The sequence below is a fragment of the Eschrichtius robustus genome, chromosome 1 (assembly GCF_028021215.1).
Source record: "Eschrichtius robustus isolate mEscRob2 chromosome 1, mEscRob2.pri, whole genome shotgun sequence".
NCBI lineage: Eukaryota > Metazoa > Chordata > Mammalia > Artiodactyla > Eschrichtiidae > Eschrichtius > Eschrichtius robustus.
In genome coordinates this window covers 142,658,386-143,519,169 of record NC_090824.1, presented here as the reverse complement: position 1 = coordinate 143,519,169, position 860,784 = coordinate 142,658,386, and the positions used below count along the sequence as shown (strand labels likewise).

At 50.8% G+C, this 860,784-nt stretch overlaps 2 protein-coding genes, 2 long non-coding RNA genes, 241 other non-coding genes and 1 pseudogene across 245 annotated transcripts; 1 reads left to right on the top strand and 245 right to left on the bottom strand.

Moving 5' to 3' along the window:
• Window positions 1-1,895: 1,895 nt before the first annotated feature.
• LOC137778642 (small nucleolar RNA SNORD116) lies at window positions 1,896-1,988 on the bottom strand. Its single transcript, XR_011076955.1, has one exon. It is a non-coding gene; the product is annotated as a small nucleolar RNA SNORD116 (small nucleolar RNA).
• Window positions 1,989-4,622: 2,634 nt separating this feature from the next.
• LOC137751127 (small nucleolar RNA SNORD116) lies at window positions 4,623-4,715 on the bottom strand. Its single transcript, XR_011070697.1, has one exon. It is a non-coding gene; the product is annotated as a small nucleolar RNA SNORD116 (small nucleolar RNA).
• A 2,634-nt stretch (window positions 4,716-7,349) lies between these two features.
• Window positions 7,350-7,442, bottom strand: LOC137750880 (small nucleolar RNA SNORD116). The gene has a single exon (XR_011070633.1). It is a non-coding gene; the product is annotated as a small nucleolar RNA SNORD116 (small nucleolar RNA).
• Window positions 7,443-10,077: 2,635 nt separating this feature from the next.
• On the bottom strand, window positions 10,078-10,170 carry LOC137750475 (small nucleolar RNA SNORD116). The gene has a single exon (XR_011070455.1). It is a non-coding gene; the product is annotated as a small nucleolar RNA SNORD116 (small nucleolar RNA).
• Window positions 10,171-12,805: 2,635 nt separating this feature from the next.
• LOC137750416 (small nucleolar RNA SNORD116) lies at window positions 12,806-12,898 on the bottom strand. The gene has a single exon (XR_011070436.1). It is a non-coding gene; the product is annotated as a small nucleolar RNA SNORD116 (small nucleolar RNA).
• A 2,634-nt stretch (window positions 12,899-15,532) lies between these two features.
• LOC137778637 (small nucleolar RNA SNORD116) lies at window positions 15,533-15,625 on the bottom strand. The gene has a single exon (XR_011076954.1). It is a non-coding gene; the product is annotated as a small nucleolar RNA SNORD116 (small nucleolar RNA).
• Window positions 15,626-18,259: 2,634 nt separating this feature from the next.
• Window positions 18,260-18,352, bottom strand: LOC137751120 (small nucleolar RNA SNORD116). Its single transcript, XR_011070695.1, has one exon. It is a non-coding gene; the product is annotated as a small nucleolar RNA SNORD116 (small nucleolar RNA).
• A 2,634-nt stretch (window positions 18,353-20,986) lies between these two features.
• On the bottom strand, window positions 20,987-21,079 carry LOC137750869 (small nucleolar RNA SNORD116). Its single transcript, XR_011070632.1, has one exon. It is a non-coding gene; the product is annotated as a small nucleolar RNA SNORD116 (small nucleolar RNA).
• Window positions 21,080-23,714: 2,635 nt separating this feature from the next.
• On the bottom strand, window positions 23,715-23,807 carry LOC137750462 (small nucleolar RNA SNORD116). The gene has a single exon (XR_011070442.1). It is a non-coding gene; the product is annotated as a small nucleolar RNA SNORD116 (small nucleolar RNA).
• Window positions 23,808-26,442: 2,635 nt separating this feature from the next.
• LOC137749895 (small nucleolar RNA SNORD116) lies at window positions 26,443-26,535 on the bottom strand. The gene has a single exon (XR_011070316.1). It is a non-coding gene; the product is annotated as a small nucleolar RNA SNORD116 (small nucleolar RNA).
• Window positions 26,536-29,171: 2,636 nt separating this feature from the next.
• LOC137776491 (small nucleolar RNA SNORD116) lies at window positions 29,172-29,264 on the bottom strand. The gene has a single exon (XR_011076233.1). It is a non-coding gene; the product is annotated as a small nucleolar RNA SNORD116 (small nucleolar RNA).
• Window positions 29,265-31,899: 2,635 nt separating this feature from the next.
• On the bottom strand, window positions 31,900-31,992 carry LOC137750953 (small nucleolar RNA SNORD116). The gene has a single exon (XR_011070658.1). It is a non-coding gene; the product is annotated as a small nucleolar RNA SNORD116 (small nucleolar RNA).
• A 2,634-nt stretch (window positions 31,993-34,626) lies between these two features.
• Window positions 34,627-34,719, bottom strand: LOC137750950 (small nucleolar RNA SNORD116). The gene has a single exon (XR_011070656.1). It is a non-coding gene; the product is annotated as a small nucleolar RNA SNORD116 (small nucleolar RNA).
• Window positions 34,720-37,355: 2,636 nt separating this feature from the next.
• Window positions 37,356-37,448, bottom strand: LOC137777432 (small nucleolar RNA SNORD116). Its single transcript, XR_011076516.1, has one exon. It is a non-coding gene; the product is annotated as a small nucleolar RNA SNORD116 (small nucleolar RNA).
• A 2,633-nt stretch (window positions 37,449-40,081) lies between these two features.
• LOC137751555 (small nucleolar RNA SNORD116) lies at window positions 40,082-40,174 on the bottom strand. Its single transcript, XR_011070841.1, has one exon. It is a non-coding gene; the product is annotated as a small nucleolar RNA SNORD116 (small nucleolar RNA).
• Window positions 40,175-42,805: 2,631 nt separating this feature from the next.
• Window positions 42,806-42,898, bottom strand: LOC137778632 (small nucleolar RNA SNORD116). Its single transcript, XR_011076953.1, has one exon. It is a non-coding gene; the product is annotated as a small nucleolar RNA SNORD116 (small nucleolar RNA).
• Window positions 42,899-45,533: 2,635 nt separating this feature from the next.
• LOC137751597 (small nucleolar RNA SNORD116) lies at window positions 45,534-45,626 on the bottom strand. Its single transcript, XR_011070879.1, has one exon. It is a non-coding gene; the product is annotated as a small nucleolar RNA SNORD116 (small nucleolar RNA).
• Window positions 45,627-48,257: 2,631 nt separating this feature from the next.
• Window positions 48,258-48,350, bottom strand: LOC137750945 (small nucleolar RNA SNORD116). Its single transcript, XR_011070654.1, has one exon. It is a non-coding gene; the product is annotated as a small nucleolar RNA SNORD116 (small nucleolar RNA).
• Window positions 48,351-50,986: 2,636 nt separating this feature from the next.
• LOC137751146 (small nucleolar RNA SNORD116) lies at window positions 50,987-51,079 on the bottom strand. The gene has a single exon (XR_011070701.1). It is a non-coding gene; the product is annotated as a small nucleolar RNA SNORD116 (small nucleolar RNA).
• A 2,635-nt stretch (window positions 51,080-53,714) lies between these two features.
• Window positions 53,715-53,807, bottom strand: LOC137751641 (small nucleolar RNA SNORD116). Its single transcript, XR_011070896.1, has one exon. It is a non-coding gene; the product is annotated as a small nucleolar RNA SNORD116 (small nucleolar RNA).
• A 2,635-nt stretch (window positions 53,808-56,442) lies between these two features.
• On the bottom strand, window positions 56,443-56,535 carry LOC137751591 (small nucleolar RNA SNORD116). The gene has a single exon (XR_011070877.1). It is a non-coding gene; the product is annotated as a small nucleolar RNA SNORD116 (small nucleolar RNA).
• Window positions 56,536-59,166: 2,631 nt separating this feature from the next.
• LOC137750940 (small nucleolar RNA SNORD116) lies at window positions 59,167-59,259 on the bottom strand. Its single transcript, XR_011070652.1, has one exon. It is a non-coding gene; the product is annotated as a small nucleolar RNA SNORD116 (small nucleolar RNA).
• Window positions 59,260-61,894: 2,635 nt separating this feature from the next.
• LOC137751611 (small nucleolar RNA SNORD116) lies at window positions 61,895-61,987 on the bottom strand. Its single transcript, XR_011070882.1, has one exon. It is a non-coding gene; the product is annotated as a small nucleolar RNA SNORD116 (small nucleolar RNA).
• Window positions 61,988-64,622: 2,635 nt separating this feature from the next.
• Window positions 64,623-64,715, bottom strand: LOC137751568 (small nucleolar RNA SNORD116). Its single transcript, XR_011070868.1, has one exon. It is a non-coding gene; the product is annotated as a small nucleolar RNA SNORD116 (small nucleolar RNA).
• A 2,631-nt stretch (window positions 64,716-67,346) lies between these two features.
• Window positions 67,347-67,439, bottom strand: LOC137750936 (small nucleolar RNA SNORD116). Its single transcript, XR_011070647.1, has one exon. It is a non-coding gene; the product is annotated as a small nucleolar RNA SNORD116 (small nucleolar RNA).
• Window positions 67,440-70,073: 2,634 nt separating this feature from the next.
• Window positions 70,074-70,166, bottom strand: LOC137750931 (small nucleolar RNA SNORD116). The gene has a single exon (XR_011070646.1). It is a non-coding gene; the product is annotated as a small nucleolar RNA SNORD116 (small nucleolar RNA).
• A 2,636-nt stretch (window positions 70,167-72,802) lies between these two features.
• Window positions 72,803-72,895, bottom strand: LOC137777428 (small nucleolar RNA SNORD116). Its single transcript, XR_011076515.1, has one exon. It is a non-coding gene; the product is annotated as a small nucleolar RNA SNORD116 (small nucleolar RNA).
• A 2,632-nt stretch (window positions 72,896-75,527) lies between these two features.
• Window positions 75,528-75,620, bottom strand: LOC137751586 (small nucleolar RNA SNORD116). Its single transcript, XR_011070874.1, has one exon. It is a non-coding gene; the product is annotated as a small nucleolar RNA SNORD116 (small nucleolar RNA).
• A 2,631-nt stretch (window positions 75,621-78,251) lies between these two features.
• Window positions 78,252-78,344, bottom strand: LOC137750926 (small nucleolar RNA SNORD116). The gene has a single exon (XR_011070643.1). It is a non-coding gene; the product is annotated as a small nucleolar RNA SNORD116 (small nucleolar RNA).
• A 2,635-nt stretch (window positions 78,345-80,979) lies between these two features.
• LOC137777567 (small nucleolar RNA SNORD116) lies at window positions 80,980-81,072 on the bottom strand. The gene has a single exon (XR_011076561.1). It is a non-coding gene; the product is annotated as a small nucleolar RNA SNORD116 (small nucleolar RNA).
• A 2,631-nt stretch (window positions 81,073-83,703) lies between these two features.
• LOC137751603 (small nucleolar RNA SNORD116) lies at window positions 83,704-83,796 on the bottom strand. The gene has a single exon (XR_011070881.1). It is a non-coding gene; the product is annotated as a small nucleolar RNA SNORD116 (small nucleolar RNA).
• A 2,635-nt stretch (window positions 83,797-86,431) lies between these two features.
• On the bottom strand, window positions 86,432-86,524 carry LOC137751448 (small nucleolar RNA SNORD116). The gene has a single exon (XR_011070799.1). It is a non-coding gene; the product is annotated as a small nucleolar RNA SNORD116 (small nucleolar RNA).
• Window positions 86,525-89,162: 2,638 nt separating this feature from the next.
• LOC137778592 (small nucleolar RNA SNORD116) lies at window positions 89,163-89,255 on the bottom strand. The gene has a single exon (XR_011076942.1). It is a non-coding gene; the product is annotated as a small nucleolar RNA SNORD116 (small nucleolar RNA).
• A 2,633-nt stretch (window positions 89,256-91,888) lies between these two features.
• Window positions 91,889-91,981, bottom strand: LOC137751546 (small nucleolar RNA SNORD116). Its single transcript, XR_011070836.1, has one exon. It is a non-coding gene; the product is annotated as a small nucleolar RNA SNORD116 (small nucleolar RNA).
• A 2,632-nt stretch (window positions 91,982-94,613) lies between these two features.
• On the bottom strand, window positions 94,614-94,706 carry LOC137751527 (small nucleolar RNA SNORD116). The gene has a single exon (XR_011070831.1). It is a non-coding gene; the product is annotated as a small nucleolar RNA SNORD116 (small nucleolar RNA).
• Window positions 94,707-97,344: 2,638 nt separating this feature from the next.
• LOC137751599 (small nucleolar RNA SNORD116) lies at window positions 97,345-97,437 on the bottom strand. Its single transcript, XR_011070880.1, has one exon. It is a non-coding gene; the product is annotated as a small nucleolar RNA SNORD116 (small nucleolar RNA).
• A 3,027-nt stretch (window positions 97,438-100,464) lies between these two features.
• LOC137777203 (small nucleolar RNA SNORD116) lies at window positions 100,465-100,557 on the bottom strand. The gene has a single exon (XR_011076458.1). It is a non-coding gene; the product is annotated as a small nucleolar RNA SNORD116 (small nucleolar RNA).
• A 2,631-nt stretch (window positions 100,558-103,188) lies between these two features.
• LOC137751525 (small nucleolar RNA SNORD116) lies at window positions 103,189-103,281 on the bottom strand. Its single transcript, XR_011070830.1, has one exon. It is a non-coding gene; the product is annotated as a small nucleolar RNA SNORD116 (small nucleolar RNA).
• A 2,637-nt stretch (window positions 103,282-105,918) lies between these two features.
• Window positions 105,919-106,011, bottom strand: LOC137754217 (small nucleolar RNA SNORD116). The gene has a single exon (XR_011071772.1). It is a non-coding gene; the product is annotated as a small nucleolar RNA SNORD116 (small nucleolar RNA).
• A 2,688-nt stretch (window positions 106,012-108,699) lies between these two features.
• On the bottom strand, window positions 108,700-108,792 carry LOC137777027 (small nucleolar RNA SNORD116). The gene has a single exon (XR_011076383.1). It is a non-coding gene; the product is annotated as a small nucleolar RNA SNORD116 (small nucleolar RNA).
• Window positions 108,793-111,427: 2,635 nt separating this feature from the next.
• LOC137777005 (small nucleolar RNA SNORD116) lies at window positions 111,428-111,520 on the bottom strand. The gene has a single exon (XR_011076377.1). It is a non-coding gene; the product is annotated as a small nucleolar RNA SNORD116 (small nucleolar RNA).
• A 2,634-nt stretch (window positions 111,521-114,154) lies between these two features.
• LOC137754212 (small nucleolar RNA SNORD116) lies at window positions 114,155-114,247 on the bottom strand. The gene has a single exon (XR_011071768.1). It is a non-coding gene; the product is annotated as a small nucleolar RNA SNORD116 (small nucleolar RNA).
• Window positions 114,248-116,935: 2,688 nt separating this feature from the next.
• Window positions 116,936-117,028, bottom strand: LOC137777021 (small nucleolar RNA SNORD116). The gene has a single exon (XR_011076382.1). It is a non-coding gene; the product is annotated as a small nucleolar RNA SNORD116 (small nucleolar RNA).
• A 2,635-nt stretch (window positions 117,029-119,663) lies between these two features.
• Window positions 119,664-119,756, bottom strand: LOC137777002 (small nucleolar RNA SNORD116). Its single transcript, XR_011076376.1, has one exon. It is a non-coding gene; the product is annotated as a small nucleolar RNA SNORD116 (small nucleolar RNA).
• Window positions 119,757-122,392: 2,636 nt separating this feature from the next.
• LOC137777277 (small nucleolar RNA SNORD116) lies at window positions 122,393-122,485 on the bottom strand. Its single transcript, XR_011076485.1, has one exon. It is a non-coding gene; the product is annotated as a small nucleolar RNA SNORD116 (small nucleolar RNA).
• Window positions 122,486-125,121: 2,636 nt separating this feature from the next.
• Window positions 125,122-125,214, bottom strand: LOC137777270 (small nucleolar RNA SNORD116). The gene has a single exon (XR_011076483.1). It is a non-coding gene; the product is annotated as a small nucleolar RNA SNORD116 (small nucleolar RNA).
• A 2,636-nt stretch (window positions 125,215-127,850) lies between these two features.
• LOC137776999 (small nucleolar RNA SNORD116) lies at window positions 127,851-127,943 on the bottom strand. The gene has a single exon (XR_011076375.1). It is a non-coding gene; the product is annotated as a small nucleolar RNA SNORD116 (small nucleolar RNA).
• Window positions 127,944-130,579: 2,636 nt separating this feature from the next.
• LOC137777264 (small nucleolar RNA SNORD116) lies at window positions 130,580-130,672 on the bottom strand. Its single transcript, XR_011076482.1, has one exon. It is a non-coding gene; the product is annotated as a small nucleolar RNA SNORD116 (small nucleolar RNA).
• A 2,636-nt stretch (window positions 130,673-133,308) lies between these two features.
• LOC137754591 (small nucleolar RNA SNORD116) lies at window positions 133,309-133,401 on the bottom strand. The gene has a single exon (XR_011071895.1). It is a non-coding gene; the product is annotated as a small nucleolar RNA SNORD116 (small nucleolar RNA).
• A 2,638-nt stretch (window positions 133,402-136,039) lies between these two features.
• LOC137777196 (small nucleolar RNA SNORD116) lies at window positions 136,040-136,132 on the bottom strand. Its single transcript, XR_011076457.1, has one exon. It is a non-coding gene; the product is annotated as a small nucleolar RNA SNORD116 (small nucleolar RNA).
• A 2,631-nt stretch (window positions 136,133-138,763) lies between these two features.
• LOC137751520 (small nucleolar RNA SNORD116) lies at window positions 138,764-138,856 on the bottom strand. The gene has a single exon (XR_011070828.1). It is a non-coding gene; the product is annotated as a small nucleolar RNA SNORD116 (small nucleolar RNA).
• Window positions 138,857-141,493: 2,637 nt separating this feature from the next.
• LOC137754211 (small nucleolar RNA SNORD116) lies at window positions 141,494-141,586 on the bottom strand. Its single transcript, XR_011071766.1, has one exon. It is a non-coding gene; the product is annotated as a small nucleolar RNA SNORD116 (small nucleolar RNA).
• A 2,688-nt stretch (window positions 141,587-144,274) lies between these two features.
• LOC137777008 (small nucleolar RNA SNORD116) lies at window positions 144,275-144,367 on the bottom strand. The gene has a single exon (XR_011076378.1). It is a non-coding gene; the product is annotated as a small nucleolar RNA SNORD116 (small nucleolar RNA).
• A 2,636-nt stretch (window positions 144,368-147,003) lies between these two features.
• LOC137777012 (small nucleolar RNA SNORD116) lies at window positions 147,004-147,096 on the bottom strand. The gene has a single exon (XR_011076379.1). It is a non-coding gene; the product is annotated as a small nucleolar RNA SNORD116 (small nucleolar RNA).
• A 2,635-nt stretch (window positions 147,097-149,731) lies between these two features.
• On the bottom strand, window positions 149,732-149,824 carry LOC137776993 (small nucleolar RNA SNORD116). The gene has a single exon (XR_011076374.1). It is a non-coding gene; the product is annotated as a small nucleolar RNA SNORD116 (small nucleolar RNA).
• A 2,636-nt stretch (window positions 149,825-152,460) lies between these two features.
• Window positions 152,461-152,553, bottom strand: LOC137777259 (small nucleolar RNA SNORD116). Its single transcript, XR_011076481.1, has one exon. It is a non-coding gene; the product is annotated as a small nucleolar RNA SNORD116 (small nucleolar RNA).
• Window positions 152,554-155,189: 2,636 nt separating this feature from the next.
• Window positions 155,190-155,282, bottom strand: LOC137776986 (small nucleolar RNA SNORD116). The gene has a single exon (XR_011076373.1). It is a non-coding gene; the product is annotated as a small nucleolar RNA SNORD116 (small nucleolar RNA).
• Window positions 155,283-157,918: 2,636 nt separating this feature from the next.
• On the bottom strand, window positions 157,919-158,011 carry LOC137776982 (small nucleolar RNA SNORD116). The gene has a single exon (XR_011076372.1). It is a non-coding gene; the product is annotated as a small nucleolar RNA SNORD116 (small nucleolar RNA).
• Window positions 158,012-160,647: 2,636 nt separating this feature from the next.
• On the bottom strand, window positions 160,648-160,740 carry LOC137777254 (small nucleolar RNA SNORD116). Its single transcript, XR_011076480.1, has one exon. It is a non-coding gene; the product is annotated as a small nucleolar RNA SNORD116 (small nucleolar RNA).
• A 2,636-nt stretch (window positions 160,741-163,376) lies between these two features.
• Window positions 163,377-163,469, bottom strand: LOC137776976 (small nucleolar RNA SNORD116). The gene has a single exon (XR_011076370.1). It is a non-coding gene; the product is annotated as a small nucleolar RNA SNORD116 (small nucleolar RNA).
• Window positions 163,470-166,105: 2,636 nt separating this feature from the next.
• Window positions 166,106-166,198, bottom strand: LOC137777321 (small nucleolar RNA SNORD116). The gene has a single exon (XR_011076499.1). It is a non-coding gene; the product is annotated as a small nucleolar RNA SNORD116 (small nucleolar RNA).
• A 2,636-nt stretch (window positions 166,199-168,834) lies between these two features.
• Window positions 168,835-168,927, bottom strand: LOC137776971 (small nucleolar RNA SNORD116). Its single transcript, XR_011076369.1, has one exon. It is a non-coding gene; the product is annotated as a small nucleolar RNA SNORD116 (small nucleolar RNA).
• A 2,636-nt stretch (window positions 168,928-171,563) lies between these two features.
• Window positions 171,564-171,656, bottom strand: LOC137777249 (small nucleolar RNA SNORD116). The gene has a single exon (XR_011076479.1). It is a non-coding gene; the product is annotated as a small nucleolar RNA SNORD116 (small nucleolar RNA).
• Window positions 171,657-174,292: 2,636 nt separating this feature from the next.
• On the bottom strand, window positions 174,293-174,385 carry LOC137777244 (small nucleolar RNA SNORD116). Its single transcript, XR_011076478.1, has one exon. It is a non-coding gene; the product is annotated as a small nucleolar RNA SNORD116 (small nucleolar RNA).
• Window positions 174,386-177,021: 2,636 nt separating this feature from the next.
• On the bottom strand, window positions 177,022-177,114 carry LOC137776957 (small nucleolar RNA SNORD116). The gene has a single exon (XR_011076365.1). It is a non-coding gene; the product is annotated as a small nucleolar RNA SNORD116 (small nucleolar RNA).
• Window positions 177,115-179,750: 2,636 nt separating this feature from the next.
• Window positions 179,751-179,843, bottom strand: LOC137777243 (small nucleolar RNA SNORD116). The gene has a single exon (XR_011076477.1). It is a non-coding gene; the product is annotated as a small nucleolar RNA SNORD116 (small nucleolar RNA).
• A 2,636-nt stretch (window positions 179,844-182,479) lies between these two features.
• On the bottom strand, window positions 182,480-182,572 carry LOC137777240 (small nucleolar RNA SNORD116). The gene has a single exon (XR_011076476.1). It is a non-coding gene; the product is annotated as a small nucleolar RNA SNORD116 (small nucleolar RNA).
• A 2,636-nt stretch (window positions 182,573-185,208) lies between these two features.
• LOC137777236 (small nucleolar RNA SNORD116) lies at window positions 185,209-185,301 on the bottom strand. The gene has a single exon (XR_011076473.1). It is a non-coding gene; the product is annotated as a small nucleolar RNA SNORD116 (small nucleolar RNA).
• Window positions 185,302-187,937: 2,636 nt separating this feature from the next.
• On the bottom strand, window positions 187,938-188,030 carry LOC137776489 (small nucleolar RNA SNORD116). Its single transcript, XR_011076232.1, has one exon. It is a non-coding gene; the product is annotated as a small nucleolar RNA SNORD116 (small nucleolar RNA).
• Window positions 188,031-190,664: 2,634 nt separating this feature from the next.
• LOC137776608 (small nucleolar RNA SNORD116) lies at window positions 190,665-190,757 on the bottom strand. The gene has a single exon (XR_011076269.1). It is a non-coding gene; the product is annotated as a small nucleolar RNA SNORD116 (small nucleolar RNA).
• Window positions 190,758-193,393: 2,636 nt separating this feature from the next.
• On the bottom strand, window positions 193,394-193,486 carry LOC137777665 (small nucleolar RNA SNORD116). Its single transcript, XR_011076587.1, has one exon. It is a non-coding gene; the product is annotated as a small nucleolar RNA SNORD116 (small nucleolar RNA).
• A 2,636-nt stretch (window positions 193,487-196,122) lies between these two features.
• Window positions 196,123-196,215, bottom strand: LOC137776914 (small nucleolar RNA SNORD116). Its single transcript, XR_011076353.1, has one exon. It is a non-coding gene; the product is annotated as a small nucleolar RNA SNORD116 (small nucleolar RNA).
• Window positions 196,216-198,850: 2,635 nt separating this feature from the next.
• LOC137777192 (small nucleolar RNA SNORD116) lies at window positions 198,851-198,943 on the bottom strand. Its single transcript, XR_011076456.1, has one exon. It is a non-coding gene; the product is annotated as a small nucleolar RNA SNORD116 (small nucleolar RNA).
• A 2,636-nt stretch (window positions 198,944-201,579) lies between these two features.
• LOC137751002 (small nucleolar RNA SNORD116) lies at window positions 201,580-201,672 on the bottom strand. The gene has a single exon (XR_011070674.1). It is a non-coding gene; the product is annotated as a small nucleolar RNA SNORD116 (small nucleolar RNA).
• A 2,636-nt stretch (window positions 201,673-204,308) lies between these two features.
• Window positions 204,309-204,401, bottom strand: LOC137750394 (small nucleolar RNA SNORD116). Its single transcript, XR_011070433.1, has one exon. It is a non-coding gene; the product is annotated as a small nucleolar RNA SNORD116 (small nucleolar RNA).
• A 2,635-nt stretch (window positions 204,402-207,036) lies between these two features.
• Window positions 207,037-207,129, bottom strand: LOC137751562 (small nucleolar RNA SNORD116). The gene has a single exon (XR_011070856.1). It is a non-coding gene; the product is annotated as a small nucleolar RNA SNORD116 (small nucleolar RNA).
• A 2,634-nt stretch (window positions 207,130-209,763) lies between these two features.
• On the bottom strand, window positions 209,764-209,856 carry LOC137751535 (small nucleolar RNA SNORD116). The gene has a single exon (XR_011070832.1). It is a non-coding gene; the product is annotated as a small nucleolar RNA SNORD116 (small nucleolar RNA).
• A 2,635-nt stretch (window positions 209,857-212,491) lies between these two features.
• Window positions 212,492-212,584, bottom strand: LOC137778610 (small nucleolar RNA SNORD116). Its single transcript, XR_011076946.1, has one exon. It is a non-coding gene; the product is annotated as a small nucleolar RNA SNORD116 (small nucleolar RNA).
• A 2,634-nt stretch (window positions 212,585-215,218) lies between these two features.
• On the bottom strand, window positions 215,219-215,311 carry LOC137776485 (small nucleolar RNA SNORD116). The gene has a single exon (XR_011076231.1). It is a non-coding gene; the product is annotated as a small nucleolar RNA SNORD116 (small nucleolar RNA).
• A 2,635-nt stretch (window positions 215,312-217,946) lies between these two features.
• Window positions 217,947-218,039, bottom strand: LOC137777641 (small nucleolar RNA SNORD116). Its single transcript, XR_011076580.1, has one exon. It is a non-coding gene; the product is annotated as a small nucleolar RNA SNORD116 (small nucleolar RNA).
• A 2,637-nt stretch (window positions 218,040-220,676) lies between these two features.
• LOC137778602 (small nucleolar RNA SNORD116) lies at window positions 220,677-220,769 on the bottom strand. Its single transcript, XR_011076945.1, has one exon. It is a non-coding gene; the product is annotated as a small nucleolar RNA SNORD116 (small nucleolar RNA).
• Window positions 220,770-223,404: 2,635 nt separating this feature from the next.
• Window positions 223,405-223,497, bottom strand: LOC137777633 (small nucleolar RNA SNORD116). Its single transcript, XR_011076579.1, has one exon. It is a non-coding gene; the product is annotated as a small nucleolar RNA SNORD116 (small nucleolar RNA).
• Window positions 223,498-226,132: 2,635 nt separating this feature from the next.
• On the bottom strand, window positions 226,133-226,225 carry LOC137750847 (small nucleolar RNA SNORD116). Its single transcript, XR_011070630.1, has one exon. It is a non-coding gene; the product is annotated as a small nucleolar RNA SNORD116 (small nucleolar RNA).
• Window positions 226,226-228,860: 2,635 nt separating this feature from the next.
• LOC137777234 (small nucleolar RNA SNORD116) lies at window positions 228,861-228,953 on the bottom strand. The gene has a single exon (XR_011076472.1). It is a non-coding gene; the product is annotated as a small nucleolar RNA SNORD116 (small nucleolar RNA).
• A 2,636-nt stretch (window positions 228,954-231,589) lies between these two features.
• Window positions 231,590-231,682, bottom strand: LOC137750836 (small nucleolar RNA SNORD116). The gene has a single exon (XR_011070621.1). It is a non-coding gene; the product is annotated as a small nucleolar RNA SNORD116 (small nucleolar RNA).
• A 2,635-nt stretch (window positions 231,683-234,317) lies between these two features.
• On the bottom strand, window positions 234,318-234,410 carry LOC137750999 (small nucleolar RNA SNORD116). Its single transcript, XR_011070673.1, has one exon. It is a non-coding gene; the product is annotated as a small nucleolar RNA SNORD116 (small nucleolar RNA).
• Window positions 234,411-237,045: 2,635 nt separating this feature from the next.
• Window positions 237,046-237,138, bottom strand: LOC137750824 (small nucleolar RNA SNORD116). The gene has a single exon (XR_011070612.1). It is a non-coding gene; the product is annotated as a small nucleolar RNA SNORD116 (small nucleolar RNA).
• Window positions 237,139-239,772: 2,634 nt separating this feature from the next.
• Window positions 239,773-239,865, bottom strand: LOC137750380 (small nucleolar RNA SNORD116). Its single transcript, XR_011070431.1, has one exon. It is a non-coding gene; the product is annotated as a small nucleolar RNA SNORD116 (small nucleolar RNA).
• A 2,633-nt stretch (window positions 239,866-242,498) lies between these two features.
• LOC137777486 (small nucleolar RNA SNORD116) lies at window positions 242,499-242,591 on the bottom strand. The gene has a single exon (XR_011076538.1). It is a non-coding gene; the product is annotated as a small nucleolar RNA SNORD116 (small nucleolar RNA).
• Window positions 242,592-245,225: 2,634 nt separating this feature from the next.
• LOC137777626 (small nucleolar RNA SNORD116) lies at window positions 245,226-245,318 on the bottom strand. Its single transcript, XR_011076578.1, has one exon. It is a non-coding gene; the product is annotated as a small nucleolar RNA SNORD116 (small nucleolar RNA).
• Window positions 245,319-247,954: 2,636 nt separating this feature from the next.
• Window positions 247,955-248,047, bottom strand: LOC137749868 (small nucleolar RNA SNORD116). The gene has a single exon (XR_011070307.1). It is a non-coding gene; the product is annotated as a small nucleolar RNA SNORD116 (small nucleolar RNA).
• Window positions 248,048-250,682: 2,635 nt separating this feature from the next.
• LOC137777480 (small nucleolar RNA SNORD116) lies at window positions 250,683-250,775 on the bottom strand. Its single transcript, XR_011076537.1, has one exon. It is a non-coding gene; the product is annotated as a small nucleolar RNA SNORD116 (small nucleolar RNA).
• A 2,634-nt stretch (window positions 250,776-253,409) lies between these two features.
• Window positions 253,410-253,502, bottom strand: LOC137777474 (small nucleolar RNA SNORD116). Its single transcript, XR_011076536.1, has one exon. It is a non-coding gene; the product is annotated as a small nucleolar RNA SNORD116 (small nucleolar RNA).
• Window positions 253,503-256,137: 2,635 nt separating this feature from the next.
• On the bottom strand, window positions 256,138-256,230 carry LOC137778569 (small nucleolar RNA SNORD116). Its single transcript, XR_011076938.1, has one exon. It is a non-coding gene; the product is annotated as a small nucleolar RNA SNORD116 (small nucleolar RNA).
• A 2,605-nt stretch (window positions 256,231-258,835) lies between these two features.
• Window positions 258,836-258,928, bottom strand: LOC137749862 (small nucleolar RNA SNORD116). The gene has a single exon (XR_011070304.1). It is a non-coding gene; the product is annotated as a small nucleolar RNA SNORD116 (small nucleolar RNA).
• Window positions 258,929-261,563: 2,635 nt separating this feature from the next.
• On the bottom strand, window positions 261,564-261,656 carry LOC137777469 (small nucleolar RNA SNORD116). The gene has a single exon (XR_011076535.1). It is a non-coding gene; the product is annotated as a small nucleolar RNA SNORD116 (small nucleolar RNA).
• A 2,636-nt stretch (window positions 261,657-264,292) lies between these two features.
• Window positions 264,293-264,385, bottom strand: LOC137750409 (small nucleolar RNA SNORD116). The gene has a single exon (XR_011070435.1). It is a non-coding gene; the product is annotated as a small nucleolar RNA SNORD116 (small nucleolar RNA).
• A 2,635-nt stretch (window positions 264,386-267,020) lies between these two features.
• On the bottom strand, window positions 267,021-267,113 carry LOC137750402 (small nucleolar RNA SNORD116). The gene has a single exon (XR_011070434.1). It is a non-coding gene; the product is annotated as a small nucleolar RNA SNORD116 (small nucleolar RNA).
• Window positions 267,114-269,748: 2,635 nt separating this feature from the next.
• On the bottom strand, window positions 269,749-269,841 carry LOC137777465 (small nucleolar RNA SNORD116). The gene has a single exon (XR_011076534.1). It is a non-coding gene; the product is annotated as a small nucleolar RNA SNORD116 (small nucleolar RNA).
• Window positions 269,842-272,474: 2,633 nt separating this feature from the next.
• LOC137777620 (small nucleolar RNA SNORD116) lies at window positions 272,475-272,567 on the bottom strand. The gene has a single exon (XR_011076576.1). It is a non-coding gene; the product is annotated as a small nucleolar RNA SNORD116 (small nucleolar RNA).
• Window positions 272,568-275,203: 2,636 nt separating this feature from the next.
• On the bottom strand, window positions 275,204-275,296 carry LOC137754541 (small nucleolar RNA SNORD116). Its single transcript, XR_011071875.1, has one exon. It is a non-coding gene; the product is annotated as a small nucleolar RNA SNORD116 (small nucleolar RNA).
• Window positions 275,297-277,930: 2,634 nt separating this feature from the next.
• On the bottom strand, window positions 277,931-278,023 carry LOC137750979 (small nucleolar RNA SNORD116). The gene has a single exon (XR_011070666.1). It is a non-coding gene; the product is annotated as a small nucleolar RNA SNORD116 (small nucleolar RNA).
• Window positions 278,024-280,660: 2,637 nt separating this feature from the next.
• On the bottom strand, window positions 280,661-280,753 carry LOC137750813 (small nucleolar RNA SNORD116). Its single transcript, XR_011070601.1, has one exon. It is a non-coding gene; the product is annotated as a small nucleolar RNA SNORD116 (small nucleolar RNA).
• A 2,636-nt stretch (window positions 280,754-283,389) lies between these two features.
• LOC137750802 (small nucleolar RNA SNORD116) lies at window positions 283,390-283,482 on the bottom strand. The gene has a single exon (XR_011070591.1). It is a non-coding gene; the product is annotated as a small nucleolar RNA SNORD116 (small nucleolar RNA).
• A 2,631-nt stretch (window positions 283,483-286,113) lies between these two features.
• Window positions 286,114-286,206, bottom strand: LOC137751109 (small nucleolar RNA SNORD116). Its single transcript, XR_011070693.1, has one exon. It is a non-coding gene; the product is annotated as a small nucleolar RNA SNORD116 (small nucleolar RNA).
• Window positions 286,207-288,837: 2,631 nt separating this feature from the next.
• Window positions 288,838-288,930, bottom strand: LOC137778586 (small nucleolar RNA SNORD116). The gene has a single exon (XR_011076941.1). It is a non-coding gene; the product is annotated as a small nucleolar RNA SNORD116 (small nucleolar RNA).
• Window positions 288,931-291,564: 2,634 nt separating this feature from the next.
• LOC137778722 (small nucleolar RNA SNORD116) lies at window positions 291,565-291,657 on the bottom strand. The gene has a single exon (XR_011076984.1). It is a non-coding gene; the product is annotated as a small nucleolar RNA SNORD116 (small nucleolar RNA).
• Window positions 291,658-294,292: 2,635 nt separating this feature from the next.
• LOC137777461 (small nucleolar RNA SNORD116) lies at window positions 294,293-294,385 on the bottom strand. The gene has a single exon (XR_011076533.1). It is a non-coding gene; the product is annotated as a small nucleolar RNA SNORD116 (small nucleolar RNA).
• A 2,635-nt stretch (window positions 294,386-297,020) lies between these two features.
• On the bottom strand, window positions 297,021-297,113 carry LOC137750780 (small nucleolar RNA SNORD116). Its single transcript, XR_011070571.1, has one exon. It is a non-coding gene; the product is annotated as a small nucleolar RNA SNORD116 (small nucleolar RNA).
• Window positions 297,114-299,749: 2,636 nt separating this feature from the next.
• Window positions 299,750-299,842, bottom strand: LOC137778709 (small nucleolar RNA SNORD116). The gene has a single exon (XR_011076980.1). It is a non-coding gene; the product is annotated as a small nucleolar RNA SNORD116 (small nucleolar RNA).
• Window positions 299,843-302,477: 2,635 nt separating this feature from the next.
• Window positions 302,478-302,570, bottom strand: LOC137750771 (small nucleolar RNA SNORD116). Its single transcript, XR_011070560.1, has one exon. It is a non-coding gene; the product is annotated as a small nucleolar RNA SNORD116 (small nucleolar RNA).
• A 2,634-nt stretch (window positions 302,571-305,204) lies between these two features.
• On the bottom strand, window positions 305,205-305,297 carry LOC137777185 (small nucleolar RNA SNORD116). Its single transcript, XR_011076455.1, has one exon. It is a non-coding gene; the product is annotated as a small nucleolar RNA SNORD116 (small nucleolar RNA).
• A 2,633-nt stretch (window positions 305,298-307,930) lies between these two features.
• On the bottom strand, window positions 307,931-308,023 carry LOC137750118 (small nucleolar RNA SNORD116). The gene has a single exon (XR_011070375.1). It is a non-coding gene; the product is annotated as a small nucleolar RNA SNORD116 (small nucleolar RNA).
• Window positions 308,024-310,658: 2,635 nt separating this feature from the next.
• LOC137777098 (small nucleolar RNA SNORD116) lies at window positions 310,659-310,751 on the bottom strand. Its single transcript, XR_011076429.1, has one exon. It is a non-coding gene; the product is annotated as a small nucleolar RNA SNORD116 (small nucleolar RNA).
• Window positions 310,752-313,385: 2,634 nt separating this feature from the next.
• Window positions 313,386-313,478, bottom strand: LOC137750767 (small nucleolar RNA SNORD116). Its single transcript, XR_011070556.1, has one exon. It is a non-coding gene; the product is annotated as a small nucleolar RNA SNORD116 (small nucleolar RNA).
• Window positions 313,479-316,113: 2,635 nt separating this feature from the next.
• Window positions 316,114-316,206, bottom strand: LOC137751007 (small nucleolar RNA SNORD116). The gene has a single exon (XR_011070675.1). It is a non-coding gene; the product is annotated as a small nucleolar RNA SNORD116 (small nucleolar RNA).
• Window positions 316,207-318,838: 2,632 nt separating this feature from the next.
• Window positions 318,839-318,931, bottom strand: LOC137750489 (small nucleolar RNA SNORD116). The gene has a single exon (XR_011070463.1). It is a non-coding gene; the product is annotated as a small nucleolar RNA SNORD116 (small nucleolar RNA).
• Window positions 318,932-321,567: 2,636 nt separating this feature from the next.
• LOC137750761 (small nucleolar RNA SNORD116) lies at window positions 321,568-321,660 on the bottom strand. The gene has a single exon (XR_011070555.1). It is a non-coding gene; the product is annotated as a small nucleolar RNA SNORD116 (small nucleolar RNA).
• Window positions 321,661-324,292: 2,632 nt separating this feature from the next.
• On the bottom strand, window positions 324,293-324,385 carry LOC137751502 (small nucleolar RNA SNORD116). Its single transcript, XR_011070824.1, has one exon. It is a non-coding gene; the product is annotated as a small nucleolar RNA SNORD116 (small nucleolar RNA).
• Window positions 324,386-327,017: 2,632 nt separating this feature from the next.
• LOC137751043 (small nucleolar RNA SNORD116) lies at window positions 327,018-327,110 on the bottom strand. The gene has a single exon (XR_011070680.1). It is a non-coding gene; the product is annotated as a small nucleolar RNA SNORD116 (small nucleolar RNA).
• A 2,635-nt stretch (window positions 327,111-329,745) lies between these two features.
• Window positions 329,746-329,838, bottom strand: LOC137777616 (small nucleolar RNA SNORD116). The gene has a single exon (XR_011076575.1). It is a non-coding gene; the product is annotated as a small nucleolar RNA SNORD116 (small nucleolar RNA).
• A 2,635-nt stretch (window positions 329,839-332,473) lies between these two features.
• Window positions 332,474-332,566, bottom strand: LOC137777455 (small nucleolar RNA SNORD116). Its single transcript, XR_011076530.1, has one exon. It is a non-coding gene; the product is annotated as a small nucleolar RNA SNORD116 (small nucleolar RNA).
• Window positions 332,567-335,201: 2,635 nt separating this feature from the next.
• Window positions 335,202-335,294, bottom strand: LOC137777604 (small nucleolar RNA SNORD116). The gene has a single exon (XR_011076573.1). It is a non-coding gene; the product is annotated as a small nucleolar RNA SNORD116 (small nucleolar RNA).
• Window positions 335,295-337,930: 2,636 nt separating this feature from the next.
• Window positions 337,931-338,023, bottom strand: LOC137750191 (small nucleolar RNA SNORD116). The gene has a single exon (XR_011070391.1). It is a non-coding gene; the product is annotated as a small nucleolar RNA SNORD116 (small nucleolar RNA).
• A 2,633-nt stretch (window positions 338,024-340,656) lies between these two features.
• LOC137777579 (small nucleolar RNA SNORD116) lies at window positions 340,657-340,749 on the bottom strand. The gene has a single exon (XR_011076567.1). It is a non-coding gene; the product is annotated as a small nucleolar RNA SNORD116 (small nucleolar RNA).
• A 2,636-nt stretch (window positions 340,750-343,385) lies between these two features.
• On the bottom strand, window positions 343,386-343,478 carry LOC137777598 (small nucleolar RNA SNORD116). The gene has a single exon (XR_011076572.1). It is a non-coding gene; the product is annotated as a small nucleolar RNA SNORD116 (small nucleolar RNA).
• Window positions 343,479-346,114: 2,636 nt separating this feature from the next.
• Window positions 346,115-346,207, bottom strand: LOC137751289 (small nucleolar RNA SNORD116). The gene has a single exon (XR_011070750.1). It is a non-coding gene; the product is annotated as a small nucleolar RNA SNORD116 (small nucleolar RNA).
• A 2,631-nt stretch (window positions 346,208-348,838) lies between these two features.
• LOC137777592 (small nucleolar RNA SNORD116) lies at window positions 348,839-348,931 on the bottom strand. The gene has a single exon (XR_011076571.1). It is a non-coding gene; the product is annotated as a small nucleolar RNA SNORD116 (small nucleolar RNA).
• Window positions 348,932-351,567: 2,636 nt separating this feature from the next.
• On the bottom strand, window positions 351,568-351,660 carry LOC137777588 (small nucleolar RNA SNORD116). The gene has a single exon (XR_011076570.1). It is a non-coding gene; the product is annotated as a small nucleolar RNA SNORD116 (small nucleolar RNA).
• Window positions 351,661-354,296: 2,636 nt separating this feature from the next.
• On the bottom strand, window positions 354,297-354,389 carry LOC137776481 (small nucleolar RNA SNORD116). Its single transcript, XR_011076229.1, has one exon. It is a non-coding gene; the product is annotated as a small nucleolar RNA SNORD116 (small nucleolar RNA).
• Window positions 354,390-357,025: 2,636 nt separating this feature from the next.
• On the bottom strand, window positions 357,026-357,118 carry LOC137751287 (small nucleolar RNA SNORD116). Its single transcript, XR_011070749.1, has one exon. It is a non-coding gene; the product is annotated as a small nucleolar RNA SNORD116 (small nucleolar RNA).
• Window positions 357,119-359,753: 2,635 nt separating this feature from the next.
• Window positions 359,754-359,846, bottom strand: LOC137777577 (small nucleolar RNA SNORD116). The gene has a single exon (XR_011076566.1). It is a non-coding gene; the product is annotated as a small nucleolar RNA SNORD116 (small nucleolar RNA).
• A 2,636-nt stretch (window positions 359,847-362,482) lies between these two features.
• On the bottom strand, window positions 362,483-362,575 carry LOC137776469 (small nucleolar RNA SNORD116). Its single transcript, XR_011076225.1, has one exon. It is a non-coding gene; the product is annotated as a small nucleolar RNA SNORD116 (small nucleolar RNA).
• A 2,636-nt stretch (window positions 362,576-365,211) lies between these two features.
• LOC137751279 (small nucleolar RNA SNORD116) lies at window positions 365,212-365,304 on the bottom strand. Its single transcript, XR_011070747.1, has one exon. It is a non-coding gene; the product is annotated as a small nucleolar RNA SNORD116 (small nucleolar RNA).
• Window positions 365,305-367,939: 2,635 nt separating this feature from the next.
• LOC137777583 (small nucleolar RNA SNORD116) lies at window positions 367,940-368,032 on the bottom strand. Its single transcript, XR_011076569.1, has one exon. It is a non-coding gene; the product is annotated as a small nucleolar RNA SNORD116 (small nucleolar RNA).
• A 2,636-nt stretch (window positions 368,033-370,668) lies between these two features.
• On the bottom strand, window positions 370,669-370,761 carry LOC137777670 (small nucleolar RNA SNORD116). Its single transcript, XR_011076588.1, has one exon. It is a non-coding gene; the product is annotated as a small nucleolar RNA SNORD116 (small nucleolar RNA).
• Window positions 370,762-373,394: 2,633 nt separating this feature from the next.
• LOC137751156 (small nucleolar RNA SNORD116) lies at window positions 373,395-373,487 on the bottom strand. Its single transcript, XR_011070703.1, has one exon. It is a non-coding gene; the product is annotated as a small nucleolar RNA SNORD116 (small nucleolar RNA).
• A 2,636-nt stretch (window positions 373,488-376,123) lies between these two features.
• On the bottom strand, window positions 376,124-376,216 carry LOC137776465 (small nucleolar RNA SNORD116). Its single transcript, XR_011076224.1, has one exon. It is a non-coding gene; the product is annotated as a small nucleolar RNA SNORD116 (small nucleolar RNA).
• A 2,636-nt stretch (window positions 376,217-378,852) lies between these two features.
• LOC137750757 (small nucleolar RNA SNORD116) lies at window positions 378,853-378,945 on the bottom strand. The gene has a single exon (XR_011070553.1). It is a non-coding gene; the product is annotated as a small nucleolar RNA SNORD116 (small nucleolar RNA).
• A 2,634-nt stretch (window positions 378,946-381,579) lies between these two features.
• LOC137777226 (small nucleolar RNA SNORD116) lies at window positions 381,580-381,672 on the bottom strand. The gene has a single exon (XR_011076468.1). It is a non-coding gene; the product is annotated as a small nucleolar RNA SNORD116 (small nucleolar RNA).
• Window positions 381,673-384,307: 2,635 nt separating this feature from the next.
• LOC137751104 (small nucleolar RNA SNORD116) lies at window positions 384,308-384,400 on the bottom strand. The gene has a single exon (XR_011070692.1). It is a non-coding gene; the product is annotated as a small nucleolar RNA SNORD116 (small nucleolar RNA).
• Window positions 384,401-387,034: 2,634 nt separating this feature from the next.
• On the bottom strand, window positions 387,035-387,127 carry LOC137777221 (small nucleolar RNA SNORD116). The gene has a single exon (XR_011076467.1). It is a non-coding gene; the product is annotated as a small nucleolar RNA SNORD116 (small nucleolar RNA).
• Window positions 387,128-389,763: 2,636 nt separating this feature from the next.
• LOC137776459 (small nucleolar RNA SNORD116) lies at window positions 389,764-389,856 on the bottom strand. Its single transcript, XR_011076223.1, has one exon. It is a non-coding gene; the product is annotated as a small nucleolar RNA SNORD116 (small nucleolar RNA).
• Window positions 389,857-392,492: 2,636 nt separating this feature from the next.
• LOC137750752 (small nucleolar RNA SNORD116) lies at window positions 392,493-392,585 on the bottom strand. The gene has a single exon (XR_011070552.1). It is a non-coding gene; the product is annotated as a small nucleolar RNA SNORD116 (small nucleolar RNA).
• Window positions 392,586-395,219: 2,634 nt separating this feature from the next.
• LOC137777218 (small nucleolar RNA SNORD116) lies at window positions 395,220-395,312 on the bottom strand. Its single transcript, XR_011076466.1, has one exon. It is a non-coding gene; the product is annotated as a small nucleolar RNA SNORD116 (small nucleolar RNA).
• A 2,636-nt stretch (window positions 395,313-397,948) lies between these two features.
• Window positions 397,949-398,041, bottom strand: LOC137776457 (small nucleolar RNA SNORD116). The gene has a single exon (XR_011076222.1). It is a non-coding gene; the product is annotated as a small nucleolar RNA SNORD116 (small nucleolar RNA).
• A 2,636-nt stretch (window positions 398,042-400,677) lies between these two features.
• LOC137751499 (small nucleolar RNA SNORD116) lies at window positions 400,678-400,770 on the bottom strand. Its single transcript, XR_011070823.1, has one exon. It is a non-coding gene; the product is annotated as a small nucleolar RNA SNORD116 (small nucleolar RNA).
• A 2,634-nt stretch (window positions 400,771-403,404) lies between these two features.
• On the bottom strand, window positions 403,405-403,497 carry LOC137777214 (small nucleolar RNA SNORD116). The gene has a single exon (XR_011076465.1). It is a non-coding gene; the product is annotated as a small nucleolar RNA SNORD116 (small nucleolar RNA).
• Window positions 403,498-406,133: 2,636 nt separating this feature from the next.
• LOC137750747 (small nucleolar RNA SNORD116) lies at window positions 406,134-406,226 on the bottom strand. The gene has a single exon (XR_011070550.1). It is a non-coding gene; the product is annotated as a small nucleolar RNA SNORD116 (small nucleolar RNA).
• Window positions 406,227-408,861: 2,635 nt separating this feature from the next.
• On the bottom strand, window positions 408,862-408,954 carry LOC137776452 (small nucleolar RNA SNORD116). Its single transcript, XR_011076221.1, has one exon. It is a non-coding gene; the product is annotated as a small nucleolar RNA SNORD116 (small nucleolar RNA).
• Window positions 408,955-411,584: 2,630 nt separating this feature from the next.
• Window positions 411,585-411,677, bottom strand: LOC137778718 (small nucleolar RNA SNORD116). Its single transcript, XR_011076983.1, has one exon. It is a non-coding gene; the product is annotated as a small nucleolar RNA SNORD116 (small nucleolar RNA).
• A 2,635-nt stretch (window positions 411,678-414,312) lies between these two features.
• On the bottom strand, window positions 414,313-414,405 carry LOC137750743 (small nucleolar RNA SNORD116). The gene has a single exon (XR_011070549.1). It is a non-coding gene; the product is annotated as a small nucleolar RNA SNORD116 (small nucleolar RNA).
• A 2,635-nt stretch (window positions 414,406-417,040) lies between these two features.
• LOC137750739 (small nucleolar RNA SNORD116) lies at window positions 417,041-417,133 on the bottom strand. The gene has a single exon (XR_011070548.1). It is a non-coding gene; the product is annotated as a small nucleolar RNA SNORD116 (small nucleolar RNA).
• Window positions 417,134-419,768: 2,635 nt separating this feature from the next.
• LOC137750733 (small nucleolar RNA SNORD116) lies at window positions 419,769-419,861 on the bottom strand. The gene has a single exon (XR_011070547.1). It is a non-coding gene; the product is annotated as a small nucleolar RNA SNORD116 (small nucleolar RNA).
• A 2,635-nt stretch (window positions 419,862-422,496) lies between these two features.
• On the bottom strand, window positions 422,497-422,589 carry LOC137750724 (small nucleolar RNA SNORD116). The gene has a single exon (XR_011070545.1). It is a non-coding gene; the product is annotated as a small nucleolar RNA SNORD116 (small nucleolar RNA).
• A 2,635-nt stretch (window positions 422,590-425,224) lies between these two features.
• Window positions 425,225-425,317, bottom strand: LOC137776931 (small nucleolar RNA SNORD116). The gene has a single exon (XR_011076361.1). It is a non-coding gene; the product is annotated as a small nucleolar RNA SNORD116 (small nucleolar RNA).
• A 2,636-nt stretch (window positions 425,318-427,953) lies between these two features.
• LOC137750721 (small nucleolar RNA SNORD116) lies at window positions 427,954-428,046 on the bottom strand. The gene has a single exon (XR_011070544.1). It is a non-coding gene; the product is annotated as a small nucleolar RNA SNORD116 (small nucleolar RNA).
• Window positions 428,047-430,680: 2,634 nt separating this feature from the next.
• LOC137750220 (small nucleolar RNA SNORD116) lies at window positions 430,681-430,773 on the bottom strand. Its single transcript, XR_011070397.1, has one exon. It is a non-coding gene; the product is annotated as a small nucleolar RNA SNORD116 (small nucleolar RNA).
• A 2,635-nt stretch (window positions 430,774-433,408) lies between these two features.
• LOC137778625 (small nucleolar RNA SNORD116) lies at window positions 433,409-433,501 on the bottom strand. Its single transcript, XR_011076952.1, has one exon. It is a non-coding gene; the product is annotated as a small nucleolar RNA SNORD116 (small nucleolar RNA).
• Window positions 433,502-436,136: 2,635 nt separating this feature from the next.
• On the bottom strand, window positions 436,137-436,229 carry LOC137754660 (small nucleolar RNA SNORD116). The gene has a single exon (XR_011071914.1). It is a non-coding gene; the product is annotated as a small nucleolar RNA SNORD116 (small nucleolar RNA).
• A 2,633-nt stretch (window positions 436,230-438,862) lies between these two features.
• Window positions 438,863-438,955, bottom strand: LOC137750983 (small nucleolar RNA SNORD116). The gene has a single exon (XR_011070669.1). It is a non-coding gene; the product is annotated as a small nucleolar RNA SNORD116 (small nucleolar RNA).
• A 2,634-nt stretch (window positions 438,956-441,589) lies between these two features.
• LOC137778564 (small nucleolar RNA SNORD116) lies at window positions 441,590-441,682 on the bottom strand. Its single transcript, XR_011076937.1, has one exon. It is a non-coding gene; the product is annotated as a small nucleolar RNA SNORD116 (small nucleolar RNA).
• A 2,635-nt stretch (window positions 441,683-444,317) lies between these two features.
• Window positions 444,318-444,410, bottom strand: LOC137750213 (small nucleolar RNA SNORD116). Its single transcript, XR_011070396.1, has one exon. It is a non-coding gene; the product is annotated as a small nucleolar RNA SNORD116 (small nucleolar RNA).
• Window positions 444,411-447,046: 2,636 nt separating this feature from the next.
• On the bottom strand, window positions 447,047-447,139 carry LOC137750207 (small nucleolar RNA SNORD116). The gene has a single exon (XR_011070395.1). It is a non-coding gene; the product is annotated as a small nucleolar RNA SNORD116 (small nucleolar RNA).
• A 2,636-nt stretch (window positions 447,140-449,775) lies between these two features.
• On the bottom strand, window positions 449,776-449,868 carry LOC137750715 (small nucleolar RNA SNORD116). Its single transcript, XR_011070543.1, has one exon. It is a non-coding gene; the product is annotated as a small nucleolar RNA SNORD116 (small nucleolar RNA).
• Window positions 449,869-452,503: 2,635 nt separating this feature from the next.
• On the bottom strand, window positions 452,504-452,596 carry LOC137777208 (small nucleolar RNA SNORD116). Its single transcript, XR_011076464.1, has one exon. It is a non-coding gene; the product is annotated as a small nucleolar RNA SNORD116 (small nucleolar RNA).
• Window positions 452,597-455,232: 2,636 nt separating this feature from the next.
• LOC137751619 (small nucleolar RNA SNORD116) lies at window positions 455,233-455,324 on the bottom strand. The gene has a single exon (XR_011070883.1). It is a non-coding gene; the product is annotated as a small nucleolar RNA SNORD116 (small nucleolar RNA).
• Window positions 455,325-457,957: 2,633 nt separating this feature from the next.
• Window positions 457,958-458,050, bottom strand: LOC137778063 (small nucleolar RNA SNORD116). The gene has a single exon (XR_011076725.1). It is a non-coding gene; the product is annotated as a small nucleolar RNA SNORD116 (small nucleolar RNA).
• A 2,636-nt stretch (window positions 458,051-460,686) lies between these two features.
• On the bottom strand, window positions 460,687-460,779 carry LOC137750709 (small nucleolar RNA SNORD116). The gene has a single exon (XR_011070542.1). It is a non-coding gene; the product is annotated as a small nucleolar RNA SNORD116 (small nucleolar RNA).
• Window positions 460,780-463,413: 2,634 nt separating this feature from the next.
• Window positions 463,414-463,506, bottom strand: LOC137750707 (small nucleolar RNA SNORD116). The gene has a single exon (XR_011070540.1). It is a non-coding gene; the product is annotated as a small nucleolar RNA SNORD116 (small nucleolar RNA).
• Window positions 463,507-466,141: 2,635 nt separating this feature from the next.
• LOC137777557 (small nucleolar RNA SNORD116) lies at window positions 466,142-466,234 on the bottom strand. The gene has a single exon (XR_011076559.1). It is a non-coding gene; the product is annotated as a small nucleolar RNA SNORD116 (small nucleolar RNA).
• A 2,636-nt stretch (window positions 466,235-468,870) lies between these two features.
• On the bottom strand, window positions 468,871-468,963 carry LOC137751271 (small nucleolar RNA SNORD116). The gene has a single exon (XR_011070745.1). It is a non-coding gene; the product is annotated as a small nucleolar RNA SNORD116 (small nucleolar RNA).
• Window positions 468,964-471,599: 2,636 nt separating this feature from the next.
• LOC137751268 (small nucleolar RNA SNORD116) lies at window positions 471,600-471,692 on the bottom strand. The gene has a single exon (XR_011070737.1). It is a non-coding gene; the product is annotated as a small nucleolar RNA SNORD116 (small nucleolar RNA).
• A 2,634-nt stretch (window positions 471,693-474,326) lies between these two features.
• On the bottom strand, window positions 474,327-474,419 carry LOC137777552 (small nucleolar RNA SNORD116). The gene has a single exon (XR_011076558.1). It is a non-coding gene; the product is annotated as a small nucleolar RNA SNORD116 (small nucleolar RNA).
• Window positions 474,420-477,055: 2,636 nt separating this feature from the next.
• On the bottom strand, window positions 477,056-477,148 carry LOC137751263 (small nucleolar RNA SNORD116). Its single transcript, XR_011070735.1, has one exon. It is a non-coding gene; the product is annotated as a small nucleolar RNA SNORD116 (small nucleolar RNA).
• Window positions 477,149-479,783: 2,635 nt separating this feature from the next.
• LOC137777546 (small nucleolar RNA SNORD116) lies at window positions 479,784-479,876 on the bottom strand. The gene has a single exon (XR_011076556.1). It is a non-coding gene; the product is annotated as a small nucleolar RNA SNORD116 (small nucleolar RNA).
• Window positions 479,877-482,511: 2,635 nt separating this feature from the next.
• On the bottom strand, window positions 482,512-482,604 carry LOC137751250 (small nucleolar RNA SNORD116). Its single transcript, XR_011070733.1, has one exon. It is a non-coding gene; the product is annotated as a small nucleolar RNA SNORD116 (small nucleolar RNA).
• A 2,633-nt stretch (window positions 482,605-485,237) lies between these two features.
• Window positions 485,238-485,330, bottom strand: LOC137750703 (small nucleolar RNA SNORD116). The gene has a single exon (XR_011070539.1). It is a non-coding gene; the product is annotated as a small nucleolar RNA SNORD116 (small nucleolar RNA).
• A 2,634-nt stretch (window positions 485,331-487,964) lies between these two features.
• On the bottom strand, window positions 487,965-488,057 carry LOC137750974 (small nucleolar RNA SNORD116). The gene has a single exon (XR_011070664.1). It is a non-coding gene; the product is annotated as a small nucleolar RNA SNORD116 (small nucleolar RNA).
• Window positions 488,058-490,692: 2,635 nt separating this feature from the next.
• LOC137751246 (small nucleolar RNA SNORD116) lies at window positions 490,693-490,785 on the bottom strand. The gene has a single exon (XR_011070732.1). It is a non-coding gene; the product is annotated as a small nucleolar RNA SNORD116 (small nucleolar RNA).
• Window positions 490,786-493,421: 2,636 nt separating this feature from the next.
• Window positions 493,422-493,514, bottom strand: LOC137751244 (small nucleolar RNA SNORD116). Its single transcript, XR_011070730.1, has one exon. It is a non-coding gene; the product is annotated as a small nucleolar RNA SNORD116 (small nucleolar RNA).
• A 2,635-nt stretch (window positions 493,515-496,149) lies between these two features.
• On the bottom strand, window positions 496,150-496,242 carry LOC137777542 (small nucleolar RNA SNORD116). The gene has a single exon (XR_011076552.1). It is a non-coding gene; the product is annotated as a small nucleolar RNA SNORD116 (small nucleolar RNA).
• A 2,635-nt stretch (window positions 496,243-498,877) lies between these two features.
• LOC137751240 (small nucleolar RNA SNORD116) lies at window positions 498,878-498,970 on the bottom strand. Its single transcript, XR_011070729.1, has one exon. It is a non-coding gene; the product is annotated as a small nucleolar RNA SNORD116 (small nucleolar RNA).
• A 2,634-nt stretch (window positions 498,971-501,604) lies between these two features.
• LOC137750698 (small nucleolar RNA SNORD116) lies at window positions 501,605-501,697 on the bottom strand. The gene has a single exon (XR_011070538.1). It is a non-coding gene; the product is annotated as a small nucleolar RNA SNORD116 (small nucleolar RNA).
• A 2,634-nt stretch (window positions 501,698-504,331) lies between these two features.
• LOC137750967 (small nucleolar RNA SNORD116) lies at window positions 504,332-504,424 on the bottom strand. The gene has a single exon (XR_011070663.1). It is a non-coding gene; the product is annotated as a small nucleolar RNA SNORD116 (small nucleolar RNA).
• Window positions 504,425-507,059: 2,635 nt separating this feature from the next.
• On the bottom strand, window positions 507,060-507,152 carry LOC137750961 (small nucleolar RNA SNORD116). Its single transcript, XR_011070660.1, has one exon. It is a non-coding gene; the product is annotated as a small nucleolar RNA SNORD116 (small nucleolar RNA).
• A 2,635-nt stretch (window positions 507,153-509,787) lies between these two features.
• On the bottom strand, window positions 509,788-509,880 carry LOC137751236 (small nucleolar RNA SNORD116). The gene has a single exon (XR_011070728.1). It is a non-coding gene; the product is annotated as a small nucleolar RNA SNORD116 (small nucleolar RNA).
• Window positions 509,881-512,516: 2,636 nt separating this feature from the next.
• Window positions 512,517-512,609, bottom strand: LOC137751229 (small nucleolar RNA SNORD116). Its single transcript, XR_011070727.1, has one exon. It is a non-coding gene; the product is annotated as a small nucleolar RNA SNORD116 (small nucleolar RNA).
• A 2,635-nt stretch (window positions 512,610-515,244) lies between these two features.
• Window positions 515,245-515,337, bottom strand: LOC137777537 (small nucleolar RNA SNORD116). The gene has a single exon (XR_011076551.1). It is a non-coding gene; the product is annotated as a small nucleolar RNA SNORD116 (small nucleolar RNA).
• Window positions 515,338-517,972: 2,635 nt separating this feature from the next.
• Window positions 517,973-518,065, bottom strand: LOC137751225 (small nucleolar RNA SNORD116). Its single transcript, XR_011070724.1, has one exon. It is a non-coding gene; the product is annotated as a small nucleolar RNA SNORD116 (small nucleolar RNA).
• A 2,634-nt stretch (window positions 518,066-520,699) lies between these two features.
• Window positions 520,700-520,792, bottom strand: LOC137750693 (small nucleolar RNA SNORD116). Its single transcript, XR_011070536.1, has one exon. It is a non-coding gene; the product is annotated as a small nucleolar RNA SNORD116 (small nucleolar RNA).
• Window positions 520,793-523,426: 2,634 nt separating this feature from the next.
• Window positions 523,427-523,519, bottom strand: LOC137750957 (small nucleolar RNA SNORD116). The gene has a single exon (XR_011070659.1). It is a non-coding gene; the product is annotated as a small nucleolar RNA SNORD116 (small nucleolar RNA).
• A 2,635-nt stretch (window positions 523,520-526,154) lies between these two features.
• On the bottom strand, window positions 526,155-526,247 carry LOC137751220 (small nucleolar RNA SNORD116). The gene has a single exon (XR_011070723.1). It is a non-coding gene; the product is annotated as a small nucleolar RNA SNORD116 (small nucleolar RNA).
• Window positions 526,248-528,882: 2,635 nt separating this feature from the next.
• LOC137777533 (small nucleolar RNA SNORD116) lies at window positions 528,883-528,975 on the bottom strand. The gene has a single exon (XR_011076550.1). It is a non-coding gene; the product is annotated as a small nucleolar RNA SNORD116 (small nucleolar RNA).
• Window positions 528,976-531,611: 2,636 nt separating this feature from the next.
• Window positions 531,612-531,704, bottom strand: LOC137751213 (small nucleolar RNA SNORD116). Its single transcript, XR_011070719.1, has one exon. It is a non-coding gene; the product is annotated as a small nucleolar RNA SNORD116 (small nucleolar RNA).
• A 2,635-nt stretch (window positions 531,705-534,339) lies between these two features.
• Window positions 534,340-534,432, bottom strand: LOC137750033 (small nucleolar RNA SNORD116). Its single transcript, XR_011070350.1, has one exon. It is a non-coding gene; the product is annotated as a small nucleolar RNA SNORD116 (small nucleolar RNA).
• Window positions 534,433-537,068: 2,636 nt separating this feature from the next.
• Window positions 537,069-537,161, bottom strand: LOC137751432 (small nucleolar RNA SNORD116). The gene has a single exon (XR_011070796.1). It is a non-coding gene; the product is annotated as a small nucleolar RNA SNORD116 (small nucleolar RNA).
• Window positions 537,162-539,795: 2,634 nt separating this feature from the next.
• On the bottom strand, window positions 539,796-539,888 carry LOC137750688 (small nucleolar RNA SNORD116). The gene has a single exon (XR_011070535.1). It is a non-coding gene; the product is annotated as a small nucleolar RNA SNORD116 (small nucleolar RNA).
• Window positions 539,889-542,521: 2,633 nt separating this feature from the next.
• Window positions 542,522-542,614, bottom strand: LOC137751211 (small nucleolar RNA SNORD116). The gene has a single exon (XR_011070718.1). It is a non-coding gene; the product is annotated as a small nucleolar RNA SNORD116 (small nucleolar RNA).
• Window positions 542,615-545,249: 2,635 nt separating this feature from the next.
• LOC137777426 (small nucleolar RNA SNORD116) lies at window positions 545,250-545,342 on the bottom strand. Its single transcript, XR_011076514.1, has one exon. It is a non-coding gene; the product is annotated as a small nucleolar RNA SNORD116 (small nucleolar RNA).
• A 2,635-nt stretch (window positions 545,343-547,977) lies between these two features.
• Window positions 547,978-548,070, bottom strand: LOC137751403 (small nucleolar RNA SNORD116). Its single transcript, XR_011070786.1, has one exon. It is a non-coding gene; the product is annotated as a small nucleolar RNA SNORD116 (small nucleolar RNA).
• Window positions 548,071-550,705: 2,635 nt separating this feature from the next.
• Window positions 550,706-550,798, bottom strand: LOC137750682 (small nucleolar RNA SNORD116). Its single transcript, XR_011070533.1, has one exon. It is a non-coding gene; the product is annotated as a small nucleolar RNA SNORD116 (small nucleolar RNA).
• A 2,635-nt stretch (window positions 550,799-553,433) lies between these two features.
• LOC137777423 (small nucleolar RNA SNORD116) lies at window positions 553,434-553,526 on the bottom strand. The gene has a single exon (XR_011076513.1). It is a non-coding gene; the product is annotated as a small nucleolar RNA SNORD116 (small nucleolar RNA).
• Window positions 553,527-556,161: 2,635 nt separating this feature from the next.
• LOC137751398 (small nucleolar RNA SNORD116) lies at window positions 556,162-556,254 on the bottom strand. Its single transcript, XR_011070783.1, has one exon. It is a non-coding gene; the product is annotated as a small nucleolar RNA SNORD116 (small nucleolar RNA).
• Window positions 556,255-558,889: 2,635 nt separating this feature from the next.
• LOC137751392 (small nucleolar RNA SNORD116) lies at window positions 558,890-558,982 on the bottom strand. Its single transcript, XR_011070780.1, has one exon. It is a non-coding gene; the product is annotated as a small nucleolar RNA SNORD116 (small nucleolar RNA).
• A 2,635-nt stretch (window positions 558,983-561,617) lies between these two features.
• Window positions 561,618-561,710, bottom strand: LOC137750026 (small nucleolar RNA SNORD116). Its single transcript, XR_011070349.1, has one exon. It is a non-coding gene; the product is annotated as a small nucleolar RNA SNORD116 (small nucleolar RNA).
• A 2,636-nt stretch (window positions 561,711-564,346) lies between these two features.
• Window positions 564,347-564,439, bottom strand: LOC137751563 (small nucleolar RNA SNORD116). The gene has a single exon (XR_011070867.1). It is a non-coding gene; the product is annotated as a small nucleolar RNA SNORD116 (small nucleolar RNA).
• Window positions 564,440-567,071: 2,632 nt separating this feature from the next.
• LOC137750677 (small nucleolar RNA SNORD116) lies at window positions 567,072-567,164 on the bottom strand. Its single transcript, XR_011070527.1, has one exon. It is a non-coding gene; the product is annotated as a small nucleolar RNA SNORD116 (small nucleolar RNA).
• A 2,635-nt stretch (window positions 567,165-569,799) lies between these two features.
• LOC137777417 (small nucleolar RNA SNORD116) lies at window positions 569,800-569,892 on the bottom strand. Its single transcript, XR_011076512.1, has one exon. It is a non-coding gene; the product is annotated as a small nucleolar RNA SNORD116 (small nucleolar RNA).
• A 2,635-nt stretch (window positions 569,893-572,527) lies between these two features.
• LOC137751387 (small nucleolar RNA SNORD116) lies at window positions 572,528-572,620 on the bottom strand. The gene has a single exon (XR_011070778.1). It is a non-coding gene; the product is annotated as a small nucleolar RNA SNORD116 (small nucleolar RNA).
• Window positions 572,621-575,254: 2,634 nt separating this feature from the next.
• LOC137751384 (small nucleolar RNA SNORD116) lies at window positions 575,255-575,347 on the bottom strand. The gene has a single exon (XR_011070776.1). It is a non-coding gene; the product is annotated as a small nucleolar RNA SNORD116 (small nucleolar RNA).
• A 2,634-nt stretch (window positions 575,348-577,981) lies between these two features.
• LOC137750673 (small nucleolar RNA SNORD116) lies at window positions 577,982-578,074 on the bottom strand. The gene has a single exon (XR_011070525.1). It is a non-coding gene; the product is annotated as a small nucleolar RNA SNORD116 (small nucleolar RNA).
• A 2,634-nt stretch (window positions 578,075-580,708) lies between these two features.
• Window positions 580,709-580,801, bottom strand: LOC137751379 (small nucleolar RNA SNORD116). The gene has a single exon (XR_011070775.1). It is a non-coding gene; the product is annotated as a small nucleolar RNA SNORD116 (small nucleolar RNA).
• Window positions 580,802-583,435: 2,634 nt separating this feature from the next.
• LOC137750668 (small nucleolar RNA SNORD116) lies at window positions 583,436-583,528 on the bottom strand. The gene has a single exon (XR_011070524.1). It is a non-coding gene; the product is annotated as a small nucleolar RNA SNORD116 (small nucleolar RNA).
• Window positions 583,529-586,163: 2,635 nt separating this feature from the next.
• LOC137750666 (small nucleolar RNA SNORD116) lies at window positions 586,164-586,256 on the bottom strand. The gene has a single exon (XR_011070519.1). It is a non-coding gene; the product is annotated as a small nucleolar RNA SNORD116 (small nucleolar RNA).
• Window positions 586,257-588,890: 2,634 nt separating this feature from the next.
• Window positions 588,891-588,983, bottom strand: LOC137777402 (small nucleolar RNA SNORD116). Its single transcript, XR_011076510.1, has one exon. It is a non-coding gene; the product is annotated as a small nucleolar RNA SNORD116 (small nucleolar RNA).
• Window positions 588,984-591,618: 2,635 nt separating this feature from the next.
• On the bottom strand, window positions 591,619-591,711 carry LOC137751372 (small nucleolar RNA SNORD116). The gene has a single exon (XR_011070774.1). It is a non-coding gene; the product is annotated as a small nucleolar RNA SNORD116 (small nucleolar RNA).
• Window positions 591,712-594,346: 2,635 nt separating this feature from the next.
• On the bottom strand, window positions 594,347-594,439 carry LOC137777394 (small nucleolar RNA SNORD116). Its single transcript, XR_011076509.1, has one exon. It is a non-coding gene; the product is annotated as a small nucleolar RNA SNORD116 (small nucleolar RNA).
• Window positions 594,440-597,073: 2,634 nt separating this feature from the next.
• Window positions 597,074-597,166, bottom strand: LOC137751484 (small nucleolar RNA SNORD116). The gene has a single exon (XR_011070819.1). It is a non-coding gene; the product is annotated as a small nucleolar RNA SNORD116 (small nucleolar RNA).
• A 2,635-nt stretch (window positions 597,167-599,801) lies between these two features.
• On the bottom strand, window positions 599,802-599,894 carry LOC137750662 (small nucleolar RNA SNORD116). The gene has a single exon (XR_011070517.1). It is a non-coding gene; the product is annotated as a small nucleolar RNA SNORD116 (small nucleolar RNA).
• Window positions 599,895-602,528: 2,634 nt separating this feature from the next.
• Window positions 602,529-602,621, bottom strand: LOC137754654 (small nucleolar RNA SNORD116). Its single transcript, XR_011071913.1, has one exon. It is a non-coding gene; the product is annotated as a small nucleolar RNA SNORD116 (small nucleolar RNA).
• A 2,635-nt stretch (window positions 602,622-605,256) lies between these two features.
• Window positions 605,257-605,349, bottom strand: LOC137751459 (small nucleolar RNA SNORD116). Its single transcript, XR_011070801.1, has one exon. It is a non-coding gene; the product is annotated as a small nucleolar RNA SNORD116 (small nucleolar RNA).
• Window positions 605,350-607,983: 2,634 nt separating this feature from the next.
• Window positions 607,984-608,076, bottom strand: LOC137750655 (small nucleolar RNA SNORD116). The gene has a single exon (XR_011070516.1). It is a non-coding gene; the product is annotated as a small nucleolar RNA SNORD116 (small nucleolar RNA).
• Window positions 608,077-610,711: 2,635 nt separating this feature from the next.
• On the bottom strand, window positions 610,712-610,804 carry LOC137750652 (small nucleolar RNA SNORD116). Its single transcript, XR_011070515.1, has one exon. It is a non-coding gene; the product is annotated as a small nucleolar RNA SNORD116 (small nucleolar RNA).
• A 2,635-nt stretch (window positions 610,805-613,439) lies between these two features.
• On the bottom strand, window positions 613,440-613,532 carry LOC137750647 (small nucleolar RNA SNORD116). The gene has a single exon (XR_011070514.1). It is a non-coding gene; the product is annotated as a small nucleolar RNA SNORD116 (small nucleolar RNA).
• A 2,635-nt stretch (window positions 613,533-616,167) lies between these two features.
• Window positions 616,168-616,260, bottom strand: LOC137750641 (small nucleolar RNA SNORD116). Its single transcript, XR_011070513.1, has one exon. It is a non-coding gene; the product is annotated as a small nucleolar RNA SNORD116 (small nucleolar RNA).
• Window positions 616,261-618,895: 2,635 nt separating this feature from the next.
• On the bottom strand, window positions 618,896-618,988 carry LOC137754646 (small nucleolar RNA SNORD116). The gene has a single exon (XR_011071910.1). It is a non-coding gene; the product is annotated as a small nucleolar RNA SNORD116 (small nucleolar RNA).
• Window positions 618,989-621,623: 2,635 nt separating this feature from the next.
• Window positions 621,624-621,716, bottom strand: LOC137751455 (small nucleolar RNA SNORD116). Its single transcript, XR_011070800.1, has one exon. It is a non-coding gene; the product is annotated as a small nucleolar RNA SNORD116 (small nucleolar RNA).
• Window positions 621,717-624,350: 2,634 nt separating this feature from the next.
• Window positions 624,351-624,443, bottom strand: LOC137750636 (small nucleolar RNA SNORD116). The gene has a single exon (XR_011070511.1). It is a non-coding gene; the product is annotated as a small nucleolar RNA SNORD116 (small nucleolar RNA).
• Window positions 624,444-627,078: 2,635 nt separating this feature from the next.
• On the bottom strand, window positions 627,079-627,171 carry LOC137750629 (small nucleolar RNA SNORD116). Its single transcript, XR_011070508.1, has one exon. It is a non-coding gene; the product is annotated as a small nucleolar RNA SNORD116 (small nucleolar RNA).
• A 2,633-nt stretch (window positions 627,172-629,804) lies between these two features.
• LOC137751365 (small nucleolar RNA SNORD116) lies at window positions 629,805-629,897 on the bottom strand. The gene has a single exon (XR_011070773.1). It is a non-coding gene; the product is annotated as a small nucleolar RNA SNORD116 (small nucleolar RNA).
• Window positions 629,898-632,532: 2,635 nt separating this feature from the next.
• LOC137750627 (small nucleolar RNA SNORD116) lies at window positions 632,533-632,625 on the bottom strand. Its single transcript, XR_011070507.1, has one exon. It is a non-coding gene; the product is annotated as a small nucleolar RNA SNORD116 (small nucleolar RNA).
• A 2,635-nt stretch (window positions 632,626-635,260) lies between these two features.
• On the bottom strand, window positions 635,261-635,353 carry LOC137751443 (small nucleolar RNA SNORD116). Its single transcript, XR_011070798.1, has one exon. It is a non-coding gene; the product is annotated as a small nucleolar RNA SNORD116 (small nucleolar RNA).
• Window positions 635,354-638,042: 2,689 nt separating this feature from the next.
• On the bottom strand, window positions 638,043-638,135 carry LOC137750994 (small nucleolar RNA SNORD116). The gene has a single exon (XR_011070672.1). It is a non-coding gene; the product is annotated as a small nucleolar RNA SNORD116 (small nucleolar RNA).
• Window positions 638,136-640,780: 2,645 nt separating this feature from the next.
• LOC137751439 (small nucleolar RNA SNORD116) lies at window positions 640,781-640,873 on the bottom strand. Its single transcript, XR_011070797.1, has one exon. It is a non-coding gene; the product is annotated as a small nucleolar RNA SNORD116 (small nucleolar RNA).
• Window positions 640,874-643,562: 2,689 nt separating this feature from the next.
• LOC137750989 (small nucleolar RNA SNORD116) lies at window positions 643,563-643,655 on the bottom strand. The gene has a single exon (XR_011070671.1). It is a non-coding gene; the product is annotated as a small nucleolar RNA SNORD116 (small nucleolar RNA).
• A 2,644-nt stretch (window positions 643,656-646,299) lies between these two features.
• LOC137754113 (small nucleolar RNA SNORD116) lies at window positions 646,300-646,392 on the bottom strand. The gene has a single exon (XR_011071735.1). It is a non-coding gene; the product is annotated as a small nucleolar RNA SNORD116 (small nucleolar RNA).
• A 2,698-nt stretch (window positions 646,393-649,090) lies between these two features.
• On the bottom strand, window positions 649,091-649,183 carry LOC137754222 (small nucleolar RNA SNORD116). Its single transcript, XR_011071773.1, has one exon. It is a non-coding gene; the product is annotated as a small nucleolar RNA SNORD116 (small nucleolar RNA).
• A 1,892-nt stretch (window positions 649,184-651,075) lies between these two features.
• Window positions 651,076-651,168, bottom strand: LOC137754611 (small nucleolar RNA SNORD116). The gene has a single exon (XR_011071899.1). It is a non-coding gene; the product is annotated as a small nucleolar RNA SNORD116 (small nucleolar RNA).
• Window positions 651,169-663,703: 12,535 nt separating this feature from the next.
• Window positions 663,704-663,770, bottom strand: LOC137752743 (small nucleolar RNA SNORD109A). The gene has a single exon (XR_011071277.1). It is a non-coding gene; the product is annotated as a small nucleolar RNA SNORD109A (small nucleolar RNA).
• Window positions 663,771-699,490: 35,720 nt separating this feature from the next.
• On the bottom strand, window positions 699,491-704,431 carry LOC137760315 (uncharacterized). Its single transcript, XR_011073282.1, has 4 exons — window positions 703,463-704,431; window positions 702,954-703,068; window positions 702,238-702,393; window positions 699,491-700,536 (listed from the first exon to the last, which is right to left on the bottom strand). It is a non-coding gene; the product is annotated as an uncharacterized lncRNA (long non-coding RNA).
• Window positions 704,432-709,872: 5,441 nt separating this feature from the next.
• Window positions 709,873-716,651, bottom strand: LOC137772586 (uncharacterized). Its single transcript, XR_011075501.1, has 4 exons — window positions 715,986-716,651; window positions 715,802-715,898; window positions 713,778-714,497; window positions 709,873-711,120 (listed from the first exon to the last, which is right to left on the bottom strand). It is a non-coding gene; the product is annotated as an uncharacterized lncRNA (long non-coding RNA).
• Window positions 714,212-714,285, bottom strand: LOC137752709 (small nucleolar RNA SNORD107). Its single transcript, XR_011071267.1, has one exon. It is a non-coding gene; the product is annotated as a small nucleolar RNA SNORD107 (small nucleolar RNA).
• A 1,044-nt stretch (window positions 716,652-717,695) lies between the features above and the next one.
• Window positions 717,696-723,629, bottom strand: SNRPN (small nuclear ribonucleoprotein polypeptide N). The gene is made up of 7 exons (XM_068556566.1): window positions 723,484-723,629; window positions 722,020-722,171; window positions 719,640-719,751; window positions 719,035-719,187; window positions 718,449-718,587; window positions 717,966-718,091; window positions 717,696-717,860 (listed from the first exon to the last, which is right to left on the bottom strand). The coding sequence occupies exons 1-7, from the start codon at window positions 723,484-723,486 to the stop codon at window positions 717,823-717,825; spliced, it is 723 nt and encodes a 240-aa protein (XP_068412667.1). The 5' UTR covers window positions 723,487-723,629; the 3' UTR covers window positions 717,696-717,822.
• Window positions 723,630-729,159: 5,530 nt separating this feature from the next.
• Window positions 729,160-737,406, bottom strand: SNURF (SNRPN upstream open reading frame). Its single transcript, XM_068556581.1, has 3 exons — window positions 737,311-737,406; window positions 732,454-732,549; window positions 729,160-729,291 (listed from the first exon to the last, which is right to left on the bottom strand). Exons 1-3 carry the CDS (start codon window positions 737,322-737,324, stop codon window positions 729,180-729,182), a joined length of 222 nt encoding a protein of 73 aa, XP_068412682.1. The 5' UTR covers window positions 737,325-737,406; the 3' UTR covers window positions 729,160-729,179.
• Window positions 737,407-750,606: 13,200 nt separating this feature from the next.
• On the top strand, window positions 750,607-754,171 carry LOC137763845 (centromere protein K-like; annotated as a pseudogene).
• Window positions 754,172-860,784: the final 106,613 nt, after the last annotated feature.

The window sequence follows — 860,784 nt, the reverse complement described above, 5'->3', positions numbered from 1 at the left end:
ACTTTAACCCCCAGGGGCTGTTGAAATACTCCACAGACTCCCGCTCTCCCACAGCCAGGCCTTCTGACCAGAGCACAAAGACTGGACGAGACCTGCCTCCCGGCCGTGGGTGTGACATCTACGTGCAACTCGAGAACCTGCCAGCTACCAGCACATCTGATGTGCACTTGGGGTCACTCCCAGCACTTTCAGAAGCAAGGGAACTCCCATGGGTGACCCGACACCGACCTATAGCATTCTACTGGCAAGATGCAGCCTGAAACCACTCAAGGGGCTAAAGAACATCGAACAAAGTGCAACTTCTTGCCAACTAGGCCTAATCACTTTCCTTTGACCCGTGGGAATGCCCACCACAGGAGGCAGTGGGCTTCAGCAGCCATGACCCATGTTGGAACCCGGAAGCGGAAACTAGGCCACCTTCCCGGCCATGTCCAGGCAGCTCCCATCCTGCAAGGTTCGCGGCCCTGACCCCTAAGGAACCGCTCAAACGCTCAACAGCCTCGTCCAACGTGCCCTACTCTAGCCAGCAGGGCGACGCGTCCCTACTGGAAGCCACAGACATCTTCCGAACACGGGAACACTGAACACCAGGGAAGACAGACGGCAAGCCTGTCTGCTTTGAAGATTGTGATCCCACCTGATGCATCCTGGAAATTCTCCACTGCCACAGTGACACCACTGAGGAACTCAGAGTGATCAAAGGCATGGTCCCCGAGGACCACAGACAGACTTGCCACGGAAGACCTCTGCCATGTGAGGGGACTTGGAAGCCTGAAAGGGAAGAGTGGCTGGCCTTGGCAGCGCACCAGGGATGGCAACAGTGCCCCCTTCTCTGCCCCGCCATCGGACTGCTCTGGATAAAGCTCTGGCTATTCGAAAGGCCTGCATGCCACACGGGCCGGCCGCGTCATGCCCTCCGGCAGAAACACTATCGCTTTGCACATTCCCAAAAGAGGGAAAAGAGCGACCAAAGGGCTTGTTTGCATAACTGAACTACCCCCAAGAAGGCCCGCACAGATGCCTCAGCATGTCCATCTTCTCTATGTCCCGCAAGACACCCGTGGGGAGTCACTCCTCTGGAAACGGGATTGCAACTCTTCACAGGTAACCTACCTCACTGCATCCTCATGAACTGCCAAAGCCATCCCCACCATAGGCAGCTGATGCCAGGCCATCACGTACAAGACACATCCTTGGGAAGCTGAGGCCAGCGCCTGCAACCCAATGATGACAGCCCATCCCACGACATCACACAGGACCTGTCCTCATGATACCTGACCTTTCTCTCCAGGGCAGCAGCCACTACGCAGGCTTAAATGCAGCACTCGATCCTCACCCCACTCCACGATGATCCACTTAGCGCCAACAGTGTGCTGGCAGCTTCAGGGGCAGCAGCGAGGCCTAATCCATCAGCCCCCTTCCGCCATCACCAAACTCCATCCCACCCCCGCCCACAGCTCCAGCCCCACCGGGCGCTCAAGAACCTCACCGCACCAAACACGACAACAGAGAGGGCAACAGGCCTGGCCTGTGGCTCCAGGCTCCAACCAGGGAACCTTGCTCATTTTGGCTCCCAAAATCAACCACCCAAGCGGCAGGCGCAAAGCATGATCCTGGTCAAACACACTTCTCCAAGCTGAAAGCTCACTGGGCCCACACCAGCACACACTCCGACTCTGAAGACTAGCAGGAGAGCCTGCCCCCTTGCATTCCCTCATGGCCTATTAGCAGGGACCGCGGATTCATAGATGACCCAGCTTATGGGCAGACACGGTCGACCCTCAGTCAGGAGCCCCTCCAATACTGGAGTCCTTGGGGTTGTCTGCGTGCATGTCAGCAGGGAACACTGGCCTTCACTCCTAACAGTCCCCTACACCCGAGAGAGGAAACGTGCTGAACCTCAGTTTCGATAAGGATACGGTAGAGTGTTCTCACCCATTTTGTTCAGAGTTTCAAAGGAATGCATACAAGGGTGTCATCATCGATCCAAGCACATGCTGGGATGCTGCAGAACACAACCGGGCAGGGCGCCGGGCTCTGCAGGGGAGTCATGAGCCTGGGGTACCGCAAAAGCCTGGAGAATCCACAGCCCTCAGGCCATTCAACAAGACGAACAATCAAGCCACTCTTGCAGCCATTGGGCCCATCTCAGGAAAACCTAATATCTAATGGCACATCTTGGGGTGGTTGAATACCTACCATCCTGAGTTATCCGCGACCATGCTCGGGAACATGGCCCCGCCTCACTTTTTCCAGTTCTTCTTAGCACCTCCAGTCATCAGAGCACACGAAGATCTTCTTGTTTTTGCCGACGGCGAGGCTTGCCCAGCAACTGCACCTGGGAAGTGGACTGGTGACCTCAGAGGACATGATCCATGCAAACATTTTCCTGGGCTTGAGCTCTGAAACTGCTTCCCAAGGACCTCTATCCCTTACCGAGAATTGACTGCATGTCTGATAGTACGACTGCAGGAAGTTAGGCACATACATTGGCCGGTGTGTGAGAGGCTGTATTTCTGTGTTCATGCGTGTGACTGTGACTGCGTACGCAGACGCTCTTGTCGGTTTCTCTGTGTGCCGCTGACTACGCGTCTTGGGCTCTGTGTGTCCCTGTAGCCCTGTGAAGAGGCGTCCAACAGTAAACGCCATAGTTTATACACAACACCCTGTCTAGACCCCCAACTGAAAGGAGAAAGCCCCCTGTGAGCTTCCAGAGGCCGCATGCAAACTTTAACCCCCAGGGGCTGTTGAAATACTCCACAGACTCCCGCTCTCCCACAGCCAGGCCTTCTGACCAGAGCACAAAGACTGGACGAGACCTGCCTCCCGGCCGTGGGTGTGACATCTACGTGCAACTCGAGAACCTGCCAGCTACCAGCACATCTGATGTGCACTTGGGGTCACTCCCAGCACTTTCGGAAGCAAGGGAACTCCCATGGGTGACCCGACACCGACCTATAGCATTCTACTGGCAAGATGCAGCCTGAAACCACTCAAGGGGCTAAAGAACATCGAACAAAGTGCAACTTCTTGCCAACTAGGCCTAATCACTTTCCTTTGACCCGTGGGAATGCCCACCACAGGAGGCAGTGGGCTTCAGCAGCCATGACCCATGTTGGAACCCGGAAGCGGAAACTAGGCCACCTTCCCGGCCATGTCCAGGCAGCTCCCATCCTGCAAGGTTCGCGGCCCTGACCCCTAAGGAACCGCTCAAACGCTCAACAGCCTCGTCCAACGTGCCCTACTCTAGCCAGCAGGGCGACGCGTCCCTACTGGAAGCCACAGACATCTTCCGAACACGGGAACACTGAACACCAGGGAAGACAGACGGCAAGCCTGTCTGCTTTGAAGATTGTGATCCCACCTGATGCATCCTGGAAATTCTCCACTGCCACAGTGACACCACTGAGGAACTCAGAGTGATCAAAGGCATGGTCCCCGAGGACCACAGACAGACTTGCCACGGAAGACCTCTGCCATGTGAGGGGACTTGGAAGCCTGAAAGGGAAGAGTGGCTGGCCTTGGCAGCGCACCAGGGATGGCAACAGTGCCCCCTTCTCTGCCCCGCCATCGGACTGCTCTGGATAAAGCTCTGGCTATTCGAAAGGCCTGCATGCCACACGGGCCGGCCGCGTCATGCCCTCCGGCAGAAACACTATCGCTTTGCACATTCCCAAAAGAGGGAAAAGAGCGACCAAAGGGCTTGTTTGCATAACTGAACTACCCCCAAGAAGGCCCGCACAGATGCCTCAGCATGTCCATCTTCTCTATGTCCCGCAAGACACCCGTGGGGAGTCACTCCTCTGGAAACGGGATTGCAACTCTTCACAGGTAACCTACCTCACTGCATCCTCATGAACTGCCAAAGCCATCCCCACCATAGGCAGCTGATGCCAGGCCATCACGTACAAGACACATCCTTGGGAAGCTGAGGCCAGCACCTGCAACCCAATGATGACAACCCATCCCACGACATCACACAGGACCTGTCCTCATGATACCTGACCTTTCTCTCCAGGGCAGCAGCCACTACGCAGGCTTAAATGCAGCACTCGATCCTCACCCCACTCCACGATGATCCACTTAGCGCCAACAGTGTGCTGGCAGCTTCAGGGGCAGCAGCGAGGCCTAATCCATCAGCCCCCTTCCACAATCACCAAACTCCATCCCACCCCCGCCCACAGCTCCAGCCCCACCGGGCACTCAAGAACCTCACCGCACCAAACACGACAACAGAGAGGGCCACAGGCCTGGCCTGTGGCTCCAGGCTCCAACCAGGGAACCTTGCTCATTTTGGCTCCCAAAATCAACAACCCAAGCGGCAGGCGCAAAGCATGATCCTGGTCAAACACACTTCTCCAAGCTGAAAGCTCACTGGGCCCACACCAGCAAACACTCCGACTCTGAAGACAAGCAGGAGAGCCTGCCCCCTTGCATTCCCTCACGGCCTTTTAGCAGGAACCGCAGATTCATAGATGACCCAGCTTATGGGCAGACACGGTCGACCCTCAGTCAGGAGCCCCTCCAATACTGGAGTCCTTGGTGGTGTTTGCGTGCATGTCGGCAAGGGACACTGGCCTTCACTCCTAACAGTCCCCTACACCCGAGAGAGGAAACGTGCTGAACCTCAGTTTCGATAAGGATACGGTAGATTTTCCTCACCCATTTTGTTCAGAGTTTCAAAGGAATGCATACAAGGGTGTCATCATCGATCCAAGCACATGCTGGGATGCTGCAGAACACAACCGGGCAGGGCGCTGGGCTCTGCAGGGGAGTCATGAGCCTGGGGTATCACAAAAGTCTGGAGAATCCACAGCCCTCAGGCCACTCAACAAGACGAACCATCAAGCCACTCTTGCAGCCATTGGGCCCATCTCAGGAAAACCTAATATCTAATGGCACATCTTCGGGTGGTTGAATACCTACCATCCTGAGTTATCCGCGACCATGCTCGGGATCATGGCCCCGCCTCACTTTTTCCAGTTCTTCTTAGCACCTCCAGTCATCAGAGCACACGAAGATCTTCTTGTTTTTGCCGACGGCGAGGCTTGTCCAGCAACTGCACCTGGGAAGTGGACTGGTGACCTCAGAGGACATGATCCATGCAAACATTTTCCTGGGCTTGAGCTCTGAAACTGCTTCCCAAGGACCTCTATCCCTTACCGAGAATTGACTGCATGTCTGATAGTACGACTGCAGGAAGTTAGGCACATACATTGGCCGGTGTGTGAGAGGCTGTATTTCTGTGTTCATGCGTGTGACTGTGACTGCGTACGCAGACGCTCTTGTCGGTTTCTCTGTGTGCCGCTGACTACGCGTCTTGGGCTCTGTGTGTCCCTGTAGCCCTGTGAAGAGGCGTCCAACTGTAAACGCCATAGTTTATACACAACACCCTGTCTAGACCCCCAACTGAAAGGAGAAAGCCCCCTGTCAGCTTCCCGAGGCCGCATGCAAACTTTAACCCCCAGGGGCTGTTGAAATACTCCACGGACTCCCGCTCTCCCACAGCCAGGCCTTCTGACCAGAGCACAAAGACTGGACGAGACCTGCCTCCCGGCCGTGGGTGTGACATCTACGTGCAACTCGAGAACCTGCCAGCTACCAGCACATCTGATGTGCACTTGGGGTCACTCCCAGCACTTTCGGAAGCAAGGGAACTCCCATGGGTGACCCGACACCGACCTATAGCATTCTACTGGCAAGATGCAGCCTGAAACCACTCAAGGGGCTAAAGAACATCGAACAAAGTGCAACTTCTTGCCAACTAGGCCTAATCACTTTCCTTTGACCCGTGGGAATGCCCACCACAGGAGGCAGTGGGCTTCAGCAGCCATGACCCATGTTGGAACCCGGAAGCGGAAACTAGGCCACCTTCCCGGCCATGTCCAGGCAGCTCCCATCCTGCAAGGTTCGCGGCCCTGACCCCTAAGGAACCGCTCAAACGCTCAACAGCCTCGTCCAACGTGCCCTACTCTAGCCAGCAGGGCGACGCGTCCCTACTGGAAGCCACAGACATCTTCCGAACACGGGAACACTGAACACCAGGGAAGACAGACGGCAAGCCTGTCTGCTTTGAAGATTGTGATCCCACCTGATGCATCCTGGAAATTCTCCACTGCCACAGTGACACCACTGAGGAACTCAGAGTGATCAAAGGCATGGTCCCCGAGGACCACAGACAGACTTGCCACGGAAGACCTCTGCCATGTGAGGGGACTTGGAAGCCTGAAAGGGAAGAGTGGCTGGCCTTGGCAGCGCACCAGGGATGGCAACAGTGCCCCCTTCTCTGCCCCGCCATCGGACTGCTCTGGATAAAGCTCTGGCTATTCGAAAGGCCTGCATGCCACACGGGCCGGCCGCGTCATGCCCTCCGGCAGAAACACTATCGCTTTGCACATTCCCAAAAGAGGGAAAAGAGCGACCAAAGGGCTTGTTTGCATAACTGAACTACCCCCAAGAAGGCCCGCACAGATGCCTCAGCATGTCCATCTTCTCTATGTCCCGCAAGACACCCGTGGGGAGTCACTCCTCTGGAAACGGGATTGCAACTCTTCACAGGTAACCTACCTCACTGCATCCTCATGAACTGCCAAAGCCATCCCCACCATAGGCAGCTGATGCCAGGCCATCACGTACATGACACATCCTTGGGAAGCTGAGGCCAGCGCCTGCAACCCAATGATGACAGCCCATCCCACGACATCACACAGGACCTGTCCTCATGATACCTGACCTTTCTCTCCAGGGCAGCAGCCACTACGCAGGCTTAAATGCAGCACTCGATCCTCACCCCACTCCACGATGATCCACTTAGCGCCAACAGTGTGCTGGCAGCTTCAGGGGCAGCAGCGAGGCCTAATCCATCAGCCCCCTTCCACAATCACCAAACTCCATCCCACACCCGCCCACAGCTCCAGCCCCACCGGGCACTCAAGAACCTCACCGCACCAAACACGACAACAGAGAGGGCCACAGGCCTGGCCTGTGGCTCCAGGCTCCAACCAGGGAACCTTGCTCATTTTGGCTCCCAAAATCAACAACCCAAGCGGCAGGCGCAAAGCATGATCCTGGTCAAACACACTTCTCCAAGCTGAAAGCTCACTGGGCCCACACCAGCAAACACTCCGACTCTGAAGACTAGCAGGAGAGCCTGCCCCCTTGCATTCCCTCACGGCCTTTTAGCAGGAACCGTGGATTCATAGATGACCCAGCTTATGGGCAGACACGGTCGACCCTCAGTCAGGAGCCCCTCCAATACTGGAGTCCTTGGTGGTGTTTGCGTGAATGTCGGCAAGGGACACTGGCCTTCACTCCTAACAGTCCCCTACACCCGAGAGAGGAAACGTGCTGAACCTCAGTTTCGATAAGGATACGGTAGAGTTTCCTCACCCATTTTGTTCAGAGTTTCAAAGGAATGCATACAAGGGTGTCATCATCGATCCAAGCACATGCTGGGATGCTGCAGAACACAACCGGGCAGGGCGCCGGGCTCTGCAGGGGAGTCATGAGCCTGGGATACCCCAAAAGTCTGGAGAATCCACAGCCCTCAGGCCACTCAACAAGACGAACCATCAAGCCACTCTTGCAGCCATTGGGCCCATCTCAGGAAAACCTAATATCTAATGGCACATCTTCGGGTGGTTGAATACCTACCATCCTGAGTTATCCGCGACCATGCTCGGGATCATGGCCCCGCCTCACTTTTTCCAGTTCTTCTTAGCACCTCCAGTCATCAGAGCACACGAAGATCTTCTTATTTTTGCCGACGGCGAGGCTTGCCCAGCAACTGCACCTGGGAAGTGGACTGGTGACCTCAGAGGACATGATCCATGCAAACATTTTCCTGGGCTTGAGCTCTGAAACTGCTTCCCAAGGACCTCTATCCCTTACCGAGAATTGACTGCATGTCTGATAGTACGACTGCAGGAAGTTAGGCACATACATTGGCCGGTGTGTGAGAGGCTGTATTTCTGTGTTCATGCGTGTGACTGTGCCTGCGTACGCAGACGCTCTTGTCGGTTTCTCTGTGTGCCGCTGACTACGCGTCTTGGGCTCTGTGTGTCCCTGTAGCCCTGTGAAGAGGCGTCCAACAGTAAAGGCCATAGTTTATACACAACACCCTGTCTAGACCCCCAACTGAAAGGAGAAAGCCCCCTGTCAGCTTCCCGAGGCCGCATGCAAACTTTAACCCCCAGGGGCTGTTGAAATACTCCACGGACTCCCGCTCTCCCACAGCCACGCCTTCTGACCAGAGCACAAAGACTGGACGAGACCTGCCTCCCGGCCGTTGGTGTGACATCTACGTGCAACTCCAGAACCTGCCAGCTACCAGCACATCTGATGTGCACTTGGGGTCACTCCCAGCACTTTCGGAAGCAAGGGAACTCCCATGGGTGACCCGACACCGACCTACAGCATTCTACTGGCAAGATGCACCCTGAAAACACTCAAGGGGCAAAAGAACATCGAACAAAGTGCAACTTCTTGCCAACTAGGCCTAATCACTTTCCTTTGACCCGTGGGAATGCCCACCACAGGAGGCAGTGGGCTTCAGCAGCCATGACCCATGTTGGAACCCCGCAGCGGAAACTAGGCCACCTTCGCGGCCATGTCTCAGGCAGCTCCCATCCTGGAAGGTTCGCGGCCCTGACCCCTAAGGAACCGCTCAAACGCTCAACAGCCTCGTCCAACGTGCCCTACTTCAGCAAGCAGGGCGACGCTTCCCTACTGGAAGCCACAGACATCTTCCGAACACGAGAACACTGAATACCAGGGAAGACAGACGGCAAGCCTGTCTGCTTTGAAGATTCTGATCCCACCTGATGCATCCTGGAAATTCTCCACTGCCACAGTCACACCACTGAGGAACTCAGAGTGATCAAAGGCATGGTCCCCGAGGACCACAGACAGACTTGCCACGGAAGACCTCTGCCATGTGAGGGGACATGGAAGCCTGAACGGGAAGAGTGGCTGGCCTTGGCAGCGCACCAGGGATGGCAACAGTGCCCCCTTATAGGCCCCGCCAATGGACTGCTCTGGATAAAGCTCTGGCTATTCGAAAGCCCTGCAGGCCCCACGGGCTGGCCGCGTCATGCCCTCCGGCAGAAACACTATCGCTTTGCACATTCCCAAAAGTGGGAAAAGAGCGACCAAAGGGCTTGTTTGCATAACTCACCTACCCCCAAGAAGGCCCGCACAGATGCCTCAGCATGTCCATCTTCTCTATGTCCCGCAAGACACCCGTGGGGAGTCACTCCTCTGGAAACGGGATTGCAACTCTTCACAGGTAACCTACCTCACTGCATCCTCATGAACTGCCAAAGCCATCCCCACCATAGGCAGCTGATGCCAGGCCATCACGTACAAGACACATCCTTGGGAAGCTGAGGCCAGCGCCTGCAACCCAATGATGACAGCCCATCCCACGACATCACACAGGACCTGTCCTCATGATACCTGACCTTTCTCTCCAGGGCAGCAGGCACTACGCAGGCTTAAATGCAGCACTCGATCCTCACCCCACTCCACGATGATCCACTTAGCGCCAACAGTGTACTGGCAGCTTCAGGGGCAGAAGCGAGGCCTAATCCATCAGCCCCCTTCCGCCATCACCAAACTCCATCCCACCCCCGCCCACAGCTCCAGCCCCACCGGGCACTCAAGAACCTCACCGCACCAAACACGACAACAGAGAGGGCCACAGGCCTGGCCTGTGGCTCCAGGCTCCAACCAGGGAACCTTGCTCATTTTGGCTCCCAAAATCAACAACCCAAGCGGCAGGCGCAAAGCATGATCCTGTTCAAACACACTTCACCAAGTTGAAAGCTCACTGGGCCCACACCAGCAAACACTCCGACTCTGAAGACTAGCAGGAGAGCCTGCCCCCTTGCATTCCCTCACGGCCTTTTAGCAGGGACCGCGGATTCATAGATGACCCAGCTTATGGGCAGACACGGTCGACCCTCAGTCAGGAGCCCCTCCAATACTGGAGTCCTTGGGGGTGTTTGCGTGCATTTCAGCAGGGAACACTGGCCTTCACTCCTAACAGTCCCCTACACCCGAGAGAGGAAACGTGCTGAACCTCAGTTTCGATAAGGATACGGTAGAGTGTTCTCACCCATTTTGTTCAGAGTTTCAAAGGAATGCATACAAGGGTGCCATCATCGATCCAAGCACATGCTGGGATGCTGCAGAACACAACCGGGCACTGCGCTGGGCTCTGCAGGGGAGCCATGAGCCTGGGGTACCGCAAAAGCCTGGAGAATCCACAGCCCTCAGGCCACTCAACAAGACGAACAATCAAGCCACTCTTGCAGCCATTGGGCCCATCTCAGGAAAACCTAATATCTAATGGCACATCTTGGGGTGGTTGAATACCTACCATCCTGAGTTATCCGCGACCATGCTCGGGAACATGGACCCGCCTCACTTTTTCCAGTTCTTCTTAGCACCTCCAGTCATCAGAGCACACGAAGATCTTCTTGTTTTTGCCGACGGCGAGGCTTGCCCAGCAACTGCACCTGGGAAGTGGACTGGTGTCCTCAAAGGACATGATCCATACAATCATTTACCTGGGCTTGAGCTCTGAAACTGCTTCCCAAGGACCTCTATCCCTTACCGAGAATTGACAGCATGTCTGATAGTACGACTGCAGGAAGTTAGGCACATACATTGGCCGGTGTGTGAGAGGCTGTATTTCTGTGTTCACGCGTGTGACTGTGACTGCGTACGCAGACGCTCTTTTGGGTTTCTCTGTGTGCCGCTGACTACGCCTCTTGGTCTCTGTGTGTCCCTGTAGCCCTGTGAAGAGGCGTCCAACAGTAAACGCCATAGCTTATACACAACACCCTGTCTAGACCCCCAACTGAAAGGAGAAAGCCCCCTGTCAGCTTCCAGAGGCCGCATGCAAACTTAACCCCCAGGGGCTGTTGAAATACTCCAGGGACTCCCGCTCTCCCACAGCCACGCCTTCTGACCAGAGCACAAAGACTGGACGAGACCTGCCTCCCGGCCGTGGGTGTGACATCTACGTGCAACTCGAGAACCTGCCAGCTACCAGCACATCTGATGTGCACTTGGGGTCACTCGCAGCACTTTCGGAAGCAAGGGAACTCCCATGGGTGACCCGACACCGACCTACAGCATTCTACTGGCAAGATGCAGCCTGAAACCACTAAATGGGCTAAAGAACATCGAACAAAGTGCAACTTCTTGCCAACTAGGCCTAATCACTTTCCTTTGACCCGTGGGAATGCCCACCACAGGAGGCAGTGGGCTTCAGCAACCATGACCCATATTGGAACCCCACAGCGGAAACTAGGCCACCTTCCCGGCCATGTCTCAGGCAGCTCCCATCCTGCAAGGTTCGCGGCCCTGACCCCTAAGGAACCGCTGAAACGCCTAACAGCCTCGTCCAACGTGCCCTACTCCAGCCAGCAGGGCGACGCGTCCCTACTGGAAGCCACAGACATCTTCTGAACACGGGAACACTGAACACCAGGGAAGACAGACCGCAAGCCTGTCTGCTTTGAAGATGCTGATCCCACCTGATGCATCCTGGAAATTCTCCACTGCCACAGTCACACCACTGAGGAACTCAGAGTGATCAAAGGCATGGTCCCCGAGGACCACAGACAGACTTGCAACGGAAGACCTCTGCCATGTGAGGGGACTTGGAAGCCTGAAAGGGAAGAGTGGCTGGCATTGGCAGCGCACCAGGGATGGCAACAGGGGCCCCTTCTCTGGCCCGCCAACGGACTGTTCTGGATAAAGCTCTGGCTATTCGAAAGCCCTGCATGCCACACGGGCCGGCCGCGTAATACCCTCCGGCAGAAACACTATCGCTTTGCACATTCCCAAATGTGGGAAAAGAGCGACCAAAGGGCTTGTTTGCATAACTCACCTACCCCCAAGAAGGCCCGCACAGATGGCTCAGCATGTCCATCTTCTCTATATCCCGCAAGACACCCGTGGGGAGTCACTCCTCTGGAAACGGGATTGCAACTCTTCACAGGTAACCTACCTCACTGCATCCTCATGAAATGCCAAAGCCATCCCCACCATAGGCAGCTGATGCCAGGCCATCACGAACAAGACACATCCTTGGGAAGCCGAGGCCAGCGCCTGCAACCTAATGATGAAAGCCCATCCCACGACATCACACAGGACCTGTCCTCATCATATCTTACATTTCTCTCCAGGGCAGCAGACCCTACGCAGGCTTAAATGCAGCACTCGATCCTCACCCCACTCCACGATGATCCACTTAGCACCAACAGTGTGCTGGCAGCTTCAGGGGCAGCAGCGAGGCCTAATCCATCAGCCCCCTTCCGCCATCACCAAACTCCATCCCACCCCCGCCCACTGCTCCAGCCCCACCGGGCACTCAAGAACCTCACCGCACCAAACACGACAACACAGAGGGCCACAGGCCTGGCCTGAGGCTCCAGGCTCCAACCAGGGAAACTTGCTCATTTTGGCTCCCAAAATCAACCACCGAAGCGGCATGCACAAAGCGTGATCCTGGTCAAAACACACTTCTCCAAGCTGAAAGCTCACTGGGACCACACCAGCACACACTCCGACTCTGAAGACTAGCAGGAGAGCCCGCCCCCTTGCATTCCCTCACGGCCTTTTAGCAGGGACCGCGGATTCATAGATGACCCAGCTTATGGGCAGACACAGTCGACCCTCAGTCAGGAGCCCCTCCAATACTGGAGTCCTTGGGGTTGTCTGCGTGCATGTCAGCAGGGAACACTGGCCTTCACTCCTAACAGTCCCCTACACCCGAGAGAGGAAACGTGCTGAACCTCAGTTTCGATAAGGATACGGTAGAGTGTTCTCACCCATTTTGTTCAGAGTTTCAAAGGAATGCATACAAGGGTGTCATCATCAATCCAAGCACATGCTGGGATGCTGCAGAACACAACCGGGCAGGGCGCCGGGCTCTGCAGGGGAGTCATGAGCCTGGGGTACCGCAAAAGCCTGTAGAATCCACAGCCCTCAGGCCATTCAACAAGACGAACAATCAAGCCACTCTTGCAGCCATTGGGCCCATCTCAGGAAAACCTAATATCTAATGGCACATCTTGGGGTGGTTGAATACCTACCATCCTGAGTTATCCGCGACCATGCTCGGGAACATGGCCCCGCCTCACTTTTTCCAGTTCTTCTTAGCACCTCCAGTCATCAGAGCACACGAAGATCTTCTTGTTTTTGCCGACGGCGAGGCTTGCCCAGCAACTGCACCTGGGAAGTGGACTGGTGACCTCAGAGGACATGATCCATGCAAACATTTTCCTGGGCTTGAGCTCGGAAACTGCTTCCCAAGGACCTCTATCCCTTACCGAGAATTGACTGCATGTCTGATAGTACGACTGCAGGAAGTTAGGCACATACATTGGCCGGTGTGTGAGAGGCTGTATTTCTGTGTTCATGCGTGTGACTGTGACTGCGTACGCAGACGCTCTTGTGGGTTTCTCTGTGTGCCGCTGACTACGCGTCTTGGGCTCTGTGTGTCCCTGTAGCCCTGTGAAGAGGCGTCCAACAGTAAACGCCATAGTTTATACACAACACCCTGTCTAGACCCCCAACTGAAAGGAGAAAGCCCCCTGTGAGCTTCCAGAGGCCGCATGCAAACTTTAACCCCCAGGGGCTGTTGAAATACTCCACAGACTCCCGCTCTCCCACAGCCAGGCCTTCTGACCAGAGCACAAAGACTGGACGAGACCTGCCTCCCGGCCGTGGGTGTGACATCTACGTGCAACTCGAGAACCTGCCAGCTACCAGCACATCTGATGTGCACTTGGGGTCACTCCCAGCACTTTCAGAAGCAAGGGAACTCCCATGGGTGACCCGACACCGACCTATAGCATTCTACTGGCAAGATGCAGCCTGAAACCACTCAAGGGGCTAAAGAACATCGAACAAAGTGCAACTTCTTGCCAACTAGGCCTAATCACTTTCCTTTGACCCGTGGGAATGCCCACCACAGGAGGCAGTGGGCTTCAGCAGCCATGACCCATGTTGGAACCCGGAAGCGGAAACTAGGCCACCTTCCCGGCCATGTCCAGGCAGCTCCCATCCTGCAAGGTTCGCGGCCCTGACCCCTAAGGAACCGCTCAAACGCTCAACAGCCTCGTCCAACGTGCCCTACTCTAGCCAGCAGGGCGACGCGTCCCTACTGGAAGCCACAGACATCTTCCGAACACGGGAACACTGAACACCAGGGAAGACAGACGGCAAGCCTGTCTGCTTTGAAGATTGTGATCCCACCTGATGCATCCTGGAAATTCTCCACTGCCACAGTGACACCACTGAGGAACTCAGAGTGATCAAAGGCATGGTCCCCGAGGACCACAGACAGACTTGCCACGGAAGACCTCTGCCATGTGAGGGGACTTGGAAGCCTGAAAGGGAAGAGTGGCTGGCCTTGGCAGCGCACCAGGGATGGCAACAGTGCCCCCTTCTCTGCCCCGCCATCGGACTGCTCTGGATAAAGCTCTGGCTATTCGAAAGGCCTGCATGCCACACGGGCCGGCCGCGTCATGCCCTCCGGCAGAAACACTATCGCTTTGCACATTCCCAAAAGAGGGAAAAGAGCGACCAAAGGGCTTGTTTGCATAACTGAACTACCCCCAAGAAGGCCCGCACAGATGCCTCAGCATGTCCATCTTCTCTATGTCCCGCAAGACACCCGTGGGGAGTCACTCCTCTGGAAACGGGATTGCAACTCTTCACAGGTAACCTACCTCACTGCATCCTCATGAACTGCCAAAGCCATCCCCACCATAGGCAGCTGATGCCAGGCCATCACGTACAAGACACATCCTTGGGAAGCTGAGGCCAGCGCCTGCAACCCAATGATGACAGCCCATCCCACGACATCACACAGGACCTGTCCTCATGATACCTGACCTTTCTCTCCAGGGCAGCAGCCACTACGCAGGCTTAAATGCAGCACTCGATCCTCACCCCACTCCACGATGATCCACTTAGCGCCAACAGTGTGCTGGCAGCTTCAGGGGCAGCAGCGAGGCCTAATCCATCAGCCCCCTTCCGCCATCACCAAACTCCATCCCACCCCCGCCCACAGCTCCAGCCCCACCGGGCGCTCAAGAACCTCACCGCACCAAACACGACAACAGAGAGGGCAACAGGCCTGGCCTGTGGCTCCAGGCTCCAACCAGGGAACCTTGCTCATTTTGGCTCCCAAAATCAACCACCCAAGCGGCAGGCGCAAAGCATGATCCTGGTCAAACACACTTCTCCAAGCTGAAAGCTCACTGGGCCCACACCAGCACACACTCCGACTCTGAAGACTAGCAGGAGAGCCTGCCCCCTTGCATTCCCTCATGGCCTATTAGCAGGGACCGCGGATTCATAGATGACCCAGCTTATGGGCAGACACGGTCGACCCTCAGTCAGGAGCCCCTCCAATACTGGAGTCCTTGGGGTTGTCTGCGTGCATGTCAGCAGGGAACACTGGCCTTCACTCCTAACAGTCCCCTACACCCGAGAGAGGAAACGTGCTGAACCTCAGTTTCGATAAGGATACGGTAGAGTGTTCTCACCCATTTTGTTCAGAGTTTCAAAGGAATGCATACAAGGGTGTCATCATCGATCCAAGCACATGCTGGGATGCTGCAGAACACAACCGGGCAGGGCGCCGGGCTCTGCAGGGGAGTCATGAGCCTGGGGTACCGCAAAAGCCTGGAGAATCCACAGCCCTCAGGCCATTCAACAAGACGAACAATCAAGCCACTCTTGCAGCCATTGGGCCCATCTCAGGAAAACCTAATATCTAATGGCACATCTTGGGGTGGTTGAATACCTACCATCCTGAGTTATCCGCGACCATGCTCGGGAACATGGCCCCGCCTCACTTTTTCCAGTTCTTCTTAGCACCTCCAGTCATCAGAGCACACGAAGATCTTCTTGTTTTTGCCGACGGCGAGGCTTGCCCAGCAACTGCACCTGGGAAGTGGACTGGTGACCTCAGAGGACATGATCCATGCAAACATTTTCCTGGGCTTGAGCTCTGAAACTGCTTCCCAAGGACCTCTATCCCTTACCGAGAATTGACTGCATGTCTGATAGTACGACTGCAGGAAGTTAGGCACATACATTGGCCGGTGTGTGAGAGGCTGTATTTCTGTGTTCATGCGTGTGACTGTGACTGCGTACGCAGACGCTCTTGTCGGTTTCTCTGTGTGCCGCTGACTACGCGTCTTGGGCTCTGTGTGTCCCTGTAGCCCTGTGAAGAGGCGTCCAACAGTAAACGCCATAGTTTATACACAACACCCTGTCTAGACCCCCAACTGAAAGGAGAAAGCCCCCTGTGAGCTTCCAGAGGCCGCATGCAAACTTTAACCCCCAGGGGCTGTTGAAATACTCCACAGACTCCCGCTCTCCCACAGCCAGGCCTTCTGACCAGAGCACAAAGACTGGACGAGACCTGCCTCCCGGCCGTGGGTGTGACATCTACGTGCAACTCGAGAACCTGCCAGCTACCAGCACATCTGATGTGCACTTGGGGTCACTCCCAGCACTTTCGGAAGCAAGGGAACTCCCATGGGTGACCCGACACCGACCTATAGCATTCTACTGGCAAGATGCAGCCTGAAACCACTCAAGGGGCTAAAGAACATCGAACAAAGTGCAACTTCTTGCCAACTAGGCCTAATCACTTTCCTTTGACCCGTGGGAATGCCCACCACAGGAGGCAGTGGGCTTCAGCAGCCATGACCCATGTTGGAACCCGGAAGCGGAAACTAGGCCACCTTCCCGGCCATGTCCAGGCAGCTCCCATCCTGCAAGGTTCGCGGCCCTGACCCCTAAGGAACCGCTCAAACGCTCAACAGCCTCGTCCAACGTGCCCTACTCTAGCCAGCAGGGCGACGCGTCCCTACTGGAAGCCACAGACATCTTCCGAACACGGGAACACTGAACACCAGGGAAGACAGACGGCAAGCCTGTCTGCTTTGAAGATTGTGATCCCACCTGATGCATCCTGGAAATTCTCCACTGCCACAGTGACACCACTGAGGAACTCAGAGTGATCAAAGGCATGGTCCCCGAGGACCACAGACAGACTTGCCACGGAAGACCTCTGCCATGTGAGGGGACTTGGAAGCCTGAAAGGGAAGAGTGGCTGGCCTTGGCAGCGCACCAGGGATGGCAACAGTGCCCCCTTCTCTGCCCCGCCATCGGACTGCTCTGGATAAAGCTCTGGCTATTCGAAAGGCCTGCATGCCACACGGGCCGGCCGCGTCATGCCCTCCGGCAGAAACACTATCGCTTTGCACATTCCCAAAAGAGGGAAAAGAGCGACCAAAGGGCTTGTTTGCATAACTGAACTACCCCCAAGAAGGCCCGCACAGATGCCTCAGCATGTCCATCTTCTCTATGTCCCGCAAGACACCCGTGGGGAGTCACTCCTCTGGAAACGGGATTGCAACTCTTCACAGGTAACCTACCTCACTGCATCCTCATGAACTGCCAAAGCCATCCCCACCATAGGCAGCTGATGCCAGGCCATCACGTACAAGACACATCCTTGGGAAGCTGAGGCCAGCACCTGCAACCCAATGATGACAACCCATCCCACGACATCACACAGGACCTGTCCTCATGATACCTGACCTTTCTCTCCAGGGCAGCAGCCACTACGCAGGCTTAAATGCAGCACTCGATCCTCACCCCACTCCACGATGATCCACTTAGCGCCAACAGTGTGCTGGCAGCTTCAGGGGCAGCAGCGAGGCCTAATCCATCAGCCCCCTTCCACAATCACCAAACTCCATCCCACCCCCGCCCACAGCTCCAGCCCCACCGGGCACTCAAGAACCTCACCGCACCAAACACGACAACAGAGAGGGCCACAGGCCTGGCCTGTGGCTCCAGGCTCCAACCAGGGAACCTTGCTCATTTTGGCTCCCAAAATCAACAACCCAAGCGGCAGGCGCAAAGCATGATCCTGGTCAAACACACTTCTCCAAGCTGAAAGCTCACTGGGCCCACACCAGCAAACACTCCGACTCTGAAGACAAGCAGGAGAGCCTGCCCCCTTGCATTCCCTCACGGCCTTTTAGCAGGAACCGCAGATTCATAGATGACCCAGCTTATGGGCAGACACGGTCGACCCTCAGTCAGGAGCCCCTCCAATACTGGAGTCCTTGGTGGTGTTTGCGTGCATGTCGGCAAGGGACACTGGCCTTCACTCCTAACAGTCCCCTACACCCGAGAGAGGAAACGTGCTGAACCTCAGTTTCGATAAGGATACGGTAGATTTTCCTCACCCATTTTGTTCAGAGTTTCAAAGGAATGCATACAAGGGTGTCATCATCGATCCAAGCACATGCTGGGATGCTGCAGAACACAACCGGGCAGGGCGCTGGGCTCTGCAGGGGAGTCATGAGCCTGGGGTATCACAAAAGTCTGGAGAATCCACAGCCCTCAGGCCACTCAACAAGACGAACCATCAAGCCACTCTTGCAGCCATTGGGCCCATCTCAGGAAAACCTAATATCTAATGGCACATCTTCGGGTGGTTGAATACCTACCATCCTGAGTTATCCGCGACCATGCTCGGGATCATGGCCCCGCCTCACTTTTTCCAGTTCTTCTTAGCACCTCCAGTCATCAGAGCACACGAAGATCTTCTTGTTTTTGCCGACGGCGAGGCTTGTCCAGCAACTGCACCTGGGAAGTGGACTGGTGACCTCAGAGGACATGATCCATGCAAACATTTTCCTGGGCTTGAGCTCTGAAACTGCTTCCCAAGGACCTCTATCCCTTACCGAGAATTGACTGCATGTCTGATAGTACGACTGCAGGAAGTTAGGCACATACATTGGCCGGTGTGTGAGAGGCTGTATTTCTGTGTTCATGCGTGTGACTGTGACTGCGTACGCAGACGCTCTTGTCGGTTTCTCTGTGTGCCGCTGACTACGCGTCTTGGGCTCTGTGTGTCCCTGTAGCCCTGTGAAGAGGCGTCCAACTGTAAACGCCATAGTTTATACACAACACCCTGTCTAGACCCCCAACTGAAAGGAGAAAGCCCCCTGTCAGCTTCCCGAGGCCGCATGCAAACTTTAACCCCCAGGGGCTGTTGAAATACTCCACGGACTCCCGCTCTCCCACAGCCAGGCCTTCTGACCAGAGCACAAAGACTGGACGAGACCTGCCTCCCGGCCGTGGGTGTGACATCTACGTGCAACTCGAGAACCTGCCAGCTACCAGCACATCTGATGTGCACTTGGGGTCACTCCCAGCACTTTCGGAAGCAAGGGAACTCCCATGGGTGACCCGACACCGACCTATAGCATTCTACTGGCAAGATGCAGCCTGAAACCACTCAAGGGGCTAAAGAACATCGAACAAAGTGCAACTTCTTGCCAACTAGGCCTAATCACTTTCCTTTGACCCGTGGGAATGCCCACCACAGGAGGCAGTGGGCTTCAGCAGCCATGACCCATGTTGGAACCCGGAAGCGGAAACTAGGCCACCTTCCCGGCCATGTCCAGGCAGCTCCCATCCTGCAAGGTTCGCGGCCCTGACCCCTAAGGAACCGCTCAAACGCTCAACAGCCTCGTCCAACGTGCCCTACTCTAGCCAGCAGGGCGACGCGTCCCTACTGGAAGCCACAGACATCTTCCGAACACGGGAACACTGAACACCAGGGAAGACAGACGGCAAGCCTGTCTGCTTTGAAGATTGTGATCCCACCTGATGCATCCTGGAAATTCTCCACTGCCACAGTGACACCACTGAGGAACTCAGAGTGATCAAAGGCATGGTCCCCGAGGACCACAGACAGACTTGCCACGGAAGACCTCTGCCATGTGAGGGGACTTGGAAGCCTGAAAGGGAAGAGTGGCTGGCCTTGGCAGCGCACCAGGGATGGCAACAGTGCCCCCTTCTCTGCCCCGCCATCGGACTGCTCTGGATAAAGCTCTGGCTATTCGAAAGGCCTGCATGCCACACGGGCCGGCCGCGTCATGCCCTCCGGCAGAAACACTATCGCTTTGCACATTCCCAAAAGAGGGAAAAGAGCGACCAAAGGGCTTGTTTGCATAACTGAACTACCCCCAAGAAGGCCCGCACAGATGCCTCAGCATGTCCATCTTCTCTATGTCCCGCAAGACACCCGTGGGGAGTCACTCCTCTGGAAACGGGATTGCAACTCTTCACAGGTAACCTACCTCACTGCATCCTCATGAACTGCCAAAGCCATCCCCACCATAGGCAGCTGATGCCAGGCCATCACGTACATGACACATCCTTGGGAAGCTGAGGCCAGCGCCTGCAACCCAATGATGACAGCCCATCCCACGACATCACACAGGACCTGTCCTCATGATACCTGACCTTTCTCTCCAGGGCAGCAGCCACTACGCAGGCTTAAATGCAGCACTCGATCCTCACCCCACTCCACGATGATCCACTTAGCGCCAACAGTGTGCTGGCAGCTTCAGGGGCAGCAGCGAGGCCTAATCCATCAGCCCCCTTCCACAATCACCAAACTCCATCCCACACCCGCCCACAGCTCCAGCCCCACCGGGCACTCAAGAACCTCACCGCACCAAACACGACAACAGAGAGGGCCACAGGCCTGGCCTGTGGCTCCAGGCTCCAACCAGGGAACCTTGCTCATTTTGGCTCCCAAAATCAACAACCCAAGCGGCAGGCGCAAAGCATGATCCTGGTCAAACACACTTCTCCAAGCTGAAAGCTCACTGGGCCCACACCAGCAAACACTCCGACTCTGAAGACTAGCAGGAGAGCCTGCCCCCTTGCATTCCCTCACGGCCTTTTAGCAGGAACCGTGGATTCATAGATGACCCAGCTTATGGGCAGACACGGTCGACCCTCAGTCAGGAGCCCCTCCAATACTGGAGTCCTTGGTGGTGTTTGCGTGAATGTCGGCAAGGGACACTGGCCTTCACTCCTAACAGTCCCCTACACCCGAGAGAGGAAACGTGCTGAACCTCAGTTTCGATAAGGATACGGTAGAGTTTCCTCACCCATTTTGTTCAGAGTTTCAAAGGAATGCATACAAGGGTGTCATCATCGATCCAAGCACATGCTGGGATGCTGCAGAACACAACCGGGCAGGGCGCCGGGCTCTGCAGGGGAGTCATGAGCCTGGGATACCCCAAAAGTCTGGAGAATCCACAGCCCTCAGGCCACTCAACAAGACGAACCATCAAGCCACTCTTGCAGCCATTGGGCCCATCTCAGGAAAACCTAATATCTAATGGCACATCTTCGGGTGGTTGAATACCTACCATCCTGAGTTATCCGCGACCATGCTCGGGATCATGGCCCCGCCTCACTTTTTCCAGTTCTTCTTAGCACCTCCAGTCATCAGAGCACACGAAGATCTTCTTATTTTTGCCGACGGCGAGGCTTGCCCAGCAACTGCACCTGGGAAGTGGACTGGTGACCTCAGAGGACATGATCCATGCAAACATTTTCCTGGGCTTGAGCTCTGAAACTGCTTCCCAAGGACCTCTATCCCTTACCGAGAATTGACTGCATGTCTGATAGTACGACTGCAGGAAGTTAGGCACATACATTGGCCGGTGTGTGAGAGGCTGTATTTCTGTGTTCATGCGTGTGACTGTGCCTGCGTACGCAGACGCTCTTGTCGGTTTCTCTGTGTGCCGCTGACTACGCGTCTTGGGCTCTGTGTGTCCCTGTAGCCCTGTGAAGAGGCGTCCAACAGTAAAGGCCATAGTTTATACACAACACCCTGTCTAGACCCCCAACTGAAAGGAGAAAGCCCCCTGTCAGCTTCCCGAGGCCGCATGCAAACTTTAACCCCCAGGGGCTGTTGAAATACTCCACGGACTCCCGCTCTCCCACAGCCACGCCTTCTGACCAGAGCACAAAGACTGGACGAGACCTGCCTCCCGGCCGTTGGTGTGACATCTACGTGCAACTCCAGAACCTGCCAGCTACCAGCACATCTGATGTGCACTTGGGGTCACTCCCAGCACTTTCGGAAGCAAGGGAACTCCCATGGGTGACCCGACACCGACCTACAGCATTCTACTGGCAAGATGCACCCTGAAAACACTCAAGGGGCAAAAGAACATCGAACAAAGTGCAACTTCTTGCCAACTAGGCCTAATCACTTTCCTTTGACCCGTGGGAATGCCCACCACAGGAGGCAGTGGGCTTCAGCAGCCATGACCCATGTTGGAACCCCGCAGCGGAAACTAGGCCACCTTCGCGGCCATGTCTCAGGCAGCTCCCATCCTGGAAGGTTCGCGGCCCTGACCCCTAAGGAACCGCTCAAACGCTCAACAGCCTCGTCCAACGTGCCCTACTTCAGCAAGCAGGGCGACGCTTCCCTACTGGAAGCCACAGACATCTTCCGAACACGAGAACACTGAATACCAGGGAAGACAGACGGCAAGCCTGTCTGCTTTGAAGATTCTGATCCCACCTGATGCATCCTGGAAATTCTCCACTGCCACAGTCACACCACTGAGGAACTCAGAGTGATCAAAGGCATGGTCCCCGAGGACCACAGACAGACTTGCCACGGAAGACCTCTGCCATGTGAGGGGACATGGAAGCCTGAACGGGAAGAGTGGCTGGCCTTGGCAGCGCACCAGGGATGGCAACAGTGCCCCCTTATAGGCCCCGCCAATGGACTGCTCTGGATAAAGCTCTGGCTATTCGAAAGCCCTGCAGGCCCCACGGGCTGGCCGCGTCATGCCCTCCGGCAGAAACACTATCGCTTTGCACATTCCCAAAAGTGGGAAAAGAGCGACCAAAGGGCTTGTTTGCATAACTCACCTACCCCCAAGAAGGCCCGCACAGATGCCTCAGCATGTCCATCTTCTCTATGTCCCGCAAGACACCCGTGGGGAGTCACTCCTCTGGAAACGGGATTGCAACTCTTCACAGGTAACCTACCTCACTGCATCCTCATGAACTGCCAAAGCCATCCCCACCATAGGCAGCTGATGCCAGGCCATCACGTACAAGACACATCCTTGGGAAGCTGAGGCCAGCGCCTGCAACCCAATGATGACAGCCCATCCCACGACATCACACAGGACCTGTCCTCATGATACCTGACCTTTCTCTCCAGGGCAGCAGGCACTACGCAGGCTTAAATGCAGCACTCGATCCTCACCCCACTCCACGATGATCCACTTAGCGCCAACAGTGTACTGGCAGCTTCAGGGGCAGAAGCGAGGCCTAATCCATCAGCCCCCTTCCACAATCAACAAACTCCATCCCACCCCCGCCCACAGCTCCAGCCCCACCGGGCACTCAAGAACCTCACCGCACCAAACACGACAACAGAGAGGGCCACAGGCCTGGCCTGTGGCTCCAGGCTCCAACCAGGGAACCTTGCTCATTTTGGCTCCCAAAATCAACAACCCAAGCGGCAGGCGCAAAGCATGATCCTGGTCAAACACACTTCACCAAGTTGAAAGCTCACTGGGCCCACACCAGCAAACACTCCGACTCTGAAGACTAGCAGGAGAGCCTGCCCCCTTGCATTCCCTCACGGCCTTTTAGCAGGGACCGCGGATTCATAGATGACCCAGCTTATGGGCAGACACGGTCGACCCTCAGTCAGGAGCCCCTCCAATACTGGAGTCCTTGGGGGTGTTTGCGTGCATTTCAGCAGGGAACACTGGCCTTCACTCCTAACAGTCCCCTACACCCGAGAGAGGAAACGTGCTGAACCTCAGTTTCGATAAGGATACGGTAGAGTGTTCTCACCCATTTTGTTCAGAGTTTCAAAGGAATGCATACAAGGGTGCCATCATCGATCCAAGCACATGCTGGGATGCTGCAGAACACAACCGGGCACTGCGCTGGGCTCTGCAGGGGAGCCATGAGCCTGGGGTACCGCAAAAGCCTGGAGAATCCACAGCCCTCAGGCCACTCAACAAGACGAACAATCAAGCCACTCTTGCAGCCATTGGGCCCATCTCAGGAAAACCTAATATCTAATGGCACATCTTGGGGTGGTTGAATACCTACCATCCTGAGTTATCCGCGACCATGCTCGGGAACATGGACCCGCCTCACTTTTTCCAGTTCTTCTTAGCACCTCCAGTCATCAGAGCACACGAAGATCTTCTTGTTTTTGCCGACGGCGAGGCTTGCCCAGCAACTGCACCTGGGAAGTGGACTGGTGTCCTCAAAGGACATGATCCATACAATCATTTACCTGGGCTTGAGCTCTGAAACTGCTTCCCAAGGACCTCTATCCCTTACCGAGAATTGACAGCATGTCTGATAGTACGACTGCAGGAAGTTAGGCACATACATTGGCCGGTGTGTGAGAGGCTGTATTTCTGTGTTCACGCGTGTGACTGTGACTGCGTACGCAGACGCTCTTTTGGGTTTCTCTGTGTGCCGCTGACTACGCCTCTTGGTCTCTGTGTGTCCCTGTAGCCCTGTGAAGAGGCGTCCAACAGTAAACGCCATAGCTTATACACAACACCCTGTCTAGACCCCCAACTGAAAGGAGAAAGCCCCCTGTCAGCTTCCAGAGGCCGCATGCAAACTTAACCCCCAGGGGCTGTTGAAATACTCCAGGGACTCCCGCTCTCCCACAGCCACGCCTTCTGACCAGAGCACAAAGACTGGACGAGACCTGCCTCCCGGCCGTGGGTGTGACATCTACGTGCAACTCGAGAACCTGCCAGCTACCAGCACATCTGATGTGCACTTGGGGTCACTCGCAGCACTTTCGGAAGCAAGGGAACTCCCATGGGTGACCCGACACCGACCTACAGCATTCTACTGGCAAGATGCAGCCTGAAACCACTAAATGGGCTAAAGAACATCGAACAAAGTGCAACTTCTTGCCAACTAGGCCTAATCACTTTCCTTTGACCCGTGGGAATGCCCACCACAGGAGGCAGTGGGCTTCAGCAACCATGACCCATATTGGAACCCCACAGCGGAAACTAGGCCACCTTCCCGGCCATGTCTCAGGCAGCTCCCATCCTGCAAGGTTCGCGGCCCTGACCCCTAAGGAACCGCTGAAACGCCTAACAGCCTCGTCCAACGTGCCCTACTCCAGCCAGCAGGGCGACGCGTCCCTACTGGAAGCCACAGACATCTTCTGAACACGGGAACACTGAACACCAGGGAAGACAGACCGCAAGCCTGTCTGCTTTGAAGATGCTGATCCCACCTGATGCATCCTGGAAATTCTCCACTGCCACAGTCACACCACTGAGGAACTCAGAGTGATCAAAGGCATGGTCCCCGAGGACCACAGACAGACTTGCAACGGAAGACCTCTGCCATGTGAGGGGACTTGGAAGCCTGAAAGGGAAGAGTGGCTGGCATTGGCAGCGCACCAGGGATGGCAACAGGGGCCCCTTCTCTGGCCCGCCAACGGACTGTTCTGGATAAAGCTCTGGCTATTCGAAAGCCCTGCATGCCACACGGGCCGGCCGCGTAATACCCTCCGGCAGAAACACTATCGCTTTGCACATTCCCAAATGTGGGAAAAGAGCGACCAAAGGGCTTGTTTGCATAACTCACCTACCCCCAAGAAGGCCCGCACAGATGGCTCAGCATGTCCATCTTCTCTATATCCCGCAAGACACCCGTGGGGAGTCACTCCTCTGGAAACGGGATTGCAACTCTTCACAGGTAACCTACCTCACTGCATCCTCATGAAATGCCAAAGCCATCCCCACCATAGGCAGCTGATGCCAGGCCATCACGAACAAGACACATCCTTGGGAAGCCGAGGCCAGCGCCTGCAACCTAATGATGAAAGCCCATCCCACGACATCACACAGGACCTGTCCTCATCATATCTTACATTTCTCTCCAGGGCAGCAGACCCTACGCAGGCTTAAATGCAGCACTCGATCCTCACCCCACTCCACGATGATCCACTTAGCACCAACAGTGTGCTGGCAGCTTCAGGGGCAGCAGCGAGGCCTAATCCATCAGCCCCCTTCCGCCATCACCAAACTCCATCCCACCCCCGCCCACTGCTCCAGCCCCACCGGGCACTCAAGAACCTCACCGCACCAAACACGACAACACAGAGGGCCACAGGCCTGGCCTGAGGCTCCAGGCTCCAACCAGGGAAACTTGCTCATTTTGGCTCCCAAAATCAACCACCGAAGCGGCATGCACAAAGCGTGATCCTGGTCAAAACACACTTCTCCAAGCTGAAAGCTCACTGGGACCACACCAGCACACACTCCGACTCTGAAGACTAGCAGGAGAGCCCGCCCCCTTGCATTCCCTCACGGCCTTTTAGCAGGGACCGCGGATTCATAGATGACCCAGCTTATGGGCAGACACGGTCGACCCTCAGTCAGGAGCCCCTGCAATACTGGAGTCCTTGGTGGTGTTTGCGTGCATGTCGGCAGGGGACACTGGCCTTCACTCCTAACAGTCCCCTACACCCGAGAGAGGAAACGTGCTGAACTTCAGTTTCGATAAGGATACAGTAGAGTGTTCTCACCCATTTTGTTCAGAGTTTCCAAGGAATGCATACAAGGGTGTCATCATCGATCCAAGCACATGCTGGGATGCTGCAGAACACAACCGGGCAGTGCGCCGGGCTCTGCAGGGGAGTCATGAGCCTGGGGTACCCCAAAAGCCTGGAGAATCCATATCCCTCAGGCCACTCAACAAGACGAACAATCAAGCCACTCTTGCAGCCATTGGGCCCATCTCAGGAAAACCTAATATCTAATGGCACATCTTGGGGTGGTTGAATACCTACCATCCTGAGTTATCCGCGACCATGCTCGGGAACATGTCCCCGCCTCACTTTTTCCAGTTCTTCTTAGCACCTCCAGTCATCAGAGCACACGAAGATCTTCTTGTTTTTGCCGACGGCGAGGCTTGCCCAGCAACTGCACCTGGGAAGTGGACTGGTGTCCTCAAAGGACATGATCCATACAATCATTTACCTGGGCTTGAGCTCTGAAACTGCTTCCCAAGGACCTCTATCCCTTACCGAGAATTGACAGCATGTCTGATAGTACGACTGCAGGAAGTTAGGCACATACATTGGCCGGTGTGTGAGAGGCTGTATTTCTGTGTTCACCCGTGTGACTGTGATTGCGTACGCAGACGCTCTTTTGGGTTGCTCTGTGTGCCGCTGGCTACGCGTCTTGGTCTCTGTGTGTCCCTGTAGCCCTGTGAAGAGGCGTCCAACAGTAAACGCCATAGCTTATACACAACACCCTGTCTAGACCCCCAACTGAAAGGAGAAAGCCCCCTGTCAGCTTCCAGAGGCCGCATGCAAACTTTAACCCCCAGGGGCTGTTGAAATACTCCACGGACTCCCGCTCTCCCACAGCCACGCCTTCTGACCAGAGCACAAAGACTGGACGAGACCTGCCTCCCGGCCGTGGGTGTGACATCTACGTGCAACTCGAGAACCTGCCAGCTACCAGCACATCTGATGTGCACTTAGGGTCACTCGCAGCACTTTCGGAAGCAAGGGAACTCCCATGGGTGACCCGACACCGACCTACAGCATTCTACTGGCAAGATGCAGCCTGAAACCACTCAATGGGCTAAAGAACATCGAACAAAGTGCAACTTCTTGCCAACTAGGCCTAATCACGTTTCTTTGACCCGTGGGAATGCCCACCACAGGAGGCAGTGGGCTTCAGCAACCATGACCCATATTGGAACCCCACAGCGGAAACTAGGCCACCTTCCCGGCCATGTCTCAGGCAGCTCCCATCCTGCAAGGTTCGCGGCCCTGACCCCTAAGGAACCGCTGAAACGCCTAACAGCCTCGTCCAACGTGCCCTACTCCAGCCAGCAGGGCGACGCGTCCCTACTGGAAGCCCCAGACATCTTCTGAACACGGGAACACTGAACACCAGGGAAGACAGACCGCAAGCCTGTCTGCTTTGAAGATGCTGATCCCACCTGATGCATCCTGGAAATTCTCCACTGCCACAGTCACACCACTGAGGAACTCAGAGTGATCAAAGGCATGGTCCCCGAGGACCACAGACAGACTTGCAACGGAAGACCTCTGCCATGTGAGGGGACTTGGAAGCCTGAAAGGGAAGAGTGGCTGGCATTGGCAGTGCACCAGGGATGGCAACAGTGCCCCCTTCTCTGCCCCGCCAACGGACTGCTCTGGATAAAGCTCTGGCTATTCGAAAGCCCTGCATGCCACACGGGCCGGCCGCGTCATGCCCTCCGGCAGAAACACTATCGCTTTGCACATTCCCAAAAGTGGGAAAAGAGAGACCCAAGGGCTTGTTTCCATAACTCACCTACCCCCAAGAAGGCCCGCACAGATGGCTCAGCATGTCCATCTTCTCTATATCCCGCAAGACACCCGTGGGGAGTCACTCCTCTGGAAACGGGATTGCAACTCTTCACAGGTAACCTACCTCACTGCATCCTCATGAAATGCCAAAGCCATCCCCACCATAGGCAGCTGATGCCAGGCCATCACGAACAAGACACATCCTTGGGAAGCCGAGGCCAGCGCCTGCAACCCAATGATGAAAGCCCATCCCACGACATCACACAGGACCTGTCCTCATCATACCTTACATTTCTCTCCAGGGCAGCAGACACTACGCAGGCTTAAATGCAGCACTCGATCCTCACCCCACTCCACGATGATCCACTTAGCACCAACAGTGTGCTGGCAGCTTCAGGGGCAGCAGCGAGGCCTAATCCATCAGCCCCCTTCCGCCATCACCAAACTCCATCCCACCCCCGCCCACTGCTCCAGCCCCACCGGGCACTCAAGAACCTCACCGCACCAAACACGACAACAGAGAGGGCCACAGGCCTGGCCTGAGGCTCCAGGCTCCAACCAGGGAACCTTGCTCATTTTGGCTCCCAAAATCAACCACCGAAGCGGCATGCACAAAGCGTGATCCTGGTCAAAACACACTTCTCCAAGCTGAAAGCTCACTGGGACCACACCAGCACACACTCCGACTCTGAAGACTAGCAGGAGAGCCCGCCCCCTTGCATTCCCTCACGGCCTTTTAGCAGGGACCGCGGATTCATAGATGACCCAGCTTATGGGCAGACACGGTCGACCCTCAGTCAGGAGCCCCTGCAATACTGGAGTCCTTGGTGGTGTTTGCGTGCATGTCGGCAGGGGACACTGGCCTTCACTCCTAACAGTCCCCTACACCCGAGAGAGGAAACGTGCTGAACCTCAGTTTCGATAAGGATACGGTAGAGTGTTCTCACCCATTTTGTTCAGAGTTTCCAAGGAATGCATACAAGGGTGTCATCATCGATCCAAGCACATGCTGGGATGCTGCAGAACACAACCGGGCACTGCGCCGGGCTCTGCAGGTGAGTCATGAGCCTGGGGTACCCCAAAAGCCTGGAGAATCCATATCCCTCAGGCCACTCAACAAGACGAACAATCAAGCCACTCTTGCAGCCATTGGGCCCATCTCAGGAAAACCTAATATCTAATGGCACATCTTGGGGTGGTTGAATACCTACCATCCTGAGTTATCCGCGACCATGCTCGGGAACATGGCCCCGCCTCACTTTTTCCAGTTCTTCTTAGCACTTCCAGTCATCAGAGCACACGAAGATCTTCTTGTTTTTGCCGATGGCGAGGCTTGCCCAGCAACTGCACCTGGGAAGTGGACTGGTGTCCTCAAAGGACATGATCCATACAATCATTTACCTGGGCTTGAGCTCTGAAACTGCTTCCCAAGGACCTCTATCCCTTACCGAGATTTGACAGCATGTCTGATAGTACGACTGCAGGAAGTTAGGCACATACATTGGCCGGTGTGTGAGAGGCTGTATTTCTGTGTTCACGCGTGTGACTGTGACTGCGCACGCAGACGCTCTTGTGGGTTTCTCTGTGTGCCGCTGACTACGCGTCTTGGTCTCTGTGTGTCCCTGTAGCCCTGTGAAGAGGCGACCAACAGTAAACGCCATAGCTTATACACAACACCCTGTCTAGACCCCCAACTGAAAGGAGAAAGCCCCCTGTCAGCTTCCAGAGGCCGCATGCAAACTTTAACTGCCAGGGGCTGTTGAAATACTCCACGGACTCCCGCTCTCCCACAGCCACGCCTTCAGACCAGAGCAAAAAGAGTAGACGAGACCTGCTACCCGGCCGTGGGTGTGACATCTACGTGCAACTCAAGAACCTGCCAGCTACCAGCACATCTGATGTGCACTTGGGGTCACTCCCAGCAATTTCGGAAGCAAGGGAACACCCATGGGTGAACCGAAACCGACCTACAGCATTCTACTGGCAAGGTGCAGCCTGAAACCACTCAAGGGTCTAAAGAACATCGAACAAAGTGCAACTTCTTGCCAACTAGGCCTAATCACTTTCCTTTGACCCGTTGGAACGCCCACCACAGGAGGCAGTGGGCTTCAGCAGCCATGACCCATGTTGGAACCCCACAGCGGAAACTAGGCCACCTTCCCGGCCATGTCTCAGGCAGCTCCCATCCTGCAAGGTTCGCGGCCCTGCCCCTAAGGAACCGCTCAAACGCTCAACAGCCTCGTCCAACGTGCCCTACTCCAGCCAGCATGGTGACGCCTCCCTACTGGAAGCCACAGACATCTTCCGAACACGGGAAAACTGAACACCAGGGAAGACAGACCGCAAGCCTGTCTGCTTTGAAGATGCTGATCCCACCTGATGCATCCTGGAAATTCTCCACTGCCACAGTGACACCACTGAGGAACTCAGAGTGATCAAAGGCATGGTCCCCGAGGACCACAGACACACTTGCAACGGAAGACCTCTGCCATGTGAGGGGACTTGGAAGCCTGAAAGGGAACAGTGGCTGGCCTTGGCAGCGCACCAGGGATGGCAACAGTGCCCCCTTATCTGCCCCGCCAACGGACTGCTCTGGATAAAGCTCTGGCTGTTTGAAAGGCCTGCATGCCACACGGGCTGGCCGCGTCATGCCCTCCGGCAGAAACACTATCACTTTGCACATTCCCAAATGTGGGAAAAGAGCGACCAAAGGGCTTGTTTGCATAACTCACCTACCCCCAAGGAGGCCGGCACAGATGCCTCAGCATGTCCATCTTCTCTATGTCCCGCAAGACACCCGTGGGGAGTCACTCCTCTGGAAACGGGATTGCAACTCTTCACAGGTAACCTACCTCACTGCATCCTCATGAACTGCCACAGCCATCCCCACCATAGGCAGCTGATGCCAGGCCATCACGAACAAGACACATCCTTGGGAAGCCGAGGCCAGCGCCTGCAACCCAATGATGACAGCCCATCCCACGACATCACACAGGACCTGTCCTCATGATACCTTACCTTTCTCCCCAGGGCAGCAGCCACTATGCAGGCTTAAATGCAGCACTCGTCCCTCACCCCACTCCACGATGATCCACTTAGCGCCAACAGTGTGCTGGCAGCTTCAGGGGCAGCAGCGAGGCCTAATACATCAGCCCCCTTCCGCCATCACCAAACTCCATCCCACCCCCGCCCACAGCTCCAGCCCCACCGGGCACTCAAGGACCTCACCGCACCAAACACAACAACAGAGAGGGCCACAGGCCTGGCCTGAGGCTCCAGGCTCCAACCAGGGAACCTTGCTCATTTTGGCTTCCAAAAACAACCACCGAAGCGGCATGCACAAAGCGTGATCCTGGTCAAAACACACTTCTCCAAACTGAAAGCTGACTGGGCCCACACCAGCACACATTCCGACTCTGAACACTAGCAGGAGAGCCTGCCCCCTTGCATTCCCTCACGGCCTTTTAGCAGGGACCGCAGATTCATAGATGACCCAGCTTATGGGCAGACACGGTCGACCCTCAGTCAGGAGCCCCTCCAATACTGGAGTCCTTGGTGGTGTTTGCGTGCATGTTGGCAGGGGACACTGGCCTTCACTCCTAACAGTCCCCTACACCCCAGAGAGGAAACGTGCTGAACCTCAGTTTCGATAAGGATACGGTCGAGTGTTCTCACCCATTTTGTTCAGAGTTTCCAAGGAAGGCATACAAGGGTGTCATCATCGATCCAAGCACATGCTGGGATGCTGCAGAACACTACCGGGCACTGCGCCGGGTTCTGCAGGGGAGTCATGAGCCTGGGGTACCCCAAAAGACTGTAGAATCCACAGCCCTCAGGCCACTCAACAAGACGAACAATCAAGCCACTCTTGCAGCCATTGGGCCCATCTCAGGAAAACCTAATATCGAATGGCACATCTTGGGGTGGTTGAATACCTACCATCCTGAGTTATCCGCGACCATGCTCGTGAACATGGCCCCGCCTCACTTTTTCCAGTTCTTCTTAGCACCTCCAGTCATCAGAGCACACGAAGATCTTCTTGTTTTTGCCGACGGCGAGGCTTGCCCAGCAACTGCACCTGGAAAGTGGACTGGTGTCCTCAGAGGACATGATCCATACAAACATTTACCTGGGCTTGAGCTCTGAAACTGCTTCCCAAGAACCTCTATCCCTTACCGAGAATTGACTGCATGTCTGATAGTACGACTGCAGGAAGTTAGGCACATACATTGGCCGGTGTGTGAGAGGCTGTATTTCTGTGTTCACGCGTGTGACTGTGACTGCGCACGCAGACGCTCTTGTGGGTTTCTCTGTGTGCCGCTGACTACGCGTCTTGGTCTCTGTGTGTCCCTGTAGCCCTGTGAAGAGGCGTCCAACAGTAAACGCCATAGCTTATACACAACACCCTGTCTAGATCCCCAACTGAAAGGAGAAAGCCCCCTCTCAACTTCCAGAGGCCGCATGCAAACTTTAACCCCCAGGGGCTGTTGAAATACTCCATGGACTCCCGCTCTCCCACAGCCACGCCTTCTGACCAGAGCACAAAGACTGGACGAGACCTGCCTCCCGGCCCTGGGTGTGACATCTACGTGCAACTCGAGAACCTGCCAGCTACCAGCACATCTGATGTGCACTTGGGGTCACTCCCAGCACTTTCGGAAGCAAGGGAACTCCCATGGGTGACCCGACACCGACCTACAGCATTCTACTGGCAAGATGCAGCCTGAAACAACTCAATGGGCTAAAGAACATCGAACAAAGTGCAACTTCTTGCCAACTAGGCCTAATCACTTTCCTTTGACCCGTGGGAATGCCCACCACATGAAGCAGTGGCCTTCAGCAGCCATGACCCATGTTGGAACCCCACAGCGGAAACTAGGCCACCTTCCCGGCCATGTCTCAGGCAGCTCCCATCCTGCAAGGTTCGCGGCCCTGACCCCTAAGGAACCGCTCAAACGCTCAACAGCCTCTTCCAACGTGCCCTACTCCAGCCAGCAGGGCGACGCGTCCCTACTGGAAGCCACAGACATCGTCCGAACACGGGAACAAGGAACACCATGGAAGACAGACCGCAAGCCTGACTGCTTTGAAGATGCTGATCCCACCTGATGCATCCTGGAAATTCTCCATTGCCACAGTCACACCACTGAGGAACTCAGAGTGATCAAAGCATGGTCCCCGAGGACCACAGACAAACTTGCAACGGAAGACCTCTGCCATGTGAGGGGACTTGGAATCCTGAAAGGGAACACTGGCTGGCCTTGGCAGTGCACCAGGGATGGCAACAGTGCCCCCTTCTCTGCCCCGCCAACGGACTGCTCTGGATAAAGCTCTGGCTATTCGAAAAGCCTGCATGCCACACGGGCCGGCCGCGTCATGCCCTCCGGCAGAAACACTATCGCTTTGCACATTCACAAAAGTGGGAAAAGAGCGACCAAAGGGCTTGTTTGCATAACTCACCTACCCCCAAGAAGGCCGGCACAGATGCCTCAGTATGTCCATCTTCTCTATGTCCCGCAAGACACCAGTGGGGAGTCACTCCTCTGGAAACGGGATTGCAACTCTTCACAGATAACCTACCTCACTGCATCCTCATGAACTGCCAAAGCCATCCCCACCATAGGCAGCTGATGCCAGGCCATCACGAACAAGACACATCCTTGGGAAGCCGAGGCCAGCGCCTGCAACCCAATGATGACAGCCCATCCCACGACATCACACAGGACCTGTCCTCATGATAACTTACCATTCTCTCCAGGGCAGCAGCCACTACGCAGGCTTAAATGCAGCACTCGATCCTCACCCCACTCCACGATGATCCACTTAGCGCCAACAGTGTGCTGGCAGCTTCAGGGGCAGCAGCGAGGCCTAATCCATCAGCCCCCTTCTGCCATCACCAAACTCCATCCCACCCCCGCCCGCTGCTCCAGCCCCACCGGGCACTCAAGAACCTCACCGCACCAAACACAACAACAGAGAGGGCCACAGGCCTGGCCTGAGGCTCCAGGCTCCAACCAGGGAACCTTGCTCATTTTGGCTCCCAAAATCAACCACCGAAGCTGCATGCACAAAGCGTGATCCTGGTCAAAACACACTTCTCCTAGCTGAAAGCTCACTGGGCCCAAACCAGCACACACTCCGACTCTGAAGACTAGCAGGAGAGCCTGCCCCCTTGCATTCCCTCACGGCCTTTTAGCAGGACCGCAGATTCATAGATGACCCAGCTTATGGGCAGACACGGTCGACCCTCAGTCAGGAGCCCCTCCAATACTGGAGTCCTTGGTGGTGTTTGCGTGCATGTTGGCAGGGGACACTGGCCTTCACTCCTAACAGTCCCCTACACCCCAGAGAGGAAACGTGCTGAACCTCAGTTTCGATAAGGATACGGTCGAGTGTTCTCACCCATTTTGTTCAGAGTTTCCAAGGAAGGCATACAAGGGTGTCATCATCGATCCAAGCACATGCTGGGATGCTGCAGAACACAACCGGGCACTGCGCCGGGTTCTGCAGGGGAGTCATGAGCCTGGGGTACCCCAAAAGACTGGAGAATCCACAGCCCTCAGGCCACTCAACAAGACGAACAATCAAGCCACTCTTGCAGCCATTGGGCCCATCTCAGGAAAACCTAATATCGAATGGCACATCTTGGGGTGGTTGAATACCTACCATCCTGAGTTATCCGCGACCATGCTCGGGAACATGGCCCCGCCTCACTTTTTCCAGTTCTTCTTAGCACCTCCAGTCATCAGAGCACACGAAGATCTTCTTGTTTTTGCCGACGGTGAGGCTTGCCCAGCAACTGCACCTGGGAAGTGGACTGGTGTCCTCAAAGGACATGATCCATACAAACATTTTCCTGGATTTGAGCTCTGAAACTGCTTCCCAAGGACCTCTATCCCTTACCGAGAATTGACTACATGTCTGATAGTACGACTGCAGGAAGTTAGGCACATACATTGGCCGGTGTGTGAGAGGCTGTATTTCTGTGTTCATGCGTCTGACTGTGACTGCGCACGCAGACGCTCTTGTGGGTTTCTCTGTGTGCCGCTGACTACGCGTCTTGGTCTCTGTGTGTCCCTGTAGCCCTGTGAAGAGGCGTCCAACAGTAAACGCCATAGCTTATACAAAACACCCTGTCTAGATCCCCAACTGAAAGGAGAAAGCCCCCGGTCAGCTTCCAGAGGCCGCATGCAAACTTTAACCCCCAGGGGCTGTTGAAATACTCCACGGACTCCCGCTCTCCCACAGCCACGCCTTCTGACCAGAGCACAAAGACTGGACGAGACCTGCCTCCCGGCCGTGGGTGTGACATCTACGGGCAACTCGAGAACCTGCCAGCTACCAGCACATCTGATGTGCACTTGGGGTCACTCCCAGCACTTTCGGAAGCAAGGGAACTCCCATGGGTGACCCGACACCGACCTACAGCATTCTACTGGCAAGATGCAGCCTGAAACCACTCAATGGGCTAAAGAACATTGAACAAAGTGCAACTTCTTGCCAACTAGGCCTAATCACTTTCCTTTGACCCGTGGGAATGCCCACCACATGAAGCAGTGGCCTTCAGCAGCCATGACCCATGTTGGAACCCCACAGCGGAAACTAGGCCACCTTCCCGGCCATGTCTCAGGCAGCTCCCATCCTGCAAGGTTCGCGGCCCTGACCCCTAAGGAACCGCTCAAACGCTCAACAGCCTCGTCCAACGTGCCCTACTCCAGGGAGCAGGGCGACGCGTCCCTACTGGAAGCCACAGACATCTTCCGAACACGGGAACGCTGAACACCAGGGAAGACAGACCACAAGCCTGTCTGCTTTGAAGATGCTGATCCCACCTGATGCATCCTGGAAATTTTCCACTGCCACAGTGACACCACTGAGGAACTCACAGTGATCAAAGGCATGGTCCCCGAGGAACACAGACAGACTTGAAACGGAAGACCTCTGCCATCTGAGGGGACTTGGAAGCCTGAAAGGGAACAGTGGCTGGCCTTGGCAGCACACCAGGGATGGCAACAGTGCCCACTTCTCTGCCCCGCCAACGGACTGCTCTGGATAAAGCTCTGGCTATTCGAAAGGCCTGCATGCCACACGGGCCGGCCGCGTCATGCCCTCCGGCAGAAACACTATCGCTTTGCACATTCCCAAAAGTGGGAAAAGAGTGACCAAAGGGCATGCTTGCATAACTCACCTACCCCCCAGAAGGCCGGCACAGACGCCTCAGCATGTCCATCTTCTCTATGTCCCACAAGACACCCGTGGGGAGTCACTCCTCTGAAAACGGGATTGCAACTCTTCAAAGGTAACCTACCTCACTGCATCCTCATGAACTGCCAAAGCCATCCCCACCATAGGCAGCTGATTCCAGGCCATCACAAACAAGACACATCTTTGGGAAGCCGAGGCCAGCGCCTGCAACCCAATGATGACAGCCCATCTCACGACATCACACAGGACCTGTCCTCATGATACCTTAACTTTCTCTCCAGGGCAACAGCCACTACGCAGGCTTAAATGCAGCACTCGATCCTCACCCCAATCCACGATGATCCACTTAGCGCCAACAGTGTGCTGGCAGCTTCAGGGGCAGCAGCGAGGCCTAATCCATCAGCCCCCTTCCGCCATCACCAAACTCCATCCCACCCCCGCCCACTGCTCCAGCCCCACCGGGCACTCAAGAACCTCACCGCACCAAACACGACAACAGAGAGGGCCACAGGCCTGGACTGAGGCTCCGGGCTCCAACCAGTGAACCTTGCTCATTTTGGCTTCCTAAATCAACCAGCGAAGCGGTATGCACAAAGCGTGATCCTGGTCAAAACACACTTCTCCAAGCTGAAAGCTCACTGAGCCCACACCAGCACACACTCCGACTCTGAAGACTAGCAGGAGAGCCTGCCCCCTTGCATTCCCTCACGGCCTTTTAGCAGGGACCGCGGATTCATAGATGACCCAGATTATGGGCAGACACAGTCGACCCTCAGTCAGGAGCCCCTCCAATACTGGAGTCCTTGGTGGTGTTTGCGTGCATGTCGGCAGGGGACACTGGCCTTCACTCCTAACAGTCCCCTACACCCGAGAGAGGAAACGTGCTGAACCTCAGTTTCGATAAGGACACGGTAGAGTGTTCTCACCCATTTTGTTCAGAGTTTCCAATGAATGCATACAAGGGTGTCATCATCGATCCAAGCACATGCTGGGATGCTGCAGAACACAACCGGGCACTGCGCCGGGCTCTGCAGGGGAGTCATGAGCCTGGGGTACCCCAGAAGCCTGGAGAATCCACAGCCCTCAGGCCACTCAACATGACGAACAATCAAGCCACTCTTGCAGCAATTGGGCCCATCTCACGAAAACCTAATATCTAATGGCACATCTTGGGGTGGTTGAATACCTACCATCCTGAGTTATCCGCGACCATGCTCGGGAACATGGCCCAGCCTCACTTTTTCCAGTTCTTCTTAGCACCTCCAGTCATCAGAGCACACGAAGATCTTGTTTTTGCCGACGGCGAGGCTTGCCCAGCAACTGCACCTGGGAAGTGGACTGGTGTCCTCAAAGGACATGATCCATACAAATATTTTCCTGGGCTTGAGCTCTGAAACTGCTTCCCAAGGACCTCTATCCCTTACCGAGAATTGACTGCATGTCTGATAGTACGACTGCAGGAAGTTAGGCACATACATTGGCCGGTGTGTAAGAGGCTGTATTTCTGTGTTCACGCGTGTGACTGTGACTGCGCACACAGACGCTCTTGTGGGTTTCTCTGTGTGCCTCTGACTACGCGTCTTGGTCTCTGTGTGTCCCTGTAGACCTGTGAAGTGGCGTCCAACAGTAAACGCCATAGTTTATACACAACACCCTGTCTAGACCCGCAATTGAAAGGAGAAAGCCCCCTGTCAGCTTCCACAGGCCGCATGCAAACTTTAACCCCCAGGGGCTGTTGAAATACTCCACGGACTCCCGCTCTCCCACAGCCACGCCTTCTGACCAGAGCACATAGACTGGACGAGACCTGCCTCCCGGCCGTGAGTGTGACATCTACGGGCAACTCGAGAACCTGCCAGCTACCAGCACATCTGATGTGCACTTGGGGTCACTCCCAGCACTTTCGGAAGCAAGGGAACTCCCATGGGTGACCCGACACCGACCTACAGCATTCTACTGGCAAGATGCAGCCTGAAACAACTCAATGGGCTAAAGAACATCGAACAAAGTGCAACTTCTTGCCAACTAGGCCTAATCACTTTCCTTTGACCCGTGGGAATGCCCACCACATGAAGCAGTGGCCTTCAGCAGCCATGACCCATGTTGGAACCCCACAGCGGAAACTAGGCCACCTTCCCGGCCATGTCTCAGGCAGCTCCCATCCTGCAAGGTTCGCGGCCCTGACCCCTAAGGAACCGCTCAAACGCTCAACAGCCTCGTCCAACGTGCCCTACTCCAGCCAGCAGGGCGACGCTTCCCTAATGGAAGCCACAGACATCTTCCGAACACGGGAACGCTGAACACCAGGGAAGACAGACCACAAGCCTGTCTGCTTTGAAGATGCTGATCCCACCTGATGCATCCTGGAAATTCTCCACTGCCACAGTGACACCACTGAGGAACTCACAGTGATCAAAGGCATGGTCCCCGAGGAACACAGACAGACTTGAAACGGAAGACCTCTGCCATCTGAGGGGACTTGGAAGCCTGAAAGGGAACAGTGGCTGGCCGTGGCAGCACACCAGGGATGGCAACAGTGCCCACTTCTCTGCCCCGCCAACGGACTGCTCTGGATAAAGCTCTGGCTATTCAAAAGGCCTGCATGCCACACGGGCCGGCCGCGTCATGCCCTCCGGCAGAAACACTATCGCTTTGCACATTCCCAAAAGTGGGAAAAGAGCGACCAAAGGGCTTGTTTGCATAACTCACCTACCCCCAAGAAGGCCGGCACAGATGCCTCAGCATGTCCATCTTCTCTATGTCCCGCAAGACACCCGTGGGGAGTCACTCCTCTGGAAACGGGATTGCAACTCTTCACAGGTAACCTACCTCACTGCATCCTCATGAACTGCCAAAGCCATCCCCACCATAGGCAGCTGATGCCAGGCCATCACGAACAAGACACATCCTTGGGAAGCCGAGGCCAGCGCCTGCAACCCAATGATGACAGCCCATCCCACGACATCACACAGGACCTGTCCTCATGATACCTTACCTTTCTCTCCAGGGCAGCAGCCACTACGCAGGCTTAAATGCAGCACTCGATCCTCACCCGACTCCACGATGATCCACTTAGCGCCAGCAGTGTGCTGGCAGCTTCAGGGGCAGCAGCGAGGCCTAATCCATCAGCCCCCTTCTGCCATCACCAAACTCCATCCCACCCCCGCCCACTGCTCCAGCCCCACCGTGCACGCAAGAACCTCACCGCACCAAACACGACAACAGAGAGGGCCACAGGCCTGGCCTGAGGCTCCAGGCTCCAACCAGGGAACCTTGCTCTATTTTGGCTCCCAAAATCAACCACCGAAGCGGCATGCACAAAGCGTGATCCTGGTCAAAACACACTTCTCCAAGCTGAAAGCTCACTGGGCCCACACCAGCACACACTCCAACTCTGAAGACTAGCAGGAGAGCCTGCCCCCTTGCATTCCCTCACGGCCTTTTAGCAGGGACCGCGGATTCATAGATGACCCAGCTTATGGGCAGACACGGTCGACCCTCAGTCAGGAGCCCCTCCAATACTGGAGTCCTTGGTGGTGTTTGCGTGAATGTCGGCAGGGGACACTGGCCTTCACTCCTAACAATCCCCTACACCCGAGAAAGGAAACGTGCTAACCTCAGTTTCGATAAGGATACGGTCGAGTGTTCTCACCCATTTTGTTCAGTGTTTCCAAGGAAGGCATACAAGGGTGTCATCATCGATCCAAGCACATGCTGGGATGCTGCAGAACACAACCGGGCAGTGCGCTGGGCTCTGCAGGGGAGTCATGAGCCTGGGGTACCCCAGAAGCCTGGAGAATCCACAGCCCTCAGGCCACTCAACAAGACGAACAATCAAGCCACTCTTGCAGCCATTGGGCCCATCTCACGAAAACCTAATATCTAATGGCACATCTTGGGGTGGTTGAATACCTACCATCCTGAGTTATCCGCGACCATGCTCGGGAACATGGCCCCGCCTCACTTTTTCCAGTTCTTCTTAGCACCTCCAGTCATCAGAGCACACGAAGATCTTGTTTTTGCCGACGGCGAGGCTTCCCAGCAACTGCACCTGGGAAGTGGACTGGTGTCCTCAAAGGACATGATCCATACAAATATTTTCCTGGGCTTGAGCTCTGAAACTGCTTCACAAGGACCTCTATCCCTTACCGAGAATTGACTGCATGTCTGATAGTGCGACTGCAGGAAGTTAGGCACATACATTGGCCGGTGTGTAAGAGGCTGTATTTCTGTGTTCACGCGTGTGACTCAGACTGCGCACACAGAAGCTCTTGTGGGTTTCTCTGTGTGCCTCTGACTACGCGTCTTGGTCTCTGTGTGTCCCTGTAGACCTGTGAAGTGGCGTCCAACAGTAAACGCCATAGTTTATACACAACACCCTGTCTAGACCCGCAATTGAAAGGAGAAAGCCCCCTGTCAGCTTCCAGAGGCCGCATGCAAACTTTAACCCCCAGGGGCTGTTGAAATACTCCACGGACTCCCACTCTCCCACAGCCACGCCTTATGACCAGAGCACAAACACTGGACGAGACCTGCCTCCCGGCCCTGGGTGTGACATCTACGTGCAACTCGAGAACCTGCCAGCTACCAGCACATCTGATGTGCACTTGGGGTCACTCCCAGCACTTTCGGAAGCAAGGGAACTCCCATGGGTGAGCTGACACCGACCTACAGATTTCTACTGGAAAGATGCAGCATGAAACCACTCAAGGGGCTAAAGAACATCGAACAAAGTGCAACTTCTTGCCAACTAGGCCTAATCACTTTCCTTTGACCCGTGGGAATGCCCACCACAGGAAGCAGTGGGCTTCAGCAGCCATGACCCATGTTGGAACCCCACATCGGAAACTAGGCCACCTTCCCGGCCCTGTCTCAGGTAGCTCCCATCCTGCAAGGTTCGCGGCCCTGACCCCTAAGGAACTGCTCAAACGCTCAACAGCCTCGTCCAACGTGCCCTACTCCAGCCAGCAGTGCGACGCGTCCCTACTGGAAGCCACAGACATCGTCCGAACACGGGAACAAGGAACACCATGGAAGACAGACCGCAAGCCTGACTGCTTTGAAGATGCTGATCCCACCTGATGCATCCTGGAAATTCTCCATTGCCACAGTCACACCACTGAGGAACTCAGAGTGATCAAAGCATGGTCCCCGAGGACCACAGACAAACTTGCAACGGAAGACCTCTGCCATGTGAGGGGACTTGGAATCCTGAAAGGGAACACTGGCTGGCCTTGGCAGCGCACCAGGGATGGCAACAGTGCCCCCTTCTCTGCCCCGCCAACGGACTGCTCTGGATAAAGCTCTGGCTATTCGAAAGGCCTGCATGCCACACGGGCCGGCCGCGCCATGCCCTCCGGCAGAAACACTATCGCTTTGCACATTCCCAAAAGTGGGAAAAGAGCGACCAAAGGGCTTGTTTGCATAACTCACCTACCCCCAAGAAGGCCGGCACAGATGCCTCAGTATGTCCATCTTCTCTATGTCCCGCAAGACACCCGTGGGGAGTCACTCCTCTGGAAACGGGATTGCAACTCTTCACAGATAACCTACCTCACTGCATCCTCATGAACTGCCAAAGCCATCCCCACCATAGGCAGCTGATGCCAGGCCATCACGAACAAGACACATCCTTGGGAAGCCGAGGCCTGCGCCTGCAACCCAATGATGACAGCCCATCCCACGACATCACACAGGACCTGTCCTCATGATACCTTACCATTCTCTCCAGGGCAGCAGTCACTACGCAGGCTTAAATGCAGCGCTCGATCCTCACCCCACTCCACGATGATCCACTTAGCGCCAGCAGTGTGCTGGCAGCTTCAGGGGCAGCAGCGAGGCCTAATTCATCAGCCCCCTTCTGCCATCACCAAACTCCATCCCACCCCCGCCCACTGCTCCAGCCCCACCGGGCACTCAAGAACCTCACCGCACCAAACACGACAACAGAGAGGGCCACAGGCCTGGCCTGAGGCTCCAGGCTCCAACCAGGGAACCTTGCTCATTTTGGCTCCCAAAATCAACCACCGAAGCTGCATGCACAAAGCGTGATCCTGGTCAAAACACACTTCTCCAAGCTGAAAGCTCACTGGGCCCAAACCAGCACACACTCCGACTCTGAAGACTAGCAGGAGAGCCTGCCCCCTTGCATTCCCTCACGGCCTTTTAGCAGGGACCGCAGATTCATAGATGGCCCAGCTTATGGGCAGACACGGTCGACCCTCAGTCAGGAGCCCCTCCAATACTGGAGTCCTTGGTGGTGTTTGTGTGCATGTCGGCAGGGGACACTGGCCTGCACTCCTAACAGTCCCCTACACCCGAGAGAGGAAACGTGCTGAACCTCAGTTTCGATAAGGATACGGTAGAGTGTTCTCACCCATTTTGTTCAGAGTTTCAAAGGAATGCATACAAGGGTGTCATCATCGATCCAAGCTCATGCTGGGATGCTGCAGAACACAACCGGGCACTGCGCCGGGCTCTGCACGGGAGTCATGAGCCTGGGGTACCCCAAAAGACTGGAGAATCCACAGCCCTCAGGCCACTCAACAAGACGAACAATCAAGCCACTCTTGCAGCCATTGGGCCCATCTGAGGAAAACCTAATATCTAATGGCACATCTTGGGGTGGTTGAATACCTACCATACGGAGTTATCCGCGACCATGCTCGGGGACATGGCCCCGCCTCACTTTTTCCAGTTCTTCTTAGCACCTCCAGTCATCAGAGCACACGAAGATCCTCTTGTTTTTGCCGACGGCGAGGCTTGCCCAGCAACTGCACCTGGGAAGTGGACTGGTGTCCTCAAAGGACATGATCCATACAAATATTTTCCTGGGCTTGAGCTCTGAAACTGCTTCCCAAGGACCTCTATCCCTTACCGGGAATTGACTGCATGTCTGATAGTACGACTGCAGGAAGTTAGGCACATACATTGGCCGGTGTGTGAGAGGCTGTATTTCTGTGTTCACGCGTGTGACTGTGACTGCGCACGCAGACGCTCTTGTGGGTTTCTCTGTGTGCCGCTGACTACGCGTCTTGGTCTCTGTGTGTCCCTGTAGCCCTGTGAAGAGGCGTCCAACAGTAAACGCCATAGCTTATACACAACACCCTGTCTAGATCCCCAACTGAAAGGAGAAAGCCCCCTCTCAGCTTCCAGAGGCCGCATGCAAACTTTAACCCCCAGGGGCTGTTGAAATACTCCACGGACTCCCGCTCTCCCACAGCCACGCCTTCTGACCAGAGCACAAAGACTGGACGAGACCTGCCTCCCGGCCCTGGGTGTGACATCTACGTGCAACTCGAGAACCTGCCAGCTACCAGCACATCTGATGTGCACTTGGGGTCACTCCCAGCACTTTCGGAAGCAAGGGAACTCCCATGGGTGACCCGACACCGACCTACAGCATTCTACTGGCAAGATGCAGCCTGAAACAACTCAATGGGCTAAAGAACATCGAACAAAGTGCAACTTCTTGCCACCTAGGCCTAATCACTTTCCTTTGACCCGTGGGAATGCCCACCACATGAAGCAGTGGCCTTCAGCAGCCATGACCCATGTTGGAACCCCACAGCGGAAACTAGGCCACCTTCCCGGCCATGTCTCAGGCAGCTCCCATCCTGCAAGTTTCGCGGCCCTGACCCCTAAGGAACCGCTCAAACGCTCAACAGCCTCGACCAACGTGCCCTACTACAGCCAGCATGGCGACGCTTCCCTACTGGAAGCCACAGACATCTTCCGAACACGGGAACGCTGAACACCAGGGAAGACAGACCGCAAGCCTGTCTGCATTGAAGGTGCTGATCCCACATGATGCATCCTGGAAATTCTCCACTGCCACAGTGACACCACTGACGAACTCACAGTGATCAAAGGCATGGTCCCCGAGGAACACAGACAGACTTGAAACGGAAGACCTCTGCCATCTGAGGGGACTTGGAAGCCTGAAAGGGAACAGTGGCTGGCCTTGGCAGCACACCAGGGATGGCAACAGTGCCCCCTTCTCTGCCCCGCCAACGGACTGCTCTGGATAAAGCTCTGGCTATTCGAAAGGCCTGCATGCCACACGGGCCGGCCGCGTCATGCCCTCCGGCAGAAACACTATCGCTCTGCACATTCCCAAAAGTGGGAAAAGTGTGACCAAAGGGCATGCTTGCATAACTCACCTACCCGCAAGAAGGCCGGCACAGACGCCTCAGCATGTCCATCTTCTCTATGTCCCACAAGACTCCCGTGGGGAGTCACTCCTCTGAAAACGGGATTGCAACTCTTCACAGGTAACCTACCTCACTGCATCCTCATGAACTGCCAAAGCCATCCCCACCATAGGCAGCTGATTCCAGGCCATCACAAACAAGACACATCTTTGGGAAGCCGAGGCCAGCGCCTGCAACCCAATGATGACAGCCCATCCCACGACATCACACAGGACCTGTCCTCATGATACCTTACCTTTCTCTCCAGGGCAGCAGCCACTACGCAGGCTTAAATGCAGCACTCGATCCTCACCCCACTCCACGATGATCCACTTAGCGCCAGCAGTGTGCTGGCAGCTTCAGGGGCAGCAGCGAGGCCTAATCCATCAGCCCCCTTCCGCCATCACCAAACTCCATCCCACCCCCGCCCACTGCTGCAGCCCCACCGGGCACTCAAGAACCTCACCGCACCAAACACAACAACAGAGAGGGCCACAGGCCTGGCCTGAGGCTCCAGGCTCCAACCAGGGAACCTTGCTCATTTTGGCTCCCAAAATCAACCACCGAAGCGGCATGCACAAAGCGTGATCCTGGTCAAAACACACTTCTCCAAGCTGAAAGCTCACTGGGCCCACACCAGCACACACTCCGACTCTGAAGACTAGCAGGAGAGCCTGCCCCCTTGCATTCCCTCACGGCCTTTTAGCAGGGACCGCGGATTCATAGATGACCCAGCTTATGGGCAGACACGGTCGACCCTCAGTCAGGAGCCCCTCCAATACTGGAGTCCTTGGTGGTGTTTGCGTGCATGTCGGCAGGGGACACTGGCCTTCACTCCTAACAATCCCCTACACCCGAGAGAGAAAACATGCTAACCTCAGTTTCGATAAGGATACGGTCGAGTGTTCTCACCCATTTTGTTCAGTGTTTCCAAGGAAGGCATACAAGGGTGTCATCATTGATCCAAGCACATGCTGGGATGCTGCAGAACACAACCGGGCAGTGCGCCGGGCTCTTCAGGGGAGTCATGAGCCTGGGGTACCCCAGAAGCCTGGAGAATCCACAGCCCTCAGGCCATTCAACAAGACGAACAATCAAGCCACTCTTGCAGCCATTGGGCCCATCTCACGAAAACCTAATATCTAATGGCACATCTTGGGGTGGTTGAATACCTACCATCCTGAATTATCCGCGACCATGCTCGGGAACATGGCCCAGCCTCACTTTTTCCAGTTCTTCTTAGCACCTCCAGTCATCAGAGCACACGAAGATCTTGTTTTTGCCGACGGCGAGGCTTCCCAGCAACTGCACCTGGGAAGTGGACTGGTGTCCTCAAAGGACATGATTCATACAAATATTTTCCTGGGCTTGAGCTCTGAAACTGCTTCACAAGGACCTCTATCCCTTACCGAGAATTGACTGCATGTCTGATAGTACGACTGCAGGAAGTTAGGCACATACATTGGCCGGTGTGTAAGAGGCTGTATTTCTGTGTTCACGCGTGTGACTCTGACTGCGCACACAGACGCTCTTGTGGGTTTCTCCTTGTGCCTCTGACTACGCGTCTTGGTCTCTGTGTGTCCCTGTAGACCTGTGAAGTGACGTCCAACAGTTAACGCCATAGTTTATACACAACACCCTGTCTAGACCCGCAATTGAAAGGAGAAAGCCCCCTGTCAGCTTCCAGAGGCCGCATGCAAACTTTAACCCCCAGGGGCTGTTGAAATACTCCACGGACTCCCACTCTCCCACAGCCACGCCTTCTGACCAGAGCACAAAGACTGGACGAGACCTGCCTCCCGGCCGTGGGTGTGACATCTACGTGCAACTCGAGAACCTGCCAGCTACCAGCACATCTGATGTGCACTTGGGGTCACTCCCAGCACTTTCGGAAGCAAGCGAACTCCCATGGGTGAGCTGACACCGACCTACAGATTTCTACTGGAAAGATGCAGCATGAAACCACTCAAGGGGCTAAAGAACATCGAACAAAGTGCAACTTCTTGCCAACTAGGCCTAATCACTTTCCTTTGACCCGTGGGAATGCCCACCACAGGAAGCAGTGGGCTTCAGCAGCCATGACACATGCTGGAACCCCACATCGGAAACTAGGCCACCTTCCCGGCCCTGTCTCAGGCAGCTCCCATCCTGCAAGGTTCGCGGCCCTGACCCCTAAGGAACTGCTCAAACGCTCAACACCCTCGTCCAACGTGCCCTACTCCAGGCAGCAGGGCGACGCGTCCCTACTGGAAGCCACAGACATCGTCCAAACACGGGAACAAGGAACACCATGGAAGACAGACCGCAAGCCTGACTGCTTTGAAGATGCTGATCCCAACTGATGCATCCTGGAAATTCTCCATTGCCACAGTCACACCACTGAGGAACTCAGAGTGATCAAAGCATGGTCCCCGAGGACCACAGACAAACTTGCAACGGAAGACCTCTGCCATGTGAGGGGACTTGGAATCCTGAAAGGGAACACTGGCTGGCCTTGGCAGCGCACCAGGGATGGCAACAGTGCCCCCTTCTCTGCCCCGCCAACGGACTGCTCTGGATAAAGCTCTGGCTATTCGAAAGGCCTGCATGCCACACGGGCCGGCCGCGTCATGCCCTCCGGCAGAAACACTATCGCTTTGCACATTGCCAAAAGTGGGAAAAGAGCGACCAAAGGGCTTGTTTGCATAACTCACCTACCCCCAAGAAGGCCGGCACAGATGCCTCAGTATGTCCATCTTCTCTATGTCCCGCAAGACACCCGTGGGGAGTCACTCCTCTGGAAACGGGATTGCAACTCTTCACAGATAACCTACCTCACTGCATCCTCATGAACTGCCAAAGCCATCCCCACCATAGGCAGCTGATGCCAGGCCATCACGAACAAGACACATCCTTGGGAAGCCGAGGCCAGCGCCTGCAACCCAATGATGACAGCCCATCCCACGACATCACACAGGACCTGTCCTCATGATAACTTACCATTCTCTCCAGGGCAGCAGCCACTACGCAGGCTTAAATGCAGCACTCGATCCTCACCCCACTCCAAGATGATCCACTTAGCGCCAGCAGTGTGCTGGCATCTTCAGGGGCAGCAGCGAGGCCTATTCCATCAGCCCCCTTCCGCCATCACCAAACTCCATCCCACCCCCGCCCACTGCTCCAGCCCCACCGGGCACTCAAGAACCTCACCGCACCAAACACGACAACAGAGAGGGCCACAGACCTGGCCTGAGGCTCCAGGCTCCAACCAGGGAACCTTGCTCATTTTGGCTCCCAAAATCAACCACCGAAGCTGCATGCACAAAGCGTCATCCTGGTCAAAACACACTTCTCCAAGCTGAAAGCTCACTGGGCGCAAACCAGCACACATTCCGACTCTGAAGACTAGCAGGAGAGCCTGCCCCCTTGCATTCCCTCACGGCCTTTTAGCAGGCACCGCAGATTCATAGATGACCCAGCTTATGGGCAGACACGGTCGACCCTCAGTCAGGAGCCCCTCCAATACTGGAGTCCTTGGTGGTGTTTGCGTGCATGTCGGCAGGGGACACTGGCCTTCACTCCTAACAGTCCCCTACACCCGAGAGAGGAAACGTGCTGAACCTCAGTTTCGATAAGGATACGGTCGAGTGTTCTCACCCATTTTGTTCAGAGTTTCCAAGGAAGGCATACAAGGGTGTCATCATCGATCCAAGCACATGCTGGGATGCTGCAGAACACAACCGGGCACTGCGCCGGGTCCTGCAGGGGAGTCGTGAGCCTGGGGTAACCCAAAAGACTGGAGAATCCACAGCCCTCAGGCCACTCAACAAGACGAACAATCAAGCCACTCTTGCAGCCATTGGGCCCATCTCAGGAAAACCTAATATCTAATGGCACATCTTGGTGTGGTTGAATACCTACCATCCTGAGTTATCCGCGACCATGCTCGGGAACATGGCCCCGCCTCACTTTTTCCAGTTCTTCTTAGCACCTCCAGTCATCAGAGCACACGAAGATCTTCTTGTTTTTGCCGACGGTGAGGCTTGCCCAGCAACTGCACCTGGGAAGTGCACTGGTGTCCTCAAAGGACATGATCCATACAAACATTTTCCTGGGCTTGAGCTCTGAAACTGCTTCCCAAGGACCTCTATCCCTTACCGAGAATTGACTACATGTCTGATAGTACGACTGCAGGAAGTTAGGCACATACATTGGCCGGTGTGTGAGAGGCTGTATTTCTGTGTTCATGCGTCTGACTGTGACTGAGCACGCAGACGCTCTTGTGGGTTTCTCTGTGTGCCGCTGACTACGCGTCTTGGTCTCTGTGTGTCCCTGTAGCCCTGTGAAGAGGCGTCCAACAGTAAACGCCATAGCTTATACACAACACCCTGTCTAGATCCCCAACTGAAAGGAGAAAGCCCCCGGTCAGCTTCCAGAGGCCGCATGCAAACTTTAACCCCCAGGGGCTGTTGAAATACTCCACGGACTCCCGCTCTCCCGCAGCCACGCCTTCTTACCAGAGCACAAAGACTGGACGAGACCTGCCTCCCGGCCGTGGGTGTGACATCTACGGGCAACTCGAGAACCTGCCAGCTACCAGCACATCTGATGTGCACTTGGGGTCACTCCCAGCACTTTCGGAAGCAAGGGAACTCCCATGGGTGACCCGACACCGACCTACAGCATTCTACTGGCAAGATGCAGCCTGAAACAACTCAATGGGCTAAAGAACATCGAACAAAGTGCAACTTCTTGCCAACTAGGCCTAATCACTTTCCTTTGACCCGTGGGAATGCCCACCACATGAAGCAGTGGCCTTCAGCAGCCATGACCCATGTTGGAACCCCACAGCGGAAACTAGGCCACCTTCCCGGCCATGTCTCAGGCAGCTCCCATCCTGAAAGATTCGCGGCCCTGACCCCTAAGGAACCGCTCAAACGCTCAACAGCCTCGTCCAACGTGCCCTACTCCAGCCAGCAGGGCGACGCGTCCCTACTGGAAGCCACAGACATCTTCCGAACACGGGAACGCTGAACACCAGGGAAGACAGACCACAAGCCTGTCTGCTTTGAAGATGCTGATCCCACCTGATGCATCCTGGAAATTCTCCACTGCCACAGTGACACCACTGAGGAACTCAGAGTGATCAAAGGCATGGTCCCCGAGGACCACAGACAGACTTGAAACGGAAGACCTCTGCCATGTGAGGAGACTTGGAAGCCTGAACGGGAAGAGTGGCTGGCCTTGGCAGCGCACCAGGGATGGCAACAGTGCCCCCTTCTCTGCCCCGCCAACGGACTGCTCTGGATAAAGCTCTGGCTATTCGAAAGGCCTGCATGCCACACGTGCCGGCCGCGTCATGCCCTCCGGCAGAAACACTATCGCTTTGCACATTGCCAAAAGTGGGAAAAGAGCGACCAAAGGGCTTGTTTGCATAACTCACCTACCCCCAAGAAGGCCGGCACAGATGCCTCAGCATGTCCATCTTCTCTATGTCCCGCAAGACACCCGTGGGGAGTCACTCCTCTGGAAACGGGATTGCAATTCTTCACAGGTAACCTAGCTCACTGCATCCTCATGAACTGCCAAAGCCATCCCCACCATAGGCAGCTGATGCCAGGCCATCACGAACAAGACACATCCTTGGGAAGCTGAGGCCAGCGCCTGCAACCCAATGATGACAGCCCATCCCACGACATCACACAGGACCTGTCCTCAGGATACCTTACCTTTCTCTCCAGGGCAGCAGCCACTACGCAGGCTTAAATGCAGCACTCGATCCTCACCCCACTCCACGATGATCCACTTAGCGCCAACAGTGTGCTGGCAGCTTCAGGGGCAGCAGCGAGGCCTAATCCATCAGCCCCCTTCCGCCATCACCAAACTCCATCCCACCCCCGCCCACTGCTCCAGCCCCACCGGGCACTCAAGAACCTCACCGCACCAAACACGACAACAGAGCGGGCCACAAGCCTGGCCTGAGGCTCCAGGCTCCAACCAGGGAACCTTGCTCATTTTGGCTCCCAAAATCAACCACCAAAGCGGCATGCACAAAGCGTGATCCTGGTCAAAACACACTTCTCCAAGCTGAAAGCTCACTGGGCCCACACCAGCACACACTCCGACTCTGAAGACTAGCAGGAGAGCCTGCCCCCTTGCATTCCCTCACGGCTTTTTAGAAGGGACAGCGGATTCATAGATGACCCAGCTTATGGGCAGACACGGTCGACCCTCAGTCAGGAGCCCCTCCAATACTGGAATCCTTGGTGGTGTTTGCGTGCATGTCGGCAGGGGACACTGGCCTTCACTCCTAACAGTCCCCTACACCCGAGAGAGGAAACGTGCTGAACCTCAGTTTCGATAAGGATACGGTAGAGTGTTCTCAACCATTTTGTTCAGAGTTTCCAAGGAATGCATACAAGGGTGTCATCATCGATCGAAGCACATGCTAGGATGCTGCAGAACACAACCGGGCAGTGTGCCGGGCTCTGCAGGGGAGTCATGAGCCTGGGGTACCCCAAAAGCCTGGAGAATCCATAGGCCTCAGGCCACTCAACAGGACGAACAATCAAGCCACTCTTGCAACCATTGGGCCCATCTCAGGAAAACCTAGTATCTAATGGCACATCTTGGGGTGGTTGAATACCTACCATACTGAGTTATCCGCGACCATGCTCGGGAACATGGCCCCGCCTCACTTTTTCCAGTTCTTCTTAGCACCTCCAGTCATCAGAGCACACGAAGATCTTCTTGTTTTTGCCGACGGCGAGGCTTGCCCAGCAACTGCACCTGGGAAGTGGACTGGTGTCCTCAAAGGACATGATGCATACAAACATTTACCTGGGCTTGAGCTCTGAAACTGCTTCCCAAGGACCTCTATCCCTTACCGAGAATTGACTGCATGTCTGATAGTACGACTGCAGGAAGTTAGGCACATACATTGGCCGGTGTGTGAGAGGCTGTATTTCTGTGTTCACGCGTGTGACTGTGACTGCGCACGCAGACGCTCTTGTGGGTTTCTCTGTGTGCCGCTGACTTCGCGTCTTGGTCTCTGTGTGTCCCTGTAGCCCTGTGAAGATGCGTCCAACAGTAAATGTCATAGTTTATACACAACACCCTGTCTAAACCCCCAACTGAAAGGAGAAAGCCCCCTGTCAGCTTCCAGAGGCCGCATGCAAACTTTAACCCCCAAGGGCTGTTGAAATGCTCCACGGGCTCCCGCTCTTCCACAGCCACGCCTTCTGACCAGAGCACAAAGACTGGACGAGACCTGCCTCCCGGCCCAGGGTGTGACATCTACGGGCAACTCGAGAACCTGCCAGCTACCAGCAGATCTGATGTGCACTTGGGGTCACTCCCAGCACTTTCGGAAGCAAGGGAACTCCCATGGGTGACCTGACACCGACCTACAGCATTCTACTGGAAAGATACAGCTTGAAACCACTCAAGGGGCTAAAGAACATCAAACAAAGTGCAACTTCTTGCCAACTAGGCCTAATCACTTTCCTTTGACCCGTGGGAATGCCCACCACAGGAAGCAGTGGGCTTCAGCAGCCATGACCCATGCTGGAACCCCACATCGGAAACTAGGCCACCTTCCCGGCCCTGTCTCAGGCAGCTCCCATCCTGCAAGGTTCGCGGCCCTGACCCCTAAGGAACCGCTCAAACGCTCAACAGCCTCGTCCAACGTGCCCTACTCCAGCCAGCATGGCGACGCATCCCTACTGGAAGCCACAGACATCGTCCGAACACGGGAACAGGGAACACCATGGAAGACAGACCGCAAGCCTGTCTGCTTTGAAGATGCTGATCCCACCTGATGCATCCTGGAAATTCTCCATTGCCACAGTCACACCACTGAGGAACTCAGAGTGATCAAAGGCATGGTCCCCGAGGACCACAGACAAACTTGCAACGGAAGACCTCTGCCATGTGAGGGGACTTGGAATCCTGAAAGGGAACACTGGCTGGCCTTGGCAGCACACCAGGGATGGCAACAGTGCCCCCTTCTCTGCCCCGCCAACGGACTGCTCTGGATAAAGCTCTGGCTATTCGAAAGGCCTGCATGCCACACGGGCCGGCCGCGTCATGCCCTCCGGCAGAAACACTATCGCTATGCACATTCCCAAAAGTGGGAAAAGAGTGACCAAAGAGCATGCTTGCATAACTCACCTACCCGCAAGAAGGCCGGCACAGACGCCTCAGCATGTCCATCTTCTCTATGTCCCACAAGACTCCCGAGGGGAGTCACTCCTCTGAAAACGGGATTGCAACTCTTCACAGGTAACCTACCTCACTGCATCCTCATGAACTGCCAAAGCCATCCCCACCATAGGCAGCTGATTCCAGGCCATCACAAACAAGACACATCTTTGGGAAGCCGAGGCCAGCGCCTGCAACCCAATGATGACAGCCCATCCCACGACATCACACAGGACCTGTCCTCATGATACCTTACCTTTCTCTCCAGGGCAGCAGCCACTACGCAGGCTTAAATGCAGCACTCGATCCTCACCCCACTCCACGATGATCCACTTAGCGCCAGCAGTGTGCTGGCAGCTTCAGGGGCAGCAGCGAGGCCTAATCCATCAGCCCCCTTCCGCCATCACCAAACTCCATCCCACCCCCGCCCACTGCTCCAGCCCCACCGGGCACTCAAGAACCTCACCGCACCAAACACGACAACAGACAGGGCCACAGGCCTGGCCTGAGGCTCCAGGCTCCAACCAGGGAACCTTGCTCATTTTGGCTCCCAAAATCAACCACCGAAGCGGCATGCACAAAGCGTGATCCTGGTCAAAACACACTTCTCCAAGCTGAAAGCTCACTGGGCCCACACCAGCACACACTCCGACTCTGAAGACTAGCAGGAGAGCCTGCCCCCTTGCATTCCCTCACGGCCTTTTAGCAGGGACCGCGGATTCATAGATGACCCAGCTTATGGGCAGACACTGTCGATCCTCAGACAGGAGCCCCTCCAATGCTAGAGCCATTAGTGGTGTTGGCATGCATGTCAGCAGGGGATGTTGGCCCTCACTCCTAACAGTCCCCTACACCCGAGAGAGGAAACGTGCTAACCTCACTTTCGATAAGGATACGGTCGAGTGTTCTCACCCATTTTCTTCAGAGTTTCCAAGGAAGGTATTCAAGGGTGTCATCATCGATCCAAGCACATGCTGGGATGCTGCAGAACACAACCGGGCAGTGCGCCGGGCTCTCCAGGGGAGTCATGAGCCTGGGGTACCCCAAAAGCCTGGAGAATCCACAGCCCTCAGGCCACTCAACAAGACGAACAATCAAGCCACTCTTGCAGCCATTGGGCCCATCTCAGGAAAACCTAATATCTAATGACACATCTTGGGGTGGTTGAATACCTACCATACTGAGTTATCCGCAACCATGCTCGGGAACATGGCCCCGCCTCACCTTTTTCCAGTTCTTCTTAGCACCTCCAGTCATCAGAGCACACGAAGATCTTCTTGTTTTTGCCGACGGCGAGGCTTGCCCAGCAACTGCACCTGGGAAGTGGACTGGTGTCCTCAAAGACATGATCCATACAAATATTTTCCTGGGCTTGAGCTCTGAAACTGCTTCCCAAGGACCTCTATCCCTTACCGAGAATTGACTGCATGTCTGATAGTACGACTGCAGGAAGTTAGGCACATACATTGGCCGGTGTGTGAGAGGCTGTATTTCTGTGTTCACGCGTGTGACTGTCACTGCGCACGCAGACGCTCTTGTGGGTTTCTCTGTGTGCCGCTGACTACGCGTCTTGGTCTCTGTGTGTCCCTGTAGCCCTGTGAAGAGGCGTCCAACAGTAAACGCCATAGCTTATACACAACACCCTGTCTAGATCCCCAACTGAAAGGAGAAAGCCCCCTCTCAGCTTCCAGAGGCCGCATGCAAACTTTAACCCCCAGGGGCTTTTGAAATACTCCACGGACTCCCGCTCTCCCACAGCCACGCCTTCTGACCAGAGCACAAAGACAGGACGAGACCTGCCTCCCGGCCCTGGGTGTGACATCTACGTGCAACTCGAGAACCTGCCAGCTACCAGCACATCTGATGTGCACTTGGGGTCACTCCCAGCACTTTCGGAAGCAAGGGAACTCCCATGGGTGACCCGACACCGACCTACAGCATTCTACTGGCAAGTTGCAGCCTGAAACAACTCAATGGGCTAAAGAACATCGAACAAAGTGCAACTTCTTGCCAACTAGGCCTAATCACTTTCCTTTGACCCGTGGGAATGCCCACCACATGAAGCAGTGGGCTTCAGCAGCCATGACCCATGTTGGAACCCCACAGCGGAAACTAGGCCACCTTCCCGGCCATGTCTCAGGCAGCTCCCATCCTGCAAGGTTCGCGGCCCTGACCCCTAAGGAACCGCTCAAACGCTCAACAGCCTCGTCCAACGTGCCCTACTCCAGCCAGCAGGGCGACGCTTCCCTACTGGAAGACACAGACATCTTCCGAACACGGGAACGCTGAACACCAGGGAAGACAGACCGCAAGCCTGTCTGCATTGAAGGTGCTGATCCCACATGATGCATCCTGGAAATTCTCCACTGCCACAGTGACACCACTGACGAACTCACAGTGATCAAAGGCATGGTCCCCGAGGAACACAGACAGACTTGAAACGGAAGACCTCTGCCATCTGAGGGGACTTGGAAGCCTGAAAGGGAACAGTGGCTGGCCTTGGCAGCACACCAGGGATGGCAACAGTGCCCCCTTCTCTGCCCCGCCAACGGACTGCTCTGGATAAAGCTCTGGCTATTCGAAAGGCCTGCATGCCACACGGGCCGGCCGCGTCATGCCCTCCGGCAGAAACACTATCGCTCTGCACATTCCCAAAAGTGGGAAAAGAGTGACCAAAGGGCATGCTTGCATAACTCACCTACCCGCAAGAAGGCCGGCACAGACGCCTCAGCATGTCCATCTTCTCTATGTCCCACAAGACTCCCGTGGGGAGTCACTCCTCTGAAAACGGGATTGCAACTCTTCACAGGTAACCTACCTCACTGCATCCTCATGAACTGCCAAAGACATCCCCACCATAGGCAGCTGATTCCAGGCCATCACAAACAAGACACATCTTTGGGAAGCCGAGGCCAGCGCCTGCAACCCAATGATGACAGCCCATCCCACGACATCACACAGGACCTGTCCTCATGATACCTTACCTTTCTCTCCAGGGCAGCAGCCACTACGCAGGCTTAAATGCAGCACTCGATCCTCACCCCACTCCACGATGATCCACTTAGCGCCAGCAGTGTGCTGGCAGCTTCAGGGGCAGCAGCGAGGCCTAATCCATCAGCCCCCTTCCGCCATCACCAAACTCCATCCCACCCCCGCCCACTGCTCCAGCCCCACCGGGCACTCAAGAACCTCACCGCACCAAACACAACAACAGAGAGGGCCACAGGCCTGGCCTGAGGCTCCAGGCTCCAACCAGGGAACCTTGCTCATTTTGGCTCCCAAAATCAACCACCGAAGCGGCATGCACAAAGCGTGATCCTGGTCAAAACACACTTCTCCAAGCTGAAAGCTCACTGGGCCCACACCAGCACACACTCCGACTCTGAAGACTAGCAGGAGAGCCTGCCCCCTTGCATTCCCTCACGGCCTTTTAGCAGGGACCGCGGATTCATAGATGACCCAGCTTATGGGCAGACACGGTCGACCCTCAGTCAGGAGCCCCTCCAATACTGGAGTCCTTGGTGGTGTTTGCGTCCATGTCGGCAGGGGACACTGGCCTTCACTCCTAACAATCCCCTACACCCGAGAGAGAAAACATGCTAACCTCAGTTTCGATAAGGATACGGTCGAGTGTTCTCACCCATTTTGTTCAGTGTTTCCAAGGAAGGCATACAAGGGTGTCATCATTGATCCAAGCACATGCTGGGATGCTGCAGAACACAACCGGGCAGTGCGCCGGGCTCTTCAGGGGAGTCATGAGCCTGGGGTACCCCAGAAGCCTGGAGAATCCACAGCCCTCAGGCCATTCAACAAGACGAACAATCAAGCCACTCTTGCAGCCATTGGGCCCATCTCACGAAAACCTAATATCTAATGGCACATCTTGGGGTGGTTGAATACCTACCATCCTGAATTATCCGCGACCATGCTCGGGAACATGGCCCAGCCTCACTTTTTCCAGTTCTTCTTAGCACCTCCAGTCATCAGAGCACACGAAGATCTTGTTTTTGCCGACGGCGAGGCTTCCCAGCAACTGCACCTGGGAAGTGGACTGGTGTCCTCAAAGGACATGATTCATACAAATATTTTCCTGGGCTTGAGCTCTGAAACTGCTTCACAAGGACCTCTATCCCTTACCGAGAATTGACTGCATGTCTGATAGTACGACTGCAGGAAGTTAGGCACATACATTGGCCGGTGTGTAAGAGGCTGTATTTCTGTGTTCACGCGTGTGACTCTGACTGCGCACACAGACGCTCTTGTGGGTTTCTCCTTGTGCCTCTGACTACGCGTCTTGGTCTCTGTGTGTCCCTGTAGACCTGTGAAGTGACGTCCAACAGTTAACGCCATAGTTTATACACAACACCCTGTCTAGACCCGCAATTGAAAGGAGAAAGCCCCCTGTCAGCTTCCAGAGGCCGCATGCAAACTTTAACCCCCAGGGGCTGTTGAAATACTCCACGGACTCCCACTCTCCCACAGCCAGGCCTTCTGACCAGAGCACAAAGACTGGACGAGACCTGCCTCCCGGCCGTGGGTGTGACATCTACGTGCAACTCGAGAACCTGCCAGCTACCAGCACATCTGATGTGCACTTGGGGTCACTCCCAGCACTTTCGGAAGCAAGCGAACTCCCATGGGTGAGCTGACACCGACCTACAGATTTCTACTGGAAAGATGCAGCATGAAACCACTCAAGGGGCTAAAGAACATCGAACAAAGTGCAACTTCTTGCCAACTAGGCCTAATCACTTTCCTTTGACCCGTGGGAATGCCCACCACAGGAAGCAGTGGGCTTCAGCAGCCATGACACATGCTGGAACCCCACATCGGAAACTAGGCCACCTTCCCGGCCCTGTCTCAGGCAGCTCCCATCCTGCAAGGTTCGCGGCCCTGACCCCTAAGGAACTGCTCAAACGTTCAACACCCTCGTCCAACGTGCCCTACTCCAGGCAGCAGGGCGACGCGTCCCTACTGGAAGCCACAGACATCGTCCAAACACGGGAACAAGGAACACCATGGAAGACAGACCGCAAGCCTGACTGCTTTGAAGATGCTGATCCCAACTGATGCATCCTGGAAGTTCTCCATTGCCACAGTCACACCACTGAGGAACTCAGAGTGATCAAAGCATGGTCCCCGAGGACCACAGACAAACTTGCAACGGAAGACCTCTGCCATGTGAGGGGACTTGGAATCCTGAAAGGGAACACTGGCTGGCCTTGGCAGCGCACCAGGGATGGCAACAGTGCCCCCTTCTCTGCCCCGCCAACGGACTGCTCTGGATAAAGCTCTGGCTATTCGAAAGGCCTGCATGCCACACGGGCCGGCCGCGTCATGCCCTCCGGCAGAAACACTATCGCTTTGCACATTGCCAAAAGTGGGAAAAGAGCGACCAAAGGGCTTGTTTGCATAACTCACCTACCCCCAAGAAGGCCGGCACAGATGCCTCAGTATGTCCATCTTCTCTATGTCCCGCAAGACACCCGTGGGGAGTCACTCCTCTGGAAACGGGATTGCAACTCTTCACAGATAACCTACCTCACTGCATCCTCATGAACTGCCAAAGCCATCCCCACCATAGGCAGCTGATGCCAGGCCATCACGAACAAGATACATCCTTGGGAAGCCGAGGCCAGCGCCTGCAACCCAATGATGACAGCCCATCCCACGACATCACACAGGACCTGTCCTCATGATAACTTACCATTCTCTCCAGGGCAGCAGCCACTACGCAGGCTTAAATGCAGCACTCGATCCTCACCCCACTCCAAGATGATCCACTTAGCGCCAGCAGTGTGCTGGCATCTTCAGGGGCAGCAGCGAGGCCTATTCCATCAGCCCCCTTCCGCCATCACCAAACTCCATCCCACCCCCGCCCACTGCTCCAGCCCCACCGGGCACTCAAGAACCTCACCGCACCAAACACGACAACAGAGAGGGCCACAGACCTGGCCTGAGGCTCCAGGCTCCAACCAGGGAACCTTGCTCATTTTGGCTCCCAAAATCAACCACCGAAGCTTCATGCACAAAGCGTCATCCTGGTCAAAACACACTTCTCCAAGCTGAAAGCTCACTGGGCGCAAACCAGCACACATTCCGACTCTGAAGACTAGCAGGAGAGCCTGCCCCCTTGCATTCCCTCACGGCCTTTTAGCAGGCACCGCAGATTCATAGATGACCCAGCTTATGGGCAGACACGGTCGACCCTCAGTCAGGAGCCCCTCCAATACTGGAGTCCTTGGTGGTGTTTGCGTGCATGTCGGCAGGGGACACTGGCCTTCACTCCTAACAGTCCCCTACACCCGAGAGAGGAAACGTGCTGAACCTCAGTTTCGATAAGGATACGGTCGAGTGTTCTCACCCATTTTGTTCAGAGTTTCCAAGGAAGGCATACAAGGGTGTCATCATCGATCCAAGCACATGCTGGGATGCTGCAGAACACAACCGGGCACTGCGCCGGGTTCTGCAGGGGAGTCGTGAGCCTGGGGTAACCCAAAAGACTGGAGAATCCACAGCCCTCAGGCCACTCAACAAGACGAACAATCAAGCCACTCTTGCAGCCATTGGGCCCATCTCAGGAAAACCTAATATCTAATGGCACATCTTGGTGTGGTTGAATACCTACCATCCTGAGTTATCCGCGACCATGCTCGGGAACATGGCCCCGCCTCACTTTTTCCAGTTCTTCTTAGCACCTCCAGTCATCAGAGCACACGAAGATCTTCTTGTTTTTGCCGACGGTGAGGCTTGCCCAGCAACTGCACCTGGGAAGTGGACTGGTGTCCTCAAAGGACATGATCCATACAAATATTTTCCTGGGCTTGAGCTCTGAAACTGCTTCCCAAGGACCTCTATCCCTTACCGAGAATTGACTGCATGTCTGATAGTACGACTGCAGGAAGTTAGGCACATACATTGGCCGGTGTGTGAGAGGCTGTATTTCTGTGTTCACGCATGTGACTGTCACTGCGCACGCAGACGCTCTTGTGGGTTTCTCTGTGTGCCGCTGACTACGCGTCTTGGTCTCTGTGTGTCCCTGTAGCCCTGTGAAGAGGCGTCCAACAGTAAACGCCATAGCTTATACACAACACCCTGTCTAGATCCCCAACTGAAAGGAGAAAGCCCCCTCTCAGCTTCCAGAGGCCGCATGCAAACTTTAACCCCCAGGGGCTGTTGAAATACTCCACGGACTCCCGCTCTCCCACAGCCACGCCTTCTGACCAGAGCACAAAGACTGGACGAGACCTGCCTCCCGGCCCTGGGTGTGACATCTACGTGCAACTCGAGAACCTGCCAGCTACCAGCACATCTGATGTGCACTTGGGGTCACTCCCAGCACTTTCGGAAGCAAGGGAACTCCCATGGGTGACCCGACACCGACCTACAGCATTCTACTGGCAAGATGCAGCCTGAAACAACTCAATGGGCTAAAGAACATCGAACAAAGTGCAACTTCTTGCCAACTAGGCCTAATCACTTTCCTTTGACCCGTGGGAATGCCCACCACATGAAGCAGTGGCCTTCAGCAGCCATGACCCATGTTGGAACCCCACAGCGGAAACTAGGCCACCTTCCCGGCCATGTCTCAGGCAGCTCCCATCCTGCAAGTTTCGCGGCCCTGACCCCTAAGGAACCGCTCAAACGCTCAACAGCCTCGTCCAACGTGCCCTACTCCAGCCAGCAGGGCGACGCTTCCCTACTGGAAGCCACAGACATCTTCCGAACACGGGAACGCTGAACACCAGGGAAGACAGACCGCAAGCCTGTCTGCATTGAAGGTGCTGATCCCACATGATGCATCCTGGAAATTCTCCACTGCCACAGTGACACCACTGACGAACTCACAGTGATCAAAGGCATGGTCCCCGAGGAACACAGACAAACTTGAAACGGAAGACCTCTGCCATCTGAGGGGACTTGGAATCCTGAAAGGGAACAGTGGCTGGCCTTGGCAGCACACCAGGGATGGCAACAGTGCCCCCTTCTCTGCCCCGCCAACGGACTGCTCTGGATAAAGCTCTGGCTATTTGAAAGGCCTGCATGCCACACGGGCCGGCCGCGTCATGCCCTCCGGCAGAAACACTATCGCTTTGCACATTCCCAAAAGTGGGAAAAGAGTGACCAAAGGGCATGCTTGCATAACTCACCTACCCGCAAGAAGGCCGGCACAGACGCCTCAGCATGTCCATCTTCTCTATGTCCCACAAGACTCCCGTGGGGAGTCACTCCTCTGAAAACGGGATTGCAACTCTTCACAGGTAACCTACCTCACTGCATCCTCATGAACTGCCAAAGCCATCCCCACCATAGGCAGCTGATTCCAGGCCATCACAAACAAGACACATCTTTGGGAAGCCGAGGCCAGCGCCTGCAACCCAATGATGACAGCCCATCCCACGACATCACACAGGACCTGTCCTCATGATACCTTACCTTTCTCTCCAGGGCAGCAGCCACTACGCAGGCTTAAATGCAGCACTCGATCCTCACCCCACTCCACGATGATCCACTTAGCGCCAGCAGTGTGCTGGCAGCTTCAGGGGCAGCAGCGAGGCCTAATCCATCAGCCCCCTTCCGCCATCACCAAACTCCATCCCAACCCCGCCCACTGCTCCAGCCCCACCGGGCACTCAAGAACCTCACCACAACAAACACGACAACAGAGATTGCCACAGGCCTGGCCTGAGGCTCCAGGCTCCAACCAGGGAACCTTGCTCATTTTGGCTCCCAAAATCAACCACCGAAGCGGCATGCACAAAGCGTGATCCTGGTCAAAACACACTTCTCCAAGCTGAAAGCTCACTGGGCCCACACCAGCACACACTCCAACTCTGAAGACTAGCAGGAGAGCCTGCCCCCTTGCATTCCCTCACGGCCTTTTAGCAGGGACCGCGGATTCATAGATGACCCAGCTTATGGGCAGACACTGTCGATCCTCAGACAGGAGCCCCTCCAATGCTAGAGCCCTTAGTGGTGTTGGCATGCATGTCAGCAGGGGATGTTGGCCCTCACTCCTAACAGTCCCCTACACCCGAGAGAGGAAACGTGCTAACCTCACTTTCGATAAGGATACGGTCGAGTGTTCTCACCCATTTTGTTCAGAGTTTCCAAGGAAGGCATACAAGGGTGTCATCATCGATCCAAGCACATGCTGGGATGCTGCAGAACACAACCGGGCAGTGCGCCGGGCTCTCCAGGGGAGTCATGAGCCTGGGGTACCCCAAAAGCCTGGAGAATCCACAGCCCTCAGGCCACTCAACAAGACGAACAATCAAGCCACTCTTGCAGCCATTGGGCCCATCTCAGGAAAACCTAATATCTAATGACACATCTTGGGGTGGTTGAATACCTACCATACTGAGTTATCCGCGACCATGCTCGGGAACATGGCCCCGCCTCACTTTTTCCAGTTCTTCTTAGCACCTCCAGTCATCAGAGCACACGAAGATCTTCTTGTTTTTGCCGACGGCGAGGCTTGCCCAGCAACTGCACCTGGGAAGTGGACTGGTGTCCTCAAAGGACATGATCCATACAAATATTTTCCTGGGCTTGAGCTCTGAAACTGCTTCCCAAGGACCTCTATCACTTACCGAGAATTGACTGCATGTCTGATAGTACGACTGCAGGAAGTTAGGCACATACATTGGCCGGTGTGTGAGAGGCTGTATTTCTGTGTTCACGCGTGTGACTGTCACTGCGCACGCAGACGCTCTTGTGGGTTTCTCTGTGTGCCCCTGACTACGCGTCTTGGTCTCTGTGTGTCCCTGTAGCCCTGTGAATAGGCGTCCAACAGTAAACGCCATAGCTTATACACAACACCCTGTCTAGATCCCCAACTGAAAGGAGAAAGCCCCCTCTCAGCTTCCAGAGGCCGCATGCAAACTTTAACCCCCAGGGGCTGTTGAAATACTCCACGGACTCCCGCTCTCCCACAGCCACGCCTTCTGACCAGAGCACAAAGACTGGACGAGACCTGCCTCCCGGCCCTGGGTGTGACATCTACGTGCAACTCGAGAACCTGCCAGCTACCAGCACATCTGATGTGCACTTGGGGTCACTCCCAGCACTTTTGGAAGCAAGGGAACTCCCATGGGTGACCCGACACCGACCTACAGCATTCTACTGGCAAGATGCAGCCTGAAACAACTCAATGGGCTAAAGAACATCGAACAAAGTGCAACTTCTTGCCAACTAGGCCTAATCACTTTCCTTTGACCCGTGGGAATGCCCACCACATGAAGCAGTGGCCTTCAGCAGCCATGACCCATGTTGGAACCCCACAGCGGAAACTAGGCCACCTTCCCGGCCATGTCTCAGGCAGCTCCCATCCTGCAAGGTTCGCGGCCCTGACCCCTAAGGAACCGCTCAAACGCTCAACAGCCTCGTCCAACGTGCCCTACTCCAGCCAGCAGGGCGACGCGTCCCTACTGGAAGCCACAGACACCTTCCGAACATGGGAACAAGGAACACCAGGGAAGACAGACCGCAAGCCTGTCTGCATTGAAGGTGCTGATCCCACATGATGCATCCTGGAAATTCTCCACTGCCACAATGACACCACTGACGAACTCACAGTGATCAAAGGCATGGTCCCCGAGGAACACAGACAGACTTGAAACGGAAGACCTCTGCCATCTGAGGGGACTTGGAAGCCTGAAAGGGAACAGTGGCTGGCCTTGGCAGCACACCAGGGATGGCAACAGTGCCCCCTTCTCTGCCCCGCCAACGGACTGCTCTGGATAAAGCTCTGGCTATTCGAAAGGCCTGCATGCCACACGGGCCGGCCGCGTCATGCCCTCCGGCAGAAACACTATCGCTTTGCACATTCCCAAAAGTGGGAAAAGAGTGACCAAAGGGCATGCTTGCATAACTCACCTACCCGCAAGAAGGCCGGCACAGACGCCTCAGCATGTCCATCTTCTCTATGTCCCACAAGACTCCCGTGGGGAGTCACTCCTCTGAAAACGGGATTGCAACTCTTCACAGGTAACCTACCTCACTGCATCCTCATGAACTGCCAAAGCCATCCCCACCATAGGCAGCTGATTCCAGGCCATCACAAACAAGACACATCTTTGGGAAGCCGAGGCCAGCGCCTGCAACCAAATGATGACAGCCCATCCCACGACATCACACAGGACCTGTCCTCATGATACCTTACCTTTCTCTCCAGGGCAGCAGCCACTACGCAGGCTTAAATGCAGCACTCGATCCTCACCCCACTCCACGATGATCCACTTAGCGCCAGCAGTGTGCTGGCAGCTTCAGGGGCAGCAGCGAGGCCTAATCCATCAGCCCCCTTCTGCCATCACCAAACTCCATCCCACCCCCGCCCACTGCTCCAGCCCCACCGGGCACTCAAGAACCTCACCGCACCAAACACGACAACAGAGAGGTCCACAGGCCTTGCCTGAGGCTCCAGGCTCCAACCAGGGAAACTTGCTCACTTTGGCTTCCAAAATCAACCACCGAAGCGGCATGCACAAATCGTGATCCTGGTCAAAACACACTTCTCCAAGCTGAAAGCTCACTGGGCCCACACCAGCACACACTCCGACTCTGAAGACTAGCAGGAGAGCCTGCCCCCTTGCATTCCCTCACGGCCTTTTAGCAGGGACCGCGGATTCATAGATGACCCAGCTTATGGGCAGACACGGTCGACCCTCAGTCAGGAGCCCCTCCAATACTGGAGTCCTTGGTGGTGTTTGCGTGCATGTCGGCAGGGGACACTGGCCTTCACTCCTAACAATCCCCTACACCCGAGAGAGGAAATGTGCTAACCTCAGTTTCGATAAGGATACGGTCGAGTGTTCTCACCCATTTTGTTCAGTGTTTCCAAGGAAGGCATACAAGTGTGTCATCATCGATCCAAGCACATGCTGGGATGCTGCAGAACACAACCGGGCAGTGTGCCGGGCTCTGCAGGGAAGTCATGAGCCTGGGGTACCCCAAAAGCCTGGAGAATCCACAGCCCTCAGGCCACTCAACAAGACGAACAATCAAGCCACTCTTGCAGCCATTGGGCCCATCTCACGAAAACCTAATATCTAATGGCACATCTTGGGGTGGTTGAATACCTACCATCCTGAGTTATCCGCGACCATGCTCGGGAACATGGCCCTGCCTCACTTTTTCCAGTTCTTCTTAGCACCTCCAGTCATCAGAGCACACGAAGATCTTGTTTTTGCCGACGGCGAGGCTTCCCAGCAACTGCACCTGGGAAGTGGACTGGTGTCCTCAAAGGACATGATCCATACAAACATTTACCTGGGCTTGAGCTCTGAAACTGCTTCACAAGGACCTCTATCCCTTACCGAGAATTGACTGCATGTCTGATAGTACGACTGCAGGAAGTTAGGCACATACATTGGCCGGTGTGTAAGAGGCTGTATTTCTGTGTTCACGCGTGTGACTCTGACTGCGCACATAGACGCTCTTGTGGGTTTCTCTGTGTGCCTCTGACTACGCGTCTTGGTCTCTGTGTGTCCCTGTAGACCTGTGAAGTGGCATCCAACAGTAAACGCCATAGTTTATACACAACACCCTGTCTAGACCCGCAATTGAAAGGAGAAAGCCCCCTGTCAGCTTCCAGAGGCCGCATGCAAACTTTAACCCCCAGGGGCTGTTGAAATACTCCACGGACTCCCACTCTCCCACAGCCACGCCTTCTGACCAGAGCACAAACACTGGACGAGACCTGCCTCCCGGCCGTGGGTGTGACATCTACGTGCAACTCGAGAACCTGCCAGCTACCAGCACATCTGATGTGCACTTGGGGTCACTCCCAGCACTTTCGGAAGCAAGGGAACTCCCATGGGTGAGCTGACACCGACCTACAGATTTCTACTGGAAAGATGCAGCATGAAACCACTCAAGGGGCTAAAGAACATCGAACAAAGTGCAACTTCTTGCCAACTAGGCCTAATCACTTTCCTTTGACCCGTGGGAATGCCCACCACAGGAAGCAGTGGGCTTTAGCAGCCATGACCCATGTTGGAACCCCACATCGAAAACTAGGCCACCTTCCCGGCCCTGTCTCAGGCAGCTCCCATCCTGCAAGGTTCGCGGCCCTGACCCCTAAGGAACCGCTCAAACGCTCAACAGCCTCTTCCAACGTGCCCTACTCCAGCCAGCAGGGCGACGCGTCCCTACTGGAAGCCACAGACATCGTCCGAACACGGGAACAAGGAACACCATGGAAGACAGACCGCAAGCCTGACTGCTTTGAAGATGCTGATCCCACCTGATGCATCCTGGAAATTCTCCATTGCCACAGTCACACCACTGAGGAACTCAGAGTGATCAAAGCATGGTCCCCGAGGACCACAGACAAACTTGCAACGGAAGACCTCTGCCATGTGAGGGGACTTGGAATCCTGAAAGGGAACACTGGCTGGCCTTGGCAGCGCACCAGGGATGGCAACAGTGCCCCCTTCTCTGCCCCGCCAACGGACTGCTCTGGATAAAGCTCTGGCTATTCGAAAAGCCTGCATGCCACACGGGCCGGCCGCGTCATGCCCTCCGGCAGAAACACTATCGCTTTGCACATTCACAAAAGTGGGAAAAGAGCGACCAAAGGGCTTGTTTGCATAACTCACCTACCCCCAAGAAGGCCGGCACAGATGCCTCAGTATGTCCATCTTCTCTATGTCCCGCAAGACACCAGTGGGGAGTCACTCCTCTGGAAACGGGATTGCAACTCTTCACAGATAACCTACCTCACTGCATCCTCATGAACTGCCAAAGCCATCCCCACCATAGGCAGCTGATGCCAGGCCATCACGAACAAGACACATCCTTGGGAAGCCGAGGCCAGCGCCTGCAACCCAATGATGACAGCCCATCCCACGACATCACACAGGACCTGTCCTCATGATACCTTACCATTCTCTCCACGGCAGCAGCCACTACGCAGGCTTAAATGCAGCACTCGATCCTCACCCCACTCCACGATGATCCACTTAGCGCCAGCAGTGTGCTGGCAGCTTCAGGGGCAGCAGCGAGGCCTAATTCATCAGCCCCCTTCTGCCATCACCAAACTCCATCCCACCCCCGCCCACTGCTCCAGCCCCACCGGGCACTCAAGAACCTCACCGCACCAAACACGACAAAAGAGAGGGCCACAGGCCTGGCCTGAGGCTCCAGGCTCCAACCAGGGAACCTTGCTCATTTTGGCTCCCAAAATCAACCACCGAAGCTGCATGCACAAAGCGTGATCCTGGTCAAAACACACTTCTCCTAGCTGAAAGCTCACTGGGCCCAAACCAGCACACACTCCGACTCTGAAGACTAGCAGGAGAGCCTGCCCCCTTGCATTCCCTCACGGCCTTTTAGCAGGGACCGCAGATTCATAGATGACCCAGCTTATGGGCAGACACGGTCGACCCTCAGTCAGGAGCCCCTCCAATACTGGAGTCCTTGGTGGTGTTTGCGTGCATGTTGGCAGGGGACACTGGCCTTCACTCCTAACAGTCCCCTACACCCCAGAGAGGAAACGTGCTGAACCTCAGTTTCGATAAGGATACGGTCGAGTGTTCTCACCCATTTTGTTCAGAGTTTCCAAGGAAGGCATACAAGGGTGTCATCATCGATCCAAGCACATGCTGGGATGCTGCAGAACACAACCGGGCACTGCGCCGGGTTCTGCAGGGGAGTCATGAGCCTGGGGTACCCCAAAAGACTGGAGAATCCACAGCCCTCAGGCCACTCAACAAGACGAACAATCAAGCCACTCTTGCAGCCATTGGGCCCATCTCAGGAAAACCTAATATCGAATGGCACATCTTGGGGTGGTTGAATACCTACCATCCTGAGTTATCCGCGACCATGCTCGGGAACATGGCCCCGCCTCACTTTTTCCAGTTCTTCTTAGCACCTCCAGTCATCAGAGCACACGAAGATCTTCTTGTTTTTGCCGACGGCGAGGCTTGCCCAGCAACTGCACCTGGAAAGTGGACTGGTGTCCTCAGAGGACATGATCCATACAAACATTTACCTGGGCTTGAGCTCTGAAACTGCTTCCCAAGAACCTCTATCCCTTACCGAGAATTGACTGCATGTCTGATAGTACGACTGCAGGAAGTTAGGCACATACATTGGCCGGTGTGTGAGAGGCTGTATTTCTGTGTTCACGCGTGTGACTGTGACTGCGCACGCAGACGCTCTTGTGGGTTTCTCTGTGTGCCGCTGACTACGCGTCTTGGTCTCTGTGTGTCCCTGTAGCCCTGTGAAGAGGCGTCCAACAGTAAACGCCATAGCTTATACACAACACCCTGTCTAGATCCCCAACTGAAAGGAGAAAGCCCCCTCTCAACTTCCAGAGGCCGCATGCAAACTTTAACCCCCAGGGGCTGTTGAAATACTCCATGGACTCCCGCTCTCCCACAGCCACGCCTTCTGACCAGAGCACAAAGACTGGACGAGACCTGCCTCCCGGCCCTGGGTGTGACATCTACGTGCAACTCGAGAACCTGCCAGCTACCAGCACATCTGATGTGCACTTGGGGTCACTCCCAGCACTTTCGGAAGCAAGGGAACTCCCATGGGTGACCCGACACCGACCTACAGCATTCTACTGGCAAGATGCAGCCTGAAACAACTCAATGGGCTAAAGAACATCGAACAAAGTGCAACTTCTTGCCAACTAGGCCTAATCACTTTCCTTTGACCCGTGGGAATGCCCACCACATGAAGCAGTGGCCTTCAGCAGCCATGACCCATGTTGGAACCCCACAGCGGAAACTAGGCCACCTTCCCGGCCATGTCTCAGGCAGCTCCCATCCTGCAAGGTTCGCGGCCCTGACCCCTAAGGAACCGCTCAAACGCTCAACAGCCTCTTCCAACGTGCCCTACTCCAGCCAGCAGGGCGACGCGTCCCTACTGGAAGCCACAGACATCGTCCGAACACGGGAACAAGGAACACCATGGAAGACAGACCGCAAGCCTGACTGCTTTGAAGATGCTGATCCCACCTGATGCATCCTGGAAATTCTCCATTGCCACAGTCACACCACTGAGGAACTCAGAGTGATCAAAGCATGGTCCCCGAGGACCACAGACAAACTTGCAACGGAAGACCTCTGCCATGTGAGGGGACTTGGAATCCTGAAAGGGAACACTGGCTGGCCTTGGCAGTGCACCAGGGATGGCAACAGTGCCCCCTTCTCTGCCCCGCCAACGGACTGCTCTGGATAAAGCTCTGGCTATTCGAAAAGCCTGCATGCCACACGGGCCGGCCGCGTCATGCCCTCCGGCAGAAACACTATCGCTTTGCACATTCACAAAAGTGGGAAAAGAGCGACCAAAGGGCTTGTTTGCATAACTCACCTACCCCCAAGAAGGCCGGCACAGATGCCTCAGTATGTTCATCTTCTCTATGTCCCGCAAGACACCAGTGGGGAGTCACTCCTCTGGAAACGGGATTGCAACTCTTCACAGATAACCTACCTCACTGCATCCTCATGAACTGCCAAAGCCATCCCCACCATAGGCAGCTGATGCCAGGCCATCACGAACAAGACACATCCTTGAGAAGCCGAGGCCAGCGCCTGCAACCCAATGATGACAGCCCATCCCACGACATCACACAGGACCTGTCCTCATGATAACTTACCATTCTCTCCAGGGCAGCAGCCACTACGCAGGCTTAAATGCAGCACTCGATCCTCACCCCACTCCACGATGATCCACTTAGCGCCAACAGTGTGCTGGCAGCTTCAGGGGCAGCAGCGAGGCCTAATCCATCAGCCCCCTTCTGCCATCACCAAACTCCATCCCACCCCCGCCCACTGCTCCAGCCCCACCGGGCACTCAAGAACCTCACCGCACCAAACACAACAACAGAGAGGGCCACAGGCCTGGCCTGAGGCTCCAGGCTCCAACCAGGGAACCTTGCTCATTTTGGCTCCCAAAATCAACCACCGAAGCTGCATGCACAAAGCGTGATCCTGGTCAAAACACACTTCTCCTAGCTGAAAGCTCACTGGGCCCAAACCAGCACACACTCCGACTCTGAAGACTAGCAGGAGAGCCTGCCCCCTTGCATTCCCTCACGGCCTTTTAGCAGGACCGCAGATTCATAGATGACCCAGCTTATGGGCAGACACGGTCGACCCTCAGTCAGGAGCCCCTCCAACACTGGAGTCCTTGGTGGTGTTTGCGTGCATGTTGGCAGGGGACACTGGCCTTCACTCCTAACAGTCCCCTACACCCCAGAGAGGAAACGTGCTGAACCTCAGTTTCGATAAGGATACGGTCGAGTGTTCTCACCCATTTTGTTCAGAGTTTCCAAGGAAGGCATACAAGGGTGTCATCATCGATCCAAGCACATGCTGGGATGCTGCAGAACACAACCGGGCACTGCGCCGGGTTCTGCAGGGGAGTCATGAGCCTGGGGTACCCCAAAAGACTGGAGAATCCACAGCCCTCAGGCCACTCAACAAGACGAACAATCAAGCCACTCTTGCAGCCATTGGGCCCATCTCAGGAAAACCTAATATCGAATGGCACATCTTGGGGTGGTTGAATACCTACCATCCTGAGTTATCCGCGACCATGCTCAGGAACATGGCCCCGCCTCACTTTTTCCAGTTCTTCTTAGCACCTCCAGTCATCAGAGCACACGAAGATCTTCTTGTTTTTGCCGACGGTGAGGCTTGCCCAGCAACTGCACCTGGGAAGTGGACTGGTGTCCTCAAAGGACATGATCCATACAAACATTTTCCTGGATTTGAGCTCTGAAACTGCTTCCCAAGGACCTCTATCCCTTACCGAGAATTGACTACATGTCTGATAGTACGACTGCAGGAAGTTAGGCACATACATTGGCCGGTGTGTGAGAGGCTGTATTTCTGTGTTCATGCGTCTGACTGTGACTGCGCACGCAGACGCTCTTGTGGGTTTCTCTGTGTGCCGCTGACTACGCGTCTTGGTCTCTGTGTGTCCCTGTAGCCCTGTGAAGAGGCGTCCAACAGTAAACGCCATAGCTTATACAAAACACCCTGTCTAGATCCCCAACTGAAAGGAGAAAGCCCCCGGTCAGCTTCCAGAGGCCGCATGCAAACTTTAACCCCCAGGGGCTGTTGAAATACTCCACGGACTCCCGCTCTCCCACAGCCACGCCTTCTGACCAGAGCACAAAGACTGGACGAGACCTGCCTCCCGGCCGTGGGTGTGACATCTACGGGCAACTCGAGAACCTGCCAGCTACCAGCACATCTGATGTGCACTTGGGGTCACTCCCAGCACTTTCGGAAGCAAGGGAACTCCCATGGGTGACCCGACACCGACCTACAGCATTCTACTGGCAAGATGCAGCCTGAAACCACTCAATGGGCTAAAGAACATCGAACAAAGTGCAACTTCTTGCCAACTAGGCCTAATCACTTTCCTTTGACCCGTGGGAATGCCCACCACATGAAGCAGTGGCCTTCAGCAGCCATGACCCATGTTGGAACCCCACAGCGGAAACTAGGCCACCTTCCCGGCCATGTCTCAGGCAGCTCCCATCCTGCAAGGTTCGCGGCCCTGACCCCTAAGGAACCGCTCAAACGCTCAACAGCCTCGTCCAACGTGCCCTACTCCAGGGAGCAGGGCGACGCGTCCCTACTGGAAGCCACAGACATCTTCCGAACACGGGAACGCTGAACACCAGGGAAGACAGACCACAAGCCTGTCTGCTTTGAAGATGCTGATCCCACCTGATGCATCCTGGAAATTTTCCACTGCCACAGTGACACCACTGAGGAACTCACAGTGATCAAAGGCATGGTCCCCGAGGAACACAGACAGACTTGAAACGGAAGACCTCTGCCATCTGAGGGGACTTGGAAGCCTGAAAGGGAACAGTGGCTGGCCTTGGCAGCACACCAGGGATGGCAACAGTGCCCACTTCTCTGCCCCGCCAACGGACTGCTCTGGATAAAGCTCTGGCTATTCGAAAGGCCTGCATGCCACACGGGCCGGCCGCGTCATGCCCTCTGGCAGAAACACTATCGCTTTGCACATTCCCAAAAGTGGGAAAAGAGTGACCAAAGGGCATGCTTGCATAACTCACCTACCCCCCAGAAGGCCGGCACAGACGCCTCAGCATGTCCATCTTCTCTATGTCCCACAAGACACCCGTGGGGAGTCACTCCTCTGAAAACGGGATTGCAACTCTTCAAAGGTAACCTACCTCACTGCATCCTCATGAACTGCCAAAGCCATCCCCACCATAGGCAGCTGATTCCAGGCCATCACAAACAAGACACATCTTTGGGAAGCCGAGGCCAGCGCCTGCAACCCAATGATGACAGCCCATCTCACGACATCACACAGGACCTGTCCTCATGATACCTTAACTTTCTCTCCAGGGCAACAGCCACTACGCAGGCTTAAATGCAGCACTCGATCCTCACCCCAATCCACGATGATCCACTTAGCGCCAACAGTGTGCTGGCAGCTTCAGGGGCAGCAGCGAGGCCTAATCCATCAGCCCCCTTCCGCCATCACCAAACTCCATCCCACCCCCGCCCACTGCTCCAGCCCCACCGGGCACTCAAGAACCTCACCGCACCAAACACGACAACAGAGAGGGCCACAGGCCTGGACTGAGGCTCCGGGCTCCAACCAGTGAACCTTGCTCATTTTGGCTTCCTAAATCAACCAGCGAAGCGGTATGCACAAAGCGTGATCCTGGTCAAAACACACTTCTCCAAGCTGAAAGCTCACTGAGCCCACACCAGCACACACTCCGACTCTGAAGACTAGCAGGAGAGCCTGCCCCCTTGCATTCCCTCACGGCCTTTTAGCAGGGACCGCGGATTCATAGATGACCCAGATTATGGGCAGACACAGTCGACCCTCAGTCAGGAGCCCCTCCAATACTGGAGTCCTTGGTGGTGTTTGCGTGCATGTCGGCAGGGGACACTGGCCTTCACTCCTAACAGTCCCCTACACCCGAGAGAGGAAACGTGCTGAACCTCAGTTTCGATAAGGACACGGTAGAGTGTTCTCACCCATTTTGTTCAGAGTTTCCAATGAATGCATACAAGGGTGTCATCATCGATCCAAGCACATGCTGGGATGCTGCAGAACACAACCGGGCACTGCGCCGGGCTCTGCAGGGGAGTCATGAGCCTGGGGTACCCCAGAAGCCTGGAGAATCCACAGCCCTCAGGCCACTCAACATGACGAACAATCAAGCCACTCTTGCAGCAATTGGGCCCATCTCACGAAAACCTAATATCTAATGGCACATCTTGGGGTGGTTGAATACCTACCATCCTGAGTTATCCGCGACCATGCTCGGGAACATGGCCCAGCCTCACTTTTTCCAGTTCTTCTTAGCACCTCCAGTCATCAGAGCACACGAAGATCTTGTTTTTGCCGACGGCGAGGCTTGCCCAGCAACTGCACCTGGGAAGTGGACTGGTGTCCTCAAAGGACATGATCCATACAAATATTTTCCTGGGCTTGAGCTCTGAAACTGCTTCCCAAGGACCTCTATCCCTTACCGAGAATTGACTGCATGTCTGATAGTACGACTGCAGGAAGTTAGGCACATACATTGGCCGGTGTGTAAGAGGCTGTATTTCTGTGTTCACGCGTGTGACTGTGACTGCGCACACAGACGCTCTTGTGGGTTTCTCTGTGTGCCTCTGACTACGCGTCTTGGTCTCTGTGTGTCCCTGTAGACCTGTGAAGTGGCGTCCAACAGTAAACGCCATAGTTTATACACAACACCCTGTCTAGACCCGCAATTGAAAGGAGAAAGCCCCCTGTCAGCTTCCACAGGCCGCATGCAAACTTTAACCCCCAGGGGCTGTTGAAATACTCCACGGACTCCCGCTCTCCCACAGCCACGCCTTCTGACCAGAGCACATAGACTGGACGAGACCTGCCTCCCGGCCGTGGGTGTGACATCTACGGGCAATTCGAGAACCTGCCAGCTACCAGCACATCTGATGTGCACTTGGGGTCACTCCCAGCACTTTCGGAAGCAAGGGAACTCCCATGGGTGACCCGACACCGACCTACAGCATTCTACTGGCAAGATGCAGCCTGAAACAACTCAATGGGCTAAAGAACATCGAACAAAGTGCAACTTCTTGCCAACTAGGCCTAATCACTTTCCTTTGACCCGTGGGAATGCCCACCACATGAAGCAGTGGCCTTCAGCAGCCATGACCCATGTTGGAACCCCACAGCGGAAACTAGGCCACCTTCCCGGCCATGTCTCAGGCAGCTCCCATCCTGCAAGGTTCGCGGCCCTGACCCCTAAGGAACCGCTCAAACGCTCAACAGCCTCGTCCAACGTGCCCTACTCCAGCCAGCAGGGCGACGCGTCCCTAATGGAAGCCACAGACATCTTCCGAACACGGGAACGCTGAACACCAGGGAAGACAGACCACAAGCCTGTCTGCTTTGAAGATGCTGATCCCACCTGATGCATCCTGGAAATTCTCCACTGCCACAGTGACACCACTGAGGAACTCACAGTGATCAAAGGCATGCTCCCCGAGGAACACAGACAGACTTGAAACGGAAGACCTCTGCCATCTGAGGGGACTTGGAAGCCTGAAAGGGAACAGTGGCTGGCCGTGGCAGCACACCAGGGATGGCAACAGTGCCCACTTCTCTGCCCCGCCAACGGACTGCTCTGGATAAAGCTCTGGCTATTCAAAAGGCCTGCATGCCACACGGGCCGGCCGCGTCATGCCCTCCGGCAGAAACACTATCGCTTTGCACATTCCCAAAAGTGGGAAAAGAGCGACCAAAGGGCTTGTTTGCATAACTCACCTACCCCCAAGAAGGCCGGCACAGATGCCTCAGCATGTCCATCTTCTCTATGTCCCGCAAGACACCCGTGGGGAGTCACTCCTCTGGAAACGGGATTGCAACTCTTCACAGGTAACCTACCTCACTGCATCCTCATGAACTGCCAAAGCCATCCCCACCATAGGCAGCTGATGCCAGGCCATCACGAACAAGACACATCCTTGGGAAGCCGAGGCCAGCGCCTGCAACCCAATGATGACAGCCCATCCCACGACATCACACAGGACCTGTCCTCATGATACCTTACCTTTCTCTCCAGGGCAGCAGCCACTACGCAGGCTTAAATGCAGCACTCGATCCTCACCCCACTCCACGATGTTCCACTTAGCGCCAACAGTGTGCTGGCAGCTTCAGGGGCAGCAGCGAGGCCTAATCCATCAGCCCCCTTCTGCCATCACCAAACTCCATCCCACCCCCGCCCACTGCTCCAGCCCCACCGTGCACGCAAGAACCTCACCGCACCAAACACGACAACAGAGAGGGCCACAGGCCTGGCCTGAGGCTCCAGGCTCCAACCAGGGAACCTTGCTCATTTTGGCTCCCAAAATCAACCACCGAAGCGGCATGCACAAAGCGTGATCCTGGTCAAAACACACTTCTCCAAGCTGAAAGCTCACTGGGCCCACACCAGCACACACTCCGACTCTGAAGACTAGCAGGAGAGCCTGCCCCCTTGCATTCCCTCACGGCCTTTTAGCAGGGACCGCGGATTCATAGATGACCCAGCTTATGGGCAGACACGGTCGACCCTCAGTCAGGAGCCCCTCCAATACTGGAGTCCTTGGTGGTGTTTGCGTCCATGTCGGCAGGGGACACTGGCCTTCACTCCTAACAATCCCCTACACCCGAGAGAGAAAACATGCTAACCTCAGTTTCGATAAGGATACGGTCGAGTGTTCTCACCCATTTTGTTCAGTGTTTCCAAGGAAGGCATACAAGGGTGTCATCATTGATCCAAGCACATGCTGGGATGCTGCAGAACACAACCGGGCAGTGCGCCGGGCTCTTCAGGGGAGTCATGAGCCTGGGGTACCCCAGAAGCCTGGAGAATCCACAGCCCTCAGGCCATTCAACAAGACGAACAATCAAGCCACTCTTGCAGCCATTGGGCCCATCTCACGAAAACCTAATATCTAATGGCATATCTTGGGGTGGTTGAATACCTACCATCCTGAATTATCCGCGACCATGCTCGGGAACATGGCCCAGCCTCACTTTTTCCAGTTCTTCTTAGCACCTCCAGTCATCAGAGCACACGAAGATCTTGTTTTTGCCGACGGCGAGGCTTCCCAGCAACTGCACCTGGGAAGTGGACTGGTGTCCTCAAAGGACATGATTCATACAAATATTTTCCTGGGCTTGAGCTCTGAAACTGCTTCACAAGGACCTCTATCCCTTACCGAGAATTGACTGCATGTCTGATAGTACGACTGCAGGAAGTTAGGCACATACATTGGCCGGTGTGTAAGAGGCTGTATTTCTGTATTCACGCGTGTGACTGTGACTGCGCACACAGACGCTCTTGTGGGTTTCTCCTTGTGCCTCTGACTACGCGTCTTGGTCTCTATGTGTCCCTGTAGACCTGTGAAGTGACGTCCAACAGTTAACGCCATAGTTTATACACAACACCCTGTCTAGACCCGCAATTGAAAGGAGAAAGCCCCCTGTCAGCTTCCAGAGGCCGCATGCAAACTTTAACCCCCAGGGGCTGTTGAAATACTCCACGGACTCCCACTCTCCCACAGCCACGCCTTCTGACCAGAGCACAAAGACTGGACGAGACCTGCCTCCCGGCCGTGGGTGTGACATCTACGTGCAACTCGAGAACCTGCCAGCTACCAGCACATCTGATGTGCACTTGGGGTCACTCCCAGCACTTTCGGAAGCAAGCGAACTCCCATGGGTGAGCTGACACCGACCTACAGATTTCTACTGGAAAGATGCAGCATGAAACCACTCAAGGGTCTAAAGAACATCGAACAAAGTGCAACTTCTTGCCAACTAGGCCTAATCACTTTCCTTTGACCCGTGGGAATGCCCACCACAGGAAGCAGTGGGCTTCAGCAGCCATGACACATGCTGGAACCCCACATCGGAAACTAGGCCACCTTCCCGGCCCTGTCTCAGGCAGCTCCCATCCTGCAAGGTTCGCGGCCCTGACCCCTAAGGAACTGCTCAAACGCTCAACACCCTCGTCCAACGTGCCCTACTCCAGGCAGCAGGGCGACGCGTCCCTACTGGAAGCCACAGACATCGTCCAAACACGGGAACAAGGAACACCATGGAAGACAGACCGCAAGCCTGACTGCTTTGAAGATGCTGATCCCAACTGATGCATCCTGGAAATTCTCCATTGCCACAGTCACACCACTGAGGAACTCAGAGTGATCAAAGCATGGTCCCCGAGGACCACAGACAAACTTGCAACGGAAGACCTCTGCCATGTGAGGGGACTTGGAATCCTGAAAGGGAACACTGGCTGGCCTTGGCAGCGCACCAGGGATGGCAACAGTGCCCCCTTCTCTGCCCCGCCAACGGACTGCTCTGGATAAAGCTCTGGCTATTCGAAAGGCCTGCATGCCACACGGGCCGGCCGCGTCATGCCCTCCGGCAGAAACACTATCGCTTTGCACATTGCCAAAAGTGGGAAAAGAGCGACCAAAGGGCTTGTTTGCATAACTCACCTACCCCCAAGAAGGCCGGCACAGATGCCTCAGTATGTCCATCTTCTCTATGTCCCGCAAGACACCCGTGGGGAGTCACTCCTCTGGAAACGGGATTGCAACTCTTCACAGATAACCTACCTCACTGCATCCTCATGAACTGCCAAAGCCATCCCCACCATAGGCAGCTGATGCCAGGCCATCACGAACAAGACACATCCTTGGGAAGCCGAGGCCAGCGCCTGCAACCCAATGATGACAGCCCATCCCACGACATCACACAGGACCTGTCCTCATGATAACTTACCATTCTCTCCAGGGCAGCAGCCACTACGCAGGCTTAAATGCAGCACTCGATCCTCACCCCACTCCAAGATGATCCACTTAGCGCCAGCAGTGTGCTGGCATCTTCAGGGGCAGCAGCGAGGCCTATTCCATCAGCCCCCTTCCGCCATCACCAAACTCCATCCCACCCCCGCCCACTGCTCCAGCCCCACCGGGCACTCAAGAACCTCACCGCACCAAACACGACAACAGAGAGGGCCACAGACCTGGCCTGAGGCTCCAGGCTCCAACCAGGGAACCTTGCTCATTTTGGCTCCCAAAATCAACCACCGAAGCTGCATGCACAAAGCGTCATCCTGGTCAAAACACACTTCTCCAAGCTGAAAGCTCACTGGGCGCAAACCAGCACACATTCCGACTCTGAAGACTAGCAGGAGAGCCTGCCCCCTTGCATTCCCTCACGGCCTTTTAGCAGGCACCGCAGATTCATAGATGACCCAGCTTATGGGCAGACACGGTCGACCCTCAGTCAGGAGCCCCTCCAATACTGGAGTCCTTGGTGGTGTTTGCGTGCATGTCGGCAGGGGACACTGGCCTTCACTCCTAACAGTCCCCTACACCCGAGAGAGGAAACGTGCTGAACCTCAGTTTCGATAAGGATACGGTCGAGTGTTCTCACCCATTTTGTTCAGAGTTTCCAAGGAAGGCATACAAGGGTGTCATCATCGATCCAAGCACATGCTGGGATGCTGCAGAACACAACCGGGCACTGCGCCGGGTTCTGCAGGGGAGTCGTGAGCCTGGGGTAACCCAAAAGACTGGAGAATCCACAGCCCTCAGGCCACTCAACAAGACGAACAATCAAGCCACTCTTGCAGCCATTGGGCCCATCTCAGGAAAACCTAATATCTAATGGCACATCTTGGTGTGGTTGAATACCTACCATCCTGAGTTATCCGCGACCATGCTCGGGAACATGGCCCCGCCTCACTTTTTCCAGTTCTTCTTAGCACCTCCAGTCATCAGAGCACACGAAGATCTTCTTGTTTTTGCCGACGGTGAGGCTTGCCCAGCAACTGCACCTGGGAAGTGGACTGGTGTCCTCAAAGGACATGATCCATACAAACATTTTCCTGGGCTTGAGCTCTGAAACTGCTTCCCAAGGACCTCTATCCCTTACCGAGAATTGACTACATGTCTGATAGTACGACTGCAGGAAGTTAGGCACATACATTGGCCGGTGTGTGAGAGGCTGTATTTCTGTGTTCATGCGTCTGACTGTGACTGAGCACGCAGACGCTCTTGTGGGTTTCTCTGTGTGCCGCTGACTACGCGTCTTGGTCTCTGTGTGTCCCTGTAGCCCTGTGAAGAGGCGTCCAACAGTAAACGCCATAGCTTATACACAACACCCTGTCTAGATCCCCAACTGAAAGGAGAAAGCCCCCGGTCAGCTTCCAGAGGCCGCATGCAAACTTTAACCCCCAGGGGCTGTTGAAATACTCCACGGACTCCCGCTCTCCCGCAGCCACGCCTTCTTACCAGAGCACAAAGACTGGACGAGACCTGCCTCCCGGCCTTGGGTGTGACATCTACGTGCAACTCGAGAACCTGCCAGCTACCAGCACATCTGATGTGCACTTGGGGTCACTCCCAGCACTTTCGGAAGCAAGGGATCTCCCATGGGTGACCCGACACCGACCTACAGCATTCTACTGGCAAGATGCAGCCTGAAACAACTCAATGGGCTAAAGAATATCGAACAAAGTGCAACTTCTTGCCAACTAGGCCTAATCACTTTCCTTTGACCCGTGGGAATGCCCACCACATGAAGCAGTGGCCTTCAGCAGCCATGACCCATGTTGGAACCCCACAGCGGAAACTAGGCCACCTTCCCGGCCATGTCTCAGGCAGCTCCCATCCTGAAAGATTCGCGGCCCTGACCCCTAAGGAACCGCTCAAACGCTCAACAGCCTCGTCCAACGTGCCCTACTCCAGCCAGCAGGGCGACGCGTCCCTACTGGAAGCCACAGACATCTTCCGAACACGGGAACGCTGAACACCAGGGAAGACAGACCACAAGCCTGTCTGCTTTGAAGATGCTGATCCCACCTGATGCATCCTGGAAATTCTCCACTGCCACAGTGACACCACTGAGGAACTCACAGTGATCAAAGGCATGGTCCCCGAGGAACACAGACAGACTTGAAACGGAAGACCTCTGCCATCTGAGGGGACTTGGAAGCCTGAAAGGGAACAGTGGCTGGCCTTGGCAGCACACCAGGGATGGCAACAGTGCCCACTTCTCTGCCCCGCCAACGGACTGCTCTGGATAAAGCTCTGGCTATTCGAAAGGCCTGCATGCCACACGGGCCGGCCGCGTCATGCCCTCCGGCAGAAACACTATCGCTTTGCACATTCCCAAAAGTGGGAAAAGAGTGACCAAAGGGCATGCTTGCATAACTCACCTACCCCCAAGAAGGCCGGCACAGACGCCTCAGCATGTACATCTTCTTTATGTCCCACAAGACACCCGTGGGGAGTCACTCCTTTGAAAACGGGATTGCAACTCTTCACAGGTAACCTACCTCACTGCATCCTCATGAACTGCCAAAGCCATCCCCACCATAGGCAGCTGATTCCAGGCCATCACAAACAAGACACATCTTTGGGAAGCCGAGGCCAGCGCCTGCAACCCAATGATGACAGCCCATCTCACGACATCACACAGGACCTGTCCTCATGATCCCTTACTTTCTCTCCAGGGCAGCAGCCACTACGCAGGCTTAAATGCAGCACTCGATCCTCACCCCACTCCACGATGATCCACTTAGCGCCAACAGTGTGCTGGCTGCTTCAGGGGCAGCAGCGAGGCCTAATCCATCAGCCCCCTTCCGCCATCACCAAACTCCATCCCACCCCCGCCCACTGCTCCAGCCCCACCGGGCACTCAAGAACCTCACCGCACCAAACACGACAACAGAGAGGGCCACAGGCCTGGCCTGAGGCTCCAGGCTCCAACCAGTGAACCTTGCTCATTTTGGCTTCCTAAATCAACCAGCGAAGCGGTATGCACAAAGCGTGATCCTGGTCAAAACACACTTCTCCAAGCTGAAAGCTCACTGAGCCCACACCAGCACACACTCCGACTCTGAAGACTAGCAGGAGAGCCTGCCCCCTTGCATTCCCTCACAGCCTTTTAGCAGGGACCGCGGATTCATAGATGACCCAGCTTATGGGCAGACACGGTCGACCCTCAGTCAGGAGCCCCTCCAATACTGGAGTCCTTGGTGGTGTTTGCGTGCATGTCGGCAGGGGACACTGGCCTTCACTCCTAACAGTCCCCTACACCCGAGAGAGGAAACGTGCTGAACCTCAGTTTCGATAAGGATACGGTAGAGTGTTCTCACCCATTTTGTTCAGAGTTTCCAATGAATGAATACAAGGGTGTCATCATCGATCCAGCACATGCTGGGATGCTGCAGAACACAACCGGGCACTGCGCCGGGCTCTTCAGGGGAGTCATGAGCCTGGGGTACCCCAGAAGCCTGGAGAATCCACAGCCCTCAGGCCACTCAACAAGACGAACAATCAAGCCACTCTTGCAGCCATTGGGCCCATCTCACGAAAACCTAATATCTAATGGCACATCTTGGGGTGGTTGAATATCTACCATCCTGAGTTATCCGCGACCATGCTCGGGAACATGGCCCAGCCTCACTTTTTCCAGTTCTTCTTAGCACCTCCAGTCATCAGAGCACACGAAGATCTTGTTTTTGCCGACGGCGAGGCTTGCCCAGCAACTGCACCTGGGAAGTGGAATGGTGTCCTCAAAGGACATGATCCATACAAATATTTTCCTGGGCTTGAGCTCTGAAACTGCTTCCCAAGGACCTCTATCCCTTACCGAGAATTGACTGCATGTCTGATAGTACGACTGCAGGAAGTTAGGCACATACATTGGCCGGTGTGTAAGAGGCTGTATTTCTGTGTTCACGCGTGTGACTGTGACTGCGCACACAGACGCTCTTGTGGGTTTCTCTGTGTGCCTCTGACTACGCGTCTTGGTCTCTGTGTGTCCCTGTAGACCTGTGAAGTGGCGTCCAACAGTAAACGCCATAGTTTATACACAACACCCTGTCTAGACCCGCAATTGAAAGGAGAAAGCCCCCTGTCAGCTTCCACAGGCCGCATGCAAACTTTAACCCCCAGGGGCTGTTGAAATACTCCACGGACTCCCGCTCTCCCACAACCACGCCTTCTAACCAGAGCACATAGACTGGAGGAGACCTGCCTCCCGGCCGTGGGTGTGACATCTACGTGCAACTCGAGAACCTGCCAGCTACCAGCACATCTGATGTGCACTTGGGGTCACTCCCAGCACTTTCGGAAGCAAGGGAACTCCCATGGGTGACCTGACACCGACCTACAGCATTCTACTGGCAAGATGCAGCATGAAACCACTCAAGGGGCTAAAGAACATCGAACAAAGTGCAACTTCTTGCCAACTAGGCCTAATCACTTTCCTTTGACCCGTGGGAATGCCCACCACAGGAAGCAGTGGGCTTCAGCAGCCATGACCCATGCTGGAACCCCACATCGGAAACTAGGCCACCTTCCCGGCCCTGTCTCAGGCAGCTCCCATCCTGCAAGGTTCGCGGCCCTGACCCCTAAGGAACCGCTCAAACGCTCAACAGCCTCGTCCAACGTGCCCTACTCCAGCCAGCAGGGCGACGCGTCCCTACTGGAAGCCACAGACATCGTCCAAACACGGGAACAAGGAACACCATGGAAGACAGACCGCAAGCCTGACTGCTTTGAAGATGCTGATCCCACCTGATGCATCCTGGAAATTCTCCATTGCCACAGTCACACCACTGAGGAACTCAGAGTGATCAAAGGCATGGTCCCCGAGGACCACAGACAAACTTGCAACGGAAGACCTCTGCCATGTGAGGGGACTTGGAATCATGAAAGGGAACACTGGCTGGCCTTGGCAGCGCACCAGGGATGGCAACAGTGCCCCCTTCTCTGCCCCGCCAACGGACTGCTCTGGATAAAGCTCTGGCTATTCGAAAGGCCTGCATGCCACACGTGCCGGCCGCGTCATGCCCTCCGGCAGAAACACTATCGCTTTGCACATTGCCAAAAGTGGGAAAAGAGCGACCAAAGGGCTTGTTTGCATAACTCACCTACCCCCAAGAAGGCCGGCACAGATGCCTCAGCATGTCCATCTTCTCTATGTCCCGCAAGACACCCGTGGGGAGTCACTCCTCTGGAAACGGGATTGCAACTCTTCACAGGTAACCTACCTCACTGCATCCTCATGAACTGCCAAAGCCATCCCCACCATAGGCAGCTGATGCCAGGCCATCACGAACAAGACACATCCTTGGGAAGCCGAGGCCAGCGCCTGCAACCCAATGATGACAGCCCATCCCACGACATCACACAGGACCTGTCCTCATGATACCTTACCTTTCTCTCCAGGGCAGCAGCCACTACGCAGGCTTAAATGCAGCACTCGATCCTCACCCGACTCCACGATGATCCACTTAGCGCCAGCAGTGTGCTGGCAGCTTCAGGGGCAGCAGCGAGGCCTAATCCATCAGCCCCCTTCTGCCATCACCAAACTCCATCCCACCCCCGCCCACTGCTCCAGCCCCACCGTGCACGCAAGAACCTCACCGCACCAAACACGACAACAGAGAGGGCCACAGGCCTGGCCTGAGGCTCCAGGCTCCAACCAGGGAACCTTGCTCATTTTGGCTCCCAAAATCAACCACCGAAGCGGCATGCACAAAGCGTGATCCTGGTCAAAACACACTTCTCCGAGCTGAAAGCTCACTGGGCCCACACCAGCACACACTCCAACTCTGAAGACTAGCAGGAGAGCCTGCCCCCTTGCATTCCCTCACGTCCTTTTAGCAGGGACCGCGGATTCATAGATGACCCAGCTTATGGGCAGACACTGTCGATCCTCAGACAGGAGCCCCTCCAATGCTAGAGCCCTTAGTGGTGTTGGCATGCATGTCAGCAGGGGATATTGGACCTCACTTCTAACAGTCCCCTACACCCGAGAGAGGAAACGTGCTAACCTCACTTTCGATAAGGATACGGTCGAGTGTTCTCACCCATTTTGTTCAGAGTTTCCAAGGAAGGCATACAAGGGTGTCATCATCGATCCAAAAACATGCTGGGATGCTGCAGAACACAACCGGGCAGTGCGCCGGGCTCTCCAGGGGAGTCATGAGCCTGGGGTACCCCAAAAGCCTGGAGAATCCACAGCCCTCAGGCCACTCAACAAGACGAACAATCAAGCCACTCTTGCAGCCATTGGGCCCATCTCAGGAAAACCTAATATCTAATGGCATATCTTGGTGTGGTTGAATACCTACCATCCTGAGTTATCCGCGACCATGCTCGGGAACATGGCCCCGCCTCACTTTTTCCAGTTCTTCTTAGCACCTCCAGTCATCAGAGCACACGAAGATCTTCTTGTTTTTGCCGACGGTGAGGCTTGCCCAGCAACTGCACCTGGGAAGTGGACTGGTGTCCTCAAAGGACATGATCCATACAAACATTTTCCTGGGCTTGAGCTCTGAAACTGCTTCCCAAGGACCTCTATCCCTTACCGAGAATTGACTACATGTCTGATAGTACGACTGCAGGAAGTTAGGCACATACATTGGCCGGTGTGTGAGAGGCTGTATTTCTGTGTTCATGCGTCTGACTGTGACTGCGCACGCAGACGCTCTTGTGGGTTTCTCTGTGTGCCGCTGACTACGCGTCTTGGTCTCTGTGTGTCCCTGTAGCCCTGTGAAGAGGCGTCCAACAGTAAACGAAATAGCTTATACACAACACCCTGTCTAGATCCCCAACTGAAAGGAGAAAGCCCCCGGTCAGCTTCCAGAGGCCGCATGCAAACTTTAACCCCCAGGGGCTGTTGAAATACTCCACGGACTCCCGCTCTCCCGCAGCCATGCCTTCTGACCAGAGCACAAAGACTGGAGGAGACCTGCCTCCCGGCCGTGGGTGTGACATCTACGGGCAAATCGAGAACCTGCCAGCTACCAGCACATCTGATGTGCACTTGGGGTCACTCCCAGCACTTTCGGAAGCAAGGGAACTCCCATGGGTGACCCGACACCGACCTAGAGCATTCTACTGGCAAGATGCAGCCTGAAACAACTCAATGGGCTAAAGAACATCGAACAAAGTGCAACTTCTTGCCAACTAGGCCTAATCACTTTCCTTTGACCCGTGGGAATGCCCACGACAGGAAGCAGTGGGCTTCAGCAGCCATGACCCATGTTGGAACCCCACAGCGGAAACTAGGCCACCTTCCCGGCCATATGTCAGGCAGCTCCCATCCTGCAAGGTTCGCGGCCCTGACCCCTAAGGAACCGCTCAAATGCTCAACAGCCTCCTCCAATGTGCCCTACTCCAGCCAGCAGGGTGACGCGTCCCTACTGGAAGCCACAGACATCTTCCGAACACGGGAACACTGAACACCAGGGAAGACAAACCGCAGGCCTGTCTGCTTTGAAGATGCTGATCCCACCTGATGCATCCTGGAAATTCTCCACTGCCACAGTCACACCACTGAGGAACTCAGAGTGATCAAAGGCATGGTCCCCGAGGACCACAGACAGACTTGCAACGGAAGACCTCTGCCATGTGAGGGGACTTGGAAGCCTGAAAGGGAAGAGTGGCTGGCATTGGCAGCGCACCAGTGATGGCAACAGTGCCCCCTTCTCTGCCCCGCCAACGGACTGCTCTGGATAAAGCTCTGGCTATTCGAAAGGCCTGCATGCCACACGTGCCGGCCGCGTCATGCCGTCCGGCAGAAACACTATCGCTTTGCACATTGCCAAAAGTGGGAAAAGAGCGACCAAAGGGCTTGTTTGCATAACTCATCTACCCCCAAGAAGGCCGGCACAGATGCCTCAGCATGTCCATCTTCTCTATGTCCCGCAAGACACCCGTGGGGAGTCACTCCTCTGGAAACGGGATTGCAACTCTTCACAGGTAACCTACCTCACTGCATCCTCATGAACTGCCAAAGCCATTCCCACCATAGGCAGCTGATGCCAGGCCATCACGAACAAGACACATCCTTGGGAAGCCGAGGCCAGCGCCTGCAACCCAATGATGACAGCCCATCCCACGACATCACATAGGACCTGTCCTCATGATACCTTACCTTTCTCTCCAGGGCAGCAGCCACTACGCAGGCTTAAATGCAGCACTCGATCCTCACCCCACTCCACGATGATCCACTTAGCGCCAACAGTGTGCTGGCAGCTTCAGGGGCAGCAGCGAGGCCTAATCCATCAGCCCCCTTCCGCCATCACCAAACTCCATCCCACCCCCGCCCACTGCTCCAGCCCCACCAGGCACTCAAGAACCTAACCGCACCAAACACGACAACAGAGTGGGCCACAGGCCTGGCCTGAGTCTCCAGCCTCCAACCAGGGAAACTTGTTCATTTTGGCTTCCAAAATCAACCACCGAAGCGGCATGCACAAAGCGTGATCCTGGTCAAAACGCACTTCTCCAAGCTGAAAGCTCACTGGGCCCACACCAGCACACACTCTGACTCTGAACACTAGCAGGAGAGCCTGCCCCCTTGCATTCCCTCACGGCCTTTTAGCAGGGACCGCAGATTCATAGATGACCCAGCTTATGGGCAGACACGGTCGACCCTCAGTCAGGAGCCCCTCCAATACTGGAGTCCTTGGTGGTGTTTGCGTGCATGTCGGCACGGGACACTGGCCTTCACTCATAACAGTCCCGTACACCCGAGAGAGGAAACGTGCTAACCTCAGTTTCGATAAGGATACGGTAGAGTGTTCTCACCCATTTTGTTCAGAGTTTCCAAGGAAGGCATACAAGGGTGTCATCATCGATCCAAGCACATGCTCGGATGCTGCAGAACACAATCGGGCAGTGCGCCGGGCTCTCCAGGGGAGTCATGAGCCTGGGGTACCCCAAAAGCCTGGAGAATCTACAGCCCTCATGCCACTCAACAAGACGAACAATCAAGCCACTCTTGCAGCCATTGGGCCCATCTCAGGAAAACCTAATATCTAATGGCACATCTTGGGGTGGTTGAATACCTACCATCCTGAGTTATCCGCGACCATGCTCGGGAACATGGCCCCGCCTCACTTTTTCCAGTTCTTCTTAGCACTTCCAGTCATCAGAGCACACGAAGATCTTGTTTTTGCCGATGGCGAGACTTGCCCAGCAACTGCACCTGGGAAGTGGACTGGTGTCCTCAAAGGACATGATCCATACAAATATTTTCCTGGGCTTGAGCTCTGAAACTGCTTCCGAAGGACCTCTATCCCTTACCTAGAATTTACTGCATGTCTGATAGTACGACTGCAGGAATTTAGGCACATACATTGGCCGGTGTGTGAGAGGCTGTATTTCTGTGTTCATGCGTGTGACTGTGACTGTGACTGCGCACGCAGACGCTCTTGTGGGTTACTCTGTGTGCCTCTGACTACGCGTCTTGGTCTCTGTCTGTCCCTGTAGCCCTGTGAAGAGGCGTCCAACAGTAAACGCCATAGTTTATACACAACACCCTGTCTAGACCCCCAACTGAAAGGAGAAAGCCCCCGCTCAGCTTCCAGAGGCCGCATGCAAACTTTAAACCCCAGGGGCTGTTGAAATACTCCACGGACTCCCGCTCTCCCACAGCCACGCCTTCTGACCAGAGCACAAAGACTGGACGAGACCTGCCTCCCGGCCGTGGGTGTGACATCTACGTGCAACTCGAGAACCGGCCAGCTACCAGCACATCTGATGTGCACTTGGGGTCACTCGCAGCACTTTCGGAAGCAAGGGAACTCCCATGGGTGACCCGACACCGACCTACAGCATTCTATTGGCAAGATGCAGCCTGAAACCACTCAAGGGGCTAAAGAACATCGAACAAAGTGCAACTTCTTGCCAACTAGGCCTAATCACTTTCCTTTGACCCGTGGGAATGCCCACCACAGGAAGCAGTGGGCTTCAGCAGCCATGACCCCTGTTGGAACCCCACAGCGGAAACTGGGCCACCTTCCCGGCCATGTCTCAGGCAGCTCCCATCCTGCAAGTTTCGCGGCCCTGACCCCTAAGGAACCGCTCAAACGCTCAACAGCCTCGTCCAACGTGCCCTACTCCAGGCAGCAGGCCACGCCTCCCTACTGGAAGCCACAGACATCTTCCGAACACGGGAACACTGAACACCAGGGAAGACAGAACGCAAGCCTGTCTGCTTTGAAGATGCTGATCCCACCTGATGCATCCTGGAAATTCTCCACTGCCACAGTCACACCACTGAGGAACTCAGAGTGATCAAAGGCATGGTCCACGAGGACCACAGACAGACTTGCAACGGAAGACCTCTGCCATGTGAGGGGACTTGGAATCCTGAAAGGGAACACTGGCTGGCCTTTCTAGTGCACCAGGGATGGCAACAGTGCCCCCTTCTCTGCCCCGCCAACGGACTGCTCTGGATAAAGCTCTGGCTATTCGAAAGGCCTGCATGCCACACGGGCCGGCCGCGTCATGCCCTCCGGCAGAAACACTATCGCTTTGCACATTGCCAAAAGTGGGAAAAGAGCGACCAAAGGGCTTGTTTGCCTAACTCACCTACCCCCAAGAAGGCCGGCACAGATGCCTCAGCATGTCCATCTTCTCTATGTCCCGCAAGACACCCGTGGGGAGTCACTCCTCTGGAAACGGGATTGCAACTCTTCACAGGTAACCTAACTCACTGCATCCTCATGAACTGCCAAAGCCATCCCCACCATAGGCAGCTGATGCCAGGCCATCACGAACAAGACACATCCTTGGGAAGCCGAAGCCAGCGCCTGCAACCCAATGATGACAGCCCATCCCACGACATCACACAGGACCTGTCCTCATGATACCTTACCTTTCTCTCCAGGGCAGCAGCCACTACGCAGGCTTAAATGCAGCACTCGATCCTCACACCACTCCACGATGATCCACTTAGCGCCAACAGTGTGCTGGCAGCCTAAGGGGCAGCAGCGAGGCCTAATCCATCAGCCCCCTTCCGCCATCACCAAACTCCATCCCACCCCCGCCCACTGCTCCAGCCCCACCGGGCACTCAAGAACATCACCGCACCAAACACGACAACAGAGAGGGCCAAAGGCCTGGCCTGAGGCTCCAGGCTCCAACCAGGGAAACTTGCTCATTTTGGCTTCCAAAATCAACCACCGAAGCGGCATGCACAAACCTTGATCCTGGTCAAAACACACTTCTCCAAGCTGAAAGCTCACTGGGCCCACAACAGCACACACTCCGACTCTGAAGACTAGCAGGAGAGCCTGCCCCCTTGCATTCCCTCACGGCCTTTTAGCAGGGACCGCGGATTCATAGATGACCCAGCTTATGGGCAGACACGGTCGACCCTCAGTCAGGAGCCCCTCCAATACTGGAGTCCTTGGTGGTGTTTGCGTGCATGTCGGCAGGGGACACTGGCCTTCACTCCTAACAGTCCCCTACACCCGAGAGAGGAAACGTGCTGAACCTCAGTTTCGATACGGATACGGTAGAGTGTTCTCACCCATTTTGTTCAGAGTTTCCAATGAATGCATACAAGGGTGTCATCATCGATCCAAGCACATGCTTGGATGCTGCAGAACACAACCGGGCAGTGCGCCGGGCTCTCCAGGGGAGTCATGAGCCTGGGGTAGCCCCAAAGCCTGGAGAATCCACAGCCCTCAGGCCACTCAACAAGACGAACAATCAAGCCACTCTTGCAGCCATTGGGCCCATCTCAGGAAAACCTAATATCTAATGGCTCATCTTGGGGTGGTTGAATACCTACCATCCTGAGTTATCCGCGACCATGCTCGGGAACATGGCCCCGCCTCACTTTTTCCACTTCTTCTTAGCACCTCCAGTCATCAGAGCACACGAAGATCTTGTTTTTGCCGATGGCGAGACTTGCCCAGCAACTGCACCTGGGAAGTGGACTGGTGTACTCAAAGGACATGATCCATACAAATATTTTCCTGGGCTTGAGCTCTGAAACTGCTTCCCAAGGACCTCTATCCCTTACCGAGAATTGACTGCATGTCTGATAGTACGACTGCAGGAAGTTAGGCACATACATTGGCCGGTGTGTGAGAGGCTGTATTTCTGTGTTCACGTGTGTGACTGTGAATGCGCATGCAGACGCTCTTGTGGGTTTCTCTGTGTGCCGCTGACTACGCGTCTTCGTCTCTGTGAGTCCCTGTAGCCCTGTGAAGAGGCGTCCAACAGTAAACGCCATAGTTTATACACAACACCCTGTCTAGACCCACAACTGAAAGGAGAAAACCCCCCTGTAAGCTTCCAGAGGCCGCATTCAAACTTTAACCCCCAGGGGCTGTTGAAATACTCCACGGACTCCCGCTCTCCCACAGCCACGACTTCTGACCAGAGCACAAAGACTGGACGAGACCTGCCTCCCGGCCGTGGGTGTGACATCTACGTGCAACTCGAGAACCTGCCAGCTACCAGCAAATCTGATGTGCACTTGGGGTCACTCCCAGCACTTTCGGAAGCAAGGGAACTCCCATGGGTGACCCGACACCGACCTACAGCATTCTACTGGCAAGATGCAGCCTGAAACCACTCAAGGGGCTAAAGAACATCGAACAAAGTGCAACTTCTTGCCAACTAGGCCTAATCACTTTCCTTTGACCCGTGGGAATGCCCACCACAGGAAGCAGTGGGCTTCAGCAGCCATGACCCCTGTTGGAACACCACAGTGGAAACTGGGCCACCTTCCCGGCCATGTCTCAGGCAGCTCCCATCCTGCAAGGTTCGCGGCCCTGACCCCTAAGGAACCGCTCAAACGCTCAACAGCCTTGTCCATCGTGCCCTAATCCAGGCAGCAGGCCACGCCTCCCTACTGGAAGCCACCGACATCTTCCGAACACGGGAACACTGAACACCAGGGAAGACAGACCGCAAGCCTGTCTGCTGTGAAGATGCTGATCCCACCTGATGCATCCTGGAAATTCTCCACTGCCACAGTCACACCACTGAGGATCTCACAGTGATCAAAGACATGGTCCCCGAGGACCACAGACAGACTTGCAACGGAAGACCTCTGCCATGTGAGGGGACTTGGAAGACTGAAAGGGAAGAGGGGCTGGCCTTGGCAGCGCACCAGGGATGGCAACAGTGCCCCCTTCTCTGACCCGCTAACGGAGGGCTCTGGATAAAGCTCTGGCTGTTCGAAAGGCCTGCATGCCACACGGGCCGGCCGCGTCATGCCCTCCGGCAGAAACACTATGGCATTGCACATTGCCAAAAGTGGGAAAAGAGCGACCAAAGGGCTTGTTTGCATAACTCACCTAGCCCCAAGAAGGCCTGCAGAGATGCCTCAGCATGTCCATCTTCTCTATGTCCCGCAAGAAACCCGTGGGGAGTCACTCCTCTGGAAACGGGATTGCAACTCTTCACAGGTAACCTACCTCACTGCATCCTCATGAATTTCCAAAGCCATCCCCACCATAGGCAGGTAATGCCAGGCCATCACGAACAAGACACATCCTTGGGAAGCCGAGGCCAGCGCCTGCAACCCAATGATGACAGCCCATACCACGACATCACACAGGACCTGTCCTCATGATACCTTACCTTTCTCTCCAGGGCAGCAGCCACTATTCAGGCTTAAATGCAGCACTCGATCCTCACCCCACTCCACGATGATCCACTTACCGCCAACAGTGTGCTGGCAGCTTCAGGGGCAGCAGCGAGGCCTAATCCATCAGCTCCCTTCCACCAACACCAAAATCCATCCCACCCCCGCCCACTGCTCCAGCCCCACCGGGCACTCAAGAACCTCACCGCACCAAACACGACAACAGAGAGGGCCACAGGCCTGGCCTAAGGCTCCAGGCTCCAACCAGGGAACCTTGCTCATTTTGGCTTCCAAAATCAACCACCGAAGCGGCATGCACAAAGCGTGATCCTGGTCAAAACACACTTCTCCAAGCTGAAAGCTCACTGGGCCCACAGCAGCACACACTCCGACTCTGAAGACTAGCAGGAGAGCCTGCCCCCTTGCATTCCCTCACGGCCTTTTAGCAGGGACCGCGGATTCATAGATGACCCAGCTTATGGGCAGACACGGTCGACCCTCAGTCAGGAGCCACTCCAATACTGGAGTCCTTGGTGGTGTTTGCGTGCATGTCGGCAGGGGACACTGGCTTTCACTCCTAACAGTCCCCTACACCCGAGAGAGGAAACGTGCTGAACCTCAGTTTCGATACGGATACGGTCGAGTGTTCTCACCCATTTTGTTCAGAGTTTCCAAGGAAGGCATACAAGGGTGTCATCATCGATCTAAGCACATGCTGGGATGCTGCAGCACACAACCGGGCAGTGCGCCGGGCTCTGCAGGGGAGTCATGAGCCTGGGGTATCCCAAAAGCCTGGAGAATCCACAGCCCTCAGGCCACTCAACAAGACGAACAATCAAGCCACTCTTGCAGCCATTGGGCCCATCTCAGGAAAACCTAATATCTAATGGCACATCTTGGGGTGGTTGAATACCTACCATCCTGAGTTATCCGCGACCATGCTCGGGAACATGGCCCCGCCTCAATTTTTCCAGTTCTTCTTAGCACCTCCAGTCATCAGAGCACACGAAGATCTTGTTTTTGCCGATGGCGAGACTTGCCCAGCAACTGCACCTGGGAAGTGGACTGCTGTACTCAAAGGACATGATCCATACAAATATTTTCCTGGGCTTGAGCTCTGAAACTGCTTCCCAAGGACCTCTATCCCTTACCGAGAATTGACTGCATGTCTGATAGTACGACTGCAGGAAGTTAGGCACATACATTGGCCGGTGTGTGAGAGGCTGTATTTCTGTGTTCACGTGTGTGACTGTGAATGCGCATGCAGACGCTCTTGTGGGTTTCTCTGTGTGCCGCTGACTACGCGTCTTGGTCTCTGTGAGTTCCTGTAGCCCTGTGAAGAGGCGTCCAACAGTAAACGCCATAGTTTATACACAACACCCTGTCTAGAACCACACCTGAAAGGAGAAAGCCCCCTGTCAGCTTCCAGAGGCCGCATTCAAACTTTAACCCCCAGGGGCTGTTGAAATACTCCACGGACTCCCGCTCTCCCACAGCCACGCCTTCTGACCAGAGCACAAAGACTGGACGAGACCTGCCTCCCGGCCGTGGGTGTGACATCTACGTGCAACTCGAGAACCTGCCAGGTACCAGCACATCTGATGTGCACTTGGAGTCACTCCCAGCACTTTCGGAAGCAAGGGAACTCCCATGGGTGACCCGACACGGACCTACACCATTCTACAGGCAAGATGCAGCCTGAAACCACTCAAGGGGCTAAAGAACATTGAACAAAGTGCAACTTCTTGCCAACTAGGCCTAATCACTTTCATTTGACCCGTGGGAATGCCCACCACAGGAAGCAGTGGGCTTCAGCAGCCATGACCCCCGTTGGAACCCCACAGCGGAAACTGGGCCACCTTCCCGGCCATGTCTCAAGCAGCTCCCATCCTGCAAGGTTCGCGGCCCTGACCCCTAAAGAACCGCTCAAACGCTCAACAGCCTCCTCCAACGTGCCCTACTCCAGCCAGCAGGGTGACGCGTCCCTACTGGAAGCCACAGACATCTTCCGAACACGGGAACACTGAACACCAGGGAAGACAGACCGCAAGCCTGTCTGCTTTGAAGATGCTGATCACACCTGATGCATCCTGGAAATTCTCCACTGCCACAGTGACACCACTGAGCATCTCACAGTGATCAAAGCCGTGGTCCCCGAGGACCACAGACAGACTTGCAACGGAAGACCTCTGCCAAATGAGGGGACGTGGAAGCCTGAAAGGGAAGAGGGGCTGGCCTTGGCAGCGCACCAGGGATGGCAACAGTGCCCCCTTCTCTGCCCCGCCAACGGACTGCTCTGGATAAAGCTCTGGCTATTCGAAAGGCCTGCATGCCACACGGGCCGGCCGCGTCATGCCCTCCGGCAGAAACACTATCGCTTTGCACATTGCCAAAAGTGGGAAAAGAGCGACCCAAGGGCTTGTTTGCATAACTCACCTACCCCCAAGAAGACCGGCACAGATGCCTCAGCATGTCCATCTTCTCTATGTCCCGCAAGACACCCGTGGGGAGTCACTCCACTGGAAACGGGATTGCAACTCTTCACAGGTAACCTACCTCACTGCATCCTCATGAAATGCCAAAGCCATCCCCACCATAGGCAGCTGATGCCAGGCCATCACGAACAAGACATATCCTTGGGAAGCCGAGGTCAGCGCCTGCAACCCAATGATGACAGCCCATCCCACGACATCACACAGGACCTGTGCTCATGATACCTTACCTTTCTCTCCAGGGCAGCAGCCACTACGCAGGCTTAAATGCAGCACTCGATCCTCACCCCACTCCACGATGATCCACTTAGCGCCAACAGTGTGCTGGCAGCTTCAGGGGCAGCAGCGAGGCCTAATCCATCAGCCCCCTTCCGCCATCACCAAACTCCATCCCACCCCCGCCCACTGCTCCAGCCCCACCGGGCACTCAAATACCTCACCGCACCAAACACAACAACAGAGAGGGCCACAGGCCTGGCCTGAGTCTCCAGCCTCCAACCAGGGAAACTTGCTCATTTTGGCTTCCAAAATCAACCACCGAAGCGGCATGCACAAAGCGGGATCCTGGTCAAAACGCACTTCTCCAAGCTGAAAGCTCACTGGGCCCACACCAGCACACACTCTGACTCTGAACACTAGCAGGAGAGCCTGCCCCCTTGCATTCCCGCACGGCCTTTTAGCAGGGACCGCGGATTCATAGATGACCCAGCTTATGGGCAGACACGGTCGACCCTCAGTCAGGAGCCCCTCCAATACTGGAGTCCTTGGTGGTGTTTGCGTGCATGTCAGCAGGGGACACTGGCCTTCACTCCTAACAGTCCCCTACACCCGAGAGAGGAAACGTGCTAACCTCAGTTTCGATAAGGATACGGTAGAGTGTTCTCACCCATTTTGTTCAGAGTTTCCAAGGAAGGCATACAAGGGTGCCATCATCGATCCAAGCACATGCTGGGATGCTGCAGAACACAACCGTGCAGTGCGCCGGGCTCTGCAGGGGAGTCATGAGCCTGGGGTACCCCAAAAGCCTGGAGAATCCACAGCCCTCAGGCCAGTCAACAAGACGAACAATCAAACCACTCTTGCAGCCATTGGGCCCATCTCAGGAAAACCTAATATCTAATGGCACATCTTGGGGTGGTTGAATACCTACCATCCTGAGTTATCCGCGACCATGCTCGGGAACATGGCCGCGCCTCACTTTTTCCAGTTCTTCTTAGCACCTCCAGTCATCAGAGCACACGAAGATCTTCTTTTTGCCGATGGCGAGACTTGCCCAGCAACTGCACCTGGGAAGTGGACTGGTGTACTCAAAGGACATGATCCATACAAATATTTTCCTGGGCTTGAGCTCTGAAACTGCTTCCCAAGGACCTCTATCCCTTACCGAGAATTGACTGCATGTCTGATAGTACGACTGCAGGAAGTTAGGCACATACATTGGCCGGTGTGTGAGAGGCTGTATTTCTGTGTACACGCGTGTGACTGTGACTGTGACTGCGCACGCAGACACTCTTGTGGGTTTCTCTGTGTGCCGCTGACTACGCGTCTTGGTCTCTGTGTGTCCCTGTAGCCCTGTGAAGAGGCGTCCAACAGTAAACGCCATAGTTTATACACAACACCCTGTCTAGACCCCCAACTGAAAGGAGAAAGCCCCCTGTCAGCTTCCAGAGGCCGCATGCAAACTTTAACCCCCAGGGGCTGTTGAAATACTCCACGGACTCCCGCTCTCATACAACCACGCCTTCTGACCAGAGCAGAAAGACTGGACGAGACCTGCCTCCGGGCCGTGGGTGTGACATCTACGTGCAACTCGAGAACCTTCCAGCTACCAGCACATCTGATGTGCACTTGGGGTCACTCGCAGCACTTTCGGAAGCAAGGGAACTCCCATGGGTGACCCGACACCGACCTACAGCATTCTACTGGCAAGATGCAGCCTGAAACCACTCAAGGGGCTAAAGAACATCGAACAAAGTGCAACTTCTTGCCAACTAGGCCTAATCACTTTCCTTTGACCCGTGGTAATGCCCACCACAGGAGGCAGTGGGCTTCAGCAGCCATGACCCATGTTGGAACCCCACAGCGGAAACTAGGCCACCTTCCCGGCCATGTCTCAGGCAGCTCCCATCCTGCAAGGTTCGCGGCCCTGACCCCTAAGGAACCGCTCAAACGCTCAACAGCCTCGTCCAACGTGCCCTACTCCAGCCAGCAGGGCGACGCGTCACTACTGGAAGCCACAGACATCTTCCGAACACGGGAACACTGAACACCAGGGAAGACAGACCGCAGGCCTGTCTGCTTTGAAGATGCTGATCCCACCTGATGCATCCTGGAAATTCTCCACTGCCACAGTCACACCACTGAGGAACTCAGAATGATCAAAGGCATGGTCCCCGAGGACCACAGACAGACTTGCAACGGAAGACCTCTGCCATGTGAGGGGAATTGGAATCCTGAAAGGGAACACTGGCTGGCCTTGGCAGTGCACTAGGGATGGCAACAGTGCCCCCTTCTGTGCCCCGCCAACGGACTGCTCTGGATAAAGCTCTGGCTATTCGGAAGGCCTGCATGCCACACGGGCCGGCCGCGTCATGCCCTCCGGCAGAAACACTATCGCTTTGCACATTGCCAAAAGTGGGAAAAGAGCGACCAAAGGGCTTGTTTGCATAACTCACCTACCCGCAAGAAGGCCGGCAAAGATGCCTCAGCATGTCCATCTTCTCTATGTCCCGCAAGACACCCGTGGGGAGTCACTCCTCTGGAAACGGGATTGCAACTCTTCACAGGTAACCTACCTCACTGCATCCTCATGAACTGCCAAAGCCATCCCCACCATAGGCAGCTGATGCCAGGCCATCACGAACAAGACACATCCTTGGGAAGCCGAGGCCAGCGCCTGCAACCCAATGATGACAGCCCATCCCACGACATCACACAGGACCTGTCCTCATGATACCTTACCTTTCTCTCCAGGGCAGCCGCCACTACGCAGGCTTAAATGCAGCACTCGATCCTCACCCCACTCCACGATGATCCACTTAGCGCCAACAGTGTGCTGGCAGCTTCAGGGGCAGCAGCGAGGCCTAATCCATCAGCCCCCTTCCGCCATCACCAAACTCCATCCCACCCCCGCCCACTGCTCCAGCCCCACCGGGCACTCAAGAACCTCACCGCACCAAACACGACAACAGAGAGGGCCACAGGCCTGGCCTGAGGCTCCAGGCTCCAACCAGGGAAACTTGCTCATTTTGGCTTCCAAAATCAACCACCGAAGCAGCATGCACAAAGCTTGATCCTGGTCAAAACACACTTCTCCAAGCTGAAAGCTCACTGGGCCCACACCAGCACACACTCCGACTCTGAAGACTAGCAGGAGAGCCTGCCCCCTTGCATTCCCTCACGGCCTTTTAGCAGGGACCGCAGATTCATAGATGACCCAGCTTATGGGCAGACACGGTCGACCCTCAGTCAGGAGCCCCTCCAATACTGGAGTCCTTGGTGGTGTTTGCGTGCATGTCGGCAGGGGACACTGGCCTTCACTCCTAACAGTCCCCTACACCCGAGAGAGGAAACGTGCTAACCTCAGTTTCGATAAGGTTATGGTAGAGTGTTCTCACCCATTTTGTTCAGAGTTTCCAAGGAAGGCATACAAGGGTGCCATCATCGATCCAAGCACATGCTGGGATGCTGCAGAACACAACCGGGCAGTGCGCCAGGCTCTCCAGGGTAGTCATGAGTCTGGGGTACCCCAAAAGCCTGGAGAATCCACAGCCCTCAGGCCACTCAACAAGACGAACAATCAAGCCACTCTTGCAGCCATTGGGCCCATCTCAGGAAAACCTAATATCTAATGGCACATCTTGGGGTGGTTGAATACCTACCATCCTGAGTTATCCGTGACCATGCTCGGGAACATGGCCCCGCCTCACTTTTTCCAGTTCTTCTTAGCACCTCCAGTCATCAGAGCACACGAATATCTTGTTTTTGCCGATGGCGAGGCTTGCCCAGCAACTGCACCTGGGAAGTGTACTGGTGTACTCAAAGGACATGATTCATAGAAATATTTTCCTGGGCTTGAGCTCTGAAACTGCTTCCCAAGGACCTCTATGCCTTACCGAGAATTGACTGCATGTCTGATAGTACGACTGCAGGAAGTTAGGCACATACATTGGCCGGTGTGTGAGAGGCTGTATTTCTGTGTTCACGCGTGTGACTGTGACTGTGACTGCGCACGCAGACACTCTTGTGGGTTTCTCTGTGTGCCGCTGACTACGCGTCTTGGTCTCTGTGTGTCCCTGTAGCCCTGTGAAGAGGCGTCTAACAGTAAACGCCATAGTTTATACACAACACCCTGTCTAGACCCACAACTGAAAGGAGAAAGCCCCCTGTCAGCTTCCAGAGGCCGCATGCAAACTTTAACCCCCAGGGGCTGTTGAAATACTCCACGGACTCCCGCTCTCCCACAGCCACGCCTTCTGACCAGAGCACAAAGACTGGACGAGACCTGCCTCCCGGCCGTGGGTGTGACATCTACGTGCAACTCGAGAACCTGCCAGCTACCAGCACATCTGATGTGCACTTGGGGTCACTCGCAGCACTTTCGGAAGCAAGGGAACTCCCATGGGTGACCCGACACCGACCTACAGCATTCTACTGGCAAGATGCAGCCTGAAAACACTCAAGGGGCTAAAGAATATCGAACAAAGTGCAACTTCTTGCCAACTAGGCCTAATCACTTTCCTTTGACCCGTGGGAATGCCCACCACAGGAAGCAGTGGGCTTCAGCAGCCATGACCCCTGTTGGAACCCCACAGCGGAAACTGGGCCACCTTCCCGGCCATGTCTCAGGCAGCTCCCATCCTGCAAGGTTCGCGACCCTGACCCCTAAGGAACCGTTAAAACGCTCAACAGCCTCGTCCAACGTGCCCTACTCCTGCCAGCAGGCCACGCCTCCCTACTGGAAGCCACAGACATCTTCCGAACACGGGAATACTGAACACCAGGGAAGACAGAACGCAAGCCTGTCTGCTTTGAAGATGCTGATCCCACCTGATGCATCCTGGAAATTCTCCACTGCCACAGTCACACCACTGAGGAACTCAGAGTGATCAAAGGCATGGTCCCCGAGGACCACAGACAGACTTCCAACGGAAGACCTCTGCCATGTGAGGGGACTTTGAATCCTGAAAGGGAACACTGGCTGGCCTTGGCAGTGCACCAGGGATGGCAACAGTGCCCCCTTCTCTGCCCCGCCAACGGACTGCTCTGGATAAAGCTCTGGCTATTCGAAAGGCCTGCATGCCACACGGGCCGGCCGCGTCATGCCCTCCGGCAGAAACACTATCGCTTTGCACATTGCCAAAAGTGGGAAAAGAGCGACCCAAGGGCTTGTTTGCATAACTCGCCTACCCGCAAGAAAGCCGGCACAGATGCCTCAGCATGTCCATCTTCTCTATGTCCCGCAAGACACCCGTGGGGAGTCACTCCTCTGGAAACGGGATTGCAACTCTTCACAGGTAACCTACTTCACTGCATCCTCATGAACTACCAAAGCCATCCCCACCATAGGCAGCTGATGCCAGGCCATCACGAACAAGACACATCCTTGGGAAGCCAAGGCCAGCGCCTGCAACCCAATGATGACAGCCCATCCCACGACATCACACAGGACCTGTCCTCATGATACCTTACCTTTCTCTCCAGGGCAGCAGCCACTACGCAGGCTTAAATGCAGCACTCGATCCTCACCCCACTTCACGATGATCCACTTAGCGCCAACAGTGTGCTGGCAGCTTCAGGGGCAGCAGCGAGGCCTAATCCATCAGCCCCCTTCCGCCATCACCAAACTCCATCCCACCCCCGCCCACTGCTCCAGCCCCACCGTGCACTCAAGAACCTCACCGCAACAAACACGACAACAGAGAGGGCCACAGGCCTGGCCTGAGGCTCCAGGCTCCAACCAGGGAAACTTGCTCATTTTGGCTTCCAAAATCAACCACCGAAGCGGCATGCACAAAGCTTGATCCTGGTCAAAACACACTTCTCCAAGCTGAAAGCTCACTGGGCCCACACCAGCACACACTCCGACTCTGAAGACTAGCCACTACGCAGGCTTAAATGCAGCACTCGATCCTCACCCCACTCCACGATGATCCACTTAGCGCCAACAGTGTGCTGGCAGCTTCAGGGGCAGCAGCGAGGCCTAATCCATCAGCCCCCTTCCGCCATCACCAAACTCCATCCCACCCCCGCCCACTGCTCCAGGCCCACCAGGCACTCAAGAACCTCACTGCAACAAACACGACAACAGAGAGGGTCACAGGCCTGGCCTGAGGCTCCAGGCTCCAACCAGGGAACCTTGCTCATTTTGGCTTCCAAAATCAACCACCGAAGCGGCATGCACAAAGCTTGATCCTGGTCAAAACACACTTCTCCAAGTTGAAAGCTCACTGGGCCCACACCAGCACACACTCCGACTCTGAAGACTAGCAGGAGAGCCTGCCCCCTTGCATTCCCTCACGGCCTTTTAGCAGGGACCGCGGATTCATAGATGACCCAGCTTATGGGCAGACACGGTCGACCCTCAGTCAGGAGCCCCTCCAATACTGGAGTCCTTGGTGGTTTTTGCGTCCATGTCGGCAGGGGACACTGGCCTTCACTCCTAACAGTCCCCTACACCCGAGAGAGGAAACGTGCTGAACCTCAGTTTCGATACGGATACGGTAGAGTGTTCTCACCCATTTTGTTCAGAGTTTCCAAGGAATGCATACAAGGGTGTCATCATCGATCCAAGCACATGCTGGGATGCTGCAGAACACAACCGTGCAGTGCGCCGGTCTCTGCAGGGGAGTCATGAGCCTGGGGTACCCCAAAAGCCTGGAGAATCCACAGCCCTCAGGCCACTCAACAAGACGAACAATCAAGCCACTCTTGCAGCCATTGGGCCCATCTCAGGAAAACCTAATATCTAATGGCACATCTTGGGGTGGTTGAATACCTACCATCCTGAGTTATCCGCGACCATGCTCGGGAACATGGCCCCGCCTCAATTTTTCCAGTTCTTCTTAGCACCTCCAGTCATCAGAGCACACGAAGATCTTGTTTTTGCCCATGGCGAGACTTGCCCAGCAACTGCACCTGGGAAGTGGACTGGTGTACTCAAAGGACATGATCCATACAAATATTTTCCTGGGCTTGTGCTCTGAAACTGCTTCCCAAGGACCTCTATCCCTTACGGAGTATTGACTGTATGTCTGATAGTACGATTGCAGGAAGTTAGGCACTTACATTGGCCGGTGTGTGAGAGGCTGTATTTCTGTGTTCACTTGTCTGACTGTGAATGCGCACGCAGTCGCTCTTGTGGGTTTCTCTGTGTGCCGCTGACTACGCGTCTTCGTCTCTGTGAGTCCCTGTAGCCCTGTGAAGAGGCGTCCAACAGTAAACGCCATAGTTTATACACAACACCCTGTCTAGACCCACAACTTAAAGGAGAAAGCCCCCTGTCAGCTTCCAGAGGCCGCATTTAAAGTTTATCCCCCAGGGGCTGTTGAAATACTCCAGGGACTCCCGCTCTCCCAAAGACACGCCTTCTGACCAGAGCACAAAGACTGGACGAGACCTGCCTCCCGGCCGTGGGTGTGACATCTACGTGCAACTCGAGAACCTGCCAGCTACCAGCACATCTGATGTGCACTTGGGGTCACTCCCAGCACTTTCGGAAGCAAGGGAACTCCCATGGGTGACCTGACACCGACCTACACCATTCTATTGGCAACATGCAGCCTGAAACCACTCAAGGGGCTAAAGAACATCGAACAAAGTGCAACTTCTTGCCAACTAGGCCTAATCACTTTCCTTTGACCCGTGGGAATGCCCACCACAGGAAGCAGTGGCCTTCAGCAGCCATGACCCTTGTTGGAACCCCAGGGCGGAAACTGGGCCACCTTCCCGTCCATGTCTCAAGCAGCTCCCATCCTGCAAGGTTCGCGGCCCTGACCCCTAAGGAACGGCTCAAACGCTCAACAGCCTCGTCCAACGTGCCCTACTCCAGGCAGCAGGCCACGCCTCCCTACTGGAAGCCACAGACATCTTCCGAACACGGGAACACTGAAAACCAGGGAAGACAGACCGCAAGCCTGTCTGCTTTGAAGATGCTGATCCCACCTGATGCATCCTGGAAATTCTCCACTGCCACAGTCACCCCACTGAGGATCTCACAGTGATCAAATGCATGGTCCCCGAGGACCACAGACAGACTTGCAACGGAAGACCTCTGCCAAGTGAGGGGACTTGGAAGCCTGAAAGGGAAGAGGGGCTGGACTTGGCAGCGCACCAGGGATGGCAACAGTGCCCCCTTCTCTGACCCGCCAACGAACTGCTCTGGATAAAGCTCTGGCTGTTCGAAAGGCCTGCATGCCACACGGGCCGGCCGCGTCATGACCTCCGGCAGAAACACTATCGCTTTGCACATTGCCAAAAGTGGGAAAAGAGCGACCAAAGGGCTTGTTTGCATAACTCACCTAGCCCCAAGAAGGCCGGCACAGATGCCTCAGCATGTCCATCTTCTCTATGTCCCGCAAGACACCCGTGGGGAGTCACTCCTCTGGAAACGGGATTGCAACTCTTCACTGGTAACCTAACTCACTGCATCCTCATGAACTGCCAAAGCCATCCCCACCATAGGCAGCTGATGCCAGGCCATCACGAACAAGACACATCCTTGGGAAGCCGAGGCCAGAGCCTGCAACCCAATGATGACAGCCCATCCCACGACATCACATAGGACCTGTCCTCATGATACCTTACCTTTCTCTCCAGGGCAGCAGCCACTACGCAGGCTTAAATGCAGCACTCAATCCTCACCCCACTCCACGATGATCCACTTAGCGCCAACAGTGTGCTGGCAGCTTCAGGGGAAGCAGCGAGGCCTAATCCATCAGCCCCCTTCCGCCATCACCAAACTCCATCCCACCCCCGCCCACTGCTCTAGCCCCACCGGGCACTCAAATACCTCACCGCACCAAACACAACAACAGAGAGGGCCACAGGCCTGGCCTGAGTCTCCAGCCTCCAACCAGGGAAACTTGCTCATTTTGGCTTCCAAAATCAACCACCGAAGCGGCATGCACAAAGCGGGATCCTGGTCAAAACGCACTTCTCCAAGCTGAAAGCTCACTGGGCCCACACCAGCACACACTCTGACTCTGAACACTAGCAGGAGAGCCTGCCCCCTTGCATTCCCTCACGGCCTTTTAGCAGGGACCGCGGATTCATAGATGGCCCAGCTTATGGGCAGACACGGTCGACCCTCAGTCAGGAGCCCCTCCAATACTGGAGTCCTTGGTGGTGTTTGCGTGCATGTCGGCAGGGGACACTGGCCTTCACTCCTAAGAGTCCCCTACACCCGAGAGAGGAAACGTGCTAACCTCAGTTTCGATAAGGATACGGTAGAGTGTTCTCACCCATTTTGTTCAGAGTTTCCAAGGAAGGCATACAAGGGTGCCATCATCGATCCAAGCACATGCTGGGATGCTGCAGAACACAACCGGGCAGTGCGCCGGGCTCTGCAGGGGAGTAATGAGCCTGGGGTACCCCAAAAGCCTGGAGAATCCACAGCCCTCAGGCCACTCAACAAGACGAACAATCAAGCCACTCTTGCAGCCATTGGGCCCATCTCAGGAAAACCTAATATCTAATGGCACATTTTGGGGTGGTTGAATACCTACCATCCTGAGTTATCCGCGACCATGCTCGGGAACATGGCCCCGCCTCACCTTTTCCAGTTCTTCTTAGCACCTCCAGTCATCAGAGCACACGAAGATCTTGTTTTTGCCGATGGCGAGGCTTGCCCAGCAACTGCACCTGGGAAGTGGACTGGTGTACTCAAAGGACATGATCCATACAAATATTTTCCTGGGCTTGAGCTCTGAAACTGCTTCCCAAGGACCTCTATCCCTTACCGAGAATTGACTGCATGTCTGATAGTACGACTGCAGGAAGTTAGGCACATACATTGGCCGGTGTGTGAGAGGCTGTATTTCTGTGTTCACGCGTGTGACTGTGACTGTGACTGCGCACGCAGACACTCTTGTGGGTTTCTCTGTGTGCCGCTGACTACGCGTCTTGGTCTCTGTGTGTCCCTGTAGCCCTGTGAAGAGGCGTCCAACAGTAAACGCCATAGTTTATACACAACACCCTGTCTAGACCCACAACTGAAAGGAGAAAGCCCCCTGTCAGCTTCCAGAGGCCGCATGCAAACTTTAACCCCCAGGGGCTGTTGAAATACTCCACGAACTCCCGCTCTCCCACAGCCACGCCTTCTGACCAGAGCACAAAGACTGGACGAGACCTGCCTCCCGGCCGTGGGTGTGACATCTACGTGCAACTCGAGAACCGGCCAGCTACCAGCACATCTGATGTGCACTTGGGGTCACTCGCAGCACTTTCGGATGCAAGGGAACTCCCATGGGTGACCCGACACCGACCTACAGCATTCTACTGGCAAGATGCAGCCTGAAAACACTCAAGGGGCTAAAGAACATCGAACAAAGTGCAACTTCTTGCCAACTAGGCCTAATCACTTTCCTTTGACCCGTGGGAATGCCCACCACAGGAGGCAGTGGGCTTCAGCAGCCATGACCCATGTTGGAACCCCACAGCGGAAACTAGGCCACCTTCCCGGCCATGTCTCAGGCAGCTCCCATCCTGCAAGGTTCGCGGCCCTGACCCCTAAGGAATCGCTCCAAAGCTCAACAGCCTCGTCCAACGTGCCCTACTACAGCCAGCAGGGCGACGCGTCCCTACTGGAAGCAACAGACATCTTCCGAACACGGGAACACTGAACACCAGGGAAGACAGACCGCAGGCCTGTCTGCTTTGAAGATGCTGATCCCACCTGATGCATCCTGGAAATTCTCCACTGCCACAGTCACACCACTGAGGAACTCAGAGTGATCAAAGGCATGGTCCACGAGGACCACAGACAGACTTGCAACGGAAGACCTCTGCCAAGTGAGGGGACTTGGAATCCTGAAAGGGAACACTGGCTGGCCTTGGCAGTGCACCAGGGATGGCAACAGTGCCCCCTTCTCTGCCCCGCCAATGGACTGCTCTGGATAAAGCTCGGGCTATTCGAAAGGCCTGCATGCCACACGGGCCGGCCGCGTCATGCCCTCCGGCAGAAACACTATCGCATTGCACATTGCCAAAAGTGGGAAAAGAGCGACCAAAGGGCTTGTTTGCATAACTCACCTACCCCCAAGAAGGCCGGCACAGATGCCTCAGCATGTCCATCTTCTCTATGTCCTGCAAGACACCCGTGGGGAGTCACTCCTCTGGAAACGGGATTGCAACTCTTCACAGGTAACCTACCTCACTGCATCCTCATGAACTGCCAAAGCCATCCCCACCATAGGCAGCTGATGCCAGGCCATCACGAACAAGACACACCCTTGGGAAGCCAAGGCCAGCGCCTGCAACCCAATGATGACAGCCCATCCCACGACATCACACAGGACCTGTCCTCATGATACCTTACCTTTCTCTCCAGGGCAGCAGCCACTACGCAGGCTTAAATACAGCACTCGATCCTCACCCCACTCCACGATGATCCACTTAGCGCCAACAGTGTGCTGGCAGCTTCAGGGGCAGCAGCGAGGCCTAATCCATCAGCCCCATTCCGCCATCACCAAACTCCATCCCACCCCCGCCCACTGCTCCAGCCCCACCGGGCACTCAAGAACCTCACCGCACCAAACACGACAACAGAGAGGGCCACAGGCCTGGCCTGAGGCTCCAGGCTCCAACCAGGGAAACTTGCTCATTTTGGCTCCCAAAATCAACCACCGAAGCGGCATGCACAAAGCGTGATCCTGGTCAAAACACACTTCTCCAAGCTGAAAGCTCACTGGGCCCACACCAGCACACACTCCGACTCTGAAGACTAGCAGGAGAGCCTGTCCCCTTGCATTCCCTCACGGCCTTTTAGCAGGGACCGCGGATTCATAGATGACCCAGCTTATGGGCAGACACGGTCCACCCTGAGACAGGAGCCCCTCCAATGCTAGAGCCCTTAGTGGTGTTGGCATGCATGTCATCAGGGGATGTTGGCCCTCACTCCTAACTGTCCCCTACCCCCGAGAGGAAACGTGCTGGACCTCAGTTGCGATGAGGAGACCGTAGAGCTTTCTCACTCATTTTGTTCAGAGTTTCCAAGGAATGCATACAAGGGTGTCATCATCGATCCAAGCACATGCTGGGACGCTGCAGAACAGAAACGGGCAGGCCGTGGGGCTCTGCAGAGGAGCAATGACCCAGAAGTACTCCAACAGCCTGGGGAATCCACAGTCCTCAGGCCACTCAGCAAGACCAACAATCAATCCACTCTTGCAGCCATTGGACCCATCTGAGGAAAACCTAATATCCAATGGCGCATCTTAGTATGCGTGAATGCTACTGTCCTGAGTTATCCCCAGCCACGCTCAGCAACGTGCGCCTTCTCCACTTTTTCCAGTTCCCCTTAGCACATCCAGTCATCAGACAACACGAAGGTCTTCTTGTCTTTGCCGACGGCCAGCCTTACCCTGCAACTGCACCTGAGAAGTGGATAGAAATCATGCAGGCTTCTGAATTGCACCAGAGTCCTCAGAGAACATGATTCTTGTGTAAACTTACCTGCGTGTGAGCCCGGAACCTGCTTCCCAAGTACCACTATCCCTTACCGAAAACTGATTGCGTGTCTCACAGCACGACTGGAGGAAGTTAGGCATGCATGTTGGCCGGTGTGTGAGACGCTGTATGTGTGTATTCACGCATGTGGGCGTGTGTGACTCTGACTGCGCACGAAGATGCACTCGTGGGTTCCGGTGTGTGCCGCTGAATATGCGTCTTGGTCTCTGGGTGTCCCTGTGGCCCTCTGCAGACGCCTCCAACAGTAAACGCCATAGTTTATACACACCATCCTGGTTGGACCCCCAACTGAAAGGAGAAAGACCCCTGTCAGCTTCAAGAGGCCACATGCGAACTTTGAACCCCAGGGACTGTTGAAATAGTCCACAGATTCCCGCTCTCTCACAGCCACGCCTTCTGACCAAAGCACAAAGACTGGACGAGACCGGCTTCCCGGCCGTGGCTGTCACATCTATGTGGACCTGGACACCCTGCCACCTACCAGCACATCTGATGTGCCCTTGGGGTCACTCCCACCACTCCCGGAAGCAAGGGAACCTCCCATGGGCGGACTGACAGCGACCTGCAGTTGCCTACAGGCAAGATGCAGCCCGGCACTTCTCAAGGGGCTAAGGAACTGCAGACCAAGTGCGTCTTCTCACCAACTAGACCAAATCACCTTCCGTGACCCCGTGGAAATGCCCACAATGGGAAGTGTTGGACTTCAGCAACCATGACACAGGTTGGAACACCAGAGCAGAATTTAGGCCACCTCCTCACCCACGTATCGGCAAGTTTCCAACTGGCAGGGAACGTGGGCCTGACCACTGAGAAAATGCTCAAACGATACACAGCCTCTTCCTAAGTGCCCTCCTCCTGCATGCAGGGCGACTCGACCCTGTTGGAAGCCACAGACATCATGCGAACATGGGGACACTGAACACCAGGGAAGACAGACTGCAAGCCTGTCGGCTTTGATGATGTCCACACCACCCCATGCATCCTGGCAATTCTCCACTGCCACAGTGACACTACCGAGGAACTCACAGCGATCAAATGCACTGTTCCTGAGGACCACAGACAGACTTTCAAAGGAAGACCTCTGCCACACGAGGGGATATGGAAGCTTGAAAGGGCACAGTGGCTGTCCACGACAGCACACCTGGCATCGCAACAGTGCCCCCATCTCTGCCCCGCCCACGGACAGCTGCAGATACACCTCAGGATGTTCGAACGGCCTGCATGCCATACTGGCTGGCGGTGTCATGCCTCCCCGGGAGAAACACTTTCGCTTTGCACATTCCCAAACAAGGGAAGAAAGCAGCCAATAGGGATGTTCGCATAACTCACCTACCTCCAAGGAGCCCGGCACAGACGCCTCACAATGTCGATCTTCTCTACGTCCCGCAAGACACCGTTTCGGTGTCATTCCTCTGGCAATGGGATCACAGCTCTACACAGGTTACCTACCTCACCTCATGCACTTGAACTGCCAAAGCAACCCCCTCCATAGGCAGCTGATGCCAGCCCATCACGAACATGACTCATCCTTGGGAAGCCGAGGCCAGCACCTGCAACCCAATTATGACAGCCTATTCCACGACCTCACAAAGGACCTGTCCTCATCATCCCTTAGCTTCCTGTCCAGGCCATCAGCGACCACGCAGGTTTCAATGCAGCACTCGAAACTCACCCCACTCCACGATGTCCCACTTGGCACCAAAACTGCGCTGGGTGTTAAAGTAGAGGAGCAGACTAGGGCAGTAGTGTGCCCTAATCCATCAGCCCCTTTCCGCCGACGCCCAAACCGAGCCCAACCCCGCCCACTTCTCCAGCCTAACTAGGGACTCAAAAACCTCACTGTGCAAAACGCAAGGACAGGGAGGGCCACAGGCCTGGCCTCAGGTTCCAGGCACCGACCAGGGACGCTTGCTCATTTTGGCTTTAAAAATCAACACACGAAACGGCATGCACGAAGCGTGATCCTGGCCAAAACACACTTATCCAACTGAAGGACACTGGGCCTAGACCGGCACACACCCCGACTCTTAAGACCAGCAAGAGAGCCTGCACCCTCGCATTCTTTAACCACCTTTCAGCAGGGACCCGGGATACACAGATAAGCCAGCTTATGTGCAGACACGGTCGACCCTCAGACAGGAGCCCCTCCAATACTGGAGTCCTTGGTGGTGTTTGCGTGCATGTCGGCAGGGGACACTGGCCTTCACTCCTAACAGTCCCCTACACCTGAGAGAGGAAACGTGCTGAACCTCAGTTTCGATAAGGATACGGGAGAGTGTTCTCACCCATTTTGTTCAGAGTTTCCAAGGAATGCATACAAGGGTGTCATCATCGATCCAAGCACATGCTGGGATGCTGCAGCACACAACCGGGCAGTGCGCCGGGCTCTGCAGGGGAGTCATGAGCCTGGGGTACCCCAAAAGCCTGGAGAATCCACAGCCCTCAGGCCACTCAACAAGACGAACAATCAAGCCACTCTTGCAGCCATTGGGCCCATCTCACGAAAACCTAATATCTAATGGCACATCTTGGGGTGGTTGAATACCTACCATCCTGAGTTATCCACGACCATGCTCGGGAACATGGCTCCGCCTCTCTTTTTCCAGTTCTTCTTAGCACCTCCAGTCATCAGAGCACACGAAGATCTTCTTGTTTTTGCCGACGGCGAGGCTTGCCCAGCAACTGCACCTGGGAAGTGAACTGGTGTCCTCAAAGACATGATCCATACAAACATTTACCTGGGCTTGAGCTCTGAAACTTCTTCCCAAGGACCTCTATCCCTTACCGAGAATTGACTGCATGTCTGATAGTACGACTGCAGGAAGTTAGGCACATGCATTGGCCGGTGTGTTACAGGCTGTATTTCTGTGTTCACGCGTGTGACTGTGACTGCGCACGCAGACGCTCTTGTGGGTTACTCTGTGTGCCGCTGCCTACGCTTCTTGGTCTCTGTGTGTCCCTGTAGCCCTGTGAAGAGGCGTCCAACAGTAAACGCCATAGTTTATACACAACACCCTGTCTAGACTCCCAACTGAAAGGAGAAAGCCCCCTTTCAGCTTCCAGAGGCCGCATGCAAACTTTAAACCCCAGGGGCTGTTGAAATACTCCACGGACTCCCGCTCTCCCACAGCCACGCCTTCTGACCAGAGCACAAAGACTGGGCGAGACCTGCCTCCCGGCCGTGGGTGTGACATCTACGTGCAACTCGAGAACCTGCCAGCTACCAGCACATCTGATGTGCACTTGGGGTCACTCCCAGCACTTTCGGAAGCAAGGGAACTCCCATGGGTGACCCGACACCGACCTACAGCATTCTACTGGCAAGATGCAGCCTGAAAACACTCAATGGGCTAAAGAATATCGAACAAAGTACAACTTCTTGCCAACTAGGCCTAATCACTTTCCTTTGACCCGTGGGAATGCCCACCACAGGAGGCAGTGGGCTTCAGCAGCCATGACCCATTTTGGAGCCCCACAGCGGGAACTAGGTCACCTTCCCGGCCATGTCTCATGCAGCTCCCATCCTGCAAGGTTCGCGGCCCTGATCCCTAAGGAACCGCTCAAACGCTCAACAGCCTCGTCCAACGTGCCCTACTCCAGCCAGCAGGGCGACGCGTCCCTACTGGAAGCCACAGACATCTTCCGAACACGGGAACACTGAACACCAGGGAAGAGAGACCGCAGGCCTGTCTGCTTTGAAGATGCTGATCCCACCTGATGCATCCTGGAAATTCTCCACTGCCACAGTGACACCACTGAGGTACTCAGAGTGATCAAAGGCATGGTCCCCGAGGACCACAGACAGACTTGCAACGGAAGACCTCTGCCATGTGAGGGGACTTGGAAGCCTGAAAGGGAAGAGTGGCTGGCCTTGGCAGCGCACCAGGGATGGCAACAGTGCCCCCTTCTCTGCCCCGCCAACGAACTGCTCTGGATAAAGCTCTGGCTATTCAAAAGGCCTGCATGCCATACGGGCCGGCCGCGTCATGCCCTCCGGCAGAAACACTGTCGCTTTGCACATTCCCAAAAGTGGGAAAAGAGCGACCCAAGGGCTTGTTTGCATAACTCACCTACCCCCAAGAAGGCCGGCACAGATGCCTCAGCATGTCCATCTTCTCTATGTCCCGCAAGACACCCGTGGGGAGTCACTCCTCTGGAAACGGGATTGCAACTCTTCACAGGTAACCTACCTCACTGCATCCTCATGAACTGCCAAAGCCATCCCCACCATAGGCAGCTGATGCCAGGCCATCATGAACAAGACACATTCTTGGGAAGCCGAGGCCAACGCCTGCAACCCAATGATGACAGCCCATCCCACGACATCACACAGGACCTGTCCTCATGATACCTTACCTTTCTCTCCAGGGCAGCAGCCACTACGCAGGCTTAAATGCAGCACTCGATCCTCACCCCACTCCACGATGATCCACTTAGCACTATCAGTGTGCTGGCAGCTTCAGGGGCAGCAGCGAGGCCTGATTCATCAGCCCCCTTCCGCCATCACCAAACTCCATCCCACGCCCGCCCACTGCTCCAGCCCCACCGGGCACTGAAGAACCTCACCGCACCAAACACAACAACAGAGAGGGCCACAGGCCTGGCCTGAGGCTCCAGGCTCCAACCAGGGAACCTTGCTCATTTTGGCTTCCAAAATCAACCACCGAAGCGGCATGCACAAAGCGTGATCCTGGTAAAAACACACTTCTCCAAGCTGAAAGCTCACTGGGCCCACACCAGCACACACTCCGATTCTGAACACTAGCAGGAGAGCCTGCCCCCTTGCATTCCCTCACGGCCTTTTAGCAGGGACCGCGGATTCATAGATGACCCAGTTTATGGGCAGACACGGTCGACCCTCAGACAGGAGCCCCTCCAATACTGGAGTCCTTGGTGGTGTTTGCGTGCATGTCGGCAGGGGACACTGGCCTTCACTCCTAACAGTCCCCTACACCCAGGAGAGGAAACGTGCTGAACCTCAGTTTCGATAAGTATACGGGAGAGTGTTCTCACCCATTTTGTTCAGAGTTTCCAAGGAATGCATAAAAGGGTGTCATCATCGATCCAAGCACATGCTGGGATGCTTCAGAACACAACCGGGCAGTGCGCCGGGCTCTGCAGGGGAGTCATGAGTCTGGGGTACCCCAAAATCCTGGAGCATCCACAGCCCTCAGGCCACGCAACAAGACAAACAATCAAGCCACTCTTACAGCCATTGGGCCTATCTGAGGAAAACCTAATATCTAATGGCACATCCTGGGGTGCTTGAATACCTACCATCCTGAGTTATCCGCGACCATGCTCGGGAACATGGCCCCGCCTCACTTTTTCCAGTTATTCTTAGCACCTCCAGTCATCAGAGCACACGAAGATCTTCTTGTTTTTGCCAACGGCGAGGCTTGCCCAGCAACTGCACCTGGGAATTGGACTGGTGTCCTCAAAGGACATGATCCATACAAACATTTACGTGGGCTTGAGCTCTGAAACTGCTTCCCAAGGACCTCTATCCCTTACCGAGAATTGACTGCATGTCTGATAGTACGACTGCAGGAAGTTAGGCACATACATTGGCCGGTGTGTGAGAGGCTGTATTTCTGTGTTCACGCGTGTGACTGTGACTGCGCACGCAGACGCTCTTGTGGGTTACTCTGTGTGCCGCTGCCTACGCTTCTTGGTCTCTGTGTGTCCCTGTAGCCCTGTGAAGAGGCGTCCAACAGTAAACGCCATAGTTTATACACAACACCCTGTCTAGACTCCCAACTGAAAGGAGAAAGCCCCCTTTCAGCTTCCAGAGGCCGCATGCAAACTTTAAACCCCAGGGGCTGTTGAAATACTCCACGGACTCCCGCTCTCCCACAGCCACGCCTTCTGACCAGAGCACAAAGACTGGGCGAGACCTGCCTCCCGGCCGTGGGTGTGACATCTACGTGCAACTCGAGAACCTGCCAGCTACCAGCACATCTGATGTGCACTTGGGGTCACTCCCAGCACTTTCGGAAGCAAGGGAACTCCCATGGGTGACCCGACACCGACCTACAGCATTCTACTGGCAAGATGCAGCCTGAAAACACTCAATGGGCTAAAGAATATCGAACAAAGTACAACTTCTTGCCAACTAAGCCTAATCACTTTCCTTTGACCCGTGGGAATGCCCACCACAGGAGGCAGTGGGCTTCAGCAGCCATGACCCATTTTGGAGCCCCACAGCGGGAACTAGGTCACCTTCCCGGCCATGTCTCATGCAGCTCCCATCCTGCAAGGTTCGCGGCCCTGATCCCTAAGGAACCGCTCAAACGCTCAACAGCCTCGTCCAACGTGCCCTACTCCAGCCAGCAGGGCGACGCGTCCCTACTGGAAGCCACAGACATCTTCCGAACACGGGAACACTGAACACCAGGGAAGAGAGACCGCAGGCCTGTCTGCTTTGAAGATGCTGATCCCACCTGATGCATCCTGGAAATTCTCCACTGCCACAGTGACACCACTGAGGTACTCAGAGTGATCAAAGGCATGGTCCCCGAGGACCACAGACAGACTTGCAACGGAAGACCTCTGCCATGTGAGGGGACTTGGAAGCCTGAAAGGGAAGAGTGGCTGGCCTTGGCAGCGCACCAGGGATGGCAACAGTGCCCCCTTCTCTGCCCCGCCAACGAACTGCTCTGGATAAAGCTCTGGCTATTCAAAAGGCCTGCATGCCATACGGGCCGGCCGCGTCATGCCCTCCGGCAGAAACACTGTCGCTTTGCACATTCCCAAAAGTGGGAAAAGAGCGACCCAAGGGCTTGTTTGCATAACTCACCTACCCCCAAGAAGGCCGGCACAGATGCCTCAGCATGTCCATCTTCTCTATGTCCCGCAAGACACCCGTGGGGAGTCACTCCTCTGGAAACGGGATTGCAACTCTTCACAGGTAACCTACCTCACTGCATCCTCATGAACTGCCAAAGCCATCCCCACCATAGGCAGCTGATGCCAGGCCATCACGAACAAGACACACCCTTGGGAAGCCAAGGCCAGCGCCTGCAACCCAATGATGACAGCCCATCCCACGACATCACACAGGACCTGTCCTCATGATACCTTACCTTTCTCTCCAGGGCAGCAGCCACTACGCAGGCTTAAATACAGCACTCGATCCTCACCCCACTCCACGATGATCCACTTAGCGCCAACAGTGTGCTGGCAGCTTCAGGGGCAGCAGCGAGGCCTAATCCATCAGCCCCATTCCGCCATCACCAAACTCCATCCCACCCCCGCCCACTGCTCCAGCCCCACCGGGCACTCAAGAACCTCACCGCACCAAACACGACAACAGAGAGGGCCACAGGCCTGGCCTGAGGCTCCAGGCTCCAACCAGGGAAACTTGCTCATTTTGGCTCCCAAAATCAACCACCGAAGCGGCATGCACAAAGCGTGATCCTGGTCAAAACACACTTCTCCAAGCTGAAAGCTCACTGGGCCCACACCAGCACACACTCCGACTCTGAAGACTAGCAGGAGAGCCTGTCCCCTTGCATTCCCTCACGGCCTTTTAGCAGGGACCGCGGATTCATAGATGACCCAGCTTATGGGCAGACACGGTCCACCCTGAGACAGGAGCCCCTCCAATGCTAGAGCCCTTAGTGGTGTTGGCATGCATGTCATCAGGGGATGTTGGCCCTCACTCCTAACTGTCCCCTACCCCCGAGAGGAAACGTGCTGGACCTCAGTTGCGATGAGGAGACCGTAGAGCTTTCTCACTCATTTTGTTCAGAGTTTCCAAGGAATGCATACAAGGGTGTCATCATCGATCCAAGCACATGCTGGGACGCTGCAGAACAGAAACGGGCAGGCCGTGGGGCTCTGCAGAGGAGCAATGACCCAGAAGTACTCCAACAGCCTGGGGAATCCACAGTCCTCAGGCCACTCAGCAAGACCAACAATCAATCCACTCTTGCAGCCATTGGACCCATCTGAGGAAAACCTAATATCCAATGGCGCATCTTAGTATGCGTGAATGCTACTGTCCTGAGTTATCCCCAGCCACGCTCAGCAACGTGCGCCTTCTCCACTTTTTCCAGTTCCCCTTAGCACATCCAGTCATCAGACAACACGAAGGTCTTCTTGTCTTTGCCGACGGCCAGCCTTACCCTGCAACTGCACCTGAGAAGTGGATAGAAATCATGCAGGCTTCTGAATTGCACCAGAGTCCTCAGAGAACATGATTCTTGTGTAAACTTACCTGCGTGTGAGCCCGGAACCTGCTTCCCAAGTACCACTATCCCTTACCGAAAACTGATTGCGTGTCTCACAGCACGACTGGAGGAAGTTAGGCATGCATGTTGGCCGGTGTGTGAGACGCTGTATGTGTGTATTCACGCATGTGGGCGTGTGTGACTCTGACTGCGCACGAAGATGCACTCGTGGGTTCCGGTGTGTGCCGCTGAATATGCGTCTTGGTCTCTGGGTGTCCCTGTGGCCCTCTGCAGACGCCTCCAACAGTAAACGCCATAGTTTATACACACCATCCTGGTTGGACCCCCAACTGAAAGGAGAAAGACCCCTGTCAGCTTCAAGAGGCCACATGCGAACTTTGAACCCCAGGGACTGTTGAAATAGTCCACAGATTCCCGCTCTCTCACAGCCACGCCTTCTGACCAAAGCACAAAGACTGGACGAGACCGGCTTCCCGGCCGTGGCTGTCACATCTATGTGGACCTGGACACCCTGCCACCTACCAGCACATCTGATGTGCCCTTGGGGTCACTCCCACCACTCCCGGAAGCAAGGGAACCTCCCATGGGCGGACTGACAGCGACCTGCAGTTGCCTACAGGCAAGATGCAGCCCGGCACTTCTCAAGGGGCTAAGGAACTGCAGACCAAGTGCGTCTTCTCACCAACTAGACCAAATCACCTTCCGTGACCCCGTGGAAATGCCCACAATGGGAAGTGTTGGACTTCAGCAACCATGACACAGGTTGGAACACCAGAGCAGAATTTAGGCCACCTCCTCACCCACGTATCGGCAAGTTTCCAACTGGCAGGGAACGTGGGCCTGACCACTGAGAAAATGCTCAAACGATACACAGCCTCTTCCTAAGTGCCCTCCTCCTGCATGCAGGGCGACTCGACCCTGTTGGAAGCCACAGACATCATGCGAACATGGGGACACTGAACACCAGGGAAGACAGACTGCAAGCCTGTCGGCTTTGATGATGTCCACACCACCCCATGCATCCTGGCAATTCTCCACTGCCACAGTGACACTACCGAGGAACTCACAGCGATCAAATGCACTGTTCCTGAGGACCACAGACAGACTTTCAAAGGAAGACCTCTGCCACACGAGGGGATATGGAAGCTTGAAAGGGCACAGTGGCTGTCCACGACAGCACACCTGGCATCGCAACAGTGCCCCCATCTCTGCCCCGCCCACGGACAGCTGCAGATACACCTCAGGATGTTCGAACGGCCTGCATGCCATACTGGCTGGCGGTGTCATGCCTCCCCGGGAGAAACACTTTCGCTTTGCACATTCCCAAACAAGGGAAGAAAGCAGCCAATAGGGATGTTCGCATAACTCACCTACCTCCAAGGAGCCCGGCACAGACGCCTCACAATGTCGATCTTCTCTACGTCCCGCAAGACACCGTTTCGGTGTCATTCCTCTGGCAATGGGATCACAGCTCTACACAGGTTACCTACCTCACCTCATGCACTTGAACTGCCAAAGCAACCCCCTCCATAGGCAGCTGATGCCAGCCCATCACGAACATGACTCATCCTTGGGAAGCCGAGGCCAGCACCTGCAACCCAATTATGACAGCCTATTCCACGACCTCACAAAGGACCTGTCCTCATCATCCCTTAGCTTCCTGTCCAGGCCATCAGCGACCACGCAGGTTTCAATGCAGCACTCGAAACTCACCCCACTCCACGATGTCCCACTTGGCACCAAAACTGCGCTGGGTGTTAAAGTAGAGGAGCAGACTAGGGCAGTAGTGTGCCCTAATCCATCAGCCCCTTTCCGCCGACGCCCAAACCGAGCCCAACCCCGCCCACTTCTCCAGCCTAACTAGGGACTCAAAAACCTCACTGTGCAAAACGCAAGGACAGGGAGGGCCACAGGCCTGGCCTCAGGTTCCAGGCACCGACCAGGGACGCTTGCTCATTTTGGCTTTAAAAATCAACACACGAAACGGCATGCACGAAGCGTGATCCTGGCCAAAACACACTTATCCAACTGAAGGACACTGGGCCTAGACCGGCACACACCCCGACTCTTAAGACCAGCAAGAGAGCCTGCACCCTCGCATTCTTTAACCACCTTTCAGCAGGGACCCGGGATACACAGATAAGCCAGCTTATGTGCAGACACGGTCGACCCTCAGACAGGAGCCCCTCCAATACTGGAGTCCTTGGTGGTGTTTGCGTGCATGTCGGCAGGGGACACTGGCCTTCACTCCTAACAGTCCCCTACACCTGAGAGAGGAAACGTGCTGAACCTCAGTTTCGATAAGGATACGGGAGAGTGTTCTCACCCATTTTGTTCAGAGTTTCCAAGGAATGCATACAAGGGTGTCATCATCGATCCAAGCACATGCTGGGATGCTGCAGCACACAACCGGGCAGTGCGCCGGGCTCTGCAGGGGAGTCATGAGCCTGGGGTACCCCAAAAGCCTGGAGAATCCACAGCCCTCAGGCCACTCAACAAGACGAACAATCAAGCCACTCTTGCAGCCATTGGGCCCATCTCACGAAAACCTAATATCTAATGGCACATCTTGGGGTGGTTGAATACCTACCATCCTGAGTTATCCACGACCATGCTCGGGAACATGGCTCCGCCTCTCTTTTTCCAGTTCTTCTTAGCACCTCCAGTCATCAGAGCACACGAAGATCTTCTTGTTTTTGCCGACGGCGAGGCTTGCCCAGCAACTGCACCTGGGAAGTGAACTGGTGTCCTCAAAGACATGATCCATACAAACATTTACCTGGGCTTGAGCTCTGAAACTTCTTCCCAAGGACCTCTATCCCTTACCGAGAATTGACTGCATGTCTGATAGTACGACTGCAGGAAGTTAGGCACATGCATTGGCCGGTGTGTTACAGGCTGTATTTCTGTGTTCACGCGTGTGACTGTGACTGCGCACGCAGACGCTCTTGTGGGTTACTCTGTGTGCCGCTGCCTACGCTTCTTGGTCTCTGTGTGTCCCTGTAGCCCTGTGAAGAGGCGTCCAACAGTAAACGCCATAGTTTATACACAACACCCTGTCTAGACTCCCAACTGAAAGGAGAAAGCCCCCTTTCAGCTTCCAGAGGCCGCATGCAAACTTTAAACCCCAGGGGCTGTTGAAATACTCCACGGACTCCCGCTCTCCCACAGCCACGCCTTCTGACCAGAGCACAAAGACTGGGCGAGACCTGCCTCCCGGCCGTGGGTGTGACATCTACGTGCAACTCGAGAACCTGCCAGCTACCAGCACATCTGATGTGCACTTGGGGTCACTCCCAGCACTTTCGGAAGCAAGGGAACTCCCATGGGTGACCCGACACCGACCTACAGCATTCTACTGGCAAGATGCAGCCTGAAAACACTCAATGGGCTAAAGAATATCGAACAAAGTACAACTTCTTGCCAACTAGGCCTAATCACTTTCCTTTGACCCGTGGGAATGCCCACCACAGGAGGCAGTGGGCTTCAGCAGCCATGACCCATTTTGGAGCCCCACAGCGGGAACTAGGTCACCTTCCCGGCCATGTCTCATGCAGCTCCCATCCTGCAAGGTTCGCGGCCCTGATCCCTAAGGAACCGCTCAAACGCTCAACAGCCTCGTCCAACGTGCCCTACTCCAGCCAGCAGGGCGACGCGTCCCTACTGGAAGCCACAGACATCTTCCGAACACGGGAACACTGAACACCAGGGAAGAGAGACCGCAGGCCTGTCTGCTTTGAAGATGCTGATCCCACCTGATGCATCCTGGAAATTCTCCACTGCCACAGTGACACCACTGAGGTACTCAGAGTGATCAAAGGCATGGTCCCCGAGGACCACAGACAGACTTGCAACGGAAGACCTCTGCCATGTGAGGGGACTTGGAAGCCTGAAAGGGAAGAGTGGCTGGCCTTGGCAGCGCACCAGGGATGGCAACAGTGCCCCCTTCTCTGCCCCGCCAACGAACTGCTCTGGATAAAGCTCTGGCTATTCAAAAGGCCTGCATGCCATACGGGCCGGCCGCGTCATGCCCTCCGGCAGAAACACTGTCGCTTTGCACATTCCCAAAAGTGGGAAAAGAGCGACCCAAGGGCTTGTTTGCATAACTCACCTACCCCCAAGAAGGCCGGCACAGATGCCTCAGCATGTCCATCTTCTCTATGTCCCGCAAGACACCCGTGGGGAGTCACTCCTCTGGAAACGGGATTGCAACTCTTCACAGGTAACCTACCTCACTGCATCCTCATGAACTGCCAAAGCCATCCCCACCATAGGCAGCTGATGCCAGGCCATCATGAACAAGACACATTCTTGGGAAGCCGAGGCCAACGCCTGCAACCCAATGATGACAGCCCATCCCACGACATCACACAGGACCTGTCCTCATGATACCTTACCTTTCTCTCCAGGGCAGCAGCCACTACGCAGGCTTAAATGCAGCACTCGATCCTCACCCCACTCCACGATGATCCACTTAGCACTATCAGTGTGCTGGCAGCTTCAGGGGCAGCAGCGAGGCCTGATTCATCAGCCCCCTTCCGCCATCACCAAACTCCATCCCACGCCCGCCCACTGCTCCAGCCCCACCGGGCACTGAAGAACCTCACCGCACCAAACACAACAACAGAGAGGGCCACAGGCCTGGCCTGAGGCTCCAGGCTCCAACCAGGGAACCTTGCTCATTTTGGCTTCCAAAATCAACCACCGAAGCGGCATGCACAAAGCGTGATCCTGGTAAAAACACACTTCTCCAAGCTGAAAGCTCACTGGGCCCACACCAGCACACACTCCGATTCTGAACACTAGCAGGAGAGCCTGCCCCCTTGCATTCCCTCACGGCCTTTTAGCAGGGACCGCGGATTCATAGATGACCCAGTTTATGGGCAGACACGGTCGACCCTCAGACAGGAGCCCCTCCAATACTGGAGTCCTTGGTGGTGTTTGCGTGCATGTCGGCAGGGGACACTGGCCTTCACTCCTAACAGTCCCCTACACCCAGGAGAGGAAACGTGCTGAACCTCAGTTTCGATAAGTATACGGGAGAGTGTTCTCACCCATTTTGTTCAGAGTTTCCAAGGAATGCATAAAAGGGTGTCATCATCGATCCAAGCACATGCTGGGATGCTTCAGAACACAACCGGGCAGTGCGCCGGGCTATGCAGGGGAGTCATGAGTCTGGGGTACCCCAAAATCCTGGAGCATCCACAGCCCTCAGGCCACGCAACAAGACAAACAATCAAGCCACTCTTACAGCCATTGGGCCTATCTGAGGAAAACCTAATATCTAATGGCACATCCTGGGGTGCTTGAATACCTACCATCCTGAGTTATCCGCGACCATGCTCGGGAACATGGCCCCGCCTCACTTTTTCCAGTTATTCTTAGCACCTCCAGTCATCAGAGCACACGAAGATCTTCTTGTTTTTGCCAACGGCGAGGCTTGCCCAGCAACTGCACCTGGGAATTGGACTGGTGTCCTCAAAGGACATGATCCATACAAACATTTACGTGGGCTTGAGCTCTGAAACTGCTTCCCAAGGACCTCTATCCCTTACCGAGAATTGACTGCATGTCTGATAGTACGACTGCAGGAAGTTAGGCACATACATTGGCCGGTGTGTGAGAGGCTGTATTTCTGTGTTCACGCGTGTGACTGTGACTGCGCACGCAGACGCTCTTGAGGGTTTCTCTGTGTGCCGCTGACTACGCGTCTTGGTCTCTGTGTGTCCCTGTAGCCCAGTGAAGAGGCGTCCAACAGTAAACGCCATAGTTTATACACAACACCCTGTCTAGACCCACAACTGAAAGGAGAAAGCCCCCTTTCAGCTTCCAGAGGCCGCATGCAAACTTTAAACCCCAGGGGCTGTTGAAATACTCCACGGACTCCTGCTCTCCCACAGCCACGCCTTCTGACCAGAGCACAAAGACTGGACGAGACCTGCCTCCCGGCCGTGGGTGTGACATCTACGTGCAACTCGAGAACCTGCCAGCTACCAGCACATCTGATGTGCACTTGGGGTCACTCCCAGCACTTTCGGAAGCAAGGGAACTCCCATGGGTGACCCGACACCCACCTACAGCATTCTACTGGCAAGATGCAGCCTGAAAACACTCAATGGGCTAAAGAATATCGAACAAAGTACAACTTCTTGCCAACTAGGCCTAATCACTTTCCTTTGACCCGTGGGAATGCCCACCACAGGAGGCAGTGGGCTTCAGCAGCCATGACCCATGTTGGAGCCCCACAGCGGGAACTATGTCACCTTCCCGGCCATGTCTCAGGCAGCTCCCATCCTGCAAGGTTCGTGGCCCTGATCCCTAAGGAACCGCTCAAACGCTCAACAGCCTCGTCCAACGTGCCCTACTCCAGCCAGCAGGGCGACGCGTCCCTACTGGAAGCCACAGACATCTTCCGAACACGGGAACACTGAACACCAGGGAAGACAGACCGCAAGCCTGTCTGCTTTGAAGATGCTGATCCCACCTGATGCATTCTGGAAATTCTCCACTGCCACAGTGACACCACTGAGGAACTCAGAGTGATCAAAGGCATGGTCCCCGAGGACCACAGACAGACTTGCAACGGAAGACCTCTGCCATGTGAGGGCACTTGGAAGCCTGAAAGGGAAGAGTGGCTGGCCTTGGCAGCGCACCAGGGATGGCAACAGTGCCCCCTTCTCTGTCCCGCCAACGGACTGCTCTGGATAAAGCTCTGGCTATTCGAAAGGCCTGCATGCCACACGGGCCGGCCGCGTCATGCCCTCCGGCAGAAACATTATCGCTTTCCACATTCCCAAAAGTGGGAAAAGGGCGACCAAAGGGCTTGTTTGCATAACTCACCTACCCCCAAGAAGGCCGGTACAGATGCCTCAGCATGTCCATCTTCTCTATGTCCCGCAAGACACCCGTGGGGAGTCACTCCTCTGGAAACGGGATTGCAACTCTTCACAGGTAACCTACCTCACAGCATCCTCATGAACTGCCAAAGCCATCCCCACCATAGGCAGCTGATGCCAGGCCATCATGTACAAGACACATCCTTGGGAAGCCGATGCCAGCGCCTGCAACCCAATGATGACAGCCCATCCCACTACATCACACAGGACCTGTCCTCATGATACCTTACCTTTCTCTCCAGGGCAGCAGCCACTACGCAGGCTTAAATGCAGCACTCGATCCTCACCCCACTCCACGATGATCCACTTAGCGCCAACAGTGTGCTGGCAGCTTCAGGGGCAGCAGCGAGGCCTAATCCATCAGCCCCCTTCCGCCATCACCAAACTCCATCCCAACCCCGCCCACTGCTCCAGCCCCATCGGGCACTCAAGAACCTCACCGCACCAAACACAACAACAGAGAGGGCCACAGGCCTGGCCTGAGGCTCCAGGCTCCAACCAGGGAACCTTGCTCATTTTGGCTCCCAAAATCAACCACCGAAGCGGGATGCACAAAGCGTGATCCTGGTCAAAACACACTTCTCCAAGCTGAAAGTTCACTGGGCCCACAACAGCACACACTCCGACTCTGTAGACTAGCAGGAGAGCCTGCCCCCTTGCATTCCCTCACGGCCTTTTAGCAGGGACCGCGGATTCATAGATGACCCAGCTTATGGGCAGACACGGTCGACCCTCAGACAGAAGCCCCTCCAATACTGGAGTCCTTGGTGGTGTTTGCGTGCATGTCGGCAGGGGACACTGGCCTTCACTCCTAACAGTCCCCTACACCCGAGAGAGGAAACGTGATGAACCTCAGTTTCGATAAGGATACGGTAGAGTGTTCTCACCCATGTTGTTCAGAGTTTCCAAGGAATGCATACAAGGGTGTCATCATCGATCCAAGCACATGCTGCGATGCTGCAGAACACAACCGGGCAGTGTGCCGGGCTCTGCAGGGGAGTCATGAGCCTGGGGTACCCCAAAAGTCTGGAGAATCCACAGCCCTTAGGCCACTCAACAAGACGAACAATCAAGCCACTCTTGCAGCCATTGGGCCCATGTCAGGAAAACCTAATATCTAATGGCACATCTTGGGGTGGTTGAATACCTACCATCCTGAGTTATCTGCGACCATGCTCGGGAACATGGCCCCGCCTCACTTTTTACAGTTCTTCTTAGCACCTCCAGTCATCAGAGCACACGAAGATCTTCTTGTTTTTGCCAACGGCGAGGCTTGCCCAGCATCTGCACCTGGGAAGTGGACTGGTGTCCTCAAAGGACATGATCCATACAAACATTTACCTGGGCTTGAGCTCTGAAACTGCTTCCAAAGGACCTCTATCCCTTACCGAGAATTGACTGCATGTCTGATAGTACGACTGCAGGAAGTTAGGCACATACATTGGCCGGTGTGTGAGAGGCTGTATTTCTGTGTTCACGCGTGTGACTGTGACTGCGCACGCAGACGCTCTTGTGGGTTTCTCTGTGTGCCGCTGACTACGCGTCTTGGTCTCTGTGTGTCACTGTAGCCCTGTGAAGTGGCGTCCAACAGTAAACGCCATAGTTTATACACAACACCCTGTCTAGACCCACAACTGAAAGGAGAAAGCCCCCTGTCAGCTTCCAGAGGACGCATGCAAACTTTAACCCCCAGGGGCTGTTGAAATACTCCACGGACTCCCGCTATCCCACAGGCACGCCTTCTGACCAGAGCACAAAGACTGGACGAGACCTGCCTCCCGGCCGTGGGTGTGACATCTACGAGCATCTCGAGAACCTGCCAGCTACCAGCACATCTGATGTGCACTTGGGGTCACTCCCAGCACTTTCGGAAGCAAGGGAATGCCCATGGGTGAGCCGATACCGACCTACAGCATTCTCCTGGCAAGATGCAGCCTGAAACCACTCAAGGGGCTAAAGAACATCGAACAAAGTGCAACTTCTTGCCAACTAGGCCTAATCACTTTCCTTTGACCCATGGGAATGCCCACCACAGGAAGCAGTGGGCTTCAGCAGCCATGACCCATGTTGGAACCCCACAGCGGAAACTAGGCCACCTTCCCGGCCATGTCTCAAGCAGCTCCCATCCTGCAAGGTTCGCGGCCCTGACCCCTAAAGAACCGCTCAAACGCTGAACAGCCTCCTCCAACGTGCCCTACTCCAGCCAGCAGGGTGACGCGTCCCTACTGGAAGCCACAGACATCTTCCGAACACGGGAACACTGAACACCAGGGAAGACAGACCGCAAGCCTGTCTGCTTTGAAGATGCTGATCCCACCTGATGCATCCTGGAAATTCTCCACTGCCACAGTGACACCACTGAGGAACTCAGAGTGATCAAAGGCATGGTCCACGAGGACCACAGACAGACTTGCAACGGAAGACCCCTGCCATGTGAGGGGACTTGGAAGCCTGAAAGGGAAGAGTGGCTGGCCTTGGCAGCGCACCAGGGATGGCAACAGTGCCCCCTTCTCTGCCCCGCCAACGAACTGCTCTGGATAAAGCTCTGGCTATTCGAAAGGCCTGCATGCCATACGGGCCGGCCGCGTCATGCCCTCCGGCAGAAACACTGTCGCTTTGCACATTCCCAAAAGTGGGAAAAGAGCGACCCAAGGGCTTGTTTGCATAACTCACCTACCCCCAAGAAGGCCGGCAGAGATGCCTCAGCATGTCCATCTTCTCTATGTCCCGCAAGACACCCGTGGGGAGTCACTCCTCTGGAAACGGGATTGCAACTCTTCACAGGTAACCTACCTCACTGCATCCTCATGAACTGCCAAAGCCATCCCCACCATAGGCAGCTGATGCCAGGCCATCATGAACAAGACACATTCTTGGGAAGCCGAGGCCAACGCCTGCAACCCAATGATGACAGCCCATCCCACGACATGTCACAGGACCTGTCCTCATGATACCTTACCTTTCTCTCCAGGGCAGCAGCCACTACGCAGGCTTAAATGCAGCACTCGATCCTCACCCCACTCCACGATGATCCACTTAGCACTATCAGTGTGCTGGCAGCTTCAGGGGCAGCAGCGAGGCCTGATTCATCAGCCCCCTTCCGCCATCACCAAACTCCATCCCACGCCCGCCCACTGCTCCAGCCCCACCGGGCACTGAAGAACCTCACCGCACCAAACACAACAACAGAGAGGGCCACAGGCCTGGCCTGAGGCTCCAGGCTCCAACCAGGGAACCTTGCTCATTTTGGCTTCCAAAATCAACCACCGAAGCGGCATGCACAAAGCGTGATCCTGGTAAAAACACACTTCTCCAAGCTGAAAGTTCACTGGGCCCACAACAGCACACACTCCGACTCTGTAGATTAGCAGGAGAGCCTGCCCCCTTGCATTCCCTCACGGCCTTTTAGCAGGGACCGCGGATTCATAGATGACCCAGCTTATGGGCAGACACGGTCGACCCTCAGACAGAAGCCCCTCCAATACTGGAGTCCTTGGTGGTGTTTGCGTGCATGTCGGCAGGGGACACTGGCCTTCACTCCTAACAGTCCCCTACACCCGAGAGAGGAAACGTGATGAACCTCAGTTTCGATAAGGATACGGTAGAGTGTTCTCACCCATGTTGTTCAGAGTTTCCAAGGAATGCATACAAGGGTGTCATCATCGATCCAAGCACATGCTGCGATGCTGCAGAACACAACCGGGCAGTGTGCCGGGCTCTGCAGGGGAGTCATGAGCCTGGGGTACCCCAAAAGTCTGGAGAATCCACAGCCCTTAGGCCACTCAACAAGACGAACAATCAAGCCACTCTTGCAGCCATTGGGCCCATGTCAGGAAAACCTAATATCTAATGGCACATCTTGGGGTGGTTGAATACCTACCATCCTGAGTTATCTGCGACCATGCTCGGGAACATGGCCCCGCCTCACTTTTTACAGTTCTTCTTAGCACCTCCAGTCATCAGAGCACACGAAGATCTTCTTGTTTTTGCCAACGGCGAGGCTTGCCCAGCATCTGCACCTGGGAAGTGGACTGGTGTCCTCAAAGGACATGATCCATACAAACATTTACCTGGGCTTGAGCTCTGAAACTGCTTCCAAAGGACCTCTATCCCTTACCGAGAATTGACTGCATGTCTGATAGTACGACTGCAGGAAGTTAGGCACATACATTGGCCGGTGTGTGAGAGGCTGTATTTCTGTGTTCACGCGTGTGACTGTGACTGCGCACGCAGACGCTCTTGTGGGTTTCTCTGTGTGCCGCTGACTACGCGTCTTGGTCTCTGTGTGTCACTGTAGCCCTGTGAAGTGGCGTCCAACAGTAAACGCCATAGTTTATACACAACACCCTGTCTAGACCCACAACTGAAAGGAGAAAGCCCCCTGTCAGCTTCCAGAGGACGCATGCAAACTTTAACCCCCAGGGGCTGTTGAAATACTCCACGGACTCCCGCTATCCCACAGGCACGCCTTCTGACCAGAGCACAAAGACTGGACGAGACCTGCCTCCCGGCCGTGGGTGTGACATCTACGAGCATCTCGAGAACCTGCCAGCTACCAGCACATCTGATGTGCACTTGGGGTCACTCCCAGCACTTTCGGAAGCAAGGGAATGCCCATGGGTGAGCCGATACCGACCTACAGCATTCTCCTGGCAAGATGCAGCCTGAAACCACTCAAGGGGCTAAAGAACATCGAACAAAGTGCAACTTCTTGCCAACTAGGCCTAATCACTTTCCTTTGACCCATGGGAATGCCCACCACAGGAAGCAGTGGGCTTCAGCAGCCATGACCCATGTTGGAACCCCACAGCGGAAACTAGGCCACCTTCCCGGCCATGTCTCAAGCAGCTCCCATCCTGCAAGGTTCGCGGCCCTGACCCCTAAAGAACCGCTCAAACGCTGAACAGCCTCCTCCAACGTGCCCTACTCCAGCCAGCAGGGTGACGCGTCCCTACTGGAAGCCACAGACATCTTCCGAACACGGGAACACTGAACACCAGGGAAGACAGACCGCAAGCCTGTCTGCTTTGAAGATGCTGATCCCACCTGATGCATCCTGGAAATTCTCCACTGCCACAGTGACACCACTGAGGAACTCAGAGTGATCAAAGGCATGGTCCACGAGGACCACAGACAGACTTGCAACGGAAGACCCCTGCCATGTGAGGGGACTTGGAAGCCTGAAAGGGAAGAGTGGCTGGCCTTGGCAGCGCACCAGGGATGGCAACAGTGCCCCCTTCTCTGCCCCGCCAACGAACTGCTCTGGATAAAGCTCTGGCTATTCGAAAGGCCTGCATGCCATACGGGCCGGCCGCGTCATGCCCTCCGGCAGAAACACTGTCGCTTTGCACATTCCCAAAAGTGGGAAAAGAGCGACCCAAGGGCTTGTTTGCATAACTCACCTACCCCCAAGAAGGCCGGCAGAGATGCCTCAGCATGTCCATCTTCTCTATGTCCCGCAAGACACCCGTGGGGAGTCACTCCTCTGGAAACGGGATTGCAACTCTTCACAGGTAACCTACCTCACTGCATCCTCATGAACTGCCAAAGCCATCCCCACCATAGGCAGCTGATGCCAGGCCATCATGAACAAGACACATTCTTGGGAAGCCGAGGCCAACGCCTGCAACCCAATGATGACAGCCCATCCCACGACATGTCACAGGACCTGTCCTCATGATACCTTACCTTTCTCTCCAGGGCAGCAGCCACTACGCAGGCTTAAATGCAGCACTCGATCCTCACCCCACTCCACGATGATCCACTTAGCACTATCAGTGTGCTGGCAGCTTCAGGGGCAGCAGCGAGGCCTGATTCATCAGCCCCCTTCCGCCATCACCAAACTCCATCCCACGCCCGCCCACTGCTCCAGCCCCACCGGGCACTGAAGAACCTCACCGCACCAAACACAACAACAGAGAGGGCCACAGGCCTGGCCTGAGGCTCCAGGCTCCAACCAGGGAACCTTGCTCATTTTGGCTTCCAAAATCAACCACCGAAGCGGCATGCACAAAGCGTGATCCTGGTAAAAACACACTTCTCCAAGCTGAAAGCTCACTGGGCCCACACCAGCACACACTCCGATTCTGAACACTAGCAGGAGAGCCTGCCCCCTTGCATTCCCTCACGGCCTTTTAGCAGGGACCGCGGATTCATAGATGACCCAGTTTATGGGCAGACACGGTCGACCCTCAGACAGGAGCCCCTCCAATACTGGAGTCCTTGGTGGTGTTTGCGTGCATGTCGGCAGGGGACACTGGCCTTCACTCCTAACAGTCCCCTACACCCAGGAGAGGAAACGTGCTGAACCTCAGTTTCGATAAGTATACGGGAGAGTGTTCTCACCCATTTTGTTCAGAGTTTCCAAGGAATGCATAAAAGGGTGTCATCATCGATCCAAGCACATGCTGGGATGCTTCAGAACACAACCGGGCAGTGCGCCGGGCTATGCAGGGGAGTCATGAGTCTGGGGTACCCCAAAATCCTGGAGCATCCACAGCCCTCAGGCCACGCAACAAGACAAACAATCAAGCCACTCTTACAGCCATTGGGCCTATCTGAGGAAAACCTAATATCTAATGGCACATCCTGGGGTGCTTGAATACCTACCATCCTGAGTTATCCGCGACCATGCTCGGGAACATGGCCCCGCCTCACTTTTTCCAGTTCTTCTTAGCACCTCCAGTCATCAGAGCACACGAAGATCTTCTTGTTTTTGCCAACGGCGAGGCTTGCCCAGCAACTGCACCTGGGAATTGGACTGGTGTCCTCAAAGGACATGATCCATACAAACATTTACGTGGGCTTGAGCTCTGAAACTGCTTCCCAAGGACCTCTATCCCTTACCGAGAATTGACTGCATGTCTGATAGTACGACTGCAGGAAGTTAGGCACATACATTGGCCGGTGTGTGAGAGGCTGTATTTCTGTGTTCACGCGTGTGACTGTGACTGCGCACGCAGACGCTCTTGAGGGTTTCTCTGTGTGCCGCTGACTACGCGTCTTGGTCTCTGTGTGTCCCTGTAGCCCAGTGAAGAGGCGTCCAACAGTAAACGCCATAGTTTATACACAACACCCTGTCTAGACCCACAACTGAAAGGAGAAAGCCCCCTTTCAGCTTCCAGAGGCCGCATGCAAACTTTAAACCCCAGGGGCTGTTGAAATACTCCACGGACTCCTGCTCTCCCACAGCCACGCCTTCTGACCAGAGCACAAAGACTGGACGAGACCTGCCTCCCGGCCGTGGGTGTGACATCTACGTGCAACTCGAGAACCTGCCAGCTACCAGCACATCTGATGTGCACTTGGGGTCACTCCCAGCACTTTCGGAAGCAAGGGAACTCCCATGGGTGACCCGACACCCACCTACAGCATTCTACTGGCAAGATGCAGCCTGAAAACACTCAATGGGCTAAAGAATATCGAACAAAGTACAACTTCTTGCCAACTAGGCCTAATCACTTTCCTTTGACCCGTGGGAATGCCCACCACAGGAGGCAGTGGGCTTCAGCAGCCATGACCCATGTTGGAGCCCCACAGCGGGAACTATGTCACCTTCCCGGCCATGTCTCAGGCAGCTCCCATCCTGCAAGGTTCGTGGCCCTGATCCCTAAGGAACCGCTCAAACGCTCAACAGCCTCGTCCAACGTGCCCTACTCCAGCCAGCAGGGCGACGCGTCCCTACTGGAAGCCACAGACATCTTCCGAACACGGGAACACTGAACACCAGGGAAGACAGACCGCAAGCCTGTCTGCTTTGAAGATGCTGATCCCACCTGATGCATTCTGGAAATTCTCCACTGCCACAGTGACACCACTGAGGAACTCAGAGTGATCAAAGGCATGGTCCCCGAGGACCACAGACAGACTTGCAACGGAAGACCTCTGCCATGTGAGGGCACTTGGAAGCCTGAAAGGGAAGAGTGGCTGGCCTTGGCAGCGCACCAGGGATGGCAACAGTGCCCCCTTCTCTGTCCCGCCAACGGACTGCTCTGGATAAAGCTCTGGCTATTCGAAAGGCCTGCATGCCACACGGGCCGGCCGCGTCATGCCCTCCGGCAGAAACATTATCGCTTTGCACATTCCCAAAAGTGGGAAAAGGGCGACCAAAGGGCTTGTTTGCATAACTCACCTACCCCCAAGAAGGCCGGTACAGATGCCTCAGCATGTCCATCTTCTCTATGTCCCGCAAGACACCCGTGGGGAGTCACTCCTCTGGAAACGGGATTGCAACTCTTCACAGGTAACCTACCTCACAGCATCCTCATGAACTGCCAAAGCCATCCCCACCATAGGCAGCTGATGCCAGGCCATCATGTACAAGACACATCCTTGGGAAGCCGATGCCAGCGCCTGCAACCCAATGATGACAGCCCATCCCACTACATCACACAGGACCTGTCCTCATGATACCTTACCTTTCTCTCCAGGGCAGCAGCCACTACGCAGGCTTAAATGCAGCACTCGATCCTCACCCCACTCCACGATGATCCACTTAGCGCCAACAGTGTGCTGGCAGCTTCAGGGGCAGCAGCGAGGCCTAATCCATCAGCCCCCTTCCGCCATCACCAAACTCCATCCCAACCCCGCCCACTGCTCCAGCCCCATCGGGCACTCAAGAACCTCACCGCACCAAACACAACAACAGAGAGGGCCACAGGCCTGGCCTGAGGCTCCAGGCTCCAACCAGGGAACCTTGCTCATTTTGGCTCCCAAAATCAACCACCGAAGCGGGATGCACAAAGCGTGATCCTGGTCAAAACACACTTCTCCAAGCTGAAAGTTCACTGGGCCCACAACAGCACACACTCCGACTCTGTAGACTAGCAGGAGAGCCTGCCCCCTTGCATTCCCTCACGGCCTTTTAGCAGGGACCGCGAATTCATAGATGACCCAGCTTATGGGCAGACACGGTCGACCCTCAGACAGAAGCCCCTCCAATACTGGAGTCCTTGGTGGTGTTTGCGTGCATGTCGGCAGGGGACACTGGCCTTCACTCCTAACAGTCCCCTACACCCGAGAGAGGAAACGTGATGAACCTCAGTTTCGATAAGGATACGGTAGAGTGTTCTCACCCATGTTGTTCAGAGTTTCCAAGGAATGCATACAAGGGTGTCATCATCGATCCAAGCACATGCTGCGATGCTGCAGAACACAACCGGGCAGTGTGCCGGGCTCTGCAGGGGAGTCATGAGCCTGGGGTACCCCAAAAGTCTGGAGAATCCACAGCCCTTAGGCCACTCAACAAGACGAACAATCAAGCCACTCTTGCAGCCATTGGGCCCATGTCAGGAAAACCTAATATCTAATGGCACATCTTGGGGTGGTTGAATACCTACCATCCTGAGTTATCTGCGACCATGCTCGGGAACATGGCCCCGCCTCACTTTTTACAGTTCTTCTTAGCACCTCCAGTCATCAGAGCACACGAAGATCTTCTTGTTTTTGCCAACGGCGAGGCTTGCCCAGCATCTGCACCTGGGAAGTGGACTGGTGTCCTCAAAGGACATGATCCATACAAACATTTACCTGGGCTTGAGCTCTGAAACTGCTTCCAAAGGACCTCTATCCCTTACCGAGAATTGACTGCATGTCTGATAGTACGACTGCAGGAAGTTAGGCACATACATTGGCCGGTGTGTGAGAGGCTGTATTTCTGTGTTCACGCGTGTGACTGTGACTGCGCACGCAGACGCTCTTGTGGGTTTCTCTGTGTGCCGCTGACTACGCGTCTTGGTCTCTGTGTGTCACTGTAGCCCTGTGAAGTGGCGTCCAACAGTAAACGCCATAGTTTATACACAACACCCTGTCTAGACCCACAACTGAAAGGAGAAAGCCCCCTGTCAGCTTCCAGAGGACGCATGCAAACTTTAACCCCCAGGGGCTGTTGAAATACTCCACGGACTCCCGCTATCCCACAGGCACGCCTTCTGACCAGAGCACAAAGACTGGACGAGACCTGCCTCCCGACCGTGGGTGTGACATCTACGAGCATCTCGAGAACCTGCCAGCTACCAGCACATCTGATGTGCACTTGGGGTCACTCCCAGCACTTTCGGAAGCAAGGGAATGCCCATGGGTGAGCCGACACCGACCTACAGCATTCTCCTGGCAAGATGCAGCCTGAAACCACTCAAGGGGCTAAAGAACATCGAACAAAGTGCAACTTCTTGCCAACTAGGCCTAATCACTTTCCTTTGACCCATGGGAATGCCCACCACAGGAAGCAGTGGGCTTCAGCAGCCATGACCCATGTTGGAACCCCACAGCGGAAACTAGGCCACCTTCCCGGCCATGTCTCAAGCAGCTCCCATCCTGCAAGGTTCGCGGCCCTGACCCCTAAAGAACCGCTCAAACGCTGAACAGCCTCCTCCAACGTGCCCTACTCCAGCCAGCAGGGTGACGCGTCCCTACTGGAAGCCACAGACATCTTCCGAACACGGGAACACTGAACACCAGGGAAGACAGACCGCAAGCCTGTCTGCTTTGAAGATGCTGATCCCACCTGATGCATCCTGGAAATTCTCCACTGCCACAGTGACACCACTGAGGAACTCAGAGTGATCAAAGGCATGGTCCACGAGGACCACAGACAGACTTGCAACGGAAGACCCCTGCCATGTGAGGGGACTTGGAAGCCTGAAAGGGAAGAGTGGCTGGCCTTGGCAGCGCACCAGGGATGGCAACAGTGCCCCCTTCTCTGCCCCGCCAACGAACTGCTCTGGATAAAGCTCTGGCTATTCGAAAGGCCTGCATGCCATACGGGCCGGCCGCGTCATGCCCTCCGGCAGAAACACTGTCGCTTTGCACATTCCCAAAAGTGGGAAAAGAGCGACCCAAGGGCTTGTTTGCATAACTCACCTACCCCCAAGAAGGCCGGCAGAGATGCCTCAGCATGTCCATCTTCTCTATGTCCCGCAAGACACCCGTGGGGAGTCACTCCTCTGGAAACGGGATTGCAACTCTTCACAGGTAACCTACCTCACTGCATCCTCATGAACTGCCAAAGCCATCCCCACCATAGGCAGCTGATGCCAGGCCATCATGAACAAGACACATTCTTGGGAAGCCGAGGCCAACGCCTGCAACCCAATGATGACAGCCCATCCCACGACATGTCACAGGACCTGTCCTCATGATACCTTACCTTTCTCTCCAGGGCAGCAGCCACTACGCAGGCTTAAATGCAGCACTCGATCCTCACCCCACTCCACGATGATCCACTTAGCACTATCAGTGTGCTGGCAGCTTCAGGGGCAGCAGCGAGGCCTGATTCATCAGCCCCCTTCCGCCATCACCAAACTCCATCCCACGCCCGCCCACTGCTCCAGCCCCACCGGGCACTGAAGAACCTCACCGCACCAAACACAACAACAGAGAGGGCCACAGGCCTGGCCTGAGGCTCCAGGCTCCAACCAGGGAACCTTGCTCATTTTGGCTTCCAAAATCAACCACCGAAGCGGCATGCACAAAGCGTGATCCTGGTAAAAACACACTTCTCCAAGCTGAAAGCTCACTGGGCCCACACCAGCACACACTCCGATTCTGAAGACTAGCAGGAGAGCCTGCCCCCTTGCATTCCCTCACGGCCTTTTAGCAGGGACCGCGGATTCATAGATGACCCAGTTTATGGGCAGACACGGTCGACCCTCAGACAGGAGCCCCTCCAATACTGGAGTCCGTGGTGGTGTTGGCGTGCATGTCGGCAGGGGACACTGGCCTTCACTCCTAACAGTCCCCTACACCCAGGAGAGGAAACGTGCTGAACCTCAGTTTCGATAAGGATACGGGAGAGTGTTCTCACCCATTTTGTTCAGAGTTTCCAAGGAATGCATATAAGGGTGTCATCATCGATCCAAGCACATGCTGGGATGCTTCAGAACACAACCGGGCAGTGCGCCGGGCTATGCAGGGGAGTCATGAGTCTGGGGTACCCCAAAAGCCTGGAGAATCCACAGCCCTCAGGCCACTCAACAAGACGAACAATCAAGCCACTCTTGCAGCCATTGGGCCCATCTCAGGAAAACCTAATATCTAATGGCACATCTTGGGGTGGTTGAATACCTACCATCCTGAGTTATCCGTGACCATGCTCGGGAACATGGCCCCGCCTCACTTTTTCCAGTTCTTCTTAGCACCTCCAGTCATCAGAGCACACGAATATCTTGTTTTTGCCGATGGCGAGGCTTGCCCAGCAACTGCACCTGGGAAGTGTACTGGTGTACTCAAAGGACATGATTCATACAAATATTTTCCTGGGCTTGAGCTCTGAAACTGCTTCCCAAGGACCTCTATGCCTTACCGAGAATTGACTGCATGTCTGATAGTACGACTGCAGGAAGTTAGGCACATACATTGGCCGGTGTGTGAGAGGCTGTATTTCTGTGTTCACGCGTGTGACTGTGACTGTGACTGCGCACGCAGACACTCTTGTGGGTTTCTCTGTGTGCCGCTGACTACGCGTCTTGGTCTCTGTGTGTCCCTGTAGCCCTGTGAAGAGGCGTCCAACAGTAAACGCCATAGTTTATACACAACACCCTGTCTAGACCCACAACTGAAAGGAGAAAGCCCCCTGTCAGCTTCCAGAGGCCGCATGCAAACTTTAACCCCCAGGGGCTGTTGAAATACTCCACGGACTCCCGCTCTCCCACAGCCACGCCTTCTGACCAGAGCACAAAGACTGGACGAGACCTGCCTCCCGGCCGTGGGTGTGACATCTACGTGCAACTCGAGAACCTGCCAGCTACCAGCACATCTGATGTGCACTTGGGGTCACTCGCAGCACTTTCGGAAGCAAGGGAACTCCCATGGGTGACCCGACACCGACCTACAGCATTCTACTGGCAAGATGCAGCCTGAAAACACTCAAGGGGCTAAAGAATATCGAACAAAGTGCAACTTCTTGCCAACTAGGCCTAATCACTTTCCTTTGACCCGTGGGAATGCCCACCACAGGAAGCAGTGGGCTTCAGCAGCCATGACCCCTGTTGGAACCCCACAGCGGAAACTGGGCCACCTTCCCGGCCATGTCTCAGGCAGCTCCCATCCTGCAAGGTTCGCGGCCCTGACCCCTAAGGAACCGTTAAAACGCTCAACAGCCTCGTCCAACGTGCCCTACTCCTGCCAGCAGGCCACGCCTCCCTACTGGAAGCCACAGACATCTTCCGAACACGGGAATACTGAACACCAGGGAAGACAGAACGCAAGCCTGTCTGCTTTGAAGATGCTGATCCCACCTGATGCATCCTGGAAATTCTCCACTGCCACAGTCACACCACTGAGGAACTCAGAGTGATCAAAGGCATGGTCCCCGAGGACCACAGACAGACTTGCAACGGAAGACCTCTGCCATGTGAGGGGACTTTGAATCCTGAAAGGGAACACTGGCTGGCCTTGGCAGTGCACCAGGGATGGCAACAGTGCCCCCTTCTCTGCCCCGCCAACGGACTGCTCTGGATAAAGCTCTGGCTATTCGAAAGGCCTGCATGCCACACGGGCCGGCCGCGTCATGCCCTCCGGCAGAAACACTATCGCTTTGCACATTGCCAAAAGTGGGAAAAGAGCGACCAAAGGGCTTGTTTGCATAACTCGCCTACCCGCAAGAAAGCCGGCACAGATGCCTCAGCATGTCCATCTTCTCTATGTCCCGCAAGACACCCGTGGGGAGTCACTCCTCTGGAAACGGGATTGCAACTCTTCACAGGTAACCTACTTCACTGCATCCTCATGAACTACCAAAGCCATCCCCACCATAGGCAGCTGATGCCAGGCCATCACGAACAAGACACATCCTTGGGAAGCCAAGGCCAGCGCCTGCAACCCAATGATGACAGCCCATCCCACGACATCACACAGGACCTGTCCTCATGATACCTTACCTTTCTCTCCAGGGCAGCAGCCACTACGCAGGCTTAAATGCAGCACTCGATCCTCACCCCACTCCACGATGATCCACTTAGCGCCAACAGTGTGCTGGCAGCTTCAGGGGCAGCAGCGAGGCCTAATCCATCAGCCCCCTTCCGCCATCACCAAACTCCATCCCACCCCCGCCCACTGCTCCAGGCCCACCAGGCACTCAAGAACCTCACCGCAACAAACACGACAACAGAGAGGGTCACAGGCCTGGCCTGAGGCTCCAGGCTCCAACCAGGGAACCTTGCTCATTTTGGCTTCCAAAATCAACCACCGAAGCGGCATGCACAAAGCTTGATCCTGGTCAAAACACACTTCTCCAAGTTGAAAGCTCACTGGGCCCACACCAGCACACACTCCGACTCTGAAGACTAGCAGGAGAGCCTGCCCCCTTGCATTCCCTCACGGCCTTTTAGCAGGGACCGCGGATTCATAGATGACCCAGCTTATGGGCAGACACGGTCGACCCTCAGTCAGGAGCCCCTCCAATACTGGAGTCCTTGGTGGTTTTTGCGTCCATGTCGGCAGGGGACACTGGCCTTCACTCCTAACAGTCCCCTACACCCGAGAGAGGAAACGTGCTGAACCTCAGTTTCGATACGGATACGGTAGAGTGTTCTCACCCATTTTGTTCAGAGTTTCCAAGGAATGCATACAAGGGTGTCATCATCGATCCAAGCACATGCTGGGATGCTGCAGAACACAACCGTGCAGTGCGCCGGTCTCTGCAGGGGAGTCATGAGCCTGGGGTACCCCAAAAGCCTGGAGAATCCACAGCCCTCAGGCCACTCAACAAGACGAACAATCAAGCCACTCTTGCAGCCATTGGGCCCATCTCAGGAAAACCTAATATCTAATGGCACATCTTGGGGTGGTTGAATACCTACCATCCTGAGTTATCCGCGACCATGCTCGGGAACATGGCCCCGCCTCAATTTTTCCAGTTCTTCTTAGCACCTCCAGTCATCAGAGCACACGAAGATCTTGTTTTTGCCCATGGCGAGACTTGCCCAGCAACTGCACCTGGGAAGTGGACTGGTGTACTCAAAGGACATGATCCATACAAATATTTTCCTGGGCTTGTGCTCTGAAACTGCTTCCCAAGGACCTCTATCCCTTACGGAGTATTGACTGTATGTCTGATAGTACGATTGCAGGAAGTTAGGCACTTACATTGGCCGGTGTGTGAGAGGCTGTATTTCTGTGTTCACTTGTCTGACTGTGAATGCGCACGCAGTCGCTCTTGTGGGTTTCTCTGTGTGCCGCTGACTACGCGTCTTCGTCTCTGTGAGTCCCTGTAGCCCTGTGAAGAGGCGTCCAACAGTAAACGCCATAGTTTATACACAACACCCTGTCTAGACCCACAACTTAAAGGAGAAAGCCCCCTGTCAGCTTCCAGAGGCCGCATTTAAAATTTATCCCCCAGGGGCTGTTGAAATACTCCAGGGACTCCCGCTCTCCCAAAGACACGCCTTCTGACCAGAGCACAAAGACTGGACGAGACCTGCCTCCCGGCCGTGGGTGTGACATCTACGTGCAACTCGAGAACCTGCCAGCTACCAGCACATCTGATGTGCACTTGGGGTCACTCCCAGCACTTTCGGAAGCAAGGGAACTCCCATGGGTGACCTGACACCGACCTACACCATTCTATTGGCAACATGCAGCCTGAAACCACTCAAGGGGCTAAAGAACATCGAACAAAGTGCAACTTCTTGCCAACTAGGCCTAATCACTTTCCTTTGACCCGTGGGAATGCCCACCACAGGAAGCAGTGGCCTTCAGCAGCCATGACCCTTGTTGGAACCCCAGGGCGGAAACTGGGCCACCTTCCCGTCCATGTCTCAAGCAGCTCCCATCCTGCAAGGTTCGCGGCCCTGACCCCTAAGGAACGGCTCAAACGCTCAACAGCCTCGTCCAACGTGCCCTACTCCAGGCAGCAGGCCACGCCTCCCTACTGGAAGCCACAGACATCTTCCGAACACGGGAACACTGAAAACCAGGGAAGACAGACCGCAAGCCTGTCTGCTTTGAAGATGCTGATCCCACCTGATGCATCCTGGAAATTCTCCACTGCCACAGTCACCCCACTGAGGATCTCACAGTGATCAAAGGCATGGTCCCCGAGGACCACAGACAGACTTGCAACGGAAGACCTCTGCCAAGTGAGGGGACTTGGAAGCCTGAAAGGGAAGAGGGGCTGGACTTGGCAGCGCACCAGGGATGGCAACAGTGCCCCCTTCTCTGACCCGCCAACGAACTGCTCTGGATAAAGCTCTGGCTGTTCGAAAGGCCTGCATGCCACACGGGCCGGCCGCGTCATGACCTCCGGCAGAAACACTATCGCTTTGCACATTGCCAAAAGTGGGAAAAGAGCGACCAAAGGGCTTGTTTGCATAACTCACCTAGCCCCAAGAAGGCCGGCACAGATGCCTCAGCATGTCCATCTTCTCTATGTCCCGCAAGACACCCGTGGGGAGTCACTCCTCTGGAAACGGGATTGCAACTCTTCACTGGTAACCTAACTCACTGCATCCTCATGAACTGCCAAAGCCATCCCCACCATAGGCAGCTGATGCCAGGCCATCACGAACAAGACACATCCTTGGGAAGCCGAGGCCAGAGCCTGCAACCCAATGATGACAGCCCATCCCACGACATCACACAGGACCTGTCCTCATGATACCTTACCTTTCTCTCCAGGGCAGCAGCCACTACGCAGGCTTAAATGCAGCACTCAATCCTCACCCCACTCCACGATGATCCACTTAGCGCCAACAGTGTGCTGGCAGCTTCAGGGGAAGCAGCGAGGCCTAATCCATCAGCCCCCTTCCGCCATCACCAAACTCCATCCCACCCCCGCCCACTGCTCTAGCCCCACCGGGCACTCAAATACCTCACCGCACCAAACACAACAACAGAGAGGGCCACAGGCCTGGCCTGAGTCTCCAGCCTCCAACCAGGGAAACTTGCTCATTTTGGCTTCCAAAATCAACCACCGAAGCGGCATGCACAAAGCGGGATCCTGGTCAAAACGCACTTCTCCAAGCTGAAAGCTCACTGGGCCCACACCAGCACACACTCTGACTCTGAACACTAGCAGGAGAGCCTGCCCCCTTGCATTCCCTCACGGCCTTTTAGCAGGGACCGCGGATTCATAGATGGCCCAGCTTATGGGCAGACACGGTCGACCCTCAGTCAGGAGCCCCTCCAATACTGGAGTCCTTGGTGGTGTTTGCGTGCATGTCGGCAGGGGACACTGGCCTTCACTCCTAAGAGTCCCCTACACCCGAGAGAGGAAACGTGCTAACCTCAGTTTCGATAAGGATACGGTAGAGTGTTCTCACCCATTTTGTTCAGAGTTTCCAAGGAAGGCATACAAGGGTGCCATCATCGATCCAAGCACATGCTGGGATGCTGCAGAACACAACCAGGCAGTGCGCCGGGCTCTGCAGGGGAGTAATGAGCCTGGGGTACCCCAAAAGCCTGGAGAATCCACAGCCCTCAGGCCACTCAACAAGACGAACAATCAAGCCACTCTTGCAGCCATTGGGCCCATCTCAGGAAAACCTAATATCTAATGGCACATTTTGGGGTGGTTGAATACCTACCATCCTGAGTTATCCGCGACCATGCTCGGGAACATGGCCCCGCCTCACCTTTTCCAGTTCTTCTTAGCACCTCCAGTCATCAGAGCACACGAAGATCTTGTTTTTGCCGATGGCGAGGCTTGCCCAGCAACTGCACCTGGGAAGTGGACTGGTGTACTCAAAGGACATGATCCATACAAATATTTTCCTGGGCTTGAGCTCTGAAACTGCTTCCCAAGGACCTCTATCCCTTACCGAGAATTGACTGCATGTCTGATAGTACGACTGCAGGAAGTTAGGCACATACATTGGCCGGTGTGTGAGAGGCTGTATTTCTGTGTTCACGCGTGTGACTGTGACTGTGACTGCGCACGCAGACACTCTTGTGGGTTTCTCTGTGTGCCGCTGACTACGCGTCTTGGTCTCTGTGTGTCCCTGTAGCCCTGTGAAGAGGCGTCCAACAGTAAACGCCATAGTTTATACACAACACCCTGTCTAGACCCACAACTGAAAGGAGAAAGCCCCCTGTCAGCTTCCAGAGGCCGCATGCAAACTTTAACCCCCAGGGGCTGTTGAAATACTCCACGAACTCCCGCTCTCCCACAGCCACGCCTTCTGACCAGAGCACAAAGACTGGACGAGACCTGCCTCCCGGCCGTGGGTGTGACATCTACGTGCAACTCGAGAACCGGCCAGCTACCAGCACATCTGATGTGCACTTGGGGTCACTCGCAGCACTTTCGGATGCAAGGGAACTCCCATGGGTGACCCGACACCGACCTACAGCATTCTACTGGCAAGATGCAGCCTGAAACCACTCAAGGGGCTAAAGAACATCGAACAAAGTGCAACTTCTTGCCAACTAGGCCTAATCACTTTCCTTTGACCCGTGGGAATGCCCACCACAGGAGGCAGTGGGCTTCAGCAGCCATGACCCATGTTGGAACCCCACAGCGGAAACTAGGCCACCTTCCCGGCCATGTCTCAGGCAGCTCCCATCCTGCAAGTTTCGCGGCCCTGACCCCTAAGGAATCGCTCCAACGCTCAACAGCCTCGTCCAACGTGCCCTACTACAGCCAGCAGGGCGACGCGTCCCTACTGGAAGCAACAGACATCTTCCGAACACGGGAACACTGAACACCAGGGAAGACAGACCGCAGGCCTGTCTGCTTTGAAGATGCTGATCCCACCTGATGCATCCTGGAAATTCTCCACTGCCACAGTCACACCACTGAGGAACTCAGAGTGATCAAAGGCATGGTCCACGAGGACCACAGACAGACTTGCAACGGAAGACCTCTGCCAAGTGAGGGGACTTGGAATCCTGAAAGGGAACACTGGCTGGCCTTGGCAGTGCACCAGGGATGGCAACAGTGCCCCCTTCTCTGCCCCGCCAATGGACTGCTCTGGATAAAGCTCTGGCTATTCGAAAGGCCTGCATGCCACACGGGCCGGCCGCGTCATGCCCTCCGGCAGAAACACTATCGCATTGCACATTGCCAAAAGTGGGAAAAGAGCGACCAAAGGGCTTGTTTGCATAACTCACCTACCCCCAAGAAGGCCGGCACAGATGCCTCAGCATGTCCATCTTCTCTATGTCCTGCAAGACACCCGTGGGGAGTCACTCCTCTGGAAACGGGATTGCAACTCTTCACAGGTAACCTACCTCACTGCATCCTCATGAACTGCCAAAGCCATCCCCACCATAGGCAGCTGATGCCAGGCCATCACGAACAAGACACACCCTTGGGAAGCCAAGGCCAGCGCCTGCAACCCAATGATGACAGCCCATCCCACGACATCACACAGGACCTGTCCTCATGATACCTTACCTTTCTCTCCAGGGCAGCAGCCACTACGCAGGCTTAAATACAGCACTCGATCCTCACCCCACTCCACGATGATCCACTTAGCGCCAACAGTGTGCTGGCAGCTTCAGGGGCAGCAGCGAGGCCTAATCCATCAGCCCCATTCCGCCATCACCAAACTCCATCCCACCCCCGCCCACTGCTCCAGCCCCACCGGGCACTCAAGAACCTCACCGCACCAAACACGACAACAGAGAGGGCCACAGGCCTGGCCTGAGGCTCCAGGCTCCAACCAGGGAAACTTGCTCATTTTGGCTCCCAAAATCAACCACCGAAGCGGCATGCACAAAGCGTGATCCTGGTCAAAACACACTTCTCCAAGCTGAAAGCTCACTGGGCCCACACCAGCACACACTCCGACTCTGAAGACTAGCAGGAGAGCCTGTCCCCTTGCATTCCCTCACGGCCTTTTAGCAGGGACCGCGGATTCATAGATGACCCAGCTTATGGGCAGACACGGTCCACCCTGAGACAGGAGCCCCTCCAATGCTAGAGCCCTTAGTGGTGTTGGCATGCATGTCATCAGGGGATGTTGGCCCTCACTCCTAACTGTCCCCTACCCCCGAGAGGAAACGTGCTGGACCTCAGTTGCGATGAGGAGACCGTAGAGCTTTCTCACTCATTTTGTTCAGAGTTTCCAAGGAATGCATACAAGGGTGTCATCATCGATCCAAGCACATGCTGGGACGCTGCAGAACAGAAACGGGCAGGCCGTGGGGCTCTGCAGAGGAGCAATGACCCAGAAGTACTCCAACAGCCTGGGGAATCCACAGTCCTCAGGCCACTCAGCAAGACCAACAATCAATCCACTCTTGCAGCCATTGGACCCATCTGAGGAAAACCTAATATCCAATGGCACATCTTAGTATGCGTGAATGCTACTGTCCTGAGTTATCCCCAGCCACGCTCAGCAACGTGCGCCTGCTCCACTTTTTCCAGTTCCCCTTAGCACATCCAGTCATCAGACAACACGAAGGTCTTCTTGTCTTTGCCGACGGCCAGCCTTACCCTGCAACTGCACCTGAGAAGTGGATAGAAATCATGCAGGCTTCTGAATTGCACCAGAGTCCTCAGAGAACATGATTCTTGTGTAAACTTACCTGCGTGTGAGCCCGGAACCTGCTTCCCAAGTACCACTATCCCTTACCGAAAACTGATTGCGTGTCTCACAGCACGATTGGAGGAAGTTAGGCATGCATGTTGGCCGGTGTGTGAGACGCTGTATGTGTGTATTCACGCATGTGGGCGTGTGTGACTCTGACTGCGCACGAAGATGCACTCGTGGGTTCCGGTGTGTGCCGCTGAATATGCGTCTTGGTCTCTGGGTGTCCCTGTGGCCCTCTGCAGACGCCTCCAACAGTAAACGCCATAGTTTATACACACCATCCTGGTTGGACCCCCAACTGAAAGGAGAAAGACCCCTGTCAGCTTCAAGAGGCCACATGCGAACTTTGAACCCCAGGGACTGTTGAAATAGTCCACAGATTCCCGCTCTCTCACAGCCACGCCTTCTGACCAAAGCACAAAGACTGGACGAGACCGGCTTCCCGGCCGTGGCTGTCACATCTATGTGGACCTGGACACCCTGCCACCTACCAGCACATCTGATGTGCCCTTGGGGTCACTCCCACCACTCCCGGAAGCAAGGGAACCTCCCATGGGCGGACTGACAGCGACCTGCAGTTGCCTACAGGCAAGATGCAGCCCGGCACTTCTCAAGGGGCTAAGGAACTGCAGACCAAGTGCGTCTTCTCACCAACTAGACCAAATCACCTTCCGTGACCCCGTGGAAATGCCCACAATGGGAAGTGTTGGACTTCAGCAACCATGACACAGGTTGGAACACCAGAGCAGAATTTAGGCCACCTCCTCACCCACGTATCGGCAAGTTTCCAACTGGCAGGGAACGTGGGCCTGACCACTGAGAAAATGCTCAAACGATACACAGCCTCTTCCTAAGTGCCCTCCTCCTGCATGCAGGGCGACTCGACCCTGTTGGAAGCCACAGACATCATGCGAACATGGGGACACTGAACACCAGGGAAGACAGACTGCAAGCCTGTCGGCTTTGATGATGTCCACACCACCCCATGCATCCTGGCAATTCTCCACTGCCACAGTGACACTACCGAGGAACTCACAGCGATCAAATGCACTGTTCCTGAGGACCACAGACAGACTTTCAAAGGAAGACCTCTGCCACACGAGGGGATATGGAAGCTTGAAAGGGCACAGTGGCTGTCCACGACAGCACACCTGGCATCGCAACAGTGCCCCCATCTCTGCCCCGCCCACGGACAGCTGCAGATACACCTCAGGATGTTCGAACGGCCTGCATGCCAAACTGGCTGGCGGTGTCATGCCTCCCCGGGAGAAACACTTTCGCTTTGCACATTCCCAAACAAGGGAAGAAAGCAGCCAATAGGGATGTTCGCATAACTCACCTACCTCCAAGGAGCCCGGCACAGACGCCTCACAATGTCGATCTTCTCTACGTCCCGCAAGACACCGTTTCGGTGTCATTCCTCTGGCAATGGGATCACAGCTCTACACAGGTTACCTACCTCACCTCATGCACTTGAACTGCCAAAGCAACCCCCTCCATAGGCAGCTGATGCCAGCCCATCACGAACATGACTCATCCTTGGGAAGCCGAGGCCAGCACCTGCAACCCAATTATGACAGCCTATTCCACGACCTCACAAAGGACCTGTCCTCATCATCCCTTAGCTTCCTGTCCAGGCCATCAGCGACCACGCAGGTTTCAATGCAGCACTCGAAACTCACCCCACTCCACGATGTCCCACTTGGCACCAAAACTGCGCTGGGTGTTAAAGTAGAGGAGCAGACTAGGGCAGTAGTGTGCCCTAATCCATCAGCCCCTTTCCGCCGACGCCCAAACCGAGCCCAACCCCGCCCACTTCTCCAGCCTAACTAGGGACTCAAAAACCTCACTGTGCAAAACGCAAGGACAGGGAGGGCCACAGGCCTGGCCTCAGGTTCCAGGCACCGACCAGGGACGCTTGCTCATTTTGGCTTTAAAAATCAACACACGAAACGGCATGCACGAAGCGTGATCCTGGCCAAAACACACTTATCCAACTGAAGGACACTGGGCCTAGACCGGCACACACCCCGACTCTTAAGACCAGCAAGAGAGCCTGCACCCTCGCATTCTTTAACCACCTTTCAGCAGGGACCCGGGATACACAGATAAGCCAGCTTATGTGCAGACACGGTCGACCCTCAGACAGGAGCCCCTCCAATACTGGAGTCCTTGGTGGTGTTTGCGTGCATGTCGGCAGGGGACACTGGCCTTCACTCCTAACAGTCCCCTACACCCGAGAGAGGAAACGTGCTGAACCTCAGTTTCGATAAGGATACGGGAGAGGGTTCTCACCCATTTTGTTCAGAGTTTCCAAGGAATGCATACAAGGGTGTCATCATCGATCCAAGCACATGCTGGGATGCTGCAGAACACAACCGGGCAGTGCGCCGGACTCTGCAGGGGAGTCATGAGCCTGGGGTACCCCAAAATCCTGGAGCATCCACAGCCCTCAGGCCACTCAACAAGACGAACAATCAAGCCACTCTTACAGCCATTGGGCCAATCTGAGGAAAACCTAATATCTAATGGCACATCCTGGGGTGCTTGAATACCTACCATCCTGAGTTATCCGTGACCATGCTCTGGAACATGGCCCCGCCTCACTTTTTCCAGTTCTTCTTAGCACCTCCAGTCATCAGAGCACACGAAGATCTTCTTGTTTTTGCCGACGGCGAGGCTTGCCCAGCAACTGCACCTGGGAAGTGGACTGGTGTCCTCAAAGGACATGATCCATACAAACACTTACCTGGGCTTCAGCTCTGAAACTGCTTCCCAAGGACCTCTATCCCTTACCGAGAATTGACTGCATGTCTGATAGTACGACTGCAGGAAGTTAGGCACATACATTGGCCGGTGTGTGAGAGGCTCTATTTCTGTTTTCACGCGTGTCACTGTGACTGTGCACGCAGACGCTCTTGTGGGTTTCTCTGTGTGCTGCTGACTACGCGTCTTGGTCTCTGTGTGTCCCTGTAGCCCTGTGAAGAGGCGTCCAACAGTAAACGCAATAGTTTATACACAACACCCTGTCTAGACCCACAACTGAATGGAGAAAGCCCCCTGTCAGCTTCCAGAGGCCGCATGCAAACTTTCACCCCCAGGGGCTATTGAAATACTCCACGGACTCCCGCTCTCCCACAGCCACGCCTTCTGACCAGAGCACAAAGACTGGACGAGACCTGCCTCCCGGCCATGGGTGTGACATCTACGAGCATCTCGAGAACCTGCCAGCTACCAGCGCATCTGATGGGCACTTGGGGTCACTCCCAGCACTTTCGGAAGCAAGGGAACGCCCATGGGTGAGCCGACACAGACCTACAGCATTCTACTGGCAAGATGCAGCCTGAAACCACACAAGGTGCTAAAGAACATCGAACAAAGTGCAACTTCTTGCCAACTAGGCCTAATCACTTTCCTTTGACCCATGGGAATGCCCACCACAGGAAGCAGTGGGCTTCAGCAGCCATGACCCATGTGGGAACCCCACAGCGGAAACTAGGCCACCTTCCCGGCCATGTCTCAGGCAGCTCCCATCCTGCAAGGTTCGCGGCCCTGACCCCTTAGGAACCGCTCAAACGCTCAACAGCCTCGTCCAACGTGCCCTACTCCAGCCAGCAGGGCGACACGTCCCTACTGGAAGCCACAGACATCGTCCGAACACGGGAACACTGAACACCAGGGAAGACAGACCGCAGGCCTGTCTGCTTTGAAGATGCTGATCCCACCTGATGCATCCTGGAAATTCTCCACTGCCACAGTGACACCACTGAGGAACTCAGAGTGATCAAAGGCATGGTCCCCGAGGACCACAGACAGACTTGCAACGGAAGACCTCTGCCATGTGAGGGCACTTGGAAGCCTGAAAGGGAAGAGTGGCTGGCCTTGGCAGCGCACCAGGGATGGCAAAAGTGCCCCCTCTTTCTTCCCCGCCAACGGACTGCTCTGGATAAAGCTCTGGCTATTCGAAAGGCCTGCATGCCACACGGGACGGCCGCGTCATGCCCTCCGGCAGAAACACTATTGTTTGCACATTCCCAAAAGTGGGAAAAGAGCGACCAAAGGGCTTGTTTGCATAACTCACCTAGCCCGAAGAAGGCCGGCACAGATGCCTCAGCATGTCCATCTTCTCTATGTCCCGCAAGACACCCGTGGGGAGTCACTCCTCTGGAAACGGGATTGCAGCTCTTCACAGGTAACCTACCTCACTGCATCCTCATGAACTGCCAAAGCCATCCCCACCATAGGCATCTGATGCCAGGCCATCACGAACAAGACACATCCTTGGGAAGCCGAGGCCAGCACCTGCAACCCAATGATGACAGCCCATCCCACGACATCACACAGGACCTGTCCTCATGATACCTTACCTTTCTCTCCAGGGCAAGAGCCACTATGCAGGCTTAAACGCAGCACTCGATCCTCACCCCACTCCACGATGATCCACTTAGCGCCAACAGTGTGCTGGCAGCTTCAGGGGCAGCAGCGAGGCCTAATTCATCAGCCCCCTTCCGCCATCACCAAACTCCATCCCACCCCCGCCAACTGCTCCAGACACACCGGGCACTCAAGAACCTCACCGCACCAAACACGACAACAGAGAGGGCCACAGGCCTGGCCTGAGGCTCCAGGCTCCAACCAGGGAACCTTGCTCATTTTGGCTTCCAAAATCAACCACCGAAGCGGCATGCACAAAGCGTGATACTGGTCAAAACACACTTCTCCAAGCTGAAAGCTCACTGGGCCCACACCAGCACACACTCCGACTCTGAAGACTAGCAGGAGAGCCTGCCCCCTTGCATTCCCTCACGGCCTTTTAGCAGGGACCGCAGATTCATAGATGACCCAGCTTATAGGCAGACACGGTCGACCCTCAGTCAGGAGCCCCTCCAATACTGGAGTCCTTGGTGGTGTTTGCGTGCATGTCTGCAGGGGACACTGGCCTTCACTCCTAACAGTCCCCTACACCCGAGAGAGGAAACGTGCTGAACCTCAGTTTCGATAAGGATACGGGAGAGTGTTCTCACCCATTTTGTTCAGAGTTTCCAAGGAATGCATACAAGGGTGTCATCATCGATCCAAGCACATGCTGGGATGCTGCAGCACACAACCGGGCAGTGCGCCGGGCTCTGCAGGGGAGTCATGAGCCTGGGGTACCCCAAAAGCCTGGAGAATCCACAGCCCTCAGGCCACTCAACAAGACGAACAATCAAGCCACTCTTGCAGCCATTGGGCCCATCTCACGAAAACCTAATATCTAATGGCACATCTTGGGGTGGTTGAATACCTACCATCCTGAGTTATCCACGACCATGCTCGGGAACATGGCTCCGCCTCTCTTTTTCCAGTTCTTCTTAGCACCTCCAGTCATCAGAGCACACGAAGATCTTCTTGTTTTTGCCGACGGCGAGGCTTGCCCAGCAACTGCACCTGGGAAGTGAACTGGGGTCCTCAAAGACATGATCCATACAAACATTTACCTGGGCTTGAGCTCTGAAACTTCTTCCCAAGGACCTCTATCCCTTACCGAGAATTGACTGCATGTCTGATAGTACGACTGCAGGAAGTTAGGCACATGCATTGGCCGGTGTGTTACAGGCTGTATTTCTGTGTTCACGCGTGTGACTGTGACTGCGCACGCAGACGCTCTTGTGGGTTACTCTGTGTGCCGCTGCCTACGCTTCTTGGTCTCTGTGTGTCCCTGTAGCCCTGTGAAGAGGCGTCCAACAGTAAACGCCATAGTTTATACACAACACCCTGTCTAGACTCCCAACTGAAAGGAGAAAGCCCCCTTTCAGCTTCCAGAGGCCGCATGCAAACTTTAAACCCCAGGGGCTGTTGAAATACTCCACGGACTCCCGCTCTCCCACAGCCACGCCTTCTGACCAGAGCACAAAGACTGGGCGAGACCTGCCTCCCGGCCGTGGGTGTGACATCTACGTGCAACTCGAGAACCTGCCAGCTACCAGCACATCTGATGTGCACTTGGGGTCACTCCCAGCACTTTCGGAAGCAAGGGAACTCCCATGGGTGACCCGACACCGACCTACAGCATTCTACTGGCAAGATGCAGCCTGAAAACACTCAATGGGCTAAAGAATATCGAACAAAGTACAACTTCTTGCCAACTAGGCCTAATCACTTTCCTTTGACCCGTGGGAATGCCCACCACAGGAGGCAGTGGGCTTCAGCAGCCATGACCCATTTTGGAGCCCCACAGCGGGAACTAGGTCACCTTCCCGGCCATGTCTCATGCAGCTCCCATCCTGCAAGGTTCGCGGCCCTGACCCCTAAAGAACCGCTCAAACGCTCAACAGCCTCCTCCAACGTGCCCTACTCCAGCCAGCAGGGTGACGCGTCCCTACTGGAAGCCACAGACATCTTCCGAACACGGGAACACTGAACACCAGGGAAGACAGACCGCAAGCCTGTCTGCTTTGAAGATGCTGATCCCACCTGATGCATCCTGGAAATTCTCCACTGCCACAGTGACACCACTGAGGAACTCAGAGTGATCAAAGGCATGGTCCACGAGGACCACAGACAGACTTGCAACGGAAGACCCCTGCCATGTGAGGGGACTTGGAAGCCTGAAAGGGAAGAGTGGCTGGCCTTGGCAGCGCACCAGGGATGGCAACAGTGCCCCCTTCTCTGCCCCGCCAACGAACTGCTCTGGATAAAGCTCTGGCTATTCGAAAGGCCTGCATGCCATACGGGCCGGCCGCGTCATGCCCTCCGGCAGAAACACTGTCGCTTTGCACATTCCCAAAAGTGGGAAAAGAGCGACCCAAGGGCTTGTTTGCATAACTCACCTACCCCCAAGAAGGCCGGCACAGATGCCTCAGCATGTCCATCTCCTCTATGTCCCGCAAGACACCCGTGGGGAGTCACTCCTCTGGAAACGGGATTGCAACTCTTCACAGGTAACCTACCTCACTGCATCCTCATGAACTGCCAAAGCCATCCCCACCATAGGCAGCTGATGCCAGGCCATCATGAACAAGACACATTCTTGGGAAGCCGAGGCCAACGCCTGCAACCCAATGATGACAGCCCATCCCACGACATCACACAGGACCTGTCCTCATGATACCTTACCTTTCTCTCCAGGGCAGCAGCCACTACGCAGGCTTAAATGCAGCACTCGATCCTCACCCCACTCCACGATGATCCACTTAGCACTATCAGTGTGCTGGCAGCTTCAGGGGCAGCAGCGAGGCCTGATTCATCAGCCCCCTTCCGCCATCACCAAACTCCATCCCACGCCCGCCCACTGCTCCAGCCCCACCGGGCACTGAAGAACCTCACCGCACCAAACACAACAACAGAGAGGGCCACAGGCCTGGCCTGAGGCTCCAGGCTCCAACCAGGGAACCTTGCTCATTTTGGCTTCCAAAATCAACCACCGAAGCGGCATGCACAATGCGTGATCCTGGTCAAAACACACTTCTCCAAGCTAAAAGCTCACTGGGCCCACACCAGCACACACTCCGATTCTGAAGACTAGCAGGAGAGCCTGCCCCCTTGCATTCCCTCACGGCCTTTTAGCAGGGACCGCGGATTCATAGATGACCCAGTTTATGGGCAGACACGGTCGACCCTCAGACAGGAGCCCCTCCAATACTGGAGTCCTTGGTGGTGTTTGCGTGCATGTCGGCAGGGGACACTGGCCTTCACTCCTAACAGTCCCCTACACCCAGGAGAGGAAACGTGCTGAACCTCAGTTTCGATAAGTATACGGGAGAGTGTTCTCACCCATTTTGTTCAGAGTTTCCAAGGAATGCATAAAAGGGTGTCATCATCGATCCAAGCACATGCTGGGATGCTTCAGAACACAACCGGGCAGTGCGCCGGGCTATGCAGGGGAGTCATGAGTCTGGGGTACCCCAAAATCCTGGAGCATCCACAGCCCTCAGGCCACGCAACAAGACAAACAATCAAGCCACTCTTACAGCCATTGGGCCTATCTGAGGAAAACCTAATATCTAATGGCACATCCTGGGGTGCTTGAATACCTACCATCCTGAGTTATCCGCGACCATGCTCGGGAACATGGCCCCGCCTCACTTTTTCCAGTTCTTCTTAGCACCTCCAGTCATCAGAGCACACGAAGATCTTCTTGTTTTTGCCAACGGCGAGGCTTGCCCAGCAACTGCACCTGGGAATTGGACTGGTGTCCTCAAAGGACATGATCCATACAAACATTTACGTGGGCTTGAGCTCTGAAACTGCTTCCCAAGGACCTCTATCCCTTACCGAGAATTGACTGCATGTCTGATAGTACGACTGCAGGAAGTTAGGCACATACATTGGCCGGTGTGTGAGAGGCTGTATTTCTGTGTTCACGCGTGTGACTGTGACTGCGCACGCAGACGCTCTTGAGGGTTTCTCTGTGTGCCGCTGACTACGCGTCTTGGTCTCTGTGTGTCCCTGTAGCCCTGTGAAGAGGCGTCCAACAGTAAACGCCATAGTTTATACACAACACCCTGTCTAGACCCACAACTGAAAGGAGAAAGCCCCCTTTCAGCTTCCAGAGGCCGCATGCAAACTTTAAACCCCAGGGGCTGTTGAAATACTCCACGGACTCCTGCTCTCCCACAGCCACGCCTTCTGACCAGAGCACAAAGACTGGACGAGACCTGCCTCCCGGCCGTGGGTGTGACATCTACGTGCAACTCGAGAACCTGCCAGCTACCAGCACATCTGATGTGCACTTGGGGTCACTCCCAGCACTTTCGGAAGCAAGGGAACTCCCATGGGTGACCCGACACCCACCTACAGCATTCTACTGGCAAGATGCAGCCTGAAAACACTCAATGGGCTAAAGAATATCGAACAAAGTACAACTTCTTGCCAACTAGGCCTAATCACTTTCCTTTGACCCGTGGGAATGCCCACCACAGGAGGCAGTGGGCTTCAGCAGCCATGACCCATGTTGGAGCCCCACAGCGGGAACTATGTCACCTTCCCGGCCATGTCTCAGGCAGCTCCCATCCTGCAAGGTTCGTGGCCCTGATCCCTAAGGAACCGCTCAAACGCTCAACAGCCTCGTCCAACGTGCCCTACTCCAGCCAGCAGGGCGACGCGTCCCTACTGGAAGCCACAGACATCTTCCGAACACGGGAACACTGAACACCAGGGAAGACAGACCGCAAGCCTGTCTGCTTTGAAGATGCTGATCCCACCTGATGCATTCTGGAAATTCTCCACTGCCACAGTGACACCACTGAGGAACTCAGAGTGATCAAAGGCATGGTCCCCGAGGACCACAGACAGACTTGCAACGGAAGACCTCTGCCATGTGAGGGGACTTGGAAGCCTGAAAGGGAAGAGTGGCTGGCCTTGGCAGCGCACCAGGGATGGCAACAGTGCCCCCTTCTCTGTCCCGCCAACGGACTGCTCTGGATAAAGCTCTGGCTATTCGAAAGGCCTGCATGCCACACGGGCCGGCCGCGTCATGCCCTCCGGCAGAAACATTATCGCTTTGCACATTCCCAAAAGTGGGAAAAGGGCGACCAAAGGGCTTGTTTGCATAACTCACCTACCCCCAAGAAGGCCGGTACAGATGCCTCAGCATGTCCATCTTCTCTATGTCCCGCAAGACACCCGTGGGGAGTCACTCCTCTGGAAACGGGATTGCAACTCTTCACAGGTAACCTACCTCACAGCATCCTCATGAACTGCCAAAGCCTTCCCCACCATAGGCAGCTGATGCCAGGCCATCATGTACAAGACACATCCTTGGGAAGCCGATGCCAGCGCCTGCAACCCAATGATGACAGCCCATCCCACTACATCACACAGGACCTGTCCTCATGATACCTTACCTTTCTCTCCAGGGCAGCAGCCACTACGCAGGCTTAAATGCAGCACTCGATCCTCACCCCACTCCACGATGATCCACTTAGCGCCAACAGTGTGCTGGCAGCTTCAGGGGCAGCAGCGAGGCCTAATCCATCAGCCCCCTTCCGCCATCACCAAACTCCATCCCAACCCCGCCCACTGCTCCAGCCCCATCGGGCACTCAAGAACCTCACCGCACCAAACACAACAACAGAGAGGGCCACAGGCCTGGCCTGAGGCTCCAGGCTCCAACCAGGGAACCTTGCTCATTTTGGCTCCCAAAATCAACCACCGAAGCGGGATGCACAAAGCGTGATCCTGGTCAAAACACACTTCTCCAAGCTGAAAGTTCACTGGGCCCACAACAGCACACACTCCGACTCTGTAGATTAGCAGGAGAGCCTGCCCCCTTGCATTCCCTCACGGCCTTTTAGCAGGGACCGCGGATTCATAGATGACCCAGCTTATGGGCAGACACGGTCGACCCTCAGACAGAAGCCCCTCCAATACTGGAGTCCTTGGTGGTGTTTGCGTGCATGTCGGCAGGGGACACTGGCCTTCACTCCTAACAGTCCCCTACACCCGAGAGAGGAAACGTGATGAACCTCAGTTTCGATAAGGATACGGTAGAGTGTTCTCACCCATGTTGTTCAGAGTTTCCAAGGAATGCATACAAGGGTGTCATCATCGATCCAAGCACATGCTGCGATGCTGCAGAACACAACCGGGCAGTGTGCCGGGCTCTGCAGGGGAGTCATGAGCCTGGGGTACCCCAAAAGTCTGGAGAATCCACAGCCCTTAGGCCACTCAACAAGACGAACAATCAAGCCACTCTTGCAGCCATTGGGCCCATGTCAGGAAAACCTAATATCTAATGGCACATCTTGGGGTGGTTGAATACCTACCATCCTGAGTTATCTGCGACCATGCTCGGGAACATGGCCCCGCCTCACTTTTTACAGTTCTTCTTAGCACCTCCAGTCATCAGAGCACACGAAGATCTTCTTGTTTTTGCCAACGGCGAGGCTTGCCCAGCATCTGCACCTGGGAAGTGGACTGGTGTCCTCAAAGGACATGATCCATACAAACATTTACCTGGGCTTGAGCTCTGAAACTGCTTCCAAAGGACCTCTATCCCTTACCGAGAATTGACTGCATGTCTGATAGTACGACTGCAGGAAGTTAGGCACATACATTGGCCGGTGTGTGAGAGGCTGTATTTCTGTGTTCACGCGTGTGACTGTGACTGCGCACGCAGACGCTCTTGTGGGTTTCTCTGTGTGCCGCTGACTACGCGTCTTGGTCTCTGTGTGTCACTGTAGCCCTGTGAAGTGGCGTCCAACAGTAAACGCCATAGTTTATACACAACACCCTGTCTAGACCCACAACTGAAAGGAGAAAGCCCCCTGTCAGCTTCCAGAGGACGCATGCAAACTTTAACCCCCAGGGGCTTTTGAAATACTCCACGGACTCCCGCTATCCCACAGGCACGCCTTCTGACCAGAGCACAAAGACTGGACGAGACCTGCCTCCCGGCCGTGGGTGTGACATCTACGAGCATCTCGAGAACCTGCCAGCTACCAGCACATCTGATGTGCACTTGGGGTCACTCCCAGCACTTTCGGAAGCAAGGGAATGCCCATGGGTGAGCCGACACCGACCTACAGCATTCTCCTGGCAAGATGCAGCCTGAAACCACTCAAGGGGCTAAAGAACATCGAACAAAGTGCAACTTCTTGCCAACTAGGCCTAATCACTTTCCTTTGACCCATGGGAATGCCCACCACAGGAAGCAGTGGGCTTCAGCAGCCATGACCCATGTTGGAACCCCACAGCGGAAACTAGGCCACCTTCCCGGCCATGTCTCAAGCAGCTCCCATCCTGCAAGGTTCGCGGCCCTGACCCCTAAAGAACCGCTCAAACGCTGAACAGCCTCCTCCAACGTGCCCTACTCCAGCCAGCAGGGTGACGCGTCCCTACTGGAAGCCACAGACATCTTCCGAACACGGGAACACTGAACACCAGGGAAGACAGACCGCAAGCCTGTCTGCTTTGAAGATGCTGATCCCACCTGATGCATCCTGGAAATTCTCCACTGCCACAGTGACACCACTGAGGAACTCAGAGTGATCAAAGGCATGGTCCACGAGGACCACAGACAGACTTGCAACGGAAGACCCCTGCCATGTGAGGGGACTTGGAAGCCTGAAAGGGAAGAGTGGCTGGCCTTGGCAGCGCACCAGGGATGGCAACAGTGCCCCCTTCTCTGCCCCGCCAACGAACTGCTCTGGATAAAGCTCTGGCTATTCGAAAGGCCTGCATGCCATACGGGCCGGCCGCGTCATGCCCTCCGGCAGAAACACTGTCGCTTTGCACATTCCCAAAAGTGGGAAAAGAGCGACCCAAGGGCTTGTTTGCATAACTCACCTACCCCCAAGAAGGCCGGCACAGATGCCTCAGCATGTCCATCTTCTCTATGTCCCGCAAGACACCCGTGGGGAGTCACTCCTCTGGAAACGGGATTGCAACTCTTCACAGGTAACCTACCTCACTGCATCCTCATGAACTGCCAAAGCCATCCCCACCATAGGCAGCTGATGCCAGGCCATCATGAACAAGACACATTCTTGGGAAGCCGAGGCCAACGCCTGCAACCCAATGATGACAGCCCATCCCACGACATGTCACAGGACCTGTCCTCATGATACCTTACCTTTCTCTCCAGGGCAGCAGCCACTACGCAGGCTTAAATGCAGCACTCGATCCTCACCCCACTCCACGATGATCCACTTAGCACTATCAGTGTGCTGGCAGCTTCAGGGGCAGCAGCGAGGCCTGATTCATCAGCCCCCTTCCGCCATCACCAAACTCCATCCCACGCCCGCCCACTGCTCCAGCCCCACCGGGCACTGAAGAACCTCACCGCACCAAACACAACAACAGAGAGGGCCACAGGCCTGGCCTGAGGCTCCAGGCTCCAACCAGGGAACCTTGCTCATTTTGGCTTCCAAAATCAACCACCGAAGCGGCATGCACAAAGCGTGATCCTGGTAAAAACACACTTCTCCAAGCTGAAAGCTCACTGGGCCCACACCAGCACACACTCCGATTCTGAAGACTAGCAGGAGAGCCTGCCCCCTTGCATTCCCTCACGGCCTTTTAGCAGGGACCGCGGATTCATAGATGACCCAGTTTATGGGCAGACACGGTCGACCCACAGACAGGAGCCCCTCCAATACTGGAGTCCGTGGTGGTGTTTGCGTGCATGTCGGCAGGGGACACTGGCCTTCACTCCTAACAGTCCCCTACACCCAGGAGAGGAAACGTGCTGAACCTCAGTTTCGATAAGTATACGGGAGAGTGTTCTCACCCATTTTGTTCAGAGTTTCCAAGGAATGCATAAAAGGGTGTCATCATCGATCCAAGCACATGCTGGGATGCTTCAGAACACAACCGGGCAGTGCGCCGGGCTATGCAGGGGAGTCATGAGTCTGGGGTACCCCAAAATCCTGGAGCATCCACAGCCCTCAGGCCACTCAACAAGACAAACAATCAAGCCACTCTTACAGCCATTGGGCCTATCTGAGGAAAACCTAATATCTAATGGCACATCCTGGGGTGCTTGAATACCTACCATCCTGAGTTATCCGCGACCATGCTCGGGAACATGGCCCCGCCTCACTTTTTCCAGTTCTTCTTAGCACCTCCAGTCATCAGAGCACACGAAGATCTTCTTGTTTTTGCCGACGGCGAGGCTTGCCCAGCAACTGCACCTGGGAAGTGGACTAGTGTCCTCAAAGGACATGATCCATACAAACATTTACGTGGGCTTGAGCTCTGAAACTGCTTCCCAAGGACCTCTATCCCTTACCGAGAATTGACTGCATGTCTGATAGTACGACTGCAGGAAGTTAGGCACATACATTGGCCGGTGTGTGAGAGGCTGTATTTCTGTGTTCACGCGTGTGACTGTGACTGCGCACGCAGACGCTCTTGAGGGTTTCTCTGTGTGCCGCTGACTACGCGTCTTGGTCTCTGTGTGTCCCTGTAGCCCTGTGAAGAGGCGTCCAACAGTAAACGCCCTAGTTTATACACAACACCCTGTCTAGACCCACAACTGAAAGGAGAAAGCCCCCTTTCAGCTTCCAGAGGCCGCATGCAAACTTTAAACCCCAGGGGCTGTTGAAATACTCCACGGACTCCTGCTCTCCCACAGCCACGCCTTCTGACCAGAGCACAAAGACTGGACGAGACCTGCCTCCCGGCCGTGGGTGTGACATCTACGTGCAACTCGAGAACCTGCCAGCTACCAGCACATCTGATGTGCACTTGGGGTCACTCCCAGCACTTTCGGAAGCAAGGGAACTCCCATGGGTGATCCGACACCGACCTACAGCATTCTACTGGCAAGATGCAGCCTGAAAACACTCAATGGGCTAAAGAATATCGAACAAAGTACAACTTCTTGCCAACTAGGCCTAATCACTTTCCTTTGACCCGTGGGAATGCCCACCACAGGAGGCAGTGGGCTTCAGCAGCCATGACCCATGTTGGAGCCCCACAGCGGGAACTATGTCACCTTCCCGGCCATGTCTCAGGCAGCTCCCATCCTGCAAGGTTCGCGGCCCTGATCCCTAAGGAACCGCTCAAATGCTCAACAGCCTCGTCCAACGTGCCCTACTCCAGCGAGCAGGGCGACGCTTCCCTACTGGAAGCCACAGACATCTTCCGAACACGGGAACACTGAACACCAGGGAAGAGAGACCGCAAGCCTGTCTGCTTTGAAGATGCTGATCCCACCTGATGCATTCTGGAAATTCTCCACTGCCACAGTGACACCACTGAGGAACTCAGAGTGATCAAAGGCATGGTCCCCGAGGACCACAGACAGACTTGCAACGGAAGACCTCTGCCATGTGAGGGGACTTGGAAGCCTGAAAGGGAAGAGTGGCTGGCCTTGGCAGCGCACCAGGGATGGCAACAGTGCCCCCTTCTCTGTCCCGCCAACGGACTGCTCTGAATAAAGCTCTGGCTATTCGAAAGGCCTGCATGCCACACGGGCCGGCCGCGTCATGCCCTCCGGCAGAAACATTATCGCTTTGCACATTCCCAAAAGTGGGAAAAGGGCGACCAAAGGGCTTGTTTGCATAACTCACCTACCCCCAAGAAGGCCGGTACAGATGCCTCAGCATGTCCATCTTCTCTATGTCCCGCAAGACACCCGTGGGGAGTCACTCCTCTGGAAACGGGATTGCAACTCTTCACAGGTAACCTACCTCACTGCATCCTCATGAACTGCCAAAGCCATCCCCACCATAGGCAGCTGATGCCAGGCCATCATGAACAAGACACATTCTTGGGAAGCCGAGGCCAACGCCTGCAACCCAATGATGACAGCCCATCCCACGACATGTCACAGGACCTGTCCTCATGATACCTTACCTTTCTCTCCAGGGCAGCAGCCACTACGCAGGCTTAAATGCAGCACTCGATCCTCACCCCACTCCACGATGATCCACTTAGCACTATCAGTGTGCTGGCAGCTTCAGGGGCAGCAGCGAGGCCTGATTCATCAGCCCCCTTCCGCCATCACCAAACTCCATCCCACGCCCGCCCACTGCTCCAGCCCCACCGGGCACTGAAGAACCTCACCGCACCAAACACAACAACAGAGAGGGCCACAGGCCTGGCCTGAGGCTCCAGGCTCCAACCAGGGAACCTTGCTCATTTTGGCTTCCAAAATCAACCACCGAAGCGGCATGCACAAAGCGTGATCCTGGTAAAAACACACTTCTCCAAGCTGAAAGCTCACTGGGCCCACACCAGCACACACTCCGATTCTGAAGACTAGCAGGAGAGCCTGCCCCCTTGCATTCCCTCACGGCCTTTTAGCAGGGACCGCGGATTCATAGATGACCCAGTTTATGGGCAGACACGGTCGACCCACAGACAGGAGCCCCTCCAATACTGGAGTCCGTGGTGGTGTTTGCGTGCATGTCGGCAGGGGACACTGGCCTTCACTCCTAACAGTCCCCTACACCCAGGAGAGGAAACGTGCTGAACCTCAGTTTCGATAAGTATACGGGAGAGTGTTCTCACCCATTTTGTTCAGAGTTTCCAAGGAATGCATAAAAGGGTGTCATCATCGATCCAAGCACATGCTGGGATGCTTCAGAACACAACCGGGCAGTGCGCCGGGCTATGCAGGGGAGTCATGAGTCTGGGGTACCCCAAAATCCTGGAGCATCCACAGCCCTCAGGCCACTCAACAAGACAAACAATCAAGCCACTCTTACAGCCATTGGGCCTATCTGAGGAAAACCTAATATCTAATGGCACATCCTGGGGTGCTTGAATACCTACCATCCTGAGTTATCCGCGACCATGCTCGGGAACATGGCCCCGCCTCACTTTTTCCAGTTCTTCTTAGCACCTCCAGTCATCAGAGCACACGAAGATCTTCTTGTTTTTGCCGACGGCGAGGCTTGCCCAGCAACTGCACCTGGGAAGTGGACTAGTGTCCTCAAAGGACATGATCCATACAAACATTTACGTGGGCTTGAGCTCTGAAACTGCTTCCCAAGGACCTCTATCCCTTACCGAGAATTGACTGCATGTCTGATAGTACGACTGCAGGAAGTTAGGCACATACATTGGCCGGTGTGTGAGAGGCTGTATTTCTGTGTTCACGCGTGTGACTGTGACTGCGCACGCAGACGCTCTTGAGGGTTTCTCTGTGTGCCGCTGACTACGCGTCTTGGTCTCTGTGTGTCCCTGTAGCCCTGTGAAGAGGCGTCCAACAGTAAACGCCCTAGTTTATACACAACACCCTGTCTAGACCCACAACTGAAAGGAGAAAGCCCCCTTTCAGCTTCCAGAGGCCGCATGCAAACTTTAAACCCCAGGGGCTGTTGAAATACTCCACGGACTCCCGCTCTCCCACAGCCACGCCTTCTGACCAGAGCACAAAGACTGGACGAGACCTGCCTCCCGGCCGTGGGTGTGACATCTACGTGCAACTCGAGAACCTGCCAGCTACCAGCACATCTGATGTGCACTTGGGGTCACTCCCAGCACTTTCGGAAGCAAGGGAACTCCCATGGGTGATCCGACACCGACCTACAGCATTCTACTGGCAAGATGCAGCCTGAAAACACTCAATGGGCTAAAGAATATCGAACAAAGTACAACTTCTTGCCAACTAGGCCTAATCACTTTCCTTTGACCCGTGGGAATGCCCACCACAGGAGGCAGTGGGCTTCAGCAGCCATGACCCATGTTGGAGCCCCACAGCGGGAACTATGTCACCTTCCCGGCCATGTCTCAGGCAGCTCCCATCCTGCAAGGTTCGCGGCCCTGATCCCTAAGGAACCGCTCAAATGCTCAACAGCCTCGTCCAACGTGCCCTACTCCAGCGAGCAGGGCGACGCTTCCCTACTGGAAGCCACAGACATCTTCCGAACACGGGAACACTGAACACCAGGGAAGAGAGACCGCAAGCCTGTCTGCTTTGAAGATGCTGATCCCACCTGATGCATTCTGGAAATTCTCCACTGCCACAGTGACACCACTGAGGAACTCAGAGTGATCAAAGGCATGGTCCCCGAGGACCACAGACAGACTTGCAACGGAAGACCTCTGCCATGTGAGGGGACTTGGAAGCCTGAAAGGGAAGAGTGGCTGGCCTTGGCAGCGCACCAGGGATGGCAACAGTGCCCCCTTCTCTGTCCCGCCAACGGACTGCTCTGAATAAAGCTCTGGCTATTCGAAAGGCCTGCATGCCACACGGGCCGGCCGCGTCATGCCCTCCGGCAGAAACATTATCGCTTTGCACATTCCCAAAAGTGGGAAAAGGGCGACCAAAGGGCTTGTTTGCATAACTCACCTACCCCCAAGAAGGCCGGTACAGATGCCTCAGCATGTCCATCTTCTCTATGTCCCGCAAGACACCCGTGGGGAGTCACTCCTCTGGAAACGGGATTGCAACTCTTCACAGGTAACCTACCTCACAGCATCCTCATGAACTGCCAAAGCCATCCCCACCATAGGCAGCTGATGCCAGGCCATCATGTACAAGACACATCCTTGGGAAGCCGAGGCCAGCGCCTGCAACCCAATGATGACAGCCCATCCCACTACATCACACAGGACCTGTCCTCATGATACCTTACCTTTCTCTCCAGGGCAGCAGCCACTACGCAGGCTTAAATGCAGCACTCGATCCTCACCCCACTCCACGATGTTCCACTTAGCGCCAACAGTGTGCTGGCAGCTTCAGGGGCAGCAGCGAGGCCTAATCCATCAGCCCCCTTCCGCCATCACCAAACTCCATCCCAACCCCGCCCACTGCTCCAGCCCCATCGGGCACTCAAGAACCTCACCGCACCAAACACAACAACAGAGAGGGCCTCAGGCCTGGCCTGAGGCTCCAGGCTCCAACCAGGGAACCTTGCTCATTTTGGCTCCCAAAATCAACCACCGAAGCGGGATGCACAAAGCGTGATCCTGGTCAAAACACACTTCTCCAAGCTGAAAGTTCACTGGGCCCACAACAGCACACACTCCGACTCTGTAGACTAGCAGGAGAGCCTGCCCCCTTGCATTCCCTCACGGCCTTTTAGCAGGGACCGCGGATTCATAGATGACCCAGCTTATGGGCAGACACGGTCGACCCTCAGACAGAAGCCCCTCCAATACTGGAGTCCTTGGTGGTGTTTGCGTGCATGTCGGCAGGGGACACTGGCCTTCACTCCTAACAGTCCCCTACACCCGAGAGAGGAAACGTGATGAACCTCAGTTTCGATAAGGATACGGTAGAGTGTTCTCACCCATGTTGTTCAGAGTTTCCAAGGAATGCATACAAGGGTGTCATCATCGATCCAAGCACATGCTGCGATGCTGCAGAACACAACCGGGCAGTGCGCCGGGCTCTGCAGGGGAGTCATGAGCCTGGGGTACCCCAAAAGTCTGGAGAATCCACAGCCCTTAGGCCACTCAACAAGACGAACAATCAAGCCACTCTTGCAGCCATTGGGCCCATGTCAGGAAAACCTAATATCTAATGGCACATCTTGGGGTGGTTGAATACCTACCATCCTGAGTTATCTGCGACCATGCTCGGGAACATGGCCCCGCCTCACTTTTTACAGTTCTTCTTAGCACCTCCAGTCATCAGAGCACACGAAGATCTTCTTGTTTTTGCCAACGGCGAGGCTTGCCCAGCATCTGCACCTGGGAAGTGGACTGGTGTCCTCAAAGGACATGATCCATACAAACATTTACCTGGGCTTGAGCTCTGAAACTGCTTCCAAAGGACCTCTATCCCTTACCGAGAATTGACTGCATGTCTGATAGTACGACTGCAGGAAGTTAGGCACATACATTGGCCGGTGTGTGAGAGGCTGTATTTCTGTGTTCACGCGTGTGACTGTGACTGCGCACGCAGACGCTCTTGTGGGTTTCTCTGTGTGCCGCTGACTACGCGTCTTGGTCTCTGTGTGTCACTGTAGCCCTGTGAAGTGGCGTCCAACAGTAAACGCCATAGTTTATACACAACACCCTGTCTAGACCCACAACTGAAAGGAGAAAGCCCCCTGTCAGCTTCCAGAGGACGCATGCAAACTTTAACCCCCAGGGGCTGTTGAAATACTCCACGGACTCCCGCTCTCCCACAGCCACGCCTTCTGACCACAGCACAAAGACTGGACGAGACCTGCCTCCCGGCCGTGGGTGTGACATCTACGAGCATCTCGAGAACCTGCCAGCTACCAGCACATCTGATGTGCACTTGGGGTCACTCCCAGCATTTTCGGAAGCAAGGGAATGCCCATGGGTGAGCCGACACCGACCTACAGCATTCTCCTGGCAAGATGCAGCCTGAAACCACTCAAGGGGCTAAAGAACATCGAACAAAGTGCAACTTCTTGCCAACTAGGCCTAATCACTTTCCTTTGACCCATGGGAATGCCCACCACAGGAAGCAGTGGGCTTCAGCAGCCATGACCCATGTTGGAACCCCACAGCGGAAACTAGGCCACCTTCCCGGCCATGTCTCAAGCAGCTCCCATCCTGCAAGGTTCGCGGCCCTGACCCCTAAAGAACCGCTCAAACGCTCAACAGCCTCCTCCAACGTGCCCTACTCCAGCCAGCAGGGTGACGCGTCCCTACTGGAAGCCACAGACATCTTCCGAACACGGGAACACTGAACACCAGGGAAGACAGACCGCAAGCCTGTCTGCTTTGAAGATGCTGATCCCACCTGATGCATCCTGGAAATTCTCCACTGCCACAGTGACACCACTGAGGAACTCAGAGTGATCAAAGGCATGGTCCACGAGGACCACAGACAGACTTGCAACGGAAGACCCCTGCCATGTGAGGGGACTTGGAAGCCTGAAAGGGAAGAGTGGCTGGCCTTGGCAGCGCACCAGGGATGGCAACAGTGCCCCCTTCTCTGCCCCGCCAACGAACTGCTCTGGATAAAGCTCTGGCTATTCGAAAGGCCTGCATGCCATACGGGCCGGCCGCGTCATGCCCTCCGGCAGAAACACTGTCGCTTTGCACATTCCCAAAAGTGGGAAAAGAGCGACCCAAGGGCTTGTTTGCATAACTCACCTACCCCCAAGAAGGCCGGCACAGATGCCTCAGCATGTCCATCTTCTCTATGTCCCGCAAGACACCCGTGGGGAGTCACTCCTCTGGAAACGGGATTGCAACTCTTCACAGGTAACCTACCTCACTGCATCCTCATGAACTGCCAAAGCCATCCCCACCATAGGCAGCTGATGCCAGGCCATCATGAACAAGACACATTCTTGGGAAGCCGAGGCCAACGCCTGCAACCCAATGATGACAGCCCATCCCACGACATCACACAGGACCTGTCCTCATGATACCTTACCTTTCTCTCCAGGGCAGCAGCCACTACGCAGGCTTAAATGCAGCACTCGATCCTCACCCCACTCCACGATGATCCACTTAGCACTATCAGTGTGCTGGCAGCTTCAGGGGCAGCAGCGAGGCCTGATTCATCAGCCCCCTTCCGCCATCACCAAACTCCATCCCACGCCCGCCCACTGCTCCAGCCCCACCGGGCACTGAAGAACCTCACCGCACCAAACACAACAACAGAGAGGGCCACAGGCCTGGCCTGAGGCTCCAGGCTCCAACCAGGGAACCTTGCTCATTTTGGCTTCCAAAATCAACCACCGAAGCGGCATGCACAAAGCGTGATCCTGGTAAAAACACACTTCTCCAAGCTGAAAGCTTACTGGGCCCACACCAGCACACACTCCGATTCTGAAGACTAGCAGGAGAGCCTGCCCCCTTGCATTCCCTCACGGCCTTTTAGCAGGGACCGCGGATTCATAGATGACCCAGTTTATGGGCAGACACGGTCGACCCTCAGACAGGAGCCCCTCCAATACTGGAGTCCGTGGTGGTGTTTGCGTGCATGTCGGCAGGGGACACTGGCCTTCACTCCTAACAGTCCCCTACACCCAGGAGAGGAAACGTGCTGAACCTCAGTTTCGATAAGTATACGGGAGAGTGTTCTCACCCATTTTGTTCAGAGTTTCCAAGGAATGCATAAAAGGGTGTCATCATCGATCCAAGCACATGCTGGGATGCTTCAGAACACAACCGGGCAGTGCGCCGGGCTATGCAGGGGAGTCATGAGTCTGGGGTACCCCAAAATCCTGGAGCATCCACAGCCCTCAGGCCACTCAACAAGACAAACAATCAAGCCACTCTTACAGCCATTGGGCCTATCTGAGGAAAACCTAATATCTAATGGCACATCCTGGGGTGCTTGAATACCTACCATCCTGAGTTATCCGCGACCATGCTCGGGAACATGGCCCCGCCTCACTTTTTCCAGTTCTTCTTAGCACCTCCAGTCATCAGAGCACACGAAGATCTTCTTGTTTTTGCCGACGGCGAGGCTTGCCCAGCAACTGCACCTGGGAAGTGGACTGGTGTCCTCAAAGGACATGATCCATACAAACATTTACGTGGGCTTGAGCTCTGAAACTGCTTCCCAAGGACCTCTATCCCTTACCGAGAATTGACTGCATGTCTGATAGTACGACTGCAGGAAGTTAGGCACATACATTGGCCGGTGTGTGAGAGGCTGTATTTCTGTGTTCACGCGTGTGACTGTGACTGCGCACGCAGACGCTCTTGAGGGTTTCTCTGTGTGCCGCTGACTACGCGTCTTGGTCTCTGTGTGTCCCTGTAGCCCTGTGAAGAGGCGTCCAACAGTAAACGCCCTAGTTTATACACAACACCCTGTCTAGACCCACAACTGAAAGGAGAAAGCCCCCTTTCAGCTTCCAGAGGCCGCATGCAAACTTTAAACCCCAGGGGCTGTTGAAATACTCCACGGACTCCCGCTCTCCCACAGCCACGCCTTCTGACCAGAGCACAAAGACTGGACGAGACCTGCCTCCCGGCCGTGGGTGTGACATCTACGTGCAACTCGAGAACCTGCCAGCTACCAGCACATCTGATGTGCACTTGGGGTCACTCCCAGCACTTTCGGAAGCAAGGGAACTCCCATGGGTGATCCGACACCGACCTACAGCATTCTACTGGCAAGATGCAGCCTGAAAACACTCAATGGGCTAAAGAATATCGAACAAAGTACAACTTCTTGCCAACTAGGCCTAATCACTTTCCTTTGACCCGTGGGAATGCCCACCACAGGAGGCAGTGGGCTTCAGCAGCCATGACCCATGTTGGAGCCCCACAGCGGGAACTATGTCACCTTCCCGGCCATGTCTCAGGCAGCTCCCATCCTGCAAGGTTCGCGGCCCTGATCCCTAAGGAACCGCTCAAATGCTCAACAGCCTCGTCCAACGTGCCCTACTCCAGCGAGCAGGGCGACGCTTCCCTACTGGAAGCCACAGACATCTTCCGAACACGGGAACACTGAACACCAGGGAAGAGAGACCGCAAGCCTGTCTGCTTTGAAGATGCTGATCCCACCTGATGCATTCTGGAAATTCTCCACTGCCACAGTGACACCACTGAGGAACTCAGAGTGATCAAAGGCATGGTCCCCGAGGACCACAGACAGACTTGCAACGGAAGACCTCTGCCATGTGAGGGGACTTGGAAGCCTGAAAGGGAAGAGTGGCTGGCCTTGGCAGCGCACCAGGGATGGCAACAGTGCCCCCTTCTCTGTCCCGCCAACGGACTGCTCTGAATAAAGCTCTGGCTATTCGAAAGGCCTGCATGCCACACGGGCCGGCCGCGTCATGCCCTCCGGCAGAAACATTATCGCTTTGCACATTCCCAAAAGTGGGAAAAGGGCGACCAAAGGGCTTGTTTGCATAACTCACCTACCCCCAAGAAGGCCGGTACAGATGCCTCAGCATGTCCATCTTCTCTATGTCCCGCAAGACACCCGTGGGGAGTCACTCCTCTGGAAACGGGATTGCAACTCTTCACAGGTAACCTACCTCACAGCATCCTCATGAACTGCCAAAGCCATCCCCACCATAGGCAGCTGATGCCAGGCCATCATGTACAAGACACATCCTTGGGAAGCCGAGGCCAGCGCCTGCAACCCAATGATGACAGCCCATCCCACTACATCACACAGGACCTGTCCTCATGATACCTTACCTTTCTCTCCAGGGCAGCAGCCACTACGCAGGCTTAAATGCAGCACTCGATCCTCACCCCACTCCACGATGTTCCACTTAGCGCCAACAGTGTGCTGGCAGCTTCAGGGGCAGCAGCGAGGCCTAATCCATCAGCCCCCTTCCGCCATCACCAAACTCCATCCCAACCCCGCCCACTGCTCCAGCCCCATCGGGCACTCAAGAACCTCACCGCACCAAACACAACAACAGAGAGGGCCTCAGGCCTGGCCTGAGGCTCCAGGCTCCAACCAGGGAACCTTGCTCATTTTGGCTCCCAAAATCAACCACCGAAGCGGGATGCACAAAGCGTGATCCTGGTCAAAACACACTTCTCCAAGCTGAAAGTTCACTGGGCCCACAACAGCACACACTCCGACTCTGTAGACTAGCAGGAGAGCCTGCCCCCTTGCATTCCCTCACGGCCTTTTAGCAGGGACCGCGGATTCATAGATGACCCAGCTTATGGGCAGACACGGTCGACCCTCAGACAGAAGCCCCTCCAATACTGGAGTCCTTGGTGGTGTTTGCGTGCATGTCGGCAGGGGACACTGGCCTTCACTCCTAACAGTCCCCTACACCCGAGAGAGGAAACGTGATGAACCTCAGTTTCAATAAGGATACGGTAGAGTGTTCTCACCCATGTTGTTCAGAGTTTCCAAGGAATGCATACAAGGGTGTCATCATCGATCCAAGCACATGCTGCGATGCTGCAGAACACAACCGGGCAGTGCGCCGGGCTCTGCAGGGGAGTCATGAGCCTGGGGTACCCCAAAAGTCTGGAGAATCCACAGCCCTTAGGCCACTCAACAAGACGAACAATCAAGCCACTCTTGCAGCCATTGGGCCCATGTCAGGAAAACCTAATATCTAATGGCACATCTTGGGGTGGTTGAATACCTACCATCCTGAGTTATCTGCGACCATGCTCGGGAACATGGCCCCGCCTCACTTTTTACAGTTCTTCTTAGCACCTCCAGTCATCAGAGCACACGAAGATCTTCTTGTTTTTGCCAACGGCGAGGCTTGCCCAGCATCTGCACCTGGGAAGTGGACTGGTGTCCTCAAAGGACATGATCCATACAAACATTTACCTGGGCTTGAGCTCTGAAACTGCTTCCAAAGGACCTCTATCCCTTACCGAGAATTGACTGCATGTCTGATAGTACGACTGCAGGAAGTTAGGCACATACATTGGCCGGTGTGTGAGAGGCTGTATTTCTGTGTTCACGCGTGTGACTGTGACTGCGCACGCAGACGCTCTTGTGGGTTTCTCTGTGTGCCGCTGACTACGCGTCTTGGTCTCTGTGTGTCACTGTAGCCCTGTGAAGTGGCGTCCAACAGTAAACGCCATAGTTTATACACAACACCCTGTCTAGACCCACAACTGAAAGGAGAAAGCCCCCTGTCAGCTTCCAGAGGACGCATGCAAACTTTAACCCCCAGGGGCTGTTGAAATACTCCACGGACTCCCGCTCTCCCACAGCCACGCCTTCTGACCACAGCACAAAGACTGGACGAGACCTGCCTCCCGGCCGTGGGTGTGACATCTACGAGCATCTCGAGAACCTGCCAGCTACCAGCACATCTGATGTGCACTTGGGGTCACTCCCAGCATTTTCGGAAGCAAGGGAATGCCCATGGGTGAGCCGACACCGACCTACAGCATTCTCCTGGCAAGATGCAGCCTGAAACCACTCAAGGGGCTAAAGAACATCGAACAAAGTGCAACTTCTTGCCAACTAGGCCTAATCACTTTCCTTTGACCCATGGGAATGCCCACCACAGGAAGCAGTGGGCTTCAGCAGCCATGACCCATGTTGGAACCCCACAGCGGAAACTAGGCCACCTTCCCGGCCATGTCTCAAGCAGCTCCCATCCTGCAAGGTTCGCGGCCCTGACCCCTAAAGAACCGCTCAAACGCTCAACAGCCTCCTCCAACGTGCCCTACTCCAGCCAGCAGGGTGACGCGTCCCTACTGGAAGCCACAGACATCTTCCGAACACGGGAACACTGAACACCAGGGAAGACAGACCGCAAGCCTGTCTGCTTTGAAGATGCTGATCCCACCTGATGCATCCTGGAAATTCTCCACTGCCACAGTGACACCACTGAGGAACTCAGAGTGATCAAAGGCATGGTCCACGAGGACCACAGACAGACTTGCAACGGAAGACCCCTGCCATGTGAGGGGACTTGGAAGCCTGAAAGGGAAGAGTGGCTGGCCTTGGCAGCGCACCAGGGATGGCAACAGTGCCCCCTTCTCTGCCCCGCCAACGAACTGCTCTGGATAAAGCTCTGGCTATTCGAAAGGCCTGCATGCCATACGGGCCGGCCGCGTCATGCCCTCCGGCAGAAACACTGTCGCTTTGCACATTCCCAAAAGTGGGAAAAGAGCGACCCAAGGGCTTGTTTGCATAACTCACCTACCCCCAAGAAGGCCGGCACAGATGCCTCAGCATGTCCATCTTCTCTATGTCCCGCAAGACACCCGTGGGGAGTCACTCCTCTGGAAACGGGATTGCAACTCTTCACAGGTAACCTACCTCACTGCATCCTCATGAACTGCCAAAGCCATCCCCACCATAGGCAGCTGATGCCAGGCCATCATGAACAAGACACATTCTTGGGAAGCCGAGGCCAACGCCTGCAACCCAATGATGACAGCCCATCCCACGACATCACACAGGACCTGTCCTCATGATACCTTACCTTTCTCTCCAGGGCAGCAGCCACTACGCAGGCTTAAATGCAGCACTCGATCCTCACCCCACTCCACGATGATCCACTTAGCACTATCAGTGTGCTGGCAGCTTCAGGGGCAGCAGCGAGGCCTGATTCATCAGCCCCCTTCCGCCATCACCAAACTCCATCCCACGCCCGCCCACTGCTCCAGCCCCACCGGGCACTGAAGAACCTCACCGCACCAAACACAACAACAGAGAGGGCCACAGGCCTGGCCTGAGGCTCCAGGCTCCAACCAGGGAACCTTGCTCATTTTGGCTTCCAAAATCAACCACCGAAGCGGCATGCACAAAGCGTGATCCTGGTAAAAACACACTTCTCCAAGCTGAAAGCTCACTGGGCCCACACCAGCACACACTCCGATTCTGAAGACTAGCAGGAGAGCCTGCCCCCTTGCATTCCCTCACGGCCTTTTAGCAGGGACCGCGGATTCATAGATGACCCAGTTTATGGGCAGACACGGTCGACCCTCAGACAGGAGCCCCTCCAATACTGGAGTCCGTGGTGGTGTTTGCGTGCATGTCGGCAGGGGACACTGGCCTTCACTCCTAACAGTCCCCTACACCCAGGAGAGGAAACGTGCTGAACCTCAGTTTCGATAAGTATACGGGAGAGTGTTCTCACCCATTTTGTTCAGAGTTTCCAAGGAATGCATAAAAGGGTGTCATCATCGATCCAAGCACATGCTGGGATGCTTCAGAACACAACCGGGCAGTGCGCCGGGCTATGCAGGGGAGTCATGAGTCTGGGGTACCCCAAAATCCTGGAGCATCCACAGCCCTCAGGCCACTCAACAAGACAAACAATCAAGCCACTCTTACAGCCATTGGGCCTATCTGAGGAAAACCTAATATCTAATGGCACATCCTGGGGTGCTTGAATACCTACCATCCTGAGTTATCCGCGACCATGCTCGGGAACATGGCCCCGCCTCACTTTTTCCAGTTCTTCTTAGCACCTCCAGTCATCAGAGCACACGAAGATCTTCTTGTTTTTGCCGACGGCGAGGCTTGCCCAGCAACTGCACCTGGGAAGTGGACTGGTGTCCTCAAAGGACATGATCCATACAAACATTTACGTGGGCTTGAGCTCTGAAACTGCTTCCCAAGGACCTCTATCCCTTACCGAGAATTGACTGCATGTCTGATAGTACGACTGCAGGAAGTTAGGCACATACATTGGCCGGTGTGTGAGAGGCTGTATTTCTGTGTTCACGCGTGTGACTGTGACTGCGCACGCAGACGCTCTTGAGGGTTTCTCTGTGTGCCGCTGACTACGCGTCTTGGTCTCTGTGTGTCCCTGTAGCCCTGTGAAGAGGCGTCCAACAGTAAACGCCCTAGTTTATACACAACACCCTGTCTAGACCCACAACTGAAAGGAGAAAGCCCCCTTTCAGCTTCCAGAGGCCGCATGCAAACTTTAAACCCCAGGGGCTGTTGAAATACTCCACGGACTCCCGCTCTCCCACAGCCACGCCTTCTGACCAGAGCACAAAGACTGGACGAGACCTGCCTCCCGGCCGTGGGTGTGACATCTACGTGCAACTCGAGAACCTGCCAGCTACCAGCACATCTGATGTGCACTTGGGGTCACTCCCAGCACTTTCGGAAGCAAGGGAACTCCCATGGGTGATCCGACACCGACCTACAGCATTCTACTGGCAAGATGCAGCCTGAAAACACTCAATGGGCTAAAGAATATCGAACAAAGTACAACTTCTTGCCAACTAGGCCTAATCACTTTCCTTTGACCCGTGGGAATGCCCACCACAGGAGGCAGTGGGCTTCAGCAGCCATGACCCATGTTGGAGCCCCACAGCGGGAACTATGTCACCTTCCCGGCCATGTCTCAGGCAGCTCCCATCCTGCAAGGTTCGCGGCCCTGATCCCTAAGGAACCGCTCAAATGCTCAACAGCCTCGTCCAACGTGCCCTACTCCAGCGAGCAGGGCGACGCTTCCCTACTGGAAGCCACAGACATCTTCCGAACACGGGAACACTGAACACCAGGGAAGAGAGACCGCAAGCCTGTCTGCTTTGAAGATGCTGATCCCACCTGATGCATTCTGGAAATTCTCCACTGCCACAGTGACACCACTGAGGAACTCAGAGTGATCAAAGGCATGGTCCCCGAGGACCACAGACAGACTTGCAACGGAAGACCTCTGCCATGTGAGGGGACTTGGAAGCCTGAAAGGGAAGAGTGGCTGGCCTTGGCAGCGCACCAGGGATGGCAACAGTGCCCCCTTCTCTGTCCCGCCAACGGACTGCTCTGAATAAAGCTCTGGCTATTCGAAAGGCCTGCATGCCACACGGGCCGGCCGCGTCATGCCCTCCGGCAGAAACATTATCGCTTTGCACATTCCCAAAAGTGGGAAAAGGGCGACCAAAGGGCTTGTTTGCATAACTCACCTACCCCCAAGAAGGCCGGTACAGATGCCTCAGCATGTCCATCTTCTCTATGTCCCGCAAGACACCCGTGGGGAGTCACTCCTCTGGAAACGGGATTGCAACTCTTCACAGGTAACCTACCTCACAGCATCCTCATGAACTGCCAAAGCCATCCCCACCATAGGCAGCTGATGCCAGGCCATCATGTACAAGACACATCCTTGGGAAGCCGAGGCCAGCGCCTGCAACCCAATGATGACAGCCCATCCCACTACATCACACAGGACCTGTCCTCATGATACCTTACCTTGCTCTCCAGGGCAGCAGCCACTACGCAGGCTTAAATGCAGCACTCGATCCTCACCCCACTCCACGATGTTCCACTTAGCGCCAACAGTGTGCTGGCAGCTTCAGGGGCAGCAGCGAGGCCTAATCCATCAGCCCCCTTCCGCCATCACCAAACTCCATCCCAACCCCGCCCACTGCTCCAGCCCCATCGGGCACTCAAGAACCTCACCGCACCAAACACAACAACAGAGAGGGCCACAGGCCTGGCCTGAGGCTCCAGGCTCCAACCAGGGAACCTTGCTCATTTTGGCTCCCAAAATCAACCACCGAAGCGGGATGCACAAAGCGTGATCCTGGTCAAAACACACTTCTCCAGGCTGAAAGTTCACTGGGCCCACAACAGCACACACTCCGACTCTGTAGACTAGCAGGAGAGCCTGCCCCCTTGCATTCCCTCACGGCCTTTTAGCAGGGACCGCGGATTCATAGATGACCCAGCTTATGGGCAGACACGGTCGACCCTCAGACAGAAGCCCCTCCAATACTGGAGTCCTTGGTGGTGTTTGCGTGCATGTCGGCAGGGGACACTGGCCTTCACTCCTAACAGTCCCCTACACCCGAGAGAGGAAACGTGATGAACCTCAGTTTCGATAAGGATACGGTAGAGTGTTCTCACCCATGTTGTTCAGAGTTTCCAAGGAATGCATACAAGGGTGTCATCATCGATCCAAGCACATGCTGCGATGCTGCAGAACACAACCGGGCAGTGCGCCGGGCTCTGCAGGGGAGTCATGAGCCTGGGGTACCCCAAAAGTCTGGAGAATCCACAGCCCTTAGGCCACTCAACAAGACGAACAATCAAGCCACTCTTGCAGCCATTGGGCCCATGTCAGGAAAACCTAATATCTAATGGCACATCTTGGGGTGGTTGAATACCTACCATCCTGAGTTATCTGCGACCATGCTCGGGAACATGGCCCCGCCTCACTTTTTACAGTTCTTCTTAGCACCTCCAGTCATCAGAGCACACGAAGATCTTCTTGTTTTTGCCAACGGCGAGGCTTGCCCAGCATCTGCACCTGGGAAGTGGACTGGTGTCCTCAAAGGACATGATCCATACAAACATTTACCTGGGCTTGAGCTCTGAAACTGCTTCCCAAGGACCTCTATCCCTTACCGAGAATTGACTGCATGTCTGATAGTACGACTGCAGGAAGTTAGGCACATACATTGGCCGGTGTGTGAGAGGCTGTATTTCTGTGTTCACGCGTGTGACTGTGACTGCGCACGCAGACGCTCTTGTGGGTTTCTCTGTGTGCCGCTGACTACGCGTCTTGGTCTCTGTGTGTCACTGTAGCCCTGTGAAGTGGCGTCCAACAGTAAACGCCATAGTTTATACACAACACCCTGTCTAGACCCACAACTGAAAGGAGAAAGCCCCCTGTCAGCTTCCAGAGGACGCATGCAAACTTTAACCCCCAGGGGCTGTTGAAATACTCCACGGACTCCCGCTCTCCCACAGGCACGCCTTCTGACCAGAGCACAAAGACTGGACGAGACCTGCCTCCCGGCCGTGGGTGTGACATCTACGAGCATCTCGAGAACCTGCCAGCAACCAGCACATCTGATGTGCACTTGGGGTCACTCCCAGCATTTTCGGAAGCAAGGGAATGCCCATGGGTGAGCCGACACCGACCTACAGCATTCTCCTGGCAAGATGCAGCCTGAAACCACTCAAGGGGCTAAAGAACATCGAACAAAGTGCAACTTCTTGCCAACTAGGCCTAATCACTTTCCTTTGACCCGTGGGAATGCCCACCACAGGAGGCAGTGGGCTTCAGCAGCCATGACCCATGTTGGAGCCCCACAGCGGGAACTAGGTCACCTTCCCGGCCATGTCTCAGGCAGCTCCCATCCTGCAAGGTTCGCGGCCCTGATCCCTAAGGAACCGCTCAAACGCTCAACAGCCTCGTCCAACGTGCCCTACTCCAGCCAGCAGGGCGACGTGTCCCTACTGGAAGCCACAGACATCTTCCGAACACGGGAACACTGAACACCAGGGAAGAGACACCGCAAGCCTGTCTGCTTTGAAGATGCTGATCCCACCTGATGCATTCTGGAAATTCTCCACTGCCACAGTGAAACCACTGAGGAACTCAGAGTGATCAAAGGCATGGTCCCCGAGGACCACAGACAGACTTGCAACGGAAGACCTCTGCCATGTGAGGGCACTTGGAAGCCTGAAAGGGAAGAGTGGCTGGCCTTGGCAGCGCACCAGGGATGGCAACAGTGCCCCCTTCTCTGTCCCGCCAACGGACTGCTCTGGATAAAGCTCTGGCTATTCGAAAGGCCTGCATGCCACACGGGCCGGCCGCGTCATGCCCTCCGGCAGAAACATTATCGCTTTGCACATTCCCAAAAGTGGGAAAAGGGCGACCAAAGGGCTTGTTTGCATAACTCACCTACCCCCAAGAAGGCCGGTACAGATGCCTCAGCATGTCCATCTTCTCTATGTCCCGCAAGACACCCGTGGGGAGTCACTCCTCTGGAAACGGGATTGCAACTCTTCACAGGTAACCTACCTCACAGCATCCTCATGAACTGCCAAAGCCATCCCCACCATAGGCAGCTGATGCCAGGCCATCATGTACAAGACACATCCTTGGGAAGCCGAGGCCAGCGCCTGCAACCCAATGATGACAGCCCATCCCACTACATCACACAGGACCTGTCCTCATGATACCTTACCTTTCTCTCCAGGGCAGCAGCCACTACGCAGGCTTAAATGCAGCACTCGATCCTCACCCCACTCCACGATGATCCACTTAGCGCCAACAGTGTGCTGGCAGCTTCAGGGGCAGCAGCGAGGCCTAATCCATCAGCCCCCTTCCGCCATCACCAAACTCCATCCCAACCCCGCCCACTGCTCCAGCCCCATCGGGCACTCAAGAACCTCACCGCACCAAACACAACAACAGAGAGGGCCTCAGGCCTGGCCTGAGGCTCCAGGCTCCAACCAGGGAACCTTGCTCATTTTGGCTCCCAAAATCAACCACCGAAGCGGGATGCACAAAGCGTGATCCTGGTCAAAACACACTTCTCCAAGCTGAAAGTTCACTGGGCCCACAACAGCACACACTCCGACTCTGTAGACTAGCAGGAGAGCCTGCCCCCTTGCATTCCCTCACGGCCTTTTAGCAGGGACCGCGGATTCATAGATGACCCAGCTTATGGGCAGACACGGTCGACCCTCAGACAGAAGCCCCTCCAATACTGGAGTCCTTGGTGGTGTTTGCGTGCATGTCGGCAGGGGACACTGGCCTTCACTCCTAACAGTCCCCTACACCCGAGAGAGGAAACGTGATGAACCTCAGTTTCGATAAGGATACGGTAGAGTGTTCTCACCCATGTTGTTCAGAGTTTCCAAGGAATGCATACAAGGGTGTCATCATCGATCCAAGCACATGCTGCGATGCTGCAGAACACAACCGGGCAGTGCGCCAGGCTCTGCAGGGGAGTCATTAGCCTGGGGTACCCCAAAAGTCTGGAGAATCCACAGCCCTTAGGCCACTCAACAAGACGAACAATCAAGCCACTCTTGCAGCCATTGGGCCCATGTCAGGAAAACCTAATATCTAATGGCACATCTTGGGGTGGTTGAATACCTACCATCCTGAGTTATCTGCGACCATGCTCGGGAACATGGCCCCGCCTCACTTTTTACAGTTCTTCTTAGCACCTCCAGTCATCAGAGCACACGAAGATCTTCTTGTTTTTGCCAACGGCGAGGCTTGCCCAGCATCTGCACCTGGGAAGTGGACTGGTGTCCTCAAAGGACATGATCCATACAAACATTTACCTGGGCTTGAGCTCTGAAACTGCTTCCAAAGGACCTCTATCCCTTACCGAGAATTGACTGCATGTCTGATAGTACGACTGCAGGAAGTTAGGCACATACATTGGCCGGTGTGTGAGAGGCTGTATTTCTGTGTTCACGCGTGTGACTGTGACTGCGCACGCAGACGCTCTTGTGGGTTTCTCTGTGTGCCGCTGACTACGCGTCTTGGTCTCTGTGTGTCACTGTAGCCCTGTGAAGTGGCGTCCAACAGTAAACGCCATAGTTTATACACAACACCCTGTCTAGACCCACAACTGAAAGGAGAAAGCCCCCTGTCAGCTTCCAGAGGACGCATGCAAACTTTAACCCCCAGGGGCTGTTGAAATACTCCACGGACTCCCGCTCTCCCACAGGCACGCCTTCTGACCAGAGCACAAAGACTGGACGAGACCTGCCTCCCGGCCGTGGGTGTGACATCTACGAGCATCTCGAGAACCTGCCAGCTACCAGCACATCTGATGTGCACTTGGGGTCACTCCCAGCATTTTCGGAAGCAAGGGAATGCCCATGGGTGAGCCGACACCGACCTACAGCATTCTCCTGGCAAGATGCAGCCTGAAACCACTCAAGGGGCTAAAGAACATCGAACAAAGTGCAACTTCTTGCCAACTAGGCCTAATCACTTTCCTTTGACCCATGGGAATGCCCACCACAGGAAGCAGAGGGCTTCAGCAGCCATGACCCATGTTGGAACCCCACAGCGGAAACTAGGCCACCTTCCCGGCCATGTCTCAAGCAGCTCCCATCCTGCAAGGTTCGCGGCCCTGACCCCTAAAGAACCGCTCAAACGCTCAACAGCCTCCTCCAACGTGCCCTACTCCAGCCAGCAGGGTGACGCGTCCCTACTGGAAGCCACAGACATCTTCCGAACACGGGAACACTGAACACCAGGGAAGACAGACGGCAAGCCTGTCTGCTTTGAAGATGCTGATCCCACCTGATGCATCCTGGAAATTCTCCACTGCCACAGTGACACCACTGAGGAACTCAGAGTGATCAAAGGCATGGTCCACGAGGACCACAGACAGACTTGCAACGGAAGACCCCTGCCATGTGAGGGGACTTGGAAGCCTGAAAGGGAAGAGTGGCTGGCCTTGGCAGCGCACCAGGGATGGCAACAGTGCCCCCTTCTCTGCCCCGCCAACGAACTGCTCTGGATAAAGCTCTGGCTATTCGAAAGGCCTGCATGCCATACCGGCCGGCCGCGTCATGCCCTCCGGCAGAAACACTGTCGCTTTGCACATTCCCAAAAGTGGGAAAAGAGCGACCCAAGGGCTTGTTTGCATAACTCACCTACCCCCAAGAAGGCCGGCACAGATGCCTCAGCATGTCCATCTTCTCTATGTCCCGCAAGACACCCGTGGGGAGTCACTCCTCTGGAAACGGGATTGCAACTCTTCACAGGTAACCTACCTCACTGCATCCTCATGAACTGCCAAAGCCATCCCCACCATAGGCAGCTGATGCCAGGCCATCATGAACAAGACACATTCTTGGGAAGCCGAGGCCAACGCCTGCAACCCAATGATGACAGCCCATCCCACGACATCACACAGGACCTGTCCTCATGATACCTTACCTTTCTCTCCAGGGCAGCAGCCACTACGCAGGCTTAAATGCAGCACTCGATCCTCACCCCACTCCACGATGATCCACTTAGCACTATCAGTGTGCTGGCAGCTTCAGGGGCAGCAGCGAGGCCTGATTCATCAGCCCCCTTCCGCCATCACCAAACTCCATCCCACGCCCGCCCACTGCTCCAGCCCCACCGGGCACTGAAGAACCTCACCGCACCAAACACAACAACAGAGAGGGCCACAGGCCTGGCCTGAGGCTCCAGGCTCCAACCAGGGAACCTTGCTCATTTTGGCTTCCAAAATCAACCACCGAAGCGGCATGCACAAAGCGTGATCCTGGTAAAAACACACTTCTCCAAGCTGAAAGCTCACTGGGCCCACACCAGCACACACTCCGATTCTGAAGACTAGCAGGAGAGCCTGCCCCCTTGCATTCCCTCACGGCCTTTTAGCAGGGACCGCGGATTCATAGATGACCCAGTTTATGGGCAGACACGGTCGACCCTCAGACAGGAGCCCCTCCAATACTGGAGTCCGTGGTGGTGTTTGCGTGCATGTCGGCAGGGGACACTGGCCTTCACTCCTAACAGTCCCCTACACCCAGGAGAGGAAACGTGCTGAACCTCAGTTTCGATAAGTATACGGGAGAGTGTTCTCACCCATTTTGTTCAGAGTTTCCAAGGAATGCATAAAAGGGTGTCATCATCGATCCAAGCACATGCTGGGATGCTTCAGAACACAACCGGGCAGTGCGCCGGGCTATGCAGGGGAGTCATGAGTCTGGGGTACCCCAAAATCCTGGAGCATCCACAGCCCTCAGGCCACTCAACAAGACAAACAATCAAGCCACTCTTACAGCCATTGGGCCTATCTGAGGAAAACCTAATATCTAATGGCACATCCTGGGGTGCTTGAATACCTACCATCCTGAGTTATCCGCGACCATGCTCGGGAACATGGCCCCGCCTCACTTTTTCCAGTTCTTCTTAGCACCTCCAGTCATCAGAGCACACGAAGATCTTCTTGTTTTTGCCGACGGCGAGGCTTGCCCAGCAACTGCACCTGGGAAGTGGACTGGTGTCCTCAAAGGACATGATCCATACAAACATTTACGTGGGCTTGAGCTCTGAAACTGCTTCCCAAGGACCTCTATCCCTTACCGAGAATTGACTGCATGTCTGATAGTACGACTGCAGGAAGTTAGGCACATACATTGGCCGGTGTGTGAGAGGCTGTATTTCTGTGTTCACGCGTGTGACTGTGACTGCGCACGCAGACGCTCTTGAGGGTTTCTCTGTGTGCCGCTGACTACGCGTCTTGGTCTCTGTGTGTCCCTGTAGCCCTGTGAAGAGGCGTCCAACAGTAAACGCCCTAGTTTATACACAACACCCTGTCTAGACCCACAACTGAAAGGAGAAAGCCCCCTTTCAGCTTCCAGAGGCCGCATGCAAACTTTAAACCCCAGGGGCTGTTGAAATACTCCACGGACTCCCGCTCTCCCACAGCCACGCCTTCTGACCAGAGCACAAAGACTGGACGAGACCTGCCTCCCGGCCGTGGGTGTGACATCTACGTGCAACTCGAGAACCTGCCAGCTACCAGCACATCTGATGTGCACTTGGGGTCACTCCCAGCACTTTCGGAAGCAAGGGAACTCCCATGGGTGATCCGACACCGACCTACAGCATTCTACTGGCAAGATGCAGCCTGAAAACACTCAATGGGCTAAAGAATATCGAACAAAGTACAACTTCTTGCCAACTAGGCCTAATCACTTTCCTTTGACCCGTGGGAATGCCCACCACAGGAGGCAGTGGGCTTCAGCAGCCATGACCCATGTTGGAGCCCCACAGCGGGAACTATGTCACCTTCCCGGCCATGTCTCAGGCAGCTCCCATCCTGCAAGGTTCGCGGCCCTGATCCCTAAGGAACCGCTCAAATGCTCAACAGCCTCGTCCAACGTGCCCTACTCCAGCGAGCAGGGCGACGCTTCCCTACTGGAAGCCACAGACATCTTCCGAACACGGGAACACTGAACACCAGGGAAGAGAGACCGCAAGCCTGTCTGCTTTGAAGATGCTGATCCCACCTGATGCATTCTGGAAATTCTCCACTGCCACAGTGACACCACTGAGGAACTCAGAGTGATCAAAGGCATGGTCCCCGAGGACCACAGACAGACTTGCAACGGAAGACCTCTGCCATGTGAGGGGACTTGGAAGCCTGAAAGGGAAGAGTGGCTGGCCTTGGCAGCGCACCAGGGATGGCAACAGTGCCCCCTTCTCTGTCCCGCCAACGGACTGCTCTGAATAAAGCTCTGGCTATTCGAAAGGCCTGCATGCCACACGGGCCGGCCGCGTCATGCCCTCCGGCAGAAACATTATCGCTTTGCACATTCCCAAAAGTGGGAAAAGGGCGACCAAAGGGCTTGTTTGCATAACTCACCTACCCCCAAGAAGGCCGGTACAGATGCCTCAGCATGTCCATCTTCTCTATGTCCCGCAAGACACCCGTGGGGAGTCACTCCTCTGGAAACGGGATTGCAACTCTTCACAGGTAACCTACCTCACAGCATCCTCATGAACTGCCAAAGCCATCCCCACCATAGGCAGCTGATGCCAGGCCATCATGTACAAGACACATCCTTGGGAAGCCGAGGCCAGCGCCTGCAACCCAATGATGACAGCCCATCCCACTACATCACACAGGACCTGTCCTCATGATACCTTACCTTTCTCTCCAGGGCAGCAGCCACTACGCAGGCTTAAATGCAGCACTCGATCCTCACCCCACTCCACGATGTTCCACTTAGCGCCAACAGTGTGCTGGCAGCTTCAGGGGCAGCAGCGAGGCCTAATCCATCAGCCCCCTTCCGCCATCACCAAACTCCATCCCAACCCCGCCCACTGCTCCAGCCCCATCGGGCACTCAAGAACCTCACCGCACCAAACACAACAACAGAGAGGGCCACAGGCCTGGCCTGAGGCTCCAGGCTCCAACCAGGGAACCTTGCTCATTTTGGCTCCCAAAATCAACCACCGAAGCGGGATGCACAAAGCGTGATCCTGGTCAAAACACACTTCTCCAGGCTGAAAGTTCACTGGGCCCACAACAGCACACACTCCGACTCTGTAGACTAGCAGGAGAGCCTGCCCCCTTGCATTCCCTCACGGCCTTTTAGCAGGGACCGCGGATTCATAGATGACCCAGCTTATGGGCAGACACGGTCGACCCTCAGACAGAAGCCCCTCCAATACTGGAGTCCTTGGTGGTGTTTGCGTGCATGTCGGCAGGGGACACTGGCCTTCACTCCTAACAGTCCCCTACACCCGAGAGAGGAAACGTGATGAACCTCAGTTTCGATAAGGATACGGTAGAGTGTTCTCACCCATGTTGTTCAGAGTTTCCAAGGAATGCATACAAGGGTGTCATCATCGATCCAAGCACATGCTGCGATGCTGCAGAACACAACCGGGCAGTGCGCCGGGCTCTGCAGGGGAGTCATGAGCCTGGGGTACCCCAAAAGTCTGGAGAATCCACAGCCCTTAGGCCACTCAACAAGACGAACAATCAAGCCACTCTTGCAGCCATTGGGCCCATGTCAGGAAAACCTAATATCTAATGGCACATCTTGGGGTGGTTGAATACCTACCATCCTGAGTTATCTGCGACCATGCTCGGGAACATGGCCCCGCCTCACTTTTTACAGTTCTTCTTAGCACCTCCAGTCATCAGAGCACACGAAGATCTTCTTGTTTTTGCCAACGGCGAGGCTTGCCCAGCATCTGCACCTGGGAAGTGGACTGGTGTCCTCAAAGGACATGATCCATACAAACATTTACCTGGGCTTGAGCTCTGAAACTGCTTCCCAAGGACCTCTATCCCTTACCGAGAATTGACTGCATGTCTGATAGTACGACTGCAGGAAGTTAGGCACATACATTGGCCGGTGTGTGAGAGGCTGTATTTCTGTGTTCACGCGTGTGACTGTGACTGCGCACGCAGACGCTCTTGTGGGTTTCTCTGTGTGCCGCTGACTACGCGTCTTGGTCTCTGTGTGTCACTGTAGCCCTGTGAAGTGGCGTCCAACAGTAAACGCCATAGTTTATACACAACACCCTGTCTAGACCCACAACTGAAAGGAGAAAGCCCCCTGTCAGCTTCCAGAGGACGCATGCAAACTTTAACCCCCAGGGGCTGTTGAAATACTCCACGGACTCCCGCTCTCCCACAGGCACGCCTTCTGACCAGAGCACAAAGACTGGACGAGACCTGCCTCCCGGCCGTGGGTGTGACATCTACGAGCATCTCGAGAACCTGCCAGCAACCAGCACATCTGATGTGCACTTGGGGTCACTCCCAGCATTTTCGGAAGCAAGGGAATGCCCATGGGTGAGCCGACACCGACCTACAGCATTCTCCTGGCAAGATGCAGCCTGAAACCACTCAAGGGGCTAAAGAACATCGAACAAAGTGCAACTTCTTGCCAACTAGGCCTAATCACTTTCCTTTGACCCGTGGGAATGCCCACCACAGGAGGCAGTGGGCTTCAGCAGCCATGACCCATGTTGGAGCCCCACAGCGGGAACTAGGTCACCTTCCCGGCCATGTCTCAGGCAGCTCCCATCCTGCAAGGTTCGCGGCCCTGATCCCTAAGGAACCGCTCAAACGCTCAACAGCCTCGTCCAACGTGCCCTACTCCAGCCAGCAGGGCGACGCGTCCCTAGTGGAAGCCACAGACATCTTCCGAACACGGGAACACTGAACACCAGGGAAGAGAGACCGCAAGCCTGTCTGCTTTGAAGATGCTGATCCCACCTGATGCATTCTGGAAATTCTCCACTGCCACAGTGAAACCACTGAGGAACTCAGAGTGATCAAAGGCATGGTCCCCGAGGACCACAGACAGACTTGCAACGGAAGACCTCTGCCATGTGAGGGCACTTGGAAGCCTGAAAGGGAAGAGTGGCTGGCCTTGGCAGCGCACCAGGGATGGCAACAGTGCCCCCTTCTCTGTCCCGCCAACGGACTGCTCTGGATAAAGCTCTGGCTATTCGAAAGGCCTGCATGCCACACGGGCCGGCCGCGTCATGCCCTCCGGCAGAAACATTATCGCTTTGCACATTCCCAAAAGTGGGAAAAGGGCGACCAAAGGGCTTGTTTGCATAACTCACCTACCCCCAAGAAGGCCGGTACAGATGCCTCAGCATGTCCATCTTCTCTATGTCCCGCAAGACACCCGTGGGGAGTCACTCCTCTGGAAACGGGATTGCAACTCTTCACAGGTAACCTACCTCACAGCATCCTCATGAACTGCCAAAGCCATCCCCACCATAGGCAGCTGATGCCAGGCCATCATGTACAAGACACATCCTTGGGAAGCCGAGGCCAGCGCCTGCAACCCAATGATGACAGCCCATCCCACTACATCACACAGGACCTGTCCTCATGATACCTTACCTTTCTCTCCAGGGCAGCAGCCACTACGCAGGCTTAAATGCAGCACTCGATCCTCACCCCACTCCACGATGATCCACTTAGCGCCAACAGTGTGCTGGCAGCTTCAGGGGCAGCAGCGAGGCCTAATCCATCAGCCCCCTTCCGCCATCACCAAACTCCATCCCAACCCCGCCCACTGCTCCAGCCCCATCGGGCACTCAAGAACCTCACCGCACCAAACACAACAACAGAGAGGGCCTCAGGCCTGGCCTGAGGCTCCAGGCTCCAACCAGGGAACCTTGCTCATTTTGGCTCCCAAAATCAACCACCGAAGCGGGATGCACAAAGCGTGATCCTGGTCAAAACACACTTCTCCAAGCTGAAAGTTCACTGGGCCCACAACAGCACACACTCCGACTCTGTAGACTAGCAGGAGAGCCTGCCCCCTTGCATTCCCTCACGGCCTTTTAGCAGGGACCGCGGATTCATAGATGACCCAGCTTATGGGCAGACACGGTCGACCCTCAGACAGAAGCCCCTCCAATACTGGAGTCCTTGGTGGTGTTTGCGTGCATGTCGGCAGGGGACACTGGCCTTCACTCCTAACAGTCCCCTACACCCGAGAGAGGAAACGTGATGAACCTCAGTTTCGATAAGGATACGGTAGAGTGTTCTCACCCATGTTGTTCAGAGTTTCCAAGGAATGCATACAAGGGTGTCATCATCGATCCAAGCACATGCTGCGATGCTGCAGAACACAACCGGGCAGTGCGCCGGGCTCTGCAGGGGAGTCATGAGCCTGGGGTACCCCAAAAGTCTGGAGAATCCACAGCCCTTAGGCCACTCAACAAGACGAACAATCAAGCCACTCTTGCAGCCATTGGGCCCATGTCAGGAAAACCTAATATCTAATGGCACATCTTGGGGTGGTTGAATACCTACCATCCTGAGTTATCTGCGACCATGCTCGGGAACATGGCCCCGCCTCACTTTTTACAGTTCTTCTTAGCACCTCCAGTCATCAGAGCACACGAAGATCTTCTTGTTTTTGCCAACGGCGAGGCTTGCCCAGCATCTGCACCTGGGAAGTGGACTGGTGTCCTCAAAGGACATGATCCATACAAACATTTACCTGGGCTTGAGCTCTGAAACTGCTTCCCAAGGACCTCTATCCCTTACCGAGAATTGACTGCATGTCTGATAGTACGACTGCAGGAAGTTAGGCACATACATTGGCCGGTGTGTGAGAGGCTGTATTTCTGTGTTCACGCGTGTGACTGTGACTGCGCACGCAGACGCTCTTGTGGGTTTCTCTGTGTGCCGCTGACTACGCGTCTTGGTCTCTGTGTGTCACTGTAGCCCTGTGAAGTGGCGTCCAACAGTAAACGCCATAGTTTATACACAACACCCTGTCTAGACCCACAACTGAAAGGAGAAAGCCCCCTGTCAGCTTCCAGAGGACGCATGCAAACTTTAACCCCCAGGGGCTGTTGAAATACTCCACGGACTCCCGCTCTCCCACAGGCACGCCTTCTGACCAGAGCACAAAGACTGGACGAGACCTGCCTCCCGGCCGTGGGTGTGACATCTACGAGCATCTCGAGAACCTGCCAGCTACCAGCACATCTGATGTGCACTTGGGGTCACTCCCAGCATTTTCGGAAGCAAGGGAATGCCCATGGGTGAGCCGACACCGACCTACAGCATTCTCCTGGCAAGATGCAGCCTGAAACCACTCAAGGGGCTAAAGAACATCGAACAAAGTGCAACTTCTTGCCAACTAGGCCTAATCACTTTCCTTTGACCCGTGGGAATGCCCACCACAGGAGGCAGTGGGCTTCAGCAGCCATGACCCATGTTGGAGCCCCACAGCGGGAACTAGGTCACCTTCCCGGCCATGTCTCAGGCAGCTCCCATCCTGCAAGGTTCGCGGCCCTGATCCCTAAGGAACCGCTCAAACGCTCAACAGCCTCGTCCAACGTGCCCTACTCCAGCCAGCAGGGCGACGCGTCCCTACTGGAAGCCACAGACATCTTCCGAACACGGGAACACTGAACACCAGGGAAGAGAGACCGCAAGCCTGTCTGCTTTGAAGATGCTGATCCCACCTGATGCATTCTGGAAATTCTCCACTGCCACAGTGAAACCACTGAGGAACTCAGAGTGATCAAAGGCATGGTCCCCGAGGACCACAGACAGACTTGCAACGGAAGACCTCTGCCATGTGAGGGCACTTGGAAGCCTGAAAGGGAAGAGTGGCTGGCCTTGGCAGCGCACCAGGGATGGCAACAGTGCCCCCTTCTCTGTCCCGCCAACGGACTGCTCTGGATAAAGCTCTGGCTATTCGAAAGGCCTGCATGCCACACGGGCCGGCCGCGTCATGCCCTCCGGCAGAAACATTATCGCTTTGCACATTCCCAAAAGTGGGAAAAGGGCGACCAAAGGGCTTGTTTGCATAACTCACCTACCCCCAAGAAGGCCGGTACAGATGCCTCAGCATGTCCATCTTCTCTATGTCCCGCAAGACACCCGTGGGGAGTCACTCCTCTGGAAACGGGATTGCAACTCTTCACAGGTAACCTACCTCACAGCATCCTCATGAACTGCCAAAGCCATCCCCACCATAGGCAGCTGATGCCAGGCCATCATGTACAAGACACATCCTTGGGAAGCCGAGGCCAGCGCCTGCAACCCAATGATGACAGCCCATCCCACTACATCACACAGGACCTGTCCTCATGATACCTTACCTTTCTCTCCAGGGCAGCAGCCACTACGCAGGCTTAAATGCAGCACTCGATCCTCACCCCACTCCACGATGATCCACTTAGCGCCAACAGTGTGCTGGCAGCTTCAGGGGCAGCAGCGAGGCCTAATCCATCAGCCCCCTTCCGCCATCACCAAACTCCATCCCAACCCCGCCCACTGCTCCAGCCCCATCGGGCACTCAAGAACCTCACCGCACCAAACACGACAACAGAGAGGGCCACAGGCCTGGCCTGAGGCTCCAGGCTCCAACCAGGGAACCTTGCTCATTTTGGCTCCCAAAATCAACCACCGAAGCGGGATGCACAAAGCGTGATCCTGGTCAAAACACACTTCTCCAAGCTGAAAGTTCACTGGGCCCACAACAGCACACACTCCGACTCTGTAGACTAGCAGGAGACCCTGCCCCCTTGCATTCCCTCACGGCCTTTTAGCAGGGACCGCGGATTCATAGATGACCCAGCTTATGGGCAGACACGGTCGACCCTCAGACAGAAGCCCCTCCAATACTGGAGTCCTTGGTGGTGTTTGCGTGCATGTCGGCAGGGGACACTGGCCTTCACTCCTAACAGTCCCCTACACCCGAGAGAGGAAACGTGCTGAACCTCAGTTTCGATAAGGATACGGTAGAGTGTTCTCACCCATGTTGTTCAGAGTTTCCAAGGAATGCATACAAGGGTGTCATCATCGATCCAAGCACATGCTGGGATGCTGCAGAACACAACCGGGCAGTGCGCCGGGCTCTGCAGGGGAGTCATGAGCCTGGGGTACCCCAAAAGCCTGGAGAATCCACAGCCCTTAGGCCACTCAACAAGACGAACAATCAAGCCACTCTTGCAGCCATTGGGCCCATGTCAGGAAAACCTAATATCTAATGGCACATCTTGGGGTGGTTGAATACCTACCATCCTGAGTTATCTGCGACCATGCTCGGGAACATGGCCCCGCCTCACTTTTTACAGTTCTTCTTAGCACCTCCAGTCATCAGAGCACACGAAGATCTTCTTGTTTTTGCCAACGGCGAGGCTTGCCCAGCATCTGCACCTGGGAAGTGGACTGGTGTCCTCAAAGGACATGATCCATACAAACATTTACCTGGGCTTGAGCTCTGAAACTGCTTCCAAAGGACCTCTATCCCTTACCGAGAATTGACTGCATGTCTGATAGTACGACTGCAGGAAGTTAGGCACATACATTGGCCGGTGTGTGAGAGGCTGTATTTCTGTGTTCACGCGTGTGACTGTGACTGCGCACGCAGACGCTCTTGTGGGTTTCTCTGTGTGCCGCTGACTACGCGTCTTGGTCTCTGTGTGTCACTGTAGCCCTGTGAAGTGGCGTCCAACAGTAAACGCCATAGTTTATACACAACACCCTGTCTAGACCCACAACTGAAAGGAGAAAGCCCCCTGTCAGCTTCCAGAGGACGCATGCAAACTTTAACCCCCAGGGGCTGTTGAAATACTCCACGGACTCCCGCTCTCCCACAGGCACGCCTTCTGACCAGAGCACAAAGACTGGGCGAGACCTGCCTCCCGGCCGTGGGTGTGACATCTACGAGCATCTCGAGAACCTGCCAGCTACCAGCACATCTGATGTGCACTTGGGGTCACTCCCAGCACTTTCGGAAGCAAGGGAATGCCCATGGGTGAGCCGACACCGACCTACAGCATTCTCCTGGGAAGATGCAGCCTGAAACCACTCAAGGGGCTAAAGAACATCGAACAAAGTGCAACTTCTTGCCAACTAGGCCTAATCACTTTCCTTTGACCCATGGGAATGCCCACCACAGGAAGCAGTGGGCTTCAGCAGCCATGACCCATGTTGGAACCCCACAGCGGAAACTAGGCCACCTTCCCGGCCATGTCTCAAGCAGCTCCCATCCTGCAAGGTTCGCGGCCCTGACCCCTAAAGAACCGCTCAAACGCTCAACAGCCTCCTCCAACGTGCCCTACTCCAGCCAGCAGGGTGACGCGTCCCTACTGGAAGCCACAGACATCTTCCGAACACGGGAACACTGAACACCAGGGAAGACAGACCGCAAGCCTGTCTGCTTTGAAGATGCTGATCCCACCTGATGCATCCTGGAAATTCTCCACTGCCACAGTGACACCACTGAGGAACTCAGAGTGATCAAAGGCATGGTCCACGAGGACCACAGACAGACTTGCAACGGAAGACCCCTGCCATGTGAGGGGACTTGGAAGCCTGAAAGGGAAGAGTGGCTGGCCTTGGCAGCGCACCAGGGATGGCAACAGTGCCCCCTTCTCTGCCCCGCCAACGAACTGCTCTGGATAAAGCTCTGGCTATTCGAAAGGCCTGCATGCCATACGGGCCGGCCGCGTCATGCCCTCCGGCAGAAACACTATCGCTTTGCACATTCCCAAAAGTGGGAAAAGAGCGACCCAAGGGCTTGTTTGCATAACTCACCTACCCCCAAGAAGGCCGGCACAGATGCCTCAGCATGTCCATCTTCTCTATGTCCCGCAAGACACCCGTGGGGAGTCACTCCTCTGGAAACGGGATTGCAACTCTTCACAGGTAACCTACCTCACTGCGTCCTCATGAACTGCCAAAGCCATCCCCACCATAGGCAGCTGATTCCAGGCCATCACGAACAAGACACATCCTTGAGAAGCCGAGGACAGCGCCTGCAACCCAATGATGACAGCCCATCCCACGACATCACACAGGAGCTGTCCTCATGATACCTTACCTTTCTCTCCAGGGCAGCAGCCACTACGCAGGCTTAAATGCAGCACTCGATCCTCACCCCACTCCACGATGATCCACTTAGCACCAACAGTGTGCTGGCAGCTTCAGAGGCAGCAGCGAGGCCTAATCCATCAGCCCCCTTCCACCATCACCAAACTCCATCCCACCCCCGCCCACTGCTCCAGCCCCACCGGGCACTCAAGAACCTCACCGCACCAAACACGACAACAGAGAGGGCCACAGGCCTGGCCTGAGGCTCCAGGCTCCAACCAGGGAACCTTGCTCATTTTGGCTTCCAAAATCAACCACCGAAGCGGCATGCACAAAGCGTGATCCTGGTCAAAACACACTTCTCCAAGCTGAAAGCTCACTGGGCCCACACCAGCACACACTCCGATTCTGAAGACTAGCAGGAGAGCCTGCCCCCTTGCATTCTCTCACGGCCTTTTAGCAGGGACCGCGGATTCATAGATGACCCAGCTTATGGGCAGACACGGTCGACCCTCAGTCAGGAGCCCCTCCAATACTGGAGTCCTTGGTGGTGTTTGCGTGCATGTCGGCAGGGGACACTGGCCTTCACTCCTAACAGTCCCCTACACCCGAGAGAGGAAACGTGCTGAACCTCAGTTTCGATAAGGATACGGTAGAGTGTTCTCACCCATTTTGTTCAGAGTTTCCAAGGAATGCATACAAGGGTGTCATCATCGATCCAAGCACATGCTGGGATGCTGCAGAACACAACCGGGCAGTGCGCCGGGCTCTGCAGGGGAGTCATGAGCCTGGGGTACCACAAAAGCCTGGAGAATCCACAGCCCTCAGGCCCCTCAACAAGACGAACAATCAAGCCACTCTTGCAGCCATTGGGCCCATCTCAGGAAAACCTAATATCTAATGGCACATCTTGGGGTGCTTGAATACATACCATCCTGAGGTATCCTCGACCATGTTCGGGAACACGGCCCCACCTCACTTTTTCCAGTTCTTCTTAGCACCTCCAGTCATCAGAGCACACGAAGATCTTCTTGTTTTGCCGACGGCGAGGCTTGCCCAGCAACTGCACCTGGGAAGTGGACTGGTGTCCTCAAAGGACATGATCCATAGAAACATTTACCTGGGCTTGAGCTCTGAAACTGCTTCCTAAGAACCTCTATCCCTTACCGAGAATTGACTGCATGTCTGATAGTACGACTGCAGGAAGTTAGGCACATACATTGGCCGGTGTGTGAGAGGCTGTATTTCTGTGTTCACGCGTGTGACTGTCACTGCGCACGCAGACGCTCTTGTGGGTTTCTCTGTGTGCCGCTGATTATGCGTCTTGGTCTCTGTGTGTCCCTGTAGCCCTGTGAAGAGGCGTCCAATAGTAAACGCCATAGTTTATACACAACACCCTGTCTAGACCCACAACTGAAAGGAGAAAGCCCCCTGTCAGCTTCCAGAGGCCGCATGCAAACTTTAACCCCCAGGGGTTCTTGAAATACTCCACGGACTCCAGCTCTCCCACAGCCACGCCTTCTGACCACAGCACAAAGACTGGACGAGACCTGCCTCCCGGCCGTGGGTGTGACATCTATGAGAAACTCGAGAACCTGCCAGCTACCAGCACATCTGATGTGCACTTGGGGTCACTCCCAGCACTTTCGGAAGCAAGGGAACTCCCATGGGTGACCCGACACCGACCTACAGCATTCTCCTGGCAAGATGCAGCCTGAAACCACTCAAGGGGCTAAAGAACATCGAACAAAGTGCAACTTCTTGCCAACTAGGCCTAATCACTTTCCTTTGACCCCTGGGAATGCCCACCACAGGAAGCAGTGGGCTTCAGCAGCCATGACCCATGTGGGAACCCCACAGCGGAAACTAGGCCACCTTCCCGGCCATGTCTCAGGCAGCTCCCATCCTGCAAGGTTCGCGGCCCTGACCCCTAAGGAACCGCTCAAACGCTCAACAGCCTCGTCCAACGTGCCCTACTCCAGCCAGCAGGCGACGCGTCCCTACTGGAAGCCACAGACATCTTCCGAACACGGGAACACTGAACACCAGGGAAGACAGACCGCGAGCCTGTCTGCTTTGAAGATGCTGATCCCAACTGATGCATCCTGGAAATTCTCCACTGCCACAGTGACCCCACTGAGGAACTCAGAGTGATCAAAGGCATGATCCCCGAGGACCACAGACAGACTTGCAACGGAAGACCTCTGCCATGTGAGGGCACTTGGAAGACTGAAAGGGAACCGTGGCTGGCCTTGACAGTGCACCAGGGTTGGAAACAGTGCCCCCTTCTCTGCCCCGCCAACGGACTGCTCTGGATAAAGTTCTGGCTATTCGAAAGGCCTGCATGCCATACGGGCCGGCCGCGTCATGCCCTCCGGCAGAAACACTATCGCTTTGCACATTCCCAAAAGTGGGAAAAGAGCGACCCAAGGGCTTGTTTGCATAACTCACCTACCCCCAAGAAGGCCGGCACAGATGCCTCAGCATGTCCATCTTCTCTATGTCCCGCAAGACACCCGTGGGCAGTCACTCCTCTGGAAACGGGATTTCAACCCTTCACAGGTAACCTACCTCACTGCATCCTCATGAACTGCCAAAGCCATCCCCACCATAGGCAGCTGATGCCAGGCCACCACGAACAATACACATTCTTGGGAAGCCGAGGCCAACGCCTGCAACCCAATGATGACAGCCCATCCCACGACATCACACAGGACCTGTCCTCATGATACCTTACCTTTCTCTCCAGGGCAGCAGCCACTACGCAGGCTTAAATGCAGCACTAGATCCTCACCCCATTCCACGATGATCCACTTAGCACTATCAGTGTGCTGGCAGCTTCAGGGGCAGCAGCGAGGCCTGATTCATCAGCCCCCTTCCGCCATCAGCAAACTCCATCCCACTCCCGCCCACTGCTCCAGCCCCACCGGGCACTCAAGAACCTCACCGCACCAAACACAACAACAGAGAGGGCCACAGGCCTGGCCTGAGGCTCCAGGCTCCAACCAGGGAACCTTGCTCATTTTGGCTTCCAAAATCAACCACCGAAGCGGCATGCACAAAGCGTGATCCTGGTCAAAACACACTTCTCCAAGCTGAAAGCTCACTGGGCCCACACCAGCACACACTCCGATTCTGAAGACTAGCAGGAGAGCCTGCCCCCTTGCATTCCCTCACGGCCTTTTAGCAGGGACCGCGGATTCATAGATGACCCAGTTTATGGGCAGACACGGTCGACCCTCAGACAGGAGCCCCTCCAATACTGGAGTCCGTGGTGGTGTTTGCGTGCATGTCGGCAGGGGACACTGGCCTTCACTCCTAACAGTCCCCTACACCCAGGAGAGGAAACGTGCTGAACCTCAGTTTCGATAAAGATACGGGAGAGTGTTCTCACCCATTTTGTTCAGAGTTTCCAAGGAATGCATATAAGGGTGTCATCATCGATCCAAGCACATGCTGGGATGCTTCAGAAAACAACCGGGCAGTGCGCCGGGCTATGCAGGGGAGTCATGAGCCTGGGGTACCCCAAAATCCTGGAGCATCCACAGCCCTCAGGCCACGCAACAAGACAAACAATCAAGCCACTCTTACAGCCATTGGGCCTATCTGAGGAAAACCTCATATCTAATGGCACATCCTGGGGTGGTTGAATACCTACCATCCTGAGTTATCTGCGACCATGCTCGGGAACATGGCCCCGCCTCACTTTTTCCAGTTCTTCTTAGCACCTCCAGTCATCAGAGCACACGAAGATCTTCTTGTTTTTGCCGACGGCGAGGCTTGCCCAGCAACTGCACCTGGGAAGTGGACTGGTGTCCTCAAAGGACATGATCCATACAAACATTTACCTGGGCTTCAGCTCTGAAACTGCTTCCCAAGGACCTCTATCCCTTACCGAGAATTGACTGCATGTCTGATAGTACGACTGCAGGAAGTTAGGCACATACATTGGCCGGTGTGTGAGAGGCTGTATTTCTGTGTTAACGAGTGTGACTGTGACTGCGCACGCAGACGCTCTTGAGGGTTTCTCTGTGTGCCGCTGACTACGCGTCTTGGTCTCTGTGTGTCCCTGTAGCCCTGTGAAGAGGCGTCCAACAGTAAACGCCATAGTTTATACACAACACCCTGTCTAGACCCACAACTGAAAGGAGAAAGCCCCCTTTCAGCTTCCAGAGGCCGCATGCAAACTTTAAACCCCAGGGGCTGTTGAAATACTCCACGGACTCCCGCTCTCCCACAGCCACGCCTTCTGACCAGAGCACAAAGACTGGACAAGACCTGCCTCCCGGCAGTGGGTGTGACATCTACGTGCAACTCTAGAACCTGCCAGCTACTAGCACATCTGATGTGCACTTGGGGTCACTCCCAGCACTTTCGGAAGCAAGGGAACTCCCATGGGTGACCCGACAACGACCTACAGCATTCTACTGGCAAGATGCAGCCTGAAAACACTCAATGGGCTAAAGAATATCGAACAAAGTGCAACTTCTTGCCAACTAGGCCTAATCACTTTCCTTTGACCCGTGGGAATGCCCACCACAGGAGGCAGTGGGCTTCAGCAGCCATGACCCATGTTGGAGCCCCACAGCGGGAACTAGGTCACCTTCCCGGCCATGTCTCAGGCAGCTCCCATCCTGCAAGGTTCGCGGCCCTGATCCCTAAGGAACCGCTCAAACGCTCAACAGCCTCGTCCAACGTGCCCTACTCCAGCCAGCAGGGCGACGCGTCCCTACTGGAAGCCACAGACATCTTCCGAACACGGGAACACTGAACACCAGGGAAGAGTGACCGCAAGCCTGTCTGCTTTGAAGATGCTGATCCCACCTGATGCATCCTGGAAATTCTCCACTGCCACAGTGACACCACTGAGGAACTCAGAGTGATCAAAGGCATGGTCCCCGAGGACCACAGACAGACTTGCAACGGAAGACCTCTGCCATGTGAGGGCACTTGGAAGCCTGAAAGGGAAGAGTGGCTGGCCTTGGCAGCGCACCAGGGATGGCAACAGTGCCCCCTTCTCTGTCCCGCCAACGGACTGCTCTGGATAAAGCTCTGGCTATTCGAAAGGCCTGCATGCCACACGGGCCGGCTGCGACATGCCCACTGGCAGAAACATTATCGCTTTGCACATTCCCAAAAGTGGGAAAAGGGCGACCAAAGGGCTTGTTTGCATAACTCACCTACCCCCAAGAAGGCCGGTACAGATGCCTCAGCATGTCCATCTTCTCTATGTCCCGCAAGACACCCGTGGGGAGTCACTCCTCTGGAAACGGGATTGCAACTCTTCACAGGTAACCTACCTCACAGCATCCTCATGAACTGCCAAAGCCATCCCCACCATAGGCAGCTGATGCCAGGCCATCATGTACAAGACACATCCTTGGGAAGCCGAGGCCAGCGCCTTCAACACAATGATGACAGCCCATCCCACTACATCACACAGGACCTGTCCTCATGATACCTTACCTTTCTCTCCAGGGCAGCAGCCACTACGCAGGCTTAAATGCAGCACTCGATCCTCACGCCAATCCACGATGATCCACTTAGCGCCAACAGTGTGCTGGCAGCTTCAGGGGCAGCAGCGAGGCCTAATCCATCAGCCCCCTTCCGCCATCACCAAACTCCATCCCACCCCCGCCCACTGCTCCAGCCCCATCGGGCACTCAAGAACCTCACCGCACCAAACACGACAACACAGAGGGCCACAGGCCTGGCCTGAGGCTCCAGGCTCCAACCAGGGAACCTTGCTCATTTTGGCTCCCAAAATCAACCACCGAAGCGGGATGCACAAAGCGTGATCCTGGTCAAAACACACTTCTCCAAGCTGAAAGTTCACTGGGCCCACAACAGCACACACTCCGACTCTGTAGACTAGCAGGAGAGCCTGCCCCCTTGCATTCCCTCACGGCCTTTTAGCAGGGACCGCGGATTCATAGATGACCCAGCTTATGGGCAGACACGGTCGACCCTCAGACAGAAGCCCCTCCAATACTGGAGTCCTTGGTGGTGTTTGCGTGCATGTCGGCAGGGGACACTGGCCTTCACTCCTAACAGTCCCCTACACCCGAGAGAGGAAACGTACTGAACCTCAGTTTCGATAAGGATACGGTAGAGTGTTCTCACCCATGTTGTTCAGAGTTTCCAAGGAATGCATACAAGTGTGTCATCATCGATCCAAGCACATGCTGGGATGCTGCAGAACACAACCGGGCAGTGCGCCGGGCTCTGCAGGGGAGTCATGAGCCTGGGGTACCCCAAAAACCTGGAGAATCCACAGCCCTTAGGCCACTCAACAAGACGAACAATCAAGCCACTCTTGCAGCCATTGGGCCCATGTCAGGAAAACCTAATATCTAATGGCACATCTTGGGGTGGTTGAATACCTACCATCCTGAGTTATCTGCGACCATGCTCGGGAACATGGCCCCGCCTCACTTTTTACAGTTCTTCTTAGCACCTCCAGTCATCAGAGCACACGAAGATCTTCTTGTTTTTGCCAACGGCGAGGCTTGCCCAGCAACTGCACCTGGGAAGTAGACTTGTGTCCTCAAAGGACATGATCCATACAAACATTTACCTGGGCTTGAGCTCTGAAACTGCTTCCAAAGGACCTCTATCCCTTACCGAGAATTGACTGCATGTCTGATAGTACGACTGCAGGAAGTTAGGCACATACATTGGCCGGTGTGTGAGAGGCTGTATTTCTGTGTTCACGCGTGTGACTGTGACTGCGCACGCAGACGCTCTTGTGGGTTTCTCTGTGTGCCGCTGACTACGCGTCTTGGTCTCTGTGTGTCACTGTAGCCCTGTGAAGTGGCGTCCAACAGTAAACGCCATAGTTTATACAAAACACCCTGTCTAGACCCACAACTGAAAGGAGAAAGCCCCCTGTCAGCATCCAGAGGCCGCATGCAAACTTTAACCCCCAGGGGCTGTTGAAATACTCCACGGACTCCCGCTCTCCCACAGGCACGCCTTCTGACCAGAGCACAAAGACTGGACGAGACCTGCCTCCCGGCCGTGGGTGTGACATCTACGAGCATCTCGAGAACCTGCCAGCTACCAGCACATCTGATGTGCACTTGGGGTCACTCCCAGCACTTTCGGAAGCAAGGGAATGCCCATGGGTGAGCCGACACCGACCTACAGCATTCTCCTGGCAAGATGCAGCCTGAAACCACTCAAGGGGCTAAAGAACATCGAACAAAGTGCAACTTCTTGCCAACTAGGCCTAATCACTTTCCTTTGACCCATGGGAATGCCCACCACAGGAAGCACTGGGCTTCAGCAGCCATGACCCATGTTGGAACCCCACAGCGGAAACTAGGCCACCTTCCCGGCCATGTCTCAAGCAGCTCCCATCCTGCAAGGTTCGCGGCCCTGACCCCTAAAGAACCGCTCAAACGCTCAACAGCCTCCTCCAACGTGCCCTACTCCAGCCAGCAGGGTGACGCGTCCCTACTGGAAGCCACAGACATCTTCCGAACACGGGAACACTGAACACCAGGGAAGACAGACCGCAAGCCTGTCTGCTTTGAAGATGCTGATCCCACCTGATGCATCCTGGAAATTCTCCACTGCCACAGTGACACCACTGAGGAACTCAGAGTGATCAAAGGCATGGTCCACGAGGACCACAGACAGACTTGCAACGGAAGACCCCTGCCATGTGAGGGGACTTGGAAGCCTGAAAGGGAAGAGTGGCTGGCCTTGGCAGCGCACCAGGGATGGCAACAGTGCCCCCTTCTCTGCCCCGCCAACGAACTGCTCTGGATAAAGCTCTGGCTATTCGAAAGGCCTGCATGCCATACGGGCCGGCCGCGTCATGCCCTCCGGCAGAAACACTGTCGCTTTGCACATTCCCAAAAGTGGGAAAAGAGCGACCCAAGGGCTTGTTTGCATAACTCACCTACCCCCAAGTAGGCCGGCACAGATGCCTCAGCATGTCCATCTTCTCTATGTCCCGCAAGACACCCGTGGGGAGTCACTCCTCTGGAAACGGGATTGCAACTCTTCACAGGTAACCTACCTCACTGCGTCCTCATGAACTGCCAAAGCCATCCCCACCATAGGCAGCTGATGCCAGGCCATCACGAACAAGACACATTCTTGGGAAGCCGAGGCCAACGCCTGCAACCCAATGATGACAGCCCATCCCACGACATCACACAGGACCTGTCCTCATGATACCTTACCTTTCTCTCCAGGGCAGCAGCCACTACGCAGGCTTAAATGCAGCACTCGATCCTCACCCCACTCCACGATGATCCACTTAGCACTATCAGTGTGCTGGCAGCTTCAGGGGCAGCAGCGAGGCCTGATTCATCAGCCCCCTTCCGCCATCACCAAACTCCATCCCACGCCCGCCCACTGCTCCAGCCCCACCGGGCACTCAAGAACCTCACCGCACCAAACACGACAACAGAGAGGGCCACAGGCCTGGCCTGAGGCTCCAGGCTCCAACCAGGGAACCTTGCTCATTTTGGCTTCCAAAATCAACCACCGAAGCGGCATGCACAAAGCGTGATCCTGGTCAAAACACACTTCTCCAAGCTGAAAGCTCACTGGGCCCACACCAGCACACACTCCGACTCTGAAGACTAGCAGGAGAGCCTGCCCCCTTGCATTCCCTCACGGCCTTTTAGCAGGGACCGCGGATTCATAGATGACCCAGCTTATGGGCAGACACGGTCGACCCTCAGTCAGGAGCCCCTCCAATACTGGAGTCCTTGGTGGTGTTTGCGTGCATGTCGGCAGGGGACACTGGCCTTCACTCCTAACAGTCCCCTACACCCGAGAGAGGAAACGTGCTGAACCTCAGTTTCGATAAGGATACGGTAGAGTGTTCTCACCCATTTTGTTCAGAGTTTCCAAGGAATGAATACAAGGGTGTCATCATCGATCCAAGCACATGCTGGGATGCTGCAGAACACAACCGTGCAGTGCGCCGGGCTCTGCAGGGGAGTCATGAGCCTGGGGTACCACAAAAGCCTGGAGAATCCACAGCCCTCAGGCCCCTCAACAAGACGAACAATCAAGCCACTCTTGCAGCCTTTGGGCCCATCTGAGGAAAACCTAATATCTAATAGCACATCTTGGGGTGCTTGAATACATACCATCCTGAGGTATCCTCGACCATGTTCGGGAACACGGCCCCACCTCACTTTTTCCAGTTCTTCTTAGCACCTCCAGTCATCAGAGCACACGAAGATCTTCTTGTTTTTGCCGACGGCGAGGCTTGCCCAGCAACTGCACCTGGGAAGTGGACTGGTGTCCTCAAAGGACATGATCCATACAAACATTTACCTGGGCTTGAGCTCTGAAACTGCTTCCCAAGAACCTCTATCCCTTACCGAGAATTGACTGCATGTCTGATAGTACGACTGCAGGAAGTTAGGCACATACATTGGCCGGTGTGTGAGAGGCTGTATTTCTGTGTTCACGCGTGTGACTGTGACTGCGCACGCAGACGCTCTTGTGGGTTTCTCTGTGTGCCGCTGACTACGCGTCTTGGTCTCTGTGTGTCCCTGTAGCCCTGTGAAGAGGCGTCCAACAGTAAACGTCATAGTTTATACACAACACCCTGTCTAGACCCACAACTGAAAGGAGAAAGCCCCCTGTCAGCTTCCAGAGGCCGCATGCAAACTTTAAACCCCAGGGGTTGTTGAAATACTCCACGGACTCCAGCTCTCCCACAGCCACGCCTTCTGACCACAGCACAAAGACTGGACGAGACCTGCCTCCCGGGCGTGGGTGTGACATCTATGAGAAACTCGAGAACCTGCCAGCTACCAGCACATCTGATGTGCACTTGGGGTCACTCCGAGCACTTTCGGAAGCAAGGGAACTCCCATGGGTGACCCGACACCGACCTACAGCATTCTCCAGGCAAGATGCAGCCTGAAACCACTCAAGGGGCTAAAGAACTTCGAACAAAGTGCAACTTCTTGCCAACTAGGCCTAATCACTTTCCTTTGACCCCTGGGAATGCTTACCACAGGAAGCAGTGGGCTTCAGCAGCCATGACCCATGTGGGAACCCCACAGCGGAAACTAGGCCACCTTCCCGGCCATGTCTCAGGCAGCTCCCATCCTGCAAGGTTCGCGGCCCTGACCCCTAAGGAACCGCTCAAACGCTCAACAGCCTCGTCCAACGTGCCCTACTCCAGCCAGCAGGCGACGCGTCCCTACTGGAAGCCACAGACATCTTCCAAACACGGGAACACTGAACACCAGGGAAGACAGACGGCAAGCCTGTCTCCTTTGAAGATGCTGATCCCACCTGATGCATCCTGGAAATTCTCCACTGCCACAGTGACACCACTGAGGAACTCAGAGTGATCAAAGGCATGGTCCCCGAGGACCACAGACAGACTTGCAACGGAAGACCTCTGCCATGTGAGGGCACTTGGAAGCCTGAAAGGGAAGAGTGGCTGGCCTTGGCAGCGCACCAGGGATGGCAACAGTGCCCCCTTCTCTGTCCCGCCAACGGACTGCTCTGGATAAAGCTCTGGCTATTCAAAAGGCCTGCATGCCACACGGGCCGGACGCGTCATGCCCACCGGCAGAAACATTATCGCTTTGCACATTCCCAAAAGTGGGAAAAGGGCGACCAAAGGGCTTGTTTGCATAACTCACCTACCCCCAAGAAGGCCGGTACAGATGCCTCAGCATGTCCATCTTCTCTATGTCCCGCAAGACACCCGTGGGGAGTCACTCCTCTGGAAACGGGATTGCAACTCTTCACAGGTAACCTACCTCACAGCATCCTCATGAACTGCCAAAGCCATCCCCACCATAGGCAGCTGATGCCAGGCCATCATGTACAAGACACATCCTTGGGAAGCCGAGGCCAGCGCCTGCAACACAATGATGACAGCCCATCCCACTACATCACACAGGACCTGTCCTCATGATACCTTACCTTTCTCTCCAGGGCAGCAGCCACTACGCAGGCTTAAATGCAGCACTCGATCCTCACCCCACTCCACGATGATCCACTTAGCACTATCATTGTGCTGGCAGCATCAGGGGCAGCAGCGAGGCCTAATCCATCAGCCCCCTTCCGCCATCACCAAACTCCATCCCACGCCCGCCCACTGCTCGAGCCCCACCGGGCACTCAAGAACCTCACCGCACCAAACACAACAACAGAGAGGGCCACAGGCCTGGCCTGAGGCTCCAGGCTCCAACCATGGAACCTTGCTCATTTTGGCTTCCAAAATCAACCACCGAAGCGGCATGCACAAAGCTTGATCCTGGTCAAAACACACTTCTCCAAGTTGAAAGCTCACTGGGCCCACACCAGCACACACTCCGACTCTGAAGACTAGCAGGAGAGCCTGCCCCCTTGCATTCCCTCACGGCCTTTTAGCAGGGACCGCGGATTCATAGATGACCCAGCTTATGGGCAGACACGGTCGACCCTCAGTCAGGAGCCCCTCCAATACTGGAGTCCTTGGTGGTGTTTGCGTCCATGTCGGCAGGGGACACGGGCCTTCACTCCTAACAGTCCCCTACACCCGAGAGAGGAAACGTGCTGAACCTCAGTTTCGATACGGATACGGTAGAGTGTTCTCACCCATTTTGTTCAGAGTTTCCAAGGAATGCATACAAGGGTGTCATCATCGATCCAAGCACATGCTGCGATGCTGCAGAACACAACCGTGCAGTGCGCCGGGCTCTGCAGGGGAGTCATGAGCCTGGGGTACCCCAAAATCCTGGAGCATCCACAGCCCTCAGGCCACTCAACAAGACGAACAATCAAGCCACTCTTGCAGCCATTGGGCCCATCTCAGGAAAACTTAATATCTAATGGCACATCTTGGGGTGGTTGAATACCTACCATCCTGAGTTATCCGCGACCATGCTCGGGAACATGGCCCCGCCTCACTTTTTCCAGTTCTTCTTAGCACCTCCAGTCATCAGAGCACACGAAGATCTTCTTGTTTTTGCCGACGGCGAGGCTTGCCCAGCAACTGCACCTGGGAAGTGGACTGGTGTCCTCAAAGGACATGATCCATACAAACATTTACCTGGGCTTGAGCTCTGAAACTGCTTCCCAAGGACCTCTATCCCTTACCGAGAATTGACTGCATGTCTGATAGTACGACTGAAGGAAGTTAGGCACATACATTGTCCGGTGTGTGAGAGGCTGTATTTCTGTGTTCACGCGTGTGACTGTGACTGCGCACGCAGACGCTCTTGTGGGTTTCTCTGTGTGCCGCTGACTACGCGTCTTGGTCTCTGTGTGTCCCTGTAGCCCTGTGAAGAGGCGTCCAACAGTAAACGCAATAGTTTATACACAACACCCTGTCTAGACCCACAACTGAAAGGAGAAAGCCCCCTTTCAGCTTCCAGAGGCCACATGCAAACTTTAAACCCCAGGGGCTGTTGAAATACTCCAGGGACTCCCGCTCTCCCACAGCCACGCCTTCTGACCAGAGCACAAAGACTGGACAAGACCTGCCTCCCGGCCGTGGGTGTGACATCTACGTGCAACTCGAGAACCTGCCAGCTACCAGCACATCTGATGTGCACTTGGGGTCACTCCCAGCACTTTCGGAAGCAAGGGAACTCCCATGGGTGACCCGACACCGACCTACAGCATTCTACTGGCAAGATGCAACCTGAAAACACTCAATGGGCTAAAGAATATCGAACAAAGTGCAACTTCTTGCCAACTAGGCCTAATCACTTTCCTTTGACCCGTGGGAATGCCCACCACAGGAGGCAGTGGGCTTCAGCAGCCATGACCCATGTTGGAGCCCCACAGCGGAAACTAGGCCACCTTCCCGGCCATGTCTCAGGCAGCTCCCATCCTGCAAGGTTCGCGGGCCTGACCCCTAAGGAACCGCTCAAACGCTCAACAGCCTCGTCCAACGTGCCCTAATCCAGCCAGCAGGGGGACGCGTCCCTACTGGAAGCCACAGACATCTTCCGAACACGGGAACACTGAACACCAGGGAACACAGACCTCAAGCCTGTCTGCTTTGAAGATGCTGATCCCACCTGATGCATCCTGGAAATTCTCCACTGCCACAGTGACACCACTGAGGAACTCAGAGTGATCAAAGGCATGGTCCCCGAGGACCACAGACAGACTAGCAACGGAAGACCTCTGCCATGTGAGGGCACTTGGAAGCCTGAAAGGGAAGAGTGGCTGGCCTTGGCAGCGCACCAGGGATGGCAACAGTGCCCCCTTCTCTGTCCCGCCAACGGACTGCTCTGGATAAAGCTCTGGCTATTCGAAAGGCCTGCATGCCACACGGGCCGGCCGCGTCATGCCCTCCGGCAGAAACACTATCGCTTTGCACATTCCCAAAAGTGGGAAAAGGGTGACCAAAGGGCTTGTTTGCATAACTCACCTACCCCCAAGAAGGCCGGTACAGATGCCTCAGCATGTCCATCTTCTCTATGTCCCGCAAGACACCCGTGGGGAGTCACTCCTCTGGAAACGGGATTGCAACTCTTCACAGGTAACCTACCTCACAGCATCCTCATGAACTGCCAAAGCCATCCCCACCATAGGCAGCTGATGCCAGGCCATCACGTACAAGACACATCCTTGGGAAGCCTAGGCCAGCGCCTGCAACACAATGATGACAGCCCATCCCACGACATCACACAGGACCTGTCCTCATGATACCTTACCTTTCTCTCCAGGGCAGCAGCCACTACGCAGGCTTAAATGCAGCACTCGATCCTCACCCCACTCCACGATGATCCACTTAGCGCCAACAGTGTGCTGGCAGCTTCAGGGGCAGCAGCGAGGCCTAATCCATCAGCCCCCTTCCGCCATCACCAAACTCCATCCCAACCCCGCCCACTGCTCCAGCCCCATCGGGCACTCAAGAACCTCACCGCACCAAACACGACAACACAGAGAGTCACAGGCCTGGCCTGAGGCTCCAGGCTCCAACCAGGGAACCTTGCTCATTTTGGCTCCCAAAATCAACCACCGAAGCGGGATGCACAAAGCGTGATCCTGGTCAAAACACACTTCTCCAAGCTGAAAGTTCACTGGGCCCACAACAGCACACACTCCGACTCTGTAGACTAGCAGGAGAGCCTGCCCCCTTGCATTCCCTCACGGCCTTTTAGCAGGGACCGCGGATTCATAGATGACCCAGCTTATGGGCAGACACGGTCGACCCTCAGACAGAAGCCCCTCCAATACTGGAGTCCTTGGTGGTGTTTGCGTGCATGTCGGCAGGGGACACTGGCCTTCACTCCTAACAGTCCCCTACACCCGAGAGAGGAAACGTGATGAACCTCAGTTTCGATAAGGATACGGGAGAGTGTTCTCACCCATTTTGTTCAGAGTTTCCAAGGAATGCATACAAGGGTGTCATCATCGATAAAAGCACATGCTGGGATGCTGCAGAACACAACCAGGCAGTGCGCCGGGCTCTGCAGGGGAGTCATGAGCCTGGGGTACCCCAAAATCCTGCAGCATCCACAGCCCTCAGGCCACTCAACAAGACGAACAATCAAGCCACTCTTACAGCCATTGGGCCAATCTGAGGAAAACCTAATATCTAATGGCACATCTTGGGGTGGTTGAATACCTACCATCCTGAGTTATCCGCGACCATGCTCGGGAACATGGCCCCGCCTCACTTTTTCCAGTTCTTCTTAGCACCTCCAGTCATCAGAGCACACGAAGATCTTCTTGTTTTTGCCGACGGCGAGGCTTGCCCAGCAACTGCACCTGGGAAGTGGACTGGTGTCCTCAAAGGACATGATCCATACAAACATTTACCTGGGCTTGAGCTCTGAAACTGCTTCCCAAGGACCTCTATCCCTTACCGAGAATTGACTGCATGTCTGATAGTACGACTGCAGGAAGTTAGGCACATATATTGGCCGGTGTGTGAGAGGCTGTATTTCTGTGTTCACGCGTGTGACTGTGACTGCGCACGCAGACGCTCTTGTGGGTTTCTCTGTGTGCCGCTGATTACGCGTCTTGGTCTCTGTGTGTCCCTGTAGCCCTGTGAAGAGGTGTCCAACAGTAAATGCCATAGTTTATACACAACACCCTGTCTAGACCCACAACTGAAAGGAGAAAGCCCCCTGTCAGCTTCCAGAGGCCGCATGCAAACTTTAACCGCCAGGGGCTGTTGAAATACTCCAGGGACTCCCGCTCTCCCACAGCCACGCCTTCTGACCAGAGCACAAAGACTGGACAAGACCTGCCTCCTGGCCGTGGGTGTGACATCTACGTGCAACTCGAGAACCTGCCAGCTACCAGCACATCTGATGTGCACTTGGGGTCACTCCCAGCACTTTCGGAAGCAGGGGAACTCCCATGGGTGAGCCGACACCGACCTACAGCATTCTACTGGCAAGATGCAGCCTGAAACCCCTCAAGGGGCTAAAGAACATCGAACAAAGTGCAACTTCTTGCCAACTAGGCCTAATCACTTTCCTTTGACCCATGGGAATGCCTACCACAGGAAGAAGTGGGCTTCAGCAGCCATGACCCATGTTGGAACCCCACAGCGGAAACTAGGCCACCTTCCCGGCCATGTCACAGGCAACTCCCATCCTGCAATGTTCGCGGCCCTGAACCCTAAGGAACCGCTCAAACGCTCAACAGCCTCGTCCAACGTGCCCTACTCCAGCGAGCAGGGCGACGCGTCCCTACTGGAAGCCACAGACATCTTCCGAACACGGGAACACTGAACACCAGGGAAGACAGACGGCAAGCCTGTCTGCTTTGAAGATGCTGATCCCACCTGATGCATCCTGGAAATTCTCCACTGCCACAGTGACACCACTGAGAAACTCAGAGTGATCAAAGGCATGGTCCCCGAGGACCACAGACAGACTTGCAACGGAAGACCTCTGCCATGTGAGGGCACTTGGAAGCCTGAAAGGGAAGAGTGGCGGGCCTTGGCAGCGAACCAAGGATGGAAACAGTGCCCCCTTCTCTGCCCCACCAACGAACTGCTCTGGATAAAGCTCTGGCTATTCGAAAGGCCTGCATGACACACGGGCCGGCCGCATCATGCCCTCCGGCAGAAACACTATCGCTTTGCACATTCCCAAAAGTGGGAAAAGAGCGACCCAAGGGCTTGTTTGCATAACTCACCTACCCCCAAGAAGGCCGGCACAGATGCCTCAGCATGTCCATCTTCTCTATGTCCCGCAAGACACCCGTGGAGAGTCACTCCTCTGGAAACGGGATTGCAACTCTTCACAGGTAACCTACCTCACTGCATCCTCATGAACTCCCAAAGCCATCCCCACCATAGGCAGCTGATGCCAGGCCATCACGTACAAGACACATCCTTGGGAAGCCGAGGCCAGCGCCTGCAACCCAATGATGACAGCCCATCCCACGACATCACACAGGACCTGTCCTCATGATACCTTACCTTATTCTCCAGGGCAGCAGCCACTACGCAGGCTTAAATGCAGCATTCGAACCTCACCCCACTCCACGATGATCCACTTAGCGCCAACAGTGTGCTGGCAGCTTCAGTGGCAGCAGCGAGGCCTAATCCATCAGCCCCCTTCCGCCATCACCAAACTCCATCCCACCCCCGCCCACTGCTCCAGCCCCACCGGGCACTCAAGAACCTCACCGCACCAAACACGACAACAGAGAGGGCCACAGGCCTGGCCTGAGGCTCCAGGCTCCAACCAGGGAACCTTGCTCATTTTGGCTCCCAAAATCAACCACCGAAGCGGCATGCACAAAGCGTGATCCTGGTCAAAACACACTTCTCCAAGCTGAAAGCTCACTGGGCCCACACCAGCACACACTCCGACTCCGAAGACTAGCAGGAGAGCCTGCCCCCTTGCATTCCCTCACGGCCTTTTAGCAGGGACCGCGGATTCATAGATGACCCAGCTTATGGGCAGACACGGTCGACCCTCAGACAGGAGCCCCTCCAATACTGGAGTCCGTGGTGGTGTTTGCGTGCATGTCGGCAGGGGACACTGGCCTTCACTCCTAACAGTCCCCTACACCCGAGAGAGGAAACGTGCTGAACCTCAGTTTCGATAAGGATACGGTAGAGTGTTCTCAACCATTTTGCTCAGAGTTTCCAAGGAATGCATACAAGGGTGTCATCATCGATCCAAGCACATGCTGGGATGCTGCAGAACACAACCGGGCAGTGCGCGGCGCTATGCAGGTGAGTCATGAGCCTGGGGTACCCCAAAATCCTGGAGCATCCACAGCCCTCAGGCCACTCAACAAGACAAACAATCAAGCCATTCTTACCGCCATTGGGCCAATCTGAGGAAAACCTTATATCTAATGGCACATCCTGGGGTGGTTGAATACCTACCATCCTGAGTTATCCCCGACCATGCTCGGGAACATGGCCCCGCCTCACTTTTTCCAGTTCTTCTTAGCACCTCCAGTCATCAGAGCACACGAACACCTTCTTGTTTTTGCCGACGGCGAGGCTTGCCCAGCAACTGCACCTGGGAAGTGCACTGGTGTCCTCAAAGGACATGATCCATACAAATATTTACCAGGGATTGAGCTCTGAAACTGCTTCCCAAGGACCTCTATCCCTTACCGAGAATTGACTGCATGTCTGATAGTACGACTGAAGGAAGTTACGCACATACATTGGCCGGTGTGTGAGAGGCTGTATTTCTGTGTTCACGCGTGTGACTGTGACTGCGCACGCAGACGCTCTTGTGAGGTTCTCTGCGTGCTGCTGACTACGCGTCTTGGTCTCTGTGTGTCCCTGTAGCCCTGTGAAGAGGCGTCCAACAGTAAACGCAATAGTTTATACACAACACCCTGTCTAGACCCACAACTGAAAGGAGAGAGCCCCCTGTCAGCTTCCAGAGGCCGCATGCAAACTTTAACCCCCAGGGGCTGTTGAAATACTCCACGGACTCCCGCTCTCCCACAGCCACGCCTTCTGACCAGAGCACAAAGCCTGAACGAGACCTGCCTCCCGACGTGGGTGTGACATCTACGTGCAACTCGAGAACCTGCCAGCTACCAGCACATCTGATGTGCACTTGGGGTCACTCCCAACACTTTCGGAAGCAAGGAAACTCCCATGGGTGACCCGACACCGACTTACAGCATTCTACTGGCAAGATGCAGCCTGAAACCACTCAATGGGGTAAAGAACATCGAACAAAGTGCAAGTTCTTGCCAACTAGGCCTAATCACTTTCCATTGCCACCTGGGAATGCCCACCACAGGAAGCAGTGGGCTTCAGCAGCCATGACCCATGTTGGAACCCCACAGCGGAAACTAGGCCACCTTCCCGGCCATGTCACAGGCAACTCCCATCCTGCAAGGTTTGCGGCCCTGAACCCTAAGGAACCGCTCAAACGCTCAACAGCCTCGTCCAACGTGCCCTACTCCAGCGAGCAGGGCGACGCGTCCCTACTGGAAGCCACAGACATCTTCCGAACACGGGAACACTGAACACCAGGGAAGACAGACGGCAAGCCTGTCTACTTTGAAGATGATGATCCCACCTGATGCATCCTGGAAATTCTCCACTGCCACAGTCACACCACTGAGGAACTCAGAGTGAACAAAGGCATGGTCCCCGAGGACCACAGACAGAGTTGCAACGGAAGACCTCTGCCATGTGAGGGCACTTGGAAGCCTGAAAGGGAAGAGTGGTTGTCCTTGGCAGCGCACCAGGGATGGCAACAGTGCCCCCATCTCCGCCCCGCCAACGGAGTGCTCTGGATAATGTTCTGGCTATTCGAAAGGCCTGCATGCTACACGGGCCGGCCGCGGGATGCCCTCCGGCAGAAACACTATCGCTTTGCACATTCCCAAAAGTGGGAAAAGAGCGACCCAAGGGCTTGTTTGCATAACTCACCTACCCCCAAGAAGGCCGGCACAGATGCCTCAGCATGTCCATCTTCTCTATGTCCCGCAAGACACCCGTGGGGAGTCACTCCTCTGGAAACGGGATTGCAACTCTTCACAGGTAACCTACCTCACTGCATCCTCATGAACTGCCAAAGCCATCCCCACCATAGGCAGCTGATGCCAGGCCATCACGAACAAGACATACCCTTGGGAAGCCGAGGCCAGCGCCTGCAACCCAATGATGACAGCCCATCCCACGACATCACACAGGACCTGTCCTCATGATACATTACCTTTCTCTCCAGGGTAGAAGCCACTATGCAGGCTTAAATGCAGCACTCGATCCTCACCCCACTCCACGATGATCCACTTAGCGCCAACAGTGTGCTGGCAGCTTCAGGGGCAGCAGCGAGGCCTAATCCATCAGCCCCCTTCCGCCATCACCAAACTCCATCCCAACCCCGCCCACTGCTCCAGCCCCACCGGGCACTCAAGAACCTCACCGCACCAAACACAGCAAAAGAGTGGGCCACAGGCCTGGCCTGAGGCTCCAGGCTCCAACCAGGGAACCTTGCTCATTTTGGCTTCCAAAATCAACCACCGAAGCGGCATGCACAAAGCGTGATCCTGGTCAAAACACACTTCTCCACGCTGAAAGCTCACTGGGCCCACACCAGCACACACTCCGACTCTGAAGACTAGCAGGAGAGCCTGCCCCCTTGCATTCCCTCACGGCCTTTTAGCAGGGACCGCGGATTCATAGATGACCCAGCTTATGGGCAGACACGGTCGACCCTCAGACAGGAGCCCCTCCAATACTGTAGTCCTTGGTGGTGTTTGCGTGCATGTCGGCAGGGGACACTGGCCTTCACTCCTAACAGTCCCCTACACCCGAGAGAGGAAACGTGCTGAACCTCAGTTTCGATAAGGATACGGGAGAGTGTTCTCAACCATTTTCTTCACAGTTTCCAAGGAATGCATACAAGGGTGTCATCATCGATCCAAGCACATGCTGGGATGCTGCAGAACAAAACCGGGCAGTGCACCGGGCTCTGCAGGGGAGTCATCAGCCTGGGGTACCCCAAAATCCTGGAGCATCCACAGCCCTCAGGCCACTCAACAAGACAAACAATCAAGCCACTCTTACCGCCATTGGGCCAATCTGAGGAAAACCTTATATATAATGGCACATCCTGGGCTGGTTGAATACCTACCATCCTGAGTTATCCGCGACCATGCTCGGGAACATGGCCCCGCCTCACTTTTTCCAGTTCTTCTTAGCACCTCCAGTCATCAGAGCACACGAACACCTTCTTGTTTTTGCCGACGGCGAGGCTTGCCCAGCAACTGCACCTGGGAAGTGGACTGGTGTCCTCAAAGGACATGATCCATACAAACATTTACCAGGGATTGAGCTCTGAAACTGCTTCCCAAGGACCTCTATCCCTTACCGAGAATTGACTGCATGTCTGATAGTACGACTGAAGGAAGTTACGCACATACATTGGCCGGTGTGTGAGAGGCTGTATTTCTGTGTTCACGCGTGTGACTGTGACTGCGCACGCAGACGCTCTTGTGAGGTTCTCTGCGTGCTGCTGACTACGCGTCTTGGTCTCTGTGTGTCCCTGTAGCCCTGTGAAGAGGCGTCCAACAGTAAACGCAATAGTTTATACACAACACCCTGTCTAGACCCGCAACTGAAAGGAGAAAGCCCCCTGTCAGCTTCCAGAGGCCGCATGCAAACTTTAAGCCCCAGGGGCTGTTGAAATACTCCACGGACTCCCGCTCTCCCACAGCCACGCCTTCTGACCAGAGCACAAAGACTGGACGAGACCTGCCTCCCGACGTGGGTGTGACATCTACGTGCAACTCGAGAACCTGCCAGCTACCAGCACATCTGATGTGCACTTGGGGTCACTCCCAGCACTTTCGGAAGCAAGGATACTCCCATGGGTGACCCGACACCGACTTACAGCATTCTACTGGCAAGATGCAGCCTGAAACCACTCAATGGGCTAAAGAACATCGAACAAAGTGCAACTTCTTGCCAACTAGGCCTAATCTCTTTCCTTTGCCACGTGGGAATGCCCACCACAGGAAGCAGTGGGCTTCAGCAGCCATGACCCATTTTGGAACCCCACAGCGGAAACTAGGCCACCTTCCCGGCCATGTCACAGGCAACTCCCATCCTGCAATGTTCGCGGCCCTGAACCCTAAGGAACCGCTCAAACGCTCAACAGCCTCGTCCAACGTGCCCTACTCCAGCGAGCAGGGCGACGCGTCCCTACTGGAAGCCACAGACATCTTCCGAACACGGGAACACTGAACACCAGGGAAGACAGACGGCAAGCCTGTCTGCTTTGAAAATGCTGATCCCACCTGATGCATCCTGGAAATTCTCCACTGCCACAGTGACACCACTGAGAAACTCAGAGTGATCAAAGGCATGGTCCCCGAGGACCACAGACAGACTTGCAACGGAAGGCCTCTGCCATGTGAGGGCACTTGGAAGCCTGAAAGGGAAGAGTGGCGGGCCTTGGCAGCGAACCAAGGATGGAAACAGTGCCCCCTTCTCTGCCCCACCAACGAACTGCTCTGGATAAAGCTCTGGCTATTCGAAAGGCCTGCATGACACACGGGCCGGCCGCATCATGCCCTCCGGCAGAAACACTATCGCTTTGCACATTCCCAAAAGTGGGAAAAGAGCGACCCAAGGGCTGTTTGCATAACTCACCTACCCCCAAGAAGGCCGGCACAGATGCCTCAGCATGTCCATCTTCTCTATGTCCCACAAGACACCCGTGGAGAGTCACTCCTCTGGAAACGGGATTGCAACTCTTCACAGGTAACCTACCTCACTGCATCCTCATGAACTCCCAAAGCCATCCCCACCATAGGCAGCTGATGCCAGGCCATCACGTAAAAGACACATCCTTGGGAAGCCGAGGCCAGCGCCTGCAACCCAATGATGACAGCCCATCCCACGACATCACACAGGACCTGTCCTCATGATACCTTACCTTATTCTCCAGGGCAGCAGCCACTATGCAGGCTTAAATGCAGCACTCGATCCTCACCCCACTCCACGATGATCCACTTAGCGCCAACAGTGTGCTGGCAGCTTCAGGGGCAGCAGCGAGGCCTAATCCATCAGCCCCCTTCCGCCATCACCAAACTCCATCCCACCCCCGCCCACTGCTCCAGCCCCACCGGGCACTCAAGAACCTCACCGCACCAAACACAGCAAAAGAGTGGGCCACAGGCCTGGCCTGAGGCTCCAGGCTCCAACCAGGGAAACTTGCTCATTTTGGCTTCCAAAATCAACCACCGAAGCGGCATGCACAAAGCGTGATCCTGGTCAAAACACACTTCTCCAAGCTGAAAGCTCACTGGGCCCACACCAGCACACACTCCGACTCTGAAGACTAGCAGGAGAGCCTGCCCCCTTGCATTCCCTCACGGCCTTTTAGCAGGGACCGCGGATTCATAGATGACCCAGCTTATGGGCAGACACGGTCGACCCTCAGACAGGAGCCCCTCCAATGCTGTAGTCCTTGGTGGTGTTTGCGTGCATGTCGGCAGGGGACACTGGCCTTCACTCCTAACAGTCCCCTACACCCGAGAGAGGAAACGTGCTGAACCTCAGTTTCGATAAGGATACGGGAGAGTGTTCTCAACCATTTTCTTCACAGTTTCTAAGGAATGCATACAAGGGTGTCATCATCGATCCAAGCACATGCTGGGATGCTGCAGAACAAAACCGGGCAGTGCGCCGGGCTCTGCAGGGGAGTCATGAGCCTGGGGTACCCCAAAATCCTGGAGCATCCACAGCCCTCAGGCCACTCAACAAGACAAACAATCAAGCCACTCTTACCGCCATTGGGCCAATCTGAGGAAAACCTTATATCTAATGGCACATCCTGGTGTGGTTGAATACCTACCATCCTGAGTTATCCGCGACCATGCTCGGGAACATGGCCCCGCCTCACTTTTTCCAGTTCTTCTTAGCACCTCCCGTCATCAGAGCACACGAACACCTTCTTGTTTTTGCCGACGGCGAGGCTTGCCCAGCAACTGCACCTGGGAAGTGGACTGGTGTCCTCAAAGGACATGATCCATACAAACATTTACCAGGGATTGAGCTCTGAAACTGCTTCCCAAGGACCTCTATCCCTTACCGAGAATTGACTGCATGTCTGATAGTACGACTGAAGGAAGTTACGCACATACATTGGCCGGTGTGTGAGAGGCTGTATTTCTGTGTTCACGCGTGTGACTGTGACTGCGCACGCAGACGCTCTTGTGAGGTTCTCTGCGTGCTGCTGACTACGCGTCTTGGTCTCTGTGTGTCCCTGTAGCCCTGTGAAGAGGCGTCCAACAGTAAACGCAATAGTTTATACACAACACCCTGTCTAGACCCACAACTGAAAGGAGAAAGCCCCCTGTCAGCTTCCAGAGGCCGCATGCAAACTTTAAGCCCCAGGGGCTGTTGAAATACTCCAGGGACTCCCGCTCTCCCACAGACACGCCTTCTGACCAGAGCACAAAGACTGGACGAGACCTGCCTCCCGACGTGGGTGTGACATCTACGTGCAACTCGAGAACCTGCCAGCTACCAGCACATCTGATGTGCACTTGGGGTCACTCCCAGCACTTTCGGAAGCAAGGAAACTCCCATGGGTGACCCGACACCGACTTACAGCATTCTACTGGCAAGATGCAGCCTGAAACCACTCAATGGGCTAAAGAACATCGAACAAAGTGCAACTTCTTGCCAACTAGGCCTAATCACTTTCCTTTGCCACGTGGGAATGCCCACCACAGGAAGCAGTGGGCTTCAGCAGCCATGACCCATGTTGGAACCCCACAGCGGAAACTAGGCCACCATCCCGACCATGTCACAGGCAACTCCCATCCTGCAAGGTTCGCGGCCCTGAACCCTAAGGAACCGCTCAAACGCTCAACAGCCTCGTCCAACGTGCCCTACTCCAGCGAGCAGGGCGACGCGTCCCTACTGGAAGCCACAGACATCTTCCGAACACGGGAACACTGAACACCAGGGAAGACAGACGGCAAGCCTGTCTGCTTTGAAGATGCTGATCCCACCTGATGCATCCTGGAAATTCTCCACTGCCACAGTGACACCACTGAGAAACTCAGAGTGATCAAAGGCATGGTTCCCGAGGACCACAGACAGACTTGCAACGGAAGACCTCTGCCATGTGAGGGCACTTGGAAGCCTGAAAGGGAAGAGTGGCGGGCCTTGGCAGCGAACCAAGGATGGAAACAGTGCCCCCTTCTCTGCCCCACCAACGAACTGCTCTGGATAAAGCTCTGGCTATTCGAAAGGCCTGCATGACACACGGGCCGGCCGCATCATGCCCTCCGGCAGAAACACTATCGCTTTGCACATTCCCAAAAGTGGGAAAAGAGCGACCCAAGGGCTTGTTTGCATAACTCACCTACCCCCAAGAAGGCCGGCACAGATGCCTCAGCATGTCCATCTTCTCTATGTCCCGCAAGACACCCGTGGGGAGTCACTCCTCTGGAAACGGGATTGCAACTCTTCACAGGTAACCTACCTCACTGCATCCTCATGAACTGCCAAAGCCATCCCCACCATAGGCAGCTGATGTCAGGCCATCACGAACAAGACACATCCTTGGGATGCCGAGGCCAGCGCCTGCAACCCAATGATGACAGCCCATCCCACGACATCACACAGGACCTGTCCTCATGATACCTTACCTTTCTCTCCAGGGCAGCAGCCACTACGCAGGCTTACATGCAGCACTCGATCCTCACCCCACTCCACGATGATCCACTTAGCGCCAACAGTGTGCTGGCAGCTTCAGGGGCAGCAGCGAGGCCTAATCCATCAGCCCCCTTCCGCCATCACCAAACTCCATCCCACCCCCGCCCACTGCTCCAGCCCCACCGGGCACTCAAGAACCTCACCGCACCAAACACGACAACAGAGAGGGCCACAGGCCTGGCCTGAGGCTCCAGGCTCCAACCAGGGAACCTTGCTCATTTTGGCTTCCATAATCAACCACCGAAGCGGCATGCACAAAGCGTGATCCTGGTCAAAACACACTTCTCCAAGCTGAAAGCTCACTGGGCCCACACCAGCACACACTCCGACTCTGAAGACTAGCAGGAGAGCCTGCCCCCTTGCATTCCCTCACGGCCTTTTAGCAGGGACCGCGGATTCATAGATGACCCAGCTTATGGGCAGACACGGTCGACCCACAGTCAAGAGCCCCTCCAATACTGGAGTCCTTGGTGGTGTTTGCGTGCATGTCGGCAGGGGACACTGGCCTTCACTCCTAACAGTCCCCTACACCCGAGAGAGGAAACGTGCTGAACCTCAGTTTCGATAAGGATACAGTAGAGTGTTCTCAACCATTTTGTTCAGAGTTTCCAAGGAATGCATACAAGGGTGTCATCATCGATCCAAGCACATGGAGGGATGCTGCAGAACACAACCGGGCACTGTGCCGGGCCTTGCAGGAGAGTCATGAGCCTGTGGTACCCCAAAAGCCTGGAGGATCCACAGCCCTCAGGCCACTCAACAAGACGAACAATCAAGCCACTCTTACATCCATTACGCCCATCTGAGGAAAACCTAATATGTAATGGCACATCCTGGGGTGGTTGAATACATACCATCCTGAGTTATCCCCGACCATGCTCGGGAACATGGTCCCGCCTCACTATTTCCAGTTCTTCTTAGCACCTCCAGTCATCAGGGCACACGAAGATCTTCTTGTTTTTGCCGACGGCGAGGCTTGCCCAGCAACTGCACCTGGAAAGTGGACTGGTGTCCTCAAAGGACATGATCCATACAAACATTTACCTGGGCTTGAGCTCTGAAACTGCTTCCCAAAGACCTCTATCCCTTACCGAGAATTGACTGCATGTCTGATAGTACGACTGCAGGAAGTTAGGCACATACATTGGCCGGTGTGTGAGAGGCTGTATTTCTGTGTTCACGCGTGTGACTGTGACTGAGTATGCAGACGCTCTTGTGGGTTTCTCTGTGTGCCCCTGACTATGCGTCTTGGTCTCTGTGTGTCCCTGTAGCCCTGTGAAGAGGCGTCCAACAGTAAACGCCATAGTTTATACACAACACACTGTCTAGACCCCCAACTGAAAGGAGAAAGCCCCCTGTGAGCTTCCAGAGACCGCATGCAAACTTTAACCCCCAGGGGCTGTTGAAATACTCCATGGACTCCCGCTCTCCCACATCCACGCCTTCTGACCAGAGCACAAAGACTGGACGAGACCTGCCTCCCGGCCGTGGGTGTGACATCTACTTGCAACTCGAGAACCTGCCAGCTACAAGCACATCTGATGTGCACGTGGGGTCACTCCCAACATTTTGGAAGCAAGGGAACGCCCATGGGTGACCCGACACCGATCTACAGCATTCTACTGGCAAGATGCAGCCTGAAACAACTCAAGGAGCTAAAGAACATCGAACAAAGTGCAACTTCTTGCCAACTAGGCCTAATCACTTTCCTTTGACCCGTGGGAATGCCCACCACAGGAAGCAGTGGGCTTCAGCAGCCATGACCCATGTTAGAACCCCACAGCGGAAACTAGGCCACCTTCCCGGCCATGTCTCAAGCAGCTCCCATCCTGCAAGGTTCGCGTTCCTGACCCCTAAAGAACCACTCAAACGCTCAACAGCCTCGTCCAACGTGCCCACTCCAGCCAGCAGGCCGAAGCGTCCCTACTGGAAGCCACAGACATCTTCCGAACACGGGAACACTGAACACCAGGGAAGACAGACTGCAAGCCTGTCTGCTTTGAAGATGCTGATCTCACCTGATGCATCCTGGAAATTCTCCACTGCCACAGTGACACCACTGAGGAACTCAGAGTGATCAAAGGCATGGTCCCCGAGGACCACAGACAGACTTGCAACGGAAGACCTCTGCCATGTGAGGGGACTTGGAAGCCTGAAAGGGAAGAGTGGCTGGCCTTGGCAGCGCACCAGGGATGGCAACAGTGCCCCCTTCTCTGCCCCGCCAACGAACTGCTCTGGATAAAGCTCTGGCTATTCTAAAGGCCTGCATGCCACACGGGCCGGCCGCTTCATGCCCCCCGGCAGAAACACTATCGCTTTGCACATTCCTAAAAGTGGGAAAAGAGCGACCAAAGGGCTTGTTTGCATAACTCACCTACCCCAAGAAGGCCGGCACAGATGCCTCAGCATGTCCGTCTTCTCTATGTCCCGCAAGACACCCGTGGGGAGTCACTCCACTGGAAACGGGATTGCAACTCTTCACAGGTAACCTACCTCACTGCATCCTCATGAACTGCCAAAGCCATCCCCACCATAGGCAGCTGATGCCAGGCCATCACGAACAAGACACATCCTTGGGAAGCCAAGGCCAGCGCCTTCAACCCAATGATGACATCCCATCCCACGATATCACAAAGGACCTGTCCTCATGATACCTTACCTTTCTCTCCAGGGCAGCAGCCACTACGCAGGCTTAAATGCAGCACTCGGTCCTCACCCCACTCAACGATGATCCACTTAGCGCCAAACAGTGTGCTGGCAGCTTCAGGGGCAGCAGCGAGGCCTAATCCATCAGCCCCCTTCCGCCATCACCAAACTCCATCCCAACCCCGCCCACTGCTCCAGCCCCACCGGGCACTCAAGAACCTCACCGCACCAAACACAACAACAGAGAGGGCCACAGGCCTGGCCTGAGGCTCCGGGCTCCAACCAGGGAACCTTGTTCATTTTGGCTCCCAAAATCTACCACCGAAGCGGCAGGCACAAAGCGTGATCCTGGTCAAAACACACTTCTCCAAGCTGAAAGCTCACTGGGCCCACACCAGCACACACTCCGACTATGAAGACTAGCAGGAGAGCCTGCCCCCTTGCATTCCCTCACGGCCTTTTAGCAGGGACCGCGGATTCATAGATGACCCAGCTTATGGGCAGACACGGTCGACCCTCAGACAGGAGCCCCTCCAATACTGGAGTCCGTGGTGGTGTTTGCATGCATATCGGCAGGGGACACTGGCCTTCACTCCTAACAGTCCCCTACACCCGAGAGAGGAAACGTGCTGAACCTCAGTTTCGATAAGGATACGGTAGAGTGTTCTCACCCATTTTGTTCAGAGTTTCCAAGGAATGCATACAAGGGTGTCATCATCGATCCAAGCACATGCTGCGATGCTGCAGAACACAACCGGGCAGTGCGCCGGGCTCTGCAGGGGAGTCATGACCCTGGGGTACCCCAATATCCTGGAGCATCCACAGCCCTCAGGCCACTCAACAAGACGAACAATCAAGCCACTCTTGCAGCCATTGGGCCCATCTCAGGAAAACCTAATATATAATGGCACATCCTGGGGTGCTTGAATACCTACCATCCTGAGTTATCCCCGACCATGCTCGGGAACATGGCCCCGCCTCACTTTTTCCAGTTCTTCTTAGCACCTCCAGTCATCAGGGCACACGAAGATCTTCCTGTTTTTGCCGACTTCGAGGCTTGCCCAGCAACTGCACCTAGGAAGTGGACTGGTGTCCTCAAAGGACATGATCCATACAAACATTTACCTGGGCTTGAGCTCTGAAACTGCTTCCCAAGGACCTCTATCCCTTACCGAGAATTGACTGCATGTCTGATAGTACGACTGCAGGAAGTTAGGCACATACATTGGCCGGTGTGTGAGAGGCTGTATTTCTGTGTTCACACGTGTGACTGTGACTGCACACGCAGACGCTCTTGTGGGGTTCTCTGTGTGCTGCTGACTACGCGTCTTGGTCTCTGTGTGTCCCTGTAGCCCTGTGAAGAGGCGTCCAACAGTAAACGCAATAGTTTATACACAACACCCTATCTAGACTCACAAATGAAAGGAGAAAGCCCCCTGTCAGCTTCCAGAGGCCGCATGCAAACTTTAACCCCCAGGGGCTGTTGAAATACTCCACGGACTCCCGCTCTCCCACAGCCACGCCTTCTGACCAGAGCACAAAGACTGGACGAGACCTGCCTCCCGGCCGTGGGTGTGACATCTACGAGCATCTCGAGAACCTGCCAGCTACCAGCACATCTCATGTGCACTTGGGGTCACTCTCAGCACTTTCAGAAGCAAGGGAACACCCATGGGTGAGCCGACACCGACCTACAGCATTCTACTGGCAAGATGCAGCCTGAAACCACTCAAGGGGCTAAAGAACATCAAACAAAGTGCAACTCCTTGCCAACTAGGCCTAATCACTTTCCTTTGACCCGTGGGAATGCCCACCACAGGAAGCAGTGGGCTTCAGCAGCCATGACCCATGTTGGAACCCCACAGCGGAATCTAGGCCACCTTCCCGGCCATGTCTCAGGCAGCTCCCATCCTGCAAGGTTCACGGCCCTGACCCCTAAAGAACCGCTCAAACGCTCAACAGCCTCGTCCAACGTGCCCTACTCCAGCCAGCAGGCCGCCGCGTCCCTACTGGAAGCCACAGACATCTTCCGAACACGGGAACACTGAACACCAGGGAAGACAGACCGCAAGCCTGTCTGCTTTGAAGATGCTGATCCCACCTGATGCATCCTGGAAATTCTCCACTGCCACAGTGACACCACTGAGGAACTCAGAGTGATCAAAGGCATGGTCCCCGAGGACCACAGACAGACTTGCAACGGAAGACCTCTGCCATGTGAGGGGACTTGGAAGCCTGAAGGGGAAGAGTGGCTGGCCTTGGCAGCGCACCAGGGATGGCAACAGTGCCCCCTTCTCTGCCCCGCCAAGAACTGCTCTGGATAAAGCTCTGGCTATTCGAAAGGCCTGCATGCCGCACGGGCCGGCCGCGTCATGCCCTCCGGCAGAAACACTATCGCTTTGCACATTCCCAAAAGTGGGAAAAGAGCGACCCAAGGGCTTGTTTGCATAACTCACCTACCCCCAAGAAGGCCGGCACATATGCCCCAGCATGTCCGTCTTCTCTATGTCCCGCAAGACACCCGTGGGGAGTCACTCCACTGGAAACGGGATTGCAACTCTTCACAGGTAACCTACCTCACTGCATCCTCATGAACTGCCAAAGCCATCCCCACCATAGGCAGCTGAAGCCAGGCCATCACGAACAAGACACATCCTTGGGAAGCCGAGGCCAGCGCCTGCAACCCAATGATGACAGCCCATCCCACGATATCACACAAGACCTGTCCTCATGATACCTTACCTTTCTCTCCAGGGCAGCAGCCACTACGCAGGCTTAAATGCAGCACTCGATCCTCAGCCCATTCCACGATGATCCACTTAGCGCCAACAGTGTGCTGGCAGCTTCAGGGGCAGCAGCGAGGCCTAATCCATCAGCCCCCTTCCGCCATCACCAAACTCCATCCCACCCCCGCCCACTGCTCCAGCCCCACCGGGCACTCAAGAACCTCACCGCACCAAACACAACAACAGAGAGGGCCACAGGCCTGGCCAGAGGCTCCAGGCTCCAACCAGGGAACCTTGCTCATTTTGACTTCCAAAATCAACCACTGAAGCGGCATGCACAAAGCGTGATCCTGGTCAAAACACACTTCTCCAAGCTGAAAGCTCACTGGGCCCACACCAGCACACACTCCGACTCTGAAGACTAGCAGGAGAGCCTGCCCCTTTGCATTCCCTCACAGCCTTTTAGCAGGGACCGCGGATTCATAGATGACCCAGCTTATGGGCAGACACGGTCGACCCTCAGTCAGGAGCCCCTCCAATACTGGAGTCCTTGGTGGTGTTTGCGTGCATGTCGGCAGGGGACACTGGCCTTCACTCCTAACAGTCCCCTACACCCGAGAGAGGAAACGTGCTGAACCTCAGTTTCGATAAGGATACGGTAGAGTGTTCTCAACCATTTTGTTCAGAGTTTCCAAGGAATGCATACAAGGGTGTCATCATCGATCCAAGCACATGCTGCGATGCTGCAGAACACAACCGGGCAGTGCGCCGGGCTCTGCAGGGGAGTCATGAGCCTGGGGTACCCCAAAATCCTGGAGCATCCACAGCCCTCCGGCCACTCAACAAGACGAACAATCAAGCCACTCTTACAGCCATTGGGCCCATCTTAGGAAAACCTAGTATCTAACGGCACATCCTGGGCTGGTTGAATACCTACCATCCTGAGTTATCCGCGACCATGCTCGGGAACATGGCCCCGCCTCACTTTTTCCAGTTCTTCTTAGCACCTCCAGTCATCAGAGCACACGAAGATCTTCTTGTTTTTGCCGACTTCGAGGCTTGCTCAGCAACTGCACCTGGGAAGTGGACTGGTGTCCTCAAAGGACATGATCCATAGAAACATTTACCTGGGCTTGAGCTCTGAAACTGCTTCCCAAGGACCTCTATACCTTACCGAGAATTGACTGCATGTCTGATAGTACGACTGCAGGAAGCTACGCACATACATTGGCCGGTGTGTGAGAGGCTGTATTTCTGTGTTCACACGTGTGACTGTGACTGCACACGCAGACGCTCTTGTGGGGTTCTCTGTGTGCTGCTGACTACGCGTCTTGGTCTCTGTGTGTCCCTGTAGCCCTGTGAAGAGGCGTCCAACAGTAAACGCAATAGTTTATACACAACACCCTATCTAGACTCACAAATGAAAGGAGAAAGCCCCCTGTCAGCTTCCAGAGGCCGCATGCAAACTTTAACCCCCAGGGGCTGTTGAAATACTCCACGGACTCCCGCTCTCCCACAGCCACGCCTTCTGACCAGAGCACAAAGACTGGACGAGACCTGCCTCCCGGCCGTGGGTGTGACATCTACGAGCATCTCGAGAACCTGCCAGCTACCAGCACATCTCATGTGCACTTGGGGTCACTCTCAGCACTTTCGGAAGCAAGGGAACACCCATGGGTGAGCCGACACCGACCTACAGCATTCTACTGGCAAGATGCAGCCTGAAACCACTCAAGGGGCTAAAGAACATCAAACAAAGTGCAACTCCTTGCCAACTAGGCCTAATCACTTTCCTTTGACCCGTGGGAATGCCCACCACAGGAAGCAGTGGGCTTCAGCAGCCATGACCCATGTTGGAACCCCACAGCGGAAACTAGGCCACCTTCCCGGCCATGTCTCAAGCAGCTCCCATCCTGCAAGGTTCACGGCCCTGACCCCTAAAGAACCGCTCAAACGCTCAACAGCCTCGTCCAACGTGCCCTACTCCAGCCAGCAGGCCGCCGCGTCCCTACTGGAAGCCACAGACATCTTCCGAACACGGGAACACTGAACACCAGGGAAGACAGACGGCAAGCCTGTCTGCTTTGAAGATGCTGATCCCACCTGATGCATCCTGGAAATTCTCCACTGCCACAGTGACACCACTGAGAAACTCAGAGTGATCAAAGGCATGGTTCCCGAGGACCACAGACAGACTTGCAACGGAAGACCTCTGCCATGTGAGGGCACTTGGAAGCCTGAAAGGGAAGAGTGGCGGGCCTTGGCAGCGAACCAAGGATGGAAACAGTGCCCCCTTCTCTGCCCCACCAACGAACTGCTCTGGATAAAGCTCTGGCTATTCGAAAGGCCTGCATGACACACGGGCCGGCCCGCATCATGCCCTCCGGCAGAAACACTATCGCTTTGCACATTCCCAAAAGTGGGAAAAGAGCGACCCAAGGGCTTGTTTGCATAACTCACCTACCCCCAAGAAGGCCGGCACAGATGCCTCAGCATGTCCATCTTCTCTATGTCCCGCAAGACACCCGTGGGGAGTCACTCCTCTGGAAACGGGATTGCAACTCTTCACAGGTAACCTACCTCACTGCATCCTCATGAACTGCCAAAGCCATCCCCACCATAGGCAGCTGATGCCAGGCCATCACGAACAAGACACATCCTTGGGATGCCGAGGCCAGCGCCTGCAACCCAATGATGACAGCCCATCCCACGACATCACACAGGACCTGTCCTCATGATACCTTACCTTTCTCTCCAGGGCAGCAGCCACTACGCAGGCTTACATGCAGCACTCGATCCTCACCCCACTCCACGATGATCCACTTAGCGCCAACAGTGTGCTGGCAGCTTCAGGGGCAGCAGCGAGGCCTAATCCATCAGCCCCCTTCCGCCATCACCAAACTCCATCCCACCCCCGCCCACTGCTCCAGCCCCACCGGGCACTCAAGAACCTCACCGCACCAAACACGACAACAGAGAGGGCCACAGGCCTGGCCTGAGGCTCCAGGCTCCAACCAGGGAACCTTGCTCATTTTGGCTTCCATAATCAACCACCGAAGCGGCATGCACAAAGCGTGATCCTGGTCAAAACACACTTCTCCAAGCTGAAAGCTCACTGGGCCCACACCAGCACACACTCCGACTCTGAAGACTAGCAGGAGAGCCTGCCCCCTTGCATTCCCTCACGGCCTTTTAGCAGGGACCGCGGATTCATAGATGACCCAGCTTATGGGCAGACACGGTCGACCCACAGTCAAGAGCCCCTCCAATACTGGAGTCCTTGGTGGTGTTTGCGTGCATGTCGGCAGGGGACACTGGCCTTCACTCCTAACAGTCCCCTACACCCGAGAGAGGAAACGTGCTGAACCTCAGTTTCGATAAGGATACAGTAGAGTGTTCTCAACCATTTTGTTCAGAGTTTCCAAGGAATGCATACAAGGGTGTCATCATCGATCCAAGCACATGGTGGGATGCTGCAGAACACAACCGGGCAGTGCGCCGGGCCTTGCAGGAGAGTCATGAGCCTGTGGTACCCCAAAAGCCTGGAGGATCCACAGCCCTCAGGCCACTCAACAAGACGAACAATCAAGCCACTCTTACATCCATTACGCCCATCTGAGGAAAACCTAATATGTAATGGCACATCCTGGGGTGGTTGAATACATACCATCCTGAGTTATCCCCGACCATGCTCGGGAACATGGTCCCGCCTCACTATTTCCAGTTCTTCTTAGCACCTCCAGTCATCAGGGCACACGAAGATCTTCTTGTTTTTGCCGACGGCGAGGCTTGCCCAGCAACTGCACCTGGAAAGTGGACTGGTGTCCTCAAAGGACATGATCCATACAAACATTTACCTGGGCTTGAGCTCTGAAACTGCTTCCCAAAGACCTCTATCCCTTACCGAGAATTGACTGCATGTCTGATAGTACGACTGCAGGAAGTTAGGCACATACATTGGCCGGTGTGTGAGAGGCTGTATTTCTGTGTTCACGCGTGTGACTGTGACTGAGTATGCAGACGCTCTTGTGGGTTTCTCTGTGTGCCCCTGACTATGCGTCTTGGTCTCTGTGTGTCCCTGTAGCCCTGTGAAGAGGCGTCCAACAGTAAACGCAATAGTTTATACACAACACCCTATCTAGACTCACAAATGAAAGGAGAAAGCCCCCTGTCAGCTTCCAGAGGCCGCATGCAAACTTTAACCCCCAGGGGCTGTTGAAATACTCCACGGACTCCCGCTCTCCCACAGCCACGCCTTCTGACCAGAGCACAAAGACTGGACGAGACCTGCCTCCCGGCCGTGGGTGTGACATCTACGAGCATCTCGAGAACCTGCCAGCTACCAGCACATCTCATGTGCACTTGGGGTCACTCTCAGCACTTTCAGAAGCAAGGGAACACCCATGGGTGAGCCGACACCGACCTACAGCATTCTACTGGCAAGATGCAGCCTGAAACCACTCAAGGGGCTAAAGAACATCAAACAAAGTGCAACTCCTTGCCAACTAGGCCTAATCACTTTCCTTTGACCCGTGGGAATGCCCACCACAGGAAGCAGTGGGCTTCAGCAGCCATGACCCATGTTGGAACCCCACAGCGGAAACTAGGCCACCTTCCCGGCCATGTCTCAGGCAGCTCCCATCCTGCAAGGTTCACGGCCCTGACCCCTAAAGAACCGCTCATACGCTCAACAGCCTCGTCCAACGTGCCCTACTCCAGCCAGCAGGCCGCCGCGTCCCTACTGGAAGCCACAGACATCTTCCGAACACGGGAACACTGAACACCAGGGAAGACAGACCGCAAGCCTGTCTGCTTTGAAGATGCTGATCCCACCTGATGCATCCTGGAAATTCTCCACTGCCACAGTGACACCACTGAGGAACTCAGAGTGATCAAAGGCATGGTCCCCGAGGACCACAGACAGACTTGCAACGGAAGACCTCTGCCATGTGAGGGGACTTGGAAGCCTGAAGGGGAAGAGTGGCTGGCCTTGGCAGCGCACCAGGGATGGCAACAGTGCCCCCTTCTCTGCCCCGCCAAGAACTGCTCTGGATAAAGCTCTGGCTATTCGAAAGGCCTGCATGCCGCACGGGCCGGCCGCGTCATGCCCTCCGGCAGAAACACTATCGCTTTGCACATTCCCAAAAGTGGGAAAAGAGCGACCCAAGGGCTTGTTTGCATAACTCACCTACCCCCAAGAAGGCCGGCACATATGCCCCAGCATGTCCGTCTTCTCTATGTCCCGCAAGACACCCGTGGGGAGTCACTCCACTGGAAACGGGATTGCAACTCTTCACAGGTAACCTACCTCACTGCATCCTCATGAACTGCCAAAGCCATCCCCACCATAGGCAGCTGAAGCCAGGCCATCACTAACAAGACACATCCTTGGGAAGCCGAGGCCAGCGCCTGCAACACAATGATGACAGCCCATCCCACGATATCACACAAGACCTGTCCTCATGATACCTTACCTTTCTCTCCAGGGCAGCAGCCACTACGCAGGCTTAAATGCAGCACTCGATCCTCAGCCCATTCCACGATGATCCACTTAGCGCCAACAGTGTGCTGGCAGCTTCAGGGGCAGCAGCGAGGCCTAATCCATCAGCCCCCTTCCGCCATCACCAAACTCCATCCCACCCCCGCCCACTGCTCCAGCCCCACCGGGCACTCAAGAACCTCACCGCACCAAACACAACAACAGAGAGGGCCACAGGCCTGGCCAGAGGCTCCAGGCTCCAACCAGGGAACCTTGCTCATTTTGACTTCCAAAATCAACCACTGAAGCGGCATGCACAAAGCGTGATCCTGGTCAAAACACACTTCTCCAAGCTGAAAGCTCACTGGGCCCACACCAGCACACACTCCGACTCTGAAGACTAGCAGGAGAGCCTGCCCCTTTGCATTCCCTCACAGCCTTTTAGCAGGGACCGCGGATTCATAGATGACCCAGCTTATGGGCAGACACGGTCGACCCTCAGTCAGGAGCCCCTCCAATACTGGAGTCCTTGGTGGTGTTTGCGTGCATGTCGGCAGGGGACACTGGCCTTCACTCCTAACAGTCCCCTACACCCGAGAGAGGAAACGTGCTGAACCTCAGTTTCGATAAGGATACGGTAGAGTGTTCTCAACCATTTTGTTCAGAGTTTCCAAGGAATGCATACAAGGGTGTCATCATCGATCCAAGCACATGCTGCGATGCTGCAGAACACAACCGGGCAGTGCGCCGGGCTCTGCAGGGGAGTCATGAGCCTGGGGTACCCCAAAATCCTGGAGCATCCACAGCCCTCCGGCCACTCAACAAGACGAACAATCAAGCCACTCTTACAGCCATTGGGCCCATCTTAGGAAAACCTAGTATCTAATGGCACATCCTGGGCTGGTTGAATACCTACCATCCTGAGTTATCCGCGACCATGCTCGGGAACATGGCCCCGCCTCACTTTTTCCAGTTCTTCTTAGCACCTCCAGTCATCAGAGCACACGAAGATCTTCTTGTTTTTGCCGACTTCGAGGCTTGCTCAGCAACTGCACCTGGGAAGTGGACTGGTGTCCTCAAAGGACATGATCCATAGAAACATTTACCTGGGCTTGAGCTCTGAAACTGCTTCCCAAGGACCTCTATACCTTACCGAGAATTGACTGCATGTCTGATAGTACGACTGCAGGAAGCTACGCACATACATTGGCCGGTGTGTGAGAGGCTGTATTTCTGTGTTCACACGTGTGACTGTGACTGCACACGCAGACGCTCTTGTGGGGTTCTCTGTGTGCTGCTGACTACGCGTCTTGGTCTCTGTGTGTCCCTGTAGCCCTGTGAAGAGGCGTCCAACAGTAAACGCAATAGTTTATACACAACACCCTATCTAGACTCACAAATGAAAGGAGAAAGCCCCCTGTCAGCTTCCAGAGGCCGCATGCAAACTTTAACCCCCAGGGGCTGTTGAAATACTCCACGGACTCCCGCTCTCCCACAGCCACGCCTTCTGACCAGAGCACAAAGACTGGACGAGACCTGCCTCCCGGCCGTGGGTGTGACATCTACGAGCATCTCGAGAACCTGCCAGCTACCAGCACATCTCATGTGCACTTGGGGTCACTCTCAGCACTTTCGGAAGCAAGGGAACACCCATGGGTGAGCCGACACCGACCTACAGCATTCTACTGGCAAGATGCAGCCTGAAACCACTCAAGGGGCTAAAGAACATCAAACAAAGTGCAACTCCTTGCCAACTAGGCCTAATCACTTTCCTTTGACCCGTGGGAATGCCCACCACAGGAAGCAGTGGGCTTCAGCAGCCATGACCCATGTTGGAACCCCACAGCGGAAACTAGGCCACCTTCCCGGCCATGTCTCAAGCAGTTCCCATCCTGCAAGGTTCACGGCCCTGACCCCTAAAGAACCGCTCAAACGCTCAACAGCCTCGTCCAACGTGCCCTACTCCAGCCAGCAGGCCGCCGCGTCCCTACTGGAAGCCACAGACATCTTCCGAACACGGGAACACTGAACACCAGGGAAGACAGACCGCAAGCCTGTCTGCTTTGAAGATGCTGATCCCACCTGATGCATCCTGGAAATTCTCCACTGCCACAGTGACACCACTGAGGAACTCAGAGTGATCAAAGGCATGGTCCCCGAGGACCACAGACAGACTTGCAACGGAAGACCTCTGCCATGTGAGGGGACTTGGAAGCCTGAAGGGGAAGAGTGGCTGGCCTTGGCAGCGCACCAGGGATGGCAACAGTGCCCCCTTCTCTGCCCCGCCAAGAACTGCTCTGGATAAAGCTCTGGCTATTCGAAAGGCCTGCATGCCGCACGGGCCGGCCGCGTCATGCCCTCCGGCAGAAACACTATCGCTTTGCACATTCCCAAAAGTGGGAAAAGAGCGACCCAAGGGCTTGTTTGCATAACTCAGCTACCCCCAAGAAGGTCGGCACAGATGCCTCAGCATATCCATCTTCTCTATGTCCCGCAAGACACCCGTGGGGAGTCACTCCACTGGAAACGGGATTGCAACTCTTCACAGGTAACCTACCTCACTGCATCCTCATGAACTGCCAAAGCCATCCCCACCATAGGCAGCTGATGCCAGGCCATCACGAACAAGACACATCCTTGGGAAGCCGAGGCCAGCGCCTGCAACCCAATGATGACAGCCCATCCCACGACATCACACAGGACCTGTCCTCATGATACCTTACCTTTCTCTCCAGGGCAGCAGCCACTACGCAGGCTTAAATGCAGCACTCGATCCTCACCCCACTCCACGATGATCCACTTAGCGCCAACAGTGTGCTGGCAGCTTCAGGGGCAGCAGCGAGGCCTAATCCATCAGCCCCCTTCCGCCATCACCAAACTCCATCCCAACCCCGCCCACTGCTCCAGCCCCACCGGGCACTCAAGAACCTCACCGCACCAAACACGACAACAGAGAAGGCCACAGGTCTGGCCTGAGGCTCCAGGCTCCAACCAGGGAAACTTGCTCATTTTGGCTTCCAAAATCAACCACCGAAGCGGCATGCACAAAGCGAGATCCTGGTCAAAACACACTTCTCCAAGCTGAAAGCTCACTGGGCCCACACCAGCACACAGTCCGACTCTGAAGACTAGCAGGAGAGCCTGCCCCCTTGCATTCCCTCACGGCCTTTTAGCAGGGACCGCGGATTCATAGATGACCCAGCTTATGGGCAGACACGGTCGACCCTCAATCAGGAGCCCCTCAAATACTGGAGTCCATGGTGGTGTTTGCGTGCATGTCGGCAGGGGACACTGGCCTTCACTCCTAACAGTCCCCTACACCCGAGAGAGGAAACGTGCTGAACCTCAGTTTCGATAAGGATACGGTAGAGTGTTCTCACCCATGTTGTTCAGAGTTTCCAAGGAATGCATACAAGGGTGTCATCATCTATCCAAGCACATGCTGGGATGCGGCAGAACACAACCGGGCAGTGCGCCGGTCTCTGCAGGGGAGTCATGAGCCTGGGGTGCCCCAAAAGCCTTGAGAATCCACAGCCCTCAGGCCACTCAACAAGACGAACAATCAAGCCACTCTTACATCCATTGGGCCCATCTGAGGAAAACCTAATATCTAGTGGCACATCCTGGGGTGGTTGAATACCTACCATCCTGAGTTATCCCCGACCATGCTTGGGAACATGGCCCCGCCTCACTTTTTACAGTTCTTCTTAGCACCTCCAGTCATCAGGGCACACGAAGATCTTCTTGTTTTTGCCGACGGCGAGGCTTGCCCAGCAACTGCACCTGGGAAGTGGACTGGTGTCCTCAAAGGACATGATCCATACAAACATTTACCTGGGCTTGAGCTCTGAAACTGCTTCCCAAGGACCTCTATCCCTTACCGAGAATTGACTGCATGTCTGATAGTACGACTGCAGGAAGTTAGGCACATACATTGGCCGGTGTGTGAGAGGCTGTATTTCTGTGTTCACGCGTGTGACTGTGACTGAGTACGCAGACGCTCTTGTGGGTTTCTCCGTGTGCCCCTGACTATGCGTCTTGGTCTCTGTGTGTCCCTGTAGCCCTGTGAAGAGGCGTCCAACAGTAAACGCCATAGTTTATATACAACACCCTGTCTAGACCCCCAACTGAAAGGAGAAAGCCCCCTGTCAGCTTCCAGAGACCGCATGCAAACTTTAACCCCCAGGGGCTGTTGAAATACTCCACGGACTCCCGCTCTCCCACAGCCACGCCTTCTGACCACAGCACAAAGACTGGACGAGACCTGCCTCCCGGCCGTGGGTGTGACATCTACGAGCAACTCGAGAACCTGCCAGCTACCAGCACACCTGATGTGCACTTGGGGTCACTCCCAACATTTTGGAAGCAAGGGAACGCCCATGGTTGACCCGACACCGACCTACAGCATTCTACTGGCAAGATGCAGCCTGAAACCACTCAATGGGCTAAAGAACATCGAACAAAGTGCAACTTCTTGCCAACTAGGCCTAATCACTTTCCTTTGACCCGTGGGAATGCCCACCACAGGAAGCAGTGGGCTTCAGCAGCCATGACCCATGTTGGAACCCCAGAGCGGAAACTAAGCCACCTTCCCGGCCATGTCTCAGGCAGCTCCCATCCTGCAAGGTTCGCGGCCCTGACCCCTAAGGAACCGCTCAAACGCTCAACAGCCTCGTCCAACGTGCCCTACTCCAGCCAGCAAGGCGACGCGTCCCTACTGGAAGACACAGACATCTTCCGAACACGGGAACACTGAACACCAGGGAAGACAGACCGCAAGCCTGTCTGCTTTGAAGATGCTGATCCCACCTGATGCATCCTGGAAATTCTCCACTGCCACAGTGACACCACTGAGGAACTCAGAGTGATCAAAGGCATGGTCCCCGAGGACCACAGACAGACTTGCAACGGAAGACCTCTGCCATGTGAGGGCACTTGGAAGCCTGAAAGGGAACCGTGGCTGGCCTTGGCAGTGCACCAGGGATGGCAACAGTGCCCCCTTCTCTGTCCCGCCAACGGACTGCTCTGGATAAAGCTCTGGCTATTCGAAAGGCCTGCATGCCACACGGGCCGGCCGCGTCATGCCCTCCGGCAGAAACACTATCGTTTTGCACATTCCCAAAAGTGGGAAAAGAGCGACCCAAGGGCTTGTTTTCATAACTCACCTACCCCCAAGAAGGCCGGCACAGATGCCTCAGCATGTCCATCTTCTCTATGTCCCGCAAGACACCCGTGGGGAGTCACTCCTCTGGAAACGGGATTGCAACTCTTCACAGGTAACCTACCTCACTGAATCCTCATGAACTGCCACAGCCATCCCCACCATAGGCAGCTGATGCCACGCCATCACGAACAAGACACAACCTTGGGAAGCCGAGGCCAGCGCCTGCAACCCAATGATGACAGCCCATCCCACGACATCACACAGGACCTGTCCTCATGACACCTTACCTTTCTCTCCAGGGCAGCAGCCACTACGCAGGCTTAAATGCAGCACTCGATCCTCACCCCACTCCACGATGATCCACTTAGCGCCAACAGTGTGCTGGCAGCTTCAGGGGCAGCAGCGAGGCCTAATCCATCAGCCCCCTTCCGCCATCACCAAACTCCATCCCACCCCCGCCCACTGCTCCAGCCCCACCGGGCACTCAAGAACCTCACCGCACCAAACACGACAACAGAGAGGGCCACAGGCCTGGCCTGAGGCTCCAGGCTCCAACCAGGGAAACTTGCTCATTTTGGCTCCCAAAATCAACCACCGAAGCGGCATGCACAATGCGTGATCCTGGTCAAAACACACTTCTCCAAGCTGAAAGCTCACTGGGCCCACACCAGCACACACTCCGACTCTGAAGACTAGCAGGAGAGCCTGCCCCCTTGCATTCCCTCACGGCCTTTTAGCAGGGACCGCGGATTCATAGATGACCCAGCTTATGGGCAGACACGGTCGACCCTCAGTCAGGAGCCCCTCCAATACTGGAGTCCTTGGTGGTGTTTGCGTGCATGTCGGCAGGGGACACTGGCTTTCACTCCTAACAGTCCCCTACACCCGAGAGAGGAAACGTGCTGAACCTCAGTTTCGATAAGGATACGGTAGAGTGTTCTCACCCATGTTGTTCAGAGTTTCCAAGGAATGCATACAAGGGTGTCATCATCGATCCAAGCACATACTGGGATGCTGCAGAACACAACCGGGCAGTGTGCCGGGCTCTGCAGGGGAGTCATGACCCTGGGGTACCCCAAAAGCCTGGAGAATCCACAGCCCTCAGGCCACTCAACAAGACGAACAATCAAGCCACTCTTGCATCCATTGGGCCCATCTCAGGAAAAACTAATATCTAATGGCACATCTTGGGGTGGTTGAATACATACCATCCTGAGTTATCCCCGACTATGCTCGGGAACATGGCCCCGCCTCACTTTTTCCAGTTCTTCTTGGCACCTCCAGTCATCAGAGCACACGAAGATCTTCTTGTTTTTGCCGACGGCGAGGCTTGCCCAGCAACTGCACCTGGGAAGTGGACTGGTGTCCTCAGAGGACATGATCCATACAAACATTTACCTGGGCTTGAGCTCTGAAACTGCTTCCCAAGAACTTCTATCCCTTACCGAGAATTGACTGCATGTCTGATAGTACGACTGCAGGAAGTTAGGCACATACATTGGCCGGTGTGTGAGAGGCTGTATTTCTGTGTTCACGCGTGTGACTGTGACTGAGTACGCAGACGCTCTTGTGAGTTTCTCTGTGTGCCGCTGACTACGCGTCTTGGTCTGTGTGTGTCCCTGTAGCCCTGTGAAGAGGCGTCCAACAGTAAACGCCATAGCTTATACACAACACCATGTCTAGGCCGCCAACTGAAAGTTGAAAGCCCCCTGTCAGCTTCCAGAGGCCGCATGCAAACTTTAAACCCCAGGGGCTGTTGAAATACTCCACGGACTCCCGCTCTCCCACAGCCACGCCTTCTGACCAGAGCACAAAGACTGGATGAGACCTTCCTCCCAGCCGTGGCTGTGACATCTACGTGCAACTCGAGAACCTGCCAGCTACCAGCACATCTGATGTGCACTTGGGGTCACTCCCAGCACTTTCAGAAGCAGGGGAACTCCCATGGGTGACCCGACACCGACCTACAGCATTCTACTGGCAAGATGCAGCCTGAAACCACTCAATGGGCTAAAGAACATCGAACAAAGTGCAACTTCTTTCCAACTAGGCCTAATCACTTTCCTTTGAACCGTGGGAATGCCCACCACAGGAAGCAGTGGGCTTCAGCAGCCATGACCCATGTTGGAACCCCACAGCGGAAACTAGGCCACCATCCCGGCCATGTCTCTGGCAGCTCCCATCCTGCAAGGTTCGCGGCCCTGACCCCTAAGGAAACGCTCAAACGCTCAACAGCCTCGCCCAACGTGCCCAACTCCTGCCAGCAGGGCGACGCGACCCTACTGGAAGGCACAGACATCTTCCGAACACGGGAACACTGAACACCAGGGAAGACAGACCGCAAGCCTGTCTGATTTGAAGATGCTGATCCCACCTGATGCATCCTGGAAATTCTCCACTGCCACAGTGACACCACTGAGGAACTCAGAGTGATCAAAGGCATGGTCCCCGAGGACCACAGACAGACTTGCCACGGAAGACCTCTGCCATGTGAGGGCACTTGGAAGCCTGAAAGGGAACCGTGACTGGCCTTGTCAGTGCACCAGGGATGGCAACAGTGCCCCCTTCTCTGCCCCGCCAACGGACTGCTCTGGATAAAGCTCTGGGTATTCGAAAGGACTGCATGCCATATGGGCCGGCCGCGTCATGCCCTCCGGCAGAAACACTATCGCTTTGCACATTCCCAAAAGTGGCAAAAGAGTGACCCAAGGGCTTGTTTGCATAACTCACCTACCCCCAAGAATGCCGGCACAGATGCCTCAGCATGTCCATCTTCTGTATGTCCCGCAAGACACCCGTGGGGAGTCACTCCTCTGGAAACGGGATTGCAACTCTTCACAGGTAACCTACCTCACTGCATCCTCATGAACTGCCAAAGCCATCCCCACCATAGGCAGCTGATGCCAGGCGATCACGAACAAGACACATCCTTGGGAAGCCAAGGCCAGCGCCTGCAACCCAATGATGACAGCCCATCCCACGACATCACACAGGACCTGTCCTCATGATACCTTACCTTTCTCTCCAGGGCAGCAGCCACTACGCAGGCTTAAATGCAGCACTCGATCCTCACCCCACTCCACGATGATCCACTTAGCGCCAACAGTGTGCTGGCAGCTTCAGGGGCAGCAGCGAGGCCTAATCCATCAGCCCCCTTCCGCCATCACCAAACTCCATCCCACCCCCGCCAACTGCTCCAGCCCCACCGGGCACTCAAGAACCTCACCGCATCAAACACGACAACAGAGAGGGCCACAGGCCTGGCCTGAGGCTCCAGGCTCCAACCAGGGAACCTTGCTCATTTTGGCTCCCAAAATCAACCACCGAAGCGGCATGCACAAAGCGTGATCCTGGTCAAAACACACTTCTCCAAGCTGAAAGCTCACTGGGCCCACACCAGCAGACACTCCGACTATGAAGACTAGCAGGAGAGCCTGCCCCCTTGCATTCCCTCACGGCCTTTTAGCAGGGACCGCGGATTCATAGATGACCCAGCTTATGGGCAGAAACGGTCGACCCTCAGTCAGGAGCCCCTCCAATACTGGAGTCCTTGGTGGTGTTTGCGTGCATGTCGGCAGGGGACACTGGTCTTCACTCCTAACAGTCCCCTACACCCGAGAGAGGAAACGTGCTGAACCTCAGTTTCGATAAGGATACGGTAGAGTGTTCTCACCCATGTTGTTCAGAGTTTCCAAGGAATGCATACAAGGGTGTCATCATCTATCCAAGCACATGCTGGGATGCGGCAGAACACAACCGGGCAGTGCGCCGGGCTATACAGGGGAGTCATGAGCCTGGGGTACCCCAAAAGCCTGGAGAATCCACAGCCCTCAGGCCACTCAACAAGACGAACAATCAAGCCACTCTTACATCCATTGGGCCCATCTGAGGAAAACCTAATATCTAATGGCACATCCTGGGGTGGTTGAATACCTACCATCCTGAGTTATCCCCGACCATGCTCGGGAACATGGCCCCGCCTCACTTTTTCCAGTTCTTCTTAGCACCTCCAGTCATCAGGGCACACGAAGATCTTCTTGTTTTTGCCGACAGCGAGGCTTGCCCAGCAACTGCACCTGGGAAGTGGACTGGTGTCCTCAAAGGACATGATCCATACAAACATTTACCTGGGCTTGAGCTCTGAAACTGCTTCCCAAGGACCTCTATCCCTTACCAAGAATTGACTGCATGTCTGATAGTACGACTGCAGGAAGTTAGGCACATACATTGGCCGGTGTGTGAGAGGCTGTATTTCTGTGTTCACGCGTGTGACTGTGACTGAGTACGCAGACGCTCTTCTGGGTTTCTCTGTGTGCCGCTGACTACGCGTCTTGGTCTCTGTGTGTCCCTGTAGCCCTGTGAAGAGGCGTCCAACAGGAAAAGCCATACCTTATACACAACACCCTGTATAGACCCCCTAGTGAAAGGAGAAAGCCCCCTGTCAGCTTCCAGAGACCGCATGCAAACTTTAACCACCAGGGGCTGTTGAAATACTCCACGGACTCCCGCTCTCCCACACCCACGCCTTCTGACCACAGCACAAAGACTGGACGAGACCTGCCTCCCGGCCGTGGGTGTGACATCTACGTGCAACTCGAGAACCTGCCAGCTACCAGCACATCTGATGTGCACTTGGGGTCACTCCCAACATTTTGGAAGCAAGGGAACGCCCATGGTTGACCCGACACCGACCTACAGCATTCTACTGGCAAGATGCAGCCTGAAACAACTCAAGGGGCTAAAGAACATCGAACAAAGTGCAACTTCTTGCCAACTAGGCCTAATCACTTTCCTTTGACCCGTGGGAATGCCCACCACAGGAAGCAGAGGGCTTCAGCAGCCATGACCCATGTTGGAACCCCACAGCGGAAACTAAGCCACCTTCCCGGCCATGTCTCAGGCAGCTCCCATCCTGCAAGGTTCGCGGCCCTGACCCCCAAGGAACCGCTCAAACGCTCAACAGCCTCGTCCAACGTGCCCTACTCCAGCCAGCAGGGCGACGCGTCCCTACTGGAAGGCACAGACATCTTCCGAACACGGGAACACTGAACACCAGGGAAGACAGACCGCAGGACTGTCTGCTTTGAAGATGCTGATCCCACCTGATGCATCCTGGAAATTCTCCACTGCCACAGTGACACCACTGAGGAACTCAGAGTGATCAAAGGCATGGTCCCCAAGGACCACAGACAGACTTGCAACGGAAGACCTCTGCCATGTGAGGGCACTTGGAAGCCTGAAAGGGAAGAGTGGCTGGCCTTGGCAGCGAACCAAGCATGGCAACACTGCCCCCTTCTCTGCCCCGCCAACGGACTGCTCTGGATAAAGCTCTGGCTATTCGAAAGGCCTGCATGCCATACGGGCCGGCCGCGTCATGCCCTCCGGCAGAAACACTATCGCTTTGCACATTCCCAAAAGTGGGAAAAGAGCGACCCAAGGGCTTGTTTGCATAACTCACATACCCCCAAGAAGGCCGGCACAGATGCCTCAGCATGTCCATCTTCTCTATGTCCCGCAAGACACCCGTGGGGAGTCACTCCTCTGGAAACGGGATTGCAACTCTTCACAGGTAACCTACCTCACTGCATCCTCATGAACTGCCAAAGCCATCCCCACCATAGGCAGCTGATGCCAGGCCATCACGAACAAGACATATCCTTGGGAAGCCGAGGTCAGCGCCTGCAACCCAATGATGACAGCCCATCCCACGACATCACACAGGACCTGTCCTCATGATACCTTACCTTTCTCTCCAGGGCAGCAGCCACTATGCAGGCTTAAATGCAGCACTCGATCCTCACCCCACTCCACGATGATCCACTTAGCGCCAACAGTGTTCTGGCAGCTTCAGGGGCAGCAGCGAGGCCTAATCCATCAGCCCCCTTCCACCATCACCAAACTCCATCCCACCCCCGCCCACTGCTCCTGCCCCACCGGGCACTCAAGAACCTCACCGCACCAAACACGACAACAGAGAGGGCCACAGGCCTGGCCTGAGGCTCCAGGCTCCAACCAGGGAACCTTGCTCATTTTGGCTCCCAAAATCAACCACGGAAGCGGCATGCACAAAGCGTGATCCTGGTCAAAACACACTTCTCCAAGCTGAAAGCTCACTGGGCCCACACCAGCCCACACTCCGACTATGAAGACTAGCAGGAGAGCCTGCCCCCTTGCATTCCCTCACGGCCTTTTAGCAGGGACCGCGGATTTATAGATGACCCAGCTTCTGGGCAGACACGGTCGACCCTCAGTCAGGAGCCCCTCCAATACTGGAGTCCTTGGTGGTGTTTGCGTGCATGTCGGCAGGGGACACTGGCCTTCACTCCTAACAGTCCCCTACACCCGAGAGAGGAAACGTGCTGAACCTCAGTTTCGATAAGGATACGGTACAGTGTTCTCACCCATGTTGTTCAGAGTTTCCAAGGAATGCATACAAGGGTGTCATCATCTATCCAAGCACATGCTGGGATGCGGCAGAACACAACCGGGCAGTGCGCCGGGCTCTGCAGGGGAGTCATGAGCCTGGGGTACCCCAAAAACCTGGGGAATCCACAGCCCTCAGGCCACTCAACAAGACAAACAATCAAACCACTCTTACATCCATTGGGCCCATCTGAGGAAAACCTAATATCTAATGGCACATCCTGGGGTGGTTGAATACCTACCATCCTGAGTTATCCCCGACCATGCTCGGGAACATGGCCCCGCCTCACTTTTTCCAGTTCTTCTTAGCACCTCCAGTCATCAGGGCACACGAAGATCTTCTTGTTTTTGCCGACGGCGAGGCTTGCCCAGCAACTGCACCTGGGAAGTGGACTGGTGTCCTCACAGGACATGATCCATACAAACATTTAACTGGGCTTGAGCTCTGAAACTGCTTCCCAAGGACCTCTATCCCTTACCGAGAATTGACTGCATGTCTGATAGTACGCCTGCAGGAAGTTAGGCACATACATTGGCCGGTGTGTGAGAGGCTGTATTTCTGTGTTCACGCGTGTGACTGTGACTGAGTACGCAGAAGCTCTAGTGGGTTTCTCTGTGTGCCGCTGACTACGCGTCTTGGTCTCTGTGTGTCCCTGTAGCCCTGTGAAGAGGCGTCCAACAGTAAACGCCATAGCTTATACACAACACCCTGTCTAGACCCACAACTGAAAGGAGAAAGCCCCCTGTCAGCTTCCAGAGGCCGCATGCAAACTTTAACCCCCAGGGGCTGTTGAAATACTCCACGGACTCCCGCTCTCCCACAGCCACGCCTTCTGAACAAAGCACAAAGACTAGATGAGACCTTCCTCCCAGCCGTGGCTGTGACATCTACGTGCAACTCGAGAACCTGCCAGCTACCAGCACATCTGATGTGCACTTGGGGTCACTGCCAGCATTTTCGGAAGCAGGGGAACTCCCATGGTTGACCCGACACCGACCTACAGCATTCTACTGGCAAGATGCAGCCTGAAACCACTCAATGGGCTAAAGAACATCGAACAAAGTGCAACTTCTTTCCAACTAGGCCTAATCTCTTTCCTTTGACCCGTGGGAATGCCCACCACAGGAAGCAGTGGGCTTCAGCAGCCATGACCCATGTTGGAACCCCACAGCGGAAACTAGGCCACCTTCCCGGCCATGTCTCAGGCAGCTCCCATCCTGCAAGGTTCGTGGCCCTGACCCCTAAGGAACCGCTCAAACGCTCAACAGCCTCGCCCAACGTGCCCAACTCCAGCCAGCAGGGCGACGCGTCCCTACTGGAAGCCACAGACATCTTCCGAACACGGGAACACTGAACACCAGGGAAGACAGACCGCAAGCCTGTCTGCTTTGAAGATGCTGATCCCACCTGATGCATCCTGGAAATTCTACACTGCCACAGTGACACCACTGAGGAACTCAGAGTGATCAAAGGCATGGTCCCCGAGGACCACAGACAGACTTGCAACGGAAGACCTCTGCCATGTGAGGGCACTTGGAAGCCTGAAAGGGAAGAGTGGCTGGCCTTTGCAGTGCACCAGGGATGGCAACAGTGCCCCCTTCTCTGCCCCGCCAACGGACTGCTCTGGATAAAGCTCTGGCTATTCGAAAGGCCTGCATGCCACACGGGCCGTCCGCGTCATGCCCTCCGGCAGAAACACCATCGCTTTGCACATTCCCAAAAGTGGGAAAAGAGCGACCCAAGGGCTTGTTTGCATAACTCACCTACCCCCAAGAAGGCCGGCACAGATGCCTCAGCATGTCCATCTTCTCTATGTCCCGCAAGACACCGTGGTGAGTCACTCCTCTGGAAACGGGATTGCAACTCTTCACAGGTAACCTACCTCACTGCATCCTCATGAACTGCCAAAGCCATCCCCACCATAGGCAGCTGATGCCAGGCCATCACGAACAAGACACATCCTTGGGAAGCCGAGGCCAGCGCCTGCAACCCAATGATGACAGCCCATCCCACGACACCACACAGGACCTGTCCTCATGATACCTTACCTTTCTCTCCAGGGCAGCAGCCACTACGCAGGCTTAAATGCAGCACTCGATCCTCACCCCACTCCACGATGATCCACTTAGCGCCAACAGTGTGCTGGCAGCTTCAGGGGCAGCAGCGAGGCCTAATCCATCAGCCCCCTTCCGCCATCACCAAACTCCATCCCACCCCCGCCCACTGCTCCAGCCCCACCGGGCACTCAAGAACCTCACCGCACCAAACACGACAACAGAGAGGGCCACAGGCCTGGCCTGAGGCTCCAGGCTCCAACCAGGGAAACTTGCTCATTTTGGCTTCCAAAATCAACCACCGAAGCGGCATGCACAAAGCGTGATCCTGGTCAAAACACACTTCTCCAAGCTGAAAGCTCACTGGGCCCACACCAGCACACACTCCGACTATGAAGACTAGCAGGAGAGCCTGCCCCTTTGCATTTCCTCACGGCCTTTTAGCAGGGACCGCGGATTCATAGATGACCCAGCTTATGGGCAGACACGGTCGACCCTCAGTCAGGAGCCCCTCCAATAATGGAGTCCTTGGTGGTGTTTGCGTGCATGTCGGCAGGGGACACTGGTCTTCACTCCTAACAGTCCCCTACACCCGAGAGAGGAAACGTGCTGAACCTCAGTTTCGATAAGGATACGGTAGAGTGTTCTCACCCATGTTGTTCAGAGTTTCCAAGGAATGCATACAAGGGTGTCATCATCTATCCAAGCACATGCTGTGATGCGGCAGAACACAACCGGGCAGTGCGCCGGGCTATACAGGGGAGTCATGAGCCTGGGGTACCCCAAAAGCCTGGAGAATCCACAGCCCTCAGGCCACTCAACAAGACGAACAATCAAGCCACTCTTACATCCATTGGGCCCATCTGAGGAAAACCTAATATCTAATGGCACATCCTGGGGTGGTTGAATACCTACCATCCTGAGTTATCCCCGACCATGCTCGGGAACATGGCCCCGCCTCACTTTTTCCAGTTCTTCTTAGCACCTCCAGTCATCAGGGCACACGAAGATCTTCTTGTTTTTGCCGACGGCGAGGCTTGCCCAGCAACTGCACCTGGGAAGTGGACTGGTGTCCTCAAAGGACATGATCCATACAAACATTTACCTGGGCTTGAGCTCTGAAACTGCTTCCCAAGGACCTCTATCCCTTACCGAGAATTGACTGCATGTCTGATAGTACGACTGCAGGAAGTTAGGCACATACATTGGCCGGTGTGTGAGAGGCTGTATTTCTGTGTTCACGCGTGTGACTGTGACTGAGTACGCAGACGCTCTTGTGCGTTACTCTGTGTGCCCCTGACTATGCGTCTTGGTCTCTGTGTGTCCCTGTAGCCCTGTGACGAGGTGTCCAACAGTAAACGTCATAGTTTATACACAACACCCTGTCTAGACCCCCAACTGAAAGGAGAAAGCCCCCTGTCAGCTTCCAGAGACCGCATGCAAACTTTAACCCCCAGGGGCTGTTGAAATACTCCACGGACTCCCGCTCTCCCACAGCCACGCCTTCTGACCACAGCACAAAGACTGGACGAGACCTGCCTCCCGGCCGTGGGTGTGACATCTACGTGCAACTCGAGAACCTGCCAGCTACCAGCACATCTGATGTGAACTTGGGGTCACTCCCAACATTTTGGAAGCAAGGGAACGCCCATGGTTGACCCGACACCGACCTACAGCATTCTACTGGCAAGATGCAGCCTGAAACCACTCAAGGGGCTAAAGAACATCGAACAAAGTGCAACTTCTTGCCAACTAGGCCTAAGCACTTTCCTTTGACCCGTGGGAATGCCCACCACAGGAAGCAGAGGGCTTCAGCAGCCATGACCCACGTTGCAACCCCACAGCGGAAACTAGGCCACCTTCCCGGCCATGTCTCAGGCAGCTCCCATCCTGCAAGGTTCGCGGCCCTGACCCCTAAGGAACCGCTCAAACGCTCAACAGCCTCGTCCAACGTGCCCTACTCCAGCCAGCAGGGCGACGCGTCCCTACTGGAAGCCACAGACATCTTCCGAACACGGGAACACTGAACACCAGGGAAGACAGACCGCAGGACTGTCTGCTTTGAAGATGCTGATCCCACCTGATGCATCCTGGAAATTCTCCACTGCCACAGTGACACCACTGAGGAACTCAGAGTGATCAAAGGCATGGTCCCCGAGGACCACAGACAGACTAGCAACGGAAGACCTCTGCAATGTGAGGGCACTTGGAAGCCTGAAAGGGAAGAGTGGCTGGCCTTGGCAGCGAACCAAGCATGGCAACACTGCCCCCTTCTCTGCCCCGCCAACGGACTGCTCTGGATAAAGCTCTGGCTATTCGAAAGGCCTGCATGCCATACGGGCCGGCCGCGTCATGCCCTCCGGCAAAAACACTATCGCTTTGCACATTCCCAAAAGTGGGAAAAGAGCGACCCAAGGGCTTGTTTGCATAACTCACCTACCCCCAAGAAGGCCGGCACAGATGCCTCAGCATGTCCATCTTCTCTATGTCCCGCAAGACACCGTGGTGAGTCACTCCTCTGGAAACGGGATTGCAACTCTTCACAGGTAACCTACGTCACTGCATCCTCATGAACTGCCAAATCCATCCCCACCATAGGCAGCTGATGCCAGGCCATCACGAACAAGACACATCCTTGGGAAGCCGAGGCCAGCGCCTGCAACCCAATGATGACAGCCCATCCCACGACATCACACAGGACCTGTCCTCATGATACCTTACCTTTCTCTCCAGGGCAGCAGCCACTACGCAGGCTTAAATGCAGCACTCGATCCTCACCCCACTCCACGATGATCCACTTAGCGCCAACAGTGTGCTGGCAGCTTCAGGGGCAGCAGCGAGGCCTAATCCATCAGCCCCCTTCCGCCATCACCAAAATCCATCCCACCCCCGCCCACTGCTCCAGCCACACCGGGCACTCAAGGACCTCACCGCACCAAACACAACAACAGAGAGGGCCACAGGCCTGGCCTGAGGCTCCAGGCTCCAACCAGGGAACCTTGCTCATTTTGGCTTCCAAAATCAACCACCGAAGCGGCATGCACAAAGCGTGATCCTGGTCATAACACACTTCTCCAAACTGAAAGCTGACTGGGCCCACACCAGCACACATTCCGACTCTGAACACTAGCAGGAGAGCCTGCCCCCTTGCATTCCCTCACGGCCTTTTAGCAGGGACCGCGGATTCATAGATGACCCAGCTTATGGGCAGACACGGTCGACCCTCAGTCAGGAGCCCCTCCAATACTGGAGTCCTTGGTGGTGTTTTCGTGCATGTCGGAAGGGGACACTGGCCTTCACTCCTAACAGTCCCCTACACCCGAGAGAGGAAACGTGCTGAACCTCAGTTTCGATAAGGATACGGTAGAGTGTTCTCAACCATTTTGCTCAGAGTTTCCAAGGAATGCATACAAGGGTGTCATCATCGATCCAAGCACATGCTGGGATACGGCAGAACACAACCGGGCAGTGCGCCGGGCTCTGCAGGGGAGTCACGAGCCTGGGGTACCCCAAAACCCTGGGGAATCCACAGCCCTCAGGCCACTCAACAAGACAAACAATCAAACCACTCTTACATCCATTGGGCCCATCTGAGGAAAACCTAATATCTAATGGCACATCCTGGGGTGGTTGAATACCTACCATCCTGAGTTATCCCCGACCATGCTCGGGAACATGGCCCCGCCTCACTTTTTCCAGTTCTTCTTAGCACCTCCAGTCATCAGGGCACACGAAGATCTTCTTGTTTTTGCCGATGGCGAGGCTTGCCCAGCAACTGCACCTGGGAAGTGGACTGGTGTCCTCAAAGGACATGATCCATACAAACATTTACCTGGGCTTGAGCTCTGAAACTGCTTCCCAAGGACCTCTATCCCTTACCGAGAATTGACTGCATGTCTGATAGTACGACTGCAGGAAGTTAGGCACATACATTGGCCGGTGTGTGAGAGGCTGTATTTCTGTGTTCACGCGTGTGACTGTGACTGAGTACGCAGACGCTCTTGTGGGTTTCTCTGTGTGCCCCTGACTATGCCTCTTGGTCTCTGTGTGTCCCTGTAGCCCTGTGAAGAGGCGTCCAACAGTAAACGCCATAGTTTATACACAACACCCTGTCTAGACCCCCAACTGAAAGGAGAAAGACCCCTGTCAGCTTCCAGAGACCGCGTGCAAACTTTAACCCCCAGGGACTGTTGAAATACTCCACGGACTCCCGCTCTCCCACAGCCACGCCTTCTGACCACAGCACAAAGACTGGACGAGACCTGCCTCCCGGCCGTGGGTGTGACATCTACGTGCAACTCGAGAACCTGCCAGCTACCAGCACATCTGATGTGCACTTGGGGTCACTCCCAACATTTTGGAAGCAACGGAACGCCCATGGTTGACCCGACACCGACCTACAGCATTCTACTGGCAAGATGTAGCCTGAAACAACTCAAGGGGCTAAAGAACATCGAACAAAGTGCAACTTCTTGCCAACTAGGCCTAATCACTTTCCTCTGACCCGTGGGAATGCCCACCACAGGAAGAAGTGGGCTTCAGCAGCCATGACCCACGTTGGAACCCCACAGCGGAAAATAGGCCACCTACCCGGCCATGTCTCAGGCAGCTCCCATCCTGCAAGGTTCGCGGCCCTGACCCCTAAGGAACCGCTCAAACGCTCAACAGCCTCGTCCAACGTGCCCTACTCCAGCCAGCAGGGCGACGCGTCCCTACTGGAAGGCACAGACATCTTCCGAACACGGGAACACTGAACACCAGGGAAGACGGACCGCAGGACTGTCTGCTTTGAAGATGCTGATCCCACCTGATGCATCCTGGAAATTCTCCACTGCCACAGTGACCCCACTGAGGAACTCAGAGTGATCAAAGGCATGGTCCCCGAGGACCACAGACAGACTAGCAACGGAAGACCTCTGCAATGTGAGGGCACTTGGAAGCCTGAAAGGGAAGAGTGGCTGGCCTTGGCAGCGAACCAAGCATGGCAACACTGCCCCCTTCTCTGCCCCGCCAACGGACTGCTCTGGATAAAGCTCTGGCTATTCGAAAGGCCTGCATGCCATACGGGCCGGCCGCGTCATGCCCTCCGGCAAAAACACTATCGCTTTGCACATTCCCAAAAGTGGGAAAAGAGCGACCCAAGGGCTTGTTTGCATAACTCACCTACCCCCAAGAAGGCCGGCACAGATGCCTCAGCATGTCCATCTTCTCTATGTCCCGCAAGACACCGTGGTGAGTCACTCCTCTGGAAACGGGATTGCAACTCTTCACAGGTAACCTACGTCACTGCATCCTCATGAACTGCCAAATCCATCCCCACCATAGGCAGCTGATGCCAGGCCATCACGAACAAGACACATCCTTGGGAAGCCGAGGCCAGCGACTGCAACCCAATGATGACAGCCCATCCCACGACATCACACAGGACCTGTCCTCATGATACCTTACCTTTCTCTCCAGGGCAGCAGCCACTACGCAGGCTTAAATGCAGCACTCGATCCTCACCCCACTCCACGATGATCCACTTAGCGCCAACAGTGTGCTGGCAGCTTCAGGGGCAGCAGCGAGGCCTAATCCATCAGCCCCCTTCCGCCATCACCAAAATCCATCCCACCCCCGCCCTCTGCTCCAGCCCCACCGGGCACTCAAGGACCTCACCGCACCAAACACAACAACAGAGAGGGCCACAGGCCTGGCCTGAGGCTCCAGGCTCCAACCAGGGAACCTTGCTCATTTTGGCTTCCAAAATCAACCACCGAAGCGGCATGCACAAAGCGTGATCCTGGTCAAAACACACTTCTCCAAACTGAAAGCTGACTGGGCCCACACCAGCACACATTCCGACTCTGAACACTAGCAGGAGAGCCTGCCCCCTTGCATTCCCTCACGGCCTTTTAGCAGGGACCGCGGATTCATAGATGACCCAGCTTATGGGCAGACACGGTCGACCCTCAGTCAGGAGCCCCTCCAATACTGCAGTCCTTGGTGGTGTTTGCGTGCATGTCGAAGGGGACACTGGCCTTCACTCCTAACAGTCCCCTACACCCGAGAGAGGAAACGTGCTGAACCTCAGTTTCGATAAGGATACGGTAGAGTGTTCTCACCCATTTTGCTCAGAGTTTCCAAGGAATGCATACAAGGGTGTCATCATCGATCCAAGCACATGCTGGGATGCTGCAGAACACAACCGGGCAGTGCGCCGGGCTCTGCAGGGGAGTCATGAGCCTGGGGTACCACAAAAGCCTGGAGAATCCACAGCCCTCAGGCCCCTCAACAAGACGAACAATCAAGCCACTCTTGCAGCCATTGGGCCCAACTGAGGAAAACCTAATATCTACTGGCACATCTTGGGGTGGTTGAATACATACCATCCTGAGTTATCCCCGACCATGCTCGGGAACATGGCCCCGCCTCACTTTTTCCAGTTCTTCTTAGCACCTCCAGTCATCAGAGCACACGAAGATCTTCTTGTTTTTGCCGACGGCGAGGCTTGCCCAGCAACTGCACCTGGGAAGTGCACTGGTGTCCTCAAAGGACATGATCCATACAAACATTTACCTGGGCTTGACTCTGAAACTGCTTCCCAAGGACCTCTATCCCTTACCGAGAATTGACTGCATGTCTGATAGTACGACTGCAGGAAGTTAGGCACATACATTGGCCGGTGTGTGAGAGGCTGTATTTCTGTGTTCACGCGTGTGACTGTGACTGCGCACGCAGACGCTCTTGTGGGTTTCTCTGTGTGCCGCTGACTACGCGTCTTGGTCTCTGTGTGTCCCTGTAGCCCTGTGAAGAGGCGTCCAACAGTAAACGCCGTAGTTTATACACAACACACTGTCTAGACCCCCAACTGAAAGGAGAAAGCCCCCTGTCAGCTTCCAGAGGCCGCATGCAAACTTTAAACCCAGGGGCTGTTGAAATACTCCATGGACTCCCGCTCTCCCACAGCCACGCCTTCTGACCAGAGCACAAAGACTGGACGAGACCTGCCTCCCAGCCGTGGGTGTGACATCTACGTGCAACTCGAGAACCTGCCAGCTACCAGCACATCTGATGTGCACTTGGGGTCACTCCCAGCACTTTCGGAAGCAAGGGAACTCCCATGGGTGACCCGACAACGACCTACAGCATTCTACTGGCAAGATGCACCCTGAAAACACTCAATGGGCTAAAGAATATCGAACAAAGTGCAACTTCTTGCCAACTAGGCCTAATCACTTTCCTTTGACCCGTGGGAATGCCCACCACAGGAGGCAGTGGGCTTCTGCAGCCATGACCCATGTTGGAGCCCCACAGCGGAAACTAGGCCACCTTCCCGGCCATGTCTCAGGCAGCTCCCATCCTGCAAGGTTCGCGGCCCTGACCCCTAAGGAACCGCTCAAACTCTCAACAGCCTCGTCCAACGTGCCCTAATCCAGCCAGCAGGGCGACGCGTCCCTACTGGAAGCCACAGACATCTTCCGAACACGGGAACACTGAACACCAGGGAACACAGACCGCAAGCCTGTCTGCTTTGAAGATGCTGATCCCACCTGATGCATCCTGGAAATTCTCCACTGCCACAGTGACCCCACTGAGGAACTCAGAGTGATCAAAGGCATGGTCCCCGAGGACCACAGACAGACTAGCAACGGAAGACCTCTGCCATGTGAGGGCACTTGGAAGCCTGAAAGGGAAGAGTGGCTGGCCTTGGCAGCGAACCAGGCATGGCAACACTGCCCCCTTCTCTGCACCGCCAACGGACTGCTCTGGATAAAGCTCTGGCTATTCGAAAGGCCTGCATGCCACACGGGCCGGCCGCATCATGCCCTCTGGCAGAAACACTATCGCTTTGCACATTCCCAAAAGTGGGAAAAGAGCGACCCAAGGGCTTGTTTGCATAACTCACCTACCCCCAAGAAGGCCGGCACAGATGCCTCAGCATGTCCATCTTCTCTATGTCCCGCAAGACACCCGTGGGGAGTCACTCCTCTGGAAACGGGATTGCAACTCTTCACAGGTAACCTACCTCACTGCATCCTCATGAACTGCCAAAGCCATCCCCACCATAGGCAGCTGATGCCAGGCCATCACGAACAAGACATATCCTTGGGAAGCCGAGGTCAGCGCCTGCAACCCAATGATGACAGCCCATCCCACGACATCACACAGGACCTGTCCTCATGATACCTTACCTTTCTCTCCAGGGCAGCAGCCACTATGCAGGCTTAAATGCAGCACTCGATCCTCACCCCACTCCACGATGATCCACTTAGCGCCAACAGTGTGCTGGCAGCTTCAGGGGCAGCAGCGAGGCCTAATCCATCAGCCCCCTTCCGCCATCACCAAACTCCATCCCACCCCCGCCCACTGCTCCAGCCCCACTGGGCACTCAAGAACCTCACAGCACCAAACACGACAACAGAGAGGGCCACAGGCCTGGCCTGAGGCTCCAGGCTCCAACCAGGGAACCTTGCTAATTTTGGCTCCCAAAATCAACCACCGAAGCGGCATGCACAATGCGTGATCCTGGTCAAAACACACTTCTCCAAGCTGAAAGCTCACTGGGCCCACACCAGCACACACTCCGACTCTGAAGACTAGCAGGAGAGCCTGCCCCCTTGCATTCCCTCACGGCCTTTTAGCAGGGACCGCGGATTCATAGATGACCCAGCTTATGGGCAGACACGGTCGACCCTCAGTCAGGAGCCCCTCCAATACTGGAGTCCTTGGTGGTGTTTGCGTGCATGTCGGCAGGGGACACTGGCCTTCACTCCTAACAGTCCACTACACCCGAGAGAGGAAACGTGCTGAACCTCAGTTTCGATAAGGATACGGTAGAGTGTTCTCAACCATTTTGTTCAGAGTTTCCAAGGAATGCATACAAGGGTGTCATCATCGATCCAAGCACATACTGGGATGCTGCAGAACACAACCGGGTAGTGCGCCGGGCTCTGCAGGGGAGTCATGACCCTGGGGTACCACAAAAGCCTGGAGAATCCACAGCCCTCAGGCCCCTCAACAAGACGAACAATCAAGCCACTCTTGCAGCCATTGGGCCCATCTCAGGAAAACCTAATATCTAATGGCACATCTTGGGGTGGTTGAATACCTACCATCCTGAGTTATCCCCGACCATGCTCGGGAACATGGCCCCGCCTCACTTTTTCCAGTTCTTCTTAGCACCTCCAGTCATCAGAGCACACGAAGATCTTCTTGTTTTTGCCGACGGCGAGGCTTGCCCAGCAACTGCACCTGGGAAGTGGACTGGTGTCCTCAGAGGACATGATCCATACAAACATTTACCTGGGCTTGAGCTCTGAAACTGCTTCCCAAGAACCTCTATCCCTTACCGAGAATTGACTGCATGTCTGATAGTACGACTGCAGGAAGTTAGGCACATACATTGGCCGGTTTGTGAGAGGCTGTATTTCTGTGTTCACGCGTGTGACTGTGACTGAGTATGCAGACGCTCTTGTGGGTTTCTCTGTGTGCCCCTGACTATGCGTCTTGGTCTCTGTGTGTCCCTGTAGCCCAGTGAAGAGGCGTCCAACAGTAAACGCCATACCTTATACACAACACCATGTCTAGGCCGCCAACTGAAAGGAGAAAGCCCCCTGTCAGCTTCCAGAGGCCGCATGCAAACTTTAACCCCCAGGGGCTGTTGAAATACTCCACGGACTCCCGCTCTCCCACAGCCACGCCTTCTGAACAGAGCACAAAGACTGCATGAGACCTTCCTCCCAGCCGTGGCTGTGACATCTACGTGCAACTCGAGAACCTGCCAGCTACCAGCACATCTGATGTGCACTTGGGGTCACTCCCAGCACTTTCGGAAGCAAGGGAACTCCCATGGGTGACCCGACAACGACCTACAGCATTCTACTGGCAAGATGCACCCTGAAAACACTCAATGGGGTAAAGAATATCGAACAAAGTGCAACTTCTTGCCAACTAGGCCTAATCACTTTCCTTTGACCCATGGGAATGCCCACCACAGGAAGCAGTGGGCTTCAGCAGCCATGACCCATGTTGGAGCCCCACAGCGGAAACTAGGCCACCTTCCCGGCCATGTCTCAGGCAGCTCCCATCCTGCAAGGTTCGCGGCCCTGACCCCTTAGGAACCGCTCAAATGCTCAACAGCCTCGTCCAACGTGCCCTACTCCAGCCAGCAGGGCGAAGCGTTCCTTCTGGAAGCCACAGACATCTTCCGAACACGGGAACACTGAACACCAGGGAACACAGACCGCAAGCCTGTCTGCTTTGAAGATGCTGATCCCACCTGATGCATCCTGGAAATTCTCCACTGCCACAGTGACACCACTGAGGAACTCAGAGTGATCAAAGGCATGGTCCCCGAGGACCACAGACAGACTTGCAACGGAAGACCTCTGCCATGTGAGGGCACTTGGAATCCTGAAAGGGAAGAGTGGCTGGCCTTGGCAGCGCACCAGGGATGGCAACAGTGCCCCCTTCTCTGTCCCGCCAGCGGACTGCTCTGGATAAAGCTCTGGCTATTTGAAAGGCCTGCATGCCACACGGGCCGGCCGCGTCATGCCCTCCGGCAGAAACACTATCGCTTTGCACATTCCCAAAAGTGGGAAAAGAGCGACCAAAGGGCTTGTTTGCATAACTCACCTACCCCCAAGAAGGCCGGCACAGATGCCTCAGCATGTCCATCTTCTCTATGTCCCGTAAGACACCCGTGGGGAGTCACTCCTCTGGAAACGGGATTGCAACTCTTCACAGGTAACCTACCTCACTGCATCCTCATGAACTGCCAAAGCCATCCCCACCATAGGCAGCTGATGCCAGGCCATCACGTACAAGACACATCCTTGGGAAGCCGAGGCCAGCGCCTGCAACCCAATGATGACATCCCATCCCACGACATCACACAGGACCTGTCCTCATCATACCTTACCTTTCTCTCCAGGGCAGCAGCCACTACGCAGGCTTAAATGCAGCACTCGATCCTCACCCCAGTCCACGATGATCCACTTAGCGCCAACAGTGTGCTGGCAGCTTCAGGGGCAGCAGCGAGGCCTAATCCATCAGCCCCCTTCCGCCATCACCAAACTCCATCCCACCCCCGCCCACTGCTCCAGCCCCACCGGGCACTCAAGAACCTCACCGCACCAAACACGACAACAGAGAGGGCCACAGGCCTGGCCTGAGGCTCCAGGCTCCAACCAGGGAACCTTGCTCATTTTGGCTCCCAAAATCAACCACCGAAGCGGCATGCACAAAGCGAGATCCTTGTCAAAACACACTTCTCCAAGCTGAAAGCTCATTGGGCCCACACCAGCACACACTCCGACTATGAAGACTAGCAGGAGAGCCTGCCCCCTTGCATTCCATCACGGCCTTTTAACAGGGACCTCGGATTCATAGATGACCCAGCTTATGGGCAGACACGGTCGACCCTCAGTCAGGAGCCCCTCCAATACTGGAGTCCTTGGTGGTGTTTGCGTGCATGTCGGCAGGGGACACTGGCCTTCACTCCTAACAGTCCCCTACACCCGAGAGAGGAAACGTGCTGAACCTCAGTTTCGATAAGGATACGGTAGAGTGTTCTCAACCATTTTGTTCAAAGTTTCCAAGGAATGCATACAAGGGTGTCATCATCGATCCAAGCACATGCTGGAATGCTGCAGAACACAACCGGGCAGTGCGCCGGGCTATACAGGGGAGTCATGAGCCTGGGGTAGCCCAAAAGCCTGGAGAATCCACAGCCTTCAGGCCACTCAACAAGATGAACAATCAAGCCACTCTTGCAGCCATTGGGCCCATCTCAGGAAAACCTAATATCTAATGGCACATCTTGGGGTGGTTGAATACCTACCATCCTGAGTTATCCGCGACCATGCTCGGAAACATGGCCCCGCCTCACTTTTTCCAGTTCTTCTTAGCACCTCCAGTCATCAGAGCACACGAAGATCTTCTTGTTTTTGCCGACGGCGAGGCTTGCCCAGCAACTGCACCTGGGAAGTGGACTGGTGTCCTCAAAGGACATGATCCATACAAACATTTACCTGGGCTTGAGCTCTGAAACTGCTTCCCAAGGACCTCTATCCCTTACCGAGAATTGACTGCATGTCTGATAGTACGACTGCAGGAAGTTAGGCACATACATTGGCCGGTGTGTGAGAGGCTGTATTTCTGTGTTCACGCGTGTGACTGTGACTGCGCACGCAGACGCTCTTGTGGGTTTCTCTGTGTGCCGCTGACTACGCGTCTTGGTCTCTGTGTGTCCCTGTAGCCCTGTGAAGAGGCGTCCAACAGTAAACGCCGTAGTTTATACACAACACCCTGTCTAGACCCCCAACTGAAAGGAGAAAGCCCCCTGTCAGCTTCCAGAGGCCGCGTGCAAACTTTAAACCCAGGGGCTGTTGAAATACTCCATGGACTCCCGCTCTCCCACAGCCATGCCTTCTGACCAGAGCACAAAGACTGGACGAGACCTGCCTCCCGGCCGTGGGTGTAACATCTACGTGCAACTCGAGAACCTGCCAGCTACCAGCACATCTGATGTGCACTTGGGGTCACTCCCAGCACTTTCGGAAGCAAGGGAACTCCCATGGGTGACCCGACAACGACCTACAGCATTCTACTGGCAAGATGCACCCTGAAAACACTCAATGGGCTAAAGAATATCGAACAAAGTGCAACTTCTTGCCAACTAGGCCTAATCACTTTCCTTTGACCCGTGGGAATGCCCACCACAGGAAGCAGTGGGCTTCAGCAGCCATGACCCATGTTGGAGCCCCACAGCGGAAACTAGGCCACCTTCCCGGCCATGTCTCAGGCAGCTCCCATCCTGCAAGGTTCGCGGCCCTGACCCCTAAGGAACCGCTCAAACGCTCAACAGCCTCGTCCAACGTGCCCTACTCCAGCCAGCAGGGCGACGCGTCCCTTCTGGAAGCCACAGACATCTTCCGAACACGGGAACACTGAACACCAGGGAACACAGACCGCAAGCCTGTCTGCTTTGAAGATGCTGATCCCACCTGATGCATCCTGGAAATTCTCCACTGCCACAGTGACACCACTGAGGAACTCAGAGTGATCAAAGGCATGGTCCCCGAGGACCACAGACAGACTTGCAACGGAAGACCTCTGCCATGTGAGGGCACTTGGAATCCTGAAAGGGAAGAGTGGCTGGCCTTGGCAGCGTACCAGCGATGGCAACAGTGCCCCCTTCTCTGTCCCGCCAGCGGACTGCTCTGGATAAAGCTCTGGCTATTCGAAAGGCCTGCATGCCACTCGGGCCGGCCGCGTCATGCCCTCCGGCAGAAACACTATCGCTTTGCACATTCCCAAAAGTGGGAAAAGAGCGACCAAAGGGCTTGTTTGCATAACTCACCTACCCCCAAGAAGGCCGGCACAGATGCCTCAGCATGTCCATCTTCTCTATGTCCCGTAAGACACCCGTGGGGAGTCACTCCTCTGGAAACGGGATTGCAACTCTTCACAGGTAACCTACCTCACTGCATCCTCATGAACTGCCAAAGCCATCCCCACCATAGGCAGCTGATGCCAGGCCATCACGTACAAGACACATCCTTGGGAAGCCGAGGCCAGCGCCTGCAACCAAATGATGACATCCCATCCCACGACATCACACAGGACCTGTCCTCATCATACCTTACCTTTCTCTCCAGGGCAGCAGCCACTACGCAGGCTTAAATGCAGCACTCGATCCTCACCCCACTCCACGATGATCCACTTAGCGCCAACAGTGTGCTGGCAGCTTCAGGGGCAGCAGCGAGGCCTAATCCATCAGCCCCCTTCCGCCATCACCAAACTCCATCCCACCCCCGCCCACTGCTCCAGCCCAACCGGGCACTCAAGAACCTCACCGCACCAAACACGACAACAGAGAGGGCCACAGGCCTGGCCTGAGGCTCCAGGCTCCAACCAGGGAACCTTGCTCATTTTGGCTCCCAAAATCAACCACCGAAGCGGCATGCACAATGCGTGATCCTGGTCAAAACACACTTCTCCAAGCTGAAAGCTCACTGGGCCCACACCAGCACACACTCCGACTCTGAAGACTAGCAGGAGAGCCTGCCCCCTTGCATTCCCTCACGGCCTTTTAGCAGGGACCGCGGATTCATAGATGACCCAGCTTATGGGCAGACACGGTCGACCCTCAGTCAGGAGCCCCTCCAATACTGGAGTCCTTGGTGGTGTTTGCGTGCATGTCGGCAGGGGACACTGGCCTTCACTCCTAACAGTCCCCTACACCCGAGAGAGGAAACGTGCTGAACCTCAGTTTCGATAAGGATACGGTAGAGTGTTCTCACCCATTTTGCTCAGAGTTTCCAAGGAATGCATACAAGGGTGTCATCATCGATCCAAGCACATGCTGGGATGCTGCAGAACACAACCGGGCAGTGCGCCGGGCTCTGCAGGGGAGTCATGAGCCTGGGGTACCCCAAAAGCCGGGGGAATCCACAGCCCTCAGGCCACTCAACAAGACAAACAATCAAACCACTCTTACATCCATTGGGCCCATCTGAGGAAAACCTAATATCTCATGGCACATCCTGGGGTGGTTGAATACCTACCATCCTGAGTTATCCCCGACCATGCTCGGGAACATGGCCCCGCCTCACTTTTTCCAGTTCTTCTTAGCACCTCCAGTCATCAGGGCACACGAAGATCTTCTTGTTTTTGCCGATGGCGAGGCTTGCCCAGCAACTGCACCTGGGAAGTGGACTGGTGTCCTCAAAGGACATGATCCATACAAACATTTACCTGGGCTTGAGCTCTGAAACTGCTTCCCAAGGACCTCTATCCCTTACCGAGAATTGACTGCATGTCTGATAGTACGACTGCTGGAAGTTAGGCACATACATTGGCCGGTGTGTGAGAGGCTGTATTTCTGTGTTCACGCGTGTGACTGTGACTGAGTACGCAGACGCTCTTGTGGGTTTCTCTGTGTGCCCCTGACTATGCCTCTTGGTCTCTGTGTGTCCCTGTAGCCCTGTGAAGAGGCGTCCAACAGTAAACGCCATAGTTTATGCACAACACCCTGTCTAGACCCCCAACTGAAAGGAGAAAGACCCCTGTCAGCTTCCAGAGACCGCGTGCAAACTTTAACCCCCAGGGACTGTTGAAATACTCCACGGACTCCCGCTCTCCCACAGCCACGCCTTCTGACCACAGCACAAAGACTGGACGAGACCTGCCTCCCGGCCGTGGGTGTGACATCTACGTGCAACTCGAGAACCTGCCAGCTACCAGCACATCTGATGTGCACTTGGGGTCACTCCCAACATTTTGGAAGCAACGGAACGCCCATGGTTGACCCGACACCGACCTACAGCATTCTACTGGCAAGATGTAGCCTGAAACAACTCAAGGGGCTAAAGAACATCGAACAAAGTGCAACTTCTTGCCAACTAGGCCTAATCACTTTCCTCTGACCCGTGGGAATGCCCACCACAGGAAGAAGTGGGCTTCAGCAGCCATGACCCACGTTGGAACCCCACAGCGGAAACTAGGCCACCTTCCCGGCCATGTCTCATGCAGCTCCCATCCTGCAAGGTTCGCGGCCCTGACCCCTAAGGAACCGCTCAAACGCTCAACAGCCTCGTCCAACGTGCCCTACTCCAGCCAGCAGGGCGACGCGTCCCTACTGGAAGGCACAGACATCTTCCGAACACGGGAATACTGAACACCAGGGAAGACGGACCGCAGGACTGTCTGCTTTGAAGATGCTGATCCCAACTGATGCATCCTGGAAATTCTCCACTGCCACAGTGATCCCACTGAGGAACTCAGAGTGATCAAAGGCATGGTCCCCGAGGACCACAGACAGACTAGCAACGGAAGACCTCTGCCATGTGAGGGCACTTGGAAGCCTGAAAGTGAAGAGTGGCTGGCCTTGGCAGCGAACCAGGCATGGCAACACTGCCCCCTTCTCTGCACCGCCAACGGACTGCTCTGGATAAAGCTATGGCTATTCGAAAGGCCTGCATGCCACACGGGCCGGCCGCATCATGCCCTCCGGCAGAAACACTATCGCTTTGCACATTCCCAAAAGTGGGAAAAGAGCGACCCAAGGGCTTGTTTGCATAACTCACCTACCCCCAAGAAGGCCGACACAGATGCCTCAGCATGTCCATCTTCTCTATGTCCCGCAAGACACCCGTGGGGAGTCACTCCTCTGGAAACGGGATTGCAACTCTTCACAGGTAACCTACCTCACTGCATCCTCATGAACTGCCAAAGCCATCCCCACCATAGGCAGCTGATGCCAGGCCATCACGTACAAGACACATCCTTGGGAAGCCGAGGCCAGCGCCTGCAACCAAATGATGACATCCCATCCCACGACATCACACAGGACCTGTCCTCATCATACCTTACCTTTCTCTCCAGGGCAGCAGCCACTACGCAGGCTTAAATGCAGCACTCGATCCTCACCCCACTCCACGATGATCCACTTAGCGCCAACAGTGTGCTGGCAGCTTCAGGGGCAGCAGCGAGGCCTAATCCATCAGCCCCCTTCCGCCATCACCAAACTCCATCCCACCCCCGCCCACTGCTGCAGCCCAACCGGGCACTCAAGAACCTCACCGCACCAAACACGACAACAGAGAGGGCCACAGGCCTGGCCTGAGGCTCCAGGCTCCAACCAGGGAACCTTGCTCATTTTGGCTCCCAAAATCAACCACCGAAGCGGCATGCACAATGCGTGATCCTGGTCAAAACACACTTCTCCAAGCTGAAAGCTCACTGGGCCCACACCAGCACACATCCGACTCTGAAGACTAGCAGGAGAGCCTGCCCCCTTGCATTCCCTCACGGCCTTTTAGCAGGGACCGCGGATTCATAGATGACCCAGCTTATGGGCAGACACGGTCGACCCTCAGTCAGGAGCCCCTCCAATACTGGAGTCCTTGGTGGTGTTTGCGTGCATGTCGGCAGGGGACACTGGCCTTCACTCCTAACAGTCCCCTACACCCGAGAGAGGAAACGTGCTGAACCTCAGTTTCGATAAGGATACGGTAGAGTGTTCTCACCCATTTTGCTCAGAGTTTCCAAGGAATGCATACAAGGGTGTCATCATCGATCCAAGCACATGCTGGGATGCTGCAGAACACAACCGGGCAGTGCGCCGGGCTCTGCAGGGGAGTCATGAGCCTGGGGTACCCCAAAAGCCTGGGGAATCCACAGCCCTCAGGCCACTCAACAAGACAAACAATCAAACCACTCTTACATCCATTGGGCCCATCTGAGGAAAACCTAATATCTCATGGCACATCCTGGGGTGGTTGAATACCTACCATCCTGAGTTATCCCCGACCATGCTCGGGAACATGGCCCCGCCTCACTTTTTCCAGTTCTTCTTAGCACCTCCAGTCATCAGGGCACACGAAGATCTTCTTGTTTTTGCCGATGGCGAGGCTTGCCCAGCAACTGCACCTGGGAAGTGGACTGGTGTCCTCAAAGGACATGATCCATACAAACATTTACCTGGGCTTGAGCTCTGAAACTGCTTCCCAAGGACCTCTATCCCTTACCGAGAATTGACTGCATGTCTGATAGTACGACTGCAGGAAGTTAGGCACATACATTGGCCGGTGTGTGAGAGGCTGTATTTCTGTGTTCACGCGTGTGACTGTGACTGAGTACGCAGACGCTCTTGTGGGCTTCTCTGTGTGCCCCTGACTATGCCTCTTGGTCTCTGTGTGTCCCTGTAGCCCTGTGAAGAGGCGTCCAACAGTAAACGCCATAGTTTATACACAACACCCTGTCTAGACCCCCAACTGAAAGGAGAAAGACCCCTGTCAGCTTCCAGAGACCGCGTGCAAACTTTAACCCCCAGGGACTGTTGAAATACTCCACGGACTCCCGCTCTCCCACAGCCACGCCTTCTGACCACAGCACAAAGACTGGACGAGACCTGCCTCCCGGGCGTGGGTGTGACATCTACGTGCAACTCGAGAACCTGCCAGCTACTAGCACATCTGATGTGCACTTGGGGTCACTCCCAACATTTTGGAAGCAACGGAACGCCCATGGTTGACCCGACACCGACCTACAGCATTCTACTGGCAAGATGTAGCCTGAAACAACTCAAGGGGCTAAAGAACATCGAACAAAGTGCAACTTCTTGCCAACTAGGCCTAATCACTTTCCTCTGACCCGTGGGAATGCCCACCACAGGAAGAAGTGGGCTTCAGCAGCCATGACCCACGTTGGAACCCCACAGCGGAAACTAGGCCACCTTCCCGGCCATGTCTCAGGCAGCTCCCATCCTGCAAGGTTCGCGGCCCTGACCCCTAAGGAACCGCTCAAACGCTCAACAGCCTCGTCCAACGTGCCCTACTCCAGCCAGCAGGGCGACGCGTCCCTACTGGAAGGCACAGACATCTTCCGAACACGGGAACACTGAACACCAGGGAAGACAGACCGCAGGACTGTCTGCTTTGAAGATGCTGATCCCAACTGATGCATCCTGGAAATTCTCCACTGCCACAGTGACACCACTGAGGAACTCAGAGTGATCAAAGGCATGGTCCCCGAGGACCACAGACAGACTAGCAACGGAAGACCTCTGCCATGTGAGGGCACTTGGAAGCCTGAAAGGGAAGAGTGGCTGGCCTTGGCAGCGAACCAGGCATGGCAACACTGCCCCCTTCTCTGCACCGCCAACGGACTGCTCTGGATAAAGCTATGGCTATTCGAAAGGCCTGCATGCCACACGGGCCGGCCGCATCATGCCCTCCGGCAGAAACACTATCGCTTTGCACATTCCCAAAAGTGGGAAAAGAGCGACCCAAGGGCTTGTTTGCATAACTCACCTACCCCCAAGAAGGCCGACACAGATGCCTCAGCATGTCCATCTTCTCTATGTCCCGCAAGACACCCGTGGGGAGTCACTCCTCTGGAAACGGGATTGCAACTCTTCACAGGTAACCTACCTCACTGCATCCTCATGAACTGCCAAAGCCATCCCCACCATAGGCAGCTGATGCCAGGCCATCACGAACAAGACACATCCTTGGGAAGCCGAGGTCAGCGCCTGCAACCCAATGATGACAGCCCATCCCACGACATCACACAGGACATGTCCTCATGATACCTTACCTTTCTCTCCAGGGCAGCAGCCACTATGCAGGCTTAAATGCAGCACTCGATCCTCACCCCACTCCACGATGATCCACTTAGCGCCAACAGTGTGCTGGCAGCTTCAGGGGCAGCAGCGAGGCCTAACCCATCAGCCCCCTTCCGCCATCACCAAACTCCATCCCACCCCCGCCCACTGCTCCAGCCCCACCGGGCACTCAAGAACCTCACAGCACCAAACACGACAACAGAGAGGGCCACAGGCCTGGCCTGAGGCTCCAGGCTCCAACCAGGGAACCTTGCTCATTTTGTCTCCCAAAATCAACCACCGAAGCGGCATGCACAATGCGTGATCCTGGTCAAAACACACTTCTCCAAGCTGAAAGCTCACTGGGCCCACACCAGCACACACTCCGACTCTGAAGACTAGCAGGAGAGCCTGCCCCCTTGCATTCCCTCACGGCCTTTTAGCAGGGACCGCGGATTCATAGATGACCCAGCTTATGGGCAGACACGGTCGACCCTCAGTCAGGAGCCCCTCCAATACTGGAGTCCTTGGTGGTGTTTGCGTGCATGTCGGCAGGGGACACTGGCCTTCACTCCTAACAGTCCCCTACACCCGAGAGAGGAAACGTGCTGAACCTCAGTTTCGATAAGCATACGGTAGAGTGTTCTCAACCATTTTGTTCAGAGTTTCCAAGGAATGCATACAAGGGTGTCATCATCGATCCAAGCACATACTGGGATGCTGCAGAACACAACCGGGCAGTGCGCCGGGCTCTGCAGGGGAGTCATGACCCTGGGGTACCACAAAAGCCTGGAGAATCCACAGCCCTCAGGCCCCTCAACAAGACGAACAATCAAGCCACTCTTGCAGCTATTGGGCCCATCTCAGGAAACCCTAATATCTAATGGCACATCTTGGGGTGGTTGAATACCTACCATCCTGAGTTATCCCCGACCATGCTCGGGAACATGGCCCCGCCTCACTTTTTCCAGTTCTTCTTAGCACCTCCAGTCATCAGAGCACACGAAGATCTTCTTGTTTTTGCCGACGGCGAGGCTTGCCCAGCAACTGCACCTGGGAAGTGGACTGGTGTCCTCAGAGGACATGATCCATACAAACATTTACCTGGGCTTGAGCTCTGAAACTGCTTCCCAAGAACCTCTATCCCTTACCGAGAATTGACTGCATGTCTGATAGTACGACTGCAGGAAGTTAGGCACATACATTGGCCGGTGTGTGAGAGGCTGTATTTCTGTGTTCACGCGTGTGACTGTGACTGAGTACGCAGACGCTCTTGTGGGTTTCTCTGTGTGCCCCTGTAGCCCTGTGAAGAGGCGTCCAACAGTAAACGCCATAGCTTATACACAACACCATGTCTAGGCCGCCAACTGAAAGGAGAAAGCCCCCTGTCAGCTTCCAGAGGCCGCATGCAAACTTTAACCCCCAGGGGCTGTTGAAATACTCCACGGACTCCCGCTCTCCCACAGCCACGCCTTCTGACCAGAGCACAAAGACTGCATGAGACCTTCCTCCCAGCCGTGGCTGTGACATCTACGTGCAACTCGAGAACCTGCCAGCTACCAGCACATCTGATGTGCACTTGGGGTCACTCCCAGCACTTTCGGAAGCAGGGCAACTCCCAGGGGTGACCCGACACCGACCTAGAGCATTCTACTGGCAAGATGCAGCCTGAAACCACTCAATGGGCTAAAGAACATCGAACAAAATGCAACTTCTTTCCAACTAGGCCTAATCTCTTTCTTTGACCCGTGGGAATGCCCACCACAGGAAGCAGTGGGCTTCAGTAGCCATGACCCATGTTGGAACCCCACAGCAGAAACTAGGCCACCTTCCCGGCCATGTCTCTGGCAGCTCACATCCTGCAAGGTTCGCGGCCCTGACCCCTAAGGAACCGCTCAAACGCTCTACAGCCTCGCCCAACGTGCCCAACTCCTGCCAGCAGGGCGACGCGTCCCTACTGGAAGCCACAGACATCTTCCGAACACGGGAACACTGAACACCAGGGAACACAGACCGCAAGCCTGTCTGCTTTGAAGATGCTGATCCCACCTGATGCATCCTGGAAATCCTCCACTGCCACAGTGACACCACTGAGGAACTCAGAGTGATCAAAGGCATGGTCCCCGAGGACCACAGACAGACTTGCAACGGAAGACCTCTGCCAAGTGAGGGGACTTGGAAGCCTGAAAGGGAAGAGGGGCTGGCCTTGGCAGCGCACCAGGGATGGCAACAGTGCCCCCTTCTCTGCACCGCCAACGGACTGCTCTGGATAAAGCTCTGGCTATTCGAAAGGCCTGCATGCCACACGGGCCGGCCGCGTCATGCCCTCCGGCAGAAACACTATCGCTTTGCACATTCCCAAAAGTGGGAAAAGAGCGACCAAAGGGCTTGTTTGCATAACTCACCTACCCCCAAGAAGGCCGGCACAGATGCCTCAGCATGTCCATCTTCTCTATGTCCCGCAAGACACCCGTGGGGAGTCACTCCACTGGAAACGGGATTGCAACTCTTCACAGGTAACCTACCTCACTGCATCCTCATGAAATGCCAAAGCCATCCCCACCATAGGCAGCTGATGCCAGGCCATCACGAACAAGACATATCCTTGGGAAGCCGAGGTCAGCGCCTGCAACCCAATGATGACAGCCCATCCCACGACATCACACAGGACCTGTGCTCATGATACCTTACCTTTCTCTCCAGGGCAGCAGCCACTACGCAGGCTTAAATGCAGCACTCGATCCTCACCCCACTCCACGATGATCCACTTAGCGCCAACAGTGTGCTGGCAGCTTCAGGGGCAGCAGCGAGGCCTAATCCATCAGCCCCCTTCCGCCATCACCAAACTCCATCCCACCCCCGCCCACTGCTCCAGCCCCACCGGGCACTCAAGAACCTCACCGCACCAAACACGACAACAGAGAGGGCCACAGGCCTGGCCTGAGGCTCCAGGCTCCAACCAGGGAACCTTGCTCATTTTGGCTCCCAAAATCAACCACCGAAGCGGCATGCACAAAGCGTGATCCTGGTCAAAACACACTTCTCCAAGCTGAAAGCTCACTGGGCCCACACCAGCACACACTCCGACTCTGAAGACTAGCAGGAGAGCCTGCCCCCTTGCATTCCCTCACGGCCTTTTAGCAGGGACCGCGGATTCATAGATGACCCAGCTTATGGGCAGACACGGTCGACCCTCATTCAGGAGCCCCTCCAATACTGGAGTCCTTGGTGGTGTTTGCGTGCATGTCGGCAGGGGACACTGGCCTTCACTCCTAACAGTCCCCTACACCCGAGAGAGGAAACGTGCTGAACCTCAGTTTCGATAAGGATACGGTAGAGTGTTCTCAACCATTTTGTTCAAAGTTTCCAAGGAATGCATACAAGGGTGTCATCATCGATCCAAGCACATGCTGGGATGCTGCAGAACACAACCGGGCAGTGCGCCGGGCTATACAGGGGAGTCATGAGCCTGGGGTAGCCCAAAAGCCTGGAGAATCCACAGCCTTCAGGCCCCTCAACAAGATGAACAATCAAGCCACTCTTGCAGCCATTGGGCCCATCTCAGGAAAACCTAATATCTAATGGCACATCTTGGGGTGGTTGAATACCTACCATCCTGAGTTATCCACGACCATGCTCGGAAACATGGCCCCGCCTCACTTTTTCCAGTTCTTCTTAGCACCTCCAGTCATCAGAGCACACGAAGATCTTCTTGTTTTTGCCGACGGCGAGGCTTGCCCAGCAACTGCACCTGGGAAGTGGACTGGTGTCCTCAAAGGACATGATCCATACAAACATTTACCTGGGCTTGAGCTCTGAAACTGCTTCCCAAGGACCTCTATCCCTTACCGAGAATTGACTGCATGTCTGATAGTACGACTGCAGGAAGTTAGGCACATACATTGGCCGGTGTGTGAGAGGCTGTATTTCTGTGTTCACGCGTGTGACTGTGACTGCGCACGCAGACGCTCTTGTGGGTTTCTCTGTGTGCCGCTGACTACGCGTCTTGGTCTCTGTGTGTCCCTGTAGCCCTGTGAAGAGGCGTCCAACAGTAAACGCCGTAGTTTATACACAACACCCTGTCTAGACCCCCAACTGAAAGGAGAAAGCCCCCTGTCAGCTTCCAGAGGCCGCGTGCAAACTTTAAACCCAGGGGCTGTTGAAATACTCCATGGACTCCCGCTCTCCCACAGCCATGCCTTCTGACCAGAGCACAAAGACTGGACGAGACCTGCCTCCCGGCCGTGGGTGTGACATCTACGTGCAACTCGAGAACCTGCCAGCTACCAGCACATCTGATGTGCACTTGGGGTCACTCCCAGCACTTTCGGAAGCAAGGGAACTCCCATGGGTGACCCGACAACGACCTACAGCATTCTACTGGCAAGACTCACCCTGAAAACACTCAATGGGCTAAAGAATATCGAACAAAGTGCAACTTCTTGCCAACTAGGCCTAATCACTTTCCTTTGACCCGTGGGAATGCCCACCACAGGAAGCAGTGGGCTTCAGCAGCCATGACCCATGTTGGAGCCCCACAGCGGAAACTAGGCCACCTTCCCGGCCATGTCTCAGGCAGCTCCCATCCTGCAAGGTTCGCGGCCCTGACCCCTAAGGAACCGCTCAAACGCTCAACAGCCTCGTCCAACGTGCCCTACTCCAGCCAGCAGGGCGACGCGTCCCTACTGGAAGCCACAGACATCTTCCGAACACGGGAACACTGAACACCAGGGAACACAGACCGCAAGCCTGTCTGCTTTGAAGATGCTGATCCCACCTGATGCATCCTGGAAATTCTCCACTGCCACAGTGACCCCACTGAGGAACTCAGAGTGATCAAAGTCATGGTCCCCGAGGACCACAGACAGACTTGCAACGGAAGACCTCTGCCATGTGAGGGCACTTGGAATCCTGAAAGGGAAGAGTGGCTGGCCTTGGCAGCGCACCAGGGATGGCAACAGTGCCCCCTTCTCTGTCCCGCCAGCGGACTGCTCTGGATAAAGCTCTGGCTATTCGAAAGGCCTGCATGCCACACGGGCCGGCCGCGTCATGCCCTCCGGCAGAAACACTATCGCTTTGCACATTCCCAAAAGTGGGAAAAGAGCGACCAAAGGGCTTGTTTGCATAACTCACCTACCCCCAAGAAGGCCGGCACAGATGCCTCAGCATGTCCATCTTCTCTATGTCCCGTAAGACACCCGTGGGGAGTCACTCCTCTGGAAACGGGATTGCAACTCTTCACAGGTAACCTACCTCACTGCATCCTCATGAACTGCCAAAGCCATCCCCACCATAGGCAGCTGATGCCAGGCCATCACGTACAAGACACATCCTTGGGAAGCCGAGGCCAGCGCCTGCAACCCAATGATGACATCCCATCCCACGACATCACACAGGACCTGTCCTCATCATACCTTACCTTTCTCTCCAGGGCAGCAGCCACTACGCAGGCTTAAATGCAGCACTCGATCCTCACCCCACTCCACGATGATCCACTTAGCGCCAACAGTGTGCTGGCAGCTTCAGGGGCAGCAGCGAGGCCTAATCCATCAGCCCCCTTCCGCCATCACCAAACTCCATCCCACCCCCGCCCACTGCTCCAGCCCCACCGGGCACTCAAGAACCTCACCGCACCAAACACGACAACAGAGAGGGCCACAGGCCTGGCCTGAGGCTCCAGGCTCCAACCAGGGAACCTTGCTCATTTTGGCTCCCAAAATCAACCACCGAAGCGGCATGCACAATGCGTGATCCTGGTCAAAACACACTTCTCCAAGCTGAAAGCTCACTGGGCCCACACCAGCACACACTCCGACTCTGAAGACTAGCAGGAGAGCCTGCCCCCTTGCATTCCCTCACGGCCTTTTAGCAGGGACCGCGGATTCATAGATGACCCAGCTTATGGGCAGACACGGTCGACCCTCAGTCAGGAGCCCCTCCAATACTGGAGTCCTTGGTGGTGTTTGCGTGCATGTCGGCAGGGGACACTGGCCTTCACTCCTAACAGTCCCCTACACCCGAGAGAGGAAACGTGCTGAACCTCAGTTTCGATAAGGATACGGTAGAGTGTTCTCACCCATTTTGCTCAGAGTTTCCAAGGAATGCATACAAGGGTGTCATCATCGATCCAAGCACATGCTGGGATGCTGCAGAACACAACCGGGCAGTGCGCCGGGCTCTGCAGGGGAGTCATGAGCCTGGGGTACCACAAAAGCCTGGAGAATCCACAGCCCTCAGGCCCCTCAACAAGACGAACAGTCAAGCCACTCTTGAAGCCATTGGGCCCATCTCAGGAAAACCTAATATCTAATGGCACATCTTGGGGTGGTTGAATACCTACCATCCTGAGTTATCCGCGACCATGCTCGGGAACATGGCCCCGCCTCACTTTTTCCAGTTCTTCTTAGCACCTCCAGTCATCAGAGCACACGAAGATCTTCTTGTTTTTGCCGACGGCGAGGCTTGCCCAGCAACTGCACCTGGGAAGTGGACTGGTGTCCTCAGAGGACATGATCCATACAAACATTTACCTGGGCTTGAGCTCTGAAACTGCTTCCCAAGAACCTCTATCCCTTACCGAGAATTGACTGCATGTCTGATAGTACGACTGCAGGAAGTTAGGCACATACATTGGCCGGTGTGTGAGAGGCTGTAATTCTGTGTTCACGCGTGTGACTGTGACTGAGTACGCAGACGCTCTTGTGGGTTTCTCTGTGTGCCGCTGACTACGCGTCTTGGTCTCTGTGTGTCCCTGTAGCCCTGTGAAGAGGCGTCCAACAGTAAACGCCGTAGCTTATACACAACACCATGTCTAGACACCCAACTGAAAGGAGAAATCCCCCTGTCAGCTTCCAGAGGCCGCATGCAAACTTTAACCCCCAGGGGCTGTTGAAATACTCCACGGACTCCCGCTCTCCCACAGCCACGCCTTCTGACCAGAGCACAAAGACTGGATGAGACCTTCCTCCCAGCCGTGGCTGTGACATCTACGTGCAACTCGAGAACCTGCCAGCTACCAGCACATCTGATGTGCACTTGGGGTCACTCCCAGCACTTTCGGAAGCAGGGGAACTCCCATGGTTGACCCGACACCGACCTACAGCATTCTACTGGCAAGATGCAGCCTGAAACCACTCAATGGGCTAAAGAACATCGAACAAAGTGCAACTTCTTTCCAACTAGGCCTAATCTCTTTCCTTTGACCCGTGGGAATGCCCACCACAGGAAGCAGTGCGCTTCAGCAGCCATGACCCATGTTGGAACCCCACAGCGGAAACTAGGCCACCTTCCCGGCCATGTCTCAGGCAGCTCCCATCCTGCAAGGTTCGCGGCCCTGACCCCTAAGGAACCGCTCAAACGCTCAACAGCCTCGCCCAACGTGCCCAACTCCTGCCAGCAGGGCGACGCGTCCCTACTGGAAGCCACAGACATCTTCCGAACACGGGAACACTGAACACCAGGGAAGACAGACCGCAAGCCTGTCTGCTTTGAAGATGCTGATCCCACTTGATGCATCCTGGAAATTCTCCACTGCCACAGTGACACCACTGAGGAACTCAGAGTGATCAAAGGCATGCTCCCCGAGGACCACAGACAGACTTGCAACGGAAGACCTCTGCCATGTGAGGGCACTTGGAAGCCTGAAAGGGAAGAGTGGCTGGCCTTTGCAGTGCACCAGGGATGGCAACAGTGCCCCCTTCTCTGCACCGCCAACGGACTGATCTGGATAAAGCTCTGGCTATTCGAAAGGCCTGCATGCCACACGGGCCGGCCGCGTCATGCCCTCCGGCAGAAACACTATCGCTTTGCACATTCCCAAAAGTGGGAAAAGAGCGACCAAAGGGCTTGTTTGCATAACTCACCTACCCCCAAGAAGGCCGGCACAGATGCCTCAGCATGTCCATCTTCTCTATGTCCCGCAAGACACCCGTGGGGAGTCACTCCACTGGAAACGGGATTGCAACTCTTCACAGGTAACCTACCTCACTGCATCCTCATGAACTGCCAAAGCCATCCCCACCATAGGCAGCTGATGCCAGGCCATCACGAACAAGACATATCCTTGGGAAGCCGAGGTCAGCGCCTGCAACCCAATGATGACAGCCCATCCCACGACATCACACAGGACCTGTCCTCATGATACCTTACCTTTCTCTCCAGGGCAGCAGCCACTATGCAGGCTTAAATGCAGCACTCGATCCTCACCCCAGTCCACGATGATCCACTTAGCGCCAACAGTGTGCTGGCAGCTTCAGGGGCAGCAGCGAGGCCTAATCCATCAGCCCCCTTCCGCCATCACCAAACTCCATCCCACCCCCGCCCACTGCTTCAGCCCCACCGGGCACTCAAGAACCTCACCGCACCAAACACGACAACAGAGAGGGCCACAGGCCTGGCTTGAGGCTCCAGGCTCCAACCAGGGAACCTTGCTCATTTTGGCTCCCAAAATCAACCACCGAAGCGGCATGCACAAAGCGTGATCCTGGTCAAAACACACTTCTCCAAGCTGAAAGCTCACTGGGCCCACACCAGCACACACTCCGACTCTGAAGACTAGCAGGAGAGCCTGCCCCCTTGCATTCCCTCACGGCCTTTTAGCAGGGACCGCGGATTCATAGATGACCCAGCTTATGGGCAGACACGGTCGACCCTCAGTCAGGAGCCCCTCCAATACTGGAGTCCTTGGTGGTGTTTGCGTGCATGTCGGCAGGGGACACTGGCCTTCACTCCTAACAGTCCCCTACACCCGAGAGAGGAAACGTGCTGAACCTCAGTTTCGATAAGGATATGGTAGAGTGTTCTCAACCATTTTGTTCAAAGTTTCCAAGGAATGCATACAAGGGTGTCATCATCGATCCAAGCACATGCTGGGATGCTGCAGAACACAACCGGGCAGTGCGCCGGGCTATACAGGGGAGTCATGAGCCTGGGGTAGCCCAAAAGCCTGGAGAATCCACAGCCTTCAGGCCACTCAACAAGATGAACAATCAAGCCACTCTTGCAGCCATTGGGCCCATCTCAGGAAAACCTAATATCTAATGGCACATCTTGGGGTGGTTGAATACCTACCATCCTGAGTTATCCACGACCATGCTCGGAAACATGGCCCCGCCTCACTTTTTCCAGTTCTTCTTAGCACCTCCAGTCATCAGAGCACACGAAGATCTTCTTGTTTTTGCCGACGGCGAGGCTTGCCCAGCAACTGCACCTGGGAAGTGGACTGGTGTCCTCAAAGGACATGATCCATACAAACATTTACCTGGGCTTGAGCTCTGAAACTGCTTCCCAAGGACCTCTATCCCTTACCGAGAATTGACTGCATGTCTGATAGTACGACTGCAGGAAGTTAGGCACATACATTGGCCGGTGTGTGAGAGGCTGTATTTCTGTGTTCACGCGTGTGACTGTGACTGCGCACGCAGACGCTCTTGTGGGTTTCTCTGTGTGCCGCTGACTACGCGTCTTGGTCTCTGTGTGTCCCTGTAGCCCTGTGAAGAGGCGTCCAACAGTAAACGCCGTAGTTTATACACAACACCCTGTCTAGACCCCCAACTGAAAGGAGAAAGCCCCCTGTCAGCTTCCAGAGGCCGCGTGCAAACTTTAAACCCAGGGGCTGTTGAAATACTCCATGGACTCCCGCTCTCCCACAGCCATGCCTTCTGACCAGAGCACAAAGACTGGACGAGACCTGCCTCCCGGCCGTGGGTGTGACATCTACGTGCAACTCGAGAACCTGCCAGGTACCAGCACATCTGATGTGCACTTGGGGTCACTCCCAGCACTTTCGGAAGCAAGGGAACTCCCATGGGTGACCCGACAACGACCTACAGCATTCTACTGGCAAGACTCACCCTGAAAACACTCAATGGGCTAAAGAATATCGAACAAAGTGCAACTTCTTGCCAACTAGGCCTAATCACTTTCCTTTGACCCGTGGGAATGCCCACCACAGGAAGCAGTGGGCTTCAGCAGCCATGACCCATGTTGGAGCCCCACAGCGGAAACTAGGCCACCTTCCCGGCCATGTCTCAGGCAGCTCCCATCCTGCAAGGTTCGCGGCCCTGACCCCTAAGGAACCGCTCAAACGCTCAACAGCCTCGTCCAACGTGCCCTACTCCAGCCAGCAGGGCGACGCGTCCCTACTGGAAGCCACAGACATCTTCCGAACACGGGAACACTGAACACCAGGGAACACAGACCGCAAGCCTGTCTGCTTTGAAGATGCTGATCCCACCTGATGCATCCTGGAAATTCTCCACTGCCACAGTGACACCACTGAGGAACTCAGAGTGATCAAAGGCATGCTCCCCGAGGACCACAGACAGACTTGCAACGGAAGACCTCTGCCATGTGAGGGCACTTGGAAGCCTGAAAGGGAAGAGTGGCTGGCCTTTGCAGTGCACCAGGGATGGCAACAGTGCCCCCTTCTCTGCACCGCCAACGGACTGATCTGGATAAAGCTCTGGCTATTCGAAAGGCCTGCATGCCACACGGGCCGGCCGCGTCATGCCCTCCGGCAGAAACACTATCGCTTTGCACATTCCCAAAAGTGGGAAAAGAGCGACCAAAGGGCTTGTTTGCATAACTCACCTACCCCCAAGAAGGCCGGCACAGATGCCTCAGCATGTCCATCTTCTCTATGTCCCGCAAGACACCCGTGGGGAGTCACTCCACTGGAAACGGGATTGCAACTCTTCACAGGTAACCTACCTCACTGCATCCTCATGAACTGCCAAAGCCATCCCCACCATAGGCAGCTGATGCCAGGCCATCACGAACAAGACATATCCTTGGGAAGCCGAGGTCAGCGCCTGCAACCCAATGATGACAGCCCATCCCACGACATCACACAGGACCTGTCCTCATGATACCTTACCTTTCTCTCCAGGGCAGCAGCCACTACGCAGGCTTAAATGCAGCACTCGATCCTCACCCCAGTCCACGATGATCCACTTAGCGCCAACAGTGTGCTGGCAGCTTCAGGGGCAGCAGCGAGGCCTAATCCATCAGCCCCCTTCCGCCATCACCAAACTCCATCCCACCCCCGCCCACTGCTTCAGCCCCACCGGGCACTCAAGAACCTCACCGCACCAAACACGACAACAGAGAGGGCCACAGGCCTGGCTTGAGGCTCCAGGCTCCAACCAGGGAACCTTGCTCATTTTGGCTCCCAAAATCAACCACCGAAGCGGCATGCACAAAGCGTGATCCTGGTCAAAACACACTTCTCCAAGCTGAAAGCTCACTGGGCCCACACCAGCACACACTCCGACTCTGAAGACTAGCAGGAGAGCCTGCCCCCTTGCATTCCCTCACGGCCTTTTAGCAGGGACCGCGGATTCATAGATGACCCAGCTTATGGGCAGACACGGTCGACCCTCAGTCAGGAGCCCCTCCAATACTGGAGTCCTTGGTGGTGTTTGCGTGCATGTCGGCAGGGGACACTGGCCTTCACTCCTAACAGTCCCCTACACCCGAGAGAGGAAACGTGCTGAACCTCAGTTTCGATAAGGATATGGTAGAGTGTTCTCAACCATTTTGTTCAAAGTTTCCAAGGAATGCATACAAGGGTGTCATCATCGATCCAAGCACATGCTGGGATGCTGCAGAACACAACCGGGCAGTGCGCCGGGCTATACAGGGGAGTCATGAGCCTGGGGTAGCCCAAAAGCCTGGAGAATCCACAGCCTTCAGGCCACTCAACAAGATGAACAATCAAGCCACTCTTGCAGCCATTGGGCCCATCTCAGGAAAACCTAATATCTAATGGCACATCTTGGGGTGGTTGAATACCTACCATCCTGAGTTATCCACGACCATGCTCGGAAACATGGCCCCGCCTCACTTTTTCCAGTTCTTCTTAGCACCTCCAGTCATCAGAGCACACGAAGATCTTCTTGTTTTTGCCGACGGCGAGGCTTGCCCAGCAACTGCACCTGGGAAGTGGACTGGTGTCCTCAAAGGACATGATCCATACAAACATTTACCTGGGCTTGAGCTCTGAAACTGCTTCCCAAGGACCTCTATCCCTTACCGAGAATTGACTGCATGTCTGATAGCACGACTGCAGGAAGTTAGGCACATACATTGGCCGGTGTGTGAGAGGCTGTATTTCTGTGTTCACGCGTGTGACTGTGACTGCGCACGCAGACGCTCTTGTGGGTTTCTCTGTGTGCCGCTGACTACGCGTCTTGGTCTCTGTGTGTCCCTGTAGCCCTGTGAAGAGGCGTCCAACAGTAAACGCCGTAGTTTATACACAACACCCTGTCTAGACCCCCAACTGAAAGGAGAAAGCCCCCTGTCAGCTTCCAGAGGCCGCGTGCAAACTTTAAACCCAGGGGCTGTTGAAATACTCCATGGACTCCCGCTCTCCCACAGCCATGCCTTCTGACCAGAGCACAAAGACTGGACGAGACCTGCCTCCCGGCCGTGGGTGTGACATCTACGTGCAACTCGAGAACCTGCCAGCTACCAGCACATCTGATGTGCACTTGGGGTCACTCCCAGCACTTTCGGAAGCAAGGGAACTCCCATGGGTGACCCGACAACGACCTACAGCATTCTACTGGCAAGACTCACCCTGAAAACCCTCAATGGGCTAAAGAATATCGAACAAAGTGCAACTTCTTGCCAACTAGGCCTAATCACTTTCCTTTGACCCGTGGGAATGCCCACCACAGGAAGCAGTGGGCTTCAGCAGCCATGACCCATGTTGGAGCCCCACAGCGGAAACTAGGCCACCTTCCCGGCCATGTCTCAGGCAGCTCCCATCCTGCAAGGTTCGCGGCCCTGACCCCTAAGGAACCGCTCAAACGCTCAACAGCCTCGTCCAACGTGCCCTACTCCAGCCAGCAGGGCGACGCGTCCCTACTGGAAGCCACAGACATCTTCCGAACACGGGAACACTGAACACCAGGGAACACAGACCGCAAGCCTGTCTGCTTTGAAGATGCTGATCCCACCTGATGCATCCTGGAAATTCTCCACTGCCACAGTGACACCACTGAGGAACTCAGAGTGATCAAAGGCATGGTCCCCGAGGACCACAGACAGACTTGCAACGGAAGACCTCTGCCATGTGAGGGCACTTGGAATCCTGAAAGGGAAGAGTGGCTGGCCTTGGCAGCGCACCAGGGATGGCAACAGTGCCCCCTTCTCTGTCCCGCCAGCGGACTGCTCTGGATAAAGCTCTGGCTATTCGAAAGGCCTGCATGCCACACGGGCCGGCCGCGTCATGCCCTCCGGCAGAAACACTATCGCTTTGCACATTCCCAAAAGTGGGAAAAGAGCGACCAAAGGGCTTGTTTGCATAACTCACCTACCCCCAAGAAGGCCGGCACAGATACCTCAGCATGTCCATCTTCTCTATGTCCCATAAGACACCCGTGGGGAGTCACTCCTCTGGAAACGGGATTGCAACTCTTCACAGGTAACCTACCTCACTGCATCCTCATGAACTGCCAAAGCCATCCCCACCATAGGCAGCTGATGCCAGGCCATCACGTACAAGACACATCCTTGGGAAGCCGAGGCCAGCGCCTGCAACCCAATGATGACAGCCCATCCCACGACATCACACAGGACCTGTCCTCATCATACCTTACCTTTCTCTCCAGGGCAGCAGCCACTACGCAGGCTTAAATGCAGCACTCGATCCTCACCCCACTCCACGATGATCCACTTAGCGCCAACAGTGTGCTGGCAGCTTCAGGGGCAGCAGCGAGGCCTAATCCATCAGCCCCCTTCTGCCATCACCAAACTCCATCCCACCCCCGCCCACTGATCCAGCCCCACCGGGCACTCAAGAACCTCACCGCACCAAACACGACAACAGAGAGGGCCACAGGCCTGGCCTGAGGCTCCAGGCTCCAACCAGGGAACCTTGCTCATTTTGGCTCCCAAAATCAACCACCGAAGCGGCATGCACAATGCGTGATCCTGGTCAAAACACACTTCTCCAAGCTGAAAGCTCACTGGGCCCACACCAGCACACACTCCGACTCTGAAGACTAGCAGGAGAGCCTGCCCCCTTGCATTCCCTCACGGCCTTTTAGCAGGGACCGCGGATTCATAGATGACCCAGCTTATGGGCAGACACGGTCGACCCTCAGTCAGGAGCCCCTCCAATACTGGAGTCCTTGGTGGTGTTTGCGTGCATGTCGGCAGGGGACACTGGCCTTCACTCCTAACAGTCCCCTACACCCGAGAGAGGAAACGTGCTGAACCTCAGTTTCGATAAGGATACGGTAGAGTGTTCTCACCCATTTTGCTCAGAGTTTCCAAGGAATGCATACAAGGGTGTCATCATCGATCCAAGCACATGCTGGGATGCTGCAGAACACAACCGGGCAGTGCGCCGGGCTCTGCAGGGGAGTCATGACCCTGGGGTACCACAAAAGCCTGGAGAATCCACAGCCCTCAGGCCCCTCAACAAGACGAACAGTCAAGCCACTCTTGAAGCCATTGGGCCCATCTCAGGAAAACCTAATATCTAATGGCACATCTTGGGGTGGTTGAATACCTACCATCCTGAGTTATCCGCGACCATGCTCGGGAACATGGCCCCGCCTCACTTTTTCCAGTTCTTCTTAGCACCTCCAGTCATCAGAGCACACGAAGATCTTCTTGTTTTTGCCGACGGCGAGGCTTGCCCAGCAACTGCACCTGGGAAGTGGACTGGTGTCCTCAGAGGACATGATCCATACAAACATTTACCTGGGCTTGAGCTCTGAAACTGCTTCCCAAGAACCTCTATCCCTTACCGAGAATTGACTGCATGTCTGATAGTACGACTGCAGGAAGTTAGGCACATACATTGGCCGGTGTGTGAGAGGCTGTATTTCTGTGTTCACGCGTGTGACTGTGACTGAGTACGCAGACGCTCTTGTGGGTTTCTCTGTGTGCCGCTGACTACGCGTCTTGGTCTCTGTGTGTCCCTGTAGCCCTGTGAAGAGGCGTCCAACAGTAAACGCCGTAGCTTATACACAACACCATGTCTAGACACCCAACTGAAAGGAGAAATCCCCCTGTCAGCTTCCAGAGGCCGCATGCAAACTTTAACCCCCAGGGGCTGTTGAAATACTCCACGGACTCCCGCTCTCCCACAGCCACGCCTTCTGACCAGAGCACAAAGACTGGATGAGACCTTCCTCCCAGCCGTGGCTGTGACATCTACGTGCAACTCGAGAACCTGCCAGCTACCAGCACATCTGATGTGCACTTGGGGTCACTCCCAGCACTTTCGGAAGCAGGGGAACTCCCATGGTTGACCCGACACCGACCTACAGCATTCTACTGGCAAGATGCAGCCTGAAACCACTCAATGGGCTAAAGAACATCGAACAAAGTGCAACTTCTTTCCAACTAGGCCTAATCTCTTTCCTTTGACCCGTGGGAATGCCCACCACAGGAAGCAGTGCGCTTCAGCAGGCATGACCCATGTTGGAACCCCACAGCGGAAACTAGGCCACCTTCCCGGCCATGTCTCAGGCAGCTCCCATCCTGCAAGGTTCGCGGCCCTGACCCCTAAGGAACCGCTCAAACGCTCAACAGCCTCGCCCAACGTGCCCAACTCCTGCCACAGGGCGACGCGTCCCTACTGGAAGCCACAGACATCTTCCGAACACGGGAACACTGAACACCAGGGAAGACAGACCGCAAGCCTGTCTGCTTTGAAGATGCTGATCCCACTTGATGCATCCTGGAAATTCTCCACTGCCACAGTGACACCACTGAGGAACTCAGAGTGATCAAAGGCATGCTCCCCGAGGACCACAGACAGACTTGCAACGGAAGACCTCTGCCATGTGAGGGCACTTGGAAGCCTGAAAGGGAAGAGTGGCTGGCCTTTGCAGTGCACCAGGGATGGCAACAGTGCCCCCTTCTCTGCCCCTCCAACGGACTGCTCTGGATAAAGCTGTGGCTATTCGAAAGGCCTGCATGCCATACGGGCCGGCCGCGTCATGCCCTCCGGCAGAAACACTATCGATTTGCACATTCCCACAAGTTGGAAAAGAGCGACCCAAGGGCTTGTTTGCATAACTCACCTACCCCCAAGAAGGCCGGCACAGATGCCTCAGCATGTCCATCTTCTCTATGTCCCGCAAGACACCGTGGGGAGTCACTTCTCTGGAAACGGAATTGCAACTCTTCACAGGTAACCTACGTCACTGCATCCTCATGAACTGCCAAATCCATCCCCACCATAGGCAGCTGATGCCAGGCCATCACGAACAAGACACATCCTTGGGAAGCCGAGGCCAGCGCCTGCAACCCAATGATGACAGCCCATCCCACGACATCACACAGGACCTGTCCTCATCATACCTAACCTTTCTCTCCAGGGCAGCAGGCACTACGCAGGCTTAAATGCAGCACTCGATCCTCACCCCACTCCACGATGATCCACTTAGCGCCAACAGTGTGTTGGCAGCTTCAGGGGCAGCAGTGAGGCCTAATCCCTCAGGCCCTTCCGCCATCACCAAACTCCATCCCACCCCCGCCCACTGCTCCAGCCCCACCGGGCACTCAAGAACCTCACCGCACCAAACACAACAACAGAGAGGGCCACAGGCCTGGCCTGAGGCTCCAGGCTCCAACTAGGGAACCTTGCTCATTTTGGCTTCCAAAATCAACCACCGAAGCGGCATGCACAAAGCGTGATCCTGGTCAAAACACACTTCTCCAAACTGAAAGCTGACTGGGCCCACACCAGCACACATTCCGACTCTGAACACTAGCAGGAGAGCCTGCCCCTTTGCATTCCCTCACGGCCTTTTAGCAGTGACCGCGGATTCATAGATGACCCAGCTTATGGGCAGACACGGTCGACCCTCAGTCAGGAGCCCCTCCAAAACTGGAGTCCTTGGTGGTGTTTGCGTGCATGTCGGCAGGGGACACTGGCCTTCACTCCTAACAGTACCCTACACCCGAGAGAGGAAACGTGCTGAACCTCAGTTTCGATAAGGATACGGTAGAGTGTTCTCAACCATTTTGTTCAGAGTTTCCAAGGAATGCATACAAGGGTGTCATCATCGATCCAAGCACATACTGGGATGCTGCAGAACACAACCGGGCAGTGCGCCGGGCTCTGCAGGGGAGTCAAGACCCTGGGTTACCACAAAAGCCTGGAGAATCCACAGCCCTCAGGCCCCTCAACATGACGAACAATCAAGCCACTCTTGCAGCCATTGGGCCCATCTCAGGAAAACATAATATCTAATGGCACATCTTGGGGTGGTTGAATACCTACCATCCTGAGTTATCCCCGACCATGCTCGGGAACATGGCCCCGCATCACTTTTTCCAGTTCTTCTTAGCACCTCCAGTCATCAGAGCACACAAAGATCTTCTTGTTTTTGCCGACGGCGAGGCTTGCCCAGCAACTGCACCTGGGAAGTGGACTGGTGTCCTCAGAGGACATGATCCATACAAACATTTACCTGGGCTTGAGCTCTGAAACTGCTTCCCAAGAACCTCTATCCCTTACCGAGAATTGACTGCATGTCTGATAGTACGACTGCAGGAAGTTAGGCACATACATTGGCCGGTGTGTGAGAGGCTGTATTTCTGTGTTCACGCGTGTGACTGTGACTGAGTACGCAGACGCTCTTGTGGGTTTCTCTGTGTTCTCCTGACTACGCGTCTTGGTCTCTGTGTGTCCCTGTAGCCCTGTGAAGAGGCGTCCAACAGTAAACGCCATAGCTTATACACAACACCATGTCTAGGCCGCCAACTGAAAGGAGAAAGCCCCCTGTCAGCTTCCAGAGGCCGCATGCAAACTTTAACCCCCAGGGGCTGTTGAAATACTCCACGGACTCCCGCTCTCCCACAGCCACGCCTTCTGACCAGAGCACAAAGACTGCATCAGACCTTCCTCCCAGCCGTGGCTGTGACATCTACGTGCAACTCGAGAACCTGCCAGCTACCAGCACATCTGATGTGCACTTGGGGTCACTCCCAGCACTTTCAGAAGCAGGGCAACTCCCATGGGTGACCCGACACCGACCTACAGCATTCTACTGGCAAGATGCAGCCTGAAACCACTCAATGGGCTAAAGAACATCGAACAAAATGCAACTTCTTTCCAACTAGGCCTAATCTCTTTCCTTTGACCCGTGGGAATGCCCACCACAGGAAGCAGTGGGCTTCAGTAGCCATGACCCATGTTGGAACCCCACAGCGGAAACTAGGCCACCTTCCAGGCCATGTCTCAGGCAGCTCACATCCTGCAAGGTTCGCGGCCCTGACCCCTAAGGAACCGCTCAAACGCTCAACAGCCTCGCCCAACGTGCCCAACTCCTGCCAGCAGGGCGACGCGTCCCTACTGGAAGCCACAGACATCTTCCGAACACGGGAACACTGAACACCAGGGAAGACAGACCGCAAGCCTGTCTGCTTTGAAGATGCTGATCCCACCTGATGCATCCTGGAAATCCTCCACTGCCACAGTGACACCACTGAGGAACTCAGAGTGATCAAAGGCATGGTCCCCGAGGACCACAGACAGACTTGCAACGGAAGACCTCTGCCAAGTGAGGGGACTTGGAAGCCTGAAAGGGAAGAGGGGCTGGCCTTGGCAGCGCACCAGGGATGGCAACAGTGCCCCCTTCTCTGCACCGCCAACGGACTGCTCTGGATAAAGCTCTGGCTATTCGAAAGGCCTGCATGCCACACGGGCCGGCCGCGTCATGCCCTCCGGCAGAAACACTATCGCTTTGCACATTCCCAAAAGTGGGAAAAGAGCGACCAAAGGCCTTGTTTGCATAACTCACCTACCCCCAAGAAGGCCGGCACAGATGCCTCAGCATGTCCATCTTCTCTATGTCCCGCAAGACACCCGTGGGGAGTCACTCCTCTGGAAACGGGATTGCAACTCTTCACAGGTAACCTACCTCACTGCATCCTCATGAACTGCCAAAGCCATCCCCACCATAGGCAGCTGATGCCAGGCCATCACGAACAAGACATATCCTTGGGAAGCCGAGGTCAGCGCCTGCAACCCAATGATGACAGCCCATCCCACGACATCACACAGGACCTGTCCTCATGATACCTTACCTTTCTCTCCAGGGCAGCAGCCACTACGCAGGCTTAAATGCAGCACTCGATCCTCACCCCACTCCACGATGATCCACTTAGCGCCAACAGTGTGCTGGCAGCTTCAGGGGCAGCAGCGAGGCCTAATCCATCAGCCCCCTTCCGCCATCACTAAACTCCATCCCACCCCCGCCCACTGCTCCAGCCCCACCAGGCACTCAAGAACCTCACCGCACCAAACACGACAACAGAGAGGGCCGCATGCATGGCCTGAGGCTCCAGGCTCCAACCAGGGAACCTTGCTCATTTTAGCTCCCAAAATCAACCACCGAAGCGGCATGCACAAAGCGTGATCCTGGTCAAAACACACTTCTCCAAGCTGAAAGCTCACTGGGCCCACACCAGCACACACTCCGACTCTGAAGACTAGCAGGAGAGCCTGCCCCCTTGCATTCCCTCACGGCCTTTTAGCAGGGACCGCGGATTCATAGATGACCCAGCTTATGGGCAGACACGGTCGACCCTCAGTCAGGAGCCCCTCCAATACTGGAGTCCTTCGTGGTGTTTGCGTGCATGTCGGCAGGGGACACTGGCCTTCACTCCTAACAGTCCCCTACACCCGAGAGAGGAAACGTGCTGAACCTCAGTTTCGATAAGAATACGGTAGAGTGTTCTCACCCATTTTGTTCAGAGTTTCCAAGGAATGCATACAAGGGTGTCATCATCGATCCAAGCACATGCTGGGATGCTGCAGAACACAACCGGGCAGTGCGCCGGGCTATACAGGGGAGTCATGAGCCTGGGGTAGCCCAAAAGCCTGGAGAATCCACAGCCTTCAGGCCACTCAACAAGATGAACAATCAAGCCACTCTTGCAGCCATTGGGCCCATCTCAGGAAAACCTAATATCTAATGGCACATCTTGGGGTGGTTGAATACCTACCATCCTGAGTTATCCGCGACCATGCTCGGAAACATGGCCTCGCCTCACTTTTTCCAGTTCTTCTTAGCACCTCCAGTCATCAGAGCACACGAAGATCTTCTTGTTTTTGCCGACGGCGAGGCTTGCCCAGCAACTGCACCTGGGAAGTGGACTGGTGTCCTCAAAGGACATGATCCATACAAACATTTACCTGGGCTTGAGCTCTGAAACTGCTTCCCAAGAACCTCTATCCCTTACCGAGAATTGACTGCATGTCTGATAGTACGACTGCAGGAAGTTAGGAACGTACATTAGCCGGGGTGTGAGAGGCTGTATTTCTGTGTTCACGCGTGTGACTGTGACTGAGTATGCAGACGCTCTTGTGGGTTTCTCTGTGTGCCGCTGACTACGCGTCTTGGTCTCTGTGTGTCCCTGTAGCCCTGTGAAGAGGCGTCCAACAGTAAACGCCATAGCTTATACACAACACCATGTCTAGACCCCCAACTGAAAGGAGAAAGCCCCCTGTCAGCTTCCAGAGGCCGCATGCAAACTTTAAACCCCAGGGGCTGTTGAAATACTCCACGGACTCCCGCTCTCCCACAGCCACGCCTTCTGACCAGAGCACAAAGACTGGATGAGACCTTCCTCCCAGCCGTGGCTGTGACATCTACGTGCAACTCGAGAACCTGCCAGCTACCAGCACATCTGATGTGCACTTGGGGTCACTCCCAGCAATTTCGGAAGCAGGGGAACTCCCATGGTTGACCCGACACCGACCTACAGCATTCTACTGGCAAGATGCAGCCTGAAACCACTCAATGGGCTAAAGAACATCGAACAAAGTGCAACTTCTTTCCAACTAGGCCTAATCTCTTTCCTTTGACCCGTGGGAATGCCCACCACAGGAAGCAGTGGGCTTCAGCAGCCATGACCCATGTTGGAACCCCACAGCGGAAACTAGGCCACCTTCCCGGCCATGTCTCAGGCAGCTCCCATCCTGCAAGGTTCGCGGCCCTGACCCCTAAGGAACCGCTCAAACGCTCAACAGCCTCGCCCAACGTGCCCAACTCCAGCCAGCAGGGCGACGCGTCCCTACTGGAAGCCACAGACATCTTCCGAACACGGGAACACTGAACACCAGGGAAGACAGACCGCAAGCCTGTCTGCTTTGAAGATGCTGATCCCACCTGATGCATCCTGGAAATTCTCCACTGCCACAGTGACACCACTGAGGAACTCAGAGTGATCAAAGGCATGGTCCCCGAGGACCACAGACAGACTTGCAACGGAAGACCTCTGCCATGTGAGGGCACTTGGAAGCCTGAAAGGGAAGAGTGGCTGGCCTTTGCAGTGCACCAGGGATGGCAACAGTGCCCCCTTCTCTGCCCCGCCAACGGACTGCTCTGGATAAAGCTCTGGCTATTCGAAAGGCCTGCATGCCACACGGGCCGTCCGCGTCATGCCCTCCGGCAGAAACACCATCGCTTTGCACATTCCCACAAGTGGGAAAAGAGCGACCCAAGGGCTTGTTTGCATAACTCACCTACCCCCAAGAAGGCCGGCACAGATGCCTCAGCATGTCCATCTTCTCTATGACCCGCAAGACACCGTGGGGAGTCACTCCTCTGGAAACGGGATTGCAACTCTTCACAGGTAACCTACGTCACTGCATCCTCATGAACTGCCAAATCCATCCCCACCATAGGCAGCTGATGCCAGGCCATCACGAACAAGACACATCCTTGGGAAGCCGAGGCCAGCGCCCGCAACACAATGATGACAGCCCATCCCACGACATCACACAGGACCTGTCCTCATGATACCTTACCTTTCTCTCCAGGGCAGCAGCCACTACGCAGGCTTAAATGCAGCACTCGATCCTCACCCCACTCCACGATGATCCACTTAGCGCCAACAGTGTGTTGGCAGCTTCAGGGGCAGCAGCGAGGCCTAATCCCTCAGGCCCTTCCGCCATCACCAAACTCCATCCCACCCCCGCCCACTGCTCCAGCCCCACCGGGCACTCAAGAACCTCACCGCACCAAACACAACAACAGAGAGGGCCACAGGCCTGGCCTGAGGCTCCAGGCTCCAACTAGGGAACCTTGCTCATTTTGGCTTCTAAAATCAACCACCGAAGTGGCATGCACAAAGCGTGATCCTGGTCAAAACACACTTCTCCAAACTGAAAGCTGACTGGGCCCACACAAGCACACATTCCGACTCTGAACACTAGCAGGAGAGCCTGCCCCTTTGCATTCCCTCACGGCCTTTTAGCAGGGACCGCGGATTCATAGATGACCCAGCTTATGGGCAGACACGGTCGACCCTCAGTCAGGAGCCCCTCCAATACTGGAGTCCTTGGTGGTGTTTGCGTGCATGTCGGCAGGGGACACTGGCCTTCACTCCTAACAGTCCCCTACACCCGAGAAAGGAAACGTGCTGAACCTCAGTTTCGATAAGGATACGGTAGAGTGTTCTCACCCATTTTGCTCAGAGTTTCCAAGGAATGCATACAAGGGTGTCATCATCGATCAAAGCACATGCTGGGATGCTGCAGAACACAACCGGGCAGTGCGCCGGGCTCTGCAGGGGAGTCATGAGCCTGGGGTACCCCAAAAGCCTGGAGAATCCACAGCCCTCAGGCCCCTCAACAAGACGAACAATCAAGCCACTCTTGCAGCCATTGGGCCATCTGAGGAAAACCTAATATCTAATGGCACATCCTGGGGTGGTTGATTACCTACCATCCTGAGTTATCCCCGACCATGCTCGGGAACATGGCCCCGCCTCACTTTTTCCAGTTCTTCTTAGCACCTCCAGTCATCAGGGCACACGAAGATCTTCTTGTTTTTGCCGACGGCGAGGCTTGCCCAGCAACTGCACCTGGGAAGTGGACTGGTGTCCTCAAAGGACATGATCCATACAAATATTTACCTGGGCTTGAGCTCTGAAATTGCTTCCCAAGGACCTCTATCCCTTACCGAGAATTGACTGCATGTCTGATAGTACGACTGCAGGAAGTTAGGCACATACATTGGCCGGTGTGTGAGAGGCTGTATTTCTGTGTTCACGCGTGTGACTGTGACTGCGCACGCAGACGCTCTTGTGGGTTTCTCTGTGTGCCGCTGACTACGCGTCTTGGTCTCTGTGTGTCCCTGTAGCCCTGTGAAGAGGCGTCCAACAGTAGTAAACGCCATAGTTTATACACAACACACTGTCTAGACCCCCAACTGAAAGGAGAAAGCCCCCTGTCAGCTTCCAGAGACCGCATGCAAACTTTAATCCCCAGGGGCTGTTGAAACACTCCACGGACTCCCGCTCTCCCACAGCCACGCCTTCTGACCACAGCACAAAGACTGGACGAGACCTGCCTCCCGGCCGTGGGTGTGACATCTACGTGCAACTCGAGAACCTGCCAGATACCAGCACATCTGATGTGCACTTGGGGTCACTCCCAACATTTTGGAAGCAAGGGAACGCCCATGGGTGACCCGACACCGACCTACAGCATTCTACTGGCAAGATGCAGCCTGAAACAACTCAAGGGGCTAAAGAACATCGAACAAATTGCAACTTCTTTCCAACTAGGCCTAATCTCTTTCCTTTGACCCGTGGGAATGCCCACCACAGGAAGCAGAGGGCTTCAGCAGCCATGACCCATGTTGGAACCCCACAGCGGAAACTAGGCCACCTTCCCGGCCATGTCTCTGGCAGCTCACATCCTGCAAGGATCGCGGCCCTGACCCCTAAGGAACCGCTCAAACGCTCAACAGCCTCGCCCAACGTGCCCAACTCCTGCCAGCAGGGCGAGGCGTCCCTACTGGAAGCCACAGACATCTTCCGAACACGGGAACACTGAACACCAGGGAAGACAGACCGCAAGCCTGTCTGCTTTGAAGATGCTGATCCCACCTGATGCATCCTGGAAATTCTCCACTGCCACAGTGACACCACTGAGGAACTCAGAGTGATCAAAGGCATGGTCCCCGAGGACCAGAGACAGACTTGCAACAGAAGACCTCTGCCATGTGAGGGCACTTGGAAGCCTGAAAGGGAACCGTGACTGGCCTTGTCAGTGCACCAGGGATGGCAACAGTGCCCCCTTCTCTGCCCCGCCAACGGACTGCTCTGGATAAAGCTCTGGGTATTCGAAAGGACTGCACGCCATACGGGCCGGCCGCGACATGCCCTCCGGCAGAAACACTATCGCTTTGCACATTCCCAAAAGTGGGAAAAGAGCGACCCAAGGGCTTCTTTGCATAACTCAACTACCCCCAAGAAGGCCGGCACAGATGCCTCAGCATGTCCATCTTCTCTATGTCCCGCAAGACACCCGTGGGGAGTCACTCCTCTGGAAACGGGATTGCAACTCTTCACAGGTAACCTACCTCACTGCATCCTCATGAACTGCCACAGCCATTCCCACCATAGGCAGCTGATGCCAGGCCATCACGAACAAGACACATCCTTGGGAAGCCGAGGCCAGCGCCTGCAACCCAATGATGACAGCCCATCCCACGACATCACACAGGACCTGTCCTCATGATACCTTACCTTTCTCTCCAGGGCAGCAGCCACTACGCAGGCTTAAATGCAGCACTCGATCCTCACCCCACTCCACGATGATCCACTTAGCGCCAACAGTGTGCTGGCAGCTTCAGGGGCAGCAGCGAGGCCTAATCCATCAGCCCCCTTCCGCCATCACCAAACTCCATCCCACCCCCGCCCACTGCTCCAGCCCCACCGGGCACTCAAGAACCTCACCGCACCAAACACGACAACAGAGAGGGCCACAGGCCTGGCCTGAGGCTCCAGGCTCCAACCAGGGAACCTTGCTCATTTTGGCTTCCAAAATCAACCACCGAAGCGGCATGCACAAAGCGTGATCCTGGTCAAAACACACTTCTCCAAGCTGAAAGCTCACTGGGCCCACACCAGCACACACTCCGACTCTGAAGACTAGCAGGAGAGCCTGCCCCCTTGCATTCCCTCACGGCCTTTTAGCAGGGACCGCGGATTCATAGATGACCCAGCTTATGGGCAGACACGGTCGACCCTCAGTCAGGAGCCCCTCCAATACTGGAGTCCTTGGTGGTGTTTGCGTGCATGTCGGCAGGGGACACTGGTCTTCACTCCTAACAGTCCCCTACACCCGAGAGAGGAAACGTGCTGAACCTCAGTTTCGATAAGGATACGGTAGAGTGTTCTCACCCATGTTGTTCAGAGTTTCCAAGGAATGCATACAAGGGTGTCATCATCTATCCAAGCACATGCTGGGATGCGGCAGAACACAACCGGGCAGTGCGCCGGGCTATACAGGGGAGTCATGAGCCTGGGGTACCCCAAAAGGCTGGAGAATCCACAGCCCTCAGGCCACTCAACAAGACGAACAATCAAGCCACTCTTACATCCATTGGGCCCATCTGAGGAAAACCTAATATCTAATGGCACATCCTGGGGTGGTTGAATACCTACCATCCTGAGTTATCCCCGACCATGCTCGGGAACATGGCCCCGCCTCACTTTTTCCAGTTCTTCTTAGCACCTCCAGTCATCAGGGCACACGAAGATCTTCTTGTTTTTGCCGACGGCGAGGCTTGCCCAGCAACTGCACCTGGGAAGTGGACTGGTGTCCTCAAAGGACATGATCCATACAAACATTTACCTGGGCTTGAGCTCTGAAACTGCTTCCCAAGGACCTCTATCCCTTACCGAGAATTGACTGCATGTCTGATAGTACGACTGCAGGAAGTTAGGCACATACATTGGCCGGTGTGTGAGAGGCTGTATTTCTGTGTTCACGCGTGTGACTGTGACTGAGTACGCAGACGCTCTTGTGGGTTTCTCTGTGTGCCGCTGACTACGCGTCTTGGTCTCTGTGTGTCCCTGTAGCCCTGTGAAGAGGCGTCCAACAGTAAAAGCCATACCTTATACACAACACCCTGTCTAGACCCCCTAGTGAAAGGAGAAAGCCCCCTGTCAGCTTCCAGAGACCGCATGCAAACTTTAACCCCCAGGGGCTGTTGAAATACTCCACGGACTCCCGCTCTCCCACAGCCACGCCTTCTGACCACAGCACAAAGACTGGACGAGACCTGCCTCCCGGCCGTGGGTGTGACATCTACGTGCAACTCGAGAACCTGCCAGCTACCAGCACATCTGATGTGAACTTGGGGTCACTCCCAGCATTTTCGGAAGCAAGGGAACGCCCATGGGTGAGCCGACACCGACCTACAGCATTCTACTGGCAAGATGCAGCCTGAAACCACTCAAGGGGCTAAAGAACATCGAACAAATTGCAAATTCTTGCCAACAAGGCCTAATCACTTTCCTTTGACCCATGGGAATGCCCACCACAGGAAGCAGTGGGCTTCAGCAGCCATGACCCATGTTGGAACCCAACAGCGGAAACTAGGCCACCTTCCCGGCCATGTCTCAAGCAACTCCCATCCTGCAAGGTTCGCGGCCCTGACCCCTAAAGAACCGCTCAAACGCTCAACAGCCTTGTCCAACGTGCCCTACACCAGGCAGCAGGGCGACGCGTCCCTACTGGAAGCCACAGACATCTTCCGAACACAGGAACACTGAACACCAGGGAAGACAGACCGCAAGCCTGTCTGCTTTGAAGATGCTGATCCCACCTGATGCATCCTGGAAATTCTCCACTGCCACAGTGACACCACTGAGGAACTCAGAGTGATCAAAGGCATGGTACACGAGGACCACAGACAGACTTGCAACGGAACACCTCTGCCATGTGAGGGGACTTGGAAGCCTGAAAGGGAAGAGTGGCTGGCCTTGGCAGCGCACCAGGGATGGCAACAGTGCCCCCTTCTCTGCCCCGCCAACGAACTGCTCTGGATAAAGCTCTGGCTATTCGAAAGGCCTGCATGCCGCACGGGCCGGCCGCGTCATGCCCTCCGGCAGAAACACTATCGCTTTGCACATTCCCAAAAGTGGGAAAAGAGCGACCAAAGGGCTTGTTTGCATAACTCACCTACCCCCAAGAAGGCCGGCACAGATGCCCCAACATGTCCGTCTTCTCTATGTCCCGCAAGACACCCGTGGGGAGTCACTCCACTGGAAACGGGATTGCAACTCTTCACAGGTAACCTACCTCACTGCATCGTCATGAACTGCCAAAGCCATCCCCACCATAGGCAGCTGATGCCAGGCCATCACGAACAAGACACATCCTTGAGAAGCCGAGGCCAGCGCCTTCAACCCAATGATGACAGCCCATCCCACGACATCACACAGGACCTGTCCTCATGATACCTTACCTTTCTCTCCAGGGCAGCAGCCACTACGCAGGCTTAAATGCAGCACTCGATCCTCACCCCACTCCACGATGATCCACTTAGCGCCAACAGTGTGCTGGCAGCTTCAGGGGCAGCAGCGAGGCCTAATCCATCAGCCCCCTTCCACCATCACCAAACTCCATCCCACCCCCGCCCACTGCTCCAGCCCCACCGGGCACTCAAGAACCTCACCGCACCAAACACGACAACAGAGAGGGCCACAGGCCTGGCCTGAGGCTCCAGGCTCCAACCAGGGAACCTTGCTCATTTTGGCTTCCAAAATCAACCACCGAAGCGGCATGCACAAAGCGTGATCCTGGTCAAAACACACTTCTCCAAGCTGAAAGCTCACTGGGCCCACACCAGCACACACTCCGACTCTGAAGACTAGCAGGAGAGCCTGCCCCCTTGCATTCCCTCACGGCCTTTTAGCAGGGACCGCAGATTCATAGATGACCCAGCTTATGGGCAGACACGGTCGACCCTCAATCAGGAGCCCCTCCAATACTGGAGTCCTTGGTGGTGTTTGCGTGCATGTCAGCAGGGGACACTGGCCTTCACTCCTAACAGTCCCCTACACCCGAGAGAGGAAACGTGCTGAACCTCAGTTTCGATAAGGATACGGTAGAGTGTTCTCACCCATGTTGTTCAGAGTTTCCAAGGAATGCATACAAGGGTGTCATCATCTATCCAAGCACATGCTGGGATGCTGCAGAACACAACCGGGCAGTGCGCCGGGCTCTGCAGGGGAGTCATGAGCCTGGGGTGCCCCAAAAGCCTTGAGAATCCACAGCCCTCAGGCCACTCAACAAGATGAACAATCAAGCCACTCTTACATCCATTGGGCCCATCTGAGGAAAACCTAATATCTAGTGGCACATCCTGGGGTGGTTGAATACCTACCATCCTGAGTTATCCCCGACCATGCTCGGGAACATGGCCCCGCCTCACTTTTTCCAGATCTTCTTAGCACCTCCAGTCATCAGAGCACACGAACACCTTCTTGTTTTTGCCGATGGCGAGGCTTGCTCAGCAACTGCACCTTGTAAGTGGACTCGTGTCCTCAAAGGACATGATTCATACAAACATTTACCTGGGCTTGAGCTCTGAAACTGCTTCCCAAGGACCTCTATCCCTTACCGAGAATTGACTGCATGTCTGATAGTACGACTGCAGGAAGTTAGGCACATACATTGGCCGGTGTGTGAGAGGCTGTATTTCTGTGTTCACGCGTGTGACTGGGACTGCGCACGAAGACGCTCTTGTGGGTTTCTCTGTGTGCCGCTGACTACGCGTCTTGGTCTCTGTGTGTCCCTGTAGACCTGTGAAGAGGCGTCCAACAGTAAACGCCATTGTTTATACACAACACCCTGTCTAGACCCACAACTGAAAGGAGAAAGCCCCCTGTCAGCTTCCAGAGGCCGCATGCAAACTTTAACCCCCAGGGGCGGTTGAAATACTGCACGGACTCCTGCTCTCCCACAGCCACGCCTTCTGACCAGAGCACAAAGACTGGACGAGACCTGCCTCCCGGCCGTGGGTGTGACATCTACGTGCAACTCGAGAACCTGCCAGCTACCAGCACATCTGATGTTAGCTTGGGTCACTCCCAACATTTTGGAAGCAAGGGAACGCCCATGGGTACCCGACACCGACCTACAGCATTCTACTGGCAAGATGCAGCCTGAAACAACTCAAGGAGCTAAAGAACATCGAACAAAGTGCAACTTCTTGCCAACTAGGCCTAATCACTTTCCTTTCAGCGTGGGAATGCCCACCACAGGAAGCAGTGGACTTCAGCAGCCATGACCCATGTTGGAACCCCACAGTGGAAACTAGGCCACCTTCCCGGCTATGTCTCAGGCAGCTCCCATCCTGCAAGGTTCGCGTCCCTGACCCCTAAAGAACTGCTCAAACGCTCAACAGCCTCCTCCAACGTGCCCTACTCCAGCCAGCAGGCCGACGGGTCCCTACTGGAAGCCACAGACATCTTCCGAACACGGGAACACTGAACACCAGGGAAGAGAGACCGCAAGCCTGTCTGCTTTGAAGATGCTGATCCCACCTGATGCATCCTGGAAATTCTCCACTGCCACAGTGACAAGACTTAGGAACTCAGTGTGATCAAAGGCATGGTCCCCGAGGACCACAGACAGACTTGCAATGGAGGACCACTGCCATGTGAGGGCACTTGGAATCCTGAAAGGGAACCGTGGCTGGCCTTGGCAGTGCACCAGGGATGGCAACAGTGCCCCTTCTCTGCCCCGCCAACGGACTGCTCTGGATAAAACTCTGGCTATTCGAAAGGCCTGCATGCCATACGGGCCGGCCGCGTCATGCCCTCCGGCAGAAACACTATCGCTTTGCACATTCCCAAAAGTGGGAAAAGAGCGACCCAAGGGCTTGTTTGCATAACTCACATACCCCCAAGAAGGCCGGCACAGATGCCTCAGCATGTCCATCTTCTCTATGTCCCGCAAGACACCCGTGGGGAGTAACTCCGCTGGAAACGGGATTGCAACTCTTCACAGGTAACCTACCTCACTGCATCCTCATGAACTGCCAAAGCCATCCCCACCATAGGCAGCTGACGCCAGGCCATCACGAACAAGACACATCCTTGGGAGGCCGAGGCCAGCACCTGCAACCCAATGATGACAGCCCATCCCACGACATCACACAGGACCTGTCCTCATGATACCTTACCTTTCTCTCCAGGGCAGCAGCCACTACGCTGGCTTAAATGCAGCACTCGATCCTCACCCCACTCCACGATGATCCACTTAGCGCCAACAGTGTGCTGGCAGCTTCAGGGGCAGCAGCGAGGCCTAATCCATCAGCCCCCTTCCACCATCACCAAACTCCATCCCACCCCCGCCCACTGCTCCAGCCCCACCGGGCACTCAAGAACCTCACCGCACCAAACACGACAACAGAGAGGGCCACAGGCCTGGCCTGAGGCTCCAGGCTCCAACCAGGGAACCTTGCTCATTTTGGCTTCCAAAATCAACCACCGAAGCGGCATGCACAAAGCGTGATCCTGGTCAAAACACACTTCTCCAAGCTGAAAGCTCACTGGGCCCACACCAGCACACACTCCGACTCTGAAGACTAGCAGGAGAGCCTGCCCCCTTGCATTCCCTCACGGCCTTTTAGCAGGGACCGCAGATTCATAGATGACCCAGCTTATGGGCAGACACGGTCGACCCTCAATCAGGAGCCCCTCCAATACTGGAGTCCTTGGTGGTGTTTGCGTGCATGTCAGCAGGGGACACTGGCCTTCACTCCTAACAGTCCCCTACACCCGAGAGAGGAAACGTGCTGAACCTCAGTTTCCATAAGGATACGGTAGAGTGTTCTCACCCATGTTGTTCAGAGTTTCCAAGGAATGCATACAAGGGTGTCATCATCTATCCAAGCACATGCTGGGATGCTGCAGAACACAACCGGGCAGTGCGCCGGGCTCTGCAGGGGAGTCATGAGCCTGGGGTGCCCCAAAAGCCTTGAGAATCCACAGCCCTCAGGCCACTCAACAAGACGAACAATCAAGCCACTCTTACATCCATTGGGCCCATCTGAGGAAAACCTAATATCTAGTGGCACATCCTGGGGTGGTTGAATACCTACCATCCTGAGTTATCCCCGACCATGCTCGGGAACATGGCCCCGCCTCACTTTTTCCAGATCTTCTTAGCACCTCCAGTCATCAGAGCACACGAACACCTTCTTGTTTTTGCCGATGGCGAGGCTTGCTCAGCAACTGCACCTGGTAAGTGGACTGGTGTCCTCAAAGGACATGATTCATACAAACATTTACCTGGGCTTGAGCTCTGAAACTGCTTCCCAAGGACCTCTATCCCTTACCGAGAATTCACTGCATGTCTGATAGTACGACTGCAGGAAGTTAGGCACATACATTGGCCGGTGTGTGAGAGGCTGTATTTCTGTGTTCACGCGTGTGACTGGGACTGCGCACGAAGACGCTCTTGTGGGTTTCTCTGTGTGCCGCTGACTACGCGTCTTGGTCTCTGTGTGTCCCTGTAGACCTGTGAAGAGGCGTCCAACAGTAAACGCCATAGTTTATACACAACACCCTGTCTAGACCCACAACTGAAAGGAGAAAGCCCCCTGTCAGCTTCCAGAGGCCGCATGCAAACTTTAACCCCCAGGGGCTGTTGAAATACTCCACGGACTCCTGCTCTCCCACAGCCACGCCTTCTGACCAGAGCACAAAGACTGGACGAGACCTGCCTCCCGGCCGTGGGTGTGACATCTACGTGCAACTCGAGAACCTGCCAGCTACCAGCACATCTGATGTTAGCTTGGGTCACTCCCAACATTTTGGAAGCAAGGGAACGCCCATGGGTACCCGACACCGACCTACAGCATTCTACTGGCAAGATGCAGCCTGAAACAACTCAAGGAGCTAAAGAACATCGAACAAAGTGCAACTTCTTGCCAACTAGGCCTAATCACTTTCCTTTCAGCGTGGGAATGCCCACCACAGGAAGCAGTGGACTTCAGCAGCCATGACCCATGTTGGAACCCCACAGCGGAAACTAGGCCACCTTCCCGGCTATGTCTCAGGCAGCTCCCATCCTGCAAGGTTCGCGTCCCTGACCCCTAAAGAACCGCTCAAACGCTCAACAGCCTCCTCCAACGTGCCCTACTCCAGCCAGCAGGCCGACGCGTCCCTACTGGAAGCCACAGACATCTTCCGAACACGGGAACACTGAACACCAGGGAAGAGAGACCGCAAGCCTGTCTGCTTTGAAGATGCTGATCCCACCTGATGCATCCTGGAAATTCTCCACTGCCACAGTGACAAGACTTAGGAACTCAGTGTGATCAAAGGCATGGTCCCCGAGGACCACAGACAGACTTGCAATGGAGGACCACTGCCATGTGAGGGCACTTGGAAGCCTGAAAGGGAACCGTGGCTGGCCTTGGCAGTGCACCAGGGATGGCAACAGTGCCCCTTCTCTGCCCCGCCAACGGACTGCTCTGGATAAAACTCTGGCTATTCGAAAGGCCTGCATGCCATACGGGCCGGCCGCGTCATGCCCTCCGGCAGAAACACTATCGCTTTGCACATTCCCAAAAGTGGGAAAAGAGCGACCCAAGGGCTTGTTTGCATAACTCACATACCCCCAAGAAGGCCGGCACAGATGCCTCAGCATGTCCATCTTCTCTATGTCCCGCAAGACACCCGTGGGGAGTAACTCCGCTGGAAACGGGATTGCAACTCTTCACAGGTAACCTACCTCACTGCATCCTCATGAACTGCCAAAGCCATCCCCACCATAGGCAGCTGACGCCAGGCCATCACGAACAAGACACATCCTTGGGAGGCCGAGGCCAGCACCTGCAACCCAATGATGACAGCCCATCCCACGACATCACACAGGACCTTACCTCATGATACCTTACCTTTCTCTCCAGGGCAGCAGCCACTACGCTGGCTTAAATGCAGCACTCGATCCTCACCCCACTCCACGATGATCCACTTAGCGCCAACAGTGTGCTGGCAGCTTCAGGGGCAGCAGCGAGGCCTAATCCATCAGCCCCCTTCCGCCATCACCAAACTCCATCCCACCCCCGCCCACTGCTCCAGCCCCACCGGGCACTCAAGAACCTCACCGCACCAAACACAACAACAGAGAGGGCCACAGGCCTGGCCTGAGGCTCCAGGCTCCAACCAGGGAACCTTGCTCATTTTGGCTTCCAAAATCAACCACCGAAGCGGCATGCACAAAGCGTGATCCTGGTCAAAACACACTTCTCCAAGCTGAAAGCTCACTGGGCCCACACCAGCACACACTCCGACACTGAAGACTAGCAGGAGAGCCTGTCCCCTTTCATTCCCTCACGGCCTTTTAGCAGGGACCGCGGATTCATAGATGACCCAGCTTATGGGCAGACACGGTCGGCCCTCAGTCAGGAGCCCCTCCAATACTGGAGTCCTTGGAGGTGTTTGCGTGCATGTCGGGAGGGGACACTGGCCTTCACTCCTAACAGTCCCCTACACCCGAGAGAGGAAACGTGCTGAACCACAGTTTCGATAAGGATACGGTAGAGTGTTCTCACCCATGTTGTTCAGAGTTTCCAAGGAATGCATACAAGGGTGTCATCATCGATCCAAGCACATACTGGGATGCTGCAGAACACAACCGGGCAGTGTGCCGGGCTCTGCAGGGGAGTCATGAGCCTGGGGTACCACAAAAGCCTGGAGAATCCACAGCCCTCAGGCCACTCAACAAGACGAACAATCAAGCCACTCTTGCAGCCATTGGGCCCATCTCAGGAAAACCTAATATCTAAAGGCACATCTTGGGGTGGTTGAATACATACCATCCTGAGTTATCCCCGACTATGCTCGGGAACATGGCCCCGCCTCACTTTTTCCAGTTCTTCTTAGCACCTCCAGTCATCAGAGCACACGAAGATCTTCTTGTTTTTGCCGACGGCGAGGCTTGCCCAGCAACTGCACCTGGGAAGTGGACTGGTGTCCTCAAAGGACATGATCCATACAAACATTTACCTGGGCTTGAGCTCTGAAACTGCTTCCCAAGGACCTCTATCCCTTACCGAGAATTGACTGCATGTCTGATAGTACGACTGCAGGAAGTTAGGCACATATATTGGCCGTTGTGTGAGAGGCTGTATTTCTGTGTTCACGCGTGTGACTGTGACTGAGTACGCAGACGCTCTTGTGGGGTTCTCTGTGTGCCGCTGACTACGCGTCTTGGTCTCTGTGTGTCCCTGTAGCCCTGTGAAGAGGCGTCCAACATTAAACGCCATAGCTTATACACAACACCATGTCTAGACCCCCAACTGAAAGCAGAAAGCCCCCTGTCAGCTTCCAGAGGCCGCATGCAAACTTTAACCCCCAGGGGCTGTTGAAATACTCCACGGACTCCCGCTCTCCCACAGCCACGCCTTCTGACCAGAGCACAAAGACTGGATGAGACCTTCCTCCCAGCCGTGGCTGTGAAATCTACGTGCAACTCGAGAACCTGCCAGCTACCAGCACATCTGATGTGCACTTGGGGTCACTCCCAGCACTTTCGGAAGCAGGGGAACTCCCATGGGTGACCGACACCGACCTACAGCATTCTACTGGCAAGATGCAGCCTGAAACCACTCAATGGGCTAAAGAACATCGAACAAAGTGCAACTTCTTTCCAACTAGGCCTAATCTCTTTCCTTTGACCCGCGGGAATGCCCACCACAGGAAGCAGTGGGCTTCAGCAGCCATGACCCATGTTGGAACCCCACAGCGGAAACTAGGCCACCTTCCCGGCCATGTCTCAGGCAGCTCACATCCTGCAAGTTTCGCGGCCCTGACCCCTAAGGAACCGCTCAAACGCTCAACAGCCTCTCCCAACGTGCCCAACTCCAGCCAGCAGGGCGACGCGTCCCTACTGGAAGCCACAGACATCTTCCGAACACGGGAACACTGAACACCAGGGAAGACAGACCGCAAGCCTGTCTGCTTTGAAGATGCTGATCCCACCTAATGCATCCTGGAAATTCTCCACTGCCAAAGTGACACCACTGAGGAACTCAGAGTGATCAAAGGCATGGTCCCCGAGGACCACAGACAGACTTGCAAAGGAAGACCTCTGCCATGTGAGGGCACTTGGAAGCCTGAAAGGGAACCGTGGCTGGCCTTGGCAGTGCACCAGGGATGGCAACAGTGCCCCCTTCTCTGCCCCGCCAACGGACTGCTCTGGATAAAGCTCTGGCTATTCGAAAGGCCTGCATGCCACACGGGCCGTCCGCGTCATGCCCTCCGGCAGAAACACCATCGCTTTGCACATTCCCAAAAGTGGGAAAAGAGCGACCCAAGGGCTTGTTTGCATAACTCACCTACCCCCAAGAAGGCCGGCACAGATGCCTCAGCATGTCCATCTTCTCTATGTCCCGCAAGACACCGTGGGGAGTCACTCCTCTGGAAACGAGATTGCAACTCTTCACAGGTAACCTACCTCACTGCATCCTCATGAACTGCCAAAGCCATCCCCACCATAGGCAGCTGATGCCAGGCCATCACGAACAAGACACATCCTTGGGAAGCCGAGGCCAGCGCCTGCAACCCAATGATGACAGCCCATCCCACGACATCACACAGGACCTGTCCTCATGATACCTTACCTTTCTCTCCAGGGCAGCAGCCACTACGCAGGCTTAAATGCAGCACTCGATCCTCACCCCACTCCACGATGATCCACTTAGCGCCAACAGTGTGCTGGCAGCTTCAGGGGCAGCAGCGAGGCCTAATCCATCAGCCCCCTTCCGCCATCACCAAACTCCATCCCACCCCCGCCCACTGCTCCAGCCCCACCGGGCACTCAAGAACCTCACCGCACCAAACACGACAACAGAGAGGGCCACAGGCCTGGCCTGAGGCTCCAGGCTCCAACCAGGGAACCTTGCTCATTTTGGCTCCCAAAATCAACCACCGAAGCGTCATGCACAATGCGTGATCCTGGTCAAAACACACTTCTCCAAGCTGAAAGCTCACTGGGCCCACACCAGCACACACTCCGACTCTGAAGACTAGCAGGAGAGCCTGCCCCCTTGCATTCCCTCACGGCCTTTTAGCAGGGACCGCGGATTCATAGATGACCCAGCTTATGGGCAGACACGGTCGACCCTCAGTCAGGAGCCCCTCCAATACTGGAGTCCTTGGTGGTGTTTGCGTGCATGTCGGCAGGGGACACTGGTCTTCACTCCTAACAGTCCCCTACACCCGAGAGAGGAAACGTGCTGAACCTCAGTTTCGATAAGGATACGGTAGAGTGTTCTCACCCATTTTGTTCAGAGTTTCCAAGGAATGCATACAAGGGTGTCATCATCTATCCAAGCACATGCTGGGATGCGGCAGAACACAACCGGGCAGTGCGCCGGGCTATACAGGGGAGTCATGAGCCTGGGGTACCACAAAAGCCTGGAGAATCCACAGCCCTCAGGCCACTCAACAAGACGAACAATCAAGCCACTCTTACATCCATTGGGCCCATCTGAGGAAAACCTAATATCTAATGGCATATCCTGGGGTGGTTGAATACCTACCATCCTGAGTTATCCCCGACCATGCTCGGGAACATGGCCCCGCCTCACTTTTTCCAGTTCTTCTTAGCACCTCCAGTCATCAGGGCACACGAAGATCTTCTTGTTTTTGCCGACGGCGAGGCTTGCCCAGCAACTGCACCTGGGAAGTGGACTGGTGTCCTCAAAGGACATGATCCATACAAACATTTACCTGGGCTTGAGCTCTGAAACTGCTTCCCAAGGACCTCTATCCCTTACCGAGAATTGACTGCATGTCTGATAGTACGACTGCAGGAAGTTAGGCACATACATTGGCCGGTGTGTGAGAGGCTGTATTTCTGTGTTCACGCGTGTGACTGTGACTGAGTACGCAGACGCTCTTGTGCGTTACTCTGTGTGCCCCTGACTATGCGTCTTGGTCTCTGTGTGTCCCTGTAGCCCTGTGAAGAGTTGTCCAACAGTAAACGTCATAGTTTATACACAACACCCTGTCTAGACCCCCAACTGAAAGGAGAAAGCCCCCTGTCAGCTTCCAGAGACCGCATGCAAACTTTAACCCCCAGGGGCTGTTGAAATACTCCACGGACTCCCGCTCTCCCACAGCCACGCCTTCTGACCACAGCACAAAGACTGGACGAGACCTGCCTCCCGGCCGTGGGTGTGACATCTACGTGCAACTCGAGAACCTGCCAGCTACCAGCACATCTGATGTGAACTTGGGGTCACTCCCAACATTTTGGAAGCAAGGGAACGCCCATGGTTGACCCGACACCGACCTACAGCATTCTACTGGCAAGATGCAGCCTGAAACCACTCAATGGGCTAAAGAACATCGAACAAAGTGCAACTTCTTGCCAACTAGGCCTAATCACTTTCCTTTGACCCGTGGGAATGCCCACCACAGGAAGCAGTGGGCTTCAGCAGCCATGACCCATGTTGGAACCCCACAGCGGAAACTAGGCCACCTTCCCGGCCATGTCTCAGGCAGCTCCCATCCTGCAAGGTTCGCGGCCCTGACCCCTAAGGAACCGCTCAAACGCTCAACAGCCTCGTCCAACGTGCCCTACTCCAGCCAGCAGGGCGACACGTCCCTACTGGAAGCCACAGACATCTTCCGAACACGGGAACACTGAACACCAGGGAAGACAGACCGAAAGCCTGTCTGCTTTGAAGATGCTGATCCCACCTGATGCATCCTGGAAATTCTCCACTGCCACAGTGACACCACTGAGGAACTCAGAGTGATCAAAGGCATGGTCCCCGAGGACGACAGACAGACTTGCAACGGAAGACCTCTGCCATGTGAGGGCATTTGGAAGCCTGAAAGGGAAGAGTGGCTGGCCTTGGCAGCGAACCAAGCATGGCAACACTGCCCCCTTCTCTGCCCCGCCAACGGACTGCTCTGGATAAAGCTCTGGCTATTCGAAAGGCCTGCATGCCATTCGGGCCGGCCGCGTCATGCCCTCCGGCAGAAACACTGTCGCTTTGCACATTCCCAAAAGTGGGAAAAGAGCGACCCAAGGGCTTGTTTGCAAAACTCACATACCCCCAAGAAGGCCGGCACAGATGCCTCAGCATGTCCATCTTCTCTATGTCCCGCAAGACACCCGTGGGGAGTCACTCCTCTGGAAACGGGATTGCAACTCTTCACAGGTAACCTACCTCACTGCATCCTCATGAACTGCCAAAGCCATCCCCACCATAGGCAGCTGATGCCAGGCAATCACGAACAAGACATATCCTTGGGAAGCCTAGGTCAGCGCCTGCAACCCAATGATGACAGCCCATCCCACGACATCACACAGGACCTGTCCTCATGATACCTTACCTTTCTCTCCAGGGCAGCAGCCACTATGCAGGCTTAAATGCAGCACTCGATCCTCACCCCACTCCACGATGATCCACTTAGCGCCAACAGTGTGCTGGCAGCTTCAGGGGCAGCAGCGAGGCCTAATCCATCAGCCCCCTTCCACCATCACCAAACTCCATCCCACCCCCGCCCACTGCTCCAGCCCCACCGGGCACTCAAGAACCTCACCGCACCAAACACGACAACAGAGAGGGCCACAGGCCTGGCCTGAGGCTCCAGGCTCCAACCAGGGAACCTTGCTCATTTTGGCTCCCAAAATCAACCACCGAAGCGGCATGCACAATGCGTGATCCTGGTCAAAACACACTTCTCCAAGCTGAAAGCTCACTGGGCCCACACCAGCACACACTCCGACTCTGAAGACTAGCAGGAGAGCCTGCCCCCTTGCATTCCCTCACGGCCTTTTAGCAGGGACCGCGGATTCATAGATGACCCAGCTTATGGGCAGACACGGTCGACCCTCAGTCAGGAGCCCCTCCAATACTGGAGTCCTTGGTGGTGTTTGCGTGCATGTCGGCAGGGGACACTGGCCTTCACTCCTAACAGTCCCCTACACCCGAGAGAGGAAACGTGCTGAACCTCAGTTTCGATAAGGATACGGTAGAGTGTTCTCACCCATTTTGCTCAGAGTTTCCAAGGAATGCATACAAGGGTGTCATCATCGATCCAAGCACATGCTGGGATGCTGCAGAACACAACCGGGCAGTGCGCCGGGCTCTGCAGGGGAGTCATGAGCCTGGGGTACCACAAAAGCCTGGAGAATCCACAGCCCTCAGGCCCCTCAACAAGACGAACAGTCAAGCCACTCTTGAAGCCATTGGGCCCATCTCAGGAAAACCTAATATCTAATGGCACATCTTGGGGTGGTTGAATACCTACCATCCTGAGTTATCCGCGACCATGCTCGGAAACATGGCCCCGCCTCACTTTTTCCAGTTCTTCTTAGCACCTCCAGTCATCAGAGCACACGAAGATCTTCTTGTTTTTGCCGACGGCGAGGCTTGCCCAGCAACTGCACCTGAGAAGTGGACTGGTGTCCTCAAAGGACATGATCCATACAAACATTTACCTGGGCTTGAGCTCTGAAACTGCTTCCCAAGAACCTCTATCCCTTACCGAGAATTGACTGCATGTCTGATAGTACGACTGCAGGAAGTTAGGCACATACATTGGCCGGTGTGTGAGAGGCTGTATTTCTGTGTTCACGCGTGTGACTGTGACTGAGTACGCAGACACTCTTGTGGGTTTCTCTGTGTGCCGCTGACTACGCGTCTTGGTCTCTGTGTGTCCCTGTAGCCCTGTGAAGAGGCGTCCAACAGTAAACGCCATAGCTTATACACAACACCATGTCTAGACCCCCAACTGAAAGGAGAAAGCCCCCTGTCAGCTTCCAGAGGCCGCATGCAAACTTTAACCCCCAGGGGCTGTTGAAATACTCCACGGACTCCCGCTCTCCCACAGCCACGCCTTCTGACCAGAGCACAAAGACTGGATGAGACCTTCCTCCCAGCCGTGGCTGTGACATCTACGTGCAACTCGAGAACCTGCCAGCTACCAGCACATCTGATGTGCACTTGGGGTGACTCCCAGCACTTTCGGAAGCAGGGGAACTCCCATGGGTAACCCGACACCGACCTACAGCCTTCTACTGGCAAGATGCAGCCTGAAACCACTCAATGGGCTAAAGAACATCGAACAAAGTGCAACTTTTTTCCAACTAGGCCTAATCTCTTTCCTTTGACCCGTGGGAATGCCCACCACAGGAAGCAGTGGGCTTCAGCAGCCATGACCCATGTTGGAACCCCACAGCGGAAACTAGGCCACCTTCCCGGCCATGTCTCAGGCAGCTCCCATCCTGCAAGGTTCGCGGCCCTGACCCCTAAGGAACCGCTCAAACGCTCAACAGCCTAGCCCAACGTGCCCAACTCCAGCCAGCAGGGCGAGGCATCCCTACTGGAAGCCACAGACATCTTCCGAACACGGGAACACTGAACACCAGGGAAGACAGACTGCAAGCCTGTCTGCTTTGAAGATGCTGATCCCACCTGATGCTTCCTGCAAATTCTACACTGCCACAGTGACACCACTGAGGAACTCAGAGTGATCAAAGGCATGGTCCCCTAGGACCACAGACAGACTTGCAACGGAAGACCTCTGCCATGTGAGGGCACTTGGAAGCCTGAAAGGGAAGAGTGGCTGGCCTTGGCAGTGCACCAGGGATGGCAACAGTGCCCCCTTCTCTGCCCCGCCAACGGACTGCTCTGGATAAAGCTCTGGCTATTCGAAAGGCCTGCATGCCACACGGGCCGTCCGCGTCATGCCCTCCGGCAGAAACACCATCGCTTTGCACATTCCCAAAAGTGGGAAAAGAGCGACCCAAGGGCTTGTTTGCATAACTCACCTACCCCCAAGAAGGCCGGCACAGATGCCTCAGCATGTCCATCTTCTCTATGTCCCGCAAGACACCGTGGGGAGTCACTCCTCTGGAAACGGGATTGCAACTCTTCACAGGTAACCTACCTCACTGCATCCTCATGAACTGCCAAAGCCATTCCCACCATAGGCAGCTGATGCCAGGCCATCACGAACTAGACACATCCTTGGGAAGCCGAGGCCAGCGCCTGCAACCCAATGATGACAGCCCATCCCACGACATCACACAGGACCTGTCCTCATGATACCTTACCTTTCTCTCCAGGGCAGCAGCCACTACGCAGGCTTAAATGCAGCACTCGATCCTCACCCCACTCCACGATGATCCACTTAGCGCCAACAGTGTGCTGGCAGCTTCAGGGGCAGCAGCGAGGCCTAATCCATCAGCCCCCTTCCGCCATCACCAAACTCCATCCCACCCCCGCCCACTGCTCCAGCCCCACCGGGCACTCAAGAACCTCACCGCACCAAACACGACAACAGAGAGGGCCACAGGCCTGGCCTGAGGCTCCAGGCTCCAACCAGGGAACCTTGCTCATTTTGGCTTCCAAAATCAACCACCGAAGCGGCATGCACAAAGCGTGATCCTGGTCAAAACACACTTCTCCAAGCTGAAAGCTCACTGGGCCCACACCAGCACACACTCCGACTCTGAAGACTAGCAGGAGAGCCTGCCCCCTTGCATTCCCTCACGGCCTTTTAGCAGGGACCGCGGATTCATAGATGACCCAGCTTATGGGCAGACACGGTTGACCCTCAGTCAGGAGCCCCTCCAATACTGGAGTCCTTGGTGGTGTTTGCGTGCATGTCGGCAGGGGACACTGGTCTTCACTCCTAACAGTCCCCTACACCCGAGAGAGGAAACGTGCTGAACCTCAGTTTCGATAAGGATACGGTAGAGTGTTCTCACCCATGTTGTTCAGAGTTTCCAAGGAATGCATACAAGGGTGTCATCATCTATCCAAGCACATGCTGGGATGCGGCAGAACACAACCGGGCAGTGCGCCGGGCTATACAGGGGAGTCATGAGCCTGGGGTACCCCAAAAGCCTGGAGAATCCACAGCCCTCAGGCCACTCAACAAGACGAACAATCAAGCCACTCTTACATCCATTGGGCCCATCTGAGGAAAACCTAATATCTAATGGCACATCCTGGGGTGGTTGAATACCTACCATCCTGAGTTATCCCCGACCATGCTCGGGAACATGGCCCCGCCTCACTTTTTCCAGTTCTTCTTAGCACCTCCAGTCATCAGGGCACACGAAGATCTTCTTGTTTTTGCCGACGGCGAGGCTTGCCCAGCAACTGCACCTGGGAAGTGGACTGGTGTCCTCAAAGGACATGATCCATACAAACATTTACCTGGGCTTGAGCTCTGAAACTGCTTCCCAAGGACCTCTATCCCTTACCGAGAATTGACTGCATGTCTGATAGTACGACTGCAGGAAGTTAGGCACATACATTGGCCGGTGTGTGAGAGGCTGTATTTCTGTGTTTACGCGTGTGACTGTGACTGAGTACGCAGACGCTCTTGTGGGTTTCTCTGTGTGCCGCTGACTACGCGTCTTGGTCTCTGTGTGTCCCTGTAGCCCTGTGAAGAGGCGTCCAACAGTAAAAGCCATACCTTATACACAACACTATGTCTAGACCCCCAACTGAAAGGAGAAAGCCCCCTGTCAGCTTCCAGAGGCCGCATGCAAACTTTAACCCCCAGGGGCTGTTGAAATACTCCACGGACTCCCGCTCTCCCACAGCCACGCCTTCTAACCAGAGCCCAAAGACTGGATGAGACCTTCCTCCCAGCCGTGGCTGTGACATCTACGTGCAACTCGAGAACCTGCCAGCTACCAGCACATCTGATGTGCACTTGGGGTCACTCCCAGCACTTTCGGAAGCAGGGGAACTCCCATGGGTGACCCGACACCGACCTACAGCATTCTACTGGCAAGATGCAGACTGAAACCACTCAATGGGCTAAAGAACATCGAACAAAGTGCAACTTCTTTCCAACCAGGCCTAATCTCTTTCCTTTGACCCGTGGGAATGCCCACCACAGGAAGCAGAGGGCTTCAGCAGCCATGACCCATGTTGGAACCCCACAGCGGAAACTAGGCCACCTTCCCGGCCATGTCTCAGGCAGCTCACATCCTGCAAGGATCGCGGCCCTGACCCCTAAGGAACCGCTCAAACGCTCAACAGCCTCGCCCAACGTGCCCAACTCCTGCCAGCAGGGCGAATCGTCCCTACTGGAAGCCACAGACATCTTCCGAACACGGGAACACTGAACACCAGGGAAGACAGACCGCAAGCCTGTCTGCTTTGAAGATGCTGATCCCACCTGATGCATCCTGGAAATTCTCCACTGCCACAGTGACACCACTGAGGAACTCAGAGTGATCAAAGGCATGGTCCCCGAGGACCACAGACAGACTTGCAACGGAAGACCTCTGCCATGTGAGGGCACTTGGAAGCCTGAAAGGGAAGAGTGGCTGGCCTTCGCAGTGCACCAGGGATGGCAACAGTGCCCCCTTCTCTGCCCCGCCAACGGACTGCTCTGGATAAAGCTCTGGGTATTCGAAAGGCCTGCATGCCAAACGGGCGGGCCGCGTCATGCCCTCCGGCAGAAACACTATCGCTTTACACATTCCCAAAAGTGGGAAAAGAGCGACCCAAGGGCTTGTTTGCATAACTCACCTACCCCCAAGAAGGCAGGCACAGATGCCTCAGCATGTCCATCTTCTCTATGTCCCGCAAGACACCCGTGGGGAGTCACTCCTCTGGAAACGGGATTGCAACTCTTCACAGGTAACCTACCTCACTGCATCCTCATGAACTGCCACAGCCATCCCCACCATAGGCAGCTGATGCCAGGCCATCACGAACAAGACACATCCTTGGGAAGCCGAGGCCAGCGCCTGCAACCCAATGATGACAGCCCATCCCACGACATCACACAGGACCTGTCCTCATGATACCTTACCTTTCTCTCCAGGGCAGCAGCCACTATGCAGGCTAAAATGCAGCACTCGATCCTCACCCCACTCCACGATGATCCACTTAGCGCCAACAGTGTGCTGGCAGCTTCAGGGGCAGCAGCGAGGCCTAATCCATCAGCCCCCTTCCGCCATCACCAAACTCCATCCCACCCCCGCCCACTGCTCCAGCCCCACCGGGCACTCAAGAACCTCACCGCACCAAACACGACAACAGAGAGGGCCACAGGCCTGGCCTGAGGCTCCAGGCTCCAACCAGGGAACCTTGCTCATTTTGGCTCCCAAAATCAACCACCGAAGCGGCATGCACAAAGCGTGATCCTGGTCAAAACACACTTCTCCAAGCTGAAAGCTCACTGGGCCCACACCAGCACACACTCCGACTCTGAAGACTAGCAGGAGAGCCTGCCCCCTTGCATTCCCTCACGGCCTTTTAGCAGGGACCGCGGATTCATAGATGACCCAGCTTATGGGCAGACACGGTCGACCCTCAGTCAGGAGCCCCTGCAATACTGGAGTCCTTGGTGGTGTTTGCGTGCATGTCGGCAGGGGACACTGGCCTTCACTCTTAACAGTCCCCTACACCCGAGAGAGGAAACATGCTGAACCTCAATTTCGATAAGCATACGGTAGAGTGTTCTCACCCATTTTGGTCAGAGTTTCCAAGGAATGCATACAAGGGTGTCATCATCGATCCAAGCACATGCTGGGATGCGGCAGAACACAACCGGGCAGTGCGCCGGGCTATACAGGGGAGTCATGAGCCTGGGGTACCCCAAAAGCCTGGAGAATCCACAGCCCTCAGGCCACTCAACAAGACGAACAATCAAGCCACTCTTACATCCATTGGGCCCATCTGAGGAAAACCTAATATCTAATGGCACATCCTGGGGTGGTTGAATACCTACCATCCTGAGTTATCCCCGACCATGCTCGGGAACATGGCCCCGCCTCACTTTTTCCAGTTCTTCTTAGCACCTCCAGTCATCAGGGCACACGAAGATCTTCTTGTTTTTGCCGACGGCGAGGCTTGCCCAGCAACTGCACCTGGGAAGTGGACTGGTGTCCTCAAAGGACATGATCCATACAAACATTTACCTGGGCTTGAGCTCTGAAACTGCTTCCCAAGGACCTCTATCCCTTACCGAGAATTGACTGCATGTCTGATAGTACGACTGCAGGAAGTTAGGCACATACATTGGCCGGTGTGTGAGAGGCTGTATTTCTGTGTTCACGCGTGTGACTGTGACTGAGTACGCAGACGCTCTTGTGGGTTTCTCTGTGTGCCGCTGACTACGCGTCTTGGTCTCTGTGTGTCCCTGTAGCCCTGTGAAGAGGCGTCCAACAGTAAAAGCCATACCTTATACACAACACCCTGTCTAGACCCCCTAGTGAAAGGAGAAAGCCCCCTGTCAGCTTCCAGAGACCGCATGCAAACTTTAACCCCCAGGGGCTGTTGAAATACTCCACGGACTCCCGCTCTCCCACAGCCACGCCTTCTAACCAGAGCCCAAATACTGGATGAGACCTTCCTCCCAGCCGTGGCTGTGACATCTACGTGCAACTCGAGAACCTGTCAGCTACCAGCACATCTGATGTGCACCTGGGGTCACTCCCAGCACTTTCGGAAGCAGGGGAACTCCCATGGGTGACCCGACACCGACCTACAGCATTCTACTGGCAAGATGCAGCCTGAAACCACTCAATGGGCTAAAGAACATCGAACAAAGTGCAACTTCTTTCCAACTAGGCCTAATCTCTTTCCTTTGACCCGTGGGAATGCCCACCACAGGAAGCAGAGGGCTTCAGCAGCCATGACCCATGTTGGAACCCCACAGCGGAAACTAGGCCACCTTCCCGGCCATGTCTCTGGCAGCTCACATCCTGCAAGGATCGCGGCCCTGACCCCTAAGGAACCGCTCAAACGCTCAACAGCCTCGCCCAACGTGCCCAACTCCTGCCAGCAGGGCGACGCGTCCCTACTGGAAGCCACAGACATCTTCCGAACACGGGAACACTGAACACCAGGGAAGACAGACCGCAAGCCTGTCTGCTTTGAAGATGCTGATCCCACCTGATGCATCCTGGAAATTCTCCACTGCCACAGTGACACCACTGAGGAACTCAGAGTGATCAAAGGCATGGTCCCCGAGGACCACAGACAGACTTGCAAAGGAAGACCTCTGCCATGTGAGGGCACTTGGAAGCCTGAAAGGGAACCGTGTCTGGCCTTGGCAGTGCACCAGGGATGGCAACAGTGCCCCCTTCTCTGCCCCGCCAACGGACTGCTCTGGATAAAGCTCTGGGTATTCGAAAGGCCTGCATGCCATACGGGCCGGCCGCGTCATGCCCACCGGCAGAAACACTATCGCTTTGCACATTCCCAAAAGTGGGAAAAGAGCGACCCAAGGGCTTGTTTGCATAACTCACCTACCCCCAAGAAGGCCGGCACAGATGCCTCAGCATGTCCATCTTCTCTATGTCCCGCAAGACACCCGTGGGGAGCCACTCCTCTGGAAACGGGATTGCAACTCTTCACAGGTAACCTACCTCACTGCATCCTCATGAACTGCCACAGCCATCCCCACCATAGGCAGCTGATGCCAGGCCATCACGAACAAGACACATCCTTGGGAAGCCGAGGCCAGCGTCTGCAACCCAATGATGAGAGCCCATCCCACGACATCACACAGGACCTGTCCTCATCACACCTTACCTTTCTCTCCAGGGCAGCAGCCACTACGCAGGCTTAAATGCAGCACTCGATCCTCACCCCACTCCACGATGATCCACTTAGCGCCAACAGTGTGCTGGCAGCTTCAGGGGCAGCAGCGAGGCCTAATCCATCAGCCCCCTTCCGCCATCACCAAACTCCATCCCACCCCCGCCCACTGCTCCAGCCCCCCGGGCACTCAAGAACCTCACCGCACCAAACACGACAACAGAGAGGGCCACAGGCCTGGCCTGAGGCTCCAGGCTCCAACCAGGGAACCTTGCTCATTTTGGCTCCCAAAATCAACCACCGAAGCGGCATGCACAAAGCGTGATCCTGGTGAAAACACACTTCTCCAAGCTGAAAGCTCACTGGGCCCACACCAGCACACACTCCGACTATGAAGACTAGCAGGAGAGCCTGCCCCCTTGCATTCCCTCACGGCCTTTTAGCAGGGACCGCGGATTTATAGATGACCCAGCTTCTGGGCAGACACTGTCGACCCTCAGTCAGGAGCCCCTCCAATACTGGAGTCCTTGGTGGTGTTTGCGTGCATGTCGGCAGGGGAAACTGGCCTTCACTCCTAACAGTCCCCTACACCCGAGAGAGGAAACGTGCTGAACCTCAGTTTCGATAAGGATACGGTAGAGTGTTCTCACCCATGTTGTTCAGAGTTTCCAAGGAATGCATACAAGGGTGTCATCATCTATCCAAGCACATGCTGGGATGCGGCAGAACACAACCGGGCAGTGCGCCGGGCTCTGCAGGGGAGTCATGAGCCTGGCGTACCCCAAAAGCCTGGGGAATCCACAGCCCTCAGGCCACTCAACAAGACAAACAATCAAACCACTCTTACATCCATTGGGCCCATCTGAGGAAAACCTAATATCTAATGGCACATCCTGGGGTGGTTGAATACCTACCATCCTGAGTTATCCCCGACCATGCTCGGGAACATGGCCCCGCCTCACTATTTCCAGTTCTTCTTAGCACCTCCAGTCATCAGGGCACACGAAGATCTTCTTGTTTTTGCCGACGGCGAGGCTTGCCCAGCAACTGCACCTGGGAAGTGGACTGGTGTCCTCACAGGACATGATCCATACAAACATTTACCTGGGCTTGAGCTCTGAAACTGCTTCCCAAGAACCTCTATCCCTTACCGAGAATTGACTGCATGTCTGATAGTACGACTGCAGGAAGTTAGGCACATACATTGGCCGGTGTGTGAGAGGCTGTATTTCTGTGTTCACGCGTGTGACTGTGACTGAGTACGCAGACGCTCTTGTGCGTTACTCTGTGTGCCCCTGACTATGCGTCTTGGTCTCTGTGTGTCCCTGTAGCCCTGTGAAGAGGTGTCCAACAGTAAACGTCATAGTTTATACACAACACCCTGTCTAGACCCCCAACTGAAAGGAGAAAGCCCCCTGTCAGCTTCCAGAGGCCGCATGCAAACTTTAACCCCCAGGGGCTGTTGAAATACTCCACGGACTCCCGCTCTCCCACAGCCACGCCTTCTGACCAGAGCACAAAGACTGGATGAGACCTTCCTCCCAGCCGTGGCTGTGACATCTACGTTCAACTCGAGAACCTGCCAGCTACCAGCACATGTGATGTGAACTTGGGGTCACTCCCAACATTTTGGAAGCAAGGGAACGCCCATGGTTGACCCGAAACCGACCTACAGCATTCTACTGGCAAGATGCAGCCTGAAAAAACTCAAGGGGCTAAAGAACATCGAACAAAGTGCAACTTCTTGCCAACTAGGCCTAATCACTTTCCTTTGACCCGTGGGAATGCCCACCACAGGAAGCAGTGGGCTTCAGCAGCCATGACCGACGTTGCAACCCCACAGCGGAAACTAGGCCACCTTCCCGGCCATGTCTCAGGCAGCTCCCATCCTGCAAGGTTCGCGGCCCTGACCCCTAAGGAACCGCTCAAACGCTCAACAGCCTCGTCCAACGTGCCCTACTCCAGCCAGCAGTGCGACGCGTCCCTACTGGAAGGCACAGACATCTTCCGAACACGGGAACACTGAACACCAGGGAAGACAGACCGCAGGACTGTCTGCTTTGAAGATGCTGATCCCACCTGATGCATCCTGGAAATTCTCCACTGCCACAGTGACACCACTGAGGAACTCAGAGTGATCAAAGGCATGGTCCCCGAGGACCACAGACAAACTAGCAACGGAAGACCTCTGCCATGTGAGGGCACTTGGAAGCCTGAAAGGGAAGAGTGGCTGGCCTTGGCATCGAACCAAGCATGGCAACACTGCCCCCTTCTCTGCCCCGCCAACGGACTGCTCTGGATAAAGCTCTGGCTATTCGAAAGGCCTGCATGCCATACGGGCCGGCCGCGTCATGCCCTCCGGCAGAAACACTATCGCTTTGCACATTCCCAAAAGTGGGAAAAGAGCGACCCAAGGGCTTGTTTGCATAACTCACCTACCCCCAAGAAGGCCGGCACAGATGCCTCAGCATGTCCATCTTCTCTATGTCCCGCAAGACACCGTGGGGAGTCACTCCTCTGGAAACGGGATTGCAACTCTTCACAGGTAACCTACCTCACTGCATCCTCATGAACTGCCAAATCCATCACCACCATAGGCAGCTGATGCCAGGCCATCACGAACAAGACACATCCTTGGGAAGCCGAGGCCAGCGCCTGCAACCAAATGATGACAGCCCATCCCACGACATCACACAGGACCTGTCCTCATGATACCTTACCTTTCTCTCCAGGGCAGCAGCCACTACGCAGGCTTAAATGCAGCACTCGATCCTCACCCCACTCCACGATGATCCACTTAGAGCCAACAGTGTGCTGGCAGCTTCAGGGGCAGCAGCGAGGCCTAATCCATCAGCCCCCTTCCGCCATCACCAAAATCCATCCCACCCCCGCCCACTGCTCCAGCCCCACCGGGCACTCAAGGACCTCACCGCACCAAACACAACAACAGAGAGGGCCACAGGCCTGGCCTGAGGCTCCAGGCTCCAACCAGGGAACCTTGCTCATTTTGGCTTCCAAAATCAACCACCGAAGCGGCATGCACAAAGCGTGATCCTGGTCAAAACACACTTCTCCAAACTGAAAGCTGACTGGGCCCACACCAGCACACATTCCGACTCTGAACACTAGCAGGAGAGCCTGCCCCCTTGCAATCCCTCACGGCCTTTTAGCAGGGACCGCGGATTCATAGATGACCCAGCTTATGGGCAGACACGGTCGACCCTCAGTCAGGAGCCCCTCCAATACTGGAGTCCTTGGTGGTGTTTGCGTGCATGTCGGCAGGGGACACTGGCCTTCACTCCTAACAGTCCCCTACACCCGAGAGAGGAAACGTGCTGAACCTCAGTTTCGATAAGGATACGGTAGAGTGTTGTCACCCATTTTGTTCAGAGTTTCCAAGGAATGCATACAAGGGTTTCATCATCGATCCAAGCACATGCTGGGATGCTGCAGAACACAACCGGGCAGTGCGCCGGGCTCTACAGGGGAGTCATGAGCCTGGGGTACCCCAAAAGCCTGTAGAATCCACAGCCCTCAGGCCACTCAACAAGACGAACAATCAAGCCACTCTTGCAGCCATTGGGCCCATCTCAGGAAAACCTAATATCTAATGGCACATCTTGGGGTGGTTGAATACCTACCATCCTGAGTTATCCGCGACCATGCTCGGGAACATGGCCCCGCCTGAGTTTTTCCAGTTCTTCTTAGCACCTCCAGTCATCAGAGCACACGAAGATCTTCTTGTTTTTGCCGACGGCGAGGCTTGCCCAGCAACTGCACCTGGGAAGTGGACTGGTGTCCTCAAAGGACATGATCCATACCAACATTTACCTGGGCTTGAGCTCTGAAACTGCTTCCCCAGGACCTCTATCCCTTACCGAGAATTGACTACATGTCTGATAGTACGACTGCAGGAAGTTAGGCACATACATTGGCCGGTGTGTGAGAGGCTGTATTTCTGTGTTCACGCGTGTGACTGTGACTGTGCACGCAGACGCTCTTGTGGGTTTCTCTGTGTGCCTCTGACTACGCGTCTTGGTCTCTGTGTGTCCCTGTAGCCCTGTGAAGAGGCGTCCAACAGTAAACGCCGTAGTTTATACACAACACCCTGTCTAAACCCCCAACTGAAAGGAGAAAGCCCCCTGTCAGCTTCCAGAGGCCGCATGCAAACTTTAAACCCAGGGGCTGTTGAAATACTCCATGGACTCCCGCTCTCCCACAGCCACGCCTTCTGACCAGAGCACAAAGACTGGACGAGACCTGCCTCCTGGCCGTGGGTGTGACATCTACGTGCAACTCGAGAACCTGCCAGCTACCAGCACATCTGATGTGCAAATGGGGTCACTCCCAGCACTTTCAGAAGCAAGGGAACTCCCATGGGTGACCCGACAACGACCTACAGCATTCTACTGGCAAGATGCACCCTGAAAACACTCAATGGGCTAAAGAATATCGAACAAAGTGCATCTTCTTGCCAACTAGGCCTAATCACTTTCCTTTGACCCGTGGGAATGCCCACCACAGGAGGCAGTGGGCTTCAGCAGCCATGACCCATGTTGGAGCCCCACAGCGGAAACTAGGCCACCTTCCCGGCCATGTCTCAGGCAGCTCCCATCCTGCAAGGTTCGCGGCCCTGACCCCTAAGGAACCGCTCAAACGCTCAACAGCCTCGTCCAACGTGCCCTAATCCAGCCAGCAGGGCGACACGTCCCTACTGGAAGCCACAGACATCTTCCGAACACGGGAACACTGAACACCAGGGAAGACAGACCGCAGGACTGTCTGCTTTGAAGATGCTGATCCCACCTGATGCATCCTGGAAATTCTCCACTGCCACAGTGACACCACTGAGGAACTCAGAGTGATCAAAGGCATGGTCCCCGAGGACCACAGACAGACTTGCAATGGAAGACCTCTGCCATGTGAGGGCACTTGGAAGCCTGAAAGGGAAGAGTGGCTGGCCTTGGCAGCGCACCAGGGATGGCAACAGTGCCCCCGTCTCTGTCCCGCCAGCGGACTGCTCTGGATAAAGCTCTGGCTATTCGAAAGGCCTGCATGCCACACGGGCCGGCCGCGTCATGCCCTCCGGCAGAAACACTATCGCTTTGCACATTCCCAAAAGTGGGAAAAGAGCGACCAAAGGGCTTGTTTGCATAACTCACCTACCCCCAAGAAGGCAGGCACAGATGCCTCAGCATGTCCATCTTCTCTATGTCCCGTAAGACACCCGTGGGGAGTCACTCCTCTGGAAACGGGATTGCAACTCTTCACAGGTAACCTACCTCACTGCATCCTCATGAACTGCCAAAGCCATCCCCACCATAGGCAGCTGATGCCAGGCCATCACGTACAAGACACATCCTTGGGAAGCCGAAGCCAGCGCCTGCAACCCAATGATGACAGCCCATCCCACGACATCACACAGGACCTGTCCTCATCATACCTTACCTTTCTCGCCAGGGCAGCAGCCACTACGCAGGCTTAAATGCAGCACTCGATCCTCACCCCACTCCACGATGATCCACTTAGCGCCAACAGTGTGCTGGCAGCTTCAGGGGCAGCAGCGAGGCCTAATCCATCAGCCCCCTTCCGCCATCACCAAACTCAATCCCACCGCCGCCCACTGCTCCAGCCCCACCGGGCACTCAAGAACCTCACCGCACCAAACACAACAACAGAGAGGGCCACAGGCCTGGCCTGAGGCTCCAGGCTCCAACCAGGGAACCTTGCTCATTTTGGCTTCCAAAATCAACCACCGAAGCGGCATGCACAAAGCGTGATCCTGGTCAAAACACATTTCTCCAAGCTGAAAGCTCACTGGGCCCACACCAGCACACACTCCGACTCTGAACACTAGCAGGAGAGCCTGCCCCCTTGCATTCCCTCACGGCCTTTTAGCAGGGACCGCGGATTCAGATGACCCAGCTTATGGGCAGACACGGTCGACCCTCAGTCAGGAGCCCCTCCAATACTGGAGTCCTTGGTGGTGTTTGCGTGCATGTCGGCAGGGGACACTGGCCTTCACTCCTAACAGTCCCCTACACCCGAGAGAGGAAACGTGCTGAACGTCAGTTTCGATGAGAATACGGTAGAGTGTTCTCACCCATGTTGTTCAGAGTTTCCAAGGAATGCATACAAGGGTGTCATCATCTATCCAAGCACATGCTGGGATGCGGCAGAACACAACCGGGCAGTGCGCCGGGCTCTGCAGGGGAGTCATGAGCCTGGCGTACCCCAAAAGCCTGGGGAATCCACAGCCCTCAGGCCACTCAACATGACAAACAATCAAACCACTCTTACATCCATTGGGCCCATCTGAGGAAAACCTAATATCTAATGGCACATCCTGGGGTGGTTGAATACCTACCATCCTGAGTTATCCCCGACCATGCTCGGGAACATGGCCCCGCCTCACTTTTTCCAGTTCTTCTTAGCACCTCCAGTCATCAGGGCACACGAAGAACTTCTTGTTTTTGCCGACGGCGAGGCTTGCCCAGCAACTGCACCTGGGAAGTGGACTTGTGTCCTCACAGGACATGATCCATACAAACATTTACCTGGGCTTGAGCTCTGAAACTGCTTCCCAAGGACCTCTATCCCTTACCGAGAATTGACTGCATGTCTGATAGTACGACTGCAGGAAGTTAGGCACATACATTGGCCGGTGTGTGAGAGGCTGTATTTCTGTGTTCACGCGTGTGACTGTGACTGAGTACGCAGACGCTCTTGTGCGTTACTCTGTGTGCCCCTGACTATGCGTCTTGGTCTCTGTGTGTCCCTGTAGCCCTGTGAAGAGGTGTCCAACAGTAAACGCCATAGTTTATACACAACACCCTGTCTAGACCCCCAACTGAAAGGAGAAAGCCCCCTGTCAGCTTCCAGAGACCGCATGCAAACTTTAACCCCCAGGGGCTGTTGAAATACTCCACGGACTCCCGCTCTCCCACAGCCACGCCTTCTGACCACAGCACAAAGACTGGACGAGACCTGCCTCCCGGCCGTGGGTGTGACATCTACGTGCAACTCGAGAACCTGCCAGCTACCAGCACATCTGATGTGAACTTGGGGTCACTCCCAACATTTTGGAAGCAAGGGAACGCCCATGGTTGACCCGACACCGACCTACAGCATTCTACTGGCAAGATGCAGCCTGAAACAACTCAAAGGGCTAAAGAACATCGAACAAAGTGCAACTTCTTGCCAACTAGGCCTAATCACTTTCCTTTGACCCGTGGGAATGCCCACCACAGGAAGCAGTGGGCTTCAGCAGCCATGACCCACGTTGCAACCCCACAGCGGAAACTAGGCCACCTTCCCGGCCATGTCTCAGGCAGCTCCCATCCTGCAAGGTTCGCGGCCCTGACCCCTAAGGAACCGCTCAAACGCTCAACAGCCTCGTCCAACGTGCCCTACTCCAGCCAGCAGGGCGACGCGTCCCTACTGGAAGGCACAGACATCTTCCGAACACGGGAACACTGAACACCAGGGAAGACAGACCGCAGGACTGTCTGCTTTGAAGATGCTGATCCCACCTGATGCATCCTGGAAATTCTCCACTGCCACAGTGACACCACTGAGGAACTCAGAGTGATCAAAGGCATGGTCCCCGAGGACCACAGACAGACTAGCAACGGAAGACCTCTGCCATGTGAGGGCACTTGGAAGCCTGAAAGGGAAGAGTGGCTGGCCTTGGCAGCGAACCAAGCATGGCAACACTGCCCCCTTCTCTGCCCCGCCAACGGACTGCTCTGGATAAAGCTCTGGCTATTCGAAAGGCCTGCATGCCATACGGGCCGGCCGCGTCATGCCCTCCGGCAGAAACACTATCGCTTTGCACATTCCCAAAAGTGGGAAAAGAGCGACCCAAGGGCTTTTTTGCATAACTCACATACCCCCAAGAAGGCCGGCACAGATGCCTCAGCATGTCCATCTTCTCTATGTCCCGCAAGACACCCGTGGGGAGTCACTCCTCTGGAAACGGGATTGCAACTCTTCACAGGTAACCTACCTCACTGCATCCTCATGAACTGCCAAAGCCATCCCCACCATAGGCAGCTGATGCCAGGCCATCACGAACAAGACATATCCTTGGGAAGCCGAGGTCAGCGCCTGCAACCCAATGATGACAGCCCATCCCACGACATCACACAGGACCTGTCCTCATGATACCTTACCTTTCTCTCCAGGGCAGAAGCCACTATGCAGGCTTAAATGCAGCACTCGATCCTCACCCCACTCCACGATGATCCACTTAGCGCCAACAGTGTGCTGGCAGCTTCAGGGGCAGCAGCGAGGCCTAATCCATCAGCCCCCTTCCGCCATCACCAAACTCCATCCCACCCCCGCCCACTGCTCCAGCCCCACCGGGCACTCAAGAACCTCACCGCACCAAACACGACAACAGAGAGGGCCACAGGCCTGGCCTGAGGCTCCAGGCTCCAACCAGGGAACCTTGCTCATTTTGGCTCCCAAAATCAACCACCGAAGCGGCATTCACAAAGCGTGATCCTGGTCAAAACACACTTCTCCAAGCTGAAAGCTCACTGGGCCCACACCAGCACACACTCCGACTATGAATACTAGCAGGAGAGCCTGCCCCCTTGCATTCCCTCACGGCCTTTTAGCAGGGACCGCGGATTCATAGATGACCCAGCTTATGGGCAGACACGGTCGACCCTCAGTCAGGAGCCCCTCCAATACTGGAGTCCTTGGTGGTGTTTGCGTGCATGACGGCAGGGGACACTGGCTTTCACTCCTAACAGTCCCATACACCCGAGAGAGGAAACGTGCGGAACCTCAGTTTCAATGAGGATACGGTAGAGTGTTCTCACCCATGTTGTTCAGAGTTTCCAAGGAATGCATACAAGGGTGTCATCATCGATCCAAGCACATGCTGGGATGCTGCAGAACACAACCGGGCAGTGCGCCGGGCTATACAGGGGAGTCATGAGCCTGGGGTAGCCCAAAAGCCTGGAGAATCCACAGCCTTCAGGCCACTCAACAAGATGAACAATCAAGCCACTCTTGCAGCCATTGGGCCCATCTGAGGAAAACCTAATATCTAATGGCACATCCTGGGGTGGTTGAATACCTACCATCCTGAGTTATCCCCGACCATGCTCGGGAACATGGCCCCGCCTCACTTTTTCCAGTTCTTCTTAGCACCTCCAGTCATCAGAGCACACGAAGATCTTCTTGTTTTTGCCGACGGCGAGGCTTGCCCAGCAACTGCACCTGGGAAGTGGACTGGTGTCCTCAGAGGACATGATCCATACAAACATTTACCTGGGCTTGAGCTCTGAAACTGCTTCCCAAGAACCTCTATCCCTTACCGAGAATTGACTGCATGTCTGATAGTACGACTGCAGGAAGTTAGGCACATACATTGGCCGGTGTGTGAGAGGCTGTATTTCTGTGTTCACGCGTGTGACTGTGACTGAGTACGCAGACACTCTTGTGGGTTTCTCTGTGTGCCGCTGACTACGCGTCTTGGTCTCTGTGTGTCCCTGTAGCCCTGTGAAGAGGCGTCCAACAGTAAACGCCATAGCTTATACACAACACCATGTCTAGACCCCCAACTGAAAGGTGAAAGCCCCCTGTCAGCTTCCAGAGGCCGCATGCAAACTTTAACCCCCAGGGGCTGTTGAAATACTCCACGGACTCCCGCTCTCCCACAGCCACGCCTTCTGACCAGAGCACAAAGACTGGATGAGACCTTCCTCCCAGCCGTGGCTGTGACATCTACGTGCAACTCGAGAACCTGCCAGCTACCAGCACATCTGATGTGCACTTGGGGTCACTCCCAGCACTTTCGGAAGCAGGGGAACTCCCATGGGTGACCCGACACCGACCTACAGCATTCTACTGGCAAGATGCAGCCTGAAACCACTCAATGGGCTAAAGAACATCGAACAAAGTGCAACTTCTTTCCAACTAGGCCTAATCTCTTTCCTTTGACCCGTGGGAATGCCCACCACAGGAAGCAGTGGGCTTCAGCAGCCATGACCCATGTTGGAACCCCACAGCGGAAACTAGGCCACCTTCCCGGCCATGTCTCAGGCAGCTCCCATCCGGCAAGGTTCGCGGCCCTGACCCCTAAGGAACCGCTCAAACGCTCAACAGCCTCGCCCAACGTGCCCAACTCCAGCCAGCAGGGCGACGCGTCCCTACTGGAAGCCACAGACATCTTCCGAACACGGGAACACTGAACACCAGGGAAGACAGACCATAAGCCTGTCTGCTTTGAAGATGCTGATCCCACCTGATGCATCCTGGAAATTCTACACTGCCACAGTGACACCACTGAGGAACTCAGAGTGATCAAAGGCATGGTCCCCGAGGACCACAGACAGACTTGCAACGGAAGACCTCTGCCATGTGAGGGCACTTGGAAGCCTGAAAGGGAAGAGTGGCTGGCCTTTGCAGTGCACCAGGGATGGCAACAGTGCCCCCTTCTCTGCCCCGCCAACGGACTCCTCTGGATAAAGCTCTGGCTATTCGAAAGGCCTGCATGCCACACGGGCCGTCCGCGTCATGCCCTCCGGCGAAACACCATCGCTTTGCACATTCCCAAAAGTGGGAAAAGAGCGACCCAAGGGCTTGTTTGCATAACTCACCTACCCCCAAGAAGGCCGGCACAGATGCCTCAGCATGTCCATCTTCTCTATGTCCCGCAAGACACCGTGGGGAGTCACTCCTCTGGAAACGGGATTGCAACTCTTCACAGGTAACCTACCTCACTGCATCCTCATGAACTGCCAAAGCCATCCCCACCATAGGCAGCTGATGCCAGGCCATCACGAACAAGACACATCCTTGGGAAGCCGAGGCCAGCGCCTGCAACCCAATGATGACAGCCCATCCCACGACATCACACAGGACCTGTCCTCATGATACCTTACCTTTCTCTCCAGGGCAGCAGCCACTACGCAGGCTTAAATGCAGCACTCGATCCTCACCCCACTCCACGATGATCCACTTAGCGCCAACAGTGTGCTGGCAGCTTCAGGGGCAGCAGCGAGGCCTAATCCATCAGCCCCCTTCCGCCATCACCAAACTCCATCCCACCCCCGCCCACTGCTCCAGCCCCACCGGGCACTCAAGAACCTCACCGCACCAAACACGACAACAGAGAGGGCCACAGGCCTGGCCTGAGGCTCCAGGCTCCAACCAGGGAACCTTGCTCATTTTGGCTCCCAAAATCAACCACCGAAGCGGCATGCACAAAGCGTGATCCTTGTCAAAACACACTTCTCCAAGCTGAAAGCTCACTGGGCCCACACCAGCACACACTCCGACTATGAAGACTAGCAGGAGAGCCTGCCCCCTTGCATTCCCTCACAGCCTTTTAGCAGGGACCGCGGATTCATAGATGACCCAGCTTATGGGCAGACACGGTCGACCCTCAGTCAGGAGCCCCTCCAATACTGGAGTCCTTGGTGGTGTTTGCGTGCATGTCGGCAGGGGACACTGGTCTTCACTCCTAACAGTCCCCTACACCCGAGAGAGGAAACGTGCTGAACCTCAGTTTCGATAAGGATACGGTAGAGTGTTCTCACCCATGTTGTTCAGAGTTTCCAAGGAATGCATACAAGGGTGTCATCATCTATCCAAGCACAGGCTGGGATGCGGCAGAACACAACCGGGCAGTGCGCCGGACTATACAGGGGAGTCATGAGCCTGGTGTACCCCAAAAGCCTGGAGAATCCACAGCCCTCAGGCCATTCAACAAGACGAACAATCAAGCCACTCTTACATCCATTGGGCCCATCTGAGGAAAACCTAATATCTAATGGCACATCCTGGGGTGGTTGAATATCTACCATCCTGAGTTATCCCCGACCATGCTCGGGAACATGGCCCCGCCTCACTTTTTCCAGTTCTTCTTAGCACCTCCAGTCATCAGGGCACACGAAGAACTTCTTGTTTTTGCCGACGGCGAGGCTTGCCCAGCAACTGCACCTGGGAAGTGGACTGGTGTCCTCACAGGACATGATCCATACAAATATTTACCTGGGCTTGAGCTCTGAAACTGCTTCCCAAGGACCTCTATCCCTTACCGAGAATTGACTGCATGTCTGATAGTACGACTGCAGGAAGTTAGGCACATACATTGGCCGGTGTGTGAGAGGCTGTATTTCTGTGTTCACGCGTGTGACTGTGACTGAGTACGCAGACGCTCTTGTGCGTTACTCTGTGTGCCCCTGACTATGCGTCTTGGTCTCTGTGTGTCCCTGTAGCCCTGTGAAGAGGTGTCCAACAGTAAACGTCATAGTTTATACACAACACCCTGTCTAGACCCCCAACTGAAAGGAGAAAGCCCCCTGTCAGCTTCCAGAGACCGCATGCAAACTTTAACCCCCAGGGGCTGTTGAAATACTCCACGGACTCCCGCTCTCCCACAGCCACGCCTTCTGACCACAGCACAAAGACTGGACGAGACCTGCCTCCCGGCCGTGGGTGTGACATCTACGTGCAACTCGAGAACCTGCCAGCTACCAGCACATCTGATGTGAACTTGGGGTCACTCCCAACATTTTGGAAGCAAGGGAACGCCCATGGTTGACCCGACACCGACCTACAGCATTCTACTGGCAAGATGCAGCCTGAAACAACTCAAGGGGCTAAAGAACATCGAACAAAGTGCAACTTCTTGCCAACTAGGCCTAATCACTTTCCTTTGACCCGTGGGAATGCCCACCACAGGAAGCAGTGGGCTTCAGCAGCCATGACCCACGTTGCAACCCCACAGCGGAAACTAGGCCACCTTCCCGGCCATGTCTCAGGCAGCTCCCATCCTGCAAGGTTCGCGGCCCTGACCCCTAAGGAACCGCTCAAACACTCAACAGCCTCGTCCAACGTGCCCTACTCCAGCCAGCAGGGCGACGCGTCCCTACTGGAAGGCACAGACATCTTCAGAACACGGGAACACTGAACACCAGGGAAGACAGACCGCAGGACTGTCTGCTTTGAAGATGCTGATCCCACCTGATGCATCCTGGAAATTCTCCACTGCCACAGTGACACCACTGAGGAACTCAGAGTGATCAAAGGCATGGTCCCCGAGGACCACAGACAGACTAGCAACGGAAGACCTCTGCCATGTGAGGGCACTTGGAAGCCTGAAAGGGAAGAGTGGCTGGCCTTGGCAGCGAACCAAGCATGGCAACACTGCCCCCTTCTCTGCCCCGCCAACGGACTGCTCTGGATAAAGCTCTGGGTATTCGAAAGGCTTGCATGCCATACGGGCTGGCCGCGTCATGCCCTCCGGCAGAAACACTATCGCTTTGCACATTCCCAAAAGTGGGAAAAGAGCGACCCAAGGGCTTGTTTGCATAACTCACCTACCCCCAAGAAGGCCGGCTCAGATGCCTCAGCATGTCCATCTTCTCTATGTCCCGCAAGACGCCCGTGGGGAGTCACTCCTCTGGAAACGGGATTGCAACTCTTCACAGGTAACCTACCTCACTGCATCCTCATGAACTGCCACATGAATCCACACCATAGGCAGCTGATGCCAGGCCATCACGAACAAGACACATCCTTGGGAAGCCGAGGCTAGCGCCTGCAACCCAATGATGAGAGCCCATCCCACGACATCACACAGGACCTGTCCTCATCACACCTTACCTTTCTCTCCAGGGCAGCAGCCACTACGCAGGCTTAAATGCAGCACTCGATCCTCACCCCACTCCACGATGATCCACTTAGCGCCAACAGTGTGCTGGCAGCTTCAGGGGCAGCAGCGAGGCCTAATCCATCAGCCCCCTTCCGCCATCACCAAACTCCATCCCACCCCTGCCCACTGCTCCAGCCCCACCGGGCACTCAAGAACCTCACCACACCAAACACGACAACAGAGAGGGCCACAGGCCTGGCCTGAGGCTCCAGGCTCCAACCAGGGAACCTTGCTCATTTTGGCTCCCAAAATCAACCACCGAAGCGGCATGCACAAAGCGTGATCCTGGTCAAAACACACTTCTCCAAGCTGAAAGCTCACTGGGCCCACACCAGCACACACTCCGACTCTGAAGACTAGCAGGAGAGCCTGCCCCCTTACATTCCCTCACGGCCTTTTAGCAGGGACCGCGGATTTATAGCTGACCCAGCTTCTGGGCAGACACGGTCGACCCTCAGTCAGGAGCCCCTCCAATACTGGAGTCCTTGGTGGTGTTTGCGTGCATGTCGGCAGGGGACACTGGCCTTCACTCCTAACAGTCCCCTACACCCGAGAGAGGAAACGTGCTGAATCTCAGTTTCGATAAGGATACGGTAGAGTGTTCTCACCCATGTTGTTCAGAGTTTCCAAGGAATGCATACAAGGGTGTCATCATCTATCCAAGCACAGGCTGGGATGCGGCAGAACACAACCGGGCAGTGCGCCGGGCTCTGCAGGGGAGTCATGAGCCTGGCGTACCCCAAAAGCCTGGGGAATCCACAGCCCTCAGGCCACTCAACAAGACAAACAATCAAACGACTCTTACATCCATTGGGCCCATCTGAGGAAAACCTAATATCTAATGGCACATCCTGGGGTGGTTGAATACCTACCATCCTGAGTTATCCCCGACCATGTACGGGAACATGGCCCCGCCTCACTATTTCCAGTTCTTCTTAGCACCTCCAGTCATCAGGGCACACGAATATCTTCTTGTTTTTGCCGACGGCGAGGCTTGCCCAGCAACTGCACCTGGGAAGTGGACTGGTGTCCTCACAGGACATGATCCATACAAACATTTACCTGGGCTTGAGCTCTGAAACTGCTTCCCAAGGACCTCTATCCCTTACCGAGAATTGACTGCATGTCTGATAGTACGACTGCAGGAAGTTAGGCACATACATTGGCCGGTGTGTGAGAGGCTGTATTTCTGTGTTCACGCGTGTGACTGTGACTGAGTACGCAGACGCTCTTGTGCGTTACTCTGTGTGCCCCTGACTATGCGTCTTGGTCTCTGTGTGTCCCTGTAGCCCTGTGAAGAGGTGTCCAACAGTAAACGTCATAGTTTATACACAACACCCTGTCTAGATCCCCAACTGAAAGGAGAAAGCCCCCTGTCAGCTTCCAGAGACCGCATGCAAACTTTAACCCCCAGGGGCTGTTGAAATACTCCACGGACTCCCGCTCTCCCACAGCCACGCCTTCTGACCACAGCACAAAGACTGGACGAGACCTGCCTCCCGGCCGTGGGTGTGACATCTACGTGCAACTCGAGAACCTGCCAGCTACCAGCACATCTGATGTGAACTTGGGGTCACTCCCAACATTTTGGAAGCAAGGGAACGCCCATGGTTGACCCGACACCGACCTACAGCATTCTACTGGCAAGATGCAGCCTGAAACAACTCAAAGGGCTAAAGAACATCGAACGAAGTGCAACTTCTTGCCAACTAGGCCTAATCACTTTCCTTTGACCCGTGGGAATGCCCACCACAGGAAGCAGTGGGCTTCAGCAGCCATGACCCACGTTGCAACCCCACAGCGGAAACTAGGCCACCTTCCCGGCCATGTCTCAGGCAGCTCCCATCCTGCAAGGTTCGCGGCCCTGACCCCTAAGGAACCGCTCAAACGCTCAACAGCCTTGTCCAACGTGCCCTACTCCAGCCAGCAGGGCGACGCGTCCCTACTGGAAGGCACAGACATCTTCCGAACACGGGAACACTGAACACCAGGGAAGACAGACCGCAGGACTGTCTGCTTTGAAGATGCTGATCCCACCTGATGCATCCTGGAAATTCTCCACTGCCACAGTGACACCACTGAGGAACTCAGAGTGATCAAAGGCATGGTCCCCGAGGACCACAGACAGACTAGCAACGGAAGACCTCTGCCATGTGAGGGCACTTGGAAGCCTGAAAGGGAAGAGTGGCTGGCCTTGGCAGCGAACCAAGCATGGCAACACTGTCCCCTTCTCTGCCCCGCCAACGGACTGCTCTGGATAAAGCTCTGGCTATTCGAAAGGCCTGCATGCCATACGGGCCGGCCGCGTCATGCCCTCCGGCAGAAACACTATCGCTTTGCACATTCCCAAAAGTGGGAAAAGAGCGACCCAAGGGCTTGTTTGCATAACTCACCTACCCCCAAGAAGGCCGGCACAGATGCCTCAGCATGTCCATCTTCTCTATGTCCCGCAAGACACCGTGGGGAGTCACTCCTCTGGAAACGGGATTGCAACTCTTCACAGGTAACCTACGTCACTGCATCCTCATGAACTGCCAAATCCATCCCCACCATAGGCAGCTGATGCCAGGCCATCACGAACAAGACACATCCTTGGGAAGCCGAGGCCAGCGCCTGCAACCCAATGATGACAGCCCATCCCACGACATCACACAGGACCTGTCCTCATGATTCCTTACCTTTCTCTCCAGGGCAGCAGCCACTATGCAGGCTTAAATGCAGCACTCGATCCTCACCCCACTCCACGATGATCCACTTAGCGCCAACAGTGTGCTGGCAGCTTCAGGGGCAGCAGCGAGGCCTAATCCATCAGCCCCCTTCCGCCATCACCAAAATCCATCCCACCCCCGCCCACTTCTCCAGCCCCACCGGGCACTCAAGGACCTCACCACACCAAACACAACAACAGAGAGGGCCACAGGCCTGGCCTGAGGCTCCAGGCTCCAACCAGGGAAACTTGCTCATTTTGGCTCCCAAAATCAACCACCGAAGCGGCATGCACAAAGCGTGATCCTGGTCAAAACACACTTCTCCAAACTGAAAGCTGACTGGGCCCACACCAGCACACATTCCGACTCTGAACACTAGCAGGAGAGCCTGCCCCCTTGCATTCCCTCACGGCCTTTTAGCAGGGACCGCGGATTCAGATGACCCAGCTTATGGGCAGACACGGTCGACCCTCAGTCAGGAGCCCCTCCAATACTGGAGTCCTTGGTGGTGTTTGCGTGCATGTCGGCAGGGGACACTGGTCTTCACTCCTAACAGTCCCCTACACCCGAGAGAGGAAACGTGCTGAACCTCAGTTTCGATAAGGATACGGTAGAGTGTTCTCACCCATGTAGTTCAGAGTTTCCAAGGAATGCATACAAGGGTGTCATCATCGATCCAAGCACATGCTGGGATGCGGCAGAACACAACTGGGCAGTGCGCCGGGCTATACAGGGGAGTCATGAGCCTGGGGTACCCCAAAAGCCTGGAGAATGCACAGCCCTCAGGCCACTCAACAAGACGAACAATCAAGCCACTCTTACATCCATTGGGCCCATCTGAGGAAAACCTAATATCTAATGGCACATCCTGGGGTGGTTGAATACCTACCATCCTGAGTTATCCCCGACCATGCTCGGGAACATGGCCCCGCCTCACTTTTTCCAGTTCTTCTTAGCACCTCCAGTCATCAGGGCACACGAAGATCTTCTTGTTTTTGCCGACGGCGAGGCTTGCCCAGCAACTGCACCTGGGAAGTGGACTGGTGTCCTCAAAGGACATGATCCATACAAACATTTACCTGGGCTTGAGCTCTGAAACTGCTTCCCAAGGACCTCTATCCCTTACCGAGAATTGACTGCATGTCTGATAGTACGACTGCAGGAAGTTAGGCACATACATTGGCCGGTGTGTGAGAGGCTGTATTTCTGTGTTCACGCGTGTGACTGTGACTGAGTACGGAGACGCTCTTGTGGGTTTCTCTGTGTGCCGCTGACTACGCGTCTTGGCCTCTGTGTGTCCCTGTAGCCCTATGAAGAGGCGTCCAACAGTAAAAGCCATACCTTATACACAACACCCTGTCTAGACCCCCTAGTGAAAGGAGAAAGCCCCCTGTCAGCTTCCAGAGACCGCATGCAAACTTTAACCCCCAGGGGCTGTTGAAATACTCCACGGACTCCCGCTCTCCCACAGCCACGCCTTCTAACCAGAGCCCAAATACTGGATGAGACCTTCCTCCCAGCCGTGGCTGTGACATCTACGTGCAACTCGAGAACCTGCCAGCTACCAGCACATCTGATGTGCACTTGGGGTCACTCCCAGCACTTTCGGAAGCAAGGGAACTCCCATGGGTGACCCGACACCGACCTACAGCATTCTACTGGCAAGATGCAGCCTGAAACCACTCAATGGGCTAAAGAACATCGAACAAAGTGCAACTTCTTTCCAACTAGGCCTAATCTCTTTCCTTTGACCCGTGGGAATGCCCACCACAGGAAGCAGTGGGCTTCAGCAGCCATGACCCATGTTGGAACCCCACAGCGGAAACTAGGCCACCTTCCCGGCCATATCTCAGGCAGCTCCCATCCTGCAAGGTTCGCGGCCCTGACCCCTAAGGAACCGCTCAAACGCTCAACAGCCTCGCCCAACGTGCCCAACTCCTGCCAGCAGGACGACGCGTCCCTACTGGAAGCCACAGACATCTTCCGAACACGGGAACACTGAACACCAGGGAAGACAGACCGCAAGCCTGTCTACTTTGAAGATGCTGATCCCACCTGATGCATCCTGGAAATTCTCCACTGCCACAGTGACACCACTGAGGAACTCAGAGTGATCAAAGGCATGGTCCCCGAGGACCACAGACAGACTTGCAAAGGAAGACCTCTGCCATGTGAGGGCACTTGGAAGCCTGAAAGGGAACCGTGTCTGGCCTTGGCAGTGCACCAGGGATGGCAACAGTGCCCCCTTCTCTGCCCCGCCAACGGACTGCTCTGGATAAAGCTCTGGGTATTCGAAAGGCCTGCATGCCATACGGGCCGGCCGCGTCATGCCCTCCGGCAGAAACACTATCGCTTTGCACATTCCCAAAAGTGGGAAAAGAGCGACCCAAGGGCTTGTTTGCATAACTCACCTACCCCCAAGAAGGCCGGCACAGATGCCTCAGCATGTCCATCTTCTCTATGTCCCGCAAGACACCCGTGGGGAGTCACTCCTCTGGAAACGGGATTGCAACTCTTCACAGGTAACCTACCTCACTGCATCCTCATGTACTGCCACAGCAATCCACACCATAGGCAGCTGATGCCAGGCCATCACGAACAAGACACATCCTTGGGAAGCCGAGGCTAGCGCCTGCAACCCAATGATGAGAGCCCATCCCACGACATCACACAGGACCTGTCCTCATCACACCTTACTTTTCTCTCCAGGGCAGCAGCCACTACGCAGGCTTAAATGCAGCACTCGATCCTCACCCCACTCCACGATGATCCACTTAGCGCCAACAGTGTGCTGGCAGCTTCAGGGGCAGCAGCGAGGCCTAATCCATCAGCCCCCTTCCGCCATCACCAAACTCCATCCCACCCCCGCCCACTGCTCCAGCCCCACCGGGCACTCAAGAATCTCACCGCACCAAACACGACAACAGAGAGGGCCACAGGCCTGGCCTGAGGCTCCAGGCTCCAACCAGGGAACCTTGCTCATTTTGGCTCCCAAAATCAACCACCGAAGCGGCATGCACAAAGCGTGATCCTGGTCAAAACAAACTTCTCCAAGCTGAAAGCTCACTGGGCCCACACCAGCACACACTCCGACTCTGAAGACTAGCAGGAGAGCCTGCCCCCTTACATTCCCTCACGGCCTTTTAGCAGGGACCGCGGATTTATAGCTGACCCAGCTTCTGGGCAGACACGGTCGACCCTCAGTCAGGAGCCCCTCCAATACTGGAGTCCTTGGTGGTGTTTGCGTGCATGTCGGCAGGGGACACTGGCCTTCACTCCTAACAGTCCCCTACACCCGAGAGAGGAAACGTGCTGAACCTCAGTTTCGATAAGGATACGGTAGAGTGTTCTCACCCATGTTGTTCAGAGTTTCCAAGGAATGCATACAAGGGTGTCATCATCTATCCAAGCACATGCTGGGATGCGGCAGAACACAACCGGGCAGTGCGCCGGGCTCTGCAGGGGAGTCATGAGCCTGGCGTACCCCAAAAGCCTGGGGAATCCACAGCCCTCAGGCCACTCAACAAGACAAACAATCAAACCACTCTTACATCCATTGGGCCCATCTGAGGAAAACCTAATATCTAATGGCACATCCTGGGGTGGTTGAATACCTACCATCCTGAGTTATCCGCGACCATGCTCGGGAACATGGCCCCGCCTGAGTTTTTCCAGTTCTTCTTAGCACCTCCAGTCATCAGAGCACACGAAGATCTTCTTGTTTTTGCCGACGGCGAGGCTTGCCCAGCAACTGCACCTGGGAAGTGGACTGGTGTCCTCAAAGGACATGATCCATACCAACATTTACCTGGGCTTGAGCTCTGAAACTGCTTCCCAAGGACCTCTATCCCTTACCGAGAATTGACTGCATGTCTGATAGTACGACTGCAGGAAGTTAGGCACATACATTGGCCGGTGTGTGAGAGGCTGTATTTCTGTGTTCACGCGTGTGACTGTGACTGTGCACGCAGACGCTCTTGTGGGTTTCTCTGTGTGCCGCTGACTACGCGTCTTGGTCTCTGTGTGTCCCTGTAGCCCTGTGAAGAGGCGTCCAACAGTAAACGCCGTAGTTTATACACAACACCCTGTCTAGACCCCCAACTGAAAGGAGAAAGCCCCCTGTCAGCTTCCAGAGGCCGCATGCAAACTTTAAACCCAGGGGCTGTTGAAATACTCCATGGACTCCCGCTCTCCCACAGCCACGCCTTCTGACCAGAGCACAAAGACTGGACGAGACCTGCCTCACGGCCCTGGGTGTGACATCTACGTGCAACTCGAGAACCTACCAGCTACCAGCACATCTGATGTGCACTTGGGGTCACTCCCAGCACTTTCGGAAGCAAGGGAACTCCCATGGGTGACCCGACAACGACCTACAGCATTCTACTGGCAAGATGCACCCTGAAAACACTCAATGGGCTAAAGAATATCGAACAAAGTGCAACTTCTTGCCAACTAGGCCTAATCACTTTCCTTTGACCCGTGGGAATGCCCACCACAGGAGGCAGTGGGCTTCAGCAGCCATGACCCATGTTGGAGCCCCACAGCGGAAACTAGGCCACCTTCCCGGCCATGTCTCAGGCAGCTCCCATCCTGCAAGGTTCGCGGCCCTGACCCCTAAGGAACCGCTCAAACGCTCAACAGCCTCGTCCAACGTGCCCTAATCCAGCCAGCAGGGCGACACGTCCCTACTGGAAGCCACAGACATCTTCCGAACACGGGAACACTGAACACTAGGGAAGACAGACCGCAAGCCTGTCTGCTTTGAAGATGCTGATCCCACCTGATGCATCCTGGAAATTCTCCACTGCCACAGTGACACCACTGAGGAACTCAGAGTGATCAAAGGCATGGTCCCCGAGGACCACAGACAGACTTGCAACGGAAGACCTCTGCCAAGTGAGGGCACTTGGAAGCCTGAAAGTGAAGAGTGGCTGGCCTTGGCAGCGCACCAGGGATGGCAACAGTGCCCCCTTCTCTGTCCCGCCAGCGGACTGCTCTGGATAAAGCTCTGGCTATTCGAAAGGCCTGCATGCCACACGGGCCGGCCGCGTCATGCCCTCCGGCAGAAACACTATCGCTTTGCACATTCCCAAAAGTGGGAAAAGAGCGACCCAAGGGCTTGTTTGCATAACTCACCTACCCCGAAGAAGGCCGGCACAGATGCCTCAGCATGTCCATCTTCTCTATGTCCCGTAAGACACCCGTGGGGAGTCACTCCTCTGGAAACGGGATTGCAACTCTTCACAGGTAACCTAACTCACTGCATCCTCATGAACTGCCAAAGCCATCCCCACCATAGGCAGCTGATGCCAGGCCATCAGGAACAAGACACATCCTTGGGAAGCCGAGGCCAGCGCCTGCAACCCAATGATGACAGCCCATCCCATGACATCACACAGGACCTGTCCTCATGATACCTTACATTTCTCTCCAGGGCAGCAGCCACTACGCAGGCTTAAATGCAGCACTCGATCCTCACCCCACTCCACGATGATCCACTTAGCACCAGCAGTGTGCTGGCAGCTTCAGGGGCAGCAGCGAGGCCTAATCCCTCAGGCCCTTCCGCCATCACCAAACTCCATCCCACCCCCGCCCACTGCTCCAGCCCCACCGGGCACTCAAGAACCTCACCGCACCAAACACAACAACAGAGAGGGCCTCAGGCCTTCCCTGAGGCTCCAGGCTCCAACCAGGGAACCTTGCTCACTTTGGCTTCCAAAATCAACCACCGAAGCGGCATGCACAAAGCGTGCTCCTGGTCAAAACACACTTCTCCAAGCTGAAAGCTCACTGGGCCCACACCAGCACACACTCCAACTCTGAACACTAGCAGGAGAGCCTGCCCCCTTGCATTCCCTCACGGCCTTTTAGCAGGGACCGCGGATTAAGATGACCCAGCTTATGGGCAGACACGGTCGACCCTCAGTCAGGAGCCCCTCCAATACTGGAGTCCTTGGTGGGGTTTGCGTGCATGTTGGCAGGGGACACTGGCCTTCACTCCTAACAGTCCCCTACACCCGAGAGTGGAAACGTGCTGAACCTCAGTTTCGATAAGGATACGGTAGTGTGTTCTCACCCATGTTTTTCAGAGTTTCCAAGGAATGCATACAAGGGTGTCATCATCTATCCAAGCACATGCTGGGATGCGGCAGAACACAACCGGGCAGTGCGCCGGGCTCTGCAGGGGAGTCATGAGCCTGGGGTACCCCAAAAGCCTGGGGAATCCACAGCCCTCAGGCCACTCAAAAAGACAAACAATCAAACCACTCTTACATCCATTGGGCCCATCTGAGGAAAACCTAATATCTAATGGCACATCCTGGGGTGGTTGAATACCTACCATCCTGAGTTATCCCCGACCATGCTCGGGAACATGGCCCCGCCTCACTTTTTCCAGTTCTTCTTAGCACCTCCAGTCATCAGGGCACACGAAGATCTTCTTGTTTTTGCCGACGGCGAGGCTTGCCCAGCAACTGCACCTGGGAAGTGGACTGGTGTCCTCAAAGGACATGATCCATACAAACATTTACCTGGGCTTGAGCTCTGAAACTGCTTCCCAAGGACCTCTATCCCTTACCGAGAATTGACTGCATGTCTGATAGTACGACTGCAGGAAGTTAGGCACATACATTGGCCGGTGTGTGAGAGGCTGTATTTCTGTGTTCACGCATGTGACTGTGACTGCGCACGCAGACGCTCTTGTGGGTTTCTCTGTGTGCCGCTGACTATGCGTCTTGGTCTCTGTATGTCCCTGTAGCCCTGTGAAGAGGCGTCCAACAGTAAACGCCGTAGTTTATACACAACACCCTGTCTAACCCCCAACTGAAAGGAGAAAGCCCCCTGTCAGCTTCCAGAGGCCGCATGCAAACTTTAAACCCAGGGGCTGTTGAAATACTCCACGGACTCCCGCTCTCCCACAGCCACGCCTTCTGACCACAGCACAAAGACTGGACGAGACCTGCCTCCCGGCCGTGGGTGTGACATCTACGTGCAACTCGAGAACCTGCCAGCTACCAGCACATCTGATGTGCACTTGGGGTCACTCCCAGCACTTTCGGAAGCAAGGGAACTCCCATGGGTGACCCGACAACGACCTACAGCATTCTACTGGCAAGATGCACCCTGAAAACACTCAATGGGCTAAAGAATATCGAACAAAGTGCAACTTCTTGCCAACTAGGCCTAATCACTTTCCTTTGACCCGTGGGAATGCCCACCACAGGAGGCAGTGGGCTTCAGCAGCCATGACCCATGTTGGAGCCCCACAGCGGAAACTAGGCCACCTTCCCGGCCATGGCTCAGGCAGCTCCCATCCTGCAAGGTTCGCGGCCCTGACCCCTAAGGAACCGCTCAAACGCTCAACAGCCTCGTCCAACGTGCCCTAATCCAGCCAGCAGGGCGACGCGTCCCTACTGGAAGCCACAGACATCTTCCGAACACGGGAACACTGAACACCAGGGAACACAGACCGCAAGCCTGTCTGCTTTGAAGATGCTGATCCCACCTGATGCATCCTGGAAATTCTCCACTGCCACAGTGACACCACTGAGGAACTCAGAGTGATCAAAGGCATGGTCCCCGAGGACCACAGACAGACTTGCAACGGAAGACCTCTGCCAAGTGAGGGCACTTGGAAGCCTGAAAGGGAAGAGTGGCTGGCCTTGGCAGTGCACCAGGGATGGCAACAGTGCCCCCTTCTCTGTCCCGCCAGCGGACTGCTCTGGATAAAGCTCTGGCTATTGAAAAGGCCTGCATGCCACACGGGCCGGCCGCGTCATGCCCTCCGGCAGAAACACTATCGCTTTGCACATTCCCAAAAGTGGGAAAAGAGCGAACCAAGGGCTTGTTTGCATAACTCACCTACCCCCAAGAAGACCGGCACAGATGCCTCAGCATGTCCGTCTTCTCTATGTCCCGCAAGACACCCGTGGGGAGTCACTCCTCTGGAAACGGGATTGCAACTCTTCACAGGTAACCTACCTCACTGCATCCTCATGAACTGCCAAAGCCATCCCCACCATAGGCAGCTGATGCCAGGCCATCACGTACAAGACACATCCTTGGGAAGCCGAGGCCAGCGCCTGCAACCCAATGATGACAGCCCATCCCATGACATCACACAGGACATGTCCTCATCATACCTTACCTTTCTCGCCAGGGCAGCAGCAACTACGCAGGCTTAAATGCAGCACTCGATCCTCACCCCACTCCACGATGATCCACTTAGCGCCAACAGTGTGCTGGCAGCTTCAGGGGCAGCAGCGAGGCCTAATCCATCAGCCCCCTTCCGCCATCACCAAACTCCATCCCACCCCCGCCCACTGCTCCAGCCCCACCGGGCACTCAAGAACCTCACCGCACCAAACACAACAACAGAGAGGGCCACAGGCCTGGCCTGAGGCTCCAGGCTCCAACCAGGGAACCTTGCTCATTTTGGCTTCCAAAATCAACCACCGAAGCGGCATGCACAAAGCGTGATCCTGGTCAAAACACACTTCTCCAAGCTGAAAGCTCACTGGGCCCACACCAGCACACATTCCGACTCTGAACACTAGCAGGAGAGCCTGCCCCCTTGCATTCCCTCACGGCCTTTTAGCAGGGACCGCGGATTCAGATGACCCAGCTTATGGGCAGACACGGTCGACCCTCAGTCAGGAGCCCCTCCAATACTGGAGTCCTTGGTGGTGTTTGCGTGCATGTCGGCAGGGGACACTGGCCATCACTCCTAACAGTCCCCTACACCCGAGAGAGGAAACGTGCTGAACCTCAGTTTCGATAATGATACGGTAGAGTGTTCTCACCCATGTTGTTCAGAGTTTCCAAGGAATGCATACAAGGGTGTCATCATCTATCCAAGCACATGCTGGGATACGGCAGAACACAACCGGGCAGTGCGCCGGGCTCTGCAGGGGAGTCATGAGCCTGGGTTACCCCAAAAGCCTGGGGAATCCACAGCCCTCAGGCCACTCAACATGACAAACAATCAAACCACTCTTACATCCATTGGGCCCATCTGAGGAAAACCTAATATCTAATGGCACATCCTGGGGTGGTTGAATACCTACCATCCTGAGTTATCCACGACCATGCTCGGGAACATGGCCCCGCCTCACTTTTTCCAGTTCTTCTTAGCACCTCCAGTCATCAGGGCACACGAAGATCTTCTTGTTTTTGCCGACGGCGAGGCTTGCCCAGCATCTGCACCTGGGAAGTGGACTGGTGTCCTCAAAGGACATGATCCATACAAACATTTACCTGGGCTTGAGCTCTGAAACTGCTTCCCAAGGACCTCTATCCCTTACCGAGAATTGACTGCATGTCTGATAGTACGACTGCAGGAAGTTAGGCACATACATTGGCCGGTGTGTGAGAGGCTGTATTTCTGTGTTCACGCGTGTGACTGTGACTGAGTACGCAGACGCTCTTGTGGGTTTCTCCGTGTGCCCCTGACTATGCCTCTTGGTCTCTGTGTGTCCCTGTAGCCCTGTGAAGAGGCGTCCAACAGTAAACGCCATAGTTTATACACAACACACTGTCTAGACCCCCAACTGAAAGGAGAAAGACCCCTGTCAGCTTCCAGAGACCGCGTGCAAACTTTAACCCCCAGGGGCTGTTGAAATACTCCACGGACTCCCGCTCTCCCACAGCCACGCCTTCTGACCACAGCACAAAGACTGGACGAGACCTGCCTCCCGGCCGTGGGTGTGACATCTACGTGCAACTCGAGAACCTGCCAGCTACCAGCACATCTGATGTGCACTTGGGGTCACTCCCAACATTTTGGAAGCAAGGGAACGCCCATGGTTGACCCGACACCGACCTACAGCATTCTACTGGCAAGATGTAGCCTGAAACAACTCAAGGGGCTAAAGAACATCGAACAAAGTGCAACTTCTTGCCAACTAGGCCTAATCACTTTCCTTTGACCCGTGGGAATGCCCACCACAGGAAAAAGTGGGCTGCAGCAACCATGACCCACGTTGGAACCCCACAGCGGAAACTAGGCCACCTTCCCGGCCATGTCTCAGGCAGCTCCCATCCTGCAAGGTTCGCGGCCCTGACCCCTAAGGAACCGCTCAAACGCTCAACAGCCTCGTCCAACGTGCCCTACTCCAGCCAGCAGGGCGACGCGTCCCTACTGGAAGGCACAGACATCTTCCGAACACGGGAACACTGAACACCAGGGAAGACAGACCGCAGGACTGTCTGCTTTGAAGATGCTGATCCCACCTGATGCATCCTGGAAATTCTCCACTGCCACAGTGACACCACTGAGGAACTGAGAGTGATCAAAGGCATGGTCCCCGAGGACCACAGACAGACTAGCAACGGAAGACCTCTGCCATGTGAGGGCACTTGGAAGCCTGAAAGGGAAGAGTGGCTGGCCTTGGCAGCGAACCAGGCATGGCAACACTGCCCCCTTCTCTGCACCGCCAACGGACTGCTCTGGATAAAGTTCTGGCTATTCGAAAGGCCTGCATGCCACACGGGCCGGCCGCGTCATGCCCTCCGGCAGAAACACTATCGCATTGCACATTCCCAAAAGTGGGAAAAGAGCGACCCAAGGGCTTGTTTGCATAACTCACCTACCCCCAAGAAGGCCGGCACAGATGCCTCAGCATGTCCATCTTCTCTATGTCCCGCAAGACACCCGTGGGGAGTCACTCCTCTGGAAATGGGATTGCAACTCTTCACAGGTAACCTACCTCACTGCATCCTCATGAACTGCCAAAGCCATCCCCACCATAGGCAGCTGATGCCTGGCCATCACGAACAAGACATATCCTTGGGAAGCCGAGGTCAGCGCCTGCAACCCAATGATGACAGCCCATCACACGACATCACACAGGACCTGTCCTCATGATACCTTACCTTTCTCTCCAGGGCAGCAGCCACTATGCAGGCTTAAATGCAGCACTCGATCCTCACAGCACTCCACGATGATCCACTTAACGCCAACAGTGTGCTGGCAGCTTCAGGGGCAGCAGCGAGGCCTAACCCATCAGCCCCCTTCCGCCATCACCAAACTCCATCCCACCCCCGCCCACTGCTCCAGCCCCACCGGGCACTCAAGAACCTCACCGCACCAAACACGACAACAGAGAGGGCCACAGGCCTGGCCTGAGGCTCCAGGCTCCAACCAGGGAACCTTGCTCATTTTGGCTCCCAAAATCAACCACCGAAGCGGCATGCACAATGCGTGATCCTGGTCAAAACACACTTCTCCAAGCTGAAAGCTCACTGGGCCCACACCAGCACACACTCCGACTCTGAAGACTAGCAGGAGAGCCTGCCCCCTTGCATTCCCTCACGGCCTTTTAGCAGGGACCGCGGATTCATAGATGACCCAGCTTATGGGCAGACACGGTCGACCCTCAGTCAGGAGCCCCTCCAATACTGGAGTCCTTGGTGGTGTTTGCGTGCATGTCGGCAGGGGACACTGGCCTTCACTCCTAACAGTCCCCTACACCCGAGAGAGGAAACGTGCTGAACCTCAGTTTCGATAAGGATACGGTAGAGTGTTCTCAACCATTTTGTTCAGAGTTTCCAAGGAATGCATACAAGGGTGTCATCATCGATCCAAGCACATACTGGGATGCTGCAGAACACAACCGGGCAGTGCGCCGGGCTCTGCAGGGGAGTCATGAGCCTGGGGTACCACAAAAGCCTGGAGAATCCACAGCCCTCAGGCCCCTCAACAAGACGAACAATCAAGCCACTCTTGCAGCCATTGGGCCCATCTCAGGAAAACCTAATATCTAATGGCACATCTTGGGGTGGTTGAATACCTACCATCCTGAGTTTTCCCCGACCATGCTCGGGAACATGGCCCCGCCTCACTTTTTCCAGTTCTTCTTAGCACCTCCAGTCATCAGAGCACACGAAGATCTTCTTGTTTTTGCCGACGGCGAGGCTTGCCCAGCAACTGCACCTGGGAAGTGGACTGGTGTCCTCAGAGGACATGATCCATACAAATATTTACCTGGGCTAGAGCTCTGAAACTGCTTCCCAAGAACCTCTATCCCTTACCGAGAATTGACTGCATGTCTGATAGTACGACTGCAGGAAGTTAGGCACATACATTGGCCGGTGTGTGAGAGGCTGTATTTCTGTGTTCACGCGTGTGACTGTGACTGAGTACGCAGACGCTCTTGTGGGTTTCTCTATGTGCTCCTGACTACGCGTCTTGGTCTCTGTGTGTCCCTGTAGCCCTGTGAAGAGGCGTCCAACAGTAAACGCCATAGCTTATACACAACACCATGTCTAGGCCGCCAACTGAAAGGAGAAAGCCCCCTGTCAGCTTCCAGAGGCCGCATGCAAACTTTAACCCCCAGGGGCTGTTGAAATACTCCACGGACTCCCGCTCTCCCACAGCCACGCCTTCTGACCAGAGCACAGAGACTGCATGAGACCTTCCTCCCAGCCGTGGCTGTGACATCTACGTGCAACTCGAGAACCTGCCAGCTACCAGCACATCTGATGTGCACTTGGGGTCACTCCCAGCACTTTCGGAAGCAGGGCAACTCCCATGGGTGACCCGACACCGACCTACAGCATTCTACTGGCAAGATGCAGCCTGAAACCACTCAATGGGCTAAAGAACATCGAACAAAATGCAACTTCTTTCCAACTAGGCCTAATCTCTTTCATTTGACCCGTGGGAATGCCCACCACAGGAAGCAGTGGGCTTCAGTAGCCATGACCCATGTTGGAACCCCACAGCGGAAACTAGGCCACCTTCCCGGCCATGTCTCTGGCAGCTCACATCCTGCAAGGTTCGCGGCCCTGACCGCTAAGGAACCGCTCAAACGCTCAACAGCCTCGCCCAACGTGCCCAACTCCTGCCAGCAGGGCAACGCGTCCCTACTGGAAGCCACAGACATCTTCCGAACACGGGAACACTGAACACCAGGGAAGACAGACCGCAAGCCTGTCTGCTTTGAAGATGCTGATCCCACCTGATGCATCCTGGAAATTCTCCACTGCCACAGTGACACCACTGAGGAACTCAGAGTGATCAAAGGCATGGTCCCCGAGGACCACAGACAGACTTGCAACGGAAGACCTCTGCCAAGTGAGAGGACTTGGAAGCCTGAAAGGGAAGAGGGGCTGGCCTTGGCAGCGCACCAGGGATGGCAACAGTGCCCCCTTCTCTGCACCGCCAACGGACTGCTCTGGATAAAGCTCTGGCTATTCGAAAGGCCTGCATGCCACACGGGCCGGCCGCGTCATGCCCTCCGGCAGAAACACTATCGCTTTGCACATTCCCAAAAGTGGGAAAAGAGCGACCCAAGGGCTTGTTTGCATAACTCACCTACCCCCAAGAAGGCCGGCACAGATGCCTCAGCATGTCCATCTTCTCTATGTCCCGCAAGACACCCGTGGGGAGTCACTCCTCTGGAAACGGGATTGCAACCCTTCACAGGTAACCTACCTCACTGCATCGTCATGAACTGCCAAAGCCATCCCCACCATAGGCAGCTGATGCCAGGCCATCACGAACAAGACACATCCTTGGGAAGCCGAGGCCAGCGCCTGCAACCCAATGATGACAGCCCATCCCACGACATCACACAGGACCTGTCCTCATGATACCTTACCTTTCTCTCCAGGGCAGCAGCCACTACGCAGGCTTAAATGCAGCACTCGATCCTCACCCCACTCCACGATGATCCACTTAGCGCCAACAGTGTGTTGGCAGCTTCAGGGGCAGCAGCGAGCCCTAATCCCTCAGGCCCTTCCGCCATCACCAAACTCCATCCCACCCCCGCCCACTGCTCCAGACCCACCGGGCACTCAAGAACCTCACCGCACCAAACACAACAACAGAGAGGGCCACAGGCCTGGCCTGAGGCTCCAGGCTCCAACTAGGGAACCTTACTCATCTTGGCTTCCAAAATCAACCACCGAAGCGGCATGCACAAAGCGTGATCCTGGTCAAAACACACTTCTCCAAACAGAAAGCTGACTGGGCCCACACCAGCACACATTCCGACTCTGAACACTAGCAGGAGAGCCTGCCCCTTTGCATTCCCTCACGGACTTTTAGCAGGGACCGCGGATTCATAGATGACCCAGCTTATGGGCAGACACGGTCGACCCTCAGTCAGGAGCCCCTCCAATACTGGAGTCCTTGGTGGTGTTTGCGTGCATGTCGGCAGGGGACACTGGCCTTCACTCCTAACAGTCCCCTACACCCGAGAGAGGAAACGTGCTGAACCTCAGTTTCGATAAGGATACGGTAGAGTGTTCTCACCCATTTTGCTCAGAGTTTCCAAGGAATGCATACAAGGGTGTCATCATCGATCCAAGCACATGCTGGGATGCTGCAGAACACTACCGGGCAGTGCGCCGGGCTCTGCAGGGGAGTCATGAGCCTGGGGTACCACAAAAGCCTGGAGAATCCACAACCCTCAGGCCCCTCAACAAGACGAACAATCAAGCCACTCTTGCAGCCATTGGGCCCATCTGAGGAAAACCTAATATCTAATGGCACATCTTGGGGTGGTTGAATACATACCATCCTGAGTTATCCCCGACCATGCTCGGGAACATGGCCCTGCCTCACTTTTACCAGTTCTTCTTAGCACCTCCAGTCATCAGAGCACACGAAGATCTTCTTGTTTTTGCCGACGGCGAGGCTTGCCCAGCAACTGCACCTGGGAAGTGGACTGGTGTCCTCAAAGGACATGATCCATACAAACATTTACCTGGGCTTGAGCTCTGAAACTGCTTCCCAAGGACCTCTATCCCTTACCGAGAATTGACTGCATGTCTGATAGTACGACTGCAGGAAGTTAGGCACATACATTGGCCGGTGTGTGAGAGGCTGTATTTCTGTGTTCACGCGTGTGACTGTGACTGCGCACGCAGACGCTCTTGTGGGTTTTTCTGTGTGCCGCTGACTACGCGTCTTGGTCTCTGTGTGTCCCTGTAGCCCTGTGAAGAGACGTCCAACAGTAAACGCCGTAGTTTATACACAACACCCTGTCTAGACCTCCAACTGAAAGGAGAAAGCCCCCTGTCAGCTTCCAGAGGCCGCATGCAAACTTTAAACCCAGGGGCTGTTGAAATACTCCATGGACTCCCGCTCTCCCACAGCCACGCCTTCTGACCAGAGCACAAAGACTGGACGAGACCTGCCTCCCGGCCGTGGGTGTGACATCTACGTGCAACTCGAGAACCTGCCAGCTACCAGCACATCTGATGTGCACTTGGGGTCACTCCCAGCACTTTCGGAAGCAAGGGAACTCCCATGGGTGACCCGACAACGACCTACAGCATTCTACTGGCAAGATGCACCCTGAAAACACTCAATGGGCTAAAGAATATCGAACAAAGTGCAACTTCTTGCCAACTAGGCCTAATCACTTTCCTTTGACCCGTGGGAATGCACACCACAGGAGGCAGTGGGCTTCAGCAGCCATGACCCATGTTGGAGCCCCACAGCGGAAACTAGGCCACCTTCCCGGCCATGGCTCAGGCAGCTCCCATCCTGCAAGTTTCGCGGCCCTGACCCCTAAGGAACCGCTCAAACGCTCAACAGCCTCGTCCAACGTGCCCTAATCCAGCCAGCAGGGCGACGCGTCCCTACTGGAAGCCACAGACATCTTCCGAACACGGGAACACTGAACACCAGGGAAGACAGACCGCAAGCCTGTCTGCTTTGAACATGCTGATCCCACCTGATGCATCCTGGAAATTCTCCACTGCCACAGTGACACCACTGAGGAACTCAGAGTGATCAAAGGCATGGTCCCCGAGGACCACAGACAGACTTGCAACGGAAGACCTCTGCCATGTGAGGGCACTTGGAAGCCTGAAAGGGAAGAGTGGCTGGCCTTGGCAGTGCACCAGGGATGGCAACAGTGCCCCCTTCTCTGTCCCGCCAACGGACTGCTCTGGATAAAGCTCTGGCTATTCGAAAGGCCTGCATGCCACACGGGCCGGCCGCGTCATGCCCTCCGGCAGAAACACTATCGCTTTGCACATTCCCACAAGTGGGAAAAGAGCGACCAAAGGGCTTGTTTGCATAACTCACCTACCCCCAAGAAGGCCGGCACAGATGCCTCAGCATGTCCACCTTCTCTATGTCCCGTAAGACACACGTGGGGAGTCACTCCTCTGGAAACGGGATTGCAACTCTTCACAGGTAACCTACCTCACTGCATCCTCATGAACTGCCAAAGCCATCCCCACCATAGGCAGCTGATGCCAGGCCATCACGTACAAGACACATCCTTGGGAAGCCGAGGCCAGCGCCTGCAACCCAATGATGACAGCCCATCCCACGACATCACACAGGACCTGTCCTCATGATACCTTACCTTTCTCTCCAGGGCAGCAGCCACTACGCAGGCTTAAATGCAGCACTCGATCCTCACCCCACTCCACGATGATCCACTTAGCGCCAACAGTGTGCTGGCAGCTTCAGGGGCAGCAGCGAGGCCTAATCCATCAGCCCCCTTCCGCCATCACCAAACTCCATCCCATCCCCGCCCACTGCTCCAGCCCCACCAGGCACTCAAGAACCTCACCGCACCAAACACGACAACAGAGAGGGCCACAGGCCTGGCCTGAGGCTCCAGGCTCCAACCAGGGAACCTTGCTCATTTTGGCTCCCAAAATCAACCAACGAAGCGGCATGCACAATGCGTGATCCTGGTCAAAACACACTTCTCCAAGCTGAAAGCTCACTGGGCCCACACCAGCACACACTCCGACTCTGAAGACTAGCAGGAGAGCCTGCCCCCTTGCATTCCCTCACGGCCTTTTAGCAGGGACCGCGGATTCATAGATGACCCAGCTTATGGGCAGACACGGTCGACCCTCAGTCAGGAGCCCCTCCAATACTGGAGTCCTTGGTGGTGTTTGCGTGCATGTCGGCAGGGGACACTGGCCTTCACTCCTAACAGTCCCCTACACCCGAGAGAGGAAACGTGCTGAACCTCAGTTTCGATAAGGATACGGTAGAGTGTTCTCAACCATTTTGTTCAGAGTTTCCAAGGAATGCATACAAGGGTGTCATCATCGATCCAAGCACATACTGGGATGCTGCAGAACACAACCGGGCAGTGCGCCGGGCTCTGCAGGGGAGTCATGAGCCTGGGGTACCACAAAAGCCTGGAGAATCCACAGCCCTCAGGCCCCTCAACAAGACGAGCAATCAAGCCACTCTTGCAGCCATTGGGCCCATCTCAGGAAAACCTAATATCTAATGGCACATCTTGGGGTGGTTGAATACCTACCATCCTGAGTTTTCCCCGACCATGCTCGGGAACATGGCCCCGCCTCACTTTTTCCAGTTCTTCTTAGCACCTCCAGTCATCAGAGCACACGAAGATCTTCTTGTTTTTGCCGACGGTGAGGCTTGCCCAGCAACTGCACCTGGGAAGTGGACTGGTGTCCTCAGAGGACATGATCCATACAAATATTTACCTGGGCTAGAGCTCTGAAACTGCTTCCCAAGAACCTCTATCCCTTATCGAGAATTGACTGCATGTCTGATAGTACGACTGCAGGAAGTTAGGCACATACATTGGCCGGTGTGTGAGAGGCTGTATTTCTGTGTTCACGCGTGTGACTGTGACTGAGTACGCAGACGCTCTTGTGGGTTTCTCTGTGTGCTGTTGACTACGCTTCTTGGTCTCTGTGTGTCCCTGTAGCCCTGTGAAGAGGCGTCCAACAGTAAACGCCATAGCTTATACATAACACCATGTCTAGGCCGCCAACTGAAAGGAGAAAGCCCCCTGTCAGCTTCCAGAGGCCGCATGCAAACTTTAACCCCCAGGGGCTGTTGAAATACTCCACGGACTCCCGCTCTCCCACAGCCACGCCTTCTGACCAGAGCACAAAGACTGCATGAGACCTTCCTCCCAGCCGTGGCTGTGACATCTACGTGCAACTCGAGAAACTGCCAGCTACCAGCACATCTGATGTGTACTTGGGGTCACTCCCAGCACTTTCGGAAGCAGGGGAACTCCCATGGTTGACCCGACACCGACCTACAGCATTCTACTGGCAAGATGCAGCCTGAAACAACTCAAGGGGCTAAAGAACATCAAACAAAGTGCAACTTCTTGCCAACTAGGCCTAATCACTTTCCTTTGACCCGTGGGAATGCCCACCACAGGAAGAAGTGGGCTTCAGCAGCCATGACCCACGTTGGAACCCCACAGCGGAAACTAGGCCACCTTCCCGGCCATGTCTCAGGCAGCTCCCATCCTGCAAGGTTCGCGGCCCTGACCCCTAAGGAACCGCTCAAACGCTCAACAGCCTCGTCCAACGTGCCCTACTCCAGCCAGCAGGGCGACGCGTCCCTACTGGAAGGCACAGACATCTTCCGAACACGGGAACACTGAACACCAGGGAAGACAGACCGCAGGACTGTATGCTTTGAAGATGCTGATCCCACCTGATGCATCCTGGAAATTCTCCACTGCCACAGTGACACCACTGAGGAACTCAGAGTGATCAAAGGCATGGTCCCCGAGGACCACAGACAGACTAGCAACGGAAGACCTCTGCCATGTGAGGGCACTTGGAAGCCTGAAAGGGAAGAGTGGCTGGCCTTGGCAGCGAACCAGGCATGGCAACACTGCCCCCTTCTCTGCCCCGCCAACGGACTGCTCTGGATAAAGCTCTGGCTATTCGTAAGGCCTGCATGCCACACGGGCCGGCCGCGTCATGCCCTCCGGCAGAAACACTATCGCTTTGCACATTCCCAAAAGTGGGAAAAGAGCGACCCAAGGGCTTGTTTGCATAACTCACCTACCCCCAAGAAGGCCGGCACAGATGCCTCAGCATGTCCATCTTCTCTATGTCCCGCAAGACACCCGTGGGGAGTCACTCCTCTGGAAACGGGATTGCAACTCTTCACAGGTAACCTACCTCACTGCATCCTCATGAACTGCCAAAGCCATCCCCACCATAGGCAGCTGATGCCAGGCCATCACGTACAAGACACATCCTTGGGAAGCCGAGGCCAGCGCCTGCAACCCAATGATGACAGCCCATCCCACGACATCACACAGGACCTGTCCTCATGATACCTTACCTTTCTCTCCAGGGCAGCAGCCACTACGCAGGCTTAAATGCAGCACTCGATCCTCACCCCACTCCACGATGATCCACTTAGCGCCAACAGTGTGCTGGCAGCTTCAGGGGCAGCAGCGAGGCCTAATCCATCAGCCCCCTTCCGCCATCACCAAACTCCATCCCACCCCCGCCCACTGCTCCAGCCCCACCGGGCACTCAAGAACCTCACCGCACCAAACACGACAACAGAGAGGGCCACAGGCCTGGCCTGAGGCTCCAGGCTCCAACCAGGGAACCTTGCTCATTTTGGCTCCCAAAATCAACCACCGAAGCGGCATGCACAATGCGTGATCCTGGTCAAAACACACTTCTCCAAGCTGAAAGCTCACTGGGCCCACACCAGCACACACTCCGACTCTGAAGACTAGCAGGAGAGCCTGCCCCCTTGCATTCCCTCACGGCCTTTTAGCAGGGACCGCGGATACATAGATGACCCAGCTTATGGGCAGACACGGTCGACCCTCAGTCAGGAGCCCCTCCAATACTGGAGTCCTTGGTGGTGTTTGCGTGCATGTCGGCAGGGGACACTGGCCTTCACTCCTAACAGTCCCCTACACCCGAGAGAGGAAACGTGCTGAACCTCAGTTTCGATAAGTATACGGTAGAGTGTTCTCAACCATTTTGTTCAGAGTTTCCAAGGAATGCATACAAGGGTGTAATCATCGATCCAAGCACATACTGGGATGCTGCAGAACACAACCGGGCAGTGCGCCGGGCTCTGCAGGGGAGTCATGAGCCTGGGGTACCCCAAAAGCCTGGAGAATCCACAGCCCTCAGGCCCCTCAACAAGACGAACAATCAAGCCACTCTTGCAGCCATTGGGCCCATCTCAGGAAAACCTAATATCTAATGGCACATCTTGGGGTGGTTGAATACCTACCATCCTGAGTTATCCCCGACCATGCTCGGGAACATGGCCCCGCCTCACTTTTTCCAGTTCTTCTTAGCACCTCCAGTCATCAGAGCACACGAAGATCTTCTTGTTTTTGCCGACGGCGAGGCTTGCCCAGCAACTGCACCTGGGAAGTGGACTGGTGTCCTCAGAGGACATGATCCATACAAACATTTACCTGGGCTTGAGCTCTGAAACTGCTTCCCAAGAACCTCTATCCCTTACCGAGAATTGACTGCATGTCTGATAGTACGACTGCAGGAAGTTAGGCACATACATTGGCCGGTGTGTGAGAGGCTGTATTTCTGTGTTCACGCGTGTGACTGTGACTGAGTACGCAGACGCTCTTGTGGGTTTCTCTGTGTGCCCCTGACTATGCCTCTTGGTCTCTGTGTGTCCCTGTAGCCCTGTGAAGAGGCGTCCAACAGTAAACGCCATAGTTTATATACAACACCCTGTCTAGACCCCCAACTGAAAGGAGAAAGACCCCTGTCAGCTTCCAGAGACCGCGTGCAAACTTTAACCCCCAGGGGCTGTTGAAATACTCCACGGACTCCCGCTCTCCCACAGCCACGCCTTCTGACCAGAGCACAAAGACTGGATGAGACCTTCCTCCCAGCCGTGGCTGTGACATCTACGTGCAACTCGAGAACCTGCCAGCTACCAGCACATCTGATGTGCACTTGGGGTCACTCCCAGCACTTTCGGAAGCAAGGGAACTCCCATGGGTGACCCGACACCCTACAGCATTCTACTGGCAAGATGCAGCCTGAAACCACTCAATGTGCTAAAGAACATCGAACAAAGTGCAACTTTTTGCCAACTAGGCCTAATCACGTTCCTTTGACCCGTGGGAATGCCCACCACAGGAAGCAGTGGGCTTCAGCAGCCATGACCCATGTTGGAACCCCACAGCGGAAACTAGGCCACCTTCCCGGCCATGTCTCAGGCAGCTCCCATCCTGCAAGGTTCGCGGCCCTGACCCCTAAGGAACCGCTCAAACGCTCAACAGCCTCGTCCAACGTGCCCTAATCCAGCCAGCAGGGTGACGCGTCCCTACTGGAAGCCACAGACATCTTCCGAACACGGGAACACTGAACACCAGGGAACACAGACCGCAAGCCTGTCTGCTTTGAAGATGCTGATCCCACCTGATGCATCCTGGAAATTCTCCACTGCCACAGTGACACCACTGAGGAACTCAGAGTGATCAAAGGCATGGTCCCCGAGGACCACAGACAGACTTGCAATGGAAGACCTCTGCCATGTGAGGGCACTTGGAAGCCTGAAAGGGAAGAGTGGCTGGCCTTGGCAGCGCACCAGGGATGGCAACAGTGCCCCCTTCTCTGTCCCGCCAGCGGACTGCTCTGGATAAAGCTCTGGCTATTCGAAAGGCCTGCATGCCACACGGGCCGGCCGCGTCATGCCCTCCGGCAGAAACACTATCGCTTTGCACATTCCCAAAAGTGGGAAAAGAGCGACCAAAGGGCTTGTTTGCATAACTCACCTACCCCCAAGAAGGCCGGCACAGATGCCTCAGCATGTCCACCTTCTCTATGTCCCGTAAGACACCCGTGGGGAGTCACTCCTCTGGAAACGGGATTGCAACTCTTCACAGGTAACCTACCTCACTGCATCCTCATGAACTGCCAAAGCCATCCCCACCATAGGCAGCTGATGCCAGGCCATCACGTACAAGACACATCCTTGGGAAGCCGAGGCCAGCGCCTGCAACCCAATGATGACAGCCCATCCCACGACATCACACAGGACCTGTCCTCATCATACCTTACCTTTCTCTCCAGGGCAGCAGCCACTACGCAGGCTTAAATGCAGCACTCGATCCTCACCCCACTCCACGATGATCCACTTAGCGCCAACAGTGTGCTGGCAGCTTCAGGGGCAGCAGCGAGGCCTAATCCATCAGCCCCCTTCCGCCATCACCAAACTCCATCCCATCCCCGCCCACTGCTCCAGCCCCACCGGGCACTCAAGAACCTCACCGCACCAAACACGACAACAGAGAGGGCCACAGGTCTGGCCTGAGGCTCCAGGCTCCAACCAGGGAACCTTGCTCATTTTGGCTCCCAAAATCAACCAACGAAGCGGCATGCACAATGCGTGATCCTGGTCAAAACACACTTCTCCAAGCTGAAAGCTCACTGGGCCCACACCAGCACACACTCCGACTCTGAAGACTAGCAGGAGAGCCTGCCCCCTTGCATTCCCTCACGGCCTTTTAGCAGGGACCGCGGATTCATAGATGACCCAGCTTATGGGCAGACACGGTCGACCCTCAGTCAGGAGCCCCTCCAATACTGGAGTCCTTGGTGGTGTTTGCGTGCATGTCGGCAGGGGACACTGGCCTTCACTCCTAACAGTCCCCTACACCCGAGAGAGGAAACGTGCGGAACCTCAGTTTCGATAAGGATACGGTAGAGTGTTCTCAACCATTTTGTTCAGAGTTTCCAAGGAATGCATACAAGGGTGTCATCATCGATCCAAGCACATACTGGGATGCTGCAGAACACAACCGGGCAGTGCGCCGGGCTCTGCAGGGGAGTCATGAGCCTGGGGTACCACAAAAGCCTGGAGAATCCACAGCCCTCAGGCCCCTCAACAAGACGAACAATCAAGCCACTCTTGCAGCCATTGGGCCCATCTCAGGAAAACCTAATATCTAATGGCACATCTTGGGGTGGTTGAATACCTACCATCCTGAGTTTTCCCCGACCATGCTCGGGAACATGGCCCCGCCTCACTTTTTCCAGTTCTTCTTAGCACCTCCAGTCATCAGAGCACACGAAGATCTTCTTGTTTTTGCCGGCGGCGAGGCTTGCCCAGCAACTGCACCTGGGAAGTGGACTGGTGTCCTCAGAGGACATGATCCATACAAATATTTACCTGGGCTAGAGCTCTGAAACTGCTTCCCAAGAACCTCTATCCCTTACCGAGAATTGACTGCATGTCTGATAGTACGACTGCAGGAAGTTAGGCACATACATTGGCCGGTGTGTGAGAGGCTGTATTTCTGTGTTCACGCGTGTGACTGTGACTGAGTACGCAGACGCTCTTGTGGGTTTCTCTGTGTGCTGTTGACTACGCGTCTTGGTCTCTGTGTGTCCCTGTAGCCCTGTGAAGAGGCGTCCAACAGTAAACGCCATAGCTTATACACAACACCATGTCTAGGCCGCCAACTGAAAGGAGAAAGCCCCCTGTCATCTTCCAGAGGCCGCATGCAAACTTTAACCCCCAGGGGCTGTTGAAATACTCCACGGACTCCCGCTCTCCCACAGCCACGACTTCTGACCAGAGCACAAAGACTGCATGAGACCTTCCTCCCAGCCGTGGCTGTGACATCTACGTGCAACTCGAGAACCTGCCAGCTACCAGCACATCTGATGTGCACTTGGGGTCACTCCCAGCACTTTCGGAAGCAGGGGAACTCCCATGGGTGACCCGACACCGACCTACAGCATTCTACTGGCAAGATGCAGCCTGAAACCACTCAATGAGCTAAAGAACATCGAGCAAAGTGCAACTTCTTTCCAACTAGGCCTAATCTCTTTCCTTTGAGCCGTGGGAATGCCCACCACGGGAAGCAGTGGGCTTCAGCAGCCATGACCCATGTTGGAACCCCACAGCGGAAACTAGGCCACCTTCCCGGCCATGTCTCAGGCAGCTCCCATCCTGCAAGGTTCGCGGCCCTGACCCCTAAGGAACCGCTCAAACGCTCAACAGCCTCGCCCAACGTGCCCTACTCCAGCGAGCATGGCGACGCGTCCCTACTGGAAGCCACAGACATCTTCCGAACACGGGAACACTGAACACCAGGGAAGACAGACCGCAAGCCTGTCTGCTTTGAAGATGCTGATCCCACCTGATGCATCCTGGAAATTCTCCACTGCCACAGTGACACCACTGAGGAACTCAGAGTGATCAAAGGCATGGTCCCCGAGGACCACAGACAGACTTGCAACGGAAGACCTCTGCCATGTGAGGGCACTTGGAAGCCTGAAAGGGAAGAGTGGCTGGCCTTGGCAGTGCACCAGGGATGGCAACAGTGCCCCCTTCTCTGTCCCGCCAACGGACTGCTCTGGATAAAGCTCTGGCTATTCGAAAGGCCTGCATGCCACACGGGCCGGCCGCGTCATGCCCTCCGGCAGAAACACTATCGCTTTGCACATTCCCAAAAGTGGGAAAAGAGCGACCCAAGGGCTTGTTTTCATAACGCACCTACCCCCAAGAAGGCCGGCACAGATGCCTCAGCATGTCCATCTTCTCTATGTCCCGCAAGACACCCGTGGGGAGTCACTCCTCTGGAAACGGGATTGCAACTCTTCACAGGTAACCTACCTCACTGAATCCTCATGAACTGCCACAGCCATCCCCACCATAGGCAGCTGATGCCAGGCCATCACGAACAAGACACATCCTTGGGAAGCCGAGGCCAGCGCCTGCAACCCAATGATGACAGCCCATCCCACGACATCACACAGGACCTGTCCTCATGATACCTTACCTTTCTCTCCAGGGCAGCAGCCACTACGCAGGCTTAAATGCAGCACTCGATCCTCACCCCACTCCACGATGATCTACTTAGCGCCTACAGTGTGCTGGCAGCTTCAGGGGCAGCAGCGAGGCCTAATCCATCAGCCCCCTTCCACCATCACCAAACTCCATCCCACCCCCGCCCACTGCTCCAGCCCCACCGGGCACTCAAGAACCTCACCGCAACAAACACGACAACAGAGAGGGCCACAGGCCTGGCCTGAGGCTCCAGGCTCCAACCAGGGAACCTTGCTCATTTTGGCTCCCAAAATCAACCACCGAAGCGGCATGCACAATGCGTGATCCTGGTCAAAACACACTTCTCCAAGCTGAAAGCTCACTGGGCCCACACCAGCACACACTCCGACTCTGAAGACTAGCAGGAGAGCCTGCCCCCTTGCATTCCCTCACGGCCTTTTAGCAGGGACTGCGGATTCATAGATGACCCAGCTTATGGGCAGACACGGTCGACCCTCAGTCAGGAGCCCCTCCAATACTGGAGTCCTTGGTGGTGTTTGCGTGCATGTCGGCAGGGGACACTGGTCTTCACTCCTAACAGTCCCCTACACCCGAGAGAGGAAACGTGCTGAACCTCAGTTTCGATAAGGATACGGTAGAGTGTTCTCAACCATTTTGTTCAGAGTTTCCAAGGAATGCATACAAGGGTGTCATCATCGATCCAAGCACATACTGGGATGCTGCAGAACACAACCGGGCAGTGCGCCGGGCTCTGCAGGGGAGTCATGAGCCTGGGGTACCACAAAAGCCTGGAGAATCCACAGCCCTCAGGCCCCTCAACAAGACGAACAATCAAGCCACTGTTGCAGCCATTGGGCCCATCTCAGGAAAACCTAATATCTAATGGCACATCTTGGGGTGGTTGAATACCTACCATCCTGAGTTATCCCCGACCATGCTCGGGAACATGGCCCCGCCTCACTTTTTCCAGTTCTTCTTAGCACCTCCAGTCATCAGAGCACACGAAGATCTTCTTGTTTTTGCCGACGGTGAGGCTTGCCCAGCAACTGCACCTGGGAAGTGGACTGGTGTCCTCAGAGGACATGATCCATACAAACATTTACCTGGGCTTGAGCTCTGAAACTGCTTCCCAAGAACCTCTATCCCTTACCGAGAATTGACTGCATGTCTGATATTACGACTGCAGGAAGTTAGGCACATACATTGGCCGGTGTGTGAGAGGCTGTATTTCTGTGTTCACGCGTGTGACTGTGACTGAGTACGCAGACGCTCTTGTGGGTTTCTCTGTATGCTGCTGACTACGCGTCTTGGTCTCTGTGTGTCCCTGTAGCCCTGTGAAGAGGCGTCCAACAGTAAACGCCATAGCTTATACACAACACCATGTCTAGGCCGCCAACTGAAAGGAGAAAGCCCCCTGTCAGCTTCCAGAGGCCGCATGCAAACTTTAACCCCCAGGGGCTGTTGAAATACTCCACGAACTCCCGCTCTCCCACAGCCACGCCTTCTGACCAGAGCACAAAGACTGCATGAGACCTTCCTCCCAGCCGTGGCTGTGACATCTAGGTGCAACTCGAGAACCTGCCAGCTACCAGCACATCTGATGTGCACTTGGGGTCACTCCCAGCACTTTCGGAAGCAGGGGAACTCCCATGGGTGACCCGACACCGACCTACAGCATTCTACTAGCAAGATGCTGCCTGAAACCACTCAATGGGCTAAAGAACATCGAACAAAATGCAACTTCTTTCCAACTAGGCCTAATCTCTTTCCTTTGACCCGTGGGAATGCCCACCACAGGAAGCAGTGGGCTTCAATAGCCATGACCCATGTTGGAACCCCACAGCGGAAACTAGGCCACCTTCCCGGCAATGTCTCTGGCAGCTCACATCCTGCAAGATTCGCGGCACAGACCCCTAAGGAACCGCTCAAACGCTCAACAGACTCGCCCAACGTGCCCAACTCCTGCCAGCAGGGCGACGCGTCCCTACTGGAAGCCACAGACATCTTCCGAACACGGGAACACTGAACACCAGGGAAGACAGACCGCAAGCCTGTCTGCTTTGAAGATGCTGATCCCACCTGATGCATCCTGGAAATTCTCCACTGCCACAGTGACACCACACAGGAACTCAGAGTGATCAAAGGCATGGTCCCCGAGGACCACAGACAGACTTGCAACGGAAGACCTCTGCCATGTGAGGGCACTTGGAAGCCTGAAAGGGAACCGTGGCTGGCCTTGGCAGTGCAACAGGGATGGCAACAGTGCCCCCTTCTCTGCCCCGCCAACGGACTGCTCTGGATAAAGCTCTGGCTATTCGAAAGGCCTGCATGTTATACGGGCCGGCCGCGTCATGCCCTCCGGCAGAAACACTGTCGCTTTGCACATTCCCAAAAGTGGGAAAAGAGCGACCCAAGGGCTTGTTTGCATAACTCACCTACCCCCAAGAAGGCCGGCACAGATGCCTCAGCATGTCCATCTTCTCTATGTCCCGCAAGACACCCGAGGGGAGTCACTCCTCTGGAAACGGGATTGCAACTCTTCACAGGTAACCTACCTCACTGCATCCTCATGAACTGCCAAAGCCATCCCCACCATAGGCAGCTGATGCCAGGCCATCACGAACAAGACACATCCTTGGGAAGCCGAGGCCAGCGCCTGCAACCCAATGATGACAGCCCATCACACGACATCACACAGGACCTGTCCTCATGATACCTTACCTTTCTCTCCAGGGCAGCAGCCACTACGCAGGCTTAAATGCAGCACTCGATCCTCTCCCCATTCCACGATGATCCACTTAGCGCCATCAGTGTGCTGGCAGCTTCAGGGGCAGCAGCGAGGCCTAATCCATCAGCCCCCTTCCGCCATCACCAAACTCCATCCCACCCCCGCCCACTGCTCCAGCCCCACCGGGCACTCAAGAACCTCACCGCACCAAACACGACAACAGAGAGGGCCACAGGCCTGGCCTGAGGCTCCAGGCTCCAACCAGGGAACCTTGCTCATTTTGGCTTCCAAAATCAACCACTGAAGCGGCATGCACAAAGCGTGATCCTGGTCAAAACACACTTCTCCAAGCTGAAAGCTCACTGGGCCCACACCAGCACACACTCCGACTATGAAGACTAGCAGGAGAGCCTGCCCCCTTGCATTCCCTCACGGCCTTTTAGCAGGGACCGCGGATTCATAGATGACCCAGCTTATGGGCAGACACGGTCGACCCTCAGTCAAGAGCCCCTCCAATACTGGAGTCCTTGGTGGTGTTTGCGTGCATGTCGGCAGGGGACACTGGCCTTCACTCCTAACAGTCCCCTACACCCGAGAGAGGAAACGTGCTGAACCTCAGTTTCGATAAGGATACGGTAGAGTGCTCTCACCCATGTTGTTCAGAGTTTCCAAGGAATGCATACAAGGGTGTCATCATCTATCCAAGCACATGCTGGGATGCGGCAGAACACAACCGGCCAGTGCGCCGGGCTCTGCAGGGGAGTCATGAGCCTGGGGTACCCCAAAAGCCTGGGGAATCCACAGCCCTCAGGCCACTCAACAAGACAATCAAACCACTCTTACATCCATTGGGCCCATCTGAGGAAAACCTAATATCTAATGGCACATCCTAGGGTGGTTGAATATCTACCATATTGAGTTATCCCCGACCATGCTCGGAAACATGGCCCCGCCTCACTTTTTCCAGTTCTTCTTAGCACCTCCAGTCATCAGGGCACACGAAGATCTTCTTGTTTTTGCCGACGGCGAGGCTTGCCCAGCAACTGCACCTGGGAAGTGGACTGGTGTCCTCAAAGGACATGATCCATACAAACATTTACCTGCGCTTGAGCTCTGAAACTGCTTCCCAAGGACCTCTATCCCTTACCGAGAATTGACTGCATGTCTGATAGTACGACTGCAGGAAGTTAGGCACATACATTGGCCGGTGTGTGAGAGGCTGTATTTCTGTGTTCACGCGTGTGACTGTGACTGAGTACGCAGACGCTCTTGTGGGTTTCTCTGTGTGCCCCTGACTATGCGTCTTGGTCTCTGTGTGTCCCTGTAGCCCTGTGAAGAGGCGTCCAACAGTAAACGCCATAGTTTATACACAACACCCTGTCTAGACCCCCAACTGAAAGGAGAAAGACCCCTGTCAGCTTCCAGAGACCGAGTGCAACCTTTAACCCCCAGGGGCTGTTGAAATACTCCACGGACTCCCGCTCTCCCACAGCCACGCCTTCTGACCACAGCACAAAGACTGGACGAGACCTGCCTCCCGGCCGTGGGTGTGACATCTACGTGCAACTCGAGAACCTGCCAGCTACCAGCACATCTGATGTGCACTTGGGGTCACTCCCAACATTTTGGAAGCAAGGGAACGCCCATGGTTGACCCGACACCGACCTACAGCATTCTACTGGCAAGATGCAGCCTGAAACAACTCAAGGGGCTAAAGAACATCAAACAAAGTGCAACTTCTTGCCAACTAGGCCTAATCACTTTCCTTTGACCCGTGGGAATGCCCACCACAGGAAGAAGTGGGCTTCAGCAGCCATGACCCACGTTGGAACCCCACAGCGGAAACTAGGCCACCTTCCCGGCCATGTAACAGGCAGCTCCCATCCTGCAAGGTTCGCGGCCCTGACCCCTAAGGAACCGCTCAAACGCTCAACAGCCTCGTCCAACGTGCCCTACTCCAGCCAGCAGGGCGACGCGTCCCTACTGGAAGGCACAGACATCTTCCGAACACGGGAACACTGAACACCAGGGAAGACAGACCGCAGGACTGTCTGCTTTGAAGATGCTGATACCACCTGATGCATCCTGGAAATTCTCCACTGACACAGTGACACCACTGAGGAACTCAGAGTGATCAAAGGCATGGTCCCCGAGGACCACAGACAGACTTGCAACGGAAGACCTCTGCCATGTGAGGGCACTTGGAAGCCTGAAAGGGAAGAGTGGCTGGCCTTGGCAGTGCACCAGGGATGGCAACAGTGCCCCCTTCTCTGTCCCGCCAACGGACTGCTCTGGATAAAGCTCTGGCTATTCGAAAGGCCTGCATGCCACACGGGCCGGCCGCGTCATGCCCTCCGGCAGAAACACTATCGCTTTGCACATTCCCACAAGTGGGAAAAGAGCGACCAAAGGGCTTGTTTGCATAACTCACCTACCCCCAAGAAGGCCGGCACAGATGCCTCAGCATGTCCACCTTCTCTATGTCCCGTAAGACACCCGTGGGGAGTCACTCCTCTGGAAACGGGATTGCAACTCTTCACAGGTAACCTACCTCACTGCATCCTCATGAACTGCCAAAGCCATCCCCACCATAGGCAGCTGATGCCAGGCCATCACGTACAAGACACATCCTTGGGAAGCCGAGGCCAGCGCCTGCAACCCAATGATGACAGCCCATCCCACGACATCACACAGGACCTGTCCTCATGATACCTTACCTTTCTCTCCAGGGCAGCAGCCACTACGCAGGCTTAAATGCAGCACTCGATCCTCACCCCACACCACGATGATCCACTTAGCGCCAACAGTGTGCTGGCAGCTTCAGGGGCAGCAGCGAGGCCTAATCCATCAGCCCCCTTCCGCCATCACCAAACTCCATCCCATCCCCGCCCACTGCTCCAGCCCCACCAGGCACTCAAGAACCTCACCGCACCAAACACGACAACAGAGAGGGCCACAGGCCTGGCCTGAGGCTCCAGGCTCCAACCAGGGAACCTTGCTCATTTTGGCTCCCAAAATCAACCAACGAAGCGGCATGCACAATGCGTGATCCTGGTCAAAACACACTTCTCCAAGCTGAAAGCTCACTGGGCCCACACCAGCACACACTCCGACTCTGAAGACTAGCAGGAGAGCCTGCCCCCTTGCATTCCCTCACGGCCTTTTAGCAGGGACCGCGGATTCATAGATGACCCAGCTTATGGGCAGACACGGTCGACCCTCAGTCAGGAGCCCCTCCAATACTGGAGTCCTTGGTGGTGTTTGCGTGCATGTCGGCAGGGGACACTGGCCTTCACTCCTAACAGTCCCCTACACCCGAGAGAGGAAACGTACTGAACCTCAGTTTCGATAAGGATACGGTAGAGTGTTCTCAACCATTTTGTTCAGAGTTTCCAAGGAATGCATACAAGGGTGTCATCATCGATCCAAGCAAATACTGGGATGCTGCAGAACACAACCGGGCAGTGCGCCGGGCTCTGCAGGGGAGTCATGAGCCTGGGGTACCACAAAAGCCTGGAGAATCCACAGCCCTCAGGCCCCTCAACAAGACGAACAATCAAGCCACTCTTGCAGCCATTGGGCCCATCTCAGGAAAACCTAATATCTAATGGCACATCTTGGGGTGCTGGAATACCTACCATCCTGAGTTTTCCCCGACCATGCTCGGGAACATGGCCCCGCCTCACTTTTTCCAGTTCTTCTTAGCACCTCCAGTCATCAGAGCACACGAAGATCTTCTTGTTTTTGCCGACGGCGAGGCTTGCCCAGCAACTGCACCTGGGAAGTGGACTGGTGTCCTCAGAGGACATGATCCATACAAATATTTACCTGGGCTAGAGCTCTGAAACTGCTTCCCAAGAACCTCTATCCCTTATCGAGAATTGACTGCATGTCTGATAGTACGACTGCAGGAAGTTAGGCACATACATTGGCCGGTGTGTGAGAGGCTGTATTTCTGTGTTCACGCGTGTGACTGTGACTGAGTACGCAGACGCTCTTGTGGGTTTCTCTGTGTGCTGTTGACTACGCTTCTTGGTCTCTGTGTGTCCCTGTAGCCCTGTGAAGAGGCGTCCAACAGTAAACGCCATAGCTTATACACAACACCATCTCTAGGCCGCCAACTGAAAGGAGAAAGCCCCCTGTCAGCTTCCAGAGGCCGCATGCAAACTTTAACCCCCAGGGGCTGTTGAAATACTCCACGGACTCCCGCTCTCCCACAGCCACGCCTTCTGACCAGAGCACAAAGACTGCATGAGACCTTCCTCCCAGCCGTGGCTGTGACATCTACGTGCAACTCGAGAACCTGCCAGCTACCAGCACATCTGATGTGTACTTGGGGTCACTCCCAGCACTTTCGGAAGCAGGGGAACTCCCATGGTTGACCCGACACCGACCTACAGCATTCTACTGGCAAGATGCAGCCTGAAACAACTCAAGGGGCTAAAGAACATCAAACAAAGTGCAACTTCTTGCCAACTAGGCCTAATCACTTTCCTTTGACCCGTGGGAATGCCCACCACAGGAAGAAGTGGGCTTCAGCAGCCATGACCCATGTTGGAACCCCACAGCGGAAACTAGGCCACCTTCCCGGCCATGTCTCAGGCAGCTCCCATCCTGCAAGGTTCGCGGCCCTGACCCCTAAGGAACCGCTCAAACGCTCAACAGCCTCGTCCAACGTGCCCTAATCCAGCCAGCAGGGTGACGCGTCCCTACTGGAAGCCACAGACATCTTCCGAACACGGGAACACTGAACACCAGGGAACACAGGCCGCAAGCCTGTCTGCTTTGAAGATGCTGATCCCACCTGATGCATCCTGGAAATTCTCCACTGCCACAGTGACACCACTGAGGAACTCAGAGTGATCAAAGGCATGGTCCCCGAGGACCACAGACAGACTTGCAATGGAAGACCTCTGCCATGTGAGGGCACTTGGAAGCCTGAAAGGGAAGAGTGGCTGGCCTTGGCAGCGCACCAGGGATGGCAACAGTGCCCCCTTCTCTGTCCCGCCAGCGGACTGCTCTGGATAAAGCTCTGGCTATTCGAAAGGCCTGCATGCCACACGGGCCGGCCGCGTCATGCCCTCCGGCAGAAACACTATCGCTTTGCACATTCCCAAAAGTGGGAAAAGAGCGACCAAAGGGCTTGTTTGCATAACTCACCTACCCCCAAGAAGGCCGGCACAGATGCCTCAGCATGTCCACCTTCTCTATGTCCCGTAAGACACCCGTGGGGAGTCACTCCTCTGGAAACGGGATTGCAACTCTTCACAGGTAACATACCTCACTGCATCCTCATGAACTGCCAAAGCCATCCCCACCATAGGCAGCTGATGCCAGGCCATCACGTACAAGACACATCCTTGGGAAGCCGAGGCCAGCGCCTGCAACCCAATGATGACAGCCCATCCCACGACATCACACAGGACCTGTCCTCATCATACCTTACCTTTCTCTCCAGGGCAGCAGCCACTACGCAGGCTTAAATGCAGCACTCGATCCTCACCCCACTCCACGATGATCCACTTAGCGCCAACAGTGTGCTGGCAGCTTCAGGGGCAGCAGCGAGGCCTAATCCATCAGCCCCCTTCCGCCATCACCAAACTCCATCCCATCCCCGCCCACTGCTCCAGCCCCACCAGGCACTCAAGAACCTCACCGCAACAAACACGACAACAGAGAGGGCCACAGGCCTGGCCTGAGGCTCCAGGCTCCAACCAGGGAACCTTGCTCATTTTGGCTCCCAAAATCAACCAACGAAGCGGCATGCACAATGCGTGATCCTGGTCAAAACACACTTCTCCAAGCTGAAAGCTCACTGGGCCCACACCAGCACACACTCCGACTCTGAAGACTAGCAGGAGAGCCTGCCCCCTTGCATTCCCTCACGGCCTTTTAGCAGGGACCGCGGATTCATAGATGACCCAGCTTATGGGCAGACACGGTCGACCCTCAGTCAGGAGCCCCTCCAATACTGGAGTCCTTGGTGGTGTTTGCGTGCATGTCGGCAGGGGACACTGGCCTTCACTCCTAACAGTCCCCTACACCCGAGAGAGGAAACGTGCTGAACCTCAGTTTCGATAAGGATACGGTAGAGTGTTCTCAACCATTTTGTTCAGAGTTTCCAAGGAATGCATACAAGGGTGTCATCATCGATCCAAGCACATACTGGGATGCTGCAGAACACAACCGGGCAGTGCGCCGGGCTCTGCAGGGGAGTCATGAGCCTGGGGTACCACAAAAGCCTGGAGAATCCACAGCCCTCAGGCCCCTCAACAAGACGAACAATCAAGCCACTCTTGCAGCCATTGGGCCCATCTCAGGAAAACCTAATATCTAATGGCACATCTTGGGGTGGTTGAATACCTACCATCCTGAGTTTTCCCCGACCATGCTCGGGAACATGGCCCCGCCTCACTTTTTCCAGTTCTTCTTAGCACCTCCAGTCATCAGAGCACACGAAGATCTTCTTGTTTTTGCCGGCGGAGAGGCTTGCCCAGCAACTGCACCTGGGAAGTGGACTGGTGTCCTCAGAGGACATGATCCATACAAATATTTACCTGGGCTAGAGCTCTGAAACTGCTTCCCAAGAACCTCTATCCCTTACCGAGAATTGACTGCATGTCTGATAGTACGACTGCAGGAAGTTAGGCACATACATTGGCCGGTGTGTGAGAGGCTGTATTTCTGTGTTCACGCGTGTGACTGTGACTGAGTACGCAGACGCTCTTGTGGGTTTCTCTGTGTGCTGTTGACTACGCGTCTTGGTCTCTGTGTGTCCCTGTAGCCCTGTGAAGAGGCGTCCAACAGTAAACGCCATAGCTTATACACAACACCATGTCTAGGCCGCCAACTGAAAGGAGAAAGCCCCCTGTCATCTTCCAGAGGCCGCATGCAAACTTTAACCCCCAGGGGCTGTTGAAATACTCCACGGACTCCCGCTCTCCCACAGCCACGACTTCTGACCAGAGCACAAAGACTGCATGAGACCTTCCTCCCAGCCGTGGCTGTGACATCTACGTGCAACTCGAGAACCTGCCAGCTACCAGCACATCTGATGTGCACTTGGGGTCACTCCCAGCTCTTTCGGAAGCAGGGGAACTCCCATGGGTGACCCGACACCGACCTACAGCATTCTACTGGCAAGATGCAGCCTGAAACCACTCAATGAGCTAAAGAACATCGAGCAAAGTGCAACTTCTTTCCAACTAGGCCTAATCTCTTTCCTTTGAGCCGTGGGAATGCCCACCACGGGAAGCAGTGGGCTTCAGCAGCCATGACCCATGTTGGAACCCCACAGCGGAAACTAGGCCACCTTCCCGGCCATGTCTCAGGCAGCTCCCATCCTGCAAGGTTCGCGGCCCTGACCCCTAAGGAACCGCTCAAACGCTCAACAGCCTCGCCCAACGTGCCCTACTCCAGCGAGCATGGCGACGCGTCCCTACTGGAAGCCACAGACATCTTCCGAACACGGGAACACTGAACACCAGGGAAGACAGACCGCAAGCCTGTCTGCTTTGAAGATGCTGATCCCACCTGATGCATCCTGGAAATTCTCCACTGCCACAGTGACACCACTGAGGAACTCAGAGTGATCAAAGGCATGGTCCCCGAGGACCACAGACAGACTTGCAACGGAAGACCTCTGCCATGTGAGGGCACTTGGAAGCCTGAAAGGGAAGAGTGGCTGGCCTTGGCAGTGCACCAGGGATGGCAACAGTGCCCCCTTCTCTGTCCCGCCAACGGACTGCTCTGGATAAAGCTCTGGCTATTCGAAAGGCCTGCATGCCACACGGGCCGGCCGCGTCATGCCCTCCGGCAGAAACACTATCGCTTTGCACATTCCCAAAAGTGGGAAAAGAGCGACCCAAGGGCTTGTTTTCATAACGCACCTACCCCCAAGAAGGCCGGCACAGATGCCTCAGCATGTCCATCTTCTCTATGTCCCGCAAGACACCCGTGGGGAGTCACTCCTCTGGAAACGGGATTGCAACTCTTCACAGGTAACCTACCTCACTGAATCCTCATGAACTGCCACAGCCATCCCCACCATAGGCAGCTGATGCCAGGCCATCACGAACAAGACACATCCTTGGGAAGCCGAGGCCAGCGCCTGCAACCCAATGATGACAGCCCATCCCACGACATCACACAGGACCTGTCCTCATGATACCTTACCTTTCTCTCCAGGGCAGCAGCCACTACGCAGGCTTAAATGCAGCACTCGATCCTCACCCCACTCCACGATGATCTACTTAGCGCCTACAGTGTGCTGGCAGCTTCAGGGGCAGCAGCGAGGCCTAATCCATCAGCCCCCTTCCACCATCACCAAACTCCATCCCACCCCCGCCCACTGCTCCAGCCCCACCGGGCACTCAAGAACCTCACCGCAACAAACACGACAACAGAGAGGGCCACAGGCCTGGCCTGAGGCTCCAGGCTCCAACCAGGGAACCTTGCTCATTTTGGCTCCCAAAATCAACCACCGAAGCGGCATGCACAATGCGTGATCCTGGTCAAAACACACTTCTCCAAGCTGAAAGCTCACTGGGCCCACACCAGCACACACTCCGACTCTGAAGACTAGCAGGAGAGCCTGCCCCCTTGCATTCCCTCACGGCCTTTTAGCAGGGACTGCGGATTCATAGATGACCCAGCTTATGGGCAGACACGGTCGACCCTCAGTCAGGAGCCCCTCCAATACTGGAGTCCTTGGTGGTGTTTGCGTGCATGTCGGCAGGGGACACTGGTCTTCACTCCTAACAGTCCCCTACACCCGAGAGAGGAAACGTGCTGAACCTCAGTTTCGATAAGGATACGGTAGAGTGTTCTCACCCATTTTGTTCAGAGTTTCCAAGGAATGCATACAAGGGTGTCATCATCGATCCAAGCACATACTGGGATGCTGCAGAACACAACCGGGCAGTGCGCCGGGCTCTGCAGGGGAGTCATGAGCCTGGGGTACCACAAAAGCCTGGAGAATCCACAGCCCTCAGGCCCCTCAACAAGACGAACAATCAAGCCACTCTTGCAGCCATTGGGCCCATCTCAGGAAAACCTAATATCTAATGGCACATCTTGGGGTGGTTGAATACCTACCATCCTGAGTTATCCCCGACCATGCTCGGGAACATGGCCCCGCCTCACTTTTTCCAGTTCTTCTTAGCACCTCCAGTCATCAGAGCACACGATGATCTTCTTGTTTTTGCCGACGGTGAGGCTTGCCCAGCAACTGCACCTGGGAAGTGGACTGGTGTCCTCAGAGGACATGATCCATACAAACATTTACCTGGGCTTGAGCTCTGAAACTGCTTCCCAAGAACCTCTATCCCTTACCGAGAATTGACTGCATGTCTGATATTACGACTGCAGGAAGTTAGGCACATACATTGGCCGGTGTGTGAGAGGCTGTATTTCTGTGTTCACGCGTGTGACTGTGACTGAGTACGCAGACGCTCTTGTGGGTTTCTCTGTATGCTGCTGACTACGCGTCTTGGTCTCTGTGTGTCCCTGTAGCCCTGTGAAGAGGCGTCCAACAGTAAACGCCATAGCTTATACACAACACCATGTCTAGGCCGCCAACTGAAAGGAGAAAGCCCCCTGTCAGCTTCCAGAGGCCGCATGCAAACTTTAACCCCCAGGGGCTGTTGAAATACTCCACGAACTCCCGCTCTCCCACAGCCACGCCTTCTGACCAGAGCACAAAGACTGCATGAGACCTTCCTCCCAGCCGTGGCTGTGACATCTAGGTGCAACTCGAGAACCTGCCAGCTACCAGCACATCTGATGTGCACTTGGGGTCACTCCCAGCACTTTCGGAAGCAGGGGAACTCCCATGGGTGACCCGACACCGACCTACAGCATTCTACTAGCAAGATGCTGCCTGAAACCACTCAATGGGCTAAAGAACATCGAACAAAATGCAACTTCTTTCCAACTAGGCCTAATCTCTTTCCTTTGACCCGTGGGAATGCCCACCACAGGAAGCAGTGGGCTTCAGTAGCCATGACCCATGTTGGAACCCCACAGCGGAAACTAGGCCACCTTCCCGGCCATGTCTCTGGCAGCTCACATCCTGCAAGATTCGCGGCCCTGACCCCTAAGGAACCGCTCAAACGCTCAACAGACTCGCCCAACGTGCCCAACTCCTGCCAGCAGGGCGACGCGTCCCTACTGGAAGCCACAGACATCTTCCGAACACGGGAACACTGAACACCAGGGAAGACAGACCGCAAGCCTGTCTGCTTTGAAGATGCTGATCCCACCTGATGCATCCTGGAAATTCTCCACTGCCACAGTGACACCACACAGGAACTCAGAGTGATCAAAGGCATGGTCCCCGAGGACCACAGACAGACTTGCAACGGAAGACCTCTGCCATGTGAGGGCACTTGGAAGCCTGAAAGGGAACCGTGGCTGGCCTTGGCAGTGCAACAGGGATGGCAACAGTGCCCCCTTCTCTGCCCCGCCAACGGACTGCTCTGGATAAAGCTCTGGGTATTCGAAAGGCCTGCATGTTATACGGGCCGGCCGCGTCATGCCCTCCGGCAGAAACACTATCGCTTTGCACATTCCCAAAAGTGGGAAAAGAGCGACCCAAGGGCTTGTTTGCATAACTCACCTACCCCCAAGAAGGCCGGCACAGATGCCTCAGCATGTCCATCTTCTCTATGTCCCGCAAGACACCCGAGGGGAGTCACTCCTCTGGAAACGGGATTGCAACTCTTCACAGGTAACCTACCTCACTGCATCCTCATGAACTGCCAAAGCCATCCCCACCATAGGCAGCTGATGCCAGGCCATCACGAACAAGACACATCCTTGGGAAGCCGAGGCCAGCGCCTGCAACCCAATGATGACAGCCCATCACACGACATCACACAGGACCTGTCCTCATGATACCTTACCTTTCTCTCCAGGGCAGCAGCCACTACGCAGGCTTAAATGCAGCACTCGATCCTCTCCCCACTCCACGATGATCCACTTAGCGCCATCAGTGTGCTGGCAGCTTCAGGGGCAGCAGCGAGGCCTAATCCATCAGCCCCCTTCCGCCATCACCAAACTCCATCCCACCCCCGCCCACTGCTCCAGCCCCACCGGGCACTCAAGAACCTCACCGCACCAAACACGACAACAGAGAGGGCCACAGGCCTGGCCTGAGGCTCCAGGCTCCAACCAGGGAACCTTGCTCATTTTGGCTTCCAAAATCAACCACTGAAGCGGCATGCACAAAGCGTGATCCTGGTCAAAACACACTTCTCCAAGCTGAAAGCTCACTGGGCCCACACCAGCACACACTCCGACTATGAAGACTAGCAGGAGAGCCTGCCCCCTTGCATTCCCTCACGGCCTTTTAGCAGGGACCGCGGATTCATAGATGACCCAGCTTATGGGCAGACACGGTCGACCCTCAGTCAAGAGCCCCTCCAATACTGGAGTCCTTGGTGGTGTTTGCGTGCATGTCGGCAGGGGACACTGGCCTTCACTCCTAACAGTCCCCTACACCCGAGAGAGGAAACGTGCTGAACCTCAGTTTCGATAAGGATACGGTAGAGTGCTCTCACCCATGTTGTTCAGAGTTTCCAAGGAATGCATACAAGGGTGTCATCATCTATCCAAGCACATGCTGGGATGCGGCAGAACACAACCGGCCAGTGCGCCGGGCTCTGCAGGGGAGTCATGAGCCTGGGGTACCCCAAAAGCCTGGGGAATCCACAGCCCTCAGGCCACTCAACAAGACAAACAATCAAACCACTCTTACATCCATTGGGCCCATCTGAGGAAAACCTAATATCTAATGGCACATCCTAGGGTGGTTGAATACCTACCATATTGAGTTATTCCCGACCATGCTCGGAAACATGGCCCCGCCTCACTTTTTCCAGTTCTTCTTAGCACCTCCAGTCATCAGGGCACACGAAGATCTTCTTGTTTTTGCCGACGGCGAGGCTTGCCCAGCAACTGCACCTGGGAAGTGGACTGGTGTCCTCAAAGGACATGATCCATACAAACATTTACCTGCGCTTGAGCTCTGAAACTGCTTCCCAAGGACCTCTATCCCTTACCGAGAATTGACTGCATGTCTGATAGTACGACTGCAGGAAGTTAGGCACATACATTGGCCGGTGTGTGAGAGGCTGTATTTCTGTGTTCACGCGTGTGACTGTGACTGAGTACGCAGACGCTCTTGTGGGTTTCTCTGTGTGCCCCTGACTATGCGTCTTGGTCTCTGTGTGTCCCTGTAGCCCTGTGAAGAGGCGTCCAACAGTAAACGCCATAGTTTATACACAACACCCTGTCTAGACCCCCAACTGAAAGGAGAAAGACCCCTGTCAGCTTCCAGAGACCGAGTGCAACCTTTAACCCCCAGGGGCTGTTGAAATACTCCACGGACTCCCGCTCTCCCACAGCCACGCCTTCTGACCACAGCACAAAGACTGGACGAGACCTGCCTCCCGGCCGTGGGTGTGACATCTACGTGCATCTCGAGAACCTGCCAGCTACCAGCACATCTGATGTGCACTTGGGGTCACTCCCAACATTTTGGAAGCAAGGGAACGCCCATGGTTGACCCGACACCGACCTACAGCATTCTACTGGCAAGATGCAGCCTGAAACAACTCAAGGGGCTAAAGAACATCAAACAAAGTGCAACTTCTTGCCAACTAGGCCTAATCACTTTCCTTTGACCCGTGGGAATGCCCACCACAGGAAGAAGTGGGCTTCAGCAGCCATGACCCACGTTGGAACCCCACAGCGGAAACTAGGCCACCTTCCCGGCCATGTAACAGGCAGCTCCCATCCTGCAAGGTTCGCGGCCCTGACCCCTAAGGAACCGCTCAAACGCTCAACAGCCTCGTCCAACGTGCCCTACTCCAGCCAGCAGGGCGACGCGTCCCTACTGGAAGGCACAGACATCTTCCGAACACGGGAACACTGAACACCAGGGAAGACAGACCGCAGGACTGTCTGCATTGAAGATGCTGATACCACCTGATGCATCCTGGAAATTCTCCACTGACACAGTGACACCACTGAGGAACTCAGAGTGATCAAAGGCATGGTCCCCGAGGACCACAGACAGACTTGCAACGGAAGACCTCTGCCATGTGAGGGCACTTGGAAGCCTGAAAGGGAAGAGTGGCTGGCCTTGGCAGCGCACCAGGGATGGCAACAGTGCCCCCTTCTCTGTCCCGCCAGCGGACTGCTCTGGATAAAGCTCTGGCTATTCGAAAGGCCTGCATGCCACACGGGCCGGCCGCGTCATGCCCTCCGGCAGAAACACTATCGCTTTGCACATTCCCAAAAGTGGGAAAAGAGCGACCAAAGGGCTTGTTTGCATAACTCACCTACCCCCAAGAAGGCCGGCACAGATGCCTCAGCATGTCCACCTTCTCTGTGTCCCGTAAGACACCCGTGGGGAGTCACTCCTCTGGAAACGGGATTGCAACTCTTCACAGGTAACCTACCTCACTGCATCCTCATGAACTGCCAAAGCCATCCCCACCATAGGCAGCTGATGCCAGGCCATCACGTACAAGACACATCCTTGGGAAGCCGAGGCCAGCGCCTGCAACCCAATGATGACAGCCCATCCCACGACATCACACAGGACCTGTCCTCATCATACCTTACCTTTCTCTCCAGGGCAGCAGCCACTACGCAGGCTTAAATGCAGCACTCGATCCTCACCCCACTCCACGATGATCCACTTAGCGCCAACAGTGTGCTGGCAGCTTCAGGGGCAGCAGCGAGGCCTAATCCATCAGCCCCCTTCCGCCATCACCAAACTCCATCCCATCCCCGCCCACTGCTCCAGCCCCACCAGGCTCTCAAGAACCTCACCGCACCAAACACGACAACAGAGAGGGCCACAGGCCTGGCCTGAGGCTCCAGGCTCCAACCAGGGAACCTTGCTCATTTTGGCTCCCAAAATCAACCAACGAAGCGGCATGCACAATGCGTGATCCTGGTCAAAACACACTTCTCCAAGCTGAAAGCTCACTGGGCCCACACCAGCACACACTCCGACTCTGAAGACTAGCAGGAGAGCCTGCCCCCTTGCATTCCCTCACGGCCTTTTAGCAGGGACCGCGGATTCATAGATGACCCAGCTTATGGGCAGACACGGTCGACCCTCAGTCAGGAGCCCCTCCAATACTGGAGTCCTTGGTGGTGTTTGCGTGCATGTCGGCAGGGGACACTGGCCTTCACTCCTAACAGTCCCCTACACCCGAGAGAGGAAACGTGCGGAACCTCAGTTTCGATAAGGATACGGTAGAGTGTTCTCAACCATTTTGTTCAGAGTTTCCAAGGAATGCATACAAGGGTGTCATCATCGATCCAAGCACATACTGGGATGCTGCAGAACACAACCGGGCAGTGCGCCGGGCTCTGCAGGGGAGTCATGAGCCTGGGGTACCACAAAAGCCTGGAGAATCCACAGCCCTCAGGCCCCTCAACAAGACGAACAATCAAGCCACTCTTGCAGCCATTGGGCCCATCTCAGGAAAACCTAATATCTAATGGCACATCTTGGGGTGGTTGAATACCTACCATCCTGAGTTTTCCCCGACCATGCTCGGGAACATGGCCCCGCCTCACTTTTTCCAGTTCTTCTTAGCACCTCCAGTCATCAGAGCACACGAAGATCTTCTTGTTTTTGCCGGCGGCGAGGCTTGCCCAGCAACTGCACCTGGGAAGTGGACTGGTGTCCTCAGAGGACATGATCCATACAAATATTTACCTGGGCTAGAGCTCTGAAACTGCTTCCCAAGAACCTCTATCCCTTACCGAGAATTGACTGCATGTCTGATAGTACGACTGCAGGAAGTTAGGCACATACATTGGCCGGTGTGTGAGAGGCTGTATTTCTGTGTTCACGCGTGTGACTGTGACTGAGTACGCAGACGCTCTTGTGGGTTTCTCTGTGTGCTGTTGACTACGCGTCTTGGTCTCTGTGTGTCCCTGTAGCCCTGTGAAGAGGCGTCCAACAGTAAACGCCATAGCTTATACACAACACCATGTCTAGGCCGCCAACTGAAAGGAGAAAGCCCCCTGTCATCTTCCAGAGGCCGCATGCAAACTTTAACCCCCAGGGGCTGTTGAAATACTCCACGGACTCCCGCTCTCCCACAGCCACGACTTCTGACCAGAGCACAAAGACTGCATGAGACCTTCCTCCCAGCCGTGGCTGTGACATCTACGTGCAACTCGAGAACCTGCCAGCTACCAGCACATCTGATGTGCACTTGGGGTCACTCCCAGCACTTTTGGAAGCAGGGGAACTCCCATGGGTGACCCGACACCGACCTACAGCATTCTACTGGCAAGATACAGCCTGAAACCACTCAATGCGCTAAAGAACATCGAGCAAAGTGCAACTTCTTTCCAACTAGGCCTAATCTCTTTCCTTTGAGCCGTGGGAATGCCCACCACGGGAAGCAGTGGGCTTCAGCAGCCATGACCCATGTTGGAACCCCACAGCGGAAACTAGGCCACCTTCCCGGCCATGTCTCAGGCAGCTCCCATCCTGCAAGGTTCGCGGCCCTGACCCCTAAGGAACCGCTCAAACGCTCAACAGCCTCGCCCAACGTGCCCTACTCCAGCGAGCATGGCGACGCGTCCCTACTGGAAGCCACAGACATCTTCCGAACACGGGAACACTGAACACCAGGGAAGACAGACCGCAAGCCTGTCTGCTTTGAAGATGCTGATCCCACCTGATGCATCCTGGAAATTCTCCACTGCCACAGTGACACCACTGAGGAACTCAGAGTGATCAAAGGCATGGTCCCCGAGGACCACAGACAGACTTGCAACGGAAGACCTCTGCCATGTGAGGGCACTTGGAAGCCTGAAAGGGAAGAGTGGCTGGCCTTGGCAGTGCACCAGGGATGGCAACAGTGCCCCCTTCTCTGTCCCGCCAACGGACTGCTCTGGATAAAGCTCTGGCTATTCGAAAGACCTGCATGCCACACGGGCCGGCCGCGTCATGCCCTCCGGCAGAAACACTATCGCTTTGCACATTCCCACAAGTGGGAAAAGAGCGACCAAAGGGCTTGTTTGCATAACGCACCTACCCCCAAGAAGGCCGGCACAGATGCCTCAGCATGTCCATCTTCTCTATGTCCCGCAAGACACCCGTGGGGAGTCACTCCTCTGGAAACGGGATTGCAACTCTTCACAGGTAACCTACCTCACTGAATCCTCATGAACTGCCACAGCCATCCCCACCATAGGCAGCTGATGCCAGGCCATCACGAACAAGACACATCCTTGGGAAGCCGAGGCCAGCGCCTGCAACCCAATGATGACAGCCCATCCCACGACATCACACAGGACCTGTCCTCATGATACCTTACCTTTCTCTCCAGGGCAGCAGCCACTACGCAGGCTTAAATGCAGCACTCGATCCTCACCCCACTCCACGATGATCTACTTAGCGCCTACACTGTGCTGGCAGCTTCAGGGGCAGCAGCGAGGCCTAATCCATCAGCCCCCTTCCACCATCACCAAACTCCATCCCACCCCCGCCCACTGCTCCAGCCCCACCGGGCACTCAAGAACCTCACCGCACCAAACACGACAACAGAGAGGGCCACAGGCCTGGCCTGAGGCTCCAGGCTCCAACCAGGGAACCTTGCTCATTTTGGCTCCCAAAATCAACCACCGAAGCGGCATGCACAATGCGTGATCCTGGTCAAAACACACTTCTCCAAGCTGAAAGCTCACTGGGCCCACACCAGCACACACTCCGACTCTGAAGACTAGCAGGAGAGCCTGCCCCCTTGCATTCCCTCACGGCCTTTTAGCAGGGACTGCGGATTCATAGATGACCCAGCTTATGGGCAGACACGGTCGACCCTCAGTCAGGAGCCCCTCCAATACTGGAGTCCTTGGTGGTGTTTGCGTGCATGTCGGCAGGGGACACTGGTCTTCACTCCTAACAGTCCCCTACACCCGAGAGAGGAAACGTGCTGAACCTCAGTTTCGATAAGGATACGGTAGAGTGTTCTCACCCATTTTGTTCAGAGTTTCCAAGGAATGCATACAAGGGTGTCATCATCGATCCAAGCACATACTGGGATGCTGCAGAACACAACCGGGCAGTGCGCCGGGCTCTGCAGGGGAGTCATGAGCCTGGGGTACCACAAAAGCCTGGAGAATCCACAGCCCTCAGGCCCCTCAACAAGACGAACAATCAAGCCACTCTTGCAGCCATTGGGCCCATCTCAGGAAAACCTAATATCTAATGGCACATCTTGGGGTGGTTGAATACCTACCATCCTGAGTTATCCCCGACCATGCTCGGGAACATGACCCCGCCTCACTTTTTCCAGTTCTTCTTAGCACCTCCAGTCATCAGAGCACACGAAGATCTTCTTGTTTTTGCCGACGGTGAGGCTTGCCCAGCAACTGCACCTGGGAAGTGGACTGGTGTCCTCAGAGGACATGATCCATACAAACATTTACCTGGGCTTGAGCTCTGAAACTGCTTCCCAAGAACCTCTATCCCTTACCGAGAATTGACTGCATGTCTGATATTACGACTGCAGGAAGTTAGGCACATACATTGGCCGGTGTGTGAGAGGCTGTATTTCTGTGTTCACGCGTGTGACTGTGACTGAGTACGCAGACGCTCTTGTGGGTTTCTCTGTATGCTGCTGACTACGCGTCTTGGTCTCTGTGTGTCCCTGTAGCCCTGTGAAGAGGCGTCCAACAGTAAACGCCATAGCTTATACACAACACCATGTCTAGGCCGCCAACTGAAAGGAGAAAGCCCCCTGTCAGCTTCCAGAGGCCGCATGCAAACTTTAACCCCCAGGGGCTGTTGAAATACTCCACGAACTCCCGCTCTCCCACAGCCACGCCTTCTGACCAGAGCACAAAGACTGCATGAGACCTTCCTCCCAGCCGTGGCTGTGACATCTAGGTGCAACTCGAGAACCTGCCAGCTACCAGCACATCTGATGTGCACTTGGGGTCACTCCCAGCACTTTCGGAAGCAGGGGAACTCCCATGGGTGACCCGACACCGACCTACAGCATTCTACTAGCAAGATGCTGCCTGAAACCACTCAATGGGCTAAAGAACATCGAACAAAATGCAACTTCTTTCCAACTAGGCCTAATCTCTTTCCTTTGACCCGTGGGAATGCCCACCACAGGAAGCAGTGGGCTTCAGTAGCCATGACCCATGTTGGAACCCCACAGCGGAAACTAGGCCACCTTCCCGGCCATGTCTCTGGCAGCTCACATCCTGCAAGATTCGCGGCCCTGACCCCTAAGGAACCGCTCAAACGCTCAACAGCCTCGCCCAACGTGCCCAACTCCTGCCAGCAGGGCGACGCGTCCCTACTGGAAGCCACAGACATCTTCCGAACACGGGAACACTGAACACCAGGGAAGACAGACCGCAAGCCTGTCTGCTTTGAAGATGCTGATCCCACCTGATGCATCCTGGAAATTCTCCACTGCCACAGTGACACCACACAGGAACTCAGAGTGATCAAAGGCATGGTCCCCGAGGACCACAGACAGACTTGCAACGGAAGACCTCTGCCATGTGAGGGCACTTGGAAGCCTGAAAGGGAACCGTGGCTGGCCTTGGCAGTGCAACAGGGATGGCAACAGTGCCCCCTTCTCTGCCCCGCCAACGGACTGCTCTGGATAAAGCTCTGGGTATTCGAAAGGCCTGCATGTTATACGGGCCGGCCGCGTCATGCCCTCCGGCAGAAACACTATCGCTTTGCACATTCCCAAAAGTGGGAAAAGAGCGACCCAAGGGCTTGTTTGCATAACTCACCTACCCCCAAGAAGGCCGGCACAGATGCCTCAGCATGTCCATCTTCTCTATGTCCCGCAAGACACCCGAGGGGAGTCACTCCTCTGGAAACGGGATTGCAACTCTTCACAGGTAACCTACCTCACTGCATCCTCATGAACTGCCAAAGCCATCCCCATCATAGGCAGCTGATGCCAGGCCATCACGAACAAGACACATCCTTGGGAAGCCGAGGCCAGCGCCTGCAACCCAATGATGACAGCCCATCACACGACATCACACAGGACCTGTCCTCATGATACCTTACCTTTCTCTCCAGGGCAGCAGCCACTACGCAGGCTTAAATGCAGCACTCGATCCTCTCCCCACTCCACGATGATCCACTTAGCGCCATCAGTGTGCTGGCAGCTTCAGGGGCAGCAGCGAGGCCTAATCCATCAGCCCCCTTCCGCCATCACCAAACTCCATCCCACCCCCGCCCACTGCTCCAGCCCCACCGGGCACTCAAGAACCTCACCGCACCAAACACGACAACAGAGAGGGCCACAGGCCTGGCCTGAGGCTCCAGGCTCCAACCAGGGAACCTTGCTCATTTTGGCTTCCAAAATCAACCACTGAAGCGGCATGCACAAAGCGTGATCCTGGTCAAAACACACTTCTCCAAGCTGAAAGCTCACTGGGCCCACACCAGCACACACTCCGACTCTGAAGACTAGCAGGAGAGCCTGCCCCCTTGCATTCCCTCACGGCCTTTTAGCAGGGACCGCGGATTCATAGATGACCCAGCTTATGGGCAGACACGGTCGACCCTCAGTCAAGAGCCCCTCCAATACTGGAGTCCTTGGTGGTGTTTGCGTGCATGTCGGCAGGGGACACTGGCCTTCACTCCTAACAGTCCCCTACACCCGAGAGAGGAAACGTGCTGAACCTCAGTTTCGATAAGGATACGGTAGAGTGCTCTCACCCATGTTGTTCAGAGTTTCCAAGGAATGCATACAAGGGTGTCATCATCTATCCAAGCACATGCTGGGATGCGGCAGAACACAACCGGCCAGTGCGCCGGGCTCTGCAGGGGAGTCATGAGCCTGGGGTACCCCAAAAGCCTGGGGAATCCACAGCCCTCAGGCCACTCAACAAGACAAACAATCAAACCACTCTTACATCCATTGGGCCCATCTGAGGAAAACCTAATATCTAATGGCACATCCTAGGGTGGTTGAATACCTACCATATTGAGTTATCCCCGACCATGCTCGGAAACATGGCCCCGCCTCACTTTTTCCAGTTCTTCTTAGCACCTCCAGTCATCAGGGCACACGAAGATCTTCTTGTTTTTGCCGACGGCGAGGCTTGCCCAGCAACTGCACCTGGGAAGTGGACTGGTGTCCTCAAAGGACATGATCCATACAAACATTTACCTGCGCTTGAGCTCTGAAACTGCTTCCCAAGGACCTCTATCCCTTACCGAGAATTGACTGCATGTCTGATAGTACGACTGCAGGAAGTTAGGCACATACATTGGCCGGTGTGTGAGAGGCTGTATTTCTGTGTTCACGCGTGTGACTGTGACTGAGTACGCAGACGCTCTTGTGGGTTTCTCTGTGTGCCCCTGACTATGCGTCTTGGTCTCTGTGTGTCCCTGTAGCCCTGTGAAGAGGCGTCCAACAGTAAACGCCATAGTTTATACACAACACCCTGTCTAGACCCCCAACTGAAAGGAGAAAGACCCCTGTCAGCTTCCAGAGACCGAGTGCAACCTTTAACCCCCAGGGGCTGTTGAAATATTCCACGGACTCCCGCTCTCCCACAGCCACGCCTTCTGACCACAGCACAAAGACTGGACGAGACCTGCCTCCCGGCCGTGGGTGTGACATCTACGTGCATCTCGAGAACCTGCCAGCTACCAGCACATCTGATGTGCACTTGGGGTCACTCCCAACATTTTGGAAGCAAGGGAACGCCCATGGTTGACCCGACACCGACCTACAGCATTCTACTGGCAAGATGCAGCCTGAAACAACTCAAGGGGCTAAAGAACATCAAACAAAGTGCAACTTCTTGCCAACTAGGCCTAATCACTTTCCTTTGACCCGTGGGAATGCCCACCACAGGAAGAAGTGGGCTTCAGCAGCCATGACCCACGTTGGAACCCCACAGCGGAAACTAGGCCACCTTCCCGGCCATGTCTCAGGCAGCTCCCATCCTGCAAGGTTCGCGGCCCTGACCCCTAAGGAACCGCTCAAACGCTCAACAGCCTCGTCCAACGTGCCCTACTCCAGCCAGCAGGGCGACGCGTCCCTACTGGAAGGCACAGACATCTTCCGAACACGGGAACACTGAACACCAGGGAAGACAGACCGCAGGACTGTCTGCTTTGAAGATGCTGATACCACCTGATGCATCCTGGAAATTCTCCACTGACACAGTGACACCACTGAGGAACTCAGAGTGATCAAAGGCATGGTCCCCGAGGACCACAGACAGACTTGCAACGGAAGACCTCTGCCATGTGAGGGCACTTGGAAGCCTGAAAGGGAAGAGTGGCTGGCCTTGGCAGTGCACCAGGGATGGCAACAGTGCCCCCTTCTCTGTCCCGCCAACGGACTGCTCTGGATAAAGCTCTGGCTATTCGAAAGGCCTGCATGCCACACGGGCCGGCCGCGTCATGCCCTCCGGCAGAAACACTATCGCTTTGCACATTCCCACAAGTGGGAAAAGAGCGACCAAAGGGCTTGTTTGCATAACTCACCTACCCCCAAGAAGGCCGGCACAGATGCCTCAGCATGTCCACCTTCTCTATGTCCCGTAAGACACCCGTGGGGAGTCACTCCTCTGGAAACGGGATTGCAACTCTTCACAGGTAACCTACCTCACTGCATCCTCATGAACTGCCAAAGCCATCCCCACCATAGGCAGCTGATGCCAGGCCATCACGTACAAGACACATCCTTGGGAAGCCGAGGCCAGCGCCTGCAACCCAATGATGACAGCCCATCCCACGACATCACACAGGACCTGTCCTCATGATACCTTACCTTTCTCTCCAGGGCAGCAGCCACTACGCAGGCTTAAATGCAGCACTCGATCCTCACCCCACTCCACGATGATCCACTTAGCGCCAACAGTGTGCTGGCAGCTTCAGGGGCAGCAGCGAGGCCTAATCCATCAGCCCCCTTCCGCCATCACCAAACTCCATCCCATCCCCGCCCACTGCTCCAGCCCCACCAGGCACTCAAGAACCTCACCGCACCAAACACGACAACAGAGAGGGCCACAGGCCTGGCCTGAGGCTCCAGGCTCCAACCAGGGAACCTTGCTCATTTTGGCTCCCAAAATCAACCAACGAAGCGGCATGCACAATGCGTGATCCTGGTCAAAACACACTTCTCCAAGCTGAAAGCTCACTGGGCCCACACCAGCACACACTCCGACTCTGAAGACTAGCAGGAGAGCCTGCCCCCTTGCATTCCCTCACGGCCTTTTAGCAGGGACCGCGGATTCATAGATGACCCAGCTTATGGGCAGACACGGTCGACCCTCAGTCAGGAGCCCCTCCAATACTGGAGTCCTTGGTGGTGTTTGCGTGCATGTCGGCAGGGGACACTGGCCTTCACTCCTAACAGTCCCCTACACCCGAGAGAGGAAACGTGCTGAACCTCAGTTTCGATAAGGATACGGTAGAGTGTTCTCAACCATTTTGTTCAGAGTTTCCAAGGAATGCATACAAGGGTGTCATCATCGATCCAAGCACATACTGGGATGCTGCAGAACACAACCGGGCAGTGCGCCGGGCTCTGCAGGGGAGTCATGAGCCTGGGGTACCACAAAAGCCTGGAGAATCCACAGCCCTCAGGCCCCTCAACAAGACGAACAATCAAGCCACTCTTGCAGCCATTGGGCCCATCTCAGGAAAACCTAATATCTAATGGCACATCTTGGGGTGGTTGAATACCTACCATCCTGAGTTTTCCCCGACCATGCTCCGGAACATGGCCCCGCCTCACTTTTTCCAGTTCTTCTTAGCACCTCCAGTCATCAGAGCACACGAAGATCTTCTTGTTTTTGCCGACGGCGAGGCTTGCCCAGCAACTGCACCTGGGAAGTGGACTGGTGTCCTCAGAGGACATGATCCATACAAATATTTACCTGGGCTAGAGCTCTGAAACTGCTTCCCAAGAACCTCTATCCCTTACCGAGAATTGACTGCATGTCTGATAGTACGACTGCAGGAAGTTAGGCACATACATTGGCCGGTGTGTGAGAGGCTGTATTTCTGTGTTCACGCGTGTGACTGTGACTGAGTACGCAGACGCTCTTGTGGGTTTCTCTGTGTGCCGCTGACTACGCGTCTTGGTCTCTGTGTGTCCCTGTAGCCCTGTGAAGAGGCGTCCAACAGTAAACGCCATAGCTTATACACAACACCATGTCTAGACCCCCAACTGAAAGGAGAAAGCCCCCTGTCAGCTTCCAGAGGCCGCATGCAAACTTTAACCCCCAGGGGCTGTTGAAATACTCCACGGACTCCCGCTCTCCCACAGCCACGCCTTCTGACCAGAGCACAAAGACTGCATGAGACCTTCCTCCCAGCCGTGGCTGTGACATCTACGTGCAACTCGAGAACCTGCCAGCTACCAGCACATCTGATGTGTACTTGGGGTCACTCCCAGCACTTTCGGAAGCAGGGGAACTCCCATGGTTGACCCGACACCGACCTACAGCATTCTACTGGCAAGATGCAGCCTGAAACAACTCAAGGGGCTAAAGAACATCAAACAAAGTGCAACTTCTTGCCAACTAGGCCTAATCACTTTCCTTTGACCCGTGGGAATGCCCACCACAGGAAGAAGTGGGCTTCAGCAGCCATGACCCACGTTGGAACCCCACAGCGGAAACTAGGCCACCTTCCCGGCCATGTCTCAGGCAGCTCCCATCCTGCAAGGTTCGCGGCCCTGACCCCTAAGGAACCGCTCAAACGCTCAACAGCCCCGTCCAACGTGCCCTACTCCAGCCAGCAGGGCGACGCGTCCCTACTGGAAGGCACAGGCATCTTCCGAACACGGGAACACTGAACACCAGGGAAGACAGACCGCAGGACTGTCTGCTTTGAAGATGCTGATCCCACCTGATGCATCCTGGAAATTCTCCACTGCCACAGTGACACCACTGAGGAACTCAGAGTGATCAAAGGCATGGTCCCCGAGGACCACAGACAGACTAGCAACGGAAGACCTCTGCCATGTGAGGGCACTTGGAAGCCTGAAAGGGAAGAGTGGCTGGCCTTGGCAGCGAACCAGGCATGGCAACACTGCCCCCTTCTCTGCCCCGCCAACGGACTGCTCTGGATAAAGCTCTGGCTATTCGTAAGGCCTGCATGCCACACGGGCCGGCCGCGTCATGCCCTCCGGCAGAAACACTATCGCTTTGCACATTCCCAAAAGTGGGAAAAGAGCGACCCAAGGGCTTGTTTGCATAACTCACCTACCCCCAAGAAGGCCGGCACAGATGCCTCAGCATGTCCATCTTCTCTATGTCCCGCAAGACACCCGTGGGGAGTCACTCCTCTGGAAACGGGATTGCAACTCTTCACAGGTAACCTACCTCACTGCATCCTCATGAACTGCCAAAGCCATCCCCACCATAGGCAGCTGATGCCAGGCCATCACGAACAAGACATATCCTTGGGAAGCCGAGGTCAGCGCCTGCAACCCAATGATGACAGCCCATCCCACGACATCACACAGGACCTGTCCTCATGATACCTTACCTTTCTCTCCAGGGCAGCAGCCACTACGCAGGCTTAAATGCAGCACTCGATCCTCACCCCACTCCACGATGATCCACTTAGCGCCAACAGTGTGCTGGCAGCTTCAGGGGCAGCAGCGAGGCCTAATCCATCAGCCCCCTTCCGCCATCACCAAACTCCATCCCACCCCCGCCCACTGCTCCAGCCCCACCGGGCACTCAAGAACCTCACCGCACCAAACACGACAACAGAGAGGGCCACAGGCCTGGCCTGAGGCTCCAGGCTCCAACCAGGGAACCTTGCTCATTTTGGCTCCCAAAATCAACCACCGAAGCGGCATGCACAATGCGTGATCCTGGTCAAAACACACTTCTCCAAGCTGAAAGCTCACTGGGCCCACACCAGCACACACTCCGACTCTGAAGACTAGCAGGAGAGCCTGCCCCCTTGCATTCCCTCACGGCCTTTTAGCAGGGACCGCGGATTCATAGATGACCCAGCTTATGGGCAGACACGGTCGACCCTCAGTCAGGAGCCCCTCCAATACTGGAGTCCTTGGTGGTGTTTGCGTGCATGTCGGCAGGGGACACTGGCCTTCACTCCTAACAGTCCCCTACACCCGAGAGAGGAAACGTGCTGAACCTCAGTTTCGATAAGTATACGGTAGAGTGTTCTCAACCATTTTGTTCAGAGTTTCCAAGGAATGCATACAAGGGTGTCATCATCGATCCAAGCACATACTGGGATGCTGCAGAACACAACCGGGCAGTGCGCCGGGCTCTGCAGGGGAGTCATGAGCCTGGGGTACCCCAAAAGCCTGGAGAATCCACAGCCCTCAGGCCCCTCAACAAGACGAACAATCAAGCCACTCTTGCAGCCATTGGGCCCATCTCAGGAAAACCTAATATCTAATGGCACATCTTGGGGTGGTTGAATACCTACCATCCTGAGTTATCCCCGACCATGCTCGGGAACATGGCCCCGCCTCACTTTTTCCAGTTCTTCTTAGCACCTCCAGTCATCAGAGCACACGAAGATCTTCTTGTTTTTGCCGACGGCGAGGCTTGCCCAGCAACTGCACCTGGGAAGTGGACTGGTGTCCTCAGAGGACATGATCCATACAAACATTTACCTGGGCTTGAGCTCTGAAACTGCTTCCCAAGAACCTCTATCCCTTACCGAGAATTGACTGCATGTCTGATAGTACGACTGCAGGAAGTTAGGCACATACATTGGCCGGTGTGTGAGAGGCTGTATTTCTGTGTTCACGCGTGTGACTGTGACTGAGTACGCAGACGCTCTTGTGGGTTTCTCTGTGTGCCCCTGACTAGGCCTCTTGGTCTCTGTGTGTCCCTGTAGCCCTGTGAAGAGGCGTCCAACAGTAAACCCCATAGTTTATATACAACACCCTGTCTAGACCCCCAACTGAAAGGAGAAAGACCCCTGTCAGCTTCCAGAGACCGCGTGCAAACTTTAACCCCCAGGGGCTGTTGAAATACTCCACGGACTCCCGCTCTCCCACAGCCACGCCTTCTGACCAGAGCACAAAGACTGGATGAGACCTTCCTCCCAGCCGTGGCTGTGACATCTACGTGCAACTCGAGATCCTGCCAGCTACCAGCACATCTGATGTGCACTTGGGGTCACTCCCAGCACTTTCGGAAGCAAGGGAACTCCCATGGGTGACCCGACACCCTACAGCATTCTACTGGCAAGATGCAGCCTGAAACCACTCAATGTGCTAAAGGACATCGAACAAAGTGCAACTTTTTGCCAACTAGGCCTAATCACGTTCCTTTGACCCATGGGAATGCCCACCACAGGAAGCAGTGGGCTTCAGCAGCCATGACCCATGTTGGAACCCCACAGCGGAAACTAGGCCACCTTCCCGGCCATGTCTCAGGCAGCTCCCATCCTGCAAGGTTCGCGGCCCTGACCCCTAAGGAACCGCTCAAACGCTCAACAGCCTCGTCCAACGTGCCCTAATCCAGCCAGCAGGGTGACGCGTCCCTACTGGAAGCCACAGACATCTTCCGAACACGGGAACACTGAACACCAGGGAACACAGACCGCAAGCCTGTCTGCTTTGAAGATGCTGATCCCACCTGATGCATCCTGGAAATTCTCCACTGCCACAGTGACACCACTGAGGAACTCAGAGTGATCAAAGGCATGGTCCCCGAGGACCACAGACAGACTTGCAATGGAAGACCTCTGCCATGTGAGGGCACTTGGAAGCCTGAAAGGGAAGAGTGGCTGGCCTTGGCAGCGCACCAGGGATGGCAACAGTGCCCCCTTCTCTGTCCCGCCAGCGGACTGCTCTGGATAAAGCTCTGGCTATTCGAAAGGCCTGCATGCCACACGGGCCGGCCGCGTCATGCCCTCCGGCAGAAACACTATCGCTTTGCACATTCCCAAAAGTGGGAAAAGAGCGACCAAAGGGCTTGTTTGCATAACGCACCTACCCCCAAGAAGGCCGGCACAGATGCCTCAGCATGTCCACCTTCTCTATGTCCCGTAAGACACCCGTGGGGAGTCACTCCTCTGGAAACGGGATTGCAACTCTTCACAGGTAACCTACCTCACTGCATCCTCATGAACTGCCAAAGCCATCCCCACCATAGGCAGCTGATGCCAGGCCATCACGTACAAGACACATCCTTGGGAAGCCGAGGCCAGCGCCTGCAACCCAATGATGACAGCCCATCCCACGACATCACACAGGACCTGTCCTCATCATAACTTACCTTTCTCTCCAGGGCAGCAGCCACTACGCAGGCTTAAATGCAGCACTCGATCCTCACCCCACTCCACGATGATCCACTTAGCGCCAACAGTGTGCTGGCAGCTTCAGGGGCAGCAGCGAGGCCTAATCCATCAGCCCCCTTCCGCCATCACCAAACTCCATCCCATCCCCGCCCACTGCTCCAGCCCCACCAGGCACTCAAGAACCTCACCGCACCAAACACGACAACAGAGAGGGCCACAGGCCTGGCCTGAGGCTCCAGGCTCCAACCAGGGAACCTTGCTCATTTTGGCTCCCAAAATCAACCAACGAAGCGGCATGCACAATGCGTGATCCTGGTCAAAACACACTTCTCCAAGCTGAAAGCTCACTGGGCCCACACCAGCACACACTCCGACTCTGAAGACTAGCAGGAGAGCCTGCCCCCTTGCATTCCCTCACGGCCTTTTAGCAGGGACCGCGGATTCATAGATGACCCAGCTTATGGGCAGACACGGTCGACCCTCAGTCAGGAGCCCCTCCAATACTGGAGTCCTTGGTGGTGTTTGCGTGCATGTCGGCAGGGGACACTGGCCTTCACTCCTAACAGTCCCCTACACCCGAGAGAGGAAACGTGCGGAACCTCAGTTTCGATAAGGATACGGTAGAGTGTTCTCAACCATTTGGTTCAGAGTTTCCAAGGAATGCATACAAGGGTGTCATCATCGATCCAAGCACATACTGGGATGCTGCAGAACACAACCGGGCAGTGCGCCGGGCTCTGCAGGGGAGTCATGAGCCTGGGGTACCACAAAAGCCTGGAGAATCCACAGCCCTCAGGCCCCTCAACAAGACGAACAATCAAGCCACTCTTGCAGCCATTGGGCCCATCTCAGGAAAACCTAATATCTAATGGCACATCTTGGGGTGGTTGAATACCTACCATCCTGAGTTTTCCCCGACCATGCTCGGGAACATGGCCCCGCCTCACTTTTTCCAGTTCTTCTTAGCACCTCCAGTCATCAGAGCACACGAAGATCTTCTTGTTTTTGCCGGCGGCGAGGCTTGCCCAGCAACTGCACCTGGGAAGTGGACTGGTGTCCTCAGAGGACATGATCCATACAAATATTTACCTGGGCTAGAGCTCTGAAACTGCTTCCCAAGAACCTCTATCCCTTACCGAGAATTGACTGCATGTCTGATAGTACGACTGCAGGAAGTTAGGCACATACATTGGCCGGTGTGTGAGAGGCTGTATTTCTGTGTTCACGCGTGTGACTGTGACTGAGTACGCAGACGCTCTTGTGGGTTTCTCTGTGTGCTGTTGACTACGCGTCTTGGTCTCTGTGTGTCCCTGTAGCCCTGTGAAGAGGCGTCCAACAGTAAACGCCATAGCTTATACACAACACCATGTCTAGGCCGCCAACTGAAAGGAGAAAGCCCCCTGTCATCTTCCAGAGGCCGCATGCAAACTTTAACCCCCAGGGGCTGTTGAAATACTCCACGGACTCCCGCTCTCCCACAGCCACGACTTCTGACCAGAGCACAAAGACTGCATGAGACCTTCCTCCCAGCCGTGGCTGTGACATCTACGTGCAACTCGAGAACCTGCCAGCTACCAGCACATCTGATGTGCACTTGGGGTCACTCCCAGCACTTTCGGAAGCAGGGGAACTCCCATGGGTGACCCGACACCGACCTACAGCATTCTACTGGCAAGATGCAGCCTGAAACCACTCAATGAGCTAAAGAACATCGAGCAAAGTGCAACTTCTTTCCAACTAGGCCTAATCTCTTTCCTTTGAGCCGTGGGAATGCCCACCACGGGAAGCAGTGGGCTTCAGCAGCCATGACCCATGTTGGAACCCCACAGCGGAAACTAGGCCACCTTCCCGGCCATGTCTCAGGCAGCTCCCATCCTGCAAGGTTCGCGGCCCTGACCCCTAAGGAACCGCTCAAACGCTCAACAGCCTCGCCCAACGTGCCCTACTCCAGCGAGCATGGCGACGCGTCCCTACTGGAAGCCACAGACATCTTCCGAACACGGGAACACTGAACACCAGGGAAGACAGACCGCAAGCCTGTCTGCTTTGAAGATGCTGATCCCACCTGATGCATCCTGGAAATTCTCCACTGCCACAGTGACACCACTGAGGAACTCAGAGTGATCAAAGGCATGGTCCCCGAGGACCACAGACAGACTTGCAACGGAAGACCTCTGCCATGTGAGGGCACTTGGAAGCCTGAAAGGGAAGAGTGGCTGGCCTTGGCAGTGCACCAGGGATGGCAACAGTGCCCCCTTCTCTGTCCCGCCAACGGACTGCTCTGGATAAAGCTCTGGCTATTCGAAAGGCCTGCATGCCACACGGGCCGGCCGCGTCATGCCCTCCGGCAGAAACACTATCGCTTTGCACATTCCCAAAAGTGGGAAAAGAGCGACCCAAGGGCTTGTTTTCATAACGCACCTACCCCCAAGAAGGCCGGCACAGATGCCTCAGCATGTCCATCTTCTCTATGTCCCGCAAGACACCCGTGGGGAGTCACTCCTCTGGAAACGGGATTGCAACTCTTCACAGGTAACCTACCTCACTGAATCCTCATGAACTGCCACAGCCATCCCCACCATAGGCAGCTGATGCCAGGCCATCACGAACAAGACACATCCTTGGGAAGCCGAGGCCAGCGCCTGCAACCCAATGATGACAGCCCATCCCACGACATCACACAGGACCTGTCCTCATGATACCTTACCTTTCTCTCCAGGGCAGCAGCCACTACGCAGGCTTAAATGCAGCACTCGATCCTCACCCCACTCCACGATGATCTACTTAGCGCCTACAGTGTGCTGGCAGCTTCAGGGGCAGCAGCGAGGCCTAATCCATCAGCCCCCTTCCACCATCACCAAACTCCATCCCACCCCCGCCCACTGCTCCAGCCCCACCGGGCACTCAAGAACCTCACCGCACCAAACACGACAACAGAGAGGGCCACAGGCCTGGCCTGAGGCTCCAGGCTCCAACCAGGGAACCTTGCTCATTTTGGCTCCCAAAATCAACCACCGAAGCGGCATGCACAATGCGTGATCCTGGTCAAAACACACTTCTCCAAGCTGAAAGCTCACTGGGCCCACACCAGCACACACTCCGACTCTGAAGACTAGCAGGAGAGCCTGCCCCCTTGCATTCCCTCACGGCCTTTTAGCAGGGACTGCGGATTCATAGATGACCCAGCTTATGGGCAGACACGGTCGACCCTCAGTCAGGAGCCCCTCCAATACTGGAGTCCTTGGTGGTGTTTGCGTGCATGTCGGCAGGGGACACTGGTCTTCACTCCTAACAGTCCCCTACACCCGAGAGAGGAAACGTGCTGAACCTCAGTTTCGATAAGGATACGGTAGAGTGTTCTCACCCATTTTGTTCAGAGTTTCCAAGGAATGCATACAAGGGTGTCATCATCGATCCAAGCACATACTGGGATGCTGCAGAACACAACCGGGCAGTGCGCCGGGCTCTGCATGGGAGTCATGAGCCTGGGGTACCACAAAAGCCTGGAGAATCCACAGCCCTCAGGCCCCTCAACAAGACGAACAATCAAGCCACTCTTGCAGCCATTGGGCCCATCTCAGGAAAACCTAATATCTAATGGCACATCTTGGGGTGGTTGAATACCTACCATCCTGAGTTATCCCCGACCATGCTCGGGAACATGGCCCCGCCTCACTTTTTCCAGTTCTTCTTAGCACCTCCAGTCATCAGAGCACACGAAGATCTTCTTGTTTTTGCCGACGGTGAGGCTTGCCCAGCAACTGCACCTGGGAAGTGGACTGGTGTCCTCAGAGGACATGATCCATACAAACATTTACCTGGGCTTGAGCTCTGAAACTGCTTCCCAAGAACCTCTATCCCTTACCGAGAATTGACTGCATGTCTGATATTACGACTGCAGGAAGTTAGGCACATACATTGGCCGGTGTGTGAGAGGCTGTATTTCTGTGTTCACGCGTGTGACTGTGACTGAGTACGCAGACGCTCTTGTGGGTTTCTCTGTATGCTGCTGACTACGCGTCTTGGTCTCTGTGTGTCCCTGTAGCCCTGTGAAGAGGCGTCCAACAGTAAACGCCATAGCTTGTACACAACACCATGTCTAGGCCGCCAACTGAAAGGAGAAAGCCCCCTGTCAGCTTCCAGAGGCCGCATGCAAACTTTAACCCCCAGGGGCTGTTGAAATACTCCACGGACTCCCTCTCTCCCACAGCCACGCCTTCTGACCAGAGCACAAAGACTGGATGAGACCTTCCTCCCAGCCGTGGCTGTGACATCTATGTGCAACTCGAGAACCTGCCAGCTACCAGCACATCTGATGTGCACTTGGGGTCACTCCCAGCACTTTCGGAAGCAGGGGAACTCCCATGGGTGACCCGACACCGACCTACAGCATTCTACTGGCAAGATGCAGCCTGAAACCACTCAATGGGCTGATGAACATCGAGCAAAGTGCAACTTCTTTCCAACTAGGCCTAATCTCTTTCCTTTGAGCCGTGGGAATGCCCACCACGGGAAGCAGTGGGCTTCAGCAGCCATGACCCATGTTGGAACCCCACAGCGGAAACTAGGCCACCTTCCCGGGCATGTCTAAGGCAGCTCCCATCCTGCAAGGTTCGCGGCCCTGACCCCTAAAGAACCGCTCAAACGCTCAACAGCCTCGTCCAACGTGCCCTACTCCAGCGAGCATGGCGATGCGTCCCTACTGGAAGCCACAGACATCTTCCGAACACGGGAACACTGAACACCAGGGAAGACAGACCGCAAGCCTGTCTGCTTTGAAGATGCTGATCCCACCTGATGCATCCTGGAAATTCTCCACTGCCACAGTGACACCACTGAGGAACTCAGAGTGATCAAAGGCATGGTCCCCGAGGACCACAGACAGACTTGCAACGGAAGACCTCTGCCATGTGAGGGCACTTGGAAGCCTGAAAGGGAAGAGTGGCTGGCCTTGGCAGTGCACCAGGGATGGCAACAGTGCCCCCTTCTCTGTCCCGCCAAAGGACTGCTCTGGATAAAGCTCTGGCTATTCGAAAGGCCTGCATGCCACACGGGCCGGCCGCGTCATGCCCTCCGGCAGAAACACTATCGCTTTGCACATTCCCAAAAGTGGGAAAAGAGCGACCCAAGGGCTTGTTTTCATAACTCACCTACCCCCAAGAAGGAGGGCACAGATGCCTCAGCATGTCCATCTTCTCTATGTCCCGCAAGACACCCGTGGGGAGTCACTCCTCTGGAAACGGGATTGCAACTCTTCACAGGTAACCTACCTCACTGAATCCTCATGAACTGCCACAGCCATCCCCACCATAGGCAGCTGATGCCAGGCCATCACGAACAAGACACAATCTTGGGAAGCCGAGGCCAGCGCCTGCAACCCAATGATGACAGCCCATCCCACGACATCACACAGGACCTGTCCTCATGATACCTTACTTTTCTCTCCAGGGCAGCAGCCACTACGCAGGCTTAAATGCAGCACTCGATCCTCACCCCACTCCACGATGATCCCCTTAGCGCCTACAGTGTGCTGGCAGCTTCAGGGGCAGCAGCGAGGCCTAATCCATCAGCCCCCTTCCACCATCACCAAACTCCATCCCACCCCCGCCCACTGCTCCAGCCCCACCGGGCACTCAAGAACCTCACCGCACCAAACACGACAACAGAGAGGGCCACAGGCCTGGCCTGAGGCTCCAGGCTCCAACCAGGGAACATTGCTCATTTTGGCTCCCAAAATCAACCACCGAAGCGGCATGCACAATGCGTGATCCTGGTCAAAACACACTTCTCCAAGCTGAAAGCTCACTGGGCCCACACCAGCACACACTCCGACTCTGAAGACTAGCAGGAGAGCCTGCCCCCTTGCATTCCCTCACGGCCTTTTAGCAGGGACCGCGGATTCATAGATGACCCAGCTTATGGGCAGACACGGTCGACCCTCAGTCAAGAGCCCCTCCAATACTGGAGTCCTTGGTGGTGTTTGCGTGCATGTCGGCAGGGGACACTGGCCTTCACTCCTAACAGTCCCCTACACCCGAGAGAGGAAACGTGCTGAACCTCAGTTTCGATAAGGATACGGTAGAGTGTTCTCACCCATGTTGTTCAGAGTTTCCAAGGAATGCATACAAGGGTGTCATCATCTATCCAAGCACATGCTGGGATGCGGCAGAACACAACCGGGCAGTGCGCCGGGCTCTGCAGGGGAGTCATGAGCCTGGGGTACCCCAAAAGCCTGGGGAATCCACAGCCCTCAGGCCACTCAACAAGACAAACAATCAAACCACTCTTACATCCATTGGGCCCATCTGAGGAAAACCTAATATCTAATGGCACATCCTGGGGTGGTTGAATACCTACCATATTGAGTTATCCCCGACCATGCTCGGAAACATGGCCCCGCCTCACTTTTTCCAGTTCTTCTTAGCACCTCCAGTCATCAGGGCACACGAAGATCTTCTTGTTTTTGCCGACGGCGAGGCTTGCCCAGCAACTGCACTTGGGAAGTGGACTGGTGTCCTCAAAGGACATGATCCATACAAACATTTACCTGGGCTTGAGCTCTGAAACTGCTTCCCAAGGACCTCTATCCCTTACCGAGAATTGACTGCATGTCTGATAGTACGACTGCAGGAAGTTAGGCACATACATTGGCCGGTGTGTGAGAGGCTGTATTTCTGTGTTCACGCGTGTGACTGTGACTGAGTATGCAGACGCTCTTGTGGGTTTCTCTGTGTGCCCCTGACTATGCGTCTTGGTCTCTGTGTGTCCCTGTAGCCCTGTGAAGAGGCGTCCAACAGTAAACGCCATAGTTTATACACAACACCCTGTCTAGACCCCCAACTGAAAGGAGAAAGCCCCCTGTCAGATTACAGAGACCGCATGCAAACTTTAACCCCCAGGGGCTGTTGAAATACTCCACGGACTTCCGCTCTCCCACAGCCACGCCTTCTGACCACAGCACAAAGACTGGACGAGACCTGCCTCCCGTCCGTGGGTGTGACATCTACGTGCAACTCGAGAACCTGCCAGCTACCAGCACATCTGATGTGCACTTGGGGTCACTCCCAACATTTTGGAAGCAAGGGAACGCCCATGGTTGACCCGACACCGACCTACAGCATTCTACTGGCAAGATGCAGCCTGAAACAACTCAAGGGGCTAAAGAACATCGAACAAAGTGCAACTTCTTGCCAACTAGGCCTAATCACTTTCCTTTGACCCGTGGGAATGTCCACCACAGGAAGCAGTGGGCTTCAGCAGCCATGACCCACGTTGGAACCCCACAGCGGAAACTAGGCCACCTTCCCGGCCATGTCTCAGGCAGCTCCCATCCTGCAAGGTTCGCGGCCCTGACCCCTAAGGAACCGCTCAAACGCTCAACAGCCTCGTCCAACGTGCCCTACTCCAGCCAGCAGGGCGACGCATCCCTACTGGAAGGCACAGACATCTTCCGAACACGGGAACACTGAACACCAGGGAAGACAGACCGCAAGCCTGTCTGCTTTGAAGATGCTGATCCCACCTGATGCATCCTGGAAATTCTCCACTGCCACAGTGACACCACTGAGGAACTCAGAGTGATCAAAGGCATGGTCCCCGAGGACCACAGACAGACTAGCAACGGAAGACCTCTGCCATGTGAGGGCACTTGGAAGCCTGAAAGGGAAGAGTGGCTGGCCTTGGCAGCGAACCAGGCATGGCAACACTGCCCCCTTCTCTGCCCCGCCAACGGACTGCTCTGGATAAAGCTCTGGCTATTCGAAAGGCCTGCATGCCATACGGGCCCGCCGCGTCATGCCCTCCGGCAGAAACATTATCGCTTTGCACATTCCCAAAAGTGGGAAAAGAGCGACCAAAGGGCTTGTTTGCATAACTCACATACCCCCAAGAAGGCCGGCACAGATGCCTCAGCATGTCCATCTTCTCTATGTCCCGCAAGACACCCGTGGGGAGTCACTCCTCTGGAAACGGGATTGCAACTCTTCACAGGTAACCTACCTCACTGCATCCTCATGAACTGCCAAAGCCATCCCCACCATAGGAAGCTGATGCCAGGCCATCACGAAAAAGACATATCCTTGGAAGCCGAGGTCAGCTCCTGCAACCCAATGATGACAGCCCATCCCACGACATCACACAGGATCTGTCCTCATGATACCTTAACTTTCTCTCCAGGGCAGCAGCCACTATGCAGGCTTAAATGCAGCACTCGATCCTCACCCCACTCCACGATGATCCACGTAGCGCCAACAGTGTTCTGGCAGCTTCAGGGGCAGCAGCGAGGCCTAATCCATCAGCCCCCTTCCACCATCACCAAATTCCATCCCACCCCCGCCCACTGCTCGAGCACCACCGGGCACTCAAGAACCTCACCGCACCAAACACGACAACAGAGAGGGCCACAGGCCTGGCCTGAGGCTCCAGGCTCCAACCAGGGAACCTTGCTCATTTTGGCTTCCAAAATCAACCACCGATGCGGCATGCACAAAGCGTGATCCTGGTCAAAACACACTTCTCCAAGCTGAAAGCTCACTGGGCCCACACCAGCACACACTCCGACTCTGAAGACTAGCAGGAGAGCCTGCCCCCTTGCATTCCCTCACGGCCTTTTAGCAGGGACCGCGGATTCATAGATGACCCAGCTTATGGGCAGACACGGTCGACCCTCAGTCAGGAGCCCCTCCAATACTGGAGTCCTTGGTGGTGTTTGCGTGCATGTCGGCAGGGGACACTGGCCTTCACTCCTAACAGTCCCCTACACCCGAGAGAGGAAACGTGCTGAACCTCAGTTTCGATAAGGATACGGTAGAGTGTTCTCACCCATGTTGTTCAGAGTTTCCAAGGAATGCATACAAGGGTGTCATCATCGATCCAAGCACATACTGGGATGCGGCTGAACACAACCGGGCAGTGCGCCGGGCTCTGCAGGGGAGTCATGAGCCTGGGGTACCCCAAAAGCCTGGAGAATCCACAGCCCTCAGGCCCCTCAACAAGACGAACAATCAAGCCACTCTTGCAGCCATTGGGCCCATCTCAGGAAAACCTAATATCTAATGGCACATCCTGTGGTGGTTGAATACCTACCATCCTGAGTTTTCACCGACCATGCTCGGGAACATGGCCCCGCCTCACTTTTTCCAGTTCTTCTTAGCACCTCCAGTCATCAGAGCACACGAAGATCTTCTTGTTTTTGCCGACGGTGAGGCTTACCCAGCAACTGCACCTGGGAAGTGGACTGGTGTCCTCAGAGGACATAATCCATACAAACATTTACCTGGGCTTGAGCTCTGAAACTGCTTCCCAAAAACCTCTATCCCTTACCGAGTATTGACTGCATGTCTGATAGTACGACTGCAGGAAGTTAGGCACATACATTGGCCGGTGTGTGAGAGGCTGTATTTCTGTGTTCACGCGTGTGACTGTGACTGAGTACGCAGACGCTCTTGTGGGTTTCTCTGTGTGCCGCTGACTACGCGTCTTGGTCTCTGTGTGTCCCTGTAGCCCTGTGAAGAGGCGTCCAACAGTAAACGCCATAGCTTATACACAACACCCTGTCTAGACCCCCAACTGAAAGGAGAAAGCCCCCTGTCAGCTTCCAGAGGCCGCATGCACACTTTACCCCCAGGGGCTGTTGAAATACTCCACGGACTCCCTCTCTCCCACAGCCACGCCTTCTGACCAGAGCACAAAGACTGGATGAGACCTTCCTCCCAGCCGTGGCTGTGACATCTACGTGCAACTCGAGAACCTGCCAGCTACCAGCACATCTGATGTGCACTTGGGGTCACTCCCAGCACTTTCGGAAGCAGGGGAACTCCCATGGGTGACCCGACACCGACCTACAGCATTCTACTGGCAAGATGCAGCCTGAAACCACTCAATGGGCTAAAGAACATCGAACAAAATGCAACTTCTTTCCAACTAGGCCTAATCTCTTTCCTTTGACCCGTGGGAATGCCCACCACAGGAAGCAGTGGGCTTCAGTAGCCATGACCCATGTTGGAACCCCACAGCGGAAACTAGGCCACCTTCCCGGCCATGTCTCTGGCAGCTCACATCCTGCAAGATTCGCGGCCCTGACCCCTAAGGAACCGCTCAAACGCTCAACAGCCTCGCCCAACGTGCCCAACTCCTGCCAGCAGGGCGACACGTCCCTACTGGAAGCCACAGACATCTTCCGAACACGGGAACACTGAACACCAGGGAGGACAGACCGCAAGCCTGTCTGCTTTGAAGATGCTGATCCCACCTGATGCATCCTGGAAATTCTCCACTGCCACAGTGACACCACTGAGGAACTCAGAGTGATCAAAGGCATGGTCCCCGAGGACCACAGACGGACTTGCAACGGAAGACCTCTGCCATGTGAGGGCACTTGGAAGCCTGAAAGGGAACCGTGGCTGGCCTTGTCAGTGCAACAGGGATGGCAACAGTGCCCCCTTCTCTGCCCCGCCAACGGACTGCTCTGGATAAAGCTCTGGGTATTCGAAAGGCCTGCATGTCATACGGGCCGGCCGCGTCATGCCCTCCGACAGAAACACTATCGCTTTGCACATTCCCAAAAGTGGGAAAAGAGCGACCCAAGGGCTTGTTTGCATAACTCACCTACCCCCAAGAAGGCCAGCACAGATGCCTCAGCATGTCCATCTTCCCTATGTCCCGCAAGACACCCGTGGGGAGTCACTCCTCTGGAAACGGGATTGCAACTCTTCACAGGTAACCTACCTCACTGCATCCTCATGAACTGCCAGAGCCATCCCCACCATAGGCAGCTGATGCCAGGCCATCACGAACAAGACACATCCTTGGGAAGCCGAGGCCAGCGCCTGCAACCCAATGATGACAGCCCATCCCACGACATCACACAGAACCTGTCCTCATGATACCTTACCTTTCTCTCCAGGGCAGCAGCCACTACGCAGGCTTAAATGCAGCACTCGATCCTCACCCCACTCCACGATGATCCACTTAGCGCCAACAGTGTGCTGGCAGCTTCAGGGGCAGCAGCGAGGCCTAATCCATCAGCCCCCTTCCACCATCACCAAACTCCATCCCACCCCCGCCCACTGCTCCAGCACCACCGGGCACTCAAGAACCTCACCGCACCAAACACGACAACAGAGAGGGCCACAGGCCTGGCCTGAGGCTCCAGGCTCCAACCAGGGAACATTGCTCATTTTGGCTTCCAAAATCAACCACCGAAGCGGCATGCACAAAGCGTGATCCTGGTCAAAACACACTTCTCCAAGCTGAAAGCTCACTGGGCCCACACCAGCACACACTCCGACTCTGAAGACTAGCAGGAGAGCCTGCCCCCTTGCATTCCCTCACGGCCTTTTAGCAGGGACCGCGGATTCATAGATGACCCAGCTTATGGGCAGACACGGTCGACCCTCAGTCAAGAGCCCCTCCAATACTGAAATCCTTGGTGGTGTTTGCGTGCATGTCGGCAGGGGACACTGGCCTTCACTCCTAACAGTCCCCTACACCCGAGAGAGGAAACGTGCTGAACCTCAGTTTCGATAAGGATACGGTAGATTGTTCTCACCCATGTTGTTCAGAGTTTCCAAGGAATGCATACAAGGGTGTCATCATCTATCCAAGCACATGCTGGGATGCCTCAGAACACAACCGGGCAGTGCGCCGGGCTCTGCAGGGGAGTCATGAGCCTGGGGTACCCCAAAAGCCTGGGGAATCCACAGCCCTCAGGCCACTCAACAAGACAAACAATCAAACCACTCTTACATCCATTGGGCCCATCTTAGGAAAACCTAATATCTAATGGCACATCCTGGGGTGGTTGAATACCTACCATATTGAGTTATCCCCGAACATGCTCGGAAACATGGCCCCGCCTCACTTTTTCCAGTTCTTCTTAGCACCTCCAGTCATCAGGGCACACGAAGATCTTCTTGTTTTTGCCGACGGCGAGGCTTGCCCAGCAACTGCACCTGGGAAGTGGACTGGTGTCCTCAAAGGACATGATCCATACAAACATTTACCTGGGCTTGAGCTCTGAAACTGCTTCCCAAGGACCTCTATCCCTTACCGAGAATTGACTGCATGTCTGATAGTACGACTGCAGGAAGTTAGGCACATACATTGGCCGGTGTGTGAGAGGCTGTATTTCTGTGTTCACGCGTGTGACTGTGACTGAGTATGCAGACGCTCTTGTGGGTTTCTCTGTGTGCCCCTGACTATGCGTCTTGGTCTCTGTGTGTCCCTGTAGCCCTGTGAAGAGGCGTCCAACAGTAAACGCCATAGTTTATACACAACACCCTGTCTAGACCCCCAACTGAAAGGAGAAAGACCCCTGTCAGCTTCCAGAGGCCGCATGCAAACTTTAACCCCCAGGGGCTGTTGAAATACTCCACGGACTTCCGCTCTCCCACAGCCACGCCTTCTGACCACAGCACAAAGACTGGACGAGACCTGCCTCCCGTCCGTGGGTGTGACATCTACGTGCAACTCGAGAACCTGCCAGCTACCAGCACATCTGATGTGCACTTGGGGTCACTCCCAACATTTTGGAAGCAAGGGAACGCCCATGGTTGACCCGACACCGACCTACAGCATTCTACTGGCAAGATGCAGCCTGAAACAACTCAAGGGGCTAAAGAACATCGAATAAAGTGCAACTTCTTGCCAACTAGGCCTAATCACTTTCCTTTGACCCGTGGGAATGCCCACCACAGGAAGCAGTGGGCTTCAGCAGCCATGACCCACGTTGGAACCCCACAGCGGAAACTAGGCCACCTTCCCGGCCATGTCTCAGGCAGCTCCCATCCTGCAAGGTTCGCGGCCCTGACCCCTAAGGAACCGCTCAAACGCTCAAAAGCCTCGTCCAACGTGCCCTACTCCAGCCAGCAGGGCGACGCGTCCCTACTGGAAGGCACAGACATCTTCCGAACACGGGAACACTGAACACCAGGGAAGACAGACCGCAAGCCTGTCTGCTTTGAAGATGCTGATCCCACCTGATGCATCCTGGAAATTCTCCACTGCCACAGTGACACCACTGAGGAACTCAGAGTGATCAAAGGCATGGTCCCCGAGGACCACAGACAGACTAGCAACGGAAGACCTCTGCCATGTGAGGGCACTTGGAAGCCTGAAAGGGAAGAGTGGCTGGCCTTGGCAGCGAACCAGGCATGGCAACACTGCCCCCTTCTCTGCCCCGCCAACGGACTGCTCTGGATAAAGCTCTGGCTATTCGAAAGGCCTGCATGCCATACGGGCCCGCCGCGTCATGCCCTCCGGCAGAAACATTATCGCTTTGCACATTCCCAAAAGTGGGAAAAGAGCGACCAAAGGGCTTGTTTGCATAACTCACATACCCCCAAGAAGGCCGGCACAGATGCCTCAGCATGTCCATCTTCTCTATGTCCCGCAAGACACCCGTGGGGAGTCACTCCTCTGGAAACGGGATTGCAACTCTTCACAGGTAACCTACCTCACTGCATCCTCATGAACTGCCAAAGCCATCCCCACCATAGGCAGCTGATGCCAGGCCATCACGAAAAAGACATATCCTTGGAAGCCGAGGTCAGCGCCTGCAACCCAATGATGACAGCCCATCCCACGACATCACACAGGACCTGTCCTCATGATACCTTAACTTTCTCTCCAGGGCAGCAGCCACTATGCAGGCTTAAATGCAGCACTCGATCCTCACCCCACTCCACGATGATCCACGTAGCGCCAACAGTGTTCTGGCAGCTTCAGGGGCAGCAGCGAGGCCTAATCCATCAGCCCCCTTCCACCATCACCAAATTCCATCCCACCCCCGCCCACTGCTCCAGCACCACCGGGCACTCAAGAACCTCACCGCACCAAACACGACAACAGAGAGGGCCACAGGCCTGGCCTGAGGCTCCAGGCTCCAACCAGGGAACCTTGCTCATTTTGGCTTCCAAAATCAACCACCGATGCGGCATGCACAAAGCGTGATCCTGGTCAAAACACACTTCTCCAAGCTGAAAGCTCACTGGGCCCACACCAGCACACACTCCGACTCTGAAGACTAGCAGGAGAGCCTGCCCCCTTGCATTCCCTCACGGCCTTTTAGCAGGGACCGCGGATTCATAGATGACCCAGCTTATGGGCAGACACGGTCGACCCTCAGTCAGGAGCCCCTCCAATACTGGAGTCCTTGGTGGTGTTTGCGTGCATGTCGGCAGGGGACACTGGCCTTCACTCCTAACAGTCCCCTACACCCGAGAGAGGAAACGTGCTGAACCTCAGTTTCGATAAGGATACGGTAGAGTGTTCTCACCCATGTTGTTCAGAGTTTCCAAGGAATGCATACAAGGGTGTCATCATCGATCCAAGCACATACTGGGATGCGGCAGAACACAACCGAGCAGTGCGCCGGGCTCTGCAGGGGAGTCATGAGCCTGGGGTACCACAAAAGCCTGGAGAATCCACAGCCCTCAGGCCCCTCAACAAGACGAACAATCAAGCCACTCTTGCAGCCATTGGGCCCATCTCAGGAAAACCTAATATCTAATGGCACATCCTGGGGTGGTTGAATACCTACCATCCTGAGTTTTCACCGACCATGCTCGGGAACATGGCCCCGCCTCACTTTTTCCAGTTCTTCTTAGCACCTCCAGTCATCAGAGCACACGAAGATCTTCTTGTTTTTGCCGACCGTGAGGCTTGCCCAGCAACTGCACCTGGGAAGTGGACTGGTGTCCTCAGAGGACATAATCCATACAAACATTTACCTGGGCTTGAGCTCTGAAACTGCTTCCCAAGAACCTCTATCCCTTACCGAGAATTCACTGCATGTCTGATAGTACGACTGCAGGAAGTTAGGCACATACATTGGCCGGTGTGTGAGAGGCTGTATTTCTGTGTTCACGCGTGTGACTGTGACTGAGTACGCAGACACTCTTGTGGGTTTCTCTGTGTGCCGCTGACTACGCGTCTTGGTCTCTGTGTGTCCCTGTAGCCCTGTGAAGAGGCGTCCAACAGTAAACGCCATAGCTTATACACAACACCCTGTCTAGACCCCCAACTGAAAGGAGAAAGCCCCCTGTCAGCTTCCAGAGGCCGCATGCACACTTTAACCCCCAGGGGCTGTTGAAATACTCCACGGACTCCCTCTCTCCCACAGCCACGCCTTCTGACCAGAGCACAAAGACTGGATGAGACCTTCCTCCCAGCCGTGGCTGTGACATCTACGTGCAACTCGAGAACCTGCCAGCTACCAGCACATCTGATGTGCACTTGGGGTCACTCCCAGCACTTTCGGAAGCAGGGGAACTCCCATGGGTGACCCGACACCGACCTACAGCATTCTACTGGCAAGATGCAGCCTGAAACCACTCAATGGGCTAAAGAACATCGAGCAAAGTGCAACTTCTTTCCAACTAGGCCTAATCTCTTTCCTTTGAGCCGTGGGAATGCCCACCACGGGAAGCAGTGGGCTTCAGCAGCCATGACCCATGTTGGAACCCCACAGCGGAAACTAGGCCACCTTCCCGGCCATGTCTCAGGCAGCTCCCATCCTGCAAGGTTCGCGGCCCTGACCCCTAAAGAACCGCTCAAACGCTCAACAGCCTCGTCCAACGTGCCCTACTCCAGCGAGCATGGCGACGCGTCCCTACTGGAAGCCACAGACATCTTCCGAACACGGGAACACTGAACACCAGGGAAGACAGACCGCAAGCCTGTCTGCTTTGAAGATGCTGATCCCACCTGATGCATCCTGGAAATTCTCCACTGCCACAGTGACACCACTGAGGAACTCAGAGTGATCAAAGGCATGGTCCCCGAGGACCACAGACAGACTTGCAACGGAAGACCTCTGCCATGTGAGGGCACTTGGAAGCCTGAAAGGGAAGAGTGGCTGGCCTTGGCAGTGCACCAGGGATGGCAACAGTGCCCCCTTCTCTGTCCCGCCAACGGACTGCTCTGGATAAAGCTCTGGGTATTCGAAAGGCCTGCATGCCACACGGGCGGGCCGCGTCATGCCCTCCGGCAGAAACACTATCGCTTTGCACATTCCCAAAAGTGGGAAAAGAGCGACCCAAGGGCTTGTTTGCATAACTCACCTACCCCCAAGAAGGCCGGCACAGATGCCTCAGCATGTCCATCTTCTCTATGTCCCGCAAGACACCCGTGGGGAGTCACTCCTCTGGAAACGGGATTGCAACTCTTCACAGGTAACCTACCTCACTGCATCCTCATGAACTGCCACAGCCATCCCCACCATAGGCAGCTGATGCCAGGCCATCACGAACAAGACACATCCTTGGGAACCCGAGGCCAGCGCCTGCAACCCAATGATGACAGCCCATCCCACGACATCACACAGGACCTGTCCTCATGATACCTTACCTTTCTCTCCAGGGCAGCAGCCACTACGCAGGCTTAAATGCAGCACTCGATCCTCACCCCACTCCACGATGATCCACTTAGCGCCTACAGTGTGCTGGCAGCTTCAGGGGCAGCAGCGAGGCCTAATCCATCAGCCCCCTTCCACCATCACCAAACTCCATCCCACCCCCGCCCACTGCTCCAGCCCCACCGGGCACTCAAGAACCTCACCGCACCAAACACGACAACAGAGAGGGCCACAGTCCTGGCCTGAGGCTCCAGGCTCCAACCAGGGAACCTTGCTCATTTTGGCTCCCAAAATCAACCACCGAAGCGGCATGCACAATGCGTGATCCTGGTCAAAACACACTTCTCCAAGCTGAAAGCTCACTGGGCCCACACCAGCACACACTCCGACTCTGAAGACTAGCAGGAGAGCCTGCCCCCTTGCATTCCCTCACGGCCTTTTAGCAGGGACCGCGGATTCATAGATGACCCAGCTTATGGGCAGACACGGTCGACCCTCAGTCAGGAGCCCCTCCAATACTGGAGTCCTTGGTGGTGTTTGCGTGCATGTCGGCAGGGGACACTGGCCTTCACTCCTAACAGTCCCCTACACCCGAGAGAGGAAACGTGCTGAACCTCAGTTTCGATAAGGATACGGTAGAGTGTTCTCACCCATTTTGTTCAGAGTTTCCAAGGAATGCATACAAGGGTGTCATCATCGATCCAAGCACATACTGGGATGCTGCAGAACACAACCGGGCAGTGCGCCGGGCCCTGCAGGGGAGTCATGAGCCTGGGGTACCACAAAAGCCTGGAGAATCCACAGCCCTCAGGCCCCTCAACAAGACGAACAATCAAGCCACTCTTGCAGCCATTGGGCCCATCTCAGGAAAACCTAATATCTAATGGCACATCTTGGGGTGGTTGAATACCTACCATCCTGAGTTATCCCCGACGATGCTCGGGAACATGGCCCCGCCTCACTTTTTCCAGTTCTTCTTAGCACCTCCAGTCATCAGAGCACACGAAGATCTTCTTGTTTTTGCCGACGGCGAGGCTTGCCCAGCAACTGCACCTGGGAAGTGGACTGGTGTCCTCAGAGGACATGATCCATACAAACATTTACCTGGGCTTGAGCTCTGAAACTGCTTCCCAAGAACCTCTATCCCTTACCGAGAATTGACTGCATGTCTGATAGTACGACTGCAGGAAGTTAGGCACATACATTGGCCGGTGTGTGAGAGGCTGTATTTCTGTGTTCACGCGTGTGACTGTGACTGAGTACGCAGACGCTCTTGTGGGTTTCTCTGTGTGCTGTTGACTACGCGTCTTGGTCTCTGTGTGTCCCTGTAGCCCTGTGAAGAGGCGTCCAACAGTAAACGCCATAGCTTATACACAACACCATGTCTAGGCCGCCAACTGAAAGGAGAAAGCCCCCTGTCAGCTTCCAGAGGCCGCATGCAAACTTTAACCCCCAGGGGCTGTTGAAATACTCCACGGACTCCCGCTCTCCCACAGCCACGCCTTCTGACCAGAGCACAAAGACTGCATGAGACCTTCCTCCCAGCCGTGGCTGTGACATCTACGTGCAACTCGAGATCCTGCCAGCTACCAGCACATCTGATGTGCACTTGGGGTCACTCCCAGCACTTTCGGAAGCAGGGGAACTCCCATGGGTGACCCGACACCGACCTACAGCATTCTACTGGCAAGATGCAGCCTGAAACCACTCAATGGGCTAAAGAACATCGAACAAAATGCAACTTCTTTCCAACTAGGCCTAATCTCTTTCCTTTGACCCGTGGGAATGCCCACCAAAGGAAGCAGTGGGCTTCAGTAGCCATGACCCATGTTGGAACCCCACAGCGGAAACTAGGCCACCTTCCCGGCCATGTCTCTGGCAGCTCACATCCTGCAAGATTCGCGGCCCTGACCCCTAAGGAACCGCTCAAACGCTCAACAGCCTCGCCCAACGTGCCCAACTCCTGCCAGCAGGGCGACGCGTCCCTACTGGAAGCCACAGACATCTTCCGAACACGGGAACACTGAACACCAGGGAAGACAGACCGCAAGCCTGTCTGCTTTGAAGATGCTGATCCCACCCGATGCATCCTGGAAATTCTCCACTGCCACAGTGACACCACTGAGGAACTCAGAGTGATCAAAGGCATGGTCCCCGAGGACCACAGACAGACTTGCAACGGAAGACCTCTGCCATGTGAGGGCACTTGGAAGCCTGAAAGGGAACCGTGGCTGGCCTTGTCAGTGCAACAGGGATGGCAACAGTGCCCCCTTCTCTGCCCCGCCAACGGACTGCTCTGGATAAAGCTCTGGGTATTCGAAAGGCCTGCATGTCATACGGGCCGGCCGCGTCATGCCCTCCGACAGAAACACTATCGCTTTGCACATTCCCAAAAGTGGGAAAAGAGCGACCCAAGGGCTTGTTTGCATAACTCACCTACCCCCAAGAAGGCCAGCACAGATGCCTCAGCATGTCCATCTTCTCTATGTCCCGCAAGACACCCGTGGGGAGTCACTCCTCTGGAAACGGGATTGCAACTCTTCACAGGTAACCTACCTCACTGCATCCTCATGAACTGCCAGAGCCATCCCCACCATAGGCAGCTGATGCCAGGCCATCACGAACAAGACACATCATTGGGAAGCCGAGGCCAGCGCCTGCAACCCAATGATGACAGCCCATCCCACGACATCACACAGAACCTGTCCTCATGATACCTTACCTTTCTCTCCAGGGCAGCAGCCACTACGCAGGGTTAAATGCAGCACTCGATCCTCACCCCACTCCACGATGATCCACTTAGCGCCAACAGTGTGCTGGCAGCTTCAGGGGCAGCAGCGAGGCCTAATCCATCAGCCCCCTTCCACCATCACCAAACTCCATCCCACCCCCGCCCACTGCTCCAGCACCACCGGGCACTCAAGAACCTCACCGCACCAAACACGACAACAGAGAGGGCCACAGGCCTGGCCTGAGGCTCCAGGCTCCAACCAGGGAACATTGCTCATTTTGGCTTCCAAAATCAACCACCGAAGCGGCATGCACAAAGCGTGATCCTGGTCAAAACACACTTCTCCAAGCTGAAAGCTCACTGGGCCCACAACAGCACACACTCCGACTATGAAGACTAGCAGGAGAGCCTACCCCCTTGCATTCCCTCATGGCCTTTTAGCAGGGACCGCGGATTCATAGATGACCCAGCTAATGGGCAGACACGGTCGACCCTCAGTCAAGAGGCCCTCCAATACTGAAATCCTTGGTGGTGTTTGCGTGCATGTCGGCAGGGGACACTGGCCTTCACTCCTAACAGTCCCCTACACCCGAGAGAGGAAACGTGCTGAACCTCAGTTTCGATAAGGATACGGTAGAGTGTTCTCACCCATGTTGTTCAGAGTTTCCAAGGAATGCATACAAGGGTGTCATCATCTATCCAAGCACATGCTGGGATGTGGCAGAACACAACCGGGCAGTGCGCCGGGCTCTGCAGGGGAGTCATGAGCCTGGGGTACCCCAAAAGCCTGGGGAATCCACAGCCCTCAGGCCACTCAAAAAGACAAACAATCAAACCACTCTTACATCCATTGGGCCCATCTGAGGAAAACCTAATATCTAATGGCACATCCTGGAGTGGTTGAATACCTACCATATTGAGTTATCCCCGACCATGCTCGGAAACATGGCCCCGCCTCACTTTTTCCAGTTCTTCTTAGCACCTCCAGTCATCAGGGCACACGAAGATATTCTTGTTTTTGCCGACGGCGAGGCTTGCCCAGCAACTGCACCTGGGAAGTGGACTGGTGTCCTCAAAGGACATGATCCATACAAACATTTACCTGGGCTTGAGCTCTGAAACTGCTTCCCAAGGACCTCTATCCCTTACCGAGAATTGACTGCATGTCTGATAGTAGGACTGCAGAAAGTTAGGCACATACATTGGCCGGTGTGTGAGAGGCTGTATTTCTGTGTTCACGCGTGTGACTGTGACTGAGTATGCAGACGCTCTTGTGGGTTTCTCTGTGTGCCCCTGACTATGCGTCTTGGTCTCTGTGTGTCCCTGTAGCCCTGTGAAGAGGCGTCCAACAGTAAAAGCCATAGTTTATACACAACACCCTGTCTAGACCCCCAACTGAAAGGAGAAAGACCCCTGTCAGCTTCCAGAGGCCGCATGCAAACTTTAACCCCCAGGGGCTGTTGAAATACTCCACGGACTTCCGCTCTCCCACAGCCACGCCTTCTGACCACAGCACAAAGACTGGACGAGACCTGCCTCCCGGCCGTGGGTGTGACATCTACGTGCAACTCGAGAACCTGCCAGCTACCAGCACATCTGATGTGCACTTGGGGTCACTCCCAACATTTTGGAAGCAAGGGAACGCCCATGGTTGACCCGACACCGACCTACAGCATTCTACTGGCAAGATGCAGCCTGAAACAACTCAAGGGGCTAAAGAACATCGAACAAAGTGCAACTTCTTGCCAACTAGGCCTAATCACTTTCCTTTGACCCGTGGGAATGTCCACCACAGGAAGCAGTGGGCTTCAGCAGCCATGACCCACGTTGGAACCCCACAGCGGAAACTAGGCCACCTTCCCGGCCATGTCTCAGGCAGCTCCCATCCTGCAAGGTTCGCGGCCCTGACCCCTAAGGAACCGCTCAAACGCTCAACAGCCTCGTCCAACGTGCCCTACTCCAGCCAGCAGGGCGACGCGTCCCTACTGGAAGGCACAGACATCTTCCGAACACGGGAACACTGAACACCAGGGAAGACAGACCGCAAGCCTGTCTGCTTTGAAGATGCTGATCCCACCTGATGCATCCTGGAAATTCTCCACTGCCACAGTGACACCACTGAGGAACTCAGAGTGATCAAAGGCATGGTCCCCGAGGACCACAGACAGACTAGCAACGGAAGACCTCTGCCATGTGAGGGCACTTGGAAGCCTGAAAGGGAAGAGTGGCTGGCCTTGGCAGCGAACCAGGCATGGCAACACTGCCCCCTTCTCTGCCCCGCCAACGGACTGCTCTGGATAAAGCTCTGGCTATTCGAAAGGCCTGCATGCCATACGGGCCCGCCGCGTCATGCCCTCCGGCAGAAACATTATCGCTTTGCACATTCCCAAAAGTGGGAAAAGAGCGACCAAAGGGCTTGTTTGCATAACTCACATACCCCCAAGAAGGCCGGCACAGATGCCTCAGCATGTCCATCTTCTCTATGTCCCGCAAGACACCCGTGGGGAGTCACTCCTCTGGAAACGGGATTGCAACTCTTCACAGGTAACCTACCTCACTGCATCCTCATGAACTGCCAAAGCCATCCCCACCATAGGCAGCTGATGCCAGGCCATCACGAAAAAGACATATCCTTGGAAGCCGAGGTCAGCGCCTGCAACCCAATGATGACAGCCCATCCCACGACATCACACAGGACCTGTCCTCATGATACCTTAACTTTCTCTCCAGGGCAGCAGCCACTATGCAGGCTTAAATGCAGCACTCGATCCTCACCCCACTCCACGATGATCCACGTAGCGCCAACAGTGTTCTGGCAGCTTCAGGGGCAGCAGCGAGGCCTAATCCATCAGCCCCCTTCCACCATCACCAAATTCCATCCCACCCCCGCCCACTGCTCCAGCACCACCGGGCACTCAAGAACCTCACCGCACCAAACACGACAACAGAGAGGGCCACAGGCCTGGCCTGAGGCTCCAGGCTCCAACCAGGGAACCTTGCTCATTTTGGCTTCCAAAATCAACCACCGATACGGCATGCACAAAGCGTGATCCTGGTCAAAACACACTTCTCCAAGCTGAAAGCTCACTGGGCCCACACCAGCACACACTCCGACTCTGAAGACTAGCAGGAGAGCCTGCCCCCTTGCATTCCCTCACGGCCTTTTAGCAGGGACCGCGGATTCATAGATGACCCAGCTTATGGGCAGACACGGTCGACCCTCAGTCAGGAGCCCCTCCAATACTGGAGTCCTTGGTGGTGTTTGCGTGCATGTCGGCAGGGGACACTGGCCTTCACTCCTAACAGTCCCCTACACCCGAGAGAGGAAACGTGCTGAACCTCAGTTTCGATAAGGATACGGTAGAGTGTTCTCACCCATGTTGTTCAGAGTTTCCAAGGAATGCATACAAGGGTGTCATCATCGATCCAAGCACATACTGGGATGCGGCAGAACACAACCGGGCAGTGCGCCGGGCTCTGCAGGGGAGTCATGAGCCTGGGGTACCACAAAAGCCTGGAGAATCCACAGCCCTCAGGCCCCTCAACAAGACGAACAATCAAGCCACTCTTGCAGCCATTGGGCCCATCTCAGGAAAACCTAATATCTAATGGCACATCCTGGGGTGGTTGAATACCTACCATCCTGAGTTTTCACCGACCATGCTCGGGAACATGGCCCCGCCTCACTTTTTCCAGTTCTTCTTAGCACCTCCAGTCATCAGAGCACACGAAGATCTTCTTGTTTTTGCCGACGGTGAGGCTTGCCCAGCAACTGCACCTGGGAAGTGGACTGGTGTCCTCAGAGGACATAATCCATACAAACATTTACCTGGGCTTGAGCTCTGAAACTGCTTCCCAAGAACCTCTATAACTTACCGAGAATTGACTGCATGTCTGATAGTACGACTGCAGGAAGTTAGGCACATACATTGGCCGGTGTGTGAGAGGCTGTATTTCTGTGTTCACGCGTGTGACTGTGACTGAGTACGCAGACGCTCTTGTGGGTTTCTCTGTGTGCCGCTGACTACGCGTCTTGGTCTCTGTGTGTCCCTGTAGCCCTGTGAAGAGGCGTCCAACAGTAAACGCCATAGCTTATACACAACACCATGTCTAGACCCCCAACTGAAAGGAGAAAGCCCCCTGTCAGCTTCCAGAGGCCGCATGCAAACTTTAAACCCCAGGGGCTGTTGAAATACTCCACGGACTCCCGCTCTCCCACAGCCACGCCTTCTGACCAGAGCACAAAGACTGGATGAGACCTTCCTCCCAGCCGTGGCTGTGACATCTACGTGCAACTCGAGAACCTGCCAGCTACCAGCACATCTGATGTGCACTTGGGGTCACTCCCAGCAATTTCGGAAGCAGGGGAACTCCCATGGTTGACCCGACACCGACCTACAGCATTCTACTGGCAAGATGCAGCCTGAAACCACTCAATGGGCTAAAGAACATCGAACAAAGTGCAACTTCTTTCCAACTAGGCCTAATCTCTTTCCTTTGACCCGTGGGAATGCCCACCACAGGAAGCAGTGGGCTTCAGCAGCCATGACCCATGTTGGAACCCCACAGCGGAAACTAGGCCACCTTCCCGGCCATGTCTCAGGCAGCTCCCATCCTGCAAGGTTCGCGGCCCTGACCCCTAAGGAACCGCTCAAACGCTCAACAGCCTCGCCCAACGTGCCCAACTCCAGCCAGCAGGGCGACGCGTCCCTACTGGAAGCCACAGACATCTTCCGAACACGGGAACACTGAACACCAGGGAAGACAGACCGCAAGCCTGTCTGCTTTGAAGATGCTGATCCCACCTGATGCATCCTGGAAATTCTCCACTGCCACAGTGACACCACTGAGGAACTCAGAGTGATCAAAGGCATGGTCCCCGAGGACCACAGACAGACTTGCAACGGAAGACCTCTGCCATGTGAGGGCACTTGGAAGCCTGAAAGGGAACCGTGGCTGGCCTTGTCAGTGCAACAGGGATGGCAACAGTGCCCCCTTCTCTGCCCCGCCAACGGACTGCTCTGGATAAAGCTCTGGGTATTCGAAAGGCCTGCATGCCACACGGGCGGGCCGCGTCATGCCCTCCGGCAGAAACACTATCGCTTTGCACATTCCCAAAAGTGGGAAAAGAGCGACCCAAGGGCTTGTTTGCATAACTCACCTACCCCCAAGAAGGCCGGCACAGATGCCTCAGCATGTCCATCTTCTCTATGTCCCGCAAGACACCCGTGGGGAGTCACTCCACTGGAAACGGGATTGCAACTCTTCACAGGTAACCTACCTCACTGCATCCTCATGAACTGCCACAGCCATCCCCACCATAGGCAGCTGATGCCAGGCCATCACGAACAAGACACATCCTTGGGAAGCCGAGGCCAGCGCCTGCAACCCAATGATGACAGCCCATCCCACGACATCACACAGGACCTGTCCTCATGATACCTTACCTTTCTCTCCAGGGCAGCAGCCACTATGCAGGCTTAAATGCAGCACTCGATCCTCACAGCACTCCACGATGATCCACTTAACGCCAACAGTGTGCTGGCAGCTTCAGGGGCAGCAGCGAGGCCTAATCCATCAGCCCCCTTCCACCATCACCAAACTCCATCCCACCCCCGCCCACTGCTCCAGCACCACCGGGCACTCAAGAACCTCACCGCACCAAACACGACAACAGAGAGGGCCACAGGCCTGGCCTGAGGCTCCAGGCTCCAACCAGGGAACCTTGCTCATTTTGGCTCCCAAAATCAACCACCGAAGCGGCATGCACAATGCGTGATCCTGGTCAAAACACACTTCTCCAAGCTGAAAGCTCACTGGGCCCACACCAGCACACACTCCGACTCTGAAGACTAGCAGGAGAGCCTGCCCCCTTGCATTCCCTCACGGCCTTTTAGCAGGGACCGCGGATTCATAGATGACCCAGCTTATGGGCAGACACGGTCGACCCTCAGTCAGGAGCCCCTCCAATACTGGAGTCCTTGGTGGTGTTTGCGTGCATGTCGGCAGGGGACACTGGCCTTCACTCCTAACAGTCCCCTACACCCGAGAGAGGAAACGTGCTGAACCTCAGTTTCGATAAGGATACGGTAGAGTGTTCTCACCCATTTTGTTCAGAGTTTCCAAGGAATGCATACAAGGGTGTCATCATCGATCCAAGCACATACTGGGATGCTGCAGAACACAACCGGGCAGTGCGCCGGGCTCTGCAGGGGAGTCATGAGCCTGGGGTACCACAAAAGCCTGGAGAATCCACAGCCCTCAGGCCCCTCAACAAGACGAACAATCAAGCCACTCTTGCAGCCATTGGGCCCATCTCAGGAAAACCTAATATCTAATGGCACATCTTGGGGTGGTTGAATACCTACCATCCTGAGTTATCCCCGACCATGCTCGGGAACATGGCCCCGCCTCACTTTTTCCAGTTCTTCTTAGCACCTCCAGTCATCAGAGCACACGAAGATCTTCTTGTTTTTGCCGACGGCGAGGCTTGCCCAGCAACTGCACCTGGGAAGTGGACTGGTGTCCTCAGAGGACATGATCCATACAAACATTTACCTGGGCTTGAGCTCTGAAACTGCTTCCCAAGAACCTCTATCCCTTACCGAGAATTGACTGCATGTCTGATAGTACGACTGCAGGAAGTTAGGCACATACATTGGCCGGTGTGTGAGAGGCTGTATTTCTGTGTTCACGCGTGTGACTGTGACTGAGTACGCAGACGCTCTTGTGGGTTTCTCTGTGTGCTGTTGACTACGCGTCTTGGTCTCTGTGTGTCCCTGTAGCCCTGTGAAGAGGCGTCCAACAGTAAACGCTATAGCTTATACACAACACCATGTCTAGGCCGCCAACTGAAAGGAGAAAGCCCCCTGTCAGCTTCCAGAGGCCGCATGCAAACTTTAACCCCCAGGGGCTGTTGAAATACTCCACGGACTCCCGCTCTCCCACAGCCACGCCTTCTGACCAGAGCACAAAGACTGCATGAGACCTTCCTCCCAGCCGTGGCTGTGACATCTACGTGCAACTCGAGAACCTGCCAGCTACCAGCACATCTGATGTGCACTTGGGGTCACTCCCAGCACTTTCGGAAGCAGGGGAACTCCCATGGGTGACCCGACACCGACCTACAGCATTCTACTGGCAAGATGCAGCCTGAAACCACTCAATGGGCTAAAGAACATCGAACAAAATGCAACTTCTTTCCAACTAGGCCTAATCTCTTTCCTTTGACCCGTGGGAATGCCCACCACAGGAAGCAGTGGGCTTCAGTAGCCATGACCCATGTTGGAACCCCACAGCGGAAACTAGGCCACCTTCCCGGCCATGTCTCTGGCAGCTCACATCCTGCAAGATTCGCGGCCCTGACCCCTAAGGAACCGCTCAAACGCTCAACAGCCTCGCCCAACGTGCCCAACTCCTGCCAGCAGGGCGACGCGTCCCTACTGGAAGCCACAGACATCTTCCGAACACGGGAACACTGAACACCAGGGAAGACAGACCGCAAGCCTGTCTGCTTTGAAGATGCTGATCCCACCTGATGCATCCTGGAAATTCTCCACTGCCACAGTGACACCACTGAGGAACTCAGAGTGATCAAAGGCATGGTCCCCGAGGACCACAGACAGACTTGCAACGGAAGACCTCTGCCATGTGAGGGCACTTGGAAGCCTGAAAGGGAACCGTGGCTGGCCTTGTCAGTGCAACAGGGATGGCAACATTGCCCCCTTCTCTGCCCCGCCAACGGACTGCTCTGGATAAAGCTCTGGGTATTCGAAAGGCCTGCATGTCATACGGGCCGGCCGCGTCATGCCCTCCGACAGAAACACTATCGCTTTGCACATTCCCAAAAGTGGGAAAAGAGCGACCCAAGGGCTTGTTTGCATAACTCACCTACCCCCAAGAAGGCCAGCACAGATGCCTCAGCATGTCCATCTTCTCTATGTCCCGCAAGACACCCGTGGGGAGTCACTCCTCTGGAAACGGGATTGCAACTCTTCACAGGTAACCTACCTCACTGCATCCTCATGAACTGCCAGAGCCATCCCCACCATAGGCAGCTGATGCCAGGCCATCACGAACAAGACACATCCTTGGGAAGCCGAGGCCAGCGCCTGCAACCCAATGATGACAGCCCATCCCACGACATCACACAGAACCTGTCCTCATGATACCTTACCTTTCTCTCCAGGGCAGCAGCCACTACGCAGGGTTAAATGCAGCACTCGATCCTCACCCCACTCCACGATGATCCACTGAGCGCCAACAGTGTGCTGGCAGCTTCAGGGGCAGCAGCGAGGCCTAATCCATCAGCCCCGTTCCACCATCACCAAACTCCATCCCACCCCCGCCCACTGCTCCAGCACCACCGGGCACTCAAGAACCTCACCGCACCAAACACGACAACAGAGAGGGCCACAGGCCTGGCCTGAGGCTCCAGGCTCCAACCAGGGAACATTGCTCATTTTGGCTTCCAAAATCAACCACCGAAGCGGCATGCACAAAGCGTGATCCTGGTCAAAACACACTTCTCCAAGCTGAAAGCTCACTGGGCCCACACCAGCACACACTCCGACTCTGAAGACTAGCAGGAGAGCCTGCCCCCTTGCATTCCCTCACGGCCTTTTAGCAGGGACCGCGGATTCATAGATGACCCAGCTTATGGGCAGACACGGTCGACCCTCAGTCAAGAGGCCCTCCAATACTGAAATCCTTGGTGGTGTTTGCGTGCATGTCGGCAGGGGACACTGTTCTTCACTCCTAACAGTCCCCTACACCCGAGAGAGGAAACGTGCTGAACCTCAGTTTCGATAAGGATACGGTAGAGTGTTCTCACCCATGTTGTTCAGAGTTTCCAAAAAATGCATACAAGGGTGTCATCATCTATCCAAGCACATGCTGGGATGCGGCAGAACACAACCGGGCAGTGCGCCGGGCTCTGCAGGGGAGTCATGAGCCTGGGGTACCCCAAAAGCCTGGGGAATCCACAGCCCTCAGGCCACTCAAAAAGACAAACAATCAAACCACTCTTACATCCATTGGGCCCATCTGAGGAAAACCTAATATCTAATGGCACATCCTGGGGTGGTTGAATACCTACCATATTGAGTTATCCCCGACCATGCTCGGAAACATGGCCCCGCCTCACTTTTTCCAGTTCTTCTTAGCACCTCCAGTCATCAGGGCACACGAAGATCTTCTTGTTTTTGCCTACGGCGAGGCTTGCCCAGCAACTGCACCTGGGAAGTGGACTGGTGTCCTCAAAGGACATGATCCATACAAACATTTACCTGGGCTTGAGCTCTGAAACTGCTTCCCAAGGACCTCTATCCCTTACCGAGAATTGACTGCATGTCTGATAGTACGACTGCAGGAAGTTAGGCACATACATTGGCCGGTGTGTGAGAGGCTGTATTTCTGTGTTCACGCGTGTGACTGTGACTGAGTATGCAGACGCTCTTGTGGGTTTCTCTGTGTGCCCCTGACTATGCGTCTTGGTCTCTGTGTGTCCCTGTAGCCCTGTGAAGAGGCGTCCAACAGTAAACGCCATAGTTTATACACAACACCCTGTCTAGACCCCCAACTGAAAGGAGAAAGACCCCTGTCAGCTTCCAGAGGCCGCATGCAAACTTTAACCCCCAGGGGCTGTTGAAATACTCCACGGACTTCCGCTCTCCCACAGCCACGCCTTCTGACCACAGCACAAAGACTGGACGAGACCTGCCTCCCGTCCGTGGGTGTGACATCTACGTGCAACTCGAGAACCTGCCAGCTACCAGCACATCTGATGTGCACTTGGGGTCACTCCCAACATTTTGGAAGCAAGGGAACGCCCATGGTTGACCCGACACCGACCTACAGCATTCTACTGGCAAGATGCAGCCTGAAACAACTCAAGGGGCTAAAGAACATCGAACAAAGTGCAACTTCTTGCCAACTAGGCCTAATCACTTTCCTTTGACCCGTGGGAATGTCCACCACAGGAAGCAGTGGGCTTCAGCAGCCATGACCCACGTTGGAACCCCACAGCGGAAACTAGGCCACCTTCCCGGCCATGTCTCAGGCAGCTCCCATCCTGCAAGGTTCGCGGCCCTGACCCCTAAGGAACCGCTCAAACGCTCAACAGCCTCGTCCAACGTGCCCTACTCCAGCCAGCAGGGCGACGCGTCCCTACTGGAAGGCACAGACATCTTCCGAACACGGGAACACTGAACACCAGGGAAGACAGACCGCAAGCCTGTCTGCTTTGAAGATGCTGATCCCACCTGATGCATCCTGGAAATTCTCCACTGCCACAGTGACACCACTGAGGAACTCAGAGTGATCAAAGGCATGGACCCCGAGGACCACAGACAGACTAGCAACGGAAGACCTCTGCCATGTGAGGGCACTTGGAAGCCTGAAAGGGAAGAGTGGCTGGCCTTGGCAGCGAACCAGGCATGGCAACACTGCCCCCTTCTCTGCCCCGCCAACGGACTGCTCTGGATAAAGCTCTGGCTATTCGAAAGGCCTGCATGCCATACGGGCCGGCCGCGTCATGCCCTCCGGCAGAAACATTATCGCTTTGCACATTCCCAAAAGTGGGAAAAGAGCGACCAAAGGGCTTGTTTGCATAACTCACCTACCCCCAAGAAGGCCGGCACAGATGCCTCAGCATGTCCATCTTCTCTATGTCCCGCAAGACACCCGTGGGGAGTCACTCCTCTGGAAACGGGATTGCAACTCTTCACAGGTAACCTACCTCACTGCATCCTCATGAACTGCCAAAGCCATCCCCACCATAGGCAGCTGATGCCAGGCCATCACGAAAAAGACATATCCTTGGAAGCCGAGGTCAGCGCCTGCAACCCAATGATGACAGCCCATCCCACGACATCACACAGGACCTGTCCTCATGATAACTTAACTTTCTCTCCAGGGCAGCAGCCACTATGCAGGCTTAAATGCAGCACTCGATCCTCACCCCACTCCACGATGATCCACGTAGCGCCAACCGTGTTCTGGCAGCTTCAGGGGCAGCAGCGAGGCCTAATCCATCAGCCCCCTTCCACCATCACCAAATTCCATCCCACCCCCGCCCACTGCTCCAGCACCACCGGGCACTCAAGAACCTCACCGCACCAAACACGACAACAGAGAGGGCCACAGGCCTGGCCTGAGGCTCCAGGCTCCAACCAGGGAACCTTGCTCATTTTGGCTTCCAAAATCAACCACCGATGCGGCATGCACAAAGCGTGATCCTGGTCAAAACACACTTCTCCAAGCTGAAAGCTCACTGGGCCCACACCAGCACACACTCCGACTCTGAAGACTAGCAGGAGAGCCTGCCCCCTTGCATTCCCTCACGGCCTTTTAGCAGGGACCGCGGATTCATAGATGACCCAGCTTATGGGCAGACACGGTCGACCCTCAGTCAGGAGCCCCTCCAATACTGGAGTCCTTGGTGGTGTTTGCGTGCATGTCGGCAGGGGACACTGGCCTTCACTCCTAACAGTCCCCTACACCCGAGAGAGGAAACGTGCTGAACCTCAGTTTCGATAAGGATACGGTAGAGTGTTCTCACCCATGTTGTTCAGAGTTTCCAAGGAATGCATACAAGGGTGTCATCATCGATCCAAGCACATACTGGGATGCGGCAGAACACAACCGGGCAGTGTGCCGGGCTCTGCAGGGGAGTCATGAGCCTGGGGTACCACAAAAGCCTGGAGAATCCACAGCCCTCAGGCCCCTCAACAAGACGAACAATCAAGCCACTCTTGCAGCCATTGGGCCCATCTCAGGAAAACCTAATATCTAATGGCACATCCTGGGGTGGTTGAATACCTACCATCCTGAGTTTTCACCGACCATGCTCGGGAACATGGCCCCGCCTCACTTTTTCCAGTTCTTCTTAGCACCTCCAGTCATCAGAGCACACGAAGATCTTCTTGTTTTTGCCGACGGTGAGGCTTGCCCAGCAACTGCACCTGGCAAGTGGACTGGTGTCCTCAGAGGACATAATCCATACAAACATTTACCTGGGCTTGAGCTCTGAAACTGCTTCCCAAGAACCTCTATCCCTTACCGAGAATTCACTGCATGTCTGATAGTACGACTGCAGGAAGTTAGGCACATACATTGGCCGGTGTGTGAGAGGCTGTATTTCTGTGTTCACGCGTGTGACTGTGACTGAGTACGCAGACGCTCTTGTGGGTTTCTCTGTGTGCCGCTGACTACGCGTCTTGGTCTCTGTGTGTCCCTGTAGCCCTGTGAAGAGGCGTCCAACAGTAAACGCCATAGCTTATACACAACACCCTGTCTAGACCCCCAACTGAAAGGAGAAAGCCCCCTGTCAGCTTCCAGAGGCCGCATGCACACTTTAACCCCCAGGGGCTGTTGAAATACTCCACGGACTCCCTCTCTCCCACAGCCACGCCTTCTGACCAGAGCACAAAGACTGGATGAGACCTTCCTCCCAGCCGTGGCTGTGACATCTACGTGCAACTCGAGAACCTGCCAGCTACCAGCACATCTGATGTGCACTTGGGGTCACTCCCAGCACTTTCGGAAGCAGGGGAACTCCCATGGGTGACCCGACACCGACCTACAGCATTCTACTGGCAAGATGCAGCCTGAAACCACTCAATGGGCTAAAGAACATCGAGCAAAGTGCAACTTCTTTCCAACTAGGCCTAATCTCTTTCCTTTGAGCCGTGGGAATGCCCACCACGGGAAGCAGTGGGCTTCAGCAGACATGACCCATGTTGGAACCCCACAGCGGAAACTAGGCCACCTTCCCGGCCATGTCTCAGGCAGCTCCCATCCTGCAAGGTTCGCGGCCCTGACCCCTAAAGAACCGCTCAAACGCTCAACAGCCTCGTCCAACGTGCCCTACTACAGCGAGCATGGCGACACGTCCCTACTGGAAGCCACAGACATATTCCGAACACGGGAACACTGAACACCAGGGAAGACAGACCGCAAGCCTGTCTGCTTTGAAGATGCTGATCCCACCTGATGCATCCTGGAAATTCTCCACTGCCACAGTGACACCACTGAGGAACTCAGAGTGATCAAAGGCATGGTCCCCGAGGACCACAGACAGACTTGCAACGGAAGACCTCTGCCATGTGAGGGCACTTGGAAGCCTGAAAGGGAAGAGTGGCTGGCCTTGGCAGTGCACCAGGGATGGCAACAGTGCCCCCTTCTCTGTCCCGCCAACGGACTGCTCTGGATAAAGCTCTGGCTATTCGAAAGGCCTGCATGCCACACGGGCCGGCCGCGTCATGCCCTCGGGCAGAAACACTATCGCTTTGCACATTCCCAAAAGTGGGAAAAGAGCGACCCAAGGGCTTGTTTGCATAACTCACCTACCCCCAAGAAGGCCGGCACAGATGCCTCAGCATGTCCATCTTCTCTATGTCCCGCAAGACACCCGTGGGGGGTCACTCCTCTGGAAACGGGATTGCAACTCTTCACAGGTAACCTACCTCACTGCATCCTCATGAACTGCCAAAGCCATCCCCACCATAGGCAGCTGATGCTAGGCCATCACTAACAAGACACATACTTGGGAAGCCGAGGCCAGCGCCTGCAACCCAATGATGACAGCCCATCCCACGACATCACACAGAACCTGTCCTCATGATACCTTACCTTTCTCTCCAGGGCAGCAGCCACTACGCAGGCTTAAATGCAGCACTCGATCCTCACCCCACTCCACGATGATCCACTTAGCGCCAACAGTGTGCTGGCAGCTTCAGGGGCAGCAGCGAGGCCTAATCCATCAGCCCCCTTCCGCCATCACCAAACTCCATCCCACCCCCGCCCACTGCTCCAGCCCCACCGGGCACTCAAGAACCTCACCGCACCAAACACGACAACAGAGAGGGCCACAGGCCTGGCCTGAGGCTCCAGGCTCCAACCAGGGAACCTTGCTCATTTTGGCTTCCAAAATCAACCACCGAAGCGGCATGCACAAAGCGTGATCCTGGTCAAAACACACTTCTCCAAGCTGAAAGCTCACTGGGCCCACACCAGCACACACTCCGACTCTGAACACTAGCAGGAGAGCCTGCCCCCTTGCATTCCCTCACGACCTTTTAGCAGGGACCGCAGATTCATAGATGACCCAGCTTATGGGCAGACACGGTCGACCCTCAGTCAAGAGCCCCTCCAATACTGGAGTCCTTGGTGGTGTTTGCGTGCATTTCGGCAGGGGACACTGGCCTTCACTCCTAACAGTCCCCTACACCCGAGAGAGGAAACGTGCTGAACCTCAGTTTCGATAAGGATACGGTAGAGTGTTCTCACCCATGTTGTTCAGAGTTTCCAAGGAATGCATACAAGGGTGTCATCATCTATCCAAGCACATGCTGGGATGCGGCAGAACACAACCGGGCAGTGCGCCGGGCTCTGCAGGGGAGTCATGAGACTGGCGTACCCCAAAAGCCTGGGGAATCCACAGCCCTCAGGCCACTCAACAAGACAAACAATCAAACCACTCTTACATCCATTGGGCCCATCTGAGGAAAACCTAATATCTAATGGCACATCCTGGGGTGGTTGAATACCTACCATCCTGAGTTATCCCCGACCATGCTCGGGAACATGGCCCCGCCTCACTTTTTCCAGTTCTTCTTAGCACCTCCAGTCATCAGGGCACACGAAGATCTTCTTGTTTTTGCCGACGGTGAGGCTTGCCCAGCAACTGCACCTGGGAAGTGGACTGGTGTCCTCAAAGGACATGATCCATACAAACATTTACCTGGGCTTGAGCTCTGAAACTGCTTCCCAAGGACCTCTATCCGTTACCGAGAATTGACTGCATGTCTGATAGTACGACTGCAGGAAGTTAGGCACATACATTGGCCGGTGTGTGAGAGGCTGTATTTCTGTGTTCACGCGTGTGACTGTGACTGAGTATGCAGACGCTCTTGTGGGTTTCTCTGTGTGCCCCTGACTATGCGTCTTGGTCTCTGTGTGTCCCTGTAGCCCTGTGAAGAGGCGTCCAACAGTAAACGCCATAGTTTATACACAACACCCTGTCTAGACCCCCAACTGAAAGGAGAAAGACCCCTGTCAGCTTCCAGAGACCGCATGCAAACTTTAACCCCCAGAGGCTGTTGAAATACTCCACGGACTTCCGCTCTCCCACAGCCACGCCTTCTGACCACAGCACAAAGACTGGACGAGACATGCCTCCCGGCCGTGGGTGTAACATCTACGTGCAACTCGAGAACCTGCCAGCTACCAGCACATCTGATGTGCACTTGGAGTCACTCCCAACATTTTGGAAGCAAGGGAACGCCCATGGTTGACCCGACACCGACCTACAGCATTCTACTGGCAAGATGCAGCCTGAAATAACTCAAGTGGCTAAAGAACATCGAACAAAGTGCAACTTCTTGCCAACTAGGCCTAATCACTTTCCTTTGACCTGTGGGAATGCCCACCACAGGAAGCAGTGGGCTTCAGCAGCCATGACCCACGTTGGAAACCCACAGCGGAAACTAGGCCACCTTCCCGGCCATGTCTCAGGCAGCTCCCATCCTGCAAGGTTCGCGGCCCTGACCCCTAAGGAACCGCTCAAACGCTCAACAGCCTCGTCCAACGTGCCCTACTCCAGCCAGCAGGGCGACGCGTCCCTACTGGAAGGCACAGACATCCTCCGAACACGGGAACACTGAACACCAGGGAAGACAGACCGCAGGACTGTCTGCTTTGAAGATGCTGATCCCACCTGATGCATCCTGGAAATTCTCCACTGCCACAGTGACACCACTGAGGAACTCAGAGTGATCAAAGGCATGGTCCCCGAGGACCACAGACAGACTAGCAACGGAAGACCTCTGCCATGTGAGGGCACTTGGAAGCCTGAAAGGGAAGAGTGGCTGGCCTTGGCAGCGAACCAAGCATGGCAACACTGCCCCCTTCACTGCCCCGCCAACGGAATGCTCTGGATAAAGCTCTGGCTATTCGAAAGGCCTGCATGCCATACGGGCCCGCCGCGTCATGCCCTCCGGCAGAAACACTATCGCTTTGCACATTCCCAAAAGTGGGAAAAGAGCGACCCAAGGGCTTGTTTGCATAACTCACATGCCCCCAAGAAGGCCGGCACAGATGCCTCAGCATGTCCATCTTCTCTATGTCCCGCAAGACACCCGTGGGGAGTCACTCCTCTGGAAACGGGATTGCAACTCTTCACAGGTAACCTACCTCACTGCATCCTCATGAACTGCCAAAGCCATCCCCACCATAGGCAGCTGATGCCAGGCCATCACGAACAAGACATATCCTTGGGAAGCCGAGGTCAGCGCCTGCAACCCAATGATGACAGCACATCCCACGACATCACACAGGACCTGTCCTCATGATACCTTAACTTTCTCTCCAGGGCAGCAGCCACTATGCAGGCTTAAATGCAGCACTCGATCCTCACCCCACTCCACGATGATCCACTTAGCGCCAACTGTGTTCTGGCAGCTTCAGGGGCAGCAGCGAGGCCTAATCCATCAGCCCCCTTCCACCATCACCAAACTCCATCCCACCCCCGCCCACTGCTCCAGCACCACCGGGCACTCAAGAACCTCACCGCACCAAACACGACAACAGAGAGGGCCACAGGCCTGGCCTGAGGCTCCAGGCTCCAACCAGGGAACCTTGCTCATTTTGGCTTCCAAAATCAACCACCGAAGCGGCATGCACAAAGCGTGATCCTGGTCAAAACACACTTCTCCAAGCTGAAAGCTCACTGGGCCCACACCAGCACACATTCCGACTCTGAAGACTAGCAGGAGAGCCTGCCCCCTTGCATTCCCTCACGGCCTTTTAGCAGGGACCGCGGATTCATAGATGACCCAGCTTATGGGCAGACACGGTCGACCCTCAGTCAGGAGCCCCTCTAATACTGGAGTCCTTGGTGGTGTTTGCGTGCATGTCGGCAGGGGACACTGGCCTTCACTCCTAACAGTCCCCTACACCCGAGAGAGGAAACGTGATGAACCTCAGTTTCGATAAGGATACGGTAGAGTGTTCTCACCCATTTTGTTCAGAGTTTCCAAGGAATGCATACAAGGGTGTCATCATCGATCCAAGCACAAACTGGGATGCTGCAGAACACAACCGGGCAGTGCGCCGGGCTCTGCAGGCGAGTCATGAGCCTGGGGTACCACAAAAGCCTGGGGAATCCACAGCCCTCAGGTCCCTCAACAAGACGAACAATCAAGCCACTCTTGCAGCCATTGGGCCCATCTCAGGAAAACCTAATATATAATGGCACATCTTGGGGTGGTTGAATACATACCATCCTGAGTTATCCCCGACCATGCTCGTGAACATGGCCCCGCCTCACTTTTTCCAGTTCTTCTTAGCACCTCCAGTCATCAGAGCACACGAAGATCTTCTTGTTTTTGCCGACGGTGAGGCTTGCCCAGCAACTGCACCTGGGAAGTGGACTGGTGTCCTCAGAGGACATAATCCATACAAACATTTACCTGGGCTTGAGCTCTGAAACTGCTTCCCAAGAACCTCTATCCCTTACCGAGAATTGACTGCATGTCTGATAGTACGACTGCAGGAAGTTAGGCACATACATTGGCCGGTGTGTGAGAGGCTGTATTTCTGTGTTCACGCGTGTGACTGTGACTGAGTACGCAGACGCTCTTGTGGGTTTCTCTGTGTGCCGCTGACTACGCGTCTTGGTCTCTGTGTGTCCCTGTAGCCCTGTGAAGAGGCGTCCAACAGTAAACGCCATAGCTTATACACAACACTATGTCTAGACCCCCAAATGAAAGGAGAAAGCCCCCTGTCAGCTTCCAGAGGCCGCATGCAAACTTTAACCCCCTGGGGCTGTTGAAATACGGACTCCCGCTCTCCCACAGCCACGCCTTCTGTCCAGAGCCCAAAGACTGGATGAGACCTTCCTCCCAGCCGTGGCTGTGACATCTACGTGCAACTCGAGAACCTGCCAGCTACCAGCACATCTGATGTGCACTTGGGGTCACTCCCAGCACTTTCGGAAGCAGGGGAACTCCCATGGGTGACCCGACACCGACCTACAGCATTCTACTGGCAAGATGCAGCCTGAAACCACTCAATGGGCTAAAGAACATCGAACAAAGTGCAACTTCTTTCCAACTAGGCCTAATCTCTTTCCTTTGAGCCGTGGGAATGCCCACCGCAGGAAGCAGTGGGCTTCAGCAGACATGACCCATGTTGGAACCCCACAGCGGAAACTAGGCCACCTTCCCGGCCATGTCTCAGGCAGCTCACATCCTGCAAGGTTCGCGGCCCTGACCCCTAAGGAACCGCTCAAACGCTCAACAGCCTCGTCCAACGTGCCCTACTCCAGCCAGCAGGGCGACGCGTCCCTACTGGAAGGCACAGACATCTTCCGAACACGGGAACACTGAACACCAGGGAAGACAGACCGCAGGACTGTCTGCTTTGAAGATGCTGATCCCACCTGATGCATCCTGGAAATTCTCCACTGCCACAGTGACACCACTGAGGAACTCAGAGTGATCAAAGGCATGGTCCCCGAGGACCACAGACAGACTTGCAAAGGAAGACCTCTGCCATGTGAGGGCACTTGGAAGCCTGAAAGGGAAGAGTGGCTGGCCTTGGCAGTGCACCAGGGATGGCAACAGTGCCCCCTTCTCTGTCCCGCCAACGGACTGCTCTGGATAAAGCTCTGGCTATTCGAAAGGCCTGCATGCCACACGGGCGGGCCGCGTCATGCCCTCCGGCAGAAACACTATCGCTTTGCACATTCCCAAAAGTGGGAAAAAGCGACCCAAGGGCTTGTTTGCATAACTCACCTACCCCCAAGAAGGCCGGCACAGATGCCTCAGCATGTCCATCTTCTCTATGTCCCGCAAGACACCCGTGGGGAGTCATTCCTCTGGAAACGGGATTGCAACTCTTCACAGGTAACCTACCTCACTGCATCCTCATGAACTGCCACAGCCATCCCCACCATAGGCAGCTGATGCCAGGCCATCACGAACAAGACACATCCTTGGGAAGCCGAGGCCAGCGCCTGCAACCCAATGATGACAGCCCATCCCACGACATCACACAGGACCTGTCCTCATGATACCTTACCTTTCTCTCCAGGGCAGCAGCCACTACGCAGGCTTAAATGCAGCACTCGATCCTCACCCCACTCCACGATGATCCACTTAGCGCCAACAGTGTGCTGGCAGCTTCAGGGGCAGCAGCGAGGCCTAATCCATCAGCCCCCTTCCGCCATCACCAAACTCCATCCCACCCCCGCCCACTGCTTCAGCCCCACCGGGCACTCAAGAACCTCACCGCACCAAACACGACAACAGAGAGGGCCACAGGCCTGGCCTGAGGCTCCAGGCTCCAACCAGGGAACCTTGCTCATTTTGGCTCCCAAAATCAACCACCGAAGCGGCATGCACAAAGCGTGATCCTGGTCAAAACACACTTCTCCAAGCTGAAAGCTCACTGGGCCCACACCAGCACACACTCCGACTCTGAAGACTAGCAGGAGAGCCTGCCCCCTTGCATTCCCTCACGGCCTTTTAGCAGGGACCGCGGATTCATAGATGACCCAGCTTATGGGCAGACACGGTCGACCCTCAGTCAGGAGCCCCTCCAATACTGGAGTCCTTGGTGGTGTTTGCGTGCATGTCGGCAGGGGACACTGGCCTTCACTCCTAACAGTCCCCTACACCCGAGAGAGGAAACGTGCTGAACCTCAGTTTCGATAAGGATACGGTAGAGTGTTCTCACCCATTTTGTTCAGAGTTTCCAAGGAATGCATACAAGGGTGTCATCATCTATCCAAGCACATGCTGGGATGCGGCAGAACACAACCGGGCAGTGCGCCGGGCTCTGCAGGGGAGTCATGAGCCTGGGGTACCCCAAAAGCCTGGGGAATCCACAGCCCTCAGGCCACTCAACAAGACAAACAATCAAACCACTCTTACATCCATTGGGCCCATCTGAGGAAAACCTAATATCTAATGGCACATCCTGGGGTGGTTGAATACCTACCATCCTGAGTTATCCCCGACCATGCTCGGGAACATGGCCCCGCCTCACTTTTTCCAGTTCTTCTTAGCACCTCCAGTCATCAGAGCACACGAAGATCTTCTTGTTTTTGCCGACGGCGAGGCTTGCCCAGCAACTGCACCTGGGAAGTGGACTGGTGTCCTCAAAGGACATGATCCATACAAACATTTACCTGGGCTTGAGCTCTGAAACTGCTTCCCAAGGACCTCTATCCCTTACCGAGAATTGACTGCATGTCTGATAGTACGACTGCAGGAAGTTAGGCACATACATTGGCCGGTGTGTGAGAGGCTGTATTTCTGTGTTCACGCGTGTGACTGTGACTGAGTATGCAGACGCTCTTGTGGGTTTCTCTGTGTGCCCCTGACTATGCGTCTTGGTCTCTGTGTGTCCCTGTAGCCCTGTGAAGAGGCGTCCAACAGTAAACGCCATAGTTTATACACAACACCCTGTCTAGACCCCCAACTGAAAGGAGAAAGACCCCTGTCAGCTTCCAGAGACCGCATGCAAACTTTAACCCCCAGGGGCTGTTAAAATACTCCACGGACTCCCGCTCTCCCACAGCCACGCCTTCTGACCACAGCACAAAGACTGGACGAGACCTGCCTCCCGGCCGTGGGTGTGACATCTACGTGCAACTCGAGAACCTGCCAGCTACCAGCACATCTGATGTGCACTTGGGGTCACTCCCAACATTTTGGAAGCAAGGGAACGCCCATGGTTGACCCGACACCGACCTACAGCATTCTACTGGCAAGATGCAGCCTGAAACAACTCAAGGGGCTAAAGAACATCGAACAAAGTGCAACTTCTTGCCAACTAGGCCTAATCACTTTCCTTTGACCCGTGGGAATGCCCACCACAGGAAGCAGTGGGCTTCAGCAGCCATGACCCACGTTGGAACCCCACAGCGGAAACTAGGCCACCTTCCCGGCCATGTCTCAGGCAGCTCCCATCCTGCATGGTTCGCGGCCATGACCCCTAAGGAACCGCTCAAACGCTCAACAGCCTCGTCCAACGTGCCCTACTCCAGCCAGCAGGGCGACGCGTCCCTACTGGAAGGCACAGACATCTTCCGAACACGGGAACACTAAACACCAGGGAAGACAGACCGCAGGAATGTCTGCTTTGAAGATGCTGATCCCACCTGATGCATCCTGGAAATTCTCCACTGCCACAGTGACACCACTGAGGAACTCAGAGTGATCAAAGGCATGGTCCCCGAGGACCACAGACAGACTTGCAACGGAAGACCTCTGCCATGTGAGGGCACTTGGAAGCCTGAAAGGGAAGAGTGGCTGGCTTTGGCAGCGAACCAAGCATGGCAACACTGCCCCCTTCTCTGCCCCGCCAACGGACTGCTCTGGATAAAGCTCTGGCTATTCGAAAGGCCTGCATGCCATACGGGCCGGCCGCGTCATGCCCTCCGGCAGAAACACTATCGTTTTGCACATTCCCAAAAGTGGGAAAAGAGCGAACCAAGGGCTTGTTTGCATAACTCACCTACCGCCACGAAGGCCGGCACAGATGCCTCAGCATGTCCATCTTCTCTGTGTCCCGCAAGACACCCGTGGGGAGTCACTCCTCTGGAAACGGGATTGCAACTCTTCACAGGTAACCTACCTCACTGCATCCTCATGAACTGCCACAGCCATCCCCACCATAGGCAGCTGATGCCAGGCCATCAGGAACAAGACATATCCTTGGGAAGCCGAGGTCAGCGCCTGCAACCCAATGATGACAGCCCATCCCACGACATCACACAGGACCTGTCCTCATGATACCTTACCTTTCTCTCCAGGGCAGCAGCCACTACGCAGGCTTAAATGCAGCACTCGATCCTCACCCCACTCCACGATGATCCACTTAGCGCCAACAGTGTGCTGGCAGCTTCAGGGGCAGCAGCGAGGCCTAATCCATCAGCCCCCTTCCGCCATCACCAAACTCCATCCCACCCCCGCCCACTGCTCCAGCCCCACCGGGCACTCAAGAACCTCACCGCACCAAACACGACAACAGAGAGGGCCACAGGCCTGGCCTGAGGCTCCAGGCTCCAACCAGGGAACCTTGCTCATTTTGGCTTCCAAAATCAACCACCGAAGCGGCATGCACAAAGCGTGATCCTGGTCAAAACACACTTCTCCAAGCTGAAAGCTCACTGGGCCCACACCAGCACACACTCCGACTCTGAAGACTAGCAGGAGAGCCTGCCCCCTTGCATTCCCTCACGGCCTTTTAGCAGGGACCGCGGATTCATAGATGACCCAGCTTATGGGCAGACACGGTCGACCCTCAGTCAAGAGCCCCTCCAATACTGGAGTCCTTGGTGGTGTTTGCGTGCATGTCGGCAGGGGACACTGGCCTTCACTCCTAACAGTCCCCTACACCCGAGAGAGGAAACGTGCTGAACCTCAGTTTCGATAAGGATACGGTAGAGTGTTCTCACCCATGTTGTTCAGAGTTTCCAAGGAATGCATACAAGGGTGTCATCATCTATCCAAGCACATGCTGGGATGCGGCAGAACACAACCGGGCAGTGCGCCGGGCTCTGCAGGGGAGTCATGAGACTGGCGTACCCCAAAAGTCTGGAGAATCCACAGCCCTCAGGCCACTCAACAAGACAAACAATCAAACCACTCTTACATCCATTGGGTCCATCTGAGGAAAACCTAATACCTAATGGCACATCCTGGGGTGGTTGAATACCTACCATCCTGAGTTATCCCCGACCATGCTCGGGAACATGGCCCCGCCTCACTTTTTCCAGTTCTTCTTAGCACCTCCAGTCATCAGGGCACACGAAGATCTTCTTGTTTTTGCCGACGGCGAGGCTTGCCCAGCAACTGCACCTGGGAAGTGGACTGGTGTCCTCAAAGGACATGATCCATACAAACATTTACCTGGGCTTGAGCTCTGAAACTGCTTCCCAAGGACCTCTATCCCTTACCGAGAATTGACTGCATGTCTGATAGTACGACTGCAGGAAGTTAGGCACATACATTGGCCGGTGTGTGAGAGGCTGTATTTCTGTGTTCACGCGTGTGACTGTGACTGAGTACGCAGACGCTCTTGTGGGTTTCTCTGTGTGCCCCTGACTATGCGTCTTGGTCTCTGTGTGTCCCTGTAGCCCTCTGAAGAGGCGTCCAACAGTAAACGCCATAGTTTATACACAACACCCTGTCTAGACCCCCTAGTGAAAGGAGAAAGCCCCCTGTCAGCTTCCATAGACCGCATGCAAACTTTAACCCCCAGGGGCTGTTGAAATACTCCACGGACTCCTGCTCTCCCACAGCCACGCCTTCTGACCAGAGCACAAAGACTGGATGAGACCTTCCTCCCGGCCGTGGCTGTGACATCTACGTGCAACTCGAGAACCTGCCAGCTACCAGCACATCTGATGTGCACTTGGGGTCACTCCCAACATTTTGGAAGCAAGGGAACGCCCATGGTTGACCCGACACCGACCTACAGCATTCTACTGGCAAGATGCAGCCTGAAACAACTCAAGGGGCTAAAGAACATCGAACAAAGTGCAACTTCTTGCCAACTAGGCCTAATCACTTCCCTTTAACCCGTGGGAATGCCCACCACAGGAAGCAGTGGGCTTCAGCAGCCATGACCCACGTTGGAACCCCACAGCGGAAACTAGGCCACCTTCCCGGCCATGTCTCAGGCAGCTCCCATCCTGCAAGGTTCGCGGCCCTGACCCCTAAGGAACCGCTCAAACGCTCAACAGCCTCGTCCAACGTGCCGTACTCCAGCCAGCAGGGCGACGCGTCCCTACTGGAAGGCACAGACATCTTCCGAACACGGGAACACTGAACACCAGGGAAGACAGACCGCAGGACTGTCTGCTTTGAAGATGCTGATCCCACCTGATGCATCCTGGAAATTCTCCACTGCCACAGTGACACCACTGAGGAACTCAGAGTGATCAAAGGCATGGTCCCCGAGGACCACAGACAGACTTGCAAAGGAAGACCTCTGCCATGTGAGGGCACTTGGAAGCCTGAAAGGGAACCGTGGCTGGCCTTGGCAGTGCACCAGGGATGGCAACAGTGCCCCCTTCTCTGTCCCGCCAACGGACTGCTCTGGATAAAGCTCTGGGTATTCGAAAGGCCTGCATGCCACACGGGCGGGCCGCGTCATGCCCTCCGGCAGAAACACTATCGCTTTGCACATTCCCAAAAGTGGGAAAAGAGCGACCCAAGGGCTTGTTTGCATAACTCACCTACCCCCAAGAAGGCCGGCACAGATGCCTCAGCATGTCCATCTTCTCTATGTCCCGCAAGACACCCGTGGGGAGTCACTCCTCTGGAAACGGGATTGCAACTCTTCACAGGTAACCTACCTCACTGCATCCTCATGAACTGCCACAGCCATCCCCACCATAGGCAGCTGATGCCAGGCCATCACGAACAAGACACATCCTTGGGAAGCCGAGGCCAGCGCCTGCAACCCAATGATGACAGCCCATCCCACGACATCACACAGGACCTGTCCTCATGATACCTTACCTTTCTCTCCAGGGCAGCAGCCACTACGCAGGCTTAAATGCAGCACTCGATCCTCACCCCACTCCACGATGATCCACTTAGCGCCAACAGTGTGCTGGCAGCTTCAGGGGCAGCAGCGAGGCCTAATCCATCAGCCCCCTACCGCCATCACCAAACTCCATCCCACCCCCGCCCACTGCTCCAGCCCCACCGGGCACTCAAGAACCTCACCGCACCAAACACGACAACAGAGAGGGCCACAGGCCTGGCCTGAGGCTCCAGGCTCCAACCAGCGAACCTTGCTCATTTTGGCTCCCAAAATCAACCACCGAAGCGGCATGCACAATGCGTGATCCTGGTCAAAACACACTTCTCCAAGCTGAAAGCTCACTGGGCCCACACCAGCACACACTCCGACTCTGAAGACTAGCAGGAGAGCCTGCCCCCTTGCATTCCCTCACGGCCTTTTAGCAGGGACCGCGGATTCATAGATGACCCAGCTTATGGGCAGACACGGTCGACCCTCAGTCAGGAGCCCCTCCAATACTGGAGTCCTTGGTGGTGTTTGCGTGCATGTCGGCAGGGGACACTGGCCTTCACTCCTAACAGTCCCCTACACCCGAGAGAGGAAACGTGCTGAACCTCAGTTTCGATAAGGATACGGTAGAGTGTTCTCACCCATGTTGTTCAGAGTTTCCAAGGAATGCATACAAGGGTGTCATCATCTATCCAAGCACATGCTGGGATGCGGCAGAACACAACCGGGCAGTGCGCCGGGCTCTGCAGGGGAGTCATGAGCCTGGGGTACCCCAAAAGCCTGGGGAATCCACAGCCCTCAGGCCACTCAACAAGACAAACAATCAAACCACTCTTACATCCATTGGGCCCATCTGAGGAAAACCTAATATCTAATGGCACATCCTGGGGTGGTTGAATACCTACCATCCTGAGTTATCCCCGACCATGCTCGGGAACATGGCCCCGCCTCACTTTTTCCAGTTCTTCTTAGCACCTCCAGTCATCAGGGCACACGAAGATCTTCTTGTTTTTGCCGACGGCGAGGCTTGCCCAGCAACTGCACCTGGGAAGTGGACTGGTGTCCTCACAGGACATGATCCATACAAACATTTACCTGGGCTTGAGCTCTGAAACTGCTTCCCAAGAACCTCTATCCCTTACCGAGAATTGACTGCATGTCTGATAGTACGACTGCAGGAAGTTAGGCACATACATTGGCCGGTGTGTGAGAGGCTGTATTTCTGTGTTCACGCATGTGACTGTGACTGAGTACGCAGACGCTCTTGTGGGTTTCTCTGTGTGCCCCTGACTATGTGTCTTGGTCTCTGTGTGTCCCTGTAGCCCTGTGAAGAGGCGTCCAACATTAAACGCCATAGTTTATACACAACACCCTGTCTAGACCCCCTAGTGAAAGGAGAAAGCCCCCTGTCAGCTTCCAGAGACCGCATGCAAACTTTAAACCCCAGGGGCTGTTGAAATACTCCACGGACTCCCGCTCTCCCACAGCCACGCCTTCTGACCACAGCACAAAGACTGGACGAGACCTGCCTCCCGGCCGTGGGTGTGACATCTACGTGCAACTCGAGAACCTGCCAGCTACCAGCACATCTGATGTGCACTTGGGGTCACTCCCAACATTTTGGAAGCAAGGGAACGCCCATGGTTGACCCGACACCGACCTACAGCATTCTACTGGCAAGATGCAGCCTGAAACAACTCAAGGGGCTAAAGAACATCGAACAAAGTGCAACTTCTTGCCAACTAGGCCTAATCACTTTCCTTTGACCCGTGGGAATGCCCACCACAGGAAGCAGTGGGCTTCAGCAGCCATGACCCACGTTGCAACCCCACAGCGGAAACTAGGCCACCTTCCCGGCCATGTCTCAGGCAGCTCCCATCCTGCATGGTTCGCGGCCATGACCCCTAAGGAACCGCTCAAACGCTCAACAGCCTCGTCCAACGTGCCCTACTCCAGCCAGCAGGGCGACGCGTCCCTACTGGAAGGCACAGACATCTTCCGAACACTTGAACACTGAACACCAGGGAAGACAGACCGCAGGACTGTCTGCTTTGAAGATGCTGATCCCACCTGATGCATCCTGGAAATTCTCCACTGCCACAGTGACACCACTGAGGAACTCAGAGTGATCAAAGGCATGGTCCCCGAGGACCACAGACAGACTTGCAAAGGAAGACCTCTGCCATGTGAGGGCACTTGGAAGCCTGAAAGGGAACCGTGGCTGGCCTTGGCAGTGCACCAGGGATGGCAACAGTGCCCCCTTCTCTGTCCCGCCAACGGACTGCTCTGGATAAAGCTCTGGGTATTCGAAAGGCCTGCATGCCACACGGGCGGGCCGCGTCATGCCCTCCGGCAGAAACACTATCGCTTTGCACATTCCCAAAAGTGGGAAAAGAGCGACCCAAGGGCTTGTTTGCATAACTCACCTACCCCCAAGAAGGCCGGCACAGATGCCTCAGCATGTCCATCTTCTCTATGTCCCGCAAGACACCCGTGGGGAGTCACTCCTCTGGAAACGGGATTGCAACTCTTCACAGGTAACCTACCTCACTGCATCCTCATGAACTGCCACAGCCATCCCCACCATAGGCAGCTGATGCCAGGCCATCACGAACAAGACACATCCTTGGGAAGCCGAGGCCAGCGCCTGCAACCCAATGATGACAGCCCATCCCACGACATCACACAGGACCTGTCCTCATGATACCTTACCTTTCTCTCCAGGGCAGCAGCCACTACGCAGGCTTAAATGCAGCACTCGATCCTCACCCCACTCCACGATGATCCACTTAGCGCCAACAGTGTGCTGGCAGCTTCAGGGGCAGCAGCGAGGCCTAATCCATCAGCCCCCTACCGCCATCACCAAACTCCATCCCACCCCCGCCCACTGCTCCAGCCCCACCGGGCACTCAAGAACCTCACCGCACCAAACACGACAACAGAGAGGGCCACAGGCCTGGCCTGAGGCTCCAGGCTCCAACCAGCGAACCTTGCTCATTTTGGCTCCCAAAATCAACCACCGAAGCGGCATGCACAATGCGTGATCCTGGTCAAAACACACTTCTCCAAGCTGAAAGCTCACTGGGCCCACACCAGCACACACTCCGACTCTGAAGACTAGCAGGAGAGCCTGCCCCCTTGCATTCCCTCACGGCCTTTTAGCAGGGACCGCGGATTCATAGATGACCCAGCTTATGGGCAGACACGGTCGACCCTCAGTCAGGAGCCCCTCCAATACTGGAGTCCTTGGTGGTGTTTGCGTGCATGTCGGCAGGGGACACTGGCCTTCACTCCTAACAGTCCCCTACACCCGAGAGAGGAAACGTGCTGAACCTCAGTTTCGATAAGGATACGGTAGAGTGTTCTCACCCATGTTGTTCAGAGTTTCCAAGGAATGCATACAAGGGTGTCATCATCTATCCAAGCACATGCTGGGATGCGGCAGAACACAACCGGGCAGTGCGCTGGGCTCTGCAGGGGAGGCATGAGCCTGGGGTACCCCAAAAGCCTGGGGAATCCACAGCCCTCAGGCCACTCAACAAGACAAACAATCAAACCACTCTTACATCCATTGGGCCCATCTGAGGAAAACCTAATATCTAATGGCACATCCTGGGGTGGTTGAATACCTACCATCCTGAGTTATCCCCGACCATGCTCGGGAACATGGCCCCGCCTCACTTTTTCCAGTTCTTCTTAGCACCTCCAGTCATCAGGGCACACGAAGATCTTCTTGTTTTTGCCGACGGCGAGGCTTGCCCAGCAACTGCACCTGGGAAGTGGACTGGTGTCCTCAGAGGACATGATCCATACAAACATTTACCTGGGCTTGAGCTCTGAAACTGCTTCCCAAGAACCTCTATCCCTTACCGAGAATTGACTGCATGTCTGATAGTACGACTGCAGGAAGTTAGGCACATACATTGGCCGGTGTGTGAGAGGCTGTATTTCTGTGTTCACGCATGTGACTGTGACTGAGTACGCAGACGCTCTTGTGGGTTTCTCTGTGTGCCCCTGACTATGTGTCTTGGTCTCTGTGTGTCCCTGTAGGCCTGTGAAGTGGCGTCCAACAGTAAACGCCATAGTTTATACACAACACCCTGTCTAGACCCCCTAGTGAAAGGAGAAAGCCCCCTGTCAGCTTCCAGAGACCGCATGCAAACTTTAACCCCCAGGGGCTGTTGAAATACTCCACGGACTCCCGCTCTCCCACAGCCACGCCTTCTGACCACAGCACAAAGACTGGACGAGACCTGCCTCCCGGCCGTGGGTGTGACATCTACGTGCAACTCGAGAACCTGCCAGCTACCAGCACATCTGATGTGCACTTGGGGTCACTCCCAACATTTTGGAAGCAAGGGAACGCCCATGGTTGACCCGACACCGACCTACAGCATTCTACTGGCAAGATGCAGCCTGAAACAACTCAAGGGGCTAAAGAACATCGAACAAAGTGCAACTTCTTGCCAACTAGGCCTAATCACTTTCCTTTGACCCGTGGGAATGCCCACCACAGGAAGCAGTGGGCTTCAGCAGCCATGACCCACGTTGGAACCCCACAGCGGAAACTAGGCCACCTTCCCGGCCATGTCTCAGGCAGCTCCCATCCTGCATGGTTCGCGGCCCTGACCCCTAAGGAACCGCTCAAACGCTCAACAGCCTCGTCCAACGTGCCCTACTCCAGCCTGCAGGGCGATGCGTCCCTACTGGAAGGCACAGACATCTTCCGAACACGGGAACACTGAACACCAGGGAAGACAGACCGCAGGACTGTCTGCTTTGAAGATGCTGATCCCACCTGATGCATCCTGGAAATTCTCCACTGCCACAGTGACACCACTGAGGAACTCAGAGTGATCAAAGGCATGGTCCCCGAGGACCACAGACAGACTTGCAACGGAAGACCTCTGCCATGTGAGGGCACTTGGAAGCCTGAAAGGGAAGAGTGGCTGGCCTTGGCAGCGAACCAAGCATGGCAACACTGCCCCCTTCTCTGCCCCGCCAACGGACTGCTCTGGATAAAGCTCTGGCTATTCGAAAGGCCTGCATGCCATACGGGCCGGCCGCGTCATGCCCTCCGGCAGAAACACTATCGCTTTGCACATTCCCACAAGTGGGAAAAGAGCGAACCAAGGGCTTGTTTGCATAACTCACCTACCCCCACGAAGGCCGGCACAGATTCCTCAGCATGTCCATCTTCTCTGTGTCCCGCAAGACACCCGTGGGGAGTCACTCCTCTGGAAACGGGATTGCAACTCTTCACAGGTAACCTACCTCACTGCATCCTCATGAACTGCCACAGCCATCCCCACCATAGGCAGCTGATGCCAGGCCATCACGAACAAGACACATCCTTGGGAAGCCGAGGCCAGCGCCTGCAACCCAATGATGACAGCCCATCCCACGACATCACACAGGACCTGTCCTCATGATACCTTACCTTTCTCTCCAGGGCAGCAGCCACTACGCAGGCTTAAATGCAGCACTCGATCCTCACCCCACTCCACGATGATCCACTTAGCGCCAACAGTGTGCTGGCAGCTTCAGGGGCAGCAGCGAGGCCTAATCCATCAGCCCCCTTCCGCCATCACCAAACTCCATCCCACCCGCGCCCACTGCTCCAGCCCCACCGGGCACTCAAGAACCTCACCGCACCAAACACGACAACAGAGAGGGCCACAGGCCTGGCCTGAGGCTCCAGGCTCCAACCAGGGAACCTTGCTCATATTGGCTCCCAAAATCAACCACCGAAGCGGCATGCACAATGCGTGATCCTGGTCAAAACACACTTCTCCAAGCTGAAAGCTCACTGGGCCCACACCAGCACACACTCCGACTCTGAAGACTAGCAGGAGAGCCTGCCCCCTTGCATTCCCTCACGGCCTTTTAGCAGGGACCGCGGATTCATAGATGACCCAGCTTATGGGCAGACACGGTCGACCCTCAGTCAGGAGCCCCTCCAATACTGGAGTCCTTGGTGGTGTTTGCGTGCATGTCGGCAGGGGACACTGGCCTTCACTCCTAACAGTCCCCTACACCCGAGAGAGGAAACGTGCTGAACCTCAGTTTCGATAAGGATACGGTAGAGTGTTCTCACCCATGTTGTTCAGAGTTTCCAAGGAATGCATACAAGGGTGTCATCATCTATCCAAGCACATGCTGGGATGCGGCAGAACACAACCGGGCAGTGCGCCGGGCTCTGCAGGGGAGGCATGAGCCTGGGGTACCCCAAAAGCCTGGGGAATCCACAGCCCTCAGGCCACTCAACAAGACAAACAATCAAACCACTCTTACATCCATTGGGCCCATCTGAGGAAAACCTAATATCTAATGGCACATCCTGGGGTGGTTGAATACCTACCATCCTGAGTTATCCCCGACCATGCTCGGGAACATGGCCCCGCCTCACTTTTTCCAGTTCTTCTTAGCACCTCCAGTCATCAGGGCACACGAAGATCTTCTTGTTTTTGCCGACGGCGAGGCTTGCCCAGCAACTGCACCTGGGAAGTGGACTGGTGTCCTCACAGGACATGATCCATACAAACATTTACCTGGGCTTGAGCTCTGAAACTGCTTCCCAAGAACCTCTATCCCTTACCGAGAATTGACTGCATGTCTGATAGTACGACTGCAGGAAGTTAGGCACATACATTGGCCGGTGTGTGAGAGGCTGTATTTCTGTGTTCACGCATGTGACTGTGACTGAGTACGCAGACGCTCTTGTGGGTTTCTCTGTGTGCCCCTAACTATGTGTCTTGGTCTCTGTGTGTCCCTGTAGCCCTGTGAAGAGGCGTCCAACATTAAACGCCATAGTTTATACACAACACCCTGTCTAGACCCCCTAGTGAAAGGAGAAAGCCCCCTGTCAGCTTCCAGAGACCGCATGCAAACTTTAACCCCCAGGGGCTGTTGAAATACTCCACGGACTCCCGCTCTCCCACAGCCACGCCTTCTGACCACAGCACAAAGACTGGACGAGACCTGCCTCCCGGCCGTGGGTGTGACATCTACGTGCAACTCGAGAACCTGCCAGCTACCAGCACATCTGATGTGCACTTGGGGTCACTCCCAACATTTTGGAAGCAAGGGAACGCCCATGGTTGACCCGACACCGACCTACAGCATTCTACTGGCAAGATGCAGCCTGAAACAACTCAAGGGGCTAAAGAACATCGAACAAAGTGCAACTTCTTGCCAACTAGGCCTAATCACTTTCCTTTGACCCGTGGGAATGCCCACCACAGGAAGCAGTGGGCTTCAGCAGCCATGACCCACGTTGCAACCCCACAGCGGAAACTAGGCCACCTTCCCGGCCATGTCTCAGGCAGCTCCCATCCTGCATGGTTCGCGGCCATGACCCCTAAGGAACCGCTCAAACGCTCAACAGCCTCGTCCAACGTGCCCTACTCCAGCCAGCAGGGCGACGCGTCCCTACTGGAAGGCACAGACATCTTCCGAACACTTGAACACTGAACACCAGGGAAGACAGACCGCAGGACTGTCTGCTTTGAAGATGCTGATCCCACCTGATGCATCCTGGAAATTCTCCACTGCCACAGTGACACCACTGAGGAACTCAGAGTGATCAAAGGCATGGTCCCCGAGGACCACAGACAGACTTGCAACGGAAGACCTCTGCCATGTGAGGGCACTTGGAAGCCTGAAAGGGAAGAGTGGCTGGCTTTGGCAGCGAACCAAGCATGGCAACACTGCCCCCTTCTCTGCCCCGCCAACGGACTGCTCTGGATAAATATCTGGCTATTCGAAAGGCCTGCATGCCATACGGGCCGGCCGCGTCATGCCCTCCGGCAGAAACACTATCGCTTTGCACATTCCCACAAGTGGGAAAAGAGCGAACCAAGGGCTTGTTTGCATAACTCACCTACCCCCACGAAGGCCGGCACAGATGCCTCAGCATGTCCATCTTCTCTGTGTCCCGCAAGACACCCGTGGGGAGTCACTCCTCTGGAAACGGGATTGCAACTCTTCACAGGTAACCTACCTCACTGCATCCTCATGAACTGCCAAAGCCATCCCCACCATAGGCAGCTGATGCCAGGCCATCACGAACAAGACATATCCTTGGGAACCCGAGGTCAGCGCCTGCAACCCAATGATGACAGCCCATCCCACGACATCACACAGGACCTGTCCTCATGATACCTTACCTTTCTCTCCAGGGCAGCAGCCACTACGCAGGCTTAAATGCAGCACTCGATCCTCACCCCACTCCACGATGATCCACTTAGCGCCAACAGTGTGCTGGCAGCTTCAGGGGCAGCAGCGAGGCCTAATCCATCAGCCCCCTTCCGCCATCACCAAACTCCATCCCACCCCCGCCCACTGCTCCAGCCCCACCGGGCACTCAAGAACCTCACCGCACCAAACACGACAACAGAGAGGGCCACAGGCCTGGCCTGAGGCTCCAGGCTCCAACCAGGGAACCTTGCTCATTTTGGCTTCCAAAATCAACCACCGAAGCGGCATGCACAAAGCGTGATCCTGGTCAAAACACACTTCTCCAAGCTGAAAGCTCACTGGGCCCACACCAGCACACACTCCGACTCTGAAGACTAGCAGGAGAGCCTACCCCCTTGCATTCCCTCACGGCCTTTTAGCAGGGACCGCGGATTCATAGATGACCCAGCTTATGGGCAGACACGGTCGACCCTCAGTCAGGAGCCCCTCCAATACTGGAGTCCTTGGTGGTGTTTGCGTGCATGTCGGCAGGGGACACTGGCCTTCACTCCTAACAGTCCCCTACACCCGAGAGAGGAAACGTGCTGAACCTCAGTTAAGATAAGGATACGGTAGAGTGTTCTCACCCATTTTGTTCAGAGTTTCCAAGGAATGCATACAAGGGTGTCATCATCGATCCAAGCACATACTGGGATGCTGCAGAACACAACCGGGCTGTGCGCCGTGCTCTGCAGGGGAGTCATGACCCTGGGGTACCACAAAAGCCTGGAGAATCCACAGCCCTCAGGCCACTCAACAAGATGAACAATCAAGCCACTCTTGCAGCCATTGGGCCCATCTGAGGAAAACCTAATATCTAATGGCACATCTTGGGGTGGTTGAATACCTACCATCCTGAGTTATCCGCGACCATGCTCGGAAACATGGCCCCGCCTCAATTTTTCCAGTTCTTCTTAGCACCTCCAGTCATCAGAGCACACGAAGATCTTCTTGTTTTTGCCGACGGCGAGGCTTGCCCAGCAACTGCACCTGGGAAGTGGACTGGTGTCCTCACAGGACATGATCCATACAAACATTTACCTGGGCTTGAGCTCTGAAACTGCTTCCCAAGAACCTCTATCCCTTACCGAGAATTGACTGCATGTCTGATAGTACGACTGCAGGAAGTTAGGCACATACATTGGCCGGTGTGTGAGAGGCTGTATTTCTGTGTTCACGCGTGTGACTGTGACTAAGTACGCAGACGCTCTTGTGGGTTTCTCTGTGTGCCGCTGACTACGCGTCTTGGTCTCTGTGTGTCCCTGTAGCCCTGTGAAGAGGCGTCCAACAGTAAACGCCATAGCTTATACACAACACCCTGTCTAGACCCCCAACTGAAAGGAGAAAGCCCCCTGTCAGCTTCCAGAGGCCGCATGCAAACTTTAACCCCCAGGGGCTGTTGAAATACTCCACGGACTCCCGCTCTCCCACAGCCACGCCTTCTGACCAGAGCACAAAGACTGGATGAGACCTTCCTCCCAGCCGTGGCTGTGACATCTACGTGCAACTCGAGAACCTGCCAGCTACCAGCACATCTGATGTGCACTTGGGGTCACTCCCAGCACTTTCGGAAGCAGGGGAACTCCCATGGGTGACCCGACACCGACCTACAGCATTCTACTGGCAAGATGCAGCCTGAAACCACTCAATGGGCTAAAGAACATCGAACAAAGTGCAACTTCTTTCCAACTAGGCCTAATCTCTTTCCTTTGACCCGTGGGAATGCCCACCACAGGAAGCAGTGGGCTTCAGCAGCCATGACCCATGTTGGAACCCCACAGCGGAAACTAGGCCACCTTCCCGGCCATGTCTCAGGCAGCTCACATCCTGCAAGGTTCGCGGCCCTGACCCCTAAGGAACCGCTCAAACGCTCAACAGCCTCGCCCAACGTGCCCAACTCCAGCCAGCAGGGCGACGCGTCCCTACTGGAAGCCACAGACATCTTCCGAACACGGGAACACTGAACACCAGGGAAGACAGACCGCAAGCCTGTCTGCTTTGAACATGCTGATCCCACCTGATGCATCCTGGAAATTCTCCACTGCCACAATGACACCACTGAGGAACTCAGAGTGATCAAAGGCATGGTCCCCGAGGACCACAGACAGACTTGCAACGGAAGACCTCTGCCAAGTGAGGGCACTTGGAAGCCTGAAAGGGAACCGTGGCTGGCCTTGGCAGTGCACCAGGGATGGCAACAGTGCCCCCTTCGCTGCCCCGCCAACGGACTGCTCTGGATAAAGCTCTGGCTATTCGAAAGTCCTGTATGCCATACGGGCCGGCCGCGTCATGCCCTCCGGCAGAAACACTATCGCTTTGCACATTCCCAAAAGTGGGAAAAGAGCGACCCAAGGGCTTGTTTGCATAACTCACCAACCCCGAAGAAGGCCGGCACAGATGCCTCAGCATGTCCATCTTCTCTATGTGCCGCAAGACACCCGTGGGGAGTCACTCCTCTGGAAACGGGATTGCAACTCTTCACAGGTACCCTACCTCACTGCATCCTCATGAACTGCCACAGCCATCCCCACCATAGGCAGCTGATGCCAGGCCATCACGAACAAGACACATCCTTGGGAAGCCGAGGCCAGCGCCTGCAACCCAATGATGACAGCCCATCCCACGACATCGCACAGGACCTGTCCTCATGATACCTTACCTTTCTCTCCAGGGCAGCAGCCACTACGCAGGCTTAAATGCAGCACTCGATCCTCACTCCAATCCACGATGATCCACTTAGCGCCAACAGTGTGCTGGCAGCTTCAGGGGCAGCAGCGAGGCCTAATCCATCAGCCCCCTTCCGCCATCACCAAACTCCATCCCACCCCCGCCCACTGCTCCAGCCCCACCGGGCACTCAAGAACCTCACCGCACCAAACACGACAACAGAGAGGGCCACAGGCCTGGCCTGAGGCTCCAGGCTCCAACCAGGGAACCTTGCTCATTTTGGCTCCCAAAATCAACCACCGAAGCGGCATGCACAATGCGTGATCCTGGTCAAAACACACTTCTCCAAGCTGAAAGCTCACTGGGCCCACACCAGCACACACTCCGACTCTGAAGACTAGCAGGAGAGCCTGCCCCCTTGCATTCCCTCACGGCCTTTTAGCAGGGACCGCGGATTCATAGATGACCCAGCTTATGGGCAGACACGGTCGACCCTCAGTCAGGAGCCCCTCCAATACTGGAGTCCTTGGTGGTGTTTGCGTGCATGTCGGCAGGGGACACTGGCCTTCACTCCTAACAGTCCCCTACACCCGAGAGAGGAAACGTGCTGAACCTCAGTTTCGATAAGGATACGGTAGAGTGTTCTCACCCATGTTGTTCAGAGTTTCCAAGGAATGCATACAAGGGTGTCATCATCTATCCAAGCACATGCTGGGATGCGGCAGAACACAACCGGGCAGTGCGCCGGGCTCTGCAGGGGAGTCATGAGCCTGGGGTACCCCAAAAGCCTGGGGAATCCACAGCCCTCAGGCCACTCAACAAGACAAACAATCAAACCACTCTTACATCCATTGGGCCCATCTGAGGAAAACCTAATATCTAATGGCACATCCTGGGGTGGTTGAATACCTACCATCCTGAGTTATCCCTGACCATGCTCGGGAACATGGCCCCGCCTCACTTTTTCCAGTTCTTCTTAGCACCTCCAGTCATCAGGGCACACGAAGATCTTCTTGTTTTTGCCGACGGCGAGGCTTGCCCAGCAACTGCACCTGGGAAGTGGACTGGTGTCCTCAGAGGACATGATCCATACAAATATTTACCTGGGCCTGAGCTCTGAAACTGCTTCCCAAGAACCTCTATCCCTTACCGAGAATTGACTGCATGTCTGATAGTACGACTGCAGGAAGTTAGGCACATACATTGGCCGGTGTGTGAGAGGCTGTATTTCTGTGTTCACGCATGTGACTGTGACTGAGTACGCAGACGCTCTTGTGGGTTTCTCTGTGTGCCCCTGACTATGCGTCTTGGTCTCTGTGTGTCCCTGTAGCCCTGTGAAGAGGCGTCCAACAGTAAACGCCATAGTTTATACACAACACCCTGTCTAGACCCCCTAGTGAAAGGAGAAAGCCCCCTGTCAGCTTCCAGAGACCGCATGCAAACTGTAACCCCCAGGGGCTGTTGAAATACTCCACGGACTCCCGCTCTCCCACAGCCACGCCTTCTGACCACAGCACAAAGACTGGACGAGACCTGCCTCCCGGCCGCGGGTGTGACATCTACGTGCAACTCGAGAACCTGCCAGCTACCAGCACATCTGATGTGCACTTGGGGTCACTCCCAACATTTTGGAAGCAAGGGAACGCCCATGGTTGACCCGACACCGACCTACAGCATTCTACTGGCAAGATGCAGCCTGAAACAACTCAAGTGGCTAAAGAACATCGAACAAAGTGCAACTTCTTGCCAACTAGGCCTAATCACTTTCCTTTGACCCGTGGGAATGCCCACCACAGGAAGCAGTGGGCTTCAGCAGCCATGACCCACGTTGGAACCCCACAGCGGAAACTAGGCAACCTTCCCGGCCATGTCTCAGGCAGCTCCCATCCTGCATGGTTCGCGGCCCTGACCCCTAAGGAACCGCTCAAACGCTCAACAGCCTCGTCCAACGTGCCCTACTCCAGCCAGCAGGGCAACGCTCCCTACTGGAAGGCACAGACATCTTCCGAACACGGGAACACTGAACACCAGGGAAGACAGACCGCAGGACTGTCTGCTTTGAAGATGCTGATCCCACCTGATGCATCCTGGAAATTCTCCACTGCCACAGTGACACCACTGAGGAACTCAGAGTGATCAAAGGCATGGTCCCCGAGGACCACAGACAGACTTGCAACGGAAGACCTCTGCCATGTGAGGGCACTTGGAAGCCTGAAAGGGAAGAGTGGCTGGCCTTGGCAGCGAACCAAGCATGGCAACACTGCCCCCTTCTCTGCCCCGCCAACGGACTGCTCTGGATAAAGCTCTGGCTATTCGAAAGGCCTGCATGCCATACGGGCCGGCCGCGTCATGCCCTCCGGCAGAAACACTATCGCTTTGCACATTCCCAAAAGTGGGAAAAGAGGGAACCAAGGGCCTGTTTGCATAACTCACCTACCCCCACGAAGGCCGGCACAGATGCCTCAACATTTCCATCTTCTCTGTGTCCCGCAAGACACCCGTGGGGGGTCACTCCTCTGGAAACGGGATTGCAACTCTTCACAGGTAACCTACCTCACTGCATCCTCATGAACTGCCAAAGCCATCCCCACCATAGGCAGCTGATGCCAGGCCATCACGAACAAGACACATCCTTGGGAAGCCGAGGCCAGCGCCTGCAACCCAATGATGACAGCCCATCCCACGACATCACACAGAACCTGTCCTCATGATACCTTACCTTTCTCTCCAGGGCAGCAGCCACTACGCAGGCTTAAATGCAGCACTCGATCCTCACCCCACTCCACGATGATCCACTTAGCGCCAACAGTGTGCTGGCAGCTTCAGGGGCAGCAGCGAGGCCTAATCCATCAGCCCCCTTCCGCCATCACCAAACTCCATCCCACCCCCGCCCACTGCTCCAGCCCCACCGGGCACTCAAGAACCTCACCGCACCAAACACGACAACAGAGAGGGCCACAGGCCTGGCCTGAGGCTCCAGGCTCCAACCAGGGAACCTTGCTCATTTTGGCTTCCAAAATCAACCACCGAAGCGGCATGCACAAAGCGTGATCCTGGTCAAAACACACTTCTCCAAGCTGAAAGCTCACTGGGCCCACACCAGCACACACTCCGACTCTGAAGACTAGCAGGAGAGCCTGCCCCCTTGCATTCCCTCACGGCCTTTTAGCAGGGACCGCGGATTCATAGATGACCCAGCTTATGGGCAGACACGGTCGACCCTCAGTCAGGAGCCCCTCCAATACTGGAGTCCTTGGTGGTGTTTGCGTGCATGTCGGCAGGGGACACTGGCCTTCACTCCTAACAGTCCCCTACACCCGAGAGAGGAAACGTGCTGAACCTCAGTTTCGATAAGGATACGGGAGAGTGTTCTCACCCATTTTGTTCAGAGTTTCCAAGGAATGCATACAAGGGTGTCATCATCGATTGAAGCACATGCTGGGATGCTGCAGAACACAACCGGGCCGTGCGCCGGGCTCTGCAGGGGAGTCATGAGCCTGGGGTACCCCAATATCCTGGAGCATCCACAGCCCTCAGGCCACTCAACAAGACGAACAATCAAGCCACTCTTACAGCCATTGGGCCAATCTGAGGAAAACCTAATATCTAATGGCACATCCTGGGGTGGTTGAATACCTACCATGATGTGTTATACGTGACCATGCTCGGGAACATGGCCCCGCCTCACTTTTTCCAGTTCTTCTTAGCACCTCCAGTCATCAGAGCACACGAAGATCTTCTTGTTTTTGCCGACGGCGAGGCTTGCCCAGCAACTGCACCTGGGAAGTGGACTGGTGTCCTCAAAGGACATGATCCATACAAACATTTACCTGGCCTTGAGCTCTGAAACTGCTTCCCAAGGACCTCTATCCCTTACCGAGAATTGACTGCATGTCTGATAGTACCACTGAAGGAAGTTACGCACATACATTGGCCGGTTTGTGAGAGGCTGTATTTCTGTGTTCACGCGTGTGACTGTGACTGCGCACGCAGACGCTCTTGTGGGTTTCTCTGTGTGCCCCTGACTATGCGTCTTGGTCTCTGTGTGTCCCTGTAGCCCTGTGAAGAGGCGTCCAACAGTAAACGCCATAGTTTATACACAACACCCTGTCTAGACCCCCAACTGAAAGGAGAAAGACCCCTGTCAGCTTCCAGAGACCGCAAGCAAACTTTAACCCCCAGGGGCTGTTGAAATACTCCACGGACTTCCGCTCTCCCACAGCCACGCCTTCTGACCACAGCACAAAGACTGGACGAGACCTGCCTCCCGGCCGTGGGTGTGACATCTACGTGCAACTCGAGAACCTGCCAGCTACCAGCACATCTGATGTGCACTTGGAGTCACTCCCAACATTTTGGAAGCAAGGGAACGCCCATGGTTGACCCGACACCGACCTACAGCATTCTACTGGCAAGATGCAGCCTGAAACAACTCAAGGGGCTAAAGAACATCGAACAAAGTGCAACTTCTTGCCAACTAGGCCTAATCACTTTCCTTTGACCCGTGGGAATGCCCACCACAGGAAGCAGTGGGCTTCAGCAGCCATGACCCACGTTGGAACCCCACAGCGGAAACTAGGCCACTTTCCCGGCCATGTCTCAGGCAGCTCCCATCCTGCAAGGTTCGCGGCCCTGACCCCTAAGGAACCGCTCAAACGCTCAACAGCCTCGTCCAACATGCCCTACTCCAGCCAGCAGGGCGACGCGTCCCTTCTGGAAGGCACAGACATCTTCCGAACACGGGAACACTGAACACCAGGGAAGACAGACCGCAGGACTGTCTGCTTTGAAGATGCTGATCCCACCTGATGCATCCTGGAAATTCTCCACTGCCACAGTGACACCACTGAGGAACTCAGAGTGATCAAAGGCATGGTCCCCGAGGACCACAGACAGACTTGCAAAGGAAGACCTCTGCCATGTGAGGGCACTTGGAAGCCTGAAAGGGAAGAGTGGCTGGCCTTGGCAGTGCACCAGGGATGGCAACAGTGCCCCCTTCTCTGTCCCGCCAAGGAACTGCTCTGGATAAAGCTCTGGGTATTCGAAAGGCCTGCATGCCACACGGGCCGTCCGCGTCATGCCCTCCGGCAGAAACACTATCGCTTTGCACATTCCCAAAAGTGGGAAAAGAGCGACCCAAGGGCTTGTTTGCATAACTCACCTACCCCCAAGAAGGCCGGCACAGATGCCTCAGCATGTCCATCTTCTCTATGTCCCGCAAGACACCCGTGGGGAGTCACTCCACTGGAAACGGGATTGCAACTCTTCACAGGTAACCTACCTCACTGCATCCTCATGAACTGCCACAGCCATCCCCACCATAGGCAGCTGATGCCAGGCCATCACGAACAAGACACATCCTTGGGAAGCCGAGGCCAGCGCCTGCAACCCAATGATGACAGCCCATCCCACGACATCACACAGGACCTGTCCTCATGATACCTTACCTTTCTCTCCAGGGCAGCAGCCACTACGCAGGCTTAAATGCAGCACTCGATCCTCACCCCACTCCACGATGATCCACTTAGCGCCAACAGTGTGCTGGCAGCTTCAGGGGCAGCAGCGAGGCCTAATCCATCAGTCCCCTTCCGCCATCACCAAACTCCATCCCACCCCCGCCCACTGCTCCAGCCCCACCGGGCACTCAAGAACCTCACCGCACCAAACACGACAACAGAGAGGGCCACAGGCCTGGCCTGAGGCTCCAGGCTCCAACCAGGGAACCTTGCTCATTTTGGCTCCCAAAATCAACCACCGAAGCGGCATGCACAATGCGTGATCCTGGTCAAAACACACTTCTCCAAGCTGAAAGCTCACTGGGCCCACACCAGCACACACTCCGACTCTGAAGACTAGCAGGAGAGCCTGCCCCCTTGCATTCCCTCACGGCCTTTTAGCAGGGACCGCGGATTCATAGATGACCCAGCTTATGGGCAGACACGGTCGACCCTCAGTCAGGAGCCCCTCCAATACTGGAGTCCTTGGTGGTGTTTGCATGCATATCGGCAGGGGACACTGGCCTTCACTCCTAACAGTCCCCTACACCCGAGAGAGGAAACGTGCTGAACATCAGTTTCGATAAGGATACGGTAGAGTGTTCTCACCCATGTTGTTCAGAGTTTCCAAGGAATGCATACAAGGGTGTCATCATCTATCCAAGCACATGCTGGGATGCGGCAGAACACAACTGGGCAGTGCGCCGGGCTCTGCAGAGGAGTCATGAGCCTGGGGTACCCCAAAAGCCTGGGGAATCCACAGCCCTCAGGCCACTCAACAAGACAAACAATCAAACCACTCTTACATCCATTGGGCCCATCTGAGGAAAACCTAATATCTAATGGCACATCCTGGGGTGGTTGAATACCTACCATCCTGAGTTATCCCCGACCATGCTCGGGAACATGGCCCCGCCTCACTTTTTCCAGTTCTTCTTAGCACCTCCAGTCATCAGGGCACACGAATATCTTCTTGTTTTTGCCGACGGCGAGGCTTGCCCAGCAACTGCACCTGGGAAGTGGACTGGTGTCCTCAGAGGACATGATCCATACAAACATTTACCTGGGCTTGAGCTCTGAAACTGCTTCCCAAGAACCTCTATCCCTTACCGAGAATTGACTGCATGTCTGATAGTACGACTGCAGGAAGTTAGGCACATACATTGGCTGGTGTGTGAGAGGCTGTATTTCTGTGTTCACGCATGTGACTGTGACTGAGTACGCAGACGCTCTTGTGGGTTTCTCTGTGTGCCCCTGACTATGTGTCTTGGTCTCTGTGTGTCCCTGTAGCCCTGTGAAGAGGCGTCCAACAGTAAACGCCATAGTTTATACACAACACCCTGTCTAGACCGCCTAGTGAAAGGAGAAAGACCCCTGTCAGCTTCCAGAGACCGCATGCAAACTTTAACCCCCAGGGGCTGTTGAAATACTCCACGGACTCCCGCTCTCCCACAGCCACGCCTTCTGACCACAGCACAAAGACTGGACGAGACCTGCCTCCCGGCCGTGGGTGTGACATCTACGTGTAACTCGAGAACCTGCCAGCTACCAGCACATCTGATGTGCACTTGGGGTCACTCCCAACATTTTGGAAGCAAGGGAACGCCCATGGTTGACCCGACACCGACCTACAGCATTCTACTGGCAAGATGCAGCCTGAAACAACTCAAGGGGCTAAAGAACATCGAACAAAGTGCAACTTCTTGCCAACTAGGCCTAATCACTTTCCTTTGACCCGTGGGAATGCCCACCACAGGAAGCAGTGGGCTTCAGCAGCCATGACCCCCGTTGGAACCCCACAGCGGAAACTAGGCCACCTTCCCGGCCATGTAACAGGCAGCTCCCATCCTGCATGGTTCGCGGCCCTGACCCCTAAGGAACCGCTCAAACGCTCAACAGCCTCGTCCAACGTGCCCTACTCCAGCCAGCAGGGCGACGCGTCCCTACTGGAAGGCACAGACATCTTCCAAACACGGGAACACTGAACACCAGGGAAGACAGACCGCAGGACTGTCTGCTTTGAAGATGCTGATCCCACCTGATGCATCCTGGAAATTCTCCACTGCCACAGTGACACCACTGAGGAACTCAGAGTGATCAAAGGCATGGTCCCCGAGGACCACAGACAGACTTGCAACGGAAGACCTCTGCCATGTGAGGGCACTTGGAAGCCTGAAAGGGAAGAGTGGCTGGCTTTGGCAGCGAACCAAGCATGGCAACACTGCCCCCTTCTCTGCCCCGCCAACGGACTGCTCTGGATAAAGCTCTGGCTATTCGAAAGGCCTGCATGCCATACGGGCCGGCCGCGTCATGCCCTCCGGCAGAAACACTATCGTTTTGCACATTCCCAAAAGTGGGAAAAGAGCGAACCAAGGGCTTGTTTGCATAACTCACCTACCCCCAAGAAGGCCGGCACAGATGCCTCAGCATGTCCATCTTCTCTGTGTCCCGCAAGACACCCGTGGGGAGTCACTCCTCTGGAAACGGGATTGCAACTCTTCACAGGTAACCTACCTCACTGCATCCTCATGAACTGCCAAAGCCATCCCCACCATAGGCAGCTGATGCCAGGCCATCACGAACAAGACATATCCTTGGGAAGCCGAGGTCAGCGCCTGCAACCCAATGATGACAGCCCATCCCACGACATCACACAGGACCTGTCCTCATGATACCTTACCTTTCTCTCCAGGGCAGCAGCCACTACGCAGGCTTAAATGCAGCACTCGATCCTCACCCCACTCCACGATGATCCACTTAGCGCCAACAGTGTGCTGGCAGCTTCAGGGGCAGCAGCGAGGCCTAATCCATCAGCCCCCTTCCGCCATCACCAAACTCCATCCCACCCCCGCCCACTGCTCCAGCACCACCGGGCACTAAAGAACCTCACCGCACCAAACACGACAACAGAGAGGGCCACAGGCCTGGCCTGAGGCTCCAGGCTCCAACCAGGGAACCTTGCTCATTTTGGCTTCCAAATTCAACCACCGAAGCGGCATGCACAAAGCGTGATCCTGGTCAAAACACACTTCTCCAAGCTGAAAGCTCACTGGGCCCACACCAGCACACACTCCGACTCTGAAGACTAGCAGGAGAGCCTGCCCCCTTGCATTCCCTCACGGCCTTTTAGCAGGTACCGCGGATTCATAGATGACCCAGCTTATGGGCAGACACGGTCGACCCTCAGTCAGGAGCCCCTCCAATACTGGAGTCCTTGGTGGTGTTTGCGTGCATGTCGGCAGGGGACACTGGCCTTCACTCCTAACAGTCCCCTACACCCGAGAGAGGAAACGTGCAGAACCTCAGTTTCGATAAGGATACGGTAGAGTGTTCTCACCCATTTTGTTCAGAGTTTCCAAGGAATGCATACAAGGGTGTCATCATCGATCCAAGCACATACTGGGATGCTGCAGAACACAACCGGGCAGTGCGCCGGGCTCTGCAGGGGAGTCATGAGCCTGGGGTACCACAAAAGCCTGGAGAATCCACAGCCCTCAGGCCCCTCAACAAGACGAACAATCAAGCCACTCTTGCAGCCATTGGGCCCATCTCTGGAAAACCTAATATCTAATGGCACATCTTGGGGTGGTTGAATACCTACCATCCTGAGTTATCCCCGACCATGCTCGGGAATATGGCCCCGCCTCACTTTTTCCAGTTCTTCTTAGCACCTCCAGTCATCAGAGCACACGAAGATCTTCTTGTTTTTGCCGACGGCGAGGATTGCCCAGCAACTGCACATGGGAAGTGGACTGGTGTCCTCAGAGGACATGATCCATACAAACATTTACCTGGGCTTGAGCTCTGAAACTGCTTCCCAAGGGCCTCTATCCCTCACCGAGAATTGACTGCATGTCTGATAGTACGACTGCAGGAAGTTAGGCACATACATTGGCCGGTGTGTGAGAGGCTGTATTTCTGTGTTCACGCGTGTGACTGTGACTGAGTACGCAGACGCTCTTGTGGGTTTCTCTGTGTGCCGCTGACTACGCGTCTTGGTCTCTGTGTGTCCCTGTAGCCCTGTGAAGAGGCGTCCAACAGTAAACGCCATAGCTTATACAGAACACCATGTCTAGACCCCCAACTGAAAGGAGAAAGCCCCCTGTCAGCTTCCAGAGGCCGCATGCAAACTTTAACCCCCAGGGGCTGTTGAAATACTCCATGGACTCCCGCTCTTCCACAGCCACGCCTTCTGACGACAGCACAAAGACTGGACGAGACCTGCCTCCCGGCCGTGGGTGTGACATCTACTTGCAACTCGAGAACCTGCCAGCTACCAGCACATCTGATGTGCACTTGGGGTCACTCCCAACATTTTGGAAGCAAGGGAACGCCCATGGTTGACCCGACACCGACCTACAGCATTCTACTGGCAAGATGTAGCCTGAAACAACTCAAGGGGCTAAAGAACATCGAACAAAGTGCAACTTCTTGCCAACTAGGCCTAATCACTTTCCTTTGACCCGTGGGAATGCCCACCACAGGAAAAAGTGGGCTGCAGCAACCATGACCCACGTTGGAACCCCACAGCGGAAACTAGGCCACCTTCCCGGCCATGTCTCAGGCAGCTCCCATCCTGCAAGGTTCGCGGCCCTGACCCCTAAGGAACCGCTCAAACGCTCAACAGCCTCGTCCAACGTGCCCTACTCCAGCCAGCAGGGCGACGCGTCCCTACTGGAAGCCACAGACATCTTCCGAACACGGGAACACTGAACACCAGGGAAGACAGACAGAAAGCCTGTCTGCTTTGAAGATGCTGATCCCACCTGATGCATCCTGGAAATTCTCCACTGCCACAGTGACACCACTGAGGAACTCAGAGTGATCAAAGGCATGGTCCCCGAGGACCACAGACAGACTTGCAACGGAAGACCTCTGCCATGTGAGGGCACTTGGAAGCCTGAAAGGGAAGAGTGGCTGGCCTTGGCAGTGCACCATGGATGGCAACAGTGCCCCCTTCTCTGCCCCGCCAACGGACTGCTCTGGATAAAGCTCTGGGTATTCGAAAGGCCTGCATGCCACACGGGCCGGCCGCGTCATGCCCTCCGGCAGAAACACTATCGCTTTGCACATTCCCAAAAGTGGGAAAAGAGCGACCAAAGGGCTTGTTTGCATAACTCACCTACCCCCAAAAGGCCGGCACAGATGCCTCAGCATGTCCATCTTCCCTATGTCCCGCAAGACACCCGTGGGGAGTCACTCCTCTGGAAACGGGATTGCAAATCTTCACAGGTAACCTACCTCACTGCATCCTCATGAACTGCCAAAGCCATCCCCACCATAGGCAGCTGATGCCAGGCCATCATGAACAAGACACATCCTTGGGAAGCCGAGGTCAGCGCCTGCAACACAATGATGACAGCCCTTCCCACGACATCACACAGGACCTGTCCTCATGATACCTTACCTTTCTCTCCAGGGCAGCAGCCACTATGCAGGCTTAAATGCAGCACTTGATCTTCACCCCACTCCACGATGATCCACTTAGCGCCAACAGTGTGCTGGCAGCTTCAGGGGCAGCAGCGAGGCCTAATCCATCAGCCCCCTTCCGCCATCACCAAACACCATCCCACCCCCGCACACTGCTCCAGCCCCACCGGGCACTCAAGAACCTCACCGCACCAAACACAGCAAAAGAGAGGGCCACAGGCCTGGCCTGAGGCTCCAGGCTCCAACCAGGGAACCTTGCTCATTTTGGCTCCCAAAATCAACCACCGAAGCGGCATGCACAAAGCGTGATCCTGGTCAAAACACACTTCTCCAAGCTGAAAGCTCACTGGGCCCACACCAGCACACACTCCGACTCTGAACACTAGCAGGAGAGCCTGCCCCCTTGCATTCCCTCACGGCCTTTTAGCAGGGACCGCGGATTCATAGATGACCCAGCATATGGGCAGACACGGTCGACCCTCAGACAAGAGCCCCTCCAATACTGGAGTCCTTGGTGGTGTTTGCGTGCATGTCGGTAGGGGCACTGGCCTTCACTCCTAACAGTCCCCTACACCCGAGAGAGGAAACGTGCTGAAACTCACTTTTGATAAGGATACAGGAGAGTGTTCTCACCCATTTTGTTCAGAATTTCCAAGGAATGCATACAAGGGTGTCATCATCGATCCAAGCACATGCTGGGATGCTGCAGAACACAACCGGGCAGTGCGTCGGGCTCTGCAGGGGAGTCATGAGCCTGGCGTACCCCAAAATCCTGGAGCATCCACAGCCCTCAGGCCACTCAACAAGTCAAACAATCAAGCCACTCTTACAGCCATTGGGCCAATCTGAGGAAAACCTAATATCTAATGGCACATCCTGGAGTGGTTGAATACCTACCATCCTGAGTTATCCGCAACCATGCTCGGGAACATGGCCCCGCCTCACATTTTCCAGTTCTTCTTAGCTCCTCCAGTCATCAGAGCACACGAAGATCTTCTTGATTTGCCGACGGCGAGGCTTGCCCAGCAACTGCACCTGGGAAGTGGACTGGTGTCCTCAAAGGACATGATCCATACAAATATTTACCTGGGCTTGAGCTCTGAAACTGCTTTCCAAGGACCTCTATCCCTTACCGAGAATTGACTGCATGTCTGATAGTACGACTGCAGGAAGTTAGGCACATACATTGGCCGGTGTGTGAGAGGCTGTATTTCTGTGTTCACGCGTGTGACTGTGACTGCGCACGCAGACGCTCTTGTGGGTTTCTCTGTGTGCCGCTGACTACGCGTCTTGGTCTCTGTGTGTCCCTGTAGCCCTGTGAAGAGGCGTCCAACAGTAAACGCCATAGTTTATACACAACACCCTGTCTAGACCCCCAACTGAAAGGAGAAAGCCCCCTGTCAGCTTGCAGAGGCCGCATGAAAACTTTAACCCCCAGGGGCTGTTGAAATACTCCACGGACTCCCGCTCTCCCATAGCCACGCCTTTTGATCAGAGCACAATGACTGGACGACACCTGCCTCCCGGCCGTGCGTGTGACATCTACGTGCAACTCGAGAACCTGGCAGCTACCAGCACATCTGATGTGCACTTGGGGTCACTCCCAGCACTTTCGGAAGCAAGGGAACTCCCATGGGTGACCCGACACCGACCTACAGCATTCTACTGGCAAGATGCAGCCTGAAAACACTCAATGGGCTAAAGAATATCGAAAAAAGTGCAACGTCTTGCCAACTTGGCCTAATCACTTTCCTTTGACCCGTGGGAATGCCTACCACAGGAGGCAGTGGGCTTCAGCAGCCATGACCCATGTTGGAGCCCCACAGCGGAAACTAGGCCACCTTCCCGGACATGTCTCAGGCAGCTCCCATCCTGCAAGGTTCGCGGCCCTGATCCCTAAGGAACCGCTCAAACGCTCAAAAGCCTCGTCCAACGTGCCCTACTCCAGCCAGCAGGGCGATGCGTCCCTACTGGAAGCCACACACATCTTCCGAACACGGGAATACTGAACACCAGGGAACACAGACCGCAAGCCTGTCTGCTTTGAAGATGCTGATCCCACCTGATGCATCCTGGAAATTCTCCACTGCCACAGTGACACCACTGAGGAACTCAGAGTGATCAAAGGCATGGTCCCCGAGGACCACAGAAAGACTTGCAACGGAAGACCTCTGCCATGTGAGGGCACTTGGAAGCCTGAAAGGGAAGAGTGGCTGGCCTTGGCAGCGCACCAGGGATGGCAACAGTGCCCCCTTCTCTCTCCCGCCAGCGGACTGCTCTGGATAAAGCTCTGGCTATTCGAAAGGCCTGCATGCCACACGGGCCGGCCGCGTCATGTCCTCCGGCAGAAACACTATCGCTTTGCACATTCCCAAAAGTGGGAAAAGAGCGACCAAAGGGCTTGTTTGCATAACTCACCTACCCCCAAGAAGGCCGGCACAGATGCCTCAGCATGTCCATCTTCCCTATGTCCCGCAAGACACCCGTGGGGAGTCACTCCTCTGGAAACGGGATTGCAAATCTTCACAGGTAACCTACCTCACTGCATCCTCATGAACTGCCAAAGCCATCCCCACCATAGGCAGCTGATGCCAGGCCATCATGAACAAGACACATCCTTGGGAAGCCGAGGTCAGCGCCTGCAACCCAATGATGACAGCCCATCCCACGACATCACACAGGACCTGTCCTCATGATACCTTACCTTTCTCTCCAGGGCAGCAGCCACTATGCAGGCTTAAATGCAGCACTTGATCCTCACCCCACTCCACGATGATCCACTTAGCGCCAACAGTGTGCTGGCAGCTTCAGGGGCAGCAGCGAGGCCTAATCCATCAGCCCCCTTCCGCCATCACCAAACACCATCCCACCCCCGCCCACTGCTCCAGCCCCACCGGGCACTCAAGAACCTCACCGCACCAAACACAGCAAAAGAGAGGGCCACAGGCCTGGCCTGAGGCTCCAGGCTCCAACCAGGGAACCTTGCTCATTTTGGCTTCCAAAATCAACCACCGAAGCGGCATGCACAAAGCGTGATCCTGGTCAAAACACACTTCTCCAAGCTGAAAGCTCACTGGGCCCACACCAGCACACACTCCGACTCTGAACAGTAGCAGGAGAGCCTGCCCCCTTGCATTCCCTCACGGCCTTTTAGCAGGGACCGCGGATTCATAGATGACCCAGCATATGGGCAGACACGGTCGACCCTCAGACAAGAGCCCCTCCAATACTGGAGTCCTTGGTGGTGTTTGCGTGCATGTCGGCAGGGGCACTGGCCTTCACTCCTAACAGTCCCCTACACCCGAGAGAGGAAACGTGCTGAACCTCACTTTCGATAAGGATACGGGAGAGTGTTCTCACCCATTTTGTTCAGAGTTTCCAAGGAATGCATACAAGGGTGTCATCATCGATCCAAGCACATGCTGGGATGCTGCAGAACACAACCGGGCCGTGCGCCGGGCTCTGCAGGGGAGTCATGAGCCTGGGGTACCCCAATATCCTGGAGCATCCACAGCCCTCAGGCCACTCAACAAGACGAACAATCAAGCCACTCTTACAGCCATTGGGCCAATCTGAGGAAAACCTACTATCTAATGGCACATCCTGGGGTGGTTGAATACCTACCATCCTGAGTTATCCCCGACCATGCTCGGGAACATGGCCCCGCCTCACTTTTTCCAGTTCTTCTTAGCACCTCCAGTCATCAGAGCACACGAAGATCTTCTTGTTTTTGCCGACGGCGAGGCTTGCCCAGCAACTGCACCTGGGAAGTGGACTGGTGTCCTCAAAGGACATGATCCATACAAACATTTACCTGGGCTTGAGCTCTGAAACTGCTTCCCAAGGACCTCTATCCCTTACCGAGAATTGACTGCATGTCTGATAGTACGACTGAAGGAAGTTACGCACATACATTGGCCGGTGTGTGAGAGGCTGTATTTCTGTGTTCACGCGTGTGACTGTGACTGTGCACGCAGACGCTCTTGTGAGGTTCTCTGCGTGCTGCTGACTACGCGTCTTGGTCTCTGTGTGTCCCTGTAGCCCTGTGAAGAGGCGTCCAACTGTAAACGCGATAGTGTATACACAACACCCTGTGTAGACCCACAACTGAAAGAAGAAAGCCCCCTGTCAGCTTCCAGAGGCCGCATGCAAACTTTAACCCCCAGGGGCTGTTGAAATACTCCATGGACTCCCGCTCTCCCACATCCACGCCTTCTGACCAGAGCACAAAGACTGGACGAGACCTGCCTCCCGGCCGTGGGTGTGACATCTACTTGCAACTCGAGAACCTGCCAGCTACCAGCACATCTGATGTGCACTTGGGGTCACTCCCAGCACTTTCGGAAGCAAGGGAACTCCCATGAGTGACCCGACACCGACCTACAGCATTCTACTGGCAAGATGCAGCCTGAAACCACTCAATGGGCTAAAGAACATCGAACAAAGTGCAACTTCTTGCCAACTAGGGCTAATCACGTTCCTTTGACCCGTGGGAATGCCCACCACAGGAAGCAGTGGGCTTCAGCAGCCATGACCCATGTTGGAACCCCACAGCGAAACTAGGCCACCTTCCCGGCCATGTCACAGGCAGCTCCCATCCTGCAAGGCTCGCGGCCCTGAACCCTAAGGAAACGCTCAAACGCTCAACAGCCTCGTCCAACGTGCCCTACTCCAGCCAGCAGGGCGACGCGTCCCTACTGGAAGGCACAGACATCTTCCGAACACGGGAACACTGAACACCAGGGAAGACAGACCGCAAGCCTGTCTGCTTTGAAGATGCTGATCCCACCTGATGCATCCTGGAAATTCTCCACTGCCACAGTGACACCACTGAGGGACTCAGAGTGATCAAAGGCATGGTCCCCGAGGACCACAGACAGACTTGCAACGGAAGACCTCTGCCATGTGAAGGGACTTGGAAGCCTGAAAAGGAAGAGTGGCTGGCCTTGGCAGCGCACCATGGATACCAACAGTGCCCCCTTCTCTGCCCCGCCAACGAACTGCTCTGGATAAAGCTATGGCTATTCGAAAGGCCTGCATGCCGCACGGGCCGGCCGCGTCATGCCCTCCGGCAGAAACACTATCGCTTTGCACATTCCCAAAAGTGCGAAAAGAGCGACCAAAGGGCTTGTTTGCATAATTCACCTACCCCAAAGAAGGCCGGCACAGATGCCCCAGCATGTCCGGCTTCTCTGTGTCCCGCAAGACACCCGTGGGGAGTCACTCCACTGGAAACGGGATTGCAACTCTTCACAGGTAACCTACCTCACTGCATCCTCATGAACTGCCAAAGCCATCCCCACCATAGGCAGCTGATGCCTGGCCATCACGAACAAGACACATCCTTGGGAAGCCGAGGAGAGCGCCAGCAACCCAATGATGACATCCCATCCCACGACATCACACAGGACCTGTCCTCATGATACCTTACCTTTCTCTCCAGGGCAGCAGCCACTACGCAGGCTTAAATGCAGCACTCGATCCTCACCCCACTCCACGATGATCCACTTAGCGCCAACAGTGTGCTGGCAGCTTCAGGGGCAGCAGCGAGTCCTAATCCATCAGCCCCCTTCCGCCATCACCAAGCTCCATCCCACCCCCGCCCACTGCTCCAGCCCCACCGGGCACTCAAGAACCTCACCGCACCAAACACGACAACAGAGAGGGCCACAGGCCTGGCCTGAGGCTCCAGGCTCCAACCAGGGAACCTTGCTCATTTTGGCTTCCAAAATCAACCACCGAAGCGGCATGCACAAAGCGTGATCCTGGTCAAAACACACTTCTCCAAGCTGAAAGCTCACTGGGCCCACACCAGCACACACTCCGACTCTGAAGACTAGCAGGAGAGCCTGCCCCCTTGCATTCCCTCACGGCCTTTTAGCAGGGACCGCGGATTCATAGATGACCCAGCTTATGGGCAGACACGGTCGACCCTCAGACAGGATCCCCTCCAATACTGGAGTCCTTGGTGGTGTTTGCATGCATATCGGCAGGGGACACTGGCCTTCACTCCTAACAGTCCCCTACACCCGAGAGAGGAAACGTGCTGAACCTCAGTTTCGATAAGGATACGGGAGAGTGTTCTCACCCATTTTGTTCAGAGTTTCCAAGGAATGCATACAAGGGTGTCATCATCGATTGAAGCACATGCTGGGATGCTGCAGAACACAACCGGGCCGTGCGCCGGGCTCTGCAGGGGAGTCATGAGCCTGGGGTACCCCAATATCCTGGAGCATCCACAGCCCTCAGGCCACTCAACAAGACGAACAATCAAGCCACTCTTACAGCCATTGGGCCAATCTGAGGAAAACCTAATATCTAATGGCACATCCTGGAGTGGTTGAATACCTACCATGATGTGTTATACGCGACCATGCTCGGGAACATGGCCCCGCCTCACTTTTTCTAGTTCTTCTTAGCACCTCCAGTCATCAGAGCACACGAAGATCTTCTTGTTTTTGCCGACGGCGAGGCTTGCCCAGCAACTGCACCTGGGAAGTGGACTGGTGTCCTCAAAGGACATGATCCATACAAACATTTACCTGGGCTTGAGCACTGAAACTGCTTCCCAAGGACCTCTATCCCTTACCGAGAATTGACTGCATGTCTGATAGTACGACTGAAGGAAGTTACGCACATACATTGGCCGGTGTGTGAGAGGCTGTATTTCTGTGTTCACGCGTGTGACTGTGACTGCGCACGCAGACGCTCTTGTGAGGTTCTCTGCGTGCTGCTGACTACGCGTCTTGGTCTCTGTGTGTCCCTGTAGCCCTGTGAAGAGGCGTCCAACAGTAAACGCGATAGTGTATACACAACACTCTGTGTAGACCCACAACTGAAAGGAGAAAGCCCCCTGTCAGCTTCCAGAGGCCGCATGCAAACTTTAACCGCCAGGGGCTGTTGAAATACTCCATGGACTCCCGCTCTCCCACATCCACGCCTTCTGACCAGAGCACAAATACTGGACGAGACCTGCCTCCCGGCCGTGGGTGTGACATCTACTTGCAACTCGAGAACCTGCCAGCTACCAGCACATCTGATGTGCACTTGGGGTCACTCCCAGCACTTTCGGAAGCAAGGGAACTCCCATGGGTGACCCGACACCGACCTACAGCATTCTACTGGCAAGATGCAGCCTGAAACCACTCAATGTGCTAAAGAACATCGAACAAAGTGCAACTTCTTGCCAACTAGGCCTAATCACGTTCCTTTGACCCGTGGGAATGCCCACCACAGGAAGCAGTGGGCTTCAGCAGCCACGACCCATGTTGGAACCCCACAGCGGAAACTAGGCCACCTTCCCGGCCATGTCACAGGCAGCTCCCATCCTGCAAGGTTCGCGGCCCTGAACCCTAAGGAACCGCTCAAACGCTCAACAGCCTCGTCCAACGTGCCCTACTCCAGCCAGCAGGGCGACGCGTCCCTACTGGAAGCCACAGACATCTTCCGAACACGGGAACACTGAACACCAGGGAAGACAGACAGCAAGCCTGTTTGCTTTGAAGATGCTGATCCCACCTGATGCATTCTGGAAATTCTCCACTGCCACAGTGACACCACTGAGGAACACAGAGTGATCAAAGGCATGGTCCCCGAGGACCACAGAAAGACTTGCAACGGAAGACCTCTGCCATGTGAGGGCACTTGGAAGCCTGAAAGGGAAGAGTGGCTGGCCTTGGCAGTGCACCAGGGATGGCAACAGTGCCCCCTTCTCTGCCCCGCCAACGGACTGCTCTGGATAAAGCTCTTGCTATTCGAAAGGCCTGCATGCCACACGGGCCGGCCGCGTCATGCCCTCCGGCAGAAACACTATCGCTTTGCACATTGCCAAAAGTGGGAAAAGAGAGACCAAAGGGCTTGTTTGCATAACTCACCTACCCCCAAGAAGGCCGGCACAGATGCCTCAGCATGTCCATCTTCCCTAAGTCCCGCAAGACACCCGTGGGGAGTCACTCCTCTGGAAACGGGATTGCAAATCTTCACAGGTAACCTACCTCACTGCATCCTCATGAACTGCCAAAGCCATCCCCACCATAGGCAGCTGATGCTAGGCCTTCACGAACAAGACACATCCTTGGGAAGCCGAGGCCAGCGCCTGCAACCCAATGATGACAGCCCATCCCACGACATCACACAGGACCTGTCCTCATGATACCTTACCTTTCTCTCCAGGGCAGCAGCCACTACGCAGGCTTAAATGCAGCACTCGATCCTCACCCCACTCCACGATGATCCACTTAGCGCCAACAGTGTGCTGGCAGCTTCAGGGGCAGCAGCGAGGCCTAATCCATCAGCCCCCTTCCGCCATCACCAAACTCCATCCCACCCCCGCCCAATGCTCCAGCCCCACCGGGCACTCAAGAACCTCACCGCACCAAACACGACAACAGAGAGGGCCACAGGCCTGGCCTGAGGCTCCAGGCTCCAACCAGGGAACCTTGCTCATTTTGGCTCCCAAAATCAACCACCGAAGCGGAATGCACAATGCGTGATCATGGTCAAAACACACTTCTCCAAGCTGAAAGCTCACTGGGCCCACACCAGCACACACTCCGACTCTGAACACTAGCAGGAGAGCCTGCCCCCTTGCATTCCCTCACGGCCTTTTAGCAGGGACCGCGGATTCATAGATGACCCAGCTTATGAGCAGACACGGTCGACCCTCAGACAGGATCCCCTCCAATACTGGAGTCCTTGGTGGTGTTTGCATGCATATCGGCAGGGGACACTGGCCTTCACTCCTAACAGTCCCCTACACCGGAGAGAGTAAACGTGCTGAACCTCAGTTTCGATAAGGATACGGGAGAGTGTTCTCACCCATTTTGTTCAGAGTTTCCAAGGAATGCATACAAGGGTGTCATCATCGATTGAAGCACATGCTGGGATGCTGCAGAACACAACCAGGCCGTGCGCCGGGCTCTGCAGGGGAGTCATGAGCCTGGGGTACCCCAATATCCTGGAGCATCCACAGCCCTCAGGCCACTCAACAAGACGAACAATCAAGCCACTCTTACAGCCATTGGGCCAATCTGAGGAAAACCTAATATCTAATGGCACATCCTGGGGTGGTTGAATACCTACCATGATGTGTTATACGCGACCATGCTCGGGAACATGGCCCCGCCTCACTTTTTCCAGTTCTTCTTAGCACCTCCAGTCATCAGAGCACACGAAGATCTTCTTGTTTTTGCCGATGGCGAGGCTTGCCCAGCAACTGCACCTGGGAAGTGGACTGGTGTCCTCAAAGGACATGATCCATACAAACATTTACCTGGGCTTGAGCTCTGAAACTGCTTCCCAAGGACCTCTATCCCTTACCGAGAATTGACTGCATGTCTGATAGTACGACTGAAGGAAGTTACGCACATACATTGGCCGGTGTGTGAGAGGCTGTATTTCTGTGTTCACGCGTGTGACTGTGACTGCGCACGCAGACGCTCTTGTGAGGTTCTCTGCGTGCTGCTGACTACGCGTCTTGGTCTCTGTGTGTCCCTGTAGCCCTGTGAAGAGGCGTCCAACAGTAAACGCGATAGTGTATACACAACACCCTGTGTAGACCCACAACTGAAAGGAGAAAGCCCCCTGTCAGCTTCCAGAGGCCGCATGCAAACTTTAACCCCCAGGGGCTGTTGAAATACTCCATGGACTCCCGCTCTCCCACATCCACGCCTTCTGACCAGAGCACAAAGACTGGACGAGACCTGCCTCCCGGCCGTGGGTGTGACATCTACTTGCAACTCGAGAACCTGCCAGCTACCAGCACATCTGATGTGCACTTGGGGTCACTCCCAGCAATTTCGGAAGCAAGGGAACTCCCATGGGTGACCCGACACTGACCTACAGCATTCTACTGGCAAGATGCAGCCTGAAACCACTCAATGTGCTAAAGAACATCGAACAAAGTGCAACTTCTTGCCAACTAGGCCTAATCACGTTCCTTTGACCCGTGGGAATGCCCACCACAGGAAGCAGTGGGCTTCAGCAGCCATGACCCATGTTGGAACCCCACAGCGGAAACTAGGCCACCTTCCCGGCCATGTCACAGGCAGCTCCCATCCTGCAAGGTTCGCGGCCCTGAACCCTAAGGAACCGCTCAAACGCTCAACAGCCTCGTCCAACGTGCCCTACTCCAGCCAGCAGGGCGACGCGTCCCTACTGGAAGCCACAGACATCTTCCGAACACGGGAACACTGAACACCAGGGAAGACAGACCGCAAGCCTGTCTGCTTTGAAGATACTGATCCCACCTGATGCATCCTGGAAATTCTCCACTGCCACAGTGACACCACTGAGGGACTCAGAGTGATCAAAGGCATGGTCCCCGAGGACCACAGACAGACTTGCAACGGAAGACCTCTGCCATGTGAGGGGACTTGGAAGCCTGAAAAGGAAGAGTGGCTGGCCTTGGCAGCGCACCAGGGATAGCAACAGTGCCCCCTTCTCTGCCCCGCCAACGGACTGCTCTGGATAAAGCTCTGGATATTCGAACGGTCTGCATGCCTTACGGGCCGGCCGCGTCATGCCCTCCGGCAGAAACACTATCGCTTTGCACATTCCCAAAAGTGGGAAAAGAGCGACCAAAGGGCTTGTTTGCATAACTCACCTACCCCCAAGAAGGCCGGCACAGATGCCTCAGCATGTCCATCTTCTCTATGTCCCGCAAGACACCCGTGGGGAGTCACTCCTCTGGAAACGGGATTGCAACTCTTCACAGGTAACCTACCTCACTGCATCCTCATGAACTGCCAAAGCCATCCCCACCATAGGCAGCTGATGCCAGGCCATCACGAACAAGACACATCCTTGGGAAGCCGAGGCCAGCGCCTGCAACCCAATGATGACAGCCCATCCCACGACATCACACAGGACCTGTCCTCATGATACCTTACCTTTCTCTCCAGGGCAGCAGCCACTACGCAGGCTTAAATGCAGCACTCGATCCTCACCCCACTCCACGATGATCCACTTAGCGCCAACAGTGTGCTGGCAGCTTCAGGGGCAGCAGCGAGGCCTAATCCATCAGCCCCCTTCCGCCATCACCAAGCTCCATCCCACCCCCGCCCACTGCTCCAGCCCCACCGGGCACTCAAGAACCTCACCGCACCAAACACGACAACAGAGAGGGCCACAGGCCTGGCCTGAGGCTCCAGGCTCCAACCAGGGAACCTTGCTCATTTTGGCTTCCAAAATCAACCACCGAAGCGGCATGCACAAAGCGTGATCCTGGTCAAAACACACTTCTCCAAGCTGAATGCTCACTGGGCCCACACCAGCACACACTCCGACACTGAAGACTAGCAGGAGAGCCTGCCCCCTTGCATTCCCTCACGGCCTTTTAGCAGGGACCGCGGATTCATAGATGACCCAGCTTATGGGCAGACACGGTCGACCCTCAGTCAGGAGCCCCTCCAATACTGGAGTCCTTGGTGGTGTTTGCGTGCATGTCGGCAGGGGACACTGGCCTTCACTCCTAACAGTCCCCTACACCCGAGAGAGGAAACGTGCTGAACCTCAGTTTCGATAAGGATACGGTAGAGTGTTCTCACCCATGTTGTTCAGAGTTTCCAAGGAATGCATACAAGGGTGTCATCATCTATCCAAGCACATGTTGGGATGCTGCAGAACACAACCGGGCAGTGCGCCGGGCTCTGCAGGGGAGTCATGAGCCTGGGGTACCACAAAAGCCTGGAGAATCCACAGCCCTCAGGCCACTCAACAAGACGAACAATCAAGCCACTCTTACATCCATTGGGCCCATCTGAGGAAAACCTAATATCTAATGGCACATCCTGGGGTGGTTGAATACCTACCATCCTGAGTTATCCCTGACCATGCTCGGGAAAATGGCCCCGCCTCACTTTTTCCAGTTCTTCTTAGCACCTCCAGTCATCAGGGCACACGAAGATCTTCTTGTTTTTGCCGACGGCAAGGCTTGCCCAGCAACTGCACCTGGGAAGTGGACTGGTGTCCTCAAAGGACATGATCCATACAAACATTTACCTGGGCTTGAGCTCTGAAACTGCTTCCCAAGGACCTCTATCCCTTACCGAGAATTGACTGCATGTCTGATAGTACGACTGCAGGAAGTTAGGCACATACATTGGCCGGTGTGTGAGAGGCTGTATTTCTGTGTTCACGCGTGTGACTGTGACTGCGCACGCAGACGCTCTTGTGGGTTTCTCTGTGTGCCGCTGACTACGCGTCTTGGTCTCTGTGTGTCCCTGTAGCCCTGTGAAGAGGCGTCCAACAGTAAACGCCATAGTTTATACACAACACCCTGTCTAGACCCCCAACTGAAAGGAGAAAGCCCCCTGTCAGCTTCCAGAGACCGCATGCAAACTTTAACCCCCAGGGGCTATTGAAATACTCCACGGACTCCCGCTCTCCCACAGCCACGCCTTCTGACCACAGCACAAAGACTGGACGAGACCTGCCTCCCGGCCGTGGGTGTGACATCTACGTGCAACTCGAGAACCTGCCAGCTACCAGCACATCTGATGTGCACTTGGGGTCACTCCCAACATTTTGGAAGCAAGGGAACGCCCATGGTTGACCCGACACCGACCTACAGCGTTCTACTGGCAAGATGCAGCCTGAAACAACTCAAGGGGCTAAAGAACATCGAACAAAGTGCAACTTCTTTCCAACTAGGCCTAATCTCTTTCCTTTGACCCGTGGGAATGCCCACCACAGGAAGCAGTGGGCTTCAGCAGCCATGACCCATGTTGGAACCCCACAGCGGAAACTAGGCCACCTTCCCGGCCATATCTCAGGCAGCTCCCATCCTGCAAGGTTCGCGGCCCTGACCCCTAAGGAACCGCTCAAACGCTCAACAGCCTCGCCCAACGTGCCCTACTCCAGCCAGCAGGACGACGCGTCCCTACTGGAAGCCACAGACATCTTCCGAACACGGGAACACTGAACACCAGGGAAGACAGACCACAAGCCTGTCTGCTTTGAAGATGCTGATCCCACCTGATGCATCCTGGAAATTCTCCACTGCCACAGTGACACCACTGAGGAACTCAGAGTGATCAAAGGCATGGTCCCCGAGGACCACAGACAGACTTGCAACGGAAGACCTCTGCCATGTGAGGGCACTTGTAAGCCTGAAAGGGAACCGTGGCTGGCCTTTGCAGTGCACCAGGGATGGCAACAGTGCCCCCTTCTCTGCCCCGCCAACGGACTGCTCTGGATAAAGCTCTGGCTATTCGAACGGCCTGCATGCCATACGGGCCGGCCGCGTCATGCCCTCCGGCAGAAATACTATCGCTTTGCACATTCCCAAAAGTGGGAAAAGAGCGACCCAAGGGCTTGTTTGCATAACTCACCTACCCCCAAGAAGGCCGGCACAGATGCCTCAGCATGTCCATCTTCTCTATGTCCCGCAAGACACCCGTGGGGAGTCACTCCTCTGGAAACGGGATTGCAAATCTTCACAGGTAACCTACCTCACTGCATCCTCATGAACTGCCAAAGCCATCCCCACCATAGGCAGCTGATGCCAGGCCATCACGAACAAGACACATCCTTGGGAAGCCGAGGCCAGCGCCTGCAACCCAATGATGACAGCCCATCCCACGACATCACACAGGACCTGTCCTCATGATACCTTACCTTTCTCTCCAGGGCAGCAGCCACTACGCAGGCTTAAATGCAGCACTCGATCCTCACCCCACTCCACGATGATCCACTTAGCGCCAACAGTGTGCTGGCAGCTTCAGGGGCAGCAGCGAGGCCTAATCCATCAGCCCCCTTCCGCCATCACCAAACTCCATCCCACCCCCGCCCACTGCTCCAGCCCCACTCGGCACTCAAGAACTTCACCGCACCAAACACAACAACAGAGAGGGCCACAGGCCTGGCCTGAGGCTCCAGGCTCCAACCAGGGAAACTTGCTCATTTTGGCTTCCAAAATCAACCACCGAAGCGGCATGCACAAAGCGTGATCCTTGTCAAAACACACTTCTCCAAGCTGAAAGCTCACTGTGCCCACACCAGCACACACTCCGACTCTGAAGACTAGCAGGAGAGCCTGCCCCCTTGCATTCCCTCACGGCCTTTTAGCAGGGACCGCGGATTCATAGATGACCCAGCTTATGGGCAGACACGGTCGACCCTCAGTCAGGAGCCCCTCCAATACTGGAGTCCTTGGTGGTGTTTGCGTGCATGTCGGCAGGGGACACTGGCCTTCACTCCTAACAGTCCCCTACACCCGAGAGAGGAAACGTGCTGAACCTCAGTTTCGATAAGGATACGGTAGAGTGTTCTCACCCATGTTGTTCAGAGTTTCCAAGGAATGCATACAAGGGTGTCATCATCGATCCAAGCACATGCTGGGATGCTGCAGAACACAACCGGGCAGTGCGCCGGGCTCTACAGGGGAGTCATGAGCCTGGGGTACCCCAAAAGCCTGGAGAATCCACAGTCCTCAGGCCACTCAACAAGACGAACAATCAAGCCACTCTTGCAGCCATTGGGCCCATCTCAGGAAATCCTAATATATAATGGCACATCGTGGGGTGGTTGAATACCTACCATCCTGAGTTATCCGCGACCATGCTCGGGAACATAGCCCCGCCTCACATTTTCCAGTTCTTCTTAGCACCTCCAGTCATCAGAGCACACGAAGATCTTCTTGTTTTTGCCGATGGCGAGGCTTGCCCAGCAACTGCACCTGGGAAGTGGACTGCTGTCCTCAAAGGACATGATCCATACAAATATTTACCTGGGCCTGAGCTCTGAAACTGCTTCCCAAGGACCTCTATCCCTTACCGAGAATTGACTGCAACTCTGATAGTACGACTGCAGGAAGTTAGGCACATACATTGGCCGGTGTGTGAGAGGCTATATTTCTGAGTTCACTTCTGTGACTGTGACTGCGCACGAAGACGCTCTTGTGGGTTTCTCTGTGTGCCGCTGACTACGCGTCTTGGTCTCTGTGTGTCCCTGTAGCCCTGTGAAGAGGCGTCCAACAGTAAACGCTATAGTTTATACACAACACCCTGTCTAGACCCACAACTGAAAGGAGAAAGCCCCCTGTCAGCTTCCAGAGACCGCATGCAAACTTTAACCCCCAGGAGCTATTGAAATACTCCAGGGACTCCCGCTCTCCCACAGCCACGCCTTCTGACCAGAGCACAAAGACTGGACGAGACCTGCCTCCCGGCCGAGGGTGTGACATCTACGTGCAACTCGAGAACCTGCCAGCTACCAGCACATCTGATGTGCACTTGGGGTCACTCCCAGCACTTTCGGAAGCAAGGGAACTCCCATGGGTGACCCGACACCGACCTACAGCATTCTACTGGCAAGATGCAGCCTGAAACCACTCAATGGGCTAAAGAACATCGAACAAAGTGCAACTTCTTTCCAACTAGGCCTAATCTCTTTCCTTTGACCCGTGGGTATGCCCACCGCAGGAAGCAGTGGGCTTCAGCAACCATGACCCATGTTGGAACCCCACAGCGGAAACTAGGCCAACTTCCCGGCCATGTCTCAGGCAGCTCCCATCCTGCAAGGTTCGCGGCCCTGACCCCTAAGGAACCGCTCAAACGCTCAACAGCCTCGCCCAACGTGCCCTACTCCAGACAGCAGGGCGACGCGTCCCTACTGGAAGCCACAGACATCTTCCGAACACGGGAACACTGAACACCAGGGAAGACAGACGGCAAGCCTGTCTGCTTTGAAGATGCTGATCCCACCTGATGCATCCTGGAAATTCTCCACTGCCACAGTGACACCACTGAGGAACTCAAAGTGATCAAAGGCATGGTCGCCGAGGACCACAGACAGACTTGCAACGGAAGACCTCTGCCATGTGAGGGCAATTGGAAGCCTTAAAGGGAACCGTGGCTGGCCATTGCAGTGCACCAGGGATGGCAACAGTGCCCCCTTCTCTGCCCCGCCAACGGACTGCTCTGGATAAAGCTCTGGCTATTCGAAAGGCCTGCATGCCACACGAGCCGGCCGCGTCATGCCCTCCGGCAGAAACACTATCGCTTTGCACATTCCCAAAACTGGGAAAAGAGCGACCAAAGGGCTTGTTTGCATAACTCACCTACCCCCAAGAAGGCCGGCACAGATGCCTCAGGATGTCCGTCTTCTCTATGTCCCGCAAGACACCCGTGGGGAGTCACTCCACTGGAAACGGGATTGCAACACTTCACAGGTAACCTACCTCACTGCATCCTCATGAACTGCCAAAGCCATCCCCACCATAGGAAGCTGATGCCAGGCCATCACGAACAAGACACATCCTTGGGAAGCCGAGGCCAGCGCCTGCATCCCAATGATGACAGCCCATCCCACGACATCACACAGGACCTGTCCTCATGATACCTTACCTTTCTCTCCAGGGCAGCAGCCACTACACAGGCTTAAATGCAGCACTCGGTCCTCACCCCACTCCATGATGATCCACTTAGCGCCAACAGTGTGCTGGCAGCTTCAGGGGCAGAAGCGAGGCCTAATCCATCAGCCCCCTTCCGCCATCACCAAACTCCATCCCACCCCCGCCCACTGCTCCAGCCCCACCGGGCACTCAAGAACCTCACCGCACCAAACACGACAACAGAGAGGGCCACAGGCCTGGCCTGAGGCTCCAGGCTCCAACCAGGGAACCTTGCTCATTTTGGCTTCCAAAATCAACCACTGAAGCGGCATGCACAAAGCGTGATCCTGGTCAAAACACACTTCTCCAAGCTGAAAGCTCACTGGGCCCACACCAGCACACACTCCGACTCTGAAGACTAGCAGGAGAGCCTGCCCCCTTGCATTCCCTCACGGCCTTTTAGCAGGGACCGCGGATTCATAGATGACCCAGCTTATGGGCAGACACGGTCGACCCTCAGTCAGGAGCCCCTCCAATACTGGAGTCCTTGGTGGTGTTTGCGTGCATGTCGGCAGGGGACACTGACCTTCATTCCTAACAGTCCCCTACACCCGAGAGAGGAAACGTGATGAACCTCAGTTTCGATAAGGATACGGGAGAGTGTTCTCCCCATTTTCTTCAGAGTTTCCAAGGAATGCATACAAGGGTGTCATCATCGATCCAAGCACATGCTGGGATGCGGCAGAACACAACCGGGTAGTGCGCCGGGCTCTGAAGGGGAGTCATGAGCCTGGGGTACCACAAAAGCCTGGAGAATCCACAGCCCTCAGGCCCCTCAACAAGACGAAAAATCAAGCCACTCTTGCAGCCATTGGGCCCATCTCAGGAAAACCTAATATCTAATGGCACATCTTGTGGTGGTGAATACATACCATTCTGAGTTATTCGCGACCATGCTCGGGAACATGGCCCCGCCTCACTTTTTCCAGTTCTTCTTAGCACCTCCAGTCATCAGAGCACACGAAGATCTTCTTGTTTTTGCCGACGGCGAGGCTTGCCCAGCAACTGCACCTGGGAAGTGGACTGGTGTCCTCAGAGGACATGATCCATACAAACATTTACCTGGGCTTGAGCTCTGAAACTGCTTCCCAAGGACCTCTATCCCTTACCGAGAATTGACTGCATGTCTGATAGTACGACTGCAGGAAGTTAGGTACATACATTGGCCGGTGTGTGAGAGGCTGTATTTCTGTGTTCACGCGTGTGACTGTGACTTAGTACACAGACGCTCTTGTGGGGTTCTCTGTGTGCCGCTGACTACGCGTCTTGGTCTCTGTGTGTCCCTGTAGCCCTGTGAAGAAGCGTCCAACAGTAAACGCCATAGCTTATACACAACACCCTGTCTAGACCCCCACCTGAAAGGAGAAAGCCCCCTGTCAGCTTCCAGAGGCCGCATGCAAACTTTAACCCCCAGGGGCTGTTGAAATACTCCACGGACTCCCGCTCTCCCACAGCCACGCCTTCTGACCAGAGCACAAAGACTGGATGAGACCTTCCTCCCGGCCGTGGCTGTGACATCTACGTGCAACTCGAGAACCTGCCAGCTACCAGCACATCTGATGTGCACTTGGGGTCACTCACAGCACTTTCGGAAGCAGGGGAACTCCCATGGGTGACCCGACACCGACCTACAGCATTCTACTGGCAAGATGCAGCCTGAAACCACTCAATGTGCTAAAGAACATCGAACAAAGTGCAACTTCTTTCCAACTAGGCATAATCTCTTTCCTTTGACCCGTGGGAATGCCCACCACAGGAAGCAGTGGGCTTCAGCAGCCATGAACCATGTTGGAACCCCACAGCGGAAACTAGGCCACCTTCCCGGCCATGTCTCAGGCAGCTCCCATCCTGCAAGGTTCGCGTCCCTGACCCCTAAGGAAACGCTCAAACGCTCAACAGCCTCGTCCAACGTGCCCTAATCCAGCCAGCATGCCGACGCGTCCCTACTGGAAGCCACAGACATCTTCCGAACACGGGAACACTGAACACCAGGGAAGACAGACCACAAGCCTGTCTGCTTTGAAGATGCTGATCCCACCTGATGCATCCTGGAAAATCTCCACTGCCACAGTGACACCACTGAGGAACTCAGAGTGATCAAAGGCATGGTCCCAGAGGACCACAGACAGACTTGCAACGGAAGACCTCTGCCATGTGAGGGCACTTGGAAGCCTGAAATGGAACCGTGGCTGGCCTTGGCAGTGCACCAGGGATGGCAACAGTGTCCCCTTCTCTGCCCCGCCAACGGACTGCTCTGGATAAAGCTCTGGCTATTCGAAAGGCCTGCATGCCATATGGGCCGGCCGCGTCATGCCCTCCGGCAGAAACACTATCGCTTTGCACATTCCCAAAAGTGGGAAAAGAGCGACCCAAGGGCTTGTTTGCATAACTCACCTACCCCCAAGAAGGCCGGCACTGATGCCTCAGCATGTCCATCTTCTCTATGTCACGCAAGACACCCGTGGGGAGTCACTCCTCTGGAAACGGGATTGCAACTCTTCACAGGTAACCTACCTCACTGCATCCTCATGAACTGCCAAAGCCATCCCCACCATAGGCAGCTGATGCCAGGCCATCACGAACAAGACACATCCTTGGGAAGCCGAGGTCAGCGCCTGCAACCCAATGATGACAGCCCATCCCACGACATCACACAGGACCTGTCCTCATGATACCTTACCTATCTCTCCAGGGCAGCAGCCACTACGCAGGCTTAAATGCAGCACTCGATCCTCACCCCACTCCACGATGATCCACTTAGCGCCAACAGTGTGCTGGCAGCTTCAGGGGCAGCAGCGAGGCCTAATCCATCAGCCCCCTTCCACCATCACCAAACTCCATCCCACCACCGCCCACTGCTCCAGCCCCACCGGGCACTCAAGAACCTCACCGCACCAAACACAACAACAGAGAGGGCCACAGGCCTGGCCTGAGGCTCCAGGCTCCAACCAGGGAACCTTGCTCATTTTGGCCCCCAAAATCAACCACCGAAGCGGCATGCACAAAGCGTGATCCTGGTCAAAACACACTTCTCCAAGCTGAAAGCTCACTGGGCCCACACCAGCACACACTCCGACTCTGAAGACTAGCAGGAGAGCCTGCCCCCTTGCATTCCCTCACGGCCTTTTAGCAGGGACCGCGGATTCAGATGACCCAGCTTATGGGCAGACACGGTCGACCCTCAGTCAGGAGCCCCTCCAATACTGGAGTCCTTGGTGGTGTTTGCGTGCATGTCGGCAGGGGACACTGGCCTTCACTCCTAACAGTCCCCTACACCCGAGAGAGGAAACGTGCTGAACCTCAGTTTCGATAAGGATACGGGAGAGTGTTCTCACCCATGTTGTTCAGAGTTTCCAAGGAATGCATACAAGGGTGTCATCATCGATCCACGCACATGCTGGGATGCCGCAGAACACAACCGGGCAGTGCGCCGGGATCTGCAGGGGAGTCATGAGCCTGGGGTACCACAAAAGCCTGGAGAATCCACAGCCCTCAGGCCCCTCAACAAGACGAACAATCAAGCCACTCTTGCAGCCATTGGGCCCATCTGAGGAAAACCTAATATCTAATGGCACATCTTGGGGTGGTTGAATACATACCATCCTGAGTTATCCCCGAACATGATCGGTAACATGGCCCCGCCTCACTTTTTCCAATACTTCTTAGCACCTCCAGTCATCAGAGCACACGAAGATCTTCTTGTTTTTGCCGACGGCGAGGCTTGCCCAGCAACTGCACCTGGGAAGTGGACTGGTGTCCTCAGAGGACATGATCCATACAAACATTTACCTGGGCTTGAGCTCTGAAACTGCTTCCCAAGGACCTCTATCCCTTACCGAGAATTGACTGCATGTCTGATAGTACGACTGCAGGAAGTTAGGCACATACATTGGCCGGTGTGTGAGAGGCTGTATTTCTGTGTTCACGCGTGTGACTGTGACTGAGTACGCAGACGCTCTTGTGGGTTTTTCTGTGTGCCGCTGACTACGCGTCTTGAACTCTGTGTGTCCATGTAGCCCTGTGAAGAGGCGTCCAACATTAAACGCCATAGCTTATACACAACACCCTGTCTAGACCCCCAACTGAAAGGAGAAAGCCCCCTGTCAGCTTCCAGAGGCCGCATGCAAACTTTAACCCCCAGGGGCTGTTGAAATACTCCACGGACTCCCGCTCTCCCACAGCCACGCCTTCTGACCAGAGCACAAAGACTGGATGAGACCTTCCTCCCGGCCGTGGCTGTGACATCTACGTGCAACTCGAGAACCTGCCAGCTACCAGCACATCTGATGTGCACTTGGGGTCACTCCCAGCACTTTCGGAAGCAGGGGAACTCCCATGGGTGACCCGACACCGACCTACAGAATTCTACCGGCAAGATGCAGCCTGAAACCACTCAATGGGCTAAAGAACATCGAACAAAGTGCAACTTCTTTCCAACTAGGCCTAATCTCTTTCCTTTGACCCATGGGAATGCCCACCACAGGAAGCAGTGGGCTTCAGCAGCCATGACCCATGTTGGAACCCCACAGCGGAAACTAGGCCACCTTCCCGGCCATGTCTCAGGCCGCTCGCATCCTGCAAGGTTCGCGGCCCTGACCCCTAAGGAACCGCTCAAACGCTCAACAGCCTCGCCCAACGTGCCCTACTCCAGCCAGCAGGGTGACGCGTCCCTACTGGAAGCCACAGACATCTTCCGAACACGGGAACAGAGAACACCAGGGAAGACAGACCGCAAGCCTGTCTGCTTTGAAGATGCTGATCCCACCTGATGCATCCTGGAAATTCTCCACTGCCACAGTGACACCACTGAGGAACTCAGAGTGATCAAAGGCATGCTCCCCGAGGACCACAGACAGACTTGCAACGGAAGACCTCTGCCATGTGAGGGCACTTGGAAGCCTGAAAGGGAACCGTGGCTGGCCTTGGCAGCGAACCAAGGATGGCAACACTGCCCCCTTCTCTGCCCCGCCAAGGGACTGCTCTGGATAAAGCTCTGGCTATTTGAAAGGCCTGCATGCCACACAGGCCGACCGCGTCATACCCTCCGGCAGAAACACTATCGCTTTGCACATTCCCAAAAGTGGGAAAAGAGCGACCCAAGGGCTTGTTTGCATAACTCACCTACCCCCAAGAAGGCCAGCACAGATGCCTCAGCATGTCCATCTTCTCTATGTCCCGCAAGACACCCGTGGGGAGTCACTCCTCTGGAAACTGGATTGCAACTCTTCACAGGTAACCTACCTCACTGCATCCTCATGAACTGCCAAAGCCATCCCCACCATAGGCAGCTGATGCCAGGCCATCACGAACAAGACACATCCTTGCGAAGCCGAGGCCAGCGCCTGCAACCCAATGATGACAGCCCATCCCACGACATCACACAGGACCTGTCCTCATGATACCTTACCTTTCTCTCCAGGGCAGCAACCACTACGCAGGCTTAAATGCAGCACTCGATCCTCACCCCAGTCCACGATGATCCACTTAGCGCCAACAGTGTGCTGGCAGCTTCAGGGGCAGCAGCGAGGCCTAATCCATCAGCCCCCTTCCACCATCACCAAACTCCATCCCACCCCCGCCCACTGAACCAGCCCCACCGGGCACTCAAGAACCTCACCGCACCAAACACGACAACAGAGAGGGCCACAGGCCTGGCCTGAGGCTCCAGGCTCCAACCAGGGAACCTTGCTCATTTTGGCTTCCAAAATCAACCACCGAAGCGGCATGCACAAAGCGTGATCCTGGTCAAAACACACTTCTCCAAGCTGAAAGCTCACTGGGCCCACACCAGCACACACTCCGACTCTGAAGACTAGCAGGAGAGCCTGCCCCCTTGCATTCCCTCACGGCCTTTTAGCAGGGACCGCGGATTCATAGATGACCCAGCTTATGGGCAGACACGGTCGAACCTCAGTCAGGAGCCCCTCCAAAACTGGAGTCCTTGGTGGTGTTTGCGTGCATGTCGGCAGGGGAAACTGGCCTTCACTCCTAACAGTCCCCTACACCCGAGAGAGGAAACGTGCTGAACCTCAGTTTCGATAAGGATACGGTAGAGTGTTCTCACCCATGTTGTTCAGAGTTTCCAAGGAATGCATACAAGGGTGTCATCATCTATCCAAGCACATGTTGGGGTGCTGCAGAACACAACCGGGCAGTGCGCCGGGCTCTGCAGGGGAGTCATGAGCCTGGGGTACCCCAAAAGCCTGGAGAATCCACAGCCCTCAGGCCACTCAACAAGACGAACAATCAAGCCACTCTTACATCCATTGGGCCCATCTGAGGAAAACCTAATATCTAATGGCACATCCTGGGGTGGTTGAATACCTACCATCCTGAGTTATCCCGGACCATGCTCGGGAACATGGCCCCGCCTCACTTTTTCCAGTTCTTCTTAGCACCTCCAGTCATCAGCGCACAAGAAGATCTTCTTGTTTTTGCTGACGGCGAGGCTTGCCCAGCAACTGCACCTGGGAAGTGGACTGGTGTCCTCAAAGGACATGATGCATACAAACATTTACCTGGGCTTGAGCTCTGAAACTGCTTCCCAAGGACCTCTATCCCTTACCGAGAATTGACTGCATGTCTGATAGTACGACTGCAGGAAGTTAGGCACATACATTGGCCGGTGTGTGAGAGGCTGTATTTCTGTGTTCACGCGTGTGACTGGGACTGCGCACGAAGACGCTCTTGTGGGTTTCTCTGTGTGCCGCTGACTACGCGTCTTGGTCTCTGTGTGTCCCTGTAGACCTGTGAAGAGGCGTCCAACAGTAAACGCCATAGTTTATACACAACACCCTGTCTAGACCCACAACTGAAAGGAGAAAGCCCCCTGTCAGCTTCCAGAGGCCGCATGCAAACTTTAACCCCCAGGGGCTGTTGAAATACTCCACGGACTCCCGCTCTCCCACAGACACGCCTTCTGACCACAGCACAAAGACTGGACAAGACCTGCCTCCCGGCCGTGGGTGTGACATCTACGTGCAACTCGAGAACCTGCCAGCTACCAGCACATCTGATGTGCACTTGGGGTCACTCCCAACATTTTGGAAGCAAGGGAACGCCCATGGTTGACCCGACACCGACCTACAGCGTTCTACTGGCAAGATGCAGCCTGAAAAACTCAAGGGGCTAAAGAACATCGAACAAAGTGCAACTTCTTGCCAACTAGGCCTAATCACTTTCCTTTGACCCGTGGGAATGCCCACCACAGGAAGCAGTGGGCTTCAGCAGCCATGACCCACGTTGGAACCCCACAGCGGAAACTAGGCCACCTTCCCGGCCATGTCTCAGGCAGCTACCATCCTGCATGGTTCGCGGCCCTGACCCCTAAGGAACCGCTCAAACGCTCAACAGCCTCGTCCAACGTGCCCTACTCCAGCCAGCAGGCCGACGCGTCCCTACTGGAAGACACAGACATCTTCCGAACACGGGAACACTGAACACCAGGGAAGACAGACCGCAGGCCTGTCTGCTTTGAAGATGCTGATCCCACCTGATGCATCCTGGAAATTCTCCACTGCCACAGTGACACCACTGAGGAACTCAGAGTGATCAAAGGCATGGTCCCCGAGGACCACAGAAAGACTTGCAACGGAAGACCTCTGCCATGTGAGGGCACTTGGAAGCCTGAAAGGGAAGAGTGGCTGGCTTTGGCAGCGAACCAAGGATGGCAACACTGCCCCCTTCTCTGCCCCGCCAACGGACTGCTCTGGATAAAGCTCTGGCTATTCGAACGGTCTGCATGCCTTACGGGCCGGCCGCGTCATGCCCTCCGGCAGAAACACTATCGCTTTGCACATTCCCAAAAGTGGGAAAAGAGCGACCAAAGGGCTTGTTTGCATAACTCACCTACCCCCAAGAAGGCCGGCACAGATGCCTCAGCATGTCCATCTTCTCTATGTCCCGCAAGACACCCGTGGGGAGTCACTCCTCTGGAAACGGGATTGCAACTCTTCACAGGTAACCTACCTCACTGCATCCTCATGAACTGCCAAAGCCATCCCCACCATAGGCAGCTGATGCCAGGCCATCACGAACAAGACACATCCTTGGGAAGCCGAGGCCAGCGCCTGCAACCCAATGATGACAGCCCATCCCACGACATCACACAGGACCTGTCCTCATGATACCTTACCTTTCTCTCCAGGGCAGCAGCCACTACGCAGGCTTAAATGCAGCACTCGATCCTCACCCCACTCCACGATGATCCACTTAGCGCCAACAGTGTGCTGGCAGCTTCAGGGGCAGCAGCGAGGCCTAATCCATCAGCCCCCTTCCACCATCACCAAACTCCATACCACCCCCGCCCACTGAACCAGCCCCACTGGGCACTCAAGAACCTCACCGCACCAAACACGACAACAGAGAGGGCCACAGGCCTGGCCTGAGGCTCCAGGCTCCAACCAGGGAACCTTGCTCATTTTGGCTTCCAAAATCAACCACCGAAGCGGCATGCACAAAGCGTGATCCTGGTCAAAACACACTTCTCCAAGCTGAATGCTCACTGGGCCCACACCAGCACACACTCCGACACTGAAGACTAGCAGGAGAGCCTGCCCCCTTGCATTCCCTCACGGCCTTTTAGCAGGGACCGCGGATTCATAGATGACCCAGCTTATGGGCAGACACGGTCGACCCTCAGTCAGGAGCCCCTCCAATACTGGAGTCCTTGGTGGTGTTTGCGTGCATGTCGGCAGGGGACACTGGCCTTCACTCCTAACAGTCCCCTACACCCGAGAGAGGAAACGTGCTGAACCTCAGTTTCGATAAGGATACGGTAGAGTGTTCTCACCCATGTTGTTCAGAGTTTCCAAGGAATGCATACAAGGGTGTCATCATCTATCCAAGCACATGTTGGGATGCTGCAGAACACAACCGGGCAGTGCGCCGGGCTCTGCAGGGGAGTCATGAGCCTGGGGTACCACAAAAGCCTGGAGAATCCACAGCCCTCAGGCCACTCAACAAGACGAACAATCAAGCCACTCTTACATCCATTGGGCCCATCTGAGGAAAACCTAATATCTAATGGCACATCCTGGGGTGGTTGAATACCTACCATCCTGAGTTATCCCTGACCATGCTCGGGAAAATGGCCCCGCCTCACTTTTTCCAGTTCTTCTTAGCACCTCCAGTCATCAGGGCACACGAAGATCTTCTTGTTTTTGCCGACGGCAAGGCTTGCCCAGCAACTGCACCTGGGAAGTGGACTGGTGTCCTCAAAGGACATGATCCATACAAACATTTACCTGGGCTTGAGCTCTGAAACTGCTTCCCAAGGACCTCTATCCCTTACCGAGAATTGACTGCATGTCTGATAGTACGACTGCAGGAAGTTAGGCACATACATTGGCCGGTGTGTGAGAGGCTGTATTTCTGTGTTCACGCGTGTGACTGTGACTGCGCACGCAGACGCTCTTGTGGGTTTCTCTGTGTGCCGCTGACTACGCGTCTTGGTCTCTGTGTGTCCCTGTAGCCCTGTGAAGAGGCGTCCAACAGTAAACGCCATAGTTTATACACAACACCCTGTCTAGACCCACAACTGAAAGGAGAAAACCCCCTGTCAGCTTCCAGAGACCGCATGCAAACTTTAACCCCCAGGGGCTATTGAAATACTCCACGGACTCCCGCTCTCCCACAGCCACGCCTTCTGACCACAGCACAAAGACTGGACGAGACCTGCCTCCCGGCCGTGGGTGTGACATCTACGTGCAACTCGAGAACCTGCCAGCTACCAGCACATCTGATGTGCACTTGGGGTCACTCCCAACATTTTGGAAGCAAGGGAACGCCCATGGTTGACCCGACACCGACCTACAGCGTTCTACTGGCATGATGCAGCCTGAAACAACTCAAGGGGCTAAAGAACATCGAACAAAGTGCAACTTCTTGCCAACTAGGCCTAATCACTTTCCTTTGACCCGTGGGAATGCCCACCACAGGAAGCAGTGGGCTTCAGCAGCCATGACCCATGTTGGAACCCCACAGCGGAAACTAGGCCACCTTCCCGGCCATGTCTCAGGCAGCTCCCATCCTGCAAGGTTCGCGGCCCTGACCCCTAAGGAACCGCTCAAACGCACAACAGCCTCGTCCAACCTGCCCTACTCCAGCCAGCAGGCCGACGCGTCCCTACTGGAAGCCACAGACATCTTCCGCACACGGGAACACTGAGCACCGGGGAAGACAGACCGCAGGCCTGTCTGCTTTGAAGATGCTGATCCCACCTGATGCATCCTGGAAATTCTCCACTGCCACAGTGACACCACTGAGGAACTCAGAGTGATCAAAGGCATGGTCCCCGAGGACCACAGAAAGACTTGCAACGGAAGACCTCTGCCATGTGAGGGCACTTGGAAGCCTGAAAGGGAAGAGTGGCTGGCTTTGGCAGCGAACCAAGGATAGCAACACTGCCCCCTTCTCTGCCCCGCCAACGGACTGCTCTGGATAAAGCTCTGGCTATTCGAACGGCCTGCATGCCATACGGGCCGGCCGCGTCATGCCCTCCGGCAGAAACACTATCGCTTTGCACATTCCCAAAAGTGGGAAAAGAGCGACCAAAGGGCTTGTTTGCATAACTCACCTACCCCCAAGAAGGCCGGCACAGATGCCTCAGCATGTCCATCTTCTCTATGTCCCGCAAGACACCCGTGGGGAGTCACTCCTCTGGAAACGGGATTGCAAATCTTCACAGGTAACCTACCTCACTGCATCCTCATGAACTGCCAAAGCCATCCCCACCATAGGCAGCTGATGCCAGGCCATCACGAACAAGACACATCCTTGGGAAGCCGAGGCCAGCGCCTGCAACCCAATGATGACAGCCCATCCCACGACATCACACAGGACCTGTCCTCATGATACCTTACCTTTCTCTCCAGGGCAGCAGCCACTACGCAGGCTTAAATGCAGCACTCGATCCTCAACCCACTCCACGATGATCCACTTAGCGCCAACAGTGTGCTGGCAGCTTCAGGGGCAGCAGCGAGGCCTAATCCATCAGCCCCCTTCCACCATCACCAAACTCCATCCCACCCCCGCCCACTGCTCCAGCCCCACCGGGCACTCAAGAACCTCACCGCACCAAACACGACAACAGTGAGGGCCACAGGCCTGGCCTGAGGCTCCAGGCTCCAACCAGGGAACCTTGCTCATTTTGGCTTCCAAAATCAACCACCGAAGCAGCATGCACAAAGCGTGATCCTGGTCAAAACACACTTCTCCAAGCTGAAAGCTCACTGGGCCCACACCAGCACACACTCCGACTCTGAAGACTAGCAGGAGAGCCTGCCCCCTTGCATTCCCTCACGGCCTTTTAGCAGGGACCGCGGATTCATAGATGACCCAGCTTATGGGCAGACACGGTCGACCCTCAGTCAGGAGCCCCTCCAATACTGGAGTCCTTGGTGGTGTTTGCGTGCATGTCGGCAGGGGACACTGGCCTTCACTCCTAACAGTCCCCTACACCCGAGAGAGGAAACGTGCTGAACCTCAGTTTCGATAAGGATACGGTAGAGTGTTCTCACCCATTTTGTTCAGAGTGTCCAAGGAATGCATACAAGGGTGTCATCATCGATCCAAGCACATGCTGGGATGCTGCAGAACACAACCGGGCAGTGCGCCGGGCTCTGCAGGGGAGTCATGAGCCTGGGGTACCACAAAAGCCTGGAGAATCCACAGCCCTCAGGCCCCTCAACAAGACGAACAATCAAGCCACTCTTGCAGCCATTGGGCCCATCTGAGGAAAACCTAATATCTAATGGCACATCTTGGGGTGGTTGAATACATACCATCCTGAGTTATCCCCGACCATGCTCGGGAACATGGCCCCGCCTCACTTTTTCCAGTTCTTCTTAGCACCTCCAGTCATCAGAGCACACGAAGATCTTCTTGTTTTTGCCGACGGCGAGGCTTGCCCAGCAACTGCACCTGGGAAGTGGACTGGTGTCCTCAGAGGACATGATCCATAAAAACACTTACCTGGGCTTGAGCTCTGAAACTGCTTCCCAAGGACCTCTATCCCTTACCGAGAATTGACTGCATGTCTGATAGTACGACTGCAGGAAGTTAGGCACATACATTGGCCGGTGTGTGAGAGGCTGTATTTCTGTGTTCACGCGTGTGACTGTGACTGAGTACGCAGACACTCTTGTGGGTTTCTCTGTGTGCCACTGACTACGCGTCTTGGTCTCTGTGTGTCCCTGTAGCCCTGTGAAGAGGCGTCCAACAGTAAACGCCATAGCTTATACACAACACCCTGTCTAGACCCCCAACTGAAAGGAGAAAGCCCCCTGTCAGCTTCCAGAGGCCGCATGCAAACTTTAACCCCCAGGGGCTGTTGAAATACTCCACGGACTCCCGCTCTCCCACAGCCACGCCTTCTGACCAGAGCACAAAGACTGGATGAGACCTTCCTCCCGGCCGTGGCTGTGATATCTACGTGCAACTCGAGAACCTGCCAGCTACCAGCACATCTGATGTGCACTTGGGGTCACTCCCAGCACTTTCGGAAGCAGGGGAACTCCCATGGGTGACCCGACACCGACCTACAGCATTCTACTGGCAAGATGCAGCCTGAAACCACTCAATGGGCTAAAGAACATCGAACAAAGTGCAACTTCTTTCCAACTAGGCCTAATCTCTTTCCTTTGACCCGTGGGAATGCCCACCACAGGAAGCAGTGGGCTTCAGCAGCCATGACCCATGTTGGAACCCCACAGCGGAAACTAGGCCACCTTCCCGGCCATATCTCAGGCAGCTCCCATCCTGCAAGGTTCGCGGCCCTGACCCCTAAGGAACCGCTCAAACGCTCAACAGCCTCGCCCAACGTGCCCTACTCCAGCCAGCAGGCCGACGCGTCCCTACTGGAAGCCACAGACATCTTCCGAACACGGGAACACTGAACACCAGGGAAGACAGACCACAAGCCTGTCTGCTTTGAAGATGCTGATCCCACCTGATGCATCCTGGAAATTCTCCACTGCCACAGTGACACCACTGAGGAACTCAGAGTGATCAAAGGCATGGTCCCCGAGGACCACAGACAGACTTGCAACGGAAGACCTCTGCCATGTGAGGGCACTTGTAAGCCTGAAAGGGAACCGTGGCTGGCCTTTGCAGTGCGCCAGGGATGGCAACAGTGCCCCCTTCTCTGCCCCGCCAACGGACTGCTCTGGATAAAGCTCTGGCTATTCGAACGGCCTGCATGCCATACGGGCCGGCCGCGTCATGCCCTCCGGCAGAAACACTATCGCTTTGCACATTCCCAAAAGTGGGAAAAGAGCGACCCAAGGGCTTGTTTGCATAACTCACCTACCCCCAAGAAGGCCGGCACAGATGCCTCAGCATGTCCATCTTCTCTATGTCCCGCAAGACACCCGTGGGGAGTCACTCCTCTGGAAACGGGATTGCAAATCTTCACAGGTAACCTACCTCACTGCATCCTCATGAACTGCCAAAGCCATCCCCACCATAGGCAGCTGATGCCAGGCCATCACGAACAAGACACATCCTTGGGAAGCCGAGGCCAGCGCCTGCAACCCAATGATGACAGCCCATCCCACGACATCACACAGGACCTGTCCTCATGATACCTTACCTTTCTCTCCAGGGCAGCAGCCACTACGCAGGCTTAAATGCAGCACTCGATCCTCACCCCACTCCACGATGATCCACTTAGCGCCAACAGTGTGCTGGCAGCTTCAGGGGCAGCAGCGAGGCCTAATCCATCAGCCCCCTTCCGCCATCACCAAACTCCATCCCACCCCCGCCCACTGCTCCAGCCCCACTCGGCACTCAAGAACTTCACCGCACCAAACACAACAACAGAGAGGGCCACAGGCCTGGCCTGAGGCTCCAGGCTCCAACCAGGGAAACTTGCTCATTTTGGCTTCCAAAATCAACCACCGAAGCGGCATGCACAAAGCGTGATCCTTGTCAAAACACACTTCTCCAAGCTGAAAGCTCACTGGGCCCACACCAGCACACACTCCGACTCTGAAGACTAGCAGGAGAGCCTGCCCCCTTGCATTCCCTCACGGCCTTTTAGCAGGGACCGCGGATTCATAGATGACCCAGCTTATGGGCAGACACGGTCGACCCTCAGTCAGGAGCCCCTCCAATACTGGAGTCCTTGGTGGTGTTTGCGTGCATGTCGGCAGGGGACACTGGCCTTCACTCCTAACAGTCCCCTACACCCGAGAGAGGAAACGTGCTGAACCTCAGTTTCGATAAGGATACGGTAGAGTGTTCTCACCCATGTTGTTCAGAGTTCCCAAGGAATGCATACAAGGGTGTCATCATCTATCCAAGCACATGCTGGGATGCTGCAGAACACAACCGGGCAGTGCGCCGGGCTCTGCAGGGGAGTCATGAGCCTAGGGTACCCCAAAAGCCTGGAGAATCCACAGCCCTCAGGCCACTCAACAAGACGAACAATCAAGCCACTCTTACATCCATTGGGCCCATCTGAGGAAAACCTAATATCTAGTGGCACATCCTGGGGTGGTTGAATACATACCATCCTGAGTTATCCCCGACCATGCTCGGGAACATGGCCCCGCCTCACTTTTTCCAGTTCTTCTTAGCACCTCCAGTCATCAGGGCACACGAAGATCTTCTTGTTTTTGCCGACGGCGAGGCTTGCCCAGCAACTGCACCTGGGAAGTGGACTGGTGTCCTCAAAGGACATGATGCATACAAACATTTACCTGGGCTTGAGCTCTGAAACTGCTTCCCAAGGACCTCTATCCCTTACTGAGAATTGACTGCATGTCTGATAGTACGACTGCAGGAAGTTAGGCACATACATTGGCCGGTGTGTGAGAGGCTGTATTTCTGTGTTCACGCGTGTGACTGTGACTGAGTACGCAGACACTCTTGTGGGTTTCTCTGTGTGCCGCTGACTACGCGTCTTGGTCTCTGTGTGTCCCTGTAGCCCTGTGAAGAGGCGTCCAACAGTAAACGCCATAGCTTATACACAACATCCTGTCTAGACCCCCAACTGAAAGGAGAAAGCCCCCTGTCAGCTTCCAGAGGCCGCATGCAAACTTTAACCCCCAGGGGCTGTTGAAATACTCCACGGACTCCCGCACTCCCACAGTCACGCCTTCTGACCAGAGCACAAAGACTGGATGAGACCTTCCTCCCGGCCGTGGCTGTGATATCTACGTGCAACTCGAGAACCTGCCAGCTACCAGCACATCTGATGTGCACTTGGGGTCACTCCCAGCACTTTCGGAAGCAGGGGAACTCCCATGGGTGACCCGACACCGACCTACAGCATTCTACTGGCAAGATGCAGCCTGAAACCACTCAATGGGCTAAAGAACATCGAACAAAGTGCAACTTCTTTCCAACTAGGCCTAATCTCTTTCCTTTGACCCGTGGGAATGCCCACCACAGGAAGCAGTGGGCTTCAGCAGCCATGACCCATGTTGGAACCCCACAGCGGAAACTAGGCCACCTTCCCGGCCATATCTCAGGCAGCTCCCATCCTGCAAGGTTCGCGGCCCTGACCCCTAAGGAACCGCTCAAACGCTCAACAGCCTCGCCCAACGTGCCCTACTCCAGCCAGCAGGCCGACGCGTCCCTACTGGAAGCCACAGACATCTTCCGAACACGGGAACACTGAACACCAGGGAAGACAGACCACAAGCCTGTCTGCTTTGAAGATGCTGATCCCACCTGATGCATCCTGGAAATTCTCCACTGCCACAGTGACACCACTGAGGAACTCAGAGTGATCAAAGGCATGGTCCCCGAGGACCACAGACAGACTTGCAACGGAAGACCTCTGCCATGTGAGGGCACTTGTAAGCCTGAAAGGGAACCGTGGCTGGCCTTTGCAGTGCGCCAGGGATGGCAACAGTGCCCCCTTCTCTGCCCCGCCAACGGACTGCTCTGGATAAAGCTCTGGCTATTCGAAAGGCCTGCATGCCGCACGGGCCGGCCGCGTCATGCCCTCCGGCAGAAACACTATCGCTTTGCACATTCCCAAAAGTGGGAAAAGAGCGACCCAAGGGCTTGTTTGCATAACTCACCTACCCCCAAGAAGGCCGGCACAGATGCCTCAGCATGTCCATCTTCTCTATGTCCCGCAAGACACCCGTGGGGAGTCACTCCTCTGGAAACGGGATTGCAACTCTTCACAGGTAACCTACCTCACTGCATCCTCATGAACTGCCAAAGCCATCCCCACCATAGGCAGCTGATGCCAGGCCATCACGAACAAGACACATCCTTGGGAAGCCGAGGCCAGCGCCTGCAACCCAATGATGACAGCCCATCCCACGACATCACACAGGACCTGTCCTCATGATACCTTACCTTTCTCTCCAGGGCAGCAGCCACTACGCAGGCTTAAATGCAGCACTCGATCCTCACCCCACTCCACGATGATCCACTTAGCGCCAACAGTGTGCTGGCAGCTTCAGGGGCAGCAGCGAGGCCTAATCCATCAGCCCCCTTCCGCCATCACCAAACTCCATCCCACCCCCGCCCACTGCTCCAGCCCCACTCGGCACTCAAGAACTTCACCGCACCAAACACAACAACAGAGAGGGCCACAGGCCTGGCCTGAGGCTCCAGGCTCCAACCAGGGAAACTTGCTCATTTTGGCTTCCAAAATCAACCACCGAAGCGGCATGCACAAAGCGTAATCCTTGTCAAAACACACTTCTCCAAGCTGAAAGCTCACTGGGCCCACACCAGCACACACTCCGACTCTGAAGACTAGCAGGAGAGCCTGCCCCCTTGCATTCCCTCACGGCCTTTTAGCAGGGACCGCGGATTCATAGATGACCCAGCTTATGGGCAGACACGGTCGACCCTCAGTCAGGAGCCCCTCCAATACTGGAGTCCTTGGTGGTGTTTGCGTGCATGTCGGCAGGGGACACTGGCCTTCACTCCTAACAGTCCCCTACACCCGAGAGAGGAAACGTGCTGAACCTCAGTTTCGATAAGGATACGGTAGAGTGTTCTCACCCATGTTGTTCAGAGTTCCCAAGGAATGCATACAAGGGTGTCATCATCTATCCAAGCACATGCTGGGATGCTGCAGAACACAACCGGGCAGTGCGCCGGGCTCTGCAGGGGAGTCATGAGCCTAGGGTACCCCAAAAGCCTGGAGAATCCACAGCCCTCAGGCCACTCAACAAGACGAACAATCAAGCCACTCTTACATCCATTGGGCCCATCTGAGGAAAACCTAATATCTAGTGGCACATCCTGGGGTGGTTGAATACATACCATCCTGAGTTATCCCCGACCATGCTCGGGAACATGGCCCCGCCTCACTTTTTCCAGTTCTTCTTAGCACCTCCAGTCATCAGGGCACACGAAGATCTTCTTGTTTTTGCCGACGGCGAGGCTTGCCCAGCAACTGCACCTGGGAAGTGGACTGGTGTCCTCAAAGGACATGATCCATACAAACATTTACCTGGGCTTGAGCTCTGAAACTGCTTCCCAAGGACCTCTATCCCTTACTGAGAATTGACTGCATGTCTGATAGTACGACTGCAGGAAGTTAGGCACATACATTGGCCGGTGTGTGAGAGGCTGTATTTCTGTGTTCACGCGTGTGACTGTGACTGCGCACGCAGACGCTCTTGTGGGTTTCTCTGTGTGCCGCTGAATACGCGTCTTGGTCTCTGTGTGTCCCTGTAGCCCTCTGAAGAGGCGTCCAACAGTAAACGCCATAGTTTATACACAACACCCTGTCTAGACCCACAACTGAAAGGAGAAAGCCCCCTGTCAGCTTCCAGAGACCGCATGCAAACTTTAACCCCCAGGGGCTATTGAAATACTCCACGGACTCCCGCTCTCCCACAGCCACGCCTTCTGACCACAGCACAAAGACTGGACGAGACCTGCCTCCCGGCCGTGGGTGTGACATCTACGTGCAACTCGAGAACCTGCCAGCTACCAGCACATCTGATGTGCACTTGGGGTCACTCCCAACATTTTGGAAGCAAGGGAACGCCCATGGTTGACCCGACACCGACCTACAGCGTTCTACTGGCAAGATGCAGCCTGAAACAACTCAAGGGGCTAAAGAACATCGAACAAAGTGCAACTTCTTGCCAACTAGGCCTAATCACTTTCCTTTGACCCGTGGGAATGCCCACCACAGGAAGCAGTGGGCTTCAGCAGCCATGACCCATGTTGGAAGCCCACAAAGGAAACTAGGCCACCTTCCCGGCCATGTCTCAGGCAGATCCCATCCTGCAAGGTTCGCGGCCCTGACCCCTAAGGAACCGCTCAAATGCACAACAGCCTCGTCCAACCTGCCCTACTCCAGCCAGCAGGACGACGCGTCCCTACTGGAAGACACAGACATCTTCCGAACACGGGAACACTGAGCACCAGGGAAGACAGACCGCAGGCCTGTCTGCTTTGAAGATGCTGATCCCACCTGATGCATCCTGGAAATTCTCCACTGCCACAGTGACACCACTGAGGAACTCAGAGTGATCAAAGGCATGGTCCCCGAGGATCACAGAAAGACTTGCAACGGAAGACCTCTGCCATGTGAGGGCACTTGGAAGCCTGAAAGGGAAGAGTGGCTGGCTTTGGCAGCGAACCAAGGATGGCAACACTGCCCCCTTCTCTGCCCCGCCAACGGACTGCTCTGGATAAAGCTCTGGCTATTCGAACGGCCTGCATGCCATACGGGCCGGCCGCGTCATGCCCTCCGGCAGAAACACTATCGCTTTGCACATTCCCAAAAGTGGGAAAGAGCGACCCAAGGGCTTGTTTGCATAACTCACCTACCCCCAAGAAGGCCGGCACAGATGCCTCAGCATGTCCATCTTCTCTATGTCCCGCAAGACACCCGTGGGGAGTCACTCCTCTGGAAACGGGATTGCAAATCTTCACAGGTAACCTACCTCACTGCATCCTCATGAACTGCCAAAGCCATCCCCACCATAGGCAGCTGATGCCAGGCCATCACGAACAAGACACATCCTTGGGAAGCCGAGGCCAGCGCCTGCAACCCAATGATGACAGCCCATCCCACTACATCACACAGGACCTGTCCTCATGATACCTTACCTTTCTCTCCAGGGCAGCAGCCACTATGCAGGCTTAAATGCAGCACTCGATCCTCACCCCACTCCACGATGATCCACTTAGCGCCAACAGTGTGCTGGCAGCTTCAGGGGCAGCAGCGAGGCCTAATCCATCAGCCCCCTTCCACCATCACCAAACTCCATCCCACCCCCGCCCACTGCTCCAGCCCCACCGGGCACTCAAGAACCTCACCGCACCAAACACGACAACAGTGAGGGCCACAGGCCTGGCCTGAGGCTCCAGGCTCCAACCAGGGAACCTTGCTCATTTTGGCTTCCAAAATCAACCACCGAAGCAGCATGCACAAAGCGTGATCCTGGTCAAAACACACTTCTCCAAGCTGAAAGCTCACTGGGCCCACACCAGCACACACTCCGACTCTGAAGACTAGCAGGAGAGCCTGCCGCCTTGCATTCCCTCACGGCCTTTTAGCAGGGACCGCGGATTCATAGATGACCCAGCTTATGGGCAGACACGGTCGACCCTCAGTCAGGAGCCCCTCCAATACTGGAGTCCTTGGTGGTGTTTGCGTGCATGTCGGCAGGGGACACTGGCCTTCACTCCTAACAGTCCCCTACACCCGAGAGAGGAAACGTGCTGAACCTCAGTTTCGATAAGGATACGGTAGAGTGTTCTCACCCATTTTGTTCAGAGTGTCCAAGGAATGCATACAAGGGTGTCATCATCGATCCAAGCACATGCTGGGATGCTGCAGAACACAACCGGGCAGTGCGCCGGGCTCTGCAGGGGAGTCATGAGCCTGGGGTACCACAAAAGCCTGGAGAATCCACAGCCCTCAGGCCCCTCAACAAGACGAACAATCAAGCCACTCTTGCAGCCATTGGGCCCATCTGAGGAAAACCTAATATCTAATGGCACATCTTGGGGTGGTTGAATATATACCATCCTGAGTTATCCCCGACCATGCTCGGGAACATGGCCCCGCCTCACTTTTTCCAGTTCTTCTTAGCACCTCCAGTCATCAGAGCACACGAAGATCTTCTTGTTTTTGCCGACGGCGAGGCTTGCCCAGCAACTGCACCTGGGAAGTGGACTGGTGTCCTCAGAGGACATGATCCATAAAAACACTTACCTGGGCTTGAGCTCTGAAACTGCTTCCCAAGGACCTCTATCCCTTACCGAGAATTGACTGCATGTCTGATAGTACGACTGCAGGAAGTTAGGCACATACATTGGCCGGTGTGTGAGAGGCTGTATTTCTGTGTTCACGCGTGTGACTGTGACTGAGTACGCAGACACTCTTGTGGGTTTCTCTGTGTGCCGCTGACTACGCGTCTTGGTCTCTGTGTGTCCCTGTAGCCCTGTGAAGAGGCGTCCAACAGTAAACGCCATAGCTTATACACAACATCCTGTCTAGACCCCCAACTGAAAGGAGAAAGCCCCCTGTCAGCTTCCAGAGGCCGCATGCAAACTTTAACCCCCAGGGGCTGTTGAAATACTCCACGGACTCCCGCACTCCCACAGTCACGCCTTCTGACCAGAGCACAAAGACTGGATGAGACCTTCCTCCCGGCCGTGGCTGTGATATCTACGTGCAACTCGAGAACCTGCCAGCTACCAGCACATCTGATGTGCACTTGGGGTCACTCCCAGCACTTTCGGAAGCAGGGGAACTCCCATGGGTGACCCGACACCGACCTACAGCATTCTACTGGCAAGATGCAGCCTGAAACCACTCAATGGGCTAAAGAACATCGAACAAAGTGCAACTTCTTTCCAACTAGGCCTAATCTCTTTCCTTTGACCCGTGGGAATGCCCACCACAGGAAGCAGTGGGCTTCAGCAGCCATGACCCATGTTGGAACCCCACAGCGGAAACTAGGCCACCTTCCCGGCCATATCTCAGGCAGCTCCCATCCTGCAAGGTTCGCGGCCCTGACCCCTAAGGAACCGCTCAAACGCTCAACAGCCTCGCCCAACGTGCCCTACTCCAGCCAGCAGGCCGACGCGTCCCTACTGGAAGCCACAGACATCTTCCGAACACGGGAACACTGAACACCAGGGAAGACAGACCACAAGCCTGTCTGCTTTGAAGATGCTGATCCCACCTGATGCATCCTGGAAATTCTCCACTGCCACAGTGACACCACTGAGGAACTCAGAGTGATCAAAGGCATGGTCCCCGAGGACCACAGACAGACTTGCAACGGAAGACCTCTGCCATGTGAGGGCACTTGTAAGCCTGAAAGGGAACCGTGGCTGGCCTTTGCAGTGCGCCAGGGATGGCAACAGTGCCCCCTTCTCTGCCCCGCCAACGGACTGCTCTGGATAAAGCTCTGGCTATTCGAAAGGCCTGCATGCCGCACGGGCCGGCCGCGTCATGCCCTCCGGCAGAAACACTATCGCTTTGCACATTCCCAAAAGTGGGAAAAGAGCGACCCAAGGGCTTGTTTGCATAACTCACCTACCCCCAAGAAGGCCGGCACAGATGCCTCAGCATGTCCATCTTCTCTATGTCCCGCAAGACACCCGTGGGGAGTCACTCCTCTGGAAACGGGATTGCAACTCTTCACAGGTAACCTACCTCACTGCATCCTCATGAACTGCCAAAGCCATCCCCACCATAGGCAGCTGATGCCAGGCCATCACGAACAAGACACATCCTTGGGAAGCCGAGGCCAGCGCCTGCAACCCAATGATGACAGCCCATCCCACGACATCACACAGGACCTGTCCTCATGATACCTTACCTTTCTCTCCAGGGCAGCAGCCACTACGCAGGCTTAAATGCAGCACTCGATCCTCACCCCACTCCACGATGATCCACTTAGCGCCAACAGTGTGCTGGCAGCTTCAGGGGCAGCAGCGAGGCCTAATCCATCAGCCCCCTTCCGCCATCACCAAACTCCATCCCACCCCCGCCCACTGCTCCAGCCCCACTCGGCACTCAAGAACTTCACCGCACCAAACACAACAACAGAGAGGGCCACAGGCCTGGCCTGAGGCTCCAGGCTCCAACCAGGGAAACTTGCTCATTTTGGCTTCCAAAATCAACCACCGAAGCGGCATGCACAAAGCGTAATCCTTGTCAAAACACACTTCTCCAAGCTGAAAGCTCACTGGGCCCACACCAGCACACACTCCGACTCTGAAGACTAGCAGGAGAGCCTGCCCCCTTGCATTCCCTCACGGCCTTTTAGCAGGGACCGCGGATTCATAGATGACCCAGCTTATGGGCAGACACGGTCGACCCTCAGTCAGGAGCCCCTCCAATACTGGAGTCCTTGGTGGTGTTTGCGTGCATGTCGGCAGGGGACACTGGCCTTCACTCCTAACAGTCCCCTACACCCGAGAGAGGAAACGTGCTGAACCTCAGTTTCGATAAGGATACGGTAGAGTGTTCTCACCCATGTTGTTCAGAGTTCCCAAGGAATGCATACAAGGGTGTCATCATCTATCCAAGCACATGCTGGGATGCTGCAGAACACAACCGGGCAGTGCGCCGGGCTCTGCAGGGGAGTCATGAGCCTAGGGTACCCCAAAAGCCTGGAGAATCCACAGCCCTCAGGCCACTCAACAAGACGAACAATCAAGCCACTCTTACATCCATTGGGCCCATCTGAGGAAAACCTAATATCTAGTGGCACATCCTGGGGTGGTTGAATACATACCATCCTGAGTTATCCCCGACCATGCTCGGGAACATGGCCCCGCCTCACTTTTTCCAGTTCTTCTTAGCACCTCCAGTCATCAGGGCACACGAAGATCTTCTTGTTTTTGCCGACGGCGAGGCTTGCCCAGCAACTGCACCTGGGAAGTGGACTGGTGTCCTCAAAGGACATGATCCATACAAACATTTACCTGGGCTTGAGCTCTGAAACTGCTTCCCAAGGACCTCTATCCCTTACTGAGAATTGACTGCATGTCTGATAGTACGACTGCAGGAAGTTAGGCACATACATTGGCCGGTGTGTGAGAGGCTGTATTTCTGTGTTCACGCGTGTGACTGTGACTGCGCACGCAGACGCTCTTGTGGGTTTCTCTGTGTGCCGCTGAATACGCGTCTTGGTCTCTGTGTGTCCCTGTAGCCCTCTGAAGAGGCGTCCAACAGTAAACGCCATAGTTTATACACAACACCCTGTCTAGACCCACAACTGAAAGGAGAAAGCCCCCTGTCAGCTTCCAGAGACCGCATGCAAACTTTAACCCCCAGGGGCTATTGAAATACTCCACGGACTCCCGCTCTCCCACAGCCACGCCTTCTGACCACAGCACAAAGACTGGACGAGACCTGCCTCCCGGCCGTGGGTGTGACATCTACGTGCAACTCGAGAACCTGCCAGCTACCAGCACATCTGATGTGCACTTGGGGTCACTCCCAACATTTTGGAAGCAAGGGAACGCCCATGGTTGACCCGACACCGACCTACAGCGTTCTACTGGCAAGATGCAGCCTGAAACAACTCAAGGGGCTAAAGAACATCGAACAAAGTGCAACTTCTTGCCAACTAGGCCTAATCACTTTCCTTTGACCCGTGGGAATGCCCACCACAGGAAGCAGTGGGCTTCAGCAGCCATGACCCATGTTGGAAGCCCACAGAGGAAACTAGGCCACCTTCCCGGCCATGTCTCAGGCCGCTCGCATCCTGCAAGGTTCGCGGCCCTGACCCCTAAGGAACCGCTCAAATGCACAACAGCCTCGTCCAACCTGCCCTACTCCAGCCAGCAGGACGACGCGTCCCTACTGGAAGACACAGACATCTTCTGAACACGGGAACACTGAGCACCAGGGAAGACAGACCGCAGGCCTGTCTGCTTTGAAGATGCTGATCCCACCTGATGCATCCTGGAAATTCTCCACTGCCACAGTGACACCACTGAGGAACTCAGAGTGATCAAAGGCATGGTCCCCGAGGACCACAGAAAGACTTGCAACGGAAGACCTCTGCCATGTGAGGGCACTTGGAAGCCTGAAAGGGAAGAGTGGCTGGCTTTGGCAGCGAACCAAGGATGGCAACACTGCCCCCTTCTCTGCCCCGCCAACGGACTGCTCTGGATAAAGCTCTGGCTATTCGAACGGCCTGCATGCCATACGGGCCGGCCGCGTCATGCCCTCCGGCAGAAACACTATCGCTTTGCACATTCCCAAAAGTTGGAAAAGAGCGACCAAAGGGCTTGTTTGCATAACTCACCTACCCCCAAGAAGGCCGGCACAGATGCCTCAGCATGTCCATCTTCTCTATGTCCCGCAAGACACCCGTGGGGAGTCACTCCTCTGGAAACGGGATTGCAAATCTTCACAGGTAACCTACCTCACTGCATCCTCATGAACTGCCAAAGCCATCCCCACCATAGGCAGCTGATGCCAGGCCATCACGAACAAGACACATCCTTGGGAAGCCGAGGCCAGCGCCTGCAACCCAATGATGACAGCCCATCCCACGACATCACACAGGACCTGTCCTCATGATACCTTACCTTTCTCTCCAGGGCAGCAGCCACTATGCAGGCTTAAATGCAGCACTCGATCCTCACCCCACTCCACGATGATCCACTTAGCGCCAACAGTGTGCTGGCAGCTTCAGGGGCAGCAGCGAGGCCTAATCCATCAGCCCCCTTCCACCATCACCAAACTCCATCCCACCCCCGCCCACTGCTCCAGCCCCACCGGGCACTCAAGAACCTCACCGCACCAAACACGACAACAGTGAGGGCCACAGGCCTGGCCTGAGGCTCCAGGCTCCAACCAGGGAAACTTGCTCATTTTGGCTTCCAAAATCAACCACCGAAGCAGCATGCACAAAGCGTGATCCTGGTCAAAACACACTTCTCCAAGCTGAAAGCTCACTGGGCCCACACCAGCACACACTCCGACTCTGAAGACTAGCAGGAGAGCCTGCCCCCTTGCATTCCCTCACGGCCTTTTAGCAGGGACCGCGGATTCATAGATGACCCAGCTTATGGGCAGACACGGTCGACCCTCAGTCAGGAGCCCCTCCAATACTGGAGTCCTTGGTGGTGTTTGCGTGCATGTCGGCAGGGGACACTGGCCTTCACTCCTAACAGTCCCCTACACCCGAGAGAGGAAACGTGCTGAACCTCAGTTTCGATAAGGATACGGTAGAGTGTTCTCACCCATTTTGTTCAGAGTGTCCAAGGAATGCATACAAGGGTGTCATCATCGATCCAAGCACATGCTGGGATGCTGCAGAACACAACCGGGCAGTGCGCCGGGCTCTGCAGGGGAGTCATGAGCCTGGGGTACCACAAAAGCCTGGAGAATCCACAGCCCTCAGGCCCCTCAACAAGACGAACAATCAAGCCACTCTTGCAGCCATTGGGCCCATCTGAGGAAAACCTAATATCTAATGGCACATCTTGGGGTGGTTGAATACATACCATCCTGAGTTATCCCCGACCATGCTCGGGAACATGGCCCCGCCTCACTTTTTCCAGTTCTTCTTAGCACCTCCAGTCATCAGAGCACACGAAGATCTTCTTGTTTTTGCCGACGGCGAGGCTTGCCCAGCAACTGCACCTGGGAAGTGGACTGGTGTCCTCAGAGGACATGATCCATAAAAACACTTACCTGGGCTTGAGCTCTGAAACTGCTTCCCAAGGACCTCTATCCCTTACCGAGAATTGACTGCATGTCTAATAGTACGACTGCAGGAAGTTAGGCACACACATTGGCCGGTGTGTGAGAGGCTGTATTTCTGTGTTCACGCGTGTGACTGTGACTGAGTACGCAGACACTCTTGTGGGTTTCTCTGTGTGCCGCTGACTACGCGTCTTGGTCTCTGTGTGTCCCTGTAACCCTGTGAAGAGGCGTCCAACAGTAAACGCCATAGCTTATACACAACACCCTGTCTAGACCCCCAACTGAAAGGAGAAAGCCCCCTGTCAGCTTCCAGAGGCCGCATGCAAACTTTAACCCCCAGGGGCTGTTGAAATACTCCACGGACTCCCGCTCTCCCACAGCCACGCCTTCTGACCAGAGCACAAAGAATGGATGAGACCTTCCTCCCGGCCGTGGCTGTGATATCTACGTGCAACTCGAGAACCTGCCAGCTACCAGCACATCTGATGTGCACTTGGGGTCACTCCCAGCACTTTCGAAGTAGGGGAACTCCCATGGGTGACCCGACACCGACCTACAGCATTCTACTGGCAAGATGCAGCCTGAAACCACTCAATGGGCTAAAGAACATCGAACAAAGTGCAACTTCTTTCCAACTAGGCCTAATCTCTTTCCTTTGACCCGTGGGAATGCCCACCACAGGAAGCAGTGGGCTTCAGCAGCCATGACCCATGTTGGAACCCCACAGCGGAAACTAGGCCACCTTCCCGGCCATATCGCAGGCAGCTCCCATCCTGCAAGGTTCGCGGCCCTGACCCCTAAGGAACCGCTCAAACGCTCAACAGCCTCGCCCAACGTGCCCTACTCCAGCCAGCAGGCCGACGCGTCCCTACTGGAAGCCACAGACATCTTCCGAACACGGGAACACTGAACACCAGGGAAGACAGACCACAAGCCTGTCTGCTTTGAAGATGCTGATCCCACCTGATGCATCCTGGAAATTCTCCACTGCCACAGTGACACCACTGAGGAACTCAGAGTGATCAAAGGCATGGTCCCCGAGGACCACAGACAGACTTGCAACGGAAGACCTCTGCCATGTGAGGGCACTTGGAAGCCTGAAAGGGAACCGTGGCTGGCCTTTGCAGTGCACCAGGGATGGCAACAGTGCCCCCTTCTCTGCCCCGCCAACGGACTGCTCTGGATAAAGCTCTGGCTATTCGAAAGGCCTGCATGCCGCACGGGCCGGCCGCGTCATGCCCTCCGGCAGAAACACTATCGCTTTGCACATTCCCAAAAGTGGGAAAAGAGCGACCCAAGGGCTTGTTTGCATAACTCACCTACCCCCAAGAAGGCCGGCACAGATGCCTCAGCATGTCCATCTTCTCTATGTCCCGCAAGACACCCGTGGGGAGTCACTCCTCTGGAAACGGGATTGCAACTCTTCACAGGTAACCTACCTCACTGCATCCTCATGAACTGCCAAAGCCATCCCCACCATAGGCAGCTGATGCCAGGCCATCACGAACAAGACACATCCTTGGGAAGCCGAGGCCAGCGCCTGCAACTCAATGATGACAGCCCATCCCACGACATCACACAGGACCTGTCCTCATGATACCTTACCTTTCTCTCCAGGGCAGCAGCCACTACGCAGGCTTAAATGCAGCACTCGATCCTCACCCCACTCCACGATGATCCACTTAGCGCCAACAGTGTGCTGGCAGCTTCAGGGGCAGCAGCGAGGCCTAATCCATCAGCCCCCTTCCGCCATCACCAAACTCCATCCCACCCCCGCCCACTGCTCCAGCCCCACTCGGCACTCAAGAACTTCACCGCACCAAACACAACAACAGAGAGGGCCACAGGCCTGGCCTGAGGCTCCAGGCTCCAACCAGGGAAACTTGCTCATTTTGGCTTCCAAAATCAACCACCGAAGCGGCATGCACAAAGCGTGATCCTGGTCAAAACACACTTCTCCAAGCTGAAAGCTCACTGGGCCCACACCAGCACACACTCCGACTCTGAAGACTAGCAGGAGAGCCTGCCCCCTTGCATTCCCTCACGGCCTTTTAGCAGGGACCGCGGATTCATAGATGACCCAGCTTATGGGCAGACACGGTCGACCCTCAGTCAGGAGCCCCTCCAATACTGGAGTCCTTGGTGGTGTTTGCGTGCATGTCGGCAGGGGACACTGGCCTTCACTCCTAACAGTCCCCTACACCCGAGAGAGGAAACGTGCTGAACCTCAGTTTCGATAAGGATACGGTAGAGTGTTCTCACCCATGTTGTTCAGAGTTCCCAAGGAATGCATACAAGGGTGTCATCATCTATCCAAGCACATGCTGGGATGCTGCAGAACACAACCGGGCAGTGCGCCGGGCTCTGCAGGGGAGTCATGAGCCTAGGGTACCCCAAAAGCCTGGAGAATCCACAGCCCTCAGGCCACTCAACAAGACGAACAATCAAGCCACTCTTACATCCATTGGGCCCATCTGAGGAAAACCTAATATCTAGTGGCACATCCTGGGGTGGTTGAATACATACCATCCTGAGTTATCCCCGACCATGCTCGGGAACATGGCCCCGCCTCACTTTTTCCAGTTCTTCTTAGCACCTCCAGTCATCAGGGCACACGAAGATCTTCTTGTTTTTGCCGACGGCGAGGCTTGCCCAGCAACTGCACCTGGGAAGTGGACTGGTGTCCTCAAAGGACATGATCCATACAAACATTTACCTGGGCTTGAGCTCTGAAACTGCTTCCCAAGGACCTCTATCCCTTACCGAGAATTGACTGCATGTCTGATAGTACGACTGCAGGAAGTTAGGCACATACATTGGCCGGTGTGTGAGAGGCTGTATTTCTGTGTTCACGCGTGTGACTGTGACTGAGTACGCAGACGCTCTTGTGGGTTTCTCAGTGTGCCCCTGACTATGCGTCTTCGTCTCTGTGTGTCCCTGTAGCACTGTGAAGAGGCGTCCAACAGTAAACGCCATAGTTTATACACAACACCCTGTCTAGACCCACAACTGAAAGGAGAAAGCCCCCTGTCAGCTTCCAGAGACCGCATGCAAACTTTAACCCCCAGGGGCTATTGAAATACTCCACGGACTCCCGCTCTCCCACAGCCACGCCTTCTGACCACAGCACAAAGACTGGACGAGACCTGCCTCCCGGCCGTGGGTGTGACATCTACGTGCAACTCGAGAACCTGCCAGCTACCAGCACATCTGATGTGCACTTGGGGTCACTCCCAACATTTTGGAAGCAAGGGAACGCCCATGGTTGACCCGACACCGACCTACAGCGTTCTACTGGCAAGATGCAGCCTGAAACAACTCAAGGGGCTAAAGAACATCGAACAAAGTGCAACTTCTTGCCAACTAGGCCTAATCACTTTCCTTTGACCCGTGGGAATGCCCACCACAGGAAGCAGTGGGCTTCAGCAGCCATGACCCATGTTGGAAGCCCACAGAGGAAACTAGGCCACCTTCCCGGCCATGTCTCAGGCAGATCCCATCCTGCAAGGTTCGCGGCCCTGACCCCTAAGGAACCGCTCAAACGCACAACAGCCTCGTCCAACCTGCCCTACTCCAGCCAGCAGGCCGACGCGTCCCTACTGGAAGACACAGACATCTTCCGAACACGGGAACACTGAGCACCAGGGAAGACAGACCGCAGGCCTGTCTGCTTTGAAGATGCTGATCCCACCTGATGCATCCTGGAAATTCTCCACTGCCACAGTGACACCACTGAGGAACTCAGAGTGATCAAAGGCATGGTCCCCGAGGACCACAGAAAGACTTGCAACGGAAGACCTCTGCCATGTGAGGGCACTTGGAAGCCTGAAAGGGAAGAGTGGCTGGCTTTGGCAGCGAACCAAGGATGGCAACACTGCCCCCTTCTCTGCCCCGCCAACGGACTACTCTGGATAAAGCTCTGGCTATTCGAACGGCCTGCATGCCATACGGGCCGGCCGCGTCATGCCCTCCGGCAGAAACACTATCGCTTTGCACATTCCCAAAAGTGGGAAAGAGCGACCCAAGGACTTGTTTGCATAACTCACCTACCCCCAAGAAGGCCGGCACAGATGCCTCAGCATGTCCATCTTCTCTATGTCCCGCAAGACACCCGTGGGGAGTCACTCCTCTGGAAACGGGATTGCAACTCTTCACAGGTAACCTCCTCACTGCATCCTCATGAACTGCCAAAGACATCCCCACCATAGGCAGCTGATGCCAGGCCATCACGAACAAGACACATCCTTGGGAAGCCGAGGCCAGCGCCTGCAACCCAATGATGACAGCCCATCCCACGACATCACACAGGACCTGTCCTCATGATACCTTACCTTTCTCTCCAGGGCAGCAGCCACTACGCAGGCTTAAATGCAGCACTCGATCCTCACCCCACTCCACGATGATCCACTTAGCGCCAACAGTGTGCTGGCAGCTTCAGGGGCAGCAGCGAGGCCTAATCCAGCAGCCCCCTTCCACCATCACCAAACTCCATCCCACCCCCGCCCACTGCTCCAGCCCCACCGGGCATTCAAGAACCTCACCGCACCAAACACGACAACAGAGAGGGCCACAGGCCTGGCCTGAGGCTCCAGGCTCCAACCAGGGAACCTTGCTCATTTTGGCTTCCAAAATCAACCACCGAAGCGGCATGCACAAAGCGTGATCCTGGTCAAAACACACTTCTCCAAGCTGAAAGCTCACTGGGCACACACCAGCACACACTCCGACTCTGAACACTAGCAGGAGAGCCTGCCCCCTTGCATTCCCTCACGGCCTTTTAGCAGGGACCGCGGATTCATAGATGACCCAGCTTATGGGCAGACACGGTCGACCCTCAGTCAGGAGCCCCTCCAATACTGGAGTCCTTGGTGGTGTTTGCGTGCATGTCGGCAGGGGACACTGGCCTTCACTCCTAACAGTCCCCTACACCCGAGAGAGGAAACGTGCTGAACCTCAGTTTCGATAAGGATACGGTAGAGTGTTCTCACCCATGTTGTTCAGAGTTTCCAAGGAATGCATACAAGGGTGTCATCATCTATCCAAGCACATGCTGGGATGCTGCAGAACACAACCGGGCAGTGCGCCGGGCTCTGCAGGGGAGTCATGAGCCTAGGGTACCCCAAAAGCCTGGAGAATCCACAGCCCTCAGGCCACTCAACAAGACGAACAATCAAGCCACTCTTACATCCATTGGGCCCATCTGAGGAAAACCTAATATCTAGTGGCACATCCTGGGGTGGTTGAATACCTACCATCCTGAGTTATCCCCGACCATGCTCGGGAACATGGCCCCGCCTCACTTTTTCCAGTTCTTCTTAGCACCTCCAGTCATCAGGGCACACGAAGATCTTCTTGTTTTTGCCGACGGCGAGGCTTGCCCAGCAACTGCACCTGGGAAGTGGACTGGTGTCCTCAAAGGACGTGATCCATACAAACATTTACCTGGGCTTGAGCTCTGAAACTGCTTCCCAAGGACCTCTATCCCTTACCGAGAATTGACTGCATGTCTGATAGTACGACTGCAGGAAGTTAGGCACATACATTGGCCGGTGTGTGAGAGGCTGTATTTCTGTGTTCACGCGTGTGACTGTGACTGAGTACGCAGACGCTCTTGTGGGTTTCTCAGTGTGCCCCTGACTATGCTTCTTGGTCTCTGTGTGTCCCTGTAGCACTGTGAAGAGGCGTCCAACAGTAAACGCCATAGTTTATACACAACACCCTGTCTAGACCCACAACTGAAAGGAGAAAGCCCCCTGTCAGCTTCCAGAGACCGCATGCAAACTTTAACCCCCAGGGGCTATTGAAATACTCCACGGACTCCCGCTCTCCCACAGCCACGCCTTCTGACCACAGCACAAAGACTGGACGAGACCTGCCTCCCGGCCGTGGGTGTGACATCTACGTGCAACTCGAGAACCTGCCAGCTACCAGCACATCTGATGTGCACTTGGGGTCACTCCCAACATTTTGGAAGCAAGGGAACGCCCATGGTTGACCCGACACCGACCTACAGCGTTCTACGGGCAAGATGCAGCCTGAAACAACTCAAGGGGCTAAAGAACATCGAACAAAGTGCAACTTCTTGCCAACTAGGCCTAATCACTTTCCTTTGACCCGTGGGAATGCCCACCACAGGAAGCAGTGGGCTTCAGCAGCCATGACCCATGTTGGAACCCCACAGAGGAAACTAGGCCACCTTCCCGGCCATGTCTCAGGCAGATCCCATCCTGCAAGTTTCGCGGCCCTGACCCCTAAGGAACCGCTCAAACGCACAACAGCCTCGTCCAACCTGCCCTACTCCAGCCAGCAGGCCGACGCGTCCCTACTGGAAGACACAGACATCTTCCGAACACGGGAACACTGAGCACCAGGGAAGACAGACCGCAGGCCTGTCTGCTTTGAAGATGCTGATCCCACCTGATGCATCCTGGAAATTCTCCACTGCCACAGTGACACCACTGAGGAACTCAGAGTGATCAAAGGCATGGTCCCCGAGGACCACAGAAATACTTGCAACGGAAGACCTCTGCCATGTGAGGGCACTTGGAAGCCTGAAAGGGAAGAGTGGCTGGCTTTGGCAGCGAACCAAGGATGGCAACACTGCCCCCTTCTCTGCCCCTCCAACGGACTACTCTGGATAAAGCTCTGGCTATTCGAACGGCCTGCATGCCATACGGGCCGGCCGCGTCATGCCCTCCGGCAGAAACACTATCGCTTTGCACATTCCCAAAAGTGGGAAAGAGCGACCCAAGGGCTTGTTTGCATAACTCACCTACCGCCAAGAAGGCCGGCACAGATGCCTCAGCATGTCCATCTTCTCTATGTCCCGCAAGACACCCGTGGGGAGTCACTCCTCTGGAAACGGGATTGCAACTCTTCACAGGTAACCTACCTCACTGCATCCTCATGAACTGCCAAAGCCATCCCCACCATAGGCAGCTGATGCCAGGCCATCACGAACAAGACACATCCTTGGGAAGCCGAGGCCAGCGCCTGCAACCCAATGATGACAGCCCATCCCACGACATCACACAGGACCTGTCCTCATGATACCTTACCTTTCTCTCCAGGGCAGCAGCCACTACGCAGGCTTAAATGCAGCACTCGATCCTCACCCCACTCCACGATGATCCACTTAGCGCCAACAGTGTGCTGGCAGCTTCAGGGGCAGCAGCGAGGCCTAATCCATCAGCCCCCTTCCACCATCACCAAACTCCATCCCACCCCCGCCCACTGCTCCAGCCCCACCGGGCACTCAAGAACCTCACCGCACCAAACACGACAACAGAGAGGGCCACAGGCCTGGCCTGAGGCTCCAGGCTCCAACCAGGGAACCTTGCTCATTTTGGCTTCCAAAATCAACCACCGAAGCGGCATGCACAAAGCGTGATCCTGGTCAAAACACACTTCTCCAAGCTGAAAGCTCACTGGGCACACACCAGCACACACTCCGACTCTGAAGACTAGCAGGAGAGCCTGCCCCCTTGCATTCCCTCACGGCCTTTTAGCAGGGACCGCGGATTCATAGATGACCCAGCTTATGGGCAGACACGGTCGACCCTCAGTCAGGAGCCCCTCCAATACTGGAGTCCTTGGTGGTGTTTGCGTGCATGTCGGCAGGGGACACTGGCCTTCACTCCTAACAGTCCCCTACACCCGAGAGAGGAAACGTGCTGAACATCAGTTTCGATAAGGATACGGTAGAGTGTTCTCACCCATTTTGTTCAGAGTGTCCAAGGAATGCATACAAGGGTGTCATCATCGATCCAAGCACATGCTGGGATGCTGCAGAACACAACCGGGCAGTGCGCCGGGCTCTGCAGGGGAGTAATGAGCCTGGGGTACCACAAAAGCCTGGAGAATCCACAGCCCTCAGGCCCCTCAACAAGACGAACAATCAAGCCACTCTTGCAGCCATTGGGCCCATCTGAGGAAAACCTAATATCTAGTGGCACATCCTGGGGTGGTTGAATACATACCATCCTGAGTTATCCCCGACCATGCTCGGGAACATGGCCCCGCCTCACTTTTTCCAGTTCTTCTTAGCACCTCCAGTCATCAGGGCACACGAAGATCTTCTTGTTTTTGCCGACGGCGAGGCTTGCCCAGCAACTGCACCTGGGAAGTGGACTGGTGTCCTCAGAGGACATGATCCATAAAAACACTTACCTGGGCTTGAGCTCTGAAACTGCTTCCCAAGGACCTCTATCCCTTACCGAGAATTGACTGCATGTCTGATAGTACGACTGCAGGAAGTTTGGCACATACATTGGCCGGTGTGTGAGAGGCTGTATTTCTGTGTTCACGCGTGTGACTGTGACTGAGTACGCAGACACTCTTGTGGGTTTCTCTGTGTGCCGCTGACTACGCGTCTTGGTCTCTGTGTGTCCCTGTAGCCCTGTGAAGAGGCGTCCAACAGTAAACGCCATAGCTTATACACAACACCCTGTCTAGACCCCCAACTGAAAGGAGAAAGCCCCCTGTCAGCTTCCAGAGGCCGCATGCAAACTTTAACCCCCAGGGGCTGTTGAAATACTCCACGGACTCCCGCTCTCCCACAGCCACGCCTTCTGACCAGAGCACAAAGACTGGACGAGACCTGCCTCCCGACGTAGGTGTGACATCTACGTGCAACTCGAGAACCTGCCAGCTACCAGCACATCTGATGTGCACTTGGGGTCACTCCCAGCACTTTCGGAAGCAGGGGAACTCCCATGGGTGACCCGACACCGACCTACAGCATTCTACTGGCAAGATGCAGCCTGAAACCACTCAATGGGCTAAAGAACATCGAACAAAGTGCAACTTCTTTCCAACTAGGCCTAATCTCTTTCCTTTGACCCGTGGGAATGCCCACCACAGGAAGCAGTGGGCTTTAGCAGCCATGACCCATGTTGGAACCCCACAGCGGAAACTAGGCCACCTTCCCGGCCATATCTCAGGCAGCTCCCATCCTGCAAGGTTCGCGGCCCTGACCCCTAAGGAACCGCTCAAACGCTCAACAGCCTCGCCCAACGTGCCCTACTCCAGCCAGCAGGCCGACGCGTCCCTACTGGAAGCCACAGACATCTTCCGAACACGGGAACACTGAACACCAGGGAAGACAGACCACAAGCCTGTCTGCTTTGAAGATGCTGATCCCACCTGATGCATCCTGGAAATTCTCCACTGCCACAGTGACACCACTGAGGAACTCAGAGTGATCAAAGGCATGGTCCCCGAGGACCACAGACAGACTTGCAACGGAAGACCTCTGCCATGTGAGGGCACTTGGAAGCCTGAAAGGGAACCGTGGCTGGCCTTTGCAGTGCACCAGGGATGGCAACAGTGCCCCCTTCTCTGCCCCGCCAACGGACTGCTCTGGATAAAGCTCTGGCTATTCGAAAGGCCTGCATGCCGCACGGGCCGGCCGCGTCATGCCCTCCGGCAGAAACACTATCGCTTTGCACATTCCCAAAAGTGGGAAAAGAGCGACCCAAGGGCTTGTTTGCATAACTCACCTACCCCCACGAAGGCCGGCACAGATGCCTCAGCATGTCCATCTTCTCTATGTCCCGCAAGACACCCGTGGGGAGTCACTCCTCTGGAAACGGGATTGCAACTCTTCACAGGTAACCTACCTCACTGCATCCTCATGAACTGCCAAAGCCATCCCCACCATAGGCAGCTGATGCCAGGCCATCACGAACAAGACACATCCTTGGGAAGCCGAGGCCAGCGCCTGCAACCCAATGATGACAGCCCATCCCACGACATCACACAGGACCTGTCCTCATGATACCTTACCTTTCTCTCCAGGGCAGCAGCCACTACGCAGGCTTAAATGCAGCACTCGATCCTCACCCCACTCCACGATGATCCACTTAGCGCCAACAGTGTGCTGGCAGCTTCAGGGGCAGCAGCGAGGCCTAATCCATCAGCCCCCTTCCGCCATCACCAAACTCCATCCCACCCCCGCCCACTGCTCCAGCCCCACTCGGCACTCAAGAACTTCACCGCACCAAACATAACAACAGAGAGGGCCACAGGCCTGGCCTGAGGCTCCAGGCTCCAACCAGGGAAACTTGCTCATTTTGGCTTCCAAAATCAACCACCGAAGCGGCATGCACAAAGCGTGATCCTGGTCAAAACACACTTCTCCAAGCTGAAAGCTCACTGGGCCCACACCAGCACACACTCCGACTCTGAACACTAGCAGGAGAGCCTGCCCCCTTGCATTCCCTCACGGCCTTTTAGCAGGGACCGCGGATTCATAGATGACCCAGCTTATGGGCAGACACGGTCGACCCTCAGTCAGGAGCCCCTCCAATACTGGAGTCCTTGGTGGTGTTTGCGTGCATGTCGGCAGGGGACACTGGCCTTCACTCCTAACAGTCCCCTACACCCGAGAGAGGAAACGTGCTGAACCTCAGTTTCGATAAGGATACGGTAGAGTGTTCTCACCCATGTTGTTCAGAGTTCCCAAGGAATGCATACAAGGGTGTCATCATCTATCCAAGCACATGCTGGGATGCTGCAGAACACAACCGGGCAGTGCGCCGGGCTCTGCAGGGGAGTCATGAGCCTAGGGTACCCCAAAAGCCTGGAGAATCCACAGCCCTCAGGCCACTCAACAAGACGAACAATCAAGCCACTCTTACATCCATTGGGCCCATCTGAGGAAAACCTAATATCTAGTGGCACATCCTGGGGTGGTTGAATACATACCATCCTGAGTTATCCCCGACCATGCTCGGGAACATGGCCCCGCCTCACTTTTTCCAGTTCTTCTTAGCACCTCCAGTCATCAGGGCACACGAAGATCTTCTTGTTTTTGCCGACGGCGAGGCTTGCCCAGCAACTGCACCTGGGAAGTGGACTGGTGTCCTCAAAGGACATGATCCATACAAACATTTACCTGGGCTTGAGCTCTGAAACTGCTTCCCAAGGACCTCTATCCCTTACTGAGAATTGACTGCATGTCTGATAGTACGACTGCAGGAAGTTAGGCACATACATTGGCCGGTGTGTGAGAGGCTGTATTTCTGTGTTCACGCGTGTGACTGTGACTGCGCACGCAGACGCTCTTGTGGGTTTCTCTGTGTGCCGCTGAATACGCGTCTTGGTCTCTGTGTGTCCCTGTAGCCCTCTGAAGAGGCGTCCAACAGTAAACGCCATAGTTTATACACAACACCCTGTCTAGACCCACAACTGAAAGGAGAAAGCCCCCTGTCAGCTTCCAGAGACCGCATGCAAACTTTAACCCCCAGGGGCTATTGAAATACTCCACGGACTCCCGCTCTCCCACAGCCACGCCTTCTGACCACAGCACAAAGACTGGACGAGACCTGCCTCCCGGCCGTGGGTGTGACATCTACGTGCAACTCGAGAACCTGCCAGCTACCAGCACATCTGATGTGCACTTGGGGTCACTCCCAGCACTTTCGGAAGCAGGGGAACTCCCATGGGTGACCCGACACCGACCTACAGCATTCTACTGGCAAGATGCAGCCTGAAACCACTCAATGGGCTAAAGAACATCGAACAAAGTGCAACTTCTTTCCAACTAGGCCTAATCTCTTTCCTTTGACCCGTGGGAATGCCCACCACAGGAAGCAGTGGGCTTTAGCAGCCATGACCCATGTTGGAACCCCACAGCGGAAACTAGGCCACCTTCCCGGCCATATCTCAGGCAGCTCCCATCCTGCAAGGTTCGCGGCCCTGACCCCTAAGGAACCGCTCAAACGCTCAACAGCCTCGCCCAACGTGCCCTACTCCAGCCAGCAGGCCGACGCGTCCCTACTGGAAGCCACAGACATCTTCCGAACACGGGAACACTGAACACCAGGGAAGACAGACCACAAGCCTGTCTGCTTTGAAGATGCTGATCCCACCTGATGCATCCTGGAAATTCTCCACTGCCACAGTGACACCACTGAGGAACTCAGAGTGATCAAAGGCATGGTCCCCGAGGACCACAGACAGACTTGCAACGGAAGACCTCTGCCATGTGAGGGCACTTGGAAGCCTGAAAGGGAACCGTGGCTGGCCTTTGCAGTGCACCAGGGATGGCAACAGTGCCCCCTTCTCTGCCCCGCCAACGGACTGCTCTGGATAAAGCTCTGGCTATTCGAAAGGCCTGCATGCCGCACGGGCCGGCCGCGTCATGCCCTCCGGCAGAAACACTATCGCTTTGCACATTCCCAAAAGTGGGAAAAGAGCGACCCAAGGGCTTGTTTGCATAACTCACCTACCCCCACGAAGGCCGGCACAGATGCCTCAGCATGTCCATCTTCTCTATGTCCCGCAAGACACCCGTGGGGAGTCACTCCTCTGGAAACGGGATTGCAACTCTTCACAGGTAACCTACCTCACTGCATCCTCATGAACTGCCAAAGCCATCCCCACCATAGGCAGCTGATGCCAGGCCATCACGAACAAGACACATCCTTGGGAAGCCGAGGCCAGCGCCTGCAACCCAATGATGACAGCCCATCCCACGACATCACACAGGACCTGTCCTCATGATACCTTACCTTTCTCTCCAGGGCAGCAGCCACTACGCAGGCTTAAATGCAGCACTCGATCCTCACCCCACTCCACGATGATCCACTTAGCGCCAACAGTGTGCTGGCAGCTTCAGGGGCAGCAGCGAGGCCTAATCCATCAGCCCCCTTCCGCCATCACCAAACTCCATCCCACCCCCGCCCACTGCTCCAGCCCCACTCGGCACTCAAGAACTTCACCGCACCAAACATAACAACAGAGAGGGCCACAGGCCTGGCCTGAGGCTCCAGGCTCCAACCAGGGAAACTTGCTCATTTTGGCTTCCAAAATCAACCACCGAAGCGGCATGCACAAAGCGTGATCCTGGTCAAAACACACTTCTCCAAGCTGAAAGCTCACTGGGCCCACACCAGCACACACTCCGACTCTGAACACTAGCAGGAGATCCTGCCCCCTTGCATTCCCTCACGGCCTTTTAGCAGGGACCGCGGATTCATAGATGACCCAGCTTATGGGCAGACACGGTCGACCCTCAGTCAGGAGCCCCTCCAATACTGGAGTCCTTGGTGGTGTTTGCGTGCATGTCGGCAGGGGACACTGGCCTTCACTCCTAACAGTCCCCTACACCCGAGAGAGGAAACGTGCTGAACCTCAGTTTCGATAAGGATACGGTAGAGTGTTCTCACCCATGTTGTTCAGAGTTCCCAAGGAATGCATACAAGGGTGTCATCATCTATCCAAGCACATGCTGGGATGCTGCAGAACACAACCGGGCAGTGCGCCGGGCTCTGCAGGGGAGTCATGAGCCTAGGGTACCCCAAAAGCCTGGAGAATCCACAGCCCTCAGGCCACTCAACAAGACGAACAATCAAGCCACTCTTACATCCATTGGGCCCATCTGAGGAAAACCTAATATCTAGTGGCACATCCTGGGGTGGTTGAATACATACCATCCTGAGTTATCCCCGACCATGCTCGGGAACATGGCCCCGCCTCACTTTTTCCAGTTCTTCTTAGCACCTCCAGTCATCAGGGCACACGAAGATCTTCTTGTTTTTGCCGACGGCGAGGCTTGCCCAGCAACTGCACCTGGGAAGTGGACTGGTGTCCTCAAAGGACATGATCCATACAAACATTTACCTGGGCTTGAGCTCTGAAACTGCTTCCCAAGGACCTCTATCCCTTACTGAGAATTGACTGCATGTCTGATAGTACGACTGCAGGAAGTTAGGCACATACATTGGCCGGTGTGTGAGAGGCTGTATTTCTGTGTTCACGCGTGTGACTGTGACTGCGCACGCAGACGCTCTTGTGGGTTTCTCTGTGTGCCGCTGAATACGCGTCTTGGTCTCTGTGTGTCCCTGTAGCCCTCTGAAGAGGCGTCCAACAGTAAACGCCATAGTTTATACACAACACCCTGTCTAGACCCACAACTGAAAGGAGAAAGCCCCCTGTCAGCTTCCAGAGACCGCATGCAAACTTTAACCCCCAGGGGCTATTGAAATACTCCACGGACTCCCGCTCTCCCACAGCCACGCCTTCTGACCACAGCACAAAGACTGGACGAGACCTGCCTCCCGGCCGTGGGTGTGACATCTACGTGCAACTCGAGAACCTGCCAGCTACCAGCACATCTGATGTGCACTTGGGGTCACTCCCAACATTTTGGAAGCAAGGGAACGCCCATGGTTGACCCGACACCGACCTACAGCGTTCTACTGGCAAGATGCAGCCTGAAACAACTCAAGGGGCTAAAGAACATCGAACAAAGTGCAACTTCTTGCCAACTAGGCCTAATCACTTTCCTTTGACCCGTGGGAATGCCCACCACAGGAAGCAGTGGGCTTCAGCAGCCATGACCCATGTTGGAAGCCCACAGAGGAAACTAGGCCACCTTCCCGGCCATGTCTCAGGCCGCTCGCATCCTGCAAGGTTCGCGGCCCTGACCCCTAAGGAACCGCTCAAATGCACAACAGCCTCGTCCAACCTGCCCTACTCCAGCCAGCAGGACGACGCGTCCCTACTGGAAGACACAGACATCTTCTGAACACGGGAACACTGAGCACCAGGGAAGACAGACCGCAGGCCTGTCTGCTTTGAAGATGCTGATCCCACCTGATGCATCCTGGAAATTCTCCACTGCCACAGTGACACCACTGAGGAACTCAGAGTGATCAAAGGCATGGTCCCCGAGGACCACAGAAAGACTTGCAACGGAAGACCTCTGCCATGTGAGGGCACTTGGAAGCCTGAAAGGGAAGAGTGGCTGGCTTTGGCAGCGAACCAAGGATGGCAACACTGCCCCCTTCTCTGCCCCGCCAACGGACTGCTCTGGATAAAGCTCTGGCTATTCGAACGGCCTGCATGCCATACGGGCCGGCCGCGTCATGCCCTCCGGCAGAAACACTATCGCTTTGCACATTCCCAAAAGTGGGAAAAGAGCGACCAAAGGGCTTGTTTGCATAACTCACCTACCCCCAAGAAGGCCGGCACAGATGCCTCAGCATGTCCATCTTCTCTATGTCCCGCAAGACACCCGTGGGGAGTCACTCCTCTGGAAACGGGATTGCAAATCTTCACAGGTAACCTACCTCACTGCATCCTCATGAACTGCCAAAGCCATCCCCACCATAGGCAGCTGATGCCAGGCCATCACGAACAAGACACATCCTTGGGAAGCCGAGGCCAGCGCCTGCAACCCAATGATGACAGCCCATCCCACGACATCACACAGGACCTGTCCTCATGATACCTTACCTTTCTCTCCAGGGCAGCAGCCACTATGCAGGCTTAAATGCAGCACTCGATCCTCACCCCACTCCACGATGATCCACTTAGCGCCAACAGTGTGCTGGCAGCTTCAGGGGCAGCAGCGAGGCCTAATCCATCAGCCCCCTTCCACCATCACCAAACTCCATCCCACCCCCGCCCACTGCTCCAGCCCCACCGGGCACTCAAGAACCTCACCGCACCAAACACGACAACAGTGAGGGCCACAGGCCTGGCCTGAGGCTCCAGGCTCCAACCAGGGAAACTTGCTCATTTTGGCTTCCAAAATCAACCACCGAAGCAGCATGCACAAAGCGTGATCCTGGTCAAAACACACTTCTCCAAGCTGAAAGCTCACTGGGCCCACACCAGCACACACTCCGACTCTGAAGACTAGCAGGAGAGCCTGCCCCCTTGCATTCCCTCACGGCCTTTTAGCAGGGACCGCGGATTCATAGATGACCCAGCTTATGGGCAGACACGGTCGACCCTCAGTCAGGAGCCCCTCCAATACTGGAGTCCTTGGTGGTGTTTGCGTGCATGTCGGCAGGGGACACTGGCCTTCACTCCTAACAGTCCCCTACACCCGAGAGAGGAAACGTGCTGAACCTCAGTTTCGATAAGGATACGGTAGAGTGTTCTCACCCATTTTGTTCAGAGTGTCCAAGGAATGCATACAAGGGTGTCATCATCGATCCAAGCACATGCTGGGATGCTGCAGAACACAACCGGGCAGTGCGCCGGGCTCTGCAGGGGAGTCATGAGCCTGGGGTACCACAAAAGCCTGGAGAATCCACAGCCCTCAGGCCCCTCAACAAGACGAACAATCAAGCCACTCTTGCAGCCATTGGGCCCATCTGAGGAAAACCTAATATCTAATGGCACATCTTGGGGTGGTTGAATACATACCATCCTGAGTTATCCCCGACCATGCTCGGGAACATGGCCCCGCCTCACTTTTTCCAGTTCTTCTTAGCACCTCCAGTCATCAGAGCACACGAAGATCTTCTTGTTTTTGCCGACGGCGAGGCTTGCCCAGCAACTGCACCTGGGAAGTGGACTGGTGTCCTCAGAGGACATGATCCATAAAAACACTTACCTGGGCTTGAGCTCTGAAACTGCTTCCCAAGGACCTCTATCCCTTACCGAGAATTGACTGCATGTCTGATAGTACGACTGCAGGAAGTTAGGCACACACATTGGCCGGTGTGTGAGAGGCTGTATTTCTGTGTTCACGCGTGTGACTGTGACTGAGTACGCAGACACTCTTGTGGGTTTCTCTGTGTGCCGCTGACTACGCGTCTTGGTCTCTGTGTGTCCCTGTAGCCCTGTGAAGAGGCGTCCAACAGTAAACGCCATAGCTTATACACAACACCCTGTCTAGACCCCCAACTGAAAGGAGAAAGCCCCCTGTCAGCTTCCAGAGGCCGCATGCAAACTTTAACCCCCAGGGGCTGTTGAAATACTCCACGGACTCCCGCTCTCCCACAGCCACGCCTTCTGACCAGAGCACAAAGAATGGATGAGACCTTCCTCCCGGCCGTGGCTGTGATATCTACGTGCAACTCGAGAACCTGCCAGCTACCAGCACATCTGATGTGCACTTGGGGTCACTCCCAGCACTTTCGAAGTAGGGGAACTCCCATGGGTGACCCGACACCGACCTACAGCATTCTACTGGCAAGATGCAGCCTGAAACCACTCAATGGGCTAAAGAACATCGAACAAAGTGCAACTTCTTTCCAACTAGGCCTAATCTCTTTCCTTTGACCCGTGGGAATGCCCACCACAGGAAGCAGTGGGCTTCAGCAGCCATGACCCATGTTGGAACCCCACAGCGGAAACTAGGCCACCTTCCCGGCCATATCGCAGGCAGCTCCCATCCTGCAAGGTTCGCGGCCCTGACCCCTAAGGAACCGCTCAAACGCTCAACAGCCTCGCCCAACGTGCCCTACTCCAGCCAGCAGGCCGACGCGTCCCTACTGGAAGCCACAGACATCTTCCGAACACGGGAACACTGAACACCAGGGAAGACAGACCACAAGCCTGTCTGCTTTGAAGATGCTGATCCCACCTGATGCATCCTGGAAATTCTCCACTGCCACAGTGACACCACTGAGGAACTCAGAGTGATCAAAGGCATGGTCCCCGAGGACCACAGACAGACTTGCAACGGAAGACCTCTGCCATGTGAGGGCACTTGGAAGCCTGAAAGGGAACCGTGGCTGGCCTTTGCAGTGCACCAGGGATGGCAACAGTGCCCCCTTCTCTGCCCCGCCAACGGACTGCTCTGGATAAAGCTCTGGCTATTCGAAAGGCCTGCATGCCGCACGGGCCGGCCGCGTCATGCCCTCCGGCAGAAACACTATCGCTTTGCACATTCCCAAAAGTGGGAAAAGAGCGACCCAAGGGCTTGTTTGCATAACTCACCTACCCCCAAGAAGGCCGGCACAGATGCCTCAGCATGTCCATCTTCTCTATGTCCCGCAAGACACCCGTGGGGAGTCACTCCTCTGGAAACGGGATTGCAACTCTTCACAGGTAACCTACCTCACTGCATCCTCATGAACTGCCAAAGCCATCCCCACCATAGGCAGCTGATGCCAGGCCATCACGAACAAGACACATCCTTGGGAAGCCGAGGCCAGCGCCTGCAACTCAATGATGACAGCCCATCCCACGACATCACACAGGACCTGTCCTCATGATACCTTACCTTTCTCTCCAGGGCAGCAGCCACTACGCAGGCTTAAATGCAGCACTCGATCCTCACCCCACTCCACGATGATCCACTTAGCGCCAACAGTGTGCTGGCAGCTTCAGGGGCAGCAGCGAGGCCTAATCCATCAGCCCCCTTCCGCCATCACCAAACTCCATCCCACCCCCGCCCACTGCTCCAGCCCCACTCGGCACTCAAGAACTTCACCGCACCAAACACAACAACAGAGAGGGCCACAGGCCTGGCCTGAGGCTCCAGGCTCCAACCAGGGAAACTTGCTCATTTTGGCTTCCAAAATCAACCACCGAAGCGGCATGCACAAAGCGTGATCCTGGTCAAAACACACTTCTCCAAGCTGAAAGCTCACTGGGCCCACACCAGCACACACTCCGACTCTGAAGACTAGCAGGAGAGCCTGCCCCCTTGCATTCCCTCACGGCCTTTTAGCAGGGACCGCGGATTCATAGATGACCCAGCTTATGGGCAGACACGGTCGACCCTCAGTCAGGAGCCCCTCCAATACTGGAGTCCTTGGTGGTGTTTGCGTGCATGTCGGCAGGGGACACTGGCCTTCACTCCTAACAGTCCCCTACACCCGAGAGAGGAAACGTGCTGAACCTCAGTTTCGATAAGGATACGGTAGAGTGTTCTCACCCATGTTGTTCAGAGTTCCCAAGGAATGCATACAAGGGTGTCATCATCTATCCAAGCACATGCTGGGATGCTGCAGAACACAACCGGGCAGTGCGCCGGGCTCTGCAGGGGAGTCATGAGCCTAGGGTACCCCAAAAGCCTGGAGAATCCACAGCCCTCAGGCCACTCAACAAGACGAACAATCAAGCCACTCTTACATCCATTGGGCCCATCTGAGGAAAACCTAATATCTAGTGGCACATCCTGGGGTGGTTGAATACATACCATCCTGAGTTATCCCCGACCATGCTCGGGAACATGGCCCCGCCTCACTTTTTCCAGTTCTTCTTAGCACCTCCAGTCATCAGGGCACACGAAGATCTTCTTGTTTTTGCCGACGGCGAGGCTTGCCCAGCAACTGCACCTGGGAAGTGGACTGGTGTCCTCAAAGGACATGATCCATACAAACATTTACCTGGGCTTGAGCTCTGAAACTGCTTCCCAAGGACCTCTATCCCTTACCGAGAATTGACTGCATGTCTGATAGTACGACTGCAGGAAGTTAGGCACATACATTGGCCGGTGTGTGAGAGGCTGTATTTCTGTGTTCACGCGTGTGACTGTGACTGAGTACGCAGACGCTCTTGTGGGTTTCTCAGTGTGCCCCTGACTATGCGTCTTCGTCTCTGTGTGTCCCTGTAGCACTGTGAAGAGGCGTCCAACAGTAAACGCCATAGTTTATACACAACACCCTGTCTAGACCCACAACTGAAAGGAGAAAGCCCCCTGTCAGCTTCCAGAGACCGCATGCAAACTTTAACCCCCAGGGGCTATTGAAATACTCCACGGACTCCCGCTCTCCCACAGCCACGCCTTCTGACCACAGCACAAAGACTGGACGAGACCTGCCTCCCGGCCGTGGGTGTGACATCTACGTGCAACTCGAGAACCTGCCAGCTACCAGCACATCTGATGTGCACTTGGGGTCACTCCCAACATTTTGGAAGCAAGGGAACGCCCATGGTTGACCCGACACCGACCTACAGCGTTCTACTGGCAAGATGCAGCCTGAAACAACTCAAGGGGCTAAAGAACATCGAACAAAGTGCAACTTCTTGCCAACTAGGCCTAATCACTTTCCTTTGACCCGTGGGAATGCCCACCACAGGAAGCAGTGGGCTTCAGCAGCCATGACCCATGTTGGAAGCCCACAGAGGAAACTAGGCCACCTTCCCGGCCATGTCTCAGGCAGATCCCATCCTGCAAGGTTCGCGGCCCTGACCCCTAAGGAACCGCTCAAACGCACAACAGCCTCGTCCAACCTGCCCTACTCCAGCCAGCAGGCCGACGCGTCCCTACTGGAAGACACAGACATCTTCCGAACACGGGAACACTGAGCACCAGGGAAGACAGACCGCAGGCCTGTCTGCTTTGAAGATGCTGATCCCACCTGATGCATCCTGGAAATTCTCCACTGCCACAGTGACACCACTGAGGAACTCAGAGTGATCAAAGGCATGGTCCCCGAGGACCACAGAAAGACTTGCAACGGAAGACCTCTGCCATGTGAGGGCACTTGGAAGCCTGAAAGGGAAGAGTGGCTGGCTTTGGCAGCGAACCAAGGATGGCAACACTGCCCCCTTCTCTGCCCCGCCAACGGACTACTCTGGATAAAGCTCTGGCTATTCGAACGGCCTGCATGCCATACGGGCCGGCCGCGTCATGCCCTCCGGCAGAAACACTATCGCTTTGCACATTCCCAAAAGTGGGAAAGAGCGACCCAAGGACTTGTTTGCATAACTCACCTACCCCCAAGAAGGCCGGCACAGATGCCTCAGCATGTCCATCTTCTCTATGTCCCGCAAGACACCCGTGGGGAGTCACTCCTCTGGAAACGGGATTGCAACTCTTCACAGGTAACCTACCTCACTGCATCCTCATGAACTGCCAAAGACATCCCCACCATAGGCAGCTGATGCCAGGCCATCACGAACAAGACACATCCTTGGGAAGCCGAGGCCAGCGCCTGCAACCCAATGATGACAGCCCATCCCACGACATCACACAGGACCTGTCCTCATGATACCTTACCTTTCTCTCCAGGGCAGCAGCCACTACGCAGGCTTAAATGCAGCACTCGATCCTCACCCCACTCCACGATGATCCACTTAGCGCCAACAGTGTGCTGGCAGCTTCAGGGGCAGCAGCGAGGCCTAATCCAGCAGCCCCCTTCCACCATCACCAAACTCCATCCCACCCCCGCCCACTGCTCCAGCCCCACCGGGCATTCAAGAACCTCACCGCACCAAACACGACAACAGAGAGGGCCACAGGCCTGGCCTGAGGCTCCAGGCTCCAACCAGGGAACCTTGCTCATTTTGGCTTCCAAAATCAACCACCGAAGCGGCATGCACAAAGCGTGATCCTGGTCAAAACACACTTCTCCAAGCTGAAAGCTCACTGGGCACACACCAGCACACACTCCGACTCTGAACACTAGCAGGAGAGCCTGCCCCCTTGCATTCCCTCACGGCCTTTTAGCAGGGACCGCGGATTCATAGATGACCCAGCTTATGGGCAGACACGGTCGACCCTCAGTCAGGAGCCCCTCCAATACTGGAGTCCTTGGTGGTGTTTGCGTGCATGTCGGCAGGGGACACTGGCCTTCACTCCTAACAGTCCCCTACACCCGAGAGAGGAAACGTGCTGAACCTCAGTTTCGATAAGGATACGGTAGAGTGTTCTCACCCATGTTGTTCAGAGTTTCCAAGGAATGCATACAAGGGTGTCATCATCTATCCAAGCACATGCTGGGATGCTGCAGAACACAACCGGGCAGTGCGCCGGGCTCTGCAGGGGAGTCATGAGCCTAGGGTACCCCAAAAGCCTGGAGAATCCACAGCCCTCAGGCCACTCAACAAGACGAACAATCAAGCCACTCTTACATCCATTGGGCCCATCTGAGGAAAACCTAATATCTAGTGGCACATCCTGGGGTGGTTGAATACCTACCATCCTGAGTTATCCCCGACCATGCTCGGGAACATGGCCCCGCCTCACTTTTTCCAGTTCTTCTTAGCACCTCCAGTCATCAGGGCACACGAAGATCTTCTTGTTTTTGCCGACGGCGAGGCTTGCCCAGCAACTGCACCTGGGAAGTGGACTGGTGTCCTCAAAGGACGTGATCCATACAAACATTTACCTGGGCTTGAGCTCTGAAACTGCTTCCCAAGGACCTCTATCCCTTACCGAGAATTGACTGCATGTCTGATAGTACGACTGCAGGAAGTTAGGCACATACATTGGCCGGTGTGTGAGAGGCTGTATTTCTGTGTTCACGCGTGTGACTGTGACTGAGTACGCAGACGCTCTTGTGGGTTTCTCAGTGTGCCCCTGACTATGCTTCTTGGTCTCTGTGTGTCCCTGTAGCACTGTGAAGAGGCGTCCAACAGTAAACGCCATAGTTTATACACAACACCCTGTCTAGACCCACAACTGAAAGGAGAAAGCCCCCTGTCAGCTTCCAGAGACCGCATGCAAACTTTAACCCCCAGGGGCTATTGAAATACTCCACGGACTCCCGCTCTCCCACAGCCACGCCTTCTGACCACAGCACAAAGACTGGACGAGACCTGCCTCCCGGCCGTGGGTGTGACATCTACGTGCAACTCGAGAACCTGCCAGCTACCAGCACATCTGATGTGCACTTGGGGTCACTCCCAACATTTTGGAAGCAAGGGAACGCCCATGGTTGACCCGACACCGACCTACAGCGTTCTACGGGCAAGATGCAGCCTGAAACAACTCAAGGGGCTAAAGAACATCGAACAAAGTGCAACTTCTTGCCAACTAGGCCTAATCACTTTCCTTTGACCCGTGGGAATGCCCACCACAGGAAGCAGTGGGCTTCAGCAGCCATGACCCATGTTGGAACCCCACAGAGGAAACTAGGCCACCTTCCCGGCCATGTCTCAGGCAGATCCCATCCTGCAAGTTTCGCGGCCCTGACCCCTAAGGAACCGCTCAAACGCACAACAGCCTCGTCCAACCTGCCCTACTCCAGCCAGCAGGCCGACGCGTCCCTACTGGAAGACACAGACATCTTCCGAACACGGGAACACTGAGCACCAGGGAAGACAGACCGCAGGCCTGTCTGCTTTGAAGATGCTGATCCCACCTGATGCATCCTGGAAATTCTCCACTGCCACAGTGACACCACTGAGGAACTCAGAGTGATCAAAGGCATGGTCCCCGAGGACCACAGAAATACTTGCAACGGAAGACCTCTGCCATGTGAGGGCACTTGGAAGCCTGAAAGGGAAGAGTGGCTGGCTTTGGCAGCGAACCAAGGATGGCAACACTGCCCCCTTCTCTGCCCCTCCAACGGACTACTCTGGATAAAGCTCTGGCTATTCGAACGGCCTGCATGCCATACGGGCCGGCCGCGTCATGCCCTCCGGCAGAAACACTATCGCTTTGCACATTCCCAAAAGTGGGAAAGAGCGACCCAAGGGCTTGTTTGCATAACTCACCTACCGCCAAGAAGGCCGGCACAGATGCCTCAGCATGTCCATCTTCTCTATGTCCCGCAAGACACCCGTGGGGAGTCACTCCTCTGGAAACGGGATTGCAACTCTTCACAGGTAACCTACCTCACTGCATCCTCATGAACTGCCAAAGCCATCCCCACCATAGGCAGCTGATGCCAGGCCATCACGAACAAGACACATCCTTGGGAAGCCGAGGCCAGCGCCTGCAACCCAATGATGACAGCCCATCCCACGACATCACACAGGACCTGTCCTCATGATACCTTACCTTTCTCTCCAGGGCAGCAGCCACTACGCAGGCTTAAATGCAGCACTCGATCCTCACCCCACTCCACGATGATCCACTTAGCGCCAACAGTGTGCTGGCAGCTTCAGGGGCAGCAGCGAGGCCTAATCCATCAGCCCCCTTCCACCATCACCAAACTCCATCCCACCCCCGCCCACTGCTCCAGCCCCACCGGGCACTCAAGAACCTCACCGCACCAAACACGACAACAGAGAGGGCCACAGGCCTGGCCTGAGGCTCCAGGCTCCAACCAGGGAACCTTGCTCATTTTGGCTTCCAAAATCAACCACCGAAGCGGCATGCACAAAGCGTGATCCTGGTCAAAACACACTTCTCCAAGCTGAAAGCTCACTGGGCACACACCAGCACACACTCCGACTCTGAAGACTAGCAGGAGAGCCTGCCCCCTTGCATTCCCTCACGGCCTTTTAGCAGGGACCGCGGATTCATAGATGACCCAGCTTATGGGCAGACACGGTCGACCCTCAGTCAGGAGCCCCTCCAATACTGGAGTCCTTGGTGGTGTTTGCGTGCATGTCGGCAGGGGACACTGGCCTTCACTCCTAACAGTCCCCTACACCCGAGAGAGGAAACGTGCTGAACATCAGTTTCGATAAGGATACGGTAGAGTGTTCTCACCCATTTTGTTCAGAGTGTCCAAGGAATGCATACAAGGGTGTCATCATCGATCCAAGCACATGCTGGGATGCTGCAGAACACAACCGGGCAGTGCGCCGGGCTCTGCAGGGGAGTAATGAGCCTGGGGTACCACAAAAGCCTGGAGAATCCACAGCCCTCAGGCCCCTCAACAAGACGAACAATCAAGCCACTCTTGCAGCCATTGGGCCCATCTGAGGAAAACCTAATATCTAGTGGCACATCCTGGGGTGGTTGAATACATACCATCCTGAGTTATCCCCGACCATGCTCGGGAACATGGCCCCGCCTCACTTTTTCCAGTTCTTCTTAGCACCTCCAGTCATCAGGGCACACGAAGATCTTCTTGTTTTTGCCGACGGCGAGGCTTGCCCAGCAACTGCACCTGGGAAGTGGACTGGTGTCCTCAGAGGACATGATCCATAAAAACACTTACCTGGGCTTGAGCTCTGAAACTGCTTCCCAAGGACCTCTATCCCTTACCGAGAATTGACTGCATGTCTGATAGTACGACTGCAGGAAGTTTGGCACATACATTGGCCGGTGTGTGAGAGGCTGTATTTCTGTGTTCACGCGTGTGACTGTGACTGAGTACGCAGACACTCTTGTGGGTTTCTCTGTGTGCCGCTGACTACGCGTCTTGGTCTCTGTGTGTCCCTGTAGCCCTGTGAAGAGGCGTCCAACAGTAAACGCCATAGCTTATACACAACACCCTGTCTAGACCCCCAACTGAAAGGAGAAAGCCCCCTGTCAGCTTCCAGAGGCCGCATGCAAACTTTAACCCCCAGGGGCTGTTGAAATACTCCACGGACTCCCGCTCTCCCACAGCCACGCCTTCTGACCAGAGCACAAAGACTGGACGAGACCTGCCTCCCGACGTAGGTGTGACATCTACGTGCAACTCGAGAACCTGCCAGCTACCAGCACATCTGATGTGCACTTGGGGTCACTCCCAGCACTTTCGGAAGCAGGGGAACTCCCATGGGTGACCCGACACCGACCTACAGCATTCTACTGGCAAGATGCAGCCTGAAACCACTCAATGGGCTAAAGAACATCGAACAAAGTGCAACTTCTTTCCAACTAGGCCTAATCTCTTTCCTTTGACCCGTGGGAATGCCCACCACAGGAAGCAGTGGGCTTTAGCAGCCATGACCCATGTTGGAACCCCACAGCGGAAACTAGGCCACCTTCCCGGCCATATCTCAGGCAGCTCCCATCCTGCAAGGTTCGCGGCCCTGACCCCTAAGGAACCGCTCAAACGCTCAACAGCCTCGCCCAACGTGCCCTACTCCAGCCAGCAGGCCGACGCGTCCCTACTGGAAGCCACAGACATCTTCCGAACACGGGAACACTGAACACCAGGGAAGACAGACCACAAGCCTGTCTGCTTTGAAGATGCTGATCCCACCTGATGCATCCTGGAAATTCTCCACTGCCACAGTGACACCACTGAGGAACTCAGAGTGATCAAAGGCATGGTCCCCGAGGACCACAGACAGACTTGCAACGGAAGACCTCTGCCATGTGAGGGCACTTGGAAGCCTGAAAGGGAACCGTGGCTGGCCTTTGCAGTGCACCAGGGATGGCAACAGTGCCCCCTTCTCTGCCCCGCCAACGGACTGCTCTGGATAAAGCTCTGGCTATTCGAAAGGCCTGCATGCCGCACGGGCCGGCCGCGTCATGCCCTCCGGCAGAAACACTATCGCTTTGCACATTCCCAAAAGTGGGAAAAGAGCGACCCAAGGGCTTGTTTGCATAACTCACCTACCCCCACGAAGGCCGGCACAGATGCCTCAGCATGTCCATCTTCTCTATGTCCCGCAAGACACCCGTGGGGAGTCACTCCTCTGGAAACGGGATTGCAACTCTTCACAGGTAACCTACCTCACTGCATCCTCATGAACTGCCAAAGCCATCCCCACCATAGGCAGCTGATGCCAGGCCATCACGAACAAGACACATCCTTGGGAAGCCGAGGCCAGCGCCTGCAACCCAATGATGACAGCCCATCCCACGACATCACACAGGACCTGTCCTCATGATACCTTACCTTTCTCTCCAGGGCAGCAGCCACTACGCAGGCTTAAATGCAGCACTCGATCCTCACCCCACTCCACGATGATCCACTTAGCGCCAACAGTGTGCTGGCAGCTTCAGGGGCAGCAGCGAGGCCTAATCCATCAGCCCCCTTCCGCCATCACCAAACTCCATCCCACCCCCGCCCACTGCTCCAGCCCCACTCGGCACTCAAGAACTTCACCGCACCAAACATAACAACAGAGAGGGCCACAGGCCTGGCCTGAGGCTCCAGGCTCCAACCAGGGAAACTTGCTCATTTTGGCTTCCAAAATCAACCACCGAAGCGGCATGCACAAAGCGTGATCCTGGTCAAAACACACTTCTCCAAGCTGAAAGCTCACTGGGCACACACCAGCACACACTCCGACTCTGAAGACTAGCAGGAGAGCCTGCCCCCTTGCATTCCCTCACGGCCTTTTAGCAGGGACCGCGGATTCATAGATGACCCAGCTTATGGGCAGACACGGTCGACCCTCAGTCAGGAGCCCCTCCAATACTGGAGTCCTTGGTGGTGTTTGCGTGCATGTCGGCAGGGGACACTGGCCTTCACTCCTAACAGTCCCCTACACCCGAGAGAGGAAACGTGCTGAACATCAGTTTCGATAAGGATACGGTAGAGTGTTCTCACCCATTTTGTTCAGAGTGTCCAAGGAATGCATACAAGGGTGTCATCATCGATCCAAGCACATGCTGGGATGCTGCAGAACACAACCGGGCAGTGCGCCGGGCTCTGCAGGGGAGTAATGAGCCTGGGGTACCACAAAAGCCTGGAGAATCCACAGCCCTCAGGCCCCTCAACAAGACGAACAATCAAGCCACTCTTGCAGCCATTGGGCCCATCTGAGGAAAACCTAATATCTAGTGGCACATCCTGGGGTGGTTGAATACATACCATCCTGAGTTATCCCCGACCATGCTCGGGAACATGGCCCCGCCTCACTTTTTCCAGTTCTTCTTAGCACCTCCAGTCATCAGGGCACACGAAGATCTTCTTGTTTTTGCCGACGGCGAGGCTTGCCCAGCAACTGCACCTGGGAAGTGGACTGGTGTCCTCAGAGGACATGATCCATAAAAACACTTACCTGGGCTTGAGCTCTGAAACTGCTTCCCAAGGACCTCTATCCCTTACCGAGAATTGACTGCATGTCTGATAGTACGACTGCAGGAAGTTTGGCACATACATTGGCCGGTGTGTGAGAGGCTGTATTTCTGTGTTCACGCGTGTGACTGTGACTGAGTACGCAGACACTCTTGTGGGTTTCTCTGTGTGCCGCTGACTACGCGTCTTGGTCTCTGTGTGTCCCTGTAGCCCTGTGAAGAGGCGTCCAACAGTAAACGCCATAGCTTATACACAACACCCTGTCTAGACCCCCAACTGAAAGGAGAAAGCCCCCTGTCAGCTTCCAGAGGCCGCATGCAAACTTTAACCCCCAGGGGCTGTTGAAATACTCCACGGACTCCCGCTCTCCCACAGCCACGCCTTCTGACCAGAGCACAAAGACTGGACGAGACCTGCCTCCCGACGTAGGTGTGACATCTACGTGCAACTCGAGAACCTGCCAGCTACCAGCACATCTGATGTGCACTTGGGGTCACTCCCAGCACTTTCGGAAGCAGGGGAACTCCCATGGGTGACCCGACACCGACCTACAGCATTCTACTGGCAAGATGCAGCCTGAAACCACTCAATGGGCTAAAGAACATCGAACAAAGTGCAACTTCTTTCCAACTAGGCCTAATCTCTTTCCTTTGACCCGTGGGAATGCCCACCACAGGAAGCAGTGGGCTTTAGCAGCCATGACCCATGTTGGAACCCCACAGCGGAAACTAGGCCACCTTCCCGGCCATATCTCAGGCAGCTCCCATCCTGCAAGGTTCGCGGCCCTGACCCCTAAGGAACCGCTCAAACGCTCAACAGCCTCGCCCAACGTGCCCTACTCCAGCCAGCAGGCCGACGCGTCCCTACTGGAAGCCACAGACATCTTCCGAACACGGGAACACTGAACACCAGGGAAGACAGACCACAAGCCTGTCTGCTTTGAAGATGCTGATCCCACCTGATGCATCCTGGAAATTCTCCACTGCCACAGTGACACCACTGAGGAACTCAGAGTGATCAAAGGCATGGTCCCCGAGGACCACAGACAGACTTGCAACGGAAGACCTCTGCCATGTGAGGGCACTTGGAAGCCTGAAAGGGAACCGTGGCTGGCCTTTGCAGTGCACCAGGGATGGCAACAGTGCCTCCTTCTCTGCCCCGCCAACGGACTGCTCTGGATAAAGCTCTGGCTATTCGAAAGGCCTGCATGCCGCACGGGCCGGCCGCGTCATGCCCTCCGGCAGAAACACTATCGCTTTGCACATTCCCAAAAGTGGGAAAAGAGCGACCCAAGGGCTTGTTTGCATAACTCACCTACCCCCACGAAGGCCGGCACAGATGCCTCAGCATGTCCATCTTCTCTATGTCCCGCAAGACACCCGTGGGGAGTCACTCCTCTGGAAACGGGATTGCAACTCTTCACAGGTAACCTACCTCACTGCATCCTCATGAACTGCCAAAGCCATCCCCACCATAGGCAGCTGATGCCAGGCCATCACGAACAAGACACATCCTTGGGAAGCCGAGGCCAGCGCCTGCAACCCAATGATGACAGCCCATCCCACGACATCACACAGGACCTGTCCTCATGATACCTTACCTTTCTCTCCAGGGCAGCAGCCACTACGCAGGCTTAAATGCAGCACTCGATCCTCACCCCACTCCACGATGATCCACTTAGCGCCAACAGTGTGCTGGCAGCTTCAGGGGCAGCAGCGAGGCCTAATCCATCAGCCCCCTTCCGCCATCACCAAACTCCATCCCACCCCCGCCCACTGCTCCAGCCCCACTCGGCACTCAAGAACTTCACCGCACCAAACATAACAACAGAGAGGGCCACAGGCCTGGCCTGAGGCTCCAGGCTCCAACCAGGGAAACTTGCTCATTTTGGCTTCCAAAATCAACCACCGAAGCGGCATGCACAAAGCGTGATCCTGGTCAAAACACACTTCTCCAAGCTGAAAGCTCACTGGGCCCACACCAGCACACACTCCGACTCTGAACACTAGCAGGAGAGCCTGCCCCCTTGCATTCCCTCACGGCCTTTTAGCAGGGACCGCGGATTCATAGATGACCCAGCTTATGGGCAGACACGGTCGACCCTCAGTCAGGAGCCCCTCCAATACTGGAGTCCTTGGTGGTGTTTGCGTGCATGTCGGCAGGGGACACTGGCCTTCACTCCTAACAGTCCCCTACACCCGAGAGAGGAAACGTGCTGAACCTCAGTTTCGATAAGGATACGGTAGAGTGTTCTCACCCATGTTGTTCAGAGTTCCCAAGGAATGCATACAAGGGTGTCATCATCTATCCAAGCACATGCTGGGATGCTGCAGAACACAACCGGGCAGTGCGCCGGGCTCTGCAGGGGAGTCATGAGCCTAGGGTACCCCAAAAGCCTGGAGAATCCACAGCCCTCAGGCCACTCAACAAGACGAACAATCAAGCCACTCTTACATCCATTGGGCCCATCTGAGGAAAACCTAATATCTAGTGGCACATCCTGGGGTGGTTGAATACATACCATCCTGAGTTATCCCCGACCATGCTCGGGAACATGGCCCCGCCTCACTTTTTCCAGTTCTTCTTAGCACCTCCAGTCATCAGGGCACACGAAGATCTTCTTGTTTTTGCCGACGGCGAGGCTTGCCCAGCAACTGCACCTGGGAAGTGGACTGGTGTCCTCAAAGGACATGATCCATACAAACATTTACCTGGGCTTGAGCTCTGAAACTGCTTCCCAAGGACCTCTATCCCTTACTGAGAATTGACTGCATGTCTGATAGTACGACTGCAGGAAGTTAGGCACATACATTGGCCGGTGTGTGAGAGGCTGTATTTCTGTGTTCACGCGTGTGACTGTGACTGCGCACGCAGACGCTCTTGTGGGTTTCTCTGTGTGCCGCTGAATACGCGTCTTGGTCTCTGTGTGTCCCTGTAGCCCTCTGAAGAGGCGTCCAACAGTAAACGCCATAGTTTATACACAACACCCTGTCTAGACCCACAACTGAAAGGAGAAAGCCCCCTGTCAGCTTCCAGAGACCGCATGCAAACTTTAACCCCCAGGGGCTATTGAAATACTCCACGGACTCCCGCTCTCCCACAGCCACGCCTTCTGACCACAGCACAAAGACTGGACGAGACCTGCCTCCCGGCCGTGGGTGTGACATCTACGTGCAACTCGAGAACCTGCCAGCTACCAGCACATCTGATGTGCACTTGGGGTCACTCCCAGCACTTTCGGAAGCAGGGGAACTCCCATGGGTGACCCGACACCGACCTACAGCATTCTACTGGCAAGATGCAGCCTGAAACCACTCAATGGGCTAAAGAACATCGAACAAAGTGCAACTTCTTTCCAACTAGGCCTAATCTCTTTCCTTTGACCCGTGGGAATGCCCACCACAGGAAGCAGTGGGCTTTAGCAGCCATGACCCATGTTGGAACCCCACAGCGGAAACTAGGCCACCTTCCCGGCCATATCTCAGGCAGCTCCCATCCTGCAAGGTTCGCGGCCCTGACCCCTAAGGAACCGCTCAAACGCTCAACAGCCTCGCCCAACGTGCCCTACTCCAGCCAGCAGGCCGACGCGTCCCTACTGGAAGCCACAGACATCTTCCGAACACGGGAACACTGAACACCAGGGAAGACAGACCACAAGCCTGTCTGCTTTGAAGATGCTGATCCCACCTGATGCATCCTGGAAATTCTCCACTGCCACAGTGACACCACTGAGGAACTCAGAGTGATCAAAGGCATGGTCCCCGAGGACCACAGACAGACTTGCAACGGAAGACCTCTGCCATGTGAGGGCACTTGGAAGCCTGAAAGGGAACCGTGGCTGGCCTTTGCAGTGCACCAGGGATGGCAACAGTGCCCCCTTCTCTGCCCCGCCAACGGACTGCTCTGGATAAAGCTCTGGCTATTCGAAAGGCCTGCATGCCGCACGGGCCGGCCGCGTCATGCCCTCCGGCAGAAACACTATCGCTTTGCACATTCCCAAAAGTGGGAAAAGAGCGACCCAAGGGCTTGTTTGCATAACTCACCTACCCCCACGAAGGCCGGCACAGATGCCTCAGCATGTCCATCTTCTCTATGTCCCGCAAGACACCCGTGGGGAGTCACTCCTCTGGAAACGGGATTGCAACTCTTCACAGGTAACCTACCTCACTGCATCCTCATGAACTGCCAAAGCCATCCCCACCATAGGCAGCTGATGCCAGGCCATCACGAACAAGACACATCCTTGGGAAGCCGAGGCCAGCGCCTGCAACCCAATGATGACAGCCCATCCCACGACATCACACAGGACCTGTCCTCATGATACCTTACCTTTCTCTCCAGGGCAGCAGCCACTACGCAGGCTTAAATGCAGCACTCGATCCTCACCCCACTCCACGATGATCCACTTAGCGCCAACAGTGTGCTGGCAGCTTCAGGGGCAGCAGCGAGGCCTAATCCATCAGCCCCCTTCCGCCATCACCAAACTCCATCCCACCCCCGCCCACTGCTCCAGCCCCACTCGGCACTCAAGAACTTCACCGCACCAAACATAACAACAGAGAGGGCCACAGGCCTGGCCTGAGGCTCCAGGCTCCAACCAGGGAAACTTGCTCATTTTGGCTTCCAAAATCAACCACCAAAGCGGCATGCACAAAGCGTGATCCTGGTCAAAACACACTTCTCCAAGCTGAAAGCTCACTGGGCCCACACCAGCACACACTCCGACTCTGAACACTAGCAGGAGAGCCTGCCCCCTTGCATTCCCTCACGGCCTTTTAGCAGGGACCGCGGATTCATAGATGACCCAGCTTATGGGCAGACACGGTCGACCCTCAGTCAGGAGCCCCTCCAATACTGGAGTCCTTGGTGGTGTTTGCGTGCATGTCGGCAGGGGACACTGGCCTTCACTCCTAACAGTCCCCTACACCCGAGAGAGGAAACGTGCTGAACCTCAGTTTCGATAAGGATACGGTAGAGTGTTCTCACCCATGTTGTTCAGAGTTCCCAAGGAATGCATACAAGGGTGTCATCATCTATCCAAGCACATGCTGGGATGCTGCAGAACACAACCGGGCAGTGCGCCGGGCTCTGCAGGGGAGTCATGAGCCTAGGGTACCCCAAAAGCCTGGAGAATCCACAGCCCTCAGGCCACTCAACAAGACGAACAATCAAGCCACTCTTACATCCATTGGGCCCATCTGAGGAAAACCTAATATCTAGTGGCACATCCTGGGGTGGTTGAATACATACCATCCTGAGTTATCCCCGACCATGCTCGGGAACATGGCCCCGCCTCACTTTTTCCAGTTCTTCTTAGCACCTCCAGTCATCAGGGCACACGAAGATCTTCTTGTTTTTGCCGACGGCGAGGCTTGCCCAGCAACTGCACCTGGGAAGTGGACTGGTGTCCTCAAAGGACATGATCCATACAAACATTTACCTGGGCTTGAGCTCTGAAACTGCTTCCCAAGGACCTCTATCCCTTACTGAGAATTGACTGCATGTCTGATAGTACGACTGCAGGAAGTTAGGCACATACATTGGCCGGTGTGTGAGAGGCTGTATTTCTGTGTTCACGCGTGTGACTGTGACTGCGCACGCAGACGCTCTTGTGGGTTTCTCTGTGTGCCGCTGAATACGCGTCTTGGTCTCTGTGTGTCCCTGTAGCCCTCTGAAGAGGCGTCCAACAGTAAACGCCATAGTTTATACACAACACCCTGTCTAGACCCACAACTGAAAGGAGAAAGCCCCCTGTCAGCTTCCAGAGACCGCATGCAAACTTTAACCCCCAGGGGCTATTGAAATACTCCACGGACTCCCGCTCTCCCACAGCCACGCCTTCTGACCACAGCACAAAGACTGGACGAGACCTGCCTCCCGGCCGTGGGTGTGACATCTACGTGCAACTCGAGAACCTGCCAGCTACCAGCACATCTGATGTGCACTTGGGGTCACTCCCAACATTTTGGAAGCAAGGGAACGCCCATGGTTGACCCGACACCGACCTACAGCGTTCTACTGGCAAGATGCAGCCTGAAACAACTCAAGGGGCTAAAGAACATCGAACAAAGTGCAACTTCTTGCCAACTAGGCCTAATCACTTTCCTTTGACCCGTGGGAATGCCCACCACAGGAAGCAGTGGGCTTCAGCAGCCATGACCCATGTTGGAAGCCCACAGAGGAAACTAGGCCACCTTCCCGGCCATGTCTCAGGCCGCTCGCATCCTGCAAGGTTCGCGGCCCTGACCCCTAAGGAACCGCTCAAATGCACAACAGCCTCGTCCAACCTGCCCTACTCCAGCCAGCAGGACGACGCGTCCCTACTGGAAGACACAGACATCTTCTGAACACGGGAACACTGAGCACCAGGGAAGACAGACCGCAGGCCTGTCTGCTTTGAAGATGCTGATCCCACCTGATGCATCCTGGAAATTCTCCACTGCCACAGTGACACCACTGAGGAACTCAGAGTGATCAAAGGCATGGTCCCCGAGGACCACAGAAAGACTTGCAACGGAAGACCTCTGCCATGTGAGGGCACTTGGAAGCCTGAAAGGGAAGAGTGGCTGGCTTTGGCAGCGAACCAAGGATGGCAACACTGCCCCCTTCTCTGCCCCGCCAACGGACTGCTCTGGATAAAGCTCTGGCTATTCGAACGGCCTGCATGCCATACGGGCCGGCCGCGTCATGCCCTCCGGCAGAAACACTATCGCTTTGCACATTCCCAAAAGTGGGAAAAGAGCGACCAAAGGGCTTGTTTGCATAACTCACCTACCCCCAAGAAGGCCGGCACAGATGCCTCAGCATGTCCATCTTCTCTATGTCCCGCAAGACACCCGTGGGGAGTCACTCCTCTGGAAACGGGATTGCAAATCTTCACAGGTAACCTACCTCACTGCATCCTCATGAACTGCCAAAGCCATCCCCACCATAGGCAGCTGATGCCAGGCCATCACGAACAAGACACATCCTTGGGAAGCCGAGGCCAGCGCCTGCAACCCAATGATGACAGCCCATCCCACGACATCACACAGGACCTGTCCTCATGATACCTTACCTTTCTCTCCAGGGCAGCAGCCACTATGCAGGCTTAAATGCAGCACTCGATCCTCACCCCACTCCACGATGATCCACTTAGCGCCAACAGTGTGCTGGCAGCTTCAGGGGCAGCAGCGAGGCCTAATCCATCAGCCCCCTTCCACCATCACCAAACTCCATCCCACCCCCGCCCACTGCTCCAGCCCCACCGGGCACTCAAGAACCTCACCGCACCAAACACGACAACAGTGAGGGCCACAGGCCTGGCCTGAGGCTCCAGGCTCCAACCAGGGAAACTTGCTCATTTTGGCTTCCAAAATCAACCACCGAAGCAGCATGCACAAAGCGTGATCCTGGTCAAAACACACTTCTCCAAGCTGAAAGCTCACTGGGCCCACACCAGCACACACTCCGACTCTGAAGACTAGCAGGAGAGCCTGCCCCCTTGCATTCCCTCACGGCCTTTTAGCAGGGACCGCGGATTCATAGATGACCCAGCTTATGGGCAGACACGGTCGACCCTCAGTCAGGAGCCCCTCCAATACTGGAGTCCTTGGTGGTGTTTGCGTGCATGTCGGCAGGGGACACTGGCCTTCACTCCTAACAGTCCCCTACACCCGAGAGAGGAAACGTGCTGAACCTCAGTTTCGATAAGGATACGGTAGAGTGTTCTCACCCATTTTGTTCAGAGTGTCCAAGGAATGCATACAAGGGTGTCATCATCGATCCAAGCACATGCTGGGATGCTGCAGAACACAACCGGGCAGTGCGCCGGGCTCTGCAGGGGAGTCATGAGCCTGGGGTACCACAAAAGCCTGGAGAATCCACAGCCCTCAGGCCCCTCAACAAGACGAACAATCAAGCCACTCTTGCAGCCATTGGGCCCATCTGAGGAAAACCTAATATCTAATGGCACATCTTGGGGTGGTTGAATACATACCATCCTGAGTTATCCCCGACCATGCTCGGGAACATGGCCCCGCCTCACTTTTTCCAGTTCTTCTTAGCACCTCCAGTCATCAGAGCACACGAAGATCTTCTTGTTTTTGCCGACGGCGAGGCTTGCCCAGCAACTGCACCTGGGAAGTGGACTGGTGTCCTCAGAGGACATGATCCATAAAAACACTTACCTGGGCTTGAGCTCTGAAACTGCTTCCCAAGGACCTCTATCCCTTACCGAGAATTGACTGCATGTCTAATAGTACGACTGCAGGAAGTTAGGCACACACATTGGCCGGTGTGTGAGAGGCTGTATTTCTGTGTTCACGCGTGTGACTGTGACTGAGTACGCAGACACTCTTGTGGGTTTCTCTGTGTGCCGCTGACTACGCGTCTTGGTCTCTGTGTGTCCCTGTAGCCCTGTGAAGAGGCGTCCAACAGTAAACGCCATAGCTTATACACAACACCCTGTCTAGACCCCCAACTGAAAGGAGAAAGCCCCCTGTCAGCTTCCAGAGGCCGCATGCAAACTTTAACCCCCAGGGGCTGTTGAAATACTCCACGGACTCCCGCTCTCCCACAGCCACGCCTTCTGACCAGAGCACAAAGAATGGATGAGACCTTCCTCCCGGCCGTGGCTGTGATATCTACGTGCAACTCGAGAACCTGCCAGCTACCAGCACATCTGATGTGCACTTGGGGTCACTCCCAGCACTTTCGAAGTAGGGGAACTCCCATGGGTGACCCGACACCGACCTACAGCATTCTACTGGCAAGATGCAGCCTGAAACCACTCAATGGGCTAAAGAACATCGAACAAAGTGCAACTTCTTTCCAACTAGGCCTAATCTCTTTCCTTTGACCCGTGGGAATGCCCACCACAGGAAGCAGTGGGCTTCAGCAGCCATGACCCATGTTGGAACCCCACAGCGGAAACTAGGCCACCTTCCCGGCCATATCGCAGGCAGCTCCCATCCTGCAAGGTTCGCGGCCCTGACCCCTAAGGAACCGCTCAAACGCTCAACAGCCTCGCCCAACGTGCCCTACTCCAGCCAGCAGGCCGACGCGTCCCTACTGGAAGCCACAGACATCTTCCGAACACGGGAACACTGAACACCAGGGAAGACAGACCACAAGCCTGTCTGCTTTGAAGATGCTGATCCCACCTGATGCATCCTGGAAATTCTCCACTGCCACAGTGACACCACTGAGGAACTCAGAGTGATCAAAGGCATGGTCCCCGAGGACCACAGACAGACTTGCAACGGAAGACCTCTGCCATGTGAGGGCACTTGGAAGCCTGAAAGGGAACCGTGGCTGGCCTTTGCAGTGCACCAGGGATGGCAACAGTGCCCCCTTCTCTGCCCCGCCAACGGACTGCTCTGGATAAAGCTCTGGCTATTCGAAAGGCCTGCATGCCGCACGGGCCGGCCGCGTCATGCCCTCCGGCAGAAACACTATCGCTTTGCACATTCCCAAAAGTGGGAAAAGAGCGACCCAAGGGCTTGTTTGCATAACTCACCTACCCCCAAGAAGGCCGGCACAGATGCCTCAGCATGTCCATCTTCTCTATGTCCCGCAAGACACCCGTGGGGAGTCACTCCTCTGGAAACGGGATTGCAACTCTTCACAGGTAACCTACCTCACTGCATCCTCATGAACTGCCAAAGCCATCCCCACCATAGGCAGCTGATGCCAGGCCATCACGAACAAGACACATCCTTGGGAAGCCGAGGCCAGCGCCTGCAACTCAATGATGACAGCCCATCCCACGACATCACACAGGACCTGTCCTCATGATACCTTACCTTTCTCTCCAGGGCAGCAGCCACTACGCAGGCTTAAATGCAGCACTCGATCCTCACCCCACTCCACGATGATCCACTTAGCGCCAACAGTGTGCTGGCAGCTTCAGGGGCAGCAGCGAGGCCTAATCCATCAGCCCCCTTCCGCCATCACCAAACTCCATCCCACCCCCGCCCACTGCTCCAGCCCCACTCGGCACTCAAGAACTTCACCGCACCAAACACAACAACAGAGAGGGCCACAGGCCTGGCCTGAGGCTCCAGGCTCCAACCAGGGAAACTTGCTCATTTTGGCTTCCAAAATCAACCACCGAAGCGGCATGCACAAAGCGTGATCCTGGTCAAAACACACTTCTCCAAGCTGAAAGCTCACTGGGCCCACACCAGCACACACTCCGACTCTGAAGACTAGCAGGAGAGCCTGCCCCCTTGCATTCCCTCACGGCCTTTTAGCAGGGACCGCGGATTCATAGATGACCCAGCTTATGGGCAGACACGGTCGACCCTCAGTCAGGAGCCCCTCCAATACTGGAGTCCTTGGTGGTGTTTGCGTGCATGTCGGCAGGGGACACTGGCCTTCACTCCTAACAGTCCCCTACACCCGAGAGAGGAAACGTGCTGAACCTCAGTTTCGATAAGGATACGGTAGAGTGTTCTCACCCATGTTGTTCAGAGTTCCCAAGGAATGCATACAAGGGTGTCATCATCTATCCAAGCACATGCTGGGATGCTGCAGAACACAACCGGGCAGTGCGCCGGGCTCTGCAGGGGAGTCATGAGCCTAGGGTACCCCAAAAGCCTGGAGAATCCACAGCCCTCAGGCCACTCAACAAGACGAACAATCAAGCCACTCTTACATCCATTGGGCCCATCTGAGGAAAACCTAATATCTAGTGGCACATCCTGGGGTGGTTGAATACATACCATCCTGAGTTATCCCCGACCATGCTCGGGAACATGGCCCCGCCTCACTTTTTCCAGTTCTTCTTAGCACCTCCAGTCATCAGGGCACACGAAGATCTTCTTGTTTTTGCCGACGGCGAGGCTTGCCCAGCAACTGCACCTGGGAAGTGGACTGGTGTCCTCAAAGGACATGATCCATACAAACATTTACCTGGGCTTGAGCTCTGAAACTGCTTCCCAAGGACCTCTATCCCTTACCGAGAATTGACTGCATGTCTGATAGTACGACTGCAGGAAGTTAGGCACATACATTGGCCGGTGTGTGAGAGGCTGTATTTCTGTGTTCACGCGTGTGACTGTGACTGAGTACGCAGACGCTCTTGTGGGTTTCTCAGTGTGCCCCTGACTATGCGTCTTCGTCTCTGTGTGTCCCTGTAGCACTGTGAAGAGGCGTCCAACAGTAAACGCCATAGTTTATACACAACACCCTGTCTAGACCCACAACTGAAAGGAGAAAGCCCCCTGTCAGCTTCCAGAGACCGCATGCAAACTTTAACCCCCAGGGGCTATTGAAATACTCCACGGACTCCCGCTCTCCCACAGCCACGCCTTCTGACCACAGCACAAAGACTGGACGAGACCTGCCTCCCGGCCGTGGGTGTGACATCTACGTGCAACTCGAGAACCTGCCAGCTACCAGCACATCTGATGTGCACTTGGGGTCACTCCCAACATTTTGGAAGCAAGGGAACGCCCATGGTTGACCCGACACCGACCTACAGCGTTCTACTGGCAAGATGCAGCCTGAAACAACTCAAGGGGCTAAAGAACATCGAACAAAGTGCAACTTCTTGCCAACTAGGCCTAATCACTTTCCTTTGACCCGTGGGAATGCCCACCACAGGAAGCAGTGGGCTTCAGCAGCCATGACCCATGTTGGAAGCCCACAGAGGAAACTAGGCCACCTTCCCGGCCATGTCTCAGGCAGATCCCATCCTGCAAGGTTCGCGGCCCTGACCCCTAAGGAACCGCTCAAACGCACAACAGCCTCGTCCAACCTGCCCTACTCCAGCCAGCAGGCCGACGCGTCCCTACTGGAAGACACAGACATCTTCCGAACACGGGAACACTGAGCACCAGGGAAGACAGACCGCAGGCCTGTCTGCTTTGAAGATGCTGATCCCACCTGATGCATCCTGGAAATTCTCCACTGCCACAGTGACACCACTGAGGAACTCAGAGTGATCAAAGGCATGGTCCCCGAGGACCACAGAAAGACTTGCAACGGAAGACCTCTGCCATGTGAGGGCACTTGGAAGCCTGAAAGGGAAGAGTGGCTGGCTTTGGCAGCGAACCAAGGATGGCAACACTGCCCCCTTCTCTGCCCCGCCAACGGACTACTCTGGATAAAGCTCTGGCTATTCGAACGGCCTGCATGCCATACGGGCCGGCCGCGTCATGCCCTCCGGCAGAAACACTATCGCTTTGCACATTCCCAAAAGTGGGAAAGAGCGACCCAAGGACTTGTTTGCATAACTCACCTACCCCCAAGAAGGCCGGCACAGATGCCTCAGCATGTCCATCTTCTCTATGTCCCGCAAGACACCCGTGGGGAGTCACTCCTCTGGAAACGGGATTGCAACTCTTCACAGGTAACCTACCTCACTGCATCCTCATGAACTGCCAAAGACATCCCCACCATAGGCAGCTGATGCCAGGCCATCACGAACAAGACACATCCTTGGGAAGCCGAGGCCAGCGCCTGCAACCCAATGATGACAGCCCATCCCACGACATCACACAGGACCTGTCCTCATGATACCTTACCTTTCTCTCCAGGGCAGCAGCCACTACGCAGGCTTAAATGCAGCACTCGATCCTCACCCCACTCCACGATGATCCACTTAGCGCCAACAGTGTGCTGGCAGCTTCAGGGGCAGCAGCGAGGCCTAATCCAGCAGCCCCCTTCCACCATCACCAAACTCCATCCCACCCCCGCCCACTGCTCCAGCCCCACCGGGCATTCAAGAACCTCACCGCACCAAACACGACAACAGAGAGGGCCACAGGCCTGGCCTGAGGCTCCAGGCTCCAACCAGGGAACCTTGCTCATTTTGGCTTCCAAAATCAACCACCGAAGCGGCATGCACAAAGCGTGATCCTGGTCAAAACACACTTCTCCAAGCTGAAAGCTCACTGGGCACACACCAGCACACACTCCGACTCTGAACACTAGCAGGAGAGCCTGCCCCCTTGCATTCCCTCACGGCCTTTTAGCAGGGACCGCGGATTCATAGATGACCCAGCTTATGGGCAGACACGGTCGACCCTCAGTCAGGAGCCCCTCCAATACTGGAGTCCTTGGTGGTGTTTGCGTGCATGTCGGCAGGGGACACTGGCCTTCACTCCTAACAGTCCCCTACACCCGAGAGAGGAAACGTGCTGAACCTCAGTTTCGATAAGGATACGGTAGAGTGTTCTCACCCATGTTGTTCAGAGTTTCCAAGGAATGCATACAAGGGTGTCATCATCTATCCAAGCACATGCTGGGATGCTGCAGAACACAACCGGGCAGTGCGCCGGGCTCTGCAGGGGAGTCATGAGCCTAGGGTACCCCCAAAGCCTGGAGAATCCACAGCCCTCAGGCCACTCAACAAGACGAACAATCAAGCCACTCTTACATCCATTGGGCCCATCTGAGGAAAACCTAATATCTAGTGGCACATCCTGGGGTGGTTGAATACCTACCATCCTGAGTTATCCCCGACCATGCTCGGGAACATGGCCCCGCCTCACTTTTTCCAGTTCTTCTTAGCACCTCCAGTCATCAGGGCACACGAAGATCTTCTTGTTTTTGCCGACGGCGAGGCTTGCCCAGCAACTGCACCTGGGAAGTGGACTGGTGTCCTCAAAGGACGTGATCCATACAAACATTTACCTGGGCTTGAGCTCTGAAACTGCTTCCCAAGGACCTCTATCCCTTACCGAGAATTGACTGCATGTCTGATAGTACGACTGCAGGAAGTTAGGCACATACATTGGCCGGTGTGTGAGAGGCTGTATTTCTGTGTTCACGCGTGTGACTGTGACTGAGTACGCAGACGCTCTTGTGGGTTTCTCAGTGTGCCCCTGACTATGCTTCTTGGTCTCTGTGTGTCCCTGTAGCACTGTGAAGAGGCGTCCAACAGTAAACGCCATAGTTTATACACAACACCCTGTCTAGACCCACAACTGAAAGGAGAAAGCCCCCTGTCAGCTTCCAGAGACCGCATGCAAACTTTAACCCCCAGGGGCTATTGAAATACTCCACGGACTCCCGCTCTCCCACAGCCACGCCTTCTGACCACAGCACAAAGACTGGACGAGACCTGCCTCCCGGCCGTGGGTGTGACATCTACGTGCAACTCGAGAACCTGCCAGCTACCAGCACATCTGATGTGCACTTGGGGTCACTCCCAACATTTTGGAAGCAAGGGAACGCCCATGGTTGACCCGACACCGACCTACAGCGTTCTACGGGCAAGATGCAGCCTGAAACAACTCAAGGGGCTAAAGAACATCGAACAAAGTGCAACTTCTTGCCAACTAGGCCTAATCACTTTCCTTTGACCCGTGGGAATGCCCACCACAGGAAGCAGTGGGCTTCAGCAGCCATGACCCATGTTGGAACCCCACAGAGGAAACTAGGCCACCTTCCCGGCCATGTCTCAGGCAGATCCCATCCTGCAAGTTTCGCGGCCCTGACCCCTAAGGAACCGCTCAAACGCACAACAGCCTCGTCCAACCTGCCCTACTCCAGCCAGCAGGCCGACGCGTCCCTACTGGAAGACACAGACATCTTCCGAACACGGGAACACTGAGCACCAGGGAAGACAGACCGCAGGCCTGTCTGCTTTGAAGATGCTGATCCCACCTGATGCATCCTGGAAATTCTCCACTGCCACAGTGACACCACTGAGGAACTCAGAGTGATCAAAGGCATGGTCCCCGAGGACCACAGAAATACTTGCAACGGAAGACCTCTGCCATGTGAGGGCACTTGGAAGCCTGAAAGGGAAGAGTGGCTGGCTTTGGCAGCGAACCAAGGATGGCAACACTGCCCCCTTCTCTGCCCCTCCAACGGACTACTCTGGATAAAGCTCTGGCTATTCGAACGGCCTGCATGCCATACGGGCCGGCCGCGTCATGCCCTCCGGCAGAAACACTATCGCTTTGCACATTCCCAAAAGTGGGAAAGAGCGACCCAAGGGCTTGTTTGCATAACTCACCTACCGCCAAGAAGGCCGGCACAGATGCCTCAGCATGTCCATCTTCTCTATGTCCCGCAAGACACCCGTGGGGAGTCACTCCTCTGGAAACGGGATTGCAACTCTTCACAGGTAACCTACCTCACTGCATCCTCATGAACTGCCAAAGCCATCCCCACCATAGGCAGCTGATGCCAGGCCATCACGAACAAGACACATCCTTGGGAAGCCGAGGCCAGCGCCTGCAACCCAATGATGACAGCCCATCCCACGACATCACACAGGACCTGTCCTCATGATACCTTACCTTTCTCTCCAGGGCAGCAGCCACTACGCAGGCTTAAATGCAGCACTCGATCCTCACCCCACTCCACGATGATCCACTTAGCGCCAACAGTGTGCTGGCAGCTTCAGGGGCAGCAGCGAGGCCTAATCCATCAGCCCCCTTCCACCATCACCAAACTCCATCCCACCCCCGCCCACTGCTCCAGCCCCACCGGGCACTCAAGAACCTCACCGCACCAAACACGACAACAGAGAGGGCCACAGGCCTGGCCTGAGGCTCCAGGCTCCAACCAGGGAACCTTGCTCATTTTGGCTTCCAAAATCAACCACCGAAGCGGCATGCACAAAGCGTGATCCTGGTCAAAACACACTTCTCCAAGCTGAAAGCTCACTGGGCACACACCAGCACACACTCCGACTCTGAAGACTAGCAGGAGAGCCTGCCCCCTTGCATTCCCTCACGGCCTTTTAGCAGGGACCGCGGATTCATAGATGACCCAGCTTATGGGCAGACACGGTCGACCCTCAGTCAGGAGCCCCTCCAATACTGGAGTCCTTGGTGGTGTTTGCGTGCATGTCGGCAGGGGACACTGGCCTTCACTCCTAACAGTCCCCTACACCCGAGAGAGGAAACGTGCTGAACATCAGTTTCGATAAGGATACGGTAGAGTGTTCTCACCCATTTTGTTCAGAGTGTCCAAGGAATGCATACAAGGGTGTCATCATCGATCCAAGCACATGCTGGGATGCTGCAGAACACAACCGGGCAGTGCGCCGGGCTCTGCAGGGGAGTCATGAGCCTGGGGTACCACAAAAGCCTGGAGAATCCACAGCCCTCAGGCCCCTCAACAAGACGAACAATCAAGCCACTCTTGCAGCCATTGGGCCCATCTGAGGAAAACCTAATATCTAGTGGCACATCCTGGGGTGGTTGAATACATACCATCCTGAGTTATCCCCGACCATGCTCGGGAACATGGCCCCGCCTCACTTTTTCCAGTTCTTCTTAGCACCTCCAGTCATCAGGGCACACGAAGATCTTCTTGTTTTTGCCGACGGCGAGGCTTGCCCAGCAACTGCACCTGGGAAGTGGACTGGTGTCCTCAGAGGACATGATCCATAAAAACACTTACCTGGGCTTGAGCTCTGAAACTGCTTCCCAAGGACCTCTATCCCTTACCGAGAATTGACTGCATGTCTGATAGTACGACTGCAGGAAGTTTGGCACATACATTGGCCGGTGTGTGAGAGGCTGTATTTCTGTGTTCACGCGTGTGACTGTGACTGAGTACGCAGACACTCTTGTGGGTTTCTCTGTGTGCCGCTGACTACGCGTCTTGGTCTCTGTGTGTCCCTGTAGCCCTGTGAAGAGGCGTCCAACAGTAAACGCCATAGCTTATACACAACACCCTGTCTAGACCCCCAACTGAAAGGAGAAAGCCCCCTGTCAGCTTCCAGAGGCCGCATGCAAACTTTAACCCCCAGGGGCTGTTGAAATACTCCACGGACTCCCGCTCTCCCACAGCCACGCCTTCTGACCAGAGCACAAAGACTGGACGAGACCTGCCTCCCGACGTAGGTGTGACATCTACGTGCAACTCGAGAACCTGCCAGCTACCAGCACATCTGATGTGCACTTGGGGTCACTCCCAGCACTTTCGGAAGCAGGGGAACTCCCATGGGTGACCCGACACCGACCTACAGCATTCTACTGGCAAGATGCAGCCTGAAACCACTCAATGGGCTAAAGAACATCGAACAAAGTGCAACTTCTTTCCAACTAGGCCTAATCTCTTTCCTTTGACCCGTGGGAATGCCCACCACAGGAAGCAGTGGGCTTTAGCAGCCATGACCCATGTTGGAACCCCACAGCGGAAACTAGGCCACCTTCCCGGCCATATCTCAGGCAGCTCCCATCCTGCAAGGTTCGCGGCCCTGACCCCTAAGGAACCGCTCAAACGCTCAACAGCCTCGCCCAACGTGCCCTACTCCAGCCAGCAGGCCGACGCGTCCCTACTGGAAGCCACAGACATCTTCCGAACACGGGAACACTGAACACCAGGGAAGACAGACCACAAGCCTGTCTGCTTTGAAGATGCTGATCCCACCTGATGCATCCTGGAAATTCTCCACTGCCACAGTGACACCACTGAGGAACTCAGAGTGATCAAAGGCATGGTCCCCGAGGACCACAGACAGACTTGCAACGGAAGACCTCTGCCATGTGAGGGCACTTGGAAGCCTGAAAGGGAACCGTGGCTGGCCTTTGCAGTGCACCAGGGATGGCAACAGTGCCCCCTTCTCTGCCCCGCCAACGGACTGCTCTGGATAAAGCTCTGGCTATTCGAAAGGCCTGCATGCCGCACGGGCCGGCCGCGTCATGCCCTCCGGCAGAAACACTATCGCTTTGCACATTCCCAAAAGTGGGAAAAGAGCGACCCAAGGGCTTGTTTGCATAACTCACCTACCCCCACGAAGGCCGGCACAGATGCCTCAGCATGTCCATCTTCTCTATGTCCCGCAAGACACCCGTGGGGAGTCACTCCTCTGGAAACGGGATTGCAACTCTTCACAGGTAACCTACCTCACTGCATCCTCATGAACTGCCAAAGCCATCCCCACCATAGGCAGCTGATGCCAGGCCATCACGAACAAGACACATCCTTGGGAAGCCGAGGCCAGCGCCTGCAACCCAATGATGACAGCCCATCCCACGACATCACACAGGACCTGTCCTCATGATACCTTACCTTTCTCTCCAGGGCAGCAGCCACTACGCAGGCTTAAATGCAGCACTCGATCCTCACCCCACTCCACGATGATCCACTTAGCGCCAACAGTGTGCTGGCAGCTTCAGGGGCAGCAGCGAGGCCTAATCCATCAGCCCCCTTCCGCCATCACCAAACTCCATCCCACCCCCGCCCACTGCTCCAGCCCCACTCGGCACTCAAGAACTTCACCGCACCAAACATAACAACAGAGAGGGCCACAGGCCTGGCCTGAGGCTCCAGGCTCCAACCAGGGAAACTTGCTCATTTTGGCTTCCAAAATCAACCACCGAAGCGGCATGCACAAAGCGTGATCCTGGTCAAAACACACTTCTCCAAGCTGAAAGCTCACTGGGCCCACACCAGCACACACTCCGACTCTGAACACTAGCAGGAGAGCCTGCCCCCTTGCATTCCCTCACGGCCTTTTAGCAGGGACCGCGGATTCATAGATGACCCAGCTTATGGGCAGACACGGTCGACCCTCAGTCAGGAGCCCCTCCAATACTGGAGTCCTTGGTGGTGTTTGCGTGCATGTCGGCAGGGGACACTGGCCTTCACTCCTAACAGTCCCCTACACCCGAGAGAGGAAACGTGCTGAACCTCAGTTTCGATAAGGATACGGTAGAGTGTTCTCACCCATGTTGTTCAGAGTTCCCAAGGAATGCATACAAGGGTGTCATCATCTATCCAAGCACATGCTGGGATGCTGCAGAACACAACCGGGCAGTGCGCCGGGCTCTGCAGGGGAGTCATGAGCCTAGGGTACCCCAAAAGCCTGGAGAATCCACAGCCCTCAGGCCACTCAACAAGACGAACAATCAAGCCACTCTTACATCCATTGGGCCCATCTGAGGAAAACCTAATATCTAGTGGCACATCCTGGGGTGGTTGAATACATACCATCCTGAGTTATCCCCGACCATGCTCGGGAACATGGCCCCGCCTCACTTTTTCCAGTTCTTCTTAGCACCTCCAGTCATCAGGGCACACGAAGATCTTCTTGTTTTTGCCGACGGCGAGGCTTGCCCAGCAACTGCACCTGGGTAGTGGACTGGTGTCCTCAAAGGACATGATCCATACAAACATTTACCTGGGCTTGAGCTCTGAAACTGCTTCCCAAGGACCTCTATCCCTTACTGAGAATTGACTGCATGTCTGATAGTACGACTGCAGGAAGTTAGGCACATACATTGGCCGGTGTGTGAGAGGCTGTATTTCTGTGTTCACGCGTGTGAATGTGACTGCGCACGCAGACGCTCTTGTGGGTTTCTCTGTGTGCCGCTGAATACGCGTCTTGGTCTCTGTGTGTCCCTGTAGCCCTGTGAAGAGGCGTCCAACAGTAAACGCCATAGTTTATACACAACACCCTGTCTAGACCCACAACTGAAAGGAGAAAGCCCCCTGTCAGCTTCCAGAGACCGCATGCAAACTTTAACCCCCAGGGGCTATTGAAATACTCCACGGACTCCCGCTCTCCCACAGCCACGCCTTCTGACCACAGCACAAAGACTGGACGAGACCTGCCTCCCGGCCGTGGGTGTGACATCTACGTGCAATTCGAGAACCTGCCAGCTACCAGCACATCTGATGTGCACTTGGGGTCACTCCCAACATTTTGGAAGCAAGGGAACGCCCATGGTTGACCCGACACCGACCTACAGCGTTCTACTGGCAAGATGCAGCCTGAAACAACTCAAGGGGCTAAAGAACATCGAACAAAGTGCAACTTCTTGCCAACTAGGCCTAATCACTTTCCTTTGACCCGTGGGAATGCCCACCACAGGAAGCAGTGGGCTTCAGCAGCCATGACCCATGTTGGAACCCCACAGCGGAAACTAGGCCACCTTCCCGGCCATGTCTCAGGCAGCTCCCATCCTGCAAGGTTCGCGGCCCTGACCCCTAAGGAACCGCTCAAACGCACAACAGCCTCGTCCAACCTGCCCTACTCCAGCCAGCAGGCCGACGCGTCCCTACTGGAAGACACAGACATCTTCCGAACACGGGAACACTGAGCACCAGGGAAGACAGACCGCAGGCCTGTCTGCTTTGAAGATGCTGATCCCACCTGATGCATCCTGGAAATTCTCCACTGCCACAGTGACACCACTGAGGAACTCAGAGTGATCAAAGGCATGGTCCCCGAGGACCACAGAAAGACTTGCAACGGAAGACCTCTGCCATGTGAGGGCACTTGGAAGCCTGAAAGGGAAGAGTGGCTGGCTTTGGCAGCGAACCAAGGATGGCAACACTGCCCCCTTCTCTGCCCCGCCAACGGACTGCTCTGGATAAAGCTCTGGCTATTCGAACGGCCTGCATGCCATACGGGCCGGCCGCGTCATGCCCTCCGGCAGAAACACTATCGCTTTGCACATTCCCAAAAGTGGGAAAAGAGCGACCAAAGGGCTTGTTTGCATAACTCACCTACCCCCAAGAAGGCCGGCACAGATGCCTCAGCATGTCCATCTTCTCTATGTCCCGCAAGACACCCGTGGAGAGTCACTCCTCTGGAAACGGGATTGCAACTCTTCACAGGTAACCTACCTCACTGCATCCCCATGAACTGCCAAAGATATCCCCACCATAGGCAGCTGATGCCAGGCCATCACGAACAAGACACATCCTTGGGAAGCCGAGGCCAGCGCCTGCAACCCAATGATGACAGCCCATCCCACGACATCACACAGGACCTGTCCTCATGATACCTTACCTTTCTCTCCAGGGCAGCAGCCACTACGCAGGCTTAAATGCAGCACTCGATCCTCACCCCACTCCACGATGATCCACTTAGCGCCAACAGTGTGCTGGCAGCTTCAGGGGCAGCAGCGAGGCCTAATCCATCAGCCCCCTTCCACCATCACCAAACTCCATCCCACCCCCGCCCACTGCTCCAGCCCCACCGGGCACTCAAGAACCTCACCGCACCAAACACGACAACAGTGAGGGCCACAGGCCTGGCCTGAGGCTCCAGGCTCCAACCAGGGAAGCTTGCTCATTTTGGCTTCCAAAATCAACCACCGAAGCAGCATGCACAAAGCGTGATCCTGGTCAAAACACACTTCTCCAAGCTGAAAGCTCACTGGGCCCACACCAGCACACACTCCGACTCTGAAGACTAGCAGGAGAGCCTGTCCCCTTGCATTCCCTCACGGCCTTTTAGCAGGGACCGCGGATTCATAGATGACCCAGCTTATGGGCAGACACGGTCGACCCTCAGTCAGGAGCCCCTCCAATACTGGAGTCCTTGGTGGTGTTTGCGGGCATGTCGGCAGGGGACACTGGCCTTCACTCCTAACAGTCCCCTACACCCGAGAGAGGAAACGTGCTGAACCTCAGTTTCGATAAGGATACGGTAGAGTGTTCTCACCCATTTTGTTCAGAGTGTCCAAGGAATGCATACAAGGGTGTCATCATCGATCCAAGCACATGCTGGGATGCTGCAGAACACAACCGGGCAGTGCGCCGGGCTCTGCAGGGGAGTCATGAGCCTGGGGTACCACAAAAGCCTGGAGAATCCACAGCCCTCAGGCCCCTCAACAAGACGAACAATCAAGCCACTCTTGCAGCCATTGGGCCCATCTGAGGAAAACCTAATATCTAATGGCACATCTTGGGGTGGTTGAATACATACCATCCTGAGTTATCCCCGACCATGCTCGGGAACATGGCCCCGCCTCACTTTTTCCAGTTCTTCTTAGCACCTCCAGTCATCAGAGCACACGAAGATCTTCTTGTTTTTGCCGACGGCGAGGCTTGCCCAGCAACTGCACCTGGGAAGTGGACTGGTGTCCTCAGAGGACATGATCCATAAAAACACTTACCTGGGCTTGAGCTCTGAAACTGCTTCCCAAGGACCTCTATCCCTTACCGAGAATTGACTGCATGTCTGATAGTACGACTGCAGGAAGTTAGGCACATACATTGGCCGGTGTGTGAGAGGCTGTATTTCTGTGTTCACGCGTGTGACTGTGACTGAGTACGCAGACACTCTTGTGGGTTTCTCTGTGTGCCGCTGACTACGCGTCTTGGTCTCTGTGTGTCCCTGTAGCCCTGTGAAGAGGCGTCCAACAGTAAACGCCATAGCTTATACACAACACACTGTCTAGACCCCCAACTGAAAGGAGAAAGCCCCCTGTCAGCTTCCAGAGGCCGCATGCAAACTTTAACCCCCAGGGGCTGTTGAAATACTCCACGGACTCCCGCTCTCCCACAGCCACGCCTTCTGACCAGAGCACAAAGACTGGATGAGACCTTCCTCCCGGCCGTGGCTGTGATATCTACGTGCAACTCGAGAACCTGCCAGCTACCAGCACATCTGATGTGCACTTGGGGTCACTCCCAGCACTTTTGGAAGCAGGGGAACTCCCATGGGTGAACCGACACCGACCTACAGCATTCTACTGGCAAGATGCAGCCTGAAACCACTCAATGGGCTAAAGAACATCGAACAAAGTGCAACTTCTTTCCAACTAGGCCTAATCTCTTTCCTTTGACCCGTGGGAATGCCCACCACAGGAAGCAGTGGGCTTCAGCAGCCATGACCCATGTTGGAACCCCACAGCGGAAACTAGGCCACCTTCCCGGCCATATCTCAGGCAGCTCCCATCCTGCAAGGTTCGCGGCCCTGACCCCTAAGGAACCGCTCAAACGCTCAACAGCCTCGCCCAACGTGCCCTACTCCAGCCAGCAGGCCGACGCGTCCCTACTGGAAGCCACAGACATCTTCCGAACACGGGAACACTGAACACCAGGGAAGACAGACCACAAGCCTGTCTGCTTTGAAGATGCTGATCCCACCTGATGCATCCTGGAAATTCTCCACTGCCACAGTGACACCACTGAGGAACTCAGAGTGATCAAAGGCATGGTCCCCGAGGACCACAGACAGACTTGCAACGGAAGACCTCTGCCATGTGAGGGCACTTGGAAGCCTGAAAGGGAACCGTGGCTGGCCTTTGCAGTGCACCAGGGATGGCAACAGTGCCCCCTTCTCTGCCCCGCCAACGGACTGCTCTGGATAAAGCTCTGGCTATTCGAAAGGCCTGCATGCCGCACGGGCCGGCCGCGTCATGCCCTCCGGCAGAAACACTATCGCTTTGCACATTCCCAAAAGTGGGAAAAGAGCGACCCAAGGGCTTGTTTGCATAACTCACCTACCCCCACGAAGGCCGGCACAGATGCCTCAGCATGTCCATCTTCTCTATGTCCCGCAAGACACCCGTGGGGAGTCACTCCTCTGGAAACGGGATTGCAACTCTTCACAGGTAACCTACCTCACTGCATCCTCATGAACTGCCAAAGCCATCCCCACCATAGGCAGCTGATGCCAGGCCATCACGAACAAGACACATCCTTGGGAAGCCGAGGCCAGCGCCTGCAACCCAATGATGACAGCCCATCCCACGACATCACACAGGACCTGTCCTCATGATACCTTACCTTTCTCTCCAGGGCAGCAGCCACTACGCAGGCTTAAATGCAGCACTCGATCCTCACCCCACTCCACGATGATCCACTTAGCGCCAACAGTGTGCTGGCAGCTTCAGGGGCAGCAGCGAGGCCTAATCCATCAGCCCCCTTCCGCCATCACCAAACTCCATCCCACCCCCGCCCACTGCTCCAGCCCCACTCGGCACTCAAGAACTTCACCGCACCAAACATAACAACAGAGAGGGCCACAGGCCTGGCCTGAGGCTCCAGGCTCCAACCAGGGAAACTTGCTCATTTTGGCTTCCAAAATCAACCACCGAAGCGGCATGCACAAAGCGTGATCCTGGTCAAAACACACTTCTCCAAGCTGAAAGCTCACTGGGCCCACACCAGCACACACTCCGACTCTGAACACTAGCAGGAGAGCCTGCCCCCTTGCATTCCCTCACGGCCTTTTAGCAGGGACCGCGGATTCATAGATGACCCAGCTTATGGGCAGACACGGTCGACCCTCAGTCAGGAGCCCCTCCAATACTGGAGTCCTTGGTGGTGTTTGCGTGCATGTCGGCAGGGGACACTGGCCTTCACTCCTAACAGTCCCCTACACCCGAGAGAGGAAACGTGCTGAACCTCAGTTTCGATAAGGATACGGTAGAGTGTTCTCACCCATGTTGTTCAGAGTTCCCAAGGAATGCATACAAGGGTGTCATCATCTATCCAAGCACATGCTGGGATGCTGCAGAACACAACCGGGCAGTGCGCCGGGCTCTGCAGGGGAGTCATGAGCCTAGGGTACCCCAAAAGCCTGGAGAATCCACAGCCCTCAGGCCACTCAACAAGACGAACAATCAAGCCACTCTTACATCCATTGGGCCCATCTGAGGAAAACCTAATATCTAGTGGCACATCCTGGGGTGGTTGAATACATACCATCCTGAGTTATCCCCGACCATGCTCGGGAACATGGCCCCGCCTCACTTTTTCCAGTTCTTCTTAGCACCTCCAGTCATCAGGGCACACGAAGATCTTCTTGTTTTTGCCGACGGCGAGGCTTGCCCAGCAACTGCACCTGGGTAGTGGACTGGTGTCCTCAAAGGACATGATCCATACAAACATTTACCTGGGCTTGAGCTCTGAAACTGCTTCCCAAGGACCTCTATCCCTTACTGAGAATTGACTGCATGTCTGATAGTACGACTGCAGGAAGTTAGGCACATACATTGGCCGGTGTGTGAGAGGCTGTATTTCTGTGTTCACGCGTGTGAATGTGACTGCGCACGCAGACGCTCTTGTGGGTTTCTCTGTGTGCCGCTGAATACGCGTCTTGGTCTCTGTGTGTCCCTGTAGCCCTGTGAAGAGGCGTCCAACAGTAAACGCCATAGTTTATACACAACACCCTGTCTAGACCCACAACTGAAAGGAGAAAGCCCCCTGTCAGCTTCCAGAGACCGCATGCAAACTTTAACCCCCAGGGGCTATTGAAATACTCCACGGACTCCCGCTCTCCCACAGCCACGCCTTCTGACCACAGCACAAAGACTGGACGAGACCTGCCTCCCGGCCGTGGGTGTGACATCTACGTGCAATTCGAGAACCTGCCAGCTACCAGCACATCTGATGTGCACTTGGGGTCACTCCCAACATTTTGGAAGCAAGGGAACGCCCATGGTTGACCCGACACCGACCTACAGCGTTCTACTGGCAAGATGCAGCCTGAAACAACTCAAGGGGCTAAAGAACATCGAACAAAGTGCAACTTCTTGCCAACTAGGCCTAATCACTTTCCTTTGACCCGTGGGAATGCCCACCACAGGAAGCAGTGGGCTTCAGCAGCCATGACCCATGTTGGAACCCCACAGCGGAAACTAGGCCACCTTCCCGGCCATGTCTCAGGCAGCTCCCATCCTGCAAGGTTCGCGGCCCTGACCCCTAAGGAACCGCTCAAACGCACAACAGCCTCGTCCAACCTGCCCTACTCCAGCCAGCAGGCCGACGCGTCCCTACTGGAAGACACAGACATCTTCCGAACACGGGAACACTGAGCACCAGGGAAGACAGACCGCAGGCCTGTCTGCTTTGAAGATGCTGATCCCACCTGATGCATCCTGGAAATTCTCCACTGCCACAGTGACACCACTGAGGAACTCAGAGTGATCAAAGGCATGGTCCCCGAGGACCACAGAAAGACTTGCAACGGAAGACCTCTGCCATGTGAGGGCACTTGGAAGCCTGAAAGGGAAGAGTGGCTGGCTTTGGCAGCGAACCAAGGATGGCAACACTGCCCCCTTCTCTGCCCCGCCAACGGACTGCTCTGGATAAAGCTCTGGCTATTCGAACGGCCTGCATGCCATACGGGCCGGCCGCGTCATGCCCTCCGGCAGAAACACTATCGCTTTGCACATTCCCAAAAGTGGGAAAAGAGCGACCAAAGGGCTTGTTTGCATAACTCACCTACCCCCAAGAAGGCCGGCACAGATGCCTCAGCATGTCCATCTTCTCTATGTCCCGCAAGACACCCGTGGAGAGTCACTCCTCTGGAAACGGGATTGCAACTCTTCACAGGTAACCTACCTCACTGCATCCCCATGAACTGCCAAAGATATCCCCACCATAGGCAGCTGATGCCAGGCCATCACGAACAAGACACATCCTTGGGAAGCCGAGGCCAGCGCCTGCAACCCAATGATGACAGCCCATCCCACGACATCACACAGGACCTGTCCTCATGATACCTTACCTTTCTCTCCAGGGCAGCAGCCACTACGCAGGCTTAAATGCAGCACTCGATCCTCACCCCACTCCACGATGATCCACTTAGCGCCAACAGTGTGCTGGCAGCTTCAGGGGCAGCAGCGAGGCCTAATCCATCAGCCCCCTTCCACCATCACCAAACTCCATCCCACCCCCGCCCACTGCTCCAGCCCCACCGGGCACTCAAGAACCTCACCGCACCAAACACGACAACAGTGAGGGCCACAGGCCTGGCCTGAGGCTCCAGGCTCCAACCAGGGAAGCTTGCTCATTTTGGCTTCCAAAATCAACCACCGAAGCAGCATGCACAAAGCGTGATCCTGGTCAAAACACACTTCTCCAAGCTGAAAGCTCACTGGGCCCACACCTGCACACACTCCGACTCTGAAGACTAGCAGGAGAGCCTGTCCCCTTGCATTCCCTCACGGCCTTTTAGCAGGGACCGCGGATTCATAGATGACCCAGCTTATGGGCAGACACGGTCGACCCTCAGTCAGGAGCCCCTCCAATACTGGAGTCCTTGGTGGTGTTTGCGGGCATGTCGGCAGGGGACACTGGCCTTCACTCCTAACAGTCCCCTACACCCGAGAGAGGAAACGTGCTGAACCTCAGTTTCGATAAGGATACGGTAGAGTGTTCTCACCCATCTTGTTCAGAGTGTCCAAGGAATGCATACAAGGGTGTCATCATCGATCCAAGCACATGCTGGGATGCTGCAGAACACAACCGGGCAGTGCGCCGGGCTCTGCAGGGGAGTCATGAGCCTGGGGTACCACAAAAGCCTGGAGAATCCACAGCCCTCAGGCCCCTCAACAAGACGAACAATCAAGCCACTCTTGCAGCCATTGGGCCCATCTGAGGAAAACCTAATATCTAATGGCACATCTTGGGGTGGTTGAATACATACCATCCTGAGTTATCCCCGACCATGCTCGGGAACATGGCCCCGCCTCACTTTTTCCAGTTCTTCTTAGCACCTCCAGTCATCAGAGCACACGAAGATCTTCTTGTTTTTGCCGACGGCGAGGCTTGCCCAGCAACTGCACCTGGGAAGTGGACTGGTGTCCTCAGAGGACATGATCCATAAAAACACTTACCTGGGCTTGAGCTCTGAAACTGCTTCCCAAGGACCTCTATCCCTTACCGAGAATTGACTGCATGTCTGATAGTACGACTGCAGGAAGTTAGGCACATACATTGGCCGGTGTGTGAGAGGCTGTATTTCTGTGTTCACGCGTGTGACTGTGACTGAGTACGCAGACACTCTTGTGGGTTTCTCTGTGTGCCGCTGACTACGCGTCTTGGTCTCTGTGTGTCCCTGTAGCCCTGTGAAGAGGCGTCCAACAGTAAACGCCATAGCTTATACACAACACCCTGTCTAGACCCCCAACTGAAAGGAGAAAGCCCCCTGTCAGCTTCCAGAGGCCGCATGCAAACTTTAACCCCCAGGGGCTGTTGAAATACTCCACGGACTCCCGCTCTCCCACAGCCACGCCTTCTGACCAGAGCACAAAGACTGGATGAGACCTTCCTCCCGGCCGTGGCTGTGATATCTACGTGCAACTCGAGAACCTGCCAGCTACCAGCACATCTGATGTGCACTTGGGGTCACTCCCAGCACTTTCGGAAGCAGGGGAACTCCCATGGGTGAACCGACACCGACCTACAGCATTCTACTGGCAAGATGCAGCCTGAAACCACTCAATGGGCTAAAGAACATCGAACAAAGTGCAACTTCTTTCCAACTAGGCCTAATCTCTTTCCTTTGACCCGTGGGAATGCCCACCACAGGAAGCAGTGGGCTTCAGCAGCCATGACCCATGTTGGAACCCCACAGCGGAAACTAGGCCACCTTCCCGGCCATATCTCAGGCAGCTCCCATCCTGCAAGGTTCGCGGCCCTGACCCCTAAGGAACCGCTCAAACGCTCAACAGCCTCGCCCAACGTGCCCTACTCCAGCCAGCAGGCCGACGCGTCCCTACTGGAAGCCACAGACATCTTCCGAACACGGGAACACTGAACACCAGGGAAGACAGACCACAAGCCTGTCTGCTTTGAAGATGCTGATCCCACCTGATGCATCCTGGAAATTCTCCACTGCCACAGTGACACCACTGAGGAACTCAGAGTGATCAAAGGCATGGTCCCCGAGGACCACAGACAGACTTGCAACGGAAGACCTCTGCCATGTGAGGGCACTTGGAAGCCTGAAAGGGAACCGTGGCTGGCCTTTGCAGTGCACCAGGGATGGCAACAGTGCCCCCTTCTCTGCCCCGCCAACGGACTGCTCTGGATAAAGCTCTGGCTATTCGAAAGGCCTGCATGCCGCACGGGCCGGCCGCGTCATGCCCTCCGGCAGAAACACTATCGCTTTGCACATTCCCAAAAGTGGGAAAAGAGCGACCCAAGGGCTTGTTTGCATAACTCACCTACCCCCAAGAAGGCCGGCACAGATGCCTCAGCATGTCCATCTTCTCTATGTCCCGCAAGACACCCGTGGGGAGTCACTCCTCTGGAAACGGGATTGCAACTCTTCACAGGTAACCTACCTCACTGCATCCTCATGAACTGCCAAAGCCATCCCCACCATAGGCAGCTGATGCCAGGCCATCACGAACAAGACACATCCTTGGGAAGCCGAGGCCAGCGCCTGCAACCCAATGATGACAGCCCATCCCACGACATCACACAGGACCTGTCCTCATGATACCTTACCTTTCTCTCCAGGGCAGCAGCCACTACGCAGGCTTAAATGCAGCACTCGATCCTCACCCCACTCCACGATGATCCACTTAGCGCCAACAGTGTGCTGGCAGCTTCAGGGGCAGCAGCGAGGCCTAATCCATCAGCCCCCTTCCGCCATCACCAAACTCCATCCCACCCCCGCCCACTGCTCCAGCCCCACCGGGCACTCAAGAACTTCACCGCACCAAACACAAAAACAGAGAGGGCCACAGGCCTGGCCTGAGGCTCCAGGCTCCAACCAGGGAAACTTGCTCATTTTGGCTTCCAAAATCAACCACCGAAGCGGCATGCACAAAGCGTGATCCTGGTCAAAACACACTTCTCCAAGCTGAAAGCTCACTGGGCCCACACCAGCACACACTCCGACTCTGAACACTAGCAGGAGAGCCTGCCCCCTTGCATTCCCTCACGGCCTTTTAGCAGGGACCGCGGATTCATAGATGACCCAGCTTATGGGCAGACACGGTCGACCCTCAGTCAGGAGCCCCTCCAATACTGGAGTCCTTGGTGGTGTTTGCGTGCATGTCGGCAGGGGGCACTGGCCTTCACTCCTAACAGTCCCCTACACCCGAGAGAGGAAACGTGCTGAACCTCAGTTTCGATAAGGATACGGTAGAGTGTTCTCACCCATGTTGTTCAGAGTTCCCAAGGAATGAATACAAGGGTGTCATCATCTATCCAAGCACATGCTGGGATGCTGCAGAACACAACCGGGCAGTGCGCCGGGCTCTGCAGGGGAGTCATGAGCCTAGGGTACCCCAAAAGCCTGGAGAATCCACAGCCCTCAGGCCACTCAACAAGACGAACAATCAAGCCACTCTTACATCCATTGGGCCCATCTGAGTAAAACCTAATATCTAGTGGCACATCCTGGGGTGGTTGAATACATACCATCCTGAGTTATCCCCGACCATGCTCGGGAACATGGCCCCGCCTCACTTTTTCCAGTTCTTCTTAGCACCTCCAGTCATCAGGGCACACGAAGATCTTCTTGTTTTTGCCGACGGCGAGGCTTGCCCAGCAACTGCACCTGGGAAGTGGACTGGTGTCCTCAAAGGACATGATCCATACAAACATTTACCTGGGCTTGAGCTCTGAAACTGCTTCCCAAGGACCTCTATCCCTTACTGAGAATTGACTGCATGTCTGATAGTACGACTGCAGGAAGTTAGGCACATACATTGGCCGGTGTGTGAGAGGCTGTATTTCTGTGTTCACGCGTGTGACTGTGACTGAGTACGCAGACGCTCTTGTGGGTTTCTCAGTGTGCCCCTGACTATGCGTCTTCGTCTCTGTGTGTCCCTGTAGCACTGTGAAGAGGCGTCCAACAGTAAACGCCATAGTTTATACACAACACCCTGTCTAGACCCACAACTGAAAGGAGAAAGCCCCCTGTCAGCTTCCAGAGACCGCATGCAAACTTTAACCCCCAGGGGCTATTGAAATACTCCACGGACTCCCGCTCTCCCACAGCCACGCCTTCTGACCACAGCACAAAGACTGGACGAGACCTGCCTCCCGGCCGTGGGTGTGACATCTACGTGCAACTCGAGAACCTGCCAGCTACCAGCACATCTGATGTGCACTTGGGGTCACTCCCAACATTTTGGAAGCAAGGGAACGCCCATGGTTGACCCGACACCGACCTACAGCGTTCTACTGGCAAGATGCAGCCTGAAACAACTCAAGGGGCTAAAGAACATCGAACAAAGTGCAACTTCTTGCCAACTAGGCCTAATCACTTTCCTTTGACCCGTGGGAATGCCCACCACAGGAAGCAGTGGGCTTCAGCAGCCATGACCCATGTTGGAACCCCACAGAGGAAACTAGGCCACCTTCCCGGCCTTGTCTCAGGCAGATCCCATCCTGCAAGGTTCGCGGCCCTGACCCCTAAGGAACCGCTCAAACGCACAACAGCCTCGTCCAACCTGCCCTACTCCAGCCAGCAGGCCGACGCGTCCCTACTGGAAGACACAGACATCTTCCGAACACGGGAACACTGAGCACCAGGGAAGACAGACCGCAGGCCTGTCTGCTTTGAAGATGCTGATCCCACCTGATGCATCCTGGAAATTCTCCACTGCCACAGTGACACCACTGAGGAACTCAGAGTGATCAAAGGCATGGTCCCCGAGGACCACAGAAAGACTTGCAACGGAAGACCTCTGCCATGTGAGGGCACTTGGAAGCCTGAAAGGGAAGAGTGGCTGGCTTTGGCAGCGAACCAAGGATGGCAACACTGCCCCCTTCTCTGCCCCGCCAACGGACTACTCTGGATAAAGCTCTGGCTATTCGAACGGCCTGCATGCCATACGGGCCGGCCGCGTCATGCCCTCCGGCAGAAACACTATCGCTTTGCACATTCCCAAAAGTGGGAAAGAGCGACCCAAGGGCTTGTTTGCATAACTCACCTACCCCCAAGAAGGCCGGCAGAGATGCCTCAGCATGTCCATCTTCTCTATGTCCCGCAAGACACCCGTGGGGAGTCACTCCTCTGGAAACGGGATTGCAACTCTTCACAGGTAACATACCTCACTGCATCCTCATGAACTGCCAAAGACATCCCCACCATAGGCAGCTGATGCCAGGCCATCACGAACAAGACACATCCTTGGGAAGCCGAGGCCAGCGCCTGCAACCCAATGATGACAGCCCATCCCACGACATCACACAGGACCTGTCCTCATGATACCTTACCTTTCTCTCCAGGGCAGCAGCCACTACGCAGGCTTAAATGCAGCACTCGATCCTCACCCCACTCCACGATGATCCACTTAGCGCCAACAGTGTGCTGGCAGCTTCAGGGGCAGCAGCGAGGCCTAATCCATCAGCCCCCTTCCACCATCACCAAACTCCATCCCACCCCCGCCCACTGCTCCAGCCCCACCGGGCACTCAAGAACCTCACCGCACCAAACACGACAACAGAGAGGGCCACAGGCCTGGCCTGAGGCTCCAGGCTCCAACCAGGGAACCTTGCTCATTTTGGCTTCCAAAATCAACCACCGAAGCGGCATGCACAAAGCGTGATCCTGGTCAAAACACACTTCTCCAAGCTGAAAGCTCACTGGGCACACACCAGCACACACTCCGACTCTGAACACTAGCAGGAGAGCCTGCCCCCTTGCATTCCCTCACGGCCTTTTAGCAGGGACCGCGGATTCATAGATGACCCAGCTTATGGGCAGACACGGTCGACCCTCAGTCAGGAGCCCCTCCAATACTGGAGTCCTTGGTGGTGTTTGCGTGCATGTCGGCAGGGGACACTGGCCTTCACTCCTAACAGTCCCCTACACCCGAGAGAGGAAACGTGCTGAACCTCAGTTTCGATAAGGATACGGTAGAGTGTTCTCACCCATGTTGTTCAGAGTTTCCAAGGAATGCATACAAGGGTGTCATCATCTATCCAAGCACATGCTGGGATGCTGCAGAACACACCCGGGCAGTGCGCCGGGCTCTGCAGGGGAGTCATGAGCCTAGGGTACCCCAAAAGCCTGGAGAATCCACAGCCCTCAGGCCACTCAACAAGACGAACAATCAAGCCACTCTTACATCCATTTGGCCCATCTGAGGAAAACCTAATATCTAGTGGCACATCCTGGGGTGGTTGAATACCTACCATCCTGAGTTATCCCCGACCATGCTCCGGAACATGGCCCCGCCTCACTTTTTCCAGTTCTTCTTAGCACCTCCAGTCATCAGGGCACACGAAGATCTTCTTGTTTTTGCGGACGGCGAGGCTTGCCCAGCAACTGCACCTGGGAAGTGGACTGGTGTCCTCAAAGGACGTGATCCATACAAACATTTACCTGGGCTTGAGCTCTGAAACTGCTTCCCAAGGACCTCTATCCCTTACCGAGAATTGACTGCATGTCTGATAGTACGACTGCAGGAAGTTAGGCACATACATTGGCCGGTGTGTGAGAGGCTGTATTTCTGTGTTCACGCGTGTGACTGTGACTGAGTACGCAGACGCTCTTGTGGGTTTCTCAGTGTGCCCCTGACTATGCTTCTTGGTCTCTGTGTGTCCCTGTAGCACTGTGAAGAGGCGTCCAACAGTAAACGCCATAGTTTATACACAACACCCTGTCTAGACCCACAACTGAAAGGAGAAAGCCCCCTGTCAGCTTCCAGAGACCGCATGCAAACTTTAACCCCCAGGGGCTATTGAAATACTCCACGGACTCCCGCTCTCCCACAGCCACGCCTTCTGACCACAGCACAAAGACTGGACGAGACCTGCCTCCCGGCCGTGGGTGTGACATCTACGTGCAACTCGAGAACCTGCCAGCTACCAGCACATCTGATGTGCACTTGGGGTCACTCCCAACATTTTGGAAGCAAGGGAACGCCCATGGTTGACCCGACACCGACCTACAGCGTTCTACTGGCAAGATGCAGCCTGAAACAACTCAAGGGGCTAAAGAACATCGAACAAAGTGCAACTTCTTGCCAACTAGGCCTAATCACTTTCCTTTGACCCGTGGGAATGCCCACCACAGGAAGCAGTGGGCTTCAGCAGCCATGACCCATGTTGGAACACCACAGAGGAAACTAGGCCACCTTCCCGGCCTTGTCTCAGGCAGATCCCATCCTGCAAGGTTCGCGGCCCTGACCCCTAAGGAACCGCTCAAACGCACAACAGCCTCGTCCAACGTGCCCTACTCCAGCCAGCAGGCCGACGCGTCCCTACTGGAAGACACAGACATCTTCCGAACACGGGAACACTGAGCACCAGGGAAGACAGACCGCAGGCCTGTCTGCTTTGAAGATGCTGATCCCACCTGATGCATCCTGGAAATTCTCCACTGCCACAGTGACACCACTGAGGAACTCAGAGTGATCAAAGGCATGGTCCCCGAGGACCACAAAAGACTTGCAACGGAAGACCTCTGCCATGTGAGGGCACTTGGAAGCCTGAAAGGGAAGAGTGGCTGGCTTTGGCAGCGAACCAAGGATGGCAACACTGCCCCCTTCTCTGCCCCGCCAACGGACTACTCTGGATAAAGCTCTGGCTATTCGAACGGCCTGCATGCCATACGGGCCGGCCGCGTCATGCCCTCCGGCAGAAACACTATCGCTTTGCACATTCCCAAAAGTGGGAAAGAGCGACCCAAGGGCTTGTTTGCATAACTCACCTACCCCCAAGAAGGCCGGCACAGATGCCTCAGCATGTCCATCTTCTCTATGTCCCGCAAGACACCCGTGGGGAGTCACTCCTCTGGAAACGGGATTGCAACTCTTCACAGGTAACCTACCTCACTGCATCCTCATGAACTGCCAAAGACATCCCCACCATAGGCAGCTGATGCCAGGCCATCACGAACAAGACACAACCTTGGGAAGCCGAGGCCAGCGCCTGCAACCCAATGATGACAGCCCATCCCACGACATCACACAGGACCTGTCCTCATGATACCTTACCTTTCTCTCCAGGGCAGCAGCCACTACGCAGGCTTAAATGCAGCACTCGATCCTCACCCCACTCCACGATGATCCACTTAGCGCCAACAGTGTGCTGGCAGCTTCAGGGGCAGCAGCGAGGCCTAATCCATCAGCCCCCTTCCACCATCACCAAACTCCATCCCACCCCCGCCCACTGCTCCAGCCCCACCGGGCACTCAAGAACCTCACCGCACCAAACACGACAACAGAGAGGGCCACAGGCCTGGCCTGAGGCTCCAGGCTCCAACCAGGGAACCTTGCTCATTTTGGCTTCCAAAATCAACCACCGAAGCGGCATGCACAAAGCGTGATCCTGGTCAAAACACACTTCTCCAAGCTGAAAGCTCACTGGGCACACACCAGCACACACTCCGACTCTGAACACTAGCAGGAGAGCCTGCCCCCTTGCATTCCCTCACGGCCTTTTAGCAGGGACCGCGGATTCATAGATGACCCAGCTTATGGGCAGACACGGTCGACCCTCAGTCAGGAGCCCCTCCAATACTGGAGTCCTTGGTGGTGTTTGCGTGCATGTCGGCAGGGGACACTGGCCTTCACTCCTAACAGTCCCCTACACCCGAGAGAGGAAACGTGCTGAACCTCAGTTTCGATAAGGATACGGTAGAGTGTTCTCACCCATGTTGTTCAGAGTTCCCAAGGAATGCATACAAGGGTGTCATCATCTATCCAAGCACATGCTGGGATGCTGCAGAACACAACCGGGCAGTGCGCCGGGCTCTGCAGGGGAGTCATGAGCCTAGGGTACCCCAAAAGCCTGGAGAATCCACAGCCCTCAGGCCACTCAACAAGACGAACAATCAAGCCACTCTTACATCCATTGGGCCCATCTGAGGAAAACCTAATATCTAGTGGCACATCATGGGGTGGTTGAATACCTACCATCCTGAGTTATCCCCGACCATGCTCGGGAACATGGCCCCGCCTCACTTTTTCCAGTTCTTCTTAGCACCTCCAGTCATCAGGGCACACGAAGATCTTCTTGTTTTTGCCGACGGCGAGGCTTGCCCAGCAACTGCACCTGGGAAGTGGACTGGTGTCCTCAAAGGACGTGATCCATACAAACATTTACCTGGGCTTGAGCTCTGAAACTGCTTCCCAAGGACCTCTATCCCTTACCGAGAATTGACTGCATGTCTGATAGTACGACTGCAGGAAGTTAGGCACATACATTGGCCGGTGTGTGAGAGGCTGTATTTCTGTGTTCACGCGTGTGACTGTGACTGAGTACGCAGACGCCCTTGTGAGTTTCTCAGTGTGCCCCTGACTATGCTTCTTGGTCTCTGTGTGTCCCTGTAGCACTGTGAAGAGGCGTCCAACAGTAAACGCCATAGTTTATACACAACACCCTGTCTAGACCCACAACTGAAAGGAGAAAGCCCCCTGTCAGCTTCCAGAGACCGCATGCAAACTTTAACCCCCAGGGGCTATTGAAATACTCCACGGACTCCCGCTCTCCCACAGCCACGCCTTCTGACCACAGCACAAAGACTGGACGAGACCTGCCTCCCGGCCGTGGGTGTGACATCTACGTGCAACTCGAGAACCTGCCAGCTACCAGCACATCTGATGTGCACTTGGGGTCACTCCCAACATTTTGGAAGCAAGGGAACGCCCATGGTTGACCCGACACCGACCTACAGCGTTCTACTGACAAGATGCAGCCTGAAACAACTCAAGGGGCTAAAGAACATCGAACAAAGTGCAACTTCTTGCCAACTAGGCCTAATCACTTTCCTTTGACCCGTGGGAATGCCCACCACAGGAGGCAGTGGGCTTCAGCAGCCATGAACCATGTTGGAACCCCACAGCGGAAACTAGGCCACCTTCCCGGCCATGTCTCAGGCAGCTCCCATCCTGCAAGGTTCGCGGCCCTGACCCCTAAGGAACCGCTCAAACGCACAACAGCCTCGTCCAACCTGCCCTACTCTAGCCAGCAGGCCGACGCGTCCCTACTGGAAGACACAGACATCTTCCGAACACGGGAACACTGAGCACCAGGGAAGACAGACCGCAGGCCTGTCTGCTTTGAAGATGCTGATCCCACCTGATGCATCCTGGAAATTCTCCACTGCCACAGTGACACCACTGAGGAACTCAGAGTGATCAAAGGCATGGTCCCCGAGGACCACAGAAAGACTTGCAACGGAAGACCTCTGCCATGTGAGGGCACTTGGAAGCCTGAAAGGGAAGAGTGGCTGGCTTTAGCAGCGAACCAAGGATGGCAACACTGCCCCCTTCTCTGCCCCGCCAACGGACTGCTCTGGATAAAGCTCTGGCTATTCGAACGGCCTGCATGCCATACGGGCCGGCCGCGTCATGCCCTCCGGCAGAAACACTATCGCTTTGCACATTCCCAAAAGTGGGAAAAGAGCGACCCAAGGGCTTGTTTGCATAACTCACCTACCCCCAAGAAGGCCGGCACAGATGCCTCAGCATGTCCATCTTCTCTATGTCCCGCAAGACACCCGTGGGGAGTCACTCCTCTGGAAACGGGATTGCAACTCTTCACAGGTAACCTACCTCACTGCATCCTCATGAACTGCCACAGCCATCCCCACCATAGGCAGCTGATGCCAGGCCATCACGAACAAGACACATCCTTGGGAAGCCGAGGCCAGCGCCTGCAACCCAATGATGACAGCCCATCCCACGACATCACACAGGACCTGTCCTCATGATACCTTACCTTTCTCTCCAGGGCAGCAGCCACTACGCAGGCTTAAATGCAGCACTCGATCCTCACTCCACTCCACGATGATCCACTTAGCGCCAACAGTGTGCTGGCAGCTTCAGGGGCAGCAGCGAGGCCTAATCCATCAGCCCCCTTCCACCATCACCAAACTCCATCCCACCCCCGCCCACTGCTCCAGCCCCACCGGGCACTCAAGAACCTCACCGCACCAAACACGACAACAGAGAGGGCCACAGGCCTGGCCTGAGGCTCCAGGCTCCAACCAGGGAAGCTTGCTCATTTTGGCTTCCAAAATCAACCACCGAAGCGGCATGCACAAAGCGTGATCCTGGTCAAAACACACTTCTCCAAGCTGAAAGCTCACTGGGCCTACACCAGCACACACTCCGACTCTGAACACTAGCAGGAGAGCCTGCCCCCTTGCATTCCCTCACGGCCTTTTAGCAGGGACCGCGGATTCATAGATGACCCAGCTTATGGGCAGACACGGTCGACCCTCAGTCAGGAGCCCCTCCAATACTGGAGTCCTTGGTGGTGTTTGCGTGCATGTCGGCAGGGGACACTGGCCTTCACTCCTAACAGTCCCCTACACCCGAGAGAGGAAACGTGCTGAACCTCAGTTTCGATAAGGATACGGTAGAGTGTTCTCACCCATTTTGTTCAGAGTTTCCAAGGAATGCATACAAGGGTGTCATCATCGACCCAAGCACATGCTGGGATGCTGCAGAACACAACCGGGCAGTGCGCCGGGCTCTGCAGGGGAGTCATGAGCCTGGGGTACCACAAAAGCCTGGAGAATCCACAGCCCTCAGGCCCCTCAACAAGACGAACAATCAAGCCACTCTTGCAGCCATTTGGCCCATCTGAGGAAAACCTAATATCTAATAGCACATCTTGGGGTGGTTGAATACATACCATCCTGAGTTATCCCCGACCATGCTCGGGAACATGGCCCCGCCTCACTTTTTCCAGTTCTTCTTAGCACCTCCAGTCATCAGGGCACACGAAGATCTTCTTGTTTTTGCCGACGGCGAGGCTTGCCCAGCAACTGCACCTGGGAAGTGGACTGGTGTCCTCAGAGGACATGATCCATAAAAACACTTACCTGGGCTTGAGCTCTGAAACTGCTTCCCAAGGACCTCTATCCCTTACCGAGAATTGACTGCATGTCTGATAGTACGACTGCAGGAAGTTAGGCACATACATTGGCCGGTGTGTGAGAGGCTGTATTTCTGTGTTCACGCGTGTGACTGTGACTGACTACGCAGACGCTCTTGTGGGTTTCTCTGTGTGCCGCTGACTACGCGTCTTGGTCTCTGTGTGTCCCTGTAGCCCTGTGAAGAGGCGTCCAACAGTAAACGCCATAGCTTATACACAACACCCTGTCTAGACCCCCAACTGAAAGGAGAAAGCCCCCTGTCAGCTTCCAGAGGCCGCATGCAAACTTTAACCCCCAGGGGCTGTTGAAATACTCCACGGACTCCCGCTCTCCCACAGCCACGCCTTCTGACCAGAGCACAAAGACTGGATGAGACCTTCCTCCCGGCCGTGGCTGTGACATCTACGTGCAACTCGAGAACCTGCCAGCTACCAGCACATCTGATGTGCACTTGGGGTCACTCCCAGCACTTTCGGAAGCAGGGGAACTCCCATGGGTGAACCGACACTGACCTACAGCATTCTACTGGCAAGATGCAGCCTGAAACCACTCAATGGGCTAAAGAACATCGAACAAAGTGCAACTTCTTTCCAACTAGGCCTAATCTCTTTCCTTTGACCCGTGGGAATGCCCACCACAGGAAGCAGTGGGCTTCAGCAGCCATGACCCATGTTGGAACCCCACAGCGTAAACTAGGCCACCTTCCCGGCCATATCTCAGGCAGCTCCCATCCTGCAAGGTTCGCGGCCCTGACCCCTAAGGAACCGCTCAAACACTCAACAGCCTCGCCCAACGTGCCCTACTCCAGCCAGCAGGGCGACGCGTCCCTACAGGAAGCCACAGACATCTTCCGAACACGGGAACACTGAACACCAGGGAAGACAGACCACAAGCCTGTCTGCTTTGAAGATGCTGATCCCACCTGATGCATCCTGGAAATTCTCCACTGCCACAGTGACACCACTGAGGAACTCAGAGTGATCAAAGGCATGGTCCCCGAGGACCACAGACAGACTTGCAACGGAAGACCTCTGCCATGTGAGGGCACTTGGAAGCCTGAAAGGGAACCGTGGCTGGCCTTTGCAGTGCACCAGGGATGGCAACAGTGCCCCCTTCTCTGCCCCGCCAACGGACTGCTCTGGATAAAGCTCTGGCTATTCGAACGGCCTGCATGCCGCACGGGCCGGCCGCGTCATGCCCTCCGGCAGAAACACTATCGCTTTGCACATTCCCAAAAGTGGGAAAAGAGCGACCCAAGGGCTTGTTTGCATAACTCACCTACCCCCAAGAAGGCCGGCACAGATGCCTCAGCATGTCCGTCTTCTCTATGTCCCGCAAGACACCCATGGGGAGTCACTCCACTGGAAACGGGATTGCAACTCTTCACAGGTAACCTACCTCACTGCATCCTCATGAACTGCCAAAGCCATCCCCACCATAGGCAGCTGATGCCAGGCCATCACGAACAAGACACATCCTTGGGAAGCCGAGGCCAGTGCCTGCAACCCAATGATGACAGCCCATCCCACGATATCACACAGGACCTGTCCCATGATACCTTACCTTTCTCTCCAGGGCAGCAGCCACTACACAGGCTTAAATGCAGCACTCGATCCTCACCCCACTCCACGATGATCCACTTAGCGCCAACAGTGTGCTGGCAGCTTCAGGGGCAGCAGCGAGGCCTAATCCATCAGCCCCCTTCCGCCATCACCAAACTCCATCCCACCCCCGCCCACTGCTCCAGCCCCACCGGGCACTCAAGAACCTCACCGCACCAAACACGACAACAGAGAGGGCCACAGGCCTGGCCAGAGGCTCCAGGCTCCAACCAGGGAACCTTGCTCATTTTGGTTTCCAAAATCAACCACCGAAGCGGCATGCACAAAGCGTGATCCTGGTCAAAACACACTTCTCCAAGCTGAAAGCTCACTGGGCACACACCAGCACACACTCCGACTCTGAACACTAGCAGGAGAGCCTGCCCCCTTGCATTCCCTCACGGCCTTTTAGCAGGGACCGCGGATTCATAGATGACCCAGCTTATGGGCAGACACGGTCGATCCTCAGTCAGGAGCCCCTCCAATACTGGAGTCCTTGGTGGTGTTTGCGTGCATGTCGGCAGGGGACACTGGCCTTCACTCCTAACAGTCCCCTACACCCGAGAGAGGAAACGTGCTGAACCTCATTTTCGTTAAGGATACGGTAGAGTGTTCTCACCCATGTTGTTCAGAGTTTCCAAGGAATGCATACAAGGGTGTCATCATCTATCCAAGCACATACTGGGATGCTGCAGATCACAACCGGGCAGTGCGCCGGGCTCTGCAGGGGAGTCATGAGCCTGGGGTACCCTAAAAGCCTGGAGAATCCACGGCCCTCAGGCCACTCAACAAGACGAACAATCAAGCCACTCTTACATCCATTGGGCCCATCTGAGGAAAACCTAATATCTAATGGCACATCCTGGGGTGGTTGAATACCTACCATCCTGAGTTTTCCCCGACCATGCTCGGGAACATGGCCCCGCCTCACTTTTTCCAGTTCTTCTTAGCACCTCCAGTCATCAGGGCACACGAAGATCTTCTTGTTTTTGCCGACGGCGAGGCTTGCCCAGCAACTGCACCTGGGAAGTGGACTGGTGTCCTCAAAGGACGTGATCCATACAAACATTTACCTGGGCTTGAGCTCTGAAACTGCTTCCCAAGGACCTCTATCCCTTACCGAGAATTGACTGCATGTCTGATAGTACGACTGCAGGAAGTTAGGCACATACATTGGCCGGTGTGTGAGAGGCTGTATTTCTGTGTTCACGCGTGTGACTGTGACTGAGTACGCAGACGCTCTTGTGGGTTTCTCAGTGTGCCCCTGACTATGCTTCTTGGTCGCTGTGTGTCCCTGTAGCACTGTGAAGAGGCGTCCAACAGTAAACGCCATAGTTTATACACAACACCCTGTCTAGACCCACAACTGAAAGGAGAAAGCCCCCTGTCAGCTTCCAGAGACCGCATGCAAACTTTAACCCCCAGGGGCTATTGAAATACTCCACGGACTCCCGCTCTCCCACAGCCACGCCTTCTGACCACAGCACAAAGACTGGACGAGACATGCCTCCCGGCCGTGGGTGTGACATCTACGTGCAACTCGAGAACCTGCCAGCTACCAGCACATCTGATGTGCACTTGGGGTCACTCCCAACATTTTGGAAGCAAGGGAACGCCCATGGTTGACCCGACACCGACCTACAGCGTTCTACTGGCAAGATGCAGCCTGAAACAACTCAAGGGGCTAAAGAACATCGAACAAAGTGCAACTTCTTGCCAACTAGGCCTAATCACTTTCCTTTGACCCGTGGGAATGCCCACCACAGGAAGCAGTGGGCTTCAGCAGCCATGACCCATGTTGGAACCCCACAGAGGAAACTAGGCCACCTTCCCGGCCTTGTCTCAGGCAGATCCCATCCTGCAAGGTTCGCGGCCCTGACCCCTAAGGAACCGCTCAAACGCACAACAGCCTCGTCCAACCTGCCCTACTCCAGCCAGCAGGCCGACGCGTCCCTACTGGAAGACACAGACATCTTCCGAACACGGGAACACTGAGCACCAGGGAAGACAGACCGCAGGCCTGTCTGCTTTGAAGATGCTGATCCCACCTGATGCATCCTGGAAATTCTCCACTGCCACAGTGACACCACTGAGGAACTCAGAGTGATCAAAGGCATGGTCCCCGAGGACCACAGAAAGACTTGCAACGGAAGACCTCTGCCATGTGAGGGCACTTGGAAGCCTGAAAGGGAAGAGTGGCTGGCTTTGGCAGCGAACCAAGGATGGCAACACTGCCCCCTTCTCTGCCCCGCCAACGGACTACTCTGGATAAAGCTCTGGCTATTCGAACGGCCTGCATGCCATACGGGCCGGCCGCGTCATGCCCTCCGGCAGAAACACTATCGCTTTGCACATTCCCAAAAGTGGGAAAAGAGCGACCCAAGGGCTTGTTTGCATAACTCACCTACCCCCAAGAAGGCCGGCACAGATGCCTCAGCATGTCCGTCTTCTCTATGTCCCGCAAGACACCCATGGGGAGTCACTCCACTGGAAACGGGATTGCAACTCTTCACAGGTAACCTACCTCACTGCATCCTCATGAACTACCAAAGCCATCCCCACCATAGGCAGCTGATGCCAGGCCATCACGAACAAGACACATCCTTGGGAAGCCGAGGCCAGCGCCTGCAACCCAATGATGACAGCCCATCCCACGACATCACACAGGACCTGTCCTCATGATACCTTACCTTTCTCTCCAGGGCAGCAGCCACTACGCAGGCTTAAATGCAGCACTCGATCCTCACCCCACTCCACGATGATCCACTTAGCGCCAACAGTGTGCTGGCAGCTTCAGGGGCAGCAGCGAGGCCTAATCCATCAGCCCCCTTCCACCATCACCAAACTCCATCCCACCCCCGCCCACTGCTCCAGCCCCACCGGGCACTCAAGAACCTCACCGCACCAAACACGACAACAGAGAGGGCCACAGGCCTGGCCTGAGGCTCCAGGCTCCAACCAGGGAACCTTGCTCATTTTGGCTTCCAAAATCAACCACCGAAGCGGCATGCACAAAGCGTGATCCTGGTCAAAACACACTTCTCCAAGCTGAAAGCTCACTGGGCACACACCAGCACACACTCCGACTCTGAACACTAGCAGGAGAGCCTGCCCCCTTGCATTCCCTCACGGCCTTTTAGCAGGGACCGCGGATTCATAGATGACCCAGCTTATGGGCAGACACGGTCGACCCTCAGTCAGGAGCCCCTCCAATACTGGAGTCCTTGGTGGTGTTTGCGTGCATGTCGGCAGGGGACACTGGCCTTCACTCCTAACAGTCCCCTACACCCGAGAGAGGAAACGTGCTGAACCTCAGTTTCGATAAGGATACGGTAGAGTGTTCTCACCCATGTTGTTCAGAGTTTCCAAGGAATGCATACAAGGGTGTCATCATCTATCCAAGCACATGCTGGGATGCTGCAGAACACAACCGGGCAGTGCGCCGGGCTCTGCAGGGGAGTCATGAGCCTAGGGTACCCCAAAAGCCTGGAGAATCCACAGCCCTCAGGCCACTCAACAAGACGAACAATCAAGCCACTCTTACATCCATTGGGCCCATCTGAGGAAAACCTAATATCTAGTGGCACATCATGGGGTGGTTGAATACCTACCATCCTGAGTTATCCCCGACCATGCTCGGGAACATGGCCCCGCCTCACTTTTTCCAGTTCTTCTTAGCACCTCCAGTCATCAGGGCACACGAAGATCTTCTTGTTTTTGCCGACGGCGAGGCTTGCCCAGCAACTGCACCTGGGAAGTGGACTGGTGTCCTCAAAGGACGTGATCCATACAAACATTTACCTGGGCTTGAGCTCTGAAACTGCTTCCCAAGGACCTCTATCCCTTACCGAGAATTGACTGCATGTCTGATAGTACGACTGCAGGAAGTTAGGCACATACATTGGCCGGTGTGTGAGAGGCTGTATTTCTGTGTTCACGCGTGTGACTGTGACTGAGTACGCAGACGCCCTTGTGAGTTTCTCAGTGTGCCCCTGACTATGCTTCTTGGTCTCTGTGTGTCCCTGTAGCACTGTGAAGAGGCGTCCAACAGTAAACGCCATAGTTTATACACAACACCCTGTCTAGACCCACAACTGAAAGGAGAAAGCCCCCTGTCAGCTTCCAGAGACCGCATGCAAACTTTAACCCCCAGGGGCTATTGAAATACTCCACGGACTCCCGCTCTCCCACAGCCACGCCTTCTGACCACAGCACAAAGACTGGACGAGACCTGCCTCCCGGCCGTGGGTGTGACATCTACGTGCAACTCGAGAACCTGCCAGCTACCAGCACATCTGATGTGCACTTGGGGTCACTCCCAACATTTTGGAAGCAAGGGAACGCCCATGGTTGACCCGACACCGACCTACAGCGTTCTACTGACAAGATGCAGCCTGAAACAACTCAAGGGGCTAAAGAACATCGAACAAAGTGCAACTTCTTGCCAACTAGGCCTAATCACTTTCCTTTGACCCGTGGGAATGCCCACCACAGGAGGCAGTGGGCTTCAGCAGCCATGAACCATGTTGGAACCCCACAGCGGAAACTAGGCCACCTTCCCGGCCATGTCTCAGGCAGCTCCCATCCTGCAAGGTTCGCGGCCCTGACCCCTAAGGAACCGCTCAAACGCACAACAGCCTCGTCCAACCTGCCCTACTCTAGCCAGCAGGCCGACGCGTCCCTACTGGAAGACACAGACATCTTCCGAACACGGGAACACTGAGCACCAGGGAAGACAGACCGCAGGCCTGTCTGCTTTGAAGATGCTGATCCCACCTGATGCATCCTGGAAATTCTCCACTGCCACAGTGACACCACTGAGGAACTCAGAGTGATCAAAGGCATGGTCCCCGAGGACCACAGAAAGACTTGCAACGGAAGACCTCTGCCATGTGAGGGCACTTGGAAGCCTGAAAGGGAAGAGTGGCTGGCTTTAGCAGCGAACCAAGGATGGCAACACTGCCCCCTTCTCTGCCCCGCCAACGGACTGCTCTGGATAAAGCTCTGGCTATTCGAACGGCCTGCATGCCATACGGGCCGGCCGCGTCATGCCCTCCGGCAGAAACACTATCGCTTTGCACATTCCCAAAAGTGGGAAAAGAGCGACCCAAGGGCTTGTTTGCATAACTCACCTACCCCCAAGAAGGCCGGCACAGATGCCTCAGCATGTCCATCTTCTCTATGTCCCGCAAGACACCCGTGGGGAGTCACTCCTCTGGAAACGGGATTGCAACTCTTCACAGGTAACCTACCTCACTGCATCCTCATGAACTGCCACAGCCATCCCCACCATAGGCAGCTGATGCCAGGCCATCACGAACAAGACACATCCTTGGGAAGCCGAGGCCAGCGCCTGCAACCCAATGATGACAGCCCATCCCACGACATCACACAGGACCTGTCCTCATGATACCTTACCTTTCTCTCCAGGGCAGCAGCCACTACGCAGGCTTAAATGCAGCACTCGATCCTCACTCCACTCCACGATGATCCACTTAGCGCCAACAGTGTGCTGGCAGCTTCAGGGGCAGCAGCGAGGCCTAATCCATCAGCCCCCTTCCACCATCACCAAACTCCATCCCACCCCCGCCCACTGCTCCAGCCCCACCGGGCACTCAAGAACCTCACCGCACCAAACACGACAACAGAGAGGGCCACAGGCCTGGCCTGAGGCTCCAGGCTCCAACCAGGGAAGCTTGCTCATTTTGGCTTCCAAAATCAACCACCGAAGCGGCATGCACAAAGCGTGATCCTGGTCAAAACACACTTCTCCAAGCTGAAAGCTCACTGGGCCTACACCAGCACACACTCCGACTCTGAACACTAGCAGGAGAGCCTGCCCCCTTGCATTCCCTCACGGCCTTTTAGCAGGGACCGCGGATTCATAGATGACCCAGCTTATGGGCAGACACGGTCGACCCTCAGTCAGGAGCCCCTCCAATACTGGAGTCCTTGGTGGTGTTTGCGTGCATGTCGGCAGGGGACACTGGCCTTCACTCCTAACAGTCCCCTACACCCGAGAGAGGAAACGTGCTGAACCTCAGTTTCGATAAGGATACGGTAGAGTGTTCTCACCCATTTTGTTCAGAGTTTCCAAGGAATGCATACAAGGGTGTCATCATCGACCCAAGCACATGCTGGGATGCTGCAGAACACAACCGGGCAGTGCGCCGGGCTCTGCAGGGGAGTCATGAGCCTGGGGTACCACAAAAGCCTGGAGAATCCACAGCCCTCAGGCCCCTCAACAAGACGAACAATCAAGCCACTCTTGCAGCCATTTGGCCCATCTGAGGAAAACCTAATATCTAATAGCACATCTTGGGGTGGTTGAATACATACCATCCTGAGTTATCCCCGACCATGCTCGGGAACATGGCCCCGCCTCACTTTTTCCAGTTCTTCTTAGCACCTCCAGTCATCAGGGCACACGAAGATCTTCTTGTTTTTGCCGACGGCGAGGCTTGCCCAGCAACTGCACCTGGGAAGTGGACTGGTGTCCTCAGAGGACATGATCCATAAAAACACTTACCTGGGCTTGAGCTCTGAAACTGCTTCCCAAGGACCTCTATCCCTTACCGAGAATTGACTGCATGTCTGATAGTACGACTGCAGGAAGTTAGGCACATACATTGGCCGGTGTGTGAGAGGCTGTATTTCTGTGTTCACGCGTGTGACTGTGACTGACTACGCAGACGCTCTTGTGGGTTTCTCTGTGTGCCGCTGACTACGCGTCTTGGTCTCTGTGTGTCCCTGTAGCCCTGTGAAGAGGCGTCCAACATTAAACGCCATAGCTTATACACAACACCCTGTCTAGACCCCCAACTGAAAGGAGAAAGCCCCCTGTCAGCTTCCAGAGGCCGCATGCAAACTTTAACCCCCAGGGGCTGTTGAAATACTCCACGGACTCCCGCTCTCCCACAGCCACGCCTTCTGACCAGAGCACAAAGACTGGATGAGACCTTCCTCCCGGCCGTGGCTGTGACATCTACGTGCAACTCGAGAACCTGCCAGCTACCAGCACATCTGATGTGCACTTGGGGTCACTCCCAGCACTTTCGGAAGCAGGGGAACTCCCATGGGTGAACCGACACCGACCTACAGCATTCTACTGGCAAGATGCAGCCTGAAACCACTCAATGGGCTAAAGAACATCGAACAAAGTGCAACTTCTTTCCAACTAGGCCTAATCTCTTTCCTTTGACCCGTGGGAATGCCCACCACAGGAAGCAGTGGGCTTCAGCAGCCATGACCCATGTTGGAACCCCACAGCGTAAACTAGGCCACCTTCCCGGCCATATCTCAGGCAGCTCCCATCCTGCAAGGTTCGCGGCCCTGACCCCTAAGGAACCGCTCAAACACTCAACAGCCTCGCCCAACGTGCCCTACTCCAGCCAGCAGGGCGACGCGTCCCTACTGGAAGCCACAGACATCTTCCGAACACGGGAACACTGAACACCAGGGAAGACAGACCACAAGCCTGTCTGCTTTGAAGATGCTGATCCCACCTGATGCATCCTGGAAATTCTCCACTGCCACAGTGACACCACTGAGGAACTCAGAGTGATCAAAGGCATGGTCCCCGAGGACCACAGACAGACTTGCAACGGAAGACCTCTGCCATGTGAGGGCACTTGGAAGCCTGAAAGGGAACCGTGGCTGGCCTTTGCAGTGCACCAGGGATGGCAACACTGCCCCCTTCTCTGCCCCGCCAACGGACTGCTCTGGATAAAGCTCTGGCTATTCGAAAGGCCTGCATGCCGCACGGGCCGGCCGCGTCATGCCCTCCGGCAGAAACACTATCGCTTTGCACATTCCCAAAAGTGGGAAAAGAGCGACCCAAGGGCTTGTTTGCATAACTCACCTACCCCCAAGAAGGCCGGCACAGATGCCTCAGCATGTCCGTCTTCTCTATGTCCCGCAAGACACCCATGGTGAGTCACTCCACTGGAAACGGGATTGCAACTCTTCACAGGTAACCTACCTCACTGCATCCTCATGAACTGCCAAAGCCATCCCCACCATAGGCAGCTGATGCCAGGCCATCACGAACAAGACACATCCTTGGGAAGCCGAGGCCAGCGCCTGCAACCCAATGATGACAGCCCATCCCACGATATCACACAGGACCTGTCCCATGATACCTTACCTTTCTCTCCAGGGCAGCAGCCACTACACAGGCTTAAATGCAGCACTCGATCCTCACCCCACTCCACGATGATCCACTTAGCGCCAACAGTGTGCTGGCAGCTTCAGGGGCAGCAGCGAGGCCTAATCCATCAGCCCCCTTCCGCCATCACCAAACTCCATCCCACCCCCGCCCACTGCTCCAGCCCCACCGGGCACTCAAGAACCTCACCGCACCAAACACGACAACAGAGAGGGCCACAGGCCTGGCCAGAGGCTCCAGGCTCCAACCAGGGAACCTTGCTCATTTTGGTTTCCAAAATCAACCACCGAAGCGGCATGCACAAAGCGTGATCCTGGTCAAAACACACTTCTCCAAGCTGAAAGCTCACTGGGCACACACCAGCACACACTCCGACTCTGAACACTAGCAGGAGAGCCTGCCCCCTTGCATTCCCTCACGGCCTTTTAGCAGGGACCGCGGATTCATAGATGACCCAGCTTATGGGCAGACACGGTCGACCCTCAGTCAGGAGCCCCTCCAATACTGGAGTCCTTGGTGGTGTTTGCGTGCATGTCGGCAGGGGACACTGGCCTTCACTCCTAACAGTCCCCTACACCCGAGAGAGGAAACGTGCTGAACCTCATTTTCGTTAAGGATACGGTAGAGTGTTCTCACCCATGTTGTTCAGAGTTTCCAAGGAATGCATACAAGGGTGTCATCATCTATCCAAGCACATGCTGGGATGCTGCAGATCACAACCGGGCAGTGCGCCGGGCTCTGCAGGGGAGTCATGAGCCTGGGGTACCCTAAAAGCCTGGAGAATCCACGGCCCTCAGGCCACTCAACAAGACGAACAATCAAGCCACTCTTACATCCATTGGGCCCATCTGAGGAAAACCTAATATCTAATGGCACATCCTGGGGTGGTTGAATACCTACCATCCTGAGTTTTCCCCGACCATGCTCGGGAACATGGCCCCGCCTCACTTTTTCCAGTTCTTCTTAGCACCTCCAGTCATCAGGGCACACGAAGATCTTCTTGTTTTTGCCGACGGCGAGGCTTGCCCAGCAACTGCACCTGGGAAGTGGACTGGTGTCCTCAAAGGACGTGATCCATACAAACATTTACCTGGGCTTGAGCTCTGAAACTGCTTCCCAAGGACCTCTATCCCTTACCGAGAATTGACTGCATGTCTGATAGTACGACTGCAGGAAGTTAGGCACATACATTGGCCGGTGTGTGAGAGGCTGTATTTCTGTGTTCACGCGTGTGACTGTGACTGAGTACGCAGACGCTCTTGTGGGTTTCTCAGTGTGCCCCTGACTATGCTTCTTGGTCGCTGTGTGTCCCTGTAGCACTGTGAAGAGGCGTCCAACAGTAAACGCCATAGTTTATACACAACACCCTGTCTAGACCCACAACTGAAAGGAGAAAGCCCCCTGTCAGCTTCCAGGGACCGCATGCAAACTTTAACCCCCAGGGGCTATTGAAATACTCCACGGACTCCCGCTCTCCCACAGCCACGCCTTCTGACCACAGCACAAAGACTGGACGAGACATGCCTCCCGGCCGTGGGTGTGACATCTACGTGCAACTCGAGAACCTGCCAGCTACCAGCACATCTGATGTGCACTTGGGGTCACTCCCAACATTTTGGAAGCAAGGGAACGCCCATGGTTGACCCGACACCGACCTACAGCGTTCTACTGGCAAGATGCAGCCTGAAACAACTCAAGGGGCTAAAGAACATCGAACAAAGTGCAACTTCTTGCCAACTAGGCCTAATCACTTTCCTTTGACCCGTGGGAATGCCCACCACAGGAAGCAGTGGGCTTCAGCAGCCATGACCCATGTTGGAACCCCACAGAGGAAACTAGGCCACCTTCCCGGCCTTGTCTCAGGCAGATCCCATCCTGCAAGGTTCGCGGCCCTGACCCCTAAGGAACCGCTCAAACGCACAACAGCCTCGTCCAACCTGCCCTACTCCAGCCAGCAGGCCGACGCGTCCCTACTGGAAGACACAGACATCTTCCGAACACGGGAACACTGAGCACCAGGGAAGACAGACCGCAGGCCTGTCTGCTTTGAAGATGCTGATCCCACCTGATGCATCCTGGAAATTCTCCACTGCCACAGTGACACCACTGAGGAACTCAGAGTGATCAAAGGCATGGTCCCCGAGGACCACAGAAAGACTTGCAACGGAAGACCTCTGCCATGTGAGGGCACTTGGAAGCCTGAAAGGGAAGAGTGGCTGGCTTTGGCAGCGAACCAAGGATGGCAACACTGCCCCCTTCTCTGCCCCGCCAACGGACTGCTCTGGATAAAGCTCTGGCTATTCGAACGGCCTGCATGCCATACGGGCCGGCCGCGTCATGCCCTCCGGCAGAAACACTATCGCTTTGCACATTCCCAAAAGTGGGAAAAGAGCGACCAAAGGGCTTGTTTGCATAACACACCTACCCCCAAGAAGGCCGGCACAGATGCCTCAGAATGTCAATCTTCTCTATGTCCCGCAAGACACCCGTGGAGAGTCACTCCTCTGGAAACGGGATTGCAACTCTTCACAGGTAACCTACCTCACTGCATCCCCATGAACTGCCAAAGCCATCCCCACCATAGGCAGCTGATGCCAGGCCATCACGAACAAGACACATCCTTGGGAAGCCGAGGCCAGCGCCTGCAACCCAATGATGACAGCCCATCCCACGACATCACACAGGACCTGTCCTCATGATACCTTACATTTCTCTCCAGGGCAGCAGCCACTACGCAGGCTTAAATGCAGCACTCGATCCTCACCCCACTCCACGATGATCCACTTAGCGCCAACAGTGTGCTGGCAGCTTCAGGGGCAGCAGCGAGGCCTAATCCATCAGCCCCCTTCCACCATCACCAAACTCCATCCCACCCCCGCCCACTGCTCCAGCCCCACCGGGCACTCAAGAACCTCACCGCACCAAACACGACAACAGTGAGGGCCACAGGCCTGGCCTGAGGCTCCAGGCTCCAACCAGGGAAGCTTGCTCATTTTGGCTTCCAAAATCAACCACCGAAGCAGCATGCACAAAGCGTGATCCTGGTCAAAACACACTTCTCCAAGCTGAAAGCTCACTGGGCACACACCAGCACACACTCCGACTCTGAACACTAGCAGGAGAGCCTGCCCCCTTGCATTCCCTCACGGCCTTTTAGCAGGGACCGCGGATTCATAGATGACCCAGCTTATGGGCAGACACGGTCGACCCTCAGTCAGGAGCCCCTCCAATACTGGAGTCCTTGGTGGTGTTTGCGTGCATGTCGGCAGGGGACACTGGCCTTCACTCCTAACAGTCCCCTACACCCGAGAGAGGAAACGTGCTGAACCTCATTTTCGTTAAGGATACGGTAGAGTGTTCTCACCCATGTTGTTCAGAGTTTCCAAGGAATGCATACAAGGGTGTCATCATCTATCCAAGCACATGCTGGGATGCTGCAGAACACAACCGGGCAGTGCGCCGGGCTCTGCAGGGGAGTCATGAGCCTGGGGTACCCTAAAAGCCTGGAGAATCCACGGCCCTCAGGCCACTCAACAAGACGAACAATCAAGCCACTCTTACATCCATTGGGCCCATCTGAGGAAAACCTAATATCTAATGGCACATCCTGGGGTGGTTGAATACCTACCATCCTGAGTTTTCCCCGACCATGCTCGGGAACATGGCCCCGCCTCACTTTTTCCAGTTCTTCTTAGCACCTCCAGTCATCAGGGCACACGAAGATCTTCTTGTTTTTGCCGACGGCGAGGCTTGCCCAGCAACTGCACCTGGGAAGTGGACTGGTGTCCTCAAAGGACGTGATCCATACAAACATTTACCTGGGCTTGAGCTCTGAAACTGCTTCCCAAGGACCTCTATCCCTTACCGAGAATTGACTGCATGTCTGATAGTACGACTGCAGGAAGTTAGGCACATACATTGGCCGGTGTGTGAGAGGCTGTATTTCTGTGTTCACGCGTGTGACTGTGACTGAGTACGCAGACGCTCTTGTGGGTTTCTCAGTGTGCCCCTGACTATGCTTCTTGGTCGCTGTGTGTCCCTGTAGCACTGTGAAGAGGCGTCCAACAGTAAACGCCATAGTTTATACACAACACCCTGTCTAGACCCACAACTGAAAGGAGAAAGCCCCCTGTCAGCTTCCAGGGACCGCATGCAAACTTTAACCCCCAGGGGCTATTGAAATACTCCACGGACTCCCGCTCTCCCACAGCCACGCCTTCTGACCACAGCACAAAGACTGGACGAGACATGCCTCCCGGCCGTGGGTGTGACATCTACGTGCAACTCGAGAACCTGCCAGCTACCAGCACATCTGATGTGCACTTGGGGTCACTCCCAACATTTTGGAAGCAAGGGAACGCCCATGGTTGACCCGACACCGACCTACAGCGTTCTACTGGCAAGATGCAGCCTGAAACAACTCAAGGGGCTAAAGAACATCGAACAAAGTGCAACTTCTTGCCAACTAGGCCTAATCACTTTCCTTTGACCCGTGGGAATGCCCACCACAGGAAGCAGTGGGCTTCAGCAGCCATGACCCATGTTGGAACCCCACAGAGGAAACTAGGCCACCTTCCCGGCCTTGTCTCAGGCAGATCCCATCCTGCAAGGTTCGCGGCCCTGACCCCTAAGGAACCGCTCAAACGCACAACAGCCTCGTCCAACCTGCCCTACTCCAGCCAGCAGGCCGACGCGTCCCTACTGGAAGACACAGACATCTTCCGAACACGGGAACACTGAGCACCAGGGAAGACAGACCGCAGGCCTGTCTGCTTTGAAGATGCTGATCCCACCTGATGCATCCTGGAAATTCTCCACTGCCACAGTGACACCACTGAGGAACTCAGAGTGATCAAAGGCATGGTCCCCGAGGACCACAGAAAGACTTGCAACGGAAGACCTCTGCCATGTGAGGGCACTTGGAAGCCTGAAAGGGAAGAGTGGCTGGCTTTGGCAGCGAACCAAGGATGGCAACACTGCCCCCTTCTCTGCCCCGCCAACGGACTGCTCTGGATAAAGCTCTGGCTATTCGAACGGCCTGCATGCCATACGGGCCGGCCGCGTCATGCCCTCCGGCAGAAACACTATCGCTTTGCACATTCCCAAAAGTGGGAAAAGAGCGACCAAAGGGCTTGTTTGCATAACACACCTACCCCCAAGAAGGCCGGCACAGATGCCTCAGAATGTCAATCTTCTCTATGTCCCGCAAGACACCCGTGGAGAGTCACTCCTCTGGAAACGGGATTGCAACTCTTCACAGGTAACCTACCTCACTGCATCCCCATGAACTGCCAAAGCCATCCCCACCATAGGCAGCTGATGCCAGGCCATCACGAACAAGACACATCCTTGGGAAGCCGAGGCCAGCGCCTGCAACCCAATGATGACAGCCCATCCCACGACATCACACAGGACCTGTCCTCATGATACCTTACATTTCTCTCCAGGGCAGCAGCCACTACGCAGGCTTAAATGCAGCACTCGCTCCTCACCCCACTCCACGATGATCCACTTAGCGCCAACAGTGTGCTGGCAGCTTCAGGGGCAGCAGCGAGGCCTAATCCATCAGCCCCCTTCCACCATCACCAAACTCCATCCCACCCCCGCCCACTGCTCCAGCCCCACCGGGCACTCAAGAACCTCACCGCACCAAACACGACAACAGTGAGGGCCACAGGCCTGGCCTGAGGCTCCAGGCTCCAACCAGGGAAGCTTGCTCATTTTGGCTTCCAAAATCAACCACCGAAGCAGCATGCACAAAGCGTGATCCTGGTCAAAACACACTTCTCCAAGCTGAAAGCTCACTGGGCCCACACCAGCACACACTCCGACTCTGAAGACTAGCAGGAGAGCCTGTCCCCTTGCATTCCCTCACGGCCTTTTAGCAGGGACCGCGGATTCATAGATGACCCAGCTTATGGGCAGACACGGTCGACCCTCAGTCAGGAGCCCCTCCAATACTGGAGTCCTTGGTGGTGTTTGCGGGCATGTCGGCAGGGGACACTGGCCTTCACTCCTAACAGTCCCCTACACCCGAGAGAGGAAACGTGCTGAACCTCAGTTTCGATAAGGATACGGTAGAGTGTTCTCACCCATCTTGTTCAGAGTGTCCAAGGAATGCATACAAGGGTGTCATCATCGATCCAAGCACATGCTGGGATGCTGCAGAACACAACCGGGCAGTGCGCCGGGCTCTGCAGGGGAGTCATGAGCCTGGGGTACCACAAAAGCCTGGAGAATCCACAGCCCTCAGGCCCCTCAACAAGACGAACAATCAAGCCACTCTTGCAGCCATTGGGCCCATCTGAGGAAAACCTAATATCTAATGGCACATCTTGGGGTGGTTGAATACATACCATCCTGAGTTATCCCCGACCATGCTCGGGACCATGGCCCCGCCTCACTTTTTCCAGTTCTTCTTAGCACCTCCAGTCATCAGAGCACACGAAGATCTTCTTGTTTTTGCCGACGGCGAGGCTTGCCCAGCAACTGCACCTGGGAAGTGGACTGGTGTCCTCAGAGGACATGATCCATAAAAACACTTACCTGGGCTTGAGCTCTGAAACTGCTTCCCAAGGACCTCTATCCCTTACCGAGAATTGACTGCATGTCTGATAGTACGACTGCAGGAAGTTAGGCACATACATTGGCCGGTGTGTGAGAGGCTGTATTTCTGTGTTCACGCGTGTGACTGTGACTGAGTACGCAGACACTCTTGTGGGTTTCTCTGTGTGCCGCTGACTACGCGTCTTGGTCTCTGTGTGTCCCTGTAGCCCTGTGAAGAGGCGTCCAACAGTAAACGCCATAGCTTATACACAACACCCTGTCTAGACCCCCAACTGAAAGGAGAAAGCCCCCTGTCAGCTTCCAGAGGCCGCATGCAAACTTTAACCCCCAGGGGCTGTTGAAATACTCCACGGACTCCCGCTCTCCCACAGCCACGCCTTCTGACCAGAGCACAAAGACTGGATGAGACCTTCCTCCCGGCCGTGGCTGTGATATCTACGTGCAACTCGAGAACCTGCCAGCTACCAGCACATCTGATGTGCACTTGGGGTCACTCCCAGCACTTTCGGAAGCAGGGGATCTCCCATGGGTGACCCGACACCGACCTACAGCATTCTACTGGCAAGATGCAGCCTGAAACCACTCAATGGGCTAAAGAACATTGAACAAAGTGCAACTTCTTTCCAACTAGGCCTAATCTCTTTCCTTTGACCCGTGGGAATGCCCACCACAGGAAGCAGTGGGCTTCAGCAGCCATGACCCATGTTGGAACCCCACAGCGGAAACTAGGCCACCTTCCCGGCCATATCTCAGGCAGCTCCCATCCTGCAATGTTCGCGGCCCTGACCCCTAAGGAACCGCTCAAACGCTCAACAGCCTCGCCCAACGTGCCCTACTCCAGCCAGCAGGCCGACGCGTCCCTACTGGAAGCCACAGACATCTTCCGAACACGGGAACACTGAACACCAGGGAAGACAGACCACAAGCCTGTCTGCTTTGAAGATGCTGATCCCACCTGATGCATCCTGGAAATTCTCCACTGCCACAGTGACACCACTGAGGAACTCAGAGTGATCAAAGGCATGGTCCCCGAGGACCACAGACAGACTTGCAACGGAAGACCTCTGCCATGTGAGGGCACTTGGAAGCCTGAAAGGGAACCGTGGCTGGCCTTTGCAGTGCACCAGGGATGGCAACACTGCCCCCTTCTCTGCCCCGCCAACGGACTGCTCTGGATAAAGCTCTGGCTATTCGAAAGGCCTGCATGCCGCACGGGCCGGCCGCGTCATGCCCTCCGGCAGAAACACTATCGCTTTGCACATTCCCAAAAGTGGGAAAAGAGCGACCCAAGGGCTTGTTTGCATAACTCACCTACCCCCAAGAAGGCCGGCACAGATGCCTCAGCATGTCCATCTTCTCTATGTCCCGCAAGACACCCGTGGGGAGTCACTCCTCTGGAAACGGGATTGCAACTCTTCACAGGTAACCTACCTCACTGCATCCTCATGAACTGCCAAAGCCATCCCCACCATAGGCAGCTGATGCCAGGCCATCACGAACAAGACACATCCTTGGGAAGCCGAGGCCAGCGCCTGCAACCCAATGATGACAGCCCATCCCACGACATCACACAGGACCTGTCCTCATGATACCTTACCTTTCTCTCCAGGGCAGCAGCCACTACGCAGGCTTAAATGCAGCACTCGATCCTCACCCCACTCCACGATGATCCACTTAGCGCCAACAGTGTGCTGGCAGCTTCAGGGGCAGCAGCGAGGCCTAATCCATCAGCCCCCTTCCGCCATCACCAAACTCCATCCCACCCCCGCCCACTGCTCCAGCCCCACTCGGCACTCAAGAACTTCACCGCACCAAACACAAAAACAGAGAGGGCCACAGGCCTGGCCTGAGGCTCCAGGCTCCAACCAGGGAAACTTGCTCATTTTGGCTTCCAAAATCAACCACCGAAGCGGCATGCACAAAGCGTGATCCTGGTCAAAACACACTTCTCCAAGCTGAAAGCTCACTGGGCCCACACCAGCACACACTCCGACTCTGAACACTAGCAGGAGAGCCTGCCCCCTTGCATTCCCTCACGGCCTTTTAGCAGGGACCGCGGATTCATAGATGACCCAGCTTATGGGCAGACACGGTCGACCCTCAGTCAGGAGCCCCTCCAATACTGGAGTCCTTGGTGGTGTTTGCGTGCATGTCGGCAGGGGGCACTGGCCTTCACTCCTAACAGTCCCCTACACCCGAGAGAGGAAACGTGCTGAACCTCATTTTCGTTAAGGATACGGTAGAGTGTTCTCACCCATGTTGTTCAGAGTTCCCAAGGAATGAATACAAGGGTGTCATCATCTATCCAAGCACATGCTGGGATGCTGCAGAACACAACCGGGCAGTGCGCCGGGCTCTGCAGGGGAGTCATGAGCCTAGGGTACCCCAAAAGCCTGGAGAATCCACAGCCCTCAGGCCACTCAACAAGACGAACAATCAAGCCACTCTTACATCCATTGGGCCCATCTGAGGAAAACCTAATATCTAGTGGCACATCCTGGGGTGGTTGAATACATACCATCCTGAGTTATCCCCGACCATGCTCGGGAACATGGCCCCGCCTCACTTTTTCCAGTTCTTCTTAGCACCTCCAGTCATCAGGGCACACGAAGATCTTCTTGTTTTTGCCGACGGCGAGGCTTGCCCAGCAACTGCACCTGGGAAGTGGACTGGTGTCCTCAAAGGACATGATCCATACAAACATTTACCTGGGCTTGAGCTCTGAAACTGCTTCCCAAGGACCTCTATCCCTTACTGAGAATTGACTGCATGTCTGATAGTACGACTGCAGGAAGTTAGGCACATACATTGGCCGGTGTGTGAGAGGCTGTATTTCTGTGTTCACGCGTGTGACTGTGACTGAGTACGCAGACGCTCTTGTGGGTTTCTCAGTGTGCCCCTGACTATGCGTCTTCGTCTCTGTGTGTCCCTGTAGCACTGTGAAGAGGCGTCTAACAGTAAACGCCATAGTTTATACACAACACCCTGTCTAGACCCACAACTGAAAGGAGAAAGCCCCCTGTCAGCTTCCAGAGACCGCATGCAAACTTTAACCCCCAGGGGCTATTGAAATACTCCACGGACTCCCGCTCTCCCACAGCCACGCCTTCTGACCACAGCACAAAGACTGGACGAGACCTGCCTCCCGGCCGTGGGTGTGACATCTACGTGCAACTCGAGAACCTGCCAGCTACCAGCACATCTGATGTGCACTTGGGGTCACTCCCAACATTTTGGAAGCAAGGGAACGCCCATGGTTGACCCGACACCGACCTACAGCGTTCTACTGGCAAGATGCAGCCTGAAACAACTCAAGGGGCTAAAGAACATCGAACAAAGTGCAACTTCTTGCCAACTAGGCCTAATCACTTTCCTTTGACCCGTGGGAATGCCCACCACAGGAAGCAGTGGGCTTCAGCAGCCATGACCCATGTTGGAACCCCACAGAGGAAACTAGGCCACCTTCCCGGCCTTGTCTCAGGCAGATCCCATCCTGCAAGGTTCGCGGCCCTGACCCCTAAGGAACCGCTCAAACGCACAACAGCCTCGTCCAACGTGCCCTACTCCAGCCAGCAGGCCGACGCGTCCCTACTGGAAGACACAGACATCTTCCGAACACGGGAACACTGAGCACCAGGGAAGACAGACCGCAGGCCTGTCTGCTTTGAAGATGCTGATCCCACCTGATGCATCCTGGAAATTCTCCACTGCCACAGTGACACCACTGAGGAACTCAGAGTGATCAAAGGCATGGTCCCCGAGGACCACAGAAAGACTTGCAACGGAAGACCTCTGCCATGTGAGGGCACTTGGAAGCCTGAAAGGGAAGAGTGGCTGGCTTTGGCAGCGAACCAAGGATGGCAACACTGCCCCCTTCTCTGCCCCGCCAACGGACTACTCTGGATAAAGCTCTGGCTATTCGAACGGCCTGCATGCCATACGGGCCGGCCGCGTCATGCCCTCCGGCAGAAACACTATCGCTTTGCACATTCCCAAAAGTGGGAAAGAGCGACCCAAGGGCTTGTTTGCATAACTCACCTACCCCCAAGAAGGCCGGCACAGATGCCTCAGCATGTCCATCTTCTCTATGTCCCGCAAGACACCCGTGGGGAGTCACTCCTCTGGAAACGGGATTGCAACTCTTCACAGGTAACCTACCTCACTGCATCCTCATGAACTGCCAAAGACATCCCCACCATAGGCAGCTGATGCCAGGCCATCACGAACAAGACACATCCTTGGGAAGCCGAGGCCAGCGCCTGCAACCCAATGATGACAGCCCATCCCACGACATCACACAGGACCTGTCCTCATGATACCTTACCTTTCTCTCCAGGGCAGCAGCCACTACGCAGGCTTAAATGCAGCACTCGATCCTCACCCCACTCCACGATGATCCACTTAGCGCCAACAGTGTGCTGGCAGCTTCAGGGGCAGCAGCGAGGCCTAATCCATCAGCCCCCTTCCACCATCACCAAACTCCATCCCACCCCCGCCCACTGCTCCAGCCCCACCGGGCACTCAAGAACCTCACCGCACCAAACACGACAACAGAGAGGGCCACAGGCCTGGCCTGAGGCTCCAGGCTCCAACCAGGGAACCTTGCTCATTTTGGCTTCCAAAATCAACCACCGAAGCGGCATGCACAAAGCGTGATCCTGGTCAAAACACTTCTCCAAGCTGAAAGCTCACTGGGCACACACCAGCACACACTCCGACTCTGAACACTAGCAGGAGAGCCTGCCCCCTTGCATTCCCTCACGGCATTTTAGCAGGGACCGCGGATTCATAGATGACCCAGCTTATGGGCAGACACGGTCGACCCTCAGTCAGGAGCCCCTCCAATACTGGAGTCCTTGGTGGTGTTTGCGTGCATGTCGGCAGGGGACACTGGCCTTCACTCCTAACAGTCCCCTACACCCGAGAGAGGAAACGTGCTGAACCTCAGTTTCGATAAGGATACGGTAGAGTGTTCTCACCCATGTTGTTCAGAGTTTCCAAGGAATGCATACAAGGGTGTCATCATCTATCCAAGCACATGCTGGGATGCTGCAGAACACAACCGGGCAGTGCGCCGGGCTCTGCAGGGGAGTCATGAGCCTAGGGTACCCCAAAAGCCTGGAGAATCCACAGCCCTCAGGCCACTCAACAAGACGAACAATCAAGCCACTCTTACATCCATTGGGCCCATCTGAGGAAAACCTAATATCTAGTGGCACATCCTGGGGTGGTTGAATACCTACCATCCTGAGTTATCCCCGACCATGCTCGGGAACATGGCCCCGCCTCACTTTTTCCAGTTCTTCTTAGCACCTCCAGTCATCAGGGCACACGAAGATCTTCTTGTTTTTGCCGACGGCGAGGCTTGCCCAGCAACTGCACCTGGGAAGTGGACTGGTGTCCTCAAAGGACGTGATCCATACAAACATTTACCTGGGCTTGAGCTCTGAAACTGCTTCCCAAGGACCTCTATCCCTTACCGAGAATTGACTGCATGTCTGATAGTACGACTGCAGGAAGTTAGGCACATACATTGGCCGGTGTGTGAGAGGCTGTATTTCTGTGTTCACGCGTGTGACTGTGACTGAGTACGCAGACGCTCTTGTGAGTTTCTCAGTGTGCCCCTGACTATGCTTCTTGGTCTCTGTGTGTCCCTGTAGCACTGTGAAGAGGCGTCCAACAGTAAACGCCATAGTTTATACACAACACCCTGTCTAGACCCACAACTGAATGGAGAAAGCCCCCTGTCAGCTTCCAGAGACCGCATGCAAACTTTAACCCCCAGGGGCTATTGAAATACTCCACGGACTCCCGCTCTCCCACAGCCACGCCTTCTGACCACAGCACAAAGACTGGACGAGACCTGCCTCCCGGCCGTGGGTGTGACATCTACGTGCAACTCGAGAACCTGCCAGCTACCAGCACATCTGATGTGCACTTGGGGTCACTCCCAACATTTTGGAAGCAAGGGAACGCCCATGGTTGACCCGACACCGACCTACAGCGTTCTACTGACAAGATGCAGCCTGAAACAACTCAAGGGGCTAAAGAACATCGAACAAAGTGCAACTTCTTGCCAACTAGGCCTAATCACTTTCCTTTGACCCGTGGGAATGCCCACCACAGGAAGCAGTGGGCTTCAGCAGCCATGACCCATGTTGGAACCCCACAGCGGAAACTAGGCCACCTTCCCGGCCATGTCTCAGGCAGCTCCCATCCTGCAAGGTTCGCGGCCCTGACCCCTAAGGAACCGCTCAAACGCACAACAGCCTCGTCCAACCTGCCCTACTCCAGCCAGCAGGCCGACGCGTCCCTACTGGAAGACACAGACATCTTCCGAACACGGGAACACTGAGCACCAGGGAAGACAGACCGCAGGCCTGTCTGCTTTGAAGATGCTGATCCCACCTGATGCATCCTGGAAATTCTCCACTGCCACAGTGACACCACTGAGGAACTCAGAGTGATCAAAGGCATGGTCCCCGAGGACCACAGAAAGACTTGCAACGGAAGACCTCTGCCATGTGAGGGCACTTGGAAGCCTGAAAGGGAAGAGTGGCTGGCTTTAGCAGCGAACCAAGGATGGCAACACTGCCCCCTTCTCTGCCCCGCCAACGGACTGCTCTGGATAAAGCTCTGGCTATTCGAACGGCCTGCATGCCATACGGGCCGGCCGCGTCATGCCCTCCGGCAGAAACACTATCGCTTTGCACATTCCCAAAAGTGGGAAAAGAGCGACCCAAGGGCTTGTTTGCATAACTCACCTACCCCCAAGAAGGCCGGCACAGATGCCTCAGCATGTCCATCTTCTCTATGTCCCGCAAGACACCCGTGGGGAGTCACTCCTCTGGAAACGGGATTGCAACTCTTCACAGGTAACCTACCTCACTGCATCCTCATGAACTGCCACAGCCATCCCCACCATAGGCAGCTGATGCCAGGCCATCACGAACAAGACACATCCTTGGGAAGCCGAGGCCAGCGCCTGCAACCCAATGATGACAGCCCATCCCACGACATCACACAGGACCTGTCCTCATGATACCTTACCTTTCTCTCCAGGGCAGCAGCCACTACGCAGGCTTAAATGCAGCACTCGATCCTCACCCCACTCCACGATGATCCACTTAGCGCCAACAGTGTGCTGGCAGCTTCAGGGGCAGCAGCGAGGCCTAATCCATCAGCCCCCTTCCACCATCACCAAACTCCATCCCAACCCCGCCCACTGCTCCAGCCCCACCGGGCACTCAAGAACCTCACCGCACCAAACACGACAACAGAGAGGGCCACAGGCCTGGCCTGAGGCTCCAGGCTCCAACCAGGGAAGCTTGCTCATTTTGGCTTCCAAAATCAACCACCGAAGCGGCATGCACAAAGCGTGATCCTGGTCAAAACACACTTCTCCAAGCTGAAAGCTCACTGGGCCTACACCAGCACACACTCCGACTCTGAACACTAGCAGGAGAGCCTGCCCCCTTGCATTCCCTCACGGCCTTTTAGCAGGGACCGCGGATTCATAGATGACCCAGCTTATGGGCAGACACGGTCGACCCTCAGTCAGGAGCCCCTCCAATACTGGAGTCCTTGGTGGTGTTTGCGTGCATGTCGGCAGGGGACACTGGCCTTCACTCCTAACAGTCCCCTACACCCGAGAGAGGAAACGTGCTGAACCTCAGTTTCGATAAGGATACGGTAGAGTGTTCTCACCCATTTTGTTCAGAGTTTCCAAGGAATGCATACAAGGGTGTCATCATCGACCCAAGCACATGCTGGGATGCTGCAGAACACAACCGGGCAGTGCGCCGGGCTCTGCAGGGGAGTCATGAGCCTGGGGTACCACAAAAGCCTGGAGAATCCACAGCCCTCAGGCCACTCAACAAGACGAACAATCAAGCCACTCTTACATCCATTGGGCCCATCTGAGGAAAACCTAATATCTAGTGGCACATCTTGGGGTGGTTGAATACATACCATCCTGAGTTATCCCCGACCATGCTCGGGAACATGGCCCCGCCTCACTTTTTCCAGTTCTTCTTAGCACCTCCAGTCATCAGGGCACACGAAGATCTTCTTGTTTTTGCCGACGGCGAGGCTTGCCCAGCAACTGCACCTGGGAAGTGGACTGGTGTCCTCAGAGGACATGATCCATAAAAACACTTACCTGGGCTTGAGCTCTGAAACTGCTTCCCAAGGACCTCTATCCCTTACCGAGAATTGACTGCATGTCTGATAGTACGACTGCAGGAATTTAGGCACATACATTGGCCGGTGTGTGAGAGGCTGTATTTCTGTGTTCACGCGTGTGACTGTGACTGACTACGCAGACGCTCTTGTGGGTTTCTCTGTGTGCCGCTGACTACGCGTCTTGGTCTCTGTGTGTCCCTGTAGCCCTGTGAAGAGGCGTCCAACAGTAAACGCCATAGCTTATACACAACACCCTGTCTAGACCCCCAACTGAAAGGAGAAAGCCCCCTGTCAGCTTCCAGAGGCCGCATGCAAACTTTAACCCCCAGGGGCTGTTGAAATACTCCACGGACTCCCGCTCTCCCACAGCCACGCCTTCTGACCAGAGCACAAAGACTGGATGAGACCTTCCTCCCGGCCGTGGGTGTGACATCTACGTGCAACTCGAGAACCTGCCAGCTACCAGCACATCTGATGTGCACTTGGGGTCACTCCCAGCACTTTCGGAAGCAGGGGAACTCCCATGGGTGAACCGACACCGACCTACAGCATTCTACTGGCAAGATGCAGCCTGAAACCACTCAATGGGCTAAAGAACATCGAACAAAGTGCAACTTCTTTCCAACTAGGCCTAATCTCTTTCCTTTGACCCGTGGGAATGCCCACCACAGGAAGCAGTGGGCTTCAGCAGCCATGACCCATGTTGGAACCCCACAGCGTAAACTAGGCCACCTTCCCGGCCATATCTCAGGCAGCTCCCATCCTGCAAGGTTCGCGGCCCTGACCCCTAAGGAACCGCTCAAACACTCAACAGCCTCGCCCAACGTGCCCTACTCCAGCCAGCAGGGCGACGCGTCCCTACTGGAAGCCACAGACATCTTCCGAACACGGGAACACTGAACACCAGGGAAGACAGACCACAAGCCTGTCTGCTTTGAAGATGCTGATCCCACCTGATGCATCCTGGAAATTCTCCACTGCCACAGTGACACCACTGAGGAACTCAGAGTGATCAAAGGCATGGTCCCCGAGGACCACAGACAGACTTGCAACGGAAGACCTCTGCCATGTGAGGGCACTTGGAAGCCTGAAAGGGAACCGTGGCTGGCCTTTGCAGTGCACCAGGGATGGCAACACTGCCCCCTTCTCTGCCCCGCCAACGGACTGCTCTGGATAAAGCTCTGGCTATTCGAAAGGCCTGCATGCCGCACGGGCCGGCCGCGTCATGCCCTCCGGCAGAAACACTATCGCTTTGCACATTCCCAAAAGTGGGAAAAGAGCGACCCAAGGGCTTGTTTGCATAACTCACCTACCCCCAAGAAGGCCGGCACAGATGCCTCAGCATGTCCGTCTTCTCTATGTCCCGCAAGACACCCATGGGGAGTCACTCCACTGGAAACGGGATTGCAACTCTTCACAGGTAACCTACCTCACTGCATCCTCATGAACTGCCAAAGCCATCCCCACCATAGGCAGCTGATGCCAGGCCATCACGAACAAGACACATCCTTGGGAAGCCGAGGCCAGCGCCTGCAACCCAATGATGACAGCCCATCCCACGATATCACACAGGACCTGTCCCATGATACCTTACCTTTCTCTCCAGGGCAGCAGCCACTACACAGGCTTAAATGCAGCACTCGATCCTCACCCCACTCCACGATGATCCACTTAGCGCCAACAGTGTGCTGGCAGCTTCAGGGGCAGCAGCGAGGCCTAATCCATCAGCCCCCTTCCGCCATCACCAAACTCCATCCCACCCCCGCCCACTGCTCCAGCCCCACCGGGCACTCAAGAACCTCACCGCACCAAACACAACAACAGAGAGGGCCACAGGCCTGGCCTGAGGCTCCAGGCTCCAACCAGGGAACCTTGCTCATTTTGGTTTCCAAAATCAACCACCGAAGCGGCATGCACAAAGCGTGATCCTGGTCAAAACACACTTCTCCAAGCTGAAAGCTCACTGGGCACACACCAGCACACACTCCGACTCTGAACACTAGCAGGAGAGCCTGCCCCCTTGCATTCCCTCACGGCCTTTTAGCAGGGACCGCGGATTCATAGATGACCCAGCTTATGGGCAGACACGGTCGACCCTCAGTCAGGAGCCCCTCCAATACTGGAGTCCTTGGTGGTGTTTGCGTGCATGTCGGCAGGGGACACTGGCCTTCACTCCTAACAGTCCCCTACACCCGAGAGAGGAAACGTGCTGAACCTCATTTTCGTTAAGGATACGGTAGAGTGTTCTCACCCATGTTGTTCAGAGTTTCCAAGGAATGCATACAAGGGTGTCATCATCTATCCAAGCACATGCTGGGATGCTGCAGAACACAACCGGGCAGTGCGCCGGGCTCTGCAGGGGAGTCATGAGCCTGGGGTACCCTAAAAGCCTGGAGAATCCACGGCCCTCAGGCCACTCAACAAGACGAACAATCAAGCCACTCTTACATCCATTGGGCCCATCTGAGGAAAACCTAATATCTAATGGCACATCCTGGGGTGGTTGAATACCTACCATCCTGAGTTTTCCCCGACCATGCTCGGGAACATGGCCCCGCCTCACTTTTTCCAGTTCTTCTTAGCACCTCCAGTCATCAGGGCACACGAAGATCTTCTTGTTTTTGCCGACGGCGAGGCTTGCCCAGCAACTGCACCTGGGAAGTGGACTGGTGTCCTCAAAGGACGTGATCCATACAAACATTTACCTGGGCTTGAGCTCTGAAACTGCTTCCCAAGGACCTCTATCCCTTACCGAGAATTGACTGCATGTCTGATAGTACGACTGCAGGAAGTTAGGCACATACATTGGCCGGTGTGTGAGAGGCTGTATTTCTGTGTTCACGCGTGTGACTGTGACTGAGTACGCAGACGCTCTTGTGGGTTTCTCAGTGTGCCCCTGACTATGCTTCTTGGTCGCTGTGTGTCCCTGTAGCACTGTGAAGAGGCGTCCAACAGTAAACGCCATAGTTTATACACAACACCCTGTCTAGACCCACAACTGAAAGGAGAAAGCCCCCTGTCAGCTTCCAGAGACCGCATGCAAACTTTAACCCCCAGGGGCTATTGAAATACTCCACGGACTCCCGCTCTCCCACAGCCACGCCTTCTGACCACAGCACAAAGACTGGACGAGACATGCCTCCCGGCCGTGGGTGTGACATCTACGTGCAACTCGAGAACCTGCCAGCTACCAGCACATCTGATGTGCACTTGGGGTCACTCCCAACATTTTGGAAGCAAGGGAACGCCCATGGTTGACCCGACACCGACCTACAGCGTTCTACTGGCAAGATGCAGCCTGAAACAACTCAAGGGGCTAAAGAACATCGAACAAAGTGCAACTTCTTGCCAACTAGGCCTAATCACTTTCCTTTGACCCGTGGGAATGCCCACCACAGGAAGCAGTGGGCTTCAGCAGCCATGACCCATGTTGGAACCCCACAGAGGAAACTAGGCCACCTTCCCGGCCTTGTCTCAGGCAGATCCCATCCTGCAAGGTTCGCGGCCCTGACCCCTAAGGAACCGCTCAAACGCACAACAGCCTCGTCCAACCTGCCCTACTCCAGCCAGCAGGCCGACGCGTCCCTACTGGAAGACACAGACATCTTCCGAACACGGGAACACTGAGCACCAGGGAAGACAGACCGCAGGCCTGTCTGCTTTGAAGATGCTGATCCCACCTGATGCATCCTGGAAATTCTCCACTGCCACAGTGACACCACTGAGGAACTCAGAGTGATCAAAGGCATGGTCCCCGAGGACCACAGAAAGACTTGCAACGGAAGACCTCTGCCATGTGAGGGCACTTGGAAGCCTGAAAGGGAAGAGTGGCTGGCTTTGGCAGCGAACCAAGGATGGCAACACTGCCCCCTTCTCTGCCCCGCCAACGGACTACTCTGGATAAAGCTCTGGCTATTCGAACGGCCTGCATGCCATACGGGCCGGCCGCGTCATGCCCTCCGGCAGAAACACTATCGCTTTGCACATTCCCAAAAGTGGGAAAAGAGCGACCCAAGGGCTTGTTTGCATAACTCACCTACCCCCAAGAAGGCCGGCACAGATGCCTCAGCATGTCCGTCTTCTCTATGTCCCGCAAGACACCCATGGGGAGTCACTCCACTGGAAACGGGATTGCAACTCTTCACAGGTAACCTACCTCACTGCATCCTCATGAACTGCCAAAGCCATCCCCACCATAGGCAGCTGATGCCAGGCCATCACGAACAAGACACATCCTTGGGAAGCCGAGGCCAGCGCCTGCAACCCAATGATGACAGCCCATCCCACGATATCACACAGGACCTGTCCCATGATACCTTACCTTTCTCTCCAGGGCAGCAGCCACTACACAGGCTTAAATGCAGCACTCGATCCTCACCCCACTCCACGATGATCCACTTAGCGCCAACAGTGTGCTGGCAGCTTCAGGGGCAGCAGCGAGGCCTAATCCATCAGCCCCCTTCCGCCATCACCAAACTCCATCCCACCCCCGCCCACTGCTCCAGCCCCACCGGGCACTCAAGAACCTCACCGCACCAAACACAACAACAGAGAGGGCCACAGGCCTGGCCTGAGGCTCCAGGCTCCAACCAGGGAACCTTGCTCATTTTGGTTTCCAAAATCAACCACCGAAGCGGCATGCACAAAGCGTGATCCTGGTCAAAACACACTTCTCCAAGCTGAAAGCTCACTGGGCACACACCAGCACACACTCCGACTCTGAACACTAGCAGGAGAGCCTGCCCCCTTGCATTCCCTCACGGCCTTTTAGCAGGGACCGCGGATTCATAGATGACCCAGCTTATGGGCAGACACGGTCGACCCTCAGTCAGGAGCCCCTCCAATACTGGAGTCCTTGGTGGTGTTTGCGTGCATGTCGGCAGGGGACACTGGCCTTCACTCCTAACAGTCCCCTACACCCGAGAGAGGAAACGTGCTGAACCTCATTTTCGTTAAGGATACGGTAGAGTGTTCTCACCCATGTTGTTCAGAGTTTCCAAGGAATGCATACAAGGGTGTCATCATCTATCCAAGCACATGCTGGGATGCTGCAGAACACAACCGGGCAGTGCGCCGGGCTCTGCAGGGGAGTCATGAGCCTGGGGTACCCTAAAAGCCTGGAGAATCCACGGCCCTCAGGCCACTCAACAAGACGAACAATCAAGCCACTCTTACATCCATTGGGCCCATCTGAGGAAAACCTAATATCTAATGGCACATCCTGGGGTGGTTGAATACCTACCATCCTGAGTTTTCCCCGACCATGCTCGGGAACATGGCCCCGCCTCACTTTTTCCAGTTCTTCTTAGCACCTCCAGTCATCAGGGCACACGAAGATCTTCTTGTTTTTGCCGACGGCGAGGCTTGCCCAGCAACTGCACCTGGGAAGTGGACTGGTGTCCTCAAAGGACGTGATCCATACAAACATTTACCTGGGCTTGAGCTCTGAAACTGCTTCCCAAGGACCTCTATCCCTTACCGAGAATTGACTGCATGTCTGATAGTACGACTGCAGGAAGTTAGGCACATACATTGGCCGGTGTGTGAGAGGCTGTATTTCTGTGTTCACGCGTGTGACTGTGACTGAGTACGCAGACGCTCTTGTGGGTTTCTCAGTGTGCCCCTGACTATGCTTCTTGGTCGCTGTGTGTCCCTGTAGCACTGTGAAGAGGCGTCCAACAGTAAACGCCATAGTTTATACACAACACCCTGTCTAGACCCACAACTGAAAGGAGAAAGCCCCCTGTCAGCTTCCAGAGACCGCATGCAAACTTTAACCCCCAGGGGCTATTGAAATACTCCACGGACTCCCGCTCTCCCACAGCCACGCCTTCTGACCACAGCACAAAGACTGGACGAGACAAGCCTCCCGGCCGTGGGTGTGACATCTACGTGCAACTCGAGAACCTGCCAGCTACCAGCACATCTGATGTGCACTTGGGGTCACTCCCAACATTTTGGAAGCAAGGGAACGCCCATGGTTGACCCGACACCGACCTACAGCGTTCTACTGGCAAGATGCAGCCTGAAACAACTCAAGGGGCTAAAGAACATCAAACAAAGTGCAACTTCTTGCCAACTAGGCCTAATCACTTTCCTTTGACCCGTGGGAATGCCCACCACAGGAAGCAGTGGGCTTCAGCAGCCATGACCCATGTTGGAACCCCACAGAGGAAACTAGGCCACCTTCCCGGCCTTGTCTCAGGCAGATCCCATCCTGCAAGGTTCGCGGCCCTGACCCCTAAGGAACCGCTCAAACGCACAACAGCCTCGTCCAACCTGCCCTACTCCAGCCAGCAGGCCGACGCGTCCCTACTGGAAGACACAGACATCTTCCGAACACGGGAACACTGAGCACCAGGGAAGACAGACCGCAGGCCTGTCTGCTTTGAAGATGCTGATCCCACCTGATGCATCCTGGAAATTCTCCACTGCCACAGTGACACCACTGAGGAACTCAGAGTGATCAAAGGCATGGTCCCCGAGGACCACAGAAAGACTTGCAACGGAAGACCTCTGCCATGTGAGGGCACTTGGAAGCCTGAAAGGGAAGAGTGGCTGGCTTTGGCAGCGAACCAAGGATGGCAACACTGCCCCCTTCTCTGCCCCGCCAACGGACTACTCTGGATAAAGCTCTGGCTATTCGAACGGCCTGCATGCCATACGGGCCGGCCGCGTCATGCCCTCCGGCAGAAACACTATCGCTTTGCACATTCCCAAAAGTGGGAAAGAGCGACCCAAGGGCTTGTTTGCATAACTCACCTACCCCCAAGAAGGCCGGCACAGATGCCTCAGCATGTCCATCTTCTCTATGTCCCGCAAGACACCCGTGGGGAGTCACTCCTCTGGAAACGGGATTGCAACTCTTCACAGGTAACCTACCTCACTGCATCCTCATGAACTGCCAAAGCCATCCCCACCATAGGCAGCTGATGCCACGCCATCACGAACAAGACACATCCTTGGGAAGCCGAGGCCAGCGCCTGCAACCCAATGATGACAGCCCATCCCACGACATCACACAGGACCTGTCCTCATGATACCTTACCTTTCTCTCCAGGGCAGCAGCCACTACGCAGGCTTAAATGCAGCACTCGATCCTCACCCCACTCCACGATGATCCACTTAGCGCCAACAGTGTGCTGGCAGCTTCAGGGGCAGCAGCGAGGCCTAATCCATCAGCCCCCTTCCACCATCACCAAACTCCATCCCACCCCCGCCCACTGCTCCAGCCCCACCGGGCACTCAAGAACCTCACCGCACGAAACACGACAACAGAGAGGGCCACAGGCCTGGCCTGAGGCTCCAGGCTCCAACCAGGGAACCTTGCTCATTTTGGCTTCCAAAATCAACCACCGAAGCGGCATGCACAAAGCGTGATCCTGGTCAAAACACACTTCTCCAAGCTGAAAGCTCACTGGGCACACACCAGCACACACTCCAACTCTGAAGACTAGCAGGAGAGCCTGCCCCCTTGCATTCCCTCACGGCCTTTTAGCAGAGACCGCGGATTCATAGATGACCCAGCTTATGGGCAGACACGGTCGACCCTCATTCAGGAGCCCCTCCAATACTGGAGTCCTTGGTGGTGTTTGCGTGCATGTCGGCAGGGGACACTGGTGTTCACTCCTAACAGTCCCCTACACCCGAGAGAGGAAACGTGCTGAACCTCAGTTTCGATAAGGATACGGTAGAGTGTTCTCACCCATGTTGTTCAGAGTTTCCAAGGAATGCATACAAGGGTGTCATCATCTATCCAAGCACATGCTGGGATGCTGCAGAACACAACCGGGCAGTGCGCCGGGCTCTGCAGGGGAGTCATGAGCCTAGGGTACCCCAAAAGCCTGGAGAATCCACAGCCCTCAGGCCACTCAACAAGACGAACAATCAAGCCACTCTTACATCCATTGGGCCCATCTGAGGAAAACCTAATATCTAGTGGCACATCCTGGGGTGGTTGAATACCTACCATCCTGAGTTATCCCCGACCATGCTCGGGAACATGGCCCCGCCTCACTTTTTCCAGTTCTTCTTAGCACCTCCAGTCATCAGGGCACACGAAGATCTTCTTGTTTTTGCCGACGGCGAGGCTTGCCCAGCAACTGCACCTGGGAAGTGGACTGGTGTCCTCAAAGGACGTGATCCATACAAACATTTACCTGGGCTTGAGCTCTGAAACTGCTTCCCAAGGACCTCTATCCCTTACCGAGAATTGACTGCATGTCTGATAGTACGACTGCAGGAAGTTAGGCACATACATTGGCCGGTGTGTGAGAGGCTGTATTTCTGTGTTCACGCGTGTGACTGTGACTGAGTACGCAGACGCTCTTGTGGGTTTCTCAGTGTGCCCCTGACTATGCTTCTTGGTCTCTGTGTGTCCCTGTAGCACTGTGAAGAGGCGTCCAACAGTAAACGCCATAGTTTATACACAACACCCTGTCTAGACCCACAACTGAAAGGAGAAAGCCCCCTGTCAGCTTCCAGAGACCGCATGCAAACTTTAACCCCCAGGGGCTATTGAAATACTCCACGGACTCCCGCTCTCCCACAGCCACGCCTTCTGACCACAGAACAAAGACTGGACGAGACCTGCCTCCCGGCCGTGGGTGTGACATCTACGTGCAACTCGAGAACCTGCCAGCTACCAGCACATCTGATGTGCACTTGGGGTCACTCCCAACATTTTGGAAGCAAGGGAACGCCCATGGTTGACCCGACACCGACCTACAGCGTTCTACTGGCAAGATGCAGCCTGAAACAACTCAAGGGGCTAAAGAACATCGAACAAAGTGCAACTTCTTGCCAACTAGGCCTAATCACTTTCCTTTGACCCGTGGGAATGCCCACCACAGGAGGCAGTGGGCTTCAGCAGCCATGACCCATGTTGGAACCCCACAGAGGAAACTAGGCCACCTTCCCGGCCTTGTCTCAGGCAGATCCCATCCTGCAAGGTTCGCGGCCCTGACCCCTAAGGAACCGCTCAAACGCACAACAGCCTCGTCCAACCTGCCCTACTCCAGCCAGCAGGCCGACGCGTCCCTACTGGAAGACACAGACATCTTCCGAACACGGGAACACTGAGCACCAGGGAAGACAGACCGCAGGCCTGTCTGCTTTGAAGATGCTGATCCCACCTGATGCATCCTGGAAATTCTCCACTGCCACAGTGACACCACTGAGGAACTCAGAGTGATCAAAGGCATGGTCCCCGAGGACCACAGAAAGACTTGCAACGGAAGACCTCTGCCATGTGAGGGCACTTGGAAGCCTGAAAGGGAAGAGTGGCTGGCTTTGGCAGCGAACCAAGGATGGCAACACTGCCCCCTTCTCTGCCCCGCCAACGGACTACTCTGGATAAAGCTCTGGCTATTCGAACGGCCTGCATGCCATACGGGCCGGCCGCGTCATGCCCTCCGGCAGAAACACTATCGCTTTGCACATTCCCAAAAGTGGGAAAAGAGCGACCCAAGGGCTTGTTTGCATAACTCACCTACCCCCAAGAAGGCCGGCACAGATGCCTCAGCATGTCCGTCTTCTCTATGTCCCGCAAGACACCCATGGGGAGTCACTCCACTGGAAACGGGATTGCAACTCTTCACAGGTAACCTACCTCACTGCATCCTCATGAACTGCCAAAGCCATCCCCACCATAGGCAGCTGATGCCAGGCCATCACGAACAAGACACATCCTTGGGAAGCCGAGGCCAGCGCCTGCAACCCAATGATGACAGCCCATCCCACGATATCACACAGGACCTGTCCCATGATACCTTACCTTTCTCTCCAGGGCAGCAGCCACTACACAGGCTTAAATGCAGCACTCGATCCTCACCCCACTCCACGATGATCCACTTAGCGCCAACAGTGTGCTGGCAGCTTCAGGGGCAGCAGCGAGGCCTAATCCATCAGCCCCCTTCCGCCATCACCAAACTCCATCCCACCCCCGCCCACTGCTCCAGCCCCACCGGGCACTCAAGAACCTCACCGCACCAAACACAACAACAGAGAGGGCCACAGGCCTGGCCTGAGGCTCCAGGCTCCAACCAGGGAACCTTGCTCATTTTGGTTTCCAAAATCAACCACCGAAGCGGCATGCACAAAGCGTGATCCTGGTCAAAACACACTTCTCCAAGCTGAAAGCTCACTGGGCACACACCAGCACACACTCCGACTCTGAACACTAGCAGGAGAGCCTGCCCCCTTGCATTCCCTCACGGCCTTTTAGCAGGGACCGCGGATTCATAGATGACCCAGCTTATGGGCAGACACGGTCGACCCTCAGTCAGGAGCCCCTCCAATACTGGAGTCCTTGGTGGTGTTTGCGTGCATGTCGGCAGGGGACACTGGCCTTCACTCCTAACAGTCCCCTACACCCGAGAGAGGAAACGTGCTGAACCTCATTTTCGTTAAGGATACGGTAGAGTGTTCTCACCCATGTTGTTCAGAGTTTCCAAGGAATGCATACAAGGGTGTCATCATCTATCCAAGCACATGCTGGGATGCTGCAGAACACAACCGGGCAGTGCGCCGGGCTCTGCAGGGGAGTCATGAGCCTGGGGTACCCTAAAAGCCTGGAGAATCCACGGCCCTCAGGCCACTCAACAAGACGAACAATCAAGCCACTCTTACATCCATTGGGCCCATCTGAGGAAAACCTAATATCTAATGGCACATCCTGGGGTGGTTGAATACCTACCATCCTGAGTTTTCCCCGACCATGCTCGGGAACATGGCCCCGCCTCACTTTTTCCAGTTCTTCTTAGCACCTCCAGTCATCAGGGCACACGAAGATCTTCTTGTTTTTGCCGACGGCGAGGCTTGCCCAGCAACTGCACCTGGGAAGTGGACTGGTGTCCTCAAAGGACGTGATCCATACAAACATTTACCTGGGCTTGAGCTCTGAAACTGCTTCCCAAGGACCTCTATCCCTTACCGAGAATTGACTGCATGTCTGATAGTACGACTGCAGGAAGTTAGGCACATACATTGGCCGGTGTGTGAGAGGCTGTATTTCTGTGTTCACGCGTGTGACTGTGACTGAGTACGCAGACGCTCTTGTGGGTTTCTCAGTGTGCCCCTGACTATGCTTCTTGGTCGCTGTGTGTCCCTGTAGCACTGTGAAGAGGCGTCCAACAGTAAACGCCATAGTTTATACACAACACCCTGTCTAGACCCACAACTGAAAGGAGAAAGCCCCCTGTCAGCTTCCAGAGACCGCATGCAAACTTTAACCCCCAGGGGCTATTGAAATACTCCACGGACTCCCGCTCTCCCACAGCCACGCCTTCTGACCACAGCACAAAGACTGGACGAGACATGCCTCCCGGCCGTGGGTGTGACATCTACGTGCAACTCGAGAACCTGCCAGCTACCAGCACATCTGATGTGCACTTGGGGTCACTCCCAACATTTTGGAAGCAAGGGAACGCCCATGGTTGACCCGACACCGACCTACAGCGTTCTACTGGCAAGATGCAGCCTGAAACAACTCAAGGGGCTAAAGAACATCGAACAAAGTGCAACTTCTTGCCAACTAGGCCTAATCACTTTCCTTTGACCCGTGGGAATGCCCACCACAGGAAGCAGTGGGCTTCAGCAGCCATGACCCATGTTGGAACCCCACAGAGGAAACTAGGCCACCTTCCCGGCCTTGTCTCAGGCAGATCCCATCCTGCAAGGTTCGCGGCCCTGACCCCTAAGGAACCGCTCAAACGCACAACAGCCTCGTCCAACCTGCCCTACTCCAGCCAGCAGGCCGACGCGTCCCTACTGGAAGACACAGACATCTTCCGAACACGGGAACACTGAGCACCAGGGAAGACAGACCGCAGGCCTGTCTGCTTTGAAGATGCTGATCCCACCTGATGCATCCTGGAAATTCTCCACTGCCACAGTGACACCACTGAGGAACTCAGAGTGATCAAAGGCATGGTCCCCGAGGACCACAGAAAGACTTGCAACGGAAGACCTCTGCCATGTGAGGGCACTTGGAAGCCTGAAAGGGAAGAGTGGCTGGCTTTGGCAGCGAACCAAGGATGGCAACACTGCCCCCTTCTCTGCCCCGCCAACGGACTACTCTGGATAAAGCTCTGGCTATTCGAACGGCCTGCATGCCATACGGGCCGGCCGCGTCATGCCCTCCGGCAGAAACACTATCGCTTTGCACATTCCCAAAAGTGGGAAAGAGCGACCCAAGGGCTTGTTTGCATAACTCACCTACCCCCAAGAAGGCCGGCACAGATGCCTCAGCATGTCCATCTTCTCTATGTCCCGCAAGACACCCGTGGGGAGTCACTCCTCTGGAAACGGGATTGCAACTCTTCACAGGTAACCTACCTCACTGCATCCTCATGAACTGCCAAAGCCATCCCCACCATAGGCAGCTGATGCCACGCCATCACGAACAAGACACATCCTTGGGAAGCCGAGGCCAGCGCCTGCAACCCAATGATGACAGCCCATCCCACGACATCACACAGGACCTGTCCTCATGATACCTTACCTTTCTCTCCAGGGCAGCAGCCACTACGCAGGCTTAAATGCAGCACTCGATCCTCACCCCACTCCACGATGATCCACTTAGCGCCAACAGTGTGCTGGCAGCTTCAGGGGCAGCAGCGAGGCCTAATCCATCAGCCCCCTTCCACCATCACCAAACTCCATCCCACCCCCGCCCACTGCTCCAGCCCCACCGGGCACTCAAGAACCTCACCGCACGAAACACGACAACAGAGAGGGCCACAGGCCTGGCCTGAGGCTCCAGGCTCCAACCAGGGAACCTTGCTCATTTTGGCTTCCAAAATCAACCACCGAAGCGGCATGCACAAAGCGTGATCCTGGTCAAAACACACTTCTCCAAGCTGAAAGCTCACTGGGCACACACCAGCACACACTCCAACTCTGAAGACTAGCAGGAGAGCCTGCCCCCTTGCATTCCCTCACGGCCTTTTAGCAGAGACCGCGGATTCATAGATGACCCAGCTTATGGGCAGACACGGTCGACCCTCATTCAGGAGCCCCTCCAATACTGGAGTCCTTGGTGGTGTTTGCGTGCATGTCGGCAGGGGACACTGGTGTTCACTCCTAACAGTCCCCTACACCCGAGAGAGGAAACGTGCTGAACCTCAGTTTCGATAAGGATACGGTAGAGTGTTCTCACCCATGTTGTTCAGAGTTTCCAAGGAATGCATACAAGGGTGTCATCATCTATCCAAGCACATGCTGGGATGCTGCAGAACACAACCGGGCAGTGCGCCGGGCTCTGCAGGGGAGTCATGAGCCTAGGGTACCCCAAAAGCCTGGAGAATCCACAGCCCTCAGGCCACTCAACAAGACGAACAATCAAGCCACTCTTACATCCATTGGGCCCATCTGAGGAAAACCTAATATCTAGTGGCACATCCTGGGGTGGTTGAATACCTACCATCCTGAGTTATCCCCGACCATGCTCGGGAACATGGCCCCGCCTCACTTTTTCCAGTTCTTCTTAGCACCTCCAGTCATCAGGGCACACGAAGATCTTCTTGTTTTTGCCGACGGCGAGGCTTGCCCAGCAACTGCACCTGGGAAGTGGACTGGTGTCCTCAAAGGACGTGATCCATACAAACATTTACCTGGGCTTGAGCTCTGAAACTGCTTCCCAAGGACCTCTATCCCTTACCGAGAATTGACTGCATGTCTGATAGTACGACTGCAGGAAGTTAGGCACATACATTGGCCGGTGTGTGAGAGGCTGTATTTCTGTGTTCACGCGTGTGACTGTGACTGAGTACGCAGACGCTCTTGTGGGTTTCTCAGTGTGCCCCTGACTATGCTTCTTGGTCTCTGTGTGTCCCTGTAGCACTGTGAAGAGGCGTCCAACAGTAAACGCCATAGTTTATACACAACACCCTGTCTAGACCCACAACTGAAAGGAGAAAGCCCCCTGTCAGCTTCCAGAGACCGCATGCAAACTTTAACCCCCAGGGGCTATTGAAATACTCCACGGACTCCCGCTCTCCCACAGCCACGCCTTCTGACCACAGAACAAAGACTGGACGAGACCTGCCTCCCGGCCGTGGGTGTGACATCTACGTGCAACTCGAGAACCTGCCAGCTACCAGCACATCTGATGTGCACTTGGGGTCACTCCCAACATTTTGGAAGCAAGGGAACGCCCATGGTTGACCCGACACCGACCTACAGCGTTCTACTGGCAAGATGCAGCCTGAAACAACTCAAGGGGCTAAAGAACATCGAACAAAGTGCAACTTCTTGCCAACTAGGCCTAATCACTTTCCTTTGACCCGTGGGAATGCCCACCACAGGAGGCAGTGGGCTTCAGCAGCCATGACCCATGTTGGAACCCCACAGCGGAAACTAGGCCACCTTCCCGGCCATGTCTCAGGCAGCTCCCATCCTGCAAGGTTCGCGGCCCTGACCCCTAAGGAACCGCTCAAACGCACAACAGCCTCGTCCAACCTGCCCTACTCCAGCCAGCAGGCCGACGCGTCCCTACTGGAAGACACAGACATCTTCCGAACACGGGAACACTGAGCACCAGGGAAGACAGACCGCAGGCCTGTCTGCTTTGAAGATGCTGATCCCACCTGATGCATCCTGGAAATTCTCCACTGCCACAGTGACACCACTGAGGAACTCAGAGTGATCAAAGGCATGGTCCCCGAGGACCACAGAAAGACTTGCAACGGAAGACCTCTGCCATGTGAGGGCACTTGGAAGCCTGAAAGGGAAGAGTGGCTGGCTTTGGCAGCGAACCAAGGATGGCAACACTGCCCCCTTCTCTGCCCCGCCAACGGACTGCTCTGGATAAAGCTCTGGCTATTCGAACGGCCTGCATGCCATACGGGCCGGCCGCGTCATGCCCTCCGGCAGAAACACTATCGCTTTGCACATTCCCAAAAGTGGGAAAAGAGCGACCCAAGGGCTTGTTTGCATAACTCACCTACCCCCAAGAAGGCCGGCACAGATGCCTCAGCATGTCCATCTTCTCTATGTCCCGCAAGACACCCGTGGGGAGTCACTCCTCTGGAAACGGGATTGCAACTCTTCACAGGTAACCTACCTCACTGCATCCTCATGAACTGCCACAGCCATCCCCACCATAGGCAGCTGATGCCAGGCCATCACGAACAAGACACATCCTTGGGAAGCCGAGGCCAGCGCCTGCAACCCAATGATGACAGCCCATCCCACGACATCACACAGGACCTGTCCTCATGATACCTTACCTTTCTCTCCAGGGCAGCAGCCACTACGCAGGCTTAAATGCAGCACTCGATCCTCACTCCACTCCACGATGATCCACTTAGCGCCAACAGTGTGCTGGCAGCTTCACGGGCAGCAGCGAGGCCTAATCCATCAGCCCCCTTCCGCCATCACCAAACTCCATCCCACCCCCGCCCACGGCTCCAGCCCCACCGGGCACTCAAGAACCTCACCGCACCAAACACGACAACAGAGAGGGCCACAGGCCTGGCCTGAGGCTCCAGGCTCCAACCAGGGAAGCTTGCTCATTTTGGCTTCCAAAATCAACCACCGAAGCGGCATGCACAAAGCGTGATCCTGGTCAAAACACACTTCTCCAAGCTGAAAACTCACTGGGCCCACACCAGCACACACTCCGACTCTGAACACTAGCAGGAGAGCCTGCCCCCTTGCATTCCCTCACGGCCTTTTAGCAGGGACCGCGGATTCATAGATGACCCAGCTTATGGGCAGACACGGTCGACCCTCAGTCAGGAGCCCCTCCAATACTGGAGTCCTTGGTGGTGTTTGCGTGCATGTCGGCAGGGGACACTGGCCTTCACTCCTAACAGTCCCCTACACCCGAGAGAGGAAACGTGCTGAACCTCAGTTTCGATAAGGATACGGTAGAGTGTTCTCACCCATGTTGTTCAGAGTTTCCAAGGAATGCATACAAGGGTGTCATCATCTATCCAAGCACATGCTGGGATGCTGCAGAACACAACCGGGCAGTGCGCCGGGCTCTGCAGGGGAGTCATGAGCCTAGGGTACCCCAAAAGCCTGGAGAATCCACAGCCCTCAGGCCACTCAACAAGACGAACAATCAAGCCACTCTTACATCCATTGGGCCCATCTGAGGAAAACCTAATATCTAGTGGCACATCCTGGGGTGGTTGAATACCTACCATCCTGAGTTATCCCCGACCATGCTCGGGAACATGGCCCCGCCTCACTTTTTCCAGTTCTTCTTAGCACCTCCAGTCATCAGGGCACACGAAGATCTTCTTGTTTTTGCCGACGGCGAGGCTTGCCCAGCAACTGCACCTGGGAAGTGGACTGGTGTCCTCAAAGGACGTGATCCATACAAACATTTACCTGGGCTTGAGCTCTGAAACTGCTTCCCAAGGACCTCTATCCCTTACCGAGAATTGACTGCATGTCTGATAGTACGACTGCAGGAAGTTAGGCACATACATTGGCCGGTGTGTGAGAGGCTGTATTTCTGTGTTCACGCGTGTGACTGTGACTGAGTACGCAGACGCTCTTGTGAGTTTCTCAGTGTACCCCTGACTATGCTTCTTGGTCTCTGTGTGTCCCTGTAGCACTGTGAAGAGGCGTCCAACAGTAAACGCCATAGTTTATACACAACACCCTGTCTAGACCCACAACTGAAAGGAGAAAGCCCCCTGTCAGCTTCCAGAGACCGCATGCAAACTTTAACCCCCAGGGGCTATTGAAATACTCCACGGACTCCCGCTCTCCCACAGCCACGCCTTCTGACCACAGCACAAAGACTGGACGAGACCTGCCTCCCGGCCGTGGGTGTGACATCTACGTGCAACTCGAGAACCTGCCAGCTACCAGCACATCTGATGTGCACTTGGGGTCACTCCCAACATTTTGGAAGCAAGGGAACGCCCATGGTTGACCCGACACCGACCTACAGCGTTCTACTGGCAAGATGCAGCCTGAAACAACTCAAGGGGCTAAAGAACATCGAACAAAGTGCAACTTCTTGCCAACTAGGCCTAATCACTTTCCTTTGACCCGTGGGAATGCCCACCACAGGAGGCAGTGGGCTTCAGCAGCCATGACCCATGTTGGAACCCCACAGCGGAAACTAGGCCACCTTCCCGGCCATGTCTCAGGCAGCTCCCATCCTGCAAGGTTCGCGGCCCTGACCCCTAAGGAACCGCTCAAACGCACAACAGCCTCGTCCAACCTGCCCTACTCCAGCCAGCAGGCCGACGCGTCCCTACTGGAAGACACAGACATCTTCCGAACACGGGAACACTGAGCACCAGGGAAGACAGACCGCAGGCCTGTCTGCTTTGAAGATGCTGATCCCACCTGATGCATCCTGGAAATTCTCCACTGCCACAGTGACACCACTGAGGAACTCAGAGTGATCAAAGGCATGGTCCCCGAGGACCACAGAAAGACTTGCAACGGAAGACCTCTGCCATGTGAGGGCACTTGGAAGCCTGAAAGGGAAGAGTGGCTGGCTTTGGCAGCGAACCAAGGATGGCAACACTGCCCCCTTCTCTGCCCCGCCAACGGACTGCTCTGGATAAAGCTCTGGCTATTCGAACGGCCTGCATGCCATACGGACCGGCCGCGTCATGCCCTCTGGCAGAAACACTATCGCTTTGCACATTCCCAAAAGTGGGAAAAGAGCGACCCAAGGGCTTGTTTGCATAACTCACCTACCCCCAAGAAGGCCGGCACAGATGCCTCAGCATGTCCATCTTCTCTATGTCCCGCAAGACACCCGTGGGGAGTCACTCCTCTGGAAACGGGATTGCAACTCTTCACAGGTAACCTACCTCACTGCATCCTCATGAACTGCCAAAGCCATCCCCACCATAGGCAGCTGATGCCAGGCCATCACGAACAAGACACATCCTTGGGAAGCCGAGCCAGCGCCTGCAACCCAATGATGACAGCCCATCCCACGACATCACACAGGACCTGTCCTCATGATACCTTACCTTTCTCTCCAGGGCAGCAGCCACTACGCAGGCTTAAATGCAGCACTCGATCCTCACTCCACTCCACGATGATCCACTTAGCGCCAACAGTGTGCTGGCAGCTTCAGGGGCAGCAGCGAGGCCTAATCCATCAGCCCCCTTCCACCATCACCAAACTCCATCCCACCCCCGCCCACTGCTCCAGCCCCACCGGGCACTCAAGAACCTCACCGCACCAAACACGACAACAGAGAGGGCCACAGGCCTGGCCTGAGGCTCCAGGCTCCAACCAGGGAAGCTTGCTCATTTTGGCTTCCAAAATCAACCACCGAAGCGGCATGCACAAAGCGTGATCCTGGTCAAAACACACTTCTCCAAGCTGAAAGCTCACTGGGCCTACACCACCACACACTCCGACTCTGAACACTAGCAGGAGAGCCTGCCCCCTTGCATTCCCTCACGGCCTTTTAGCAGGGACCGCGGATTCATAGATGACCCAGCTTATGGGCAGACACGGTCGACCCACAGTCAGGAGCCCCTCCAATACTGGAGTCCTTGGTGGTGTTTGCGTGCATGTCGGCAGGGGACACTGGCCTTCACTCCTAACAGTCCCCTACACCCGAGAGAGGAAACGTGCTGAACCTCAGTTTCGATAAGGATACGGTAGAGTGTTCTCACCCATTTTGTTCAGAGTTTCCAAGGAATGCATACAAGGGTGTCATCATCGACCCAAGCACATGCTGGGATGCTGCAGAACACAACCGGGCAGTGCGCCGGGCTCTGCAGGGGAGTCATGAGCCTGGGGTACCACAAAAGCCTGGAGAATCCACAGCCCTCAGGCCCCTCAACAAGACGAACAATCAAGCCACTCTTGCAGCCATTTGGCCCATCTGAGGAAAACCTAATATCTAATAGCACATCTTGGGGTGGTTGAATACATACCATCCTGAGTTATCCCCGACCATGCTCGGGAACATGGCCCCGCCTCACTTTTTCCAGTTCTTCTTAGCACCTCCAGTCATCAGGGCACACGAAGATCTTCTTGTTTTTGCCGACGGCGAGGCTTGCCCAGCAACTGCACCTGGGAAGTGGACTGGTGTCCTCAGAGGACATGATCCATAAAAACACTTACCTGGGCTTGAGCTCTGAAACTGCTTCCCAAGGACCTCTATCCCTTACCGAGAATTGACTGCATGTCTGATAGTACGACTGCAGGAAGTTAGGCACATACATTGGCCGGTGTGTGAGAGGCTGTATTTCTGTGTTCACGCGTGTGACTGTGACTGACTACGCAGACGCTCTTGTGGGTTTCTCTGTGTGCCGCTGACTACGCGTCTTGGTCTCTGTGTGTCCCTGTAGCCCTGTGAAGAGGCGTCCAACAGTAAACGCCATAGCTTATACACAACACCCTGTCTAGACCCCCAACTGAAAGGAGAAAGCCCCCTGTCAGCTTCCAGAGGCCGCATGCAAACTTTAACCCCCAGGGGCTGTTGAAATACTCCACGGACTCCCGCTCTCCCACAGCCACGCCTTCTGACCAGAGCACAAAGACTGGATGAGACCTTCCTCCCGGCCGTGGCTGTGACATCTACGTGCAACTCGAGAACCTGCCAGCTACCAGCACATCTGATGTGCACTTGGGGTCACTCCCAGCACTTTCGGAAGCAGGGGAACTCCCATGGGTGAACCGACACCGACCTACAGCATTCAACTGGCAAGATGCAGCCTGAAACCACTCAATGGGCTAAAGAACATCGAACAAAGTGCAACTTCTTTCCAACTAGGCCTAATCTCTTTCCTTTGACCCGTGGGAATGCCCACCACAGGAAGCAGTGGGCTTCAGCAGCCATGACCCATGTTGGAACCCCACAGCGTAAACTAGGCCACCTTCCCGGCCATATCTCAGGCAGCTCCCATCCTGCAAGGTTCGCGGCCCTGACCCCTAAGGAACCGCTCAAACACTCAACAGCCTCGCCCAACGTGCCCTACTCCAGCCAGCAGGGCGACGCGTCCCTACTGGAAGCCACAGACATCTTCCGAACACGGGAACACTGAACACCAGGGAAGACAGACCACAAGCCTGTCTGCTTTGAAGATGCTGATCCCACCTGATGCATCCTGGAAATTCTCCACTGCCACAGTGACACCACTGAGGAACTCAGAGTGATCAAAGGCATGGTCCCCGAGGACCACAGACAGACTTGCAACGGAAGACCTCTGCCATGTGTGGGCACTTGGAAGCCTGAAAGGGAACCGTGGCTGGCCTTTGCAGTGCACCAGGGATGGCAACAGTGCCCCCTTCTCTTCCCCGCCAACGGACTGCTCTGGATAAAGCTCTGGCTATTCGAAAGGCCTGCATGCCGCACGGGCCGGCCGCGTCATGCCCTCCGGCAGAAACACTATCGCTTTGCACATTCCCAAAAGTGGGAAAAGAGCGACCCAAGGGCTTGTTTGCATAACTCACCTACCCCCAAGAAGGCCGGCACAGATGCCTCAGCATGTCCGTCTTCTCTATGTCCCGCAAGACACCCATGGGGAGTCACTCCACTGGAAACGGGATTGCAACTCTTCACAGGTAACCTACCTCACTGCATCCTCATGAACTGCCAAAGCCATCCCCACCATAGGCAGCTGATGCCAGGCCATCACGAACAAGACACATCCTTGGGAAGCCGAGGCCAGCGCCTGCAACCCAATGATGACAGCCCATCCCACGATATCACACAGGACCTGTCCCATGATACCTTACCTTTCTCTCCAGGGCAGCAGCCACTACACAGGCTTAAATGCAGCACTCGATCCTCACCCCACTCCACGATGATCCACTTAGCGCCAACAGTGTGCTGGCAGCTTCAGGGGCAGCAGCGAGGCCTAATCCATCAGCCCCCTTCCACCATCACCAAACTCCATCCCACCCCCGCCCACTGCTCCAGCCCCACCGGGCACTCAAGAACCTCACCGCACCAAACACAACAACAGAGAGGGCCACAGGCCTGGCCTGAGGCTCCAGGCTCCAACCAGGGAACCTTGCTCATTTTGGTTTCCAAAATCAACCACCGAAGCGGCATGCACAAAGCGTGATCCTGGTCAAAACACACTTCTCCAAGCTGAAAGCTCACTGGGCACACACCAGCACACACTCCGACTCTGAACACTAGCAGGAGAGCCTGCCCCCTTGCATTCCCTCACGGCCTTTTAGCAGGGACCGCGGATTCATAGATGACCCAGCTTATGGGCAGACACGGTCGACCCTCAGTCAGGAGCCCCTCCAATACTGGAGTCCTTGGTGGTGTTTGCGTGCATGTCGGCAGGGGACACTGGCCTTCACTCCTAACAGTCCCCTACACCCGAGAGAGGAAACGTGCTGAACCTCATTTTCGTTAAGGATACGGTAGAGTGTTCTCACCCATGTTGTTCAGAGTTTCCAAGGAATGCATACAAGGGTGTCATCATCTATCCAAGCACATGCTGGGATGCTGCAGAACACAACCGGGCAGTGCGCCGGGCGCTGCAGGGGAGTCATGAGCCTGGGGTACCCTAAAAGCCTGGAGAATCCACGGCCCTCAGGCCACTCAACAAGACGAACAATCAAGCCATTCTTACATCCATTGGGCCCATCTGAGGAAAACCTAATATCTAATGGCACATCCTGGGGTGGTTGAATACCTACCATCCTGAGTTATCCCCGACCATGCTCGGGAACATGGCCCCGCCTCACTTTTTCCAGTTCTTCTTAGCACCTCCAGTCATCAGGGCACACGAAGATCTTCTTGTTTTTGCCGACGGCGAGGCTTGCCCAGCAACTGCACCTGGGAAGTGGACTGGTGTCCTCAAAGGACGTGATCCATACAAACATTTACCTGGGCTTGAGCTCTGAAACTGCTTCCCAAGGACCTCTATCCCTTACCGAGAATTGACTGCATGTCTGATAGTACGACTGCAGGAAGTTAGGCACATACATTGGCCGGTGTGTGAGAGGCTGTATTTCTGTGTTCACGCGTGTGACTGTGACTGAGTACGCAGACGCTCTTGTGAGTTTCTTAGTGTGCCCCTGACTATGCTTCTTGGTCTCTGTGTGTCCCTGTAGCACTGTGAAGAGGCGTCCAACAGTAAACGCCATAGTTTATACACAACACCCTGTCTAGACCCACAACTGAAAGGAGAAAGCCCCCTGTCAGCTTCCAGAGACCGCATGCAAACTTTAACCCCCAGGGGCTATTGAAATACTCCACGGACTCCCGCTCTCCCACAGCCACGCCTTCTGACCACAGCACAAAGACTGGACGAGACCTGCCTCCCGGCCGTGGGTGTGACATCTACGTGCAACTCGAGAACCTGCCAGCTACCAGCACATCTGATGTGCACTTGGGGTCACTCCCAACATTTTGGAAGCAAGGGAACGCCCATGGTTGACCCGACACCGACCTACAGCGTTCTACTGGCAAGATGCAGCCTGAAACAACTCAAGGGGCTAAAGAACATCGAACAAAGTGCAACTTCTTGCCAACTAGGCCTAATCACTTTCCTTTGACCCGTGGGAATGCCCACCACAGGAGGCAGTGGGCTTCAGCAGCCATGACCCATGTTGGAACCCCACAGCGGAAACTAGGCCACCTTCCCGGCCATGTCTCAGGCAGCTCCCATCCTGCAAGGTTCGCGGCCCTGACCCCTAAGGAACCGCTCAAACGCACAACAGCCTCGTCCAACCTGCCCTACTCCAGCCAGCAGGCCGACGCGTCCCTACTGGAAGACACAGACATCTTCCGAACACGGGAACACTGAGCACCAGGGAAGACAGACCGCAGGCCTGTCTGCTTTGAAGATGCTGATCCCACCTGATGCATCCTGGAAATTCTCCACTGCCACAGTGACACCACTGAGGAACTCAGAGTGATCAAAGGCATGGTCCCCGAGGACCACAGAAAGACTTGCAACGGAAGACCTCTGCCATGTGAGGGCACTTGGAAGCCTGAAAGGGAAGAGTGGCTGGCTTTGGCAGCGAACCAAGGATGGCAACACTGCCCCCTTCTCTGCCCCGCCAACGGACTGCTCTGGATAAAGCTCTGGCTATTCGAACGGCCTGCATGCCATACGGGCCGGCCGCGTCATGCCCTCCGGCAGAAACACTATCGCTTTGCACATTCCCAAAAGTGGGAAAAGAGCGACCCAAGGGCTTGTTTGCATAACTCACCTACCCCCAAGAAGGCCGGCACAGATGCCTCAGCATGTCCATCTTCTCTATGTCCCGCAAGACACCCGTGGGGAGTCACTCCTCTGGAAACGGGATTGCAACTCTTCACAGGTAACCTACCTCACTGCATCCTCATGAACTGCCACAGCCATCCCCACCATAGGCAGCTGATGCCAGGCCATCACGAACAAGACACATCCTTGGGAAGCCGAGGCCAGCGCCTGCAACCCAATGATGACAGCCCATCCCACGACATCACACAGGACCTGTCCTCATGATACCTTACCTTTCTCTCCAGGGCAGCAGCCACTACGCAGGCTTAAATGCAGCACTCGATCCTCACTCCACTCCACGATGATCCACTTAGCGCCAACAGTGTGCTGGCAGCTTCAGGGGCAGCAGCGAGGCCTAATCCATCAGCCCCCTTCCACCATCACCAAACTCCATCCCACCCCCGCCCACTGCTCCAGCCCCACCGGGCACTCAAGAACCTCACCGCACCAAACACGACAACAGAGAGGGCCACAGGCCTGGCCTGAGGCTCCAGGCTCCAACCAGGGAAGCTTGCTCATTTTGGCTTCCAAAATCAACCACCGAAGCGGCATGCACAAAGCGTGATCCTGGTCAAAACACACTTCTCCAAGCTGAAAACTCACTGGGCCCACACCAGCACACACTCCGACTCTGAACACTAGCAGGAGAGCCTGCCCCCTTGCATTCCCTCACGGCCTTTTAGCAGGGACCGCGGATTCATAGATGACCCAGCTTATGGGCAGACACGGTCGACCCTCAGTCAGGAGCCCCTCCAATACTGGAGTCCTTGGTGGTGTTTGCGTGCATCTCGGCAGGGGACACTGGCCTTCACTCCTAACAGTCCCCTACACCCGAGAGAGGAAACGTGCTGAACCTCAGTTTCGATAAGGATACGGTAGAGTGTTCTCACCCATTTTGTTCAGAGTTTCCAAGGAATGCATACAAGGGTGTCATCATCGACCCAAGCACATGCTGGGATGCTGCAGAACACAACCGGGCAGTGCGCCGGGCTCTGCAGGGGAGTCATGAGCCTGGGGTACCACAAGAGTCTGGAGAATCCACAGCCCTCAGGCCCCTCAACAAGACGAACAATCAAGCCACTCTTGCAGCCATTTGGCCCATCTGAGGAAAACCTAATATCTAATAGCACATCTTGGGGTGGTTGAATACATACCATCCTGAGTTATCCCCGACCATGCTCGGGAACATGGCCCCGCCTCACTTTTTCCAGTTCTTCTTAGCACCTCCAGTCATCAGGGCACACGAAGATCTTCTTGTTTTTGCCGACGGCGAGGCTTGCCCAGCAACTGCACCTGGGAAGTGGACTGGTGTCCTCAAAGGACATGATCCATACAATCATTTACCTGGGCTTGAGCTCTGAAACTGCTTCCCAAGGACCTCTATCCCTTACCGAGAATTGACTGCATGTCTGATAGTACGACTGCAGGAAGTTAGGCACATACATTGGCCGGTGTGTGAGAGGCTGTATTTCTGTGTTCACGCGTGTGACTGTGACTGACTACGCAGACGCTCTTGTGGGTTTCTCTGTGTGCCGCTGACTACGCGTCTTGGTCTCTGTGTGTCCCTGTAGCCCTGTGACGAGGCGTCCAACAGTAAACGCCATAGCTTATACACAACACCCTGTCTAGACCCCCAACTGAAAGGAGAAAGCCCCCTGTCAGCTTCCAGAGGCCGCATGCAAACTTTAACCCCCAGGGGCTGTTGAAATACTCCACGGACTCCCGCTCTCCCACAGCCACGCCTTCTGACCAGAGCACAAAGACTGGATGAGACCTTCCTCCCGGCCGTGGCTGTGACATCTACGTGCAACTCGAGAACCTGCCAGCTACCAGCACATCTGATGTGCACTTGGGGTCACTCCCAGCACTTTCGGAAGCAGGGGAACTCCCATGGGTGAACCGACACCGACCTACAGCATTCTACTGGCAAGATGCAGCCTGAAACCACTCAATGGGCTAAAGAACATCGAACAAAGTGCAACTTCTTTCCAACTAGGCCTAATCTCTTTCCTTTGACCCGTGGGAATGCCCACCACAGGAAGCAGTGGGCTTCAGCAGCCATGACCCATGTTGGACCCCACAGCGTAAACTAGGCCACCTTCCCGGCCATATCTCAGGCAGCTCCCATCCTGCAAGGTTCGCGGCCCTGACCCCTAAGGAACCGCTCAAACGCTCAACAGCATCGCCCAACGTGCCCTACTCCAGCCAGCAGGGCGACGCGTCCCTACTGGAAGCCACAGACATCTTCCGAACACGGGAACACTGAACACCAGGGAAGACAGACCACAAGCCTGTCTGCTTTGAAGATGCTGATCCCACCTGATGCATCCTGGAAATTCTCCATTGCCACAGTGACACCACTGAGGAACTCAGAGTGATCAAAGGCATGGTCCCCGAGGACCACAGACAGACTTGCAACGGAAGACCTCTGCCATGTGAGGGCACTTGGAAGCCTGAAAGGGAACCGTGGCTGGCCTTTGCAGTGCACCAGGGATGGTAACAGTGCCCCCTTCTCTGCCCCGCCAACGGACTGCTCTGGATAAAGCTCTGGCTATTCGAAAGGTCTGCATGCCGCACGGGCCGGCCGCGTCATGCCCTCCGGCAGAAACACTATCGCTTTGCACATTCCCAAAAGTGGGAAAAGAGCGACCCAAGGGCTTGTTTGCATAACTCACCTACCCCCAAGAAGGCCGGCACAGATGCCTCAGCATGTCCGTCTTCTCTATGTCCCGCAAGACACCCGTGGGGAGTCACTCCTCTGGAAACTGGATTGCAACTCTTCACAGGTAACCTACCTCACTGCATCCTCATGAACTGCCAAAGCCATCCCCACCATAGGCAGCTGATGCCAGGCCATCACGAACAAGACACATCCTTGGGAAGCCGAGGCCAGCGCCTGCAACCCAATGATGACAGCCCATCCCAGGATATCACACAGGACCTGTCCCATGATACCTTACCTTTCTCTCCAGGGCAGCAGCCACTACACAGGCTTAAATGCAGCACTCGATCCTCACCCCACTCCACGATGATCCACTTAGCGCCAACAGTGTGCTGGCAGCTTCAGGGGCAGCAGCGAGGCCTAATCCATCAGCCCCCTTCCGCCATCACCAAACTCCATCCCACCCCCGCCCACTGCTCCAGCCCCACCGGGCACTCAAGGACCTCACCGCACCAAACACAACAACAGAGAGGGCCACAGGCCTGGCCTGAGGCTCCAGGCTCCAACCAGGGAACCTTGCTCATTTTGGTTTCCAAAATCAACCACCGAAGCGGCATGCACAAAGCGTGATCCTGGTCAAAACACACTTCTCCAAGCTGAAAGCTCACTGGGCACACACCAGCACACACTCCGACTCTGAACACTAGCAGGAGAGCCTGCCCCCTTGCATTCCCTCACGGCCTTTTAGCAGGGACCGCGGATTCATAGATGACCCAGCTTATGGGCAGACACGGTCGACCCTCAGTCAGGAGCCCCTCCAATACTGGAGTCCTTGGTGGTGTTTGCGTGCATGTCGGCAGGGGACACTGGCCTTCACTCCTAACAGTCCCCTACACCCGAGATAGGAAACGTGCTGAACCTCATTTTCGTTAAGTATACGGTAGAGTGTTCTCACCCATGTTGTTCAGAGTTTCCAAAGAATGCATACAAGGGTGTCATCATCTATCCAAGCACATGCTGGGATGCTGCAGAACACAACCGGGCAGTGCGCCGGGCTCTGCAGGGGAGTCATGAGCCTGGGGTACCCTAAAAGCCTGGAGAATCCACGGCCCTCAGGCCACTCAACAAGACGAACAATCAAGCCACTCTTACATCCATTGGGCCCATCTGAGGAAAACCTAATATCTAATGGCACATCCTGGGGTGGTTGAATACCTACCATCCTGAGTTATCCCCGACCATGCTCGGGAACATGGCCCCGCCTCACTTTTTCCAGTTCTTCTTAGCACCTCCAGTCATCAGGGCACACGAAGATCTTCTTGTTTTTGCCGACCGCGAGGCTTGCCCAGCAACTGCACCTGGGAAGTGGACTGGTGTCCTCAAAGGACATGATCCATACAAACATTTACCTGGGCTTGAGCTCTGAAACTGCTTCCCAAGGACCTCTATCCCTTACCGAGAATTGACTGCATGTCTGATAGTACGACTGCAGGAAGTTAGGCACATACATTGGCCGGTGTGTGAGAGGCTGTATTTCTGTGTTCACGCGTGTGACTGTGACTGAGTACGCAGACGCTCTTGTGGGTTTCTCAGTGTGCCCCTGACTATGCGTCTTGGACTCTGTGTGTCCCTGTAGCACTGTGAAGAGGCGTCCAACAGTAAACGCCATAGTTTATACACAGCACCCTGTCTAGACCCCCAACTGAAAGGAGAAAGCCCCCTGTCAGCTTCCAGAGACCGCATGCAAACTTTAACCCCCAGGGGCTGTTGAAATACTCCACGGACTCCCGCTCTCCCACAGCCACGCCTTCTGACCACAGCACAAAGACTGCACGAGACCTCCCTCCCGGCCGTGCGTGTGACATCTACGTGCAACTCGAGAACCTGCCAGCTACCAGCACATCTGATGTGCACTTGGGGTCACTCCCAACATTTTGCAAGCAAGGGAACGCCCATGGTTGACCCGACACCGACCTACAGCGTTCTACTGGCAAGATGCAGCCTGAAACAACTCAAGGGGCTAAAGAACATCGAACAAAGTGCAACTTCTTGCCAACTAGGCCTAATCACTTTCCTTTGACCCGTGGGAATGCCCACCACAGGAAGCAGTGGGCTTCAGCAGCCATGACCCATGTTGGAACCCCACAGCGGAAACTAGGCCACCTTCCCGGCCATGTCTCAGGCAGATCCCATCCTGCAAGGTTCGCGGCCCTGACCCCTAAGGAACCGCTCAAACGCTCAACAGCCTCGTCCAACGTGCCCTACTCCAGCCAGCAGGCCGACGCATCCCTACTGGAAGCCACAGACATCTTCCGAACACGGGAACACTGAACACCAGGGAAGACAGACCGCAGGCCTGTCTTCTTTGAAGATGCTGATCCCACCTGATGCATCCTCGAAATTCTCCACTGCCACAGTGACACCACTGAGGAACTCAGAGTGATCAAAGGCATGGTCCCCGAGGACCACAGAAAGACTTGCAACGGAAGACCTCTGCCATGTGAGGGCACTTGGAAGCCTGAAAGGGAAGAGTGGCTGGCTTTGGCAGCGAACCAAGGATGGCAACACTGCCCCCTTCTCTGCCCCGCCAACGGACTGCTCTGGATAAAGCTCTGGCTATTCGAACGGCCTGCATGCCATACGGGCCGGCCGCGTCATGCCCTCCGGCAGAAACACTATCGCTTTGCACATTCCCAAAAGTGGGAAAAGAGCGACCAAAGGGCTTGTTTGCATAACTCACCTACCCCCAAGAAGGCCGGCACAGATGCCTCAGCATGTCCATCTTCTCTATGTCCCGCAAGACACCCGTGGGGAGTCACTCCTCTGGAAACGGGATTGCAACTCTTCACAGGTAACCTACATCACTGCATCCTTATGAACTGCCAAAGCCATCCCCACCATAGGCAGCTGATGCCAGGCCATCACGAACAAGACACATCCTTGGGAAGCCGAGGCCAGCGCCTGCAACCCAATGATGACAGCCCATCCCACGACATCACACAGGACCTGTCCTCATGATACCTTACCTTTCTCTCCAGGGCAGCAGCCACTACGCAGGCTTAAATGCAGCACTCGATCCTCACCCCACTCCACGATGATCCACTTAGCGCCAACAGTGTGCTGGCAGCTTCAGGGGCAGCAGCGAGGCCTAATCCATCAGCCCCCTTCCGCCATCACCAAACTCCATCCCACCCCCGCCCACTGCTCCAGCCCCACCGGGCACTCAAGAACCTCACCGCACCAAACACGACAACAGAGAGGACCACAGGCCTGGCCTGAGGCTCCAGGCTCCAACCAGGGAACCTTACTCATTTTGGCTTCCAAAATCAACCACCGAAGCGGCATGCACAAAGCGTGATGCTGGTCAAAACACACTTCTCCAAGCTGAAAGCTCACTGGGCCCACACCAGCACACACTCCGACTCTGAACACTAGCAGGAGAGCCTGCCCCCTTGCATTCCCTCACGGCCTTTTAGCAGGGACCGCGGATTCATAGATGACCCAGCTTATGGGCAGACACGGTCGACCCTCAGTCAGGAGCCCCTCCAATACTGGAGTCCTTGGTGGTGTTTGCGTGCATGTCGGCAGGGGACACTGGCCTTCAATCCTAACAGTCCCCTACACCCGAGAGAGGAAACATGCTGAACCTCAGTTTCGATAAGGATACGGTAGAGTGTTCTCACCCATGTTGTTCAGAGTTTCCAAGGAATGCATACAAGGGTGTCATCATCTATCCAAGCTCATGCTGGGATGCTGCAGAACACAACCGGGCAGTGCGCCGGGCTCTGCAGGGGAGTCATGAGCCTAGGGTACCCCAAAAGCCTGGAGAATCCACAGCCCTCAGGCCACTCAACAAGACGAACAATCAAGCCACTCTTACATCCATTGGGCCCATCTGAGGAAAACCTAATATCTAGTGGCACATCCTGGGTGGTTGAATACCTACCATCCTGAGTTATCCCCGACCATGCTCGGGAACATGGCCCCGCCTCACTTTTTCCAGTTCTTCTTAGCACCTCTAGTCATCAGGGCACACGAAGATCTTCTTGTTTTTGCCGACGGCGAGGCTTGCCCAGCAACTGCACCTGGGAAGTGGACTGGTGTCCTCAAAGGACATGATCCATACAAACATTTACCTGGGCTTGAGCTCTGAAACTGCTTCCCAAGGACCTCTATCCGTTACCGAGAATTGACTGCATGTCTGATAGTACGACTGCAGGAAGTTAGGCACATACATTGGCCAGTGTGTGAGAGGCTGTATTTCTGTGTTCACGCGTGTGACTGTGACTGAGTACGCAGACGCTCTTGTGGGTTTCTCAGTGTGCCCCTGACTATGCGTCTTGGTCTCTGTGTGTCCCTGTAGCACTGTAAAGAGGCGTCCAACAGTAAACGCCATACTTTATACACAACACCCTGTCTAGACCCACAACTTAAAGGAGAAAGCCCCCTGTCAGCTTCCAGAGACCGCATGCAAACTTTAACCCCCAGGGGCTATTGAAATACTCCACGGACTCCCGCTCTCCCACAGCCACGCCTTCTGACCACAGCACAAAGACTGGACGAGACCTGCCTCCCTGCCGTGGGTGTGACATCTACGTGCAACTCGAGAACCTGCCAGCTACCAGCACATCTGATGTGCACTTGGGGTCACTCCCAACATTTTGGAAGCAAGGGAACGCCCATGGTTGACCCGACACCGACCTACAGCGTTCTACTGGCAAGATGCAGCCTGAAACAACTCAAGGGGCTAAAGAACATCGAACAAAGTGCAACTTCTTGCCAACTAGGCCTAATCACTTTCCTTTGACCCGTGGGAATGCCCACCACAGGAAGCAGTGGGCTTCAGCAGCCATGACCCATGTTGGAACCCCACAGAGGAAACTAGGCCACCTTCCCGGCCATGTCTCAGGCAGATACCATCCTGCAAGGTTCGCGGCCCTGACCCCTAAGGAACCGCTCAAACGCTCAACAGCCTCGTCCAACCTGCCCTACTCCAGCCAGCAGGCCGACGCGTCCCTACTGGAAGACACAGACATCTTCCGAACACGGGAACACTGAGCACCAGGGAAGACAGACCGCAGGCCTGTCTGCTTTGAAGATGCTGATCCCACCTGATGTATCCTGGAAATTCTCCACTGCCACAGTGACACCACTGAGGAACTCAGAGTGATCAAAGGCATGGTCCCCGAGGACCACAGAAAGACTTGCAACGGAAGACCTCTGCCATGTGAGGGCACTTGGAAGCCTGAAAGGGAAGAGTGGCTGGCTTTGGCAGCGAACCAAGGATGGCAACACTGCCCCCTTCTCTGCCCTGCCAACGGACTGCTCTGGATAAACCTCTGGCTATTCGAACGGCCTGCATGCCATACGGGCCGGCCGCGTCATGCCCTCCGGCAGAAACAATATCGCTTTGCACATTCCCAAAAGTGGGAAAAGAGCGACCCAAGGGCTTGTTTGCATAACTCACCTACCCCCAAGAAGGCCGGCACAGATGCCTCAGCATGTCCTTCTTCTCTATGTCCCGCAAGACACCCGTGGGGAGTCACTCCTCTGGAAACGGGATTGCAACTCTTCACAGGTAACCTACCTCACTGCATCCTCATGAACTGCCAAAGCCATCCCCACCATAGGCAGCTGATGCCAGGCCATCACGAACAAGACACATCCTTGGGAAGCCGAGGCCAGCGCCTGCAACCCAATGATGACAGCCCATCCCACGACATCACACAGGACCTGTCCTCATGATACCTTACCTTTCTCTCCAGGGCAGCAGCCACTACGCAGGCTTAAATGCAGCACTCGATCCTCACCCCACTCCACGATGATCCACTTAGCGCCAACAGTGTGCTGGCAGCTTCAGGAGCAGCAGCGAGGCCTAATCCATCAGCCCCCTTCCGCCATCACCAAACTCCATCCCACCCCCGCCCACTGCTCCAGCCCCACCGGGCACTCAAGAACCTCACCGCACCAAACACGACAACAGAGAGGGCCACAGGCCTGGCCTGAGGCTCCAGGCTCCAACCAGGGAACCTTGCTCATTTTGGCTTCCAAAATCAACCACCGAAGCGGCATGCACAAAGCGTGATCCTGGTCAAAACACACTTCTCCAAGCTGAAAGCTCACTGGGCCCACACCAGCACACACTACGACTCTGAAGACTAGCAGGAGAGCCAGCCCCCTTGCATTCCCTCACGGCCTTTTAGCAGGGACCGCGGATTCATAGATGACCCAGCTTATGGGCAGACACGGTCGACCCTCAGTAAGGAGCCCCTCCAATACTGGAGTCCTTGGTGGTGTTTGCGTGCATGTCGGCAGGGCACACTGGCCTTCACTCCTAACAGTCCCCTACACCCGAGAGAGGAAACGTGCTGAACCTCAGTTTCGATAAGGATACGGTAGAGTGTTCTCACCCATTTTGTTCAGAGTTTCCAAGGAATGCATACAAGGGTGTCATCATCGATCCAAGCACATGCTGGGATGCTGCAGAACACAACCGGGCAGTGCGCCGGGCTCTGCAGGGGAGTCATGAGCCTGGGGTACCACAAAAGCCTGGAGAATCCACAGCCCTCAGGCCCCTCAACAAGACGAACAATCAAGCCACTCTTGCAGCCATTGGGCCCATCTGAGGAAAACCTAATATCTAATGGCACATCTTGGGGTGGTTGAATACATACCATCCTGAGTTATCCCCGACCATGCTCGGGAACATGGCCCCGCCTCACTTTTTCCAGTTCTTCTTAGCACCTCCAGTCATCAGAGCACACGAAGATCTTCTTGTTTTTGCCGACGGCGAGGCTTGCCCAGCAACTGCACCTGGGAAGTGGACTGGTGTCCTCAGAGGACATGATCCATACAAACATTTACCTGGGCTTGAGCTCTGAAACTGCTTCCCAAGGACCTCTATCCCTTACCGAGAATTGACTGCATGTCTGATAGTACGACTGCAGGAAGTTAGGCACATACATTGGCCGGTGTGTGAGAGGCTGTATTTCTGTGTTCACGCGTGTGACTGTGACTGACTACGCAGACGCTCTTGTGGGTTTCTCTGTGTGCCGCTGACTACGCGTCTTGGTCTCTGTGTGTCCCTGTAGCCCTGTGAAGAGGCGTCCAACAGTAAACGCCATAGCTTATACACAACACCCTGTCTAGACCCCCAACTGAAAGGAGAAAGCCCCCTGTCAGCTTCCAGAGGCCGCATGCAAACTTTAACCCCCAGGGGCTGTTGAAATACTCCACGGACTCCCGCTCTCCCACAGCCACGCCTTCTGACCACAGCACAAAGACTGGACGAGACCTGCCTCCCGGCCGTGGGTGTGACATCTACGTGCAACTCGAGAACCTGCCAGCTACCAGCACATCTGATGTGCACTTGGGGTCACTCCCAACATTTTGGAAGCAAGGGAACGCCCATGGGTGACCCGACACCGACCTACAGCATTCTACTGGCAAGATGCAGCCTGAAACAACTCAAGGGGCTAAAGAACATCGAACAAAGTGCAACTTCTTGCCAACTAGGCCTAATCACTTTCCTTTGACCCGTGGGAATGCCCACCACAGGAAGCAGTGGGCTTCAGCAGCCATGACCCATGTTGGAACCCCACAGCGGAAACTAGGCCACCTTCCCGGCCATGTCTCAGGCAGCTCCCATCCTGCAAGGTTCGCGTCCCTGACCTCTAAAGAACCGCTCAAACGCTCAACAGCCTCGCCCAACGTGCCCTACTCCAGCCAGCAGGCCGACGCGTCCCTACTGGAAGCCACAGACATCTTCCGAACACGGGAACACTGAACACCAGGGAAGACAGACCACAAGCCTGTCTGCTTTGAAGATGCTGATCCCACCTGATGCATCCTGGAAATTCTCCACTGCCACAGTGACACCACTGAGGAACTCAGAGTGATCAAAGGCATGGTCCCCGAGGACCACAGACAGACTTGCAACGGAAGACCTCTGCCATGTGAGGGCACTTGGAAGCCTGAAAGGGAACCGTGGCTGGCCTTTGCAGTGCACCAGGGATGGCAACAGTGCCCCCTTCTCTGCCCCGCCAACGGACTGCTCTGGATAAAGCTCTGGCTATTCGAAAGGCCTGCATGCCGCACGGGCCGGCCGCGTCATGCCCTCCGGCAGAAACACTATCGCTTTGCACATTCCCAAAAGTGGGAAAAGAGCGACCCAAGGGCTTGTTTGCATAACTCACCTACCCCCAAGAAGGCCGGCACAGATGCCTCAGCATGTCCATCTTCTCTATGTCCCGCAAGACACCTGTGGGGAGTCACTCCTCTGGAAACGGGATTGCAACTCTTCACAGGTAACCTACCTCACTGCATCCTCATGAACTGCCAAAGCCATCCCCACCATAGGCAGCTGATGCCAGGCCATCACGAACAAGACACATCCTTGGGAAGCCGAGGCCAGCGCCTGCAACCCAATGATGACAGCCCATCCCACGACATCACACAGGACCTGTCCTCATGATACCTTACCTTTCTCTCCAGGGCAGCAGCCACTACGCAGGCTTAAATGCAGCACTCGATCCTCACCCCACTCCACGATGATCCACTTAGCGCCAACAGTGTGCTGGCAGCTTCAGGGGCAGCAGCGAGGCCTAATCCATCAGCCCCCTTCCACCATCACCAAACTCCATCCCACCCCCGCCCACTGCTCCAGCCCCACTCGGCACTCAAGAACTTCACCGCACCAAACACAACAACAGAGAGGGCCACAGGCCTGGCCTGAGGCTCCAGGCTCCAACCAGGGAAACTTGCTCATTTTGGCTTCCAAAATCAACCACCGAAGCGGCATGCACAAAGCGTGATCCTGGTCAAAACACACTTCTCCAAGCTGAAAGCTCACTGGGCCCACACCAGCACACACTCCGACTCTGAACACTAGCAGGAGAGCCTGCCCCCTTGCATTCCCTCACGGCCTTTTAGCAGGGACCGCGGATTCATAGATGACCCAGCTTATGGGCAGACACGGTCGACCCTCAGTCAGGAGCCCCTCCAATACTGGAGTCCTTGGTGGTGTTTGCGTGCATGTCGGCAGGGGACACTGGCCTTCACTCCTAACAGTCCCCTACACCCGAGAGAGGAAACGTGCTGAACCTCAGTTTCGATAAGGATACGGTAGAGTGTTCTCACCCATGTTGTTCAGAGTTCCCAAGGAATGCATACAAGTGTGTCATCATCTATCCAAGCACATGCTGGGATGCTGCAGAACACAACCGGGCAGTGCGCCGGGCTCTGCAGGGGAGTCATGAGCCTAGGGTACCCCAAAAGCCTGGAGAATCCACAGCCCTCAGGCCACTCAACAAGACGAACAATCAAGCCACTCTTACATCCATTGGGCCCATCTGAGGAAAACCTAATATCTAGTGGCACATCCTGGGGTGGTTGAATACATACCATCCTGAGTTATCCCCGACCATGCTCGGGAACATGGCCCCGCCTCACTTTTTCCAGTTCTTCTTAGCACCTCCAGTCATCAGGGCACACGAAGATCTTCTTGTTTTTGCCGACGGCGAGGCTTGCCCAGCAACTGCACCTGGGAAGTGGACTGGTGTCCTCAAAGGACGTGATCCATACAAACATTTACCTGGGCTTGAGCTCTGAAACTGCTTCCCAAGGACCTCTATCCCTTACCGAGAATTGACTGCATGTCTGATAGTACGACTGCAGGAAGTTAGGCACATACATTGGCCGGTGTGTGAGAGGCTGTATTTCTGTGTTCACGCGTGTGACTGTGACTGAGTACGCAGACGCTCTTGTGGGTTTCTCAGTGTGCCCCTGACTATGCGTCTTCGTCTCTGTGTGTCCCTGTAGCACTGTGAAGAGGCGTCCAACAGTAAACGCCATAGTTTATACACAACACCCTGTCTAGACCCACAACTGAAAGGAGAAAGCCCCCTGTCAGCTTCCAGAGACCGCATGCAAACTTTAACCCCCAGGGGCTATTGAAATACTCCATGGACTCCCGCTCTCCCACAGCCACGCCTTCTGACCAGAGCACAAAGACTGGACGAGACATGCCTCCCGGCCGTGGGTGTGACATCTACGTGCAACTCGAGAACCTGCCAGCTACCAGCACATCTGATGTGCACTTGGGGTCACTCCCAACATTTTGGAAGCAAGGGAACGCCCATGGTTGACCCGACACCGACCTACAGCGTTCTACTGGCAAGATGCAGCCTGAAACAACTCAAGGGGCTAAAGAACATCGAACAAAGTGCAACTTCTTGCCAACTAGGCCTAATCACTTTCCTTTGACCCGTGGGAATGCCCACCACAGGAAGCAGTGGGCTTCAGCAGCCATGACCCATGTTGGAACCCCACAGAGGAAACTAGGCCACCTTCCCGGCCATGTCTCAGGCAGATCCCATCCTGCAAGGTTCGCGGCCCTGACCCCTAAGGAACCGCTCAAACGCACAACAGCCTCGTCCAACCTGCCCTACTCCAGCCAGCAGGCCGACGCGTCCCTACTGGAAGACACAGACATCTTCCGAACACGGGAACACTGAGCACCAGGGAAGACAGACCGCAGGCCTGTCTGCTTTGAAGATGCTGATCCCACCTGATGCATCCTGGAAATTCTCCACTGCCACAGTGACACCACTGAGGAACTCAGAGTGATCAAAGGCATGGTCCCCGAGGACCACAGAAAGACTTGCAACGGAAGACCTCTGCCATGTGAGGGCACTTGGAAGCCTGAAAGGGAAGAGTGGCTGGCTTTGGCAGCGAACCAAGGATGGCAACACTGCCCCCTTCTCTGCCCCGCCAACGGACTACTCTGGATAAAGCTCTGGCTATTCGAACGGCCTGCATGCCATACGGGCCGGCCGCGTCATGCCCTCCGGCAGAAACACTATCGCTTTGCACATTCCCAAAAGTGGGAAAGAGCGACCCAAGGGCTTGTTTGCATAACTCACCTACCCCCAAGAAGGCCGGCACAGATGCCTCAGCATGTCCATCTTCTCTATGTCCCGCAAGACACCCGTGGGGAGTCACTCCTCTGGAAACGGGATTGCAACTCTTCACAGGTAACCTACCTCACTGCATCCTCATGAACTGCCAAAGACATCCCCACCATAGGCAGCTGATGCCAGGCCATCACGAACAAGACACATCCTTGGGAAGCCGAGGCCAGCGCCTGCAACCCAATGATGACAGCCCATCCCACGACATCACACAGGACCTGTCCTCATGATACCTTACCTTTCTCTCCAGGGCAGCAGCCACTACGCAGGCTTAAATGCAGCACTCGATCCTCACCCCACTCCACGATGATCCACTTAGCGCCAACAGTGTGCTGGCAGCTTCAGGGGCAGCAGCGAGGCCTAATCCATCAGCCCCCTTCCACCATCACCAAACTCCATCCCACCCCCGCCCACTGCTCCAGCCCCACCGGGCACTCAAGAACCTCACCGCACCAAACACGACAACAGAGAGGGCCACAGGCCTGGCCTGAGGCTCCAGGCTCCAACCAGGGAACCTTGCTCATTTTGGCTTCCAAAATCAACCACCGAAGCGGCATGCACAAAGCGTGATCCTGGTCAAAACACACTTCTCCAAGCTGAAAGCTCACTGGGCCCACACCAGCACACACTCCGACTCTGAAGACTAGCAGGAGAGCCTGCCCCCTTGCATTCCCTCACGGCCTTTTAGCAGGGACCGCGGATTCATAGATGACCCAGCTTATGGGCAGACACGGTCGACCCTCAGTCAGGAGCCCCTCCAATACTGGAGTCCTTGGTGGTGTTTGCGTGCATGTCGGCAGGGGACACTGGCGTTCACTCCTAACAGTCCCCTACACCCGAGAGAGGAAACGCGCTGAACCTCAGTTTCGATAAGGATACGGTAGAGTGTTCTCACCCATGTTGTTCAGAGTTTCCAAGGAATGCATACAAGGGTGTCATCATCTATCCAAGCACATGCTGGGATGCTGCAGAACACAACCGGGCAGTGCGCCGGGCTCTGCAGGGGAGGCATGAGCCTAGGGTACCCCAAAAGCCTGGAGAATCCACAGCCCTCAGGCCACTCAACAAGACGAACAATCAAGCCACTCTTACATCCATTGGGCCCATCTGAGGAAAACCTAATATCTAGTGGCACATCCTGGGGTGGTTGAATACCTACCATCCTGAGTTATCCCCGACCATGCTCGGGAACATGGCCCCGCCTCACTTTTTCCAGTTCTTCTTAGCACCTCCAGTCATCAGGGCACACGAAGATCTTCTTGTTTTTGCCGACGGCGAGGCTTGCCCAGCAACTGCACCTGGGAAGTGGACTGGTGTCCTCAAAGGACGTGATCCATACAAACATTTACCTGGGCTTGAGCTCTGAAACTGCTTCCCAAGGACCTCTATCCCTTACCGAGAATTGACTGCATGTCTGATAGTACGACTGCAGGAAGTTAGGCACATACATTGGCCGGTGTGTGAGAGGCTGTATTTCTGTGTTCACGCGTGTGACTGTGACTGAGTACGCAGACGCTCTTGTGGGTTTCTCAGTGTGCCCCTGACTATGCTTCTTGGTCTCTGTGTGTCCCTGTAGCACTGTGAAGAGGCGTCCAACAGTAAACGCCATAGTTTATACACAACACCCTGTCTAGACCCACAACTGAAAGGAGAAAGCCCCCTGTCAGCTTCCAGAGACCGCATGCAAACTTTAACCCCCAGGGGCTATTGAAATACTCCACGGACTCCCGCTCTCCCACAGCCACGCCTTCTGACCACAGCACAAAGACTGGACGAGACCTGCCTCCCGGCCGTGGGTGTGACATCTACGTGCAACTCGAGAACCTGCCAGCTACCAGCACATCTGATGTGCACTTGGGGTCACTCCCAACATTTTGGAAGCAAGGGAACGCCAATGGTTGACCCGACACCGACCTACAGCGTTCTACTGGCAAGATGCAGCCTGAAACAACTCAAGGGGCTAAAGAACATCGAACAAAGTGCAACTTCTTGCCAACTAGGCCTAATCACTTTCCTTTGACCCGTGGGAATGCCCACCACAGGAGGCAGTGGGCTTCAGCAGCCATGACCCATGTTGGAACCCCACAGCGGAAACTAGGCCACCTTCCCGGCCATGTCTCAGGCAGCTCCCATCCTGCAAGGTTCGCGGCCCTGACCCCTAAGGAACCGCTCAAACGCACAACAGCCTCGTCCAACCTGCCCTACTCCAGCCAGCAGGCCGACGCGTCCCTACTGGAAGACACAGACATCTTCCGAACACGGGAACACTGAGCACCAGGGAAGACAGACCGCAGGCCTGTCTGCTTTGAAGATGCTGATCCCACCTGATGCATCCTGGAAATTCTCCACTGCCACAGTGACACCACTGAGGAACTCAGAGTGATCAAAGGCATGGTCCCCGAGGACCACAGAAAGACTTGCAACGGAAGACCTCTGCCATGTGAGGGCACTTGGAAGCCTGAAAGGGAAGAGTGGCTGGCTTTGGCAGCGAACCAAGGATGGCAACACTGCCCCCTTCTCTGCCCCGCCAACGGACTGCTCTGGATAAAGCTCTGGCTATTCGAACGGCCTGCATGCCATACGGGCCGGCCGCGTCATGCCCTCCGGCAGAAACACTATCGCTTTGCACATTCCCAAAAGTGGGAAAAGAGCGACCCAAGGGCTTGTTTGCATAACTCACCTACCCCCAAGAAGGCCGGCACAGATGCCTCAGCATGTCCATCTTCTCTATGTCCCGCAAGACACCCGTGGGGAGTCACTCCTCTGGAAACGGGATTGCAACTCTTCACAGGTAACCTACCTCACTGCATCCTCATGAACTGCCAAAGACATCCCCACCATAGGCAGCTGATGCCAGGCCATCACGAACAAGACACATCCTTGGGAAGCCGAGGCCAGCGCCTGCAACCCAATGATGACAGCCCATCCCACGACATCACACAGGACCTGTCCTCATGATACCTTACCTTTCTCTCCAGGGCAGCAGCCACTACGCAGGCTTAAATGCAGCACTCGATCCTCACTCCACTCCACGATGATCCACTTAGCGCCAACAGTGTGCTGGCAGCTTCAGGGGCAGCAGCGAGGCCTAATCCATCAGCCCCCTTCCACCATCACCAAACTCCATCGCACCCCCGCCCACTGCTCCAGCCCCACCGGGCACTCAAGAACCTCACCGCACCAAACACGACAACAGAGAGGGCCACAGGCCTGGCCTGAGGCTCCAGGCTCCAACCAGGGAAGCTTGCTCATTTTGGCTTCCAAAATCAACCACCGAAGCGGCATGCACAAAGCGTGATCCTGGTCAAAACACACTTCTCCAAGCTGAAAACTCACTGGGCCCACACCAGCACACACTCCGACTCTGAACACTAGCAGGAGAGCCTGCCCCCTTGCATTCCCTCACGGCCTTTTAGCAGGGACCGCGGATTCGTAGATGACCCAGCTTATGGGCAGACACGGTCGACCCTCAGTCAGGAGCCCCTCCAATACTGGAGTCCTTGGTGGTGTTTGCGTGCATGTCGGCAGGGGAAACTGGCGTTCACTCCTAACAGTCCCCTACACCCGAGAGAGGAAACGTGCTGAACCTCAGTTTCGATAAGGATACGGTAGAGTGTTCTCACCCATGTTGTTCAGAGTTTCCAAGGAATGCATACAAGGGTGTCATCATCTATCCAAGCACATGCTGGGATGCTGCAGAACACAACCGGGCAGTGCGCCGGGCTCTGCAGGGGAGTCATGAGCCTAGGGTACCCCCAAAGCCTGGAGAATCCACAGCCCTCAGGCCACTCAACAAGACGAACAATCAAGCCACTCTTACATCCATTGGGCCCATCTGAGGAAAACCTAATATCTAGTGGCACATCCTGGGGTGGTTGAATACCTACCATCCTGAGTTATCCCCGACCATGCTCGGGAACATGGCCCCGCCTCACTTTTTCCAGTTCTTCTTAGCACCTCCAGTCATCAGGGCACACGAAGATCTTCTTGTTTTTGCCGACGGCGAGGCTTGCCCAGCAACTGCACCTGGGAAGTGGACTGGTGTCCTCAAAGGACGTGATCCATACAAACATTTACCTGGGCTTGAGCTCTGAAACTGCTTCCCAAGGACCTCTATCCCTTACCGAGAATTGACTGCATGTCTGATAGTACGACTGCAGGAAGTTAGGCACATACATTGGCCGGTGTGTGAGAGGCTGTATTTCTGTGTTCACGCGTGTGACTGTGACTGAGTACGCAGACGCTCTTGTGAGTTTCTCAGTGTGCCCCTGACTATGCTTCTTGGTCTCTGTGTGTCCCTGTAGCACTGTGAAGAGGCGTCCAACAGTAAACGCCATAGTTTATACACAACACCCTGTCTAGACCCACAACTGAAAGGAGAAAGCCCCCTGTCAGCTTCCAGAGACCGCATGCAAACTTTAACCCCCAGGGGCTATTGAAATACTCCACGGACTCCCGCTCTCCCACAGCCACGCCTTCTGACCACAGCACAAAGACTGGACGAGACCTGCCTCCCGGCCGTGGGTGTGACATCTACGTGCAACTCGAGAACCTGCCAGCTACCAGCACATCTGATGTGCACTTGGGGTCACTCCCAACATTTTGGAAGCAAGGGAACGCCAATGGTTGACCCGACACCGACCTACAGCGTTCTACTGGCAAGATGCAGCCTGAAACAACTCAAGGGGCTAAAGAACATCGAACAAAGTGCAACTTCTTGCCAACTAGGCCTAATCACTTTCCTTTGACCCGTGGGAATGCCCACCACAGGAGGCAGTGGGCTTCAGCAGCCATGACCCATGTTGGAACCCCACAGCGGAAACTAGGCCACCTTCCCGGCCATGTCTCAGGCAGCTCCCATCCTGCAAGGTTCGCGGCCCTGACCCCTAAGGAACCGCTCAAACGCACAACAGCCTCGTCCAACCTGCCCTACTCCAGCCAGCAGGCCGACGCGTCCCTACTGGAAGACACAGACATCTTCCGAACACGGGAACACTGAGCACCAGGGAAGACAGACCGCAGGCCTGTCTGCTTTGAAGATGCTGATCCCACCTGATGCATCCTGGAAATTCTCCACTGCCACAGTGACACCACTGAGGAACTCAGAGTGATCAAAGGCATGGTCCCCGAGGACCACAGAAAGACTTGCAACGGAAGACCTCTGCCATGTGAGGGCACTTGGAAGCCTGAAAGGGAAGAGTGGCTGGCTTTGGCATGGAACCAAGGATGGCAACACTGCCCCCTTCTCTGCCCCGCCAACGGACTGCTCTGGATAAAGCTCTGGCTATTCGAACGGCCTGCATGCCATACGGGCCGGCCGCGTCAAGCCCTCCGGCAGAAACACTATCGCTTTGCACATTCCCAAAAGTGGGAAAAGAGCGACCCAAGGGCTTGTTTGCATAACTCACCTACCCCCAAGAAGGCCGGCACAGATGCCTCAGCATGTCCATCTTCTCTATGTCCCGCAAGACACCCGTGGGGAGTCACTCCTCTGGAAACGGGATTGCAACTCTTCACAGGTAACCTACCTCACTGCATCCTCATGAACTGCCAAAGCCATCCCCACCATAGGCAGCTGATGCCAGGCCATCACGAACAAGACACATCCTTGGGAAGCCGAGGCCAGCGCCTGCAACCCAATGATGACAGCCCATCCCACGACATCACACAGGACCTGTCCTCATGATACCTTACCTTTCTCTCCAGGGCAGCAGCCACTACGCAGGCTTAAATGCAGCACTCGATCCTCACTCCACTCCACGATGATCCACTTAGCGCCAACAGTGTGCTGGCAGCTTCAGGGGCAGCAGCGAGGCCTAATCCATCAGCCCCCTTCCACCATCACCAAACTCCATCCCACCCCCGCCCACTGCTCCAGCCCCACCGGGCACTCAAGAACCTCACCGCACCAAACACGACAACAGAGAGGGCCACAGGCCTGGCCTGAGGCTCCAGGCTCCAACCAGGGAAGCTTGCTCATTTTGGCTTCCAAAATCAACCACCGAAGCGGCATGCACAAAGCGTGATCCTGGTCAAAACACACTTCTCCAAGCTGAAAGCTCACTGGGCCCACACCAGCACACACTCCGACTCTGAACACTAGCAGGAGAGCCTGCCCCCTTGCATTCCCTCACGGCCTTTTAGCAGGGACCGCGGATTCATAGATGACCCAGCTTATGGGCAGACACGGTCGACCCTCAGTCAGGAGCCCCTCCAATACTGGAGTCCTTGGTGGTGTTTGCGTGCATGTCGGCAGGGGACACTGGCGTTCACTCCTAACAGTCCCCTACACCCGAGAGAGGAAACGTGCTGAACCTCAGTTTCGATAAGGATACGGTAGAGTGTTCTCACCCATGTTGTTCAGAGTTTCCAAGGAATGCATACAAGGGTGTCATCATCTATCCAAGCACATGCTGGGATGCTGCAGAACACAACCGGGCAGTGCGCCGGGCTCTGCAGGGGAGTCATGAGCCTAGGGTACCCCAAAAGCCTGGAGAATCCACAGCCCTCAGGCCACTCAACAAGACGAACAATCAAGCCACTCTTACATCCATTGGGCCCATCTGAGGAAAACCTAATATCTAGTGGCACATCCTGGGGTGGTTGAATACCTACCATCCTGAGTTATCCCCGACCATGCTCGGGAACATGGCCCCGCCTCACTTTTTCCAGTTCTTCTTAGCACCTCCAGTCATCAGGGCACACGAAGATCTTCTTGTTTTTGCCGACGGCGAGGCTTGCCCAGCAACTGCACCTGGGAAGTGGACTGGTGTCCTCAAAGGACGTGATCCATACAAACATTTACCTGGGCTTGAGCTCTGAAACTGCTTCCCAAGGACCTCTATCCCTTACCGAGAATTGACTGCATGTCTGATAGTACGACTGCAGGAAGTTAGGCACATACATTGGCCGGTGTGTGAGAGGCTGTATTTCTGTGTTCACGCGTGTGACTGTGACTGAGTACGCAGACGCTCTTGTGGGTTTCTCAGTGTGCCCCTGACTATGCGTCTTGGACTCTGTGTGTCCCTGTAGCACTGTGAAGAGGCGTCCAACAGTAAACGCCATAGTTTATACACAGCACCCTGTCTAGACCCCCAACTGAAAGGAGAAAGCCCCCTGTCAGCTTCCAGAGACCGCATGCAAACTTTAACCCCCAGGGGCTGTTGAAATACTCCACGGACTCCCGCTCTCCCACAGCCACGCCTTCTGACCAGAGCACAAAGACTGCACGAGACCTCCCTCCCGGCCGTGCGTGTGACATCTACGTGCAACTCGAGAACCTGCCAGCTACCAGCACATCTGATGTGCACTTGGGGTCACTCCCAACATTTTGCAAGCAAGGGAACGCCCATGGTTGACCCGACACCGACCTACAGCGTTCTACTGGCAAGATGCAGCCTGAAACAACTCAAGGGGCTAAAGAACATCGAACAAAGTGCAACTTCTTGCCAACTAGGCCTAATCACTTTCCTTTGACCCGTGGGAATGCCCACCACAGGAAGCAGTGGGCTTCAGCAGCCATGACCCATGTTGGAACCCCACAGCGGAAACTAGGCCACCTTCCCGGCCATGTCTCAGGCAGATCCCATCCTGCAAGGTTCGCGGCCCTGACCCCTAAGGAACCGCTCAAACGCTCAACAGCCTCGTCCAACGTGCCCTACTCCAGCCAGCAGGCCGACGCATCCCTACTGGAAGCCACAGACATCTTCCGAACACGGGAACACTGAACACCAGGGAAGACAGACCGCAGGCCTGTCTTCTTTGAAGATGCTGATCCCACCTGATGCATCCTCGAAATTCTCCACTGCCACAGTGACACCACTGAGGAACTCAGAGTGATCAAAGGCATGGTCCCCGAGGACCACAGAAAGACTTGCAACGGAAGACCTCTGCCATGTGAGGGCACTTGGAAGCCTGAAAGGGAAGAGTGGCTGGCTTTGGCAGCGAACCAAGGATGGCAACACTGCCCCCTTCTCTGCCCCGCCAACGGACTGCTCTGGATAAAGCTCTGGCTATTCGAACGGCCTGCATGCCATACGGGCCGGCCGCGTCATGCCCTCCGGCAGAAACACTATCGCTTTGCACATTCCCAAAAGTGGGAAAAGAGCGACCAAAGGGCTTGTTTGCATAACTCACCTACCCCCAAGAAGGCCGGCACAGATGCCTCAGCATGTCCATCTTCTCTATGTCCCGCAAGACACCCGTGGGGAGTCACTCCTCTGGAAACGGGATTGCAACTCTTCACAGGTAACCTACATCACTGCATCCTTATGAACTGCCAAAGCCATCCCCACCATAGGCAGCTGATGCCAGGCCATCACGAACAAGACACATCCTTGGGAAGCCGAGGCCAGCGCCTGCAACCCAATGATGACAGCCCATCCCACGACATCACACAGGACCTGTCCTCATGATACCTTACCTTTCTCTCTAGGGCAGCAGCCACTACGCAGGCTTAAATGCAGCACTCGATCCTCACCCCACTCCACGATGATCCACTTAGCGCCAACAGTGTGCTGGCAGCTTCAGGGGCAGCAGCGAGGCCTAATCCATCAGCCCCCTTCCGCCATCACCAAACTCCATCCCACCCCCGCCCACTGCTCCAGCCCCACCGGGCACTCAAGAACCTCACCGCACCAAACACGACAACAGAGAGGACCACAGGCCTGGCCTGAGGCTCCAGGCTCCAACCAGGGAACCTTACTCATTTTGGCTTCCAAAATCAACCACCGAAGCGGCATGCACAAAGCGTGATGCTGGTCAAAACACACTTCTCCAAGCTGAAAGCTCACTGGGCCCACACCAGCACACACTCCGACTCTGAACACTAGCAGGAGAGCCTGCCCCCTTGCATTCCCTCACGGCCTTTTAGCAGGGACCGCGGATTCATAGATGACCCAGCTTATGGGCAGACACGGTCGACCCTCAGTCAGGAGCCCCTCCAATACTGGAGTCCTTGGTGGTGTTTGCGTGCATGTTGGCAGGGGACACTGGCCTTCAATCCTAACAGTCCCCTACACCCGAGAGAGGAAACATGCTGAACCTCAGTTTCGATAAGGATACGGTAGAGTGTTCTCACCCATGTTGTTCAGAGTTTCCAAGGAATGCATACAAGGGTGTCATCATCTATCCAAGCTCATGCTGGGATGCTGCAGAACACAACCGGGCAGTGCGCCGGGCTCTGCAGGGGAGTCATGAGCCTAGGGTACCCCAAAAGCCTGGAGAATCCACAGCCCTCAGGCCACTCAACAAGACGAACAATCAAGCCACTCTTACATCCATTGGGCCCATCTGAGGAAAACCTAATATCTAGTGGCACATCCTGGGGTGGTTGAATACCTACCATCCTGAGTTATCCCCGACCATGCTCGGGAACATGGCCCCGCCTCACTTTTTCCAGTTCTTCTTAGCACCTCCAGTCATCAGGGCACACGAAGATCTTCTTGTTTTTGCCGACGGCGAGGCTTGCCCAGCAACTGCACCTGGGAAGTGGTCTGGTGTCCTCAAAGGACATGATCCATACAAACATTTACCTGGGCTTGAGCTCTGAAACTGCTTCCCAAGGACCTCTATCCGTTACCGAGAATTGACTGCATGTCTGATAGTACGACTGCAGGAAGTTAGGCACATACATTGGCCAGTGTGGGAGAGGCTGTATTTCTGTGTTCACGCGTGTGACTGTGACTGAGTACGCAGACGCTCTTGTGGGTTTCTCAGTGTGCCCCTGACTATGCGTCTTGGTCTCTGTGTGTCCCTGTAGCACTGTAAAGAGGCGTCCAACAGTAAACGCCATAGTTTATACACAACACCCTGTCTAGACCCACAACTTAAAGGAGAAAGCCCCCTGTCAGCTTCCAGAGACCGCATGCAAACTTTAACCCCCAGGGGCTATTGAAATACTCCACGGACTCCCGCTCTCCCACAGCCACGCCTTCTGACCACAGCACAAAGACTGGACGAGACCTGCCTCCCTGCCGTGGGTGTGACATCTACGTGCAACTCGAGAACCTGCCAGCTACCAGCACATCTGATGTGCACTTGGGGTCACTCCCAACATTTTGGAAGCAAGGGAACGCCCATGGTTGACCCGACACCGACCTACAGCGTTCTACTGGCAAGATGCAGCCTGAAACAACTCAAGGGGCTAAAGAACATCGAACAAAGTGCAACTTCTTGCCAACTAGGCCTAATCACTTTCCTTTGACCCGTGGGAATGCCCACCACAGGAAGCAGTGGGCTTCAGCAGCCATGACCCATGTTGGAACCCCACAGAGGAAACTAGGCCACCTTCCCGGCCATGTCTCAGGCAGATACCATCCTGCAAGGTTCGCGGCCCTGACCCCTAAGGAACCGCTCAAACGCTCAACAGCCTCGTCCAACCTGCCCTACTCCAGCCAGCAGGCCGACGCGTCCCTACTGGAAGACACAGACATCTTCCGAACACGGGAACACTGAGCACCAGGGAAGACAGACCGCAGGCCTGTCTGCTTTGAAGATGCTGATCCCACCTGATGTATCCTGGAAATTCTCCACTGCCACAGTGACACCACTGAGGAACTCAGAGTGATCAAAGGCATGGTCCCCGAGGACCACAGAAAGACTTGCAACGGAAGACCTCTGCCATGTGAGGGCACTTGGAAGCCTGAAAGGGAAGAGTGGCTGGCTTTGGCAGCGAACCAAGGATGGCAACACTGCCCCCTTCTCTGCCCTGCCAACGGACTGCTCTGGATAAACCTCTGGCTATTCGAACGGCCTGCATGCCATACGGGCCGGCCGCGTCATGCCCTCCGGCAGAAACAATATCGCTTTGCACATTCCCAAAAGTGGGAAAAGAGCGACCCAAGGGCTTGTTTGCATAACTCACCTACCCCCAAGAAGGCCGGCACAGATGCCTCAGCATGTCCATCTTCTCTATGTCCCGCAAGACACCCGTGGGGAGTCACTCCTCTGGAAACGGGATTGCAACTCTTCACAGGTAACCTACCTCACTGCATCCTCATGAACTGCCAAAGCCATCCCCACCATAGGCAGCTGATGCCAGGCCATCACGAACAAGACACATCCTTGGGAAGCCGAGGCCAGCGCCTGCAACCCAATGATGACAGCCCATCCCACGACATCACACAGGACCTGTCCTCATGATACCTTACCTTTCTCTCCAGGGCAGCAGCCACTACGCAGGCTTAAATGCAGCACTCGATCCTCACCCCACTCCACGATGATCCACTTAGCGCCAACAGTGTGCTGGCAGCTTCAGGAGCAGCAGCGAGGCCTAATCCATCAGCCCCCTTCCGCCATCACCAAACTCCATCCCACCCCCGCCCACTGCTCCAGCCCCACCGGGCACTCAAGAACCTCACCGCACCAAACACGACAACAGAGAGGGCCACAGGCCTGGCCTGAGGCTCCAGGCTCCAACCAGGGAACCTTGCTCATTTTGGCTTCCAAAATCAACCACCGAAGCGGCATGCACAAAGCGTGATCCTGGTCAAAACACACTTCTCCAAGCTGAAAGCTCACTGGGCCCACACCAGCACACACTACGACTCTGAAGACTAGCAGGAGAGCCAGCCCCCTTGCATTCCCTCACGGCCTTTTAGCAGGGACCGCGGATTCATAGATGACCCAGCTTATGGGCAGACACGGTCGACCCTCAGTAAGGAGCCCCTCCAATACTGGAGTCCTTGGTGGTGTTTGCGTGCATGTCGGCAGGGCACACTGGCCTTCACTCCTAACAGTCCCCTACACCCGAGAGAGGAAACGTGCTGAACCTCAGTTTCGATAAGGATACGGTAGAGTGTTCTCACCCATTTTGTTCAGAGTTTCCAAGGAATGCATACAAGGGTGTCATCATCGATCCAAGCACATGCTGGGATTCTGCAGAACACAACCGGGCAGTGCGCCGGGCTCTGCAGGGGAGTCATGAGCCTGGGGTACCACAAAAGCCTGGAGAATCCACAGCCCTCAGGCCCCTCAACAAGACGAACAATCAAGCCACTCTTGCAGCCATTGGGCCCATCTGAGGAAAACCTAATATCTAATGGCACATCTTGGGGTGGTTGAATACATACCATCCTGAGTTATCCCCGACCATGCTCGGGAACATGGCCCCGCCTCACTTTTTCCAGTTCTTCTTAGCACCTCCAGTCATCAGAGCACACGAAGATCTTCTTGTTTTTGCCGACGGCGAGGCTTGCCCAGCAACTGCACCTGGGAAGTGGACTGGTGTCCTCAGAGGACATGATCCATACAAACATTTACCTGGGCTTGAGCTCTGAAACTGCTTCCCAAGGACCTCTATCCCTTACCGAGAATTGACTGCATGTCTGATAGTACGACTGCAGGAAGTTAGGCACATACATTGGCCGGTGTGTGAGAGGCTGTATTTCTGTGTTCACGCGTGTGACTGTGACTGACTACGCAGACGCTCTTGTGGGTTTCTCTGTGTGCCGCTGACTACGCGTCTTGGTCTCTGTGTGTCCCTGTAGCCCTGTGAAGAGGCGTCCAACAGTAAACGCCATAGCTTATACACAACACCCTGTCTAGACCCCCAACTGAAAGGAGAAAGCCCCCTGTCAGCTTCCAGAGGCCGCATGCAAACTTTAACCCCCAGGGGCTGTTGAAATACTCCACGGACTCCCGCTCTCCCACAGCCACGCCTTCTGACCACAGCACAAAGACTGGACGAGACCTGCCTCCCGGCCGTGGGTGTGACATCTACGTGCAACTCGAGAACCTGCCAGCTACCAGCACATCTGATGTGCACTTGGGGTCACTCCCAACATTTTGGAAGCAAGGGAACGCCCATGGGTGACCCGACACCGACCTACAGCATTCTACTGGCAAGATGCAGCCTGAAACAACTCAAGGGGCTAAAGAACATCGAACAAAGTGCAACTTCTTGCCAACTAGGCCTAATCACTTTCCTTTGACCCGTGGGAATGCCCACCACAGGAAGCAGTGGGCTTCAGCAGCCATGACCCATGTTGGAACCCCACAGCGGAAACTAGGCCACCTTCCCGGCCATGTCTCAGGCAGCTCCCATCCTGCAAGGTTCGCGTCCCTGACCTCTAAAGAACCGCTCAAACGCTCAACAGCCTCGCCCAACGTGCCCTACTCCAGCCAGCAGGCCGACGCGTCCCTACTGGAAGCCACAGACATCTTCCGAACACGGGAACACTGAACACCAGGGAAGACAGACCACAAGCCTGTCTGCTTTGAAGATGCTGATCCCACCTGATGCATCCTGGAAATTCTCCACTGCCACAGTGACACCACTGAGGAACTCAGAGTGATCAAAGGCATGGTCCCCGAGGACCACAGACAGACTTGCAACGGAAGACCTCTGCCATGTGAGGGCACTTGGAAGCCTGAAAGGGAACCGTGGCTGGCCTTTGCAGTGCACCAGGGATGGCAACAGTGCCCCCTTCTCTGCCCCGCCAACGGACTGCTCTGGATAAAGCTCTGGCTATTCGAAAGGCCTGCATGCCGCACGGGCCGGCCGCGTCATGCCCTCCGGCAGAAACACTATCGCTTTGCACATTCCCAAAAGTGGGAAAAGAGCGACCCAAGGGCTTGTTTGCATAACTCACCTACCCCCAAGAAGGCCGGCACAGATGCCTCAGCATGTCCATCTTCTCTATGTCCCGCAAGACACCTGTGGGGAGTCACTCCTCTGGAAACGGGATTGCAACTCTTCACAGGTAACCTACCTCACTGCATCCTCATGAACTGCCAAAGCCATCCCCACCATAGGCAGCTGATGCCAGGCCATCACGAACAAGACACATCCTTGGGAAGCCGAGGCCAGCGCCTGCAACCCAATGATGACAGCCCATCCCACGACATCACACAGGACCTGTCCTCATGATACCTTACCTTTCTCTCCAGGGCAGCAGCCACTACGCAGGCTTAAATGCAGCACTCGATCCTCACCCCACTCCACGATGATCCACTTAGCGCCAACAGTGTGCTGGCAGCTTCAGGGGCAGCAGCGAGGCCTAATCCATCAGCCCCCTTCCACCATCACCAAACTCCATCCCACCCCCGCCCACTGCTCCAGCCCCACTCGGCACTCAAGAACTTCACCGCACCAAACACAACAACAGAGAGGGCCACAGGCCTGGCCTGAGGCTCCAGGCTCCAACCAGGGAAACTTGCTCATTTTGGCTTCCAAAATCAACCACCGAAGCGGCATGCACAAAGCGTGATCCTGGTCAAAACACACTTCTCCAAGCTGAAAGCTCACTGGGCCCACACCAGCACACACTCCGACTCTGAACACTAGCAGGAGAGCCTGCCCCCTTGCATTCCCTCACGGCCTTTTAGCAGGGACCGCGGATTCATAGATGACCCAGCTTATGGGCAGACACGGTCGACCCTCAGTCAGGAGCCCCTCCAATACTGGAGTCCTTGGTGGTGTTTGCGTGCATGTCGGCAGGGGACACTGGCCTTCACTCCTAACAGTCCCCTACACCCGAGAGAGGAAACGTGCTGAACCTCAGTTTCGATAAGGATACGGTAGAGTGTTCTCACCCATGTTGTTCAGAGTTCCCAAGGAATGCATACAAGTGTGTCATCATCTATCCAAGCACATGCTGGGATGCTGCAGAACACAACCGGGCAGTGCGCCGGGCTCTGCAGGGGAGTCATGAGCCTAGGGTACCCCAAAAGCCTGGAGAATCCACAGCCCTCAGGCCACTCAACAAGACGAACAATCAAGCCACTCTTACATCCATTGGGCCCATCTGAGGAAAACCTAATATCTAGTGGCACATCCTGGGGTGGTTGAATACATACCATCCTGAGTTATCCCCGACCATGCTCGGGAACATGGCCCCGCCTCACTTTTTCCAGTTCTTCTTAGCACCTCCAGTCATCAGGGCACACGAAGATCTTCTTGTTTTTGCCGACGGCGAGGCTTGCCCAGCAACTGCACCTGGGAAGTGGACTGGTGTCCTCAAAAGACATGATCCATACAAACATTTACCTGGGCTTGAGCTCTAAAACTGCTTCCCAAGGACCTCTATCCCTTACCGAGAATTGACTGCATGTCTGATAGTACGACTGCAGGAAGTTAGGCACATACATTGGCCGGTGTGTGAGAGGCTGTATTTCTGTGTTCACGCGTGTGACTGTGACTGAGTACGCAGACGCTCTTGTGGGTTTCTCAGTGTGCCCCTGACTATGCGTCTTCGTCTCTGTGTGTCCCTGTAGCACTGTGAAGAGGCGTCCAACAGTAAACGCCATAGTTTATACACAACACCCTGTCTAGACCCACAACTGAAAGGAGAAAGCCCCCTGTCAGCTTCCAGAGACCGCATGCAAACTTTAACCCCCAGGGGCTATTGAAATACTCCATGGACTCCCGCTCTCCCACAGCCACGCCTTCTGACCAGAGCACAAAGACTGGACGAGACATGCCTCCCGGCCGTGGGTGTGACATCTACGTGCAACTCGAGAACCTGCCAGCTACCAGCACATCTGATGTGCACTTGGGGTCACTCCCAACATTTTGGAAGCAAGGGAACGCCCATGGTTGACCCGACACCGACCTACAGCGTTCTACTGGCAAGATGCAGCCTGAAACAACTCAAGGGGCTAAAGAACATCGAACAAAGTGCAACTTCTTGCCAACTAGGCCTAATCACTTTCCTTTGACCCGTGGGAATGCCCACCACAGGAAGCAGTGGGCTTCAGCAGCCATGACCCATGTTGGAACCCCACAGAGGAAACTAGGCCACCTTCCCGGCCATGTCTCAGGCAGATCCCATCCTGCAAGGTTCGCGGCCCTGACCCCTAAGGAACCGCTCAAACGCACAACAGCCTCGTCCAACCTGCCCTACTCCAGCCAGCAGGCCGACGCGTCCCTACTGGAAGACACAGACATCTTCCGAACACGGGAACACTGAGCACCAGGGAAGACAGACCGCAGGCCTGTCTGCTTTGAAGATGCTGATCCCACCTGATGCATCCTGGAAATTCTCCACTGCCACAGTGACACCACTGAGGAACTCAGAGTGATCAAAGGCATGGTCCCCGAGGACCACAGAAAGACTTGCAACGGAAGACCTCTGCCATGTGAGGGCACTTGGAAGCCTGAAAGGGAAGAGTGGCTGGCTTTGGCAGCGAACCAAGGATGGCAACACTGCCCCCTTCTCTGCCCCGCCAACGGACTACTCTGGATAAAGCTCTGGCTATTCGAACGGCCTGCATGCCATATGGGCCGGCCGCGTCATGCCCTCCGGCAGAAACACTATCGCTTTGCACATTCCCAAAAGTGGGAAAGAGCGACCCAAGGGCTTGTTTGCATAACTCACCTACCCCCAAGAAGGCCGGCACAGATGCCTCAGCATGTCCATCTTCTCTATGTCCCGCAAGACACCCGTGGGGAGTCACTCCTCTGGAAACGGGATTGCAACTCTTCACAGGTAACCTACCTCACTGCATCCTCATGAACTGCCAAAGACATCCCCACCATAGGCAGCTGATGCCAGGCCATCACGAACAAGACACATCCTTGGGAAGCCGAGGCCAGCGCCTGCAACCCAATGATGACAGCCCATCCCACGACATCACACAGGACCTGTCCTCATGATACCTTACCTTTCTCTCCAGGGCAGCAGCCACTACGCAGGCTTAAATGCAGCACTCGATCCTCACCCCACTCCACGATGATCCACTTAGCGCCAACAGTGTGCTGGCAGCTTCAGGGGCAGCAGCGAGGCCTAATCCATCAGCCCCCTTCCACCATCACCAAACTCCATCCCACCCCCGCCCACTGCTCCAGCCCCACCGGGCACTCAAGAACCTCACCGCACCAAACACGACAACAGAGAGGGCCACAGGCCTGGCCTGAGGCTCCAGGCTCCAACCAGGGAACCTTGCTCATTTTGGCTTCCAAAATCAACCACCGAAGCGGCATGCACAAAGCGTGATCCTGGTCAAAACACACTTCTCCAAGCTGAAAGCTCACTGGGCCCACACCAGCACACACTCCGACTCTGAAGACTAGCAGGAGAGCCTGCCCCCTTGCATTCCCTCACGGCCTTTTAGCAGGGACCGCGGATTCATAGATGACCCAGCTTATGGGCAGACACGGTCGACCCTCAGTCAGGAGCCCCTCCAATACTGGAGTCCTTGGTGGTGTTTGCGTGCATGTCGGCAGGGGACACTGGCGTTCACTCCTAACAGTCCCCTACACCCGAGAGAGGAAACGTGCCGAACCTCAGTTTCGATAAGGATACGGTAGAGTGTTCTCACCCATGTTGTTCAGAGTTTCCAAGGAATGCATACAAGGGTGTCATCATCTATCCAAGCACATGCTGGGATGCTGCAGAACACAACCGGGCAGTGCGCCGGGCTCTGCAGGGGAGGCATGAGCCTAGGGTACCCCAAAAGCCTGGAGAATCCACAGCCCTCAGGCCACTCAACAAGACGAACAATCAAGCCACTCTTACATCCATTGGGCCCATCTGAGGAAAACCTAATATCTAGTGGCACATCCTGGGGTGGTTGAATACCTACCATCCTGAGTTATCCCCGACCATGCTCGGGAACATGGCCCCGCCTCACTTTTTCCAGTTCTTCTTAGCACCTCCAGTCATCAGGGCACACGAAGATCTTCTTGTTTTTGCCGACGGCGAGGCTTGCCCAGCAACTGCACCTGGGAAGTGGACTGGTGTCCTCAAAGGACGTGATCCATACAAACATTTACCTGGGCTTGAGCTCTGAAACTGCTTCCCAAGGACCTCTATCCCTTACCGAGAATTGACTGCATGTCTGATAGTACGACTGCAGGAAGTTAGGCACATACATTGGCCGGTGTGTGAGAGGCTGTATTTCTGTGTTCACGCGTGTGACTGTGACTGAGTACGCAGACGCTCTTGTGGGTTTCTCAGTGTGCCCCTGAGTATGCTTCTTGGTCTCTGTGTGTCCCTGTAGCACTGTGAAGAGGCGTCCAACAGTAAACGCCATAGTTTATACACAACACCCTGTCTAGACCCACAACTGAAAGGAGAAAGCCCCCTGTCAGCTTCCAGAGACCGCATGCAAACTTTAACCCCCAGGGGCTATTGAAATACTCCACGGACTCCCGCTCTCCCACAGCCACGCCTTCTGACCACAGCACAAAGACTGGACGAGACCTGCCTCCCGGCCGTGGGTGTGACATCTACGTGCAACTCGAGAACCTGCCAGCTACCAGCACATCTGATGTGCACTTGGGGTCACTCCCAACATTTTGGAAGCAAGGGAACGCCCATGGTTGACCCGACACCGACCTACAGCGTTCTACTGGCAAGATGCAGCCTGAAACAACTCAAGGGGCTAAAGAACATCGAACAAAGTGCAACTTCTTGCCAACTAGGCCTAATCACTTTCCTTTGACCCGTGGGAATGCCCACCACAGGAGGCAGTGGGCTTCAGCAGCCATGACCCATGTTGGAACCCCACAGCGGAAACTAGGCCACCTTCCCGGCCATGTCTCAGGCAGCTCCCATCCTGCAAGGTTCGCGGCCCTGACCCCTAAGGAACCGCTCAAACGCACAACAGCCTCGTCCAACCTGCCCTACTCCAGCCAGCAGGCCGACGCGTCCCTACTGGAAGACACAGACATCTTCCGAACACGGGAACACTGAGCACCAGGGAAGACAGACCGCAGGCCTGTCTGCTTTGAAGATGCTGATCCCACCTGATGCATCCTGGAAATTCTCCACTGCCACAGTGACACCACTGAGGAACTCAGAGTGATCAAAGGCATGGTCCCCGAGGACCACAGAAAGACTTGCAACGGAAGACCTCTGCCATGTGAGGGCACTTGGAAGCCTGAAAGGGAAGAGTGGCTGGCTTTGGCAGCGAACCAAGGATGGCAACACTGCCCCCTTCTCTGCCCCGCCAACGGACTGCTCTGGATAAAGCTCTGGCTATTCGAACGGCCTGCATGCCATACGGGCCGGCCGCGTCATGCCCTCCGGCAGAAACACTATCGCTTTGCACATTCCCAAAAGTGGGAAAAGAGCGACCCAAGGGCTTGTTTGCATAACTCACCTACCCCCAAGAAGGCCGGCACAGATGCCTCAGCATGTCCATCTTCTCTATGTCCCGCAAGACACCCGTGGGGAGTCACTCCTCTGGAAACGGGATTGCAACTCTTCACAGGTAACCTACCTCACTGCATCCTCATGAACTGCCAAAGACATCCCCACCATAGGCAGCTGATGCCAGGCCATCACGAACAAGACACATCCTTGGGAAGCCGAGGCCAGCGCCTGCAACCCAATGATGACAGCCCATCCCACGACATCACACAGGACCTGTCCTCATGATACCTTACCTTTCTCTCCAGGGCAGCAGCCACTACGCAGGCTTAAATGCAGCACTCGATCCTCACTCCACTCCACGATGATCCACTTAGCGCCAACAGTGTGCTGGCAGCTTCAGGGGCAGCAGCGAGGCCTAATCCATCAGCCCCCTTCCACCATCACCAAACTCCATCCCACCCCCGCCCACTGCTCCAGCCCCACCGGGCACTCAAGAACCTCACCGCACCAAACACGACAACAGAGAGGGCCACAGGCCTGGCCTGAGGCTCCAGGCTCCAACCAGGGAAGCTTGCTCATTTTGGCTTCCAAAATCAACCACCGAAGCGGCATGCACAAAGCGTGATCCTGGTCAAAACACACTTCTCCAAGCTGAAAACTCACTGGGCCCACACCAGCACACACTCCGACTCTGAACACTAGCAGGAGAGCCTGCCCCCTTGCATTCCCTCACGGCCTTTTAGCAGGGACCGCGGATTCATAGATGACCCAGCTTATGGGCAGACACGGTCGACCCTCAGTCAGGAGCCCCTCCAATACTGGAGTCCTTGGTGGTGTTTGCGTGCATGTCGGCAGGGGACACTGGCGTTCACTCCTAACAGTCCCCTACACCCGAGAGAGGAAACGTGCTGAACCTCAGTTTCGATAAGGATACGGTAGAGTGTTCTCACCCATGTTGTTCAGAGTTTCCAAGGAATGCATACAAGGGTGTCATCATCTATCCAAGCACATGCTGGGATGCTGCAGAACACAACCGGGCAGTGCGCCGGGCTCTGCAGGGGAGTCATGAGCCTAGGGTACCCCCAAAGCCTGGAGAATCCACAGCCCTCAGGCCACTCAACAAGACGAACAATCAAGCCACTCTTACATCCATTGGGCCCATCTGAGGAAAACCTAATATCTAGTGGCACATCCTGGGGTGGTTGAATACCTACCATCCTGAGTTATCCCCGACCATGCTCGGGAACATGGCCCCGCCTCACTTTTTCCAGTTCTTCTTAGCACCTCCAGTCATCAGGGCACACGAAGATCTTCTTGTTATTGCCGACGGCGAGGCTTGCCCAGCAACTGCACCTGGGAAGTGGACTGGTGTCCTCAAAGGACGTGATCCATACAAACATTTACCTGGGCTTGAGCTCTGAAACTGCTTCCCAAGGACCTCTATCCCTTACCGAGAATTGACTGCATGTCTGATAGTACGACTGCAGGAAGTTAGGCACATACATTGGCCGGTGTGTGAGAGGCTGTATTTCTGTGTTCACGCGTGTGACTGTGACTGAGTACGCAGACGCTCTTGTGAGTTTCTCAGTGTGCCCCTGACTATGCTTCTTGGTCTCTGTGTGTCCCTGTAGCACTGTGAAGAGGCGTCCAACAGTAAACGCCATAGTTTATACACAACACCCTGTCTAGACCCACAACTGAAAGGAGAAAGCCCCCTGTCAGCTTCCAGAGACCGCATGCAAACTTTAACCCCCAGGGGCTATTGAAATACTCCACGGACTCCCGCTCTCCCACAGCCACGCCTTCTGACCACAGCACAAAGACTGGACGAGACCTGCCTCCCGGCCGTGGGTGTGACATCTACGTGCAACTCGAGAACCTGCCAGCTACCAGCACATCTGATGTGCACTTGGGGTCACTCCCAACATTTTGGAAGCAAGGGAACGCCAATGGTTGACCCGACACCGACCTACAGCGTTCTACTGGCAAGATGCAGCCTGAAACAACTCAAGGGGCTAAAGAACATCGAACAAAGTGCAACTTCTTGCCAACTAGGCCTAATCACTTTCCTTTGACCCGTGGGAATGCCCACCACAGGAGGCAGTGGGCTTCAGCAGCCATGACCCATGTTGGAACCCCACAGCGGAAACTAGGCCACCTTCCCGGCCATGTCTCAGGCAGCTCCCATCCTGCAAGGTTCGCGGCCCTGACCCCTAAGGAACCGCTCAAACGCACAACAGCCTCGTCCAACCTGCCCTACTCCAGCCAGCAGGCCGACGCGTCCCTACTGGAAGACACAGACATCTTCCGAACACGGGAACACTGAGCACCAGGGAAGACAGACCGCAGGCCTGTCTGCTTTGAAGATGCTGATCCCACCTGATGCATCCTGGAAATTCTCCACTGCCACAGTGACACCACTGAGGAACTCAGAGTGATCAAAGGCATGGTCCCCGAGGACCACAGACAGACTTGCAACGGAAGACCTCTGCCATGTGAGGGCACTTGGAAGGCTGAAAGGGAACCGTGGCTGGCCTTTGCAGTGCACCAGGGATGGCAACAGTGCCCCCTTCTCTGCCCCGCCAACGGACTGCTCTGGATAAAGCTCTGGCTATTCGAAAGGTCTGCATGCCGCACGGGCCGGCCGCGTCATGCCCTCCGGCAGAAACACTATCGCTTTGCACATTCCCAAAAGTGGAAAAGAGCGACCCAAGGGCTTGTTTGCATAACTCACCTACCCCCAAGAAGGCCGGCACAGATGCCTCAGCATGTCCGTCTTCTCTATGTCCCGCAAGACACCCATGGGGAGTCACTCCACTGGAAACGGGATTGCAACTCTTCACAGGTAACCTACCTCACTGCATCCTCATGAACTGCCAAAGCCATCCCCACCATAGGCAGCTGATGCCAGGCCATCACGAACAAGACACATCCTTGGGAAGCCGAGGCCAGCGCCTGCAACCCAATGATGACAGCCCATCCCACGATATCACACAGGACCTGTCCCATGATACCTTACCTTTCTCTCCAGGGCAGCAGCCACTACACAGGCTTAAATGCAGCACTCGATCCTCACCCCACTCCACGATGATCCACTTAGCGCCAACAGTGTGCTGGCAGCTTCAGGGGCAGCAGCGAGGCCTAATCCATCAGCCCCCTTCCGCCATCACCAAACTCCATCCCACCCCCGCCCACTGCTCCAGCCCCACCGGGCACTCAAGAACCTCACCGCACCAAACACGACAACAGAGAGGGCCACAGGCCTGGCCTGAGGCTCCAGGCTCCAACCAGGGAACCTTGCTCATTTTGGTTTCCAAAATCAACCACCGAAGCGGCATGCACAAAGCGTGATCCTGGTCAAAACACACTTCTCCAAGCTGAAAGCTCACTGGGCACACACCAGCACACACTCCGACTCTGAACACTAGCAGGAGAGCCTGCCCCCTTGCATTCCCTCACGGCCTTTTAGCAGGGACCGCGGATTCATAGATGACCCAGCTTATGGGCAGACACGGTCGACCCTCAGTCAGGAGCCCCTCCAATACTGGAGTCCTTGGTGGTGTTTGCGTGCATGTCGGCAGGGGACACTGGACTTCACTCCTAACAGTCCCCTACACCCGAGAGAGGAAACGTGCTGAACCTCATTTTCGTTAAGGATACGGTAGAGTGTTCTCACCCATGTTGTTCAGAGTTTCCAAGGAATGCATACAAGGGTGTCATCATCTATCCAAGCACATGCTGGGATGCTGCAGAACACAACCGGGCAGTGCGCCGGGCTCTGCAGGGGAGTCATGAGCCTGGGGTACCCTAAAATCCTGGAGAATCCACGGCCCTCAGGCCACTCAACAAGACGAACAATCAAGCCACTCTTACATCCATTGGGCCCATCTGAGGAAAACCTAATATCTAATGGCACATCCTGGGGTGGTTGAATACCTACCATCCTGAGTTATCCCCGACCATGCTCGGGAACATGGCCCCGCCTCACTTTTTCCAGTTCTTCTTAGCACCTCCAGTCATCAGGGCACACGAAGATCTTCTTGTTTTTGCCGACCGCGAGGCTTGCCCAGCAACTGCACCTGGGAAGTGGACTGGTGTCCTCAAAGGACATGATCCATACAAACATTTACCTGGGCTTGAGCTCTGAAACTGCTTCCCAAGGACCTCTATCCCTTACCGAGAATTGACTGCATGTCTGATAGTACGACTGCAGGAAGTTAGGCACATACATTGGCCGGTGTGTGAGAGGCTGTATTACTGTGTTCACGCGTGTGACTCTGACTGAGTACGCAGACGCTCTTGTGGGTTTCTCAGTGTGCCCCTGACTATGCGTCTTGGACTCTGTGTGTCCCTGTAGCACTGTGAAGAGGCGTCCAACAGTAAACGCCATAGTTTATACACAACACCCTGTCTAGACCCCCAACTGAAAGGAGAAAGCCCCCTGTCAGCTTCCAGAGACCGCATGCAAACTTTAACCCCCAGGGGCTGTTGAAATACTCCACGGACTCCCGCTCTCCCACAGCCACGCCTTCTGACCACAGCACAAAGACTGCACGAGACCTCCCTCCCGGCCGTGCGTGTGACATCTACATGCAACTCGAGAACCTGCCAGCTACCAGCACATCTGATGTGCACTTGTGGTCACTCCCAACATTTTGCAAGCAAGGGAACGCCCATGGTTGACCCGACACCGACCTACAGCGTTCTACTGGCAAGATGCAGCCTGAAACAACTCAAGGGGCTAAAGAACATCGAACAAAGTGCAACTTCTTGCCAACTAGGCCTAATCACTTTCCTTTGACCCGTGGGAATGCCCACCACAGGAAGCAGTGGGCTTCAGCAGCCATGACCCATGTTGGAACCCCACAGCGGAAACTAGGCCACCTTCCCGGCCATGTCTCAGGCAGATCCCATCCTGCAAGGTTCGCGGCCCTGACCCCTAAGGAACCGCTCAAACGCTCAACAGCCTCGTCCAACGTGCCCTACTCCAGCCAGCAGGCCGACGAATCCCTACTGGAAGTCACAGACATCTTCCGAACACGGGAACACTGAACACCAGGGAAGACAGACCGCAGGCCTGTCTTCTTTGAAGATGCTGATCCCACCTGATGCATCCTGGAAATTCTCCACTGCCACAGTGACACCACTGAGGAACTCAGAGTGATCAAAGGCATGGTCCCCGAGGACCACAGAAAGACTTGCAACGGAAGACCTCTGCCATGTGAGGGCACTTGGAAGCCTGAAAGGGAAGAGTGGCTGGCTTTGGCAGCGAACCAAGGATGGCAAAACTGCCCCCTTCTCTGCCCCGCCAACGGACTGCTCTGGATAAAGCTCTGGCTATTCGAACGGCCTGCATGCCATACGGGCCGGCCGCGTCATGCCCTCCGGCAGAAACACTATCGCTTTGCACATTCCCAAAAGTGGGAAAAGAGCGACCAAAGGGCTTGTTTGCATAACTCACCTACCCCCAAGAAGGCCGGCACAGATGCCTCAGCATGTCCATCTTCTCTATGTCCCGCAAGACACCCGTGGGGAGTCACTCCTCTGGAAACGGGATTGCAACTCTTCACAGGTAACCTACATCACTGCATCCTTATGAACTGCCAAAGCCATCCCCACCATAGGCAGCTGATGCCAGGCCATCACGAACAAGACACATCCTTGGGAAGCCGAGGCCAGCGCCTGCAACCCAATGATGACAGCCCATCCCACGACATCACACAGGACCTGTCCTCATGATACCTTACCTTTCTCTCCAGGGCAGCAGCCACTACGCAGGCTTAAATGCAGCACTCGATCCTCACCCCACTCCACGATGATCCACTTAGCGCCAACAGTGTGCTGGCAGCTTCAGGGGCAGCAGCGAGGCCTAATCCATCAGCCCCCTTCCGCCATCACCAAACTCCATCCCACCCCCGCCCACTGCTCCAGCCCCACCGGGCACTCAAGAACCTCACCGCACCAAACACGACAACAGAGAGGGCCACAGGCCTGGCCTGAGGCTCCAGGCTCCAACCAGGGAACCTTACTCATTTTGGCTTCCAAAATCAACCACCGAAGCGGCATGCACAAAGCGTGATCCTGGTCAAAACACACTTCTCCAAGCTGAAAGCTCACTGGGCCCACACCAGCACACACTCCGACTCTGAAGACTAGCAGGAGAGCCTGCCCCCTTGCATTCCCTCACGGCCTTTTAGCAGGGACCGCGGATTCATAGATGACCCAGCTTATGGGCAGACACGGTCGACCCTCAGTCAGGAGCCCCTCCAATACTGGAGTCCTTGGTGGTGTTTGCGTGCATGTCGGCAGGGGACACTGGCCTTCACTCCTAACAGTCCCCTACACCCGAGAGAGGAAACGTGCTGAACCTCAGTTTCGATAAGGATACGGTAGAGTGTTCTCACCCATGTTGTTCAGAGTTTCCAAGGAATGCATACAAGGGTGTCATCATCTATCCAAGCACATGCTGGGATGCTGCAGAACACAACCGGGCAGTGCGCCGGGCTCTGCAGGGGAGTCATGAGCCTAGGGTACCCCAAAAGCCTGGAGAATCCACAGCCCTCAGGCCACTCAACAAGACGAACAATCAAGCCACTCTTACATCCATTGGGCCCATCTGAGGAAAACCTAATATCTAGTGGCACATCCTGGGGTGGTTGAATACCTACCATCCTGAGTTATCCCCGACCATGCTCGGGAACATGGCCCCGCCTCACTTTTTCCAGTTCTTCTTAGCACCTCCAGTCATTAGGGCACACGAAGATCTTCTTGTTTTTGCCGACGGCGAGGCTTGCCCAGCAACTGCACCTGGGAAGTGGACTGGTGTCCTCAAAGGACATGATCCATACAAACATTTACCTGGGCTTGAGCTCTGAAACTGCTTCCCAAAGACCTCTATCCGTTACCGAGAATTGACTGCATGTCTGATAGTATGACTGCAGGAAGTTAGGCACATACATTGGCCGGTGTGTGAGAGGCTGTATTTCTGTGTTCACGCGTGTGACTGTGACTGAGTACGCAGACGCTCTTGTGGGTTTCTCAGTGTGCCCCTGACTATGCGTCTTCGTCTCTGTGTGTCCCTGTAGCACTGTAAAGAGGCGTCCAACAGTAAACGCCATAGTTTATACACAACACCCTGTCTAGACCCACAACTGAAAGGAGAAAGCCCCCTGTCAGCTTCCAGAGACCGCATGCAAACTTTAACCCCCAGGGGCTATTGAAATACTCCACGGACTCCCGCTCTCCCACAGCCACGCCTTCTGACCACAGCACAAAGACTGGACGAGACCTGCCTCCCGGCCGTGGGTGTGACATCTACGTGCAACTCGAGAACCTGCCAGCTACCAGCACATCTGATGTGCACTTGGGGTCACTCCCAACATTTTGGAAGCAAGGGAACGCCCATGGTTGACCCGACACCGACCTACAGCGTTCTACTGGCAAGATGCAGCCTGAAACAACTCAAGGGGCTAAAGAACATCGAACAAAGTGCAACTTCTTGCCAACTAGGCCTAATCACTTTCCTTTGACCCGTGGGAATGCCCACCACAGGAGGCAGTGGGCTTCAGCAGCCATGACCCATGTTGGAACCCCACAGCGGAAACTAGGCCACCTTCCCGGCCATGTCTCAGGCAGCTCCCATCCTGCAAGGTTCGCGGCCCTGACCCCTAAGGAACCGCTCAAACGCACAACAGCCTCGTCCAACCTGCCCTACTCCAGCCAGCAGGCCGACGCGTCCCTACTGGAAGACACAGACATCTTCCGAACACGGGAACACTGAGCACCAGGGAAGACAGACCGCAGGCCTGTCTGCTTTGAAGATGCTGATCCCACCTGATGCATCCTGGAAATTCTCCACTGCCACAGTGACACCACTGAGGAACTCAGAGTGATCAAAGGCATGGTCCCCGAGGACCACAGAAAGACTTGCAACGGAAGACCTCTGCCATGTGAGGGCACTTGGAAGCCTGAAAGGGAAGAGTGGCTGGCTTTGGCAGCGAACCAAGGATGGCAACACTGCCCCCTTCTCTGCCCCGCCAACGGACTGCTCTGGATAAAGCTCTGGCTATTCGAACGGCCTGCATGCCATACGGGCCGGCCGCGTCATGCCCTCCGGCAGAAACACTATCGCTTTGCACATTCCCAAAAGTGGGAAAAGAGCGACCCAAGGGCTTGTTTGCATAACTCACCTACCCCCAAGAAGGCCGGCACAGATGCCTCAGCATGTCCATCTTCTCTATGTCCCGCAAGACACCCGTGGGGAGTCACTCCTCTGGAAACGGGATTGCAACTCTTCACAGGTAACCTACCTCACTGCATCCTCATGAACTGCCACAGCCTTCCCCACCATAGGCAGCTGATGCCAGGCCATCACGAACAAGACACATCCTTGGGAAGCCGAGGCCAGCGCCTGCAACCCAATGATGACAGCCCATCCCACGACATCACACAGGACCTGTCCTCATCATACCTTACCTTTCTCTCCAGGGCAGCAGCCACTACGCAGGCTTAAATGCAGCACTCGATCCTCACTCCACTCCACGATGATCCACTTAGCGCCAACAGTGTGCTGGCAGCTTCAGGGGCAGCAGCGAGGCCTAATCCATCAGCCCCCTTCCACCATCACCAAACTCCATCCCACCCCCGCCCACTGCTCCAGCCCCACCGGGCACTCAAGAACCTCACCGCACCAAACACGACAACAGAGAGGGCCACAGGCCTGGCCTGAGGCTCCAGGCTCCAACCAGGGAAGCTTGCTCATTTTGGCTTCCAAAATCAACCACCGAAGCGGCATGCACAAAGCGTGATGCTGGTCAAAACACACTTCTCCAAGCTGAAAGCTCACTGGGCCCACACCAGCACACACTCCGACTCTGAACACTAGCAGGAGAGCCTGCCCCCTTGCATTCCCTCACGGCCTTTTAGCAGGGACCGCGGATTCATAGATGACCCAGCTTATGGGCAGACACGGTCGACCCTCAGTCAGGAGCCCCTCCAATACTGGAGTCCTTGGTGGTGTTTGCGTGCATGTCGGCAGGGGACACTGGCCTTCACTCCTAACAGTCCCCTACACCCGAGAGAGGAAACGTGCTGAACCTCAGTTTCGATAAGGATACGGTAGAGTGTTCTCACCCATGTTCTTCAGAGTTTCCAAGGAATGCATACAAGAGTGTCATTATCGATCCAAGCACATGCTGGGACGCTGCAGAACACAAACGGGCAGGCCGTGGGGCTCTGCAGAGGAGCCATGACCCAGATGTACTCCAACAGCCTGGGGAATCCACAGTCCTCAGGCCACTCAGCAAGACCAACAATCAATCCACTCTTGCAGCCATTGGACCCATCTGAGGAAAACCTAATATCCAAAGGCACATCTTAGTATGGGTGAATGCTACTGTCCTGAGTTATCCCCAGCCACGCTCAGCAACGTGCGCCTGCTCCACTTTTTCCAGTTCCCCTTAGCACATCCAGTCATCAGACAACACGAAGGTCTTCTTGTCTTTGCCGACGGCCAGCCTTACCCTGCAACTGCACCTGAGAAGTGGACAGAAATCATGCAGGCTTCTGAATTGCACCAGAGTCCTCAGAGAACATGATTCTTGTGAAAACTTACCTGCGTGTGAGCCCGGAACCTGCTTCCCAAGTACCACTATCCCTTACCGAAAACTGATTGCGTGTCTCACAGCACGACTGGAGGAAGTTAGGCATGCATGTTGGCCGGTGTGTGAGACGCTGTATGTGTGTATTCACGCGTGTGGGCGTGTGTGACTGTGACTGCGCACGAAGATGCACTCGTGGGTTCCGGTGTGTGCCGCTGAATACGCGTCTTGGTCTCTGGTTGTCCCTGTGGCCCTCTGCCGACGCCTCCAACAGTAAACGCCATAGTTTATACACACCATCCTGGTTGGACCCCCAACTGAAAGGAGAAAGACCCTGTCAGCTTCAAGAGGCCACATGCGAACTTTGAACCCCAGGGACTGTTGAAATAGTCCACAGACTCCCGCTCTCTCACAGCCAAGCCTTCTGACCAAAGCACGAAGACTGGACGAGACCTGCCTCCCGGCCGTGGCTGTCACATGTATGTGGACCTGGAGACCCTGCCACCTACCAGCACATCTGATGTACCCTTGGGGTCACTCCCAGCACTCCCTGAAGCAAGGGAACCTCCCATGGGCGGGCTGACAGCGACCTGCAGTTGCCTACAGGCAAGATGCAGCCCGGCACTTCTCAAGGGGCTAAGGAACTGCAGACCAAGTGCGTCTTCTCACCAACTAGACCAAATCACCTTCCGTGACCCCGTGGGAATGCCCACAATGGGAAGTGTTGGACTTCAGCAACCATGACACAGGTTGGAACACCAGAGCAGAATTTAGGCCACCTCCTCACCCACGTATCGGCAAGTTTCCCACTGGCAGTGAACGTGGGCCTGACCACTGAGAAAATGCTCAAACGATACACAGCCCCTTCCTAAGTGCCCTCCTCCTGCATGCAGGGCGACTCGACCCTATTGGAAGCCACAGACATCATGCGAACATGGGGACACTGAACACCAGGGAAGACAGACTACAAGCCTGTCGGCTTTGATGATGTCCACACCACCCCATGCATCCTGGCAATTCTCCACTGCCACAGCGACACTACCGAGGAACTCACAGCGATCAAATGCACTGTTCCTGAGGACCACAGACAGACTTTCAATGGAAGACCTCTGCCACACGAGGGGACATGGAAGCTTGAAAGGGCACAGTGGCTGTCCATGACAGCACACCTGGCATCGCAACAGTGCCCCCATCTCTGCCCCGCCCATGGACAGCTGCAGATAAACCTCAGGCTGCTCGAACGGCCTGCATGCCAAACTGCCTGGCGGTGTCATGCCTCCCCGGGAGAAACACTTTCGCTTTGCACATTCCCAAACAAGGGAAGAAAGCAGCCAATAGGGATGTTCACGTAACTCACCTACCTCCAAGGAGCCCGGCACAGACGCCTCACAATGTCAATCTTCTCTACGTCCCGCAAGACACCGTTTCGGTGTCATTCCCCTGGCAATGGGATCACAGCTCTACACAGGTTACCTACCTCACCTCATGCACTTGAACTGCCAAAGACACCCCCTCCATAGGCAGCTGATGCCAGCCCATCACGAACATGACTCATCCTTGGGAAGCCGAGGCCAGCACCTGCAACCCAATTCTGACAGCCTATTCCACGACCTCACAAAGGACCTGTCCTCATCATCCCTTACCTTCCTGTCCAGGCCATCAGCGACCACGCAGGTTTCAATGCAGCACTCGAAACTCACCCCACTCCACGATGCCCCACTTGGCACCAACACTGCGCTGGGTGTTAAAGTAGAGGAGCAGATTAGGGGAGCAGTGTGCCCTAATCCATCAGCCCCTTTCCACCGACGCACAACCCGAGCTCAACCCCGCCCACTTGTTCAGCCTCACTAGGAACTCAAAAACCTGACTGTGCAAAACGCAAGAACAGGGAGGGCCACAGGCCTGGCCTCAGGCTCCAGGCACCAACCAGGGACGCTTGCTCATTTTGGTTTCCAAAATAAACACACGAAATGGCATGCACGAAGCGTGATCCTGGCCAAAACACACCTATCGAACTGCAAGCACACTGGGCCTAGACCTGCACACAACCGGACACTTAAGACCAGCAAGAGAGCCTGCCCCCTTGCATTCCTTCAACCGCCTTTCAGCAGGGACCCGGGATACACAGATAAGCCACCTTATGTGCAGACACGGTCGACCCTCAGACAGGAGCCCCTCCAATACTGGGGTCCTTGGTGGTGTTTGTGTGCATGTCGGCAGGGGACACTGGCCTTCACTCCTAAAAGTCCCCTACACCCGAGAGAGGAAACGTGCTGAACCTCAGTTTCGATAAGGAGATGATAGAGTGTTCTCATCCATTTTCTTCAGAGTTTCCAAGGAATGCATACAAGGGTGTCATCATCGATCCAAGCACATGTTGGGATGCTGCAGAACACAACCGGGCAGTGCGCGGGGCTCTCCAGGGGAGCCATGAGCCCGGGGTACCCCAAAAGCCTGGAGAATCCACAGCCCTCAGGCCACTCAACAAGACGAACAATCAAGCCACTCTTGCAGCCATTGGGCCCATCTCAGGAAAACCTAATATCTAATGGCACATCTTGGGGTGGTTGAATACCTACCGTCCTGAGTTATCCACGACCATGCTCAGGAACATGGCCCCGCCTCACTTTTTCCACTTCTTCTTAGCACCTCCAGTCATCAGAGCACACGAAGATCTTCTTGTTTTTGCCGACGGCGAGGCTTGTCCAGCACCTGCACCTGGGAAGTGGAATGGTGTCCTCAGAGGACATGACCCATACAAACATTTACCTGGGCTTCAGCTCTGAAACTGCTTCCCAAGGACCTCTATACATTACCGAGAATTGACTGCAGGACTGATAGTACGACTGCAGGAAGTTAGGCACATATATTGGCCGGTGTTTGAGAGGCTGTATTTCTGTGTTCACGCGTGTGGGCGCGTGTGACTGTGACTGCGCACGCAGATGCTCTTGTGGGTTTCTCTCTGTGCCGCTGACTACGCGTCTTGGTCTCTGTGTGTCCCTGTAGCCCTGTGAAGAGGCGTCCAACAGTAAACGCCATAGTTTATACACAACACCCTGTCTAGACCCCCAACTGAAAGGAGAAAGCCCCCTGTCAGCTTCCAGAGGCCGCATGCAAACTTTAACCCCCAGGGGCTGTTGAAATACTCCACGGACTCCCGCTCTCCCACAGCCACGCCTTCTGACCAGAGCACAAAGACTGGACGAGACCTGCCTCCCGGCCGTGGGTGTGACATCTACGAGCAACTCGAGAACCTGCCAGCTACCAGCACATCTGATGTGCACTTGGGGTCACCCCCAGCACTTTCGGAAGCAAGGGAACTCCCATGTGTGACCCGACACCGACCTACAGCATTCTACTGGCAAGATGCAGCCTGAAACCACTCAATGGGCTAAAGAACATCGAACAAAGTGCAACTTCTTGCCAACTAGGCCTAATCACTTTCCTTTGACCCGTGGGAATGCCCACCACAGGAAGCAGTGGGCTTCAGCAGCCATGACCCTTGTTGGAACCCCACAGCGGAAACTAGGCCACCTTCCCGGCCATGTCTCAGGCAGCTCCCATTCTGCAAGGTTCGCGGCCCTGACCCCTAAGGAACCGCTCAAACGCTCAACAGCCTCGTCCAACGTGCCCTACTCCAGCCAGCAGGGCGACGCGTCCCTACTGGAAGCCACAGACATCTTCCGAACACCGGAACACTGAACACCAGGGAAGACAGACCGCAAGCCTGTCTGCTTTGAAGATGCTGATCCCACCTGATGCATCCTGGAAATTCTCCACTGCCACAGTGACACCACTGAGGAACTCAGAGTGATCAAAGGCATGGTCCCCGAGGACCACAGAAAGACTTGCAACGGAAGACCTCTGCCATGTGAGGGCACTTGGAAGCCTGAAAGGGAAGAGTGGCTGGCCTTGGCAGCGCACCAAGGATGGCAACACTGCCCCCTTCTCTGCCCCGCCAACGGACTACTCTGGATAAAGCTCTGGCTATTCGAACGGCCTGCATGCCATACGGGCCGGCCGCGTCATGCCCTCCGGCAGAAACACTATCGCTTTGCACATTCCCAAAAGTGGGAAAGAGCGACCCAAGGGCTTGTTTGCATAACTCACCTACCCCCAAGAAGGCCGGCACAGATGCCTCAGCATGTCCATCTTCTCTATGTCCCGCAAGACACCCGTGGGGAGTCACTCCTCTGGAAACGGGATTGCAACTCTTCACAGGTAACCTACCTCACTGCATCCTCATGAACTGCCAAAGCCATCCCCACCATAGGCAGCTGATGCCAGGCCATCACGAACAAGACACATCCTTGGGAAGCCGAGGCCAGCACCTGCAACTCAATGATGACAGCCCATCCCACGACATCACACAGGACCTGTCCTCATGATACCTTACCTTTCTCTCCAGGGCAGCAGCCACTACGCAGGCTTAAATGCAGCACTCGATCCTCACCCCACTCCACGATGATCCACTTAGCGCCAACAGTGTGCTGGCAGCTTCAGGGGCAGCAGCGAGTCCTAATCCATCAGCCCCCTTCCGCCATCACCAAACTCCATCCCACCCCCGCCCACTGCTCCAGCCCCACCGGGCACTCAAGAACCTCACCGCACCAAACACGACAACAGAGAGGGCCACAGGCCTGGCCTGAGGCTCCAGGCTCCAACCAGGGAAGCTTGCTCATTTTGGCTTCCAAAATCAACCACCGAAGCGGCATGCACAAAGCGTGATCCTGGTCAAAACACACTTCTCCAAGCTGAAAGCTCACTGGGCCCACACCAGCACACACTCCGACTCTGAAGACTAGCAGGAGAGCCTGCCCCCTTGCATTCCCTCACGGCCTTTTAGCAGGGACCGCGGATTCATAGATGACCCAGCTTATGGGCAGACACGGTCGACCCTCAGTCAGGAGCCCCTCCAATACTGGAGTCCTTGGTGGTGTTTGCGTGCATGTCGGCAGGGGACACTGGCCTTCACTCCTAACAGTCCCCTACACCCGAGAGAGGAAACGTGCTGAACCTCAGTTTCGATAAGGATACGGTAGAGTGTTCTCACCCATGTTCTTCAGAGTTTCCAAGGAATGCATACAAGAGTGTCATTATCGATCCAAGCACATGCTGGGACGCTGCAGAACACAAACGGGCAGGCCGTGGGGCTCTGCAGAGGAGCCATGAGCCAGAAGTACTCCAACAGCCTGGGGAATCCACAGTCCTCAGGCCACTCAGCAAGACCAACAATCAATCCACTCTTGCAGCCATTGGACCCATCTGAGGAAAACCTAATATCCAAAGGCACATCTTAGTATGGGTGAATGCTACTGTCCTGAGTTATCCCCAGCCACGCTCAGCAACGTGCGCCTGCTCCACTTTTTCCAGTTCCCCTTAGCACATCCAGTCATCAGACAACACGAAGGTCTTCTTGTCTTTGCCGACGGCCAGCCTTACCCTGCAACTGCACCTGAGAAGTGGACAGAAATCATGCAGGCTTCTGAATTGCACCAGAGTCCTCAGAGAACATGATTCTTGTGAAAACTTACCTGCGTGTGAGCCCGGAACCTGCTTCCCAAGTACCACTATCCCTTACCGAAAACTGATTGCGTGTCTCACAGCACGACTGGAGGAAGTTAGGCATGCATGTTGGCCGGTGTGTGAGACGCTGTATGTGTGTATTCACGCGTGTGGGCGTGTGTGACTGTGACTGCGCACGAAGATGCACTCGTGGGTTCCGGTGTGTGCCGCTGAATACGCGTCTTGGTCTCTGGTTGTCCCTGTGGCCCTCTGCCGACGCCTCCAACAGTAAACGCCATAGTTTATACACACCATCCTGGTTGGACCCCCAACTGAAAGGAGAAAGACCCTGTCAGCTTCAAGAGGCCACATGCGAACTTTGAACCCCAGGGACTGTTGAAATAGTCCACAGACTCCCGCTCTCTCACAGCCAAGCCTTCTGACCAAAGCACGAAGACTGGACGAGACCTGCCTCCCGGCCGTGGCTGTCACATGTATGTGGACCTGGAGACCCTGCCACCTACCAGCACATCTGATGTACCCTTGGGGTCACTCCCAGCACTCCCTGAAGCAAGGGAACCTCCCATGGGCGGGCTGACAGCGACCTGCAGTTGCCTACAGGCAAGATGCAGCCCGGCACTTCTCAAGGGGCTAAGGAACTGCAGACCAAGTGCGTCTTCTCACCAACTAGACCAAATCACCTTCCGTGACCCCGTGGGAATGCCCACAATGGGAAGTGTTGGACTTCAGCAACCATGACACAGGTTGGAACACCAGAGCAGAATTTAGGCCACCTCCTCACCCACGTATCGGCAAGTTTCCCACTGGCAGTGAACGTGGGCCTGACCACTGAGAAAATGCTCAAACGATACACAGCCCCTTCCTAAGTGCCCTCCTCCTGCATGCAGGGCGACTCGACCCTATTGGAAGCCACAGACATCATGCGAACATGGGGACACTGAACACCAGGGAAGACAGACTACAAGCCTGTCGGCTTTGATGATGTCCACACCACCCCATGCATCCTGGCAATTCTCCACTGCCACAGCGACACTACCGAGGAACTCACAGCGATCAAATGCACTGTTCCTGAGGACCACAGACAGACTTTCAATGGAAGACCTCTGCCACACGAGGGGACATGGAAGCTTGAAAGGGCACAGTGGCTGTCCATGACAGCACACCTGGCATCGCAACAGTGCCCCCATCTCTGCCCCGCCCATGGACAGCTGCAGATAAACCTCAGGCTGCTCGAACGGCCTGCATGCCAAACTGCCTGGCGGTGTCATGCCTCCCCGGGAGAAACACTTTCGCTTTGCACATTCCCAAACAAGGGAAGAAAGCAGCCAATAGGGATGTTCACGTAACTCACCTACCTCCAAGGAGCCCGGCACAGACGCCTCACAATGTCAATCTTCTCTACGTCCCGCAAGACACCGTTTCGGTGTCATTCCCCTGGCAATGGGATCACAGCTCTACACAGGTTACCTACCTCACCTCATGCACTTGAACTGCCAAAGACACCCCCTCCATAGGCAGCTGATGCCAGCCCATCACGAACATGACTCATCCTTGGGAAGCCGAGGCCAGCACCTGCAACCCAATTCTGACAGCCTATTCCACGACCTCACAAAGGACCTGTCCTCATCATCCCTTACCTTCCTGTCCAGGCCATCAGCGACCACGCAGGTTTCAATGCAGCACTCGAAACTCACCCCACTCCACGATGCCCCACTTGGCACCAACACTGCGCTGGGTGTTAAAGTAGAGGAGCAGATTAGGGGAGCAGTGTGCCCTAATCCATCAGCCCCTTTCCACCGACGCACAACCCGAGCTCAACCCCGCCCACTTGTTCAGCCTCACTAGGAACTCAAAAACCTGACTGTGCAAAACGCAAGAACAGGGAGGGCCACAGGCCTGGCCTCAGGCTCCAGGCACCAACCAGGGACGCTTGCTCATTTTGGTTTCCAAAATAAACACACGAAATGGCATGCACGAAGCGTGATCCTGGCCAAAACACACCTATCGAACTGCAAGCACACTGGGCCTAGACCTGCACACAACCGGACACTTAAGACCAGCAAGAGAGCCTGCCCCCTTGCATTCCTTCAACCGCCTTTCAGCAGGGACCCGGGATACACAGATAAGCCACCTTATGTGCAGACACGGTCGACCCTCAGACAGGAGCCCCTCCAATACTGGGGTCCTTGGTGGTGTTTGTGTGCATGTCGGCAGGGGACACTGGCCTTCACTCCTAAAAGTCCCCTACACCCGAGAGAGGAAACGTGCTGAACCTCAGTTTCGATAAGGAGATGATAGAGTGTTCTCATCCATTTTCTTCAGAGTTTCCAAGGAATGCATACAAGGGTGTCATCATCGATCCAAGCACATGTTGGGATGCTGCAGAACACAACCGGGCAGTGCGCGGGGCTCTCCAGGGGAGCCATGAGCCCGGGGTACCCCAAAAGCCTGGAGAATCCACAGCCCTCAGGCCACTCAACAAGACGAACAATCAAGCCACTCTTGCAGCCATTGGGCCCATCTCAGGAAAACCTAATATCTAATGGCACATCTTGGGGTGGTTGAATACCTACCGTCCTGAGTTATCCACGACCATGCTCAGGAACATGGCCCCGCCTCACTTTTTCCACTTCTTCTTAGCACCTCCAGTCATCAGAGCACACGAAGATCTTCTTGTTTTTGCCGACGGCGAGGCTTGTCCAGCACCTGCACCTGGGAAGTGGAATGGTGTCCTCAGAGGACATGATCCATACAAACATTTACCTGGGCTTCAGCTCTGAAACTGCTTCCCAAGGACCTCTATACATTACCGAGAATTGACTGCAGGACTGATAGTACGACTGCAGGAAGTTAGGCACATATATTGGCCGGTGTTTGAGAGGCTGTATTTCTGTGTTCACGCGTGTGGGCGCGTGTGACTGTGACTGCGCACGCAGATGCTCTTGTGGGTTTCTCTCTGTGCCGCTGACTACGCGTCTTGGTCTCTGTGTGTCCCTGTAGCCCTGTGAAGAGGCGTCCAACAGTAAACGCCTTAGTTTATACACAACACCCTGTCTAGACCCCCAACTGAAAGGAGAAAGCCCCCTGTCAGCTTCCAGAGGCCGCATGCAAACTTTAACCCCCAGGGGCTGTTGAAATGCTCCACGGACTCCCGCTCTCCCACAGCCACCCCTTCTGACCAGAGCACAAAGACTGGACGAGACCTGCCTCCCGGCCGTGGGTGTGACATCTACGTGCAACTCGAGAACCTGCCAGCTACCAGCACATCTGATGTGCACTTGGGGTCACTCCCAGCACTTTCGGAAGCAAGGGAACTCCCATGGGTGACCCGACACCGACCTACAGCATTCTACTGGCAAGATGCAGCCTGAAACCACTCAAGGGGCTAAAGAACATCGAACAAAGTGCAACTTCTTGCCAACTAGGCCTAATCACTTTCCTTTGACCCGTGGGAATGCCCACCACAGGAAGCAATGGGCTTCAGCAGCCATGAACCATGTTGGAGCCCCACAGCGGAAACTAGGCAACCTTCCCGGCTATGTCTCAGGCAGTTCCCATCCTGCAAGGTTAGCGGCCCTGACCCCTAAGGAAACATTCAAACACTCAACAGCCTCGCCCAACGTGCCCTACTCCAGCCAGCAGGGCGACGCGTCCCTACTGGAAGCCACAGACACCTTCCGAACACGGGAACAAGGAACACCAGGGAAGACAGACCGCAAGCCTGTCTGCTTTGAAGATGCTGATCCCACCTGATGCATCCTGGAAATTCTCCACTGCCACAGTGACACCACTGAGGAACTCAGAGTGATCAAAGGCATGGTCCCCGAGGTCCACAGACAGACTTGCAACGGAAGACCTCTGCCATGTGAGGACACTTGGAAGCCTGAAAAGGAAGAGTGGCTGGCCTTGGCAGCGCACCAAGGATGGCAACAGTGCCCCCTTCTCTGCACCGCCAACGAACTGCTCTGGATAAAGCTCTGGCTATTCGAAAGGCCTGCATGCCACACGGGCCGGCCACGTCATCCCCTACGGCAGAAACACTATCGCTTTGCACATTCCCAAAAGTGGGAAAAGAGCGACCAAAGGGCTTGTTTGCATAACTCACCTACCCCCAAGAAGGCCGGCACAGATGCCTCAGCATGTCCATCTTCTCTATGTCCCGCAAGACACCCGTGGGGAGTCACTCCTCTGGAAACGGGATTGCAACTCTTCACAGGTAACCTACCTCACTGCATCCTCATGAACTGCCAAAGACATCCCCACCATAGGCAGCTGATGCCAGGCCATCACGAACAAGACACATCCTTGGGAAGCCGAGGCCAGCGCCTGCAACCCAATGATGACAGCCCATCCCACGACATCACACAGGACCTGTCCTCATGATACCTTACCTTTCTCTCCAGGGCAGCAGCCACTACGCAGGCTTAAATGCAGCACTCGATCCTCACCCCACTCCACGATGATCCACTTAGCGCCAACAGTGTGCTGGCAGCTTCAGGGGCAGCAGCGAGGCCTAATCCATCAGCCCCCTTCCGCCATCACCAAACTCCATCCCACCCCCGCCCACTGCTCCAGCCCCACCGGGCACTCAAGAACTTCACCGCACCAAACACAACAACAGGGAGGGCCACAGGCCTGGCCTGAGGCTCCAGGCTCCAACCAGGGAAACTTGCTCATTTTGGCTTCCAAAATCAACCACCGAAGCGGCATGCACAAAGCGTGATCCTGGTCAAAACACACTTCTCCAAGCTGAAAGCTCACTGGGCACACACCAGCACACACTCCGACTCTGAACACTAGCAGGAGAGCCTGCCCCCTTGCATTCCCTCACGGCCTTTTAGCAGGGACCGCGGATTCATAGATGACCCAGCTTATGGGCAGACACGGTCGACCCTGAGACAGGAGCCCCTCCAATGCTAGAGCCCTTAGTGGTGTTTGCATGCATGTCAGCAGGGGATGTTGGCCCTCTCTCCTAACTGTCCCGTACCCCCGAGAGGAAACGTGCTGGACCTCAGTTTCGATGAGGAGACCGTAGAGCTTTCTCACTCATTTTGTTCAGATTTTCCAAGGAATGCATACAAGGGTGTCATCATCGATCCAAGCACATGCTGGGATGCTGCAGAACACAAAAGGGAAGGCTGTGGTGCTCTGTAGAGGAGCCATGACCTGGAAGTACTCCAACAGCCTGGGGAATCCACAGTCCTCAGGCCTCTCAGCAAGACCAACAACCAATCCACTCTTGCAGCCATTGGACCCATCTGAGGAAAACCTAATATCCAATGGCATATCTTAGTATGGGTGAATGCTACTGTCCTGAGTTATCCCCAGCCACGTTCAGCAACGTGCGCCTGCTCCACTTTTTCCAGTTCCCCTTAGCACTTCCAGTCATCAGACAGCACGAAGGTCTTCCTGTCTTTGCCAACGGCCAGCCTTACCCTGCAACTGCACCTGAGAAGTGGACAGAAATCATGCAGGCTTCTGAATTGCACCACAGTCCTCAGAGAACATGATTCTTGTGAAAACTTACCTGCGTGTGAGCCCGGAAACTGCTTCCCAAGTACCACTATCCCTTACCGAAAACGGATTGCGTGTCTCACAGCACGACTGGAGGAAGTTAGGCATGCATGTTGGCCGGTGTGTGAGACGCTGTATGTGTGTATTCACGCGTGTGGGCGTGTGTGACTGTGACTGAGCACGAAGATGCACTCGTGGGTTCCGGTGTGTGCCGCTGAATACGCGTCTTGGTCTCTGGGTGTCCCTGTGGCCCTCTGCAGACGCCTCCAACAGTAAACGCCATAGTTTATACACACCATCCTGGTTGGACCCCCAACTGAAAGGAGAAAGACCCCTGTCAGCTTCAAGAGGCCACATGCGAACTTTGACCCACAGGGACTGTTGAAATTGTCCACAGACTCCCGCTCTCTCACAGCCACGCCTTCTGACCAAAGCACAAAGACTGGACGAGACCTGCTTCCCGGCCGTGGCTGTCACATCAATGTGGACCTGGAGACCCTACCACCTACCAGCACATCTGATGTGCCCTTGGGGTCACTCCCAGCACTCCCGGAAGCAAGGGAACCTCCCATGGGCGGGCTGACAGTGACCTGCAGTTGCCTACAGGCAAGATGCAGCCCGGCACTTCTCAAGGGTCTACAGAACTGCGGACCAAGTGCGTCTTCTCACCAACTAGACCAAATCACTTTCTGTGACCCCGTGGGAATACCCACAATGGGAAGTGTTGGGCTTCAGCAACCATGACACAGGTTGGAACAACAGAGCAGAAATTACGCCACCTCCTCGCCCACGTTTCGGCAAGTTTCCAACGGGCAGGGTTCGTGGCCCTGACCACTGAGAAAACGCTCAAACGATACACAGCCTCTTCCTAAGTGCCCTCCTCCTGCATGCAGGGCGACTCGACCCTATTGGAAGCCACAGACATCATGCGAACACGGGGACACTGAACACCAGGGAAGACAGACCGCAAGCCTGTCTGCTTTGATGATGCCCACACCACCCCATGCATCCTGGCAATTCTCCATTGCCACAGTGACAGTACCAAGGAAATCACAGCGATCAAATGCACTGTTGCTGAGGACCACAGACAGACTTTCAACGGAAGACCTCTGCCACACGAGGGGACCTGGAAGCTTGAAAGGGCACAGTGGCTGTCCACGACAGCACACCTGGCATCGCAACAGTGCCCCCGTCTCTGCCCCGCCCATTGACTGCTGCAGATAAACCTCAGGCTGTTCGAACGGCCTGCATGCCAAACTCGCTGGCGGTGTCATGCCCCCCCCCCCCCCGGGAGAAACACTTTCGCTTTGCACATTCCCAAACAAGGGAAGAAAGCAGCCAATAGGGATGTTCGCATAACTCACCTACCTCCAAGGAGGCCGGCACAGATGCCTCAGCATGTCCATCTTCTCTAGGTCCCGCAAGACACCCTTTTTGAGTCATTCTTCTGGCAATGGAATCGCAACTCTACACAGGTTACCTACCTCACCGCATCCTTATGAACTCCCAAAGCCATCCCCTTCATAGGCAGCTGGTGTAAGCCCATCACGAACAGGACACCTCCTTGGGAATCCGAGGCCAACACCTGCAACCCAGTGATGACAGGCCATCCCACGACACCACACAGGACCTGTCTTCATGATGCCTTGCCTTCCTCTCCAGGCCACCAGCCACCATGCAGGCTTAAATGCAGCACTCGGTCCTAACCCCATTCCCTGATGACACACTTAACACCAACACTGTGCCGGGTGCTGCAGTAGAGGAGCTGACATGGGCACCACCGAGGCCTGATCCATCAGCCCCCTTCCACCGACGCCCAACCCCAGCCCACACCCACCCATTGCTTCAGCGCCAGCGGGCACTCAAGAACCTCTCTGCGCCAAACGTAACAACAGGGAGGGCCACAGGCCTGGCCTGAGGCTCCAGGCTCCAACCAGGGAAGCTTGCTCATTTTGGCTTCCAGAATCAACCCTACAAGTGGCATGCACAAAGCACGATACTGGCCAAAACATACCTCTCCAAGCTGCATGCTCACTGGGCCTACACCAGCACACACTCTGACACTGAAGACCAGGAGGAGAGCCTGCCCCCTCACATTCCCTCAACGGCCTTTCAGCAGGGACCTGGGATTAATAGACAACCCAGCTTATCGGCAGACACAGTCGACCCTCAGACAGGAGCCCCTCCAGTGCTGGAGCCCTTAGTGGTGTTTGCTTGCATGTCAGCAGGGGACGCTGGCTCTCACTCCTAACTGTCCCCTACTCCCGAGAGAGGAAACGTGCTGGACCTCAGTTTCTATGAGGAGACGGTAGAGCGTTCTCACTCATTTTGTTCAGATTTTCCAAGGAATGCATACAAGGGTGTCAACATCGATCCAAGCACATGCTCGGACGCTGCCGAACACAACCGGGCAGGCCGTGGTGCTGTTCAGAGGAGCCATGAGCCCGGGGTACTCCAAAAGCCTTGGGAATCCATAGCCCTCAGGCCACTCAGCAATAGCAACAGTCAATACAATCTTGCAGCCATTGGGCCCATCTAAGGAAAACCTAATATCCCATGGCACATCTTGGGGTAGTTGAATGCCTACCATCCTGAGTTATCCACGTCCACACTAGGCAACATGGGCCCACCTCACTTTTTCCAGTTCTCCTCAGCACCTCCAATCATCAGAACACGCAAACGTCCTCTTGTCTTTGCTGACGGCCAGCCTTGCCAAGCAACTGCACCTGAGAAGTGGATAGAAATCACGCAGGATTCAGAATTGGACCAGGGTCCTCAAAGAACACGATTCATGTGAACATTTGCCTGGGCTCGAGCCCTGAACCTGGTTCACAAGGACCTCTATCCCTTACCAAGAACTGAATGTATGTCTCACAGCACGACTGCAGGAAGTTAGGCACATACGTTGCCCGGGGTGTGTGAGGTTGTATGTGTGCATTCCCACGTGTGCGTGTGTGTGACTGTGACTGCACACGAGGACGCTCTTGTGGGTTTCTGTGTGTTCCTGTGAATCCGCGTCTTGGTCTCTCTATGTCCCTGTGGCCCTCTGCAGAGAACTTGAACAGTAAAAGGCACTGTTTATACACAGCACCCTGGCTTTGGACCCCGCCCCCCCGAATGGAGAAAAACCCCTGTCAGCCTCAAGAGGCCGCATGCGAACTTTGACCCCCCGGGGCTGTTGAAATAGGCCATGGACTCCTGCTCTCCCACAGCCATGTCTTCAGACCAACGCACAAAGACTCGACGAGACCTGCCTCCCGGCCGTGGGTGTGACATCTACCTGGACCTGGAGACCCTGCCAGGTAGTAGCACATCTGATGTGCAATTGGGCCCACTCCCAGCACTTTTGGAAGCAAGGGAACCTCCCATGGATGGGGCCGATTCCTACCTACAGCTGGCTACAGGCAAGATGCAGCCCGACACCTCTCAAGGGGCTAACGGACTTCAGCCCAAGTACCACTTCTCACCAACTAGGGCAAGTCACTTTCCGTGGACCAGTGGGAATGCCCACCACGGGAAGTGGTGGTCTTCAGCAACCATTACCCAGGTTCCAACCCCACGGCAGAAACTAGGCCACCTTCCCAGCCACGTCTCGGCCAGCTCCCAGCCTGCAGGTTTCGTGGCCCTGAACCCGGAGGAAATGCTCAAATGCTTGACAGCATCGTCCTAAGTGCCCTCCTCCTGCCCGCAGGGCGTCTCGACCGTACTGGAAGCCACAGACATCATGTGAACACGGGGACACTGTACACCATGGAAGACAGACCACAAGCATATCTGCTTTGATGACGCCGACCCCAGCCCATGCATCCTGGCACTTCTCCATGGCCACAGTGACACTACTGAGGACCTCACAGAGATCAAAGGCACTGTCCCCGAGGACCACAGACAGACTTCCAGTGGAAGACCTCTGCCACGCGAGGGGAGCTGGAAGCCTGCCAGGGCACAGTGGATACACCCTCGAAGTGCCACGCCCAAAGCGGGAACCTGGACAAAACACACCTCTCCAAGCCGCGAGCTCACTGGGCCTAGACCAGCACACACTCCAACTCCTATGACCAGCAGGAGAGCCTGTCATCTCGCAATCTCTCACCGGCCTTTCACCAAGGACCTGGCATCATAGCCTACCCAGCTACTGTGCAGACATAGTCGACCCTCAGACAGGATCCCCTCCAATGCTGGCGCCTTGAGTGGTGTTTGCATACGTGTCAGCAAGGGAACGCTGGCCCTCACTCCTAACTGTCCCCTACCCCCAAGGGAGGCAACGTGCTGGACCTCAGTTTCGAAGAGGAGATGGTAGAGCGTTCTCACTCATTTTGTTCAGATTTTCCAAGGAATGCATACGAGGGAGTCATCATCCATCCGAGCATGTGCTGGGACGCTGCAGAATCCAACTGTGAGGCTGGGTGGATCTGCAGAGGATCCAATGACCCCGGAGTACTCCAACAGCCTGGGGAATCCACAGCCCCCAGGCCACTCATTAAGAGGAAGAGTTAATCCACGCTTGCAGTCACTGGGCCCATCCGAGGAAACCCTAATATCCAGTAGCACATCTTGGGGTGGGGGAATGCCTACGGCCCTGAGAGATCCATGGCCAGGTTCAGCACCCTGGCCCCGCCCCACTTCTTTCGTGTCTCCCTCATACCTCCAGTCATCATACCACGCGAAGGTGTTCTTGTGTTAGCGGACGGCCAGCCTCGCCTGGCAACTCCACCTGAGAAGAGGACAGAAATCACACGTGGGCTTCAGAATTGGACCCGAGTCCTCACAGAAGAAGATTCATGCCAATGTTTACCTGAGGGTAAGCGCTGCACCTGCTTCCAACTAACTCTTTCCCTTAGGGAGGACTGAATGCGTGTCTGATGGCAGGAGTGTAGGACATTAGTCACTTACGTTTGCCTGTATGTGTTTGTTCATTTGTGTTTTTGTGTTTGTAGTGAAGTGGCATTCCTTCTACACATCACCGTGACCTGTGCTATGTGAAATGCAAAGAATTCCCATGCACACTATGATTTGTGCTTCATGCCAGGAACTGCAGCCTAAGTCAAAATCTTCACATTTTTTTCAAACCTTATTTTTCATTTTTCATACTTTTTATCTTATGTAATATTCTCCCATGAAAAGGTATCACTGCCCTTCCCAACACATAATTTGTACCTCTCACCTGATATGTTCATGGACTTTTAAAAACCCTTAAGCAATGTCCCTCACAGAGTTCCTTTTTTAAAATATTATCTTTTTTTGCCAACAAACACATGAAAGGATGCTCAACATCACTAATCATTAGAGAAATGCAAATCAAAACTACAGTGAGGTATCACCTCACACCAGTCAGAATGGCCATCATCAAAAAATTTATAAACAGTAAATGCTGGCGAGGGTGTGGAGAAAAGAGAACCCTCCTGCACTGTTGGTGGGAATGTAAATTGATACAGCCACTATGGAGAACAGTATGGAGGTTCCTTAAAAAACTAAAAATAGAACTACCATACGACCCAGCAATCCCACTACTGAGCATACACCCTGAGAAAACCATAATTCAAAAAGAGTCATGGGGGCTTCCCTGGTGGTGCAGTGGTTGAGAATCTGCCTGCCAATGCAGGGGACACGGGTTCGAGCTCTGGTCTTGGAAGATCTCACATGCCGCGGAGCAACTGGGCCCATGAGCCACTATTACTGAGCCTGCGCGTCTGGAGGCTGTGCTCTGCAACAAGAGAGGCCGCGATAGTGAGAGGCCTGTGCACCACGATGAAGAGTGGCCCCCGCTTGCCACAACTAGAGAAAGCCCTCACACAGAAACAAAGACCCAACACAGCCATAAATAAATAAATAAATAAATAAATAAATAAATAAATAAATAAATAAATAAATAAATAAGGTATTAAAAAAAAAAAAAAGAGTCATGTACCACAATGTTCATTGCAGGTCTATTTACAATAGCCAGGACATGGAAGCAACCTAAGTGTCCACTGACAGATGAATGGATAAAGAAGATGTGGCACATATATACAATGGAATATTACTCAGCCATAGAAAGAAATGAAATTGAGTTATTTGTAGTGAGGTGGATGGACCTAGAGTGTGTCATATAGAGTGAAGTAAGTCAGAAAGAGAAAAACAAATATCATATGCTAATACATATATATTGAATCTAAAAAAAAAAAAAAAAGGTTCTGAAGAAGCTAGGCCAGGACAGAAATAAAGACACAGACATAGACTGTGTACTTGAGGACAGGGGGAGGGGGAATGGTAAGTTGAGACAAAGTGAGAGAGTAGCATGGACATATATACACTACCAAATGTAAAATATATAGCTTGTGGGAAGCAGCCACATAGCACAGGGACATCAGCTCAGTGCTTTGTGACCACCTAGAGGGGTGGGTTAGGGAGGGTGGGAAGGAGAAGCAAGAGGGAGGAGATATGGGGTTATATGTATAGCTGATTCACTTTGTTATAGAGCAGAAAGTAACACACCATTGTAAACCAATTATACTCCAATAAAGATGATAAAAAAAATATATTATCTTTCTTCCTGAACATAACACCTTTGTGGAAAATACCTCCAATATTATGTGCTCTTTTTTCGCATGTTTTAAAAAGATTATCCATAGACTTGTTTTTTATTATGAATCACCATATGTTATGCAACATATTTTATATTCCATTTCATGTTATTACAAAAGGTAAACTATCCTATTCACAGAATGCAAAAAGAACAATAGCAATAAAATATCTTTTTCACAAAAAGTTAAATGAAAAATTTACATACATTTTTCTTTACCAGTATTACTGTATTTTGTGATATAAGGATTTAATTTTACAGATAAACTGTAACCAGCAGAATCACAGGGGGTGATTTTCAAATTATATTTTTGGTAAAATCTTTCCTCACGTACCATATAATCAACTCTTTCAACTGAAGAAGAAAAGAAATAACTCAATTAAAAATTGTTGAAATTATTTGAATAGACATTTCTCAAGAGAAGATACACAAGTGATTATAATTCTTTCAAGATATGATGAACTTCATTAGTGATTGGTAAAATCAAAAATGAAATGAGAAGTGACAGCACCAAATCTGACACATGAGGAACTCCAACACCTGTCCCTTCATAAACAATAATGAAAAAGTGGTAAATGCTTGCACTATCAACTTTTTTGCAAATCTGCAAATTCACCAAGTAATAGCTGTCACTAGGCAATCTCTTAATCAAGAAACATAGTTCAATTTCTAAAATCCAGAAACTTTGGGCTGTTTAACTGACTCTAGTCCCATATCTTATTCCCCAACTCAGTGATATTATTGAGAATAACACTCCACATTCCTGGTTCTTGTAGTGGAAAGAGTCGGACTGACCTCATATCCAAAGAATTGTAATTTCCTCTTTTAATTTATGATTTATGTTGGCTCCCTAAAACACTGGTTCAAAGACTTGCTTTTCTTTCTTCTAATTCAGAAGTCAGTCAATGCTATAGCAGCTAGATTGGTGGTAATTTGCATTGTTTTTCACTGCTGCCTAATGCAATGGATTACAGTTGTAACAGAAAATAAATTAAACCAAAACCTTATGAGGAAAGTTCAGGAATGAATTTTTTGTGTTTTTGAAATAATGGCTATCAGGTGATTCCATGTGTTCCTCATAATCTATAAGGGCAGCACAGATGTAGAGTTATGTGCCTATTCAGGGAAGACTTGAGAAGGCCTAAGGTCTCCTCTGTGAGTGAACTTGAGGCTCTTGACAAGCAAAAACTGAGGCTAAGGGAAAGCTTAAAATGCCTGGCTAAGTGTTAAAGGCATATACTAACATACACAGAGAGACTTCTGCAAAGACAGGGACATTTTTTGTCTTCAAGATTTCTAAGGAAATCTTTGTCCAATTTTTAGATGACCACAAATCTAATGAAACAGTCTTCAGTGAACACGTACCACAAACAACTTCAACAACAAAAAGCAACAACAGACAAACAGGGAAGGCAGATGGTCTGATTTCCAGAGTTGCCACATTATGATATTCATAATGTCGAATTTTCAACATAAAAGTACTGGGCATTCAAGGAAACAATGAAGTATGTCCCACACACAGAGAAAAAAAAAAAAAAAAAAGAACGAGCAATAGAAACTCTCCCTGAAAAGCCAACACATTGGACTCAAAGACAAATATTTTAAATCAGTTACTTTAAATATGTTGAAAGAGTTAATGGAAAACATATTTAAGAACTAGATGAACGCCACAAGCACTGTCTCATGAAATAGGTGTATCAATAAAGAGACAGAAAGTTTTCAAACAAATCAAGTAGAAATTCTGGAGTTGAAAAGCACAATAGCAAGTGTTGAAAAACTCACAAAAAGGGCTCCATGACAAATTGAGCTGAAAAAATAAAACTAACTTGAAGATAAGTCAACAGAAATTATCCAGTTATAGGAAGAGAAAATTTATTTTTTAATGGACATAACCTAAAAGTCCTATGAGGCTACCATCCAGTGTACCAACCTATGCATAATGAGAGTCACAAAAGAAGAAAGAAAGGAACAGAAAGTATATTTCAAGTAATAATGGACAAAACTACCCAAAGTTGATTAAAAGTTATAAACTACCTATACAAGCAGTCTAATGAACTCCATGTAGGATAAATTCAAACAGATTCATACTGAGACACATCATTATGAAACTGTTCAAATAGAAAGTCAAAGAGAGAACCTTGAAAGCAGCAATAGAGAAGGGACTCATCACATAGAAGTGATCTTCAATAAAATAACAAGTGATTTTTCATCATACAACATGGGGTCAGAAGGCAGTAGGATGATAGTTTCAAAGTTATGCAACGAAAAGACATTCAACTAGGAATTCTTGATCTGACAATAATGCCTTACAAAAATGAAGGAGAAATTAAGACATTCTCAGACAATAAAAACTGAGAATGTTCTTTGGCAGCAGCCTTGCCCTACAACAAATGTCAAAGGAAGTCAAGCTGAAATGAATGGACCATATACAATAACTTGAATCCACATCAAGAAATAAATAATATCAGTAAAGGTAACTTCACAAGTGAATATAAAAGCCAATATTAATGTGTTTTTTGTAACTCCTCTCTTTTCTTATCATATGCTTGAATAACTGCATAAAACAAAAATTATCAGTCTGTGGTGATGAGTACGTAAGTATAGAGACATAATTTGTGACAATGCCAACACACAGGGGAAATGGAGCAATATGGAAGCAAAGATTTTATATACTATTGAAATTAAATTGGTATTAATTAGAACTAGTTTGTTATAAATTAAGAAGTTAATTGTTACCCCTAGGGCAACCACTAAGAAAATAACTTAAAATATATATAGTAAAAACAACAAGGAAACAAATTTTAAATGGTGCACTCAACAATATCTACTTAACACAAAAAAAGCAATAGTGAAAACCAAAAAACATGTAAGACACAGAAAAAAATGAACAGCAAAATGGCAGTAGTCCTCCTTATCAGTAATTACATTAAACAGAAATAGTATAAAATGTATAAGTGAAAGGCAGAGATTGGCAAAATGGATTTAAAAACATGATCCAACTGTATGTTATCTGCAAGAGACACACTTTGCATTCAAAGAGACAAACTGGTTGAAAATAAAAGCATGAAATAAATATTTCATATAAGTTGTAACCAAAAGAGAGCTAGAGTGACTATACTAATATCAGACAAAATTTGTTTTCAAACAAAAATTGTTTCATGGGTCAATTAAACATTGATAAAAGAGTCAATCGATTAAGAAGATATGGCAATCATAAACATTTACACACCTAACAACAGAGTCCCAAAATATTTGAAGCAAAATTGCACAGAATTGAAGAGAGAAACAGACATCTCTACAATATGTGGATACTTCAATGTCCTACTTTTAATAACCAATAGAAAAATTAGAGAGAAGATCATTCTGGAAATAGAGCACTTGAACAACACCATAAATCAACTACACCTAACGGACTTACGCAGAACACTCCACCTAAAAGCAGAAGATTACACATTTTTCTCAAGTGCATAAGGAACATTCTTCAGAATAGACCAGAAATAACACCCAAAATAAGTTTAAATAAATTTTAAAACATTGAAATCATACGAAGTATGTTCACTGACCACAATGGAATTAAATTAGAAATCGGTAACACAAGGAATTTTAGAAGACTCACACACAAGTGGAGATTAAGAAACACATTCCTAATAAACAATGAATCAAATAAGATTCTCTCATTCTCAAGGTAAATTATTAAATTATTTGAGATCAATAAAAATTATCATACAACATTCCAAAACTTATGAGATGTCAAAAGAAGTACTTGAGGGGAAAATTTTATAGCTTTTAAAACTTACATTAAAAAATGAAGAAAGATTTCAAGTGAATAATATAACCTTATACCTTAAGAAGGTAGAAGACAAGAAACCCAAACATAAAGCAAGAAAAGGAAGAAAATAAAGATTAGCATAGAAAATAATAAAGATTAAAGATTGAGATAATCAATTGAATAAAAAATCAATGAAACCAAAAACTGATTCTTTGAACACTTCAACAAAATTCAGGAAGTTTTAGCTAAACTGACCAGAGGAAAAGAGAGAAGATTCAACTTACTAATGTCACAAATGGACACAGGCACATTATTCCTGATTTCAAAGAAATGAAAAGGGTTATAAACAATACTACGAACAAGTGTATACCAACAAATTAAACAATCTAGATGTAATGGACTAATTCCAAATAAAACATAAAAACTATCAAAAATAACTCAAGAATAAATTGAAAATCCTAATTGACCTCGCTATGGTCTGAATTTTTGCATCCCCCCAAAATTCATATTTTAAAATCACAACCCCCAAAAGTTAACGGATTAGTAGGTGGGGCCCTTGGGAAGTGTTTGCACCATAATGGTGGAGACCTGGTGAATAAGATTCCTTTCTTATAAAAGAGACCTCCACTAAACTCTTTTATTCCTTTCACCATGTGAAGATACAAGAAGTCTTCAACTCAGAAGAGGGCCCTAACCCGAGCATACCAGCCCCCTGATTTCAACCATGCTGGTATTCCAGCATCCAAAACTTGAAAAATAAATTTCTATTGTTTATACGCTACCTGGTCAGTGGTGTCTGTTATGACGGCCCAAATGGACCATGACAGATTAATAAAAAAGTGACTGAGTCAGAAATTAAAAAAAAAAAAAAAAAAACTACCAGCAAAGAAAAGCCTAGGACCATATGCTTCACTGGTGAATTCTACCAAACATTTAAGGAAGAATTGACATCAATACTTCTCAAACTCTTTCAAAAAATAGAGGAGGAAGAAACACTTCCTAACTCATACTATGAGGCCAACTTAACAGTGATACCAAAGTCAGACAAGGACATCACAAGGGCTTCACAAACTAGTGAATGTAACAAAAAGAAGAAGACTCACAGATATAGAGAACAAAGTAGTGGTTACCACTGGGGAGAGGGAAGGGAGAGGATGAATTAGGTGTAGTGAAATAACAGGTACAAACTATTAAGTATAAAATAAGCTACAAGCTATATTGTACACCACGGGAAATATAAGCAATATTCTATAATAATTACAAATGGAGTACAACCTTTACAAATGAAATTAAAAAATACCTAGAAACAAACGACAATGGAGACACGACAACCCAAAACCTATGGGATGCAGCAAAAGCAGTTCTAAGAGGGAAGTTTATAGCAACACAATCCTACCTTAAGAAACAGAAACATCTCAAATAAACAACCTAACCTTGCACCTAAAGCAATTAGAGAAAGAAGAACAAAAAAACCCCAAAGTTAGCAGAAGGAAAGACATCATAAAGATCAGATCAGAAATAAATGAAAAAGAAATGAAGGAAATGATAGCAAAGATCAACAAAATTAAAAGCTGGTTCTTTGAGAAGATAAACAAAATTGATAAACCATTAGCCAGACTCATCAAGAAAAGAAGGGAGAAGACTCAAATCAATAGAATTAGAAATGAAAAAGGGGAAGTAACAACTGACACTGCAGAAATACAAACGATCATGCGAGATTACTACAAGCAACTCTATGCCAATAAAACGGACAAACTGGAAGAAATGGACAAATTCTTAGAAAAGCACAACCTTCTGAGACTGAACCCGGAAGAAATATAAAATATGAACAGACCAATCACAAGCACTGAAATTGAGACTGTGAATTAAAATCTTACAACAAAGAAAAGCCCAGGACCAGATGGCTTCACAGGCGAATTCTATCAAACATTTAGAGAAGAGCTAACACCCATCCTTCTCAAACTCTTCCAAAATATAGCTGAGAGAGAAACACTCCCAAACTCATTCTACGAGGCCACCATCACCCTGATACCAAAACCAGACAAAGATGTCACAAAGAAAGAAAACTACAGGCCAATATCACTGATGAACATAGATGCAAAAATCCTCAACAAAATACTAGCAAACAGAATCCAACAGCACATTAAAAGGATCATACGCTATGATCAAGTGTGGTTTATTCCAGGAATGCAAGGATTCTTTAATATATGCAAATCAATCAACGTGATACACCATATTAACAAATTGAAGGAGAAAAACCTATGATCATCTCAATCGATGCAGAGAAAGCTTTTGACAAAATTCAACACCCATTTATGATAAAAGCCCTGCAGAAAGTAGGCATAGAGGGAACTTTCCTCAACATAATAAAGGCCATATATGACAAACCCACAGCGAACATCGTCCTCAATGGTGAAAAACTGACACCATTTCCACTAAGATCAGGAAAAAGACAAGGTTGCCCACTCTCACCACTAGTATTCAACATAGTTTTGGAAGTGTTAGCCACAGCAATCAGAGAAGAAAAAGAAATAAAAGGAATCCAAATTGGAAAAGAAGAAGTAAAGCTGTCACTGTTCACCGATGACATGATACTATACATAGAGAATCCTAAAGATGTTACCAGAAAACTACTAGAGCTAATCAATGAATTTGCTAAAGTAGCAGGATACAAAATTAATGCACAGAAATCTCTTGCATTCCTATATACTAATGATGAAAAATCTGAAAGTGAAATTAAGAAAACACTCCCATTTACCATTGCAACAAAAAGAATAAAATATCTAGGAATAAACCTACCTAAGGAGACAAAAGACCTGTATGCAGAAAATTAAAAGACACCGATGAAAGAAATTAAAGATGATACAAATAGATGGAGAGATATACCATGTTCTTGGATTGGAAGAATCAACATTGTGAAAATGACTCTACTACCCAAAGCAATCTACAGATTCAATGCAATCTCTGTCAAACTACCACTGGCATTTTTCACAAAACTAAAACAAAAACTTTCACAATTTGTATGGAAACACAAAAGACCCCGAATAGCCAAAGCAATCTTGAGAACGAAAAATGGAGCTGGAGGAATCAGGCTCCCTGACTTCAGACTATACTACAAAGCTACAGTAATCAAGACAGTATGGTACTGGCACAAAAACAGAAATATGGATCAATGGAACAGGATAGAAAGCCCAGAGATAAACCCACGAACATATGGTCACCTTATCTTTGATAAAGGAGGCAAGAGTATACAGTGGAGAAAAGACAGCCTCTTCAATAAGTGGTGCTGGGAAAACTGGACAGCTACATGTAAAAGTATGAAATTAGAACAGTCCCTAACACCATACACAAAAATAAACTCAAAATGGATTAAAGACCTAAATGTAAGGCCAGACACTATCAAACTCTTAGAGGAAAACATAGGAAGAACACTCTATGACATAAATCACAGCAAGATCCCCTTTGACCCAGCTCCTAGAGAAATGGAAATAAAAACACAAATAAACAAATGGGACCTAATGAAACTTAAAAGCTTTTGCACAGCAAAGGAAACCATAAACAAGACCAAAAGACAACCCTCAGAACGGGATAAAATATTTGCAAATGAAGCAGCTGACAAAGGATTAATCTCCAAAATTTACAAGCAGCTCATGCAGCTCAACAACAAAAAAACAAAAAACCCAATCCAAAAATGGGCAGAAGACATAATTAGACATTTCTCCAAAGAAGATATACAGATTTCCAACAAACACATGAAAGGATGCTCAACATCATTAATCATTAGGGAAATGCAAATCAAAACTACACTGAGATATCATCTCACACTGGTCAGAATGGCCATCATCAAAAAGTCTAGAAACATTAAATGCTGGTGAGGGTGTGGAGAAAAGGGAACACTCTTGCACTGTTGGTGGGAATGTAAATTCATACAGCCACTACGGAGAACAGTATGGAGGTTCCTTAAAAAACTAAAAATAGAACTACCATACGACCCAGCAATCCCACTACTGAGCATATACCCTGAGAAAACCATAATTCAAAAAGAGTCCTGTACCAAAATGTTCATTGCAGCTCTATTTACAATAGCCAGGACATGGAAGCAACCTAAGTGTCCCTCATCGGATGAATGGATAAAGAAGATGTGGCACATATATACAATGGAATATTACTCAGCCATAAAAAGAAACGAAATGGAGTTATTTGTAGTGAGGTGGATGGAGCTAGAGTCTGTCATACAGAGTGAAGTAAGTCAGAAAGAGAAAAACAAATACAGTATGCTAACACATATATATGGAATCTAAGGAGAAAAAAAAAAAAAGGTCATGAAGAACCTAGTGGCAAGACGGGAATAAAGACACAGACCTAGTAGAGAATGGACTTGAGGATATGGGGAGGGGGAAGGGTAAGCTGGGACAAAGTGAGAGAGTGGCATGGACATACATACACTACCAAACATAAAATAGATAGCTAGTGGGAAGCAACCGCATAGCACAGGGAGATTACCTCAGTGCTTTGTGACCACCTAGAGGGGTGGGATAGGGAGGGTGGGAGGGAGGGAGATGCAAGAGGGAAGAGATATGGGAACATATGTATATGTATAACTGATTCACTTTGTTATAAAGTAGAAACTTACACACCATTGTAAAGCAATTATACTCTGATAAAGATGTTTAAAAAACAAAAAACAAAAAAATTGTGAATCACTATATTTATACCTATAACTTATATAATATTGTACATCAACTATACTTCAATTAAAAAAAAAGAAGTGATGAGACAGGACATCATCTTGTTCCCAATCCTAGGAAAAAGTACTTCCTTTTTAAAACACCCTGGGTTGTACATTTTTAATACTTGCCATTTACAGCATTAATACGATGTATCAATTTAATTCTACACATTAAGACAGCAAACATGCACTACAAATCTACTTATATACTAACATGGATGAATAAACAATTATGTAATTTTAGGATCATATTTATTAGACCAAAATATGTTCTAGTGTTCCTGTCATTCATAATTATACTCAAATATTTTTTAATGATATGAGTTTCTACAGTTCATGTCAGTATCTGGTAGGTCTCTTTTCCTCCCTAATATTACAATTATTAATGTTCATGGCTATTTTATTAGTTGTTATTGAGTTAATTTGTATTACTTTGCTAGGTTCTGGAGAAGTGAAAATATATATTACTATACATAAATAAATAAATAAGTATAAAAATAACAAAAACAATTATTACTTCAAAGAATTTGCGACCATAACTTTGTCAAGAGAAAAACAGAGTTTACCCATTTCTAAAGTATTAAACACCAGGCCCTAGGTAACATAAAACCTGTTAATCATGCCAAGGAATATACAGACCATTTTCCTTATTGATGGATGTTTCAATTTTAACAACAAATAATGATTAATTATTTAATATATGAAATTTCACTATCTCTACACTTGATTAACCCAACCCGATATCTTTTGTGAGATTAATGTACTATGGAAAATTGAATCTTTTTGTGTTTCAGGAAAATGAAGTACTTCCAGCTTTTGTATCATTTAAAATCTTCATGGCCTTAGAAAGATCTCAGAAAGTTTAATATATAATTTTTCACATCAAAAAATGAGAAACGCCTAATTAAAGTCAAATTCAACACTGAGAAGAGTAGCAATAATGACCCATAATGATCTTATGGATCTGACCAAAATGCTCTAACTCTGATGATCTCAATCATGGGGTCAACATTCTGAAACCATAATTTGTTACGGAAACTCCCAAGCACAGCTTAATTTCACCAAAGGATATTTCACTGCAATACGAAAATGTATTAAAAAACCAACAATTTTCCAAGATTCTCCATTTGTCAGTCCACCCAAAACTCTGATAAAATAAAATTTAAAATTTGGAAATGAAGGTAGAGGCAATAACCAAAGAAAAGAACATATCATGAAGATATAATTGAGTAAGCCATTGAACAGATGAACACAGAGACTTCAGGGTGTGGCACAGAGCACATGACATATGAATTTTAAAGGACTCAGGTATAGTTACTCACCCCTATTCTCTGAAGTGGAGGTCCTCATTTCAGCCCTTCTTCCTCAGAAAACCATAAATAAACAACAACAACAACAACAAAAGAAAGATATAGTCTCAAAAAATACTCAACACTAAAAATAACAAAGCACTAATACTGACTCCATGGTCAATATTTATTATAGGCATGCATGGTTCCCTTCTTTTAGCCCAACACTAATGAGGCTTTCAGTACCCATCACAATTGCTTGACCCCTTATTAATGCAACATTTCTTTTGTTTCCTCATTTATTACTCAAGAACATTTCCTTTAAACAAGTTCTATCTACATCTCTGTTCAAAGTGAGCAAAATGAAGCAAGTCTTGGATCACTTAGCATATATATAGCGAATATTGCCTCATAAGATAGGATGTTAATAATGCCTTGCCCTGGAGAAAGAAAAGGCATGCTTGCAGTAGTATTATGTCGTCAATGAGGGGTCACCAAATAAAGCCAGGCTATGAGGGTCTTATTTGTCCTATTAGAGGGGCATTCATCTGGACCTCAGATTGACATCTGGAATGAGTCCCTCAGCATCCTCAGACAATTTTTCTCATCATCGATCCAGACAAGCACCCTCCCAACAAATAAGCATTTCCATAGCCAGGCTTATTTTCTTCAGGCTTAACTACTGCATTATGAATAAAAAACAGCACATATACAGTAGACATTTTGTTTAGTAGTTGAACAATGGAACCCTCAACTACACAGCACAGTAGGCACATAACCATGGATTTTTCGAATAAGATAAAATAAAATCTATTGAGAAAATACAAAAAAATTAAGTCAACTAAAATTTCAAGGAGTAGTGGGGTAATATTTGTAAATGAGGTAGCAAATAAGGTTTGATTATCGTAGAAATATGAGTAAAAAATCTAAGTTCTGAAATGCTAGTAATAAAAAGATAAATAAATATTTTGGCACATTTAACTTTCACTAAAAGATTATTTTCATACATAATAAAATGGTATAAAAAGGAAATCTATCAATGGTTCTTAAATGTTAACCAAGTTACTTCAAAGAGAGATTTTTATTTAATAAAGGAAAGAAACAATAATGAAGATTCCATTAACAAAGTAGGCATACCTATAGGGAAAAATCTATCATAAAAGCATGCTCTCTGAGCGCCTGAAAGAATGAGCTGATAGGACTTGAATTTCTCACATCACTGGCCAGAACACAGACCAAAACTTTCAATAGCACCCGAGTAGCTGCTCACCTTTCCTCCTTGAAGTATGATAACTTTCTAGCCTTTGACCTGCAGCAGAACATCACAAAGAATATAAATCAGATTAGAAAATACATGAAATTCATTTAAAAATCAAGTACAACAATTGGTTCTATGTAATTAGTTATTGTACAGGCATCCCCACATGTCTAGTCCTCGTCACACAAATCATGGTTCCTTGGTCCTTTATCACCTTTGTCATTTCATTTCTTCACTTATTTCCTCTCTGAATTCTTCACTCTGCAAATAGTCAGTAATCCTGTCTACAATGCTATGCAAATTAGTGGCATAACAGTTTTCTTTTTAAGTGAGAAATTATAAAGTTGTATTCCACCAAATAAAGACTTTGTGAAAATGCTTTGTGATGGGTCAAATGAAAAGCACATGATAAAGGCGTTGTGAGACCTATATTCTGGAAGTAAGATAAGAACTCTGAAAATCTATTACAAGCAGCATATAGAAATGAATGGAGCAATGGCAAGAACAGAAAAATATCGATAGATGAGACAGTTCAAAAGATAAATGGAAATTATAAAAAAAGAACCAAATGAAAAAAGACATTAGAGAGAGGTAAGACATAAGTGGAATTAAGATGGAGTAAGATTGGCTTGTCTTTTCTCCACACAAAATGCAATTACGAATCCTAGGAGTAGTACATCTACAACCTAACAGAGGTCTCTGAAGGATAAAGGCCTGCAAGTAAACTGGGGAACTCAGAGTGCTAAGTAAAAGGAACTAGACCCTAGACGCTAAGTAATGTTTGATTCCATTTAAATGACATTTTGTAAAAGGCAAAACTATAGAAACAGTGATTGCAAGAAATTGTGGAGTAGAAGGAGGAGAAACACAAGGGGATTTTAGGGGTAATGGAAACCCTCCACATCATGATTGTGGTGCTAGATATACTATTATATACCTTTGTCAAAACCCACAGAACTGTACACGACAAAGGGTGTGTTTTACTGTACATAAAATAAAAAGTATATAAGAGGTACAAATACAAAATTGAAAAAAGGCTGGGACAGGGACTTCCCTGGTGGTCCAGTGGTAAAGAATCCACCTTCCAATGCAGGGGACACGGGTTCAATCCCTGGTCGGGGAACTAAGATCCCACATACAGTGGGGCAAATAAGCTCGTGCACCACAACTACTGAGCTCACGCGCCTTGACTAGAGAGCCCGCGTGCCGCAAACTACAGAGCCCATGCTCTCTGGAGCCCGGGCACCACAACTACAGAGCCCACACGCTCTGGAGTCCGCACGCCACACCTAGAGAAGAGAAAACCAGCACGCCACAACTAGAGAGAAGCCCGCACGCTGCAATGAAGTGCCCACGCATTGCAACAAAAGATCCCGCGTGCCTCAGCAAAGATCCCACATGCCGCAAATAAGACCTGATGCAGTCAAATAAGTTAATTAATTTAAAAATATTTTTTTAAAAAAGAAGAAAGGCTGGACTGAACACTGGGCCTAGTATTCATGTACCCACTCCACACTCTCATGTATTGAGCCTATATATTTGTTAGCAGGCACACACTCAAAGGAATACCATTTAATAAGGAACCAGATACTCAGATATCAAATGTTGAATACATGCAAAACTTGTAGCACTCAAAGCTACCCAAACTGTGAGCTAACACTAAAATGAGTTAGCTAACATCTTCCCTCACTTGCTTAGAATAGAAATACAGTACTGTTCAACAACAGTGATTTTCTCTCTCATTTTCTTCAGATTTGTCACAATGTATGAATATATGATCCAGACACATTCATACAAAAGGGCACCTTTTGCTGGCTGCCTGTGAGAAAGGATAGACCCTGAAGACACCCAAGAAATAACAGTCATTCATAACCCTGGAAACATACTAAACCACTTGATTTACACGTGAAAATTGAAGATGACAATGAATAAGGGAGGCTACACCAGCTATTAAACTAATGAGAGAAAGTTTTTCATTTCAGTTCTTCATGAACATTATGAGTAAAATCAATATATTTCTGTGGCAAAATTCTACTGATCCGAATGATCCTACTGTCCTTGAATAATATTTAATTCACTTATTCGAGACCCTTTCTCCATCATAATTAATGTTGTAAGATAAGGAAATGCTTTGTATGTAAACCAACATTGATTCCATAACATTTAAAACAAAAAACATAAAAGCAAAAATGCACAATAATAAAAAGTATATATACCCATTGAATCAACCAGGTATGAGGCAATGGGCTTCAACTGTGTTTATCTTGGTTTTTCAATTTACTTAATTATTTCTACAGTAAGACTTTCCACCAATATTCAACAAGATATTCACTGTGCACAGAGTTGTACACCTTCAAATGAAACAAGTATGATCTTAAAGTCCTGGTCAGACAGCTCCTCAAAATGTTAAACATAGAGTTACCATATTCTCATCCCTAAAAGAAGTAAATCTCTACACAGGTATTTATAGCAAGATTATTCAAAACAGCCAAAGAGTAGAAATAACCCAAATAGCCACTAACTGATGAATGAATAAGCAAAATGTGATATATCTATAAATGGAATATTACTCATCCATAAAAAGAAATGGAGTTCCGATACACGTCATAAAGTGGCTGAACCTTGAAAATATTATGCTAAGTGAATTGTGGGTAAAAAAACTTGTTCTATTGGAAATGGTTCAAATGCAGATACAGATAAGACTCACTGGTATCATAGTATTCATACACTTACTCCACACTTTCATATTTCCTGAGCATGTATGTACACCTGAAGCCATATGCTTCAAGATATTCTTCTTTTCACATATTATTTTATACTATCATTTTGACCTAATTTCAGACTTAAAGTCTTATAGCTGTAAATCAACTATACTTAAATAAATGTTTTAAAAAGAATATTTTAAAAAGTATCCTGTTTCTCTTCAAATTTTCTCCAATAAGTTCTAGCATCCTTTGATGTTCCTGGTTGAAACAATTTTTGAATATTATGATTATTGCCAAATGTTGAGTTCTTATAGCCTATCATTCCTATAATGTTCCTTGCAGCTTTCTGTAGTAAAGAACTTTACTTTCTACCCTATTAATTCATTCATTCATTCACATATTAGTTTAATAATATTATAAACATCTTAACATCATTAATCAGTTTTATCATCCTTAAAGAGATTTACCAGCTCCAAACATCCCCAAATTGTACCAGTCAAAACCAGAGGCTGAACAGCTCAGTGTCCAGCAGTCCTCTTTGACAGATGCAGCCTTACCCATATATGACTGGTTTTTCCTTCTGTACTTATCTTCCTCCTTCAGTATTCTCAACGTTACAGAGCCCCAACTGTGAGTATCTTATGTAGGTCCATTTCCCCTCAAGATACCAGAAGATAAAAAGGCAAAGTTAGAATAACATAGCACATACCTTGCTATAAACCACCCAAATTTTTAAACATACCTTAGCCACTGTTATGGCACAGTCAGGCAAAACTTATGTCACAATTCACTCTGCTTATCATTCTGGCCAACATTTTTGTTACTAGCTGAGAATTACTAATGAACCACACTTGTAAGACACAGTGTTGTCTTTAGAAAAGTGTTAGAATGGATACAGATAACTGGAGAAAAGTGAATTGATTATAGAACACATATTCATATGAGGTAGATAGTTTATAATCCAGACCATATGGTCATAAAGTACAATTTGAAAAATATTCCAATAGGAGATTATGGCATTTGAATCCATATCGGTTGGGGATTATTTCTTCACTCCAAGATCCTCATTGGTCCTTTCCCTGATATCTACAGTATTTGTCTTGTTATTGCCTATCACCAAGTCTGATCCAAAGTTGATTTCTTCCATTTACTGATACTCCTCTTACTGGCCATTTCTCTTTGGACTTTGATCTATGCCCCATTCTCTATCTATGAAATGGTTTCTGCCGAAGAACACTGTCCCATCACCCAAGCACTGGTGCCCCATATTTCTAGAGGTCATTCTGTGTAGATTTATGCCACAGAATTTCCCACAAACCAATGTCCTATTCATCTTTTTCTCCTGTTCCGGCAATATCTCAACACATACACTTTTTAGCCTAAAGAACTAAACTTGAGAATTCTCATGGCTCTGACCTTAACAACACAGAGAAAACAAATATGACCTCAGAAATGTGTGTCTTTTCCCCAAACATGGGGAGATTTAGCAAAATATAAGTATTTTTAATTATCATCTACCAAAGGCTGTGACACTGAGTGTGTGGGGTTTTTTAAGTTGTGAATAACAGAATGAATTGCACAATCAAATTTAGTTTCAAACTCAGTCTCTATCTTCTTATCTTATAAAAAGGAATGAATATTCTAATCTGCTATTATGGTTATTATTAGCATTAAATGAGATAATCCATGAAAAAGTATTTATCTCAGCATGTGGTAGTACACATACTAAGAATTCAATAATTGCTATATATAATTGAAATATATATATTTGAAACTACACCACACACACACACACACACACAGATAATAGTAAAATAATGAACCAAACTCATCATCAACAGTTTTTGAACATTCTTCCTGTAAAATTCGTTTATTGACCATATCCAAACAATCACATACATATATCATTTTATGTGAATGAAATACAATATTAATGCCTCAAACATAGTTGATACTCAGTAACTGATGGACAAATGAACTTTTGAAAAACCTGGATTTTCATATCAATTAATTTCAGTATACATTACCATATATAACTGAATACAATTCAGTTAGATAAATGAATCATCATTAATTTACCTAACATTATGACTTGATAAACAGATTACTTATAATTTTACAAGTATAACTAAGGCTCTCATGAGTACCCTTGAGTTTATATACACATTTGAACACTCCTTATTATATCTTATAGGTAAATTTCTAAAAATAAAATTGTTAGTCAAAATGTGCTAATTTCCATCTAATACATATTTTTCCACTGTCTATTGAAAAGACTGTAACACACAAGGAGTCCCAAATTCTCCACACTTTGTTAACAAATGTGCCTGTTAATCTAATAGGTGAAAAAGTAACTGTTGATTTATTTTAATATGCATGTTTCTGTCTGTGTTTAAACACACATACATATATTTATTTCATTATATATGTATAATGATTGATAATTATTTAATATATATTTAATATTACATTATAAAGATAGATATGGTTGAGTATATTTTTATGTGTTCTTGGCCATTCACGATACTTACCTTTTATGAATTGCTCATCTATGTGTTTTCCCACTTTTGTACTGGAATGCTTGTCTTTTTCTAATTGATTTGGGTGAGCCTTTCATAGAATATTAACACTGAACTGGTCATATATGTAAATATACAGGTACATTTTCAATTGACTGCAGAATAAGCAATAGCCCAAATTTAATTTTAAGTTAGCGCGTTTTAGATACTTTTTCTCTCCTCTAAACCCTCCAATGCAGATAACATGAAGAAAACTTGGAAAACACAGTTTAACTGGATTAAAGATTGTATCCATTAGCTATTTATACTGTTGACTCTTTCACATTTTTACAAACTAGGTTACATGATAGCCTTGGAAGATACAAATCCTATTCTGAGATGTTGAAACAATTACAAAAACTGGTCAAATGATGTCAAAATAGACTGAAGTCAATGCCTAAGGAGACTGGATACCACCAAGGAAACTGATAGATAACATTTTGACTTGAAATGTGCTGAAGGAGAAAAGAAGGCAGGCAAGATTTTGGACACAATCCTTGAGGACTTTATAAATGGAATGTGGGAGAAATATGCTCAACTTAAAAATATAATTTATTGGTTACAACTGGAAAGGGGTTCATATCACTCCAGTCATTTACACAGTTTTACATTGTTTAGGTTATGATGGCATGTAGTATTCATTTATAGCACTCTCTTATGAGTGAGATTTAGCAGAGGAACTAAAATAATTTTCATGAAAATAAAATAGGGAAATAATTTTCAGATATTTTTACCATGTAGTGGGGTTAATCCGATTATTTTCCAGGTTCTGATTTAACCAATGCTCTAGTTCAGCATGTGGTACTCAAGCCCACAGCCTGCTGTTGTAAATAAAGTATTACTGGAACACAGCCACACTCATTCAATTACACATTGTGTTTAGCTGCTTTCACGCTACATTAGAAGAGTAGATTAGCTGCAACAGAGTTCATAAATCCTAAAAAGCTGAAATCATTTGTTATTTGGCCTTTTACAGAAAAGGTTTACCAATCCATGGTCTAAAGTAAACTGAGGTGATAACGCCATGTAATTAAAACTGAGTTTTAAAATATGGAAGCATAGGTGGACTGAAAAGGCAGAGCTCTCATATTTAGACGAAATTTTCTCACGTAAGCTGACACAGAATATAGGCAACTCTATTTTGATTTTTCAAATGTGAGCATAGTAGTAAGTCCAGAGTTCCTGCTAGATGGGTCCCTGAGTTACTGGTCCACAGTCCTCATGTTCTCTTCTTGTTTTCTCCTTATACATCATCACTTCAGAGACCACTGTCATCACTGTCCTTTCACATGGGAGGTAACCCCCTTGTTTTCCTATTGCCATACTCTTCTGCCTATTATACCTAATAAAGGCATGGATGGAGAGATAGATAAATCGATGATACACAAAAGATCGTTTATAAGATGGATGATTGAACTTGAATAATAACTTATCTATTAATAAGTTAATAGGCAGATGATAGTTAGAGATATACAGATAAATACAGAAGATAAAGTGATAGATAGACAGACAGATAGATGATAAAGTAGAATGGGGCAGAATTTGAGAATCATTAACATAAGACATTACAACACCAAAGTGCTTCTCAAAACTGAGCACTTCTGCTTCCACAGAAACTTATTTATCTTACATGTCCATTGGAATGTTATTTCTAAATTTCTCATAAGATCAAGGATGGTAGTATGTTTTGGTGACAATGTACATTGCAAAAACTACAACAGCTTCCTCTTTCCTGTATGATTGTCATAGGAGTTCACATGTGGGAATCATGTGAAAGCAAAAAAATATGCCATTCAAATCAAACACATACAATTCAAAGGTTAATTTCATTCTCCCTAAATTCAGAGGTTGTGAGGTACCCATGTCCCACTTATCTTCAATAAAGGGATATTATTTCAAGAGATGGATCAATTCTGTGTTAAGAGAACTCATACCAAATGTTTACATCACAGCACAATTCACAAAATATTCCGTATTTCTATGCCTTGACCAAATGGTAATATTATCAATTAATTAAATGAAATATTTCTAACATCAATTCACTCCAATCTTTTTACCTTGCTTTTTCTCTTTAACAGAGTCATCCATTTACTCTCTAACTAACTTATTATTTTATTGTAAATACCATGAAAGCAAAACTAGCCATTTAAAAGTATGGAATGATGATTTTCTGTACGACTCTCTGGGTAAGACAAGAATATAAATAAAACCAACTCCCTGTCAAGGGGAGCTCATTTTTCAAAACTGTCAAGAGACACAGAGAGCAACACATAAAAACAAACTGTTTAGTTAAGAACTCTTCATAACAACCGTTTGTTAAAGCATCTATCACATCCTGCTTTGCTAGCCCAAACTTTTGCTTCAACTATTTTCTATACCAACTACCCCAAAAATGGATTTTATTTCAATGAAGCAGAGAAAACCATGGACTATTATCTTTAAAGTACTAGGGGAAAAAGTTAAATCATAATTCTATATTCAGTAACTATATTCCTCAATAAAGAGGACTAAAAAAAAGACACTGTCAGATAAAAGAAAACTAAGAAAAATTATCACCAGCACTACTGGTGCTAAAGAAAGCTCTTTGGGAAGATAAATAATGATAACAGAAGGAAACATGGATCTTCCGGATAGAATGAAAAGCTTTAAAACTGGTTAATATGTGGGTAATTATGAAATGTTTTCCCTCTTAAATTCTTAAAAATAAATATACCTATTTAAAACAATTATTCCATTGGCTATATGGTTTAGAGTAGATATAGATGTAATATATATGACATCTCTAGCATAACAAGGGGCAGAGACCAAGTAAATAGGTATGTATGTTTCCAAGATTCTTCTGTTTATGTGAAGTGATTTAATGGTCTTAAACACTGAAATAACTAAACATGTATATTGAAATCACTAGAAAACCACTAAAAAACTACAAAAAGGCAGAGTTAAAAAGGTTAAGGAAAATGGAATTCTGAAAAAGAAATTAAACAATCTGGTGGGAATGTAAATTGATACAGCCACTATGGAGAACAGTATGGAGGTTCCTTAAAAAACTAAAAATAGAACTACCATACGACCCAGCAATCCCACTACTGGGCATATACTCTGAGAAAACCATAATTCAAAAAGAGTCATGAACCAAAATGTTCATTGCAGCTCTATTTACAATAGCCAGGACATGGAAGCAACCTAAGTGTTCATCACTGGATGAATGGATAAAGAAGATGTGGTACATATATACAGTGGAATATTCCTCAGCCATAAAAAGAAACGAAATGGAGTTATTTGTAGTGAGGTGGATGGAGTTAGAGTCTGTCATACAGAGTGAAGTAAGTCAGAAAGAGAAAAACAAATACAGTATGCTAACACATATATATGGAATCTAAGGGAAAAAAAGGTCATGAAGAACCTAGTGGCAAGACAGGAATAAAGACACAGACCTACTAGAGAATGGACTTGAGGATATGGGGAGGGGGAAGGGTAAGATGTGACAAAGAGAGAGAGTGGCATGGACATATATACACCACCAAACGTAAAATAGATAGCTAGTGGGAAGCAACCGCATAGCACAGAGAGATCAGCTCTGTGCTTTGTGACCACCTAGAGGTGTGGGGTAGGGAGGGCGGGAGGGAGGGAGATGCAAGAGGGAAGAGATATGGGAACATATGTATATGTATAACTGATTCACTTTGTTATAAAGCAGAAACTAACACACCATTGTAAAGCAATTATACTCCAATAAAGATGTTAAAAATAAATAAATAAATAAACAATCAAAAGCAAGACAGAGAAGAAGGGAAGGAAGAACAAAAAAACAGAAGATAGACACTGATAAGGAGTACACACTTACATAGAAAAAAACAATAAAAGAGGTGGACTTAAATCCACTTTTTCAATAATTATATTAAGTGAACATTGAATAAACACTCCAACTGTTAACAGTTAAAACATAACCCAACTATATGCCATCTAATAATGACAATATTTTATACATAAAGATATAGGTTAAAAGGAAGAAAAGATGAAAAGATACACCATACTAACAGCAAGCATATGAAACCTAGAGTAGTTATATTAGTTTCTGATACAGTGAACTTCAAGTTAATGTATTACCAGAGATAGAGACATTTCATAATATAAGAGGGTCAATTTATAAGGGAGACATAATAATCATGAAAATTTATATGACTAATAACAAAGTTTCAGATTACATGAAATGAAACTGACAGAAATAAGGGGAGTAACAGACAAATCCACAATCATAGTTGGTGACTTTAAACTCTACTCTTTCAGTAATTTATAGACCAAAACACAATATCAGTCATAGAAGATATGAACAATATATATCAACCATTTAAACCTAATGGACATTTATAAAACACTATAGCAAACAGCTTTAGAACGAACGCACTTTTTTAAGTGTCTATGGCATATTCACCAAGATAAACCATATACCAGGCCAAAATCTTTAAAATTTTTAAAATCCCTCAACTAATGTAGAATATATTCACTGATCATAATGAAAATTAGAAATCCATACAATAAAATGTCTTTGAAGAATAAAAGGAAACAGTGAAGGACTTACATATTTGTATAGCTAATGAAATTCGTGTAGCTAATAAAAGTTTCTCTGATTTTTCATAATTGTACGATCTTAACTTAGTTCAGCTTTAGAGTTAAGCAATCCTTACTTGCAAGAGTAAGTCAGCACAAGATTGAAATGCAACCCTAGAATATTGTTCCCACACCTCAGGAAGAGGTTTGACAGAAAAAAATATTTTTACTGTCATTAACATGGGGCACCCTACCCAAATCTAAGAAAATTTGGAAGATTAAATTCTTATTAAAGAAAGTACTTCAAGTTTCAAAAAACAATATTAGAGGAAAGGGAAAAATTCTGACTGAAAAACAAGATACAAAACTTTAGGAATTGGGAGTCAACAAGATGGTGACAAAGGAGCTCCCCTCCTCATACAGACACGCCAAATGTACAGCTACACATGGAGCAATTTACTCTGAAAGGGACCCAGAAACTAGCTGAGCAACTCCTACAAGTAGGACAAATGAGAAAATACGCACATCAAAATAGGTAGGAAAGGCTGTTCCTTCCACACTCTTGGCATCAACTCCACCCTCAGCACAGTGCCTTACAATCAGGAGAGAAGCCCCAACTTCTAGCTTCTCCCTGAAAACCAAAGGGCTTGGACTCCATATCTAGCACACCAACTGCTAAGACCCACCAGAGGGAAAAGCTCACAAAATCCCTTGCTCTAAAAACCAATGGAGCTTGTGTCCACAAGACTTATAACAGTATAGCAAAAAAAGAAACAATTCTTAATAAGCATGCAAGCACTCACCAAGGCTATCATTCCAGCAATCAGCATAGAGGGAACAGGCAAAATTGTACACCTCACAGTTTTCCCCTGAAAGAGTATCTGCATACTTTAAAAGCTGCCACCTAAAGGCCAGTCTTCTAACTTAGCAGGCACTAGGGGCTGGCTGTGATCCTCCCCAGAGAACGGGGAAGTGGACACAACTCCTCCCCACTCCAGATGGCTCTAATTTCCTAGTATCTCCCTGGAATAGCCTTGTACACATGCCTACACCCAAGATTTTATAGCTTCTGCTCGAGAAATGGGTCACCAGACCATCAGTCTTATAGTTAAAGGGGGTTCCATTCACAAGTTCCACAGGACCATAGAAAACAAAGGAGCAATTCCTAGCTGGCTATCCCCTAGGCTCAGTGAGAAGGAGAAAGCAAAATTACCCATCTCCCAATCGTTCCCTGAAAGAGGTTTACCTGTATACTGTAAAAGATGGAAAGATATACTTTATTCTTGGATTGGAAGAATTAATATTGTTAAAATGACCATAATACCCAAGGCAATCTGCAGATACAATGCAATCCCTATCAAACTACCAATGGCATTTTTCACAGAACTAGAACAAATGATTTTTAAATTTGCATGGAAAAACAAACAAACCCAAATAGCTGAAACAATCTGGAGAAGAAGAACAGAGCTGGAGGAATCATGCTCCCTGACTTCAGACTATACTACAAAGTTACAATAATCAAAACAGGGCTTCCCTGGTGGTGCAGTGGTTGAGAATCTGCCTGCCAATGCAGGGGACACAGGTTCGAGCCCTGGTCTGGGAAGATCTCACATGCCATGGAGCAACTAGGCCTGTGAGCCACAACTACTGAGCCTGCGCGTCTGGAGCTTGTGCTCCACAACAAGAGAGGACGCAACAGTGAGAGGCCCGTGCACCGTGATGAAGAGTGGCCCCAGCTCGCCACAACTAGAGAAAGCCCTCGCACAGAAACGAAGACCCAACACAGCCAAAAATAAATATAAATTAAAAAAAAAAAAAAAACAAAAAAACCAGCATGGTACTGGCACAAAAACAAACACATAGATCAATGGAACAGAACAGAGCCCAGAAAGAAACCAAAAACTTATAGTCAATTAATCTATGACAAAGGAGGCAAAAATACACAGTGGAGAAATGACAGTCTCTTCAATAAGTGGTATTGGGAAAACAGGACAGCTACATGTAAAAGAATGATATTAAAACATTCTCTAACATCATATACAAAAATAAACTCAAAATGTATTAAAGACCTAAATGTAAGACTGGCAACCACAAAATTACTAGAGGAAAACATAGGCAGAACACTCTTTGACATAAATCGGGGCAATATTTTTAGGATCTGTCTCCTAAAGCAAAAGAAATAAAAGCAAAAATAAACAAATGAAACCTAATCAAACTTAAAAGCTTTTGCACAGCAAAGTAAACCATTAACAAAACGAAAAGACAACCTACATAATGGGAGAAAATATTTGCAAATGATATGACCAATAAGGGGTTAATATCCAACGTACATGAACAGTTTATACCACTCATCATCTAAACAGCAAACAACAACAGTAAATGGTCAGAAGACCTGAATAGACATTTTTCCAAAGAGGACATGCAGATGGCCAACAGGCACATTAAAAGATGCTCAACAACGCTAATCATCAGGGAACTGCAAATCAAAACCACAATGATATATCACCTCACACCTTCAGAATGGCTATCATCAAAAATTACACAAATAACGAATGTTGGCGAGGATGTGCAGAAAAGTGAACTCTTGTACACTGTTGGTGGGAATGTAACTTGGCACAGCCACTGTGAAAAACAGTATGGAGGTTTCTCAAAACACTAACAATAGAACTACCATCTAACCGAGCAATCCCACTCTTGGGTATATATCCAAAAAACCAAAAACCCTAATTCAAAAAGATACATGCACCCCAATGTTCATAGCAGCATTATTTACAATTGTTAAGATACAAAAGCAACCTAAGTGTCCATCAACAGATGAATGGATAAAGAAGATGTGAGATACATAGATAGATAGAGAGAGAGATAGGGAGATAGATAGAGAGGTGTGTATATACATATATACATACACATACAGTGGAATATTTCTCAGCCGTACAAAAGAAGGAAATTTTGCCATTTGCAACAACATCAATGGACTTGGAGGCTATTGTGCTAAGTGAAATAAGTCAGCCAGAGAAAGACAAATACTGTAATGATATCACTTATATGTAAGATCTAAAAATACAACAAACTAGTGAATATAACAAAAAAGAAGCAGACTCACAGATATAAAGAACAAACTAGTGGTTACCAGTGAGGAGAAGAAACTGGGGAGGGGCAATAGAGAGGTAAGGGATTAAGAGATACAAACTATTGTGTATAAAATAAGCTACAAGGATATATTGTACAACAAAGGGGATTTAGCCAGTATTTTATAATCATTATAAATAGAGTATAACCTTTAAAAATTGTGTATCACCATATTGTACACCTGTAATTTTTGTAATATTGTACATAATATTGTACCTCAACTTCACTTCAATTTAAAAAAAACACTGACACTCTGCCTTCTCCCTCTAGTCCACTCCAATAGCCCAGGAAGCATCTTCTACCCACATCTAGTGCCCCAGCTTTTACGGCAGCCACCTGAGGGACAGGCCCCAATATCACCTAGCTCTACCACCGAAGGGGACTTGCATTCACAAGTCCCACATGACTTTAGCAAACACAGAAATAGTTCTTAATGGATGCAGGAGCACCCCCACTTCATGTTTATACACCCAGGTCCACAACAGAGGGAGTAGTCAAAAATGTCCACCTCCCAGTTTATTCCTGAAAGACAGTCAATTACACACTTTCCCAGCTGCTGCCTGAGGGACAAGCTTCTATTCAGTCAGCATCTAGGTGCTAACTGTGAACTCCCTTTGGGACACAAATAGGTCTTGGCACATCCAAAACTACTGGGAGCCGCTAAGAACAAAGGAGGTGTGGACAATCACAAAGGCTGGATTGACAAATGGGAGCTTGGGCTGGGCTGATCAACAAGGTTCATCTCCTACATGAGACAATTCTGTCAAGACTGGGAGAGGTTGCTCTTTTGCCTAATGCACAGAAACAACACAGAGAGTCAAGAAAAATGAAGAAACACAAGAAAATATTTGAAATAAAACAACAAAACAAACAACCAGAAACAGATCTTATTAAAATGAAGATAAGTGATTTCCCTGAAAGAGTGTTCAAAATAATGGTCATAAAGATGCTCATCAAAGACAAGAGAGAAATGTAGGAACAAAATGAGAATTTTAACCAAGACACAGGAAAAATTTTACAAGTACCAAACAGAAATCACAGAGCTAAAGAATATAGCCAAACTAAAAAATTCAGTAGAGGGGTTCAACAGTAGACTGGATCAAGTGAAAGAAAGAATCAGCAAAATTGAACACAGTGCAGTGGAAGTCATCCTCTCAGGTAAGTCAAAAGAAAGAATTAAAAAGTGCAAATAGCTTTCGGAACTTATGGGATACTAGCAAACAAACCAATATATGTGTTATAGAGGTCCCAGAAATAGAATATCGAGAGAAAGGAGCAGAAGGCTTATTCAAAGAAATAATGGCTGAAAATTTCCCTAATGTAGGGAAAAAAAGACACATCCAGATCCAGGAATCTCAGAAAATATCAAAAAAAAAAAAAAAAAAAAAAAAAGAATCCAAAGAGACCCACACCAAGATACATTATAATTAAACTGTCAAATGCTAAAGACTAGGAGAGAATCTTAAAAGCAGCGTGAGAAAGCAAGTTATGTACAAGGGAAACCCCATAACACTATCAGCAAATATTTCAGCAGAAACCTTGGAGGCCAGAAGGGTGTGCAATGATGTATTCAAAGTGCTGAAATAAAAAAAACACCAAGAATACTCTACCCAGCAAACTGGTTTCTCAGAATTAAATGAGAAATAAGGAGTTTTCCAGGAAAACAAAGCTAAAAGAGTTCATCATTACTAGACCAATCTTTTAAGAAATGTTAAAGGGTGTTCTTCAAGCTGTAATGAAAGGATGTTAATTAGAAGAAGAAAAACATATGAAAGTAAAAAATTCACCAATAAATGTAAATATACAGTTAAATTCACAATACTCTAATGTTGTAATGGTGATGGGTAAATCACTTATAACTCTAGAATAAAGATTAAAAGACAAAAATATTAAAATAACTACAACAATAATTTGTTATTGTATACACAATGTAAAAAGATGCAAATTGTGACATCAAAAACATAGTATGTAGGGGTGGGGGAGCATTGGTATGCATTTGTTATTATCAGCTTAAAATAGACTGCTGTACATAAAAGATGTTTTATGTAAGCTTCATGGTAACCACATAGCAAAAGCCTATACTAAATACACAAAAGATAAAGAGAAAGGAATCAAAGCATACTACTACTCCAAAAAATCATCAAATCACAAAGAAACAGAGCAAGAGAGGAGGAAAGGAAAAACGGAATTACAAAACAGCCAGAAAACAATTAACAAAATGGCAATAATAAGTCCATACTTATCAATAATTACTTTAATGTAAATGGACTAAATTCTCCAATCAGAAGCTAGGTGAGCAGACTTCCCTGGCTGTCCAGTGGTTAAGATGCCACACTTCCAATGCAGGAGGCACGGGTTCGATCCCTGGCTGGGGAACAAAGATCCTACAAGCCACGTGGCCTGGCCAAAAAAAAAAAAAAAAAAAAAAAGCTAGGTGATATTGGGGCCTGTCCCTCAGGTGGCTGCCATACAAACTGGCTAGATGGATTAAAAAAAAAAAGACCCAACTACATATTGCCTATGAGACTCACCTAAGCTTTAAGAACACCCATAGAATGAAAGCAAAGGGATGGAAAAAGATATTCCATGCAAATAAAAACCAAAACAAAGCAAGAATAGCTATTCTCCTATCATACTAAATAGACTTTAAGCCAAAGGCTGTAAGAAGAGAAAAACAAGGTCACTATATACAATGTCAACTCATCAAGAGGATATAACAATTGTAAATACTTAGACCCCCAACATAGGAGTACCTAAGTATATAAAGCAAATACTAACAAATCTGAAGGGAAAATTACACAGCAATACAGTAATAGTAAGGAACTTCAATACCCCACTCTCAACAATGTATAGATCATCCAGACAGAAATAATCACTAAGAAAAACCATTAGACTTATACTACACATTAGAGCAGATGGACTTAATAGATATTTATAGAACATTCCATTCAACAGTACCAGAATAAACATTCTTCTCAAGAATCCATAGAACATTATCTAGGATAGATCATGTTAGGCCACAAAATAAGTCTTAATAAACTAAAACTGAAATCATATCAAGCATCTTTTCTGACACCAATGATATTAAACTAGAAATCTGAAGAAGAAAACTGAAAAATTCAAAAATATATGTAGATGAAACAATGTGCTCCTGAACAAGCAATAAAGACATCAAAAGAAAAATCAAAAAAATATCTTGAGATAAACAAAAAAGGAAACATAACATACCAAAGCATATGGAATATAGCAAAAGCAGTTTTAAGAAGGACATTTATTGTGATAAACACATTAAGAAAAAAAAAATCTCAAACAAACTAACATTACACCTCAAGGTACACAAAGAATATAACTCAACATAATAAAGGGCATAAATGACAAGTCCACAGCAAACATCATACTCAACAGAGAAATGCTAAAAGTTTTTCCTCTAAGATGAGGAATAAGACAAGGATGCCCACTGTTGACACTTTTATTCAACCTGGTATTGGAAGCCCTAGCCAATGTAGGCCAGAAAAAGAAATAAAAGAAATCCAATATGGAAAAGAAGTAAAACTGTCATGACTTGAAGATGACATGATATTACATATAGAAAACTCCAAAGACTCCACCAAGAAACTGTTAGAACTAATACACAAGTTCAGTCAAGTTGCAGAATACAAAAAGTCAATTCTCTTTCTATATACCAACAACAAACTATCAGAAAGACAAATTAAGTAAACAATTCCATTTATAATAGCATTGAAAAAAATAAAATACTTCGGAATAAATTTAACCAAGGAGGTGAAAGATCTATACTTTGAAAATGATAATACATTGATAAAATAAATAGAAAAGGACACGAATAAATGGAAAGATATTCTGCTGTGTTCATGGATTGGAAGAATTAATAGTGTTAAAATGTCCATACTACCCAAAGCAGTCTTCAGATTCAATGCAATCTGTATAGAAATTCAAATGGCATTTTTCACAGAAATAGAAAAAAAAAAAAAACAATACGGAAATTTGTATGGGACCAAAAAAGACCCAATAGCCAAAGCCACCTTAAGAAGAACAAAGCCAGAGGTATCACACGTCCTGATTTCAAACTATATTATAAAGCTATAGTAATAAAAACAGTATGGTTTTGGCATAAAAACAGACATGTAGATCAGTGGAACATCATAGAGAGACCAGAAATAAGCTCAAGCACATATGGTCAACTAATTTTCAACAAAGAAGCCAAGAATACACAATGTGTAAAGGATAGCTGTGTCAGTAAATGGTGTTGGAAACACTGGACAGTCACAGGTGAAAGAATAAAACTTGGACTCCTATCTTACACCATATACAAAAATCAACTCCATATGGATTAAAGACCTGAATGTAATATCTGAAATCATAATACTCCTAGAAGAAAACATAGAAGGTGGGATAATATAGTGTGAGGTGAAAAAAACTTTAGGAATATAGATTTCTTAAACAGTATCAAACAAAGTAGTAGCAACTACCACAACAACTAAGCCTTGTGGTTCTACAGGCAAAAGAGAGCACTTCCTAATCCACTGAGTTCATTTCCCTGCACACCAGTAAATCTGAAGACAGACTCATAGCACTATCAGTGGTGCCCTTCTCTCCTTTCCTAGACAAATTCAAAAGAGTTAGCAAAGTGGGAGCCATGACAAACTGAGATTTATAAATTTACATGGAACCAACATAGGAGGGAGGCCCCAGAGTGATCCTTTTCTGATTTCCCAAATGCAGATAGTTTAATGGTTTTTGCTATTACTTATATTAAAATAAACCCAAGAGTTAACATCTACATGCCTCCATCTCAGAAAAAAATCACTAAATTCTATGTTCTTTTCTTTCAACATTGTCAAACACAAGAGATTCCCAAATTACTCAAATAACATCACATGTCTATCTGAATAACACTATCGTTCCTTTATTGTTATAGTCTCTCATTATTTATAACCTCTCTCTCGCTCACTCCTTCATAAATATGTTTATTTAACAAACTTCAACGAAATTCTTATTTTCTGGAATTGCAGCATAAGACAATAGAAAAAAAATCCCTGTCAAGTAGGAGCTCATTATATACATTTTAGGAAAAGGAGACAAGACATAAAATAAATCAAAATTGGTACACGTATTGATAAGGATATAAATACAACATTTAAGGGTAAAGTGGGGAGCGAAAGCAAATAGGACTCAATACTTACAGCTATTTACATTAAGGCATATTGAACAATCCTGAGATACTTCAGATCTGAGTGCCATTCAACAATGCTCTCATCCCAAATTTACCATTTTATCATGATCCTTTCAGATACTCTCTCCAAACCAGCATTTTCTCCACTAAGAGAAGGGGATGTGGATGGGAATTATGAATTATGAATTCATATTATGAATGTTGATAACCATGAATCAACTAGACAATTTAATGGGGTTTTGGTTGAAGCTATCACTACTATCACTACTCCAATGTGAATCAACAGCAGTACTTTTTCTCAAGTTAAGAAACTCAGAAGAATTCTTAAACTTACTCAGAATAGCTGATTAAAAGCCAAAAGGAAAGCAAGAGGAGGAGGTACCTCTCCTATTCACCTAGTGTTTCAATGTCCTTCTAGAAATCAACACTCTCTGACTACTTGGTCAGGTTGCTGCTGATAGGACATTTCCCCCCTCTTCACAATCTCCATAAAAGTGAGTATTCCTACTCTTTTGGACTTTGTGAACCTAAGAGTAATGTGGTGAAAGGCTCACATACAATCCCCTCCTTCTTTTCCTTATTGTCTTTCTTGGTCTCCCATTTGAGACACAGATCCTTCCCCACCTATCAACAGTATACATTTCTTCAGCATTCCTCGAATTTCAACACTAAACAAGTGAACTGGGTCACAAAGGTGAATATAACTATCATACTTGGAAGAAAAACCCATAATACTTGATGGCATACAGATACACAAGGGAAGAATTTTTTAAAGTTAGGAAGTTCGAAGACATGTAAATACAGTATTATGGGGACACTTAAAGTTCTCACTGAAATCAGCCATACAGACTGTACTATGTTTTTCCTTCTTATGACTGAAAACAATTAATAATGGACTGTATTCTACAATTTAATGTCTTATTATTGATATGTACACAGTCTCTCCTCAAAATCAGCTTTTCACTTTCAAAGTAGCTTTAAAAATAGAAAAGTTTATATTACAGAAGAGATGAATATTTTAGGGACATACGGTACATAAAAAGGACAATACTGTAAAATATGTTGATTCGATCCAGAGGAAAAAGTCTACTATCTATAAACCTTCCTCTCTGGATTGTTTTGTTTAAAAGAAAATGGCAGGAAAAAAAAAAAAAAAAAAAAAAAAGCCACCTCTGGCATATGCTATTACAAGCAGGAAAGAAAAGAAGGGTTGCATTATACTACTCCACAACTATTAATAGGGATTTATAACTCAACCTGTAATTTTCATCATAAAAAGTCTAATCCAGCAGATGCTCGATTCCCCAGTACTAAATCTATATTTGCACATTCCAACTCAGCTTAAGCCATAAAATCTATAATTTCCTCATTCATGGCCAGAACACTCCCAAAAACATCCTCAAAGAACTGCCACAGGCAGGGGCTCTATAAACTCTTACTTTCCTTGCCCTTTAAGTGATTGGCTAAATCATCAAACTTTCACTCATCCAAACACTGAACAAGGAGTTTAATCAACACAGTTATAATTATACATCTGCTACATGGTAGGCTCTATAAGATAATGAATGGAAAGTTAAATATGCATAGGAAAATATCCCTGTCAAAAGGAGCTCATTATTTCTAGTTTATTTAAACAGACACACAAAAAAAGGAGCTCATTATTTCTAGTCTATTTAAGCAGACACAAAAATAAAACAAAATTTAGTCACTGAAATGTTAGAGACATAATGCGTGTTGTGTATTAAATGGTAGCAATTTAGACAGTTTGGACCAAAAAAAATTCAGGCTCATTTCCAAACCACTAGTTATACAATAAATTTCTGGCAATATTCCAGACTCAATTGGGAAAGATCATTTTCCACAGTCCTCTCTTCTCCTTGAATTAGTGATGTTATTGACATTTACTATCCTCTAGAACTACTATCTAAAATGTAGGTTCAGCACACCTTGGCCTTGCCCTTGCAGCTTTTTCCTTCAAAACTCTACCTACTGTACATTCGATCTGACTTTGCTCCCTTGATTCCTAGCACCATCCTTTTTCACTTCTTCATGATTAGGTTGTTACTTTTTCTTTCACTTGGCTCTTCACCCATTCCTTTTTTCAACAGTCTTTGCTTAATATCTCACAAAAGCCAAAATCTCTGGAACTATTGTGCAATCTTGCCTTAATGAGATATTTTACCATGGCCAATGGACGCAGGAACAGATAGACATAAATGGGAACTGAAAATATAAAGTTGCATGAAAGTTATCAGGGCAATACTGATGACTTGTAATAAAGACAATCAGTTCTACCCAGGATGCATACAATGTGGAATTCTGAAGTAGATCTCAACCTGTACAACTGAGATGCATCTTCATTTTTTCATGATTCAAGCAATCAATTCACAAGCTATCAGCATGTGTCTGTACCAGACTGACACTGGTAACAGTATTACAGGGCAAACTGTTGACTCAGAAGGATCCTTTGAATTGGCCTTGCCAATATTAAAAGTACTACTTAACCATCCCTTTCCATATAGCACTTTTACTAAAAATCAATGGTCTTCTCTTTCTTCATTTCCAAACTTAATTGTGCCTTTCAGTGCCATGCAAAAGCCACCTGCTATCCCTGGTATTCCATTTTGAAATTCAGTCTTCATTTCTCTCCATGGACAACACAATCTTTTGGTTTTCAGTCAATGACTCTAGCCACTGTTGACAATCTCCTTTATTGGATCCTCCTTATTAACTCAGTATCTAAATGCTAGAACATAAAAGGCACTGTCTTCAGGTGAATATATTCCTATTCCTACATATATTCCATGCCTACATCTCATCCTTCCCCATGGCCATAAGTAATTCTATTGATTATTCCAAAGTAATACCTCAATCCCCAATTTCCCCTCTAGGCCCCAGAGTCCTACTGAATGAGGCATTATGGGAAGGAAGACATTTTTAGGGTCTATAATCCTTGAAAATAAACATCAATTTTAGAATTTATTTTATGGAAAAATTAAAATAAAGACAACAGGACTTGTTTTATAATTTCATATGATGAACTAGGTAGAATATAGCAGAGAATATTTAAATTGCTCAAATAAATGTGGAGACAGTGTTTTTAACCAACTGTGTAGTTTTGCCTTGGAATTAACTTAGTGTCCTGTCTTAGTTAAACCAAATACCAGAAAAGTCACAGTCCTGGATTTTTGCACAAATGATTTATCAGAGAGTAGTAAAACTCAAGAGATATGGGGAGAAATAAGGGTTAAAATCTTCTCCTTAAACTTTTCATTGGTCTAACTCATTCTGCTCCATATGGGAGGAAGAGGCTCCATTCTGATTGGAGAGATTCCAAGTAAATGCTGGGTTTCTTTTTTAATGAGGAGTCACTGTGTTCTGTGGTCATCCATGTGTTGACTCTCCTTTGTATCTTCATTTCATGTTCATGGATGCTGCCTTGAAAGTACCTTTCTTCATGAAAAAGACCCAGCCATGCTGTCCTCTTGCCCTTTTCTCCAAGGTAAGGGCATTCCATTTATTTTTAAATTAGAGAGATTGAATTCTCTTTGGGACTACTCTACATTTCCTCCTGTATTAAAAAGTGTTTGGCAGCACAGTTTTATTATCATTCCAGAGAATAATTAAACAGTAACATGCTTTTCTGTTGTGATTTCCTATTTATTTTTTAAAGACTTCCTTCATACCATGGAAATTTTAAGGGTTTGCTAGATTGAGGCTGAATCTACAAATATGGTTTAAAAAAAAAGTCTTAACATCAACACCAAAACAATAATCTATCTATATATATATATATATGGCCTCATGGAAGAGATGAGGATGTGTTTTAGCCAGACTGATTTCAAATTTTCCAAGATACCCTTATTATATGTGAAAGCACCATATTTATATTAAAATGATGACAAACTTCCCTTTGTCCCTGACTGTCTTCAATTGTTTCGCCTTCTTTAGACGACAAGTTTCTTTACTGGAAATTCGTTTGCCTGTTTCTTTGCACGTTCATTTAGTTCATACTTCATTTGTTTATAATCAGTAATTCTGGCTTCACTTCCATTTTCCTCTTCAAGCACGTAAGGACAATATTTACTGAGCCTCCACTACAAGCCTGTCATCAGAGACTAAGTACAAAGTTAGAAACAGGGAGCAGGAAATACTCAAATCACTGTTTTGACCCAAAGCCTGAGGTCATCCCCATGCCTCTGTAAATATACTGCATTGGTTTATAATTTATACTCTCGTATGACATTTCCGTTCCTAGACTGCACCTCAGCAACAATGAGCCAGATTTGAAACTCATCATATTCAGTATGATTAAGAACACTTCATCAGTTCAACCAGGTCACTTTTTCAAAACTCAGCATATTTTTATTCTGGAAATCTTATTTAAGTAGAATAAAATTTGGGATTATGATTATAGATTGCTTAAGTTTCCCTGGTTACAGAGAACACAGAACAAAATTTAGGGACATACAGATTTTAGGCAACATAACCACTGTAGCAGTCTGTATCATCTATACGCAGCACCACAGAGGGCTGGAGTTCATTCACCATCAATCTCAGACACTATAAAGGATTATGAAAACCTAATAAAGCAATAACAAAATAATAACAGTTCAAGAAAACTGTTGAACATCTTGCCAGTAATGATGGTATTGTTGCATTCCCTAGTTGGGACTTACTACCAAAAACACACCCTTCTCCCTCTACCAACTACCTCTTAAAGAGTTCTTCATGCCACTCACATTCCACTCCCTAGTTTAGGCATAAACTTCATTAAACCTTTTAGAAAACCCTTTCCCTTTTTTGAACTGTGGGTCACCATCTCATTCTTTCACACAGTATTTTCACTTAGAAAATATTTTGTTGACCATTTCTCACAAGCCATGATACACAAACTCCTCCTTAAAGCAGAACACCAACTAATATACATTACATAAACCAGTAACAGAGATTTTGAAAAATCACCATTGATTCTGCTAAAAATCACCTGTGACTGCTAAAACTATGGTGTAAAAGTCTGTTGACAAATAGGGTATTTACATACTTTCAAATGATTTCCCTACAGAATATTTATTAATTACAAAGGAATGTTAACTTTAAAATGGAGAAACCAAGTGAATACCAATTGAACCAAGCAATCACAGTTATGTCACCAATAATAGGACAAAGTAATATCACTTGCCATATGATGTGAATCACTGAGGTAGAGACACATCAATCTGAAGTATTCTTGCCAAAAATACATTAACTTAAACCTATGTATGAGGAAATAAGAGAAAATTAAGAATTTGAGGAATCTTTTAAACTATGAGATATTATTTTTCAAGAATACCAAAGTCATCAAAGACAAAAGATGAATGAGAAACTGTTCCACATTAAATGGGACTGAAGAATTGTGACACTTGAATGCAACACAGGATCCTTTTCTGGGTCCGAAAGGGGGAGAAATTACAGAAAGAACATTACTAGAACTGGTGACATCTATGGACTGTATATTAGTGTAATATATTTGTACTATTGATAAATTTCATAATTTTGAGAACTGTAACAAGGTTAATTTAAAAGGATGCTCAGGCTCTTAGAAAGTGAACGCTGAAGTATTTTGGTTTATAGACACATATCTGGAAGTTACAATTAATTCTTCAAATAAGAACAATAATTGGGCAGGGAGAGAATGAAAGAAAGAGGGAGGGAGAGACGGGGGAGGAAGGGAGGAAAAGTAAGAGAAAGAACACAGGAATGTAGAAATATCTGGGTGAAGAGTATACGGGGGTTCTCTATATGATCCTTGCAACTCTAAATCTAAAATTATTTCAAAAATAAACAGTCAAAAATAATAAACACTGGTATAAGATATACTGAGGAAGTTTGTGAACCCCCAAGAAGCACTGCATTTAGAAGAGGTCTATGGTTTCTACCTCTGACAATTCTTGTGATTAGAGGAAACACGGATTATTGCTTTTTTTAAAAATAAATAATCCATCACTATTTGGCCTTTTTACCCATGGCCACTGACTGTTTATACTTAAGTTAAAAATACCATTTTCACCTATTAGATTGGCTAAAATCTTAAAGGACTGATAACATCCATTATGTACAAGTCTTTATGAAAATTAGCACTGCCATTACTCCATATATATGCCATTACTATTTTCACCTATTAGATTGGCTAAAATCTTAAAGGACTGATAACATCCATCATGTACAAGTTTTTATGAAAATTAGCACTGCCATTACTCCATATACGTGTGCTGGCCTAGAAAACATTTCAGGAGCAATTTCACAATATCTAGTAAAATTAAAGTATGCAGAATTGATGATCCAATAATGCCACATCTAAAAATCTATCATAGAATTAGGAGACCAATTTTATATATATAAAATTACATACATTATAGTATTATATGCAGCAACATAAACAAATAGTTAACCTGCATTTCCAAACAGAGAAATGGATAAACCCATTATAATATGGACTTATACAGCCAAGGGAAAGTCTGCAGATAAGCTATATTTATTGGTTTGGAAAATGTCTGCAAAATATTAAAGAAAAAAATAAAGTTGCTAAACAACAAATACCATAATGATGGCATATTTGTAAAATAAATTCAACATAAACTTATATAAGCTTAGACAAATTATTGACCACTATACCACAAATAGTTAACTCTTGTCACCCCTAGAAAGTAGGAATGGAAGATGAAGGATGAATGACTACAATTTGCTTTAGGTCGTTTACTAACCCTTCATTCTTGGTGGCCCCATTTCAATGCACTAGGTGTCAGGCTTGTCTAGTGAGACAGGCTGGGCAATGCAGTTAGTAGTTCCCTGATGACAGTGCATCTGACATCCCAGAAGTAGACAAAACTTCCAGTAAACACAGCCATCTATATTAAGCCCACTTAGGTTAAACAGAAAACAAGTGAAAATCAGAGTAATGTGGATTAAAGGAAAACCTCATGAGCTTTTTACTCCAATCCCAAAGAAGAAAATGCCAGTGTAGCCAAGAAATTTATGGAAACATTTTTCTACAAGATTGCATCATCATGGCTCAAAATGTCAATGCAAGGGTCTGGCTCTCCTTTACACAACCAGAGTTCTGATGGCATCCAGATCTTAAATTCGTGTATGGGGAAGATGACAACTACAGTCAGACTCAGATCCTGTTCTAGAATGAGAACTAGTAGGTTCAATAAAAAGGAAAATTGGAGATGGCCTGTTGCAGGTATTGCAAATGTTTTATGAGGATCTTGTTTGGAACCACTCTAAAAACTGTGGGCTCATGATTCAAATGAGGAACAAAGTATCTTACAATTGATACCAGAACTGGCACATGGGAGGCACTGGGCTCGTGAGAAAGCCTGATTATTACCTGGGGCACGACCAAGGTGTCCATGGAGTTGCATTAATTACATTTATCAGACACAAATCTCACATTTGTAAAGTAAAACATGGATAAAAAAATGTAATGAGGTAAATACAACAATAAAGAAAAACACAAGATATACTCAGAGCACAGAGAAATACGAACAATATTCCAGGCAATTACTTTTCAAAAGCATGTCACTTCTATTCCTGAGGACACATATAAAAGTTGTGCCCTGTGGGATACAAAGATGCAATAAGCTTCCGAAAGGGGGAAATAATGACAGCATTTGGGTGATGCTGTGGATGGAACCACTGCAGAAGATATCTATGATCCTCTTGTCCACATGTTCACCACCTGGAAGAGTACAGAGGGAGAGACTGCAAATGAAAATAAACAACAGGTTATCACATAGCTATGCCTCGTGACAGATGGATATCACCTTTGAGTCAAGATTTTACTGGTACTCGATAGAAAACAACTCCCATGACCCTGACGCTAAGTATCTCCAGGCTACGAAAACCAGGTTTATGTACGAAAATGATGAAACCATAATTTTCCTTCCTCAGCCCATTTACTGTGATCTCAGTACCCATCTTCTATTCAAAATTATTTCCATGCCATTCAATCACACATATTCTTTGAAACACCACTTCCTAAGTAACTTTTTAGTGCTAATTTATAGACCAGTTCAGGATTAAAAATAAAATAAAAAGACAATGGCACAAGCAGAAGGTCATAATGTGGTCTGTAAATTCCATAGAATTTCATGGAAATCTTTCCAAAATCAAAACCCGTTATCACAATATCCGCATTCTCCCTGCTTGTGCAATTTCTGATGGTCATAACTGGATGAAAACTCTTTGTATTTCAACTCGTGACTTCATTAAGTGTTTTTCACTAACAAGAGACAACTCAAAAATCTGGGGTTAAACTCAAAGAATCAGATAGGGCACATAACAGATTTGATGAAAAAGAAATATAGTGTCAAGTAACTCAAACAAGAATCAATCCATCATCGATACAACTAAAAGGCTATCTTAAACATAAGAATATAGGCCTTAATGCTCTTACCTACAGCCCAAATCTCTTTGGTCCCTTGCGTATGAAAGATGCTTATGAAAGAAAGAAAAAAAGGGAAGGAAGAAAGAGAGAAAAGAAGGAAGGGGCTTCCCTGGTGGCGCAGTGGTTGAGAATCTGCCTGCCAATGCAGGGGACACGGGTTCGAGCCCTGGTCTGGGAAGATCCCACATGCCGTGGAGCAACTGGGCCCGTGAGACTCAATTACTGAGTCTGCGCGTCTGGAGCCTGTGCTCCGCAACAAGAGAGGCCACGATAGTGAAAAGGCCCGCGCACCGCGATGAAGCGTGGCCCCTGCTTGCCACAACTAGAGAAAGCCCTCGCACGGAAACGAAGACCCAACACAGCCATAAATAAATTAATTAATTAATTAAAAAATAAATAAATAAAAAATAACTGCCCTGTGAATGGACACATCTACTGGCTGTTTAAAAAAAAAACAGAAAGAAAGAAAAGAAGGGAGGGAGGGATTAAAGGAGGGAGAGGGAAAAGAAAAGCTTAAAAATATTTGAAGAATCTTCATTCACTCATCAAGTGAAAGGGTGTTAAGAACCTCCTTCCATCACACTAATATTGGAATATTCCTTAACTCCTCCTGTACACCCACCTTACCTACCCATTGACAATGTTAGTAATACCACAATTCATACATCTGGGAATAAAATTCAACCTCTTGCTGTCATTAAGACCCACATTATCTGCAGAAAATTCTACTTTCTAATCGTTTTGCTTTCTGATGTCTTTTTATACCCCTTTCACATTTTCCTACCTGCCTGATGTCCTTCCTTGTCTCCCTCTATCCAGCTACCATTAATGCATTTATTCCAAAACATTTAATACTTAAATAAAAGTAAAACTTACTGAATGTACAGACAGAGATTATAGCCTCTGTCTAGATAATATCAAATTCTATGGTGAGAGGAGATAAGAGTAGTAAATCAAAATCTATATGATCTATGTACCAATACTATATCAAAATTTAAGAGCCTTTTTCTCTCTTCTATTGCATCCAATTGGCAATCACATCACAATTTGACAACATTATATGTTTTATGGAATTCATTCATAAATTGGATTTCACGTTAAACTGATCAAAAAAGGAACAAAGAGTACACTGGCATTACCAATTCTTACCAGCACTTTTGAAGAATAAGATCCATAGAAATGATAAACAAGTACAAATATTTGGATCAATTATAGAAATGTCAGGTAATGACCAATGAAAAGGTCTCACTTCTTAAATTGATAACACCTCAGTTAAAACGGTGGGAAATATGGGAAAATTGTGACACATACCATGACCAACTTAATATACAGAAGGTAAAGTTGGCTCTTTGATCAACTACCTAAAAGTATCCAACTTACTAAAATATAAAAAATCATCATTAGATAAAAATACTCTTGTGAACTCACTACAGTTGGATTTTGGTTTCTTTTTTTTTTTCTTATTTACTATCACAACTGTTTGAATAAAATCACTAAACTTTTCTAATTTTAAAAATAACAGGGCTTCCCTGGTAGCTCAGTGGTTAAGCAGGGGACATGGGTTCGAGCCCTGGTCCAGGAAGATCCCACATGCCGCGGAACTAAGCCTGTGCGCCACAACTAATGAAGCCTGTGCCTAGAGCCCGCGCTCCGGAACAAGTGAAGCCACCACAATGAGAAGCCCGCGCACCGCAACGAAAAGTAGCCCCCACTCACCGCCTCACCGCAACCAAAGAAAAGCCCGCGTGCAGCAACAAAGACCCAACACAGCCAAAAATATATTAAATTAAATTAAATTAAAAGTAACAATAAATTAGCCTATATTCCTCAACAGTACATCCATCTATTCATTCAACTTTAAATATGTGATTTTATTATTGTATGTCTGTTTTCCCAATGATGAAATTATTGTACCATCCTTACTTGAATCAATCCATCCACGCATTAATTCACTTAGCAGGCCACCCTGAAACCATCAATGACACCTCTATCCACTCATGCAATCAATCTATCTATATGCATTGATCCCTACATTCATCCATTATTCTAGCCAGACATACTTGTATCGGACAATCTAAACACGCATATGATCCATGCATCTAACATTCCATTCTGGAATCCACTCAAATTCTGATGTCTAGGTTATCTATCTATCTACACCTTCACTGAATATTGAGTCCCTCAATCCATATTCACAACTGTTTGTTTCCAAAATATTAATTGATTCTTGCATCCAGCCATCCACTCATATATATTCTAGTTTCCATTTGGTCTTACATTCAGCCAATTTTGCATTCTTTCATGCATTACTGTACCCTAAATTCCGTAAAGCATCCATCTCTCCCAGCCTTCTTTCTTTCCAAATACCCAACCTTGCATTATTTCACCCACTAATTCTTAAATCCACATAAGCTTGATTATGTAGAAAATCTCCTTATTACATCCTTCCTTCCATCTATCCACCCCTACAACCAAGTTTTAAACCATCAATCCAACTCTCCATTCTATGCATTCATCCACCAATCCTTGAATTCTTGTCTGCATTTTATCCATCTATATTAGTCAAAGCCAAAGCAACTTCAAAGTCTCACTGGCTCAACAAAACAATTACTTTTCATGCATGAAAAGACCTCTACTCCATGTTACAGCTTATTGTTCCAAGATATTCTCCTTTTGTGGCACCTCTGCTTCAACACTTGATTCTATGATCAACACAGGTAAGAAATGAAGGAGAATCATATGCAACCCATTAAAGTCTTCTGCCCATGACACATTTCAGGCATGCTACATTTCTTTAAACAGTGAATTAGTTTTATTATGGTTGACTGGAAGAGCCATTGTTGGGTGAGAAGAGCATGATGTAGCATGTGTGTAATATGAACCAATTCTTTTTACAAACAAGTACAGAAATGCTAGTATATACCCACAATTATAGTTGGAGACTTCCACAGCCCACTCTGAGCAATTGATAGGCTACTATCCTGAAAATCAGCAAGGATATACAAAGCTGAACAACATAATCAACCAACAGGATCTAGTAGACATCCATAGTGTGCTCCATGAAACCGTGGCAGATGTTCCCAAGGAACATCTACCAAGACAGACCACAGCTCAAGCCACAAAACAAGCAAATCTAACCAAATTTAAAATAATTGCAATCAAACGGAGTGTGTTCTCTGACAATGGATTCAAATGAGAAATCAAGGAAGACACAAGGAAAGTATCTAAACACTTGGAACATAAACAACACTGGCATGCTACATTTAAAATTTTTTTTTTATGCTACATTTTAGAGTGAGTTATGCTTTCTCTCTCAGAGTAGAGAAAGCTGTGCAGCAGCCCTGGAGGGTATTTCTCACATAGCCTATCTTAGAAATAATTAAGCAGGATAACAGGAGTGGAACAATGTGTCAGAGGCCTAGATAGGGTCAGGAAGAACAAAGGACAAGTGAGTATCTCTCAAGACTTACTTAAATATTCTCCACCCCCAAGACCAAGGGTGCTCACAGTATCTTCCCAGTGCAATTTTTAAATTTCTAAGGAACAGTGATTACTATGTATCTTACATTCAACACCTTACATTATGTAGTTTTTATTGCAGTTGTGTTGTCCTTGATCCGTAACTATACACTTGGAAGTGAGTTACTGATAACTTTTTTAAGTTCATGTATCTCTGGCACACATGGAGACCTCACATTTCTGTCTGTATACAGGATTAGTGCAAATCACCTCCTTATCCCCATGAACAGTAAGACAGAACATGTTACTGTCTTCAACCTTCAAGCCAAAAAATGTCAAAAATAACACATTCACAAATTCTTTGAAAGCTAAATATATATTTAAGACTATTTTAAAGTATATGAGCTAGATGAAGAAAAAACATTGCGCATCTTTCCAAAATGAGATAGTGAAAATAAGTAAAGGTAACCAAATGGAAACATAATGAAACATTTTGTAAAATAGAGAAAGGAACACAAAAAGGTAAATAAAAAGCATTTAAAAGGTAAGTAAAAACCAAGCATTATTTGCTATACATATATGAATAGAATAAAAATGAATTTTATAAAGGCTGAGAAAAAATATCCTAACTACAAGCTGTACAAGTGAATTCTAAAAATTGAATACGAATTTGAATAGTTAGAATTATCCTTTGTCTGTATGTACACATGGGTTTCCTAACTGCCATACTAACATTATTATATTAGCAATACAACTGTTAAATACTCAAGTTTATGCCGTTCTGTCTTTAGACTACAGTACATGAATTTATACTAATCATCTTTGGAGACTGATAGGACATCAAATTCATTATCCTATAACTGATAATTAAATGGAAAGAATCAAGGATTCATCCTGTGTTTCCATTTGAATTAAGAACTTAACAGTTGTAGAAAATTCCTATTTAAATTAAGAAATTTCTTATCACTTATTTAGAGCAAATATGTATTAATGAAATAATGAATAAAGGCCATGACTTTCTAAGTGAAAAGCTGATGCTAAAATTAGATACTGAATGATTCTTGACATCGTAGAAAGATATACAAACATTATGATGTGATAATGTCCTTATAATGAATTATGATGTGATGCAATTGGAAACAGTCCTAAAATAAATGATTAAAGAATGAATAAAACCAGTCTGATAAGGCATTTAAAATCTAAATACCATAGAAAATTGAGGAAAATATCAAATACCACCATAGGTAGCATGCCATCTACCATGTCCAGAATATAGAAATGCAAAAGTTTAAAAGGAAAATAGCCTGATTTCCTCCAAAGGGAAATGACACGAAAAAAATTAAAAACCAAGGGATGCTGCAGAACCATAGATTAACAAACCAAAGGAGACGGAATGCGTAATTCTTCAACTGCTGAGTTGAACACTACAACTATTTTAAAAACACATACAGAAGTTTAAATGAGAATTTTTATCAAGAAATATTTCATAGGTGGGACTAGGTATCCTGCTATGATATACTATATGGAATGATTATATTTTATATTTTTCAAGAGGCAGCATGATGGTATGTCTTAAAAAGACTGGTGTCCCCAAATCTTGAGGTAACAAAATACATTCAGAAGAAATAAAAGAAAACTAGATCTTAGTTATTTCTTGAATGAGAAGATGGGAAAATGGAAGATGCATTATCAGATTCTATTTGGGACATATTTTAAGACATTCCATGAGCTAAGAGCTCATGGAAGATTGAAAGCATGATCAAATATTCTACATGAAATGAAACAAAAAGAAAATTAAGGTCAGGAAATCAATAGCAAGTCAATTTAGTAAGACTAAAATGATCTCTAATAGAATGACAGAGATACAGAATAGAATGATAGAGACACAGATCTCTAACAAGTTTACAGTTAACCATGCTAACAATCACTTATAGAACTCTACACTGGAGAATATGCATCTTTCCTAGCACCCTTAACACAGCTACAAATATGGGCTGTACTTCTGTTATGATCTATATAAATATAAATGTATATATATATAATTTATAAAGGTATTTACATAGTCTATAAATGCATACAAGTATATGTATGTGGGAAAGAGAATATATGAGATAGAGACAGAGACAGATAGAGACAGAGAAAATCTCAAGGTAGAAATAACCTAAACCAATTAGCTCACCAAAATGCATTCAATACACTAAAATATAGTGGATAAAATCATTAAGAATATAATAAACATGAAAATTAAATTCCTCCCAAATGAAATTAATTACAAAAGATCAAATCTTAAGTTTTTAACACACACATAAAAAAGCAAGGGAAATGTCCTATATTAAAATAATGAGGTTGAATATTGATAATAAATTAATAAATTTGCTAAAACTAAGATAAAAGTGGCCTAGATAAAAATGTATGGTGCCAGCTTGGATTCAGATTTCTTTCAACTATCATAGATATCTTTGGAATGACTAACAAATTTACATAAGGATTTATTTTAAAACATATTAAGGGATTCTAGTTAATAAAACTAGGGATATAACATTGTAGTTATTTAAAAATGTGATCTGTACATATACAAATTCAGGACTGAAATATTACTGTATTTCTAATTTTCAAAATATGGCAAAATATCCAGTTCCTACATACATGAAAGTTTATTATGCTCTCATTTGTCTTTGAAACTTTTCATAACAAAAACTAAGATAGTTCCTCAAAAAGCTAAACATGGAATTACCATCACTCCTAGCAATTTTACTCCTAAGTATATACCCAAAGGATATAAAAACAGAGACTCAAACATTTGTACACCAATGTTCATAGTGTCACTGTTCAATGTGGGTAGCCACTAGCCATATTATTCAAAGTCAAAAACTGGAAACACCCAAGTGTTCATCAACATATAAAATGTGGTATATACATAGAATAGAATATTATTCAGCCATAAAAAGAAAACTGAACTTTTGATACATATCTTGCTTTCCAAATACTATTTCCCATAAGGAACCAGGGATCCTAGGAGAAATGGCTAGAGCAAGATAAGAACAAAATGAACCTGGACACTGTTACATGGCCAGAAAGTAAGTGCTTGAGAAAGGATAGGGACACTTTAAAAAGACACAGAGGCCAAATGTGGGATAACTTAAAAATTTTTTTATAAAACTGAGTAATGTAGTAGATATCCATCTTTATGCATAGGATAAAGAAAATATCCATGAGTCTACATTGAAATGAATAACTGAAAAACTGAATGGAGAAGAATGGACAGCTCCAAATAATTGGACAACTCCAATTAATAAAATGTAGGATTGACAGAATTTTTTTAAAATCATGATTTGACAGGAAACCTCAATAAATGCTAAAATTAGCATATGCAAGTATCATAAGAAACAGTACTTGCGGTATCTTTCCGAAAAGATATTTATTAATTACAACACTAAGTAAGCAAAGTAACATTGCTAGTCATAAGGCACTATCAACATTATGTGATCCCTAGTGACGAACTGAGAACTACAACATTTCTGTAGTATCCTTGCCAAAAGTATATAACCTCAAACTCAAAGAAAAAAATCAAACAAACCTATACTGAGAGACATTCATGGTTAAGATATTTGCAGATTCTTCGAGTGTCAAAATCATGAAAAGGAGACTTTGACAACTATATGTAATGTTGGATCTCACTTTGGACGTATAAAACAATCAGTTAATAGTAGTACATCAATAGAAGTCTCCTGTTTCAGATAATTGTATCCTGCATAGGTAAGATGTTAACATAAGAAGCTGGGAAATATTAAAAACCCAGATGAACAACAACAAAAGAAACCTATGTACTACTTTTGCTACATTTTTGTAGGTATAAGGTTATATCAAAATAGAATTAAAAATAAAATAATGCTAGTATTTCTTGTTTTCAGTCTACTTCATGAAAAAAAATACTCAAAACAGTTTTGATAGAGCCAATAAACCAAATATAAAATTCCAACAAAAACAGAACAAAATAAAGCTCTTTGTTTAGGATTATCTTTTCAGAAAGTGCAATTAAAACTATAATGACTATAATAGGGGAGAATATAATAGAAAAATGAACAAAATTTAGTTCACATATTCACTGGATGTAAAATGTTCATTTTTAGAAAAATTCAATTTTTAGCCTAATCAATAATTATAATGGCAAATATGATCAACTGTAAAACACGAGACGTTTTATTAAACCTGTCACCAAATTTGGTGAAAAATCCTTAATTAAAGATATAAAAATTCCTAAAATGACCCATAAGTACTTACAAATTGTGAAAAAAAACCCATAATTTTGGAATTTCGATGAAACTGCATTTAAAAAGTATACAAATGGCTTTCCTATATCAATATGAAAATAAACTAAGTGTACAATCCCCATCATTACATTAAGAAAACTATGAAATGCTTGGGAATGAACTTAAAAAAAATTAAACTAGCAGTATCCCAACATAACAATTTGATAAAAAATAGAAAGACATACCTTGCTGTTTGATAGGAAGACTCAATTTTAAAGAGATCTATTCTCTCCTAATTAATCTATTAAATTTGTTGCAAATGAAATAAAAACTGCATTATTTTTTCCAACTTGCAAAGCAATTTTAAGCGTCAATTGAGAGAAAAAAATGCAAGTACAGACAGGGAATATTCTGAAAGAGAAGAGAAATGAGATAGAACTCAATGGAATAGGTAAGACAACAGTAATTTTAAAGTATCAATAGAAGGTAAGGCAAACCAATAAATAGAAATGCAGTCAATTATATGTCGGAATTTCTATATGATTATGGTAGAATTGAAAATAAGTGGTAACTACTTAGGTTAAGGTGAGTAATTTGAATATGTAATGCTTTAAAACTACAGTAATGATTAATGGAAAGAGAAATAACATGACAAAATATTTGATGCAAAAAAGAAAATACAGACCAAGAAATGATACTAATGCAAACGTGTTTTTTAAGAAAAACACAAAACTCAAAAGGCATAAAGCACATGATTATATTTTAATACACAACCAAAATACAAAACACCATAGTAAATTGATAGCAATAAAATATGGTACTTCATTTGCACTGCATGACAAATGGTTAACATCCTGAATAATAAATGAGTTCTTAGAAACCAGTAACAAAGACATTGATATATCAACGGAATAGAAAAAAAAAAAAACAGAAGAAAATGAAATAACACAAATGACTAGTAAGGATTAAGCATATATGAAGATGACAGAGCTGAACAGTAACAGAAGAAAAGCAATTTCTTTGTAATACCATATTACCAAAGGTTAAAAATGTAACATTTGTACACTTTTAGGAAATATACCCACATAAACACTGGGGAAACAAGATTGATGAGGTCTTGTCTGTATAGTAGGGAAAACCAGTTTGGACTCAAAACTATAAATTTTGGATACCCTAGTCCTAGCAGTTCCAATTCACTGGAATTATTTCAACAAATTAGTTGGATAAATTTACAATTTATATATAAACCATGTTTACTGTGTAGAAAATTTGTAGCTAGTATATAGACCTCCCCCAAAAATAACTTGCATATTAATTTATCAATACACCCAAAAGGATGTGCACAAAATTTCATTAATAGTAGATAACACAGACAGAGGTAGCAGAATTAGAAGAGGAAAAAAGGCATTTAAGTAAAATATTATACTTCACAAATTTCCATGTCCTTTGAAATCTTGAAAAAGATGATTTTTTAAGAGTCAATTTTAAATTTCCCTGTGATAAATGAAAATTTTAAAAATGTGCACCTAATACTTATGGGAGCACTCTAATGAAGCCTTCAAATTATACCATCCTGAGCTTCTCTGTGTAATAATGCCTCCATCATTCAAGCTCCTGAGATTTAGTCCAATGGCAACAATGAAAACAGTCAACATGCCTGGTTACAGTTCTCTCCACTATCACCCTTTAGGTCACTTTGAAACTTCAGCCTTCTCAGCCTGTTTTTGCGATCTACAGGGAGTGTTCATTGCAACACATCAATGAGGAATCTCTATACATTATGAAGACTGTCTTTGGTTTTACTGAAGATGGTGGCAGAAGCAATGGCATCAGTTTTTCCTATTCAGTCATCACCTGAGAGGACACATTGGGGAAAAAAATGGGAAAAGTTTAGTAGCATACTTCATGATGCAACAGCTATTCTATTATGAAGAAATAACAGGTGGATCAAAATTCATTTTGGAATTTTCTAACAATGAGAAAGCCCGATATTGGGAGTCTTTCTTCTTACATCTTGCTAAATGGACTGATCCTTCAAACTTTCTCTTCATGTTGCCTGTTTCTTTTTTACTATGTACGGTTTCTTGTATCTCCAGATCACTCACTCATGATATCATGCAATCTACATACATTTCTGTACAAGAAACATAACAGTGCCTAAACATTGCAATGAAAATAACCAAGGAGCTTAGTCCATTTGACAAGAAAAACAGTAACTATATTAAAGATATAGAGACTACAGTGGAACTTCGGAAAAGATTTGGCTCCTGACCCATTCATTATTCCAGAGTCCATCAAAATTGCTGAGTAGGTACCTCCCAAAAAACCATTAATCTTCTATTTAGCTATGATTTATCCTGAGGAAAAAAGAAACATTTTCTGATTAAAACTTTCACTTTCAAGGTTATCCCATGGACAGCAGGTAGGCAACGAGGCTCTCTGAGAAAGAATGTTTAAGGAATTTGTCAGCATTCACTCTTCACAGCACATCCCATGAATTATTAACCTTCCTGTGGGGTATAGTAAAAAATGAAGGGAAAAACTCCTGGTGTGTTAAAAGCAGGGATTCAGTATGTGTTATAACATTATTGATTTCATCAACAACTGTCCCCACTCATTCTTTTTTTAACAGTTCCATAGCTTTTGTAGTTCTAAGATTGTACCTTTCGGTATCAACATATTGCACCTGGGCCTTTTCCCTTTTGCATTCCCCAAACTGACTTAATTCAAAAACCAAGTTAACTTTTAACTTCTTATCTTTTGCCTAATTTACTCCCCAAATCACAAAACAATTCAGTAAGACTTTATTTTATGCCAGGTAATGAATAAGACGTTTGTCGGAAAGGGATTCTGACTGTGAGAGAAGTAGAATTCTGAAAATCAAGGACCACCCCCCAAAAAGAAAACAAAACAAAACAAACACTACTGAAGCACCACATTTGTAGCTCTTACCTACTGTGCCTTCTTTCATCTGGTTTTACAAGCTGTCTGGGTCTGCAGTCACCTTGGCACTATCCCACCATGCTATGGAATTTTGGTTGGCCATACGGCACCATTAGCCAACAGAATATGGCATAAAAGATGCTACATGACTTCTGAAACTAGTTCAGAAAGGCCATGCCACTTTCACAAGGCTCTCTTCTAACACTTATTTTTATGATTCATGTGGGAACCTGGCTGTGTGAAGGTACTCTAGTTGAAAGCCTCAGCTAAGCCCAACCTTCCAAGTCATCTAAAACCAGTGCCAGACGTGAGTGAAAAAGTATCCAGAAGACTCCAGTGGTCTGAATCACTCTCAATCATTGGATTGGGCCTTCCCAATTGATCCCACAGACATTCTGGCAGAAATTTTCACCCACAGAACCCATGGAAATAACACAATAATATATTATCCATAACTAAGTTTTAGGATAATTTGTTACTTATATGTTACCCTGAACAATATCCACTCGCTGCCACCAAAAATCCATCAAGCTTAAGAAAAGCAGAATAATCAATTCCTGTCTAACCAAAGTGCCCCTCCCTGAATCAAATGAGCACTCAAAGTGTCCTTACACAATCATTATCGCCAAGGGGTTCTCCTGGGCCCAGGGATGGATGGGAGTGATGAACACTTGAAAAGAGGAATACTGCCAACAGGTCTCATGGTACCAATTATTGATATTAAAAACAAAGATGGCAAAAGTTTCTTTTCTTGGAACTATCACCTCCCTATAGGGAAAAACAAGAAACATTATAAGGTAAAATACATAGCATTTTGACCAAACACTGAAGTAGCAGGTAAATGGAGGCTCATGTTGAACTTTGTTACAATTTCAGTTAAGGCTTAGTAACAGTTCCTCATTAATCAATCCTATAGCTGATTCAACTCTCCAACTTCAACATGACTTTATTACTACTACTATTCTATATCAGTATCTTTTTTAGGTTGCCACGAACTTCTCTCTTTATCATACCACAAAACTACACACGCAAACATAGCTGGTCTATTCTCTAATTTATAATTATTAAAATATTGATCATTTCCTTTATAATATTAGTTGTCATGTTTAGTCATAAGTAAATTAATTGAAGGAAGGAGTAAGTAACCACCTAATTATTCACGGACTCTATCTTTAATAAAATTATATTTTTAAATAACTGGTTTACTTATTCTCAGGAATGTTTGTAACTCAAAGATACTCAAGAACAAAGTCTACCCCGTGTTATTTTCCTGAGCCTAGCCAAAATCTCATCCTAATACAGCATTTCTTGATCCAGAACCTTCTTACCTGTGGTTTACAGTTGAGATTTACAAATTAAGGAACTTCACAGGAAGAATGTTCCTGATGGTGTCAGGCATCCTCAGGTTATCTGCATGTTATGTCTTTCTTTCATCATGTTCACCTGAGAAGCAAGTATACAATATTTGACTTTAGAACTGATAGGAATAGTGAATGGAAATAATTAAACTAGCAAATATGACTGCCCAAAGAGACTTTTTTTTTTTTACTTTTTCATCTTTTCAGAGTACCTTTAGCACAAACATTGAGACTACTGAAACATTTTTCATGCCAATTCTGAATAATCTAAAAAGCCATAAAGACCTATTTGAAATCCTTCTGACAGACTCAACTACCGTAAAAGAAAACAATCCATTCTCCAATTATGCCCATTACTAAGAGTAATTCGAGTTTATCCCAAGAGATTCCTCCCCCGTACAATATGCCACAAATATGGCACTGCCTTATAAAATTACCCTTTGTGTTGGTCAACCCAAATGTAATTGTTTAGCACCTACCTCAAATGCCATCTTCTCCCTTCTTTCCGTGGATAGTCCAATACTCTGTTTCACTGTGTAAAACTCTCTGCCGTACTAGCACTAGTATCTAAGTCACACGCTCTTCATGATCACTCAAAAACTATTCGTAACAGTCACTGGGAATACAAAGTTGGATACAACAGCCCAACACTCCCGAGATGTCAATAGGTAACGATGAAGACAGGCACAAATTGATTGTATCTTTAAAATTTCCTGTTGTTTAAATGTTGCTTCTGAAATACCTTTAAAGTTTTAAAGGCAGAAAGTGGCAGCAGTCCCTTCTTTTCTGATCTATTTATACAGTAATGTTAAAATTTTGCCATGTTTTTCCAGACAACTTTCTATTCAATGATTCACATTTGCATTTTAGATTGCCATGTAGCAATACACAAATATATAAACAATGTTTTAGTATTTAACTTACACATGTACAAAAATTTCAAAAAGAATGCTAAAATAATCACCATTGTAGTAACACTAATGAGTAAGCATTACTTAACTCCATTCGCATGTCTGAATAATCCCATTCCCAAGGAACAGTAACCATTAATGTTTCAAATAGAAAAACCAGAGGCATATGGACACACCTCAGCACACACACTTAGTTGATATTTGTACAAAAATGACTATTTAAAAATCAACTTAAAACACCCTTCAATATCAGAATACTTTTCCAGTGTTTGAATGATATTCATATGAATTAGCTATCATTACAATCATTCTTTTAATGATGTGTATTTCATACATTCAAATTATTTGTTATACTTGGTCTATAACATACTTTCTTCTTTATGGATTTGAGAGTAGGAATACATAAAATCCCATCAGCAGATTATATCATTTCAAAAATTTTACACACTCAAATTTCGATTGTCATTGCCAAACTGTTGTTCAAAAAGATGTACTGATTACACTTTGATAATACTGGATAGGATTCTAAGAAATTTTCATTATTTACATTATAGGCAACTGAGAATAGTTTTAACATTGGTTACTGATTATAACATACAAATTAACTACTCTCCAGAAAATTTTCAAAAGCTCTCAGAAAAATATTCATAATCCTGGAAATTCTGTTCTCATACAGATGTATATATGAAAACATTAAAAAAACATATCCACAGCTGCTTAAACATTTTATATAAAAATTAACATTCATTTAGATATAACATGAAGTGGGCTTCTACACGTTTAAGCTTACAATTGAAATACTATTTCCATAAAAAAAAAAAAAAAGTAAAGCAATAAGCTAATAAATGAGAAAGAACACTATCATATCTATACCCCTAAAACTAATTTTACATATGTACATGTATATACATTTATAATATGCATGCATATGCATATACATATATAAATTTGCAAATAGTAGGTTTATATAGCATAGCAAAATAACCATTACTTCAGCAATGTTATATAACTATGAATATACCTGCGGTTTAAAACGACAATTCCCTTCTCATGTCTTCCTTTTTCTTCCTAAAGATGAAAATAAATCCCATGGGCATTTTTCTTTGTTAAAAGTATAAAATCTAATCTTTTCTTATAACATGAGAACCTAAAAATCTGAAGATATGGAGACAATCTGTGTACCCCTATCCCCAAAAACTCACTACATAAACACCAAAATGTTACAAAGCCCTAAAAGGCCAATTACTAGTTACCTATTACACTGCTAAAACATTTATAGAAGCCACCTCATGATACTTTACAATGAGATATTTACAAATTTGTACTTCGTGAAATTCCATGCATCTAGAAAAACTAATTTTTAAATGATAAATTTACTGTTATTTACAAGGTTGTCTTGAATGTTGTCATGCAGTCCAATTAAACACAAAACTGTGTAATTCAAAGAGAATAAAATCTCCTCTGATTAAAATATGTAATGCCCTATCAGCAACACAACTACAAATTATGACTTGGCTTTTTTAATGTATAAAAATCCAAGCACTAAACAATGATTAAAATGTAAAATTTTCTTTTAGATGAGAACGCAAAAGTGAAAAAGTACCCTTTTAACTTTTGCTTTCCCATAACTCAACAGATCCCGAAATATGTATACAGCTCAAGAAATCCACAGTTCCATCAATTTCACTGCTGAGACATAAGAAGAAAACAATGAAACTTTACAGTGAATTATTTACAAAATTATACTTTGTGAGACTCTATACATCTAGAAAGTCTAGATGATAAAACTTAAAAACTCGTATCTGCCTATTTACAAAGTTGTCTTGAATATTGTCATGCAACCAAGGGAACACATACAGAACTGTGTATAGTTCCAGGAGGTAGTATAAAATCTCTCTGACAAAGTCATTTATTAATTTGAATATAAAGAGAAAAAAAAAGAAATACAAGGGGAGGGATGAGTAGTTGGAGCAAAGAGGATTTCTAGGGCCATTAAAATACGATGACAATGAATACATGTCATTATATGCTTGCCTAAACCCACAGAATGTACAACACCATGAGTTAACCGTAATATAAACTACTGACATTGGGTGATTTATGATGTGATATGTCAATATGGGCTCATGAATTATAACAAATGTACCACTCTGATGGGGGAATGTGATAATAGGGGTGGATTATACATGTGCTGGGTTGATAATGGGGGAGGGATTATGCATGTGTTGGGGCAGGGGGTATATGGGAAATCTCTGTGCCTTCCCCTCAATTTTTCTATGAACTTAAAACTGCCCTTAATAAAAAGTCTTAATAAAAAATAATAATATAAATGAACTATATCAGGAATCTCGGTACATCCACAAACACCAAATGAATTTACATGGTGTAAGTTTTAAATATACATACTTGATACAATAGCAAATTCTTCTTCTATATGAGAACAGGGTAAATGCATAAACTTGTCAACATTTCCTCTTAACAACCAAACTAATATATGATAAATTTTGCGTAGCTCCAAGAGCCTGTTTGTCAACGTCATTGCCATGTTGATTTTAAAAGACAACAGTATCAATACTAACACATTTACAATGAAAGTTTTTACAAAATTATACTTTTTGAGACTCTCAGTACATCTAGAAATACCAGATGTTTAAAACTAAATTATTTCTCTTGTCCCTTATTTACAAATTTGTCTTGGTTATTGCCATGTAACAAATGAACACAGAAACATTTCTATAAAATGTTCTTTAGAAAAATGAATTTCATCATGAACCTCAGCACATCTGGGAAAATAAGTTATACCTACATGTCCCACAAATAGAGGTAAAATTATATGTATATCAGAAATGTCTATATCTAGAAAGAACATGTGTTTGTAATGTAATTACATACACAGAAGTCTAAATGTCACTCAGCTAAGTGAGACTTAGTGTACCATTTCATTTCTACAAGAATAAAAAAGCTTATGTGCTATTAATTTTAGGTAAATATACGTTCAAAACTATGACAGAAATTTCTGCACATCTATTGAATTATATGGTATAAAAAACAAACATCTGATCTCATGCACACAACTACCTAATAATTCCCCCCCTCCCATACAGACCAAGTATAAACACACAGGGGTCATGTAACACTTCTATTGGTAATAGATATTTTTCACCATTAGTTCAACATTAATATATTAATTGTGTGTGTGTGTGTGTGTATGGAGAGGGAGTTCCTAAATACCTAGGAAGTTGTTATAGAAGAGCTTGTCTGCTCAACACACAGCAAATGCTTCCCTTCTCTGTCCCAATATTTAAAACTCAAAAATTTGATTGGAATAAGAAAAACTGTACAAGTTTACATATTTAAAAATATGAATGGCAATGATTTCTACACTTTAAACAAAGAACGTCTAATTACAAAACCTCAAGAACATAAAAACAAAACACCCTCAAAAATCAAGCCTAATTCATGAAGATGCTTACTCTACTATATCTATGATCAATGATTACAACTTTAACATTTAAGTGAAAAGGTATTTCCAAAATTGACAAAAATTATATATCCAAAATTATTTCATGAAATAACATGTATCTTCAATACAGAAAACAAAGTAATAATACAATCCCGAGCAACCAAATATATCCCAAATAGACGTGGTTTAGCAATTCAATTTACCAAAACAGTGTTTTCACCTTTGTCTATCAGTTTGGTACTCACAAAATATATGCCTACTCAGCAAATCCTAGGCAGATGTTATTTAAAAAAAACCAAAACCAACATTTGTTTATCACATATCTAGCAGCCTCACAGTATCCTCCAGCAACTAAATAAAGTTCATAAACTAAAACCTCCTATATCTGCCCTCAAGGCCAAATGGTAATTATTTAGGCCAAAAAAATAATTCCATTCTATGACTTTTAATATCACTAGTTTTATAAAACACATATGTGCATGTATTCATATGTGTGTGTATATGTATACACATGTATATGTTAAGAAATCCCTATAAACCAAGGACTAAAAGTTTAAAGCAAAACTATTATATATTCTAACTATTTTATTAACAACCATCTATAAAAACACCCCTTTAGCTGGCCAATTATTAGCTAAGATAACCTGACAATTAGCAAAAATTTTCACTCTATATAGTTAATATTTTACAAAACATGCAGAAATTATAGCTCATATGCCTAAAAAACATATAATAATGGTGTCTATTATATACACATAATACAAAAACATTCCTTTGGTCAGTCCACTATTTAATGAGCTCAGGTGTGATATACCATCACTAACATCATCCATAAAAATTTACAAATTGCCTATACAACTAGAAATAAGTACTTTAAAACAACAATTCACTATTTTCATTAAAAGTCAAATTCCACTCACAAATGAAAACTTTTCTAACCTATGCTATTTTACCACATGTGGAGCTTTCTCTAAGATATACAAAGAGCTGTGTTCTATTTGTACACAAATATATCTGAAAACTATAAACAAAGGCAGTCCAGTGACGTTTTCACCATGATGAATCCTGTCATAAAACAATGATATATTTATACTAAATACTACACAATGTATTTCTCACAATCTAAAAATTGAGTCTAGTGATCCAATGAACACAATGAGAGGCTAAATGGAACATTTTTTTTGGCAAACAAAAATATTCCTATCCTATTAGGTTGGTATGTATTTACAATGATGTTTATACATGTAGAAAATTAGAGGTTAAAAAAAAAGAAAAAGAAAATCAGAGGTTAAACAAGAAAACATTATAACATTGTTTATAACAAACTGTTTAACAATTTCTACCAGAAATGAATTAATATTGATAGGCAATTCCACTGGCAAAACGAAAAAAATTCTACCTGTGTTTAACATTAGAATATTTATAAAATATTATGTAGATGCCCAACACCTGAGCATGGAGTAAAGCCCGTATGCTGTTTAAGAACTGTCTCTGTGCATATGCATATAAACACACAACCCTCCAAAACCCCCTAATTCTCTATCTCCTAAATTCAGCTTTTATTTACTTTTAATACAAAGCGGTCTAGAAATTCCTCTCAGTAGCCAACATTATATTCTAGTAACTGAAGTGCCCAAAATGTCACCAACCTCTATGACTGATAGGATGGTACAGCACAGTAGTCTTTCTACTATATACAAAGCAATAAAAAACACCCACTCAACCCTGATCATACAAGTGTTCATAGAGGCTCTTCTCCTGTGCAAAAATTCCATCATGATAAGACAATCTCATACCATACAAATTTTAACATAAAAATCATTTACAGGATAACATCTACAACCAGATAGAGCACCCTTAATAAAATTTCTTAGGTAACAATTGTATACAGAAAAATCCCCCTCCCCCAAAAAACCCACCAAAATAATCCAATCAAATGATTTCAAACGTACATCATTCAGAGATATTCTAACAATCCTTATTTCTATAATCATGTATTAAAAATAATTCTTCTACATATATTAGCAAACTCTTTGTTAGCATTTGAAATACATTAAGAAATATCACAAAGCAATTATATTTGGTTATTTCATATACAGTATTCTCAAAATGCATATAAACAGTAATTAGTGCCTTCCTTTGCTTTTATGATTGACGTATTAAACATTCCCATGTCCTTCTCTTTTCTGCTATCCATAAACAATACAGAATTGTGTATAGCTTACAAAATGTCCTCAGAATCCCTTTCTTAAGTCTTTTCCAGAAGACAATTTTACCAAACATGTTTTTAGAAACTTCCTTAGGAAACAAGCTGCATTATTACAACATTCATCTTAAAAAGTATCTAAAAATAATAGATTTATGTTTATAAATGTAGGCCTCTGTACTTGAGTATTAGATTACAAAAGATTAAGCAAAGAAAGAATAAAATACAATAAACTCTTACATGTTGAATTTCATTCTCTTCATCTCCTAACATTCAATGAACAGTTCACACATAATCATTCACTGAGTATTTTAATTTCAATACCGTTACCCAAACACAATTTTTCTAAGTATTTAAATAAATTCATAAGGTACATATATCCAGTTAATTAGTTAATGGGATTAGATTTCAAGTTGTTTTAAAATGCCGTGGGGGAAAATAAGGTTTATCACATATGCATAAAAATGCAACATATATAGGGCTTTTTACTGGTAACTTTCGAAGGCAAGTTGATATTCCATGGCAAGGAAAATACTCCACCCCACCAATCCAAAGATTGCCAATGAAATGAAAATATACAAGAGCCAAGATGAAGTACAGGCCAGTATAAATCTCTATTTTGTCTGTAATTTTAAAGCTGGTGAAGCTTCCAGCTAAACTCAAGATCTGTTGTCCTTCCCTTCCTATCCACATATTCCTACAGGGTTAGCTTATGTTTACTTGAGTTTGTACAGACTAGCCAATACTTCAAGTTTTACCCAGCTGAAATAATTTTCAATTCAGTAGATACCCTTCACACACTTGAATCTTGGGGAGAAACCTGGAATGAGAGATGCTGTCCTGATGCTGTCGGATCAGGCAAATCAATACAGATTAAAAGATCTAGAAAATGTCTCTACAGGAGGGCCCTGGCCAAAGACCCCTTAAATTCGTATGAGGTGTAGACTTCCGTAGCAGTCCATAAGTACCATTGCTCAGGATACTCCAGAAAAATCTGCTCATCTATGTTAACAGAAAAATGGTTTGCGAAACTACCCTAAAATCATCCTGGGTTGCAATCACATTGTATCTTGCTGTGCAAATTTCTTGAGATTCTTAGGGATCAAAGGGCAAGAGGAAAGGAGTGTCTGAAATTTATGAATCCAAATGTTCAGCCACTAGAACTGGAAAATTTCCAGTTTTGACAGTGGCAAAAGATGCTCTAAATATTATCAGTTTATATAATCTTTGTCCTCTTCTCTGATTATTGCTTATTTCTAACACTTTTAAAACATGTCAACTGCAGATTTATGAAGGACATGATGTGGTTTCGTCATCTTTCCCAAAGACTGCTATGGCAGACAGATCAATTAGAGAATCTGAAGCTAGAAGTAAGGGGACCAGTTAGAAGTTTCAATATGAAAGGTAGCTCCAAAACAGCCATCTATATTGGAGTATCTATTGTGCAAAAAAGATTCTAAGTTCCTGGATGAAATCCTTTGTCCATCTTTCTTAGGCTCCATTCATGTCCATGAATGATAGCCAATCACCTTCTAGTTGACATCATGTTTCAAATCTCTGTAAAATTGATAGTGAAATATATATTACACAATGATTTTAAAAGGATGTTTATGAATTAATTTGAGATATTTCCCATTTATTTGCCATTATTTTCTTTGAATTATCTGTACATGTGTTTGTCATTTCAAAAACAAGTATTCAAAGTCTTTTCTTTTACAATGAGTTGTAGGACAGTGTTTAAGGTGCATTATAAAAACCAAGAGAATAAATAATCAATACATTTTGCCAACCTAAATAATATCACAGATGAATTTTCACATACTTTTATGTGGTCAAGTACTCTGTTAGCCACTAATAAGTAAACTCTGTTGTATATGCCTCAACAACTATGCCCTCTTGATTTCTAAGAGGTATGCTCTAGAAATAAATTCAAATAAAGACATGCCTTTTGTTTCTATACATGAAGATTTATTCTCCAGCGAGCTAGACTGAAACAGGGAAAGGTGTCCCTTAAGAAGAGACAACAATTTCTCTTTCCACCAAAGCCCCAAATCGAAATTTGGCACTCTCACATAAGTGAGTTGAAGGCATACCATCCAGGGAATTCCCTGGTGGCCCAGTGATTAGGACTCCACACTTTCACTACTGAGGGCCTGGGTTCAATCCCTGGTCTGGGAACTAAGATCCCATAAGCCACACAGTGCAGGCCACGGGGTGGGGGAGAAAGTACCACCCAATTCCCTGCTCCCAGGCTGTGGCACAATAAACTTCCTTGTTTCTTGACTCAACCTTTACAAAAAAAAAAAAAAAAAAAATCAGAAAATAAAGGTTAAACTGGAAGCCAAATTTTGCCTATACTATAAGGCAAATTTCTTGTACCTTTTGTTCATTCATGTGTTGATTCTACCAGTAATTAAGACAACAATGTAACAAAAATTACTATCCATCAAAAACCTACTAGATGCCAACTTTTATGACAGGCCTTGGAAAAAGAACAGTCATAATGACACCAAGACCTCTAGTGAACCATTAATGTTTCATTCTATCTATGCACATTCTTGTAACCATTTTTCCAAAACTTGTCATGTTAAAATCTTAGAGAAACAAAAATATTATTCAGTAATTCAAGGCCTTTATAAAAGTTTCTTCATTGTGACTTCAGCAATTTTGGGGGGTGGAATATTTGTATTGTTACTTTGACTTCACTTAGGGCCATAATTCACTCTTTTAGTTGAGAAAACACCCCGTCTAAAATTCAAATCCAGTGTCCAGCCAAGTTCTCTAGAGAGGGTTATACATTATGCAAAAGATAATTAGAAAAATATAATGCCTGCATTTTCTGCCATCCTACAAAAGAAAAATCGGTATCACTGCAATAACTTATTCTCATAGTAATCATATCACAATTTTTTAAAATCCTCTGTGATTTCTTATTTTATTCAGTCCAAGCCATGGAAATGAAGTCTCCTTGTTTCAACTCTGGGTTCATTCTTCAGGTGCTATAGCATGGGGAGTGACTCTGTTTTGACTCATATTTTATATTCTTTACCACTTACAAACCTAGAGGAATCCCAACTAAAGTGACTAATTTTCAGATTTCATAAGTAAAGTGGACAGTTCATTATAACACTAACACTACAGAGAACCATCATTAGAAAACAGTACTAGATTTCAATAACCAATATGGCCAACAGAGTATTTATTTACTGCTAAGCTATAACATATTTGATGAAATTTCCTCAGAAAACAGGACACCTGGAAATCTATTGGTATTGCCAGTTTATGGTCCACTTAAAATGACCCAGAAGTGAATGCTTAAAATAAAATATATATGCCTAAATGCAAAGTAATTCAAGTTATGCATAATTCAGTGACTAAAACAGAATATAAACTGGATAAACCTTACCCTAAAAGTAATAGGTAGAAGTTACCACATCTAGGAAATCAACACACTATTCACTGAGATCATATCTACTCTTAGAAATATTTGTTAAAACATCTACTGTTTCCTAGAAATTTTTGTTTATTGGTCATTTTTATGACTGAAGGGCAGAAGTCACAGAAACAAGGTTTCTTCATCTACCATTTGAGAAGTTGAATGAAGTATCCTGTAGCAAAAACCCAGCAGCTCCCCTGTACTAACTGCTCCTATTCACTGCTAGCAAAGATGGACTGGCCATGTGAACACCTGAAGCTGTATATTAACATTCACATCTAGAACAAACATAACTGGATTTCAAATACTGCTCTTCTAGGAGGCCTTCACCATGCAACTAAGCAAGAGAGGTACTCTCACCCCTATGAACTCAAACAGCACTTTATTTCCACTTTTGACCAAAAATGACTAAAATGTATCCCTATAAATACATCGTAAACTTCATGACAAAGTATTTAGCTTTTCTGAAACACATCCTGGTATACACTAAATAGCTATTCCCAGATAAGGGCCAAACTGACTACTGAGACTACTGAGTATTAAGAGTATGACAATAGATTATCAGACAGCCCTAGATTCTAATTTCAGATATTTCACTAAAAGAAGTTAACTGTAAAGTATCTAATAACATTTTAAAAAATCAGTAATGTCATATTTCTTAAACATTTACTCTGTGATAGGCTCTGAACCCACTGACCAACTGCAGGCAACTGAAGAAAAAAAAAAATAAACAAAATAAACTATCCTTAAACACCAACATCCCTGTGAGGGCACTTACCACACTCATTGCGTTTCATATGTGTTCCATAAATATTCTTTCTGGACATCACTTAGACACCTATAACTCTGTCATTCAATGTTTGATCCAAGAGGTGGCAGCTTCCTTTTTATATGTCTTTGTTTCCATCTCGCCACCTGTGTGCCTTCTGAGATCCAAGGGTGAGCTCCCATTTTTGCTTTGAACAGTGTGTGTGGGCACACACACACACATATATACACACACATATATGTATATATATGTATATATAAAAAAAGAAAAAAGAAAATAATTAGCTCAGAAAAATCTATGAAAAGAAAAAAAGGGATGTTTGAAGAACTGGCAAAGTGTATGACTACACCTGCCATTTCTAGCTATTCAGTTTTCACATGTCAAGCCAACCTTTTCTGCCAAGAATAATGTCCTCTGAAAAGTCTATTGAGGCACATTGACTGGATTTCAGAGTGTCCTTTTAAGCTCAAATTTTGAAATCATCATGTTCAGACAAGGTCCTGTGTCATCATAAACCTAGCCAAGGCCTCTGCAATACACTCTTACTTTTTTTCTTTAAACAAGGTTATTTTACCTTGTGGTTTGGTCCACAAAAGGAGTGGTTTGTTTCTGTCCTAAAGGCAGCTAATACGACTTTTAGCCTCGTTGCAACACTACTGGGTAGGATCCACACTGACATTTCAGAAAATTCAGTGACCAAATTCTCTCTTCCTTTGGCATTGCATATGACTGCAAAAGTTTCAAGACCAAAGAAAAAAAAAAAAAAAAAAAACACCATGATAACATGCATTGCTTTAAGAAAATACAAATACTGAACATTATTATATTTATGGCCAGTCCCAAGGGAATTAGAATGCAAAGATGAGTAAAACAGAATCTGGCAATGTATTATAAACTGAATACCATGTATCTGAAAATTTCATGATACAGTAGAGGCTTATAACTGACTATGTGCTGAAATCAGTAAAACTTTTATTTGAAATTAATACAATAAAGTTTTTTTTCCTGATCTTTGTAAGATTTTGAAAATTCTAGACAAGTACTACCATTTTCACATAATTCCATAAATTACTTCTACCAGTAAAGACCTATAAAACAAAACATCAGTTTTGTTTACAAAAATTAAAGACTTCTGATCTCACTTATAATGTGGAATCTAGTAAATCTGAAGAATAGAATGGTGATTGCTTCCAGGGGCTTAGGGGGTGGGGGAAATAGGGAGATGCTGATCAAAGGTAATAAACTTTCAATTATAAGATGAATAAGTTCTAGGGACCTAATGTACAGCATGGTGACTAGTTAACAATATTACATTGTATACTAAAATTTTGCTAAGATGGTAGATCTTAAATATTCTCACACACACAAAAAAAAGAAATGGTAACTATGTAAGGTAATAGACGTGCTAACTAAACTTACTGTGGTAATCTTCTCACTATATATACACATTACAAGACATCATGCTGCATACCTTAAAATTATACAATGTTATTTATCACTTAGATATCAATGAAGTTGGAAAAAATTACAGGACTTTAAAATTTGACAGGATTACATGATTAAGTAACAATGAGTCTATGGTGGCAGGGAACTATGTCACATCTGACATGCTTTTATACCAAGTCCAGTTTACCTATCACATAAGCACAGAATACCACAAATAACTCAGAAGCATAAAGGTTATTTAAGGCAGTATAACTATTATATCCCAGAATTCTTACTTCAGCTTTAAAAAGTCCCAGAATTCTAATTGAAACTGTAAACCACACTGAAAATATGTATTGCTATGCAATGTGTATATATTTATGGAGTCACTGTTAATAAATGTGAACAGGAAACCAGGAAGTTGTTGTCTAACCATGTTTTAGATGAAACATGTATTCATTTAAATGCAGGAATGCAGGAAAAATTCTTAGGGACATCAAGTATTTACTTCCATGAATGTTTGCAAACTGAGTATACTGGTACATGACCCCAAAGGAACTCTGCAGAAGCTTTGAATTAGCAATCCATAACAAAATACCCACACTTACCTTATACCCGACATGCAATTACATGCATATCTGTGTCCCAAGTTTTCTTAGTATATTTCCCACAATTAAGAGCTCTCAAGAAAAATTCAAGGAAGCTCTAGGCAGAGAAGAATACTATTATCACCAAACAAAAACAGCCATTAGAAATAAGCATCTTGCAGAATCTAGAGCTCTCGTCACTCACCTCTAACTTACAAAAGAGGCCATCTTTAGTTAAGAATATTAGAGAACAAGTCTTCTTCAAATATGCCGTGACCACTCATGTCAAAATCTAAAGGCCATGCATGCCAGCAGATGTATATAAGGATGAATGTCTTCCCTCCAAAAACAGAAAAGAGTACCACAAATTATTTGAAGTTGATCCAGTGAGGAGACCACTCAGAAAATAAGACTCTTTACATACTCTTGCTCTAAAAACTGAAGGTTGTATCTGTCATATATATCAGGGTCAATTTTATCCTAAGAGAATGGTTTTGTCTACAGTGATCCAGATGCCTGGGGCTCTGATAACCACAGTTCCTTTGTAACATTCACAAACTCTGAAAAAAGTATCACATATGTATTATAAAAATATCCTAAACCAAGGAAGGCTTGGCTTCTTTTGTTCCTTACCTCATAGTGGTCACTAATCTTAAAAACTACTTTGGGACAGACCACATAAAGTTGGTGCCAGCAACTGTAGTCATTTTGAAGGCCCCTTTTCTTCCAGAGACTATTACTTGAAAGGCCATGATTTAAAAGCTGGAAAAGGAAACACAAATACAACCTCTGCTGATAAACATCGAAGGAGAAGACACAATCAGACTACCAGTCTTAAATTATTAAGGAGTTCCTACCAATCTTTAACTGTGGTATTTTACAAGCTAATTCCTACAATCAATAAGGACTCATTTATTGTCTAGTTGAAACCTTAGCTGTAAAGCTTAAAACCTCCTACCTCTTCCGTTTAAAAGTAATTTCATTGTTCCCTAACCAATTCTAACTAGATCTAGATATCTGGCCATTCCTTAACTATTTAACTGGAAGATAATGTCTACTTCTCTGAACACTTCCCATACATCACTAACTGATGCAGCTGGATATAATCATAATTTGTACTTAGGAGTGTCAACTGTCCCTGGCGGTCCAGTGGTTAAGACTCCATGCTTTCAATGCAGGGGGCGCTGGTTCAATCCCTGGTCAGGGAACTAAGATCCTACATGCCACGTGGCACGGCCAAAAAGTAAAATTAAAAAGAAAAAAGTGTCAACTATATTTCAGAGTGTAAGTTATCTTTAAGTAACACAACTTGTCTCAAATATGCAGTCTCCCCAGCTCCCAAGACCCACGCTCTGCCATTCATTTAAAAATTTGTAAGTAAATACTCACTAGTAGGGAATGATGATTACTCCAGGATAGTGTCATCTCTCTGACCGCACAGGCACAGGGCACTGTAAAAAGCTCATCAACTGAGGTAAACTTGCAAGGAAAAGGAGTACCCTCCTATTCCAAATGCTTTGATTGAATGAACAAAGTCTAATTCAACACCACAGTTTCCTTCTATAGATGGCCTTACAAGGCCTTTCATCACATCCCTACTTTCCTTCAAGTATGTATGGCATAGTAAAGTAGAGGGGGCTATGTGTGAATCTTAGATGAACCACTTAACCCCCTGGGTCAAGTTTCATTACGTGTAAAGGTTATTACCTGACACCAGTCAGTGCACAAAGTCAAAGTTATGAAGCTGAAAAAAGTATCACAACCATTTTATCATAAGAATTAAAGAGAAAATTATTTAAATGAGTTGGTTAACAGGATTTACCTAATCCAAAATAACTTCAAGACCAGAAAAATCCCAGTCTTCACCCTGACCTCAAAAATAAAAACAAAAGGCAAAAAAATGTACAACAGTACCTCACAGTTTAATTTATGCATTTATTAGCTAATATTAATGCAGCAGAGGAGACAAAAGCTCACAAACACTCCACACATTTCACAAGACACATTGCAGGAAAAAAAAGTGACTAAGGATCAATAGTATCCTAGGGTCTTGGTGGACGCATTCCTGGGGGAGGTGGACCTTGAAAAGAAAAAGCAAAATTCCATGAGATCATAAAAAAATAGAAACACATGTAAATATTCAGGGGCCTGGATAGCACCACTGAGAATATGTATACCCACTCACCTCTTATTCCTGGTGGAGGGGGTCTCATTCCTGGAGGGGGCATGCCTATTGGCGTCCCTCGAGTAGGAGGAAGCCCAATTGGTGGGCCCATGGGTGGTCTCATACCAGGTGGAGGAGCCATAATTCCTAGAATGAAAAATGGCAGAAATAAAGGCCTCATAAATCAGCTAAGATGGGAGCATTAAACACAAGATAATATTTAAAGAAATAAGCCTGGTACTAAGTAGAATTGAACAATTTCTCCTTGACCACTGCCATGCTGGCCATCCCAACTCAAAAGAGTCCATAGCCTTTCATTAAAAATCAGTGTCCAAAAGTGGAAAACATATTACAAGTTCCTAGTTAGGTAGTTAGGCTGGGCCTTAATTCAGTATCTTAAGAGTATTTTTCATCATTACTCCTCAAGATGATACAATTTTTTCACAGATCCACACCTATATCTAAGAATCAAATTGTTTTAGTTCTTGTCCATCAATTCCTTACCTGGAGGTGGGGTTGCTCGACCAACAGGTGTAGGTGCAGTCCCGCGCCCTGGTGGATACTGAGTTGGGGCTCCAGCAATACTCGCAGTAGCAGCAACTGCAGCAGCTGCAACAGTGCCTCTTCCCTGTGGGGTCATTACCTGAGAAGGAATGGTTAGAAAGACAGTCAAGGTAAGGCACTTCCTTGCATCATTCAAATACAGAAAATAAGAGGTTGATCACAGACTATTAAACAAAAAATTAAGGCAATTCTGCACTTCTCCTGTTATTCTCATTTAAAAAAATCTTGGCACACTATCACATTCTCCTTTAAACTGAACATGCCCCCTTTTAACCTAATCAGCCCTTTTGCATTTTCTCAACTCCCGTTTATCCATCCATATTCCTCTTCACTCACCAACAGTGGTGAGTTACTATTATCATGGTGGCTTTAATCTACTGCCTTCCTAATGTGCATCTGTACCTCTCTTCCCTCTACAGCATACGCTGCTTACATAGTATAGCATGGACTTTCAGATTTTTCAATCTCCTCAGCCTCAGGTTCTAGGCACTTTCTCCCAATAATATAAAAACTAACGGTTCCTCACCTGTTGGGATGGCCCCCCAACCCCTCGGACAGGGCCTGCTAATCCAGCAGGAGCCTGGGGAATTGGAACACCAGCTGGAACACCTCTGCCGGCTGCCCTACCAACCCCAGGGCCTCCTGCAGCTCCAGCAAGTGGTACCCGAGCAATGCCAGTCTGAAACAAAAAAATTATAGCTTGAAATCAAATGACTTATGAAAGTTATCAATAATCTTATTCCTAAAAAACTACCCTTTTCCCACCATTTTCCCATTATCACCTATCTCATATTAGTTCTGTATTCAAAACAGCATCACAGGAGGCATCCTACAGATTAAATTGTACATTTGTCAAATTGTAAGCCCATATATTTTCACGACCCTACCAAGAGGAAATAAATCACCAACTCCTACCCGTATCTAGGTTGCAGCCAGCATGTAGACTAACCCATCAGAAAACCCTTAATCTCCCAGTATAGACAAGCAAGAACTTACATCAAGTGCCAGGCACGTTTTACTTGACAAAGGCACACTATACTGTGCCTCTGCTGTACCCTGATTTAGCAAATATTTCAAATAATGTGATGTCCTTCCACATTAATGTTCTGTCCTGTCCTACATCTTCCTTACATCTTTGGGGGGTGGTCCCTCCACAGTCATGGAAACCAAGTTCTCCCCACGCAGCAACACCAGACCCAAAACCCGTTTTTCTTCACGCTCTGGCTGCTTAGCATTCTTTGGCCTGTAAATCAGAAGAAAATTTTAGTATGATAAGTTATGGATCACTCACTAACATTTTTATAGATAAGTATCAATGAAGACAATAATTGATGCCCAGATGCTCATGCTCAAACAGTTAATGAGTTATGACAAACAAAACTAGACTCAACTGACATATAAGGATGAATGGCTCTTTTCCTATCGTACTTCAATCTTCCAGAATGTTCCCTCAATGTTATACTACAGCAAAACTAATTTCTTCTTTGTGAAACACAGATGCAAATAACGTAGCTAGGATTTTTTTTTTAATAGTACTGATTGCAAAACCTGGAATTTTACTTTTTTCTTTCAGTTTTACTGAGATATAATTGACATACAGCACTGTGTAAGTTTAGGGTGTACAGCATAATGACTTACATACTTCATGAAATGATTACCACAATACGTTTAGTGGACATCCAACACGTCTTATAAAAGAAAAAATGTTTTTCCTTGTGATGAAAACTCTTAGGATTTACTCTCATAACAACTTTCATATATAACATACAGCAGTGTTAATCATATTCATCATATTGTACATTACATCCCTTGTACCTAATTATCTTAAAACTGGAAGTTTGTACCTTTTGACCACTTTCATCCAACTTACCCTCCCCCATCCCCTGCCTCTGGTAGCCACAAATCTGATCTCTTTTTCTATGAGTTTCTTTTTGAAGTATAAGCGACCTACAACACTATGTTAGTTTCTGATGCACAACACAGTAATTCAATATTTCTATACATTATAAAATGATCGCCACTGGCTAAGACTTTAAAGACAGGCAAAACTGAAACCTCGAGTTTTCATGTTAAGATGGGATTTAAATCATTTTTTAACTATATAAGTAAATACTGATGACAGACAACTGAAATAAGGGATGGGAACAGCAAGAGGCAATGACGGCGTACCAGAAAGTTTTTAATAACAGACACCTGTTTATTCCTGGACTTACCACATACAATATAACCATGGGAAATTTTTTTGAAAACTTTTTTCTAACCTCTGTGATTCTAATTTCTTCATCTGTCAGCAGCAAAAATCATACATGCATGAGGCTTATACTACATACTATAGGTAATGCATTATTTAGGTGAGATTATCCCTGTAACTTACTGAAGGGTGAAACAGAAATTAAGAATATACCTAAAGCATTCATCAAATGTCTTTAGTATTCATCAACATTTTAAGTATTTTTAAAAATTCTTTTCAGTAAAAAGGCAGATTATTTAAACAAAAAATTAACATTGAAGCATTCACCATCCTAGAATTTCTGAAATGATCCAACTTTGTATGCAGGAAGAAGACTAAGAATGAATAAAAAGGGAAGGACAGGAATATGTTACTAATTCTATTCAGATTTGAGAAGAACAGACTTATAGCAGGCAGGCAAAGGTCATCATCACCTTTCTCTTCATATCTGAAATCCCTAAATGAAGTGGTCAAATTAAATTTTTGGACAGTATATCGTTAACTGTGGAAATAGAAGAAATAAAGCTAATGGTCAAGGGTGATGCCTTGTAAATTCTGCCAAGAGCCTGAAACAAAGCCATCTTGAACGTCTGGAGATATTACAAGCACTGACCCAAATACTCTGAATGAAAAGTCAACTGAATGGAAGTAGAATGTCCCTGGGATCTAGCAAGTGGCATGCTCTTATTGTTAAAGGAAGCTCCCCAATCACAGGTGCAAAGAGGGTGACCTCCTATGGTAAGGCACAAACACACAGAGGTTATTTCTGAAGAAACAGCATGGGCAAATCACAAAGATAAATAAGCAAGGGGGTTAGGGATTGAGACCAAATCAACACTCACCATGAGGATTCAGACAAAACAAGGGGCATGAAAACAGGCTGGGCGAACAATTGCTAGACACAGCCTGAATTATTCTATTCACATCTCAACTCCTCAACCATGAAGAGTGATTGTTATTCTTAAGGTTCCCTCAATCAGAAGGAATGTTGCAGATTAAATGTTACCTATCATTTCTCAATTTTCTAAATAAATATAACTTGTTATTTTGATCATACCATACAGTCTTATTCCCAGTTTAGTTCATAATTGTATTTCCAAAATTAAAACAGTAGTGTGGATACAGCTGACTCTTAATACTGGGAGATTCATCCAATTCAGAGATGAGGCCAGGACATTAGACAAGAGACCAGTCCTGTCTTTTCCCTACCTCCTTCAGTTACCCTCACTACTGTTCTGCCTCTCCCTCAGTATCCCACTGCCCAAACCCAAGTGGCCTTACTTGATCTTCCTGAACTCATCACAATCACAGAGGATCAAGTTCATATGCTTGTCAAAGGCCTTAAAGGTGCCAATGAAGATCCGGCCATCTTGCAAGATACATCTCATCCTATAGTCAATGTGCTGCAGCATCTTGCTGCTCTTTCCCACAGTCTGGAAGGAGTAAGAGAAGAGTTAGTCATCAGCTTGTCTGCAGCTACTTTCTAACCCTTTCCTGTTCCTTCTCCACTCCTATACCAATCCAAACCTGGCTTCCTTAACAAAAATATCATGCCTCCATTTCTTTTCTCCATACCTTTAATATACTAGACCAAATTTGGACCCAGGGCCATTTATACTCCCCTATGGAACCCTCTGCTTCTCAAAATCCCTCCCTATGCAGTTTTCCATTGCCCTAAATATATTTCCTCCCCAGTAAAGATTCCCAAACCCAGTTCTCCCTTTTAGTATTCCATCATTTTAATCCCTGTCCTTTCCCCAATTCTAATCCCAAGCCCCAACCTCCTACAGAATACTTTACCCTGTTGGCTATTTCTTTTCCTCTAGACACCTAGCCAAATGGTGGGAAACTCCTATCTCCATCAAAAACTTTGCAACTCCCATCGACCCAATGCAAATACGATGTATCATTTCTCAGTTCCCTTTTTTTTTTTTTTCTCTCAGTTCCCTTTTAAAGGTCTCTGTCCTAGTTCCACCACACCCCACATCCCATATCATTCAGAACTTTGATCAATGTTCCTCAAACTCTTTTTCTTTCATTTTTGTCCCGCTAAGGCACCTTTTAAAAATATTTTCATCCTAATTGCCCACTCCAATGAAACTTTAATAAGCAGAAATACTGTATCTATTTACATACTGTGGCCCTTTGGAAGACCACAAACCACTGTAAAATCTAACATTCTTCCCATTCCTCAAAAACTAATTTTCAGTCCCTTTGGATATCTTTCCAGTTAATATATGTTCTTGATTAGCTAAACTTAAACAGAAACACAAAATGGATTAGAATGCTGTATTTCTCTCTACAGACAGCCTTCCTTTGAACCAATCAAGCTTCAAAGCCCCAAACCCCTCCATTTTTCTTTCCCTGCTGATTCCGCCAAGGCCTTTCCCTTGGCTGTGGTTTCGCTGGACCCTCCATTTTTAAAGTAGTCTTTTTATCTATTGAAATCTGACCTCAGAGTCCCCCATCTGCAGGACGGTCCCTTACCACTGTAATTATGACCAAAAACTCTCTTCTGTACTTCCTCACAATGCAAGATTTCTCTTAAGATGTTTCCCAAACCATTATACCACTGTAACAGGACAACAGACATAGGTCTTCACCAGTTGTTATTCCATGAAATGATGCATCATCTCTATAGATTAATTCCATATTAAGAACCCCCAAACACCCCACACTCTGGAAATCTATTATATTGGGCATTTACATTAGCTTCTTACCCCTCTGCCCTAATATACATCTTACCATGATTGCTGCTCCACCAAATCCAATGTCCACAGGGAAGTTTCAGGATCCTTAAGACCTAAGGGAAGGCTACAGATAAAGGTATGATGCAGATTCTCCTACAAACAACGCAAGCTGGGGCGGAAGCTTCGAATAGTAGATGGAGCCTGCAGAGGAAAGCATGATCTAGCTGCACTGCAATCTACCATGTTTTAAAACAGGTAGACAATTTTGCATGAAAAGCACTATAAGAGACATTCAAAAATATCCCCTCATGCTCTCATACCCACCAAGTAAACACCAAATTTCACTATTCCATCACCTTAACTCCCACATTGTACACACCCAGAGTTAACAGGTGGTTAAATTTAATTTTACACAGAAATTCTTAAATGTTTCAAAAATAAGCTTCATTTTCCATTCCCAAAATGTATTATTTTCTCTTTCCATCCTTATTTAAGGTGTTTCATTCTCTGGTCACAAATTAACACCAAGTCATCTCAACTTCAACATTTTGGTATCCTTAAGTTTCTCCATCTGAGTTAGTCCAAACTTTTGCTCCTTGGCTGAACCACCTAAATGTTTTCTACCTCAGTGTTCCCTTTCCTTAAGCCAAAGTCCCTTCAAAATAAGCTAGGAAATCTCCCTTCACCAAGAACTTAATGTATTATCATATACCTGCTTAAGATGTCCTTTGTTAAAAGGGGACATACAACTACTAAATGCTTACACAGATATACGGTCAACTTTCTTAGTAATCAAAGAAATAAGTATTAGAACAATACTCTCATTTTCCCCCAATATACTTAAGAAAATGCTTTGAATAAGTATGAGAACCAAACCTAGCCAAAACTGGTAAAGGGTCTCAAACTAATCATACTCATTTAAAAGGAAACACACAAATTATGTTCCTTTTGAATGGGAATTTGGATTTATGCATAAAAGTAACTCAGTATCATAAACAAAATCTGGTATAATTGTACTTTTAACAATGCAAACATTTCCAGTAAGATTGTTGTCTCCACTGTTTTTTCAATAGAGAAAATTTACAAACAGTAAACTGCTTAAGTACATTTAAAATCATCTATTTTAGGATGTGAAAATGAAATCATTTAAATAGTGGTTATGAACTATGGCAACATCAAAACAATAAGGTAAAAGAATGGTGAGGATACCATTATACATGTGGAACTATAACACTAGATTAGAAGAGATCATAATGATATAAAATAAATAATTCAGTAAGGATGGTAAAATGCAGAGGGGATGTTTCCCTATAATTACCAAAATTTGATGGCAGTTCAATACATTTTTATGAGAACTTGGAGGGTATCAGGTTTTCTAATAAAATAAACTGATCATTACTCAGAATATCTTCCAAGCTTTTTTCTCCACATGCAAACTGCCATGCATCCTTTGTGCAACTTTTCCTGAAAGTCAATCCTCCCCGCAATAAATGTAGTTTCTAATCCAAATTCACATGAGAAGTTTAAGGCCTATAATTCAGATGTTCTGAATTCTGATAGGATTCTCTATAAAGCAGACTATAAATTCAGGAATACTTGGTATATGTTTGAATCACTACCAATTTCCATTTTTATGATAGCATATCTAAGATTTAAGATCTTCATCAACCCATGGAGACAGGAAGTAAATTAAGTGGTTGTCTGAACTAGGGGTGGAAATGGGGAATGAATTAAATGGGCACGAGGGGATCTTACTTGGGTAATGGAAAATACTAAGAGAATGTGTTGCATTGACTGCAAAATTCCATAAATTTACTAAAAAGCACTTGTTTGTAACTGGGTAAATTCTATGGTATAGGAACTATACACCAAGAAAGCTGTTTTTAAAAAGTAAACTGTCTGGACTTTCAAATAATGGTCAAAATCCATAGTAAGATTACTTTTTACACTGCCATTGGTGCCCTCAAAGAAAAAAAACACAGCTAAACGTTCAACAAGACACTACTACTGAAGCTCACTCCCTTACCAACAATGGAGACGTGCTACCGGACAATGAGCCACAAGACAGTGATTATTAGGAAAAAAAAGGATGTAGCTGGATGTAGCTTTTCAAAACTTCATTTAAAGGGAAGAAATGTAATCACAAAAAGGTTTCAGATGTAAAGATTAATATAATGGAAACCAGTATCAAATGTGCATTTAAGGTGGGAATTTGTAGTCACCTCTCCAGTAAAAGTTTAAAATTCAGAGACAGGGCTTTTACCTTCAAGTGCCAAACAGATTTTAGAGTTGAGATTTCCCAATCCAACCCGTTTCAAATGTTTTATCCCGCTTGGCCTTTCAGTGAACACATACCTCATCAGCCCTAGTTCATAGAGTTTAGCTATTAAGAGATCAACAAATGCAAACAAGATTTCCTGGTATAGTGGATCAGAACAAAAAAGGAAGGCCAGTCAGGCATGCGTCTGTCCATCTAACCTGTCTGAGGTTCCAAACCCCTCCCATACCCACTATCTTGTTACCCAGTTATCAAGTATAAAAATGCATCTGGTGATTTGAGTCATGGACTAAAGAACTGGAGACCTCAGAACTGGGGATGTAATATGTATAAAATAATTTGCATAATAGGAGATACACATTTCACTCAGAATAGGGGTTGACTGACTGGGGAGGTTAAGAAAGGCTTCCCTTAATGAAAGGGACTTGAAATTTAGGAACAATTATCTCTCGTCCCTGAATTTAGCAGACCATAATCATGAACTCTTGTAAGGGAAAGGAGATATATCACTTTGTAGAATGATTAAATGTATCTCCACAGTAAAGGAGAACAAAATGCTTTATGAGGAAGAAAACAAGAGCAGCAATATCACACTGCATTAAGGAATTAGCAGTTACAGTAAATCTCCTGATGAAAGTGCACATAAGCAAAAAAATGGCCCCGAGACCCTGACCAAAAACATCCTGGGATTCCTCAGAGGAGGAAGTTCTCAAACTTTTGAAACGTGTGGAGTTTGAAATGATTAAACTACATAAATATGTAAAGCTTCCTTAAATCAAAGGATATGATGGTCAGACTTGGCCAAGCAACATGTAAGAAATGAGAAGTCTCAGAATAATGGTAATGTATTAGTGTTCATTCTCCTGGTTAAATAACAGACCCTTCACAGAAAAAAAAAAATGCAAAAAGTCTAACATGAGAAAACACAAATAAGTGGAAACTATTAATCCACAAAGCAATGCCATTTAAACTAGAGGAAAACAATTTTTCCCTTTTTGAAACTATTTATCAAAGGGAAAAAAAAGACAACAAAGGTAGTACTAAGAAATTATCACTCTAGCAAGTATTCTTGATGGCAATCAAGAATACTGCTTGAAAAAAAAAAAAAAAAATACTGCTTGAATACTGCTTATAATGCTGTTAGAAAGCAACATAACAAAACATTTAAGAATCATACTAGTATTTATACCCTAAGCCCAAAATTGGATCCTTACCCTAATAAATTAAAAATACCAAATATATCTTAAAAATATAGAACTAAAATTCATAACAGCATAGCAAACTAGGGGAAAAAAACACAAGTACAAAGGAAAAGTAAATCATGAATGGACCATCATTTATTCATTACAAATGATAATTGTGACTACTGTGTAATAAAATGAAGGAACATTAATGATATACATGTAAGTGGAATAGTTTAAAAGCATGATTACAATTAACTACATTTTCAAAAGAAAAGCAGAAGGGCAAAATGAAAGAAAATTCAACCTCATGCTGCTGCCGTTGAAACATGGGTATTTAAAGTCTGTGGTTTACTTTCCCATTTTTCTTGGCTATCACTCACATGATTTAGATTTTTATAATGAAAAAGAAAATATATCAACTGTTAAAATGCCTTTACCCATTTACATGTATAGCAGACTTTAGCACTAGTCTCAGACCTGACCCTTATCCCAGAAATTCATCTGGTTCTCTACCCTGGAATATTTACTTCATATACTCTCCTTCTACAACCCCTTTCCCTCCACCACATTGTATATTATCACCACTCCCTTACTGGCTCCACCTTAGTGTTTTCATCTTTGAAAGCGGTTCTCTAAGAGAGTAAGAGAGAGATTAGCCAACTTTTTCTTTTAAAGGGAAAGATAATAAATATTGTAGGCTTTGCCTGCCATTCAGTCTGTCACAAATACTCCCATCTGCCACTGTACTGCCAATAACAGCCACAGGCCATACGTAAATAAATAGACATGGCTGTGTGCCAATAAATTTACAAAAACAGGCAATAAATGGGCCAGATACTGTACCAACTCCTGCTCTATAACAATCCTAGTACCTAGTACTGTTTAGATGAAACGAGCACTTGAAACTCAGAAAATTGGATGGCCCTACTTACAGATCATAATGTATAATTTAAATATTACTTTACTCAGGAACTTACAAGAGTATGTAAACTGCACTGAGGAGCCAAAACATTCTTGGTTAAAAATAGTCAATTATGCACACTTACTCATTTAAAAATGCCCTTACTCTGGGGAACAGCTGAGGACAATGATCAGATTCTACTGCCTGAAATCAATTCCACTGTCTTGCAATCAAATCCAATCAATTACTGGAGAATGCTGGGTAAAGGATTCAGCTGGGGAGGGTTTTCCCTTTGCTTTAAAATTCGAAATGATGGCCGTAAACAGGCCTAATTAATTTGAGTTGAGGGGTTATATTTCAAAATGGAAATAAAGAAAATCTAGAAGAAAACTCATCTATAAACCCCTTTCCTCTCGTGGTTTCTAAAAAGTATATATTAAACCCTTTGGATTGAGATCTTAATTTTTAAAAAGTCGGAAAGGAAAAATAAAGTATTAAATCAAAATTAATAGCGTTTTCCTAAAAATCTAAGCAACCAACACAAGAAGACACATTGTAAATAAATCTACGTAACATTGAAAAATCATAGATTAATAGCTTTATTACATTGTCAGCTGATTCGAACACATTGGTAAAAAAAGGTAAGAAAAAGATAAAACAAAAAAACAATTAGTAAATAAGCATGGGAAATACTTAGCTTCTCATTTGCTAATGGATGTGATGTGTATTTATAATTCAATAGAAACAAATTATATATAATTAACATAAGCAATGAAGATGAAAGTGTAACTGACACTATTTTTTCATGATAATAAAGACTAATAATTCATAATACAATTCAGAAAATGTACCTTAATTTCAAATTCCTTGCCTCAATTTATTTTTACATCTGCATATCCAAGGAAATGATCCTATCTAAAGTTTTATTCAAAGCAATTCACTGAAGTTTTATTTCAAACTACCAGCAGAAAAAATGAAGTCTCTCACAAAAAGAAATTATAAAACATATTAGCAGGATATTCAGCAGCTATTTATAATGAAATATTTTTCATATGTTAACTTGAAAATCAGTACAAGTTAAATATGAATAAAACTACCTAAAAAGCAAGGACTATACAATGTCTGGAAAGTAATACATGACAAGTGTTAGGGTAAAAGCATTAAGATCCTGCTTTTACTTTTTTAAACTTTCTGCTATGTGTTTATTTGTATGAAGCCTTTAAGAAAAAAAATTTCTTTGGACATATCCCAAATAATTAAATGACCTCCAAACACCCTACCCTTTAATTAGTTCTTTATTCTTGATCATGACTGCATCGACTCTAACCTGTTTTGTTTTGTTTTGTTTTCTCTCTTGGAATCAGCTACCTGGGTGTTCCAATACTGCTTTAACCACCTCTTGGTGTCTCAGCTAAGAATGCCTGTCTCAGTTCCGCCTGGAAATCCACCACAGGTACTTGCTGCTGCTGCTGCTGAGATCGCCTTGGATACAGGTGACACCTATGACAAGAGCACAATACACATAAATGAAAAGACATTTTCCTATATAGATAACAATGTGAAAGAAAACACAGAGACCCTTACATTTAAGGAGATCCTCATTTAGGGTCAGAGCATGCCATTACCTTATGAAGAAAGTATAAAACAGGAGACTCCACACAGAGTTACTGGGACTGAGGGATACTTACCCTCTTTGGGGATACTAGCAAGGAACTTAAAAAAAAAAAAGAGCTCTTTTTGTTTAAAATGCCCTGTGAAAGTACCGTCAGTATAATATCCACTACTTACTTTCCAATCTGGAAACAATTATTTAACCCCCAAGGAGGGAGGTGGGCATTTGTTAAGGCATTTCCAGTGAGACATTAAGGCTGTCATTCATGCTGACAAGAAGTCACTACCTAAAACAAAGAACTTCCAGGGCCCAGGCTATTTAAGCTCTTAAACTATGTAAACAACCATCTATTAGTCATCAGGGAATTCTGGAAAAAAATGCTCAACATATTCCTACCTATCAGTCATCTGGCTGTGAATCTGATCCTGAGGATAAGAGATGCAGGAGGTTACACAGTTGCTGGCTAATAATACAAGCACGGGAAAAAAAAAAAAAAATCACCAGCCAATTCTGCCCTTGTTGATAAGTATATATATATGAAAATATTCAACAGCAGCTGGATTTGAAAATGGGACTGTGATAAAAGGTTTTCCGCTATTTTCTGTAGTTTTTAAATAACATTTTTAACATTCTGTTATATAATAAAGAATTAGGCTGGACTTTGTCCATGGTTCCTAGGAGGTAACCTCTAATCGTCTGAGTTTAACAAGTGATAGCAGTATCTTTGTTATTCATGGTGGGCCTCTGGGATCACACCAAAGTTAATGTTAACTAGATGACTCAGGATTAAAGCTGGGCTTAGAGAATATCAATACTGCTTACCTGTTCCTATAATCCACTCACAAAGTGGATAAAGGTGGCTGGGGAAATTACCCTATTTTCCTAACTCAAAACTCCCCTCAGATTCTTCCCCTAGTGCAGCATCCTCTAGTATTTTTACATAATATACATAACAGACATCAGGAAAATGAAGTTATTTCTTCTTCAAAAGCAACAAAATATTTCCATAGATATTGACAAACTAATGACACCTAAAGCAGTCTTTTACAAGATTAGGACATGATAATCTGTTATACTGGTCCACATTGATGCTGCACTGGATAAAGGCTCTAATAAAATGTAACAAATATGATAGAACCTTCACCCACTAACAAAGATCCTCCCCCAAGAAATCCCCTCCACCCATACCTCCACCAATCTCTAAACTACATCAAGATATTTCTAGAGAGTCTGGGGAGGAAAAAATGGCACTTTTAAAAACTCTGAAGTTACAAGAGACTGAAGGGGAAAAATGACATTACCATATAAAAGAAAATAAGCAAATGCCTATTATAAAGGACAAACTATATAAAATATTCATTCTTAAATAGTCCTTTTCAAAGTAATTTCCAAAACGAAAATGTAACAAAGAATAATGAACTATGAAGAATAAGTAAAATAAACATGGGAAAATGGAGAAATCTTTCGCCTCACCAATAATTTTAAATGTGCAAATATACTGAAATTTTTCCACATATAAAATGAACAAGTAACAAAAATAAGACACAAAATGTTACCCACTTTTTACAACAATTTCTGTAAAAAGCTTTATATTTGAAGTGAAATAAAATACAAATAAATATTAATAACTACAGCTGACCCTTGAACATGGGTTTGAATTGCGTGGGTCTACTTATATGTTGAGATTTTTTCCAATAAATATATTGGAAAAGTTTTTGGAGATTTGTGACAATTTGAAAAAACTTGCAGACAAACCACAGAGGATAGAAATATCAAAAAAAGAAAAAGTTAGGTATGTCATGAATGCATAAAATATATGTAGATATACATTTAACATAAAAATATGTGTTAATCAACTGTTTATCTTATCAGTAAGGCTTCTGGTCAACAGCAGGCTATTAGCAGTTAAATTTGGGGGGACTCAAAAGATATATGGGGATTTTTGCCTATGTGGGGGGTTGCACCCCAACTCCCTTGTTATTCAAGGGACAACTGTAATATTAATTTTCAGATTGACTGCTCTTACCTTCATTGTAATAACTAAGAAAAGCAAACAACCTAAATATCCATCAGTAAGCTAATGATAAATGTCACTATGTTATTACAGAACCCATACTCTGCAATTTGTAAAATAAGGTAGATTTATATGCACTGACATGGAAAGATCCCCAAGGCACATTGTTACAGAATAAATCTCATGTATGTAAACAAACAAATCACAAAGATGCCTCCCCTCATCCCATGTGTGTACGCATGAATGCATAGGAAAAGGTTTGAAACAATAGAGATCAAAGTACCTGAGGATTGTATCTGGAGAGAGAAGGGGAATGGACTAGTGGTATACTGAAGTAGGCACTCACTTTTTATCTCAAAATTATGTGTTAAGAAGAGATTATATTCATATATTACTAATACTTATAATTTTGAAAAATAACAGCTTTAGGAAAGAAAAATGATGTTACCCACAGATACTGTCAAGATTTGTGGTAATGACAAAATGCACATAACTGTAGACTCAATATATACCATGTCATTAGAAATGTTAATATATTTTTAATTGAAATGTCCCTTCTAGAAACACATATGCATATCCTAAATAAATGAAGGGAAAAAATGTATACAAGTTTTTAACTGGATAAATGTACTAACTAAAAATAAAATTCTGAATATTGCAAAGCAAGCATGAATACATAAATTAACATCTCTTCAAAGCACAGAACATTTTGCAAGCACAGAAAAAGTGACTTAGTAACAATATAAATACAGCAGAAATAATTTTAATATAAATATGTTGAAGGATGTAGGATTTTATGAAGATACCACTCACCCACACATATATGGAAAAAAGGGAAATACGTATTACTAAAATTTTAACAAAAGTTAAGTTAGGATGGCACGGTTAAGGATGATTTAACTGCTTTTCTGCTATATCGATATAACATGCACAAGCTTCTTTCATTAATTAAATTCATTTCAAGCCCCTGATCACAGGATACTTTGTTCCAATTTGAAAATGCCCTAAATTGGTTCTCAACGCTGACTGTACTCACTCCTGGTTGCTCAGTGAGGCTGTTCTTCTCCGTTTGACTTGGACTTCTACCTCTGGTACGTGCTGTTCTGTGGTCCGTCTCAGGTGTAAACGGTCCCTGAAGCAGAAAGAGGATTTGCTTTATACACTTCATCAATTTTTGAAATAACCATTTCTTTAAAGATTATAGGGACTTCCCTGGTGGTCCAGTGGTTAAGAATTTGCCTTCCAATGCAGGGGACGCAGGTTCAATCCCTGGTCGGGGAACTAAGATCCCATGTGCCGCAACTAAGACCCGACGCAGCCAAATAAATAAATAAATAAAGATTATATTCAGAACTGTATTTAGTATGATGGGAGTTTTTAAACTCCATCTAATTAACCTAATTAAATCTAATTAAAACACGGTAGAGTGATGTATGTCAATTATATCTCAATAAAACTGAAAAGAAAAAAAAGTAAAATTGAAATCTTAGAATATCTTTATCCACCAATAGTCAAAAATCTATCCTAAAACCACTTTCTCCCTTTAGCATCCCTCTGACCTCAGAAAATTTGGAAGAAAAACTATCAAAAAATTAAGCAAAATTGTGTATTCCTACATATATTCACACATACAGATATAAAACTATACACTTACAGAGATACATTTATATACAGGCATACTACCCATACCTACATATCCCTGAAAAAATAACAACGTTGATTCTAAAAATGGTTTGAAAAATAGTTTACTATGATAGATCATTTCGTATAGTGGAATAAAGAATAAAATTTAAATTTCAAAATGTCTAAGCAACCTCTTGTGCAAATGCTTCTTAGGATTTGCAAAACAAGAAATTTTAAAACTGTTTAAAAAAAAGAAACATAGCCACTGACATTATAATCTGCAGAACAGCGCACAAAATGTCTGCTCAAGGGATCTGAACATGAAATCTACTTGGGTCATCCAGATTAGAAACTACAGGAACCACTCATGAAATTGAAATTTTAAAATGTCAAATCAGAAAGGAGAGAAAGGCATTTTACACAAGTCATGCAATGTAATTTTTCAAAGGCAGAATTCAAAGGACACATCCCAAAAGATAATTCCCTGAACCTGTGCTTTTAGAACTCATGTTTAGATTATGCAAAGTAACCAAAATAGCCTACCAATGACCCCAAATTGTTTTCTTGCTTCAAAAACTTCAATGTTCTAATCAAGCAGTAGAAAAGACCATTTTTTAAAAAATCACATATCAGATTTTTAAATGGTAAAAGTACTGTAAATACTTTGCTAATTTCCTTGACCTTTGATTAGACAATGTGACAACACCTAAAGTACCTAATGAGAAAGAAATCCATAAATAGGATTTCATCAAAAGTGAACATTTCAGAAAATTAGCATTTAAGGAAATAAAATGTTGTTATATGTACATAATGTTAATTTTTTGCTCCAAAATCACTTTCATTAAAAAAATACTAATCTGGAAATGCACTGAAAAGAAAATGTGATGCGATCACACAGTATTTTTCCTAACGGCCTAATATTCTATCAAATATTTAGGATGCCTTACACCTCTCCCCCCAAAAAAACCTCAATTATAAACGGCCTAATATTCTATCAAATATTTAGGATGCCTTACACCTCTCCCCCCAAAAAAACCTCAATTATAAACGGCCTAATATTCTATCAAATATTTAGGATGCCTTACACCTCTCCCCCCAAAAAAACCTCAATTATAAACGGCCTAATATTCTATCAAATATTTAGGATGCCTTACACCTCTCCCCCCAAAAAAACCTCAATTATAAACTCAATGACTAGGACCTCAAGAATGAGAAATAAAAATAAAAAACACAAATATAATGTGAGGTAATCCCAGTCTGTGATCTTCCAACAAATATAAGACGATCAGTGTCTCCAAAAAAACCCTATAGAATCATCAAAAAGAATTCTGAGCCACCCAGCATTCAGGAATCAGAAAATAAACTTCTCTGCCAAACCTTTATTAGTGAAGGATGCGGCCTTAACCGTCAACAACTCTTGCTCAACGTACCTTGCTTTAGAAAGCAACACACCGTCCTTCAACTAAGTGTCCTTGCTCTAAACTTCAGAAAGCATTCACACTCCCTCCCCATCCTCAAAAAGCCGTCGTACTATGCCAAATATTCACAAGGCAGGAGAGAGACCTTCAAACTTCAGCTCTTTCCACAGGGGCCGCCATATTGAGGTCCTGAGCCCGAGGGCAAGACTACAAAATGGCGGACCAGGAATGATGCACACTCATCTTGCAAAGGGCCAAATGATCAGAAGTTCATATTTGAAGCACTATCTTCCTACAAGCAGAAAAAAATAGGTGCAAATCATAAGTATCGCAAAATACCAGACTCCTGCTATTTTTCAAACTACTCGAAAATAATTCCAGAACAAAGCTTCCCAGGCTTCTGAATTTATATTTTCCTTAATTACATTCTAACTCAGCACACAAACAGGCGTACTGTTTATGATGCACGAGAAAAAAAAGAAAAAAGGCAAGCCCATCAAAATCCTGCAAAGAAAGTCCTTAAAAATATCCCCCCAAAAGTCAAAGTAGTGGAATACATAATACGGGAATAGTTACTTTGTTAATTATCCTTTCCCAGCAAATATTCACAGCAGCTCCAACTTCAAAAATGATGGAACGAAACCATTAATTTAAAAATCCGATTAAGGGCAAGAATTCACTAATCCCACATACACCCACATTCTACTTTTCTCTCTCCAGTCCTCCTTGAGCAAGCACAACTCAGCCCTCAGTTCCTAGGAGCCCTGGAGGAGCTGCGACCCCCTGATTTAAGGAAAGTTATCTATAAAGATGACATCACCAATGGAATATCCAGCGATTAAGAAATACGACAGACACTTAAAAAAGATGCAGTTGTGTAATTATATAATCTGGAAAGTTGAAATCAGAGGTTATAGGAACGGGAGTTGTCTAAAGGGATACTGAAGCCACCTGAATGTGGCGAACAGTTAAGATTGTTCACAATACAACCTAGGGAGAATCTACAAAAATGGAAAAGCACCTGCACCGGTGATGGAGGCTGTCTTAAGTAGCACAGTAAAATCCCGGAATGCCCTCACCTCTCTTGGCCTCCAGGCCCCCGCCTCTCCCTTAAGCGTGACAGAAAACCAGGGGCACACTGCGGCTGCCCTGCCATTCCAGGCAGGCACAGAATGTACAAATTGCCCCCTGTATAAATCTCTGGTCTCCCCACCTTCCCCACGCCACTACGGCACTGCAGGGAAATGGTGGAATGCCAGGCAGAGGCTGAGCAAACCTGTCTCCTTCCTCCCCTCCCCCTCCCCCCACTGCAGCACAGTAGGGAAGAAAACAGGGATTGGGCACACAGGCGAAGGAGGTGGCTGGCCGCCCCACACAGCAAAGGCTGCGCAAACCCCGTCCCCCGCAGCATGCCCCACTGCAGGGGGGAGGTGGTGTCGTCGCTGCTGCGCCTGCGCACCCTGAACCCACACCTTCCCTACTGCGGCATTAGGACGCGGCAGCCGCCCACCCAGGCCCACCTCCTCTACCTAGCGCTTCGCTTTGCAGAGGGTGCGGCTGACACCCCTGCCAGGCAGAAGTGGCACAGCTGCCCCTCCCACACTGCGGCACTGGGGGGGAGGGGCAGCACCCTCCCACCCCTCGCGCCTGCGCAGACCCGTACAGCTGCGGCAGCAGCCATCTTCGCGGAGCTGCACAATGGCAGTGACGTGACACCGACCCCCGCGCACTCCCGGGCTGGCCTTCGAAATTTTCATTCCAAACGCAGGGAAAACCTATGCGAACGACAGACACCCCTACGTGTCACATCCCAGAACGTGGCAGGTCCCCCGCAAGATGCACTAAACAGGCTGTGGACATCACATCCCTCATCTTACACCAAACCCACAAATGGGAGAAATATAAAGGAGTTAAGTATATAAGGACCGGACATTTCTGCAGCCACCCCTTCAGTTGAGGCGCAGGGTAGGAGTTTCGCCACAGTATTCAAATTCTAAGAGCACCACCAGTCACACAAAATTGAACGTTCTCTCTTTTCTTCAAACGAATGGCCTCCTCCAACTGCCCGCCCCCGCCCCTGCCCCTCCACCCCCTCTACCACTGCCCAGAGGGCCACTCTGCGAGACCCGCAGCCCTGTCACGACCCCACCGCCACCTTGCGGCCCCCGTCATCGCTGTCACCCCGCCGTCCCCACACACCGTGGCAACACAGGCCACCCCACCACACTCCCGCCACCCCCTCCAATCACCCCCGCCACAGCCACCGCGGTCACCCTGCCGCCTCCTCCAATCATCCCCGCCACAGCCACCGCGGTCACCCCGCCGCCTCCTCCAATCACCCCCGCCACAGCCATCGCGGTCACCCCGCCGCCCCCTTCATATCAGTGCCATAGGAGGCACCCCAACCACCCCCTCCCACTACTGCCACACACCAGTGCCTCCGCGGACACAGCACCTGCTGCCCCTTGGCCAGTACTGCGGCCCCACTGACCCCACCCCGTGTACCCTCCCCCACCTCACACACCGCGGTGGCCACCGCGATGTACCCTCGCCACCCGCAGTCACGGCCTTGGACCTCAAGGACAAAGGGCCACCCTAGAGAAGGTCTGAGGGGACGCGACAGGATGGTGCAGACGCGCCAAGACCTGACAAGACGCGGACAGAATACCCCCGAGGAGGGTCAGCCCAGCCCCAAGCCTCCAGAAGGTGTCCTATCCGGCCTCCGGACAAAGAACTTGAGGGCCCAGATCCCCAGTAAATACTGAAATACTTCTAGTTCTGGAAGCCTGGGATATCATGCAAACAAAAATGTTTCCCATGCTGCCTCTGAGGGAAGACACCACACAGCTGACCTGGCCCGCTCCATCGCGCCGCTGGCCGCTCCTCAGAACACACCGTTAGGCATCTCCGGCAGCAGCTCCACTCTACGCGGCCTTTGCCGGGGCGGCACCAAGAAATACGCCGGCTCTGCCTGCGCGTGCGCGGCAACCCCCTCACCACCGGGCCTTGGGCACGCATGCGCGTCTGTTTGCCGCAGTAGCGAGGTGCCGCAGCCCTGCTGGTGCCCCAGCGCCCTACCTGACAGGAAAAACTGGGGGATGGTATCTTCCAGACCCCAGGTGATCAAAGCACGGGGGCCTTAGGGGTGGGGGGACTCCAGGAGCCACCACCAGCCTGCAGTTAATGGCTCTTAGAGAGTCGCACTAAATGTTACAGTGGTACTTCCACCCAGGGGAGTGGGAATTATTTATTTTTTGTGAACTTTATAAATTCCGTACCTTTTTCAGATTTCCTTAGATTTTTCCCCAGTGTCCTTTTCCTGTTGAAAGGTAACACAAATATTATGTTCAGTAGTCATGTTTCTTTAAACTCCTCTTGGCTGTGACAGTGTAGCTTTTTTTGGTTTTGTTTTTTAACTTTTACCATGTTTATATTTTTACAGTGATCATTAATTACTTTAAGAATTAAAAATAAGTATTATTAAGATAAAACAAAATTAAACTTCACTCTAAGCTCTAGTGTACTTGACTGTCAGTTTCCTGACTCATCTTCACCCTTTTCTAACCTGCTCTTTCTGACGAGTCTGACTACTCTCCTAATTTCTTGGCTGCTCTATAGTATTAAGAAGCTGCCTTTGGATGCCGGGGAAGGCATGATAGGATCCCTGACCTTACAGACGATCTAGAGACAGCAGCCATTTTGGCTCACTCATTTATTGAAAGCGAATATTTTAAATCAGTTTATAGACCTGGTGAGCATATCCTGCAATTTGGTAGTGAATATACAGAAAAGGAGACTTCCCAGCAAACTATGATATAAGGACTGTGCAGCTAGAACCTGATGTCTCCCAACCATTCCTTTTGTAAAAAAAAAAAAAAAAAAAAAAAAAGTCGAGACATCCCAATTCAAACACTCAAAGATATGAGGTTAAAGAACATAAAATCTGGAATAAAACTATTCTGTATACAACTGAAGCTGGAGTCTGCAAAAACCAATCTGAACTACATTACACCGTATACAAAAATTAACTCAAAATGGATCAAAGACTTAAATGTAAGAGTAAAATGTAAATCTCTTGGAGGAAACAAATGTAAATTTGTGTGACCTCGACTTAAGCAATGCTTTCTTAGATATGACATCAAATGCACAAGCAACCACACAAAAAAAAGATAAATTGGACTTCATCCCAAGTACATTAAAGTTTTTGCTTCAAAGGTCACTATTAAGAAAATGAAAAGACAACCAGCATAATAGTAAAAAAAAATTTGCAAATCATATACTAGCTGATAAAGGAAGACTTACAATTCAACACTAAAAAGACAAAAAAAAAAATTTAATGGACAAAGGATTTGAATTAGATAATTCACCAAAAACTGGCAAACAAATGGCCAATCAGCACATGAAAAGATGCTCAGCATCATCAGTCTTTAGGGAAATGCAAATGAATAGCTCGTTGAGATGCCACTTCACACTCACTAGGAGGGCTATAATCAAAAAGACAATAACACATGTTAAGGAGGATGTGGAGAAATTGGAACCTTCTAACACTGCTCATAGGAATGTAAAGTAGTGTAGTCATACAGGAAAAGAGTTTGGGAGTACCTAAAAATTTAACCATAAAGTTACCCTATGACCCCCCACAGTTCTACTCCTAAGTATATAACCCAAAATAAATGAAAACATACATCTGTGCAAAAACTTGTACATGAATTTTCATAGCAACCCTGCTATAACAGTCAAAAGTGGAAACAACCGAAATGTCTATCAACTGATGAATGGATAAACAAAATATGTGGTATGGCATAACTGTACAATGGAATAGCGTTTGTCCATTAAAAGGAATGAAGTATTATTCACGCTACAAAATGGATGAACCCTGAATATGCTAAGTGAAAGGCCATATTTTTTATGAGCCCATTAAATGAATTGTTCAAAATAGGCAAATCCATAGAGTCAGAAAGCTGATTAGCGATTGTCAGGAAATGGGAGAAGGGCAAATGGAGATTGACTGCTAGTGGTTACAGTGTTTCCTTACAGAATGATGATATGTTCTGGAATTAGATAGTAGGGATGGTTGTAAAACATTGGGAATATATTAAAAAGCACTGAATTGTGCAATTTTTAAGAAGTAGGTTTTCTGGTATGTGCATTATAAATCAAATTTTTTTTTTTAATCCCAATTGAGGGACATTCTACAAAATACCTGACTAGTAATCCCCAAAACTGTCAAGGGCATCAAAAACAAAGGCTGAGAAACTTTCTGAGTCTTGTCACAACCAAGAAGAGCCTTGAGACAGAAGTACTAAATGTAATGTATTATCCTGAATGAGATCCTGGACATTATGGAGAAACTGAGGACATGAATAAAGTATGAAATTCTGTTAATAATAATGTACCAATATTGGTTCATTATTGTAACAAATGTACGATACTAATGTAAGAAAGACATTGATAATAGGAGAATATATGTATGAGGTACAGGGGAACTCTCTGTACTACCTTCAAAATAATTACGTAAATATAAAACTACTCTGAAATTAAAGTTGATTAAGGGAATAAAACTGATCAGAAAATGATATACAAAAATATCTTAACATGACTGCCTATAAAGGAGAAGAAGGCTCACAGACAAGGGTAGAAGGGAGACATCCCACTGAAAAAATCTCTGTAATTCTAATTTAAAAGATTTTTTTCTGTAATTCGAATTTATGAACTGTATGAAATAAAAAGTAAAGGGTACAGAAAAAGTTGTTCAAGGAAACTTGCCTGGCAAAAGACACAATAAACAAAGTTAAAAGAAAAAAGACAAGAGAACTCATTTGCTAGATACTTATATAATGAATTAATTATCGACCCACTACATCAAGAACTTATAGAAATCAATAAGGAAAAGGGAACCTCAAAGAAAAAAGGTTCAAGGATGTCCAGTCATTATGAAGTACTTTAACACTAGTCCAAATAACAACCATATAAGTTATTTCCAATCTCCAACCCTTTTACAGATTAGGAAACAGACCCAGAGCAGTGAAGAACCACACTCAAAAGTCACACAGTTCACAGGTGGTTGAACCCAGATTCAAGCCCAGCACCCTGCTTCCTGTGCCTCTGCTCTTAACCACTACTGTATGCTGTAATGTCTGTCTCGTAGGGGTAATGGCTCTCTTCCTTATAATTTTAATTCCACAAAGGATGTGTACCAATCCACATATATGAACCTCAAGCCCAAGCAGAGAGCTGGGAGAAAAGAGAAAACAGCACGAAAGCCCAAAAACTGCCCCCTTAGGCTCCTTGCTTAAGGCACTGGGTGGCAGTCTTTCACTACATGCACAATTGGTTCACAAGAAAGCTGAACAGGAGAGAGAAATCTTTGCTGCAGGATCCCTCCCCGATCCTGGGAACTGCAGGAGGGAGATTATCCTATTAGCAGCCTTCTTGGAAAATCCCAGGACCAACTCAGGAAGAGGCTGAACAGAGGAAGAAAGTAACTACTCCTCTAGAAAATGGTCAAACAGGACACAAGCAATAAAAAGACACTTCCACCCACAGATTTTGCACACATTCTCACTGTGTCTCCAGGCTTTGGGACAAGAATTCTCTACACTGTCAGATAACTACATCAAATCCCACCTACAGCCTATGCATTTTTTAAACAGTTGGGAGGGAATCAAAAGAAAGACTATTTTGTGACACATGAAAATTATATGAAGTTCAAATTTCAGTATCCAGGAATAAAGTGCATGCAGAACATAGCTGAATAGAAAAACCCAGGCACGGGCTTCCCTGGTGGCACAGTGGTTAACAATCGGCTGGCAATGCAGGAGACACGGGTTCGAGTCCTGGTACGGGAAGATCCCACATGCCGCGGAGCAACTAAGCCCCTGTGCCACAGCTACTGAGCCTGCACTCTAGAGCCCGCGAACCACAACTGCTGAGCCCGTGTGCCACAACTACTGAAGCCCATGCACCTACAGCCCGTGCTCCACAAGTGAAGCCACCACAATGAGAAGTCTGCGCACCGCTACGAAGAGTAGCCCCCGCTCACCGCAACTAGAGAAAGCTTGTGCGCAGCAACAAAGACCCAATGCAGCCAAAAATAAATAAATTTATTAAAAAAAAAGAAAAACCCAGGCTTTCCCTGAGTAGGGATAAATCCAGGTCCCTAACTCCTGTGTGTTTCTCCTTTAGCCTTACACAATTACCAGGCTCACATACAATACTTCACTTCTGACACTTTTGTCACCAAATGTGTGTGGGGTTTTCTCTACAACAAGCAATTATCCATTACGCCAGCTGAGTGTCTTACAATTTAACTCAATTCTAACACTAACCACCTCAGTACAGTGTGATCCCACAGGTCAGATCCCACAGTTCAGTCCCACAAGTCTGCTCCCACCCCACATCAGATTCCAAATGCAAGGAACATGTCCCCAGGTTACCCATAACTTCTGTGGACAGAGAATGTAGACTGCCATATCAGTAAACAAAGGATGTTGCCACCAGGAAGGCATCAGCCACAGCAGCCGCCCCCAACTGTGCACCCTGAGGGGATTCAGGATGGAGAAAAACAGGATGCTGGCCCTAGATGGTTAAGGTGCATATCAAAGGAATGATTTCAATGAGCCCAGACTCTTGCATCTTCCCAAAGAAAAGTGTTAAATTCATTAACTTGAGATAGCTGGTTTTTCTTTAATTAACAGTAATCTTTTAATGTTCCCACTACCTGGTTTGGGGGGAGTTTTTGTTTGTTTTTTGCAAAAATTTCTATATATCCTGGCTCCTCCTTTACCTCTGGGGAACAGTCCTTCAGAACTATCTGAGGGGCTGTCTTCTGGGCTTAAGTCCTCAGAAAATCTGCTGAATAAAACATAATTCTCAACTTATAGGTTGTGCTTTTTTTTTTTTTTTTTCCAGTTGACACTTCTGTTTGGCTTGGCTACAAATTGGAGGTTCCTATAACCTCCTCCCACTTCAGGTTCAATTAATTTGCTAGAGCAACTCACAGAACTTAGGGAAAATTTTACTTACATTTGCTGGTTTATTAGAGGATATGATAAATGATACAACTGAATAGCCTGATGAAGAGATACTTATGGTGAGGTCTGGGAGGGTCCTAAGCATAGGAGGTTTTGTCCCGTGAACCTGGGGTGCATTACCCTCCCAGTACATTGATATGTTCACCAACCTAGAAGCTCTTGGAACTCTGTACTTTGGGGATTTTTATGGTGGCTTCCTCACGTAGGCATGGTCAATTATTAAGGACAGGTGAGGGGTGGGGCTGAAAAATTCCAAGCTTCTAAGCATGGCTTTGTCTTTCTGGTGACCAGGAGCCACCCAGGAGCCCACCCAGGGTCACCTCATTAGAATAGACGATGCTCCAAGTGTTCTTATCATGTAGGAACTTACAAGAGATTTAGGAGCCCTGTGACAAGGATGAGGTCAAAGACCAAATATTAGAAAAAGAGATGCTCCTAGTGTTCTTATTACTTAGGAAATTTAAAAGGTTTTAGGAGCTCTATGCCAGGAACTGGGAACAGAGACTGATATATATTTTTTCTATTATCCCCCAGCTGCTTTGTACATTTGTTTACATATTATCTATGGCTACAGCTGCACAGTTGAGTAGTTACAACTGATGGGGTTAAGGGCATACTACCCCAACATACGGCACCTTGGCATATTGAATATTTTAAGCTCAAGGTGTTTGAGAAAATGGCAGAAGCAGGAAGGTCACTTTGATCTTCTCCCAACCCTCTTCCTCTGAAACAACTCATAAAAGCCTCATGTGAGATGTGCCCTCCCTATACCCTGGGGGGAAGGACCATCCTTATTTCCAAAGACAAAAGGATGCCAAGAAGAATCAGAACAAACAGGTTTTAATAAATTTCCCCCAGTTTTCTACACTAACCTCATCCTCTCCGACCTATCATATTTCTACACAACTGCCTATTCCTCATCAAACCTAGCATAAAAATACTCAAGGTCTGTTTCTAGGGTATTAATTTCCTTAGAAATGAAGGCTCCCATGTCACATAAAACTCACATTAAATAAATTTGCATGGGGAATTCCCTGGCAGTCCAGTGGTTAGGACTCCACGCTTTCACTGCCGAGGATCCGGGGTTCCATCCCGGGTCAGGGCACTAGGATCCTGCAAGCCCCGCGGTGCTGCCAAAAAAAAATTTTTAAGTCATAAATAAATTTGCATGCCTTTGTCAGTTTAATTTTCAGATCCAGCCAGGGGGAAGATTGAGGAAAGCTTTTTCCTCCCCTACACAGCAGAAACTATTTGGTTCACAAAGCCAAAAATATTTACTATCTGACTGTGAGGGTAATTTTATGTGTCAAATTGACTAGGACACAGTACTCAGATATTTGGTCAAACACTACCTGTATACATACACTACCTGCATGTTGCTGTGAAAATATTCTTCAGATGGGATTAACATTTAAATCAGTAGACTTAGAGTAAAGCTGATTATTCTCCATAATGTAGGTGTCTCATTAAATCAGCTGAAGGTCTTAAGCAAAAGCAGACTGAGGTACCCTAAGAAAGATAGAATTCTGCCAGCAGATGGCCTTTGGACTCAAGCTGTAACATCAACCCTTCCCTGGGTCTCCAACCTGCTAGCTTACCCTGCAGATTTTGGATTTGCCAGCCTCCACAATCACATGAGTCAATTTCTTAAAATAAATCTCTGTCTCTCCAATAAATTGGCCCTTTAGAGAAAAAGTTTGCTGATCTCTATGTTCGTCACCTGACTTACATCACAAAAGTTGTCAGGGATTCCTAGTCAGAATAGTGTAATTAACAATCTTCCTTTCAGGGATTTCCCTGGTGGTCCAGTGGTTAACACTCCATGCTCCCAATGCAGGGGGTCCGGGTTCATCCCTGATCAGGGAGCTAGATCCCGCATGCCGCAACAAATATCCCGCATGCTGCAACTAAGACCCAGAGCAGCCAAATAAATAAATAAATATTTTTAAAAATCCTCGTTTCACAATATATGTAAATGAAACCATCATGCTATAACATCTTAAACTTATAAAGAGAGGTATGGCAATTATTTCTGAATAAAACTTGAAAAAATCTTCCCCACTGTATTTATTCCTATATGCTGTACTAGGAATGCTGATTTTGAAATATAAAGCCTAAAAAATATTTTTAAAGAAGAATGCAAACCATATAGACCAATGGAATAGACAGCCAAGAAATAAACCTTTGCATATAGGTCAAATTATTTCAACAAGGGTGCAAAGACCATTCAATAGGAAAAGGACAGTCTTTTCAACACATGGTGCAGGGAAAATTGGAAATCCACATGCAAAAACAAAAAAAATGAAGTTGGGCCCTTACCTTACATCATACACAAAAATTAACTCATAATGGATCAAAGACCTAAACTTAGGAGCTAAAACTATAAATCTCTTAGAAAGCATTGGGAAATGCTTTGTAATATTAAATTTGACAACAATTTCTTGAATATGACACCAAAAGCATAGGAAACAAAAGAAAAATAGATTAACTTGAGTAATCAAAATTAAAAACTTCTGTGTACCAAATCAACAGAGTGAAAAAAGCAACCCACAGAATAGAAGAAAATATTTGCAATCTTATAAACTGATATCCAAAATATATAAAGAACTCCTACAACTCAATAAAGCAACGTGATTAAGAAATGGGGAAAGAACTTGAACAGACATTTCTCCAAAGAAGATATACCAATCAGTAAAAATCGGTATACAACAAGATACCACTTTACACCCATTAGGATAACTATTATATTAAAAACAAACAAAAAAATAAAAATAACAAGTGTTGGCAAGGATGCAGAGAAACTGGAACTCTTGTGCCTTGCTCTTGGGAAGGTAAAATGGTGCATCTGCTATGGATTCATCTCTATGTTATTCTGGGGAATAAAACAAAACAAAACAGAAATACCATATGTGGTACGTACATGTGGTATGTACATACAAGGGAATATTATTCAACCTTGGAAAGGAAGAAAATTCTGACACATAGCTACAACATGGATGAAATGTCAGGCCATTATGTGAGTGAAATATGCCAGACAGCAAAGAACAAATATTTTATGATTCTACTTATACGAGATACCTAGAGTAGTCAGATTCATAGAGACAGAAAGTAGAATGGTCATTGCTAGGGGCTGGGAATAGGGAGTAATGGGGAATTGTGTTTAGTGGGTACCATTTCAGTTTTGCAAGAGTTCGGGAGATGTATGGTTGATGATTGCAGAACAATGTGACACACAATGCCACTGAGCTGTACATTTAAATGGTAAATTCTATGTAACATAAATTTTACCACAATAAAGAAAAAATAGTGCAGAGCATTATGATGAGTAAGCAAATTATTAGATTCATGAAAAGCAAGTCCAGATGCAAATTTTTTAAAAACACAAAAAAAGTCAGTATTATACCTTTCCAGGGAAATTGTTTTGGTTCTATCAATTGTTTTATAAGTTATTGGTAAAATATATTTAATTAATTTTTGTATCAACAATAAATTCTGTTGATAATTTAAAATAAGTAAAATATTTCTTTGGTCCCCACTACCCTGGCCCCAACCATCATTAGTCCATTGGTCCAAACATGCACTATGATCAAAATCTGTCTCCCCTCCACTGAGACTCTGGTTCCCAACACCTTCACATTTCAGCACCACCCTTCTTACCAGATATCAGGAATCTGGGTTCCCTGAAAGTTTATAAGGCACCAAACTTGGCCTCCCAGATCTTGATGCCAAAGGGCATGTTAAGCTGTCCCTGATTCTTAAAGACAAGTTTTACACAAAATCATGGAATATAAGTAAGTGTATATTTCAGCAAGAGGTTCATTAATTACACAATTCAGAGGCCACTCATGGGAATCTTCAGTGGGAAGGAGCAGGAAGAGTGCAAAAAGGAGAAAGAATATAAGCCACACAATTTATAATACTTCTCTGCCTTAGTCCCAAATAGTGAACACCCATAGTTCACTTTTCTCAAAAGCAGGAAGAGCTTTCTAATACCTAACCTTATTGGGGGGCAACTTTTCAGATACCATTGCACAGAAAGCTCTCCTGTTTAGAACCTCCCTTGATTGTGTTTACTCCAAATAGGCCACACATGCTAGAAATGACATGCTTAGAGCAAAGCGATCTCCAATCCAGATGACTTGGCATGGGTCATTCTCCTTGGGATCCTTCAATGTCTCCTCTCCCTTCCTTACTCTCTTCCAAAAATGCTTTCCACTTCACAAACAAGACAAGAAATGTTACCAAGGCTGTTGCCCAAGAATCATACCCCTGCCACTCTCTCAAATGGAAACCAATTACACTTATCTAAGTTTCAGGAGGAAGCTGCATAGAGAAAAAAGACAAGAACTGGTTGGAACCAACTAGGCCCAAGATGGCAGAAGATTCAACCTCCAGTAGACCTTGAGCCTCATTATACACTCAGAGTAACACATTAGCTAAATGACACTCCCACCAGCGCCAGAACAGTTGATGATTGCCATGACAACAACCAGAAAATTCCACACAAGGACTAAAAAGGAGCGTTGCATCAGTTTTGGGTCCAAACCACACACCTGTCTCAGATAACTCATGAATATCCCTCTCACTCTTTCCAAAACCCTCCCTTTTATTTCAACTCTCCTATATATTTGGTGTCTCTGCCTGAACTGGGTTGAGAAGTTGATTTGTGAACTAGGTTCCTGCTTCTCCATTCTTTGGCCACTGCTGTTCCAGTCTCAGCCTCAGTTTCATTATTGACTGCATGAATCCGATCAGAAAAAGAACCTCCCTGGCTGAGACAAGGGGTCTCAGCCAGGCTAGGACCCCAGCATGGGTTCAGTCGACAAATCTGGTAATAGAAACACTCCCCATTCCTCCATGGTCCTATCACATCCGAATTTCAGCTCAGACTCTTGCCTCTGGCCTCTAACCTCTTTCCATCCTTGTCTCAGTTTGGACAGCATGACCTTCAGGAAGTCTCTCAGGAGGTTTTCGGAGGCAGAGATGCCATAACATAAAGCACATTCCATATGCCAGTATTTCTATCTAGATTTCAGATAAACCCACCTATTAAGTAAAATTTAACTTCCACCAAAATGGAAGTCTAAAAGGAAAGGGGTCTTGTCTTCTTAACTTGTGATCCCCTACAACATATACATGAATAACTGATAGCCTGCCTTGACATGGGCATTCAAAAATAGTTTAATTCTGTAAATTACAGGTTAGTAATCCTTTTCTGTAAAGAGCCGTAAATATTTTAAGCCTTAAGAGATATAGGTCTCTGTAGCAACTACTCAACTTTGCTGCTGTAGTGTGAAAGCAGCCATAGACAATGTGTAAACAAATTTGCATGACTGTATTCCAATAAAACTTTACTATGGACACTGAAATTTGAAGAAATAGTACTCTGATTTTTCTCAACTACTTAAAAATATAAAAACCAATTTTATTTCACAAGCCTTATACATACAAGGCAGAGGTCTGGATTTGGCTACAGGTTGTACTTTGTTGACCCTCAGTATAAATGAATACAGTTTGAATCAGTCCCAAATGTATCTCTATGATCCCATTCTTTCTGTTTCTCCAATTATCCTGTAGACTTAGCCATATCTCACTAGAGAACAACACTGATAAAAATCTTTCAATGCATGCCATGTTCCCTCTACTCTATGGGGCCTGTATACATGTTAAATCCCAAACTTTTGCTCTCCCTTCTCTCTCCATATGTTTTTGAGGCAGGTCTTTTGCTTTTTGGCAATGCCTCTGATGTGTTCAGTTTCCTTGTCTGTGAACTTCCATCAAATCCCTCTATTTCCATACCCCGGGCTTACCCATGAGCCCCAACCCAATTATTGCCTTTCCTAAGAATCTCTTCCTGATCACCCTCCACTAGGCTCCTAAGCACCAGGCACTTAGCTCATTTTCCTCTCGTAGACAGCAGGTTGTCTGATTGTTTGCCCTCTCTCTTTTCCAAACTAGCTTCCCACAAGAGTCATAGCTGTTTTGCCAACAATTCCACAAATGGGCTGACAAAAAGTAAACGTTCAATCAACATTACGGAATCAATGACTCTCACTGCTGGGAGGCACAGTATAATTAACAAAGAAGAAGACTGAAATAAGCTAGAAACCATTTAGTGTATCTGGCATCATTGCTAGTATAGACAGGGGCTTAGGAGAGGAGGGCCAACAGGCAAAACTAAAAAACAGAAGCACTGGCTCTGTGGTGGTAAGTGATGGGCTGAGGAGAGTGCCATAATGGTTGCAACTTGCCACTGGGGCTGCCTGGCAGTTCACAGGATATGGAGCCCCAGCCCTGAAAGAGAGACCCCTTACTGCTGGTAAGATAGGAAGGGGGCAGGGCACTACCTTTAAAAGAATGACAACAACTGAGGACATGACATAAACTGGTTAGAAACAACTAGGTCAAAGATGGTGGATGATTGACTTCCACTAGACCTTGAGTCTCAGTGTATGCTCATTGTAATATATCAGCTAAATGACACAACCACAGGCACCATGACAGTTCTGAGGCCAATGACTATAAAAGGCCAAAAAGCAGGTGTAGCCCAATTCCTAGAAATCCCCACCCCTTCCCCAAAATAGTTGGAATAACCCTCCCATTCATTAGCCTATGAAATTACCCACCCCTGCGAAAACTGACAACCCTGTATCCTAGTGCCTCTCCCCTTCTGAGATGGCCCACACTCTATGGAGTGTGTATCTCCCTAAATAAACCTTCTTTCACCTTACTATGGCTCGCTCTTGAATTCTTTCCTGTATGAAGCCAAGAACCCACACTCGGTGGCTATCCCAGGGACTTGGATGTGACCTGCGATGTTACCATTCTCTCTGGCCCCACTTTCTTTCCTGCAACACTCGGGAATTGGATACCTGTGATACTGCAATTTAGAATAAGAAATATATATTTGGTCCCTCTTTCTGGCACAGAGCTCCTAAAACCCTTGGAATTTCTGGTGCTGAGATTGAAAAAGGTATCTTTTGTTATGTTAATAAGGTGACTTTGGAAGGTAGGGAAGGGTGAGGGCTGGCTTGGTTGCCAAGATAACCAACTGATAAGAGAGTTGAAACTTTCTGTCCCATCCCCAGACCTCTGAGGAGGGGAGAAGGGCTGAAATTAAAATCAATCTCCAGTGGTCAATGATTTAATCAATCATGCCTATATAATGAAGACTCCATAAAAAAAACAAAAGGATGGGGTTTCTAAAACTTCCAGGTTTGTGAACTAGAACACTTCCATATGCCACAGTGCTGGACCCAAACTCCATGGGGACAGAAGTTCCTTTGTTCAGGACCTTACTCTAGGTATCTGTTCCTATCGCTGCTGATTCCTAACTTTCAATATCCTTTGTAATAAACTGATAATCTAGTGAGTAAATTGGTTTTCTAAGTCCTGTGAGCCATTCTAGCAAATTAATTGAACCCAAGGAGGGGATCGTAGGAACCTCTGATTTTTAGCCAGTTGATCAGAGACACAGGTGACAACCTAAACTTGTGATTGATATCTGAAGCAGAAGGGGGCAGTTTCGTGGGACTGAGTGCTTAACCTGTGGAATCTGATGCTATCACTGGATAGATAATGTCAGAATTGAGTTGAATTGCAGGACACCTAGGAGTGTCAGAGAATTGCTTGGTGGTGTGGGGGAAAACTTCCCACATGCTGGAATTGGGAATTGCAGAAACATTAATACCCAAAGTCCAGCCAGGCCTCAAGTGCCACTCTTATCTAGCTCCTGCACCAATGACAGCTCCAGAAACCCACCTGTTAGGAGGGAAAGACAAAGTGGTAGGGAACTGAGGAAACTGATTTACTTGAGGGCTTCCCTTCAAGTACTCCTTTATTCTCTAGCACATCCTCTGAATAGAGTGATAAGGAAACTCATGCACAGATAGTATAAGGCAGGGGTTCCCAACCCCCGGGCTGTGGACTGGTACCGGTCCACGGTGTGTTAGGAACTAGGCCGCACAGCAGGACGAGAGTGGCGGGTGAGCCAGCGAAGCTTCATCTGCTGCTCCCCATCTCTCACATTACCGCCTGAACCATCCTGAACCATCCTCCCCACCACCCCGGTCTGTGGAAAAACTGTCTTCCACGAAACCAGTCCCTGGTGCCAAAATGTTAGGGACCACTGGTTTAAGGGATTGCCTAAGGTCCCAAAACTTTTTAAAATTATCAGAAGGCTATGAAAATCATAAGCGCGAGTCACTGAATCAGCAAGATACAGACTGTACTACAGATGTGGAAGACACTAGAGATGCTGAAGAAGAACTTACCAAAGAAGGTGAAGAAATATGAAATGATATGGAAGAATGTCAGAATATATCATTGCTTGCTGGAACTGAGACATTCACTGATTCAAATGCTCAGTTATCATTAATTATGTCAGTGAAATGTTTGACCACCACTGGAATTAGTCAATGGCAAAAAGAAACTCCTAAATTAATCCCACTGAATGAAGATGTTCTAGTAACATTAGGAAAAGAAGAGTTCCAAAACTTAAGACATGATCTAGAAATGGTACTGTCTAGAATAGTAATGTCAAAGAATGAAAAGATAAAGAAAAAATAGTGGCTGGATGAACAGCAACAGATACTGGAATCTCTTAATATAGTAAACAATGAAACATCACATAGTGACATTTTTTTCTGAATTGAGAACCTTTAATAAGCTGAAAACAAAAATGCTTAATATAAAAGAATTAAGGGTGTGGAGAAAAGGGAACCCTCTTGCACTGTTGGTGGGAATGTAAGTTGATACAGCCACTATGGAGAACAGTATGGAGGTTCCTTAAAAAACTAAAAATAGAACTATCATATGACCCAGCAATTCCACTACTGGACATATACCCTGAGAAAACCATAATTCAAAATGAGTCATGTACCACAATGTTCATTGCAGCACTATTTACAATAGCCAGGACATGGAAGCAACCTAAGTGTCCATCGACAGATGAATGGATAAAGAAGATGTGGCACATATATACAATGGAATATTACTCAGCCATAAAAAGAAACGAAACTGAGTTATTTGTAGTGAGGTGAATGGACCTAGAGTCTGTCATACAGAATGAAGTAAGTCAGAAAGAGAAAAAAGATACCGTATGCTAACACATATATATAGAATCTTAAAAAAAAAAAAAAAGGTTCTAATGAACCTAGGGGCAGGACAGGAATAAAGATGCAGAAGTAGAGAATGGACTTGAGGACATAGGGAGGAGGAAGGGTAAGCTGGGATGAAGTGAGAGAGTAGCACTGACATATATACACTACCAAATGTAAAATAGATAGCTAGTGGGAAGCAGCCGCATAGCACAGGGAGATCAGCTCTGTGCTTTGTGACCACCTAGAGGGGTGGGATAGGGAGGGTGGGAGGGAGACACAAGAGGGAGGGGATATGGGGATATATGTATACATATAGCTGATTCACTTTATTATACAGCAGAAACTAACACAACATTGTAAAGCAATTATACTCCAATAAAGATGTTTTTTAAAAAACAAGGATTTAAGGAGAAATTCTTGATTACCTTGGGTGAGTTTTGAGAAGACCATTTCCCTGTAACTGATAGAAAATTGAAACAGAAAAACATTGTCTATTCTTGCCTCCTTTGTTGTAGATTAATTGACCATAAGCGCCTGGGTTTAGTTCTGTGCTCTTTATTCTGTTCCATTGACCTATGTGTCTGTTTTTATGCCAGTATCATATCATTTTGATTACCGTAGCTTTGTGTATAGCCTGAAGTCAGGGAGCCTGATTCTTCCAAAACTGTCCTTTCTCAAGATTGTTTTGGCTATTTGGGGTCTTTTGTGTTTCCATATAAATTTTAAAATTATTTGTTCTAGTTCTGTGAAAAATACCCATGGTATTTTTTTAAAAATATTTATTAATTTATTTATTTGGCTGTGCCAGGCCTTAGTTGCAGCAGGAAGAATCTTTGTTGTGGCATGCTGGATTCTTAGTTGTGGCATGCGGGATCTAGTTCCCTGACCAGGGATCGAACCTGGGCCCCCTGCATTGAAAGCATGGAGTCTTAACTGCTGGATCACCAGGGAAGTCCCACCCATGGTATTTTGATAGGGATTTCATTGAATCTGTAGATTTCCTTGGGTAATATGGTTATTTTAACAATATTGATTCTTCCAGTCCAATCACACAGTATAACTTTCCATCTGTTTATGTTGTCTTCAATTTCTTTCATCAGTGTCTTATAGTTTTCCAAGTACAGGTATTTTGATCCCTTAGGTAGGCTTATTTTTATGTATTTTATTCTTTTTGATGTGATGGTAAATGGGATTGCTTCCTTAATTTCTCCTTCTGATTAAAAAATGGGCAGAAGACCTGAATAGACATTTTTCCAAAGAGGACATACAGATGGCCAACAGGCACATGAAAAGATGCTCAACATGGCTAATCATTAGGGAAATGCAAGTCAAAAGTACAATGAGGTATCACCTCATATCTGTCAGAATGGCTATCATCAAAAATAGCACAAATAAGGGAGTTCCTGGTGGCCTAGTGGTTAGGATTTGGCGCTTTCACTGCAGAGGCCTGGGTTCAATCCCTTGTTGGGGAACCATCCTGCATGCCGTGTGGTGCAGCCAAAATACAAAAAAAGAAAAAAAAAAAACAACCCACAAATAACAAATGTTAGCCAGAACTTGAAAAAGAAAACCCTCATACAATGCCAGTATGAATGTAAATTGGTACAGCCACTGTGAAAAACAGTTTGGAGGTTTCTCAAAAAAACTAAAAATAGTACTAACATATGTCCCAGTAATTCCACTCCGGGGTATATATCCATAAAAAATAAAAACACTAGTTAAAAAAGATACATGCACCACAGTATTCATAGCAGCATTACTTAAAAGAGTCAAGATATAGAAGCAACCTAAGTGTCCATCAACAAATGAATGGATAAAGAGGCTGAGTAATATTTCATTGTATGTGTATATAGAACATATATTTTGTTCCATATATACATGGACAAGAACAAAATTTTGCCATTTGCAGCAACATGGATAGACTTGGAGGGTATTATGCTAAGTGAAATAAGTCAGAGAAAGACAAATACTGTATGATATCACTTATATGTGGAACCTAAAAATACAGTAAGTTAGTGAATATAACAACAACAAAAAAAGCAGCAGACTCACAGATATAGAGAACAAACTAGTGGTTACCAGTGGGGAGAATGAAGGGCGGAGGGGCAATATAGGGGTATCGGATTAAGAGGCACAAACTGTTATATATAAAATAAGCTACAAGGATATATTGCGCAACACAGGGAATATAGCCAATATTTTATAACCATAAATAAGGCATAACATTTAAAAATTGTGAATCACTATATTGTACACCTGTAACATACAGTATTATACAGCAAATATACTTCAATAAAAAATTTTGAAAATAAATTAATTAAAAAGAACTACTTTAAAAATGATAACAAAAATATGGAGAAAAAAAGAAAATCATTAAAAAATCAACTGCATAACTGATAGCATTACATGAAATGTTAGAGATTCATATAAATAGATTATTTGGTATCCCACATGATCCATATGTCAAAATTAGTGATTACTTTTGGCCACCTTATAATGAACTGCTATTACTTAAAGGAATTGCCTTGAGACATCTAGAAGATTCAATCCAAATAAGATTAGAATTCTTCTATGAGTAAAAAGATGGTCTTTTTCTTTAAGTGCACAGTACTTAAAGAATCCTTTTTGTTATTCAAAGATAACAGAAATACTGAAGACTACTTGAATGAAGAACATAAAATCAAAGCACTTAGTCCATCTTTCTTTTATTCTTAAAATGGCATATGCTGCAATCTTATTCATTTTAATATAGTCCTCTTTCATTCAAGTCAGTGCTTTAGTGTTTTAAACTGTACGAACAAGAATGCAAGTAAAGGGCTTCCCTGGTGGCGCAGTGTTTGAGAATCTGCCTGCCAATGCAGGGGACACGGGTGCGAGCCCTGGTCTGGGAGGATCCCACATGCCGCGGAGCAACTGTCCCCGTGAGCCACAACTACTGAGCCTGCGCATCTGGAGCCTGTGCTCCGCAACAAGAGAGGCCGCGATAATGAGAGGCCCGTGCACCGCGATGAAGAGTGGCCCTCACTTGCCGCAACTAGAGGAAGCCCTCGCACAGAAACGAAGACCCAACACAGCCAAAAATAAATAAATAAATAAATAAATAATAAAAATAAAGGAATTCCTTTAAAAAAAAAAAGTAAAATAAATATCCTTTTTTTAAAAAAAAAGAATGCAAGTAAAAAATATTCTAGACCTAATCATTACAAAACATTTAATGAACCTTACTTCATGCAGTACTCTTTAAAAATTCTTCGTTAATTTATATTGATAATGAAATATTTTCCATTTAAATTTTATGACAGTTTCTTTTACGTATTTTGACTTCCATTTGATGTTTAACTCATTCATTTAGGAATTATAATGGGCAGACCATTTTATTTGAAGATGGTTCTAAAATTAAAGTAGTATCTGATACAGAAGATAGCAAAATTTTAAAATATTTATCAAATCTGTTTCATGTATACTGCCTTCGTTTTAGATTTGTTTAAAAAAAGGAATATAAAATACTAATGGATAGAGTTAGCATGAAAACTAATGGATAAACTTATAAACTTTCATAAAATGAAAACTATTTTAATGTGTATTATATACCAAATGATATTATATATTAAACTACTCTTGATTCTGTTATTACCAACAAAATTGTTTTCATAAAATTGTATTAATCCTTTTCTGGACTTTTCTGTAATCCTTTTCTGTGATTTTTCTGTAAATAAAACACTCTAATTTAAAAACAAAAACAGGGAATTCCCTGGCAGTCCAGTGGTTAGGACTCAGTGCTTTCACTGCAGGGGCCCGGGTTCAATCCCCAGTCGGGGAACTAAGATCACACAAGCCACGTGGCACAGCCAATAGATAGACAGACAGATTAATTAATTAATTAATTTAAAAACTAAGCAACAAAGTGGAAGCAAAACTAATTGTGAAGTTACTGGTAATCAAAGACTATGCAATTGTAATTAAAATAACAAAATAAATTTTAAAAAATTAGCTTGTAGCAATGTACTTTCAATTACAAAACAGCTTTTAAAATTGTTAAAACTCAGTTCCAATAATGTATAGATATAACAGGATATAGATTCATAGATTTATGAAGATAGTAATCTATCTTCCAAGAATTTAAACTAAGGACATGGGCACAATAAAAGAAAAATATTTATGCATAAAATATCCTTCCCTCTCTTTCATAAAGCAATATAATTGTCCATTCCACCAAGGAAACTTTAAAAACCAATAAGTCACCTATTCAACATTTACTCAGAACCCCAAAGTTCAATCTTAAAGAAGTAGGTTTTTCATTCTCTTCTGTAGGCAAACTTGAAATGTGTTTACTTAACTTTACTTGAAAAATATGATTTTTCTCCTGTTGCAGAGTCTGATACTGACAGAAAAATCACTGCTTGAACCCAGACCTCGTGTTCACTATCCAACAGAAAAAGAAATGTTGGGCATAGCTTGGAAGAAAATGTCAATATGACTTTCATAGGAAACTGTGTGGCAGCCCCAAGGAAGGTTGGCTGGGACTCAGCCCAGGGTCTGAGGCTTCTTCTGCCATGCAAGGCTCAGGCAAATAGGCTGCCACTGTCGCGAGGGTGGTACAGGGTCCCTGCAGCTGCCCCTGAGCCAAGGTCACTCGAGGCCCTGGGTGCCTACAATTATTCCTCTTCCTCTTGGATCAAGCCCTTCTCACTTTCCAGAAGCCTGTTTTCATTTTCTGTGACATTTTCAAAAGTTTGATATTAAATCTTTGTTGGCTGTATTGTGCTCCTCCAGCCTGACAAGCAATGGTAGGGAAGGGGAATGGAGAAGAGGAAAGGAAGGGGAGAAAGAGGAGGAGAGAAGACAACACTGGGAGAGAGGGTTGTCAATGTGGAAGGAGGTGATACAAATAGGGAATGGAAGAAGGCAAGGAAAAATCCTGTGGGACTGAATTGGGATTGAACACATTATATATACTTGAAAGAAATACAAAACCCCATACAGAGTTTTATATGTCTATATATACTTATATACAACTACATATAGTTATATATACTATATATAGTTATAGTTATATACATAGCTATGTCTATATATCTGAAAGGACCTAAAAGCAATAATCTATTAGTAGCACTGAGACTTCAGCTTCTAAATACCTTTCCACATTGTAGGAAATGAGTGGGGGGCAAGATGGGAGGATGGGGGAGAAAAGTCCTTTCTTATAGAATGTCAACTACAAAATACTGAAGGAATGATGTAGTTATAAAACATCATTTTGGACTATGATAGTAAAAAATTGTTTCATGCAAACCAAAAAGGCATCATGATTTCAACCTAAATAGAGCTTGGCAAGTTTTTTTTTTTAATCATTACAAGACAAAAATTTAATGAAAATTAGTCAGTGGGTATGTAATAATCCAAAGGGCTAAACAGTTACATGGAACTGTATTAGAAATTTAAAATAGAAGTAAATGAAGTAACTGTTACATGTTATCATCATCTGATTCATCTTCTTCCTTCAAAGATTCCTTGGCATATTTCTCTGCCAAGGTGACACAGTCTTGAAGACATTTCAGACAGACCTACACAGAGGACGTTCTATAAAATACCTGGCTTGTATGCTTCAAAAATAATAACCACATGAAAATCAAAGAAGGCTAAGGAACCATTCCAGATTAAAGATAATCTTAAAAAGGCATGGCAGCTTGATTTGATCTATAGTCCTGAACTAGATTTGTAACAGAAAAAAAAAAAAAAAATGCTATAATGAAAATGATTGGGATAGCTGAAGAAACTGGAATATAGACTGTAGATTAGATAAAAGAATTGCATAAATTTTAAAGTTCCTGAATTAATAACTGTACTGTGGGTACATAAATGTACATCCCTGTTCTTAGGAAGTATATATGCATATGTGGCATGATGTCTGCAACAGTCTCTCAAATTGGCCAGAACAAACAAAAAAGTTTACACATAGTGGGAAAGGGGGACATGACAAACAAAATGTGGCAAAATATTTAAAATTAGTGAATCTGGGTAAAGGGTAAATTAGAGTTCTTAATAATATTCTTGTAATTTCTATAATTTTAAGGTTGTTTCCAAATAAAAGTAAAATAAAAATAGCATGGTTAGAGTATACCCATGTATTTAATACATGTGTTGCCCAAGTGAGCACTTACACCCATTTGTTTAAAAAATTTAAAATACGTAGAATATGTATGTATTAGTTACGTAAGTATACAAGTATTTGTATTGTATAAAAAGTTTTCCTATTGTGAGAAAAAGTTGGGTTCTGAAACAAGTATAGATATTTAGATTTATATTTTTTGAGTACTCATAGAACAGATCTACCTAATTCTCTTAACTCTAAGGATATTCCAATAATTCAGCCAGTTCCTGATGGCTAATTATTTTTATGAATATTCAAGTGGTTCCTTATCTAATTATGTTATTTTTATGTATTTGAATAGCTAATATGTTTACATAGTTTAAAAAGATCAAATGTGAGACTTCCCTGGTGGTCCAGTGGGTAAGATTCCATGCTCCCAATGCAGGGGGCCCAGGTTCGATCCCTGGTTGGGGAACTAGATCCCTCATGCATGAGCAACTAAGAAGTCTGCATGCCGCAACAAGACCCATTGCAGCCTAAATAAATAAATAAATAAATAAATATTTTTTTAAAAAATCAAATGCAGAAAATGACATACAGTGATAAGTCTGCTTTTAACCTCTGATGACCATATATCCCTATCTGCCTCGTAAAGACTCAGTTTACAACCGTTATCCTGGAATGATTATGAATAGCCCCTTCTTCCAGAAGTATGCTAGTTTGGATGATACTTAGATCCCTGTTCCTTTACCAGACTGCCACACCAAGACTTACATCAACACCCGTGTAAACAGTGTCTGTGTACACTCCTGGAGGAATATTATGCATATATAAGTTTACATAAATCTTATCTTTTTAAATTTTAAACAAATGGGTATACCCATGCTATTATTTAACTTTCATTTTGAAACAATCTTAAACACATGGAAATTGCAAGAATATTAAAAAGAATTCTCATTTACTCTTTACCCAGATTCACTAATTTTAAATATTTTGCAACATTTGGTTTATCATGCTCTGAGGCACCATTACTTTCACATGGATTACAGTTTCTAGCCCCACTCCTCTCTCAAACGTCCTTCTAAATGATTTGGAAAAATTAATACAGAAAGGAAGACTCCAAGAGTACAATATTGAAAACTTCATAGAGTACATTTGCAGAAATGGTAGCAGAGGAAAGGGGGTGTGGAGCCAGTAGGGTGTGGAGGGTACACAAGGGGAGCTAGCAATCCTAATTTTGAGAATCGAAGAATTACAAAATCTGTAGGCATACAGATACTTCTTCTGTGATTTACATAAAACACTGGAAACTGTCTTTCCCCCAAGAGCCCTTTATAGACAAATAACTAACATGTGTACCATATGCTTGGAGGCATAGATGAAAAGAAAAAAGAGGTTGAAATTTTAGCTTTTCCTGCCTCAATCCTGAATAACTTCAGTATAAGCTTTCATACACACAATCCTGTTTAAGTCAACAAAGAAAATAATCATATGGATTTTGCCATTACTGTTTTCACAGTCTAATAAAGAGATAGATGGAACTAATGGAATTTGTATTTAAGTAGCCAGAAAATCACCATAACTAAACCAGAGGCCTCAATCCTCACCAAAACCTCCTGCTGGACATGTAGGTATCTATTAACAATCGTCATTTGTCAGTTTTCACATTGCTAAGTGAACGTGTCTGGTCTACTCTTACATTTAAGTGCTAGGGTCTAAGGATACACATACTTAGATATTCATGGCAGCAGTGTTGGTGAAAACTGCAGACTTCATATGACCCAAACAATAGTCAGGTATAGAAGGGGCACATCTAGGTGGGATATAGATATAATGGTATCATTCATACATATATACATATATTTAACATTACTATGTACACACAAATATTCATAAGTATATATGTATATATACACATCTATACATATATAGTGGTATGAGAGATAGATATAGTGGTGATAGATACAGATGGATAATGATAGAATACTATCTGGAGATGAAAATGAACAACTGTAGTTACAAATAAATGGATGAATACTGAAAACATAATACTAAGTGAAAAAAGAAAAATATATACAGTTAAAAGCAGGCAAAACTATATCAACTGTATTCCTATAGCTTAAATAGGTAATCACAAGGGATAAAATTATAAAGAACAGCATGGAGGATTTATCTCTGTTGGAAGAGGAGGTCAAGATTGGGAAGGGATACCCAGTAGTTTTAGGAGAGCCATGCATCTTCTATTTCTTCACTTGTGTGTAGGCCTGAATAAGGCACTTAGCCTCTTTGTATGACTTTTTTTTTGGCTGCACTGTGCAGCTTGTGGGATTAGTTCCCCAATCAGGGACTGAACCCAGGCCCCCTGCAGTGGAAGCATGGAGTCCCAACCACTGGACCACCAGGGAATTCCCTGTATGACATTTTTATCATCTGTAAAATGGAATATTCCATGGAGAGCAAGAACAAGTGACCAATATAGAGCAAGTACTCAATAGATGTTGGCTGGTACTGGTTCCATTCACATCCTCTGTTGTACTCAAACCCCAATAATCCTAGGTTCTGCTCAAAAGTGCAACGGTTTTAATGTGCCAAGGAGGACCACTGTGAGTTGGTCTGGATGGCTGTGCCCACCTTCTTATCAGCCTTGGTCGCTTGACCAGAAAATGGAAGCAGGTTCTGAGTTCTGACATGATCACAGGCCCAGGGCTGAACATACATGTCGTTTACCAAGCCCTGGGCTACTCACTTCCCTAGGAGTTCAGCTCATCTCTCTGGCTGGAGCCCCTTAACTACAGGATGACTTGGAAAAACTGATCCGGCACATCATCTGTATTACAATTAAACCTCATGCTTCAGGATTCTGCATCACTGTTGCTTACCTGAATAATCAGTCGGGCTCTCCTTAGACTAATAGAAGGAAGACTCTTCTTGAGTGCAAACAGAGAATGATTCCCAGCTTATTCTGCAGCAACATTCTCCGGGAGGGTCTACAACTCCTTCAGGACATGTGTTTTTCAAGCATATTAAAGCACGCACCTGTTTCCTTACTGATTCCTGAGTAAGCCTCAGGTCAAACTCGGTTCACCTGCTTGATGTCAATTTTCTTAAACCTGGGTGCTTCAGAATCCTTCACAAATCCAACTTGCAGAGCTAGTTCTGGTTCCATTGGCTTTGGGTCAGATCCAGTCATGCATGAAGGTGATCCTGTCAGAAGAGCCTTGCACAGTTGGGATATCGTAACCCTCTTTGGATATACACCGCTCCCAGAACTTGTGAGTGTCCCCACCAGGCAAATCATGGGATGTCTCTGCCCTGTCAGTTAGAAGGTGTCCTGAGGTAGAAAGAGAAGATACTATACCTCTAGGGCTTTACATCCCTGTCTATTTGAAAGGGTCCCACACCTGGGTAACTCTCCAAACCAAATCTTAAACAGCAGCTGACTTAGAACATAACTACAAAGCATTAGCCATCCAAATGCTCTCTGGGCTGAACTCTGCTTCTGGGACTTGAGATTTGGGAGGCAGTTTAAGTCTGGTGAGCATAGGATTCACCAGAGAGCTTGTTACCCTGTGGGTTGTGATTCAGTAAGCCCGGGGTGGGAGCTGAGATCTGCATTCCTAACAAGATCCCAGGTGATGCCAATGCTGTTGGTTCACAAACCTCACTTTGAGTAACAAAGGTCTAGCATATTGCTTAGGGGCTTACTTGCCAGGGAGGCAGATGTAGATAGACTCCTAATTTTAACTAAACTGCTGTGGGATCTTGAACAACTCCCTTGCCTCCAGAGTTGAGTTTATGACTAAAACCCCTCCCCCATTTGCCTTAAGAAAGTTTGAGTATGTAAAGCATACTCATTTTTTTCAATAGAAATGCCATAATTTATTCTTTTGTTTAAAAAAGGCATCCTTATGTAAAAAAATGTCTTCTAAGAAGAAATATATTGTTTCAGGTCATAAATAATCAGCAAACATACAACTGCTGACAACAACAAAAAACTGACACTGGTGTTTTCCATTAGTGCTGAAAACAAACCTGCTTAGGATATATTTACAGGATATTACAGTACTCAACCACAAAAATTGAGGTATTTGGGTCTTCTAGGGGTAGACACTGATATTTGTAAAGGCAGAACACCTACACAAAAATTTAAAAAAAGTATATTTTCACACATATGTGTTGTCATAACAGTAATACTGGTAGGTATGTTAAGCACAAAAAGTTTCTTCAAAATACAAGGACAAAAAAAAAAAAATACAAGGACAAGCAAAAAGAAACTGGCTTACATGCTGAGTCCAATATTAAACTGGGCTTCAGCTCTGCACTCTCAGACTTGGTGCACTTTAGTGATTCTCTCCACCCCAAGTTAGTGAACCCCAGTCCCACTGTTTGAACTATTACTTCTCTCAAAGTGTGGTCCTCAGATCAACTCTGGCACTTGTTAGAAATATGAATCCTCAGGCCCCAAACCAGACCAACTGAATTAGAAAAACCTGGGTGGGTGTTTGCACTCTGTTTTAACAAGCTCTCAGTTGATGCTGATGCACACTCAAGTGGGGAAATCACTGCCTTGCCAGAGATACAGAAGACTCAAGCAGAACCACAGGAAAAAAAAAAAAAAAAGCAAATATCTAAAAATGAGGAAACGGCTAAACTGTGTGATTAAATTTTAAGTGAAATGATGATTGCTTTAGCAATATGAAAAATGTTTCTAAGATTAAGATAAGTTTTCTAAGCATCCATAACAAATAGAGGAGGTGGTGGACTAGACAGGGTGTGCATGCAAGTGGAGGGTAATCAGTGAGAGGCTAGAGCTATGTAAGATTTCTACTTACATAAGAGAAAGTACCACCCATGACTGGAAAAAGGGGCAGCAAAACATCCAGAGGAAATTCAGCTTCATTTTGCTGAAGTTGAGAATTACAAAGAGAAAATCTATCAGTTCATTCAAAATACAAGTGTATAAATCTGAAAGTATGTAAAAATGTGCTTTGTGTTCATTGGAAAGGGGAGATACAGATAGGAGGAAACTTTATAGAAGTTCAGTTTCCTCCATTCTCTCTCTCTCTCTCTCTCTCTGTCACACACACACAGGAAAGTGAAACAAACTATATACTGATCTGCAAAACCTGTATGATCTTTAAATGTAAAGCAAATGATACTGTGGCAATTTCCTTTAAGAAGCCCTTGTCTCTGCTGTATGTATGCAGGAATACTTAGAAAAGTGACTGGTAGAATCAGAAGAAAACTCTGAATACTTTTTTTTTCTTTTAAATAAAAGGAGTCTCATTAAAATAAAAAAAGAATGAACTCAACCATCAAGTTTACCGAAATACATTTAAAACATTTTGTCAAATATATTAAAAACAGCACAAAATAATATTTTAAAAGGAAGGCACACATATTTGCCCACAGATGATTTCTATAGCCATAGAAACAATGCAAACTATTTTCATATCGTTCTGTATAAAATCCAAAGCTCTCTTTAAACCACATTTTGTAATGTCAAAACTAAAGGAAGAAAATAAGATATAAAAAGGGGAAATGAGGTCTTTTAAAATCTGTATTAGGGGGCTTCCCTGGTGGCGCGGTGGTTGAGAGTCTGCCTGCCAGTGCAGGGGAAACGGGTTCGAGCCCTGGTCTGGGAAGATCCCACATGCCGCGTAGCGACTGGGCCCGTGAGCCACAACTGCTGAGCCTGCGCGTCTGGAGCCTATGCTCCACAACAAGAGAGGCCGCGATAGTGAGAGGCCCGCGCACCGCGATGAAGAGTGGCCCCCGCTCGCCGCAACTGGAGAAAGCCCTCGCACAGAAACGAAGACCCAGCGCAGCCAAAAATAAATAAATAAAATTAAAAAAAAAATCTGTATTATATAGGGTACACTTCTAAGTGCGTAGGTGCGAATTCATGTTTTAAAAAACTAAATCCTGAACATAATAACGAAGGATCAAAAAACCCAATTAGGAAACGTGTTGGCTTCCCTGGGCAGCGGAAATGAAGACAGAGAAGTGCAGCGACATCCCACGCCACACCGTGCAGACGCAGACAAGACACACCCCCGCGGTCACCCCTCACCCCATTAGGTACGTCACCTTCCCAGAGTGACCCGCGGGCAAGCCAGCCGCGCTGGGTAATGACGTATTTCATCTGGGCTGCGGTGCCGGTTGGTCTCGCTGGTAAAGACTGACACGGGAAGGACTTAGTAAGCGCGGATCTTCGAGTGAAACTTTACTAATGGTTTTAATTTTCTAAGCAGGCTACATTGGCCAGAAAAAAATTGTTTTTGGAATTACTCATTCTTAAGTTAATCAAGTAATGAGTAATTTCCCCTCAGAAGAGTCCAAAAATACAAGTTTTAAAGAATTAAGACAGCATAACACCACCGTAAAACATATGCCCCTTTAAGAAGTGTTTGATTCAGAAGGAATTGAATCATTGACAGCCCCCCAACAAAAAAAGGCAACATGTAAGGAAATTTCCCTCTCTTTAGTTATATTACAAACTTGGCATATTACATCCTGAACAAATACATGCTGCTACCGACTAATTTAACACTGTTGCCACTGAATGAACTGTATAATACATACACACTTATACAATGAAGCATACATAGAAACATTCAATGAGGGCATTTCTTAAGTGTAGATCTGAGCAGAAAGAAACCAAAATTCAGATGCTACAAGGTTTACCTGCACAACTTAGAAGGCTGAGGTGGACTTTCATTTCCTAATTTTTGAATTGGTTATTCTTTCAATTTGTAACATTAGCACTCCTTAAAAATAAAGTCTACATGGTGAAAAAAATACATACAGCCAACATGTCTCTGATTACTAAAAAAAAAAAAAAAAAAAAAAGGACTGGAAATATTTGAAGATCATTCCTAACTATGACACTAGTTTTATTGCGTTGGAATTTTTCCTTCCCTCCCCCTTAATTTTCCAGTAGTCCTAATGTTTTCAATCATTACTTTAAAAAATTTTAAAGTTAACCTCCAAATAATTAACATTAAGGAAATAAAGAATTCATAATTTTTGGAGTAGTTTGAAGTATTGACTTATTTATGTAGTGGAATACGACATATAAAAGTTTCTGCCATATTTTTGTAAAATGCAATGAAGCTGGAAGGAGAACAGCCAGTGGAGAAACGGGTCCATTGGGCAATGATGTTGAGGCAGCAAAATGTGCTCCACTGCAAGCTGGTGAGAGGAAGGAAAGGGAGTGGTGATGCATACAGTAGGGGTGAAGATAAACGAAGTTCAGTAGTTACTTTGGAAAGAATTCTGACTTATTTATTTCAAAAGTTGACAAAACACACAAAAACATGTCAAAGAACATTTTTAATTATCAAAATTCACATTTTTCACATAAATCTTGAAACTCAGGTGAATTTTTTTCCCATCCAGGCAAATGTTCTTGAGTTAGTTTATGGAATTTTTTAAAAAGGAAATACCCAAGAATGCAAGACAAAACCTAAAATTTAGCTTTGTTAAAGTGGTATTCCCATTGAAAATGCAGACCAGTTAAATTAGATAAAAAAATGAAAACAATATTTTAAGTTTATAAGCGACTTTTTACAGACCATAATTATAAAATAAAAAGTATATGGATATAAAAATATTACTTTATTTTTCTAAGTAAAGGCTGATTATATGCTAAAATTCTAAAATCACAACACAAGAATTCCCCCCGTCCCTCCTCCCAGGAGAGAACCAGTAGGGGAGTTAGGCGAGCACTATTGGTGGTCTCTGATGGAAATTCCCCAAACTGAAGGATCCCACAGAAGCTTGGACGACAGAGGCCGGGAGGTGGAGGGAAGTCTCACCTGGCTCTGCCCCCCAGCTGGAGTTTATTCCCGGGATGGTACCTTGCGGGACACAGTCCTCCTGGCCAGTCCCTGGACCTTCTCAGGTGCCGAGTGACCCAGCTTGCAGACAAGTAGTGCTTTTCTTGCTGGCAGCAGTGCCAGGTGGGGCGCGCTGATGGAACCGAGACCACAGCTCCTGCCCTTTAGGCTTTGGGACAGTGGCCACATAGTCTCTGGTTTCCCACTATCCGATATCCTGCAGGTGGTTCAGAAATAAGAATTTCAAATTAACACTTAATTCAAAAGCGAGGTACCATAAAACTGACTCTTCCAAAAAAGCGTTATAAATTAAAACTTATTATGTACCCATATACTGAAAGAAAATCACAGACTTCAAGAAGGTTTTGTCCTCTTTTAAGTTTTCAGATGCTGTGCAAATTGGCTTAAAATGAACAGATTTCAATTAAAACCTTAACTAAATCTCAGCATAATAAACCTAATCGGTTGGCTTGGGGGAAAATACTCAAGACATTTCTAAGAGCATGAAATGGCAAAGTTAAATCAAATGTTACAATTTCAATACAAAGAAAGTATCTTAACTTCAGACCTAAGAGTACCTTTTCAAGCATGATAGGAAATCTGATAATTTGGACTCTATTACAAAGATTTCAAAGAGCTATAGAGAAAAAGTGGATAGAGAAAAGCCTGGAAAAATAAAATGCTAACAAAACTTCAGTTGTTAGAAAGAATAGAAGAATTCAAATTTAGTAACTAGACCCCTTCCGATGAAAAATTAGCAAAAGAAGAAAAACAATCATGAGAATATAATTCACTTAGAGAACCTCCAACAAGGTGAAAATAAAGTCATTTTTTTTTCTTAGTCAGGTTAGAAACCTTTTTTAAAAACAATCTACCAAGGATTTAGGCTATGTAATTACATTCATCTTATGAACCATCTTGCAACTCTTGAGGAAAATGACATGCATACATACACACACACTTATGGAAGGAAGAATTTAACACAGGACAAACACAACTGCACAGGTTTTATAATAAAATATAAACTATGTATGTGTGTCCATGGAAGCACACTCCTGTATGCCCATGTTTGTAAATGAAATCAGTCAGCCTAATAGGGTTCACAATAACATTAACAACAGTTAACTATAGAAAGTGGCATTAATAAATGGATATGGATCCAGGCTTCCCTGAATTTTTTACTGTGATTAATTCTGAATTGTGTTTTTTCTTCAGTCTTAAAATAAAAATTAAAAAAAGAAAGATTCTTGCTCAAATGAACACAGTTATTTTTGGTTCTTGTGCCCATCTTTTCCTTGTTCTGACTTTTTCTTCTTTCAGCATTCTGAGACTTTATTCCTTCCATCATGACTCAGCATTATCCCCAGCAGCTACTGATAACCCTCTGTGAGCTTTACAATGAGACTGACTTTGGCCTCTCATTTTTTTGCTGCCAGATGGTGCTGCAACCCTGAATCCTATAAACCAAGTGAAGTTTCCATTTCTGAAATGATGAAGGCACTGAAGTAACTTGTAGTACATGGAATATTCACGAACTAATTTGGGATCCTGCACGGGAAAGCCTAAGTGAATGAAGAGAATGGTGCAAGCTATAAACCATAATTCCTTATGACCTCTCCCTTGGCCCTTAGGATTTTTTTTTTCCTCTGTCAAACCCTCTACCTTTTTGCCTGCACAGACTCTTTCTCTAAAACCAAGGGTTTACTTTAACAACATATGAGAAACCAAGAAACCAAAATATTTCAATTTACATTCACACCAGTAGCATTCCTCCTAGGAGGATGTCAAATGTAGCTAATGAATGCATAAGAAAAAACAACATAAAATCAAGTAATTGAAGTGTCATTCTCAAAATCTAGCCCTAGCATATGTATTCAACTTGTCAGGTAGATGAAATATTCTCTACCTACAGTACCTCAAATATTTTGTCATTTTTTATAACCTGTTACCTACCTTGAACAGGAATCCCATTTTTGTCTTCCCTGTTCTACTTTCCTTAAGTTTCTACTAATTATCCTTTATGTCTCTTGTCATATGTCTCTTCCTCTAGGAAGCCTTCCTATACCACTTAAATCTAGACTGCATGCCCATACACCCTTTGAAATCCTCCAGTGCTGTGCACAATCCAAATCACAGCATTCCTACTGCAGGGGAGGAAAAAAAATCTTTTTCTTTCTACCCTTCTAGGTTCTCAGCAGGGTCTCTGTAACAAAAGACTGATTAACAAGAGAAAAGTATACAAATTTATTTGATTTACATGATACAGGAGCCTTCATAAGGAAATGAGGATGCATAGAAGTGGTTAAACCTGAGTGTTTTTATAGGAGGTTTGATGAAGAATGGAAAATCACGGGAAAATGTGATAGGACAAAAGGATATGAGCTAAGTGTAGTAAACAGTTGGAAATTTATCAAGGCCTATTCATTCCGCTTGGTGTTCCTCCTTCTTCAGAGATAAGAATGTTCCTTTCCTCCAAGTGTGGGGAGGGAACCTCTCACTTGAGCCTTCTCATTACCTCCTTCAAGGAAGAAGGTCAGAGAATCCTCCCAGCAACTTTCCTTTCTCAAATTACTTCAGCTTAAAATACTCAATATACCAGGGTACTGTATTTTGGGGTAGTGTGTCCTGAACCCTGTCACTACCCACAATTTAATTGCCTATTCATTTATCTGAGTTCCACTCCATTGATGACAGGAGGAAAGCTGTATTTTTCATTCACCTGTTCATCCACTAAATATAACAAAGTACATGCCACATAGTTGCCATTTAAATTTTGTTTGTACACATGCAAAAATTTCCTTATAGCCATCTTCCCTTTTCCCAATTAGGCACAATTTAGCATTTAAGTAACGCCACCCTAAAGTTGAAAAATGTCATTAGACCTTTTCCTACATTATGATTCCTCAGTTTCCCCTAATTGCATCAAGGTAAAATGACATCAGTTTACCTTACCAGTTTGGTCTCATCTCCTCCTCCAAACCTTCATTAACAACTCTATGAACAGAGCATTTTGATCCTTTTGGAATTTGTCTGTGTGCCATGCTCCTCCTGGCCTCATTACACTTGCAAATTTTCCTCTCCACTTGCATGTTCTTTCCTTTCCTTATTCTGTACACTGAAAATCTGTATTCACCTTTAAAAAATAATTGAAGTATAGTTGATTTACAATGTTGTGTAATTTCTGCTGTACAGCAAAGTGACTTAGTTATACATATATATATATATATATATATTATTCTTTATATTCTTTTCCAATTATGGTTTATCACAGGGTATTGAATATAGTTCCCTGTGCCGTACAGTAGGACCTTACTGTTTATCCATCCTATATATATTAGTTTGCATCTGCTAATCCCAAACTCCCAATCCTTCCCTCCCCAACCCCCCTTCCCCGTTGGCAATCACAAGTCTGTTCTCTAGGTCTGTGAGTCTGTTTCTGTTTCATAGCTATGTTGATTTGTGTAGTGTTTTAGATTCCACATATAAATGACATCATATAGTATTTGTTTGTCTCTTTCTGAGCTACTTTGCTTAGTGTGATAATCTCTAGGTCCACCCATGTTGCTGCAAATTGCATTGTTTCATTCTTTGTTATGGCTGAGTAATATTCCATTATATATATATATATATATATATATATATATATATATATATATATATATACACACACACACACACCAGATCTTCTTTATCCATTCATCTGTTGATGTGCTGGACATTTAGGTTGCTTCCACGTCTTGGATAATGTAAATAGTGCTGCTATGAACATTGGGGTGCAGGTATCTTTTTGAATTAGAGTTTTCTCTGGCTATATGGCTAGGAGTGAGATTGGTAGATCATATGGTAACTCTATTTTTATTTTTTTTTAAGGAACCTCCCTACTGTTTTCCATAGTGGCTGTACCAATTTACATTCCCACCAACAGTGTAAGAGGGTTCCCTTTTCTCCACACCCTCATCAACATGTATTATTTGTAGACATTTTAATTATGGCCATTCTGACTGGTGTGAGGTGGTACCTCATTGTAGTTGTGATATGCATTTCTCCAATAATTAGCGATATTGAGCATCTTTTCATGTTCATATTGGCTATCTGTATGTCTTCTTTGGAGAAATGTGTATTTAGGTTTTCTGCCCATTTTTCTATTGGGTTGTTTGTTTTTTTGTTATTGAGTTGTATGAGCTGTTTGTATATTTTGGAAATTAAGTCCTTGTTGGTCACATCATTTGCAAATATTTTCCCCCAGTCCATGGATTGTCTTTTCATTTTGTTTATGGTTTCCTTTGCTGTACAGAAGCTTATAAGTTTGATTAGGTCCCATTTGTTTACTTTTGGTTTTATTTCTATAGCCTTGGGAGACTGACCTGAGAAAACATTGGTACAATTTATGTCAGAGTATGTTTTGCCTATGTTCTCTTCTAGGAGTTTTATGGTGTTATGTCTTATATTTAGGTCTATAAGCCATTTTGAGTTTATTTTTGTGTATTGTGTGAGGATATGCTCTAATTTCACTGATTTACATGCGGCTGTCCAACTTTCCCAACACCACTTGCTGAAGAGACTGTTTTTTTCCCCATTGTATATTCATGCCTCCTTTGTCAAAGATTAATTGTCCATGGGTGTGCTGGTTTATTTCTGTGCTCTCTATTCTGTTCCATTGATCTATATGTCTGTTTTTGGGCTAATATCATGCTGTTTTATTACTGTAGCTTTGTAGTATTGTCTGTAGTCTGGGAGGGTTATGCCTCCCAGGGTTAACATTTTGTAGTTCTCAGCATATAAGTCTTTCACTTCCTTGGTGAGGTTTATTCCTAAGTATTTTATTTTTATGGATGCAATTTTAAAAGGTATTGCTTTTTACATTCCCTTTCTGATATTTCACTGTTAGTTCAAGAAACGCAGGTGATTTCTTTATGTTAATCTTGTATCCTGCTACCTTGCTGAATTCATTTATCAGTTCTAGTAGTTTTTGTGTGGAGTCTTTAGAGTTTTCTATATATAGTATCATGCCATCTGCATATAGTGACAATTTTACCTCTTCTTTCCAATTTGGATATCTTTTATTTCTTTTTCTTCTCTTATTGCTGTGGCTAGGACTGTCAAAACTATGTTAAAGAGAAGTGGTGAGAGTGGGCATCCTTGTCTTGTTCCAGATTTTTGTGGGAAGGCTTTCAGCTTTTCACCATTGAGTATTATATTGCCTGTGGGTTTCTCATAAATAGGTTTTATTAGGTTGAAATATGTTCCCTCTATACCCACTTTTGTAAGGGTTTTTATCATGAATCGATGTTGAATTTTGTCAAATGCTTTTTCTGCATCTATTGAGATGATCATGTCTTTTCTTTCACTGATGTGGTGTATCACATTGATTGTTATGCCTATGTTGGACCATCCTTGTGACCCTGGGATGAATTCAACTTGGTTGTGGTGTGTGGTCTTTTTCATGTGTTCTTGGATTAGGTTTGCTAATATTTTTTGAGAATTTTTGCATCTATATTAATCAAAGATATTAGCCTGTAATTTTCTGTTTTGTTAGTGTCTTTGGTTTTGGTAACAGGGTGATGGTGGCTTCATAGAATGTTTTGGAAGTATTCCTTCCTCTTCAATATTTTGGAAGAGTTTGAGAAGGATTGGTATAACTTCTTCTTTGTATGTTTGGTAGAATTCCCCAGTGAAGCCACCTGTTCCTGGACTCTTGTTTGTAGGGAGTTTTTTTTTTTAATACATATTCTATTTCACTTCCTAGTGACCAGTCTGTTCAAGTTATCTATGTCTTCTTGATTCAGTTTTGGTGGGCTGTATGTTTCTAGAAAGCTGTCCTTTTCTTCTAAGTTGTTGAATTTGTTGGCATATAATTGTTCATAGTATTCTCTCTTTTTTTTTTTTTTTTTTGTAGTTTTACAGTATCAGTTGTGATTTCTCCTCTTTCCTTTCTTATTTTGTTTATTTGGGTCTTCTCTCTTTTCTTCTTGGTGAGACTGGCCAGAGCTTTGTCAATTTTTTTACCCTTTCAAAGAATGAGCTCTTGGTTTTATTGATTTTTTTTCTATTGTTATTTATTTATTTATTTGGTTGTGCTAGCTCTTAGTTGTGGCTCACTGGCTCCTTAGTTGTGGCATGTATGCTCCTTTTTTGCATCTTGCAGTCTCCTTAGTAGCAGCTCACCAGCTCCTTAGTTGTGGCATGAGAACTCTTAGTTGCAGCATGCATGTGGGATCTAGTTCCCTGACCAGGAATCGAACCTGGGCCCCTGGATTGGGAGTGTGGAGTCTTAACCACTGCACCACCAAGGAAGTCCCTCCAATGTTTTTTAATCTCTGTTTTTTAAATTTCCTCTCTGATCTTTATTATCTCCTTCCTTCTGCTGACTTTAGGTTTTGTTTGTTCTTGTTTTTCTAATTCTTTTAGGTGGTGAGTTAGTTTGTCTATTTGAGATTTTTCTTGTTTCTTAAAGAAGGCCTGTATTGCTATGAACTTCCCTCTAAGAATTGCTTTTGCTACATCCCATAGATTTTGTATGGTTATGTTGTATTCACCTTTTAAGAATTAACTTGCCCATTATGTTACTTCAGAAACTAACGTTCACACCTCATTTTGTTTTGAGACAGTTGATCCTCATTATTTGTGGATTCAGTATTTGCAAATCCACCTACTCCTACAATTTATTTGTAACCTCCAACTCAATGCTGTGGCACTTTTGTGGTCATTTACAGATAGGTGAAGAGTGGTGACAAATTTGAGTCACCCTTAGAGAGCAAGTTTGCAGATAAGGTCAAACAAGGCAACAATTAAAGTAAACAATTAAAGGGGAGAGGGGCAATATAGGGATAGGGATTAAGAGGTACAAACTTATATATAAAATAGGCTGCAAGGATATATTGTACAGCATGAGGAATATAGCTAATATTTTATAAATAACTGTAAATGAAATATAACCTTAACCACTATATTGTTCACCTGTAACTTATATAATGTTGTATATCAACTATACTTCAATTAAAAACTTAAAAGAATTTGAATTTGATACATAAAACAGTAACACTCCAATAGGTGCCTGTGGCAAGGTAGCAAGATATGTCACAGATAAACAAGGTTGGATGCTCGTAAAAAGGTAAGGACAGATTTTAGTCAGAAACACACTATTATTATAGGGGAAAGAATCCAGTGTGAGCTGAACTCCACTTGGATTTGCTCAGAAGTGACTGGACATTTTAAAAGGTAAATGAAGGAATTCCCTGCTGGTCCAGTGGTTAAGACTTGGTGCTTTCACTGCCGTTCATCCCCTGGTGGGGGAACTAAGATCCCGCAAGACACACAGCATGGCCAAAAAAAAAAAAAAAAAAAAGGGAAAATGAGGGAATATAAGGAGGGGCATGAGAGGGGGCTCAGTAGAGTCAGGAAAGTGAAAAATTACAAAAAGCAGGAAGGGGTTGGTCCATGTGAAACCCATCTGAGTTTGTTAAATGGCACTCTTACCTTCCCACAGAGACAGGGAGATGGGGACGCAGGGGGCCTACCTTCAGGTATAGGTTGAAACAAACAGAAAATTCTCTTGGTAGCCTTGGGTTTTCTCAGGCAGGCACTTTAAAAGAGTTTAAGTCCACATAAGAATGGAATCTAAGGAAAAAAAAAAAAAAGGTCATGAAGAACCTAGTGGTAAGACGGGAATAAAGACACAGACCTACTAGAGAATGGACTTGAGGATATGGGGAAGGGGAAGGGTAAGCTGTGACAAAGTGAGAGAGTGGCATGGACATATATACACTACCAAACGTAAAATAGATAGCTAGTGGGAAGCAACCGCATAGCACAGGGAGATCAGCTCAGTGCTTTGTGACCACTTAGAGGGGTGAGATAGGGAGGGTGGGAGGGAGGGAGATGCAAGAGGGAAGAGATATGGGAACATATGTATATGTATAACTGATTCACTTTGTTATAAAGCAGAAACTAACACACCATTGTAAAGCAATTATACTCCAATAAAGATGTTAAAAAAAAAAAAGAATGCTACCTTAAGCTGTTAGAAACTATATTATTATTTGTTCAAGTTTTTATAGGCCAACGTTCAGACTTAGTAAAGAAGAGATTTCAGAGGAGCCTGGGTAGAAGAAGATACATTCTTCTTTCTTCTGAACAATATAAGCCTATTTCTCTCTCAATCACCTCTTTTTTATTAAGGACAAGTTGAACCATATGTTACACTTGGTAGCAAAGGATATTTGCTGGATGGTATGTGTGGTCAGACATTTAATGAGAGCACCTATATGAACACAGAAAGGGGAAAAAGAGATTAATGTTTGGAGCAGATTATAAACCCAGTATTTGAGTCCAGAAGGCAGCTGGTTGAGAAGATTTTTAGACATTGAGCTCTAAGCATCTTTAGATGCTGGAGTGAGGACAGCAGTGGTAATATGATGGATTTCTTGGCTTATAGTTTGAACATTTGTGGTGATGGCATAAATATCAGTGTCACAGTCATGGTTGGTTGTTTTCTGGAACAGAGCATGGAAAATGCAGGACTTCAAGTGGACTTTTGAATTGCCCATGCATGTAGCAGCAGTTTCAGGCACAGAGGTTACCAACACATGATTTGTTGTGGTGATGAGTTATTTGAAGTTATATCAAGATGTTCAGCTTCTGCTTGCAGAACTTTTTCATATCCTGGGAGGAAAGAACAGCTACAAGACCACCTGAGTCACAATAATGATCTTCACAGTAAGGTTTTAGTTCTCAGTGATGCCAAGCCAGGACGGAGGTAGAAAAGTTGGAAACATTCATTTGGAGAGTTGTAGCCAGATGTTGAAGGAAACTAGAAGGACTGAGGATTTGATAAATGATGACAAATTGTGTAAGATGGCAGAATTCTGTTCTATTTACAGGAAGGTAATAAAACCTCAAATAAAATAAATAGGATTAGGATCTTATTATCCAAAAAGGTGGTTTATACTTTTTAAATTTAAATGTAAATAAAGAAGAAAATGCCTTGATTTGCAATAGCATGGATAATACTGTAAGACATTAATTATGCTTGAAATAAGCCATACACCGAAAGACAAATACTTTATAATCTCGCTTATATGTTGAATCTAAAAAAGTTGACTCAGGAACAGAGAGTAGATTGGTAGTTGCCAGGCGCTGGGAAGTGGGGAAATTGGGGAGATATTGGTCAAAGGGTACAAACTTTCAGTTATAAGATAAATAATTTCTGGGTATCTAATGTACATCATGGTGACTATAGTCAGCAATATTGTATTGTATTCTTGAAATTTACCGAGAGAATAGAGCTTAGGTGTTCTCACCACAAAATAAATGTAACTATGAAAAAAAACCAAGATTTGTCTCCATCACTCATTTTGATCAGATATAATCAAAGTAAGGTTATTCTTGATTACAAAATAATTTTTGCCTCATTAAATTTGGCTTATTTACATAAGTTCATTGAGAAAGTGAGAAAGGTAATTGACTATAGAGGCCTTTTAAATTTATTTTGTGGAACTTTTTATGAGGAAACTCAGATTGGACTTCTAAAGGCCTCTCAAAGCTGGGGAGCCAAGCTAATAATTGTCAATCAGATTTCATCGGCAGTACCTATGGATTTGAGTGAATTCTCTCTGCTTGAGGTCTCCAAAATACCCTAAGTTTCCTGGACCTGCCAGGAAGTAACCTCCCCAACTCATTTGTAAAGATAGGAAGCCTGCATGCCAAGTACCAAGCCATATATCTTGAGCGTGCTTTATAGTCATCGGCTTCATAAAGTCAAACTTAATTCTTTAAAACGGTCTAGTCATGTCTGATTTTGTGCATCATTTTAAAACATGACATTTTAGTCAAAGACTTGGCAATAAAACCATTGTTTCCAACTGTGTCCTGTCACAAGGACAGATTCTTCTTGAATCTATGAATATAACTATATTGCTATGAAAATAAGAATACTTAATAGTTTCTGATTTTTGGAGGAATCAGGCAGGGAGAGCAAATAAATGTTTCAATTTTGTTTACAAAACTATAATTTACTACATTGTTATGAGTCATAGATAGCTTAAGAGAAAAGGAAAAAGGGTTTTCTTACACCTAGAAAATAGAACTTTAAAGAATCAGTGATATTTCAAACAAAAACCATAACAAGTATAATTATCTTTTATCATCTTACCGGGTCTCATGTAATTAATTTTGTTTTACTTGACATTAGGTTAACAGCTTTATGAACATATCAGCTTTTTAATATTAGAGTTTCGGAAATTCTGACTTAGCCCATTGGTATGATATCAACTTTATTTAAATAATGATATCCGAAGCCTGTATACCAGCCTGCCTGACATAGTTCTTTTCCTTTGGTTTCCAAGACAGTTTCTTTTTGTTGAAGTACTCTAACCTGTAGCTAGTTGATTCTACCAGATGTTAGGAAAGCATCAGAGTAAAACAACACTCTCTGTGCATGATAAAAGACTTGAAGTAGCCATAGTTAAAGACCTGATAAGGGTCCATTTCCAAATAACACAATTGACAAGGAAAGTTTATTGTTTTGTGATATATAATATTTTAAATACTTAAAATTATGATTGATAACATTATATAAGGAAATATCATAGATGGTGAGAGCACTGACAAATTTATAGGAATTTTATACAATTTCAGAAATAATAACTTACACATACAAATGTAACCTAGGAAAGGTTAAGTCTCTCTTTTTTGACAATGCTTCCCATGCAATTTGATATATCAAATAAATCTAATTAGTTTAATATCTCTCTTATTATAAGGTGAGAGAACAAATCCTTTGAGTTCTTCCATGGGCCCTATGGGAAATCTCAAAGTCAGTTCAAGGTAAAGAAAATTTTATTTATAATTTTATTTTGGAAAGTCCTCTAAACATGTCAAAATGTTTGGATATTTAATTAATTGGAATTAGAATAGAATTAAATAGAATAAGGGTGATGTTTAACTTTATGTGTTGATTTGATGGAGCTAAGAAATGCCCAGATAGCTGGTAAAATATTATATTTAAGTATGTCTGGAGGGTGTTGCTTTAAGAGATTAGCATTTGATTAGGTAGTCTGATAAAGATATCTCCCTTCAACAGTGTGGTCAGGCATCATCCAGTCCCTTCAGGGCCTGACTAGAATAAAAAGGCTAAGGAAGGGCAGCGTTTCTTGAGCTGGAGCTTCCATCTTTTCCTGCCTTCAGATCACAACTTTTGATTATCCAGTCTTTGAACTAGAACTGAAATCAACCACTGGCTTTCTTGGTTCTCCATCTTGCAGATGGAAGATTATGGGACAACTTGGCCTCCATAAACTCCTGAACTAAACTGGTAATAAATCTCCTGTTATGTAGACCTCTTTATATATATACACTTGCTTCTATTTTTGTGGAGAAACTTGGCTAATATAGACTTTGGTATGGAGAGTGGTTCTAGAGGAAGAGAATTTTAAGAAAGTGTTTTCTAAATTGGTTCTGGGATTCTAGAAGTGGCTCTCTAATTATGATTAGATTTAAAGACACTAATAATTGTTTTCAGTAGTAAACAGAACATTGATAATTCATGGTCTGAACAGTTTATAGTGATACACAAATACTTGCATTGGATAATCCTAATTAGACACTTATAGAAGCAAGGAACTAAGTAACTCTATATGACACTTTCAAACACTTTGGAAATCTAAGGAATATGATGACATTGATTTCTCCTAATGTCTTTGGACAAATAAAAGGATAAGCTCAGGGATTCAAATTCTAAACTCAAGCATTGCATATGACATAAGAGCTTGTCAGTGTGCCCTGTCAGAGAACTTTATTCCTGGCAAGGATGAAACTGCTGAAAATGAACTGTAATTGGCTGAATTTCAAGACAAGTTGAACTCTCATGCTCAATGGGTGTCTTCTATTAAAGTGAAGGAATTGATTGGGAAAGAATGGAATCATGTAATGTGGCATGAGGGTGTGTGGAAAGACCCTGATGAAGCTAGGGGCATTGAGCCCCTAAGTTCTGATGAGTTTTTGTTGCCAGTGTAAGTGGTCTCCCCAACCTCAGTGGCAGCAGCATGCCCACTCCAAGTGGGTAGCAGCATCCCTGTGCACAGAGGAATCAGCCTCTCCACCTCAGTCTGAAGGGATTAACCCTGCAATGTCAGAGAAAACCATAACGGTCTTCCCTGAGGCAGTTGCCGCCTATGACTAGACTCAAGTCCCAGCAGGTCCTTAAAGATGAGGATCAAAGCATAAACCTTGAGAAGGTGTGCTACAATCCAAAGCAAATCCTTAAGTTTTCTAATTTATACAAGCATAAAACTATGGAATAAGTGTGGGACTGGTTAACAATGTAGGATAAAGTTGGGTCAGACCAGATTTATTGATTTGGGCCAACTAAGCAGAGATTCTGCATTTATTGTTGCATCTTGGGTCCTTAGAAAGGGCTCTAACAGTTTGCGGGTATAATTGGCTGAAGCGTGGATCAAAAGTTGGCCCACTATGAGTGAAATTTAAATGACAGATCTCCTTTGGTTCAATGTAGATAAAAGGATTCAAAGCTTAGGGAGATTGGAATGTTAGAGTGGATTTTTCATTTAAGCTCTACTCACCACTCTGGGAGGGTTCAGAAGACATACCTTTCAACAATACATTGAGAAATATATTTGTGTGTAGAATGCTAGCATCCGTGATGAGCACTATGATTGTTCTTCTCTGTGGGCCCGACTTTGTTTTTGGAGCTGCAGCCACTCAACTGGAAAATCTAAATGTGATAGGAGTAATCAGATCCAAGGGGCTTTGCTCAACCATTAAACTCTAGGTAGGTATAGTTCGTCTATACAAAGTCAAAAGCAAATACAAAGTTACTCTATACAAAACAGCAAAGTCAAAGCAGCAATCAGAATAGCCTGGCACAGACCTATGGTATTGGCTAGTTAATCATGGTGTTACATTAAGTATAAAAGATAGCAAACTCACCAAATCTTTACTTGATCTGTCTAAACAGAAATGGTCTAAGTCAAACAATGGTGTAACTTGAATCACAAAAAATATAAAGTCAACGCTTAACCAATCCCCAAACTTGAACCAGTTTACAGATCCAGAATCCCTTGAATGAAAGGGAGACAAGATCCACCTGAGGAAAGACCCTGACACTACCAAAACTTAAAGAGTATTGTTAAAATCTTACTGCCAGCCTTCCCCAAAGGAACTGATACCCTTTTACCAGGGTAACTGTGTACTGGGGGAAAGCAAATAATTAAACAATTCAGGGACTACAGGTCACTGGCGCTGAACTGACATTGTTACTGGGAGACCCAAAATGTCACTGTGGCACTACACTCAGGGTTGGGGCTTTTGAGAGTCAAGTGACCAATGAAATTTTAGTTCAGGTCCATCTCACAGTGGGTTCCCAGACCCATCATGTGGTTATTTCCCTAGTTCTAGAATGCATAATTGTAATAGACATACTTAGCAGTAGAGAAAATCACCACATTTGTTCCCTGACCTGAGAAGTTGGGGCTATTATGATGGGAAAGGCTAAATAGAAGCCATTAGAACTGCTTATACCTAGGAAAATAGTAAATCAAAAGCAATACAACATGCCTAGATAAATTGCAGAGATTTGAAAGATGTAGGAGTGGTGATCCCCACCACATCCCCATTCACCTCTTTATTTGGTTGTGCAAAAGACAGATGGAACTTGGAGAATGACAGTGGATTATCATAAGCTTAACCTACAGACAACTCCAATTGCAGCTTCTATACCAGATATGGTTTTATTGCTTGAGCAAATTCACACACCCCCTAGTACCTCCATTCAGCTACTGATCTGGCAAATAACTTTTCCTCCATATCTATCCAAAGGCCAGTCAAAAGTCATTTTCTCTCAACCAGTAAGGCCAAAAATACACCTTCACTGTCCTACCTCATGGATTGATCAACTCTCTATCCTTATATTCCAGTTTAGTTTGTAGAGATCTTGATTGCCTTTCCCTTCCACAAGATATCCCACTGTTCCATTACAATGATAATATTATGCTGATTAGACAGAGTGAGTGGGAATAGTACTATACTAGACTTGATATACTTTTGAGTGTCAAAGGGTGCAGAACAAATATGACTAAAATTTTGTGGCCTTCTAATTTGATGAAATATTTAGGGGTCAGTGGTGTTAAGCATGTCAGGTATCCCTTTCAAGATGAAGGATAAGTTGTGACATCTGGCCCCTCCCACAACCAAGAGGGAGGCACAGTGCCTAGGGGGCTCCTCTGGATTTTGGAGGCAGCTTATTCCTCAGCTGAGGTTACTACTTTGGCTCATTTTTCAAGTGAACTGAAAAGCTGCTAGTTTTGTGTAGGGACCAGGACAAGAGAGGTTCTATAACAGTTCTAGGCTGCTGTGCAAGCTGCTCTGTGACTTGGGCCATATATTCCAGCACACCTAATAGTTCTGGAAGTTTCATTGGCAGATAGAGATGCTGTTTGAGGCCTTTGGCAGATCCGTAGGTGAATCACAGTGCAGATATTAGGATTTTGGAGGAAGGCTTTGCTGTCATCCACAAATAACTACTGTCCTTTTGAGTAACAACTCTAGCAACTCTTGGTCTTTTTTTTTTTTTTTCCCTCTGAGTCAAATCTTTATTTGGCAAACAAAGGTCTTTCTTGATAATGCAGTCACATGAGTGGAGAAACCATGGGCCATCACCCAGGCTCCAAAATCATCTCCAGCCAAAAAATGAGGAACCGAGTCCCCCTCCTTTGTTGCTTTAGTATCATGTTGGAGACAGTGCATGGAGGACTGACTATAGGGCTTTGAAGCCCCTCTGAGATGTTCCCTCCTCCTGAGTTACAGAATAGCAGCAGGAACTGGATCCAGAGGCTGGCAAAATTTATGCCCATAGTTCACTGGATTGTAGAGAGCTGAGTAGGAAGGAGGTATCCTGGAGGCTAAGCCTCCAAGGGCTATAGTCCTAGATCCTTGCTCCCCAGGAACCTGGGGGCAGGAAGGGATCTGAGCTAAGACTGAGGCCCAGTTTGGTATCACAGGCTGACTCCAATCCTTCTGAAGCCCAAAGCTGGCCCACCTGGGAGGGGCAGACTTTTAGGATAAGCGGTTGTCATTGCCCCTCATAATGGGCTGTGATTTGTTCCAAAGTCTTTCCTTTGGTTTTAGAGAATGAATACTTAACCACGGGGGCTTCCCTGGTGGTGCAGTGGATAAGAACCTGCCTGCCAATGCAAGGGACACAGGTTCGATCCCTGGTCCGGGAAGATTCCACATGCTGCGAAACAACTAAGCCCATGCTCCACAACTACTGTGCCTGCGCTCTAGAGCTCGTGACCCACAACTACGGAGCCCATGTGCCACAACTACTGAAGCCCATGTGCCTAGAGCTCGTGCTCTGCAACAAGAGATGTCACCGCAATGAGAAACCCATGCACCGCAATGAAGAGTAGCCTCCACTTGCCGCAACTAGAGAAAGCCTGCATGCAGCAATGAAGACCCAACACAGCCAAAAATAAATAAATAAAGTAAAGTTAAAAAAAAAAAAAAAAACTTAACCATAGGCCATCAAGTTACCATGCAACCTCAGCTATTCATCATGACCTGGGTGTTATCTGACTCATGAAGTCATAAAGTTGGTCATGCACAGGATTACTGCATTATCAAATGAAAGTAATACATACATGATCAGACCTGGGCAGGCACTGAATGTACAAGTAAGTTACAGGAAGTTGTAGCCCAAATATTCTTTGTCCCTACTGCTATTTAATACCCCCCTCTCTCAGCCTTTACCTGTAGCCTTATGGGAAGCTCCATACAATTTATCTATTGACAGAGAAAGGAAAGATGCAGACCTGGTTTACAGACGTTTTTGCATGATATGGCAGTACCACCAGAAAGTGGACAACTGTAGCACTACAGCTTATCTGTGGGACATCTGTGACGGACAGTGGGTAAGGGAAACCCTCCCAATGGGCAGAATTTGGGGCAGTGCATGTAGTTATTCACTTTACTGGAAAGAAAAGTGGTCAGACATGTGATTATATACTGATTCATGGGCTCTGGCCAATGTTTTGGATCAGTGGTCAGGGACTTGAACATGTTTAGAAAATTGTTGACAATAAAATTTGGGGAAGAAATATATGGACATGTCTCGCACTGGGCCAAAAAAGAGTGGGTTCCATGTGATGCCCAACAAAGTGTGACCTCACAGAGGAAGATTTCAAAAATCAAGTGAACAGGATGACAAATTTTGTGGATACCAGTTAGCCTGTTTTCCCAGACACCCCTGTCATTTCGCAAAGAGCTCGTGAACAAAGAGGGCATGATGGTAGGGATGGAGGTTATGCGTGGGCTTAGAAACATGGAATTCTATTCAGCAAGTCTGAGTGTCAATCTATCAGCATTGGATAGCAACACTGAGTCTCTCATGTAGAGCCACTCTACTGGGTGTTTGGCCAGCTACCTTGGTGGCTGGTTGATTATATTAGTCTACTTCCATCATGGAAGGGGCAGTTTTTTGTCCTTACTGGAATAGACACTTAATCTAGATATGAATTTTCCTTCCCCTCATACAATGTTTCTGCCAAAACAACCATCTGTGTACTTACAGAATGCTTTATCCACTGCCAAGTTATTCTACATAGCATTGCTTCAAGTGAAGAAAATCATTTACAGCAAAAGAAGTATGAAAATGAGCTTATGCTCATGGGATTCACTGGTCACACTATATTTCCTACACTTTTGAAGCAGCTGGCTTGATGGAATGGTAAGGGCCTTTAAAAGACTCAGGTACAGAGGTGATATATGGTGCTGTTTCTTTTATATCAAGGATTCATAGTTTCAGGTATCAAGTGGTGAAAATTGGAGTGACACCATTTTTGCTTCCTGTTCCCGTGTTTTTATGCTTTGCTGGTCTAGAGGCCTTAGTTCTAGAGGAAGAAATGCTTCTACCAGGAGATAAAACAACAATTCCCCTGAATGAAGTTTAAGACTGAAACCTGGCCACACAGAGCTCCTCATGCCTCTGAATCAACTTGTAAGGCAAGGAGTTTGGATGCAGGTTAGGGTGATTGTGACTACTGTCAGAGAAAATCCATAGCTGGAAAATAGTTAAAATGGTAAAAACAGATTTATTCAGGACTACTGTAACAGGTTAAAATAGTCCAGTGTTGAACCAGTGTCAATTCTGAATACAGTATGGGCAAGTAGTTATTTATAGCCAAAGATTCTGAGGGAGTCAGTGGATTAATAATTACTAATATAAAACAACTGTTAGAAAATTTTGCCTAAACAGATCCAACAGGATTGTTGCTGAAGCCAGGCCAGGCTGACCAGAAATCACCTGGAGGATGGTGGAGAATGAGAAACCTGATTAGATACTGAAGGTGAGACGATATAGAGGATGTGGGACTTCGGCTATATGAATTAGCAGGGTTCTTGCTGAAACAAGTATACGGATGGACCCATGAGGATGTTCAGGAGCCTGATTAAAGTTTGGCTAAGCAAAGAATCTTTGTCAGTTCCCCCTATTGTAAGAAGGAAAGAAAAACATTCTTCTTTCCTTTGAACAGTATAAGTCCATTTCTTGTTTGGTTGCCTTCTGTTCATTTAAGGACCAGCCTAATCATTTGTTGAGACTTGGTAGTAGTGGTTATGCTGTGTGGTGCCAGCGGTCAGACATTTAATAATAGGAGGTTTCTATGGGGGAAAAAAAGCACAAAGATTGATATTTAAAACCCAATTTCTGATTCTAGAGGGCAGCTTATTGAGATTTCTCGATGTTGAGTTCAAGGATGTTTAGATGGTGGTGTGTACAATAGTATCAATATAATGGATTTCCTTGTTTGCAGTTTGATTGCCTGTGGTGATGATATCAGGTGTCCAGGTGAACTTTCTGAGTGGCCCACACAGCAACAAGTGGGAAATTTGCCTATATATATAAACTCGGTTGTGATATTCTTGACATTTACATCAAGTCATTGAGCTTCAGCTTCAAGGACTTTGAGAAAAGGGAAGTTTTAGTTCTCAATGATTCCAAGTCAGAAAGGAGAAAACACGGAAACGTTAATTTGGAGAGCTGTTGTCAGATACTGGAGAAAACTAGATGACTTAAGATTTGTCAATGACTGGTAAAATGTGCAACATGGAACCCACAAGGGTACATTATAGTTTTCCATTGAAACATAATTTTTCTCTCTATAGTTATCACTATTCAATCAAAGATAATTAAAGTAAGGCTTTTTTTTTTTTCAAAATAAGTCCAGACTCATTTAACTTAGTGTGATTGTTTACATAAGGGCAGCAAAGATGGTGACTAACCACACAGGTCAATTGTGTTTGTTTTGTTGGAACTTTTCATAAGGAATCTCTGACTGGATTTTTCAGTCTCTCAAGGCTAAGAAACCAAGTCAGAAACTTGCCATCAGATTTTTCATGCAATACCTATAGATTTATGTGAATTTCTCTCTTCTAGGGATCCAAAAATTATCCTGAGATTTCTGATCCGGCCAGGAAGTGACATTTATACTGACTTTTAAGGTAGAGAACCCTATGTGAAAGGTTCAGGCTGTTTTTTTGTGTTTTTTTTTTTTTTTTTTTTTTTTTTTCAAGTGGGGGTGGTAATAAGCATTGGCTCCTTAAAGTCAACCTAGGTTCCTTAAAGCTGTATGGTCATGTCTCATTCCATGCACTTTATTCTCAAATTTGATCTGCCATTCAAAGCCTTGGTAATATAACCACTGTTTCAAGTTGGGTCCATTTTTAGGGATAAAAGAGTCTTACTGAACTTAGGCAAATAACTATATTGCCATAAAAATAGGAATACTCATTAAGAGTTCCCAGTCCTGAAGGAGTTAGGGAGAAAAAGCAATTGTTTCATGTTTGTTCACAAAGTTCTACTTTACCAAATTGCAGTAAGTTACATAGCTTAAGAGAAAAAAGTTTTCCTTATACATGGAAAACTTAAAAAAAAGAAAAGCAATGTTTATTCAAAATTATTAAAAAGTACAATCATCCTTATCAGTTCATTAAGCCTCATGTAATTAACTCTTGTTCTAATAGATCTTAGATTAGTAGTTTCTGAATACAATATCTTCTTTATTACTTCTGGAAATTCTTACTCAGTCCAGAGTCATGGTCTCAAAGTTATTACAGTTATGCTATCATAAACATTTATGCCCATAGCTGATTGTAAACACTTACAGGAATTGGAGCAAAAAATGTGAATTGCAAATGACTTATAAAGACCAAGGTTAAACTTCTGATGGGAGTTCATGGACAAGAAAATTAATTATTTCTTTGGCATTCAACATTTAAGCATAATAGCTGGACAACAATGGTATTGACAGGTTTCTATGAACTTCATAAAAATTTGAAATACCTGTATTAGTAATATATATCCCCCCACATATATAACCTGAAAAGGTTTATCATCGCTATTTATTTGTTAATATTTCCTGCTTAACATGCTAAGTGAATCTAATTAGTTGAGCATATAAAGACTTAAACATAAGACATGACACCATAAAACTCCTAGAAGAGAACATAGGCAAACATTTTCTGACATAAATCATACCAATGTTTTCTTAGGTCAGTCTCCCAATGCAATAGAAATAAAAACAAAAATAAACAAATGGAACCTAATCAAACTTACAAGCTTTTGCACAGCAAAGGAAACTATAAACAAAATGAAAAGACAACCCATGGACTGGGAGAAGATATTTGCAAATGATGCAACTGACAATGACTTAATTTCCAAAATTTACAAACAGGTCATAGAACTCAATGACAAAGAGACAAACACCCAATCCAAAAATGGGCAGAAGACCTAAATAAACATTCCTCCAAAGAAGAAATACAGATAGCCAAGAGGCACAAAAAAAGATGCTCAATGTTGCTAATTATTAGAGAAATGCAAATCAAACCTACAGTGAGGTCCACCTCACATCAGTCAGAATGTCCATCATTAAAGAGTCTACACACTATAAATGCTGGAGAGGGTGTGGAGAAAAGGGAACATTTACACACTGTTGGTGGGAATGTAAGTTGGTGCAGCCACTATGGAAAACAGTATGGAAGTTCTTCAAAAAACTAAAAATAGAATTACCATATGATCCAGCAATCCCACTCCTGAGCATACACCTGGACAAAGCTATAATTCAAAAAGATACATGCACCCCCATGTTCATAGCAGCACTATTCAAAATAGACAAGACATGGAAGCAACCTAAATGTCCATTGACAGATGAATGGATAAAGAAGTAGTGGTACATATATACAATAGAGTACTACTCAGCCATAAAAAAGAATGAAATAATGCCATTTGCAGCAACATGGATGCAACTAGAGATTACCATACTAAGTGAGAAGTAAGTCAGAAAGAGAAAGACAAATACCATATGATATGACTTATATGTGGAATCTAAAATATGTCACAAATGAACCTATCTATGAAACAGAAACAGAATCATGGACATAGAGAACAGACTGGTGGTTGACAAGGGAGAGGGAGTTGGAGAGGGGATGGAGTGGAATGTTGGAGTTAGCAGATGTAAGCTTTTATATATAGAATGGATAAACAAGAAGGTCACACTGTATAGCACAGAGAACTATATTCAATATCCTATAATAAACAATAATGGCAAAATAATATTAAAAAGAATATATATGTATAACTGAATCACTTTGCTGTACAGTAGTAATTGACACATTGTAAATCAACTATACTTCAATTAAAAAATGATTAATTGAGCATATCCCTTTTATAAAGTGAGATACAAATCTTTTGATAATTTCCAGAAGTACTCTGGGGAATATAAAAGTTAATTTGAAATAAAAAGGACTCCATTTAGAATTTAGTTTGGGGAAGTTATCAAAAATGTCAAGCTTGAATACTTTATTAAGTAGGATCATGGATCACTGTGAAACTATATCCATTTAATCAAAGTGCCATTTCGAAGATTTCAAAGGCAAATATAGAAAGTTACAGAATTGTAAAACATTCGGTTCTATTAATATTGAGAAGATAGTTTTCTTATATAATCATTGACCTGATAAAGACAACATAAAACAAAGGAAATTATTTTTAACTCACAAAGTATTGGTTTCCCAGGCAGAATACTTAATAAGTAAAGGAAAACTTTTTCACAGTTTCTTAGTAAGAGCAGAACAATAATATAAAAACTTTGTGTTCTAGCAGAGAGAATCAAATCTAGTTTTGCATCAGTGTAGTATTAATTCTAAGGTTAATTTAAAAAATTGTCCCAATCTTAGTCAGATTTGAGCACACACGGTAAGATTCCTTTTCCAAGATTTATTTCTCATAATCCTTACACAACTTATTTTTCCTCATGTCTATTCAGTTTTTCTCTTACTTTTATCTTTGTTCTTATCCTGGAACAACCATTCATTCTTTCACTTTAGGAAAAAAATTACTCCTTTTCCCTTTATAAAAACACATCCTTCATACCTTTTCTTATTAAGAACATATCTTACTTTCTCTGCATTAACATTTTTTTTCTTAACCCTTATTAGTCTGAGTAGTTTCATTTACATGCATTGATTAGAGTTTTTAACCAATAGTCTCCTTTTTATACAGAGAAAACCAGGATGTAAGCAATTATTAACTCCCTGACAGGTACTATCATTCTGTAGCAGATTTATAAATACACCATTTCATAATTTTCTAGAGGCATATGACTTTTTCACAGTACAATTTCTCATGTTTAAAAATAGACCCAGGTAAAAAGATCAATATAAGAAGAGGATTCTACATTCATCAACATATATCCACCTAATATAGGAGCACACAAATACATAAAACAAATAATAACAGACATAAAGGGAGAAACTGATGAGAATACAATAATAGTAGAAGACTTTAACACCCCACTCACATCAGTGGACAGATCTTTTAGACAGAAAATCAAGAAGGCAACAGAGATCCTAAATGATACAATTGAAGAGTTAGACTTAATTGATATTTTCAGGACATTACATCCCCCCCCCAAAAAAAACAGAATACACATTCTTTTCAAGTACACATGGAACATTCTCTAGAATTGACCACATACTAGGGCACAAAACTAACCTCAGCAAATTTAAGAGTATAGAAATTATTTCAAGCATCTTCTCTGATGACAACAGCATGAAACTAGAAATCAACCACAGGGAAAGAAATGAGAAAAAAATGATTACATGGAGACTAAACAACATGTTACTAACAAGCAATGGGTCAATAAGGAAATCAAAATGGAAATTAAAAAATACCTTCAGGAGATCAGCTCGGTGCTTTGTGACCACCTAGAGGGGTGGGATAGGGCGGGTGGGAGGGAGATGCAAGAGGGAGGGGATATGGGGATATATGTATATGTATAACTGATTCACTTTGTTATAAAGCAGAAACTAACACACCATTGTAAAGCAATTATACTGCAATAAAGATGTTAAAAAACAAAAAACCTTCAGACAAATGACAATGAACACACAACCAGACAAAATCTATGGGATGCAGCAAAAGCAGCTTTTGAGGGAAGTTCATAGCAATACAAGCCTTCCTCAAAAAATTAAAAAAATCTAAAATAAACAACCTAACATACCAGCTAAAAGAATTAGAAAAAGAGGAAAAAATAAAACCTAAAGTCACCAGGAAGAAGGAAATAATAAAGATCAGGGAAGAAATAAATAAAATAGAGATTAAAAAAAATAGAAAAAAATCAATAGAACCAAGAGCTCGTTCTTTGAAAGGGTAAGCAAAATTGACAAATCTCTGGCTAGGCTCACCAGGAAGAAAAGAGAGAGGAACCAAATAAATAAAATAAGAAATGAAAAAGGAGAAATCTCAACCAAAACTGCAGAAATGCAAAAAACTATAAGAGAATATTCTGAACGATTATATGCCAACAAATTTGACAACCTAGAAGAAATGAAAAACTTTCTAGAAACATACAGCCCACTGAAATTGAATCAAGAAGAAATAGATAATTTGAACAGACTTATCAGTAGAAGTGAAATAGAATCTGTAATTTAAAAAAACTCCCTACAAACAAAAGTCCAGGACCAGATGGCTTCACTGGGGAATTCTACCAAACATACAAAGAAGAATTTATACCAATACTTCTCAAACTCTTCCAAAAGATTGAAGAGGAAGGAACACTCCCAAAACACTCTATGAAGCCACCATCACCCTGATACCAAAACCAGACAAAGGCATTAACAACAACAACAAAATTACAGGCCAATACCTTTGATGATTATAGATGCAAAAATTCTCAAAAAATATTAGCAAACCTAATCCAAGAACACATAAAAAAGATCACACACCATGACCAAGTTGGTTTCATCCCAGCGTCACAAGGTTGGTCCAACATAGGCAAATCAATCAGTGTGATACACCATATCAGCAAAAGAAAAGTAAAAAACCACATGATCATCTCAATAGATGCAGAAAAAGCATTTGACAAAATTCAACATTCATTCATGATAAAAACTCTTACCAAAAAGGGTATAGAGGGAACATATTTCAACATAATAAAAGCTACTTATGACAAACCCACAGCTTATATAATACTCAACAGTGAAAACCTGAAAGCCTTCCTGCTAAAATCTGGAACAAGACAAGGATGACCACTCTCATCACTTCTTTCAACATAGTATTGGAAGTCCTAGCCACAGCAATCAGACAAGAAAAAGAAGTAAAAGTTATCCAAACTGGAAGAGAAGAGATAAAATTGTCACTATATGCAGATGACATGATACTATATATAGAAAACCCTAAAGACTCCATACAAAAATGATTAGATCTAATAAATGAATTCAGCAAAGCAGAAGGATACAAGATTAACATTCAGAAATCAGTTGCATTTCTTTACACTAACAATGAAATATCAGAAAAGGAATGTAAAAAAACCAATATCTTCTAAAATCGCACCAAAAACCCCCAAATAAACAAAAAACCTAGGAATAAACCTGACCAAGGAGGTGAAAGATTTATATGCTGAGAACTACAAGACATTAATAAAGGAAATTAAAGAGGATTCAAAGAAATGGAAAGATATCTCATGCTCTTGGACTGGAAGAATTGATACTGTTAAGTTGGCAATACTACCCGAAGCAATCCACAGATTTAATGTGATCCCTATCAAATTACCCATGACATTTTCTACAGAAGTAGAACAAATAATCCAAAAAAATTATATGGAACCATAAAAGACCCAGAATTGCCAAAACAATCCTGAGGGGTTGGGGGGAAAGGCAGGAGACATAACTCTCCCAGACTTCAGACAATACTACAAAGCTACAGTAATCAAAACAGTGTGATATTGGTACAAAAACAAACAAGTGGATCACTGGAACAGAACAGAGAGCCCTGAAATAAACTCACACATGTATGTGTGTACCTCTTTGACAAAGGCAGCAAGAATATAAAATGGGAAAAAGACAGTCTCTTCAGCAAGTGATGTTGGGAAAGTTGGACAGCTGCATGTAAATCAATGAAGTTAGAACGCACCCTCACACGATGCACCAAAATAAACTCAAAATGGTTTAAAGACTTAAACATAAGTCATGACACCATAAAAATCCTAGAATAGAGCATAGGAAAAACATCCTCTGACATGAAACATGCCAATGTTTTCTTAAGTTAGTCTCCCAAGGCAATAGGAATAAAAACAAAAATAAACAAATGGGACCTAATCAAACTTACAAGCTTTTGCATAGCAAAGGGAACCATTAAAAAAAAAAAAAAAAGACAACCTACAGAATAGGAGAAAATATTTGCAAATGATGTGACTGACAAGGACTTAATTTCCAAAATATACAAACAGCTGATACAACTCAACAAAAACAAAACAAACAATCCAATCAAAAAAATGGGCTGAAGACCATAATAGACATTTCTCCAAAGAAGACATACAGATGGCCAGTAGGCACATGAAAAGATGGTCAACATCACTAAGGCAAATCAAACCTACAATTAGGTACTACCTCACAACAGTCAGAATGACTATCATTAAAAAGTCTACACACTATAAATGCTGGAGAGGGTGTGGAGAAAAGGGAACCCTCACACCCTGTTGGTAGGAATGTAAATTGGTGCAGCCACTATGGAAAACAGTATGGAGGTTCCTCAGAAAACTAAGAGTAGAACTACCATATGATCCAGCAATCCCACTCCTGGGCATATACCTGGACAAAACTATAATTCACAAAGATACATGCACTACTATGTTCATAGCACCACTATTCACAATAGCCAAGACATGGAAACAACCTAAATGTCCATTGACATGAATAAATAAAGAAGTAGTGGTACATATATACAATGGAATACTACTCAGCCATAAAGAAGAACAAAATAATGCCATTTGTAGCAACATGGATGCAACTAGAGATTATCATTCTAAGTTAAGTAAGTCAGAAAGAGAAAGACAATACCATATGATATCACTTATATGTGGAATCTAAAATATGTCACAAATGAACCTATCTACAAATCAGAAACAGAAATCACAGACATAGAGAACAGACTTGTGGTTGCCAAATTGGAGGGTGGGAGGAAGAGGGATGAGCTGGGAGTTTGGGGTTACTATATGCAAACCATTACATTTAAAATGGATAAACAACAAGGTCCTACTGTATAGCATAGGGAACTATATCCAATCTCCTGGGATAAACTATAATGGAAAAGAGTTTTAAAAAGAATGTATATATGTGTAGAACTGAATCACTTTGCTGTACAGCAGAAATTAGCACAACACTGTAAATCAACTATACTTCAATAAAAAAAAAAAAAGAAACCAGAAACAAAACCAGAAATGAAAATAGATCCAAATATGTTAAGCTCCTCTATACCATATAGTACAAGATGACAAGTGCAGATAAACTTATGTTCAGCAATTAATGTTTTAATATTTTATCTTATTTGAATACCATCTAGTTATTCAATGATTACACATTTTTTATCTTAACTTAGTACAGCTTTAAGGTTTCAAGTTACCAACAAGCTTAATGAAACTATTTTTAAGTAGACATATTATAAAACATAATTATTATAAAACATGTCATAAAAATAAGATACTACAAATCACAATGATTGATAAGTATGTTTATAAATTTTATAAATTGACTTGATTTGAATGTAAGATCTGAAGCCATAAAACTCCTAGTAGAAAATTTCATGAGTAATGTTCATGACACCTGCCTTGGAAATGATTTTTAATATTGAATCAAAAGCAAAGGGAAAAAAAGCACAAATAATTAAGTGGGACTACATCAAACTAAAACGTTTTGCACAGAAGACAAAACCATTCACAAAGTGGAAGGGCAATGTGAAGAATAGGAGAAGATATTTGCAAGTCATATATCTGATAAAGGATTAATATCCAAACTATATAAAGAACTCATACAACTCAATAGCAAAAAATCAAGCAATCTGATTTTAAAAAGGTCAGAGGAACTCAATAGACTTATTTCCAAAGAAGATATACAAATGATCAAAAGGGACATGAAAAGGTCTCAACATCACTAATCATCAGGGAAATGTAAATCAAAACATTGAGATATTACCTCACACCTGTTAGAATGGCTGCTATCAAAAAGATAAGAGATAAGACCTGTTGAAGAGCATGTGTTAAAAGGGAACATTTGTGTACAGTTGGTGGCACTATAAATTAGTGCAACCACCTTGGAAAACAGAATGGAAATTCCTCAAGAAATTACAAATATAACTACCATATGATTTAGCAATCCTACTTCTGGGTATCTACCTGAAGGAAACAATATCAGTATCTTGAAGAGATAACTCCACTTCCATTGAAGTACATGGAATGTAAAAGACATGGAAACAACTTAGGTTGTTTATAAATTTTATATATTATTAATATATGCATATTATTAAGCCATAAATAAATAGTAAATCCTCCCATTTGTGACAACATAGATGAAACTTGAGGGTATTATTTTAATGAAATAAGTCACACAGAGAAACACAAATACTATGTGACCTCACTTAAATGTATTATCTCAAAAAACCAAGCTCTTAGATACAGAGAGCAGATTTGTAGTTGCCAGAGGAGGGAGAGAGGGGATGAAGGAAATGGGTGAAGGTGGTCATAGGTGCAAACTTTTAATTATGAGATAAATAAGTTCTGGGAATATAATATAGAGCATGGTGACTATAGTTTATCTATCTATCATCTATCTATCTATCTATCTATCTATCTATCTATCTATCTATCTATCTATCATCTATCTATCTATCCTTTACCATCTATCTATATCTATAATTAACCACATAGAACTAAAATTCCCATCATAAGAAAGAAAACTTTTTAACTATGTGAGGAGATGGATGTTAACTAAATTTTTTGTGGTAGTCATATATATTTATAATCATTTTGTAGTACACCTTAAGCTAATACAATGTTACATAGCAATTATATCTCAATAAAACTGTGGTTACAAAAAATAAATGCCAATGGAAGAGTATAAAAGAGAATTATATTATAAAACATAATTACCGAAATGTTAGCTCACATCTACTTAAATCGTTTGTGCTTATCAATTATGTTTGAATTGATCATGAAAATTTCATAAGCCAAACAAACAAATGTAGTCATCATTCTAAGTTATTTTTCTTGTTTACAAATTAGGTAACAATAAAAAAAAAAATCTCAGAGCAGAGAACCTAATAAGCTTAACATATGGTTCTTCCTTTCTACTTTTCTTTTGTAAAAATTTACTAGCACACTTGACGGGTATAAAAATTCATTTTTATTGTAAATTTTGCTCTTAGTTTGGATTTATAGTTTTATAATCTTAAACATGTAGTGTAGATAACATACACTTGTTTGTGTATGTTTTCTAAACATAAGGTAGATAACATAAAGTAGATAACATCTAAACTTAAGTACAAAAATATTGCATGTCATATTTAATGCTGACAACACTGAAGATAGGCCAGTTTTTATTTTACCAACAATTTTTTAAAAACTAGCTTTATTTGTCAAAGAGTATCCCAAATCATGTGAACCTAAAAAGTTGGATTAGTTTCTATATAGCTGAGATTTTTTTTAGAAATACTTAATTTATAGAAGCACTCATTTATCTCTAAGCCAATTTTAATATAACTCTTTTAAGAGATTTTATAAATTAATTTGGTAATATCCAGAAGTAGAAGAATGTCAGGTATATATAACACACATGCATTCATGCAGGCACACATACATACATAAACATACAGACAGATGCAAACAGACATCTCAGAGCTTTCATTCTAAAATTTCAGCCTTGAGTCAATAAAACATAATAATATAATGTCACTGGCTTATCTCAACTCTATATTTTTATCTGAATTGTTTTTGTGGCAAATGGGACAGGTTAAGACTACATGTTTACCACTATTTGTGGAGGAGACTTTTAAGATTTTCTTTTTCCCTGATATATAACCTAATAAAGGCTGTGGAGTAAATTTCAGAACAGTGACTAAGTAGATATCTAGCAGCTGTCTGGATGTCTCCAAAACCCAACTGAGTGGACAAAAATTCTTGTTTCGTTTCCAAATAGCTTCTTGTTCTTTATTCAGCCTCAGGTGGTTGCTTGTGGGGGTCCTAAGTCCCTTAAGGACCCTCAATGGAGGGTAGGAGGCCTAACATTCAAGTGACTTGTAGGGAGCTGAGGAGCTGAGGTAGGATGAGAAAACCTGGCAGGATTCACGGAGGGATGGAGGAGGTAAGGGTTTGAAGGAGGATGTAGTAATGGATTCAGGAAACTGGAGGAAAGAACTGAAGCAGTAAAAGGAGAAAGTAGGAACAGCTGTGATGGGAAGGGAGCGTTTTAAGGAGCCAGTTTGCAAAGACATTGTTTTTCCCAAAGAGGCCATTAAAGTTCCAAATTATCCTTAGTAAAATCATGCCAACAAGAGAGGAAACAGACACAATTGGCAAAGCGCTTTAACAGCAGGGGTTCAAGAAGGGGGCTTCCAGTCACTGATAAGTTCCCAAGTTCATAACTTATGTTACCTATATACTTATGAACAGTGTAATTTAGAACCCTAACCCAGCTTCTGCTTGCATGGGACACTAACCCAGTTTCTTACAAAGAGAAAAACCTTGAACTATAACCCAGCATGTTTGTCTGGGACTCTAAACTAGCTTCTAGAGTTTAATCAAAATCTTAAGATTCAAAATCTGTTCCTACCAGCTACAAGGGATATTGGTCTGGATCATTGATTTAGGGGATAGACTCACTAATGGATATCTGATAAGTCAGTTAGGAATGAAGAAAAGACTTCAAAGGTGTGCACGTAGGGTCCTGGATGAGTGTCTGAGGCTCGAATGATAAACTGATCCTATCAAAGTTGCATCACGGTAGTATCAAATATAAAGTAGAAATGGAAAGAAATTATATTGGTAAAATAGATTTTGTTCAGGACTATTGCAATGGGAGAAAAATACCTAAGTATAGGACTGTGCTCAATTCCAAATACAGGAAGGCCAGGTGGGAATTTACAGCCAAGGAGCCTGATGGGGATCAATAGATGGAAAATTACCAAGAGAAAACATCAAGGGTAAGGAGGATTATGGCTAAACTGACCTAACAGAATTCTTCCTTAAGGTAGGCCAGTCTGATCAGACATCACTGGTAGACCGATAGAGGGTAGAAAATGAGAAACCTGATTAGATACAAAAAAATGATCAGACATATATGAAGAGACACTCCTGCTACACAATCTTAGCAGAGTTCTTGCTAAGGATTTTGTGAGGATGTGCACAGATGGTTCTAGGAGAAGGTTCAGGAACTTGATTAACTTTTGGTGAAGCAAAAAATCTTTGTCCCTACCAGAGGGAATTTAGCCAACTAACTCAATGAAGGAAAGAAAGAGTACATCTGGAGTATGCAATACCCCTTAAGATGTCTCTCAGGATTACTATAACCTATGTTTAAGATCAATGGGAAATGACAACAACCCAATTCAAGCAATGCTAGTAATTACCCAGACCTTTCAGTAATGAATATTTGGGTCTTCCCACCAAAAGTAGGCAGGTATACATACCAAATTTGACCTAACGACCAGTTAGAGAAGTGAGGACTGTAATTGTCATGAGTATGTCCTCCTTATTTTGTTATGAATACCTTTGTGTGTACATGCGTATGTATATATACTGTTGCCATCAATATTTCTCCTATTTTCTTAAGAATATGTTTGTGTGTGTGTGTATAAACATATATTAGCAAATATCTTTATTTTCTATCCTCTTCTATTGCCTTATCAGGTAACACTAGATATATTAACTATATATCATAGCATTTAAATATTGTTAATTTTACATCATATTATTTGTTGCAGGATAAAGAGTACACATTCATTAAGGACTTTCCCTTTTCATCTGGAGAAGGAGTTAGTGCATTTTTTATTGTATGCAGCATAGTTGGATTATGTTAGATAGAATTGTGACCTCATTAGTTACTTTTTTTGGAGGTTAATATGGTTTAAGGCTATATATATAGGGTCAAGTTGACAGGGGGTGAAATGTGATGGATAATTTTATGTGTCAACTTGACTTGTCTTAAGAGAAGTTCAGGTAGCTGGTAAAATATTTCTGGGTGTGTCTGTGAGACTTTGTTCTGAAAGGGATTGGCATTTGAGTCAGTAGACTGAGTAAGTGATCCTCCATTGCCAATGTGAGCAAATATCATCCAATCCAAATAGAGAGCCTGAATAGAATAAAAAATCAAAGGAAGGGCAAATTCCTATCTCTTTTCTGGAGCTCCATGTACATCTTTTCTTACCCTAGCATATCAGTACTCTACTTTCTTGGGTCTTTGGGCTCTGGGACTTACAAAAGTGGTCTCTTTTTTTATGCCTTCAATGCTGGACTGAATTATTCCCCTGGATTTTCTGGTTCTCCAGCTTGCAGATGACAGATTATGGGGCTTCTGCACCTCCATAATGTCTGAGCAATTCCTATATTAAATCTCCTCTTACATCTGTCTATGCATCTCTCTCTCTCTTTGTCTCTCTCTTCCTCTATATGTGTATATACCCTATTGATTCTGTTTTGGGGATAAATCTACATAATATAGACTTCGGTAAGGAGAGTGGCTCTAGAGTAACAACATTTAAGTATTAGTTTTCAAAATTACTTACCTGGTTCCTGGAATCTGATTAGATTTAAAGATGCTATTGACTATTTCCAGTAGTAAACAGAGCACTGATAGTCCAGGGTGTGAAATTGTTCATAGACATATGCAAAATATCTACAGAGCCTACCTCTACTGGACCAGTTATAAGAAGCAAGGAGTTAGGTAACTCTATATATGATAATTTCTAACATATTTTTGAAAACTAAAGGATACAAACAGTTGGTTGGTTCCTTCTAATGGAGTTGGACAAAATGGTCAAAGAAAATGATGAGCTAAAGAATTCGAAATTCTCATCTCAAACATTGCACAAATATCCTAAGAAATTCTAGGTGTGCCCAAGGGAGACTCATCTCCAGGCAGGGCTGAAATTGCTGAAAATTAAATTTCAATTGGCTGAATTTGGCAGGTTGAAATCCCAGGCTCAAAGCGTGTCTACTCTTAGAGTGAGGACATTGACTCGAAAAGAATGGGATCCTGCAAATCGGATGGGTACTTGTCAGAAGACCCTGATGAAGCCACGGACATTTAGTCCCTAAATTATTATGAGTCCTCTTTATCCATGGAAGTGGTTTCTTTAACCCAAGCAAAAGTGGCCTTGTCAACCTCAGTTATAGTGGTATCCCCACCCAAATGATAGCACACTCCTAACTCACAGTGGTATCAGCTTTTCCACCTCAATCTGAGGGGGTTGACCTTACATTGCCTGAGAAAAAAGTAATGGTCTCCTCTGAGACAGTTGCCACCTATGAATAGATTCGAGGCCCCCAAAGGTGTGGTACAAAGTGAGACTATGAGGAGTTGCATTGCACTTCAAAAGAACTGCTTGAGTTTTAAAATTTATACAATCAGAATTTGGGGGAATGTGTGAGGGAAAGGATATTAAAGCTGTTGGATAATAGAAGTTACATAAAGTTGAATTAGGCCAAATTTATTGCTATGGAGCCACTAAGCATTTAATATTGCATCTCAGAGAGATAAAAAGGGATATATTATTTTGGGGGATTGGTTGGCTGAAAGATGGATCAAAAATTGGGCCACCTTAAGTTAAACAGATATGTCCAATTTCCCCTGGTTTAATAAAAAGGGAGATTTTCCAAAGCTTAGGAACATTAGAATGTTAAAGTGGATTTGGAATTTAAGACCTACTAATTCACAGTGGGAAGGTGTAGAAGACACATCTTTCACCAATACTTTGTGAAATAAATTAGTGAGTGGAGTTCCAATATCTTTGAAGAGTCCATGATGTTCTTCTCTTTAGGCCAGAACTTAGAATGAGAACCACAGCCACTCAATTGGAAAATCTAAATGTGACAGGAGTAGTTGGATCCTTTGGTGGCAGTGATAAGGTGGCTTTGCTTATCTACTGAAGGCAAAGTAGGCTTAGTTTCAGGGTCAAAGCAGCAATCAGAATATTCTGAATTGCACAGACTTATGGCCTAGTTATACATAATATTCCTAGAAGTGAAAGAAATAGAAAGCCTACTAAATTCTTCCTTGATATGTAGGGCAAGTGAACTATAGTCTAACTTGAATCATGAAAATGAGAGTCAGGGCCAATTAATCAATTCCCAGAATTGACTCAGTTTACAGACCCAGATATTACTTCAATGAAGGAGAGTCCATGTCCCATTGAGGAAAGACCCTAGTACAGTACCAAAAGTTTATCATGTTAATCCTTCTCTAGATTTCCCCAAAGGGACCTACAGCATTTGGTGGAGGTATATGTAATGGCAGAAAGAAAATAATCAGAACTTTCATGTACACTGAACTGAACTGACATAGTTTCTAGGAAACCCAAAATGTTACTGTGGCCCTCCATTCAAACTCGGAGCTTTTGAGTGTCAGATGATCTCTGGTTTTTAGCTTAAGATGATCTTACAGTGGTCCCTGTGGTCACCAGGCTGATCTTGTTGTTATATTCCCAGTTTTAGAATTCATAATTGGAATAGAGATAACTAGCACATGGCATAATATTTTCATTGGCTTCTTGACCTGCAGAATGAGGGTTATTATGGTGAGGAAGGCAACATGAAGGGCATTAAAACTGCCTCTACCTAAGATAATAGTAAATCCAAAGCAATACTAATTCCTGGAAGTATTGCAGATATTCATGTCATCATGGAAGGACTTGCGAGATGCAGGGGTATTGTTCCTACCACATCCTCATTCAACGCTTCTATTTAGGTGTACAAAAGACAAATGCATCTTGGAGAACGATAGTGGGTTTTTGCAAGCTTGACCTAGTAGTTACTCTAACTGTAGCTGCTGTGCCAGTGCTTGAGTAAATTTACATATCACCTGGTACTTGGTATGCAGTTATTGATCTAGCAAATGTCTTTTTCTCCATAAATGTCCAGAAGGCTCACTTATAGCTGACTTCTCTCAGATGACAAGGCAAGCAATACAACTCCATTATCTTACTTCAGGGGTATCTCAAGTCTCCAGCACTATGTCATGATTTAGTTTGAAGAGATCTTGATTACCCTTCCCTTACACAAAATATTACACTGGTCCATTACACTGACTGTTATGCTGATTAGACCTAGTGAGCAAGAATAATAACTACTCGAGACATATTGGTAAGAGATTTATGTGGCAGAGAGTGTCAATTAATCTGGTTAAAATTCAAGGGTCTTCTACCTCAGTGAAATTTCTAGGGTCCTGTGGTCTGGGTTGGGGTATGTTCAGACATCCCCTTTAAGGTTAAGGATAAGTTGTTGCTTCTGGTCCTCATGCAGTTAAGAAACAGGCTTAATGTCTGATGAGCTTCTTTGGATTTTGGAGAAAAAATATTTTTTATCTAAGGGTGTTATTATATCCCCTTTATCTAGTGCCCTCCAAAGCCGCTAGTGTTGAATGAGGCCAAGAACCAGAGAAGGCTCTGCAAACATTCCAGAATGCTGGCCATATATTCCAGCACACTCAATGGTTCATAAAGTTTTACTGGCAAATAGAGATGATGTTTGGGACTTTGGCAGCCCCTGTAAGTGAATGGCATCACAAACATTTAGGATTTTGAGCTAAGTATTGATATCATGCAAAGATACCTACTCACTTTTGAGAAACAGCTCCAGGCTTGCTACTGGGTTTATAAGACTGAATACTTGACAATAGGCCACTAAGTTCCCATGTGTCCTATGCTCCCTATTATGATTGAATGTTATCTGACCCACCAAGTCATAAAGTTGGCCCTGGACAGCAAATCTCCATCATCAAATGGGTGGTATGTGTCCAGGCCCACAAAGAAAACACAAATAAGTTACATGAAACATTGTCACGAGTGAATATGGTCCCTATCGCTGCTATATTGCCTTATCATTCTCAGCCTACACATAGCCCATAATGGGGAGTTCTCTCTATTAGTTAACAGAGAAAGAGGAAATATCTAAAACCTGGTTTATAGATGGTTCTGCACAATATACAGGCACAACCTGAATCTGGACAGCTGCAGCACTACAGCCACTCTCTGGGTTATCCTAGAGGGACAATGGTGAATGGAAATTCTCTTAATGGGCAGAACTTTGAGCAATGTACCTGTTTGCTGACCTAAGTGACCAGATATTTGATTATATGTTGATTCACGTGTTGTTACCAATGGTTAATCAGGGGTTTGAAAGAAACATGATTGGAAAATTGGTAACAATAAACTTTGGGGAAAAGTATATGGATAAACCTCTCTCAATATGTAAATATACATGAAAATATTTGTGTTCCATGTGAATGATCACTAAGGCCACCTCAGTAGATGATTTCAGTAATCACATGGATAGGTTTCAGTTTCTTTCCTAGCCAATCCTCTAACTGCTGAATGGGATCAACAAAATGACCATGGTGGCAGGATGAAGTTATCCATGGGCTCAGCATCATGGGATTCCACTCATCACTCCTTGTGTCCAATCTGCTTGCAGATGCGTTAAAGTAGAAAAAACAATTGTTTTCCAGAACTATTGCAATATGTGGAAAAAAACCTCAGTATTGAAGGGGGCTCAAATCTGAATCTGAATACATCACAGGCAATTGTGTATTTATAGCTGAGTAGCCTGATGGTGGTCAGTGAATGAAAGACTAATAAGATGAAACATCAAGTATAAGGGGATTTTGGCAAAAACAACCTAACAGGATTCTTGCTGAAGACAAGCCAGCCTTATCAGACAACACCTGGTGGATGGTGTAGGGTGAGAAGCTCTATCACATACCAAGGGTAATCAGCAAAGAGGATGGCATATTTCTTCTACATGACTTAGTAGGGTTCTTCCTAAGGATTTTACAAGGGGTACACAGGTGGGCCTAGGAGAAGGTCAAGAGTGTGATAAAATTTGGTCAAGAAAGAAACTTTGTCAGCCTTCTATTAATAGTTCAAAGGAAAGAGGGGATATTCTTTCCTTAAACAATATAAGCCCATTTCTTGTTTGGTTTTCTTTGTTCATTAAGGACCAGCTGAAATCATCTGTTGAGACCTGACAGAGGAGGATATGCTATTTGGTGTTAGATGTCAGGCGTTTAATTAGGGGAGTTTCTATGAAAATTAAACCCAAGAATAAAAGTTAAAATTCATTTTCTGATTCTAGAGGGCATCCAGTGGAGAAGATGTCTAGATTTGGGCATCAAATCATCATTAGATGGTGGAGTGAGGACAGCAGAAAGAATACATGATATTACTGGTTTGCACTTTGAGTGTCTGTGGTGATAGCATAGGTGTTCTGGTGAAATTTTGAGTGGCTCATACAGAAGCTTGCACAAAGGGTGCCCATTTGTTATCTGTTGTAGATATTTCCATGAAGTTTATATCAAGTCGTGCAGATTCAACTTGCAGGGATTGGGAGATGGGCAGTTTAAAAAAAAAAAAATTAAAATCTTTATTGGAGTATAATTGCTTTACAATGTTGTGTTAGTTTCTGTTGTACAACAAAGTGAATCAGCTGTAAGTATACAAATATCTCCATATCCCCTTCCTCTTGAGCCTCCCTCCCATCCTCCTTATCCCACCCGTTTATTTCTCATTGATTCCAAGTCAGTTTAAGTAAATGGAAACATTAATTTGGTGACTTGTAGCCAGAGATTGGATAATACTAGAGGAATTCAGGTTTATCAAAGACTGGCAAAATATGTAGGCCTGAACCCATAAGGGTACATTAGAGTTTTTCATTGAGACATAATTTTTCTCTCTATAATCACCACATTATTTTATTTGAGAGAAACAAAGTCAGATGAATTTGTTTTCAAAATAAGTCTAGTGTTACTAACCTTTGCCTAGTTATCTAGTTATTTACCTAAGGCAGCAAGGACAATGATTGGCCAGATTGGTATTTTGAATTTGCATGCTGGAACTTTTCTTAAGGAGTCTCAGGTTAGGCTTTAAAAACCCTCTTTAGGCTAGGAAGCTGAGCACATCACTTAGCACTAGCTTTTGCTGGCAATACTTACAGATTTAAGCAAATTCCTCTGTCTTGAGTTCCCCCAAATATCCCGTGGTTCCAGGCATCTTAATGGTAGGCCCTGTGCTTCCAGGGCCTACCATTAAGATGCCATCCTTACCTCTAAAATGGGGAACATATTTAGCCAGGTTAAAGCCAGTTTTCCAAAGGGAACATTATCGGCATTAGCCCCTTAAGTCACTTAAATCTATCTGGTCATGTTTGATTCAATGCACATCATTCTCAAATATGACATTCCAGTCAGCACTTTGGCAATATAGTCATTGTTTCCAATTATGTCCTGTTACAAGGATAGCAGGTTCTATTGAATCTGCTAATATATTTATATATTATAAATTATATTTATAACATAATCTAATATATAGATTATATTTATATCTGCAAATAAATATATTTCCTTGAAATAACAATATTCACTAAGAGTATTCAAATTCTGGAAGATAGTTATGGAGAAAAAGAATTGTTTCATCTTTGTTAACACTTTCTTAAGTACTTAAAGACCTGATAAAGGCAACATGAAGTACAGGAAATTATTTAAAGATACAAAATCTTGGTTTCCCAGGCTGATTCCTTGAAAGGTAAAGAAAAAAAAAATTTTTTTTTAACACAATTTCTAACAAGAGACATCTAATAATCTCTGAAAAATGTTTTGCATCAGTAGATAGACAGAACTAAACTCCTATTTTGCATCATTATAATATTCTTGGGCCAATTAAGAAAAACATTATAAATATATCCATCTAATCTTAGCCAGATCCAGCTAGACAAGATTCCTTTTCCAAAATTCCCTTCTCACAAATTTTGTACAAAATTTTAAAAGTGTCCATTCACTTTTTTCCTACTTCCTTATCTTTCTCAATCTTGAACAACCAATTTTCTACTCTATATAGAAATGACTCTCTTATTGTCCCTAACAAAGATATTCGTTATCCATTTTCTTATCAAAAACACATCTTTCATTTCTTGCACACAGGTTTTTTTCTTTAACTTTATTAGTCACAGTATGTCATTACATATATTGATTAGAACTTGTAACCACTAGACACCTTTATTTTTATAGAGAAATGTAAGATGTAACCAACTTTAAGCTGTCATATACTATCATTCTGTAGTAGATTTATGAATACATCATTTTATATTTTTCTATAGGTATATGAATTTTTAAATTGAAGTATAGTTGATTTACAATGTTGTGTTAGTTTCTGGTATACAGCAATGTGGTTCACATATATAAAATATACGTATATATTATATGTTAATTTTGCATATATATATATATATACTTTTCATATTTTTTCCATTATACGTTATTACAAGATATTGAATATAGTTCTTTGTGCTATACAGTAGGACCTTGTTGTTCATCTATTTTACATATAGTAGTTTTTATCTGTTAATCCCAAACTCCTAATTTATTCCTCCCCTACCCCCTTTTACATTTGGTAACCATAAGCTTGTTTTCTATGTCTGTGGGTCTGTATCTGTTTGTTTCTCTTTTGTAAATAAGTTCATTTATGTCATATTTTAGATTTCATATATAAGTGATAGCATATATTTGTCTTTCTCTGTATGACTTACTTCAGTTAGTATGACAATCTCTAGGTCCATGTTGCTGCAAATGATATTATTTCATTCTTTTTATATGGCCAAGTAGCATTCCATTATATCTATTTTTTCTATCATCTATCTATCTATCTATCTATCTATCTATCTATCTATCTATCTATCTATCTATCATCTATCATCTATCTATCTATCTATCTAAGCATCTTCTTTATCCATTCATCTGTCGATGGACATTTACTTTGCTTGCATGCCTTGGCTATTGTAAATAGTGCTGCTATGAACATTGAGATGCATGTATCTTTTTGAATTAGAGATTTCTCTGAATATATGCCTGGGAGTGAGATTGGTAGATAATATGGTAACTCTATTTTTATTTCTTTTAAGGAAACTCCATACATTTTTCCATAGTGCTGCACCAACTTACAATTTCACTAACAGTGTAGGAGGGTTCTCTATTATCCACTCCCTCTCCAGCATTTATTATTCATAGACTTTTTATTGATGGCCATTTTTTTTAGTTTTATTTTTTTTATTTTTAAACATCTTTATTGGAGTATAATTGCTTTACAATTATAAAGCAATTTATAATTTATTTATAAATTTATAATTTATCATAATTATAATTATAATTTATTTATGGTGTGTTAGTTTCTGCTTTATAACAAAGTGGATCAGTTGTACATGTACATATGTTCCCATATCTCTTCCCTCTTGCATCTCCCTCCCTCCCACCCTCCCTATTCCACCCCTCTAGGTGGTCACAAAGCACCAAACTGATCTCCCTGTGCTATGCGCTTGCTTCCCACTAGCTATCTATTTTACATTTAGTAGTGTATATATGTCTATGCCACTCTCTCACCCTGTCACATCTTACCCCTCTCCCTCCCCATATCCTCAAGTCCATTCTCTAGTAAATCTGTGTCTTTATTCCCGTCTTGCCACTAGGTTCTTCATGACCTTTATTTTCCCTTAGATTCCATATATATGTGTTAGCATACTGTATTTGTTTTTCTCTTTCTGACTTACTTCACTCTGTATGACAGACTCTAACTCCATCCACCTCACTACAAATACCTCCATTTCATTTCTTTTTATGGCTGAGTAATATTCCATTGTATATATGTGCCACATCTTCTTTATCCATTCATCCGATGATGGACACTTAGGTTGCTTCCATGTTCTGGCTATTGTAAATAAAGCTGCAATGAATATTTTGGTACATGACTATTTTTGAATTATGGTTTTCTCAGGGTATATGCCCAGTAGTGGGATTGCTGGGTTGTATGGTAGTTCTATTTGTAGTTTTTTAAGGAACCTCCATACTGTTCTCCATAGTGGCTGTATCAATTTACATTCCCACCAACAGTGCAAGAGTGTTCCCTTTTCCCCACACCCTCTCCAGCATTTATTGTTTCTAGATTCTTTGATGATGGCCATTCTGACCGGTGTGACATGATATCTCATTGTAGTTTTGATTTGCATTTCTCTAATGATTAATGATGTTGAGCATTCTTTCATGTGTCTGTTGGCAATCTGTATATCTTATTTGGAGAAATGTCTATATAGGTCTTCTGCCCATTTTTGGATTGGGTTGTTGGTTTTTTTGTTATTGAGCTGCATGAGCTGCTTGTAAATCTTGGAGATTAATCCTTTGTCAGTTGCTTCATTTGCAACTATTTTCTCCCATTCTGAGGGTTGTCTTTTGGTCTTGTTTATGGTTTCCTTTGCTGTGCAAAAGCTTTTAAGTTCCATTAGGGATCATTTGTTTATTTGTGTTTTTATTTCCATTTCTCTAGTAGCTGGGTCAAAAAGGATCTTGCTGTGATTTATGTCATAGAGTGCTCTGCCTATGTTTTCCTCTAAAAGTTTGATAGTGTCTGGCCTTACACTTAGGTCTTTAATCCATTTTGAGTTTATTTTTGTGTATGGTGTCAGGGAGTATTCTAATTTCATACTTTTACATGTATGTGTCCAGTTTTCCCAGCACCACTTATTGAAGAGACTCTCTTTTCTCCACTGTATATGCATGCCTCCTTTATCAAAGAAAAGGTGACCATATGTGCATGGGTTTATCTCTCGGCTTTTTATCCTGTTCCATTGATCTATATTTCTGTTTTTGTGCCAGTACCAAACTGTCTTGATTGTTGTAGCTTTGTAATATAGTCTGAAGTCAGGGAGCCTGATTCCTCCAGCTCCATTTTTCGTTCTCAATATTGCTTTGGCTATTCGGGGTCTTTTGTGTTTCCATACAAATTGTGAAATTTTTTGTTCTAGTTCTGTGAAAAATGCCAGTGGTAGTTTGATAGGGATTGCTTTGAATCTGTAGATTGCTTTGGGTAGTAGTGTCATTTTCACAATGTTGATTCTTCCAATCCAAGAACATGGTATATCTCTCCATCTATTTGTATCATCTTTAATTTCTTTCATCAGTGTCTTTTAATTCTCTGCATACAGGTCTTTTGTCTCCTTAGCTAGGTTTATTCCTAGATATTTTTTCTTTTTGTTGCAATGGTAAATGGGAGTGTTTTCTTAATTTCACTTTCAGATTTTTCGTCATTAGTGTATAGAAATGCAAGAGATTTCTGTGCATTAATTTTGTATCCTGCTACTTTACCAAATTCATTGATTAGCTCTAGGAGTTTTCTGGTAGCATCTTTAGGATTCTCTATGTATAGTATCATGTCATCTGCAAACAGTGACAGCTTTACTTCTTCTTTTCCGATTTGGGTTCCTTTTATTTCTTTGTCTTCTCTGATTGCTGTGGCTAACACTTCCAAAACTATGTTGAATACTAGTGGTGAGAGTGGGCAACCTTGTCTTGTTCCTGATCTTAGTGGAAATGGTTTCAGTGTTTCACCATTGAGGACAATGTTGGCTGTGGGTTTTTCATATATGGCCTTTATTATGGTGAGGAAAGTTCCCTCTATGCCTACTTTCTGCAGGGCTTTTATCATAAATGGGTGTTGAATTTTGTCGAAAGGTTTCTCTGCATCTATTGAGATGATCATATGGTTTTTCTCCTTCAATTTGTTAATATGATGTATCACGTAGATTGATTTGCGTATATTGAAGAATCCTTGCATTCCTGGAGTAAACCCCACTTGGTCATGGTGTATGATCCTTTTAATGTGCTGTTGGATTCTGTTTGCTAGTATTTTGTTGAAGGATTTTTGCATCTATGTTCATCAGTGATATTGGCCTGTAGTTTTCTTTCTTTGTGACATCTTTGTCTGGTTTTGGTATCAGGGTGATGGTGGCCTCGTAGAATGAGTTTGAGAGTGTTCCTCCCTCTGCAATATTTTGGAAGAGTTTGAGAAGGATAGGTGTTAGCTCTTCTCTAAATATTTGATAGAATTCGCCTGTGAAGCCATCTGGTCTTGGGCTTTTTTTTGTTGGAAGATTTTTAATCACAGTTTCAATTTCAGTGCTTGTGATTGGTCTGTTCATATTTTCTATTTCTTCCTGGTTCAGTCTCGGCAGGTTGAGCATTTCTAAGAATCTGCCCATTTCTTCCAGGTTGTCCATTTTATTGACATAGAGTTGCTTGTAGTAATCTCTCATGATCTTTTGTATTTCTGCAGTGTCAGTGGTTACTTCTCCTTTGTCATTTCTAATTCTATTGATTTGAGTCTTCTTCCTTTTTCTCTTGATGAGTCTGGCTAATGGTTTATCAATTTTGTTTATCTTCTCAAACAACCAGCTTTTAGTTTTATTTCTGTTTGCTATTGTCTCCTTCATTTCTTTTTCATTTATTTCTAACCTGATCTTTATGATTTCTTTCCTTCTGCTATCTTTGGGGTTTTCTTGTTCTTCTTTCTCTAATTGCTTTAGGTGCAAGGTTAGGTTGTTTATTTGAGATGTTTCCTATTTCCTGAGGTAGGCTTGTATTGCTATAAACTTCCCTCTTAGCACTGCTTTTGCTGCATCCCATAGGTTTTGGGTTGTCGTGTCTCCATTGTCATTTGTTGTAGGTATTTTTTGAGTTCCCCTTTGATTTCTTCAGTGATCACTTCGTTATTAAGTAATGCATTGTGTAGCCTCCATGTGTTTGTATTTTTTACAGATCTTTTCCTGTAATTGATATCTAGTCTCATAGCGTTGTGGTCGGAAAAGATACTTGATACAATTTCAATTTTCTTAAATTTACCAAGGCTTGATTTGTGATCCAAGATATGATCTATCCTGGAGAATGTTCCATGAGCACTTGAGAAAAACGTGTATTCTGTTGTTTTTGGGTGGAGTGTCCTATAAATATCAATTAAGTCCATCTTGTTTAATGTATCATTTAAAGCTTGTGTTTCCTTATTTATTTTCATTTTGGATGATCTGTCCATTGGTGAAAGTGGGGTGTTAAAGTCCCCTACTATGATTGTGTTGCTGTCGATTTCCCCTTTTATGGCTGTTACTATTTGCCTTATGTATTGAGGTGCTCCTATGTTGCGTGCATAAATATTTACAACTGTTATACCTTCCTCTTGGATCAATCCCTTGATCATTATATAGTGTCCTTCTTTGTCTCTTGTAATAGTCTTTATTTTAAAGTCTATTTTGTCTGATATGAGAATGCTACTCCAGCTTTCTTTTGATTTCCATTTGCATGGAATATCTTTTTCAATCCCCTCATATTCAGTCTGTATGTGTCTCTAGGTCTGAAGTGGGTCTCTTGTAGACAGCATATATATGGGTCTTGTTTTTGTATCCATTCAGCCAATCTGTGTCTTTTGGTGGGAGCATTTAATCCATTTCTATTCAAGGTAATTATCGATATGTATGTTCCTATTCCCATTTTCTTAAATGTTTTGGGTTTGTTATTGTAGGTGTTTTCCTTCTCTTGTGTTTCTTGCCTAGAGAAGTTCCTTTAGCATTTGTTGTAAAGCTGGTTTGGTGGTGCTGAACTCTCTCAGCTTTTGCTTGTCTGTAAAGGTTTTAATTTCTCCATCACATCTGAATGAGATCCTTGCTGGGTAGAGTCATCTTGGCTGTAGGTTTTTCTCCTTCATCACTTTAAGTATATCCTGCCACTCCCTTCTGGCTTGCAGAGTTTCTGCTGAAAGATCAGCTGTTAACCTTATGGGGATTCCCTTGTGCGTTATTTGTTGTTTTTCCCTTGTTGCTTTTAATATGTTTTCTTTATATTTAATTTTTGATAGTTTGATCAATATGTGTCTTGGCGTGTTTCTCCTTGGATTTATCCTGTATAGGACTCTCTGTGCTTCCAGGACTTGATTAACTATTTCCTTTCCCATATTAGGGAAGTTTTCAACTATAATCTCTTCAAATATTTTCTCAGTCCCTTTCTTTTTCTCTTCTTCTTCTGGGACCCCTATAATTCGAATGTTGGTGCATTTAATGTTGTCCCAGAGGTCTCTGAGACTGTCCTCAGTTCTTTTCATTCTTTTTTCTTTATTCTGCTCTGCAGTAGTTATTTACACTGTTTTATCTTCCAGGTCACTTATCCGTTCTTCTGCCTCAGTTATTCTGCTATTGATCCCATCTAGAGTATTTTTAATTTCATTTATTGTGCTTTTCGTCGTTGCTTGGTTCCTCTTTAGTTCTTCTACGTCCTTGTTAAATGTTTCTTGCATTTTGTCTATTCTATTTCCCAGATTTTGGATCATCCTTACTATCATTATTCTAAATTCTTTTTCAGGTAGACTACCTATTTCCTCTTCATTTGTTAGGTCTGGTGTGTTTTGACCCTGCTCCTTCATTTGCTGTGTGTTTTTCTGTCTTCTCATTTTGCTTATCTGACTGTGTTTGGGGTCTCCTTTTCACAGGCTGCAGGGTCGTAGTTCCCGTTGTTTTTGGTATCTGTCCCCAGTGGCTAAGGTTGGTTCAGTGGGTTGTGTAGGCTTCCTGGTGGAGGGAACTAGTGCCTGAGTTCTGGTGGATGAGGCTGGATCTTGTCTTTCTGGTGGGCACGTCCACATCTGGTGGTGTGTTTTGGGGTGTCTGTGGCCTTATTATGATTTTAGGCAGCTTGTCTGCTAATGGGTGGCATTGTGTTCCTGTCTTGCTAGTTGTTTGGCATAGGGTGTCCAGCACTGTAGCTTGCTGGTTGTTGAATGAAGCTGGGTCTTGATGTTGAGATGGAGATCTCTGAGAGATTTTTGCCATTTGGTATTACGTGGAGCTGGGAGGTCTCTTGTGGACCAGTGTCCTGAAGTTGGCTCTCCCACCTCAGAGTCACAGCCCTGATGTCTGGCTGGAGCACCAAGAGCCTTTCATCCACACGGCTCAGAGTAAAGGGAGAAAAAATAGAAAGAATGAAAGAAAGAGGATATAATATAGTGAAGTAAAATAAAGCTATTATAAAGCAAATCTATACAGACAAAATCTCACCCAGAAGTATATTCATATACTTCTCACAAAAAAAGGAAAAGAGGAAAAATTAATATATCCTGCTCCCAAAGTCCACCTCCTGAATTTCGGATGATTCATTGTCTATTCAGGTATTCAACAGATGCAGGCACATCAAGTTGTTTGTGGAGTTTTAATCCGCTGCTTCTGAGGCTGCTGGGAGAGATTTCCCTTTCTCTTCTTTGTTCGCACAGCTCCCGGGGTTCAGCTTTGGATTTGGACCCGCCTCTACATGTAGGTCGCCTGAGGGCGTCTGTTCCCCGCCCAGACAGAACAGGGTTAAAGGAGCAGCTGCTTCGGGGGCTCTGGCTCACTCAGGCTGGGGGTGGGAGGGGTACAGAGGAGGCGGGGCGAGCCTGCAGCGGCAGAGGCCGGCATGGTGTTGCACCAGCCTGAGGCGCACTGTGCGTTCTCCCGGAAAAGTTGTCCCTGGATCACGGGAGCCTGGCAGTGGTGGGCTGCACCGGCTCCTGGGAGGGGCGGTGTGGAGAGTGACCTGTGCTCACCCACAGGCTTTTTGGTGGCGGCAGCAGCAGCCTTAGCTTCTCACGCCTGTCTATGGGGTCCGCGCTGATAGCCCCGGCTCGCGCCCATCTCTGCAGTTCGTTTAGGCGGCGGTCTGAATCCCCTCTCCTCACGCACCAGGAAACAAAGAGGGAAGAAAAAGTCTCTTACCTCTTTGGCAGCTGCAGACTTTTTCCCGGGCTCCCTTCCGGCTTGCTGTGGTGCGCTATCCCCTTCAGGCTGTGTTCATGCCGCCAACCCAGTCCTCTCCCTGCGATCCGACCAAAGCCTGAGGCTCAGCTCCCAGCCCCGCCCGCCCCGGCGGCTGAGCAGACAAGCCTCTCGGGCTGGTGAGTCCTGATCAGCGCTGAGCCTCTGTGCGGGAATCTCTCCGCTTTGCCCTCCGCACCCCTGTGGCTGTGCTCTCCTCCGTGGCTCCGAAGCTTTCCCCCTCTGCCACCCGCAGTCTCCGCCCACAAAGGGGCTTCCTAGTGTGTGAAAACCTTTCCTCCTTCACGGCTCCTTCCCACTGGTGCAGGTCCTGTCCCTATTCTTTTGTCTCTGTTATTTCTTTTTTCTTTTGCCCTACCCAAGTACGTGGGGAGTTTCTTGCCTTTTGGGAAGTCTGACGTCTTCTGCCAGCGTTCAGTGGGTGTTCTGTAAGAGCAGTTCCCTGTGTAGATGTATTTCTACTGTATCTGTGGGAAGGAAGGTGATCTCCGCGTCTTACTCTTCCGCCATGTTCCAAGATCTGAAAATCTTGATGGCCATTTTGACTGGAGTGACGTGATACCTCATTGTGGCTTTGACTTACATTTCTCTAATAATTAGCAATATTGAGCTTCTTTTTATGTGCCTGTTGGCCATCTGTATGTCTTCTTTGGAGTAATGTCTATTTAGGTCTTCTGTGCATTTTTCATTTGTATTGTTTGACTTTTTGTTATTGAGCTGTGTGGGTTGTTTGCATATTTTGGAAGTTAAGCCCTTCTCAGCCTCATCCTTTGCAAATATTTTCTCCCAGTCCATAGGTTGTCTTTTCGTTTTGCTTATGGTTTCCTTTGCTGTGCAAAAGTTTATAAGTTTGCTTAGGTCCCATTTGTTTATTTTTGCTTTTATTTCTATTGCCTTGGAAGACTGACCTAAATAAACATTGGTACAATTTATGTCAGAGAATGTTTTGCCTTTGTTTTGTTTTAGGATTTTATGGTGTCATATCTTATATTTAAGTCTTTAAGCCATTTTGAGTTTATTTTTGTGTATGGTGTGAGGGAGTGTTCTATCTTCATTGATTTACTTGCAGCTTTCCAGGTTTCCCAACACCACTTGCTGAAGAGACTGTGTTTTCTCCATTGTATATTCTTGCCTCCTCTGTCAAAAATTAAGTGACCATAGGTGTGTGGGTTTATTTCTGGGCTCTCTATTCTGTTCCATTGATCCATATATCTGTTTTTGTGCCAATACCACACTGCTCTGATTACTGTAGTTTTGCAGTATTGTTTGAAGTCTGGGAGGGTTATACCTCCTGCTTTGTTTTTTGTTTTGTTTTGTTTTTTCCCTCAGGATTGCTTTGGCAATTCTGGGTCTTTTATGGTTCCATATAAATTTTTAGATTATTTGTTCTAGTTCTGTTAAAAATATCAAGGGTAATTTGATAGAGATCACATTAAGTCTGTAGATTGTTTTGTCCATTTTAACAATATTAGTTCTTTTTAAAAAATAAATTTATGTATTTATTTTTGGCTGTGTTGGGTCTTCATTGCTGAGTGCAGGCTTTTCTCTAATTGTGGCAAGTGGGAGCTACCCTTTGTTGCGGTGCATGGGCTTCTCATTGTGGTGGCTTCTCTTTGTTGTGGAGCATGGGCTCTAGGCATGTGGGCTTCAGTAGTTGTGGTATGCAGGCTCAGTAGTTGTGACTCGTGGGCTCTAGAGCACAGGTTCAGTAGTTGTGCTGCACAGGTTTAGTTGCTCTACAGCATGTGGGATCTTCCCAGACCAGGGCTCGAACCTGTGTCCCCTGCATTGGCAGGCAGATTCTTAACCACTGTGCTACCAGGGAAGTCCCAACAATATTAATTCTTACAATCCAAGAGCATGAGATATCTTTCTATTTCTTTGAATCCTCTGTAATTTCCTTTATCAATGTATTATAGTTCTCAGCAAATAAGTCTTTCACATCCTTGGTCAGGTTTATTCCTAACTGTTTTATTATTTTTGATTAGATTTTAGAAAGGATTTTTTTTTTTTTTTTTACTTTCTATTTCTGATATTTCATTGTTGGTGTAAAGAAATGAATCTGATTTCTGTATGTTAATCTTGTATCCTGGTACCTTGCTAAATTTGTTTATCAGTTCTAGTTGTTTCTGTGTGGAGTCTTTAGGGTTTTCACATATAGTATCATGTCATCTGCATAAAATGACAATTTTACCTCTGATTTCCAATTTAGATACATTTTCTTTCTTTTTCTTGTCTGCTTGGTATGGCTAGGACATCCAGTACTATGTTGAATAGAAGTGGTGAGAGTGGGCATCCTTGTCTTGTTCCAGATTTTTGTGGGAAGTCTTTCAGCTTTTCGCCATTGAGTATTATATTGGCTGTGGGTTTGTCATAAATAGATTTTATTATGTTGAGATATGTTCCCTCTATACCCACTTTCCTAAGGGTTTTAAACATGAATGGATGTTGAATTTTATCAAATGCTTTTTCTGCATTTATTGAGATGTTCATGTAGTTTTTTGCCTTTTCTTTTGTTGATGTGGTATATCACATTGATTGATTTGCCTATGTTGAACTATTCTTGTGATCCTGGTATAAATACAACTTGATTATGGTGTATGAACGTTTTTATGTGTTGTTGGATTCAGTTTACTAATATTTTGTTGAGAATTTTTTCTGTATATGCATTTTCATAATATAATTTCTCATGTTTATTAACAGGTCAAATATATTTACCTTCTCCATATGGTATAAAAAGTGATTCCAAAAGTACATCAACTTATTGTTCAGCAATTTGTGTTTTAATTTTTTAATTTGCGAATGATCTAGATATTCATTGGATATCTATTATTTATCTTAGTTTAGTATATAAAGATTCAAGTTACTAAAACGCCTGTGGAACTATTTTTGTGTAGACCTATAAGAAAACATTTATTGTTTAAAGATACATTTATAAACTTTTATCCCACTTACATATACTCAAATCACTTGTTCTTAAAATTATAGTTAAATTGATTATAGAAATATTTGAGTTAAACAAATCTAGCCATCATCCTAAGTTATTTTTCAAGTCGGCAAATATAGCATGTACCGCTCCACCCCCAAAATCACAGAAACCCAGAACTTTAAAAAATAAACATATGGTACCTCTCACTTTGTTTTTTTTTCTTTTAAAAATCCCGTTCTTGACATGCATCCAGCAATTCAATTTATTGTACATTTTTAGGTTGGATTTATAGTTTTATAATTATTACCACCTAGGAGAGATAACTTAAGCTTGTTTGACAGATAAATCTAGGTAGAAAGAAATATATGTCTACCTTATATTTAATGCTGGCAACTCTGAAGATGTGCCTGTTTTAATTTTACCAACAAGTTAAAAAACTAGCTTTATTTACCAAAGATGGTCTCAGATTATATAACTTTAAATAATTGGATTTATTTCTACATTTCTGATAGTTTTAGGAATACTTAATTATAGAAACACTTACATATCTCTAAGCCAATCTGTACAGATCTCGCCAAAGTGATTTTATGAAATAAATTGGTAATACATGCATACATAAACCTATGTGAACATACAGACACATGAAAACAATGTCTTATAGCTTTTACCCTAAAATTTTAGCCATGGGTCAGTAAAAATTGTCATAAAATTCCCTGGTTTATCTCCACTTTATAGTTTTATCTGAATTGTGATTCTGGCAAATGGGGTAATTTAAGGTTAACTATTTATCAATATTTCTGGGGGAGACTTTTAAGATTTTCTTTTGTCCTGGTATGTAATCTAGTGGAGGCTGTAGACTCCATTTTGGCCCAGTGACTGAGGATATATCTAGCAACTGTCTGGATATGTCCAAAACCCACTGAGTGGATGAAACAACCAGTTCTGTTTGCAAATAGCCCTTTGTTCACTTATTATCTTTGGTTCATTGCTCTTGGAGTTTCTTTATTCCCTTCAGAGCCCTCAATGAAGAGTAGGTGGCCTAAAATTTAAGTGACTTTAGGGAGGTAAGGAACTAAGGTGGAAGTGTCTCACATGGTGGACAGAAGGAGAAGGTAGGGGATTGAAGAAGGGGGACATATCAAAAGATTAAATGAAACTGGAGGAAAGATCTAAAGCTGTAAAAGGGGGAAGAGTGAACAACTGTGATGGGAAGAGAGAAGTTTTAGAGTAACCAGTTTAGGAAGATCAAAGTTTCCCAAAGGGGCCATTGAAGTTCCAGTTATCGTTAGTAAAATCATGACAATAAGAAGGAAAGTAAAGGGTTCAAGAAGAAGGTTTTAAGTACACTGAGAAACTCCCATGTTCTTAGTTAGTGGTAACATTATGCTTATGAACAGAGAAATTTGATACTCTAAACCTGCCTCTGTTTGTCTGGGACTCTAACCCAGATTCTAGAGTATATTCAAAATCTTAAGAATTGAAAATCTGTTCTTACCATCTTCAAAGGATATTTATCTGGAGCAATGGTTTAGGAATCCAATGGATCACCAACGAATCAGTCAGCAGTAAAGACAAAGCCTTCAAAGGTGCTTATTAAGGTCCTCAGTGTGGGGTCCAAGAGACCAGTGATGAATTTTATCTCATGTGAGTAGTAACACCATAAATGTCACAGACAATACATAGGTAGGGAGTAGTTAAATTGGTAAAAACAGAATTTATTCAGGACTATTGCAATAGAGGACAAGACCTCAGTATAGAACTAGGCTCAATTCCAAATACAGCATTGGCGAGTCAGAATTTACAGCTGAGGACTGGTAGGAGTCATATGAAATAATATAAGAGGAAACATCAAGAGTAAAGGGGGAAATGGCTAAACCAACCTAACAGGATTCTTGCTGAAGACAGGCAAGGTGGATCAGAGGTCACTTTGTGAATGGTGAAGATGAGAAACCTAATTAGATATGGAGGGTGATCAGACATGGAGGATGAAACATCTTGCAAAACTGAGTTATCAGGGTTCATGCTAAGGATTTTACAAGAAAGTGCACAGATGTGCCTAGGGAAAGGTTCAAGAGCTTGACCAAAGTTTGGTCAAGCAAAGAATTTTTGTGAATTCCAAAGGGAGATTGGGAAACTATTTCATAAAGGAAGTGATGAAGAGTATGTCTGGAATACAGAATCTCCGTTAGGTGTCTCTTAGTATTACAATCCCCATTAAGATTAATGGGAAACTACAACATCCTAATCAGAGCAGAACTAGTAATAACCCAGACCCATCATGAATGAAGGTTTGAATCACCCCAACAGTATCTCAGGTGCTTTCTGATGCAAAGGAAATACAGAATGCGTAGTAGCAGAAGGTAATTATAAATCCAGCTTTGAACTTGTGACCACTTATAAAAATGAAGACTATAATTGTATTTTCTCCCTATTTTGTTATAAATATGTTTCTGTGTATATATACATATATTAAATATCTTTTTTAATGCTTCTCTTATTCCCTTTTCATGCAATATGAGATGTATTGACTTTATATCATATATTTAACTATTGTTAATTTTACATTATACTATTTGTTATGGGATATGTAGAAGAGTAAACATTATTTGAAGATTTTACCTCCTATTCTGGGGAAGGGGTATGTGTGTGTGTGTGTGTGTGTGTGTGGTTGTGTGCAGGAAGTTGTATCATGTTAAGTAGATTCTGTCCTAGTAATTTTCTTTATTTGGAATTACCTATGGATTAACGCAATGCTTATACTTATCAAGTTGTCATGGATGGCCTTGTTATAGTTAATTTTATGTGTCAACTTGTCCTGGCTAATAAAAAGCTCAAACAGGTGTTAAAACATTATTTCTGGGTGTGTATGTGATGACGTTTCTGGAAGGGATTGATATTTGTTTCAGTGGAGTAGAGATCTGCCCTTACTAATGTGTCAGACATTATCCAATCTGTTGAAGGCCACAATAGAACAAAAAGGAGACGAAAGGTCATATCCCTCACTTCTTCTTGAGCTAGGAAGTTCATCTTTTCCTCGCTCTTGGGTCTTTTGCTTCTGGGACTTACACCATGGGTCCCTGGTTCTCAGGCCTTTGGTTGGGACTAGCAGTTATTCCATGGGCTACCTGGTTATCAGATTTTGGGCTTCAACTGACTTACTTTACTGGTTTTCCTGGTTCTCCAGGTTGCAGGTGACAGTTTGTGGAGCTTCTCAGTCTCCATAATGCCTGAACATTTACAAATAATAAATGTCCTTTTGTCTACCTACCTACCTATCCTGTCTGTTTTGCTTTTCTGGTGTACCTTGACTTATATAATTTTTGGTACCAAAAGTGGTTCTAGTTGAAAAGAAATTTAAGGATGTTGGAATTGACTCTGTAATCTCACTAGATTAAAGGACTCTGATGATTCTATTTGTAACAGTAAATAGAGCATTGATGGTTCATTGTTGAGAAACATTTTTAGAGATACACAAAATGGCTACATTGGATATTCTTAATCAGCCACTTATAAGAAGGATGGAGTTAAGTAACTCTATATATAATACTCTCAAACATTTTTTTGAAATACTATGGAATATAAAGATGTTGGTTGTTTTCTCCTTATGTTGCTGGACAAAGTAGTAGAAGAAAATAATGAGATTAGGGATTAAAATTCTCAGCTCCAGGGTTGTATAAATGACCTCAGAGCTTTGAGGTGTGCCCTAAGAGACAGACTTACCACCTTTAGGGCTGAAATTGCTGAAAATAAAACTGGAACTGCCAAAATTTAATGCAAGTTGAATTCTAATTCTATTAGGGTGTTTACTGTTGAGGTGGGGCATTGATTGAGAAAGAAAGGTATTATGTACTGTGAGATGGGCTCATATGGCAGATGGTGGGTAATAAATATGAGACAATTCAGGGGTATTCTACCTCAGTGAAATATCCAGGGGTCCAGTGAGTAGGACATGCCCAAATATCTAATTCAAGGTGAAGAATAAGTTGTTGCATCTAGCCTCTTTTACAACCAAGAAAGTGGAACATTGCCTGGGGGTCCTCTTTCGATTTTAGAGGTAATATATTTCTCATTTGGGAGTGTTACACTGGCACAGTTTTTGAGTGACCCAAAAAGCTGCTAGTTTGAGTGTGACCTGGAGGAAGAGAAGACTCTTCAAAAAGTCTAGGCAGCTGTGAAAACTCCTCTACAACTTTTGACCATATATTCCAGCAGTCCCAATGGTTCCTGAAGCTTCACTGGCAGATAGGGATGCTATATGGAGACTTTGGCAATGCCTTTAGGTGACTAGCAGCATAGGTGTTTAGGATTTTGGTGCAAGGTACTGCTGTCATCCTCAGATACCTACTCTCCTTTAGAGAACAGCTCTTGGCTTGCTACTGATTCTTACCAGGGAGTGAATGCTTGACCATGGGCCATCAAGTTTCCATGGGACTGGACTGCTTATCATGTATTGGGTGTTATCAGACCTACTAAGTCCTAAAAAAAAGCTAGCCTACACTAGCAGCTCCCTGAATTCAGTTGACAGAAGAAGAAATGAGGTGAGCTTAGATAACAGATTATTCTCTTCCATTGCAAGCACTACCTGAAAGTAAACAGTTTGCAGGACTACAGCCCTTCTTGAGATATCCCTGAAGGATAGCAGTAGAGGGAAATCCTCCCAGTGAGAAGAACTTTGGACAGTGCACCTGGATGTTCACTTTACTAAAAGGGAGAAATTAGTAATGTATAATTATGTACCACTACATGGGTTATGGCCAATGCTTTGGTGCTATTGCCAAGGACTTAAGAGGAAATTAATTGGAAAATTGGTGACAATGAAATTTGATGAAGTTGTATATGGATAGTTCTCTCTCAATTGGGAAAGAACATGAAGATTTTGTTTCCTATGTGAATGCTCACTAAAGTGTGACATCATCAGAGGAGGATTTTAATAATCAAGTGGATAGGATGACACAACAGTGGATACCAGTAACCTCTTTCCCTCACCACCCTGTTACTTCCCAGCAGGTTAATAAAGAAAGAGGCCGTAGTGGCAGGGATGGAAGTCATGCATAGGCTCAGCCACTTGGACTTCCATTTACCAAGGCCAAGTGTCCAGTCTGCCAGTAGGGGACATCAACATTATGTCCCTGATATGGCACTATTCCCTGGGGTGTTTAACCAGCTACCTGGGGGTAGATTGATTACATTGGGCTGCTTCCATATAGGAAGGTGGTTGTTTTGTCCTTACTGGAACTGACTCTTATACTTGGTATGAAATTGCTTTCCCTGCATGCAACATTACTGCCAAAACTACATTTTGTAGATTAAAGAATGTCTTATTCACTACTATAGTATTCCACAAAGCATTACTTTAGATTAAAAAACTCACTTCACAGCAAAGGGAGTGTGGCAATGGGCCCATGTTCATTAAATTCAGTATCCTACCATGATCCCCACCATCTAAAGCAGCTGACTTGATAGAACAGAGACAGGGCCTTTTGAAGACTCAGTTTCAGTGCCAACTGGGTGACAATGTGTTGGAATGCTGTAGCAGGGCTCTCCAAGAGGTTGTGTATGCTCTGAATTACATTCAACATATGGTGGTGTTACTCTGGTACCCTGGATTCATGGGCCCAGAAATGAAGGTTGTCAATGGGAATTACACCATTACCTCCTACCTCTACTAACCTACTAGCAACTTTTTCCTTCCCGTTCCTCTAATTTCATGCTCTGTTGATCTACAAGTCTTAGTTCCACAGGAACAAATGCTTCCACCAGTAGACAAAACAATGATTCCCCTGAAATGGAAGTTAAGACTGCCAAATGGCCAATTTCTCCTCCTCATGCCTCTGAATCAACTGGTAAGGAGGAGATTTACTGTGCTATCTGGAGTGATTCACTCTGACTACTGTTAGAGAAAAAATGTAGCTCAACAGTCATTAAAGCAGAAAATGTAGGTTTATTAAAAACTATTGTAATGGCAGAAGGAGACTTCAGTATAGAACCAGGTTCAAATATGAATGAACAATTTGCAAGTGTGAATATATAGACAAGGAGCCTGGTAGATGCTACTTTTTAGAAAATTGCTAATAGGAAACAGTAAGGGTAAAGAGCATTCTGGCTAAACCAATCTAACTGGATTGTTGCGAAGAGAGGCCAGGCAGATCATTCATCACCTGGTGGAAGGAGGAAGATAAGAATTCTGATTAGATATTTAGGGCAATCAGATATGGAGGATGAGGAACTATTGCTGAGCTCACTTAGCAGCTTTCTTGCTGAAGATATTACTAGGAAGTACACACATGTTCCTCGGAGTAGGTTCAGGAGCCTGACTAAAGTTAGACCAATCAAAGAATCTTTGTCATTTTCCCACCTCAAGTTCAAGAAAAAACAACAGATTTTTTCTTTCTTTCCTTTGAACATTTTAAGTTAACCTCTTTTTGGGTTGCCCTTTATTCATTAAGGATCTGGTTAATCATCTGTTGAGATTTGGCTGTAGTGGGTATTTTCTGAATGATGTTATCAGTCAGGTATTTAATGATGTGGAGATACTATGAAATAAAACAAAAATAAAGATTTATAGTTAACTCAGTTTCTGATTCCAGAGGGCAATCATTTCAGATTTCTAGATGTTGGGCTCAAAGCATCTTTAGATGATGGAGTCAAGGAATTCAATTGATATTCTATTTTGTAATTTGAATGTCTGTGGTGATGGCATCAGGTGTTCCAGTGAACTTTCTGAGTGACCCACACAGCAGCGAGCATGAAGGTTGCACATGCATGATCTGTTGTGGTGTCTTCCCTGGTGTTTATATCAATTCATCCAGCTTCAGAGTGTTGGAATTCAGGAAAAAGCAGTTTTAGGACTCCATGATTCAGATGTTTCCCTCTGCTTCACGATATATCCTTGTTGCTTATTTATTTTAAACATAGTAGTTTTTATCTCTTAATCCCATACAAATATCTTGCCACTAACATCTTCCCTCTCTCCACTGGTAACCACTAGATTGTTCTCTATATCTCTGAGTCTGTTCATGTTTTGTTATATTCATTCATTTATTTTTTAGACTCGCCTATAAGTGGTAGCATAGAGTACTTGTCTTTCTCTGATTTACATCACTTAGCGTTGTAAACACTAGATCTATCCATGTTATTGCAAATGGTAGAATTTCATTCATTATTTTAAACACCTTTATTGGAGAAAAATTGCTTTACAATGTTGTATTAGTTTCTGAGGTATAACAAAGTGAATCAGCTATATGTATACACATATACCCATATACCCTCCCTCTTGCATCTCCCTCCCACCCTCCTTATCCTACCCCTCTGGGTGGTCACAAAGCACCGAGCTGAACTCCCTGTGCTATGCAGCTGCTTCCCACTAGCTATCTATTTTACATTTGGTAGTGTGTATATGTCGATGCTACTCTCTCAATTTGTCCCAGCTTACCCTTCCCCTTCCCTGTGTCCTCAAGTCGATTCTCAACGTCTGCGTCTTTATTCCTGTCTTGTCCCTAGGTTCATCAGAACATTTTTTTTTTTTTTTAGATTCCATATATATGTGTTAGCATATAGTGTTTGTTTTTCTCTTTCTGACTTACTTCACTCAGTATGACAGACTCTAGGTCCATCTCCCTCACTACAAATAGCTCAATTTCGTTTCTTTTTATGGCTGAGTAAAATTCCATTGTATATATGTGCCACATCTTCTTTATCCATTCATCTGTCTCTGGACACTTAGGTTGCTTCCACGTCCTGGCTATTGTAAATAGTGCTGCAATGAACATTGTGGTACATGATTCTTTTGAATTATGGTTTTCTCAGGGTGTATGTCCAGTAGTGGGATTGCTGGGTCATATGGTAGTTCTATTTTTAGTTTTCTAAGGAACCACCATAGAGTTCTCCATAATGGCTGTATCAATTTACATTGCCACCAACAGTGCAAGAGGGTCCCCTTTTCTCCACACCCTCTCCAGAAATTATTGTTTGTAGATTTTTGATGATGGCCATTCTGACCGGTGTGAGATGATATCTCATTGTAGTTTTGATTTGCATTTCTCTAACGATTAGTGATGTTGAGCATCCTTTCATGGGTTTGTTGGCAATCTGTATATCTTCTTTGGAGAAATGTCTATTTAGGTCTTCTGCCCATTTTTGAATTGGGTTTTTTTGGTTTTTAGATATTGAGCTGAATGAGCTGCTTGTATATTTTGGTGATTAATCCTTTGTCAGTTGCTTTGTTTGCAAATATTTTCTCCCATTCTGAGTGTTGTCTTTTCGACTTGTTTATGGTTTCCTTTGCTGTGCAAAACCTTTTAAATTTCATTAGGTCCCATTTATTTATTTTTGTTTTTATTTCCATTTCTCTAGGAGGTAGGTCAAAAAGGATCTTGCTGTGATGGATGTCATAGAGTGTTCTGCCTATGTTTTCCTCTAAGAGTTTTATAGTGTCTGGCCTTACATTTAGGTCTTTAATCCATTTTGAGTTTATTTTTGTGTGTATGGTGTTAAGAAGTGTTCTAATTTCATTCTTTTCATGTAGCTGTCCAGTTTTCCCAGCACAATTCATTAAGGAGGTTGTCTTTTCACCATTGTATATTCTTGCCTCCTTTATCAAAGGTAAGGTGACCATATGTGAATTGGTTTATCTCTGGGCTTTCTATCCTGTTCCATTGATGTATATTTCTGTTTTTGTGCCAGTACCATACTGTCTTGATTACTGTAGCCTTGTAGTATAGTCTGAAGACTGGGAGCCTGATTCCTCCAGCTCCATTTTACTTTCTCAAGATTGCTTTGGCTATTCAGGGTCTTTTGAATTTTCCATAAAAATTGTGAATTTTTTTGTTCTAGGTCTATGACAAATGCCATTTGTAGTGCTTTGGGTAGTATAGTCATTTTCACAATGTTGATTCTTCCAATCCAAGAATATGGTATATCTCTCCATCTATTTGTATCATCTTTAATTCTTTCATCAGTGTCTTATAGTTTTCTGCATACAGGTCTTTTGTCTCCTTAGGTAGGCTTATTCCTAGATATTTTATTCTTTTTGTTGTAATGATAAATGGGAGTGTTTTCTTAATTTCACTTTCAGATTTTTCATCATTAGTGTATAGGAATGCAAGAGATTTCTGTGCATTAATTTTGTATCCTGCTACTTTACCAGATTCATTTATTAGCTCTAGTAGTTTTCTGGTAGCATCTTTAGGATTCTCTATGTATAGTATCATGTCATCTGCAAACAGTGACACTTTTACTTCTCTTTCCAATTTGGATTCCATTTATTTCTTTTTCTTCTCTGATTGCTGCAGCCTAAACTCCCAAAAAAATGTTGAATAATAGCGGTGAGAGTGGGCAACCTTGTCTTGTTCCGAATCTTAGAGGAAATGGTTTCAATTTTTCACCCTTGAGAATGATGTTGGCTGTGGGTTTGTTATATACAGCCTTTATTATGTTGAGGTAGGTTCCCTCTATGCCTACTTTCTGCAGGGCTTTTATCATAAATGGGTGTTGAATTTTGTCGAAAGCTTTCTCTGCATCTATTGAGATGATCATATGGTTTTTCTCCTTCAATTTGTTAATATGGTGTATCACATTGATTGATTTGCGTATATTGAAGAATCCTTGCATTCCTGGGATAAACCCCACTTGATCATGGTGTATGATCCATTTAATGTGCTGTTTGATTCTGTTTACTAGTATTTTGCTGAGGATTTTTACATCTATGTTCATCAGTGATATTGGCCTGTAGTTTTCTTTCTTTGTGACATCTTTGTCTGGTTTTGGTATCAGGGTGATGGTGGCCTCGTAGAATGAGTTTGGGAGTGTTCCTCCCTCTGCAATATTTTGGAAGAGTTTGAGAAGAATAGGTGTTAGCTCTTCGCTAAATGTTTGATAGAATTCACCTGTGAAGCCATCTGGTCCTGGGCTTTTGTTTGTTGGAAGGTTTTTAATCAGTTTCAACTTCAGTGCTTGTGATTGGTCTGTTCATATTTTCTATTTCTTCCTGGTTCAGTCTCGGCAGGTTCTTCATTTCTAAGAATCTGTCCATTTCTTCCGGGTTGTCCATTTTATTGGCATAGAGTTGCTTGTAGTAATCTCTCATGATCTTTTGTATTTCTGCAGTGTCAGTGGTTACTTCTCCTTTGTCATTTGTAATTCTATTGATTTGAGTCTTCTCCCTTTTTCTCTTGATGAGTCTAACTAATGGTTTATCAATTTTGTTTATCTTCTCAAAGAACCAGCGTTTAGTTTCATTGATTTTTGCTATTGTTACCTTCATTTCTTTTCCATTTATTTCCGACCTGATCTTCATGATTGCTTTCCTTCTGCTGGCTTTGGGGTTTTTTTTTGTTCTTCTTTTTCTAATTGCTTTAGGTGCAAGGTTAGGTTGTTTATTCGAGATGGTTCCTGTTTCTTGAGGTAGGCTTGTATTGCTATAAACTTCCCCCTTAGCACTGCTTTTGCTGCATCCCATAGGTTTTGGGTCGTCGTGTCTCCATTGTCATTTGTTTCTAGGTATTTTTTGATTTCCCCTTTGATTTCTTCAGTGATCACTTCGTTATTAAGTAGTGTATTGTGTAGCCTCCATGTGTTTGTATTTTTTACAGATCTTTTCCTGTAATTGATATCTAGTCTCATAGCGTTGTGGTCAGAAAAGATACTTGATATAATTTCAATTTTCTTAAATTTACCAAGGCTTGATTTATGACCCAAGATATGATCTATCCTGGAGAATGTTCCATGAGCACTTGAGAAAAACGTGTATTCTGTTGTTTTTGGGTGGAGTGTCCTATAAATATCAATTAAGTCCATCTTGTTTAATGTATCATTTAAAGCTTGTGTTTCCTTATTTATTTTCATTTTGGATGATCTGTCCATTGGTGAAAGTGGGGTGTTAAAGTCCCCTACTATGATTGTGTTGCTGTCGATTTCCCCTTTTATGGCTGTTACTATTTGCCTTATGTATTGAGGTGCTCCTATGTTGCGTGCATAAATATTTACAACTGTTATACCTTCCTCTTGGATCAATCCCTTGATCATTATATAGTGTCCTTCTTTGTCTCTTGTAATAGTCTTTATTTTAAAGTCTATTTTGTCTGATATGAGAATGCTACTCCAGCTTTCTTTTGATTTCCATTTGCATGGAATATCTTTTTCAATCCCCTCACATTCAGTCTGTATGTGTCTCTAGGTCTGAAGTGGGTCTCTTGTAGACAGCATATATATGGGTCTTGTTTTTGTATCCATTCAGCCAGTCTGTGTCTTTTGGTGGGAGCATTTAATCCATTTCTATTCAAGGTAATTATCGATATGTATGTTCCTATTCCCATTTTCTTAAATGTTTTGGGTTTGTTATTGTAGGTGTTTTCCTTCTCTTGTGTTTCTTGCCTAGAGAAGTTCCTTTAGCATTTGTTGTAAAGCTGGTTTGGTGGTGCTGAACTCTCTCAGCTTTTGCTTGTCTGTAAAGGTTTTAATTTCTCCATCACATCTGAATGAGATCCTTGCTGGGTAGAGTCATCTTGGCTGTAGGTTTTTCTCCTTCATCACTTTAAGTATATCCTGCCACTCCCTTCTGGCTTGCAGAGTTTCTGCTGAAAGATCAGCTGTTAACCTTATGGGGATTCCCTTGTGCGTTATTTGTTGTTTTTCCCTTGTTGCTTTTAATATGTTTTCTTTATATTTAATTTTTGATAGTTTGATCAATATGTGTCTTGGCGTGTTTCTCCTTGGATTTATCCTGTATGGGACTCTCTGTGCTTCCAGGACTTGATTAACTATTTCCTTTCCCATATTAGGGAAGTTTTCAACTATAATCTCTTCAAATATTTTCTCAGTCCCTTTCTTTTTCTCTTCTTCTTCTGGGACCCCTATAATTCGAATGTTGGTGCATTTAATGTTGTCCCAGAGGTCTCTGAGACTGTCTTCAGTTCTTTTCATTCTTTTTTCTTTATCCTGCTCTGCAGTAGTTATTTCCACCATTTTATCTTCCAGGTCACTTATCCTTTCTTCTGCCTCAGTTTTTCTGCTATTGATCCCATGTAGAGTATTTTTAATTTCATTTATTGTGTTTTTCATCATTGCTTGGCTCCTCTGTAGTTCTTCTATGTCCTTGTTAAATGTTTCTTGCATGTTGTCTATTCTATTTCCAAGATTTTGGATCATCCTTACTATCATTATTCTGAATTCTTTTTCAGGTAGACTACCTATTTCCCCTTCATTTGTTAGGTCTGGTGTGTTTTGACCCTGTTCCTTCATCTGCTGTGTGTTTTTCTGTCTTCTCATTTTGCTTATCTGACTGTGTTTGGGGTCTCCTTTTCACAGGCTGCAGCGTCGTAGTTCCCGTTGTTTTTGGTATCTGTCCCCAGTGGCTAAGGTTGGTTCAGTGGGTTGTGTAGGCTTCCTGGTGTAGGGAACTAGTGCCTGAGTTCTGGTGGATGAGTCTGGGTCTTGTCTTTCTGGTGGGCACGTCCACATCTGGTGGTGTGTTTTGGGGTGTCTGCAGCCTTATTATGATTTTAGGCAGCCTCTCTGCTAATGGATGGGGCTGTCTTCCTATCTTGCTAGTTGTTTGGCATAGGGTGTCCAGCATTGTAGCTTGCTGGTCGTTGAGTGAAGCTGGGTCTTTATGTTGAGATGGAGATCTCTGAGAGATTTTTGCCGTTTGGTATTACATGGAGCTGGGAGGTCTCTTATGGACCAGTGTCCTGAAGTTGGCTCTCCCACCTCAGAGGCACGGCCCTGATGCTTGGCTGGAGCATCAAGAGCCTTTCATCCACGCGGCTCAGAGTAAAAGTGAGAAAAAATAGAAAGAATGAAAGAAAGAGGATATAATATAGTGAAGTAAAATAAAGCTATTATAAAGCAAATCTATACAGACAAAATCTCACCCAGAAGTATATTCATATACTTCTCACAAAAAAAGGAAAAGAGGAAAAATTAATATATCCTGCTCCCAAAGTCCACCTCCTGAATTTCGGATGATTCATTGTCTATTCAGGTATTCAACAGATGCAGGCACATCAAGTTGTTTGTGGAGTTTTAATCCGCTGCTTCTGAGGCTGCTGGGAGAGATTTCCCTTTCTCTTCTTTGTTCGCACAGCTCCCGGGGTTCAGCTTTGGATTTGGACCCGCCTCTACATGTAGGTCGCCTGAGGGCGTCTGTTCCCCGCCCAGACAGAACAGGGTTAAAGGAGCAGCTGCTTCGGGGGCTCTGGCTCACTCAGGCTGGGGGTGGGAGGGGTACAGAGGAGGCGGGGCGAGCCTGCAGCGGCAGAGGCCGGCATGGTGTTGCACCAGCCTGAGGCGCACTGTGCGTTCTCCCGGAAAAGTTGTCCCTGGATCACGGGAGCCTGGCAGTGGTGGGCTGCACCGGCTCCTGGGAGGGGCGGTGTGGAGAGTGACCTGTGCTCACCCACAGGCTTTTTGGTGGCGGCAGCAGCAGCCTTAGCGTCTCACGCCCGTCTCTGGGGCCCACGCTGTTCGCAGCGGCTCGCGCCCTTCTCTGGAGTTCGTTTAAGCGGCGCTCTGAATCCCCTCTCCTTGCGCGCAGCGAAACAAAGAGGCAAGAAAAAGACTCTTGCCTCTTCGGCAGCTGCAGACATTTTCCCGGTCTCCCTCCCAGCCAGCTGTGGTGCACTAACCCCTTCAGGGTGTGTTCATGCCACCAACCCCAGTCCTCTCCCTGTGATCTGACCGAAGCCCGAGCCTCAGCTCCAGCCCCCACCCCGCCCTGGCAGGTGAGCAGGCAAGCCTCTTGGGCTGCTGAGTGCTGCTCGGCACCAAGCCACTGTGCGGGAATCTCTCCTTTTTTTCCTCTGCGCCCCTGTTGCTGTGGGATCCGCGCTGATAGCCGCGGCTCGCGCCTGTCTCTGGATCTCATTTAGGCGGCGCTCTGAATCCCCTCTCCTCCTGCACCAGGAAACAAAGAGGGAAGAAAAAGTCTCTTGCCTCTTCGGCAGCTGCAGACTTTTTCCCGGACTCCCTCCCAGCTAGCTGTGGTGCACTAACCCCTTCAGGCTGTGCTCATGCCGCCAACCCCAGTCCTCTGTCTGCGGTCCGACCGAAGCCCGAGCCTCAGCTCCCAGCCCCGCCCACCCCGGCGGCTGAGCAGACAAGCCTCTCGGGCTGGTGAGTGCTGATCAGCGCCGAGCCTCTGTGCGGGAGTCTCTCCGCTTTACCCTCCGCTCCCCTGTTGCTGCGCTCTCCTCTGTGGCTCCGAAGCTCCCCCCTCTGCCACCCGCAGCCTCTGCCCACGAAGGGGCTTCCTAGTGTGTGGAAACCTTTCCTCCTTCACGGCTCCCTCCCACTGGTGCAGGTCCCAACCCTATTCTTTTGTCTCTGTTATTTCTTTTTTCTTTTGCCCTACCCAAGTACGTGGGGAATTTCTCGCCTTTTGGGAAGTCTGACGTTTTCTGCCAACGTTCAGTGGGTGCTCTTTAGGAGCAGTTCCCCGTGTAGATATATTTCTACTGTATCTGTGGGAAGGAAGGTGATCTCCGCGTCTTACTCTTCCGCCATCTTCTCTCCGGAGTCGAGAATTTTTAATTTCATTTATTGTGTTGTTCATCATTGTGCGTTTGCTCTTTAGTTGTTCTAGGTTCTTGTTAAACGTTTCTTGTATTTTCTCCATTCTCTTTCCGTGATTTTCCATCTTCTTTACTATCATTACTCTGAATTCTTTTTCAGCTAGACTGCCTATTTCCTCTTCATTTGTTTGGTCTGGTGGGTTTTTACCTTACTCCTTCATCTGCTCCATATTTCTTTGTCTTCTCATTTTGTTTAACTTACTGTGTTGGGGTCTCCTTTTCACAGGCTGTAGGTTTGTAGTTCCTCTTATTACTGTTGTCTGCCCCCAGTGGCTAAGGTTGCTTCAGTGGGTTGTGTAGGCTTCCTGGTGTTGGGGACTGGTGCTTGTATTCTGGTGCATGATGCTGGATCTTGTCTTTTCAAGACAAGGGTCGCGTCTGGTGGTGTGTTTTGGGGTGTGAACTTATTATGATTTTAGGCAGCCTCTCTGCTAATGGGTGGGGTGTGTTCCTGTCTTGCTAGTTGTTTGATATGGGGTGTCCAGCACTGGAGCTTGCTGGCAGTTGGGTAGAGCTGGGTCTTAACGTTGAGACGGACATCTCTGGGAGATCTCTCACTGATTGATATTATGTGGGGCCCAGAGGTCTCTGGTGGTCCAATGTCCTGAAATTGGCTCTCCCACCTCAGAGGCTCAGGCCTGACATCAGGCCAGAGCACCAAGACCAGGCAAAGATGTCAGAAGCCTTGCTAGCTGGAACTTCAAAAGACCTGCTCACCTCAACCATTTCTCACTGTTGCACCACTGCAATCACCTCAATGTCACTCAGCACCATCCTTGTCCACGTGCCATTTTGTCTCCTGTTTCTCATCCCAGGACTCCTGTGCTAGGTGCCTGCATCTCCCAAGATCCTCATTCTTTTTTAATGGCTGAATAATGTTCCATTGTGTGTGTGTGTATATATATACTACATCTTCTTTATCCATTCATCTGTCGATAGCCACTTAGTTTGCTTCCATATCTTATCTATTGTCAATAATGCTGCTATAAACATTGGGGTGTATGTATCTTTTCAAATTAATGTTTTAGTTTTCTTTGGACATATAACCAGGAGTGGAATTGCTGGATAATATAGTAGATCTATTTTTAGTACTTTGAAAACTCCATACTGTTTTCCACAGTGGCTACACCAATTTATATTCCCACCAACAGTGTACTAGGGTTCCTTTTTCTCCACATCCTCATCAACATTTGTTATTTGCAGACATTTTGATGATAGCCATTTTATAGGTGTGAGGTTTGGTTTGCATTTCTCTGATGATTAGTAATGTACCATTTCTTCATGTACCTGTTGGCCGTCTGTTTGTCTTCTTTGGAAAAATGTCTATTCAGGTCTTCTGCCATTTACAAATCCTGTTATCTGTTGTTTTGATATTGAGTTGTATGTACTGTTTATATATTTTGGATATTAACCCTTTATTGGTCACATCATTTGCATATATTTTCTCCCTTTCAATAGGTTGTGTTTTCATTTTGTGGGTGGTTTCCTTTGGTGTGCAAAAGCTTTTAAGTTTAATTAGGTTCCATTGAAATATTTTTGCTTTAATTTCTTTTGCCTTAGGAGACTTATCCAAAAAATATTGCTATGATTTATTTCAAAGATTATTCTGCCTATGTTGTCTTCTCAGAGTTTTGTAGTTTCAGGTCTTATATTTATGTCTTTCCTCCATTTTGAGTTTATTTTTATATACGGTGTGAAGAAATGTTCTAATCTCATTTTTTTACATGTAGTTGTCCAGTGTTCCCCACACCACTTATTGAAGAGAATAACTTTTCCTTTGTATATTCTTAACCACTTTGTTATAGATTAATTGACCATAAGTGTGTAGGTTTATTTCTGGGGTCTCCATTCTGTTTCATTGTTCTATAACTCTGTTTTTCTGCTGGTACTATGCTGTTTTGATTACTGTAGCTTTGTAGTACAGTATAGTCTGGAGTTAGAGAGCTGATACCTCCAGCTTCATTCTTTTTTCTTTTTTTCTAAGATGCTCTGGCAATTTAGGATCTTTTGTTCTTTCATATAAATTTTAGGATTATTTGTTCAAGTTCTGTGAAAAATGTCATAGATATTTTATAGGGTTTGCATTAAATCTAGAGATTGTTTTGGGTAGTACTGTCCTTTAAACAATATTCTTCCAATCCAAGAGTGCAGGATATCTTTCCATTTCTTTGTATCGTCATCAATTTTCTTCATCAATGTTTTGTAGTTTTCAGAGTATAAGTCTTTCACCTCTTTAAATTTATTCCTAGGTATTTTATTTTTTGGTGCAGTATTAAGCAGGATTATTTTCTTTCTCTTTCTGATATTTCATTATCATATAGAAAAGCAACAGAGTTTTATATGCTTGTAATCTTATATCCTGCACCAATACTGAATTCATTTTCTAGGTCTAATAAATTTTTTTTTTTTGGTGGAGAATTCAGAGTTTTCTGTATATTGTAACATTTCATCAGCAAATAGTGACTATTTTATTTCTTCCCTACCTATTTGCCTGCCTTTTATTTCTTTTTCTAGTCTGATGGCTGTGGCTAGATTTCAAACACTATGTTAAATTGAAGTGGTGAGTGTGGTCACTCTCATCTGTTCTCAATTTTAGTGGGAAGAATTTCAGCTTTTTACCACTGAATATGATGTTGGCTGTTGGTTTGTTGTAAATGGCCTTTATAATGTTGAGATGTGTTCCCTCTATACCAACTTGAAGAGTTTTTTTTTTAATCATGAATGGATGTTTAATTTTGTCAAAAGCGTTTTCTATATCTATTGAGATGATCATTTAATTTTTATCCTTTCTTTTGTTAATGTATCATATTGATTGATTTGCAAATATTGGACCATCCTTATTTCACAAGAATAAATCCCACTTAATCATGATGTATATTCCTTTTATAAACTGTTAAATTTTGTTTCCTAATATTTTGTTGAGTATTTTTGCATCAATATTCATCAGCTGTATTGGCCTGTAATTTCTTTTTTTGTAGTATCTTTGTCTGATTTTTGTATCATGTAGGTGGCCTCATAGACTGAATTTGGCAGTATTTCATCCTCTATTTTTTTTTGGAATATTGTGTGAGGAATTTGTTTAGTATTTTTTTAGAAAATATTTTTTAAATTGAGGTATAGTTGATGTACAATATTATCCAAATTTCGGGTGTACAACATAGTGATTCACAATTTTTAAAGATTTTATTCCATTTATAGTATTATAATATATTGGCTGTATTTCATGGTGCTGTAAAATATATCCTTGTAGCTTACTTATTTTATACATAGTAGTTTGTAACACTTAATCCCCTACCCTTATCTTGACCCTTCCCTCTTCCTTCTCCCCAATGGTAACGACTATTTATTCTCTATATCTGTGAGTCTGTTTCTTTTTTGTTATAGTCACTTGTTTGTTGTATTTTATTGATTCCACATGTAAGTGATATTATACAGTATTTGACTTTCTCTGTCTGACTTATTTCACTTAGCATAATACCCTGCAATCCATCAATGTTGTTGCAAATCGCAAAATTTCATTCTATGTTATGGTTGAGTAGTATTCCACTGTGTGTGTGTGTGTGTGTGTGTGTGTACACACATCACATCTTCTTTATCCAGTCATCTCTTGCTAGGAACTTAGGTTGCTTCCTTATCTTAGCTATTGTAAGTAATGCTGCCATGAACATTGGGGTTCATGTCTCTTTATGGATTAGTATTTTTTTCAGATATATACCAAGGAGTAGAATTGCTGTGTCATATAGTCGTTCTATTTTTAGTTTTGTGAGAAGCCTCTATATTGTTTTAGACAGTGGCGGCACCAATCTGCATTCCTACCAACAGTGTAAAAGCATTCTCTTTTATCCACAACCTCTCTAGTATTTATGCTCTGTTTGACTTTTTAAAGATAGCCATTCTGACTGGAGTGAGGTGATAACTCATTGTGTTTTTGATTTGCATTTCTCTGATAATTAGTAATGTTGAACATGTTTTCATCTTCCTGTTGGCCATCTGAATGTCTTTGGAAAAATGTCTATTTAGGTCTTCTGCATAAGTTTTAACTGAGTTTTAAAAAAATGTTGAGGGAGTTGTATGTACTGTTTATATATTTTGGATATTAACTCTTTATTGGTCATATCATTTGTAAAAGTTTTCTTCAATTAAGTAGGTTAGCTTTTCATTTTGTTGGTGGTTTCCTTTGCTGTGCAAAAGCTTTTAAGTTTAATTAGGTTCCATTTATTTAGTTTTGTTTGTATTTCCTTTGTTTTAGGAGACAGGTCTAAAAACAGTGCTAATAATGCTATGACTTATGTAAAAAGGTATTGTGTGTATGTTTTCTTCTTGAAATTTTAGGGTTTCTGATCTTGTTTATGTCTTTAATCCATCTTGAGTTAATTTTTATATATGAAGTTAGAGAATTTTCTGATTTCATTCTTTTACATGTAGCTGTCCAATTCCCAGCACCCCTTATTGAAGAGGCTGTCTTTTCCCCATTGTATATTCTTGCATCCTTGTCATAGATTAATTGATCATAGGTGTGTGGGTTTATTTCTGGGCTCTCTATTCTGTTCCAGTGATCTACATATTATTTTTGTGCCAGTACCATACTGTTTTTTTTTTTTTTTTTGGAGTGTAGTTTGTTTACAATGTTTTGTTAAATACCATACTGTTTTTATTACTGTAACTGTGTAATATAGTCTGAAGTTAGGGAGTGTGATTCTTCTAGCTCTTTTCTCTCTCAAGATTGTTTTGGCTATATGGCATACATGTGTTTTCATATAATTTTAGTATTACCAGTTCAAGTTCTGTGAAAAAAATGCTCTTGATATATTGATAGAGATCGCATTGAATTTATAGATTGTCTTGAGTAATACGGTCATTTTAACAATATTAATTCTTCCAATCCATGAACATGGCATACCTTTCCATTTGTGTTGTCTTCAATTTCTTTCATCAGTGTCTTATAGTTTTCTGAATACAGGTCTTTTACCTCCTTGGGTTGGTTTATTCCTAGGTGTTTTATTCATTTTGATGCAATTTTAAGTGGGGTAGTTTCCTCAGTTGATCTTTCTGATAGTTCATTGATAGTGTATAGAAATGCAACTGATTTTTCTATATTAATTTTGTATCCTGCAACTTTACTGAATTCCTTCATGAGCTGTATTAGTTTTTGGTTGTCATCTTTAGGATTTTCTATGTAGAGTGTCATGATATTGGCAAATGGTGACATTTCAACTTCTTCCTTTCCAACTCGGATTCCTTTTATTTACTTTTCCTGTTTGATTGCTGTGCCTAGGACTTCCAATACTATCTTAAATAAAATTGGCAAGAGTGGGCAACCTTGTCTTGTTCCTGATCTTAGAGGAAATGTTTTCACTTTTTCACCATTAAGTATGTTAGCTGTGGATTTGTCACATATGGCCTTTATTATGTTGAAGTATCTTCCCTCTATGCCCACTTTCTGGAGAGTTTTTGTCATAAATGTGTGTGGAATTTTGTCAAAAGTTTTCCTGCATCTATTAAGACAATCATATGGTTTTTATTCAATTTGTTAATGTAGTGTATCACATTGATTGATGTGTGGATATTGAAAAGTCCTTACACCCCTGGAATAAATCCCATTAGATCATGGTGTATGATCCTTTTGATGTGTTGTTGGATTCAGTTTGCTAGTATTTTGCTGAGGATTTTTGCATCTATATTCATTAGTAATATTGGCCTGTAATTTTCTTTTTTTGTTTGATATCTTTTTTTTTTCTGGTTTGGTATCAGGGTGATGACAGCCTCATAGAATGAGTTCATAAGTATTTCTTCCTTTTCAAATTTTTGTAATAGTTTGAGAAGGACAGGTATTAACTCTTCTCTAAATGTTTGGTAGAATTCACCTGTGAAGCTACCTGGTTCTGGAATTTTGTTTGTTGGGAGTTTGTTTGTTTTTTGGTTTTTTTTAATTACTGATTCAATTCCATTACTGTAGTTGGTGTGTTCTTATTTTCTATTTCTTCCTGGTTCAGTCTTAGGATATTGTAAGTTTTCAGGAATTTGTCCATTTTATGGGAATATAATTGTAGTAGTCTTTATTGTCCTTTGGATTTCTGTTGTGTTGGTTGTAATTTCTCCTTTTTCTTTTCTGATTTTATTAATTTGGGCCCTCTTCCCTTTTTTCTTGATGAGTCTGGCTAAAAGTTTATCATTTTTGTTTACCTTTTCAAAGAACCATCTTTTAGGTTAATTGATCTTTTCTACTGTTTTTTTTTTTAAGTCTCTATTTCATTTATTTCTGTTCTGATTATTACTTCTTTTCGTCCATTATCTTTTGGCTTTGTCTGTTCTTTTTCTAGCTCTTTTAGGTTTAAGATTAAGTTGTTTACTTGAGATTTTTCTTGTTTCCTGAGGTAATTCTGTATCACTATAAACTTCCCTCTTAGAACTGTTCTTGCTACCTCCCAAAGATTTTGGATCATTGTGTTTGTGTTATTGTTCAGGTATTTTTTTGATTTATTCAGTGATCCATTGGTTGTTAGTAGCATATAGTTTAGTCTCCACCTGTTTGTTGGTTTTTTATTTTGCAGTTTTTTTCCTAATAGTTGATTTATAGTCTCATAGTCTTGTGGTTAGAAAAGATGTTTGGCATGATTTCAATTATCGCAAATTTATTGAGGCTTGTTTTGTGGCCTAGCATGTGGTCTACCCTGCAGAATGTTCCATACGCACTTAAATAGAATGTATAATCTACTTTCAGATAGAATGCTCTATATATGTATCTATTAAATCCTCTGGTCTAATGTGCCATTTAAGGCTAGTGCTTGCTTATTGATTTTCTGTCTGAATGATCTGTCCAGTAATATAAATAGGGTGTTAAGATCCCCTACTATTATTGTGGTACTTTCAATTTCTCCCTTTATGTTTGTTAATATTTGCTTTATGTAGTTAGTACTCCTATGTTGGATGCATATGGATTTATAATTGTTATATCTTCTTGGATTGATCCCTTGATTATTTATTTTTTTTAACATCTTTATTGGAGTATAATTGCTTTACAGTGGTATGTTATTTTCTGCTTTATAACAAAGTGAATCAGTTATACATATACATATATCCCTATATCTCTTGCCTCTTGCATTTCCCTCCCTCCCACCCTCCCTATACCACCCCTCTAGGTGGTCACAAAGCACCGAGCTGATCTCCCTGTGCTATGCGGCTGCTTCCCACTAGCTATCTATTTTACATTTGGTAGTGTGTATTTGTCCATGCCACTCTCTCACTTTGTCCCAGCTTACCCTTACCCCTCCCCGTGTCCTCAAGTCCATTCTCCGGTAGGTCTGCGTCTTTATTCCCATCTTGCCCCTAGGTTCTTCATGACTTTTTTTTTTTTTTTAGATTCCATATATATGTGTTAGCATATGGTATTTGTTTTTCTCTGACTTACTTCACTCTGTATGACAGACTCCAAGTCCATCCACCTCACTACAAATAACTCAATTTCGTTTCTTTTTATGGCTGAGTAATATTCCATTGTATATATGTGCCACATCTTCTTTATCCATTCATCTGATGAGGGACACTTAGGTTGCTTCCATGTCCTGGCTATTGTAAATAGAGCTGCAATGAACATTTTGGTGCATGACTATTTTTGAATTATGGTTTTCTCAGGGTATATGCCCAGTAGTGGGATTGCTGGGTCGTATGTTAGTTCTATTTTTAATTTTTTAAGTAACCTCCATACTATTCTCCATAGTGGCTGTATCAATTTACATTCCCACCAACAGTGCAAGAGGGTTCCCTTTTCTCCACACCCTCTCCAGCATTTATTGTTTGTAGATTTTTTGATGATGGCCATTCTGACTGGTGTGAGATGATATCTCATTGTAGTTTTGATTTGCATTTCTCTAATGATTAATGATGTTGAGCATTCTTTCATGTGTTTGTTGGCAATCTGTATATCTTCTTTGGAGAAACGTCTATTTAAGTCTTCTGTTCATTTTTGGATTGCGTTGTTTGGTTTTTTGATATTGAGCTGCATGAGCTGCTTGTATATTTTGGAGATTAATCCTTTGTCAGTTGCTTCATTTGCAAATATTTTCTCCCACACTGAGGGCTGTCTTTTCGTCTTGTTTATGGTTTCCTTTGATCCCTTGATTATTATGTAATGTCATTCCTTGTCTCTTGTAACACTCTTTATATTAAAGTGTATTTTGTCTCATATAAGTATTGCTCCACTGGCTGTTTTCGATTTTCATTTTCATGGAAAAGCTTTTCTATCCTCTCAATTTTAGTCTCTTTTTTTCTTTAACTCTGAAGTGAGTCTCTTGCAGGCAGCATACATACACGTCTTGTTTTTGTAACCATTCAACAACTCTATGTCTTTTTATTGGAACCTTTAGTCCATTTACAGTTAATTATTGATGCATCTGTTCTTATTGCCATTTTGTTAATTAGTTGGGGGTTGTTTTTGTAGGTCTTTTTCCCCTTTCTTCTTTTGTTCTCCTCTCTTGTGATTTAATGCCTATCTTTAGTCTTATGTTTGGATTTCTTTCTCATTTTTGTGTGTGTTCCTATTAAAGATTTTTTATATATAGTTACTATGACGTTTATATATAGCAATCTATCTATCTACCTATCATCTATCTATATCTATTTATCTATATGATGTTTTAACTTGCTGATCTCTTAATTTCAAGTGCATTTTAACAACCCTGCATTTGTATTCCCCTCCCCTTATGATTACTCTTTTTAATATCATACTTTACATCTAATTAATTTGTGTATTCCTTAACTGCTTATTGTGGATATAGATGATTTTACTACTTTTGTCTTTTAACCTTCCTACTAGCTTCCTACTACCTTTTTGCTTGGGTGATTTCCTACCTTTACTCTATGTTTGCCTTTAATTTCATGATGTTTATGTTTCTAGCTGTAGCCTTTTCTTTTTCGCTTAGAGAAGTTCCTTCATCATTTCTTGTAAATCTGGTTTGTTGGTGCTGAACTATTTTAGTTTGGCTTATCTGTAAAGCTTTGATCTCTCCATCAGATCTGAATGAGTGCCTTGTTGTGTAGAGTATTCTTGGTGGTAGGCTTTTCCCTTTCATCACTTTGAATATATTGTGTTACTGCCTTCTGGCCTGCAGAGTCTCTGTTGAAAAGTCAGCTGATAGGCTTATGGGAGTTCCCCTGTGTGTTATTTGTTGCTTTTCCCTTTCTGCTTTTGATATCCTCTCATTATCCTTAATTTTTGCCATTTTAATTACAACGTGTCTTTGTGTGTTTCTCTTTAGTTTAATCCTATAAGGGACTCTCTGCATTTTCTGGACTCGGGTGACTATTTCCATTCCTAAATTAGGGGAGTTTTCAGTTATTTTGTCTTCAAATATATTCTCATCCTTTCTCGCTTCTCTTTCTGAGACTTTTAAAATGTGAATATGATTACTGAAAACTTCCCTAACTAGGAAAGGAAATAGTCACCCAAGTCCAGGAAATGCAGAGAGTCCCTTACAGGATTAAGCTAAAGAGAAACACACCAAGACATGCTGTAATTCAAATGGCAAAAATCAAGGATAATGAGAGGATATCAAAAGCAGAAAGGGAAAAGCAACAAATAACACACAAGGGAACTCCCATAAGCCTATCAGCTGACTTTTCAACAAAGACTCTGCAGGTCAGAAGGAAATAAGCTATCAGTATATTTAAGATTGTATGTGCATTTATGTTTTGTTTTGTTTTTGTAAAATAAAGGAAAAGGTCTAGAGAAATATACAACAAAACAACTGCAGTGGCAGTTCTGGGGAAGGAATTAAGAAGATAAAAGAATTCAGGACCTTTGCTTTTTTTCCTATTGCTGGAATTTGTTTTAATTTTTTACATAAAGAATCTATTTTTGCATTGCTTGAATAATTAAAAGGGAGGAAGAAAACAACAAAAAGCTCAGTCCAAAAAAATTGTGAATATGACTGTACTTGATTTTGTCCAGACGTCCCTTAAACAGTCTTCATTTCCTTTCATTCTTTTTTCTTTTTTCTGTTCAGCAGCAGTGATTTCCACTACTCTGTCTTCCAGCTTGCTGATCTGTTCCTCTGTATCATTTAGTCTGTTATTGATTCCTTCTAGAGTATTTTTCATTTCAGTTATTGTATTTTTCATCTTTAGTTGTTCTCTGTTTTCTAACTCTTCGTTAAAAACTTCTAACTTCTCACTCTGTCTATCCATTCTTCTCCCAAGTTCTTTGATCATCTTTGTGATTATTACCCTGAACTTTTTCTCAGTTAGATAGCCTATCTCCACTTCACTTTGTTCTTTGTCTGGGGTTTTATCTTGTTCCTTCATTTGGAACATGTTCCCTGTCACCTCATTTTGCCTAAGTTGATGTTTTTACTTTTATTTATCTGGTAGGTTCATTACATTTGCTAACCTTGGAGAAGTGGTCTTTAGTAGGAGATGTTCAGTTTGTCCCAGCAGCATGTTCTCTATCATCACCTGAGCTATATACTCTAGGGATTTTCCCTATGAGTGCTGCATATGTCTTTCTGTTGTGGTGGGCTGACTATGTGGGCAGTCTGGTAGGTTTATTGGTCCCCAGTCCAGTTGGTTGCTAGTCTCTGCCTTGTGCAGAGGATGCTGGCTACTGGTTGGCAACACTGGGTCAGTAGGCAGACAACTGCAGAATCCCAGGGAGCCCCTGGGCTAGTGTTGGGTTGCTGGTGGGCAAAGTCAGCATCCAGGAGACCCTGGGGCTATTGCCTACCCACTGGTGGGTGAAGTCAGGCCCTAGGGCTAGTAGCAGCCTACTGATAGGCAGAGTTATATCCTGGGATCTGGTTGCTCTGACCAGGGGCCCCAGAGCTAGTATCAGTTCACTGGTGGTTGGTGTCAGTTCTTGACACAGTTGGGTATGGTGCCCAGGGTATCTTGAAGTTTATTTTGGCCTGATAGTGGGTGAGGTCAGGGCCCTGCTGGTCCCAGGGCAGGGACTGACCTACTGGTGGGTGGACCATGTCTGCATACTTGAAGCTGGGGTTTTCTGGCAGCTGATTTCTCCCTGCTGGGTGATGGACCTGGTCTGAGGCTAGAGAAAGGACACTGGTGAGTGGGATGAGGCCCAGCTGGTCCCAGGGCCTACTGGGGGTGGAACTGTTTCTCATGGGGCCTTGGGTCTAGAAGTCAGCACTGTGTGTGGAGTCATGTCATGGGCCTTCTGACAGGTAAGGTCATTTCCAGAGGCAACTGTGGGCTCAGGGGCTCTTAAGGAAGTTTGTCTGCTAGTGGGTGGCACTGTGTCCACACCCAGTTAGTTGCTTGGCCTGAGGCATTCCGGGCCCCCACTGGAGCCTGCAGACCATTGGGTTAGGGTGGGGCTGGGTCCTGAGGCTAATTAACTAGGGGTAGGAATCCAAAATGGCACTTGCCAGAACCAGTGTCCACATGGTAGAAGGAGCTCCCCCAAAGCGCTACCACTTTTGTCTATGTCCCCAAGATGATCTGCAGTTTCCTCCTGCTACTCTGGAACACTCTCCAAGATTAGCAGGTAGGTCTGACACAGGCTTCTATCAAATTACTGTTTCTGCCCTGGGTTCTGGAGCATGTGAGATTTTGTGTGCACCCTTTAATAGTGAAGTCTCTATTTCCCCCAGCCCTCTGGTACTCCCAAAAAATAAACCCTGCTGGCCTTCAGAGCTCTGAGGGCTCATCTTCTCATTGCAGGGCCTTTTGTCTGGGGAGCCTGAAGTGGGGATTTTGTCTCTCACTCCTTTGGGAGAACCTCTGCAATTGTACTTATTCTCTTGTTTGTGGGTCACTCACTGGGGAGTATGGGACTTGACTATATCCTAAGTCTGCCTCCCCAACACATTGCGTTAAGGATCCATTTTTTTTTTTTTTTTTTGGAGTATAGTTGATTTACAATGTGATGTTAGTTTCTGGTGAACAGCAAAGTGATTCAGTTACATATATGTATATATGTGACTGAATATATATATTCTTTTTCATATTCTTTTCTATTATGGCTTATGACAGTATATTGAATATAGTTCCCTGTGCAATATAGTGAGACGTTGTTGTTTATCTATTTTATTTTATTTTATTTTATTTTTTATTTTTGGCTGTGTTGGGTCTTTGTTGCTGTGCACAGGCTTTCTCTAGTTGTGACAAGCAGGAGATACTCTTCATTGCGGTGCATGAGCTTCTTATTGCAGTGACTTCTCTTGTTGTGGAGCATGGGGTCTAGACGTGTGGGCTTCAGTAGTTGTGGCATGCAGGCTCAGTAGCTGTGGCACACAGGCTTAGTTGCTCCACAGCATGTGAGATCTTCCGGGACCAGGGCTTGAACCCGTGTCCCGTGCATTGGCAGGCGGATTCTTAGCCACTGTGACACCAGGGAAGTCCCTATCTATTTTATATATAGTAATTTATATCTGCTAATCCCAATCTTCTAATTTATTCCTCCCCAACCCACTTTCCCCTTTGGTAACCATAAGTTTGTTTTCTATGTCTGTGAGACTGTTTCTGTTTTGTAAATATGTTCATTTGTATCATAGTTTAGATTCTACATATAAGTGATATTACATGATATTTGTTTTTCTCTTTCTGACCTACTTCACTTAGTATGATAATCTCTAGGTCCATCTATGTTGCTGCAAATGGCATTATTTTATTCTCTTTTATGACTGAGTAGTATTCCATTTTATATGTATATATATAAATATAAATCTTCTTTATCCATTCATCTGTCAATGGACATTTAGGTTGCTTTCATGTCTTACATATTGTAAATAGTGCTGCTATGAACATTGGGCTGCATTTATCTTTTCAAATTAGAGTTTTCTCTGGATATATGCCTAGGAGTGAGATTTGTGGATCATTTGGTAACTCTATTTTTATTTTTTTAAGAAACCTCCATACTGATTTTCATAGTGGCTGCATCAATTTACAATCTCACCAAAGTGTAGGAGGGTTCCCTTTTCTCCACACCCCCTCCAGCATTTGTTATTTGTAGACTTTTTAATGACGGCCATTCTGACAGGTGTGAGGTGATACCTCACTGTAGTTTTGATTTGCATTTCTCTAATAATTAATGATGTTGAGTGTCTTTTCATGTGACTATTGGCTCGCTGTATGTCTTTTTTTGGATAAATGTCTATTTAGGTCTTCTGCCCATTTTTTCAATTGGTTTGTTTGATTTTTAGTTATTGAGTTGCATGGGTTGTTTGCATATTTTGGGAATTAAACCCTTGTTGGTTACATCGTTTGCAATATTTTCTTCCATTCCTTAGGTTGTCTTTTCATTTTGTTTATGGTTTCCTTTGCTGTGCAAAAGCTTTTAAGTTTGATTAGGTCCCATTTGTTAATTTTGCTTTTATTTCTATTGCCTTGAAAGACTGACCTAAGAAAACATTAGTACAATTTATGTTAGAGAATGGTTTGCCTTTGTTGTTTTCCAGGACTTTTATGGGCCTCAGGCCTTATATTTAAGTTTTTAAGCCATTTTGAGTTTATTTGTGTATATGGTGTGAGGGAATGTTCTAACTTCACTGATTTACATGGAGCTGTCTAGCTTTCCCAACACCACTTGGTGAGGAGATTCTTCTCTCTATTGTTTGTTCTTGCCTCTTTTATTGAAGATTAGTTGTCCACAGGTATCTGGGTTTATTTTTGGACTCTATTCTGTTCCATTGATCAATATGTCTGTTTTTCTTCCAATACCATGTTGTTTTGATTACTGTAGCTTTGTAGTATTATCTGAAGTCCAGGAAGGTTTTGCCTCCTGCTTTCTTCTTTTTCCTCAGGATTGCTTTGGCAAATCTAGGTCTTTTATGGTTTTATATAAATTTTAGTATTATTTGTTCTAGTTCTGTGAAAGATGTCATAGGTAATTTGATAAGGATCACATTAAATCAGTTGATTGCTTTGGGCAGAATTGCCATTTTAATTATATTAATTCTTGCAATCCATGAGCATGGGATATCTTTCCATTTCCTTGAATCATCTTTGATTTCCTTTATGAATGTTTTATAGTTCTCAGTATATAAGTCTTTTGCCTCCTTGGTTAGGATTATTTCTAGGTATTCTATTTGTTTGATGCAATTTTAAACAGGAATTTTTTTTTTTTTACTTTCTCTTTCTAATATTTCACTGTTATTGTAAAGAAATGCCACTGATTACTATATATTAATCTTGTATCTTATTACCTTGCTGAATTCATTTATCAGTTCTAATAGTTTTTGTGTGGAGTCTTTAGGGTTTTCTGTATAGAGTATCATGTCATCTGCATATAATGACAATTTTACCTCTTCTTTCCAATTTGGATAGATTTTATTTCTTTTTCTTGTCTGATTGTCGTGGCTAGGACTTCCAGTACTATGCTGAATAGAAATGGTGAGAGTGATCATTCTTGTCTTGTCCCTGAATTTAGTGGGAAGGCTTTCATTTTTTCACGATTTATTATGTTGGCTGGGATACGTCATAAATAGTTTTTATGATGTTGAGATATGCTCCCTCTATACACACGTTGGTAAGAGTTTTTATCATGAATGGATGTTGAATTTTATCAAATACTTTTTCTGCATTTATTGAGATGATCATGTAAATTTGTCTTTTCTTTTTTGATGTGGTGTATCATATTGATTGATTGATTGATCATCCTTATGAACCTGGGGTGAATCCAGCTTGATTGTGGTGTATCACCTTTTTTATGTGTTGTTGAATTCAGTTTGCTAATATTTTGTTGAAATTTTTTGTATCTATATTCATCAAAGATATTGGCATGTAATTTTCTTTTTCTCCTTTTTTTTTGTAGTCTTTGTCTGGTTTTGGTATCAGGGTGACGTTGGCATCAAAGAGTGACTTTTGGAGTGTTCCTTCCTCTTCACCTTTCTGGAATATTTTGAGAAGGATAGGTATAAGTTCTTCTTTGTATGTTTGGTAGAATTAATTCCCTGGTGAAATCATCTGCTTCTGGACTTTTTTTTTTTTTTTTAAACAGTAGTATGGGTCTTTTTTATTTTATTTTATTTTATTTATTTATTTATTTATGGCTGTGTTGGGTCATAGTTTCTGTGCGAGGGCTTTCTCTAGTTGCGGCAAGCGGGGGCCACTCTTCATTGTGGTGTGTGGGCCTCTCACTATGGCGGCCTCTCTTGTTGTGGAGCACAGGCTCCAGACACGCAGGCTCAGTAATTGTGGCTCACAGGCCTAGTTGCTCCATGGCATGTGGGATCTTCCCAGACCAGGGCTCGAGCCCGTGTCCCCTGCATTGGCAGGCAGATTCTCAACCACTGCACTGCCAGGCAAGCCCCTGGACTTTTGTTTGCAGAACTTTTTTCTTGCAGAATGTATTTCACTTCTACTGATTTGTCTGTTTAAATTATCCATTTCTTCTTGATTCAATTTTGGTTGGATGAATATTTTTAGAAACATCCATTGCTTCTGGGTTGTCTGATTTGTGGGCATATAATTTTTCGTAGTATTCTCTTATTGTATTTTGTATTTCTGCAGAATCGGTTGTTATTTCACCTGTTTCCTTTCCTATTTTCCTTATTTGGGTCCTCTCTCTTTTCTTCTTGATTAAACTTGCTATTGGTTTGTCAATATTTTTAATATTTTCAACAAAATAGCTCTTGGTTTTGTTGATATTTTCTGTTTTTTATCTCTATTTTATTTATTTCCTTTCTGATTTTTATTATGTCTTTCCTTTTGCTGACTGTGGGTTTTGTTTGTTCTTCTTTTTCTAATTCTTTTAAGTGGTAGGTTAGGATATTTATTTCACATTTTTGTTATTTTCTGAAGAAGGTCTGTATCAATATGAACTTCCCTCTAAGGACTGCTTTAGCTGTATCTCATAGATTTCATATGGTTGTGTTTTCATTGTTGTTTGTGTCAAGGTATTTAAAAATTTCCTCTTTGATTTCATTGTTGATCCATTGGTTTTTTTAGTAACATTTTGTTTAGTGTCCACGTGTTCATTCTTTTCCCTTCTTTTCTTTCTTGGTTGATTTCTAGATACCATTTGGGGTCAGAAAGAATACTTGAAATGATTTATATTTCTTAAATTTGTTGAGGCTTGTTTCCTGACCTAGTATGTGATCTATCCTAGAGAATGTTTCCTGCATGCTTGAAAAGAATGTGCATCTGTTTTTTTGGATGTAGTGTCATGTAAGCAGAAATTAAGTCCAACTGGTCTATTGTATCATTTTGGACGTCTATTGCATTACAGTATTGATTTTCTGTCTAGATGATCTGTTCATAAATGTCAGTGGGGTGTTAAATTCTCCTACTATTATTGTATTACTGTCAATCACTCCCTTTCTATTAATATTTGTTTTATATATTAGGGTGCTCCTATATTGGGTGCATAAATATTAACAAGTGTAGTATCCTCTCCTTGTATTGATCCTTCTATTATATATAGTGTCTTTCTTTATCTTTCTTTATGGCCTTTGTTTTAAAATCTGTTTTGTCTGATATGAGTATTGCTACCCCTGCTTTCTTGTGATTTCTGTTTGCATTAAATATCTTTTTCCATCCCCTCACTTTCAATCTATGTGAGTCATTTACCTTAAAGTGGGTCTTTTGTAGGCAGCATATTTTAGGCTCTTGTTTTTAAATCCAGTCTTTGACTGGAGCATTTATTCTATTGACATGTAAAGTAATTATTGATAGATATGTATTTATTGCCATTTTAAACCTTGTTTTCCATTGATTTTGTAGTTGTTTGTTCACTTCTTCATGTTTATCCTTTTGTCATTAATTGTAGTTATATTTTTTTTTACAAAAAAATCTTTTGGATTATTTTTACCTTATGTACTAGCTTATTTAAGTGAACTTCAATCCTTTTATATATTTGCATTTCTGTTTTTTTTATTATTATACATATGGTTAGTTAGTGGTTTTTCACTTACATTATCTTAATTTATATTATTATCATACTTTTTTTTTTTTAAAGCTATGGGTGGAATCTGGCAATTTTTTAATTTATTTTTATTTATTTATTTTTGGCTGTGTTGGGTCTTCGTTTCTGTGCAAGGGCTTTCTCTAGTTGTGGCAAGCGGGGGCCACTCTTCATCGTGATGCATGGGCCTCTCACTATAGTGGCCTCTCTTGTTGCGGAGCACAGGCTTCAGAAGCACAGGCTCAGTAGTTGTGGCTCACGGGCCTAGTTGTTCTGCGGCATGTGGGATCCTCCCAGACCAGTGCTCGAACCCGTGTCCCCTGCATTAGCAGGCAGATTCTCAACCACTGCGCCACCAGGGAAGCCCGATATTTGCCTTTCTTATTGTAACTGTTTCTTTTCTATAGATTCTTGCTTGTTTTCCATGCAGAGAAAACTTTCAATATTTCTTTTATGGTAGGTTTAGTATTGCTGTTTTCTTTTAATTTTTGCTTGTCTGAGAAATTATCTCTCCTTCTATTCTAAATGACAATCTTGCTGGGTAGATTATCTTAGGTTTCAAGTTTTTCCCTTTCTGGACTTAGAATACATTATGTCACTGCCTTCTGGCCTGCAAAGTTTCTTCAGAGAAATCATCCGATAGCCTTATGTGGGTTCTCTTGTAATGAACACTTTGTTTTTCTTGTGCTGCCTTTAGAATCCTCTCTTTGTCTTTAACTTTTACTGTCTTAATCATAATATGTCTTGGTGTGCGTTTAGTTTGGACTTATCTTGTTTGGCACCCACTGTTCTTTTTGTACCTGGATGTAAGTTTCCTTCTTTTGGTTTGGCAAGTTTTCAGCCATAATTTCTTAAAATACTTTTTTGATCCCCTTCTCTCTCTCTTCTCCTTCTGGAACCCCTATTATACATAGGTTAGCATGCTTTATATTATTTCATATATCTTGTATGTTGCTTTTAATTTTTTCATTTGTCTTTCGTCTGCTGTTCTGATTGGGTGATTTCCATTATTCTGTCTTCCAGATTACTTATTCATTCTTCTGTGTTATTTAATTGGCTTTTCATTTCTTCTAGGTTGGTTTTTATCTCCTCAATTTAGTTGTCTAATTTTGACTGGTTCCCCTTTGTAGTTTCTAGTTCCTTGTTATAGTGATATACATTTCTATTGCTAATCTTTCTTTATTCCTTTAACATTTTTATCACCTCCTTTTTGAACTAGATGTCTAGTAGACTGGTGAGGTCTGTTTCATTATTTGTTCTTTCAGGGGATTTATCTTATTATTTTATTTGGGAGTAGTTCCTCTACTTTTTCAGTTTACTTAACTTTCTCTGTCTCTAAGAATTTAGGAGAAACAATTATCTATTGTGGTCTTGAAGTGGTGTTTTTACGTGAGATTGTCCCTGTTTAGACTGTGTGAGTCCAATATTTTTGGTGTGAGGATTGTTTTTGGTATGGATGCCAGCCACGTTGTCCCTCAGAGTGTGTTGGCCATTCTTTCATTGATGAGGTGTGATTGGTGTTGTGTCACCAGAGCCTGCACTGGATGTGAGGTGGGGCCTCCTCTTTGCTCTGTGGCTATCACAGCCCTGTGGGGGGCCAGGACCTGCTTCCCAGTTGTTTGAATAGAAGAACTGAGGGTTGGGTTTGATCAGTCTCTACTGCCCTTGAGTACATTCTCTGTCCAAAAAGAAGGTGAGTGCTGAAGCAAGTGAGGCTCATGTGATCATGGTGAACCTATGCACCATCCTTGCAGGCATCTGTGGTTCTGCCCAGAAGCAGCCCAAGGTCATGTCCCTTTCTCCATTGTGTTTGCCTCAGACCTATTGCTAGGCTGTGTCACGGAGTGCACTGGTGCTGCAGGCTGAGGTGCTGTGGCTACAGGAATCGAGGTGGTTGTGCTGCAGCCTGGGAAATGGGCTGACTCTGTTACAAGTCTCTCCCAGGAACTGGCTGCCCCAGATCTGGCTCCATGGTGCAGTGTGGGGTAGGCAGAACTGGAGTGCTGCCCACAACAGTACCAGCACCTGTTGTGTACTCCTACCCAGTGTCAATCCACCAAAAATGTGCATTTCTGTGCATTTCTGTATTCAGCGTGCAGGCCAACAAATTCCACAGCTGCTGGACATGCCTCCACTGTGCAGGTGTTGAAAATAGGCTCAGAGGCCAGATCTGCCCCTGCCATGTGTGTGCTCATGAAGTCCACTGTGGCTGGACCTGTCCCTGCAGTACAAGCACTGACATTGGGCTCTGATGCTGGACCCAGATCCACCATGCAAGTGCTGACAGTGGGCTCTGATGCTGGACCTGCACCCTCCATGTGTGCATTTACAGTGGGCTCCAAGGTTCATAGTGGACTACACCCCAAGCCCCTTGGGCTGTCTCTGGGCTGCTAGATGATTTCTTCTACCAGGGTCTGACCACCCAAGATTCAGCGCCTAGCCATTGTGTGTACTATCAGCCCCACCTTGCGTGCATTTTGGACTTGAAGGTTCAGCAAGGTGGCAGCCATCAGCACTGGTCTCTCTCCACCTCTTTTAACATTCCTACAAGCTTGATAAGTGGAAAATCTAGTATTTTCTGTATATTTGCCTTTACCATTGAGTTTTTATCTCTCATAATATTTACGTTTCTAGTTGTAGTCTTGTCTTTTCCATTTAGATAAGTCTTGTAAAGCTGGTTTAATGGTGCTAAAGTCTTTTAGCTTTTGCTTGTCTAAGGAAAACTTTATCTCCCTTACCAATCCGAATGATAGTCTTGCCAGGCAGAGCGTTCTTGGTTGTAGGTTTTTTCCTTACATATCTTTGAATATATTGTACCAGTCCCTTCTGGCCTGCAAAGTTTCTGCTGAAAAGTCAGCTGCTAGTCCTAGGAGATTCCCTTGATTATAACTAGCTGTTTTTCTCTTGCTGCTTTTAAGATTCTCTTTAATTTTTGCCACTTTAATTATGTGTGTTGGAGTAGATCTCTTTGGGTTCATCCTATTTGGAACTTTCTGTGTTTCCCAGTCCTGGATGTCTGATCCATGCCTCAGGTTAGGAAAGTTTTCACTCATTATTTCTTCAAATTAGTTATCTGCTGTTTTCTCTCTTTCTTCTTCTGGGACCACTATAATGTAAATGTTAATACTCTTGATGTTGTCCCAGAGATCTCCTAAACTATCCTCATTGTTTAAAAATCTCTCCCTTTCCCCCCCCCCCCCCCTCTGTTCAGGCTGTGTGATTACCACTACTCTGTTTTCCACTTTGCTCATCCACCCCTCTGTATCTACTATGGATTCCTTCTAGTGTATTTTTATATCATTTATTGTATTCTTCAACTTTGTTTTGTCCTTTTTTATAATTTCTAATTCTTTTCAAAAATTCTTACTGTATTCATCTATTCTTCTCCTGAGTTCATTGAGCATCTTTAGATCATTACCTTGAACTCTTCTTTGGGTAGATTGCTTATTTTCAAGTTTTTTAGTTCTTTTCCTGAGGTTTTGTCTTGTTCCTACATTTGGAAAATATTTTTCTATCTCCTCATTTTGCCTAATTCTCTGTGCTTATTTCTATGTATTAAGCCAGTTGGTTATGTCTCCCAATCTTGGAGAAGTGACCTTATGTAAGAGATGTTCTATGGGTCCCAGCATCTCACTTCCCTCTGGTCACCAGAGCATAAGCTCTAGAGGAGAGTGTATGTGGGCTGCATGGACTCTTCTTTTGTATTGAGGCTGTTTATTGTAGGTTAGTAGGCAGAGCTTGCCCCTAGCTTAGTTGGCTGCCAATTTCTACCTCCTATGGTGGCTGCTGGACTGCTGGTGGGCAGGGCTGTCTCCCAGCATGGCTCCATGACCTGGGGGGGGATGGGTCCTTGGGCTGGGGCCACCCTGCTGGTGGGTGAGGCCAGGTCCTGGCATGGCTGGCTGTAGAGGACTAGGTTATCCAGAGCTGGTGCTGCCCCTCTGGTAGGTGGGTAAGCCCTTGGCACTAATATGCTAGAGGGAGCATTCCAAAACGTTGCTTGCCAGCATCAGTGTACTCATGGAAGAATGAGCTCCCCCAAATTGCTGCCACCAATGTCCATGTCCCTGGGAGAGTCTCAGTTGTCTCCTGCATCGCTGGGAGACTCTCCAAGGCCAGCAAGTGGGTCTGACCCAGGCTCTTTTCAAAATACTGTTTCTTCACTAGGACTTGGAGTGTGTGGAGTGTGCATGTGCTGATTTTGATTCCTACAACTCTCTAGCTTTCCTGTAAGCAAGATCCACTGGCCTTCAAAGACAGTCTGGGAACTTGTTTTCCCAGTGTAGGACCCTCTGGCTGGGGAGCTCATTGTGTGTCTTGGAACCCTCACTCCTTGAGGAGAACTTCTGCAATTATGATTATCTTCCCATTTGTGGGTTTTTTACCCAGGGTGTGAGTTTTGGCTATACTGTGTCTCAACCCATCCTACCCATCTGATTGTGGTTTCTTCTCTATATCTTTAGTTGTGGAAAATATTTTCTCCTAGCCTTCATGTTATTGTTATAGATAGTTTCTATGTAAATAGTTGTAATTTTGGTGTACGCATGGGAGGATGTAAGCTTGGTTCTTCCTACTCTACTATCTTGGCCACACCTCTCTCTTAGCAACTTTCAAACATGAAATACAGTATTAGTAACTGTAGTCACCATGCTGTGACTTAGCCCAGAGGCATTGTCTAAAAGTTATTCAAGTGTTAAAATCATGGGGCATTCTAGCCTATAGGTGTTTGTAAATACTTTCAGAGAGGAAAAAAGCAAATAATAACTGTCAGTGAATGATATATGAGTTAAAAAGCCATGATTAAAGTTCTGATGAGAGTTCATTAGATAAGGAAAATTACTTATTTCTATGACATACAACATTTAACCATAACTGGGCAATGAGAGTACTGAAAAAATTTTATAAACTTCATATAATTTTTTGATTATATGTATTAGTAATATATATCCACATACACATAACCTCAGAAAGTTTATCATTACTTCTTATTTGACAATGATTCTCATGTAATTTAATGTACAAAGTAAACTTAATTAGTTTAACACCTACCTTTTACAAGGGGATAGACAAATTCTTTAGATTTTCCAGGGACACTTGGGGAAATTTTAAAGTTAATTTGAGATTAAAAAAACTCAATATACAGTTTGATTTTGGTAAGTTGCCAAAAAAGTCAAAAGTTTTGAACACTTTATCAAATAGGATCACAAGTCACTCTGAAACTATACTTAGTTATCCATTTAACCAAAGTGACAATTAAAAGATTTCAAAGATGAATACAGAAATTTACACAGTTTTAAAAACCCTACCTCTTCTTATACTGACAAGACTTGGTGTTTTAAATAATTAATGACTTGATAAAGATATCATGAAGTACAGGAAATTATTTTAAGATGCAAAATCTTGGTTTCCCAGGCAGAATACTTAACACTAAAACAACTTTTTGTTTTACAATTTATTATTAAGAGCAGACCAATAACCTATGAAAACTTATTTTTGTAACAGAGAGAACCAAATTCTAGATTTACTTCACTGTACTTTAAAACTTATCTAAAAAAATCTTATAAGTAGATCCATCCCAATTTCAACCAGGTTTGAGCACACAATATAAGATTCTTTTTCCTAGATTCCTTCCCCACATTTCTTCTACATTTTTTTTACCACGTAATTCCATTCAGTTTCTGTCTTACTTTTTGTCTCTTTCTCATTCTGGAACAAACATTGCTGAACACATTTTTTTCCCTTAGGAATTCATGTCAATCATACTTTTCTTTATTAAAAGCAAGCTTTTTGTTTCCCTGTATAAAGCATTTTATTTATGTACCCTTACTAGTCTTATTGGTTTCATTTATGTATACTGATTACAATTTTTAACAAATGTTCTTCTTTCTTTTATAGAGAAAACATGGAATTTTAGGCTATCATTAACTGTTCGGCATGTGCTATTATTTGGTAGCAAATTTATTTTCTAGAGGTATGTGCCTTTTTAATTGGAACAATTTCTCATGTTTAAGAACAGACTCATTTATGGTAATAATTTCAAAATATATATGTATATCAAATCATATTTTTATATACCTTAAACGAATACAATGTTACATTTCAATTATATTTCAATATACTGTGGTTAAAAAAAGATATGCAAATGGAAAGGAATAAAAAAGAAATATAAAATATAACTATTAAAGAGTTCATTTATAAATTGTATCCCACTAACATCTGTTTGAATCATTTGTACTTATCAATTATGTTTGAATTGATCATAAAAATTTCATAAGCTATATAAACAAATCTAGCCATCACCATGAGTGTCTTGTTGGCAAATTAAGGAAGTGTCAAAAAAAAAATCTCAGGGGCAAAGAACCTAAAATGTTAAACTATGATCCTTTATTTTTTTCCTTTTAAAATAACTTTACTGTACCTGACATACATAAAGAAATTTATTTTTATTGTACACTTTGACATTAGGTTAGATTTACAGTTTTATAGTCTTAAACATCTAGTAGGTATAACACAAACTTGTTCAATTATTAAACCTAGGTAGAAAAAATTTTATATGTGCATTATATTTAATGCAGACAACTCTGAATGCCTAATTTTATTTCACCAAAAATTTATAAAACTATCTTTATTACTAAAGATTATTCCAGATAAACAAAGATTTTAAAAATTGGATGTTGCTATATTTGAGAATTTCAGAAGTAATTTATAGAGGTGCTTATTTATCTCTAAGGCAATTTGAATAGAAATCCATTAAAGGATTTTATAAATTAATTTGGTACTGTCATCCAGAGGTAAAAAATATCATGTATCTTAACTGACATGCATACATATATACATACAAAAATATACAGAAAGATGGAAACAGACACCTTATAGCTTTTGTTGTGAAATTTTAAACTTCAGTCAGTAAAACATAGTAATACAATGTCATCAGCTTATCACCACTTAATATTTTTATATGAATTGTGTTTCTGGCAAATGGGATATGTTAAGGTTCCCTTTTTACCAAAATTTGTGGAGGAGACTTATGTGGAGGAGAATTTGTGGAGGAGACTATGCCTTGACATGTAATCTGATAGATTCTGTGACCTCTATTTAAGGGCAGTGATTGAGAAGACTTTTAGCAAATGTCTGATGTCTCCAGAACCCACATGTGTGGAAAAAATGTCCACTTATGTTTCCAAATAAACTTTTGTTTAAATACTAATCTTGGTTATTACCTTGGCTGTTTTTGTGTCCCTTTAGAGACCTTAGTGGAGTGTAGGGAGACTAATGTTCAAGAGATGGTAGGGAGCTGCATGGCTGAAGTGAGAAGCAAAAAGAATGAAAGGGTGGACATAAGAATGGAGAAAGAAGGGGCTTCGAGAGGAACATATCAAAGGATTCAGGGAACTGGAGGGAAGATCCAAAGCAGTAAAAGGAGAAAACAGGAGCAAAGGAAATGGAAAGAAAAGGTTTAAGAGGCAAGTTTGGGAACATCTTACATTTCCCTAAGAGACCATCTAAGTTCAAAATTATCTTTAGTAAAATTATACTTCAAAAGTGGAAGTAGACAGATGGTGGAGCATATAGTCAACAGGATTTCAAGAGGGTTTTCAGTCCACAGAGAGCCCCCATCTTTTAAAAATTAAAGCATAGATGGTTGATTTATAGTATTATATTAGTTTCAGGTGCACAGCATAGTAATTCAATGTTTTTATAAATTATACTCCTTTACACTTATAAAATATTGTCTATATACACTGTGATGTACAATATATCCCTGTAACTTATACTTTATTTACTTAACATCTTTATAGGAGTATAAAACTTTACATTGTTGTGTTAGTTTCTGCTGTATAACAAAGTGAATCAGCTATATCTATACTTATATCCGCATATCCCCTCCCTCTTTTGTGTCCCTCCCACACTCCCTATCCCACCCCTCTACGTGGTAACAAAGCAGTGAGCTGATCTTCCTGTGCTATGGGCCTGCTTCCCACTAGCTATCAATTTTACTTTAGGTGGTGTATATATGTCAACGGCACACTTTCACTTCTTCCCAGCTTACCCTTCCCCCTCCCTGTGTCCTCAAGTCCATTATCTACGTCTGTGTCTTTATTCCTGTCCTACCCCTAGGTTCATCAGAACATTTTTTTTGTTTAGGTTCCATATATATGTGTTAGCATATGGTATTTGCTTTTCTCTTTCTGACTTACTTCACCTGTATGACTGACTCTAGTTCCATCCACCGAAATACAAATAACTCAATTTAAAAAATATATATATTTTATTGGGCTTCCCTGGTAGCGCAGTGGTTGAGAGTCTGCCTGCCAATGCAGGGGACATGGGTTCGAGCCCTGGTCTGGGAGGATCCCACATGCCGCGGAGCGACTAGGCCCATGAGCCACAATTGCTGAGCCTGTGCCTCTGGAGCCTGTGCTCTGCAACGAAGAGAGGCCGCAATAGTGAGAGACCCGCGCACTGTGATGAAGACTGGCCCCTGCTTGCCGCAGCTGGAGAAAGCCCTCCCACAAAAATGAGGACCCAACACAGCCATAAATAAATAAATGGATAAATAAATAAAAAAGCCAGGTAACTTAATTAGAAACTGCTAATATATATATATATATATATATATATATTATTGAAGTATAATTGCTTTACAATGGTGTGTTAGTTTCTGCTGTATGACAAAGTGAATCAGCTATACATATACATACATCCCCATATCCCCTCCCTCTTGCGTCGCCCTCTCATCCTCCCTATCCCACCCCTCTGGGTGGACACAAAGCACCGATCTGATCTCCCTGTGCTTTGTGGCTGCTTCCCACTAGCTATCTATTTTACATTTGGTAGAGTATATATATCCATGCCACTCTCTCACTTCATCCCAGCTTATCTTTCTCCCTCCCCATGTCCTCAAGTCCATTATCTATGTCTACGTCTTTATTCCTGTCCAGTCCCTATGTTCTTCAGAACCTTCTTTTTTAGATTCCATATATATGTGCTAGGATACAGTATTTGCTTTTCCCTTTCTGACTTACTACACTCTGTATGACAGTTTCTAGGTCCATCCACCTCATCAAACGAAACTCAATTTCGTCTCTATTTATGGCTGAGTAATATTCCATTGTATATATGTGCCACATCTTCTTTATCAATTCATCTGTCAATGGACACTTAGGTTGCTTCCATGTCCTGGCTATTGTAAATAGTGCTGCAATGAACATTGTGGTACATGACTCTTTTTGAATTATGGTTTTCTTAGGGTATATGCCCAGTAGTGGGATTGCTGGGTCATATGGTAGTTCTATTTTTAGTTTTTTGAGGAACCTCCATACTGTTCTCCACAGTGGCTCTATGAATTTACATTCCCACCAACAATGCAAGAACGTTCCCTTTTCTCCACACCCTCTTCAGCATTTATTGTTTGTAGATTTTTTTGATTATCGCCATTCTGACCGGTGTGAGGTGATACCTCATTGTAGTTTTGACTTGCATTTCTCTAATGATTAGTGATGTTGAGCATCTTTTCATGTGTTGTTGGCAATCTGTATATCTTCTTTGGAGAAATGTCTAATTATGTCTTCTGCCCATTTTTGGATTGGGTGGTTTGGTTTTTATGTACTGTGCTGCATGTGCTGCTTGTATATTTTGGAGATTAATCCTTTGTCAGCTGCTTCATTTGCAAATATTTTCTCCCATTCTGAGGGTTGTCTTTTGGTCTTGTTTATGGTTTCCTTTGCTGTGCAAAAGCTTTTAAGTTTCATTAGGTCCCATTTATTTAATTTTGTTTTCATTTCCATTTCTCTAGGAAGTGGCTCAAAAAGGACCCTGCTGTATTTATGTCATGAAGTGTTCTGCCTATGTTTTCCTGTAAGAGTTTGATAGTGTCTGGCCTTACGTTTAGGTCTTTAATCCATTTTAAGTTTATTTTTGTGTATGGTGTTAGGGAGTGTTCTAATTTCATTACTTTACATGTAGCTGTCCAGTTTTCCCAGCATCACTTATTGAAGAGGCTGTCTTTTCTCCATTGTATATTCTTGCCTCCTTTATCAAAGATAAGGTGACCATATGTGTGTGGGTTTATCTCTCACTTTCTATCCAGTTCCATTGATCTATATTTCTCTTTTGGTGCCAGTACCATACAGTCCTAATTGCTGTAGCTTTATAATATAGTCTGAAGTCACAGAGCTTGATTTGTCCAGCTCCGTTTTTCTTTCTCAAGATTGCTTTGGTATTCGGCATCTTTTGTGTTTCCATACAAATTGTGAAATTTTTTTGTTCTAGTTCTGTGAAGAATGCCATTGGTAGTTTCATAGGGATTGCGTTGAATCTGTAGATTGCTTTGGGTAGTATAGTCATTTTCACAATGTTGAGTCTTCCAATCCAAGAACATGGTATATCTCTCCATCTATTTGTATCATCTTTAATTTCTTTCATCAGGGTCTTATAGTTTTCTGCATACAGGTCTTTTATCTCCTTAGGTAGGCTTATTCCTGGATATTTTATTCTTTTTGTTGCAATGGTAAATGATAATGTTTCCTTAAATTATCTTTCAGATTTTTCATCATTAGTGTATAGGAATGCAAGAGACTTCTGTGCATTAATTTTGTATACTGCTACTTTACCAAATTCATTGATTAGCTCTAGTAGTTTTCTTGTAGCACCTTTAGGATTCTCTATGTATAGTATCATGTCATCTTCAAAGAGTGACAGCTTTACTTCTTCTTTTCTGATTTGGATTCCTTTTATTTCTTTTTCTTCTCTGATTGCTGTGATTAAAACTTCCAAAACTATATTGAATAATAGTGGTGAGAGTAGGCAACCTTGTCTTGTTCCTGATCTTAGTGGAAATGGTTTCAGTTTTTCACCCTTGAGAACGATGTTGGCTGTGGGTTTGTCATATATGGCCTTTATTATGTTGAGGTAAGTTCCCCTTATGCCTACTTACTGGAGGGTTTTTATAATAAATTGGTGTTGAATTTTGTCAACAGCTTTTTCTGCATCTATTGAGATAATCATGTGGTTTTTATCCTTCATTTGTTAATATGGTGTATCACATTGATTGATTTGCTTATATTGAAAAATCCTTGCATTCTTGGGATAAACCCCACTTGATCATGGTGTATGATTCTTTTAACTTTCTGTTGGATTCTGTTTGCTACTATTTTGTTGAGGATTTTTGCATCTATTTTCCTCAGTGATATTGGCCTGTACATTTCTTTTTTTGTAGCATCTTTGTCTGGTTTTAGTATCAGGGTGATGGTGGCCTTTTAGAATGAGTTTCAGAGTGTTCCTCCGTCTGCTATATTTTGGAAGAATTTGAGAAGGATAGGTGTTAGCTCTTCTCTAAAAGTTTGATAGAATTCGCCTGTGAAGCCATCTGGCGTGGGCTTTATTTTGTTGGAAGATTTTTAATCATAGTCTCAATTTCAGTGCTTGTGCTTGGTCTGTTTGTATTTTCTATTTCTTCCTGGTTCAGTCTCAGAAGGCTGTGCTCTTCTAAGAATTTGTCCATTTCTTCCAGGTTGTCCATTTTATTGGCATATATCTGTTTGTACTAATCTCTCATGATCCTTTGTATTTCTGCAGTGCCAGTTGTTACTTCTCCTTTTTCATTTATAATTTTGTTGATTTGAGTCTTCTCCCTTTTTTTCTTGATGAGTCTGGCTAATGGTTTATCAATTTTGTTTATCTTCTCAAACAACCAGCTTTTAGTTTTATTGATCTGTGCTATCATTTCCTTAATTTCTTTTTCATTTATTTCTGATGTGATCTTTATGATTTCTTTCATTCTGCTAACTTTGCGGGGGTTTTTTGTTCTTCTTTCTCTATTTGCTTTAGGTGTAAGCTTAGCTTGTTTATTTGAGATGTTTCTTGTTTCTTCAGATAGGATTTTATTGGTATAAACTTTCCTCTTAGGACTGCTTTTGCTGCATCCCATAGGTTTTGGGTCATCGTGTTTTCATTGTCATTTGTTTCTAGGCATGTTTTGATTTCTTCAGTGATCTCTTGGTTATTTTGTAACATTGTTTAGCTTCCATGTGTGTGTATATTTTACAGTTTTTTTTCCCCTGTAATTGTTATCTTGTTTCATAGCATTGTGGTCAGAAAAGATACTTGATATGATTTCAATTTTCTTAAATTTACCAAGGCTTGATTTGTGATTCAAGATATGATCTATCTTGGAGAATGTTCCATGAGCACTTGAGAAGAAAGTGTATTCTGTTGTTTTTGGATGAAATGTCCTATAAATATCAATTATGTCCAAGTTGTTTAATGTGTCATTTAAAGCTTGTGTTTCCTTATTTATTTCCATTTTGGTTGATCTGTCCATTGATTTTTCCCTTTCATCACTTTAAATATGTCCTGCCTCTTCCTTCTGGCTTGCATAGTTTCTGCTGAAATATCAGCTCTTAACCTTATGGGGATTCCCTTTTATGTTATTTGTTCCTTTTCCCTTGTTGTTTTTAATATTTTTTCTTTGTATTTAATTTTTGATAGTTTGTTTAACATGTGTCCTGGCATGTTCCTCCTTGGATTTATCCTGTATGGTACTCTCTGTGTTTCCTGGACTTGATTGACTATTTCCTTTCCCATATTAGGGAAATTTTCAACTATAATCTCTTCAAATATTTTCTCAGTCCCTTCCTTTTTCTCTTCTCCTTCTGGGGCACTGATAATTTGAATGTTGTTGTGTTTAATGGTGTCCCAGATGTCTCTGAGACTGACCTCAATTCTTTTCAGTCTTTTTTCTTTATTCTTCTCTGTGGTACTTATTTCCACTATTTTATCTTCCAGGTTACTCATCTGTTCTTCTGCCTCAGTTATTCTGCTATTGATTCCTTCTAGAGAATTTTTAATTTCATTTATTGTGTTGTTCATCATTGTTTGCTTGCTCTTTAGTTCTTCTAGGTCCTTGTTAAACGTTTCTTGTATATTCTCCATCTATTTACAAGATTTTTGCCATCTTTACTATCATTACTCTGAATTCTTTTTCAGGTAGACTGCCTATTTCCTCCTCATTTGTTTGGTGTGGTGGGTTTTTACCTTGCTCCTTCATCTGCTGGGTGTTTCTCTGTCTTCTCATTTTGCTTAACTTTCTGTGTTTGAGGTCTCCTTTTCGTAGGCTGCAAGATTGTAGTTCCCATTGTTTTTGGTGTCTGACCCCAGAGGGTAAGGTTGGTTCAGTGGGTTGTGTAGGCTTCCTGGTGGAGGTGACTAGTTTCTGTGTTCTGGTGGATGAAGCTGCATCTTGTGTTTCTGGTCGGCAGGACTGCGTCCGGTGGTGTGTTGTGGGGTTTTTGTGAACTTATTGTGATTTCAGGCAGCCTTTCTGCTAAGGGGTGGTTTTGTGGTCCTGTCTTGCTAGTGGTTTGGCATGGGGTGTCCAGTGCTGGAGCTTGCTGGTTGTTGAGTGGAGCTGGGTCTTAGTGTTGAGACAGAAATCTCCTGGAGAGCTCTCCCTTACTGATATTACATGGGGCCCGGAGGTCTCTGGTGGTCCAATGTCCTGAACTCGACTCTCCCACCTCTGAGGCTCAGGCCTGACACATGGCCAAGCACCAAGACCCCATAGCTCAGAAGAAATGGGAACAATATATATATAAAATAAAATAAGTTTATTAAAATAATTTTTTTTTAAATTATTAAAATAAAAAATTTAAAAAGTAATTAAAAAAACGAAGAAAGCAAACAAACCAATAAACAAGTACACCAATGATAATAAGATCTAAAAACAACTAATGTAAATCAGCAACTAGTCAGTCGCATACAGCACACCCCAAGTCTACCATTGCCCCCAAAGTCCACCACCTCAATTTTGGAATGATTCGTTGTCTATTCAGGTATTCCACAGATGCAGGGTACATCACGTTGATTGTGGTATTTAATCTGCTGTTCCTGAGGCTGCATGGAGAAATTTCCCTTTCTCTTTGTTTACACAGCTCCTGGGGTTCAGCTTTGGATTTGGCCCTGACTCTGCATGTAGGTGACCCTCTGGCGTCTGTTCTTTGCCCATACAGGAGGAGGTTAAAGGAATGGCTGATTAGGTGGCTCTGGCTCATTCAGGACAGGGACAGAGAGGGGTATGGAATGCAGGGCAATCCTGCAGCGGCAGAGGCCAGCATGACATTGCAACAGCCTGAGACATGCTGTGTGCTCTCCAGGGAAAGTTGTTCCTGGATCACGGGACCCTGACAGTGGCGGGCTGCACAGGCTCCCAGGAGGAGAGGTGTGGAGAGTGACCTGTGCTTGCACAAAGGATTTTTGATGGCTGCAGCAGCAGCATTAGCATTTCATGCCTGTCTCTGGTGTCCACGCTGATAGCTGGAGCTCACGCCAGTCTCTAAAGCTCATTTAGGCGGTGCTCTAAATCTCCTCTCCTTGCACACCTTGAAATAATGGTCTCTTGCCTCTTAGGCAGATCCAGAATTTTTCCTGGACTCTCTCCCAGCCACCTTTGGTGCACTAGCCCCCTTCAGGCTGTGTTCACACAGCCAACCCTAGTCCTCTCCCTGGGATCTGACCTCCAAAGCCTGAGTCTCAGCTCCCAGCCCCCACTGCAACTGGCGGGTGAGCAGACAAGCTTCTCATGCTGGTGAGTGCTGTTCAGCACTGATCCTCTGTGCGGGAATCTCTCCACTTTGCCTTCTGTACCCCTGTTGATGCACTCTTCTCCATGGCTCCGAAGCATCCTCTTCCCCGCCACCCCCTGTCTCCGCCAGTGAAGGGGCTACGTAGTGTGTGGAAACTTTTCCTCCTTCACAGCTCCCTCCCAGAGATTCAGGTCCCATCCCTATTCTTTTGTCTCTGTTTTTTTCTTTTTTCTTTTACCCTACCCAGCTACGTGGGGAATTTCTTGCCTTTTGGGAAGTCTGAGGTCTTCTGCCAGCATTCAGTAGGTATTCTATAGGAGCTGTTCCACATGTAGGTGTATTTTTGATATATCTGTGGGGAAGAAGGTGATCTCCACATCTTACTTTTCCACCATCTTGAAGGTCCTCCTTATTTACTTTGAACATAGTAGTTTGTACATCTTAATCCCTTACACTTATCTTGCCCTTCTCCTCTTCCCTCTCTCCACTGGTAACCACTAATTTGTTCTCTATATCTGTGAGTTTATTTATGTTTTGTTATAATCATTTATTTATTTTTAGATTCCACATATAAGTGATAACATAAAAAAAATTATCTTTGACGTTTCACTAAGTGCAATGCTCTCTAGGTCCACCTATGTTGTTGCAAATGGCAAAATTTCATTCTTTTTATGGCGAATAATATTCCATTATAATTCTGGTATTCCCTTGTCTCTATCTCTATCTATCATCTATCTATCTATCTATGTATCTATCTTCTTTATCCATCCATCTGTTGATGGGTACTTAGTGTGCTTCCATGGTGTGCTTCCATATCTTGACTATTGTAAACAATGGTGCTATGAATATTGCAGTGTATGCATCTTTTCAAATTAATGTTTTTGTTTGTTTCAATAAGTTTTCATTTTGTTGATGTTTCCTTTGCTAGTGCAAAAGCTTTTAAGTTTAGTTAAGTCCCATTTGTTTTATTTTGCTTTCTTTGCCTAAGGAGATGTATAAAAAAATATTGCTATGACTTATGTCAGAGAGTATCCTGCCAGTGTTCTCTTCTAGGAGTTTAATAATTTCTGACCTTACATCTACGTCTTTACTCCATTTTGAGTTTATTTTTATACATG

Excerpts from the sequence above, each read along its gene's own strand:
- SNURF (XM_068556581.1), bottom strand. Across the intron at positions 729,292-732,453 it reads GCCTCACTGAGCAACCAGGA|GTGTCACCTGTATCCAAGGC; the intron begins GTGAGTACAGTC and ends CTCTTGTCATAG.
- SNRPN (XM_068556566.1), bottom strand. Across the intron at positions 719,188-719,639 it reads AGGGACCACCCCCCAAAGAT|ACTGGCATTGCTCGGGTACC; the intron begins GTAAGGAAGATG and ends TTTTTGTTTCAG. Across the intron at positions 718,092-718,448 it reads TCGAGCAACCCCACCTCCAG|GAATTATGGCTCCTCCACCT; the intron begins GTAAGGAATTGA and ends TTTTCATTCTAG.